This window comes from Mustela lutreola, chromosome 4 (genome assembly GCF_030435805.1).
Source record: "Mustela lutreola isolate mMusLut2 chromosome 4, mMusLut2.pri, whole genome shotgun sequence".
In the NCBI taxonomy this organism is placed as follows: Eukaryota; Metazoa; Chordata; class Mammalia; order Carnivora; family Mustelidae; genus Mustela; species Mustela lutreola.
The window spans coordinates 23523897-24646544 of NC_081293.1; the positions used below are offsets into that span (position 1 = coordinate 23523897).

The 1122648-nt window shown below is 43.1% G+C and overlaps 5 protein-coding genes and 2 long non-coding RNA genes across 11 annotated transcripts; 2 read left to right on the forward strand and 5 right to left on the reverse strand.

The window, feature by feature from the left end:
* Window positions 1-160358: 160358 nt before the first annotated feature.
* On the reverse strand, window positions 160359-750876 carry SORCS3 (sortilin related VPS10 domain containing receptor 3). Its single transcript, XM_059173261.1, has 27 exons — window positions 749527-750876; window positions 577496-577563; window positions 498870-498969; window positions 448140-448298; window positions 383416-383489; window positions 330918-330982; window positions 308274-308392; window positions 278346-278435; window positions 270205-270388; window positions 260942-261084; window positions 259310-259412; window positions 253830-253906; window positions 250661-250752; window positions 239843-239950; window positions 214449-214566; window positions 213307-213440; window positions 202291-202404; window positions 199112-199283; window positions 196610-196796; window positions 190272-190405; window positions 180919-181042; window positions 179439-179551; window positions 171310-171441; window positions 169538-169637; window positions 168413-168518; window positions 162846-163006; window positions 160359-162293 (listed from the first exon to the last, which is right to left on the reverse strand). Exons 1-27 carry the CDS (start codon window positions 750157-750159, stop codon window positions 162229-162231), a joined length of 3675 nt encoding a protein of 1224 aa, XP_059029244.1. The 5' UTR covers window positions 750160-750876; the 3' UTR covers window positions 160359-162228.
* Window positions 292748-308276, forward strand: LOC131830716 (uncharacterized). Its single transcript, XR_009353321.1, has 3 exons — window positions 292748-292840; window positions 302381-303243; window positions 308121-308276. It is a non-coding gene; the product is annotated as an uncharacterized LOC131830716 (long non-coding RNA).
* An 86828-nt stretch (window positions 750877-837704) lies between the features above and the next one.
* Window positions 837705-880647, reverse strand: LOC131830717 (uncharacterized). 2 transcript variants are annotated; one of them, XR_009353323.1, is made up of 5 exons: window positions 880350-880647; window positions 870772-870860; window positions 847085-847164; window positions 838693-838749; window positions 837705-837772 (listed from the first exon to the last, which is right to left on the reverse strand). It is a non-coding gene; the product is annotated as an uncharacterized LOC131830717 (long non-coding RNA). The 2 variants fall into 2 exon arrangements; XR_009353322.1 differs by lacking the exon at window positions 837705-837772 and adding an exon at window positions 837881-838107.
* A 37869-nt stretch (window positions 880648-918516) lies between these two features.
* Window positions 918517-1040985, reverse strand: CFAP58 (cilia and flagella associated protein 58). Of its 3 annotated transcripts, none has more exons than XM_059173265.1 (18): window positions 1039693-1040985; window positions 1011208-1011489; window positions 1008668-1008816; window positions 1005561-1005717; window positions 1004498-1004692; window positions 1001632-1001769; window positions 999666-999825; window positions 994918-995000; window positions 991342-991533; window positions 977219-977380; window positions 976045-976191; window positions 970305-970445; window positions 969314-969537; window positions 966493-966604; window positions 964361-964465; window positions 925615-925734; window positions 923156-923289; window positions 918517-919238 (listed from the first exon to the last, which is right to left on the reverse strand). In XM_059173265.1, the coding sequence occupies exons 2-18, from the start codon at window positions 1011349-1011351 to the stop codon at window positions 919127-919129; spliced, it is 2475 nt and encodes an 824-aa protein (XP_059029248.1). In that variant the 5' UTR covers window positions 1011352-1011489; window positions 1039693-1040985; the 3' UTR covers window positions 918517-919126. The 3 variants fall into 3 exon arrangements, with proteins under 3 accessions (XP_059029248.1, XP_059029247.1, XP_059029245.1); XM_059173264.1 differs by lacking the exon at window positions 1039693-1040985 and adding an exon at window positions 1030825-1031086; XM_059173262.1 differs by lacking the exon at window positions 1039693-1040985 and adding an exon at window positions 1024338-1024521.
* A 3976-nt stretch (window positions 1040986-1044961) lies between these two features.
* On the forward strand, window positions 1044962-1063950 carry ITPRIP (inositol 1,4,5-trisphosphate receptor interacting protein). Its single transcript, XM_059173266.1, is given in 3 exon segments — window positions 1044962-1045738; window positions 1060193-1061828; window positions 1061831-1063950. Coding segments are annotated over 2 exon segments (1758 nt in total). The 5' UTR covers window positions 1044962-1045738; window positions 1060193-1060205; the 3' UTR covers window positions 1061966-1063950.
* An 8576-nt stretch (window positions 1063951-1072526) lies between these two features.
* On the reverse strand, window positions 1072527-1097919 carry LOC131830720 (glutathione S-transferase omega-2). Of its 2 annotated transcripts, XM_059173267.1 has the most exons (8): window positions 1097799-1097919; window positions 1091590-1091700; window positions 1091215-1091323; window positions 1088609-1088831; window positions 1087568-1087669; window positions 1086671-1086706; window positions 1073969-1074075; window positions 1072527-1072818 (listed from the first exon to the last, which is right to left on the reverse strand). In XM_059173267.1, the coding sequence occupies exons 2-8, from the start codon at window positions 1091618-1091620 to the stop codon at window positions 1072659-1072661; spliced, it is 768 nt and encodes a 255-aa protein (XP_059029250.1). In that variant the 5' UTR covers window positions 1091621-1091700; window positions 1097799-1097919; the 3' UTR covers window positions 1072527-1072658. The 2 variants fall into 2 exon arrangements, with proteins under 2 accessions (XP_059029250.1, XP_059029251.1); XM_059173268.1 differs by lacking the exon at window positions 1086671-1086706.
* Window positions 1097920-1099083: 1164 nt separating this feature from the next.
* On the reverse strand, window positions 1099084-1109215 carry GSTO1 (glutathione S-transferase omega 1). Its single transcript, XM_059173269.1, has 6 exons — window positions 1109031-1109215; window positions 1108684-1108792; window positions 1106456-1106678; window positions 1104258-1104356; window positions 1100052-1100158; window positions 1099084-1099313 (listed from the first exon to the last, which is right to left on the reverse strand). Exons 1-6 carry the CDS (start codon window positions 1109059-1109061, stop codon window positions 1099160-1099162), a joined length of 723 nt encoding a protein of 240 aa, XP_059029252.1. The 5' UTR covers window positions 1109062-1109215; the 3' UTR covers window positions 1099084-1099159.
* Between the last annotated feature and the right edge of the window lie 13433 nt (window positions 1109216-1122648).

Consider the following 1122648-nt stretch of genomic DNA (forward strand, 5'->3'; position numbering starts at 1 on the left):
GTAGATGTTACACATGACGTGGGGAAAGCATTCCCCCAAGGAAAATCTGAGTGGTATTAGAAAATGCACGTGGGTGGAAACATGAGCTGGAAAGCGAATGAATGAATGTCTATTTTACCGCCAAAGGTACCACCCATTGGACAAAATAAGCAGAGTCTGGAGGCTAATATACATATGCAGACCATGGAAGATGCAGGCTAGAGCTGGGGATTAAGAGGGCTATAAAGGAGGGGCCCCTGGGTGGCTCAGTGGGTTAAGCTGCTGCCTTCGGCTCAGGTCATGATCTCAGAGTCCTGGGATCGAGTCCCGCTTCGGGCTCTCTGCTCATCGGAGAGCCTGCTTCCCTCTCTGTCTCTCTGCCTGCCTCTCCATCTACTTGTGATTTCTCTCTGTCAAATAAATAAAAAAAAAAAAAAAAAAAAAAAAAAAAGAATCTAATCCCTGAATGACTTCAGCCCTGAAACTTTGTTTCAAAAAAAAAAAAAAAAAAAAAAAGAGGGCTATAAAGGGTACACAAGTTCTCAGACTTAAGATAGACTTAAGATGTGAAATGAGATGGAGAGTGGGAATTTAGGCAAGAAGTAGTTTCAAATAAATCTATGAGGCCAGTGACACAGGGTCAGTGAGCATCTATATTTTACCGACACCTACTTTCTCTATATTTTGCTCCATTTTTGTGTATCATAGCTTTCCCCTAATATTAGGAGAAAGCTCTTGAACTTGACTTACTATTGAACTTACCCAAAGCCATCTGGCTACAACCTCAGATGTGTGATCGTATAAAAAATAAATTGAGTTCTCTGGGTCTAATTTTCCTCCTTTATAAAATTAGCAGTTTTCTAACATTCATTGTAAAGCACTTCATCATCTCTAAGGTCCCTTCCAGTTTTAATATTCTAATAACCCCCCTGCTCTAGAGATGGGTTCACTTAACTTGAACATTGTATTTGGTTCTGCATGTAGTGGGGAGAAATGCAAGAAGACTTGGCCTAGATACCTGTATTCCCCATTTTTTCATATATTAGACCCACTTGTCTGGCTTGGGGGAAATTCAAAGACTCCGTGTGCCTTTGAATTAACTGCAGTCTTCCTATTTGCGTCTGTTGGCAGGAAGAAGATTACTTTTAAACAGGCTCTCACTTCCTTACTTTGTTACAGGACTTTGTCTTCCCAGCATCACTTGGAAGCCTAACCTAACCATAGCTGTTGTTTTAACTGAAACTGCTTCAAGAATGATACCTGATGTTTACTCTTAAAAATGATTGGATTAACAGTTAGCTCATCACCTCCAATTTTGTCATCTAATAGTCCTTTGATAAATGTGATTTGTATTTCTGTCCATGTAATGTTTGCAATAGGTTTCTAAAAGTGGTATCAGGATGTCAAAGACAAGATAGAGATGTTATTTTACTAGATGTTGCCAAATTTCTGACCATACATATGGTATCACTTTGCATCCTCAGCAGCAGAATATTAGAGTACCTGTTTCACCATCACCTCGAAAACAGAGTATGCTAAAAACTTTGCAGTTCTGGCCAGTAAGCAAGAAACTGCACGGCACTGAAGTTTTAATTTTCATTTCCCTTATGTAAATGAGGGTGAACATGGCTTCCTATGATTATGAGTCATCTATAATTTTTTCCCTATGAATCCTATTCAGTTCTATAACCTGTCATGCTATGGTGTCGTTGAGCTTTTCCTTCTTTTTAGAAGGTCTTTAAATACTAACTTTTTTCTGTGACAAAATGTACACATTTTTTTCCCCAGCATGCCATTTTGTCCTTCTGCTTTAATTACAGTGTATTTTTCTTGCAGATATTTTTTTTCCATTGGTGATGAAATCAAATTTACATTTACTTATTCAGAGAATACTTTAAATAAGGTGCTGAGGCAATGTCTCTCTTCAGAGGATATATTAAATCTGAGAAACTAGGAGGTAGAGTGACCAGACATCCAGGTTTACCCAGGACCAAAGGGTTTCTTGGGAATGAGACTTTAAGCACTCAAGTCACGACAGTCCCAGGCAAACCAAGGTGAGTTGGTCACTCCATCCAAAAGTCAAGATAAGTTTTCCCTCTGGGGAGGCCAGGAAAAAGTAATTGGGGCCCAGCGAACCTTAAGAACATTAAGAACAAAGTTTTAACACAGGAAAAAAATAAAGTTTCCTAAGCAGTGCCATAGGGCCAATGGAGAAGGAGCATAGCAGAAGAGGACGGTAGCCTCATGAAATGATTAGATCATGAAAGATTGTTACACCATGGGTGAAACGAGTATAACTTGCATTTGTTCTAGAAGGTTTAGGATGTTATTGACAGGCTTTAATACAAGAGTACCATGACCTATTCATGCCATTTGGAACTCGTTCATCTGTCATTGAATGAGTATTGGCTTTTTGTTCAGTTTTGAGTCTTTGCATTCCAATCTCTCTCTCTCAGAGAATCTTTACGTGCTGTCCTGAATCTTCCTCTTCAGTTCAACATACATGGGATTTTTCCGCCATGGTCTGCACAAAGAGTGGTGGACAATTCTTGCTGGATAAACAAACGGCAGAAGAATTGAAAAGTGGCCCGCGTTCCCCTCATATCAATCCTACGAAGCGCTTTCTCAAGGGAAACAACAGATGAGGAAAGCTTTTAAAGGCCAGAAAAACCCTCTAATGTAATACATCACTTTTAAATTTACAGCGCCTCTCTATTCCTACGTCTCTTTTCTTAAGGCTCAAGGGGAAGTATTTTTAGGTTTTCCTGATAACTAGATAATTCCCATTTAATTGAACCCTCTGAACTTTAAATATAAAAATAGAATGGCTTAATTATCCTTTCCTCATTGCTGTGTTCAAACATATTCTGTCAGACCCCTCTTTTCGATCCCTCAACAATGTATTGGGTAGATTCTGTGGCTTTGCGATCACTTTAGCTTATTAGGAAATGCACTCAGCCCAGACTGACTTACAACTCCAGTCTCACATACAACTCAAATACCTACTCCTGCTTCTCTGCACCAGCCCCACAGCAGGGGACGCAGGATGTGAATGGGATGTGTTGCTTGAATCCTAGACCCTCACATTCCAACACCTTAGAGGGGTAGAGGGTTGCGTGGTCTGGTTCTCTGGTTCTGGAAAACCTTATCTCTGTGTCTCCCCTCCCACCTCTAGGTCAAGCTCTTCTCTGTAGAGGCAGGGGAGAGAAGAAAGTAGGAAAGAGGGAAGAGTGCCCGTGGCAGGAAGGTAACTGTCTGGATCAGACTAATTCCATTGGTTGCTGACGCCATCCACCATATGGTGATTTTCTGCAAACGCAGGAGTGGTTTTCATGAGGTGGGAATTAGGTTTTACTCCGGCTCCTCCCTGCTGAGGACCTTGAGAGGAAGAGCTGCACAACCGTGAGATTTCCGTACACCCATTCCTCTCTCTCAGGAGCCGCATGGGCAACAATGTGGCTTTTGCCCTAGCTCCATTCAAGGGTTTTCACTTTACTTGAAGGCACAAGTGACTGCCCAGATACTGTTTCACAACCTACAAGTATGGAACTTCAGCATTCTCTCTGAAAATCTCTCTCAGTTTTCACCCATATCCGCTTATTAACATGACTTAGGTTTTCCTTGAGAGAACAATTCCTCCTTCATTGTCATGGGGCCATTTGTGGCATTGGTTTGAATTTGTAGTAGGTTTACTCTGTAGTAGGTTTACTCAGAGTAGGTTTTTACTCTGCCTCTGCTCTAAAACTGGGATCTAATTGATCCAAGGCCATCAGCTGTGTCCCTATCCCCTTCTTCCTAAGCACACTACCAAATTGTTCCAGCTTGCTCTTCTGGATCTGAATAATTCTGCCTTCAAATATCTATTTGAGAACTTCTCTCAACTCTAGGCAATAAGGGTCAGCCTCCAGCAAGAACCTAAACTGCATTTCTACTCCTCGGATGTGCCTGTGGACTCCGCACCTCAACAATACCAGGAAGGAAGTGACATGCCAATCTGCCCTTATGGTAGATACTCCAAGCTTTACTTCTCTGTAGAGTTTGGAGTCCCTCTTGCTTGGCTTTGATAAAGAGAAATATCCCCAGCCGCTATGGTGAAGAATAGTGCTGTAGATTCTCTCTCTTCTTCTTAGTTCAGAGACACATATGGATGAAAAAGAGATGAGGAGGAACTAGGACACAAAGGGATGGGGTAAAGTGAGATGCTAATGGAGACGCTACTAGTCCATATGGCCTCTTCTCGTGAATCAGAGCAAAGCATTTCCCCTTCTCGTGAATCAGAGCAAGGCATTTCCCCTCAAGGCACACATGTAGCCTGTGCGCACACAGTTGGGTTAGCAGGGTGCAGGCTGGATTTCAGTCCTCACTACCCTCTTGGCTCTGCACATAAGAACGATGAACAACCTATACAAAACAATTATGGGCTGTGGTCCCAACACTCACAATGATAATTAGGGATAGCAGGGCTGGTTTGGCTCCTGTTTAATAAACACTGAAGAAGGGAGTCTGGCCTCAACTGGTATTTGCTCTGTGTCAGCTCTGTCCTAAAAATGAAAGGCCAAAGAAAATTACTACCCAACTTCCTTCTGAATAAGTATAATTAAATACTGTTGGATGTTGTGCTCAGTGACTTGTATGGCTTCTGGAAAAATTGTTGTAAAATCATATCCAAGGGCAATTTGAAAGAGAAGCTACTGCTTATAATGATTGAGAGGAGCTGGGCACTTAAGAAAACTAAACTATACTTGAAATTTAAGTCACATCATCTTTATGTAACATACTCAAAACAGCAGGAACATATTTCAGTTAAAAGAACCAAACTCCAGAACCAAATATGAAATGCATTAAGAAAATCATGAAAGGAAAGAGTAGCTAGCCTTAAGCCTAATGAGAATTGGGATGTAGCCAAAATTCTCTTAGTATTCTTTGTTTGTTTGTTTGTTTGTTTGTTCATTTAAAAGAGATTTTTTTTTTAATTTTTCTTTTAAAAGAGCACAGATGGCAAGTTACTTATAGTCCTTAATTCAGGACGCTATTGATTGGTCCCTCCACTGTTTACTCTTTATATATTTACTCTTCCCATGTGTCTGCATTATAAACAGCATTCTTCTCCAGCCATAGACACTCCTTTTTAGATTTCAATATATAGTATTATATATATATATATCAGATTTTTATTCTTTGCACCATTTTTAAGATAGTTCATTTTTATTATATGTGTGATTGTGTGTATGTGATTTTTGCTTCTACTAGCAATACAATATTCCGCATTATGATAGTCCTGTTTTTAAATAATGGTCTGCCTCCAGCTTTCAATATTCTGATCCATGTCTCCTTAAGAACCTGCACAAGACTTGGATTGCTGTGTCATAGGGTTCTGCACACTTAATTTGACTAAGTACTATCATCATGCTCTCTAGAATAGCCACACTGTTCTGTGCTCTCACCCCAATGAATTACGGTCTCTCTCCTTTGCCAACAAATATCACCTTTACAACTGGCTTGCTTCAACTCTGTCAAGGGGACATTCAGAACACTGAATCTACTTAATGAATTTACTTACATGCATATTCTCTGTGATCAGAGAGAAGAAACTGGGATGGAGAAGGCTATAGGTGTGTGGATGGATAGAGAGGGGAAATTAGAATTATTAATGAAGCTGTTGCAAGTTGAATTGGCTAAATAGGTGGTAAGTTGACAGCATGAAGAGAACCCCATTGCCTTACTCCCTTTCTCTCTTTTTATATTCAAAGTAAGTTTATGACTTAACATTTAGAGAAGAAAATATCTCAAATAACTATGGGGAAAAAATTTTTATAATAACACAAAGAAAGAAACCCCTCTGGAAAATTTGTCTTATATTTCTTTTCAGGTTTAAAAAAATGTGTGTGTGTGTGTGTGTGTGTGTGTGTGTGTGTGTGTGTGTGTATGCATATATATGCATCTTTATGTGTTTTTAAATTTTTTATTATTATGATAAGAAAACATATAAGATGAGATCTACCCTCTTAACAATATCATACTATACATTTAAAATTGGTTTATTGTAAGCACAGTGTTGTACAGCAGCTCTAGAACTTTCTCACCTCACATGACTAAAATCTTACACCCGGAGAACAGGAACTCCCTGTTTCCCACCATCCCAGTCTATAGCAACTCCCATTCCATTTTGTACCTCTCTGTTACTTTCACAATTATTTTCTGATTATCATGGATATGTAGACACAGACTTCATCTCAGAATCACTTTTGAACTTACAATTTGAAACTATAGTGATGATCATAAATCCCTGCAAATACAAATTTATTATAGCAAATTTAGGAACAAAATAATAAAGAGGACTTATGCCACTCTTATCACAGGTTGATAGCTCCCTTGATCCAAGAGTAGAAACAAAGTGAATTCTTACCCTACAATCTACAAAAGTATCACAAGGTGGCAAAAACAGAAGCAACTGGAAGAGCAAGAGAAAGGAGATGGAAATATTTCAGTGAAGCTTGGAAGAAAGGTCTCTTAGAGATAAAAATCGGGACATTAAGGAGGGATTGATGCTTGGCCCATGGTGTCTCTGATCTTGCAGGAGGATTTGTGTGGATGCAAACTTTGGGGGCAAGCCTGCTTGGCTGGTGCTGTACTCTCTGAGCAGTCACATTAAGGCTGGTTCTGTGTTTGTCTGAAGAACTGGAAACTGGATTCCATTGCAGCTTCTTAAACAAACACCTGCTCTGGGGCAAAGAATCATTGGGAAGAGGATACTGATAGAAACAGGGAGCAGACAGGAAGCAAACTTGGAAGAGAATGTCCCTTCTCTCTCCAGCCTTCCAATCTCCCTCTAGTGTTTTTATGAGCAAAGCCTCAGGGGAAGTCAGCAGGCACATCAGAAATGTTTTGCTGCAGATTCCCATCGTAAGAGCAGAATACAGAGCGGTGGGTTTTTAGCTGAGAAGAAACAGTTCTGTAACGGCCGTAACAAGCATGTAAAAGAGCATGATTGACCGAGACAGTGAAAAAGCAGACAATACAATAGAATCAGAGGGGATCCAGATATTGCGGTTGTCAAACAATTATTTTCAAATAATTGTGATTAATAATATGCTCAAGAAGTAAAATGACAAGATGGAGAGAATTCTGGCCAAAAACTGGCAACTATAAAACCAAATCAAATGAAAGCTAAAAAGCATAATAACTGAAATTAAGAACTCAATGAAAGTTCAACTTATGATTAGCAAATAGAAGAATATAAAAGACCTTCACTTCCACCAAACTCAAGAAATAACAGAAAAAAAAAAAAAATCGGGCGCCTGGGTGGCTCAGAGGGTTAAGCCTCTGCCTTCGGCTCAGGTCATGATCTCAGGGTCCTGGGATCGAGTCCCGCATCGGGCTCTCTGCTCAGCAGGGAGCCTGCTTCCTCCTCTTTCTCTCTCTGCCCGCCTCTCTACCTGCTTGTGATCTCTGTCTGTCAAATAAATAAATAAAATCTTTAAAAAAAAGAAAAAAAATCACATTTCTCTTTAAAGCCATTAGACCTGAGGGCAAATATCTAGAAAATTGAACTCTAGAGTAACAAACCCTTCCTAGTGTTACCTAAACGGTAGGTTCTTTCCTCACTCAGTACCATTCACCAAATAGCCAAAAACAAAACAGTATCTGATGGCAAGCAGGTAATTTATTCAATGGCCAGAGAGTGGAGAAGGGGAGCTCATGCTCTGAAGTCACAGGCTCTCTCTCCATTAGGTCTCATGGTGAGGGTTTTATGGGGTTAGAGTAATAAAGGTGCTGGTAAACAAGCTGATGTCAGGGTTTTCCAGGGAATGGGGAAGAGGTGTCTTTGAATTAGAGAGCTACCTCTATTCTTCTCTTAAAGGGGCACAGTCCGATCTGTCATGGGCTAGTAGGTGTTTTGTTAGTGGTGGTGGTGGTGTTTTTTTTTATTATGACAATTAGATAGTAACGATCTTGAGCTCATCCAGAGAGTGAGCACAGCATCTGAACTGGATCAAATGGGTCAAAAACTGGGTCAGGAGAGTTTATTTGGAACTAGTGGCTTCTGACATCTGGCTTTATTTTCTGGTAGTAAGCAGCACCCCTAAGCAGGGCTGGAAAACTAGCTTATTGTAGCTTATTTGGAGCTTGTTGGTGAGTCCCTGGGGACACGATGTAAGTAAGTGACACTAAGTAACACAAAAGACATTTTCATGCTTAGATTAGAGGCAGCTGTTAATATTGAGGGAGGGTCAGGGAAAGGCAAGTCTATTACCAACTGAACTTTTTTATAAAGAATTTATTTATTTGTTTATTTATTTAGCATAAGTTAGGGGAGGGGCAGACAGTGAGAAGAGAGAGAATCTCGAGAAGCCCCAATGTGGGGCTCCATCCCACCACCCTGAGATCATGAGCTGAGCCAAAATTAAGAGTCGAATGCTTAACTGACTAAGCCACGCTGGCACTCTACCAAGTGAACTTTTTTTTTTTTTTTTAAGATTTTATTTATTTATTTGACACAAAGAGAGAGAGAGATCACAAGTAGGCAAAGAAGCAGGCAGAGAGAGAGGGAGAAGCAGGCTCCCAGCTGAGCAGTGAGCCCTATTCGGGGCTCCATCCCAGGACCCTGAGATCATGACCTGAACCAAAGGCAGGGGCTTTAACCCACTGAGCCACCCAGGCACCCAAAATTGAACTTCTAATGAGCGTGTATGTGTATTAGCCTGTAGAATTTGAGTCAAACACAAAAATGCTTCTGTCAAGCAATTCTTTTACAAGAAAAGTTTTCAGGGGTAAGTAGATGGAGAGGCAAGGCTTAAAAGTAGAAGTAGATCTTTTAATTTTGCAGTCCAGAGTTTCAAATTCTCATAATCTCAAAATCTTGTTGCCATGTGGATTTGCACTCACATAACCTTAGAATCTCATGGTTCTGCAGTCCTCCATTCTACAATATTGTAATATTAAAGTTTCCAGGAATCATAGTCTTACATTCTCACAATCTCCAAACTTTGCAACTCATGGTCTAAAAATCAAGTGTCCTTAAGATCCTAAGGTCCAGACATCCAAAAAAATCGAGCAGTTTTTAAGTCTATCAAACTTGAAATCTCACAGTCTTAAGATCTAGAAAACTTAGTCTTTTGTCTCAAGGCCCTTCTAGAAGTCTGAAACACATTTAAAGCACTTAATCCAGGGATAAAATTGGGGGGAGACAAACCATGAGAGACTGTGGACTCTGAGAAACAAACAGGGTTTTGGAGGGGTAGGGGGGGACTGGTGGTGGATATTATGGAGGGCACATATTGCATGGAACACTGGGTGTGGTGCATAAGCAATGAATTTTGGAACACTGAAAATAAATAAAATAAAATGGAGAAGAATATAATAAATTTTTAAAATTCGCCCAGTCAAAAATGTAGCCAAACCTCATTCAAATTCCATGATTTATAAAACTAAGATTATCAGTCTATGACAGTACAAGAAGTTGAGAGTTGGACTAATAAGTAAAAGAGATATTTTTAGACTCACAATGCTCAACTTCTAAGACCTTGCAAAGGCTACTGAACATTAAATGTAAAAGCTAAAAGCAATAAAAGTCTATTATGGAGCTGATAACATATGGAATTTAAATATATGAAAAGAAGAGCATAAGGTATAGGAGCACTATTGTAGTACTGTAATATTCTTTGCATACTATCTAAAGATGGGCTGAGAAAAGAAATATATATATAAAATCCAGAGGAACCACTAAAAATTAATGCAAACTATATAGTCAAAATGTTAAGACATTATAATAATGAGATAAAGTGGAATTCAAAAGCACACACAGTTAGACAAAAGTAACAAGGAATATATATAGAACATAAATAGGACAAATAGAAAATGAATAACAAAATGGTAAACTTGAATACAATCATATCAATAATTATGTTAAATGCAAAGAAACTAAATATTTTATGTGAAAGGCAGAGATTGTAAGATGAAGAAAACATGAACTGTAAAGGCAAAGATTCTTAGGCTGCATAAAAAAGCAAATATACATAAAATATAATAGAAGTTGAAAGTGAATAAAAGAAAGACATAAACCATCTAAGTACTAAGCATAAGAATTCGGATATAATTCAAGACCAGAGATAAGATGGGACATTTCAGAAAGACAGAAGTGTTAATTGATCAAAAAGGCATAACCAATCAAAGTGTGCATACATATAATAGAGCTTTAAATGTGAAAGGTAAAAGTTGCCAAACCAACAGAAGAAATAAGCAAATCTATATTGTAGAGAGCTGTAATATTTTTTCCTTTGTAATTGATAGAATAATAACTCAGTGAGAATACTGAAGTTTTGAACAACCCCATCAACTAAATGAGCTAATTGGCACTCATAGATTACTGCACCTTGAAAACTAAACACTCTTTTTGCATGGACATGAAATATTCACCTATAAAGACCAATGAAGAGCCATAAGACAAGTCTTAAAATTTTTCAGTTGGTTGAACTACGATACTGAACATTGACTACAGTGAAATTAAATTAAAACCCAAGAACAAAAAGATCTCCTGAATATCCCCAAAACTGGAACAAAACAACATATTCATACATGGTCCATAAATGAAAGAAGAAATGAAAAAATTAGGAAGTGTTTTGGACTGAATGATGACAATACAATATATAAAAATTTGTGAGATGCATTTGTAATAGTTCTTAGAGGAAAATTAGAATTGTGATGATTATATCAGAAAATAGGAAAGAGCTACATTCAGTGATCTAAACTTCCACTTTAAGTTGGGGGAATAAAGAAAAACAATTTAAACCTAAAATGAATATGAAAGGAAATACATTTTAGAGCAGAAATCAGTGACATGAGAGACAAGCACCATGTAAAGTTAAAAAGCCCAGTTGTTTTGTTTGTTTGTTTGTTTTGTAAGAGGAATAAAATTGGTATCCTGTAACTAACCTGGTCAACAAAAAATAGACAACATAAATTAGTAAAAATCAGGAATAGAAGATACATGACCACACATTTTACAGCCATTAAAAAAAAATAAAGTAATATTAAGAACAGCATTATGCCAATAAGTTTGACAACTCAGATGAAATGAGAAAATGTCTTCTTAAAGGCAACTTTATTGACATATGACTGATATATATAAAAAAACTGTTCATCTTAGATATGTATGATTTGATGAGTTTGGACATAGCCAAACACATGTAAGATTATCTCCAATCAAGGTAATAGATATATCCATCATTGAAAGTTCTCTTGTGCTTCCTTGGGTTGTTTGTTTGTTTGTTTCTTTTTGTTGTTTTGTTTTTTATAAGAATACAACATAAAATTTTCTCTTTAAAAGTGTTTTAGTTACACAACACAGTAATTTTAACGATACATGTTGTACAAGAGATCTCTAGAATTACTCATCTTGCATAAATGAAACTTTATATCCAAATTTGTATGGATTTTTAGCATATTTTGCTTAGATTGCTAGGCATTTTTATAAGGTTTTATGCCTCAGATATTGACAGAAATGCTGAAACAGTAAACAAGTTTATTCATTTTTGTCTACAATCTTTCATTTATTCCTACTGCCAAGTACAAGTTTTAGCGCAAGAAAGCCTTCAGTAAAGATTTGATCTGGGTATCAAGTATTGAAATAGAAAGACATTGACCTCTGTAGACTGGTCATAAGGACACAGGAAAGAAACTTGACATTTTTGAGGACCCAAAGAACACCTGGCACTGGGCAAGGTCGCTATGTCTATCATGTGTTTTGGAGTATTATAAGGATGGAAAGGCAACATATTACTGACATCTGAAGTCAAACAGAGGATATAAACAGCACCAGTGCACTTACATTGTAAAAGGCTTTGTAGTTGCATCATGTACTCCTTTTTTCCTTTAATGATAGAAGGGTAACAGCAGGGTAAAAAGGGCACCAACATAACCCTTTGAGATTTCCCTTCATCTGAGTACCAGTCCCCACATAGACAATGATGTAATCTCTCTCTACTTCTACTTCCTCCTCTATAAAAGCATTACATTATAGAATGACAAGAAAAATTGAGATAACATATATAAAATCCTTTTCATAGTGCTTGGCATCTAAAATATGCTCAATCTATCAACATACAATCATCTGTCTAGACAATGTATTATTAATTAAGAATATTTTCTTTGTCATGTAGTTTGCATGATCAGCATTAGTATATCAGGTAAGACAACAGAGGACACTAATAGTGTGATCTTGAGCAAAGCACGTGGCCTTTGTATAACACTGGTTTCCAGACAGGAGAAGAGAATGTCTTAGCTTTGACTTCTTAAAGCCCCATTCAGTGTTAGAGCTATACAGTGCTAAAGCCTACATAATGCATGTTTTTAAACCAAGGTGTATACTTATATACATCACTGGTCCTTATCTAAAATGATACAATGTATATTTCTCTTTTCCATTTTCATGTATTTGATTGTCTCCAATGTACCTTGTTACTGGATCAACAAGGTAAAATTTTAGTAAAAAAAGATGCAGACTAGAAGAGTCATGGTTGATGATCTATCTATCTATCTATCTATCCATCATCAATCTATCAACATACAATCATCTGTCTAGACAATGTATTATTAATTAAGAATATTTTCTTTGTCATGTAGTTTGCAAACTCAATCTCATTAAAATTGTCCACAATGCTTTCCAATGTACATTCCTACAAAATTTCACTTTTAAATCCAATAATTTCTATGGGCTCCCAGTAGCTTTGTGCAATTGGAACTTGTACTTTTGCAGGGAAGATGGCAAAATGAGAGGATCCCAGGCTCACCTTGTCCCAGAGATACACCTAGGTAACACCCTCATCAGTGTAAATAACCCAAAAGATCACCTAAAGACTGGCAGAGCAGACTCTCCACAGCTATATGTAGAAGAGAGGCCACATTAAAAAGGGTAAGAAGGGTGGAGATGTGGCCGCTCACAAACTGATCTGTGAGACTGTCTAAGAGAGGGAGGGATGCCAGGGGCATGAAGAAGAGAGAGGAGAAGACCACACACCAGGCACACCAGTCACTCCAGGCACAGAAGACCATAAGGGGAAGATAAAACCCCATAATGTTGGGCTTTGAAAACCAGAGGGGCTTAATTTTGTGAGTTCTTGCAATCAGTGGGGCTTACCACCTGGAACTTTAAAAATCAGCAAGCTCAGCTCTGGCAGAGCCAGGAGGGTGAGAAAACAGAGTCCCTGTCCTTAAAGGGACAAAAGAATCCCACTGAGATACAGCCTACAAGCAGCCCTTTGAAAAACACCTGGGGTATGCCAGAAGATTTATTTACTAATCTCAGAGTGTGTGCTGGAGGGACAGATATCTTTGGCAGACTTTGCCAAGAACAAAGGAGCTGGCAGGCACCATTTCCCTCCCCTAACCCCTGGCCTAGATATACAGACACCTGCTGGAACTAGCAGGCAGTACAAACACTCTCCACCAAGCTTGCTAACAGCACACACCCACCCCTGCACATTTCTCAAAATCTACCCTCTCCATCCAGGCCTGTGCAGAAGTTTTCCCAGGCAGCTACAGATCTCCTCTTGCAGTTCACTGGTCTGAACCTTGCTGGCAATGCACGTCCTGACCTTGCATTCTCCTGTGAATCTGCCGCCTCTAACATGCCATCAGTTGGAGTTCATCAAAAGTGGTGCCTCAAGCTTGGCAGTGTGTAAGTAACACTGACAGAGGCCAGAACTTCTTCAAAGTGACTGCTGTTCCAGGGAGAGGGCAAGATGATCACACACATGCACACATGCGTATATACACACACACATACACACACACACACACACACACACACACACACACACACACACCCCTAACTGCAACCGCAGCAGTGGACCTGGGGCAGACACCTGGTCTGAAAATTTTGTGGGGGGACAACACAAAGACAGTACCCTCCAGTTTGGAGCTACTACATTTGGTAAACACTGGTTTGACTCACCTCAAACAAAAGGTGGCCCCAGACTGGTTCACTAACAGCCCAGGGACCAAACCCCACCCATGAAATTGGTCTTACAAGAAATGTTAAAAGGGACTCTTGGAGTGGAAAGGAAAGACCATAAGGAGGAGTAAGAAACATAGGAAGCACAGAAGCAAGAAAACTAAATATACCTATAAAAATCAGAGAAGAGATTCATAAAATGAAAGGATGTAAATTTGATACCATATAACACGGAGGACATTGAGAGATGGAGAGGAGAAGTGAGTTGGGGTAAATCAGAAGGGTAGACAAAGCATGAAAGACAAACTAAGGGTTTTGGAGGGGAGGGAGGTGGGGGGTTGGGTGACCTGGTGGTGTGTATTAAGGAGGGCACATATTGCAGGGAGCACTGGGTGTGGTACATGAACAATGAATTATGGATCACTGAAAAAAATTAAATTTAATTTTAAAAAATATGATACTATATACCTAAAATGTGATGGGGAGAGGCATAAAAATTGAATACATTTAGAATGAATTCAAACTTAAGTGGCCATCAACTTAATACAGACTGCTGTATGCATAAGCTGTTATTTATAGACTTAATGATAACCTCAGATCAAAAACCAGTAATAGATATACAAAAAATAGAGAAAGGAACCCAAGTATATCACTAAAGAAGACCAGCAAACTATGAGAGAAGGAAGCAAGAGAAGAACTATAAAAATAACCATAAGACAAGTAACAAAGTTCAATAAATACATATCTGCCAAAAATTACTTTGACTATAAATGGCCTAAAATCTCTAATCAAAAGACATAGGGTAACAAAATAGATTAAAAAGCCAGACACATCTATATGCACATACAAGAGACTCATTTCAGACATAAAGACATATGCAATAGATAGAAAGTAAAGGGATGGAAAAGCATTTATCATGCATATGGAAGATGAAAAGAAAGCGGGGATAGCAATACTTGTTTTGGACAAAATAGATGTTAAAAAAAGAGTATAATAAGAGATATAGAAGGACACCATATAATCATAAAGGGAAAAATCCCAAAAGAAGATATAACAATTGGAAATATCCAATTATACAAAGCAGTTAATAACAAACATAAAGAAAGTAATCACTAGTAATACAATAATAGTAGGGGACTTTTACACCCCACTTACATCTGTCATCCAAACAGAAAATCAACAAGGAAACAGTGGCTTTGAATTATAGATTGAACCAGATGGATCTAACAGATATATTCTGGATATTCCACCCTAAAATAATGGAACACACATTCTTTTCAAGTACATATGGAACATTCTCCAGAATAGATTATATATTAGGTCACAAAATAAGACCCAACAAATTCAAAAAGATTAAAGTTATACCACACATCTTTCTAATCACAACATTATGAAATTAGAAATCAAACACAAGAAAACAATCTAGAAAGAACACAGAAACATGAAGGTTAAATAACATATTACTGAAGAATGAACAAGTCAAACAAGAAACCAAAAAGGAAATACATGGAGACAAATGAAAATGAAAAAACACTGGTGCAAAATCTTTAAGATGCAACAAAATCTGTTCTAAGAGGAGTTTATAGCAATACCAACCTAACTCAAAAAGCAAAAAAAAAAAGGCAGAAAGAAAGAAAGAAAGAAAATATTGAATAAATAACCTAACCTCATACTTAAAGGCACTAGACAAAGAACAAACAAAACTCAAAACAAGTAGAAGGAAGGAAATAATAAAGATAAGAGCAGAAATAAATAAAGTAAAAACCAAAAAAAAAAAGAATAGAATAGAATAATACCAGATTTTTTCTAAAAGATTTTGTTTTTTTTATTCTACAGACAGAGATCACAAGTAGGCAGAGAGGCAGGCAGAGAGGGGGTGGGGAAGCAGGCTCCCTTCCAAGCAGAGAGCCTGATGTGGGGCTCAATCCCAGGACCCTGAGATCATTACCAGAGCCAAAGGCAGAAGCTTAACCCACTGAGTCACCCAGGCACCCCTACCAGATGGTTTTTTTAAAAGGTCGTAAAATTGATAAACTTCTAGCCAGACTTATCAAAGAGAGATAAAGAGAGGACTCAAACAAAATTAGAAATGAAATAGGAGAAATAAAAATGAACACCACAGAAATATACATGATTGTAAGAGACAATAAAAAATTATGTGCCAACAAATTGGACAAGTTAGGAGAAATGAATAAATTCCTAGAAACATATAACCCTCCAAAACTGAATCAGGAAGAAAAAGATTTGAATAGATTACCAGCAATGAAATCAAATTAGTAATCAAAAAAATCCTAACAAACAAAAGTCTAGGACCAGATAGCTTCATAAGTGAAATTTGCCAAACATTTAAAGAAGATTTAATACCTATTCTTCTAAACTATTCCAAAAAATAGAAGAGGAAGAAAAACTTCCAAATTCATTTTATGAGACCCAAGTTAACCTGATACCAAAACTTGATAAAGACACAACAAAATTCAACAATATGTTAAAAAAATTACTTGCCAATGATCAAGGAGGGTATATTCCTGGTATGTAAGTGTGGTTCAATAGTCACAAAAAAATCAGTGTGATATCTCACATCAATAAGAAAAAGGATAAAAACTGTATGATCATTTCAATATATACTAAAAATTGTATGGAACCACAGAAGACCTTGGATAGACAAAGCATCTTGAATAAGAAGAACAAAACTTGGAGCATCATAATCCCAGATTTCAAGATACACTGCAAAGTGGTAGTAATCCAAAACAGTATGGTAATGGCACAAAAACAAAACCACAGATCAGTGAAACAGAGTAGAGAACCTAGAAATGAACCCATTATTAGAAGGTCAATTAATTTTCAACACAGAAAAGAATATTCAAAGGGAAAAAAGAGAAAATATCTTCAACAAATGGCCTTGGGAAAACTAGACAGCTACATGCAAAAGAATGGAACTGGACCACTTTTCTGTACCACACACAAAAATAAATTCAAAATGGATTAAAGACAAAAATGTGGGATCTGAAACCATCAAAATCCTAGAAGAGAGCACAGGCACTAATTTATCTGACATCAGATATAGCAACATTTTAAAAAAATATTTTATTTAGTTATTTGACAGAGAGAGATAGATTGAGAGAGGGAACACAAGCAAGAAGAATGGGAGAGGGAAAAGCAGGATTCCCACTGAGCAGGGAGCCTGATGCAGGGCTTGATCCCAGCACCCTGAGATCATGGCCTGAGCCAAAATATACATGAGTTTAACACCTGAGCCACCTAGGCACCCTATAACAACATTTTTCTAGATGCATCTCCTGAGTCAAGAGAAACTAAAGTAAAACTATTGAGACTACATCAAAATGAAAAGCTTCTGCACTGTGGAGGAAACAAGCAACAAAACTAAAAGGCAATCTATAAAATGGGAGAAGATATTTGTAAATTACATATCCAATAATGGGTTGGTATCCAAAATATATAAAGAATTAACAAAACTCAAAACCCAAAAAGTGAACAATCCAATCAAAAATGGGCAGAACACATGAACACACATTTCTCCAAAGAAGACATGCAGATGGCTAAGAGAAACATGAAATGATGCTCAACATCACTCAACATCAGGGAAACGAAGATCAAAATTACCATGAGATATCACCTCACACCCATCAAAATGGCTAAAATAAAAAACACAAGAAACAACATACGTTAGCAAGGATATAGAGAAAAAGTACCCCTCATGCAATGTTAGTGAAAATGCAACCAGAGCAGCCACTATGGAAAACACTCTGAAGTTTCCTCAGAGAATAGAGTTATCATAAGACCCAGTAATTCCACTACTTGGTATTTAGTCAAAGATTACAAAAACATGCATTCAAAAAGATATACACACCCCTATATTTATTGCAGTGTTATTGACAATAGCCACATTATGGAAGCAGCCCAAGTGTCCATCAATAAAAGAACGGAAAGGGGCACCCTAGTGGCTCAGTGGGTTAAGCGTTAGACACTTGGTTTTGACTTAAGTCATGAGATCAAGACCCACGTCCAACTCCATGCTCAGCGTGGAGTCTGTTGGAGATTCTTTCTCTCCCTCTGTTTCGGCCCCTCCCCCAGCTCACATGCTCTCTAAATACATAGAGATATACATGCATACATACATACATACAATCTTCACAAAATAATAAATGAACAGATTAAGAAGATGTGGGGTGGGTGTGTGTGTGTGTGTGTGTGTGTACTATTCAGCCATTAAAAGAACAAAATAACCTGCCATTTGCAACAAGATGGGTGGATCTAGAGGGTATAATGCTAAGTTAAGTAATTCAGAGAAAGATAAATACCATATGAGTGGAATTTACGAAACAAAACAAATGAAAAATAATAAAAACAAAAGAAAAAACCATACTCTCAAGTATAGAGAACTGCTGCATATCAGAGGATCTGTGGGTGGGGTGATGGATGAAACAGGTGAAGAGGACTAAGAGAACATTTATCCTGATGAGCACTGAGTACTGCACGGAATTGTGGAATCAATATATTGTATGCCTGAAATGAATATAGCACTGTATGTTCATTTTCCTGGAATTAAAATTATATGTCTATATCTATTTATCTACCTATAATTAATTATACTGTAATAAAATTATATGTATGTATATAACATTAATCATATTTTTATTAATATACAATGTATTATTTGTTTCAGGGGTACAGGTCTATGATTCATCAGTCTTAACATAATTCACAGCACTCACCATAGCCCATTAATAATATTTTAATGAGATACCCAGATCCAAAAATATTCACATATACCATATGTCCCCATAGCATTTGTTGGAATTCAACTTCTAAAGATTATTTAGGAATGTTTATCAGAATGCAAGTGCTATTCTCTGATTGACTTATTTCACTCAGTATAATACCCTCTATCATATGATCTCCCTGATATGAGGAATTTAAGAGGCAAAGTTTGGGGGGGGGGGGGGGTTGAGGTAGGGGAGGAAAAAATGAAACAAGGTGGGATCAGGAGGGAGACAAACCATAAGAGACCCTTAATCTCACAAAACAAAACAAACAGGGTCGCTGGGAGGAGAGGGGTATGGAGAGCATGGTTGAGTTACGGACACTGGGGAAGGTATGTGCTCTGGTGAGTGCTGTGAAGTGTGTAAACCTGATGATTCGCAGACCTGTACCCCTGGGGCTAATAATACATTATATGTTAATTAAAAAAAAAGAATACACGTGTTATTAAACAAATGCTATTAAGTCTACTCTAATAAAAATAAGTGATTGTAAAACCTCAGCATTTACTCTGAGTTATAAATTACTTGAGATGTATATTCCAGATAAAAATGAAAGTCCAGGATTTAAAACACCAACAGTAAGAATGATTAGTCCAATGAAGGAGAAGCATGGTGGCACAAACTTCAAAAATACATTTCCTATACTCACATCCTGGATTCAATACTTGCTAATGATACAACGCTGTACATGTGATATAACTTCCTTACTACTCCATTTTCATATGTAAAATGGGAATTATTGAAAGTGGTCAATACAAACCAAAAGCTCATTGTGGTTTCCATGGCAAATTCTGATTAAGTAAAACATTTCTTCTTAATGAAATATCAATCACTATAGACTGAAATAATTTGTGTGGGTTGTTAGTTATACTGGGAAGTGAAGTATGAAAGAAGACACTGGGAACAGAATTTGGGAGAGTCCCAAAGGGCTCATGTTTGCATTAACAAAGTGTTTACCATGATCTCTAGGCAGTTCACCAGTCAATAAGTTTTCTAGCCCTGATTTCCAATTTGTTTTGTTTTAGAGCCTCATCCATAGCCATTTCTCATTTACTATGCTCCCAAAGACAGCTAAACTTGATTTCACACTCTCACTGCATTTTGTTCAAATCCCAACTGCAGGACATGTTCTACTGATTTTCTTACAGATTATTTTCCCAGGCAAAATAAGTGCCTCAAATGTAACTACTTAGGGTTTTTCTATTAGTTCCATTGAAAACATGGATTGTGTTTTTCCCTGTTATATTCCCAGTGTTTAACACAGTGCCTGGAACATAATAGTTATGGATTAACACATTTATAATTTCAGTGTCTAATAAATGTTTGTTCCCAGCAAACCTTTGTGGAATGTGTGAGTGGCAGCGAAAAGGGGATAAAGAGAGATGAATGACTGAATTGAGTCAAACCTTATACATGGAGAGAAGAATTCCTCACCCGAACCCATACCAAAAAATTAAAAATGCCCCAGATGTTACAAAAAGCAGGATTCAAAATGGTATATAATCCATAGGATGGCTTAAATAATATCAGCCAAGCCTCTTGTTTCATTTAGGTTATTATTTTATGATATAGACTTCTACACATTTTAACTCATTTCTGAGCTACATGGAAATAGAGGATTTGCCTTTTCTTTTAGATTGGTACATGTTAAATCAAGTAGTTTCACAATGGTAAATATACAACTTTAGAAATAAGAACTCCCTAAACACAGCTAATAAGCATAATATTGTCCATGTTTGATTTATTTTGAACATTCCATATGTCTCATTAGGGACATTAACATTATAGATGATTGATGTACTTAGATTGAACAAACACTACAGGAAAAAATGAATGCCACAGATGTTTTGATTGTGAAAGCAGAAAAACATGCCATTTATATTTTGAAAATAATTCTGAGATTTTAAGAAAAATGCATGTATCATCCCATTAAGCTATATAAGGCAACAGGACTGGCTGATTAGGAAAATCCAAGTGTAACCATAAGTGAGATTTCTACTAACCTGATCTGATAGATCCTGAAAGTTGAATCCCAGATAAATACCCAAGGCAAGGAAGCCCAGATATTTAGAAGTTTCCAGTATCCAGGCATAGAGTTGAGAAAACTCAGAAATGGGGTGCCTGGATGGCTTAGTCAGTTAAGCATCTGCTTTTGGCTCAGGTCATGGATCTCAGGGTCCTGTGATCAAGCCCAGCCTCAGGCTCCCTGCTCAGTTGGAAGTCTGTTTCTCCCTTTTCCCCTTCCCCTCTTGTGTTCTCTCTCTCTCAAATAAATAAAGACAATCTTAAAATGCTATAAAAAAAGAAAGCTCATTAATATACATTGTAAAATTTGGGTCACAAACCAAGATACTACTTTCTACTTTTGTCCACATTATCTGCTGAGTGAAAGTAGCTTAGGTCGATAGTAGCTCCATCGATCTGACCATTAATCCATTTTTTTAATAAGTATTTGCCGAATATTTACAAAGGTAAGGGTTAAGAACTAGACAATAGACACTCAAGGGTTGGTATCTACCTATCTATACATATCTGTCTTCAGGAACTTAAAGGTATAAGAGAAATAAATCAATTAAATTATTAGTAATAGTAAAATGTGATAAGTGCTATAACTGTACATCATCTGGAAGAGTAGGAACATGTCACTTATTCTAGAGAGAATCAAAAAGGGGTTTCAAGAGAAAATGATATCTGAGCTGAGATCTAAAAGATAAGTAGCTTGTGAGAAATTGTTTCAGATAGAAGGATTGCAGGTAATGGCATCAAGAAGATGGGCATCAGCCTGAAGATAAAGCCTTTCTCTCATTTGGAAGAGAAGAAGAGGCTGTGGTCACCTCAAGACCTTCAACAAATGGAAAAATGGATACAGCAGGTTGGAGAGACTATTTAACCTTCTTATTACTTATGATTATCAAAAAATCAGAGAAGTTCACTGTCAGCATGAACATTGACAGTAGCACTCTGTCAAGGAAGGTAAGTGAAAATCTGTGAAATGATTGAATACCACTTGTCAAATGAGAAGTCAAAAAAACAAACAAATTTTGGGCAGGTAGAGGTTCTTTTATGCAGGAAAGGTTTATCAGACAAAAAAGTCAAGGTACATAAAATTCAAACTCAGGGCTAGGTGGCACTTATTTTTAGATTCTCTATGTATTTGAGCTTCCTGATTCTTTTGTTTCTGAGCCAATGAAAACCATGTATATAGCAGTAGGAGAGCTAGGCATAAATGCATTGGCTACCAACCACTCCTTGGTGCCCTGAGTATGTCTCCAACACATGGGTCAGGAAAAAATGCCTTCTTTTGAAATATCTTCCAGTCCTGATCTCAGATGATAACAACAAAACACTATGCAATTTTTATTCTCAGGGGTTTACAGCTATTCCTGGCCCTCTTAGATAAAATAATCCAAAGACCCAAGATTTCTGCTTGCCTCAGAGCTCTTCCATTATCTCTGAAGACTTTCCTTGTAAGCACAAGAATTATGGTATCATGTCAGGAATTATTTTCCCAAATTGGTTCAGAATAAGGCTATGCAACTGCCCTGGGCTCTATGTTTTGCTAGTATTGATGATGTTCCAGGAAAGCTTTTCTCTAGAATAAACTTTAAGCCACCTTTATACTCCTTGTATTTATTGCCCAATTTGGAGCTTCAATATTTCCAGACTAAAAGATATTCTCACCCAGAGGTATCAACTGAAGAGAAGATAGTGTCATAAAATTCTTTATAAATGTGTAGCTGATTCTGCAATGCATACTTGGTCTTATCATTTTTTTAAAAAATCTTTCATCCTAACCTAGATGTATTGAAAAATAACTATTTTCAAAAAAATAGGTAGAAGAGTAACATTGCTTTACATTTTTGCCAATTTCTTTTGTGCCCTGCTTAATAGAAGACAGCTGGATTCTCATAATATCTGTTTCTGTGTTCAATCTATTGTGATTTATGTTATTTTGGCTGAAGTATATGAAGAAATTACAGCTTCCACAGACAAGTAACTGAGGATGAGAAGATGTTATAGATCCTCCAAAAGATTTCAGAGACCCCAGGATCCTCAGAGCATACTTGAGAGATGCTAATCTAACTGGCAGTGGGCAGCAAGTCTTTACTAAGTTCGGAGATGAATTCAATAAACTCTGACTGGGGAGGGAAATGAGTCAGAGAGAGAGACTTAATTGTAAAATTCGGTTAATGTAAAAGCACTTCCCTCTTTATGGTGCTGTTTATTATCTGGGAGGAAAATGATGCCGGCATCTTGCCCCTTTATCTTACCATTTGGTAGTTTTTTTATTAAAGGTGCTGGTGAACACACATCATTTATTGGACAATACTTTTTAGGGCACAGTTTCCATGGTATCCTTTATAAAACACTTTATTTAGAGTAGGACAAGTCTGCTCTTTGATTATTTAGAGTTAAATTCATTTGGTCATATTTTTAAAATATATGTGAAATATTTTATCTGTTCCAACAGGTTGGTAAATTTGTGTGTGTGAAACTTTAATTTTTTAAAATTTATTCTTGGATTTTTTCATTAAGATATAAATGACAGAACATTTTGGTAAGTTTAGGGTGTACAACATGTTGATTTGCTACATTTATATTTTCCAATATGATTACCACCATAGTGTCAGGCTAACACATCTATAAGGGTCACATACTTACCATTGCTTTTTTGTGGTGAGAAGAATTAACATCTAGTCTTTTAATAACTTTGAAGTTTATAATACAGTATTATTGACTTTGATCACTTTGCTGTGTATCATAGCTGCAAAAGTTATTTATCTATGAGTTATAAATTTATATTCTTAAACATCTCCCATATTCTTCCATTTCCCAGCCTTTGGTAACCACCATTCTACTCTCTGCTTCAAGGAGTTCAGCTTTCCTAATTCCACATAAGTGATATTATGCACTATTTATTCCTCTGCTTGCCTTGTATTACCTAGCATAATGTCCTCAAGTTCCATTCATGTTGTGGCATGAAAATGGCAAAATTTCTTTTTTCCTAATGACTAAATAAATTTCATTACCTTTATTTTTGTACACACACCACATACACACACACACACACACACACACACACACACCATATTTTTATCCATTTGTTTGTTGATAGGCATTCAGGTTGTTACCCTATATCTTGATTATTATGAATAATGTTGCAGTAAGAATGGGAGTGCAGGTATCATTTTGATATCCTGTTTTCACTTCCTTTGGGTACACACCCAGAAGTGGGATGCTGGATCTCACTGTAGCTGAATTTTTAATTTTTTTTTATTTTATTTATTTATTTGACAGAGAGAAATCACAAGTAGTCAGAGAGGCAGGCAGAGAGAGAGAGAGGAGGAAGCAGGCTCCCCGCTGAGCAGAGAGCCCCACGCGGGACTCGATCCCAGGACCCTGAGATCATGACCCGAGCCGAAGGCAGCGGCTTAACCCACTGAGCCACCCAGGCGCCCCTGAATTTTTAATTTGATGCAGATGGTCCATACTGTTTTCCATAGTGGCTGAACCAATCTGTATCCCCACAAGCAGTGCATAAGGCTTCGCTTTCCTCCACATCACCACCAATACTTAGCTCTTGCCTTCTTGAAGGTAGCCAATCTAACAGGTGTGAAGTGATATCTCATTGTGGTTTTTTTGTTCCTTTATCAGCATCTTACTGATGATTGGTGGTATTGAGCACTTTTCCATGTATCTGTTAGTCATTTGTATGCCTTTTTTTGGAAAATGACTATTCAGTTCCTCTGCTCATTCTTTAAATGCTTGTGGCGTTTTTTTGTTATGAATTGTATGAGTTATTTATATATCTGAGATATTAAATCCCTTATTGGATATATGGTTTGCAAATGTTTTCTTCCAATCTATAGGTTGCCTTTTTTATTTTACTGATTGTTTCTTTTGCTGTTCAGAGAGTTTTTAGTTTGATATAGTCTCACTTGTTGATCTTTGCTCTTGTTACTTGAGTTTTTGGTGTCATATCCAAAAAAATCATTGCCAAGATCAATATCACAGAGCTTCTTCTCTGTGTTTTCTTTTAGAAATTTTATGGTATCAGGTCTTATGTCCAAGACTTTAATACATTTTGAGTTAATTTCCGTAAGTGTTGTGAGCTAGGGATCCAATTTGATTTTTCTGCATGGGGAAATCCCAGTTTTCCCAACACCTTTTGTTAAAAGTTTAGTAATTTTTATTGTTATTTTATTTTTTTAAAGATTTATTTATTTATTTATTTGGCAGAGAGAGAGAGAGAGAGAGAGAGAGCACAAGTAGGCAGAGAGGCAAGCAGAGAGCAGGGGAGGAAGCAGGCTCCCCACTGAGCAGAGAGCCTGATGCGAGGCTCGATCCCAGGACCCTGAGATCATGACCTGAGCTGAAGGCAGAGGCCCAACCCACTGAATCAACCAGGCACCCCTAGTAATTTTTAATTACTTGTTGAGACGGATGGAATAAGGATGAGCTGTACTTTTTTTGTCTACCCTCTGTTTCTACACCAAATAAGAAGTTAGCATGGTAGGAAGAAACATAGTATTCAATAAGTATTTGTTGAATTGGAAGATCAAAGTGTTGTTTTTGTATTACTATTTTATTTTCTTAAAGTGTTGGTTTGAGGATGAATCCTTCTACCCAAAAATTCTTTCATGCCTAGTTTAAGTTTAAACCTCTCTCTGGAGTTTCCTTTTTGTCTTTGATTGTGTCTAAATAATGTGCTGTCCACTCCTGCGGCAGGCATGAAGACTTCAGTTTCTGGTTCTTCTCTTTCTACTCTGAAGTGTTATGAGGTTTATTATCTTTATATAGCCAGAAGCTTCAGGTTTGCTGACATAAAATGAATATAATAGCAACTCCCTAAGGACATTAGGAACTAGAAATTTAGTATTTTGAAAATATTCAAATGAGGTTTATAAAGAGAACATGCAGAAAACATTAATAATAAAATTGAAGAAAAAGATGAAACATTTCTAAGTAGCCTATCTTTGAGCAGAATAGTTCAAGTCCACTTCATCTAAAAATATATTTACCCCTTATTTTCAGAGCACTTAGTGGCAGTATTACTTTCTTTATATAAAAGTAAAAATATTAAAGCAATTCCACTACATTTGAGGAGAGCAAAGGACACTCATCAGTGCTAATGACTTGACTACAGGAAAAACAAAACATTTAGGGTACGGTGCTCCAAAATACAGCGGAAGACTCTTATTTTTGGTAAATGCACAAAGAGTGTTAGTCTAAGATAAGACATATTTTCCTGCTTTTTAACTTGATTATTTGTTAAAACTCCATTTATTGTCTAAATTCACTGTTTCACTTAAAATCTTTGAATCTATCTTTTCTGTCTCTTGTTAATTGAATATTTGGACTATTAGAATAATAGTATTCTCATTTTTGGATTTCCCACCCACTATTATGGATGAAAATTATAACCCATTCAGCTTATTCAACCACCAACAGATCCTTCGAATGCATTTATTTGCCTCCAGTAATAATATTCAACTACTTCTATAGTATCACTGATCTGGGAGGCAGAGGAATTGGATTTGGATAGATAAAATCTGGTTAAAAATATATAAAGAAATACCTCTTTAACCACAATGGCATAAAATACAGGTAAATACAAATTTTGTTAGGAATAGTGTTCCAAATTTTCTAGGAATCATGACATAAAACATGGAATTAACCTAGCGAATCAGCCATCAATTATTTGCTGAGTTTCTACTCTAGGTATGCCACTATATTGAAAATCATAGAAATTATAATAAATCATAAGACCCTATCCTTGAGGGGCCATAATATAGTAGAGATAAAAAAAAAAAAAAACACACACAACACAAATATTTTAAAAGAGAACAAAACAATATAAAAACCAAGAGTCACAAAGCTACATTTTTTCTTTAAAGTACAAACTTAAAAAGGTGATGTACTCCTATTCTTATCTCCATGATTAAGAATGAACAAGTGCAAGAGAAAATGCCTATTTCTGAGCTTTTAATTTTTTCTAAGGTTGTATTTCCTTGGACTTTTGTCTTCTCTAACTGTATAAAATTTAGATTCAATTATCACCTACATGCTAATAATTAATAAATATTTATTTTTACCTGTATTTTGAACTTAATACAAGCCTCATCTCCTATCCATTTAAAAGTGTCAGCACGCAGTGGGGGAATTTGGTGAACGAATTATCTGATAAATAAATGCATCAATTACCTTTCCTTCATAATTTGACCAAAAAGGACGAACAAGTGATGATTCAGATAGAAATACGGTATTTTGAGAAGATCAAGAAAGAAACAAAAGACAGGGACAGATCCATGTTCAACATTTGGCAAAAGCAGATTCAGGGAAAAGTTTAGTATTATTCTATAGACAGATATATTAAAGGAAAGGGTTCTAGGGAATTAGTCAGAAGTATATACTGAGTGACTTTCATGTGCCATTGTGCTAGGCATAGGGACAATTTCTAAAGAATGAGTGGTTTTAAAAATGAATTTCTGATGAAAGTTGGGGGAAATCGGAGGGGGAGACAAACCATGAGAAACTATGGACCCTGAAAACAAACTGAGGGTTTGGGAGGTGTAGTGGGGGGTTGGGTGAGCCTAGTGGTGGGTATTGGAGGGCACGTATTGCATGGAACACTGGGTATGGTGCATAAACAATGAATCTTGGAACACTGGAAAAATAAAATAAAGTTTAAATTTTTTAAAAAAGTTGATCATGAGAAAGCTGATTTAGACACTTTCCAACTCTAAGATTATGTGACTTTCAAATCCTTCCTTGAATAAGAGGTCCCAATTAAATCAAGAAAACATTGTAGATCTCCAAAGAACTAGAAATTCCACAATCATCCTTCCTCAATAACTTGTGACATATACCAGAACAATGTCTCAAATAATATATTGATGTAATATATGATCAATATCATTAAATTTCATTGACGATAAAGATTATCTTACTATAAGATTATTCATGGGGCTGCCTGGGTAGCTCAGTGGGTTAAGCCTCTGCCTTCAGCTCAGGTCATGATCTCAGGGTCCTGGGATCGAGTCCCGCATTGGGCTCCCTGCTAAGAAGGGAGCCTGCTTCTTCCTCTCTCTCTCTACTTGTGATCTCTCTCTGTCAAATAAATAAAATATTTTTTAAAAAAAGATTATTCACAATCAGTTCTTATCTGCATGAAGCTTCTCTGGAACAAAATGTTAATACTATCATCTTAAATCTTACGCTTTGAATAAAATAAGTGTTTATTGTGTAAAATTTGGAAAGTATAAAGATTGTAAACCATAAAAGGAAAAATTTATATAACACATATATATTGAATGGTGATGTGTAATTACACTATCTCATTACAAACCTACTTGTGTATTTTATTCAAAAAATAAATAAAATGGTAATGTTGTAATATATGTCATATATATTTGTGTAACAGTAGGTTTTATGTATTGTTTAATAACTTTTTAGAAGTATAAACATTAATATTTTCCTACTCTATTAAGATTATTTACAATAGATATAGATATAACTTACTAACTCAATATAAGATATGACTTATTCACTGGTTAATCTACTACTTTTTTCCTTTTTCTTGTTATGTTAGTCACCATACAATACGTCTTTAGTTTTTGATGTAGTGTACCATGATTCATTCTTTGTGTATAGCACCCAGTGCTCCATGCAATCTGTGCCCTCCTTAATACCCATCACCAGGCTAACCCATTCCCCTCACCCCCTCCCTTCTAAAACCCTCAGGTTGTTTCTAAGAGTCCATAGTCTCTCATGGTCCATCTCCTACTCCAAATTCTCCCCCTTCATTTTTCCCTTATCTTGATGTCCTCCATGCTATTCCCTACTTCCGCAAATAAGTGAAACCTTATGATAGTTGACTTTCTTTGTTTAACTTATTTAATCTAGTATTGAACATTTAGGTTGTCTCATCAAGACATGTCTAATCAAGAATGATGCTTACATAAACATCTAAAAGCATTTGGACATATCTCTGCTAATTTTATGATTAAATTCTAGATGGAGTATTGCAGGGTTAAAGGGTATGAACACTTCTAAAGATTTTGTCATATCTTGGCAAATTGTTCTGGAAAAGAATAATTCTGTAGACCTTCTCAGCCATTTTAGGATTGCTTCCTTCCTCATATCTCAAATAGGACTTTTTTTTCCCAAATTTATGGGGGAAATGTTATTTTAGAATTTGTATTTGTTTAATTGCCTATATGGATGAGTAGATTTAAGTTTAAGTATTGGCTAACCTATGTAGGTTTTGGTCTGTGATTTGTTTATGAATTATCTGTGATGTTCTATGCTCATTTTTAATCAAAGTATTTCTCTTTTTGTTTGTAAGAGATACTGGAGGTTAAAGATATTAACTGTTTGCCGATCATGCAGACAGTGATTTTTCCCTTGTTGGCATTTGCTTTTCAGTTTTATTCATAGCAATTTTAGATATCCTAACTTGTCATCATTTTACAAAGTGTGATGAAGGTAGCAATATTTATTAATATTTATATGTGAGACATTATACCAAACAGTTTACAATATGCTTTATCTCTTTTACTCTTTTTTAAAAAGATTTTATTTATTTATTTGTTAGAAAGAGAGAAGGAGAAAGAAGACAAGCAGGGGGAGCAGCACACCTAGGGAGAAGCAGGCTTCCTGCTGAGCAGAGAGCCTGACCTGGACCTGGATCCCAGGACCCCAGGATCATGACCTGGGCCAAATGCAGACACTTAACCAACTGAACCACTCAGGTGTCCCTATCTCTTTTACTCTTAAAAAATACATGAAATAAATATTAGTATGCAGAAACTAAGGTTTAGAAGATTAAACCATCTAAATGTACAGTGAGTAAGAGGCAGATCTGGTTTTCTGAACAAGATATGTCTGAGGCTAGACCTCATATCCTTGGACTCTAACTTCTACCACCTCCCCTTATATATTACTGCAAAGACTTTCCCCACCCAGAAATCAGATAAACACTGATCTATATTTTCTTTTGGTTCTTTTGTGGCTTTATGTTTATTTTCAACTTCCTAAAATCTGGAATATGTTGTGAGTTAGAGGTCTCCCTATTATTAAGTGCATTTAAAATCTGATAATCAACTGTCTGATAAATATTTATCAGTTCCTCACTGATATGAAGCGATTTACCATTCTTTATTATCAGGGTAGTTGCCCTATTCCTATTAGAATCTGCAGCCTGGATATAGGTCTATGTTCTGGGAAAATAAAGTTTATTCAGAATGTGAACTAACAACCATAGTGACAATGAAATGTATTAATATAATAAAATCCAAATCCAAAAAGAAATCAGTTGGAGACAGTCTGCTCTTTTAAAGGCTGGCACCAATAATGAAGGCTTGACTCTATAGTTTTGGACTCTAGGAGGGTGAGTATAATCCCAGCATTTATTAGGTGCCTGGCATGGCCCTGTTCCTCATAGTTCTAAGTTCTAAAGAACCTGACACCCAGTTTAACACATTGAAAGAGAAATACAGAGTTTGGGGGAGCATATGTTAGAATTCCTCTGATCTAGGAGATAAGGTAAACTGAGAGAGATGAAATTTTTCCATATTAAGTAAATTATCTCAAGGGTCATTCTCACATGCCTACAGAAATCACTCAACTCTAAGGCAAGATCAAGTTCAACTGCTATAACCAGAAGAGACTGAGGCAAGCCAGGCTTGTCAAAGGGAAGGCCAGAGTGTAAAGGAGGGGGCTATGAGCCAGCCTGACCCATGCCCAGATCCCTGCTAACAACTCTTTTGCTGTTCCCTCATTTCCAGATCCTCCTTCAGGGATTGGTATCATAGATTGTGTTTATTCCCTTTTAACAAGCTATTGACTACTCAAAAAAAGAGGCAGATTTCAGAAGGAAAGCATGTTAATCAGAGAGGATGGTGCATGCATTTCATTGAACATTGTTTAGAGAGGTACCTCGTTGGATAACCATCTAAGTTGAAAGTGTTACTTTATTCAATGCCTAAACTACGGCAGGGATAAAACTGAAAGCTTATGGATAATAGACCAAACATGTTTAAGAGACTTAAATCATTGTCCTAATGAAGGAAGCAAGCATCTGTGAGGAGACAGACAGAAGAAAGGGACGGATCCAGAGAAGGGCCATCCTGTTTACCTATGTAGGGCAAGCAGAGAAGACAAAAAAGAAGCCGCCAATGAGATAACGTCTGGTAGCTAAGGGCTCAGTATGGAACTGGCCAAGCTGAGTCGGTAGAGCAGAAGGACGGCTTGGATATTGGTGAACAGTTATCACTGCCTTGGCCAATTCCTCCTCATTCTTATAGCTCGGTTTACTCATCACATTCTGGAAAGCATGCGTTATGAATCATTCATTCCTTCTTTCAGTATTCTCTTATGGAAGACTGACTCCCTACTTTTGGAAATGATGAGAAGACTATAGTATTTTAAGGGGGTAGCTCTGGAGCCCAATGATCCTCAGTTCAAATCTCCACATTATCATGTACTAACTGCAGCTTTGGCCCAAATACAATGGCTGTGTCTCAGTTTCTTCACCTGTGCAGTGAGGTTAGTAGTACTGCAGGGCTAGGCCATCATGAGGTCTAGATGAGTTAACATCATGAATACCCATTAACACTTGACAAAGTGTCTGATATTTAACCATTGCTCAATAAATGTTGGCCACTATTATGACCATTCTTGATGCTCATTTTCTTGTTTGTATTCCCCACTAGACACCAAGTGCATGAAGGTCTGGTTCAGATGTTCACTACTGCAAGGCTTCTGAAACCTTAGCATGCATACAAACTCCCCAAGAATTTGTTAAACGCAGTTTCCTTTTCAGTAGAAGTTGGGTAGGATCTTAGCAGTTTCGTTTTCAGTAGAAGTTGGGTAGGATCTTAGTTTCTGTACTTCTAATATTTCTAACAAACTCTTAAGCAATGAGCTATCCATCTAGTTTGATTTTTTTTAAAGATTTTATTTATTCATTTGACAGACAGAGATCACAAGTATGCAGAGAGGTAGGCAGAGAGAGAAGAGGAAGCAGGCTCCCTGCTGAGCAGAAAGCCTGATGCAGGGCTCCATCCCAGGACCCTGGGATCATGACCCGAGCCAAAAGCAGAGGCTTTAATCCACTGAGCCACCCAGGTGCCCCCCATCTAGTTTGATTAACAACACAGTGAAAAAGAAAACCACTTGGCAGCTAGGAATGCAGGTCCTGGATGATTTGGTTGGCACCACAACCCACTACACTTTTTTGTGTTGGTTCCCTGGAATAACTCTGAATCTATGTGAAGATAACAGGATTGCCCATGTCGCTTCCTCTCTTCATGCCTGAAATGGGTTCCAAGAATAGGTAAAGTTAGTGCCACTCGCAGAATAGAACCTTAAATCGCTTTCCTGGACCATGGGTTTCCCAGACTCCTGTTACAGCATCTACTTGGGCTATCAGACTACCAGAGACCTTAGGGAAGATGGAGTTTACTCTACAAAGTGCAGCCAGCCTGGTCTTTCATTTTTTCTGGTCCAGCAAAAATATGGAGATCTGAACAGTGGCTGAGAAGCTAGTTCTCTATCAGGGAAGTGGGACACCTGCTGACCATATATGTGGTCTTTTATGGGTCAAAGAGCATCACCAGGCCTAGAGTCCACGTTTCTATAGGCTCCCATTTGATGGCTTGGTAGACTTATATTGCTGTCTGCTTTATGGAACTAGGCAATACTGATTCTGCAATGATTATATTCAAATCAGGTCATACTGGACAAATTGCACAGTACCTTATATATAGAGATACTTGCATTAATTAACTGAAACATATCTGATTGGGTGCAATGGCCATGTACCATCAGGGACAGGAGTGAGTATGGCTGCCTTTGGCAAAGTCCTTCTGGAAGGTTTCTTTGATTGCTATAATCCTTAGCATCTTCTTTCTCTGAACTCATACTACAAAAATAATCTAAATAATTAGAATTTAACATTCGATTACTTTTTTTTTCACTGCTTCTTCTTACTGTTGTTTTCATTTTGTTGATATCTAATTTCCATGCCTTGACTGTAATTTCTCTGAATAAATAAGAGAGCCCTTGAGTATATCATCCATCCATCAAAGTGCTCAGCATAGTGCTGGACACCCAAGGCATTCATTGAAGAGTGGCTGAATCTTGGAAACTAGCTACTATCTTCCTTCTGGAAATTAACAACAACTTGTTGATAAAGGCACTGAGACTGGAGTCTCCAAACCTTTTTGTCTTTAAATAAAAAGAAAGGCTTTCTTGAAGGTTCAGTGTAAATATTGAATTAGACCAACCTCAAAGAATCTCTGGAGAAGGAAGCCTGAGGTAGTTGGGCTTTCCTAAGCAGAAAAGCTCCCTTTGAGGTTTCCTACTTTAATTGTGGGAGGAGAACAGTGTCATACAATTAAACATAATAGAGGTCTCACTATAGAGAATTCAGAGAATGGTGCTGGGTTGCAGGTGATTGGTTATACCCAAATAATATTCTGAGCTCTCTACACAACACAAATCTTACATATCTTTATTCCTAGAAAACCGCCAATGATTTCATACCATCCCTGCTACTTTATAAAGCCTTTTGATGGCAGAGATTTTCTTATATGTGTTTTCGTACTTTTCTAGTGGCAAGGGGTCAAAATTTGGTTGGGTTTAGGTATTTTTCCATCAACTCAGATGTCAGTCCATTTCACTTTCTTTCTTCTTGATTCACTATCTTGGCATAGTGCTTGGGCTTCTGATTTAGCCAAGGAGGCAGTTGTAGTCTCCTTTTCAAAAGAAGATCCTGTCTTAAAAACATTTATATAATGCATAGTATATAGTGAGTGACATATTAACTATTACTACTTCTTTTAGAATCAATTGATAAATTCATAAGACTATGAATTTTCCTCTGAATAAGTTTTTGGCTGCTTATTATTTGGCTGTATTTTGAATCACATACTTCTGAAACTTTAGTATTGAGAGATTATATGGACAACTATACTCACTTTTTAAGAGGAAAAAAAAAAACTTAGTCAGAAAGTGACTTGACCAGGGGCGCCTGGGTGGCTCAGTGGGTTAAGCCGCTGCCTTCGGCTCAGGTCATGATCTCAGGGTCCTGGGATCGAGTCCCACATCGGGCTCTCTGCTCAGCAGGGAGCCTGCTTCCTTCTCTCACTCTCTATCTGCCTGCCTCTCTGCCTACTTGTGATCTCTGTCTGTCAAATAAATAAAATCTTTAAAAAAAAAAAAAAAAAAAAAAAAAAAAAAAAAAAAGAAAGTGACTTGACCAATATTACAGGGTAGTTTCCAAAGTATATATAAGATTATGTTGCTGAGAATAAGCCAGAAAAAATAAATAAATCTTTTTTAAATTGTCCTTTGACTGTATTTTGCAGGATCTAATATGTAATATCTGAAATTACAACCAACTTTACTATTGTTATTTCTAAGGAAGTTCTGCATTAACCAAATAAAAAGGAAAAATAAAGCAAATGAAAAAGTAAATAGGGAAAATCTCACTTCTATGATGTCCAAAAGGGTATTAATTTTGAAGATTCTCATAAAAATGCCAAAAATATTTTTTTAAAGTCTAATTACCAGAATAATTATTGAATTTCCACAACTATTTTAGAAGTGCAAATAAGCCTTCCTATGTTGCATAAGCAAGAAAGCCTTGGACAGCTTCAACTCTTTAATTTCATTCTAAATGTCAGTTATAAGAAGCTGCTGTCTGTTTGTGAATTCCTAGCTAAAAATTGGTTTCAGTTTTGAAAAAAACGTCAGCCACTCTATGGCAACGCATTCCTTTTTGTTAAATAATCATTATCTTTATTATTGGCATATTCAGGGTTTTCCCTTTGGAAAGCTAAAAGAAATCACAAAGAGACTAGCTACATAGAGTTGACATGCCCTTAACAAAGTCTCCATTAAATGTCTCATTTGGAAAATGTGAAACAAATCAACAAAGTACAGGTTTTATTTTGTTTCATTAGATTGTGAAGAGACCAACATGAATTAATTAGTGTTAACTACAACATGCTTCACTAATATCCTGCCAAAACAAAGATTTCCTACAGTGCCAAGATAAGAGACATGTTCAGGAAGATAAGAGAGAAATGTAAGCAGGAGGTGCAATTATTATTACAATTATTGCTGCAAAGAGTTCTAATTGAAAGGGGATTTTGCATGGGGGAGGGATGATAATAAGCTCCCTTACGATTCTGGACTAGACATTTAATTTAGGTTTAATGGCATAATTTTATGTTAAATGGATGCAAATTAATTATTAAGGCATATTTATTGTGATTATTCATACAGGCAACAACATTTTAAAATGACAAATAGGGACTTTTGAAGGGTAACCCAACTACTAGGCTCCCATTGGGTTGAACTGATAGTAAATTGAGAGGATTTTTGGACATGTTAAGTGATCATCATTTATGCGGCAAAGGAGAGCCTCTGTCCATAGCAGAGACATGCCATTGGTAAGGCATTGTCATCAGGTTATGGCTCTGGCCATTTAAACTTTAGCACCTCTTGTTATTAGAACACCTATTGTATAAGTGATGAAATTTTTTAATGCTCTGAGGATTGTTCTCACTCTCTGTATTGCAACATAAATCACAATAATACTAGCAAAGTAGTGGTCACATTTTGTCCTCCAGACTTCCTGGAGAGCAAAGTACATATACCAATGGAAGAAAGGCAGGATGCAAACTACTCGCATTGTTAGACAATGTATACTTATGTATATGCACAAACAGAAATTACTCATTGCAGTAATTTCTAATGATTATCCTGTGCCTTGTAACTACATCCAACAAAGTAATATAATTCAGCTTTTACATCTGGCAAGTGTTCTCTGTGATACATCTAGCTGTCACTCAGAGCTGTCAATGACTTAAAATATTTAAGGTTGCAGAGAGAGTTTATTCTCCCCACAACACACACACATCCCACACAAGTATACTAACCACATAATGCCTTTAAATATTTCCTGATTGTTTTAGTATTTGCCTAACACATAACTCTGTGGGAGACATGGAAGATCTCCATGGCTTGGACCCTGGTCTTGAGTTTCTAATGATAAATTCAGAGACATTTAAACCCATTATTATAAAAAAATAATTATATGCTAAGCATTTCCATGATGGTAGTTAATAGTCACCATTGACTTAGGTAGTTTGAAAGTCATTAATGGAGGATTAAATTATAGTTATAGGAATTAGATAGGCAGAGAGATGTAAGGATGGTCCAGAGCAGAAAATGATAGGAAGATTGGAGGGGACTGAAGGTGTTAATGAGACAGTGAATAGAAACAAATCTTCACTTGGGGAAGTGGTGGATAAGAAGGGCCAGATGGGTGGGTTTAGACTTTGGTTTACCTTGCTGGCAGGTAGGAGGGACCAATGTATGAGGAACGATATAAATACTATGACATTTTTATAATAGACTTTGTCTAATGTCTCCTTCAGCGGCATAGCCACTTCCTAGCGGAAGCGAAGCTTTACTAGAGGTAAGCCACTGCCAAAACACATGGACTTCTCAGGCACTGAGAGCTCTTAAAGTAAAATATCTAAGAGTTTTCCCCTCTAAGCTTTGGAGTACATTTCCAAACATGATCTCCCTAAAGAAGGGTGGCAAAGTTATGCAAAATAAAAAGATATTTTTTTAGCTGCAAACCAATATGATTTGTACCTCATTATAGAAGGATCTGGGTTGATGCTGCTTTGATAATGGTAGGGGGCTTCTAACATCACAGCACACCACCACCACTGCCCTTGTTTTACGAAACAATTATCAACATTGGAATTCTATCATTGGGACAACAGCCAACTGCATGAAACCCTTTATGCCCACAAATGTTTATCATCATGAAAGAAGTCTTGAGCACTAAGATCCTAAAAATTCTAAAAGATGAGATAGCCACCCCATGGAAAGAGAACTTCATCTCCACAGCTGTGCACACTTTAGAAAACTTTTAGAATGGGAAAATACTTTGCATTTCTCCTATGGAAGTATAAAAAAATAATTAAACATTTATGGACATTTTAAATTCAGGGAAAACGTAAAATAGGTTTGAAATAAATTTTGACAACATTCTGTTCTTTCTGCCTGCTAAAATCTCATTCATTCTTACTTCGTTAGTTGAAGTAGTACTTGCTGCTCTTTGCTTGCTTTCCCCCTGCAAGGAAACAGGCACCATTAGACCAGATCAGCCACTGAATAGCATCTGACCTCTGTCACTTCAAACTCTGATATACTTCAAGACCATTCCATTGTTCCACACATACCTTCTTTTTTTAAAAACTCAGATCTTTTCTATCTTCTTCCTTGTGTGAGCATGTTAGAAAAAATATGTTATTATCTTTTTAAATAAATGTTTCCCTTCCTTACTCTATGTTGGAAACTGATGATAAGTGGTTAATACTTTATGATCTCAAAAAGTGAAATAGGGGCACCTGGGTAGCTCAGTGAGTTAAGCGTTTATCTTTGACTCAGGTCGTGATACTGGGGTCCTGGGATCCAGCCTCCTATCCAGCTCCCTGCTCAGCAGGGACTCTGTTTCTCTCTTTCCCTCTGCCCCTCTGCCAGCTTGCATACTCTCTCTCTCTTTGAAATAAGTAAATAAAAATCTTTAATAAAAAAGTGAAGTAGGGGTGCCTGGGTGGCTCAGTGGGTTGAGACTCTGCCTTCAGCTCAGGTCATGATCCCAGGGTCCTGGGATCGAGCCCCACATCAGGCTCTCTGCTCAGCGGTGAGCCTGCTTCCCCCTCTGTCTCTCGGCCTGCCTCTCTGCCTACTTGCGATCTCTGTCGTGTAAATAAATAAAATCTTAAAAAAAAAAAAAGTGACGTAATTGGCTATTTGCATCCTGAACTACCTGCTTGTTTTGTTCCCCAGTTTCTCCCTCCTTGCTTGCTTAGTTCTTAGTAGAAAGGATATTTATTTCTGTCATTCTTGTAACTCGCTTTTTCACCAAATGAATCATGGTTAACTATATGCACCCCTTTGTGATGTGTAAGCATATTTCATATTCTCCTAGTCGTTAAGACAGAAATTGACTTCCATACACAGACTAGGTAACTGCCTAGAACCAACTCTTTTATTATTTATTATCACCCTTGTTAAGAGGAGAAGGGGGTTTTCCAATCCTCTGTGTGTGCTGACAGTCAGGAAATGGATATGAATTCCCAGAATTGCCCTGTGAAGGGCAGACAGAGGACATAGTCCCCATGTCTGCTGCTGTCCCCTTTCATTCTGGCTGTGGACTTCCTTTGGCTGTTTGCAGTCACAGAGGGTCAGAAGCTGAAGTTAGCTGAGTGTAATATCTCTTTACAACATTTCACTCACCATGACAAATGGGCCCCGGTCAGGCTCACTGTATTCTGAGCCCATTCCTGGTGGGTTTCATCATTGTTCTTTGACCGAAAGTACAACTCTGAATATATATCTGTCAGGATACAATTCCACAGAGATGCTGAACATTTAACCCTCAGTTAGAAATGGAACTATAAGATAAATTAACAAAATGTATTTTATGACATTAAATCCTGATTTCCTCCTTTCAGAGAAATTGACCTGTATTTTAGGCAGTATAGTTATGCCTAAAATTTCACGCCACTCAGATTGCTCTGGGTCTCTCTTCAGCAGTAAGCCTCTGCCCGTAATCCACTAATTTATACAAATTTTTTTCCTTCTATGTGTTCACCATCCTTCTGCCTGTGTTAGAAGCTATTCTACGGTAACTTGGGACACCTGGGTGGCTCATTCAGTTAAGCATCTACCTTCAGCTCAGGTCATGATCCTGGGGTCCTGGGATCGAGTCTTACACCAGACTCCCAGCTCATTGGGAAGCCTGATTCTCCCTCTGCCCTCTCCCTGCTCCTGCTCTTTCTCTCTCTTTCTCTCATGCTCTTTTTCTCTCTCAAATAAATAAAATCTTTTAAAAAGAAACACAGAAGGTATTCTAGGGTAAGTGTTCTCTTAATTCACTGCCATACACTTTCTGATTTCCTCATCCTTATCTTGTTTCCCTTCAACCATCTTGTGAAAGACTTTCTTTTTTTTTTTTCTTTTTTAACTTCTCCATTCAATAAGCATTAATTGATCACCTCATTTCTTTGGTTTTCAAGGGGCAGTATTTCTGATTATGTACTTGTTCAGATAGCTGAAATTCAGGAGTTTGGAGTACTCTCCCATACACAGCTGCATGCAGCAGGTCGGAAAGAGGCGCAAAATCATCTTTTCTCTATCTCAATTCCATTTCTCTCTGTGAGTGCAGGCTCCACTTGTTTTAGAACATAGTCCTCAGTGTCTTATTAAAGATAGTTTCCTCCATTCACAGAAGGAAAATAAACCTAAGATGTTCAACTCAAGTGTTCTTAGAGCTTTGGACTCTAGAAGAAGAGAACATCTTTCCCAAAATTCAGAGTAGTTTGCGGGAGTTCTCTGATTAACCCGGCCTGGTTTTATGCCCATCACTAGATTTAAAAGGTCCAAGATCAGACATACTAGAATCACATACAGTGATGCGATGCCTGTGTGATTCCTGAAAGGATTCTAGGCAATGCTCTGCCAATGAACCAGTCATTGTGTTAGTTATTGGGCACGCAGAGCTGAAAGACTTATCTATAGGGAGCTCATGGCTAGTGAAGGAAACAGACCAAACCAAACCAAACCAAACCCAACAAAACACAGCTCTAACGTGGTATGGCAATTACAGAATATCCGTATGCTCAGGGAGTTCTTAGAGCACAGATGTCTGCAAATCAGAGGAGGCATTACCTGAAGGATTCCTGGAAGAGCTAAATCTTGTAGAATGCCTAGGCATTGGGCAGGTAAAACTGATGAAGGGACATTGCAAGTAATTATAAGAGCATGGAGGAAATATGGTAGGCAAGACTGCCTGACACAGCCTAGGATCTGTTAGAAGTCCTGGGGACGAAGGGGAAGGTACGGGAGGAAAGAGAGGGAAGCTGTTAAAAGCTATAACATAACTCTATGCACATATTTATAATTGTAAGTCTAGGAACAATAGGAAGAATGAACCCAGAGTTAGGGGAAAGGAGGGCCGGGAGAACTGTGTGAGGGCAGCTGCACTGAGCTCAGAGGAGTCACACAGGGAAGAGGAACAGCAGTAGGGACAGGACCTGACCTGAAGAGCTACACAGAAGTTCAGAGGGACAAAACTGGGGAACGAATGGGACAGACTGGAAGAGCGTTCAAATTGATTTCCAGGTTTCTTATCCAGATGGACCGAGTGATGACAGAACAGAACCAAGATCTGGAAGGCTGGAAAAAGATGAATATTAACCAGTGATTTACCAGACATCTATCCTACAAGCCAGCTGGCCTTCCAATGTTGCAGTAGTTCAAGGAGCATTTGCTTGAGGTTAGTTGTCTCATGTTTTTTTTCTTTGTCTTCTGAAATGATGAAATCCCATGTTTCTGTCCTACAAAAATCTCAATTTCACCAGACCTAATTTAACCCAAAGGCCATGGTAAGGTCCCAAAATGCAACCTGAAAAGGTGTGGTCAGAAAGAGGATTGAATCCTGGGTCTGAGGGAGATCTTAGATTGAGAGAGCCTGGCAAGGGGTTCCTGCCAACAAGAAAGAAGCGATGATATTCAGGAGCTCCGGAGTCTGAAAAAGAAAATGTGAAGCCACCTACATTTAAATTATGGATTTACTCTACCTCTCTACTATACCTTCCTCTTTTCTCTCTTTGAAAACTCTTCTACCCAGCTCAAAGCTTCTCAAAGCTTCAGGCTTATGAAGGAAGAGGGAATATGAGGCATCCCTAATTTAATTTTCTTTAAGAAATAAACATGCTTGAAATAAATATGACAAGGGTCTGTCAAACTTTTCTTTTTCTCATTGTTTTTATCTCTGCCTCTCCCATTCTTCTATCTCCCTCTTATTTTTTCCATATCAAGACATTTGCTTTCTTTATAGAATAAACAAACTCAAATCCTCATTGTCTGACATCTTACTGACATTCTATAGAAAAACCGGACCGTAAGTCACGGAGCTGAGTTACCTCAAGGTGAGTAAGAGGAAAAGGAAAAATTATGGGATGAGAGATCATTGTCACTGATTTCTGTCCATGGTGGCAGAGAATCGTACGGTTCACATGAAATACCGTGTGAGCAAAGGCTACACAGATAAGGCTAATCTTCAGGTGACATTCTCAGAGCTAAAACTAAGAACCATAAGGCAAAGCAATATCCTCAACCCCTACATCTAAGTAAAATCTCCCTCCAGACCTTTGATTCTCTGAGCCTCATTCTAACCTCTATTCTATTCATATTTAGTTCTTCTTGAGGTACCACATGGGAGGCTCCTCAACCTTTCTCCCACTGACTGTATCCACGGGTCCCTTTCTTCTTACCATATTCCCTGGCCAGGCCCCAGATGCCCCAGCTCCAGACAATAACCCCAGATTAGCTTCATCTACAAAAGCATTTCCAATCAAGAATACTTTGAGTCTGTATGGATAAAACTGTAACCTTCTGTGACCACCTGTTTGTTAACTGTTCTGCATTCTTGTCTCGGCTCATTCATTCAGCAGCCATTAGGTCGAGCATTCATATAGGCATGCAAGCCCTGTGTTGATCCCTGGTGATACAGAACACGTTAAATGAGATATGCTCTCCGGTCTCATGGAATTTTATATAAATTGACAGTGTCTATTCAGTAAGTTAAGTTCTAGCTGGAGACATGAAGAGAATGCTATGAGAGCACAGAGCAGGTGCAGAGATTTCAGGCCTGGTGGACAAGGAAGACAAGGGTCCTCAGCTAAATTTGACAGAGACATAAAGCTCTACCTGTTTGGGAGATAGGGTTGGACATCCCAGAACACTGGAAAACACTGCCATGCTGAAGGGGTTAAAAGCAGGTACACGTGGTTGCCATTGAGAATGCAATCAGCGGTGGGAAAACAGGCTGGAGAAAATCTCCAATAGAAGGTCTCAAATGTCGATACCCACCAACATCATTCTGGGAACTTACTAAGGGAACCATTCCTGGTGGGATCCAGAAAATCTGATTCAATGGGCCCAGTAATTTACATTTTTAACAAGCTCTTTTCCCATGGTATTGTTCTGGGAAATGAGGAGTCTTGAATGTTGAGCAAAGACATTTGAAAGGGATCTTGAAAGATTCAGAGAGCCTTGTAGTGTCTTAAGTAGGAGAAGGACAGATCCCACTGATGGAGCACTTGACTAATTAAGGACTAGTTAAAAGACAATTGCAGTGATTCACTTATTAGATTTATACACCATAGAGATTACATCACATGGTTTTGGTTTTTTCCAATCCCCCAAAGCAGTGTTTCTAAACTATATCATATCACAGTGACCTGAGATACTGAAAAATAAAAATTCCCGAGCTTTGTTCCTTACTTACTAGATTAAATCCCCAGGTTGGGACCCAGTGATCTACATTTTAATAAGTTCCTCAAGTGAGTCTCACACACTATGCACAGCCCAGCATTTCCAGGACATTTCAAAGTAACCTTGTCAGTACCTTTCAGAGTAGCCCTTCGGGTGACCATGATGGGTTCTAATCTCAGTGCTTTCTAGCATCTCAAACACAGAAATCATAGTACACTGTATCATCCTTAAAGTAATATTTTGTCAGAGCAGGGGTTTTAGTATTTCCCAGAAGCACTACATTCCCATCTCTACGGCAGTTACATAACAATACAAAACAAAAAGTCCTCATGCAAACTTCTCAGGCTCCTCCTGGAGGAACAGCAGTTTCTCAAAGTCCTATGGAAATAACCACATATTAAGATGTTTCTTTGAAAAGAGTTGCCAATGCTTCTGCGAAGCTTAAGGAGCTTTCCTTAAAAGAAATCAGGTAATTCGTTTTGCATTAAAGTTAAGCACTTGGCTTAGTTTTCTTTCATTTTTCTTCTTGTAAATCTCTGACTAAATTAATTAAGCTGGTGTTTAAAACCAGCAGCCAACCTGACACAGGAGGCTGTGCAGCAAGAGGGGTGTCGGCAGTAAACTTAGAACAGAACTCAGAATCTGCTGCTTAGAATGAGGGGACTGCTTTTCCCTTGTCCCTCTCCATACCCCCAGTCCAAACATGACTGCCTGCCAAGACCTCCCAGGCCAAATCCCTGAGTCCCACCACTGACTTTTTTTCCTGTTATATATAAGGGATGAAAAGTGTATGAACAATAAAAAACAAGCCCAGAAATTTTCCACCCACAAGTTTAACAGCATTAACAATTGTCATTAATCCCATAACCCCAAGCAGACTAAGACAGAGCACTTCGGCCAATGAGAGCAGAGGGGTCTGCCCTTAGCAGAAGCAGAAGGTGGTCCAGAGAGCTTAGTCACATCAGGCATGATGGCTAATTTGATGTGTCAATCTGATTGGGCCAAGGGATGCCCAGAGAGATGGTAAACATGATTTCTGAGTGTGTATATGTGAGGGTGTTTCAGGAAGAGATTAGCATTTGAATCAGTAGACCAAGGAAAGACGATTGGCCCCATCAAAGCAGGATGGGCATCATCTAATGCGTTGAAGGACTGAACAGAATAAAAAGGTAAAGGAAGGCAAATTTGCTCTTTTTTTTTATCTTTTTCAAATTTCTGTTTTCCTTTTCTTTTTTTTTAAATTTTTTATTTTTTATAAACATATATTTTTATCCCCAGGGGTACAGGTCTGTGAATCACCAGGTTTACACACTTCACAGCACTCACCAAAGCACATACCCTCCCCAATGTCCATAACCCCACCCCTTTCTCCCAACCCCCCTCCCCCCAGCAACCCTCAGTTTGTTTTGTGAGATTAAGAGTCACTTATGGTTTGTCTCCCTCCCAATTCCATCTTGTTTCATTGATTCTTCTTCTACCCACTTAAGCCCCCATGTTGCATCACCACTTCCTCATATCAGGGAGATCATATGATAGTAGTTGTCTTTCTCTGCTTGACTTATTTCGCTAAGCATGATATGCTCTAGTTCCATCCATGTTGTCGCAAATGGCAAGATTTCATTTCTTTTGATGGCTGCATAGTATTCCATTGTGAATGGATCAAGAAGATGTGGTATATATACACAAATTTGCTCTTTTTGCCTAAGATGGACCATCTATCTTCTCCTGTCTTTGGACATTGTTACTCCCAGTTCTTGGACCTTCAGGACTGGGACTGGGACTACACCATTTACTCCCCTGGTTCTCAGGCCGTTGGATATGGACTGAATTATACTACCAGCTTTTTCTGATTCTCCAGCTCGTGCAGGGTAAATTGTGGAACTTCTCAATCTCTATAATATATATGAGTGCAAGCTAATTCTTATAATAAATTTCCTCTTGTGGATTTCTATCTATATATCCTTTCTAAAAGATTTTATTTCAGTTCCAGTTAACAAAAGTTGTACTCTTAGTTTCAGGTGTACAATTTAGTGATTCAGCACTTGCATACATCACCAGAGCACCTCACCAGTGCCCTCCTTTATCCCCATCGTCTGCTTAACCCTCCCCTCAACCCTGTAACCATCAGTTTGTCTCTACAGTTAAAAATCTGTTTCTTGCTCTGTCTCTCTCTCTCTTTTTTCTCCTGTGCTCACTTGTTTTGTTTCTTAAATTCCACATATGAATGAAATCACATGCTGTTTGTCTTTCTTTCTCTGATGGCTTATGTCACTTAGCATAATACTCTTCAGCTCCAATTAAGTCATTACCAATGGCAAGATTTCATTCTTTTTTTTTTATCAGTCAAATTTTATTTTTTATGGCTGAGTAAATGACATTATCTGATAAAGGGTTAGTATCCATAATATATTAAGAATATATAAAGCTGGGGTACCTGGGTGGCTCAGTGGGTTAAAGCCTCTGTCTTCAGCTCAGGTCATGATCCCAGGGTCCTGGGATCAAGCCCCACATCAGGCTCTCTGCTCAGCAGGGAGCCTGCTTCCTTCTCTCTCTCTCTCTCTGCTTGCCTCTCTGCCTGCTTGTGATCTCTATCTGTCAAATAAATAAATAAAATCTTTAAATATATATATATAAAGCTCAATAGCCCCAAAACTGATAATCCAATTAAGAAATGGGCAGAAGACATGAATAGACTTTTTTCCGAAGAGGACATACAGATGGTATGAAAAGAAGCTCAACATCACTCATCATCAGGGAAATACAAATCAAAACTACAATGAGATACCACTTCACACCTGTCAGAATGGCTAAAAGCAACAAGGCAAAAAAACAACAGTGTGGGTGAGGATGCGGCGAAAGGGGAACCCTCTTGCTCTGTTGGTAGGACTGCAAACTGGTGCAACCACTTTGGAAGACAGTATGGAAGTTCGTCAAAAAGTTAAAAATAGAATTACCCTATGACCCGGCAATGGTGCTACTAGGTATTTACCCAAACAATACAAAAATACTAATTTAGAGGGATAGATACACCCGATGTCTTTAACAGCATTATCTACAATAATCAAATAACAGAAATAGCCCAAATGTCCATTGACTGATGAGTAGAAAAAGAAGAGGTAGCATATATACCAACAGATTTTTCTCTGTATATAACCTATCGGTGATCAAGGCAATTTCTCTTCCTTCTTCCCTCCTTCCTTCTCATTATCTTAAAACTTTTCTCTCTCTCTCCTGCTCTCCTTTCTTCACTCTTGTCCTTCTCTCCTTTCTTCCTTTTTTCCTTTTTATTTAAATTAGTCAAGCACCTACCATGTGGGTGGCATGATGAATCAGTGGTGACCAAAGAGCAAAAATCCCTGCCCCCTTAGGGATGAACAATTAGAAAATCAATGAACACCAATAACTAAAATTGGGACACATGTTATAAAGCAACAGAACCAAATGCTGTGGAAGAGAATAACAGAGGGGACTTTCCATGGGGTGGAGGTGGTGAGGGGTATTCTCAACTCTTACCATGTGGCACCGGAAGGAGCTCAGAATGCGGAGAAGGTGTGTTCCTGGCAGAAGGGACAGTGGCAGAGGCTCCTGGGACGGTACTCTGAAGATTTGAGAGCAACTTGTTTGTCTTTTGGAGGCCACTGTCTCTATTTTTTTTTTCTCATTTCTTTTCAATAAGAAATCACATTTTTCTAAGTGTTCTAAGTGGAAATGTCAAAGGGCTCTGTAAGGGAGAGGTTGTTTTCAAAGTGAATTGTTTACTCTCCTCCCTTGTAAATTTAAGACATGAGTGGCTTGAGTGCCTGAGGATCACGGCACCAAACAACAACAAAATACCACTGGAAAAGGACTCCGTGTGAGCAAAGCTGTTCCCTTGTCATAATTAACCCTCGTCATAAGCTCTCCATTCAGCACAGTTTCTCCGAGAGTTCACTGCCAGAGAGAGGAAGGCATCTTGTCATCTGTGGTAATTATATGGGTTCACTTATTCGAGTCCCTGAAATTTGTTTGACCTGAAGATTAAGGCAATTTAGGCCGAAATTTGTTTTGGTTCTAGAGTGGGACAGGCAGTGGGGAACGGGGGTGGGGGTCCTAAATGCGAGACTGTGGCTGCTTTGAAATGCCAGCTGGGCCCTGGTGGGGCAGAGACGGGGCTGACCCTTTGCCTGTCTGATTTGTGCCTGTCTCTGCTATGCAGGTGATGTGATTCGACACCAATTAGCAGGTATGGACAAAAGTCGTCCGTTTCCCCGGTTAGCAGTAACCGTAGAGAACCATGCACCTCTTCAAACATGACAAGCGGCACACAAGTCATCGCCTTCGTTAATGCTCATCAGGGCTGACAGGCAGTGAGTTACGGAGAGATGCTGGAAAGGCAGAAAATGTGATTGGCCACACACAGCATCAGGGAGGACAAAACCTCCTGATGTTTGGAGCAGGTGAAATAACCAGGCAAAATTTAAGTTTATCACTGCCCCAGAGCATGGACTCAGAAGGTGTCTGTAAACATCTTGTGCATCTCAAGGACTCGCTGGACCAGGCAGAGGGAAGATGCTTCCCAAAGACTCCCGGCCTCCACTCTGCTGTGTAAAGTATGAGATGTTAACTCATTTCCAGAGACCACAGAAGTTTGTAATCCTCCAGTGTTTCAGAAAATTGCGAGCATGCTCACAAATAATAAACAAAAACTTAAGTGTGGCTTTGGTGGGCACCATTTTATAATATATATCTGTGTTTGTTTCAAATCATGACCTTCGATGCATAAAAAAAATGAACTTGCCACATAACGAATGTTCACCATGCCCCTTGCTGCCAGAACTGACCTAAAACTCTGCTGTCTCGTGCTTTTTGCCAGCATAAGAGCAAGGTGGACCCCATTTCCTCAAGAGCCCCCAAATCCTCAACTCAGAATTCTCTCCAATTCATATCCCTCTTTGAAAATTTCTCTTTATAAATCATTTTATAGTTACACTGGTCCTCTTTTTGTCTATGATCCAAAGAAAGAAAGAAAGATCCACAGGATTTTTTAAGATACAGAAACCAGGTATAAATATATATATGTATATATATATATATATATATATATATATATATACATATATATATTTAATATATGTAAATACATTACATATTATATATTATATTATATATATATATGATTAATTACCTTAACCTTTAGGTCACCCAGATTTCAGGAACTCAAATAACTGAACCCACATAATTACTGCAGATCACAAGATGCCTTCCTCTCTCCAGAAGACAACTCATATGTTGAGATATGTATATGTATACATATATACACATTATCATGCTTTTTTTTAAAAACTACATATTTTATATTATCAGTTAAAGAAGTGAGCTGAGAAATTATAGGCCCAATGGGAAAGAATTTTTCCTTCATATACTTTGGAATTTGGGACTTACAATTAGCATGAATATGCAGGTTGATGGTATAAACTTATATGATTATATAATCAGTAGTATGGAGAACTCAGAAGCAGGAATGGGACCTTCAAGTTTTGCAAGACTCCACCAAAACCCCAGAGAACCAACATCCAGGGGGACAAAGTGACTTACACATCTGATCAAAATGAGTTTGTTGGTTTAAAATGATATAAATAGTCAATACCTGCCTTCCTCCGGCCTCTCAGTATTTATAGAATGTCTATCTCTCCTTCCAAGTAGGCTGAGAAAAGACATGTTTCACTCAAGTCAGACCACAGCTACACTCAAACTCTAAATTCGAACTCAAAAACTCAGTTGATAAAAACAATATTTATGACCAATTGCCTGAAGGAAGTGCCATTCTGTCACCTTCCTCAACCAGCATTTCCTAAGTGTGTCTTTTGGGACATAAATTCCGCAAGATGTCCAGTCCAGTGCAGAAAGAATTCTTTAGTCCACCAAGTTCGGCAAATGCTACATATTATGTCCCCCTCCAGAAGTTCAGAATACACAGCAGGGTGCTCTGAGAATTCAGGAAGTCAAGAAAAAGCCTTCCATTTATTAAACTAGAATTTTCCAAACTTATTTGGTAAAGAACCTGTTTTTGTGCCAAATCCAGGTAACGCACTCAGGGGAAATGCCGCACCAGCTGCTCCCAAACGCCCTCCCCATTTGCACCCAACGGCTTCTTCCCTAGCCCCTGCGGTGCGCTCCGTCCTCCTGCTTCTCTGCCAGTTCTTCATGCTTCCCCTCACTTTCTGTCAATGCACTTTGAAACATGTTATTTCGATCAGTGGGGAAATTATTGTGAAATTTTGATCTTACCATCAAGGATAGAAAGTCACTAAATTGGAGCTACTATTATGAACCTTGGAAGGATCCTATGAAGAGATCACTGTTATTCTCAGTTAGCGACCAGGAAAAGAGCCCAAATGGTCTCGTGCAGCCTTGCCCAAGAAGGCACGGAGGGGTCAGTTCCAGAGCCTGGAGCCTGGACTCAAACCCAAGCAGCCTGACCTCTCCGCTCACAATTATAACCTCTATTTCATCAATTGTCTAAGAATACCCACGAGGGACTCTTCTTAGTGATTTCCCTGCCAGAAATATTTTTGATTCTAACCACTTCTTATTTTTTAAAATATTTTGTTCACTATACGTTATGAAAAGGGTGTGTTTCCCTTTTCCCATTGGCCCCAAACACCTACAACCCCAACGGTGGCTTAGCAGGTGTACAGAGCTTTGAGGCATGTGTGTGGTGGAGCAACCTTATACTGGCGCCACATGACATTTTTACTCTTATTTTCCCTTTGCCTCATTTTACCTCATTTTGTTTCTCATCAGTTTTAATTCATTTTTTTATTGTTCTACTGTGCCTATGCTATACAACTACAGGAGTCGAGACAGAAACCTATCGTACCTCTAGCACTTTCTATATATCTTCTAAGTGCCACAGACCTTTCCTCTCCAGCTGCATCATCATAAAATATCATTATGAAAATGAGCCAGGATTGAGTTTCAGTCATAAACATAACTTTCTTCGCTAGAGAGCTTTAACCCAGCCAGTCATTCCGCACACAGCACGTCACACGGGAGAAAATTTGTCAAGAGCCCAGTTTGTCATCGATAGATAAGTAAAAGGTAGTTAATGTAAATTGCATGTCTAAAATTCATTCCACTTACGGTTCAGGAAGGACCTTGAGTCTGACATCCAAAGATTGCAGTAAGAGTGAGGAACGTGGCGGCCATTCTCCATTTACTCGAGCATCTTTCTCCAGAGAGCACTTTGCTGTTGTCCTATTTACTCCTCCTCGTTACACTTGTTTGGTCGCTCTGGCATGTTACATGAGCCTTGAAACCCGAGCAAACATTAGCAGCAGTTCCCCAGAGCACTTGCTTAAACTATGTTGAGAGAGCTGGTTCCAACCAAGTTCAGACAAGTCCCGACTGCCCTGTGGGGGGGAACGGGCTCCATGGCAAAGATGGTTGACCACGTGAGGCGCTGACTCGACTCACCTGGGCAGTCGTGGTGCTGACGACCACCACAGGGCCCATCTGTTTCACTCACCTGGATAACGGAACCAAAGACCAGACGTAGAGTTCAAACATATAACCAGTTGTTTATTTATTTATTTTTTAGAGTTTATTTATTTATTTGAGAGACAGATTGAGAGAGAGCTAAAGAGAGCACAACAGGGGTGGAGGGCAGAGGGAGAAGCAGACTGCCCTCTGAGCAGGGAGCTGACTTGATCCTGAGACTAAGGAGTCATGACCTGAGCCAAAGGCAGAGGCTTAACCTGACTGAGCTACCCGGATGCCCCTCAGTTGTTTTTAAAAAAAAAAAAAAAAACAGAATAAGGGGTGCCCAGGGGACTCAGCCAGTTAGGTGATCAGCTCCTGATTTTGGTTCAAGCCATGATCTCAGGGTCATGATGTCAGGGTCATTAGATCGAGCCCCCTTGTTGGGCTCTGTACTCAGCTTTGTTTGAGACTCTGCCTTCCTGTCCCTTTGCCTCTCCCCTCCCTGCTCTTTCTCTCTAAAACAAATAAATAAATCTTTAAAAAATAATAAATAACATTTTGTTTCATTGTAGAACACTTAAAAATATAGAGATATATAAAAAGAAGAAAATATATACAACACCAAAATGGTACTCTGGGCAGGGGGAATGTGAGGGAATGGTTTCCAGATTTGGATTCATACACACATACATGTACACACACATGCACAGCATACAGATTTGGCATATATGTATGTGTGTATATACATACCTGTGGGCATGTGTGTGTACACCTGCATATGCATGTGTGTGTGCATACAGATACATGTGCATGTTGGGGGGACATGAGTGTAAGTGCATATGCACCCTTGTGTGTGTGTGTGTGTGTGTGCCGGTAGCATCACAAATCAAGCCCAGTGGTCAAGAACGTAACTTCCACTCAGTTCCCTGGTAGACTGTCTTCCTATTTGCCATTACCTGATTTCGCAGTTCCACGGGGAGATTTTACTTTCCTGCCACCCTGCAGTCAGACTTGACTGTGTCCCATCTTGCCTTGGCCAATGAAGGAGAAGGAAACCGAAATGAGAACGGTAAGAGCCAGTGCACAATTCACTGTGTCCGGTCTTTTCTGTTTTCCATGACAGCTGTCCTGTCAGCCTGCCCTTCGAAGTGAGCACAGAGACAAAGCTGCAGCAGCTACCCGGCTGCCCCTCTGGGGACGTGTGGGGATGTGATGGGGAAATCAACCTTCTTGGGTAAAGCTGATACGGACTGGGGACTCTTGGCTGTCACAGCACAATCCAGCCTATCCCGGTTGCCATACTACCTTCCCAGAAACCAGTGGCAATCCACTTCAAAGGCCCACACCGAAGTGATCTTAAGAAGCTATCTTCTTAAGACGATCAGACTAAAGGCCACAAGCACCTACACCAGAAATGGTGCTCAGTCACCAGGGCCTTAGATGGTTCTCTTAGAAGGCCATGGTTAAGGTAGGATCTTGGTGTTTGCTTCATGTGCGATATATCTTTGGGAAAGGTGAAGATACAGTAGCTTTCTTATTAGTACAGCAATATCCTGTATTGCATACTTTAATAAGCATATTGCAAAAATTCATATAAGAGGTGATACAGCATTCTTGTAAGGGTACTGAAATGATGAGGCCTCAGTCTGACTTCCACATTCCCCTTTGCCTACTCCATCATAAGAGAATATTTGACCTTTCCTATCTGGGAATCGGCTGGGCAGCAGTTAGGACCGACTTGCCAGTTAAGTCTGGTGTTGTGCTATCACAAAGTGTGTGGGATTTCCTCTTTACTGAGATGCACCCAAGTTTATTTCAGATTGGGTTGTCTGACTTATTGGTCTGTGTTTCCCCTTTTCTACATCCTACAACATTGTTGCTGGGAACTGGGCTATGAGAGAATTTATGATGAGGCACTCTGGGTATTCACCTAATAAAACCCTCTTAAATAGAGCTTAAAGTTCAATAGTTTTATAGTGGACTTGATACTGTTGTTATAATAAAATTTGACTGTATTCCACACCAAGTAGTTATAGGAATAAAAGTAACCCAGCATAGGCAGATTGTGTCATCCACCACCTGAGATCATTTTTAAATGGAAGCTGTAATACCAAGGATAATAGTGATCATATAATAATATTTATTATAATGCTTTGTATTTACTGTTAACCCGTTATGTTCTGGTAAAAGAAACCAGATGAAGTTTTAGCAACTCACTCAAAATCACACAGCTAGCGGAGGCTTTGAATACATATCTGTGTGACCCAGAGCTGTCATCCTGTCTTCAACTGACCTTCAGCTATCCAAAGCAAGTTGAGATAACTCACAAATAAAAGAAGTACACTTCTTTTAACCGTTTCTATGGTTTCAGAACACTTGTGGTATCTCCAGGCATAATAGTCTTTAATAAATACTTGATAAGATGGAAGAGAAGGGACAGGATGTTTCATTCACTTAATATATCAGTCAGGAGGTCATTAATTCCCAAACATTTATTGAACACCTACTACATGCTAAAGATGATGCTGGGAACTGCCGATAAAATGGTGGACAGCAGGTAACATTCCTACCCGGAGAGAATGTAGTCTTACAATAGAGACGCTAAATTTAAATAAATAAATGAACAAGCACATAACTAGGTACTGCTTCGGAGTTGGTGAAGGGAGTAAGCACAGTGGGGCCCTGGGGATATCACCTTGGGGTGGATGGATGTGGGCGAAGGCACACTTTAGGGAGGGTAATGGCAAAACCTCTCTGAAGAGATGACACTTGAACAGAGCTGAGAGATCAAGAGCTCGCCACGAAGAGCCAGGCGAAATCAGATCTGCAAAAGCAACCGCCAGGGCCTGAAGCAGGAGAAAACTTTGAATGAGCACGAACTTGGGGAAGCGGAGGCAGCAGATGAGTCAGAAAGGTCAACAGGACCACGTGCTACGGGGCCTGGGGGCTGGTGGTATGAAGCAAGATTTTCATTCCAAGGACCACGGGCAAGCTCCTGACATTTTAAGTGAGCGTGCTATTCTCAAGTTGAGAGGACAGCACCCAGAGGCATTGAAAGAAGCTTCAAGAGTGTTTGACCTGGGTGCGGGGAAACTAGTTCCAACAGATGAATTCAACCAGAATCCTACAGTGCCCAGTGTTTCAAAGTTTCCTGCTCTATCCAAGTTCCCTCCCCTTTCCACACCCTTCCTCACCAAGCAGATCTCTCCATGGTTTGCTGAATGTTCCCATGTGACGTCTGTGCTCCCTACCCCAGCCTTCAAATTTATCCCAAATACCCCAGGATGCCATCTTTGGATTCCTTGCTAGTCTAGTTTGCAATTAATTTGAGCCATAGTGTTTGTATGCATCTGGCCTATATCAGTTTCATACAAACTAAAACAGTGTTAAATATTTAAGAGTTGCACCGAAAAATATTTATAAGGATTCATCCCCCTTAGCATAACTATTTACGTCTCTCTATACACACATAAAATTTCACATCGTTGTAATCAGTGTTTACATAAAGTTGTGTGGCATTTTTTTATTTACATCTTTTGTAGGCATTTTTCATGCTTCTATAATTTTGATATTTATCATTTTTATGAGTGCATACTACTTACAGGTTCATGTATCATAGTTTAATTAATTCTTACTTAAGAAATAAATATATTACCCATATATCTTCCCATATATCTTCCTTGTCCAAATTGGTTCCTAGACCCTTCTCAGGATGTTTCTGGAGCAGTTAGAACCTTTTACAAGCAAACAAAAATTAAGGAAAGTTACCTTTTAAAATGATTATATATTCAGGACATTCAAAGAGGTTTTTCTCCTTGGTTTTTAAAACACTTTTTATAAAGTGTGTCACACTCCATTAGCTTTCTTTTTAGATTTATTTGAGAGGGAGAGAGAGAGAGAGAGTGCGAATGGGAAGGGGAGAGAGAGAGAGAATCTGAAGCAGACTCCATGCCAAGCGCAGAGCCCAATCTGAGCTGAAACCAAGAGTTGGACACTTAACTGACAGAGCCACCCAGCTGTCCAGCCCCACTATTAAGTTTTGTGACTTTACTTCTATAAACCACTACATAACTAAGTACTGCTAAGTACATAGCAGTACTGTCTTTGCTTTTCTCTTTAATCTTAGCTTTTTCTTTGGTTCCATTTCCTTTAGACCAAAACCCCAGATTGGTTTACACATTCCATAGTACCCCCTCATGCTTCTGTAGTTTGAATCTTTTCCTCTAGACCCTGAAGCTGGCTTAGACTTCTTCCTTCTGAAAAGTAGCCATGGCTTTTTGTTTTTTGTTTTGTTTTGTTTTGTTTTGTTTTGGGGAGTTCCTTTGGGGAGTGACTTGTACTTTAATGAAAATTATAAAAAGGGAAGATATACAAAGTTCTACCACTTCCTTAGATTTTTATTTTTTATTTAAATCAGTTAGCCAACATATAGTACACCATTAGTTTTTGATGGGTTCAATGACTCATTAGTTGCACATGAAGTCCCAGTGCTCTTCACATCACATCCCTCCTTAATGCCCGTCACCCAGTCACCCTCCTTCTAGCCACCTCCCTTTCCACAGTTTGTTTCCCGGAGTCGAGGGTCCCTCATGGTGTTTCTCCCTCCCAGATTTCTTCCCCTTGAGCTTTCACTACACTCGGTTGCATTTACTGGTGGAGATTCATCCTTTTCTCTAGGCATAAGTCTCGTGTAGCTGTCATCCTTGTAAATTTACAACCCTCTCCCCCTCATCATAACTCAATAAGCATTGTTCCTACTGTTACAATTTTTTCATAGCCAACATTTTTAATGGCAACATAAATTTCCTTTGATTAGAGATATCGTGGCTTTGTTGACCATTCTCCTTTTTTGCACTTTCTAAATTTGGGTAGGCTTCTTGTTAAAAATCAGTGCTTTGCCATGAAGCAGAACTCATCCTTCAGGAGCCTTCAAGCAATGTTTCGTCAACTGCCGCTGTTTTTGGCATTTGCATTGAATTTATTAGACTGCATTTTCACCTTCTCCCAGTTCTTCCTTCTTTCCATGCCCTTTCTGCTTTCCTACATAGCTTGGAATTCCCTATGACAAGCATTTGATTTGATTTTCCCTTGGTTACAAAGCACCTTCTAATCTGTCAGGAAAGCTCATGCCTTACATGGCTTACTGCAGGAGTAACGCCTCGCAATGCATCAATGATTGTCAAACACATCACACACGCTCTCAAGATGAGCCCAGAGGGTGTTCATTCAGAGAGAGGGAGAGGGGGAGGAAGGCACACCTCCTCCGTGAGAGAGGGAAAGAGCGATGGTGAAGGGATGTGGAAGGGCAGCTTTGGTTACTAGGAGAAGCATTCCACACTGAGAAATGCATCTGAGGGAAATGGACCTCCATGATGGATCGTTCCACATTGATAAGGGAGACCTGGAAATGGCATTGGCTAAACACCACTATCCATTCAGTGCAGTAATGAGACAGCTTTCAGAATTCCCTGGTATAAAGAGGGCCATCAGTACTAGAGAAGTCCAGAGGTATTGCGGCATATTAGAGCAAGATGGATGCTTGCCGAGGGGATGTGGGTTTTTTCATGCTGTTCTTCCTTTTCCTGCACATCCCTGTCAAAACGTGGCAATACGCAGAAGCCTGAAATCCCACCTCACTCTTGTAAATAACTGTATGATAATTTCACTGCAGTAAATGTGAAAAATATCAGTGGATCACTCACACCGGTCAGCTTCGAAGTTAACCTGATATTGTGGTGACAGTTTCCACAAAGCTCTTGAAGTCGAAACATTTTCTTACTCAAACAGATGTCCAAAGACCACGCTGTATTGGATAGGGGATTTGTTCTTGTTGCTCTACTGTGTTAATAAACAACAGGCATTCATATACTATTCATTTATTTGTTCATTTGTGTATACCCTACTACATATTTCACAAAGGATTTGAGGCAGTTACTAAACTACGATTAGGAAGCTTAGCAAGAGTGTATTAATAAGGAAATCTGTGATCAGATTAATCTTACTGGAAGTGGCAAGAATTATTTCTATTGGCTTAAAATGTACCTGTTGCACAGGATAGAGCTAACATCCCCTATAAGAACAGTGCATATGTGGCTAGCTAATTATGCAACACCTGAGCTTTTGCAAGTAAGAAAAGTTTGAAAACTTCCAATTGCCAATGTCGTGTTTGACTCAATCCTTGTTCCCTCATGAAACCCTATTAAATAAAAGAAAATAAATTAAAATGAGCTATAAATATATAAAGAGAACAGTCTAGGAGAGGAGATCTCAAGATGATTTTGGAATATAGAAAACAGATGAAAGGATGAGATTTTTCTAAGAAACCTGAATGCTTGCACAGGGGGAAACCAGTACAATGTAAGCCAATTAGAAGACCAGAACTCTGGGCATCAACACCACTGAAGAAATCAGCAAAGCCTTAGAGGGAAAATAAAGGTGGAGATGCTGGTAGAAAAGTCAGAACCCCGGCCTGTTATCTATTCCAACCCGCCAGGCAGCCATTTTTTCTTCACCCAAATGAGAGGTTTATTCTGTAAAACATGTAAGCCAGTGTTGTTCTGTTCTAGGGGACCCTAGACACAAGACATAATGAGAGAGTGACGATGTGATAAAAACAACACAGTTGAGTTGAAGTTACCCTAACCACTGCCCATAACTTTTTAAAAATTTTCCCCACCCCCAACAATGCTGGCACTGACTTCCCCAACAATCACCACCCACCCTAAACTCTGGGCCTGGACTTGGTACAGACAAAGCTTGTTGTTCCATCTTTCCAAAGAATGATAGGTTAGAGAAAAAGTCAAAGATATAGCCATTGGAATCCACCCCCCCCCCCACCCCGTCCCGGTGTAACTATCAGGACTAAACAAATAACTCAACAATTTCTCTTCATAGAACAGAACTTTTATTTAATTAGTTAGTGTCTGGTCTGCCTTAGAAATTGTAGAAATAAGTTTCTACAGTATCTTAGAAAATAAACAAACAAGGTTACACACAAAAAAATAGGTATTAAAATAGTATAGGATTTTTCAGTAGCACTACTTGAAGCCAAATGAAACAATGTTTTCTTTTGTTTTTTAATTTAAATTCAGTGAGCCAACATATAGTATCTCATTAGTTTTTGATGTAGTGTTCAATGATTAATTAGTTGCCTCTACACCCAGTGCTCATCACATGTCCTCCTTAATGTCCATCACCCAGTTACTCCATCCTGCCACCACCTACCTTAACACTCTAAAAGAAAATTGATTTCTGATGTATGGCCCCATCCCTGGCCACATCATCAATCCAATGTGAGAATAGCAAATTCAATTTTCAGAAATTCAAGGCATCGAGACTCCCCTCGTGTCATTCTCAAAAAACCACTTGAAGTTGTACCTCTCCAAAATGAGGGAATAGACTAAGAAGGACAAAACAGACCACTTCTTCCAGGCAATATACGATCAACCACAAGAAGAGGGGTGGAAAAAGTCTTAAAAAGCTAGATAAGCAGATTAGAAGGCAACCAGTCTAGAGCAGAAGACCGATCTAGAGCAGATCGTTTCAAAAGAAAACATTTCTAAATATTAGCTCAGTTGCTATGGAAGAAGGTACTCTGAAGGAGTCTCCACTTCTTTTGTAGAGTTTGGGGAAAATGGTTATATATTGAAAATTAAGCACATTTTTATATAAAAGCAATTATTAACTCCAATGTAAAAAGTGCTTCCATAAAGAAAAAGGTAATCATAGTGCCCTACAATTGAATGACACATATGAAGTCAGGTAATGTAACGGATAAATGGGCAATTAAGCAAAAGTAGATTACAATAATATTGTGTAAATGGAGGAACAAGAGGAAAGGAGAGGTGTGGGAGAGGGCTTGAGGCAGAGCTAGGGCTAAATCCTCATTTTTCATACTACAAAGTGAAGAGGTGATGGTCAACAGTTCAAATCAACAATTGCTAATAGTATAACACTTAGAAATATGGAAGTCAAACCAAACTGATAGACATATATATGGTCAGTAACTATCAGTTCTATGTATAATTGATACATATATATAATTATATGTAGAATTGATAGTAACTGACTCTGGGGACCAAGGTATTCAGGGATAAATTGGAGTAGCGGGGAGGCAAAGAGAAAGTGTTTTGTGGAAGTTTTATAGTACTGATTGATTCTTAATTTGCATGTCCTACTTTCATAAATTTCTGGAGAAAAATTTTTTTTAAAAGAGAGGAAAACAGTAGATACCTTCTTGTCCTGAAGGTTAAGACATTTACATGGGGGACTGAAAAAAAAAAAAAAAAGAGAGAGACATTTGTGTTGATCACACTATTCTTATACATGACTGTGTGTTTAAATTGCTTTGTAATTAAATCCTTAAGAGTTATAATAGAGGTCGATTCTACAGAACTTGCTGACTGCTTGATGAATGGTTGGTGAGAGAAAGGAATAAATCAGTCCCTTGCCGTGAGGATGGATGTGTGCTGTTTGAAGAATCAAACTCAACAAAAAAGAATTCAAGTGGCAAATCTGTTCTTAGTTTTCCAAAAATTCCTTCCCAGTTTAAGGTGCCATCTTGACCATCTGACCTAAGAAGCATTCCTGAGCCACACATGCAGAAGCTCCCTCTGATGCTTTTAAATACTCCCTCAGATGCACAATTAGACACCCTATGTCTAATTTCAGATCTCTTCCCCAAAGATTCCAGGGGCTAGGACTGGGTCGGGGTGGGGGGGGAAGGGTCCTTATCTTTATCAGTAAGCTATTAAAACAAAACCAAAAACAAACTAACAAAAAACCAAAAAGAACCCACCTGTCCCTGACATCTAGGAACTGGTCTGACACAGCTATGTCTCCGTGTTTCTAGAAGCTGGGCTGTTACGCACAGCAAGGCTGTTATTGTCCCAGACATCAACACTCTAACACTAACACCAGACAAAGCCACTGTGACACCAGCCTAAAGTGAGACACAACAGGGCCCCTTCATTACCTCCCATAAGCACAGACAAGACAAGGTCAAGGTGCAACCCCCCGAATGCCAAAGTCCTCCTCTCAGCCTGTGTGAGTGACAGCTGCTTCTGGATCAACTACCCCTTTATCCTAGCCCTCCCTGCTTCCCTCGAAAATTAACTTGAGAAACAAGATCATGGGATTGTCTCCGTTTCCCAAAAGCATCCCATTTAGAGGAAATCTTTCCTTCCTTCAACTTGGGGGAAAAAAAAAAATCACCCAACCAAAGCCCAGATCCTTTAATAGACAGTTTGTAGCACCGTCTTACTGAGACTTCCTAGTTCCCCTGGTGCATGCTCTCCCTTGTTGCAATGAATAATAAACAAGACTCATTCAACTACTGGTGTGTTCGGGAGGAGTTTTGGCTGCAGGGCATTGATACAATGGAGTTCTTTTGTCCATCAAAGCTTCCTGGACTGAGTAGAGATAATTCTTCCTGTGAACAAGCATCACTTTTCTCTTAAAATAGGCATAGTGTCCCTTGGATGAGTTCTTCAGCTCCCACAACATGCCCAACTCAGTTCAGGTGTAATTATTTCCTCCTTCGTGACTAAAAAGTGGGGTTTGGATTCAGATGATCAGATTTCAAATGCTGGGCCCATTGCTTACAGCACCTCTAGTTACATAATCTCCCTGGGTCTCAGATGCCACATCCTACATCTTGGATAATTCCAGTTCCACCCCACACTGGGCTGCCATGAACACTGAAGAGACAAGTTTGTAGGTGAAGGGCCAAACACAGTGCCTGACCCATTTCTGTTTTCAACAACTGCTCGTTGCTCACATCACCCTTTTTCCACACTGAAATTATTTTGCATGAAGGAATTTAAGATTAAAATTTAGAAGAGAGCATTATTTTAAGGTCTTTTAAGTATGTCTAGCACATTGGGACACCTGGTTGGCTCCATTGTTAAGCATCTGCCTTTGGCTTGGGTCATGATCCCAGGGTTCTGGGATCCAGCCACGCATCAGGCTCCCTGCTCCGTGGGAATTCTGCTTCTCCCTCTCCCACCTCCCCATGCTTGTGTTCCCTCTCTCACAGTGTCTGTCTCTGTCAAATAAATAAATAAAATCTTTTTTTTTTGAAGATTTTATTTATTTATTTGACAGACAGAAATCACAAGCAGGCAGAGAGAGAGGAAGGGAAGCAGGCTCCTCACTGAGCAGAGAGCCTGATGCGGGGCTCGATCCCAGCACCCTGGAATTATGACCTGAGCCGAAGGCAGAGGCTTTAACCCACTGAGCCACCCAGGTGCCCCATAAATAAATAGAATCTTAAAAAAAAAAATTAATAAGTCTAGCACACAGTAGGCTTTCAAACATGTTTTTGAATGAATGGGCTACAACGTATTTTGTATATTTTTTTCCCTGCAGAGCTATCCATTCCATTTTTACAAAGTGAAAGCATACTAGGCATGTTCAAAGTTTCCTTCTGGTATATTTTTAGTTAGTGTGAATAAACACAATCTTGAGAGTGATTTTAAGTTCAGGATTTCTTTCACATGAAGGGCATATCTGGAGTAATGTCAACCACTGAATTTTTTATAGCCAAGACGTATCCCTTAATAGTTTATGTTGAAAAAATAGCACTTTTGCCTGCGCCTGGGAAAAAACTCCCACCCTGATGATATCCTACAATCGTTTTTTAAGGATGAAATTCCCAACGCGATTTTTCACAGGCTTTACCAGTAGGTGGAATATTTTCACACAAGACCACCCACCAAAGGATCACTTGTTTCTAAATATATTTCTTGTTTACCTTTTGAAAAGAATGCATCCATCTATCTCTCTTTTGAGATTTGGGAAGAAAGTTGCAAAAGTCACCAAGATCCACCCCTGGCAACCATGATTTAGAACATATTGCAACAATCCCATTTGATATCACTAACAGTTTTTCTGGCTCAACCTTAATTCTGATGTATTGACAAGCGAAAATCTGGCGATGCAGAAGCATGGTGCCTAGATTCCCTCATGCTTCGAGAGCTCGATGGAGCTTCCTTCCAAACTATTTCAGCGTCAGCCTTTGCCTTCACTCTATCTTGGAACTCTTATTTTTCACAGGCTTTCAACTTTGTTTTGTTATTCTTAGGCAAGACCAAGTCAGAAGTTAAAAGGATTTAAATTGATCTGTATGTCTGCCTGTTTATGTATGTATATATATATATATTTACATTTTTATCTGTCAAAATATCTCTAGTAAAATCTCAATGATGAATTTTTTTAAACCACGATTGATGTAATGTCTTGACTGAAATGCTACTTTTGGTTTATGTATGAAAAAAAACCCAACTAGGTTAATCTACAGCAGTGGTTCTCAAACTTTTCCATGTTTTACCAGAAGCTATTTAATTTTAGAAGTTCTGATGCTGATGCTGCGGTGCATTCCAGTGAAATAACAGAGATTCAAAACTAGTCACCCATATTTTCTGAAACCCCTTGCCATGTTAATTCCAATGTGTAGCCAGGTTTGGGGCCAGTGATCCAAACTGGCTAGATGTGGGGCTGACTGTGGGTTAACAGCACAGGTACTGTTTAAAGCTTGTCAGGAATACAGTGTCCTTGGTCCCTCCTTAGACCTATGGATTGAGAACATGATCTAGAGCAGTACTTCCCAAACTTTACTGTGCTTTCCAATAATCTCAGTATCTTTGTCAAAAGGCAGATTTGGATCGAGTTTTTAAGTCATAGATCCTGAGACTGTGTTTTTAATAATCTAACAAGGATAACAGTGCCTAGAGCTATTGATCTGACAAGGATAATTACAGCTATGGCTCTTAAGTAACTACTATGTACCAAACAATGAGCTAAGAGGCGTTTTGGTGCGTGTGTGTGTGTGTGTGTGTGTATTTACAAGTTCTATGGAGAGCTATGATCATTTGTACTTAAAAAATAAATTGAGGGGCACCTGGGTGGCTCATTCGGTTAAACATCTAACCGACTGAGTCACTCAGATGCCCCTCAATTTATTTTGTTCGGCTAAGGTCATGATCCAAGGGTCCTGGAATCAGATTCCACATTGGGCTCCCTGCTCACCGGGGAGCCTGTTTCTCCCTCTCCGCCCCACTCATGTACTGTCACTATTTGTCTCTCTCTCAAATAAATAAAAATCTTTTTAAAATTTAAAAAAAATTAAAAATTACAAAATAAATTGAGGATCAGAGAGGTAAAAAACTATGCTCCAAGTTTCTCAACTCCTATGTTAAAGACTTGCATCCTTCAGAGGGCTTATGAGTCACCCAATGTGTCCATTATATATGTAAATTATGAAATATTCTGTTTCAGTGTGGTTGAGGTGAGGAGACCCAGTAATCTGTGATCACCCCAAGAGATGGTCTGAGTCTCTCCTTAAGTTTCAAATAATGGCACCAAGGCAAGAAGATAGAAATGTAAAGTGATTCTCACAGAACATGCAAAAGGAATCCAGAAGGATTTCTACTTAGTAACGCTTTATTAGTTTTGATAATATATAGTTAACTGTATATGCTTAAAGTAACAAGGCATACTACTGAAATGAATTTTTCAAGGGATGAGCTTCTTAGATTTTTAATAAATGGTAAGACACCATCATTGTGCTTACCACTCTGGGACATTCATAAGAAGTGTAATACACAGCATGTCCGTGAAAGCCACTTTTATAGGAGACAGATATAAACCCATAAAGTAGTTAAATAATAACACAAGGTGGCATATGGTAGATGCCAAATGAGCAACAGAGGCAGTACTCATAATGATAGTAGCTACCACTTGTTGAGGGACTATTATGTGGCAGATGTTTTATATAAATTGCCTCATTCAATCACTACAATCTATGTAAAGTTATAATTAATATTCCTATTTTACAGATAAGGTAAAGGAAGCTCAAGGAGTTATGTGATTTTTCCCAAGGACTTCCCGATACTAAATGCCAAACTGGGATTGCAAATCCAGGTCTGTGTGACTCCAAATGAAATTCTATTTCTAGAATGCCTTATTGCCTCTCCTACACCATACTACCTCCTCCATTTTCTTGGAGGTCAGTGAAGGAAAATATGCAGCAACAAAGAAAACTTTGTGGGGAGATTTTACAGAAGCTGCTTTCATAAAGACTGCTGGGATTTAAATAAACAGAAAAGGGGCAGGAGGAGAAATTGAGCCAGGAAAAGAATCACAGGGGAGCAGTATCAGGAAGCAAGGGGGTATTCAAGTTTGTTATGAATAGCCCGTTTGGGGAAGAAATATAGGGGTGGAGTGCATAAGCTAAGTTCATTTTGAAGGACCTTAAAAATCAATCTGAAGGGTATTGCTCTAAGAACAAAGTGATCTCAGAAGTTTTCAGGAAAGGGAGAGAAATGACTGTGGAGTTTCCGTAAAATGAATAAAACCCCGGTGTGATGGTTTATAGGGTGTGAAAGAAGGAATTTGTGAAGTACTTAAACCACATTGAAGCTTCGAGGAAATAGTAAGATGAGCACATTTTCAGAGCACAGGGTTTCTTTATGGAATTGGAAATACAAAGCAGTAACGTCTCAATAGTTCCAAGCTGTAGAGATCTAAGGGATTTGGAATCTTCTCTAGGCAGTGGAAAACCATTATGAGAGTCAGTCTAGGAGAGACAGGAAACAGAAAGACCTCTTAGAAAACAATGAAGTTTTAAACTGAGGTGTTGGCTGTGGAAATGGGAAGGAAAGTACAAAGAATGGCAACCAAGGGTCTATAGGAGATCAGGAGGTAAAGGGTGACCAACTGGAACTGTGGTTTTCAGAGAGAAGTCAGAATTACCAAAAGATGATAATGCCTCAAGGACTGTGAGTTGTTTATCTATTTATTTGAGATCTAGACTTTGAATTTATAGTGGGAAGGAAATTCAATATCAAGTAGAACGTATTTCTTTTTCAAAAAATCCAAGTAATAATAATAGTTTATACATTTTCTTGTTTTTTTTTTATTTATATGTTTTACTTATTGTCATGTTCAAGTAGCTCTTATCTATATCACCCCATTGAAATCTCACTTCTCCATAGTGTCAGGGTAGAAATTATCACCCACATTTTATTTGTGAGGAAAGTCAGGCAGAGAAGTTCAGGTATTTGTTTGAGCTTACTTGGCATGTGAGTGGCCAAGTCAGGTCCCATGTGTTATGTCTTCAATCTAAGATCAGTCTCTTACAGCAAAGACAGCAAATCTCGGGCAGGAGGAGGCAGGGATAGATGGAGTGAGCACACACACTTCTGTAGTGATGTGTAATTCCTTCCATCAGTCCATAAGACAGAAACTATTGAATAAAAGTAGGTAATGACTTTGCACTTTAATTGTCATTAGATTTAAATTATAGAGGTAGAGGTACTTCTCATAAGTTTCCAGAAAAAGGGAGAGGTCAGGAGAAGTGAAAGTTGGATAAAGGTGTGGGTTTTTTCCTTTTTCCTTTTGAAGAGCAAGTAATGCATGTCTAAACGTGGAACTGCTTTGTATGAATCACTGACCCTTTAATTATTAAGCTCCAAAGCTATTCATCTGCCTGATCAGAATATGTCCACTCCAAATGAAGGCTCTTAGGGTCAACAACTCTCAGATTCTGGTCAGGACCCATCTATGGCACCCAGGCATGGAGGTCAATATCACTTAACACTTGAATTTTATTTAAAACTTCTCTAACTCCAACTGGGCAGGGAGATGATGAACCTTAAGATTGCATATGCCTCTGCATACATCTAACATTGCTTTTCTGGAAAGAGACAAATAAAAAAAAAATGGAATTCTTGAGACCTGGATACATCATCTATAAATTGCATCTACCTAAGCAAGTCATTTAATCATTCTGTTTTAGTTTCTTACCTGTTAATGGACAATGAAAAGCAATAATTTGTTAATCTATTTACTGATTTATTTCATGGACTGAAGACCTTACTATATACCAAGGATTGCATTCAGTACTGAAGAGCAGTATGGAATAGAACAGATTCTAGCCTACATGAAGCTTAGAGATTATCAGGTGAGATTATTATCAAGCAAATAATTATAAAAATAATCCTATTTAATAACACTAAGTTCTTAATACTTAGTGAGTCTTTCTAGAATGAAGGGATCTCCAAACATAGACATGATGATAAAAAATTAAGCAATTTTGGGTGCCTGGTTGGTGCAGTCAGATAAGCATGTGACTCTTGGTTTTTGCTCAGGTCATGATCTCAGGATTGTGAGATCAAGCCCAGTGTCAGGCTCTGAGCTCAGCACAGAGTCTGTTTAAGATTATCTCTTCCTCTGCCATCTCTCCCTCTCTCAAATAAATAACTAAACCTTTAAAAATAAATTAAAAATTAAGCACTTTTGAGGTCAGGGAAGAAAGCTAAATTTTATTGAGCACTTACTATCTACTAGGTAGAATACTAGGATCTTTATATGTGTATTCTGATTTAATTGTTTCCTCAAACCACACATTATTTGCTATTATGTATGTTTTCCCACAAAAGAATAAAAGCTCAGGGAAGTTAACTAACTGGCCCAGATTCATCATGTTTCAGTGCTTAAGAACCCAAATTTGGGAGTTAGACTATTGAGTTCAAATCCTAGCTCTATCCCTACTCTCTATGAACCTGGAAAGTTATATATTTTCCTATATCTCAGTTTTTTCATCCAAAAATTGAGGATAATAACATTATCTGTATCATATGGCTGTTGTGAGAATTAATGAGTTCATTGTACCTGACAAAAAGGAAATGTTACATAAATATTAACTACTATATTATTTTTAATATGAGGTGGTTTGACAGTTAATTTCATGCATCACATTGACAAGACCATGGTGCCCATTTATTTCATTGAACATCAGGCTAGATATTGCAGTCTAGGTATTTTTTAGATGAACTTAACATCTAGATCAGTAGACTTTCCATAAAACAGATTACCCTCCATAATGTGGGTAGGCCTCATCCAATCAGTTCAAGGCCCTAAGAGGAAAGACTGAGTTTTCCTGACAGCAAAAGGAATTCAGGCTCAAGACTATAATATAGAAACCCTGCTTGAGTTTTAAGCCTGTTTGGCTTACTCCATGGATTCTGGACTTCCAGTCTCCACAATAGGAACTATGTATCCTCTTGGTTCAGTTTCTTTGGAGACGCTGACAAATATAGCCATGCAGGCTGATTATGAATCCCTTTCAGATTGCAAAGGTTGGTGCAAAGTTTCGATGGACTTTCCTGTATTTAAACCTGAAGATATTAAATTTGTGCTGCTCTCTTTTACCAATCTGGTTTTCAAAACAAACAAACAAACAAACAAAAAGATTTTGATGAGTTTTCACTGAAAAAGGCAGTGGTGGTCAGATCCAAAGAGATTGGACTACAGGTCTGTTCTCTTCATAGTCTAGAATGTTCCTTCCCCAAGGGCTTTGTCACTATGAATGGAGGCACATGTGACAAGTCGTATTTCTCTCATAATAGAGAGAAAAGTTTAAAATGAGATTCTAGACTTTCATTAGTTTTTCTGCTGCCCTAATTTCTTTTTCTCCTTTGCTTTCACACCAGCTGCAGACTTTAATTAAACTGTGGCCAGTCTCCTAAACTTGGCGGGCTTTCCAGAGAAAACAAGGGCATCTCCTCCCAGGGCAGATCTTTCCCTGAGCCCTCCAGCTTGCATTTATTTTCCCAACTGTCTGGACTAGTGGCTAGAAACCTTGCACGACCTCACATCTCGTTTCCTCCTCCCTTTGTTCTCTTCTACTTAGCGGATTTCACCAGAAGTTCCTGAGCTGTGTATTACTGTCAGGACTAACTCAAAGTAATATTTCATTGCTGTAATTATGGTAAATTACTACACTGGTTTATCATTTTGATTCTTTATTTTAAAGCACCATTCATAGCCACAGGATAAAACCATCATATCTGTATTTATGGATTAAATTAATGCATCCCTTTATTACAGACAATGATAAAATGAAAGGTGAAAAGGAAGCACAGTCTTATTAGGCTGTAGACAATGACAAATATATTAGAGACCATCTCAAAATGCTCCTGAAACTCTGACTCTGACACTGGGCTCTGCTTTCCATATGCACTTTGTGATTACCAAACTATGTAGTCCAGGGAGCTGAAACTCACAGGAAGCTCAGGACTGCTTATGTGGCAAGGTTACTTAAATATACCAGTATATGTGTTTTTATTTGGAAGACCATTTTCTTCTGCAAAGCTTATTTTGCAAGCTGCATTACTGGACTCTTTCCTTCCACCTTCATTTTTTATTTTATTTTAATTAATTAATTAATTAATTTTCTTACTTTAGAAAGAGAGAGAGAGAGAGCCCAGGCATAGGAGAAAGGCAGAGACAGAGGGAAAGAGAGAATCCCAAGCAGGCTCCATGCCTGCCATGGGGCTCAACACTGGGCTTGATCTCACAACCCTGAGATCATGACCTGAGCTGAAGTAAAAAATCAGATGCTAAACAGAGCTCCCCCAGGCACCCCAACTTCCACCTTTACATAATAGCAGACAGTTTAAAGGAAAATTCTAGGAAATGTTTATGTAAAGATGCTACTACCTGAATAAATGAGAAGTCTCACTGACTGGACAAATGTAGGGAAGAAGAACATATATGTACCTTCTAATCTAGGGAACAGGGGTGAAGATACTGCAAAAGGCTGAAGAAAAGGTTTTCAAACCCAAAGAGGTGAGAGGGGGAGGTCTAAGAGAGCAAGAATTTGAAAGAAACTTGAAACTAGTCTCTTCCTGACACCAAACTAGGATTTGCTTATATTTAAGGGCATTCTTTACCAGACAATAATCTCAAGAGATTGGGCATCAGTTTATCCATCCTGGTTAGGCACTGAATAGAAATAATTTAATAAGTAGTCATTGGGTATAAACCATGTGTCTGACACTCAGCGAGGCATCAGAATGAAGCCGTCAACAAGAGAGAGGTGGGGCCTGCCTACCTGATGCTTACACTTTAATTAGAAAAAACACATTAAATCAAAAGTCATTAAGTAGACATTGCTGCTGTGGACATTGGGGTACAGTCACCAAACTATGGAAAGAACCAAGATGCCTTTCAATGGACAAATGGATAAAGAAGACATGGTCCATATACACAATGGAGTATTATGCCTCCATCAGAAAGGACGAATACCCAACTTCTGTATCAACATGGACAGGACTGGAGATTACGCTGAGTGAAATAAGTCAAGCAGAGAGATTCAAGTATCATATGGTTTCACTTATTTGTGGAGCATAAGGAATAACATGGAGGACATTGTGAGATGGAGAGGAGAAGGGTGTTGGGGGAAATCGGAGGGGGAGACAAACCATGAGAGACTATGGACTCTGAGAAACAAACTGAAGTTTTGGAGCAGAGGGGGGTGGGGGTTTGGGTGAGCCTCGTGGTGGGTATTAAGGAGGGCATGTATTGCATGGAGCACAGGGTGTGGTACATAAACAATGAATTTTGGAACACTGAAAAGAAATAAAATAAAATAAAATGAAAGAAAAAACTCATTAAGTAGCTGATTATTTAGAATTTTTTAGAAGTTCTATTTAAAAAAACAAACAAACAAACAAACAAAAAAAAAACCCAACACAGGTATAGTTACCTGGTAGGGGAGATACCATGATCACAAAGGTGGTTTTTTTCCTGAGTGAGTCTTATTCACTGGACTCTGACGTGCTGACCTGCAATTTCCCCAAATGTGAGAAACTCCGCTTCATCATTTGTGCATGTTCCATTGTCCCACTGAACACCCCCAGCCTCCCTGCCTCAGCTGCCTGCTCCCAGCACCTTGGGCCCTACCAGACCTCCCCCACTCTATCCTGGCCCCATGACCATTGACACTCTCCTCACCCTGGGCAGTGACCAGTGGGGCTGGTCTGGAAAAGCTAGCATCCCACCATCATCCTTTGTCCCATCCACGAGAGGGTCAGATGGAGCTCAGGCATATGGCGGCAGCTGTCCCTCCCCCTGCCGCCCCCCCCCCAGTTCACTGCCTGGGGCTCGCAGTACCCCCGTGTGTTTGGCAGATGACCTGTCAAGGACAATCTTCTCACTTACCTTTTTCCAGGTAGCAGACACAATTAGATTAAGAAATCTGTCTAATGCCTGTTTATGAAATGCTAACCTATAGACAAATGGAATAGATTGTAAATAGATAGATGGAGTTCTAAATCTAAATTATGTCTCATAAGAAAATCCTGGAAGCCAATGTCACACGTCAAGAAACTTGGGAATCTTTTTGATGGGGATGATCACATTACTAATAAACATAATGATCACTTTTTATAAGGCTGACCTAAATCTAAGCTTATCCCATGCATTATCTCTATTTACCCTATAACTAACCTTAAAATCTGTTGTTACCTCCATTTGGCAGATAAAGGATCAAGTCCTAGAGAGTGAAGTCACTTGCCAGAGACAACACAGCTTCGTTTGCAGAAATAAGATTTAGCACAAATCTAAGTAAATTCTAGGCCACGGCTCATGACCAGCCTGGGCACCAGTTCTAATCAGTCCAGCCTGCCCTTTTAACCAGTTGGGAAGAGCAAAGGCAGAGAGCCTAGAAATTTTCCTAAAGGTCTTAGAGGGTAATAAGCGGACAATCAATACTAGAACCCTGTCTGTTTCTTAATGCAAAACTCTTTGCTTTATAAATGATAACATCCCAAAGCCCTTCATAGCCATTAACCTTGGCTTTACCAGAGAGCATTTCTGCTAACAGGAGTTAAGGACGTACTTTGTCTGTGTCCACAGCTTGCAGGGGTACAAGATGGAGTCTCTCTTCACTAGTTCACCTTGGGAGGAAGGAGAGCACCCGTAAACTGGCCATTGAGTGAGTGGTACTTCCCAGAGTCCTCTGGGGTCAGAGCAAGCCCCTGATGAGTGGGACAGCTGGGCTCTCCAGGACTCTCGAGGTACCACCCTGGCCCAGACATTGCTGGATGAGTGTGATGTAGCTTTCCTTTCATGGGCCATGTTGAGAGGACTACACTGACGAGGAACTTCTAACTTCTATCCCCTGCTATTGACTCCAACTTCATGTGACCAAGCAAGAATAAACACAAAACAAGCAAACGAACAAAACAAACACAAAGGCTATAGATCAGGGCTTATGGACCTGTGATAAGTTCCAAAAAGCTCCATGCATACACCAGCTCCACTAGTCATAGTCATTCATTCATGCATACATTGATTTTTTTTTAAATTATGTATTTATTGCCTTTCTACTAAGTACCACACCCTGTTCTGTGCATTGGGGATTAGAGCAGGGAACAGAGCAGAAAATGTAATGCTCTCCTAGATCTGATATTCTAGTTGGGAAGTGACATGAGACTTAAATGTATAATGTGTCTCATGGTGATCAATGTCATGGAGAAAAGGAAGCAGGTGAACACAAAAAGGAATGTGGGGCAGCAAGCCAAGCACTATTTTCATAGGGGATCAGGGAAACAGCTCTCTGTTCTATTTGGGCAGAAACCTGAAAGCGGTAAAGGACTAAGCTACCTACTTACCCAAGGGAAGAAAATTCCAGAAAGCATTCCCCCAAAGGGCAAAAGCCCTGAAGCCAAAGCTTCTTCTCATGTGCAAGGAAGCGTAAGGAGGCCAGTGTGGCTGGAGCAGAGTAAACAGGTGTGGGAGGAGGAACAAGACCAGGCAGGTGATGTCACGGGGTACAGACACCACGTAAATCTTTGTAGGCCAAAGCAAGGACCTTAACTTTGAGATGGGAAACGAGTTGGAGGTTTTGAACACAATGGCTGTGTGATCTGAACAGACTCACCCTGACCACCGTGCCGGGGAGACACTGACCCCGGTGAGGAGGGGGAAAGCAGAAGCAGGGTACCTAGTTTTAAAAGCAATGGTGATGATCCCCAGGAGAAATGACGGTCCCCAGGGGTGGTGATAGAAGAGACACGAAGGAGGTATATTCGGGGTCTCTCTGAAAACAGAGCCAACAGGATTTGCTGTGTGGACTGGCTGTGAGGAGTAGGAGGAAAAAGATGGTGACAGGATTGGGGGCCTGAGCCATCACCAGCGATGGGGAATGGATTGTGAGAGCTCAGTGTCGGACGTGTTAAGCTTGAAGTCCCCATTAGATATCAAAAAGGAGATGTTGAGTAGACAAGTTTATATATAGTCTGTGGTTTGGGAGGGACGTCCTGGCTAGAAATAAAAATTTGTACTTTTTAGCATATTGATGGTATTTAAAGCTATACCACTGAATAAAATCACACAGGGAGAAATGTACTCAGACAAAAAAACCATAATTAAAATGTGAATACCATGCAATATATATTATATCCATTTAGGAGAGTATATGTATAATGTGTATGATACATACATTAGTTTAAGGAATCTTATAATATCCCTGCAGGGTAGGCAGCATTCATCTCAGCTCACAAATGGGAAATGCAGGGAAGTTAAGTGGCTTACCTAAATTAAGTCAAGTAGCAAATGACACAATGAGACTCAGATCCAAGACTCCACACTCCTTTGGGACAACTGCCTTGATGACTGTAGGCTCTGGACACCAGCGGTTTATCCTAAATGCGGGTTTTTTTCTTGCCTGAGATTAGAAGTATTCTTAGGCACCAGTCCCCTAAGTGCAAAGCATCCGAGAGAAGCTGCTGAAGGATAATGATCATTGTTTTAACAGCCTCAGCCCTCTTTACTGGCAGAATCTTATTCAGTCTCCCATCTTGCCAAGTATCCAGCAGGGACCTCAAGAAAGGAGGCCATTGGAACAGAATGATTTTGTGGCGGAAGAAAAGGACCGCACAGTTTTACGCACAACCCAAACCTAAATGTTCCTACAGTTTGTAGCTGATGCCAAAAGGCCAGGCCTCGCCCCAGGGGCTTCTGGGAGCAGTGGGATGCAGGGCGTGGAGGAGAATGCCTTTGACCCCATGGGGGAAAGGCCTCTAGGCAGCAGGGCGGCCTCCAGCCCAGCCTCTCCAGGGGAAGCTCCTTCTGCTTCCTAACCTGGACAGCCTGGTGGGATTCTTGGGTTTGGTTCATTTCAACCGCCTCACTTTCCTGAATGCACCATTTTTTACAGTGTTCACAGCTGTTAATTAATGTAGACCTCTCTGCCTGAACAGCCGCTGGCGAATTCAGTGAAGTTATAGATTTTCTTTCTCAATTGCTCTGGAGTCACCCCGAGGCTATTAATTTGGGCTATTAGCCGTGGGTGATTTCAAAATCCATATTGATAATGCCGAAGCTGTGGTGGCTGCCTGCTCCGGGGGCTATGGGTAAACAAGCCACAGCCTCCTGTTGCCCCTGTCGCAGACTGAGTTTTCCCGGAGCTAAACTGGTCGGGTCAGAGTTATGGGAATTCTGCTCCATGGATGACTCAGAGACAATAGCTGGCTTTTATATTTTAAAAAATAGCAACCCTCATAATGACAGTAATGGTAAGTTAATATGATAAGTTAACAATATATTATGGCTAATCATATTCATTTGCTTTGACTTATCATTGATTGCTTTATTGGTTAGCGATAAACTAATTTTAATAACAGTGACAGTCGTTTTTATGATAATTGACTTACAGAGTAGCTCCTACTTGCAAGGCATTGTACTAAACAATATATATCTATATTTTCATCAAATTCTCATACTTCTGTAAGAGATGAGAGATCTGAAGTTAGAAAGTTTACGCAGTTTGTCCCATTATACAGTCAGTGGCTGGGGCTCCCACACATGTCCAAGTCCCCAGTCAGAATTCTTGGGCTTAAATATTAGTCCAACAGACTGTCTGCGTCCCAAGTACTTGAAGGCACTTGTTAACACATAGATTACCACATTCTTCCCTAGATTCATTAGTCAGGACCTCTGTGGCAGGACCCCGAAATCTACAAGCTCTCCAAATGATACTCACACATGCTCATCTGGTAACCTCTGTTTTTTTTTTTTTTTTCTTTTTCTTTTATTTTATTTCTTTTCAGTTTTCCAGAATTCATTGTTTATGCACCACACCCAGTGCTCCATGCAATACTTGCCCTCCATAATACCCTGGTAACCTCTGTTTAATGGCTTTTGGCCCCCAACATTTGACACGTGGGGGGCTCTTGAACCAGACTGCTTGACTAGGAAACATAAATTCATCACTTAATAACTATTCATGATCGACAAAGTTACTTAGTCTAAATTGTGTGTCAGTTTCTTCATCTTGTAAAGGAAGGAAAATAACAGTTCATCCTTTAACATCTTGCTGAATACCCACATCTTGAGCATTTACTGGATATTAGGCTGACCGTGGGCAGGATGAGACGAACTAACACACGTCACGTTCTGTGACTGTCCCGGGCACACAATGATTATTCATTATCATCAAGACACTAGTCTTCCACCTGGTAAACTAGCGACCACAGCTGCCTAGAGAATCAAAGAAGTCCCCTTGTCTTTTTTCATTCTTGAAGCTAAAACTATGGCCAAAGTGTGGACAGAATAGATACTTCTCACCTCGATAACTGAGCAGAGTTGACAATACAAAGACCTCAGTTGGAACTTTATTCTACCCCTTTCTTTCCTGTGACTATAATAAAGTCACAGAACTCTTTTTAACTCAGCTGTAAAATGGGAGGAGAGCACTTACCATGCTCTACTGTGAAGAGAGAGCAGACATGAAATTGCCCAGCCATGATCTTGATGGTGGCTAAAAGTGGCACATGAACATGACTGTTGACTTCGAGAAGCACTGGACAGGTCTCCCCTTTCTGGTAAATCTGTGCCTCCTGACCAAGCAAGACCTGCTCTACGCCCTTGGGAATCCAGCATGAAGAATTTATTATTTGGGGTTAAGGTATTATTTCAGGTTAGAATGTCAATACTACATATATTCTCCCCAGAAGCGCCTCCCCATTGAAATGAGCAGATGGCCAGACATGGATCTCGGAAGGATCAGACATAGACTCCACTTGGTGTAGCTAGCTAACATTAGAGAGGAGTATCAGTGTAGACAGCAGCACAGCAGAGGGAGCGTAAATACACTCCAACAGGCTTGGCTCAGTAAATAAACATGCTCAAAGTATTTATAGCAAAAAGTTAAGTGTCCCACTTTTCCACTCCTTTGCTTCCTGAAGCTATCATTTTTATGTTTTTTTTTTAATAGATTTAAAGAATCTGTATTTCAGGTGTTTTGTGTTTTTCCTTTTTGTGTGTGTGTTTAGGGTGGCAGGGTTAGTGTGGCGGTTGACAAGTAAGATTAGAAAATCTAGAAGGTAGAAGTCAAAACCGCCCATAAACTCTCCACACACAGATAAAAATACATCAGCCTGTTTCCTTCTGATTATTTTCTCTCTAATTGTATAATCTTTGCAATGTCAAGGTCTTTCTGATGTATAAAGCTGCTTTCTTCTTTTTACACCCATTATTGGTATCATAAGCTTTCTTCATCTTTAGAAATCATTTAAACACATCATTTTATTGACAGCCACAAGGTAGATGTGTCATAATTTCCTCAAACAACCTACTATTGTTTGACATTTTAGTAGCTTTAGATTTACACTCATTGTAAAAGTGGTTGCATTGAACATGATAATGTGTAAATCTTTGTCTTCATCTGCACTTCTAATTACAATATTTACTTCAGAAAGCTTCCTCAAAATAGGGCTCTCGGGTCCATTTCTTTAAGGATACTGATATGCTAACGTACTTTCCAAGAAGGTGGCCCAGTAGCTACTCCCACCATCAGTATATTCAAGTTCCCAATTAATGAAACCTTCCAGGAAACCGTCTTTTTACAAATGGCGAAAAGGTCGAGATCATCATAAAACTGGAAGTGGTCAATATGAAGTTAATCCAGCTTTACTATATATCTATTTGCTGATTATTAATTGTGTACATTAATTGGTCCAATTTGAATCCCACCCACAGAATTTGGGATAGAAATAAATGACGAAGAGTCAAACTGGAACAACCTCAAGTTCACATAGTGAGAAGACATCCAACTAACCTGCTTTCTGCGTGTGTGTGTGTGTGATTCTCTGCTTCTCTCCTCAGTCTCTGTTCTATTCACTTATTCCACAAATATTTATTGAGCCCCTATGAGAATCAGTAATTACTAGACACAGGGCACCAACCAGATTATAAAGTAACACAGGACAAATAAGGCAAATATGTCCTCAAGGAGCTTCCATCTAATCGAACAAATAATTACAAGTATGATAAATCCTAGGTGAGATAAAGACAGAATGTCAAATTTATCCAGCAAATGAAGGATGACTGGACATGGGTTAGCAGCAATGTAGATAAGAGGAAGGAACCGTACATACAAAGAACTTGAAAAAGGAAAGCAGGTGATGAATTAGAGGAACTGGAAGAATCCCGGTGTGGGGACAGCACTGAGGACAGGGGTGAAGCCCAGTGCCGGGTTTAGAGGTAGGGGATGTTATCACAGGTCAGGCTTCACAGGTCGTTTAAAACTCGACATTTTGGGGACGCCTGGGTGGCTCAGTTGGTTAAGCAGCTGCCTTCGGCTCAGGTCATGATCCCAGCGTCCTGGGATCGAGTCCCACATCGGGCTCCTTGCTCCGCGGGGAGCCTGCTTCTCCCTCTGCCTCTGCCTGCCATTCTGTCTGCCTGTGCTCGCTCTCTCCCCTTCTCTCTCTCTGATAAATAAATAAAATCTTAAAAAAAAAAAAAAAAAAAACTCGACATTTTGGGGGCACCTGGGTGGCTCAGTGGGTTAAAGCCTCTGCCTTCGGCTCAGGTCATGATCTCAGGGTCCTGGGAACGAGCCCCGCATTGGGCTCTCTGCTCAGCAGGGAGCCTGCTTCCTCCTCTCTCTCTGCTTGCCTCTCTGCCTACTTGTGATCTCTGTCAAATAAATAAATAAAATCTTTAAAAACAAACAAACAAAAAACCTTGACATTTTGTCTCGGAAACCAAACGAGAGAGAATGCTTGAAGTGTTTTATAAGGGAGAAGTGAAAGGATCAGATTTGAATCTCAAAAGACAACTCCAGCTTCTGTTTAGAGAATAAACTGAAGAAAAGAGTGCAATGCTAGTGGCCATTTAGCAGGTTAATGCAATCCAGGAGAGAGATGATGATGGTTTCCACCCCAGGAGGCGGCCGCCATGATGGACGGAGGTGGGCGAGCTTAGTATCAATAATCATGGTGGCGAGGCTTTTTGCTATTTAATCCCTTACACAGCTGCTGAAAAATCTTTCCTCTTGTCCCTTCTCCCTTGCTCAGTGAGGATAAAAGATTTCTGATCACTGTTTATTCTGTAAGATCTTTTTCCACATAAGATCGACGTTATAAAGTTTCTCTTGCTCTTTCTTTTCCTCGGGTCACATAATCACATTTCCTTTTATCTTAACCTTCAGGGTATACCAGTTCAAATTTTTTAAGCTGTGTTTAAAAAAATACTTTTAGGGGGTGGTGGCAGGAAAGTCCCAAGCTTTAAAAGGTAAATGTGAATTTCTTATTCTCCCATTACACAAGGGTACTCATATGATATTTCCCTTGGTTACTGTAGAAACGCTGCATATGTTTAATAACCTAGTCATGAAATGCTAGAATTTTAGTTTATAAAGCAATATTTCTATTCTACTTGCTACAATTTGATGAAAATATGTTAGGACAGGACAAAGTTGTCTGTAAATGCATTTCTTTCAAGGCATGAATATAAGACTTTCTTTTGTGGGCCAAGGTAGGAAGCTCAGAATGGTCACTTTTCTTGCATGTATCCAGTTGTAGCTATGGATGTAGGAACAATATTGATTCCTCAGACACTTCCACTGGCTTGATCTTCAATTATTTGCTCCATTTCTGCTGAAAACCTCATCTCATAGAAAGAGAAGTAAGGATTAAGGAGCTACTTTGTGTGAATTTATATAGTTCCTCAAAATAAAAGGGCTATATCTATTCAATGCATTATGAATCTGATTGTGTTTGCACTCATGATTTTTGCAAACATTGACTTAGCCCCCGAAGCTTCTTATTTTCTAACTCTGCATTAGGAGAGGATTCTAGTATTAAACCCCCGAGCAAGATATTCTTGTTAGATCAGGAGAAATGGGAGGCAGGTAGACTTCATTCATGATTTATCTTCCCAACGGTCAATTCCTTTCTCTCCTACCAAAGAGTCAACCTCTGAATCCTTTGTCTTATCTCATGCAGACACAGCCCTACCTCTCAACAGCTTCACAAAATGACCGCGTTCCCCTCAGTTGCTGCTTGTTACCCTTCCATAATCTCCCCCCAACAGTCTTCTTTACTTCTCTGCTAATTTTATGCTGGTTTGGGGAGTTAAGAGGGAAGAACGCTACAGGAAAATCCATAAGAGTGATGTATTTTCCACTATTTGCCTCATGACCTTGTACCCTGCTCCCTTATCGAAGCTTCTGTATTATCCTTTATGTTGCCTGTTGTGTTACTTTTGATGGAAGGGCCAGGCTGAGAGTGACATTTCGCCTAAGTGTGTTGGGCCGTCAGGAGTAGCAAGAGGCTGCTTCGAGTAATTCCACGAAGACGCCTCAACCCTGACCTTTAATTGCTTTCACAGTCCTCAGTCCTGTCTCCCGTGATTTAAAACAACAATGAGACGGGCCCACGTTCACAGTGGGTTTGTCAGGCTCTAGGAGTGCCCAAGGCGAGTCTCACGTTCTCATTTCGTGACTCTCGGCAATCTTTTCTGTGCTGAGCGATACCCGACGATAGGCAGAAGTCAGGTGGCGGTGGGGTGGGGATGAGACCTGAACTTCTCCAATATTCCCGCCCGGAGCATTATTCATGCCCATACTGATGAGGGCAGCCAGAGCGCTACAGACCTGCCACCGCTTGGGTGACCTCTGGTGACCCGCACTAAAGCTGGAACTCTACCTGGTCAGCCTTCTGGAGGAAACTCTTGTGTTTACTTATTTGTGATTTATGAAATTGTACCCTTGGCAAACTGCTGGCTTTGGGGAGCAAGCACACAATTGGAACCAGCCAGTAAGTCACGTAAAGACCAGGATCGCGATCAACAGCGTCTGTCAGCAAGAACCGACTTCATGATCCCACTTCTTCCGCAGCAATCAGGGCAGGGCTATTCACTAAGATGGCACCTCCTCTGAGCCCCCAGAGGGGGGCGGTCAGGTTTTCTTAAGACTGACAAATCCTCTTAGAGCAATTCTGGGTTCTTTGTCCTCCTGGGACTGGATTCCTGACAGCCTGGAGAGAAACTCCCTTCCTAAGAAGTCTGGGAAAATCTCAGCAAAACCACTTTAATATAGAGTTCCTGTGCCTAGCCGAGGGTGGTCATGGGGCAGGTGAACACATGAAGTCTTTATTGAATGAGGGTCTTCTTCATAAAGATGGAACTTGTATCTCCTTCTGATCCTTGTCTCAAGGACTTTAAAAGGCCAGTTCCCATGGCCTCTTTAGCTGACAAGGTGGAGCAGGGAAACAGTCCCAATCAGGCTGTTGGCTTTGCGAATGAAGGAAAATAGCAAAGCTCTTGCCAGAGAAGGGGTGGTTGGGGAATCTGTGACATTTTGAAAACGTGTCTTGCTGTGCTTTTTGTCTAAAAGGCACTACACAGAAACTGCCTGATGATGAGTCCTCTTTATGCATAGTTTTCATTATGACTGACATTGGGTTGAAGAATGGTGAAGACCCCCTCTCCTCTCTGCTTCAGCTTCCCTACCCTTAGCTCCCCCACCAGCCACAGACCTATCTGTTCCCTTTCACTCTCCTTGTCAAAGTAGAGAACAAGGTGATCAAATACATGTTCATTTAGAATTGGGTCCACAGGGGTACCTGGGTGGCTCAGTGGGTTACGTCTCTACCTTTGGCTCAGGTCATGATCTCAGGGTCCTGGGATCAAGCCCCACATCAGGATCTCTACTCAGCAGGGAGTCTGCTTCCCCCTCTCTCTCTCTGCCTGCTTTTCTGCCTACTTGTGATCTCTGTCAAATAAATAAATAAAACCTTATAAAAAAAAAAAAGAATCGGGTCCACAGTTAATTGAAATCTACACTTTCTACCCTATTAACTTTTGCTACTTTATGCATTTCATTGATATATGTGTTGGGCATGGTGACTAATGAGTGGTGGCTCTCTGTTTTTGCTATTATAAGTATGGATGCTACAGTCTCTGGGCCTCAGTTTCATCTCGAAAACAGGTTAAAATTTAACCAAGCAGAACTAGTGTGAAGATTAAATGAGATAATACAGCCTGACTCTCTCTGATGTCCCACAGTTACAAGGCAAGGCTCCCATTCCATGTGCCTTCATGGATCCCTCTGCCCCAGTGGTATCTCTTTCCAATTTTGATCAGAGTTGTCTATATACTTGTGAACACAACCATGAGACTGAGCTCTTGAGGGCACATATATCAGTAAGTTCGGGCTCCTATAACAAAAATACCATAGACTGGGTGACTTAAACAATATTTATCTCTCACAGTTCTGGAAGCTGAAAAATCCAAGATCATGGCACCAGTGGCTCTGGTGTCTGGTGAGAGCCCACCTCCTGGTTTGTGATGACCGTCTTGTCATCATATCCTCACGTGGCAGAGAAGAAAAGCACTAATCCCATTATGAGGGCTCTGTCCTCATGAACTAAACTAACTGTGATTGTCTCTCAAAGACCCCGCTTCCGGATACCATCACTTTGGGGATTCGGGCTTCAACATATGAATTCAAGGGGACACAACCATTCAGTCTAGAGCAGCAGGGAAATTAGCTCTTTCTAGGTTAGACCCTTGGGGGTCAAATAGTAATGAACGAGTATTCAGAAATACATATTGCATGGATGAGAGGATGGATAGACAGAGAGATAGACAGATGGAAGGGCCAGTAAGGTTTTGGTCACTTAATATAATCTGAATAAAAATGGTAATGTCCTTGCTCTTACTATCACCCCTAGGATACTCTATTAGTACAGTCTTGACAGTGCTTCTCAGATAAGGCTCAATGTCTAGTCTCTTTTTTTCTCTTTCCTGTAGTCATCAGACTCAATACGTGTCTTATTACTAATAGAAAGCTAATGGCAACTGGCTGTCCAGTTAGGAAAAAAAAAAAAAAAAAGGTGCAATCTCACAACCACACTAGCACTAAATTGCTAATGACCAACACAGTTTAATGTATTTTCCCATTTAGAGATATTTTCATTTTAATCAGTGACAGTGCCTTAACCAAAGGATGGGTATATAACGTGGCTTCTCAGGATTCAGCATTTGCAAGCTGGATCTTTCTATAGTATCCGCCAGTTACAACCACCACACACCCACCTATGCTATAAATGCTATTATACATTTACGTATAATGGTAGTTATGAACCAGAAGATCCACGAATCTGCTTTATTCCCTCCTCGGTTAAAAAGAAGACTGCCCCCAAGTTGGAGTATATGCCCAACGTCTTGAAATACACACTTATGAAAGGTATTTGGACATTTTTTCCATACGAGGTGAGGGAAAGGAGACCTCTTTCTTTTTTTCCTACAACTGAATAGCTAGTTCTCCTCTGACCAGGGCCAGCCCTGGGCAGCACCGTCACTACAAACATGAGTGTAGCCAGACCCAGAATCAGACCACAAGGACTGACGATTTTAAGTGAAATTATGGGACATAGAGTGGGATCATTGTAATCTAGAATTTGCCAGAAAGGGTAGGACATGGGAATCTCTTGCACCTGCATAGAGCTAAAGTGGCTGCCTTTGCCCTCCAGGATTAGCCCCTCCAGAGACAAATCTGTTCACGTGCAGCCAGCCCTACATGAAGCATGGGACACAAAGGCACTGTCCCATGCTGCAAACTCAGCAAAATCCGTGTCACAGGGGGATGTTCCTACTCCCAAAGGTGTTGAGTGAGGGAAAGGGAGGTTTTTCTTTTGTGGCCACTCAAGTGGTTTGCCCACACTTACCCATGTATTAAGGACAGAGCAGCCCCATGTTCATGCCTTTAAAAATTGTATCCACCATTTTTAAAACCCTTTTTGAAAGTTACATTTGGTTACAACAAATCGATGTGGTAATCAAGGCAGAGCCATCACTTCCGCCATTGCCATCAATTTCATTGCACAGCTAATGAAAATGAGGATCATAGTGGTTTAGTCATGCAGAATTTTCTAGAGGACCTAGCACAAGATCTGAGTTATGCCAACTCACACACTGATGGGCTTTTTATGTTTTTATATTTTGTATTGTTTTGTTGGCTGTTTGTTTGGGGGTATGATTTCATACAAAATACCCTCTCTTCCCTTTTTGTAGCAAGTAGGAGAGAGGAGCATGAGTCCTGAATAGCCTCATCAGAAAACATTCTTCCCTGCCAACACATAGCAGGTGATCACGGGCATTCCAGGGGATGGCTCTGGACCTTGGGTTCTCCACCTTCAATATGTAGAGGGGAGGCACCACGCGGTTCCTAAGAAACTTCCCAGCTCCCTTTAAAAGGCTGTCATGATCTTTGCTCTTATTTCTTGCCAGGCAATGGCCTGGTCACAAATTTACTCATCGTCTGTGCACAGTCTCCCAGTTGCCCTGGGGCCCACTTCCGCCTTCCGGTTCTTAGGCTTGAAGGCGATGGTTAGCTACGGCCATCGCAGTTCTGATCTCCCACCATGATTTAGGCTGATTTTTGCATTGGGTGCTCACAGCACCCTGTCAAGAATGCAGCTCGAATGTCATCACCCATACCTGGAGGCCCTTTGGCACAATCATTTAAGATAAGGGGTCTTGAGTGAGACAGATCCCGGGACTGCATCCAAGGATCACTAAAACCTCAGTAGTAGCCTGCCACTAGTAGTCCTAGAGTATACTAGTAGAAGTGTTCAGAAACCAGAACCTGGAGGGTAACCTCACCGCTGGCCAGGCTGGGCTTGGTGCAACAGGACTATGGTGCAGGAGCAGAAGGAGAGAGGAGAGGGAGTGTATTCAACATCATAAATATTACTAGATTTTATTCTAATTTTTTAGTATGGCAAATATACTTTTTGTCTCTGTAATACACAAAAGAAGAGAAATTCTGCCAAATCGTTATGGTTTCTGGGGATGCATGGTACATGCCATTTTGCAAAAGGGAAGGAGTCTCCTTTGTTTCTCCGATGCAGATGTAGGAATTAAAGAATAAGGAATCCAAGCATTGCTTTGGCACCGTGAGACCTGTACAAGTCACTTGAACTCCCATGGCCTCAGTTTCCTCCCTTCTGAAATGAAAGCTTGTCCCTCAGCCTTAGGGAACAGAGCAGGGGCAGGAAGAAGCAGGTCTGAGGGACAAAGCCCTGCAGGGGTAGGCGCCACTGACTTGACCCTCGTCCCTGTCCTGACTTCCCGCCAGCCCTCTGGCTCCTCCTTCACACCCAACCCTCCCCAGGGTAGCTGCCCTGTTCCCCTTTCCTTTAGGCTAGGTCCTCGCTGCTGATAGCTGCCCTCACCGAGGAGACCCTGAGATTGTGAGCCAAGCTCCTTCTTCCCCCAAAGCAGGTGCCAAGGATGCCAGCCACTGAGCCTTGACCTGGCTTTCTCTGTGTGTTTCTCTAGGCCTGGCTGAGAATAGCACACCTCATCTCTGAGAGTTCTGACCTTTTCTCCCGTCTCCTTGCTGGCTGCCTCTGTCCTTTCTAAAAGCTTCCTATTGATGTTTGGCCCTAATAGAGAAACGTAAACAAGAGATAGATAAAGGTTAACAATACCCAATCAATGCTGCAGAGAGAGGCCGCACAGGGAGGGATGTATTGAAAGGCCAAATGTAAAGAGAGTTCTATTGACAATTTAATTGCATTTATTCTTCCCCTTATATGTTGAACTAATAACAGGGCTGCCTGATACCCTTTCATTTTGGCTACGGTGACTTCTTTTCTTTCTAACAGAAGAAAAGCTGACAGGCAAAGAGATGCAGGATCATTTTATTAATTTTTTTTAAACTAACTCTCTCTCAGATATGCTCCCAGATTGCCTCTTTTCCACGGCATTCTAAGGATGGCATTCTAGGTGATTCTCCCAACCCCCGCAATGAGCTCCCCGACCTGTCACGGCGCCCTCTTTTTCTGTTAAACCTGATCAACCTCAGGAAGCTCAGTTCCCCCGCTGGCCTTTCTGGGGAGTATGTCCATGAGCCCCACCTTACAAGCCATGCCCCAGCCTCTGCCATGGCCACCCGGTCATGGCTCCCTCCACGTCCATGCTCCCTGAGTCCAGAACTTTCACCCAAATTCACAAGGTGAGCAAGACAGATGTTCAACAGTCAATAGAAAAGTGAGGCTCAAAAGGATGATTCGCGTTTCCTGGGGTCATAGAAAATGTCACAAGATTTGGAGTTAGAGGGCGCCTGGGTGGCTCAGTGGGTTAAGCTGCTGCCTTCGGCTCAGGTCACGATCTCAGGGTCCTGGGATCGAGTCCCGCATCGGGCTCTCTGCTCGGCAGGGAGCCTGCTTCCTTCTCTCTCTCTCTGCCTGCCTCTCAGTGTACTTGTAGTTTCTCTCTGTCAAATAAATAAATAAAATCTTTTAATAAAAAAAAAAAAAAAAAAAAGATTTGGAGTTAGATGTTCATCCTCAGTCCTACTTCCACATTTTTCTACCGTGTTACGTACTTCATTTCGTTTCTTATACAAACAGCATGCAATGCACTAGTCGGCAGTCAATAACTTAGCTATATCTAACACACACACGGGGAGGGAAGGAAGGAAGGAAGACGAAAGGAAAGGAAAGGAGAGAGGGAGCTAGGCCGGAGGGACAATAAATGAACGACTCATCAGCAGAACCGCTTGGATGAGGCTCAACCTCTCCAATTGATTCCAATATTATTTTCTTCTTTATAATAATTTCCTTTGCCTCATTCCTTATTTCCCACACCTCGGCATGTCTATTACCTAACCTTCCAAGAATGAAAAATAAATATTTTTTTTTTCTTCAGAAGAATCTGGTCAGAACCTGGAATTGAAAAAGGAAACACAGGGGGCAGTTGGAGTATGGCGTAACAGCAAAAATGAAGTCTACGTAATGATGATTCTTCCGTTACGACATCTTCGTATGATTGGGATTCCTAACATTGGATTTATCATTTTCAAATTATGAAAACACGTATGTGGCAAAATGTTAGGATGACGTGGACAGAAAACCTGTGCTTTTTATACCTTGTCCCTTATGAAACTTGACCATCCACGTGGCTTGCATATAGCACGAGTCAGGTCTAGAACCCCCCTCCCCCAGGACATGTACGCAATAAAGGCTTATTTGAGCAGAGATGCTGCAGTCTAGTAACCTCATGGTTCTTTGCAAAAGTGGAGAGGAGGAAATCAAAGTGTCTGCTCCCTGCAGCACAGGAAAGGAGGGCAGAGGGTGCCAACAACTGGGAACTGATCTATTTTCTCTGTTCTTCTCCATTTATATGCTGCAGGAAGAGAAACAGCAAAATCCTGTTGCATCAAAGAAAATTGCATCAATTTTTAATTATGCACTTAATCATCCTCTTGCAGAAGGGCAAGCTGTCTTTCATGACATTTTTACATATTTGAAGGCAGCACTGTGAGAGCACAGGGCAGGATGTTGGGTTTATTAGATGTCACAGACAATTTCAACTGACACTGATGGGTGGATTCAAGGGACAAGAGCCTTTTAAGGGGTGCGAGTACCAGACGCTGAACAGACACACAAAGCCTGGCCTCAGTCTTTTTCTTCTTTTGTTTATTCACTCAGTTAATTTGTGAAGACTGATTCCGTGAGGTATCACATTCCAAATGTCAGTGACAGAGAGATGAAAGACACTACCTACTCTGGAAGAACTCAGTGTGATTATTGATGCAAACATCAATAAATAAGTTAAAAGTAAAAGCATCATTAATGGAGGTGTGGGGAGGGCAGAGCTTGCTCCGTCTGGAACAAGTAACTGTGAAGGTTTCTGGCTTCTCAGAAAAGATCTGGAAGGTTCTGAGCATGTGTCTGAGGGACAGAGTGGAGTTGGGAAAACAGGCAATGTGATATTGTGTGTGTGTGTGTGTGTGTGTGTGTGTGTTCTTTTAATACGCATCTCAGAAGAAAAGGGAATGACCTCCAGTTAGAGGAAACAATTCCTGCAAGAGCCTGTAGACATGTTTTGTTTTGCTTTTAAGATTTTATATATTTATTTGACAAAGACACAGAGAGAGAGGGAACACAAGCAGGGGGAGAGGGAGAGGGAGAAGCAGGCTCCCCACTGAGCAGGGAACCTGATGCAGGGCTCCATCCCAGGACCCTGGAATCATGACCTGAGCCATAGGCAGACACCCAGCACCTGAGCCACCCAGGCGCCCATCCATAGCCGTGTTTTAAGAAGGGAACATTTCCCCTTTCCTGCTGCGTTGACTGAAGGCAGATGTGGTATGAAGATGCTGACTATTGTCCACAGTTCTTTCAACACAGAACCTTTGTTTCTGTAAAGCAATGGAATGCAATCTAGGTAAAATATAGGGAAAATGCTGGGATCCTTGTTGTTGACTCTGGTCTGACTCCTGAAATGTGTCATGTTTTAAAAGTGCCTTAGTCTTTTGATGCTGTTGCTCATAGGCTGACTTTTTTTTTTTTTTCCATTGTGGCAAAATACATAGAACACAGAATTTACCATCTTGACTTTTTTTCAATGCAGGGTTTAGTGGCAGTAAGTACTTCTGTGCTATTGTGCTACCATCACAACCAACCATCCACTAAATGATTTTCTTCTTGCAAAACTTAAATTCTAGCCAATGAACAATGATTCCCCCAAGTCCCTGGCAACCAGCATTCTAACTTCTTGCCTCTATGAACTTGACTATGTGACTACTCTAATGACCTCCCATAAGTGGATCATATACTAGTCCTTTTGTCATTGACTTCTTTCAGTTAGCAGATGTCCTCAAAGGTCATGCATGTTGTAGCACATGGCAGAGTCTCCTTCCTTACAAAGGCAGGATCCTAGTTCATTCTAAGAGGACATCACGTCTTGTTTATCCATTCATCCTTCAGTGGATACGTGCATTGTTTCCACATTTTGGTACTGTAAATAATGCTGCTATAACCATGGGTATACAGATATCTCTTTGAGACCATACTTTCAATTTTTTGGATATATATATACAGAAGTGCAATTGGTGGATCTTAGGGGATTTTGCTTTAACAGTGAAGGTTAGGGTACATTTTGCTTTAACAGTGAAGGTTAGGGTACAAGAGAGAATCAAGCTGATTCTTTCTTGTAGGGATCTTTGAACTCCAAAGGAGAAAGCATGGATTCTCATCCAATTTGTATCATTCACTTGATAGGCAACTAGTTTTGTCATTTGTTAAAAAAGGAAGTTTGATTAAATATTACCTGAGCCCCTCTTAGCTCTAACTTTCCACGGTTCCACACTTGTGTTGGCTGTGTCTCCAGTCAGACTGATGAAGACAATGAGCTTGGTTTATCCACGATGGTCCACTGCACACCCTCGCCCTCCCTTGTCCTCGATAGGGAGGAATGGCAGATGGTGACTACTCATGACCGCGGGGACAGTGAACCGTCTGGTTAGAAAAGCAAATGTAGATGTGCATCGTTTCCATCACACTGCATTTTATTTCAGGTTATGGGCTAGTACTATGCATAGGAGATCCCCTGGCACAGACGCTGTATTAATTTGGAGACAAGTTCTAGAACAAGACCCCCTGGGTTCGAATCCTAGACTTCCAGTTATGAGATGTATGATCGTAGGAGAGTTGCTTCATGTCCCATGCCTCGGTTTCCAGACTGTAAGAATAATATACAAGTCATGGTATTGTTGTGTTAAATAAAACACCCAGAACAGAGCCTTGTCCGTGGTCTTGTTTGTATTTATCTCCCTCCTTGATAAATTCTGCTTCTTTTGGCTTGGCAAACAGTAAGTGTCAGGAATCTGTATCCCAGACTTCTCAGATTCTTTGCCCTCACTTTTATTTTGACCCTTGGTCTCTCATGTGTTTGCCTCCTTCCACATGCCCCTCATTCCTCCCATCCGTGTTATTTTCCATGACGTGATTCTTTTGTCCCCTCACCTCGCCACTCACTTTTCTCATTTATCCTAACACCTTCTGGTCTTTCTCTCATTTTCTTTATCTTTCTCTGCTCTTACATGGAGATAAGCCCTTCTCTGCAGGTTTAGCATTTAAGATACTCGAGCAAAATGAGGTCACAGAGAAGATGCTAGCTCCCATAAAGGTCCAGGATACTCTGTGGGGCTCATCTGGGGTCTTGAGGAAAGGAGAGGGGAAACTTAATTTTAAATAGTTCCACCTGCTTCTCAAATCTCCTATCAGCCAATTTCACCTTATCACTTCATTCTCTCGAGTAGGATATAAAATAAAGGTTTATTCAAGGATCCTTTTTTTTTTTTCAGTGATTGTATTATATAACAAGGTGATTTTTAAACTTAAGAGCAATAGCTATATTTTTAAAATAGCATCTAATACCTATGATTATCCATGATCGTCCACAAAATGTCTTTTTGTGAGTGGTTTCTTCAATCGGTGTGTAAAGGTCCATTGTTACATTGGGAAGCTGTCTCTGAAGTCTCGTTCAGTCCCTTCCAACTTAAAACAGGACCTCTTTTCCTTTCTTTTTTTTTTTTTTAACACTTCTTATATTTTAAATAAACTGGATTATCTTGGAGTTGTACCTTCTGAATTTCTCTAATTATTTCCTCATAGTATCATTCATTTGTCCTTCTAGCCGGTGTTTGCTCTACGGCCTGCAGACAATTAATTCTTCCTAAAGCCTTCTTAGATCCAGGTTAAGCCATTCTGGCCAGAACGCCTACAGGGGGCGCTGTGTAGTGCAGGCTACAGCACAGGGAGATACACAGCGTCTGTCTCACTTTTGGTGACACGAAGATTGATGGGTGGGTTCAGGTGATTGATGGGTGGGTTCAGGTGGTGACAGCCATATCTCTGCCTTGTTCTGTGATTTGCCAGCATTGTCTAGTATTTATTTCAAGTATCATGGGCAGTGTCTGTCTAGCCTTCATGGAGATTCAATAAATACTAAATGACCAGGGTGGATAAACAAACACTTCCTCCTGCCCGGAGCCCACTCTCCCCTTAGATATTAACAATGATGCTGTCATTTACTGAGCGGTTGCCCTTGCCAGGGACTATTCTAGACGCTTTACAAATCTTAACCCATTTATTCTCACAACACTCATCCACATTTTACAGAGGAGAAACCTGAGATACAAAGAAATTAATTAACTTGCCAAGTTCACATGGCGGAGAAGTGAAAGCTGAAACCCAGGCTTCCAAAGCCCACTCTTAAACCCCCACCCAATTCCTGTCCAGGTTACCTCAGACCTCACTTTTCCCAGGAAACCAACCTTGACTGTTCCAGTTTTTTCTATATTCCATGTGATACAATGTAGCACTGAAATCGTGGAATGTTCTAAGGTCTGTATTGTTATGCAGCAGAGAGCATAGCCCACCTGAAACCATGATCTGTGCAGTCAGGAGGGGAAAGCTTATTGTGGGCCATTACTTTCCAGCTGTTTGTCATGGAGTAACTTAACTTCTATGGGTCTAGTTTTCTGCCATAGCAGTATTTTTCTCTTGAAGTTCTTATGAAGTTCTTATTAAGGACTGTGTAACTTTAAGGCACTGTTTCAGGATTTCAATACTTCCATTCATTCATTCAGTCAGTCAGTCTCTCCCTCCTTCCCTCCCCCTCTCTTATACACAGCCTCCCTATAGTTAGACTGTAGAGTTATCAAACTCAGGGGCCACCTTGTCTCTTCCTTTTTTCTCTCCAATAGCTTTCACAATTTTTCATGGCTTACAACATTTGCTAGGACATTGGTAGCTAAGCAGACTGTCTTTACTAACCACCAAAGCTTTATTTCCCATTGGACCTTCAGCACAAAGACAACTCAAGATCCCAACAGGTCCTGCAGCCCTGGAGAGCTGCCATGTCTGGCACTCCAACAGTATTAAATAGAAGGCAAAGAACACCATTTCTATCAAAGTCACATTGATTAAATTCTACTGAGTTACATCATTCAGACCTGGGAAATGTGCTTCTCATTCAGAACCATCATGAGCCGTATGATGATGTTGGTGAGACCCTCTTTGGGTCTGGTTTTTTTTTACTCCTCTCTCCTCTGTGTGTAGAATCCCCTGGATCCTTGGATATTCTTTTGGGTAAAATAGTATTTTATTCTGTTTGTGTGTGTATGTGTTACTATAAAATGAGGTTTATGTTTGATTTATCTCCAGTACAGATGAGCAATTTAATTGAGGTCTCTAGTTGACTATAATTTTACACAAGGCATTAACTCCAATCGGTGGAAGCCTTAAACATGCCATTGGTGTTAGGGTCTTATATGAAGAGAATATGAGACAGACACACATTCCAGAACTCATCAAAGTTACTAAGAACCAGATAATCCCTAATCTACTTATCTATAAAGCAAGTCCATTCTTGATGTACAGATTAAAAAGTTCTGAATAATCACTTTTCCAGTGAATCTTCAAGGATTATCCATATATTGAACTCATTCTAGTCTGAAGTTTATTTGCTACAGCGCAATCTGAATAAAGCTTCTCAAGTTTATTATTTGGGTCTCCAGCTTGCAAAATGACACACCTAATTGTTATGTATTCACAAGACTCAATTTAGTAAGACTTTATTGATCATCTAGGCACTGTAGGTCATTTAAACCAAGAAAGACACAAGCTGCCTCTCTCTAGATGTTGCATGTGCTGAACCATGCAGAGCAATGGGAATGGACAAATCTTGAGTTCAAATCTTGGCACCAAAACTTACTAATTAAAAAATTATTTAACCTCTCACACCTTAACTGTTTTCTCTGTAAAACAGAAATAAAGAGTAGATACCCTGTCTTTTGAGTAACTTAAAAGACACAACATAAGAATCACCATGTTATAATCTGAAACTAATGGAACATTGTGTGTCAAAAGCACTGAGAGAGAGAGAGAGAAAGAATGAGAGAGATGATGTAAGAAAGTGTATGGCATATCATAGTCTCTCAAAAAAGACAAATTTTCTTTTTGTCTATAATATATTGTACATCATAGTAAGTTTTACGTCTAAGTCCAAAGTATCATAAGCCTACGGGAGGAGATTAATTTGGAAAGAACGTTCAGTTTTCAGTCTATCATTATGTCCAATGAGACCCTTATACATAATGCTTTTTAAAATGTTCACGTAACTTTATTTCCTAGAGTCCATTAATCTTTCCATTTCAAATATGCATAGAGTTTGGTTTTTAAAAAAAAATGCATTTTAACACAGAACTTTTTTTGTTAAAGATTTGATTTATTTGTGTGTGAGAGAGAGGGAGAGAGGAGAGCAGGCAAAGGGAAAAGCAGGCTCCCCACTGAGCAGGAAGCCTGATGCAGAATTCAGTCCTTGGAGCCTGGGATCAGGACCTGAGATGAAGGAAAATGCTTAACCCACAGAGCCACCCAGGTGCCCCCCCCCAAAAAATTTCTAATCGAGAGTCTCTACCATGTCAGAGAATCTTATGGGATGAGAAGCCAATGAGATGGGGGTTTTCCTCTTGGCTTTCTATACCATTCTCTGTCCACTCCCTCTCTTAGCCAGACAGCCAGCTGTTGGGACCCATGGGCATTATTCCTAAACTTTACCGTGTATCCCTCCCACTCAAAACCTATGCAAATTTATGGTCTATGTTTCAGAAGAAAACCTCTCACTCACAGAAACACACACACACACACACATAGTTCTCAGTTAGGTTTTTCTGGGATTGGTTCATTTCATTTGGGGAGCAGTAACCACTAACTCAAATTCCTGGGCTCTTCGTTTCTGTTTACTATTTTGAAGAAAACACAGATCAGCCCTCATTTCCCCATTCATTCCTACTTGTGTTCGGGGTGTTTTGTTGTTACTGCTTGATTTTTTTTTTTTTTCTGTTCTGTTTCTCCTATTACTTTTGGATGAAACTTACTCCCACTAAATACTTAAATGCTCACTGATGCCCTGAACCCTTCAGACATAACCAGACACTTTCCATATTCTCTTGTGTTTCAACTAAGCGAATGGATGGCTGCCGGAAGCATACGGGAGTCCATACATCCAAGAAGAGGCTTCTAGAAAGTCCGCATGGATTCTCAGAGCCCAGACCACATTGCCGGAAAAGACCAACCCTCATTCTGTCATGCCCAACAATGTTTATTTGCTCCTTATAAAAAAAAAAAAAAAGAAAAACAAGGTAATGAGTAAGTGAATATTTGGGTTCCCAGCAAATGCAAACCTTCACTGGCCAACCCAGCATGAAGAGAGATCCAGGCATACAGAATGGACAGGCTTTGACCATGTTAAAAAGTTTTGTTGGGCAGACCTGAACTGACACCTCAGGTTGTGTGCACAGAAGAATATATCTGTGCCTGAAGTAGGGTAACTTCGTTTCTCATCTGGCAGGTAACCTGTGCTGCCTCCTATGTTTTCTTATCTTTTTATAACTATAAAACTTGCCTCTGCCCATAAGACCTTGTACCAAATAATTGAAAACACAAGTTTCTATGTGTTTCCATTTTATATATTATTTGATTTGTTATTGGTTTACAAATAGGTATGCATTTCAGGATTTAAAAAAATCCTTCTTGGGGTGCCTGAGTAGCTCTTGATTTGGGGTCGGATCATGATCTTGGGGTCCTGAGATTGTGTGGAGCCTGCCTGGGTTATCTCTCTCACTCTCTCTCCCCCATCCCTTTACTCTCTGTCTCCCCCCCCCACCCCCCGCTTGTGATTCCTCTCTTTCACTCACTCTAAAAAACAAACAAAAAACCAAAAAACTTTCTTTGCCACTTTGTATATTACTTGCATCTACTGGACTCTCAGCCAACAAGACCCTTGAGCATGGGTCAACACCCAGAAGAAGCAACAAAGTACATAATTACACAAAGAGCTATACAACTTCTTAGTGTATGCTGGTCTTCCCTCAGTGTCCAACCCCACCCCATACAAAGACAGCTCAGATAAAGTAGGTTTGCTTGACATCCTTGATCAGTAATGTTCTTCTCTTTAATAATTAGAATAATTATTCGCAAACCTCAGGGTAAGAGTAAGGATTGAGGGAGAGATTTTCTGTAAGCTAAAGATTGCTGTATAAATGTTAGATTGTTGTCGTTTTTCCCTGCATTATTTTCATCTTTTTTTTTTTTAATCAAACTGTGTCTTTTTTTTTTCTTTCAAAGCCTGAGATCCTGAAGACTTATCCAGTCCAGTTATGAACCCCTAAAAACAGAGCCTATAGTCTTTGTGGTCTAAAAAATAAAATGTAGAGACTTCTGGGGAAGATGGCAGAGTAGAACCACCCTTGGCTCACCTCGTCCCAGAGACATAAGTAGATTACACTCACAGCAGTGTAAATAATCCAGAAAATGACCTTAGGATTGGCAGAATAAACTCCACAGCTAAATGTAGGGAAGGGACTTTCGAAATAAAAGGATGTAAAATATGACACCATATGCCTAAAAATGTGGGGAGGAGAAGAGTAAAGAATGGGTTCAAAGGTATATGACCATCAACTGAAGATAGACTGTTATATACAGAAGATGTTTTATGCAAACTGAATGGTAGCTGCAAATCAAAAACCAGTGATCAATATGTAAAAAATAAATAAATAAACAAATGAATAGAAACGAATCCAGGTATATCACTGAAGAAAGCCAACTTATAGTGAGAGAAGAGATCATGGGAAAAAGGAAATAGAAAAGAACTATAAAAATAACCATAAAACAAATAACAAAATGTCAATAAATACCTACCTATCAGTAATTACTTCAAATGTAGGTGGACTAAATGCTCCAATTGAAAAACACAGAGTGACAGAATGGATTAAAAAAAAAAAAAAGACCCATATATATGCTGCTTACAAGAGACTCATTTCCTACATAAAGACATATGCAGATTGAAAGCGAAGGGATGAAGACGCATTTATACGGAAGTGGATGTGAGGAGAAGAGGAAAGGCAGCAATATTTATATCAAATAGAATAGACTTTAAAACAAAGACTGTCACAACAGACAAAAAAGTACATTATATAATCATTCAGGTGACAAAGGAGAAGATATAACAACTGTAAATATTTATGCACCCAACAGGAGCATCCAAATACTTAAAGCAGTTAATAACAAATACAAAGGAACTAATCACTAATAATACAATAATAGCAGGGGACTTTAACACCCCATATAGATCAATAGATCATCCAAACAGAAAATCAACAAGGAAACTGGTTTTGAATGACACGTTGGACTGGATGGATTTAACAGACATATTAAGAACATCCTAAAATAGCAGAATATACATTGTTTTAAGGCACAAGAAACATTTTTCAGAATAGATCACATATCTGACCACAAAACAAGTCTCAACATAGTCAAAAAGGTTGAGGGGCACCTGAGTGGTTCAGTCATTAAGCATCTGCCTTTGGCTCAGTTCCTGGGATAGAGTCTTGCATCAGGATCCTTGCTCAGTGGGAAATCCGATTCTCCCTCTCCCACTCCCCCTGCTTATGTTCCCTCTCACTGTATCTCTCTCTGTGTCAAATAAATAAACAAAATCTTAAAAAAAACCAAAAAGGTCAAAATCATTCCATGTATCTTTCCTAACCACAGTGCTATGAACTAGAAGTCAACCACAAAAGAAAGTCTGGGAAGAGCACAGATACACAGAGGTCAAACAATATGCTACTAAAAAATGAATGGGTCAACCAAGAAATCAGAAATCAGAGAGGAAATTTAAAAAATACCTGGTGACAAATGAAAATGAAAACACAGTGGTCCGAAGTCTGGAATGGAGCAAAGGCTGTTCTAAGAGGGAAGTTTATGGCAATACACGCCTACCTCAAGAAGCAAGAAAAATTTCAAATAAACAATCTAACCATATACATAAAGGATCTAGAAAAAGAAGAATAAACAAAACCAGAAACTAGTAGAAGGAAGGCAGTAATAAAAATTAGAGGAGAAATAAATGAAATAGGAACAAACAAACAAACAAAAAAGAATACAAGTCAATAGACTCTGGAGCTAGTTTACATAAGTTGCATTAGTTACCTCAAAAGTTGCCTTGTGCCATTACATTCTCTTCTGTGGCATTTCATAAATATGTTACCTTCCAGCAAGTTTCTCAAGGCGTACAGCACCATGTGTGAAGAGTCAGCAAGCCAAGAGGGAACATCCCTTTCTCGCATATACTCTGCAATCACCATAATGCAATGCTCATACTTGAGAAATATTTTATTGCTTAATAAAAAATGAGCATGCTGAAAAGACACACTGACATAGTCTACATAAAATAAAACCAGGAAAAATATATATTATGTCTATATATATGAAAAAATACATAATATATATAAATGTATATAATATATAACTATATTACATGTGTTTTTATATACTTTTTAAACTTTTAAGCCAGCATCTGACTTATCTACAATTCAGTATGTAAGGCTGAGATGAGTATCCTTAGGGCCAGATGAAAAGGTCAAGGGAAACTCAGCTGATGATTATCCATCTTTCCCATGGACCATAGCTGAGAGCCCTTGCCTAACATGTTTGATCATGAAAAATCTACAGGCTGGAGAGAATAGAAGATGAATGGAAGCCTCTTTGTGAACATCCAAGATCGCTTCTGCCTGGAAAAATGAGGAATCCTGAACTAAGGCAAAAGGGAAAGAACTTAAAAGAGAGGACCAGGGGGAGAGTGTGCACATTTCAGTTTTGCTACCCACTTCCACTGACTTGTGAATCCGTCTTGGTGGATTTATGAGACCATTATAATACATGCCGTGAAGAGGCATTATTATTTTTTAACCAACATTAAAGTTTAAAAACTGAATAAAAGCTTTGCTCCACGATCGACCAGATTCTCTCTCAGAACAAAGAAATGGAAGAACAAATCACACAGCAAGATTTAGAGTCCATGGGGGACACATCTGACATTGTTTCTTTGGAGGAGGCCATTTGTATCTGTATGCTTCCCTGCACAGAGTTCAGAGAGGAAAGTGCTGCTCTAGGTTTTGTAGTTAACTCGCTTTAGGACATTTAAGTTTCCAAACTGGCAAAATGACCAACTGGTGAGTTAGCGGTCTTTGGATAAAATTCTGTTTATACAGTACTGGCCTAATCAGGGTCTTTAAAAAATGGAATTGTTAACATTGAAAATCTAGCACTGTCTTCGGAGTTTTAGTTTTATCTTAAAAATTCCAAAGATCTGTAATCCTGTGCAACAATTTGCAGAGTTGAGAAGAGGCTATTTCCTCTAGCTCTCGTATGTCCTGTGTTTGTCATAGTCTCGTGCCTCCGTTGTCTCGTGGGAACTGAGATTGGCACGCTACGAGTCATTTAAAATAGAGGAAGGTGTTTGGGCTCTTTTCCCAGGATTCTATTCAAAGAAACGAAACAAAACAAAACCAAAAAAAAAAAAAGGACCAAGTGACCATATGTTTCAAGAAAAGTTGGAGACAGCATATGTTTTTGTGGGAATTTAGAATGCTCTCCCATATGCACAGGTAGACAAAAATGTAATATAATTTAAGTCATCATTATAAAATGAACCCAGCCCGCTTCATGCATTCCTTGTTTAATATCAATAGGGACTAGGTATTTGACTCAAGGATTTGTGAAACATCTTCTAAGTTCTTATATATATATATATATATATATATATATATATATATATATATATCTTCTAAGCTCTATTATTCCATTTATCCTACAGTAAATTCTAAGTGTGCTTTACCATTTTGACAGAGGTAGCAAAATAATTCCCATGTGGGTTTATGGAAATGAAGAGTGGAAGAAGAAATATTGATGCCATATACAGAAAAGGACACAAAACTTCAGATAGAAAGCAAAGACTAGAATTCAGATCTCCTAGGTTGCAGCCCAGGTCTATTTCTGCTATGATTTCTTCCATTTCTGTTCTTTTCCAGATACATTAATCAATGGTGAAGGTGTTATTGAATGATTTGGGTCTCTAAGCTTCCTTCCACTTAAGAAAAAAAATACAAATCCTTGAACTTCACAGGAATCTTCCCTTTCATTTTCTCAATGACTTTGCATTTTGCAATGATGGTGTATAATTTTTCTCTCTTCTATCCCTTTGCTCAGATCCCTTTGGAACAGGCTTCTCTCATCTGAGCTCTCAGAGTGTTTAATTTTTACTGTCACTGAAGCTAGAAGTGAACATTTTCTTAGTTTAACAATAGGATAGACTTGCTTCCCAAGACTCGAAGTAATTGTGTTTGGTGCAAAATTGCCTACTGCATTTTGACCATTAATGATTCATGGTGCTTTCTATTCTACTTGCAAATGCTGAGTTTTCTACTTCCCAGGGAAATCTAGACTTTCTCCCTTTTTTCCAACTTGGAGAAATTACTTGAGCAGAACTCACAAGGGCTAATGATTCATGAATTTCATAAAAGAGCAGAGAAGAGGGCATTTTAGGAGAGCAATATTTCAAGGATCCCAAGGAAGACCTTCCAGAATTTGTACCCACACTCACATACAGAGCAGAACTAAGGCTCAGAATGAGGCTCCCTTAAGAGAAGAAAACACAGAAAGTTTAGTGCTACAGGAACCAACTCTCAACCTCTAATTGTGTGTTTGAAAGTGAAGTAACGCTTTATGAAACTAGGCAGAAGTGTTTTTGCTCTAAGAAACACTTGTTTAAAGAATTCCTGACCCATAGATTCGCTCTAGATGATATAACTGTAATTATTCACAAATTTCTCAAAACCTAACACTAGGAATAACTTTAATGAATGCAAAATAGCCAGATTCATATTTGAATCTGCTAAAAGTCTGCCCGCATTTGGAGGAAGTCTGCAAGGTCAAATGAAGGCCAAATGTTGGGGTTTCTAAATAACAGAAAACATATATTATTTCTTTCGGGAGGGGAAAATTAGCACAAGACTTGTGACTTCATTAACAACTTAAGTGGACAATTTCTGTTTCTTCAAATGAATATATTATCTACGTTAAATAAATGATAGGTTTCAAAAGCTATGCGGAATGAAAAGAGTGACTAGTTATATGCAATATTTTTAGTAAATAAAAACCCATGAGTCCATAATAATAATAAAAGGACAAATATCATTCACTACCCTTGGAGGTAACTATTATGCCAATTCCACACTCTGAAAATTGCCAATTAAGAATGTGGAATTATTCTTTCAATGATCATATAAAGGGAACAAGATAATAATAAAATTGTTAAATAAAAAGTTGATGGGGAATAGAATATTTGTACAGCTTCTAAGTATCACTCCAGAGATATATTTGATTTCTGTGGCTGCACAACAGATTCCCACAAACTTAGTGACTTTGAATGACACACAGTATGCAGCATAGGGTCTCACAAAGCTGCAGTCAAGTGACACCTGGGCCGTGTTCCTCAGGAAGCCACCTGTAGTTCATTGTCAGGTGACCTTCTCAAAGACCTCTCACAACATGGCAGCTTATTTCTTCAATGACAGCAAAGGACTGGGAGAGGGGGGTTAGGAGGTTGCTGTTTAATGGCTATAGTCTCAGTTTTGCAAGAGTAAAAAAATTTTTTAAAGATTTTATTTATTTGACAGAGAGAGGGAACACAAACAGTGTAGGGAGAAACAGACTCTCCGATGAGCAGTCCCCACCCCACAACATGGGACTCAATCCCAAGACCCTGGGATCATGACCTGAGCTGAAGGCAGACGCTTAACAACTGAGCCACCCAGGCACCCATCAAGATGAAAATGTTCTAAAGATCTTTTGTACAACAATGTGAACCCAGTTAACACTACTGAACTGAACACTTCAAAACAGTTAAGACGGTGAACTTACATCATCTATTTTTTAGCCTATTTTTTAAACCCCAAAAGAAGGAAAACATAAAACACCTTTTGATTTTGAGGATTCATATTGTAGAGGAAAATTACTACCTACCTTCATCGGATGTCCTAGCATTGTTCGTTCATACCAGTCTGGGTGGCTGTTGGGTTCTAGAATACTCTCAATGGTGTTGGCTCCATAGGGAGGGTTGTGACCTCTACATTTTGAATAGTCAGAAGCAGCAAGAGGTAGAAAAAAGTTCCTGGGAGAGGGATTTCTCAGCCACCCATAGTCCAAGAATAGGTGACTGTGGTTTAAGCCAGCGCTTCTCGAAATTTCATGCACATAAGAATCACCTGGAGGCTTGTTAAGCAGCAGATTCCTAGGCAGGATGTCTGGAGTGGGATCTGAGGTTCTGCAATTCTATTACTCTCTCCCAGGTGATCTTGAGCTGCTGTTTGGAGTCATGAGAGCGTAAAGAGATTCAAATAATTAGCAATGGTTGAACTAACTATGCTGTATATACCCATTTCATGAATTCATTAAGGCCACCTGGTACTTGATTAATACCGATGTCTAGGCCCCAACCCTGGAGATGACGCCTTATTTGCTCTTCAGTGGCAATCTAGTATCTATGATTTTAACCTCATCATTTTTTATGACCAGCTAATTGGGGGAAATATTAGATGACCATTAAAATGGATCTTAGTATTGACTTCCCACAATTCTGCTTCTCCATATTTCTCCTACGGGCTAGCTGTAGACTAGGTTTTCAATAGATACCTCTTGCCACCATTGGGTCGTGTGTTGTTACTTTCCAGGGATGTTGGAATCTCTATGACATGGAATTGCTCCCCCCTTTATTGCTCATAACCAAGAATAAGCACTCTACATATGAACCTGCTATTGTCCTTTGGTTAGATGAGTTCATTAAGTGATAGGCTTTCATTTTTATGACTCTGTGAGGTTTTCATTATTGCCCTCAGTGTGTGGATTAGAAAACAGAACTCAATAGAGATCAAGTGATTTGCTCAAGGTCATACAGAAGGACAAAGTTGTAGAGGCTGGATTTGACTGTCATCTCCAATCCGAGACCAGTCCCTCAGAGGCCAGAACCCCATCCCCTGTGCTGCCGCCCTCTCTGCTTGGTTGTGAGGTACAGAGCCTGCAGGCTCTTCCCATCTTCCTCCCTTGTCTCCTTGATGTCTCTATTTACCTCGGCTATCTACCTCCTACTAGGACTTCATGCTCTGACTTTTGCGTCTGCTCTCCCCAAGTCCCCTAGCACTGGCCCCCTGATTGTATCCAGTGTCAGGTTCAGACTCGCTCTCTCCAGTATCTTCCTCTGGTCTTCTTGAACATCCACGTTCATTTCGGTCTGGAAGAGAAGTCAGACTGGGCTATAATGAGGCTCCTGATGGTAGGCTCTTCAGAACAGCAGTCAGCTGTATGGCTTGAATTATTCTTCACTCAGAACCAGCTGCTCTGTGCAGAGCCATGTAGGGGGCTTTGTGGCGTGGGGAAACCCACACTCATAGGTGGTGAATAGAGACTTGCTGATTTTTTTCTATTTCTCAGGGATCATTACTATGAGTTGCGTGGAAATCTTTTGCCCAAAAGGTACGCATTGCGTACCAGCCCAGAACTATTCAGGGTACTTGGAGATGCAGGACTGAGCCCAAATGACCACAGGCTGTGTCCTCATGGAGATTCTGATTCTGTGAGGAAGATACTTTTTTTTTTTTCTTTTAAGATTTATATATTGGTCATTTGGGTGGTTCAGTCCATTAAGCATCTGCCTTCAGCTCAGGTCATAACCCCAGGATCCTGGGATCAAGTTCCACATCAGGCTCCTTACTCAGCAGGGAACATGCTTCTTCCTCTCCCTCTGCTGCTTCCTGTGCTTGCGCTCTCTTGTGCCCTCTCTCACTCTCACTCTCTCTCAAATAAATAAATACAATCTTTTAAAAATCTGTTTAAAAATAAAGATCTATGTATTTATTTGAGAGAGAGAGTGTGTGTGTGCACGCATGTGAGTGGTGGAGGGGCCGAAGGAGGGAGAAGGAGAGAAGCAGACTTCTTACTGAGCTGAGAGCATGAGGGACTTGAACCCAGGACCCTGAGATCATGACTTGAACCAAAATCAAGAGTCAGATTGCTTAACTAACTGACTGAGCCACCCCAGGTGCCCCCAAGGAAGCTATCTTTAATTAAATACTCAAAACAGCCCATGTTTGACTACAAATAGGGATCAGGGCTGTGAAGGGAGAGAACACCATTGTTGGAATAAAGTCTCAAATGTGTGGGAGGAATCAGCAAAGATCCGATCAGGTTAATCTCATTTTTTCTTTTCTTTTCCTTAACAGAGTTGTGATGTTTACAGTTATAAAAAGAGTTAACATTTATTGAGTCCTTATTATGTACAGCTGGTTTCTTATAAGTACTTGATATGTTTTATCATACTATACCTGAACAGAAACCATATTAGCCTTATAAAATAGCTACTCTCAATCCACTTGAGTTTCTTCATTTGTGAGTTTGGGACAGAGTGCTTATGGAAGCGTAAGCATCATACGGACAGGGCATCATGGGTACAGAATTGAACACCAGTCCATCTGACTCTAATGCTCACATCTGTAACAATGTTGATTGCTTACTGCCTCGGGAAACTATAGTAGACAGGGTGTACTGAGAGCTGGTTGTCTCGTGTCATAACAGGACCCAGGATGCAGAGAGAATGGCAAAAACAAGGCAAGAACAATTACGTAGATTGCTAATTGGTGGAACACACAGACCCAAAGGAGATTTTCTGATGGATGGCAAAAGGAGGAGGGTTGGTAATAGCATCTGCCTAGGGCTCTGTCCTTGGCCCTGTCTGAAATAGTTTGTCAGTGGACCTAGGAAAATGATGAAAGGGGACAGTTCATCCCATGGGTGGACCAACAATGCCCAGAGAGGAGCGAATAGGTTGGTTGACAAAATCAGGACTTACAAAAATTGCCACCGAGGTCTGCATCTCTTGATGTGAGATGTAATGCAAATGAACGTGAAGCCTTGCCTTTGAGTTCAGGGTTTCAACAGTATAAATATAGAGCTGAGGGGACGACATTTCACATTTTGACAGAGGAATTTTTCTGGGTGGGACCCTCAAGGTGTGGAAAGAGTGTAAGGGGACATGTAGAACCCTTCATGAGATCTGTGCTTCACTCTGAGACGTGTAAGATACAGAAAAAAAAAAATATATATATAAAACAAAGGAAAGAGGAGACAGCACTGCTCTACCTGAGCTGACCATCTGGAAAGAGGAATCACGGTATTCCGCACATTGTGGCACCTTCTTGTGAGGTTCTATAGAGAACAATGGAGTCATTTGGAGGAGAGAAGCAGGATGGTAAATGCTTGGAAATAATTTCATAGGAAGAGGAGTCAAAACTTAAATTAATAAATAAAACTATGTTGTTGACTTTGGGGCGGATGAGACTCAGGATAGCTGACAAGTTGTTCTTAGCCGTCAGGCTTCCTACAGATGTGGCATGACATCATCTTGGGGATTGTGGCGGGGACGGGGAGTGGATGAGATCACTGGGCACGAGAAGTGGAAACTACGCAGGAAGAATTGTTCTTGGTCTCCATTTTTCAGATGAGAAAACAGAGGTCTAGAGAGTTTGAGTAATGTTAGCCTGAGTTAAGGAAGGGCTTGGCAAATAAATCAAAAGCAAGGAAAAGTAGAGTCCATGAAAGATTTTATGGAAAGCTTCAAAAAGCAAGTGAGAAGTCAGTACAAAGAGGTATTCATTGACTTGGGGCACCTGGGTGACTCAGTTGGTTCAACATTAGAATCTTGGTTCCACTCCAGGTCGTGATCTCAGGGTTGTGAGATGGAGCCCCACATCTGCTCTGTGCTGTGTGAGGAGTCTGGTTAAGAATCTCTCTCTCCCTCTGCACCTACCCCCCACTCCTGTGCTCGATCTTTCTGCTTCTCTCAAAAAACCCAGAAAATAAAAAAAGGTACTCATCGACAAAAATAATTGCAGGTAAAAGTGCATTACGGTTATTTTGCTCCATTATCCGTCTCATTTCATCATCCTAGAAACCCTTCCTTCACCTTAAAGACCGGAAGACTGAGGTTAGGGGAAATTCAGTAACGCGTAATTCAGTAAATTCAGTAATTCGTCTGTGTATGGCTGAGACTGAGCCGTATCTGGGTTAGACTCCAGATATGGCTTGTTGCTCTAACAGCACAACAGGAGCATATCAGGAGGTTAGGGCAGAAGGGCAAGAGACCATGTGGCCAAGAAAGGGAGGTATTTGCTCAAGGGGAAAAGCTGGCAGACTCTAGTAAGGACTGGGCTGGAGACACAAGTGTTCTGGGTGAGGAGTGATTACACGGGCAATCACAAGTCACCAGAATGATCAGGAATATGGCAGTTTCTGGAAAGCCATGGTTGTCATCAACTCCAGCTAATATTACCCTTCCTGAGGATGGGGTCTTTAATCACCACCTATCAATATCTTGAGACAAATGCCTCTCAGACAGGCTCGTATCCATGCCCTTTTGGGGCAATATCACTCTGTTTGAGAGGTGTTTTCAACTTCTTTTGCCTAGACAGGTTGTCTACACTCAGGTTGCTTTTTTTTTTTTTTTTTAAGATTTTATTTATTTATTTGACAGAGAGAGAGAGATCACAAGTAGGCAGAGAGGCGGCGGGGAGGGGGGGATCAGGCTCCCCACCAAGCAGAAAGCCCGATGCAGGGCTTGATCCCAGGACCCTGGGATCTTGCCCTGAGCCGAAGGCAGAGGCTTTAACCCACTGAGCCACCCAGGCACCCCTGCACTCAGTTTTTAATGAAAAAAAAAAAAATCATTAAGAGCACATACAAAGTGCTTCCAAAACAGGGCTATCATAACCAATATCGTGATTTGTATTGATGTTGTGTCTCCCTGCCCAAGCTTAACATTGTTTCTCCCTTGTAGACCTCACACATTTAACACAATAGACATTATCTTTCTCCCTAGGTGATAGGGAAAGAAAAACCACCATGCATTCTAATGCTGGGCTTAATTCCAGAGAAACTGAGGCCGACAGGGGAGGAACTGAATCCTCAACAACAAGGACCAAATCGTGGAATGGATTCTGGTCCTCGGGTCTCATATTCTACCCCCAACCCCCCGCTTGCTGCCTCTGCCACTTAGGCTGGAGGAATCCTCTCATTTTTCAAATTCTTCATCCAGAATGTAGTTAAGGCCACTTCTGGAATGGGGCTAGGGGTCTGTTGGTGGAAAACCTGTTCCAAGCCTCCCCCGATGGGTTCTGGCTGCAGAGGTCTCTCTTCTCTTCTAAGCCCCAAGTGCCGCCTGAGTTCCTTTCTTGCTCCTCAGCATCATGCTGTGCCCTGCTTTATTAAGAGGAATTTACTCTTCAATTTCCTGTAGTGATTTCAAATTCCCAAGGTTACCGCAGTGCCTTGCTTTATAGCAACAATTACGCACCACTCCCTAAGGTCGTAAAGGATTTGGAAATACATCCTCAGAGGAGCCTTTGGATGTCAGATGCCACCAGCTTGCAACAACATTAACTCTGTCATTAGAAACTCGGGTGTGACATGCTCGGAGGTGAGAGAAGAGAAAGAGCCCAGAAAGAACAAGGAGAGGGTTCTTTAAATATCCTGGACTGGTTTCCACACTCAGGGAGCGCTGTGACAGGGGGATCCCAGCTCCGGTAAGGAGCCCTGGTTTTCTCTTGCAGAGATCAGTTTCAGTCTGCAGGGGGTTGGGTTTGTCTCCTCCAGCCTCTGATCACAGAGCCACATAACTCTCTGAGCGGAGTGCTTATTTTAAATGTGTAACGTTTTCAAAGAAACGTACTCTTTTAATCTTCAGAGCCAGTTGGCAGGGGGCCTGTATGGACCTTATTTTATGGTCTCCTAACAATGCGTACAGGGCAGCATCTCCAGGAAATCGCACTCTCCAGATGGGAGTTGAGGACAATACTCTAGACTGTCAGAGGCAAGCCCCGTGTTTTATAAAGAGGGAAACTGATACTCAGAGTAATTCAGCTCACATGCCAGCACACCGCAAGTAAACCGGGAGGTATTTTTCTTATACTTGTATTACTCATAAATCCCACTTTCATCACAGAAAGAACAATGCATTGAATCACCCATGGGTTCTTTTTTTCCTTCCTTCCTTCCTTCCTTCCTTTTTTTTTTTTTCCTTTCTTTCTTTCTTCCCTTTTCTTTCTTTCTTTCTTTTTTTTTTTTTTGTCTTTTTTTTTTTTTAATTTTTTATTTTTTATAAACATATATTTTTTATATACATATATTTTTATCCCCAGGTCTGTGAATCACCAGGTTTACACACTTCACAGCACTCACCAAATCACATACCCTCCCCAATGTCCATAATCCCACCCCCTTCTCCCCAACCCCCTCCCCCCGGCAACCCTCAGTTTGTTTTGTGAGATTAAGAGTCACTTATGGTTTGTCTCCCTCGCAATCCCATCTTGTTTCATTTATTCTTCTACCCACTTAAGCCTCCATGTTGCATCACCACTTCCTCATATCAGGGAGATCATATGATAGTTGTCTTTCTCTGCTTGACTTATTTCGCTAAGCATGATACGCTCTAGTTCCATCCATGTTGTCGCAAATGGCAAGATTTCATTTCTTTTGATGGCTGCATAGTATTCCATTGTGTATATATACCACATCTTCTTGATCCATTCATCTGTTGATGGACATCTAGGTTCTTTCCATAGTTTGGCTATTGTGGACATTGCTGCTATAAACATTCGGGTGCATGTGTCCCTTTGGATCACTACATTTGTATCTTTAGGGTAAATACCCAATAGTGCAATTGCTGGGTCATAGGGCAGTTCTATTTTCAACATTTTGAGGAACCTCCATGCTGTTTTCCAGAGTGGCTGCACCAGCTTGCATTCCCACCAACAGTGTAGGAGGGTTCCCCTTTCTCCGCATCCTCGCCAGCATCTGTCATTTCCTGACTTGTTGATTTTAGCCATTCTGACTGGTGTGAGGTGATATCTCATTGTGGTTTTGATTTGTATTTCCCTGATGCCGAGTGATATGGAGCACTTTTTCATGTGTCTGTTCGCCATCTGGATGTCTTCTTTGCAGAAATGTCTGTTCATGTCTTCTGCCCATTTCTTGATTGGATTATTTGTTCTTTGGGTGTTGAGTTTGCTAAGTTCTTTATAGATTCTGGACACTAGTCCTTTATCTGATATGTCGTTTGCAAATATCTTCTCCCATTCTGTCAGTTGTCTTTTGATTTTGTTAACTGTTTCCTTTGCTGTGCAAAAGCTTTTGATCTTGATGAAATCCCAGTAGTTCATTTTTTCCCTTGCTTCCCTTGCCTTTTGCGTTGTTCCTAGGAAGATGTTGCTGCGGCAGAGGTCGAAGAGGTTGCTGCCCGTGTTCTCCTCAAGGATTTTGATGGATTCCTTTCGTACATTGAGGTCCTTCATCCATTTTGAGTCTATTTTTGTGTGTGGTGTAAGGAAATGGTCCAATTTCATTTTTCTGCATGTGGCTGTCCAATTTTCCCAGCACCATTTATTGAAAAGGCTGTCTTTTTTCCATTGGACATTCTTTCCTGCTTTGTCGAAGATTAGTTGACCATAGAGTTGAGGGTCTATTTCTGGGCTCTCTATTCTGTTCCATTGATCTATGTGTCTGTTTTTGTGCCAGTACCATGCTGTCTTGATGATGACAGCTTTGTAATAGAGCTTGAAGTCCGGAATTGTGATGCCACCAACGTTGGCTTTCTTTTTCAATATCCCTTTGGCTATTCGAGGTCTTTTCTGGTTCCATATAAATTTTACCATTATTTGTTCCATTTCTTTGAAAAAGATGGATGGTACTTTGATAGGAATTGCATTAAATGTGTAGATTGCTTTAGGTAGCATAGACATTTTCACAATATTTATTCTTCCAATCCAGGAGCATGGAACATTTTTCCATTTCTTTGTGTCTTCCTCAATTTCTTTCATGAGTACTTTATAGTTTTCTGAGTATAGATTCTGTGTCTCTTTGGTTAGGTTTATTCCTAGGTATCTTATGGTTTTGGATGCAATTGTAAATGGGATTGACTCCTTAATATCTCTTTCTTCTGTCTTGCTGTTGGTGTAGAGAAATGCAACTGATTTCTGTGCATTGATTTTATATCCTGACACTTTACTGAATTCCTGTATAAGTTCTAGCAGTTTTGGAGTGGAGTCTTTTGGGTTTTCCACATATAGTATCATATCATCTGCGAAGAGTGATAATTTGACTTCTTCTTTGCCGATTTGGATGCCTTTAATTTCCTTTTGTTGTCTGATTGCTGAGGCTAGGACCTCTAGTACGATGTTGAATAGCAGTGGTGATAATGGACATCCCTGCCGTGTTCCTGACCTTAGCGGAAAAGCTTTCAGTTTTTCTCCATTGAGAATGATATTTGCGGTGGGTTTTTCATAGATGGCTTTGATGATATTGAGGTATGTGCCCTCTATCCCTACACTTTGAAGAGTTTTGATCAGGAAGGGATGTTGTACTTTGTCAAATGCTTTTTCAGCATCTATTGAGAGTATCATATGGTTCTTGTTCTTACTTTTATTGATGTGTTGTATCACATTGACTGATTTGCGGATGTTGAACCAACCTTGCAGCCCTGGAATAAATCCCACTTGGTCGTGGTGAATAATCTTTTTAATGTACTGTTGAATCCGATTGGCTAGTATTTTGTTGAGTATTTTCGCATCTGTGTTCATCAAGGATATCGGTCTATAGCTCTCTTTTTTGGTGGGATCCTTGTCTGGTTTTGGGATCAAGGTGATGCTGGCCTCATAAAATGAGTTTGGAAGTTTTCCTTCCATTTCTATTTTTTGGAACAGTTTCAGGAGAATAGGAATTAGTTCTTCTTTAAATGTTTGGTAGAATTCCCCCGGGAAGCCGTCTGGCCCTGGGCTTTTGTTTGTTTGGAGATTTTTAATGACTGTTTCAATCTCCTTACTGGTTATGGGTCTGTTCAGGCTTTCTATTTCTTCATGGTTCAGTTGTGGTAGTTTATATGTTTCTAGGAATGCATCCATTTCTTCCAGATTGTCAAATTTATTGCCGTAGAGTTGCTCATAGTATGTTCTTATAATAGTTTGTATTTCCTTGGTGTTAGTTGTGATCTCTCCTCTTTCATTCATGATTTTACTTATTTGGGTCTTTTCTCTTTTCTTTTTGATAAGTCGGGCCAGGGGTTTATCAATTTTATTAATTCTTTCAAAGAACCAGCTCCTAGTTTCGTTGATTTGTTCTATTGTTTTTTTGGTTTCTATTTCATTGATTTCTGCTCTGATCTTTATGATTTCTCTTCTCCTGCTGGGCTTAGGGTTTCTTTCTTGTTCTTTCTCCAGCTCCTTTAGGTGTAGGGTTAGGTTGTGTACCTGAGACCTTTCTTGTTTCTTGAGAAAGGCTTGTACCGCTATATATTTTCCTCTCAGGACTGCCTTTGTTGTGTCCCACAGATTTTGAACCGTTGTATTTTCATTATCATTTGTTTCCATGATTTTTTTCAATTCTTCTTTAATTTCCCGGTTGACCCATTCATTCTTTAGAAGGATACTGTTTAGTCTCCATGTATTTGGGTTCTTTCCAAACTTCCTTTTGTGGTTGAGTTCTAGCTTTAGAGCATTGTGGTCTGAAAATATGCAGGGAATGATCCCAATCTTTTGATACCGGTTGAGTCCTGATTTAGGACCGAGGATGTGATCTATTCTGGAGAATGTTCCATGTGCACTAGAGAAGAATGTGTATTCTGTTGCTTTGGGATGAAATATTCTGAATATATCTGTGATGTCCATCTGGTCCAGTGTGTCATTTAAGGCCTTTATTTCCTTGCTGATCTTTTGCTTGGATGACCTGTCCATTTCAGTGAGGGGAATGTTAAAGTCCCCTACTATTATTGTATTGTTGTTTATGTGTTTCTTTGATTTTGTTATTAATTGGTTTATATAGTTGGCTGCTCCCACGTTGGGGGCATAGATATTTAAAATTGTTAAATCTTCTTGTTGGACAGACCCTTTGAGTATGATATAGTGTCCTTCCTCATCTCTTATTACAGACTTTGGCTTAAAATCTAATTGATCTGATATAAGGATTGCCACTCCTGCTTTCTTCTGATGTCCATTAGCATGGTAAATTCTTTTCCACCCCCTCACTTTAAATCTGGAGGTGTCTTCGGGCTTAAAATGTGTTTCTTGGAGGCAACATATAGATGGGTTTTGTTTTTTTATCCATTCTGATACCCTGTGTCTTTTGACAGGGGCATTTAGCCCATTCACATTCAGGGTAACTATTGAGAGATATGAATTTAGTGCCATTGTATTGCCTGTAAGGTGACTGTTACTGTATATGGTCTCTGTTCCTTTCTGATCTACCACTTGTAGGCTCTCTCTTTGCTTAGAGGACCCCTTTCAATATTTCCTGTAGAGCTGGTTTGGTATTTGCAAATTCTTTCAGTTGTTGTTTGTCCTGGAAGCTTTTAATCTCTCCTTCTATTTTCAATGATAGCCTAGCTGGATATAGTATTCTTGGCTGCATGTTTTTCTCGTTTAGTGCTCTGAAAATATCATGCCAGCTCTTTCTGGCCTGCCAGGTCTCTGTGGATAAGTCAGCTGCCAATCTAATATTTTTACCATTGTATGTTACAGACTTCTTTTCCCGGGCTGCTTTCAGGATTTTCTCTTTGTCATTGAGACTTGTAAATTTTACTATTATGTGACGGGGTGTGGGCCTATTCTTATTGATTTTGAGGGGCATTCTCTGAACCTCCTGAATTTTGATGCTTGTTCCCTTTGCCATATTGGGGAAATTCTCCCCAATAATTCTCTCCAGTATACCTTCTGCTCCCCTCTCACTTTCTTCTTCTTCTGGAATCCCAATTATTCTAATGTTGTTTCGTCTTATGGTGTCACTTATTTCTCGAATTCTCCCCTCGTGGTCCAGTAGCTGTTTGTCCCTCTTTTGATCAGCTTCTTTATTCTCTGTCATTTGGTCTTCTATATCACTAATTCTTTCTTCTGCCTCATTTATCCTAGCAGTGAGAGCCTCCATTTTTGATTGCACCTCATTAATAGCTTTTTTGATTTCAACTTGGTTAGATTTTAGTTCTTTTATTTCTCCAGAAAGGGCTTTTATATCTCTCGAGAGGGTTTCTCTAATATCTTCCATGCCTTTTTCGAGCCCGGCTAGAACCTTGAGAATTGTCATTCTGAACTCTAGATCTGACATATTACCGATGTCTGTATTGATTAGGTCCCTAGCCTTCGGTACTGCCTCTTGTTCTTTTTTTTGTGGTGAATTTTTACGTCTTGTCATTTTGTCCAGATAAGAGTAAATGAAGGGGCAAGTAAAATACTAAAAGGGTGGCAACAACCCCAGGAAAATATGCTTTAGCCAAATTAGAAGAGATCCAAAATCGTGAGTGGGGAGAAAGGGGATAAAAAGAGGTTCAAAAAGGAAGAAAGAAAAAAGAAAAAAAAAAAAAAAAAGAAAAGAAAAGAAAAGAATTTTTTTTTAAAAAAGAAAACACCTAAGAAAAATGTAAATATATATATATATATATTAGATAAACTAGTAAAAAATCGTTAAAAAAGAAAAAGGTAACAGTTAAAAAAAAAAAAAATTTTACCCGAAGGCGAGAAAAAAAAAAAAAATGAAAAAGAAAAAATTAAATTAACTGCAAGACTAAAAAAAATCACAGGAAAAAAGCCATGAGTTCCGTGCTTGGCTTTCTCCTCCTCTGGAATTCTGCTGCTCTCCTTGGTATTGAAACCGCACTCCTTGGTAGGTGAACTTGGTCTCTGCTGGATTTCTTGTTGATCTTCTGGGGGAGGGGCCTGTTGTAGTGATTCTCAAGTGTCTTTGCCCCAGGCGGAATTACACCGCCCTTACCCGGGGCCGGGGTGAGTAATCCGCTCGGGTTTGCTTTCAGGAGCTTTTGTTCCCTGAGCGCTTTCCGTAGAGTTCCAGAGGACGGGAATACAAATGGCGGCCTCCTGGTCTCCGGCCCGGAGGAGCCGAGAGCCCAGGGCCCCACTCCTCAGTGCGCCCTCAGAGAACAGCGCCCAGTTACTCCCGTCTGCCTGACCTCCGGCCGCGCTCCGAGCTCACCGAGCCTGCGACCGGTTCAAGGTAACACGGAGCTGCGAGCTTACTGTCGGCTCTGTCTCTGTAGCCGGCTTTCCCGTTCCAATACCCGCAAGCTCTGCGACACTCAGACACCCCCGATCCTTCTGTGACCCTGCGGGACCTGAGGCCACGCTGACCCCGCGTGGGCTTCGCCCCGGTTTAGCCTCTGGAGCGATGTCCCTCAGCGGAACAGACTTTTAAAAGTCCTGATTTTGTGCGCGGTTGCTCCGCCGCTTGCCGGGAGCCGGCCCCTCCCCCCGGGGTCTATCTTCCCGTCGCTTTGGATTCACTTCTCCGCCGGTCCTACCTTTCAGAAAGTGGTTGTTTTTCTGTTTCCAGAATTGCTGTTCTTCTTCTCTTCGATCTGCCGATGGATTTTCAGGTGTTTGCAATCTTTAGATAAGCTATCTAGCTGATCTCCGGCTAGCTGAAGCAATCTCAGCTTGCTACTTCTCCGCCATCTTGACTCCTCTCTCTTTCTTTTTTTTTAATCTGATGTATTCATTAATTCAGTTGGGCTTTATAACAACCCAAATTTGGGAGACTTACAAATAAAATAAATCGGGAGTGAGCAGCCTCTGGTACTTGAATTAATTTAATTTAAGAGAAAAACAAGATGTATAATCCCCATTTATGACAACAGTTAGGGGAAAGCCGGGGCTTTGTTGAAGGGCTTAGTGGCACTATCACCAGCAAACATGAGATGAGAAAGTCACACCATGAAATTGTAACATTCCACAGGGCAATCTTGCAAGAGGACTATTAGAGAAAGGGAGCCCCCCGATGATATGACTCGAAATCCTTATATATGTCTCTTTTGTTAGTATCAATTCTTCCTCTGTTTGGTTATGAAATAGGGGTTCCCCGAAATATCTGTTAGTAGGTGAATACATTTGTCTTTCACAGGGCTATTTTGTAAACAAGAAATATAATACTTTGTTGCTCCCTCTATCTCTGCTAATAGTAGAGAACAAAGTGGTGCCCCGCCCCAGGGCAATGAGTTGAGGTGTATCTATCAGTGACTTTCATTTAAAAAAAAATAGCTCCTTCTGGAATCTAGACGAGAAAGCTTTTGAAATCTAGATCCTGGTCAGAAACTTCACCAAAAACTTCACTTACTTATTTATTCAGGAAGCAGTTTTCATGTAACTACTACAGGGATGGTATATGTATGTCTCAGTCTTTACATTCAAATGGGAAATGCAGAGACCCAAATTGGAGAGTGGTCGTGAAAACACACATGGGACACGGTCACAGCACAGTAGCCTCCAGGAAACTGAAGAATAAAAGTTTAAAAGAAAATAGGAGAAATGAACATCCGCTGAGCCCCTACTCCGACCAAGGTTTTGAATTGGATGTTCTATTAACATCACACTATTTTCAGTATGAATGTACTTTAAACTCTATATGCCTTTGGATACAGAAGAATTTAATCACATGAAATAACTTGCCCATTCTCTCACCTCTTGAGGGTGGGTCTGGGGTTGAAATCCAGGTTCAAAGCCCAACACTTTTCATTATCTGCACGAATAGCTCATTGGTGCAAGAATTATATATATATATATATATACATGAGCTCTAATACGTTCCCCAGAATGTCCAAATTACTTTTTATACAATCTGTCAAAGTAGGCTTTAGTCTATAAGAGACAAGTTAAACTGAGTTCCAAATCAATTAGACTGTAACTGATTTTATAGGGTAATGTCACATAGTGGTTACCAACCTGGGCTCTGAAATCCATCCTTGTGACTTGGAGCCTGCTTCAACCTGTTGACAGTCGTGTGGGGCAAGCATGCCTTTCCCCACTCTGAGTCTCTGTTACATCAGTCAGATGTCAGAGTCCTGCTTAGAAAAGGCTTTAATGGGAGTTTAGTAAAGCCATTTTTTACAAAGGTGTGCGTGCATTCCTGGAAACCAGCAGGAAAGACATGGTATCCCCAGCAAGTAACAGTACCAGGAGCTGCTGCCTTCTGAAGGCTGCTGAAGCTGATGGGGGCAGAATGCTGGAACCCCAGGGGACGAGGGAGAGCTACGCGGAGAGGACTGCCTGGCAGGAGATGCAGCCTTCATTCAAGAAGTGCATTCACCCAAAGGCATGAGGGAGCTGGACAGGAAGTACCCCAACCTCACTCTCACGCTTTCCTGAAGTTATCTCCTAATCCCTGTTGGTGGAACTGAAACAGAAACCAGAAAAAAAGAATACCATTCACACTGGTTGCCCTCCCAAGTATCCCAGCAGAATGGGGAATAATGGAAAGTGGACACAAAAATAATCACATACCCATCAAATGGGGATAATAGCAGAACTTACTCTGAGAGCTGTTGCCAGGATAACTTGAAGTGCCCCCAAGTTATATAGAAAAACTAACACTTGTCCCCATCTGGATGCTAGAGACCTATGTCGGTAACCTGTCCACCTTAAATGAGGGCACGGACCCAATCTCAAGTCCAAAAAGGTGAACAATAATGGGCTCTATGGTCTGCACGGCTTATTTCTCCCTGGGAGTTCCAGCATGTTCTCTGTAATGGTCTGCATTCTACAGAGTGGACTATGATTTTTTGAAATAATTGGTGCACTAACTGACTTGCATTTTTCTTTCTCATGGTTTTCTCTGTGTAAACAGGAATCTACATGGTAAATCTTAAAGGACCAAAAAGCCAAGGGCAGGGACTCCCTATTTCCAACCCAGCCATGTAAAGAACAGATCTCTTCTGGTTCACAGTGAGCATCCCAGAGCAGAAAGAAGAGCCAGAACATTTTTAAAAGCAGCATGCCTTTTCGAAGAACATGAATGCTGCGCAGGGGACAGCTTTAGCCCAGGGTCCCTCATGATAACTGCAGCCAATTATATGATGACCAAGCATCGCTGTTTGCCTGGGATTATCCTGTTTTATCACAGAAAATCTCTCATCCTGCAACAGCTTCACCCACTCATCCCACCCCCTCCCACCCAGCCCAGGGTAAACCAGGACATTTGGTCACCCTAAATGATTTACAGAGTTCAGACCAGAACAGAGCCCTGTGCCTTGGTTCTTGCCTGGTGCTTAATTGCATCATTTTGGAATTTAAATGGTTGCATTTCTAAGCAATCATCTGCCTTTACCTCTGGGAATTCTGATGAGTGTATGCTAGTAAATCAAAAAGTGGTCACAAGGACAGAAACAAAAATTAAGAGACAGCTCAAAACAAAACAGTGAGTGGATACTGTTACTACTTCTAATTAATAAAGCACTGAATTCCTTCAAGAGACTGCTGGAAGCACCAATCTGTCTGGTGAGCAAAGACTGGTAGAGTGGCCACCAGAAGACTGGGTAGGAAATAGAGAGGATCTCAGACCCACTCCTGACTGGGACCAGTGATGTCAAGGATGGGACATAATTGCTCAAGATGTTCCCCATGGTATCTTGAAAGGAAGTTAGGCTGCCATGGTATACAATATATTAATTCCTGGTGAATTAATGAATAAAGAATAAAAGAAGGAGAAAAGTGCCTCCAATGGTATGACATTTTGAAAGGGTCTTCAGAGTCATTATTCCTACGTGTTTCTGAACTTAAATTTAGGTAGGTTTCCTTGGCCAGCCTGCTGTCATCCAGACCCATCCAGAGCCTTGTCCCACATCTGCATCGGGTAGAGCCACGTACCATGAACATTGTATGTCCAGCACAACCTCAGTGAAGCTCTAGTTATATTTATGATGTGGGGAAAACCAAATATAGTCGATGCTGAGCCAAGCCTTTCCCTTTCCTGAATGACTTCTTAGCCTTTATTTATTTATTTATTCATTCATTCATTCATTTATTTTGAAGTGCACCATCTGAAGGAGAATTTTGTCAGGCCAGATCAATTATTGGGATTTTTGTGGTTAGAAAATCAGGTAAAAATCAGGAGGGTTGGTTTTTTTTAGAAAGTGATTCAGGAAATGAGAGTGACATGGGGACTTTTCAGGGACATGAAAGAAACTATGATTCACTTTCACAATATTCTAGAAATATGAATTAGAAAATTTAATTAATTTATGATTAATTTTGTTGCATGAACTATGCCCTTTTAAAAATATGGCCCCATGGGACGCCTGGGTGGCTCAGTTGGTTAAGCAGCTGCCTTCGGCTCAGGTCATGATCCCAGCGTCCTGGGATCGAGTCCCACTTCAGGCTCCTTGCTCCGCAGGGAGCCTGCTTCTTCCTCTGACTCTGCCTGCCACTTTGTCTGCCTGTGCTCGCTCTCGCTTGCTCTCTCTCTGACAAATAAATAAATAAAATCTTAAAAAAAAATAAATATGGCCCCATTATGGGATAGCAGCACAAGGGACATGATATTTAAGTCTAAAATAATATTCTGTGTAATACTATTTTGTACCGCTAATAGACTATGGCAGGGACCGCCTGAGTGGCTCAGTCATATCTGATTCTGTATTTTGGCTCAGGTCATGATCTCAAGGTTGTGAGAACGAGCCCCATGCCAGGCTCTGCACAAGGCATGGAGCTTGCTTAAGAGTCTCCCTCTCTCTCTGCCCTCCTTTTACTCTCTCTCTCTTAAAAAATAAATAAATAAATAAATAAATAAGAACATGGGAGAAAAATAGGCTATTCTGGTGTATCAATACCAATTCACAGCAGTTACTTTACACCAGTGAACACAACCTGCTCTAACATCTATTCACGTCTATGCAACAGCATTCTACTGTGTTATAGATTCTGTTCACATTCTAACACCTAAAATTTTATATGCAATTACTGCATTTTCAAACAAGTCTACTGTATAAACTAGTCTGGATAATAAACAGTGTCATCAATGTCCAGAGGAAGGTACTAAAGAGTTGGATTAGGAAGGATTCCAGGGGGTTCTTATAACCAAAGTTGGGAAACCCTGCTTAACTTAGTTCCATTTTCTTAGTTACTTTAGAACCCCTAAGTGTGTTCCCCAGACCAACAACATCAACATTACCTGGAAACTTGTTAGAAACTCAGAATCTCAGGCCCTACCTCCAACCTCCTAAATCAGAATCTGCATTTTTAAGTGAACTTAGGTGAGGCTGCTTAATATGTGAGAAGCATCGGTCCAAGGTATTACACCTACTCATGGACCCCTTCTATGAGAGAAAACACCCTGCCTCTCAGGAAAGCTTTTCCCACCTCTCATGACCTCTGGCTGTTTGAAAATACAAGAGCCACTCCCATCTCTGAGAGTCTGCACCACTGACAACCCTTTAGGACCTGAACCAAAGGCTGTAACAAAGACTGAGTGGCAGCTGACATTTCCAGGATACCTAATGGTAGTTGGTTGTTTTCCCCCTTCTTATGTTTCCTGTTGTATTTCATGGGAGAAGCAGGACATGCCTATATCATTTTATTATAAATTAAAAGTATATTTCATATCCCAATATTATAAGTTTACATAGACTTAAAAGCTACAGATAAGCATAACACTTTTACTTTTCATAATTTAAAAAAATGACTAAGAAATATTTCAAAAATCAGGTAAATTGAAGAATATAAGTATAATAAACAGTCATACACCTCCACTCATATATTTTACTCAATTATCTTAAAATAAGTTACCTTCATCTGGATAATTAGCCCTTATACACTTGATCATCTCTTCAAAAGGGACACTCTGCTACACAGTACAATGATTATACCTGAACAAAGTAAAGAGAATTCCCTAATATCCTCATCTAATACTGCTCACATATTTCAGTTTTCTTAATTTCCAAAAAACAAGTTTTTGTAGCTGATATCTTTAACTAAGATCCAGTTCAATTTCACATACTGCATGTGATTGTCTCCTATCTTTGGTCGCATTTAATAGAGAAAAGTGATTCACAAACTTTTAAGTCTAAGGATCCCTATACACTCTTAAAAATTACTGAGGACCGAAAGAGCTTTTTGTTTCAATGTTGGTTATATGCAGCATTGGTTAACATATTACAAATGACAACTAAGGATTTTTAAATATTAATGCATTAATTGCTGTAAAACAATATTAAGAATCCCATTACACATTAATGCAAATAATACTTTTTAATGAAAACCACTATATTTTTTTCTAAAACAAAACAGAATATAGTAAGAAGAGTGATATTGCTTTACAGTTTACAAATCACTTCAAAGTTTGAAGTTTGGTTAAACAGAAGATGGTTAGATTCTCATATCTGCTTCTGTTATTGTTTTGCAATATATTGTTTGGTTGAAATATAAAGAAGAAAATGTGGCCTCATATAGATGATCACTTACAAAATGGAGAAGTCTTTTCTTTCTTTCTCTTTTTTTCTTTTTCTCTCTCTCTCTCTCTCTCTTTCTTTCTTTCTTTCTTTCTTTTTAGAAAGAGAGAGAGCAAGTGAGTGATCAGGGGCAGGGAGGGGCAGAGGGAGAGGGAAAGAGAAAATTTTAACTGACTGAGCCACTTAGGTGCCCCATGGAGAAGTCTTTTAATAAATAGCCCTTTGAATAATTGCAGATGTTCTTCTTTCATACTGTACCCAAACCAGAAAAGTGGTAGTATATTATAGATTAGTTACAATGTAGAATCTGAAACCGTATCAATGAAATTTTATAACTCTATTATAATTGATGAGTCTATCTTGCATTTTATTTATCAAAATATTGGTTCACTGGGTTATGCAGATATTCCAAATATTTAAACATCTCATAAAATACGAAACAAGTCACCTCCATTAATATCACCTCTGATCTCACCAGGGAAGTCTTCAAATTTTGTTAATCTGTCAGGGTCATGGTGGCTTAAGCAAGTTTTCCAAATTTCTATATTCTTAAATTTTCCATTGGTAACAAATAATTATCCATTGCTTTCTGTGAAGTGACATACAACATTTATTTTTGAAAAGATGTCTGCCAAATACTTCAGCTGAATAATCTTAGTTATTTTTTCTTTTTTCTGCCAGTCATCCTTTCAAGGAAAAACAGTGTTCTATGAATCAAGTGCCTAATTCAGATTGCAATTCCAACAACTGTACAAGGGCTTTCCCTGGAAGCAACCACAGACCTTCCCATGGCGACAGACATGCTTCATGTATTCTTAATATTTAGAAGTCATATACTCGAGGTCTGAGATTTAATACATTTATTATTTTTTTCTGCTTTATCATAACATTTTTAGTGACTGCCCCTCCTCCCTTTTGTTCACTATAATCGCGAAGTAGTGAAACACATCATTATTCCAAGTATATAGTCTGGTGCCATGGCTTGGATTTGTGTGATGGTCTTAAGAGTTTTATCCGCTGTTGCTTTTTGCACCACGAATGTAAATATCAACAGGGTGAAAAAAAGCAAATAATGTCTTAGTGAAGTTGTGGAAACAGTTTTGACCTTGTGGACCCCAGAGGTCTGCAGGCCACACCTAGAAAACTGATATACTAATTTGTTCTTTGAAGAAATCTTTTCCCTTTCCCTGCCCCCTTCTTCTTCTTGTTCTTACCCATCCATCTATCTATCCTATCTACTTACCTTTTCATATAGTATAGTTTTGCCTTGCCTTGATGTTCTGGCCTTCTTCCCTTCCCCCACAATTTGGCCATTACAGGGTTTACTAAAAATATTGACCAGAATGAAATCATCTCTGTATCTATAACAACCTGTAAGATCTCAATAATTCACGACACTTACAGCTGCTCTAAGGTAAAGTTTTACCTACAGTGATTCAATAATAGGAAATTTATGTGAGTAACCTAAAATTAAAGACATGTTTAAAAATATAAAATTTATATATTTTTATTCTCTTTGTGTATCAGATCGAGTCCTTCTAACAAAAGTCACTATATGTATTTAGAACTGTATTTAAGAAATAAACTGAGGGTTTTGGAGGGGTGAGGGGTAGGGGTTTGGGTGAGCCTGGTAGTGGGTGTTATGGAGGGCAGTATTGCATGGAGCACTGGGTGTGATGCATAAACAATGAATTTTAGAACACTGAAAAAAATAAAATTAAATTTAAAAATAATAATAATATCATGTGCAGAGTTCCATAATCAAGTACCTTACAAATTACCACTTGCTACTTATTATATACCAATTCTATGAAAAGAAGACCAGATCAATATTATTATCCTTGAGGTGCTTACAACCCTCTATGAGATACACAATAAAGACAGAGAATATTTCTTTAAAAAAAAAAACTGTATTTGAATTTAACAGAAGTAGATGGTGACAAAGGTTATGGAAAAATTAAAGAAAATCATATAAATCAGTAGGGAATTCCAGATTATAACCACAACAAAAAGTCATTGCCATTCCTAAGCTTAAGGGAAGAAGGAGGGATACAGTGTAGTTCTGCCCCAGGGTCTAGAATAAGTTCAAGTCTTAAAAGTTAACGATCCAAAGCAGAAAGTACCTGTATAACCACCAAGAGAAAATGTTCAATAGATTGAACAGATCTGAGAGGAAACAGGTCAAGGATGGGCATGCCTTGGCTTTGTTGTAATATTGTCATAGAAGAAATTAATTAATTAGTTTTGGTTTTGTTTTTGTTTTCCCAAACCATTCCATAGGACTTGAGCAAGTACCATTCTGTGCTGGCGCATACTGTGGGCAGTGAGAGTTAGCAGTGCACAAGACAGAGACGTGACATGAAGCTTGTGACCTAATGAGAAAAGACAAGCAAATAACCCCACAAGTAAAAAGTAATATTAGCTATGCAAAAATTTAAAATAAGATGACATGACAGAGAGTGATTGTGTTGACCTTGTAGATCCCTGTAGATCAGGTGTGGGGCAGGGGAGGGTCAATGAGGAGATGACATATCGACTGCAGTACTGACAAGAGGTACCAGGCCTTGAAGACATGAGGATGTCAATTTTTAGGTCTTAAAAGCAGAAAGAAGCTGGACATAGCAGAGAAACAGAAAGAGGGCCAGTGTGGCTGTGAATCATAGATAGAATAGAAAGTAAGAACAAGAGTTGGGCAGAACCCAGACTGGGTAGGGACTTATCAGTCAATGAACCTTTTCATTGCAAGGTGGTGGAATATCCTTTCATTCTAAATGCAGTGAAATGTCAATAGAAGATTTTCACTATGGCTATCGCATACTATGCCTTTTTTCCGGAGGTTCTCTGGAGGGCAAGAACAGAAAGAGGGAGCTAAGCTAGTCAAGGAACCAAGAGGAAATCCACTGAAATCATTAAGAATGGTCTCACGAGTCCCGATGGAAAAGAAGACAGTGAGCTAGCCACAGAGAAGTTTATGAAGGAATGAGGGAATAAGGTAATTGAAGCAGGATACAGGGAAAGCTCTGATGGCTTGAATTCCACAGAAGCCATGGTTTTGAAGAATAAAGCATGTCTTCATGCTCTGAGGTTCTTGGGTAAAAGCATTGCTTCTCATGCAGCTTTTTCTAGAAGAGACTATTATTGCAATTTACAAGGGGATATCCAAATTTCTATGAGGGCGAGAAAGTTCAGGGAAAGGGGGACTGGTTAGAGTAACTCACAGCCCATAGATCCTAAATAAAAAGAGAACAATAGAAAGTTACTGTCTGGCAGAAATAATAAGTAATTAGTAACTACAGAGAGTAGTGTGAGTATGGGGTTCCTGGAAAAGAATCGTTTATTTGCTGTAAGGACCAAAGAGAACAGGGATATGAGGCATGATTAGATTAACCCCAGAGCTGTCCTAGGAGGACGTAGTAAGTAACCAGGTCAAATTGGACTTTTAGTGTTCCCTGCTGCTCAGGGGGCATGGCAGGCAAAAAAGTGAGCCCAAGTCCCATCATGGTTGCTGTTGGTGGCTGCGGCAGGAAGCACGGGGTGGGCTGCAGGGCTAATGTTCAGCATTGTCTCAACTCTGAAGGTCTCTGGGCTGTGATGGCACATGGGGTCTTGGTCACTGTCACTCCTCACCAAGACACATTCAGGGGGCACAAGGCTCTGAATGAGAATGAGTGTGTCTCAGTCTCCTCAGGCAGTAGACTCCTTTCTTAAGTAAAAGTGGACACAAAGGCCCAACACACAGAGTTGAAGTCAAACTGACCCCACACCCTCAACCCCAAGACTTGAGCAGAGTTCAGGTCCATGGGGTTGAGGAGACATGCTTAGCACATCCCTGAACAGTGCAAGCTCCAAACAAACCACAAGTATGGGATTCGGTGTTAGTGTGAGTCACGCTGTTCTGGCTGACGTCCGTTGCCACGCCATACGTGGTAAAGTCTCACTAATTTTGAATAATGAGACTAATATGACTCACTAACAAAAGTAAATTACAGTCATTTTGTTAACAAAATGCAATTTTATTACTCTCAAGTAGAGAATGTGTTATACACTGAGCTATAAATGGATATTATTAAGCTAAATGGAATAAGTTGATGTAAAATTATAGCACACAACAGGCCTGCATAGAGTGGTGATGGATCCCAAACATGTAAATCCTTTAGCATGAGGGAAACACTTGCTGTGGTTGAGACACTGAAGGCACAACAAAAGGAGTCTTTGATTTATTGGGTCCTCAGTTTTAATTCTCCCTTATATATAATACCCAGAAGAATCAAAGATAAAGAAATTATTTCAATATTTACTTGGAAAAAGTAAAGTATACAAAACTATTGGAAATCTCAAGTGAATCTGGTTGGCAATAGTCAAATGCCACTGTATATTTAGGTCAGGGTCTTTGATGATATTGGAAGATAGATACCAAGTTAAACAAGGTCAAATAATTCATACAGGTGCAGGACTCCCCCAAAACTTAACACGCTAGCCTCGAGCATCTCAAACTTGAATGTGATTAAAAACAACCTAGTACGTGATGTGACGAGCACTGGGTGTTATACGCAACTCATGAATCATTGAACATTATATCAAAAACTAATGATGTACTATATGTTGGTTAATTGAATTTAAATAAAAACAAATAACCTGGGCAGTCAGGTGAAGATCCAGATACTGACTCTTTTGGTCTAAGTTGGGACCTAGGATTATGAATTCTCCACGCGATGCCAGTACCAAAGATTTGAGTACCATACTTGGAGAAGAAAAGTACTATCATGCATCCAGAGTTTATGTGAGAAAATTGTATACCTACAGTGTAGCGTTTTTGATACAGCATACTTTTTTGTCGGAAGATAGATTAGTGAGAAGTTTAAAGATTTTTTTTCATCCCAACTTTTTGTATATATGATTTAACTTTACTAAGTAGAAGTAGAAGCATAAGCAGAAGGAGTGGCAGGCAGAGGGAGAAGCAGGTTCCCCGCTGAGGCGGGAGCCTGATGCGGGGATTGATCCCAGGACTCTGAGATCATGACCTGAGCCAAAGGCAGACACTTAACTGACTGAGCCACCCAGGTGACCTTAGGATGAGTAGCTTCAAGGTTGAATGTCCAGTTGTTTCATCTTTCCTGGCTATGTTCTTATTTGGGGTTTATATGAGCCTTCCTTTCCCAGATAGATTTAACTAAATGGCCGCTTTGTCCTAGAAGAGACGTATTTAGGGGAGATGAAACAGAGGATCAGGACAACAGACTTACATAGCCTCCAATCATTGTCCACGCAGGGGGCCGAATGTCCCCAGTAATCTGTGAAATATGCAGCAGGCACGCTCTCCAGCTCCAGTCACTCGCCACTTAGCCCCGGTGAGCTGGCTGGGCTCCCACTCAGGTAATTGCATCCTGTCTGCTCAAATTTCCTCTGCAATTTCAATCAGATATGTTATCCTCCTTAGCGTGGCTGCCCAGAATGATAGTTCAGGAATCCCTTACAGCTGCTAAACAGCTGTTGTATTCAACCCAAGAGGTGACTACGTTTCAGTAGTGGGTAAAATGATTCCTTGTTATTTCTTTTCGCCATCACAGAGGCATTCTGATGCTTAATTAATTAAGACGTGCACAGCTTCCAAGATGTGAGGGATGATGGTAAAGATGGCAGACATTCATTATTAAGCATTTTTAAAGAGTTTTGCACCTGCCTTCTTCTCAAAGTGGAATTTGGGGATGATATGTTGCTTATATTATAATACTTCCTGCTTAAATTTAATAAGAAAATCATTATCAAAACTGGTATTACCTGAATTTAGAATTATACAAAATATTTCATCATTTTATCACTTTAAATGATCTTCAGTTCTAAAGAAGCAACCCTCTTGGGGCACCTGGGTGGCTCAGTCAGGTAAGTATCTGACTTCGGCTCAGGTCATGATCTCAGGGTCCTGGGATCGAGCCCCATATTGGGCTCCCAGCTCAGTGGGGAGCTTGCTTCTCCTTCTCCCTCTGCCTGCCACTGCCCCACTTGTGCGCTCTCTCTGACAAATAAATACACAAAATCTTTAAAAAAATAAAGAAGCAAACATCTCACTTGGAACCGTGTTAATAAACTTTCCATTGATGGTTCCACCACAGATACGACAAAAGTATCGAACTTCTTTTTTGTCCAAACTTTCCCCAATTTTGACACATGACATTCTATGCATGCACTTGGTTCACAAAAATATGTTGTCTTTAACAATCCCCAAACTTAGTGGCTTAAAAACAAAACCCATCATTTTATTACATCTCATGATTTTGTTGCTCAGGAGTTCGGGAAGAGCTCAAATGGGAAATTCTTCTGCTATTGACAAGGCTCACTTGTTAGTATCCAGCCCATAGGTGAACTGCTCTGGAGATCCCAGATCTCTTTATTTACATGCCCAGTGCCTGGTCAGGGTCAGTTTAAAGGCTGGGCTCCGCTGAGTCACTCCCCATTTAGTTCTGGGTGTCTTCATGGGTCATTCTCCAGCAGGGTAGTCAAGCTATTAATGGGAAGACAAAGAACTTCAAGAGACCAAGACAGAGGCTGACAGTTCTCTCAAAGGGTAGACCCAGAATAGGTACAGTGTCACCTTAATTCTATTTTTTTTTTTTTTTTTGGTCAATTCAAGAGGAGGAGAAATAGGTTTACCTCTTAATAAGAGGAATGTCAAAGAATTATGGGCATCTTTAATCTACCATACTGAGCACGCTGATGGTGTTCTTATCCACGGCAATTTCAACAAAGAAATCTGATTTGCCCACAAGGGACATTTTTACAATTCAGTAACCAGATATAAGGACAGACTGGGTACCAAACTCTTAGCTATAACATTGGCCTAAAATACCTTTGAACACCTAGCAAAAGCAGGCATTTTCTTAGCCTTGGCAACTAATAAAAGGTGATAACCACAATAATTCTGGTTTCTGCTCTCTAAAGGATACATTACTGCCCTCCCACCCAAATTAGCATTTCAAATAAAATTGCAAATAGTTTTAATTATATCAAGTGCATTTATATTTAAAATTCTCAAAAACACTTGCCATGTAGATCGCTCAGATACAATTCCTTTTCTTTTTTTTTTTTTTTTTTTTTTTTTTTTTTTTTTTTTCTTTTTTTTAGATTCCACCTATTTATTTGACAGAGAGAAATCACAAGTAAGCAGAGAGGCAGGCAGAGAGAGGAGGAAGCAGGCTCCCCGCCGAGCAGAGAGCCCGACGCGGGACCCGATCCCAGGACCCCGAGACCACGACCCGAGCCGAAGGCAGCGGCCCAACCCACTGAGCCACCCAGGCGCCCCAATTCCTTTTCTTTTGTTGCTGAGGAACTTGAAATAGAAGTAGTTGTTTTGCTGAAAAGTCTCCAAGTAACAACAACTCAGTCCAGGACTATACCAACTTCCCTCCACGTGAGTTAAGATTTGACTCACAACTGAAAAATCTTTCGTGAGGTTCAAGATTCCTGACTTCACTATAATGGAGATGTTTTTGTAAGAACATAAAGCAGTTCTCAAGCTGGAGCCACATATTCATTGAGAAAGTTCTTAGCAGGAACTGGTGCTAGTTAGTGCCAAATGCTTTCTTTTCCTGGGCAGGGAGTAGGAGAGTCTTCTATAGCTGGATGCTGTATGGTTTGTTCCACTTGGGCCAAATGCAGCCAAAGATGTAAGACCACTCCAGTCCTCTGGATTGTCTCTTCCTGAAGGAAAATGCATCATCTGCCTTATTCTTGCCCGTTTCTCTAATTGTTCAGATCCTTCTCAGTCTTGAAAACCCAACTCTGTTTTCCTAACTACTCTAGGAAGACATCTCCCATGCTTTGAGTCAACCTTTCACTCTTTCCCCAGAACTCAAAGAATTTTACAGTCTGATGCAGTCAATGTCCAAAATCAACAACATGTATTCTTTCACTCATCAAAATGTTCTAAGCACATTCCCTGTGTCTATTTCTAGGTTAGCTACCCTGCTGATATAAAACCAATCATATGTCGATCTTGTTTTTTTTTAATTAAATTTATTTATTTTCAGCATAACAGTATTCATTATTTTTTTACCACATCCAGTGCTCCATGCAATCCATGCCCTCTATAATACCCACCACTTGTTTTAAAGATCCAATAGCGTTTCAGAAGAGAGTCCTGAAGAATCATGATAGATCATGCACTAAGGAATAAGGAAGTCACATTTGTTATCTTATAGATACCATCTCTGAGACCTTTATCGATGATGAAGTGCAGCTCTGTGCTCCAAGGTCACATTACTAGTAAGTGGCAAAGGCAGGACTTAACCCAGAACTGTGTAACTCCAGAAACAAAGCTCTTGCCCACTAAGCTATAATGTCTTTGGATAATTGTATTATATATATGCATTTCCATGTATCTGTCTATGTGTGTAGACATAGTTATTCAGGAAAATGTAAGGTGACATTTATATTTCAAATGTCACATGTAGCATAAAAAATGCATAGGCAAGGTGCTATAAGACTTGGGATGGAAGCAAAATAACTTTATCTGAAATAAGATTTATGGCACTTAACCTGAACCTTATCGGGACAAGAGTGAATAGTTTGGTTTGACGTGAGAAAGGGGTGGGTAAGCATAGTAGGTAAGAACACAGCAGCACAAACCACATGAAAAATGTGCTAAGAAGTTTGAACTTAGTCATATGGTCATTGCTAAGTTTTTTAAAGGTGTTTAATGTGGGTTGACAAGATCAGAAATGAACTCTTAGAGGATTAATCTGCCAGCCTGGGCAGCAGGATGGATTGGAGTAAGACCATGTCAGTGATATAAATTAAGCCTTGCCCTTTTAATTCCTTCCAAAAATAATTATGAGTCTATTACAAAAGTCCAAGTAAAGTAAAATTATAGTAGTCTAACTCTATTATATACCTAATCTTGGCTTGTTTGTTCATGGTTTTAAAGGTACATTTCTTGAAATGTTAACTATTAATAATAAAAATAATAACTGACATTTTTCAGATACTTTCCTCCTTTCATTAGACCTTCACATACATTATCCACTGAATTTTAAATGGGCCACTGACTCCATGAAACTCAGGATCACAGGCTAGCAAAGTGCTGAAGATAAAGTTGCCATTCAAAACGTTTGGTTAATTTACTCATTAATCTGCAAGCAGCCATTCTCCCTGTATTTTCACAGCAATTCTCCAAGGTGTCTCTACTCATAGTTATCAAAGTACAAATAATAATCACACAAATGATAATAGTCTCAAATAAACAAGGTATTATTAATATTCAACATGAATCAAATGATTTAAGAACAACTATATAAGATATATATTATTATGTGCAGTTCATACACAAGAAAATGCAGAGGGAGGCAGATAAGGTTAAATACTAGGTTAAATATTTACCTGGGCCTATCCATCTATTGGAGATGGGTCTGGAATTCAAATTCCAGCAAGCATGATGATTCTAGAGGCTGTTTGCTTATTTACTTACCAAGCTCCCTAATCTAGATTTTCTAGTCTTGATTCTTGAGTTTTGATGAGGCAAGATATCTTTTATTAAGAGCACAAGAAAGAAAAGCTATATGCTTTCTAAAAATATTTTTGGACTCTCTAATCTAAATAGAGATTGGCCATGCACATCTATATTTAGGATATAATTTAAGGACTGTCTACATTGCAAATCACAAGTTTAAACTTAACTGTGTTCTTCCGAGTTTAACATGTCTAATGGCAAAAGGGGAACTTGAAAACCAGTAGGTGGAAAGAATCCAAACTCCCTTATCCAAAATGAGACTCAATTTCTAAATCCCCAACAGGTTTTCCTCCTCCTAGCAGCTGGCTGCCAGGAACAGAGTGAGTTCACCACAGCCCTGCACAAGATTTAATGGGGTAATTAAAAAGTGTGCTGAGAATTTGGCCTGGGACTTGGTTCTGTTTTTGCTCTGCACATTTTGTGTTGGTGGAAGCAGCTTAGGCAATTCATCATTTGTGCTTGGCAATGCTGGTGACATAAGTCAGTTCCTGGAATGCAGTAAGGGACGATGGTATGGTACTGAATGGGTAGCCAAAGTTTGGCAGCAACCTATAGAGACTTTAGGGACCTTTTGTCTGTGGCTAGTGTTCTTCTCAAATAACTATTAGCAGCAAGTGGCAGGGGAAAATGGGACTGCCATTCCCCAATCTGCCCAGACTTTAGGTTTTTGTTTTTGGGGTTTTTAATTTTTTTATTACATCCACATAGAGACTCCCACTTTAATAAGAAAGCTTCATATGATTTTACTGATCTGATGGAAGTGAGAAGTCGTATCTTTAGAGTATGTGAATGAAGAGTTATGAGATAGATCTTTGCAAATGCTGGAAAGCATTTGCATTTCCTTTTCCATGAACTGTCTATTCATGCCATTGAGCAGAGACCCACAAACTGCTGTGTAGAGTTATGAAATGGGGGTCCTCATATGATGACTGGAGAAGTATAAATGTGTTCAGCAATTTGTCAGGATATGGAGAAAAAAATTGTAAGTGCTTGTTCCCAGCAGTGACACTGATATATTCACCTTACAGACAAACTCACGTATGTGCAATATGACATACTTCTAATACCTTCACTGCAGCCTTTTAGATAAAAATAGGATAGGAAACAGGGTTTATTGATTCAACAGATACCTAGCTGAATAAACTATGGGAGGACAATCTACTTGCAGCCATGATGCTGTAATTCGTATAAGCTAGTTTCCCATACTTATAAGACGGGACAAAATATATGCGGTAATATTCTTCACCACGAAACCACAAGACTGTAACCCATGAGACAAAAGAGAGGAAACAGGCAAGGCCGACAGTGGTGCAACCTTCTACTTGGGAAAAATCTCCTGACCATGGTACAGACAGCTGGTATCCATGCAGGCTGTGGCAGTCCTCTGAGTTGAGGGAACAGTGATCAGAATTTGGGGAGCTGAGATGGCTGGAATTTGGAATGTGGGGTATCATATAACAGGGGAGCCCTATTCACAGAAGCTCTAATCCACACAAAAGTAAGATTTATACTGGCAAGGAACAATTGGGAATTAATATTAAAATCAGTACTATTTAGAAAAGCATGCAAAAAAAACCATGAAATACTTACATATTTCAATATGCCAAACACATACAATATTTTTGTTCTGGAAACTACACAACACTGCTGAGACAAATCAGAGAATACTTCAATAACATAGAGATCTCCTGCATTAATGGATTGGAAGGTTAATAGTGGTAAGGTGTCAATTCTTCCATAATTCATGAATAGATTCAATGTAACTCCAATTATGTAAACATGCCAAAATTTATGTGGGTGTAGTGTTCAGTGCTTCATTTGTTAACATATAATGACAAAAACTAATGATGTACTATATAATGGCTACCTGAGCATATTAATAAAAAAAATTATAAACCCTGTTTAAAAAATTAAAATAAAATCAAGTTTATGTGGAAAAATAAAGTTTATGTGGAACAAAAATAACCCAGGTTTTATAATGAAGAATAAAGTTGGAAGTCTCAGATTATCTATTTTCAAGGCTGTTATAAAGATATAGTAATCAAGACAAAGATTAAAAGAACACACAAGAGTCCAGAAACAGAACCCCACGTGTGGATTTTTGACAAAAGCACTAAGAAATTTCAATCAAAAAATGGTAAGTTTTTCTGGGCGCCTGAGTGGCTCAGCAGATTAAAGCCTCTGCCTTCGGCTCAGGTCATAATCTCGGGGTCCTAGGATTGAGTCCCGCATCAGGCTCTCGCTCAGCCAGGAGCCTGCTTCCCTCTCACTCTCTCTGCCTGCCTTGCTGCCTATTTATGATCTCTCTCTCTCTGTGTCAAATAAATAAATAAAAAATCTTTTAAAAAATGGTAAGTTTTTCAACAAATGATGCTGGAATAATTTGATAGCTATATTTTAAAAAAGAAAAACTGAGTCTATAGCTCATACTAATATAAAATTTAACTCAAAATAAATTGTAGGCCTAATATAAAACCTAAATCCATAAGACTTTCCACAATAACACAGGAGAAAAACTTTGTCACCCTGCATTAGACAAATATTTCTTGGATAAGACACAAAACCCATAAACAATAAGAGAAAAAATGTATATATTATACTTAGTCAAAATTAAAATTGAAGCTCTTGGAAAGACACTGTGAAGAAAATTAAAAGATAAACTGTAGACTGGGAGAAAAATACTTAAAAGTACATTTGTATCCAATATACATAAAGAATGATCACACCTCAATAAATAGGCAAACAATCCAATTCAATTCAATGGGGAAAAGGAAGGATTTTCAGAAAATAGTGCTGGATCAACAGTACATCCATGATATAACAAGGGGGCATATGTCATCTCATACCATATGCAAAACTTAACTTGAAATGAGTCATAGACATAAAATCTAAATCAATAAAGCTCTTAGAAGAAAACATAGGAGAAAAATCTTTGCAACCTGAAGTAGGCAAAGATTTCGAAGAACACGAAAGAACAAACAAAACACATTTTGATAGATTGAATTTCATCAAAATTAACATTCTTTGCTCTTTGAAAGACATTATGGTAGACAGAATTATGACACACACACCCCCCACACACACCAAAAAAGATCCCATATCCGAATCCCCAAGATGATTGTGAATATGTTACTTTATAGGAAAAGGGACTTTGTAGTTGCTAAATCAGATTATTTTTTTTCTTTTTAAAGATTTTATTTATTTAGTTGACAGGCAGAGATCACAAGTAGGCAGAGAGGCAGGCAGAGAGAGAGGAGGAAGCAGGCTACCTGCTGAGCAGGGAGCCCGACGTGGGGCTCGATCCCAGGGCCCTGGGATCATGACCTGAGCTGAAGGCAGTGGCTTTAACCCACTGAGCCAACCAGGCGCCCTGCTAAATTAGATTATTATTAGATTATCAGCTAACCTTAAAATAAGTAGATTGTCCTGGATTTCTGGGAAGACCTCCATGTAATCACATGAGCCCTTAAAAGCTGAAGAGAAAGGCAGTAGGGAAAGTTGAAGAGATTTGAAGCAGGAGAATGATTTAATGTTCCTGGTCAGAGGGAGCCACATGTCCAGAAACAGGGACCTCAGTCCTACAACTACAAGGAACTGAATTCTGACAACAATCTTAAAGTCTTGGAAGTACGTTCCTCCCCTGAGCCTCTGGAAAGGAACACAGCCCCACCTTAGTTTTGGCCACATGAGACTCTGTGTAGAGAATCCAGCCACATAGCACCAGACTTAGGCCCTACAGAGCAGTGAAATAATAAATAGGTGTGGCTTTTAGCCACTCTGTATATGGTAATGCTTACACAGCAATAGAAAACTAAGAGACACCATTCAGAAAATGAAAAGGCAAGCCACAGACTGGGAGAAAATATTTGCATCACACATATTAAGCAAAGGGTGTGTTTCAAGAATATATAAAAAAAACTCCTACAATTACGTTTTTAAAAACCCCAATTTTAAATGTAGACAAAAGATTGGAGCAGATGGTTCACAAAGGAAGATATGAAAATGCCCAATAAAACTATAAAAACATATTCAACATCCACGAGTCATTATGATTCAAGTTACACATATATTCAGCTATTTTTGAACATCGATTAGAATGGCTATGATTTTAAAAGATTAGCCATACCAGGAGTTGGAGATCATGGCGCAAGTGGAATACTTATACATTATTGGTGGGAAAGCAAAGAAGTACATCTTGGAAAATGGTTTGGCGGTTTCTTAAAAATGTGAATAGACAGCTACCATGTGATTCTGCTATTCCATTTTTAGATATTTACCTCAGACAATTAAAATAATCTATCTATCCAAAGACTTGTATGCAAATATTCTTGGCAGATTTATTTGTGATAGCCAACACTTGGCGGGGTGGAATGAATACCCATTGAGAGTTGAATGGATTTCAATTTTGAAATTATGGTATATCTATACAGTGAAATACTGCTAAGTAATTAAAATGAATGGACTACTGGGCACCTGTAGTCCCAGGTGCCCAGGTGACTCAGTCAGTTAAGCATTGGACTTTACCTCAGGTCATGATCTCAGGATCCTGGGATTGAGCTCCCAATAGGTTTCCCACTCATCAGGGAGTCTGCTTTTCCCCCAGCCCCTTCCCCCACTCACACTCTCTCTTTCAAATAAATGAATAAATTCCTTAAAATAAAATAAAAAGGTTGTGAGGGAGAGAGGCAAGATGGAGGAATAGCCGACTGATGACATCAGGTCATAGCTAGATAGTTATCAAACCATTCCAAACACCTAAAAACTCAACAGGAGATTGAAGAGAAGAGCAGCAATTCTAGAAGCAGAAAATCGAACACTTTCTGAAAGGTAGGATGTGCGGAGACGTGAACCTGAAGTGATGGGAAGATAGACTGCAGGGGGAGGGGCCAGCTCCCTGCAAGTGGTGGAGCAACAGAGCACAAAATAGGAACTTTTGAAAGTCTGCTCCACTGACAGACATCGCTCCAGAGGCTAAGCAGGAGTGAAGCCCTTGCAGGGACAGTGTGGTCTCAGAATCCACAGGGTCACAGAAGGATTGGGGGTATCTGAGTGTAGCAGAGCTCCCAGGTATTGGGGTGGGGAAGCCAGCTACAGAGACGGAGATGAGGAGAGAGCTCTCAGTTCAGGATTACTTTAAACCATGATCCAAGGCACAGTCAGACCACTGCTCTTCAAGCAGGGACCCCATAAGTGGCAGATCCAGGGAGACTCATTTACCTCCTCCGGGAAGAGAGTGCAGCCAGAACCTGCTGGGTTTGGAGATTCCAAACGGACTGTGTGCCAGAGACAGAAATGCTTGGTCCCAGGCCAGGTGAGCACAGAGTGCAGATGGAGACCAAGGAGATTGGGAGAGTGGGGGACTGACTGCTTGTCTTTGAGGGCATACTGAGGAGTGGGGCCCTGAGCTCTCGGCTCCTCCAGGTGGAAGACTGGAAGGCCATCATTTTCATTCCAGCCCTCTAGAGCTCCACAGAAAGGGTTCAGGGAACAAAAGCTCCTGAGAGCAAACTGGAGAAGATTACTTAGGCTGGCCCCTGTCAAGAGTGGTGCAATTCTGCCTCAGGCAAAGACATTTGAGATTCACTGGAACAGGCACCTCTCCCAGAAGATCAGCAAGAACATCCAGCCAAGACCAAGCTCACCAATCAAGGAGAACAGTGGAATTCCAGAACTAGGGGAAAGTAATGCATAGAATTCATGAATTTTCTCCCAAGTTAACTTTTTTAATTTTATTTTTTTCTTATTCTATTTTTTTAACTGTTCCTCTTCCCTCTTTTAAAGTTTTTTAACTAAATTATCTTAACAATAACTTTCTTTAAAAAAAAATCTTTTTAAACCTTCATTCTTATAGCCATATTTTAGCCCTTCATTGTATTTAAACTTATTTTTTGTACACATGTAATATTTTTTCCTAAAAAATTTGGGATACAATTTCTTCTAATTGATCAAAATATACTCTAAATCTAGCACATGGTTTTGTTCTAATCTACAGCCTGAGAACATTCTCTCCTCTTTTTTTTTCTCTTTTTCCAAAAAACTTATCAATGCCTTTTTTTTAATTGTTTAAAATTTTCATCTTTACAGTCATATTCCATCCCTTCATCATGTTTACACACACACACACAGACATATGTGTATATATATATATATGTATATATAAGAAATATATATGTATATATATATTTAAATTTTGGGAGGTAGTTTCTTCTAAGAGACCAAAATGCACCCAAAATCAAGTGGGTGGCTCTGTTCTATCCACCTGTATAATATATATATGTTTTTCTTTTTTTCTTACACCCCTTTCATCTACCCCCAGCTTTGAGTTTCTTCTGATTTGGTTAGTGTACATTTTTCTGGGGTCTTTGCTACCTTTTTGATATTTTATTCTCTTGTCAATATATTCTTATCTGGGTAAAATGACAAGAGAGAAAAACTCACCACAAAAACAAACAAACAAACAACAACAACAACAACAAAAAACCACAGAGGCAGTATGAATGGCTAGGGAGTTAATCAGTACAGACATTGGTAATATGTCAGAACTAGAGTGCAGATGACAATTCTCAACGTGCTAGCTGAGGTCAAAAAAGGCATGGAAGATATTAGAGAAACCCTTTCAGGAGAAATAAAAAAACCTAAAATCTAACCAAGTTGGAATAAAAAGCTATTAATGAGGTACAATAAAAAATGGAGGTTCTTACTGCTAAGATAAATGAGGCAGAAGAGAGAATTAGTGATATAGAAGACCAAATGATGGAGAATAAAGAAGCTGAGCAACAGAGAGACAAATACTGGACCACAAGGGGAGAATTTGAGAGACAAGTGATACCATAAGACGAAACACAATTAGAATAACTGGGATTCTAGAAGAAGAAGAAAGAGAGAGAGGGGCAGAAGGTATATTGGAGTGAATTATAGTAGAGAATTTCCCTAATATAGCAAATGAAACAAGCATCAAAATCCAGGAGGCACAGAGAGCCCCCTTCAAAATCAATAAAAATAGGTCCACACCCTGTAATCTAATAATAAAACTTACAAGTCTCAGTGACAAAGAGAAAATTCTGAAAGCAGCTCGGGACAAGATGTCTGTAACATACAATTGTAAAAATATTAGATTGGCAGCAGACTTATCCACAGAGACCTGGCAGGACAGAAAAAACTTGCATGATATATTCAGAGCACTAAATGAGAAAAACATGCAGCCAAGACTACTATATCCAGCTACGCTATCACTGAAAATAGAAGGAGACATTAAAAAAAAAAAAAAAAAAAAACTTTCCAGGACAAGCAAAAATGAAAAGAATTTGCAAACACCAAACCAGCCCTGCAGGAAATATTGAAAGGGGTCCTCTAAGCAAAGAGAGAGCCTAAAAGTAGTAGACCAGAAAGAAACAGAGACAATATGCAATAACAGTCACCTTATAGGCAATACAATGGCACAAAATTCATATCTTTCAGTAGTTACCCTGACTGTGGGTAACTACTGAGCCTGGGTGGCTCAGTGGGTTAAGCCGCTGCCTTCGGCTCAGGTCATGATCTCGGGGTCCCGGGATCGAGTCCCGCATCGGGCTCTCTGCTCAGCGGGGAGCCTGCTTCCTCCTCTCTCTCTCTCTCTCTGCCTGCCTCTCGGCCTACTTGTGATCTCTGTCTGTCAAATAAATAAATAAAATATTTTAAAAAAAATCAATATGTTGTCTATAAGAAACTCAGTTTAGACCCAAAGACACCTCCAGATTTAAAAAGGGGTGGAAAATAATTTACCATGCTAATGGACAGCAAAAGAAAGCTGGGGTGGCAATCCTTATATCAGATCAATTAGATTTTAAGCCAAAGACTATTGCAAAAGATGAGGAAGGACACTATATCATACTCAAAGGCTCTGACCAACCAGAATATCTAACAATTTTAAATATCTATGTCCCTAACATGGGTGCAGCCAACAATATAAACCAATTAATAACAAAATCAAAGAAACACTTCGACAATAATACAATAATAGTAAGGGGTTTTAACATCCTGCTCAATGAAATGGACAGATCATCCAAGCAAAAGATCAACAAGGAAATAAAGGTCTTAAATGACACACTGGACCAGATGGACATCACAAAACCAAAAGACAGCTGACAGAATGGGAGAAGATATACACAAATGACATATCAGATAAAGGGCTAGTATCCAAAATCTATAAAGAATTTATCAAACTCAACATCCAAAGAACAAAGAATCCAATCAAGAAATGGGCAGAGGACATGAACACACATTTCTGCAAAGAAGACATCCCGATGGCCAACGGACACATGAAAAAGTGCTCCACATCACTTGGCATCAGAGAAATACAAATCAAAACCACAATGAGATACCACCTCACACCAGTTAGAATGGCTAAAATTAACAAATCAAGAAACGACAGATGCTGGCGAGGATGTGGAGAAAGGGGAACCTTCCCACACTGTTGGTGGGAATGCAAGCTGGTGAAGCCATTCTGGAAAACAACATGGAGGTTCCTCAGAAAGTTGAAAATAGAGCTATCCTACAACCCAGCAATTGCACTACTGGGTATTTACCTTAAAAATACAAATGTAGTGATCCGAAGGGGCTCATGCACCCAAATATTTATAGCAGCAATATCCACAATAGCCATACTATGGAAAGAACCTATATGTCCATCAGCAGATGAATGGATAAAGAAGATGTGGTTTAGGGGTGCCTGGTTGGCTCAGTAGGTTAAAACCTCTGCCTTTGGATCAGGTCATGATCTCAGGGTCCTGAGATCAAGCCCTACATCAGGCTGTCTGCTCAGCAGGGACCCTACTTCCCCTACTCTCTCTGCCTGCCTCTCTGCCTATTTGTGATATCTCTCTGTCAAATAAATGAATAAATAAATAAAATGTAAGAAAAAAAGAAGATGTGGTACACACACACACACACACACACACACACACACACACACAGTGGAATACTATGCAGTCATCAAAAGAAATGAAATCTTCCCATTTGTAATGACATGGGTGGAACTAGAGAGTATTATGCTGAGTGAAATAAGTCAATCAGAGAAAGACAATTATCATAAGATCTCCCTGATATGAAGAATTTGAGAGGCAGAGTGAGGGGTTTGGGGGGTAAGGAAGGAAAAAAATGAAACAAGGTGGGACTGGGGGGGAGACAAGCCATAAGAGACTCTTCATCTCCAAAACAAACTGAGCTTCACTGGGGGGTGGGGGGGTTTGGAATAGGGTGGTTGGGTTATATACCTTGGGGAGGGTACATGACATGATGAAGATGTGGTTTAGGGGTGTGGTTTAGGGCTGTGAAGTGTATAAGCCTGACGATTCACAGACCTATACCCCCAGGGCAAATAATACAATTTATGTTAATAAAAATAATTAAAATAAAATAAGAGGAAATAAAAGGAATGGACTACTGACATATACAGCAAAATGGTTTATTCTCAAAGGCATGTCATTAAGTGAAAAAAGCCAGACAAAACATAGTAAATGACTTAAGATTATATTATATAAAATTCTATAAAAGGCAAATGAATCCATAGTGACATAGAAGCAGATCAGTGATTGTGTGTGCATGGGGATGGAGGGAGTGATGGTTGACAAACTGGCATGAGGAAACTCTTAGGGTTAACAGAAAAATAGATTATCTTAATTGTGAAGATGGTTTCATGGGTGTATACATATGTCAAAACTTATCAAATTGTACACTTTAAATTTGAAATTATTGCACTTCAATTATGTCTCCATAAAGCTGTTTGAACAAAGATATGGCCCACAAAGCACATCTTCCAGCCAGGGAGGCCTGGCTGTGGTCCAACGGTTTGAATTCTCAGATGTCATGATTATCATAAAAGGCAGAAGGACAGTCAGATCATTAGGATTCTGTCCCAGAACGATCCAAGTTAGGGTACTTATGAGAGGCAGGTGGGGAAAGAAGGAATTTTCCTTCTCTGTCTCTATTGGTGATTTGAGGGAAATTAGCCTCCTGAAGAACCATACTGCTGTGGTCAACTCCCTTAACCCACCTTGTCACAAACCACTGAGTGACAATCAGTTTGCCAGCACTGGGCCCTGCAAAGTTAAGGAGATTTCTCAGGTATAGGGCTCTGTTCTTAGGATTCTAGAAGACTTTATATCTGGGCCCCCATTGTTATCAAGCTTTGCATTTGAGTTAGTGGTGGCCAATAGGATTAACTAGAGACAAGTTTCAGGGACTCCTCTGGTTTAAAGATACAGGAAAACCCAGGAGAAATTTTCTAGCCACCCCAGATCATCAAGATGACTTTATAACATCTGGGAATGAAAGAAAATTTTGTTATAATCACATCTTTTGATTTAATTTGAGCCCACTTGGAGGCCTATCTGGTGTTTCTGCCTTGCAGGGCTAGTTTCCAAGCTCAGGGCTGTCAGGAAGCATAGGGGGCAGATTTCTGCCGGGCAGAAATCTAGGAATTGCCAGTGCAGGGGGGAATTTGGCAGAGCAGAGCAGACTGACCTCCATCCCTCCTGCAACATGCTTCGGCACAGGCACAGACAATAGCCAGCTGCAGAGGCTCTGACCTTTTCTCCATTAGCAGAATCAGCGCCCATTTGGGAAATAAGAAAGAATGTCATCTCTTCTCTATCATGGGCAGTAAGATCAGTGAGTGGTTCAGATGACATCATTCCCATTAGCCTCAAGACAGTCTCCTCACAATCCTTATTCTCCAGGAAAAACATTTTCTTGAATCCTGAGTAGGACAAGTCATTTAACCTTCCTTACAATGCAAGTTAGATAACATCATAAGTGTTCTATAGTTGGCAAAATGAAGGTGAAGGAATTCACTCAAGCCACCAGTCTAATAATTGTCCCATCTGTAATTTGAACAGTTTTAGAAATATCTCAAACCCATGCACCTTCCACTCAATCAGGCACCTTGGTAGATGACTCAGATTGTTTTAGGTGATTTTTGTATAGTGATATAGAAACTCAGCAAACATGTTCATGCTATTATCCTTGGCCCATTGGCAGGGCAATAGAATAGTAGGATAGCATGTGGCTTCACAGGTCCTTGCTGGATTCCTAATAGTTTTGGGTTCTCAATCCTTAGGTTCAGAACTCATTTTTTTTCCACCACCAAAAACCAATTTACTAGCTGCACAGGAATCTGATTGATACATGAGTTCTAATTCATTATTTTAAGTAGCCCCAGAAGACAGATGGGAATGTTGGGCATAGCATCTCATCCATCCACCAATATTTATTGTGCACTAGGTGTCAGCTGGGTTCTAGATGCTTGGAATAAGATGGTACATATGAGAAAGGCCCTCACTTTCATGGTGGTTACATCATTTGTCCTGATGATTTAAATTGCTAGTTGAGGGGGAAACAGTCATGCAAGCTGTGAGATGTTCATACTGACTGCGTAGACTTTGAAGTGTCTATGGGTTAATCAAGAGGACATTTCCAGTGGAGGCAGTGTGTGCTGGAGTTGGCTCATGCCAGCTCTGAAGAGCCAACTGCTAAATTTTCAGTTATTTTGTGAGTGGGTTGATGTCACGGTCAGTGTATTTATGCCATGGAAATTGGCAAAGTTCAAATCAGAGCTCTTCTTTCCTTTTTCTAGGAGAACCAGTTGTTAAAGACTCACTGGCCCATCACTAGACAGAGAAGTGGAGGACTGGGTATGCAGACCAGGAGAAAGACTTCAACTTTCTTAGATTCTAGACCCTGTAATGAGGTTTAGGAATTATTACTCTACTACATGGTAGTAAAAGCCTTAGGGTAGATACAGTAGCTTAGGGAAGAGTCATAAGAGCAGGAGATTGAGAAAAAAGCTTAAAACGCAACAGCCATGGTAGGGGTAGAGCAAAGAAAACAAATGGCCCCAAAAGAAATTTGTTAAGTTCGAAGTATCAAGAAAGAGATTCACAAGGGAAAGTGTACTAAGACACTTCTAGAAGGAAGAGTGTCACTTTGCTTTGTTAATCTTTTTAAACTCTTGTCTGAAGTTTAGCAAGTGTCCCACAATTTTGGTAACTGAGGTGAGGTGAACTGGTGATACACTTGGATCTTTTCAAGGAGGAAGGGGGAATGAATTAGGGTGCAGAAATTGAATATAGGTGGAGACCAGAGTGGAGATAACAAGGAGACAGATAACAAGGAGACAGTGCAAGTCTGATGATGGGAGGCCCTCCCTCTGGAAAAAGGAGAGCTGGGTATTCTTTTCCAAGTCTTACCCCTTGATCCTATTTTCTTTTCCTGATGCAGGAAATACCCTTCTATTAAAATCTTCCTTCTTCACATGAGGATGAGGAAGGCAACAGCTTTAGCTCTGCTAAGCAACCGTACTCTCCTGAGATTGATGATGCCCAAATCACCGAACCTGGAAGTTTGACTGCTTATCGTTTAGGCTAGGTTTTCTACAGATGGCTAATCTCATTTCCCGCATGTTGAATTTTTCCTAGCTTTCTGCTCAGAAGGTAATCTAAATTTCATGCTTAGGGAGTACCTTTCTCTTACCCATGAACATATGCTCCAAGAGGGAGTATTTTCTCTGCTCATTTTTAACTCATAAAAGATTCAGGAGGCTTTTGGGAGAGGAGGAAAAAGAAAAAAGTGGAAGATTTCCACTGCCTGTTGAGAAGCCACCACCCCATCTGCATCTCTGAGAAGTTGCCTTATCAGCAGGTGCACTGAGAAGGGGGTCAAGCTTTGTGCCTGGATATCCCACATTCGGATATCAACTGACGAAATTGGGGATGGACAACTACTCAACACATGGTCATTTCAAAATCTGGACAGAAGAACTCTTTGGCTCAAAAAAAGACAAGATGGAGTAATTAGATCCCTCCTCTTTGAAATTTCTCTAAGAGTCTTAACTTGAATCCTTCTAGCTGCAGGAGCATGGACTGGAAGGGAAAGTAAACAGAGGGAGGAATAGGTGTAGGCAGGCCAAGGAAATCAGCAATGAGAGACCATGCTCTGCCTGAAAGACAGAGAGGACGAGACGACCACTGAGCCTCATAAGAACTGGAGCTTAGAGCTGGGAAGTCAGAAACCAAGAACAATGTCTGATCCAGAGATCATTTGCCCAAGATCTCAGCTCATGACCAGAGCCTTAAATAACACAGACATGAGTTTTAGCCAAGATATTATATTTCGTGGTTGCCCCTTGATGGCCTCCACAAATATTTATTAAGAACTTCCTTTACTTATAATTTTTAACTTTTTTGAGGAGCTGCCATACTGCTTTCCACAGTGGCTACATGAGCTTGCATTCCCACCAACAATGCACGGGGTCTCTCTTGCTCTTGTTATTTCTTGTGTTTTTGATTTTAGCCATTCTGACAGGTGTGAGGTAATATCTCATTGTGGTTTTGATTTGCATTTCCCTAAACGATTAGTGACGTTGAGAATCTTTTCATGTATCACTCATATGTGAAATTTAAGAAACAGAAGAAGAAAAAGAAGAAAAGAAGAAAAAGAGACTCCCCCCAAAAAAGACTCTTAAACTCTTAAATACATGAAATAAACATGCTTACCAGAGGAGAGGTGGGTGGGGGATGGGTGAAATAGGTGATGGGGAGTAAGAGTACACTTATCATGATGAGCACTGAGTAATGAATAGAATTTCTGAATCATCATATTATACACCTAAAATTAACATAATACTATATTTTAATTATACTTGAATAATAAAGAGCTTACTCTATACCAAACACACAGAGCATTAAACCTTAACTTCAATGGCCTCAAATAGTTCTCAAAAATGGGAAAAAGAAAAGAAAAGCTTCTGTGCTAAGAGTTTTATGGAAAAAAGTAGAAGAGGAAATTTTGAAACAGCAGCTGAAGTCACAACATAAGGGTAGAACAAGACTGCAATAATTGAAGGACTGTCTGAATTTCTATCAACAAATTGAGGACAGCTCACACTCCAAAAGCCAACCACAGGGTACCTGCAGCTTCTCTGTGTTTATGACCATTGGTTCCTCATTTCAGACAGTATATACCATTTAGTCCATTTGACAGACTGGTTAGTTTCTCTCTGGTACAAAACCCATAGTCTGAACACAACAAAGAGGAATATGTTGATTTGGCTTAGCTGATTCCTATAATATGCAAATGTGTTTCTCTTCATTGAGATCCCCAGCCCAAGACACAAGAATAACACACAGGTCAGAAGCACCCAGATTAGCATGTGATAAAAGGGAGCTAAATGGGAATCAATAATTAATTAGCTTTTAAAATCCTCAAATAGTACCATGAAGTACAAAGTATTATTTGTACTTTGAGAAGAAAAGAAACAAAAGCTTAATGATGTTAAATCCCTTGCCAAAGTCACCAGGCAGAGAAGACCCAATTTTGTTCCTACATTCCATTAGTACACTGACCAGAAGATGTCATCCAGGCTTCTCACCTAAACTAACCCACAACATTGACAATAGCAAGATGATCCCAGTCTAAGTTACATGTTCACAGATCAGCCTCAGAGTATGGGAAGGACCATTGTAAAGAATGAGCTAGAAAAGGTGGGATGTAATCAAGCAAAAGATAACAAATGAACAGCATAGGCAATGTAGTCAATTGTAATAATTACAGATGGTCACTGCACTTATCACAATGGGCAGTCCAATGCACAGAATGTCTGGAAGGAAATCACTATGCTGTAAATCTGAAGATAATATAATATTGTATGTCAACTATTCAAAAGAAGAAGACCATAGATGAGTGGATATTCAGTTGTGTGAATGTATTCAGAGTTACTGAAGCAAAAAAGAAAAAAGAAAAAAGAAAAAGAAATACACAGGCCTTCAAGCCATTGTTGGGAATGGTGAGCTGGTCTTAATTAGCAATAATTTGCACAAGGTAATATGGCAATGTTTTCTCAGGCAAACAGGGTGGCTGGAAACTTAATTAGCAAGAAAATCTCCCAAGTTGTGGCTTGTATCCCTTCCCACCAGGCAAGTGCCATGTGAAAACAGTTTGTGCAGTGACAAAAGCACAGAGTTAAATAATGAAGCAGTTCTCCAGTCCTTGGGAGGGAAGCAGGGCAGCCTTTCCCAAGGATTCACTTAGTGTTGACCAGTGGGAGAAAAGAGGAAAAAAAAAACAAACACGAAGCCATTCACACACCAGATGTTCCTGCTAAACAATCACTTTCAAGAAAGCTCAACTTGTATAGATGATAATCATTCTTGAGTTTGGGGACTCAGCAGCCACAGAAGAGAATTCCTGGTAGAGGGATGGCTACCCTTGACAGCCCACAGCTGGGACAGGTGGCAGTAATTTAGTCTGGGGTCAGGGGGCTCCACTGTGCTGTGTACTCCCACCCCCCACCCCACCTTAACCTGGCTCAGGCCTGGAGGCTGGGACTGTAGCCCTCAGCTCTCCATGGTTGTAAGGGGTCAGAAGACTTGCTTCTTCCTGCTCCTTGAGACAGTATATTGAAGAAAGTGTAGGGGTCCTCTACATCTTATATCTGTGGGGGCACCTCTCAATCACAGGAAGGGGGATGTCTTGTGTTGTGATCTGACCACCAGAGGACAGTGTCTTAAGTTGGGTTTCCAGGAAGGAGAACTTGAGACAGAGATCTAGGGCAGGTAATTTGTTAAGAGGGTGATCTAAGGCAGAAGGATGGAAAGAGAGGAAGAATCAAGCAAGGATGTAGTGTCAGGTTGAGTATAGTTTAGACTTGACCCCACAGGCCTCAGGAGATAAGTGATACCATAGACATGACCCATCCAAGTGGAGGGTTGGTGCTTCCAGGAGAGTCGAGGATCCCCCTGGGGCAGGAGCAGTTGTGAGACGTTTAGCAGCCAACACTCATAGATACTGGTACGTAGACTCCATGGCAGGCAAAGAAGTGCAAATACAGGTGGAGGGAGAAACCAGGAAATTGCCTTCCCACTCATCTCATTGTGGTGGCAGCTCTGAGTCGGTGCATTACATTCATTACAGGGTGATATATCTCATTTGATAGATACAAGGCCCGGATAAGATAGGCAGGACAAACACAATTTCTCTTTGGTACTGTCTCCTATTTCCTAGAGAAGGAAATGTGCCCAGATAGACTGAATTACTAGCCTAAAGGAGGCAGATAATAGGAGATGAGTTGGAAACAGAATCCAAGACATCTGCCTTCAGGTTCTGTGCCCTTTTCTGTCATGTCTGTTTCCTACCGCTCATGGCTAAAGGTGAGAAAAGTCAAATAATGACACAAGGATAGCAGAGGTGGAGGAAACAAATGCGACAGGGCATGAGGACAGAAGACCAGACCTGAGGTGCCTTGAGCAGGAAGACTTGATGAGGGGTCCCATCTGGGCTGGGCCTCTTCTGTGGTGGTGAGGATTTGGATGAAGAGGGGATGAGAGCTTGGCAGGCTCAGGTGGTCCAGAGACTAGAATTATCCAGTGTGCAGCCAGAGTAGAGTTTCTGAGTCTTTCTGGGGAGGGGCTGGATTTGCATAAGCAACGGTGCACCCTGTGTGTGTTGGAAAGTGGGTTCTCAATCTTGGAATCCCACCTTTGTGCTCATTCATCTCACAGGGTCTCTCCATGTAGCATCCCACACCCTCTCCAGCTTGTAAATTCAGTTGTAGTTTCTGAATGTTCAGTCCCAAATAAGTTGGCCCGAGACTACAGAGAATGGTGTGAAATTGTTTTCCATGATCAGATGAAGCAGAAGAAAGCCCTCAAAACTTAACATGCAGTTTCTATGCAGTCAAGATAGGATATCATAGAATGAACATGGTTTAGATGAGGTCAAAGTATTCAAATGCCCCACTTTTGCTTCAAACACTCCTATCCAAAAGGTTCCCCAGAGTCTCAAGGAAAAAGACAAAGGGAATCAAATTGTCACCTTCTTGTTCCTCAGGCCTGGACCACAAAACCTAATGAAGAAGGTGGTGAGAAATGTGCAGGATCCCTGTGGCCTAGCCTAAACACTGAGATGGCCTCCCTTCCCATGACCCACCCTGCTCCAAGCTCCAGGGGAATCCCAGGACATCCAGCTCAATCTAGTCCATGAAAATATGGAAAGCTGCAAGAATTCATAAAAAGAAAACTCTTTTTTGCTGTAAGAAGGCCACATCACTGACCCCAACAACTAGCCACCAGAATCTAGGAGAGAGGTGGCAAATGGAGTCTTCACTAGAAACTTCAGAAGGAACCAGTGCTACTGACACCTTGATTTTGAACTGTGATGGAATAAACTGTGGTTGTTTTCAGCCTCCTGCTATAGTGACTGTAGCAGATTGCAGCTTGTTAGGTGCTGTGTCTTGGGACCACTCTTAGCAACATATGGATGGATGAACGACCAGACTGCCCCCCACCACCAGACCTCAGCTACCAGGGAGAAACCTATCAACCAGAATTCTAATCTGCACTGAAACATGGGGGTTTCCAGAGTCCCCTGGGGCCAGGAACCCCACACAGAAGCTTCTGCCTTTGGCCCATCAGCCAGCATCCTTGTTCAAGAACACCCCATTAAGCCAGGCTTAAGCTTTTCTCTGGGCTCCTGGGAAATATGTTCAAATAAATGACAAAGCTGTTCTCCTTTTTGGCAAAGGTCTTTTATCAAGTGATGCAGAGTATATTTTCAATCATTCCCATATCACAATGAAGAGACAAACCCTGTTAGCATGTGTTTGCAGAGAAAGAAAACAAAACAAACGTAAAATGCCACCACTTGGTTCACCCAGTGACTAGCTGGGTTTTGAGCCTCCATGAATCTTAGCAGTAGCTACCGAAGTGTAATTCGATCTTTTTAACTTCATGATATATAGTCATGTCAGTGGCTTTAAGATAAGGAAAAGACTTTGGTGAAAAATGAAACTTCTGATGAATAACTTGGGGGATGTTGAATAAAACACAAATATTTCTTTCCTCAGTCAGAGATGTTCCAAATCCTGCTGAGCTTCCATCCCTGTCACTGCCATCCTTGTGTAGGGAAAACAATCAGGGAGAAGGAAAGAGAAGAAATTTGGGCACTTGGTGTAGGGAGTGGGGGGAGGAGGAGAGACCAGGAAAAAGAAGGGGAGGAAAAATTCAGCATGTAATAATTGAAAGATCCTGAAAGATGCAGGAAAATTGGCACATTGTTGATAATAACCATAATAACAAAGTTAATAATAGGATTTCCAAAGGACCTCCTTGGTCTCAGATTTGTTGTAAAGAAAAGGAGCCATTCAGCTGAGTTTAGCAATGCTGGCATTCATCCCCAGCAGCCTAGCAGCCACGTCTGGAGCTGGATACTTGTCTCCTGCACCCTCCCAGCCCCCTTTCCCCACCCCCCTACAAAATTATTGGTATCAAGCCTCTATTCTGAGACTTGACAAAAGAACAGGTGTAAACATTCATGGGAGGGTGGGAATGGTTTAGAGGTTGTATTTTCTAAATGTATTCCATTGTTTCCTACAGAAGGGAGAAGAGACAACACTGGATTTGTCAGCTGGGTTAGAGTAGGGCACATGTGGCCCAGGGGGACAAGAATCGTGTTTTGGCATGTCTGAAACATCCCCTGCTGCTGTTCTGGGAGGGAGTCTCTTTCCTCTGCTACATAGGTGTTCCAGGGAAGCTCAGAGGAAGGGTGGGGATGAAGGAAATGCTCCTTTATGGTGAACCTGTGAGGCTTTAGATGTTTTCTAGTTCAATTTCTTCAAAAGAGCAAAAGGGAAAATGAGGCTTATGGAGGTTAGAGACTCACCCAAGACCACACAGCTAATACATGAAAAAGCTGACATTGAACTTGGATCCATAGCTCTTCATAGGCAAGATCCTTGGAACAACATCATGAGCCTGTCCCCAGTGGTGGAGGCGGTGCCCTAGATGAGTCTGGAATGGGATGGGAGTCCTTAATTCTGAGAACTTAGCAGAAGAGACTCCATTCAAAAGAAGGACATTTGTGCAATACATCAATAAACACTCATAACAAGTATATACTGTACTGGCAGGGAGAGTCAAGATGGTGGAGGAGTAGCAGAGTGAGATGACATCAGGTCACAAGAGTTCAGCTAGATAGTTATCAAACCATTCCAAACACCTGCAAACCCAACAGGAGATTAAAGAGAAGAGCAGCAATTCTAGAAACAGAGAAACAATCACTTTCTGAAAGGAAGGATGTGTGGAGAAGTGAATTCGAGATGATGGGAAGATAGACCACGGAGAGGAGTGGGGGCTGCTCCCTGCAAGTGGTGGAGCAACGGAGCACAAAATTCAAGCTTGTAGAAGTCTTCTCCACTGAGGGACATTTTTCCAGAGGCTAAGCGGTGGTGGAGACCTTGCAGGGACAGTGTGGTCTCAGGGCCTGCAGGGTCACAGAAGGATCAGGGGTGTTTGAGTGTAGCAGAGCTCCGAGGTATCAGAGTGGGGAAGCCAGCTACAGAGACAGAGCCAAGGAAAGAGATCTTAGCCCGGGGTTGCCTTAAACTGTGATCCAAGGCATAGTTGGGCTACTACTTTTCAAGCAGGGACCTCACAAGTGGCAGATCCAGAGAAACTCACCTTCCTCCTCTGGAGGCAGGAATCTGCTGGGGTTAGAGACTCCAAATGGGGCCATGCACCAGAGACAGAAACACTTGATCAAAGTCCAGGTGAGCCCAGAGGGTGGCCAGAGACCAGGGAGACAGGAGGGATTGAGTGCTTTTCTCCGAGGGTGTACTGAGGAGTGGGGCCATGAGCTCTCAGCTCCTCCAGGTGGGAGATTGGGAAGCTGCCATTTTCATTCCCATCCTCTAGAGCCCTACGGAAAGGTTTCAGGGAACAAAAGCTCCTGAGAGTGAACACGACCAGAATATGTAGCTTGGCCCAGGTGAGGGTGGCACAATTCCGCCTCCGGCAAAGATATTTGAGAATCACTACAACAGGCCCCTCCCCCAGAAGATTACCAGGAACATTCAGCCAAGACCAAGCTCTTTTAAAAAACAACAAACAAACAAACAAAACAGCGGAATTCCAGAGGAGGGGAAAGCAAAGCATGGAATTCATGGCTTTCTCCCCATGATTCTTTAGTCCTGCAAAGTTAATTAAATTATAAATTTGTTTCTTATTCTAATTTTTTTAACATTTCCTTTTCCTCTTTTAATGTTTTTAAACTAGTTTATCTTAACAATACCTTTCTTTAAAAAAATATTTTTTAAACCTTCATTATTATAGTCATATTTCATTCTTCATCCTAGCTAACTTTTTCTTTTGTATACACATAGGATTTTTTTCTTCTAAAAAATTTTGGGATACAATTTCTTCTAATAGATCAAAATATACTCCAAATCTAGCACAGGGCATTTTTCTATTCTCCATCCTGAGCAAATTCTCTCCACTTTCTTGTTCTTTCTTTTTCCAACCAAATTATCAATTCCTTTAAAAATTTTTTTTTCAATTTTCATCTTGTCATATTCCATACCTTCATCAGGTTTACCCTTACTTTTTTTTTTGTGTGTGTGTATACATATATATATATATATATGTATGTATGTATATATATCTGTATATATATACATACATACATATATATATATATATGTTTTTCTTTCTTTAAAATTTTGGGAGGTAGTTTCTCCTAAGAGACCAAAATATAACCAGAATCAAGAGGGTGGCTCTGTTTTATTCATCTAATACACACACACACAATTTATATACATATACTATTTATTTTTTATTTATATAAATATTTATTTATATTAATATTTATATATTACTACACAAATATATTTATAATACATTCTAAATATATGTTAATATATAAATATTATATGTAATATATAAATATTAAATTTATTAACATTTATATTTATATATGATTTCTTTATATTGATATTTATATTTATTTATATATATTATATATATACTTTTTTAAAATTTCATTTTACCCCCTTTCTTCTCACCTGACTTGAGGTCTCTTCTGACCTGGTTAGCATATATTTTTCTGGGGTCTTTTCTACTCTTTTAGTATTTGATTCTCTCATTCCTATATTCTTGCCTGGATAAAATGACAAGGCAGAAAAATTCACCACCAAAAAAAAGAACAAGAGACAGTACCGAAGGCTAGAGACCTAATCAATTCAGACAATGGAAGTATGTGAGATCTAGAGTTCAGATTGATGATTTTCAGGGTGCTAGCTGGGCTCAAAAAAGGCATGGAAGATATTAGAGAAACCTGTCTGGAGAAATAAAAGCCCTTTCTGGAGAAATAAAAGAACTAAAATCTAACCAAGCTGGGAAAAAAAACCCTATTAATTAGGTGCAATAAAAAATGGAGGCTCATACTGCAAGGGTAAATGAGGCAGGAAGAGAGAATTAGTGATATAGAAGAAAACAAGGGACAGAGAATAAAGAAGTTGAGCAGAAGAGAGATAAACAACTACTGGACCATGAGGAGAGAATCTGAGAGAAAAGTGATACCATAAGATGAAACACCATTAGAATAATTGGGATTCTAGAAGAAGAAGAAAGAGAGAGGTTCAGAAGGTATATTGGAGAAAATTATAGTAGAGAGTTTCCCCAATATGGCAAATGAAACAAGCATCAAAATCCAGGAGGCACAGAGAACCCACCTCAAAATCAATAAAAATAGGTCTACACCCTGTCATCTAATAATAAAACTACAAGTCTCAGTGACAAAAAGAAAATCCTGAAAGCAGCTCGGGAAAAGATGACTGTAACATACAATGGTAAAAATATTAGATTGGCAGCAGACTTTTTCACAGAGACCTGGCAGGACAGAAAGAACTGGCATGATATATTCAGAGCACTAAATGAGAAAAACATGCAGCCAAGAATACTATATCCAGCTATGCTATCACTGAAAATAGAAGGAGACATAAAAAAAACTTCCAGGACAAGCAAAAATGAAAAGAATTTGCAAACACCAAACCATCCCTACAGGAAATATTGAAAGGGGTCCTCTAAGCAAAGAGAGAGCCTAAAAGTAGTAGACCAGAAAGGAACAGAAACAATATGCAATAATAGTCACCTTATAGGCAATACAATGGCACAAAATTTATATCTTTCAGTAGTTACCCTGAATGTAAATAGGATAAATGCCCCCATCAAAAATGACAGGGTATCAGATTGCATAAAAAATAAAAACCATCAATATGTTGTCTATAAGAAACTCAGTTTAGACCCAAAGACACCTCCAGATTTAAAAAGGGGTGGAAAACAATTTACCATGCTAATGGACAGCAAAAGAAAGCTGGGGTGGCAATCCTTATATCAGATCAATTAGATTTTAAGCCAAAGACTATAGTAAGAGATGAGGAAGACACTATATCATACTCAAGGCTCTGACCAGCCAGTATATCTAACAATTTTAAATATCTATGTCCCTAACATGGGAGCAGCAAACGACATAAATCAGTTAATAACAAAATCAAAGAAACACTTTGACAATAATACAATAATAGTAGGGGACTTTAACACCCCTCTCAATGAAATGGACAGATCATCCAAGAAAAAGATCAACAAGGAAATAAAGGCCTTAACTGACACACTGGACCAGATGAACATCACAGATATATTCAGAACATTCCAACCCAAAGCAACAGAATACACATTCTTCTCTAGTGCACATGGAACGTTCTCCAGAATAGATCACATCCTGGGTCACAAATCAGGTCTCAACCAGTACCAAAAGACTGCCTATTTTCAGACCACAATGCTCTGAAGCTACACCTCAACCACAAGAGGAAGGCTGGAAAGGACTCAAATACAAGGAGGCTAAAGAGCATCCTACTAAAGATTGAGTGGGTCAACCAGGAAATTAAAGAGGAATTTTAAAAAATCATGGAAACAAATGATAATGAAAACACAACTGTTCAAAATCTGTGGGACACAGCAAAGGTGGTCCTGAGAGGAAAGTATATAGTGATACAAGCCTTTCTCAAGAAACAAGAAAAGTCTCAAGTACACATCCTAACCTTACACCTAAAGGAGCTGGACACAGAACAGCAAAGAAAGCCTAAACTCAGCAGGAGAAGAGAAGTCAAAAAGATCAGAGCAGAAATCAATGATTAAGAAACCAAAAGGACAGTAGAACAAATGAATGAAACCAGGAGATGGTTCTTTGAAAGAATTAATAAGATTGATAAGCCCCTGGCCAGACTTATCAAAAAGAAAAGAGAAAGCACCCAAATTAATAAAATCATGAATGAAAGAGGAGAGATCACAACCAATACTAAAGAAATACAATAATAAGAACATATTATGAGCAAATATACACCAGCAAATTTGACAATCTGGAAGAAATGGATGCATTTATAGAGATGTACAAACTACCAAAAGTGAGCCAGGAAGAAATAGAAAACCTGAACAGAACCATAACCAGCAAAGAGATTGGAGCAATCATCAAAAATCTCCCAATGAGGGCACCTGGGTGGCTCAGTGGGTTAAAGCCTCTGCTTTCAGCTCAGTCATAATCCCAACGTCCTGGGATTGCGCTCCACATCGGGCTCTCTGCTCAGCAAGGAGTCTGCTTCCTCCTCTCTCTCTGCCTGCCTCTCTGCCTACTTGTGCTATCTCTCGCCAAATAAATAAATAAAATATTAAAAAAAAAAATCTCCCAATGAACAAGAGTCCAGGGCCAGACAGCTTCCCAGGGGAATTCTACCAAACATTTAAAGAAAAATTAATACCTATTCTCCTGAAACTGTTCAAAAAATAGAAATGGAATGAAAACTTAAAAACTCATTTTATGTCAGCATTACCTTGATCTCAAAACCAGAGAAAGACCCCATCAAAAAAAGGAAATTACAAACCAATATCCTTGATGAAAACAGATGCAAAAATTCTGACCAAAATACCAGCCAATAGGATCCAACAGTACATTAAAAGGATTATTCACCATGACTAAGTGGGATTTATTCCTAGGCCACAAGGTTGGTTCAACATCCATAAACCAATGTGATACAATACATTAATAAAAGAAAGAACAAGAACCATATGATACTCTCAATAGATGCTGAAAAAGCATTTGACAAAGTACAACATCCTTTTTTGATCAAAAGTCTTCAAAGTGTAGGGATGGAGGGTACATACCTCAATATCATCAAAGAAATCTATGAAAATCCCACAGTGAGTATCATTCTCAATAGGGGAAAAAATGAGAGCTTTTCCCCTAAGCTAGAGATGCCTACTATCACCAATGCTATTCAACATAGTACTAGAAGTCCTAACCTCAGCAATAAGACAACAAAAAGAAATTAAAGCCATCCAAATCAGCAAAGAAGTAGTCAAACATCACTCTTTGCAGATGATATGATATTTATGAGGAAAACCCAAAAGACTTCACTCCAAAACTGCTAGAACTTGTACAGGAATCCAGTAAAGTGTCAGGATATAAAATCAATGCACAGGAATCAGTTGCATTTTTATACACCAACAATAAGACACAAGAAAGAGAAATTAAGGAGTCCATCCCATTTACAATTGCACCCAAAACCACAAGATACCTATGAATAAACCTAACCAAAGAGGCAAAGAATCTGTACTCAGAAAACTATAAAGTACTCATGAAAGAAATTGAGGAAGACACAAAAAAATGGAAAAATGTTCCATGTTCATGGATTGGAAGGACAAATATTGTGAAAATGTTTATGCTACCTAAAGCAATCCACACATTTAATACCATTCCTATCAAAATACCATCATTTTTTTTCAAAGAAATGGAACAATAATTGTAAAATTTATATGGAACCAGAAAAAAAAAAACCAAATAGTCAAAGGAATGTTGAAAAAAAAAAAAAAGCCAAAGATGCCAGTGTCACAATCCCAGACTTCAAGCTCTATTACAAAGCTGTCATCACCAAAACATTATGGTACTGGCATAAAACAGACACATAGATCAATGGAACAGAAGAGAAAGCCCAGAAATAGACCCTCAACTCTATGGTCAACTAATCTTCGACACAGCAGGAAAGACTGTCCAATGGAAAAAGACAGTCTAGTCTCTTCAACAAATGGTGGTGGGAAAATTGGACAGCCACATGAAGAAAAATGCAACTGGACCATTTCCTTACACCACACACAAAAATAGACTCCAAATGGATGAAAGACCTCAATGTGAGACAGGACTCCATCAAGATCCTTCAAGAACACAGGCAGCAACCTCTTCGACCACAGCCATAGCAACTTCTTCCTAGAAACATCACCAAAGGCAAGGGAAGCAAGGGCAAAAATGAACTATTGGGACTTTATCAAAATCAAAAACTTCTGCACAGCAAAGGAAACAGTCAACAAAACCAAAAGACAACTGACAGAATGGGGGAAGATATTCACAAACGACATACCAGATAAAGGGCCGGTATCCAAAATCTATAAAGAACTTATCAAACTCAACACCCAAAGAACAAATAATCCAATCAAGAAATGGGCAGAGGACATGAACAGACATTTCAGCAAAGAAGACATCCAAAGAAGGGGCACCTGGGTGGCTCAGCAGGTTAAAGCCTCTGCCTTCAGCTCAGGTCATGATCCCTGTGTGTGTGTGTGTGTGTGTGTGTGTATACATATATGTGTGTATATATGTATATATATATATATATACGCACACACACACACACGTATATATATACATATATGTGTGTATATATGTATATATATATATATATACGCACACACACACACAATGGCAGAGAAAGGCAATTATCATATGCTCTCCCTGATATGAGGAATTTGAGAGGCAAAGTGGGGGGTTTGGGGGGTAGGGAAGGAAAAATGAAACAAGATGGGACTGTGGGGGAGACAAACCATGAAAGACTCTTCATCTCACAAAACAAACTGAGGGTTGCCAGAGGGAGAGGGGATGGAGAGGGTGGTTGAGTTATGGACATTGTGGAGGATATGTGTTATGATGAGTGCTATGAAGTGTGTAAGCCTGATGATTCACAGATCTGTACACCTGGAGCAAATAATACATTATATGTTAACAACAACAACAAAAAAAGCATATACTATAAATGGAAAATCGTTTGGAGAACAGACTCTTTTCCAAAGCTGGCAGGGCCCATCTGAACGTGCTCACCTTCCATTCCATGTCTTCCCCAGGTGATCTCACCCAGGCCCACGGCTTCTAGAATTCCAGTTCAGAGCCCTCTAGCTAACCCCCTGTATCAGAGCATCAGGTGTGTGCTAAAGCTCCGGTAAGAAATTGGGTCCTAGGTTCCTTTCTCTTTAAAATGTCTTTTAGCAGCAGGCGATGCCTTCCCTAAGCTAAGTTCTTCATCCCACAGTTCATGCACAATCTCTTGCCACGTTTGATAACCACTCAGAACCTTAATTGGTGTTGTTTTGTTCCAACATTTGTTAACAACAGCAAATTACTTATGGATGGGACATCGCCAGTAAAATTGCTAGGCAGAGAAGTTTCTCTACTTTTGTGAAAGAAATAAAAGAGTAGCAGAGACCAACATAAGAGCCATTTCCTTTGCCAAGAATCTTGAGTAATGATTTCCTGTATCTTTAATACTCATTGTGAAGGACCTAAGTAATTACAATTTCTTTTTCCATTTATAAAGACCACTATACCATTCTCAAGCAGATATTATGCCTCCACAAGTCTCTTTTGAAGTTATTGTCCATCTTTGACCTATGAATATTCTTATTTTAGCTATGCTTAATAACTGGCATTGCAGAACAATCTTATTACACTTTTTAAAAGTTTATTTAAAAGAACTTGAATAAAATGCCCAGAATCCTGCTACATCTGGAAAACCATTGTGGACTTTTTTTTTTTTTTTAATGTATTTATTTGACAGAGAGAGAACACAGGCAGGGAGAGCAGCAGGCAGAGGAAGAGGGAGAAGGAGACTCTTCACTGAGCAGAGAGCCCAAAGTGGGGCTCAATCCCAGGACTCCACATTATGGACATTTGATATGACTTTTAATTTTCCTATTTTTGAAAAAATTATGAAATGAACATATGCTCATCATAAGAATTTGGAATAAAATGGAAAATACAAACTTTTGTGCAGATTAGAAGGTCCACATTTCTATAAATCCAAATCTGACTTTTAAAAAAAATTTGAAGATTTTTTTAGAGAGCACGAGCAAGTTGGGGGAGGGCAGAGGGGGAAGAAGAGAGGATCTCCAGCAGACTCGTCGCTGAGCACCCAGTCCAATGCAGGGCTAGATCCCAGGACCCCTGAGATCATGACCTGAGCAGAAATCAAAAGTCGAACACTTAACCAACTGAGGCACCAGGGAGCCCCGTAAATCTCTAACTTTAAAATTGGTTTTATAGCTGCCTTCCAAGTCCATTTCTCACCATCCCTGTGTTCCTATTCATCCTCAGTTCTGCCATTTCCTCCCTGTTTGGAGTTCTATCACTGTGCCAGGAGAGAAGGGAAAGGAATATTCTAGGTGGAAAAGAAAGTGTAAACCCCAACATGTGGAACTGCCATTTTCTTTGAGAATTCATCCTTCACCTCACCACCAGCTTTCCCCTGGGGCGGGGGGTGATGGTCCCACCTACCTGTTACTTTTCTCTAAATGATCCAAGTACTTTGTCTCTCCCTCCCCCAAAGCGTAAGGAAGTTGAATAAATACTTACAAGACTGCTCCTTAAATTCTAAGTTCCGTAAGAGCAGGATGTGGGCCCCAGATTCATACCTGAAATTCCAGCGGCTACAGCGCCACGTTCTTCATTCCTTGGTTTGTGTTCAATAAATGAGGAAAGAAGAGTGACTTTTAGAATGACTGGAATGTTCATCCTCTGACCACCATCAGGTTCTGCCTTTGTTACCATCCTCTTACTCTCCCCGGTCGTGGGGGAGGAAGGACTTGTCGCCTGGTGTGGGGAGTCCCCACGGGAGAGTAAATCCGACTGTCTCGAAATCTCACTTCAAAAGCCAGAGCAGTATCTACAGGTTTATTTCCCCGGCTAGTTTCCCTCCCCTTTCGTTTTCTAAGGCTGTCCTAATAAGCACCACAGGTGAGGTGGCTCACGCAACAAAAACGTATTTTACCACAACTGTGGAGGCTAAAAGTCAGAGCTCAGCAGTCAGCTGTATGGGTTTCTTCTGAGCCCTCTCTCCTTGCCTTGCAGATGGCTGCCTTCCCCTGGTGTCTTCACCTGGTGAGCTCTCTGTAAACTGTGTCCTAATTTCTTCTCACGACGATATTAATCAATCGGACTTGTATCCATCCTAACAGCCTCATTTTAATTTCGTCACTTCTTTAAAGCCCTATTTCCTAACACGGTTGCATTCTGAGGGGCTGGAAGATAGGGTTTCAATATATAAATTTCAGGGTGACACATTTCAGTCTGTGGATCATACAGTGAGCATGTGAACTAAACTTCACCAACTGGGAAATTTATCAGCAACTTTAAATTTTCAGTAACATGAGGATAGAAGAGATCACTGGAGTTCATTCATTTTGGAGGAAACCCCTGGTAAGATAATCTGCCAGGAGCCCCTGGTAGGATACTATCCGTGTTTCCTGATTTCCATTCCGTCCTACCTCCTGCCTCTTTCCAAGTTATGTTCTTCAAACTTGAGTTGATTCCATTGGCTTTTAATAACTTTCCCATAAATTCTTTTTGCTTGAATTAGTCAGGAGCGGTGACTATTTTCTGCAACCAAGAAACTTAATTGATATAATGTAATAAATATCTTTTTAAAAATTTTTAAATATTTATCTTAGAGAGAAACTGTGTGTGCATGAGTGGGGGAAGGGGCAGAGAGACAGGAAGAGAGAATCCCAAGCAGACTCTCCACTTGAGCAAGGAGACCAACACCAGACTTGATCCCAGGACCCTGAGATCATGATCTGAGCCCCAAACCAACAGTTCGCCGCCTGACTGAACTACCCAGGCACCCCTTAGATAATTTTTTAAAAACCATCTAAGGCTTTGCTCACTGACCTCTGACCATGTCGGGGTTCACCACCCCAATGAGAGGCCCTCAAAAGGCTGAAAAGCTGATAGTAGATCTTCATAAATAGTTTTTGGGCTCAGAGGTTGGGTTTCTATCCCTGGGTCAGGAATTAAAAGGGAGGGGTGAGTGGAACGTTGAAACATCTTTGACTCTGAATTTTAAGTTAGGGTGAACGTACATTGTGGTTTGCTGACAGTCCTGCATCATGCTCGTTTTCCCAGAGTAATTAAGAATAGTACTCCATTCATCCCCAACTGTGTCCCAGTTTGTATAAAAAATGATATGATCACCTCATACTAAGTGTGTTTTTATTGTCTTCAGTATCCAGAGCTGAGTCTGTTGGAAAGCAAGCAAGTTCTCAATAAAACTTTTTAATTTCTTTTTTAAAAAGTTTTTATTTAAATTCTAGTTTTCTCAACATATGCTGTAATATTGGTTTGAGGAGTAGAATTCATTATTCACATATGAGAGCTCCATTACTCATATTTAACACCCAGAGCTCATCACAAGTGCCCTCCTTAATACCCATTTAGCCTATACCACTGCCCACCTCCACTCCAGCAACCATGAGACTATTAACTATAGAGCTCAATAAATACTTTTTCAGTGAGTGAACGAACAAAATGGATCTTGCCCCATTATCATCTATAGATGCACATTTAATTATTTATTTTTCTTCTACTAGATGTCACTTGCTGTGTCTGTAACATTAAGCCAAGAAGTTTTGGAAGGACTGCCTCTTGCTACAGGGGGCTCTTAGAGACACGTTTGGAAGCCTGCCATGTTCCTGTTAGCACCCATGGTAGTGGTGGCTGCCTCTTTAAATGGGACACATTGCAAGGCAAGGTGTGAAGCCCACCTGTTGTTAGAAAGTCTGCCAAGATCTGAGCTCCACTGGGCTCAGAATTCGATCTCCCCCTACAATCCCTCCCTACTGCTTGGATGAGGCTCCAACCTGATCAGTAGGCAACCAACATGCCACTAATTAGGAGGCACAAGGCATAGCAGAGGATGATTAGCTCATGATGAGCACACACTGCCTAGAGTTGTCTTGTTACCATTATAAATAGATTAGAAATCTGGGGAGCATCTGTATTTTCCCCTCACAGAGGAGAATCTGAAATTGACAGGTTGAAATGAGAATGTGTCAAGTAAAGCTTTGTAATTGACAAAGATTAACTTTATTTCTCTAGACTCACCTCTCTCATCTTCCTCCCTCGGTGCCCCTCCCACAAAATATCCTAGCTGCCAATGGAAGCAGCCCAGCAATTCTCTAATTGAACCATGAGATTTTGGAAGGTCAGTGCATGAAAACCATTCCGGCGCTCCAAGGACCAGGTGTGTGTTTATGGAGACAATTAAGTGCTTCCCAGATGATTCTATCCAGAAACCAAGGAAAATAGATCAGTGACAAGAAAAACAATTCTGTTCTTTGTTGCTTTTTGTATGGCCACCTTTCTCTTTCCATCCACCATGTTTGGACATACTCTTAATTGCAACCATTTCCTGGAGTACTGACAGCAATAACCCTCTGCAAGGGAGAATAAGCAACAAAAGATTCTGCATCATATGAAGAGGCTACTGTGAGAGGCTCTAGGGAGAAGTAGAACTTTAGTGGGGAGAAATCCTTAGAGCCTAGCAGACTCCAGCCCATGGGACACTTAGGGCACAGATATTTCAGCACAAGAAGTCTCTATTCTTATGGAGCAGACCACATACTTTCTCAGGAGCAAATCACTGAAGGCCCCACTTTATCTGGTTCATTTCTAAGAGCTGCAAACAGTGTTGTTCCCCAGATACTGAGCCATAATGACAGATGGCATGTGTGCCTGTCATGATCTATTTTCCTCTGTCTTTGGTTGACGTTTTGAAAAGAATCTGCGTTTTGCGCTCCCTCTCTGAAAGAGCTCTCCTTGGGCCGTGATTGGAGTTGAAGGCAAGAAACATGTCCTCGGTTCCTTCAGATATATAAAATATATATTTTTACAAATAATTTTTTCATTTGTTTTCCAATGTGTGACAATAAAGGAATTCAAGTCAGTGACCCTCAGAGAAGCTTTGAGGGACCTGAGAACCTGGAACAGCACACATCCTCACACAAGCTTTGTACAAAAGGGAGAATAAACAAGAAGTTAGGTTATAAATTCTGGACCCAAAACCACCATGAACGAACAAGGCCAAATTATTTTGGTCCTGGCAGCATGGCTATCTCCAGGATATCACCACATCTGGGAAGACAGAGCATATTTCAGAACCCGAGAGCCTCTAGTCCTTAATTTTATGACGTGCTCTTGGCAGCCCTTTTTAGAAGTATACATTTCTTGGCCCTTCTATAGGGTCTGTTACCACAGTCAGGTTCTTCGGCCCACCATGAGAGCAACTGGGCCAGACCCAAAAGTCAAAGGTACTGGAAAAGCTTTACAGGAGCTATGGCAACCCCCCCCCCCCTTTATAATTAAAAACAAAAAGAAGAAATACCCCCAACCCTCTTAGACTAACTTCCCAGAGAATAGCAGAGGCCCTGCCTAAATAAAGTCCCCACCCAAGTTCCCACTCTGGTGCAATAGCTATTAAGGGAAAAGAAAAAAAAAAGCCTTATCCTGATTGGCTGGAAGGGCCTCGTCCTGATTGGTCGATATTGACAGGCAACGCAGGCAGCTCATTGGTGGTTTTTGGAATCAGGGTCCTCTGTGTTTAAGCCTGGCTTGTGTTTGGGCCTGCGTCCTGATTCTGTTGCTTGCAGGAGAAACTTTTTGACAATAACAGCCAATAGAAAATGCCCCAGGTGCATCATGTTTTTCACTTGGGGCTTGCTCCCATGGTCCCTGTCTCACAAGGAAAATTAGATCATTTATCTATCTATCATCTATATTTTAAAGCAATAAAAAGAGCTGTGACCTTAGGGATTAAGGTGTAAATAGCTGATTTTAACGAAAATTCTCTTCCTTCTAAGGGGTACTTGAGGAGGACCAGGTAATTCTGATTCTTTCCCTGAAAGTGCAGGCCTAGGTGAGAGTAGGCAAGAGACTGGTCAGATAATTTTTACAACCTGAGGCCAGGGAGGACAGAGAAAGGAGATTCAGCATTAAAGAACTTGGGCCTCTCAGCTTCAATCCATTATTTTTCAAGCCCTAGTTATTTTGTGTTTCTTAGCCAAATTATCTCATTTGATCTGGGTTGCAACCCTGTGAGGTAGATAGAGGTCATTATTATCAATTTATAGATAGGGAAATTGGACCCTGATTATGTCATTATACCCATCTCGGCCTCAGACAATGAAAAAGTAATGGGAGTTTTATTGAGACTTCTAGTCTTTGAATAGACTGAACTCTGGCTGAGGCTCTCCTCCCGATTTTGTATACAACGTCTCTTTGATTCCGCTCTGAATGAACGTATATCTTCTCATGATATACGGCCCGAGAACACAGAAGCAAAGAGCATTTTAAAGGGCACTCTGCTCCTATAAAGCTAATGGTAATTAAACCAAGTTTAAGGGACATCGAGATGTAGTAGTATTTGGGAGGTAATCGTTGGGCTACATCTGGTCCCTTTCGGCAGTGCCGCTGGAGCAGACAGGAGGATTTGGCAGGATCTGGTGTGTGTGTCAGGACGCGGCATTCCGACCGCTTAAGTCTGCTCTCTGGCCTTCTTCCCTCTGAGGCCAACTGCTTTAAAAGGCAAGCAGCACAGCCTGGGAATCTGGGGTCTGGCAGCTGTCTGTTGAGCAGCCTTCCTTCAGCCCAGGGAGGGAAGCAAGGGCGTCAGGCCATGGGCTGCTAAGCAAGTGGGTCAGCAGGGCAATGACATGTGGAGGGCTGTGAGCCACTGGGTGATGAACACGTTTGGGAACTTAGACTCTAAACCGTTCCAGACCCTCGAAATACAGGAGCCACGCTGGCATAACCATCAGGGGACATGACTGCTGATGTTCCGTGATGCGTGGCTCGATTTTGCCTTTATCCAGAGGGTATGTGGTGGAAAGAGCGCTGCCCTAATAGCAAGAAGACATGGGTTCTGTCTTCAGCTCCACACTCATTTGCTGTCTAACTTAGGGAAGTCACTTTGCTCTCTGCCTCCCAGCTGACCCGTCTACAGAAGAAGAAAAGAGGTCTCCTAAGTATGCTTACGATAGTCATCTGTCAATTCTGGAATCGGCAACGTGCTCCTTGCCCCTCTGAAAATCAAAAGTAGCCAGTGAGGCAGGCCATAAAGTGGTTGCCTTTTTCAAATAAGAAATCGTGGTCCAGAGTGATTTGCTGAAAGTCAGAGATCTCCTAACTCCTGGCTTACCACTCTTTCCAAGGCATAATCCATCACCACCTTGACTCGCAGTGTGTCTTTGTTCCAGATAACTCAATTGGGTGGCTCTCTCAGAGCTGCATCTTTTGCCCAGGAGGAAATGAGCCAATTTGGAAGTGTTTCTCACTTCTACAGATGAAGGTGCCTTGTATCATGGTAACATGGGCCAGGGGAAGTACCTTTTCCCCAGGAACTCTCCCTGAGCGATTTCAGTGGCGGATAGAGCGGTTCCTTTCTAACTTTGACAGGAGAATCCTCAGAAGCTCCGCTTCAGGTGCTGATAGCTGGGCCCCACCCTGAGGACTGCTGTGGGCTTGCTTATCAGGTTTAGAATCTCCAGAGAGAAGAAGACATTCCGATGAGAAACCCGGCGGAGGATAACCACAAAGCCAATCACGCTCTCTGCCTTCTGCCTTTGCCTGTCTGCTACGAGAAATCTGGCAGACTGGTGCTGGTGGGGGAGGCATGGGCTCTATTCCCACCAGGGCTGAGCCCAAACAAACCAGCTGACTAATGCTGCTTTACCACGTATTTCACTCCTGTCCTTTCTAATCCAGTGGAGTGATTTTTATCAACCCCAACGTAAACAAACATGGGAAGAACTCAGATCCTATCGGAAAGCAACAACTACTGCATTTAGAAAAATCACTTTTGATGTGCGATCAGAATATTAGACATGTTACATTACCAGGGAAGCTCATTACACACCCCTGCAGGATGTGTAGGCACTTGATGTTACAAACCACTAGTCAGACCAAAAAAAACCCTATTTCTTTTAGGGGTACCATAAATGACAGCCTCAATATTTGAAGAAGTTGATTATATATTATAATTTTTTAAAAGGTGAGTATAACCCAAGAATAGTTACAACCAAGAATAATACTAATTTTTAGATACATTCACAAATCAAAAGAAAACCTCTGTTTCATCCCATATCTTAGTTATTTGAGTTCAGAAAATATGATTCTGGAATGGTCACCTTAGCATTCAAAACACAGGAGCAAATTATTGACCAAAGCTTTCTGGTTTCTTGGGTTTCTGGGATCCATGGTAATTTATTACACAGTTTGAACACTACAAAGATTAAAACATCTAACTTACAGCCCTTATTCACGTTCCCTTATTATCTAAGGTGGAGAAGAGCCCATCACTTATCCTTCCAAACTCCTTCCTCGGCAGCGGGCAAGATAAGCGCTATTGCTGGTTTGATGAGTCAAACAGTATTAAGAAGGTTAATAATAATAATAGTGAAAAAAACAAGAATACATGTCTTCTTGGTTCCCTCTCCTCTTTTCATTTCCCCTGCTAAAGGCTACAAGGCCTGCGTTGCAGTTCTATCTACCATTCAATGGGATCCAACACCAAGTCTAAGGCCTTGTGTTAACCAGGCCTTCTGATCAGAAGTCCTGGCCACAAGTGTTGGTGGGAAACTTGAAAATGGACCATCTAATGAAAGCCACAGGACCAGAGGAAATGAATGGGTAGATTGAACTATTGTTACTACTGTTCTCAACACATCACGCCCTTCGCTAGAGCGGAATCCTCTATCACACTATTGCCATACAACTTAGTGGTGCCTTACACCAGAGGAGGCAGAGCCTACTTCCCTGACCCATGGATGCTGGACATGGCCATGTGCTTTCCTCTGGTCGACAGAATGGAGATGATGGTAAACAGAATGCCATTTTGAGCCAAGGCCTTACAGACTAAGAGTATCCTGCTGGCCTCACTTGGAATTCTGTAATCCACCATGAAAACCATGCTCTGGGTGGCTTCTAGTACTGGAAGATGACAGCTTATGAAGCAAGCCTGGACCCCAGCTGAACCTAGCATCCGGAGTAGTTCAGGAGAGCCTGGTCAGTTTCAGTGGCATTTGGTCAAACCACAACCAACCTGGAGATCCATGAGTAAAACATAAACATCTGGGTTATAAGCTATTTGTTCGGTTTGGGTTTGGGCCCTGTAGCATTATTCCAATAATAGCTGATGGATAGCAATAGGTGAAGAAAACAGCCCAAAGAGAAACATCTCAGCCAGGTATATAGCTTTGATGTACAAAAATACATTTATTTTCAACAATTTCAAAACCACTGTCTTTTTTTTTTTACAGTAGAAATATTCAAATGGAACAATAAAATCAAGAACAGTATATGTACATATACTGTATATATAGACATGACTCATGCATTTGTATTTCAGTATTTAGTACAAGTATTGCAATTGTCTGCCCCATTTAACCCTTGAAACAGAAAAAGCAGGATCTTTAGAAGCACTCCTTATCCCGATCTATGCTGTAGCCAGTCAGACTTCTCTAGGTTGCACTCTCTCAGGGTCTCCCAGAGAAGGCGAATGATACCTCACAAAGTTAACAGGTACAAAATCCGGCCTTTCCTCCCATATATATATATACAGTATATCGTTTTATAAAACAAGTGTACTCAGGCTGAGCCTGAAAAGAAAACAATGCTTACGGCATGGCTTCGAGTGACCCTACGGAACAGAAGTGGTGTGTGCGAATGGGCGGAGGGGCCGGGGTGCTGGGAACAGGAGGGCTGGCTTTGAAAGCCGCTCGCTCCAGAGGCAAGAACTATCTTAAGGGAACTGAAGGCAGACATTTGACTTTAAGGGAGTTGTGTACATCTGACAAGCAAATAGCACAGCTTTGCTAAAATCATCTTTGACTAATATCGTAAAAGGCTAGCCCCCTATTTGGCCTGCAAGGGCTTACACAGATCTGTGATGCCACAAATGCCACACCCCTCCCAACTGCTCTCACTCCTCCTGGGCTGAGATGCACTCACTAGGCCTCACCTGGTGCCGGGGGACTTTTCTGAGCTCAAAATAGCGCCAGAATTCTCCAGAAGGATTATACCTTTCCATGGATTCCAACCAGAAAGAATAACTGCCCCTTATCTGATCCGCAGCCAAGCTTCTTTAGAGAAAACCCATCTTCTCGGGTTGATAAATCTCCACGCTTTCCTTCTGGAGGGGAAGCCTTGTTTCCTCACCTGCAGTCTGAAGTCCCTGGTGGGTTTCATCTCGCACCTTCATCCGGATCACCGATGGCACAGAGAGCCCCCCATGTTCTAGGATGTCACTCTAGTCCTTCCTTGATGACTTGTCCCAAAGAAGCCCTCCCCCCGCTTTATATACAGAAGCAGAAACCAGCTATGGCATGGACACGGAGATGCAAGAGTTAAGTGTGACAGACAACTGGAGAGCATCCAGAACCCAACACATCTAGCAGGCCTGGGGGTTGGTCAGCTCTGAGGGTGAGTGCATAAGCCAACACACGCATCTTTCTTTTTTCTGTTTTCTTTTTTACTAAACATTAAATTATTTCTTAGGAAATAAAAAGCTATTTACATTTTAATTATGTACAGTAAGCCATCTGTAGCCTCGCTATTGGCATGCACGAGGCGGGGCCTCTTTCATAAAGGTGTGCACGCTTTCTGCAGCTACTTTCACTCCCCACCAACCCACCTCCTGCACATCTGACTGGGAAATGTTCTGTGTTTTAGGGTGTGTGTGCTGGGGGTAGGGTGTGGGTGATGTGGAGGGGGACATGGGAGGTTAATGAGAAGCCAACCCAACTTAAAAAAGTAAACAAGAAAATAAAATTTAAAAAGAAGAACAGAGACCACAAGGAAAAAGAGAGTCCTCACACGGTCAGTGGCAGAATAAATTAGAAAGGCCACGGGAAGATGCATCCTTTGCCCTTAGCACAAATGCAGCCATTTGTTCTTTTTGTCTCACTTTAATCAGCTAAGAATGCCTTCTGCCTCCCAAAGCTAAGCATCTGCCTGCTATTTATGAAGGGGCCCTTGGTAAACAAAAGGTAAAAAAGACATTTTCATTTTTCCATAATAATAGTCATAGTAATCATCAAAAAGAAAGTCAGAAAGATGGTTGACCATGTGGCTGGTTGGTATTAAACACTAGTGCAGTTGGGGATCTCCTTTGTGCTTTCGCTGTTTGCAATGGTGGCAATGCCTCCTGCGGGGGAGAGAGGACAGACAGATGGAAAGAGGATGTCAATTTCACAAGGGCAGGACTCTGTTTTATTTATTGCTATAGACCAAGGCCACGTTGAATGGGTGCTTAATAGGTTTTCATTACATGGGACACCTGGCTAGTCTATCCTACCAGCTCGCTGGCTTCTGTCACCTGTATTTGAAAGTTTGTTACCTCCCACACCAGCGCACGAGGTGGGAGCAATGGTGTGTCATCTTACACGCCACTGACGACAACAGTAAGAACAAGCTAATGCATATTGCCAGCAATGGAGAGTTGGCCTCAAACCTCCCCGACTCTGACTCTAGCACTTCTGATGTTGGTCTATTTTTGAGGAAAAAAAAAAAAAATCTGACACTTCCATGTGGCCAGAGTGGGCAGCCAAATTTTAAAACACAATCGTGTCTCCGTAGCCAGTTGTTTCCCAGCCCTCCCTCCAGTCTGGCACGAGTTGAAGGACAGGCCACATGGGCTGACTGCCCTCGCATTTGGAGGACAGAGGACACAGGAGCTTGGTGGTACCAGCACACATACCTATGACCCGGGAGTCCAGCTCTTTGTCCAGCAGTTCCTCGGGCTCGGTGAAGTCACTGAGTGTGATTTTGGGAGCGTTTTCACTTTGGCTGACTGACCCAATCATCTCCTGCTCCTTGTCGTGTTGGACTTGAGCATAGATGTTAATCCAGGGGATTTTCCTTTAAGAAATCAGATTATGATCACAGGGTACGCCAAACTTGGGCCACTAGGAGATTCTGGGTCATAAGGGGGAGGAAGAAGCTATTTGCAGGACAGGCCAACATCTAGGAAAGGGGCTGGTTACCCAGACACTGTAGCTGTGAGGCCAAGCAACACAAGGCCAGACACCAGATGCCCAGGGCAGATGTAAACCATAGAACTCTATAAGGAATGCATCTTCTTCTGGTGTAAACCAAAATAGATTCGGGGTAAACCTAGAGGTTTGCCTGGGGTAAACCGAATTGGGGTCAACAGAAGGGCAATGCCATTGAGCAGATAGGCATTAAAACCCTTAAAATACTTATCCTTTATTAGGTTTTTCAAGGAACTGGACTTTGAGATGCACACGGTTATATCGCAGTGAAAAGACATCTTTTTCTAAGTTTGCATCAATTTAATCAGTTCACATTGGTTTCCTTTATGAAGAGCCAAGAAAGAAAAGGCTTCTAGCCATTGCTATTATCGTCAGAATACCACCTGTGGGCCAAAGATCTTAAATACCTAGGTAGTCAGTTTCCTCATCTGCTCGATGGGAGTTAACAATAACTTCCTTGTATGATTGTGGAGAGGATTAAGGTGAGGATTAAGAGAAGCTAAATAATCTCCTTCAAAGACACAAAGGCTTAGGTTTGGAAATAAGACAGAAAGACTTAAGGTTGGAGGACTTGGAGGACCAGCCAGTTGGGACTGGAATTTTCTTGGAGGATTCATATTCTGACCCCTCTTCATATCCCCTGACCCACTGGGTTTCAGGCCTGTAGTCTCCTGTGAATTCCTCTCACCCAGTGCTTCTCAGACTTTAAGTGCTTATTTCTTACCCAAGTTCTTGCTAATATGCATTTGTGACTCAATAGGTCTGGACAGGATGGAGTGAAATAGGGCATTTCTGCCCAGCTCCCAGGTGATGCTGAGGCTGCTGGTCTGAGCCCCAAACTTTGAGTTGCAGGAATCTAGCACATCAAACCTGTCCCCACCTTGGAGACTTGGAACCAGCTGTGCCCTCTTTTACACTCCTCCTCCTACTCTTCATGATGGTGTCCTTTTGTCCTTCAGAACTTACCTCTGAGAGCCTCTCCTAGCCACCCCACCTCTCCTATGAAAAATATAGAATTATGGAACAGTGTTTATGGAATAAATGAATAGGATGCTGGGGTTAAGGATGACGTCAGAGGCAAGCCTGCTGACTTTGCTTCCCACATGTGCCAGGTCTATATTCTCTGTCTTCTCTGCTGCACATGCAACGAAGCACCATGCTTGGCACATGGTTCATAGTCAGCAAGTGTTTGCTGAGTGAATGAATAGATGACCTCAAAACACGTGCTCTTTCTACTTTCAGATACTAGATTCTCAAACAAAAAGACCACAATTTTACCTTGGAATATTATCTCTAGAAGAGACCTCTCTTACCCCGTTAAATGAGAGCAAAATCAGTTTAAAATCCAGACATTTCTTGAAGCTGATCACTAGGAAGAGTATTATTAAAACTTAAGGTATCTGACACCTTCCTCAATCCTGTGCATTTCTAAAGAAGAATCACTCTGTTTCCCTATGACTGACCAGTGGTGTTTTCAAGCTTCTACATTCCTTTCCCTAATCCAACCCCGATGGGGCATCCAATGAGGTTTGCTTGTAGTTAATTCATTATGAAAGATCCCAAAAGAGGCAGGAAACATGGGTGGTTCCTACCACTCCTTCACATTTAGTTTCTGTTTCTTTAATGGTTGCTTTTCATACATTGAGAGAAGTGTCCTCACGACTCCTACTGGTCTAAACCAGCTTAACATAATCTACAAGGACCTTAAATGAATAGTTCGCATGTGAGGCAGCAGACCCCAGGCTCTCTAAATATGTATAATTAAAAATTCACGCTGGTCCTTATTTCCCTCTCATCTAAATAGAAATGCAACCTACAGACTTAGATTTCTTTTAATCATAAAAGTACGTATTACTCATGAATGGTAGGATAAGCTGTAATAGTTACCAGATGTCAGAGGCGGTTAAACTCTTCCTGATCCCACAAGTTTGTGTATTTCAGAACTGTAGCCAGAGTTCACTGCCTCCCCCTTGCTGCTTTCCCAGCGATCCCTGGGAGGATTTGAATAAATCCGCCCTTACAAAGATTGTTCACTTTATTTCAATCTCTAAACAACAGGCAGAAAATTCTTTAACATTTTTCATAGAGGGGTGGAGGGGATACCACTTTACATCCTCATGTGCACATTTTAAAAACTTGTCAAGTTATTTTACATCTCCTAACATGTGCACTTGAAGGACTATGGGAGAATATCAGACTAAGCCCCACTTTTGCAGGTAAGAAATGTGGGAAATAAAGAGATTTAGGGGCATTTCTTGGCCTATACATTTATATATGTTTTAATAAGAGAAGGAAGATGGATCAACTGAGTTTCCCAAAAAAACTTTAGCTTTTGTTTGTTCCAGCTCTAAGTGTTAGGAGTCTGTGGGAGGAAATTTAGGTCTCTCTAAATTTTTCTAAAGCAAGTAGGCTTCAGACTGCAATGAAAGACTTGCTAAAAAAAAAAAAAAAAAAAAAAAAAAAAAAAAAAAAGAAGAAGAAGAAGAAGAGGAAAGAAAGAAAGAAAGAAAAGGCTGGAAAAACATGTAAAAGCTCAAAAATTTTCTTGGACAGCCAGGAAGAAAAAAAAGGAAAAAGATCTACAGTATAGATAGAAAGTTTTGTTGGGCAGAATTTTCAGATAATAAAAGCCATGTCATAATGATTTCTAATTATCTTGTCTAAAACTTCAGAAAATAACTACTCAAGAATAAGATCAAATACGAGAAACAGGGTGGTATTTACATAAAGGAATCTTGGGGCTCATGGTAGCTCTCTTCTTTTTCCCCTGTTAACCTGACTACTTGGGGCACTGAGATTGTTTTCAGTGCCTGGCACATACTGAGCCTTCAGTAAGTGTTTGTTGGATGACTATGTGGTTTAATGAGTAGATGCTGATGATTACACAGAGAAAGTGTTGGGTCTGAAAACTCACCGTGGCCAGTGATCCGGAAAGAGAACATCCGTTCTCTAGATGTTCTGCCTGTTTGCTAGCCAGGGGCAGATGTTTAAGGTTAAATTAAATGAAGTTAAATAAAATTTAAAATTCAGTTCCTCAGTCATACTAGTGGTTACTGCATTGGACAGTATAGATTACAGAGCATTTTCATCACTGCAGAAAGTTCTACTGGACAGTCATTAAAGAAACAAAGGAGCCTCTGGGAAGCACAGATAAGAACCTGACCTTTACTCATCGGCAAGCCTGGCACCCTCCATAGAGCCATCACAAGAGTTCCAGGTGATGGGGAGGGCAAAGAAGACCGAAGAAATAAAAGAAGATGCAACAGGACCTCAACCAAAGCACAAAATATGCTTAGGAAAGAAAAGGTAACAGATGATTGTAAGTGTACTTAGTTGACTCTCCTGTTTACCCACTTTGAGTCGTGTTTGTTCCCTGTGGCCATAGCTACAAGATTCACTGTCAGGGATGCAGGAAGAGTAGGCTGATATTGGGAAATGACAGAGGTAGAATAATTCAGAGATGTCATTACCTGGCAGAGATTCAAGAAATCTAGTGTACACGTTTAAAGATGCCTACATTAATAGGTTGACTGTCTAGAGAGTTTAGCAGCATTTGCAAGAGAACAGAAAACTTCCCAAGTCTCAGGGATGCCTTGTTAAGAGATGTCTGACACAAATACCCTTCTGTAGGACTTTTACTGGCCCTTGTCCTCAGCAACCATGAGGATCTAGAAGCCAGAAGGTGACACATTTGGTTTAGTTGCTCTTCAAGCTCCAGCAACCACTGGGCTTCCCCACAATCAAATCCTTGGTTGAATTAAAGTGTGCTTTGTATGGAACTGAAGTACATCCACAAATGGGCGTTGCCTTGACTAAATCATTTCTATATGGAATCTTTGTTCTCTGATGGTGATAACGAGGGTTTGTTCCCATCTCCAAAGGCCAAATGGGTAGGTGGGTTCACTGGTCTTGATCCATGAGGATATGAACTCACATACTGGTCTATTAACTGAGTAGGAAGGTAACTCTCTCTGCGTCCTGATACGGAGGGTGTTGAAGGCTTCCTGCTAGTTACATAGTGCAGAGATGTGTACTGAGGAAAACCATTGTTCTGAAGCCTGAGCTGTCCACCAGAGGGCAGCTAATGAGTCCTGGGGGAGGAGCACAGCCTTTACCATGGATCCCTTTCACAATCTAAAAGCATTACCTTCAATGTCTAGAAAGACTCCCAGGACCAAGTTTTGCTTCCACAATGGTTAATGATATTTTCACTTTAACCAGTCTTTGTATGAAGCACATTTCCATGCCACTCATAAGATCTTTTGAGAACCTACTACGTGCCGTGTTGTGATCCAGAAGGCACCTTGGGAACTCATGTTCTCTGTTATCGATAATAGCTTAGCATTGTTGATTACTTAGTATGTACCAGGGACAGATGGGACCATATTTAAACTGCACAGCAAGCCTATTAGGTATTGTTTTCTCTATTTTACATATAAAGAGATGAAGGCGTAGGGAGACAGATTCAACTGCCCAAAGCTAAAAATGCTAAGTTAAAATTGGGGGTCTGTCTCATTGCAAAGGTCATACTCTGAACCAGGACACCTCTAGAAGGAAGTATGACCTTATTCTGTACTTAATGGTCCAGAATTATTGCTTTCAACTCCATGTTTTAGTAAGTATCCTATTATTTCACCCCTTCTGTGGCCTTCAAACATAATTTCTGAGTACATGCGAAGTTTGGTTTTCCTGATCAATTGCCCTTTAGAAATAGGAAAAGAGGGAAAGGGATAAAGGTGGAATATTTTTAGCATGCGAATTTACCCAAGAGAGACCAGGGAGCTGCCACAGAGTATAAGAAAATACGTGTGTGTGTGTGTGTGTGTGTGTGTGTGTGCGTGCACGCATGCGCACATGTGTGTCCATGTTTGCACTAGATTTCAGCTGTATTTCCTCTGTTTAACCACCCTGAATGGGTGGTAAGCTGTAGAAAAGATCTCCTGACTACCTAAGATCTTATTTTAGAAATTTAGGGAAGGTCTGAAAATTCTTTGCATTTCTCTTAAAGAGAATAAATTGATTTCATAGGCTATCCTTTATTTTCTTGACTCAATATACCTATAAATTGGATAGAGTTCAGATTCTTAAACCCATTTATTCTTCAATCCTCAAAGAATAGGCATTCCTGCCTTCCCCTTCCCCCAATGCCAACAGAGCTTCAAAGAGAATTAATTTCACATATGTGGGATGAGTTTAGGAATGGTGGCTAAAGGAAGAATCAGCTCCAAAAAATCTAGCCCTGATATCAAAATTGAGCAATATTAGCACATACCTTTTAAACTTGTAGATCAGGAATACAGCCAGGCCGACAAACACCACTGATAAGAGCATAAGCATGGCTGAGCTGCTGTGGCCAGCACTGGAGTCCACCAATGGAGCTAGGAGGAAAAAGCAGACAGCTCACTTAGAAGCTATTAAATGGAGGAAGCTCTCATCAGAGAAAGGAGGCCAGCTGATGCCCCATCCTTAAATCTAGTCTCCAACTGTCCTGTGCTGTGTGCTACCTGGGCACAGGAAGCTTGGTTTCAATAATGGAGATAGTGCCCTCAATCACAGCTTCTCAGGGCAAGTAAACTCCTCTGCTCTGCCAGGATAAACCTACTGTTTTTGGTGTAAACTGAGTAATGTGGATCTAGCTAGGGGGAGTAGAAGAGGGGCTCCAGTACTCTTTCTCTTAGATGGCCTGAGTGCCTGCCAACATAATTATGGCTTATCTATTGGGAATTTTGGACTCAATAGTCATGCAGTGTTTCATTCTCTTCCTTTAGACAGTTCTGCTAAAACACTGCTGGGTGGGCACATTTAGAACCTCCACAATCTGAAAAGTCTTAGATTACTAATATATATTTAGCAAATAGTCACTCCTGGAGACCCAGTAGGGGACACCCAATGGGACATACCTTTTCAAATTCCTTTTACAAATCAATCACTAGAGCTGATCTCTGTATCAATTTAGATTCATCTGTTGTAAATCAAAAGGAGTTTTAAAGTTATCTCATGTGGCCTCCCAACCAAGATTCACGGAATTGGAGAACTGGAGAAATTAAGAAACCCTGAGGACTACCCACCATAATCCCAACTTGCAGATAAAAACAAACAAACAACAAACAAAAAACAATTAAGTTGAAGCCCAAGGAAACTGTAGATTTTCCCCCCAAGGTCATCCAGGGATTCAAGAGCAAAGCCACTTCTAATGAGAAGTCTTCTTGCTACCACAACAGGAAGCCCCAAGAAAGATGTGATTAATCTTTCGTAACCATCACTACACACAAGAGCCCTGCCCACAAAGCTATTTTCAGGCATTTGTGGAGAAGCATCTGATCGTGATCTCCTCCCTTTTCTCCCCAGGCTAACAGATCACATCCCCATTTCCCCCTGGAACCCGCCAGGCACTCACCTAATGTCAGCTGCGTGACATACACTATGACTTGAACCCCTGGCTTCAGCTCAAACTGCACCAAGTTTTGGTTTAGAGCATTAAACAACATCTCTACAATCTGGAAAAAAAGAGAGAGAGAGGGAGAGATGCACAGGAGACATGCCATGAGACAGTCTTCCCTCATGGAGCTAGAAACCAGGGCCAAGAGGCAAACAGTGACCAAGTTCAATCAGGAGACAGGATACTGGGACATCTTCATCCATCTGGTTCTCGCAGCTCTCGGAGCCCTGCGAGGCCAAGGAAGCAGTTGGTATTATTTGCTATATGTTATTGCTTATGGAGAGTGGAGAGAGAGGTGAATTATAGTTGAAAACAGGCCTCCATGTCTCATTCAGTCCCTGGATCAGTGCTTTCTCATCCACGCCTTTATAACTCACCGTAGCGCAACCTATTGTGGTTTCCAATGAAAGGACATCAACCCATCATTGGTTCTTTAATCGAATGAAGTACACACACAGGATAGGGCGGCCCCTGCCAGGATTAAAGTGGGGAAGTAGGTCCTCAGCCCACTCCTCTGCTTTTGCTCTTTTGGAGACAATGGGAGGCAGACATCAAGGCAGAAGCTGCCTTCTTTTTATGGGATAATTTTTCCTCTTTACTTTTCTCCAGCAAGTCTCGGAACACATAACACCGATTTAATCACTCTGTAATTCCCACATGAAAGCCGAGGCTGACTTGGGCTGTGGTCCCTAATTCTTATCTGGCTGGACGTGCCTTAACATCACAGCTGCTATTCATCACCGTAATTACCTATTTATCTAAACAAATGGATATTGTAGCTTCCAAATATAGTTCACACATGCCACTTGCTATTTCAGAATAAAGAGGTCTTATAAAAGTGATGCATGCATTGAGAAGCTGATTTTATTTCTGGCTGACTTGGATATGCAGCCCTGCACTACGACTATCTGCTTCATTTTCCAGAGGAGCAAACTGTGTTGGCATCTCTGCTGCCCGAGGATGGCTGTGGACGGCCATAGGGATGAGGTGACAGCCAGGTGAGTACCGAAGGGACACAGAAGATGTCTGTGCGACTGCCTCATGTGGGAACAGATCTGTGCTTTGTGCGGACTCAATTTTTCTACCTCTCTGACTTAGTGTCACAGGCAGGCAGGGAAAGGTGAGGCAGAGCACAGCCCAGGAGAGCCCAGTAGGAGCTGGGAGTGAGAGAAGCTCCTTTACTTCAGAGATGGCGTGCCCATCACAGGAGCTACATGCTCATTTGACGAGGATGGTGAACCACAGTCCCTTTGGACATGCTGGATCCTTAGTCAAAACACGATGACACAGTCCCTCTCTCTCCACAGAAGCATGTTTAAAAGCAGCTCATTTTCTCTCCTAAAGCAGGAACTTAGATTGACCAGGATCTTTAAGGACAAGAAGCCTATTTTCCCAGATATAGACAGGGACACTCAAATCCCTCCCTCTCTCTCCAGTGTCCACCCCCCTCCATCCCCGGGGGGAAGGGGCAGGTCACTGGGCAGGAGACCTGAGGAAGTTGCAGGAATGCCAACTGCTGGAATGCCTTCCCTTCTTGTGTGCCAAATGCTCTAGTCAGTGTGCACCTGGGCACCTTCTGTTCCTCACAGCCCCAGGTTCCAGAAAGACGGACAGGCCACTGGGCCAATGGGAGGAAGCTCCCTTCCCTTTGTGGCTGGAGATGAGGTTGTGTGCCCTTTGACTGGGAGGTGCAAGCACGCAGTACCCCAGCCACGCGCTCTCTCACTTACTTGTTCCAGGTCCTCTTCATTGCCTTTCCTCCTCTCCGTCAAGTTCTTGGGGGGAAGGATGAAGAGCTCTGCTGAAGTGGGGAGCCCAGGGAACACAGCCACCAGGATCTGGTCTTCTGGGACACTGGTTACCTGCAGAGACCACAGAGTGAGGCTGTGGACCAGCCAGCCTCCCGGAGTCCATCACAAGGAGTGGAATACACCCACGTACAAGGCTCAGGTGTGTGCCGCTTTACCCGACATGGGAGACACAGGGCCCAGGATATATCCAGGATTCCTTTCTGTTTCCCATTAGAGGTGCCATGGTTAGTCTCACTACCTCCTCTGGCTCTTACACACATTTTTACCAAAACTAAAATACTACAGCGGTTTTTAAAATATTGTTTGCTCGGAACACTGGCTAAAGCTCCTCCCATATTTTTCTTCTTTTTTCTGCACAGAGAGAGCTAGAGCTTTTGGTAAAAACATGAACATACCGGCTGCGAGCAAGGAATAGGAGGTTACAAGCAAACATGGGAAAATGCAAATTTTAAAAAGAACAAGACAAGCAGCACAATTTTCACTTACTAAAGCAGGATTTTTGTATTAAGTTAAAATCGCTGATATTGGTGAGGCTTCAGTTAAGAGCTCTCTCATTTGTGGCTGGCAGCACAAACAATCAATGCACATTGCCAGTTTGCTTTTCAAAAGACTTACTTTAAGGCCATAAAAATATTCAGACCTATTCAGTAACTGTAACTCGGAGTGTTTGCCCTAAGGAAATGATCCAAAATATAGAAAAACCCACAAACAGGAAGAAAAACATTATTTATAATAACAAATAAATGGGGAAAACTCAAATATGCAAAAACTTAAGTAAATAATGGTATGATCACCCACCAGATAGAATGCTATTTTACCATTATGATGATAATTAGTACAGTCAGCCAACATGGAAAAACACTTATGATCACTACATTCTGATCTATTTCCTTACATTTCTTTGGTTACAGCCCTATAAAAATAGAAATGTGTAAGAGTAAAAAAGCAAAATAAAATACTGAAAGTTGTGTTAAGATGCTGAGATTATGAGTGAGTTTTTTCCTATGCCTGAGCGTTTAGTAAAAGGATTGTATTGCTTTTTGATAAAAACTTAAAGGAAGCTTCTGTCTGGAGGTAAACTCCTAAAGCAAACAAAACGCTGAGTCACACACCACCTGCTGTAGAGTATGGTTATTCTTCCCTAAGTGTCTCCTGAACAACTCAAATTTGTGCCAACTCAAATAGGGTAGTTTCTGATTTGGAAAAAAAAAAAACAAAAACAAAAAACAAAAAACAAACTTTGCCTCCTCCAAGCAGTCTCCCCTGACTATTGCCACTTGCAGTGACCTCCTCCAAGTTAGCCTCTCATGCCAAGCACTTCCAGATACCATGTCTACCACATTTCAAGGACTTCGATCATTTTGACTGTGACATGAATGTATCTGGCTGATATAATCTCTTCTCTGAAAGGTTCCTATGAATGTTCACTCAAACATTCCTGGGGGTCTTTGTGGATAGATCACTGTCCTGAAGATGCTTGCACAGAGTAGAGACCAAATAAAGAGTTGCTGGATTGAATAGAAATGGAGGGGCTGTTTCGCATTGGCTCAGCTCTATTTCCTATTTGGGACTAGGCTCATAGATTGGAGTTCATTCTCAGGGATGTGATAACAGTGAGAGTACCAACTTGCAGGAAACTAATAAGTAACATTCAGACCTGAAAAGCCCACCAAACACAGAGGATCACTTAGAACTGGCTTTGCCAAATGCCTTGGTTTCCTGCTAGAAGGCATGATCCCAAATAGCTGGAAGTTTTTGTGTTCAAGCCTATGGGGCAAAAAGGTCTCATCCCTCATCCTAACCAACCAGGGGAAGTAAGTCTCTGGAGACCATTCCAAAGGGCAAAGGGTAAGCCTGTGAGTGCCACTGCTACACTGACCGTTCGTCCCAGGGAACAGCGGTCTCAGTGGCCGGGGGGGGGGGGGGGTGCGGTGGGTGTCAATCAGTTAGTAACCTTGGGGAGACTCTGCGGCTATGTGTCTAGAGTCACTTAATCCCATCCGAAGGGATATTTGAGGGACAGGTCCTCGTGAGATTTAAGGCCCAGCCATCAACTGACATGGCTGATTATTATTTATTAGTATAATTATTACAATTACTAAGTTATTTATTAAAAAGCTAGTATGTTTTTAATAAGCACAATCATGCAAAATATACACAATTCTGGATGTTTCACAGTCACAGGGATGCACGAGCAGTCACATTTCCATCCCTTTCTATGAATAATCTTTTTGTAAAAAGATTTAAGATGAAGATCATCCAGTAGACAATGTCCCACTGGAATGCTCTCTTGAATCATTCTCTTTTCCTTCTTCTTTTTCTTTTTTGTTGGCTCCCTCTTGAAGTCCTTCCCTGGCTCATCCCCCTCTGCCTTAGGGAGCATCAGCATTTACATGTGCCCTGCCCCCCACCTCCTGGGGGGGTCTAATCACCTCCATACTTGCAGCTCCCACATCTCTACCTTCAGTCAGGGTACAGCCACTTGACCTTCAGATCCACATTTTCAATTCCCCTGGTTATTTTCACCCAACTATTCCTCATGTGTTCCAAACTCACTTTAAAAAAAATCACATAATTGGGGCACCTGGGTGCCTTAGTCAGTTAAACGTCCAACTCTGGATTTCAGCTCAGGTCATGATCTCAGGGTCATGAGATGGAGCCCCATGTCAGGCTCTGTACTCAGTGGGAACTCTGCTTGTCCCTCTCCCTCTGCACCTCCCCCCACCATGTGCTTGCTCTCTCTCTCTCTCTCTCTCTCAAATCAATCAATCAATCAATCAATCACACCATTACTGTTCCTCAAGCATGTTTCTCTGACATAGTCCAACTAAGGACAAGATCATCTCCTCCCTGCTCTGGAATCAGAAAGATTCTCTTCCTCTTATTCCCACTACATACTATTAGTCACCAATTCTACTGTTCAATTTCTCAAGTAACCTTTGAATCCTTCCTCATCAAGATTTTGTTACCTCTGGTCTAGAGAACTGCAATAGTGTTTTAACTGGTCATCTTTTGTGAAATTTCTCCCCCACCTATTCACTTCTCTCTCCTACAGCCCATCCTCTGTACTGTTACCAGAATGGGTGTCTGAATATAAATCTATTGTCAGCATTTTTTGCTTGAAGAAGAAAGAGTTTTTCGAACTTCCTGTGCCCATTGGGTATCTGTTGGACCCCTGCAGGCTTCTCCAATACTTCTTGAGCTGCCCTAACCATGCTAGCTCAAATCTAGCTACAATGGCCTTACAATTTTTAGACTGGGTACACTAAACTCTGCCATTTCCCCAATATGCTGTACTCTTTCAATAGCCCATGGCTTTGTGCATACTCTTCCTTCTACCTGAATGACACCATAACCTTTCTGTTAACCATATGTATCCTTTACAACTGAGCTCCAAGGGAGGAGGGCAAGATGGTGGAGAGTAGGGGACCCTATTTCAATGAGTTCCCTGAATTGAGCTGGATATCTATTAGACCACTCTGAACACCCACCAATCAGCCTGAGATATAAGAAGATATATATGGATCTCTACAAACAGAATATCTCCGATGGTTGGTTTTGAGGTGTGAAGCAGAGAGCCGTAATTCTGTGGGCAGATATTGGAAGACAAACAGAAGGGGAAGGGAGCTGTCAATAAGTGCTGGCACTGGGAAGATGAAGTAACATAGGAGTGTAAAAGTTTCCCATGCTGCAGACCAGGCACAGACTTGAAGACCAGCAGTGGCAGGAAAGGACTTTAGGACAGCCCCCCAGGCTGAATCCTGGAGCTGTGGGGGCATGTGTGTGGACTGGGGACATCTGGTGGTTTTGCAAGCACAAAGGGCAGAGACGTACTTGGAGCTAGAAGCAAGGGCTGGGAGAGCTGCTGTGGGGCACACAACCCCGGACGCTGTGTTTTTTTTACCAGTACAGACAAAAACAAAGTCAGTGTGACCTGGAGGGTCTTTCTGGAGAACAAACTGTGATTTCTCTGTTCTGAGACAGAAGTTTGGGTACTATCACTTGTGCTCTGACTCTTGGAAGTGATGCAGAAAGCTGCCAGCCAGGGAGAACAAAATCCCCCAAAACTCGTTTTCACTGAGCCCATCTCCCTGACAGGAGGTAGGGCAACTCTGCCCAAAAAGGGTTGCCTGAGTAACAGCATAGCAGGACCATCCCCCAGAAGACAGGCTGGAAGAACAAGAGGCTGCCAACCTGAATGTCCCCATAAAACAAGCATCTTGCTTGGGTTGTAGTCAATAGTTTGGACTCTGTACATTCCCTCAATGCCCCCTCAACAGAATGACTAAGAGGAGGAACACCCAACACAGGAAAAATTCAGAGACCATGACCTCTGCCACAGAACTAATGTATATGCATTGAAGCGAGATATCGGAAATAAACTTCAGGGTAACAGTTATGCAGCCAATAGCTAGGCTGGAGAAAACCATTAATGGCAATATAGATTCTCCAAGGGCAGAAGTGAGAGCTGATCTGGCAGAACTTAAAAATGCTATCAGTGAGATCCGATCTAATCTAGATACTCTAACAGCTAGGGTAAATGAGGCAGAAGAACAAATTAGTGCTCTAGAAGACAAACTGATAGAAAAGAACGATCACAAGAAGGCCAGGACCTGACTGATGCCCTCAGGAATACTACCAAAAACTCAAAGAATAAATAATACCTATTCTCTTGAAGCTGTTTCAAAAAAGAGAAACAGGAGGAATACTTCCAGACTCTTTCTATGAGGCCAGCATTACCTTGATTCCAAACAGGAAAAGACCCTTTCAAAAAGGGGAATTTCAGACCTATATCCCTGATGAATATGGATGCCAAAATTCTCAGGAAGACCGTACGTAGCTAGTAGGATCCAATAGTATATTAAAGGATTATCCAGCATGACCAGGTGGGATTTATACTGGGAATGCAAGGCTGGTTCAACATTTGCAAATCAATCAATGTGATAGAACACATTAGTAAAGAAGAGAGAAGAACCACATTGTTCTTTCAATTGATGCAGAAAAAACATTTAAGAAAATACAGCATCCTTTCCTGATTAAAACTCTTTAAAGTGTAGGGATAAAGGGAACATTCCTCAATTTCATGAAAAACATCCATGAAAATCCCACAGCAAATATCATTCTCAATGGGGAAAAGCTGAGAGCCTTCCTCTTAAGATCAGGGACACAAGTATGCCCAATCTTGCCACTTTTGTTCAACAGAGTGGTAGAAATCCTAGCAGCAGCAATCAGACAAGAAAAAGAAATAAAATATATTCAAACTGGCAAAGAAGAAGACAAACTCTCCCTCTTTTCTCAGATGACACAATACTTTATGTGAAAAACCCAAAATACTCCACCTCCAAATGACTAGAACTCATATAGCAACTCAGTAATGTGGCAGAATATAAAATTAACGCACAGCAATCAGTTGTTTTCTTATACACTAACAATGAAACTGTAGGAAAAGAAATTAGAGAATTGATTCAATTAATAATAGCACCAAAAACCATAAGATACCTTGGCATAAACCTAACCAAAGAGGTAAAGGATATATACCTTAGAAACTACAGAAAACTCAAGAAAGAAATTGAAGAAGACACAAAAAGATGGAAAAAATTCCATGTTCATGGATCAGAAAAATAAACATTGTTAAAATGTCTCTGCTGCCTACAGCAATCGATACATTCAATACCATCCTGATCAAAATACCAGTGGCATTTTTCAAAGTGCTGGAACAAACAATCCTAAAATTTGTATGGAATCAGAAAAGACCTCAAATGACCAAGGAAATGTTGGGAAAAAAAAAAAAAAAAAGCTGGAGGCATCATGTTGCCTGATTTCAAGCTATATTTCAAAGCTGTGATCACCAAGACAGCATGGTAGTGGCACAAAAACAGACACATAGACCAATGGTACAGAAAAGAGAGTCCAGATATGGATCCTCAACTCTATGGTCAAATAATCTTCTACAAATCAGGAAAAAATATCCAATGGAAAAACGATAGTCTCTTCAGTAAATGGTTCTGGGAAAATTGGACAGCTATATACAGAAGAATAAAACTTGACCATTCTCTTACACCAAACACAAAGATAAACTAAATGGAGGAGAGACCTCAATGTGAGACAGGAATCCATCAAAATCCCAGAAGAGAACATAGGCAGTAACCCCTTTGACATCGGCCACAGCAACGTCTTGCAAGACATGTCTCCAAAGGCAAGGGAAACAAAAGTGAATATAAACTTCATCAAGATAGAAAGTTTCTGCACAGCAAAGGAAACAGTCAACAAAACAAAGAGGCAACCCACAGAATGACAGAAGATATTTTCAAATGACACTACAGACAAAGGGCTAAAATCCAAGATTTATAAAGAACTTCTCAAACCCAACACCCAAAAAACAAATAATCAAGTTAAAAAAATGGGCAAAAGATGTGAACAGACACTTCTCCAAAGAAGACATACAAATGGCTAACAGAAACATGAAAAAAATGTTCATCCTTGTTAACCATCAGGGAAATTCAAATCAAAACCACATTGAGATACTCCCTTAGACTAGTTAGAATGGCAAAAATTGACAAGGCAAGAAACAAGTGTTGGAAAGGCTGGGGAGAAAAGGGAACCCTCTTACACTGTTTTTAGAAATGCAAGTTGGTACAGCCACTTTGGAAAACAGTGTGGAGGTTCCTCAAAAAATTAAAAATAGAGCTACCCTATGACCCAGAAATTGCTACTGGGTATTTACCCCAAAGATACATATGTAGTAAAAAGAAAACTGCACCCCAATGCTCATAGCAGAAATGTCCACAATAGCCAAACTGTGGAAGTAGACAAGATGTCCTTCAACAGATGAATGGATAAAGAAAAAATATATTCCATATACACAATGGAATATTACACAGTCATCAGAAAAGATGACTACCCACCATTTGCATAAACATGGATGGGACTGGAGATTATGCTAAGTGAAATAAGTCAAGCAGAGAACATTGATTATCATACGGTTTCACTTTTTGGGGAACATAAGGAATAGCATGGAGAACATTAGGAGAAGGAAGGGAAAAATGAGGAGGGGGAAATCAGAGGGGGAGACAAACCATGAGAGGCTGTGGAATCCCAGAAACAAACTGGGAGTTTCAGAGGGGAAGGTGGGGAGGATGGGTGAGCCTGGTGATGGGTATTAAGGAGGGCACATATTGCATGGAGCACTGGGTGTTATTCACAAACAATGAATCATGGAACACTGCATCAAAGACTAATGATGTACTGTATGGTGACTAACATAATGTAATAAATAAATAAATAAAACTGAGCTCAAGTATTCCCTGCAAAGACCATCCTAACAGCTCACAAGTATTTAACGAATCACAAATAATGTGTTAAGCCTGCTTTTCCCTGGATAGAGTGAATTATACTCTTCTCCAGGCTCTTTTGAAATGCTGGCCATGCCTCCTTCATAGAACGAGTCACATGTTAGACTTAGCTCTACATTTGAAAACCCATGTTGCATTTGTCATTATGTTCTAGCACTTTGTTCTAAGCAATGCATTAACAAAACCCTTCCAAAGCTCTCTAAGGCCAATCTGACCTTGAGTTAACTCTAGAACTCTACTACCCTGATGGCATGTTCTGTTTTCTGGACTGCAGCCTTTGGATTGTCATGTATAGCCACTGGCTATACACTCACAGCAAGCCAATAGTCTTGTGAGTCTGAATATCTGGTTAAGAAACCCCCTTGGCGGGCAAAGAACAAGCCTAGTGAATGAGATCTGTATAGACTCAATGAGTGCTCCCTCCATTAGTTCATTAAAGAGGTCCACCTCTTGTCCTAGGAAAATTCAGTATAAAGATAGGGCCAATTCCCCTCCTCCTGTCTATCTCTGTCTCTCCCCCACCCCTCCTTCCCTCCATCTTCCCTTGCCCTCCTCATTCCTCTCTCTCTTAACAGAGAGAGAAGCCTTACGTAACTGTAGAATGGTGGTTTTAACCCATGAAAATTTAGTCTGGACCAGATCATTTGGTTCTTTCCTTTACACACTAACCTGTAAGCAAAGATAAAGCCAACTTACTTTAACCAGAGCTCTCTTGATGACATTGCCAATATCTTGCCTCCACTCAGGAATGTCAGGGTTGTGGTAATCCAAGTTTGGAGAGAATGACAATAGTTGGGACTGGAAATATTCTGCAGGGACAGAAGGTGTGTGAGTAGGGCTGAGAGAGGGATGGCAGACTAGCAGATGCTGTCATCACTGTGCTTTAGGGAAATCGTCCACTCTTCCATGTGGCCTCAGCTACAATTCCTTTTTATTGGCTTCTGAAAGAAGGTGGGGCTTGGTGACTGGAAGGGGATTTATGCTCCTACCATGTAGGATTCCTAGCATCTTAAGCCCTTCTTCTGGTAAAAGAAAATTATTTGAAATGAAAGGTAATTATGAACCCCAGAAGAAGAAAGTATTTACTATTGTTGGCGGTATTGTACAGAGCCGATGATAAAGCATTAACAAGCTGGGCTTGGTTGGAATCAGGCCTTGCCAAGTATCTTCCCCTTAGTTCCTCTGACCTTCCTCCTAGAAACCATCTCAGGGAACTAGATCAAAATCCTGTGTGTAGAGTGTGGGTAATGTTCAGTTTCTTGACTCAGTTGGTGGGTCCACAGGTCTGTTTAATTTGTGGGAAGTCATGAAACTAAACACGTGTTATGTGTGTACTCTTCTGCATTAAATTTACACTTTAGTAAAAATGCTTGCTTAAAAAAAGTCCTCCACGTGCCTGATGAGAGAGTATCAAATTGGCATAGATGTAGGAAAAGGTGCTTACCTGAACGGAGACTGAAGAAGTATGTTCTGAGTCAGAGGACTTTTTAGAAAGCCCCAGGTATAGTAGCAAGCTTTAGGGGCCTGGGGGAGGTTGTGTGAGATGGTGTTGAAAGCAAAACTTGATTTAAAATAGATTTAATAATTGGGAATGGTTTTCCAGGATTGAGAACAGGAAGTTAGCCTTATTATCCACTCTTTTTTCTAGTTCTACCTTCTCATCCTAGCCTTATTCTTGAGCCTTTGCAGCCAAGGATTTAGAATTTTTCAACAATTGGTTATATGGACTTCATCTCAGTAACTTAGCTATGAGTTCTGCAAGGATAGGGAACCATGACTCCTCTTTTGAAATCACTGGTCCCCATGGTCACAAAGGGTTGGGGCTGCACACATGTTGTAGATACCTCAGCAGGACATCAGATCTAGCTGCCTCTATGACAGTCTTTCTAGTTTAGCATCCTTCAACTTACGATATGTGCTTGTCTAATGAGAGCCCCATCAGGATCATCTTAGGGAATAATAGATGCTTGTCTATGCCCATCTGTGCCAGTTTCTCTTGCAGCCTCAGTGTCTATTCAGGAACAAGGTAGAAGATACGTTTATAAATCTCTTGTTGACCTACATAATTTCCCCCTGGTGTGGGGAATTTTCAAAGCAGTCAGGGGTTGCCCTAAGGGTAGGCAGATGGCATTGATTGGACAGGAGGGGGCAACACAGAACAATTTTCAGGGCTTACCATGCACAGCAATGTCTTTTGTGTCCTGGATAAGGGCATTTCCAGCAGCTACCTGGACAGTGATGGTGTTGGTGCCTTCGGCCAGGAATGTGAAGGAAATGCTGCTGTCCAAGGTGATGAGAGGCTAAAAGAAGGAAAGATACCCATTTAGTCCTCTGTGGGATATCAAATTTTCTTCCTTTCTTACAAATCTCAGACTGTCACAAATCTGCATGGTATTTGTGTGTCCCCAAGGAATCCTAACTTGAAACAAGAAAAGAGATAATGACTTTTTGTAGCTTCCAAAAACTGTGATTATACCCAGTATCCAGGAAGAATAGTAATATCCTTAAAATACACTGTAAAGTGTAATCCTGAAAGATGAAGATAAGTTTGGACATTCTGGATTTTGCATGTCACCCTCTTCCTTCTCCTGGGGCAAAGTAGAAGCAACATTTTTAACCTATTTCAGCTGGCTCTGGGAATAGATCATTTATTTCTCTTCTCCTCCAATATTCTGTGTCACTTGCATTTCCTCCTGTATTCCACTGGGGTGTAAGACCTTTCAGAGAGGTGGTCACATTTTATTTACTTTTGTATCACCTATCATTGGCATATTACTTTTGTGTAGTAGAATACACATGTTAGTTAGATGTATAGTCCAATCACTGACATTTTATTATATCTGTGTTTTCCACTGCAAAGCATTTGTAACATTTTCAACAGGTTAGAAAATAATAAACACACATATCTGTGACCATTTGAATTCCTTTTTTCTTTTTTCTGCTTTATTTCCCTGATCACAACATATACAGGTTTTCCAAGGATAGACAGAAACAGAAGCTATTACTTTCCTGAGAATTTGGAACTTGATGAAAGCAGGTGCTTCTGGGAGAGAAGAATGCAGATCCTGAGGTTGAAGAGTCATTATTCAGTGGTCATCTTAAGGCCTGCGTCCTTCCAAGTTCCTGCTGTTTTGCAAGGTACGACCCAGTAGTAGCAAGCTGCTCTGAGGCAGCTCTCAAAGAGATGTCACAAGCACAGGTGAGCAGACTCCCTATCCTCTTTGTATGTCAGGATAGCCATGGGACAGAGACCAAGAAGGCAGCCAGTTGGGGAGGCAGAGAGCAGTTCTTGAAGCAGGTGCATGTGGGCCAGACCTTACACAGCACACTCAGCTCTCCTGACTGAACATGGTCTAGATATGTGTGTCAGAGCCCTGCAGAGACTCACAGATGTGGCTCTCTAACAGCGTCCCTGCTGCAAAACGAGAATTGCTTTCTAGCTCAGAATTTCCAACTGGGCCTCTGAAACATAATTTGATTTTTTCTTCTTTAAAATTCTGGAGTCAGACAGGCTACCGTTGCACCACAAGTATTACGCCAAAAGAAATAAGTCAGTCAGAGAAAGACAAATACGTGTGATTTCATTCATATGTGGAATTTAAGAAACAAAGCAAATGAACAAAGAGGAGAAGAGAGGGGGGGGGCAAACAAAGACAGACTCTTAACTACAGGAGAAGCACCTGATGGTTACCTGAAGGGAGTGGGGGGTGGCGGCAGGGCTGGGTGAAACAGGTGATGGGGATGAAGGAGGGCACTTGCTGTGATGAACAATGGATGATGGATGGAAGTGTTGAACCACTGTATTGTACACCTGACACCAATATTACATTGTATGTTACCTAACTGGAATTTAAAAATAAAATAAAATTCTGTAATTCCCCTTTTTTTTTGACCAGGCTGACAGCTGGAGTTGGGCAAGAGGAGAGACATTGCTGTAAGCATGTGACATACCTTCTTCTTTGTTTGCTATATGAAAGAAAGATGTGAGTACAGAAAGGAAGGTATTTGTGTTGAGCACTGGGTGTTACAGGTATGGGATGAAGCAGTAAGTTGTACTCCTAAAATCATTATTATACTACATGTAAACTAACAGGACCTTTAAATAAAGTTTTGAAAAAAAAAAAAAAAGAAAGAAAGAAAGAAAGAGAAACACTCTTTCACTTAACTAAGGGCAGATCCCAGAGTTCAAGTATTCTTAAGTCTGAGTGACAATACACACAAGGGTGTGACCTTCTAAATTAAATAATGAATGAGTTGCAAATAGGTTCTATGATGTATATCAACTTCCATGAGCTGATAGTCACTGCTTAGTGTCCTGGGTTGAGAAGGAAGCTAAAATCAAGTTGGGTTCAGCATACCAATGTTGGCCATGGCAATGAAATAATGTGTAACACAGAGTTGCCATTTCTAGTGTAGTAAAAACAAAGACTTGAAATTCTGGCTTTATTTAGTTGCTATTGTAATAAATTACCTTTGGCAAAGTTAGTTCCCATTTTGAGCCTCAGTTCTTTATCCGTTAAATGAAAGGTCTGGGTTGGAAAATCTTTGAGCACTTTATTGCAATCAGAATATACAGGATTGATGAATGTCTTATGTCTTTCTAGTCTCCAATAGTCAACCCATTCAATCTTAGCTGTTAGGAGACCTTCGTTTGCTTCACTACCTAGTCATATTCTTTGGAATAAAAATGAGATGCCACTATATACCCAACAGAATAGCTAAATTTTCTTTAAAAATGATAATATAAAGGGGCGCCTGGGTGGCTCAGTGGGTTAAGCCGCTGCCTTCGGCTCAGGTCATGATCTCAGGGTCCTGGGATCGAGACCCGCATCGGGCTCTCTGCTCAGCAGGGAGCCTGCTTCCTCCTCTCTCTCTCTCTCTGCCTACTTGTGATCTCTCTCTGTCAAATAAATAAATAAAATCTTAAAAAAATGATAATATAAAATATGACTAAGGATGCAGAGCAACTAGAGCTCTCATATGTTCTTTGGTGGGATATAAACTTAGGGAGAAGTTTAGTTTTACAAGAAATTGCAATAATTTTTCCCCAAAAAGTACCATCTTATATTTTATGACTTAGCAATTGCAGTCTTGAGAATTTAGTCAAGAGAAAAGAAAATATATGTCCACAAACAAACACAAATGTTCATGGAAGCTTATTCATAACAGCCCCAAACTGGAAATAGCCCAGGAATTCATTAACAGGAAAAAGAATAGTATATCCATACAATGAACATAAAAGTTAAAAAATGATATATACAACAGTATGTATATGGATAAATCCCAAAACTATAAGAACTGAAAGAAGGCTTACATGAAAGAATTCATACGGTATGATTTTATATATGAAGTTCTAGAACAGGCAAATCTAATCTAAGATAGAAAAAAAAGGAGTGGTTGATTTTGAGGCTTGGGGGTGAGTATTGACTGAGAAAGGCAGTGAGAGAACTTTCTGGAGTGGTAGTAGTATTTATTTTGGTATAGATATTTTGACAAGAGTTTGTGTTACACGTGAATGCCTTTGTCAAAACTCAAAAAGTGCACACTTCAGATGTATGCATTTAATCACTCATACCACCATGGGGAAAAAAGTGATAGGAAATACTGAACCCTAGTTAATGATTTGCAAGCTGAAGCATTTAGCGCCAAATATACTGGTGTCTAAAATTTTGAAGTGAGTGAAAAAATTAAGATTAACTGATGGATAGACCGAAGGACAGATAACCAGACATGTGATAAAACAAAAATAATAAAGGTTAATGGCAGACTACAGGTCGTATATAGATGTTCACTGTAAAATTATTTCAACTTTAGTGTATGTTTGAAGTTTTCCATAATAAAATGTTGGGACAGAAACATGAAAGAAATAATCAATGTGATTTCATTTTTCCTGATTCCATGAATGACTCTGACCATGACTATATTCCATTTTGGTCTCCTGCCATCCCTGCTGTCATCGCCACACCTCTCACCACCAGGCGTTTTTCTCCCTTAACAGTTATCTTTTCATGAAACCTTCACAAATTCCATGACATCTTCTTCAGCTCTCACTGGCCCATATGCCTCCCGTTCTTTACACACTTTTGGAGCCTTAGACTTGGGTAGTTGGTACTCTTCTAGGCAAAGGCAACACTTTTTAAAAAAAAAAATTTTATTTATTTACTTGAAAGAAAGAGAGAGAGTGGGGTAGGGAGGGGCAGAGCAAGAGATAAAGAGAGAATCATAAGCAGACACCCCCACTAAGCATAGAGCCCAGTGCGGGGCTTGATCTCACAACTCTGAGGTCCTGACCTGAGCTGAAATCAAGAGTCAGACACTTAACCAATGAGCCACCCAGGCACCCTTAAAGGAATCTCTTTTGAGAGAAGTGGAATTCTTCTTGTCCCTGAAGATTTGTACTTCTCTCCCTTGGGCTGCTTCCCTAGGAGATCCAGGAGCCAAACACAAGGGTACAGGGCGGTAAGACAAAGGGGGTGCCATCTATGGTGGGAGGGAGTGTGTCATCCAATCAGACAGTTAGGGCTCTGAGTTATGCCAAATAGTGCTGAATGGGAACACACGGTTCTCAGGTGGCAGGTCACAGGATTCCATGCTAGGGAAGAGATAGGAGCTAATTTTGTTTTCCAAATTGCCTTTGTTTTTCATCAATTGATATGCTACCATGGCTGATTTCACCTTCCTTGCAAAGCTGGAACACTCAACAGGATTCCTGGATTCTTCGTTGGCCACCAATATCTAGGGTGTAATGCTAAATTAAATCAAGTGTTGTAAGGTTCATTTACTAAATCTATTAGGCAAGCAGACACATTTATTAAGCCAGACCTCTGTTAATCCAAGCAAATTGGCCTTTCAGAGCTCGACAAATCCAACCGGCAGCTGATTGACTTCTCTGTCTCTGTGCTTTGTCCAAGCTGCGGGGCCAGCCCACGGTAAGACCCCTTGGAATAATATACCTCATTCCCTGCCTAGGTTGTGGGTTACATCCCTGCCCACAAAATTCCCTTACTGCAACAGGTCACATATTATGCACTGAACACAAAGAGATATCAACAAAGCTCAGGGTGACTATTTAGTTATAAGATTTCCACTTGACTAATTGAACAAGGAGCTTCAGGGAAATCTTTGGATGCAGCCTACACCATTTTCCCAGACGCTGTAAGTCAAGTTAATATTGAACATTATAAAACCTCCACAATTTAAATGTATACCTTGATAAAAGCTACCATTCCCAAATTGGACAGACTATGCAATCACTAGGCTTGCCTTACTTAAAGCCTTCAGCAGATTATACAGTTACATGTAAAAAAGCATTTACCAGATGAAGTCGAAAAGGCAGGATACATAGTGGCAGATATACTATGATTAGAACTATGTAAAACAACCTGAAATATATACAAAGACCAAAATGGAGTAAAGCAAAAGAGGATCTATAGGTGTGTTATGGCTATGGGATTAACTGGAAAATTCATAGGGAAAAAAATCCCCTCAAACCTTCACACACACACACACACACACACACACTCAGACATATCAAAAGCTCTCTCAAAAGTCTAAAGAATCACTGTCAATGAATCTGGTTCTATCTTCTGTCACCCCATCATAAATATGAACTTCAAACAAAAAGCATCATTTATGCCATTCAAAGCCATCTGTTATGTGTCCCCCCCTACCTTCCAGTTCTTTCTTCTTTCTCTAAATCTATGCCCAAATGAATCCTCAGTTTTGTCTGTATCTGTCTATACAGAACACAACCATGTCTTACCTTTCCATACAAATCTCTTTTCCCTCCTCTGTCTCAATTCAAATGTTTTTCAACACCAGGTTAAGACCAACTTCATCCATGACTCACTCCATGATCAGCAAGGTGTGCATCCATCACCACTGAGGCAGCTTGACTGGGCCAGTAACATTACATTCCTACCATCATACAACTTCAGATTCTCAAACAGATTATTTCTTAAAGGAAACAAATGGAATTTACCCTGATTTGTATTTCTCACAACGTCTAGCCCAAAACATGGGCTCTTGAAAAAGATCCACAGAGCTACTGATGCAAATTCACATCTCTCCTGATCAGTTTGTTGGCATGTGAGACTATTATTGAATTTTAGGAATGTTCACTTTCTTCTGTTTACTTATACATCACACTTGCTCATCATCCTTGCATTTGTGTCCATCATGCCTTCTCATTTGGACTATAACCTCCTTGAAGGTAGGGACAATGTTATATGAGCTCCTCTAGTCTGGAGAGCACCAAGTAAAGGGCTCGATATAACAGTTTGGGTAAATTAATTCTTTTTGAGAACTTGATTTAATTCAACCATCTGGGTGAACCTGCCCAATTCTCTTAGTCACAAGACACACACACACTCATAAAACATTACTTTCCAAGGTTATTAGCCTAAGTGTTTTCTCTGAAAAATGGGATAATTTCTCCATCAGTAATGTTCTAATGATTAAATTAAATAATGTGTACAAAGAGCTTTCTACAAAGCAGAAGTAGGAATAAATGCTCCAAATTAGCTCCTTTTACAGATCAGTTTGCTAGTCAAAGGGAACTAAAATAGCTCCAAAATCAGAGAGCTCACCAGAATACTCAAAGATACTCATTAATTTGCCAGCCAAATATGGTGCTCATTGGACCAGTTATTGGGCAATGAAATCACCTCAGTGTGTATCTGGTATGGTGCTGGCAAAGAGCACTGAAAATATACCTCCTTCACTGAACCAAATGACCACTCTCAGAGGTGGGAAAGAAATCTATGGAACCCAAGTCAGACACACCATTGAGATGTAGATGCCATTGACGCAAATGATGAGCTCAACAGTGACTAATATTTTCAAGTGCTTAGATTCTAAGCACATCTAACTTACTAATATTTACTATTCCTAATTATCATTTGCTTACTGTTAGTTACTAATAGTTACTGCTATTATTATTCTAGCATTATAATGACCAAAACCAAGGTTCAGAGAAATTACATGACTTGATTAAAGCCATATGCAAAAAGGAATCTGAGTCTGGACTGCGACCCAGACTCATCCTATTTCAAAACTACTCTATGCTGGGTATTTGAGCAACACTTCATGCTCAAGCTTAGAGATGGAAATTCCTAACTGAAGGAACACTCAGGTCATCACCACATCAAACCAAAACAAACCAAACCAAAAACAAACTATAATGTCAATCAGTAATTTAAAATTTTCTGTTTTAATATGGCATAATATAGATAAGCTAGAGAGATATTTGAAATAAGAACTCAGTGATGTTCATGGATTCAACATTAGTATCCTTGCTCTACAGAAACAAACAAACAAACAAACAACAACAACACTGAGATTTAGATCAGATGATTTGTTCAAATGAACACAGATAATCATTAGAGAAGCAGAAACTTGACTCTGCAGTCCCTTTATCCACTTCTGTGTTTATTTATCAAAGATACTAATCTAGTAAGGGTCTTCAAATTCAGATCTTAGAATACTCAAAGAGAGAAAAAATAAAAGGGGAAAAATGGCACGGTAAAGAAATGCTGTGTCTCTAGCTCCTCGGGGTTTCTGAGTAAATCACTGTGTTAACAAAGGCCAAGAACTACCCTCTTTGTGCACAGCAGCCTCAGTAAAGATCACCAGGTAAATGACACTATCAGAAAAGAATTCCCTGGCTGGACAGCCAAAGTTCTCAGCAGAGAAATGAACTTAAAATTCTCTAGTTCTAATTTCTCTTCCCAAATCATTTTCTCTTTCTCGTTCACCATGTATGCCTGCCAGTGACTGAACTAGGATTTTAGGGTCTGTAACCTCCAGAAGACAAACAGATTGATGCAGCTAAAGCATCCTGGGACTGGGGGTGGAGCATGGTAGCAGGGAGTTAGGAGACCTGGCTCTACAATTAACCAGATGTTTGAACTTGGGATGCTTATCTCACACACGGAGCTTTACTTCTCTAACGTACCAAAAGGGGATCTTAATAACCAACCTTTGTATCTCTTGTCCTGGTGAACAGTAATTCCGGAAATGTAAAAGCTTTGTAACCTATACTAAGAAAGTGACTTGAAAGTGTATAGCATGAACAATGCAAATAGAAAAAGGGTCCCTTGTGTCCATAAGTGTAGTTCTTTTTTCAACCCATCCTAACTCCTAGGTTTTATATCGAAATGAAAAGCATCGATTTAGTGAGTACCTAGTGTGTGTCAGGGAGTTATATAGTATCTCAATTAGCTTTCACAACAGTCAAGATGATAAGGCATTATTCATTCCAGTTTGTGTTGAGCAAATTAAATTTTAGGTCAAATGACTTCCTCAAGCTCACATAAACCAGCAGTGTCTCTGTGACTGCAAGGTCCATGTTTACACCACCATATCATTGCTTCCCTAAGAAAGAGCAGGGGTGAACCTTCTCCCACTCCTACCATGCAGGGCCTGAAGTTCTTTTCAGTCTTCAGTCATCTCGAAACAAACAAAACCATCATTGTTCATCCCTTTTTCAAAGGAATTACTATACCAGAACTGACTATTTATTTCATTTTTCTCGAGATGTCCAGCATTTCCAAGTCTGATATGATATCTTTCTTAAATTATTTTTCAAAAATGAAAGATCATGGGGTTTCTGAATTGTTCAGTTGGTTAATCATCTGACACCTGATTTCAGCTCAGGTCATGATCTCAGCATCGTGAGATCAGGCCCTATGTCAGGCTTCCCATTCAGCACCAAGTCTGCTTGTCCCCCTCCCTCTGCTCCTCCTCCCACATGCGCTCTCAAATGAATAAATAAATAAAATAGTTTTTAAAGATTAAAAAGTCTAAGATGAGAAATGGCAATCACATCAAGAATGGCCAAGGAAAATGTAAAGACAAAACCAGGAATAGAGAAAAACATTAAGCCATTACATTTAGGGACCCTCAGCCTAACTGCTTCCAAATCCTTTTATATCAGCTTGTGCATTGTTAACACAAATGTCACCATCACCAGTAGGGAGGACGTGTCAAGTTCAGAGTCTGGCCCTCTGAGTTCCCTTCTTCAAGACTTGTCAGCATCCCCTGCCATTCCTTAAATGAACCTTGGCCTTGTAGATCACCTAGTAGGTCTTGGAGAAGGGTTCTTTGTATGAATTACCCCCTTTGATATTCATAGCCTTGTATTTAGAGAAAGAATTCACATTTCCAGATGGAGTCGCTGGGTCCAGAGATGCTAAGTGACTCCCTTAACATTATATATCTTGTGGGAGAAAGCCCAGGATTAAAAATATATATATATAAGGTAAATGAAGTTTTAAAAATATTGATTACGGAAGCAAGTTTGTGGAGCTTCTCAAGGTACTCTTTCTTCTTTCGGATCATTTGAACTTTCCCTATTATAATAATGAACCTAGTACAGAGACGAATGTGGTATCCAATTCTGTGGATTCATAGCTTCACTAAGTGCGCCCTATTATTCCCATCCCTGGTGCCCCCAACATCAACATGGCAGCTGGGGCCCAGGAGAAATCAGTACAGATCTACTCAGACATAGACCAGAAAGGGCCAAACCTTCGTGCTATTGCCGAACCACCAGAAATAGGTAAGGGTCCCCAGTTGACTGGGCCACACAACTGCACTGATGTTGACCTCCTTATTTCTTATGGCGACAAATGGCACTCGGAGATGAACGTGTTCCACGGGACCTGGGGGAACAATGGGAAACAGTGTCAATGCTTCTGTTCCTCGAATAAACAAAGTTTATCACACCCCCAGATTCTTAATCTTAACCCTTATTACCATCAACTATAATAAAACAAGGATCACAAACTCACAAATGTTGAAGTACGTGTGTGTGTGTGTGTGTGTGTGCTTGAAACAAATCACCTTGTATAATAGGGAACTCAAACCAGGCTTCAGACTTTTTGAGTGACATCTGAAATTCATTTACATCTGATGTGCCCAGCCATGAATGCTTATGAACCTCCAATCCAAGGACAAAGCTAGTTGACTAGACACTTAGCCAATAAATAGGAAGAAAAACAGCAGTCTCTTTCATTTCTGACAATTAGCCTGTATTGTGCTGTGGGGTCAGGGCATCATGTGGAGGGCTCTTCCATTATCCTCGATTGTTAATTGGTTCCATCCTCTTCAATAATCCGCCATTGTGCCTGTCATCTGCAATACTCAGTGGGTGTCATTCAGAAGCTGGCAAGGCTGTTTTACAAAAAGGAAAATGTGTATCTCCCTAAATCAAAGGAGAAACAAAGGCCATGTTCCCAAAGAATAAAAAAGCTGTTTGCAAAAAGGTGACCAAATTTCTCTTCTTTTCCCTTAGAAAACCGATACAAGTAGGGAGAGAACATGCATGAACATACCCTACCCATAATAAATGAGGTCTGTCATTTAACTCACTTCCAAAATAAAATGAGAAGAGGAAAGAAAATGCTGATGTGAAACATTAACATGTCAGTGTCACACTCTGGGAGGGAGATGAGATGTTATTTTTCAACTTCTCCTTTCTCCCCTCCTTTCTTTTCTCTCTCTTTTCCTTCCTTCCTTCTCCCTTCTTAACTTTTCTTATATCCCTCCTACTTAACCAAATCAAATGAAAGTATTCGAATTAGCTGTTCCCACGCTGCTAGTACATAGTTTCCATTATGATAGCGCTGATGTGCGAACATGGCTAAAGGTCAAGACTGAAGTCCACACGTCTCCTTCGCCTGGGGGCCCCTAGTTCTTCTCACAGGTGGGACATTTTCCTGACCACTCAGTCTTCACTATTTACATCATGGGTCACTCTGGGGACAGCTCAGTTTAAAGGGAAGACGACAGATGGCTTCTTCTCATTTCTGGTCTGGTTTAAATTTAGCTGTATGATCTTTTCCTCTATCTTCCAGAGCCGTGATACTACACAGCCCATTACTGCATCCCCTGCCTTCCTTATAAGAATAAAAACATATGACTAGGACGTACGGATGTTAAAAGTACTATAGCATTAGATTTGGGTTGTCACTGTTTCTACCATCACCATTGCCACTATCACTGTCTCCGTGTATCATTGGGTGGAAGTCCCTCAAAGACAGTGGGAGTTCGTCTGACTCTCGCTGTGTTGTAGGTAAATATATGCTGGGGGAGAAGATGTTGGGACAAAGACTGATGTTTAAGTGAAGGGAGCAGCCTGGTCGGCTTGGCCCTGTCCACACTGCATTTTTCAGAACAAGCAGCAAGTGTTTGAGAATCTGTGTATTTACCACCTGGGAATAATCTGTGCCTACATCATCTCTCTGACCACAGACAGATGACCCTGAAGGTTTCTCCCAGCAAATAATTTCTTTTAGCAAATCATTTTAACCTTGTTGCTTCAGAAACACATTTGGCTGAAGGGTTAGTTATTTTCAATAAGAAATTCTGCTCAATTATTTTTCTATGATTTGATTGTTCGTGAAACAATAAAAAATGAAACACAAGGTATGAGTAAACACTGGCTCCTTTTGTGACTTTATTTACTCATTTGTAGGACCTTATGTGATTTATCTTTCTTTGTTGTTCGTGTTTTGCTGATCCGTGAGGAAGAGAACAAGACAGCAGGAAGGAGCCCCTGACCAGCCATGTCCTGGCAGGAAGGCGAGAACTTTGTGTCTTACAAGAACACCTCAGAGACTTTCTTGGTGCCCAGATGCAGAGCTCATTCCTCCCCTGCTGGGAAAAGGGTGCTTTACGCTTAAAGTGAAAATTCCTGTTATTTCTCTTCTCAAAATGCATGAAGCTCCTTCACCTGCCAGCTCTTCAGAACCCCGGGCCTTTCCTCAGTTAAGTGATGATGCTGCTAATGTCTTGTAGCCCTGGAAATTTTTCTCAGCTTTCTGTCACTCAGCGGCCTTGGTCCAGCCACACATTGTCAGGGACCTATGCCCAAAAAGATAAAATGAGATCTCCTTCTGCCTAGACTCATGCCAAACAAAAGGATAGGGCTTCCATGAATTGGCACTCCATACAAACAGGTATTCCAGCTTTAAGACAAGCGTGTTTGGCTAAATAGAATCTCAAGGAACAACAACATGTAACAGCTTTTTAGGGCAAAGAACCTGAGACAGAAGCTCCAGGCTTCAACCTAGGGACGAACACACCATAGAACAGGGAGAAGAAAGCTGAGGGGATTCAAGAGAGACCATAGAAAATGTCTAAAACCCTGTCAAATAGTGCTCTTTTTGATAAAAATCTAATAATCTGTGTGAGATTGGTTATTATGGGTGGCTAACAACTACTTTTGTTAGCTAATGGCCCAAGGTGAGGCCAAGAGCAGTTTCCACTATAATAACTGTCTGGTAAATGCAGCCATGATTGATGTGGAGGGAATTATGAGCATGATAAAAGTTTCAAGGAACATTTCCTCCTTCAAGCACATAACCCACAGTATAAATCGGTTCCTAGCTGTTGTATTTTTTGCCACTAAGATACACTGGGCTTTACACCTGTCAGGCAGGTCCACTATTGGTGGAATTAGGAATATGGGTGGGGAAGGTGGTTGGGAGAGAGGAAAGTAAATTTTCTCTCTTTGTCTTCATTTTTAAATGCAGCAGTAGCATCAGACAGAAAGTTAGTGGGTAGTATTTAGTAATTACTATAACAGGCCACATTCATCATGAGCCAAGCTGGGTGTAAGTGGCATTTTGTACACTGTGCAGGAAAATGTTAACATAGACCTGAAATTGTCATCCTTAGAAAATCTTGTATGCAAAACTGGTCCTTGCTAGCACCTGGAAACTTGGCTTTGAGAGTATTTCCAGTCAACATTTAACTGATAAGAGTGGTTCACTATGCCTAGACTATTTATATCAACAATATGGTTTATTCTAAATACATACTTTCCTTGAGATGTCTGGAATTCTGGCAGACACTTGGCAGAGAATGCCTACTTGACTAGTCCTCAATACAAACCATGGGTACCCTATGACCCAGCAATTGCACTACTGGTTATTTACCCCAAAGATACAGATGTAGTAAACAGAAGGGGCACCTGCACCCTAATGTTCTTAGCTGCAATGTCCACAATAGCCAAACTGTGGAAGGAACTAAGATGCCCTTCAACAGATGAATAAATAAAGAAGATGTGGTTTATATATATAATGGAATATTACTCAGCCATCAGAAAGGATGGATATCTACCATTTACATCAACATGGATAGGACTGGAGGGTAGTATGCTAAGTGAAATAAGTCAACCAGAAAAACATAATTATCATATGGTTTCACTCACGTGTGGAATATAAGGAATAGTGCGGAGGACCATAGGGGAAGGGAGGGGAAAATTAATGGGAAAAAAATCAGAGAGAGAGAGAGACAAATGATACGAGACTCTTGACTCGGGGAAATAAACTGAGGATTAAGAAAAGGGATGTGGGGGGCGCCTGGGTGGCTCAGTGGATTAAGCCGCTGCCTTCGGCTCAGGCCATGATCTCGGTGTCCTGGGATCGAGCCCCGCATCGGGCCCTCTGCTCGGCGGGGAGCCTGCTTCCCCCTCTGTCTCTGCCTGCCTCTCTGCCTACTTGTGATCTCTCTCTCTGTCGGATAAAATAAATAAAATCTTTAAAAAAAAAAAAAAAAAAAAAAAGAAAAGGGATGTGGGGGGTGCCTGGGTGGCTCAGTGGGTTAAGCCTCTGCCTTAGGCTCAGGTCATGATCCCAGGGTCCTGGGATCGAGTCCCGCATCAGGCTCTCTGCTCAGCAGGGAGCCTGCTTCCTCCTCTCTCTCTGCCTGCTTCTGTGCCTACTTGTGATCTCTGTCAAGTAAATAAATAAAATCTTAAAAAAAAAAAAAAAAGAAAAGAAAAGGGATGTGGGTAGGGGGAATGGGATAACGGATGATAGGCTTTAAAGAAGGCACGTGACATGATGAGCACTGGGTGTTGTACTCAAATGATGAATCATTGAACGTTGTATCAGAAATTAATGACATACTATAACTTGGCCAGTTGTATTTAAATTTAAAAATTAATTAATATAAAAACAAAACATGGGTACTGAGTCTCTAAGGAATTTCTCTGGTAAATAGCCCTCCTCACATATTCCTGGAACTCCTTGCTAGAGGAATTACACATGTCTTGTGTGACACCATGGGGAGGAGGGCACAACTGGTTTCCTCCAGACTTTGCCCCATGGCCCTTTTCCCTTTGTTGATCTTGCTATTTCCCCTGTAATAAATCAGAGTCTGAGTATTATTATATGTAGAGTCCTATGAGTCTTTTTAGTGAAGCAAAAACATGAGGGTGTGATCTTGGAGACCCCTGAGCCATACATATAATCCAATCTGATTCTCATAGCTTCCTTATAACCTAAGTACTAAGATGAGGAATCAGAAGTTTGTAAAGAGTACAAAATTTGACCAATATTATATGTTTAACAAAGGCATATGATCAGATTTCAAACAGAGGTCCTGTTGTTCTAAACTCTGGCTTATGAATACTTGGGACACCACCTGCCTGGGTTTTTGACCTGGTGTTTCCTACACAAAATGAGTAGAGTTGGTAGAGCGTGGCCCCTCGTTCTAGTAGCACCTGGCCTCCCCTACCAGAATGCAAGCTCTTCCAGGCCCAGGCCATTCATGTCTGTATTGTTGCTTCCCCAGGTCCTTGCAGAGTGCATATATATATCAACAGACACTTGTTGAATAAACTAGTAAATAATTGGGTGCTTTATTTATAGTCCCTATTTGCTGTAATAAGAGCCCCATGAGGCAAAGTACCAGTTAGAATTAAGCCATTTTAAAGTTGGAGTTCATAAGACCCACAGAAGAAAAAAATTTATCTCATGGCCATGTAGCCTGGCATCTCTAGGGACAGAACTGATCTATAATCTGGGTGTCCTCTTATGCATATCCCCTCCCACCATCCTTGTGATACAACTAGGATCAAAATGCTAGGAGACTAGGTGGTTTACAGTTTTCCAGAAACCTTTTAAATGTGGGTTGTTTATATAGTGGAGTTTGTTGTCACTGAGCTAGAAGTACTCCTTGTATTCACTTAGACCCTTTTAAATATACATTTCACCATAAGTAGCATATCACTCCCAAAACATCATGGGGTATATAAATTATAACTATGGAATCCTTTAGGCTCATGAATATCACTGATAAAGGCATAGGAAATCAATACAAGACTCATAAGCATATGTCTTGACCCAACATTCTAAAATCATACTATTTAAGTTCTAGTGTACATGACTGAAGTCCCAGGATAGCAGACACACAAAATGTATCCCCAACAAAGTAGTTTAGAACTTCAGCTGTTGTTTGGTTTGTGCCAAGCAATGGTCAATAGCAGTGAAATATATTCTAGAACAAAAACAAAAAAAATGGAGAGTCTTTAGAATTGTTCATAATAGGAATGAACTTGCAGTAACCTTGTATGTAAGAATTAAGCTCTTTTTTGTGTTCAGTACTACATTTAAAAAATCTAAACATGTCTCTTTAATCCTTCTTTGGGTCTTCCAACAGAGATTAAAAACTTCCTTTGATTTGGGCTGCCTTCACTCATAGCAGATTGAAAGTGAACTTGTGACTGTGAACCAGATGAGTTTCTTCTTCTTAGATCCTTATGAGTCTCTAAAGCAAAGGGAAGGGACTTTGACCTGAATGTGTATCTGCCTGCGTACACTTCCATCAGTACACAGTGAAACTGAAAAGAAAAGCCCAGTTGGCAATGTTATCCCAACTTGCAAAATAATCTACTTCAGTATCAGAAAACTGAAACATGGATGAGCACACATCTATTTCAGTCTTTCAAGTTGGGTCATTACTTGGTGTAGTAGTCACGCCAAATCTAGTCTCAACTCTGCGTCCTAGAAGTCTGTGGACAGCGGGAGTTGTCCCCTGGAAGGAGCATAAGAAAGAAGATGGGTCAGATTACTTACAAACCACATGTAAGAAGAGGACAGCAGTGTCCGAGCCCAGGTTGTTCTCTGCATAGGCCGTCACCTGAAAGATTCCTGCACTCTTGTAGACATGCTTGATGCCATCCTCGATGGGGCTGAAGTTAGCATAGGACACAGCAATTCCATCCCCAAAGTCAAGCTGGATGTTTGTCCTTTGGAGATCACCCTGAATGGGAGGAACAGCAGTTGGCCAGAGCTCATTGACATGGTCAGGTCTGACTCCTTTTGGATGCTTGGTCCTGTGTCTTCAGCATCACTCTTCTGGGGACCCAGAGCCACTCCCAGGAGGCTGAAGTACCCTCAACACAATTAGCAATCAGACCCTTATCTGATATCTAGCAGGCACTATGGGCAGTACTATGGACCTGTTATCCCTGCATACCCAAGCTTGGGGCAGCCTGAGCTGGTTGAATGGGCACTAGGGGATAGCATAAAGCCTCTAGGGAGCTCTGGAGTGGGAAGGCCGAGGCATTCCCTGGCTCCCTCACACACTTGGTTGAATTACTTCTCTCCTGTGTCAAAATCATAACAACAGCAATAATAGTAACAGCTGACACTTAAGAAATTTCTTTCCAGTTCCAAGTAATTAAGCTCACAACTTTATAGTGCAAAAAGCATTACTTCCCCATTTTACAATTGGAGACAAAAAGAAATTAAGTAAGTAGACCCAAGTTACACAGCTAATAGTGGAAGAGATAAGTTTTGAACCCAGGCAGTCTGGTTTCAACATTGATGCTCTCAATTATATTGCTATAATTATAATTGTTTCATGTTTTGAGATTTATTATTATATTCTAAGCATTATGCTAATCACTTAACACATACGCTATACAACACTTTCAAAATAAGTCTGTGAGATAGGATGGTTATTCCCAGTCTAGACATGAATCCTGCTTACCAGTCAAAATTACATCTGTACTCTGTTGACCTTGGATTTCCCTAAACCTGCCTACACCCCTCTTCCCTGAAGCCTTTTCCACCATCACAGCTCACCGATCTCTGCTTTTGGAAGACCAAGAGCCCCCCGGCTGCATGGGGCATGGGTTCAGGTGAGTACATCTTACCATCCCAAGCTAATACTTGGCTTCTTAAGAGGTGATGTTGAACTCCACCCTTCTTTGTTCCTCCTCCCACTATAGTAGGTCACTGACTTTGGATAAATGCAATTCAACCTGACCACAAAACAAGGATCCCTAGGTAAAAAAGAAGAATCAGCTCCCTCTATTTACAAAGAGGGTTGATGGACTAAAAAGGGATACACATCATTTTGGAATTACGAGCCAATCCTCCTGTCCAGTGAATGTGCACGGATCACAGTTTCATGTTCTGCCTCATCCCCCATGGCAATCCAGATGTGAGTGAAATATTGATACGTGCTCCCTTGCCCCCTGCACAATGTTGACTACCCTTGAGTTTATGAATATAAACTGAAGTGGAAATGAACTGGAGGCAATTCAAATGGATAAGATCGTGGCTTTTCACATCCATTCAAGAGAAGGTTTTTATAATGCTGGTCCTGGAAACTCCCTAGTGGAAATGTGATAATGACCTCCCCTGAATCTTAAAGTCCTTTAATTCAAGCCCCCAATGTGGGTTACTACTGAAGAATCTGTCAACCCAGGATAAGGAACCTTCACCATCCTGTTCAGTATGGGCCAGACTTTAAAGGTTTCTAAAGTATTCACATTTGGGAAAAAAAAAAACTGGCTTGCTTTGGTCTCTTTCCAAGATCTGAAGAGCACAGAGCAATTTGCATACAAATTTAGAGGGCTTTGTAAATCAGGCAAGCTTTCTTGCCCCACCACCTCAACAAGGAGTGCCTGAAAAACTCCTTGGTTTGGGAAAGAGATGAAATAGCTCATGTAGGGAGCAAGAAGCATAAGACAGAGCTATTTCCATCCTGAAATGAATGAATGCAGGCTGATTTTACTGCCCCGATTGCAAAAGACACAAAAAAGTGAAATAATGGAGCAACTAGCTGATAGAAAAGCAACTAATGTGACATTCTCTATACAAATAAGTTTAAAGGATGGCAATGATCTTCCCCCACACTCACACTCATACTTTCAAGACCCTTTGAAAGCCCTATGGGCTTTTTTAATCAGGGGGATTTAAGGGTTAGAATAAAACAAAAGAGGCTCTGGGAGTAACAGAAAAAAAAAGAAAAAATAATTCCATTCTTCTGGCAGATTTAGACTATATGGTCCTCTGGTGATAAACATTCCTTCAACAAAGCAGACCCTTAGGGAGGACCTCAAAGAATATATCCAGACCCACATCCTCCAGACACAAATGGGCCACCTGGAGCCTAGGTCCATGATGCGGGATGAAGGGACGAGGTCCCTGAATATCTAAGCCTTCTTTCACTCCGTGTGTCTTCTCACCATTGACTCTGGAATCGGGCCTTATGGGGACACGTGATCTTTTTCTTCCCTCTCTGGAAAGTGAGTTAGGACCTTAGAGACCCAGGACAACACCAACCTCCTCCATGAGGATGATGAAGGTCGCGTTATGCCCTTGCTCTGCCACCAGGCGTCCGTCAGTTGTCACCACATGGAGGCCACGAGGGGCTTTTCCGGGACACATCTGGGCCTTGGCCGTGTACTTCTCCCGCAGCCCGTCCGTGCAGTTGTTGGACACAATCCGCCGGTACCTGAGGAGTATTGACAGTTGTCCGTGGTGGGGGGTACGTGTGTGTGCGTGTGTGCGTGTGTACATGTGCACAGGTTAGAAAAAGAGTGCAAGAAAACCAGACTGAGAGATGTTTCACACAGTGGCTCCTAAAAACTGAGTCTCAACTAACAAAGCTGAGGAACTGTTATCCCTCCATCTGAGGAAGAGCAGCTCTTTAAACATTATTATTGATCCTACCTGGTGAGCCACGGATCAGATCAGTGTCTAAACCAGCCAAGAAAAATCAATGCCTGACTCACAGGTGCGTTGGAAGGAGGTGAAGCCACTGGACTAGCGGAGCAAGAAAAGCAGGTGTTCCTTTCTGTGAGGGAGGGCCTTGTTGGTATTTCCCTAAGGCCGTCTCCAGCTCTCTCTGTAGCTCAACAGCAGCGAGAAGGTCAGACCCCTCACTCTGATTCATTGGGAAGCCTCTTCCTGCCTTCCCTCTACCCCCAGGACATCAACCCATCCTTTCGTACATACTAGTCCTGGCTCCGGAGCTACTGGGCTATTTTATAGCCTCTTTTCTCTTCTTGCTAATATTTCACTTCCCACAAATGCCAGATCCGAAGCACGTTGCTCAGAGAAGTTATTAGCAGGGGAAACCTCCCTACAAAGCACTGTAGCTTTTTAGAACAAGGGCCTCTTTGTGCATAGTGAGGACACATCACGTCACTTGACTACTGATCTGAGCATGGGAAGTTGAGCCAATGGCTTGTCCACCATCCTGACCTGTAGGACGGACATTATTTCCACTATCTATAAGGTGTCATGTAATCAATCTTCTGGTAAACCCGCATAATATAAATGCACCACCACCATCATCATATCCCATCTTCTTTTACCCTATATGTCAGGAGTAATTAACCCAACCATCCACGTTGCCTTCTTCTGATAGCCCTTCAGTTGAAGGCAGACAAAACAAAATCTTTTATGAATGACATTTATCTTCCACTATACCTAATATTCTTCCTGATCCTTTCTCTACTTCCCACCCCCCAAAAACTGCTGAACTACCAGCCCTACATCTCTATCCCAAGATCTCAGGAGGATGTTAAGCAAATGTTGTGTGTAGTAACTGCCTCAGATAGAATTACAACATATCCCCTTGTAGATACATATTATTTTTAATTGCCTGCTGAACTCATAATGGGTCTAGAGCTGTGCTGTCCAATACACTAACCACTTTCTACTTGTGGCTACTGAGCACTTAAAATGTGGTTAGTCTTGCATGTTGAAATGATACTATCGTGGACATATCAGGTTAAAGAAAATATACTATTAAAATCAACTTTGCCTTTAAATTTTTTTTTAATGTAGCTACTAGAAAATTTTAAATTACATCTGTGGCTCATATTATAGTTCTTTTGGTCAGTACTACTCTACACCATCAAACTTCTGTGATCAACATATACTTTTTTGCTGACTTCTAGTCATTTACCAGATATTTAATTTTTACTTCTGGCAGGTATTTTGGTGGGTATCATATTCTAAAGCAAACTGGATATCCTCTACTCTTCTTCTTCAACCTCAATTGGCCAGCTGGTTGACAACTATAAGCCTATAGTCAACTATAGTTGACAACTATATAAGTAATATAAGCCAACATTTAAGCAAACTAGAGATGTGTGTAGATATTTGCAGTGAGTCTTTTGAAAAAATACAAACTGTCCTTCCTTTTAATCTCCCTGATTTATTTGGTTGACTATTTGGGATTTTACCTTATTTGGAGTTATACCTAAGTCACTTCAAACTGGGTATACCTAAACGTGTCACATGATCATAAGAGATGTTGAAATGTAATTTGGTGGCCTAGCTGACCACCTGTGCCCATCATATTCCTCTTCCTCAAAGTTCATAACACTATGTTTTCTGATACTGTATCTCTAAGTTCATGCTGCTGGATCTGTAATGTGAATGGCTTCAATGCCTGAACCCGACATTTACAATAAAATTACATTAAAAGTGCTTAAGCCCCAGCTCAAGGCCCAGCAACAGTCCCCTAGAACCAAATATTGAGCTAAAAATTCTTGGTGGTAGCTTACAGCACTCAGTACATCTCTTCCATCGCTTTTTTTTTTTTTTTTTAACCCTCTGAAGACATCACTTGAGTAGACAGTACCTACCAACCAATATTTTATAACCAGAGAAGGTAAAAGTACTGAGATGGTGAGTAACCTATGTGAAATGGCAGAATACCCATTGAAGGAGTTGAGGCTGGAGTCCAGAACACCTTTATCCTCTGCTACTCAAAAGAGTCGTCCCAGGACACCAATGATAACATTTCTGGAGCTTCTCAGAAATGAGGAATCTCAGTCCCAGCCCAGATCTACCAAATCAGAAGCTGCATTTTAACAAGACTACTGGGTGATTCATAGCACATTAAAATCTGAAAAATGCTGTCTCAGATCACCGATCCATTTTCCAACTCTCTTCCAGCAAAGGAGAGCAGAAGACAAGAAGTCTTTAAGGCAATATTTTTTCAAACACCTGAATAATTGTAAGTGAGCAGGAAGAGAAACACACACGTCATTGGGCCATTAAAGAAAGTGTGGGGCTTGATCTTCTTATCCCAGGGAGCCCTAGAATGGGACTTTTGAATTTTTAGTTTCAGTTTCTAGCACCAGCCAGGAAGAGCCTTAGTTCATCTATCCCTGGAGAGCCCTGTAATATGTGGCTACCACTTGTATTAATTTATTTCCCTCAGGGCCCCCAAAATAAGGTGGCATCTCTTTCCAGAAGAGAAGGCCTGACCAAAACCATAGCTATGGTCTGTCAGAGGCAAATGGAAAAATGCACTGAATATAGTAGTCAGAAATCTCTTCAGATATTTCCAAAAAAGGTAAAGAACTCCTCAGCCTTTCTCAGAGGCCCCTTGTAAACAAACTCTCTATGCTCCAACTTGCTTCAACAGAAATGCTACCTTTAATGGCAATCTAGGGAAACAGAAGAATAGTGAATAGAGTTTCTTTAGGTGTTTTACTTACCCAGTGCTGTTTAGGTAGCTTTGACCAAGACTGCAGTCCTTTGATGGGGATGCTGGGTTGTACCAGAAAGCTGGGACACACTGGCTCTCTCCATGTCTCTCATAGCCATAGTCACTGTCCAGAAAATGAATATTGCTCACTGGTATAGATGCATAAACGCTAAAACACCCTCCCCCCCATACACAAACACAAATACATCCTACAGCCATCCAAAAAGCTGCAATGCATTTTTCAAATATTCCTGGCAAAGAGCAAATATTCAGACTTTGTGGATGGAGTTTTAGGTTTAGAAATAATCCTCAATCATTGGAAATTCAGTGTGCAGAAGTGTATTATCAAATGAAGATTCCAGGTTTAAAAAAGGTATTGATGTATATCCTATAGCAGGTACAGTGGCTGAAGTTGGGTATCAGGGATGCTAGAAGCTTAAAAGAATCTTCTGGATCACAGTAAAATTACTGACAGAAGTAAGTGATAATGACAACCAAGATGATTTTAAAGGTCAAGATTCATTTCTGGGTAAGATTCCACAGGTGTTATTCCAAAATTAATTTCACAGATTTTATTTTAACTTTTCCTACAAATTCTTCCTCAAACAAATATATACATTTGCATTCCTGTAAAACAAACAGCCATTCAAACTGTCTCAAATACATGTAACACAGCTCCCGTTTCCCTATAAGAACACCACAAAATCGCGGTTCTTTTCCGTGTTTTCATAAAAGCCTCGCTATAATAAAAAAGAAAGTCAGGTATGATTTCCCCTTCTTCCCTCCCATTTCAAAATGAAGAAGTAAGACCAGTGTAGAGAGGAGGGCCCCCATCTGAAATGCGAATGGTGTTTCCTTACTTCTTGGGAGTTTCATAAGGCTCCCAGATGCATAAATGTCAGGGTAGAAAAAGGTAATAAAGTAAGTATTATTGCTCTTGAAACCAACCAGAGGTCAGTGAGGGTAGCTTCACTTGGCAGGAGAATTCATGCTTCTAAGTTAAGCATCCAAGGGTTTCCTGAAACCCACAGGCCAGGCAGAACAGCCTGGACATTTGAATATTGATCCACTGAGTGTTAATGAAACATAAAACAGCAAGGAAAATCACTCTCTCCAGACCTACCCCTCCTTTCTTTTTCTGCTCCAATGTTCTTTGAGCCAAGATTTAATTAAAGCCCAATGAAAATGGAGGCAAATTTTGGTCTATGTGTGTGACTAGGGTAGGAAAGGAAAGGAGATAGGAATACAAGTTCAAGTCCATGTTTATTTATTACTCAATATGTGCACTGTCCTGGGAAAGAAGTGCAACTGTCCTTGCCCTCAAGGACTTCAAGTCTTTGGGGAGAGGGATACAACATGCCTCATATCCAACCAAAGGACATACAGCAGGAAGCAGAACATGGTGATACAGTATGAAGTGGTACCAACAAGAAGCACCAACTCACTGATGAGATTATTATATAAAATGTCCTCCCAGCGTCACCACATTCTACCTCCTCACCATCTTCCTCCACACCAGACACCCACCTGAACAATCGAGGCCAACTTTTCAACCCTCTTTGCCTCTGCATTTTTAGTCTCTGGCCTTGAAGCACTCTACCTTGTCTGTGTCTGGAAGTTTGCTAAGTATCATTCTTCAATATCTAGGTCAGATGAGGCCTTCCCTGATTTCCCAGACAAAATATTTGTGACCATAGCATGTTGGAAACATTGAAGCTACAGAGACCTCTGTTCATTTTGTTTGCCCATGTGAGAGTTCAGAACAGTACTTAGGATGTTGGGGTGCTAAATATTTACTGAGTGAATGAATACTCCAATTATGCTTAAAAGTAATCACACTAATTATGCCTCTGCATTGGGTCTATCTCTGCAGGCAGATATGAGCCCATAGTTGACCTTCTAGTGTGGACCAGAGAAAGCATCCCAAGTGTGCTACAGAGGCCTGGGCTAGAAAGGTAGCAGGCAAGACCATTAATCTCAAGAACGTATCTCAAGATATGGCATGTTTATATGAAACTGGAAGAAAAGAAGAAAGGGAGAGGTCTGTCAAGCAAATCTTTTGCCGTGCGTCCTGATCAATGATTAGAGATCTCCCAACTGGCAAGTTCACTGGGGACTTTGTAGTAGCTTGTAACTGCTCATGAGAATGGACTTAAAAGTTCAGGAATTTTGCAAGATCATTGATGGTTGTTAAACACAGCCAGTATCAAAACTTAAGTTACTTCACTCTGACCCTCTCCCTTCTCATGCTGTTTCTCTCTCTCTCTCTCTCTCTCTCTCTCTCTCAAATAAGTAAATACATAAAATATTTTTGAGAAAAGGTGGTGGGGGGCGCACCTGGGTGACTCAGTTGTTTAAGTGTGTGCCAAAGGCTCAGGTCATGATCCTGGAGTCCTAGAACCAAGTCCCATATGGGGCTCCCACTCAGCAGGGAGCCTGCTTCTCCCTCTGACCCTCTCCCCTCTCATGCTGATTCTCACTCTCTCTCTCTCAAATAATAACTAAAATCTTAAAAAAAAAAAATTAAAAGTTATTTCAAATTTTAAATAAATTATATTTGTAAGGTAGTGAACACACAGATGCCTCATGATTTTGCTACATTTATTATTATAAAAATATTGTTATATATAAAACATTATGTATTATTATTTTACCTATGCTCCTGAGGTTATTTACATTTATGTGCCTGTATGGTAGAAATACTATATAATGTTGTGCTACTGGACATCTCTTCTCAATTCTGTATTCACTAATGTTACATTGGTGTCTCAAAATCAGCCACATTTGGGGATACTTATAACAATCAGCAAATGCTACTAATGAGGGCTTACTTATTTATTTGTTCTAAGAGAGCCGGTGGTTAAATATTTACCAGCACAGCACTGAATATCTGATTTCTAAACATTGCTTATCTGTAGCAACGTTTGGGCTGTGGTGTTATCTGCACTGCTTCCAGAAAATTCCCCAGTTGCTCTATGAGCTAAAGCCATTGAATGTTCTGCTAACCCTAAGAAATATTAGTAACCTTTGAAGGAAGGGTGCCCTCCTAAACAGCTTTGGGAAGAAGAGAAATGTCTTAATGCTCCTTCCTAAATGTAACCATCTTAAGCAGTTCTGTTCAGCTCTGCTACCTGTTAGGGATGCAGTAATTTAAAAAGGTGCATCAGGCATGCTGTTTAGCCCCAAAGAGAAAAAGCAACTCATTAATATTTAATAACATTAACAGAAACATCACTGGCTGCCCCTGAGCTGTGGATTTCTTCATTAACTTCTGCTAAATGTATATTAAAATCTCATACTGCCCAACCTACCCCCCAGCTCTAGAGTTTGCATGATTTCAACAAATAAGCAGTTCCAGCTGCTGCTCCAACTTCCTGGGGAAAAGGTGTTTTTCTGTTGAATTGTGACATTTGGAAAGAATGTGCCAGAAAGTCTGATTTGCCTCAGGGAAGTATGCTGCCACAGCTTCTGCAAACACATAAGCAGTTTCCTTCCAGAAATAAGTCACCTCTGCATCTTTCTTGACTATAAAAGGGTTTAGAACTTCTAAAAAATTAGGAGGGAACGTGTCCATTTCCAGGAGATGTATGTCCTTCAAATCCCGTTCAGGGAAAAACCTTAGACGGTCTAAAGAAGGAACAGAAAACTTCAGAAATCACAAAACTTCTGCATATCAGAACTGGGAGCCACGCAGGTATTCCTTGGTCCTGATCCTCTTAGTTGGTAGGTTGGAAGGGAGAAGCAAAAGACAGGTGATATGTTCAAGATTGTACACCGCTGACAATGGCACATGGAGGTGATAATGGAGACTCCCAACCCTCGAAAAACATTTGTACACACTCATGGAGCACCCACTTAATAAAGGAGGACGTGGTCCCTGGGAAAGACATTCTGAGACTCTTTGAGGCCGCCCAGAAGTCATGGTTTCTTCTGGCCCACCTCCTGGGGCTGTCCTACTCTCAGACCATGCGCAGCCCTATTACTGCTTCACTGACCCCCAGTTCCTCCATTCTCCCATTTGGCAGTTGAGATTCCAGGAATAGTCATCCTCGGCTGTTTCTGTCTCATTTTGGGAGACAGGATCGCCTGCTGGTTTGGGATTGGACAGATAGAAATTTTTGGCAGGTGCAGAGTGAACACTCAACAAACTGGAGCAACCCCCAAAAAAACATCAGCACAAACAATGGAATAATAATGAACACCATCAGCATTTCACTAGGGCATAAGCCTAATACAGGCATAGAGAAAGATGATTACATCCATACTATTTCAGAAACTGTTTGAATAACCCAACAAACACCCCTCAGATATTTCTCCTTATCAAACCCCATGCTGGCCATCTTTCCCCATCCATCTACTCATCAACAACTCAACCCTCAACTCATTCCTCTACTCAACAGTCTCATACATCTGCATTTTCTGAGGTGCTGCCCTTATTCCTTATACTTGACAGCAAGTCTACACATAACCTGCTACAGGAAGGCTTCCACCATTACTCCAGTCTTCAACACTCTTTGCTTGCATCATCTTTGGCACTAACAGGTAGGACCAGTGCTGTCTGAAAGAACCACCTCTTCTACATCTATGCTATCCAGTATGGTAGCCACTAGCCACATGTGAGCACTAAATACCAAATGTGGTTAGTGCAACTGAAGAATGGAATGTTTAATTTTATTTCATTTTAATGCAAATAACTACATGTGACTGGTGACTACTACATTAGACAGGATTGGCCTGGATTATAGAATTTAGTACCTAGTTATATCATTATTAGCTGTTATGTTTTCTTTGAGTTCAAAATTCTGGTTCATCTTTGCCTTTTCTACAATACTCGTCTACAGAAAAAACATATAATTGGGCTCTATATGCAGAATACTTGCTGTTGGATGGATTTCAGACACATCTGCACTTATGGACAATAGCATTCCCTTATCTCTTCCCCCTCTCTTCTGCATTACCACAGGATAAACTCACTATGTGGATCTGGAACCATACTGCCCATGGAAGGAAACACCAAGACTTAGGACTCTTGGGGTCAGAATATTACGATTTTGAAGGAGTTACTTAACCTCTCTGTGTCTCCAAGTCTTTATCTATAAAAGGCCTACCATAACAGATTCTCCTTCCCGAGGCTGGTTGAGAAGATTAAGTAAGATAATCCATCTAAAGGACTTGGTGCATAGTAGGTATTGAGCAAGAGTTACTGCTGAGTGAGTGGTTGGATGAATAAGAAAAAGGAATGACTAGGCATAATTTCTGGTTCAACCTGGTTCTTGCTGAAGAAAGGTATTTGCCTCTCTCAGAAGGCAGCTCCTTTCTAGGAGCTTCATATGACTTCAGAGCAGGACCCTTAAACTCCTTTTTCTGACTACCCGCTAGTCCTTGACAAACTTAATTCTCAGGGCAGATTTATCCCTGGCTCTTCACCAGAGCCACAATGGAAGTGGCACTCTAGAATAAGCATGAAGCTGCTGACCAGAAACATCACTATTCATGCAAAAGTCATGCTTATTTCTGACATGCACTCTGGGTAGAAGAGTGCATGTTATCCTACAAATAAAGGCTTTTGAGAATCTATACAACTTCCATCTTCAAAAAAAGAAAGATATCCTCCCTTTCTGGATCCCAGGCTATACTCTTGAACTTTTCCACCAAAATGAAGACATTTACTCCATCCTTCTCATCCTCTCCTCCTACCTCCATCCATCTGATTAAAGTAGGTTACTCCCTCTCCCTGCTGTCCCTGACACCTAAAAGTTGCCTGAACCAATCAAAGGAACATGACCTGATTTGGCTTAGGCAAACAAGTAGGTAGATTGTGCGTCATAATTACTTACACTAACTGAGCCAGGCTTTTTCAGATTCTTTAGCTAATAATACTTTCTAGTAGGAAGGACCACTGAAAAGGACACAAGGCTATGAGATTGTTGCTAGGCACCGATTTCCAGCAAGGACACTGGAGACAAACAAACGATATTTGATGGAAAAACTGTATTATTAAATCAATACCTATACTTATTGACGTTCACTTAAAAACAAAACAATCTCAAATATTCAGTTCTATTGTCTATAAAAACCACTATAGAAAGACAACAGAAACTTCAGAAATGAAACTGTCTCTTCCATACTCAAAAGTAGTGCAAAAATATTCTTTAAGTCACATGATTATTTTTTGCTCTTACTCGCAGATTCTGACCACTAACCCAGCCTCAAGTCTTGTATGTTTGTTTATCCTACCTTCAACTCAAGTGGTTCTTTTTTGTTATTATTATTCAAGTAAAACTAACACAGTGTTCTATTAGTTTCAGGTACACAATATAATGATTCAATTGTATATACTTCTCAGAGCTCAACAAGATAAGTGTACTCTTAATCCCCATCATCTATTTCACTCATCCCCCCACCAACCTCCCCTCTGGCAATCACCAGTTTTTTTCTATTTTTAGGAGTCCTTTTGCCTTTTTTTTTTTTTTTCTTGTTTGTTCATTGTTTTGTTTCTTAGATTACACATATGAGTGAAATCACATGGTATCTGTCTTCTTCTGACTGACTTATTTCACTTAGCATTATACTTTCTAGGTCCATCCATGTTGTAACTGGCAAGATTTTATTCTTTTTTATGGCTGAGTAATAGTCTGTTATAAATATAGATATCCTTTATCTATCTATATAGACAGAGATATATAGGTCTAGATATATCCCATATCCCATATATATCCTCTATCTTCTCTATCCATTCAGCTATTGATGGCCATATCTCAGCTGCTTCTATAATTTGGCTATTGTAAATAATGCTGTAATAAACATAGGGGTGTGTGTATATATATATATATATATATATTTTTTTTTTCAATTAGTGTTTCTATCTGTTTTCTTCAGTTATATATCCAGTAGTGAAATTATTGCATCATATAGTAATTCTATTTTTTTTAAGACTTTATTTATCTGACAGACGAAGATCACAGGCAGGCAGAGTGGCAGGCAGAGAGAGAGGGGGAAGCAGGCTCCCCGCTGAGCAGAGAGCCCTATGCGGGCCTCGATCCCAGGACTCTGGGGCCATGACCTGAGCCAAAGGCAGAGGCTTTAACCCACTGAGCCACCCAGGTGCCCCGGTAATTCTATTTTAAAAATTTCTTTAGGAACCTCCATATTCTCTTCTACATTCATGAGATACAATTGACAGTAGAAAGACTACCTACCACATAATACTTCAAATACCACCTCCCCTCAAAATTCTATAAAGTCTTCTTGAACACCATATGCCTATTAGAATTTCAGTACCAATGGTCAAAACTACTTTATCTGAGATTGTGTTAAAGTTAACAGGACATTCCAGATTAACTTGTATCAACAGCAGTTAACCTAAGTCATTTGAGGATGAATTTTAACTTTAGAATAACTAAACTTTGGGAACTGTTTCCTCTGAAACATAGGTGACTCTAATAACAAAGACTTGTTTGATTTCTTAAGAAATAGTATGATATATGGGAGAGAACATAGGATTAGCTAGACTTGCATTCAAACTCCAGATTTCTCTGTTAGGTGATCTTAGCCAAGTAACTTTCATTCCAGATGCTCTTTTTCTTCTCATTAAAATGCCATAGTAGCAATGTTGATATTCCAGAGTGTTGGGTCCAGTTGGTACCTCTACCAATACAAGTATGAGAATCAAAGAGTACCTTGCAAAGCCTCTTTATTTTTTCCTACTTCACTCACAGATGCATTCTTTTTTTAAACAAAAGATTTTATTTATTTGACACAGAGAGAGATAGAGAGCGCACAAGCAGGGGGAACAGCAGATGGAGAAGGAGAAGCAGACTCCCTGATGAGCAAGGAACCCAAGGTGGGGCTTGATCCCAGGACCCTGGGACCATGACCTGAGCCAAAGGCGGATGCTTAACCAAGTGAGCCACCAGGCACTCCTCACAGATGCATTCTGATAGCAGTTCCCAAGGAAGAACTCAAAAATATTTTAAGCAATGCCGCCAATAATGAGTGAATAGATGACACCCAAAGGTACTACTTTGTAGACAGGACTCATTTGGATCTATAAGCTCTGGTTTACTTGGTAAAAATACCATGGGGACCACTTAACTCTGGGATACAAGATTAACAACAGCAGCAACAACAGCTACCATATGGATGTTTACACCACTAGGAGGGACCCCTTACCTACATTAATGATGTAGATTAATTCACTGACTCCTCCCTAGCAACCAGTGAGATCCCTAGCAACCAGTAGGATACAAGATCTGTATTTGTACTTTACAGCCAAGAAGGCGAAATCATAGAGATTAAGAAAATTTCCCAAGGTCAAAAACTGTGAATATCAGAGCTGGGATTTTTTTTTTTTTTTCCAGACTAGTAAATGCTAATGGAACTCCTGAAAAAAAAAAAAAATATGTTACAATTCTTCTTTCTCCATTCTGGGGTTTCCCAACAGCAGGTGAGAATCTATTACAGCTCAGAGAGACACAGGAGAAAACGTAGCTAGGCATGTGAAGACAGTGTGCCTCCAGGAGGCACAGGGACAGAAAGGACACAAGGAAGACTGAAACTCATATTCTGAATATTCAAGCTGACATCCATATGTCATGCAGCATAATTAGCAGGAACCTACTGTGTATATTGCTATGACAATTTTGCTGGATTGTGGTTAATAATTGAAAATTAGTCTTCCCAAGTGTGAAAACATCCTCTGTCTCCAAAGGGTCAGAAGTGTCACAGATAGGACGCTGACATTCAAATTCAATTCCATTTAGCGTATCCCATTGGAATGATTCTCAGTGAGGTCAAGCTTTCGAAGGCATGAGTTCAGGGATTAAGTGTGGCTAGGGAGCAGCCACAGTCTTCTAGCTGGCTCGCAGTGACCAGTTATGACCCTGGTAGAAAGTGGGGAACCACGGATGGCTTCCAGCACAAAGCAAGCTTCAGAAACAGGCTGGATGAGGTTGCTGGGTAGGAGTAGCTGTTCTGCACCCATCTGGATTTACTTCTGCCGTTCAGCACCAGAAAAGCCCAAATGCAACTCTGTCACTGCCCTTCTCTGTTTATATACTGATGCCTAAGCCCTTAGCTTTGTCTTTTAACCTGGAACTGTTTATGGAAATATCCAGATTGAATTTAAACTTCTGACTATGATGTAGAGGAGGAATTCACCCAGCTGGGATCAGAGTGGGATCACCAAGGGGATCACCCATGCCCAGACTTGGGACATTTGTTGACTCTCCTAAAAGGAGCAACATTTAGGAACATGGTGCAACTATTTCATCTACTATGGGTGAGTCGAGAGTCCCCGCCCTCATGGCACATGCATTCTGTCAGGGGAAGGCAGGTGATAATAAAGCAATCAGGAAGCATGATCATTCCACATGATGATTACCACGGAGACCATGAAATCGGGGGAGGTGTCAGAGTGACAGGGTGTAGGTGAGACCAGGTGGTCTCAGACAGCATTTCTGAAAATGGTGAGTGCTGGGAAGTGTGGAAGCCTGATGATTCACAGACCTTTACCCCTGGGCCAAATAATACATTATATGTTAATAAAAATAATTTATAAATTTTTAAAAAAAGCATTTCTGAAGCTGATATTTTTGTTGAGATGTGAGCTATCCAGCGGCACCAGTCTTGCTGAGATCTGGAAGAATTCCTTACAGTTGCTGTCGTCTCTGCTAGCAATGAGCCTGGATTAATTAAGATACAGAAAGAAGATGGTAATGTGGCTGCAAAATGGTGAATGAGGGGAGAATGGTAAGAAATTAAGGCACAATGATAGCAGGCCACATCAGCTAGAGTGGAGCAAGGCAAGGAAGGAAGATGGCATGATATTTTAAGCAAGAGTGGAAGCCACTGGAATGTTTTAAGTGTAGGAGTGATAATATCTGATTTGGGTTTCTACAGTCTAATTTTGGTTGCTGTGAGGAGGAGAGGTTTTAGGGCAATGAGGGTGGAAACAGAGACCACAGACTGCTGCAGTGTCCAGGTTGCGGTAGATATGGCCAGAGGAGCTTTGGGTTAAAATATGTTCTGGAGGGATGCCTTGGGGGCGGGGGGGCTCAGTCAGTTAAATGTCTGACTCTTGGTTTTGGCTCAGGTCATGACCTCAGGACTGTGGGATCAAGCCCCACCTTGGGCTCCACGCTCAGCAGGGTGCCTACTGGAGATTCTCTCTCCTTTTCCATGTCCCTTCTACCCCTTGCCCCTGCCCACACTCTCTCTCACAAGTAAATAAATAAATACGAATGAATGAATGAATGAATGTGTTCTAGACATAAAGACTCACAAGGACTTGCAGATGGCCTAAACCTGAGGGTAAGGGAAAAATCAAGCTCTCCTGGGATCTTGATTTTATCAACTGCGTGTTTTATAGAGTTTGGGAAACCGGTCCAAACAAGAGCTGAAAAACTGCTCCCAATAGTAAAGGTTCAGGAAGATCTCGCCCTGGGCCACACCGAGTCTGAAATCTCTACTAGCAAATTCCAGGGGACATGGTGACTGAGTACGAACATGAACACACATGTCTCCATCCTAGAGGTCAGTGAGGTCAGAGCTGGAGGTAAATTTGGAAATTTGTGAATCTTTGGTTAGTACGTGCGATTTAGTTGGTCTTTATGGTTGTCATTAGAGGGGAAAATGATGAAAAGAGAGAGTGTTCCTGTGGAAAAATCACTGTTTGAGCTAATGTGTCTGGAGGTAGCTGTCTGCGGCAGCCCTCAGAACTCTGTCAGTGCCCCACCCAACCTCTCTGGTACTTTCCCAGAGCTGCTAACTGAAAATGAGAAGGATCCCTTGGACATGCTGCTCTTATAGAACAGTGAGCATCCCTGTGAAAATGTCTCCTTCTGTCTTCCTTCCAGGGATGTGGACTTCTTGTCTGACCCAGGAACTGGAGCCATCAGACCCACAGGCCGGCAAACACACCTCTCACCTTTGGGTCATGACTTTCTCCCAAACCTCCATCCTCATCTCCATCCCGCAACAAGTTAATGTCTGGCTGAAACTGACAATGAGACGCCAAGAGACTCACCATTCAAAGTCCCAGTCGGCACAGACACAGGGTTCTGAGACCACCGTCCCTGAGGAATCTCGGCCCAGGGCACACTGAGCTCCTGGCTTGCGTTTCTTGAATATTTTCCTTTCTCCCATGACACAGGGCTCCCCCTTGGAAAGAAAGTCCATAGTGAGAGAGGCAGGAAAACACAAAGGAGATGACATAAACCAGCTTCTCTATAAGAAACATTAGCCTTTTAATTCTCTTTTAGTTACACCGTGTAGCAATCTCTTTCCCAGTAACCATTTAGGAGTCTCAAGGGCAAAGGGGCCAGTCTTTTACTACCACACAAGAGGAAGACCATGGAGCTGTCCCATCACTACCCTTCACCCGACCTAGCCAATGATGCTACTTCCTCTTGTTTCTTTTCCACCTTCAGAGAGAATGCAAAGGTTCTAAGCCATCCTCACAGATCTCCAAATTACCTAAATGACCTCAGCATAAATTCTAGTGGAAAAGAACCTACTTCCAGCATAGTTTTTACACCATCTTCAGAGTAAAATTAAAGCTGGTCCCAAAAGTTCCCTCTCTCTGATAAACAACCATGCCCAAGTCCTTATTTCTAAGCAAGTGCAAAAAGAGGAGAAGTTGGTACAAATTACATGAACCTAATTGTTCTGAGAATGTAGGATTCTGCTTATGTTGCATAGCTACAAATATCTGCTACTCCTAGAGCTACTCACTTCCATCCCTCACCCTTTCTCTGTGGTCTTGTTTCCAGTGCTTCAGGGACTCTTACAGGGGCTGGCCTAACAGATGTTCTCACCGTCTCCACTGAAAGATGAGATGGTGAAACTACTAGAAGGTCTCCCGGCTGTCCGGGCTTATTTCTCCACAGATAGAGCTAAAGCCCCAGCTTATCATTGTCACCTCACTCCTAGGTGATTTGGTGACTACAATGGGTCGATGGGGATCCAAGGGTGAAAAGGGGTCCTGAAATACCATCTGTCTATGCTGGACCTGGATATGTGGACTCCAACCCTTCCCCCCAAATCTACTATTATCTTTGGATGGCTCGCTACTTTCCACCTCCGAATAGGAAGGCCCAGAAATGACCAAACAGGGCTTGTAGTAGCTCTTCCCCCTAGAAGCCAGTGTGCCCCTGCCCTCTGGTGTACCTGATTGAGCAGGTGCCAGGTCTGATAGTCCTCCTTAGTGCACCGCCGGCTGAAGATAGATTTGTAGTCCACTTTCACCAACTGCCATTCAGAACGGAGGCTGAAGTGGCCAAAAACTCTAAGTGTTTAGGGGAGGCATGGGAGAGACAAGCAGAGAGAGCCTCCTAGTCAGTCACTAATGCACAAAGACTAGAGGGAGAGAGAATTGTATTGCAGTCTGGATTCAACAGGTTCTTCCAAAACGAGGTCTTTGAGGGTCACTGAGGACAAAGCGCACCATTTTATAACTCTAGCCAAATGACATGGTATTCACAGAGAGTTTAAAACTGGCCATTTGTTCAATTGCAAAAGTAATATATGTGCTTTATAAGAAGCACAGAAAAATATGAAGGAAAACATAGAAAGATATGAAGGAAAAAATTCACCCAATAGCTCAAAATTTTCTACCCAGATAGAACCATTGTGCATAATTTGACATGTAGCCTTTTTTTTTTCTCCTTAATGCAAGCACAGGTGTTTTATCTACTATGTCTACTAACAGGGACTCAAGTTTTCATTTGCAAAGTAAATTGTACATATGTACGTTGGAGGGGGGTGAGTTAGCTAATCTCAAGCATGGATACCAGTTCCAAAATTCTGACTAGATCTAAGTGTGTTTTAGTTAAAATCCCCAATGCTTAATTCACATGAATATCACTCCTTCCCCCTTCCCTGGAAAATCATAGTAGCCTCGTGAAAGGATCTCATATTTATGTATGGTAAAGAAGCATACCATCTGTGTGACTTAGACGATCAATACTGCCCTTTTCAAAGCCCAGAAGTTGATAGCCCTGTACATATGAATGATCAATTGTTTCTAGAAAAATAGAAAAAAGACTGATCATCTGTATTCCACTCGGGTGGCACGTCTTATAATTACGGCACAAGACATCTATCATAGTGCTATGAAGGGGAGACCAATCACTCTGGGAATCTGAACCAACAGGAGCCTTTCAGGGCATTGGACGGCTTCCATGTGAGCAAATCTTAATCACACTCTCAGTCCTGGATTCTCTTCTCCCCACAGCCAGATGTTCCTACAGTGACACCTAAGAGACTAACTCTCCTCAAGGGACAGCCCCTGTTGCTATCTGAAGGATGAGCTCAGTCACTTTGGGAGGGGTAAGAGTGGACTAAAATTGTGAAATGGACAAATAAATAGGATCGTTTAGCTTACATTACACCTTGGGAAATGCCTTTAATGTTTTATCAGTTTAGAAGTTAAATACAATTTTTCAGAGTTTTGTCTAAAAGATTAAACAGGCTTTGAGGTGAATAAGTCATGGGGATAAAAGGCACAGCAGAGGAAATACAGTCGAGGATACCATAATCATGTAGCATAGTGACAGATGGTAGCGTACCATATGGGGACGCTGAATCACTATGTCATACACCTGAAACTAGCGCAAACTGTGTGCCAACTATTCTAAAAGAACAAAACCAAAAACACATGGTCTTTATAAGAATCTTAGCTCAGCACTGAGTAGCAGAGGCCATGGGGCTAGAGTATCATGGGTTTTGTGGCCAATATCATGTGAAGCAGAGTGAATGTAAGCACCCCCTCCCTGGGTTCTCTCTGTTCTTCATTCGTGCTGTATCCAGTGGTCTCCAAATCCAATACATCCATGCCAGGTCACCACTGAAGTACTTTCACCTGTGAGTCTCAATTCATTTCATGAAGATGACAGGAGTCAATGCCTTTTAAGTCTCTAACAAAGCAGTTATACCTTAAAAATTTCTACTTGTTTGAAGAGAGAGTTATTTTATTGAAAGATCATCAGAAGAAACAAACAAACAAACAAACAAAAAAAAAAAAAACGGGAAGGAGACTTGGATGAATGTCTTCTTCTGTCTTTATCCAGCCCATCCTCCCACATCCAAATGCCTCCTCCTCTAGTAAGTCTTCCCTGGTTGGTATACTCTGAGTAGAAGAATATTAGTGATGCCAAGCCAAACACTTTCACCTACTCCAAATAGTTTACAGTTAAATTTCATGGATCACAAAATACATCATGTCCAATTAATCCTGTTCCTTTCTATGAAAGGATTACTAGGCAGACAGAAGAAGGAAATATGAGGCACATGATTTACCTAGATATCAGCAAGGCATCTGACATGGTTTGCCGTAATAGTCTTAAAGAAAAGATGAAAAAAAATATGAGCCAGGTGCCAGTAAAATTATGTGGCTGAACGGTACCTAATTAAAGCATTACAATCAACCAGGAGGGAAGGCGTGAGTAGTCAGCTACAAGATTCTGCTGTCTGCTCTTTCCTGTTCGTCATTTTTATTAATGACTTGAAGACATGAAAATAATGGTCATCATTGGAAATCATATTTTCTGATGACACAAAGCTAGAAGAAACAGTCAATATGCTTCATGGCAGAATCAGGACACAGAAAGATCTTGACAGACTGAAGAGAGAGGCTGAATTGAATAACATGTGGAGTCACAGAGAGAGATGTCAGGTCCTCCCTCTGGCAACTACATAAGTATTGAATAAAGGAAACAATAATGTTTGATGCAACTCAGGTTAAATAATAATAATAATAAAAAATAATAACAACAACAATAATAATAATGATAATGTGGCAGCTTAAGGTTTTTCATACATAATGTGATTAATATAAGTAAATAATTCAGAGAAACCATAAATATTTAAGATGATCTTAGAATGCATTAATTACTACATTTTGTATATTACCAAGAATGAAACAGGCAATATCCAGGTTGATTTTATATTAACTAGATCGCAAAAAAAAAAAATGGTAGTTAGTTTTGGATGTTACCATTCAATCTTCTGAAATCTTAAATAAAAATAAGCATTTATTGGCCCATATGTACTTATTATGGAGAAATTACATCTATTTTATCAGATTTTCAAAGGAGTTCATAGTTCCTTAAGCTTAAGGACCACTGAAAAGAGAGTACTGGATTGCAGAGTGGCTCTTCCAAGGGACATGAGCATGTTCTATTCCCTGTAAACTGTGATTGTGACCTCATCTGGACCTTTGCAGACATAAGTTAAAGATCTTGAGATGAAATCATCCTAGATTATCAAGGTGGGCCCTAAGGATAAGCATCCTTGTAAGTGATACAAAGAAGGTGACACACAGAGAGAAGGAGGCCATGCGAAGAAGAAGCGAAGACTGGAGTTCTGTGACCACAAGCCGAGGAACACCTGGAACCCCCAAAAGATGGATGAAGCAGAGGACCTCTTCCCTTCCCTCTAGAGGCAGTGCTGCCTTACTGCCACTTCGATCTTGGACTCTGGCCTTCAGAACTGGTAGAAAATTAATTTCTAGTTGTTCAGCTACCTAATTTGTGGTGATTTGTTACAGCAGCCACAGGAAGTTCGTACAGATGGTGATATGATCCAAGACCACTTTTTATCTACCTAGCTATGGAGTGGTGTGAAAACACTGGTCAGTTAACCAGGAGATGACACAGGAAGGGGCAGGGGAAGGAAGACCAACAAGGGGGCACCCTGGGGAGATCGCTTAAATATAAAAAACTAACAAAATGGAAAGTTGCAAACATTTACAAAAAGTGAGAGAGCTTTCAAATGGACAAAATTTCCCACAGAGGAAAGGAATGCTCAAGACTGAATAAACACAGAACCTCAAACTCAGGCTTATCTATTTCCCAGGGCTGCTACTGAGCAGAATGCAAGTGTCCTTCAGGGGCCCAGCCTCACTGACCCAGACCCTCTATGGATGTCCATGATGTTGGTCTTCCCAACTCTGTTTCTGCGCTCAGAGAGCTCATTTCAGAACTGAACACAAAAATGGGGGCCCAGTTAGGACATGTGTAATCTAGTCTCTTCTCTCCTGCAGTCTTGTCAGGCACATCCTTTCATCTAGATCTCTTTGGCGTCTATCCCGGATGTCCTTACATGGTGTTTCCCAGGCCTTTCCCCAAATTGTAAATTGATACGCTAATATTTTTACTTGGGTGAGTGCTCATCTGCTCCTCCATGTGATCACTTTCACATGCCATTTAAATATCTAGTGTTAGGATTATGAGCTTTGCTCATTTTTGCATTGGACCCCAAGTATGGTCAGGAAGACCTGCTAAAACCCCTTGGCAACTTTCAGACATTAATGTACTCCCCATCTCTCCATCCATGATCAATTCTGGGAAGAAAAATGTTCATCATGGGTCCTCTCCTGCAGGAGACAGGCAAATGATACACAGTCTCTCTTTTGCATTTATCTGGCTTCCCTAATTCTGCCCAACACACATTCATTCACAGCTCTTCTGATTAGAACCCATGGAAACCAAGGAAAGACAGAAATGCAGCAAACTTAGCAGGAGATAAAAATAAGGATAAAAATAAAAAAATTAAAAAAAAAATAAGGATTAATTTAAATTCAAGCATTTCTTGTCCCTTTTCATAACTACTCTTAGAACAGATGTTAACATTCACAATAGGATTTGTCAAAGTGAGAACCCAGCAGAGAAACCAAGGTGACCATCACTATGTCCTCATTTTGGGTTGATAAGCACCTACAAGGTGGATTAGGGATAGAGAAAGCCCAGACTACTTCTGATTAATAATAAAAGAATTTCCCAAATAATAGTTTCTTGCCCATTGGAAATGTTTCTCTAAAGTTACAAAGCTCATTGCCAATAAAGTAGCCACAGCATACTCCTCTCATTCATGGTATGCTTTGGGGGAGTACTGTGGTTTATACATCAGTTTAATACAAAACCCAAGAGAGGCAGGGTGGAGGAACAAAAGACATGGAATATCTCTAAAAGGATAATATAATTCCCAAATCAGATGCTACTTCTTTCAGAAAGTTTTCTGTGACTGTTCCAGCAACAACAGCTCTTTCCTCAGAAGCTCAAATAGTCCTAATATGTCTCTACCAGAGGTTCTCCACTGTCTGCATGGGAATCACCTAGAGGGCTTGTTAAATACAGATCATCTCATACACAGACTTGTATGTTTCGAGTGCCTGATTATTTGCCTTTCTAAAAACTCCCTGGGTGATGCCCATGCTGGTCCCAGGACCAACCTTAAGAAACACACCTCTAGAACACTTACCTAGAATTTAATTCTATCTTTGGTCTAGTTTATTTCAACCAATTAGAAAGCTCCTTAAGGCTGGCAATGCTCCTTTACTTCTTTGTATGCCATATGGCCTTTCAATGGTAGATGCTTGACAAAGAATGGTAATTGTTTATTGAGGAACAAGGAATTTGAGAGTGTGGTTTCATTCTCAAGTCTTTGGCAAAAAAAGGTAATTTCCAGTATGCCCCAATCCACTATCTTCCATAGTTCCACTTCCTTGCAATTACTGAGATAAACTATTTTCAGCCTCTTCTATGGAAATGCATTCCTAGACCCCCATCTTAACTTGAAGTGTATTTTCACTAACATAACAAAATCCTATCATTTGAGATAATGTATGGGAAATCTTGAAAATTCCAATGGACAACAAATGTTCATTACCATCACCAGCATATTGCTGGAACTCCCCCACACTCATAACCAAGGCCCTGCTCATCAAGAGCTTTTGATAGGTTTGGGCTCAATATCCTTTTTTCAAGGTATGTGTTAACCTCAAATGCAGGGCTTTGTGGTGTGTGTGTGTGTGTGTGTGTGAATGTGTGTGTGTGTGCGCGCGTGCGTGGGCGCATGTGTGATATTTGATACAGAGCCTAGGAGAAAGTAGATACCTCCTACATAAATACAAATGACTGTCTGGAAACAGGTAGCCATCCCTTTAGTTCCCTTGAAGAGGTTGTTCCCAACCCCAGAATAAAATTAATGAATTCTCTAAGCCATTTTCTCACTATATGGATTTTAAGGAAAAATCAATTAAAATTTATTACTTCTGTTTTTTTTTTTCTTTTTACCTTGCCACCTGGATTTTTCATGAGAGATCTTGGCTCCACTTCAGATTCACTTTCTTGGGCTGTATAAACCCAAGAGACCACCTCTTTCTTTTTTAAACGCCTCTGGTGACAGCTGTCTATACTACAAATGTGACTCTGGGTCAGACAGTGTCCTCCTATGCTCTTATGCGATTACTTGACTTCTAGCATATAGATGGTCATGGTGGCAAGATTATGAGGCAAAGAAATAGAAGACATCTTTCCTTAGTTCTGGTCTGCCACTAAATTAGCTTGGTGACCTTGAGCAAATCACTTCATCTCTCAAGCCTTCAGCTTCCTTACGGAAGATGACTTTAATCAGTGACACATACACTCCAAGGGATGGGATGAACGATCTAGGTGGAATATTGTCCTATCAAGATAATTTCCAAGAGTTTTTTTTTCTTCTCTTTTCTTTCACTCCCTATATCTAACTCCAGGTGTCTAAGTCATCTATCTCCTGGTGACCCCATACACAAAGGATTTATCTACTAGAGTCATTCATCTTTGTCCCCGCTGGCACTTCTTCCATATAACAGATGCTCATTAAATAGTTCTGGGTTGATTAATGGATAAAATTAATCTATCAAAGTCATTCACTTCTTCCAAAATTGGGGTAATAGCTTTAACTGCCCCTATTTCTGGGCCAAAGAACATGGTTGAGCTGCATGTCCTTTGAGGCTTAGAAAGACAAAAACATATTTCTCTCCTTCTTAAGAGAGAAACAGCAGTGATTTTTCTGTCTTTGTTATCCTGGACTGTGAGTGGATTTCCACAAACAACTATGATTTTCTGGAGCCCTAACTAATATACTCTGTCTAATCCACAATCCAGACTTGAGTGAGATTTTTGGGGAGGTGAGTGATTAATCTGAGGGAGGGAAGTGGTTTACAAAAATTAAAAAAAAAAACCTTCATTAGAATTCCATACACACGAAGGGTTAGCTACTCATTAATTAAATGATTTCAAAGGGGATCTTGGTATATAATTGCTATAATTTAGGTAGAAACAACGCCACACTAAATGTAATTAGAAGAGCAGGCCCTGTAAAGATGTTTTTGTCTTTATAGGAAAGCAATTCTGGGTCACCTGATTCTCTCCTGTGTAGTTCTTTCTCCCCACCTCCAATTATACCAACCTTCATACATAGTTGTGAAAGCCAACACAAGTTTCTAAGAGAGAGTGGTTGATCACAGTCCTTCAGAGAGGAAAAGAACAAGGATGTATTACTAGAAAACCACTAGATAGGTGCAAAAGAAAGAACAAATGGTGCTTAGAGAATCAGATTTGTACTTTACCAAGGACTAATTTTTGAGAGAATATTTGATGGAACTCAACTAGGACAATACTGTGTTGCTCTCCACCTGCCCTAGAACCACCCTGCCCTTTCCTTTATTTTCCTCAGAGACTCCTGCACTTGAATTTCAAACTCTTCTAATCACCAACTTCCCCCACTTCTATCTGCCTGAAGAAAATCTTAAGAAAGAGAACAAGGCTAGTTCCTTCCTGACTTTCCTCTCCCTGTGGCTGACTCAACTGAGTTCTCAGTCATCAGGCTAGAAACCTAATTCAACACCTTGTTTTTGCCATGCTCTTCACTCCTCCACTCTCTGCCTGTCCCAAGCTCATTCTAAATGCTACCTCCTCTTAGAAGCATTCCTTAGATATTGCAAGGCTAAGTGATCTGTCCTTCTACATTTTGACTTCCTGTGTGAGCAGATGGTGACCTTCTCCTACAAAGGCAGAGGATTTTCCTCAGTTTCTCTACCCCTCTGCTTCAGTGACACCATGTTCTCTTTGTCTTCCTCTTACTTCTCTAAATGTACTTCTAACCACCTCATCCTTTTCCCATCTCTGAATGTTGTAACTTAAGCCTTCTTTTTCATAGTTCCTACACTTAACCATGGCCATCCTTTCATTTTGGCAAGTTCAACCTCTATGCAGAAAACTCCCAAGGTACTTACTCTTGTCCTCGAACTCTCATAAGACATAGTCATGAATATCATGCTAAGACCATTGGATTTGATTCAAAAGCCACGCTGCAATAGCCTCCAGACACCTCTGCAGTATTGCCTCCTGCTACTCTCCAAAGCTACTTGTGCTCAAAGAGAATTCCATTTGTTTCACCAAAAGTAGCAGGATTTCCTAGTGCCTGCTTTTCCTCCACTTGGGACGCTGTTCCCACACCTTATCTTGTCCAAATCCTACTCATTCTACAAGTCTCAAGTCAAATAATGAGCATGGTGATGGGAAATAATGGGTTAGGGTGGAAGACGGTGAGGAAGAGCTTTTCAAATTTAAATATTTCATAGCAGCCATTCTGACTTCCTCTTTAAAAAATAAAAGTAATCCTAAATAACCCAGAATTTTGTTTCCAAACATATGAGGTTTTTTTTCACTTTATTTTCCTTATCGTTTTGTTTAAAAATTTTTTTTAATTAATTTATTTTCAGAAAAACAGTATTCATTATTTTTTCACCACACCCAGTGCTCCATGCAATCTGTACCCTCTCTAATACCCACCACCTGGTACCCCAACCTCCCACCCCCTGCCACTTCAAACCCCTCAGATTGTTTTACAGAGTCCATAGTCTCTCATGATTCACCTCCCCTTCCAATTTACCTCAACTCCCTTCTCCTCTCTAACACCCCTTGTCCTCCATGCTATTTGTTATGCTCCACAAATAAGTGAAACCATATGATAATAGACTCTCTCTGCTTGACTTATTTCACTCAGCATAATCTCTTCCAGTCCCATCCATGTTGTACAAAAGTTGGGTATTCATCCTTTCTGATGGAAGCATAATACTCCATAGTGTATATGGACCACATCTTCCTTATCCATTCGTCTGTTGAAGGGCATCTTGGTTCTTCAACGGATGAATGGATAAGGAAGATGTGGTCCATATACACTATGGAGTATTATAACATTTAGAGAGAACATAATCTCAATTATATCAGTTCTTTGGAATTAGTCCAGAATTTCCATGTGGCCCAGTGTGTGGTCAGTTAAAAAAAATTAAGTGTTGGTTTAAAAAATACATATTCTCTATTTGTTGAGTGGAGGGTCATATACAGGTCTTTTAAATAAAGCTTGCTAGTAGTATTATTTATCAAAATCATACCAACTTTTGACTGCTTGGTCTATTGGTTTCCATGTGAAATTTTTAAAATATTTCCCTGTGAGATTACAAATCTTCCATTTCTCTTTGAGTTTTTTTATGGTTTTTTTTTTTTTTTTTTTGCATTATGTAATCACAACAGCATACAGGTTTTGAGACTGTTTTATCTTCTCGATGGATTATTCTTTTTACTTTTAACTCAAACGCTAACTTTAAAAAAAAGATTATATTTATTTATTTGTCAGAGAGGGAGAGAGAGAGTGTGTATGTGTGTGTGTGTGTGTGTGTGTGTGTGTGTGTAAAGCAAGGGAAACAGGAGACTCCCTGCTGATCAAGAAGCACCATGCAGGACTTGATCTCCAAACTCTGAGATCATGATCTGAGCTGAAGACAGATGCTTAACCAATTGAGCCACCCAGGTGCCTCTCAAATGCTAGCTTTTCTCTTATGTTCTCCCTGATCTTCCCTCTTTCTGCAATCCTTTCCTTAGGAAGAAAAACAAATCATCTCTTTCCTCTGAATTCTGATAGCATTTTTTTTTCTGTATTTTGCATATTAGCCTTAGTACTTCCAATAGGGATCAAAATACATATACTATATACTTAAGTGTCTTATCCTCCTTGCTAGATTTTAAACTCTTGGAAGTTTGCAACTTACATACACCGTACCTTCCACATTGTAAGTACTTGCCATATATTTATTGTCTGAGAGCCAGTAGGATGAAGTAATCAAACACAAAGATATTGGCATGATAGAGAGCAAGATGTGAGTGCCAATCCCAAACCTAAAGAAAGTTCCTTACATGGATTAATTAGACTTCAGTTTCCTGAATGAGGATAATAACAGTACCTAATGGAGATCTGAGGTTTAAATATGTGGCATATATAGTGTTTTATATAAGTGAAGATGTAAATAATTTTAACCAACTGTTAATAGTTTTATATATTAGTACCTAATTATGATAATTTACTTTATGTCCTTTGCTGGATGCCTGAGAAATTTGTGGGCAGATAGTATGCCAAATGCATTTATATCCCCATGATCTCTACAAGACTATGAACAGTAGGTACCCTAGGAAAGACAATCAAATAACAACAATAATAATTAGAAATACTAATAATAGTGGTAATTTATTGAACACTTCTAATTTATTAACTACTTTGTATAGACTACCTTCCTTCATTTATTATTCCCATTTTATAGAAAGGGAAACTAAAGCTCAAAGAAGTTAATTAACTCCCCCAAGAAGAATTATACAGCAAGTAGGTGTCAAGGCCAGTCCAACTTAGGCAGTTGCTACTAATATAATAACACAGTTTCAGCACTATACTTTTAGCAAGGCTCATACACCGTTTTAAGTGTTTCATGATTCATTAGAAATCATTTGACTGCACAGTTTGGCACTGAGATATGGGCATGGGGGTCCTCTTAGTACCAGCTCATTATAGTCTGCCTGCACAAAAGGCAGAAACCCTATGAAATATATAAAACTGAAAGCACAGTTGGAGGAAGGAAGAAAAGAGAAATCTGCAGAGAAGATGTATCCAGAGAGCTTCAATTATGACCCAATTTGTCTCAAGATCTAAGCATCTACGATGTGGGCAATTATGTATTTGAACCTGAACTATGACCACTGTTATTGGTTCCAACTCTAGTTGGGAGTCTACAGGGCATGGAAAAAGACAAACAGAATTATAAAGTCTTAGTCATCCAAGGGTCCTTAGGGATGAACATCTGACCCAACCCCTTCACAAGTTGGCTGGGGAAAACAAAGTAGTAGCCTGCTCAAGAACACAAGGAACTAGGACCCAAGTCTCCAAAAACCCAACTCTTCCTCCCACACTGATTTCTTTTCATGGGAAATCTTTGCAGGATGCAGGCTGAGTCATGGTGTGCCATGTATAACAGTAGTGCTGTGAGTCATTACTTGGTGCAACTCAGAGTAGACTAGAGATTGTATCTGGGGCTATGGCAAAAAAAGAAGTCTTCAGCCAAGGCTCACCTTCTACATTTTGCTGGCTTTTCCTTCAGGCTTCTGTGTCTAAAGGATGCTCTGGATTTTCCAAAGTCTAGCCTGCTAATCTAGAACTACAGATGTACACCCCAGCTTCTTTTAAGAGAGAGGATTTTCTTTGATTTGTTAAGGTTTAGCATTTTCCTCTGTATATTTTATTGAGTCAAATGAATCATCAGAATAACAGGAGACAATGATGTCCCTGGTTTCCAGGGAAGTAAGCCTGCTTCTCTCCAAAGACCATTTAGCATGTCTCAGTCAGATTGAGGAAGGTCAGAGACTCTAGGGTGATGGAGTCTAAGTTGAGCTTCACAGGGGGCTGGTAAGCTGGAGAGCAGGCATAAGCCTTCAATTTATAAATGAGGGAGAACCCCTGTGGGTTTCAGGGAAGAAGAATTCTCCCACCAATCCAGGTACTACCTCCACACTGACATGTAGATAAATGTGCCCCAAATCAAATCTTCTGCCATGACCTCGTCTGGCTACCTGCAATTTCCCCTATTGACACACTGGATTTATTTCTCATTCCTCTAAGTAAACAGTTAAACCTGCTGTGGATTCCGGTGAGTCACAAACCATGTTCTCTGCCACCTCCGTCCAGAACTCAGAATTAGCCATTGCTAGGAAACCGCAAATCCCAACTCAATCCTTTTACTCAGCCTTGACTCCTTTCACTGGCTGGATGTCATTAATTTGAGAGCAAATTATTAGAAACCTGGAAAACAGTTCTGAAATGCCTGCAGATTTATGATGAAGTCATTTCACAAAAGGTCACAGGCAACCCTGCTATAATTAAATCTTTCATTAATTTTTAAAATACACAATAACTTACAAATGCATCATAAATTAACCAGATGACCTTGAAGAAATTATTTAGAGCACCGCTTCATCAGAAGCCACTATCTAGCAATTTCCTGAATTTTCATTTTATGAGTGGGATTTGTCTATTTTCCATTCTGGTCTTTGATTGGATGCCAGTCGCCTGTTTATTTGAAATGATTTTGTATTAATTTGCTCAGAGCATTAGTTAGCACTGGGAAGTGACAGTGGGTAGTTAAGACTCTCCCTTCTTGTAGGTCATAACCTCAAAGATAGAGTAAGTGTGACTCACACAATCACCTAAATATACTTAAATGCAGCTCCTCCCTTTATTTATCTGGGAGATATTTATTTTTTCTCACGTGTACAATTTGATAAATGATTTCCCTTTTCTCATTATATAAAAATCGAAAACTATAAAAATGTATAGATGAGAAAATAAAAGCTCCATTGGAGGTAACCACTCTTTTTAATATTCTGTGAGGTTCTCTTCTATTCATTCACAGTGTTGTCTTTTCTCAGACTAGGATGTAAGCAATAATCAGAAACCAGGGTTGGAATTGTTGGAAGTTAGAGTTTCCCTGAGGTTTATAGCAATCTCTCTCTCTCTCTCTTTACCCCTCCCCACTCCCCCCCTCCCGCCACCTTGTGGTTCACCACCATCACACCATTAAAAGCTCAAAACTGGATTATAGAACATATTCCACAAACCCTAGCCTGAAATAAACCTCATACAAAACTTATCTTTCTTCTCTAGAGTGTGGAAGAGGCTTTAGAACATAAACGTCCCATCAGCAGAGCCCTTGACTGTCTTGTGTATGCCTTAGCCCGGCTCCTGGAACTCTCAGAACAGTGTCTGCTTTGTAGTGGGCATGCAAGGCACCCTGCTGAATAAAGAAGTAATAAATATTCTTGCAACAGGGGCTTGATACATGTGGATCCCTGAGTCCTTTTTCTAAATACCTAGTTCTCCCTGGAAGGCCAAGTCTCCCCAGGCCTCCTCTTGCCTCCTGCTCCATGAGCCTTCCTCTCTGCTTGCACGGAGGCAGCTGCTGAGGACCGATTTCATATCAAAGCTGAAAGCCGTGATCTGGGAAGGCCAGCCATCAGCAGCCCACAGTTGTCAATCTCCAGAAATTCAGGCTGCATCCTTGGCTACTGGTGTGTGTACATGTCACCTGATTGTTCTCCCATTAGGGTGTAGATGGGCTTAGCACTAAAGGAGGTCAACAGCTGCAGTGGGAGTGCACTGAGTGAAAGTGAGACATGAACCAGACCTTAATAGAAATAGGCAGGGGACCAGCAGCAAGGGATCCTGTGAGCAGAGCTGGTCCCTGCAGCAAAATGCTCTGATCTGTGAGATGGCAGACAGAGGCAGGGCATAGAAGGTTTGAAAATAGGACCTGGAAGAGGCAGAGAGTGGAGGGGAGAATAAGAAAGAAACTAAAAGGCAACAACAAGGCATAGGAAAGAAAGCTGAGTTTTTACAATGAATTTAAAGAATCATTCTATGTCCAAACAACCTCAATTCTTTTCTCAAATCTTAATAAGTTCCTTCAATGGGTTTGAAAGTTAAAAGTCCATAACTGTGGGCTATGGAACCTGTGGTCTGCGAAACTAGACGAAGAATCAGGAGTTGGGCTAAGAAGGGGAATCTAAGAGATGGACACAGAGGGAGAAAGTGGACGTTCCAAACAGGAGGAAATATATGGAAATGAAAAGAGATCGAAGAAAGGAGAAGGAAAACGACCTGGTTTTCCCATGGCATTACACTTCCCAATCTCTTACTTCATGTCAAGTTCCAAAGCAAGAGATGAAAGGAACACTACAGACACAAAATTCAGCCCTTGCCCTTAAATGTTTGGAGTGTGGTCCAATGGCATTATTAACTCACCATGTATCTGCTGAGCACCAGTGGTGCACAAGTCTCGATGTTCAGGCCTCTGAGAGATGACCAATAAGACAGTTGCAAACCCTATGATTCTCACAGACTCCCACTGCAGAGGTGACCAATATAAAAAACACTAAGATAACAGTGCAAAAACAAAAACAATGGCAATTCGCCATCACCTAGCCATCCCACTTGTAGGTATAAGGTTCTGAGAATTCTATGTAGGCACTTGGAGGCATGTGCAGAGACAGAACAGTACTGCTGAAACCAGTCCAAAACTGGAAACAACCTAAATGTCCACTGATAAGAGAATGGAGAAATAAACTGTGTGTATTCCTATCATGAAAGAATGCCATATAGTATTAAAAGTGTCTGGACCAGATGGATATGCCCCAAGAGAGATAATATTGAGTGACAGACCCCTGTAGGAGAATGACAGCACTTAAATAAATTATACACTTTAAAAACACATAAAGCAACACTACATATATTTCTGTGGATAATTAAATACGTACTGAATGTACCAACAAATGTGCTAGAAGGATATGCATCAAATTCACAGCAGTCACTGATCTCTGTAGGGAGTAAAGGGAAAGGATCTCAAATGGAACAGTAATGAGAAGACCGGTTCTCCTGGGAATTCCCTGAATATTCATTAAAAAAAATCTGAAGCCCAAGTCAGAGTGTGTTAATATTTATTAATTCCAGGTGGTTGGTACACTGATGCTTATGAAATTGCTCTTTATACTTTATTATGGCATGTATGAAACTCTCAAAGAGAACGGCAAGAAACAATATAGGTGTGAAACTGTGGCTGCATCTATTGTGGAAACCACAAATTGAAAATCTCACAGGAGCCAGAAGGGCAGCTTAAATGGACCATGAATGAGCTGAAGCATGGGAGTAGACACCTGTACATCAGATGAGAGGTAGGGTATGCCCAACCCAAAGCGGGCAACCTTTCTGCCGCTCTAGAAAATTGTCAGACTACAGGCATTTGGATTCAATGCTGCCAAATATTTCCAAATTTGCAAATTTGGGCTGCATTAAAAAAAAAAAAAAAGTGAAGACCAAATTAAGCATACCTGTGAGCCAAACCCTGAAGCTTAAGAAAGAAATCCAGTGAAAAGCAATAAGAGCTGAAGGAATTGAGGAGGGCTTCCTGAAAGAGGTGCCCTGCCTGTGTGGTTAGGGTTAGAAATGAGGCAACTTCTAAGGCATTCCCAATGATCTGCCTGTTCAATCTTTTCAGAAAGGGGTATGACTGGAGATATCGGTTGTGAGCGGGGGCAGTTTGTAAAAACTGGGTCAAAAATTCAAATTATATTTGTAACAAGTCACAATACATTAAGTTCCATGTACCTTCTCATTTGGGGTCCACAGATTACAACCTGTGGAACAAATCTGGCCTGCTCTCCATTCTGGAAGGCCTACAAGCTAACAATGGTTTTTACAGTTTAAATGGTTGGGGAAAGAAAAGCAAATGAAGAATGGTATTTTTGACATGTAAAAACTGCATGCAATTCACATTTCAGTGTCTACTGATAAAAGTTTTTTTTTTTTCCCCCAGCATAACAGTATTCCTTGTTTTTGCACCACACCCAGTGCTCCATGCAATCCGTGCCCTCTCTATTTGGAACACACTGTTGACCAAATCAATGGCTATGAGTGAATGGCTATGGCTTTTTTTTTTTTTTTTTTTTTTTTTTTACCCTAGATCAGGAGTCAAGTAGGTGCATCAAAGACCCCATGACCAGCAAAAGCAAAAATCATTAGGGAAAATCTCTGTCAACCCCTGTCTAGGAGGCCAAAGTTCTTCCCTGAAAATGAACCATTTCTTGCTCATTAGAAGACAGAGACTATAAACAGCTCTAATGTCCCCCTGAGGAGATTATTTCACTTAATTCCCAAATCCATGTCAGGAGAGCCAAGCTCAGAGGGAGAGCAAGCGAAGCTTCTAAGGTCACATGGGTGGTAAGTGGTACCCTGAGCCCTCTCCCCAGAGCGTGGCGCTCCAACACTCAAGCTCTTGGCCGCCACTCCAGCCCACACAGCAGTTTGTTGCCCAGAATAAGGCTTTTCCTTCCAGGCTGTAGCCAGCCTCCCGTCCATCCCAGGGACACCCCGAAATCCCCACGCTGGCACACATGCTGCTTTTGTGTTCCTTGGCACACACAGGAGGGTGCTTGTGGGATGATGGAAGTCAGCTGACAATGTGAAGGATGTGAACCCAGCAGCCAGCCTGAGAGGCAATGACTTCAGAGTTCCACTGGATTTACCAATTACTCGAATGACTTACTTTGGGCAAAGTAAAATCGGACTCTTCCAGCAAACAACAGAGAATTGAAAAACAGATCAATGGAAGCAGCGCTAGTTCATTTCCAACGACTTTATCGGATGCAGTTACCAGAGGCTAAACAATGCATTTATGCTCAGAGTTGGGTCTTGGTGTGGCGCCAAGGCTAGATTTGAGAGCACGTTCCCTGCTAAGCATGTGGTCACAGTCTCTTAGGTGGAAATAAGGTCTTCATTTTTTTTTTTTTTTTAACCTCAGCATCCTCAGGATGTGCATAATTTTCTAGGCAAAATGTTCTCTCTCTTTCTCCCTTGACTATGGCTATTAGTTCTGCTGGTAGAACAATGGATCAGAGATTTATGCCAATTAGAACTGCATTTATCCAAGGAGTCAACAAGGCATTTGGCCTAGACAATTTGCCATAAGCATCTCTAACCTTCTTACCACTCACTCTCCCATCTGCAGGCCAGGCATGGTCTACTGTTCCATGTTTGCTCATAATTCTCCCTCTCTCCTGCCTCACTGCAGAGCCACAAAGCCTCTTCTAGCTATTTTATCTTCAATCCCTTCTTTGATATCCAATGACAACTACAATTTGTCTCATACCTTCCAATCTCATTGTTCTCCATGTCTAGCACATGTTCATCATATCTTTTCAAACAGGTTGTGTTTGAATGAGTCTGCTGTGACTTGGTGTCAAGCACAGTGGCCATCCCTCCATACTTCATGAATAACGTCCTGCCACTCTAGCCCCACACACCATGCCCCTTTACTGAACAAACACTGGTGAACTCTAGTATCTTTCCTCCAACTTCAGCTCTGAGCCTGATGTTTGAAATTCACATTCTTTGCTCTCAATCTGCCTCTTCCTGAATGTGTGAGCTGAGCACTGAATTTCTCAGATCCTCAATTTCTCAGAGCACATCTGCCCAGTGATAACAATCTGTTGTATCTGGTGGGGTTGTTGGGAGAAATCTATGCAATTAAATTTGGGAAAGTGCTCAGATACCTGGCACAAAAGTGGGTGTTGGGCAGACACAGGTTGGTAAGAAGATACTTCTTACTCTTGGCAAGAAGTGTCCACTTTCTTCCAGGGAGGCAGGACTTCCCTCTTGGTTTCATTGGTTTTATTTTTGTTTGTTTTTTTGTTTTTTCCACTCTGAGAGGCTGCCAGGTGGTCCCTGGCTCCTGTAAAAGATCAGCTAAATCACAGCCAATGAGTTCAAATATTTCATACCAAGAAAGGATTTCTTTTTCTTTTTTCTTTTTTTTTAAGATTTTATTTATTTATTTGTCAGAGAGAGAGCGAGTGAGAGCGAGCACAGGCAGACAGAGTGGAAGGCAGAGTCAGAGGGAGAAGCAGGCTCCCTGTGGAGCAAGGATCCCGATGTGGGACTCGATCCCAGGACGCTGGGATCATGACCTGAGCTGAAGGCAGCTGCTTAACCAACTGAGCCACCCAGGCGTCCCCCAAGAAAGGATTTCAAATGTAGTTTTGAGGATGCAGGAAAGCAGTGTTTCCCATCTGATTCCACATCTAAGCCACAGCAAAAAGAGTTTTCTTTAAAGGACTATTTTGGGGGCAAATAATACACCGAAGATGCTGGAATGCCCCAGCAGCACAGGATCTCAGCAACTAGAGAGCCACTGCCTGAGATGGCCATAGGCCCTCTGGCTTATCAATCATCCAGCCCTATTCTCAGCCTGAAGTAATATGAATGGTCACATTTCACAATGAATTAGGCTAGACTAGATGGTTCCTGTCAAGGTTACCAAGGAAATGTTGAAATAATAACATTTGAAAAGACAGTGGAGAAAAGAGCAATGAAAGTAAGCAAATCTCATGCCTGCAAGCCAGGGACCGTCTCTCTCACACAAATTCCCCTGTCGAGCTAGTGTTGGAAGGTACTGTGCTGCCCAAGCACTGGTCTCCAGGTGAAGTGGAAGCCGGTGGACTCTTGTGAAAGGTGGAGGAAATCAGGGATCACTCCCAGGAGGGTCCCCAGTCTCCAGCTGTCCTGTTGCACCCATGCATCATTCCACCCCCTGCATCACTATCCTCCATAGACTGCATACACAAGACTCTGACTCTGACCCAACCCCTACATCCTCATAACTTGCAACTACTGGATTCTGATCATAGTACTTCAGAGTCCAGGGAGATCTCTACAATCACAACAGTGGTAAGATTACTGGGGACCGGGCACCTGGGTGGCTCAGTTGGTTAAGTGTTTGCCTTCAGCTCAGGTCATGATCCCAGAGTCCTAGTATTAAGTCCCAAGTTGGGCTCCTGGCTCACCAGGGAGTTTGCCTCTCCTTTTGCCCCTCCTCCCACTCATTCTCTCTCTCTCTCTAATTTTCTCTCTCAAATAAATACAATTTAAAAAAAAAGATTATTGGGGACCATAACATGTGCTTGTTAATTCATTCATTTACTCATTCAATACATGTATGCCATTAAATCCTTAGTGCAAGCACAAAGCTGATAAACATATGGCACCCACAGGACAAAATACACAAAGATCCTCCCTCATAAAGTTTAAAAATCATGTATGTGTTTACTCACATACACATGTATGTCTGTCTCTGTCTTGAGGGCAGTTGAAGGTGAAGGAGGAAGTTACAAAAATGCCATTTTCATTAATATTTATTGTTGAAAGCATTGTGAAGGTAAACTACTGAGGGGTAAGACAGGATATAGGAAGGGGGTCCCCAGTGTGATCTAATGGGATAAAGAAGGTACACTAGAAAAGCTGACCCTTAAGCTGTGACCTGAAAGATACCTAGAAGTTTGGTTGTTCAAGTGTGGAGTGCAAGCAACTTCCAGGCAGATACACACACACACAAATCTTGGGGCAGGAAGGCGCAAATGGATCAGAGAAAGGCAATCAGAGTGTGGGGCCAGAAGTGAGGTCCCAGTCATGTGGTCAGTGTAGATATCTCTAGGCCATTCAGTGAGTTTGGATTTTATCATAAAGGCAATGGAGAGCCTTCCATGGGTTTTTGAGAAGAGGAGGGCATTACCACATTTTTAATTTCAAGAACATCACTTTGGATAAGACCAAATCCCTAAACATAACTTAAGAACCCTCCCAGTATCAATCCCTTGACACATAGCCATGTGCTCTTCCATGGCTCATTGTTTTGTTTCTGTTCTTTGTCTTCAAATCAGTAATTCTTTCAACAAATAATTACTGATTGCCTACAGTGTGGTAATTCCTTTCAGGAGTAGTACTGAAGTCAAAGTCCTCAACAAAATGATGAAAAATTTCTGCTTTCTTTGAGCTTACATTCTATTACCCATTATTGGCTTTTCAGGTAAACTGCTATTGAAATTTCAAGATCAACTCAACTGACACTCTTTTGTGTATGTGAAGTCTTCACTTCCTTTTACTCATATCCCAGTTATACAACTAGGGTTCTTTGATGGTTGGTGTATCTCCCTCCCCCAACACATTGGCCCAAGTGATCCCTGTAGGTAAAAAGAATGGTATTTACCTCTTTAATTCTCTCTAACAGAGTCTGAAAGATATTAGAATCTTCTTACACAATTTTCAATAATGAACTGTGTATTATTCAGAGCTCTCCAGAGAAACAGAACCAATAAGATATGTATATAGAATTGACCCCTGAATAATGCAGGGATTAGGGGCATCAAGATTCTGCATGGCTAAAAATCTGTGTATTACTTTTGACTCCCCCAAAACTTAACTATTAGTATGTCTACTGTTGACTGGAAGTCTTACCGATAACATGAGGTCAATGAACACATATTACGTATGTTATATGTATTATAGACCGTATTCTTATGATAAAGTCAGCTAGATAAAAAAGATCATAAGAAAGTGAAAATATATTTATAGTACTGTACCATATCTATTGAAAAAAAAAATCCATGTGTAACTAGACCCATGCAGGTCAAACCTGTATTGTTAAAAGGTCAAGTGTGTGTGTGTGTGTGTGTGTGTGTGTGTGTGTGTGTGTGTACATAAATATATATAGATAGAGAGAAAAAAGAATTTACTATAAGCAACTGGCTTACACAGTTATGAAGGCTGACAAGTCCCAAGATCTGTGGGGTGAGTCTGCAACCTAGAAACCCAGGAGAGCTGATAAGAGTAGTTCTAGGCTTGAAACCCAGGAAGAATGGATTTTTTTTTTAGTTGGAATTAAATGCCAGAAAAAGCCATCTCCTAGTTCAAAGGCAGCCAGGCAGTCAGAATTCTTTCTTGCTCAGGGAAAGGTCAGGCTTTTTGTTCTATTCATACTTGTAACTGATGGGATAAGACCCATCCATATTAGGGAGGGCAATCTGCTTTAGGAGGTCTACTGATTTAAATGTTAGTCTTATCCAAAAATACGCTCACAGAAACATGAAGAATAATGTTTGACCAAATATCTAGGTACCCTGTAGCCCTATCAAGAGGACATATAAAATGAACTATTCTAAACTGATAAATATTTAAATCCTCCAAATGAAGGTAACGAGATAAGCCAATCAAACCTTAGTGAGAATGAGCAAGCCTTTCTTCCTCCCTGACCATAGCTGAGCTAGAGAGTCAGGGTTAGCCATGAGGAGAAAAATACAGAGTCAAATAGCCTACATCATGAGCGAGTTTTTGATTAAATGGCCAAGAGTAAGCATACTTGTCCCCAAATGGGCCCCTTGCCCTCATAGTGCTTAGGGGATATAGCAAATTTTTTGAACTCCTACTTCAATCCATGTCATTGTCATTCCACGAGGTAAAAGCTCTGCCTGGCCCTATTGGGTCACCTCCTTTTAAAGTCATTTTCAAATCTAAGGCAGAGACAGAAATCGCCTCATGACAGTCTTTCCAGGGCTCATACTTGTGGTTGTCTGAAGAGCCCTGACAACATCTGGATCATTTTCATACTGGAGATACTTGGATTTAATAAAAAGTTGAAAACAGGCAGCCTGAATTGCTTATACTTGGTTGGACAACTGCATCCAAACTCATCTTAATTTCATGAGAAGACAAGTACCTGTCTGTCCCAAATTCTATGTAAGACAGTTATGCTCTACCCTCGCACCTTTTCTACTTGCTAGCATTTAAAGTATCTTGATGAAGAAGGTAGAGGGGGCAGAAGCTTTTCCTGCTCTTGTGGAGTCGTAGTGGGGAGGAAAGGAAAATAGGAGTGTTATCTCGTCTTTTCAGTAAATGGTTTGGCCCTGAGGTCAATCGTATCCATGTGACCAGCTAAACTCCATCTGAAGCTGAGAAAAAAATTATTACAATTTAAGATTAGATGAACACAGAATTTAAACTGTACCCTTAGACTTGCTAGGGAATGCCCAGTCATGTAGAGGTTGGTGTACATGGGATATTATTCAAAGTAATGCCCAAGAGAAGCATGCAATGAGTTTAAAGAGGTTCCATCCAAGAAGATGCAGGATAAGTCTTATTACAGGAGGAGGAGAAAGCTTTAAAAAAAAAAAAAAAGGAGGGACCAGTATGTGTCTTTCACACAAAATCAAGGAATACCTTACTTTAGAACCATATATATCTCTTCACTACCCAAGTACTGGGCATTCTAGGACCATGTCAGGTTTGACTGTGATGAGCAGCCACATCTGGTTTAATAAATTCAGGCCAACTATACAACCTTCTTGAATGTGTGTACCTTTTGCCTTATGGAATTTAGAATTCAATACTTTAACTCTTTGATGGCAGTATCAGGAAGTCCTAGAAAAGAGGAAGGTTTTCTTTTCATAGCTAGTGACCAAACAAAGGACAGGAAATAATTTGCCAAAGTTAGCTCCTGTCAGAGATCCTCCTGAACAAAGATGGTGGTATTCCCAGTAGTTCATATGCATCCCAGAATTTTTAAGAAAACATCTTAATCTCCTGGCAGAGTATTCTAGGTAAAATAACAGAGTCATTTGTATTTACATTTATTAAATGCACAAGCACACAAACTTTACGAAGACAGGAATTTCTGATTTGTCCTTCTAGAACAGTCTCTACCATATAGGTAACAATTTTTTAAGGTTTATTATTATTATTCTTTTACAGTATAACCTTACAAAGATCTTGCCAGGACCTTAAATCCTTGGGCTTTCTCTTTCACTGTATCTCTGTTACCTATCTCTGTATATACATACATGTATGTGTGTGTGTGTGCATCAGTATACACATACACTTGCATATATATACTTATGATACAGGTATATCTATATATTTACCAAATCGCTTCTATTTTAGAAATAATATTTATACTACAATACTTGCTTTAAACATCCAGAACTTAGGCTACACATTATTGCTGGGTATCTGCCCAATGATGAAACTTTAGGCTCTAAGCGTCAGTAATAATATGCTGTATCTTAAATACTGTGTATGCTTATATGGCTACACTTGCATACAGTATTGTTAACTCTTAATAAAGTGATTTCTCAGCCTAACAATAAAAGTCTGTTTGTTCAGAAACTTTAACTAGAAATGAGTTGGTGAGACAATTCTATAGAGGGTGTATTTTAAGAAAATGGGAAGAAAGTACTGGACAAAACTCAAAAAACAGCCTTACATCCTGAGCAGCAAATTCTATGGGACATCCTTGCTCACATTTTACAACAGAACTGCCCAGAGAAGTCTTCCCCTAACACAGGTGCACATCTACAGATATCAGTTACTAATGCAATATACCCCTTGGGAGGATCAGAGCAGCTTTTCCTAGGGCTTGATATCCTATCTTTCCATTTTCAACTACAGAGCTCTGGGACCCAACCCAGTACCTAAAACATAGCAGATGCTCAAAAATGAGTGTTAAGTCTGTAAAAGACACGTTCACCACCCTTGGAGTTAAAGGAAAATATTTCCCTGGCAATTTAGAAAATTCAGAGAGAATTAAAGAAGAGAATTTAAAATCACTCTTTCTTGCACCTGTCCTAAATGTTTTAAAGGCATTCTGTGTAACCATTCAGGTTTTCTATTATAAACCTTTTTTGTAATAATGAGGGCACTGGGAATCCTGGACTTTTTCTCTAGACAAGTCCTATAGATATGAGATCCTTGCAGGCTTCTGCTAAGCTTGCTAAAAAGGAGATTTTTAGGATTTCAACATTTTAAAAAGAAGCAGAAGGATTGATTCAATCTTAGAAATGAAGATCCATCATGGCTAGCTACCAGACAGGTAAGTCATAGCTACTGGATTGCACAGAATCTGAGCTCGGGTGCCCGAAACGGGGGGTGAGATTTTTGTCCCTTTGTTCTTCCCAATTTGTGCACCAGTTTTCAACACAGCTGAGTATTTTCTGTTACTTGGAAAGCCCAGAGGACTGGTTAGTCAACACTCTGGGTGTCAGAATGGACCTAAAGAGGTGGGACATGGCAAAGAAGTCAATTTGGGGTCCAGACTATGACACTTGGACAAAAATGCACAGCTGCAGTTGTCACAGACTTTTTTAAACTGATACTCTCAGGAAAAGAAAGTACAAAACTAGCCATTTGCCCTGTATTGGCCTCCTCCTCAAAGCCCATAAGTCTCATTCAGGAAAAGACTCATTCAAACTATAAAGACATTCATGAACGCAAAGCTTCCCAAAGAATAGCAGGATTCCCTAGGGGAAGAAGACTACACTCTTCCCTCAAACCAGCAGAGAAGTGTTCTGTGGGCCCCTCTGTGTCAACCCCACAACATGGCAGGTTTCCTTAATCTTGCCAAGTGACTCCCTTCAGTCCGCTCAATGAAGATGAAGGTGTACAATGTTCTAGTCACTTCAAAGTGCAGGAGGCGATGGTGGTACTGGCTGGTGGAGGGCTACTGTGACCATCTCCCCATATTCCCCTCATTATCCATGTGCACACAAACACACATAGGTGATTAGCTCTTTAGGAATTAGAGTTAGACAGACTTCTTTTCCTTCTTTTTATATCTGTTTTTTATATCTTTTTTTTTTCAAGATTATTTTTAACTTTTTAATTGAACAACTTTATAACATTTATAACATTTCTTTTTTTTATTATTTCTTTTCAGCGTAGCAGTATTCATTGTTTTTGCACCACACCCAGTGCTCCATGCAATACGTGTCTTCCCTAATACCCACCACCTTGTTCCCCCAACCTCCCACCCCCCGCCCTTTCAAGACCCTCAAGTTGTTTCTCAGAGTCCATAGTCTCTCATGGTTCACCTCCCCTTCCAATTTCCCTCAACTCTCTTTTCCTCTCCATCTCCCCACTACTGGGTATTTACCCCAAAGATACAGATGTAGTGAAAAGAAAGGCCATCTGTACCCCAGTGTTTATAGCAGCAATGGCACAGTCGCCAAACTATGGAAAGAACCAAGATGCCCTTCAACAGACGAATGGATAAAGAAGATGTGGTCCACATACACTATGGAGTATTATGCCTCCATCAGAAAGGATGAATACCCAACTTTTGTAGCAACATGGATGGGACTGGAAGAGATACGCTGAGTGAAATAAGTCAAGCAGATAGAGTCAATTATCATATGGTTTCACTTATTTGTGGAGCATAACAAATAACATGGAGGACATAGGGAGATGGAGTTAGACTTTTAAAAACTAGTACCAAATCATTAAATTTTTCTTTAATATTCAGAAAGCACTCTGAGGATTTTTATAACTTAAAGATCATCTATTCTCAGTGTAAAGGAACAGAGAAAAATACAGAATGACAACTCTGTGTGTGTGTGTGTGTGTGTGTGTGTATGTGTGTCACAGACTCCAAGAGTTTCCCTTAAAATATTCCCTTATTCCAGTATGTTGGCTGTTTTATTTGCTATACCTGTCCCCGTCCCTTGACCCCTACTGGACCATTCTGGAAAGAAACAGGTCATGTCTAAAGACTGAAGCTTTCTGTTTGCTTGGATTTAGGATACATGGAAATTTGCTAGAATATCCTAAAGGGGCACCTGGGTGGCTCAGTGGGTTAAAGCCTCTGCCTTTGGCTCAGGTCAGAATCCCAGGGTCCTGGGATCGAGCCCCGCATTGGGCTCTCTGCTTAGGAGGGAGCCTGCTTCTTCCTCTCTCTCTCTCTCTCTCTGCCTGCCTCTCTGCCTACTTGTGATCTCTGTCTGTCAAATAAATAAATAAAATCTTAAAAAAAAAAAAGAAAAGAACATCCTAAATACTGTTAGAAGCAACTGGTCACTTAAGAGCCTAGCTTTTTAGATGTTGTCAGTAGCTTTCTGAGTTGGTGGGTATAAGAACATATATTTCCACTTTACAGATGAGGAAACGAGGGACCAGATTGGAATGTTTTGGGGTTCCCCAGGAAAACCTGTGGCCTCAGCGGAGAAAGAACCCATGTCTCAGGCTCCTATCAGCACAGCAGAATAAGTACTCACGTCATGATTTGGGTCTCCACTCCCGCCTCCACCAGAGCCCCGTCAACAAAGAGAGGAACCGAAGTGAAGCCATACTTGTCCCAGGAGTGGCCCTCGTCAAAACTCACCCTGGGTTAGAAACAAATACAAGGAAGATACAGCTGAAAATCAAACCACACTCCTTTGCAACCATTTTTCAGGTTATTAAAGTCTCTTCTGCTTCTCACTTTCTGGCAGTCTAAATTATCAATAGGTACTCACCTTTAACATCTCCCCACATTATTATGAGAGTTGATCAAAACTACATTTCCTGGCCCAGTCTGAGACAGCACCAGAGATGCAGAAATATTTCAACATATTAGAATCAAAAACAACAAAAACCAATCCAAACATGAGGGCTGAGTGGATAGTGTCACGTTTCAAGTACTCAGAATAGAACCCGAGGTTCAATTTACAGCACAATCAATTCAGTCCTTGGAGTTTCTGACACAGATAAATTGAGTAGTGCAGGGTGTACCCTAAGGGAGGGGAGGTGTGTGTCTTTCAGATCAAACTAAAAAAAAAAAAAAAAAAAAAAAAAAAAAAAAAAAAAATTTCCTATTTATTCAGAATGAAGGCTAGGATCATTTTCCCTCCCCAGTGCCACTTTCACCCCAGTGCTGAGTGTCTAAGATGAACCAGGCAATGCTGTGCTAACTTTAGTCCAACAGCAAGAAAAGGTCCAGTCCTTTGTGGTTGTAACACCTGAAACTCTTTAAAGGGAAGTGTTACCAGTGGAGGAGACTGGGGCAATTTTGAGTGCGGGCTTTTTTCCCTTTGTTGACATTATCAAGTACCTGACCCTCCTTCTTCCCCAAGGCAGCTTTACTTGCTTCAGTCGCTGCAATCCTTCTTGGCTAAATTAAATCTTCATTCTTCCCTGACTCCATAACTCAGGATTCTCTGAGTTCAGCTGTAGGAACTCTGTAGGCTTCTCCCCTTAATAATGCTGACTGATGACTTCTTAATGGACTTTAAATCCACCCATTCGAAAGTATAATCTTGGGAGTTCACTGGTCATATATGTCTGCTTTTTTCGAATGACTCCTTAAAACCACCCATACATCTTTATTATAATGTTTCTTACCTGATATTTAATAAATAAATGTCTGATTTTTCCAGTAAACTTTGAGTTGAGGTCAAAGGTCATACTATTTATTTTTGCATTCCTAGTACCTAGTAGAAAAATGGGAACCTCCTTGGCACTATATAAATGTTAAATGAATAAATAAACAAAAGAAAGAATGATTTACCACACTCTTCCAATCCATCCATTTTTTTTGAAGCATGCTTTCGCTTTCTATCTTATACTTTCTCAATATGTTTTTTTTTTTTTAATTTGTGGCATACCTAAGTCTATATTCACCAAAAAAAGAAAGCAGACAGTCGGACATTAAGGTTTTATGAGTTCACAAATTATCAGTGTCTATCTTAACTCTTTAAAAGTAATTTCATTAACTTACTTTTGACATGAAAAAATTGTATGCATTTACAGTGTACAACTTAATAATTTGATATATGTATATATTGTGAAAAGATCGCCACAGTCAAACTGGTTTGATCAAACAGGGGTGTCAGAGTAGGGGCAGGAGGGAGAAATGAAGACACGTTGGTCAAAGGGTTCAAAGTTTCTGTTATGCAAGAGGAACGAATTCCAGGTATCTAATGTACAACATGATGACAGTTAACAATACTGTCTTAACTTCTTAAAGAATTTGGTCATTTCAGACTTTTTTTTTTTTATAGGCTGAAGCTTACATGACCATCAAGCTGACGCAGAGAATGTTGGGCAGATCTGAATGGCTTTTCTTAAAAATGAGTTTCTTATAGTAAAAGGGAAAACAAAAGCATGACTGGGAATGGACTTTACCTTTCTTGCCATGGACGTGCTTGGTTCCTAAAATAATTATAGTTGTTTTTTTTTTTAGTATGCTGTGGCCACTGAATAGTTAACTATGAGAGAAGCCTAGGAGACAAGAAATCATTTGTTTAGTTTTCTGTGTGGGTCACTTAGGATAAACTAGTTACTGTATTGATAGGAAGAAGCCAAAGTGAGTTGAAGGCCTCTGTCCTTTCTTCTCAGAGTAAATAGCAGTGGGTACTAGGAGCATCCCAGGGCAGGAGAAGCCTTCATGCCACTGCCATTGAGAATGAGGCAGAAGATAGTCATTGTTACTTTGTACAATGAAAAGACAAAATACCACAGAGTAGACAAGGAGCGACCATCACAACCTTCTAGCTCTGAGATGGAGGTGCCAAGAAAAAGCCAAGGCCAAGTTAGAAAGAAAAAGTGGAAGATAAGGTCTGTTGAATGAACTGAATTCATATGGAAGGAGAAGCAGCATGGGTTAGATAGATAGAAGAATAAGATGAGAAGAAAAACTAATAAATGCCAAAACCCAGGTGAGAAAGCTAGCATACACAGTAACTGAAGCCCAATGTCTGTTATAACCCATGCTTAGAGGCATAAGCAAGGGGACAGCCCTACAGAGCCAGGGCGAGAATGGATCCCATGGTTTTCTCTTACGGTCAACCAACCACTTGAAAGCTCAGGACTGTGTCATGCAGGTGATTTTATGAGATCAGTAATTTCTAACTCTTGAATATTTGAGTTGAGGTAATTATTAAAAACAAAACAAAACTCTCTAAACAAACTCCACAAAATATGACATGAGAAAATTTAATCTCTTAGATATCAGAAATTTGGGTCTGCACGACCTGCCATTTGTGAGAGCTAGTCTTCTCTGATTGCTAGAAGTTTTCTTTAATGCTCTGAAGTAACTATAGTGAATGGTATCCCCAAGGGATGCACCTTCTTTCCCCCATCTCAGTGTAGTAGCTCCTTGAGGGCAGAGACAAAGGAATTGGGAATTCTTTATTAAGTCCATAGGTGAAGGTGAAATTGGTTTGCCACTACTCAGAGAGACAGATGTAAAGTTCCAATGGATCTCTGAATAGTGGCAAGACAAGACTATAAAATCAAAATAAAATAAGTTTCCTTTGTCAAATATTTGTTGATGCCTATGTGCCTGGTCTGGCAGTGGCCTCTGTCCAAAGGATCTAGTGGTGAACAGGAAAGGGCAGGCTCTAGCTCAAGTGGAACTTACATTCTAACTTGAGGAGACAAATAACATTCAGACAAATGGATTAAAAAATATGAGTTGTGGGAAGGCTGGGTGGCTCAGTTGGTTAAGCATCGGCCTTCAGCTCAGGTCATGATCCTAGGGCCTGGGATTGAGTCCCACATTGGGCTCCTTGCTCAGCTGGGAGTCTAATTCTCTCTCTGCTTGCCGCTCACCCTGCTTTGTGCTCTCTCTCTCTGAAAAATAAACAAAATCTTAAAAAAGAAGAAAATGAAAAGAAGGGCCATCTGTACCCCAATGTTTATAGCAGCAATGGCCACGGTCGCCAAACTATGGAAAGAACCAAGATGCCCTTCAACGGATGAATGGATAAGGAAAATGTGGTCCATATACACGATGGAGTATTATGCCTCCCTCAGAAAGGATGAATACCCAACTTTTGTAGCAACATGGATGGAACTCGAAGAGATTATGCTGAGTGAAATAAGTCAAGCAGATAGAGTCAATTATCATATGGTTTCACTTATTTATGGAGCATAACAAAAAGCATGGAGGACATGGGGAGTTAGAGAGGAGAAGGGAGTTGGGGGAAATTGGAAGGGGAGGTGAATCATGAGAGACTATGGACTCTGAAAAACTATCTGAGGGTTTAGAAGGGGCGGGGGGGTGGGAGGTTGGGGTACCAGGTGGTGGGTATTAGAGAGGGCACGGATTGCATGGAGCACTGGGTGTGGTGAAAAAATAATGAATACTGTTATGCTGAAAATAAATAAATTAATTAAAAAAAAACAAAAAAAGAAGAAAATACGTATTTAAAAAATATGAGAAATAGAAAATACGAGCTATAAATACACATCATGAGACAATTAAAACAGAGTGATGTGATAGTGATAGAGAGTGACTACTTTGTATTGAAAATTCAAGAGAGTCATCTTTTAAGAGGTGACATTTAAACTGAGATCAGGGGGTACCTGGGCAGCTCAGTCAGTTAAGCATCTGCCTTTGGCTCAGGTCATGATCCCAGGATCTTTCAACTGAAGGCTCCCTGCTCAGCAGGGAGTCTGCTTCTCCTTTCCCTCTGCTGCTCCCCTACTTCTGCTCTCTCACTCACATGCTTTCTCTCAAATAAATAAAATATTCTAATAAATAATGAAATACACTGAGATCTGAAGGATAATAAGGAACAATCTATGCAAAGACCCAGGTGAGAGCCATTCCAGAGGGAAGATGGAAAGGATGAAAGGAGGCTGCTGTGTGGGAAGGGCAGAGAGACGGTCAGTGGCTGTAGATCAGTGGGAAAGTAGATTAGTGGAAAGAAATGGAGTCCGAAAATTAGGCTGGGAAGAATATGAGGGACCTTATTTCCAGCTGAAATGAAAGAGGTATGTTTTGATTTAAACTTTAAAACACAATTTTCATTTCTTTATGGGGAATAGATTCTCAAGATTCAAAGTGAATACAAGGAGATGAACTGGGGGAGAGTAACAATTGTAAAAGACCATGTGAGAATGGGGTCTGGGTAAAGGTTATAGTAGTCTAAAAAGAAAGAGATGGAAAGGATATTTTTATAAGTGAAGTCAATAGGATTTGGTAATAAAATGTACACTGGTTTTGTTTGAGCAAAAGTAAGAAATCATGGACAACCCAGATTTTCATGATGAAGCAGTTGAGATGGAGAAATGGGAAGAACAGGAGAAGCAAAGCTTTTTTCTTGTTTTTATTGGTCCACTTCAAGGTTTAGATGTTTTTTGGACTCACATGTTGTGACACACTGTCAAGAAGAACTTTAGATGGAGGGATCCAAATTTATGGGAAGTAATCAAAGTTGGGAATAAAGATTTCGAAGTTGCTCATAAGGTAGGACCAACTTAAAGCAGAACGTTTAACAAGAAAGAAAAAAAAAGCCCCACATCCAGAGAAGAGAAATGAGTAACTAATGGTAAGTTCAAGCTGAAAACAACTGGGGTCACTGTCAATCATTAAGTTATTTTTCTAAAAATGACACTATTGTGAGAGGTAATCAAGCCACTGTAAATCTAGTATGTGTTCACAGATAGATAACATGCATAATAGAAGAAATTATCCTTCTACTAAATCCTAAATACTATGTTTAGTTACAATCATTGTAGAGAAACTGACAAACAATGTGATTAAAGGTAAAAAACAGGTTGTTCTAGAAATGGGTTATATGAATTGAAGAGAGCTTAGGGAAAGGAAGAACAGAGCTGAATTAATTACCATTGCCTTTTAATTCTCTTTAGTAAGAAAAATGTAGTTAAACATATAAAAAAAAACCTATTTTTTAACAACTGAAAAGGGGAAATGTCTGTGAAAGAAATCAGTCATTGGATGCATAAAGATATTAATGAAAAATACAGATAAAATAAAGGAGAAAATATTTCCATTCTCACAACTGTTCTAAAAAGAACAAATATTTGTGCACAAGAATTTAAGCTTCCAAGTTTTTGTCCTGTTCACTTTTACAACTCAGTCCTTAAGCTGATGCTGGATAGATAATTTATGCTCAGTGTGTTAGGAATGAATGCATAAATGCATAAAACCGATCTTGAGTTGCATATATGATCATTTTCCAAAACTCAGAAGATTAGACAAAGAGATCTCTTGAGGTCCCTTCCAGCTCTAAAAATCATGTGAAATGCTGGATCAGACTTACTCAGCATAGCTCTGGGTAGCAGAACAGATACTAATGGACATTAATTATAAGTAGATTCACTATTGCTCAGCATAAAAACAATCTTTCTAACAGCTACAGCCATTATATGAGATGGGAACTCTGTCTTGGGTATATGCGAGTTGTTCAGCCCTGCGTCATTGTGGTGAAGGAGGGTGATCCTCTGGGTGTCACAGAAGTATCTGCTATGCTAGGTGTGAAGCCAAACTACACACTCTCTAAGACCCTTTCTTATTCCAGCATCTATGACTTTATGACATTGACATCAAATCCACTAAAAGGAACAGAATCTTCCAAGAATAACCAAGTCCTCCCAGAAGTCTCTAGCACAGAAATAGAGTTATAGTGGTCACGGGGAATCAGTATTCCTCCCTTTGGTTAGTTGCATCACTTGGTCTTATTTGATCAGAGACCTGGAACTTCTTTTTAGAGACCTGGAAGTTCTTCAGAACAGCACATGCACTTTCCCTTTTCAGAGGCATGTATTGGTTATGACTACTGTTTACATGAGAATGTGCCTTTGGACAAGACACCAATGCTCACCATCAGTTATAGAAAACCAAAGGAACACAAAGGGCCAGGTGATATTTCATTTCCTGTTTCCAAGAACATCTTATTGAAAGGAGACACTAACAGCTTGTCAAGGCTAAGTAAGTGGTAGGACCCCCGTCTACCTGCCAATTAGTAGCTCTGTCTATTGTGAGTCTTCATTAGAGCACTGCATTCCATAGGGTTCTATTATTCATTTCACCCTAATGCATTCATGGTCTAAAGATAACACTGGATGGAGGCTTACCTGAAACAGCACTTAGGTTCTAATCTCTATGCATCGAAATGTACACGGTCACAAATAGATGGGCTCATTTGTATGCTGTTTTGTCTTCACGTGTATCTAGCTACCTATCATTTCAATTTATGGGAAACAGCATGCCTTATTAGTCTAGCTAACATTTCCTCAGCTTTTCAATTATGACTCCTCTTTTCTCTGAAAGGCAATGTAGCTATTATTTAAATTTGAGAACCACTATACCCTTGTGTAAGAGTGGGTAGGCTGGTGTGGGTTTTTTTTCTATGCAAATATATATATACATCTGTGTTAAATATAATGTCAGTTTGAGGCCTACCCAGAAAATAACAATGAACTGATAACTTTTCTCTCACTTAAAATGAGCTACTTGTTTACGTTGAAGGTTGTGACTTAATTAGAAGTCACTGGTGATGAAGAAACTGCTTGAGGGGCGCCTGGGTGGCTCAGTGGGTTAAGCCGCTGCCTTCGGCTCAGGTCGTGATCTCAGGGTCCTGGGATTGAGTCCCGCATCGGGCTCTCTGCTCAGCAGGGAGCCTGCTTCCTTCTCTCTCTCTCTCTCTCTCTCTCTCTGTGCCTGCCTCTCAGTGTACTTGTAATTTCTCTCTGTCAAATAAATAAATAAAATCTTAAAAAAAAAAAAAAAAAGAAAGAAACAAACTGCTTGAGTTTCACAAGCTTGCAATTTATATGCATGAGACAAAAATCAGTCCTGAATCTCATAAGGAACACTGGTGATAATGGTATGGTCAAATCCTTCCAAAACACACACTTAGCCTTTGAAAGAGAAGTGCAAAGGAGAATTTTTGAATGGGTTATTTGTGTTCCAACACACAGCTTCGAGAGCTGGCTTTAACCATTGCAGAGATTATTTCAGAGAATGGCATTCACAGGTAGGCAAGTAAGCAGAAATCATGGGTAGTGGTTAAGTTCAAGGGAACATTTGTAGCATTTATGACAAATGGCAGTGTTGACATCCATTAAATGGAGAAAATTCTATCTCAAAAGCTTAGTGTGAAAAATCACGTTTAATACTTTGTAAGTTGGAGTAGGCAAACACAGGGAGGGAGGTGTTAACATTATCATAAGAGGAAGTTGAATGGGAATGTAGCTATTTTTTCTGAGCTTTACCAACAACTTCTACCAACAAAAAAGATTTCATGGAGCAAGGTTTTGTATTACTGACTTAGAGAGGCACAATTTTATCCTACTTAGATATCCCTGAGAGAAATTTAAACAATTCTCACAGCTTGAATGGTTACCCTCCAGAAATTCCCAGACAAATGTTCCTTTTGGAAGTGATCAGGTCTTGGGTGAGAAACTACTACAGAACAGACTGAATGGTCAGGTGTAAGGATGGAAGATGAACCAAAACCAAAACTCTCTAGTCCCTCTGTTCCATGGAAGATATACTTGCTTTTCCTATCCCCAGAAGGAAATAACACCACCAAATTCCTCTTTTCTTTAGAACAAGGAAACATTTGTGCAAAAGACTCTAGAAATCAATCACTAAGTAAGTACTAGTTTCCTACCATAATGAGGGAGAAAGAGCAGGAGGGTGATGGTCAAGTGTGAGATGGGGTTGCCACACCCTTCTCTTGAGACTTAGGTGGAAGAATTCTGCTCAGCTATATCTGTCCTCAGGGCATTTACCAATTTTCTTATTGAGACATCAATGGAAGTTCTTAGAATGTCATGATAAGGGCCAAAAAATGTTGCCTTTCTTGGTTAAAAAACAAACAACTGAACTTGTTTTAAGAGTCAAATTATCCTGTCTCAGAGTACAAGTGCTATTCAGTCCTCAGTAGAGAAGCTCTTCCCTCCACAAGGAGGCAGGTCTTTGCAGAAGAAGGAATTACCTACAGGCTCAACCTGGCATTTAAGTTCTTCTGAGTCCTATGCACCCTAATTTACTCCCACCTTTGATTCCAATCAACTATATTTTCTGAACACTTCCTACTTTTCCTGAATCCCAGGTTTTGGTCACAGTTTCTCTTCCCTTGGCTTGCCTTTCATCAGCCCTCTGACTCCTGGCAGCCTTTTTCAAGAACTAACTCTCATGTCAGCAGCTACCTGAAGACCCCCTTACACACTAGGCAGGACTCCATCCTCTGCTAAGATCCCAGCAATACATATGGCCAGCATACTTTAGCAGGCATTGCTGGATTTCTGGTGATATGTGGACTACTTAAGCTCCTTATCTTAACTATGACCTCCCAGAGAGCTGGGGCCATGTGATAAGCCTCATTAAAGTATCTGGAAAATTCATTTAAAGCAGAAGAACATCTGTAACAGAGATCCAACTTAGTGCCACCAGGTACTAGCTGTGTATCCTTGAGCAAAGAATTTATTATGTCTGCATTTCAATTCCATTATAAATATGTGATTAAAAAGAGTACCCACACACATAAGGTTGTTGGATTGTTAAAGAACTAACTGAGATAATTCATGTAAAGAGTTTAGAATGGTGCCTGGAATAGAATTCCTCAAAAACTCCTGATTATCATTAGTATTAAGTAATTACACACTTCTGATTCTACCCAAAAAATATATAATCAGTAGTGAAAGGATGGTAAAGAATAACAGTGAGAACTTGTATATGCTTATTCTTGAATTGATAAAGCACTTTTCCTTCCAGTGGCTCCATGTACTTTTTAAAAAACTTTAACCTCATTATCTGTCTGAAGACAGAGTGATAGATAAAAACCACTGGGATTTATGTTAGCTTGAGCTCTAAGAAACTGATGTATTTAACCATTTTTGACCAACAAAAATGGCAAGATGATATGGTTTAACTTAATAACTGAGAGAAACCCTCTTGAGTCCTTGCCAAGGTGACTGAAGCTTGAATTTGGCACCTAGAAGTCCTATGGCTTTTCCTGATTACAGCCTGATGTTTCCCAGTAAACCTCTGACTTTAAAAGTGTTAGTCTCCCAAAATCAAGGATCTGGGAGTTAAGCCAGAGTCCATCCTCCAGCTCATGGCTCATCCCAACAACAGCACTCAAGCTGGCATACCCTTACTGTCAAATATTCACTCTCAAATATTTACTTTGCTGCATTGGAAGCCTGAAATTCTTCCCCTTCAGCATATAAACACATATTGTACTCATTCATTCCCTGCAAAAAGCCAAAAAAAAAAAAAAAACCCAACAACAGAATCATCATCATCATCATCATCACCATCATCAACATCATCATCATCATCACATATTCTCACAGATCTTTCTCACCATGACCATCAAAATATATTTTCACAGATCTTTGTCCTCACTGGAGGGTCTTACATATACACACTCAACCTCATTCCATAATCAATTTTATTGAAAATTATCTACAGTGTTCCCACTTCAATCCATTGCTTATCATTCATTCATTCATCATTCATAAACCTATTATAATCTACCTTTCAATCCCACTTCTCTTTTGAATCTACTCTGACACAGATCACTAATGACCTCCCTTACTCCTCTATATTGCTTAATCCTATATTGTTTTTCATTCCATAACTAATTTGGTCTGATTATAGAATTGGGTGCTATTGATCATCCCTTTCTTCAGCAACCCTGAAAATATTTCTCCTGTGTTTTTATTGTTTTGTCTACTTCTTCTTGGTCTGTTCCATAATTTATTTTCTGTCCTCTGTGCTGACACTCAACTATGCCCCACTGGCTTCTCCTTTTTGTACCCACTCTTCTGAGGCATTGAACCCACTGCCATGGCTTTACCTACCATCTAATGGCTAATGACTCCAAATCTGGAGTGTCAGCCCAGACCTCTGTACTGACATTCAGATGAATATACCTGAGAAATTATCATCTCTGCTTGAACATTCACAGACATTGCAAACACAACTTAGCTAGAACTGAATTTTGTGTCTGCTATATGAACCTAACATTCTTCTTGCAGCAATTTTCATTTCCTGTATTTTGGATTCCTAATTTCAGCTGTTTGAACTCACAGGCCTTTCCTGGTCTTTTCTGCTTATATGAGTCCCCATTCCTACTACCCTGCTCTAATCATTATACTTCCCATCTAAGTTATCTGCAGGCCTATCACTGCTACCTAAGAGTTGGATGATGGAAGGTATATTAAATGGAAGGATGGATGAATAAATGAAAGAGGAAATAGGTAAATGGGTACAAAGTCATGCAGAAAAACTTATTCCAACACTTTCCACTAAAAAATTGCTCATTAATAGGGTAGGGAGCTGTCCTTACCACAAATGTCTGACTGGTAGAGGTGTGTGTTTCATGGCCACGAGGGCGCCACCCCAGTCTAGGAACCAGACATTGTACTCTTCATCAAAGATCTGGAACAACAACAACAACAACAACAATCATAGCAACACCTTACATTTGCATAGTGCTTGACAGTTTACAAAATCTTTCACATTGTTTCATCTAGGTTCTGAGCTTTTCAACAATCCTATCAGGTAGTTTGGCAAGTACTATCATCCCCACTTAAAAGATGAAGACATAGGCTTTGGAGAAAACAAATAATTCTCCCAAGTCCACTCAAATGGCATTTCCAGGACTCCCTCCAGTAGTTCTATGAACCAGTATGCTACAAAGAGTTGAGATAACAAGATGTGCAGCTAGATAACACAAAAGAAAATATGACTTCAAAAATGTTTCCCTATCTTTGCATCCAAGTAAGTTACTACTCAGCTCTTTCTTCTTTTGCATCTAAGCAGATTTTTGCTAATTTATAATTGGTCTGTGTCTTACAGTGTTGTTCATAAACTGTCTAGGAATGTAAAGATAATTTCTGTAGACACTAATGTATACATTATGACCAATTTCTTACACTGAGCCACCACCTCCTAGGTTTCCATGCAAAGTGGATGAAGGCCTAAGTTTGACCCTTGAGGATCTTTACTCTTAAGGTACATTGTAACACAGTGCTTCAAGAGACCTAGAGTTACTCACTCTTGATTCATCTCTTTGTCCTTTACTTATTCATCCATCCACTCATTCATTCACACATTCAGAGATCCATCCATCCATCTACCCAGAGGCATTTCCTAAGCACCTACTATGATGCTGGGCTCTGAGCAATGAGAACTCCAAATGTAATCCCACATGTATCAATGCTTCTGTTATATACAACTATCATATCTCCAACCTGAAACAGGAAAAAATATTTCTGCAGCAGAAAACCAACCCTTCTTTAGATTTCTAGAGGAAACTGGAATTGGACAATTCTTCTGGCTCTTAACCACTACGGGTGTTTCCTACAGCCTGGATGGAGAGGTTGGGATGGTGGGTTAAGTGAACCATAGTAGAAAAGGTAAGGAGGTCTATTTAAAAGAGAGAGATTAGGAGGAATGGGGTCCCCTGTACATATGCCCCCAGGAACACCACAGAGAAAAAGTAAATGGATTTTCAGGCCTAACCTCTCAACTGGTTTCCTTTCTCACATTTGCCTTTTAAGGAAATAAAAATGTCCAAATTAATGGTAGTCTTAATGCAAAAAGGACCTCAGGGTGATTCATTTGTATATCATATAGAAACAGGGACTCTGAACCTATAATGCCAGCATTTTCTCTCCAAAGCTCAAATGTGGGCTCTGTGATAAGACACATAATGGAGATGCTGGACTGAAGTCTGTGGATGAGGAGTCTCAGTCTCAGCATGGGGAAGACAGGGATACCATTCACTTTTCACTTTCCTCTTGATCACTCTGGCCACTGCTAACAATTGCCCTGTGCAAAACTGGGGTGGAAACTGGAATCCCTAGCTAACAGGAAAAAGAAAAAGAAAACCAAAGTAGTGGCAACACAGGAAGGAATGTTGCAGTGGCCACTCGGCCAGGTGAGCTATTTCTTGAGTTGGAGAGACAATGGTTTGTTGTTGGGAGTTTCTGTACCAGAAGAGTTGATGTTCCAGTTTCCATCCTCATTTGACACTTAAGAGATTATCTTATATTCTAAGAAGATATGTTCTGAATGATGTGTCTGCTCCTCATCTACCTAATTATGGCCCGTGGGTAGGAACCTTAACTATTTTTTGTTGTATGCCTTATAGTACTTAAAATAGCTGGTTGCATCTGGTGGGCTTGGTAGATTTTTCTTCTGATAGTGGTAGTGGTGACAGTGGTAGCAATGGGGGTGATGCTGGTGATGCTGGTGATGGTGATGACAGCTTCACTAAGAGATCCAAAAGTGGAACTTGTCCAATTAGATAGTAGATGGTGGTCGCACCTGCATCAAGATGTTCAGTGCTCCTCCTTCATCTTCCTCAGCTGAAAACCTTCTCACCTTTCAGACTTAGTGAAAAGTCAACTCTTCTTGTGAAGTCTTTCCCAGTTTCCTCAAGTAGAATCAATTCTTCCCTTTTCCCTGCAGGCTAAAAATGCCACTAAAATATCAGGGGCACCTGGGTGGCTTAGTCAGTTAAGCATCCAGCTCTTGATTCGGTCTCAGGTCATGATCTCAGGGTCATGAGATCAAGCCCCACATAAGACTCTCTTAAAATTCTTAAGATTCTCTCCTTCTGTTGCTGCCTATGCCCCCTGCTCATGGGCACTCTCTCTCTTTAAAAAAAAAAAAAATCATTCTAAACTATAGTTAGTTATTTATGAAGCTGTTTTCTCTACTTAATTTTGTACTCCTTGAAGAAAGGGACTCCAAAGTATTCAATTGCCTCCTCAGGTTTGTACTTGACACCTACCTGACATTGTATAAATCTGTGTTGTTTAATACAGTGGCCACGTGAGACTATTTAAATTTAAATTGATTAAAATAAAATAAAAAATTCAGTTCCTCTGTCACACTAGCCACACTTCAAATGTTCAATACCACATGGGATGGCATAGACACAGAACAATTTCCATCCTTGAAGGAAGTTCTATTGGACAGTGTGCTATAAATGTTTATAAAACTGAATTAATTTTTCATGTAGACATGTATCTGTTAATCTGTTTCATACTTCCTTTAGGTTGGGCCTACATAATACTTAACCCACCAGAGACTTCCACAGCTTTGTGTTTTTAATATTCCAACTCACTCATCTTGTAAATAAAGAAACAGATCCAGCAAGGTAAAGGGACCCATCTACCCAGATCCATAGCACATTAAGAATAGGAACCATTTCATCAGTTGTATCCCCAGAAACCAGCAGAGTACTTAGCATCCAATGGCTGTCCCATACTTACACTGAATGAAAGAATGGAAAAAAATGAAAAAATTCCAGTTCTTTCTGTTCCTTGCCCAATGCTTTCATTTTACCCCACTGCCCATCTGTCAGCAAAAATGGATCAAACTGAACAGCTTCTTCCATGTTTTTTTGCAACCACAGTCATACTGAGCCTGAGAATTTACAGGAAAAGAGATGTTGGCAGAACTTGCCCTAAATGCCTCATCCCTGCCCCAGTTCTCCCAGTTACCTGTCTCCATGTGTTGCCCCCATCAGAAGAGATGAACACACCAATATCAGTATATGAGAGCTCCGGGCCAATGTTGCCTGAAACATAAGCAGATTGTTTGTAATCGCTGATTTGGGACTTGGGGGGAAGGCGGCAGAGAGTTAAGGTTTTCCAAGTTATGTTTAAGGTTGATGTGGGGCTGCGTGGCTGGCGCAGTCAGAAAAGATGTGACTTTTGATCTTGGGGTCATGGGTTTGAGCTCCCCGTTGGGTGTAGAAACTACTAAAAACAATGATTAATTAATTGTTAAGAATTTCTTTAAAATAAATGAAAATAAAGTTGATGTGTGTAGTGCTTTTTTGGTGCCATATCAAAAACACAGCAAGAAGAAAAAAACAATATGGAAACCAAAGTAAATAATAGGACAGGAATGCATTTTTAAATGGTTAAGACTCAAAGACTCGATATCAATGAGCTTGGATCTCTTTAACAATTCATGCTCTTACCAACAGTCTCTTAAAATTGATTGTGATATGTGTTCCCTGAAGGTGGCAAAAAGTGGAACAGTAAACATGCACGGAGAAGGTGGACCTAAGGTCACCTTCCTCCTCATGTATAACTGTAACCTAAGGAAAACTGGTGTGTGTGTCTGTGTGTGGGTCCATGCATATACATGTGAGTTGTATTGAACTTAAACATGTCCACTTGTCCCTTGAGTACCAGGCAGTTGTATGACCCAATATTATAGACTATGTAAGCAAGTTTACAGGTTGCCCAGAATAAAATGAAAATATTCAGGGGCACCTGGGTGGCTCAGTGGGTTAAAGCCTCTGCCTTCGGCTCAGGTCATGATCCCAGGGTCCTGGGATCGAGCCCCACATCTGGCTCTCTGCTTAGCAGGGAGCCTGCTTCCTCCTTCTCTCTCTCTGCCTGCCTCTCAGCCTACTTGTAATCTCTGTCTGTCAAATAAATAAATAAAATCTTTAAAAAAAAAAAAAAAATGAAAATATTCAGCAGATCACGGCCATCAAGGATGACAGGAGAAGGTGGCACCTGGTTTGTGCCAATCTAAATGCCTCCATCATATCACCCCTTCATTCTATCTTTCCCATTCTTTTTCTTTCCCTTGCACAAAATTACCTTGGGATTACGTTAATTAAAAAAAGATAGTGATCTAGATTTTCTAGTCTACCTACATTGCCCAATGATACCCCATGGGCACTCCCTCACCTCAGAGCCCAGAACAATGCCCCAAATGTAGTAGTCATTTGCTCAATAAATAATTGTGGAATGGATGAATGAATCAACAAATGATTACATCATGTTCTGATGTTGATGAGCATTTGGGGAGGTATCAAGAACAAGGAAAGTACCCTAAAGATGTAAGAATTTATCATTTTGGCTGATATTTTTTTTCTTTAAAAATAGCAGGAAGGGAATGCTAGCTCCCACACATCTGTAGCCTAAATAAGAGCACAATAAAAATGCAATAATGAAAATGTTAATTGAGCTCCTGACATTTAATGCTTCAAAATGAGAAATTAAAGCCAGGCTACAGCTTGTCAAGCTCCCATCAGCACCAGGGTGCACACAGCTAGCCAACTTGTTTTGACACTCAGGCTTCCAAAAATAACCCCGGGGCTCACAGCTCAGGCAGTAGGTACGAGAGGAGCCGGGAGAGGCACAGTGAGCAGCTCTGTGGAGATCTGTCTGGAATCTGGAATTCAACTCTCCAGAACAGTTTCTGGAAGGCACAGATGAAGAAAGAAAAGAGGGATGGGGCAGAGAATGTCAACTCCCATCGTTTGGTGATGGCTGCCTGTTAAGAAGGATTCTGAAGCCAGATTTGGTTTCCAAAGAACAGAGCATGGTGATCAATCAGTAATGTCTACCAACACGGTAGAGAGTGAGAGACGGAGGCAGGGGCAGAGTCACTCTTGAGCTGGAATCTGCTGTCCTCATCATGGCTTCTTAGAGCCTGTCTCATTACCCTGTAGCCTCTGCAGAAGCTGGTTCGGTCAACTCCCTAAGCCCCCTTCAAAGTTCCACCAGACTGATTTTGGAGGTTTTGTGGTAATGAGAATCTAAGGCTCACAGCGAAGTCTGTTTTGGGACATATCTTCTGTCAGTTGAAAGGAGCCCTGAAAGAAATGCTGCTCACCACAGAAACCAGAATGTTCATTCCCAGAGGGAGGAACAGAAAAGATATATGCAGGACAATTGGCTCTTAGAACGTGGGCAGTCCTTAAGTGGCCCCATGGGGAATCTTGGATAGGAATAATTTGGTTTCTGGTGTCAGAGAAGGAAAATTTGAAACCAGGAGGCTCCCCGAAGCAGTCTCTGGTCAGGTTGGAAGAAGAGGTAGCTGTTCCCCACTTACGTGGTGCAATGAGAGAGAAGAAGGAGACACACAGGGAGGAACACAGAGCTTCTCTCACCAGTGGCTTAGCTGGTAAATCCTGGAGGTTCCACTATCCTTTTTGGCAACTTTAAACAACTTGTAAAATCTCCCATTTCCTCTCAGGGCTATCCTTCTCTGCTCCTTAGTTAAACACATGGAGGTGGGGGTGCAAAAATAAAAGCATAAAGAGAGGGAGAGAATTCTGGAGTCCTCTAGAGTAAGAGATGTTTCTCTCACCAGCCCAGACACCCATTCAGGGGATTAAGGGCTTGGGGAAAGAGGAAGCAGACAGTGCACAATGCCCTGGAGGGAGGAATTTGCCTCCAAGGAGCTTCAGTTTCTGGGAAGCCTGGTAGGGATCCAGGGGTAGCATGGGGCAGGCACATGAAGGGACTCAGGACCAGGGCTGGCGGGACAGAAGAGAACTGGAGTCCGAGTGAGGACTGGTGTGGGCCCAACACCACTTCCTCTTCATCCCCCAGTTCCTCATCTGTAGACTGAGAAGAGTCATTACCTTCTCGGCGTTGTACAGCTATTGTGTAGTTGAGGCACAGTGAAAGCTCCGCACACTGTAAGGCACTGTGAAAATGCCTAGCTTCAAAGCACAATGGTAAGAATATTTAGAACCCTCGTGCACCTGTTGGCTAAAAGCAACTGTCCGACTCTCCGGACAAGAATTCCATTTGCCTTCTGAGACGGCCTCAACAGGAGTTAGAGATGAATCCTGGCCTCCATGCAGCTCCCCTGAGACCACACCTCAGAGCGAAGGGGAAGAGGTGGTCGGTGAGCAGCTGGAGGCGCGAGCAGAAGGGAGGGAGCCCAGGGTCACGGACGCCCAGAAGCAGGTGAAATGACTGGATGTGTGAGAGGGCCCTGGAGAGACAGGCTCCATGCCGGCCACTGAAGACATCCTTGCTTGACTTCATAATTATTTTCCTGCGAGCAAACCACCTCTCAGGGAGAGCTGGTGAGCAGGGTAAGGAGAAGCCAGGCATGAGGAGGCATGTGCCAGCAATCTAGGGCTGGCTTTTCATCAGGATCGCTTCAGCTGTGTTACACCCCTCCCAACGCCCCCCACGACATTTGTATGGCAAGGAGCCACACGAAGTTATGAGAGTTACAAAGCACAGAGTAAAAGGCATTGGTAAATTCTGATATACAGTTGACCCTTGAACAACATGAATTTGAACTCTGTGGGTCCACTTGTGATTTTCTTTTTCAGTAAATACAGTATAGTGCTGTAAATGGATTTTCTCTTTCTCATGATTTTCTTAATAACACTTTCTTTCCTCTAGTCTACCTTATTGTAAGAATATAGTATACAATACATATAACATATAAAATATGTGTTAATTGACTCTTTATATTATTGGTAAGGCTTCTGGTCAACAGCAGGTTATTAGTAAAGTTTCAGGGACTCAAATATTATATGTGGATTTTTGACTACAGGAGGGTTGGCACCCTGAACCCCCACATTGTTCAAGGGTCGGGTGTCCATGAACAAAAACTTTCAAAAACAAATGTTTATTTAACGTATCCATGTTTGTTCATTTATAAAGACTTAACATTTGACTAATTTAAGGGTGCATGATAGTCTCAGGTAAATCTACAGTTAATCCCACCTCACTATGCTCTGAGCACTCTTCCAGATCTTGTGGACTCTCCTACCTCTGATTTTTACGAGACGACGAGGGTTAAATTTCTCTAATATTACTGATGATAAGAGCTAATGTGTACTGAGCATTCAACATGTCCCAGGCACTGTCCGAGTACCCTAAATGCAGTTCTTCATTTAACCCTTCAATTCTGTTATGTCAGTACTGTCAACCACACTTTGCCACTGAAAACACTGAAGTTCAGAGTGGTTAAGTCACACAGGACAATGCCTGGCTATACAGTTGGCATACTAAATAATAAATAATATTAACTTTCATTATTGATTACTCTTTTTCTTTCTTTCTTTTCTTTTTTTTTTTTTTTGGATTACTGTTTTCTATGTTGCTTCTACTCCAAGCCAGGGTGTCCAACCCACAAGTTGGGAGGTCCGACCCAATTAAGAAGTGTGGGGATCACTCCCCAAGCCAGAATAGCAACTGAACCTGCCCTCATCTCTCACTAACCAGGGTTGAAGCCTATCCTGAAGCCAGTGGTGTTCAATATGGGGATTCAATTCCTACGGGGTTGACAGAAGGACCTAGAATGCTCACTGCAAATCTCATCCACATGGTGAGTCCCCAGTGGCATTTCAAAGTTCCTGCCACTGGCGGCACAGGGAAGGAAGTCGTGTCTAAGAGAGCGGTGACTCTAGGAGCCAGAATTTCAGGTTAACGAGACAAGACAGAATGTACCACCTCAGGGAGTCAATGTGAATTTATCTGCTTTCATTAGAGAAAAGCCTAACACCAGAGCTCTGACTTCAGAGATGAGAAGCCCGCCTTGCTTTATGCCACCAACGTATTCCTGAAAGGTGCCTAGAAATCAGACGCAGGCTAATCAGCACATTCCCCGGGCACCTTCATTTTCATTTCAGAGTTGCTTCATCTTCATTTCTGATTGATGTTCAGTGGACAGTGGTTCCAACAATGCAACCTTAGGTTTCTTCTGCCCTTTCCCCCAGGCTCTCAGCCAAGTGGTTAATCATGTGTAAACAAACCTTTACATGCACCAGAGACCTCCTGATTAAAAACAGCTCTGGGGTGAAAGCCTTTGCAAAGAATCCTCTGTGTAAAGAGAAAACGACCCCAACTTATATTTGGTGAGCTGGCAAGTTCATATACCAAAGGTGTCTTAAAGTGAGAATTCCCCATGACAAACAAGCTTTCTGATGAGTCAGTTTAGTTTGAGAAAACCTCTCGCTTCTTGCTAAATAAGCACAGGGGACAGCTCTGTGACGGTGTGCAAAGTGGGTAACCTAGAAGTTACAAGTGTCTTGAGCTCTTTTCCTGGGTCACAAGACTGGCCCTGGGGTGCCATGACCCTGCTTATTTCCTGGGGAGAGTGCTCATCACTGTCACCAAAATGCTCAAATGAGTCCAAAGAAGTGATAAATGTATTCCAGAAGGCATCAGGGAGGAAGAAGCACAGGGAATGTCTTTCTTACCTGTAGCCACCACGAGTCCCGGGGCTGTCTCCTTGCTAGAGATTCTTCCTGAGGAGTATGGATTTTCAGAGATCTGCAAGTGCAGGTGTAAGGAGCAGAAGGGCTGAAACGGAGAAGAAAACAGCTTCATTCCAGCAAACTTCTGACCCACAATCCTGCCCCAGCAGAGATGAGGCTTCCAGAAAGAGCCGCCCACTAAAATTTGGGCAGGAGACATTTCTGCCTGAGGCAGCGGGTATGCTCATGTCAGAAGCTGCCTCCATCCCAACTGTAGGCCTCCCCTCCCTTCCTCATCTCCGCCCCATCCATCAAGGTCCAGTCCATAGTCAGCCTCATGAAGCCTCCCTGACCATTCCTTCCCACAGAATGATCCTGACCTTCCCTTGTTTCTGATCTTGACCATGACATCCAGCTCTTTAGAGCTATAGGCGGCCACTGGGAGGGATGCGGAGGGGAAGCTAAGTGAACAGTCTCCAGGCCCCCATACTATTCTTCAACCAGATTGCTTCTCTTTCTCCTTTATTATCTGATTCCTGTTTATAATGTTACTTGAATTTTACCTAGAATGTTTGAAGACATTGTCTAAAGCTAATAGAAATATATTTTCTTATTTATCCTTATTTGGGTGTTCTTAAAAAGGATGAGGGATTATAGAGATGTATCCTATATAATAAATAAATACAAGAGAATGATGATATTGGGGAAAGGAGAAAATAAGGCTAAGAAAATAAGATGAAGCCATGGGTAAGGTCTAGGAAAAAAGGAAATCCACACTGTGACCAGCTCCTGGAGGTGGGTGTGCATTTGTCTCTGATCTTCCTGAACACCAGCAGAAAAGATTAAAATCTACAGGGGGGGAAAAAAGAGGAAAGGAAAGGAAAGGCCCTATCTGTCCCCATATTCCTGGTTTTTAACATAATGTCTACAGTATGGTAAGTTGGTAATAAAGCTTTTTAGCGATGGCAAAAGGCAACTTTTTTGCTCACGAGAAATGTAACCATTTCTGGGGCCTTGGAAGAGTTTCTCACATAGGTCCGCTCTAAGACAACACTGAGGGTCACGAATTTCACTGTTAATGATCTGTCTTCCCTCCCCACCTTAGAGCTGCCACACCTGAGGGCAGAGGAAATTATTTATTATGTCCTCCAGAGTGCCTACCCCAATATTCCACATACTGGACACCCTGAGAATGCTGACAGATTAACCACTGTCCCACGTGGACACCCCAGCCTGATCTCTCCTGGGCTTGCAAGGCAACTTCTGCTTACCTTGACATCTGTCACACACTCATCAAATTATTTGATATCAGTATCAGTTAGCAGGTGTGTTTTCTACTCCTGAGCTCTGTCTAGAACCCTGGAACTCAGGCACTATTTCTTAAACATGTCTTTATCGTACTAAGAATTAGAGAACATGGTGTATTCTAAGTATAAGCCTGTGAGTTTCGACTGAACTTTCCATCCAAGTGGTTTGGCAGTCTTAGGCCGTAGATCATTGCTCTGGGACTTGTGGGAAATCCCTGCCCAGTACGAGCTAAGTTCCTAAGACCGCTTGATGGAAAAAAGCCCCTGATGGGACATCCCCAGGTGACCAGCTTGCCCTGTGGACTTCATGTGAGACTGGGCGACTGACCAGCAGGCAGTGTACTGGACTTCCATGCAGGTCCACATCTGGGGCTTGAAGTAGGCGCCAGTCTCTGCCCTTGTTGTAAGTGATGTATGTCTTCACCTGGTCTTCCACCTTCTTGTTTGCCAAGAATATCCCTTTGATACCTGCTACCTAGGAAAAAAGGCAAGAGATGGAGAACCATGTTGGGCCAAATGCTGGTAAGTGCTGGGACAGGGTGTTGGGGGTACAAAAGAAGAGAAGAGGAACATGGTGAGACATACCATATACCATATGGTCTTTGAGAGAAGTTTAAGTTCATCTCTGCACCCTCTGCCACCTGCCCCGACCCAGATGTCCCACTGCCCTTTTACCCATCTGCTTTTTCCCACTTAATGTGTTTCCACATTCTGTTCATAGGATCTTATTCTTAATTATTAACATTCCCTCTGAAGTGGCATTGGTTTATAACAACTGAAGGAGTTACCCCTTTCTGGGGAGCATTGTGTTTCTGCTCAGGAGGAGCTTGTAGGTAGATTTTGGAAGCATAAAGTTCTGATCCTTAAATCCGGAAGTTTCACTTCTTGATTAGTAGTGAAGCAGATGTTTTCAGGCAGATAAACCAGCTTGGTGACCTGGCATCCATCTTTGGCTGTGCCACTGGCTCTCTGGGGGATCCTGCATAACTTCCATGTCATCTTTGTGTCTAGCCAATGGTCACTTTGAAACAGACAGAATCAACCTGCCCTTCCTCTTTTTCCTCAGCTGCCTAACCATGGCTACATGAGATGAAGCAGAGCCCTCTTCCCAGAGTTCCTATCTAATGAATTTGCATACCCTTGATGTTTAGAAGGGAGAAGATCATCACCATGAAACAAGAAGCTAGGGAATTAAAAGAAATTTATGATTCAGAAAAGTTCTAGAGTAAGTACAGATTCAAATCAAACTTTGATTCCTTCCATGTCTACCTTTTGGGCAGTAAGAACAGATACCGTGAATGACGGCACTACGTCAAAGAAATTCCCTAACTTCCTGTACAATTCCAGCATGCTCCAAAGCCAAAAGGCAAGTCAAATCACTTAAATGTATATAAACTCAGAATTTTAAGTGCATTTATTTCCCATTCTTTGAGGATCATAATTAACGGATAGAATACCAGTGGAAAAGAATTTCACGGAAGTGAGCTCTTTTACTGTTTTTTAATGACCTAATTTAGTTGGTGAAATGAGAAGTTTGTTTTTGTTTTCACTTTTTTTTTTAAGTAACCTGACTGCCCTTGAAAAAGAATGCCAACCCAGATAAAAACAAACAAACAAGCAAAACATAGACAAAGAATGTCAAGTGGAGAACAGAAGTTATCTGGGAAGGACACCACCAGGGGAATTTGACAAAGGGCCAACTAAGGAATTGATTAGATTCCTAACTTGAACAGAGGGTGGGCAAGGACAGAAGCCAAGGAGGGGGGGGCACTGGTGTCAGAGTTCTGTCCTTTCCCAGAAAACCCCTCCCTACCCTGGCAGCTTAAAATCAGTGTCATTTCAGGAAGACTGGGATCTTCTACGGTAATCTGGGGTCTCTGAGGCTCTCTCATCACCTCAGTCTTTAAAACTAACCACAGAAGCATTTCTCTTAAACCTGACTACCGATTATTCCTCACGGAGAATGGAATCTGTATTTCTTTCAAACTGTCTGTCTGATGGAGGCCTTTTGGTATTTTCTTTAGACACAGCTGGTACATTTTCTGCTGGACCACCAGATAATGTTTCTAGAGAACTCTCTCCACTGACTCAACTGGTCCCCTCCAAAACATACCCAGGGCCTTGGTGTCTCTCTCCCAGGAGAAAATATACACAAGTCCAACTCAGACTTCTGAGCCTGCGTCTGTGGGGCTCCTGTCACCCCCATCCACTACCTCCTCCCTGGATGCCTCCTGGCATGAATTACTAGGCATTCAGCTGCCTCTTGTGTTCTTCCAGATGCGTGTCTTTGGCAAACGGAATGGTCACTACCATATTTTCTCCCTGAGCACCACACCACTCAGATGGGCATTTTTTGCATTTCCCACATATTCTGAGAGCAGAATCTGGAAAATGGGGTCTAAAAAGACACAGGAAGGAGAGATTTCCAAGGAAGCCTTCTGCAACTCTGAAGGCCTTTCTCCTGAAGTTGCATATGAGCCACGGCCATCTCCCTCCAGTCCAAGAGAACCAGAACACTTTGATTTGTATTCGGATTGCTCAAAACCCATATTGCTTCTTGGATCCATATCATGTTTACATAGGCTGTAAGTTTAGAGGGCACTTTGCTTCTGTGTGCCCTAGGCCAACAGCTTTCACAGTTCTTGACTGCAACCCCAGTACAAAATGCACCTTATGTATGCCTCAACCTAGTACCCATACCCAGGTAGCCATGCATGTGTGCACATGGAAGCACATGTATGTCTCTAAAGCAAAAGCATCATGAAACACTACTGAGCCTCACTGCATACGATATAAAGCAGTTAGAGAATGAGAACCCATTTTAACTCTTCCACCCAAGGAGGTACCAGGCATCTGATAAACTCTGATTGTGTTTCCTCCTACTGTTGTTTGAAATCAGAAGCATGGCTTGCAGCTGCGGGCCCCACAGCTCAAAGAGAAGGGCACCAGCTTGGGATGGCACCCACAAGTACAGGTCTGCATGGCCCACTTTCCTTCTGGAATCAATTTGAGGTATGAAGGGAAGCTGAAAGCAGCCTCTTGGCAGAGCACTGAGTCCAGGTGGCATGGGCATCTGCTGCTCACTTTCCTGGGCCCTTAGGACAAAGAAACCAGAGCTCTGCTGAGAAAAGCAATTACCATGGTCTCCCTTGGGCTGTCCCTAGAGTGGAACCGGTGGTGAGGGACCAATGAAGGTGAGTCTCGGAAAGATGTCCCTGTGGAGTCTGTATGCAGCTGTCCATCTGGCCAAGGATGGGTCACTCGAGTTCATGATAAAGCAAGGGTGTGGAGCAAAAACAGAGATAGAGAAAGCAAGGGAACATCGCTAAGATGGGCAAAGAAACCAGAACACTAAGGATGATTCAGAGAATCTCATTTTACCCATCCTAGTGAGATCCACGTAGTCATTAGGAAATTCAAATTAAATCCACACTAAGGCACTAAGGCATGACTAGGCTCCTCTCACAGTGGCGACACACACACACACTCACACACACCCCTGATAACACCAAGTGATGGTGAAGATGTGAAGCAAACAGAACTCTCATACATCTTTGGTGGGAATACAAAATGAGAATATCACTTTAGTAACAACTTGGTGGCTTTTTATAAACAAAGCCTGTCACATTCAACAAAGCAATCATACTCCTAGGTATTTACCCATGAGAAAGAAAAATTTGTGTTCATGTGAACGTTTATATTCATTTTATTTATTGTCACACAGAACTGGAAACAACTTCAATGTCCTTCAGTGGTGAATGAGGAAACAAACTAGGGCACATCCACATAATAGAATACCACTCAGCAATTAAAAACCAAAAATGGAATGTCTACGGATACTCAACAACATGGTTGATTCTCAGATGCCTGATTCTAAGTAAATGAAGTCAAACTCAAAAGACTATATATTGTATAATTCCAATCACATGAAAATCCAGAAAAGACAAAATAGGAGAGAGAAAGAAATCAGACTAGTCTGGCAGTGATTTGGGTGTGGGAGAGTGGTTGACTACAAAAAGGTCATCAGAGGAAATATTTTGAGGTGATAGTTCTCTATGTTTATTATAGTGGTAGTTACACAACTGCATACCCCTACCAAAACTCACAGGACTGCATAACAGAAAGGGTAAATTTTACTATACATAAATTTGACCTCAATTAAAAAAATTAATGTTAAAAAATGCATAGTGGGAAGAGCCTGGGCTTTTTATTCATATATACATGGACTGGTTCAAACATAGCTCTACCATTTTACTATCTCCGTGATCTAAGCCAAGTTACTAAATTCTCTGTACTCGCTGTGCTCTCATAGGCACCAGGGAGAATGATACCTGCCACAAAAAGATAAGGCAATTGGGGAGCCTGGGTGGCTCAGTGGGTTAAAGCCTCTGCCTTCGGCTCTGGTCGTGATCCCAGGGTCCTGGGATCGAGCCCTGCATCGGGCTCTCTGCTCAGCGGGAGCCTGCTTCCTCCTCTCTCTCTCTCTGCCTGCCTTTCAGCCTGCTTGTGATCTCTGTCTGTCAAGTAGATAAATAAAATCTTTAAAAAAAAAAAGATATGGCAATAGATCAATGATTGACTATATATAAAATTTAGACTATATATAGAGACCTATGATTGACTATATATATACATATATATATATATATCAATGATATCAATGATTGAAAAAATATATATATATGTATATATACATATATATATAAAATTTAGAGTTATCCAAACCAATACTATGGCCTACCCATCATATGGCTACCGAGCACTTGAAATGTGGCCGGTGGGAGTAAGGAACTGAAGTTTAACTGCATTTTATTTGAATCAATTTGAACTTCAATTTAAAAACTGATACCCAATTCTATTATTGGCAAACTTTTAATATGTTTGGAATAACTTGGGTATGTGAATCTACTTTTTCTACTGTAAATTTTATGAAATGTAAATACTGATCAAGTATCTCTGGTGAAAATTTAGCATATGAATTGAGATGAGGAGGAAGTATAAAATACACTCAGAATTTGGAGATTTAGTACAGAAAAATGTAAAAGATCTCATTAGTAATCTTTCAAATGGAGCACATACTAAAATGATAATATTTTAGATACTTAGGTTAAATAAAATATATTATTACAATTAACTTCACCTTTTTCTTCTACTTTTAAAAAATGTGGGTGGTGGAACATTTAGAAGTGCATCTGTGGTTGGCTTCATATATTTAGTCAACATCGCTGGTTTTGGGCATTACCTGATTCACTGTTGTTATTATTATAATGAGGTATGAGTTGGGTGCTTCATATCCTTGAAAATATTGAAGAAAATGCACCTGACCAGCAGCTCAGAGCATGTTTCCATAATATAATTGAGGGTGTTGGAAAGAATATTTGTTTCTTGATTTATCAGTGGAAAGCAACTAAGAAGAAATGTACGTTGGAGTTAGTGATATGAAGAAACCACGATAAAGCTCTGTGTGAAAAGAGTTTCACAGAATAATGGTGAAAACACATAATAGATTATATTCATTGTCCTCATCAGACTTGTTTTGATGGAACAGTCTCTGACACCTTAAAAAAGAGATTATTATTTGGCCTTCAAGAATTATTTTCTCACCTGATTATGTAATTACAGCCATGTCACTATTGTACTTGAAAAAAGGGATTCAAACCATAAGTGACTCTTAATCTCACAAAACAAACTGAGGGTTGCTGGGGGGAGGGGGGTTGGGAGAAGGGGGGTGGGGTTATGGACATTGGGGAGGGTATGTGCTTTGGTGAGTGCTGTGAAGTGTGTAAACCTGGCGATTCACAGACCTGTACCCCGCGGATAAAAATATATGTTTATAAAAAATAAAAAATTAATAAAAAAACACAATGAGGAAAAAAAAAGGGGGATTAAAGGAAGAATGAGAAGGGACTCTATATAGCAGGAGACTATTCCAATAGACCAGGAAACAGACAATGTCTTTGCTTTACTCAGTTTAATGAGAGTTCAGTGGTGGTGGATTCCCATCCAATGGTTTCCAAGGTCTTTTGGTGCCAAGACTGTAAGATGAACTCTCAAGTAAGTTCTAATTTTCTTTGCCCCTTTCCCATGGTCAAGTAGAAGCTTGAGGAGGCCACATGCAAGATGGAGTGATACACTAGGAAGTAGATTTAAGTGGTTGTGCTCATCCAAGCCAATTCACATCTGTGTGACCTAAAAGCATCTCTGACATTTCAGCAAGGTTAAACAGGTATAATATTCTATCACATCATACTATAAAGTTATACATTAACTTGGCGTAGGGTACTGCATGATACAGCCAATATCATTTTCTAGGTATGTAGATATAAGAGAAAAAGAGAGAGAAATATGAGCCCATCAGAAAATGCCCAATTCTTCAATCCAGCTCTTTACTAGGATCTCTGCAATATTTATCCCCACTGTGTCCGAAAGTCACTGAATATTCCATAAAAATGGGCATCTACTCATCAGACTCTAGTTCTCGTATCACGTTGGGATTCCACCAGACATGCCTTTCTCCCAAGTTCCAGTAATTCATCCTTTAAGCCAATTCATCTTCAAGTCCCTCCCACCCCCCGCAAATTCCTCAAGTTAGAATTAACTTCCTCTTTACTGATTCTACAACACAGAAAGTCACAGCTTTAATACAAGTTAGTCAGTGATCACTGTCTTACCCTAAAAGGGTCATGTTTCCTTCCAGTAGATTGTGAGTCTCACGCACCAGCTTCATCTCATCAAACAAAACACACTCTATGGAAGTGTATTAATTTAGTTGAATTGAATGTGAAAGCTTACTAGTTTTCCCAGCTGCATTACTCAAGGGCATTCAGAGTCCAGAAAAATTATAGTCTCTTCGCTAACTGGCCATATGGTACACAATCTCAATTTCTATGAGAATCTCTAGTGAAGGAGGTTAAAACCAATGACCCCTAGAGACCAATTAAATTCAGCTTTATCTCCAAATCACAGAATGCATCTCCAGGTGCAAAATAGCATCACCCTCTAAAAGCCTTCAATATGGTCATGGTCTAGAGAGTGTCCAGATACAATTTATTCTCTTGGTGTTAAATGCTTTCTAGAATCTGAACTCCAACCACCTATCTGGCACTCATTCTTGTACCTAATGAGCATCTATTCTATGCAATTATATTGGCTGGGTCAAGGTCTTACAAAACACACCATCCATCTAGTTCTTGACTCGCACAGGTCTTAAAATATGGAATACCTTCCACTTCTTCCTCTGTAGGGCAAAAAGACTGATGATCAGATTGGTAACATTGCAAAAAAGAACTGGGCATATACAACTCATCCCCATGTCCACTATTTTGGGAATCTGCTCGCAAAGAACACATACTCTGTACCCCACCGTAGTGGTGTTCTAGGAAGAAGCTTCCACAGGAGAGCTTTTGATTTGCTATTTAAGCATATGACTAAAAGGGTACATCCAGGTCTGGCAGGCAGGATTAGGAAGCCCACCTGCTTCTACATAACTTTTCAAAGCATTAAAACTGACATTGGATCTCCATTTGTCTCACTCTTTTTCTTTCTCTCAACTGACTCCAATCTGGGCAGGTCAAAAAAGGAACTTTGTTCATCGACTTCTTCAAAGCCCAACAAACTAGATTGCAAGCTTCCTCAGGGCAAGAATCAGTCTCTCTCCTGCCTTCTTCATGGGCTTTAACACAAAGCAGGGGCACAATGAAACTTGATAAAATTAAATGAAGAACAAACACAGAAGAACTGGTTTTAGAGAAGTTGTCTGTCTTGCTTTTGTAGAGATGAAATGGCACCATGCATTTTTCCACCAAAAGACTAAGAATGCAAGACTGGCTAGATCAAGACCAAAATATACATCTATTCAGGCACATTCTTCATTTTTATCGATGCTCCAGTTCAGATCAGAGTGTCTATTCACAGTAAACCAGCATACTCTTTATTACAAAAGGGACAGCACAGTGCCAAATGCACCTGCCTTATCAACAAGGTCAGAGACACAGGGATCTCTAAATTGAAAGGTCATCTGCTGCAAATGTCTATCCTGTTCTCCTGAAGTCTGACCACAGAAGTATGAATAATCCTCTCATCTCTATAGCCTCACTTATAAGAACAGGAACCTGGTTGCAATGACCTCAGTCCCAGGAACATTTCATCCAAACCTTCCACCAGAGGTGACTTACTGCCCAATAACAAAGTATATTTCTGCCTCCAGGTATGATTAGAGTCAAGGAAATTTAAGCTTCCCAAAGCTCTTTACGTACCTTAGTCATCTTTACCAGTTTTTGTAATTGTAAGAAAAAATCTGGGCCATTTCCCAAATGGGAATCTTGTTAAGGGAATCAGCACTTGGCAACAACCTCCTAGGAAATTACGGTATTTCTACTGGATTTGTTTTATACCCAGTGCCATTCACTTCTCTCTCTCTTTTTTAGTAGACTTCTATTCACCCCCAGACCTTTGTGTGGTCCTCTTACCTAAAAAAGTAACTTGATGTTTTCACTACTCTTCAGTAACTTTGACATCAGTGCAGGGATACTAGAACACTGCCAGGCACTGCTCAGAAGACACCACTATAAAGCAGGAACCCCTACACTGATCCCTCTGTTCTGAAAGCTGCTCCCACTCCTCAAAGATGAAAACTAGTAAGGGAGCAGCTCACCACACCATCTGAGGGTACCACTCATGACAGACAACTCCTCCCTCCATGAATGAATGATCTCCACCAGCACAGCAGGTGTAGGGTTGACCATCAATCACTGATAACTGCTGGATAAAGAAATACACCCCTTTACTCAAATTAATCCATCATCCCAACAAGGCGAGGACTGTGGCCAGGCCATCAAAGGTCATACACAGCCACTAGAGACACAAAAAGTGACCCAGCTTTAGGGTCACTGAAACAATTCATTTTTCTCTAGTGCCTCTGTGCTGTCACTTGGTTTCCTAGAGAAATTATTCTTTAACTGGTGATCACATTTAAAAACAAAACCTCAATATTAACTGAAAACTCAGTACAGTGATCATATTAAACAACAACTCAATGGAGGTCAAGGTCAGTTCTTCACCCTGCACCGATGTTGGCATGTGGTGGCATTTCGGGGAAACCCTCATCCCCAACACTGATATTCATTCTTCTTTTCCTGTAAAACTTGTTCACGAGAGGTAAATTTCCAAACAATTGAAGATCTACTAATAGATACGTACCTCCATTCAGAGTCCGTAGAAGTGAGAACGGGACTCAAGCAAGCCCATGTAGGTCAAATACTTGGGTGTCTGGCTCGTCATCGTGCTCATCCACAGAAGAATGCCCACTTCAGCCACCATCTATTCAAGTTTGCTGAGTCACCCACCATACTAGATGCTTTACGTATGTTCTCTCTCATTCTCACAACCGTCTCATTGGCAAATATTTAATCCCCTTTTACGAGTGAGGAGATGGAGGCATAGGGAAACTAAGTTCCTTGCCCAAAGTCATACAATTGCTAAAGGGTATAGCTGCCTTCTGCCCGAGGACTGGCTGACTGCAATGCTCATGTTTATCCCATTAAAACTCCTGCAAAAGAGAGGCAGACCCTGGTGCAGGACCACCTTGGCTACCTACCTCATACAATTCAATAATAATGTTTCCCATTAGACCTCGGCTACTCTTAATGTTCTCCATGGCCAGAGTGAAGTAGATGCCACGTGTGTCTGAGATGTAGAGGTTGTACGTGTCATTCTGGTTCCATTCTTGAACGGCTGCAAACACTTGGTTCTCATCAGTACTGATGATGTGCATGTCCTGGAAGAAGATGGAACACCTATAAGGCAGCAGATCTCCATATCCCTCTGCCCATGGGGGCCCAGGGTAATTACCATGACTTATGAATGGGGGAGAAAAAGCCTGAGTTATAGGCAATGTTAAACAATTCTGTGTCAGACCAAGGCTATAAATTAAGAGCTTTGTGATTTTTGTTCCTTGCTAAGTGACAGTAAGATGGGTGTAAGGGGCTTTGGTGGGTATCATTTTCTATGGCTTCAAGGGATTCATCCACTTTCATTTTTTATTTTTATATCTGAAAGTTAGTGTTAGCACTAAGGGAGACATACGGCCTTGCAGCAGGAAACTCACACATGCAAAGAAGACAGGGCTTATCCCTTCTTTAGATCTTCATTTATGTTTTCAAACTTTTTAGTGTAGTGGCTGCAAAACTTCTCTTTGGGATCTTCAGAGTCATCCTTTGCAAGAAGGGTGGCAGGGAGGCAGAGCCAGTGGGTAGGGCTTTTGGCTTCCACCTTGGTTTCAACCAGAGGGGCACCACTTGAATCTGTTTTATCCTAGAGTTCTGCATGATATTTGGGGAGTAATGAGGGAGGTTCCACTAATAAAATAATATTTGAAAATCACTGACAATACCAAAAAGGAAACTCAACCTTGAATTTAGTGTTCTGCGTCTTAGCTAGAAGTTAGCTCTATGGTGTAGAATGTGTCTATGTCCCTGAGCTTCAACTTTTTCACCAAAGTATTGAAGAGGTTGGGCTACCGCTAAAAATAGCTACCATCTGAGCACTATTCTAAGTCATCTAAATGTATTATTTCAGTTAAAAATCCAAATAATTCTACAATAGAGGTAGTATTAGTCCCATTTTACTGAGGAATAAAATATGGTACACAGGGGTTTGCCAACTTGCTTCCCATTATAAAGCCAGTAAGTGGCAGAACCAAGTGTTGAACGCGTCATACGGCTCTAACCTACTTGTGAGCTTCTAACCACCTGGATATATATGAGGGAGAAAGCCTCTGGATTGGAAGTTGCAATCCTATGACCCATGAGATGAATGGGAATCACAAATGTTTGGTCTGATCATAGCCTCTACCGAATACCTGAGCAATGTAGTCTTTTAGATGAAGTCAGCACTCAGGAAGCCTCAGCCTTAAGTGCCCAAATGTTCTTATGACCTGCCTCTTACATATTCATGTTAACACCCTGGTCCCTGAAGTCACTTTAGTTTGTATACCTGGACTAGGACATTTCTACAATCAAATCTAATCAGTTCACAACTCAGAAGAGTTTATAAAAGCCAGTTTTCGTACATGGCTAGGCACTATACAAAGATGATCACAAACTCAAGTCCTTTGCTAAGGAATTCATGCTGTCTGGAGGAACTGTTGGCACAGACAAACAAATGCTGGACATAATGTAAGAGTTAAAAAACGCGTAACTACACAGGTAGATACGCCAAAGAGTAATGGCATCCCGAGAAGGCAGAAGACCCTGGTCACCGTGGTGGCAAGCACTTGTAGTAGGGGCTCAGGCAACTGAAGTTGACAGTAAATCACCAGGCCTGGTCTAGCTTTTACTTTGTTTGCCCAATCTTTCCCAGAAAGGATTTCAGCAACAAAAGAGGGTAGCACTGTCTTCTTTTATTGCTGAAATCCTTTCTGGATTTCACAACCGTGGAGCACTTCTCCAAGACGTTTTTTGGAAGGAGCAAGCTCATTCGATTTGGACAACAAGGAGGTGGGAAAAGTGAGAAGCGCTCTGGCTCTTTTTATTGGAGGATCTGCCAGATCTCATCGTCTGGCCTTGAACTCCCTAGGTCGCTTTGACTGAGACCTCTCTAGTTCATTTGTGCTTATACACCTTATAGAATTACAGGATCCCACTGAGCTGCTTGAAAATGGAAATAAGGCTTCCGCTTAAAAACCCTGTGATGAAATTGTGTTGTGTTGGTGTGGAATGAAAGCCCGAGAACCCAGTAGGAGGGGAAATAGCAGCTGCAGGAAATACAGATTAAATTCACTTACCCTGTTAAAAATGCAATAGAAATGCCGGGCTTTTCCCAGATGTTTTGGTTATAAAAATGAATGAGCTAAGTTATTTTAGACTAAACTAATGTAAAAGAAGTGGGGGAAAAAAAAACCGAAAACACTGGGGCACGGTCAGGATGGAAGGCAGCCAGGCTTGTTGTGCCTGTGGGGTGTATCACCTGACTTACAGGTACAGCAGGCTCGGGGGACAGGGTGCTCTCTAGCAACCAGGACCCTGGGAAGTTGGCTTGAAAAGTTCTTAATTTCCCTAAGTCACTTGGCTAATATATGACATTACTAATATTTAAACCCAAGACTATCTGAACTCTGTTATCAGTGGGAATATAACTCAATATGCATCAAAATGACCTGGAGATCTTAAAAGCAGGCAGACTCCTAGGTCCCACTGCCTGAGGTTCTGAGTCAATGTGTCTGGTTGGGAAGGCTTAAGTCCCACCATCTGGACCAGCCTTCCAGACAAGTCAGGTGCATGCAGTCTGGGTCATCACTCCTTGAAAAAGCTCTGAGCTATGTGTCCTCTCTCCAAATAGATCTTCTAGTTGAATACGAATCAACCAATAATAACCAGAATATTATGCCTTCAAGAACAAATGATTCATTTTCAGTATACTGGTCTAATAGAGAGCTGAATGATAATAAACCATATTTCTTGAATCCTGCAACCTCAATCTAACCCCAAAGCATATGTCACCTCCTTCCGAAGAAAACGAAGATGTGCTTGCTACTCTTGAGAACAAGCAGAGCGAGATCTGACGGGTGATGAAGAGAGAGACTGAAGAGGGGGGAAAAGCAGTAAGGAAATTCTGGTTGGCACTTCAATAAACTGGAATTTGGACAGCATCAGACATAACCACACTCATGTTTTTATTTGGAGAACAATTATAAATAACACTCCCCCATACCCTCCCATTAAGTTGGAAGAATCATAGTTGCCTTTTGCAAACCTACCGTGAGACTTCATAGGTAAACAATGGTGAAAACACTTCCCCGTGATCGAAACATTTCATGTAATCTGGGCTGAATGTAACTTCATTCACTATAACACATGCTATTCAGCATCTGCCATCCACCAGACATTATAATAGAAATACAGAGAGAACCAAGATGTATAACATGACCTCAAGCAGATGCCCAATGGTGGTGGGAATGTCATGCCCTCCTTGCCTTCTGTGAATCTGACTAAGGTCCCTGGTACGGGTACTGATGGGAGTACAAATGCTTATAGATGGGGGCGGTCAAGGGGGCATCCATCAAAATGCGTGAAACCTGATTGGCTTGAAAGCAGTTTTTCCCTGAGGGAGGTGAGGACAGAGTGGCCCCACCATAAGGGGCCCTGCATTGGCCCACCTAAGTTTTACCCAGAAGGAAATACAAAACTAGCACAAGATTTTGAGGAGGAAAAGGGGATAATTAGAACTGCCCAGTGCAAAGATTTGGCTACACTAGGCCAGCTTAACTGTGAGATCCCAGGGTCCAAGGTGGATTTCAGTGGGGCAGGGGGAAGGCTTACAAGGTGGCTGCAACATCTCAGTAGTGATACATGAGGGCCTGGACTAAGGAAGCAGGTTTTCTATGAGACCCCTAAGAAATGGACTGGTGAGATATCAGGGAAGCAGAACCCACAGGGCGACAAAGGAAAAAGGCATATCTTTAATATGTCAGGTATGTGACCTACAAAATTCTCTCATTAGCATGCTCATACAATCATAATTAAATACTCATAATTAATATGCGTAATTATTTATTCTACATCAGTCTCTCTCATTAGCTCATAAGCTCCCAAAGAGCAGACACTGTGTCTTTCTTATGTATCACTGCATTTCTAGCACTTACTAAATATCTATAGCACATGGTGGATATCTAGTAAAAGTTTTTGTATGAATGAGTAGAGTAAGTAAACACAAGAAAGGGATGAAATTTTGGAGATATGATATAAGGTAGAGATACTGAGCTTAGGTCTAGAGTTTTAAAATGGTTTTTTTCAGGGGAAGTACTTCGAAAAAGCAGTCCAGGGTTCAATAGGTATGAGATGGGACTGTGAACATAGATGTCGCCGATATGACGAGAAGGGATGAGGTCACCCAAGAACCATGCCGAATACCAGGAGAACGTAGGATCATCAACATTTAAGGGTGGCAGGAGAAGGGGAATCAGAAAAGTGAATTAGAATAAAATATGCCACGGGGCGCCTTGGTGGCTCAGTGGGTTGGGCTGCTGCCTTCGGCTCGGGTTGTGATCTCAGGGTCCTGAGATCGAGCCCCACATCAGGCTCTCTGCTCAGCAGGGAGCCTGCTTCCACCCCCCCCCCGCCTGCCTCTCTACCTACTTGTGATCACTCTCTGTCAAATAAATAAATAAAATCTTAAAAAAAAAAAAAAGATGAAACGTGCAGTTAGAAATGAAATGTTTTTTTAAACATTAAAAAAAAAAAAAAAGAATAAAATATGCCACGAGGAGGAGCATCAAGTGTGAATTTTTTTTTTTTTTCTAGCAGTGTCAAGTGCTCCAGAAAGGTAGAAAGAAAGAAGGAAGGAAGGAAAGAAAGAAAGAAAAGCTGTAGAAATGTTTATTGGATTTGGCTTGGAGGTGTTCCCTGGTAGCAATGGCTAGAGGATTTTGGTGGAATAGGAGAGAGGGGTGTGGGAGACCAGAATACAGCTGACAGTGAGTTGAAGTGTAGATAGGAAGCACCAAAAGAAATTAGAATTACAGATAACATTTTAAGAAGTGTGGCTGTGACACAGCAAAGAAGGATAAATCAGTATTTGGGGAAATGTAAAAAATAAAGGGAAATTGTCCTAAGGAAATTAAAGAAAAGGTTAATATCACTGTCATTATCATTATAATAAATTTTCTCAAGCATATTTCCCTCTCTTTCCTTTTATTATTCAAAATGGGATAAAACATCTTCTACTGTCAACTAAAAGCAAACCCAGATTTAGGTAGGGAGAGCCTTTATGTGCAAGACTATCGCAACAGGGAGAACACTCTGGCTATCCTATCTGCAAGTCCCTCAGGGTGATGGCAGGGGAGAATTATTTTTATGGAGAGAAAGTAAAACAAGGCTAGAGAGAACTGGATATGGGGAGCCGGGTGAGCAAGTGGTGGGAGAGGGGCCATTGAACAGGATACCATCCTCCTTAGTCAGCCGATTTTTAGAAGGCTTGTTAATAGGGGTTGTCCTGAGTTCTAGTGCCTGCTTAAGCGCCCAAGAGTGGCTCCAAGTTCGGAGGTTGGGGTGGGGAGGAGGCGAAAAGCCAGCCAAAGTTGAATTAGCCAGCATTTTGTCCAGTTTGTCTCCCAGTGGGGACAAAGAGTTCAGTTAACCATTTATAGATAAGGAATGAGAATTTGGTCTTATCCAAGGTAAACAGGCAGGCTTCTGTATCTTAGCGAGGGGCATGAGGAAGAGTGGGTTTTTATAGTGAGCTACTTCTAGGAACACAAAAGAGCTGGTTATTTCTTAAATCTCGCTGTTCTCCAGAAGCACTGGGCTCAGTAAAGTTCAATGGTATCATGATGCCCATTTCACAGGTAAAAAGACCTGGGCTCCTGGATAAGCAAGTGGCAGAGCTGGAAAGAAAGCTCAGGGTTTCTTGTTCAAAAGCTCCACTGCCTTTCAGCCAGGCTATACCACGGCTCTCGGTCATTTGTGCCCTCACCCCCTGCTGGTGCGTGGCTTCCATGCCCCTTCCCTGCCTCCCCCCATGCCCAGGGACTGGTTACGGAGGACTCAGCACAAGGTTGCCACTCCTAATAATGCCACTCATTATTAATGGTGTTCATTTCATTCTCTGCAAAACGCTCCAAGCCACAGAGCACCCCAGGGGAGCGTGTTCTGAACAGACAGGCTGGGAGGAGGTGTGTGAGGGCAGTGATGACAGGGGGGTTCTCCTTGTTTTTGTAAGCAAGACGCCCAACAGCAGAGGCAGCTCCTGGAACAGCAACTACTTGCTTAAAAGCCATTTCCATTTTTAAACACTCCCACCCCCTCTGTCCTCACCTCCTCGGCCTAGGCTGGGGAAAATCAGAGCCAATGCTGGCTAATAAAGGGGATCGATAACCATCCAGCTATTTTCACAGCAGCCCTCGTATTAATGAAGCTGCTCTGGATGGAGTTCTATAAAAGGGGCCGCGCGGATGGTACTCCGCCACGATAAATTGCCATGGGGTTGCTGACCGTTAATGGAGTGTTCCAGGGTTGTGATCAATCCCAGGCTTCATTTGTCCCCACCTGCAGCCACACTGCCCAGGGGAGCAAACTGTTTGTTTATCTTGGAAGGTTAAAAATACATGAAATATGCACACAGTGCAGAGACAGAAAAGGCCTTATGCTGGGGATATGGTTTGGAAAGTTCTCGAAGTACTTCTCCTGAGCCAATAGGTGGAAATCATCAAGTGAACTGCAAGAGGTCTTTCTCCTTCAGAAAAAGCCTGATTACTAACTTCTCCATCCTCCTTTTTTCTTAGCAGAGAAATGCTTTCCTGCCTGGGTTTAGAACATCTGATGGGGACATCCCGCAACCACGATGTTATAGAATGGTCCCTTACCAGCCAGTCACAGACAGGGGAGAGAAAATGAGGAGTTGATCCCATGGCCCCTGGGGCGACTTAATGCAGTCCCTGCTCATCCCATCAGCCTCTCTACCCCTCTCTCTGCAACCCAGCCTCTTGAGATGGTGTTTAGTTTGTTGAATGGATATTCTCTCTCTTAAAATAGGGCCTATGTGTGCCTTTTCTATTGGTTTCCCAACCCATGTTTGCAGGGTTAACTCCTTAATCCTCTTACATCATCTTAAATCTCACTTTCTTAGGAAATTTGACCTCCGTATCTGTATAGGTAAGCTCCACCCATTATGTCACAATGGTCCTTGAACTTCTATACCTATAACACTCCCTACACCTACAATTGCTTGTTCAGTGTCTCTCTTCTCTACCAGAATATAAGCTCCACAAAGGCAGGGACCATTTGTGGCTTCTTTTGTACTCTCTCCATAGAGCTTAATTTAGTGCCTGGCACAGAGTAAAAGCTGAAATAGGAGAAAGAACAGTTCAATAGTTGAATAAAAGAAGGAGCAAACAAATGAATGGATTTATGTGTGCATGTATGAATGAATGAATGAATGAATGAAACAACCAGGGGTGACGATTACCCACCCTCTTGTCCCATAATCCCTCCCACCTCTGTGGTCATTCAGCCTTTCATGCTGTTTCCCAGCACCAGCTTACAGACCGGATGCTTTACAACATTACATTTGTTATGTGTCCAACCAGAACCTAGCCTTTTTTTGGAGCCTTTTTAGGTAATGCAATTGTATCCTGTCCATGTTTAGACTGAGTTTCTAGGATCCTTCTCCTCCAGGAAGTCATTGTTCACAAGGGATGGAGTCCACAGGATAGGTTTTAAGATTTTCCAACAAAGGAGTTAAAATGCCATCATTTGATATTAACATTATAGTAAATTATTCCTTTTTAATTACTCATAATGGCAGAAGGGAGCAGAAACATAGGCAGTGCATTTACATTTTGCATTAAAATGTAGAGAGAAGCATGAACTCCACAAGACTCACCTGGGCACCTTTGTGCATACACACCTATAGTGTCTGGGCTCCTGTCGGGGCCCTTCTGAACCTGTCCCTCTATTTGGCAGTAAGGCCCTTGCATGAGGGAGGGACTCCCAGAAGGGATTGTGTGATAGCTCTCCTTTCACTGGGAAATGACTCCAGACTATACAGGATGTATGAGACAGGGAATCAAAGCTCTTGCCTACATGCCCCGCTGAGAAGAGAATAGAGAACCCAGGCTGGGCCATCAGCAGAGGCCAGAGCCCCACAGTGGCAAGTGAGGCTCAATGCCAGCTGTTCCCCAGGCAGAGGTCAAACCTCCCTGCAGTCCAACATGGCAGTCTCTCCCTGCTTGGACATACCTTGGGCAGGGAGTACTTGGGCAGCTTTATCTGGGCAAAGGCCTCTCTCCGATAGGACACGTAGTAGCTGGCTCTTCCACCAGTTGTCACCTGGATCATAAGGGAAACACAGAGAAGTCAGATGGGGCCAGGGATCATGGCCAAGTTGGAAGGTATTAGCTTCTCCATCAACAGCCACAATAGGTTTGTGATAACCTTTCAGAGAGTGTCCCTTCCTGGCACTGAGCCTCCAGTCCCACAGCACTGAGGTGTTCCCAAGTCACAACACTCAGATAACAAATAAGAAATGACAACAGTCTTTCCCAATGGTTGACACCTTCAGTGAGAGCAGGGACTCTGAATTTGGTCACTGTGCTCTGCCTACATACACACCTAATACATAGTTTCAACTGCAAACAGAAACTACTCATGTGAGATGTACCCATGATCAATTTATTTTGCCTTAAAATAATTTTCTATTCCATTGCAATCATGATATGATTGTGAATTTTTTTTTTCTGAATCCGAGTAACTACTATTGCTCAAAAGCTCTTGTTACTTGAATTTAATTTCATTTCTGTTCTGAGCACATTTTTTCCCCTTCATATTTACAAATCCATGCACTGAGAGGGTAGTTTTTGTTCCTTTCCATGTGCAGGTGATCTAAAGGAATCAAGGGTCAGAGGAAGAACTCTGGATTGGAAGGTGAGAAATCCTGAGTGTGAGTCCCAGCTCTGCTGTCTGATGGCTAGGGGAGTCAAGTTCTGTAATCCTGGGAAGGATAGATTCTTATAGGAACCTGGAAACCACTCCAAGAAATGGTCCTCTGGTCTGGGCTTGTTGAAAAGCCCTGCGAACATGGCACAGCTCTGCAGATGGTGCTTCAGCCCAATCATCCTAACTTGGGGGGGGACATTAATATTCACCAGGGAAGTCACCATAGCCTGTTCAGAGAAAATAGCAGGACAACAGCAACCTGGCTGCCATACTGAGGAGGCAACTGCTGGAGGCCCCCTCTTTGTTCTCGTCACACGCTTGCTGGAGACAGGCCAGTCCTCCCACACCAGTCCAAACCTGGTGGCCATCCACAGTGGCTGCGGGGAGCAGGCGAGGTGCCACATCTATGGAAAGCCACCCATTGCTCCTCCCTCCAAGAGATGGCATCTCCTATGGCTCCCTGTATTTCTGCACAGATTGGAAGCACAGAGACTGCCAGGCAGAGAAAATGTTAAGAGTCCGAGTGAAGGCAGAACCTTGGAAAAAACTTGGTGCAAAGACTTAAGCTATGAATCAAGAGGAGAGATCAGTTTGGTCCCTAGGACCCTGGGATCACGACCTGAGCCGAAGGCAGATACTTAACCAACTAAGCCACTGAGGTGCCCCTGGTTTTTGTTTTTTGATAAAACATCTATTCTGAATCTGTATCATTCTGCACTGGCTTAGAGGTGGGGCATTCACATTAAGATCAATGAGTTGCTAAGAAGTTTTTTTCTTTTTAAAATAAATTTCAACTGCATAGAATCAGATTAAAATATAACCTTTGGTACTAAATACACAGTTATCACTAGTCCTTGCTTAATCTTATTTGTTTGTTTAATTTCCTTCCTTCTTTCCTTCCTCCTTCTCTCCCTCCCTCCCCCTCTCTCTCTTTCTTATTTTAAGTCCAGTTTAGTTAACATATAGTGTTATGTTAGTTTCAGGAATACAATATAGGGATTCAACAATTCTATATATTCCACAGTGCTCATCAAGATAAGTATCCTAATTCCCATCACTTATTTCACCATTCCCCCCACTCAGCTCCCCTCTGGGAACCATCTGTTTGTTCTTTATAGTTAAGAGTCTGTTTTATGGTTTGTCTTTTCTTCTTTGCTCATTTGTTTGTTTCTTAAATTCCACATATGGCTGAAATCATATGGTATTTGTTTTTCTCTGACTGACTTATTTCACTGAACATAATACTCTCTAGATCCATCCACGTTGTTGCAAATCTCATTATTTTTTATGGCTGAGTAATGTTCCATTATAGAGATCTATACCACATCTTCTTTAGCTACTCATCTACTGATGGACACTTGGGCTGCTTCCATAATTCGGCTATTGTCAGTAATGCTTCAATAAACATAGTCATGCGTATCATCTTTTTGAATTAGTGTTTTAATTATAAATTATAAAACTAACACATGCACGCCTGTCAACCGAAGAACTAGAACAGTAGTTTTAAACTTAAGCTGCATCAGAATCACTTGGAAAGCTGCTTAAAACTCACACATCTGGGCCCCACCTTCAGAGTCTTTGAGTTGATCACTTTGGGGTGAGGTCCAGGAATTGTCTTTTCTAATGAGCTTCCAGGTGATGCTGATACTGCTGGTTCAGGGACCCCAATCCGAGCAGCTCAGAACTAGAACTTTAAAGACAACTGACATACACTTCTGTGCCTCCGTGCCCTACACCCATCATGACCCTGGCCTCCCTCTGAGATATAGCTATTTTCCTGATTTTGTGTTGAAAATGATGATAAAGTGTTTTTTTTTTTTAATTGGGGCAAAATTCCTATTATATAAAATTAACCATCTTAAAATGTAAAATTCAGTGGCATTTAGCACATTTGCAGTGTTACGTAATCTCTACCCAATTCTAAACAATTTTCATCACCCGTAAAGGAGATTTCATACCCAGTGATAAAGTTTTTAAATCCCAAAGTAAATGCTCCAGTCACTTATCATAGGCTTAAAAAATAGCTCTCTACAGGACACCCTGAATGTCACCAAGCTTGCCTTGGGGAAATAAAGCAGCATCAGAGAAGGCTAGTCCTGTTAGTGAATGCTGGCCAAGAGTACAGCAAATAAAAGAAACTTCTCCTGAGAAGACCTAGTAGGTTCCATAGGGAACAAGGTAAGAGCACCACTGAGCATCTGACCAGCCCCACAAACAAAACTGTGTCCCTTGGGGTTTCCAAATCACCAAGAGCCAAAGCAGAACAGAGTGGTCTCCTCAACAGGGTGATGGGCACCACCAATTTGGGAACTCTGCCCAGCTATGCCTGACCTGAATTGTCTTTTCTAATGAGTGAGAGATCCCAGACCTTCTCTCTCACAAGCTTACACACACAACTGAGAGACTTTGTGCTTGAGCAATCAAGATGGAGATTATACTTCAGGTACACGATGGGACGATCCAAACTACTAAGGGGCTGATGAAGCCCCAGGAGGCTAGAGGTTCTTCCAGTATCTAAGAATCAGAGTGTCTCCCAGTGATATCAACCTGGCTCCCATAGTTCTGCTTGGTCCTGGTTGTATCCTTCTCTGTATCTTCTACCATCTAATTGATGGTTTAATCTCACTTTAAGGCCAATGGGTTCCTGGATGGGTTTTTGGATGCTACCAATTCATTACAATTTCTCTCTCAACTCTTGGCCTCTGTTCTCTCTATTCCTACAGCCCTCTCAACATTCACTCTGTGGGACACATATTCCTTCAATCTTTCCTCCATGTCTTCTTATAAGGTTTCAACCTCCCTGATTCTTAGGAAGTGCTGGCCTCGTGGCCAAGTGATTGGTGAATACATAATAATAAAAGTAATGACACAATGGTCATTGATTGAGTTTCATCTACCATGCTCCAGAACTGCATGTAGCCATTATATAAATTATCCAGTTTCATCCTCATGACAACCCTTCAGAGACTACAAGATACTGAGTGACTTGCCCAAGATAAGATAAATTTGAACCCAGCAAAGTTTGGCTCTAGACCTATTCTCCCCCTCCTATGACTAAGAAGGGTCTCCATTCACCTCATTCATCTCACTATAACAGCAATACATTTTCTTGACTCCCAGATGTTTTTAAAAAACATATAAAAGTCTCTGTAATTAGCATGTGTATATAACCTTTCTTCATATTCCAGAAAATCTGTTATGACATTGATGGTGTATCTTAAAAATGAAATCTTCATAGAAGAGAGAGCACGAGGTAATAACTAGATTTATAATAGCTACTATGCAATGAAAGCTGATTACACAGAAAATGGGACAATGAGCAGTTTATACGCCATACTTCATTTGATTCTAATTATACATAATATAATACATAATACCTCTACTGGTCAGGAAATTGAGGCTGAGAGTGGTCAACTAACTTGCTTGATATCACACAGCTTTTCATCTGTGACTCTCCCCCATGTCCAAGCCCTTAATGAGGAATAAGTGCAACCCCAAAATGTCAGGTACGGAGCAGGGGCTCAACACTCATTGACTAACTTGTCAATAATGAATTGTGGGGATTAATCCACTCAACCAGAGATGCTTGGAGTTTGATTTCCTCCATTGTTTAGGGACTAATCCATGGATGGAGAGAAGAACTCTCCATTCCCACCCAGTACCTAGATGGTCACAGGAACTTATTTCTAGCACTCCCTACTTGGAAACCAAATCCTTACAGTGTTGGGAGGATACCAAGCTGATGCTTTTGTTGCCTCTCCACTGTTATTTGTGTGACTCTCTGGCAACACACAAAGAAAGAATAAAGTTTAGTGACTATTAATCTATTTTGATGAACTTTTCTCTTCCTCACAAGCAAATCCACTGGCATTGTAAATCCCAGAGATTATTACCACTTTCCCTCCAAGTGACACCTTTTATTTTACATATGATGAATGTCATCCAATTATTTGCTCTGGGTCCATCCGTCATGCTAAATACTGAATTAGCTGGGTCTTTTCCTCTCTAATGACTGGCTCGTTAATCTGATTTTCTGGATTTCCATTTTACAGGTTTAATTGGGCTCCTGGCCAGTGAAAATGATTCCTTTGGACAAATGCACTGACCATTAAACACATCTGTCTCTTCTGACTTGTTCTCATTCTTACTGTAACCAAGTCTAACCTGACATATCTTTTATTTATTTATTTACTTATTTTAATTTCTCCTTGATTCTGGAAGATGGCTTGCCCTGGAGGAGAAAGAGAAATCTGCCAAAAAAAGAAAGAAACAAAGAAAGAAAGAAAGAAAGAAAGAAAGAAAGAAAGAAAGAAAGAAAGATGGAACCAAAGTGCCTGGAGTCATGTTGAGTCTGTTTCTGCCATAGAGAGAAGAAAACTTGTAATATCTCTAGAGCTTGTAAGTGGGCATAGGTAATCTGGAAAGAGAAGCAAAACTTAACATTTCAGGTATCTATTATGTTAAGTGATTTACATTCATGATATTATTTAATATCCACACTAGTAATGACCACTATTACTATTATTATTTTTAGTAACATTAGCAGTACCCTACAAAGCATAAATATTAATAATATAACATACTCTGAGTATTTAGTATATACCAAACCCTGTTCCTCTGCACACACTAGCCTTCTATTTTATGTTCAGGTGAGAAACTGAGACCTAAAGAAGTTACACAACATACTCAAAGACACACTGCAAGTAAATGGTGAAGGTGGAATTTGAGCCCAAGTCTGTCTGACTGCAAAGCTTATGCTGGTCCCTCAGGCTACGTCGGGTTTCCAGACCTCTGTGGAGGAGAATGGATCCCGTGTCACTCAACTTCCCATTTCACCAGGGAAGATGCCTATGAGCAAAGCCAATCTTTTTATGTGAGGAATCATATCCATTCCTCAGCCCTCAGAAATCAATGCTCTATTGTTGCACGGGAGTGAACAGTGCTCCTACTAGCATTTGTGAATAAGAGGGACCAGAGTGGAAAGAATTCTGGCTGGCACAAGAAAAGCAGGAAATGACATTTAGAAGGTTTTCTAGCTAGAGGACCTTGCTGGGCCCAATATGATGTGAATAATCTGCCTACACAAGGGAAGTGGCCACCTGTACAGGCCTCCATTAGCGACTCCCACACAGCCCCTGCAGCAGCCCCTCCTCCTTCAAGAAACAAAAGGGAACCGCACAGTTGTTAGGATGCACAATTAACTTTTCCAATTTCTTTGCTCATTAATTCTATTCAGATTATTTAAAATAAATCTTGACATTGTTAGGCCTTTTTCTTCCTCTCCACCTACATAATTCCTTCAAAGATCACAGTTCTCTCTCAAGAACAAAGGAGCAGGATTTCACTGCTGGACCACAAAGTCGATAAATAACCATCGGTCTCATCAGGAAGTTGCTCTAAGTGTTGGGATGATCCTGGGGGCTTCTCCACAGCAGGCTACATTGCCCCTGCCAGCTTACGCTCTTTTTCCAGAAATGTTTTGCTAAGGCACCACACTAGAGGTCTGGAACCACATGACATCTTACCAGCAAGCCATCTCCTCTGCTAGATTCCTTGATGTTGAATTTAGTGTTTGTCAAACTGATGTTTGTTCATTTTATGTCCTGGAGGCTGTGTGATATTAACATAATATGCAGTTTTATCTGCCTGTTTCTAGAAAGAGTGGGTCTATCTATTACCTACCACTTGTACACTGTGCTGAGGCTGAAACCTCTTTGGAACAGATTTGCACATAAAATCTTTTACTGGGGCCCTAACACAATAAAATATTTTACTGGGGCCCTAACATAACCACCCCCAAAATAACCTCACCAAGAATAGATTTGGAATAAGATGGTCGACACTGAAGCCAATATTGTTCTCTCAATCTGTAGTGTGTGTGGGGGCGGGGGTGTGCTGGAGAGAAGGTGAATACTAAGGTTGGCCAAAACATACTGACAAAGAACTGTCACCTGGGCCGACCCTTGCCAAGACTTCTTGGAACCTACACTGCCTACTCGGATTGGTAGGAAGGGAGAGTAAAGGTGGCGAGTCAGAAAAGCACAGGGGGAAAGACTCATGTCAGGTCTACCCACAGCCCTAGGAGAGGAATCAGTCGCCTGATTCTGAGTCTGTTTTTTCAAATACATTTCCAATTACATTTTTTCAAAGAAGGCTCTCCCTCTGATTTTTTAGCATTATAGTACATTGGTTGGGATCCCAGACCTGTGTTTCAGTCCTGCTTTTGCCACTTGCTGGTTTGGTGATCTTGGACAGGTAATTACTTTAACCTTCCCAGTTCTTCCTCTGGGAAGTGGAGACATCAATTCAACCCAACAACATGCTATCATGAGGAGTAAACACAGTACTGATGTAAAGAGCCTTAGATCTGAAACTGCCACATGCTACATGTTCACTGCATAGAACATGCACCTGCCAAGCTAGAAGGCAGTTGCTTGCACCCCTTGACCAGGGGCTGACTGGGGGCTGACCACGGTGGCAGTTTATATATGCCAACTGGAGGCTTTAGGAAGTGCTGGTGTCGCCACATGGGCTACCTGGTCAGAAGAGACCAGGGAGAGAGGACTGAAATTTTTTCTGGGACCTCTGGGCAGGATGATCTCATGGAGACAACACCTATGAACCCAATGAAGCCAATGTGTTTCGTGCTAGAGATTGAACCATTAATGGCTGCAAAACTTATCTTTGTGTTCTGGCTTTTATGATTTAGAGGGAGGGGAAGAAGTTCTTGGAATGTACATTTGACCCTTCAGAATGGAAGTCCTTGCCTTCCCTCTCCTAACATTCTTTTTTTTTTGGGGGGGGAGGGTTCAGGGAGACAGAAAAGGCAAAGGTGAGTAGAGAAATAAAAAAGAACAGATAAGGACTTGAATTGTCATCTCGGAGCACAAAAGGTGGGAGCCCCTTGAATATCTATCTATCTACCTACCTATGTATAATTATATTTAATTTAATTAATATAATAGCTAAAAAGCCAAAACCTAAACAGTCTACTTTGAGTGTTCCAGATCAGGATAACAGAGCTGCCTTTAAAAAAAAAAAAAAAAGCAAGCAAGCAAGCAAGCGAGCACTACCCATGGAAACCCTACAGTGGCATGTTAAAAATTCAGCAAAACATCCCCTCGCGCTCCCCTTCTCAGAAATGCCCCTGGTCTAGGTAGACTGCAAGTTTCATGTGGCTTCAGGAAAGATGGGGCCAAGGAGGCCGGAGCAGATATTGCAAGGAGTCTAGCATCTATAGACTTCTTCCTCCTAAGTAAGTTTTCTCTTTGACTTGAGATCACTCATAGCCTTTTTCCTCTCTACAGGCTGACGTTATGAGGTTAGCTCAGTGACTGAAATCTTCCCAAGCCAGATACCAGTCTCTGTCTTTTCTCTAGTTTTCCAGAATTTCAGAAAATAAATACAAAATAGTGGGAAAGAAGAAGAAGGAAGAAGGGTGTGCGGTCCTGGTGTGCGCGACCTCCGTGCTTCTAGTTTCAGCTCCACTGGTTATCAGAGAGGCAACTGGCATGGTAACTAATCTCTTGGAGTTTCAGGGCTATTGTTCCATAAAAAGGGAACAAATAATTACCCTTCTCTTACAGAGCAGTAAATGAGATAATAAAATGCTTTCATGGAACTGTAAAGTGTTCTACAATGTAATGACCAGAAGGTTAAAACCCTAAGATGTTAGAAGTTTTTCACTGGAAAATTGCTGTAGATGGAAAGTTTGTGTTCCCCACAAATTCCTATGTTGAAACCTAATCCCCAGTGTGATGGCATTTGGAGGTGGAGCCTTTGGGAGGTGATTAGGTCAGGAGGGTGGGGTCCTCAGGGAAGGGATAAGTGCCTTTATTAAAGAAGCTCCATGGAGTTCCCCTGCCCCTTCTGCCCCATGTCTATGAACCTGGAAATGGGTTCCCTTTAGCCACCAAATCTGCCGGTACCTTGATCTTGGACCTCCAGCATCCAGAACTGTGGGAAAGATTCTGTTATCTGTATGTAAGATCCTGTTGTGTGCTGTATCTAGCAGTATGAAGAGACTAAGACAAAAATCAAGCCAATGATCCAGACGGGTCCACTCTGTTGATTGTTTGGCGGGGGTGCAGGGCAGGAAGAATTTAAATTCTCCAGTGGGGCTATAGCTATCCACAGACTGGTGGGCCATAAGGATGTCACAAAGGAAGCAGGAAATGGATAGGCTGAGATAAAGAGGAGACGTGTATTCAGCCACCCAAGATGAATGGCGGCCCTATACCGCCACTTAGAGAATGATTAATTTTACCGATATGTTCGAGATATTTTCCATTTCCTAAAAAGGCAAGGCAAACAAAGTCATTAATTTTCTAGAGAAACAGGGATGCTTCTTTGGGACCTGGGATTTCCAGGCGGCCTGGGAAATATGTGTGGGCTGCTAAATACGACAGCAAAACTTCACCAACATGGGACTTGCATGCCTCATGAGTGAATTTTGGGACAGCAGTGGACAGATTTATACCATTTGTCAAGCTGTTTCTCAGGAAACACCACCACTTCCCCAAGAGAGCCGTGAATATTTGTGAAATGCCAACTGCTACTTGGAGCCTCCCCGTTGTACTTCTCGTGTCAGGCCTTTCCTGTCCTCCATCGGCGGAAGCACCACTGGCGAGTCAGGCTCTGCACCCACACTCTGTCTGTGCTCTCTGCTCTCATGCACAATGACCACATGGAGGAGATCCTTTGCAGTCCCACTTTGTTGGTGAGTTCACTGACTGCATTGGATCATGCAGCTCCAAAGTGGTCGAGCCTGGATTTGAACTTGGCTCTCAAAATCCTGACGACACCCACTAACACTACAACCCCGAACAAACCTGAAGTGTCTCCTACAGAGCCTTTCTAAAGAATGGTTAATTTAGGACCAATTACCTTGAGGGACTTACCATGACCCAGATCACGAGAAGCCCCCAGCATCACTGAAATCGCAGGGACTTGCATCACAAACTACCTCCCTAAGGAAGCCTCTCCACCCCAATTTCCCAGTGGGAATTCATCTTTTCTTCCTCTGATTTTTAGAACTCTTTGTTTGTCACCTTCTCACTGCACTTACCAGCTGCTATTCTAAATTATGGGAAACTGGTACCTTTCAGTTCTCTTGTACTATTTTCTATGGTAGATAATGTGCTATATTCCCATTTTGCCCTCTCTTAGTAACTGGCACCCATGTCATAACAACTAGTATTTCTAGAGGACTCTATTCCCTGCCATTAGTTTTTACTATTGGACTGAATCTCATTTGGTCAGGGCACAACCCTGTGAGGGAGGTCTAATTACATGCCCATTTTAGAATGAAGGGGCCTGACTTTAGGTCACCTTGCTACTAAAAGGTGAGGCTCAAAGCCAACCACAGAACGTCTGCCTTGAATCCCCAGGCTCTTTTCAGGTTGCCAGGCTGCTTCAGTCTGTGTCTGCTGAGTCAAGATCAGAAAAAGACAAAGTGGTGATAATTGCATGGGTTTCGCAAGTGGGTCGTGATTTTACATCAAATACTCCTTTGAGTGTTTGGCGACATAACATGACGATAAGAGAGTGTGCTTTCCTGTGGGGAACGGAAGCAGATTCCAAGATAATCTTCTCCACCTACTGCTGAATCCACATGTTAATTAAGGATCTGGCCAAATCCCCATCATTCCTTGAACACTGCTCATGTTTAGACATCTCATGATGGGTCCTGGCCCCAATTCTACTATATGTTGCACATACCATTCAGTGAGCAAAAACTTATCCAGCACTCTTGTGCCCAGGCTATTTCAGTTACCATGGGAGTCATAGGACCGTAACCTCATGGAGTTTACCATTTCTTTGTAAAAGCAAGCCTAACATATAAGATATACAAATGACAACATAACACCGGTGATAGTGCTCTGGTACCCTGAGCCAGTTAAAGGCTGGGTGCTGGACAAGTGACCCCTCAGAGCCACAGTACTTGACTAGTTATTTTCACTTGATCTTAGCCAAAAGGCCGAGAAGCGATTGACTCTATTTATTTTCATGCTCCTTCTAAGATCACCAAAATCAGGGTACACACGACACACCTGCACACACCTGTAATATAGAGCATATACATATATATGTGCATATATGTGTAATATACATGTGCATGTATGTGTAATATACATGTATATATGTGTAATACATATTATATATATGGATGTAGTGTTATTGACAGCCCCACTACCTTTGGAGAAGAAAGGGTTCTCACCACTAAAGGACTTTCTGTTTGCTGAGCAGGATGATGGATTTGAAGATGGAACAGTGGATTAGCCAGGATACCACTACAGTGCTCTATATAAGCAAGGGTGGGATGGAGAGAAAAGGTGGGGATATGATGGGGATAGATCTTGAAGGAAGAGAAAGATCGCGGCGCATCTGGAGAAACTGCAGGAAGTGAGATGCAAGACAGTGGGTCACTGGTTATTGGTTCCCAAAGTGCTGCTTCAAGAAAGTATGCCAAGAACCAGGGGGTGTGTGTAGGTTTTATTATGGGTTTTTTCTGTGTAGTATCTGACATAAACACTATGCTTCACTCTTGCTTGACATTTCCAATAAAAAGTTTACACCACTCTGCTCAATAACCTTATTACGATTTTATTTTTTTTTTCTCGTTGCAGAGGTTCATATCAAGAACGTAGATATGCTTCAAGAAAATGCCCAAGAGTTACAGCTGGATTACCAGAAATTTATCTTTCTGGACCTTTTTGATTACTTATTTAGTTCTTTGTTGTGAAAATTCACAAAGAGCCTTGCATCAGAAGCCTAGACATGGATTTTGTACCTTCCTCACCCCTCCCTACTGGCTACCATGGGTCTTTGGGAAAAGCACTTAACTGCTTCCAGATCTCAATTTCATCCTCCCATGAGTGGGCACACTCACAACATACTGGTCCAACATGCACCAGACACAAAGTGGGGACTTAAGAATCTCATGCCCTGTGCTCCGTATCCCTTCACATCCCAGGTCCTGATTTCCTTAGCACGAGCATCTTCTTCAATTCACATCCCAAGATTCTCTGCTGTCAGTTTCTTCTGTTGTCATTCAATAACTCCACAAACATGTTTTGTGCTGCTACTTCATGTGAAGGGTTTCTGCTCCTACTTACTGCCCCTTACACATGCCTTGACCTAATTGGCTCAAAGTATAAGAGTATTTAGGTTGGGATTCTCATTTAAAAAGCAGAACGAGTGCACTGGTATCAGACAGCCTCAGTCAAAATCTCTGCTCCACTCTTCACTGGCTGGGTGACCTTAGGAAAAGAACTTCACCTTCCTGTGCCTCTTCTGTGAGGCAGAGGTAAGCGTAGGACTTCCCTCCTAGGATGTCATGACAACAAAATGCCTTAGTACCATGCCTCGCTCACACCAGCCACTCAGCAGGTGTTACTAGTACTATTACATGACATTGACTCTGCAAGAACTACAGATTATTCAATAAGAAAATTAGCCAAGAGGTAAAAATCACAGAGGAAGGCAGAAAACACATCTTAAATAAGAAAATGATGAGGCTTATAGTGTTTTATCTACGGAAGGGTTCTGTTCAATCAACTTCACAAGGACTCCTATCAGACATTTCAGAGGAAGGAAGGAAGCCACCACTTCCATGTTTTCCCTCCTACGCACACATGGAATACCTAAGAACCAATTACACAGCAGAGCGAAATAATAAACACAATCATATTAAGAGCACTTTGATCATTTCTCCCTACTGCAATCTGGAAGCAATCGCCACCTGGGGCAAGCAGCAAAACCTCAGGCGTTCATTCCGGAGCCTCGGACAGAAGGCCTTGGGGTTGGAAGACTCTCCACGCCAACTGCGTTCGCTGCCATTACCACTGTGCATTGCAATGAGGTGTGCACCCCTCCCGAGGACATTTCTCAGGGGACAAGGTGGAAGCAATCTTGTCCAGAGGTTACAAGGCCAGGGAGAGAAAGGAAGTGGCTAAATTCATGGTCCTGTCACATACACACTGGATTAGAGAAAACAAGGACAGAGAGAATGGAGATGAAAGAATCAGACAATTTTAAAAAATCTTAAAGCAGGGAGAGGGGAAAAGCCAAGCAGTTTTCTCTCCCTCTCTCTCTCTCTTTTTTCTATTTTGCAACAGATGATTCACTTGCAGACCGAAACCTAACAGCAGTTGGTATAGTAAAGATGAAATAGTTGGAGGAAGAACAAGAGTGCTAAAAACGAAAGGCAGGAGGGAGTCAGGCTGGCAAAGGGGGAGTGAATCCCCAGTGCTTTCCTGCCCTTCCTGGCTTCCTCCTACTGGCTTCTGCCCACTGGGGATAGCAGCATCCTGCTGTCTCCCAGCCCTGCCGCTCTCCTGGGCTGGAGCACAGGCAACCCCCTGCCTGTAGGCACTCCTCCCAGGAAGGCAGGAGTAATCAGGCCCATCCTTCAAACATCTTCATTCTATTACTTCCATAATCGGCTTCTAATGTTCTGTTCGATAGATGTGGGGCCGACCAGACCAAGTGCTTGAACAGCTGCTCGGGCCATGGAGCTTTTCTCTGTGCCATTGATCACAAAGACAAAAATCAATCCCGGCTAAGGAGAAAGAAGTTAAAAATAAATTGCTGGGATTGATTTCTGTTCAGACCTTCCGACTCCCAGTTTAGAAAGGGGGAGGGAAGAGTGTACGCGGATCCACCTGTCATGAAATCATTTCATATGTCCCCATCTCAAAAGCAGAATCTGGAGGTATTTTACATGAACATATGCAGGTGTGTGTGCACACAAACACACAGGTCTGCATGCACAGAGTTTTCTAATTTATGCTCTTATTTTATTGTTGCCTTTTAATACCTATCAGAGATGGGAATCATGTGAATCATAAACTCCCATGAGAAAAGGGCTGGAGTTTATCACCTTCACTATCAAATCTCCGACGTGGGGTCCCATGCTTTGTGGATAGCAGTAACTCCGGAAATACTTGTCAAGGGACTGACAGAATAAATGAATTGATGAAGTCCCTTCTTCGCTCTGATTGGCTCTTGCAATTATGTTTATTTCTTCATTGCTGGATCACAACATGTAATTATTTATCTTCTTCATGGTTCTGCATACATATGATCTCTCTCTCTCTCTCTCACTAGACTAAAAGGCCCCCTAGGGTAGGAACCTTTACTTTTGTGCTTTTTAATTTTTGACCTATTGTACTATCCACCTTGTGCCCTCAGTAGATGTATGTGAAAGGAAAGGAGGAAAGAATGGTTCAGCAACTTTTTTTTTTTTTTAAGATTTTATTTATTTGTCAGAGAGAGGGACAGAGAGTGAGCACAGGCAGACAGAATGGCAGGCAGAGGCAGAGGGAGAAGCAGGCTCCCTGCCGAGCAAGGAGCCCGATGTGGGACTCGATCCCAGGATGTTGGGATCATGACCTGAGCCGAAGGCAGTGCTTAACCAACTGAGCCACCCAGGCATCCCGGTTCAGAAGCTCTCTTAAGGGATTAGCTACAACCTAAATATCTTTCGATTTGCTTCTGACATTGGAGAAATAAGTTGGGAAATACTTTTGAATAACAGTCCCCTGTCCATCCATGTTAAACTAAACGGAGCATCTTGGAGAGTGAGCAGACTTGTGGAATGGTAGCATTAGGAGGGAACTCTGGAGTCATGTACCTCACTGCCTTCCACGCTGGATTCCATGAAGTTCTGGAATCCTACAGTGATACCTTGGAGGTGTCCACAATGGATGATGAAGAGGCTGAGTGGGTGGGAGAATTCGTCCAGTCCCTCACTCTCCTTAAACTGGATCCATTCCACCTGTATCTGGTTTATAAAGGTGAGGGCCCAGGGTCACTGAGGGAGTGAAGGGTGAGACCAGACTTAAACCCAGGAATGCTGTACTGCCCACCCCTCTCCTCCATCGACCTGCCCAGCCCATCCTGTGGCGCACTGTCTCCTACCACAGAATGGTCTCTTCCTTTGAGCACTGGATGGTCCTAAATTTAGACTCCTCAAGTCAATTCTCCAGTTGGAGGCCTAGCTCGAGCCTTACCTTCTCCAGAAAAGTATCTTTGATCATATCAAGCCTCATGAGTCTCCCTTAACCTGAGAAAAAGCCCAGCACTTTCTCAAGAGCTTCTGAACATTGCTTAGGGTAAGAGTACGGCCATAGAGTCCCAACCCCTCACCTAGTCTGAAACAAAATGAAGACACCATTATATGACCTTCATTTAGAATAACAGGGACACATTAAGTGCTCAACAAATGTTTGTTTAATGGATGAATGAACGAACTATTAATCCTTCTGTCTCAGAACCTATCACTGCCCAGAGCACTCAGTAGGTGCTCAATCAAATTAAGCAGATCGATCAGCCACTGGCTCTGCCACTATTAAACTCTAAAAAGACCTTAGTTCTTAACCGATGATCATGATGGGTTTCAGAATCAGATTCTTAAAAGTTGCTTGCGAAATCCAAAGCATTTGTTTACCCCATTAGCTAGCTACAGAGGTAAAGGCAGAGCGATTAAAATTTTTAAAAGCTGAAACTCTGAAATAAATAGATCTGTATCCTAGTTAGAATGGTAATGGGGAGAGGAGTGGACTTAATAGTCTTCTTCTCAGTCCACAGCCCAAATGCCTTTATTATCAGCACTGTCGTTTTTACAATACAATTATCTTTAATAGGGGAAGGCCCCAGGAAAGGCATTTCCTGGGAGCTATGCTTCGGAAGAGAGGGTGTGGGGAACTTACTGGGACTTGGAAGGGAAAGACAATGGGGAGACCCAGCTGGGTCATGATTCAGTAGCTCCTCTGCTCCCAGGAATGGGACTCCAGAGAAGCTGTGCCAAGAAGCACATGACGGAAACTGGGTAACTCATGGCGAGAGGTACAAGGAAAGTGGGGAAAGCTGAAGAAAGTGGAGGCCCGGATGGTAATGAAGATTAACCATGCTGCCACTCACACCGCCACCACCCCCCACCCTAGCGATGAGTCTTTGAATAATCCTCTAAGTGCTTCTGAGGGACAGCTCTCAGAGGTACAGGCATGATTGCATTGCACTGAATCCCATTAAGCCTTTCTTGGGTTAATGGTGCAGAAAGTTTCTGATCTGAAACAAAATTGAAACAGATCCTGACAAACAGTCCACAGAACAAGGAGGGAGGAAGGCTTCCCTGCCCCTGGTGTCTACCACCATAGAGGCAGCAGCTACCTCTCTTCCACTTTTACAGCATCTGGAAAAGTTTCTGGGAAAAACCGGCGATGCAGGGTTAATGTGAAGATTCTTCACATTGGGAAAACAAAATGAGAAATAGATCACTGTCCTCCTTATGAACCCAGGCAGCTCTGATATCATATCCCAACCCTGCCGTCACTGAGCTCCAGGACAAAGGGGGATTCTCTGAACCTCTTTGAAATTCTCCATGGAACACTAAAGAGAATAATGTCCATCACACCGAGATCCTGTGAAGATTAAAGTAGAATTAAAGAAAATAAAATGCAAGCTTAGCAGTCAACCATTTAGCAGGAAATATGAGACACCACAAATCAATCGTGACAACCATTCTTTCAGTTTGCTGATGGGTGGGTTAAAAACTGGTGGTGGGGTTACCTGGAAAGAGCATTCTGACGCATCACTGCTTTGAAAACAGGAAATTGCATATTTTCCAATATGGAAGAGATTGAGAGCGGCTGATCTGCCTCCTTTGGGCTGAATTACAGAAACACTCGTGGTCCTCTGGACAACATATCTAATTTCCAGACCAGAATGCACAGGCCGCATCTAATCATGAGGCTCCTGGATAATTAAACACAACGAGTGCCACCCTTCCTATAAAATATACTGCGCCCAGAATCCATGCCACTACTCTTCCTTCTCAAGCCCATGGAGACACCACTAATTAACAGCAGCAGTCTTTCCTACTGAACCACAACAACACAGCCTTCTATGCAGCTATTACTAATTACCCAAAGGTGATACACAAAACGAAAACAACTTGACACCCCGAAGCCAGACATATCCCATTCATGTACTACTAGAAAAGCAAATAGTTGTGCTATAATAACAGGGCAAATGACAGAACAATTCTCAGAGATTAAGGGAAAAGATTCCCTACAATGCTGGCCTCACAAGTAACAAGTATTGTAACTTTCATGGAGCTTCTGCAGATCTCTTGGGGAAAAACAAGTCTTCATCATTCATTAGGGACATGAACTGCAAAGCCCTGAATGGAGTGAAGAGATCACCAAGCCTCAAGGATTGCTGGGCATTCAGGAAAGGAACAGCTCCTCTGCGAGCTGCTCTGTCTCAGCAGGAGGCACAGAGGACTCATCAGCATCTGAATGGGAACTGGTGCCTAGAGAATCAATGAGATGGGATTGGTCAGAGAGAGCCTGGGAAGTGAGCAGAGAAAGGGAACCTATGAAAAGCTCTGAGAACAGCCCATATTGAAAGGGTGGGCAGAGGAAGAGCCCAGAGAGTAGGAGAGGAAGAAGAAGATGCCCGAGAGGTAGGAGGAGGAGCTGAAGCACACACTGTGAAAGGAGCAAAGCCCAGTGTGCTCAGGGATGCGCTGCAGCTAGAGACCCTGGGGCTGTAGAAGGGTCTGCTGAGTGAGTGATGGAGAGGTGTAGTCTGGACGGAAGTCAAAGACATCTTGATGAACTGGCGTTAAGTACTTTCAATGGAGTAGACAAGGCAGAAGTCAGTCTCAGGTGGGTTAAAGAGAAGAAAATGAGAAAGTAGGATAAATAATACAGACAGTTTGGAGTGCCTGGGTGGATCAGTGGGTTAAACCTCTGCCTTCGCCTCAGGTGAGGATCTCAGGGTCCTCTGCCCAGTGGTGAGCCTGCTTCCCCCTCTATCTCTGCCTGCTGCTCTGCCTACCTGTGATGTCTCTCTCTGTGTGAAATAAATAAATAAATAAAATCTTTAAAAAAAAGAAAACAGATAGCTCTTAAGAAATCTGCTTGTGTGGGACGCCTGGGTGGCTCAGTTGGTTGAGCAGCTGCCTTCGGCTCAGGTCATGATCCCAGGGTCCTGGGATCGAGTCCCACATCGGGCTCCTTGCTCCGCAGGGAGCCTGCTTCTCCCTCTGACTCTGCCTTCCACTCTGTCTGCCTGTGCTCGCTCTCGCTCACTCTCTCTGACAAATAAATACAATCTTTAAAAAAAAAAAAAAAAATTAATAAAAAAAAAAAAAAGAAATCTGCTTGTGAACAAAAGATGGGACATTTATAGAGAGGAACATGGGGTTCAAAGAAATTTTTGTTTTCTTTTTTTGATTTAAGGCGAGTAAATATTTTAAAATATTTCAATACTGATGGGAAGTCTAAAATAGGAATGAACATGCTGAAGACATACAGGAAGAAGGCTAATAGGTAAAGCCAGTCCCTGAGAAGTTAGAAAGGATGGGATTGAGGGTTTGGATTGAGAAATTTGATATGGGCATGCAGTTGATTCTAATTTTCTTGGATAGTTCAATTTGTTCACATTACTGTAAACATAAGGCGCTCAATAAATTTGAGAGTCTCTTAGTTTCCTTGAGTTGGGTTCTCTCTGCCTGGAAATGTAGAGACTGCGATGAGGGGTTTTATGCAGGTAGTTTTGTTTTGTTTTGCTCAGTTTTCGGTGGGGGGCTGTTTTGTTTGTTTGCATTTGAGAAATGATCAATTTCTCAACAAAAGAAGGAATAAAAGAGGTAGAACTAGAAAGTAGGAAATGAGGGAGGAAAAGCCATCCCAAGGAGAGTTACTGAACTGGTAATTACTATGAGTAATAGTTCAGGCCCACAGGGGACCCTATGAAGACCCATGGAGAACGAGGCTCCGCATCACCCTCACGACATAGGAAGAGGCACAATTAGCCCAGAGGAGCCTAACACCTTGTACTTCAAGGTTTGTTTATCTCCACCACGATGGCAAAAGGGTCTCTTGCAAGCATCTCATTTGGGAGAAATCAGCCCAAATCAGAAATCAGAACAAAAAGCAAGAGTTTCACAGTGCTGCCTCTGCTTCTGGGCTGGCAGCTGAGCAAACACGAGCCAGAAGGACGTGGGGTGCGACCTCTTCAACGCCAGGATCAACTAAACATCATGACTTACACTAATTTGTGGTTGTTCATGGAACTATTTCAAATACTAGTAGCAACTTTTACATCAAGGCCCTAAAATCATTGCCTGTATAGGAGACACATCCCAGGAACATGCTATTTAAAGAACTTCCATTAGTGCTGGCTGTTGAAAACACCTCACTTAAGATTCTGAAAGCGCTTCAAGAATATTCACCTGAAGATGTCTTTATTGAATTTCTTCTGAAGACAGTCTCTGCAACTCTTTCATTTTCCTTTAAACTCCTGTGTTGTAAATGTGTCCCTAATGATGAAATTGCTATTTATTTAACATTCAAATCTCTCCCATTAAGGCCAAATTAACATCATTTAAAATATTGCCAAATAGTTTTTCTTTGAATAATTACACTCTATTAATTTCTGCCTCAGGGCTTTTTTTTCTGTCAGAAAGATAACTATTAGGGATACAGTAGACATGCCATAGAGACTTTGCTAACTCCCACACTCTTGCCTAAACCAGGAACTTAAACTATCAACACCTGGGAGAGCTAGGGACCAACATCCTCAAGAAGGCACTCAAGAGTCTTGAAAGAGAATTAAACCCCAGCATATCTACAGTTACATATCTATCATGAGAAGTTGGTTTCTCCGATAACTAGTACTATGGAAGGCACGTGGGAAGGTTTTATCACACACATATGTCGATACATGGGATGAACCCGTGAGTGATTACAAAATGAATTTGGGGAAAAGATTTCAAAATCCTTTCCATGACCGGCTTATAAAAACTCTTCAAAGAGAATGTGCATACACAGAAGTAGGGAGGCTGACTTTTGCATGTGGATTAATCTCTTGATTCTTGCATTTGATAGGGCTCTGTAGTTTTCAGAGCATTTCAAAGCCATTATCATCTCCTTTGATCCTCATAAAAACCTTTCAATTTAGGCAGGGCAAGGGGCATCCTTCCATTCTACAGAGATGAGGAAATTAGCATTCTCAAAGTCCAAGTGAACTGTCCCGCGTTCCCTGGCTGGTAGGTGGCAGAACCCTATCATCCCAAGTGCATAAGTTCAGGGTCCTCTGCCCCACATCAGACCACCAGCTACTTGAGTCATAAACTGCCTGAGAGCAGGGACAACACCTTCCAGCCTGCCATGCTCCATTGTATCTGGCATACTTCTAGGACCTCAAGAAATACCTGTTAACTAGCTACTAGTACTTATTAATTGCTAATACATCTAGAATACTTTTCAACTCCGAACAATAACAGCTTGTATCCGAATTACTGACTGAGCGGCTCCACTGTTAATACTAGAATCATCCCAGGACCCCGCTTCTGCATATCATTGCTCTGCCCACAGGATTCCTTGCTACAGAGGGGACACCTCTTTGGACTACATCTACACAACATTACCAGGAGCTGAAAGTGTGGATCTATACACTGATACTGGTCTAGTTGTGGATGTTAAGGATTGGGCAGAATGAGGATGGCATTCCCTTTGAATTTTCTGCTTTCTTCATGCCTCTGGAGTGTTTTGTTTGTATTTTAATTATAGATCTGTTTTTTCTCTTGTGTTTTAGATATCTGTAATAGACCTGTATCATTTAGTACAATTGTACTCACAGTGAAACTCTGTTCAATGAGTAATGAATCTTTATTTCACTGAGGGCCACTTCCTGTGCCCTGAGGAAGGAATGAGTCCAGGCTCCGTGTAGTTCAGCGAGGACACACAATTCTCTTAAGATGACTTATTAGGGCTCTATTCATATTTCTTCATCACACTCCCTAATAGCCAGGGTATGAATCCTATCCCTGAAGGGATTGCATTGTTACCACTCTTGAACCACCTACTCTCCAGGATAATCACTAAAAAAGCTACTCCATAAGGAGAAAAGGCAGGATTTCCAACCTTCTTGGCTCAGAACACAGAAACCAACTTATCTCTTTCCCCCTGCCCCTACAGAGGAAAGCCGATTTCTCTTTTATCCATGTGGAACGGAGACATTTCAGGCAGACACTTTCCCATTAAAACAAGGGCTCTTCTGGGAAGGATTAGCTCCTTTTGATTTCACTATGAAACCCCAGGCCCTGGGGCCCCCTGCATAGAAAAGGCATTGACAGATTAACAAATTTCACAGTGTTCTGTATATCTTCAGCTCAGCTGAAAGCAGGAGATCAAACATTTGGTCCCCTCAAGCAAAACCATCAAGATGACTATATTTACCTCTTTGTCAACAGAACAATAAAAGGTGAGGCAGAACCTTTGGGGTCTCTCCTAAACTGTAGGAGCCATGTGAGTAGTAGATGGACCCTTCAAGCACACACAGGATACAGAATCAAAACTAATCATGTTTAGGAAAAAAGAAATAACTGGGCATGGGAGCTTTCCTTTAGAAGGACAAATTTTTTTGAGGGTGAATTTTTCATGCAAAATCAATGTCATGGGAAGTTTACTATGCAGAGGTTACTGGGTTTTTGGTTATTGAAACTTTAATCTCGAATGCATATGCATTTGTATATGGCTCACTCGTGGATAAATAAGTATGCCTTAGACACATACATAATATTTATTAATTTCCAGAGAAAGAAAACGGGACTGCATGTCATCTGATTCCCTGGTGGTTCAGTTGTCTGCATGCAAAAACATCTGACCTTTGACCCATGGAACCAACTGTGCTACAGAAAGTCAGCGGTTTTCAAACACATTTTAGCAGCAGATTGTTTTTGTCAAATGAGAAAGGTATTAAGAACCCAGCAAACAAAAACTGAGTAACTCTACTTAAGGAGATGTTAAGAATCTTTTTCAGTAGCTCCTGAAACAAGTTCCCTAACACTCAATGTAAATATAACCTGCCAAAAATCACATTTGGAAAAAAAAAAAAAAAAAAAAAAAAAAAGCCTGTAAGAACGAGGGGATCAACCGGCAACCTTTCCTGTAAGATTTTTTTTTTTTTTTTTCCCAGTTGTAGGTCTCTGATGGCACTAAAAATAAGGGATATCAATACTTTACAAAACTAAAAAATTCAAATGGATAAAACCCTTAAAATTATGAAAAACTAAAGCCACCAGAGCCCTTTATGCCCACTCAGCTATTATTCAGCTGCTCAGATTGTAGGCAAAGAAGAAAATAATGTGGCTTTATAAGGTTCCCCTTTAAAAGCCAAATTCTGGAGTGACAGCAAGCATCCTTCAGAAAATACATAGTCCTCAGAGCCCAGCTCTGCCTTAGCAGTGCTCCCTGGAGATGTCTCCCATAAGGGCTGGGCTGGACCTGAGCCTTGACACACTCTAGCTTCTTCTCTTGGGATCATTCTTCAGTAGACATTGGCAGGAGAGGTAGATACTACCTACTATGATGCCCAGATGCCTTCCTTGTGCAGATATCAATCTGTGGGTTTAAACCCTGGAGGAGAAGCTACTATTGGTCTGAGGATTTTCTGCCCTCACAAAAGCCTTCTGAGGCAGCTTTATTTCAATGAACAGAATGAGGAATCCCTGCCTTTTTCTTGCTTTTGAGATGGACATTAATCATTGCAGTACAAATCTGACCTCCTCCATAAAGCCATTTTTTTTTTTTTAGATTTTATTTATTTATTTGACAGACAGAGATCACAAGTAGGTGGAGAGGCAGGCAGAGAGAGAGGAGGAAGCAGGCTCCCCACTGAGCAGAGAGCCCAATGCAGGGCTTGATCCCAGGATCCCAAGACCATGACCCAAGCCAAAGACAGAGGCTTTAACCCACTAAGCACCCAGGCATCCCCCCTTAAAGCCTTTCTTGAGCTCCATTTCAATTTTCAAAACTCAGATCCTCCAAAAAAGATTAAAAATTCACACTGGTTACAGAAATTGCTCTGAGATGGCTTCCAATAATTAAAAAAAAAAAGCAATAAATGACAACAAAAAATAAATAGGAAAAGAAAGTAGCCACGTGATCACAAATGGCCAGTAGGAGAAAGGAAGGTGCTACAATGGGCAAAAAATTAGTTCTGAGCTTCTCGGCCCTATAAAGGGGGAAACACAAAATTACCCAGATTTCATGGAAGGAAATAAAAAAGGCTCATCTCACCTAGACAATCTTCTACTTGATTTTCCTGCCACTTAATTCCCTCCCACAACTACACCTGTCCTTGGATAAAGGTCCCCAAGTATTATGTTCTCTCACTTTCTTAACTTTATGCCTGCTTCTCTCCCACCTGGAATCATCTTTCTCCTTCACCTCCCTAACTGGGATTCCTAATCTCCCTTGATAGGAAGCTCGTATTAACCTGCCTCCCGAAGCTCTTCCTGCCTACTCCAAGAGCAACATGTGCTTTGCACTAATACAGCTCTCATCAAGCTACATTATAATTGTTTAGCTGTCTGTGTTCCCCACTGGGCTGATTGTATTTTAATATATTTAAATGAATGAATATAAAAAGGGTACTGAATAACATAATGGATAATTGTTGGACAGCAGTTTTATAAAAATGCAGAGATATTCCACATATGGTCATTTCTTATGCAGTGAACAATTGCCAATTACCCTAAGTTGTCTTATATTGTTAGTTGGAGAAACAAGATTCCCTTGCTTTAAAAAGATAACTTGCCTTCCCTGAGAATAAGAATGGTGTCTTATCTTCTCAGTTCAGTTCCGTTCAACAAACATGTACTGAGAACCAGTCATTACACTATGCAAGAGAAACACTGATGTACGGTAAGGCATCGTCTTTTCCTCTTAAAGTTTACAGACCTGGCTGGCAAGACACAATACACACGGGTTAAGTAGTCAGCAAAGAAGTTTTGTGCAGCCCCAGCTGAGGATGTCAGGGAAGATTTTCTATAGCTAGCAATGCCTAAGTTGAATCTAAGGATAAGTTTGTCTAATAAATGGACATTCCAAGCAGGTTTGTCATGCAAGAAAGGCATGTTAAGCAACAAATGACATCATGTATGTATGGACACTGAACAGGTTTTTTTGTTTATGAAAGGGTAAAATATAATAAGGAAGGTATAGAGGGAGCCATAGTGGCTAAAGAATTCCCATGAGGCTGATGGGAGTATGCAGGATACTAATATTAAGGAAATTAGATTTTAACCTACAGGTGGTGAGCAGCCACTGGAGGCAGGAACATTGACCTTTGTTTTAAATAAATTACTTTGGAAGTAGTGCTGTGAGTGGACTGGGGGTGGGGGTTGCAGGTCAAGGAACAAGAAAATCAGTTAGAAAGATATTGCAACATTTCAGAAAATACATAATAAAGCTTTATAAACGGTTTTAAATAGCCAAGTAATAATGGTGCTTCCTTTTTTCCTCTCATAAACCACCCAGGAGCAACAAGAAAAACAAGAACTAAAAGTACAAATTCTATTCTCAATGAAAATATGGCCCTGAAACACAATATATACATGGAAAGGAAGCCAAATTCAGTGAAGAACAAACAGGGAACAGACAGGCACCGAGGCAAAAATGCCCACAACTACAAATCATGGATCAAGTCAGAGAAATAGCATTCTCTGAAGAGACATTTTCCCGGGAACAAAACTAACAATCTATTATTTGAAACCAAAGGTCTGTGTGCCCCAGGAATTGGCAGTGGGTCTATTCCAGGAACTGGGTGGTGATAAGAAGCTGGAGAGGTGTGGCCGGATAAAGAACAGCCAGGCACTTTTACCTTATGTGAAGGACCCTATCACAGACAAACTATTGGGAGTTATATGGAACTTCACTGAGAAAAAAGGAAGATTTTTGTTATGCTGAAATAGAGCTCTGGTCCATCACCAAGAGGAAACTCCTCAGTCTGTCCAGGAAGAGCTCATGTTATGAAAAAAATAAATAATGGTGAAAAACATAAAAAGAAAACAGCACAGGAATTATAAAATAATATGGCAAAATAAGAGAGGGTAAGGGACAGAAAAAATTAATAGCAGAAACAGAATAAAAACTGCTTCCATGAAGCAAATGAAAGTTGTGACCATACTGCTGATTAAGAATAATCTGTATGATGAGGAGATCACCTCTGTATGAGAAGAATTCAAAGTAGAAATACAAGAGCTAAGGGTAGCTATGTTGAGACAACATAAAGTCACAAAATATAAGCTATCAAAGTTCAGGAAAGAAATTCAACAATAACAGCAAAAAAAATGCAAAAAGAAGCCTGGACACTGCTAACTACTCGTTCATGGACAATGTGGGTAAGATTTTTTTTTTTTTAATATCATTTTGCTTAGGGAATTAAAACTGATTAGAAGGGAAAAAATGATGACTCTCCTTTGCTTATCCTGTCTATTGTACACATCCTAAGTGTTTTAGAGGATGAGAACCAAAATAATGAAACTGAAATACAATATATATTTCAAAATATGTATCAGAAACTTTTGAGAAATTAAAAGGTAAGGGCAAATTGAACCAACTGAATGAGACTTACATTTCAGGAAAAGGAATTGACACAGTATGACCAACCACAAAACATATACTAACAAAGCAAATAGTATTCAAATATATATTTTTAAAAGGACTTTTAGGTATCAAAGGGCAAAAAAAAAAAAAAAAACTTAGGACACCTAAAAGGGAAAATATCAGACTGGCCTGACATCATAAGATTCAATAAATTAATGGAGCAAAGTTCTCATGGAAATCAAATGACACACATATTTTATAGCCTAAAGGGAGAGATAAACATTTTCAACATTCAAAAACTTACCTTTCCTGAAAACTTTACTAAAGGAAAAACTGCAGACAACCAAGGAACAAATAGGAAAACTACAATAAAGGGCCTAGATTTAACTATAAAACTAAAATCAAAATAAAAGCAGGAATCATGGTTTACAGAAGTATATAAATGCTCTGAATGATTTAATTAACAAAACTGGAGTTGGATACAGGTCATAAACACAGGTTATTTTTTTCTATCTTTGTTCAGCCATGCTTCATAAAATATTTAAGTCTAACAGCATTATATTTTAAGTTTGAAAAGCAAACAAAGAGATAATATGACCGTCTAAAACCAGGGGAGGAATTTAAGAGAGAGAGGAGGAAAGAGAAATGCATGGAAATCTATTAGTTGTGTCACTGCTCATAGAGGAAATCAACAGATATTATCCAAAAGTTAGAAGATCTGCTGTTATATTCATAAAGTAGCTAGAACATGTATTCAAAATTATCAAAGAAAACACAGTGTCAGAAAAGCAAGGAAAACATCATATAATGAATCTTTTTTTAAAGAAGCAATTTTAACTAAAGACTAAGCATACACTGTCAGAACTAAGACATATACTGATCAATGTGAAGGCAGGGACTCATTAGCTGCTGCTGGCCGAACGACACACATCTGTACCTGTCATATGTACAGTTGTCCATGTGTAACCCACGGACATGCTTTCACTTTATTTTAAACTTAGTCAACTGAGAGTTGCAAATAATCACATTTCATCTGTGTTTACTTAGTGATTGATGAAATTCCATGTTTTTCTCAAGAGTATTGGCCTTTTGCATTATTTGGGAGAATTGTTACTCCATGCTTCCCATCTCTCTCATGGTTTACAAAAAAAAAAAAATCCTAAAACAGCCTTCCAGGTCCTGTGGGATCTAGTACCCTAGGTCTTCCTGTGGCTGTCTATAAACTCTGTGACAAGGTCTCCTTTACTCCTTCTTTCTCATCCCTAATATTAGAGTGCCCTGTGCCCTGCGGTCTTTGCATTGTTTTCTTTTCTGTCTGTACTTGCTCATTTGGTGACTTCAATTTTGTAATTCAAAAATAACATGGATATGCTGACATCCTCCCAACTTATATCCCTCAGCCTTGGTCTCCTCATCACCTCTGCTCCTAAAGCCAGACTCCAATCTCTCCTGTTCACTCCATGTCCTTATGTGGGGATCAAGAAAGTACAGGGCCCAACACACCCAGCTCTATGTCCTGCTCTCACTGCTGACTTCCGCTGCCCACTCCTGGTTTGCCACTCACCAAATGAGTCCTTTGCAGGTCATCCTAAATAAAACAACAATACCTACTGATACCTAACATTTACATTCCTCATGAGTTTTCAGCCAGCCCATTATCATTACCTAATATATTCTGTAAATAGATAAATAGATAATAGAACAAGATAGATAGAAAGATAGAGAGAAACATTTCTATAGCATTGTTTTGGGACTTTACAGATGTAATTAACAAATAGAATCTGCCCAGCAACCCATGAAGTGAGAACTGTAATTACTCTCTTTTTATAGATGAGGCACAGCTCAAGGTCATGCAGCTGAAGTGGAGCCTGCAGAGGTTAGAATAAATCTTGGCCATCGGATTTCAAACTACAGGATCTCAACCACCACTCTTTATAGGCTTTCATATCTACATATATAAAAAATATGTATATTTTATATATAATTATAAATACATATAACATATATTTACATATATTATATATATATATTTCCCCGTCTCCCACTAGAATACAAACACCACTTGGGCAGGAACTTTATTATGTTCACTGCCTTAACCTCAGCTCCTAGAGCAAGGGCTTGAAATGTAGCCGGCAATCAATAAAACTTTATTGACTAATGGGAACTCATATCTTTCAAACAAAATAAAAATTGATGCTTATGAACGAAGAAACTACTACTGGCTTCCAGACTAATAATAATAAAAGATATTTCAGAATAGTTAGGAAAAAAAAAACCTGGATGTCTGCCTGCAGAGTTACAGAAAACTTCATGCAATAAAAGGAAAAATGAATTTTTTTAAAAATCTGAACATTTAAAAATTCTACATCATGTTTCCCAGAAACGATTCTGCCATGTTCATCATTATATACAGTATTAGCATTAAGGAAAGGGCAATCAGACTGGTAAATTCATAAATCATCTCTGTGCTTCTACCTTGAAAAAAAAATTATAGATAAAGAAATACAAAGCCTTAAACTGGGACCATGGCAATGCAAATGGAATGAAAGGAAACAGCTGAGAAATAAGTCAGGGTGGTAAGAACAGGAGCCTTGATTCACTGAATTTGGCGACATAGACAAACTTCTAGTTTTCTGCCTTGAGTGACCTGGTAGAGGGCAGTGCCACCAGTGTGTCAGGTTCAAGGGGGACACGCTGATTTTATTTTAGCCATACAACATCCAAGTTGAGATACCAGGATGACTATGAGACATAAAGATCTAAAGTACAGGGTAGAGGTCACAATTCCCTGACTCAAGAGTCATGGGAATATAGAGATGGTACTTAAGATCACAGGATCTCCCAGACAGTGAGTACCAGGTGCAGAGAGAAGCAAGCCAAGGGCCAAAGCTAGGAAAAACCAAGGGGTGCCTAACATTGTTTATTCTGCATTGTATATGTTCAATATATACTCATGATTAAGGAAACAATGGTGCCCATGACCTGCCAAGATTTAGGGAAAAAACAGTCTGAGATTCTGGCTTTTACTTGAACTAAGAAATAGGGGTTTTCCTTTTTTTTTTAATTTTTTAAAATTTCTTTTCAGTGTTCCAGAATTCATGGTTTATGTACCACACCCAGTGCTCTATGCAATATGTGCCCTCCATAATACCCACCACCAGGCTCACCCAACCCCCCACCCCTCTCCCCTCTAAAAACCTTCAGTTTGTTTCACAGTGTCCACAGTCTCTCATGGTTTGTCTCTCCCTCCAATTTCCCCCAACTCACTTCTCTCCACCTCCCCCATGTCCTCCATGTTATTATTTATGCTCCACAAGTAAGTGAAACCCTATGATAATTAACTCTCTCTGATTGACTTATTTCACTCAGCATAATCTCATCCAGTCCCGTCCATGTCGCTACAAAAGTTGGGTATTCATCCTTTCTGATGGAGGCATAATACTCCATAGTATACATGGACCACACCTTCTTTATCCATTCGTCTGTTGAAGGGCATCTTGTTGCTGCTGGTTTTCTTGAACCAAAAAGACCTCTCTTTCCCTCCCTTTTTCAGGGTGGTTTTTGAGTGGCTGTTTACTTTTCCTACATTTTACAAGCCCTCAAAAGTCTATACAACTGATTTTTCAAAAGAAGTAACCTCTCTGTCTACAATCTATCCATACAACAAGCAGTCACTGAGCACCCTGGATTTACAAAGGCTTCGTGTTAGAACCAAGGATGAGGAGTAAAATGTGGGTATAAAATATTGTCCCTATCCTCAGATGGTATAAAATACAATTGAGAAAGAGGACAAATCCACAAAGATTTAAGTAACAATTCCTAATAGTCCATGTGCTGGAGGACTGGCAGACAAGAAGAGCTGCAAGGGTTCAGAGGAAGAGAGGTAGCCCAGCTCGGGAGGAGTGGGGCAGAGCTGGACTAAGAGACCAGGAGTGGGGCAGAGAGTATCATTCATGTGCTTAGGTCTGAGCAAACTCTTGGAGAGTCCAAAGATCAAGGTTTCTGTAGGAAACAGTTTGCAAAGGAATGGACAGCAGAAGGGTAGGAAGGCAGAGTGGGGGGAATTCAAAACTTCAGTCGGAGGTCAGGTTAGGGTTAGGGTTTCTCACACACACACACACACACATACACACACACACACACATACACACTCACAGTCACTCAATGGAGAATCACCTTTCATTTTTTCCTCTTTTTTGCTCTTCTCTGCATCTCCTTCCAGGGAAACTCAAGACCTAACACAAAGCTGCCCTTGCTTGTCTATAAATGCGAGTCACACCTAGCTTTCTTTTTGAGTCAGAGTTTTTGGGAGTGCAGGATTTTAGATTTGGCACATATTAGGGAGTAGTTAGTGCTGGAAAGGGAGGGAAAATTCAGTGAATTCTAGATTGTTCTAGAAAGAAAATCCTAGAGATGCTACATTTCTTGAGGATTCTCATTCCCAAGTTCAACAGGTCACTTTGGACAGAAATGGGTTGGAGCTTTGATAAACTAATTAAACTCAGATCCCATGGGAGATGTGGCTCTAAGTAACCTCCAAACCATAGACCGAGTCCTAGTGATTTCCAGACGCTTTTTGGTATAATAAAACAGCAACCCAACTGAGGATTCAGTGGGCCACTGAAGACCCCTCCACATATTACTGACACATAACCCCTTCTCCTTTCACCAGAAGTCTTGGATCCCCCCAGAGAACAGGTCACCAGAGCAGCAAATGAGGGACCGCACCCCAGCCCATCTTCACAACCGTGGAAAAGCCACCCTCATTTTCCTGACATCACCTGAGCATCCCCTCTCTACCATTGACTGCATTTTCTGGACTCACCTGAATGAAGATATATTCATCCTGAACAACCAGGGAACTGATGTCAATGGAACGGGCAAAAGGCCCACTGCGAGTGGTCTCGGCACATTCCTGGATCCTGCAGGTGAGGTAGTGAGCATCTGAAACAGGAGAGCAACACTTAGATACAAGGGCACATGGTGACAAAGTTCTCATCAGCACCCAAGGCTCTACCTCACAGGAAAGCAACGATGCAGTTTAAAACAACAACAAGATTTCATTCATATTCACACGAGTTATAATAATTTTTAAAATGACAATGTCTAGATGAGGCAGTGGAGTGGGGAAAGAGTTAATCTTACATCCCACTCGCAAAAGGGTAAACTGGTATAGTTTTTTGGAAGAACAAATTGGAAATATCTATCAGAATTTTAAATGCGCATATCTTATACCACCAATTCTAAAGCAAGCAATGTCTTTTAGAGAAATACTAATATATTTTCCCAAAGAGTCAAGGGCAAAGATGCTCATTGTGGCATTGTTCACAGCAGTGAAAAATCAGAAACAAGCTAAATGTCCCTGAACATTTCAAGAAAGCAAGGTGCACATATTACAGAGGGCTAGCTGCAATTAAAAGAAGTAGATAGAAACATATTCACATGCTGATTTCTCTAAGATCCCTGGTCCTTTTTAAGTAACCTTTGACAAATTATTTGCCAATATGATAGCATGATAGAACTCAAGTCCCCAAGAAGCTTTGTCTTTATAAATGTATAGGTTTGTGCCATAGTGCATAGAAAAAAGGTTTGGGGTTTTTTTTTTTTTTTTGAAAGATTTTATCTATCTATCTATCTATCTATCTACCTATTTGAAAGAAAGAGAGATCGGGGGGAAAGCAGAGGGAAAGAATCTCAAGCAGACTCTACGCTGAGCACAGAGCCCAACTCAGGACTCAATCCTATAACCCCAAGATCATGTCCTAAGCTTAAATCAAGAGTCAGGTGCCTAACCCACTGAGCTACCACCCAGGCGCTTCTGTGCATAGTAGAAAGTTTTAAAGGAACCCATTAAAAATTAGCTATGATTACTTGTGGAGGAAAAGAAAGGACTTGAGGAGGTAGTATCGAAGTGGGACCTTTGCTTTTTATATTATATACACCTTTACGGTTTTTACAGCAAGAATGTATTCACCTATTACCTGCATAAAATCTATAAAACTTGTATGATTACTTGTCAAATCTTCTGAAAATCTCAGCAGGTGAACAGCCCCTCAAGCAACCTAGGAACATGATAGCAGAAGCTGTAGCTGAATCTTTGACTATAAAATGGGTTTTGATTCTGATAACAGGGCCATCCCAGAAAGGCACTCCACTCAGTTATTTGCTCCTTAAGGAAGAAGTACAGGTAAGTCTCTGTGAAGACACCTGCGTGTACATTGGCTTTTAAAATAGTTTTAATTGAACAGTATTTAAAAATAGTAAATGGCCAAAATTAAAACTTAAGAATCATGTTAGTATTAACAGCAGAGAGGTCTTCGTTATCACCTAAAACTACGTTCATTACTATATGTATCTCAAGCGACTGTAACCTGGGATGTGTGCCCAGGTGTGCCCAGGTGTCACAAGCTACAGTGGAGGGGGCTCAGGGGCACCAGAGATAAAGGCAAAAGGCTTAACTAAGCAAAAATTTGTGACAATTGAGTTTAAACCATGAGTACACTTTAAATTATCTCTGTTGATCTTTAACTAATTAATTTACTGGTGGCTTCACTGCATCCTTCCTGTGTGCACACAATGTCCTGGGGTTGCGCAGTATCAGGAATACAGCGGTGAGCGAGACAAGGGTCACTGCTGACTCGGAGGGGGCTCATCACATCACCTGTCGCCAGCTGTTACACACATTCGTTTATACAGATGGTGCTGCTTTAACAAGGAAACATATTTGGGTAAGAAATGAATTTATTATGGGCTACATTGTGACTTCCTGAGCGTCCAGAGCTGAACACAGTCTATTTTTGTTGGTATTTTTACTCGGATCACGTCAAACATCCACCTCCTTCTCTCCATCCGCGTTCGTATCCCCTGACCACGAGCGCAAGCCTCTTCATTTTACTTCTCTCCACATGCCATATACCGCAGATGGTTCCTAGCCCTGACAATTCTGCCCTGAAGTGCTTCCAGAGTCTCTCCCCTTTTCTCCACAAGCCCTGCTGCTTGCCTGGGATGAGACCTTCTCATCCGCGTGGCCCTGTTGCGTCTGTCTCACGACTAGCTTGCATGTGCGTGACGGACTGGAAACCGGACAGGCTCGAGGCAAGGAGCCAGAGTCATCTCTAAAACCCAAACCTGAGCTCATCTCTCCTGGCTTCCAAACAGTTCTGAAGGCCCTGGGACAAAGCCCAGACATCTTGCTATAGAACAGAAAGCTTTTTACAAGAAGCCTAATAAAATCAAATGCCCAAGGAGCCAGACAAATCATGTGTAGGAATAAAATGAGCTGGATGAATATGACAGATGGCAGCTGGCGCACGGCCTCGGTGTCAGGGGTCACTGAGGAGCGCTGGTGACTGCAGCAAAATGGCCAACACAGACTCTTGAAAGAGAAGCGGCTGCTCAGGGTCCATTTATTGTTGACATGCAGGAATAAGACATTCTGTGTTTTATAAATCCACTGTCCTTATTTTTTTAAGGTGAGATTTCCTGATCTAAAAAAAAAAAAAAAGAAGAAGAAAAAGGACAGCTAGGGGCATCTGGGTGACTCAGTTGGTTAAGTGTCCCACTCTCGCTTTTGGCTGAGGTCATGATCTCAGGGTTGTGGGATTAAACCCCACACTGTGCTCAGTGCAGAGCTGGCTTGTCCCTTTCCCTCTGCTCCTCCCCGGATCATGTGCACTTGCTCTCTCTCACTTTCTCTCTCTCTCAAACAAAGAACATCTTAAAAAAATGAACAGCTATTTTAAATCAAAACAGGGTGCAGTTCAAACACCAAAAAGCCAAACAAAACAAGCTGCCACAGGAGCCACTCATTCCCCATCTCTATCTGTAATTTTGTTCCTCCTTACCTCTCTGGAGAAGAGATAGACCCTCTCCCCACCTTTCCTGACCTGTTAGCAAGACCAGCTTGTTCGCCATTCTGTACGTACAGCCTACACATGCTTTCCTCTTTGTCTCCGTTCGCAGAAAGAGCCAGGAGTGGCCAGGCTTTCCGCTTCTGGCTGAGAGGAGAAAGGAAGGCAAGGAGCCCAGGCTGGGCAGGGCAGCCCATTGCCTGCCACCAGGAATACTCTTGGACCCAAAAAGCCAGAGTAATTTTCTCCTCGAATAAGGCACTAAAACCCAGCAAAAAGCTATAGTAAACACATATGAGGAAACCACAAGTGTTGACATGACAACCTGCTTCTTTCTTGCCAGCCAACGTCTCAGAAAGCTCCTTACAGCACGAATCAAAGGTACACATAGGAAGACACCTGCTTGTCCCCGCCTCCCCACAACAGGCTCATTTTCCCCTGTCTATTTCCTATTCACTCTCACTTTTGGACACTTTGAAAAAAAAGAACCAAGTGTATTCAAGGCCACCCCAAACAAAATCAAAACCTACCTAAACCTTGGCCCACAGCAAGTGAGCTATTGTGCCAAACCCATCTTACTTCTTGGCTCTACCCCTGCTTGCTACTGCCCAGGATGAAACGAAAGGTCCAATTTAACAGGAAAGCAACTCTAAAATGAATTTTTCAAATCCACTTAAAATTCAGGGGCCTTGCAGTCTTTAGCTGGACTCAGAAGTCTCAATGCTTTTATTTTTCAAAACACAGAGACATGATAGTAAGCATGATGGCACCCACTGCCTGGTGAGAACATAGAATGTGGGGGATGAGGAGAGTAAATTAGCAGGTAGACCTGACCACTAGATGAAAGTGATTGAGGGTGACATGGGACTATGGGTGTCAAAGGTGAGAAGGGGACACCAAGAACCTCACATTTGTGAAAGTTCTCAAATTTGGGCTTTGGACATTATCATGATATGAGGCCAGATATAGTCATGGACATTCAAAGATGAAACTGAAAGATACTTGTCATTTCGCTTGAATCCCAAACTAGGCTTCTAACACTTGTGGCCTTTTCATTTGCTTTTAATAAAAACACCAGATGCATGATAAAATGACAGAAGGCCAGATCTCTTGAGCATAGCATGATGTTTCAGAGCAAGACTTCTGAAGCTAGAATGGGCTGAGTTCAAGTCCTAAACCTGCTTCTTGTTGGTCACCTTTGACTAAGTAGCACAGTTCCTCACAAGTCAACATCTGTCTCCAAGAACTGTCATGATTAAATAAGATCATGTAAGAAAAATGCTTAGCACATTGTTGGATACATTTTAAGAGATTAATGAATGTTATCCCTCTGTTATTATGAAAAGAGAAGGAAATTTAACACTCGGCATCTCTCATACCTTCAAATAATAACAGGCAATGTTCTGTTTGACTATGGAGAATCAAAAGGTCATATTACAGGTTGTATTAGGAAAGTCATATTCTGAAATTATATCACTGTTTAATTTCTTAAAGTACTTTGGGTGTACAGATAAGAAAAAGACAAAAACAAAAACATGTCTGAGCTCAAATAACCAAGGAGTTAAAGGAGGAAGTAGCCTTTGTGTTCAGTTAAGGTAGAGAAGTATAGTACATGAGAAGGGAATGCCTGGAAAGGGAGTAAAAACTACACATGGTCTTTTAGGTAGGCAAAGCTCATGGAAAGCACTATATAATCACATGTTAATGGATTAACTTTGACTAATCCATATTCTGAACTTTTATTTTCTATCCTTTCCTTTGAAATGTTTTCAAATGGAAAACTAGAAAGACCAGATTGAATGAAGAACTCATTTGGATACCTCTGTAAGAAAATTAGAGAGTGATTTCCCCAGTGGTTGAGAGTCAATCATTACCCCGATGATTAATGTATTTCTAAATGTCAGATGTCTTCCTAGTGTGTCTCAAAGAGCTGGTGTATTCACTGCTCCGCTTAAAAGAGTTAAAAGTCAAAAGCTTTGTTCCCTGCAAGCAAATAGAGGGATCTACTCAGTAACTTTAGAAATATCTGGCCCTGCTGGAACTAGCTCTATCACTGGAAGACAATTTAGGGATGGTGCTGTAAGGGCCTATTCAGCCAGAGTGGCCCCACTCCGGTTGAACTACCATTTTGTTGTAAAACTTAAATTGACCTTACCACCCCCCCAAGGGGAACTTACTTAAAAACAAGTCCCAGAAACCAGTCCCAGGTAACAAAATCCAAATACAAGGGTGGATCAGGCCAGGTGGAGGTATTCAATCAGTGGGGGCGCATACTGTCTCCTAGCTACCAAGGAGTATGGGCCCCGCCCTTTGGGTACCTTTTGGGTGCCAATTCTGAACAAGGTGATAGGCTGGTTCAAATGTCTACTAGGGTAATTCAATTGGTCACCTAGCATGACTGTGCAGCTTTCTCTGTGTGTTACAATTTAATTGGCCAACTGTGTGGGGCCAGGCCCAACCACATGGCCTTTGCTCTATAAAAGTTAGTCTGGAAAGCAGGGAGGGGTCTCCTCTCTGTAAGGGGCGGCCCCGACTAGTCTGTTGGACAGTTGGTTTGATTCTTGATGCTTGGCGTGAAATAAAGCTTTGCTTGAATTTCACTTTGTATCAATCTCGCTCCTTTAATCACGGACCCATTATTGGGGTACCCATTTTGGGGGGACCCAACAGTGTGAACGTCTCCCTAGTGTATCCAGTCTTCATGCCTTCCCACGTAGCAGATGCTGAGCCAAAGCTCTCATATAGTGAAAAGAGGTGGTCTTTGATTCATTCTTTTTTGTAGTGGGTCAAGGTGTACATGAAACTTTAGGTGTCAGGCAGTCCCTGAAGTTCCAGGAAGCAGAGAACATTCTCAGAAGAATCCCACACCAGGGAAAGAAACAGAATATTCCCAAGTGAACATTGTCTTGGGGTCTGCATTGGACAGAGGAAGATCTGAGAACATGTACAGAAAATATGCACAGAGAGAATGAAGGAGATAATCTGGCATCTTTCACCTTCTTTTCTTCCTAAGGAACTATATTTTTGCCAGGAGTTCTATAAGGCCAAGGGAGGCAGTCTCAAACTTCACCCAACCAGCAAGGCAAACTTTACATCCATTTACATCCAGCATTTCTCTCTGTCAAACTTTTCCAAAAGGGTCACACCTCCTTAGAAGCATAATATAGTCTTAGTCATCTTTGTCTCCTAAGCTAGTTAAATGCTAGTTAATTGAATTGATTTACATTAAAAACCTAAACTTTTTTGTTATGTTGAATGATACTGTGACTTGTGGTAATGGTTTACCTTTGAGATTACTAAATATTCAAATTCTCCTAGCCATCTTGCCTCTTACCACTTCAGAGAGAACTTTCCATGAATCATTCAACTTCCATCCCTTTAGGTAATATGCATTTTGTCAAAATTTGAAGAAGTGCATTAAAATTATGAATGAAAAGCAAATCAGCTCCTTAGATCTCTTAGAGAAATACTCAGGTGCTATTTATTTTGAATAATAACATTAACTCTCTGATGAAAATAAGAACAAACAAACAGATTCCAGGAAACTTTGAAAAGTCATTTAGCTACCATAAGCCTCTGTCACTGATAACAGTGACAATGACATAGATGATGCCAATGTGGCAATAATGAGAATGATGCAGATGACAATGATGACGACGATAATGATGATACTGATGATAATGGTGACAATTATGATGACAGATGACTGTGATGATGACAATGATGATAAAGACAACAATGATGACGATGGAGAAAACAAGAACTAATATTTTTGAATGCTCACTATGTCTTCCAGTATTGCAGGATCTACACGTATTAACTGATTGAATTGTGGCAACAATGCCATAAGGAGTTAAAATTTTTACCATCCCCATTTAATAGATGAGTAAACTAAGGCACAACAATTAAGTGATTTGCCTGAGTTCCACAGTTTCTAGGAAATGACAGAGCTGGGATTGATACACAGGCATACTGACACCAGAACTAGTGATCCCAACCATTACGTATTTGAACAAAAAAAAAAAAAAAAAAAAATCAGTCTGGGATGCCTGGGTGGCTCAGTCAGTTAAGCATCTGCCTTCAGCTCAGGTCATGATCCCAGGGTCCTGGAATTGAGTCCCACCTCAGGCACCTTGCTCAGTAGAGAGCCTGCTTCTCCCTCTGCCTGCTGTTCCCCCGGGGTTGTGCTTGTGCGTTCTCTCCCTCATTAAAAAATTCATTTTATTATTTTTAGAACACTAAAATTCCTTACCATCAAGGATGGTATGTGAGGATTTCATTATAAAATGATTATTTTTTAATTATTATCTTATGTGGGGCACCTGGGTGGCCTAGTCGTTAAGTGTCTGCCTTTGGTTCAGGTCATGATCCCAGAGTCCTGGGATCAAAACATGCATCAGCCTCCTTGTTCAATGGGAAGCCTGTTTCTCCCTCTCCCACTCTCCCTTCTTATATTTTCTCTCTCTCTCTCTGTCAAGTAAATAAGCAAAATCTTTAAAAATTTTTTTAAACAAATAAATAAATAATTAATGTTAGTCACCATACAGTACAGTGTTAGATTTGATGTAGTGTTCTATGATTCATTGGTTGTGTATAAAAGCCAGTGCTCTATGCAATTCGTGCCCTCCTTAATACCCATCACTGGGCTAATCCATTCCTCCACGCCCCTCCCCTCTAAAACCCTCAGTTTGTTTTCTGGAATCCACAGTCTCTCATGGTTCAACTCCCCCTCTGATTGCCACCTCCTCATTTTTCACTTCCTTCTCCTCATCTCCTCCATGCTATTCCTTGTGTTCCATAAATAAGGGAAACCATATGATAACTGACATTCTCTGCTGACTTATTTCACTTAGCATAATCTCCTCCAATCCCATCCATGTTGATGCAAATGTTGGGTATTCATTCTTTCTGATGGCTGCATAATATTCCATTGTATATATGGACAATATCTTCTTTATCCATTTGTCTGTTGAAAGGCATTCAGCTCCTTCCACAGTTTGGCTACAATAGACATTGCTACTATGAACACTGGGGTGCATGGGGCCCTTCTTTTCACTACATCTTTATTGTTGGGGTAAATACCCAGTAGTGCAATTTCTGGGTCATAGGGTAGCTCTATTTTTATCTTTCTAAGGTACCTCCATACTGTTTTCCAAAGTGGCTGTACCAAAAACAGTGTAAGAGGGTTCCCCTTTCTCCACACTTCTCCAACATTTATTGTTTCTTGCCTTGTCAATTTTTCCCATTCTAATTGGTGTAAAGGGGTATCTCAATGTGGTTTTCATTTGAATTTCCCTGATGGCTAATGATGTTGATCATTTTTTCATTGTCTGTTAGCCATTTGTATGTCTTCTTTGGAGAAGTGTCTATTCATGTCTTCTGCCCCATTTTTGACTTGGTTATCTGATTTTTGGGGAGTTGAGTTTGAGAAGTTCTTTCTAGATCCTGGATATCAGCACTTTATCTGTAGCGTAATTTGCAAATATCTTCTCCCTTCCACGAGTTGCCTCCTTTTTTTGTTGACTGTTTCCTTTGCTGTGCAGAAGGGTTTTTATCTTGATGAGGTCCCAAAAGTTCATTTTCACTTTTGTTCCCCATGCCTTTGGAGACATGTCTTAAAAGACGTTGCTGTGGCTCATGTCAAAGAGGTTACTGCCTATGTTCTCCTCTGGGATTTTGATGGATTCCTGTCTCACATTGAGTTCCCTCATGCATTTAGAGTTTATCTTTGTTTCATTCTTCTGTATAAAGTCGTCCAATTTTCCTAGCACCATTTATTGAAGAGACTGTCTTTTTTCCACTGGATATTTTTTCCCGATTTGTAGAAGATTAGTTGACCATAACGTTGAGGAGTGTTCATATTTGGGCTCTCTATTCTGTTCCATTGATCTATGTCTTTTGTTGTGCCAGTACCATGCTGTCTTGGTGATCACGGCTTTGTAATATAGCTTGAAATCAGGCAACGTGATGCCCCAGCTTTGTTTTTCTTTTTCAGCATTTCCTTGGTGATTCAGAGTCTTTTCTTGCTCCTTACAAATTTTAGGATTGTTTGGTCTAGCACTTTGAAAATGTGTATTCTTCTAATCCATGAGCATGGAATGTTTTTCCATCTTTTTGCATCCTCTTCAATTTCTTTCGTAAGTGTTCTGTATTTTCTAGAGTATAGATCCTTTCTTTACCTCTTTGGTTAGGTTTATGCCAAGGAATCTTACGGGTTTTGGTGCTATTGTAAATGGAATCAATTCCCTAATTCCTCTTTCTACAGTTACATTGTTAGTGTGTAGGAAAGGTACTGATTTCTGTACATTGATTTTGTATCCTGCCACATTACTGAGTTACTGTATGAGTTCCAGTAATTTGAGGAGTGGAGACTTTTGGGTTTTCCACATAAAGTGTCATGTCATCTCCAAAGAGAGAGAGAGTTTGACTTCTTAGTTGCCAATTTGAATACATTTTATTTCTTTTTCTTGACTGATTGCTGTTGCTAAGACTTCCATCACTATGTTGAACAATAGTGGGAGACTGGGCATCCTTTTCATCTGATCTTGTCATCCTGATCTTAATGGGGAAGCTTTTCCCATTGAGAATGATATTCGCTGTGGATTTTTCATAGATGGATTTTATGAAGCTGAAGAATGTTCCCTTGATCCCTATATTTGGAAGAGTTATAATGAGGAAAGGATGCTGTATTTTGTCAAATGCTTTTTCTGCATCAATTGAGAGGGTCATGTGGTTCTTCTCTCTTCTCTTATTGATTTATCCTATCACATTGCTTGATTTGCAAATGTTGAACCACACTTGCATCCCAGGGATAAATCCCACCTAGTCGTGATGGATAATCCTTTTAATGTACTGTTGGATCTTATTGGCTAGGATCTTGTTGAGAATTTTGGCATCCATGTTCATCAGGGATTTTGGTCTGAAATGCTCCTTTTAGATGGGGTCTTTGCCTGGTTTTGGGATCAAGGTAATACTGGCTCATAGAATGAGTTTGGAAGTTTCCCATCTGTTTCTATTTTTTGAAACAGCTTCAGGGAAACAGGTATTATTTCTTCTTTGCCTGTTTAGTAGAATTGCCCAGGGAATCCATCAGGCCCTGGACTCTTGGGCTTTTTGGAGGTTTTTGATCACTGTCTCAATCTCATTACTGGTTATTGCTCTATTCAGTTTGTCAATTTCTTCCTGTTTCAGTCTTGGTAGTTTATAGGTTTATAATAATGCATCCAGTGCTCGCTTCGGCAGCACATATATAATAATGCATCCAGTTCTTCTAGATTGCTTAATTTACTGGCATATAGTTGTTGATAATAATCTCTAATAAGTATTTCTATTTCTTTGGTGTTAGTTGTGATCTCTCTCCTTCCATTCATAATTTTATCAGTTTGGATCCTTTCTCTTTTCTTTTGGATAAGTCTGGCCAGTGGTTTATTGATCTTATTAATTCTTTCAAAGAACCAGCCTCTAGTTTTGTTGATGTGTTCTACTATATTTTTGGTTTCTAATTCATTGATCTCTGCTCTAATCTAAATTATTTCCCTTTTTGTGCATGAGTGAGGCTTAAATTTGTTGTTGATTCTCCAGTTCTTTAAGGTATAAAGATGGTTTGTGTACTTGGGATTTTTCTAGGCTTTTAAGTGAGCTTCAGATGTCTATGTATTTCCCCCCATAGGACCTCCTTGGCCATATCCCATAGATTTTGGACAAGTGTGTTTTCATTCTCAGTGGCTTCCACGATTTTTAAGTTCTTCTTTGACTTACTGGTTGACACAAACATTCTTGAGCAGGATGGTCTTTAGCTTCCAAGTGTTTGAATTTCTCCCATACTTTTTCTTGTGATTGAACTCCAGTTTCAAAGCACTGGGGTCTGAGAATATGCAGGGAATAATCTCAATCTTTTGGTATTGGTTGAGACCAGATTTGTGACCCAGTATGTGGTCTATTCTGGAGAAAGTTTCATGTGTACATGAGAAGAATGAATATTCTGTTGTTTTAGGGTGGAATGTTCTGTATATATCTCTGAAGTCCATCAGGTCCAGTGTCTCAAAGCTCTTTTCTTTGTTAATTTTCTGCTGAGATGATCTGCCTATTGCCAAGAGTGGAGTGTTGATGTCACCTAGCATATTAGCATATTATTATTAATATATCTCTTTATTTTGGTAACAGTTGGCTGCTCCCATATTGGGGGCATAGATGTTTACATCTATGTAACATCTATGTTTACATCTATGTTAGATCCTCTTATTGTATAGACCCTTTAAGAATGATATTGTGTCCTTCTGTATCTCTAACTACAGTCTTTAGCTTAAAATCTAATTTGTCTGATATGAGAATTGCTCCCCCAGCTTTCTTTTGAGGTCTGTTGGCATGAAAAATGGTCCTCTATACCTTCACTTTCAGTCTGGATGTATCTTTAGGTTCAAAATGAGTCTCTTATAAACAGCATATGGATAGGTCACGTCTTCTTATCTGTTCCATTTCATGGGAGCATTTAGGTTATTCATATTGAGAGTGATTATTGATAAATACAATTTTATTGTCGTCATGTTGCCTGTGAAGTCTTTGTTTCTATAGATTGTCTCTGTTGATTTCTTTTCTGTATCACCCTGAGTCTTTCTCCTTTTGTAGAACCCCCCTTAATATTTCTTGCAGGGCCAGCTTCATGGTCACATATTCTTTCAGTTTCTACCAGTCTTGGAAGCTCCTTGTCACCCCATCATTCTGAATGAGAGCCCTGCTGAATAAAGTAGGGCTTGGCTACATGTTCCTCTCATTTAGTACCCTGGACAGGTCTAACAATTTTCTGATGTTCTTCCCTCTCTATGTAAGAAATCTCTTCTCCCTCACCGCTTTCAAGAACGTTTCCTTGGATCAAAGATTAGCAAAGTGTACTCTTATATGTCTTGGCATTGGTCTGTTCTCATTGATCTTGGGAGAGGTCCTCTCTACCTCTTGGACATGGAAGTTCTCAGCTACAATTTGCTAAAATGTACCTTCTAGACCTCTCTCTCCACCCCCTCAGAGATCCTAATAATTTTGATATTGGAATGTTTCCTTGAGTCACTAATCTCTCTCAGTTGGATTCCTTGGGTTTTAGTTTGTTTTTCCCATGCCACCTCTCTTTCCTTCTTTTCTATCATCTTATTCTCTGGCTCACTGATTTGTTCTTCTGCCTCGTTTATCCTGACAATCAGAGTATCCAGCTTAGACTGCATTTCATTCATAGCATTTTTAAATTTGGCCTGATTAGATCTCATTTCTGCCCTTAGAGATGGCCATACTGCCATTAATATTTTTCTCAAGCCTAGATATTACCTTGATAATTGTTATTCTGAAGTCTATTTCTGACATCTTGGTTATACCCATATTCATTAGTTCTGTGGCAGAGGTCACATTTTCTGGTTCTTCCTTTTGTTGGGGGTTCCTCCTCTTAGTCATTCTGTTGAGGGGTGGTTGAGGCAATGTAGAGTACATATAATTGACCACAACCCAAGCAAGATGCACCTGCTTTATAGAGACCGTCAACCTCTTGTTCTTCTAGCCTGTCTTCTGGGTAAGTGCCTGTTGCACTGTTACTTAGGCAACCTTGTTTGGGCCAAGTTGCCCTGCCCCCCGTGGTGGTAGGGGGGCGGGGGGGAGATGGGCTCAGTGAAAACCAGTTTTGGTGGGCTTTTGTCCTCCAGTGGCTTTCCCTGGTGGCTTTCCATGTCTCTTCCAACAGTCAGAGCAGAAGTGACTATATCCAACCCTCTGTCCCAGATAGAGAGATCACTGTCTGCTCTTCACTGAGCTCTCCAGGCCACACCATCTCTACTTCTGTCTGTGCTGCTAAAAACCACATCTTACTGGGTTCTGCACCCCACCACAGCAGCAAGATCCTTCCAGGTCCAGGCACGACTCTGCCTTTTGTGCTTCTAAAACCACTAGCTGCCACTGGTTCACACACGTGCCCTTGTGCCTTCAGGTTTCAGTCTGGGGGACTGCCCTAAATTCCTTTCCCTACCACTACTGGTCTGTGAGTCTATGCCCATCCCCTGGCATGGGAGGTTTTTGTGCTCCTACACAAGATCTAGGAGGCTCCTTCCCCCATCCTTTTATCTTCTGATATCTACCTCTTTATAAGTCAATATTCTATGTGTCTAGAACCCGAAGTTTAGGCTGCAGATTAATAGTTTTGCCTTGTGCACCACACCCATTTGATTACTTACGACTCCCTGGGCTTTATCTCGGCTCAGTGAGAAAATGCAGTGATGGATTAATAACAGGTGATGATGACACCAGGACAAGAAATAGTGGCATATGTACTCCAAATTTTGATTCTAGAAATTTCTAGGTTGCCTAGATGTCAAAAACTTTCTGTTTATATCCAGGTTCACTTATTATAGTGTCCCTATGATACATCCAAATGGTCTATGTTTGAGAATTTCTAATGAAGAAAAACTCATTACTTTACATTGCAGCCCTTGCCGTTCTGGGGTACTTTTTTTTTAAAAGATTTTATTTACTTACTAATTAATTAATTGATTGATTGATTTATAGAGCACAAGCAGGGGCAAAAAAAGACAGATGATCTCCAGCAGACTCCATACTGAGGGTAGAGCCTGACCTCACCACCCTGAGATCATGGCCTGAGCTGAAATCACGAGTTGGATACTTAAGACTGAGCCACCCAGGAGACCCTTGGGGTACTCTTAATTGTTGCTCTTTTGTTCACTGAACTGAGATATGCCTCATTGTAAATTTTACTCTTCTAGTAATACCTTTGTTAGCTCATTGATGAAAAAACTAATACCTAATAAAAACACTTCTTATATTTGTTAGGATTTTTTTTCAAATATATAAAGCACTGGAAAACAAAGTATCACAGAAAGAAAGAAAGTTAAGAAAGTTCTCCAAGGTCAAACAGCTTCCAAATAACCGAGTTAATTCTCTAGCTCAACTCTTATGGCACCAAGCCAATGCTTTTTTAGTGACACCTAATTGTTTTTTGGTTGGAGGATGCAGGGCGTACGTGTGTGTGTGTGTGTGTGTGTGCACATGCACATGCTTGTGTCTGAGTGTATATTGAGGGTGGTAAGGAGAATTCATGAGGGAAATTCTCGAGAAAAATGATTTCCAGAAGACAATGGAATTAAAAGTCATTTGAATCCTGAATTACATGGCAGCATGGGGTTTCACACTGTTGTTAACCAAACTGGCTGGCTTTGCCTTGTTTAAGCCCTGCCAGGGCAAGAGAGAATTCAATGGCTTCAGCATAATCTGGAAGTCTGACTCCCATAAAGAAGGGACAGGACTGGGCTGGAGTGGAAATTCCTACATCAAAACAAGAACAGGGACCATTTTAACACTGGGTGTTCTCTGGTGTGTGGGAGCCAGGCTGACAGAGGATGCTCAATGTCACACATGGTACACAAGAGCCACCCTCTGTCCTGTGGCACCAGCAGACCCTCCAGCCTAGAACAAGGCTGTACAACACACATACAATGTGAGTCACAAATAATTGTTCCTACAAAGTCAATAGAAGAGTGAAATTAATTGTAACATAGTTTATTTAACCCCAAATAGCCAAAATATGATTTCATCATATAATCAATATAAAAATTATTAATGGGTTATTTTCCAACCTTGAATTCATAGTATGTCTTTGAAACCTGGTGTGTGTTTTGCATACACAACACATCTCAATCCAGACAGCATGTTTCAAGTGCTCAGCAACTCCCTGTGATGATGTGGCTGCTACACTGGACAGAACAGGTCCCTGTCCCCTTCTCTACCATCCTCCTGGGAAAATCCAACTGCTATCCAGAGAGGGAGTTTCACCAGAGCCTCTTCTGTGTGGCCCAAGGTCACTCCTCAACAGGGAGGTAGCCTTCCTTTTGCTTCCTGTAGCACTTTCTTCAGGAGACTTAAGTCAAACAATCAGTGGCTTTAAGCACATTAAAGCATAATAACAATCTGTGTATCTATCTGTCTCTCCCCTCCACTGTGCACTTCTCAGTCCTGATCATGTCCTATTCATCAGTATATCCCCCACAGCTTAGCATAGGACAGTGCTGATCGGAGGGGCCCACAGACCAGCAGTGGCACCTGGGAGCTTGTCAGAATATGGAATGTGTGTTTTAACAAGCTCTCCAGATGGCCATATAATAAATGTTACATTTAGGGAAGCTCAGACCTAGTGTAGTGGTTTGCAGTCCTGCTTGCATTTTGGAGTCACCAGAACAATACTGTAAAAGGCCAATACCCAGGACCTTCTGTGTATGTGTGTGTGTGCATGTGTGGTGCATACACATGTAAGTTCTCCAATGATTATAAATAATGCTAGGCTTTGACAACACTGTCTTCTACACATGGGAAAGTCCTCCATTTCACTGGACTGAATGTGAGAGAGTGAATATACAGGAAACACACATTTCTATGACATGTGTGAATGCCCACATGCCTCTCTCACTCTGGGAATTACGGAGAGTAAAGATTTACTTGTTTCATAGCCATATCTTGTTTCTCTTCTCTGAACATTCTTACAGGTTTCAAACCATTTCTACTACTACTTATGAATCTCTCCCTCTCACCCCAACCAGTAACATGGTTTTAGACACATGCAAGTTATCTTGACTTGGAAAGCACTTCTAATGAGTTAAGATTTATTGTGATTTTGTCTTGAGAGACAAAAGGGAAAGAAAGAAGGCAAAGAAAGACATGTTTGCCCTACTTGCGTGTTCTCACTCAGCCCTGTGAGCCCATGCATTTTCCACAACAGGGTAATTCCAGACTCCAACATCAAGGCTCCTGTTTTATGCTTAAGAGGATGGAACTGTGCTGTGCTGTAATCCTAGCACCAGCTGAGGTCAGGGATCCTCAGAACAGTGTTTCTGAATGGACCACCTGGATCAGAATCATGTCCGGATGTGCTTAACAAAACACAGACTCCCACAGCAGACCCTCTAAACCCAAATCTTTGGGATGGATCCCAGGAATCCAGGAACCAGGCTGCCAGAGGATTATGAATGTTAGAAGCTGAGAGAAACAGCTACACGAACTGTGTTGCAGGAAGAAACAGAGAATGAAATTTTATAGCTCAAGGCACCTTTGAGGGTAATTTGCTCAATAGTAATTGGCAAATTCAGAACACGGGGTAAATGGCCTGAAAGGGGCTGATTAAGGAACGGGCTATCCAACATGGGGGGGGGGGAGAATAACAAAGGAATGTCAGAGAACGGAAAGTAACAATTATCTAACATCTACTAATTCTTTTGATTTAAGTTTTTTCAGAGAATAATTTTCCTTTTAAACACATGAATCACAAAACAAAAGGGCTATAAAAATCTAAGTTTCAACTGACTTCAAATATATCATATATAAAGAAGTAACCTCTCCTGTGAGTTTCTAACATGTCCTGTGTGTAAATATTACAAGGCTCTCAGCTATCCAGGAACTGCGGGGTCATCCGTCTTTAGAATACAGACTTTGGGGGCAGAGACCAGGTCTTATTCCCTCTTATTCCCTGGGCAACCAGTAGATAGATGCCCAGTAAATATCCTATAAAGGAATTAGAAAGAAAAATGAATAAATTATTAATCCTGTTTCATGTTACAATGAGGAATCAGGAACTTCAACAATTTTTAGTTGCTTCCTGGAAATACAGCCTCTCGGTGGAAAACCTGAAATTGAGATCTACATTTCTATTCTCCCAGTTTGCTTGCCTGTAAATATCTGAAAGACCATTTCTCCCTGCTTCTCAAAAGGATAAACAAAAATTGCACACATGGTCCCCATGGAGACAGAGCTGGAGGGATGTAGTGCCTCTGGTGCCTTCTTCACCCCTCTGCCCCCAACCCCCACCACTGGTCGAGGACCTTTCAACCCTCTCCCAGGGCGTGGAGAGTGTGCTCATTCCAGCCCACCTGCCTCTCTGGCAAGTAGAAAGCACTAGCTATCTTAGCAACCATAGTGTCACCAGAGAAGAGAAGACCTGGACACAGAGCTAGGGAATGACTAAGAAGTCTCTCTGACCAATGCACCAACCCCAAGAAGCAGGGTGCAGGATACCATCTGGGCTCATCGAAGATGCCATTCTCTCATTGTTCCTTTCCCCTGTCGGGGTCAAGGAGATCAGGCACAAGCCAGCCCTTCTGTCTCTCCCAGCACCACTCCTGAGTTAGAAGCCAAGTTAGGCAGCATGGGGGACTAGGGAAACATAGCAAAGCCGCCTTGTGCTCCCAACAGAGGCAGGGAAGTGTTGGGAGAAACTTCTCAGAGCTGTGTTCAGAATAAGCTGAAATGGGTGCTTGCTTTTCATCTGTCAGCTGCTATGGCTTAAACATTAAACACACGAACAGAAGAGGCAGAGAGAAAGAAACATGAAGCAACCACATGGGACTGTCTAGTATAATCCATATCTAAGGTCACAGCTAAGAAATTATAATTGTAACATGAAAGCTATTTCATTATAAAGGTAAAAATGGCATTCCGTGCTTGGCTCAGTACATTACCTACCCATTCCTTCATGGGACAACCCCAGCGTATCTGTACTGGCCTTTTCTCTCTCCATCTCTGACAGCCACTGACCATAATTCACAACCTTGCACAAACCACTCTTTATGGGTGAACTCTTAGCTAATGTGAGTCTCTCCTCTCTATCTAGAATGTTCTGATAAATTCCGACTAATAATCCCTGAAGTGCCAGATCACTCTGTCATTCTGAGAAGGTGCCCCCAACTTTCTTAGACTATTAGCCATACTCCCATTTGTAACTGAACATATGTCCAACTCTATGAATGTTCCTGTCAGCTTGTGCTAGAATTACTCAAATGCTTATGTTTCCCCAGCCAGTCTACAAGCTCCATGAGGTGAAGATAATATCACATTCACCTCTATTCCCCCTCAGGGACCAGAATATGCAGATTTTAAATAAACACTGGTTGAATAAAAGAAGAAATAAATGGATCAAGAGACTAATTGACTAAGTGAAAAAGGTAGGAAGTTCTTTTTTATATATAAATTTTTTTTCTTAAAGATTTTAATTATTTGACACAGACAGCACAAGCGGGAGGAGGGGGAGGCAGACAGACAGAGAGGGAGAAGCAGGCTCCCTGCTGATTTGGGAGACCAATGTAGGGCTCAATCCCAGGACCCTGGGATCATGACCTGAGCTAAAGGCAGCCACTTAACCGACTGAGCCACCCAGGTGCCCCAAAAGGTAGGAAGTTCTACAGAACAAGAAGTCAAGAACTCTGTGTTCTAGTTTTTCCTCATTATAGGTTATTTTAGTATTATTTAAAAATATTTATTTAAATAACCCTGATATCTAATATGGGGCTTGAACTCATGACCCAGGGAACAAGAATTGCATGCTTTTTCAACCGAGCCAGTCATGCGTCCTCCCTTTTTTCTTAAATATTTATTTTAGTATTATTTTTTAACACAAACTTCCTTCAATTTATACACAGTAATTTTTTTGGTGTACAGTTCTTAAGTTTTACCAGATATATGGATTTATGTGACCATCACAGTCAGGATGCCAAATATTTACATCACCCTGAAAAATTCCCTCAGGCTGCTCTCTTGGGAAATATTCCTTTCACCAGGGAAGCCAATGATCTATTTCTCCATCACTACACTTTTGCCTTTTCCATATGATCATATCAATGAAATCATACAGTATGTAAGCTTTTGAGACTGGCGTATTTCACTCAGTATAATGCCTCTGAAATTCATCTATTTTCTTTTACAGATGTATCACAGCTTGCTTGTCCAGCCACCCATTCAAGGATATTTAAGGATGTTTAGGTTGTTCCAGTTTTGGGTGATTATTAAGTCTACTACAGACTTGTGTGTACAGGTTTTTGTGTGATTATAACATTTCTCTAGGGTAAATACACAGGAATGAGACTGCTGAATCATAAGGTTTGTGTAACTTTATAAGAAATTGCCAATATGTTTTGCCAGAGTGACTCTTCTATTTTGTATGCCCACCAGGAATATATGAGAGATCTAAGAGCTTTCCATCCTTACCAGCACTTGGTATTACCAGTCTTGTCATTTTAGCAGTTCCAATAGGTATGTAATGATATCTCACTATGGTTTTAATTTCCATTTCCCTAACATCTAATGAAGTTGAACATCATTTCATGTGCTTATTTGTCATTCTTGGATCCTCTTTGGTAAGTAGTCTCTTCAAACTTTTGCCTATTTTTAAAAAATTGGTTGTTTCTTATTGCTGTTTTGAAAGTCCCTTATACATTCCAAGACAAGCCCCTTGTTAAATATGTAATCTGCAAATATTTTCTCCTAGTGTCTTCACTGTGTCTTCAGCAGAGCAAATGTTTTTTTAATTTGGATGAAGTCCATTTATCAATTCTTTATTTTGTCAACTTTGCTCTTGATGCCAACGCATGGCTGTGGAGATTTTCTCTTACGTTTTTTCTTATATGTTTCATAATTTTATATTTTATATTTAGAAATATCTATTTTTTAGTTAAATTTGTGTAAGTTGTGAATCACAGGTTGAAGTTCACTTTTCCCCCATATGACTGTCCAACTTTTTTCGAAACCATTTGTTAAATTACATCCTTTCTCCACTGAATTTGTTGTTTCCTGCCACTTTGCTCAACCTACTTATTAGTTTTAGGAGTTTTTTATTTTTGTAGATTTCTTGGGATATTCTACATAGGCAATTATGTCAATGAGGGTAAGAAGAGTTTTAGTTTTTCCTTTGCAATCTATATGAAGTGCATTTGCATTTCATTTTTCTTTATTGCACAGGCTAGGGCTTTTGGCATGATGTTGAATATGTGTGTAAGACTAAATAAACATCCTTCCTTCTTCCTTTTCTTATATGGAAAGCATGCAGTATATCATCATTAAATATAATTGTAGATCTTTGGTAGACATCTTTTGTTGGAGGTTCCCTTCTACTTCTAGTGTATTAAGAGTTTTGTGTTTTAGGTTTTATTCTGTCACTGCTAGTTGCATGAATTTGGGCAAATCTTAGTTCAGACTACCATATCTGAAAAAAAGGAGGAATTAAAATACATGCCATGCCTTTTTGTGATGATTAAAAGATGAAGACGTGTGTGTATGTGTGAGTTTATAAGTAAGAAAGCTCTCACCACATATCACCAATGAAAGGCATCATGCATTTCATTAGGATATGTAAAATACAGTGTCTCCAGGTTAATGCAGTCTTCTTATATGCATCTCTAAATAAACGTGTGTTAGAGCCAACTCACAAAGTTGAGAGAAGATTAACTATTGAAAAACTGATTTTAAAAAATCCTAGAAAATGGAACATAACTAATATATACTATAATTTAACTTAGGTGTGGCACATGACTTTTATCCCTGTTTTAGTTCTGTCTGCTTTCTTTGATTCTTGACAATAGGCCAGAAACTATTCTATGTGTTTTACATTTTTAATCTCATAAAATTTTGCAGCAGTCCTGCACCACAGGGCTTATCCAAATTTGGATCAGAATTCTTGAACTTTCAGAAAATAGGTTTAAGCTTAATGTAAGAAATTAACTTAATAAAACAAAACATGGGAGCTGTCCAGCAGCAGAAAAGGATGTGTCTAATTAAGGCTGAAGCCAGGGAACCTGAGGACAGACTGTCAGAAGTTTTCAGGGAAAGGATTCCTATACTAGGTAGGAGGTCAGACAATCCTATCAAGTATTACCAACTCTAAAATGCTATAGCCAGCACAGATCACATATAAGGCATAAACAAGTTTGACATGGGAAGCAATGCCAAGGCAGAAATCATACCAAAAACTGGCCAGTGGATCATCTGAGAGCGACTATCTGCTCTCCTGCTGCTGTCCTGGCTTGTTCCTTCATACCCTTACATCTCACGCTTCCCCCAGTTTCTCTCTCAGCAGTAAGAGTCAGAGCATATAATTTTGGGCTCAAGTTTTACCATCCTTATGATCAGTGAATTTGAATATGTGGTATTATTTTCCTAAGTCTTTTTTTTTTCAAGATTTATGTATTTATTTGAGAGAGAGAGAGAGAGAGAGAGAGAACATGCACACAAGTGGGAGGGGTAGAGGGAGAGGGAGAGAGAGAATCTCAAGCAGACTGCACGCTGAGTGCAGAGCCTGATGTGGGATTTGATCTCATGTCCCTGTGATCAAGGCCTGAGGCAAAATTAAGAGTCAGACACCTAACTGACTAAACCATCCAGGTGCTCCTATTTTCCTAAGCCTTAAATAGGTCTTCTGTTAAAAAAAAAAAAATCTATTTTTAAGAGTGTGGACCACCCCTCATTCTTGCCTGCTTCAGAGACTTGCATTTATTCAAGAACCAAATAAGACCAATTAAAACACGTGCGCGCACGTGCACACACATGCACACACACACAGTGAGTACAGAAAAAGACAAAAATCAAGTACTCAGCAGAATGTCAGACATACAGTAACAAATATGACTATCTTCTAAGTCTTTTAGAAATAAAAACAGAGCAAATGAAATATTCCCCAGAATGCATGTTTCTGGCAGGTACCTGTGTTTGGTATCAAAACCAGTAGATTTTTCATGGACAAAGCACATGTAGTTTTACTTAAAGTATTCTGAAAAATCCCCATCACCCACGGCCAAGTCAAAACGGAACTCTCTAACATCTTTACATTTTATAGTTTCTATAATATCCTCTACTTGGTCAGCCTATAACTCTCTGAGGTGGGAAGGGCAAGGCTGAGTATTCTCAAACAATGGAGGGATTTAGCACAGAGATCAGAGGGAGTTGCCCAGACCCCATGTCTAGTGGGTGACAGAATCCAAGACTCCAACTCCCAAGCAGAGGCCTGTTCTGCTGCATTCCTCCATCACTACTATTTCTATAGATTATTTGGCTCTATTGTTGACCTATGTTAATTATATTTTTAGCTATTTCATATAGATCATATATTTTCACATCTATCATGTATGTTTAAATTGACTTTAAGCTGATTTTTCCTGGGTAGGGAAGAGCCTTATAATAATATGAGCAACTCTGGGAAGAATAAATTGCTTAAAGCAGTGCAAAATGATATACTATCAGTAAAATTCAGTCAGAAGTACACAGGTACACAATGTACAAAGGGGTCATGTGTTTAAGATCCTGGGATTCTACTGCTTGTCTGTAGAGACAATATAGGTTTGCTCACTACCGTATTTCCGGGGCCTAGAACAATGCCTGGTACACAGTAGTCTGTCCATACATATTTGTGGAATGAATGAATAAACAGTTTGAAAAAAAATTTCCCAGTGACTTTTTCTGGTAAGCTTGACTATATGAAAGGTTCATTTTTAAAGCCAGCAGCCCCTGCAATTTGTTGTGTGAATGCAAAGTACCATGATGAGCTATGGACACTCCTATCCGAATTACACTGAAGAGGCCAGGAAATTATTAACAGGAGCCTCAAAATTCATCACATTAACTCACATCCCCAGAAAATTCGTTCCTGAGAGTTTATTTCAATGAAACGTCTCCCTCAGGACCAGAGGCCTCTCTCCCTACTCTGGGAAATAGGATGGACCTGGCAGTAATGGAGCTCAGGGCTTTTCATCTTCTCAAGCCATTAAAATGCAAATTGGGGGAGGAGAGGGACCTGCACACAGCTCTCCCCTGGCCTCAGCACTCACATCCATCGGTGGTCCGCACCTCCATGTGCACCAGGTCCGCTTCCTTATCCAATCCAGCCACCGACCTGGGGAAGGAAGGAGACACAGAAGCTCAGTAACCACATGGATGGCAGATGGCAAAAGCGAGAAAGCATTCAGGGCTGACTATTACTCAGAAAGCCACTTTCTCCAGGGGGGACCCACAGAGTATGGTCACTGGTGAGCCGGGCAGATACAGCTGTCACCTGTAATGCTCACAGCTCAGGAGCCCTGGGATGGTGTCAGGGAGTTGGTGACTCTCTAAAAAAAATAACCATGAAAGAGGACAGAGTCCATAGTAATATAGGACCAAACCTCTGGCCTTGACTCTTCTTCACCACCTGGCACCTAAGAAGTTCTCTCTTCCCACCATCTTCCTTTTCCCCCCAACTCCCACCGCCCACATCCTCCCTCCCCCAGGTCTTGCTGCACCTGACTCCTTTCAGTGTACTGCCCCGCTCAGTCCTCCCTCTGGGTGTGTGCTATTGCCCACCCTGTCCTGTCCTCTGGGGAGGGTGGTTTAGACTCCACTCCCAGCTGTTTGCCTCAGGGCACTGTTGCCCTCCTGAGTTCAATGCTGTCTGTCCTTCCTTCCTCCTGCCCCAGAAACAATGAATGTATGGTAACAAAACATTTAAAATCTGATCTGACAAGAACAAAAATCTCCTAGGGATGAGGGTGGGAAAGCTTAAGGTCTACGGCTAATAGCCAAAAGAATGCAGGCTGAGAATCCTTACAAACTAATTCTTGTGGCCCTCTGACCTTGCACACATAAAGCCCAGTCAGCCATCCCCCATGTGAGATATCCAGGCCAGAGGATGACCCAAACAGTCAGCTAAAAGAGGCAACATAGACCTTAAAACATTCATGCACTAGAGAGATCACATAATCCACTCTCTTAGCAAGCTTTTATAATCTATTTACTCTTATTTTAAATATTCTAAGTCGGGCTTTCTGATTTTCCTATCTTCAGGAGGTAAGAAGTGGCAAGTCAGAAGAAAAGTAGAATTTAAACAGTGAGAACCAACTGTGGATACCCATACAGCAAGAACATAGAAAAACCTATGAAAAACAGACCTAAGAACTCAAAACCCAATCTTCCACCCCATAAATCTCTACACTTCTCATTGGCACTGAGACCATTACTATATTAGAGCAGAGTTCAGTATCTGACACCTGTGCTGAGGGGAGAAAGGCACAGAAAACAGGAAGCAGGGGGAAAATAGGATTCCCCCATCAAATTGGGTAGAAAAGGCTTAGGCATACTCTCGCTATGAATAATACCCCCGATGCCCTGTCCAGCATAGTGGCACACAACCAGGAGGGAACGTCCAACTCCCAGCTTCTCACCCATGAGCAAAGGGTTTTGGTCTCCACATCAGCATCACAACTTTTAAGGCTCGCACCAGAGGGAAGGGCTCTCAAAACACCTAGCTCTGAAAGCCAATGGGGCTTATGTCCACTGAGAATAGCAAATAAAGAAGCAATTTATCATGGGTGCACAAGCATTCACTGCAACGATGCCCTAGAACTCAGTGCGCCTTCTCCTCATCTTTCCTTGGAAGTACTTTATCTGCATTCTTTAAAAGCTGTTACCTAATGGCTAGGCTTCTAATTTAGCAAGTTTCAAGGGGCTGACTGTGATCCTACCGAGAGACCTAAGAAGCCCACTGACACCTTTCTCGTCTTCTCTCTGTAGCCCACTCCAAGTTGCCAGTAGCTCTCTAGATGGAGTTGTGCACATGACCACACCCCGGATTTTAGGGCTGCCCCCCAGGGAATGGGTCCCCAGATTGTTGGGATCTGATAGCCAACAGGGCTTCACTCATGAGTCCCAGAGGACTGCAGCAAACAAAGAAGTTCTTAACCATCTACTTCCCCAAGGTTCAGTGCAGAGGCAACAAGCTAACAACACCCATCTCTCAGTCTTTCCCTGAAAGGAGTTCATCTGCATACATTAAAGTCACCACCTGAGGGCCCAGCATCTAAATTAGCAGGTACCTGGGGGCTATGGGTAACCCTCCTTACAGACTGGGGAAACTAGCAGACCCTTCTCCCACCAGCCTGCTCCAATAATAAAATCAAGTCAGCAGTATCTCCCTGAAAGGAAGTTATACACATATCTGGCACCCCAGCTCTTACTGCTAACCCTTGAGGGATAGGCCCCTGGAGCACCTGGTGCTAGCAGTCAATGTGCCTTGCATTAATGAGACACGAGCAAGACTGCAGCAAGCAAAGAAACAGTTCTTAATGGGCACAAGAGCACCCCCAGTACCTGGTGGCTACCTGCCTGGGCCCAGCTCTGAGGGAGATGGCCAAAAAGTTTCTCCCTGAAAGCTTAACTCTACTTTCCTAGCTTGTATCTGAGGATGCAGCTTCTCAGCTTGTCTCTAGATGCTGACTGCAATCCTGACGGACAGGTCTAGGGACATCCATAACTACTAAATGTTACTAAGAACAAAGAAGAACACCTGGACAATCACAGAGATGAGAGACAGCTAAGAATTCAGTCAGGCTGGTCTGTGAGGTTCTTCTCCTACAGGAGATCACTCTGTCAAGACTGGAAGAGATGTTTGTTTGTTTGTTTTAATTTTTAAAGATTTTTCATTTATTTATTTGACACAGAGAGAGAGATCACAAGTAGGCAGACAGGAAAGCAGGCTCCCTGCTGAGGCGGGGCTCGATACCAGGACCCTGAGATCATGACCTGAGCCAAAGGCAGAGGCCCACTGAGCCACCCAGGCACCCCTGGAAGAGGTGGTTACTTAACAAATGCTCAGAAACCAACACAAACAGTCAAGGAAAGTGAAAAACAAACAAAACAACACAGAAAAAAATAGGTTCCAAACAAAAGAACAAGATAGATATCTGAGCTTAAAGAAATGGAGGTAATAATCTACGTGATAGAGAGTTCAAAATAATGGTCATAAAGATGCTTTACTGAGGTCAAAAGAGCAATGCATGAGAACAATGAGAATTTCAACAGAGATAGAAATATTAAAAAGTACTGAAGACAAATCATGGATCTGAAGAGTACAATAATTTAACTGAAAAATTCAATAGAGGGGTTCAATAACAGCGTTGATCACGTGGGAGAAAGAATCAGTGAACTCTAGGATGGAAGTGGAATTCCTCCAGAAGAGTGAAAAATAAAAAAGAATTAAAAAAAAAAAAGGAAAAATATTTTAAGGGATTTATGGGAAAACATCAAGTGGACTAATAATATTCCCATTGTAAGGGTCTCAGAAGAAGAGAGAAAGGGACATTGAAGAAATAATGGCTGAAAACTTCCCTAAGCTGGGGAAGGTAATGAACATCCAGACCCAGCAAGTCCAGAGAGCTCCAAAAAAGAGGAGTCCAAAGAGAACTACATAAGACACACTATATTAAATTATCAAAAGTTAAACACGAGTAGAACATCTTATAAACAGCAAGAGAAAAAACACTTCTTATATACAATAAAATCCCCATAAGATTATGAGCAGATTTTTCAACAGCAACTTAACATGCCAGAAGGGTATGGGATAACATATGCAAGTACTAAACAAAGAAACAAAACCTCTGCTAGTCAACTGAGAATACTCTACCCAGCAAAACCGAGCTTCAGAATTGATGGAGAGATAGAGTTTTCTAGACAAACAAAAGCAAAAGGAGGTCATCGCAGAGATCAGTCTTTAAAGAAATGTTACAGGAAGTTCTTCAAGCTGAAACAAAAGGATGCTAATCAGTAACAGGAAAACATTTTTTTAAAAAAGTATAAAGCTCACTAGTAAATGCAAATATATAGTCAATTCAGAATAATGTTGTAATGGTGATAGATAAATCACTGATAAGCCTAGTACAAATGGTAAAAGAAAAAATATTAAATTAACTATAATTAATTTTTTAATGGATATACATGGAAAAAGACCCAAACTGTGACATCAAAACATAAAATGTGGAGCTGGGGGATTCACACAAACCAAGAAATGCACTGAGAGATAGAAGGCTGGCAGCTAGATGCATCAGAAGGTATTTCAATCTGAATCCATTTGTGCAGTGGTTAATTTTGTGTGTCAACTGGACTGGGCCATGAGATGCCCAGATATCTGGCAAAACATTATTATGGATGCGTCTTCTAGGATGTTTCTGGAAAAATTTACATCTGAATTAGTAGACTGAGTAAAACAGATTGCCCTTCCAATATGGGTGGGCTTCCTGCAATCTATTAGAGACCTAAATGGCACAAAAGGAGTAAGGAGATTCACTAACTACCTAATACCTTCTGGCTGGGAAACTGGTGTTCTCTTGCTCTCATATAGGAATTTTTATAACTGGCACTCCTAATTCTTAGGCCTTGGGCTCATACTGGAACTATACCACGATCTGTGAATCTTCAATGGCAAACGTGGGCCTTTTCAGCCTCCATTATCAGATAAGCCAATTCCTTCTAATAAGTCTCTCTCCCTCTCCCAGATTTCTCCCCCACCCTCCTATTGGTCTGATTGCATATACTATTATCTCTTCCATAGCCTACTGGTCTGTTTCTCTGGAAAGCCCTGACTAATAAAATTTGTTTCTTAGTCCCATTCCAACAATACAGGCATTTTCCCATGTAAGCCCATAGCATAGCTATATGTGTTTCTATATTTACTTAAGTGATAAATTACAAAGAATTTGATTCTTATTAATATACAACCTATCAGACAGTGAGTTTCCTAAAGATAGAGACCCTAATTATCTTTGTCTAATACTTACTACCACACATAGCTCAAGATTAGGGGTACCTTCAGATTAAATGATAAGGATAAGAAATTCGTACTTCAAAGCTGCTCTGTATCTGAATCCACAGGAGAAGGGATTAAGTGGCTCAGCTGGATAGAGGTAGAGGAGAGGACCTTGGGTACTATCAGTAAGAATCCTCTTGCCCTTTTCCAGCAACAGAGGAAGGCCATTGCCTACTTTCAGCCATACTGCTGGCATTAGCCTGGGGTTTTTCAATACTGACACTGTTGATATTTTGGCTTGGATAATTCTTTGTTGTGGGGGCCATCCTAGACATTGCAAGATATTTAGCAAAATCACTGGCCTTTACTACATGCAGTAACATCCTCGCAGGCCTGACAACCAGAACTGTCTCTAAAATTGCCTACTCTCTTTTGGGGTCAAAACTGCCCCCAGCTGAGAACAAGTGCCTTACCTGTACACACTTAATTGTTGCCTGGGTTCTATGTCTCCCCTGCTAACAAGGCAGCAAAAATAAGGACACACAGATTTCCCTTCCTCCCTTAGTCCTAACATTGCTGAGATGCTTATGAACTACTATTATTTAGGGCCACATCATCTTATCAGGAAATTCTCTGACAATCATCCAGTCCCTAATCTTAAGCCCCCCTAAAGACTCTGCATTTAAAAACTTAAAGTAAGAAAAGTGTACACAAATACAGCAAGCAAAGAAATATTAGATGTATATATTTTGTGATTTTTTCCCGAGGGTAAACAGAAGTTGTGATGGATAAATCTGGGAAAATTTGGGGAAAAGTGCATATGGTAATAAGGATAAATGCTAATGGGCAATGAGACCATTCATATGTCAGGCATCCTGTTTGGTGTTTTAAATATATTACTGTAAAAAATCCTCAAAATGACTCTTTAAGGAAGGTAACATTCATCGAACTCTCACCCTTGGTAAATGGGGTTAATAAGAGAGATTAAGTAACGTGTGCCTAAAGTCATGTGATAATAACAATTGATAGACTTAGTACTGTGGGTCAAACCTTGTTTTAAATGTTGATCTTGAATCCTCATATCAATCTGAAGAGTCCTGAACCAATCTATATCCATATTTTCTATATTAAGAGAGTGCAATTAGGCATCTAGAGATTAAGCAACTTGGCAAGAGGCATGGAATTTAGTAATAAGCAGCAAAACCTAGACTCAAGCAGTTAGGTGGCTTTGAGCCAGGAGATTAACTTCCCACATAAGCTGCCTCTCCTGGCTGGTGAGAGGTTTGGAAACAACCATGTCCCCCAGAATCAAAAAGACCAGAAACATCTTGCCCCATTGCCTCCTCTCTTCCCATATGAAGTTCTTTATGGCAGCACTGTAGGAAATACACATGCACTCTGTGTAAATTATCAATACAGTGTCTCAGAAATTTCTGATTTCAGATGACATGATCCAGAAGTCCTTCATATAGGTGATAATAATTAAGAAGGAAATGTTGGGAACAGAACAAGGAGGTTGGGTCAATAATAGAGAAATAATAAATGGAGATCTTTGCAGAAGCCTCAGGAGGATAAATACAGTTGAGGAAAAGAAAATGTGGCATTTGGGCTTGAGTCTCCTTTGGGTCTATGAGGATGGAATGAGCCAAGACATATATAAGGTACTATGAAACTGCCATGAGTAAGGGGCGGAGGGTGAGAGACATACTTGCTCAGGTAGGCCCACAAGGTTAAACATAGCCCCCAACACCTCTTCCATTGCAACCATACAAGCTCCTTCACATTTCCAGGACCCACGTGAGGCCAGGGTGGACTAGAAGTCCAGGAACTGTACCCAGTACAGAACTAACCATGGGACACATCAAACTTAATGCCTGTGTTTAATGTCTGTAACAATGTAAAAATGAATTTTCAAGCACCCTATTAAAGTTACATGAAGGGAAACTACCAGAAAGTTTTTAAAATGAATAGATAATAAAGAGAAATTATCAGGCAGGAGCAAGATGGTGGAGGAATAGGAGACCTAAATACTCGGATCCAAGGAGTTCACTTAGACCGTTATCAAACCATTCCAAACTCCTACAAACTCAACAGAAGAGCAAAGAGAAGAGCAGCAATTATAGGAACAGAAAAACGACCACTTTTGTGGAAGGTAGAAAGTGTGCAGAAGTGAATATGAGGTGATATATAGGAAGAGAGTTCACGGGGGCGGTGGGGGTGGGGGGGGCAGCTCCTGGCAAAGGGGAGAACAGCAGAGCACAAAATCAGAACTTTCAGAAGTCTGTTCCAGGGGCGCCTGGGTGGCTCAGTGGTTAAAGCCGCTGCCTTCGGCTCAGGTCATGATCTCAGGGTCCTGGGATCGAGTCCTACATCGGGCTCTCTGCTCAGCAGGGAGCCTGCTTCCTCCTCTCTCTCTCTCTGCCTGCCTCTCTACCTACTTGTGATTTCTCTCTGTCAAATAAATAAATAAAGTCTTTAAAAAAAAAAAAAAAAAAAAAAAGAAGTCTGTTCCATGGAGGGATGTCACTCCAGAGGCGTAGCAGGCCCTTGCAGGGACAGTGTGGTCTCAGGACACGTGGGGACACAAAAAGCAGGGGTGTCTGAAGGTGGCAGAGTCCTAGGTATGGGAGCAGGAAAGCCAGCTGCAGAGACAGAGTCAAGGAGTGAACTTTCAGCTTGGAGTTACCTTAAAACATACTCCAAGGCACAGTCATGCCATTGCTCTTTGAACAGGGATGCTACAAGTGGCAGATGCAGGGAGATTCACCTTCCTCCCCGAGGAGCAGGTCAGGAGCATGCTGCAAGAATCTGCTGGGTTTAGAGACTCCAAACGGGGCCATGCGTCAGAGATAGAAACACTTGGTCACAGGCTAGGTGAGCTCAGGTGCCGCTGGAGCCCTGGGAGATGGGAGTGGTTGACTGCTTTTCTCTGAGGGTGCACTGGGAGTGGGCCCCGAGCTCTTGGCCCTCCGGCCAGAGACTGGGAGGCCGCCATCTTTATTCCCATTCTCCAGAGCTCTATGGTGTTCTATATCACTAATTCTTTCTTCTGTCTCGTTTATTCAAACAGTAAGAGCCTGTTTGGATAGGCTCAGGGAACCTGAGCATTCAGGGAACAAACGCTCCCGAAATCAAAACCAAGCAGATTACATAGCCTGGCCCCTGGCAAGGACGGTGCAATTCCACCTCTGGCAAAGACACCTCTGCAACGGGCTCCCCCCAGAAGATAAGCAAGAACATCCAGCCAAGACCAAGTTCACCAATCAATGAGAACTGCGGAATGCCAGAACTAGGGGAATGCAACATATAGAATTCATGGCTCTTTTCCCATGATTCCTTAGTCTTCAAAGTTAAATTTTTAAAATTTTCTTACTTTCTTACTCTATTTTTCTGCTCTATTTTTAAAAATGTTTCCTCTTTCCTATTTTAACCTTTTTAACTGTTTTATATTATCAATAATTTTTAAAAATATCTTTTCAAATTTTCACCATTATAGTCATATTCTATACATTCATTGTATTTAACCTTATTTTTTGTATGTATATAGGTTTTTCCTTCTTTAAAATTTTGAGATACAGTTTCATCTAACATCAAAATATATAGCACATGGCTTTACTCTAGTCTCCAGCCTGATCATATTATTTCCTCTTTTTTTTTTCTTTTTCAACCAACTTCTTACCTTATCAACTTATCAACCTTATCAACTCCTTTTTTAGATCTTTTATAGTTTTTATCTTTACAGTCATATTCCATCCATCATCGTGTTTATATTTATTTTTGCATATATATAAGCTTTTCTTTCTATAACATTTTGGGAAAGAGTTTCTTCTTACAGACCAAAATGTATCCAAAATCAAGTATGTGGCTCTGTTCTAGTCATCAGTCTAATACACACACACACACAAACACACACACACATTTTCCCATTCTTCTCCCCCCAGTTTTAGGTCTCTTCCAAATTGTTTAGTGTATATTTTTCTGGGGTCATTGCTACCCTTTTAGTATTCTGTTCTCTCATTCACCTGTTCTTATCTGGATAAAATGACAAAGCAGGAAAAATCACCTCCAAAAAAAAGAACAAGAGGCAGTACCAATGGCAAGAGACCTAATCAACACGGACATTGGTAATATGTCAGAACTAGAGTTCAGAATGATGATTATCAAGGTGCAAGCTGGGCTCGAAAAAAGCATGGATGATACTAGAGAATCCCTTTCTGGATAAATAAAATCCCTTTCTGGAGAAATAAAAGAACTAAATTCTAACCAAGTTGAAATCAAAAAAGCTATTAATTAAGTGCAATAAAAAATGGAGGCTCTTACTGTTTGGATAAACGAGACAGAAGAAAGAATTAGTGATATAGAACACCAAATGATGGAGAATAAAGAACCGGAAAAAGAGAGATAAACAACCACTGGAAAATGAGGGGAGAATTCAAGAGATACCATAAGATGATAGAATATTAGAATAATTGGGATCCCAGAAGAAGAGAGAGGGGGCAGAAGGTATATTGGGGCAAATTATAGCAGAGAATTTCCCTAACATGGTAAAAGGAACAAGCATCAAAATCCATGAGGTAGAGAGAACCTCCCTCAAAAATCAGTAAAATTAGGTCCACTCCCCATCATCTAATAGTAAAACTTAAAAGTCTCAGTGACAAAGAGAAAATCCTGAAAGTAGCTCAGGACAAGAGGTCTGTAACATACAATGGTAAAAATATTAGAGTGCCAGACCTATCCATAGAGACCTGGCAGGCCAGAAAGGACTGGCATGATATATTCAGAGTACTAAGTGAGAAAAATATGCAGTCAAGAATATTATATTCAGCTAAGCTATCATTGAAAATAGAAGGAGAAATAAAAAGCTTCCAGGACAAACAAAAATTAAAAGAATTTGCCAACACCAAACTAGCCCTATGGGAAATATTGAAAGGGCTCCTTTCAGCAAAGAGAGAGGAACAGAGATAATATACAGTAACAGTCACCTTACAGGCAGTACAGTGGCACTAAATTCATATCTTTCAGTAGTTACCCTGAATATAAATGGGATAAATGCCCCCATCAAAAGACACAGGGCATCAGAATGGATTAAAAAACAAGATCCAAAGACACATCCAGATTTAAAGTGAGGGGTTCTAAAACATTTTACCATGCTAGTGGACATCAAAAGAAATCTGGGGTGGCAATCCTTAAATCAGATAAATTAGATTTTATGCCAAAGACTATAATAAGAGATGATGAAGGATACTATATCATACTCAAAGGCTATGTTCAACAAGAAGATCTCACAATTTTAAATATCTATGCCCCTAACATGGGAGCCGCCAACTATATAAACCACTTAACAACAAAATCAAAGAAACATATCGACAATAATACAATGATAGTAGAGCATTTTAACACCCTGTTCAATGAAATGGACAGATCATCCAAGCAAAAGATCAACAAGGAAATAAAGGCTTTAAATGACACACTGGACCAGATGGACATCACAGATATATTGAGAACATTCCATCCCAAAGCAACAGAATACACTCTTCCCTAGTGTACATGGAACATTCTCCAGAATAGATCATATCCTGGGTTATAGCTCAGGTCACAACTGGTACCAAAAGATTGGGATCATTCCCTGAATATTTTCAGACCACAATGCTTTGAATGTAGAACTCAACCACAAGAGGAAAGTTGGAAAGAGCTCAAGTTCATGGAGGCTAAAGAGCATTCTACTAAAGAATGAATGGGTCAACCAGAATTAAAGAAGGATTGAAAAATTCATGGAAACAAATGATAATGAAAACACAACTGTTCAAAATCTGTAGGATACAGCAAAGGTGGTCCTGAGAGGAAAGTATATAGCAATACAAGCCTTTCTTAAGAAACAAGAAAGGTCTCAAGTACACATCCTAACCCTACACCTAAAGGAGCTGGAGAAATAACAACAAAGAAAACCTAAACCCAGCAGGAGAAGAAAAATCATAAAGATCAGAGCAGAAATCAATGATTTAGAAACGAAAAGGACAGTAGAACAAATCAATGAAACTAAGTGCTGGTTCTTTGAAAGAATTAATAAGATTGATAAAACCCTGGCCAGACTTATCAAAAAGAAAAGAGAAAGGACCCAAATTAATAAAATCATGAATGAAAGAGGAGAGATCACAACCAACACCAAAGAAATACAAACAATAATAAGAACATATTATGAGCAACTGTATGCCAGCAAATCTGACAATCTGGAAGAAATGGATGCATTCCTAGAGACACACAAACTACCAAAACTGAACCAGGAAGAAATAGAATACCTGAACAGACCCATAACCAGTAAAGAGATTGCAGGGGTCATCAAAAATCTCCCAAAAAACAAGAGCCCAGGGCCAGACGGCTTCTCAGGGGAATTCTACCAAACATTTAAAGAAGAATTAATACCTATTCTCCTGAAACTGTTCCAAAAAATAGAAATGGAAGGAAAACTTCCAAATTCATTTTATGAGGCCAGCATTACCTTGATGCCAAAACCAGACAAAGACCCCATCAAAAAGAACAATTACAAACCAATATCCTTGATGAACATGGATAAGAAAATTCTCACCAGAATACTAGCCAAGAAGATCCATCAGTACATTAAAAGGATTGTTCACCACAACCAAGTGGGATTTATTGCTGAGTTGCAAGGTTGGTTCAATATCTTATTGTTTCTGTTGATACAATACATTAATGAAAGAATAAAAATCTTTTGATACTCTTATTAGATGCTGATAAAGCATTTGACAAAGTGAGGCATCCTTTCCTGATCAAACTTCTTCACAGTGTGGGGATAGAGGGTACATACCTCAATATCATCAAAGCCATCTATGAAAAACCCACAGAGAGTATCATCCTCAATGGGGAAAAACTGAGAAAAAAACTCTCAGTTTTTCCCCTAACACAGCAGGGTTGTCCACTATAACCACTGCAATTCAGCATAGTACTAGAAGTCCCAGCCTCAGCTATCAGACAACAAAAAGAAATTAAAGGCATCTGAATCAGCAAAGAAGAAGTCAAACTCTCACTCTTTGCAGATGACATGATACTTTATGTGGAAACCCCAAAGACTCCACTCCAAAACTGCAAGAACTCAGGAATTCAGTAAAGTGTCAGGATATAAAATTAATGCATGGAAATCAGTCGCATTTCTATACACCAACATCAAGACAGAAGAAAGAGAAATTAAAGAGTCAATCACATTTACAATTGCTCTCAAAACCATAAGATACCTACGAATAAACCTAACCAAAGAGGCAAAGAATGTATACTCAGAAAACTATAAAGTACTCATGAAAGAAATTAAGGAAGACACAAAGAAATGGAAGAATATTCCATACTCATGGATTGGAAGAAAAAATATTGTGAAAATGTCTATGCTACCTAAAGCAATCTACACGTTTAACTGCAATCCCTATCAAAATATCATCTTTTTTTTTTTCAAAGACATGGAACAAATAATATTTATATGGAACCAGAAAAGACCCAAAGTAGCCAGAGGAATGTTGAAAAAGAAAACCAAAGATGCCAGCATCATAATCCTAGACTTCAATATCTATTAGAAAGCTTTAATCACCAAGACAGTACGGTACTGGCACAAAAACAGATCAGTGGAACAGAATAGAGAGCCCAGAAATGGACCTTCAACTGTGTGATCAATTAATCTTTGACAAAGCAGGAAAGAATGTCCAGTGGAAAAAGGACAGTCTCAGCAACAAATGGTATTAGGAAAACTGGACATCCACATGCAGAAGAGTGAAAATGGACCATTTCCTTACAGCACTCACAAAAACAGACTCAAAATGGATGAAAGACCTCAATGTAAGACAGGAATCCATCAAAATCCATGAGAAGAATGAGGGCAGCAACCTCTTCCACCTCAGCCACAGCAACTTCTTCCTAGCAACACTGCCAAAGGCAAGGGAAGAAAGGCCAAAAAAGAACTATTGGGACTTCATCAAAATCATAGCTTTCGCACAACAAAGGAAACAGTCAATAAAACCAAAACACAACTGACAGAATGGGAGAAGATATTTGCAAAGGACTTATTAGATAAAGAGCTAATATCCAAAATCTACAAAGAGCTTATCAAACTCAACACCCAAAGAACAAATAATACAATCAAGAAATGGCCAGAAGACATGAAGAGACATTTCTGCAAAGAAGACATCCGAAAGACCAATAGACATGTGAAAAAGTACTCAACATCACTTGGCATCAGGGAAATACAAATCAAAACCATAGTGAGATACCTCCTCACATCAGTCAGAATGGCTAAAATTAACAAGTTAGGAAACAACAAATGTTGGTGAGGATGCACAGAAAGGGGAACCCTCCTACACTAGTGGTGGAATGCAAGCTGGTACAGCCACTCTGGAAAACAGTATGGAGGTTCCTCAAAAAGTTGAAAATAGAACTACCCTATGACGCAGCAATCACACTACTGGGTATTTACCTGAAAGATACAAATGTAGTGATCTGAAGGGCTACATGCACCTGAATGTTTATAGTAGTAATATCCACAACAGTCAAACTATGGAAAGAACCTAGATGTCCACCAACAGATGAATGGATAAAGAAGAAGTGGTATATATATACTATGGAATACTATATAGCCATCAAAACCCCCCAAATCTTGCCATTTGCAATGACACGGATGGAACTAGAGGGATTATGCTAAGTGAAATAAGTCAATCAGAGAAAGACAATTATCATAGGATCTCTATGAAATGAGGAATTTAAGAGGCAGTGTCAGAGGGTTGTGGGGGGAATTGAGGGGAAAAAAATGAAACAAGATGGGACCGGGGAGGGAGACAAACCATAGGAGACTCTTAATCTCAGGAAACAAACTGAGGGTTGCTTGGGGGTTGGGGGGGCACAGAGGGATAGAATACCTGGGTTATGGACACTGGGGAGGGTATACACTTTGGTGAGTGCTGAGAATTGTGTAAGACTGATGATTCACAGACCTGTACCCCTGAGGCAAATAATACATTATATGTTAAAAAGGTAAAAAATTAAAAAAAAAATCAAAATATATGGAAATAAAGCTAAGATATACTCTGAAAATATCAAGTTATGGTATAAATAATGTTCTTTCACCTTGTGAAAGATACAGTAATATATTTTTACTAATATGTGTTGAGGGGGATAGAGATAATATGAAGCAATATATTAACAGTGATTATTATCCCCAGGAAGTGCAAAAATGGGGTATTTTAATTTTTTTCTCTACCATAAATTTTTGAAATATTTTGTTTTTAAGAGAACATGTGTTACTTCTGTAATTAATAAAAATTATTTTTGAAAGTCAAAAAATAAAAATAGACAATAAAGAGAAATTATCTATGTGTGGATTACTACCAATGTCAACTGAAAACAAGTCATCAGTAGTGCCTCTATCTAGTGATGTGTATTCCTGATTTTAATGAAGTGACTACAAAACAGAATTTAAAAGAACAAACCAGTATCAAGAAGAGGTAAGAATCTATGAAAGCCCTTATAAATATGTAAAAATTCCTCAACAGCTAATTCTCTTATCGCAAAGTTTTCCCGAAACTTAACACCCATGATTGAGGAAAAATTCATCTTTTCCAGTGGATCTTCCCATTCTTCCTCAAGAGAAGTAAGATCAGGCCCCTTTCTGCAATCTTCCTCTTGCACATATGTGCCAATAATGACTTTTAGTTTCTACATCTGTGAAATGGGAAGATCATAACACTGACTTCACAAAGATTAAATGAACTAAGTAGTAAACATTTAGAACAGTGCCTGACACAGAAAGCATTCTTCACAGTTTAGCTATCATTATTTTTCATTAGAAGGGCAGGATAAACGAATCTGCTTTCCTGCGTGCCCTCAGACCTCAGCTCCACGTTTGTGGAGCACTGAACAACACAGCATTGTTCCAGGCACTAGATCTGGAAAAGCCCTGCTGGGAGATTCAGTGTAAGCACCTTCCTCCCATCCCCCCTCTCTTTGGATGTATTATACACCACAAACCTGGGGACCAAGCCTTGTTTGGGGTCCCTTTAACAGCCAGCTCTCCTATCCAGGGAAGAAACCATGACACTGAACTATGGTCACCTCATTCTGCCTGTGAGACCCAATGCTTGATCTCATGGGCTTCTGCTGGATCTTCTGTTGGTATTTTCCAACACAGTGCTTGGCACACGGTAGACCATCACTACATATTTGATGAATGAATGATGACAACACTCCCCTTCAGTCAGACAAACCTTGTAAGGCCCTCTGTAAGCCTGGAGATCACGTTTGAGTCTTAAAGGCCAACCTCTCTTCAGGCCAAAAGAGATTTCACTCTCCTGCCTGTGCCCCAGATAATGGTTATCATGTAGATCTCTCAACAGGTATTAAAGAAGAGAAAAAAATCTATGAGGCATGAATGATGTGTGAGGATCATTCGATGATGATGCCATCCTCCTGAGGATATTTAACTTTCTTAAAATTAACAAGCCTAGCATCAGCACACAAGGATCATGTGAAAGGAAGGGTTATGGTTATTCTTCCAAACTGACAGTCTTTTAAGTTCTGAGCCAAGACCAAGGACACAGAGAACAAAGGCAGTAAGGAGCCAAGCCAGAGCCACACCTCCAGGGAAGGAACCCACTTCAGGGCCTAGGACCCATATACTCACAGGTATTACTGATGGAAACACTTGAAAAAGGTCAAGTAGCTTTCAGATGTATTTTTGGCAACTACACCATCTACTCAAGGGCAGTCTCCAAGTCCTAACATATAAGCTGGTCAAACAAGGACTCCTCAGGAACTGTTAGCTGCTCCCCCAGATGCAACAGTGTCTGCGAGGGCTGAATGCAGCCACCTTGGAGACACTCCGATCTCGTCCAACCCCTTCACAGAAAACTGAGCCTCCCCAACTGTCCAAAGATACAGCAAGTCTGCATCCTGTGGCCTTACATGCCAATTTGGAACTTCATTCAGTCCAACTTCTCCTAATACTCAGCTGCCCGGGGGAAGCGACAAGGCTAGACTTCTGTGCATGTTTTTTTCTTTGTGGATGTGAATCCTAGAGCAAAGTCTTCACCAGAAAGAAAATTAGACACAGGGGACTCAGGAGGATGGTACCAAGGGTAAAACAGTGGTAAGGCCAAAGTACAAATGTTTTTGCGAACTGGTCAGCTATACCTTTAAATTTACAAAAACAATCTTATCTCAAAAGATTTCTCTAATTCACATCACATTCTCCCCCTTTATGTCTCTGCTCAGACCACCCCCCCGCTGGAATGTTCCCTCCATTCCACTCTGCATATTCCCTGTTCATGGCCCAGTTCAACACCTACTTTCCATGAAAGCTCCTGACCCTGACAGAATAGTATAATCTCTTGGAAAACTTTCTAAAAATACCAAATTTCAGTGCATGGGCCCTACCCCAGGAATTCTGTTTGAACTGGTTTGGAGCCATGGGCTTCACAGAGTTTAGTTATACAAGGAGCTCCTTGTTAAAACATGGTTTGGGGTTCCACCCTCAGAACTTCTAATTCGAGAGGTCTGGAGTGGGGCCCAAGAATCTGGATTCTCGGGAAATACTGAGATGATGTCATTATATGGTCTGGGGTCACAGTCTGAGAACCACTAGCCTAGAGTATAGTTCAGGAATCAATAGCTTTTAGATGTTCCCAGGAGATAAAAAATGTGCAGTCGGAGCTGAGAATCTCTCATTAGAGCTCAAAACAGCCTCCATGAGCTCAACCTGAAACAGCCCCTTCCTTTGATGTGTCAGAGGACGAATTTGGAATTAGACTCGGAGGTGAAGTCTTGGCTCTACCAGGTACTAACTGTGGAATCATAGGCCATTTATTTAACCTTTCTGTGCCTCAACTGTCTCACCTGCACAACGGGGAGATAATAATAGCACCCTTCTCATTATTTTTATGAGGACCAAATGAATTAAATGCACGAAAAAAATTCTGAAGAGAGAGAGATATGTGTTAACATTTAACACCATGTATAATGCTTACCATTATAGTGCTCCCATTATCTTAAGTACAATTAATATTTATTGAGTACCTAATGGACCAAGAATTATACTACCAATTTAATGTTATCTCACTTAATCCTTAAGCAAACTTTTGAGACTGGATGGAAATATATAATATTCCACACACACACACACATACACACCCAGATGAGGAGGAAATGGAGATTTTCAGACGTCAAATCACCTAGCCACTGGTACAGGGTAAGAAAGAGATGGAGCTTGGATTCAGACATGGTCTGTCTTACTCCATCTTCAATTATTTGTAGGCCTGAATTTTTTCTCTTTCTTGATTGTTCCATCCTCAAAGACAGGCTCTAGAGCTGATTAAATCATGTTTTCCGCTAGTGCCTAGTACTGTGCCTTGCTCGTTACTTTCTTTTTTTTTTTAAATCATTTCACAGAGAGAAAAAGAACACAAGTAGGGGGAGTAGCAGGCAGAGGAAGAGGCAGGCAGAAGGAGAGGGGGAAACAGGCGTCCCATGAGCAGGGAGCCCAACATGGGGCTCGATCCCAGGACCCTAAGATCATGACTAGAGCCGAAGGCAGACACTTAACCAACTGAGCCACTCAGGCGCTCCTTTTCTTTACTTTCTAAGTGTCATCTGAGTAGATAAATAAATATACAAATCAGAACAAGAACCCGGGGAGTATATATAAGATAAATGTTGAAAATAGCTCCAGAATATGGCGAAGCAGATTTCATTCATTTAATTAATCTCTAGGCAATTAAGTGAACAAAGTCTTCATTTTATATTATTATGCTGCTATTTTTTACCATTCATCCTCAAAGCAATATCGGATCTGTCAAACACAGTCATCTGTGATTTGCTTGACAAATGTGATCATCCTGTGAAAATGCTAAGGCAGCAAAAAGAGGGCTCTCATCCAGCTCAGCTCAACGACCCCCCCTTGTGAGCACGTTGGGAGCTTTCCTCTCAAATCACCAATAATCCCACCTCCCCCAATATTCATAGATTTCTAGGTGCACACCCCCATGCTTATGCCTGGACTCTATGGCTCCATCCCTGGTCTACAGCTCATTAGACTAAGGAGAGCCACCCAACCCAAGCTGGGTCAAACATATTTGTTTCCCGAAGTTTGGGATTGGTGTGAGAGACTCCACATAAGACTTGGAGCAATCTGTCTTGGACACTTTTAGTTACTTGTTCTGCCAGGAAGAAGAGAGGAACAGAAATAAGAGACAGAAGAAGAGCACTCTGTGAGATCTGGAATAGAGTCCCTTTTAAGATCTGAATGCATGTATTTTCTTGGATCCCAATAACTCCTTTATTGTTATTCTCTCTCTCTCTTTCTCTCTCTGTCCATCTGTCTCTCTCTCTCTCTCTCATTAAGCTAGCTTAAGTTAGTTACTGTTTCTTGCAACCCGAGAGTCATTACCAATACGCCACCAGAACCAGCTTTCTGGTTCTCCCAGCAGAAAGGGCCCCTGACTACTAGACCAGTGTCTTTCAATCTATGGGCTATGACCCATTAGTGGGTCATAAAATGCATTTGGTGGATCACAAACCCAAATTTTTTTACCAAATAGAATGAAATGGGATAGGAAATATTGGAGAGCACCTAATGTGGTAGACTGAGTATTTTTAATGTAAATTTAAGATACATAAAAAGACATAGGGTTATAATGGATCATAAGAATAACATTGCCTACTAGAGAAACAGTTTTAAAAAGGGAAGAAAAAATCCAATATGGTCCAATTCTATATATTTTTTTAAGTTCTATAAATATTTGGAACCAAATCTAGCAGTCACATGAAACACTTTCAGGACAAGGCAAACACACACCAAAAGGTCATTCCAACCTCCGAAAGGAGGTTGAACTTAACTGGAGAGTCTCCTGCAAGCATAGCCAACACCATGTTATATGCTGGCGGGAGTAATTTGAAGCTGAGCTTTGGTCATTGGGGCATGATTCTGCTAATGTAGTGGCAATTCATGAGGCTTTATCTAAATATAAATGAAACAATAATCCCCTGGCAAGTACTTACTGAATACCTACTACATGCGAGCATTCAAGGAATTGCCAGACAGTTCACCACTTGGACCATGTGTTTGCTGCATATGCGTGGCTATAGCCTGGCACAGCTCAAGGGAATAGCCATATAGTTCCAAACAAGATGCTGTTACATGACACAGCCCAAAAAGATAAATATTTCTCATAGAAGACCTATTAATCCTATAAAACAGTCCAAGTGCATTGCAACATTTGCAGAGTGGTCAGAGAGAATGGGTCAAGTCCTTTATCCTAGACAATTGATTTTGGAACTGCCAGCTAACTGTATACTATTCCTTTAATAGGTATTAATAGGGTGATATATAAAGGAACCCTTGGAAAGGCATTCGATCATGAAGGGTTTCATAGATAAAGGGAGACAAGGGATACTGTTGAAGAATGTGTGAGATTGGAAAGTCAGGAAGAAGATGCCAGGCACAGTGGGGAAAAGGGACATGCTGTAGGAGTGGAATGTTGGGCAGAGGTCATCAGCAATCACTCTGGAGACAGAAGAAGAAAGAACTGGAAGGCCATGAAAAGCCACCATTTCAGGAATTATGGATTGGTTCCTATTGGTTCCTTCAAACTAGGTGTCTGGAACATTTTGATAGCATCATTGAACAAATTCCTGTGTCTGAAGGTATACACATTCTACTTCTTTAGGAATGAATTCATACAAATACACCTTTGTAAACTGATTTAGAAAAGTCCAAGCTTTTTAAAATTTTTCTTTCCCTTTTTTTTCAGTGTTCGGATTGTGCTTAAAATATTATAACTTGGAGCGAGTATGATTCCCAAATAGTGGTGATTGTGGAGACCCTCTCACTCCATCCTTCGCCAAGGGCCCGAGTCAACACCCATGGCTACTCAGGTGGGATGCAAGCCAAAGAGCAAAAAATGTAAACTCAGAATTAAAGTAGTGCATACCAAACTACACCAAAACAGCCAAAGTCTGACTTGTGAGAAGAGTGAAAGGGGACATTTTGGTTGGCAGGAATTTGGATTAAGAAGGAACACTTCGGGGGGGCCTGCGTGGCTCAGTGGGTTAAAGATTCTGCCTTCGGCTCAGGTCATGATCCCAGGGTCCTGGGATCGAGCCCTGTGTCGGGCTCTCTGCTCGGCAGGGAGCCTACTTCCCTTCCTCTATCTCTGCCTGCCTCTCTGCCTACTTGTGATCTCTGTCTGTCAAATAAATAAATTTTTTTTAAAAACGAAGAAGGAACACTTCCCAATCATCACCAGGGTCACACGATATGGTCTTCTCTGGGTAGAGCACCGAACTAAGTTTTTCATTCTCCTAATCACACACAAACACTGAGCATCAACTATAAGTCCAGTACCAAAAAGATGATGGAGGAAAGATGCTGAGATGAGTAAGATAAAGTTCCAGCTCTCTGGAAGCCCAGGCTGATGTGTAGAAAGAGACAGGCAGAGAGAAATTACATGAAATGTTAGCAGAATGGTGAGGGAGTCCACAAATGGGTAGGTTTTTTTGTTTTTTGTTTTTTTTTAAGTAAGAAGGAGAGACAGGTACAAATGGATGAGGTACAAATAGATCCTACTGGTCCACCAGTATGACCTCGCAGTTCCCAAAACAAGTCTTTTCAAGAGCTTCCTGTGCATCCAGCATGGAGACCGAAGATAAAATGAGGGTCAGGGGGCCAGAGGCAGGGCAGGGACTGGTCAAGTGGTACATGACATACTTCAGAGAAATAGACTTACAAAGGTTTAGAGATCAGTTAAACAAAACAATTAGAAATGAACAAAGCCCTCAATGCCCCGCATCTCCCAAGCTAGAGTTTGGAATGACACATTTAGTGCTTACTGGGGTTCCACCGGCCAAATGGAATACTATTTTAAACTCATAATGTGTTCTGGGGACAAGAACTTGTCTCTTCAATATTCCAGGGGTTAAGACAAGAGCTTTGGAGCCATAGGCTCTAGATCCTAGTTCTGGTTCTACACCTATTACCTGGGTGGCCTTAGGCAAGTGAGTTAACTTCCCTAAGCCTTCCATTCTCCAAAACCACCAAAACTTCCTCATCTGGTTTTGATGAGGGTGAACTGACCAATGCACATGTTTCATAAATGTGCATACTAGGTTCCAGGCATCCTACAAAGCATCCAGGGAGGGACACACACATGTGCACATACGTGCATGACAAAGATGCACACGTAGACTCATTTCAACACCTACTGACTATGTAGAAAAGGTCTAACAGAAATCTGCATTGGAAGGTATCAGAGAGACCCCTGAACTGAATCAAGGACAAAGGCCTAGATTCTGGTCCTAGTCTCTTCACTGACCCAATTCAACACCTGACTCCCCGGGCAGTCTCCTGCTCTGCAGATTGGAAGGGCTGCCGGGGCTGTGGGGCTCTCGGATCCTTTCGGTCTCTGGGCTCTCAGGTTGGGTCAACTCTGTACTTGACGAAGACTCAGGGATATGAGCTCCTTCTTTGCACAGACAGCTCTTCCACTCCTGTCAGATTCCTTCTTGTTCCACCCCACCCTGACCCTTCTCTGAGGGGGAACTTTCCTTTTCTTTTTCTTTTTTGAGAGAGGAGAGAGGGGAAGAAAGGAAGTGGATGGGAGAGGGGCAGAGGGAGAGGGAGAGAAAATCTTAAGCAGGTTTGATGCTCAGCATGGGGCCTGATGAGAGGCTTGATCTTGCGACCCTGAGACCATGATCTGTGGGGCCACCAAGAGTTGGATGCTTGACTGACTGGGCCACTGGGGCGCCCCCAAGGGAGAACTTCTGTAATCAGGTGAGTGCCCTGCAAGGCAGAGAAGTCTGCTAGGGACATCCCCAAGTTGCTGCCCACCTCTGGCAGGGCCCATAGCCAGCTGGGGAGGGCTTCTGTGGGCATCCTCGTGCTGCCAGAGATAGCCTGCACCTGCAACTCCATGGGGCCGTAAAGGCTGAGCAGGGCCTGGCAGCTTCCGGAGCGTGTGGGCTTTAGTGACGGAGGCTCCCCACACTGGATGGTTCGCAGAGCACTTTCACAACATCGCTACATTTTAATGCTTTAATCTTGAGAGGTGGATGTCATGGTTCCCAGTTCACAGAGGAGCATACTCAGAAGGCTGATGTCGCTGGAAATCACCAGCCAGAACTGGGGCTCCCCGCCGGCCCTGCAGACTCTGTGCTCAGTGCTCCCCAGCGCCCCTCATCTGAGCCCCGAGACCAGAGGGAGTTAGACGGGGGTTAGGAGCTGCTGACTGGCAGTGCGGGAAGAACTCGGAGAGTTAATTAAAGAAGGCAAGGGGCTTTAAGGAGAGGACTTGGGAGAATGTGCTGTGGAAGTTCTGGAGAAGAAAGAGAAGGGAACCAGGTGTATTTATAGACTAATAATGTGCAGGAGAGGGGAAATATGCGCCACCCCTGGCAATTCTCATCAAGTTAATGGATGTTGCCAATTACTGTGGTAACATTTCTAATTGTATCTTAGCTCTGAAGAGAATAAAAACAGAATTTCCTAGTCTTTGCCTCAGGACTGTTTGGGGCATACATTCAGGGATACTAGACCAGTGTAGAGATGCCTGCCCAGAGTTGGCCCGGGGAGGCCTCCCCACAGCTGTCCCAGCCGAAGTGGGGTTGAAAGTAGTGAGGAAAAGGGCATCTGTGTTAGGGGTTCAGGAGTACAGATGGGTGGGGAGGGTAACAGGCAAGCGTGTGACGGGACAGGCTGCAATCTCGTGCAGACCCTATGAAGAGGACAGTAAGCCCCCAGCACCCCCAGTGATGATGTGATGATAGCTAGTATGTGTGCACTATGCTGTCTTGTGGCTGCCTGTCCCTGTTATATTTGCTTCGTGTGTGTGATCTTCTTTAATACTTATAATAATCTGTGTGACTATGTGAATAATGTCTGCCTCCCTTCCCTTCTGGTTTGTAAGCTTCTTTTATAGGAAGGGGGCCTTGCCTGCCCACAACAGTCATTTTACTTTCTAACACAAAGCTGGCATTCAGTCATGTTAGTTGAACAAATGAGCAGACTCCTACAAGGGAGGCGACACCTGGGTGGCTCAGTCCTTTAAGTGTCTGCCTTCATCTCAGGTCATGATTCCAGAGTCCTGGGATGGAGATTAGCATCGTTGGGCTCCTGGCTCAGCGTGGAGCCACTTCTCCCTCTCCCTCTGCCCCTTCTCCTAATTTGTGCCCCTTCTCTCTCTTTCTCTTTCCAAAAGAAAAAAAATCTTTGAAGAAAAAACAGAAAACAAAACAAAACAATACAAAAAAAAAAAAAACCTCCTACAAGGGGGGTACAGTATTTATCTGCATTTTACTAACAGGGAGCAGAGTCACGCAGCTAATAAATGGTAGCCCTGGGATTCTAACCCAGGTCAGGTGGAGCCAGCTCTGGACCACACCCTGTGACACATCATGGAGGCCACCTTGCTTGACCAGACCAAGGGAGGTAGGCCAGAACATAACCAACACGTACTAATCGGCTACTCTGCCCCAGGGAACTTATTTCTTTACATCATTTAATCCTGAGAAGGAACTATGCAGCACGCATGGCCCACAGATTGTAAAGGCAGAACAGAGGCCCCAGGTACTTGAGTGACTTGTCTAAGATGACTCAGGTAGCAAAGGAGAAGAGGGAAGATTCAAATGACTCCATAACTTAACCTTCACAGAGTTCCCCTTTACTTCATGGCTTTCCAGAGAGTGACACCACACAGACAAAATTACATCCTAAAAACACCAGGCACTGAGAGGAAGAAAATAAAATTGTATGGCTTCCCATTCCTTCAAACAAATCCTCTAGAACAAATTGGGGACAAATTTTGCTGTAGATCATTCTCTGATAACCCCTCCATCCCTGACTCAACCCCGCTTTCCATTCTCTGATGTCTACAGCCAGTAGCCTCCTGCTTCTCACCCTCATGCGCCCCTCTCCTGCCCCAGGACCTAAGACAGTCCCCCACTTAGGCCTGACCTTTGTGGGTAATAGTCTCAGCTCTAAGATCAGCCACCAGTAGACTGCGGATATGCCCAGGCCCTCAGGCAACAGCAGCCAAAGGAAAGCAAGTAAATGAATGTAAAGACCTCCTTCAGGAACAAGCAAGTCTTCCTGGGAGGTAGCACAACAAACAACAAGAATCAGTTCTATTTACGAGGCCAGTGGCAGACATCGAACACCTTCTGCCCAGCATCACTCTATGCAGGGGACCCAGGACTGAAATGCCCCCTCTGTCCGCACCGAGAAGGGATCACAGCCTAGGTGCACACACATAGGCTAACAGCCCAAAATCTCCACACCTGGGGCCTGCACAAGAGTTCACGCCACAGGTTTTGAGAACAAAGTCTGAGGCTCAGCTGTCCTCAATTCAAAGTCAGCACTGGTCCCTTCCTGCCTCTGTCTCACTCCAACCTTGTTCAGTACCTTTTACTATGAGGTAGTGACAGAGGGTACTAGGGTAAAGCATGCGCTTCATGCTCAGAGACCTGGGTTCAAACCCAGACCCACTGCGCACCAGGCTAAGTGACCTTGACATGCACTTGACTCCTCTGAGCCCTCAGAATCTCATCTCTGAAGGGGGGATAAAAACAATCCTTACCTCAGAGTGTCGTCATGAGAATTAAACTCGATAATAGAATGAAATGTCTAGTACAGGCTTAGGAATAGTCCCCACCTTCCAGCCATGAGTGTTTCTGGCCTTCCTCACGGAGGACCAGCCTTTGACCCTCACTACTGTCATGAACCCCCATCTCCACATTGTACCTGCACTGTCACCGCTGTGGCCACTTCTCCTGGGTAGGAGGAGGAGTAGGGGAAATCAGTAGACATTATCTACGGGTAGAGCTATTTAATCTGTCCCCCAAAAGAATTCTCCCTGGGGCCCCAGCACATTTCAGAGGCAAAATGGAAATCGGAGTCCAAGATGACAACATGGTCCTCTGAGATGCCACTCACACCTGCAACCCGTACCCGGAGAAGGGCTGCCCAAGGGAAGAGCAAGAAGTCAGACCCTCCGGGACAATTAAAATTCAACTGAACCAGACACTCTGGAATCCTCTTGGGAGTCATTCAGCCAAGCCTGGGGCAGGGGCAAGATCACTTAATGGGTGCTTTTTCATCTTTAATTTCTCTGATTCAGAAGGTTTATAAGATCAATTGCTAAGCAGGCTAATGTGAGGAGATGAGGCAGCAAGTTTCTCTGGGCCCAGCATCAGCTAAATCCTTAGTTTCTAACTAAAGCCCCCAGGGACCCACTTATATAAAGCCTGAGAACTTGCCTTGCCTCACTCAATCACCCTCCCATTCCAAATCTTCCTCTATATAAAGAATTTGAACTGCAACCCAGCAAGAATAGCAGATCAGCCCCAGGCCAGCCTGCACTTCCCAGGAACCTCGGGAAGATCCTACTTCACATGCTTCAGCTTCTGCCTAGGATGGGCTTGTGAGTCCAAAGCCTGCTTCTCTCAGTCTTCACACCTACGATCCCAGGGGCCTTGCCCCTCCGAAGGCTGTCTGATGTAATGCATTATCATGATCTGGTCACTGAGCTCTCAAGATGCACGGATTTACATCCCACTTCTAGTCTTTCTAGGCTGTGGTTTCCTTGTCTGTATATGTGAGTCCCAACAGAGCTTTGTGGGCCCACAACTAAATAATGTCAGTTAGGTGCTTAGCATGGCACCTGCACTTAATAAATGCCAGTGACCATCACTGTCCATTATGTTGGGGCCACCTGGGGCCAGTCTCCTGGGCTCATTGGAGAGTAAGTAAAAAGTGGACCAGCACGAGGACGCTCCCATGTTTCACAGGAAAAACTGGACTGTAATCAGACTTCCTTTTTGCTAGCTCTCTAGTAGCTACTGCTTCCCTAGAGAGAAGTGACAGCCTTTTGATTCCTTTTATTATTTTCCCAGATCTCCTTTATTCCCGCAGTAAGTTAAACCCTCCCTCCTCCAATCCCTCCCCACAGGAAGCCATAGACGGGAACAATGCTGGCTGATGACAGTGTTGCCAAATGATGCCTGGAAACAGCATGGAAGAAGCAATAGCAGCCTCCCATTCAGAAGGCCTACATTCTTCGAAAGGAAACAGCCCAGAAGGGGAATAGCTCATACCACTTGTTCCGGAGGATCCATCCTCCAGGACTCTTCAATTTCCCTAACAGGACACTTGCTTCTCTTCCCCCATCATTGTCTGCATATCTTCCTTAATGATGGCAGAATTAAACTGAACTTTTTTTCTGCACAACTGGCTCTGGGGGATTCTAGAAAGGCTGGGAAGGAAGTTTCAATTTGTTCACTTGCTGAAAATGAATTCTGCCTCATATAACTCCTGACAAATTGCCATTTTTAAAGGGTTTGTTAATTTCCAATGAGCAAATGGCACATCAGATATCTTGTTTATTCAACAGATGCTCCTGAGCTAAACAAATGGTTCTTGTTTAACAAACATGGAAACATCTTGTCAGCTTTGCCGAGATCATCCTGCTTAACTATCAAGGGAGGGTCTCATGGCTTGTGGAGAAAATCTGAGCTGCCTCCCTCCCATGGAGAGTTCACAAAAGGGCTGAGGACGGTGGTTCCCCTGAAAGAAATGATGTGAGTCTCCTTGATCCCAGGCTGGCAAGTGGCTCTTTGACAGACAACTTGGGATGTCTCCCTTTCTCTTTCTCTAACGATGTGGGTATTTCCGATTTGGTCTATTTAATCCAGCAATCTCCTTGGTGATGAATCTGAAAACAGCCTTGAAGGAGATGCTCATTTGACCCACGGAGATGGTAGGGCATTGTGCATGGTAGATTTCCGCTTTGGAGCAAGCCTCGCTGGGATCCCAGCTCTGCCACTTACTGACTGTGTGAACCCAGACTGCTATGGTAACCTCCGACAATGTCAGTTTCCTCGTCTGTGAAAATAACGTCTAATCATGACACGGAAACCAAAGATACTGACAACACTAATAAATGCTCACACTATTCATGCTAATCACACCTCTGAGAAGATTTTAAATGAAACGGAACCCAGAAATGAGTGTGAGGGGCAGAGAGAAGGTTGGGAAGAGCGGGACTCCTATGTCCTCCACAGTCTGGAAGGAGTAAAAGAAGAATGTTTGACAGTGCGATGGCTCAGTGACTCCAGTCAGAAATGAAATCTAAACAGACAGTGGAGCCTTTCCAAGCCTCAAAACTCCAGCCTGACATCATAATTACGCTCATCCAGTGAGCTAAGGATCTGGCTAGACTAGGAGGCAGGCTGGGATGGGGAGGGCTAGGAAAGAAGGGAAAGGAAGAGGCCAGTTGCTGGGGGCACACAAGGACACATGGAGAGAGTTGATGGCTGACCTCTGTCAAGTCCGAATGTGCAAGGAGAAACCATCTGCCGATGGGTGCAGCACAGTACAACGTATTAATTATACGAGGGATGGCATTTCAAAGCCTCCCTGCTGGAAAGTATCACAGAGAATTACCTTGGGACAACATCTAACTTGCTGAAAATTAATTTACTCCACAGCTTAGATGCTGTGGAGAGATGCAAAGTGAGGTTGACCCCAGCTGAGCGTGGCATTACCGTGTACTGTCTGAATGAGCGGCAGATATTAACCAGCCGAATGCACGGAAGGGCCACACGCATGGTTCATTTCCCGAGAGACTCTCCACAGCAGTTCTCTGAGGTAGACAGTGCTATTATTGGTATTAGGCTGATGAAGAAACTGAGGCTTAGAAAGTTGACCCCAAATACTAGAGCCTCTAATGCAGGAGACAAGATGACTATTGGAGGAAAGATCCACTCAACACCTCAGTGTGAGAGGGTGTTCAGGTCATTTCAAAAGTAAGGTAAGTCCAGAGAAAAACTTGAGAAGATAGTAACTAGTTTGCCTGGAACCCCAGGCCCTGCCTCCATTGCCCTGGCAAAGGGAGGCATGCCTGAAGATCCACAGGGAAACAGCATCAGAACATGTGCGCAGAGCAGTGATGGGCGCAGAGAGCAGGTGGGAGGTGAGGAGCAGTAATCACTGTGAATTTGGAAATAGTTCCCCAAAGTGTCTGGTGTGAGAAGGCACTCTACAGCCTGCTAAAGGGTTTCGAATTTAATGTGTAGGGTAGTTCTCAATCTTGATTCCCTGAAAAATCTGTGTTGGATGCCAGTCATGTAAGACACAATCAGATGACAGGGGCCTGGGTGGCTCCGTCAGTTAAGCATCTGCCTTTGACTCAGGTCATGATCCCAGAATTCTGGGATGGAGTCCCCCATCGGGCTCTCTGCTTCTCCCTCTGCCCCTACCTCAGCTCGTGCATGTGCTCTCTCTCTCTCTCTCACACACACACACAAAATCTTAAAAAACAAAAGACACAATCAGGTGAGCATACCATGACTTGAAAATCTCAGATCATCTTTAGTGAAACCCTGAGCAGCAATGATGGACTTTCACTATATCTCTTGATGTCCTGCACAGAAAGGCAGCTTACTATAGTCCGTAAGAGAGACAGAAGAGGACCGGGACACATTAGCTGTTTTTCAATTTCTGTTCATTTAGGAATGCAAGTATGTAAGAATGACATAATTTTATTGATAACCTTGAATTGTCTCAAATTTCCAACCCCTCCTCCCCTCAAAAAAAATCAGAAGAGGGCGCACCCATCAACATCAGTTATTTATTACTGGCCACAAGATTTTTGTGACACACTTCACAAGTCATCAGGACTCACCAGTGTGTCATTACACTTTTATTTAAAATTCTTTCATGGTTCTCTCTTGACTTCAACATCAGGTTTTAACCAGAAGATAACATCATTTTGTCTGCATTTTATACAACTTACAACACGATACAAAGGACCGATTCAAGTGGTAGCAAAGCTGACGGCAGAGAAGAAACTGGTCCAAGCAAAAGATGAGGAGCACCTGGTGTAAGAAAACACCAGCAGGGACAAAAAAAAGCAAAAGGTCTTGCAGATGGCAGAAGACGGCATGGGGATCAAGGGCGTGGGATGGCTGCGAGGGTGCGTGAAGCGGGGTGCACCGTGATTCGAGATTTCTAAGTCAGACAAGTAGATGGAGGATGATATTGTCACCAGATAATCTGTGAGATCAGGAGGAATAATTTAACCATTTGAGGGAGGGATGAGATGTTTGTGCCTTTGGGGAATGCAAAATGTTCTGTGATAGATACTTTGGGCTTTGAGGTATAAAAGAAATACCACAGTAGAGCTGCCCGGCTGTGGTTGAGCAACACTGCAGTGGAGATGGCTAGAGGGGCGTGGGAAGAGAGAGTCTGAAATTCTAGAGAGAGTAGAGTGGGGGAAGGGTTTGGTGGTCTTTACATGAACTAACAGCAGTGATGACTAGCAGTGGGTACGCTTCTCTGGGAACTTTTCAAAACTAACCATGACGTGAGCATCCTGGAAACACTGACATTTACAGGGTCCCCAAATCAGGAAGAGCTAGTGAAGGATGCAGCAAGAAGACAGAAAGGAAAACATGAAAATCACAGTGGTCAGGGAAGGACAACTCTGGAAGGAAGCAGACAACAGTGAGAACCTCTGCTGAAGTCAGGCAGAAGGAAGAATGAAGAGGAAGTACGGGATTTGGCAGCAGGAGGTCCCTGATGATCACAGTCCAGGGGAGCAGTGGTCCAGAGACCAGAGGGAGGGGTTTTAAAGGTGGTATGAAGGGAAAGAAGTATATTCATTATAATGATTTCATCAAATTTGGCAATGGGAAAAAGGAGACAAACAAGGAATTCTCTTGGATAGAAGACCAGACCGTTTCCTTTCCTTTTTTCCTTTCATTTTCAGGATGGAAGAGAACTAACGATGTGTTTAGGTGGAAAGGAATAAAGAGTTTGAATTTATTGGACAGAAAAGGTAACTGATGAAGCAAAGTCCCTAAAATGGGGGAAAGAGACAGGACAAAAGTATAAGTGGGAATTTCAGTTGACTTGGAAGGGACAGCTAGTCTTTCAACATAGCAGAGAAATAGCGCCAAACAGAGAACTCTGGGGAGAGAGGGACAAAGGAAAGTGGGGTGTCCTTCAATGCCATAGCCTCTTGTTTTGGCAAGACAGAGGCTCAGTGATCCCTGAAAGGAAGGGACAGGGAAAAGAGGGGCAAAGGTGAGTGCTGAGGGTCCAGTAAAGATTAGGACAAACCCACCAAAGGACAGGAGATGAGCCAATGAGAGAAAAACACTGTGGCAAGAGCAAGGGCCATTTGGCTCATCACGTAAGAGAATGGAAGGAAGCAGGTCATGACTGGTATTGGGCAATATATCACGATCCTCCTTCTTTCAGCACAGAGAGACGTGCGGTAGGTGCCCATAAAATAAGTGGCAGAGAATGAGGACAGATTCAATTAGATCTTTGGATGTGATGATCCAAATTCAATGTGGCAAATCCCCAATCCCACACAGGCTTTGCTCCTGGCAAGGAAGGAGGAGCAGCCTATTGTGGCCAGTGAGGTGGCAGCCCCAATCTGTCCCTAATTTGTCTCCAGCTCTTCCAACCTGTAAACCCAGACATCCTTCTCCTCCCATCTCCACCTGCTGAAATCCACTGTTTCCTAGCAAGATCAAGTTCAGAACAGATCCTCCTGCCTTGAACAGTGCAGAAGGGGAGCCAAAGAATTGTTCATAAGGAAAGATTTCAGCCAGGATGGGATGGGGGACAGGGGGAAGGGCTGCTTCTTAGTACTAAGGCACGTCTTTTGTGCAATATGATCACAAAATGTCAGCTGTGGATTTTCCACTGGATGAGCCCATGAATGAATATTAATTTTTAAAAAAACCCTTTTGAGTACTAGCTTTTTATAAAGTACAATATTTACCCAGGGGACCATGCATAACAGCAGTTAAAGAGAGACGCTCTAATTCATTGTATTCTAGGGTCTTGGGAAATAGAAATCCTTTAAGTACCTTTACTCTGCTTCCTGGGAGCTACTTTTCAAAGTTTAAATTGCTTACATCGCACACTACTCACTTCCTAAATTCCATTTATAAATCAAAGTAGCTTTTGAGCAATTTGATGGGAGTAAAATGGATTAAGAATAACAATCAACAAGTACATATATATGTGGTCATTTGAGTTTACCAGATTTTTCAATCTTTTGTCTTTGACCTCGTTAATGTAGATGCTGAGCTAGGTCTGGTGTGTTCATCTTTGGCCTGGAGATCAGATGTTTTGCCAGAAAAGGACATGTGGCTATCTTCTTAGAATAACCAACATTTGATTCTGATGAGACCATGACTTCTGGGGTCTGTCCGTATACCAGAGTTGACCTGCCTAATGTCTCAGAGACCCAGGCTGAAAAAGAATGTTTTCCAGAATAACATCTTGTCATTCATAATCACTCAACTCCAGGCTCTAGATCTCACCTTGGGTATTCTGTAATGCTGACCTAGAAGTTTCCAACCCACCCAATTAAATACAAAGGCTCTGCGTGCTGGAAGAGTTCTCAGAGGGCATCTTGTACGGTTGGTTTTCAAACTACTTGAGAAGAATATATTTTCCCTAAACTACTGCAAACTGATATTTTTGTAAATGCAATAAAAATATCACAGAATGTCAAATTGCTCTACAAGTTTCTAAAAAACTCTCGCTGGATGTACTTATCTGTACTTATCTCATCACAGGTCAGTGACAGTTTGTGGATCAGCACTGGTCCCTGGACCACACTTATGGTAGCGATGATGCTCGCACCAACTCCTCATTCTTCAGGCAAAGAAGCTGATGTGAATGAGGAGGCAATTAACCACAAACACACAGTTTCTTAGCTGGAGAATTAGCTTAGTACCAGGACTACTGATGTCGGCCAGAGCTACTGAACCTCGTCATAGTCACTCACGTATAGATTCAGACCGATGGACCCAGCCCAAAGATCCCCTACCTACACTGTACATGTTTTGAATTTTTTTTAAGATTTTATTTATTTATTTATTTGACAGAGAGAGAGAGAGAGATCACAAGTAGGCAGAGAGGCAGGCAGAGAGAGAGGAAGGGAAGCAGGCTCCCTGCTGAGCAGAGAGCCCGATGCGGGACTCGATCCCAGGACCCTGAGATCATGACCCGAGCCGAAGGCAGCAGCTTAACCCACTGAGCCTCCCAGGCATCCACATGTTTTGATTTTTGTTGAGTTTATTTGTGTCTCTTACTATGTTAGGTTACACACACACACACACACACACACACACACACTGTGAAGGCAGGCCTTTCAGACTCCCAGATTATGCTGAGTCTATCATTTTGACAATCATATGGCAACCTTTAACTGTCTTTTATTGCTTTTGGCACAGTCTGCAAACCCATCTTTAATTCTCTGATTATTTGGTTATCGTCTGTTTTCCCTACAGGACCGTACTCAGGGAGCAGGGCTGACCTAGCATTACATCCCGGTGCCTAGTACAGTGCCTGGCTCCTAGTGACATACAAACCATGTTTGTTGAAAGAACCAGTGAGGGAAGAAGCCCTTGGAGCAGCACTCCAGAACCATGTGCAGGCACCAGGGAAGCAACAGCCTTCCCAGTGCTGCCGTGGTGAGGAACACCAGCAAAGTCACAGAGCAGAGCCTGGCTCTTCAAGCTACTGGCTGACTTGCTACATTTTCTCCAGGGTAGCTCCTCAAATCTAGTCACTTCTATGGCCCTTCATTAATACAGCAGGCAGGACGTCACTTCCCTCCTCCCTCCTTGCCCTGCCTCTGGTCCTGTCTCCCCCTACTTCCTTCCTTTCGTCCTTCCTGCCTCTCTGTAACTATTCCTGCAGCTAACACTGTGGGAGGCAATGTACACAGAGACAACCTAGCACGACTGCTGCCTAGAAAAGGTTTCTCATCTAGTAGCCGAGAGAGGCAAGTGCCGTGGGCAGGTCATGAGAGAAGTCAGCAAAAATAAACACCGAGACAACATGAGCTCCAGGAGTTTCAACTCCTCTGCCAGGATCGTAAGCCCTTCACAGTCAGACCGTGTCCGGTCTGGTCAAGGCTTAGCTGACGTGCTTCAGAAAGCCCGAACTTCTCAGCACCTCCAGACATCACAGTGGCTTCTGTCTCTGAACCTCGGGCTCCTGCTGCTGCTCTGCCTGAACCGTTCCCCTCATCTTCTTTGGGCTCTGCTAGGTCTCACCTTGCCAGACTTAGCTCAAGTGCCATCACCTGGGAGACTCTGCTTCGGTCTCCTGGGGCACAAACGACCTGCAGCACACAGGTGAACGCTAGGGCGTCTGACACTCGTGGTCAGGCCTCCAGCTGGATTATAAGCTCTTTGAAGGAAGGGACTGTGGCTGGTATGTATTCGGTGACCCCACAGGGCTCCGAGTGTGCAACTGTGAACGCTTCCGTGGAAACATGCTGGCAGGCCGAAAGTGTATCGTTTGAGGCCATTTTCCTGGTCTATCCCATCTAGAACACGTAAAAGCAAATCCAAGGCAACAAATACAGACAGTGTCACTGAAAGGCATCAGGTCTTCCCTCGGCAATGGTTATGTGGAGCTAACACACAGGAGAGATTTCCAAGATTTGGTTTGCCATTTGTAAAATGGGTATAGTAAATACACACATACATACATACATATAATGCGGACAATAGGACAGCTGGAAATAATAGGAAAACTACATAATTACTAGGAACAGCAGCACAGTACATACAATGTCTAAAGTACATACAATGTCTACACAGCGATTGTGGGTAACTTACTTTTCCTCCCAGTCTCAGTTTCCTTATCCGTGAAATGAGCGTGCTAGGCCTGCTTTCTCTAGACTCCCAACCTTCTAATCATCCAGGTGTCTCTTAGGAATCAGCCTGTCTCTCCTGGGTCCCAAGGTCAATGGCTGCTCCTGAAATGGCTGCTGATTTCCTCTGAGCAGCCGGAAGGAAAAGGTTCCTATTCATTACCCAGCTCCATAAATCATCTGGAGTCCATAGGATGTTTAATACAGAGTCACTTAATTTAATAGTCATTTTGACATAAGGAATTGTTTTCTTAAAGCTAGAATTGGCTGTAAAACCCCAAGAGATATTTTATGGCTGCCATATAATAAAATCATTCGGCAATTAGTGATTAACGACATACAACAGTAAGTTTCTCTGTGGTCACCTCCCCCCTGCTGTTTCTCTCTGGTCTCACCCACTTCCCATTGCGGCGATTGTACCTGGAGTGATGAGTGTCTTTTTATATTTGGGGTAGATTTCTGAGCCCAAAAGACCATCCCCTCTATCAAAGAGTGTCCAGCAGGGCCTGGCACTGTGGTGGGGCTGCACGGAACCACTGAAATTAACACAATCCACAGCGTGGACCAAAGTCAGAAAGCATGGAGTTTCCTGGACAAACTGCCAAGGGTGGGTGTTCGGTACCGGGATTGACTCCCTGGGTTTTGTTGTTCATGTGACTGCATCACCCTTACAGGGAGAAGCATGCCAACACTGGGAGCTTAAGAGTTTTCTGCACCCTCTTGCCTGTCACTCTTCTGCCCTTCCCTGCGCTTTTAGCCCTGACTCTCCCATCCTCAAAGTACTTGACACCCCCTCGCTGAGCAGGGTCCCTGTTACAGCACGCTTTTCTGGCCCACCCTCCCACAAACACCAGAAACCAAACTTGATGGTACCAGCTCTGAACTAGGAAAGCCCAGCCCTGCGATTTTCTGGTTGACGTGAACACTTATTACAACCCTAGGGAGTAGATTATTGGTGTTAGTTCCCCTGGTGTTAATCCCATTGTTTTATGAACAAAAAAACTGAGGCCCTGGGCCCAGGATCACACACCTAATAACCAGGACAACTACAGGTCCAACCTAAGTAGTCTGTGGCCAACCCAACATTGGGCTACTATGTTATTCTGCCTGCATGCTCGCTAACGGGTGCCATGAACTTAGCTCAATATTAGACGGTAAATTGTTATAGTTGGTGTTTACATACATGTTTATTATTCTCTTACCTTATTTTTTATTATTGGACCGTTATTTATTGCTGTTATTATCAAAATAAATTTCCCTCATAGGAACAAGGAGGAGGATGAGGAGTACACCTCGCTCTCCCTGCTGAAGTGGACACAGTGGCGTATGGTCCACAGCCTCCTCTGTCCTAGGCATTCCCTCCCCAGTGCTGGAAACCTATGTGTGGTTGATGATTCCCAGCTCAGCTGCTGTCTGGGAATGGGGTCACACCCCTTCCTGAGTGGCAGCCCTCATTACGGCTGGCCAATGTGAAGGTAGGAAGGCCAAATCCTTTGGCCCAAGACTGGCTGTGTCTGAAGGGCCATCCCAGGTACTTAGCCTCCTGGGATCAGTTGTGGCAACTGCATAGTGGCCCCACCCCCTCCCTGCCTGCCATGTTCCCTTTATCCTCAAAGGGAACATTGTACCTCAGAGCTCCCAAGAAACCTCCTACATGCCACAAACCTCGGTTGTAAAGTCTACTTACCAAGGGAATACTATCTACAACATCCACCCATGCCAAAACAAAAAACAAAAAATTAGAAAAAAAGAAAATGAAAAACCACAGAAACAAACAAAATGACTCACTCAAAGAACATTGTTTCGGTGCCTTTTTATGTTGGGGGAAATCATACCCAAATCTAGAGCATGGCTTTCCACAGTGTGTAGATGTCATGCATTAAAAGATTCATTTCTAATGTCTATAAATCTGTGGTTATCATAACTTGTCCATTTACTTCTAAGTATGATTTGAGTTTTTAGACATTAAGAAACCATGAAACAGTATTCTAAGACCGAAGAAGGATTTGGATTTATTTTCTATTCTTCAGGAGGTTCTTTTCCTCATTTATTTATTTATTTTTCCCTTCATTTCCTCTTTTAATTTCAAAGCACATTTTCTGGAATTTCCTAGAGTTCTACCTCTTCTTTCTAGTGCTCCCTACTCCAAGTAATAGCCTTTTAAGATGCCACCTGGTCTCCAGTGACTTGCCCTTTATCCCACTGCAAGAATGACCTTCCTGAAGGCCAATCCTGAGCATGCCCTGGCCCTGAACAGAGCCCTTCAAGGTGTACAGTATTAACGGCAAAGTCTTCCACATGCCATTTAGGGCCTCTCAGTGATGGCTTTAATTTTCTCTTCCAGCCTTATCAGCACCTCTTAAGCACAGAATGTGAACTTCCTGACACTCTCAACCATTAACAATTTTCTAAACACATCTCATGCTCCCCCATTTTGAAGCTCTCCCCTTGCTCCTTCCTCTGCCTGAAATTCCAACCATCACATTACACCAGAAAGTCCAGGAGCACACACACAAACTCTGCTTATTGGAACGAAGCCTATCTTTCCAGGTTCTTCCCCAATGACACCTCCTCGCTGAAGACTTCACTGCTGCCACCCTCTGTCAAAGCTGTACCTCTCTCGGCCACTTCACCATTGTCCTTTGTATCAAATATCTGTCCCTTTGTCTCAACTTTCCTTTTTCCTACTGTATTGGTTAGTGTTTGCCGCATAATGAGCCATCCCCAAATTCAGTGGCTCACGACAGTTGTTCTCCATTGTGTTATACATCTAGGAGCCATCTGAGGATTGGTTTCTCTTGACTGGGCTTCATGGGAGGCTCTGCTCCATGCTACGAATCCAGCATAGCTTGGCTCCTCTCAGAGGTGTGGGCTTAGGCAACGCATCCTCTGTTCATTATGGAGCCCAGGGCTGGGGAGCCACAGCAGCCATGCCCAGACCCGGGTAAGACAGGCACAGCCAACAGGGCAGGTACTTTAAAAGCTTCCACTTATGTCACATTTATGAAGCTTAGAGAAAGCAAGTCACATGGATGAACCCACAATCAAGGGGTGAGGAAGTACTTGCCATGTACCACAAAATTACATGGCAGCAGGTTTGGCTGTGTAATTCTATTACTTCAGAGAGCTCCGAACGGGAACAACCCACATCAATGGCCCTTTATGTCCCTTTAGATGGATAGAGAGTTCACAGAGAAGGTATGCAAAACCATCCCTTGAACAGAATTGCTCAGTAAGTACATCTAAATGGACATAGAGAGAAATCAATAACCTCATTCGTGCCATAGTGTTTATAAAAACGAGAGGCATTATTTTTATAATGACTAACATCAGGACAGCATTTTGCAGTTACAAAACATTTTAGTAATGTCTTACAGCTTTCAAAGCGTGCCTAAATATATTATCTCATTTAGCATGGAGCGCGTGCATTTCCAAAGATGCTCAAAGGTGGCTGTCTCCACTGGCTGGAACTACTCACTACCTGGGGCTGGCAAGTGCCGCAGAGAAAGGGGGAGATTTTTGGCAAGGGGGACCCAGTCTGTAAAACTCAAAGCACAACACTTGGTAGTCCATTAACTGGCCTCCCCAGTTTTCAAAACCATTTCTTAAAGACCCTCTCTGGTTTCGAAAACCTCAGGTGCAAAGGAGTTGCCAGGAGACAGAACTAATGTGGAGATTCCTAAATTTCCCAGGAATCTCCTAGTCCAGGTCTAGAGATTCATATCAAGATTCATATCATATCAATTCACATCAATTTCCTAGTCCAGGTCTAGAGATTCAGATCAAGAGTTTTCAAGTGAGACCCAAGCATTTGCATTTTTAATAAGCACTTCAGGTCATTCCACTGCAGGTTCTCCCTTGATCATCAACTGAGGAAATTCTTCCTGACAGTCAAAGGAGTGGACAGGATTTTCTCTTCTGTCACCACCTGATGCCGGAAACCAATACCCAGGGTGTAAGAGGATCATGGACTCCTCCAGGGAAAGCACTGGGCCAAGCCTCCAAGGCCTTCTGGTCAGCCCTTTGAATTCTACAGATGAAGACAAGAGGACCTGAGAAATCTCTGAGCACGCCCAAGGTCTGGTTCCATTCCAGGGGCAGAAGTCCTAACTCCTACTCAAACCCTCTTCCCACAGTATTCACAAGTCACAGATTTTTCTCTGCCGAATTTACTGAGTTTCTCTCTGCTCTGGAAAAATCCCAACAAATCTCACAGGAAGGGAGGAAGGAAGGAAGGAAAGAAGGAAGTAAGGAGGGAGGCATGGCTCTCCCAATTATGTAATCCATGTTCCAATCTCCTCTTCCATGAAAGTAGAAAATAGTCATAAAACCAAACTCCATTCATTCTATTTCACCATTGCTTCTTTTAATGACACTTGTTAAAGAAGGGGCAATAATGCTAAGAAATGTATGAAGCCGGATCTTGGACCTCTTGTCCTCAGAGTCATGTGGGCAAGTGCACGGCCATCCCATTTTTACCCCACAATGCTTTTGGCCTGGCTCTCTGACAATCCTTGCATACTTTGGTGCCCTTTATAGAGCAGCCTGGATGCAGGGTCTGACCTTTTCAACACTTGAGTCTCCTTGCATCCATCCCAAATGCTGAGTGGGCAGAGCAGGGATTCCCCTGGGGGGCACACTCTCGGCCTCCACTGTGCACAGTTCTGCCCAAATTACTTGACAGCTTCCCTTCAACACTGCTGGGGGAAAAGGTTGAAGAGCATCTGAATAGGACAGAGCTGGCCAGTGGGGAGATGAAAAGGGGCGGGGCCTGCCCCTAATTCATCATCCAGACTGTCTTCCCAAAGAGCAAACGTGAGTGAGATGCCTGAAGCAGGATGACGTATCCTGAGTGGGGAAATTGGAAGGGATACAGCATAGATTCTTGAATCAAAATTTTGTCCCTCATTGTAAGCAAAGGGGATCAAGGTGGTAGAATAAGCCAGTTGCTAGATTCAGAAACACGCAAACCTGTACACAGGCAGAAAACTGCTGTCTTTGAAAGGCATTATGCTGACAGTTGAAAAAAAAATAGTATAACTGCTTAGAAGAATTGCCTGTTTTAGGCCTCCCTTTAAGAACAAAACAAGTTAGGGTGTGACTGAATGAATGATCCTCAGGGCGATTTACCCCCAGAGATGAAAGGGTCTATCTCTTCCAATCTAGTCCCCACAGGCTTCCCTCCTCTAACCACCCAGCTCTGTGAACTGGCACTTCACTCGTCAAAACCATGTTTAGGGCACCTGAATGGCTCAGTTGGTTAAGCATCTGCCTTCAGCTCGGGTCATGATCCCGGAGTCCTGGGATTGAGATCCATGTCAGGCTCCTGGCTCAGTGGAGAGCCTGCTTCTCCCTCTCCCTCTGCCTGCAGTTCCCCCCTGCTCGGGTGCTCCCTCTCTCTCTCTCTGCGTGTCAAATAAAATCTTTAAAAAAAAAAAAAAAAAGTTCAAAACAAAACCATGTTTCTGTAAGTGTGGGCAATTATCTCTTCACTAAAACATGGTACACCCATTGACAGGTAAGAGGGTCACCAGGGAGTGTCCTCACTAATACAATGGTTTAAGTCCTTTGCCACCATTGAAACAGTGGCTACACTATGAAGCCTGATTTGTCAGGATATTATAAGCACTGAGGAAAGATATCTAGAAGACTTCTGTCCATGTGCAGCTGGTGTAAAATGAAAAGACCAGTCTACATCAATGATTTTGTAAATATTTTTTTTCTTTAATAAATGATCTTCCATTTTCAAAGGAAATTGTATGCAGAAGCCTAGTATATAAAACTAATTAAGAAGCTGAGTAGTTCTTCTGGCTGAAGCAAAAAAGGGAGGGCCAAAGACCTGATCACTAAGCACCTTACAGGTTTTCCTGTGAATCATGTAGCCCCTGGGGCAAATGATGGGAGCCCCTATAGAGCTTTCAAGAGCACTGTCAGAGAAATCAGAAAAACTCTGTAACATTACAGGGTCCTTTCCACTATAATTTTTCTATAATTCTTTAGTCTAAACAAGAGTACATTAATTCACTGGAATATTTTGTCACCATCAAAATGATCTTTTTTTTTTTTTTTTTTAAGATTTTATTTATTTATTTGACAGAGAGAAATCACAAGTAGATGGAGAGGCAGGCAGAGAGAGAGAGGGAAGCAAGCTCCCGGCTGAGCAGAGAGCCCAATGCGGGACTCGATCCCAGGACCCTGAGATCATGACCTGAGCTGAAGGCAGCAGCTTAACCCACTGAGCCACCCAGGCGCCCCGCCATCAAAATGATCTTTATGAAATTATGTATACATACAAAAAACTGTTTTGATTAGGTAGAAGAAAAAAAGAGAAAGACCTAAAATGGGGGTCATATTAGACTATAATTTTGTAAGAAATTGCTTTCATCTATACAAAAATTATAAGGTGACATGAATAAAAAGTGTCATGTTAAAATGATTAAATCTTTAATAAAAATTTTAATGTCATTGTATCAACTAAAATGTGCATAAAAATGTGGTTTTTTAAAAAAACAAATACAAGATATACATATTTTTAAAAGTCTACAATTCCTTAATTTCTCATTGCAGAATGGAACTCGGGATCAGGATACTTGAGAAGATTTGCATCAGTCCTGAGAAAAACCAATAGCTTATCTACTGACAGTGAGTTGTACAGAAATGCACTTAAGCATCTCAAAAAAAGTACCATATGTTAATAAATCTTCATAAAACATGTATACATGTCATTCACCTACACAAAAGACGAATGCCCTCCATTAGCCAGAGTGACAAATCTAAATCACTTTCCCGGTATGTGAGGCCCTACACAATCCGAATCAAGTCTACTTCTAGTTTAATATCTCACTGCCTCTCGCTGCAAATCCTGTTGTTCTGGCTCAGTGGTTATCCCTGGCAGGGGCCAGCCTGGGAAGGTGTCTCTGCTTCTCAGAGAACAGAAGAGCTGGAGACATTTCTGGTTGTCACAACTTGGGGAGGGGTGATGGGAGCACTGATGGAGCAGAGATCAGGGGTCCAGGTAAACCCTGAAAGGCACAGGACAATCATCCAGACCAAAACACCCACAAATCTGAGGTTGAGAAACCCTATTCTAGAAGATCCACTAACTGCTCTCCAAACATGGCCTCCAACCATGACTTCTGCTTTGTTGCAATTATTCCTCCTTACCAGAGAGGAATAATTGCCTCCCTTTCTTCTTCACAGTTCAACCCACTCTTTGGGATTCTTCAATCCCGACACCTCAAAGAAGCCTATGCTGAGCATACCAGGCTAAGCCTCTGAGGGATAACACTCGCTCTAATAATCTTCTAGTGTTTTCCATTTCTGGCCATGGTCCCTGGGCAATCCACATGGAATTGTCTCAACATCAGCATCACATCCATTAAAGCGCACATCATCTGATACAGCACAATCTTTAATTTATGGTGTTACAAATTTTGTTTGATTTTGTTAACATCAAGCCAGAAATAATTTTCTCTAAAAATAGTTTTAACACTTATAATAATAGACATATGATGAGAGCCAGAAAAACAGATCAGAATTGCAAACATTAACTATTAGACACTTCAACTAGAGTTGAATGTGGGAAAAAAAGATATTCAGACACACCCAACCTTGTTTAGTTTCAAAGAGATGCTAAGTGCTATTTGCTGCCAAACTAATGAGGAAGGTCATTGCTTTCAACTATCTGATTATCTTATAAGTTGTTTTAATTATTAATTTTATAGCTAATATTTTTAAGTACTTATTATGTGCCAGGCTGAGAAGACTGGCTTTCAGCCAGAAGGCGATAATAGGGTCTACCAGTTGGTGCCCTTTCTGACTAATGGGGCATTTGTCAGAGATCAAGTACCATTGTCACACGGCTATTAAGGGCAGAGCTCTCCTCCTATGTAGATCCCCAACCCCCCAGAAGAATCAATCTCTAGACCCACTGTACTCTCTTAATCACTTAAAGTTTAAAAGACCCATTTTCTTTACAATGTAAAGTATCTAACGGCACCAACTCTATAGCATGCAGGCAGATTACAGCCAAACATCACGGTTACCCAGTTCAATCATGCCAATCTGCAGAGAGACGCTGTGTGCCAAACAGCTTCACCGACTATAGCACCAGAAGTGAAAAGTCCTAGAAAAACTATCAACTAGAAATGCGTATGACCCATATGAAGAAAATCATATAGTTCTCCCAAAGAACAAAGACAAGTGAAATAAAAGAAGAGACAAATCATGAGGTCAAAAATGAAAACCGGATATCGAAAAAGATCCAGTTCTCTCCAAATGAATTCATAGCTTTGCTGCAATTCTAATCAATAGTCTAATTAGCTGCTTTGGTGGGGTAGGGGGAGTGGGAGATTTTAGAACATAACAAAGTGATTCCAATTCATTGGGACAGATAAATGAGTAAGATAAGCCAAGAATATTTTGAAAACGAAGTCAGGGTTCTATTTTTGTTTTATTTTGTTAAGTCTTGCAGAAGAGAGGACTTGCCCAGCTAGGCACTATGCTGTGTTATAAACAGTAATTAAATACAGTAAGGTCCAGTTCAGGGCACAGAGGACCAACCAATCCAGTAAAATAAAAGCTGACTAATGCCACCAACATCAAAGTACCTAACATGGACGAGAGCTTTCCTTGAGGGAAATCATAAGAGGAAAGAGTTCATGGGCACAGAACTAAGTGGGAACATGTTCGTTGGATTTGATTTTACTCCAAAAAACTAGAAAGCCTATAAATTCTCAAACTATCCAACAGTATGAATAAAATGATTAATTTATTAAACTGATTATAATACGGTCACACAAGATGATATGGACAACTATTAATATGAGATTTCTGAAGTATAGTGTCAAAGCACAGTATTTTTATGCTATATATTATGTAATTTATATACTATATACTAGTATATAGAATAATACTTTATGCATAGATTATATCTAATATATATCTAATATATAAAAATATATTGTGCATATTATTTAATAAAGCTATATTAACAAATCAGAAAACCTCATATAACGTTCACATGGTCACAGGTTGAGGACACTACCTGAACATGAAGAAATAGAAGATATTACAATGGGAAAAGTAAAAAGATTTGATCAGTTTTTTAAACTGAAAAGTATGTTAAAAACCACAAGGCAGTTAAAACCCAAAGAACAAACTGGGTACAATATTGAAACAAAATGAGAGACCATATAAAGAACTCATAATAAAGAAGAAGAAAAAACAGATGGCCACATAAAAGAAATGCAATGGCTAATAAATACTTGAAAACATGTCTAAACTCACCGGTCTGATAAGAAATGCAAATTAAAACAAGGAAAATCCATTTTTGCATATTGAATTAGATTACTTTTTTAAATTAAATTTTTATGAGGTGTAGTGAAGTGTTATTTTACTAGTTGGAGTGGAAACTAGCATAAACTTTCTGGGGAATAATTTGGCATGACAATATTATATATATATTGTTTTGGTACTCTATCCTTAAAAATTCTAATAATTGGACTTTGGACAAATAATTACTTAAAGTTTTCAAAACAACATTCCAATGCCTTTTTTAATAGTAAAAGTTTAGAAGCAAGATCAATGTTAAATGATGAATGAATGATTATTTATTATATATCACCAGTTAGAATACAACGCAAATACTACGAGTTTTAAGTTATGTTTGGAAAGTGTAGAGGATAGTACAGGAAAATGCTGAAGTACTTTTTAAAGGACACAAAATCTTATAAACAACATGATCTCACTTAAGATGAAAACTTAAGTATTTATGTTCAAAATTATATTATAATGGGGGAAAAGTCTATGAAGAAGTACTTGATTTTTTTAAGTGGTATTCTCTGGACAGTGAAATTACAGATAATTATTTTCTTTTTTATTTTCCGACCTTTCCTTAAATACCTCAATAAGCTTTCATTGTATCTACAATCAGAAACAAAAAAGTAAAACGTGTTTCTTCTTAAAACTATTCGTGTAGGTTTGGCATTGCCTCTCCATCTTGCCTCACATGTCTAGCCCTTTTTGCTCCAGAACTCCTTCTGGTAAGGGGTTCTCTTGAAAGTTCTCATTTCTTTCCAAGCTCTTCCCAGCTTGATACCTTGCTATGGACTGATCTGTACCATGGCCCTCCCACCCCCCAAATTCAGATACTAAAGCTCTAACCCCTAAGGATTAGTGTCCTTAGAAGAAGAGACCAGTGCTTGCTCTCCCTCTCCATCCGCAGCAAGAAGGTGACCATCTGCAAGCCAGGAAGAGAGCTCTCTTCAGAAACTGAGCATCTGGAACCCTGCTCTCAGACTTCCTGCCTCCAGGAACATGAGAAAATAAATTTCTGTTATTTATACTGCCCAGTCTATGGTATTTCTTTATGACAGCCCCAGCAAACTAATACATTCCTCTAGCCCAAGCTGGAACAGAAAATTCCCCCATTTCTTCAGTGAGAAAAAGGGTGACTCCTCCTGTTCACAACCTTGCATCCAACCTGCATTTCAATAGGCTCCAAGCCTTCCATTTGGTGTTTTCTCCTTGGGCTGTTTGGCTTACCATTATTCTCTTCCTTTTCTCCCTAAGCCTCTTCCTGAGCCACCAATTCTCATACCCCCTATTCTGAGGCTGCAGACTGGTTCATTACTTTCCATATATACACTTTCCCCACTTCTTCATGTAAGGAATAGGTCCTGCACGAGCAATCTGGGCTTTGGGAAGACTACAGTGGTCAAGGTGCTCTACTCTTCGCAGGGGCTCTCCTGTCCCGGCCTTCACAGGACAATAATCGACTCAAATCTCACCCACTGTGAGGACAATCAAACTTGCTCTCCTCTGCAAGTTTATCTGTCAGTGAGATTCCACGGTCTCTGAGCTGAATGGATATTCTCATGTCCTCCGCGTAACCATCTGGGTGGAATAAGCATTTGGAAATAACTTATCTCTCATTTCAGAGACACCAGCCAAGGCTAAGGAAAGAAAGAGGAATGGTACTTCTGCCATGTCCTGGACTTTTCTTACACTGGATTAGGTGAATAATGTGGCTATTTTTTAATTCTGCTTAACACATACAAGTATTTTCAGATATCCCAAGGCCTGATCAAATAATGAGGTCTTCTCCTCATAACAGAGAAGTCATTAAGGATATAGCTCTGTATGTCCCCTTATCTCCTGTCGCTCATAGAACACATATGTGCTAAGAATAATTATCACAAGAGTCTAACACATCCCGATTTCATTCAAACTGGTGAGCATTCTGTCTTCCTCAGTGCCTCGGCTGACTACCATGGGTAGCTTCTGAGCATTGCACTTGCTCTCTGCATTAACATAGCTCTTCCAAGGCCAAGATGCAACCAGACACACAGCATGGGCAGCCCCCACCAGCAAAGTAGAAACTGATTTCTGCTTGCAAGCTGAGTTTTCACATCTACCCTCCTGACCTTGCATGTATTATTTTGAATGTAATGCATTTTTAAATTGCCGCACCATTTTAAAAATGTAAGGGAGAGCTGAATTAAATATTATTTGTGGCGTACCCTGGTTTGCAAAGGGCCTCTAAATCTGATCTCTTATATCAGGTCGATGCCTAAATCCCATTACTTGAGATTGCAAATGACTGTGTTTGCAAAATTGTAGATGCACATTTAGAGGCAGCTTCAAAAATTCAGCCCATCATGTTAACTTTGTTTGAAAAGACCTTGATTTTCCAGGAAGCAATCTCAGGTCATTCTGCCTGTTCCTTAACTCTGGCTCTGTCGTGGATAATGTATTAATAGCCTAAAGAGGACTCGCCAAGTGGTTCTTCAGGAATCATAGTTTAGGGTCTGAATGAGTTCCTGAATGAATAAAAGGAGCCTATATTTGAAGGAAAACAGGATACAGCTCCAGGCCAGGGGAGATCTACCAAGTTTAAAATAGAGGTAAAGGTGCAAGAGAGTTCATACCAATCATGTTATCTCAAGGTAATTACTCCCCATTTTTACCTCCTGCTTCTCTGCCCAATGTCTTCTACACCCACAGCTGCTACTACATTGAGATGGGTAGGTCTAGGACTCAGACACATGGAAGTTTTTGCCTTAAGTGAAATTAACACTTGTCCAAGACAGCACATGCACACTTGTTGTGTAACAGATTACCATAAAACACAGTGGCTAAACGCAGCAAATATTTATTATCTTCCTGTTTCTGTGGGTCAGGAATCAGGACGTCACTCAAGTGGGTACCTCTGCCTCAAGGTCCCTCACTCGTTTTCAATCAATGTGCTGGCCAGAGCTGTAGTCTCAGCTGAAGGATGAGTGGAGAAGGAACTGCTTCTAAGCACACTCATGCAATTGTTGGCACGAGTCAGTTGTTCCTTGTTGGAACTAAGTGGTTGGACTGAGGCTCTCTGTTCCTCCCTGACTTCTGGCTGGAGACTACACCCAGATACTTGCCACATGAGCCTCTCCGCAGTGAAGCTTACAACATGGCAGCTTGCTTTGGCCAAGCAAGCAAGAGAGCACACCTAAGATGAAAACACTGTCTTTTTGTATCCAAATCTCTCAAGGGATACCTCATCACCTCTGCCACATTCTGTTCACTAGAATCAAGTCACAAAATTCAGCCAAGCTCAAATGGAGGAGACTACACAATAGCATGGTCCCCAGATGACAGAGACCATTGGGGGCCATTTTGGAGGCTGCTTGCCACAAAAAGGAAATATTAACTATAAATACTTATTTTTGCATATGTTATAGGTGGGAATGTATGTTAGCACGCAATTTTGATCTTTTTTTTTTTTTTTTTTGAGAGAGAGAGAGAGAGAGCATGAGCAGGGGGTGGAGCAGAGGGAGTGGCTGAGAGAGAATCTTGAGCAGGTACCACAACTAGCACAGAATCCAATGCAAGGCTCGATCTCATGACCCTGAGATCATGACTTGAGATGAAATCAAGAGTCAGATGCTTAACTGACTGAGTTACCAAGGTGCCCCAATGTGTAATATTTTTAATGACAGGTTTTAAAAATATTCAAAATTTAGGTATTTTGATATAATTATTTCCCTTCTGGTGGTGATCAAACCAAAAATATTAACAATAACCAGTTCCCCTTCTTCCACATTCTAAGGTATGTGTGTCTTAAAAATATGACATTGATTTGCTAGAGGAGTGGGGTGAGAGTGATGGGTGGAGCAGTGAAGGACAGAGGGTAGGTCACCATACATAAGAAAAGCCCATGATACTTGGGGAGGAAGGTGTAGGTGGAGAGAGGAGGGGGGCTCTGGCAGAGTACTGCTCTGACAACAAGCCTCTGTGACTGAGATGAGAAACCCAGATGATCAGAACTTTAGGAGACAAATAGCGGTAAAGGAGTTTTAGAAAGATTCACTGTGTGCTCTATGATATAATGCTTCTTTGCATCTAAGAAAATGTTTAGTAAAAAAGCAGCATTGCTCTGAAATGCCTTCCGTATTGAATTTGGGTCATAATCACGTAAATGTGACACTCTGCTGAGATTGGGAAAAACATGAAGTTCTTACTTGGGCTACCTAGACACTGGTGCAAGAAAACAACTCTAGATATTAAATAGATATGCACAAAATAATAATGAAACTGTTACTTATGGTAATCAAAAATGTGAAAATTTCTAATGCCCAATAAAAAGAAAACACAGTAATAAAATATGTATCTTTATATAATAAAGTATTACATCAACAATTAAAAATGATGGTTATAAAGATTTTATAATAACATAAAAATTGCTATAATAGAACATTAAGAGGAGAAGCAGTAGATTGTAGAAATTCACATGTAATGTGCTAGGCTACAAATGAATGAGCATATGCAGACAAAAAGAAACTGGGGAAAACAAGAAGAATAGAAGCTTGAAAAGGCAAGATTGTAATGAGAAGACTTTTAATCTGTTATCTTTTTCCATGCCATCCCTTTCTCCTTTAAAAGGCATTTTCTCAGGAACTCCTGTGTATTTTTCCTACCCTCTCCCATTGCCTTTCTGAAAACCAAAAGAGAAAAGCTGCTGGCACAAACCACCGCTAGAAATCTAGTGAGTACACTGACCTTAATCAAAGTACAGGAGAGACATAGAGCCCACCCTGACTGTCCCTATATGCCAGCCACTGATCAGCCTGCACCTAGGAATCATAGTAGCTCAAATGAGCAGTCCTCAAGGGGCCCTCTTCCTGCTCCTCTAAAGTGGGCTGATCTAAAACCAGTACTATGTATGGAGAAAGGGGAACTCTCTTACACTGCTGGTAGAAATGCAAGCTGGTGCAGCCACTCTGGAAAACAGCATGGAGGTTCCTCAAGAAGTTCAAAATAGAGCTACCCTATGATGCAGCAATTATACTCCCGGGTATTCTCTCCAAAGATACAGATGTACTGAAAAGTAGGGGTACCTGCACCCCAATGTTCATAGCAACAATGTCCACAAGAGCCAAACTGTGGAATGAGCTGAGATGTCCTTCAACAGATGAATGGATAAAGAAGATGTGGTTCATATATACAGTGGAATATTACACAGCCATTTATTGTAAATATTACCACTTAAAATTGCCATGGATGCAACTGAAGCATATTAAGCTGAGTGAAATAAGTCAATCAGAGAAAGACAATTACCATATGGTTTCACTCAAATGTGGAATATAAGAAATAGTGCAGAGGATCATAGGGAAAGGAAAGGAAAACAGAATGGGAAGAAATCAGAGAGGGAGAAAAACCATGAGAGACGTTTGACTCTGGGAAGCAAACTGAGGGTTGCAGAAGGGAAGGTGGGTGGGGGGACTGGGTAAGTGGGTGATGGGTATTAAGGAGGGCACAGGATGTGATAAGCACTGGGTGTTACACAACTAATGAATCAATGAACATGACATCAAAAACTAATATGGGGGTGCCTGGGTGGCTCAGTGGGTTAAAGCCTCTGCCTTCGGCTCAGGTCATGATTCAGAGTCCTGGGATCGAGCCCTGCATCGGGCTCTCTGCTCAGCAGGGGGCCTGCTTCCCTTCCCCTCTCTCTCTGCCTGCCTCTCTGCCTACTTGTGATCTCTGTCTGTCAAATAAATAAATTAAAAAAAAAAAAAACTAATAAGTTGGCTAGTCGAATTTAAATAAAAATCATAATAAAATAAAGTAAAATAAACCAGTACTACATCTATTGACTTCTTACAGGGTTTCTTACTCTCAAGACCAGTCATTTGTTGCAACCCAAACATCCCAGAAAAGGATTAAGAGTTTAAAGTCCCTGATACCTTAGGGTGTATTACTTTATCAACACACTCCCCTGCAGTGATGGGAAGAAATAAGAACAAAAAAGACCCTGATCTTTCAGGAGACAGCATAATGAGGGGGAAGTTAATAAGGAAGAGATATTGTAGATATTACTTCTCTCTTTCACAATGCTATACAAGCAAATGCCATCAGACCAGATGCATGTAGAGGCCAGCCAAGTTACACCCGAAGAAGCTGAACACCTAGGGAGGAAGAGGGGCCCTGAAGGCAAAGCTGTGAACCACAAGTATTCACATTGGATGTGCAAAGAAAACAATCTTCCCACTGCAGAATGCTCCTGCCTCTTAAATACCTCCCAGTGGAGGAGTGGAAATACTATTCATTTGCAGCTCAGTAGGATATTAAAAAAAAAAAAAAAGAAAGAAAGAAAAGAAAACACATACTTTCTCCTCATGATAGCTTTGCCCAAGCATACAATAAAGGGATTATGTTAAGAAACACATTCCACTTTTGTGCTCTGCTTGCAAATTATTATTGCTAAAGCAGCTGGGGTGATAAATGGTAACATGGGACAGGCCTGGTGATCTGCTTGTTAACCAGGTATCAATGAGTGAAAGAGTCACATATAAAGAAGGAGTTTTCAAGTCAGTTAGTACTATTGGGGCATGCACTGGATAGCTGAATCAGTCCATAATATAAGATTCCTAGGTGACCCCTCTTGGTGGGGTTAGAGCATCTGGAATTCACATAGAAAGTTTTACCTCCAGATGAAGCTTTTGTTATTGCTGCTAATGAAGATTATGCCCCATGTCCTGCCTAACTCAAAGGCACTGTGGGGCTCTAAGGAGGAAATGGTAAATAATAGCAGCCCCTTTCTATTCCCAACACACGTCCACAGCCATTACAGCAAATATAAGCCTGTGTGGTCAGTTCTTTCCCCTGCACCCTTGGCAAAAACCACTTCTGGATCACAGCGTTTTTCTCACAAATCCCCTCCAGGGGCTATTTTCCATCAACTGAAGGCAGCATGAGGGAGAAAGTTTACATTCACGAAAGATCTATCCCTAGACAATTGCAAATCTCCAAATTATAGATAACAATATATGGGTGATATTACTTGTGAATTGCACATTCACTCTCTTTGTCTGCATACAAGATTAAAATATTATCAACTATCCTCACCTCAATGTCTTGTTTTGAGCATGACTGCATTCCCTCCCGTGTGTCCACGCTGTCCCCAACACCACTTCACTGCATCCTCTCTCCAAGAGAAATAGTTTCAGGGCTTTTTGTTGTTGACTTGTTTTGGCTATACCAGTTCACAAGAATTATGACTCAATAAAGAGTAGGAGGCAGTAGAGGTTAGGCTAAGTAGTGGGTCTTTCTTTCCTAATAAATCAGATCCAATCAATTGTAATCAGATGTCTACAGTTATACAAATCTGATTTCGCAGGGGATACAATTTTGTGTCCCAGAACAATGACAAATCACTTAGGTTTCATGGCCTTTAGAAATGCTAATAAGCATAATTCTTAAAGACTTATAATGTACAACTGATAAATCTGATATGAAATTGAAGAGATGAAATTGCCAAGTGCCCAACTGATCATATCTGGTCCTTTATAGAATCTTACGAAATTGACAAGAAGAATCTTGTTCCCATTTTACAGATGAGGGAACCACAACTTCAAGAGTCCTCGTGTCAGCCAGAGCAAGGCTCTACACCAGACAGGTGTACACTTTGTCTTTTGTCAAGGAGGTTCCGAGTAAATGTTTCTACTCCTAACCCATACAGGCCATGTCTCTTCAACATAAATGGATTAGAGCTTTAGACAGACATGGATTTTGTCATTAGGGGAAAAAAAAATGTCAGTGTAAAGTGAGCTCTTCCACTGCAATTATACATCAGAAACGAAGAAGTGATAATTATGAAGATGGAATTGCCAACTACCACTTGGCTAGCCAGCAAGGACACTAACTTTTATATTTCCCCATGGGGGCATATATGAAAGAATCACAGAGTGCAGGAGAGATGAAACACAATTATCAGGACCTGGGGATTTATTCTTTCTGCTACACAAAGGAAAGGGGAGGGCAGACCACAGTTGGAAACTTCTCTTCTTGCTCTTTGCAAAACATGGGAAAATGCTGCCCCTCATCCACTTAATTTAATTTCCCTCAGAAACGATGACAAGGCTTATCCAGTCTGTTGTACTTTCCTTTTCCATCAACTTGACTTCCTAGTCAGCCAACAGCCTCGCCACCTCAAGACTTTGTTCCAGAAATAGCAGAGGGCTTTTTTTTTTTTTTTTTTTCCTTTTTGAGGGACCTGTGAGTGATAGCACACCAAGAAACTGGTCTCTCTTGGCTGAGCAGAAGGCTCTAGTCACAGAGCTGGAGTATCAGAGAAACAAATTTCCTTTTTCTGCCTTAGTCTATTAAAAATCTTAATAGTTCTAAATACAGATCCAGTAATAAGTGTAATTAACAGTACAGACCAAATAATAGTTGGTCTGAAAAGGGCAAAATAAGTGGGGAGAGGCCAGATTTTGAGTCAACAGCACTACCCCCCACTGACCATGTGCAATCAGTAGGTTGGTACACAGTGCATTTTTATAGGATGCTTCTGCAATTATTTTTCTGGATTCTGGTCATAGTTTTGTGCATACATATGGGGACTGAGTGGAGACACTGCTTTCAAAGATGTTGGTGTGAAAAATATGTATATATATATATATATACACAAAGTACTCATCACCATCCCCCACTACACACACACACACACACACACACCCCACCCCTACCTTAGAGAAGACAAAAATGGCCATCTCATGACTTTTTAAAGGCACTGAACAAAGGTGCTTAAAAAGAGGTAGGAAATAGGGACTACTTCCAAAGATTAACTTTGGTTTTGTTTTAATTCAGCATATAATGAAGCACATTAAACACTTGGGTGCATGCTTCCTAATCTCTATTCCTTTGGCCATACCTCTGCTGATGAAAGCAGGATGCAAGTAAGAAGCTTTTCACATTGCAGCAGGAAAGAATAAAATATGAAATTACACCAAACCATGTTCAGCTTGCTACAACCCAGGTAAAAATAGCACTCACGTACAAAGGAACACCAATTAATAAAAAACTTTCTGATAGGGGGAGGGCTAAGTTTCCATTTGGAACACGTATCCTCACTCTTAAAAAAGGCTTTTCAGAATGTGCTCCACAGAAGCTGTTCTGAAGCATTTATATGTGTGACATGGGAAAAGGATTCTTTAGTGAAAGAAGTTTGGGAGGCCTCTTCAGTCTCTGGGTTTCTCCAGAGCCTTAACTATCCTAAAGTGAATCCTGCATCTCGAGTAAGGCAGAGTTAAATAATCATTACTTAAAATTGCTTGACCATAGAAATGCTTCAGAGAGGTGAAGTATTTTATGGAACTAGTGCACTTAAGAGTACATTTTAGGAAATACTGCTTTAGAATAGCTACACAAAATATATACTTTGCCCCAACAAAGGGAGATTAGCACCCAGCAAACAGCACCAGCCAAGAGACCTTCTCCTGGAGCACCCCAGCCCAGTGCTTCTCAAATTTGAACGTACACACTGAATCACTAGGGACCGTGTTACATGCAGACTCCTGCTTAGGAAGTCTTGCCTGAGACTCTGCATTTCTAACAAGTTCCCAGGTGATGTTGATGCTTCTGGTCCTATGAATCACACCAAGTAGCAAAGCACTAGAACACACGTGTCTTCAAGTGCTGAAGATGTCCAGTATTATCCCAAGTGCTATGCTTTCCAATAATTCTTTTATCCAAGAGGGTAGCAGGTCTGCAGATGGGGCTTACCAATAAAACCTGTTGGGTGTGATACGTTCATGCATGAGTTGCCACCGTCTTCCAAAGTCCATGGAGCTGTAGAGCTGCAAAACAATGAAATGAGGAAGCATAAGCATCAAGGACACGTGTCAATATAAATACACATGGCATCGCCCTAGATAAGGACATTCTCGCACACCAGAGTGCCTAACACAACCAAGTTGGCATCCATTTTATCTTGATAAAACTCTATGAATATGATAGTGCTGTGCTTATCTTGGTGACTTCTGGAACCAAGGAGGTGCTCCACGTATATCCAATCAACTGATGTTTTTTGAGCTGAGTGTAAATCCTTCCTGATGCCATCCATCATTCTCTCCTTCAGGGGTAAAGCCTTCATAAAATTCTTATTTTTCTTCAAACTCCATGATATCTTTAGCTCCTTTCAAAACAATTCAGCAAGATTTATTTAAAATTTATTTACCGAATAGCTCCTACATGTAAGGCACTCTGGTAGATACGAAGATAAAGAAGAGGTAGATTCTGTGTTCTCAGGGAAATAAAACACAGGTAAAAATACTCATCAGCTGGTATCTGAGCCAATCTTATGCACAAAATATTGTGTTATTTGAGTTTTATCTCTGACTGCTTAAATCTCTCTCTCTTATATATATAATCTTAAATCTATCTCTCCTATATATAATCTAAGTGAAATGGACTCTTCACTGACCAGGAGGATACCACGCTTGTTTATACTCTCAAGTCTTCACAGAGATAAGGCCATATCTATGCCTAAGTAAACATTACACAAGCATGGGTGGTTCCCTCCACACACCCTTTTCCAATCACCTCAAGCCACTTATCTTTCTCCCTTCTCAATTCACTGCACTCATCATGGCACTTACCATGAAGTAATATGTGGCCATGTCTTTCAGATTTGTCTGTATTATTTAGCCGCGTTTATATTCCTTTAGTACATAAAAAAAAAAAAGTGTTCACTAAAATATCTGTTGAATACATCAATAATTAAAATGGGCACATAAGAATGGATAGTAACTCTAGAAGAGCCTCAAGACTTCAGAAAAATAAAGAGACCCCCAGCATAGCTAATAAAGTCAGATTCCACATTCACTTACTTTACAGATGTAGAGTCTGTAGAGTCCCTTTTTAACACATAAGGGAGAGGCCAACATTCCTATAAAAGGCTAGCCAAGAGTAAGGAGCTTATTTTTAAGTGTATGCCTGGAAGCATAATAGCTCTGACTTACGGAAACAATGATAATGATAATAATAATAATAATAAGTGGACTACACTGCTCTTTCACATACATTTGAGACTTACAAGGACAATGAAAGGAAGGCAAAGCAGTTATGACTACTCGGACTCCTGCTCTCAAGTATTTTCTCATCTATCAGGTAGAGTCGACCACTCCCTCCAGGTATCATCACTATTTTTACTGTCTGCTTCTAAGAAGCTGTTTACACCAAGACAATACTGGTTGTTGGTATACCCCTCCTACCATTAGGCTGTAAGTAATAAAAGGGTCAGGAATCATGCCCAACTCACCATTGTGTATCTGTGGCTACAGAATACATATACAGGTAAGCACACAATTCTATTTCACAGTTAATGAAACTTGGTCTTGGGGAAGTTAAGTTTTGGTCAAAAGAACAAATAAGTTTTCTGATGCCTGGCTCCCTTCTTCTTCCATGGAATCATGGTGCTGAGTTTATAAGGAGAATCCTTATTACTTTTATGTTCTCCACACTTCCACAGCTGGGGAAACTGGGAAAAGCAGAAGTAGTTGGGCCTCAAGTTTATACAAATTGGGTCAGGTGAAGGAGCTCCCCATTATCATATCCTCAATACTGCTCCGCTATAGGGATGTGCTATCTGGCATACCACACCCAGGTAACAGCTGCCATCCATAATGTTCTGAGTCCACCATCTTGCAACTCATATAGAAATGTGTTTTTTAAGATCTTATTTATTTTTCTGACAGAGAGAGACAGAGATCGTAAGTAAGCAGAGAGGCAGGCAGGGGTTGGGGGGAAAAGCAGGCTCCCTGTTGAGCTGGGAACCTGATGCGGGGCTTGATCCCAGGATCCTGAAATCATGACCTGAGCCAAAGGTGGAGGCTTAACCCACTGAGCCACCCAGGTGCCCCTAGAAATAATTTTTTAATGAACTTCTGGTAATCTCAAGTAAGCTGTGGGGAACTTAAAGAAGCTTTAGCTCATTTCAATTTAATTCAAATATATGTTAGACTTTGGCACCATGAACTACATAAAAACATCTCTTTTGGGGCTCCTGGTTGGTTCAATGGGTTAAGCCTCTGCCTTCAGCTCAGGTCATGATCTTAAGGTCCTGGGATCGAGCCCCACATTGGGCTCTCTGCTCAGCAGGGAGCCTGCTTACCCCTTTCTCTGTCTACCTCAGTGCCTACTTGTGATCTCTCTCTCTGTGTCAAATGAATAAATAAAATCTTTAAAAAAAATCTTTTGTACAGTAAAATAGCAAAGAAATATGTACATGTGTGTGTGTTGAATATATATACCCGTTAATATTGCCCATCTCTCAACTTAAACACAGATGACTGTCAGATATACATACACGACACCAAAGGAGGAAAATGGGCCAAAGGCTAGAGCTCTAGAAGTTGAGAAAGAGACAAGATCAACAGGAATAGACGTGGAACAATGAGCCTTCCTGGAGCAACACAGCTTGAGCTAGGCCTTTGAAGATAGGTGGTATGGACAGGAGAGAAGGTAGGTAGAGATCTTATAGAGTGAAGAAAACAATAAGAACAAAAGTGTCGATATGGTTAAGATCTTGCACTTGACCTATGGGGAGGCTTTTAAAAGGAAGGAGAGATGTGATGACAGTCACTGGCTAAAAGGAAGTGGGGGGGTGCCTGTCCATTTTCCTGTCTCTCCTTCCATACACCCAACTATTTGTGGCTGATTTTATATTTATCTGTATGTATATTTATATTGGGGAGGGTTTGGGGAGGAAGAACAGAATTGGTAAGGACCAGATCATTGCACTGGAAAGAATATATCCTTATAATTTTTTTTGCAAGAACTGAGAATTCCATGCAGAGTTTTAAGAAATGGGTCACTCTCTTTCCCATGGCAGGTGTCTGAGAGACAGATGCTCAGACTGAAGACACGTTTGCCAATTAAATAGAGAAGAGACTTTGGTTGGAGCCTTCCATAATGCAAAGATACCAGACTCTCTGTCAGCCCAGATACCAATATAAAAGCAGAGCCCCAAATCCCTTCAAATAAAACCCAGCATGATTGCATCTTTCTCTGCTGCAAACTCTAGACAAAAGCTGGGGAAGAACCAGGAGGGTCACAATGACACTGCTGGAGTCCCAGTACTCCAGAGAAATCATCCGTCCTTCCACACTGGAGCATCCAGTAGTGGCAGAATGCCTCCACCACAGTTCTGGCTGGGACTCACCCTTGGGAGAAGCACTGCTCCTCTCCTCTCATGTTCTTCCTAACAGAGAAAGAACAAGAGATCAGCTGATGATCTCCTCATCCAAGTCTGTTCCACCTACTGCCTCCCTTGTCTCTGGTTTTGCTTTTTCAGCTCTTCTGTTTGACTGATGGGAGAAAAATTAAATTGAATTCTCTGCCTAGAGGCTGATTCAGATGAACAGAAAGAGCAGACTCCTATTCATTAAGAGCCTTTGGTTAGCTACCTTGTCTCTCCATCCACAGGAAGTTGCTGAGTCTGAAATGAATTTTATTCTACTGCAAGCTGCATCTTTGCAGCCTCCCCATTCACATACGTGTTCATCCATTTCTCCGTCTCTTCATTCACTGACTAAAAGTGTATCAAGAAACCACTATGCTTTAAGCACTGAAATGAGTGCTGGAATTACAAAGGTTAAAAATGCCTGAACAGTGGATGACAGAAATTCAGAAAATTACACTGCCATGCATGTATGTCATAATATTACTACTACTTATCTCTGCAAGGGTAGAATTGGAGGCCATCAGTATTTTTTCTTTTGGTTATCTGGATCTTTGAAATTATCAGCAACATGCATTACTTTAGTAATTAGAAAAGCTCTGACACTCAAAGAGAAATAAAGAATTTAGACAACCACTCAATAGTGTTACAAGATCAGTTAATGATATGCAAATGTTTATGATATTTATTTTAAAATACATTGTAAAACACTGACACTAATTTTATTTAAAGTATTGTAAAAACACATCAGAAGAAAATATGCAAAACACTAGCAGGGGTTATTTCTAAATTGTGGGACTATGGGTAACACATACTTTTCAAAGCTGTCCATCATTTTCAGATTTCTTTACAATGGATATAATATTTTAATAGTAATATAAGCCAGTGTTTTCTTCTACTTGCATTCTTATAATAATAATTTCTAATCATAAAGTATACATTATATTTACCTTTAAAACTACCTTTTAAAAGGCCAAAAAATTAAAATTGCAATTTTTTCATGAGGGACCTGGAATCAGACAAGGCAATATGGGATTTTCCACAAAGTGGTATTACACAGAGATCATCAAGGATAGTGGTGAATCCTTCCTCGGAAAAACAACATATTAGCTTACATGTTCTTTAAATAGTCCTGCATGGCTTCAACCCAACCTGCTTCATGCAACACTAAAATAAAGTAGATTTTCCAAACAATAAACATCTTTAGAAACATTTCTTGTTTCTAAACGAGATCTGGCAACTGGGTGGCTCAGTTCGTTTTAATCCTCCAACTCTTGACTTTAGCTCAGGTCATGATCCCAGGGTCATGGGATGGAGCCCTGCGTCAGGTTCTGTGCTCAGCACAGAGTCTGATTGTCCCTCTCCCAGTGCTCTCTCTCTCTCAAATAAATAAATAAAATCTTAAAAAAAACTTCTTGTTTATACAAAGTTACATATATGAGACTTCTCCTCTACATCCTGCCTCAGGATGCCCCCTTCCTGCAAGGATGACATAGCTGGATTTCTACCAGAGAACAATCCAGATCCTCTACCTTCCCTTCTTCCCCTGTGTGTCGTAGTCTCTTATTTCTTACAACCACGTATTCAGTAGCAACACACACACACACACACACACACACACACACACAGAAAGCCCTAAGTGAATCACTGGAACAGATGGAAAATATGAACGAACATGGCTCTTTTCCTTATTGATCCAGTTATTAGTTCCCTAATTACATCAGCCTGCCAGGGAAAAGCATCTGATAGCTGAAGAACGAGAGGCAATTTAATCAATGTAATATTCCACAAGAGGAACAACAAGTTGTATATGGAAAGCTTAAGTCCAAAGAATGATATGATTGTATCAGGAGGTTATTGCTTCAACTGTGTCCCCCCAAAAAGATATGTTGAAGTCCTCACTTATAGCATCTCATAATGTGACCTTATTTGGATAGAAGGTCTTTGCAGATGTAACCACGTTAAAATGGGTTCAAGGTGAGCCCTAATCCAATATGGCTGATGCCCTCATAAGGATAGATATGGACACACAGACGGGAACAGAGGGAAGAGAACGTGAGAGACAGAGAGAAGGCCATGTGAAGACAGAAGATTGAAGTGAGGTATCCACAAGCCAAGGCATGTCAAAGACTAAGGACAATCACCAGAAACAACAAAGATGCAAAAAAGGGCTCCCCTTTAAATTTCAGAGGGAACACAGACCCACCAACACCTTGATTTGGGAACTTTAGCCTCCAGAATTGTAAAACAATGAATTTCTATTGTGCTAAGTCACCTAATTTGAGGTACTCTCGTACAGCAGCCCGTGTGAAACTATATAATTGAACAACATGGGTTTGGACTGTGTGCATTCACTAACACACAGATTCTTTTTTTCCATAAATGTAGTCCAGTGCTGTCAACATATTTTCTCTTCCTTATGGTTTTCTTAATAACATTTTCTTTTCTCTAGATGGCTTTATGGAAAGAATACAGTACCTAATACATGTCACATACAAAATATGTGTTCACTGACTGTTTATATCATCAGTAAGTTTCCAGTCTACAATTAGCTTTTGTAGTTAAATTTGGAAGGAGTCAAAAGTTGTACATGGATTTTCAACTGCACAGGGGATCAGTGTCCTTAACCCCTGTGCTGCTCAAGAGTCAACTGTACAAACACCTTATACCTACCACCAAGAGTAATAAAGACAGATCTTGCTACATTTCTCTATTTTTTGTTTTGTTTTGGTCTGGTCTGGTCTCTATTCCTAGGCATTTAGTTGTAAGACCAAAAGTCCAGTGTATGACCAGATTGTTGAATCTGTGATTAAAAGCCAAAATCTCATTTGCCTTTATTTTCCTCTTCTATACATTTTCACCACACCCACAAGGATAGTATTTTCTAAGAATAAATATGAACTAATAATGACCATATGGCGGTAGCCAGACATACTCAGAAGAGGCAACAAACTATGCGTTTTATGGGAGCTTTTGGTGATACGGCCAGATTCCCTAGAGCCAGCATATTGTCCATAAAGAGGGAAGAATGGTTTGGAACACATTTATATAAAAGCTCTCCCCTGCAGCAAATTCAAACTTAATGTACAGCTGTCCTGATTTTTTTTTTCTCAAAGCCTATGGAATTTTGGTAGCATTCTGCTGAATCGTGGTCCTGATGGTCTATGTCTTTCAAATAAAATGAGGCTGGTTCCTGGTAAAAATAAGGTTTCTTCACTTATTTCCTTGGTAGCCTCAGAGGGGGTAGTAGGGCTCGGCTGGGCTACATAAGACCACAGGGAGAATCCCCTGGGTTGTGGTGGTATTTATGGTAGGCAGTAGAAAAATAAGGATCACACTGTAACAAGGAGTCCTTCCCAACATAAGCCTCTGGTTCCTTCCTCAGATAGTCTCCAAAAAACCCCTCCCTTGATAACTGGTAGTGACAACCCCATCCAATGTCCCCCTAAGCCCTGGGTACATAGATAAGAACTTCCATCCTCAGCAGCCTTTTTCCTTTGCCCTTGATAGATACAAGGCATCTCTACCATAAATATATTGATTTTTAAATTTTTTTTAATATTTATTTTTAAAATAGGAATTCACAGTTTGGCTGAGGGAAAAATGAAACAAGATGAAACCAGAGAGGGAGACAAACCTAAGAGACTCCTAATCTCAGAAAACTGAGGGTTGCTGGAGGGAAGGGGATAGAGGGATGGAGTGGCTGGTGACGGACATTGTGGGGTGGTATATGCTATGGTGAATGCTATGAATTGTGTAAGACTGATGAGTCACAGACCTGTGCCCCTGAAACAAAAAAGAAAGAAAGAAAGAACTAGTTAAAAGAAAAAAAGGAAACAAACAAACAAACAAACAAACCAGGAATTCACCTAGTCATGCCATACTTTTGTAGAAGGCAACATTTTTCTTCTCTTCTTGAAGATTCCTAACCATAGAGGTTTTCCTTCTCTCAAATGGTTTACACCAGTCATTCCTTTGTTCAACACATATTGATCAAATGTCTATTAACAACCAAGCACTGTTTCACGGTTAGGATACATCAGTGAACCAGACAAAACTCTCTGGCCGCAGGGATCTTACTTTCCAGGGGAGGTCAGGAACTTGAAAGTCCTCGAGTCTGCAGTGTGAATGTGTGAGGGGCGTGTAGGAAAAATGGCACCATGGTTTGTGTGTTTTAGACACGTGATCATTTTGCTAGCACTTCACACATGAAGCAACTTTATTTAGTCAAGAAGATGATTCTCCTCATTTTTATTAAAATACCACTTTAGGGTTATCTTTTGTTTTCTTGCTTTTGATAGAGACACAAGCTCAAAAAATGTTACTTTTCTCTCAACTCTATGGAAAACTGGTGCAAGTGTGATAAATTATCTGGCAGATGACATTTCCCCACAACACTGGGGAGAAACAGGGACTCCGGAAAGCTCATGCTCCATCTAAAAATGGGCTTAGCTGTTCCTTAGCTGGACAAAGAGAGCTAATTTAATGTGGTCAGGCTCTGTAATTTTTCAAGGGAACTGAAAGTTCAGATTTGTATGAGAAATCTCTGTATTTTTCAGTTTGGGCAAAAAAATTTAAAAATTTAAAATGTATTACAGGGCTAATAAGATGTCTTGATCCAGCTGGCCAGGGGTTGCCTGAGGGCCACCACTTGTGACCTGATTCTTACCATAGTAGACATACGGATGTCTATAGGATTGAATGTGACTATTTGACCTTGATGGAGGGTTAACAGATTTAGCAAATAAAATACAGAATGCCCAGATAATTTGATTTTAGATGAGAAATAATTTTTTGTGTAACTATGTCCCATGTAACAGTAGGAATTTGCTTGTGTGTATGTTTTTTTAATTGTTATTTCCCTGAAATTTGAATTTAGCTGTGCTTTATCCATGTGTCCTGTGTTATATCTGGCAGCCCTCCCTTGAAGTCTTCCCCATTCCATTTCTAAGCATCTGGATCATGAGATATATACCCCCTTATGCTATGAGTCTCTGTTCTTTGACATTGTATGTCCCCAAGTGAACAAAAGAAGTGTAAATAATCCCTGTAGTCTATTAACACATCTCTTTACTCAACTTATTTAGTATTCCTTAAGCACCTAGCATGTGCTAGGCTCAGTGCCAGGTGTGATGATCGAAAGATGAGTAACACCAAGTTCCCTGATCTCCAGAAACTCAGAACTTCGGTGGGAAGACAGACATGTCAACAGATAAATGGCACACAACTCAACAAGACCCATACCCACAAAGGTAGACAACGGTTAGGGGAATGCACGGAAGGAGTGGTCAGTACTGCTGGGTCGGGCGCTATGCCATGGGCTGAGTCATAATGAATGAGTAGGAGCTGGTCTGAAGGATAAGTTCCCCCCAAACACTGCAGCTAACAAAGGTGAAAAATTTTTGTCATTAGGAAAGATGTTGGAAATAAAACAGAAACATTATCTCATCCTCCTCCAAAAGTATCATTTGCTTGGCCCCGGATCAGTGCACATTGGTCTAAGTGCCACATCAAGAAGGAGAAAGAATAGAGAAGGAAAAGGAGCAAAACAAGGTCATCTAAAGGATTTAAGAGGAAGAGGAAGAAACGACTGCATCAGAGTGTGGGGTGTGGGTAAAATGAAGACTTCAAGATGAGCGGAAACAGTGAGGTCTGTAAGAGCAGGAAGTGGAGACAGATACACACCCATTCCTTGAATTTGGAAATTCCCTCCCTCAAGATCTAAAAGGGGCAAGATTAAAAAAAGTGGGGGGGGGGCAAGATTAAAACACTGGAGATGAGGAACTACTTCTAAAAGCGAGTTCATAAAATTCACTACTGTAGGAAGTTGGTGAGAAAGGCACAGGAAATCCTATAAACCGCATCACCTACAAATTAAGACTTGATGCTTCCCAAAGTTGTTCATCAAAACATCTCCCACAGCCAAAGAGAACAGAGCATCCCACCAGCAATCTGAGGGTTTGGCCTTAAGCAATCTGATAGAAGGGTTAAGATCATGAAACCTCTTAACTCTTACTTTGAATTTCCATGGACATTTTGTAGTCTACGATGCCATATATCTGTGCTTAGAATGCAAGATAAATTTTTTCACAAATCTTCAGGTGAAATGGACCCTCTAGAAAGACACTCTATACTCATCATACTTCTTCCTTTTCACCACTGTCCCCCAGGGGTGCACTGCTGAGCCAAATTTAGAAACGAGGGCGAAGGGAGACCAAGACCGTCGGGTGCACATGTATGACTCCTCAGACTTATTCTCCAATGTCAGAGGTCACATGTACATATGAATAACCAAACCCTTCTATATTTCCCAAGTCAGTATCCTACTCTCTGATGGAAGTGCTAGCGACTTAAAGGTCCATTTGAGAACACAAAGCACAGATCATGTTCACCCCTATTCTCCTAGTGCCCCCTCACCCCTCAGGACAGAGTGCTTTCCTCCCACTGGGCAGGTAGAAACTAGTTCATAATGGGATTGATGTCTACATTCTGTCAAAGCAGTGATACCATGTTCATATTCCCCCTGCCTGTTTATTCAGGATTCTCTTCTCCCCCTTATTTTTTAAGTTCCAGCCACATTGGTTTTCATTTGGCTTTTTTTTTTTTTTACTTTTAGTTTTTTATTTTTTATAAACATATATTTTTATCCCCAGGGGTACAGGTCTATGAATCACCAGGTTTACACACTTCACAGCACTCACCAAAGCACATACCCTCCCCAGTGTCCATAATCCCACCCCCTTCTCCCAAACCCCCTCCCCCCAGCAACCCTCAGTTTGTTTTGTGAGATTAAGAGTCACTTATGGTTTGTCTCCCTCCCAATCCCATCTTGTTTCATTGATTCTTCTCATACCCACTTAAGCCCCCATGTTGCATCACTACTTCCTCATATCAGGGAGATCATAAGATAGTTGTCTTTCGCTGCTTGACTTATTTCGCTAAGCATGATATGCTCTAGTTCCAAATGTTGTCGCATTTGGCTTTTTAAACATGTTGTGGGCTGTCCACACTCAGGGCTTTTGAATATGTTGTCCCCTCTGGGACCTAAAATACTCTCCTCCTACTCTGCATTTCTCTCTCTTTCCATTCATGTACTGAACTGCTATTCACATGTCAGGTATCAGCAGAAATAACACTTCCTAGAGGAAGCCCTCTTTGGTTACCTCTTGCCCATGTACTCCTGCCCCCATGGGCTTCTAGTCTCTTATTTCATAACATTCATCAAAATATGAAATTACAAGGGCACCTGGGCCACCCAGTCAGCTGAGCATCTGACTCCTGGTTTTGGCTCAGATCATGACCTCAGGGTCATGAGAATGAACCCTGTGTCAGGCTCCAGGCTCAGGGAGTCTAATTGCCCCTTTCCATGCCCCTCTGTCCTTCCTCAACTCAAATAAATAATAAATATTTTTTAAAATGCTAAAAAGTATATGGAATTACATATTCATGTAATTATATGATGGATGTCTGTCTCTCCTTGTAGGTAGTGGGTATTGCTACCATAATACTTCTAACTATTTAACACCATGTCAAGTACAGGAAGTTACATGCTCATATAAATAAATATTCGCTGAATGAATCCATAAATATTCCTTTCCAAGTCTTTTTTTTTTAAGATTTTATTTATTTATTTGATAGATCACAGGCAGAGAGACAGGCAGAGAGAGAGAGAGGCGGAAGCAGGCTCCCTGCTAAGCAGAGAGCCCGATGTGGGGCTCGATCCCAGGACCCCGGGATCATGACCTGAGCTGAAAGCAGAGGCTTTAACCCACTGAGCCACCCAGACACCCCTCCTTTCCAAGTCTTATAAAAGTTCTGTTCTTTCCACCCAAAGGCCCCACACATCCCTTGCCAAATTTGTCTAAAGTCTACCCTTCTTTCCATATTAATTCAAATTGTCTCCCTTCCATGTTGCCATCTGTGGCCACACTTGGCCAAAAGAGGCAAGATTACAACAAAAAACTGAAAAACTACTTTGAAGAGCAAATTCATACAACTCATTGCTATAAGATTCTGGGGAGAAAGAAAGAATATTCTATAAACCGCTATCTCTTTTCCCATATTTAAAATCCAGTGTCCAACCAGATTCTAATAACAGGTTTCTCTTTAAAGTTCTAGAATTGTTTTTTATTTAGTTCCATCAAACAGGGATCTAGTCACACATTCACTTACACGTCAAAACTTCGGGTAGTCTCTTCAAATTGATCATTGATTAAGAGGTTGCTGGATGACAGGAATCCCTTCTGAAATCTATATCTGACCCCTTTTCAAAGAAACTGTCCCTGGGCTGCTTGACAGCACAGAATCAGAGAATGGAAAACTTTTGTAGCTGAGACTGAATCATCTGGACAATTGTTTTTACATACGGGGAAGCGACGTTGCAGAGCACCTAGGTGTCCTGCCCGTGGTCCCACACCTCCTCAGCTGTGGAACTGGGATTCAAACCTAGGGTCCTGACTCCTGTCTCAATGTTCTTTTTTACTGCATGTGCTATCTTTTTTTTTTAATTAACTGCAAGACTTTAAAAGAAAAACAAGTTAGCACTGCCTCACAGAAACATTGGCTCACTTGGGCACGCCGCGCGTGAATGACTCCTTAGCTTGACTCTATCCAGCACTTTTATTTACAAGTCGTTCTCACAATTCACTTTATCCTCTTCCATACCAACGAGCATTTTCTGAGCCAACAGTCATATAAAACAATCTTCTAAGCAATTTACATAGTATTTACCTAAATCCATTCTTTTGTCTCCACAAGCCTACCCTCCTGACCATTTTCCTTTGCAATCAGATTCTATTCATTTTTATACATTCTGATTCAGAAACATCTCATGTTAAGCAGTGCCCTTTGAACATAAATGTTGGTATTCCTCTGTGAGCTGGCTTTGTTATTCTGACTCACATCCCTCCACCCTTACCTGGGTTTTCTCTCTCCTTAACGATTTTGGTTTCATACCATAGCTTATTATTAAATGCACTTGGTCACCTATTTTCCTGGCCTGTTCACTGCATCCAATTTGTCCTTAACTCCTTTCCAAGTTCAGGTTTGTTTTTCCTTCCTAAAAGCCTGAGTCTAAAAAAGGCATAAAGAACACTTTTAAATCTCTTAGTTTAGGTCATTTAGTTAATTTAACTTACCTTCTCAGGTCACCTGGGTTGCCTAGTGGGTTAATTTAACTTACCTTCTCTAAGAATGAAAACAATAATACTTGCCTTCAGTTTGGAAGAAATGAAGATTTCACTCTCCCTAACATATGAAACACCATTTCAAGCATATCTCTAGGTAGACATTTCAACATGTGCATGATTTTAGTATTAATATACAGCCATAAAATTTTAAAGTTCATTCAAACTCAAGATATTAAAGGAAAAACAGTGTGTACTTCAATTCTTTCAGAAGAATGGGGGGGATGACTAACATTTATAGAGGATTTGCCCCGACCAGCATTTTTGTATATGCTTTCTACTTTAAATAACACAAAAAAACCAATTTGATGGTTATTTCTGTCTCTTCATCTGGGAGGAGAACCTGAAGGCCTTTTTCCCACCCCAAAGCCCCACATTTCCCTTGCCAAATTTGTCTAGAGTTAACCCTTCTTTCCATATTAATTCAAATTGTCCCCCTTCCATGTTGCTAAATCTCAAAGCAAATTCTAGAACATCTGATTCCCAAACCACTATTCTTTCTTTTTTTTTTTTTTCCCATGATTTTATTTATTTATTTACAAAGATGGGGTGGGGGAGGGAAAAGGAGGAGAGGGAGCGAGCTCTCAAGCAGACTTCCCGCTGAGGGCAGAACCTGGCATGGGTTTCGATCTTACAACTCTGAGATCATGACCTGAGCCAAAACCAAGAGTCAGAAGCTTAGCCAGTTGAGCCACTCAGGGTCCCTAACCACTATTCATTCTAAATTACTTGGCCGTCATTGAGGAAAGAGTGTTTGCAAGGAAACATCCTGAAGTGTGATGCAGCTCAATCTATGTCCCAGGAGAAGTTGTAGAAACTTGGGATTGTTGGCACAGAAAATTGACCAATGAGCAAAGAGGTTTTGTAACTGTTTTCAAATGTGGGAAAACACTCTTCCATGAAAGGACAATGGAACTTTCTTCTATGCGGCTTCAGAGGGCAGAAGTAGGACCTAAAGGCCAAATCTAAATGGAAGTAAATATTGGCTTGACGTAAGAAATCATATTCTAATGGAAAGAACTCTCTGAGGGTGGAAAAGCTGCCTCACAGGGCAGCAAGTTCTCTAGGGCCTTATGGTATGTGTTTGAGTAGAAGATGGATGAGCACTTTGACTAAGGTGATACTATCAGGAAATTAAAGTGCCAGATGGCGTTTAAAGCAATGACTTTGTGGGTCCCTTAAGATATAGGATTTCATCTGAGAACGGTAATCCTAGGAATAGAAACCAAGAGAATATTACTACTCATGCTCCCTAAACATTTATAAAAGCTGGCAGATAAACTTTCTTTTGAAGGCGCTTAAATGTGATGAGAAATGCCCAGGACTCTGTGTGGCAGGCTTTGGTGGATTCATTCAGCATCCCTGTATCTACCACCTTTATAAAGCAATTTTCAGCCCTTCCCCCCAAGCACTAGAATTTATTTCCTCACCCTCTGAACTAAGGCTGTCCTTGGTCCTTATCTTGGCAACAGAATGCTGTGGAAGTGACAGTGTTCAAGTTTTGAATGTGGTCTCTAAGAAGCCATGAATATTTCCAGTCTTTCGGAGTGCTATCACCACCCAAGTGACACTGGCCTGATGGGGGTTGAAAGACCACACAGAAGATAATCTAGGTATTCCAGTGGGGGCCATCTCAAATCACTGCACAGCCATCTGACCTCTAAACATAAGAGAGAGAGAGTGAGCTGACATCAGTACATTTCCTACTCAACCAGAGATGACCACAGGCACTTGAATGAATCTGAGACAGTAAAACCATCCACTAAACCAAAGAGTTGTGATCAATAATTAATGTTTACTGTTTTTTTAAGCCTGGATGTTCGGAATAGTTGGTTCAGCATTAGCTAGCTGATACAAAGAACTAAGATTCGAGTCTTAGCTGTATTGATGACGTCACTGGGCTGTTTGGAGAATGACTTTAAATTCCCCAAGCTTAGTCTTATGTAAGTATGAGGAAGGGTGTTCTCCAAAGGGTAGCTCTCAAATTTCAAAGTTATCCAGATGTCTTGCTTAAAAATGCATTATGCAAGCACCCCTCCAAAAACTCTAGAATCAGGAGGTCAAAAGTGGAGCCCAGAAATCTGCATTTTACCAAGTAACAGATGACTCTAATGTATGTGCTAAGGAGCCACACATTGTGAAACTCTGCTCCAGATAATTCTCAGGAAAACTTAAACATTTGTAACTATACTCATTTCTGTCTTCAGCTAAGCTCTACCCCATCACAGGAAGACAATGTCCAGCTGAAAATTCAGAGCTCCTTAGAAACAGAAATATAAGCTTGCTCTGGTGACCTGTAAGAGAAGAGTGACTTGACCTTAAGTCAGATACCTCTCGACTCTTGGGAACCTATTCTTAGCTCCATTATAGAAACCGTGGCCTTGACAAAGGAAAAGGCAGAGTATTTCCACTCAAATACCATTCTGTCCAACTGCCAATGTTGCAATACAATTAAATAGCAAAAAGCATATCTTCAGCTAAAATGCACAGTAACAGCTGGACTGTGTTCCCTGAAAGTACAATCCATTTATTACACAGATAATTAGACTTCCCTCTAGATACAAAAGTGATATGGTCTATGCACTAAGCAAAAAAGATTTACCACAGCATAGCCAACCCTTGCCCAAAGCTCTCAAAGAGTGCTGATCCCTGGAGAGGAGGGGGATAGCATAGGGGCAGAAAGATAGGGACTGCTCTGAGGATCTTCTGTTCGTGGCTTCAGTGATCTAAATCAGTGGTTCACCTCTCTGCAACAGTCACCTAGGATTTTTAAGCAATACTGATGCTTATGCCCCACCTCACCCAAATAAAACAGAATCTCTGGGAATATACCACATGGGCATATGTCTGTTTAAAGCTCCGCAGGTGATTCCAATGTGCAGACAAGGCTAAGTACTATTGACCTAAAGTAGAGGTTGGCAAACTGGAACACTCATTTATTGAGAATGGAGTTGTTGCAACAGAGATCATATGGCCAGCAAAACCTAAAATATTTACTATTCAGTCTTTTACAGAACATTTGCCAACCTTGATCTTAGGTACTGATCTTTAATACTGGTTAAGAGGTCCTGACAGGAGTTTTATCTTGAGTATGTCCTGGCTTGGTTTCACATCCCTTTGACCTATTTTTCCAATATCAGGAGCTCAAAGTCTATAATAATTGTAACAGGCACTTACTATGTATCAGGCTCTAGGTTAAGTGGTTTGCATCATCTTACCATATCCCTCCAACTACAAAGTAGAAAAATTCTGGTTATCTTCATTTAAAAAACAGAAAACAGAGATTTGGACAAAACTAAGTCACTTCCTGAAAACAGCAAGTGTGAAGGTTATCTTCAGACCAAGTTGTCTGATTCTCTGGCCCATGTGCTCAGTAACCATACAAGCCAAGGTTCACAACATGGAGACAGAGCTTCTGAGCCACACTGTACTGAGAACTTGGGCAGGCCACTTCAAGGGGTGGGGCTGGGGGTTCTAATATGCCTACCTTAGAGGGCTATGGTAAGATCAGAGATAACATGATGCCTAATAAAATGAGAATGTCTGGCACAATGAAACTATTCTTTTGTTGGATGTTTTTCTCCAGACATTACTGACTATATTTCGCTCCTTTTTTTGGCATCCATTTAATGAACTCAGTAATTTAGTGAGCACCTTCCACAAGCCACGTGTGGTTCTTGGTGCTAAACATATAGTGAAGAACAAGATGCTAAAAAACACAGTTACCAGCCCCTGACTTCATGGGGTTTATATGGAAGTGGGGGAAAGATATTTATATATACATAAATAATCAAATATATATATATGTTCTATAGATACTAATAATATATATTGTATTATTAATTTATTAAATAAATATATTTCTCATCCATGTTGGTTATGCTGTAAATTTAATTTAAATAAAATATTAAAGTAATAAAAATACTTAACTCATAGAGTTGTTTGGGGGTTAAATTAGAGAATTTAAGTGCTTAGTAAAATATCTGGTACATAGTAAATTCTCAATAAAAACTAACTTTCATAACTATAAAAAAAAATCATCACAAACACTGTTGTAGCAAATACTAAGCCATCGCTCCTGGGGGAATCTCTGGTCACATTTTCATCAATGTGTCTCCAATTAAAGACACATTATTAAATGCATATTGTTGATCCACTAACATTGAACTCATGGCCATGCCATTACAACAAGAAGGTACATCATAGCCACCTTCTGCTTAGAAACACCAGCCAGACACTCAGCTCCATACTTGCAGGCCATTTTAAAGGGTGGAACCACCACAGGAGAGCACAAAAATGACCAGAACCCTGGCACAAAAAAGACTACAGAAAGGACAACAACTTGCAGTTTAAGAACTACAAGGGGGGGTAGAGTGTCTCCTCTACCTCAGCTGAGAACATGTACATGGGGCGACTCATCTTTTCTGCTCCTCTGCTCATGTCCACAGATGACCATGAAAATAATCTGAGTGTTCATTTGGGGATTCCTATACATTTTTTTAAAATATTTTATTTATTTATTTATTTGACAGACAGAGATCACAAGTAGGCAGAGAGACAGGTAGAGAGAGAGAGGAAGTAGGCTCCCTGCTGAGCAGAGAGCCTGCTGTGGGGCTCAATCCCAGGACCCTGGGATCATGACCTGAGCCAAGGGCAGAGGCTTTAACCCACTGAGCCACCCAGGCGCCCAGATTCCTATTCATTTTAGTGCGTAAGTAAATCCCAAATATAGAATCTGCATGTTACGAGGGTTTGCTGAGTAATGTCACGCAGAGATAAAGCTAAGGAGAAAACCAGAGCATGACAAGCCGTGCCATTTTTGTTAAGGTGGGTAGAGAAGACTTCTCTTAAGGGCGAACATCTGGGCAGAAAGCTGAATGAAATGCTGGAGCAGGTGAGGTGACCATCAGACAAGGAGTGACCTAAGACAGCAGAAGAGCGAGGAGGAAGACTGGGAAGTGGCAGCCCTGGAGGTGTATCTGCGAAGTGGCCGGGCCTCTGGAGCTGCAGCATGTTCATGAGGGAGAAGTGGTGGGGGGAATAAAGTGAGAGAGAAAATCAGGGACAGCATCATGTTCCAAGGCATGACTGCCTACGATAGGACCCAGGTGTCCTGTGCAGGATGGAAGTAACCAGAGGTGTCTGAGGGGAAGGTGGCCATGATCTAAGTTTTCAAGCTCACTGGCTACTAAGTGGAGAGAAGAAGTGTGGAGGCAACGGGAAAGCCTGGAGACCAATGGGATGGCGGCGGTGCTCCAGGGAATGAGAGGCGGCTCGGAAGGGCGCTGGGGCTGGGGAGCTGGAGGTGATGCCAGGCAGGTCTGGTCACGGCTTGACTCTGAAGTCTGAGAGTCAAAGAGTCGCAGATAACTGAGACTGGAGGCTCGGTCTGCTGAGTTGTGGAGGAAGATGAGGCAATGGATAACAGACAGGATATATTCTGAAGGGCAATTTGCTGCGATATTGGAGGTGGGTTTGCGAGAAAGAACTCCAAGAACGGGAGTGCATGGGAAGTGGTGTCATTTACTGCAACTCAAATGTGAGAAGGAAATGAGTCTGTTGAGTGTGTCAGGAGTTGCCTGCATGAACGCAGCCCTCAGATTGTATGTGTGTGTGAGACAGAGAGAGAGAATTAGAAGGAAGTAACAGGAACTCACCAAATATTGATAAACTACCTATCGTGTATGTTCTGCTAAGTGTTCAGGATTAGACTGAAACAAAACACAGGAGCCCGGGAGGAGCCAGGAGCTTAATGGGGGAAACACACAAGTCTGCAGGTGATTATTAAAACAACAACAACAAACTCAATATAGATTTTGAAGCCAGAGAATGTCAGGCAATGCCCAATGCTACACAGAAAGAACACTGGACAGAGATTCTCAAATCCTGATGTGCAGAAACTCCAATTTCTCCAAAGGAAAACCAGAGGCCAGCTGATTCTGCTGGTCACAGAAACACACTGTTGGAAGTTTTCAGCCCAAGAGGCTGAGCTGACAACTACCTGGGGAAAGTCTATGAGAAACCCAAGCGGGCAGGCCACAAGCCATGACATCAGTAAGTGTCACAGAAATGTCTCCTCCACTCAGACGACAGCCAACAGCCTTGAGGACCAGCATCTACACAGTCTTTCTTTCAACCTTCTGGATGTATCTCCAGATGTGGTTGTTGCTTTTAATGTACAACGAAGAGTAATTCTCGGGGAGCACTGCCAACAAAATGAAAAGCCTTTAAGCAAGGGAACTGCCTCCACAAACAAATGAAACACAAATTCCTCCAAGGTTTGAGCCAGGGAGAGACAGCTCTCTTGAGGAAAATCCCTGTTGAAGGCAGGATACTTTTTCCTCTGCGTTTGCTTCTTCCTTTGGTCCCAGGAAAAGAGACAAAACTGAACAATAAGACAACAATTCTTTCCCTAGTCCCCTCAGGACAGCTGTTAAAGACCAGCATTTTCAAAAAGAACTTACTCTAGAAATACAAAAGGGTAATAAAGAAAATGTGAGAAGGGTGAAAGCACCGCCGTCACCAAACAGAGGTTCCTGACCCTACAAGAGCTGGCACTTACCAGGCCCACAGGCCCCGTTTCGTTGCACATCCTGTCTGAAAGCAACGGGTCCGGAAAACACCTGCTGAATTCTTAAGGAGGCAGGTCGTGCCCACACAGACAGGCTGACGCACTCCTTGGCTGCCTCTTCTCTAGATAAATGCCTGGAGTGGAAACTCCAGACAAGTGGCAGTTTCCAGAGAAAATGTATGCGTATTGGGGTTACTGAAGTCCTCCCTCCCCAGGAAAACAATGCCAAACTCATACTTCTTCAGGCATATGACCACAAAGACATGGGTTGGGCCAAGAGCTGATCTTCTTTCCTTTTCCCCTGCCCCTCCTGCATCCCCGTTTCAGGAAAATTTTGCAGTCCAGGGCTGGGAAGGCTCACATGATCAATGCTAGCTAGCATCCCCTTTGAAGCCAGTAACCCTGAAAGATGGGCTTGGTATCTTCATCTGGTCATAAAGTGGTCCTACAACCCTCCCATGCTGGCATTTCACACTCCAAGAACAGTGAAGGACAGCAGTCCAAGACACTCCCAGCTCCTTGCCCGCCTGGGGAGGTGCACTGGAACTGCTCCGCATGTGAGCGGGCCCTTCCATTTTCAACTGAATTCAAGGAGTTGATCATTTCTTGCTGTTTGTCTCCCCCCAGCCTATCCCCATGAACAGCTCATAATATGCCAAGAAATGTAGAATTTATCTTCCACTTCTTTCTCCCTGCATTGCTCAGCAACTCCAGAGGTACCTCAGACTGATTTTCCAACACCCCCCACCCCTGTCTCCAGGCAAGGGACAAAAGTTCCTATTGGATTCATCACTTGGATGTGCTCACTCTCTGTGGCATGATTTATAGAAAGGCAGCCTCAATTACAATTTCTCTTACTCCTTGCATTGACCAAATGCTGAAAATACAGAATTGCCAAGATGGCACGGTACACAGACTCCGACTCAAACAGCTTTCTGCCGACAGCCCCAGGCACACACACACACACAAGAAGCCGCTGTGCCAAAAACAATGACTTAATCCATCAGTGCCAAAGAAGGCAAGACCGGGAGCTGTTTTCCTAACCCTGAAAAGTGGCCTCCCCACTGCAACTTTCCTCTCCAACAGACACTAGGAACTCTCTGCTCCCTTTCTTCTAGGGCTGGGAGCTGAGAGGTAGCCACTGCTGCGGGCCAAGCAATTTCAGGAGCCGCCAGCAGATAGGAATTGGGGGATTAAACATTAAGTCTGCCTATGTGCTTCCATTTCCAGCCCTTGTTTATTCATAGTAAAAACATGAAACCAGTAACTAAAATGAAAACAAATAGTTTTCATTTAACATTAACAAATAAAATGAAAAAAATCATTTATCTATTGTCCTTGGCTTCACTTTTATTCTGTTGATTTGAAACTGGTGGAAACTCCAAAATAGTGTTTCACCAAGCACGGGAGTTTGGGGAATAACTCACCCCCGCGCTCTGATCAGGAGTGAGCCTAGGGTAACCTCACACATGTTGTTGGTTGGTAGAAGGGGAAGCAGGTTAAAAACCAGGTCATTCTTGGACTATCTTCCCCAGACATTCCAATCTTGGTTTTTTTAATCCTAAAAGTCTCCTTTTAGGAGACTGAAGTCTCCACTAAAAATCTCTTTATTATAGACTTAGCAATCTTCACGGCACCTTAGAAATTATTGTTTTAGGAGCTCCTTCCTTGGTAAGAGTGCTCAGAGGAATAAACTGGCATTTCTGGCTTGCTCACAGTACTTTCCACCTACTTCACCAGCGTACTGTTGGCCATGGCCTTTCACCAACCGCCCAAAATGTCCAAGACGGTTTTCTGGGTAAAATATCTAAGAAGTCATCTCTTGACAACTGGGATGTATTTTATTGTCTTAATTATTTAAATGAAAAAAATGTTTAATTAATATAATTTATTTGGGGGAGATCAGTTTATGGTTTACAGAAAATGAGTGGAAAGTACAGACCGAGAGTTGCCATACATCCTGTTACATCTGCCTAGTATTAAGGTCTTGCATGAGCCAATATTGATATGTTATTATTAACTAAAGTCTATGGTTTACATTAAGATTCGCTCTTTGTGTTCATTCTATGGGTTTAGACAAAGGATAAATGTATGGCATTTCTATGATGTATAATGACATGCATCCACCCTTATGGTATGATCGTCAATAGTTTCACTACCCTAAAAACATCCTCTGTGCTCCACCTGCCAATCCCTCCTTTTCCTCCAGCTCCTGGCAATCGCCATAGTTTTGCCTTTTTCAGAATGCCATATATTTGGAAACAAATGTAATGTAGCTTCTACAAATTGACCCCTTTCACTTAGCAACATTCATTTTAACTTTCTTCCAGGTCTTTTTGTGGAAGAACTGGTTTTTGTTTTTTGATTGTTTGTTTGCTAGAACTAGTAACTTTTAAACCCAGGCCTGAAACTAGTCACTTGCAAAACATCTCCCAAGTTTCTCCTTTCTCAACGGTAATCTTTGAAGCAGATTGGGGACATCATGAAAAAGTGAACAAAAGCTTGGTTCTTCCTAATACTTGTAAGGGCAAAACCACAAAGATTCATTTTATACTCTCTGGTGGATATTTATAAATATGTCAAGTAAGCCAACCCAAATTATCCCATCTCAGGGAACATTACTATAATTACTAGTTGTTAGAATTATTCATTATTAAAATGAGAATGTGCCAGAGTTCAGGTAGAAAAAATAAAGAGTATTTGAACTCTATAAAAACAGCACAGAAGAGGTATTCATTCAACTAATTGGTTAATTCCATTTTAGTGTAGGTACATGCTGATGGATCAAGTACCAGCCAGTAGATGCTATCTGATAATTTAGTAATGACAAGGCTTTGTGCAATGCACTTTGGGCAAGAGGATATCTTGGATATGCACCCTGTGCATTAGCAGCATACGATCTGGGTAAGTATGATGCTTGCAGTAACCACTACAGTGTTAGACATGGGAGTGCTGAAGCTGGGGGAAGTACACATCACAGGTATCATGAGAGCTCAGACAAGGAAACCCTTTCTGACTGGGTGATATGGGAGCTCACAGCCCTTAAGGAGGGGCAAAAAGTCATACATTAACAATGGCATGATGACAGAACAGCATAAGGAAGATGAGGGTGATGGTGAAGATCAGGTATCTGGTTTGTTTTTGTATGTGTGTGATTGCATTTTGGAGGGGTTCTGGTGCAGGTTCTCAGCTTTGTGATTTAAATCTAGCTTTTGTTACTTGCCTTTTTGTTTTTTAAATAAAGATTTTATTTATTTATTTGACAGAGAGAGACAGTGAGAGAGGGAACCTAAGTAGAGGAGGTGGGAGAAAGAGAAGCAGACTCCCCACTGAGCAGGGACACCTCCCGATGTGGGAATCAATCCCAGGACCCCGGAACCATGACCTCAGCCGAAAGCAGATGCCCAACTGACTGAGCCACCCAGGCGTCCCCTGCCTTTTTTTTTTTTTTAAAGGAGAGCTGCTTTTGCTTTCTTCTTCTCCTCCTCCTCCTTATTCTTCTTCTTTTACTAAAATAGCATTTTTAGTGAATTTGAGTATCTTTAGTGAGGGCATGTCCAACACCAATGTATTAGTCTAAAATCATTCTTACATATAATCTGCCCCTCACTAATGTGCATCTGAGATAAACCAGGGATACAGGATTTGAACAGAGAAGCAGAGGTTGGATGCATCTATGATACAAACTGCAGAAAGGCTGAATTCCATGTTTACAAGCTTGTACTTCACCCTGACAGCAAGGGAGAGCCGCTGAAGATTTGACAACTTTGGAAGAAACTATCTTATACAGTCAATATTTACAAGGCCCTTGCCTTCAAAGATTCTCTTTCCCTAAAGATATTCAATAACAGGTAAGAATGGGCAGCCCCATGGACGCCAATGACAAGCCACAAAGGTCCCTGATGCAGTAACAAGAGCATTCTCATGTCTTGGAAACCAGACATGAGAATTCTCAGAAGACAGACTTGGACTCTGGTTTAGTCAATTGAGTTAAGTGCAGTCATAAAGTATTAGAGCTCCAAGGCCTCAAAATTCAAATGTTAGTAGTTACTGCTTGTGCAAAATTCAAGGAAGAGAAGGAAAGAGAAAGGAATGCATTTTTCTATGGTAACCAGTATCCTGTCACAGAACAAAAAAAATCAGCTGCTACTTCAGTGAGGAAGAGTGGGCCCCTGTAACAAGTTGATCTTTAATTCAGAAGTAAGTACATTCCCTCATTTATTCAGTTCTTCACCCATTCAACAAATGCCTATCATTGCTCTTCTATGTGCTGGGTATTGTTCTGGATGCTCGAAGAAGAACAAAGATGATGAGATGGATTCATTCTAACCATTCATGTTTCTTAGATGCTAAAAAGGAGTGCACATCATTGAGCAAGACAAAATCAGTGTTGAACACAGGGTACGGCACATACTATACACTTGATAGATAGCTCCACTTAGCATTTGATGAAAGGAAGAAAGAAATGTCAAGCCTCAAAGGAAGCGTGATCACTTTTTGTTGGATGACTTCAGAAAGCTTCGTGGAAAAGCAGCATGATCACAGAAGTAGGTTAGCAGGTGGGTTGGAGAGATGAAAGAAGTGGGAGAAAGAGGCAGAATGATAAATATTTATAGACATGAACATGCCTCAAACATGTCTAGAACATGAAGCATGTAAAAAGGAGAAGCAGAAATGGTAGAAGCAGAAAGTCTCTTCTAGAATGGAAGACCTAAATGCTAACTCTAAGTATGAGCAATGGAGAACAACTGGTTACTCTTCCATGTGGGGATGGCATACGACATCATGTAGAATCCGCAGACTGAATGACAGTCAACAGTTATCTCAATCTCTCTTCAGTTGTATCATGTGTAAAATAAGGAAAGGGATGACATCTGGAGGATGATCAAACATGTCATTCTTAGGAATGTTAGCTTGGCATGGGCTGCCTAGAGAAGGAAGAGACTTGGAACAAGATCTAAAGCATGTTTAGGAAGCCAAAACAAGTGTTGTACAATAAACACAAAAACTGAGGTGGTAACAGTGGGAATGGAAAGAAGGTGAAGTCAGTGACAGTCCACCAAGGTACAAGATTTCAACACAGGTGAGAAAGGAGAGAAGGTAAAGTTTATGTGGCAGGAAGAATGGATGGGTCTTTGATAGGACAAGGGAAGATGGTAGAAAAAAATCAGACTGGAGTTTGACAGATGAGGTGGAAGAGTTTTAATATTTCTTCCATACCCCCATGAACATAAGTTTGAGAGAGAGAGAGAGAGAGAGAGAGAAACTGACTTTAGAGTAAGTTACTATAATTAATCAAGGGAAAATCTGGATGAGCAGCTATGGCTTCTTCTAGACTCTCCTGAGGGAAACAATTTAATTTGATCATGTTGAGTCTGTCTCAAATCATTACTGTACATTCTGTTTTAAAAGTTAGGAAAGAAACAAAAGAAAATATAGCCTCACAGGTAATAACCTCAAAATGCAGCAAAAACAAACAAAAAAAAGGTCAAACCCATGTTTCTTCACAAGACAACATAAGAACCTCTGTGTTGAACACCTGTTTCCTACTCCCTACATTTTGATGTTTCCCAGTAACGTTGAACTTCCTTGCAACCACTCCTCCTAGAACTAGTTCATGGAATTTGTGTAGAACCTCCACCACTTTTACCCTGATATCAGGGTCAGCATACCATCCAGGTCTAGACCAACAGCAGTGGCCTTGGCAATTAGCTGAAAATGTGGGCAGGTAGAGCAATCAAAGGCAATCAGAACCAATCCCATGACTTTCTGCTAAAGGATCCCTCTTTCCACCAAGGTCACTAAAACACTAGGACAGAAGCCTGAAGTTACCAGCACCCACCATGCCACTCTGCGGGGGAAGTTTCCCAAGAACAAAGACAGTGTCTTAACAAAAATAGAGCTGAAATATACCAAAAAAGAAATAGCTGCTGGCATGGTCTGAGCTCTCAGACCCAACCACGTGTGAAGATAGGTCTTCCCTTAAATGCCACAGCTATTTTCACCCAAAAACTCCCCTTCACTTAATGCCACTTTGAGACATGATTTTTGTCCTTTCATCCAAAATACTGCTACCATACACAGCCCATAACTAGATGTCACACTGCATCCTGGAGAAGCTAAGTCTAGAGAGAAGCACATGTCCTATAGCTACAGAAGCCTGCAAAAACACTCCGAGCCAGAGGCCAGTTCCTGGAGGCTGGTTCCGTGTGCTTGGACTAAGAAAGTCTTTCCTTGGCACTGCAGGGAATATAAAAAATGATCTCAGTGCAGCTCTTGCTAGTCAGGGACCTCATGATTTCACGTAGGAAGCAGCTGTTTGCCAAACTCAACAATGGGTGAACCAAGTTGAAGGGGATGAAGAGTGGAGCCTAACAGGGAAGGATCCATGCTTGTGAAACAAATGAAATTAAGAAGGACTGTTTTCTTTCTTTAAGTGTGCACTTACTGAGTAACGTCCTATGTGCCAGAACTCACATTCACTATCTCTGTAGCTGTGTTCTCAAAAGCGACTGTAATAATAATAAAAGCCATAAAGCCCATGATGGCTTCTCTTCCCCCCCTTTTTTAAAAACTGGACTGTATAATCTAAAAGTCCACACCTTTACCACTATACTATACAACCTAGCAGCCTCTCACTGTCTGGCTGATCCAAATGGACTTTCTGGGTAACGATCTTTTTACTCAGCCCTGAAGCTGCAGAGAAAAGTCTTCATTTGCTTGACATCAGCTGGAAGTAGAAAACTACCTTCCTATGCTTTGGTTGCCTCTTGGGGTACAGGACTGCTCACTGAAGAGAAAGCCTCTCTACCCTGCTCCCCAGGACCACCTCTGTGTCAGACTCCCCCAACCTGCCCCGGGCTACACGTCTCCTAACCGTACAACCATCTCACACAGAGACCTGCAGAAGAAGCAGATGGCTCCCTCCAAAAAAAACCCCCCTTGTTCCAACAACAAATAACCTCGATAATTACCCAGAAGTGGCAGAAAAAAAAATATTGTCAGCATGGGAGAACAAGCACAACTTAATCTTTAAATGAGACGTAATGGAGTCTCTTGCACTGCATCAAAGTCGTTGTTAAAAATGCTGTCCTCCAAATGAAAACACGGCTTTCCTGATTCCAAGAGTCAAGTCAGCTTCAACACATCTTTCCCCCGAGGCAATGTTCAAGATGAATAATATTGTATATGTTGTTTTAGGAAGCTTTTTTTATTCCCCTGCAACTCAGAATAACATTGATTTTGCAAGCTTTGCCAGCCATCCACTTCCCATGCACATGCTGAATGCAGGGACATGGCAACCTTGCTCCAGGACCGCAAGCAAGGGGAGTGGCCGGCAAGTTAACACTGACTTCTGTCAGGGTCGGCCTTCCAGTCAACGTAACAGAGCGCTTGGCAACCTTCAATTTACAGGAGGCAGAACTCGAAAAGCACAATCCTCACTGGACAAAAGAGTTACCGCTACCATAAGCATGGCTATTTTTTTTTCTTCTTCAGTGACTGGATCGTAGACAGGGTGCTGAGTTTGTTAGGTCTCTCTCACCTTCTCCAACACAGGTTTCAGCTTTTTAAAAAACTCCTGTAATAAGTTTTATTCTTATAATATATATGTGATATTTGTAATATGTAACAGAAAGTGAAGAAGTGGAGCAACACACACTTGTACTCCCAGCACCAAAAGTTAAGAAGTACAGCCTCACCGGTTCCACTGACGCTCTCTGTGGGTTCATTCCCCTGAGCACTCAAGGTAAGCCCTCCCCAGAACTGGCCCTTTATGGACCCCTTGCTTTTAAAAATAATTCTGCTCCATAGGTCTGTAACTCTATCCACACTATTGCTAGGCCTTGGTTGTTTCTGAAATTTATAAAAATGATATATTGGTATAAAGCCCTACTTGGATGGTATTCTTTTTTTTCCCACCTAGAATTATTTTTCCAAGATCCATCCATGTTCAATGCAATTTTCACAGCTGAATAATAGTCCACTGCATCACTGTAACACAATTTATTCATCCATTCAGCTATTTACTTCCAGCTTTTTTGACGTCATAGGAATTATGTAAGAATACTTATGCATATGTCTCCTGGCAAATGTCTCCCTGGGGTTTATACCCAGGAGTAGATCTTTCAGTTGTAGGATTTGCACTTAGTTGGAGTGAAAAGTACTGCCAATCATTTTCCAAAGAGATTGTTCAAATTTAAACTGCTGTCCAGGATGTACTAAGATTCCCATTAAACCTCAAGCGCCCTCATACTTGAAATTACACGGTATCGTAATTTTGTCAGCCTGGTGGGTAGTAAATAGTATCTTACTGTCATTCTAATGCACATTGCATTGATTATTAATAAGGCTAAGTATTTTTCTCATATTGGGTTGCTATTATTTCATGTTTTCTCTTAAATTGTATGCCTTTTCATTTATTTTGGCAATTAATTGGCTAATTTGGCTGTATTTTCTTTATAAGTTTGTAATATTTCTTATACAAAACAGATCCTTTTTCTGATGTGTACTGCAAATATCTTCTCCAAGTCTCTGGCTTATATTTGCACAAATCATTCATGGTATCTTTTTTGTAAAAATTTTATTTATTTATTTTGTGAGAGAGAGAGTAGTGGAGGGGCAGAGAGAGAGGAAGGGAGAGAGCATCTTGAGCAGACTGTGCACTGAGCAAGGAACATAACATGGGGCCTGATCGCACAACCTCGGAGATCATGAACTGAGCCAAAATCAACAGTCAGATGCTCAACCAACTAAGCCAACGAGGCACCCCATGGTATCTTTTAATGAACAACTATTCTTCATTATTATGAACTTTAATTAATATAACTTGAATGTATTCAATTTTTGGTTAGCATTTTTTATGTCTTAAGTAATCCTTTACTGGGACACGTGAGTGGCTCAGTTGGTTAAGCCACTGCCTTCGGCTCAGTCGGTCGTGGGATCAAGTTCCTCATCGGGATCCTTGTCCAGCAGGGAGCCTGCTTCTCTCTCTGCCTCTGCCTGCCACTCTGCCTGCTTGTGCTCTATGACAAAAAAATAAATAAAATCTTAAAAAAAAAAAAGAAATACTTTACCTATCATAGGGTATAAAAGATAGCTTCCAAAATTTTCTCCTTAAAAGTTAGTCTTATTTGGAGTGCCAGGGTAGCTCAGTCTGTTAACTGCCTGCCATCAGCTCAGGTCATGATCCCGGGGTCCTGGACTGGAGGCCCATGAAGGATTCCCTGCTCAGTGGGGAGTCTTCTTCTCCCTCTCCCTCTGCCCCTCATCCCCTCCCCTGTTCTCTCTCAAATAAATAAAATCTTTTAACAAAAAGGTAATATTTTTCTTTATATTTAAGTCTTAAAATACATTGGAATTTTACTTTTATGTACTTTAAATGTATTTTGTCCCCAAGCATAAATAATTGTCTCAACATAATAATTAAAGAGTCCACCCTATATCCACTATTTCTCTATGCAAACTTTATTATCAAGTTTCCATACCTGTTTTGTCTGGATCTGTTCTGAGCTCTCTATTCTGTACCAGTTGCCAATCTGCCTATGCCTCTGGGTGTGTGTGTGTGTGTGTGTGCATGCAAATTTAACTATAACTTTTTTTAAAGATTATATTTATTTGGGAGAAAGATAGAGACAGCACAAGCAGAAGGAGCTACAGGCAGAGGTAGAAGCAGTCTCCCTGCTGAGCAGGAGCCCAATGCAGGACTCAATCCCAGGATCCTAGAATCATGATCTGAGCCCAAAGGCAAACGCTTAACCAGCTGAGCCACCAGACATCCCTGACTACAAATTTTGATATCTGGTACGTTCTCTATCCCAGCCCAGCATCACACACTGTCTCTCATTCGGTCCATCTTATTCCTGGATCTTTGTTTTTATGCATTAGAAAATCAGGTTGTTTAAGTTCCTACAAACACCTGCTGCTATTTGATTGAATTGTATTGAAATAGAACTGACATTTTTATGCTTTTGAGGCTTCCAGTAAATATGCATGGTACATTTCTCTACTTAGTTTGGTTCCTTTCATGTCTTTTTTAAAAAGTTTTTAAGTTTTCTTTGTAAAGGTCTTGTACAACTTTATTCCTTCTGTAGAGTAGAAAAAGCTACATTTTAAATTGTTTTCTAACTCATTATTGCTAGGGAATAAAAATCCATTTGATTTTGCCAGGCTTTATTAAATTTAATAATTTGTAGTTTCTTTTGAGTCTTTATGTAGAGAATCATAGTATCTATCTACAGAGAATGATTTTCTTTTTCATATTATGATGATTAAGACTCCAACCAGAGTGCTGACTTGAAGCTACAGTATGTATCCTTGTCTCACTCCTGATTTTAAAAGAAATGCTTCTAATATTTTATAATTAAAAATATTGCTTTTATTAATAATCTTATTCAGGTTGAAGAAGCACTCCTCTTTTGCTTGTTAAGGTTTTTTAAAATTTGTTTTCTTTTCCTAGTTTCATTTTATAAATCACTAATTGGTGTTGAATTCTACTCAAGAATTTTTTATGAGTCAATTAAGATGTCACTGTAGTTTTTCTCTGTAAGCCTTTAATACAGTGAATTACATTTTTAGATTTTTGTAACATTAAGTGATCTGCATGCTAGAAATAAACCAAACTCAATCTCAATATAGTCCCTTGTGCATACATGGCTGGGTTCAGTTTATCTCTCTGAATCTTCACATCATAAAATAGGTGCCTTATAATCTCTTTATAGAGTGTCATTTACTAGTGGTGTGACCATGGATAACAGTACAACCTGACCTCAAGCCTGTATGACTCCAAACTCCAAGATTTTAACCACTTGCTATAGCTCTCTGGGTACTCTGAAGTTGACAAGTCATGATAAAATCTCAACATACATTTTTGTAGGGTCTAGTAGGCATCTAGTCCAAGTTTTTACTCTTAGGAGAATAAAATCCCCACCAATTAATGTAATTACACTTGATTGGCAGACCTTGAAAGTCAGTCTTGTAGGGGTGTGTGTGTGTGTGTGTGTGTGTGTGTGTGTGTGTAAAGGGAAGAGGCTAGAACTGCTGACACTAAAATGCTTGAAGACCAGAAGGCATGGGTGTCAATGATGACTGAAATGTCTTTTAGGACTATTACAGGGAATGGCTAGAAGTTTCCAAGTTCCTATCTTAATGGGAATGGGTCTCCTTACCTCCTTTCCATCTGGACTTGTGAATGTATCAAATCTGTTTACCCAGACCCAGCTCTAGAGTTCACACTTCCTTCATTCCAGCCTTCACTACTGTCAATCATTCGATACTTAACTTCAGGTTGCAAGGACATTCACCAGAAAATACTGGCAAGCTTTCCCAAACCATCCAATGTCCAAAAGTCCATTTGATTGTTTCCCAAGGATAGTTTTCACATTGAACATGTATGTTTTCTCAGCCTGCTCCAGTTTCACCATATCCCTTTTTAAGAAGATTTTATTTACTTTCTTTTATTTATTTGTTTGTTTATGTGAGAGAGTATGAGTGGGGGGAGAAGCAGAGGGAGAAGAATAAGCAGACTCCACGCTGAATGCGGAGCCTGATACGGGGGCTTGATCTCACAACCCTGAGATCATGACCTGAGCCAAAATCAACAGTCGGTCACTTAACCAACTGTGCCACCCAGGTGCTCCTCTCCACATCCTTTTTCTAACTTTAGCCACCAGAACCAAACACCATAGAGAACTTAAATGAAGTAGGAAGAATACCTAACTCCAGGGAAACTCAAGAATGGATGTCATGAAGATTCATCCCTTATGTGCTGTTAAAAAGCCTGTCCACCTTCAAGAGATCATGTTCTGAATATTCATTTTATACTGCGGACCCACAGTGCTGGCTCTGGGTCTCTAGTTCTCTCAGACAGCCATCTAGATGCGTCCTTCTCTGGCCACACTGAGCTGCCATTCTCTCATCCTGGCTCTCCCTACTCCCTTCCTTGTGCTATTTTCCTTATGGCCCTCATGGCCAATGAACAATATATTTTATTGTTAGACCACCTACAGCAATAGTTGGCCAACTACATAAAACCAATTATAATGATAAATGTTAAAATTTTATTTTTATTTTGACAGATATGGCAAGCTTCATAATAGGAGAGATTCTAGCTGTCTGTGTTTTTCTTTGGTTTGTTTCTTGGTTATCCGGGTGCCTCCAGCAGTGTTTGGGACATAGTTAGTGTGCAATCAATATTGATGGGAGAAGGAAGGATAATTGGAAGGGAGGGAGGGAAGGAGGGGACGCTGGCCTCCATCCCTCGCCGTACAAACCAGACTAGAAAATGATGATCACCACTGTTGGTCACTGAAGCAGCTCCCTTTCCCCTAAAATGTGGTGACAAATGACCTCAGCACAGATATGCATAGAGAATTTTCCAGATACAGAACTAGCGATTACAGCCATGTAACAAAGGTTAAGAACTGTGTTAACTTTAAAATACCATAATCAATAGAAAGGAATGAACTACCGAGAGGCACAACCACAAGGAGGAATGTCAGAGTCCTTGTGCTTTAGTAAAAGAAGCCAGGCATACACAAAAAGCACACACTGTATGAATCCATTTGTATAAAGCACAAACTAATCAATAATGATAAAAAGCAGAATAGTGTGGGCCTGGGGCCAGAGATGAGGGAAGGATGGTCTGCAAAGGGGCATAAGAAATCTCTGGTGGAGACGATGGATATGTTCTATATCTTGATGATAGTTTCACAAGAGCTTACAACTGTCAAAACTCAATGAACTATATAATTTAAATAAATGTGGTTTATTACACCTAAATTATTTTTTAACAAAGTTGATAAGGAAAAATGCCATAATGGGCACACAGAGAGGCAGATGGCTTTCCCACTCAGTCTCCTATCCAAGCAGCACAGGCATTTAGACTTTGTATATAGTCATCAGGCCAGACATCTACAACACACGATGTCAACTCTGTCAATTTCTCTACCTCATCCTCCCTCTTATGCCAGCTGTGGCTCCTCCCCCTGAAACAAAAAATTCTCTAACAGTATCCCATGCATGCCCCAGCTCCACTCACTCGTCCATCCCGTTAACTGTGTGGCCACAATTGACACTGTTTGCACCATGTGTCACCACAGAAGGTTGACCTAACACAATTTGGGCAAAGGCCGCTGAAACCCCCAACATCTCTATGGAGAATCTCACTTTGACCCTAGCCTGCCCTTCCTATTCTCTTAGAAGTGTTTAAATGTCAGAAAAGTACCACAGAAAGAAAAAAAAATAGGAAGTGTACTTCCAACAGAAAGATTTTTCATTTAAATGCACTTTATTGTGTGATGTATTCCTTTAATTAAAGTGTGAGTCTGGGTGCATTGGTTGCTATTACAGTGCAATCCCTCATGTTTATTGAATGCAAGAGTAGCTGGGGCAATGCGGTGGAAACTCACATATTAGCTGGTGTGGAACTTAAAGCGATAGCTCCCTGATCTTTTGAGCTTTAAAGAAGTAGATAATCTTCAAGGTGATTTTGGTTCGTGGCTGAGTATGATAAGAGGCCCTCTATCAGTTTGAATAGGTCTGGTCTGAAAGGCTAATTTCTTTTTCCAAATCCCTTGCTTGGTTCTGTCTTGTTGTCTATCTCAGATTGCATCCTTCACTTCCAGAAAGAAACACTGAACACCAGGCAGAGAACAGCAGGAGCTAGATACTTTCTACCATCTTCAAACAGTGGTACAGGGAAGTGGAATCAGCAATCTTGGCCATTCATATTGTACTTTATGGTTTATGAAACACCTTTATGTTTCTTCTTGGACTCTTCTTAAGGAGCTTATGAAGTCAGTATCATAACCTCCCCTAGCAACTTAGGTACTGAGGCTCAGAGAATAAATGAGGGCCCTCATTGCACAGAAACCCGCAGAGATGCATTAGATCCATGCCTCTGACTCTGAGGCTGGTGCTCTTTCCACCAGCACAGAGCTGACATACAGGACTGTTCTGCTTCTGCCACGAGTTATGACTGACTTAGGGAACACTCTCTGAGTTTCAGTCTCCATAAGTGTAAACAGAGCTGATTTTTTTAAATATTCCTTCAATTCCTAAATTCCAAGAGTCTTTTATATATGCTTCCATAAAATGAGAAATGGGAAACCAGAGGAAAGGGGGTTTCATATACCGATCACCCGGAAGGTTGGTTAATTTTCTTCCTAGCCAGGGCTAGCCTTTCTGTTAGCATCATTTCTGGGTTTTCTCTCAAACATCCTGAGGAACAAAAAAAAATGTCACCAAAAAAGTATCAGACTTAAAAAAAAAAATCAATCATTAATCAATAACTCCAAGAGATCACTGTTTTCATTTCTCCATGATCTCTGTCAGGCCTTTCCAACTTTCATCTATTCATGTCCAATGTCATCTAACTTCTGTTTCACAGGGAATAAGATACATCCTTTCCTTCTTCTTTCTGGTTAAAATTGTACATCCTGCTAAACTTTTCCTTTCCACCTGGATTATAGGCCTCTTGAGGACAGATAACCTAAATGTCACCTCTTTGGATGTTCCTTGGCATTCACTGTTTCCTGCTAGAAGTATAGAAGGACTTGACACACATTTATAGTACGTTTCTCTCCTCCTTGAATTTGTCTTTCCACAATTAAAACTCTACTTCTTTTTTCAGATTCTCCTCATAGAATTCCTTTCTCATTTAGGCTCTCACCTCACTCTCCATATAGTGGCAACTTACTTACCTCTCCATGCCATGTGTTTAATTCTTTAGTATCCAAATAGAAAAAATAACCAAGCTTATCAGGTTATTGTGAGATACCTGCCCTTGTACCTTCCATGTACAAGGCACCTGGAAGCATTTAACACAGTATTTGGAATAGAGAAGGTGCTCAGTGAATACGTGCCAGATGAGAGAATATGAACAATACGTCTCTGTTGGTAGACCCTCTTAGAATTAAAGGGGTAAAGAGAAAAAGAAAAAAAAAATATGCAGTCAAAACTTGCTTCAATGCTACCTTCTCCAAAGCACCCAACACTGTTCTGTCAGTAATATTCAGTAGGATAGGCAGCGTCCTCTAAAAAATGTCCTGGTAATGAAGTATCTCACCACCACCACTTCTGAGAACACAGATGCAACAAAAACCATAGATCATGCATCAGATCATAGCTTAAAGCCACATCAGAGAGCTAGATGCATCCAGAATGGTGTGACAGCCTTCACATTCTGTCATGTTTGAATATATTTCCTTGATCAGAGATGTTGACAGAAACAGATCCTTTCATGGAGAATTTCTAGGAGACATCAGTGAAATGTGGACCTTCATCCAAGAACTGGTTATTGGGTATCAGTATGTGGTGGGCACTAGGGGATTCACCCCTGTTGCTCACAGAGCAAAAAGTAATGGTTATAGTGTGACGTGGTAGATGCTCAGATGGACATGTATCTGCAACAACTGGAAGTGACCTCGGACAGTCTGGTAGGGATCAGAAAGGATTCCCAGATATACCAGCTGAGAGAAAGTTTGCTAAACAGAAACCATACTATGCAACCAGAATCATGCTTTGCCACTGACTTCTCTATTTTTCTTCTCCATCCCTCTCGGTTTCTTTTTTCTATTTTCTAGGCCAGCCTAAAGTCTCTCCTTCTCTGTGACACTGCCAATCATCTTAGCACAGAGGGGCTTCTTCCCTGGAAGGAGATCACCATACTTCTAGATTCCTGGCTGCTATCCTGAGTTCAAGTTTACATCCCTCTACCTTCTGAGCCCTTGAGGCAAGATTGTCATCTGGGGTTGCTCATCTTTTTATGTCCTGCACAAAGCACCTGTCCAGTAGCACTTGTATACATTGACAACCAGTGAAAAACTATCCCAACAGTGTACCTGTAACGAACTGAGCTTATGCCATGATTGTTTTTGGTTCAGAAAGCATGTTAGTAAGTATACCACTGACAGGCAGGCGGGTGGTTTTGAATCCAGCTTCTGCTGCTTCAGTCACTTGCCCTTCTTCAGGAATTACACCCAACACTCACCCTGGAAAAGTTACGCATGCCTTCTAGCCATCCATTCACTCACCAGTTTGTTTGTGTCTTTCTTGAGGGGGCTGGAGTGGCAGGTGTAGGAATAACAGTGGTACTTTTCTCATAGTGTTATAAAAATTAAATGATATTCTGAATGTAAGATTTTGATACAGGGCCTAGAACACAGCTATTAGTATTTACTGGCATCACCTGGTATCATTCATTACTTCTATGTGTGTGTGTGTTTGTGTTTCCCCTCAATTAGACTACAAAGATCCTTGAGAACAGAAATTATATCATATATTTTTGGTGTCTCGCACAGCACCCAACAAAGAGCTGCACAAAAAGTTGATCACTAGTAATTATTAGTTGACCGCTTGGTTTAAAAGCCCAGCCCCTAGTGAGGACTTCGGGATGAATGGGAACCCTCAGTTCCAGACTGGAGTAACTTCCTTTTCTTTCTTGGGGAACAAGCTGTCAAGGATGGCTCGTCACAATCATGAGGATCGTGTATGGGACTTTCTCAGGGCCACTGACACAGTTGGTCAGCAGATGAATCTAAGGCACTTGTCTTATGCCAGGCCTTGTTCAAAGTACTGATGTCCCATTCCGACTGACAAGTCCACGCCCCTGTCTTTCTGGAACTTTAATTTTAGTGGGAGAGACAGACATGTTACCCAAGAATCAACATGTCGAATGGTGACAACTCGTTATGAATCAAAACAAAGTAGGATAAATGGTGCCAGGAATGGGTCAGAAAGAACTCGAACTTTACACAGGGTGTTGGGAAAGGCATTGCTAAGAAGATGGTGTTTGAGTAGAAACTTGAGGGCAGTGAGAACCCAAGGTAAGTGAGTAACTTGCATCCCCATCAGCATGCTAGTGAAGGGGCCTGGACAGGGCTATGTTTGGTGACTGCAGCCAGAGTGGGTGGGACACAGTGAGTACACAGGAGGGCAATGGGAGATAGGGTCTAAGAAGCATGGAGGCAGGCACATAGGGGAGATGACAGATGATCTCATGAGCCACAGAAAACAGTGAAGGTTTTACTATGAGTGTGCTGGGATCTACCGGTGGCTTTGCAAACAGGAATGACATAATCCTCACATTTTAGCAGATCATTTGGGCTGCTTTAGGGAGAATCGAGAGTAGGTGGATAGGGGAGGAAGAGGCTGTAAGCCCAGGCCATGGGAGGGAAGGGCGATGGTGGCAGGACCCACCAGAGCACTGGGAGACGGAATGATGAGTAGTGGGATTCTAGATGTGTTTTAAAAATAGAGCCAAAATGATTTGCTTAGGGACTGACAGTAGAGTGTGAAATAAAGGGATGAGCCAACATTCCGAAGTATTTTTCTTAAAAAACCAGAAGAACGAATCTGTGAGAGAAGTAAATTTGCAAAGGAGAGTGAACAGAAACCAGGAATTGGATTTTAGAACGGACTATCTGGCATATTTCGGAGGCATCCATATTGCGCAGTTAAACAGGCATTTGGAGATGGGCAAGGGGGGTACAGAGGAGAGAGGTGGATACTAATTACAGTGAACGAATGGCATTTAAAACCACAAGCCTGATGAGATCATAATAATAATAACAGGAATAAACGAGTGAGGACAGACATAGAGATGGCCTAAGAACACTGCCCATGGGTTCATCAATATGCAGAGAGCTCAGGAAGACGAGGAAGAGCCATGAGAGGCTTCTGAGAAGGAAGACCCAGGGAGGGAGAGACACCAAGGAGAACAGCCATTCCCTCTTTCACATAATTCCCCTCCCCTCGTCTCCTCCTCCCCTTCCCCCCCCTTACTCTTCCCCCTCCTCTTCCTTCTCCTGAACACATTTCACTGGCTTTGCTGGACGGCTTCTGTTCATCTTCTAAATCTCAGCCTTTGCACTAATTTTTCAGAGAGGACTTCCCCAATCCCTAATACAAACACTAGCCCCCCTTGTCGTATCACATTGGTCTTTGCCTCCTTAACACTTCGGATACAAATCTCTGCACACACTACTGCATGACACACGGCAACTCACAGCGCTGCATGTTTGCTCGCACGTACACGCTACGCATACCTGTCTTTAGCAACTTAGGTGCTACCAGCATGCGAGGGTCCCATGGATTCCATTCACCCAGGGTGCACCCGGCCCCCGGCTGCGTGTCCTGCGTTCATTACCTAATTGTAACAGAAGAACCACACTGTGACATTTGTATGATCTGTTCCACTTTACACATACGAAAACTGTAGCTGAGAAAGTACAGTAAGTAGTGGAAAGAAAAGCCAGCTCTAAGTTAAAGCAGACACCCTTCTATCCTGGCTGTTAATAGCTCAGTAAATACTGGATGCAGGGCTGCTCAGAGGGCAGCTGATTACAAACGGTGGAAGGAGGAGACTTGGTAAGCTAGAGCCTCACATTCCCAGACACCCCTCTTCCTCCCACCCCCCCCCCAGTGGATTCTATTACCTCACACTCACACTCCACCACTGTCTCCATCTGTCTGTGCCAATTATCTTCCACTTGTCCTCACTCCACAGCCACTGTCGGCCCCTCTCTGGCCTGTCCTTCACCCCTGCAGGGCTCACCTGCATGGGCTGCATCAGCCCACCTGGCTTCCCTGGCTCCCCAGGGTGGGTTCAGGCAAATGGAAGCAGGTGAGAAGAAAGAGAAGTCACCACCTCCTTTCCCTCCTCCACACTGCCTGCCTGCCTGCAGGGGCCCCACATTTCTGCATGAGCAACTTAGGCTATGATGTCAGCTGCTAGATGCCCCCGCCTCCATGCAGCCACCTGGGCTCACTCCAGGAATTCAGAGTGGTTTCCTGTCCTGGGTCCTTTGGGTATCAGGTCCTCGAAGCTTGCTACCGCTGCCTCCTGGTGCTGCTGGTCTGGGCGCCAGGCCACGCTGTGCTGGTTCACATAGCCCTGCCCGTCTCTCTGAAAAAGAGTCCCTTCACTCAGTTCTCACCAAAATTCTCAGGCACACCAATCTTTCTGGGTACAAGGTCAAAGTGCATCCCTTGTCCGCATCTATCTGCTCCGGCCCAACCCCTCCCAGCATCCTGCACACAGTCCAGGCCATCAGGCAGCCTGCAGCCTCGTGCCTGCTCTGACTTTATAGCTATCCACAGTCCCATAAAAATCAATGGAACAAAAACCCAGAGAATCTTTATCACACCTGAGAAATTTCCCATAACTGCCCTGAAATTGTCCTGGATCGCCTGTGGTAAAACTTCAGGAAAGTGTGGTGGCGGGGGTGGGGCGGCAGGGGTGGGGGTGTCTGACATCCACGTGTACACTGGTGGTAATTCCCCTCTTTTTCCCTGACAGGATGAAAAATGAAGTGCCCACGAGGAGCTCAGCCAGTCTGAAGACAGAGATAATGCCATCTGCACTTCCAATTCTGAGGGCTGCACTGTTTGCACAAACATTTTCAAAACCCTAGCTCCCAGGTGTGTAGGCAGGAGCCCCCGGCATGAATCAGAGGCCAGTCAGAATGGCTAGGTAGGGGGCGGTGCACCCAGGCCAAGCTCCAGGCTTCCACGCGCTCACGCGACTATGCCGGGTAAGCACCATTAATGACAAAGTGGTTTGTACAGTGTATGTAAACACACTAAACACCTTGCTCTGCACATTTATCTGACATTAAGTGATTAACCGGTTGCATAAGCTAATATTTATACATGACTTGCAACGTGCCACACAAATTAGGTCCCATTTATCATAGAATCGAAGGATTTGGAAAAGGAAGCAGAGTCCAGGGGCGTTCCAGTTCAACCCCCACGTGCTGGAGATGAGGAAACTAAAGCATAGAAAGGGGACACGTCCAAGGCAGGACAGAGCAAGGGCTCCGGACCCACCTCCGACGACAGTCCTTTTTCTGCCATATTTTGTTATTTTCTATGAATAGGGAGAACAAGGTATCCACCCCTCCTGGATTCTTGAAGAAAATAAGAATTTCTCTAACTACCTCGAAGGCCAGAATGGTAACCGCTAACGTTTCCTGGGCCCTCACTTCATGCCAGGAAGATACTAAGATCTTAATGGAATAAATGATTTAATTCTCCCAACATCACTGTGAGATTGATGCCATTATTAAGGAACTGCAATAAAGATTGAGAGCATTGATTCTGGATCCTTACTGTCTGGGTTCCTATCCAGCTCCACCATTAATGAGCTGCAAGAGTTTTCTGCTCCTGTCTCTGCATCTATGAAATGACGATCACAATAACATTTATCTCATGGGGGCAGCTGTAAAGATGACATTAATTAGGGCGCCTGGGTAGCTCAGTGGGTTAAGCTGTTGCCTTTGGCTCAGGTCATGATCCCAGGGTTCTGGGATCGAGTCCCGCATCGGGCTCTCTGCTCAGCAGGGAGCCTGCTTCCTCCTCTCTCTCTCTCTCTCTGCCTGTCTCTCTGCCTACTTGTGATCTCTCTCTGTCAAATGAATAATAAAAAATCTTTAAAAAAAATAAAATAAGGATGACATTAATTAATACACATAATGCAGTTATAATGATGCCTAGAACATAGTGAGTGCTCTATTAAGACATTCCCTAGTTTGTTGTTGTACTCTGTTCTCTGTTTTGCAGATAAGGGAAGAAAGGCAGGCAGATTTTTTTTAAACCTACTCAAGAACTCACACAAATACACAACTGCAAAGGGACAGAACCAGGTTCCAACCCAGGCCTTCTGATTCCAGAACCAAGGCTTGCTCTCACTGATGCCATCCAACAGAACATTCTGTAATGATGGACATGGACTAAAGCCATTTTAACCAATATGGTAGACATCAGTCACATGTGGCTACTAAGCACTTGAAATGTGGCTAGTACAACTAAGAAATGGAATTGTTTTGGGTGCTGAGGTACCTCAGTGGGTTGAGCATCTGACTCTTGATTTCAGCTCAGGTCATGATCTCAGGGTGGTGAGATCGAGCCCCACTTCAGGCTCTAAGCTCACCAGAGAGTCTTCTTGAGATTCCCTCCCTGTGCCCTTCCCCCTACTCATGCACACAGTCTCTCTAAAATAAATAAATGGAAGTCTTATTTATTTGTAATGAATTTTATCTTATTTGTGGCTAGCAGTTACTACATTGGACAGCTCGCCTCTTCACTACCTTATCCATTTTGCTGTCATTTTACCCTAGCTCAGTGCCTAGCATATGGTAGGTACTCTTGTGTCACTCTGCAGGCTATAAGCACTCATTCCCATTTTTCTGATTTTATTGCCTCCACAAGTCTGTCCTCAATAAAGGGTTATTCACCTCAGAGGAATTCATAAATGCCTGTAGGATGATTGAATAAATAGATGAATGAAACTCTCACCTCAGCTCAGTTGAGAAATGGCTCCATGTGGTGCAGCTGGATCTCCCAATCTCCCTTCCTCCATCATGAGGCAGACACCCAGCCTACAGATTCTGGCTTCTGTCTACTCTTAAGTAGAGACCACTGAGCCAAACTCAGAGGCCATAAACGTCCCAAATCCCCTGTGACCTAAGTTCCACCTGGGCACACATCCAGAAGAGGGTTTGGAACTCCCCGATCTCTCACTTTGATTCTGGCAGTCACAGTCCCCCATGTGCCCCTTGAAATTTCAAGAACCACTTGAAACAGATCCTGCTCTAGTACCTGAAACCTCTGTTTGAATCCTAACTCTATCACTTCTGGCTCTTGTAAGCTTGTGCCACCTCAATGTTCTAAAACCTTAGCTGCCTCGTCTTTAAAATGAGACTAACATGGCGCTTTAAAAGCTCTCTCTTTCCTTTAGTGATTGCTTTAAATTCCTGGACAGGAGGAAAATTATCCAAGATCAACTATCAGAGGTCTTTTATTTAGGCTTCTCTGTCTCATTATAGTATTAACCTTATTCTGTTGACATTTCCAGAGTCTCCCTGCCTGGTGCCAAGACTCCTTCGCTGCCACACCTTCCAGCTGACAGATCATCCTTTCTGCTCAAGAAGGTTCATATATGTCGTCCATGTTGGATTCAGCTGCCTCCACCTTTTCCAACTCCCCTATAGGTTCCGCAATTAACCAAGACTGACCCATAGATAGGGACATCTCTACACCCCTGTTCAGCAGGAGGAAGTTACAGAGGATGAGACCTTCCACCTTCAACGACCTTAAAGAAGGGTCAAAATTGTTCAGGAGGAGAAATGATGAGGGAGCAGAAGTCTAGCTGAGGACAAAGCACCAGTGACACCCTGCAAACCAACCCCTCAACTTCGCTCCTGAGGGCAAAGCTCCCAACCATCCTAAATGTTAATGCTTTACTGGAGGGAAAAACCACCTTAACTTGACACTGGCAAAGGCTTCCCATATCTTGTAGGTCCTCTTTAGCATTGGAAAGTTCTTTTGAAAACCTCCCTTTTTCCCTACCCTCAACTCCCAAGTGTATGATCAACCGATTCCTCACAACCCCAGTGCAGCAGCTCTTTCTGCCCATGGGTCCTGTCCCTGTGCTTTAATAAAACCACCATTTTGCACCCCAGAAATTAATTAAACAAATAAAAAAATAAATAAAATTAGACTAACAGTGCCCTTTACCAAAGGGTTGAGACCTTGAGTATGAAGAGCTTTGTGCACTGCCCAATGTGTTGTCTGTGTTCCTAAAGAATGTTCTGCCTCCCCCTACAAGGCTACAATGACCTTATCTGCCTCTAATTAGCCAGTCCTAACTGACTCTTCCTTTGAGTGATTTTCTCCTGAAGGGGTTCTGTAGGCAATTCCCAAAGAAAACATGTATTCAAAGGGTGAGCATAAGGCTGGACCTGATCCCACACTTTTGCATAAATTTTTCAAATGGGAAGAGAAATTTCAAGGAGAATTTTGGATAATCACCATCACCATCAAAAAGCACTTCAGTGCTTTTTGGAGTGCTGGTGGTGTTGAAGGAAGAGGACAGAACTACAGTTCTGCCCTCCAGGTCCGCTTCAAAGAGTCACTTAAACACAATCCGTTCTCTTTAGAAAATTGCTAACCCCAATGATTTTCTTAGTCCTTATCCCTCTAATAGCATTCGATTCTTTTCCAAATCTTGAACCATTCTCTTTCCCTAAATTCCATGGCATTGCTCTTTCCTAGTTTTCTTCCTGCTTTTACCGACATTCTGCCTTTGTCTTCTTCACTAGCTGCTGTATACCTCTGTTCTGCCACTTAATGGCTGTGTAACCTCGGAAAACTCTTCCAACCATCCTGAACCTTGGTACCATTCATGAAATCAAGGTAATGATACCCACCTCATAGGGTTAGCTTGAAGATTATACAGGAGAGAGAGGGGCCACAACCAAATGGGACCTCATCTCTTAACAAACATTTTGACATAGTAAATAAAGAAAAATTCTAAGTCTTAAATAACTTCTGAGTTTGGAAGTAAATCCCTGCATGTCAGAATCAAACTGGGAACTCAAAACCAAAGTGGTAAATCTCGATCGTGATCCGTGGTGTTTCGTGAAACAAATACAGGCTTTGGGAACCAAGGGGAGGGTTCTAATATCTACACAAGGAGAAAATTCTGGTCTTTAGGCCCTACAAGGTAAATGGCTGGAAACAGTGTATATATGAAGTATGAAGTATTATCAGATATCTGACATGGAGCCTTGAAATATGTCAGCCACTATCTAGGGAAGTAGAAACAAACTGCCTTCTGACCAGAGCCTTGAATTAGGGCTGGGGAGATGGGAAGAGTTCACTTGAGAGTAAACAAAACCCATGGTTAGCTACAGCGCTGAATCTGAAGTCTGAACGTATCTGACCTGCATGATGCAGAAATCTACCATAGACAAATATATGTAAACTTGTCTATGTCCACTGATACTCCTAGAGCTTAAGCTGAAACAAAAGGAAACCACCTATGGAGGATATTTTATATTCCAGGGCAGCTTGTAACAAAGCACACTAGGCAAGATGAACTTACCCTTAAAAGACAGACACAACCACACATACACATAAACTACTATGAGGTTGAAATTAATGGAATTAATGAATGGACCAGAGAGAGGCTGGAGGAGTAAAACTAGCCTATGTAAAATACTTAGCACCTTAGCACAGAGCTTAGTATATATTAGGTATTCACTAGCTAATTTTCCCCATTGTCTTTTCTTCTATACCCTAAATACTGGTTCCAAGATTCTGTCCTTGTCTCCTCTTGGTTTTAGACATTTATTTTTGGCTTTGTTGCATTTCATTGATTGATTGATACATTCATTCATTCATTTATTGATTCAGCTGGGGAGTGCAAGACCAGAATTGAATTTCAGGAAGACTCTACTTTATGCTATCACCATATTGATTCACTACTGCAAAAAAATATATATATATTTAAAAAAATCAGAAGCAATAGTAGAGGACCAAGGACCAAACAAAAGGGAGGGAGGTCCAAGGGAAAGGAAATTCTTCTGCCTACCACATGAGGGTGGCCATGTGGTTAAAAAATCAAAAAAGGATAAGAGAAGTAGCATAGTGGGAAAGAGCTCAGAACCATTTAGGAATGCCCAACTCTGCCAGTGGACTTTAATGGGCTGGATCCATGACCTGAAGCCAAAGTTTAGGTGCAAAAGGCATTCTTCCAAAAATTCTGTGTGTGCTTCAAAGGCCAACATTGGACCACTGGGACATGAACCCTCCAGACTTATTACCAACAGGGCCATAGTCTGGCATGTTCAGAATTTACTATGTAGAACAAGAGACAATAGTTCTTTAGAGGACAGGAGTAAAGCAAGTCCTGAGCTCTGTCACCGGCTTGGAGGACTTACTTAAGGAGATGGAGGGACTTTGAAGTTTCAAAGAACAGAGTATCTGAACAAGGTAGAACATAAAAAGAAACTACTTCCAGTGGAAACTAAAAGAGAGAATATTTTCATTTTTTTAAAGATTTATTTATTTAAGAGAGAGAGAGAACATGGTAGGGAGGGATAGAGGGAGAAAGAGAGAGAAACCCAAACAGAGTCTGTGCTGAGCATGGAGTCAGATATGGGACTTGGTCCCACGACCCCAAGATCACAACCTGAGCTGAAACTAAGAGTTGAATGCTCAACCAACTGCGCCACCCAGGCACCCCAAGAATATTTTAATATTTGCATGTAAGGCCTTAGCTAGTAATCAGAACTCTCCAAAACCAGAACTGGCTGCTTTGAGGGACTGAGCTCCCTGAAGCTGGAGGTATGTAAACAGAAGCTGTGTGGCTGCTGGCCAGAGTTAAAATATGGAGAACTGGGGAGCTGGACTCAAGGCCTATCCAGCTCAAAATTCTATAAGAATTAGTTATGAAAATAAAAAGCAAAGAACTTAAAACCACTACTACTACTACTACTACAACAAAACATTTACCAGTGAGATTATGTACAGTGAACTCCTACACCTAGACGAATTAATAAAAACAAAAGAGTTTAATTAAAGAAATGGTAAGTATGGTTTTTATTCTCTCCCCATTTCATTTTGTAGCAGAGTGTGAGTTCATGCACACACATAAGCCATCCAACAGAACACCACCAAGAGACGCTGGCACAATTGAAATGCTAAAAATGGTCATAGTTTGCACGTTGTCATAAACTTCCTCCTCTGTGTATGTTTCCATGATAAAGAGAAAGAGCTGGATAATCTGAGGACTGCTGTCTTCAACTCTGTAATTAGAGAACATGGACCCTGATGAATTGCAAATGGAGTCAGAAGCCCAGCTTGTGACTTAATGAGCAAAGACAGCCCAGTCACAGACATCCACACTCCGTATTAATCAATGGCTGATGACTTCTGCTGGGAAAGTGTCCTCAATGATATATAGTCCTATTAGTCAACTATTACCCAGTCGGCCTCCTTTGCCTGAGACCTCTGGCCTTTCTAGTTTTGATTCTGGACAACAAGGCATTAAGGAGACTGAAGTTCCAAAGAATCTCGGCAGATAACTTCACCCAAGAAAACATACCCCCTAAAGTCTTAGAGAAGTTAAAATTCAAAGTAGCAAAAGAAGAGATTTAAAAAGAAGCAAATAACTGCCCCAAGGAGAAGAAGATCAAAGTTAGCTCAGCCAGCTCAGACACCAAATCATATGAAAAGTGATGTCATCTACTCAGCTCTGGGACCTGGCAGCAGGCAGAATATCACACAGAGGAAGGACTTAACATACCCATACCCATAACACCTTCTCCCATAGGACTCTCGAACACACCCGTGAGCTTCCCACCATTATTCTCATTCTACAGAAAAGGAAGCAGGCTCAGAGAGGCTAAGCCATTCACTCAAGGCAATGAATCTGGAAAAAGAGAAGCATAGGATGAAATTCAGAATTTCTGAGTCCAATTCTCTGCCCAGAGCCAAGGATTACTTCCTTCAAGGAGGCCCATTTTCAGCTGCATATGGTGCAAGGTGTCCCCTAAGGTGTCCCCAAGGTGTCCCCTAAGGACTGATTCTTCTTAACTGAACCTCTTTCTTCATAACTGGCCTTTCACCCTACATGCATTGGGCATACTTGTACCTAAGTACACTTAGCAGTTTCCTTTCCTTGGTGAAATCCCCTTCATCCTCTAAAACTCAGATTCCTCCCTCCCCCTAATAGTAGTCTTCAAACACCCTCCCCCACTGGTGACTTCAGAAAGTTCCTATGGTTCCAAAGGCACCGGACACAATTAACAGTTCATGACTTTTTTTTTTTTTTTTTTTAAAGATTTTATTTATTTATTTGACAGAGAGAAATCACAAGTAGATGGAGAGGCAGGCAGAGAGAGAGAGGGAAGCAGACTCCCTGCTGAGCAGAGAGCCCGATGTGGGCCTCGATCCCAGGACCCTGAGATCATGACCTGAGCCGAAGGCAGCGGCTTAACCCACTGAGCCACCCAGGCGCCCAACAGTTCATGACTTTTTACCTCACACCAGACCAAGCTACTTCAGGGAAGGTCTGAGTCTGATTCATCATTATAGCCACATAAGCATTGCATACAATTATTTAAACCCTTCGAGTCCTCTGTAAAGGTCTGCAGAATGGAGAAGTAGGCTCTGGCATGAGGAAGCCAGGGTTCTGTTACAGAGCCAAGATGTACACATGAAACAAATGCTGAAGAATGGGAAATTATTAAATGCTAAACTGTGTACTGGATTTTCATCGCTATAGAACTAATCTCTAAGGGACAATCCCCAGAAAACAAATAACACACATCTGCATCTCCCTGTCCTCAATCTCTGATGTGCTTTCTCCTCCTTTCAAGGACTGGAAGAATCCACAAAGGGCTGTTTCTGGTGACTACACTAGAGGGGTGTTAGAGGCAGGTTATCACCTGGTCTAAAATTGATTTCTTCATTGGGATAAGACCATCGATGGAAAGATAAGTCTCACACCAGAGAAACAAAGAAAAAAACCTTTGCATCTGAAATTCTGAAACAAATTGGAGGTTCACATGACACTGATTAAAGACAAAAACTGAAGTTCTCTTTAGTTTTTTAATGGTTAGTTCATGGTCAAGAAATGACTTATTCAAATACCCTGTGTTATTTTAAATAGACAGTTCTCACCACCCCCACACATGGACTGTGTTAGAAAGAAAAGGAATAATTTCCCATCTATAATACAATAAAGCACAAACTCTCTAGGTCAATACCAAGTCCATCCCCCACCCAGGCTGACCGCAGACTCACTTTCTGACCACACTTCCTATTATTTCCATCACGCACTCTGCACCCCAGCAAAATTAAAGTATTCACTCATCTTAGCTGTACTTCTTTTTCCCCACCTTCATAAATTTACTTAGGCTGCTGTTTGCAGTGTGGAGGGTATCTTTTCCGTGTACTAATCTGACACCTTTTCCAAGAACCATCCTCCCCAAAGCCACTTTTTTCATCTTCCACTGCACTGTCTCAGTCTCTCTCCACTGAACTAAAATACACAATGGGATGTGAGGGCGGAGGTTTGTACTTACTTGACATTTTAAAGTCACATTTTAGTAGTAAGGATTTTTTTTTCTACTATTAATTCTTGATTCTCAAAGTCTCTCTAATGGCTTCAAAATACTTTTTCACACATTAGGTAATTTTCATACTTCTCTCAAACTAGTCAAAATTGTTCCATTTTATGAGTGAAGAGTTATGGTAAGTGTAGTCAGTCACTAAGGACAAGAATATGGCCGATTTTGGTAAGTGCTCCATATGCACTTAAGGAGAATGTTTGTTCTGCTTTTTTGGGGTGAAATGTTCTATCTAAATCAATTAGGTCAAGTTACTTGATTGTGTTGTTCAATTTTTCCACATCCTTAGTGATTTTTCTTTCAACTTATTGTATAAAGTACCAATAAAGATTAAAGTATTGAATTTTAAATACTTTTTTTTTCAAATCACATTTATTATAATGTTTAGGGACAGGTCGAGCAAAAGAGGTATGAGATCTAAAACTAAACTATAAATACATAGAACTACATATAAATCTATAAATATATAGAACTAAACTATACTAAAAACTATAAAATATCACTGAATTAAATTAAAGGAAACCTAAATACATGGAGAACTATAATGTGGCCATGAATTAGAAGACTCAACGTTTGTAAAAAGTCCATTGTCCTCTGAATGATCTATTGACTTGAAGTAATCTCAATAAAAATTCCAGAAGGTTTTTCTGAGGGTAGAAATTGACAAGCTGATTCTTAAATTCAAAATGCAAAATACCTAAAATGATGAGAAGAACTTCCATAAAGAAAAACTGGGAAGACTTACATTCCTGGACATCAAGACTTTAATAAAACTATGATAATCAAGATAATGTACTATTAATGTCAAGACAGAACATTAGATGAATGGAATAGAACAGAGTCCAGGAAAATACCTACATGTATATGGACAATTGATTTCTGACAAAAGTGCAAATGCAATTCAGTGGATAATAATAATAATAAACTTTATCTCATACCTCACACCATATACAAATTTAACTCAGAATAGATCATAGTTCTGAATATAAGACATAAAACCATAAAACTTCAAGAAATGAGAAGAAAAAAAACCCTGTGACCTTGACTTAGCAAAGATTTCTTAGATATGACACTGAAAGCATGACCCAAAAATAAATAACTAAAAAATTACACTTCAACATTACAAACTTCTCTTCATTGAAAGACACTGTTAAGAGAATTAAAAGACAAGCTATGATAGTAGAGAAGATATCTGCAACACATATATAACAAAGGACTTTTTATCCAGAATATAGAAGAACTTTCAACACTCAATAATAACACAAAAACAATTTTTCATTGGACAAAATATTTGCTCAGAGACTTCACCAAAGAAAATACAGAGATTGTATTCAAGCACATGAAAAGATGCTCTCAATAGCTGACTTACTAAAAGAGTGAAAGTTGTGAGATACAACTGCCCGCTTATTAGAATCTAGGCTAAAATTGAGAAGAAGCCAGGCCATAATGAGTGTCAATAGGATGTGGAGCACCTGAACACTGACTGCATTTCTTCCTCGTTGAGTGTAAAATGGTACCACCACTTTGGAATAGAGTTTGCCATTTTCATAAAAATTGGAAGCTATATCTACCATAAGACTCAGTCATTTCACACTTGGCATTTGCCCAACAGAAATTAGAGCACATTTCGCCATAGAAATACTTGGCAAGGAATGGTCACAGCAGCTTTATTTGTAATAGCCAAAACCTTGATTCGCAGCGAATGTCCATTCGTAGGCTAGTAAGTAAACCAACGTTAATATATCCATAAAATGGAATGTTATCCAGCAAATAAATAAATACACATATACACAGCAACATGAATGAGTCTCAAAATAACGATAAGAGAAAAAAGTCATGCAAAAAATTGAGTATATACTGTATGATTCCTTTTACAGAAATGCTACAATGCAAACTATTCTATCATCACTGTGAGCAAATCCCCAACTGGGATTATGGTGGCAGTGGGGTAATGAAGAAGGGCAGGAGGAAGGAATTATGAAGGGGCACGAGGAAACTCTGGAGTGGGGTTGGGTGATGGGTATGCTCATTTTCTTGATTGTAGTTATGGCTGTGTGGGTATATCCATGTCAAAACTCGTCCAGTGCGTACACTTTAACTAGTTGGTTACTGAATGTCATTGTACCTAGATAAAGTTTTTACAGAAATCTGAAAGCATCTAGGGGAGCCTGGATGGCTCAGGGGGTTGAAAATCCAACTCTCGATTTTGGCTCAGGTCATGATCTCAGGGTTGTGAGATTGAGCCTTGTGTTGGGCTCCAGGCTGGGCATGGAGTCTGCTTAAGATTCTCCCTCTCCCTCTCCCTCTGCCCCTCCCCATCACCCTCTCTCTTAAAAAAAAAAAAAAAGTAAAGAAAAGAAAAGAAAAAGAAATCTGAAGGCAGCTCGTACAATGGTCTTAGCTTTATGTTAAATATTGCTTATGAGCACTTAAAAATGTTTACTTCAAAAGAATTATCTTAACTCTCTGAGTACAGCAATAATGTCAAACATTTCTGAGGCTAGGTCAGATCTTCCCCCAGTATATGCTCTTGTAACAATCAATACTTCCATTTTGTAGCACTTGTCAGAACTGCCACCAATTACTTATTTGATCGATGTTTCTCCTTCCATGACTGCAGAGCTAGTATTAGTACCCTCCACTACTGAATCCCTAGGTTCTGGCACCAAGTAAGTTCTCAGTAAATATGTGGTGAATGTAGTATCTTTGACCTGGTGTCTGTGTGATAAAGAGCAGGTTGTGGATACCTTCAATGGCATACACTTAAAAGCAAAGAAATGGGTTTTGCTCTCTATGCATTTCATTTTCTCATTTATCTTATATTTTCACTTGAAAAAAATCGTTTTTCAGTATTTTGAAACAGGGATCGGTTGGGGTTTGTTACGCTCTGGTCTCTGTTAGTAAGTTACCAGGAAGGAAAAAAAGACAAACATTGTGGCATAATTTCAGTGACTTTTAATGACTAATGGTGTGATACCACCCGTGGAGATTACACAAAGAATATCAGCTTTTTACCTGATGATTAAACTGGCATTGTCAGCATCAAAAAAGGGAAAGAGACTATAAACTTTAGGGTATACAGATTATATCACAAGTAATGAGCTACTGGTGAAACTCAAAAGCTCCCTTCGGGGTTTGGAGCCTCTGGGCTAGAAGGTTTTTCAGAGACCATCCAGGACTGATAGACAGGAGAAAGTGCGTTCCTCAGCCACCTTCCCACATCTTAATTATGAAAACATTCAAGTCCAATATTAGTACAACAGTATTTGAAGAAAGGTAAGTTAATACATCTTTTTCCCTTGCTCATTCCCCAGCTGCCTATTACAAAGCTTCTACCAAGCACTTTAAATTAAAAAGTCTCCATTTTAAAGAACCTTGTTTCAATAACTTAGACAGCTACGGTGCTGGCTGCTGCCTCTGGCACTCTTAGCAGCAGAGGGAGGCACTGGGGCAAAATGTCAGAAAGCAGCTAACGGGAAAAGCGACCACAAAGGAAGGTCAATATCGCTTCCATGGTAAACCTTGGCAGCCATGCCTACCGGGGCCTCCCCTCTACCACCCTGTGCTTTGAGAAACAGGCATCTCCTTTGTCAAGAATGAAACATGCTGTGGCACAGCCCTCGGCTTTAGACTTTTTTTTCAGGCAATCAGACTATCTGATCGATGGTGTCCTTTTGGCTCTTGTCATGGTCAGAGTCATCAGGCACTCTTCCTCCCTGTGACTTTATGCAGTCACAAAGTCTGCTTCTATTTTCAAATCACTGTATCATTTGTCCCCTTTCTTTTCAACCCCACAATGGTTACCTTCATCCAAGTCTTATTTATTTCTTGTCTGGGGACAATTTAAGATCACTGCGTGTTGTAAACACCAAAAAAAAACATTAGTCCCTCCATCTCTTAGGTACTTATGTAAAACCATAAAATAAAAAGCTTTCCAAATGCTGAAATGAAGAGTTTCTTTCCAGATTTTTCTCAAAAATTTGGTAAGTTTAGTTATGTTTCCACAGACAATGTTGGCCAGGGAAAGCTTTCTCTGGAAGTCATATTTGCACTGAGTTTTAGGACTAGCTAGATGAAGAAAGGGAAGCACATGTGCCAAGGTATTCTGGTGTGAAACAGGAGGGCCCTGTGGCATGAGTTAAGGAAAGAGGGGTAGGAAGTTAAACAGGATCCAAACTTTGATGGTCTATGTGCTAAGCTAAATTTATCCTCCAAACTGCAAGGGAGTTAATCAATTTTAAGAACAAACTGATGGTTGCCAGAAGGGAGGAAGGGTAGGGAGTTGGGTAAAATGGGTGAAGGGGAGAGGGGTATACAGGTCTCCAGTTAGAAAATGAGTAAATCACAGAAATAAAGGCACAGCATAAGGAATATAGTCAATGATACTATGATAGCCATGTAATGGAACAGATGGTAGCTACACTTGTAATGAACATGGCATAATGTATAAACTTGTCAAATCACTAAGTTGTATACCTGAAACTACTGTAATGTCACGTGTCAACTATACTCAAAAAAGAAGACGAAAAAGGAGGAGGAGGAGAAGGCGGTGGAGGAGAGGAAGGAAAAGGAGGAGGAGGAGGAGGAGGAGGTGGAGGAGGAAGAGGAAGATCTGTAACACATTAAGGTCAACCAAACCTCTTTCTGTAACTTCTGGCACATCTGAAATCTACTGACATTTTCAAGTGCAAAGAAAGAATAAAAATAAAATACCAAAATAAAACCAAACTAAACAAATCTAGATTACACAAGCACATAGCTATGATTCTAAAGGATAAGTTTCCATCTCAGATTTCTTTCAGACTCCTCAAAGTTTCCTCAAAGTTCTTCTCAGTGGTTTCCTTGGCCTGGGCACCATCTTTTCTGTTGTGCCCTTTATGATTTCCTAACTTTATCCAGAGTTAAGCCCAAAGATCAGTTTGGAACCTTCCTGACCAGTCTCAGGACTTCTCATGTGGCCGTGATTTTTACCTTAGGGGTAAAGCCAACCCTCACTTCATTACTGCCCTCCCCACCATTGAAAATCCTTCCTGGTGACTGGTTCCATTCCACATGTCTCAGGAACATTTCAGGCTACAAAGCAGGAAGGGACTCCTACTCTCCCTCACACAGGACAGTAGAGACCCAAAGCTCAATAAGACATCCATCACTCACCAACCTTGACATGTATATGTTATAGGTGGACCATGTTCCCTCTAAATCCATATGTCGAAGTCCTCACCCCAGTACCTTAGGATGTGATTGTATTTGGAGACAGGCCATTTAAAGAGTTCGTTAACTTAGAAAGAGGTTGTTAGGGTGGGCTCTATACACTATGACTGGTCTCCTTATAAGAAGAGGAGACCAGGACATAGATACACACAGAGGGAAGCCCATGGGAAGAAGCAGGAAGAAGATAGCCATCCATAAGCCAAGAAGAGAGACCTCAGAAGAAACCAATCCTACCGACACCTTGATCTCAGACTTCTAGCTTCCAGAACCATGAGACCTTATATTTCTATTGTTTAATCCACCTAGCCTATGATACCCATGAAGGCAAAGCAAAATAATAAGTGTAGCAAAATAAGATAATATGTGACAAGAGAAAGAATTTTGTTTGTTTGTTTTCCCACCACAATTCCTCTCAGGAGGATCTCTTCTTACTTCAGGACTTCATGGGCCAATGTAGATAGGAATCAAAGTATAGCCTGAATGGCCTGAGTCTGGGTCTGTGGACACCTGGGCATCCAAGAAGCAGGTGCAGACAAGCTGAGGATTTTGTCTGCTGCAGGACAGAAGACTTAACTGAAGCTGTGGGAAGGGTCAGTGAGGGTATCAGCTTCCTATAACTACTATACCAAACTACCACAAAACTAGTGACTGAAGACAACACAAATTTATTATTTTTTTATAATTTACAGAATAAATTTAATTTATAAATATAAATAGAATTTATAGGATATAAATTATAATTATTCTCTGGAAGTCAGAAATCTGAAATCAGTCTCAGGTTAAAATCAAGGTATCCATGTGGCTGCAATTCCTTTTGGAGGCTCCAGGGGAGAATCCACTTCCTTGTCTTTTCCAGCTTCTAGACCATCTGCATTCCCTGCCCTCACAGCATGATTTTTTTTTTTTTTAAGATTTCATTTATTTATTTGTCAGAGAGAGAAAGAGAGAGAGAATGCACATAAGCAGGTGATGCTGTAGGCAGAGGGAGAAGCAGGTTCCCCACTGAGCAAGGAGCCCAATGAGGGAATCGATCCCAGGATCCTGGGATCATGACCTGAGCAGAAGGCAGCTGCTTAACTGGCCGAGCCACCCAGGCATCCCATCACGGCACCATCTTTAAAAAGAGCATCAGTCCAATTTCGTTTCCACAGTCACATTTCTCTGACTCTTCCTTTTCTGACCTCCTCTTATAAGAAACCTTGTGATTACACTGGGCTCACCTGGGTGATCCAGGATTCTCTCTCCATCTTGAGGTCTTTAACTTAATCACATCTGCCCAGTCCTCCTGCCCTGTCGGGAAACATTCTGGGGATTGAGAAGTGGAGCTCACTGGGGGAGGGGGCATCATTCAGCTTCTGGCATGACAGAAGAGAGATTAGGGATGCAGAAATGTTGAAGGAAGTTTCCTAAGTGGAAACCCATGGGCTACAATCCTTGACTCCAGAATTCTTCAGCTACCATCACCTTATCACAAAACTTGGCATAGTTGGTTCTATTTCCCTCTGGGGGCAGTCAATGACCCAAGTATTAAGTCATTAATTTGGGAGACAATAAGGAAGTAGAGAAATTACCCAAGCAATGGAAGACCATCAATACATGGTATATTATAAAGCCAGCTAACTCTGGGCAACCAAGGCTTACGTGCAGTGGGAAATTCTGGGGGGGAAAAAAAAAAAAAGGTATAGAACACTTGGCTCAGAGTTGTCCCGCAGGAGAAGTGAGGGAACAAGAGGATCTACATACCAAATTCTGTTGGTCACTGTCTGAGGCCCACTCCCACAGGTTGGTTCCCTGGCCCTTCTGCCGCATAACGTGCAGAGGAGTGGGGTAGCCTCTAGAGGGTCTGGAGACAGGCTTCCAGCAAGGAATGCAAACCCTAGCAGTCAGATGTCAGTGGAAATACCAAATGCATGTGGGCAGGACATCAACAGTGTCTGTTAAAATTAGATTAGACCAATGACATGGCTGAGTTTTGCATCCCTATTGATGTGGGGTTGAAATAGTCCATAAACATGAAGTAACAGCTGCCATCAGGAATACACAGAGAAAAAATATCAACATAGCAGTGGCATCTGTGCTTGTCTTATACCTGAAGCATCCAGGACCACCATTATGGCAACTCATTCCGTAAACTTCTACGCAAAAAGCAGCCTCATACTCCTTGTTATCTGGCTCCAGCTCAGGACTTCTGTGGAGTCCCCATTTCCAGCATTTCCCTGGTCTGGAGCCAGTTTCCCCCACCGGTCCCCCTCCCACCACATTTGGCTTAGACAGAACGTCAATCTGCACTGCCACACATCTCTATTGCTCTTTTGAGTAGATGAAAATATATTGGGTAGAGTTTCTCTCCACCTACTACTTCCTCCCTTGATTAAAAAAGAAAATTAAAAAAGAAATGACAAAAAGAAAAATCTCCAACTGTTATTTGCGCCTTCCATTTCACTCTTAATCCTCAGCCCTCCTTCTCCAACCCCGGCCAGAAATCAGGCACTTCTGGGAGTTTCCACAGCCACATGCATGACAACAATACGCATGTGGGTACTTTTAAGTAAGAAGTCAATGTTCTAGAATTTAATTTTCTCCTCTCACATTAAACCTGCCATTCTTCACATAATCAGAGTGATGAATGCAGAGTCAGACTTCGTCTTCCTGACATTAATACCCATCAGGACTTCAAATGCAAATAATTGTGACATTCGACTTTATAAAAATTACCAAGTGCACCAACTCCGCTTAATTAAACCATTTAAAAGTTGCTTTTGTTACATTTAATGAATGATATATTATACTGCAATGAAACATGCAGCAATACAAATACTTCACAATGCTTCCAATTAAGACTCACTTCACTTATGCCAATTGACAACACAAGTGTTCCACACTTCATTCAGTTTGTGCATTTTAAATGAACTGGTTAGTGAGAAGGGTGCTTCTGTGCTAATGAGTTTTGTAATCAAGGCATCTATTTTAATTTCAAATTGGCTAGATTGGGGGAAATTGCTAGACTAAATGACTGGTACTAATTAGGATTATAAAAATATTCATCATGCCATGGAATTAACATGGGGGTCTGATTTTCTTACATTTGCATATTGCTTGAATTTTGGGGAAAAAAATCTTGACAAATTGTCTTCTCTTTAGTAAATTGAACAAACACTATATCTGTTTTAGCCCTTCTTTTCATTTAAAGCATAATACATATTCATGATTTGTAAATGAAGTTAAATGATTTCAACTTCTATCTTCATTACCATATTAAAGATGTTGTCTCCATAAACTTCCTTAAAAAACTTCAAATCATAGTATTACCTATTTAAATGGCAAACTCTTTGGTTTAATCTACATATTAACCCACATGTTGGAATAAAAAGAGAGTAAAAATGGACAAAACCTGAAAAAGAAACACAACTGCCTTGTTGTTTATTTTTTCTGCTGAAGGCAGAATTAATTAGTCCTATGGCCTAACATCAGTAAGCAGTTTGATGGCTTCCGGCCTCAAGGTCTCATCCTGCAAAGTGCCATCAGCTGAGGGATGTGACAGAAGAACCACTGGATTCCTCCGAAGGTCGAATCTTGGCATAGCTGATTTTGTTGTCTCATTATTACAGCACTGTCTGGGGCTGGGATTCAGTGTGAAGTGGTCCATATGTGTTTCTGTCCAGATGTGGTGGTGAATCTGTCTACCCACTAGGGAGGATGAGGTGTGGTGGTGAGTCGTAGTGGGGGATCTCAGCAAAGCCTAGGATAGAGAGCAGGCCAGGCCCCTCACTGGTTATGTGACCTTGGGCAAGTTAACATTGCTCTCAAGAGTCACACGCTCACCTGTAACTTGGAAATAATACTCCACCCTGCAGACTCCTACAAGGATTCAATATAATAATGTACATAAAAGCACTTGTCACTGCCCCCTGCAGAGGAGTTATTTAAAGACACAGGCCTCCCTTTCTGAGAAGCACCTATGTATCCGGCACTGAATAACGTAACACGGGCGTGTCAGAGTTACTCAGCACAGACCTAATTCACCGTGTATGACTCTACCCCTTGCCTCCAGAGTATCTGTTTCCATTACAGCTGTCAAATCAAATAACCAAATACTAATTCAATTTTGGGGTATAGTCACAAAATTCATCTGAAAAACTACCAGAATGAGTCACTTCCTTAACATCTATCTATCTATAGTGGATGCTTCTAAATAATAAAACCTGTATCTATCGCGGAGTTGTAAATAACACAGATGGAGGTTCTATCCAACAAGAGTGCACTTTTTGTGAGGAGAGAAAACATAATTCCTAGAGCTTCATAGTTTAAAAGGGTCCAGAGTGAAAAGTGAAGCTGAAGAAAAGAGAAATCTTAGACTCAGTGTATTCCAAGTTCAGGGAAACTTCCCTCTCTGCTCCACACCTCCCTTTGCCTCTTAAAAAGGTATTTAAATAACGATTTGAGACAGTTTTACCTAAAGTGATCTTATTCACACCTAAAATGTTTTTTAAGAGCACTATCCTATAACTAGGGACTGAATGTAAGCTATTTAAAGTATTTTTCAGAATTTTTTCCATTATAAAATTAATCTAATGAAATAACAGAAAATTTAGAAAACAAATGATGTGGGAAAAAAATAAACATAATTCCACCATCTGAAGAGAATGCAGGAAATACTTGGGAATAATCCAAATTTCATTCCTTTTAAAGTTTTTTTCCTTCCCTCCTTCTTTGCTTCCTTTCTTTCTTCTTCCCTTTCTCTTACTTTATTTTTTGCACATTTGTATTTAAATAGTACTACTTAGGAGTGCCTGGGTGGCTCAATGGGTTAAGCCTCTGCCTTCGGCTCAGGTCATGATCTTGGGGTCCTGGGATCAAGCCCCACATCGGGCTGTCTGCACCACAGGGAGTCTGCTTCCCCCCGGCCGCCTGCCTCTCTGCCTATTTGTGATCTCTGTCTGTCAAATAAATAAATAAATAATCTTAAAAAAAAATAGTACTACTTAACATCTCTCAAGAATGAATATATATGTATATATATATATACTATCCATGTAATATGAGATATATATGTATCAAATAGGAGCTACTGTGTATTCACATTGCTACATGGTCATCATAACCATCACTTTGATGTCTGCACAGCATTCTGGTCTGTATGAACCGTGATTTAAAGTCTCTTATTGTTAGGCATTCAGTAAGAATCATAGCTTTTTTTCCCCACTATGAATGACTGTAATAAACATCATCTTACCTAAAACTCTGTGGTATTTGGTATGATTTTTGTGGTACAGCCTCAGAACTGGAGTTAATGAATCACTGGATCAAAGTTATGAAATGTAGATCTCCTTTTTTAAAAAGATTTATTTATTTATTTGAGAGAGAGAGAGAACACGAGCATGTGCCAGGTGGGGGGATGGTCAGAGGGAGAAGGAGAGAGCATCTCCAGCAGACTCCCAGTTGAATGAGAAGCCTGATGAAGGGCTCGATGCTACAACACTGAGATTGTGACCTGAACCAAAATCAAGAGTTGGACACTTAACATGCTCAGCCACCCAGGTCCCTGTGTATATTTTGCCCCAGTCAGCATCATTTGTAATGTCATGCAGCTGATTTCTGGCTAAACTGGTAAAGGAAAAGACAAAGATGAATTCCTTAGAAGAAAGATTAGGAGACGGCAGGTGAGGGAAATTGACAGAGAAGGAGAATTTCAAAAATATTAACTTTAGAGAATTAGATTGAACCAAAGACAACACTCCAATGATGTTGAATAAGCCCAATTCATCCAGAGCATTCATAAGGAAACTTTCAAAAATGCCCCTTTGATATTAATTTCACAGGTTTCATTTCCAAAAACGTGTTCCTTTCTGTGCCATAAGGAAAATATCATTTTGGCAAAGTTGAGGCAAAACCCATATTTTGGCATAATTTTGATGGTCATGCAAGTGACTCTACCTTCCTGGAAGAATCTCCACAAGATGTATCAGGAGATATCCACAGGGGTACCCCAGGGGCTCAGTCAGTTACACATCTGACTCTTAATTTCAGCTGAGGTTATGCTTTGTATTCAGAGGGGAGTATGTTTGAGGATTCTCTCTCCCTCTCCCTCTGCTCCTCCCCCTGCTCATTCTCTCTCTCTCACTCAAGTAAATAAATAAATCTTTGAAAAAATGACCCTGACTGATAGCGGCCCCCTGAGAGTAGAGGATAATGACTGCACAGTGAACAAGAGGATTCTGGGAAGCCAGTCACATGCTCCTTTAATCAGGTTGCTAGTTTCATAGGATAGGAGAATTCAGTTTATGAAAATTCATCAAGCCCATGAAATGTGTACTTTCCTATATATATGTTATACCTTGCCTTCAAAGGTCTGGAGACTGACCCTGACTTAAATGGTCAGGAGCTATCACACCAAGGTGAGTGGCCAAAATGGAGGCAGACTATGGAGGCAGTATAGACGGTATAGTTGGGTCAGGCAGACATGTTCTTAAGTCTAGAGAGGCTTGTCCAGTAAGGGACAAGCAGAAGTCCTGAGTCCAACAAAAAAACTGGAAACATAGGCTCAGAACTGTGGACAAGAGGCAGCAGTGTGGACACAAAGGATCAGGACATGTGTAAAGACACAGTCACTCCATACAGGAAATGGGTGTACAAAGGCAGAGAGGGCTGTGAAGCTGCTCCACATCCTTCCCACCTATAAGCTGCAGTCACCTCCTTCCCCAAAATACCATCTTGGTGGAACTTCTACCATGAGAGCTTAATTGCTTTGGGAAAGGTGTTGAGAAAAGGTCATGAATACCCTAGCTAATACACATATATGCTGCATCATCTTTAATTATTCTAGCAAATATTCTTTTCTCTGACAGAAATGTGTCAGCTTACCAAAATGGACACCTAGAAGGTCGAGGTAGAGCGTTGAAACTCTGAGACATGATACAGAGAAGCAGATTTGGGAAGACAAAGGCCACCAGATCCATAACTGTGTTGAAGGTTGTTCCTTTGAGCTAATGTTCTCATGAGCCAAATTGCCACGGGGAGAGATTTTTACTGCACAACCCTCACTGTATGCAAGTTACTATTGTACATTCCACTCGTTTTGAAATTCAGAACCCAGCTCACACAGGTTAACAGTCATATCTGAATAACCCAGAGGTCGCCCCACCTCCTTAATAAGAAATAGGGCTATTCTTGGCCTACTGGGTCTGTTCTTACCTCCATGAAAGTGGCCTCATGGAAACTGGTGTTTCTATGGTGATGGAGACAGCCCACCCCCACTGTACCCACGAGATCTCTTCAAGAGCATGGTCAGCTTGCCACAGGTGAGTGGGGCTCTGGATTTTCTTTTCCTTCAATGATACACAAATGGCTTTATAGGCATGGAAGGGACCTAATGAAACTGCAATGTTTTTCTTTAAACAGAAGGTGCCCTTCAGTAGTACTCTCATTCTATGGAGGATACGCTTCAAAACCACGGTCATCCCTAGTTAATCCCCAGCAGCATTATCCCCACCAGGTGGGGAGATATAAAGCGTGTCTCTGCCAATGGTTCCTGAGGAAACGTTGTCATCACCTGCTAATCCTGGAGCTCTGAATACAATTACATTTCTAATCTGAGGGTTTACCAGAGAATACAAATGAAAGGAACAGCATCATTGGTATCCAGCATTCCCGAAGTACGGGTTTAAACTTCCTTTGGAATTTTCAGGCCCTACACACCCCAGATACTCTAATTCACCAGTGCCCTGTTCATATAGGACCCCAAATGGGGTCCAGCCAGCAAAGCCTGCATGGAACCACCATCACCTCCTCAGCTGTGGACTCTGTTTGGCCAGTGACCCTGCCCAAAACTGCATCAGCTCCTCAACCTGCTTGTCAGTCTGTCAGCTACTATTGAACTTGCTGGTAGCAGGTGATCAAAAACAAAGCAAAACGAACTGACAGAAAAACACACAGTGTAGCCCACTCCGCCCAACTTCTACAAGAGCAACCCTTCTTTACATGTGCTAGTGTTTCAGGAAGTGGCTTTTACATCGAAAATATTGTTAATCCTAGACCAGTCTAGCCCAGAAGTCTCTGAAAAACAACAGTCTGAAATCCCATGGAGTTCCTCATCTCTGATCTCCAAAGCCAGTTGTATCTGTTAAAGTTTCATTTTGCCAAGAAGATAAATGATAATAGAGAGTTTTGTTAACTCCACCTCTCTTGCAGAAAAATAGCTGTTTTCAACACTGTCTCCTGTGGAAGGCCCCTCGCTGTGCCAGGATGGATGTATCCATGAACACATGAGCATGTACCCACTTTTAAAAAAAGAAAAAAGAAAAGGAGGAGAAAAACAAAAAACTACACCAAGTCTCTTGTCAAAATGAAGAATGTTTAAAAATCCAGCTTCCTACAGCAATGAGAACAACACCTATCCATTTAGAGGACTGTAACATCCTCAAAACCAATCTCAAAGTCTTTTTTAAAAAAATCTCAGTTGGAATAATATTATTGAGCCCTCCAGCTAATCCAAAACATCACAGTGTCGTTTCAGTCATCATTGAGGCCATAGCCTGATGGAAACAAAAGAGAATCCTGCCTCTTAAATAACTGTAAATACACAGCCCTCCAAAGACGGTCTAGGGCTTTGATTCAGAGAGGAGAGGAGAGGAGTAGCTTTTCTTTTATTATTCCAGTTTGATCAACCATAACCTATTACTTTTGCCGGTTGTTCTGCAAAGATTCTCATAAAGCATTTTCAAAGATTCATATAGCCAAGAAAGAATTTCTCGTCTTTAGTAAGTATTGAGCTCCTTTATACCAAAATGCAAAGTGCCAAGAGAATCTGTAGGATGGAAGAGGAGCCGGCAGAGGAATTAGCAGGAACTGGGAAACTCCTGTGATAGCCAGAATGAAGGATTTGGTCAAAATCCCAAGTCAAGTTGAACAGGAAACAGAACTTTGCTAGGGATGCCTGGGTGGCTCAGTTGGTTAAGCATCTGCTTTCACCTAAGGTCATGATCCCAGGGTCCTGGGACCTAGGCCCACATAGGGCTCCCTGCTCAGCGTGGAGCCTATTTCTGCCTTTCCGTCTGCCTACCACTCACCCTGCTTGTGCTCTCTTGCTCTCTCTCTCTCTCTCTGTGTCAAATAAATAAATAAGACCTTTTAAAAAAAGAATAACTTTGTTATATTATGACACATCAAAGGTGGAGAGCCATGGCCCTCCAAAGGGTCATGTGCAAGGTGCATTTGTCTCTACTTCACCCCGCCCCCCTTTGCAGCTCTGGAGGCTGGAGGCTTGGGTGATCTTCCCGAACCTGACCTTGACCAGTACAAGGTAGCCATGTTTCCTAGTGGACTCACAGCCTGCCATCCAGCTTCTCAACTAACACAATGTTATATGCATGTCTCAATTTCTAGCTATAATTTTTTTCTATGCAGAAGGTATTTTCTTAATTCTCCAGCAGTGCCTTTCCCCAGTGAGATCTCCTGGCAAGTCTCCTGCAGCTTTGAGGTAGCAATCTGGAAGGTAAAGCAAGTGGATATTGTCCCTTTAAAATATCATTCAATTAGGTCTTTTGTAATACATACAACATAACGAGATAGCCTTACCGATTCTAAAGAAATTGCTAGTGCATTTCATCAAAGGCACAATAATGGAAACATCGATTCACTCCTCACCACAAACATCTCCCTTTGATGCTGCAGTTACCTTCCTACTAACACTTTTCATTTTCTCTAGAAGAAACCAGCTGCCTCAATGCATGCACATCAGAGAAGGTTCCAGTCTCAAATGAGACATTGGTGTATCAATTTTGACTCTTCATCCGCTGCTGCATAACATCCCTCTCCTTGACTCTAAACCAATAAATTATTCCAAAATAAAGAAAAACTCCTCTAAACCCTGGACGATAGAGGCTAGGTGTTTTATGCCAACTCTGCAAATGTTGCCAGGGGCATCGTCTGCCTCCTCACACCATTTATTTAAAAGAATGGCAGGGCACCAGCTAGAAACTTTATGGGCCTGAAGAACATTCAGCCACTTTATGCAAAAGATATCAACAAGAAAGAGTACCTAAGGAATAATACATCCAGAAATGTGCAGTGTGATTAGGAAAATCCATCAACACCCACTGCCACATTTCCAAATATTTTTACTATGTAAAAAAGCAGCCACCAAGCCAGAAAGTATTTTGAAGGCGTTATACCCACAAGACTACTTCATGAGCAATGCCCCAGATGTTCTCAGTGCTATGGAGATGGGGGAAAGGGATAGTCCTTCTAGATACACTCCTGCACTTGGTTTCTCAACCTCTTGGCATGAGATGTTTAATCTAGCTTGTCTCTGTAATAATAAAAACATATTTTAGGACTTCTGAGTGTCATTTCCATAAATTACCATCCAGCCTTTAACAAGAGCCCCCCATTTTTTTTAATACAGCTTCAAAATTCATAGCAGTACGAAAACATCCAAAATCACAGACTACCTGACATTTGACTAAGTCTTTCAAACACTATCCACTTGATGCCATGAAAGAAATGTATTTGCAATGGCTGTGCTTTGCAAATGTCATGTGGCTGTCCTCAGGGGATTGCGTTAAGCACCCAGCACCCACCATGAAGCTCCATTAATGAGAGATATAAAGGTTATGGTGAAATTATTGTTTAAAGGTGCTGACATCTCTCTCTCTCTCTGTCTCTCTATCTCTGTCTCTCTCTCTCACACACACACACACTTGCAATCACATATTCAAATATATACCGAAGAGCCACTGTCTCAGGATTTAAGAGAGAAAAAGCAAAGCTATTTCAATTAATGTTAATCTGTGGATATCCCTACACAAGGCAGTGCTTAGAATTATCTATTTTCTTCCCCTGATTGATTTCTGAACATGATTACATAATAGTTTGTACTAAGGTTCTCTACTAAGGAAATACAAAGAAGGATAATCTAAAGTCCCTTTTCTTAAGTACAAGTTGACCAGGTTCGTGACCACAGCACTTCTGCACTCCTCCACTAATGCGTTCACCTCACACATCCAGTACCAGGCACTGTGCTAGTACCGGTGCTACATCAGAGCAAAACCAGACCTGGTCCTGCCCTCCTGGAGCTTGTAGTCTGGGGAGAAGCACAGATAATTCAAAGATCACGTAAGTCAACATCAAATCCCATGCATGACACACCTCTGATGGCACTACACCATCCAGCACTGAACTTTGTCCGGGACTGTAGGGAAGACATCCTGAGGAAGTGATATTAGATTTGAGATCTGACAGCAATGAAGGTGCCTTCAGGGAAGAAGATTCCAGGCCCAGGAAATGGAGCCAGGGAGGCAACTGTGGAGAACTAAAAGAAGGCCATTCAAAGGCAAGTGGTAAAAGTGAGTCAAATCAGAGGAGGGACCAGATAATGAGGTCTTCTACAGAGGACTGTGGTCTTTTTTCTGTGAGCAAGGAAAAAATGTGGAGATCCGAAGATCTACATTTGGGAAATAGATCATCCGGATTATAGTACCAACACACTAGAAGAGACTCCGGTTATTACTCAAATGACAGATATGACCTATGTTTGAGTGGTGGTGGAAACAGAAGTCCACAGAATTAAGAGATGGAGACAGAATGATAGGTTACAGATGCTAGGTTAAGAACAAGGAAGTGTTAGGGATTCCTCCTTGGTCTTGGACTTTTGCAACCAAATGGATACAACCAAATGGATACCAGGGAACACTGGAAGAGAACCAGCTCTGTTGAAGGGAGGGCAGAAGTCCGTTTTAGGAAAACCTTGAATTAAGAGCCTTTGAATACATACAAGAGGCAAAGTCAAGTACACAGCTGGATAAATGGATCTTGAGCTCAAAAAGGAGGACTTACTGGATTGTTATATCTTAAAGGTACTGGTAGAAAACAACAAAATGGACATGTTTGAGACTCCTTCCTTTGCTAACCTACGAACAATGGTCTATTCAAATTTTACTCAATGCGGTATGTGGGAATACTCTCTAGACTTGGAATCTGACAACATTCATTCCAGCTCTGGCTCTTCCAACTACTGGCTGGGCAGGCTTGAACAGACACCTTAGCCCTTCGATACCTGCATTGACTAAAATCACTATAAAATCGCTATGAATACACATTTCCTACTTGCTTCACAGGGTTGTTCAGGTCAAATGACTAAAATTATAGAGGAAACCATCTTAAGCCTATGAAATGATAAACAGCACCGCCAATAAGTGACATATACCTGCCTGCATATTTTGATACTACACAGCAGGAAGGAAAGTTCATTGCCGTGGACCAAAGGAGCCTGGCGGGAATGATGAAACGTCACTGAATACCCTCCAAAATTAGGACTACGAAAACAAGAGCTTCTCACCAGGTGGTACCTGGGTGACAAGATGTGAATAAAAACCATGTATGCTCACCTTCTGATCCAGACTGTAGGCCAGCACCCAGTCCTCCTGCTTGGGATGGAATAGGAGACTCTGGATGTAGAAAGTGAGCCGGTATTTCTGGTAGGTGGCCCCCTCATCTGAGCTGATTAATATGCTGCTCTCCATTTCAGGATCACTAAGAAGCATGATCTAAAGAAAGGAGAGGGGAGAAAATACAGATGGAGTTAGCATGAGAGAATAAATACAAGAAATTGAAGCATAAATATAAAGTCATCTGTACTTGTATATCACAGCACAGAAAGGGGTATGTGGGTCTCTATTTGAAATATTGGCATTTTTTCCCCTGATTTAGTCCTTCGTTGCTGAATGGAGCTGGAATATTATGCATGTTAGGTCTGCATACAAATGAGGCTTCATGTTGTGATGTCCATCTTACAGGTACTTTCCTTGTTGATGTCCATCTTTTAAGTACTGGGAGCATATTCTTAGGGTCCTCTGTTCCCTGACCTTGAGACCAACACACAGCCCCTTCCCTTGCCCCCTCCCTCAGTTCTCCAAGGCACTCTTCATCACACTATTGTTCTTACTGCCCTTTAGTCTTGAAAAGGATCCCCATCTTATCCCACTGTTTGTTTTGTTCTTTCTGAATTAATTGTTTGAGAGATTTAATTGACTTAAGTGGTTTCAATGATCCCTTTGTTCTACATACTTTCCAAAGCCCAAATCCTCAAAGGCCCCTGGGGCAAAGACTGCTGCTCCAAAAAGTGCATCATTCCCAAGCCAAATGGACAGAATGGTGTAGCACAAAGGCTTTGGCATCCAGGGAAGGAGATTCAAACTCAACGCTTCTCTGTTCATCATGAGTCACCTTGGAAACCTACTTAACTCTAGAGGCCTCAGTTTCCACAGCAACAATTGAGTATCTTGATATCTGAAAATGGCTTTGAGTACTTGACATAACAGAGTCTTACAAGTGATCGCTATAATTATCATTGACCTTTCAGTATTTACCTAAAAGCTCCCTCCCATCAGTGCAGATTGGCTTCTACTTATAGTACCTCAATGATATTGGTCTCACTAAACACGCAACTGATTTTCCAGTATTTCATCCAACAGAACTTAGACACTTAGACCTTTCCCACAGTTGAAATCCTGACAGTCTTTAATACCAATGGCAATTCCATCCTTCTTGCAGCATTTTCTTCCAGGGGCTTCCATAGCACCATCCTCATCTTGTCTTCCTTTAGATTTGTTTTGATCCTTCTTGGATCTCCTTATATAATATTGCTAACCCATCAGTTTAGACCCTCTTTTCTTTTATCCAAAGCACTGTTCCTCAGTGACTTCTTCCAAGCTTTTCTTTCTTTCAGTATTTTTTAATTACCATCTTTCTGGGGATGACTCAAAAACTCAATCTGGATCTCAGGTCTCCTCTACGTCTCAGACCCAGCTTCCTGGCAGATTCTTCTATTTGGAAGTCCACAAACACCTCAAATTCACCATGCCCCACAATGGACCTGATCCCACTCCTATCCCTCTCCCACCACATCCTGCCTGGTTCAGCTCATGTTTCTACAAATGATTCAACATAAAACCAAAAACCCGAGAGTCATCCTTGACTCTACTTTCCCACTCACCTCTGAAAATGACTTAGTCTTTGAACCCCATGTATTTTACCTATTAATTAGCTCTAAAATCAGATCCATTCTCTTCCTGCCATTGTAACTTCCATACTCCAAAACGTGATAATCTCTACACTGGGTTACTGTAAAACATCCCTAGTCAGTCTCAATGCTGTCCCTTCCTGCCCCTCAATCCACTTGATCACACTGTGGCCAAAACAGCTATCCTATAAAACAAATCTTATTCCAACATCCCCTACATAAAAGCACTAGATGGCTTTTCCTATATTCTAAAAACCCTAAAGCAGCCTAACAGACTCTACCCCCTACTTTTGTCCTGGCTTCATCAGCATCACTGCCCTTTTGACCTTTATTATCCAGTGAGACCCAGCTCCTTCGAGTACCTCATGTTTGCTGACCGACTGAATGAGCAAATGAGTTTATTTCCTCTTAATTAGAGTTTTTCCTGACTTTGGCTATACTGCCACCAGTCGTTAGGGTTACTTCTACACATGGTGGAACCATAAGCCCCAAAGTACAAAATAAAGCCAAAAACCATTCCCATACCTTATAAAATAAAATTATTAAATAGCAGGATTTTTAAAATGTTACCCGTAGTATATATAACTATTATAAAGTAAGCTTTAAAACAGATTCAATCCCTTTCACTGCAAGGATTCGTAGTCCTTTTCCTCTTTTACTCCTTTATAGCTTCCAAAACAAGCTTTTTCTCAAATATTTGCTTTGGCTTCATTGAAATAAGTTATTACTAGTTATCAGCAAATTTTTAAGAAATGGATGCAGCATTATTTTTTTCATTCACATGTGAATAATTGGGGGCAAATGTTCTAGGATGGGTTTTTCATAGAATAGCTTCAACCCCCCCCCCCCTTGAGACTGTGAAGGGGTAGGGACAGCAGATAAAAGCACCCCTACTACCCTCGAGAACACCTCAGGGGATGCATCTGTGCTCCTCCCCAAGTCGGAGAGGACACACACACTGAGGAGGAATGAAGCTTTCATCACCACCCTGACTTGCTTCCCACCATGTGCTGATGGGATACATAACAGGCAATGAAATCGTTTTTCCCCTGGAGTAGAGAAATTAAACTGCTTATTTTATGCAGGTATAAAGAAGCCTCATGCCTATGATTTTAATTAGAAGATAAGACCAACATCATAAACGGACTTCATTTTATATACTATGAGTGATTATATACTGAATAAGGGATACCATCAAGTATCTAGTGCAATGTAGTCTCTTGCCAGCGGTTTCCTTCCAGGTGCACGCACACACACACACACACACCGCACAGGCACATTTATCCACACACAAATGCCGCGTGTATGTGTGCCACACAAAATACACGCTACCACATACACAGATGCCACATATAGTAGCACACACGCAGACATTAATGAATTCATACATAAGGCATATTGACACTGCGTGGTGGGTTTAGAGAGCTTCTGTTGGCAAGAGCACATTTTTATTGCAACCTTTCTCTGACATTCTCATCAGAAATCCTTTTATATACTTTGATGTCACTGGCGGTGTCTGTATTCAATGCCAGTTTCTGAGAAGAATGAAATGAAGTTGAAACAGAAACCCGTATGTTCTGGATTTCGATCCATCCTGGGCAGGTCACTGGCTAGTTAATCAAACCCTCAACACAGATCAGGTGAACTATCGTCAGTTGTCTTTTATAGACAAGGAAACTGAGGACCAAGGGAGGAAAGCAACTCGCTGACTACCTCCTCTGAATGGCCCAAATGCCACCACCTGCCCCTAACCCTAACACCTCCTGGACCTTGAAACCACAGCATTTTACTGTCTTTACCAAGGGGCAAGTAGGAGTCAGAGAAGATGGCTTCATCCTTTTTTTAAGCATCTCTGAGAAATACACACACACACACACACACACACACACACACACACACACAAAAGGCAGATTCAAGAAAGCCCCTCTCTTCCTCTCATTCATAGCCACCCCTGGCCTAGAGACTAAGAAGAATTAAATAAATAGGAATCCAAAGAGGAAATAAAATGTTAGTGCAAAAAAAAAGGGGAGGGGATAATATTAAGACAAATATAATATGAGAGCAAATACCTCATCAGAAGTTGTTCTTAAGGTAAAATACAGGTATTGTATATTAATACAGGACATATATAAATAAAACCATCCCACATCCATCCCAATTTTTACTATTAAGCAGAGATTTCAAATGCAAATGCTTAAGAGGGCAAAGCAGGTAAAAGAAGTGAATGAAGAGAAAAAGGCAAGACAAGGAGTAGCGAGGAATTTGCCAACACGAAAGGCACACACTTTCCTTGAAACATGTAGAATTAGATTTTTTTTTAATTGTACCCAAATTAAATGTGTTTGTGGACCAAATTTATGAACTAGGCAGGTGATGCTTATGAAGTTATGATAGTTTGTTTCTACTGAAACAAAGAAATGTACAACCTTTGCCCCTTAATTTTTAGTTCCATGTATATAGTATAAAACCTACAGCGATGCCTTTAGATGTCCGTGAGTTCTGCATTTGTGCGATTTGGACCATGTGAATGGGGAAGCGTTTCCATTGGAGATTTTGTTTTGTTTTGCATTTGCTTTCTTTTCATTTTGATTCTTTATCCAGCTTTTCCTGACATTAAGATCTGCAGTGGGAGTATATGTGTGTACTGGGAGGGGGAAAGGGTATTTCACATTCTGTTTAGGAGAGTTACTAACACTATAGGCTCTGGGGGCAGGGGACTTGAGGTCCAATCCTCCGTCTACTACTTTGTGTGTGAAGGTGAGGATATCACTCAGTTTTTCCAAGTCTCTTACCTCATCTATTAAAATAGAAGAAGATAATAACTGTATCTAACTCACAATGCTGTTGAGAGGATTAAATGAGATAATGATTCGAAGAGCTTAGCAGAGATGCATAACTGCTAAATAAACATTAACCTTTATCTTTAAATCACCCCGGGTAAGAGCACAGCTGAAGTCAGAAGCGATGCCAAGCAGGCTGGAGACAAATTGAAGCAATTTGGGGATTATATGCCTCCCTCTTGGCTCCCATCATTCCTAAGCTTTGTGGATAAAAATGAAAGGGATCAGTGGTGGAGGAAAGGGGAGTTGGTGTTCAGTGAACAGAGTTGCAGACACGCAAGATGATCAAGTTCTAGAGAGCTGCTGTACAACAATCATGCTCGAGTTAATGATACTGTATTGTACCATTTGAAGAGTTGGATGAGAGAGCAGATCTCCCAGAAGCTGTTTTTTGTTTTGTTTTGTTTTTTAAACACAATTAGAAAAACCATGAAAGGATAAAAGAGGAAAAAAAGCTACATTTCACATGCATTTTACATTGCTGGGAATATTTTAAGAAAAATGCACTCTATTTGCATATATCAAACACTGCCACCATGAACACCTATCAGTAGGTTATTGTGAATTTGCTGAATGTATTTGTAATTTGAATGACCACTCTCCTCTCTTCAAAGAAGATTCCAACCCTTGAAGGAATTAAATGCATCACTGAGCTAGGGGTGAGAACCTCATACGACCAGTCTCTACCGATTTGGCTATTTACTGTATGCGAATTGTCTGTATCTCAGATTAGAAATGGACAAGTTTTAGAGTTTACCAACATTTGGATTTTTTTTTTAAATCATGTAATTTTTTTTGCAGGAAATTCCTTGGAAAGTTGAACAACAGCGGCCCTAATTTTAATGGGGTTTTGCAAATTTCAAAGGTCATACAAGGAATTCAGGAATCAGACAGGGGCTGTGCTTAGTCAGCTTATGCTTTTAAAAGCCTGTTAAGTTTATTTGTATCTAAACCAGTCAAAATTAATTTTGAAGAGTTCAAAATCATTCTCACGAACCTTTCTACAATGTACCCTTTCTTGTTGCTTGGCATGTCTTCCAAAACCATTGAGGAATATGTTATTTTAGTCAATTGTATCCTCTCTGCTCTGTCATCTATAAAATGGGTGAAAGCTAAAGGTTTCTCAGTCTCTCACTCTGCCAGGGAGCTCAGAAATGCAAAGGAATAAACTGTAGTTCAATGCTTTGAAAATGGTCGCAGAATGCAAAACTCTGAATAGAAAGGGAGAAATACTATAATTTACTGTATAATTGAGTCTTAATGGGAGATGCTTAGCACAGTTAGGGCTCAATAAGAAATAACAATAATATCAATACAAGCTCACAAAAGAATATAAGAAGATGTTCTTTAAGCTGACCCCCAAACCAACTGACATAATTGATAGGTTGTTGAGTATTGACTTACACATAAATAGAGCCTGTTATAGATAAGCCTTTTAATCATGATATAACAATATACCAGCATTCACCACCACCCTCATCCATCTGTACATCTATCTATCCATCCACCCACCCATCTATCTAACATCTCTTGTATCAGTGGTTCTCAACTGGGACACGAGTGGAGGCCTTGCTGCCCCCAGGGGCACATTTAGCAACGTATAGAGACATTTTTAAACGCCACAACTGGAACAGGCAAGGGTGTTACTGATTCATGATGAAGCCCAGAGATGTTGTTAAACACATTACAATATATAGAACAGCACCTCACAATGAATAATTACCCAATTTTTATTGGGTAATGAATAATTACCCAATAATTACAAAATGTCTATAGTACTGTTGTTGAGAAACCTTATCATAATATATACATTATACACACACACATACACACATAAATATACATATACATATAAATCCTTTTGAGAAAAATATGTAAACTACATACAAATTTTACAGATATGCATCAATGCATATTTATGCTTCTACACGTCTCTTTCATCTACTACCATTTATACATGCCGCTCACTTTGCCAAGATTAGACACCCTGTCTTTCTACCCTAACCCACTGTATTCAGCATGTTTCTCCTTGTCCTTCAGAATTTAACATAAGCATCACCAAAAAAAGCAACAATCACTGTGGCCTGTTGGGCGGAAAAAGCACAGAAACAACAGCTCAATAACATGAAACAAACTGGATTTAAAAAAAAAAAATGGACAAAGAATTTGAATAGATATTTTCCCCAAAAAACATATAAAAACTCGCCAAAAAGTACATGAAAACATGTTCATCATCGGTAATCATTAGGGAAATGCAAGTAAAAACCACTAGGATGGATGGCCATGATCTAAAAAGATAAAAACTAAAACCTGAAAACAGCAAATGTTGGTGAAGATGTGGAGAAATTGAAACCTTATGCATTTTTGGTGGGAATGTAATATGGTACAGCTACCAGAAAATAGTATGCTGGTTCCTCAAAACATTAAAAATGGAATTTCAAGCAAACCAGCATTTTCACTTCTGGATATATATACCCCAAAGAACTGAAAGCAGGGTCTCAAAGAGATGTTTGTACAGCCATGTTCATAAAAGCATTATTCACAATAGCCAAGGATTCACTGATGGAGAAATTGATAAACAAAATGTGGCAAATACACACAATGAGCTATTATTCGATCTTACAAAGGAAGGTGATTCTGACACACACTACAACATGTATGAAATACCAGGACATTATGTTAAGTGAAACAAGCCAGTCACAAATAGACAAATACTCTATGAGCCCACTTACATGTGATACCTACAGTAGTCAAGTTCATAGAGACTGAGTCTGGAATGATGGGTGACTAGGGGAATGAGGAATGAGAAGTTGCTTAATGGGTAGAGACTCTTAGTTTTATAAAATGAGAGGAGTCTGGAGATTCACACAACAATGGGAAGGCACTTAACTGAATGTATCCTTAAAAATGGTTAAAGATGGTCAATTTTACGTTATGAGTCTTTTACCACAATTTTTTTAAAAACACAAAAGTAGGGGTGCTGGGTGGCACAGTCGGTTAAGTATCTGACTCTTGGTTTCTTTTTGGCTGAGGTCATGATCTCGTGGTCATGGGATCAAGCGCCACATTGGGCTTCATTGCACAGGGCAGAATCTGCTTCGGATTCTTTCTCCCTCTCCCTCTGCCCTCCCCGCTTGCACTGGTTCTCTCTCTCTAATAAATAAATAAAACCTTCTGAAAAATCCACAAAAATAAAAATATACAATAAGGCATGACATGACACAAAGCAATGTGTGAGGAAGATTTAAAACTAATCAAACACACACAGAAACACTATTTACTCAACTATTATTTACTGAGTCTTCATGCCAGGCTCTATTATAAGGACTGGAATAAGAGCAATAATCAAACCAAAGGAGAATCCCCGCCCTCAGAGAGCATACATGCTAGTGAGGGAAAAAGAGACGATAAGCTAACAAGTAAGTATAATATGTCACTTATCAGATGGCGCAAGTCCTTCCGAGCAAAATGAAGCAGGAATGGAGACAGGAAGTGCTACAGAAGAAGGCCCACAGTTTTACCAGTCAGGAAAGGCTCACTGAGAAGGAGACCTTAGGAAAAGGGTGCAGGAGTCCAGTGAGCTAGGGTAAGAAGGGATGGGGGCAGAGTGTTGGAGATGGGGACTGTGGGTGATAGAAGCACCCTGGCTTTGTCCCACGTGATGTGGAAAGCACTGGCAGGCTTTGAGCAAGGCACTGACAGGCCATGGCTTGTATCTCGATCCTTTCAGTCCAGCTACACTCTGACTGCATGTAGCATCACTGGAGGGAGAGCACAGCAAGGACAGGGTCAGAGTCCAGGTGGAGGCTGTTGTAATGATCCAGAGGGAGAGGAGAGTGCTGAGGTACTGCGATGTGCTCTGTCTCTGTCTCCAGTTATTCTTTTGTAAAGATAGGTTGATTGATTGACTCATTCATTCATTCATTCATTCATTTGAGAGAGAGAGAGGAGCAAGAGAGAAAGCATTAGGTGGGAAGGAAGGGGCAGAGGGAGAGGGAAAGCAGGCTCCCCGTTGAGCAGGGAGCCCGATGTGGGGCTCTATCCCAGGACTCTGGGATCATGACCTGAGACAAAGGCAGACACTTAACTGACTGAGCCACCTAGGCGCCCCTCTGGTTATGCGTTAAAGGAGAAGTCAAATGGGTGTGCTTATAGATGGGAGGTATAAGAGAAAGTAAGGAGACCCATTACCAAGTTTTCTACCTATATGTTCATCTCAATGTTGCTTATCATAATCAAAAGTTGGAAATAACTCAAGTTGTCTGATAGGGTTTGGGCCTGAACAGCTGGGAAGACAAAATTAGCATTTATGAGACAGGAAAGCAAGTAGAAGGGCAGGCTGGGGGCTTGCGGAAAGAAGAAACATGGCTATGGAAAGGCTAGATTTAAGACACTTACCAGACATCCAAAAGGGGCTGTTAAGGAGACAACGGGTAGACAAGGCTCATTTTCAGAGTAAGCTGGCCTCCAGATACAAATTTACAAGGCACCTCTGTTTGAATAGCATTGAAAGATGGGCATCTGCAGATCAACAAGACAGCAAATGGAAAGCTGAGATCTCATGCCCTACTGAAGCATCAAAGAGATAAGGAGGCACGAGAAGGAAGGAAAACCCCAAAGAGTATGGTGTCCTCAAAACCTTGAACCCAAGGAAAGAGAGGCTCTCAGGGAAGAGAGTATTCAACTGTGGCAATGAGGCTGACCATTAAGTGGGATGAGCGCCAAGAACTGACCACTGACTCCAGCAACCTGGAGGACACTGCTGACCAGGGCAAAGGCAGAGGAGTGAAGTACGCAGACAATCAGTGTGGATGCGAGTAGAAGCTGGCATGACTGCTCTGGAAAGCAAAGTGGCAAAATGGAACCAGACTCTTATAAATATTCATTCCTTTGATCCTGTCATTTCTCTTCTAGGAATCTGTCCAAGGAAACCATCAGGGACCCAATAAAAGGCTAATGCACCTATACGATCATCTCAGGGTTATTTATAATAATCAAAAACTGGAAACAACACAAATATCTGATGGAATGATTAAACAAAGTAAGCCAAACCCATTCAATGGAATATTATGCAGCCATTCAGTATGAATTCAAATAGTTTTATGACACTTGAAAAATAATCAGATGCTTAAGCAGTGTGTATAAAAGCAGGCTGAAAACACATAAGGCATAATCTCAATTTTGTTAAATGTTGTTTATATCTCATGCCTATATTTATGCATAAACAACTTGAAGGAATATTCACTACATGTCGGTAGTTACCATTGTGGGGCAAGATCATAAGTAATTTTCATATTTTCTTTACACCTTCCTATTCTTCCCCAATATTCTGCAATGAGCTGATATTATCTTCATAATAATATTCTTCCCTCTCTCTCTCCATACACACACAGTCTTTCTCATTACAGCCCTTTAAAGAGTCTCAGCAGGATTATGCTACCCACTGCCTGCTCTTGAAAAAACTGGGGAGCTGGTTAACTATATGTGTACATTGTAAGCACTGCTCTGAGCACAGGAAAAGTGTGGGGGGAAGGCAGGGTAGCGAGGGGACATCAAGGGAAATGGCAGTGAGGGTAGCTCCCAACTCAGGACTGGTATTCCCGACCTGCTCTCTGGAGCAGGAATCCCTGGGCCCACCTTCTCTCCACACTATAAACCATCCATCCCACCTTGCACTGCAGCATGGATCCCCCCCAGTTCAGCTCACCACATGAGGTTTCCTCTCTAGAAGAAACTCCAGTACACCTTCTATGTCATGAAAACCAAGCCTGGCACCAACGACCCTTCTCAACTGGGTTCCCATATTGTTCTCAGGCTTGACCACAACAACACAAGCACATGATCTATCAAACACTCCCCAGAACGTTTTGTTCAAATCACTGTGCCTTACCCTAACATTCCTATCCTTGCTAATGCCACGCGTGAGCCTGGCAAACCCAGCCTCCTCCCTGCCTCTTCTTTCCTTTAAGGCCCATTTTCATTCCTTCCCTTCCATGAAGCCTCCTGAATACACCCACAGAACAATCTCTGCGTTCCGTGAACTCTGATGGCAAATCTATCATCACACTGAACTATGGCCTTATGTTTAAAATATCCGAAAATGTTGGGGTACCTAGGTAGCACAGTTTCTTAAGTGCCCAACACTTGGTTTTGGCTTAGGTCGTGATCTTAGGGCCAGGAGCTCGAGCCCCGGGCTGCTCTCCAGGCTCAGCGTGGAGTCTGCTTGAGAATCTTTCTCCCTCTGCCCCTCCTGATCATGCTCACTCTCCCTCTTTCTCTCTCTAAAATAAATAAATCTTTAAAAAAAAAAAAACCTGAAAATTTCTAAGTATTTTCATATATTTAAAAACATGAGCTACATTTTGTTTCCCTTGTCTTCATCTCACTTGACCACCTAGATGTTCCATTCCTCAAAGGCAGAAAGCATCAATCATTTCATATTCTGATTTTCTTTGCTGGACTCAGAAAAGCCCACGTTCAATAAACATCTGATGCAGGGCCGGGAGAAGGTCACCCAAGGGTCTCCAAGTTTGCCTGACCAACTATTCAATGCATTGCTTGTGGCTTACCAGTGCCCTAGCCAGAGAAGCTCACTCCACCTGAATAAAAGTCATCTCCAAAACCTTTATTGGGAGCACTGCGGGCGGCCCAGCCACTACCGGCCCCACCTACAGTATCACCCCCCAGGATAGCAGCCCCTCTTCTCTCCAGTGGAGTGGAGATACAGACAAATACAGACAAACTTGTCTACGGAAATACAGACAAATTAAACGCATCAGTAGCTGTACAATTTTTCGGCGTGTTTATTTCCGATTTTTTTTTAAAAAGCAAGCCCACCTCAGGGAAAGAAGGACAAAGAAGTTTCACAGTTAAAAAATAATAATAATAAAACCAAAGTCTACAGAATTCGGGTTAGGAGTAATTTTTGTTACTTCTGGTGAATTACTTTTAAGGTTTTGTTTTGGTTTTAATGAAGGGGTTTTGATTTGCCTCGTTTTGTCTCTGGCCACATTAGGAACACTAAAGACGCAAACCCACCCCTAGACTCCCGCCCTCAGATGGAGTGTGCAGAGACATGGCTTAGATGGGGAGCAGATATGGGATATGGTACAACGTTGTCATGGGCACAGATAATAACCAGGTGCTTTGGGGGAGTTTTTGATAGATATCAAATCAGTTGCACCAAGATCATCCAAGGTGTTTACTGTTTCAAGCATCCAAGTTGCTACTGTGCATGTCTGGGAAAAGGGTGGAACCCCAGGGTGAAGAGTCACTCACTGCTTCAAATCCTAAAATCACAAATGCAACGTCTATATGAAGAGATACAGAAAATAATGCCCACCAGCACGCATACTGTCTGCCACAAAACAAACCCTAATTCATAAGCATCTCGTTAAATCTGCGTGGGAAGGACATCCTGAAAAGATTCCAGGGTACAAAGGATGGTAAATGGAAAGTAATTGCACAGTACCCATTATGACTAATTTAAGAATTGCAGATTGTCACTGATATTGTATTTATTTAGTGTGCTATCTTTACTGTTTAATTTGGCGAATATTAAAAAAAAGCGGGGGGGAACAGGGTTTTTGTAAATTCACCTGCTAATTGTATTTTTCCTTTTGGATCTTTTTTTTTTATTAACATATAATATATTAGTTGTTTCAGGGTTGCAGGTCTGCAAATCATCAGTCTTACACACTTCACAGCACTCACCATAGCACATACCCTCCCCAATGTCCACCCCCAGCCACCCCATCCCTCCCACTCCCCACCCCCTTGCCTCCAGCAACCCCAGTCCATTTCCTGAGATTAAGAATCTCTTATGGTTTGTCTCCCTCCATGGCCCCATCTTGTCTCATTTTGCCCCTCCCTTTCCCCACAATGGATCTTATTCTTCGTATGAGAAGCCCCTGACCTACGCAATTTTCAGGGATCTAACCCTAGATATTTGGGAAAGATTATTTTACTTAGGAGAGCGAAGACAACTATTAGATGGGATATAGATAATATCCCATGTCCTGGTCGGGTTGGAAGAAACTGTTCAGTCAAGAGCATCACTGGTCCTAGTAGCAAGCTCACTGCATTCAGGGAGCCCCACCTTGCTCTGTAGCACTGCTGATCATGTGAACACAGCTTAGAACTCAAGCCCCCACCCCCCACTCACTGCCACACTTCAGAAGGGCAGGAGGGGATTCACATACAGCTAAATGCTAGATGTGATCAACAATGAACAAGGCAACTTTTAAAGGTAACAGCCCTTTGAGCTAATGACCCACATAAGAGCCAGTCCGTGATAGCTGATGGCACCTTACAGTCCTTCGACAGCATGGGAATGGGCCCAAGGAAAGGGAAAGGGGGCACCAACCCCACTCTCCCACAGAGGACACATTCAGCTACCACAAAGAGAAAACAAAATAGAGCCAGACCATGAAAGGAGTTGGGAGACCCTTGAAGCACTTGGTCTGTCCTTCCTACCCCCAGCTCTGCATCCCTTCACCTTCGGGACAGGCTAAACAAGATCACAGGCTCTGGGCTGTATTGTCCATTTTATTGTTTGCCAAATCCTTCCACAGATATCCTCTCCTTGATCCTCTCTCTCTCCTCCCTGGGAAAATCAAGCCAGGTACTATTACCTACTGAATTCATTTCCTAGTGCTGGGGACAGATGACCACAAACTCAGTGACTTAAAGCAATACAATTTTGTATCTTACAATTAAGATGTCAAAAGCCCCAAATGGGTCTTGCTAGGCTGAAACCAAGGGGTCAGCAAGGGTCAGCCCTTTTCTGAAAGCTATGGGGGAGAATCTGTTTTCACGCCTGTTCCAGCCTCTAGAAGATGGCTGCCCACATTCCTTGGCTCCTGGCCCCCTCCCATCTTCAAAGCCACCAATGGCCAGGCCAGTCTTTGTCCTATGGCTTCCCTCTGATTGCTTTATCCTTCTCTCCCAACTGGAAAGAATCCTGTGAGTACAATCGTCCATCTGGAGAATCCAGAGTTCTCTCCTTATTTTGACACGTTGGCTTGACTCAGCATCAGCCATTTATAGGTTTTTAAGATTTAATTTAAGATCTAATTCATCAGCTGTAATTCCATCTAGACTTTAATTTCCCCTTTGCCATGTGACCTAACACATTCTCAGATTCTGGGGGTGAGGACATCTTTGGGAGGCCAGGATCCTGCCCCTCACACCCCATTCTGTAGGCAAGGAACCACTCCAGCTGGTGCTGCGTGACTTACTGGAGGTCACATTTAGTTACCAAGTGGGAAAACTGGGCTCAAACTCAGAACTTTACCTCCCAAGTTGAATTCTTCTTGCTGCATTGCCCTTCCTTCGCAGGAGGCACAGTACAAGTGAACAAGAGGACACAGCAATGCAATGACAAAGAGTGCAGGCGAACAAAGGCAGAAAACAATCAAACTGAAGCTTTTACTGGAAAGGTTTTCCTCCACCATCCTCTCCCCCTTTTGTTTTCATCCTTTCAGCTGCAAATCTGGCCCCCTCCTCCCCAAACAAAAGAGGCCAGGGCAGTACTGCATGCCTTTGTTTCCTGCAGGGGTTTTAAGAGTTCCTGTTGGTTGTTTGGCAATGCTTCCTCCTTCGGGATGTGAAGGGGGTGGGGTGGGGGGGGACAGCGAGGTAGCAATTTCACCAGGCAGGTCCTCTCCATAATGACCCCTCATCCTGTGCCAGGTGGCCCCCAGACAGGCAGGAGAGAGAAAGCCACAATCACAGCAATAAACGGAGTGAGGGCCTCACAGCGAACAACGTAATGAGGAGCCACAGCTGCCTCAGTCGGGGAGGGTGGGCAGAGGCAGGAGAGAGGGAGAGATGGTGGGGAAGACATGGAGGTGCCCGACACTGGCCTTCTTCTTCCCTCTGTGAGTGCTGTGTGTGTGTGTGTGTGTGTGTGTGTGTGTGTGTGTGTTTTCTTTCCTCAGCGCTCAGAGGAAGAAAACAAACACCCCACATCCCCTCACCAACTTTCTGGTGTGGTTCAGGATAGAGCAGCACATTTGTCAAAAGGTCCAACTGCCACTTCTGATTCCAAAGCTCGGCAAAGGATCCACCCCTATGGTGATTTAGATTAATTGCTTCTCATTAAGAGCCAATAAACAAACTGCATTCAGGAGCCCAGCTCCTCCTCAGCCCACTGTTGCAGGGTATAATTGCCGAGAGGGAAAGCAGAGGCACACCAGAGAGTTGTCAAACGTAATTTATAGGTTTTTAAGATCTAATCATTTTCCATAATATTAGATTAGATGACAGTCCATATTAAAGAGGAAATTACATTTCACCTTGCTTTCTTCACTTTTCCCTCCTTTCTAGCTAGGGTTTTCAAAGAGCTCTCATCCCACAGCAAAGAGCCAGAAAACGTCCTTGACAATGTACTTGAAAAGGATCAGGCCACGGATTTTCCTGCACCCAGCAGTCTGTCCAGAGAAGCAGGAGAAGAGATAAATGGGAACACACTCTTAGCTGAGCCAACTCTATCCAGGAACCCACGGAGTCCCTCCCTCCTTCCTTCAGCCAAAGCTGTGTCATCTTAGCCCCTGACCACATTCACCACAGCTCCTTAGTATTTATTTTAGTGTTTATGAGATAAAAAGAGTCCTGGAACCAACACCTTACAGAATCTCATCCCTTTTAGGTTTGGAATCGAATAGACGTTATTGTTATTGTTTTTTATTTAGTCAGTCAGCCATGATGCCAATCGGTTCATCACTCACAGGAGACTCCATGTGCCAGATTCTAGGACAGGCATGGAGAGTGAGCAAGAGTCATAGCCCATCTCCATTTATTAGCTCATTTATTGGGCAAAACTTCAGTTTTTCTCTGGGGGTAAAAAAAGGAATTTTGCCCACCCTCAACACAGTGATGGGTTTAGAGAAGATGAGAGAGCACTAATGTTCGGAAACCTCCTGACATATACTGGCATTTGGCAAATGTCAGGGCCTTTCTTTCCCACCTGCTCCCCAAGACATTTGAGAACAGATGTTCTCATCTGAGAGGGGGGTCAAAAACAGATAATCCGTTTGTGGAAGAAGAGGGGTCACTCAGGTTGCGCAGCTGAGATGCACGTAAAGCAAACACCAAAAACGCAAAGACTGATAGCCACTGTGGTAGAAGGAGGTGTCCAGCCTTTAGTGCACAAGGAAGGAACAGCGGGACAACCATCGTGCTGTGCCATGTTTGGTCTCTTCAGTGGCAGACTACAGAGAACTACTTTTTGAGCCTGGAGGCCACAGTGCTTCACACACCAGTTCCAACAGAACTTTCCAACCCAACGTCCCCAGAGTGCCCAACATTTTAAAAGGATCACCCAATTCACTGCTCCTCAGGCATTTTGCTAGCCCACCCTGAAGCCACTGTTGAGGCCATCCTACTTCCTAGAATGTTCTTTGCACTCTGTACACCTCAACCCGATCTCTCACTTACGGCCATACTGAAAGTCCTCTTAGAAAGCTCTGCAGATTCCTCCTCCTTCACTCTGTAGTGCTTTGTAGAGCTTCCAACTAGCTGCTTAAATTACAGTTAAACTGTAAGCTTTTTCAAGGCAGAAAGATTTCTCCACATCTACTTAGTCCCCCACACAGTCCAATTTAGTATCTTACAGAAGGAGCTCTGAAGACCTATTGCTCTACCCCGTGAGGCCTGCCGTACCTCCAGAACTCTCAAATGAGGGAAAGGAGTCTCCCAGAGCCTCCCATTAGATTTCTCTTCACAAGGGGCGCTAGTCACCTCTGCTCTCACCACACTCACTGGCCCAAACAAGTTGTGTGGACAAGCCTGTTCCCATTGAGGGGAGGGGTACCATCCCCCCAGGGCAGAACCCCAGTGGCAGCGTGGAGGCGAGGAGTATTTTATACAAACAATATACTCGAATTCCACCCCTACATGTGCATGAATTGGAAGCAGATACTCCATTACATGTACATTCATGTTCATAATAGCACTATTCAAAAAATGTGGCCCCAGCATGTGGAAACAGTCCAAACAGTCATCAACAGATGAACGGATCAAGAAATTATGGGACGTACACATGGCACATTATTCAGCCATAAAAAGAACAATGTAGGGATACAGGCTACAATATGGATAAACGTGGAAAATATGCCAAGAGAATGAAGCCAGTCACAAAGGTCATATAGTCTATGACTCCATCTTTAAGAAATGCCCAAAACAGGTAAATCCATAGAGACAGAAAGCAGACTTGTGTTTGCCAGGGGCAGGGAGAGGTGATGGCTTAATGAGTCTGGGCTTTCTCTTTAGGGTGATGAAAATGTTCTCGAACTAGGCAGAGATGATATTTGTACAACGCTGTTAATGGACTAACTGCCACTGAATTGTTCCCTTAAAATGACTAATTTTAAATTATGTGAATTATACCTCAATAAAAAAAAATAAAATACGAAAGTTGTGGCTAGAGTTGGTCAGCTTCTGCCTCTCCCTTGCTTGGCAAGAAAAGCTAGGATGACAATATCAAGCTAAAGATGCTAGGAAGCACCAGACTAATCCCTGCCTCCCTTGCACAGTGACACTGCTGTAAATCCCTGTGCTGAATGGAAAATGATAATAGTACAGTTGGTCTAAACAGGTGCCAAGACCACCACCATCGGGACAGCCAGAACAGCTGCACGGACCTCACAGTCAGCTACTGGCTAGTGAGTCTTGTTACAGATCTGCTTGCCTCCCACGATGCCCACGTTCCAGCTGGGCTACAATCCACAAGTCCCGCTTATGGAAGCCACCATTCCAGGTGGATTACCCTTCCAGGCAACAAATCCTATTCTAATTGCCTCAAGCCTCCTCTTCTTATTTCTTAAACATTAGCATTACCAACAGGTTTAATCCACAAGCAGAGGCCCCTCATGCCTAAATGCCATGCTTGAATGCTCTCATTTTAAAGGATGGTATACAGGTGCTTGCTTTATATACAGCTTTATGAAGCATGTGTGATAAAAGTACCTCACCCATACGGCTTTTTAATACCATGGCAGTCCATTCAATCCAATCTCATAAAATCCAAGCAATATTTAAGTGTTAAAGGTGACTTTCACTATGATATTTATTATTGGATAATGAAAAATGGGACACATAGCCTTCAAAACTCCAGGCAATGAAGTGAACCACATCTCCTCTAAGCTTTTAATAATAAGACCAACATATTTTTTGGAAGTGACACAAATCCCCAAAGTCACTTTTAAGATTCCCTCTTGGCAACATGAGTTTTTTCTTAAGAGTTTTTTGTTTGTTTGCCTTTGTTTCTTAGTGACCAAACCCTTATCAGCTGGGGGAAAATCAGTTAGGTAAATATCTGGACCTGTCCTCTCTATCAGACTGGAATTTTTTAAGGGCAACTTTGCTTTTCCCATATGACCAAGAGTTAGTTCCCCAAGATTCTTGGTCTCACCTTGTGAGAGATACTCCTAGAGAACCCAATACAGAAAGCTACTAAAACACAGTAGAAATTCCCTCTATGTCACTATTCCTAACTCTACATCTTTTTGGGTCCAATGTCCTATCACTACCATCCAGCTACTCTGCTTGGTGTCACTCACTGTTGTGTATATTTGTGTCCTTAGCAAACTGTGACATCTCTGAGAACACAGACTCTATCTGATTTATCACTCTTATCCCTGGTATTCAGCACAATATCTGCTACACTGTAGATGTTAACAGATATGTTCTGAGTGAAATAATAGTTAACTAACTCTGAGAAAACTCTTACAGAGCAAGCTCATCCATCCCAACGATTTCAACAGGGCACTGGAGAAATTCAGCCATCTTCTTAAAATCCCATAGTTATCACTGAGATCATTGTTAGCCAGCAGTGGCACCATGAAAAAGATCATCAGAATCGCCTAAAAAGCTTGCTAACCACTGGGTCTTCCTACCTCAGACATCTTGGCTTGGAATTTCTACCTTAGGGAGAAGGAAATGCGGCCTCTAACAAGCACTGAGATTATTCTAACAAATACACGAGTGTGGGCATCACGCCTGTGAGGTGTTTGCAGCAAGAAAACAATTCTCCAATTCCTTGCAGAATGGAAATAAACTGCTAGTGCCTGATAGTCCTTCATCAAGGATGTGGCCATGGAGAGTCTGAAGGACTCATACAAGTAAAATGGACTGTGAAATGTACATGCAGCCTTCACCATGATGGGTCAGTTTCCTCGGACTCAAAAGGAAATCAAGGACTGTAGGAGAGAATGATGGGTTCCGCATGCCACAGGGACAGAACTAATTACAACAAGGGAATCAGGGCACCATTTGCTAATACCCTTCTTTGAATCACCTTTAACCCCCACTACTATCAGAGGTGGGGGCCCCCAAATATTCCTTTTGTAACATGTATAACTATACACTAAGCCCCCAGAAGGTGTGTGTCTTTCCCCCTAAAGATCTTACATTTTAGGCTTTCTAAACATCACCTATTTACTCATACCATGGTTGGAAAGTAATTAGCATCAACCGAGGAGCAATGAGCTGCTGCTCTCAGATTCTACATTTAGATTCCAGAATAGAAATGAGCAGGAATTAGCCATTCTCTTTCCTCATTAATAGGCAAGCATTGCCATTCCTGCTAGTTGACAACATGTTAACATCACTCTAGCTACTCCCTGGCTGTTGTGCCTAGCTTAAGGTGATATTAAAGGGTGTCAGTATATGCATACATTTAGGCTAAGAGGCAAGCACATGCAGAAGGAAACTTGAACCTGATCAGAAAAGAACACGCACGGCTCTCAGCTGAGTCCCATGACAGAAAATGGAAAGTCCCTCAGCATTTGGTCCTGTACCACGAGTGAATGCAAACCCCAAGGATCCTAGACATCTAGACTAGGAAGGGCCAATTTCAGGCTAAGAGGAGAAACGATACAGTTTAGAGTGGTGTGTTTCAAACTGCAGTATGCTCACCAATCATCGAAAATCTTACTCATCTACAGATTCTGACTCTATAGGTGCAGTAAGAGGTGTGAGATTCTGCATTTGCAACAAGCTCCTAAGTTAAGCCCATGTGGTCTTCTGTAGACCACACTTGGAGAAGCAAGGCCTCAGAGTGATGGGGACTGTGAGACACAGCCGGCCTCCTGCTGTGGTTCCCAAACTTTCATGTGCATCAAAACCACCATCAGGAGGGCTTATTTAACCACCAATTTCTGCACCCCACCCTACAGTGTCTGATTCAAGACATCTGGGGTAGGGTCTCAGAATTTACATTATTTAATGAGTTCTCAAGATGTATGAGCTGCTGTTTCAGGAACCACATTGAGAAATACTGGTGTAGCAGAACGACACCAGACATGGCACCAGGAAGAACTGGATTCAGATCTCATGATGGGGCTCACCTGTGCAGCTCTCTGAACCTGGTGTAAATGGAGATAAGATCTACGGGTTGGTTGACTGGTTGGTTGGTTGGTTGGTTGGCTTAAGTGCAGGTTAAATAAGATAATGTATATAAAGGGGACAACTGGATGGCTCGGTTGTTAGGCATCTGACTCTTGTTTTAGGCTCAGGTTGTAATCTCAGGGTTGTGGGATTGAGCCCCACGTGGGGCACCATACTCAACAGGGAGTCTGCTTCTCTCCCTCTCCCTCTGCCCCTCCCTCCAATCAAGGGCTCATTCACTCTCGCACTCTCTCGCTCTCAAAGAAATAAATAAATCTTTAAAAAGAGATAATGTATATACAGTATTTAGCACAACCTGTTAGGACCTTAAAAATGGACAATAACGAGCTTCCTTGCTATTGTCAAGATTAGCCAAAATGCAGATTGGATGAATTACAAGAATACCTGTCCAGGATTCCATAATCATGAATCTGTATGTTGTGTCTGCTTTGATTTGCCCATCTCTGACCTCCACCTTTGATCCATGGACTGGCAGGTGAACCTGACTGCGCAGTACTTATCTGAGTCTTAGATGTGCAAGGCAGTGTGAATGGTGCATCTGAAACTGGGAACTAACCAAGATGGCTTCTGTCCTCAAGAAACATAATCTTAAACAGAAGGGGAGAGTCAGTACTAAGTAGCATGCACTAAGGGGCTGTTATGTGCTAGACACTTCATAGGGAACGTATAAACAGCACTAGTGAAGGCGAAGAAAGAAACTACTGTAAATAGCAAAGATAACCAGAAAATGTAAATATATTGCAGAGCCCACTAGAAATATCTGATAGGCTCTGTAATAGGAATTATCATTCCTCTAAAAAAGTAGTCTTTTGGGGCGCCTGGGTGACTCAGTGGGTTGAAGCCTCTGCCTTAGGCTCAGGTCATGATCCCGGGGGGCTGGGATCGAGCCCCACATCGGGCTCTCTGCTCGGCAGGGAGCCTGCTTCCCCTCTCTCTCTCTTTGCCTATTTGTGATCTCTGTCTGCCAAATAAATAAATAAAATCTTTAAAAATCTTTTTAAAAAATCTTTAAAAAAAATATTCACCAAAAACAAAAAATTCAACTTGAGATGGTTCTGTTATAACACCACTTGCCTGAAATTATATACATTTAGGACTCAGCTTTTTAGTTACAAGGCCATTGAGAGAATAGGTTTCACCTTTATTGTGCATAAGATTACCTGGAGAGCTTGACAGAACATTCAAAATCCATGCTCCTTGCTCTGGAGATGCTGATTCTGGAGCTCTGTGCTGCAGGTACCTACCTCCCCACCACGCCCCTTCTCTTCTAAGACAGCATTTCCCCTGTCTGAGCCAGAGGAAATGATTGCTTTTCCCCAAGCCACTTGGACTAGCCCTCCTATTCAAATGGAAATTTCCAGCAGGTTTTCTCCAAAACCAATTTATGAAGCATGTTTGTAACTAAACCAGATCTATAAAAATAGCCTTAAAATCATAATTACAATCATAATAGCTAATATTCCTCACTCTTGCTATGAGCCAAGCTGGATGCTAAGAACTGTTTACAGGCAGCACTTCATTTAACCCTTGCAAAGACCTCATGCATTAAGACTCTTTATTTTATCCAGTGGTTCAGAGAAAGGTCCAGCAAGGTAGAGAAACCAAGCTCTAGTAGGTAATATCACAGGAACTAAAATCCAATATTTCTAGCCCCCCAAACTCACTATTGTGCACAATCCTAAAATAAGCGTGCGTGCTCTCTCTCTCTCTCTTTCTTGGATCAAAACAAGCAATTGGCAGTATCTCATGGGTTGTGGGTAGTGATCACACATGGCTTCATTCCAGAGAGTGACGTTTTGAAAAGGACCTTGAATGGGGTAGAAGGTTCACAGAAAGAAGGAGAAGGGTGTGGCAAAGAGGACAACAGAGGTATAAAGGTGGGCACGGTCAGAGGAGTCCTACTCTGCAGGCTGCTACCCTTTATTTCTGCTCAGCCTTCCCCTGATCCTGGCTTCTAGCTCTGCATCTTAGACAGATGCCTCCCATGACTCACCTGACACCGGTACTGGCGGGCGTGTGCAGCTTAAACAAAAACTGAAGAAATTGAACTCATGTAAATCGAATCTTATTCCTCCACTGACTCATTACCGTTTCACTTCAAATTGATATTCAATGTGCAATTTAAAGTTTCTCTCCTCTCAGTTCTCCGCCAAGTAGCTAATGATCTGCAAATGAACAGTGAAATACACCAAGGAACTGACCAATAAATTCACTCTTCTCTCCACCCTGCCCTCCTCCATAGGTGCGCAGAAACTCAAAGCCTATGTATTTTACAATTCAGATGTTTATGGAGTGAGTTTTCTTAAAGGGAATACAAATTTTAAAATGCACTTTGCTCTATTCAACGAGCCACAACAAAAAAAGATCCAAAACCTGGACCAAGTCAGATCACTGCCCTAAGATCTCTTTATAGGCCACCTATGTGAAGGAAAATATAATCGATGTATACAATGCTGCAAAGAAGTTCCAAGAGACAGCATCAAATTTCCTAAGAAGTAAAAGATGGAAGCCACATTTAACTTCTTTTCTTAATACTCCACATGCTGAATCTCTAAGAGAAAGCCTTCTCTGTTAAAGCATTTCACTCTCTTACTGAGAGAAATAATTCAGCATGTCTATCATTCTCTTGAACTGCCAATTCAAACCAAGAGCCTAACTTGCCAGCTTTCTGCTACATTCAAAACTGTTTTGCTTCTCCTATGGCATATAAGCAAAAAAGCTCCTTCCACACACCCACCACGGTCTCCCCACTGATGCCCAAACACAAACATAGTATCTGTGGAGAACACAGCAATTTGAAGACAAAGTGAACATAGCAATTTTAAATAAAGCCAACTCTCAATTTTCTGCCTCTGGAGTGAGGGGAAGATTATGTGTGCTAAAGGGATCTACTGATTTCTGTAAACACGGGAGAAAAAATAAACTGGGCTTCTACCGTCAAAGCTTGGATATTCATACCACAGAGACAACCTGGAGGGCTGTGGGATACCAAATACTGGCTAATCTAAGCAATTTTTTTTTCCTTTATATCCTCAATGGTGGTCTTTTCTGCAAAATATTAGCTTGAATTAGCTTGGGCTACGATTAGCATGATTTCACCTTCCTTGACAAATATTTAATGGGTGGCCAGAAGGAATGTGGGTGGTTGCCCATGGGGCTGGGAAAACATTGGCCAATAACTAGGTACTTCTCCCAGAGACACCACCGTGATCCATCAACCCTGGGATGACGGAGGGCATGCTGGGTTTGCAGCTGTCTGTCCAGTTTGATAACCCCTAAGAAGAGGAATATCCCATCTTCACTCATGCATGTCCTGTGTGTTCTTCCTCTAGAGGAGCTCCCTTTCATTTAAGACTCTTTCTCTGAGCGCTTAAGGCATGTCAGGGTCAAAGAAAAGGTAGCTGCTGACAGACTTCAAACCAGAAAGTCAACAACATGAGGGCAGGGCTTTATCTAGGTATTAGCTACTATGTCCCCAGGGCCTGGCCCTGAAGATGCCGTGTAATGAACTGCTCCACATGCCAACTCAGTTCCCAGCTGGGCCACCTCCCCCATGAGAAGTTCCTCATTTCATTCCATTCCACCTCCCTTCCCACTGCCCATTTCTCTGTAATCACCCTCATACTCGCCGGGTCTTTCAGGTTTTCATGCCCAACTGGATGCCTATGTGGTAGGTAAGGCTGGTTTCCCAGTCGCTTAATGTTGGTTTCTCCATCACTGTGGCAAGCACCCACATCAGAATGTTTTGGTAATAACTCACTAATTTGGTAAAGCCCTCATTTCTGTGCTTTTTAGGCCATTCTCTGCAACCTCTATGAGGCACAGCAGAACCCTGTGGCTGCGGGGGCAACAGCTACCCACCCTTTGGGAGAAGGCAAAACCCAGGGGTCCTCAAGATAGGTCAAGACAGATCAATAACCCAGATCAGTCGGAGAGGTGGACAGTGTAGCTGGGGAGAGCGAGAAGGTTGTATATGTGTTGTCTGTTCCTCAGTGCCAAGCCCATTCTTAGCCCTGTTGGGAGTCCTCTATAAAGAGTCCCTTAAACATCCTCATTCATTTTTACAATGACAAAAATAGCTCTGGTGTCTTGGAAAAGGTAATTTTGTTTTTTGAATGTGTATGTCCAAGGTCGGTAAAAGCCATACAAGCCAGTGTTGGGTCAGGAAGAGGGTCCTGGTAAGCGCTGCCTTTCTCTGAGTCCATGGGGATGGCCTATCACAGCCACAGAGGTCTGCCTCACTGTCCACAAATGGATGGCCCCTGTGTGTTGGCAGAGCCTTTGTGCTTTTGAACACACTGAGCATCCCTTAAGAGGAAAGAGAATGAGCCTCTTCTCTCTAAATCCCAGCATTTTCTGAGCTTCCCTCTGTCCTGAATGGAGTATGGGATCCCTAAGGGTATCAGTCATTCTTTCTAGTATCCACAGAGAAGAGAAAGTTGTTCCCCACTCTGCATAAACTACAGCAGGCATGGATCTCACTGCTGATCTCTGCCGTAGAACGTTCTTTGGTCAAAGAGCCCCTCTTTCCAATAGAGTCCTTCCTTGGTCAATCACATTTTCCCTCCTGACAGAAAAAAGAGGAAAAGTGATGTGGCAATGAGGATGGGGGTAGCAGATTAGAACTGGTAGCAGTGCTAATTGTTATAGGACACACGACTGCTTTTTGTGGGATGGGAGCTACCATGCTTGGGATCGCAAACAACCCCAACTCGCCACCCCCAGAGTTGAGTTTAACTTTAGCACAGACTCATCCCCTGAGGTCCCCACTGCTGGAACATGTGCCTTCCTTTAAGCCCGCCCCAAGGAATAGGCTGGGAGCTCAGAGGAGGTGAGCATTCCTGTTTTTTTCTTCTTCTGTTATTGTTGTTGCTTTGGTTTGGTGTTTTTTTGTTTTGTTCTGTTTTATTTTTTGTTTTTGCGGGGAAGGACTTAAAAACTGGTTCTCACGCAGAAAGAGAAGAGGATGGAGAATGTCTCAGCTAAGTTGGTCCCACGAGAGAGAGTGGGGCACAGGTGAGAAGCACAAGGCTGCACAGTCCCTGAACATGGGAATGAACACTCTCTACCAGTGGGAATGGAGCTTCTGGTTCCTTTTGAAACCATGAAGTCAGAAAGTCAACAAGGCTACCATCCTGTAGTCAACATCATGTCAAAGCAAAAAAATGGGTCCCTACCATTTGTAGAGTTGTGAGTGGCCTGTCCCCACATGCAAACCTTTAATGGTCTGATGACGACAAAGCATTTGTCATACCATTTCGGTTTCTGCTGATAAATTGTATACAACTACCTCCACAATAACCACACACAGCCCTGGGGAGAGAAAGGCAGTGTGAGCCACACAGGGAGCAGTGTAGCTGGAGCTCAGGAGAGACTGAAAATGGGGCCCCAAAAGAAGAGACAGGCAACTGAGCACCACAAGAAGGAAGATCTGTATTTGCGATTCTATTCTCCGTCCCCTAAAGGTATCATCAATAGCTCCACAGCCCCTCCTTAACCAGTACTCACAGTTATTGCCACCACCACCGAATCTGTCATTTGTGAGATATTCTATGTGCCTGTCACTGTGCAAATCACTTTCATGGATTACCTTGATACTCAGTAACACTCTAGAGGGTAAGCATTAATATTATTCCCATTCTACAGGTAAGAGAAGTGTAGAGGACAAAGGCAGGCTCCCCAAGATGGGCTCCTTTGGCAGGCAGATTATGCTAAACTTAAAATAATTAAGGCCCAAAAGACAGGAGGACACCCTGACCCACCCCAAGAAATGCCTGAAAGAATTTGGACAGAGGACCTGCTCTAGAAAGAGACCTATCACCACAACTAACTACATTGTAATAACTAGCTAGGTGTGGTAGGCAGGAATCTAGGAAGGCCTGCTTGATCCAAGTCCCCCTATGTTCCTTTGTTTCTGAGTGGCACAGCAAACATTCGTTTACCAAACATTTACTCTTTTTCATCTTTCTGTACATTGTATTCCTCCTCTTTGAAGTCCAAGACCGTTATCTCCTCTCCTTAGTTCAAAATGACATATATTCTTCATTAAGCCTGTCTTTGGAATCTCATGGCTATGTGGATTCCACCTGAATACAAAAATAAATTTTATTTTCTTCTGTTAATCTGTCTCATATCTATTTCATTCCTAGTCCAGTTAGAAGAATCTCAGAAGGCAGAGGGGAATTATTTCTTCCTCCACAATACTAAAGTTTTCAGAACTCAACCGGCTCCCTCTAAATAACACTGTTAAAAAGTAGCAGATCCTAGAACTCAGGTCTTCCTGAAGCCAACATGGGGGCTCTTAAAAACCACAGAAATGGATGCCTGGTGGCTCAGTTGGTTGAGTGTTTGACTTTTGATTTCAGCTCAGGTCATGATATCAGGATCCTGAGAATGAGCTCCATGTTGGGCTCCATGCTCAGCGTGGAGTCTGCTTGACATTCTCTCTCTCTCTCTGCCCTTCCCCCTACTCATGCATGCTCTAAATAAATAAATAAATCCTTAAAAAAAACAAAAACAAAAAAACCCACACCAATGGCCATGATATGGTAACCACTTAAGTCAAAATCCATTCCCATAGTACCCTGAAGGGTCAGCTATGCCACCCCACAACCCCAACATGACTGAAGACATGCTGGTCTAAAGACAGAGCACACCATAGAGCAAACATCCTTTTTTTTTTTTTTTTTTTTTTTTTTGGTGTGTGTACATGTGTGTGATTATTTTTGTGAAACAAGTATGTGCTGCTTAAATAGGGCAGTCATGGCCCCCTTTTAAAGCAAGTCATTTTCTTATCTTTGCAAAATAATGTAAACAGTCATTTTCTTATCTTTGCAAAATAATGTAAACAAATATGTATTTTAAAGTCAAAATACATAAAGTTCACATATCATAAAGCACAGCCTCATGAATTTTTACAGGTGACTGTGCCTGTGCATTCCCTTTCAACATAAAGATAAAGGACATTAGCAAGACCTCAGAAACCCAACTTGTGTCCCTTTTCTCCCAAAAGTAACCACTATTCTTTCTTCTACCAACATTGACTAGTACTGACTATTCTAAAATGCGATATCAACACAGCCATACAGCATATTACTTTTTTGTCTTGCCGGTATAGCTCCACGTTCTATGAGATTAAGCCATCTTGTCACTTGCTTATAGCAGTGATTCATTCTTTCTCTTTAATGCATGGCATTCCACTCTATGAAGATTCTACAATTTATTTATCCACTTTACTACTGATAGACACTTAGATTACTTCCAGATCATGGCTTTTATTGCTATGAACATTCTTCTGTGTGCCATGTGGTGTACATATGCATTCATTTTTCTATGATACAACTCAGAGTAGAATTGGTGGGCCATGTATATGTTCAGCTTTAGTTGATATTGCCAGTTTTTCAAAATGGTTATAATAGTTTACATCCCTTTCAGTAGTGTATGGAAATTCTAGTTGCTCACATCCCAGCCAACATTCAATATTATCTTTTTCATTTTAGCTAGTATGTTGGTTATATAAAGGCATCACAGAGTGGTTTTATTTCGCATTTCCCAATGACTGATCAGCATGTTTTCATGTGTTATGGAACACTTAGATGTCTTCTTTGGTGAAAAGTCAGTTCAGATATTTTGCCCATTTTAAGTTGTCAGTCTTTTTTTAATGACTAGGAGTTCTTTATACAGTCTAGATATGAGTTTTTGGTCATATAAATGTATTACAAATATCTTCTCTTCTCAAGTAACTTGCCTTTTTTACTCTCTTACAAGGCTTTTATGGAACAGAAGTTATTCATGTCATTAAAGTTCAATTTAGCAATATTCCCTTTAAGGTCAACACTTTTTGTGGCCTGTGTAAGAAATCTTTGCCAATCCAGAAGCCATGAAGACCATCTCTGATGTTGTTCTGGGGATGCTTTATGGTTTTCACTCTCACATGTCTTTCTCTAATAAATTAGGAATGGGTCTGTGTAAAGAGTGAAGCAAGAGTTAAGAATCTTTTTAAAAAATACATAGGGATATTCAGCAGATCAAATTACATTTTTTAAAAGATCACCTTCTTATCACCACGTTTCATATTACTTTTGTTATAAATCAAGCAAGCACACGCATATGTGTGTGTGTACATGTATATATATCTAGGTACTCTGGGCTTTATTCTACCACTGTATTTTTCTATCTTTGTGCTAATACCATGCTGTCTTAATTACTGCAGCTAGAAATAAGTCCGCATATCTGACAGTATCATTTTTTTTCTTTCAAGATTGTCTTATATATTCTTGGCCTTTCAGATTTTTCTATCAATTTTGAGATCAGCTTGTCACATTCTACAGAAAATATCTGTGGAAATTTTTATTGGGATTGTTTTGACTTACCCTGGGAGAGAATTAACATGTTTATAATATTGTTTCTATCCATAGGCATTGCTTTCTCTCTAATTTATTTAGGACTTCTTTAATTTCTCTTAGCAATGTTTTGTAGTCTTTTGTACTAAGGTGTTCCTCATTGTTTATTGCCTATTTAATATGTTATTATATTACATATATATTTATCACATATTTGATGATATTATAAACAGAAAATTTTCATATCTTTTTAATTTTATATTTGGTCATCACAACCAGAGAGACACAATATTTTATATATTTACATTGTATCTAGTGACCTTTTTATAATTAATTACTAATTCTAGTGGTTTGCAGACTCTCTTGAATTTTCCACATAATTATGTTATCACTTCTTTCTCTTCAATCCTTATATATTTTATTTCTTCCATGCACTTTGCACACTGCCTAGAGCTTTCATTATAATGCTGAGTAAGAGAGAAGACAGTAGACATCCTCATCCAGTTCCCAATCTTAGAAAAAAACATTCAAAATTTTGGCATCTGCTGTAGGTTTTTCTCAAAAATATATTTTATCTAGTAAGGAAGTTCTCTTCTTTTCTGATTGGCTAAAAATTACTACTACAATGGATGTTGAGTGTTACCAAATATTTGTTCTCCGTCAGTTGAGATAATCATATGATTTTCTCCTTTATTATGTAATTGTGTTAAATTACATGTTTTTTAATATTAAAATAACCTTGCAATAACCTTCCTGAAATAAACCCAATTTAGTTGTAATGTATTATCTTTTTTATATTTTACTGGCTTGAATTGTTAATGTTTTCTTAAGGATTTCTACATCTATGTTCCTGACAGTAATTAATAGGTAAGTTTTATTTCTTTTAATGTCATCCTCAGGCTTTGGTATTAAGGTTATGCTGTCCTCACAATGAGTTGGAAAGTCTCCACCCACCCCATTTTTTTATTCTCTAAAGAATTCTCTGAGACATGTGTTATTTTTTTCCCTAGCATTTGGAGGAATTCACTGGTAAAGAACACTGGGCCTAGTGACTTCTTGGTAGGAAGATTTTTAAATACAAATTCAATTTCTCTAATAGATACTGGACTCTTCAAATTTTCAGTATTCCAAAATATTTCAACAGTTGCTCTAGAAGCTCCGGTGTCAGCCTCCCAGCAGTCCTTGGGAAATGCTGCACCATACCTCACTGGGTAGGTTCCACCCATGAATCTTCCGCCACAGTCCTCATATCTCAAACAGATCCCCTCAGCCTTCGTCCTTTACCTGCATTGCCTCTCTGATGAATGCAAGATGTTTTACCATTAAGAAAAAAAAAAAAACCCTGTCCCTATAGCAGGGTAATTTATTGAGAATTTAATACAGCAGAATAAACTATTAAGACATAAAATTGTGTCTTCTTTCAGACCAATCAGCATGAAACAAAAGCGAAGTCCCAATTCCCCACATAAACTCTGCTAGACAGACAGCTAGGTCTTTGTCTGCAAGGACCAGACTCTGTTCTCTCCCAGTGGGAATGTTACAACTTTTTTTGCTACTTGGTTTCAGAGCCAGAGAAAGAGGAGAAAGATGCTTGTACCTGGAAGCCAACCCTAAAACCATCTTTAGTTTCTTCTCCAGAGTCTAGACCAGTCCAGTCCAGTGAAGTTAGTCAAGACTGTTGAGTTTGGGTGCTTTGGCTGAAAAGAGCAGAGTCCACGTCCTTAGACTCTTGGTCAACAGCAGTAAGAAAGGTGGAGGTCCTCTGAGTCTGATAAGCAATATCTGGAGTGGCAGAAATTCCTATGAGGGTGGCTCTGAGTGCCCACATAAACTGTGAACAAAGATGGTGACCTTAAGAACCCTGGAGAAGGGGTGGATATCCCAACTCAACACAGAGGCACAGAGGGAGTAGAGATGGCTTCAAAGTCAGCTACTTCAGCATGGACCAGACATACACTTGTCCAGGGCCAAGTGTAGTGAGGAGCACAACCATATGAGGTCAAAGATGTTTTCATTCTTCCCTGGACTATCAAAAATCCAGCATTTTGCACAACCCAAGAGAGATAGCCAGAAAGAGTAACTGCTAGGTATTGCATCAGTAAGTCCAGTGTTTAAGGACTCGATCTCCCAGTATCTTTTTTTCGTTTTTAACAGGAAAAAAAGGACATTTTCTTTCTTTTTTTTTTTTTTTCACAAGTGGATTACCTTCTACCCTCTGAGTGTTGTGGAACAACAGAAATCCATGCCCACATCTCTTTGGACATTATAGAATAGGGTCAAGACGAAACCCCACAGGTAAATTCATTTTTTGAGTAGGAAGGGCAGGCACTTCACAGAGCCTCAAAGACAGTTTGGCCTACCTTGATGTCCCTCTGCCCCCATGATATTTCCACCCAAGGACAGAAAATAGCCCCATAAAAATCCAGTATACAGAAGCATCAAGTCTAAGGGATTCTCTCAGGATTTTAGGTAGAATGGCAGGAACACAGTATGGAGTTCAGATGGTTCACTGCTTGGACTGGGCACTCTCTGGGCCATTGTCAGTTACTAATTGCTTCTTGATTTTAGCTTAGTTGAGATGAATGTCAACCCAGTGCCAAGCACTGTGTTGGGTACCAGGAAACCTGAACAGATAATGTATGGTTCTAGCCCTAGGGCATCCAGTGTTTAGCAGGGAAGACAGAAACATAAATGGCTGAGCTGCAGGGAGATACATGCTAGACAAAAGATACACAGAATGCTGTAAAAGCACCAAGGAGGGAGCCATCAATTCCACCATAAATGTCCCCCTTACTCAGCTCTCTCCCTCCAGCAGAAAGTGCTAGGCTTTGGATTCTGGCAGAAGATGCTGGAGGAAGACTATAAGCTATTACAGCTGGAAGTCATTAGTCCTGTTGCAATGACAGGAGAGGCCAACAGAATGCTGAACACAGAAGGTGAGTCCAGGATGGAACAGCCAAACTCAGGTGCCATCTGGACCAGGAAAGCCAATCTGGGAAGCTAGGATAAAAATGTGAAGCAAAAGCCCCCTTCATTTATTAGCCCTCCATGGGCCTTGCCTAGGGACAGACTGAGAACCATCGATAGGTGGCTAAGATCCAGCTACCCTGGAACAGCCTTGAACACCTGCACCACAGTTTCCCTCAAAAAGGCAACAAGGACATTGTGTTCTGAAACCCTGCAAGATGGTGCACCAGGCAGGACAATGGGTACAAGAATGGGAAAAACTTGTCTGTCCCAAGACAGCGAGCCATATGTTTACAGAAAGAAATGTCAAGAGATCATATGCAAGGTGGGAGGAAGTACTGAGCAAGTTCGTCAGTAAAAGCCTCTTATGGGAGATGACCTCTGCATGGGGCCCCGAAGATGGTTAGAATCTAGGTAGCAGAGAGAGAATGGGAAGGATCATTCCAAGAAGACACCATGAACATAAGCACCCGAGCTGCCTGGGGACCTGAATGAGAACATGGCGAGCCTGAATCCTATGAACATAAGAGAGTCCAAAAGACACGAGACAGGAGAAAACACCTGGTGCAGGTTACAGGGGAGCTTTATACTATGGAGTCTGGCCTGAATCCTTAAGACAATGGGCAATCGCTGGCCGATTTGGAGCAGGGTAGGGACTGCACACAAGCAAATGACCTCACATAACGCTTCTCCCTAAAAACCATTCCTCCCTGACCGATAAAGGCCATTCAATTGGAAGATGTCAAAGCGCGGACTAGTCTCAGGTTATAAATTTACCTGCCAACTAACAGAGCCAGATCAGCTTGAGACGGTTTGGGTCTCTGCACTCTATTTATTTCCCAGTCAAAAACTGAAGTCATGAACAACAGTAGGGAAAAAGGCAGGCTGAGGCTGAATGGCTCCTAAAGCACAGAGAGCCCTGGAAGTACAGAAAACACATTAAACTGCAGCAAAATGAAAGGGAAAGCTTGGAGTCCGAACTCTGCCAATCAGTCATCCTTCACCGGGTCAAGCATCTACCACTTGGCTGGCTTCCATCCCCACTGGCATCTGAATGCAAACCACTACTCGCTGCTGTGCCTTGTAATTAAAGGTAAGAGTACACAAAAGTACTGCCAAAGGAGAGCAGCCAACATGTGGGGAAGTATCATTTGGAAAGGCCCAATGGCGTGGCAAGGTGCATACATCAGTGGGATTCTGCCACCACTTTGCTGTATGACCTTCAGTAAGGCCCCTTGAGGTGAGCAAGAATTGGTTCACCAGTTCCTGTTTAAGCAGCCATGGGAAATGGGCATCTGCCTAGAGCTTGGGGAAGGGTTGTCCTTCCAAGACACAACCCTGACTTGGCTAGTATGGACTGGAGGAAAACCTATCAGATATTCAATGTCACTTTGCCTCGTGGTTGAGTCCAAGCGATAGGACCTTTCAGCCAACCTGAGAGAGAACTTAAAATGGTTTGCAAAACACAGCGGGTGTTTGCTATCTTCTTAGAAAGCAACTTCTTGAATTTTACAGTGGACTCTTCTAATGGATTTAATATTCTGTTTCCTGGCATTCAAATTAATACCCACTTTTTCTCAAATATGCTTAATTTCTAAAGTGAAATTCAGCTGCAGTGGCAATCCATAAAACACTGTCCACTGGGAAACCCGAACTCATCTTTTCAGGCCTAGTCAAATGTGACCTCTACTCTCTCTTCTTCTAACTATTTACAGTACAATCAATTGCCTGTTCCTTGGTGTTACCAACACATTTGATACATCTCTCTATTATAATATGTTTCTTGGACAGAGACAAGTCCCATTCATCTTGGTGACCCCAGTGCCTGGCATCGTGCTGAGCACAGAGTAAGTTTTCAATAAATGTTTGCTGAATGGATGGCTAGCTGGGCCAATATGCACTCAATCCTAGGTTCAACAACAAGAATCGCAAACAGACTGTATTATTGAATTTATCTTTGTTTGCCAAGACTTGTGTGTGCTCTTAAGCATAAGCCTATCTCCCAGGATCTGGACTCATCAATATAACTGCCTAAAAGCCTTTTTACCTGAATGTCCTAGAGTATCAAACTCAATGTACCCCAATCAAACTATATGTGGTTCAAAGCCTCTTGCTCTGTGGTCCATGCATGGCTTATGAGTATCCCAGCCCCCAAGCGTTTACCTGGCCACTCAACTGAAATCCCAAGACCTTCTTCTCTGGCACCCCCACATTCAAGCAAGCACTAGGTAAGGCTGACCTTACCTCTGTAGCACTTCTCATGGCCAACTCCCACGGCATCCTTCAACCACCATAAAAGTCCCTGCCCATGTCAGCCTTTGCCTAGAACTTTTTTTTTTGCTTTTTTTTTTTTTTGCTCTGTTCTATCACATTTTTAAAACCTATAGATAACAAAGATTTCCATATCAACCAAAACAATCTTTAATCTCCATATAGTATTCCACTATACTAATGTTTTTAATGTACTAATGTATCCTCTCATGGTTGGGCATTCAGGTGGCTTCTAATCCTTTTTTGCTTTTATAAGGAAAAATCATCCTAGACTCTCTGTTGTCAGCCTCCCCATCCTCTTAAATCACTATGCCCCCAGTGATCTAAGACACTGATCAGATCATATGATTCCCTATTTCATCAAGGGAAACAAACAAACAAACAAAAACTTCCCTAGCCCAACACAGGAGACCCTTAATCATGCGGCCCCTGACCACCACTCTTTCCCCTCTGCTGCCCCTTCCCATGTGCTTTCACCCTACCTACTGACTTCCTGTGCATTCCTGATCACATTTCCCTCCAGCACACATCTTTGCCACTGCTCATGCTACTCCCCCTGCCCAGAAAGCCCTCACACCACCACCATCAATCCTCAGTAAAGCCCTACTCATGTGGTCACTCAGCTTAAATACTAGCTTCACTCAGAGCCCTCCGGACCCTGTTAGGCAGAATCAGTGCCTCCCTCCTCTGTGCCCCACAGCCCTTCTCACCATCCTGGGCCTGCCTCCATGAAAGCAAAGGCCCAGGGCATAATACACACTCCAACATAGTCAATGGATTAAATTTCCTTCACTCCAACTAAACCAGCAGTTCTTGATGCTAGAAGCACACTGGAATTATCTAGAAAACTTTATATATAAAATCCAGAGCTTCACCCTACCCTAGATCTTTTAACAGTCCTGAGCTGATGCCTGGGTGTGTATGGCTTTACAGCCAGCTCCTCAGAAAGTCTGCAGGGCAGCCAGAGAACGTTCAGAATCAATGGCAGTGACTCCAGACCCTTTGAAAGCGGCCATAAGTATTTTCTAGAACTCAGGACAGTGAGCGGGTCAGAGTCTAGGGTCTGGAGTCATTTAAACCTGAGTTCAAAACTTAGGTCATCAACTTCTCAGTGGGGCAGATTTCTCAACCCCTCCCAGTCTCCGTTCCCACAGTTGCCCCATGGGGGTAATGATAGCGCCTAACTCACAAGAGTCAAAGGGCAGTTTTAAGGATGAACCACACCATGCCTATGAGGATATTCCCACCCCAGCACCCAGTGAGTCCACTATGGGCGGCGACCTGCTATCCCCTCAGAGTCCTCCTCAGGCCCAAAGCAAGCCAGAATACACCACAGGCAGGTGGAGGAGGCCCACGGAACAGACCACAGCTGGGCTGCTCAGGGTCCCCATCAGCTCCCTGGAACTCCAACTGGAAACTTAAAGTTGTCACTTGCTGCAGACAAGGAAGCAGTGCAAAGTGTCCTCTCCCAGTGTTGGCTGTTTTCAGAGATAATGTGAAGTCAATTTTGACTTCTGCCTCCTCTGTTACAAAGGCAACCACAGTCAGATCTTCTCAACTGGTTATAATTCTGGAAGGAGGAGAGGAGGGCTGAGCAGGGAGAATGGAATAGGGTGTGAGCTGGAAGATCCTCTATCCCTTGGGCAGGCAGGGGCAGAGGAACACACCAGCAAGCCTCTTTTGGTTGTGAGTCTCAGGATACTAGAGGTAGAGATGAAAGGAGTGCGCTTACCCACACATCTAGAAGAACTACAGAATTTTTTTTTTAAACTCCTCTCACTCAAAACACTCCATGAAAACACACTTTAAAAACTACTCATAGCATACCTGTGCCCAGGCCATGTGTTAAGCAGCACCCAAAAATATATGACGTAGGTTTCCTGCTCTCCATCCAAGGATAAGCCTTGGGAAAACTTACCCACCATCTTTGCAGTGGTTGATGAAGCCCTGATGTTAAGGTCCAGAAATTATTTCCAAGCCTGACTTTCCATCAAGAATGCCTGGGAGACTTTATCCCCAGGCATATCCCCAACATGCCCCAGATCTATGGAATCAGAATCTCCAGGAGGAAGTGAGGTGGATAAGGGGAAAAAGGAAGTGAGATACTGGGGTGTCAGGGAAAACCTCCCAGAGGAAAAAAGGTACAGGCTGAACCTATAAGAGTAGTAAGATTTTGGTAGGTGCAGTAGACCGGTATCCTTGAGAGCCAGGACATAAAGATGGGAAGGATGGCAAGCAGGAAGGGTGCTAACGCCTATATGATTTACCTGGATTATCTCGCTTGATTCTCAAAAGGCCCCTGTGAGGCAGTGAGGCAGGCATTGTTGCTTGCCACACAACAGACATTCCTTATTCCCACCTAACAAATTCTGTTGAGCTCCCCCTCTACGTGGGGGCATGTGCTTGAAGTGACCAGCTGCACACTGGCTCCCCTGGCCTGTCCAGTCCTGGGAACAGGCACGTGCCAGGGATGCGGTGCTGGGAGCTGGGAGTATCTGGCAGCGGTTCCCTCACTTGGAAAACCTGTTGTCTCCTATTATTCTTCTGGACATTTTCATGTCTGGATGTGATGCTAGAACTGCAACTATCTTTTCCCAAGATGAGGAAAGTGGCCTGAGGACAAAGACCAACACTCTAGATGGCAAAGTAGAAACAGTTCAAGAAGCTGGCCCTTGACGAGGTCACGGCACCAGTGAATTAAGGATCTGGAAAGTACCACAGCTTTACAAGTTGTCACAGGAAGTAATAAGTCTCCCATCCTATGGCAGGGCAAGGTGGGGCTTTCTGTGACCATGAGAACCCTAGCATCCTAACTGACAGGGGCAAATGTGAGGATTTCCGTTTTAAGGATCATATGGCCTGAGGTCTGGAGCAATGAGCACTTGTCCGAGGTCACAGAACTGACAGGGCTGAGAGGGACCCAGAGAAGAGTGGACGAGTCAGCTCAGCACCACGTGCTGGAACACACCTGCATACAAATTTTCTCCCCAGACACCAGGGAGCTATTGAAAGTTCCTAAGTAAGACTGGCCAGATCAAAGGGGGATACCTGACACCAAAAGAAAAGTTCTACCATTTTTTGAGAGGATGACTGTGCTAATGGTCTGGTTCCTTCCCACCTCCTCCTCCCTTACCTCCAGGGTGGAAGGTCAGGCCCCAAGTACCTGCCCTAAGACTTCAGGGGAAGCTCGGCATGCAGAAGTTCATAAGCAAGCATCTGTGAGACCAAAGAGAAATGATTCTTACAGTTGCTCAAGAGAAGAGGGTGACAGGGAGCACTTGAAACCAATTACACTTGGCTTCGGGTCCAGCTGAGGCAAGACAGCTCCCCCAGACAGCCACGTCACACAGCCATTAATGCTGAGGGAATCTTCTCCGAGAAATAACTTTTTACAACCTTGTGTCTGCGAGGCTGCTGCGCTCTGAGCTGCTGGACGCTGATGCTCCATGTGTCGGGATCGAGGTGGGGCAGCTGAGACCAGGAAACCAGCGGTTTATTATTCTAAGCCACCCCTGCAGAGCTAACCTGTGGGCAAGAGGCCGCCCTGACATCCTCTCGCTCCTCTGTGAAGGTCCAGCGCAGTCAGGAAGCCTTCCACGCATACATATGCCGTCGCTGCCTCCCCCAGGATGATTGAAGATTGGAGGTTCAGGCCAAAGACCACTTTGGATAATTGCATCCTATCTCTGCTACTCTTCTGTGTGACTGTCCTTCTTTTCTGGCCCAGGCTGACTGCTTTCATCTGTCAAGTGCCTCCCCTGTTACCATCCCCCCGACAAGCAAAAGGTACCCTAAAAAATGAGCTGCTACCAACCTCACAGTCTCAGTCCAGGTCCCTGCGTCCAAGGTCATCTTGTACTCAGCGGCCTCTCTTCCTGCTCTCATCCCTTCCGCCTGGTCCTCCCATCTGGGGCCTTTTCTCACCTTTTGGACTCTAACAGACCTTCTCCAACTTTAACCTTTTCTCTCCTTATTCAGTCTTGATTCAGATTCTTCTTTTATTTTGCTGCCTTTGGCTGCGCTGGGTTCACCTTAGCCTTGGGGGCCTTACCCATGACCCATGGCTCCCCACTGAGCTAAAAGACTGACCTGGCCTCTTCCAATCCCGGTGCCCTGGAAACTCCAGGTTTATTGGACAAGGACAGAGAACATCTCAAAGGATACTGAACAGCATCCTCAGTAACTACATGTCTTTCCAGGTCTGCCTGCATGATGCAGGGTCTTTCCGCAGAACTGCATAGGAAGAGCAGTGGGCTTGAAGCCAGAAATCTGATTTCAAAAACCACAGTTCTGCCATTAAGTGCCTGTATAACCTTGAATAAGTGCCTCCCCTAACTAGGATGTGGTTTCTTTACCAGTTTAATGAGACGCTTGAACCAGACAACCTTTGAGTTACTGACCACCTTCATCCCCAAATAGAGCACCCAATATCTGAGAAAGAGAGGCCAAGAGTACCCAGCTCGACTGAGTGCCCATTCATAAAGGGGCAGACACAACAGGAAACTACCCCACAGGAGCCAGTTGTCTCGAAAGTAGGGCAGTGATAAGAGTAATAATCAATAGTAATTACTAACTAAGGACCAGGGTTCAATCACAGGCAAAGCATTTGCAAACATTTCTCATTTAATACTTCTATCAGCCTCTGAGGAAAATACAAATATTACTCTGGTTACAACTAGGAAACAAAAGCTTGGAGTATTTAAAAATGTGCACAAGCCACCAGCTGCTAAGAGGCAGAGTCAGGATTTGAACAAAATGGCTCCTTTCCTACGTGGAAGGAGCCCCTCAGGAACCTCGTCAGTCCCTACCCTCTGGGGGCTTGCAAATGGGAATGCTAGAGCTTGGTCCTGCTGCTTGCTCTTGTGAGGGACCGAATGCTGAGGCATTTGCCACAGGCTATTTCCTGCCCCCAGCCACCCCAGCCTATCATTTGTCTCATGTTTAAGAAAACTCAGCAAACCTACACTCCTCTAACTTCTCATTTCAGTAGAGAACATTCTTTAGAACTTCTTAGCATGGGACCATGGCACTGTTGAACTAGAAGGAAACACATCCCTCTGCATATCTATACTCCTTTGTAGATAGCAAAGAAAGGTTCTAGAAGTGCCCTTCTAAGCCTAGAAGGCCAAAAGAACACTGTCTTAGGACCTTATGTTTTAAAGTTGAAGAACAATGTGGGTTTGAAATCTGGTTTGACCACTGTCCAACCCAGGAGAACTTAAGTGTTTTTGCCTCAATGTGTTCATCTTCTCTCTCTCTCTCTCCCCCCAGTCTCTCTCTTGCTCGCTCGTGAAGCAGTCATTCTGCTTACCTTTCCCCATGCCCTCCTGCAAAAACACAGAGAACTGTGTTACCATACATATTTGTGTGTGTGAGAAAAACGTTCACATGAAACCATGGCATGGCACACAATGTCTTTCTAACACTCACGTCAGACTAAGACCCTGTTCCTGACGTCGAGCAGCAGGCTGAGCCTCTAGGGGGTGTCCGCGGGCACCTGGGTCCGCTGCCCTAACTGTAGTCTCTGAGGGGCAAGCCACCGCCTCCTCTCCAGTTCAGTCCCAAAGGAGAGTGCCACGGAAACACAATGTCTGCCCGCGTGGACTGAGGCCTGAAGGGCCTGTGTACTTCCTGGACCTGGTGCCGCACAGCAAGGATATCCACCATCATGAGGAGGGACGGACCATCTGAGCGCCACTAAGAGGAAGCAATGCGTCTGATGTGCATGTGCATGGACAGCTGTGGTGTTTCGTGGGGGTACAATGCTGGCAGGGCTAGGGAGGGGCTCTGAGGCCAGGCAACCCTTAATCCGAATCCCAGCTCCACCAGCTCCATCTGCCTAATTGGGCTTGGGTGATAATGGGTGGAACCAGGGGTGGCAACCATCACTTTTAATTTAAACTTCATTAAAGGAGGTAGAAGTAATCAATGCCTCAGTGAGAAGACATGCCAGGCAGGTGGCTGGAGAGAGAAAAACAGGAGGGATGCCGAGGAGGCGATTCTTTCGTTTTAGAAGTTGAAAGGATGTTGCCTCATGTTAGAGGAATACAGATGCCTTTTCACAGGATAGCGAGGTCAGCTAGATGGACACCGGGTCCATGAGGAGTGGGAAGCATCATGGAGCATGGGACAAAGCCAAAGACGTTCATTTAACTGGGGGAAAGAAGAGCATAGTGTGAGCCCCTACTCTGTGCATGGCATGCAGATTTCATTTAATTCTAAAAACTGTTTTTTTAATTCTCTTTGGAGCCCTGTCTATAGGTGAGAAAAGAAAAGTGCAGAAAAGTGAAATGACATGTGCACAGTCACCCAGCCAGTCAGGCTCAGGCTGTGCTGTGAAGCTCCTCTCCCCTCCAACCTCCCCGCCCCCCCCCCCCGCCCCCAGCAATCACTCGCCTTGCTGGGCACCAGGGAAGAATCAGGAATAGGTAGCAAGTTTCTACACAGAACACATCTTTCTCCCTGTCTGGAAGCCAGGAGACCCTCAAGCATATTTCTCAGAGCTGTTTCCTCTCTGGCTCATTTCTTTCCTCTCTGTGGTCACCCTAAGACAGCCCGAGCCATTTCTCAGAGTTAGACTCAGGCTGTGGGATGGCAGTCCTGACTGTCCGTATCTGCTCGCGGGGGGCCCTCCACATGGAACTGCCAGCACCAAGTTCAGCCTCCATTTGTCACGGAGGTCAGCGACTTACTCCGCACTGCCGGCGCAGACCCCCAGTGGGCCAGGACAGCAACTTCCTCGCTGCAGACCTGCCCCGGGGCCATTTGGCAGACCCGAGGATCCCAGGAGGCTCGCCCCTCATTACCCGGACACGCTCACCAACCGAGTGTGCACGGAGCACGGACGTCTGTCGTGCTGACCTTAGGCCAGCAATGGGGGGCTGGGTGGGGGGCGAGCCATACATGCCAGGAGCAATCTCTCTGCTTGGCTGAGCTCACCGAGGAAGGAAAAAAGAGAGTCATTTCTCTCACTGGTGGTGGCGGTTTTTGTTATAGCTATCTTTACCTCGGGGGCAGCGGGATCCATTCGCCCTGTAACTGTGCGTCGGAACAATAAGAAGAACACGTCACCCTGCCATCCCAAGCTCTTTGTTAAAACTGCTCTTGCCTGGGATGCTCAGAAAATACTCCCAGAGGTCTGGGGAGGGCAGGGCAAGGATGGAGAGCTGCGTGCGACACTTAACACAGGCACCTCATCTGCCCGTCGGTTCCCGCCAGCCCTCAGGCACACATACAGCTCTCACGCCATTGGCCCATGCTCAAACACCTGCTGGGACTCCCCAGGACCCCTTCCTGAGTCCTGCCTCCATCCCTGAGATTTTGGGGGGGGGGGGGGGTCTATAATATTTAATCCCAGGCCATCTCTCTCTTGACTTGCAACTGCTAAACCCGGTCTGTTAAAACCCCCACGGCTGGCCTCCCCTAATGTATTGTCCAAGTTGCGAGCTTTCTACCAAATTTGGCCCGGGTTTTGCCTCTACTCTTCGCTGGTTCTGATTATGCCACAGGGGGATAGCTTCCTCAAAGCTTGGTGCTTTATTAAGTCTTTCAGACTGGGAGATAGGGTTACCTTGTGTCTTTTTTTAACAGCCTTCAACATGTAAAATTCCCACTGTCTCCACAGGTCATCCCAGCCTGGTGTGGAAGACCTTGTCAGCCCATTGTGTTATTTTCTCATACCCAACAAGACTCCTTCATGTGCCAGTCTGATGCCCTCTCCTTTGGGTTGAGTCCTTAGACTTTCCACGCCTATCAGTGGCTCTGCCTTCGCCTGTCCCCTTGCCTGGCATCTCCCCCTGCACGGAACCCCTCCTCAGAGGCTTCACGGAGTAACTACAGTGGTCCCAGGATCCCTGGGATAAGCCAGGCAGCAAAACAGAACCAGCATCTCATATGAACTCCCAGAAACACAGGCTTTCCTTTGGTCTTGAGTGCATGCCAAACCAAACTTCACCCAGAATAGGAAAAGGGCTTTTTTTTTTCTTATTTCTTAACTCCAAAGTTTCCATAATGCTCTTTGTTGATATCTTCTGAACACAGAGGGGCACAAATACACACATAAAACCCAAATCCAATAAAAATCAAATTTTAAAAAATAGGTTAGACAAACAAGCCACTAAAAAGTGCAGCAAATGGCTAATTTTTATTATTCCTCTTAAATGCCTGAATAATCTTACTGCAAATCATATCTTTATTATAAAAAATATAAGATATACTTAATGCCAACCCCAAAGGGCACTTTGGAGAGAAGCCAGGCTACAGGTTTATATTCTTCCCATTTTCAAATAAAATGCAAAAGAAAAAAACTAGTAATCATTTTAATGAGCCTTTAAATAAATTATTGGCTAGAGCACACTGCAGTAATTTATATGGGGAACCACATACATATATTTGCTGAGAAAGGGACTTTGTGACTAAAGAGTGAATTTCCAAGAATTACTTTAGATTCTCTTTCCTTTAAGTGATTAGTTTGAGTTGAACCACACTTCACATCCACTCCATCACTGGGCCCACTTGCAAAGGCAGGTGGACACCTGTAAACCAGGGTTTGTCCCTAATACTTACACCCTCTTCTGATGTCCTAGTTCTCCTTTATGGGCATTCCCCAACCCCCAACAAGTTTGATGCTTTCATTTTCTGGAGGGCGGGGCATTACTCTCTGGATCACTTTCCAGACACACTAAAAGGAAAAAGGTTTGGACATGGGATCCATAAATGAAGAAGGTTTCTCTTCTTTTTCCTTTTTTCACTCCTTCCTTTCACACATTTTCCCATAAACACTGCTCTAGCCTCCTGGTAACTGTTAATTTATGAGGCAAGAAAAACAAGGTGGTTGTGAATTAACAAGAAGGGACCATTTCTCTCCATCAGCAGAATAATCCATCTCCCTCAGGCTGTCAGCAAGCTTGGTTTTAAGAGACAGGGAGGAAGATTGCAGGGGAAAATGTGGCAGTATGCTTCCTGGACAGGGCAGGATGTGGGGCCCTTGGAAACCCAGGGTTCTGGGGGCTGCAGCCTCTCCCCCAGGAAGTGGAGAAACAGGCAGCCCAGCAGGAGAGGCTTGGCAGCCCCCGCGGTCAGCAGGGAGGCACAACCAAGGAGCTATGCACAGGGAGGCTGATTCCAGTCTGTGATCATAATGCCAGCTCCATCTGAGCGGATACAGTCCTCTCTCCCCTTTCTGTAGTTTATTTCCTCCAAGTCAATATTACATTTCTCATTTTACCCTCATTTTGCTCCCAATGGAGGGCATATGTCAATGATCTTTTATGCCCATTTTACAGATGGTGTAACAGAGGCTTAGAGAATTTGAATTATTTTCCTGATCCCCACAGCTAAGAGAAAGACCTAGACCAGAAAACCTAGTTCCTTTCCCAGCATCTCTTCCCCAGGGGTGCCAACCTGGGTACACTCATTTAGCCAGGAGCACGTTACTCAACCTTTCTGTCTTCCAATGTGCAAAAGGCAACTGGATTTCATTCAGTCCCTTGGTTTCTCAGCCAGGTTCATCTGAAATGGGATTCCAGCAGGAACTACCAGAGAGCTGAGAAGCTGTGGAAGTTTGTATGACCCCCCAGCTATGACACATGTTCAGGGAGACAGGGTAGGGAGTTCAAGTTCCCATCCGTCCCCTACTTGCGTTCACATGTAGCCGGGTTTCGCCATCGGCCCTGAGCACCCTGGCGGCCGACAGCCTACAGACCTGGAGACGGCACCAGATTTGGAGTCAGTAGACCCAGTTCCATCCCTCGCTCTGCCATAAGTGACTCCCCGACCTGGAATCGGTCTCTCCTGCCAAGTGGACACCTGCACAGAGAGTCTCAGAGGGCCCTTTAAGCCCCTCTATGCATCAAGCCTAAAATTAAATATGGGCACGAGTGAGTTAGGTGAGCACATTAGACCAAGGGACTATCAACAACTGAACCCAAGCATATCACTAACCTCTTCGTGCCAGACTTTCACCATCTGCAAATGGAGTAACAATAGTACCAACATCCCAGGGTGGCTGGTGAAGTATTAAATGAGTCAATTCACAGAAAACATTTAGAATAATTTAGGGGCACATTGTTACTGTTCAAAAAAATGCTAGCTGCTTGTCATCGTTATTGTATTAGCAACACCACTGCCATTAATATCCCGGACACTTGTCACCTTTGGAAACAGAAGTGATTATTTGCACGAGGAGGGACTTGTCTTACTTGCTCTTGGACACATGGTTTATTATGCAGATTTTGTGAAGGGAGAAATCAGGGCCCACAGCGAGGTGCTGCCTGGCTAAGGACACAACAAGCAGGAAGACATGAAAGAAGAACTGGGATGCAGCCGAGCTGATCCGCGGCCCACTCTCCCCATGGTGTTCTCACACCTGGGCTGGCAGCACACTTCTGACAGCACCTTGAGTTCCCTCTCCTGCAAGAGGAGAAATGTGCATGCCTTGACAGGGACAGGGACACTCATGGGAAGCTGCGTCACCTCATGCTGATGGAAGCACACTGCTAGGCCACAGAGAAGGATGCTGTAACTTCAGAAAAGAAGCTTCTAGCCTGATGGAAGAGAAAAATTGGCCAACAGGTGTCCTTAAAACCAAGAGTTATGGAGATCACACCTTCCAAGGACTACCCGACTGGCTGGGCATGAACCCAAAGTCCATACGTCACCACATATTATGATGTAACCCTCTGAAAGGCACTGTCCGAATGGTGGCCATCCAGACAAACTGAGCTGGAAAGAACCTCAAAGAGTACAGGAGCCAAGCTTGCCATTATACAGAGGGAAACAGAGGCTCTGAGTGGGGTCTGGCTTATTCAAGAACGGACAGTTGCACAGGGGCAGAACCAGGACCAGAAAGCAGAGGTCTGCCTTCTATCCCTATTCTAAAGGTCTTTCCCTTAATGACCTCAAAGGTCCCTTTGCATTGTAGGACCTACTATATGATTCCTTGGAGTCAAAGCAAAAAAACCTTCGTGAGCCACACTCAGCTGATAGGTCACACAGGCCACAGAGGTGTCACTGTGTGGTCGGCTCTCAGTAAGAGCACCCACTGAGCACTATCCTTATACTCGGGACCCAAAGGCCACGTTGCAAATACCAACTTTTCGGCTGGAGAACAACGGAAGGCCACCTGGACGCAAGGCACTGAAAAGGATCTGGGAATAGCCTGTCAGGCCCCACACTCTAAATTCCACTCCCTAGCCCCACTAAAACATTTCAGAACACAAAACTTTCATACGGAAATAGGCAGAGAAAATGAGGAAATGATGACAGTGACATCACAGCACCCCCAAGCCCACAGTCTTCTGGAGCGCATCAGGAGAAACCCCCTTTCCGGAGTGGCGATCACTGTCTGCGCTGCGCCGGGCCCTATCACTCACCAGCAGTTCCTGCCCCAGCCGACTGCACATCTCTCAAAGCAGGAAACACCGCCCCACCCCCAAAAAGACTTTGCTCAGAGCCAGACATTTAACGGCTTAAGGGCCTGAAATTATCTTTCCTCCTTCTCCTCCTTCTTATGATTGTAACTGCTTTGTTTTAGTGTAAGAAGCTTTACGATCTGTGAGCTGAAAGTGGACTTTCCCTCATCCTCCAACAATTGCAGGTGACACGGTCAGGGAACACAGAAGGCAGGTAGTTTAAAATCCTGTGTTTTGTTTTGTTACAAGGTATTCCCGTGGGTCACAGAGCTCAGGGTTATGCTGCTGAGTTAAGAGAACGTTATGGGAACAACCCTCATCCAACACATTGACAATGTCTCTTCAACAGCTGGACAGAAGTGGCGTCCTTACCAGAGAAATCTGACTGGCGGTTCCCACTGTATTTCTGCAGGGGAGCCCGGAAATAATTTTTCTCTACAACGGTAAGTAAATTAGGAAGGGAAGATCTGGCACTCCCCTCCTCTTCCAAGAAACGGTGAATTCTCTACTACTAATGGGCAGAAAGCCTGAAGCAGCCGACACGATTAGGGTGCTGACTGCAGGCACCTGCTCTGTCGGTGCACGGGCAGCCAACCTATAGACCAGGGCAGAGAGCGTGTCCTTTGTGGGCAGATGGAGGCGAATAGGGATCCTGGGCTGCGCTTGCTAGCTCCTTGACGAAAAGCAAATGGCTCAGCATTCTGAGCCTCAGTCTCCTCACCTGTCAGATGGGAATAAAAGTACCAGGCTCAGGGGATTAGGACTGAAACTTAGAATAGGGTATACTTGGAACTTGTGAGGAGCTCCTTAAGAACTAATTACCCTCTTCTGGTAGCAGACCGTACAGCCTCCCACCCCCGCCCCCATGCATGCAGGCACACCCACCTCTACTCTACAGTAATTGAGCCAAATTCCCTAGCAGTCAGAATTTCCTATGCTCTCTGCCACTTCCAAAGCACTCTGTCCAAATCTGCAGGTGGCAGCCACTTTTGAGCCAAAGCAATTAGGCCATAGCATGCCTGCATTTCCCTCCCCACCTAGAGATTTGTTCCCAAAAAGCCTCCTGTAGGAGCCAAACCCCTCTCTTGCTAGGGCACAAAGCCCTCAGCATGTTTGTATTGTACAAAGCACAGTTCCATTAAATGCAAGCCTGACCTTGGCACGTGCCATTCTGACTGGACCAGAGGGCAGGCCCTGGGTGACAGTAACGAGCTCTAGGAACCCAGAGATGTTTGTCTCCTGTGAGCAGAAGCTGTGAGAGGGAACTCAGACCCACCCCCCCAATGCAGCAGAGCCTCTCCTCGGGGACACAAACCTCATATACACCTGCTTCTAAAACGAACACACTACTCTTCATGATCAAAGTTCCAGGCTCAAACGTCACCCCGGTAATGAACCATTCAGCCAAGGGCTGGAGAAAGGCAAACAGGAAGGGATGTAGAATTCACATCAAATACAGTCAGGGCAGGTCAAGGTCATTAAAATAATACTGATACCACCACATCAAAGGAGAGTCTAGAACAACTTCAGTGGGAGCTCCCAGCATTTCATATCAACACTCTCATTTAGGAAAGACCACTAAGTATGGCTAGGGCAAATCTCAACTGCCGTAAGGGAGTCCAGCATCGCGGGATGTATCCTGACAAATCTGTCATTCATTTCCCTCATCAACGGGAAACGTGTTGCAGACTCATCATTTACAAGTAATACAGCCACGGGGTAATCTTACCTGCCTTTAAAGTGGCAAGGAGGACTGGAGGTTATATAGATTAAGCTCCTAAAAGATAGCTTAGCATAGTAGGTGCTCAATTAATTAACATATACCCATGTTAACACTTCTATTTTCAACCTAATGGCTTACTGGTTATCTGCATTTGAAGATTTTATGTTGTCAAAAATACATTAGAAACCCAGCTACTATATAAATATAAGCACAATTTACTGTTTCGCCAGAGGCCAGAGATCTCTGATGTTCTCATAGCCTCCAACGACAGTAGTAGCCATCTGTTAAAATAAATAACTCATTAAGGAAAAAGCAAGTGTTTCCACAAGATTAACTGAAAATCTGCTGGATTTTTCACTGGCTGTCAATGAACATGGGCAGCTACAGATAATTTGGGTGCTGGAGGAGCCGAAGATCTGGCATAATGCAAGCAGAGACGAGAATCTGGAGACCACAGGTTTAAACATTAAGAGATAGTTAAGAAGGCAACATAGAAGTTGAATTACAAGGTCATGATGACCCAGAGCACTAAGCAATAGAGCAACAAACGAGGATTTTCATTTATATCTAACTGCCATTTCGCATAAGGAGCTGGAGAAGGGTCATTGTAGTAAACCAGTCAGTCCAGTTAAAAGAAAAGTCATCATGTAGAGTATCTGTGAACTGTCATCACCCAGAGGCTCAGAAGACAATCAAACACATTTACCATAAAATGAAACAGAATCTAATTTCATCATTCCTTGGATGATTCAGAAAGCATTTCAGGATCACACAGTCTCCTTATGAATTAATTTCTACTGCTATTAAAGAAAATAAACAAAACCATGGCAACAGGGGCACCTGGGTGGCTCAGTAGGTTCTGAGCCTCTGCCTTCGGCTCAGGTCATGATCTCAGGGTCCTAGGATCAAGCCCTGCATCAGGATCTCTGCTCAGCAGGGAGCCTGCTTTCCCCTCTCTCTCTTTCCTGTTGCTCTGCCTACTTGTGATCTCTCTATATACATTCAATAAATAAAATCTTTAAAAGAAAAAAAAATGGCAATAGGGGCCCCTGGGTGGCTCAGTCGTTAAGCGTCCAACTTCAGCTCAGGTCATGATCCCGGGGTCCTGGGATCAAGCCCCACATCAGGCTCCCTGCTTGGCAGGAAGCCTCCTTCTCCCGCTCCCACTCCCCCTGCTTATGTTCCTTCCCTCGCTATGTCTGTCAAATGAATAAAGAAAATCTAAAATCAACAACAACAACATGGCAATAGCCCGTACTTTGTCTTTCCCCAATCGGAGTGGGAAAACGTCTAGGCTTTTATGTCTAACTTGTTGGGTAGCAGCAACTCCCAAGTAAGAGTTAACTGCCTTGATTGTGTTTCTCAGAAAAGACAGACAAAATAGGCTCCACTTTAGTTAAGTGGGAATTAATTCCCAAGAGAAACTGCTCCAGAGAGCCCATGGTGTGGATATCACCACTAGGCGGGAGAAATGGAGACAGAATTTCTGCACCAGGGGCCTCTAAATTCCAGCTTTCCATTCTTTCTGACCCTCAGCATCTGTGTTAACCAACCCTTTGTTTCTGCACCTTTTTTTTTTTTTTAAGACTCCATTTATTTATTTTAGAAAGAGACAGGGCAGGGGGGTAGTGCAGAGAGAGGAACAAGCAGACTCTGTATGGAGTATGGAGCCTGCCATGGGGCTCGATCTCATGACCCCTGAGGTCAGGATCTGAAACCAAGAGTCAGATGCTAAACTGACTGAGCGACCCAGACAACCCTCCTGCACTTCTAATCACATCTAGGTTATACCACAGAAAGATAAAGAAGTCAGGGGTAGAGAAAAATAGCAAAAGACCAAAGGAGACTTCATTATTTAAAAAAAAAAAAAAAAAAAAAAAAGTGACATCATTATGAGTAAAAGCTCAACAGGAAACAGACATGACAGATGACCACCAAAACAGATGCCAAGAGTTGTGACCCTTTACATCCCACTTCAGAGAAAGACAGCTGACCTACTGTCTCAGAAAATAACATCAACTTTGTTGTGGTCCAAAGTCAAAAACCATGCTGAAGGGCTTCTGCCATAGGTCAAAAACCTGCTTTTCCCACAGGGCATACACCCCAAGACATGGTTCCATCTGACCCCAAGTCACTTGTGTAGAATGGAAAAAGCTTTATACTGAGAGTCATGAGACCAACTGGCAACATCACCACCAACCAGCTGAGTGACACCGGTGACATCTGTCCTCTGCAGACCTCAGCTTCCTTCGTAATGAAGGGGGCAGGGCAGAGGAAGAACTGAGACAGACCATTGTTGATTACATTCAGTCCAGGTTTATCAAGGGTCCATCATGGACATGGCACCTAGCTTTCCTCAGGGTCAAGAAGCAACTTCCTCAAGCTTCCAAGACAGGGCTAGACTGTACACTGTGAACTACTAGGCTGTGATTGTATAGGAGGCAAATGTGCCGATTGTGGTCTGCAGCAAAGAAATCTAGACTGAGATTCCAGAGTCCTGACCTCTCACCCAGCTCTGTGGGCTATTTTGGCTTCTGTTTTCTCCTCTGTAAAACAAGGTTACTGGTACAGATAACGGATTCTTAACTGAGACTCCATGGACATCCTGGGTCCGTGAGTGGGATTCCAGCTGTTCACAAACTGCTAAACTTCCAGTTTGTGGGCAGGGGTATGTTTCCAGAGAAGACATCTAAAGCTTTACTCACTTTTGCAGAATCATTGAATAAGAACTGCTCTTACAGATACAAATCTATGATTCCTTCCTGCTCTGACATCCAACAAGTCACATGACAATACTGAAAACTATGGAGATGACAGCACTTCAGGGCAAAGCAAACAGAAACTACTCCACTGAGTAACAAGTGTCCCAACAGCCAACATGATGATCACCTGGGTTTTGGCTCTTGACTGGTGGGCAGAGTCTCAGGTCTGGAGCCTCCTAGCTAGATCACTGGGCATCCAATCATCAACGCTGAACCACAAGTCATCCATTCTGCTTCCTCCCTTTGCTGGGGATTAGGGGTGACAGACGTGGGAGGGAGAAGACAGTGGGGCATGGCACTCCTGCTATGGGCCTGATTCAAAGCTGTTCTGCTCTGAGCGGCATAAATCATCATCATCCCAGCTTGGCCTCTACCGGGTTGGACTCAGAGGTCAGGGACATCTAAACAGTGGGTTGAAGCCCACCCCTGCACTTGTTCTCACAAAAAATGGGGGGGGCTAGACACCTACAGGGAAATGCAAATCAGATTGCAAGAGGAAAGCTAAGGAGTGCCACTGTTAGACTTTGAGAAACACTAAAATGGCCTTTTAGATTCCTGGTGTGTTTCTAGGGGCTAGGCCTACCTAAGTTTCTAAACAGCAGTGCCTTTCTGGCTGCAGAAAGATCACCCATCCCAGAACCAAGATATTACACAGTATTTATTTTCTAAAACCATCCGTCGTTCCGGGGACTCAAAGGTCCCTCCTCCCAGGGGGCCTCCATGACCACAAGGTGGTTTTCTATGACTTCCTCCACCTCCTGGCTATTAAGTCAACTGGAAAGTCAGACAGCAGAGGAGCCAGCAGCCGGTTTGCTCTCCGTGCCCAACGGTAGCTCTAGATCAAGCTGGTGAATCCAAGAACTCCCTATCCTTCCCATGGCAGAAACAAACCTCTGTTTACAAGGGGTTCTCTGAAAACAGACCAGCACGAGGGAGGCTGGAAGAACTCAACTGCAGAGACAAGCAGAGCCACTCTCAAATCACAGAGCTATTACTTACCATTGTCTGCCTTTAGGCCAGAAAACTACATAATCTCTCAGACCTTCGGTTTCTTCATCCATAAAATGGGGACAATAGTGACTTCTAGCGCACAGATTCACTGTGAGGATAAATGAGATAAGGCATCTCTGGCACAGAGAACACCTTACTAGCTACATCATTTTACTGTTGTTGTTGAAATTATTATTATTAGTGCTACTGCCAGTGTCAAGGCAGTTAGAGCTACAAGGATCATCTGTGATGTTCCTGGCCCAGAAAGCAGGAACTCTCTAACAGATTCCACGCCTACTGGTTTTCTTCTTCATGCCTGGTCCCTGGCAGCCCTGCTACCCCATGGGGATTGCTCAGCACGGCTGACCCCTAGTCTTACCTTCCTTTTGTTGGTGGGATTGACGTAGAGGTAACTGAGGACAGTCTTCAATCCTACTTTGTCATTCAGCTTCTCATAGGTGGTGCCATAATCCGTTGATCTGCAGGTAAGAGAGAAAGTAAGGAAGAGACTGTTTTACCAAATGGTGGATTATGTTCAGAGGGGAGCCAAGTTCTCCTTCAACTTGTACCTTTTTTCCCAAATCACAGGAGTGATTCAGAGATAAAAGGCCCCATTAATTTCAGAAGAGCAATTAGACTAGTGCATCTGCTTACTACCTAACCTCACTCCCCTTTGCTCCCTGCCTTTCTCAGAGACCTACTTTTCTGCCCTGTGTGAAGCTGTCTGTGAAAGCTGCTGCCAGGGCCTGCCTGCCCCCAGGTTCAGCCCAGGGTCCTCCACGTGCTGCTGCAGACGGACGCAAGTTCCAGCCGGGAGCTGTGGGAGAGGCTAGACTGTCTCCTGAGGTCACCGGAGTCCAGCCAACCTCATACCACCTCCACAGAGCCCGAGGCTGGGGAATGCTCCGGGTGGAAGAAAGCCCCATTTGCAGGAGGCTGGAGGGTGCAGCGGCAGCACTGGGCCACAGCAAGGAGGCGGTGGGAGGCTTTACATAGGAGCTGTGGTGTGTCAGGGTCAAAGCAGGTGTTGTGGAAGTGCTGCCAACAGTTTATCATTCCAACCATCCTGCTGGCTACCGGCTTGTCCTTTGGGCCCAGTTTCCAGGGTTCTGACTTTGAACCAAAACCACAAGTCAGGACTCGGAGAGCAAAGGCAGGCCAAACCATAGGCTCCTTCCACTCCGGCCCACCTTTCCACGGTGGAGGAAGGAGAGCAGGTGGCTACAGGGAGGCCCCGCCTCGCCGCCACGCTTTGTGCCTCACTCCCCAACCCGACTCCACACGTCCCGTCCTCCCCTTTCAAACCACCAGTATCATCAGCTCGGCGCCCTGTCTTTCTTCCATAGCCTTCTTTGGTTAGGTCACGAAACGTCTCCCACCCAGGCTTTCGAAAGTCTGAGGTCAGTTTAGTTTCCCTGTGGTCACCTGACCTCATGGGAGCCTGTGTGCTGCCTCAGATCCCAGTGTCTGGCTCTGGCTGGGTGCTTCCCCAATAACCACCTGCCCATTCCTCCCCCTTCCCGGGTTCTTCCCCCACCTGCCTGCTCAGGCCCACAGATCAGTTTCACAAGCCCAGCAGTCAAGGCTCATAACGTGTGATGGCCTTTAAAAATTAGCCCTACCCCCTCTGATTGAGCAAACTCCATGTCCCCACACCAGCTGAGATGCCCACCCTTACCCCTGTGAAGGCTTCACTAGCCCTCTTCCCAGTCACCCTCACCCCTTCTCTGCCCTGAAACAAGCTTCCCAGCCCATGGTGTGCCCAAAGCACACTGCATATGCCTCCTTTTGGCTCTTTGATACCATTGTGATTAGTTTCTGTAAGTTCTGGTCTCCGTAGGACAATATCAGCTCCTGAAGGACAAGGGAGCACAGAGAGTGCTATGGTGAGAGGAAGGAATAGGAAATTTGGTTACAGAAAAATCTTTTTTTTTTTAAAGATTTTATTTATTTATTAGAGAGAGAAAGAGAGGGGGTGGGGGGGAGAAAGCACAAGAAAGATAGAGGGAGAGGGAGAAGCAGACCTTACCCTGAGCAGGGAGCCTGATGTGGGGCTCAATCCCAGCAGCCTGGGATCATGACCTGAGCCTAAGGCAGATGCTTAACCAACTGAGCTACCCAGGTGCCCCACAGAATCTCTATTTCATTGCTAGATCCGCAGCTCTCTGGTTGCATGACCACATGCAAGTTACTTAACCTCCTAGAACCTCAGGTTTCTGAACTGAAAAAATCAGGGAGATTTGATCTCACAAGGCATTCGTTAAGGATGCAAAAATATGACACGTGAGAAACCTCCTGACAGGATGGAGATATAATGAAATGCTAAAAAATATATATGAAAATTAAAAGGACATGCACTTCTCTTTTCCCCAAAATGTAAAGAACCAGGTTGTACACATCATACACACTTGGCATGTTTACTGAATAAACAAACATCAGTATTTCAAATCCCTCCCTAGGCTACTGGCTCCACATGGTCAGTGTCTATGGTAACTTTTATAACCATTCCCCCCCAAAGCTGACTTATCTTCAGTATCCTGTCTACCTTTAAGCACAGGGAATCACTCCCAATATTTCTTGTTGCCTTTATCTCTCAAACCCAGCTCAGTCTTCAAGTCCTAATGATTCTATCTCCTAAATAACTTGGACCCCTGGTCTTTCCATCTTCATGCCAATGCTATGGCTCATGCATCATGATTTTTTGCAATAGTTCCCCAACTGTACGCTCTTCTTCCAGCCTTCTCCCCCTCCCTCCTTCCCCCATGCTGTCATCAGGCTGTATTTCAACCTCCGGGTCTCTCCACCTCATCCTTGTAGTAATTACCGCTGCCTACACACAATGAGGTTGTAGCTTCCAAGCTTAGTCTTGTCAAATATGGCTTCAGTCTTCCTCACTAGACTCCTCTCCAGCCACCTGTTCCCTGCCCCTTTCTCTCCAGCCTCACCCAAATTTCCTGAATGTCCTATGTTTTCACTCCCTCCATTTCTACTAATATCATTCCCATTACCTGAACTAACCCTGTGCTACTTTCTCTGCTTGGGACATCTCTCTCCAACCTCTGACACCACCAATATCACCCTCCTTCCAGCTTCCCCACAGGGATTAATCATGATTTCCTGTCCATTCCCATACCACCTTGTATGTGTTCCTATATTAGCGTTCATCCAATTGCTTCAGTCATACTATTTTTATTCTGGGATCTCCTCCTTGACTATAGCTCCCTAAGGGCAAGAAACATTCCTTCTAACAGCTCCAATGCCTTGTATCACGTTTCATGCAAAGCAAGTGCTGAACGTACTGGTTTGTGTATTATTCCACTTTGCTTTGTCCTCATTTGTAAGAATGAATGAATGGTCATCCTTGGTCTTGGTTGGTCAAGTTCTTGACCAGCTGCTAAATTCTACTGGCCATTCGACACACAGCCACACCTAGAAAACACACTTCATCTAGCTGGTTGCTAGAACACAAGGAAAGGTCTAGCAGCTTCTGGCCCCAGGGAAGGATCTACTGTTCACTCACACTAGCATCAAGGTTAAGTGACCAATCACTCCAATCTCCTATCCTCTCCAGGGCAGGGAAGGAGAGAGCCTAATCTCTAGAGGCAGTCAGCTGCATACTTTTATTAACCCAAATAAAACGTTTTACAGGATGAATCCCTTCTTGATTCTGCACTCTTAAAGGCATAAAGATAGCATGGTGTGGAGAAAGAACATTGAATTTGGAGTCTAGGAATCCTGACTCTGAAACATACGCAAAGTGCTACCCTGGATAAGCCAATTCCTCACACCTGTTAAAGAAAAAAGTTATCCCAACACCTGTTAAAATGATAAGGCAGACTTCATATGGGACAAAGGCAGTATGTAGAGAGACCACCACTATCGGGTTTTTAACTGAAAACAAGGAAAAGCAGGGAATTTATAGCCAAAGAGAATGGTGGGGTGAGTAGATGGACCAGTACTAGAGGGTAGAGTAATTCCTTTATAAATAGACCTGACCGGATCCTTACTGAAGGCAGGCCAGTGTGATGAGATACCACCCAGGGCAGGTAGGGGATGAGGAGATCAGTCAGATATCTAGGGCAGGGGATTCTGGCTAGACTGACTTAGGATTCTTGGGACAACCCTTGGGACTCACCCAAGGGCAGAGCCTACTTGACAAAGAGCTCAGAGGGTCCTAACTAGAGTTTGGCCAAGAAGAGAGTCTGTCAAGCCCTTCTCCATCATGAACACAAGAGGTTTAATTCCTAAAATCATGGGGCCCATCTGGACCTCAAATATCCTTATGCCACCAACAGGGAGCTAAGCTGTTCTCCAAGCAGCACATTTCCTCACTCTGTACAGAGCAAACATCTTACTTTTATAAAGAGCTAAATTCTCAGGGCTCCCTGCATGACTGATGTCACAACAAACTTCCTCCCAGAATCTAAATAAGCCTCTTCAAAGGTAGTCAGCTTAGCACCACACATGGTCTCTTTCCGCAGGCTGCCCTGAAGATTCACAGCCACTCCGCTCTTCCCTACAAGTGGCTGCTTCTCCCAGTGCAGGGAATTTCCTACAAAGGATTCTCCACATGTTAGCTTCCTCTGCTCATTCAAGCTGACCAAAAAGGGCTCACTCACTGAAGACACCTCAAGAAGCCACAACACCTGTGGCACGAAAGGTGCCCTGGACTCTGTCCTTCCCAGCATGGATGCTACACACACTGACCACAGAGCTCTGGGGGCCCCTTTGCCTTGGGGGAGGGGCAGCCTGCCAAGAGGCCTCCGCCCCATTGCCAGAGACAGCTGCACCTGCTGAACTTACTGTCACAAGAAAGCCAACCATCATCCACCTTGTCACTCCAGACCCTCCAGTGGGGTCACTTGGAGGAAACAGGCTTTCTCCTATCGCAAAGCGAGCCTCTCAAATCTTGACACTAGGGTCCCAATACTGAAATGTCCAGAAAGCTGGAAACATAAAATGTATGCAGTGAGCCCCTGCTATGAGCCTGGTGCCATATCAGTTACCATTTTGAATTGCTCCGAACACACAGCTGACCTGGAAGGCAACAGGTGAGAGGCGCAAGGCCACAGGCTTGCGGATTCTATGCCTTGGCTCAGGTTATCCAAGTCCAACCGACTCTTCCACTATGTTTTCCTGCTTTCTTCCTGTCTTTTTAATGAATTATCTCCAGCACACAGGAAAATACAATGGGAGGTCAATCATATGCCCACTACTAGATTTAACAGATATTTGTGTTCATAAACAGGATATTTTGGAGCTTTTCACATTTACATAAGCCTTATACAGGATGTATGTCCTGCAGCTTGATTATTTTGCCCAACATTCAAGTTTTGGGACTTATCCATGCTGACACACCTAGCCATAATCCATCCTTTTAAAAAATATATCTATTTGTTTGAGAGAGAGAGAAAGCATGAAAGCAGGGGAAGGGGCAGAGGCAGAAGGAAATAGAGAATCCCAAGCCCCCAAAACAGGGCTCGATCTCACAACCCTGAGATCTTGACCTGAGCTGAAATCAGAAGTCAGATACTTAACCAACTGAACTACCCAGGTGCAACAAATTCATCTATTTTTAACTGATATAGAGGATTATAGCTTATGAATAAACCACTGTCTATCCTTTCAACCACTAATACAAATATTTTGGGTTTTTTCTCCTTTAAAATTTGTGAGAGTAAGTAATGTTTCAATGAACATTCTTGTCCATGGCTTCTCACATATTCATGAAGAAAAGTTTCAGGGGAGACATCCTGATGTGCAATTACTGTGACATACTCTATGCATAACTTCTATTTTGCTGGTTATTGGCAAAATTTTCTCCAAGAAGGCTGAAGATCATCACCTACTCTCCAGCTCCAACAACTAAGTCCTTCTTTATTCCCAGGGCCTAAGTCCAGAGCTTCTGACAAGTCTCGTCCCATCTATCTCTGACTCCAGAGTTCTAATTCAAGAGCATTTGAACTGAATTAGCATCCGGGGCCCTGAATCCTGGCTCCACTAACGCTAATCCTGGTTTTCCCATTTATATCACAGCGGGTCCCCCACTCCATGGCTCTCTCAGCCACCCAGGGATCTGCCTGTTATCTAGCAGGGCCTCCTGCTGCCAACCACTCATGCCACCCCCAGGTACCCAGTGCTGCCCGGCAGGCTGGATGCCCTCTGTCTTTAACTTCTCAGACATAGTCGGGTCTGTGTCCGGACCTGACTCCCGGTCGGAGTCCCTCGACTATGCAGGGTCTCTTGTACTATCCTGATAGCCCTCCAGAAGAGCTCCGTGTGAGCCAGCATCATCTCCCAGAACCCCAGTTGTTCACCTGGGCCACTCTCTCCAGGACAATTTCCAGAGCTGAGTTGAGAATACGGTATACTTTCATCCACCCAGCAAGCTCCCACTCCTCTAGTGAGCTTCTGGGGGAGAGGCTGGTGGCAACAAGCATATGGGCTGCTATTTTAAAAGTAAAAGAACAGAAAAGAAAAACTTTCAGCCAACGCAGCCAAGTCAGCTTCCCGGGAGAGCCGAGCTGCCACTCAACACCTCCGGTTCCAATGCCACATTCCTGCCAGAGGTAAGAGGACTCTGGAAGGCACTCTGCCAGTTCTTACCGGCCCGCCAGATGTTCAGGATCCAGTGGGCACACCGCTTTCCTCACTCAGGCAGCCGCCTTCCCCAGTTTACCACCCAGCTCCTCTGCTCCTTTCTCCTGCCACCTGCAACCCTTGCCCCAGATTCTGTAAAGCAAAGTTGTGGGGAGACCACAAGTCTTTCACTCCTGGATTCTCTTCTCCATCTCTTTTCTCCTCCATGGGCTCCTTTCTCTGTGAGGTCATCCAAATTCAGTGATCACACGCTTGAGTGTTCCTTTTCCTGTTAGCAAGTTCATTTTGTTTTATTCATTTCTTAACACTTATCTATTATCCATTGTGGCCACTGCCGTGTGCCAATCACTGGGCTTTGCTTCCCCTCTCGGATAATTACAAGTCACTCCAGCTCAGGTTAGCAAAGTTTTTCTGTAAAAGGGCCAGAGAGTGAATATTTTAGGGTTCCATGATCTCTGTCAGAACCACTCAACTCTGCCCTTCAGCGCCAAAACAGCCAAACACAGCGAGTCCACGCGTGGGTGTGGCTGCGTGCCCATACAACTGAATTTACAAGGGCACGCAGTGCGTTATTCCCAGGTGGTGTGTAATTCCACAGCCTCTGCTGCAGCTGATCAAAGCATCAGCCCATACCATCCCCACCACCAGCCTGACTTCTACCACGTTTCTGTCTCTGAGACATCTTCCCAAGATTCCAGCCAGGACCACTGTTACCCTAACTCACCCTTCCCAGCCCAGCTGCTCCATCGGGTCCGAACGCCTGCCTGAGCCCCGCGTTCAGGCCTTCATGGTCTGCCCCACCTATCTTCCATTTCCACTCTCCCAGTGAGTGGACAGTTGGCAACTATCCAGACTTCGCCCCTTTTCTGACACTCAGCTCTCCTGATGCTGATTACATGCTGGGGATTTTTCCTATAATTTCAGCCCACACCCTCCTCTTCATTTATATCAATGGCACCTCAAAGTTCCCTATTTATTCTCCAAATGGGCAAATTTTCTTTTCAGCAATTGCTAAAAGCTCCTTAAAAGAAAAATAACAAATGGAATGAATCTTGAGTCTCTGAATGTGCAGAGAGAGAAAACAAGGGAGACAGTATAGAGGCAAAGACACTAGGCACAGAGCTGGAAGAACTCGCTGTGTTCTGCTCCCCTAAAGCTCCGCTCAGACAATACAGCGGTTGCTGTGTCAATGAAGAGAAGGGAGATACCTAGTCTAGGATCTGATAAAAAGCCCTTTTTCCATAAATGCTTATGACTGTCATTTTTATCAATGCCCCAGATTGTATTTTCCTCAAGGGCACTCACCTTGCTTTCTTTTCTCTGATTTACACTCCTTACACTAAGGAGGGTTAAGGCGTATGAATGGCCAGTAAAGCATTAAAGAATCTTTGGCCACAGTTTCAATTTGCTACCATGAAAGGACAAGCTGGCCCAGCAGTCTGGGAAATCAGAAGACAGAACCAAGCTTCAGACTGCCATGCCTCGGAGAAGCACCCACCAGACATTCCCCTTGGGTATGTTCCAGTGAACTACCCTGAGGAGAGTCAACAATCAAAAGCCACAGGCAATTAATTAGGGGCTCTGGTGTGTGGTGAACCACAGAGCATTCTAGGGTCAAGGTCGGGAGTTTCCCTGGCACAGCTCCAGACCAATGGCTGCCCAGAGAGTCTTTATAATTTAAATGGGAAAGCTAGGGAGGCACCCCTCTGGCCTATTCCACTTCTCATCTTAAGGCCCGTGCTCCAAGCCATATTAATTTGTATCTTTGCAATGGCAGGAGCCCAGCCTGACCACAAGTAACTAGTCATATAACTAATTTCAGGCCTCAAGCCAAGAGCAAGTGATTTAAATAGCTTCATTCTCCAAGTGGGTATTGGTCCCATCCTCTGTTTTAAAAAAAAATCACAGGCAGGCTGATGCCAAGGCAGAAGCTCACAAAGCTCTCAGTGACCTCTTCGTGTTATCTGACTCCTCAGCTGCATTATCCAGTCTCAGAGAGAGGCACAATGACACAGAATAATTAATTCATCTTTATGTCCTTCTGCCCCGGCTATTTCAGTGAGAGCCACCACTAGGCTTCAAATACAGAAAATTGAGGGTTAGTTGACCCTGAAGACCAGATCATGCAGAATTCATGGTTTATACCATATAAAATGGAGACCCAACAGCAGCGCCATCCCCACACAGATCTAGGAAGGAAGGTTGAAAAGTGTGGGGTTGGCCAAACGCTCAGATCCTTGGTCTTTCTCACTGTGTGAGCACTTTGGTTCTCACTAAAGAACTTCAGTTCAGACACTAAGGTTGTCGGGGTGTTATTCTGAGGATTCAAAAGGACAATCTCAATCCTATCAGCCAAGAGGCCTGTTTATGTCATACAGGTAAGGAAAGGAAAGAAGTCCTCCAGAAAAAAAGAAAAAGCAGGAGCAGACCCCCCACAAAGGTGACAGTTCATTATTCACTGCACCTTTGTTCATGGGACTATAATGAAATGACAATCATTAGGAGAAAGACTCATGAAGATATAGCGTGTTTCACAACACACACACACACACACACACACAATATAATGACATTAAGGAATATAGCAGAACTGAAAGTGATTGACCTAGAAAAGTCCCCAATATATATGACTACATGCAAAGGGCTACTGAAGAATAATATATTAAATACACAAATGGTACACCCAGACAAAACAAAACAAAACAATATATTTCCATTAAATATATAAGTGTGTACACAGTGCATTTTAAAAATGCTAGAGTAAAATACAAATAACTGGTAATAGAAGTTAACTCTGGTAACAGAAGTAATAAAAGACTAGGATGGGGTCCTTGGGTACTGGGACAGGAGTCTTTTTGTAACGTTGCAATGTTTTGAAATAAAAAGGTATCCATGTATCACTCATATAAGTAAAAACAACAGCAATAAAGTGATTTGTTACTGAGCAGTTACAATGTAGTTAGTAAATTGTGACTCATCTGTAGAGGAACCCTATTACAGATAATCATTTGCATTCAAAAAGACAGCCCAACATAATCATAAGAGGATTCATTTCAGAGTCAAGCAGATTTGGTTTCAAATCCAGCCTGTGGAACCTCAGGCTAATTACATAAGTCTTGTGTTTCCTATCCACTCAATGAGAATATAAATATTGCCTTCCCAGGATTACTGTGAAGCTTAAATAGTCCTAATATCACACAGCTCACTTTGCTGTCAGTCGTTAGGAGACCCCTCGGTAGAGCAATGATCAATGGAGGAAAATCTGTCCCGTACAGCTTTGAGCAAACAGCAGCCAAGTTAGTCACCAGCCAATGGGCAAGTGCCATCCCATTCCCACCAAATCTGCAGTAAGCTACCAAAAGGCACATGGGAAGATGGAGGGGTTGCTATACAACATCAGAGATAGCCTCCAGGAGGTGGCCAACACTTGCAAATTAAAGTCTAGGGAAAACAGAATCAACTTCTTTTTTTTTTTTTTACTAAGTTTTCCTGGGGAAAAAAATAATGAGGCATGAACTAGAAGGTGCTGGACAGTTTTAGCAAGGCATCTCTGTCTGGAGAGTAGATATTTACCATTTCCCTTTAAAAATACATGCAGCAATTGCAGGGTCATAGGGAAGCTTTATTTTTAATTTCTTGAGGGAGCATAACAAATAGCATGGAGGAAAAGGGGAGTTAGAGAGGAGAAGGGAGTTGGGGGAAATTGGAAGGGGAGGTGAACCATTAGAGACTATGGACTCTGAAAAACAATTCAGATTGTTTGAAGCGGCGGGGGGTGGGAGGTTGGGGGAACCAGGTGGTAGGTATTAGAGAGGGCAGGAATTGCATGGAGGACTGGGTGTGGTGCAAAAATAATGAATACTGTTATGCTAAAAATAAATTTTAAAAATTAAAAAAAAAAATACATGCAGCAGGTCGGGTCCTTGTGACATGCGAGCAATTATGTTGCATAAAGATTATGCGATTAAAAGTACTGAAAATTTATGGTAGAATATAAAATATGGAAAAGAATAATGCATAACATAGATATCAATTATAGCTACACTCTAGAGAAAACCTCAGTGAACATCTGATGTGCTTTTTTCTGTAGCTTACGTGCACATGTACATTTATAAAAATCGGGGGTCATTCTTTGCACATAGTTTGGTGCCCTCCTTTTTCATTTACCATAATAATTTAAGCTATTTCCCCATGTTGTTAACTATTCTTCAAAAATCATTTTAAAGGCCTCACAACATTCCAATATATAAATGTATCAAAATTTATGTTGACTCTCTTCTTGGCCAGTTGGTCAGTTTCTGGCCAACTATTTTACATTATAGAACTTTAGTGTGTATCCTTGTACATAAATCCTTGTGTGCATCTTTATTTGTTTCCTTAGAATAGATTCATGTAAGTGCAATTATTAGTTCAAAGGGTACAAATTATCATTAAGGTTCTTGTTATAAACTTCCCTTTAGAAACATTTTGGCCAATCTGCACTTCCCCTAATAATATATGGGAGGACAGTTTCACCGCATAGCTGCCAACACTGGGCATTACCATTTTAAATTTTCCAAACATACATGTTCTAAGATACTAGAGAACCTACATCTTGACACCAAAGGACTGTGAAAATATGAGACCTTGTCTGCATCTTTATGCCAGAATACCATGTCCTTAACAACTGCTCTCCAATGATTATGACATTCCTTCAGACTTTTAAACACTGTTGAGGACTAGACCCAAGGAGATTTAATTCACACATTATATCAATATGTACTGTATTAGAAATGACATCTGATAAAACTTTACACTTATTAACTCACTCTAAAATAAAAACGATTCAACAGAAATACCACATTTTTATAGAAAACAACTACAGTTTCCAAAACAAAAACGATTTAGGGGAGAAGAGTGGCATTTTACACTTTTTTTTTTTTTTTCAAAACTCCTCAATATTTGGCTTACTGGAAGGCAACTGGATTCTCCTATTTTTGTCTGATTTAATCTGTTATGGTATCACACAGCTTCTAGGAAATCCCACAGCACACCACTGAGAAAATGAGAATAAATTAAAGGAAAATCATATTTTATTATTAGAAAAGAGTTTGATGTCATTAATCCCCTGGAAGGGTCACAGACATCCCCCAGGGACTCCATGGTCACCCTTGGAGAGCCACGGCCCTATGCCAAAGGACGGCAGTGTCCCAAAAGGGACCACAACACAGAAAAAGATGGTTTGGGGTGTTTTGTTTTTTAAACTAAAGCCATGGACTTCTTGAAAATCTCCTCTTCACACATTCTTCTTCCCTAGACCCTTTCAAGTTTAGCTCCAGCCTCCTGCATAAAGCTTTCCCTTCCGCTATGCCCTGTGATCTTTCCCTTCTCTGAGGGTCTGCTGCTTTGGGGTCACGATAGCACCTCCTGGTTTCTACCCTCTAGATTTCACTGTATGTGTCCCCATCCAAACTAGAAGCTTCTTGAGGTCACAGACCAAGCCTCTGGCACACACTTGGGCTCAGTGGTTGATTTCTCAGAAGAGTACCACCTTAAGTCACTGTGGCATTTAGGTTCCAAATGTCTGTGCATGTGGCCTTATGCAAAACATTTTCCCTTGAAAGATTTCATTCAGTTCTCAAGAAGTTCCTTTGTCTTTTATCTTTGTCATAAAGTGAGGAAATAGAGACTCAGAGGTGAAGGGACTCAGTAAACAACAGTGTCGGAATGGCAACCAAGGTCAACCCATCCCAAATCCCCTGGGCTCTACACGAGTGCTAGGCTAGCTACTTAAGCTGTGGTAAGGGAGCATAGGTTTCACAAAGTCTCACGAGGTAGGGGGTTCACTGACTTAGCCTTTCAGGGGATCTCCAAAGGCATTGCTTACTAGGAGGCATTACAGGTATTAAAGAGGAAAGGAAAAATCTAGAGTCAAAATTTGGTCAGAGGCCTTGTTCTCCCACTCACTCCACTTATGACAATGTGCACATTGCCTTGTCTCTCTGGGCCTCGGTTTCCCCATCTCTAATGCTGGCATAACAACTGCCACCAGGCAGAGTCGTTGGTGACCCTCTGTGTAAAATGAGAAATCTGCATAATGCAGAGTGCAAGAACCAGCTGAGTTCCCTGGAATCTTCCCACTCCTTCCTAAGGCCATCTTCCCACCATTCCTTATTTCCCTTCTGAAAAACAAAGAATGACTTCATGAAATGAAAGCAGGTACTTTCTACAGCCTGAGCAATTGATTGAACAGAAAAACGTTTTATCCTGAACACCTGGATCTGGGGTCTCGGGAACAGGGAAGCTGCAGAAGCCCAGGCCAAAAGTGCGGCTGGAAAGAGAGGACAGTGGTTTTTACCAAAAGACCTTCACTGCCAATTCCTGCAGCAGCCTGCAGGGGTTTGGGCTCTGGAAGCCAGCCGCCACAGCCTATCCCCTTCAAGATTCATTCGTCAGGCCCATGTTCGCTCCGATGGCTGGAAGTCAGTATCTTTGCTGAGATGAGTTTCTCCCATGGGGGAAAGGTAGTACTCAACTGGACAAGTCAAGATGCAGAGAGGAGCCAGCGCCCTGATTAGGAACGGAGTGTTTCCCAGCACATTAACAAACACTAGGACTGGCAGCAACATGATGTACTCAGTGTCTCCAGTGGCTCAAACTAAAGCATTCAGCCAGCACCATAAGTTCTGGTCTATTGGGTTTCCAGAATCTTGTTACAGACACTTCTTGTTTCCAACCCAGAATAACGCTTCACAGTTTGATCACTCTTCTCTTTTATAAAATGAGAAGGTTGGAATCAATGATCTCAAAAGCTCCTGCCATCTCCAACCTTCTGTGCATCTGACCAAGCTCCAAACGGCTTTCGGTTGCTTCCAAAATGCAGATCTATGCTCTAAGGATGCAAATGTGTCACTGAAGTCCTGCAAAATCTGCCTGAGTGAAAACATGTGCCTGAAGTAAGCATTCAGCTTCCCAAAGGTCTAGCAGCCTATGGATCCCCTATTCTAGGCACCTACAGGATAGCAGTCTGAAAGAAGCATATGGTCTTGGGGCGGCAAGATCATCTCTCCTTAAATAACTAGAAATCATGGCATGAGTGAGTCCTGAAAGCCAAGGGATAAAGCCCAACACCTGAACCATTAGAAAATAACAGGCAAAATGATGCAGGTGAAATTCTGAAAAACTCCTCTCCTAGAGAGTTAGAGGAGGAGAAGCTTGGGGAGGGAGATGGTGATTAGGAAAAGGGCTCAAGAAGGAAATTAGATAAAACACTGTGAGCACAAGGGCCCTCCTAAGTCCCTAGTGCCCACTCCCTGGTACTCAATCACTATTTTATTTTTTTAAGATTTTATTTATTTATTTGAGAGAGATCAAGAGAAAGAGAAAGAGAGAAAGACCAAGCAAGACAACATGAGCAAGTGGGAGAACCTGAAGCTGAATCCATGCCGAGCGCAGAGCCCGAGATAGGGCTTGATCTCATAACTGGGTGATCATGACCTTAGCCAAAACCAAGAGTCAGATGCTCAACCAACTGAGCCACTCAGGTGCCCCTCTGTTTTAATACATAATAAGAGACAAATGGGTAGGAAGGAGTTAGAACAAAAGCAGTGGGATAGCAGTGTGGTTAAACCACAGGTTTTGGAGTCAGAGACATGATGGTTTCAAGGCCTGGCTCCACACTCCTGACTGACTCTTTGGTCTTGAGCAGGTCACTTTACTTCTGTGCACTTCAGTTTTCCCATCTATAAAAAAGAGGCAAAACTATCCAAGGCAACTACCCACAGGGTGTTTGAGAGCTCAGTGAGGAAATGCACATAAGGCACTTACCACAGTGTGGATACTACAGGTTCTTAATTAAAAAGTGCCATTATTAATACAATGATGATGACTACAATGGTGAAGACGGAGACATTTATTAGCGCTAGAGGATCTTAGTGGAAAGGAAGAAAGACTTCATGGGAAAGGGGACCCTTGAGGAAAGGGTTAAGTATGGAAAGGCAAGGCAAGATAAAGAGCATGCCCAAGGGCTCCCAGCCTTAACCAGGTAAATACTGTCAGAAGATAATTGGGAAATAAACCTGGCCTGAAAGTAATGTTCTTACATAGGTACAAAAGGGTCTTAGTTTAGATTAGTAGAAGAAGACCTTATGAAGGGTCTTAGATATCTGCTGAAGAACTTGAACCTTATCTACAAGCAATGGGGGCCCCAAAGGCTTTTGAATAGGGCAGGGACATGATAGAAGCCTGTTTGGGAAGCCTAATCTTTTGGTGATGTGTATGATGGATCAGTGAAGCGTGTCCTCCTGGAGGAAGAAATTAGTTATTAGCAATCCATCTCACTAGCTGATAGCAGTAGATTGTAAGAAATCAAACAGGGGCACAGAGAAGAAGCATAATCTGTTTCCCAGACAGGGGACAGAGATGAAGGAGAAGGGGCTGGTGGTGGTGACTTAAAGATTCCAAGCCACGTGAGAGCCTAAGAGAATCATGTTGCCTTTGGCAGAAATAAGAGAGGAGCTAACACCTCTGGTGCAGATTATGAATGGACTTTGAGAAAGAAGAAAAACATTTCTAGGCTGAGTTCCTTAAAGTCAGAGCCTGCGTCTAGGATTTGGAAGCTCAGAAAGTACTGAAGGAGTGCTTTTAGACAAAACCTATCAGAAGATAAGAAGGCAAGATAGTCAAGGAGTGGTAAAGCAGCAAAGATGTGGTTCCACGTAAAGCCTGATCCAGGTAATGCCATCCCTTTGCACATGGTGACCACTTCTCCCACAGCAGCTGATGGATGGATAAAGGAAATGTCGACCTAAGGCTTGGCACATAAGACTCAACAAATGTTTTCTATTATTGTTATAAATTCTAGCATGAAGAAGATGGCAAGATGTCCAACAGTTCATGGATGAAAGAGAACAACTCTGAGAACTCCAGTTCTCTGCCCCTATGCAACCTCTACCCTGGAATATACCTTGCTTCCCTTCCATTTCTTGATATGCTCTGTGTAATCAGCAGAAAGCTAAGCAGTTGGTCATTTTCTGGGTTTTCAACACCGGCCATGCAATGCATCACAAGTACAAAAGCAAAGTATTAGGTGAGGCTTTCTAAAAAGGTGGAAGAGATAGGCTGTTTCTATTTTAAACATTTGAATATGGATGGAAAAACCTGGCATAGATGCTCTATCTCTTTGGGCCCTTCCCATTCACTGCTAGTTTATATATTCTAGTCAAAGAAGCTCTTTCTTGGCTGAAGCCTATCTGCAAGGCTACTCTACCACTTCCAGGATTCACTATGGCTGCATTTTCCTTTCATATGGCAGGAATCTCCCTGAAAGTGTTGTGTAATTTTATGTTAGTTTTAATGTTACAAGCAAGCTGAACCCTGTTTAAGAGCTGCATACTAAATCCTACAATAGAGAATCACACCCGAAGGCATATTTCCTCTGAAGTATCAGATCTAATATAAAACATGCTTTCAGTGTATAGAAAGCTGCTGTTTCATTTTTTGACCCCCAAATCAATCAACAGATGTTTATTATTGAGTGCTGATGGTGTGAAGGGCACTATGCTAGATGCTGTAAAAACACAGCATATCCTGGGAATAGTAAATAGACATAATGGCTAGAGAACAAAGGTAATGTAGGAGAAGAAGCGGATAAGCCTTTCAGAGTCTGTGTGCATCGAGGTAGCTAACATCATTGACATTTAGTCACATTTCAGTGTCTTAACACTACGTTGGTGAATTCTTCACTCACATCATAGTGCAATATGGACTGGCAGGGAAGTAAAGGGCCAGAGGGGGCTATGAGTTAGGGCAATGATTAAGAGACCCACGCTCCTTTCAGATCAAGGTTCTGCTGTCTTACAGATCTTAGGAGTGCTCAGCTAAACTAGTGTAAGAGGAAATGAGTGAGCATGGAGAATGCTGTAATAAGTGTTTTTATCAGGTATGGAAGGGGCACCTATCAACTTCCAGCCTGCTTCTCTGGGCCAGAATTCAGTCTCATGCCTACATGTAAATGAAAGAATGTAGTCCAGTTGTCTGTCCTGGAAGAAGATAAGATAGGTGTAGGGAATATCTACCCATTCAGTCTCTGCCACCAGAAGATGATGGTGAAGTTTCAGAATTTTGAATTTAGTATTTTGTCTTTTCACATAAATGATTGACCAGTTAATGACTTCTTTTTCCTAAGGAGAGTCTGAGCTCACTTTATTAAAACACCCAGAAATACAACCTACTCACTAAAAGAACAGGAATATAACGTGTTGATACCTCTTCATTTGACAAATATTCATGCAGTGCCTATGACGTGCCAGATACTATTATTCTAGGTTCTCAAAACACCCCGTTATAGGAGAAGCAAACCAGGCAAGTGTCAGGCACTTTATATTAAGACAGGAATTTGTACTTTTAGTCCAATATTCCAAATGAAGAAACTAGGTCCTTTCAACATCCCTTCATGATAAAAAAATAAAAATAGTAATGAAAAAAACCTGTCAACAAATTAAGTATAGAAGGAATGAACCTCAACATAATAAAGGTCATGTATGACAAGTCCCAAGCTAATGACATTAAAGATTATTATTCAATGGTAAAAAGCTGAAACATTTTCTTCTAAGATCAGAAATAAGACAAAAACAGCCATTCTCACAACTCTTACTCAGAATTGTACTGGAAGTCCTAGCCAAAGCAATAAGGCAAGAAGGAGAAATAAAAGGCATCCAAATCAGAAAAGAAAAAGTAAAACGGTTTTTGTAGATGACATGACCTTATATAGAGAAAACTCTAAAGATTCTACCAAAACATAGTTAGAAATACTAAATGAACTCAGTAAATTTGCAGGGTACAAAATCAATATACAAAAATCAGATGTGCTTCTATAAACCAACAAAAAACAACCAGAAAGAAAAAGTAAGAGAGCAACCCATTGCAATTGCATCAAGAAGAATAAAATACTTTGGACTAAAGTTAACTAAGGAGGTGAAATATCTGTGCACTGAAAACTACAGTATCTTGATGATAGACACTGAAGACACTAAATACACAGAAGGATATTCTGTGTTCATGGACTGGAAGAATTAACATTGTTAAAATGTCCATACTACCCACAGTAATCTACACATGCAATGCAAACCCTATCAAAATTCTAACAGCACTTTGAACAGAAATTCAAAAAATAAATAAAACTAAAGTTTGTGTCAATAAGTAAAACAAAAGACCTTAGACAGCCAAAGAAATCTGAAGAAAAACAAAGATGGAGGCATCACGGTTCCTGATTTCAAACTATATTACAAAACTATAGCAATCAAAACAGTGTGGTATTGGCATAAAATCGGATACACTGATCCATGGAACAGAAGTAAACCTGTGCATACATGGTCAATTAGTTTTCTTTTTCTTTTTTTTTTTTTAAGATTTTATTTATTTATTTGACAGAGAGATAGAGAAAGCCAGAGAGCACAAGCAAGGCGGGGTAGGGGATCGGGGAGAGAGGAGAATGTTGGCCTAGGGAGAGGGAGGAGCAGGCTCCCTCATGGCAGGCTGGATCCCAGGACCCTGGAATCATGACCTGAACCAAAGACAGATGCTTAACTGACTGAACCACCCAGGCATCCAGGTCAATTAATTTTCAACAAAGGAAGCAGGAATATACAATGACAGAAAGAAGAGTCTTAACTAAATGGTGCTGAGGATATTGGATATCCACATGTAAGAGAATAGAACTGATTTATTTTCTTACAACACACACAAATCAAGTGCCAATGTACCAAAGATTTGAATGTAAGACCTGAAGCCATAAAATTCCTAAAAGAAAATATAGGGGAAAAGCTCCTTGACATCATCTTGGCAATGATGCTTTTTTATTTGATACCAAAAGTGAAGTCTACAAAAGCAAAAGAAACAAGTAGGACTACATCAAGCTGAAAAATGTCTGCACAGCAAAGGAAACCAACAACAAAATGAAAAGGAAATTTATGCAAGGGGAAAAATATATGCAAATGATGCGTTAATATCCAAATATATATAGGGAGCTCGTACAACTCAGTAGCAAATAAGTCAATAAATAAATAAATAACCCAATAAAATATTTTATTTTTTTTATTTATCCAGGTCCAGCAGAGGACCTGAATAAACATTTTTCCAAAGAAGACATATGAATGGCCAACATGTACATGAAAAGATACTGAACATTATTAATCATCAAATGCAAATCAGAACCACAGTGAGATATCAGCTCACACCTGTGAGGCTGTCTATTATCAAAATGATAATAGACAAAATGACAACAGATAACAAATACTGGTGGGGATGTGGTGAAATGGAAACCCTTTTGCGCCACTGGTGGGCAAGAAACTGGTGCAGCCTCCATGGAAAACAGTATGGAGGTTTCTTAAAAAATTAAAAATAAAACTATCATAGGATCTAGTAATTCCACTTTAGTAACTCCATTTCAGCCTGAAAGAACTGAAATCAGGATTCCCACGGGGTATTTATTGTAGCATTACTCGCATCACCAAGATACAGAAACAATCCAAATGCCCAATGAACAGAAAAAGAAAATGTGGTCTCTATACACAACAGAATACTATTCAATTTTTTAAAAAGAAGGAAATACTGCCATTTGTGACAACAGGATGAAACTGAAGGACACTATGCTAAGTGATATAAGCGGTCAGAAAAAGACAAACACTACACCATATCACTTAAATACAGAAACAAACAAACAAAAATTTAATGTCAAACTCACAGAAACAGAGAACAGAAGAGTAGTTACCAGGGGCAGTAGGGTAGGGAAAATAGGGAGAAGCTAGTAATAAAATACAAACGTTCCGTCTGAAGATGAATAAAATTTGAAGATCTAATGTATATTATGGTGACCACAGTTGGTAATACTGTGCTATGTAATTGAAATCTACTAAAAGAGTACAACTTAAGAATTCCCACCACAAAATAAAAAATTCAAAAAATGATAAAATTGCGGATTTATCACAGGTTAAAACATCTACTTAAAATCTATATACATTTTAGAAGTGGGTAATGATGATTATTGCACATTGTGAATGCACTTAATGCCAATGATTTATAGCCTCAAATGGTTAAATTGATAAATTTTGTGTTATGCATATTTTGTCAAAATAAAAGAATGTTCATTAGAAAGAAGAAAGAAGAGAAAAAGAAAAGATAAAAGAAAAGGAAGAAACTAGGCTCAGAGAGGCCAAGTAACATGCTCAAATTCACAGATCTGGTAAGTAGCAAAGTGGGTGCTTGAAACCAGGTCTGCTTTATTTTGGAACTTTACTTTGAAACTATGGTTCTTCTCCAGATGCCATACTAGCTCTCAATAAAATACTTCTCTGAGCCAAAGAGACAGGTAGATTCCTTCAACACAGGCCACTGCAACCCAATTCTAAATCAGCTTCTCAACCATGTGAAAGAGATGTGCATCCAAGGAGATTCAGCTCCCTATTTTCCAGCTCCACTAGAAGAACCAGCCAGACTGAACATGAGAAGTCAGTATGGGCTGCCGTTTTCTGGGTGTGTGTTAATGGCTGGCTGGCATGCATGAGGCAACCAACTCCAGTGCCTAGAGACTAGAGCAGAATTTTCTCAAAGCACTGCATTCCCAGGACCTCCCAACAATAGCCTCACCTGCAAGAAGACTATGTTCTTCACTCACAAGAGAAAGATGAAATAGTTTTCTCCCTAACTTTCATCACTGAGCCCTGTCATCTCATAGTTTACCAGACCATAAAATAACAAGTGAGAGAAGACATTAAGCCAGTTGTAGGGGAACAATACCAAAGAAATTAAAATCTTGACATTTAATCCAGCTTTCCAGAGTACAAAATGTTCTTTCCCTTCAAGAAAAGTAAATGAATAACTTCCACTATCTATGAATTGCCTTTTGAAGAATCTTACAGATTTTAGTAGAACTGATCTTAATGGCAGGATATGTTATGATGTATGAAGTATCTCCATCTCAAAAACGTCCCCTAACAGACTATCCACTCCTTCTATTTCTATGTTCAGACATTCATTTGTTTGAGTTAAGCAAAAACACATTCACTGAGATCGTTGTTGAAAAAGCCAAAATCCTGGGCAAGGTATTGGGATAGTCAATGCCTTTATATGAATTATGTTATTTGAAGTTGTTTGGGTCGGATATCAAACAATTCAAATAAAACAAGGACCAAGTTTATAGTGAAATATGATGGACTCATAGACCTCTCTGCCTCTCAGGCAAACTCTGTCTGAAGAATTAACCGTAGTTTCCTAACGCCCAACAAAGGTGCTTTCCACCATTCGGATCCTAATTCCTAGCACCTGAGGCCAGGGGATGGTAGACTTTTTCTGCTCAGGGTGAGAGAGCAAATACTGTAGGCTTTAGGGGGCAGCTGTTCTGTCATGCTAGCACCACAGCTGTCTTGGACAGCCCATAAACAATGGGCATGGTTAAGTCCCAATAACACCTGATGTAGAGACACTGAAATTCAAATTCCTCTTATTTTTAACATATTGCAATGTAGTATTAGGTTTTTGTTTGTTTGTTTTTCAACCATTTAAAAATGTGAAAGCTATTCTTAGCATACAGGCTCTACAAAACAGGGGGCAGTGTGGATCTGGCTGAGGGGTCACAGTTTGCTGACCTCTGCCCCCTACCTGTCCCCTCCCAATTAGAAGCTCCCACTACCCTTGGCTGACCTAGCAGCACTGACACTCAGATCTCCTCCTAGACCAAGATCTGCACTCAGCCATGTCTTCCTTGAGCTGTCCCTTACCTGAACCACCCCAGTCCCAGGAAGCTATCCTGGCATTGGTCTGGTCATTGGCATGTCCATGTGATTCACCGTAGCTTTAGTAATAGGAAAGCAAACAAAAGGGCTGCCAAATGTTGTGGCTCTTCATGCCTTCAAAAGATGTGCAGCTTTGGAGTGGCCAAGCTGCAGCTTACCCAATGGAAGGACGTGCAAGATGCCCAAGTTGGGCTTCTTCCAGAAGAGAATGGGAAACTTCTACCACTTCCTTTATTTTTGCCACAAGACCAGTGAGGAAGTACGTGTCCCGTAACGAAAGAAACTTACATTTTCAGCAGGAGAAAAAGATGCACCAAACCCATCTGGTCAGTGCAGTCCGGTCAGGCCCATGTGCCTACATTCATGTTGCCTAAAGCAACAGTTTACTTCCAGGTTGGAAAATGGCAGCAATAAAAAATAAATGGAATCCAGCCAAAAAGATGACTCTCGGTAAAAAGAGACTGTGCGTAAGAAATGAGATGGAGGGAATATGTATGTACTGAGAGAGAAAGAAAGACATTATCTTCTTCTCCAACACATTTTTCTGAAGTTACGAATCTATGGTTTCTATTTATTCCCATTGGAGGGAAAAACAAAAACCCTGAGATTCATGAGCAGTGTTGTTTATTTATAATCCAAGAACTCTCCTCATACCATATGGTTGGGAAATTTACAGAGAGACAAAGTGAGAGGAAATTGCCTGCTTAATTCAATGGCCTTGGCAAAGCTAGCAGGCAGAGAGAGCATCCCAAAGTCTACCCCCAACACATGTGTGAGCGTGTACAGACGTGGAGGCACACATGCAGAGAGTGCAGGGAGCCCTTCATTTGCCAGCAAAGCCACAACTCAGTGCGGCGGGAATGAGAACAGCTGATGAGACCAGCTGAGGAAGGGGACTCATTTCTCCATTCTTGAAAAGACTGAGACACAGACACAGAGAATCAGACAGGAAAGGAGGAGAAGGGCCCGGAGACCCTGGAGCAAAACCAGTTCTCTGGACAAGGAAAGCAGACACACAGCACCCAAGAGTTCTTAGGAAGGCAAAATGCACCCAGGCCCCTACAACTCTTTTGTTCAATTCATCTCCTTCTTGATGTTAGTGGAAAGAAGTAGGAATTGCTGATTCCGTTTCTGCTGCCCGGCATTTTTTGCAAAAGAAGGCAATCATTCACCGCCTTTAAGAAAAAGATACAAGTTTGCACCTGATGGCTTTCCTTTATGTTCTCCCTTCCACCTTCAGACTTGATGACAAATGGTAAGAAAGAAAGACACTGAGGTTGAAGACTATTAATACCAATGAAATAGCATCCAGATCTGGGAAAGCACTGAAAAGGGAGAAAAACAAAAATACAAATGACATGATAGGTGAAGACAGAGGAAAAGCCCAGCTCCTTGAGAAAGTCCTTGCTGACAGCGTCTGGCCATGGTGCTCCCCCCACCTAAGTGTCCACAGCCCGCAGGACCTGTCCTCACCACCCCGGGGTTCCATGCTTGCTGCCTGCATTGTTAGTTGCCTCTTCATACACATATGGCTGGCTGCTCCTCTGGTTCACATCGCACTTCTGTCTGGATGACTCCCAAAACGTACTCTGCACTGGTCCCTCCTGCGGGCTCCAGTCCCACATCCCAAATGCCGTGTGAAGGACCACTACCATTGCAATCTCAAGAAGCTAGAACTGAGCGGGGTACTTCCCCCACCACAGCACACCTGCACCCATTCCCCCCCCACCTCCTTGTCTTCATCCACTCCGCACTTCTACAACAGGACCAAACCTGCTGACTTGCCCAGGTTGGAAGCATTATAATCATTGAGAATATTCTCTCCCTCACTTTTAATCCTGGCTAGGTCCTGTCAACTGTGCATCAGAAATACCTCTTGCATTGGTCCACATCCTATGGTTCCACATCATAGGCTGCCTGGGCTGCTGGACGGCTCCCCAAGCTTGCTGTCTACCTCCAGACATCCTCCTCCTTGGTCCAGGGATGAAAATGGTGTCTAATCTGCCCTCCTAAAGCTTAGCTGTGAGCACAAAGTCATTTTCCAGCTCAAGAATCAGAATGGTTCCATATTCACTGTACAGTGGAATCCTGGTCTTCTCTACCCTGTCTGCACTCGCCTCCGCCATGACTCACCCCCACCCCAGGAGGGCCTGCACACAGTCCAACCTCGGTAACTGCTTGAGGCTGAAGTGGTTGGTGGCTGAGAAGAGCTCTATGTTGTTTGTTTGTTTTTTTCTTTTCCTCTGTGGCTATTTGGGAGGAACGCTGCCATTGAGAGAATCTGTAGGCTTATAAAACTGAACTGATTTGACAGTTACAAGTGTGTAAAACAATGATAAGAACACAGAGGGTGGAGAGAAGAAAGGAGATTACAGTGGAGTTCATGACAAATAACAGGGAGGAAGCCCAGTCAGGGAGCAGCCAGAAAAATTAGGAGGATGACCCCGAAAGGGCTGTGAATAAAACAGAAGGGCCCGGGTGAGCCAGGGAAAAGTAATTTATGGACCAGGAGTAGAGATGTAGCTAAACAATGAAATGAATTTGTTGGTTAGGAGTGCTGCAGAAAGGTAGCAGGGTACAGTTGCTGAAGACAGGCATAAATTTGCCACAGGAGAAAACCCGGGGCCCTTATCAGAATGGGTGAAGGAGAGTCTCAGAAGAGCAGCAGGACGACCAGACTACTAAGTGTGACAGGGCTTGCCTGAGAAAGAAATAATTGGAAAAGCAAGGAGCCGCTGTTCATGCAGCCATGGAGACTTCTGGCTGCCTCTCAGGATGCAGAGCGGGGAGGGTAAGGAGGCTTGGGCCCCTGGGAGGAAATGAGCCCTGATTCACTGAAACAGACCCCATAGTAGTGCTCGTGAAAGGTCCCATACCAGGGCTCTGGGGGACCAAATGTCAGACAAGGTACAAAAGGGGGCAGGAGGGGCAAAGGGCATTGAAAAGAAGCAGTACCTACCACTGACAGCATTTTAAAGTCAGGAAATCACACTTCAAGTGACATCAGACTCGGGTGAGCTGTGTCTTCCCTCGTTCTGAGTGCCAGAGCCGACAATGCAGACAGCGTGAGGACTGGGTGGAAGAGGCCACTGCCATCAGATGCTTTCTACTCCGAATGCAGTTGTGTTCTGTACTTGGTGATGCCCGGGGGACTGACTCGCTGCCCTTAGAGATTCAGCTCCCCACGGATGTACCAAGTATCCCATCAGCTTTCCATGGAGATCCTCTGTCATAAACACAAAGTGGGAGGCATACACCTTCCCACTGTTCTTGGCCCGAATCAGCCACTCCATGAGCAATAAAGCAAACAAAATTGCACCTCACATGAGGCTCACAGTCGGCGGGGAGGGGGAGATACATAGTGAACAAGAGTACTAACAAGTAAATACAAAATTAATTAAGGAGCACGCCGAAGGAAATAAAAAGGAACTAAGGCCAAGGCTAGTGGGGACAAGTGGCTTCTAAGAGAAGATGCCATTGAGGTTGGATCTAAAGAGGAGAGGCACGTAGGGCACCTGAGCCCTGTAGTGGGGAAGGCAGGAGTCAGGGCCCTGAAGCTGGAAAGAGGTTGCCCAGTTTAAGAAAGGCAGTGAACAAGGGAGTGAAAGACACGTGGTAAGAGCAAGCTATGTGGGGGCACCTGGGTGGCTCAGTGGGTTAAAGCCTCTGCCTTTGGCTCAGGTCATGGGATCCTGGGATCAAGCTCTGCATCAGGCTCTCTGCTCAGCAGGGAGCCTGCTTCCTTCCTCTCTCTCTGCCTCTCTGCCTCCTGTGATCTCTGTCAAATAAATAAATAAAATCTTAAAAAAAAAAAAAAAAAAGCAAGCTATGTGGCCCAGCTTTGCATTTCACACGAAGGACACAAAACAGAAGGGAGAAACTAACACAGAGTGACTGCGCCTGTGTCTCAAGTGGGGAGAGAGATCTTTCAACCATGGCCTCTGCTTTTGCCTGTAGAAGCTTACAGAGAGGACTAACACACACAGGATGGAATGGTCAGCCATGAGGTAGCCTGGCTGGCTCCGTTGGTAAAGCATGTGACTTTGGATCTTGGGGTTATAAGTTCAAGCCCCACGATGGGTGTAGAGAGTACTTGAAAGTATTTTTTAAAAAGAGAGAGAGAATGGTCAGTCATTTTGATGATATTTCTATTAATCTTGATTTGGTAAGAGTCTGCAGGTAAGATGTATCATTTTGCACTGTCCCTCAGCCAAAGTAACACTTAATCCCAATGAGCCTGATTCATCTCCCTCAGCATGGTGCTCAGCTAGTCCATTATTACTTTTTCTCCACTTAAAATCCAGGTTTCCTCACACTAGAGACAGATAGAACCCTGAATGGATGGACATCTTAACCATCAAACTAGGATCTTTTTAAAGGGACATCTCAACAACACGTACATATCTTTACAACGTCAAACAATATAAAGTTGTAAAACTTAAAATGAGAATCTTCATAGAATACTCATGCCGACACAGAGTCTACATCTTCTTCCCAGGGGGTCACAACTCTGTCTCCAGAAAAATGCATTTAACAAAGAAGGAGCAAGGAAGAGGCAGGGAAATTCCAGAAGCTTCGCTCTGTTTGTGATTTAAATACTGTCACTGAGAATCTAGAAGCCAAGCCTTTGCCTTTGAAGTCTGCAGGTGCAGGGCATGAAATGACTAAAAGGGCACAAACAGAAGAAAGAAGTCTGGGGGCCAATGCCAGTTCTGCCTCAAAACTGGATGAGTGAACCTCAGGTAAATACTCACCTCTTTTGACCCTGGTTCTATCACATATAAAATAAGGTACAGGCACTTCTGATTCTGGACATGACAGAGTAATCAGTTCATGCATATGAAGAAACCACCCAAGGTTGGAGAAAGAATCACCTCAAAGGATAAGGAACACTCCCAGAAGGTCACAGAGGGTCAACACTGGTTCATGTTCCCACCAGCCAGAGTAATGCTCTTCATGGAGTATCAGAGAAAATACCTCAGAAAAGTTCTGCCTCAGTAGCGGGAAGAAAACAGCCCTAAACAAACTGCCATCTGATGCCACCTTATAAAGCTTAAAATCAACACCTGAAAGAATTCAACCATTTCCGAGTGACTGGAGTGTGTCCCACAAGAGAGTTCAACAATATTTACAGGAATTCAAAAATTCATCTAATACCCAGTAAGGTAAGAATTGTAACAGGTGGCATCCAATAAAAAATTATTTGGCATGACAAAAGCAGAAAAATGCAAACCATAATGAGAAAAAAAAAATCAATCTAAATGACTAGTTCTCAGCTAGGGGTGATTTCTCACCCCCTCCAACCTCCAACCTAGTCAACGTTTGGAGAAATTTCTATGCTACTAGCATCTAGTGGGTGGAGAACAAGGATTCTGCTAAATATCCTACAGCACACAGAAAGTCCCCCCTTAAAAAAATGAAACAAGATGGGATTGGGAGGGAGACAAACCATAAGAGACTCTTAATCTCACAAAAAAAACTGAGGATTGCTGGGGGTTATGGATAGGGTGGCTGGGTGATGGACACTGAGAAGGGTATGTGCTATGGTGAGTGTTATGAATTGTGTAAGACTGATGATTCACAGACCTGTACCCCTGGGGCAAATAATATATTGTAATATATAATATTTATAATTTTGTATAATATATTATAGATTATATATAATAATATAATATTTATACTATATAATAATACATATGTTAATAAAAATAATTTTTTTAAAAAGGAAAAAAAAAAACCCTTAACTAAAAATTGGCCAAACCAAGATGCCAATACTGCAACTGCTGAGAAATCAAAGCCATCTCAGAAATGACACAAACGACAGAATTAGTAAAAAGGACATTAAAACAGTTATTATAATGTGATTCCGTATGTCAAAGAAGCCAGGAAAAAGGTGTACATGTTAATTACATATTTGAAAGGTTTTAAAAATCAGACACAAATCAAACTTTCAGAGATGAAAATTACAATGTCTGAGCTAAATGAGATTTACGGTAAATTCGACACTGGAGAAGGCAAGTGAAATTGAAACCAGAATAATAGCAACTGTACAAATGAAATTTTTTTTTTTTTAAAGATTTATTTATTTATTTGACAGAGATTACAAGTAGGCAGAGAGGCAGGCAGAGAGAGAGAGAGGAGGAAGCAGGCTCCCTGCTGAGCAGAGAGCCCGACGCGGGACTCGATCCCAGGACCCTGAGATCATGACCCGAGCCGAAGGCAGCGGCTTAACCCACTGAGCCACCCAGGCGCCCTGAAATTTTTTTTTAAATGGAAAAACATAAATAGAACATCAGTGTGCTGCAGGACAACATCAAATGTAATTAGAGTCCCCAAAGGGAACAGGGGGATAGGGGAAAGGGAAAAGCAAATATATTTGAAGAAATAATGGCTGAAAATTTTCAAAATTTAATGAAAACTATAAACCAACATCCAAAAAGTACAGAAATTCCCAAGCACAAGAATCATGAATAAAACAACATCAAAGAACATCATAATCAAAGTGCTTAATACCAGTAACAAAGACATAAAAATAGACTAAAAGATATATCACAAAGAATGGTGTAAAGATACATATGACAGCAGACGAGAAAGTGAAACAGTATTTTTAAAGTGCTGAATGAAAAAGAAACAAACAAAAAACAAAACAAAACAAAATGGGGCCAGACAGAAATCTGGATCTACACAAAGGAATGAAGAACAGACAAATGGCAGCTACGTGGATAAAGCTAAATCTTTCTTCTGATTTAAATCTCTTTTAAAAACCTTTCTGTTAAGCAGTACCTCAGTGCCTCAGCTGGTTAAGCATCTACCATTGGCTCAGGTCATGACCTCGGGGTCCTGGGATCGAGTCCTGCAGTGGGCTCTCTGCTCAGAGGAGAGTCTGCTTGCCACTCTTCCACTCCCACTGCCCCTCTCCCCATTCGTGCTCTCTCTGTCTCTATCTCAAGTAAATAAAGAAAATCTTTTTAAAAAATCACTTTGTTAAAGCAAAAATAATAGCGACATGTTGTGAGGTTTATAACATATGTAGAGGTAAATGCATGGCTACCATGGTCCAAGGGCTAGAATGGGAGAAATGGAAGTATACTATCAAAAGGTTCTCATGCCATATGTGAGATGGTAAAATGCCACTTGAGTCTAGACTGCGAACATTTCAAGGCATGAGCTATAAACCCAAAAGCAATCACTAAAATAAGACAATCGAAGAGTTATGTCCAATAAGCAAAAAAAAAAAAAAAAAAAAAAAAAAAAGAAGGTACAATGAAATAAACAAAAAATACTCAATCCAAAGGAGGAAGAAAATGGGACAAGGGGAAAATGGGACAAATAGAAAATAAAGAATAAGGTGATAGACTTAAATCCAAACATATCAATAATCACATGAAAACTAAATGGTGATGAGCACTGGATGTTATATAAAACTGATAAATTATTGAACACTACCTCTGAAATTAATGGTTTACTATATGTTGACTAATTGAATATACATTTTTAAAAAAAGGAAATGGTCTAAACATTCCAAAAGGCAGAGACTGTCAGATTGGATAAAAAAGCAAGATCCAGCTACGATGTCTACAAGAAATAATGCTTTAAATATAAAGACACAAATAGATTCAAAGCAAAATAATGGGAAAACATGTTCCAATCAAGAGAGATCTGCAGTGGCTACACTGACATCAGGAAATGTGAGTTTCAGAGCAAAGTATATTACCATGGATTAAGAAGACCATTTCATAATGACAGAGTACTCAATCTTTCCAGCAGACAGATCACTCCTAATGTTTACGTCTTCTAGTAGAATTGTAAAATATATGAAGTATAATGAGGCAAAGGCAGAGCTGGTATTCAACCACAATAATGTTAAAATAATGGAATTTGGTAAATTGCTGATGCCCTAGGCCCCCAAACATCTCCCAGCCACCCCAGCCTTTCCCCTCGGATCTTCCCCATCTCAGAAACTAAAAGAGTAACATCTGTACACCACAGCGTTTCCTTACCCTATTCCAACCCTATAGCCTCTATCTACACAGACTGATTGCTATCAGCTCTTCAGTATTTTAAATATAACCTCTGGGCTTGGATAAAGGTCATCTCCAAATACCTTGCTATTTACAAGGTTTTATCATTGCATTTATTCCAGCTGACTCGACACAGAAAACGTTGAGTGGTGGAAGGGTATTTAAAAGAAAAAAAACAAGAATGGACAACGTCCTCACTGGGTTCAGTAGTAGGTATAGAGCACGTGTTTGGAAAACACAGAAAACAAGGGCTTCTTCCTTTTGCATTTCTCACTGACTACCACAAGGTCTGATACTCTGCAGGAAAACTCAAGTAAGTGCAATCCTTGGGCTCAACCAGCCCACAAGGCTCTTGGACCAACCTCTCAGCCACTTTGCTCAGTGGTGGCTAGGGATTTATGGATTTGATTTCAATGTTTAATTTTCAGTTTTATTCTCAGAAGCAGGGGGATAAAAGTCAGAGTAAAATCGTTTAAAAGAGGTTAACTGTTACAATTGTATGAGACTCTAAAAAGTGAAAGGAAGGGGAATGGTTTTACAATGCTCACTAAAAGAAATCTATGATGTCTCAATGCTGCAGGCAAGAGGAAAAGAGGTCCTGGGGGAAAGCACAGCTTCCCAGCCACCTTCAAAAAAGCAGACCATAAACTCAAACTCTTAGAAGCACTCTCATTGGTCTCCTGCTGTGTCCGCGGGCTTGCCACACTCCCCATGCTGCTGGGAAGGTAAAGGAGATAAGAGAGGAGTTCCGCCTGGCATTAAATGTGCAGGCATGAGTGCTTGGACAGCCCAGACCTTGGATCTGGCCACCGCTAATCCTGACAGCTGCAGAACTTAAAACATCCACAGGCACATGAGGAAAACAAGAAAGTAACAAAGACACAGAGGAGGTAAGCATGATAATCAAAAGTGGTACCATTTGAAAATAATCCAAAAAAATTCTGGATAGGAGTCACACATCATCATATCACTACCCAGAGGTCTTGGGGCAGAGGGAAAATCCTCAGGTAAGCAGCCCACTATGTGACCCTGAGTGGCGATTCTACCCCCGCCTATAACTGGACTCCTGTCTAGGAGTGGCATTCTACGTAACAAGCCCACAGGAGCATTCTAACTCATCATCAGAAATTTGAAAGCCCTCTAAAATCTCCATCTTCCCACCCTACGTGTCTGTGACTGTATGTCTGGCAATTCCTCTGCACTTCCTCTCCACACCAGCAGAACCAAATGAGCCCAATTCTCCCACATGGCTCCCTTGCTTCTGCCATACGTCTTTCTAGAATGTTCTCCATGACTCGTCTCTGCCCAGCTCTTCCCGGCCTACCCTTTCAGCTCTCACTCAAGCTGCACCCACCTGGGGAGACTTTCCCAACCAGCCCACCCAGAATGTTTTCTATTCTGAAGTCCTTTGGCATTATTATAAACAATGGAGTGTCTATGCCATTTGGTCAAACAGGGCTTTAAATTCTCCTATAATTACTGCTTATGTGAGTCCTTTATCTACCCAACTAAAATCCTAAATTCCTATAAAACACTCTACAATAAATATTTTCCCTACTATGCTTAGTGAGGTATTCATTAAATTAATTGCTAAACGAAGAAATCTGAGTCGTTAGGGTTACCCGGATCCTCCCACCCAAATTCCTTTTGAAAATCTCTGTCAACCAGCACGGCCACTGAGCTCACAGACAGGGAAGTGAATAACCTGCCTGTGTTCCAGTCAGATTACTCAAAAAAGTGGATGAAGAAGGTGGTAGGTTACTGTGAGGAAGGGGGAAAAAAAAAAAAAGAAAGAAAGAAACTCTTTAAGTGAGACTGAAAGCTGTCACCATAGATAAAAGTAAACATTTTATTCAGGAAATCTAGGGAAAAAATTTTCTCCACTATGTTACAAATTGTACATATTAATTTAAACAAATAACACAATGGCAAATAGGTTCTAAATCATGTGCCATTTCCAGTCAACATGTAGTGACTATCTTGGGCTCTTACCTAAAGGATTACAATTTCAAATCTACGTTTAGGGAAAAAAATACATGTATACACACACATACATGTACATGTAGTATTTTTGTGTAATGTATACATTATTGCATATATAATGTATACTAGACACATATAAATGTATATAATTTATACTTACATGGCCTCGGGGCATAGTCTATGTATGTGTCTATTCTAAACAAATGGAAATATATAGAAAATTAAGACCATAAAGTAAATGGAATGAATTTACCAATTATTATTTTAACAAAGGTATTCAAATTCAATTTCCAGGAATACTGAAAAGAGAGAAGCAGCACTTGAATAAGAATTTTAGAGTTGCTGATGAGAAAGGGATACCAAATAGATTCTACTATCTCCCTACAGGAATGTCCCCAAATAAAAGTTCCCACCCCAACTCCGCTGTATAAAATAATGGACTAAGTTACCTTTACCGGAAAAAAATTATTAAAGATGTATTTAAAGGGGCACCTGGGTGGCTCAGTGGGCTAAAGCCTCTGCTTTCGGCTCAGGTCATGATCCCAGGCTCCTGGGATGGAGCCCCACATCAGGCTCTCTGCTCAGCAGGGAGCCTGCTTTCCTTCCTCCTCTGTCTCTGCCTGCCTCTCTGCCTACTTGTAATCTCTGTCAAATAAATAAATAAAATATTTTTAAAAAAAGATGTATTTAAAGAGTATAAAACAGGGAGCCAAGAGACATAAACCCTAGTCCTCACATAACTGCAATCCAGCTGGGGTATCTGTGAGACCATCACCCTCAGTTTTTCAACCTGTTAAATGGGAGGAACACCTATGTTGTCTTCACTGGCTTTGAGGTTCTTGCTTTACTTTAAACATTACAAAATAACCTGTTAAAAGAGAATAGTTAAAACTATGTCCCCTCTCTCTCTCTCTCTCTCTCTTTTTAAGATTTATTTATTTTAGAGCGAGAGAGAGAGGGAGAGCATGTGGAATGGAGGAGGGCAGGAGGAGAGGGAACCCACACTGCAACACGGGGCTGGATCTCATGACCCTGAGATCATGACTTGAGCAGAAATCAAGAGTCAGAAGCTTAACCACCTGAGCCACCCAGGCGCCCCTGCTCCCTCTTTTCTAACCATTCTGTTGACATTGCTTCCATTACTGTTTGGCTTCAGATCCCATGAGCTAAGAGAAACTCTTAGAATGATTAAGAATAAAAGTTGAAATCCTAAAATGTTCAGAGAACACTAAGGTGTATCCAAAACTTTCCCAGAATGATGGGCTATCCATCCTTCGTATGTTCTGGCTGGCTTGATGTAGCCATCAGCTTTACCTCATACCCCTCATGTAAATAGGGTAGCACAGGAATGGGGAGAAGAAAAAGAAGCAAAAAAGATCATTTCTCAGTTATGAATTTTATATTTGAAGGAGAACCCTTTTCTCCTGAGCCTTAACACCCTGCAAGCATTTTCAAAAATGGTGGCCATTAACATTTTTCTAATCCTAACAGAATTAAAGTACATAAAAATATACTTTAAAAGTCCCGCTGAGTACTTAAGACTCTATTGCCACAAGGACCACCTACACAGCAGTCTGTGGAAGAGAAAGAAACGTTTTGAACATCTTTAAAATGCTTCTGGTGCACTTGAAACTCAAGTGTGTGTGCCCTCAGAAAGCTACAAAGTCTCCTTGGCAGCATAAGCTGAAATCTGCTGTCCTTGAGATCTTTGTTAACATGACCCTGATAGAAGTGACCCTAACATGTGATTCCAGAATGGACAGTGAAGAGACACAACTGACAGGGGAGACTGCAGCCCACTTGACAGTAATGATAAGCATCAGTAAGGGGACACGGAGATGATCTTTCCCTTGTGGGTGAGCCGCACATCAGTCCCCTAGGCGTCAGATGGGCTTTGGAGCAGAGATCACCCTGGTCACTGCACTCCAGCCCCTAGCATGGGGCCTGGCACTCAGTGGATTCTCGGGAACTCTGTCAAAAATACTGACTTAGAAATATATTACTAGTCCACCCACAATTTCCCAACCTCCTACCAACTTCCATGAAGCAGAAGAAATGGTGTAAGAAAACAATCTATAAGCAAGAAACACAAGAGATATTCGGCAAAGAAGAAGCCAGTCTAGGTCTTCTGTGATTGGTAGCAAGAATGCCTGGATTAACATGGAAGAAAGAAAAGCTAGAAGGTACATGGGACCAAGTTCTGGAGAGTTTTGTTGATGGGCACCATGGTTTTGTTTTTTGTTTTTTCACCCAAATTACTACTTATGGAAATGCAGTACTTGATTTTGGAAGTGTCTACTTTCCTTACACCAGAAGGTGTTCTGAAATGTGATGGATTTTGTAACTATATCACTTATTGCAAGGGTCACCTTCTGTCTATATCCAATGGAAACCCATCCCTCTTTTCTAAGACCAACGCATCACAACATCTCATACAGTATCACCTGATTATTTTTCCCAGCTTTCATATCTAGTCCTCGTACAGCCAGCTCAAAACTTCTGACAGCTCCCTAAAGTCTGCTGACTGCTTCCTTAACCTGGTGTCCAAAATGGTGTCCTACCTTCTCTCTGGACTTTACAGTATTATATCTCAAGGTCTCTCACAGAACATATTGATTTTTTTTTAAGAATTTATTTATTTATTTGACAGAGAGAGAGATCACAAGTAGACAGAGAGGCAGGCAGAGAGAGAAAGGGAAGCAGGCTTCCTGCCAAGCAGAGAGCCCAACGCAGGGCTTGATCCCAGGACTCCAAGACCATGACTCAAGCCAAAGGTAGAGGCTCAACCCACTGAGCCACCCAGGCACCCAAACATATTGATTTTTACATCATAGATCCTAAATGCTGGGTTGCTTTGTATCACTTGTTAGGTCTTATTTTTTTTTTTTTTAAGATTTTATTTATTTATTTGACAGACAGAGATCACAAGTAGGCAGGCAGAGAGAGAGGGGAAGCAGGCTCCCTGCTGAGCAGACAGCGCAGTGCAGGGTTCTATCCTAGGACCTGGGATCATGACCCAAGCCGAAGGCAGAGGCTTTAACCCACTGAGCCACCCAGGCGCCCCTTGTTAGGTCCTATTTATCTGTTTTATCTCCTCTAGCAAAACCCAGTAGGTAGTAATCCCTCCATGTTTGAGGAATGAATGAATGAATGAATGGAGTGATCAAAGCACACATGCACTAAATCATCTCTTCACTAAAGATCTACATCTGTAGGGTTGCAAACTGGAAGCTTATGAACTAAGTCCTCCTAACAAGGATGTAAAAATTTGAACCTGAATGACTTCAGAGGGGATACAAATGCTTCTGTTGACCATAGGCCCACCCCTGCCCCACTGCCCAGTATTTATCCTGCTTTACCCATTTGTTCTTCTCTGTACATTTGACACTGTAATCCTTGACTTCAACCAAAACACATTTTAATCATAACAATAACTAACATTTATTGAATATTTACTTGATCCAGAACATGTTCTAGGTATTTTTCTTTTTTTTTTTTTTTTTAAAAGATTTTACCTATTTATTTATTTGACAGACAAAGATCACAAGTAGTCAGAGGAGGCAGGAAGAGAGAGGAGGAAACAGGCTCCCTGCTGAGCAGAGAGTCCGACGTGGGGCTCGATCCCAGGACCCTGGAATCATGACCTAAGCTGAAATCAGAGGCTTCAACCCACTGAGCCACCCAGGCGCCCCTTGTTAGGTCCTATTTATCTGTTTTATCTCCTCTAGCAAAACCCAGTAGGTAGTAATCCCTCCATGTTTGAGGAATGAATGAATGAATGAATGGAGTGATCAAAGCACACATGCACTAAATCATCTCTTCACTAAAGATCTACATCTGTAGGGTTGCAAACTGGAAGCTTATGAACTAAGTCCTCCTAACAAGGATGTAAAAATTTGAACCTGAATGACTTCAGAGGGGATACAAATGCTTCTGTTGACCATAGGCCCACCCCTGCCCCACTGCCCAGTATTTATCCTGCTTTACCCATTTGTTCTTCTCTGTACATTTGACACTGTAATCCTTGACTTCAACCAAAACACATTTTAATCATAACAATAACATTTATTGAATATTTACTTGATCCAGAACATGTTCTAGGTATTTTTCATGTAGTACTGCATTTTACACAATCCAGGAGTCAACACCATGGGCCTGGTGCTATGCATTTCATAGTTAAGTAGTGTCAGCCATTATCCCCAACCAGACAGTAGAATCTACAAAAGAATAAAGAGGCTTCTTCCCCGTGGTTCACACACAGAAGGAACTGAAGGTGTAGCTGCTGGCCACCTGAAGAAAAGGGGCCATACCTCCCATAGGAAGTCCAGGAACTCTTGGGAAAGGCAGAGTATCAGTCTCAGCGACTACACTAAAAAACCCACTTCCCAGCCTTCTTGGAATAAAAGAACTTGACTTGTCCCAATATGGCCCCGTAATACATAAGAGGCTCCAAGTAAAAAGACCCCACCTGTTTTCAGAGCCCTGAAAAGCTCAGTAGAATCACCCACCAGTAAGAAATAAGACATTCCCCACAAAGACTAGCCCCAGTTGGCTGTTCTGTACAATATCCCTGAAAGACCTGACCTAAAAAGCCATTTGTCTTAGCTCAGACTCTCCACCAAGCTTTGCATGATGCTAATAAATGAGGTAAAGTCTAAAGTTCTGCCTTTAAAAATACATATTTCAGAATTTTCTTTATCTTCCCTTCATTGCCAGTGAATCACTCACAGTCTCCTCATAGCCTCTGCACAAAGCACTTAATCTTCTCATCTAATGACACCATCTACGGAAAGAAGCCGCAGTGTCTCCATTCACCAATAGCCAGATCAATCATGTGTCTCTAAGAAAATGAAGTCATACCAAGCTGGTTTTTAACATTACTGAGGGGTGTCGTTAAGACCTCAGAGACTCTTTCTGCCAACAGGCACTGATAGCTTGTGATTAATTAGGTAGCTCTTTCCCGTAGATGCCCTCCCCGCCTCTGCTGTCAAACCCACTCACCCCAATGTGGAGACTCCTGGGCTCCCCAGACCTTGTGGCTGTCAGATTGAATGAGGTCCCGGAAAGTTCCCCCACACCCACTGTTCTCCTCTGGAATAGAAAAATGAAGCCTCTATGCTATCTACTGAGAATGAACCAAGCAGATGGTACAGCCTCCTGTGACCTTAAGAACTGTGCCCTTCCTCCAAGTAATTCCATGATGTTGGTCTCCTGAGGACCAGGACACCTTCTTCTATAGTTCAGCCTTCTCTGGAATCAGCAGCATTGTCTTTGAAGTGGAAGAGAGGAGTCAAGAGGAGAAACAAGGGGTAACAATGAAATAGCAGATTAGCATTATTTTTTCTAGCCCAAATATTCACTAGCTCTTGTGATACTGGCAAAGATTCTCTCATCCCAAGCTGTGGCTGGGAGAGGGCCATGGCTGGGGGAATAGGCAGCAATAATATGGAAGGGGGCAGCACCAAACTGGAAGGTTGCCCAAGGAAAAGTACAAATCACAGCGTATGTTATGAGCAAGGGAGTGGCCATCTGGATGCTTCTTCCCTAAATAGAATGTGCTTTCTTCCTTTGGGCCTTGGTTTCTTTATTTGTAAAATGATTCTGTAGAATTCTATAGTTCTAGAAGATCATGTTCCTTCCTCATCACAAAGAAGGAGACGATGTTCACCAGGAATTCCTTTCAAAACTTTCAAAAGTATTCTGAGGATACTTGCTTCATAAGCTGATGCTCTAATTGCCACTTTTTTTTTTCTTTCTCACTCCAAATAATAGGTTCTGTTTTAAAAGTGTCTAAAGCCAGGAGGTTTCTTTTGACTCAGGATATAGTCCTACCTGCAATCATGCATTGAAGCCCCCCCCAAAAAAAAAGTGACTTGGGAACCACCTTTATAATAAATCTGGGTGTTTCAAGGTTGGGTTGAGAATAAAGGAGAGGTAGAAATAGAATCAGGTGGATCTCTGTCCACAATTTGTTGCAAAGGAAATTTCAGATTTTTCTCCTCTACTCCAAAAAACCTGGTGTACTGATAGGTGAGTGTGATCCGTGAAAACCCTTCAAAGGAGTATCTACGATTTCAAAGGAGAATCTTCCTTCTAAATGTACTGTGCATCCCCTGAACAACTCAGCACCTCTGGCTTCAGATTCCATTTGGGGATTGACTTTTTCCCATCCAGGGCTGCCGGCTGCTGAAGATACAAACAGCTTTTATCCCATTTGGTCCCATGAGAAACGTGTGCATTGCTTAGCATAAGTACTGTTGCTCCCATTTTACCAGTGAGGAAAACTGAGCTCAGACAGCAAGGTGCTTTTGGCTCACACTACAGTAGCTCCTTTAGAATGGAGGCAGAGTGAGCATCCAAACCTGGTAACACCCCACATCCCAGGGTCTTTCTGCTTCGTCACTCTGCTTGGTTCTTGATAAAATTACGATACAGTTCTTCAATTGTCACCAAATCAAAGACTGTGCCTTTAGAGCCGCCAATATGTGTACTTATCTATATTTAAATAGAAGCAATTGAACAATGAACACTGCCCGCCCTTCTATTCTTCATATGAAGTTCTTTAGATTGTTACTCTTTTTTCTCTATTAAGAGAATTCACTTCAATCAAAAAAAAAGACTCAAACTCAGTCTGCATGTTGTAGGTTCCCTCCCAAGTTTGGTCTTTGCAATTGAGTATTTCCATTTAAATGCTCCATCAATTCAATCAAAATGTTAATATTCTGATTACAAAGTATTTCTCTATGCATTTCTAACACATTTCTTTCCCACTCCTTTCCCCCAGCAAGCCACAGAGCTGGATTTCACAAAGAGGTGGGCCATTTTGGTTTAAAGAGGACAATTGTGTGCCATTATGCTGCAGTAACTGATCAGTAGAAATATTCTGGGAGAGTAAACCACAATCTATAGGCACTCACCCATACTCGTATCTCTTTTGTACTCCACACAAAGCTATTGCAGAGCTGCTAACCCTCTGTGTGTTTGTGATGATCAGGGAGACCAGTAAACTAGCAGCTGTCCTTTGAAACCTGCATTAAATGCGGGTTTAGTGACGTTGCCGAAGAGTGTAACTCATTTTTTACACTTTGCTGCATAAGTGACACTAAAGTTGGAGCAGATAAGTAATCATGGTTTCAACTTCAAGGCATTATCTTTTGGACTACAGAGCATGTATATTTTAACAAGTCAGATTCAGAAAACCATCTTGGGAATTTTGAAATATTAATCTCTTTCTCCCCTGAATGTAGAGTGCCAAACATGTGGTTTTGAAATCCAGTTGTGGCTCACATCATGACATTTCTGCTGCAGAGTGAATTGTCTGTGATGGTGATCTTTTCAGTAATATCCCCATCAATACGGCCCCCTCCCTGCTTATCTGCATTTATAACATTACAAAGCAAGGCAGGGAGGCCCACCTGGGGGGAGGCAGAATTTCTAATCCGGGGTTGGAGAATGTACTTGAATGTTCTACAAGATTGCCTCCTTCCCATGGGTGGGGGCTGAAGGGTGGCCAATAGAGGCAGGAGTGAAGGAGGTGACAAACCCATGTGACAAGATGTTTGAGGCATCAAGGAAGCCCCTGTCCGCAAGACAATGAATGATCTTAATACAAAGTCTTTACTTCTGTAAATTTCTGTAACTAGGCATTGAAGGCATGTGTCACTGAAAGGCAGACCACAGTCATAAATTCAGTCACACTTGAGCGTCAATTCCAGCCAGCAGATGTGGACAGAGGAAAGGCAAGGCAGAGAGCCAGGAGCAGCCACAGAGGAGGGAGTGAGGGAGACGCCACGGAAGAAAGAAGTGCTCAGGGAAGGAAGATAAACTTTGATGTCTGATACGTCTTCTCTGTATGACTATAGGGAGAAGAGCATGGCAGCATGTGTTGGTAAGCCTCGGAGATCTTTTACAACCCCCATCACATTTTATTTCAGTCACTGGCTCATTTAGGCCACATGTGTCATTAAGCATCTAATAATCAGGTTGGGCTGTGAGGAATGTAAGAAGACAAGGTAGGCTTGCTGTTCCCCAGGAACTTACAGTCTGGCTGAGGCAGGGACTTGTAATGATTGAAAAGTACAGATGGAAGTATGAGGAAGTGAATGCAGAGTAGCTTGAGCCCTGCAGAATGGGCTGTGGAATCTTCACCTGCCCCGAGGTATCCATCAGTTTGACTACCACCATCTCCACCATCCTGAGAAAGAAGTGGCAGGTGAAATTCAATAGACTTCCACAACCTTCTAGATGTTTCTACTCCTTGACCTTTCCCAGGGCCTCAATACAGTGTTGTACAGTTTAGAGACATCCTGCTGAGAGAAAAACTGGTCTGAAACCCAATCTGTACTCTGCTAGGCAGGCTGGGAGTGCCGGCTCAGAGCCACAGTCCTTTAGCAGAAGGGGCAAATTCTCAAAATCACATGTAGGCTCCATCTTCTCATCAAGGGGCCATGTCCAACTAGAGGAGGTGCCTCTGTGCAAGTTAGACAAACGCATGTGTTAGAGAGTAGGCTGGTGGTGGCCTGGCTCACCACTGTTTTTATGTACATGGCAAAGTAGAATAATGGTCCCCAAAGATGCCCACATCCTAATCGCTAGTATCTGGGAATACATCACCCACAAAAGAGACTTTGTAGATGTAGTTCACCACAGATCTTGAGATAGGCAGACTCTCCTGGATTACCAGGTGGGCCCAACCTAATCAGATGAGTCCTGGAAAGTATAGAACTTCCCCAGCGGTGGTAGATTCACAGATACAACATGGGAAAGACTTGGCTGTCACTGCTGCCTTTAAAATTGAAGGAATGGAATCATGAGCCATGGGATACAAGCAGCCTTAGCAGCTGGAAAGGGCAAGGCAACAGATTCCCCCAGAGCCTCCAGAAAAGAATACAGCCTGCTGCCACCTTGATTTGAGACCCGTGAGACCTGTGTCTAACCTCTCCCACAGAATTGTGAAATAATAAACTTGTGTTAAGTCACTAAACTGGGGGTAATTTGTTACAGCAGTAATAGGAAATTAACATGATGGATATGATGATTCTCCATCATAGCCTGTCCATCCGAAAACTCACCAAAACAGAATCATCACATGCGGCAGAATCCTCAGGAAAAACGTGTTCAGAACAGTCTCTTGTAACATGAAGCCATCCTTGAAAACCACCAGTTCTGCTGATGGAAACGGATGGAATAGGCTGGCCCTTCCCAGAGGTTCCTGGAGATTTGTCATAACTGCAGGCTGAGCCCTTAAAAGAGATCATCAGAGCGCTGCAGGCTGCAGGCAGGGGGGCATTCCCCACCTCTGTTCCTGGCCCTTCCAGCAGATGATGCAATTCTCTCTAATCCCTTTATAAATCCCTCCATATTTGGAGGACAGAGAGTGTATTCCCCAGAGACTAAAGCATGACTGAGGGGTATAATTCTATGTACTTACATTCCAACCTACATCATTTTACTAAACTTCTTCACATAAGTATTTCATCGTGTTATTTTAAAACCTTTGTAAAAAATCACTTGAATGGTAACATAGTATTTCAGCCTATAAGACAAATTACTTAACCATCCTCTGAACTGAAGAGTTCATTTTTTTTCTCTTGTGAACATCTTTTCCTAGTAGAGACATGCACACCCATGTGTACACACACACGTACATCTATAGTTAAAGACAAGAAACACTGGAGATGAGAGTTCATAGTCTGCAGGTTTTGAGTAAATCTTCTCGAACATCAAGTACTTGCCATGACAAACCACGTCCTTTGCCAAAATGCCCATCTAATGGAGTTCTCTGCCCTATCACTCTCCTTTCCCTATCATGGCACCTGCTTATTTCCTTCACAGGATTGACTATCAGCTTTAATTATACTGTTTATTAACTAATCTGGTTGTTAGCTGCTTCTCCCACTAGCATGTCAGCTTGTCAAGGGCAGATGCCATGCATGTCTTATCCATGTAGACCTCCAATGGCACAGCACAATGGTTCTCAGAGTATGGATACAATAGTTTTGGAGAGTAAGTGGACACACATAGTTCTCCATGAAGCTCTCCATGGTTATACCCTTGTCCCTGAGCTAACGCTCAACAAAGACAGAAGAATTTCATAAACAAATGCAGTTGAAAAAACTCTGTATTTCCTAAAATCTGGAGTTAACAGAGGCACCGGGAAGACAGTCGAGATACCATTGGGCCACCTGAAATCCTTTCTGGAAAACAGAAAGGCATGTAAAAATAAATAAATATTATTCAAAAGAGAAATGTCATTATCCCAAAGACCTCTTAAGAAAACAAATTGTGGTCGAAGAGGTTGCTGCCTGTGTTCTCCTCAAGGATTTTGATGGATTCCTTTCTCACATTGAGGTCCTTCATCCATTTTGAGTCTATTTTCGTGTGTGGTGTAAGGAAATGGTCCAATTTCATTTTTCTGCATGTGGCTGTCCAATTTTCCCAACACCATTTATTGAAGAGGCTGTCTTTTTTCCATTGGACATTCTTTCCTGCTTTGTCGAAGATTAGTTGACCATAGAGTTGAGGGTCTACTTCTGGGCTTTCTATTCTGTTCCATTGATCTATGTGTCTGTTTTTGTATCATCTCCCTGATATGAGGAAGTGGTGATGCAACATGGGGGGTTAAGGGAGTAGGAGAAGAATAAATGAAACAAATGGGATTGGGAGGGAGACAAACCATAAGTGACTCTTAATCTCACAAAACAAACTGAGGGTTGCTGGGGGGAGGGGGGTTGGGAGAAGGGGGGTGGGGTTATGGACATTGGGGAGGGTATGTGCTATGGTGAGTGCTGTGAAGTGTGTAAACTGGCGATTCACAGACCTGTACCCCAGGGGATAAAAATATATTATATGTTTATAAAAAAATTAAAATTTTAAAATTAAAAAAAAAAGAAAACAAATTGTGTAACACAATAATTAAAGATTTTCAAAGTCAAAATATTAAAAATACAATCTGCATATGTTTTGGAACTATGGAAAATTACAGATAACAACACAGCAAGAACACCTTCTGTGGTATCTGATTCCTTCCCCGGGACCCTCCCTTTCATGCCCCTATAAAACTAGCCTTCCTCTCCTCTCTTAGCCTATTTTCTCTCTCTCCTGTGGCATCCTTTCCAAGGCCTTGCCTTGGAAACTATTAATGGACACCTTTCTTGTTTAGATTCCAAGCCCTTGAGAGTGTGGCCAATCTCTACCCTGTTTATCCCCAGTGCCTGATCCAGGTCCCTACTCACAGGCTTGAAGGGATAAACAAAAGATACACTAAATTAATCCTGGTAGGAAATTATATTTGTTGAACATCTTTTATGGGTCAAACACCTGTGCACTAACCACTGACTTACTTAATCCTCATTAGACATGATCCAGCTGTATCCATCTTATAGATGAAGAAACAGGTTCTGAGGTGTAAATAAAATCACTCAAGGTCACACAGATCACTATGGGTTGAAATTGCTGGGGCTGGGCTTTGGAAGGTGGTAAGTAGAAAAGGCGAAGAAAGGAATGAGAAGGGAGACATCTCAGGGGAAACAACAATGTGAGGGACCCCAGGGCATGCTGGATAGAGGTGGACAGACCAGCTGAAGCAGGGCTGGAGGTTACCAAGAATGGTAGGTATGGTGACGGAAACAGGGAGCCGGCCCAGGTGCAGAGCCATGTGGTGTGTGAGCATGGAGCCACTGCGTGGTACTTGGTTGAGATACCCCTTCCGCTCTATGGTCAACAAGCGTGGGAGCCATGAAAAACTCTGACCAAACCCCCTTACCTCCAACTCAGGCTCTCTTTTAGACCACACTGAGGTATGATCGTTCCCTACAAGGACCAAAAGTTCTTCTGGGGTCTCTGGTATCATGCCCATGGAAACAGACCTGTAACTGATCTACAGTTTCTATGCTTCTACAGATTAATTTGGAAGTTGCCTAAGTATAATGTATTTTGGAATCTAACTTGTTAACAGCTAATATAGAGGACAGAAACCCAAAGATAAAGGGTAACGGTATTAAAAATAAGCACCACCCTCCGACACCCCCCAAAAAAATCAAAACAAGTAATTAACATCTGATGACACAGTTATCCAAGACAAACTAGCTACAAAAAGAGATGATTACAATCCTCAGAACACAATCCCTTTCAGGAATGTTTATTGCCCTTAGTGACTTACAGCTGAAGTCACAGTCCCCCTCTATCAGCAGGGTTGGCTGTTTTTCTCAAGAAAGATCAGGTCTAACAACCAAGCCAAGGTGAGAAATACAATTTGCTATTTATTGGCATCTAACGTTGACATCCAGTGTAATACTAACTAGCGAGAAAAGACATGGTTCAAAACTCCCAAATAAACTTTTTAGGAACCTGTGAGCTCCCATTTGCTGTATTATGTGAAAAAGAGTCACTTTTTTGCCACAGTAGTCTATTTAGCCATTCTAAGGCCTTCCTGTCAGTGTTACAGTGTCTAGAGATTCAAAAACACTAATAATTATGTCCAATGTAGAGCTCTGCATTGACCGTCAGACTAGCACTTATTCACTCAGACAGGAGTGCAGGTTTTACAACTTAGAAACATTTCTAATATGCACCATTGAGCCCGTGAGACCATCTATTTTCTCATGGACATGGGCAGGCCAGCGGCAATAACTAACTAGGAATTTCATTAGAGCAACCGAGTCTCAGCCACAATTTATAGACTCAAATTTCTCCAACACTTCAGAGCCGAACCTGAAATTTCAGAGGTTCATCTTCCAGTTACAGGCTTAAAACTTTGGCAGGCCAATGATTCCTAGTAACAATCAGTATTTTTTTTTAAGAGTTCACTAAATTCCAGGAAAAATGCTAACCATTTTACGAACATTAATATTGTAATTATCAGAGTGACATTATAAGGTGGACTCTATTGTTGTGCCCCATTTTGCAGATGACAAAATTAAAGTTAAGAGAAGGAACTCTCCCAAGGTCACACAACTATTTTGTGAGAGTGAGAACTTGAAGTAAGAATTGATGGTTCATGTAAATCACTTTTGTGAAACAAAAGTGCAAATAATGGTGTTGTGTCAAGATGGCATTCTTGATCCAATGCCTATCCCAAAATAGAAGTCAGAGTGTAATTTTCTTATTGATTGGTCAAACACTCTTGACTTGAAAAGATCTACCACTTGGCAAACATTCACTGAGCATCTATCTATTCCAAGCAAAGCACTGTCTATAGAAAGCTTGATCTCTGCCTTTGAAGAAAAGAGTCTTTTAAGGAAGAGAAGACATATGACTTCAGAACTTGAAGGTAAAGAGTAGTTGAGAAAATGGAAGACATTAAAGACTCAAAAACAAATTCAGCAGACATAAGAGTGTGAGAAAATTGAAGAAATAAGTGAATGTGTGATCAGATAGGGCAATTTCAAGGTTCAAGTTATCATAGGTCAGGCAGTGGACATGAGGGGAAGATCAAGATTTGATGAGGCTAACAGGTGGTTGAAGAAGAGAGCGGAACACAATGAGGCCAGAGCACTGAAGGTGTCTTCTACCGTGGTTGGAGAAGACACTGCAAAGGATGTTAAAGGACATAATGATGAAGACAAGTGTAAGCTAGGGACAAGACAAGGAACATGGTGAGGTATTCCTGAGGTCAGGTGCTATAATCTAAAGGAACAAGAGCAGGCAGGAAGATAGCTGTCCTCCATGGTGACATCTTCACAAAGCTGGAGAACACTGTAAAGCCATTCTTAATTTTACCCATCCTGATTACATGTAAGATTTCCTTCCATTTACTAAGAAAACTTGTCTTGGCATTTTTCAGAAGGTCCCCAGAGTTTAAATTCCTGAAACTTCAGTGAACTTCTTAGTCTACAAAATCAGGAAGTATAACTGGCAAATGCTGGAAAGGGAAGAGCACACACAATTCAGGGGACAATAAAGCCTTTTAAAATGTTCCTCCTAACAGCTAGAATAGCTCTCAGAGGCAGATATTCCTAATGCCAACCCAAACAGCAACGTGTGCTAGCGACAAGATAGTGAAGGAGAAAGGAGGTAAGAGAGAAACCCAGCTGAATGTATGTGCCTCTTAGTGGCAGATCTGAATGGCAGATACCTAAAACCAAACCAAGCACTATCTGAAAATGCCTGGTATTTTACCATTTATCAAAATTTGTCAGCATGACCAAATCCTCTCACGCAAACAAAGAACGGGGTATGAAGGAAGCAAACAAGATAAGCAGGCTACATTCTCACCCCTATTAATGGGATTTCTCTGCTTGGCCATGTTCAGGATAAACTCCCTTCACTGTGTTAGCCTCACCATGGCAGTGAATTTTTAATGCAAATCAACTGTCTAACAGTATTTGTATTACAATAATAACCTGGAAGAACTTGTTTAGCATCAGAAGACTTAGTGGAGCAGATGAATAGTTCCAACATGATATCCATGGGATGGAAATTCAATTAAAAACTGTAAGGAGAGCTAGAGAGAGGTACTTATGGTTCCACATATACCATAGGGCCCTTCCTGAAGCTATTAGCTGCACTGATTGAGAAATTCTGTTTTCCTTTATGGCAAAGGTGTTAGCTTGTATAAAGTTAAATTAATAAAACCACCAAGCTGCCTTTGTGGTGGGAGAGCAGAATGAGGCCAAGGGCTAGGGGCATATTTTATAATTATGGATTAAGTGCATTAGGCCGCGCAAATTAAAGATATGCCACAATTATAATAAAAATGAGAGATCGTGCATCTGCAAACAGTGATTGTAGGACTTCTGCATCCAAACGAGAACAGTGAGGCTCTACCACCGAAGGCAATTGTTTCTGCTACAAAAGAGGAGGAGGAATTACCTTGCATGCACACTTTCCTTCTGGATAGGTGGGGCAGTGCTTCTGAAGATGGTCGATGGTCGATGGTCGGGGAAAGCCAAATGGGGCTGCGGACTGACAGCTCTAGGCTCAGAACTAGGCCCCGCTGCTCAAATCCTGCTCGCTGCAGCAGGGGGCGCTCTGGAGTGAGTACAGGCCGCCCACCCCATTTAGGAATGGACAGATTCCAGGGAAGAAGGAATCTGGCCATCAATGAAGGAAAACCAAAGAACCAGGGGTCTCATCCCACTGAGGGAAAGTGGGTCCGGGACAAGGAAATCCAGCATTCCACACTCCTGACTGCATTTCCGTCTCAGAAGCCATCGCTGTTTCTATTTCCTGCCAGTTTTGAAAACAAGAAGCCAAAGCTCTTCTTGTGAGAATGACTGACACACTGGCGTCCCCTGGCCGATGCTGCGGAGAGGGTAAGGATTCTTTGGATCTTTCTTTGCTCTTTTCTTAACACATTTGTTGTGTGGGAGCATATTCAAGTGTGTGTGTGTGTGTGTGTGTGTGTGTGTCTGTCCGTCTGTATGTGTGCGCGCGCGCGCACGTGATTATAAATCACATTTTGCAAGCGGAGTATCAGCCCTTCTAGCCATAAGCTTTCACGCATGGCAAATGATAATGCGTTCAGTACATAACACCATTTTCCTTCTGCCAAGACTCCAGCATATTGTGCTTTTCAGAAAACAAACTTTTCAACCCATATTGTTTGTGATGGTGTGTGGCGTGGGCGTGCCTGCGCACATTTGGGCAAGCACACGAGACACACACATGAGGACCGGGAGCTCAAGAAAGGAAGCTCATCAGAAACCCAGACACCCTGAAGGGAGGCTTGGTGGAAGTAGCCTTCTGCTTCACTCTCCCTTGCTTTTCCTATGCTGCAGGAATTCCTCAGGGATGGCTGGCGGAAAAACCGCAGCAGAATCCCTTGGGATGGCTGCAAAAAGAGAGAGAGAGAGAGACAGAGGATCCCATACTCCTATCCCTCAGAACTGAACCACAGTTCCAGGAGGGCAGGTCCCCCAAAGCTGGTGTTTTAGCATGATTACGTTCTTCTATGGCAGGTAATGGGACTCCCCCTCAGTCTGAGAATGGAACCTCTGTTTGCTTCCCTAGGGCCAAGGCCCGGAATGCAGATAGATTCTCGAAAATACTTAATCAGCATTATCATTAGTCACCACCCCCTGATCTTCCTGACAATGAAATGAAAGTCCAGGAAGGAAATCCAACTTGCCAAAGGTCACGCAGGAGTCACCAGTAGAATTCAGTCCAGTAACAATAGCTCCATTTATAATTTAGCATCTAATTTAAAAGCATTTTCTGACTATTATCACATGCATTGCTCCCGGCATCTTACGAGTTTCATGCAGCAATTATTATATTTCTATGACGGACATGGGTACAGAGAATTGGAGTAGGATCTGGTCAACTAGGGTGTCAGGTTCATGTCTTTATTCAGCGGAGTAGAGGAGTGTCCGCCTAAATCTGTGAGTCAGTGGGTCAGCAGAGCAGCCTGAGAACGTGAGACAGAGCAGAAGTGACCTCCTTGCCTACAGCACAAGTGTTCAAATCAGTCAAGACTATAATCAGAACTGGAAGGCAAAGGGGCCAAATGAAGACCTCTCAGCAGGGTCTGAGAGTAGTAAGCAAGCATATCCTACAGAGTAGAGTCTGCCCATCGTCCTGGGGCCTCCTGCCCTCCCTTTGCAGGTTTCCAGGAAGGGCAGAAACCAGATCACCATTAAGTTGGGTCTCAGAGACAGGAGCCCAGTAGCCTCACCTTACAGACATTGCAAGAAAGGATTCCAGCAAGGCAGCTCAAATAAAAATGGATCAAGGATTCAAAACCAATTACCAAAGCATAACCTCACTCAGATGGGCATGCTAAGAATAATTACTCTCTGTAAGAAAAATGTCTGTGGTAGACATGTTGCAGAAGGCTGCATAATTAAATAGCTGCCAATTCTCATTTCTCTTTATGGAAATTTGCATTTGAAGGTCCACCTGGATAGCCAAAGGTCCAGAGCTAGTGCTCACAATGAGGCAGAGGGCAGGGCCTCCACTTTTCTAAAGCAGAACTCTAAACACGACACTGGACCACTGATGAATACAGACTCTGAAAAGTTGGTTGGCACCAGTTAGTTAAGATAAGGCTGTGTGTCTTCCCTCCTCCCCTCCTGGAAAAGCTCCCTCCTTTCTCTTTGCATAATTAAACACTAGCTGTCCTTCAAGGCCTAATCCACAATGGAGTTCTCTGTGAAGCCCTCCCTGTGTCTCTATTTCTTCATCTGCAAAATGGGGATCATTATAGTATCCATCTCCTCAGATAGCTGTGAGAATTTAAAAGTTAATCTATGTGTCATTTCTGAACATCGCACAGCATGGAGTGATCATTCACCATATATGACAACCACAGGCTTTTTTCTTCTCAGACTTATTATATCTTCACATCCAAACCCACAGAGTCTCACATGAGCATGTAGAGCTGTTCCACCTGCTGTGTTGTTTCTACTCATTCCTGAGCTTTGTGTTGGTTTCTAAGCTCCTTGAGAGCCCACAGCCTTAAAGCCTTTGGCCTCGCACTCTACCACATGTTCAGGAGGAGACTGATGGACAAGAGAGGCAGACAGATGCCTCCAAGGTGGGCTCACTGCAACATTCCTTCCAAGGCAGATATCCAAGGGAAGGGAGAGGAGCAATGGCTGGAGAAGAGTATATGACAGGCCTGTCCCAACCAACCAAGCTGGGCACAGGCCCAGTGGAGTCATTCTCAACATGGCAAAATGCCACCTTTACCAGAGTCAGGCTCTCCCTCTCTGGAGTGAACTTGTTTCTCATTCCCTTCACACCTTGGCCAACCCGGAGTCTGCCCTCCTGCCCAGCTCCCTATGCCCTCCATTGTCCTCAGGCCCAAAGCAACCTGAACCTTCCCCCTTTCCCCAGGTTCCTGTCTAAAGTCCCTCTCAAAACCATCTCACGCTGATGCGCCAGGCACTTATGGCAGTTCTGGATGGGACTTTTCTTTGAAGAGTCACGACAGCAGGGTGCCTGGGTGGCTCAGTTGGTTAAGCAACTGTCTTCAGCTCAGGTCATGATCCTGGAGTCCCAGGATCCTGGAGTCCCACATTAGGCTCCCAGCTCCACGGGAGTATGCTTCTCCCTCTGACCTTTTCCCCTCTCATGCTCTCTCAATCTCTCTCTCACAAATAAATAAATAAAATCTTAAAAAAAAAAAAAAAAAAAAAAAAGAGTCACAACAGCATTTAACAAGAACAAAAACATTGATTAGGTATAATAATAATATGTCACTTTCATCAAGGGGCTGGCCTAGAGCCTGGCACACAGTGGGGCTCAGAAATACCTGCAGGATAGAAGCACATGAGTGTGAATGAATGAACACGTGATTCCTGCTCACTGCCACTTACTAAAGGGGACCCAGTGTTTCTCTTTCCCATGGATTCAGATTGGTCAAGGACAGTTCCAGAATACAGGACCAATGATAGAAACAATAAATATCAATTTAACTGTGTCTTTTTTGTTTAGTTTCATCTGCAAGATAAAAATAGGGTAAAATGTACCATCCCTTAAGAGCTGTTGGCATTCAGAATATGCATCAACTGTGTGATAAAATAATAATAATAACAACAGCATTTCTAGAGCTCTTACTATATACTGGCACTATCTCAAGAACTCTCTAAGTAACAACACCTTTTCTCCGCATAAAAACTCTAGTACATGCTACCACGGTCATGCCCATTCTGCAGATGAGGACAATGACATGCAGCTAATAAGACACAGGCAGTGAGCACCACACCATGTGTGCTTCCTGACCGGCCAACTGAGTGCTGGGTTCCAATACTCATGCCAACACATTTAAACACGGCCCAGGGCGTGTTCTGCTTTGGGTTTGAGAAGAAAGACATGGCTGGCAGTAGGGCCCAGAGAGTTCGGTCGGAGAGATGCCATCAGGAAAGCAGGGGGAGGGGAAAGCCTGCTGCACAGGTGGGCAGTCCCATGCACAGCTTTGCAACAGTGCAAGCTTCTGTGAGGGACGCGCTCCTTCAGACCATACTAGAAAGAGCGATGCATCAGACACAGCTCAGGAGACAGAACTTTGCTTGCAGCTTTGGAACGTTGCATGTGGCATTTCTCAATGATGGGTTAATATCATGGACATGCTTTTAATTAATGATCTCTAGTAATACATGTTATTGATAAAGAGACATTTCCCCAAGAAGGAAGCCAAGACACCATCCCTGAGTCAGAGAACAAACCCCACTGCACAGCGAAGTCAGAGCAGAGGAGGAAGTGGAAGGAGTCACCTGGGCTGAACCACAAGGCTCCTCGGCAATTAAAAACAACCACACATGAAAACACGAATGGGGGAGGGGCGTTCCTAAGAACCACGCACAGCCAGATTCCTGCGTGCTAATGAATACAGAGGAGCTTGGGGTTGTAAAACAAGATGAATACCACCCCTCATTAGTGCTGCATTTGATGGCTGTGTAAAAGGAAGAAAATGATCCACTTAAAAGGGGTCTTTAACATTGATGGGTCAATTTTGGCAATTAGAATTTACGTGGATATCTTTGCACCACATTGAAATGAGCCACAGCAAAGGCAAGCTTCACTTTCTTGTTTAGCTGATGACCACATGGCTCTTTGAAGGCCTGGCTCCTCCTCATCTGCTAGGTCCCAGCTCAGTTATTACCTCCTGGGCAGAGCTGGGACTAGCAGGAGACAGACAAGCAGGGTGTCTAGGCCCCAAATTTTAAGGAGGCCCTTGTGGGATCATCAGAGGGAGCATCTCCTTACACATGGTACCCAGGCACCCCACAGGCCTCCCTGGCCTCCCCCTGTCTCTGCTCCCAGGGGCCATCTCCCCCGACCATGCTAATAAGGGCACCTTCCAGAATTCCTCTCCATGCTCACCGAGTACCTATCACACAACCCTGCGGCCCTCTCCATATTGGTTATCAACTGCTTACCTGGTTATTCATCAACTGTCTATCATATTCTGTCAGTTGCATGAGCGCAGGAAGGTGATCTATCTCCCCCCACCCCTGCCTGAAGTCTCCACCACCTCCCACAGTGTCAGCACACGGCCAGCGCCCAGGAGACGGTGTGCTGAATGGGAATAAAACCAGCATGGGAATACCTCCACAGAGAACGATGTCCAGTGACCCCGGACAGCCCAACAGAATCCTCCCAAGCCCTCATTCTTCCTACTTACATTAAAGTATACAGAGCGAACCGGTGTCACGGGTACATGTTCAAGAGTGAGATACTCCAAAAGAAATCTGGGGCCAAAGAGCCCCTGATGTGCTAAAGAGCAGTTCAGAAAATATGAACTTCACAAGCGTTAGGAACACCTTCCCCAAATCACTGAGAGAGAAGTGGGAAATAAATAATGAATGAATCCCTCTTACAACAGGCACTTCGGGGTTATTTCAGTTAACGTTCACAGGAACCCTCAGAAGTCAACTCTGTCGCCAGTTTGCGGATGAAGACATCAATGTGGAGACCGAAGAGGTTCTATAGCCTGTCCATGATTTCACAGCAGATAACTGAGGCAGCCAGCACTCAAACTCTGGTTTCTGCAGCACCGAAACTGCTCTCTCATGTGACCTAACAAAGCACCTGACGGACTTCACTTCAGGGACTTGCGCTATAAACCTAACAGTGACTGATGGGCACGACTCATTGTTCCCAACTTTGGCTATTCCCAAGAATTGCTAGACCAACACACCCAACAAATCTATCCTTGAAGAGTAGTCAACATAATTAGAAAATTTGCTTTTCAGAAACACATTCTTTTTACATATTTTACAGGACCACCCTGCCCCTTTCACACCGAAAGGCCTTAACTTCTCTTACAGAAACGCATTTCCCTGAACTGAATCTGTCTTCTTGTTCAGACCTTAACACCTCAAGTCCCTGACTGTGAACACAGAAAGCCATGCCTCAGCACAGGTCCTCGAAGGAACCACCCCACAGCCTCCCTTTGCCCTCTGAGACCTTTGTCGGAACTCACTGTTTCCTGCTGAAGCAAGGTTCTACCTGTATTTCCTCACTCCTTCCCCTTTCAAGGGATAATACATAGAAGGAAGGTGTCAGCCACGTCTAGGAGAGCGTGGGAAGTAAACAGAGGACTCTTGTCTGATCCCTTACACATCTCCCTCCTGAGGAGACCCGTGGCCGAGGACTGGCACCCTAGCGTCAGCCTCCCCACAGGAAGCCCTGCCCTGCACATAAGGCCAAAGGGGCACGAGCCTTCACCCCCCAGGGACTGTTGTGAGCAGAGCCTGACTCACTGTCGGGTCCATTGTGTGCAACTTGTAGGTTCCCTGTAGGGAACAGAAAAAAGCCCTGCTCTTTCAAGGTCCCTCTCAGAGAAAGGCTTTTCAGACTCAGCAATTGCTTCTGGGTAAAAGCCCAGCATTTGATTGTTTCCGTGTCTTAAGTTTCCCATGATTTTTATTGTTCCTCTGAAAGGCAAAAGGTTGAGTCACAAGTCCTGAGATCTTTCAGGGTTGTCTACCTTCCCATTTGAAGTGTACAGGTTTTACTTTTGGTTCAACTTCTTGCCTTAACTAACTTAACTAAGTGATAAGGAACAAGTCTTCTCCCTTCTGTGAGTCTCACTGTCCTCATCTCTGTAGTATGTATGGAAGACGTGATGGAATCTGTCTCTTTTAGTATGAAATATCAGCAATCTGAGTGAGAGAACATATAAAGGAAGGAGTGTCCAAGAGGTTCACTCAAGAAGTGCCACCCAGGGAACTGGAAGTCACACGTCTACCTGTCGCCTCTGGCTCCTGTCTGCGGATTCCTGTCTGCCCGCCTCCCGGCCCTCCTCCCGGCCCTCCTCCCCCTCCTTCTTTCCTGCCATCACATGGCTCTTACCATGAGCCCAGCAGTGCCTGGTGGTGAGAAAAGGTCACAAGAGACCATGAGAATCGGATGTCTGAGACAAACACAACCCTGAGCTCAGGGAATCTGTTGAGCGGGGAAGGTGGAAGAATCGAGAAATAAACATCCCCACATAAGACATAAAATGAAATGACTGCAAGAGGTACACTACGTTGTGCTGTGAGAGACAGAGACGGGCCAGTGCGGAAACCTCGGTTAGACAGCACGGCTGGGCAACACCTCCCTGGGCAAGAGATGTTCAGACTGAAGACAGTTTTTAAATAAAAGAATAAAATTAAAAAGAGTGAAGCTTGTGAAAAATAAGATTGGGGGGCAGGCTTTTGGAAAAGGGGAGGTATGGAGAGGAGAGCATTCCAGACAGATGTGGAGACCCCAGGCAGGAAAAAGTATGGTCTGTTCCAAAGAGACTGAAAGAAACCAGCTTGCCTTTGGGGACCTGGGGCAGCATGCATCAGCACCCCAGGATCCGCTCCTACAGGAACTTTGCTTCTCTATGAACTTGGTGTGTTTGCCTCATCACTGACACTTTCATAGTGGACCACAGGGAGCATCATGGTGGGTCTAATGATATCACTGATGCAAAGATGTCGGGTACGCTCTGGTCCGGCGCTCCCGGCAGATGCCACCCATCACAATGCACCAAAGGGCCATGACAGGAGGATGGTATCACTCAGGGAGACCCTAGTAGAAAAAACTCCTGAAGCCTGATACTGGGTACCACTCTAGTGGCGCAGTGGTGACAGGTATAAGCAGAACCATGAAAGGACAGTGTGTATGAAGAGGTCGGTGAGGTGTCCTGAGGCGTCCAAGGCTAGACGGGTCCCTCTGGGACTGCACTCACCCAGTGATCCCAGGGGAGGCCCAACTCTGGGCTCTGGCTGCAATGACACTAAACTTTCCCTCAGTCCGATGGGCTCCTACGGGAGGAAAATGTCTCAAAGTTTTGTTTAGTTTTTTTGTTGTTGTTTTTTTCCTCTTTAATCTTCAGGCTTTTATAAACATGTAACGACTCCTGACATACCTGGGCAAGAGAGCAAAGCTAGAAAGCCATGCAGTAGCCCCACACACATGCCATCCTACACCGCTCGTTTGATACCTAGCACCTCCCGAAACATCTTGCCAGCAGGATGTTTCAATTAGAGAGGATATCAGGAACTACCTAATCCTGGCACAGAGTAGCCATTCAGCATGTGCTAACAGTGATAACTGCCCCCAGGCACATATTGCCCCCACTTACCCCCACCCTCTTGGCAATGTTCCTTTTGTCAACCCTGATAAGCAATCTGACAAATGCCCCACAACAGCCAGTGAATTTCGATAACCGTGGCATTCCATGTGTGCCATTCTCAGTTATCAGCTGGCTGCCTTCCAACTCTGCTGTCACTCCAAAATATCCATTTGTCCCAACCTACACCATGTAACTGTGACAGAGGACAAGCTACAGAGCAGAAAACACTGCCTCTGTGAGGCTGGTGGCAGGAGCAAAGGGGACACCAAGAACCAAGGGTCCAGAGGAGGCTGCCTGGCACTCAGTGTGCCCGCAGGACCCAAGGCTGCTAGACCCAGGCAGGCCTTCCACACACTCCCAGTATGAAGACCCAGGAGACTCAGCCGGATCGTGCTCTTCCTCTCCCCAAAAGACGTTTATGGAGCACATGGGACATCCAGCGCACGCAGCCAGATGCCCGGAGTGATCTCCGGACAGACGTGGTGAGGCCAACTAGCTGATGAGTAGGTGGGAGAACAGACTCTAAAGGACTCAAAAGAAAGAAGACAGAGGGTGCTCAAGAAAGTGTCCAGGAGAAATCAGAAAAACTGAATAGGAGGGGAGAAGAGAGAATTCCAGAATGGGAAGTGGCATAAGGAAAGGCAGGGCTGTTGGGAAGGGAGACCCAGCCTCGCTGGGAACTTAGCATTTGCTCCACGGGGAACTTTCTCGTTTCCATCTGCAAGGTAAGTACCAAGGTCCAGAGTGACTGGGTGGAGGCTGCCCAAGAAACAACTCAGAGCTTCCAGCTGAGAAGTTCCTTGGTTGTAAAGAAGTCATGAGGCTGCTTATCTGAGGTACAAAGCCAAAATCCACCTGTGTGAACCTCAGCAAACTACTCATTTTATTAAAAACTCAGTTTCCCCATCTGCAAAAAGGAAAAGTACAATAGTACCTGCCTCATAAGGTTTGGGAGAGGATTTGATGAGATAATTGAGAACAAAACAAGCAGATGTTTCCTCAAATGAATGTCACAGCTTATTCAACAATTTTCAGCACACATTTCCCACCTAGGGATAGATTTGCTGCTGTGTAAGGATACACGAAGAAGGTGAGAGCTCTTCAATCTTAGCGAAATAAGTCAAGCAGAGAAAGACAACTATCATATGATCTCCCTGATATGAGGAAGTGGTGATGCAACATGGAGGCTTAAGTGGGTAGAAGAATAAATGAAACAAGATGGGATTGGGAGGGAGACAAACCATAAGTGACTCTTAATCTCACAAAACAAACTGAGGGTTGCCGGGGGGAGGGGGTTGGGGAGAAGGGGGTGGGATTATGGACATTGGGGAGGGTATGTGATTTGGTGAGTGCTGTGAAGTGTGTAAACCTGGTGATTCACAGACCTGGGGATAAAAATATATGTATATAAAAAATATATGTTTATAAAAAATAAAAAATTTAAAAAAAAAAAAAACAAAAAAAACAAAAAATCTTAACAAATAGAAGTAAGAAGGAATGTGATTTTAAATAAAGATTAGCAGACTTGATTATTTACAAAATGTGAAACTCCTGCTTTATGAAAAATAAAACTATGATAACGGGGGAAAAATAGAATGGGGGAATATTGGCATCAGATTCCATGTTTTCAGTTTATTTATTATATTAAAAAATGTACAGAATGATAAGGAAAACAAGTCACCAGTAGATAACCATACAAAATGTGTGGGAAGAAAATACACTGAGGAGCTACAAGTAGATAACAAATAAGGAAAAAAGAAGTTCCATTCTTGCGAATACAGAATCTGTAATAAAAATTTAATTAAGGTTCAATAATAATAAATCTTTAAAACATTCATTATAAGATGAAACACCCCTGCTTAAAGCCTTTTAATTGTCTCCCATTGTGCCCCAAGTAAAACCCAAACTATTTAAAATGGTTAACAAGACACCACAGGACATGCCCCTTTCCTCCCTTTGGAGACCACTCAGGCTGCACCCATTGCTTTACTCTGCTCATTTAGGCTCCTTGAAAAGGTAAACTCCTCCCTCTTCTACCCAAGGATCTTTGCACAGACCTGCATAGAATCTTCTCCCTCTCTCTTCCCAAACCCTCATCTGCTGATTAATTCTGCCTCATACTCCACCCCCAGTGCAAACACCCCCCCCCCATTTTAGAAACAAGGTTTTGCCAATGTCATTAGTTAGGATGAATCCATACTGGAATAGAATGGGACCCTAATCCTCTTGGACTGGAACAGCCTTCTGGAAAGGGGGAATTTGGACACAGATGTGCACGCAGGGAGAACACCCCGGGAACATAAATGCAGAGGTGGTGTGATGCTTCTGCAAGCCAAGGATGCCAAGGATTGCCAGCAAACCACCAGAAGCTAGGAGAGAGGCATGGGACACATCCTTTCTTGTAGCAAAAAGGACCAAACCTGCTGACACCTTGATCTTGGGCTTCCAGCTTCCAGAGTTGTGAGTCGAAGCGTTTTTGTGGTTTAAGCCACTCAGTTACTAATTACTTTGTTACAGCAACTGCAGGAAACTAACACACCCAGGAAAGCCCTCCCTGATCCTTCCACTGGGTAAGTTCCTGCTGCCTCACTGTCTTATGGAAACTGCACTATCCTTCAATCCCCGTAGATATTACATGATGTCTACCTCCACTTTGGATGGAAGGAATGAAGGGCTCAGGCAGCGTGTCTGTTTGCTTCCCCACTATACCTGTGGCTTCGAGCGGGTGGGACCGCTCCGTAAGCCTGTGTTGATCCTATCTGGGGAACACAGAAGAAGCACTGGCAGATATGAGCCCTCACTGGAGCCTTGAGGGATTAGGACAAAAGGCAGAGCAGTCCCAACAGGAATGGAAGCCAATAAAGAACACATGCTTACTGGGAGCCAGCACTGTTCCGAACACTTTACCATTACCAACTCGGGGTCCTCTCAGCTGCCCAGTGAGGTGGTAACTGTCCTCACTCCTTTAGAGATTAAAAAGTGGGGCCAAGAGAAATGCCTGATGTTCACAGCTGGGAAGCAGCCGAGCTGGGATTCGAACCCAGCATCTGTGCTTTAAACCTGTCTGCACAGTGACTCTCAGGAGTGTACGGGTAGGCAGGTATAGGTAACAGGTAAGCTCTGTTCAACAAGTCCTTTAGGGGTTATTAAGAGAAGCCGTTGAAGGGCACCTGAGTGGCTCATTTGGTTAAGTATCTGCCTTTGGCTCCAGTCATGATCTCAGGGTCCTGGGATCGAGGCCCATGTCAGGCTCCCAGCTGAGCAGGGGAGCTTCTCCCTCTCCTTCTCCCCCACCACCACCCACCACTTGTGCTTTCTCAAACAGATCAATAAAATCTTATAAGAGAGAGAGAGAAAAGAGGTTAAACACTATGCCAAACTCTCGTAGAAGGAGGAGAATAGACCCTCCCAAGCTGCTCCCCTGACAATCCCATACAGATAGGGCCTTGGGTCTAATCCACGAGGTACCCTTCCTTCGCGTGAGTCTTGCCCCCAGGGGGCTGTAAATCTTGACTACAGGGAATACCCCAAACAACTTCCAGCCTCTGTCAGGTCTAAGTGAAGGACTGTCCACAGAGGGTTAAGCGCACAGGCTCTAGATCTGAGGGCCTGGATCCGAATCCCTGCTCTACGACCTACCAACAGCACCACCTGGGGCAGAGTTCTCTCCACTCCCGGACTCTCGGGTTCCTCAGCTGTCAAATGGGCATGGCAGCAGTATTTACCGCACTGGACTGTAAGGCTACATTAAACACATGGGAAGCACTCCAGCCAGTGCCTGCCACATAATCAGTGCTCAGCAAGGGTGAGCGGCTGCTCGTGCTGATGTGGTTATTCCGCTGTCATTTGATCCATTCAGAACGGCCTGGACATGTCCAGCCTGCAGGAGACATCCATGTTCTTCTTGGACTCTAGGGATACATCACTTTCAAGGATCTCATTACCCAAGTCTTGTTCCAATAATTCCACAATAATTTTAGGCCTACTCATTACCCCCAAACGGTGTGAACATGTACGTACACAGCACACACACATACTCCACACGTATACACACACGGCAGTGCATTAACTGCTCTCTTTCAGTCTCAGAGTTGCTGTGGTTGTTTTTTTCCCCAGTACTGAGACTTTCAGAAAGGCAACTTTCTCATCAGCAACTTGACAATGTATACTAAAGTCTCAAAATTTCTCCCGCAGAAGTCTGTCCTAAGGAAATAATATAAAATGCAGGCGAAAACAAAGATTTATGTATCTAGTTATTCGTTACAACATTTTTAAAATAATGGAAAACTGTACAATGATCTGAATCTCCAAAAATAGATGAATGAATATAGTTAAGTAAATTACAGAACAGCAATATAATACACTATTATGCAAACATTAAAATTATATTTGCAAAACATTTTGAGTAACATAGAAAAATGCTTACTCAAATGTTATATGAAAATAAGAAACAAAATCACTGATACAAGAGGATCTCAATTATGGGAAAACAGATAGGTAAAACAGGGACAGGTAAATGTACCCTGAAGCAACAATATTTCTGAACAGGATTATAGATGGTGACGATTACTTTAGAGTACACTTCATTATTCAAGTTTTGGAAAATTATTTTTATTAGTGAAATTACTGCCTAAAAATTTAAATATGCAAAAATGAGGGGGGGGGAGTAGTAGCTTAGGAAACTCACTCTTTCTTCCCTGTTGGCCAGAGGCAATTTTTTATAACATCTCAATTCACAAATCTTAGAGAAATCGGGCAGATAAGTTTAAAGAGAATGACACTAAGTTATCAAAGTAAATCAGAATTAGGTGCAATTCCAAATTCTTCACATTCTGCCTTGTTACTCCCCCCTTCTCCTAGCCCCACAGTGAGTACATGTTGAGGAATTAAATGGAATAATCTTACGAAGTCAGGCCACCTTCTTTATCCTCTGCCAGATGCTCTCAGAATACTGAAGTCTGACCTTAGTCTGAGTTCAGGAAGGCCGTGAAACAAGCCGTGTCCCTGATGGCCCCCTCACCAGTCCCAACACAGAAGCCAGTCACCACATCGTAACCTCAGTGGTACAGAATCCACGTTCCTACATCTGAAAGCCAGTCAGAGATGCACGGGTGAGGGGTGTGGGGAGGAAGTTTCTGGTTTCCTTCAAAGCAAGGGGCTTGGAGTTTACACACCTGCCTTCCTCATTCCTGATCCATTAAACAGATTGATCAGATAACCGGAGGGTCTACCAGGGTAAGACAAATAAACACAATCGAACACATAGGTGGATTCATAAATTTAAAAAAAAAAAAAAAAGAGGAAAAAAAAACAATACAAATGTTCTAACCATATCAAAACTGATCCTCCCCAGCTACAACTTCCCCTACACTAAATCACCCTTTCTAAAGCACAGCTCTTATCTACAGTTGCTGTTCATTCGCCTGTACTCTTTCCTCTTTACAGGAAAGGTTCCAGACTGCTCAATCAGGCACCCAAATCTCCCCCAGTGTGGCATTCACTTCCTGTCCAGCCTCCTCCTCAGTTTCTTTCCCTGCCTGGCATCTACACTTAACTCCCGATCTCCTGAACAATCTCCAAACCTGTCCTGGTCATTTTCTCTGCACTAGATTTTAATCTATTTCTTTATCCAGCATGCCCATCCCCTCACATCACCTATCAAAGTCCTTCTCTCCTCCAAAACTCACCTTATATGCTGCTCTTTCCATTAAGCTTCCTCTGATCTCCCAAAGCTAGAAATAGTATCTTCCTTTCTCAGGCCTCTATTTTAAACTTCTATTCTATTTACTACTTACAATAAATAATAATATGGAAGGCTTGTATTTTCTATCTCTACCTTGCTCTGTCTCTCTCAATTGAAGATTCCTAAAAGGGAAAATCTCTTCTACATCTTTGCAGGGTCCATCATGGAGCTTAGCACAGAAATTACATATAGTAAGTCTCATTAAATTAACTGATCCAATGCCTGGTCACAGAAGGAACAAATTTCCTGGACTCAGAGCCCTTACTGGGGAGCTTCACTCTGTCCCATGATGTATTTATCCCATGATGTAGAAAGGGCACAGAGCAGAGCACTGAGTCCACAAAAAGCATTCAAAAGCAAATACTAAATGTATTGGTCAAGGTCACAGGGTACAAGATCAACAGACAAACCACAAATTCACTTCTATTTATATTCACTAATACACATGCAGAAACTGAAATTAAAAACACAATACCTTTTACAATCACTCCAAAGAAAATGAAATACTTACATACTTAAACAAAGCATATGCAGGTAAAAATTTTTAAATGCTGAGGCTAACAATCACAGAATTAAATTAACAAAGAGGTGTACCATGTTCATGTACTAAAAGACTCAACATACAAAAGATGTCATAATCTTGTTTCATTTATTCTTCATATAAAAAATATATGTTTATAAAAAATAAAAAATAAAAAAATAAAAAAATAAAAAAAATAAAAAAAAAAAAAAAAGATGTCATAAATATGAAAATAGAAATCTCACTGGCAAAGTAAACATACAGAATAATTCAAAACTATAATGGTGGTATATGAATCACTTTTAACCCTAGTATAAGAGTTAAAAGATAAAAGTTGTCAGCTTAAAATAGGCTGTAAAAAATTTTATAAAAGTTTGATAAAAAGTTTTATGCAAACATCAAAGTAAGGACAATGAAAAAAACCTTTAATAAACACAAAAATAAAATAATCAAAGGATAATTTGATTCTACGAAGTACAAATAATCATCAAATAAGAAAGGAAGACAGAAAGAGAACAGGAAGAACTATAAAACAGAAAAAAATAACAAAATGGCAATAATAAGACCCTACTTATCAATGATTACTTTAATGTTTTAAACTCACTGTCAAAAGCTAAAGAGTAGCTGAATATATTAAAAAAAAAAAAAAAAAAAAAAAAAAGATCTAACTTTATGCTGTCCAGGAGAGACCAACCTTATATTTAAGAACACACCCAGGTGGGACTCCTGTGTGGCTCAGTCAGTTGGACAGCTGACTTCAGCTAAGGTCATGATCCTGCGATCCTAGGGTCCTGGAATTGAGTCCCGCATCGGGCATCTTGCTCAGCAGGGAGACTGCATCTCCCTATGCCTGCTTCTCCCTCTGCTTCTGCTTTCTCTCTCTCTTTCTCTGACAAATAAATAAACAAACTTTAAAAGATATTTTTTTTTTAAAGGACACAACCAGGCTGAATGCAGAGGATGAAAAATTATATTGCATGCAAATGGTAGCCAAAATAGAATATCAGGGTGGCTATGTATACACCAGCCCAAACTGTCACAAGAAAAAAAAGAATGTCATTACATAATTTTAACTGGGCTAATTCAGTAGGAAGATACAGACATTATATAGACCCAACATTGGAGCACTTAAATATATAAAGCAAATATTGACAGATCTTAAGGAATAGGCAGCAATACAATAATAGTAAGAATCTTCAATCTCCCACTTTCAATAGTTGATAGATCATCCAGACATAAAATCCGTAAGGAAACAGACCTGAACAATACTACAGAACAAATAAACCTAATGGACATATAAAAAACATTTACCCAAAAGCACCATACAGAACATTCTCCAGAACAAATCACAAGCTAGGTCACAAAACAAGTCTTAACAAGCTTAAGAAGATTAAATCATTCCAATTATCTTTTCTGACCACAATGGAATAAAATTAGCAATCAATAACAAAAGAAAAACTAAAAATTCACAAATGTATCAATGCTTTTTTTTTTTTTAATTGGGAAATATCTTGAGATGGGGCACCTGGATGACTCAGTCAGTTAAGCATCCAGTTCTTGATGTGGGCTCAGGCCATGATCTCAGGTGTTGAGACTGAGCCCTGCATCAGGCTCCACACTGGCTGTGGAGCCTGCTTAGGATTCTCTCTCCCCCTCCCCTTCTGACCCCCACCTCTGCTCCTACATGAGCTCTCTCTCTCTGAAAAGAAAAAAAAGAAAGAAAGAGACAGAGAGAGAGAGAGAGAGAAACAGTATCTTGAGAAAAGCAAAAACAGAACACAGCAAAACTTATGGAATGAAGCAAATGCAGCACTAAAGGAGAAGTTTATAGCAGTAAGTGCCTACATAAAAAAAAAATATCAAACTAGCTAACATTATACCTCAAATAACTAGAAAAAAAAAAAAAGAATAAACTAAGCCTACAGTTGGCAGAAGCAAAAAAATAATAAAGTTTAGAGGAGAAATCATTGAAATACAGAAAAATAATTGAATAATTGGTAACACTAAGAGCTGATTTTTTAGAAAACATGAAAAATATCTTCAGTTAGATTACAAAATTAAGAAAGCTCAAGTAAATAATATCTAAAATGGGAGAGGAAACATGACAACTGATGCCACAGAAATAAAACAGATTGTAAGAGACAACTATGAAAATGACATGACAATAAATTGGAAAAAACAGAAAGAATAGATAAATTCCTAAAACATATGACTTATCAAGACTGAACCCCCTAAAAATAGAAAACTTGATCAGACCAATCGCAAATAGATTGAATCAATAATCAAAAAACTCCCAACAAAGAAAAAAACCAGACCCAAATGGCTTCACAGGTGAACTCTACCAAACATTTAAAGACGAATCAATACCAATCAATACCAAACAGAGAAAAAAACCAGACCCAGATGGCTTCACAGGTGAACTCTACCAAACATTTAAAGACGAATCAATACCAAAACAGAGAAGAGGAAGAAACACTTCCGAACTCATTTTATGAGGCCAGTATCACTTTGATACCAAACCCAGGCACATATGGCAAAACAGGAAAAAAAAAACCATAGGCTAATATCTCTGATGGACATAAACACAAAAATCTTCAACAACATACGAACAAAAACCTAATTCACAACACATTAAAAGGATCAAGTAACATAACCAAGTGGGACTTATCCCTGGGATGCAAGGATGGTTCATCATATGCAAATCAATCAGTGTGACAGACTACAGCAACAGAATAATAGATAAAAATTGCATGATCATCTCAATAAATGCAGAAAAAGCATTTGTTACAAGTCAGAATCCTTTCACACACACACACAAAAAATTCTCAACAAATTAGGCATAGAAGGATCCTAGCTCAATACAATAAAGGCCATACATAGCTAATCTTGCACTCAATGGTGAAAAAGCACTCTCACCACTACTATTCAGCATGGCACAGGAAGTCCTATCCGGAACAATTGGCGGGGGGGGGGGGGGGGGGGAGGCATTCAAATCCCAAAGGAAAAATCAAAATTATCTGCTTGCAGATGACATGCTGTTATTATGTTATATATAAGAAAACCCTAAAGTCTCAAAAAAAAAAAAAAAAACTACTGGAACTAATAAACAAATTCAGTAAAGTTGAAGGATACAAAGTCAATATAAAAAATCAGTTGCATTTCTCTCTTTATTGAGATCTAATGAACATATAAATTTTCTTGGTGTGCAGTTAGAATGGCCAAAATTAACAAGACAGGAAACAACATGTGTTGGAGAGGATGTGGAGAAAGGGGAACCCTCCTACACTGTTGGTGGGAATGCAAGTTGGTGCAGCCTCTTTGGAGAACAGTGTGGAGATTCCTCAAGAAATTAAAAATAGAGCTTCCCTATGACCCTGCAACTGCACTACTGGCTATTTACCCCAAAGATACAGATGTAGTGAAAAGAAGGGCCATCCGTACCCCAATGTTTATAGCAGCAATGGCCACGGTTGCCAAACTGTAGAAAGAACCAAGATGCCCTTCAATGGACGAATGGATAAGGAAAATGTGGTCCATATACAGTATGGAGTATTATGCCTCCATCAGAAAGGATGAACACCCAACTTTTGTAGCAACATGGATGGGACTGGAAGAGATTATGCTGAGTGAAATAAGTCAACCAGAGAGAGTCAATTATCATATGGTTTCACTTATTTGTGGAGCAGAACAAATAGCATGGAGGACAAGGGGAGATGGAGAGGAGAAGGGAGTTGAGGGAAATTGGAAGGGGAGGTGAACCATGAGAGACTATGGACTCTGAAAAACAATCTGAGGGTTTTGAAGGGTCGGTGGGTGAGAGGTTGGGGGAACCAGGTGGTGGGTATTATAGAGGGCACGGATTGCATGGAGCACTGGGTGTGGTGCAAAAACAATGAATACTGTTATGCTGAAGAAAATAAATAAGTTAAAAAAAAATTTTCTTGGTGTGCAACAGAATGATTTGATATTGTATATACTGTGAAATGACCACAACAGTAAGTCTAGTGAATATCAATCATCACTGCACATAGTTACTGACTATTTTTCTTTTGATGACAACTTTTAAGATCTACAGTCTTAGCAACTTTCAAACATGCAATATAGCATTAACTATAGTCACCATACTATACATTATATCCTCAGTTCTTATTAATTTTATAACTGCAAGATTGTACCTTTTGAACACCTTCACCCATTTTGTCCACTCTCTCCCACACCCCCTACGTCTGGCAAGCACTAATCTGTTCTCTGTCTCTGTGAGTTTGGCTTCTTTGTTTGAGGTTTCCTACAGTATTTCTCTTTCTCTGTCTTATTTCACTTCGCAGAATGCCCTCAAAGTTCATCCACACACTAGTAATGAACTATCCACAAAGGAAATTAACAGAACAATCTCACAGTAATATCAAAAAGAACAAAATATTTAGGAATAAACTTAAGCAAAGAGGTAAAAGACATATACACTGAAAATTATAAAACATTGATGAAAGAAACGAAAGCAAATACCAATAAATGGAAAAGCAGCCATGCTGAGATTGGAAAAATTGACACTGTCAAAATGTCATACTACTCAAAATACTACTACATTGATCTATAGATTCAATGTAATCCCTATCAAAGTCCCAATGGAATTTTATACAGAAATTGAAAGAAAATCCTAAAATTCATGTGAAACCACAAAGACCCCAAGCAGCCAAATCAACTGTAAGCAAAAAGGAAAAAGGTAGGGGCATCACACTTCTTAATTTCAAAATACATTATAAAGCTACAGTATTCAAAACAATATGGTATTGGCATATGGTACAGACATGTAGAGACCATACACAGTCAATTTATTTTCAACAAAGATGCCAAAAATACAGGATTAAGAAAGGATAGAGTTTTTAATAAACAGTTTAGAGGAAACTTGATATCTACATGCAGAAGAATGAAACTAGACCCTTATCTTATACCATACACAAAAATCAACTCAAAATGGATTGAAGACTTAACCTAAGACTTAATACCATAAAACTGCTGGAAGGAAAAAAAAAAAAAAAAGGGCAACAAGTGTCTTGATGTTGGCTTTGGCAATGATTTATTGTGTATGGTACCAAAAGCACAGGCAACAAGAGCAAAAATAGGCAAGTGGGATTACATCAAACTCAAAAGCTTCTGCACAGCAATGGTAACCATCAACAAAATGAAAAGGCAACCTATGGAATGGGAGAAAATACTTGTAAGTCATGTAACATCATAATAAGGGGTTAATATTCAAAATATATTAAGAAGCCCTACAACCCAATAGCAAAGAAAGAAAAAAAGAAGAAGAAAAGAAAAGAAAGAAGAAACAAAGAAGAAAACATGCAGAATGGTCAACAAATATATGAAAAGTTACTTAAAATCACTAATTACCAGGAAAATGCAAGTCACAGTGATAATGAGGTATTACTTCATATCTATTAGGATGAAGATTAAGAAAAAAAAAAAAGAGAGACAGTAAATACTGGTGAGTATGTGGTGGAAAGTACTGTTGGTGGGAATGTAAACTGGTACAACCACTATGGAAACCAGCATGGTCCTTTTACTACTATATAATCCAACAATGCCACTTCTGGGGACACATCTACAGGAATGTAAATCAGAATCTGAAAGAGATATCTTTACTCCCATGTTCACTGAATCTCTATTCACAACAGCCAAGACATGGGAGCAACATAAATGTTCATTGACAGAAGAATGAATAAAGAAAATGGTATATATGTACAATGGAATATTATCAAGTCTTTAAAAACAGGAAATCCTTCCATCTGAAACAACATAAATGACACTGCAGGGCATTATGCTAACTGAAATAAACCAGACACAGAAGGACAAATACATGATGCCACTTAAACAAGGAATCTAAAAGAGTCAAACATTTAGTAACAGAATGGAATGGTGGTTGTCAGGGCCTGGGGGGAAGAGAAAATGGTTAGGTATAAATCAAACGGTACAAAGTTCTAAGTTATACAAGATAATTGTGTCCCAGAGATCTGTTGAACAACATAAAGCTATAGTTAACAATATTGCACTGCAGATTTAAAAATGTGCTAAGACGTAGATCTTATGTTGAGTTCTTATCACAAAAAATAATAATAATGAATAAAGAGGGCAACAGGAAGCTTAGAGGTGAGGGATAAGTTTATGACATAGACTGTGGGGACAGTTTCATTTATTTCCAAACTCACCAAGTTGTATATATTAAATAAGTACAGCTTCCTGTATTTCAATAATATCTGTAAAGCATTTTTTAAATGGGCCAAAGACATAAACAGACATTTCACCAAAGACAATATACAGATTGCACAAGTAAGCACATAAAACGATGTTCAACATCATTACCTACCAAGGATGCAACTTCAAACCACAATGAGATATTACTGCCTCCCTCCTAATGTGGCTAAAATTGAAAATAGTGAAAACATCCCTGCTGGAAACACTATCAAAAACTGGAGCACTCATACATTGCTGGTAGGAATATAAGAGGGTACTGCCACTCTGAAAAAGTTTGTCAGTTTCTTCTAAAACTAAACACACAACCACAATGTGACACAGAAATCACACTCTTATGCATTTATCCCAGAGGGATGAAAACATGATTACACAAAAACCTCTACTCAGATGTTCACAACAGCACTATTTGCAATAACCTAAAATGGAGAACAACCCAAATGTCCTTCAAGAGATAAAAGGCTAAACCACATACATACACACATAAACACACACACACACACACACACACACACACACACACACACGGAATATTACTCAGCAATAAATAGAAACAAATAGCAATCTGAGTGAGTATCCAGGGAAGTATACTAAGTGAAAACAGTAACCCTGGAAAGTTACATATTGTATGACTTAATTTCTTCAGTATTTTTGAAATGAAACATTTTATAAATGGAGGACAGATTAGTGGTTGCCAAGGTTTAGTAACAAAGGGTCTGGGGAAAGTGAAGTGGCTGTGATTATAAAAGGGGAATAGGAGAGATTCTTGTGATAGAAGTGTTCAGTATCTTCACTGCAGTGGTGGATAGACAAACCTACACACACACACTCACACACAAATGAGGACAATAAATCCAAAGGAAACTTAGAAGGTTGGTGGATTGTAACAGTATCAATAACTATTGTGATATTATATTATAATTTGATAAAATATCCCCATTAGTGAGACCAGGTATGGAGTACACAAGTTCTCCCTGTATTATTATTTCTTTAAGATGCATGTGAATCTTCAATTGGTCTCAGTAAAAATTTTAATTTAAAATGTGTGTGACAAAAAATAAATGTATGTGACTGCATTGGTGCACTCATTCCAAATAATATTCTATAATCAACAACCATCCTTCATAAAAGGAACATGTGAGAATTTGCAGATGATTAAGAGCATTTTATGTGCCTCCCTGAGTGCAATTGTGGGGAGGGGTAGTTCCAAATATTAAGAATTTTAGACAACATACCTAATCAATCACATGCCATCATTTATAAAGTCTTTGGGGACTACAATACATTGTCTAAAGTTCCAGAGAACAGACACAGAAATGTGGTATCAAAAACTGAGACAGTACTAACTATACCCTAGTATCTGGGGAGACAGTATGGCCAAATGAGACTAGCATTGACTTTAGTTTTACAGCCATGAGGTCAAACTTCATCTCCATTACCTGTTGATTGTAAAAACCTCACACTCATCTCTACCAAAATGGGATACAATCCTTGCAAGGCTGCTACAAGAGATATCTTTATACATAACCTCCTAGCACATTCCCTGACACGTTATAAATGAGTCTTTTAAATCAGTAGTAAAAGTGAAGGCATGCTCTTTAAAATTTAGTGTATTTTATTAAGTCTTCTTTACATTAGAATTCATCAGAAAATATGTGATACTCTTGAAGGCTAGCTTTTTTCTGGTGGTCCCAGTCTCCTTATGCATAGAAGTGAACAAGAAAGATAGCCTAGGCCAGGAAATTCTCACCCCCAAACATAGTTAAAGTTTCGACTGCTTGACTCAAGTGGTCCTTTCAATCCTCTCTCAGGACTTATATCACAGGGAAGGTTGTTGTCGTGTGATGGTGGCTCACTGGAGCACAAAGCTGTGACATACAGCTGCCGTGGTCCCTGGAGACATAGAGAATCGAGCCATGACATACCATGGTCCCTCAAGATGCCTAAGATTTTGTCCTTCTTGAGTCTTTTTGTTATCTCTTCCACCAAATGCTGAGTGATCCCAGTATCCTCCCAACAAATCCTACTACTTGACTACATTACTGATTACTTCTGTGGCTTGCAACCAAAAATTGTGAATAGAAATCCTTCCAAAGTCACTTGGAAACCATTTCCCATTTGTAGTACCTTCCACCCCCAGGAAACCTGGATTCCCAACCACCAACTCACCCTAGTAGGGTTCACCTCAAGCACAATTCCATGGACAGCAGCACCTTGTAACCAACCTCTTGTGGCACCACTCTCTAAAATCAATGTTAATTGCCAATTAAACAAGCTTGATGCTGACAGAATGTGAGCTAATTAGTAAGTGCCAGAGCTCATTCTAATTATTAACCTTTATGGCTGTCATTTATAAAGACAAGAGTGCAACTATGGATTTTCACATGAATGACTGCGCTTCTCATTCTGAACCAGCCATAAAGACTACAGGTAACAGCGAAAAGTGCTATGCTGAGAACAAATTCCCCCAAAGAAGTTGTCGTGCACCTTTCAGAAGCGAAGACGGCCATGACATCTCTTAAGTTGGTAGTTACATCAGAATCAAGTGGGCAGCACCTTCAAACTATAAGCAACTAGAACTTGACCCCAGAAACTGGCTCAAGAGGTTTGGAATAAAGCCCAGGAAACTGGCTTTTCTTATATTTCCCAGGTGATTCTCATGATCCACCAGAATTGAAAATCACTTAGACAAATATCCAAGAAACCCATTCCTAGTCCCCAGGGCAGTCACTTGGCTATAGATCTCTTATGAAATATGAATGGTGGCTGAGCTAGAAAGGCCAGGAAAGAGTGATTATTAATGTAACAGCAGGAGCAAGGGGCTTCTGAGAATGGAGAGACCTAGATTTGGGTCCTAGATCTGAAATCACTGAGCACCAACCCATTCAGGACCTTAGTTCATCCATTCATAAAATGAAATGTTCAATAAGCAGGCCTCGCATTCCTCCCAGAAAGAGGAGACGTGCCAGGCATGCATGTGAGCAGTGACTACAACTATAATAACAGTTTAAGAGATAAGTACCACTGAAAAGGGGAGCTTTTAAAAGATAAACACTATGTATTGCATTTTAAGACTTGACTTTAGCTTTAACTTGGGCACAAAGCATTTAGAAGCAACAGCAAGATGTGAAATGCTTCCTTTGTAAGTTCAGCAATTCCTGAAAAGAAACCTCACAACATGTGAAAGAAAAGCAGAGGCCTTTTTACCAGTTTACTGCTTCCCAAATAATATCTAGGGCAGTGGTCTTTGGGGAAGTTGCCAAAAGCCTCCTAAAGACATTTACAGTGTATGTCCAACAAAGTAACTGACTACCAAATGATGAGAAAGTAACTATGAAGCTTTATGAAGCTTGACTAGCTTATCTTTATAGGTGTTTATATATATATAAGCAGGAATGGGGTATGTAAAAATCCACTCTCCTGTAAATTTGGATATAGGCTCTGTGTGAATTGAAAATTTTCTCTTTTTTTCCCCCTTTTTGGCCTCAAACCAAACTCCAAGGACCCACCTATCATAGTTTTACACACATGGACATATGGCAGGGAAATAAACTAAGGCTTACCTTAGAGAGTAGGGAAATGCATCCATTTATAAACGTTATTTTAGAAGGGACTGTCTGATCCTGTTTACTTATTAACTTCATTAGAAGGCTAATGAATCTACTGCTGAGAAAATGAGAGGGAGCCCAGGCTGGGGCAAGGGATGGGCAGAATTTCACACCCCTTCTCCAAATGGTGAGGTTATTTATGATTGCGATAAAGTGGCACCACATTTGGATGAAAGCGAAAACGATATAAAATAACAATCAACAGACACGATCCATAGAAAAGTGTTACATTCTCTCAGCCACTGGACAAAAATCAAGATTTACACATGTCTGGGTCCTGCCTCGTGGAAGAGAAAAAGACTATGCCATAAAAAGAACCCCTCTTTCCCATAATAAATAGGAAAACAATAAATTTGTAATCCAGACCCCCTTCTCCTGTGTTCTCATTTCTCTATTCTCTAACACAGGAAGATGTTTGAGGGCTCAATATTTAGGGCAAACCCCTTTCTCATCCTGTTTTTTGAAACAAAGATTTTCATAGATTTAACGATGCTCCCACTGCTTAATGAATTTAAATGAAGTAGTCTGGGGAGGTGTTCTAGCTAACAGCCGCCAAATGGCCGCTGTCCATGGGGAAGCAGCACAGTGGCGGAGCCCTGTCTGTGTTGTTGACGCTGTCCAGTTTGGGAAGGGAGCTGGTTGTGCTCAGGGCCGAAGCGGTTATGCACATCATAAATCCCAGTGTAGTGTGATTCTTTTCTGATTTCCCAGGCTGGAAGAATCAGTGGACCTGGGAGTTAAAAGAGGCATGAGAGATCACTTTATCTCACACCTCTATTTATGAGGAAACAAAAGGATGGCAAGAGTAATCCAATTTAGTGGTAACGGAGATCTGCCCAGAGCCTCAGCTTGCTCTCAACTCACTGGCCCCTGGTCCTATCTGATGACAAGAAGCCACTAAGGAGTGTTGGAAATTCTACATCTTGAGTAATCCCCAGCCTTACTTAACCAGAATCTCACATAGGGCCCAGGAATCTAGACTTTTAACACATTCCACAAGTAATTCTGAGGATGTGCCAAGTCTGAGGCATACACTCGATCTCACCTTCATTGATTACCTGGGAGGTAACCAAACTTTTCAATGGATTTAGATTCCCTTATAGCTGCATTACAGAAGAAAGTGACCAATAATGGATGAGTTAGCTCAACACTATGTTAGGGGAACTTAAATCAGATGGTGTTTTGTGTCCTGTACCCCAAAACCATCATTATCAGCACCTCGTGTAGAAAAACCAAGAAAGGTGTTAACCTTCCCCTTTTCCCAAGCACAGATGAGTATCTAAAGAAGATTCCAAAGTATTCTCTCAGAAGAAGTGTATCATTGTCCAGGTGCACCTGGGTGGCTCACGGGGTTAACTGTCTGTCTTTGGCTCAGGTCATAATCTCAGGGTCCCAGTGTTAAGCCCTGCGTTGGGCTCCCTGCTCATCAAGAAGCCTGCTTCTTCCTCTGCCCCTCTCTTCTCTCTTAAATAAATAATTTTTTTTTTAAAGAAGTGTATCATGTCCAGGCATTATACCCTTAGGATTCTAGATGTCCTCTGTATGCCACCTTCCTAAAGATGCCAGCACCACACTCATGTAGAACCTGGTAGAAGCTGCTGGGCTAGGAAGATGTGGACCTATGAACAAACAGTAACGGTTCTATTAAGTAATAACTAGATTGCAGGCACTTTGCTTTCCATATACCATCTTACTAACTTCCCACAAAGCTCCCTTATTTTCATCCTATTATAGAGGTGAGTAAATGAGGCTTAGAAAATTAAAACATTGCTCAAGGTGGTGCAGCTAATAAGCATTAGAACTAGGATTCACATCGAGGCAACTGGAATCCAGGACCCACTCCTGTAACCACTACCCATATTCTATCCCACCTATTAGCAGGTGTTTCCAAGAAACATGAGAACCACTAGTATATGAAATAGTCTTTCCTCTTGGGAGTTTTACACACTAGCAGGGAAATAAGACATTTTATCCTAAACATCAAAACAAACAAACAAACAAAATAGATGTCCATTGATTACTTCTCTAATTCCTTCCTAGAATTATTTAAAGCCTTTATAGAATGAGACAGGTGATAATAATAAAAAAATATAGAAGATAGAAGTATTGCTGTAGCAAGGCCACTCATTGCCAAGTGCACTGTATTTTGTATATACATGTTATTCTTGCATATGCCCAACGTTGTTTCCTAGTACATTAATCTTACCTCTCAACCAAATGAAACATTCCTTGAGGATAACAAGCATGACATAATTATCCTGCATCCCCCAGCAATGAGCACACACTGCTTATATAACTGATGCTCAATTAATATCTGTCCAATTGAATGCTCTGTGACCCATTCAGGAGCTTTCACTAGATTTATTACTACCAAAAGCAAATAGGAGGAGGCCCCCGTTCTAGAGAGAGGATTTCACAGCCTGTATCATCAGCCCAGCCTTCAGGACTTCGCATATAAAGAACCGAGCAAATAGGACGGAAAGTTTTTAATTAACAGCCTAACCAAAAAAAAATGTCATTCCAATCTGCAGTTTTGTTTCCATTAATTCACTCAGATTCAGCAGGAATTCCACTAAGGAATTGGGGTGAGCAGCTGGAGAGGGAGGGAAACACATAAATAAATCATGAGTGTCATTAGAATTTGTAAACTAATAACTTCTGGGAAGTCTTAGCAATTATTATCAGGGTTTTCTTGGCAAACAAAAAATTAATAAATCCAAAGGTCTCCATTTTCTATTAAAAAAAAAAAAAAAAAAACCAGCATCCCCCAGAAAGGTCACTGATGGAACAATTAGGGGAGGAAAGAGTAAATGGTCCAGTCAACAGCTTGCAGACCAGATGAAAAGTCATGGGATTCCCCAGTGGCAGGAGGATGAGACAACTCAATACAGGAAAAGTGACGGGCTGAGGCAGACTGATGCTGAGACACGATCTGGAGACACAGTGCTTCAGTTCCCCATCTCTAAGCCCTTCTTTAATGCAGACCAAGGGCTCCGCATTGTAGATCTAGAAACAAGAAAGGCACACGGGCCCTGCTCTTGAGAGGCTCCCAGGCTGGAGCATCAGTGATGCTAGATGTGAGCAGAGGAGGGATCCCCCGTTCAGGGGGGTGGGGCAGGGAAGCACCCGGGAGGATGTGCATAGGAAGTGGTAAGCTTTGGAATCACCTTAACCAGGAACCCCTTCGTCGGCTCTGTGGGCCCCAGGAGAAATGGCTGAGAAGCCCAGTTGTTCCTTTTCCTCTTTCTTTACTTTTTTTTTTTTTTTTAATTTAAAGATTTTATTTATTTGAGGGGGAGGAGTTAAGGAAGAGGGAGGAGCAGACTCTGCACTGAGCACGGAGACCAACATGGGGCTCGATCTCATGACCATGAGATCATGACCTGAGCCAAAATTAACAGTCGGTTGCTCAATACACTGAGCTACCCAGGCGCCCCAGGCTGGTTGCTTTTCTAAGAGCACAGTGTGTCTCCCACTGTTGTCAGAGAGAAGCAGCTCAACTACCAAGTGACATGGTGGTGACCAACTTTCCCTGCATGTTTTCCATGGGTAGTCACTGTACACCAGGCGTTTTCTAGGCAACTTCTGCATTTTATTTCATGCAAAACATCATTCCCACACAGTGAGGTGCGAGCCAGGATCCTCATCGTACACTAAGGGCACAGAGGCACAGAGAGGTGAAGATATGTGTTCGGGGTCACACAGTGGCTAAGAGGAGGATTGTGGACTTGAACCGAGGCCATCAGTCCCAGCCACATTTGTAATCACTCTGATGAGGAGGAGACCAACCCACTGATGCTGGGACCCCTGCCTTTAACTCATCTCTCCATCTTGGGTCAGGCTTCTAGAAAATCTAACAGTGCTAGGTGGTGCCACCATCCCTCCTTACTGATGGGCAGCCTCCAGACTGGACATATTATGGGCTGAAAATGCCTTGATTGTAAAGCCCTGGGTTTAAAAAAAAAAAAAAAAAAAAGTCAGTCCTCAACCTCACTAGTCTAGAAGCTTGAACCCTAGAAGGAAAATGTCCATTGACTAAGGGAAATCAACAGATAGTCGTGCTAATAACCAACTTTCACAGCCATCCTTTTGGCAGAGAAAACAGTTTGACCCCCTTCAGTAACAGCACTGAGGAGTTTCAGAAAGAATGTCACAAGGGCACAAGGTACTGCCCCCCAACTGAATGCATTTAAACAGTCTTTTGTCTATTTAGAAGTGGATGGCCTCTGAATTATTAATCCAGTGAGGCGAATAATTCTATCTCACTGTAACCTGGCAGGGAATGCCATCCTGTCATGACAGCTGCTGCTCCAGGCTCCTCCGCTGTACAGAAAATTGAAGGATCCCCAAATTCAATTTCAACTTGGTTAAGCATGTTGGGCCAAATCATGAAACTGAAAGGGTGTGTGTTTAATTTAGTTTCTTATCTCTGCACACTGTATTAGTAAGGGAGATCACATTGCTCTAGGCTTTAACTACAAAATACACCATCATTATTAGGACAGAAAAAGAGGATGGGAGACACAGATCTTTAGGGGATGAGTAGGGAAGACAATGAAAGGTTTGAAAAACTCCGTGAGGTCCCAGCACACTGGAGGCCCCAGCACAATTCCCCCAAAGTTTAGAAGTAGCCTCTTTTCTCGCTGCAGCCCTACCCAAGGATTGTTAAGCATGGTTTTATCAGATCTACAGACCCCTGGAAACACAGCACAATAATGCATTTGTATTTAACATCTATCCGGAGGGAAAGCCTACCTTATCCACCAGGTTTCCAAATCCCAAATCACACCGCATGAATCATATGTAAATTACACTCTGCATTACCCACTTTGGTTTGGCCCCTTCCTGTGAACATGAGACCCCAACCCTCCCTCCCTGGTCCAAGACTAGTGGCTCTGTCACCTGCTTGGCTCCCTTCTCCCCTGCAGCCCAACCTTACCTGGCCATTTCCCTCTGTTAGAGACATTTTTCCTCTTCTCATTTGCCAAATCATATCCCACTGGTCAAACCAACACCTGGCTCAGAGTATCTTCTCTACAAAAGAACATCCTTAGGTTGCTACAAATTGATATTTCAATTGTCTCCAATCAACATAAGGAACAAGAACCCAAATCACTCTTCATCCCTCCCTAGTCCCCTGGGGATCTCTGCTAACTTACCCATAAAACAGAATACATCTCCTTGGTGCCCTACAATTTCCACCACACAAACCCTGACATCAGTGGATCCTCATAAACAAAGACAATAATGGAACGAACACCATACAAACACAGAGGGTTAATCATTAGTCATTAGTCACAGTAATCATGAGTCATTACAATTAAGTGAATTTTCTACATGTGAGTCACTGTCTTAAGGGTTTGTACATTTATTATTTCACTTAATCCTTGCAATCCATCCATTAATTCATTCACTGAACAAACACTGAAGATCTCCTGTGTGCCAGATACTGTTCTAGGTGCTAAGAGTACAGTCCTGAATTAAAATGCACAAAAATTCTCCCTCTAAACCTTAGATGTTAGTGGGTGCAGGCAGAAAATAAATCAATCCATAAGTAAAATATTTAGCATGCCAGATGGTAGTAAGTACTAAGGAGGAAAATGCAACCTGAATGATGGAATGTGAAGTCCTAGGAAAGGCCTTCCTGACTAGGTGAACAGAGAGGGGAAGAAGAGAGGGGCTGGGCAGCCCTGCCGAAAGAAGTGGGAAGAGCCAAGGGAAAGAGCCATGGGAGGGAGAAGGGGGCCTGAGTCAGCTACAGCAAAGACAAAATGGTTGGGGCAAATGTAGCTTCTGTACCATCTCCAACTTATTTATATTCAGAGTAAGAGAAATGGGTTAAATGGTGACCACCAGCAAAAAATACATTCGACATCCTCATCCCCAGAGCCTGAAATGGACCTTGTGTGAAAGAAGGCTCTGTGCAGGTATAATTAAGGATCTCAAGATGAGATCATCCCAGATGATCCTGGAGATCTAAATGTCACGGCAAGTGTCCCCAAAAGGAACAGGAGAGGAGCAGTCATGGGTGCAGAGGAGAGGGCCGTGGGGGCTTACAGAGGCAGAGAGGGAGTCCCGCAAGCCACAGGAACTGTCGGCAGCCCCTGGCGTTGAAAGAGGCAAGGGTGTTCTCTGGAGCCTCCCAATGGAGTGTGGCCCTAAAAACCCCTTGATTTCAGACTTCTGGTTTCCAGACCTGGGAGAGAACACATTTCTGCTGCTTTGTGCCCCCAGTCCAGGGTTCTTTGCAACAGAAGCCCCAGAAAACCAATACAGAGAGGTTAAGCAAGGTTCCTATAGTTATAGAGCTCTTGGAGTGGGCGAGGTATGACCTGAATCCTGGCAAGGAGACAATCAGGGTGCCCTGGGGGCCACTCAGCAATCTGTAGTCTCTGCTGTACACCAGGGAATATACTGGCTTGTCTGACCAAGGGCCACACTTCCTTACATAAGGGCCTCAATGCCTAAAGGCCTTGGATCCCTGGCTTCACCTGGCCCACCCCTAGAACTAGCCAAACACAGGCTGCCAGGTAGAGCTCTTGCCCACTGTATGAACAGGATTTTCTGGATTCTTTTTTTATTACTTGCCCCCAGAAGCAAGCATGGGAGTTGGGCTTAAGGTATCAGCATAGCATCACTGTCACTGGACCTGAGGGGAACGTTTCTGAGGCTCTCACTCGCTGAGAGTCCCGTGTGACTGGAAATAGGCGTGCTCTCACCTATTAGACAAACCCCCGCTACTTATATCTCTGCCAATTTTCATTGAGCAGCCAAATTAGGTTTTGGACGTCCTGTGCAAATGGAGGCAGGCCTGAGTCGATGTGAGCAATTAACCCCTAAATATTTAATAGATGCTCTGACTGCTCCCCTCCCTGAGAAACAGACTCTGGCTAGTCCTCTGCAAACAAACAGGTCAGACAGAGAAGCAGCGAAGCACAGAGATACTCACGCCCCAGCCCACTCTGGTTCCAAGACCACAGGAAACCCTCAGGACAGGACTCTGGGATGATGATGCCGCCAGGTGAATGGCCTTTGGGGACAGCGTCCTCCCCAGGGCTTACCAACGATGAAGCAAACAGGACGGACATACACAGCCTTTCCAGAGTGTGAAGAGCCGACTCATGGCGACTGATGCCATTGGCTGTTTCCCTGTGTGACTGCTGGCAGTGAGGACATGTGCATATGCGTGTGTGCGGGTGCATGTGCACAGTACAGAAGGGCGAGTGTGCCCATACTTCCCACCCAGAGCAATGCCTCATGTCATGGCTTCATTCAAGCTCTCTCTGATCGAACCCCCCACGTCCTCCTCCCTGTCCCCTGTGACCAGCATGCCACCAGAGCCGACTTAACCAGTAGGTGCAATGGGCATGCAGCTTAATATTAGTTTCAGGGGCAGACTTTGGTGGTTCATCAGTTGCATACAACACCCACTGCTCCTTACATCACGTACCCTCATTACTACTGCCTGTCACCCAGCCATGCATCCCCCACTCACCTCCCCTCCAGCAACCCTCAGTTGTTTCTGAGAGTTAAGAATCTCTTATGGTTTGCCTCCCTCTCTGTCTTTATCTTATTTTATTTGTCCTCCCATTCCCCTACGTTCATCTGTTTTGCTTCTTAAATTCCGTATGAGTGAAATCATATGGTATTTGTCTTTCTCTGACTGACATATTTCACTTAGCATAATATCCTCTAGTTCTATCCACATCATTGTAAATGGCAAGATTCTGATGAACTTTTAGGTTGAAAAAAGTTTTCATATACTATATTAGTACATTTATCTTTATACCAATGCTGTTGTAAAATATACATTTTTCCCTATATTAAAACATATGTATTACCAATATACATTTTTTAAAATTTTTTATTTTCTATAAACATATAACCAATATACATTTTAATATATATGAAATTAAATGTATAGTAAACATTCATTAAATACATAAACTTGGTGAATATTTACTAAATATTTATTAAATATGTACATTAAATTTACTAACATATATATATATATATTCCCCCCCAAATATATATATATTCCCCCCCAATATAATATATATATTCCCCACCGTGTGGACCTGATCCCCACACGTGTCTATTCCCACAAGCACAGGTAAGCACCACAGCATCTCACAGATGCAAAGGACTAGAAACGGTCCTTGGGCCAAGACTCACACCCAAGGCAAGAATCCTCCCTCCAGCAGGTTCTCCTTGTTCTGGGCAGGCTCGTCTGATCTCTCCAATCAGACGTGCATTCATCAAGCAGAACAAGGCACGGCAGGAATGCAAAAGCAATGGCGATGCCCAGAAGAAGGTGTGACAGGCCCCAAAAGAGAAAAGCAGAGCGCTAGGGGAGTTCGCCGGTGGGGCCATCCATTCCACCCTGGGCATTAAAGAGGCCTTCCAGGAGGAGGGCTGTTTTCTGTCTCTTCCAAAACATGCTTCCCAACCGTGTGGCTGGCATTCTTCAAGTGAGTGGGGCCAGAGTAGCTTGTTAAGAACCTGTAATCCACTTACCTCCACAGCGAGCTCTCAGTCACGCTCCCCAGATTGAAGTCATACAGCTTCGTCAGGATGAGTATCACCTGCGATGGGCATGGAGAGGAGAGCAGAGGAGAGGAACAAAAGGGGAGAAAAAAGGAAGCTTCCTTTAGTTTGTGTAACAATATACAGTGCATCTCAAACCACCCAGAGGAGGGCTTAGTGCTTATCCTTTGAGTGGAGAGGTATTATAGGATCAAGCAAGGAAAAACAATTATTAATTTAACGCATCCCTGTAACTGGTAGCATTTATTTTAATCCTGATGATGCTTTGCATTTGAAATAAAACATGCCAACAGGAATTAACTGGGTATCGACAGTTGTCTCTCTGCATCTGTCTTCCTTCAAGACAAGGACTGGCCGGCTGGCTCTGATCACTCCTAGGGCCCTTCAGGGATCTGAGGCTGGGCTCGCTTTTGATCTGAAGATGACTCTGACTTACAGACTTGGACCTAAAAGGGTAAGAAGGAACTGGGCCTAACTCTACCCATCTACAGAGAGGTTCAAAGAGATTCTGTGTTTCTATCACTAAGGCCTCAACAGCCACAGAAACGTGAACGGCAGGCAGGCCCAGTCCCCAACATCCTCTGATGTCATCTGCCATCTACCATTAGCCATCTGTCCTCGTCGTGGAATAAACAGGTCACTGGACTGCTCCAGGACCACTTTCCTGACTCAGTTGAAATGAAGAAACCCAGAAGGAAGCTGTACATGAAAGAGAGTGGGACTATCTGTAATAGTCTTAGCAGTTTCCTGAAATGGTCTCGGTCTGGTCCTATGCCTTTAAATTTCTCCAGCGGGGGACCCGGATACCAGACGTTTCCCTGCCTGCCCCTATGTGCCTGGGCAGTGGCTCAGGCATGACTCAGAATCTACAAGGATTTCAAGCGCGTGCACCTGAATCGATTTTAATCAAAACGCAGGTGCCTAATATACAGCGCCTGCCTGCACACGTGATAATCCAGTTACACATAATTGTGTTTATCTAAATTTAATGCACAACTCATTTCACTTTTCTCAGCTCCTTCCCATTCCACAATTTAACTTCCTCCAGTTCATTTGCACAGCAGCCATTAAACTCTTTCCAAGATAATGAATTTCTGCTACCAAGATGGAACTTTCCCATTCTAGGTATCTATTTAAGATTAAAGAAAAATAATCAGCCATTATATTGAACATTTTTATGGCATTTCACTGACAACAGAACACTCACTTTGAGATTTAGTCTCATCCAACACCCCAGGGGGTCGGTCAGCACCATTTCCATTCCCTTTATGTAAGCTAAGAAGAAATTAGAGGCAAGGATGTGACCCATTATAGGTCAGAGAGAGTCCCTAACAAAGTTGGTTTGGGATGTTCAACTTCTCTGCAGGGCCATGACTGGATGACTCTCCTCCAAGTGCCCTCTTTGATGGAGAGTGATGGGGGAGGTAAGAAACAGCCAAGAAAGACATCAATGACATGGCTATTTGTAGGACAGGAAAATCTACCAACTACCTGTCCTTTTAACACAGCACTACGGCAAGGACTGTGTACCCAGTTCAGAGACTTGCTCCCCACAGGCACTCAGTGATCCTTGCCTCTCCCACTCATAGGGAGCTTCTTCATTTACAAAATTCATGGGCATATGAAAGCAAAAGACTTAAGCCCGCCTTCCCCAACCACATGCCTAGGAATGCACTGATAATTCCTGTTTTCTGGATTAACACACACACCTACACACACAGCAGACTTCATCTCCCCTTCATTTTACCTTCTTTCGTCTACAAAGGCATTCTCAAAGTCATGAGGTAAAAATGTGGGTTGGCTATGTGCTGGCGAACCCAAATTATGGACAAACAAACTCCAAACTACTCTTCTAGAAATAGGTCAGAACACCCATCCCAAGCTCTGCAGGAGAAAATCAGGCCATTTCATTTTCTCCCAATATCAAGCCTTCATGGACATCAAACAATCTCCAAAAAGTACAAAGTCCACATAGAGAGAAGAAAGAGGTGTAGGGGGTAAGAGTTCCATTTAACCAATAGAGCTTCTAACAAACAACTGGGTCTGGAAAGCCCTGGAAAGAACTCAGGGCTGTTCTTATTGTATCAGTCTCCTTACTTAAAGTTCAGACCCTCTTCTTCCCTGCCTCCACCTTCCCTGTCCCTCATGTTTCTCGTATATCTAATCTCATGCTGGTGTCTGCTTCTTGGGGGATCCAGACAGACTCATCCTTCCACACCTCTATGGTTGTTACTTCTGCCTTCGTGGTAGACAGTCGCAATTCTGCGTCTTGATTCGTGCCCTTTCTTGGTCAGAAATCATTGCTGGTTCCCTCTGCCTAAGGATGAACTCCAGACTCCTGACCTGTTATGTAAGGCACTACACATACACATATTCACATGCACAGATGTAACACATATACACAAACACATACTCCTCCAACCACTTTCCTACAGTTCTCGAGATGCTGTCTTCTGCTTTAATAATCCAAGTTTCTCAAGGGGTTGCACATAAACCATACCTGTTCTCACAACTCCGCCTGCTTTCTTCCATGCTGCATTGTATCATCTATGCCTCAGCCTTTTATTAACCTGCATGTACCTACCTATTGTTCAAGAAACAACCTGAAGCCCACCTTCTCCAGGCAGTCTCCCAAGACCAGCCCAGCCATCAGAATTCTTGCTCTTTTGAAGTCCTATTGCAATTAAAACAGAATGACCTAACTAGGTACTTACTCAAACACTATCCTGATCCTTTCTGGATCACACAGGATCTGCCTTCTCAACTAGATTGAGGCAGGGTTTGGGTGTTGTTCTTGTGTCTCCATAACAGGTAAGCTCAACATGTCAATGGTTCCTAAAAATAATGATTTTTGAGTCAATGAAGAATAATGGAGTTTTAGTGGTAAATCATAGTCTTCAGACAGGGATAGCATTCATTTAGTCGATTTCCCTCATTGTACAGATGAGGGAAATGATGCTCAGAGAGATGACGGGACACAAGTTAGTCTTAATAAAGTGTGACCTTGACCAAGTAGCCAGAGCACTGTTCTTCCATTCTATAAGTAGAGCTGGAGGTTAACTGTCGCTGGAAAGCCTTATAAATTCAGACTCACTAGTCCCACTCCAGCAGGTTTGACTTGGTGAGTCCTGGCTAGGGTCCAGATCTCTTCCTGTGGTAACCGGAGAATCACACACAGGAAAGGTTCCATCCCACCATGATTCCTCTTCCAACTCTGTTCTGCGGTGACCCTACCCTTCCACCATGTTGAGATCCTCATTTAGAGAAGGATCCCTTCCTTTAAATGGAATTGAACCTTGCAAAGAAAGCACACAGTAAGAGATACAGGAGGAAGATGTCTCAGCAAAAACACCCCTGAATTCCCTAGAGGAAAGGTCCCAAACACTGAGAATTAGGGGCTGGAAGCTTTCTTTCCCCAGGAGCCAGCATAGAAGGACAATAATAGAGCTATGAGGAGATGATCGTGTAACTTTTAGCCTTAAGATACTCAGTGCCAAGCAAACAAAACTAAGAATGAAACAACACCTGCCCATCCCTGGCTTCTCTCATCACTGAGGGCCTTCCAAAGGCCTCCAGAGGGGAGGGAATTCGCAGGGAAGAAAACTGAAAGCAGATGCAGTAAACCCACTAAGCCCCAGACTGCTGGGCAAGTACACAGATCAGAAGGGGCAGACATGAGTGTGCGTGCCACAGGTAACACCAGTGGATGGCATGTAGTACAGAAGGGTAGCAGGGCTAATCCAGGACCAGAGAAAAGCCTGACTTGACTTCTCTCCAGCAGATGCCCCCAGAGGAGGCATCAGCAGGAACAACAGGAATTTTTCCAACAAAGGAACAACAGGAACTTTTCCAACAAAGGAAAAGCAGTGAGCAAACCTTCACTGAACCCCTACGTGTAATGAACACTATACTAGGTGCTTCTCAATCCTCACAACAAACTTTTGCAAGTGTAACATAATATCACAGTTTTACAGATGAGAAACCTGAGTCCCAGGAGCTAAGCAAGTTGCCTCCCAAGGCACACACTAATAGGAGACAGAGCCAGCATTCCCGCCCATGGGACACAGCACACTTGCTCTGCTCTAATGCAATGCTCCTCCATTCTGCAAATGTTGATGTGAGCTGGTCGTGTGTGAGGCAATGAGCAGTCTTGCACAGAGGAGAAAAGCACATCCCTGACCACAAGGAGCTGAGCATTTACTAATGAATTTCACAAATATTTACTGGGCTCCACTTCAGTGAATTAGAAAGGGACCTGCTAAACTTTGAGACTCAAGGAGAGAGCCAGAGCTCAAGGCCCCAGGGTGAAGGTAACTTGTTTTCTTTGTTCTTGGAGAAGGTAATAGGAAACAGAGATATGGAATGAGAAAAGAACTAGACAAACTGCTGGGAAACCCAGGCTTGTCAAATAAGCTCATTTTTGACCTAACTGGCTATAGTCCTGGGAGCTTTTAGACAGCAGGAGAAATGAAAATAAATAGGAATAATTCATGAGTAAATAGCATCTTTTTTTTTTATAAGCCATATACCTACAGACACACACATTTAGAGAGTATGGAGAGAAGTCCCTAGATATGTGTGTGTGTGTGTGTGTGTGTGTGTGTGAGTGTGTGTATAAATATAGCTACAAAGGCCTATGTACATAGAATGAGTACTCACACACCACACCCAACCTTAAACTGGCATCTGATCTCTTCTCTGGAATGACACTCCAGTTATTCCTCTCACAGCTTCCATTGCATAGGATCAATGTGACTTTTCTGTATGTCTGAACTTGTCTGTTAGACTGTGGCCTTGCTGAGGTTAGAAATCAGGTCTCCTTCAACTCCGCATCCCCAATGCACAGCACATCACCTGACACTTGGCAGGCGCCACACACAGCCCACCGAATGAATTATGGATGCAGGACAATAAAAGAAGAGATGAGATGATAAATGTATTTGAGAGGTACAGATAATGTGCTATAAGAGTTGAAAAGAAGCAATTAAGTCCATAGAATGTGACCAGAAAAGTCTCCACAAAGGAAAGATTACATGAGCCAGAACTCCAAGTATGGTAGGGATTTGGATCTACTAAAATGGAGCTGGTTCCCTTTCTTTTAAGTTTTTAATTGAACAGAGATAGATGGGGAAAAAGGAGAGGAGTGCCTTTGGAAAGGAGTAACTGGGGTTACCAGGAGCAGCGTGGAGGTAGAGCAGCATGGGCCATTGGGGCAGGAACAGTCATGGGTTGAATGCAATGTCATGTATACATGAGCCACTTGGAGACATGCGCAACGCCAGGTTGGGAAAGAAGGCACAGAGGACAATGGGATCATGCAGGAAAGAGAGAGGAAACTCAACCTGAGGTCAACTATGGGTAGATGGAAAGTTTTATAAGAGTGAAGAGGCCGATATCAAGGGAGGGGGAATATATTATACCAAGAGACTTACTATGTGTGTGTATATATAATATATATATATAATAAATAATATATATAAGGGGGCTAGTTAAAATAGGAGGTTTACTATACATAATATATTAAGGGACTATATTATAATAAGGGACTTACATGATAAGGTGACAATAAAGGACATGGCTAGCCTTTTACAAAATCAGCTGGTGCCATCTTCGGTGACCATCCACCTACACTTTTCTTGTCCCCAGGCATCTACTGTCTTCTGCTGCCCCCAGATGCTCAGGCCAGCCCTCAGCTAACAACCTGCTCTTTAGACACATAAAGAGCAGTAACTAATGTCTTTATTTCCCATTTCCCTTTTCTCTTCCATTCATCTATTCCCAACTTACGCCAAGCACAACATAAGATTCTTGGTGATAAAGTGACCAAAAGAGAAATACCTCTGTCCTCATGAAAGGCAGTCATCCTCAACCTGCTGCTTCCAGGATCATTTATTTGAACTCAGGAGTCCAAGTCTCTGGCAGAGCAGGAGAAAGTGGTATGTGGGGGCAAGGGAGCTTTCTACCCTCTTCCCACCAACTTCCTATGAGAGAGGAGGGACCCACACTCAGAACTGCAGACAAAGAAAGAAGTCTCAGCCCCTATTCCACCTCAGAACCCTTCCACCAAATGTCCCTGTGTCTAGATTCACTTGCCCTCTGGGTCCAGCCATCAGTCCTCTGGATGGGATTTGCATGGCAGCCTGGAAATAACAGAACATGAGCAACCTGAGGGCTTCCCCCAAACCCAGCCATATGCTACTGCGTGAGCCTGAGCAACTTACTTATGTTTTCGGAATCTGTTCCAATTTCCTTAAATGGGGATAAAGACACCTGTCCCTGCCAACCTCACAGGGTTGTTGATTCAAATCAAGTAAGGAAAGCTGATTTGCTCTATAAGCTGTACTATGGCTATATGAGTTATTAATATGACAATTATTCTTTAGGAGCGAAGAGTTCCAAGTGATTTTTATTTGGTGGGGGCAAAAGGGAAGTTCAGATTCTAGAGTTGCTAAGCTCCTCCAAAAAATGACTCATCTACTCTAGACCCCAACTGCAATACAGGTGGCCACAGATCAGAGCCCGCGCATTGCACCTGCCCGTGCCCCTCCCCCCAACCACCACCACTCAGCTTCAGAAGGCAGGCAGGCAGCCCGGGGGGGATTCCTGTCCTCTGAAAGGATAATGCATAATCTGCAAATTCATAAATCACTAGGACGCTCTCGCCCGTGAGCACATTCAATGAAGGGAGGACCTTTAATGCCTGTAAAATTTTACTCTGAAGGAAAATTACTTTAGTTCATTAAGCTTTCCTGAAATCTTGATGCCTTTAAATCCATGGAGTTCCTTACACATCCCCCACAACCTACCCCTTCATTCCTGCCCCTACCTAATAGCCCAGTAGTTCTCTGTTGACAGGAAGAACAGTGGCTTTGTTTACCAGAAGTAGTTGACTATGGGAACCTAACAAGGATGCTAAAATATACCACTCTGGGACCACCTACAACAGTGTACTTTTCAGTTCCAGCAGAGTCTGAGTCCCAGGGTCCTTCTCACACCTCCAGGAGCATTCTGCCCCACAGCCAGAAAACAGAAATTGAGGCCTTGCAGTCCAAAGTCTGACTGATCTCCAATACCAGGATGTCTGCCACCAACTGGTAGCCTGAACTGTGCTAGACGTACCAAATTCAGAATGGTATAAAGAGGGGCGCCTGGGTGGCTCAGTCGCTAAGCGTCTGCCTTCAGCTCAGGTCATGATCCCAGGGTCCTGGGATAGAGCCCTGTATTGGGCTCCCTGCTCTGCAGGAAGCCAGCTTCTCCCTCTCCCACTCCCCTTGCTTGTGTTCCCTCTCTGGCTGCCTCTCTCTCTGTCTAATAAATAAAAATCTTAAAAAAAAAAAATGTTGATTTCTTCCCCAATCCACCTGCTATTAAAAAAAAAAAAAAATGACATAAAGAGTGTCCCTACCTGCTATGAGTTTAAAATCTAGTTAAGAGAACAAGGAAATACTACAAAATATAGCAACTTTGTCATATATAATGTGTGGAATTCAACAAAGCTGTTCTTCCCTTTCCTGCTTTTTATAAGGGCCTTTTTACAAACTCTGTCACTCAAGACAGAACCTCAGCAGGATCCTCATCCCACACACAGCAAGACAAACACTGAATCTTCTGAAATATGTTTCAGTGCACTGTAGCACCCAACTTCCGGTCCTGGTAATTATTGTCCTCATTCACTAACCAAATACATATAGAATGCTTCCTATTTGCCAGGTAGTGTGGATTCAGCACTGAAGAAAATAAGCCAGATTCTTTGCCCTCATATATTTGACATTCTGGCAGGGGAGATAAATAAATAAGTCCGTAAATGACATAGTCACATGATGGGGGACTAATTAAAGAAAAGGAGAAGATGAAAGAGCCCAGGAACATCCTTTATGAAAAACTGGCTCTCCTGCAAAAGCTTGCATGAAACGAGAGGTTAGGTCATGTGGTAGCTGGGTAATCAACATTCTAGGTAGGGGAGCAGCAAATGCAAAGACCCTGAGGCAGGAGTATCCTCGGTATATTCAAGAAAGAGCAAGGAAACCAACGAGGCTGGAGCAGAGAGGAGCTGGAAAGGAGGTCAGAGAGGTATTGGGAGACTTCGATCTTGCTGGAACATGTGAACCATTATAAGGATTCCAGTTCTTACTGACTGAGATGTGGGGCTGCTGAAGGATTTTCATAGAGGACTTTACTTTTAACGGGATTGAAAAAGGCAGGAAGGGGACAAAAGTGAATTAGGATCCGGTTGTAATCATCAGGTGAACCACAGTGTATGTTAGAACAGAGCTACAGCAAGGGACATGAGGGACATGATGTTTATATAAACTGAAGGTAATGTCGGGCAGAAGAGCTGACAAATTGGCTCTGTGGTATGAATGAAAGAATTAGGGTGACCCTCAGAGCTCAGGACTAAGCAGTTGGAAGCACAGAGTTGATGTTTTATGAGATGAAGACTATAGAAGAAAGAGATTTGGAGGAAAGGTTAGAAGTTTAACTTTGAACGTGAAGTTTGAGGTGCTAAGATAATTCAAATGGGGAAGTCCAATAGTCACCTGCATAAATGAGTCTGGAGTTGAGGGAAGAGAATCTAGGACAGAAATATCCATTGGGGAATTGTCTATAATTAGATGATATTTAAAGACACAAGACTAGATTAGATCACCAGGAGACAGAGTGTGAATGGAGTAAAGACATGAGGACTGAAAGCTGAGGTGTTCCAGCATCCAGAGGTCAGGGAAGTGAGAAAGGGGAAACCAGCATGTGTTCAGACCTTTCAAAATTGGCACACTGGGCATGTGTGTTCTGCCTGAATGCTCACCAAATTGTATTTACTACAGGGCAGACTCTCAGTAATCAAATAAATTAGATGGCCTTCAGTTGAGGCCATCTAAACATCTTAAACTCCTTTCACATATCCCCAGTGTTTGCTCTCTGGACTCTTCTGTGGCCACCACTATGGCAAAGATGGAGGCTTGCCTGGGCTTGACATGGACTTCCTCTCACCAAGATGACACGGATATTCCCACTGCTACACTCCCCACCTGCCAACATCAGAAACCAAGGCTGAGCATCATTATAGCACCTGGTGGTTGATTACACTGCACCCCTCCCACCACACACACGGAGCAATTTCTTCTCTGCAATTGCTTTCCGTACCTGCAGTGCTTACACCAGAATCAAAATCTTTCCATTTCAGAATACCTTTTTCACTGCCATGGTATCCCACACAACATTACTTCCAACAAAGGAACTCATTTCACAGCAAATGAAGAGCAGTAATGAGCATGTCCCCGGAATTCACTGGTCTTCCTACAAACTTCATCACCCAGAAGCAGCTGGCTGGGTGCAATGGTTGAATGGACTTTCAAAGATTGAGTGACCACCCTAGCTGGGAGCCAATGCTATGAAGTTGTGGTGCTGTCTTCCATGATGTGCACTTGACCAATACAAGGTCACAATACAACAGTCTGAGAATCAAGGGGCAAACGTGGTAATGGGCCTCTCACTATGGTCCCCAGTAAGCCATCACACTGTATCTCCTTCATGCCCTCATGACTGTTGGTGTGTTGAGAGAGAACTCTTGTTTCCTAAGGAGGGAATCATCAAAAAGGAGACAAAGCACCTGATCCACTGAATAGGAAGGAGAAATTAATATCCATCTATTTTGAGCTTCTCATGCTACCACTGAAAAGAAGGGAAAAAGGGCTTATTTAAGACTAGGGGATAGAGGGGTGCCTGGGTGGCTCAGTGGTTAAAGCCTCTGCCTTCGGCTCAGGTCATAATCCCAGGGTCCTGGGATTGAGACCTGCATCGGGCTCTCTGCTCAGCAGGGAGCCTGCTTCCTCCTCTCTCTCTGCCTGCTTCTCTGCCTACTTTAATCTCTGTCTGTCAAATAAATAAATAAAATCTTAAAAAAAAAAAAAAAAGAATAGGGGATAGAGAGGCACTTCGGTTGCTCAGTCAGTTAAGCATCTGCCTTTGTCTCAGGCCCTAGTCTCACAGACGTCAGGATCTGAGAGAACCCCATTCAGGCTCCCAGCTCAGTGGGAAGCCTGCTTCTCCCTCTGCATCTCCCCACACTCATGTTTTCTCTCTCTCTCTCTCTCTCTCTCTCAAACAAATAAATAAAATATTAAAAAAAAAAAAAAGAATAGGGGATAGAAATGGATGCCCACCATAGCAAAGGTGGGGGGCGGATTATGCCGTGTACCCCCTGATCTCTTTCCTGCCTATGTATTGTGGGTAACCAGGACCCTGAGAATTGCATTTCTAAGACTCTCCTAATTTGTTCCACATACTTCCAATGATGCTGCTCACCAGATTATATTGTAATTTTCTATTTGCATCTGCGGATCCACCATTAGGCTACGTGCTCCTTCAGGACAGGGACCCTGCTTGTCTCGTTATTATGCTGTAAGAGTAGTATTATGATTCCTTGACATGGCACCTATAACCAACAGAGATACAGCACATTCACTGCATTGAAACTGTTGCCACAGGTGTTCAAATGAGGAGAAGATGAGTCTGGACTGGGGTAATCAAGGTCCTCAGAGAGAAAGAGAGGTATCAGTGCAGTTCTTAAGAAATGGGAGGAAAATGGAAATTTCCAGCCCTCTTCACTCTGGAGTATTTTGTAAACTCTTTCAAAGGTGTCTTTTCCTTAGATAACCTAGTCTGCAAGTCTCTCCAGGAGGGAGAATTCAAGGTGGTTTAGGAGAGAACTTCACCAATATCCACAAGAGGGTAAGAGAAAGGAGACACAAGGGCAAGAAGGAAGATAGTGAAAACAATCTTCTAAATATGACTGTATTAAATTTTCAAGAGCTGTTATTCTGTAGGGACTTCTAGAAAGACAAATGTATATACCTATACCTGATGGGATGTAGGTTAATAAAGATATTAGATCTAATCACAAAAGAAGGACTTGCTCAAGTACAGTAGTTAGATAAGAACAGAACAAATACAGAAAACCCAAAGATGGAACATGAATATGTACTGAGCACCTACTAAGTGCCTAGCACTGTGCTTGGTGCTCTATGTGCATTACACAGATAGTGAAAATAACCACAATAAAATGTAGATACCATTATCCACATTATCTAAATGAGGAAACTGTCCAGGTCAGCACTCAACACAGGTTTGTCTATTCCTGCATGATCCAAGTACAGGATAAGAGATTTAAAAAATAACAAGCATTAGTCATCCCCATTTAAAACAGGGTTATTGTTAAGAAAGTACTTTGCAGAATTTGGTTGCTGAATAAGGTAAGCAAAAGGTCAAGGAAATGGAAATACAGCGTTGTTGAAACAAGGAGCTTGTGGAAAATGGCTGTTGAATAGTAGGGGGTTGTTCTGGTTTTGTATAACGAGCTATTAAAAATTAATTAAAAATCCATTCATTCTCATTCCCTAAGGGACTGTGAAAATGAGAGAGACAGCCATCTCCTGGAAACGATTTAGGTAGCATGCAGTCCAGTAAGAGGGCTGGGGCCAAACGACCCCAGAATTCCCTGCCAAAGTCTGTATTCCATGATGACAGCTCACCAGAACCAGAGTTCATTAGCCCAAGGACATGAAGTAGCTGTGAAGTAGGAGTCCAAGTTCAGACCTCTCTCTGTGTGTCCATTACTCCCTTCATCCAACCACCACCAGTAACCCCTGAGGAGGAGGCCGAGGACAGGAACAGATATGAACAGATGAAAGATGAAATGCTGGTTCCAAAGTGAAGCTTTCAGAGATAATCATCAGCATAAAGGAAAATGTAAGAAATCCGTTTCCTTGGGAAAAGAGCACAAGCTCTAAACCAGTCTTCATTGGAATCCATGCTCTGCCACTTACTCTCCGCGACCTTAGACAAGAGACTGAGTCTATGGAGCCTCAGTGTCCTCATCTGGAAAATGAAGCCAATAATAATTCTTTCATTGGGCTGTTCTGAGAATTAGATGAAAGAAAAAGAAAGCCCCCAGCATGCATTAGGTCCCTTCCATCCTGGTTTGTCTCTAAGCAAACCAGGTCATTTGCCACCAGAGTAGAAAAATGCCATGTCCCAAGAGGGAGCATGTCACTACTTTAGTGATGACAACTTGAAGCTTACAAAATAAAGAGCAACCTCGCCAGGCCTCTCACTGATGTGGAGATGAAAGCCCAGAGCATTCCCTGAGTGCTGGTGCTTGCTTTATGTGGACACACATTGACAGCCTCAGCAATGGAAAGATCACAGGTCCATCAAGTCCATTTTGCCTGGTGTGTGATCCTACCTACTTGTCTCTTTTCATTTCAGGGTCCGTCTCTGCGAGTCCCGCCTGCAGGCGCACACACTCCCCCTCCCTCCTGCCACTCTAGTCAGGGGCATCATCTCCTCTTGGTCTCAGGAGTTGAACGAGCTCTCAGCCAAACCATTTTAGCTGCTGACCCCAGTGGATTTTCTGGGAATCAGCAATTCCCCAGATTGGAAGTAGCTACCAGACTGAGATGTTTCAAATGAGACCAAGAGCAGGGATTCAATGAGATTGTAAGATGCCTCTGGGCAAATACAACAACTGTCTTATTTGTTACTATAACTTCAGCACCTGGGAGAGTGCCTGGACGCCGCCGCCCCCCGCCCCTCCACCGCCCCCATCCCATGTACACAATGGTGGAGTAAATGATCCATCACCCAACCCATGATCTGGCATTTATCACAACTTGTTTCCTATCCAACCTACAAAATACTTTCATGGGCTCTTCACTGCACTAACTATTGTGAGATGGAAAGACAAGAGACACAAAGTTCCTGACCTAAGCCATTTTCAGTGCAAAAAGAGAGATTAATATTTATACAACTACCTCTGGTGAAAATTGGAAATGGCCTAACATACACCAGGCTAGACACATTCTACCTAACGTTTCAGGTGAGTCTTGTAGTAACCCTGCAACAAATTGACATACAATAGTAATAAGTGATTTCCAAACTGGGATGAACTAGAGGATTACCCTCCATGAAAATTTTTGTAAGAGGTGACACTTGAGCTGGTTTATTTTAGTAGGCAAAGAACACGGGTTTTGTTTGTTTGTTTGTTTTGTTTTGTTTTGTTTTTGGCTACGGAACCCTCACAAGAAAACAAAAGGAGGCAGGAATTGCCAGTCACGTTTCAGGACCAGAAGGTGGTCTGCTTCAGGTACACAGAGATGAAGACCCAGACTAGAGTCTGATAATGGTTTTAAAAGCAAGGAATGTAAATTTCCTATTGTTTCTGTAACTAATAACCACAAATGTAGTGGTTTAAGATAATACAGTGTATTATCTTATAATTTTGGAGATGAGAAGACCAAAATGGGTTTCAGTGGCAAAAATCAAGGTGCCATTTAGGGCTGTGTTTCTACATCCCAGGAGAACCATTTTCTTGCCTTTCCCAGCTTCCAGGGGCTGTACACATTCCTTTCTTGTGGCTCCTTTCCATCTTCAAATGGAAAGGAAGAGGCTGTACCCATTCGTTTCTTATGGCTCCTTTCCAGAAATGGCTAGTCACTCTTTCTCATGTTGTATCAGTCTCTTACTCTTTCTGCCTTCCTCTTCCCTATTTAAGGATCTTTCTGATTACATTGTGTCTACCCAGATAACTCCAAGACAATCTCTTTATATTTGGATCAGCTAATTTCAGCTTTATTTCCTTTTACTATCTTAATTCCCCTGCATCATGTAACCTAACATAGTCACTGGCTTCAGGCATTAGCAGATGGACATCTTTGGGAGGTCACTATGCTGCCTACTGCACCAGGGTAAAGAGATGTCTAAGTGCTTGAGCAGGTGAATTATTTGCTGGCACCATATTCTGGAAATAAAATTGTCCAGAATATGAAGGGTGGATCAGCGAAGAGGGAAAACAGAGAGGCTACTGAAAAGGATGCTACAGTAGCCCAAATCTAGGAGATAAAAGATCTGAACTGAGGTAATGCCAATGGGAAAGAAAAGAAGGAGGGAAAAAAAACTATGAAAATCATTGCTAAGGACTGCAAATGGGGCACAATAGAAAAGAATGAAGTCAAAGATGCCTCAGACGGCTCCCAGAAGTTAGTGTGCTTCATTGTAATTTGAAGGTTTGTACTTGAATCCAGCTCTAACACTTACTAGAGGATCATCTTGCATGCTACCATAACCTGACACCCACTTCTTACCCCAGGTTGGTTGGATGAGTTTCCAATCTAACTGTCTGAATGTATGCATCTTCCCTCCCTTTCTTTGGATACATGCTTATGACCAAAATTCTCCCTCTGCCCACTCTTGCTCTTGTCCATCTACCTAAGAGATGGATGGGAATGTTTGTTATTGCCTGACCAACTGCCTGAATTTCTAAGAATTTCCCTCCCAAGATCAATATTTCTTGGCCTCACCCACATATCTCATCTTCTCTTGAGCACATTCACAAACCAAATGCCTGGTTTCTCAGGAAAACAGGGATTTCCATGCTCTTCCTGAGTTGGTTTTGTTCTAGATCTTGATCCAGAATGGCTGAGAATTGGGTCATGGCAGCCACATCTCAAGACATAACAGATGAAGAGCTGCCCAGTCCATGTGGTAGGAAATAGGAAGGGGAAGAAGATTTTAATCTGTTTAAGCTCTTAGACAAGCACTTAGTCAGTGTCCAGAGGTCTATACCATATATCCTAGTAAAATGACCAACCATTCAAGCAAGAGAGCGCTCATAAATCCCAGACATTAGAGGTAGAGAATATTTAGTGTGTAATCAGGACCACACACCATACCTAGAGAAGAACTGCTCCCCTCCGGTCTTTCACAGTCACCAGCTTTGCCCTAGCAGCCAAACCAATGTCCCCACTAGAAAGTTATCTGGATTGCCTAAAACAACACAAGTCTAGACTGTCTCCATATAACTCCTTGGAAAGGAGCAGAACCTCCAGCGGCTGGTGGTGGATGATTTAAGAGCCCTCTCTCATGTAGCCTCGGACATAATAACAAAGAACACATAATTTATTTGTATTGATTCACCAGCACACATTTGGTCATATCTCCTTGTCCTTCCTTTTGCTAAGAATCCATGGCCACAGTCTTGAGAAATTTATCTTTTGTAAAATATCTCTGTAAAAAAAATAGGTTCCTCACATATCTTAGCTACGGCAGAAGAGTCCAGCCAGGGAGACTTGCCAAGGGGAAGGGGAAAGGTAGCTGGCAGTCCTCCGTGTATCCTGACTCTGGTCTAAATAATCTCTCTCCACGATACAAAGCAGAAAGTGTGCATGGAACTGAAGCCTCGGTTTTCAGATAGGAACTGTCAGATATAGAAACAGAAATTGGGGGCAGATCAGATTCCTGCTCTAGAGGAATAAAGAGCACAGAGAAGCTCGTCAGATTCTGAGACAAAGAGAAGAAACAGGAAGTGAGAAGCAGAAACAAGTATGGACCTCATGACAGACTGAGGTGACATAAGAATGCCCAGGTGTTCAGTATTGTTCCACTTAACCTTGAATGAATAACTTTCTTGTATTGAGCATGTACTATGTACTTGGCTCTGCTCCAGAAGCTGGAAGAGGTTAGACACAGCTTCTTCTCTCCAGAGATTCCCAATCTAATGGGGGAGGAGGGGTGGAGACAGACAAATAAACAAGAATTTAATGTGATTTCTGCACTATCAAGGGTACTTAACTGCACTAATTCAAGGACTCTTGTAAACCTTATAATCCCATGGTGTAGAGGCTCCTCCTACTCCAGAATAGAACAGAAAACAGTGGAGAGAAAGAACTGGTTTTGCACTTTGACAAGGCTGATGAACTTGGATGGGCACAGAAAACTTCAAACCAAATGCTGAATGTGCTGAGTAATCATGTAGAAAGGAGCCATTGGCTTTGAAACTGCTATATCCCTAGGTGTCCCACAGAGATTTGGTAGTAATAAGATCTCCACCTTTAGCCTATTTGGTAGCGGTTGGCATAAGGGAGAATGGTCTAGAAGACACCAAAAGAAACACAAACTCTGCCTTCTGTCATGTATTCTCCACTCCCTGTCTCTCTCTGCCTGCCAGAATCCCCCCACCCACTCTTCAAGTATCAGCTCAAGCCTATCACACTTGGCAGAATCATCCATTACCCCAGGGGACACACATCTCTCCATCTGTGGCCAAGTTATTTCTCACTCTCTCCCATCTCACAAACTTCTCTTACAACTTGATCTTGACACTCCTTCCATTGAGTAGTGGAGTTTGTGTCCCTCCCTTTGAAAGTGGACAGATTTTTATTACTGCCCTGATGAATAGCATATAGGGGAAGTGATACTAAGTGACTTCCAAGGCTACACTGTGTGCCCTTAGGATGGTCGCTCTCAGGTCCAAATTTCACACATGAGGAAGTACAACTCAGCCCACAAAAGGACAGACCACATGCAGGAGCCACAGTGTCATAGCCCACAGACAAACCGAGGACCTGGTGGCGAGAGTAAGCATCAGTCAATGGACATTTGGGAAGACATCCTCCGAGGACTACAGCCCCAGCTAACAAGTCAGTCTCGTCTTTGATTCATTTGGCTAAGGCTCCAAACATTGCATACTTCATGCCCTATCAAACTCCTTGACCCACAGAGAATCCAAAAACAATGAAATATTCTTCTTTTGCATCACTAACTTTCAGAGTGACTTGTTATGCAGAAAATGTACCTAGAACACCCTCCAAAAAAACATATGCAGCATTTAAGGCAGACACTCACTAGGCACATGGAATTATTTTTCAAATGATTTGATTCATGAAGCCCTAACCTCCACAGGCAGAACGTACACTCCTTGGAGAATGCATTAGAACCTCATAGGCATCTTCCCAAAGGCGTACTAAATACCACATGCCCTGCAGAGCATTCCTCAAGCAACCCCTCTGGCCTATGCCCTCCTTGAGGAATGCCACATCTCAAAGAGTGTATGGTCATTTCCTCAAAGCCAAACAGCCAGGAGCCCTGCTGTATTCCTCCCCGCACAACATGCAACCCTACCCCCTACTCTTCCACTGCTGATATTCATCTTCCACCTTTCTATGCAGGCCCACTCCTTCACCCCAAGATCAAACCCTTATCCTCTCATGAGTCCTACTGCAACTATCTCCTTCTGGTCTACCTGCCTCTAGCCCACAAGCCTCTGTTCTGCAAAGTGCCAGGCTGCTTTCCCAACATCCAAATATGATACACCATTCTCAGACTCCTCCCTGAGTCCCCACTGCCTCCAGGGTAGAATCCACAGTGATTGGCAATGAACAAGGGCCTTACCCACCTGGCCCTGACCTAGGTCTCTCTGTCTCTATCCTTATTTCTTATCACCAGCCCTTCCCCTTGGATTCTATTTTCTGGGTTACTCATCTGAACCAAAGAACCAAGAACATGATTTGAATGACTTTTTTCAATTCTCCTCACAATGGTGCATAACCAGATTGCATTCAGGCTTAATTTATTCTTTCTCATATTCTCGGTCTCTCTGTCTCTGTCTCTGTCTAGTCTCCTGGCTGAATGATCTTGTAGAAGCCTCCCTAGAGTCTAGAGCTGTGCTCTCCAATATCATACGCATTAGCTACACATGCCTATTTAAATTTAAATAATTAACATTAAATAAATAAATAAAATTAAGTAAATAAAAATTAATAACTCAGTTCCTCAGCCACACTAGTCACATTCCAAGCACTCGGCAGTCACATGTGGCTGGTGACTAATATACTGGACACAGCAGGGCACAGAACAATTCTATTGTTGCACAAAGTTCTGCTGAATAGTGCTGATCCCGAGATTCTCAACTAAGAGTTGTTCTTGAAACATAGTTCTCTATTTTCTCGCTGAAAATGCAGACTTTAAATCCCCTATTACCTGTGTGGTGGAGATCTGGCTTCTCCATGTTGCCCAGAATCCATGCCCTTTCCTGGGAAAGGTAATACCCCTTTGGGGAACCAGTTTCTCCTTATGATGAGCCATATTGCTCAGGATGCATGGACCATGGCACTGACCCTATCTTCAGCTCGAAGAGTTGGCACTATTTCTCCTAAGCCAATCATCCACACCAGTCCTATGGTACAGTGGTGGGTTCAGGGAAAAACGTGTTACCAAACTAGAACCACTAACAACCAAGATGAGTCTTGCTGAAGCTTCTGGGAAATAGAAGCATCCCTTTCCTTCCTCAGGAAACATCAGAAGAGACCACTGTCTTCTAAATAATATGGACTGAAGGTGTGAGTACTAGAATACTACCCCATTTTGCAATCTTGAAAGGAGAGCCTGAAGCTGCTGAGGGAACACAATATGGAGCCTGAGGATGCAGCCAACACTGCATAAACAGAGTGGAAGTACTACAGGAATCTAAGTCCTTGATGAAACCATTTGAGCTGCTATATCACACCTGACCTGAAGCTACTATATCTAGTCTTTTATGTCAAATCAGTCAGTAAATTCTTCCTGTCTCCATTCATCCATGTTCTTAACCGTTACACCTGAACTACTCCAGTCACCCTGTAGGCCTCAGGTCAAAGTGAGATCTTCCACAAGGGCCTACCCTGACCTCCAGACAGACCATCACTCCTTTTATATGACCCTTGATGCATCCTAGTATTACAGCAACTTCTTACTGAATTGGGATGATAATATATAACATTGTGAAATGCTTGAAAGCAAGTTTTGAGCCTCCTGATCTTTCTTACAAAGAAGTAAATAAAAAATACAACCCTACCTGATACATACTAGATGCTTCTAAGTATCTATTAAGAAGTAAATATTTATAGGGTAAATGGTAGCCAATTGATAAATTTCAGTTAATAACAGTAATGGTAGTAGGACCATCTACCTCCACTAACCTCATTTCACCCGCAGAGCAATCCTGTGAAATGTCACAACCATTATTCCCTTTTCTTTTAGCTATCAACCAGAGTCTTGGGAAGATTATATAACTAAGCAAAGTCCCATGACACATAATGACAGCACTTGATATATTCTAACTAAAAAATGTGGCTGTTTCCTTCAATGTTCCATATCCCCCCTCCCTCCTGATTAAGGGTGTCAATGAATTCAGCAATTTAAGCAACAGGGCAGCTTGGTATCTACTAAATTCTCTGCTGGCTAAGACTCTCAAAGCTAAGTTCAAAGGCAACTGAACAAAATCTTCAAGATGGAACCACACACTCAACCTCAAGCCAACTCTTTCTTCCAAGCTCAGTAGTTAAGGAAGACACGAGAAAGTGCAGGTTGCCATGATGGCCACATGCATGACATCAGCTCCCTGGGAGCAAGGACCTTGACACTCCTTGTACCGTCTCCTCCCGCCTTTCTACTCTCCTAACACCCAGGCTCCACCTCCACATTTTGAGTCACACTCCACTTTCAGTTTCTGCCTCCAGGCCACCTACCTGGCAGGGCTCCCATGGCAGGCTCTAGTTTTTCTTCTAAAATTAGAACTTTGACTCAAAAGAGTAGGTTCCATGCGGGTCACAGGGGATCTGGGGAAAGGGAAGGAACACACACACCCCTGTCTCCCTGCATCCAAGACAGTGAAGGGTCCAGGTGGACAATACAGCTTTGGTTCTACTCCATAGACTTAAGCCCAGAGTTACAGGAAAGGGATCATTCAACCAACCAGCATGTACCCAATACCTAAAATGTGCCAAGGGGTTCTCAGGTATTATGGACATATGATAGGTGAGTGAGGAGAAAGCTGAGGGCATGAGGATATAGTGGGGGGAAGGTCAGAGAGAGAAAGTGAGATGGAGATACAGTTGTATTGTGTGTGTGTGTGTGTTTGTATACATATATACAACATACACGTGTAACATACATACCTAAGAGTGGTTCGTGGATCACAGGAATCAAACTCTCTTAAGAAATGTATGAAAAAATGCAAATTCCACCTCTTCCCCTTCGTGCACTGAGATCTATGTCTAGAGGTGGTCTTCCCTCCAAAACTGCAGGGGGCTAACAGTTGTTCAAGGCCTCTGTTCCCAAGCAGACCAGAATCATCTACAGGAACCTCCAGGAGACCAGATGGTACAATCACCTCTTGGAAAGCTAGGTTTACTTCCACAGTGCCCATGACTCAAGCTAATCAAGAACTCCACGAGCAGCCCCTCCAGGAGTATTGTCTACAGGAAGGTGGCATGGTGCACAGGGCACACAGGAGTAGGGCTAAGAGAGGGGAGCCACAGAACATCTGCTGATGACGCCCAAATGTTTATTCCCAGCTGACCCAGAAGAAGAATGGACCCCCCCCCCACTTTAAGGGCCTTTTGCAGTGAGATCTGTGGGTCAGCAGGAGCCCAGGTTCCTTTTTACTAGTGCACATCACTCAAATTCTCCAGTAGTCTCTGATGACCCTAGCCCTGAGCTGCACGAGGTACAGCACAGAAGCACAATGCATCCCAAATGGGACACCGAGCTGCCCAGTATGGCCCAATACAGACAGTGGAGCCCACAAGCCACCACTGACAGGACACTCCCGTGCTGCTCATCTTCACCAGACAGCAAGGCCCGCATAGGAGAGCCTCAACTGGAAGCTAAGGATGGCAGGGCTCCAGGCAAATGGGAGTTCTCAACAAACCTTTGTTGGTTGTATGCATGCAACAGCAAAGCAACCCTTTAAAAAAAGAAAAGAGCAATGCACCCCTGAGCTCCTGGGGTCTATTCTGGTGTATATACTATTTAACAGAGAAATGCCCTCAGGACTAAGTGTCTAGTAGTTAAAGCCCAAATCCTGAAAGCAAACAGCTCTGGATTCACATTCCAAAATGACTTGCTATGTTCTCCTGCAAGAACCCCTGTCTCTACATGTGTCCACAGGCACCCCGACCTCACAGGCCCACAGTAAAAAACAAAGAATAAAATCACCAATCAATAACCCACTGGCTGGCACATAGAAAGAAACTGAGCAACATTAGCTGGTATTAGAATTAGCTCTGGAAGGTTCCACTTCTCTTAAAAGGTAGAAGAGAGAAGGATGAGATGTAAGGGCCAGGAGGTGGAAAGTAGATAGACCACTCTAAGCAGTACTAATCGGATGATCCAAACCACCCCCCAAACCAGGTTCTGTTTTCCCCAGCATCCAGCTGTGCAAGCTCAGGCTCAGAGAGGCCAAGAAGCCTCCATCAGTCACACAATGCAGAACTGGGATTCAAGTCCAGCTGAACCACAAAGCTTTGCTCTTTACTCAACACAAGGCAATTTATAAAAGCCTCTGATGGGTCTGGAAGATGAATGAGCTTCTGCTTCAGTCCCCTCCTGGCCCCATGGGCATAGCTAAGAATCCACTAAGCTCACAAGCTTCCTGCACATGGGACCTGGGACAGGTGTCATTAGTGTGATGTGGAAAATAGCTGGGAGGGAAAGGACAAATACAAGAGAAACAATTAACAAAGTGACACAGCTCAGTTCTATTCTTCCTTATACTGGAAAGGATAACCATCTGGGTCTAAGACCCAAAGCTGTGCTTATAGGCACCAGAGCAAGGATATGTGAAAGCGAAAGACAGGCAGTTTCTCCATAAAGGAACATAGAGTGAACCAAGGCAGGACAACTACCCAGCAGTCCAATTCCAACAGAATATAGAAAAGCAAATTAACTCCTTTCTGAAATGCCAGGATACGATTTGAATTAGTAAAAATTAATTCTGAAGTTATGAAGTCTAAAGAAACAAGAATCCTCTCTACCCTGTGCTGGTCCAGGCCTAGCTGGGAACATTCTAGCAGAATGACAAAGCTATTTATGCCCATTACTCTGCTAATTCCACTTCCGGTAATATACTTTTACATTCCAAAGAAATCATTCAAAAGTAGAAAAGAAAAAAGCTATTTGTATGGAAATGTTCCTAACACTGCCATCCCTCACAGGGGGGAGAAAAAACAATTAAACAACCTACATACCCAACAGCACTGACATATTCAAGCAATTAATATTATATTCTATGATGGATTCCACATTGTTCCCACAAATTGAACACTGAAACTACATGCCTCTATTAATACAGGGGGAAAATGTAGAAACATACTTAAGTCACAAATTAGAGCAAAGAATATGCTGATGCTTATTATAGCTACCTATAAATATGTATATCCACTGAAAAACCTGTTTGGTATTAATGAGATCATATTCTATGAAGTTATATACATAATGAAAAACTGTTTTTGCTTTAGGTATTGACTTAGCCTAAGGCCTACCTTTTAAAAAGTGTGTGTGTCTGTTTAATATGTAATTGTGGCAATACAAATATATGCCCCTTAAATACGGTCATAAATGACAAGACAGAGTAATATTTTTAAATGAATGATCATGATGAATCTACTTTGTATATCAATTTCAAATCTTTATTTATTTACATTTAAATGTTATCTGAGAATGTTATGTGACAGGATCCCCCGTGGCTGACTTCCGCATTGTTCTTCACTGCTGTGGCCATTATTAATCTCTGTGTGGATTACGTGACCTGTCAGCGATCATCATGCACATATATCCTTCTCCTGATACCATCTGTCTGTCCTGCCTCTTCCTTGAGACTGCCAGCTTTTTGAAAATAGGGACTGTGTCTTCCCATTTCTTTCAAATGTATCCATGGAGAGTATCTTTGAACTTCTCATTCAGACCAGAGCCCAATTTGGATTTAATGATGAAGATAAAGAGAAAAGGAAGAATAGTTACCAACTATATTTACAAGACGTAATAATGCTGAAAGACTTAAAATAGGAGCTAGGTACAAATAATTAACTTGTGTTTTATTTTGCCAAAGGTCTTGGTGCAAATAAAATAGTCTGCATATTCACTGATACGTTGGATCTAGTAGGTGAGTCTGTGACACCAAGCTAAGTTAAAGCCGGTCCTGCGCCTCCCTCGGAGCGTTTCACATTGTGGTGAGTTAGAGGAACATACGAGCGCAATACAGAAAGTGCTTCTGATGGGCGTCACATGAAGTGCTGTCAGTAAAGAGAAGGCTCTCTCTCGGCAGGCTTCCCGGGAGGAGGACTCACAACTGAGTTGGGCCCTCTGAGGATGAATAAGGGGAAGCCATAAGGAGACAGCGGTTGGTGGTGGGAGAGGAAAGGAGCCGCATTCCAGGCAAAGGGAACCGCACATACAAAGGCAGAAGCCTGAGGGTCAGGAAGAGCAAGATGATCTCACGCATAGGGCTGGAGTGGGGGCAGCTGAGGCTGGGACACCGTAACAGCCTAGCTCTGAAGGAGGCTCTAGCTCAATTACTCTGGTGGTGTGTGTCCTTGGAATGGGAAAGGAGGGCAGGAATATGGGAGGGGAGAACGGAAGAGGCCAGCAACACCCATCCCTGCGGGTCGGAAGAGACAGCCAAAAGCATCTGAACGCCGTCTCCAACATGAAAGGAAAGCTGGTTTTGCTTCGTCAATATGCCTTGAAACTCAGAACACCACCACCCCCACTACACTGAGTGACCGGCATCAGGAAGCTCTTCAGGCAAGAGACCGTCTAGCGGCATGTCACGTGATCGAGAGAGAACACAGACAGATTTCTACTTGGTAACTTGCAAAGTTACTCTGGAATATGGTGGGGGAAAAAAAAATGTTTTCCTAAACTACTCGTGGAAACCTCCCCCCTGAAAAAAATTTAACTCACCCAGATATACTTGATCAATGAAAGAATTTTTTTTTTCCTGCTTGAAGAAACAGGTTTTAGAGGGTCTAAAATATTGATCATGATAGAAGGAAAATAGTTTTTTTTTCCTCAACAAACCAATGGAAACATCCTTGTCCTAGTTCCAAATTTTGTTTCATGGCAGAGATGGATTATTTCCCTTTAACATAATTGTTTGCCAGTCCCAAGGGTCTTCAGTGGAATAATCACATTTGGGCCATCAGTGCCACCCACCCACAAAGAGAGAGACCAAGGGGTAAAGGAAGGACTAATCCATTGTGCCCAACCTTCAAAAGAAAGCCTCCCTGTTCTGGAGATATGTAATGCTCACGCCCATTCACTCTAGAAATGAGCTAGTGGGGCCACAGAAATGGAATATTTCAGATTCAATCATTTGACAAATCACGCTCATGACATCAAAGACACTCCTTTATATTGCTACATTTATGTTGGAGCCACTGAACTACATATGTATGTTTATACACACACACACACATATATACACACACATATATATTAGTGCATAAATATGCTATCCCCATTCTCAGGGAGTATTAAATCTATAATAAAGATGATACTTGTAGACTAACCAAAGAAATGAATGTATAATTACAAATTACAGTGAAGTTTTCTCAATTAAAAAAAAAAAAAAAAAAAAAAAAGTAAAGGGGCTATCTGTCACATCCAGAGATCAGAACTGCCCTTTCTAAATCATGAACAGACCATGAGAGATAGCTGGCGGCATAAAGAACTGCAGGGGGAAAACAAAAGTCACAGCCCTCACAAGAAACAGTAGTGGTGAAAGCCCTCAGGCTGAAAAGACCTTGGCACGTTTATGAGACCAAAGGAAAGTCTGCAAGGCTGGAGGGTGGCAGATCAAAGTGAGATGAAACTGGCAAGGGGGGAAAGCAGGCAGGGGCCTTGTCCAACATGAAAACAAAAACTCTCCGATGGATGATTTTGGAGCTCAAGACCAAGTTGCCGGTGTCCCGGAGTTAAAGGTAGAGGCAAACCATAGCACTAAAGAAAGAGGTGGGTCCTTCTTTCTGTTGCTTAAAAAAAAAAAAAAAAAAAGCTTGGAATTCAGATTCCCACCACCCACCTAAAATACCCTCATCAACAGAGAAATGGAAGTGGAATTGGCCCCTATTTCCTCCTAACAGCCAACAACTCTGACTATACTTTGGGAAGCTCTCCATGTTCCCGTTTCCCACCTGAGATTCCTGGGGGGCAGCACAGCGTTGCCCCACTATGTCCTCCCAGGGCACCCACTGGCTCCAGCTTCACCGAGACCACCTGACAGGACGGATCTGGTTCTTACCTAAATGGCTTCTGCTGGGGCCTGGGACTCACAGGCCTAGCCTCTCCCCTTCTTATGCACTCCGGGCACCGCATTCATGACTCCCAGAGTATTTCAACATCATGTGTTGTTATCAGTTAAGAAAACAAAACTTTTTATTTTTGGAATCATGAACCAGGAGTGGAGAAGGAAAATAGAAAGGAAATCTATATGTGAGTGGAAGAGGTTTTGTTTCGTTGCTATTTTAACTGAGATAATACAACAAAATCTAGGTCCGAGTTCACTGTTTTGAGTAAATTAGTAAAAGAATTTCTACAGCAAACAAAATCCTGGGAGAGGTGGAACTGAGCTTGGGCTAGGAGGCACCACCTTCCCCAGCACAGCAGAAATCTGCAGGACAGTTCTCTGAGAGAGACAGAAGTCTCCACTCCCCCTCATCTAACCCTTGTGGCCACTACCAGCAGATTCACCTGTCCTGATGCACACCTCCCAGGCAGGCAACTTCCTTGTTCTCAAAGTATCAATCGCTTCCCTACCTACCAACTAAGGCCTGCAGCCCTCCATCTAGATAGAATGCCCGCACTACCTGCCCGCACTACTCCCGTAAATGAACCTCTGCTCTCCCATCGACTCCCGGCCACAGAGCCCCGTCCAGCTCTAACTCTTTCTGCCCCGCGGCACAAGGCTCATCTTCAACCCCAGTCCCTCTCTAGGGACCCAGTGACTAGGACAGAAAGGATGGATCTAGGTGGAATGTGTTGCTCTACCACTTTAAGCTCAGTGGCTTTGGGCAAGTCCCTTAACCTCTGCAATAAGCCTCAGTTTCTTCCTCTGTACACCAAGTCGGAGGTCCCTGCCTTTCAAACAACTGTGAGCAAGAAATGAGGTGAAGCACTATTCTTCCTTTGTGTCTCATATCAGACTGCTCTCTTCTCAGAAGCCAGCCTCCGCTGCCCCAGGCAGACTCCTCCCTTGTGTGTATGCACCTGCTACAATGACCATCCCCTGGCGGTGGTGACTGTTTGCAGGTCTGACCTCAGGAAGCTGGGGCCTCTGAGAGCAAGCACTCTGACTTTCCATCTCTGTGTTCCCAGGAAAGGAGCAAATAAAGGAATGTGCCAAACACCTGGCCCAGCCCCTAGCACGCAAAATGTGCCAGTATTCTTTTCCCTCCTTATATGGTACTTTAATATGTTGTCTGGTATTGGAATTGTTGTGTGCCTATCTTATGTCTTTCACTGCATTTTTTTGTCTTTCACTGCATTTTAAGTTCCTTGAAGTGATGAACATACCTTAATCATTTTTTTTTTAATTCACATATAGTAAAACATACTTATTTTGGTGCACAGTCCTTTGAGTTTTAACAAATGCATCAAGTTGTATAATGACCCACCTTTGCTATTTTTGGTTCTCTCTACCTACTTTATCTCTCTATAAATATTTACCAAATAAGTGAACAAAACCTTAAGGAAGGAAATGATAAACAAATACTTTCTGGGAAAGCTTCTACAAAGTCCACCCAGAGAGTTCTTGAATCACAGCGAATCCAGACATTGTAACTGTTCCAGCACCTTTCTACAAAGCAATTCCTCAACATTGATGCGAAATCTTTAAAAAATGTTTGTAGCCTCTGGCCCACTACGTCCATTTCTAGGACAAAGTCCGGACAAAACAATCAGATGCCCAGGATAGTTTAGGGACCAGGAAGGACACAACAGCAATTGTTTACAACAACAAACTACCAGGCACAGCATAAACACCAACAGTTAAGGAAAGGTCCATTCTGGTACTTCCAGGTGACAAGGTAAAATTATAGGCTCACATTCTTATTTTAAAGTATGGAAGGTATAATTGTGCCCTGTCAGGTGTAAAATGCAACTTCTAAAACACAATATATAATACCAACAAAGGTTTTTAAATGCATATGCATATATGTACATTCTCTATAAAGATAATGTTCAACAAAATTTTTTTTATCTATGGTATTAACCTCATTTTACAAAATGAATGTTCAGATAAGTTCACATAATCATCAGTGCATGATCGTGGATTTTTATTTTCATTACATGTTTTATATTTTCTAATTTCTTATAATAGATACTCCAATACTCCTATTTCTTTTATAATCAGAAATGTTACAAAAATAGACTTGAAAGGCCTTTATTTCTGCCTTAAAAGTCTCATAACCTTTATTTCATCTCTAGATGATTCAGTGGTAGCTAAATTTTCACATTCAAGATGTGGCATATGGCTCTGCTTACATGAAAGTGTGCTTTCTGTCTGAAGCCTGTTCAGAAATAACCCAGCCCACTGGTGGGTGACACATTTCCTGCACCCCCACAGGAAGCAGACCCCGTGCCAGGGGACCGAGGCTGCCACGGTGGTAACACCAGAGGAACTCTGGATACAGGACACCAGGCAGGGTCTGGGATACATGGAGTGGCTTCGCCTTCACCGTGAACAGGTACCTGACTGCCCTAAGCCTCAAGGGCTAAGACCATGCTTCCTTCCCTTCTGCATCCCCAGCAGCTCGCAGCGTGGCCAACCCACACAACAGACAGCCACAAAACGCCTGTTAGAGGAGGGTGGCTGAGGTGTGAGTAAGAGCTGGAAGGTGGAAGAGGGAAGTGGGCTCTGAAAGTACAGAAGGGTCTTGCTTTCCTGAAGGACACACGAGGGTGGCTGCCCATAGTGATGGCCCCACCTGTCACACACCCCAGCACCCACGTACATTTCCAGCTGTGACTTGCAGCTTCTGTCATTGAGAGCCAGAAGCTATATGACCCCATTGTTTGAATCTGGACTGGTTTGGACTTGTTTTCCCCCAAAGACTATGGCAGAAGCAATGGTGCCTTTGTTCTGGGCCTGGGCCCCCAGAGACACTGCATTTCAACTTGCCCTTTAAGATCCTTGCCTGCCTTGTCACCAGGAGCACAGTCCTGGGTTAGCCTGCTGCAGGGGCGCGGGGAGGGGGCCAGCCGACATGGGCGGGAAGCAGATGCATGAGGAAGCCTGGCCAAGACCAGAACAACTGACCAGCTGGGCCCAGCCCAAACTGCTGACTCACACAGCCCTAAGCCAATTACATGTTTTTTTAAGCCACTGAGTCATGGGAGATGTGTGACACATAGACCTTTATTTCAGCTTTTGAATCTCTATATATCTTTAAGGTATCTAAAACCCAGCACACTTAAAATGGAATTCTTGTGCTCCCTCCCGGAACCTCTAGTATTCTGGGAATGACATGATTATCCTTCCCATTGCGTGTGACAAAAATCTAGAAATCATCTTCAAATCCCCTCCTCGTCTTCTCCCACGTGTTTCTATATCCAAAGCATCAAGTTCTGTTGATTTTTTTCACCTAAATATTCTCCAATCCATTTACTTCTCAGCCTTTATCACTAACACTTCCCTAAGTTACCATCAGCCCATTTCTGCTGTGTGATCTCTGACAAATTACTTGACTTCTCTGAGCCTCTGTCTCCTTGACTGTAAAGTAGAGATAATACTAGCACCTGCTTCTTGATGACATAATGCATCTGAAGTGCTCAGCAGAAGATCTGGTATAAAGTAAGCACTGAGTAAATGTTAGTTTGTTTCCCTTCATAATACAGCACACCAGGCCTATTCATGAGGAAACCCAGTTTTCTCACTTGCCAACAGTTCCTACCAGCTCACTCAGCCTAACAGCAATGGAAACTACCTTGTCCCATTCTCTCTTCTGCCTTCAGGCCTTTACATATGCTTTGTCCTCTACTTGGAATGTCCTTCCCACCCACCATTACAGGTGAACTCCTATCCATCCTTCAAAACCTGAGTCATATTTTTACCTTTGTACTTTCACCTCCCCCTGGGTCCTCCATACAGACCTAAGAACTCCTCTACTCAGTCCCTCTTTCATGCTATCTTCATGCTCCGTATGTGCTTCCACTGATTTGTGCATTAACATAACTTTCTTCTTTCTATCCATCTTGTTTACTGTTAGCTAGTTGAAGGTAGAAGCCATGCCCTTATATCCCAGGCATGTAAAATAGTGCCAAGTACACAGTAGGTGCTAAATAAATGCTTGGCAAATTGCAAAATAAATGAAGATCCACTCTTATGTCCTCCAGCACCTCGTAGAAGCAGAACATACCCTGAATCAATGAAACCAACTTTGTCTAGAAGCTTTGGGAGTCTTAGTTCTTTCAGTGCCAAAGTAACTGGCACCCATGTGAAAAATATTTGCTGTCACTCCCCCACCCAGATTCCAAATTCTAGTTCAAAGCCAAGTGCCTGTCTCCCCGCCAGGGCAGCCCACAGCTTTACTGCAAATGTTTCCCTCGGCTCTCCTCTGTGCATAACCTTAGCTATATTATTTACTACCGTGAACACCATAATATGTATTTAAATATGCTGTAAAAGTCAGAAAACTGAGCCATACCCCTTCCTGGGAATCCATTTCACACCATGGCAGAGTCAGGCCTCCCAGTACTCATTCAAACCCAGATTTGAAGGTAAATTATGAAGGTTTTTTTTTTCTGGTGTGAGGACGACCTCATCATGCATCATATTCTATGGAATAATAGCGATAAATCCATCTGTTACAAGCTGGGAGAACAGCAAGTGTTGGAAGCCACAGAATGATTCTAACTTCTGGGCTGTCACCCTCACATTCACCAAGTTCAGCTATAAAAATCAAACTCAAGTTTAAAAAAAAATAAGGATCAGAGAGATGGAGAAGGCACTCAGCAGAGAGACGTTGTTCCCCACCCTCACCAGTGGGAGATGCTCTGAATGGGCGATTATTAAACTTTTAGAAGGCAGCTCATGTGGCCTCCTTCTGGTCTTCTCTTTACTTGCCTCCTTGCCCTGAGCCTTCATTTCAGTTCACCTTAATTCAGAGGCTCAAAGAGTTCTAAAAGAAAATGATGAAATGATGGATCCTCTCTGCACAGAAACATACACTTAATGTATAATTTTCCACTCAGTATCAGGCTGTACAGGGATCCCTTAAAACCTCACCATGGATCAAGAAACCCCAAAAGCTAATTTGTTCTACACTGTCCCTCAAAAAGGACTGAAAAAATGAGCAGTGGTAGGTTGAAGCCTCCAAAAACAAAACCAACACCCCCCAACACACAACACATACACACACAGTACAGGGAACTTAGTGAAGAGATTTTAGGATGCAATAGCTTCCTAAGATCAATAGTTCAGATTGTATGTCAACAATATTTCAATTAAAAATGTAAAAGTTTCTTAAAAAGAGTAAGAGTCCAGAAATGTCTGTAATGCTCCCTGGGGTGCATGCCCTGGAATGTTTTCCTGGAAGCATTCAGAATGCTGAAAGAAAAGGGTCCAGTTACAAGCTCTATGGAAACTGGCTCTGCCCCTAGAGCCCTGGGATCCACGGAGTTTTCCAGAGTTTGTTATCAACTAAAGTGGAGCAGTCTCAACAGTTGAGGGCAAATCCTACTCTGGTGAACATCTCTTAGTTCTCTGCCATATGCTTTCATTACGAACACCACAGAACACCAAAGACAATTCTGGGAAGAAAAAAAAAAAGCCATCCATCATCATGTTACCTCTCCTAGCCTTAGGATTCCTTTCTGGTCAGATGAAATGTAGACCTTTGTACAGACTTGTGATGAAGTCTGTATGTGATCAACCTATACCATTTTGAGCTACCTTTTTGTATTCACCTAATCTATCATAAATGTATTCTCATTTTTCCACAAAGACTTCTAAATGATCATTATTTCTATAAGGGAATATATCTTATTATGTTTCCTTTTTGTTTTAAATGGGATTTTATTGCCATGGATGTAGCCTCTTTTCATTTTAGGGCAAGTTCTAGGAATAAATTCCAAGGAGTGGTATTACTGAATCAAAAGCCATGATCAATGCTGTAGCTTTGGGTACAACTTGTCCTACTGATTTCTAAAGCAACTGTTGTGATTTACAATGCCACCAGAGTAATTATTCCAGTTTCACCCCAACTGAAGAAGTAATTATTCCAGTTTCACCCCAACCTCATTAGTCACAATCAAGTGTTGTGTTGCTATTACTTGAGGGCATTATCCATACTTCTACTGTGTCATCTCTAACTAAGCTCCTAAACTCTCTACACGTAGACTCAACCTCTGGGCACACAGAAAATCAACTCAGAGGAGACAACCTAAAATGGAGGAATGACTTGGACTTAGTCATAAATATTCTGTTTAGAACCCTAGCCTTACTCTTCTTCTATTCAAGAGTACAAAACTGATGCACAGGGACCATAGTTTGTAGACCCCAATGACTCAGACAGAACAGGTGTTCATTGGATTTGGGTGGGCACTACTGGAAAACTAAATTAGTCCCATGCAGCACTTAAGAATCAGCCAAGGATGACAACTCATGGTTTGTCTTCACCTATTTATCTACCTATTTAAGCCCTCCTTGTTGGAATGAGTTAATGAAACTTCTGAGTGTCTAGAGTTGATCTTTTCATAAGGCACACAGGAAGCTAACACCTACCACCCAGTCCACCTCTAGTATTTCTGGTAGAAATCAAATAAGTCTGCCCAATTCATATGATGTGACATCTATTCTGGCTTCCTGATTGGTATTAATTTGCCAAATCTTATTCTACCTCTACCAGGAGCTTTGTTAACTTCTAAATATCAACTATCAACTTTTAAAATAAATGCATTAGGGGCACCTGGGTTGCTCAGTAGGTTCAGCGTAGATCTCTTGGCTTCAGCTCAGGTCATGACCTCAGGGTCCTCGGACTGAGCCCCATGTCAGGCTCTGCACTCAGCAGGGAGTCTGCTTAAGGATATTCTCCCTCTCTCTCTCTCTCTGTGTGTGTGTCCCTCCCCCGCTAAAATAAATAAATAAATATTTAGAAAAATTAAATAAGTGCATTAGGATCCCACTTCCAAGATGCAGCTAAGCTCATGGAAAGGGACAACACTAAGTCTCAGTTGGTGGATTTTGATGCTAATTATGTGATGGTGATAGAGCCACTTCGTCTATTTTAGCTTCTGTATCTATATAATGGACATAACTATGCATATTCTGCCTATTTCCAGGGCTATAAGAGCATACAAAATACTGTAAATGAGGGCACCTTCATAAAAGTACCAGGTCTGATAAAGAAGGAAGGAAATTATTCACTCTGTGCCCCTCCCATGAAACAAGAACCATGAAAGAAACTTTCAACAACCTATTTCATCCTCTCTACAGTCTGTATAAACAAGAATTTATGCTCATGAAGGGATAGCCTAGAAGAATGGAGTCCAAATCCTGATTCTGTCATTTAAGAGCTGTGTTGCCTTGGGCCAAGCCCCTTACCTTTGATTATCAACTGTCTCCTCAACTTTAAAATAGGAATGAGGAAAATCCCTTCTCCCAAGTGCTTGTTAGAATCAAATGAGGCGCCCCATGTGGAAAAGCTATGCAAACCATAGAGCACTAAACAATTTCTAGGTATTATTAGTAAGATAATAGACTGCTTGATCCCAACAAGGTAATTACATCGCTGGAGGCAAATGGGAGATGTACACCCACCAACTGGGGGACTGACCCCCAAAATTAATTCCTTAGGTTTGATCTGGGTCCCAGTGTTGTGTGGTAAGCAAGGACAGATGGTTCTTTCCCTGGGGTTTGAAACCAGCTTTAGGAGATAGCTGAAGATCTCTGTGACAGCAATAAATTTAGTCAAGAAGGGAGACCTTGAGCCCTGAAGGAGGACCCTCCAAGGAAAAGCTAAAGGAGAAAACGATCAGGAACAAAATACTGCCTTTCATGAGAATTCAGAAGCAATAATGGGGTCACTCACCTGCAGTAAGAGCCTGAGTGAGTAAATGAGCCTGGGGAACTCACGCAGGAACATTAAATGCATTCCTTATAAACAGCAACACAGAGATACCCAGAAAGAGAGAAAGGTGATAGGTAGAAGGAAAAAAAATGCCAGTGATGGGTAGTATAGAGGATTACAGAAAGTGCTTACAGCAGTGGTTTATAAAAATATTTTAGCCCATTCTTTCTTTAAAGGAAATCGATGTGGAAATCCAATGCTTAATACAAAGTAAAATCAAGGTAAGTTAGGTGAGGAAAGGTTTGGAGCCTGAATGCTCAGCCCCACAGCCCTTCCATCCCCCAAAGGCAGACTCACCAAGGAATGTGAGGAAACCTTTGGAATCTGACAGTAGAATCAGAGAGCCACTGACTTAAGGGATGGGATCTGTGACAAAGATGACCAACTCCCGTTTCTCTCTCTCTCCCTTTAAAGCTGAAACTTCTCCTACCACCTTTTTGTCTCCTCCCAGTTAGATATGTCATTCTCCAGCCTCCCTTGAAGCTAGAAGTGACCGTGAAACTTGGGTTTTTGCCAGTGGAATGTGAGTAGAAGCAGTGTGTGCCATTTCTGAGTCACTTCCTTAAAATGAAATTGCTCCCTTTCTCACTCACTATGGGCATGGACATGACAATGGCTAGTTTCAACCATGGGGGAAGGACAAACTTAGAGGTAGAGCAACAAGATAAAAGAAGCCTGGGCCTCTGAATGAACTTGCGGAGCACAGCCCCTTCCCCTCCCTGGATAATCCACCCACAGCTGGACATGGGAGAGAAACAAATCTCCACCTTGTTCAACGCTCAGCACTCTTGAGTGTCATGGCTACAGATCCCCCATGACCTAAGTAATCAAGTGTGTACAAGGGAAAGAGAAAAAGGGAAGGAACAAAACCCTCAATTTCATGCCTACTACCCCACCTCCAAGATCTTCTCCAACTTGCCCCCAACACCAGAATGACAACCTCTTCGAATGACCAGAAGTTGTTCATAGCTTTGAATGGTAACAGATTCTATTTAGGCTTCATTTTTTAGGGAAAGCCATTATGCAGATGCTCTGTAGGTCCTAAATGGGTCCTGGGGCTAGACTATGGCAACACAGAGTTCTTTCCCTCTCTTTGCCTTTCCTACATCTGGACTTCAGATGTGGAGCTGGGAGGTCACAGTCCTATACATTTTCTACTTTTTAGCACTGCTGCCACCAGACCTCTCCCAGAACGAGCCCACTGCTTCCTGGGGAAAACCTCAGCCTAGTATCTCTTTCTTTAAATCCCAAAGAGATCTATCAGCTCAGGCTGAAAGTGGTATCTCAATCCCAAGAACTATTACAAGATGCTGAAAACTAACCGTTGTATAAACCCCTAAGTCCTAACTTCATTGCAAGTGCTACTCAGTTTCTATTCTCTTCTATTCTCTCATCTTAGATGATTCAGTTGTTAAATATAGCCAGAATCGGGAGATTTTTCGTCCTCTGTTCCCATCACCTGACAGACTCACCCTCTCTTGGCTTCAGAGATCCAGAATCTTCGTGAAACCACTGTTAAATACTAGATCATTACTGAAAATGATGATGTTGAGGTGTATAAAAGAAACTTAATGCCTTGGAATATAAAAGCTCTTCTAATCACTACATCTAATTACCAAGAAGAATGACTCACCAAAATATTTAAAATGTCTTAAAATATAATAAAGTGAAAAGAGAGAATGTGAGCAATTGCTTAGTGAGCTGGCAAAGGGAAGTAGATCTCAGAGAATACAAATCCCATTTTAGCATCAAAGAAGCCAGGATCTTTCAAAATCATTGTACGTTCTATTCTTATCCGTCTTTAAACTTAAGACCTTCAGAAGTGAAACTTTCAAATTTTTAAACAGGATCTGAAGCTTGCCCTTGCCATATACTACAATGACACTGTAAGCTTTTACATATCTGTAAATTCATGTACAATTCTGGTGTTAGAACTAAACGTATGCCTCGGTGTGTTAGTTCCTCCTTTCAGGCTCTGCTTCAAAACATACATGCCCAAATGAAAGTCCTCAGATGTAAAAATTATCTTCGCAGCAGATTCGTATCTTACCCTCCAAGATTCCATTTGCACTGTACCACAATACATAATACTGTCTTTATGGCAGCATGAGTGACAGGAACAAAAGAGATATTAGCACAGACTGAGCCAATCACAGAACTGGGCCCTTTACTGGTGTATTTTTCAACTCTCAAAAGTACACCCAGGGGGCGCCTGAGTGGCTCAGTGGGTTAAAGTCTCTGCCTTGGGCTCAGGTCATGATCTCAAGGTCCTGGAATGGAGCCCCACAACGGGCTCTCTGCTTGGCAGGGGCCTGCTTCCTTCTCTCTCTCTCTGCCTACTTGTGATCTCTATCAAATAAATAAAATCTTTAAAAAAAAAAAAAAAAAAGTACACCCAGAAGGGCACCTGAACGGCACAGTTGGTTAAGTATCCGACTCTTGGTTTTGGCTCAGGTCATGATCTCAAGGTCATGAGATCAAGCCTTCTGTCAGGCTCTGCACTCAGTGAGGAGTCTGCTTGGGATTCTCTCTCCCTCCCCCTCTGCCCTTCCTGCTTATGGTCTCTCTTTCACTCTTTCTCTCAAATAAATACATAAATTTTTTTATATTTATTTATACATATATACCAAAGGTAGGCATTTTTATTTCCATTTTACAAATGAAGAAATTATGGTTTGAAAAGTTTAAAGAATTTTTCCAAGGTCAGAATCAAAGACCTGTCTAGCTACAGAGCCTGTCCATTCCCCCACACTATCTCCTTCCAGTTTAGGAGATAAAATGGAAAATGAACAATAAAAGCAATGGTGCCTTAACCTAGTAGCCCTAAGATCCAAATGAGACAGGTCTTTTTAATTTCCCCGTGTTTACAGATGAAGAAGCATGGGTATGGACAGATGAAGTGACTTCCCCAGATGACACCAACAATAAGTGGCTCAAATGCAATTTGAACCCAAGGCCATCTGGCTATGCCCCTTGCCACTACATTAAAGCTGCCTCCTTCTACTAAAATCAGTGAAAATGCACAAATTAAAAATGAGCATGGTCATGCTCAAGTTAGGAGAAAGAGGAGTCAGTCCTGGCTAGCTGAATCAGGGAATGGTTCATAGCAGAGGTGTTTTCTGAAACTAATAGTTTAAGATAAAGGTTAGCCTCACTATTAGAGTAACCAGGTGTGAGGAAGGAAATATATATACGCGCAGGTTCTTTCAGCGACTGACTGGGTCTAACCCAAAAGCCCATGGTTTATGTTCACTCTTGGTGTCATACAGTCAAAGGGTTCTGAAAGGTGCACAATAATATGTATGCGCCATGACAACATTATACAGCATCTTACCACTGCTCTAAACATCCCTTGTGCCCTGCTCCTTCCCCGCTCACTTCTGGCAAACACTCATCGCTTTACTGTCTCCATGGTTTTGTCTTTTCCAGAATATCACAGAATTGATAGTGTGAAATCATATGTAATAGTGTGAAATCATACAGTATGTAGCCTTTCAGATTGGGTTCTTTTACTTAATAATATGCCTTTTAGGTTCCTCCATGGATTTTCACAGCCTGGTAGCTCATTTCTTTTTAACACCAAGTACTATTCCATTGTATGGATGTACCACCGTTTATTTTTCCATTTACCTACTGAAGGATATTTTGGGTGCTTCCAAGTTGTGGCAATTATGAACAAAGCTGCTATAAACACCCATATGCAGGTTTTTGTGTGGACATATGTTTTCAACTCATTTGGTTAAATACCAAATTCTGCTAAATTGGATGGTAAAAGTATGTTTAGTTTTCTAAGAATCCGCCCAACTGCCTTTCAAAATGGAAGGACCATTTTGCATTCCCACCAGCAGTAAGCAAGAGTTCCTGTTGCTCCACACCTTCACCAGTAGCTGGTATTGTCAGTGTTTTGGATTTTCATCATTCTGATAGGTGTGTTGTAGCACCAAAGATGCATTTTTTTAAAAAGAGCTTTCCCATGATTCTTCTGCAGATGGCTCAGGGTTGAGAAATAGGAACCTTAAAGAAAAAGAAGTCTTTACTGCCAGCTTGCAGTTTCTCATGTGAGGGTTACCAGGCTTGATACTCAGCTGGTGCTCACCGGCACAGCCCTGCCAGTTAAAATATTGACATAGTCCTAGGCCCATTAGTAAAGTGCTATTGCTGCAAGCCCTCCCGATGCCTCGCCACCACCCATGTAGCCCCAAACCCACTTGCTTAGATCTTCCAGCATTTCCCACATCCTGTACCCAAGGAGCTAAGGCTTGACCCTAAGAAGACCTCTAGAACTATGCTCCAGTGACAGCAAGTGTCCTTCCTAACTGATCAGGCCTAATCTCTTCAAGGTTATTAAATATTTCAACTATAACCCCTGGGATTACCCTATGAATTTATACACCATTTTCCAAACTTTCCTGATAACTGTAAACACCTGCTGGACTTGTTAGACAATCGGGCCCCACACTCAGAATCACTGATTCAGTTAGGTCTGGGTTGGGTCCCAGAAACCCATAAATGTTGTTTTTTCCTTCTTCTTTTATTCAAACATCCAAGGTGTTGGGTTTTCATTTTTGTTTTTGTCTTTCGGTCTCCCAGGGCAATTCTTATCTTTGGGAGAGTTTTCCAATTAAAACAAAAACAAAAAAAGCAATGGGAAGAAATATTTCCACCACCCAGGCTAGAAAAATTCTTCTAAGAAAAAGGCAGGTAAGTCCTAAAAGCGTGGGTTTTGATTGTAGAAACATTAGTGAGAGATGTGAAATTCAAATCCTAGTCCTACTTTGCCTGCTATGTGACTTTGGGCAATTGACTTAACCTGTATGAAGCCTTACTTCTCCATAGCTACAGTTTGCTGTAAAGATTAGGTGAAATAAATGTATGTGGCCCATAAGAGTAAGACCAACAATTACACTCAACATCGTTAGTACTTGGCTCACTTGTGGGCTGTCTCCCAATTTAAAAAAAAAAAATCGTACTTGACTCAAACTCAGGGTTTTGGTACATTTTCCGTAGCAGCAAAATTGGCAAACAGTATGTTTAGCAAACAGTATGGCTCCATCAAGCCAATGTCAAATGTGGCTCCTTTGATCTTATTTACTCAGTGGACATCCAACCCACATCCATGTTTGCTTTAAAATGTGAATTCAGAAGGGAAAAAAAAAAAAAAAACTTTGACTCCATTTTGAATTAGAGAACATTTAATTCAAGCAGTGTCATTGGCCACTAAAATTTCATTGTACAGCCTTCTTACCTATGCTATTTATTTTTCTTTCTATTTTTACAGCAGCAAATATTCTTGGCCCAGATTCTTGCTTTGTTCTAAACTGAGGAATTAAAAGGGGGGTGGGGGGAATGCCTCTTTCAAAGAATTTCACCCCTCCTAAAGACAAAATGATTCTTGGGAATCCCAGCCCAGCACAGCCCATGTTATTAGGGATGAGTGCCACCTTGTCATAAGTGCTAGGCTGCAAAGAGTAGAGAAATGGGCAGATAATGAAATTACTGAACACTCAAAGTGTCAGAGACTGACAGGCTGGGGCCATCTATCACCAATTATATGAGGCATTAACATGCTGCTTTCCTATCCAGGGACAAAGACAGCAACAAGAATAGTAAATAGTCTGAAGTGGGTCTGTGCAAGAAACCATAATTTAATGACCTGACAACCAGCCAATATCCTCAAAGTGTGGCCTGCCTCTGCCCTAGAACTTGTTTTACACCCAGCACCTGCTCCTTGAATGATACAAAATGTCAGTGTTTCCTAAACTTCAATCTTTCTTGCTCTACCTTCTTTGCAAGCTACATTAGTGTAACAGTTGTACTAAATGCAATGTATTTCTTTAAACTGGTTCTTCTTACTAAAATTAATTGATTTCAAAAGAAAACCTGGTATTGCTACCAAAATGGAAAATCTATATCACCTGCCATAAATGCAGAGGAATCGTGAAAATAATTGCTAAGCAAGGAAAACAAGGCCATTAAAATCTAGTCAATACTGTCCCCTGCTGTGGGCTCTGAGACTGAAGCCACCTTTTTTGGTTAAAATAGGGGATTATCAAGTGTTAGAAAGGTGTTAAGACACACAAGCTCCAAACTGAGATTCTCTCCTTGATGTCCTAAAGGGATCAAAAGCAAACTGAAAAGAATTAAGTATCTCACCAAATGAGCCAACCGCTACTCACAGCCACATCCATGCACTAGATGAACTCCCACAAGTCTCACACTACAGAAAATGCTACTAAGAGCTCTAGCTACAGAAAGTATGGCACTGACAGGCTTTTCACAAACACAGAACAAACTATGGGAATTTCAGAGCCTGCTAAATCCAAATGTGAGAAAACAACAATATTCCACCTAGCTGAAAGGTAGACAACTCATGGAACACCCCACGCCCAAGAACATTACTAGGAAATATCTTAGTTTTTGCTCCTTTCCTCTTTTGGGTCCAACCAAAAAGGTTCAGCCAAAGCCACATCACCACTCAGGATGTTTCTCTGTGCAAAGTAGGGCAAGGAGGCATGACCAATGGCCTGGCCATTAGGCACACAACTTACATCATGGAGAAAGCTAATGCTGGTAACTGGAGCGTTGAATCAGGAAGCCAGGGTCAAAGAAGTGTTACGGTGGCAAGTAAGACATGGAATTGGTCTAAGCTGCAGGAATTGGTGAAAAGCTGCATTTAGGTTCTGTAGTGAATCCTTGGAAACCACAAGAGCTGTCCCTGGTGCTGCTTGCACCAAAGGCTAAGCAGCACCAGGGACAGCTCCTGTGGTTCCCAAGGATTGATTATAGATAACTATAGTTTTTCAGTTCCCAGTAGAACTGGTCTTTTTCTGGCTACCACCAAGTGTGTGTGTGTGGTGTGTGTGTGTGTGTGTGTGTGTGTGTGTGATATATATATATATATATCAGTAAGTATAAATGTGGTCACTGCCTTAATTCCAATGTTATTTTTTTTCCTCTATATACAATCAATTTGAAGCCATATCACAATGATGTAGTACTAATGCAATGGTTGTAAGGCATAATTCACACTGTTCTTATCCTAATCAGGATCCCAAATTGAATAAAAAAATCACAGCACTTTCCAAGTCTGCATAATAAAGCTGGATAAAAGAAAAAGTTGCAAAAAAATACATATACATACATAAACATATATATACATTTTACTGGGTACCTCATATGGGTATCAGCAGGGCAGCTACTGGCCCTTAGCATTTTGAAAATTGGGGGATAGGAGGCAATCAATACTGGATTTAGTGGGCAGAAACAGGAATGCTGATCACTCTGAATTGGGTTGTACCATGGAAAATCATCTCACACAGCTTGAAACAGCCATCAGACATTCTTATAAGAAAGAACCTATTTGTCATTAACCAAACCTAGAAACTAAATTCATTTTACATACAAGCAGGTTTGCACAGTATTAACAGACTGAATTTTCTAAGCACATATAACCATGTAGGTTATAAGAAGACTGCCATTTGATTTATAAAGGATTTTACAAAAAAGATATTTGCCATTTTTTAATCATGTTGTCAATGGCAACACCACACAAGTGTTTGTATTGCCAATACCACACACTTGTATCAGCCTGCTTTTGTACCTGCCTCTCAGTGATTCTAGGTATAGGAGCAAACAGCTGATGACTTCATTATATCTTCAGTGTAGTCATACCCAAGCATTTACTGAAATACATGCTATTTTGTTATAAATTACTCTCCATTTATTTCTCCTTTATATTAGAGTCAGGGCATTATGTTGATTTTAATTATGTGTGTAGGCAGGTTACATTATCTCTGAATTTCATTTCAGTACTATAAAGTGAGTGTTTCAAAATATTTGTTATAAAAAGGGGAAAACGGGTTGATATGCCTGAGAATACTGTTCTCAGTGATCAGCCCCATTGTGGTCTGTCTTCATCGTCTCTGTAACTCCCACCAAGTCCATGGAGGACCCTCCTTAGGGAAGAGAGAAACAGGCTCATCATCCTTTCCAAGTCCTATGTGGGTGTTAGGCTAAGCCATCCAGAAGGACAGGGTACTTAGGCAAGGAGTCCAATTTCAGTATGGTCCCTCCTAAGTCCCACAGCAACCTTCTTGTCCTGGCAGAAAAATCTATAAGAAGGTATGTTGGTAGGTGTTGTCTACTGAAGTAACTTTCCAAATCTCCTCCTCTTCAACTATATGCTAGATAATATAAATATCTCTCTCTCCCTCTTTCTCATACACACACACACACACACACACACACACACACACACACACACACACTACCTGGGTATCCTTCCTGGATCTTTTGTTTAAATCCTGATAGAGGCTCTTTTGGTCCATATCCCCTACATTCCTGTCGCTATTTCACTTGGAGCTCCCACGTCTCTCCACCCCAGACTGTAGCATCTGTTCTGAGCCCAAGAGCCTCATTTATCACTGTTTGTCTTTCCTATCAAAAGCAGCCATTTGGCTCTTCACCACTTTTGCCTCATGATAGAAAATGTTCTACCATCAACCCTTGAAGGGAAACAGGTACACAGGGGCATAGCCCATATTCCAGAGAGCTGGTGAGCAACACACGTATGACATCTTCTAAACCCCTTAAATTTGGTTATTGCCAGAGTCCACTGTCAGCTCCCCTCTCTCTCCACATTCCATTCCTGAGAAATTTAATCACTATGACAGTTTCATTACCACCTAAGTGCCAATGGATCCAAACCTTCCCTCTCCCATTCAGACCTCCTTCCTGCTCTTTAGTCCTATAAATCTAACTGCCTCCCAGAAAAATCCAACCTTTTGAACCACTGGTACTTCAACCACAATATGTCAAAATCATACACATTCTCCTCTCCCCCACTCCACTAAATCAAATCCCTTTTCCTGTCTGTATTCCTATCTCAATTAATGGTTATCACTGTTTTCCCAGCACCCATAACAGAAACCTGACTGCCATATTGTTAACCTAACCATTCCCCAAACTCACGGCTAAGTCCTAAGAACTCTATCTTTGCAATGGTAATGTGTTACTGCATCTTTGGTTCCCACGATGTCAGTCCAGATGTTTCTCACTTTTCCCCTGGAATATGGTGATACCATGGACTTCCACTGATGGCTCTTCCTCCTCAGAGCCTCCCACCCATCCCCCAATTCCTAACACTATGATCCTATTATAGCATCTAGTCAAATCTCACACTTCACTCCCTACCAAGCTTTCAACAGTCACCCATGGTGCAGAATCCAAGTTCCTCAACACGGCCCTCCATGACTGTTTCCTTTCAATTGAGAAGGACTAGAAGCACTTGAATCAGGCAGATCTGAGGTTGAATTATAGGTTCAGAGTTCCGGCTGTGTGACCTTGGACAAGAACAAGAGTGTAGACTCATTATTTTAATTATCCTAATTGTAGCGTCTGTGTTTATTGTATATAAAGTTCAACTTCTTATTCAGCCACTTTATGTAAAAAAAAAAAAAATGCATCTGTAGGAGACAGGGTTATGTTATCTGATATTCAAAATGAGTCACTTCTAAAGTGATAAAAAAGCTCTTCTTTTATCAAAAATGGAGATAATAATGATGTTTATCCCAGGTTTGTTGTGAGGATTAAAAAGAAAATATATATGCCTGCTACATATATACATATGTATACATATACATTTATATATAATTACATATACATTTTGCATATATATACATACACTTTTATATGTAATTATATATTGCATACACACTATTTACATAATTATATATATTATAGACATACACATACATTTATTTAGAATTATATATACACAGTATATACACATATATACATACATATGCATTTCTACATATGTACATACTACATATATACACATACATGTAGATATTCATATGTAAATGTGTACGCATTTATACACATATACATTTTATGTGTGTATATAGGTATATGTGCATATATTCCAGCACTAATTCCAAGGCTCCTCTCCTCCTTTGCCTAACCATGATACTGATGTGGGAAAACTCCTTATTAAGAGAGAAACCTGGAAAATCAATGACCCAAAATCACTCAGTCTCAGAGGAGGGACACAACTGTTGTGAAAGACCCAAGGAACCCACAGTCTACTTGAGGGTAGAAGAACAACAACAACAACAACAGCAACAACAACAAAAACCCACAGGATAACACACTACACAACCTACAAAAATGTAAAAATTTTGAAAGGTAGGCCATGTAAGTCAAGTCATTAGAATTCTTTTGAAGGAAATAATAACTGTGAAGAAGAACTGTAAGAAGTTCACCTTCTACAGCAGGAAATATTGCCAAGTCCATCACCTGGACAAACGTTCACTGCATTTCCTCTCACCATGAGGAACAGCACAAATGCTATGAGCAACCCACAGGGAATAAAACACTCACTGCCTTCAAGGCCAAATGGTCTTATAAGGCTGGTAGCATGTTTACCTAGTGAAGAAAAGCAGAAAGGGATACAGTGGAAAAGAGAAAGCAATCACATGCCACAGGGGGAGGAGACTCCAAGGCAACAAGACCACACCTGACAACAGGGCAGCAGCCAGCCGGGTCAGTGTGAATGCACCATCACACATTCTCTACCTTACTTCTTCCCTCTACGCCCTGTTGCCTACATACCGCTAAAGGATAGGCTTATGATGTTTTAGGGTAACTCTGACTTTCTTGGGCCCTGTGTTCTGAACTATCCCCAAAACACTAGCTTATCTTTGCAGGAAACGTAGACACTGATCCAGATTTCTCTCTAGGCTTATCCCTCTAATCTATTCCCCTCCCTTCTTTCTGATTTGATTCCAAAGCAGAAATACGACAACCCAGCAGAAGATTATAATCTCTGGCTTTGTTATAGAAAGAGGTGTAGAAAATATGAATATCTGCTCTGATCACAGCCACCTAAAGGTTACCAATTTGGAGAGCTCCAATTCTCCCAAAGTTGCAGAAAACTCTAGAAAATCTGTTATGCATCAATAGAAGAGCTTTTCTGCTTACAAGTGATGAGAGAAAAACTAAGGGAGACATCCTGGCATGGCACCCTGTGTGTCTGCGGCAGCTCCCACAGCTCCCGACCACATCGCGGCGGCATGAATGCCCTTCCAAATCTTCCTATGTCACCAAAACACAGTGGCCAGAATGCAAAATCTTAGACTCCAGGAGTCATGTGTTCCAAGTTGAGGACCAAATGGGTGGCTTAGAGTCCATCCTTGAGGAGCCTGGATTTCAAAAGAATGAAGTGCTTTATTCCACCCAAATCCAACCCGAAAAGAATGTTCACAAAATGGCCACTCCACATACCATTGATCACCACTGGGCTACCATTGGGCTAGGCATCTCTCCTGGGTGGTTTAAGAACCTTAAACTCCACTGAGCCTCTTTTAACTCTTCTGTTAATGGAGGCAGTATCTTAACAGCATAAAGGCAGGGGGCTAGATCAGCTGGCTTCTGAAGTTATCTCCCAGTTCCAACTCGTCTACATAACAACCAGTAAAAGGGAAAGCTGTTTTCCAAGTTTGACAAGGGACGATTTAATGCCAAGTTTGGGTAGATATATATGTTTGTTTGTAGCACTTGCAGGGTTCTAAGTCCATATTGCCTCCAGTACTCTACAAACACTTGCAAAATGACCAGTTAAAAAGGAAGGTGTCTGTGTCATTGAGCCCATGGTCTGCCTGCAGCCTTCCAATCCACCACAGCCTCCCCCTTACTTTAGGAAGTCCTGTCTTAGCCTTTCTCAGACACACCCACTGACCTTGCTTTGAATAGCTCATGCATATTCTTTCTTTAGATCTCAGTGTTTTATTCCCATCTGAGGTGGGGCTACGGCCACAGACTCTCCCACTCTTACTTTTCATCTATCACACAACTGGCCAGGAGAGTGATGTTGTTTGGAGGTAAGAATGGAGTTGCTGGAGTCTCCATCTTTATGTAAACCAGAAGTGTCATCTTATGAAGACCAGGTAGCCAGGGACTTCGATTTCCTCATCCTTAAAACAGGGACAAGAGGGTTGAATTTGGTTCACTCAGTAGAGATTCCACATGCATTATGCAAAGAACATACTGATTCTGCTAAAAGTAAATGTCACTAGTGCTAAGACCACATTTTGCTCATCTGAGTATCCCCACTAGCACTGGGAATAGTATACAGTAAGCAATCAGTAAAAGAATTGCTAAACTGTCAACCACCAAGTTATAATCTCTGCCTTCTGAGTATTTATACATTTGTAAGGAAAAAATGGACACAAATAACCCAATAACCATCACAGAATAGAAAAGCAGCACTGAGGGAGAGATGAGCAATGAAACAGAGTTAAATCCTAAGAGGGAAAATTGTTTTCATTTGAAACATCAAGGAAAGCTTCAGGGAGGAAGTAGCACATGAGGCTCTAGATGGATAAACTATTACACTCAGAGACAGGGAAGGTCTGTCCCAGCAGTGAGAACAAGGGGACCTTTCAATGGCAATCAGTCTACCTGGGGATTCCAACTCAAGACTAGAGATTTTTCTCTCCTGCTGTCTTAAAAAGAACCTCTGTCCTTTTTTCTTTTCCTTTTCTCTGGCCTTCTTTCCAATATAGCTTATTTTTTGTTCCCCCTTCACCTACTTCCCCAGCCACTGCAAACTCCTACCGGGAAGTGGTTTGTTAATGTTCTTCCTTTCTTTTTGTCAGCCCTAAGTTAATGGGCTTCTGGCTAAATACTTGAATTTATGCACCCTACATTGTCTTTTCAGCACCATTTTCAGTAATTTATAGGAACTGCTGTCTGCTGCATTGTGTTATTTAATACTGTGGATGGCTTTCGAATATAGTCTGCACGGTGGTGCTTCTGTGGAGGACAGAAGCAGTGTTATATGGAACCTGGATGGGCTCTTGCTCTCCTGTTCTGGGGAAGCAACTCCTGTACGGGTGAGTTACTGAGAAGAGTTATGGCAGCGCTGGCACAGAATCCATGAGTCATGCCAACCCATTAGAAAGAGACAGGATGAGAGAGAAAATCCTGAATTATCCAACAAAGTTAGGAACTGGGATTGCCAAGACCCCTACTAGCCAGAGAAAGCCAGATAGACTTAACATCACTCCACAAGTCACACAACCATATACTCTTTTTATGGGGTAGGGAGCGGGAGGGCAGCAGAAGGCTCAGAGTGGGACCGACCATGTGTTCACCTCCACATACAGCTACACTTTCAAAGGGCAACCATTTTCTTCTTAATGCTTATCAAGTTCTTGTTCTGAATTCACACTGTGCTAAAAATGATTCTGGTGATTTATTTAATTTTCTCAACAACTCTGTTCTGGTTTCTACACTTCCTGGCAGACAGATATGCTCCGGGAAGAGAGCCTCCCAGTTGCAACACTATATCCCAATAACACCCTGCATGACCCCGGTTTTCAAAGAAAAGCCCAAGGCAAGATGGGTTAGCCTCTGCCCCGAGTAAAATGAACAAGTCCTCACCCCCAGGAATCTGATAACCAAGAGAAAAGAAAAGATGCCTTTTTTAATAACTTGGGGCAGAATGCCTGGAGATGTAAAGAGTCGGGTTACCTCCAGGTAGCTGGCTAGGTTTCCCCTACAGACTCCCAATGTCAACGCTCATGGGGATACTTTCTGACAACCAAATGTGCAGGCCTGGGCATTTCTGAAGGAGGAAGATGGGACATGAGAGAAAGTTTCAGGAAAGGGATTATAGAATGCCCCCCACCGCCGATCCTCGAACAAGGTATGACCAAAGATTATTTCCAAGCTGTATTTAATTTTTTTCCCTCTGGTTGCCAAGGGCCTCACCACTTTCAGTGCCTAGTACTTGGCCATTTCAAACACTTATGATACCTCTCTGACCCCTTAGATTCACAGAAAATTCTAAGAGCCCTGAGAAACAGACTGTCCACACCAACCTTGCTGAAGAGTAACAAGATGCTGGCAGAAAAGGCAGGGAGACCTGTTGGTGGAAACAATGATGTCATTAGGAAGGAAGTTCAAGTTTCTAATAGATGGCACATAACAAATTGGTGTGGTATAAATGCAATTTATGGGGACCATAATGTACTCAATTCATCCCCGTAAATGAAGGTAAAATTGTACCTCACCTGACAGGCTCTAGTTCTTATTTATCATTAGCAGTGATAAATCCCACACAATAATGGGAGTTCCTGGAGACAACTTTACATTTCTGGGTAGCTTCGGTTAGTCACATTCAAACCACAATTTGCTCATCCTTCCAAAAGCAAACCTTGCTAGGCATTACTAGATTTAAAATTCATTTTTTAGCCTTAAGTGATTTTTGAGAAAGTAATACAAGCACATGGGGGGAAAAAAAAAATCCAGTAGCACAAAAGGTCTTCTACAAAAAAACTTTCCCGCCTCCCCTGTTCCTCAGTAAAGGCCTTCCCTAGTAGCAAATAATATTACAGGTCTAGAAGTGTAGAAATGTATAAGTCTAGAATAATATCACAGTGTCTAGAAGGGTAATCTCCCAGAGATCACCCTTCTAGACACTAAGCACATATTCAGAGATCATTCATACTTTTAAATAACTGGAAACACACTACACTACACTGCCCTTCATTCTTCTCGTTTCACATTGTAACATGGAGATCAGTCCTCATCCATGTAAATAAATCTTCCCCACTTTTTTTTTTTAAGATTTTATTTATTTGACAGGCAGAGATTACAAGTAGGCAGAGAGGCAGGCAAAGAGAGGGAAGAGGAAGCAGTCTCCCTGTTGAGCAGAGAGCCCGATGCAGGGCTTGATCCCAGGGTCCTGGGATCATGACCCGAGCCGAAGGCAGAGGCTTTATTTAACCCATGAAGCCACCCAGGCACCCCCCACACACACTTCTTTTAACAGCTGCATAGTATTCTAGTTTGTGGCTAGACCATAATTAACCAGTTCCCAGCTGCCAGGTATTACCGTTATTGTTCCACACTTCTGCTCCCACAATGGGGCAGTAAGTGGTCCTTGGGCTCCATTTCCATTTTCTTTCAGTGCAGCCACTGCCTGATCCAAGTCCCCACCTTCTTCACCTAGATTCAGGAGCCTACCCTGAGAGACAGAACAAACATCTCTGCAGAGCCGTGGTTCTCAGCAAAATGAAATAAAATAAAATCTTCCCTCCATAGGCCCATCTGGAGGGTGCTGCTCTGAGCAGAGTCTGGAAGAATAAGAAATCTCTCTTGACACAGGAGCTGGGAGGAGGCTGCCCAAGCCGCAGCGATGGGCTTCTCGGTTTGAGATGTCGACAGGCTATATCGAAAGCAGAGAACGGAGCCATATAAATCTGTAATTGCAGCCCCATTCTCACGACGGAATGCTGCCTGCTTGTAGTTGGTTCTCATTACCTGCTTACAACTGTAATTTCTGTGTGGTCTTTTTCCTTCCCTACACTGCAGTTTTCTGGGGATTCAGAGCTGAAGAGTGGTGTTAGGCATTTCTAAACGGAGAATGGAAAGGTACCAATTATGGAAAAGTGATTTCTCCTTTCGAATTCAACTGCTCTGAACTTCATTGTCCCCCCTTCAGGTGAGACTATCACAACCTGATACAAGCAGAAATTGTTTCAGGGAACAAGAAATCCCAGCTGCCCATCCTGCCCGGGAGCATCAGCTGCTTAGGCTGGATCATAGCTGAAATCAAGCACACCCCAGTCCAAAGCAGACAGACCAGCTCGTCCTCTTCCCAGGCTGCCCAAAGTACATGTCCTAGCCAGAGGTGAGGAGTCTAGTTGTTTTACTGGATTCATTACAATTCATGATGGAGCCCAAACCACACAGACCAAACAGACGCAACCCGTGGCATTAACAGGATTCACTGCAAAGGTGTCCATCATTCTGCAGAATTCTTTCTCTACAGAGACTTCCACATCAGTGACCCCCACCACTAAGGATACTGAGATCAGAAAAGCCAGCCTTATCCTGTACCATGCTCACTGCTATGCTCGGGAGAGGCTGTGAGGGCTGTGGATCATAGCTTGTGAGACAAGTCCTAAAACCCCAAAGTGAAGACCCTATGCCCTCTCCTCTTGCCTATAACCACTACGGAAAGTTACAAAAGTGGCCCCAGTTCTGCAGAGACTGCTGAAAAGGGGCAGTGGGCAGTGGTCTTTTGGAGTGCTGGAAAGTTCTGGTTGACTTCTTAGTGCCTTTCAGGCCGAGATTGAGTCCAGGACCAAGTGTGAGGCACCCAGGCAGACCCTACCTGATGCTGTACAGCTCATCAATCCTGGCAGGTGGATCTCAGACCCGGAGAGCCAGTGCCCACTGAACGGAAGCGCTGGTCTCATGTGGCTTGCTCTCACCCAGCTCACACTCTCCTTCTGAGCCTGAAGCCACTCCCCCCAGCTTCTGTCTTCAAGTTGCCATTTTCTTTATTTTCTGTGTTTTAATTCCTATATCCTTTACTTTTGAGAGAAAGGTTTTTTTCATCTTTGACTCCCCAGCAGTTAATACTGTACTTGATATATAAGAACTAAAAAATATGTGCCGCATGAATGAGTGAACAAAAAGACAAGGAGTCACTAACTCACTGCGGTGATTTTGATTCCCCAAGAACACTCTGGGGTCCAGCACTGCAGTGGCTGCTTTCCTTGTCCTCCCGAAAGACAACGCTCAACACAGAGCCACAGTCTCCAAGAAGTGTCTCATAAATTACTCATGTCAGATTCTGAGTTCACCAACACAGCAGTCCATCCACCACAACAAATCACATGCAAAACTGTGCATGCATCTGTAGGCACTTTTCTGCAAGAAGATCCTTTACTTCCCTCAGATTCTGAAAGGGATCCATGCCCCCCCCCCAAAAGCTCTACATTCACAGACTTAAAGAATCAGAAAGCCTGAGACCTGAAAAGGTCTCCTCTGCCCTCCCTGACACCGAGCAGGACAGAGCGGGGCGGGGGCACTGCAGGTGTGAGTTCTGCTGACTAACAAGCATCATTGCTCTGCTTTATGGGAACAGATAAATCACCAGGATTTAAAGAATCCCAGTCCTCAGAACGCTCTTGCGCTTGACAGCAAGCACATTTTTTCCACCAAGTCAACATCTCCAGAAGGAGCAGCCAAGCCCTGTTGAAGAAAAAGAAAAGAGGCTTGAAGCAAGATTAAAGAAATAAATAAAGTACAATCTGCAAGCTGGGAAATCAGGCTCATCCTATCATGGTACTAACCTGCTTGGTTCTGGGAAGGGAGGAGAAGAACAAGGTGATGCCCCTTGTCAGCCCTGATCCCAGATGCTCTGCTTTGAGAAGGGGCCTTTCATCCCAACTCACACAGGGGAATTCAGGGGAGCAGGGTGCTGCCTCTGAGCCTGAAGGAGCCCTCAGCTCTGCGTTTCTGTTCAGAAAAATAGCCCCTGCATGCATCTCCTTCAGCATCATCCAGAAAATATTTCTCATCATAAAAGGCCTGGCTTGAGTACCTGGTTTAGCAAGGCCTTGCCCCACATTGAAACTGGCCCCCGCCCCCGTCCTGCCTATCTCCAGAACAGAATCTCTCTACCTCAGCATTATTTTTTTAAGATTTTTTTATTAATTTATTTGACAGACAGAGATCACAAGTAGGCAGAGAGGCAGGCAGAGAGAGAGGAGGAAGCAGGCTCCCCGCTGAGCAGAGAGCCCAGGACCCTGAGATTATGACCTGAGCCGAAGGCAGAGGCTTTAACCCACTGAGCCACCCAGGCGCTCCTCTACACCTCAGTATTACTGACATCCCGAGCCAAATAATTCTTTTTTTTTTTTTTTAAGATTTTATTTATTTGAGAAAGAGAGACCACAAGGTCAAGCATGAGCAGAGCGAAGGGGCAGAGGGAGAGGAAGAAGCAGGCTTCCTACTGAGCAGGGAGCCCCTTGTGGGGCTCAATCCGAGGACCCTGGGATCATGACCTGAGCTGAAGGCAGATGCTTAACTGACTGAGCGGCCCCGGCATGGGGCCAGGTAATTCTGTGCTGTGGATGGCTATCCTGGGCATTTAGGCAACATAGCAGCATCCTTTATCAATAAAGCAGCCTTCATTCACCAGATGCTGGGAGCACTTCCTGTCCAACCCCAAGCTGTGACAACCAAAAATGTCTCCAGCCTTTGTCAAAGGTGCCCTAAAGAACAAAACCGCTTGAGAACAGATGCTCTAAGACCTGCCAACTCTGTCTCAGGGACCACCAGTAGGAAGGAATGTTAGGTGTTACTTAGAGGAAAACTGGATACTTGTCAATGGTTTGGGGAAACACAGTATTAAACAAAGATAAACAGGACCCTTTCTTGGTGGATTTCTCAAAGTCTGAAACAGATCAGGGTGTACCAAGAATCTGAGTGGAAAACATAATACCCAGCATTTCCCCAAAGGCACTTGGCTGCACAGTCCTTTTATCTCAGAGCATTTAGGATTAGTATTCCAAGGGATTTACTTTTGGAAACACTCCTGTGAGGCAAAACTGGAAATGTACCTCTGAGGCAGACATGCCTGGAGGAAGGCATGAAGAAGCCAGGAGCAGCCTAAGGACACTGAACTTTCCTCAACACAATTTATCTCACAACTCCAGACTTCATCATTAGAGATTAATTTTTTGAGAACCAATTTAGACCTTCAGTCTTCAAAAGTTCCCAAATATTCTGGAAGATACTAACGCGATAAATCACCATTAGCTGACACTTTGCAACCCAGGTAAGGTTGCAAGACTTTCCCCACAGTGACAGATGACTATGTCCGAAGGTCTATGGGGAATGGGAAACCCCAGAGGCACTTGGGCTGGAAAGAGAGTAACAGAGGAAAGAAATAAGGGAAGAGGACACCAAAACGAACCTCTCCTACTTCACCCTTCTGGCCAGGGCTGCCGCTGAGGTAATATTCACATTCACAGCCCACAAGCACAGCCTTCAGAAAGGTCGGACACAGTGGGAAGGGTGTCTTGTAAGAGGGGTTAGATTTGTGCTGTGTAAAATAGATTTAAAATACTATTATTCTACTAAACAGGTTTCCTTGTGATTTCCACACATTTCAGAGATCATACACATTAAAACTGAGAAGGACCTTGGATTATCTAACCCTATTATTATATTTTTTTCTTTTTAAGTAGGCTCCACACGTGGCATGCAGCCCATGGTGGGGCCTGAACTCACAACCCTAAGATCAAGACCAGAAGCAAGACCAAGAGTCAGACATTTAACCAACTGAGCCACCCAGACTCCCCCTGATCCTATTCTTTTTTAAACAACAGCTATTTACTCAAAGTCCGATACATAAAACACAAAATTGTAAATATTCTCATTTAGTATGGGCTGGAGTCCCACCCAACCCTTAACCCCTACCTTATCCTCCCTTGAAGAACCTTTTAGAAAGCCCAAGGTCCCCAGCGAACACTGGAAACACTGGATATTTCACAGGCCAAGGAAAGGGAGGCCCCTTCAAATTATGTGACTTGCCTGGGACCCCAAGACTTCTCAGTAAGAGTCAGGAGAAGACCTGACTCTTTAACTGACTCTTAACACGCTCTTCATCTCACCACATGCTGACTAATGTAAGAAAGAGAGAACCAACCCCACAAGAGAACAAGCTGCCTTAGAATGCAGTGATCTCCTTTCTGCAGGTACGCCAGGAGGGACTGGAGGCCACGTGTAAGGTCTGGTGGCCTCACTGGTGTGCAGAGCTAGACATTTGTGTGGTCTCTTCTCAAAGGCTTCCGAGCACTGTCCCCTCCTACCTCACAGGAGTCACAGGATACCCGAGGAAGCCCACTCTTAAGAAGCGACGCAGCCCCACACCAAGAGGAGCCCTTGCCCATTCTCCCTGGCCCCCAAGCCATGGCCTTCTGATGGAAGCAGGCCAGCTGACATGAACAGTGTGTGCGGTGTGAGTGAGCGATGGTGTACCACCAGGTAACACACCCCTAAGCCAAGTCAACAACTCCAGGCTCAGTGCGTGTAAGGCAGAAATAGGACAATGACTGTCAGTCACAGGAAATATCATCAGGGAGGTTTAAACTAATAAAGCTGCCTCAGAACTCGTAATACAAATGATCCATGAACAAGATGGCAGCCGCTGCTCCAGATTATCGAGGTGTGGAAGGGTAGTTCAGCCCGAATGTGCTTCGGAGTGTTTTTATGGGCACTCATGCAGGCCGAGACACACAAGCACCCTGTCCACCTGAAGAAACACCACCAGCAGTGTGTCTCCTTCACCTGAGGTTAGGAGACCCCACTCTGCAAAGCTGGCAGTGGAAGGAGGCAGACCCAGGGAAGAGAAGCAGGAAGATCTGCCCCGAGACCAAAGACCAGGCCCACTATATGTGCCCAGACCAGGCCTGAGGGTCGGCAAAAGGAAATGGGGGCCCCAGATGAACTCTACCAATCATCTGCTGTTGCCTTCTGGAAGATAGGAAAGGAATCCTGATACTGGGTGATCAGCGAGCGAAAGTGACATAGCCAAATGTCCTTAGTTGTTATGGCTTTTGAGGACTATTTTTTGGTTCACTCTGTGTGTTTGTCTTCTTTTTTCCATGGTGTGTGTGTGTGTGTGTGTGCATGTTTTCTCCTAACACAAGCTAGTGGGTGACTCAAAGCCCCTCCTCTGAAAGGACCACAATACAGCCAACCCCACGTCATGCACTCCCTCTCTGGGAGCCTCAGAGAGGGCTTCTGGTAAGGGCCTCTGAAATGTCAAGTTCTGGGTCACACGTACCACATACAAACAGGTGACATTCTGTGGGGTGGGCAGCTGTGGTGAAGGGGTCAAGTCCCCTCTCCCAGCCTCACAAGGGTTTCAAACTGCAGCTCTTCCACTTAGTAGCTGTGTGATATAAGCAAGCTACTTAACATCTCTGGGTTTCAGCTGACTTACAGTTGACTACTGGGAGATCCCATGATATCTAAACATGCATATGAGCTCTGGAAACTTCTACAGATGTTAGATGTCAGGACTACAGCTGAACCTGCCTATAGAGTTTCCCACTACCTGTAATCTCCAGGGACACTCATTTTCTGTGCAGAACACATCTATGTTTGTACAACAGTGTTCTCCATTTATTACTACTAGTACTAGTGTGTATAGCTAATAAAGCTGCATACCATCTCTCACAGCAATGCCACTGCTGCCTGATACTAGAGGGTATTTTGTTGAGCAGTGCTGGCAACAGTACTAATCACAATATTCTCTAGCTTGTGCCCACCTGTTGCTATTCTCTCCCTAAGAAGACAATGATCTCCTGAACAGAGATCCTATCTGACGCTTCCGTGTACCCTATAAGATGAAGATCATCTGACAGGCTCTCAGCAAATGTGTGACTGACAAAAGTCACAGGGAACTCCTGGAGGACACTACCTGGCTGGCCGTGGGCCTGGTCCCTGGAAGGGAACTAGTCCGAGAGCCTCCCTTCAGCATATACTGGCTGGCAGTCCTCATCTCCCATCCCACCTGGAGAGCCAGGTCCAAGCCTATTACCCCACAAAAGGAAAACGGGCTTTTGGATAGAAGCCCCTCCAGATCCAAAGAGGAAAAAGAAGCAGACCTGGCCATCTCATTGAACTATCTGATCCATCTGGAAACCAGAGAAGCTCACCAGGGCCCCTGACCCTATGTGGCATGGGCGCGCATGTCATTCATGTTTGGGCAAAACCGAGCACGGACAGGTTCAGGGTTAAGGGTGAGAGAGCTGAGGGTCGTGCCCAAAGTTATTAATAGCTTCCCTCTCCACCTCTTTCTTGTTGCCTTGTCAACTCAGGGTGACCTTCACAAGTCACAGCCCGAGAGGGCACTGATTATTATAATAATGATCGTACTGGTGTGTGTGCTCACAGATGCTGCTGGACCTGTGACATGCTGCTTCTCTTGCGTCTATAATTCAGTGACTCCAGCCGAAAGTACTCCTGTTATCAAATTATGCTCGGCTTTTTCTCCCCTCTGCCTCTGTACTCAGGGCAACCCTTTCCCATCTGCCACGACACAGCCAGTTTTTGTGCCTCCCTCACCCCATCCCACCACCCGCCTCCCTTCTCCTTCCCACACGCAAACTAGCAACGTGCTTAAGGTTAACATGCCCGCCAAGCCTCCCGCTGATGAAGGACAGGTTAATGATGTGCACATCTCCTAATAAGCATGTTAGTCAGCACTTACACCGCCTTCGTCAACTGGCACAGGGTAGTGCAGGGTGAAGCCTTTTTGAGTGGGAAAGACAAGGCGTGCAAAGGGCCTCCCCTTCTATCCTCTGTAATCAGAGACACCCGGGAGGCAAACGCTGCTCAGGAACATGACAACCAGCAGCAGGGGTCACTGTGCCCCCACAGGAAAGGAGAAGGCAGCCGACCAGAAGGAAGGATCAACATCTCAGGGCTTGACTGATCCCGAGACAAGGGAGAAGCCATTTCCAAGATCCCCAAATGCCTTTCTGAGACAGCAACTGGACACCGCAGGAGCCGGCAGCCACCCCACGCCCTCGGGGGTGCTCTCCTGGATTGACAGTATCACTTAGGAGGGCCCTTAACATTCTCCTTCTCTCAGATGTTTTTATGTGCTCCTTGATGCACATTCTCCCAGCTTTTTCAGCTGTGTGTGTCTCCTCGGACTGCTTAGACAACAGACGCCGGACCCCCCCCCCACTTCTATCACTGAGAATTTCTGAGTATGAGAACATATTAAGTATAATAGTGCCAGAAGGCTGCTCTACGAAATGACCACAACTTGGTAGCTTAAAAACACCAATTTCTTTTCTTTTCTTTTCTTTCCTTCTTTCTTTCTTTTTTTGGAGAGGGGAAGGGCAGAGGGAGAAATAGAACCTCAAACAGGCCCCACACCAAGCATGGAGCCCAAGGTGGGACCCGATCTCACAACCCTGAGATCATGACCTGAGCCAAAACCAAGAGTCAGATGCTTAACTAACTGAGTCATCTAGGCACCAACCTCCCAATTTATTTTCTTACAGTTCTTAAAGTCAGAGGTCCAAAATGGGTCATAATGAATGACCCATAAAGGTGCCAGCCAGGCTTCTAGAGGGACCAGGGGAGAATCTGAGTCCTTGCCTGTTTAAACTTCCGGAGGTCGGCAACATTCTTTAGCCAGTGATCCCTTCCTCAAATCACTCCAACCTTTAGCTTCCACTGTCCTGTCTCCTACTTCTCCCCTGTTATAAGGATCCCTGTGATGGTGTCCAGCCCACCCAGATAATCCCATATAATCTCCCCATCTCAAGACCCTTCACTAAATCAGCTCTGCAAAGTCCCTTCTGCCACGTAGGATAACATAAACATGTTCCAAAGATGAGGATATGACCCTGGGGGGCCGAGGGCCGGCCTACCACAGTGAGAGTACCTTAAATGGGTCACAGCTATAAAACAGGGTCACCATGAAGCCAAGTGGAAAAGATACTGTAAAAACACTCAACAGGGAGCCTGGCGTATCGGTTGGGGATGACTGGTCAGTATCCCAGTCACCAAACACAGGGAACTCATGGGACAGGTCTGAACACCCATTGCTGACCAGGAGCTCAGATGCAGATTATCTCCCTGTATGCTCACTGCCTGCTGCGAGATGTATGTGACTGGCTCTCTTTCAAGGATGAGAAAATAGTCTCGAGAGTATGTGGCTTTGTCTCGAGAGTATGTGGCTTTGTCTAAGCTCACAACAAGTTGACAAAGGGCCAAGCTAAGGTTAAGTTCCAGATTGATCTGAATTGGCAAATAACAAATGTTCAAGTGGCACTGTTACCCAGCCCATTATATTACCAAATCAGGCTCCCTACCCCCACTGGTGATCCTGATTTCATATAGAGGGAGCGGGGCCTGGAGAGACAGCTCACCCTTGAACAGCATGGGAATGCCAATGCCTTGTGCAGCCAAAACTCTGCATTTAAGTTTTTATTCCCCCCAAAACTACTAATAGACTACTGTTAATCAGGAACCTTATGGATAATTTAGTCAATTAACACATACTTTGTATGCTGTATCTACTATACACTGTACTCTTACAACACAGTAAGCTAGAGGAAAGAAATGTTCTTAAAGGAACTCATAAGGGAAAGGAAATGTGTCTATATCACTATACTATACTTCCTGGGGGGAGGGGGGGTAACGCATGTAAGTGGACCCACGCAGTATAAACCTACACTGTTCAACCATCAACTGTGTGTGTGTTTTTCACAAGCTAACCATGTTCATTTGGATGCTTGGGCAAGTTTATAAAACAGAAGCCTGATCCACCCCCAAAATAATAACAGTATACTCTCTGCAGTCATAGTCAACTCTCATCCCTTTCAAACACACACACCCACACCCACAGACACCCACAGACACACACACACAATCAGACAATTTCTAACAGCAGCACTATCGACATTTGGGACCAGATAACGCTCCGTGATGTTATCCAGTGCATCACAGGATAGGTGACGGCCTCCCTGGGCCTCCACCCACTAGATACCAGGAGCGCCCTCCCCAGCCCCAGGGCTCCCAGGAGGAGGGCAGGGCCGCAGACACCTGCAAGCCCAGGGCTCCACTGAGGCCTGGCCGTGTGCAGTGAGCCAAAGTCTCTGCTCCCTGGTACCCCCATTTCTCTCCCTCACTCTGTGAGCATCTCCATGTCTCCCTCCCTCTAGGCTTTTCTTTGTGTCTCCAGTGCCATATAACATGAAGGAACTAATCAAGGCTTTGTGAGGCTTTTTTTTCTTTTTTTCCCCCACTGCAGAGTAAGCCCAGGTACTTTTATTTTGATTAAAGCTGATACCTTCAGTGAAGACAGTACAGGAAAGTTCTCTGAGTCCTGAGATATAAGATGATTACTATTTTGCCTGACCCAGGTTCTCGGAGAAGGATGAGCTGATACAGCGATCTTAGGTAAAGAACCAAATACAGGCTGGTTCTCAGAGGCAGGCATGGTGCCTGTTTGGATTCTGGACTGCCCTTTATGAAAAGATAAAAAGACAACCTTCCGTGCAAACTATATTTGATGTAATTATTTGGCAAGGATGTCCTACACAGAGCAGCCACTTAATTCCATTTCAAATTAATCTTATTTCACTAGCAGAGTGTGACCTGAAAAAGAAAATGTTTTAAAAAGCCAACAACAAAAATACCCAAATATTAAGCATAAATGTCTTGTCCCATTTTTCAATAGGCAAATGCTATTGACTTTCAGATGAGGGTTTCATGCCAACTCTAACTACCCTTGCGACGTCTTGGCAACATTAAGGCTGGCCTAGCAGAAAGAACTCAAAACAGACCTAAGAATTTCCCAGCCCAGGGGATTGCCAGAGAAGTCCACGGAGTGTTAAAAGGGCACTCCATGGCGTACAGGAGACCTGAGAAAACCATGCAGAGCTCACTCCCTCCAGAAAACCTCCCCCCGCCACTATGGACTCCTACCAACCCTCTCTTTACATGCCTTGGTGCAACCGCAGGCCCCTCACAGCCAGGTAGATCCTGACCTTATACCCCCTACCTGGCCCCCAGCTCTGTCCCCAAATCCTCAGCACCTATGAGACTTTGCTGAGCTACTTGTTTATGTATCTGTCTCCCAGTCAGACTGGGAATCTTCCAGAGCCAAGTACTAGGTTCGCTAACTCCAGGACCTTTAACACTTGACACCAGCAAGTGTTCAATATCTGCTTATTTAATGAAAGAAAAGGCGAGAAGGGCAGGAGGGGAAGTGCTACATTATCATGCACTTGCCGGGGTCAGAAGCAACGACTCAGCTCTGCTTTCAGCTTCTTGCTATTCAGGGGAGCACACCTTGTCTCCAAGCTAAGTGAGAATTCTTGGCTTCAGGGCTGCGTCTTTTCATCTCTGGAAGCCCATCCTGCTCCCACGGTACTAGTCCAGCACTGGAAACAGAAACTCCAGAGCCCTTCTGTCCAGAAGACAGCGGCACCAAGAGGGAGGCAGTCTAAATGCCACGCCCAAGGCCAAGGCAGCCCTGCAGGCAGTCATTGTGTCTTTACAGAACTGGTCCCAGGGGCACTGGGACTGCATCTCCTCATTGATCACTGGCTTGCTAGGTCATGATTCTACAAGCTGAACATTTCTGTGCACCCCCCACCCCCGATCAGTACATGCCCACATCAAGTACCGAGGGAGGCCTCATCACGGACTCAGTGTCTGTCTGCCTGAAGCTCAGTGGCAATCTTGCAGAATCCACCGACTTACATGCATCTTTGTATTCCTAAGACCTAATCAAGGCCTCAAGCTTTGTGCTAGCCACTTTCAACACATTCTCATTTATTCCTCAGTGATGGAGGAGCTCTCGCTATCCCCATTTTACAGATGGAGAAACTGAGACTCAGAGAGTTTTAGTGTATGCTCAAGGACACAGCTAAACAAATAGCAAATCACAGATCAAGACCCAGGCTTTCAGCTCTAAATCCTACATTGCGTCCAAGGCACCATACTTCATCTCCAGAGCGGACACTCAATAAATGCTCATTGAGTTGAACCAAACACCCAGAACACTCTGAAACTGACGGAAACACACAGACCAAGCTCCTCATAGCTTACTGCTGCTTGTTAAAATTATTCTTGGCTAACAAGAAATAATTAGAGTCTCTGGAGTACAGTCCACTAGAAATATGTCCTTGGGAATTAGGACATAAAACAAGCCTAAATAGGAATGTCTCTGCTGGCTGGTGAAGTTCGTAAAATCAAACAATTGCCATGCTCAGAGGGATGCTGGAGATCATGTAGTTCCTGTCCATGCTGCACAGAGAAGCCAACTCAGGCGCAGATGGACAATGACTTGTTCAAGGTCACCCATCAAGCTGCAGCCATGACAGAACCAGAATCCATGATTGTCCCTCCTTGCTCCCTCTGCATCCCAGGATCCCGAGTCTGAATGCCTGGCTGCTATTTCTCACTGCCCACAGCCTTTAACCCAGGCTCGCAGAGGGACTGCTGGCCAAATCCCCCTTCCTTGTCAGGTAATTGGGACTCAAGGCCACAGACAGAAGCTGCCACATCATCTCAGCATTTAATCACCCGCAAAAGCTATTTCCCGCCTCGTTTGCTCCACTGCCAGAAATATTATCCTTAAATAATCAATACACGGCAGACACCCCGCGAGGGACAACACCGTCTTCCTTTTTCCTGGGGAAATGGTAAAATCAGCACAGGCTACAGAAAGAGACGGGGAGGCTGCTCAGCCTCTGAGACATGGGGGTTAACAACACAGCCTCGCAAAATCAAGTCATAAACTCCAGGGAGCCTTGAGGACCAGGAGAGCCTTCTTCCTGCTGGCACGGGAAGAGTTGGGACCATCCGTTCAGTCCAAAGTAAAGGTGGCTCTCCCACCGAGAGCTGTGAGCACAGGGGCAGCAAGAGTGTTAGCAGAGGAGCTGGTGGGAGGGAGGGGTGGTCTGTGAGGGCCAATTATTCATGGAGTTTCTGCTTTACTGGGAGGCACAGATCCCACCTTCTCCCAAAAGGGATGGGAACTGGCTTGCGAAATTAAACACTACATAGAATATTATCTTTTATAAGATCAAACTTAAAACTATAATCAAAAAACCATTCAAAAGGAGCAGAGAACAGGCATTTCCAGTTCTTGCAGACACTCAGATCATTGAGAGATGGAGGAAATCAGCATGGTCTGGTTTGTGTGCCGTGAGCTGAGGCCTGCAGTTTGAGCAGCTCTTCTCACTCATTTCTCAAATCTGTCTCAATATGCCCATGTGGAAAATGAGGAACCTGAGCTCAGAGGGTGAAAGACCTTGACCGGCAACACGCAGCTAGTGTCTGGCTCCCAGATCTGAGTTCCTGCTCTGCAGACCCCGCACTGTGTCAGCTGGAATGATGCACTGGTAAATGTTTAAACACCGGCTCGCCGAAAGAAAAAATAAAAGAGCCCTGATTTATGGCATTCACTAATTTCCATAGTGTAAATATTGTCATCACGGCCAATTTCAAGCAACTCATGTGCATTACTCAGTTCAAAAAATTCCTGAAAATGTATCAGTCAATCCTCAAAGTCACTAGCATCAGCACACCGCTGCTGGGAGGGACAGGAGGTCTCTCCGCGCACTGCCTGCCTGCCCGGAGCTCACAGCCCGGTGATGCCCTGTGAGAGAACGGCATGCTGGGATGAAGGGCCAGGCCTCAGTCGTCCTAAAGGATATGACCCCCCGCCAGCCACCTCTCCAGGCTCCTGACCTCCTCCGGAAGCCTCAGGGATCATACCTATGCTGTTCCACTGCCTAGACATCTATTCCTTCATTTCTCATCCTAAACATTGCTTCTCTAGGGAAGTCTTCTCTGAGGTTAGGTTTCTCCGTAAAACACTCTCATAACATCAAGACTCCAACTACAATAACTCAGTATTATGTGATGTGTCCATCCTCTGTCCAGGGATTCCCGGGACCTTTTACAGGTGCGAGGGTCAAGCAGCTATCCCATGAGGCAGGCCTCCCATTTCTCCTGTGAGGTATACCTATACTTAACTGCATCCACAAGGAATCTGAGGGACAGGAAATCTTGGAAGAGGAAGGCGGGTCATCTGACAAACCTCCCACTTGAATATACACAGGATCCCAAGATAGTGCTAAATGCCAATTCCAGTTCAGTAGATCAGGGGTGGTACCTGTGATTCTGAATTTCTGTTAAGCTCCCAGGTGATGCTGATGCTGCTGAGCTTTGGACCACATGGTGAGTAGCAAAACTCTCCCAGATCTGCACTGTCCAGTATGATGTCCATCCAAGCACTGTGTCTACTGACCACTTGGCTCATGGCCAGGCCCAAGTTAGATGGGCTGCAGGTACAAAGTCTGCACCAGATTTCAAAGGCTTAGTAGAGAAAAAGGATACCAAATACCACATTAATAATTTTATGTATTGAAATAACATTTGGGGGGCAACTGGGTGGCTCAGTCAGTTAAATATCTGCCTTCAGCTCAGGTCATGATCCCCAGTGTCCTGGGATCAAGTCCCACATTGGGTTCCCTGCTCAGCAAGGAGTCTGCTTTTCCCTCTCCCTCTGCCCCCTTCCGTCATGTGGGTTCTCTCTCTCACTCTAACAAATAAAATCTTCTAAAAAATTTTTTAAAAAGAGATAACAATATTTTGAATATAGTAGGTTAAATAAAATAAATCATGAAAAATAATTTAATGGGTTTGGGGGTTTTTTGTTTTTTGTTTTTTGTTTTACTTTTTAAAATATTGAAAATTTCCTATGGAGCTCATGTTACATTTTTACGGAACAGTGCTGTCACAGATCTTCCCATGAAACACAGTAAACCCCACAAAGCAGCATCCCCACAGAGTCCCATGGAACTGTACCGCAGCCTCATCATAGGAGTCCCTGCTCTTCTTATATACAATAAGGACCCACACTCAACTCTAAAAACGCTGAGTTCATCAAAATCAAATAGATTCCTTCTCTAGCAGATTTCTCAGAACCTTTCTCTAGCTCCTGCCCCTTGTGAACTTCCCACAAAGGCTACAGTGTAGTTGGGGTTTCTCAAACTGCTTTGACCTCTCTACGGCAGCAAACTATTCCAGACTCACTTTTCAGGCAAATTCCCATGTCCCATCCCAAGCTCACCACATTGGAGTTTCTGGGGGTGGGGTCCAGGAATCTAATTTAATGATCAGATGATTATGATGAAGTTTCCTTGGAGCCACTTAAAAGGATCTTTCACTGCTGCTTAAATACCCCTCATAACAAGGAGCTCATCACCTCTCAAGCAGCCTGTTTCACTACTCGGCAAATAACTCTATTGTAACAGCTATTACCCACTGGTGATATTGTATCACTAGCATCATTACCCTAAATGGTCCCCCAAAAAAAAGTCATCTGACCAAACTTACAAGATCATATAAACTTATAAGATCATAACTTATAAGATCAAGTCAGGACTGAGAGCTTGCTAAGCCAAATTCTTCCTTTTACAGCTAAGGAGCTAAGACACGCAGAACGGGAAATTATGCTCAAGGTCACACATGCAGACAGAAGTAGACATGAGACCCCAAGTAAGTGCTCACCCCCAAGAACCCTGCCTCAGACCTTGGCAGCAAAATGCCCCTGTGACTCTGACCAGACTTCCTAGACGCCCCCCCCCCCAGGGGCCAGGTGCCAGGTCCTGGTGGGCAATCCATTAGTTCCAACAAGACTTCCTGAAGACCCCTCCCACCCTCTTTAAATACCAGAATGAGACCCCGGTTATGCCTGCCATCCTCTTCCATGTGACACTGAATCTTACACCTGGGCCCCCAGCTCCCAGCAGGCATCTCACCCACCCGGGCACATTCCCAGAGCTAGGACAGCAGCTGATTTCGCCCCAAGGGGTGGTGGGAATGTCCACTGCAGCATACCAAATACCTGACCAGATACTTATGTCCTAAAACTCTCCCAAAAACAGAAACAGCCAGAAGTGCCCCGCTGGACACGGTTCCTGAAGCAGCCTCCACACCCAAACTCTGTGAATTGGCCTCACCCTGGCTTTCCCTCCGGCTGTAAGCTAACAGAAGCCCAACACACAGCCGTCTAGAAGCTCCCTGGGGGTGCCTCATCTCTCCCTCTCTGCGTTCTCCCTGGGGAGCTGTGAGGAGCCCACCATCTGGATTCCCTCACACATAGATCTGTTCCTTATGTGCAGGAGAACTGGTGGTTCTCTGACCCTCCCTTCTGACTCTTGTGAACACAGCGGGAGACCGGAGGTTTGAGAGACAGAGGGCCAGGCCAGGAGACACGGCAGTGGGGAAAGAACAGAGTGAGGCTGATGCAGGAGGGTGCTCAAGGGTGGAGCTGCTCTCCACAGCCATTCGGATTCCATCCCCAGAGGGAGGAGGACTCCGTGAGCTGCCCTTGCCCCAGAACCTCCTTCCATGCCCAGGCCTTTACACGCTTGTCCACACGCTCTGTGCTCTCACAGTGTGCCTCCGACGTCAGGTCACTCCAGTGTCGCTCGGGAGGAGGAGAGCCTCCAATTAGGCAGAGAAGCAGATGCTTCTTGCATAGAAAATTGGGCTGGAGGGAGCAAGGGGTGACTCGAGAAGCTCCTGCGCAGCAAATTCCCCACCAGGAGAAGCTCAACAAGCACTGAATGACTAATAAGCACCACAGAGAACAAAACTTCACCATTGCCTTCAAGCACCTCAGCGGCTTATTATAGGTGCTCTGTGTGGTGGCCATGGATACCACACTGTCGAGGAAAACAAAAAATCAGATTAGCAGAAGGATTTCTTTTTTCCTTTCCTGTGTATCAAGACTTCCCTCTCCTCCATCCACTTCTCCTGGCCCCATCTCGAGCACGACCTCTCATCAAATATTCCTTGCATTATAGAACGCAATTGACGGACAGAAAAAGTAGGGCTCTGGTTTTTTCTCTTTTTTTAATCTAACAAATTCTCAGATTTCTTCAAAGGATGCCTGTTCACCACCTCCTCACTACTGAATGCCAATTGACATGCCTACTTATCTCCTCCGGAAGGAGGGAGAGTGCCTACACCAAATGATTCTCAAACTTTGGTGCACATAAAAATCACCTGAAAGCTCATGAAACAGCAGATTCCTGGTGCCTTCCCTACACCTCTGATTCTGCACATCTGCTCTAGAGCTCAGGAAGCCATTCTGGTACCAAGTCAGGCACACTGTGAAAAGCTCTGCTCTAACAGTTTTAAGTGATCAGGTCACAAGAACTTACTTAGAGGTTCCTTTTCAGAAGATATGTGACTCGACTGTTCATTCTGCTTTATCCAGTTAAAGCCCTGGGTTCTCCTTCCCTGCATCTGTCCTGCCCTGGACCGCCTTGAGCTTTGATGCCACTTTACCTGCAGTAAAGGAATTTAGCGAGTGGCACCTACTGGCCATCGTCAATAGTACAGCCAAGCTCTAAAAGACCTGTAAATCAGGAAGATTCAAAGGAAAGTGGGAAGGGCCACAGTTCTAAAGAAAGGGGGACACTAAGATTTCAGAGAAGAACCTAAGGGCTTGCCACAGTCAAGTCCTCTAGAGTCAGCCTTACAAAAAGGTATTATTTCTACAGGCCTGGGAGCTAGTTGCCCCTACATCTTAAAATGAAATTTTTTTTAGCATATAGGCTAGAGATCCCAGGGCTCCTTAGAGCTTTTCATTTAATCATTGCTTCAGGAAGCAGACCTCACCAACTTTCTTGGGAGGGTCATTTTCTCAGCTGCTCCAGCATAGAGTACGTATACCAACACTGACCACTAACTCAACAAGTAGTCGCTGATCATCTTCTCTATGGAAATCATGGGCTGTATCAGAACAAGTCACAAAACCAGCTCTTGAAAGGCATACACTCGAGGTGGGAAAATAAGACCCTGAGAATCAGAACCACATTTTATGGGGGTGAGGCGGATTGGACATGAAGCTATCCACCCAAAAAAAAAAAAAAAAAAAAAAACCTGGAGGAATGTGAACTCAAAGAATGGCCACTTTCCCATCCTTCCTCTAAAACCCCTTAAAACCATAAATCTGACATCTGTTACCTAAGTAATAATGAGTCTTCCCACCATAATGGAGTATAAGTAATATTTATGTTAAATTAAACCCACAGGCAGTTATGGTGGAGAAAATGATGGAAGAATATGTCACAGAAAGCCACTATGGACATCTGGGGAGGGGAGAGGAAGGAAGTATCATTCAAGTTATAATGCAGAGTTAATGCCCTTTGTGTATTCTGGCCCCACATCTCCTTGAGCTCAGGGGATAACGTTTGCTCCTCCTTCCACTTACAACTTCCCCAAATCCTGTCTTTGTCATAGTTCTGACACCAGCAGCAAGAAAAAGCCAAGGTGAAGGCCCAGCTTGCCGCTAGGTTGGAAACCAGACTCCCCCAACCGCCAGCAGTCTGAAGGACCCTGCCTTTAACAAGTCATCCATCCAACTTTATCTAACCATTGCATGCCCAGCACTGTGTCTGTGCCTAAGATGCAAGACAAAACTCCTACCTCTCCCACAGAGCCTACACAGGACACAGACAAGCCAGCCCTGTGAATGCAATGTAGTAGGAGAAAGGTATGCAAGGTTGCCCACAAGGTCCGCCAGCACTTCCCACAGTGCTCCTCACTCAATGCAGGGAAGTCAGGATGGGGCTCCAGCACCGGGACAAGGAAGCAAATATCCACCAGATCTCGTGAAGTCTTCCACTCCACCAGTATTCTGTGACCCACCTTCTCCACTGCTCTCATGGACATCAGCCTAACCCTCCTGGTTCTCTCTAGAATGACTTTATAGCTTTAGTGTGTCTTCCCCAGACTTTGTCTCACTCTCCTCTCTCCCATGTGGACTTTCTCCTGAGTCATTTCTCCTGAAAGCAGCAGAATAATGCCACCATCAAAAAGAAGAGCTGCTTCCAGATACTCCAGAAGATAAGGACTACTCCAGGAAACAAAGCAAATCGCCACCATCCCTGGCTCCAAAATGCAAGCTGGTGGCTGTGGATACCAGGATGTCCCCCACCCTGGGCCTAAATGAGGTTGCACATACAGGGCTGAAAGCCCAAACTCTGCCACCAGACTCCCTGGTGACAACCTGAGCTCTGACATTGACTAGCTTGGTGACCTTAGACAAAAGAAATACTTCTCAGGGGCTTGGTCTCCTCATGTGTGAAACAAGGACCTGACTCACTATGTTACTATGAAAATTAAATGGCAATATTTATAATGCACTTCAAATTATACCTGAAACAGAGTAAGAGCCTTGGAAATTTTTGTTTAATAAAATAATTTCTTCTTTCTTCCCATCAAACAGCATATATGAAGGTCATCTAGAGTGTGCGGCAAGTCAGGTCAGAGTTCCCACCCTATGTCAATATTACTGACACATTGCCCACCACATGCAGAGGGCCAGGTAGAGGAGGGAACCAACACCGACTGCCTGCCTACTGCAGACCAGCCACAGTTGTGAGTATTTTCACACGTATTATACATCACTTAATCTCTCAGCAATTCTGGGATGTCAAAATCTTTATCTCTAATTTATTGATAAGGAAACAGAGCTGCAAAAATTCTTCTGACCTGGTTAGGAACTAGAGACCATCTCCATGACTATAAAGTTTTGGAACGGTCCATAAACCTCTTAAATTCTTCATTTGTCTGTTTCTACAGAAAGATCAGGAATTGACTCCAAAAGGAAACAGGGTTTATGAGGAAGAGTGGAGCTGGGGAGACATCACTTCTCTCTGTTCAGATCTCTAGAGAGAGAAATCAGGAAATGGGCAGGGGGAGGTGTGCATGCGTGCGTGCATGCGTGCATGTGTGTGTCTGAGGTAGAGAGGAAAAAAATAAGGTTTCATGGGACAAGAAGAAAGGTAAAACTAGGGGGCTGACATGGACCTAGGAAGAGGTACTACAGCTTAATTAGAGGAGTTTCTGGCAGGGTCTGACTCCTGGTAGAGATTCAAACCTAAGTCAATCTTGTTCTAACGACCAGCACATCACTTCTCCTGTGTTCTGTCAAAGGCAGACATCAATAATCGATCATAGCCCTCATGCCTTCAGGTCTGGAAGTAGTCCCAGACTTCACACTCCAGGAAGCCCTGCCAATCATCCAGGGTTGACTACTAGATAAAATCTATTTGCCATCCTTTCTCTTCACCATGCTGTCAAAAAGAGATTAAGAAGCACCCAGTCTTCAAAGGATGGGGAATCTACTTAAGGAATGATTGGGACACAAGAAACAAGTAATACTATATATTCTTAGAATTTCCTAGGTAATTCTTAGTTAAGAAGTCTGAAAAAAAAAATCAATAGTCTAGGCAATGCAGTACAATTAACTATGCTTTCAGACACTAATAACTCATTGCTATCTCAGCTGAAACTTCTAGAACACTTTATGATTTACAAATTACCATCACTTGACTCTCACAACCACCTCACTAGGCAGATTGGCGCCTTATAAAGTGTAAAGCATAAATCCCTTATTAGTTTTAGTGGTTTGTCAATTTCTTAAGTAGGGAATCACCTTTGCAATTCTCATCCCCTTCGTTTCTTTTTCCTATTGCTGCATCAACCAGAAGCCCAGAGCCTTGCTGCTCAGTGTATGTATGGTCCATGATGCAACAGCCCCGGCCTCATGGGAAGCTGGAGAGAAATGCAGAACCTTAGGCCCCACCTCAGACTGCGAGGAATCTGCATCTTAGTAGGATCCCCAGGTGACTTCATGTACATTAAAGTTGAGAAATAAAAATAGTAAAAGCTATCCTGATTCTTATTCTGATTATAATGAGAATGTGTCTCTTCTTTCAACATCATTTATGATGCTTATTTTAAGTTTTTGACAGATATCCTATGTCCATTAAGGTAGAAAATTCTATGGGATTCTAAAAACTATGAAAAAATTAAAGGTCTAGGGAAGTTAAAGTATCTGCCATCAGCCAGCTTGTAAGTAACAGAGCAAGCACAAAAGTCCATGCTTCTGCTGCCCTTGTGCTGGCCTGCCATCACAGGTGAAGAAGAACTGATAACAAATTGTTCATGCCTAGCATGAGGCTCCCAGCCAACATACTGGATGGATGGATGGATACTGGAAGGATGGATGAATGAATGAGTTTCACTGTACTTTGCACGAAGTTCCCCCCATCAACACGTATTTGGTGCACGAACAGATGAATATCATTGTACTTAGTTTTATGTAAGAAGTTGGTTTCTGCAGAGCTGAATGAACATTAAATTTTAGATCCTTGAATATTTGTGAACCACATGACTCAGTGTGCAAAAAGAAATCTCTATTTTAAGGTACTCTGCACTAAATCCTTTCACAAAGAGAGGAGGGAAAAAAAGCTTGCTTCATAAAAATGTACTCTCCTTGATAGATTTTAATCAACAAGTGTTGATTGGGCACAGCTGTGTGCCTATAACTGTTCTTAGTTCTAATAAGGATTCAAAAGACATAAGACAGTAGCTTTCATGTTTAGCATACACCAGAATCACCTGTTGGGTTTATGTAACCACAGATTGCAGATCTAACCCTCCTTCTCCAAGTCTTTCATCCAGTAGGTCTAGAGTATAGACCAAAAATTAGCATTTCTAACAAGTCCCAGGATGATGGGTCATACTTCCCAAAGGATCCTACTTTGGGAACAACTGACTTAAATATCCTCCCTGCCTCTAGAACAGTGGTTCTTACCTCAGCTGTATATCTGAATAACCTGGGAAGCTTTTAAAAATACTGATGCCTGGTTTCTTTCAATGACCAGGGAAATCAAAATCTCTGGGAGTGGAGCCTGGGCACTGAAATTTTTTATAGGTTCCCCAGGTATATCTAATGTGAGGTCAGATTTATATACCCCTGAGCCTTAGAGTTTAGCTGGGAAGGTAAGAGAGATATGCAAGAGGGGGTCCCAGGGCACCGGATGCCAAAAGCAGCTGATACCAGCTGGAGAAAGCCAAGCATGTGCACCTCTTCCAAGCTCTGAATTGAGTCACATCACATCACCGGCTTGAACTGGACTCTCTGGGGGTATTTACACTTCAGAAATTGGCAAGTGCTACAAATCAGGGCTTTCCCCCCTCTCCTTACAGAACCAATTTTTTTTTTAAGATTTTATTTATTTGTTTATTTGTCAGAGAGAGAGAAAGAGAACACACAAGAAGGCAGAGTGGCAGGCAGAAGCAGAGAGAGAAGCAGGCTCCCCACCAAGCAAGAAGCACGGTGCGGGAGTCAATGCCAGGACCCTAAGATCATGACCTGAGCCAAAGGCAGCAACTCAACTGACTATGCCTCCCAGGCATCCCTAGAGAACCAATTCTTAAACACCTACCAGCATACCACTAATGAGAAGGTACATGTGACAGGCACCAGATGAAGAGTCAGACAACAAATACCAGAAAGATGAGAAGAAAAGGAAATGCCATTGGGCTAGTGTGGTCATGGAGAACTTCATGGAGGTGGTGAGGCCAGGGGTGGACCATTAAGGATGGATAGGATCTGTGTGGAAAGAAGGCCATCTGCCTGGGGAGGAAAACAGGAGTTATATGTTTGGAGGTGGGACAGGGCAAGGCACCTCTGGGAAGAGTGAGGATTCTTTTTTTTTTTTTTTTAATTTTTTATAAACATATATTTTTATCCCCAGGGGTACAGGTCTGTGAATCACCAGGTTTACACACTTCACAGCACTCACCAAAGCACATACCCTCCCCAATGTCCATAATCCCACCCCCTTCTCCCAAACCCCCTCCCCCCAGAAACCCTCAGTTTGTTTTGTGAGATTAAGAGTCACTTATGGTTTGTCTCCCTCCCAATCCCATCTTGTTTCATTGATTCTTCTCCTACCCACTTAAGCCCCCATGTTGCATCACCACTTCCTCATATCAGGAAGAAGGAGTGAGGATTCTTGTTGCAGAAAAGTATTTCTCTGAAAAACTGACTTCCAAAGTTTAGAATTTCACAAAATGGGTTTCCATAGAAAAGTGCATACACGCAGTAGAGGATCATAGATTGGCCATACTTTCTGCAAGGATCGTTAAGACAAAAGCAGGCCAGAGAGTAATTATCCAGCCCTACCAGTGCTTCCTGAGGACCCCTTGACTTTGTACTAGTCAACAGCTTGCAGACAGCACCCTCCATATTCTCCCGTTAATATACCAGTCTATTTGATTCCATGCACCTCCTCCCAGAAGACTTTAGGGGACAAATTTGCATCTTCCAAATCCTGCACTCATTCCCAGGGGGAGATGGAACTGTCAATATCCATTCAGGATCCTGGAACCTCTGTAAGAAGCAGGTGCATCTCAGTTTATTGAAAAACCCAAGATGTCAGAATGAGAAAAAGAGAATTGGCACTGGAGAGGAAGAGCTCCGTCTCTCCCTCCCCCTACAGGTCAAAGACAGGCTTGCAAGGCCACTTCTGCCAGCTTCCTGGACCCAGAACTCTTGCCCTGGAAGCTTTCCACTCCTGTGTCTGGGGAAGGAAGAGGCGAGAAAAAGAAAAATACCCATGAATATTTCATGCAGTGCCTCTGCTGACTCTTTAGTTCCCTGAACACCCATTAAAGTGCCACTATAATAATGTCATTGTTTGCTCGTCATTTTCTACCTGGCTCTTCGGGAGGAGAAAACCAGAAATAATAATTCCTTGCTCTGATTGGGAGGTCACAGAAAATCATCTACCACTTGTACGAAGGTTTTTGAAGATCAAAAGGCTAAACAATCACATTTTCATTTATTTGGCATCCTTCAAGCAGGTAGAATTCCACAGACATACATTTTCCAGATAAATGAAGCTTACCCTTAAGCGGCAGATTTGTTTTTGAATTTGAACCATTTCAAATGGAAATTATTCTAGAATGGTACTCACTTCCCTATTTTCTTAGACCAAATACATGGAGCAAAATGTAACCTTTTTTGTAGTGCTTCAGAACCCTCATTGTGAACAGCCTGCATTTTTGCCACGTTGGAATACAGGGTGTCTCGGCTTATTGTGATGCGTAGGGCTGCTTGCCCTGAATTAATAGCCTCACACGGATTAGCATTCTGGATTCACGGCTCTGTGTTTTTTTTTCTTCACACCTGTCCAACTTTCCTGCAGCCAGGCTGCCTGCCGTCACGTCATGCCCTCATCATGCTGTTTGCCTCTAGTGTCCACTCGCCCCCCTACTTGCTTCCCAATTATAATTTGTTGCTCTAAGTGTGCTAGGGCTTGGGAAACTTCAACCACCAACATCATTATAACACTATGTAGAAAGAGAATTAATAGGCTCTGAACAAGGGCCAAAGGCAGTGTTGGCTAAGGAAACCATGTGACCTTGAGCACATTAAAACATCTTGCCTTCACATTGCTAAACCGTATTTATTTATATATTTGTTGTCTCCTGACACATCTTGGATAGCAGAGTTTGCATGACAGGCAATCCTTAATAAATGCCTAGTGACTATTGGTGGTTAGTGATTTTTAATGAGCATGTGTACATACAGGTATTTATGGCTATTCATAAACACACACACACACACACACACACCACCACTGACCATGTGCTTCAACCCCAGTCCCCCACTCTGCTCCTGCTGAGCTGCCATTCTCCAACTACTCCGGCAAGAGTGCGCTAGGACCCCTGCCCCCTTTGGAGCTGTGCACTTTGCCCTCCCCCCACCCCAGGACTTTTCCTGCAGATCTTTGCCTGGCTGGCTCCTTCTGCTCTTTCAGGTCTCAGCTCAACTATACCCCTCTGAGAAGCCTCCCTAACTTCCCTGTGTCCAAGGCTCCCCACCCCCTTCTATTGCATTACTTCGGCTTATCTTCTTCATACAACCCTCCATGATCTGCTAATATTCGGATCCACTCACATATTTAATGCCTGCTTGCCCCACTGCAGATAAGTTCCCTGAGTACAGGGCCTCCTACTTGGCCGCCACCAGCCCTGACTCCCCAGGACAGCACCAGGTCCTCTGCGGAGCACCTGCTGAACTGGCAAGTCCCAGGCATGAGACTTCAACATGTGAATTTTAGGGGGACACAGCTCAATCCATAACAGAGCCTAAGACTTAAAATCGGGGTTAGAATACAAGGCAAGTTACGAGGAAGGAGGGCAGAGAACATGCACCCAAGCCTGGGAGGAGAAAAAGATCTCAAGAAGATGAGCTCTGAGCTGAAGCTCACAGAGTGCCTCTAGCATGTAAGCAAGGAGAGTGCAGTGGCATCCCAGAGAAGAGGTCACATGCGAAAGACCAAAAATATCTATGAAAATAACCCCTATACAAAATCTCAGCCCAATGATTTCATAGCCAAGAATCCCTCACTGCAGGGATCGCAGTAAGGCGACAGAAGCCACTCCATTGTCCCTGCCCTCTGCAGGTGATGATTGTCCCCTCCATAAATTGGAGACCTCACTGTCACTCTGCATGGAGCCCATTTCAGTTTCTAGGGCTACTGTAACCAAGTACTGCAAATTGGGTGGCTTCAACAACAGAAAATGTCTGTATCAGAGTTCTGGGGGTTGGAATCCAAGACCCAGGTGTGGACAAGTTGGCTCCTTCTGAGAGTTCAGAGAGTCAGCTCCGTGCCTCTCCCATAGTGTCTGGTGTTGGCTGGCAATCTCTGGTGTCCTTTTATCTTCACAGGGTGTCCTCTCTTGTCTGTGTACAAACTTCCCTTTAATAGAGACCCCAGTCACCTAGTTTTAGGGGCCCACCCAACTCCAATATGAACTCAACTAATCATATCTGCAATGACCATATTTCCAAATCGGGCCATTTTCTGAGGTCCCAGGCATGAGACTTCAACATGTGAATTTTAGGGGGACACAGCTGAATCCATAACAGAGCCTAACTAAGATTTAAAATCAGTTTTCCCTGGGGCGCCTGGCTGGCTCAGTTGGAGGAGCATACAACTCTTGGTCTTGGGGCCATGAGTTTGAGCCCCACATAGTGTGTAAAGATTACTTAAAAATAATAAACCTTAATAAAAAATAAAAATAAGCTAAAATCAGTTTCCCCTAGCAGGGGCTGCCTCAGCGAGGCGAAGTCACATCAGGGTCACCCTAGGAACCCCTGGTCTTATCAGGGCACCAAGAGGGAAATACAAAAAGAACAGGACCCTCAGGTGTAAGAAGCAGCCTGGAAAAGAACCACAAGAGAGAGCGCTCTACTTGTACTCATGGAGGGCCAGGTAACCAAGAGTGCCAGCCAGATCACATGATCAGCTCATAAGTCCCATAAAGTCCTACTGTCATTTTAAAGTGATGAGGCACAGGGTATTTGGAAAAAAATATCCTGGAGGCTGAGCCTTGAAGAGAGCCTGGACAGATGGGGAAATGGGAGATTAGCTTCTTCTCTGCAAAATGAGATGCTGGACAATGTTGTCTCTGGACCCTTCCTGTCATCATGATCTACACCATCAGGTCCTAGCTGTGGCAGAGTTCACACCTGGTAGTCATCATCAAATAGCTGAAGAAAGGAAGGAATAAATGAATGAGCCCATAACCAGAAGGATAAGATGCAGTAACCCTCATTTTAGTTAACATCCCTAAAAGGAAGAAAACAAAAACAAAAACAAACAAACAAAAAAGACCAGGAATGAATCTGGGTCAAAGATCATTGTCCTCTGGAAGAAGTTAAAATGGAATAATATTGTAGCCACCGCAACAGAGTAGTGCTAACACAGAGGGCCTAATTAGACTTCTGAATACATATGCACACTGGCCCTGTCAAAATTTTCTTTGCCTCAACATGGATCTCAGACCTTTTCTCCCCCGCCAGAACCTAGCAGTTGCTTGGGTTCAGTCTAAATCCATTCTTTGATGTGAGGGTTCCCCAGCAATCTGCCCTGAGAAGCATTTATTTCAGGGACTAAGAATTCTCCCATTTCCACGTCCCAGCCTGATGTGAGTTCTTCCTGCAAAGTGCTGAAAAGCTACAGCCAAGAATACAATCAAGAGAAGGACAAACTATAATCCTGACTTCCCCTTTATACTTCAGACAACAGGACCAGCATCAAGGCAGTGGGGGGTTGAGGGGAGGAGAAAGTCGAAAGTGCAAGAATCAGGCACACACCTGTAGGAGTCATCTCCCAGAGAAAATGAAAACGCCTCCCTTTAACGCCAGAGTTTAAGAAGAGACACCGCTTCAGAAAGGAGAACTCAAAAGAAAGAAAGGGAAAGAGAAAGAAATGGAGAGAGAAAGTTCATGTGCCCCAGACTGACCACAGGGTAATAACATCCAGCCGAGAAAATGCAAGAGGAAAACCTATTCCCCCGACAATAAAACCCCAGCCCACCAGACAACAGGAGCACGGGGCGGGGGCTGGAGCTGAAGCGTGAAGGAGAGCACAAAATTCAGGGTGCCACCTCTAAGAGCAAAACACGGCGTGAGGAGCCCCCCTCGCCACCACCCCCCCCTTCCGACTCTGCTGCTGCACCTGCCTGGTGTCTGAAGGACAAGCATTCCAAGCTGACCTCTGAGAACTTTGCAAATGAGATGGAAATGAGCTTGCAGTGAGACTTGGGATGCACTGAGGACAGGCACTAATGGCAATTATTTAGTTTTAATAACTGGGTAATTGCTGACCAGACCAGCAGAGGCCAAGAGTCCAATGCCTTTGCTTTGCCAAGGAAACCAAGGGTTAGGTGTTAACTGCATAAAATTAAGTGGGCTGCTGCCCTGGTCACTTGTAATTGGGCTGTGCTGCCACATGATGTGGGGACAGACCATTTGGGTCAGGGGGCTTCTGGCACACCCACCTGGACAAAGCAGGCACAAACTTTTGTGAGCTGTAACTGAGCCAAAAAAAAAAAAAAAAAAAGACCCACCTTAACTTGGACAATAGCAACTATTCCATGCTGGAATGCATTAGAGGTCTGAAGACAATGGTTGATCTTGAACATGAATACAAAACTTCCAGTTTCAGGAAAAGCCAAGTGACTATCTCAAGGGGGTCCTAAAAGCAGGTGGAACTGTTAAGAGGTCACATCTTTAGGGCGCCTGGGTGGCTCAGTGGGTTAAGCTGCTGCCTTCGGCTCGGGTCATGATCTCAGGGTCCTGGGATCGAGTCCCGCATCGGGCTCCCTGCTGAGCAGAGAGCCTGCTTCCTCCTCTCTCTCTCTGCCTGCCTCTCTGCCTACTTGTGATCTCTCTCTGTCGAATAAATAAATAAAATCTTTAAAAAAAAAAAAAAAAAAAAAAAAGAGGTCACATCTTTAACATTCAGTCCCAGAAATCACTAATGTGAAAGTTGGGAAGATTTCCTAGGCACCAGCACCAAGCAGGAACACCAAGGATCCTAGTTGATGTTCTGCCAGCCGCTGATGAAGGAAGTACTTAACCTCCTAAGGGATTTCCACTCTGATTCCACGGAAACCTCCACTCTCTGGCCTCCAACCTTTTGCTCTGTCTTCCTCCCCTCTCCCACTCAAACCCCACTTGGCACCTTCCAAGCTCCACCTGACTCCAGCCTTACCCTGCCAAGAAAGGCCATTCATGAAGAAGGTGCTGAGTGAGCACTAGCTGCCCCCACAGTTTTCTACCCCTCCTACACTCCCCAAGCCCCCAGTCAACTGTAAACTCAAAGGCTACTTAGAGATCACCCAGTCCAAGGTTAGAGATAACAAGAAACCAAGGCCCAGGCTAAGTTACTTGGCTTATCCAGACATTCTTTTGCTAATTTCTGTTTCACGTACTGGACTTTCATCTGTCTATAGACTATAGACTATATATTTCCAAAAGGCAGAGCTCCTGTATTATTCTATGTTAATCTTCTATATAACCCCATAGTAGTTAACATAGGACCAGACAGAAGTAGATCCTTCATAAATATCTGTCCGTCACTGGACACTTTGTTCTGTGATTTATTAATGACCTAACTCCAATAATAGTATTGTGGAGCTCAGAATAACTTTGACTTCCTCTAACCACACTGATGAGGAGCCACATAATAACCTAGTAATTTTATAGAAGAGCACACTACTCTGGCTGGCATCCTGCACGTAGCAGGCAACAAGGAAGGGAGAAGTGTCAGGTCTTATACCCTTATCCAGATATATCAAAACTCAGTTCCCACACACTAACTGGGTGCACATTATTTGCCAGTTTTGTATAAAGGATGGCACTTGAGAACCAAAAAAAAAAAAAGACAGTCCTTGCTCTTGAGGAGTTTCAATCTAATGGGACAGGTAAGATCACAGAACATGATGACTCCATGTGACAAGCGTAATGACAGAGAAAAGGCAAAGGAGTATCATTCTTGATCATAAAAGGAAAATCCATGCTTCTCTCTCTTGACTCACCTACATGTTCCCCATGAACACACCATGACTGGCACGAATATTTGCCAAAGCCCCCAACACACCTCCACATACATTCTCCCTGCCCAAAATGTCCTTGTTTCCAACGTAAATCTCACTCATCTTTGCAACTCAAGTTTCAAGTTCAATTCTAAGTTATTTAGGATTATTACTTTCATCCAGGCTCTTCCTCAACTACTTTACCACTCGCTTTCTGCAACATTTACTGCCTCTTATGGCATTTCTTGTCCAATTCTTGTGACCTTACTTAACTTTCATGCACTCTGGTTACTGATCTAAATTTTTAAATTCCTTAGTGGTGGGTCCCAAGTTCTCTTATGCAGAGACTTCACACATGGACAAGTCTCTGGTGCACAGCACGTGGTCAATATATCTCCTTGCAGAATGAAGGCAGGAATGAGTGAATGAATGAATTTGCCCCATCAACAGTCAGCTTGCAGTTGTTGTTCAACAATTCCAGATAAATCTGTCCTCTGGGTGTCTCTTCTCCCCATTATACACTAACACACACAGACATATGATACTATTTTCAGTCAAACAGAATGAGTTCACCTGGAATGCATTAGCCACAGATCTCTGCTAAGATTAGCTAGGTTACTTCAATAGCACCTTTTCTAATTTAATTTTTTCTCTGGCATCTCCCCCTCCAACCCGCCCTGACTCCATCTGGACTTTTTTAGTGCTTGGGGAAAAGGAGAAAATGAGTAAAGCGGGCTGGCAGGAATGGGGTATAATTCTGCGGTTCAAACTGCCATCCACTAATGAGGGGAATAACTCTTTATTGATGGTAATAAACGAGATGCTGATACATGGGCATGGAGGTCACGGCCCAGCCTGGTGAGGCCTCAGCAGGGACTGACTTCTGTAATCGGTTTTCATTCCTCTATGAATATCCCAAGCTACAGGCGGGCTGGATGGGAATCATTTCCCAGGTAAATTCCATGTCATAGCACAGCATGCAAGACCACAAGCCCAAACACTGTGCTCAACCACCAAGCCCAGGGAAGCTAATATTTCAGTGTCTCTTGACTTCTCCCATTGCAGCACTGAAAAACCAGAAATGCTGGTGGATAGAGCATTTTTTCCCCCACTGTTTTGGACTTTGTCTCTACCATCTGCTGTTAGGTATTAAGTACATAGCAAAAATCCTGCCCTCTACAAGGTTATTGTCAAAGGCAAGTATTAAGGCAGAAGAGCCATGATCCAAGTCCGGTCACACTCCAAATCACCTGCAGAGCTGGCCAACAACAGCTGGAGAGATTATGACTTAGTAGGTCTTGAAACAGGCCTGACAGTCTGATTTTTAACATGGGTCCCAGATGATTCAAATGTAGCCAGCCCATAGGACTTACTGATAAACAACATGGAGGCTTTGCATCATATAAACTGAATTTAAAGTAAATAAGTCAATAAATATTTAAAAAATAAAGGCAGTTTCTATACATAAAAATAAAAATAAAAAACCACATGTGCTGTTCAGTGAGAAAGGCCTCACTGAACAGTGAGGAAATCCCAGCACCATCATTTATGGTAAACCGAAGCAAGTTACCTCACCTCTGGGTAAGAATAGCTTCTTCAAAGAGCTGTTGTAGGAATTTAAGCACATAACACAAAATCAGTAGTGCAAGGCCTGGCACACGGTGGAATTTTAGTAAAGAAAAACTGTCCTGAACTGTCCTGAACAAATACAGCCTGAACTCCTACCTCCTAGACTGCCTGGCCCAGTCTACATTTCACTAATCATATTAGGTCTATCAAATGAAGGCTCTATTTCAGGATGTAAATATGATTTAGTCATTCCACATATATAAATAATTAGGAAAAAGTATACTCGGGGCTTCTGAAAATACAGTTACCATAACAGGTGGCACAAAATTCCCTAGTTCTAAGTCAGTCTTGAACTTTTAGGCTACTGATCTCTGAAGAGTATCATGATAATGCTGCCTTCTTATGCACAGTAACACTGTGCCACAACATAAAGCCCAAGAACAATGTCACACTAGGAAATAAGATCATGGACCAGGAAGTCCTTTGAAAACTCTACCCTAGAATAATGAAAGTCTTTTAAAACCACATTTACAGGGAATAGAGGGAAAAGCTATCAACAAATTCACACATTTAGAACCTTCTTATGCTTCTATTACTAAAGTCAGTAATTCCTACAGTATTAGGAAATGGGCTTTGGGTTGAAGTTAAGTGTTACTATCAGCAAATACATGCATTCTTTCCGTTCTTGTTCTTACACCCATTTTATAGTCTGAGCAGCCCTTCAGAAGCCAGCATTAATGAAAACCGAGGCAGGGGCGCCTGGGTGGCTCAGTGGTTAAGCCGCTGCCTTCGGCTCAGGTCATGATCTCAGGGTCCTGAGATCGAGTCCCGCGTCGGGCTCTCTGCTCAGCGGGGATCCTGCTTCCTCCTCTCTCTCTGCCTGCCTCTCTGCCTACTTGTGATTTCTCTCTGTCAAATAAATAAATAAAATCTTTAAAAAGAAAAAAAAAAAAAGAAAACCGAGGCAGGATGTCAGTGCCCAAGTCCCCCTGACATGATTTGGCCCATCATTCTACGTGGATGTAGATCACTTTTCCTTTTATACTTCCTGGCAAGAAAATTTGCTAGTAAATATCATTTAACCTTTCTCATACAGTGAAGGTGGCCCTGGTTCCATCCATCAAATGGATTCCTCACTCTTAATTTAAAATATTAGAAGGTGCCCTAAACCTTTTTCTATGGGGGACACCTAAGCAAATCTTATTTGGATAGATTCCCCATGGTTGTCTAAAGTCAATGCCAGATTCTAAAAAGATACCTAGCCAGGTACAGCATTTAATTAAAAAAAGGTCAGTCAATAGAGTAGATATACTCCTACTTGAGTAGTTAATTGTTAGAAAGAGTTTAATAAATTATTTTTGAAGCCAAAGTCCCTGTTTCCATGAAGGTTTTTTTATTTTTTCTTCAAACTGTCACTGAATTCCACCAGCAAACTCTTTCCAAGGTTGCTAAAGAGACAAAAACAAGCAGCTGTCTATAGGTATTCAAGATACTTGGAAAATATTTAAACTTTCTATTTTAAGCCCACAGTAGCCATCTGAAACCCAACAGTAACTTCATTATTATATACTACCTCAGACCACTCTTTGATCTTTGATATTTTTTCATACTTTTTTTATTTATTTGAGAAAGAGAAAGAGAGCACAAGTAGGGGGAGAGGCAGAGGGAGAAAAAAGCGGACTCCCTACTGAGCAGGGAGCCCGACACGGAACTCAATCCCAGGAGCCTGAGATCATGAACCAAGACAAAGTTGGACATTTAACTGACTGAGCCACCCAGGCTTCTCTGATCTTTGATTTTTAACAGGAAATATTCAGAAGAGCATAATTAATTCCACATCACAGGCTCAGGTGCTGGTGGGAGGAGGTGGTATCCAGTGATGGAGCAGACAGAACAATGACCGCGGAACACGCTTCACGTCCTTGAGCGCTGTTCTCAAGAAAATGGAAGGAGCTAAATAAATCTGTGACCCAGCCATAAAGCCGGCAAACCCACAGCAAAACTAAAATGATTTAAGTGTGCCCTTGAAGTCCTTCCATTTTTACCCCCAACGGTGATTCCCTACCACCCTCCATCTATCAACTACAGCACCACACTCAACTCTGCAATCCATACCCTGCCCCAGGCTCCACAATGGTCTTTTCTTTTCTTAATACCAAAAATTCCTTAGGAGCCTCTGTTTAATCTGGAGCTTTTAAAGAAAATGAACCAAAAACCTAATTCCTGCTAGAATTAAACCATTAACCATGGTTTAACATATGGTCTTTCCATTAGCATTCCTTTAGCTTTTAAGAGAGAAGACGAGGTCTAATTCAATTGAATAAAACCTAAATGGTGAAATTCCAGTCACTATATAAAGTCATTGCAGGAAAATATGAGAAAACTTATCTGAGCAAGCAGGAGCCACCTCCACTTGCCTCCTCAAATCATGTTAAGTAAGTGGGCAACCGGGACACCTGGGTGGCTCAGTGGGTTAAGCCACTGCCTTAGGCTCAGGTCATGATCCCATGGTCCTGAGATCCAGTCCTGCATCAGGCTCCTTGATCACCAGGGACCAGGCGTCTTCGCCTCTGCCTGCCACTCTGCCTGCTGTGCGCACGCTCGCTCGCTCACTTGCTCTGACAAATAAATAAATAAAATCTTAAAAAAAAAATAAATAAGTGGGCAACCACACAGCCATTAATGCGTTTTTCCGAAAATGTGACTCTTATAGCTTGTTTTCATCCCAGAATGTCATGAATGAAAGGGATCCTGATTCTAGCCTCTCATTTCACAGATGAGGAAGCTAAAGACCTCGGCCATTTAATGACTTGGCCCAGATCACACAGCAAGCTGGAGCCACATCGGATTCACTCACTGTGTTTTACAAGGGCTTTGGAACCATGGATATATCCTAGACTCTTCCGCATCTACTTAACCTTTACATCCAAACAGCTGCCAAGCTTCATTTCACCTCAACAATAGCAAGTGCCTCCTGACTAGTCTCCCTGACTGCAGGCTAGCTTACCTCTTGCAGAACAGTGAGAACCCAGGTCACTCAAAAGCTTAGTCCCCCCATTGCACGATACACCAGCAATCTACAGGAATGCCTGTTGAGATTCACCCTACTTGGTGTTCCAGCCAAAGATTAACTTCCCATAATAGAAACTTCAGTACCTCCTCTTAAGAAAACTCATCTCATGACCAGGCATTCCTGCTAGGAATTCACTCCTTATTTTGCAATTTGAGACTATATTAAGCAGCCCTAATATTTCTTGTACATGATGCCGCTTTCTGTATCTACAGGCTGCTATCATGTCTCTTCTCTGCCTTCTCTTTCTCTTTTCATATAAGGAAGTCCCCGTTTCTTCAAACATCCCCTACAGGACATGGCTTGAAGTCTCCTCATCATGAGATTCTCTCTCTCCTACATGTCTTCCAATGTGTCCATATCCTACCAAGTACTTACCCAAAGAGAAAAATTAGTCCCCACTAAAATACTACAAACACAATATTCCAAACTAAAAAGTGCAGAGTACAAACAAGTCATCCCTGCTCTCATTCTACACCATGCATGTATCAACGTAGGTTATGGTTTTGTGATCTTTTTTGGCTTATCATATCAGAGTTGACTCACAGGGATCCTTGAGCTTACTGTTTCCCCAGCCATTTAATAATATTTCACTCATGATACTAATTCTCTGAAACAGGAGGGAGCTCATCCGATTTGGTGCAGTTTAATTTTGGGATTTGTAGAACTTTACATTTATCCCTGCTACATTTTGTTCTGTTAGACTTGGCCCAGATCTCTGGTCTATAAATATCATTTTATATCCTGTTTCTGTCTTAGTATTCACTGTCCCTCCTGTCTTTGTATTATTCGCACACTGGATGAATTGGGAAATAACTTCTCCAAACTGAGGGAAACAATGCCAGCATCTCTTAGGTAGACAGGATGACAGAGCCAAAGACAGCCCCTTACAGCAGGCTACTAGGAGACTATCTCCAGATTAACTTTCCAACATAGGCCAGGATCCATGGAGAATGATGTGTGAACAGTTACTCATCCATCCAGTTCCCCTTACATACAAATACATATCCATACTGATCACAAAGATTTCATAAGGACGGTGTTCAGATATGTTATGGAGATTGTTTTGCTCATGTTATTTTTTTTTCCTCACCTAAAAGATCAGTGACCCTTACCAAAAAAGGCATGATTTAGGCTAGAATGAATTGGTCACATCAAAGCCTCATGACACTCCAGTGATCATCACCATCTCCTCATTAAGCCCACTGACTGCTTCAGGGTTGTGACACCCATCATCTGACAGCTGTCTATCTCATTCTTGAGATTCTTCAATCTTTAACAGTGATCTCCCATGCAACGTCTTTCAGAGCCTTGGCTAAATCTCCACGATAGAGGACTTGGATTTATTTAGATCAATACAATATTCTGTAAGTTTTTTTTTTTTTTTTTGAAACAGAGAGTGTGAGGAGGACGGGAGCAGAGGGAATGCAGAGGGAGGAGAGAGAGAATCCCAAGCCAGCCTCCATGCCCAGTGCAAAAGCCAACACAGGGCTCTATCTCATGACCCGGAGATCATGACCTGAGCCAAAATCAAGAGCCAGAAGCTCAACTGACTGATGCACCCAGATGCCCCTTCTGTAAGTCTCTTCACACACCTTGTGGCTTTTCTCATGTATCTATATTCATCTATACATGTTCATTCCACAGAGTTCATTCAGTCCAGAGATCATTTTCCTTGACACAGAAGACAAAAGTGAAGTGGGAAGTAAAGTGCTCTGCTTCCTCTCTGTAATGTATCATTCTAAAGGACCTTCCTTTAGGTCGCCTGGGTGGCTCAGTCGGTTAAGCATCTACCTTTGACTCAGGTCATGATCTCATGGTTCTCAGGTGAAGCCCCACATCAGGCTCCCTGCTCAGAGGGGAGTCTACTTCTCCCTCTCTTTCTGCCCCTCTCCCCAGTACGGGCTCTTGCACATGTGTGTGCTCTCTCTCTAATAAATAATATCTTTAAAAAACTAAATAAATAAACAAATAAATAAATAAAGGACCATCCCCAATACCTGTGTTCCAAATATTTACAAAAATCTCATACTTGTCCTTGGGTCTCTCTTTTTTTTTTTTTTTAAACATAAAAGAGTCTAAAGTTATTCTTTCCAAAGTGTTCTTTTAGTTCAATGCCACCTACTAGTTTATATCACACACATTACCTTTGAACATATTCTCAAACAGACTGCTTAAAACTTAGGTCTGACGCAGATTAAGACAAAATAGAATTGTATCTGATGCTGACTAAGGCAAAATAAATTTAATATTTTTTTCATGTGTTGGATTTTCAAAGAATAATATTCAACTCCATTATTTTGCAAGGGACCTATAATTAGAAAGGCTCAAGAAACACCAATAAGATTATAGTTTAAAAAAAAAAGGGGGGGGAATCTTCCCATGTGGAAATATAAGGGGAAAAAATGGAAAACATCAAAATGTGAAAAGTAAGCAAAATAATTGACTAAATCCTATAAAAAGCAAAAGCTAGGAGAGTATACTGGTGAAGAATGCTGGCTTGTGTTTTGCAAAGCTGAAACTTTGCATTTGAAATTATTCAAATGCTTTCTTTTAGCTCACACTAGGTATAGTTGAGATGGCTAACTATTCTGAGACCTCACGCTCCTCATCTCGGAGACATGCATAACCCTAGTGCCTGCCACTTCGGGGGCTGAGAGAATTCTATGAGAAAAGAGAAATAACGAATTTGTACAGTTACTGATATACAACAAGCACTCATTAAACTCTATGCTAATTTTTGTGTTCTCATTTGAAATCTACCCTTAATGCTAAACACTTGGGCCAAAAATGTCCCCATTTGTAAGGTGCACAAAATATGGGGTAGATATAAATAGCTTAAGAAAAAAGGAACCAGGAAAACAATTGGTCAAAATCATGTCCAAATTGACAAAACCATCTCAGCCTGGCTCTGGCCTCGCGCTGTAACCTCCTGAAGAACAAGGTTCCCAAAGCAGGTTTCTTTGTTACCTCCAGGCGCATACATGTGTGCACGCCTGCTCACACAAACACCAGGCCCTGCAGAGTGAGATACACAGTAGGTGCTCAGTAACCATGCCTGATGGGGCAGTGATCTCCCAGACTGGGAAAATAAGAAGTAAATTAACAATGCTTCAGGCTACACAGAAATTAACTGCAAATACACGGTCTACCCTCTCCTGGGAACTGCCTGGCCCACATGAAGTAGTGGCCTCCACACACTCCTGTTTTTGCTTCATAACCCTTGGCCCCGATGGCCACAGCAGATATTTTAATGGTGGACAGCTGGCCAGAGCTTGAAAAACTGGATTCTTTCTTCTAGAGATCTGTTTAGATCTGTTTAGAATCTAGATGTCCATCAACAGATGAATGGATAAAAAAGATGTGATACATATATACATACACATACATACATACACACACATACACACACACACACACACACACACACACACACACAAAATGGAATACTATGCAGCCATCAAAAAACGAAATCTTGCCATTTGCAACAACATGGATGGAACTAGAGGGCATTATATAAAGCGAAATAAGTCATTCAGAGAAAGACAATTATCATATGATCTCACTGATAAGAGGAATTTGAGAAACAAGACAGAGGATCATAGGGGAAGGGAGGGACAAATGAAACAAGATGAAACCAGAGAGGGAGACAAACCATAAGAGGCTCTCAATCTCAGAAAACAAACTGAGGGTTGCTGGAGGGGAAGGGGTGGGGAGGATAGGGTGGCTGGGTGATGGGCACTGGGGAGGGTATGTGCTATGGTGAGAAAATAAATTTTAAAATTTTTTAAATACAAAAATAATTTAAAAAAATAAAAATAACAAAAACAATCTAGTTACACTATTGGTAGAGGTCCATAAGAAAGATCTACAGACTCTTGCCCCTGAAGCTGTGGAATTTCCTGGGCCCCACCGTTTTCTGAGGCCTGGTTGTTCCCTGAAACACCTACAGTACTACAGTATCTTTCCAACAACTTTCCTTTTCTTTTTTTTTTTTTTTAAAAAGATTTTATTTATTTATTTGACAGAGATCACAAGTAGACAGGCAGGCAGAGAGAGGAAGGGAAGCAGGCTCCCTGCTGAGCAGAGAGTCCGATGCGGGACTCCATCCCACGACCCCGGGATCATGACCTGAGCTGAAGGCAGAGGCTTTAACCCACTGAGCCACCCAGGTGCCCCCAACTTTCCTTTTCTTAAGTGAATTCCAGCGGGTTTCTGTTGCCTTTAATGCCAAAGGGGGAGAGGGAGGGATGGGGAGCAGGAAGGTAGGCAGCATTAAGTGTCCAACTCTTGGTTTCTGGTTTCAGCTCAGGTCTTGAACTCAGGGTCTTGAGATCGAGCCCCACACTGGGCTCTGCGCTCTGTAGGAGTATGCTCAACACTTTCTCTCCCTTAGCCCTTCCCTGCTGTGCTTTCATGCTCTTTCTCTAACTCTCTCAAATAAATAAATCCTAAAAAACAATAAGAACAAAAACCTAAACAAATATACTGAGAAAAATGAGAAAAGAGACCACTGGTTTCAACATCCCGGCCCTCCCCATGGCCACACTTGCTCTGACTGATACAAACAACCAAAACAATATCTCATCATTTACTATGTGTAAAATCAGCCACAATGGGATATGGTAAAGTTACTTAGAAAAAAACCCATGGAATCGGGTCATCAAAAGTATCATCAAATTCCACGAGATTACAGACTTTGGAACCAGACCACAGGATATCAAAGAAAAGCCAGCATTTGCCAAAAGAGAGATTTGTCTGAGAAGAGGAATCACGATGTCATTGCAAAGTGAAGAGCCAATGTTGGCTTGCTATGCTCTAGCTACTGTTCTACGGGCTTTTTCACACATTAGCTCATTTCATCTTCACAATAACCATGTGATATGGAGCTATGATCAGTCCCATTTAAAGAGGAGGAAACTCAGGGACTAAGAAATGAGCTATTTTCCCAAGGTCTCATGGCCCCAAGGCAACAGATTCAGGCTTCAAACCCACAGCTCTTATCAATGTACAGTAAGTTGTGTTCCTCCAGCTGCTGGCATATTCAGTGTAGAAGTGGAAAGGAAAAGAGAGGAAACTGTCTGGGGGAATTGTTTTGCAATTACTAGTGCACTTATTCATTCTTACTGAAGCCTCCGGTCAGGTACTGTGCTAGGCACTGAGAACAATCCCAGCAGTACCCTTCTTGTAGACCATGAGTCCCCAGGCTTACAGGATGCATAGAGAGTAGGATGGTTGTTTATTTTGTCATCTTCAAGGCTCAACCCACACACCACACCACATATGGGAAGTATTTCTTGCCTCCCTACACTCTACAGCTTAGGTTAGCACTCCTCATTGATGCTCCAGGAACCCCATGTACCTATCACAGACTTGTTACAGCACTTTGGAAGTATCTTTGTGTCAATTTACTCTCCTATAATATAAGCTATTTGTGTATGTGACCATGCTGCTCATCTGTCTCCCTAGGGCTAGGAAGAATTCCCAGCATATGTAGGTGCTCAACAAATGTTTGTTTGAAACAGATTCCTCCATATGACCTATTTCTTCTTCAAAAGCCCATCTTTTGAAAATAAGAGTCACAGTAGGACAAACACTTTGAGCAGCTGGTCCATTGACAGAGTTGGGTTTGTCCTGAACCATCCATTCTCTTTCCCTCTGAACCAACCATTCTCTTTCCTCCTGTCTTCTTTATAACCAGTTCTACCCAACCGGAAGGTGGTCCACCAGACGAGGGGTACAGACAGAGGAAACCTGCCACTTGGGAGGAAGTATGCCACTCTCAGCGAAGCAAGCATGGATTTGAACTCATGCAGACCTGACGGCGAATCCCTGCTTTTCCACCCAGCAGTCACGTAACCTGGAGCAAGTCAACTTCTCAGAGCCTGAGTCTTCTGATTTTAATATCTGCCTCAGAGTCTTTCTGAGGATAAGATGGGAAATCACACAAAAGTGCAGGAACATCATAGATGTCAACAGATATGAACAGCCCACCCCACCAACAGAGCATACATCTTTTAGAAGTAGACACTGATCCTTTTTAATGTTTTATAGGCTACTTTTCTATCTCCTCCAAATGCGTCTTTCTGTGTTGGTAGGTTTTTTAATATAGGTAAGACAACAGGGAGCAGCTGTGAGATACAAATGATTCAAAAAGAAAACCACAGCATTAATTGAGGATGATAGCCTCATTAACTCAGTTTGCTGTAAAATCTTGCATGGGGAGCCCCCCTGATAACCTCCTATCTTGCAAAAACCCAAGGCTTGCAGCCATGTTCACTGTGAAAATGAAACATCACTTCTCAAACTTCAACTAATTTTATGTTTAACTTTTTTAAACAAACCGTAACAAATACTAAGTGTAGCTAATCATTCCCTGATTCCTTTGGTATTCATTGTAATAGCATTAATTACGATAAACACATTTGGAATTAATGTGCATGTCATATGCATATATCAATTCCATTCTAATTTGCCATTGATTAACACCCGTGAAGTGAACAATGAGTCTCCAGTTTTAATACGCCACTCACGTCTTGGGCAGCACAGCCTTAAAATGGGTCCCAGGCATGCGACACCAAACCCGCAGCCTGCAGAGAGGCAAAAGGCAAGAGAGAAATTGCAGGGAGAAAATTCTACTTGTCCTTCACTTCGTGGTGCTCGTGATGCATTCTGGGGCTGCAGGGGGAGTCCAGACTCTGCAAATCCAGCATTAGGAAACATTCATGAGGAAGAAAAATCAGGTCTGGAAGCCAAAGCATGGGCTCTGGAATGAGACAGATCTGGTCCCAAAGGCTGGCTCGGCTCCTCACTAGCCATATTGTTTTAGTTCCAGTTCTTGAAACTTCAGTTCCTCCGTCTGGAACAGCAGAGATAATAATGTGTTCCTCACAGGACTTGTGAGAGGATTACAGAAGAAAAAGCAAATGCTGCACTATTCTTGGCACATATTTTATGTTTTAATAAAAAAAAATCACTCTACCATAATTAGTAATCATCATTACTATGATAGAAAAATTACTATTACAAGCTAGGACTCTCATCCAACAGGAAGCACTGCATGAATATCACCCAAGCAGGCCCAGTGTGTCAAGGGGTCCCAGCGGGGAGGAGAGGAGGGAAGGCAAAGATAGTTTTGATGGTCTATTCATTTTCAATGTTTTGTTTTGTTTTGTTGAAGAAACGGCTTCAGAAGATGGCATCTGAAGGGCAGAGTGATGACGAGGCCAGGGAGAGCTCCGCGGTGAAAGCCAGACACTGTGCACAGGCCCAGCAAGCTTGTAAGGGTCAGTTTCTCCACTTGCAATACGAAGATGAGAGGGTCCATGTCATGGCACTGTGAGGGACAACTGAGGTGATGAACTGGGTGAAGTTGAAAGCATTACTACGGGAGCTTACAGCAGTTATTATTAGCATAATTAGCAGCAGCAGCGTCATTATTAATGATCGAAGGTTTGGGGAAGCTCACTGAGAAATCCTTTTCTGGAAGCTCTAGCCTTTCCACATATGCCTAAATCACGGGTACTTTTCATTTTCCCATTCGGGAACCTCTTTCAAGCTTTCACGTCCACATCTGTACAGACCAGGCAGATGGCCTGTGTTTTCCAGCCCTGGGCCTTTAGCTCACAGAATCACACTCATGCACACGGAGGGGCTTAGGAGGGCACGCGGATAGCTCAGAAGAAACTCATCTGCTCTGCAGGAGGAAAAACTTGGGTCACAGGCTGTCCTGAGAGCCCACTCTCCCAACACATAGAGTAAATTTCTATAATCAGGCACCGTTCAGGGGCACCCAGCTCGTAACACCCCTCAACCCCATGAGGATCCATCCAGTCAAGCACCTCTAGCACAGGGTGAGTGCCGCCACAGCCTCCCTCCCACCTTGCCTTCTACTACACCATTCCAGCATTAAACTCAAGCTTAATAGAGCCTCCCAGGAGCTTCCGTCAAGCCCAACACTGGACTATGAGACCCCTGAGTGGGGAAACCATTTGAACAAAGATTTTTACATCCTCAACATGTTACATTAACATATGGTGGATGCTTAGTTATTTAAAAAAAAAAAAAAAAAAAAAGTAAAAAGTAAAAATCAAGTCTGGATACATAACAAGATGAATATGGCCACTAGGACCCCGGAGGGCAAGTACACTACTATGATGGCTGGACCGTGAATATTGGTACTGCCTTCTAGTAATTAAACAAAGGAAAGGCTTTTACTTATTTTTTGAAACCAAGACTGTCAAGAGGAGAAGCTAATATTATTGTGTGGATGGAAAGGTAAACTTTGTCCTGACTTAATGAGGCCAAGCAGTTGGCAAGATCCTGGAAGAAAGTTAAGCCTCAAATCAAAAAACTGCACCCTTTTTATGTGATTTTTCCATACAAACCATTTGCCCACACAGAAACAATGAACTAAAAAACAGTAGGTATCCTTCCTTTATAAACGCTCTGTGTGATGCACATTAATCATCTGCTCTTCCAGGGAGCAATGCACCTGTGTGACCCTGGCACAGGCATCCACACCTGACAAGGAAACGGGGGTCCATACAGCTATGAAAGCTACCTGGGAGACAGACCCTAAGCAGGTGACAAGAGAAGTAGCTGCAGGAAACTAGGTCAAGGCTATGAGAACATAAACAAGGGGCCCCTTCATCTGGGAGATCAGCTAAGACTTCCAAGGAAAGGTGGCATCGAGGCAGAAGGAAGAGGTAAGGCGAAGCAGAGAGTTGGTATTCAACGTATCTTGATCACTGTCTGATCTAGGAAATTACCTCATCTTATGAACCCTTCATTATACCAAGGGACACCAACTTATGAATCAAGTATTTGATTCAATGATACATGAGTAAGGAAAGAAGGCCTGGCAGATTTCAGGACTATAGGGTACAGGCAGACGTTTTTTAAGGAATTTGCTATATTTAGTGTTAATTATTTAGTTTCATGTCATGAAAATACTACTCAGTGTGTCTTTGTTAGGATATACTGCAAAATTTTAAATATGGAATATTTTATATTTTTAAATCATGCTTAAAAAATTCTCTACATAAATTAAAGGAAATACTGGGGCGCCTGGGTGGCTCAGTGGGTTAAAGCCTCTGCCTTCGGCTCAGGTCATGATCTCAGGGTCCTGGAATCGAGCCCCACGTCAGGCTCTCTGCTCAGCAGGGAGCCTGCTTCCCCCCCTCCTCTCTCTCTGCCTGCTTCTCTGCCTACTTGTAATCTCTGTCAAATAAATAAATAAAATCTTTAAAAAAAAAACTTAAAGGGAATACTTTCCATCTTGTCCAAAACAATACTAACTACCATTTTGTGGTCCAAGGTCTTCCTCTTGACCACATACACACTGCATCTCCAACATACTTCCTACACAAAGGAGGTACCAAGTGGAACGCTGCTGGATAGTTGAACAAACACAAAACCTGCAAATTACCATCCAGGAATCCTGGAGTCCTACAGAGGTGCCTGAACGCCATGTTTTATTCTGACTGGCTTTTAGCGGACATACAATCCAACGAGAGAAATAGGTGTGGCAGGCTGGAGGAGGAAGGGGTGATCTCACCTGTCGCAATAAACGGGCAGCAGTGATTCCGGATCTCTCTAGATACTCTGGGAGCCCTCGGCATTGAAGCCTGAGGAGAGGACCTCATTGAGGAGCACCTAGGACTGAGTCCGGAAAGCACTGACGTCCCCTGTTATGGGGACAACTCTGAGAGCCCTTCTCTATGAAGCACTGACACTGTGTAGGCCTCAGGTGAATTGCCTTTTTCAGTAATGGACACTGATAAAAGACTTCACATGGGCCCCAGAGGGATTTCAGTCCTCCTAGAAGAAGAAGAATTCAGGCAAACCTGGCCAGGGGGCAATGCGGTCATCCTCATCAGAGTGGAGCCAATAACAAGCCCAGGCCTGAGAACTGACCCTGGAATGGCGAACTTCCATGGGACTGTGGCGGCCAAACTCAAAAGAGACTGCCTCCATTTGCCTGAACTACTCTAAAGACCTCTGCCGGTTGTTCTGCAAACACAGCCTCTGCCTCACCTGTCTCAGGCATTTGGGGAGAGAGCCAAGACGGTCTTCTCCGTTGTGACGCGTGTTCTGACATCTCTCAGACACAGAGGATCCAGGTCAACATGGCCGCGCGGCAGCCGGTAATGGTGATTATGCCTGTACTGAGCATGCGCGGCTGGATGCTCACCTTCTCCAGCAACAAAAGCCGGTCTCCAGGGCGCTTGCGTGGCTCAGTGGGGTTAAGTCTCTGCCTTAGGCTCAGGTTATGTTCTCAGGATCGTCGGATCGAGTCGCCCATCGGAGGTCTCCGCTCCGCAGGGAGCCAGCTTCCCTGTCTCTCTCTGCCTGCCTCTCTGCCTACTTGTAAACTCTCTCTGCCAAATAAATAAATCTTGCAGGGCATCTGTGCGTTGTCAGGAAACTCCCTCTGTATCTTCAGACCTGGGTGCTGGGTGGTGAGTCTACCGGGAAGACTTGAAGTTGCTGTCAGTTCCAAACTGTACACTGTTGTTCATGTGAATCAAAATTCACACAAAGTGAGCATTTTCCTGGACTATGACCTAAAAGCCATTTCATTTTTCAATGTCTCTGATAGTTTCTTTCCATTTACGTGCACTCACAAATGTGTCTGCCTGAGTCTTTACATCCACTCTTCTGCTTTGGGGTCCCAAGAGAGAGAGAGGAAGAGAGAGGTAAAACCCATGAAAATCTGTCACTGGGAAACAAATATTGCAATTCGGCCAGAGGCCCCTCAAGAAGAAATGTTACCTCTGTCCAGAAAGAAAGAGAAAGCAGGAGAAAACTCCCAGTTCAAATATTTCCTAATTCTTCTGATATTACCAGGTGTTTGTAAGAGGCTACATCTGTGAATTGATGCTTCAAAATGCATCGAGGACCTGTTTCAGGCAAGTGTCTGGGTTGGATCAGTGTAAAATGTCATGATAAGTGGGTGAGTTGTGAACAAAGAAAAAGTCATCACATTAAAAGTCTGAACACCACGCAAGAAAGATGACAAATAATTGAATCAAGTTTTCAATTGAAAAAGCCAAAGGAGGACTCATACCCAGAAACATTTTGAAAAGAAAAGAAGAGATTCACTTGCAAAGGGTGCAAGGGAAACAGACCTCAGAAGGGCTCATTCTCCACAGAACATATAATAATTTGAATAATATGCACAATTATCAAATGAATATAATGCCACAGTGTTTGGTATGGGTCTCAGCCTGTCACTTCAGAATGCTGTGGACTGACCCTTCTCGTTCTTATGACTGCCAGATGCCCTTCAGCAACAACCATCAGGAAACTTGGAAAAAATAAAAATTTTTTACTTACAAGACCTGGAATTACACAACACATCAGGGGCCCTGGAGTGAGGTCGCAAACAGAGAGAGAGAAAGCACACAGGCCAGGCATGCTGCTTTCACTGGGTTTTCGAGGTGGGGACCTAGGGTGTTGAGGGCTCCCCCTTTTTGGTGAATTTAAAACATTAAGAGCAGGAAGAAAAAAGCAAGTGGTCCACATGGTCAGTTACAGAAATCAACCACTCTCTCTAAAACAAAGAAGCCTCAGTGGGTAGAGGTGACCGGTGACTGCCAATGTGTTTATTCAGACATCTGTCTTTGAAGCAGATGCCTCTTCTAAGTGAATGCCCAGTGATCAAAACTTCAGTGAGGCACTCATATTACAAAAACAAAAAACAAAAAACTGTCAGGGCTCACACTACACATAGTTCTTTGAGGATGCCGACAACAATATCCAAAACCATGACTGTTAATTTCATCTACGTCAATTTAAAATGCATATATATATTTTTTTAACAAGAGGGAGGGTGGAGGGGCAGAGGGAGGCAGGGAGAGAGAGACTCTTAAGCAGGCTCCAAGCCCAGTGTAGAGGCCAACACAAGGTGTGTTCTCACAACCCTGAAATCAGGACCTGAGCCAAAATTAAAAGTGAGGTTCTTAACCTACTGAGCCACCCAGGTGCCCCCAAAATAGATTTCTAAATTGACAGAATAACATAGTGTCACTGTGCGCTCTGAAACACAGCCCTCCCATGCAACAAAACACACATGTACATGTGCGTGACATACCAGTGATGAAGTTCTAGAACCTAGGTGAGGTTTGGTGGGCTGAGGTCCGGAGCCGATGACCAAGAAAGAATTCTTGAGACATCTTTGGTGCAAAATGGTGGTTTATTAAAGCACGGGGACAGGACCCGTGGGCAGGAAGAGCTGCTGCCCCGGGTTGTGAGGGGTGGTTGGTTATATACGCAGGAGTTGGGTAGGTGAGGACAAAGGGCTATTGGGGCAAAGAATACTATCAGGATATTGAAGGCTTAGTTACTATTAAGTAAAGACAATTGAGAGTCTCCTGGTGGAATGTTACATTCCTGCCATCAAACATCCTTGTTAATGAGATTTAGGTTTAGAAGAAATTTAACTTTATTTACTCTTCCTTCTACCTCCGCCTCCTTCGGTTTTTATGGAGGGGAGGGTGACATTAGGCTTGAGAAACTGAGTTCTGTGTCTTTGGAATTTGGGCTATTGATAAGGTAACTTCTTTGTTTGTAAATCTCAAGGACATTTGCAAACCAAGGGAGACTCCTGTCTTGTAGGATTGTGATCTCAGCAAGTTAACTATTTATCATTTTATGGCAGTCAGGGGTGCCTGAGGAATGCTACACCTATGGAGGGGAGCGGATGAAGGGGGGGGGGTGCAAGGCGCCAGCTCTTGCTTTGTCCTCAGCCAGCCTCCTGCTCCCTCATCACCAGGACTGGGTGCATGCATATTCCCCAGAGGGTAACTTCCATTCGAGTATTTATTTCTCTTAGAAAGATAACGGAATTGTGACAAGAAACCATCCCTTGCCCATGAACAAAACCTCACTTTGTGTTAAACGAGCTCACACCTCTTCCATGGCCTCATTCCTTTTCAACCATCCTTGTTTGAAGTCAGACTCCAACCACTAGGCTTCTGCACTACATCGAATCAATTCACATCAGGCCAAGGACAAATGATGGGCCATGTTCAGTGATGACACCTGGAAGCCTGAGGCCCAGGAACTCAAGTGTTCAAAAATTAGAATGACAATTTTAGTCCCAATGCAAGAGGACAATTAAGAAGGCTAGATGGTCTGTTTCCCAAGTGGGTTCCTGGGCAGCCCAACTATGACAGCTATTTAACACCAGCCCAAAGGGGACTATAAAATGAAAGGGACAGGGAGTTCCACCAAGCTTCATTCTGGTTTCAAAAGGAAGAAAAAGAAAAAGAAGAAGAGATGAAAAGAGATGCAGATGGCTGTCTTCACCTTGAGCAACTACCCTATTGTGTTTGGAGGGTTGCATTTTTTTTTTCCTGGGGGAGGTGGTGGTCAGATGCCAGGTGAGGAAAGGTCACATTTTGAAAGAAAAGAAAACTGGTTATTAGAGAGCAATGAGAACTAGTTCCAAGAAAGCTGAGGCCTGGCTGGAGCCCGTGGCATGTGTAATAACCGTATCCCAAACAGAAATCCTTATCAGAATGCTCATCCCCAAAGCCGGCTTCCAGGGCTGCCTTTTCATCTCTGAAGCCTCCAACGGGCCAGCGGCTCAGCAGCAGCTTTCATTAATTTCTGCTATCACCGCTGATCTTGAAGCTTTAGCCAGGAAGGGAGCCAAGGGCTTTGTCTTTTTCATACGTAATTTACAATTACAAGGGCCAGTTTCCTTGAACCCTACCATGGGGCAGAGGGGATAGGGAGCAAGCTTCTTTCTCTCCCAAAGAAACAAAGGGATTGGTAGAAAACCAGACGGTGAGAGCTCATGAATACCCCAGCGCAGGCTCCAGCCAGAAACAAACATGAAAAATAATGAAAGTCCTGGAAGTGAACAGCTGAGGATGCATCTCTGGCTGCATTTGGGGACAGCTCTCAAAAGCCACCTGGAGTTTCCTGAATCCTAAGTAATAACTTTCAAACTATTTCCTAAGCCAATTTTTGGAGAACCCTGAATGGCTGGCATCAGTGGCCGGAACAATGCAGTGGCACGGCTCCCGAGGAGGAGCAGCCTGGCCCCCTGCCCGCAGACATTCACCAGGCAGGAGAACACTTGAAAGACTAGCGGCAGGGGGACAGCCCCCTCCGGGAGCCCTTCTCTTTTTCCATGTTCTTCAATGACTCTCAAATGTGTATTCCACCCCTTCCAGGGAAAGAATTTCTAAACTGAATACCTAAAAGTATACATTCTTTAATTAACTGTAAAACATATATATATATATATATATATATATATATATATATATATATATATATATATATATGTTTAATTTTAAGGAAAAGAGACCTCCCTTGACAGGCCTATTAATACTAAGTTAGTAACCAGCCCTGCATACATACACATCATTTAGACTCCCATCGCATACACAAGGTCAGTGTTGTTTCTATCTCTGGTGACCAGAGAGGCTAAATCATTCAGTCAAGGTCACAAAGGTATAATGTGCCCGAGGTGGGAATCAGACCCAGGTCTGGCCAGCTCTGTCAAAAGCCTGCAGACAAGTCTCTCCTGTCAAATGGTCCTAGCATTACCAGTGCAGGCTATGGAGGTGGATATCAGAGGTGTGCCTCTCTGCCCACAGGTGCCCCCCACCATGACTCATTCTCAGAGTGACAGTGGCTAAGGCCATCACGCCCGTACGCTGCAACCCATCTTTCCTGAGTTCCTGTGCACAGACACCATGTCACCTGTGATCTGACTGCTTAGTTAATGCTTGCTAGGAAGGTCTTTCAATCTATTTGGAAGACAGGGCCAAAGTGAGCTCTCAGCCAGATTACAAAAGCAGCACTTTGTGTCTGGTGCCTGGGCTCTCTTCCTACCTCTTCTGCCTCGTGCCCTCGTCTGTCTCCTCTTCATCCCCAGGAGCTCCAAACTACCTCTCGCTACTCTCATTTCTCCTACAGCTAAAAGAAAAGACCACTAATTCATACTAAAGTGTACAGGACTACAGATGTTCATCCTTATAGTAAAGAAGTGTGTTTTTCATGATAAAAATTACCATTGCACACTAAAATAGAAAATGGGACTTATTTCTAGGGGAGATCCTTGCATCCCTGAAAACCAAAAGCAGACAATTTTTTCACATTTTAGATTAAAGCAACCTGACATATACATACTCACAACACAAAAACATGCATGTAGGCACACAGACAACTTAAAAATGGTTTATCATCTCTACCATCTCAGTCCAATTATTATATGCTGAGTGCCTCCTATTGTGGTGAGAGTATGAGCTCAGACTGGAAAGTTAAACAGGACCCTTAAGAAGCTTATAATTTAGGGGGACACCTGGATAGCTCAGCGGGTTAAGCCTCTGCCTTTGGCTCAGGTCATGGCCTCAGGGTCCTGGGATCGAGCCCCACATTGGGCTATCTTCTCAGCAGGAAACCTGCTTCCCCCTCTCTCTCTGCCTGCCTCTCTGCCTACTTGTGATCTCTCTCTGTCAAATAAATAAATAAAATCTTTTAAAAAAAAAAAAGGCTTATAATTTAGAGACAGACATGCATCTGAAGACGCTGCTGAGGAATAGGACAGCTCAGCTGTTTGGTTTCAGAGGGATGCTGAACAAAGAGCAGCCCCATGTCAATGGCATTAGGTTTGCAAACCTGCTCAACATGGGGGTTCCCATCGTTCTCACCCACCACAAAACAGGGATTGAGGAAATGTTGAAAAAGGGAAACCTTTGGACACAGCAGCAAAGTGCCACGCCTGGTGCTTCCCAAGAGAAACTGAAAGGGAAACACTGCAAAGCTGCTTTTTTTAAACTCATAAGTTAGTGGGATTATTTGAAGGCAAGTCTCCAGATCTTTTTATATCTTAAACTAAACTCAATGCCTGACACACACACACACAAAAAATGTGCCCAAAGGGTTGGTGAATAAGTGAACGAAGGAACAAACAAGTTCGTAACCTAACAGAAATTAGGGTGGGCATCAGGTCCCCCACTTTTTGGTCTAGGCGGTGGCTTTGTATAAGTCCTTCGGCCCCTCTGCATCCCTGCCGAGGCGAGAGCAGTGCGGGCCCTTCCTTCCCCACCTCTCAGGGCTCCTGGGAGCATCAGAGAAGCTCATGACCTCCAGAGCGTTTTCAGAAGCATAGAGCACACATCAAGTTCAAGGGCTGTTACCATTCTTCGGTAAACACCCGTGACAATCCCTGGCAGTCCCTGTAGGGAGATTGAATCCATCCCTGATTAATCAGCCTGTTTACTGCAGGCTGATTGTAGCCTGACTTGCCCCCACTCTGGCTCTGGAGCTCTGTCCTCCACTGCTTGCTGCTCAGACCCTTACCTTTCCAATACCAGGGCCAGGAAAGGGGCCTGGAGAAGGGCCTCCTTGGCCCCAGCAGCCCCTGCCTGCATGGGGTCTGCTCACCCATCCCTCTATATCCACCTCCATTCTGGGTCCTCCTGGCTACACCCAGAACACCTACACCAAGTTCTCCCAGCCAAACAGCCCCTCTAGAAGATAAAGCACTGCTAGGACCCTGCGCCCCGCTTGCTGTTCTTGCTTATTAGCATGGCTATCTCTTTCCAAGCAAGGGGTGAGATATCTCTGCTCCAGGATATGCAGGCTAGCTCAAGACAAAGGCATCTGCAAAGGGACAGCAGCATGTAAGCAGATGCAGAGGCTGCTCCAAGCTAAGAGCCTGAGATCAGAGATCATCCTTCTGATAATCTGATACCGACACCCCCACCCGCCCCCTTGGGGGACTGAATGGCAAAGGCACTTGGCATTTTTAACTTCCTGCAGCAGAGCCTGGCTCAAAGTATTCCTCTCTCACCAGGATCTATTATAATCTCTAAAAGCAGTGTCGCACTGGAGTGACTCGCCTCTCAAGTGTCCAAGCACCACAGTTTAGGAACATTGTGTCCGGAGACAACAGAAAACACTGACGTAACAGTGGCCCTGACCTCATGGTTCTCTAGTTCTCTCTTTGTTCCCATAATGTCTGCTATTAAGCCTCCGTGTGCTAGCACAATTCTGTGAGAGTAAAACAATATCGTGTTTTATTATAAATGCGTCAGACTCCTTTGCTGAGTCCTTTCTTGCTTTCTTTGTATGGTGGGTCCTTATCCAATAAGCACTCAAGATGGGTTGATTGGGGGCCAATTAAATACCAAATCAACAGTAGTAATACAAGGTGGGGTCCTGCCCTCCCAATACATTGACTGGAGCCAGTGAGGATTTCTGGAGCACTTGCTATGACTAATAAGAATATTATGTCCAGGGGCACCTGGGCGGCTCAGTCAGTTAAGCATCTACCTTTGGCTCAGGGCATGATCCCAGGGTCCTAGAATCAAGTCCTGCATCAGGCTCCCTGCTCAGTGGGGAGTCTGCTCATCCTCTGCCTGCCACTCCCCTTGCTCATGCTCTCTTTCTCTCTCTTCCTTTCTCTCTCTCTCAAATAAATAAATAAAATCTTTAAATATATATATATATATGTCCATAATCTCATATCAGCTTCCCAACAACCGTATGAGATATCTCCCTGTGTTAGAGAGGCTAAAATTTGAATGCAGGCCTCTGACTTCTGTGGCCATAGCTTGAAGATAGTGTCAATTAATCACTCATGTGAAACTACCAGAGAATTCCAAAAGGCCAAATGGTACCCACCTGTGTTCCTCCCTTCCTTTGCTCTCATTCTATCAATGGTCTACTGAGCCCTCTTCAGAGGGCCAGGCACATTCTAGGTTACAGGGATCAATGTCCCTTCCCTTCCATTACTCAGTCCAGTCAATCTTCATGGGCTTAACAACCTGGGCCAAACAAGGGAGGAGGCACACTGTAGAGGAAAACTTGGAAAAATACATGGGGCATAAGGCACTCATCACAGTGGGAGAAAGAATGGGAGGCAAGTCCTAGAGCCTGGCATTTGGAGTCAAGGGCACAGGGAAACTGAGACTCGCAAGATCAGATTGGAAGAAGAATCAGGAATCAGGCAGCTCTTTCTGGAAGAATCCTGAGCAGTGACTCCTGGGAGGGAGAGGATTTACAGTTAGTCCCCAAGCGCGACTCTTTGTCACAGAGGGAACATGACTCAGTAAATGAAGATGCAGACGAAGAAGACACATCAATTTGCATCTCTGCCTCTGGCTGGGACCCAAGAACACCCTTTGAAAAGGTCACTGAGATATTCCCACGGATCATTTGTTATGTTCCATCCCAGAGAAGTAGCTGTCTGTCGCAGACATGAATGTATGGAGGGTGATGATGTTTCTCAAAGGCCCCTCCAGACCTCCTTACCTGGCAGTTGGCTCAGCAGAAGCCAGGGTAGGGGGTGAGACCAGAGAAGCAAACAGCTTCTGGCTGTCTTGGGAATTCATTCACCCATGGTCAAAGCCCACCGAGTCCCTGCCCTCCCAACCATACTAAACACACTCCTTGGCTCTGGGTCATCCACAGGGTAGAACGACAAGCCTGGATGCCCTACTTTTTTCAATTGGTGATCACCCAGAAAAATGCCTGAAGGACCCAACTGAGGAAACCATGGTGGAAAAGTGGGAGGCAGGTGGGGGAGGTCTGCGGTGGCGGGGGGGGGTGGGGGGGTGGCTGCTCTTTCTTGGTGCCCAGTGTAGATGGATCCTCCATTTACCCCGAAATGCTTTCCCTTAATGCCCTGCCAATTTTCAGTGTTCCAGAACGCAAGAGATAGGACAAAGTAGTTTAGCCAGGGAGGCAGATGGACTAACTAGGTTGATAACCTAGTTATCGGGTTAGCTTTGGTCTAAACACATCTTGCCTGATCCTCACTTTCCTGGTCTGTAAAATGCCAACAAAAAAGTATGCGTACCTCACGGGCTGACCAGAAGGGCAAATGAAATAATTCAAGCAAAGCACTCATGAGCGAACAATGTCTGGCAGATAATACACATCCCTCTCACATGCCTCCAAGTTGACTCTTCTCCAGACTACATATCTTCACTTGAAGACAGGACTTTCAACTCTTCTTAGAATCGAGTTCCCTCTATTAGCGGGGACAACAAAAATAAATCCAAGATTTGCTGAGCACCGAGTCTGAACAAAGTCCTCTTCTAAGGGATGTTCACAAGGTATATAATCCTTATGCAACTTACTAAGGCAAGTATTTATTGCTCCACTTGACAGACAAGGAAACTGAGGCTCAGAGAGATTTATCACCTGCCTTGAGGTACACATAGTCTGTCATTGGCAGATTTGGAGGCCGCCATGTTTTTCCTCTCTAGCACACCATCTGCCTTCTGCTGTGTCCCTCTCAAAGGGCTGTGCCCAAAACAAATCACCTCATTCCAGGTGTGGCAGAACCAGTGCCAAGGTAGAAGAAGGACTTTCTCCAGCCTTGCCACAGCTCTGTACTTGCACTCACATCAGCTGACATGTATCGAACTTGACACTTCGTATCTCCTGAAATATGAGTCTGCCAAGCCTCTCCATCCTGTGCTTGAGCAGTTATTTTACTTTTTTAATGCAAGGATAAAACCTAACATATGACCCTATTAACCATCATTTTGATAAATTAAGTTCGTTTTTTCAAGCCTGAACTAATCATTTTGGATCTGAATCTTTTTATCCAACATATCCATTATCTCTCCCATCTTCATGTCACCTATATATTTCTTTCTCTGTCATTGACTAAAGGAAATGTTAACAATGCAAGATCAAGAATAGAACCTTGTAGCTCTAGATACCTGTCTCTGGCTTACGAATGCTTCATTAAAAAGTACTCTAAATATATTCCATGAATAACTGATCTACCCCAAAGCCCTCTGCCTTGAGCCCAAGGTTAATGGAGAGGCTTATCTAATACCTTGCTCAAATTAGGATACACTATGCCCACTGCAAAGGGAAGGAAGTTAGCTGAACAAGACTTGCTTCTTGTCTAGCACACAATGATTACTAGCGATGACTCTTTGCTTTTTCAAGGTTACACAAACCATCTTTTGAATGGTTCTATTTTAGAATCTTGCCCAGGATTTTAAACCAGCTCATGAATCTATAAACTAGCTCATACAGACCACTTGGAAAATAAGAATAACTGCCTGTCTCCCATCTTCTAGAACATTCTCACTCCACAGTGTTTTCCTCAAATATCGCCAGCAATAGGATATCACACCAAAGTCTGACATCTAACCTGGGATGTAACTGTCAAGATCAAGAGGCTTGAGCACATTTAAGGCAGATGGAGTTCTTTACTAATTGGATCACCAGACCTGGTCATCCACACTTATTAGTGCTGATCTACCACAGGCTTGTGACCTGCAGGACTAGCCTCCAGGTGAGCCTGGACTTCCACCGTTACTTGCTAAGCTCAGACAAGCTGGGGCTAGGAAAGATCAGCCAGATAGTATTTTCCAGGGCTTATACTGAGATGCTATTTGAGCCTGCAGCCCCCAGGAAAGCCCCATCACAGAAATTAGTCCTCAATTTCCAGTAGGACAGGCATAAAAGGGCTTCGTGCCCAAGGCAGGACTCACTGCAGCATGGAGGTCCTCTGGTTTACTGTACTATATCCCCAAAGCCAAGGGTCTCTGACCTGATCTGACCTAATCTAACCATGTGCACTGCCCTAACCCAACTCCCAAAGCCTTCCCTAGCTTCCACCACCACCCTCCTATTACTGTCTTGGACACACCAGAGTCCCAGAATTCAGACCTACCAAGAACACGGTTCATTCTCAGCCTCACCTGGATTCTCTCAGCCTCAGCCCTGCAACAGAACTCCATCTCCTCACACCTCTACCCCTCAGGTCTTGAAGGGCAAGAGTGCAACCAAAGTTGAGATCTAAAGGTTTAACCACCAGAGCTCATTTCCTCAAGCAAGGGTAACCCGGAAACAAGCTTCACCCTTCCTAAGTTTTAAAATCACTCAGAAGGCTCTGACCTAGAAATTCAACCTCTAAGAATTTACCCTTAAGGAAATAATCAGGAATTACAGAGGCACAAGAGTAAAATTTATGAAACAATCCTAATATGTACCATAAGATCCGAGTATTTTAAAAAAGATATATAAACAGATGATGATTCGATAAATGGATGAAAAGGAGGGAGAGAAGATAGTAAAGAAAAATATTAACAGTAGTTATTTCTGGATAGTGGGTTTTCAAACAACAGATGTGTGCTTTTCTATTGTTTTCCATGTTTTCTACAAAAACACAATGAGTATTTATTATTTTGTAACTGATAAAACTAAAAATCAATGTAGTTAGGATACAAACGTTCACTTCAAGGATAGAATTCATTCCCTCACTCATGCCTCAAACAAGATCTAAACACCTACCCCGTGAAAGGCTCTGTGCCAGGTCCTCCAAAGTGTGTCAAGAATGAGACACGATGTTGCCCTCAAATTACTTACACTTAGAAGGGGAAGCAACAAGGGAGCACAAACATGTATGACAAAGAAAAAAACAACAACAACAGAAACAGTCAGTTTCATATGAATGTTCAGATCATGAGTGCCCAAGCTCAGAGGCCCAGCAAGGAACTGATCAACACCCTGGAAGTGGGTAGAATTTGAATAGGTGGAGACGGTGTGGGAAGGGGGTAACCCATTGGCCCTGGTTCACCCATGACTTTTCCAGCTTGAGCACTGAAAGTTCCACATCCCAGGAATCCCCAGGCCCAGGTCAACAGAGACTACTGGTCACCCTCTCTGAGAGGGGAACTCTGGCTGAGCAAAGGTGAAGGTGGTAGAATGAGGCAAGGCTTGTCCCCCGAAAGGAAGGCAGCCCACCTGGAGAAAGCATAACTAGGACCCAAACCCCAAATGGCTCCGAAGTCTAGACACAGGGAACGGATTTAATCCAGCAGCGATGGAGTGCTATTGAGGATTTTAGAGGAAGAGTAACTTTGGAAGGATAACCTGGCCACGGTTTCCCTGGAAAGCTAGATGAAGAGATGAAGAATAAAAGTGAGACGCCAGAAAGGTACCAAGAGACTCCCTCCGGGGAGGCAGCATGGAGGGATGGCACCATCGTCATTTACCTGCAAATGTGCAGAACAGATGAGGGGGGAGAGGCTCCTCAGGGCTCGGGCTCTGGCTCTGGGTTCCACCCAACTCAGCTGCCATCTGCCTAAAGCAAGAGCTCAAATGAATAAACCCAGTGTTCACTCAAGCAAGAACACACTGTCCAACACATTAAAACACCTTCCGCAAGCGTCTTCGCAGCAATGACGAAACGCCAGGCTCCAGCCCTTTTGAGAGGATGCGACAAGATGTGTGCAACCTCTCCTGGGGGCAAGATGCTCTCTTAAGCAGAGGATGGGTACCCAACGCAGGGGGTCTCTGGAATTCAGAGCCAATGAACATTAAGGTAAATTTGCCTCTGGTGGCTTAAACTGGCTGACTTATTTACTTGAGAAACCTCCCTGAGCAGGACACTCACCTGGCTGAAGAGCTTCCTGACGTGGTCTTACATCCAAGCGGAAGGAGAGGGAGGCACGGGTTCCTCAATCCTAAAACCCAGTTCCATACATTTCCTTCACCCCAACACATACACAAAGAAACTGCTCTAATATCAACATGAGTGAATAATTCCCACGGCTTCTTGCTGCCAACAAGGTTATCTTCATGCAAAACGAAGAGAGGACCAAGCTAATTTCAATCACCTTAAAATAATAATAATAATAATAATAATGAAAAAACATCCTGTCTCATGGGCATTTGATATTTGTACCTTTTCAAGTGTCCTCTAACCCGCTGTGCCTTTATCCTCACCGTGGTCTCCCAGGCAGTATAAATGACCCCACTGTCCCCATCTAATGGGGAAGGAAACAGAGAAATGGAGAGGTGGCATGATTTAGCCTCAGATCAGACAATGACACACAATCGTGTCTCTCTCTCTGCTGCAACCACCATCCATTCTCCACAAACTCCCCATTCCCTCAGGGCCTGAGTCATGAAATACAGAAGTGAAGGGAGATATTCCAGCTTCACATTCAATGACGCTAATGAAACCTAAAGACCTGAAGTTAACCCAACCCACTTGTGAGCGCACATCCAGCAGACGCTCTTGTATCAAAGGGAAGCAAGACAGGAAACGTTTATAATGATGAAGAAATAAAAGAACAGAGATTTTGGAGAAAGAAGAAGGGTTTTATAGATCTGCAGGGCCTTATACAGTAGCCATCAGCCAGGTGTAACAACTGAGCACTAGAAATGAGGCTCAGCAGAATGGAGATGGGCTGCAGGTATATAATACATACCTGACTGCAAAGACTTCCCATGAAAAAATAATAAAACAGTATTAATATTTTAGATAGATTACCTGTTGCAATTATACTTTTTGGAGATATCAGGTAAAATAAAATGTATCACTAAAAGCAATTTCATCTCTTCTTTACGTTTTTTTGTTTTGGTCTGGTCTGGTTTGGTTTTTACCTGGGCTACTAGAAAATTTTAAATTACATGGGGCACCTGGCTGGCTCAGACAATAGTGCATGCAACTCCTGAACTCAGAGTTATGAGTTCAAGCCCCATGTTGGGTGTGGAGCCTACTTTTAGGAAAAAAAAAAAAAAAAGGAAAAGAAAATCTTAAGTTACATGTATGGTTCACATTATATTTCTATCAGCCAGCACTGTTCTCGAAAGTTTTCTTCATTAACTTTATGGAATAAAACCAAAATGTCCTGCTTTTCTGACATTCTTAATAGCAGGTAAACAGATGTTCCAGAACGCCATCTTCCTGACATCTGTCCCACTTTCCTGGACTTCTCCCAGTGCCGCTGGCCTAGTTTGTCCATCAGGTTAACTCACTTCTCAGGAACAATCAGAGTTTTCTGTGTTACAGTCTTTGATGGAACTGCCACACTCAACATACCTGATTCCTCAGAGCAGGAGCTGGCAGCTGGAGAGTCCCTCCCTTCCTGGCCTCCATATTTCTTCCCCAGAGCAGAAGTCACTGGGAGAGGGTTAGGGCACGATCAGATCTGGGAGACTCTAATTGTACTTCAGAGTGACCTCCTGAACTTTTCTTCCGTGGTAACAAAATTCACCATCCCAAGACAGTGTACCTTTCCCCTCATCACCCTGCCCAGCTCTGGTCTAATGTTTTCCCACTGACATTGCTTCTGGTTGACAATGTGACCATTTCACAAGCATAATATGCAGGTGGTGCCCTCAAGGGCCTCCTAATTGTCACTGTGCCTGGGTTTTTATATGTGATCATCAAAGAGAAGATACTCATAAGCAAAGGCAGCAACCCAATGGGAGGAAGAGAAAGTCAGACACCTGGTCCCTCTCACTCAGTGGAAAGGACCAGATCACAGACAGCAGGCAACAAAGCAGTACCGGTGACAGGCTGAAAGGGAAGAATGATGCTCTGGGTAAGAGAAAGGGACCGGAGAACAGAGGGAAACAGACCTCTATTTCTCCCCGTTTTACTGTGTGCTGCCATCTTTAAGGTCAGAATATATTTCTTCTTTGGTGGGGAACAGGATGAGGAGGATGGCTCCTCTTCCAAGGCCAGAGAAGCCCTTCGAATCCTTCTCCCCACTTTAGTCAGGCAGAACTGCAGTCAACTGGCATCTATCTCACGGAGGACAGCCCTCCACGTAAAGATGACAGTGGTCCATTATGGGGGGTGAGGGGATGAGAGTGAAGAGGAACCAGAGGATCTGGCTCCACTGACCTGAGACTCAACTTCAGAGGACTCGGGTAAGATAAAAGAACCATATTTCTCCTCCAAAAACATTTCAAAGGCCAGATATCAAGGGTCTGGAGGAACAAAGATAGTTTCTTGTCCCAAAAGAACTGGCTAATGTTTGCTCTCCTTAGTTCTGATCATTTCTCTTATTTAGGTTCAAATCTCATTCTCTCTCTCTCATTATTTCTTTACCTTCCTCTTTCCACTCTCTCCAACCCACTCTCTTCTCTCCACACCCTCCCCCGACTCTCTTCCTGAAAAGCAACTTTAGGAAGTGTGGGCTTTGGCATCAGAAAGCCCAGGATTTGACACTTGGCTCTACTTCTTTCTAGTGGCATGGCTCGGCCTCCTTTCTCTGAGGATACAGGTTTTTACTCTGTACCCCAACAGTCAACAAAATTTAACACCCCCTGAAATATTTATGCCTTCATGCATTCAACAGGTATTTTACTGAGAATCTCCAATGTTTGTTGAATGTGGAAGATAGAGCATTACCCAAATCTGACCAAAACCTTGACCTTGTGCATTTTAAATTCTAATTGGAGGAAGATTATCAGGAAACCAATGAACAAACAAATTCTTATTCTGGCAGTTAAAAATTCTGTAAAGAAAAAAAATGAAGCAGGGAGGAGGAACCGAAATGCAGTGGGTACAAATTTAAAGAGCTTGAAACAGAGGAAGCAGGTCAAGCAGGCTTGGGGAAGAGCACCCAGGCTGAGCACACAGCACGGCAAAATCGTGAGGCCAGAGCAGCAAGGGGCCTTGTACCTGCATGGCTGTGAGCAAGGTGAGAGGCAGGAGAGAGGGTAAGCAACTTTGGAGTTGCTTGAAATGAGACAGGAAGCCAGAGCTGGCAGTGCCCAGAGTTGGGGGAGCGGGGTGCTGTTCTATGTGTAACAGGATCACCTGGTGTGAACACAAGGGAGAAGGGCAGAAACAAAAAAAGTGAATCTGGGATCTGAGGCAACTGCCTTGATGCTAGCGAGAGATCATGATGGCGCAGAACAGGGTTTTAGCTGTGGCGGTGGGGAGAAGCAGATTTTATCTACTTTGTAGCTCTGCACCAATGTGTGACAGACATTTAAAAATACACCCCAAAATAGAAATAATAAACGGAACATGTTCAAAAATAAAAATGGAAGATCTACTATGGTGTTCCAACCACTCAGTGGAATACCTTGTCCACTCCCCGGATAAACCCCACTTTAGAGAGCCCTGGTGTAGATGACGCAGAAGAATATGTGTAGCGTGTACCAAGTACAGGTGTAAGAACATAGGACACACTCAATTACACTGGTCCCTCCTGCGCCGACCCCTAGTTGACTTAGTCTATGAATTCCTGCCCTACCATCCTCTTGCCTCGGCCCCCCCGATGCTGCTGCCTATGACTTGGCTGTTTGTCTGACGAAGATCACCCTCGTGTAACTCTCACCAATCCTAAAAGCTTCCCACCTGGAAAGGCACTGCTTTCTGGGCTGGGAGGAAAAGATGGAGAACCCTGGAGTTTTTTGGCCTAAGTCTAAAACTGGCATCATACTCTGTCCAACAGCAGAATGCCCATCCTTCCCAAGGAAACATGGGATTTTCACCAAAGAGGGACCACATTCTGAGCAAACAAACACAACTCACCAAGTTTAAAAGAATAGAAATCATACAAAGTATGTTCTTAGACCACAGTGGAATCAGATGAGACATCAATTACCTAAAGATAGGTGTGAAATACCCCAATATTTGGAAATTAAACAACATATTTCTATTCTAAATAACACTGGATAAAAATGAAGTTTCAAGAGAAATTTTTAAATATTTTGAACTACATTAAAATACAGCTGATCAAAATTCATCAGATGCAGCAAATACAGTGCTCAGAGGTAAGTTTATAATATTTATAGAATATTAAATACATGTGTTAAAAACAAGAAAGATCTAAAATCAATGGCTTAAGCTTCCACCTTAGGAAAGTAGAGGAAGAAGAGCAATTCTAGCCAGAAGCAAAGAAATAAGAAAAATAAGAACAGTAGTCAAAGAACTTGAAACCAGGAAAATAATAGAGAAAAATTAATTAAAACCTAATGCTGCCTCTTTGAAAAGATCTATAACATTGACAAACTTCTAGTGAGGATAGCCGAGAAAAAAAGAAAAGACACAAAATACCAATATTGGAAAGGAAAGAATAATCATCACTAGTGGTCCCACTGATATTAAAAAGATAATAAAAAATTGGGATGCTGGGTGGCTCAGTTTGTTAAGCATCTGACTCTTGATTTCAGCTCAGGTCACGACCTCAGGGTCATGGGATTGAGCCCTGAGAGGGGCTCTGCAGTCAGTGTAGAGTCTGTTTATCTCTCTTCCCCTGCTCCTCCCCCTGCTGCTTGCTCCTCTCTGTTTCTCTCTTTAAAATGAATAAATGAAATCTTTATAAAAAGAGGATAAATAAGTATCCATAAATTTGTTACTTTAGATGAAATGAACCAGCTCCTCAAAAGGCACAAACAAGGGATGCCTGGGTGGCTCAGTGGATTAAGCCTCTGCCTTTGGCTCGGGTCATGATCTCAGGGTCTTGGGATTGAGTCCCACATCCGGGAGCCTATTTCCTCCTCTCTGTCTCTCTGCCTGCCTCTCTGCCTGCTTGTGATCACTGTCTGTCAAATAAATAAATAAAATCTTAAAAAAAAAAAAAGGCACAAATTACCAAAACTCACACAAATATAAAGAAGTAACCTAAAGAGCCCAGTATCTATTAAAGAAAAAGAATCAATAACCATCCCCCACCAGAAAAAAGAAAGGAAAATAAATCACTAGGTCCATATGGTTTTACCTGAGAATCCTACCAAGTATTTAAGATAGAAAGTATACCAATTCTTGGCAACCTCTGCCAGAAAACAGAAGAGTGTACTTCCTAACCCATTTGATGGGGCCAAAATTACCCTAATGTCGAAAGCAGGAAGAAAAATAAAATTACAAGAAAACTACAGACAAATATCTCTCATGAACATACATGTAAAAATCCTCAACCAATATTAGCAAATCAAGCCCAGCAATGTATAAAAAGAACTCTACAACACAACCAAATGAGATGATCTCAGGTATACAAGGTTGGTTCAACATTTGAAAACTAATCAACTTAAAGTCATCACATTCATAGACTTAAGAAGAGGGGCGACTGGGTGGCCCAGCGGGTTGTTTCTGACTCCCGGTCTCAGCTCAGGTCTTAATCTCAGGGTCGTGAATTCAAGCCCCGCCCAGCAAGAAGCCGACTTAAAGGAGAAAAAATTAAGAGTGGACATAAGAAGACGAATTGCATGATAATATCAATTAGTGCAGAAAACCCAACAGCCATACATGATAAAAATTCTCAGTATACTGGAAATAAAAGGATACTTCCTCAGTTTCATAAAGCATATCTACCCAAAAAAACAACTGCTAATAGGATCCCATAAGCTAAGGAGAAAACAGAAAAGAATCCTGTGGAAAAGGACAGTGAAAGGGGACGTTTTTTCCCGAGGTTTCGAGCAGGTCGAGGAGGAGGCCTGGGGCTCCTTCCTAGCTCCCATCCCTTCGCTTGCAATAGGGATGATGACCTCACTGTGGGGGTGGGGTGCTGAGATGAGGCAGGGTGACACAGCAGTGCCCCCCGACGCCGACCCACAGCACGTCCTCCACTCTGTGTGCTCTCCACAGCTCTTAGCACCAGCCACGGTGTTGTGTAATCTAGCTTCTTGCCTCTCACCTACGAGAATGGGTGGCAGGAGGTGTCACTGTCTTATTAACCACCGTATCAGCCCCACACAGTGGGTGTGTGCTTATTTCTGTTGAGTGAATGGACCCGTTCAGGCCTCTGTGATCTTTTAGGTTATACAGGGGCCAAGAACACTGAGAAAGGAGGTCACAGGGTGGGGATGGAAAGGACAACAGCCATCCTGCCACCGTGGGCATCTGTTCAGAGAGAGGGGCACCACACCCCGGAGGCCTCCCGTCTCCTCCTCCCGCGGACCCACCCACCCTGCAGGGAGAGGACTGCCGGGCTCCACAGTCGCTAGCTGGCTCACCTGTAGCAAGGACATCCCATCAGTCCTCAGCCTCCGCAGCCCTCCCCGAACCTGGAGTGGTTCCCTGAGCCAAGAGAACCATATGGGCGGATGGCCTAGAAAACAGCATCGTGTGAACGTTTTCATTCAACAGCAAAATCGTTTGATTTCATTCAGGCTTGTCCCTGTAAGGGCAACTGAAGCCAGCTTGACAGGGAACGGTTAAGTAGACTAATTAGGAAATGATCTGGAGAGGCGGCGGGGCGAGGGGCAGTGGTGGGGAAGAGTCAAGCAAGGAGGATCGGGTTCTGACACAGTTAAGTCGCTGTGTGGCTTCTGGCAGGACAAGACCCTCTCTGAACATCTGCTTCTTCCTCATTAAGTGGGAAGCACTATTGAAATCTATTTGTTACTCTCAGTTTATTATTGTTACTACTGGAAGAATCACAAGGGAAGGAAAGTGGAGGGCTTTCCAGGTGCTGGAGATGCATTTCAGGGAGAATGAAGACCTCACAACAGATGAAAAACGTGGCTGTTTGAACTGGACCACATCACAAGAAGCGTGGGAAGGCAGGAAAGCCAGGGGTAGCTAGCCAGTTCCTGTCTCCCTTTGCATCTCCGCTGGTTACAGAACTCATAGGGTACCACCTTAGCTTGAACATCCCCATCTCTGAACTATCCTCAAGGTTTCCCAGAACCACACCTAGGTGAAAAAGAGGTTCCCTGAACTCAGTAGCCTGCGATGCTTCCAAAAATCCTTCCAGTACTGCTCTACCATCATACTCAGAGGCTGGTTCTCACCTGGATCCTAACTCCTGAAGAAATGTTGGGCTGAGCGGAGAGAACAGCTTGGTGCTGGCAAACTGACAGAGGCTGGCACCAGCTTTGGTCCTCTCTGGATCCCAGAAAGTGAGTGTGGCCTTAGCTGGGCTGCCATGGGAGGGGAAGCTTAGCAAAGCCATTAACAACACAGCCTTTGGGTCAGAAAGACGAAGTTAGAGTATAGCCTCTGCACGACTACCCCACTATGTACCCATGAATAAGATGCTTGACATCTCTGAGCCTTGGTTTTCTTATATGAGGATGGTAGGAGCACTTAGCTTACAGCTCTGACCACAGGGTCTGGCCCACAGTAAGCTAGAGATGTCCACTTGGACCACCCAGGTTCCCAGGTTTGAAACCCAGATGAGATACTTAGCTAATGTGCACCCTGAGCAAATGACCAACTTCTCTATGCTTCTGTTTTCTCAATCATAACATGTGGACAATCAAAGAACTTATTTCTTGGACTTATTGTGAGGATTACATTAATTAATCCCTGTAAAGTGTTTTTTAAAAGTGTCTACTATATTGTAAGTGCCCAATAATCAGAGCAAATATGTAAGAGCAAATAATAATAATAGGAAATTACTCCTGAAAGACTTGAAAACCAAAGCAGCTCCAGCCCATCCCATAGCCTCTTGCACATAATAGAAAATGGACAAACACATCCAGTGAACAATCCTGGTGACATCCGCCTCACCTCCCACCACTGCTATGTTCAATCTGCTCATAGGCTGTGTTTCTTAGCCAAAAAAGGCAGAAAGTGTGAACCCACATTACTATCACTTCGACCTGATGCTTCGCCTACTGCCTTTTGGTGGGGATGCTGCTTACTTCTCCAACAGATTTCTTAATGAGTGCGAGACACAGATGTTAGAAGCATTCTCTGAAGGAGCAGGTCTGGAGGAAACCACAAGGGTCACAAGAAAGGGCTGCTATGGAAGATTCAGTTCAGGTCAATTCTTTGCTCTAAATAGAGCGGTGGTGGTGGCAGGGTGGGTAATCTAGTCTAATGATGAGGACACAACTCGTGGATTTGCTGTTCCCTCTGGCAACAATAATGTCCTTCCTCCCTTCATTCCAGCTTTTCTCAATTATTGCCTCCTGGGGGGTGTCTTCTGGAACAGCTCTTTCAACATTATGTATCTGTTTTCCTGGTTTACTTTCTCTTCATAGGATTTTATTTGACGTTTATTCATCAGTTTATCATCTGCTTCCAAAAACCAGCAGAGACTTGCCTGTTCTGTTCACTACTGAGCCTCGGACAGTGCCTCTTACATATATTAGTAGGCACTCAAGAAATACCTGATCAATGAATGAGCAAGATAAAGGTCATCCCCAGCAGAGGCGACTGCCAGCCATCTGGCTAGATCACAGCGTTGACACCCTTCTGCCAAATGACTTTTCGCTGTCCCAGGAGGACGGGCTGGGCTGGGCTGTAGGGCAAAGGGAAACTGCAAATCTGGGTCCCAATTGTGTTATTTCTGGTGGATGGTAAGACTTTGACTGCCTTTTATCTTAGAAAACACACTCAGAGACATTCCATCATTCAATTAGAATGTTAAAGAGTTGCAACGAAATTAATTTGCTTATCACCAGGGAAATTAAAAAGTCTGCAAATAAATTCTACCCCTCCAGCCCAGTTTCAGGTGGTTGATGCATCTGATGTGTTGGCAGCAACGAGAACCAAAGAGGAGAGTATTGGGAAAACTAGTTTCTAGCTGGAAGGGAAAATTCAGCAAAGGTATGAAAACACACACACACACACACACAATCACCAAGCACTGCTGCCTAAAGTCTATACTTTTAATGTCTTCTCCAAAATGGACAAATGATTTAAGGAGCTACAATGAAAGCTGTACAGTTACCATCTCACTCTCAAGCAGAGGAGAATTCAGACTTCAGTTGTAGCCACCAATGACTTGAGTCCCACCATCTAGCACAGTGCTTGAGAATATGGGCTTTGCAATTAGACAAGCCAGGGTTTGGACTCCATCCCTGCCCCTTACTAGCTGTGTGACCTTGAGATATTTGCCAAGCTCCCTTAACTTTGAATTCTTTGTCTATAAAGTAAGGATAATAAAAATTTATCTCATGGAATGTTGAAATAATGTATATATACAGTATGTATTATATATAAGGCAGAATGGGTGCTCCCTATGGGAAATATACATCCGTTATTATCTGAATGGCATCTAATATTAGCAATGTTAAGAAAACAATGACAATAGGAAGCATAAAAGATAATGTACCTAAGTTTACAAAGGGGGATGGTACATACCAAAACACAGAGTGGGACTAGCAACAAATCCCACCAAGATTGCTACCTCTCCTGGAGCTTTCCTCGCAACCCTTCTGTTCCAGCATTCCTTTTCTAAGCAGGGACAGAGTGAGATGGCCTGGAATGATCCCCAAGAGATGAATACATTTCATGTGATTCATTCATAGACCCAAACACCCAGTCCAAATCTCCCCCACTACGCTGGGACATTCAAATCCCACTGCAACCCCTTCCTTCCAAACACGCAGAAGGTACCCGCAACACAAAAGCAGAGCAGTGACTTGGGAAAGCGTGGAGGTGCGGAGGGCTGCTAGCCTGCAGAACAAGAAAGAGAACGAGACTGGAAGTCTACAGGGAATTGCTCTCAAACCACGAGCGAGAGCGAGGGGACAGGCAAGACAAGGGGGAGAAAGAGGACGACGAAGGGGTGAGCTCCACCACGCCGTAAGGAGCCTCCATCATAGTGATACGATGGGAGGGAAAAGCCCTCTTGACACTCTCCCCTTCTTAAGATGACTCAGTCTCCCTGGAGTCACTAGCAATTTAAAAAAAAAAAAAAAAAAGGCAGCTTAACCACCTCAAAAGGGTTATTGTGATTGCCTGAAGAGCAAGAGTAAAGAATGAGCTGGAAAAGGTATCGTATTCAGCCTGGGAGCAATAGAATCCCAAGGGAAGAAAGAGGAAAAGATGATGGTGGAAAGGGAACTCAAATCAATGGCAGAGTCCAAACAAGGATGGGGTTAAAAAAAAAAAAAAAATGACCAGCCCAAACCCAGCAAGTTTGAGGAGATTTCCAGAAAAACAGCCCTAACCCAACCTCCTTTCTCCCTAACCTGGAATGCAAGCAGGAATTTTTGCTGTCTATATACACCAAACAAGTTACCATAAGCAATTACGCATCAGTCAAGCAAAGAGAAAGGGACCTACTCTCCTTTTTTTTATTTTTTTAACTAAAGTCTCTAGCATCTCCTCTTTCAACATACAACGATTCACGTGGACAACAAGGAACCTCCCTTACTTTGCTAGCTTGGGTCTCTTAGGAGGAAGGATGGCCAGGGCACGGGCTGGTAAGTTTCTATTCTTAATTGAAAGCCTGTGGTGGCACGCAGTGCCATCGGGAAGCTGCACCAGGTGACACTGGTACAGTCCATATTCATTCACAGCTGCGGGTGGGTTTATCCAGGGCACCAATTATCTAATTGCTGCTAATGTTCCGTATATTTACTCAGCTGCAAATTTGCAAGATGGGGCCTGACTCACAAGAAGGGGATAATAATGGGAGATATATTTCCATTTGAAAATTCATGAATAAGCAGCAAGAGCCCTGTTTATTAAAATTCAGATGCAGATAAACAATGAGTATAGTTCCAGGAATAATTGCAGGTTTTTCACAGTTACAGAAAACCAGCTCCTTTGTCAACACTCCATTGTTCTATTTATACCTTGGGAGATATTGCACTGAGTTTCTATAAATACAATGGAAACTCATTCATCTCAACCTCTCTCACGTGTAAAGTCCCAACCTTCTCAGTAATAAAAGAATTGCATCCCGAGTGTATCTGACATTAGGTCTCAAGACTGTCATAGGCGAATCTTTCCCAATATAAGAGATAAAGAAGAACTGGGGAGAGGGAGGGGAAGCAACAGGCATTCTATTCTGGTTTCTGAAACAGACATGAAGCAGATACATCCTTGCCAGCTCTCAGTCCCTGAGTGTTAATATCAGGGATTAAAAGCAGAGGAAACAAAATGCCTAAGGTATTTTGACCCCTGCATGGGATAGGAGCTCATCAGTAATACCCATTTATACATTTTCTTTGAACGTGATTCTGCCCTTCTCTATGGATATTAGGCCCCTCTCCTATTATAGAGCAAATCTATATCGTGCGATCTTGAAATCTACATCTTTGATTCCCCACCTCCAAAATACCTAGCACTACACTTTGTACCCCACAGTGTTAATCAGAGAGAGTCTAGTTCAGTGGAGGTCTCCTGATCCCAAGCAGCCCAAAAGAGTCCCCTGAGAGCAGGACATAATGGTGCTGTCTCCAGATACGACTAATATTTAGAAGAATATCATATTTTTAAAAAGATTTTATTTATTTATTTGACAGACAGAGATCACAAGTAGGCAGAGAGGCAGGCAGGGAGAGAGGAAAGCAGAGAGCCCAATGCGGGGCTCAATTCCAGGACCCTGAAGTCATGACCTGAGGTGAAGGCAGAGGCTTTAACCTACTGAGCCACCCAGGCACCCCAAGAATATCACATTTTTAAGTGGTTTACTATGGAGAGGACATTGTGTGAACTACTTTCCATTTAAAAACTCTAATCATCCCACCAGCTCTGTGAAGATAGATCTCCTTTCGATAGACTAAAACACAAGCAGTAAGATAAGTGACCAACCACGTAAGTGGCAGAGCTAGAACTTGAACCCAGAACTATCTGAAACTAGCATATATGTTTTTAGCCACCACATCACCACCTTTTTCTGCTTCTTGGAGCTAACTTCAGACCACTGTATTTTGTGGATAAGCCCTGGAGTGTCCTATCTCTATGCCATGGCTCAGACAGATGTTGCTTCTTTCTGTTAATTTAACCACTACTCTCTCTTGCTCGCTGCCTCTCGCTCTCTCTCTTTCTCAAAGCTTAGTCTTTGTCTCTCCATGATCCCTGGTTTGCAAGAGGTGACCCCTATCTCCATAGCAATCTTCTATGTACCCATACTTAGCTGTTTCATGTTTAAGGGAAAAATACTTTTATATAGACATATGACTGTATGTATGTATAATATATATATATATATATATATATATATACATAGACAGACAGACAGATAGATAGATAGATAGATAAATGGGGTGGGGTATATGTTTCACCCATATGTCCATGTTTCCTTCCAGGGAAGGGAAAATTATCCACGGAGAAGCGGGACTATATCAGAAATAAGGCCCTGATGTACATGCAACCTCCCTCATCAGCTGATGCCCCATATGCTGCACTGAAACCAGATTCATTAAAGGGTTTACAACACACAGAATTTTAATACAAAGGCTTCCTGTGGTGGTCTATCTCTCTAGAAACTCTGGTCCCTAAACAGGTCACAGGTTTCAGAGCCAAAGTAGAAGGTGCCTAAATAAGAAGTCATAACAGAGAGAGTCTCCAGGGAGCAAAGGACACATGTCATTCATCAGCAAGACAGCCGCTGTGTTGGAAGGTGGGGCAGGAGTTTGGGGAGCCCACCGACAGGCACATCCAGAAATTTGTGCCCTGTTCATTGGAGATAGATTTCTGTTCACATCTTTATCTCAAAGGCGGTGGGGAAAGTTCTAGCCTTTTGATATGGGTTCAGCACTCCTACTGTTAGAGAGGGCCAGCTATGAGTTCAAATCCCAGTGGCCCTAGAAAAGTCCTATCCCCACAAGTTCTCTCCTTCCTGGATCGTTCATGCATTCATTTAACAAATTATTGAACTCCTACTTGAACAGGCACCATACTAACTCAATCAAGAACATGCTCCCTCAACCAAACTTTGTTTACCCGCCCTGCTGGACTGACTGCTGTTCTCACTGCTTTTGATGCCCACCTCCCTCAAGGCCGGCCACTGGAGTCACATGTCACATCCACCTTGTGTACCCAGGCGTTACTTCTCCCCTGAGAGCTAACTGCATTTGTTCCCAAAACCATGTATAGCTGTCATACCTATATTAACTAGATTATTAAACAATGTGTAAATCAAGAGAGAATGAATACCAAAAAAAATTCATTTTCTATAGAAGTTGATCTGGATGTTTTGCCAAGACTTGGTAAAGGTGAGTCATTTAAAAATGTGGTTGAATCAGCTGTGAACAGTAAAAATATAAAATACTGGGTGTGGGGAAGGCTCCAGAACCTTTGAATTTCTTTTCCAATGTCTGCTTATCCTGTTAAAAAAAATAAAATTAGGAACTGGAAATTAGAGTCGATGTGTTACAAGTGCAATTTAAACAAAAACAAAGACCTAGAACACTAACCAGCAGACTAACATGCAAAGACATACACTTGTCTATGTTTTTTTAAAAAGGGGTAAAAAAAAAATACATTTCTCAGTTTTGCACCCAAATACCATGTTCAGGCTATATGTGTATTTGTTGATGATTCCCCAAATTTCACACACATTTTTTAATTACCAGAAACTGGTCTCCATTGCAGTACAAGCAACGTCAACCCCATGAGTCACGGGGCAATCATGGAGGATGTGGGATGGGAAAATGGAGGCAGAGGGGGTAAGGGGTGGAACATCTGAACCAGGCTTGTGGTAGAAGAGGCGAGAAAGGGGAAGAGAAATAACCTTCAGGGAGAAGAAATAGTGTAGAGTCTTGAAGAAGAAGAACTAGCCTGGTAAAGTCAGGGGGTAAAGGGTATCCCACACACACAGCACCATCGACAAAGCCACATGGGGCATCTGTGAATCTTCACATGATCTGGCATGACTGGAAGACCAAACACACAGTGGCATTCATTCCCGTTTGTACACTCTTGGTTTTGCCAGGACTGTGCTGGGATCTGCACTCATGAGGCTTGCGTCCCCGCTGCTCTAAGGGAAAAGGTGATCCATCCCAACTGACACAGCTGTGTGAAGATGGGGAGCCAGCTCTCCCCAGGTGGCAGATCCTCAGAGGGCTGGAACCGGGGTCTTCCTGTGCTTAGGTACCCACCCCACCCTCAATTTCCAAACCCATGCCAGGCCCAAAGTTCTTTCTCAGAAAATAGCACGGAAGTGAACTGAATGAAACAGACTATCAGTTCTGATTGACAAGAAATCCACACGGCCCAAGATGACCCAGAGTTGAAAATAACCACGTCATTTTCTCTCCTGTTGGGCGCTATTTCCTTTGAAACTGAAACACTTACCCAACTACCCAAATGCCACTGAAATGGATGACAGATTAGATTACCTGATAAACACCTCTACACCCTCCAAGAAATTTCCTAGTAATCACAGCAACTGCTATCTTTTCCAGCTGGTTGCTGACAACGTTTCAAAATGAATCCTCCTACACTCTTATTTTTACCCTCGACTAGCTGACTTTAATGGTAATCTCCTCAGGTTGAGAGCCCAGATGGAGTTGAAAATCTCGTTGATTTCTTTCAGAAGGGAACTTTGGTAGGAAGCAGCTCCATCAGGCTACTCTAACACATTTCACTTTCATTTTCTCCCTGCCCTCACCTCCAACCCTTATCATTTTATCTCAACTACCCTCCCACTGGCCTTCTTTAGAGTTTAGCTTCTAAACAAGAAGCCCAAAAATCTCCTTTGGTCTTTGGGATGATTTTTGTTTAAAAGGATCAGGAAAGTTTAAACTCTTATGTAATCAATCAATTTGATTGATCGTCTCCTCTAACATAATGAATTTGATCACATGAAGGTAACCTTGGTAATGCTCTGTTCACCTGTATATCCCCAATGCCTAGCAAAAGTGAAGGCAGAAAGTAGGTGCTCAGTAAAGAGAAATGGAATAATCAAGTATCATCCTTACAACAGCCCCATGGAGTGAGCAAGGTAGATATTCTTAGAGTTGACGACAGACTCATGAAGGTTGGGGAATTTGCTGAGGGTCACACAGCCTAGAAGTCATCAACGTTTGTCTAGAGCCATTTTACTGGACCACAGCACCTGAACTCCAGCATTAGAACTGGAAGACTTTTCCTGGCTTCTACAGAGCTAAAATCAAGCCCCTGGATCCAGTCCAAGGTCTGCCACTCTTAAGATGGAAATGCAGAGATCGGACAAGGGGCTTTAGGAAAACACCACTTAAAACTGAATCTGTTGGGCGCCTGGGTGGCTCAGTGGGTTAAGCTGCTGCCTTCGGCTCAGGTCATGATCTCAGGGTCCTGGGATTGAGTCCCACATCGGGCTCTCTGCTCAGCGGGGAGCCTGTTTCCTCCTCTCTCTCTGCCTACTTGTGATCTCTCTCTGTCAAATAAATAAATAAAATCTTAAAAAAAAAAAAAAAACTGAATCCTGTAACACACCTGCACAGGAAACAGGAAGGGAGTGGGACGGAGGCTACAGAAACAGTGTGAAAACACCACGTGCCTCAGGTGTGCTCAGGCAGAGAAGTTCCACATAAGCTCCATCAGGCTGTGCATGCCAGCAATCTGCAAACTACTGTCCGTGGGCTGACTCTGGCCCTCCATCTGTTCTTGTAAATAAAGTTTTATTAGAGCATAGACTCACCCACCCATGTACATACTGGGCGTGGCAGCTTTCCACTACAACAGCAGTGTCGAGCAGTTCACCCTGTGGCCCACAAACCCGAGATTACTGACTGCCTGCCCCTTTACAGAAACAGTCTGTCAACTCCTGGGGTACTAGACTCACTTAGGAACAACACTCCCAGCATCAGCAGCAGCCGCTGCAGAAATGAAACAAAGTGCTACACATGTTCTACCATGTTCGGTGAGCTGGAAAGGATCATTTTCCACCCAATACCTAAAATAAATTTAAAGAAAAATCACAAAACAATTACTTCTGCACTTGATACCTGCTTAGAAGCCTCTTGTCAATATATCTACTCCTACCTAAACTTTTGAACTAGACATCCCCTCCTTTCATTACCACCCCCTGAGGATTAGCACTCATTGGGAAAGCTACAGAAAACAAACTTTTTACTTTATTTGAAAAGAAAAATCAGAGAACAGCGCATTGAATGCAATGCTACAAATAAATGGAAACTCAGCATGCCTTGTAAAATGGTCTAGATCTCATTAAATGATTTCTTGGCTATTATCCTTTGGGCTCACCAATGGGTCTGAATAGGCTCTCCAGTGAAACTGAATGTGCAAGGTGCTACTCTTTTGAAAGGAAATGGCATATTGAAATCAGAAAAGACGACGACCAATTGTCAGGAAAACGGATTTCAAATGAGGAGTGCCATTTTCCATCTTTAGGCTTTGCCACTGATATTCCCTTGCAAATCTCTTAGCTCACCCCGTGTCTTACTTTCCTAACCTGCCAAATGGAGAAAATCTTACCCGTCTCCTACCCCTTGTCTCCCTCCTCCCAACCAGTGATGTGGAAAGGATGCACAAAACAGTTTGCTGGGAGCTTTTTAAGAGGCCCTCACAGGGAAAGGCTAATCGTTACGTGTATATTCTCTAAGCTCAGATTGTTCTCCAGGGAGGTGAAGCTCGGTAAATAGGAACATGACAGAGTAGAACAAGAGTGTCAAAAGCAAATGAGCTATTAACTCATCTCTTACAAGAGCCTTATTCCAAGGATGGCAATGCACAATGGAAAACTCTCTATGGATTACACTGTGATAGCTTCTAAGAGAAGAACTTCAACATCTCTGTCCTTTCAGCAAGTATTGCTTTCTATCGATATGAATAGCTTTTTCTGGAATTTGGGGCAGAAATTCAAAGAGTTAAGTCACTTTCTCCAGCCAAAGAGCTTGGGTTGCTGTTGGCTGTGAGATTCACTAGGTCCCTGCCTCTGATGGCCACTTCCTTTGCTGCAGTTCAGACCTAAGGCAATGTCCCCAGGTATGAGGCTGATGGTGCGGAGCAGAGAGCACCTAAGGCCATAGGACCATAGGGTCCCAACCCATGACAGCAGCCATCAGCTGGTATCACCATGATTTGAGACTCTCTCTCTCCTCTCTCCCTCTTTCTTTCTCAATCTCCCTCTCTTTCTTTAATCTCTCTCTCTCTCTAGTATGGTCCATATACTTACCTTCGGGAAACTACTTCTCCCACTCCATTTTATTCTGATGAGGCTACCAATCAGAGAGCACTGTCTCCTCAAGTTGACCAGTGATTGGTCCAGTGGTACAGTGGACCCATGAATCAAGCAGGAACAACTTTTTCAGAAACACAAATAAAGAAAGGGAGAGGAGGTGGAGAAGGGGAACAAGAAGAGACTAACTCTCTTTTCGTCCACCCAAGCTCTGAATTACCACCCTACCCAACACATCAAGAGTGCCTGTTGGAAACTGAAGGCTGACAATGAGGAAAGCAGAGTTAGAAGTAGAGATAGAAAAAGACAGACTCACCCAACTGAGCCTCTGAGTGCCACCACAACCGAAGCAACACCCACCCCAGACTTCTTGGTGGAGTTTCAGTTAATTTTTAGGTTTGGTTAGACTTGTTGAATTGAGTTTCCATCACTGGCCACCCAAAGCTTCATGACCAGTACAGTGAATGCACATCTCATTTACTTTCATGAAGTGCTCAAGGCACAGAAGTTGCATGGACCACCCCACCCCTAAAATCACAACTCAGCACCTGCCCCCACACTCATACATCCAAGGCATAGCCTTGGGCGGTCTCTGACTTCATTCTGTTCCATAGCATGTTATGTTTGCAATATGTCAACAGTCTCTTGAATGGTTATTTATTACATTTTTATTTAGCACCGGGTGAGAAAATAATTTCTAAGAATCTTGGAATATATTATTTCTGGAGGAAAGCTCACACTGCACCCAGATGCAATTATACTAATGAGTAACTGTAAACCATCCATCTTTTAAAATCGTGCATATTTTTAAAAATCTATTAGCTCCTGTTATGTTCTGACAATCATGAATTTCCTGATTATCTTTTTATCTATTTTTTTCCAGATTATAACTTGTAATACTTGGTACCCAAAGTCTTAAATCTCTTAGGCTGATATTAAAGACTCCCACATTAGAGGGATTTTCTCCTTCTCCTAATACCCCGCAAGGACCCTATCCTCCAGAAAAATGGGCCCACTCTTTCCAAAACAGACCATCACATTATTGTCCCTGCATTTCGGCAGATGGCTCTTCTGGCCCGGAATGGTCTTCCACCCATATCCCACTCACCCATCCAGTCACCCTGATCCCAGCCATTCTTCCACAGCCAATTCCCACCTCCTCTTTGAAACAAGATCAGACATCCTAGCCTCAAGTTCACGCTCTTTCCTCAGAGTCTAGACCTATTTTCCACCTGGCACACACTTGGTAGAACAGTGATCTAGATGTAGGACTTGTTTTATAAGCTTGAGGAGGGGCCCCGAGGACAAATCTTCCCCAGACAAGCATGACCCCCCTTCAAGAGCTCTGCCCCCACATCCAAGGATGACCATGATAAGGTGAGGACATAGGGGTGATGACCAAGTCATCAGGGACACCAACGTTACAGCCCAAAGTATTCAGTTTGCAAAGACACTTTTGTAGTTCGAAGTATTTACTCTTTTACACATATACCCTTGGCCCTTTCCTGGGCAAATAAGTCCTGGGAATCAGTGAGTGATTCAGCCACCTCTGTCGGCTGCCCTGGAGGCTAACAAACATGATCCAAGTCACATGATGCATCATCTCTTTTTAGAGAGCCTGACATTTCCTCTGACCCTCAAACTCTGGGCATTCATAGGGTTCTAGAATGCCCTTCCTTTTCCCATTCCTTTCATCTAAGTGCTACTTAGCCTCTAAGACTCTTCTGTTATGAGATTATAGGCACCCATGCTTCTTCCCTGACTCCTCCTTCCCACAGGGACCCTACTTCCTCCAAAATCCTAGGGAAGGGAGGAATTCCATGACTCAGGATGGACAACTGATACACACTTCCCTGGGTTATTTAATTGTCTTCTCTTCTCCTCACCTGGACTGCAAGCTCCTGGGGCTAGGGTCAGTTCTTTGCACAGCTTATTTTCCTTCCCTGTGAAAGCCAGAATTACACAGGGTGGGCATACAATAGCCATTTGTTTTGTGACAGATCTAAATAAGTCTCCTTATGATTACATCACTCGTATCTCTTCCTAAATGGCTTTACATGTAATTTGTGAGAGCTGATACACATGTGCACATATGCACCTGACTAAAGATCAGCAATACACTGAACCGGGGGAGGGGCAGTGAAATGTCTGTTGAATATCGAATGTAAATGAAACCCTAAAATACCGAATGTAAATGAAGCCCTAAAAAAAACCCTAAAAATGAATCTGAACACACTGAATCCATTCTCAAAGTGCTCAAAGTGAAGTGTGTCAGCGCACACAGTCTGTGTACACAACTTAGATATGTCCAGTGGACTACTGTTTGCAGAAGGAGTCCAGCGACTTCAAAACAGGAAGCCTGGCCTAAGGTTCTGGCCCTGTCACTGATCCCGTGGGACCTTGCATAAGCAGGTAAACTCAGACCCTCAGGATTCACACCTGTAAAATGGGGCTGCTGTTGTCCACCTTGCTCCATAAGAGTGTCGTGAAGAGGAAATGAGAGAATGCTCTGACAAAACGATGGTGCTGGATACTGGATCTTCATGGTACCTGACTTCCTGGAGAGATGCTCCAATCAGGAACCCTCGCGAAAACCTCCTTTGCTGAACTGGAAGGAATACAGGGTACAAAAACACCTTAAAAAGTCACCCTTTGTGAAAGCACAACGGGGCAGGCAGCATCAGACGCACTGGGCTTGCGTGGGCTCCTGAGTGATAGAATTAAACCACAGACAGGCCCATGAATAAGCTCAATGGCATCATTAAACCTAGACCCTTCACTTAGATGCATTAATGGGGCTATAGATCAACTATTATGTCACAGAGTGTGTTTGGGATGCATTTGAAAATTAACTATTCATAGGGGATCATTTTCAAAGTGTATTTACATGTTGGAGGCTCAGCACCGTACAGGAAAGGTTCTCTGTGACATAAAAACGAATGGCTGGCAGGACCGGGCCTGGACAATCAGGCCAAAACAAACTCTCAACAAGGAAGCCTTTGGGGCACCACACTCTTTCTTGTCCTAATCTATATCTGATAGTCAACGTCTCCCCAAAAAGTCAGTGCCTGGCTGTGTCCTAAAGAGAGCTCAGCCTTTTAATCACTCTTCAAGCTGCACTGAGCCTTGGAATCAATTCAACAATTATTGATTCAGCTACTCTTGTGCATCCAACCCTATGAAAGCTGAGGGTCTTTTATTCCAATGGTGGAATGGATGTATGATCAAAGATGTTCACTGCAGCTTGGTTCACCATGGTGAAAATAGGGAAACAACATCAATACCTACCAATGGTCATCTTAAATAAAGGTTAGGGCAGCCATCCGTGGAGCACTGTGGAGGGGGTTTCTATATACAGATCTGGAAAGACGCCCAATTAGAAGAAGTGAAAAAGTAAATGACACAGGAGAATCTATGATGGGACTTCCTTAGAAAATACACACACACACACGTTCATACATACACGCACACATATATGTACACACATAATATAATTATAAATCTATATGAATATGCTCATACACATACAGAGAAAATCCAAGGGAGACAGGTGCCAAATTTATGATATTGGTTACTTCTATGGAATAGAATTTGTGTTGAGAGGCAGGGATGGAAAAAGGCCTTTCACTGTTTATGTTACACATTTCAGTAATGCATGAATTTCTTTCCACTCTTTTCCAGTCCTTTTCTACTTCCGTTATAATCATGTATAATCTGTAAAAGCTTATTTCAAAACAATAAACTAGACGCTCTTCCCTCAATGGAGCCTCCAGTATCCCAATAACCACTCCCACTGATGACCATCAGCTAAGTTCCCTAATGATCGAGCAAATAAGGAACCACAAATATACTCTTAAGGATACACACACACACACTGGGAAGACTGAAGGAGCAGGTGTGATAACATTCCCTCTTTCCCTACCGGGTTTATAGTACTTCTTTTCCTCATTAATTCCCCACTAAAAGACTGAGTTTGATTAACCTGTTCCTAAAAGCAAAAATATCTTTGGGAAGATCCTTCAGAGAGCATACAACTTCTAGTAAAATTAAAAAAAAAAAATCACCATAATAAAATTTCATTACACAGAGCTGATCCAAATGTCCCAAACCGCTTCTTATAATGAAGTTTAACATGAATCAATAGGAAGGCTTCCTTCATAGCTCCAAAGAATTCCTACCTTCACTGAAATTTATTAAGCCCTGATCACAACTGCATATTCAATATTTTTGCAAAATACGGAAAAGTGGCTTGAAATCGCACAGCTGTAAATTTTATGAAATGTTAAAGCTAATAACATGAAAGGCACATTTACAGAGGATCTCCCGCTTTTCAAGCACCACACTAGGCACTTAGATCAACGATCTCATTTAACTATCACAAAACAGAAGGGTCTTAGGTTGGGTCTTTTGAACTCTGAAACAGAGATTTGCATACCAGAGGATTTTCAGGGGAGAGACCCAAGACAAAAGCCCAGGTAGAAGTGAAGTCTGAGGACTGGGCAGAAGGACACGAAGTCTCTGTCTTTGAGAAGAGAGAGAGATGATGTAGCCTCAACAGGGGTCTCAGTCCGTCCACAGGAGTCCGGAGTCATCCAGCCTCAGGTCAAGATGGCAGGCCCTTATACCTCTGAGGAGGATACAGGCTGCCCGCAGGACCTGGTGTGACCTTGGGCGAGGCAGCTAGCTTGGGCGGAGGGTCATTCCTGGGGAGGATTCAGCTGCCCACACTCATGGCAGGAGTGGGGAAACAGAGGGAAACAGAGGTTCATCCAGAAGGGGGAGTCTTGGTGACGCGGTACAATATCCACTGCCTTCACTTAGAATAACCATATTTACAGCAACCAAGAGTAATTAACTAGCCCAAGGTCAACACAAAGGCTGAATTTGTACCATCTACTTCCAAAACTCCTTCCCTAACACCCTGCTGCCTCCCCAAACCAAGGAACCCCTTGGGACATCTGCCTCAGAAAAGGGTAATTTCAGGTTCTGTATCAGACCCTTATCATTTGGACTTTTATGCAGATGAGCATATCCATCTACCCACCAAGAGGACTGTGGGGGTGGGGAGGGGAGAAATTTTGAATCTGTCAAGCCGAGCATACCTGTCACAAGCACAGAAGAGGGGCTTCGCTAAAAACCACATGGATAATCAAGGCCCTGTTGCTCTGTAATCACTTCAAATCCCCATGACCTCCCACAGAATCTGTGTTCATCCCACTGGCACCGTGTGTCTTACCGAAAGGTTTTGTTCCAAACTCATGCTTTAAAAAACCCATTCATTCTATTCCATTTCTGCTCTCCGTGTTCCATAACAAATGATCAAGACTAGAAGCTATATGGGGTAAACTGGCTGAGACAAGAATGCATGTTTTGGCACATGAGAGGAGATATTAAGAGGAGAGTCGGTTGAGTATACAACTCTTGGTTTTGGCTCAGATCATGATCTCACAGATCATGAGATCAAGCCCCACGTCGGGTTCCACACTCAGCAGGGAGTCTGCTTGGGGATTCTTTCCTTCTGCCCCTCCCCCCCAACTTGTGTGCACGCACATGCGCGCGCTCTCTCTCTCTCTCTCTCTCAAATAAATAAATAAATAAATCTTTTTAAAAAGTATCTCCTTGTGTACTACTTCCAACCGAGGGATGGGCATCAAACCTCAGCTCCATCCATCACCAGCTCTAATCATGAGGCAAGTCCTTCTGGCCACCTGAGTTTCCTCTGCTGTCAAGTGGAACCTGATGACGCACAGACCTCAGAGGGTCCGTGTGAAGATTAAATGAGATGATGAACGTGAAGTGCTGAGTCCTGTGCATGTACAGAAAGCACTTGGCAAGTGTTTGCTCTCGGTTATCACTGTCAGGGCTGTGAACATAATCATGGCTGTGAACATAACCCACTGCAGCAGGAAAAGTCAGAATGAATGGAATGTGGTGGATGGCCTGGGTTTTTCTGAACCTCTGTGAAGTAGGTTGACTTATAAATGGCTTTCCTATTTAGAGATACCCCCTAAAACAGCAAGTCCTCCCCCGAAATTCTCCATCCTCTCCTGCATTTCACAGCTCCCACGGTGTGGCCCATGAAACAACAGGCGCTCACCCTCACTGCCTCAGTGGGGAGCTCACACGCCTAGTGAGGGCTGCATCCCTTCCCTGTCTACACTGGAGCTCAACTCGCCAGCCTTTGCTGCCTGGCTTCACCAGCTGAAAGGCTGAATCGATGTTTTCTCCTCTACCGGAGATGGTAAGGTTCCCAGATCTGCCAGTCCTACAGACGCTATCTTACTGTTGTTAAACCTATTTGCAAATTCCCTAAGAGGCTTTGCTGCATAAGGACGGCCTTGAGCTAGACCAGCTTTTCTAGGTGTGTGGTCCCCAGCAGACCTCCAACAGAATCACCAAACTACCTTAAAAATGCAGATTCCCAGGATGCCTGAACCAGAATCTTTGAAGCAGGACCCTGAAAGCTGCGTATTCAAACAGATTTCCATATGATTCTGATTCAACTGAAGTTTGAGGCCCCCTGGGATACAGACATGGTTTCCCCCTCAGCCTAGATCACCAGCCTTGGTGATTGTGATCTTTTTTTGAACTTCCCCAATCTCTACATCTCTAACCCTTGCCCCCCTATGTTCCAAACATTCACCCAGTAGTCAGCAAATCCTTATTTTACACTTGAAAACGGGTAATCTATTAATGTCCCTGGATTTGGTAATCCATGAATAGATATTCCATTTTCTTAGGTAGAGTGCAGGCTTGACTGGACAAGAACAAGAGCTCATTCAACAAATACAAGGCATCCAAATAGGGGGCCCACCCCTGTGCAGGAGGCATGGGGATAGAGAAGTCTAAGTCACGGCCTAACCTTACAGGAACTCACGGTGTATACACAGAAAACTCGACCAATCACACCCAACAGCCTCAAAGATACTTTGCATCTTGACCACTGAGGCACCTGTATGTAATCCAGACTTACAGCTGGAAGGTCACAGACCACATGTCCTTTCTCTGCTGCTACAGACACAGACCTTCCTGCTGTACCCCATGCTTCCCTCTGTTTTTTCTCCACAAGGCTTCCTATTTCCTCCAATTTCCCTACCCTTCTGCCACTGATGAGGAAGGAGAATGAAGGCTCACGTCCTTCCTCGGATCCATGCTGAGTTGGTCCCATCTCAAAAAGACTGCCAGGATGCTAAACGACCCCAGCAGGAGAGGCTGCACTCAATCACCTGACTCCAAATCCGATCCTAATCAACTCACAAACACCTGCCCGTGTCCACACTGTCCAGGAAGAAACCAGATGCCATAGTCCATGCAATTACCCAAACTGACACACATGGAAACATCACAAGCCACACGGTTAGGGACAGAACAGCCAATGACTGTTACGCGGCATCTACCCCAGACCCTGAGTTAGCAAAAGGAACAGAGAAAAAGAACATTACAAGAGAGAGAAGGAAAACCAGAAATGAGTGTTGTCTCCAAGGCCAGGGTTAAATGCTCCAGACCAGACATGAAACAGAAAAAGGAAATGGCCAGAGTGGGGAGGGGGATGAATCAGGACACCCTTCCCAAAGTATGCCATGTAAATCCAGTCCTGATTTCTTTCTTTTTTGTTGGTATTTATCCAGCACAGCCTTCTTTATTTCTGTTTTTTTAATAATTTTTTTTTCTTTTAGTCTTCTAAACCCACACACAAAACAACTTCTTCCAACCTTCCCATCCTAGGGGTTCTCGCCATCCTCCCACCAGCTCCCGTGATAGGAGGCTGCAGCCTGATTGCTAATGCAGTGGGCCAGCCGAGAGCAAGAGGTCCAGGGGTCCCTCTGTCCCGATGTGCATGGAATTCCTCTCTTTGGTTGCCATGACACCACGGTGCTAGGGCTCTCCAGCCCCGTTACCATGGAATCCTCCCTTCCCCGTCCCCTACTGCATGTCAGGAGGGCAATAGCACTGGCAGCAAGCTGTCCACGGGCTGCTGGCCAAGCCCATCTCCTGGACAGTGGCCTAGAAGAACGCCGTGGTCAGAGCCAGCTGCAACCACGCACCTGAACCAAAGCAGTCCGCCAAAGAATTCTCCGGCAGGCCCCGCAGAAGTTTCGCTACTTGGAAACGGGCTCTTAAAATCTGTACGTGAAAAAACAAAGTGCTCTGAACACACGTAAGTGCTCTCTTCCATCAAGAAACCATTGGATCCTTACTAACAGTGGGGAGCCCTCGGCACAGTCTGTCTGGTCCCAAGAGGCACGGCGAGGGGTCAGCAGGGCCTGTTTGGTTCACGGATCACAGGGAAACACCTGCTGCTCGCCCACTAGCCTTGAACCCAAGACTATGCCTTCATCTGCACAGTGTGCTTCCACTGCTGAACAGAAGGGAGAGGAGGAATGCGGAAGTAGAAAAATGTATGTCTGCATGATGAAAATAAAGGTAAAGTTCCCTGCTGCACAGAGGTGCACACCCCTGACTTAACCTCCAGTGTCACATGAGGGTCTCCCTGGAGGAGGGTGGGGTGCCCCCGACGAGGGACATAAAACCTGGGTTCTAGTCCTGCCTCAGCTCTGTGACTCGGCAAAGCACTTCTTCTCCATGAGCTTTAGATGCCTCCAGCACAAAGCGTAAGGCTCTGAGCAGAGAAACCTCAGGTTCCTTCCCAGGTGGCCGGGCTTCACGCTTAGCTGGGGCTGCAGGGGCTGGACTTCCGGATCCCCAAATCCACTCCCTGTCCCCTTGTCTGGAGGACTTCCAGACTCCAGAGAATGGCTTCACCACCGAGAATGGGCCTTTGTGAATGCCGCCACCCAGGGCCAGATATAATTATAGGGAATCTCCCACCTGCCGGCAAGCGACAAAGGACACTCGAGCCCCTCGGTGTGCTAAGACCCAGGCTGACCCCAACTGTAGCTGTTCTTCATCAAACATCCTACATATTTTTAGGGAAAAAAAAAAAAAAGAAGAAGAAGAAGAAGAACCTTCTGTTGGCTACACAGTAACCAAAGAATTTCAAAGTCACATATATTAAAATTAAAATGTGCAAAGGGAAAGAAACGATAATGGCACACACCAGAGGTAGCTGCTCCAAATCTAACTGCGGTAGTCACAGACCAGACAGAATTGGACAGCTATAGAGAAATCGGCCCCCAGGTCCCTCCTCCATGAACCACATCTAGGGAATCCTGACCTGAAATTCCTTTTCTCCCGGCCTTCAGGACTTCTGCTCTACATGCCTCTCACTCTCCAGTCCACTAGCAAATGGGGCTGAGTTTAAATGTGGGGACGCACTGGTGAGCCAGCTAATGGGACCTTGCCCTCCTAGGTGCTATCGTCTGGTGGTGAAGACCGACAAAATAGTTGTCTAGAGGTTATGAGGAGTTCATGCAGGCCTCTCTGACAAGGTAGTATTTAAGCCAAGACCTGAGGGTTGATATGTGACTGCTGCATGAACAGTGACAGGATGAGGGTGTTAACATGAAGATCCAGCAACACGTGCAAAGGCTCTGAGGCAGGAATAATTATAAGACATTATTCAAGAAGCTTTCAATGTGGATGAAGAGACAAATATGCAATCACAATTTCTCAAGGTAACAAGGGTGTCATAGGTGCCACGGACAAAGCAGACAACAGAAACAGCCCTGAAGGTACAGTCTACCAGAGGCTGGTCAGGAGGGCTTCTCAGAGGAAGAGGTACCTCAGCTGAATTTTGAAGGATGAGATCTCGCTGAAACAGGAAAAAAATACAGTGACAAAGGCCTCAAAGTATGAGGGGCACAGAGCTTTCTTAGAACTAAAAGCACTTCCATGTACTTGGAAGCTGGGGTGAGAGAAGGGGAGAAATGGGAGAGAGCCCTCTAAATAGATCCAACAGAACATTAACCCAATAAAAGGACCCTCCTAGTTAACACAAAAAATGATGGCCTCTCTGCCTGTCACACCCTCGCCTCCCAGGCATGCCTGCCCACCTGCAGCGGTGGGGACAGGGCTCCTCCCCACCAGGTCACAAGGCACCCGCCCTTGCATGGGAGTCAGGGAGTCAGCACGCGCAGGGGCAGAAGCCTGTGGGTGTAGAACAGCAGGTAACCAAGAATGCGTCAGAATCCCACCCACATCCGCTCTCTCAAAAAGGCTCCTATGGGGGGGGGGGGGTTGAGGGGGGAGAGGGGGGAGGGGGATAGAAAAGAGGACAGAGAAGGAGAAAAAGAGCAGGAACCGGAGAAGAGAGGAATGAGGTGCGCTACACACCCACAAGGGTGGGAAAACCCTGAGTTCCGTGGGCTGCTGCTTCCCAGAAGAAAACAGGAGCGGTCCCCGCCGCCGCGCTGCAGCCCCTGGGCTCCGGCAGGGAAGCAGCTCCGCACGCGCTGCTACTCCCTCTGCCCACTGCCTGCTGGCAGGCGCCCGAGTCTACGCGCTCTGATTCAAAACGCCCTCTGCCTCCACCAAGCACGCAGTGCTGCGTCACAGCTGCGTGCCCCCCCACACACACACAGACTCACACACATACAAACACACACACACACACACACTCACAGCGCCAGCGCCTCTGCCTGGCAGCCCCTCACCCCCAGGACCCCTCCTGCCCCAGCCTCCAGAGGCTGCTGAAAGGATGGGCAGCGCTGCCCCCCCCCACTTCCTCCCTGATCACTTCTGTGGCTAATCTAAGTGGCACCAAGAGGCAGGAGGGGATCCAGACCCAGCTTCTGGGAGGCTTGACTGATTAGGGCTCCCAGATTAAATACAGGGCATTCAGCAGAATCCGAATTTCCGATAAGTCACAAATCAATGTATTTGTACTTTTCCTTTGCTAAACCTAGCAATGCTCTGACGGATGGTTCAGCTATGTGAGTTCCTCTTACTTTTTGCTCCAAATTCCTATCCCAAAGCTACGGAAGAGGAGGAGGAGGAGGAGGAGGGGGACTTGTGTTTTGAGATGGTATGTGCCAGGTGAAGGTACATACCTTATATCCTTGACACAACCCTATGAGATCAGTATCATTACTATCCCCGTTGCACAGATGAACCACCTCAGCCTTGAATTTGTCTGAGGGCACACAGCTAGGAAGTGGGAACTAAGACTGGAAACAGGAGAGTCAAGCTCCAAAGTCTATGACCTCCAGTCCTAAACTGCCACCACCCCCACCCCCACCCCGTGGTCCCCGGCAGACTCACAGTGGATCCAGAGAGACCAGTGAGCCAAAGCACTGATCGGCTGAAATTGCTACCTTTCAGTTTGAAACCACTGTTCCAGGAGAATCCTGAAGGGCTTCTCCTCTCCGGCCTCACTCTTGCTTGGGTCCCTCCCATCCACGCTCCAGTTTCTCTCTCTCTCTCTCTCTCTCTCTCTCTCTCTCTCTGAGCCCCTGCTCCCAGTGCACAGGCACATTCCAGGGAGAACTTCCCACCAGTCACTTACACCTTGATGTGAATTTCTGTTTGCTGTGACTTCTCCCAGACATATGAACTTGGGCTGTCTCAAATTAGAGAATAAAGATGTGCACCATTAAAAAAAGGCTCATTGATGGGTGACGGCCAGTATCAGGAAAGGGCTTCTCTGCTTACTCAGCCACTCCTTGCCTGGAGGCAGCAGGAACAGGCAAGAGACCCAGAGAGTTCCCAAGCGTCTCAATCAGCACTTCATTCCCCAGGCCACACAGGCTAGGTGGTTTTTTTAAAAGTGTGAGTCTTGTGCTCTGATTGATGGAGTTTACTATCCAGCTGGGAAAGAGAGGCCACCCTGGTGGAGGGAGGCTTTTAAGCAGGACTGGGACAGACAGATGGATGGATGGATGGACGGACGGACAGACGGATGGGCAGACGGAAGGTTGGGTGGGTGGGTGGATGGATGAACGCAGAGCATGAGAGGGATGGGTTTGTGGTTCCGAGAAAGACCCGGGTCTTCTCCATCAGGTATGGTGAAAGGTTTTAAACATAAGGGATGGCAACAGCCTAACTAGGAGAGGGGCGGGAGGGAGAAAGCGAGGCAGGAAAACAGGGCAGAAGGAAAAACTGCGTGTCCTTGCGAATTCATCTGGTTCCTTCCCAAGGTTCCTGAACCTTCCAGGCTTATTACACAAGGGTAGAGCCAGCCTCATGGGGACCCCAGCTTTACATCTCTGCAATTTACTAAGTGTGGGTGTTCTAGAGCTCACGATGATCAGCTTTTTGTCACTTTGTTTGCCCAGGAGGCTGGCTGTAGGGGTGAGTAAAGCAGACGTCTCTACAGCCTGAGTCTGCAGCAGCTGGTGTCTCCCATACTCCGGACCCCAACCCCAAGCTGGTCACCACTGCACCTGCCACCTGGTCACCACTGCACCTGCCACCACCCCCACCACCCCCCAGAACTGAGACCCGGAGAGCACTCCTGTAGAGCCCCTGTGGCCTCAGAGAAAGCCGGACCCCTGTCAGAGCTTTACTTCAAGACACGGTACCCTCCTCTCTGACTTCCTCTCACCACAGGAAAGCTGACAAGCGGGGTCTGCGAAAGAAATCAGAGCCAGAGGCCCCTGCAGGGATGCCCTGTGCCGCAGCCCACCTATGCCTGCCTACTTTCACTCCATCTGCATTCGCTTCACTGCCCCCCCTGGGCTCCTCCCTGGCACAACCTCCCTCCACCCAGGGGGCTGCGAGGCCTCACTGCCACCAGGCAAAGGAGGAACAAACAAAGATCAGGAGGGGGAGGGGGAGGTCAGCCAACGCCAAACAGGAAGGAAAGTCAGCAAAGAAACCCACAAGAGGAGAAGCAAATACCTATCCCACGTCCACACTAGTGGGTCTCACTGGGCTAGGTGCCAGCCTCCGAGGCCACATGTGGGGGAGGGATGGGAGAATGTCCATGACCGCTGGGGGTGGGGAGGGGTAGCGCCCCAAGGGTCAGGAAGCAGGGATGCTAAGTCCTTCAATGCGCAGGATGGTTGGCACCAGAAAGAATGTTTTCTCTGCCCAAAAAATCAAAGTGCCCCCTACTGAGAAACCACTGCATGGACTCGTGCCTTATTTCCAGGCATGTATAAGGTTTGGGGAGGGCTCAGAGGCACGGAAGTTAGGCCTGAGCTGGAGTCAGCAGGATAATGAATTCCAATAAACTGGGGGAAGCCGTACTGGGCTTCCGGGCCTCAGGGCTGAGTATCAAAGAGAGGGAAGATGTCTTGTGGGTCTGGATGTGTGGGTTACAGTGTGCACGTGACCTTTACAGCCGCTGCCTCCCGCTGCTGGCAGAATAGGAAAGGCAGAGTACAGGCCCATGGCCTTGTGATCTCACTCCAGGAGGACAACGGTGGCTGGTCCTAGCAGCCTCCACCCACTAAGAGGAGCCCCGTGGGGCCACAAAGCAACAGACTTGGTTTAAGAGGCGACGCCAGGGATGAGCACTGAGCTCATGCTTGGACACAAGGGGTGGTGCCCTTTCTCTCTGCCTCGCAGACACCGTCTGGGCCTCCTCCGTGTTTTGGCAATGCCCAGTACATTCTTCCCTAGAGGCCCCCCTCACTGCATGGCCATTCCATACCCCGTCCATCTCTCAAGCTCATAATCCACGCCATTTCCTGAGCACATTTCTAAAGAAATGCTTGGCACTGTGCGTGTCCCCACAAAACTCCCATAAGATAGGTATCCCCAGCATTCCCATTTTACCGATGAGCTGCCAAGGGAGTCAGAAACCATCCAGAGGTCCCACAGGTGGTCAGTGGGGAGCGTGGCTGGCCAGTACAGAAGTCTAGGGAGGGAGTACCATGGCACACTGCCACACAGTGGCCAGTGCACAAGGGCCAGTGTATGGCCTCTGCTAGGGCCACCCAAGCTGACCAAGGCAGGCCCATTCCAGCTCTCACTGGCCACTGGTAATACTAAGCCAGCGTTCTGGTGCTGACCCACCCCAGAATTGCCAGGCCTCTAACTGGCGGCCCATCCCTCTCTGAGTTGCTGTTTGGTCGGTAAAAGAGGTGATAAACACCAGCTGGCACCAAAAGTTACCCACAGCATCAGTACAATGAGCCATCACAACAGCAAAAGGGTAAAAAGACCTTTCTCTTCCATTTTGAGTCAGCTCTCCCTCCCAGCTTCACGGTGATCCCAACAAAATCATCCTGGAAGTCTCCCTGACTTGTAGGCCTTGGTTCCTGGTTGGCCCCTTCTCTTCCACCTCTCCATAAACAAGCAAGCAGGAAGGTCAGCAAGGGTCAGGCAGTTGGGGCACCCTTCAAAGCATCTGCTATTTCTGAATCAAGGGCCCTAAGACTCTCGGGCATTCTGGCCCAGAGAAGTACATGTCTAAGACCAAGGGGCAAACACAGGTCCATGCTCAAGCTTCCCATTTGATCACTGTGCCCAGACAAAAAAGGCTTTCTCTTTCCAAGTCTTCCTCAGCTTTCTGGACCCATCAAGACCCAGCTCCAAGGTCACCTTGATTTGAAAAACCCGTTGCAAGGAATGCGGTAGACAGGGCAAGCGTAACTATCCCTACCACTGGGACATTCGTGGTCTTCCTCTGAGCTCTGCAAGGACCTGAGCCAAAGCACGTTTCACATCACAGGTAAGCAGAGTCCCTAGAACACTACCTAAAAGTCAGAGACCCCCCCAGACTGGCGGTGATGCCAGGGAGGATCTGAATGGGTAAGATCCTGCAGGAAGACTGAGCAAGAGTCTGGAGAAGAAAAGAGAAGACCAGAGCTGCCCACATCCACCCTTGAAAGCAGCTCCTGACTTTGTTCCAGGGCCCAGAACAAGGTCCCTCCATCCCAACCTCCCTCCAGGTACTGCACTTAGGGCATCCGAGTTTCCTAACCAGGCAACACTTTAGAGTCTGTCCAAACCCTCCCCACCCCACCCCCCACTGCCACTTCCCAGGCAGTGTGAAAGGCAGAATGTGCTCACCGTATCAGTGCCTGCAGGAGCCGGTTCCCAAGGCCTGAATCAAGACCCTTAACCCAAGAGAAGGCATCCCTCTGCCTGGACCTGGAATGGGAGAGCTGAAAGTACTCTTAAAAACAATAGCTGAGGGACACCTGGGTGGCTCAGTGGGTTAAGTCTCTGCCTTCATGATCCTGGGATCAAGCCCCGCATCAGGCTCTCCGCTCAGCAGGGAGCCTGCTTCCCCCCTTTCTCTCGGCCTGCCTCTCTGCCTACTTGTGATCTCTCTCTCTGTCAAATAAATAAATAAAATATTTAAAAAAATAAATATAAAAGCAATAGCTGACTTGCTAAGCACGGACAAGAAGGAGGCATTCTTCAGATTTGCACGGACTGCTTGGAAACCCCACAAGGCAGTTACACCATTTACAGGAAAGGAAACCAAAGTCAGGGAGGCTAAGGAACTGGCCCACATTCACAGAGCTTGTGAGCAGAGGAATCCTGGCCACGTGGCCTGAGGCCTGGCTTCGTACTCACTCATTCAGCAAACATCTATTAGGCACCCAATAAAATCAGGAATAGAATCAGCACAAAGATTTTGTTTTCCAAGTAAACAAACTGCTTTCTGGGGAGGCCATTGCTTTTCACATCTCAGGAGATAAAGAAGAGCCAGAAAGCTTGCAATCACAAAACTGTTTCTACCACCTTGCTTAGCTGAGTTTCCCCATCGCTGTCATTACCAGCGCCCCCTGCCGGCTATACCTCATGGGAGCTGGAAACAAAAGAAAATTCTCAGTCTTCGTGGAGCTTGCATTCCCATGGGAAGGACAGACAATAAAGAAGATACGATATTAAAATGTGTAATATGCAAGAGGGTTACTGAGGAAAACTAAAGCATGGAAAGAAGGTAAGTGTGAGGAGAGATACACAATTTTAAATTAGGAGGCAAGGGCAGGACTCGCTGAGAAAGTAGTTTTCAGCAAAAACAAGGAGGTGAGAGAATGAACCATGCAGCTAGCTAGAGACAGAACATTCCAAACAGAAAGAGAGAAGAGTCAGTGCAAATATCCTGAGGCAGGAGCACCGAGGGTGTCTTGGGGAACAGAGAACCGCCAGACTGAGTGAACCAGGGGAACAAGGTAAAGTAAGGGTGCTGACAAGGGCCAATCATGCAGCTTGGGAGGCTTTGACTGTGGATCAGTCCCACTGGGATGGATGAAGAAATTAGGCTCAGAGAAGGCTGGTGATTTGTTAAAAACCACACGGAGCTGGTGTTTAAACCAAGGCTCTGAAACAAAATCAACCCTAACAGGCCATCCCATCAGACAGAGACCCCAGGGCCTTTTCCTCATGCCCACTACCTCTTTGACCTGGCACCCCCACCCGACTTAAAACAGCCATAGGATGAATTGACGCAAAAAGGCAAGCTGGGTGGTATTCAGTGGGAGGGCTGACAATGCAGTCAGGGGCGGGGGAGGACGGCAGGGAGGGGCCTCCGGGAGCCAAGAAGGGACGCCAAGGTACTGGCAACTCTCTGGCAATGGTGCGCTTTCCCCGGGCTCCTTTATCTCTCCGGCTGTAAAAAGAAACCGCCTCTCTAGAAAGTGGGTTTGTTTACTTGGAGAAAATCCCCAGGCTGGTTCATGAGCATCTCCCCATGCGTGTGCTACAAATAAATAACTCACATTTCCCATTTTAAAGCAGGAAAACACGACCCACGGAGTGCAGCATGTGTTCCTCCCACGCGTGAACACGTCTTCCTCCCCAGCGAGAGAAGGGTCCGCAGGAAGGTGTGCTACTTTCCCTTCGCCCTGTCCCCCCTGCTCTCTGATCCCCAGGGTGCCCACTCGCTGTATCTCTGAGGGGACATTCTCGAAGATGTTTGTGAGGGCCCTGCCTCTGCCTTCCTGGCGCAGGCCCCCAGGTGGGTTCTGCGGAGCAGCTCAGAACTCTCAACGGCTCACCTGTGGTTTTCCTGCCTCCTCAAGGAGCCAGACCTTCTAAGGGGCCTCTAGAGAACCTCAAAGTCCTACAGCAGGACAAAAGCCCCAGGAATTCACGGACCAAGGCCTCAGAGCAACGAGCAACAGTAGCGGGCGTGTGGTGAGGGTAGCATTCCGCGTGCCAAGCACCATTCTGGACCCCTCCAATGCATCCAGCAGTGCAGTCCTTACAACAGCCCTGTAAAGTGGGTTCTGTGATAATTCCCACGTTACAGACAAGAATACTGAGGCCCTGGGAGGTTAAATGACCCACCCCAAGTCCTATTTACCCACTGGAAGTGCCAGAGCTGCTATGGGAACCCATACAGTCCCCCTTCCAAGTCCACACCCTGCCCAGCCTCTCTAGAGAAAGGGAGGAGGCCCACCCTCTTCTGGGACATGGCCAGAGATGAGACTCAGGGGGCTGAGGAGAGAAGCCTTAAACGAAGGACCAACAAATGAGTTCCGAGAGGGATGGACCACCTCTAAGCTACTTCATCGAACACCCCAGGCAGGTACCCGCGGCTCCTCTGGGAATGCTCTAGTTCATGCCTTTGCCTTACAGTTACCAAGCAGCTCCAGCATGGCTGGTCTATGGGCCTCTCTCTTCCAGGACTAGGCCAGGAGCTCCTTGAGGTCCCTGTTCTAGTCTGTTTGCATCCCACTGAGAACCACTGTCAGGGTTCATCACAGTAAATATGTGCTGAGTGAATTAATGAAACAATGTGTGAATGAATGAATGGACCTGGCCACGTCCACATATTTTAGGTGTCTCCTTTAGAAACTTTAAGACAGAAGATCACAACATCCAGGTCAAAGCTTCCTATCTGCCGCCCACACAGTCCCACAGCAGGATTGAAATAGATACATACATATGCTCTCCCTTTTTCCCCTTTTATTGCATTTAATTCCATGTTTCAGTTTAATTAAAAAAACACAATAGCTTTAAGTGTTGGATCCTGATGCACTGTGCTATTCATGAATATTTATCACTCTGGGCTATATAAAATTGAATAATTATTAGCAATTAAAAGAAGGTCAACAGAAGGCTTTCTGGAACTCTCCATCAAGGGGAAGGGGGAGAAATGGGACACTGCAATCGAGAGCCTTGGGCAAGGACTCTGCAGGAAAAAGAAAGTCTTGGCTGACAAGGCAAAAGTCCGTGCTTAGAGGGCCACCCAAGCCGCTGAAGAAAGTTCTTGAAGGGTTAGACGTAGGTTTGTTCTACATGCATATCATTTAGTTAGGTGAGGAAAAGGTAGGATTAGCATAAAAAAAAGGATCAAGTTAACAGCACAGGGTTCCAGGAGATGATGAGGAAAGGAAAATGTAAGCCTTGGCTAACTTACTCTGCCAGAGTGCTCCCTTCTCTACTGCTCACCTGTGTTCCCAGACAAGCAAGTCGTGGGAAGGAAGGTCCTGGCAGTGCTCCCGACGCAGAGGAAGCGGTCAGTAAATCGTGGGTCCCCTCACTCCTCCTTCAAGATGGATGAGGTTCTCACCGACCCTGATTGGCTCAAATGAGCCAGCCCGACAGCATTAAAAGAAGCCAGTTCTCATCCCAGCTCATTTCTCCTTTGGAAGGAAATTCGAACGTAGATTCCAAAGTACTCCGTACACTCCAAGACAGCCACCTGAAAAGCTCCCCTGAGACTGCGCTAACCACTTCTCCTCGGGGCAAAGTTCCTCCTTCCAGAGCAACAAAAGCAGCTTCTTGGCAATTTCTCATCTCCCGCCTAACTTTCATCCGTAAGGCTAAAAAGAACAACTCTTCTCCTTTTGCCCAGAAGCCCTTCAAATATTAAGAGCTCCAGACCCCCAAGGCTTCTCTCCTCCAGGCTAAATGAGCCTAACTTTGTAACAATTTGTTTTACAGTAGGGTTCCAGCATCCTTCCCTGTCCTGGGCATCCTTCCCTGTCTCTCAGGCATGATGCTCTGATTTGTCTGGAGTCCCCAGCCCCGAGGATAACATGGCAGACACCCCCCAGGTGGAGAGAGCAGCAAGGCAGGACCTCACTGTGGACACAAGGCCATTATCTCAGAGCATGTAGACCTTGGGGGCTAGCACAGCTCACTGTTGAGTCATTATATGCATTACGAGCATCATTTTTCCAACAACATATTTTGAGCACGTGCTCCAGCCCAGAGACTGCTGCAGTGGGCATGGCCCCTACCTTCAGAAGACTACCTCTGGGGACACACTCCAGAGCTCACATGACTCCCCCCCCCCCACCCAGGTTAAACCCCGCAGAGGCAGGTAAACACTGTCAACCTCAGTGCATACCTCCCAGCACTGAATACCCTCTTTCATCCTAAATGGCGATCGTGCCCCCAGCCCTTGACTCTCCCTGTCCAGATGGCTGTTAAGCAATACCATTCGTGTTCACTAATATTTTTTTAAATAATTTTTTTTAAGATTTTATTTATTTGAGAGAGAGACAGTGAGAGAGAGCATGAGTGAGGAGAAGGGCAGAGAGAGAGGCAGACTCCCCGTGGAGCTGGGAGCCGGATGCGGTCCTTGATCCCAAGACTCTGGGATCATGACCTGAGCTGAAGGCAGTTGTCCAACCAACTGAGCCACCCAGGCGTCCCTGTGTTCACTAATATTGATGGAGGGTTTACTACGGGCCAGATATAGCTTCACACGTATGAACTCATTTAACAGCAGCCTCTGCCAGTCTGGACACTGCCTCTGGAAGTCCCTGGTACAGACTGGGTCTAGTCCACCCAACCAGTCAACCCCACGTGAAAGACTCCCCTCACTTCACTAGGGGTCACTACTCCTAGAGCCTCATGCCCTTGTCACACCCCACCAACCTGAACTCAACACCCTGGGGGCAGAACGCAGGAAGGTGTAAAAATGTTAAGACCTGTCCTCGCTCATTCTTAAAGCACACTCCAAGGGTCTATCGATGTCCAGGTAAGAACTTTAATTTTGACATCATCACATTTTTGTTCTAAGACTGTGTGCGTTTGTCTACAACTGATGTCCATTATATCACTGGGATGTTCCTAGGAAGTAAGAGTGCCTCCTACTTTAAACAAATGTCTGGTCATGCACCATCTCTCCTACCTTAAAATGTTGCACTTAAGAGAACAAGTGAGAAAAACCTCCGAGTTGGAAGCAATTTCAATGGTCCTCTTTGCTAAGTATACACACAAGCATGCACATGCGCGCACACACACACACACATGTCTACATACACACGCTGAATGCTCTGTGTCTAGGAACCAGAAATGGACAGCACTGACTCATCCACACTTTCCCCAGGAGGTCATGCTCAGAGGAAACCGGTTGTAGCCCGGGGATGGGATAAAGGTTACGCCTGCACAGAACAACAGGATAATGTCAGATAATGACCTCATTCCCATCATGCTTTGCCCCCTGAACCTCCTCTCCAATGACCAGTCTGCGGGACCATCAGGTATTTCTGTTTCAGGAACGGAAATGATGACTTAGGAGCATTCAGGCAGGTACCTTATCAGCCCAACCCTCAGCCTCTTCCTCTAAAAAATTTTCTGCAATCTAATGAATGTTCCAAGATTCCCAGGCAGGCTACGATAGACTGGTTAATGTTAGGGGAGCATCTCAAACATATTAAAACATTGCAAAAACGCATTTGCATTCATCTTTCAAAGAGTAAAAAACACTTCTTTATTCTGTTTCTTCTTTGGTGCTTTTTTTGGTGGCTGTTTTGTATTGTTCTCACCTTAAATGGAAACATCCTAATTCGGTCAGGACTAGAAAACCAAACAATTGCCTCGGGATAGACTTTGCAAAAGGGGAGGCAAACCCAACAGGAGAACGGGGCCAGCTATGGAAAGCTGGAGCCGCACAGAAGCAGCCTGGCTTGCAAACACAGCTAGGTCAGGTCCAAGACAGAGGCCTTAGCCACTGCAGAGAAGCTTAGCTTGTCACCACAAAAGTCTGGGCCTGTCTGGGGTGTGGAATGGTGGGTGCAGTCTCCACTCCAGGCTGAAGCTTGCTCATCCCTCTTACTCCCAGCGAAGGCTGGATGGCCATACTTGCAGAGCACGGACACCAAGACACCAGGGACGCACCAACCATGGCATTAATCTCATGCCCCAGCCATTGTGATCTGAGCGACAGGTCAACTGGCATTATGTAAAAACTGATTTAAAATAAGAGGTAGCCAGGAGCAGAAGAGCCTCCTATGATCTGGATGGAAGAGGAAGGAGGACACATAACACCTTTCCTCACTGTAGAGAGCATGAGATTGAGTTGGAGTCCATGATTAAGATCAGAACTGAGGTAGTGACACAAAGTGCTAAAGAGACAGGAAGAAAGAAACAAAGATGGAGAGATGCAAGGAACACCAATGTCCTAAACCCACAGGAGGACTTTACAGTAGCTGCTGTCTTGCTTACAGGTCTTCCTTTAGTTTACTCTCACTCTGGGTCCAGCAGACAGAGTAAGCCCTGGTTCCCAGAAGACCTGAGTTCTCATCCAACCTCCAGCCCTTCTTGGCCAAGTGACCTATCAATCACAACCCAGCTCAGCTCTCACAGTGCCTGAAACATAGGAGGCATCTAGAAAATTCTCCTTTTACTCTTCTTGTCAGCATATGTCATGTCCTTCTCTCTCTGGCCTGTCTGATTCTTACTTATGGTGTCATCATTATTACTCCCTCCTAAAGATTAGTTTTTACTTTTCTCGTATAGGCAGAGATAATCATCAAATGTTAGACTTAAAAAAGAGACTTTTATCCCTAACGTAATAAAGATATAACCACCCACAGCAAACACAATGTCTCACTGGGAAATATTCGATGTTTTCCACTAAACTCAGGAACAAGAGAAAGATGTCTACCATCACTGCTTCTACTCCCCACTGTAGGGATGTTAGTAATAAGTGAGTAATAAGACAAGAAAATGAAGTAAAAGGTACAAAGAAAAAACCATTTCATTATTTACAGATGACATGATGGTATGCAAAGAAAACTTTTTTTTTTACGATTTTATTTATTTATTTGAGAGAAAATGTATATGTGAGAGAGATTACGAGCGAGACAGGGAAGCATAGAGGGAGAAGCAGATTCCCTGCTGAGCCAGAAGCCTGATCTGGGACTTGATCCCAGGACTCTGGGTCATGACCTAAGCCAAAGGCAGACACTCAAAGGGCTGAGCCACCCAGGCATCCAGTATGCAAGGAAAACTTAAAAGAGCCTAATATAACACAAAATTAAATTTTTAAAATTTCACTTAAAATAGCATCAAAAAACACGATATTCCTAAGAATAAAACTATTGAAAGATTTCCAAGACCTTTCCACTAAAATCTGTGGGACACTGCTAAAAGAAATTAAGAAAACCAAATAGTGTCAATTTTCCTCAAATTCACCAATTGATACAATGTAACCCTAGCCAAAAAATCCTACCAGGCTTTTTTTTTTTTATATAGAAATTGGCAAGTTGATTCTAAAATGAATATGGATTTTACATATATAATGTAAAGCGTCAAGAGCCAAGATAGAAATGAAGAAAACACAACAAGATGATGAACTTAAATTACCAAATAATAAAATAGATTATAACACTATAGAATCAAGACAGATAACATTGGTGTTACAACTGCAAAAAGAAAAACGGGTGTGGGGGGCAATGGAACCAAATAGAGTACTCAAAAACTGATGCACACTAGTAAAGACCTCTAATTTGCAACAAGATAGACTTTCAGTGAATGACATTGGGTCATTGGGAGTTACATATGAAAAAAGGAAATAAATTTGACCTTCTTATTCACATTAGACACTCAGCAGATAAAAAAAAAAATTATAGCTGGATCACTGGCCTAATATAAAAATTAAAACACAGCATGTCTGGAAGAAAACAAAGGAAAATATGTTCCTGACACAGGAACAAGCAAAGAATTTATAACCTTAAAAGAAAAAATTAACAAATTTAACTTCATGAAAATTAAGAGCATCCCTTTATTAAAAATGCCAGTAATAGAATAATAAAGCAAGCCACAGACCAGAAGAAGGTATCTGTAATAAATGTATCAGCCAAAGAACTTATATTCAGAATATAAGGAACTCCTACAAACCCATTTTTTAAAAATAGACAATTTAGTATAAAATGAGCAAAATATTTGAACAGATGTCTCAATAAAGAGGATATCCAAATGACCATTAAGCATATGAAAAATGGTCAACATCCATAGTCATCAAATTAAAAACCACATGGGATATTCCACTACACATCCCACCAAAATGGCTAAAATAAAAATTTCAAATAAAACATTATAAATACCAGACCTTGGCAAGGAAGTGGCAAAGCTGGAAATACCCTACATTATTAGAGGGAGAATAATCAGTGTAACATTTTGAAAAGTTGGTAGTATTTACTGAAGTCTATTCTATGATCCAGTTATTCTACCCTTATATACATCAAGAGAAAGTAGAGCACACACACACACACACACACACGCATGTAAGTAAGTGTTCGTACTGCCGAAAAACGAAAATGAACCAGATGTCTATCAACTAGGAATGGATAAAAAACTGGGGTGTATCCCTATAATGTAATACTTTAAAGAAATAGAAGAGAACAAATTGCAGTTATCTACATCAACTAGGATAGACCTCGTAGACATAAAGTTCAATGAAAAAGTATAACAAGGGGCGCCTGGGTGGCTCAGTGGGTTAAAGCCTCTGCCTTCAGCTCAGGTCATGATCCCAGGGTCCTGGGATCAAGCCCCGCATCGGGCTCTCTGCTTGCTGAGGAGACTGCTTCCTCCTCTCTCTCTCTCTCTGCCTGCCTCTCTGCCTACTTGTGATCTCTGTCTGTCAAATAAATAAATAAAACCTTTTTTTAAAAATAAAGTATAACAAAACAGAACATACTATACATATTAGTTATCTGTTATAAATGAATTGAACCAACGCTTAGTGGCTGAAAACAAGAGACATTTACTGTCTCAACTGTTTCTGTGGGTCAGGAATCCCGGTGCATCTTAGCTGAGTCCTGCAGCTCAGGGTTGCTCTCAAGGCTATGACCAAGGTGCCAGCCAGACTCTGGTGATCTCAAGGTTTAGCCCGGGAAAGATGTGCTTCCAGGATCAGCCACAGGGCTATTGGGCCAAGGGCCTCCATTCACCAGCTGTTACGCAGAAAGCAACTCATAGCAGGGCAGGTGGGTTCATCAGAGCAAGAGCCAGAGAAGGACCAGAAAGAATGCAAGCAGCGTTCCTGTTAGTCTTTTGTAACCTCATCTTGGAAGTGATATCCCAGCACATTTGTGTGAATTTCAAGAGCAGGCAAAATTTGATAGAAATCAAAATATTGATTACTTCTAGGGAGAAAGGCTATCGATGTGAAGAGGTAATGAAGGAGCTTTCTGGGGTGCTGTAAATGGAAAGTTCTATAGCTTGATCCCATTTACCTGGTGGGGTAGTATCAGTGTAATCATATGTAAAAAAAATTTAGATGTATGGTTAAAATTTGTACACTCAGTGCATGTATATTACACATCAATAAATACATGGGGGGGATCTAGTAGCCCTTACCTTCTCCACTTTTATATCTGAGGATATGGAAAGATGACCTCAATTCCTGAAGGTCAGAGTAACCTCTCTCACCCGGTCAGTGTGTTAATGTTAATCCACATACACATCCGGCTGAATTTCTCCTCTGGCAGCACCATGTGAAGACAACCCTTTGCTCTTGCAGGCAGAGGACTAGACCTGTTTAATTTTTTCTGATAGCCCCAAGGTCAAGGTCACACTTGGGAAACCATCTCTAGTATATGACACAGTTCTTGGAAATCAGTTCCATCCCAGGAGTTGCATTTTTGGGGTCCCTTTCACCTATAGAGACTGTTAATGATGGGGGGGGAGCCAATTATTCTGATCCTTCTAATGCAAAATTTGAAAAATCTAGATGCGATCTAGGTTATAGTCAAAGTTTTGCACTGAGTTCAAAAGTGTTAACAAATTATTGGAGAAAATGTAAACAGTATTTTTTTTTCAAAGATTTTATTTATTTATTTATTTGACAGAGAGAGAGATCACAAGCAGACAGAGAGGCAGGCAGAAGGGGAGCGGGGAGCAAGCTCCCAGCTGAGCAAAGAGCCTGATGCAGGGCTCGATCCCAAGACCCTGAAATCATGACCTGAGCCGAAGGCAGAGGCCCAACCCACTGAGCCACCCAGGTGCCCCAAGAGTATATTTAACCCACTTCATTACAGTTAACTTTGACCAGACAGGCATGCTGTAAGCCTTTACAGGTGTAGCTCATGGAATCTGAACATCAACTCAGGTAAGTACTAAGATTCATGCCCATTTTGTAAATGAAGACATTTACACCTAGAGATTCTAAGTCAATGGCCCAAGAACACTTAGCAAGTAAGAGGTCCAACCAGGATCCCAAACCACGTCTATCTCACCCCAAGTCTGGGGTTTTAACTAATTTATTATATGACTCTTCATGCATCACTTAAAAAAATAAACCACTTACTCATTCTGTGACATGCCAGTCATAAATGGTTCTGATAGAATCAACAAAGGGACCCCTTATCAGTCAGACCCAGATAGTCTAGGTCCTAGAAAGAACAAACAGATTAGAAACACATTTCATATGGTTTACTAATTAAAAACTGTACAAATGCATGTGCACACGTGCACGCACACCTTTCACAGGGAAGTATAACCGCAGAACTCCAATCAGGAAGATGCCCAGCTTAGATGGGTGGCCTGAACTTTGGAAACCAGAGACTGGTCTACCCTAAGTCCTAGGAAAGCAATGATGAGGACTTGAACTCAAGCAGCAATACTCCTAAAAGCTCAGCAAGGTGGCACAAATGGAGAGCAGCAAACTTCTTAGACCATCTATTGCCCAAGTGGGGCACAAGGCTAGGAGTGCTCAGAGGTGGCCCGTGGCAAAGCACCTACAGCTTATAGAAACCTGGAGAGGATTAAGTTACCTGTCACCATCTTACAGCCTAGGACCAATTTTACTAACAGAAAATCTTGCTGGACCACATGAATACAATATGAAATCACAATCAGCCTGAACCCTGCAAACAACAACAAACAAGGTATTAAACTAAACAGGACAGGGGTGCCTAGCTGGCTCAGTTGGTTGGGCTCTTGGTTTTGGCTCACATCATGATCTCAAGGTCCTGGGATTGAGCCTCGTGGTAGACTCCACGCTCAGTGGGGAATCTCCTTGACGATTCTTTTTCTCCCTCTCCCTCTGCTCTTGCTTGCTGGCGCTCTCTCTCTCTCTCAAATAAATAAATCTTGAACTAAATGTGGCTGGCCATTTCACTGGGGGGAGGGAGTTCTCTTTTAATGCTCATTTGTTACTTATCCATTCATTTAGTAGCCAAAATGTGATAAGTCTCTAAGAATATATTTTAACCATGTAAAACCTAGCCATATTTTTTTTCCTATAGAAAGAGCCACTGCTCATTCATTTTTGCAACAGATCTTCTAGCTTGATCCTTGGGCAAACCAAGGATCTTTTATATCAGATGAGAATCGCTTCTCTAGACCATAAACTCAAGTTTATGGTCTAGAGAAAGAGAAGGTAGGGGAAATTGGTAGCGGAACACAGCATATCAAGGGAGGAGGGCTGGCAGGCATCTTTCAGGAAAATGGAGAAGCAGGGCAGAGGCAGAAGCAAGCAGCCAGGGAAGAGGGTAATAGCCACAGGACCCAGCAGACAAGCTCAGGCAAGGGAGAACCTCTGTGAGGACAGTGCCTTTTGTGTCTAAGCGCACACCTGCTAGATAGAGAGCCATGTTCCAAATTTAGTAATAGATAAGAGTTAATTTCTGCTCAGTCTCTAATACCTCCTCACTGAAGCACCGTGTCTATTCTCTCCACATCTACCACACAGTTTTAACTATATCTTATTTATTTAATAACTGCCTATGTGCACACATGCAAAAAAAAACTTCAAGCCATGTGAGAGCACAGACTAGGGCTTTTATCTCCAACTCTCGGCTTTGCTTTTTCCAGATGTGCGACCTTAGACAGGTTACGTAACCTCTCTGGTCCAAGAGTTCATGAATATTTTAGAAGGATCAAATCAGAAATACATATAAAACCTGGGATGCTCTCGTTAAAATTATTTAACTTTCCCTAACACTGAGCAAGAATTAAGAGTCCAGGGCGCCTGGGTGGCTCAGTGGGTTAAGCCGCTGCCTTCGGCTCAGGTCATGATCTCAGGGTCCTGGGATCGAGTCCCACATCGGGCTCTCTGCTCAGCGGGGAGCCTGCTTCCTCCTCTCTCTCTCTGCCTGCCTCTCTGCCTACTTGTGATCTTTCTCTGTCAAATAAATAATAAATAAAATCTTTAAAAAAAAAAAAAAAAAAAAAGAATTAAGAGTCCAGGGGCCGCATTCCCTAACAGTGCCTCCTCCTTCTGTTAGATGAGGTTTACTCTGGCAAGCCATGGTCAGACTCTCCATTCAAGAATCCACACAGGAAAGTCCTACATTCCTGCCATCACATGGTATTTTATTGGAATTTCATCCCACTGGGCAGTCTCATTCCTCTTCTCTCCTCTCCCCCTCCTCCTGCCTGAGGCTATGATGCCACAATCCAGTCTCTGTGACTCGGAGGTTGTTTCCATGGCGATGAGCAGTGATGTCATAAAGGAGTGATTGTTATGGGGTTGAATGAAATCTGGCACCAGATGCACCCTGCCCCCTTATATAAGTAGGGGGCGGGGGACAAACCCTGTGGACGCGTCCCAGAAAATGGGCAACCGAATCACCCAAGGGATGGCGAGGGGTGACCAGAGGGAGAGAAAGTTCCAATCCCTTCCACACACTAGCAGCCCCATCTGGAAAAGAACGGATTTCACCGACCTCACCAAGACAAGAGTCGTTTTTCACCAAAGAAAATCAAAGGAACGAACAAGAGGCAGTGACCACCGGAGACTCCACCTTCTAGTCTAGGAAGATCCATCCATGCAGACAGTGGCTTCATCCAGCAAAGCCTCAGTGAATCAAATATTTATTGAGTAAAAAGCCGCAGACTCTTTCTTACCTAAGCCTTAGATTACCATGTGCGTCTCATTGCTCCAAAGACAAACCAATGCGATTTCCAGCCCAGCATGCCTTTTATGAGAACAAGTCTTCCCAGAAAAACAGCAGTCACCCCCAGCTTAATTCCTAGAGGAATTCAACCACCTAGTTAAGAAAATCCCCAGGGACGTCTTATACAAAAGAGCATCCCATAATGCTGTCTGTCATCTCTAGGTTCTCTAAAAGCAAGCCCAGTCTTTGGGGGGGTGGGGGAGTGGGGAGGGAAGAAAACCTGACACCAGGGGAATTTAGTTGGATGGCTGAAGGAATGAGAACTTGACCCTGATGAGCAATGCTTGGAAGCACAAAAGCACTTGCTAACTGGAGGAACCTGATCAAGTTGACTGTTGTCCGCAGCCCATTCCTTCGCTGACTAGCTCTTGAAATGGAAGATTGAGCAACTGCCACAATTGTGAGTGCCAAAGAACAGGTCCTTCTCAATAAAAAGTTTCCCTTGGTCCCACCTGCAGGAGGCTTTGGGAGCCAGTGCTTGAGACAACGCATAGCTCTTTCTTTCTCTAGGCTGCTGCTTTTCCTGCACACTCTGCTCCTGGCGAGCTGGGTCCACGTAGATAGCTAAATACATGTGCAGTACGCGTGTACTTTTATGGCCTTCGTCATTATTTATGAACTCACCTCCAGGGGAAGTCATTTCCACCAGAAAACCTGACCTATGCTTTTCCATCCCCATCCATGCATAGAGAAGAGAAGGTAACTGCTTTCTCACTATTCTGGCGAAAGGGAGGTGATGTTTTCCAGATGCCATTATGGGCAGCACCAAGCCATCTACTGTGAATCCCAGAAAAGCCAAATGGCCCAGAGGCTCCATTCCTAAGGCACTTTCCAGTCCCCACACACGTCATAGTCTCTCACACCTCCTGACTGTGGCCCACGCTGCTGCTTGGTGGGGAACAGTCCCCCCCACCCCAATTCTCCCCCAACAACCCCTTCAACCATAAGATCTGGGTCTAGGTCAAATGGCCCAGATCCTCTCTAAACGCTTCCTTCTAAGAAGGAGCCCCTCGTCCCTCTCTCATCCCTCTCCTCCACTATGGTGGGACCGTCTTGAGGGCGAGGACCAGACCTACTCATACTGACTATGGGGCTGGATCATATGCCCTGGGATCTGCAGTAGACCTAGGCCAAGGTGAACGGTGGGACCAATGCCAAGATCCTTGTGTCCTGCAAATCTTCTGCTCTTCCAAAATAAAAACTGACTTTAAAAAGTTTCAGTGACTCTAGTGACTAATGTTATGGACAAGGTCCCTTAATAAGATGAGAGAGAAGCAGTGTGGTCAAATAAGAAGGCCTGGGACTTGAGAGACCCAAACGCTGGCTCTGAGCAGACAGTTTATCCTCCCAAAGCTCCAATGTGCTCCTCTGTAGAAACAGGGAAGGGCGGATGTTGGGGCCCAAAGTCCAGCTCTGATGTTCTAGCTCACTGAAATGGGACGTGGCATTTTCACACCCTGAAGCAGGAGTACGGTCAGCTTCAAGCGTGATTCCTCAAGGTGTGTCACTGCCCTCCTAGGTTGAAATTGTCCCTTTCTGCCTCCGTTAACCACCCCCCCTCTCCTGTTCACTGCTCACTGTGCATTCCCGGCTGGGGAGGGATGACAACACCCCATGAAGGTCAGCCTGTAGAACCAATGGGACACCTGCCTCGTCCAGCTAGCCCTGTTCATGCATGGTCCCCCAAAGGCAGTCTGCCCCTCCTCTTGCAACCACCTCTGAGCCTCCCTTTGGCCAGGGTCTCCTCCCCCAGCCCCAGCTCCCAGGCACCAGCCCGGTTTCTCCTGGGCCCTCCCCCAGCCAAGCTAATCCCATTATTTTGCAAATGCAACTCTGTGTACCTGTATATTCTGTCATTCTCCTTGTCCCTGACAAATGCCTGATATCAAAATTACCTTCAGAAATGTGTTAAGTCGGGCAGCACACACATCCAGAGGCCTGGGGAAGGTAAGAAGGCTGGAGATTGGTAGAGATGGTCTTCACTACTGTGCATCAGAAAAATAAAAGGAGAAAAGAGGGGTGGGGGGGTGCCAGGGTGAAGAAGGAACCACTGGTTCATTCAGCAGCAGCAGGCATGTGTTCAAAGTCTATCCTGGTTGCTCAGCAACCAAGAAAAAGCATTTCAGAGAGCAAGGGGCTAATTGGATAAATGAATTAATTAGACACTTCCGGAGTCAGGCCGTAAATGACAACAGGCGTGGGTGGCCAGTTTTTTGATAGCTGAAGTGTCTTCCTCTCCCTACCTGAGCTTTCCGTCCAGCAAATCTGGGGAACCAGGGGAGAGTAGGAGCGAGGTGACAGTGTGTCAGAGATGCTGTCCCTGGGGGGGCAGGAGATGGGGTCTCTTTCAACACTAACCTTTGATGGGGTTTGCCCTGCAGGGTAGGGAGGGCCGAAAAAAAGGAGTAAATCCCAACTCTGGCAGCCTGAAGGTATCTTAACAACCTCTTTCCCACATCATCCCGTGGGGTTTCCCTTTGCTGTATTTAAAGCAGGCAGGTTCCCATGAAAGCCCATAGACGTTAGTTGTGGGGAGCTTGCGTGGGAAATAAGATGTTTTGTTGATGATTGTTTTTTTCCCCTTGCTCTGCTTTGCTTCCTCCTGTTGGCTTCCTTTAATTACAGCAGAACCCCACTGGTTGTTCTAATGATGGAGAGGGCCCTGAGACGGTGCAGAGCTCTTGGTGGAGAGCAGGGAGCAGGCCCGAGGCACTGCTGGAGGGAAGGGAGGAGGCAGAGGCGGGGGAGGGGAACCAGCAGCTCCCAGAGCCCCGTCTCTGGTCTCGGAGAAGGAGAGACAGCCACGCGGGCTTCTCATTTTGCTGTGCCTGAAACATTTCCCCGGGAGCCTCCAGGCAAGCTGCCACGCCTCTCTGGGCCTTTGTTTTCCCTCCCACCGAGGAGGAGGATGGGTTTTGTGGCCGAATGAGAAGGACTGATGCCACCGCTAATTGCATCTCGCCCTTGCTCAAAATCACTAAGGGCTGCCTATTGCCAACAAAAATAAAGCCAAAAAAGCCAGGAGGACGTGCCATGCCTCCATAATCTAACCTCACCCTATCCCTCTCTCTCCTGGGTCCCACACACACCATGTTACTTTTTACCTCTGAGTCTGTATTCCTCCTGCTCCTGACCTAGAAACACCAGAACTTAAGAAGAAATGCTCAGCTTACAGAACAGGATGGTCTAACTGGGGAAAGGTTTAGGAGTTGGAAATGCATCTTGGCCCTGGTGGGATCCGTCGCTGAACCTAAGGGTCCTGAGGCCTGGCCTTCCTTGCTGGGAGCAGGCAGAGAAGGGGACTAAAGCAAGGCTCTCTGGGCCCAGCTGTAAGCAGTCCAGGCCCATGCAGGACTTGTGGCTAAGGTCACTCAGAAGCTGTGTGACCTGAGCTAGGAATGTAACCCCTCTGTGCCTTTATTTTCTCATCCTTATGAGGTGGCTCATAATAGTAGAACCTCCGAAAGGTGAGGATTAAATGCAATTCTGAGTGCAAGGTTCACAAGTCAGCATTCGGCACACAGTGGGAATACACTAGATGTTGCCAGTGATTTTTATAAAGTTATATCATTCTAGAATGAAATAGAAGTGCCTCCCTACCCCTCCACCCAGCCATTTGCTGTGGTTCTCTCAGTCCATCCTGTACCCAAACTCAACCACCCCTTCCTTTCTATGTCGATACTATAGCAGACTCAGTGGGCTGTCCTTGTCAAAAGGCACATTCTTCTACTTCATTACCTACCCTGTAGCTTCTTGGCTGCGTGACCCTGGCGATCTGTGCAACCTCTCTCCATCATGGTTTCCTCATCTGTAAGGGACCAGGACAACAGTGGCCCCAACTCATCGTTCACTGGCACAGGGAAAGGAGACGGCACTTACGAAGCACCCAAGACAGACACCTGGCACACAGTAGGTCCTTGGTAATTGTTACATCGCCTCCCCAAAGGCTTCGCTTTGGGTGCCGGTATTGGTTTAACATTTTCCTCTGCCTCTATTTACATGTCCTTATCCTAGGTTTAAAGTTCCCAGAAGACCAGATCAAAGCTGAATTGTTCTCTGTTCACAGTGCAGGAGCGCAATTCGGAATTTGCTCACAGTGGTTTCTGAACTGTTGCAGGATGATATACATTATTTGTAAACACATCAAGGTGCCCAAACCACATTGCTCATCATCATTCACTACTTCTAATGACAAAGATAATAAAGAATACAGGCGGTAACAGCTCAACTACGGAGTGTGTTTGTTTCCAATCTCAGCTGTAAAGAAACAGGACTCCCATAAAAAAGGCTTCGCTGAGACAAAGTCCCAAGAACAAGACTGCACTGGACACAGGGGTCAGCCTGTCAGTGATTTCGCATAATGTACCTGTGCCAAGAATAAGCTGGGGGTGGAAGAAGGCACAGACCTCTGGAAGTCAGAACTGTGATGATTTTCATAAATAAAGAACATGGCAAATGAGGGGGGTGGAGAAGGCGATAGTACCCATCTCTCAGCCCCGAATATTACAAGCCTTCTTCTCGTCCCCAGCAACATGGGCCCCTGTGGTGGAGGAAAAGAGAAGAAGGCAGAATCAAGGAATGAACTAGAAGCCCCCATAACTGCTCAGATATTGACAACGAGAATTCAGACCAATTCTCGTTGGTCTGGAAGTCAAGCGTCCATATGTATAGAGCTTCTGTCTGGGCAGTGAGAGAGCTCGGCGAGTGAATAATGGCGAAGGGAGCTCAGCAATGCTGCTTCAAAATGGTTTAAATGGCAATTGTTATATTCCAATATATTTTTAAATATATAAGATTTGAGGAGGGGGAGGGGAAATAGTAGATCTCTCCCCAGTTCCCTGCCTCCTTAACCAAAGAAAACACAGTATTAGAAGCATGTGACCAAGGGGCGCCTGGGTGGCTCAGTCGGTTGAGCATCTTCCTTTGGCTCAGATCATCATCTCAGGGTCCTGGGACCCAGCCCTGCTTCAGGCTCCCTGATCAGCGGGGAGTCTGCTCCTCTCTATCCCTCTTCCTCTGCTGCCCCTGCCCCCACTAGCTCATGCTTTCTCTGTCCACTCCCTCTCTGAAATAAATAAATAAAATCTTAAAAAAAAAAAAAAGGGCAGCAGGTGACCAGCAGAGAGATGAAAGGTCTGAGCCATCCCCCTCAGCTCCTAGTAGTGTTCTGAGGCTCAGGGGTGTCAGAAAGGAAACAAGTAGACTCCCTCCCCTGAGGGAGTCCCAGCCCTGAAGGTGAAAAAGTTAGACAAATAGTACAGGCTAAGATTTCAGGAGTCCCTATCCCTAGAACGCCTTCTGGGTATACCAAAGGAAAAGAAGTCAGTATCTCAAAGAGAGACTGCACTCCTGTGTTCGTCGCAGCATTATGTACGATATCTACGATATAAAGCCAACCTAAGTGTCCGTCAGAGGATGACTAGATAAAGGAAATGTGGTATGTATGTATGTATGTATGTATATGTGTGTATATATATAATGAAATATTGTTCAGTCTTAAAGGAAATCCTGGCATTGGTGAGAATGTGGGTGAACCTGGAGGCCACGATGTTAAGTAAAATAAGGCAGGCGCAGAAAGAAATCCTGTGTGATCTCACTTACATGCAGAAGCTCAAAAAGTCAAGCTCCTAGAAGCAGAGAGTAAAAAGGGGGCTGCCAGGGGCTAGAAGGTAGGAGAAACTGAGAGAGCTTGGTCAGAGAGTACAAAGTTTCAATTATACAGGATGAATAAGTTCTGGGTATCTAATGCACAGCATTGTGGCTATAGTTAATAATACCATATTACATACTTGAAATCTGCTAAGAGAATAGATCTGAAACATTCTCACCACCAACAAAAAAAAAAAAAAAAACTGTAACTCTACAAGGTGATGATACATTAGCTTGATTTTGCTGATCATTTCACAATGTATACAGATGTCAAAATACCACGCACGTTGTATACCTTAAATACATGCAATTTTTATTCTTCGATTATACCTCAGTAAAGCTGGGAAAAGGTCTAATAGAACACAAAGGCCTCAGGAAAGGGAACTGAAGCAGCGCAGGACTGATGTTAGAATATTTTCCCAGTGCGGAGAGAAGGAAGACAGTGGATGGCACTGGGCAGAGGGGAGGAAAAGAACAGGGAAGGGGACCTGAACACACTTCCCTGGTCCCTTTCTTTTCCTATTTCACTTGAGGCAAATGCTGGACCAGCCCCAGGGCCTGAGAGCATACATGGTCTCTGGGGTGTTTCAGATGTCCTTCTGTCTCTGGAAATTCCATCCTCTGCCCAAGGGCTTACCTCTGGGGTCCCTGCTTGACTTGCCATAAATTCACAAGAAACAACAGGTCCTACCCAGCTCACGAGGGATTCAGGATGGACTTGTTAGAAGCAAGATAAACTCTCAGTTTAAAAAAAAAAAAAAAAATTGAAACCTATTTTCAGGAAACCACGATAGTAACTTAAACCAAGGACAGGAGCCCCATATGACACAGAACCACATCCAAAATGTAGATACAAGTCCTTTTGTCCCTTCTTCTGAGTCACCTGCGGATCTTTGAAGATGGTCATCCTCACCTCTCACCATCCCCACTCCTTTTGGGGGACATCTAAATGGGGCTGGATCTGCGCTGTCTGAGACAAAAGAAAGAAGGGCCAGTTGGTAAGTCTTAGCTCCTCCCCCTGGCCATGACAGGCTTTTCTCCTGGGACACCCTGGGGAAGGGCAATTGGCAGGGTTGAAAAGTGCAACTTCCCTCTCCCCTTCACACACACACTCACGGTGGCCAAAATGGTTCTCAGGAGGAGACCAACTATGAGGTAGACCACGTTAATCTTCAGGACCTCTTACCATCTAAAAACCACCTTCCAGTACCCTCCACCACAGGGCAGGAACTGTGCCAAGCCTTTCGAGTTCACTAATCCCTCATAATACCAGTATAAAATAGGGATTATAATCCCAGGTTTATAAAGGAGAGAAGCTGGTTGCAGAAAAGTAACCTGCCCAGGTGCCTGGGTGGCTCAGTGGGTTAAACCTCTGCCTTCTTCTCAGGTCATGATCTCAGGGTCCTGGGATCAAGCCCCGCATCGGGCTGTCTGCTTGGCAGGGAGCCTGCTTTTTCCTCTCTCTCTCTCTCTCTCTCTCTCTCTCTCTCTCTACCTGCCTCTCTGCCTACTTGTGATTTCTCTCTGTCAAATAAATTTTAAAAATCTTTAAAAAAAAAAAAGTAACCTGCCCAACATGACAGAGCCAATGAGAGGTGGCGTGAGGTCTACTTCACCCAAACACTACTATGCTATCTAGAGCACCCCTTCCCCTGGGTCTCCCCAAAGTCACCGAATGTGTTTGTTCTGCTCAAGGCTCCCTTCTGGGAGAAAGAGCCCTAAACTGTACTGAGAACTTCATGGAGAATAGAAAAGCCTCAGGGTGCTGTAGGAAGAGCACTGGATGAGGAGTCAGAGAGATGGACATGAGTGTGAGTGCTTCTACCATCTTGGTGAATCTGATCACTCCGCACCTTCACTTGGTCATGCTTTCCATATCTGGAAAAGGAAGTGGTCAGATCATTATTTGTTCCTTCCAGCTTTCAAATATTGTCTCTCAAATCCTGGTATTTTAAGAGGATCTTGCAGAGGATAATGTTTAACCCAAAGGAATGACTCTGCATTGTGCAGTTTCTAGCAAAAACAAAAACAAAAATCAAGCAGAGACTATTTCCTGCTGTCCCTCTGAAATCAGGCCACAAGTACAGGCAACTTCTCCTATGATCTAATAACAAAGGCATTCCCTTAAATATGTCTGGAAATGGAGAGTATATAAACACCCTTTCAAATATGATTGCATTTTGATTCCTGCACCTATGAAACAGATAAGGAAACTTGAGTCTGGATTATTGACTGACTTGGGCCATTATAAAAAGCTGGGAGATGGTGATGTGAAGGCTGGTCTTCCAACATCAATACAATCACAACCAAAGGGATACTCCTATAAGTGCCTCATGCTTGGATCTGGAGTCCTACCGCAGCAGAAGTCCATCCACACACCTAAGCGATCACCATCAGCATCGTTACCGTTATCATCCACAATGATCTTGCTGGAGAATATAACAGACAGTAAGTAATAGTGGCTGAAACAATTAATAAAGGAGGCTAGTGCTGTTTCCACACTTGCATCCAAACCCCTGCCAACTCCGCCCACAAGAAAGATCAGCCCTGCTTGGAGACGTGCACACATCCACATGTGCATACACATGGCCTCCTGGCTCTCTCCTCTCCTTGTCTCAACTCCTGAAAAGGTGCACTGGCAAGTCCTTCCTTTCCAGACATGGCCCTTTCAGCATCCCTCAGTCTGGTACTGCTGACAGGTTTGGCTAGGGCCAGAGACCAACAGGAAACCACAGGCTTTCTCCACTGCCTGCCTACTTTCAGTTATGGGGTGTGACAATGGTGTTTCACACCATGTAATCAACCCTGCCCTTCCAACTCTGTTTCTTAAAAAATTCATAAGCATACCAAGAAAGAGAAGAAAACACAAAACAGAACCAGAGGGGGAAAAGGCAATCGTGAAATGAATTTGACTGCAGAAGCTTATGTTCCTGTAGGCATAGTAGATATTAATAATTCAACAAAATATTACAGTAATTACTATACTTTGCAAAATCACAACAGTGCACTTTAGCACAACTCCTACCAATCTCCCTGCAACTGCAATTAATAAATAAAACACAATTCCCTATATTAAATTTGTTGTTTAAAAGCTAAATATTTTATCAGAACTAATATAGTTTAAATAATCAGTCAAGACCGAGAAAAATCCCCAGCCCCTAGTTTCTCCCCACTTGAAGTGAAATCCCATCTTCACAGCTAGAACAGAAACTGACTTCAGCCAACAAGAAGATACTAAGTGTTGTGGCTGGAAGGTCCCTGTTGAGGGATCTGAGAACCCCTGGGCTCCGACGCTCTGCTGGAATCGGAGCAGGCTGCTGGAAAGAGAGAGAAGGGAGAAAGGGGGAAGATTAATTCTTTTGGACCATGACCTCTGACCTACCTCATGCAGCTGTGGGAAAAGCCATGAATTATAAAGAGAGGTGAGGGGCAGGAAACCACTGCAGACACACCTAAGTATAGCCCTGAGCATGTATGAGGCTAATGACCTTGAAATATAGGTGATACTTGATACTCTAGTATACCTTGATACTCTAGTTATGTTTGCACAAATTTGCTCCATCCGATCTATCAAGTTCTGATGATTTCACCTGCTGTATCAGTTACCTTTTGCGGCACAAATGCTACAAAACAAACCACTCAAATCTCAACAGCTTATTCTCCCAAGAATCACTTATGCTCGTAACTGTATAGGCAGCTGGAGGTTGGCAGACACAGCTAGGCCTGGCTGGGCAGTTCTGTGGCTCTTGGCTAGGCTGGGCTCATGTAGGCAAGGCTTGGCTGGGTGTGACTGTATAGGACTTGTCACGTTCTTCTCCCAGGACCCGCAGACTAACCTGGGCACGTTTCCTCATGGCTACTGCAGAGGCACGAGGGAGCAGGTAGACACATGAGGCCTCTTGCTAGCTAAGCTGGGAATTGGCCCTTCTTCCATTGACCAAAGCAAGTCACAAGGCCAAACCCAAAGTTAGGAGGCCGAGAAGGAAGGCCCCACCCCCAGAGAAAGGGCGTTCCCAGGGCCCAGTACAAAAGGAATTATAAGGAGGAGTGAAGAATTCTATAGAGAAACCAACAATACAATCAACTCCACCTGCTAAATACTTCTTCGGTTGGCTTCCCCTCACCCACCTCCATGGCAACCATGCTAGCCATCACCCTCTCTAACTATAGCGACAGTCTGGTCTCCTTTTCCCTGTCTAATCCCTAGGGTGATCAGAGTAGTTTTATTTAAAGCAAATTTAATGATATGACTCTTCTACTTTAAACCCTCCCAATGGGCTTACCTCCTTGTTCTTGGGCTATAGAATAAATTCCTTCTCCTGGACCCATCCCCATACCTGCCTGTCTAGCTGCTTTTCTCTCCAGCCCACAAATCCTGTACCCCAGCCACAATATCCTTCTGTCTCTTTTATATACCTTCTTCCCTCGTGTCCCAGAAGCTGTGTGCCCAGAACATTCTCCCCTCTCCTCTTCACCTACTTAACCCAGTGCATTTTTGAGATCCCAGCTCATCTGCTTCTGCCTCTCTGTCCTCTCCAAGTTAAATGTGCCTAGTGTAATCCTTGATAATATCATGAACCTCTCCCTCCAAGCACTGATCACCCGTTATATACTCAGAGCCCAGCAGCACCTGGCACACAGCTCCACAAATACTTGTTGAATTCTGATGACCATTTTAAAAATCTATCTTATATTTTTAAAATGAAAAGTGGCCAACACTACTCTTTGGGGGCTGAGTTTTATATTAAAGGTATTCAGACAATAAGTGTCTATGGCACATTGCTCTGTAGTATTCCATCCCCCAAACCTTGTTGCTGATTCTGGATAAATCTGATTGTAATGCATCAGGTCTCCTTAAAGGTTGTGCATCACTAACCTGAACAAAGCCACAGGTGGCCCATGCTAGACACCTCCTTTCCCTACCCTCATCCATCCTGAGTGGGAGAGGGACACATATAATCCAAAATTAGCAAATGATACAAAACCAGCAAGTAATCTAAGTCCTTCAACGATCCAACAGAAATTTTTTTGACCCTAGATTTCTATGTCTAGATAAACCATCAAACCAGTGTGAGAGCCAAATACATTGTTGACATGTCAAGAATGAGGAAATAAACAAACAAACAAAGGCTCAAGCACTTGGTGGCCATACAATTTATCATCCAAGCCAGGATCTTCTGAGAATTAAAAGAAATCATTATATCTGTATCAGGACACAGGAATAAGCCAGGACATTACTGTACCCTGTCTACAAAAAGAAAGTGAAAAGGAAAATCAGACCCCAAGAAAAGAGGAATGGAGCCCAAGAAACAGAAGCAACTAACGCAGAAGTAGAACAAATAGAAAAGAGTAAATGGCAACAGGAAGGCAGACTGAGAAAGAAATCAGTACAAATTAGAACATCCAGTAATACAACTAAGATGCTGGAATATCTTAGCACAATGGTAAAGAAGCAGATGTCTCTTCTGTCTAGGAGGAAGATAAAACAATTAGAAATGCAAGACAAAAACAAAGAGCTATATGACAAAGTTATGGCCCAAACTACTCATGTGGCAGAATCCTGAGCAACTGTCAGAACATAAAATCATCTTCCTGATCTCAGAGCTCGGGACGCGTCTCATCACGTCACACAGATCTGGTTGTGAGGACTGTCAACCAGGCTATTTGACTGTTTTGTCAATAATCAAACAAGCATAATATTCTCAATATTCTCCATATTTTATTGGTTTTCATTCACTGTGGTCTAGATTATATCTGATGCATTTCCTAAGCATCTCACACTGTTCTCTTTTCTCTAACATTCTCCCAGTAGGGGTTTCCCACACTCAAGACTACATGCTTTTTGGGGGGTCCAGTCTGCATCACCAGATATTAGAGCAGATGCTCCCCAGATACTTCAGATTATCGGAAAGGAATAAGACTGAGCAATCAATCCAGGTCAAGTCCTGGAACAAATGTTTTTTTAAACATCCAAATGACACTCCCATCTGAGAATTTTATTATATCAGATGTGACTTGAAATAAATTGTACGTCATGCCTGGAATAAGAAGCCTGAGGTTTTTCACACCATGGTATGTGTACTAACGGAAGTGGATCACTTCTGCTGGGAAAAGGCAAAACAAGGTGGTTGGTGCACGTGGTCTCAAATCTGTTGTGGGAAGATGTCTGGCTGCTTAGTAAAGGAGAGGTAAGGTGAACTAACACCTTGAATGCATATCACCCCTGTTCATATTGCTTTGAGAAGTGTTCTTTTTCAAGTGCTTCCAGGTGCCTTATGTCATTATTTAATGGTGACATAAAGAGAGCAAGTAGGATTGTCCCCATTTCGCACGTAAAGAAATGATTGACCTAATATCACATCTACCTTGTGCTGAGATGGGCCTGCCTCAATTTATGCAATTTATCCATTTTATAGATAAAGAATCAGAATCCCAGAAAATTCAATGCCTTAATTAGCATCACACTATGCAAAGAAAGAAATGAATGAATGAATGCATGCTCACCTGCCTGGGTAAGACCAAATTTGCGCACCCTTGAAAGAAACATTTTCCGGTATTTTTATCATCATTCTAGACTCTTTCCTTACTAATGCACCCATTTAAAAAAAAAAAAAACAGGGTGCCTGGGTGGCTCAGTGGGTTAAAGCCTCTGTCTTCAGCTCAGGCATGATCTCAGGGTCCTGGGATCAAGTCCCACTTCCCCCCACCCTGCCTACCTCTCTGATTACATGTGATCTTCGTCTGTCAAATAAATAAATAAAATCTTAAAAACACATACACAATTTTTATTCATAGACATATACTGAAGAGTCTTTATTCCCTTACACTTAAGAAATGGTGACCTGGCTGAAGACAATTAGTGTACATCAGAAACCCAAATCTAGGGGTCTCAGCTCCAAGGCAACAGTCTTCCCAACATATTATGATGCCCCTCATTGATGAGATCTTAGAAAGGAACATAATAAAGGCAAGCTCAGCTGCTCCCTGCCCAAATCCTGACCATATCTTAGAAAAAGAAGAATTGCGCCCATTCCCAGGCAGGACATCATCTGCCAAGATGATGGTAGAGGAAGCCTCTGTGTATTATGAAGACCCCACACAGGTTCTGCGGTAACATGAGGCTCCTCATCCTTGAGAAATGACAGGGAACACTTATTTGGAGATGTCATCCCCTCCTCAGAGTCCCAGCACCATGTTCCTGCCATTCAGTATAATTCAAGTGTGGGCTCCTTTTCTCTGGTAGGGAGGAAGGAGGACCTCACAGAAATAGGGTGAATGATTTCATCTCCCTCCCCACATCCAATACATACCATGGGAGAGCCCTGGGCAGGCTTTTAGAAGAGTCTGAGGGAAATTCTTGGCTTGGTGTGATGGTTAAATTTATGTGTCTATTTGACTAAGCAGTGGGGTACCCAGATATTTGGCCAAACATGACTCGGTGCACCTGTGAGGGTGTTTCTAGAAGAGATTAATATTTGAATCAGTAGACTGAGTAAAGCCCATTGCCCTCCCAATGGGAGTGCCCTCGTCCAAGCCATGAGGGATTGATTAGAATAAAAAGGCTAAGTGATAAATAATTCTTTCTCTCTGCTTGACTATCTTCAAACTGGGACACTGGTCTTCTGCCCTCAAACTCAGACTCAGACTGGAACTACAACATCAACTCTCCTGGGTCTCCCACTTCCCACCTATAGTTAGGACTACTTGGCTCCCGTTATAGTGTCTGATAATTCCTTATAGCAACTTCTTTTACCTACATATACATCATATCCTATTGCTTCATATCCTATACACACACACACACACACACACACACATATCCTATTGCTTGTCTTTCTCTAGAAAGCCCACACTAACACACTTGGAAATAACCATGGTATCTTCATTTCCATTCCTCTAGAAACACACCCTGAAATGAAGACTTGAATTCAAGGAGGTTTTCTGGGAGGTGACCCCAAGAAATACTGTTGGGGGGTAGGGACATGAGAGAGGGATGGGAAGGTAGCTCATAATGCAAATAAGTTACCACAGTAGGCAAGTGGGGCTGAATCCCAGTGGAAAACAAGTCTCAGATTTACTCCACCTCGAAGTGTAAGGGAGTTGGGTGTTTATCCACCAACTTCCCCTGGTCTTTTTTTTTTTTTTTTTTAATTTTATTTATTTATTTGTCATAGAGAGAGAAGCGAGAGCAAACACAGGCAGACAGAGTGGCAGGCAGAGGCAGAGGGAGAAGCAGGCTCCCCGCCAAGCATGGAGCCCGATGTGGGACTCGATCCCAGGACGCTGGGATCATGACCTGAGCCGAAGGCAGCCGCTTAACCAACTGAGCCACCCAGGCGTCCCTCCCCTGGTCTTTGATAAGTGGCTGCTCTGTATCCCTTGATGGGAATAAATTCCCTGACACTGATCAAAGTGAGCTCCAGCAGGCAAACAGCCACTGGTACTGGTGGTTAGAAGTTAGGCCAGCATGCAGATAAACACCGCGTGCCAAAGGGATACAGGCAGGGAACCAACAGATTTGCTGCAAATGGACAGACACTCAACTTACCCCACTTCCTGCCTAGGCAAATCATGAGAACATTCTTAACCAACATAATAGCCTACAATACTAGACCCTTTATATGCACTGTCTCTAAGCTTACCAACAATCCAATAGTTCACCATTATCCCAACTTAACAGCCAGTGAAACTGAGGCTCGGAGATCTGTTCAAAGTCACTGTTGCTTGGGGGACCTTCTCATAACCCAAAAGACATTTCAGGGTCATGATTAATCTTCCAGTCAAAAATTTGCTTTCGAGTATAAGTATCACTGACAGGAACAGTGATATGCGCCACTCTTTTGCCTCTCAAAATAGTTTCCTCTACCTACCACCACCCTGGAAAACACATTTCTCTGCATCTCCAGTTTTCTGGTTCTGAGACTCTTACTGTAACAAGTCCCTCCACTACATGTAATCACATTCAGATATGGTGCCTTCAGCTACTTTTCGAGCCCTGAAAAATGTTCAACTCAGTAATTGTTCTCCGTCTCCCACTGAGAACAGATCTGAGAAAGAAAAAGTTCATTTCTGAGGCAGCAGTGTAATCCTTAACCTGACTCTAACCATCTGGAAGAGAAAGTGCCGACCTCACCAGAGACGCCAAGAAGACCTGGGCACTACCGAATCAGGCACGTGGGATCTGAGCCCTGGGGAGAGAGAACGGAGACGGCCAGGGGTGCAGGTCCTAGGCCTGGGGAGCAGCAAGAAGAGGCCTCCCCACCCCTTCAAGACACTCATTCTTTACCCAGGCAGCTTTAAGTGTTTAAGAAAGTATTTATTCCGTTCAACTCAGTAGGCTTCTACTGACTGAAGCAGCCTGTGCACATCACGCAGGCACAGGAAGCAAAGGGACCCAGAGGGAGAAAATGCACAGAGACAGGGGAACCAAGCCTGAGCACCACTTCCTGCTGAATATAATTCTAGAGTCTTCACTGGGTCAGGGATGGGTCGAATGACTGCAGAATGGGCGTATTTGAACAAAACACCCATTTCCTTGTTTTCTGCGGGGAGCGGCTGAATGATCAACCGCCCAGGACTGAAATGCCCTGTGGTTGATCAACACGCATCTATGGGTCAGCAAACACCCCCTCCCACAATGCACCTGCAGGACGCCGTTTCTCCTCTTCTCTCCTTTGGGACAATTCCTTGTGCTGCATTGTTTTTTATTATTTCATCCTATTTATTTTCACTTCTTTCCCAGGGCAACACTCCCTCTAGTGTCTGTGGAGGGATCTCGGGTTCCAGTCTTGGTACCTAGGGTGCAGGCGGGAAGAGAATTCGAGCCTGATCTTGATGAGTAGAAATCACAACAAGATAACTAGTGGCTTGGTCAGTGTGATATTTCTGGGAAGGAGGCTGCAGATATTCTGCAGATAGTTCTGATCATGGCTAGTCCCACTTTACACCAGGCATGAAGCAGAGAGAGCCAGGAGATCAAGAGGAGGAGCAAAGCTGAAACACTGAGGTCTATCCTATGGTTTCCATGTAGATGAGTCTTTGGCCCTGCGGGCTCTATTTGCCACCCAGCCCGCCAGCAGCCCACGGTTCTCCTACTTTCCTGAAGCTACACATCTCACTTGCTTCCTTCAAGAAGTCTTCCAAGGTTGGCTGTGAGGCCTAATTAGGGATGCCCAAGCCAAGAGAGGCTACTCTTCACCTGTCTGGGCACCTTCCTTAACCCTTCAATGAAATCCCGCCCTAAATGGCCAAGAAATAAGCTATTCATTAGTGTGATTTTTAAAAAATTTTTTAAATTTTTTTCATTGCTTTTCAGTGTACCAGAATTATTAGCGTGATCTTTAACCTTGTTCTAACTATGTGACTCTACTACAAATTCTGAAAATGAATTTCAAAGGCCCCAGTCATTCGCTTCTCTATCTCTTCCACTGTCTGTGTCAGCGCAACTCAGAGAGATATCACAGAGGCTCATTTGCCTGAGGACCCCAACGGGAGGTGCCTGAAGTGAGCATCTCCTGGAGGGTCTGGCCAAGGCTTTGCCACCGGCTCCCTGGAAAACCTAGAGCAGGAACCTCCTTCCTCCACTTCAATGTTTCCATCTGAAAAGGAAGGGAAAGCGGTTTCCCATATAAAAATAACAACCAAAGCAAACTGCCGAAATGGAGGGCTTACCACGGGCCTGACACCTCTTTTAAGCACTTTGCCATGTTCATGATCTCACTGCATCCTTCCAACAGCCCAATACAAGGGAGCCTATTAGGACCCATCCCTTTTTATAGATGAACAAACAGTGAAGAAAGAATAACAACTTGCCAGCTCTTCCACAGCTAGGAAGAGACAGAGGCAAAATTTGAACCCAGGCACCTGTTTCCAGAACCCATGCTGTTCTTTACTATGCGACTGCTCCCCCAAAGTTCTGAAGAAGATTGCATTTGTGAGAATACACTCCCCCAGTATGAATTCACACCCAGACCAAGTAACCCACAATGTGCAGCCTAAAAGGATCCTGGATTGCCCTATCTAGCTCTATTTCCAGTTTCCTTCCTTAACTGGGTTCTTATCCAGTTGGTGCCAAGCAACAGACCCCCCACGGAGCAGCGGGCAGTTCTGCTGGCCAACAGTCCTGTATGGTCAGCCCCACTGTGCTCCAAGTTCCTCTCATCTCAACCCCGTGGGGATGGTTTCCTCTGCTCCCCAGCAAGGAGTTAACAGCAGAAAGCTATTTGCGCAATCCTGAAGTTCTTAGACTCCATTACTTTTTCCAAATTTACTACAGCACATTTATTAGCGTACTCTAAAGAAAAGCATTTCCATAAATAATTAAACCCCAACTACACTGATCAAAATAAATGAGCAAAATGTGCCTGGTGATGCAACCAGGCTTGATTCACTCACTAACTCGAATAACGAGGTGACTCATAAGAGGCCCCCATTAACGACAGTTAGGAAGATACAACTTGTCCGACATTGAGGAGTTTGGTATTTATGGTGTACAGTGGACGGTGGGCGGGATGGATGTAGGACATGGTCAGGGAATCAGAGGGACACACCTAATCCTGGGCCTGTTTGGGTAGCCTCATATATATTTGTCCTTAGCCTCAGTCTATCCTACCTATAAAATGGGCAGCATCCTACCTCCCCTGAGCAAAAATGCATAAGTCCTCTTAGAAGAAAAATGGCTTGTAAGCCCCAGGAGAAAGGAGAAACCTGGGAGTGAGTAAGGGATGGCTATACAGAGAAAAGGAAGAGTAGAGTCCAGACGACAGGATGCCATGTTTCTGTCTGAGCCTCTCACCCCTCATCTCTATGCAGAAGGAGTTGATGAAGACAATTACCCATGTGCACCTCTATCCTTGACATTCTGTGAGTCTCAGTGCCGTAGTACCTCCCCCAGGGACCCTCTGTCCTCTGAGCTCATAGCCTGAAATGACGGCTTGACAACTAACTACACACCCCCCGTGGTTTCTATCTTGGTGTCATGTGTTATTCAACTTTACTGAGCGCAATCTCCCATCCAAAGCATATTGGAAGGACCTTGAGGCAAATGCTGTCTGATCCTGGTTTGTCCGTCCCTCCACCGCACCCCTACCAGCCCCACATTGCCCAGAACACGGCCACACGCATAGGAAACACTCAGCGAATGGCTGAATATCTTCCGTAAGTCCATCTGATCTCCGACGTCCAAGAGGAAGCAGCCAGGATTACTGTCTAGTCCATATTTCTATCTTCTCACTTAGTGGCATAGAGATGCCTCCAGATCTTGGGCTACAATTTATATACGAAATAATCAACCAGGTATATAAACTCAATGCTGTTGAGAGACAGTGCCAGCCTGTCCTTTCCATGCAGCTAAGGCATTGCCTGGTTCCCTGAAGTCAGTTCAGCGAGTGTATACTGAGCCATGGGACAAGGCCTGTGCCACATGCCAGGAGGAGAAGAGCAGAACTCACACTGCGGGGTGGGGGAGGGGTGGTTGTAGTTATTTCATCCTCACCCCTCATCCCTCACCTCGAAAACACTTAACAAAATAATACGAAATTAAAATAAATAAGTACTCAACTGAATCATAATTCTGTGTGTGGTACAGTCTTTAAATTCTCCAATCAAGAAAAAGGGAAACAAATGCTCTTAAGGAAAGCTCTGTAGAGATACCGCATTTGAATCTAGAGCAGAGCTATGAAACACAGGGGCATCTCAATAGAGGAAGAAGGGCAATCCAAGTGGAGAAGACCTCATGGGCAAAGGCTCGTAGTCAGCGGAGCTTGGGACAATGAAGGCGCTCCCTTGGCTAGAGTGAAGGAACCCAACATGAAAGAGTCAGACAGAGAGGCAGAGAAGTAGACTCAGGACATACACAGTGAAGGGCCCTGAACACCAGGCTAAAGGACTTTGGATCTGAATCCAAGAAGGTGAAGGCACTGGAGCCGGAAAGTAGACATACTCCCTGAAAACGCCTGGTTACAGAAACTCTCAAGTGATGGAGAACCCAGGAATGAAATCACTGACATCCCAAGGGACAAGAACTTCTAATTCCTTGGTCACTTCTGCCCAAGAAGACTTGAGGCTGTCACTCTTCACCCACTTGGTGGAATAAGGCTGAGTCCTTCCTGCATGGGAGGCAGAGCCCTCTCATCTTCACTCACTGCGGGCAAAACCAGAGCACCATGCAGACCCTTCTCTCTGTCATCCCCCACACCAGCAGGTGAGCATGGCTTGTCAGCTTCCACCCATCCCCTCCCCCCATGCCGGTTCCTCCCACCCAAGGTGGCAGGCTGATGCTCACCTCCCATATTTCCAACTCCAACTCCATAAGACCCCTTTCCTCCCGAGCTTGCTGAAAAATGACCCTTCAACGTTTTCCTGCGATAAGGAAAGTCTCGAGCCTGCCCAGAGGCCAAAGAAAGCAGGAAATCAACAGGTGAGTTAAGCCACCAGCCCTCAGATGTACCTAGCCTTGGATGAACCCCTGGCACAGACCCTCACTCAGCAGGTCTGGCTCTGTGCATCTCTCTGCTCCTTAAGGGGTGATTCAGGCCCCACCCATCATCCAGTTCCAAAACTCCCCAGTGACAATAAGAGATTTACAGAGCCCGAGGAAAAAGCAGTTCTCCCCTGTGCCCCCTGAACCTTCTAGCCACTGGAGCCACAACCTGCTCCCCCCCCTTCTCTTAAATCCAACACAACTGAGGAAGCCACTTCCCAGCACTCCTTCTTTGCCAACTACGAAGCAAGTTCCAACCACTGCAACTCTGCAATCATTAAATCAGACCTCCCAATTAAGGAGTTTGCAAATTCTGCTCACCTTGGAAATCACCACAGGATCTGAGAAGCAAATCACACCCTGTAACCCAGCCATCAGAAGAAAGGCAGAGCAGACAAATAGAGACAAATAGCCTGAGTCCAGACCCCTACTCGCCCCCCCCCACCCCCAACCCCAGGCCAACAGTGACTGTTCTGTCCCAGCTCCATCCCAAAGGAGAGGCTCCCCTTGTAATATTAATTAAAAACAGATTCTTTTTGGCAAACCCCGGAAGAACAGTTTCAGTGGCAGACTTCTCTATTAAGCCTCTGCGAAGGCAAAATGCATTAAGATATTGTGACACGAGAACTGTGAACAGAGAGGATGAAGGCAAGACAATGCAGCCAAAAGCCATTTGAAAAATCTGTTTGAGAGCCACAATTAGCTGCTCCAGTGAGTGAAATACAATTAATCTGATCAAAGCTGTCACTATTTTGCACATTAGGAGTAAATATTTTAGAACACAGTCCAGCTGAATTAGTTAAAGGTATGAAATCCCGCCTGGGAACATCTGTGTGCTCTACCTCCTGGGGTGCTAGGAGTGGGGGATCCAGAGGGGACCGGGGAATCATCAGCATTCCCTGCTTCTCTTCACCAAGGTGCATTGTTGGGCACATTAATTGAAAAGTATCTGGCAAGTCATTCCTACCAGACACACACTGCAGGGGTAGAAGCCTGCAAATCGCGCTCCACTGCCAGTGAGCTGCTGGCAAGAAAGGGGGGTGAACGAGGGAGACATCAGCATTCTCAGCTCAGCACCAGGAAGGGGGATCCCCCGCCAGGGTTACTCCAAGCAGGAGGGGGCACGGAGAAGTGGACTGTCGCCTTCACAACTTTCCAGTCTCCAGAGCCATGCTTTGCCAATTCACAGAGCAAACAGAAGGCATTCTCCTTCATTGGAAGGAGAAGGGCAGAATGAGGTTTCTTTTTTCTGTTTCCTTGCAAGCCCTGGGGATGGAACTCCCTCTGGGTGTTTGTGAAACACTCTCTTGCCCCTTAATCACCAGGAGCCCAGCTGGAGACTGCCAGAGAGAGGGTGGCAAATGTCCCTCTAGAGTAGAGGCTCCAAGCCCAAGTCCCCTCACATCTCCCCAGAACCCCTGGCAGGGCAGTAAGGGTCAGAGAGGGATCCAGTCTCCAGCAACTTCTTGACAGCTCATGGCTCAAGCCTTCTGTGCACTTCCTTTTTTGCCCCCAAGCTATCTGACCACAGTCCTTGAACCAAAGTGAATCCATGACTACAGCCTTGGACAAGGATTTCCCTCTGCCCCCTGACATCCCTGGGCACACCTGGACAAATGGAGCAGACCATGTCCAGCTCCGCATGCCTGGCGCCAAAATGTCAGAGTGGACTTTGATTTCAGTTATATGGACTGACTGAAAACCCTCCCCCAGTGGGAATTCAAGTCAAGGATGAGGTCCACCAAAGGCACTTGGAAGGAGGCCAGGAAACCCCAGTATGTTCACAATTAAACTGGTAGCCTTCCCAGAAAAGGACATGTTTAGTACTTTGAAAGTCAGAAGAGAAGAGGGAATTCTCTTTTCATGCCAAAAGAGCCTAGTGCCAGGACATCTCCCTCCACTTTGAAACCAATGATGAAGGAAGCTTCCAGAAAGTTCATCATCCCCCTCGCTGCTCACCCTGGCTTTTATTTACAGCATCTTCTTTCGTTGTCTTCAGGAAAGGGGGATGGGGAATAAAACCAACCTAGTAATGTTGCAGACACTGGTTTCCCCGTTCTTCCCACAGGGTATTTCCTTAAAAATCTCTCAAAGACAGAACCACATGAACATGTTTCCCCCTCTTCCCTCAGAGCAACACAGACCTGATCCTCAATGAAGACTTTCCTGCTGATACTGTCTGTACAGTATGGTCCCAGGAGGTAGTGCCTCTCCCCCAGAAAGGAAGGACAGGACAACAAGATGGGGTCCCTGTACCCAACGTGTGTTGCCTTGTCCTTTGCTTGAACAGTTAAGACTGGCCAAGAACACAACCAGTAAGCATCCTGAGAGCTGTTCCTGGATTGCCCAAATCTCACTGCTGCCCCTAAGGGCTCCAAGGCCAACAGGTCCATCCCCACCCCCAGGAGCTTCTGCCCCTCTTTCAACTACAAGCTATTTCCCCTGGTTGGGTGGCTGGGACTAGACTTGTCCCCTCACTTCCTCTGCTGCACATCTGCCTGGAAGATGACCAGAGAAGGTCATGCACATGTTACTGTTTGCAAAAAGGATCCTCTCTAAAGTGCCATCGACAAGTCAACATACGAAAAAATGATCCATAAAATTAAAGCACAGACAGAAGAAAACTCTTTAGGCGGAGTGAATTTATATTGTCCAAATGTGACAGTAATAAAGTCATAGATACGTGAGGACAGCACCTCCTCCTCCTAGACATACATTCACTTCCACACATTCTCCTCATCCTTCTTGCCCAGTGTGAACGTGAACACACACACACACACAATTCCTCATTATCAAACTAAAACTTAGTTGAGATTCACACCACCTGCTGTCAGAGAATTCCCTCTCCCTCTCTCCTCTGGGGACTTGCAAGTCTTCAATCACCCATCCCTGCCAGGGCACGCCATACCCACTCCCTCCCCCTGCCCAGAGTTGTGCGCTCCGAAGCCATGGAGGTCTTCGCTGGAGGCAGATGACGCCAGCCACCGCACAGCTGGGGAGCCAGACCGCACACATCCTTCCACCCCGGCCTCTGTACCCTGCCTGGGCTGCCCGCTCCGTCCTGTGTGTCATTAAGAACCAGGAAATCTGCATGAGCAGCGCCGACGTCTACGCTCTGCGGACTCGTGGCTTTCCTGTTATCCACTCCTTACCCCTGTGACACCCCCAGGCCCTTTTAAAATAAGGCTAGAATTTTCCAGGGAAATCTTTAATGCCAGTCATAAGAGAAACACAAAGGGGAGGGGCGGTGCTTTCCGATCAAATGAGTTCCCCAAAGCTGCCTATAGACATCCATCACCCTCCAGACTCTGCCCAGCGCCGGGTTCTGATTTGATCCGGAGAGCCAGAGAAGCGGAAAGGATTTTTGCAAGACAGGCTGAAAGTGGGGGCCGTGGACTGGAGGGGAGTGGGGGCAGATCGCGGGAGGCCGCCCCCCACCACCACCTCCGCCAGAGATCGCGTTACCAGCCGTTTCTTGGCGTGGCTGCACAGCGTTGGGGTCCGGCGGGAGGCTGGCTTTGCCGGCTGCAGTAGCTGCCCGGGCCGCCGGTGCTCCGAGCCCCACGCCCGGCCGCCAATGCGCCGGGGCCGCCGGAGTGGACTCAAGGGCGCCACCTGTCGGTACAGCTGCTCTCAGGGGAACCCGGCCGCAGAGAGAGAGCGGGTGGAGAGGTGCGCAGAAAGCACGGGAACCCAACTCCTCTCCGGGAGCCGTTTGTGCTGCGGGACGCAGCAGCCGCAGCAGCCGAGGCGAGTTGTTTTTTGTTTTTGTTTTTGCTCAGAGACTTAGGTGTGCTTGTGCATGCGTAAGGGTGAGGGGTGAAGAATGGGCGGTGAATTTCACTTCACGCTTTAAACTTTTTTTTTTTTTTTTTTTTTTTTTAACTGCCTCTTTCCAAGCTTTCCAAGCAGCTGCCTGGGTTTCGAAGGGGGCTCAGCTGACCTGAAGGCCCGCGCTCGGGCGGACTAGGCGCAGCCTCCCCCGGGGCTGGGAGAAAGCGCGCCTGGAGCAGAAAGCAGCGACCGTAAGGCCGGCAGGAGTCTGGGTGTCCGAGCGGCCTCCAGCTCCTGGGTTCCCTTTCGCTTGAGTGGAGGGCAGAAGGGGGGAAGCTTGGCGGTCGCAGGAATCCGTCAGTTCGCCAATTCAGGCCGCGTCCTCACCCACGAATCCAAGCTCCCGACCGGAAAACTGACTCCCCGAGCCGAGTACCAGGGAAAGGGACCACAGATCCCTCCCCTGCTCATCTTTAAAACACGTCCCCTCTCCCTTCCGGGCGGCCCCAAATCTAGGGTCTCCAGCAAACAAACGTACACTCCATCTTACAACAAACTCCACTAACCTGTTGGGGGCGTGGGGGAAGCCGGATGAATCTGTTCTCTCTACAAGTCAGGGCGCCCCCGCCTCTGCCTCGACCCTCGAGCAACTATCTGTCCCCGGTTCCCGCCCTCCATTCTGCCCTGCTGTCAGGAGACACACAGATCCGCCGCGGGGCGGGTACTCACGCTGCTGTTGTGTCCCGACCAGTGTACCATGGCTTGATTGTGGGCCGAGTCCCCGGTCAGCGCGAACGAGGTGCTGGGCAGCCGGAGCTCTTCGGCCGCCGCCCCCCCGGCCCGCGGCGCCTTCACCTCCTCCCGGAGACCCTTGGCCACAGGGCGGCTTCCTTTGGAACCATCGGCCAAGACAGTGGCTCGGGCGTCCCCACGTTCCAGGCCACTGGGGGGTTGCTCCCGGCGACTTCTCCTCGCGCCGCCAGGCTTGCCCGGAGCCGGGGCGCCTGGTCCCCACCGCGCGCCTGCCGGCGATGGTCCCCCGGCTTCTCCCTGCTTCTTTCCAACGCTGCCGCTGCCGCCGCCTGGCTGGGGCAGAGGCTCTGGTCCGGGCCGGCGCCCCAGTGCGGCGCCTCTCCGCGCCGTCACCAGCTCCTCGGGCCACTGGCTTACCACTGCCCGCGGGAAGAGAGGAAGAAGCGCCGGCGGCCGCGAAGCCGGGGCCGCGGGGCGCCCAGGACCGCCCGTCGCGCCCCAAGTGATCTCGGCGCCGGCCAGGACCCACGTCGACAGGAGCAGGAGCCCCGTCCGGGCGAGAGGCGCCCCGGGCCAGCCTGCGGGGCGCTCTGTGCGCGCTGCCTCCATCCCGCTGCGGCTGCCGCGGCTCGGGCTGCCGAGAGTGTGGCGCCCGCCGAGGTGCGGGTCCGGAGCGGGGGGTGTGCGCGCGCCGGCGAGCCAGCGAGCGAGTGTGTGTCGGGGGGAGTGGGGAGGGGGCGGCCGGGAAGGAGGTGGCTCGGGCTGGCGCGCCTCGCGGGTCCTCTCCACTCTTCCCTCCACGCTCTCGATCGCTCGCTCTCTCTTCCGAAAAAGGGTGATTCCAACACCCGGGAAAAATTAATAAATGCCCCCTCGGTGCTTTATCCCCCTTAAAACAAGACCCCCCAAATCTTCCTCACCGAGCTCCTCCAGAAATTTTGTTAAAAGGAGTGTTCAAAGGTAATGAGAAAAATCCTCTTTTAAAACATGAAAATCAAGCCGGATCCAGGAGGAGGGGCTGGCGACGGACCCCAATCCAGAGTCTCTCCGAAATCCAGCCTCCAACCTGCTCCCGCCGAAGAGTTGGGAGCCGCTTCTGGCCGCGTTTGGGGGTTTACTCTTCGGGCCTGTTGTGGGGAACGCGAGATGGCGTGCAGGGCGGGGGGGGGGGGGTCTCGAGGGAGGAGGAGGAGTAAAGTGTTTTCAGCGCCAACTGTTCGGGTTCCGAAGGCGAGGGGGAGACCAGAGCCTTCGCGTGAGGAGGCAGCGCGCGGAAGCCGAGCGCGGGATGGACCCGGGACTCCGCTGGCTGCTCCCGGGCCCGCCCCCCCCCGCCGTCCCCCCGCCCCTCAGCCCCTCACGGTTTGCGCCTCCGCCCGGTGCGGGGGCGCGGGGACTGCGTGCGTGCGCGTGCGTGCGCGCAGGCGGGAGAGGGTGAAGCCAGGGGTGCGCCAGGGGCTGGCGGGCGGGCGAGCGGGAGGGCGCCGCAGGGTGGGGGCACCTGGCAGAGCCCGGGGCTGGTTCGGTGTGCGGGGGCGCGCGGCTCCGTGCGTGCGCGTTTGCACGCGTATGTGTGCGTGTTAGTGTGAGCCACGGGGCGTGGGGCAGGGAGGGGTCCGCTCGGGCCGTGGGCGCGCGCCGATTACGCACGGGCTGTGTTTGCATTTCCTGAGCCTGCGAGTCCTCCGAAAGGCAACATTGAGAAGGCAGACCGCCCTGGAGAGCCCCCTCCTCCAGGCGCTCCGCGTACCCATGCTCCCCCACCACCGGCGGATGGAACCTGGTTATTCCTTAAGCCTCCTGCAGGGCGAGGAGAGAGCAAAGGGAGGCGCCGGCAGCAGGGTCAGGGGTTTGCCAGCTCTCCCCGGATCCACGGCTCTCCTTCCTGGGACCCTTGGTAGGAGGTTAGGAAAAGCAGTGGCGATCGGTTGTTCCCACTGCGGGGGCGGAATCCAGCTCCCATCTTCTAGCTTGGGACTGAGGTCGTGCCCTCACTCTTCCTAGATTCATTTCTGAGCGGGCTCAGTTGTTCCTTCAAAGCGTTGACTGCCAGTGAGAGGACCCCCGGCGCAGCGCGGGTTTATCAGCGCTCCCCACCCACGCCGTACCAGAAGCGCAGCCTGGGCGCAATCTGGGCGAGGACCCTTGGAGCCCTGTAGGAAAAGGGAGACTTCGGAGAGATGAAAGTTAAACTCGAGGACGAGGAGATGTGGTTTGCAGGCCCCCGGCGCGTAGTGCCGCCCGCCGCCTCCGAGAAGTTCCCGTGATTTCTTGGCGGTTGGAAAGGCGAGAAGCGCGGAGCTGGAGAAGGGGTTCTTAAGAAACGAGGATAGGGAAAAGGGGCTTGGAGGGCGTGAGTTCCGAAACCCCTTCCTCTCCTCCTCGGGATTAGAGAAAGAGTTCTTTTGCGGGTGACGGTTAAAGCATAGCCAGAGGGAGGGAAACGCGGAAAGAGTGGAGAGGAGAAAGGCTCGGCGAAGCTAAGAAGAGAACGGAGGCGAAGAGAAAAAAGGGAAAGGGAGAAGAAAGGAAACATTAGATGGAGGAGGGAAGGCGAGATATTGGGCCAAGAGAAAGGCGAGAGAAAAGAGACGAAAATGCGCTAGGGGAGGGCCAGGAGGGATGGAGGAGGCCGAGGCGGCCTGGAAATCCGAGCCGGTTCCCCGGGAGCCCCGAACCTGGCGAACAGGCTTTTCCAACCGGAGCTCAATTCGGAAATTGGGAACCGAGGAGGCTGGGCCAGAGAACCAAGCCGGAGACAGCCCAGAGTGAGGCGAGTCTTGGAGTCCGGGTTTCCAAAGACCTCTGGCGGCGGAACGCCCCCAAGAAAAGTTGTGGCACCAAAGGCTGAAGTGGGCGCGGGCATCGGGCGCTGGACCGGAGCCGGCCATCCGCGGGTTCCCAGCGCCCCTGCCGGGGAAGGCCGGGCGCTGCAGCCCGAACCCAAGCTCGGGATTCGGGAGGGACGCGAGGCCTCTCTCCTGCGTGGGCTCTGGGCAGAGGTGCCAGATGTCAGAGTAGAAGAGGTCTGGGCTTTCAGGCAGGCCCTCGGGAGTGGACGTTCACAGAGCCCGGGAGCGGAAGGCCTCCCAAGTCGCAGGACTACAAGGGAGGTGTGCTGTCCAAGCCCATGGGGGACAGTTGACAGCAAGAGCAATGCTGGAGGCTGCCTGTGCCCTCTCCCATCTGACCTGGACCTGGACCGAGCCTGCGGAAAGGTTGAACCCTCCAGGTGGAATCTGGAAGATATGGCTATTAAGAATTTGGAGAAAAACGGAAGACTAACATGTGCTACTTTCACACACCTGTCCCCAATTCATCCTCCTGGCCTTGCTCTGTCAATTATCACTCCTCCTTCTGTCTTCACTCTCTCCCTCCTTCACCCTTTGCCTAACAATTCTTGCCCTCAGCCCTGTGCCGGCTCTCCATAGGCACCGTTCCAGTCCCCACCAGCCTTCTCTGGTGTGCAAACCTCTTCAAAGTGTTCTCCCCTCCCCCAGGAGTCTCCCTTTCCTCCGCTGCCACTCCCTGCTAGCATTTGCCTTCAGGTGACTCATCAAAGCCTTACTCCCAACAAACACCACCTGGTGGCTTCCTTGAGACAGCCTGGCCAAGAACCTCCGCTTCCTGAATTTGTAAACGTGTTCCATCTGGAAAGATCTCCCTTGGTCTGTGTGGTACCAGGGTCTCCTGGGTCCTCCCTGACAAGCCTCAGTCAAGATCAGCCAACCTCTCTGCTCCTGCCCATGTCTTAAATTCTAAGAACGAACCTCCGTCATGACCCCAATTTCCTGTGCTTCATTCTCATTCCCTCAGTGAGTGAGCTAAAAGATCTCACCCGGTTCTCTGCTTCATCTGTCACCTCTTGCTTGTTGACTCCTGAATCAACTCTGTTCTCTCTGGAACTTCTCATCTGAATTCTCCATTGCTTCCTACTCATGCAGGTCCACACTGAAACCCATAAGCAAAAACCATCCTCCTCATCTTCTCTGTCACCCAGACGAGACACTTAACATGCAACCCTGTCTCTTCCTTCTTTCTGATCCCTACATCCAGAAAAATCATTGCAAAGTCCTATTTTAGAAGCGTTTTCATCTGTTGTCTCCTGCTTATTCCCAGAGTCACTGCCTTAGATCTGATCCTCATCCTCCTCTGTCTCAGGATTTTACTCTAACTTTCTGGCTTCTCCTGGTCTTCAGTTCTTTCTTTCCTCAAGCCAGCCTCTACACCAGCACGGTCCAATAAAAGCAGAAAGTCAGCCGCGTAGGTAATTTTAAATTTTCTAATAGCATCATTAAAAATTAAAAAGAAACTAATGAAATTAATTTTGATAATATACTTTCTTGATTTGAATATATCCAAAATAGTTTCATTTCAACTCATAATCAACATAAAAATTATTGAAGTATTGTTACATATATTTGTACTAGGTCTTCAAAATCCAGTGTATATTTTACACTGACATTTCAACTACTAGCTATCTTTCACAAGCTCAATAACCACATGTGACTAGTGGCTACTGTTTTAGACAGCACAGTTCCATCTATTTATTTATTTATTTTAAGATAGCATTTATTTATTTGTCAGAGAGAGAAAGAGCTCAAGCAAGGGAGGCAGCAGGCAAAGGGAGAAGTAGGCTCCCTGCTGAACAAGAAGCCTGATCTAGAACTGGATCCTAAGACCCTGGGATCATGACCTGAGCTGAAGGTAGACTTTTAGCCAACTGAGCCACCCAGGTGTCCCTATAGATGCCTTCTAAAACTTAAGGAAGGTTATGTCATGGCTTGCCCTCCTCACAATTCTTCATAAAGTCTGAGCTTCTCAGAATGGTATGAAGGCTCCATGCCCTGCCTTACCTCCTTGAACTTTCTTTTTTTTTTTTTTTTTTTTTTTTTTTTTTTTTTTTTTTTAAAGATTTTATTTATTTATTTGACAGAGAGAGATAACAAGTAGGTAGAGAGGCAGGCAGAGAGAGAGGAGGAAGCAGGCTCCCCGCTGAGCAGAGAGCCCGATGTGGGACTCGATCCCAGGACCCTGAGATCATGACCTGAGCCGAAGGCAGCGGCTTAACCCACTGAGCCACCCAGGCGCCCCCTCCTTGAACTTTCTTAACCATATTCCTTAAGTCTGTAATCTGCCCTCTGTGGCCCTCTGCCACAGTTTCCATTATGGCCTGCTTTAAATGGCAGCTCTTCGCTAAAGTCTGTCCCCACTATCCCATGGTACCTGATACTGAATCTATTATTGTCACCACCACCATCCTCATCACCATCTCCAAACTTTACTGCTATAAGATGGGAGCTGTCCAGTATCTATTTGGAATTTAAAAGAGAACCTAGGCATCAAAAAACAAAAAACAAAACAAAACAAAAAACAGAATCTTGCCATTTGCAACAACGTGGGTGGAACTAGAGGTTATTATGCTAAGTGAAATAAGTCCATCGGACATAGACAATTATCATATGATCCCTCTGATAAGAGGAATTTGAGAGGCGGGGGGGGTGTCTGGGGGTCAGGGAGGGGAAAAAATGAAACAAGATGGGACCAGGGAGGAAGACAAACCATAAGAGATTCTTAATATCAGGAAACAAACTGAGGGATGATGGGGGGTGGGGGGCGTGGCGGGTAGAGTACTGATACGGTGGCTGGGTGATGGACATTGGGGAGGGCATGTGCTATAGTGAGTGCTGTGAATTGTGTAAGACTAATGATTCACAGAACTGTACGCCTGAAACAAATAATATATGTTAATAAAAATTAAAAAGAAAGGAAAAAGGGAAGAAAAAAAAAGGCTAGGGTTAAAATGTCATTTCCCGTGCTGGCATAATGCCTACTTCAGCTGGGAAAGGCATGTCTGGAGCCAGGATTAGCCCTCACACCCTTGTCCAATGAGGAGAGCAAAGAAGGCCCTCCTGAGAATGCATCTTCCCTCCAGACTCCTGTCCCTGTTACAAACAACTGCAGAAAGCAAACACTATCTTCTAAGTTACCCATGAGATTACACCATTGCCACCCTAATGTGACTTCCTTCAGGTTTGGTTTCTTTTTTTTTTTTTAAACCATCACAGTAAAATAACACTTTGGAATACTGTTCTTCTCCTTGACATCACAGATACATTCTCATTCATATTCATTCTCTCCCTGTCTCTCTCTCTCCCTGATGTCCTGTACCCCCAAACCTTTAATATTTTAACAGAGTTTATCGTCAGCACCCAGGGCCAGCACATACAGAGAAGTATTACAATTATGCCCATTTCTCATATTTTAGAACATGTTCAGCAGTCCTTATGTAAGGATCTAGAATTTTTAAAAAAGGTTTTATTTATGGGGCGCCTGGGTGGTTCAGTGGGTTAAGATGCTGCCTTCAGCTCAGGTCATGATCTCAGGGTCCTGGGATCAAGTCTCGAGTCGGGATCTCTGCTCAGCAGGGAGCCTGCTTCCTCCTCTCTCTCTCTCTGCCTGCCTCTTGGCCTACTTGTAATCTCTCTCTGTCAAATAAATAAATAAAAATCTTTAAAAAAAAAGATTTTTGTTTATTTTTTTGACAGAGAGATCACAAGCAGGCAGAGAGAGAGAGAGAGGGAAGCAGGCTCCCTACTGAGCAGAGAGCCTGATGGGGGGCTCAATCCCAGGACCCTGAGACCATGACCTGAGCCAAAGGCAGAGGCTTAACCCACTGAGCCACCCAGGTGCCCCTCGGTGAGGATCTAAACACAAATTCCTCATACAACTTAGAGCCAGGAAAGTGGATTTCTCCTGTGAAACTGACATCCTTTTTTTAAAGGCTTTCTTAAAGTGGCTTTGTCTTCTCACTTTGTCTTCCTCTTGTCTCCACAATCAAGCTGAGTACCAGGTTCACTTGCTCTAACTGTCTTCAGAACAAGATCTTTATCCTCTGTTCCCCTTTTACTAAATACTGTTTGCTTTTATTGTTTGATACTCTCCGGTCTTACTATAGCTATGCAGTGTTGATAAGCCACTTCACATCCTTTTTGGAACTAACTAGGAAATTAATTAATTGATTAACATCAAAACAGCAGTTCACATTGTAACTCTCTGAATTTCTACAGAGGTAAATGATTATAAAACAAACCCTGAAATGCAGATGAAAGCAGTCAGAAGACCACTGGAATCAGAACTCCCTACCACTGTCTATCCCTGAAGGCAGGAAATGTCTGTTTCGCTCCTCTCTATAAACTCCGCACCTGCCCAGTCCTAGGCGCAGTCCTGACCCTCAATAAATGTGCAATCACAGGTGAAACAGATGAGTATAAATAATAACACTTCTGCATGCAGCTTCTAGTCATCTGTTCGTTTTAGCACGTGTACACTTTCTAAAGAGGAAAAGCTCTATGATTTGATTGAAGCTCTTTCTTTCCACAGGGACAATATGCCCAGCAGTTATAGGTATAAGGTATAACTTTTATTTTTAAGATTTTATTTTATTTTGTTTGTTTGTTTGTTTATTTATGGCAGAGAGAAGACCACACAAGCAGGGAGAGGAGCAGAGGGAGAGGGACAAGCAGAGTCCTCACTGAGCATGAAGCTCGACAAGGGCCTCAATGAGGGGTTGGAGCCCAAGACACTGAGCCAAAGTCAGATACTTAACCAACTGGGCCACCCAGTCACCCAGGTATAGGACGTAACATTAAGAAGCTTGGTCATTGTTTAAAAAAATTTTTTTAATTAAAATTTTTTAAAAAGGGACGCCTGGGTGGCTCAGTGGATTAAAGCCTCTGCCTTTGGCTCAGGTCATGATTCTGGGGTCCTGGGATGGAGCCCCACATCAGGTTCTCTGCTCAGCAGGGAGCCTGCTTCCTCCTCTCTCTCTCTCTGCCTTCCTCTCTGCCTGCTTGTGATCTGTATTTGTCAAATAAATAAATAAAATCTTTTTTAAAAAATCAAATTTAGAAAAAAAAATAAGCCTGGCCATAAAGGCATCAAAGACTTTATAATGAGGAAAAGCAGAAGAGAAAGAGGAAGGAAGGAAAGAGCAGCATCCGTGGCTTCTATGCCATTGCTTTATTTAATTCTGCCAAAGTAGGTTTTCTTGGTTCCAGTTTATAGACTTAGAAACAAAAATGCATGCAGGTGAAGCTGTGATGATAAAGGCCACCACTCGATGTTAATGATAAGTGTTAACATACCCCGAACACTAACTCCAGACCAGATGTGTAGTAATGAGTGATTAAGAGTCCAAACTTTGGGGCGCCTAGGTGGCTCAGTCGTTAAGCGTCTGCCTTCAGCTCAGGTCATGATCCCAGGGGCCTGTGATCAAGTCCCATATTGGGCTCCCTGATCAGCGGGAAGCCTGCTTCTCCTTCTCCCACTCCCCATGCTTGTGTTCTCTCTCTCATGGTCTTTCTCTGTCAAATAAATAAATAAAATCTTCAAAAAAGAAAACAGAGTCCATACTTTGGAGCTAAATTACCTGTGTTCAAATGCCAACCATCCCAACCCCTGCTGTGTGATCTTGGACAAATTACTTAACCTCTCTGTGCTTCTATTCCTCATCTGTAAATGGGGATGGTAAAATACAGTACAGGGTCATAGTAAATATTAAATAAATTAATGCCAGTTGAACAAAGTGTAGTACAGATAAAGAGTTAGGTAAATTTGGCTGTAAGTGTTCTTACAGTCCTGAGGAGGTCAGTACTTTGTCCCCATTTTACAGATGAGGAAATCTTAATGCTAAGAGGCTGGGTTGCCCAGCTTGTAGGTGACAGAACTAGGGGTTTGAATCCAGATCTGTCTGATGTTAGAGCTAAGTTCTTACACAATGGTTTATACTATCTTCCTGCTCTGGATCATAAAAGATAACCTAGGCAATACTTACAGTCAGGTCTCTTTGGCTCTAAAGCCAGGGTTCTTTCTGCTGTCCCCACACAAGGACACACAATGACAACTAATGGTTCTGATGGGGCACACATTCCCAAAACATACCTAGCAATTGAGAAGAAGGTGGTTGATTTAATTGGTGACATCCTTATCTTTAAATGACATCTTTAGTAAGGAAGAGAAAATTGTGATCGGTGAATTCCAGGCCTATATTCAAGTAGCAAGTTGAGATTGAAGAAGTAAATCTGCGGGGGGGGGGGGGGGGGGAGGGGGTGTGCCTGGGTGGCTCAGTGGGTTAAAGCCTCTGCCTTCAGCTCAGGTCATGATCCCAGGATCCTGGGATCAAGCCCCCGAGGTGGCGGGCTCTCTGCTCAGCAGGGAGCCTGCTTCTTCCTATCTCTCTCTGCCTGCCTTTCCACCTACTTGTGATCTCTGTCTGTCAAATAAATAAATAAAATCTTGAAGAAGAAGAAGGAGGAGGAAGAGGGGGAGGAGGAGGAGAAGAAAAAGAAGTAAAGCCAACAGTGGAAACCTAACGACCTCCAGGAAAGAACATACTCATTAAGCTGCTGAAAGTCATCAACAACTTTGTCAACACTTGCCCCCTACTCATGTCTCCAAAAGAAAAGAAGGGCACCAATCTAATGAGGGGGGTGCAATGAAAAAGAAGGTTGGAAGAAAAAGGTTCTTATTTTACTCTTCTCCCCAATGACTCTCAATGTGATGCTAAATTTCTAGAGAAAAGGTGGTCTCTTCAAGACAGCAAGAAAACATCCAGCTGAGACCCTTGACACTGGTAAGAGTGGGAACCAGGAGGACACACAGAGGAGCCGGGAAGGGGCAGCTTGAGCAGTATAAGGGAAGCCCATGGACAGTGGTATCTCCTGAGTGCAAGTGTGGATACAAGAGAAGCAAAAATGTGGAGTGAAAGAAGAGACAGGGGTTAGCTTCCAGAGGAGCAAGAACAGCCAAGTAAAGAGCAAAGACCATGTTGAGCCTCAGAGGAAGCATCCCACTGGGGAGAAGGGTGGACGCCCTCAAGAATGGCCTGAGGCCACTTAGCTGCAGCCAGAGGAGAAGGAGATGACATATCATGGGTGCCCTGGGGCCCTCCCACCCCCCCGCACTTGGGCCATGACTCTTTCACCCATTCACACTCAGAATGAGGAGCTCACAGGAGAACTAAGAGAGCTGGCAGTTCTTGGAAAATTGTTCAAGCACAGCAGAGAGAGCAAACCAGGGAACTAAATATAGCCTGAAGACAACCATGTGGTTTACACCCAAGTTCAGCATCAGGAAGGCAGAAGGGGGAGTGCTGCTCAGGTCACAAGAACCAGAGCCCAGATGAGTTGTCTCCTGCCAAAAACCACAGAGGGATTTGCCTGTACTCCTGGCAGCACCCTGGGTGCTCCTGTTCCTACAGGTGCAGGCTCTCCTGCTGGGAGGTCTTTGCCTATGTTGCCTTTCCCCTCACCACCTGCCTAATTCACTCTCAAACTTCCTTCAGATCTTAGGTCTAGTTTTACCTCCCTAAAGGAGTCCCCCCGACGTCAGGACCCCCCATTATTAGGGTGACCATGAGCCCCAACTTGGGCTTACTTTCCCAGACTAATTAATAATAGCACCTCTTTTCAATCTCAAGTGTCCCAATTTGAGCATTAAATTTTGTGATCACCCATCTTATTACACGTTCTCCTGGGACTAGACAACTCTTCTTTCAAACATTTGAAAGAATGCTATGTGTTTACATATGCATTATATGTTTATACATATGTTCACATAGAGATTTAATGAATGACTCTCTCTTCCAGAGTACTATAAACTCCATCAGCAAAGGGGTCATACCTATTTTTTAATTAAACTTTTAATTTCGAGGTAATCATAGATTCACATGCAGTTATAAGAAATAACACAAAGAGGGGCACCTGGGTGGCTCAGAAGGTTAAGCCTCTGCCTTTGGCTCAGGTCATGATCTCAGGGTCCTGGGATAGAGCCCCACATTGGGCTACCTGCTCAGCGGGGAGCCTGCTTTTCTCTCTCTCCCTCTACTGCTTCCTCTGCTTGTGCTCTCTCACTCTCTTTGTCAAATAAATAAAATCTTTAAAAGAAAAAAATTTAAAAAAATAACACAAAGATATCCCATGTACCCTTTGCCCAGCTCCCCACAATGGTAACATCTTACAAAATTACAATACAGTATCAACAGTATATTGACACTGAAACAGACATGCTACAGGGCATATCCATCACTCAAGGATCCTCATGTTGCCATGTTATAGCCATACCCACTTTTATCCTGTCTCCAACCTCCCCTTAGCCCCTGGCAACCACTAATCTGTTCTCCATTACTGTAACTGTCATTTCCAGAATGTTCTATGTGGAGTCATATAGCAGCAGGCTTTTCTCACTCAGCCTGATTCTCTGGAGACTCATCCAGGTTGTGACTGGTAACAGTAATTATTCTTTTTTGTTGCTGTGTAATGTTCTACAGAATGCATGTATCACAGTTTGTTTAATCCTTTGAAGGACATGTGAGTTGTTTCCAGTTCGGGACTATAATGAATCAAACTGCCATAAACATTCACGTTCAGGTTTTTCTGTGAATATAAATCTTCATCTTTCTGGGATAAATGCCTAGGAGTGCCATTGCTTGGTTCCATGATAGCCATGTATTTAGTGTCTTATCAAACTGCTACACTTTTCCAGAGTGGCTGGACTCTTTCACATTCCCACCAGCAATGTGTGAGCAATCCAGTTTCTCTGAATCCCTTCCAGCATTTAGTGTTATCACTATTTTTATTTTAGTCAATCTGGTTGATACATAATGAAATCTCCTTGTAACTTTAATTCATACTTCCCTAAGGCTAAGGATGTGGAACATCTTCTTTTTCTATTTTTTTTCTACATTTATGTTTGTCAAAAACTGGCACAAACAAAACCTGTACAAAAAGTACATATCACTTTGAAATAGTAATCTTGAGAGACATGATCAGCTAGGACGTCCTCTTCCTCTTCCTCAGTCTCTTCCGGCAACGGCTTCCCTTTTCTTAAAGTTCACCTTCAGCTTAACATCCAGGAGTAGTGTGTCCAGAAGTAAGCTGTCTGGCAGAATAAAATATCGAATGTTATTTCCTCAATTACCTGGTGTTTCCAGCTGTCCTGGTTCTCTGTTCTTCAAAGTCATTTTCACAGCTTTGAGATACATATTCATGTTGACAGCTATACCTGATTGTGCCATGGATCTGTGTTCTGTTCTTTAATTCAGTGGTTATGGTTTTGTGACTCAGTTTCATCAAAAAGCTCATTAGCTTCATCCTAGCAGAGTCATCAAAACCGTGCAACCGAGATCCCAAAGACAAGGAGTATGAATGCCTGGAAATGGAACATCTTTTTTCTTTTTTTTAAATAAAGATTTTTATTTGTTTATTTGACAGAAGTAGGCAGAGAGGCAGGCAGTGAGAGAGAGGAGGAGGAAGCAGGCTCCCCACTGAGCAGAGACCCCGATGCGGGGCTTGATCCCAGAACCCTGGGATCATGACCTGAGCCGAAGGCAGAGACTTTAACCCACTGAGCCACCCAGGTGCCCCTGGAATATCTTTTTAATGTATTGTTAGCCAACCATATGTCCACATATGTGAAATATGTCTTAGACCCATTTTCTTCTTGGGTTGGTTTGTTTTCTGAGTTTCAAATGTTCTTTACATATTCTAGATACTGGTCTTTATTGAACATGTCATTTAAAAAGATTTTCTCTCAGTTTATAGCATGTCTTTCACCCTCTTAACAGGATCTTTCCCAGAGTGGAATTTTTAAACTGTGATGAAATCGGGGCACATCGGTGGCTCAGTCAGTTAAGCGGCTGCCTTTGGCTCGGTCATGATCCCAGGGTCCTGGGATGGAGCATAGGGCTCCCTACTCAGCAGGGAGTCTGTTTCTCCCTCTTCCTCTGCCTGCTGCTCTGCCTATTGTACTCTCTATCTCTCTGTCAAATAAATAAATAAAATCTTAAAAAATAAAAAAAAATTGTGATGAAATCCAATTTATCAATTTTTTTATGAATCATATTTTTTGTGTCAGTAATACTTTTTGCCTAGCCCTGGGTCTTGAAGATTTCTTCCTACAATTTTTTTCTTTGAGTTTTATAGTTCACATTTTACACGTTAGTCAATGATCCATTTCGATGTCATTTTTGTATAAAGTATGAAACAAGTTGAGGTTCACTTTTACGGCCAAAGCACCATTTGTTGAAAAGCTACCTTTTCTCCAATGAATTGCTTTTGTAGCTTCATCAAAAATAAGTTGGGCATATTGCTAGTTGGTGTCTCAGTTCTCTATTCTGTTCCACTGACCCATCAAATGTGCCAGTCCCATACAGATTTCATGATTGCTTCTATATATTAAGTCTTGAAATCAGGTAGATTAATTTCTTCTACTTTATTCTTCTTTTCAAAATTGTTTCAGCTATTTTAATACTTTTGATAAAAAGCTTTAGTCTTCTGGTATAAGTTTTAGAATAACCTTATCTATAGCTTAAAGAATCTTGCTGGGGGTATGTGGGAGACTCAGTTAAATGTCAGGCTTTTGATTTCCGCTCAGGTCATGATCTCAGGGTCATGAGATGGAGCCACACATTGAGATCTATGCTGGACATGGAGCCTGCACTAGCTTGAACTTCCATTTGAATTCAACTATGCTGAAGAAAAATGGTAAGAGTGTATGTACATCCTTGGGGAAGGAGCATTCAGTATTTCATCATTAAGTACAATGTTCCCTATTTGTTTTTTGTAGCACTCTTCATTCAGAAAGTTTCCCCCATTCCTATGGTTTTATCACAAACAGGTATTAAATTTCAATTGCTTTTTCTGCATCAATTGATATGATCAGTTTATTTTTCTTCTTTAGCCTATTAATATAGATTGATGTTGTTACATTAAACCAGTCTTGCATCCCTGCAATAAACTCTGCTTGGTCATGGTATAAAATTCATTTTATATGTTGCCGGATTTTATTTGCTAATATTTTGTTACAGATTTTTGTGTCTATATTTATGAATCATATTGGACAGTGGTGCTTTTTTTGTACTATCCATCTGGTTTTGGTATCAGGATAATATTAACTTCATAAAATGAATTAGGAAGTGCTCCCTCCTATTATTTGGAAAAGAGAAGGTAGAATTGCTTTTAATTCCTCTTTAAGCTTGATAGAATTCTCCAGTAGAATCATCTGGGCTTGGAAATTTATTTGGGGGAGTTTTTAAAATTAGGAGTTCAATTTCCTTAATAGTTATAGAGCTATTCAAATGATATATTTCATACTGAATAAGTTATGGTAATTGGTGTTTCTCAAAAATTTGCTCTGTTTTGTTTGAGTTGTCAAATTTGTGTGTGTAGAATTATTAGTAGTATTCCTTTATCATCCCTTGATATCTGCAGAATAAGTAGTGACATCCTCCATTCCTGATTACTAAGGTCTTTCTTTTTACTTTGTCAGTCTACTCCAAGCTTCTTGAAGTGGGAGGTTAAATTATTGACTTCAGGCTCGTCTACTTCTCTAATATATGCATTTAGTGCTATAAATTGCCCTCTCAGTATTACTTTAGCTGCATCCCACAAATCTCAATATGTTTTTATTTTCATTACGTTCATTATTTTTTTGAAATTTCTCTTGAGAGTTCTCTGATCCATGGATTATTTGGGAGTATGTTCTTGTATTTTCATGTTTTTTGGAGATTTTCCTAGTATCTTTCTATTGTTGATTTCCAGTGTGATTCCATTTTGTTAGGAGAACACATTCTACATGATTTCAACTTTTTTATTATTAGAATATTAAATAATTTTATTAAAATAATAAAATATGAAAATATTGAGGCTTGTTTTACAGCCCAGGATATGGTCTATCTTAGCTATATTCTGATAGATTTTCTATCTAGTTTCATCAATGGACAATTGGAAAGGGTGCTGAATTCTCTAATTATAATTATGCATTCTTCTATTTCTCCCTGCTGTTCTGTCAGTTTGTGCTTCACGTATTTCACAGCTTTATTGTTTGATACTTACACATTTAAGATTTATCTCTTCTTGTTAGACTGACCCATTTATCATTATAGAAGGTCTCTGTCTGTGAAGTATGCTTCCTTTAGACAGCATGTATGTGGGTCATGTTTGTTAATCACTCTGCCTGTCTTTTATTTTGGATATTTAGAGCATTTACAGTTAATGTGATTAGTGGTATATTAGTGCTTAACTCTACTATTTTATTTTTTGTTTTCTGTTTGTTCTCTGTTTTTATTTTATCTGTTTGTTTTCTCCTGCTTTTCTGTAAGTTACTTGAACATTGTTTAAATTCCAGTTTGATTTCATCTATGGCATTTTTTAATATATCTCTGGACAAATTTTTAGTGCTTACTTTAGGTATTGCATTAAACATACACAATTTATCATAGCCTATCAGTTTTTCCTTTTACCAGTTTGAGTGAAGTATAAATATCTTATTATTCTTTATAATTTTTATTTATAATTGCCTTAAATTTCCTACACATACATTTAGAACCATATGAGACAGTGTTCTAAACTTTGTCTCAACCTTCAAAAATTTTTAGAAAACTCAAGAGGAAAAGGAAAGCCTATTTTATTTACCAATATTTTGACTTACACATTCTTTCTTCCTTCCTGAAGTTTCAGAGTTCCTTCTTTTATCATTCCTTTCTTTCTTTTTTAGGATACTTCCCATGGTCATTCAATTTAGGGTAGGTCAGCAGGTGACAAATCCTGTTGGTTTTTCTTCATCTCAGAATCTCTTCATTTCCCCTTCATTCTTAAAAGATATTTTCCCTGGCTATGGGATTCTGAGTTGGTATTTCTTTATTATCAGCACTGACCTCTATGGTTTCTGATGAGAAATACATTGTCATTTGGATTATTTTCCCCTATAAGACTATGTGTCATTTCTCTCTTGCTGCTTTCAAGATTTTTCTTTGTTTCTAGTTTTCAAAAGTCTGATTGTAATGTGTCTTGCTGTGGATTTGTTTTGTTTTTGTGTTTGTTAGAGGTTCACTCAGATTCTTGAATATGTAGACGTACGTCTTTTGACAAATTTGAGAAGTTTTCAACCATTATCTCTTTTAGCACTTTTCTTTCCCCATCTTTTTTCTCCTCTCCATCTGTGAGTCCCAGGATGTGAATGTTAGATCTTTCCTTACAGTCCCACAGACCCCAAAGACTTTGTTCTTTTTTATTTTTCCAATCTATTTTCTGTTGTTCAGATTGGATGATTTCTACTTTTCTATCTTCTTCAACTTAATTTTTTTTCCCCTGTTTCCTCTGTTCTGCTGTTGAATTGGTCCTTTGAGATTTTTATTGTTAGTTACTATGATTTTCAGTTCTAAAATTTCCATTCGGTTCTTCTTCTTATCTTTTATTTCCTTTCTGAAACTTTCTATGTTTCCATCTTGGTTTTAATTGATTATTGTAGTATTTTTATAATAGCTGCTCTAAAATTGTTATCAGATAATTCTAATTTATCTGTCATCTCTATGCTGGTATCTGTTGTCTTTATACATTGACATTGTGAGATTTCCTGGTTCTTGGTATAACAAGTGTTTTTTTGTTTGTTCATTTTGTTTTGTTTTGTTTTGTTTTGTTTTTTACTGAAACCCAGCTATTTTGACTATATGTTTTGGGACTCTGGATCTTATCTGAACCTCTGCTTCAGCTGGCTTCTAATATAGCCCTGGTAGGGGAAGAAGGGGGGTGGTACATTGGTGCCACCAGGTAGAGGAATAAGCTCACATTCCCTCTTGGCTTCCATTGGTACCTGAGGGGTGGGGCTGAGCAAGGGTGGGAGCTTCCTCCCCACCCCACCCCCCCGCAAACCTCCACTGATACCTCTCTGGCTGGAGGGGTTAGGAATTTGTCTCATGACTGCTTCCCTTGTGGCCTCCACTAATATAAAAACATGGGGGAGGGGGCTGGCTTCATTACCACAGGCAGAAGTAAAAATCCTGACTTCCCACTAGGCATCTTCTGGGACCACTCTAGCAGGGAGCAACAGGGGTGGCTTATTACTGCTGTGTGAGGGTGAAAGTAGTTTCCACTGGGGGGGGGGGGGGCCTCATTATCACGTAGAGCAGATGAAAGTCTTGGCTTCCTCTATGGCCTTTTCTGACACTACTCCTGCAGGGTTTGGAGGCCCTGTTACAGCCTCAGGAGGGTAAGAGTCTAGGATCCCCATTCAGCCTTTGCAGGTATGGTTGGAAGTGAGGCCAGAGTTTTTTCTGTGGTATTTGGCTGGAGTAAAGCTGTTATAGTCTAAAACTTCTCTGTCTTGCCAAACTGCCTCTTTTCTAGTCCTTTGGCTAGGGAGAATGGGATTTGTACTATGTGCATGAGCATTTCCAAGTTGATGGCTTCTTCATCTCCAAGTCTGGGATCCATGAGGCCAAACAAACAAACAAACCCTAAAATCCAAAGAAAAAAATAAAAAATAAAACCAAGAACCAGAAACAAAAACAGAGAACTCACATGTTACTCCTTGGGTCCCAAAGTCTCTAACTGATTTGCGATCTTCTTCCCACCTTTCAAAGTCTTCTTATGTTTGTTTTACATACAATGTCTAGGGGTTTTGTTGTACAAAGCAGCAGGAGGTATGAGGAAAAGTATACCTGCTCCATCTTCTTGGAAGCTGATCACACCTACTTTTTTGTTCATCATTACATCTTCCACACCAAATTCAGTTCCTAGCATCTTGTAGTAGAGCCTATATAAATGGTTGTTTAATGATTGTATGAACACAACTAAATCCACATTCTTCAGAGCTGAAGTAAGCCCCTCCCACATGTAAGCTTCTGGTGGGTCCACACTCTCCTCCTATAGAGGAACCTCTTTAAGAAGTAAGTGACCTTTCGTGTTCTGTAGTAAGCACATCTCTGAAGGGTTATGTGTCTCTAAAACTGAGATAATCATAGAACCCACCTTATAGGTTATGGTAAGGATTAAATAAGGAATCCATATAAATCCCTCTATCAAACTGTAAGCTCTCAATAAATACTATTATTGTGCAAAAGACAGAATTTTTTCCATTAGATTGCATTTTTTTACTGATTTGCCTTATCGTTTTAGAGGTGATGTCATTTCATTTCTGATTCATTTTCAACCTGACAATGGTCCCCAACACTTAGTCTCCCAGTCTCTCTCCCAGCCTTTGTGACAGGCCATCAGTAATCTACAAATGGACTGACGGCCTCTGCAGCCAAGGGTCTTTAGAATTTATTGAATTCTGGTGTTCCTTCTTTGGTCCAGCCCTTACATCAGCCCCTAATTGTCCCATTTCACAGCTTCACATATTGGTGTCTTTAAATTCAGCATGTTTGGCGATGAGCATAATTAGGTCTTCGCATGCCAGCCTTTATGAAGATTTTCCATTGGGTCATCACAGGTGGCCCAGTTATACTAATACCCAGTTTTTCTGTTGATAACAATAACAACAACAGTTGCTGCTTATGGAGCATTGATTATATCCCAGGACCTTTTTTTCAGAGCTTGACCAGCATTTTCTCAATTCATCCTCATGAAACGGGGACAGAAGCTGTCTTCCCATCCCCACTTCTAAAATGAGAAAACGGAGGTTCAGAGAGCTAAGTAACGTGTCTCAGCTCAGAGGGCTGCTAAGGGCTGTAGCTAGCACTCCAGCTCAGGCCTGCCTGAGGCCCAGCCCAAGTGCTCTTGCCTGGGAACCGGACCACCTTCTCTAGCCACCACCACCACAGCACAAATCAATAATGTTTCCCCAGAGGCTCCCTTTCCCAAAGGTAAAGCAGCTTACATCCTGAGCAAACCTGACTCATGGAAATAGAAAATTCAAACAGGCTAACAGGTCTGAGTTCTGCTTAATTGACCCAGTATAATTATTTCCATTGAATTGCTCTACATCTGGGGATGGGTATTTACTAAACAGACTGCCCCAGTGGTTCCAACCTTCAGCACCTGCTTTCAGATGGAAGATGTTAATTGCATGGAAAGTTCTCATCTCAATCACCGAGCTCCTTATTCGCACCAATGTCAGAAATGCACATGCATGCACACACACAGAGTGCCTTGTGCCAAGAGGACTTTGCTAGAACATGGACTTGCCCGTTAGCTCAGATGCTGCTTCTGAATGACAGAGCTCAGCCCATTCTAAGGCTCTCACCAGCACAGTCAGTCCACACAGTTGTAACAGGGTCCTCTGCATTGCAGAGAGAAGAAACCAGTGAGCAGCATGGTCTCTGGGCCCCCAAAACAAAGACATCTCCTCCCCCCCCTACCATCAAACCAGCAATAGGATGCAGGGAAAATGTGCTTGGCCAAAGTTGTCTCTTTTTCCTCTTTGTAAACACAGGGAAAAGATAAATTACAGCTTCTGTTAGTAACATAATTACTTTAATTAAAATTTAGGGGGTTGGAAAAGCCAATTCTGAATGTCAGATTTTCAGTGATGGGTGTTCAGCCAGGGAGAATAGAAATACGGCCTTGTAAATAACTAGCATATTATAACCGGAGCCGTGTGTGTGTTCTATTCACTTAGAGCTGGAACAGCAATTAGATGATAACTAGGATTCCATTCTCTTGCCTCTCCCTCATTGCACACACAGGTACTAAGACTATGGTGGCTTTTCTCTTCCTTCCTCCAAGCAATAGTCAACCTCCAAGGCCCTTCTCAGATTCTTCCTTGAACGCTTTGCTGAAGACTGTCTCACAGAGACCCACCATCCTAATCAGCCCTGTACTTGTTTTCTGCACCATGCCTTTTTCCTCTTAATTGGACTGATTTCAGCTTTATAGTATAGCCTGTCATACACAGTTCTCTAATTGCGTCGTGTTTCCCTAACAAGATTATAAGCTCTCGGGAGGCACTGAACCCATCGTCTGAAAGCACAGACATTTAGAGATGGAGGGATCACAAAGACTACACTGCACATGAAAAAAACAGGTCACAGAGCTATGTGGGGGCTGAGCTAGCTAGGTTCAAGATGTCTAACTCCTAGTTCCATATGGGTTCCAACCCCTCCCTGGCTAAGTGGCATGTCAGTTCCAGCCAGTATCACCCTGGTCAAGTATAATGGGAGACGGTTTGGCAGGGGGGTCCCTTAGATGACCACCACTCCTTTAAGCCGCCTTCTAGGGGGCATGTCTCATTGAATGCGGTAAGAAGGCAGGTTAGACTGCTGGTCCAGAGCACCATGCCTGTGGCCGTCAGACCACACAGCTCCTGTTATTTGGCTAAGGGGGAGGGTCTATGCTCTGAAGAACAAGAGACAGGCCAGGGTGGCCCACCTTCCCTGTAGCTCTCTGATCTGGCAAAGGACGGGGCTTGTCCTGAAGAAGTTTCTCTAGCTCCTTCCCCTTCTCCTTTCCCATTTGAGGGGTCAGGTTCCCCAGAAGCAGGTGGAGTGATTTTCAAAGGTGGTGCTTTCAGGGAAGTGCGGGAAATAAAAGAAAAGGGGAAAGAAGCCAAGGGTGCAATTTCATGAAAGTCCTGTGGAGGACACCTTGGCCTTGATTCCTCAGTGGTGCTCTGGAGGGTAAGTTACTCCTCACGGTTGTCCCAACCAGAGAACAGAGGGTTTGGCCCTCACAATCCAAACTCTAGGCATTGGCCAAGGACCAACTTGGGGGGCATAAGTTCTCTTCTCTTTCCTCATATGACTGGGCAGAGCAAGCTCCAGGTGGGCAAGGGCAGACCGCTGAAAAGAAGCCACAGGTGCTGACTGTAAGAAACTCAGGAATACCAACAGGGGGACCTGGGCAGAGCACCAACATTGTCAGTAGTACTGGGACATTTTTTTTTTAAAGATTTTATTTATTTATTTGATAGACAGAGATCACAAGTAGGCAGAGAGAGAAAGAGAGAGAGAGAAGCAGACTCCCTGCTGAACAGAGAGACCAGTGCAGGGCTCGATCCCAGGACCCTAGGATCATGACTTGAGCTGAAGGCAGAGCCTTTAACCCACTCAGCCACCACTGAGGCACACAAGTACTGGGACATTTTTATTCCATCAACAAAAACTCAAAAACCTAATAATGTAGGCTTTTGTTTTCTGGATCCGTGAAGGGAGGACTTGTCCATAGTTATTTGGACAGAGGTGGTGAGGAGCAGTCAGGGTTTCCGTGAGGGGAAAACCCTCAGGGTATAGGCAAAGGAATATGGTGGTTTAAGGAGGAAGCCATTCTGATCAACACCATGAAGTACCCTCCCGCCACACCTAACGTGCACAGTCAGGTGGGAGTTGCTAGGAAGGCTGGCTGACAGACTGCCAGGAACTTCTTCCTCAGGTGCCGTTTACCTTGGTTCATCAGGAGGTGGTGGAGCATATTGTTTAAGAACGCACACTGGTTTCAACACCCAACCCTATGACTAACCAACCATAGATCCCTAGACAATTGCTTAACCTGTGTAAAAATGAGAATGATAAGTTATCTCATGGATTTGCTGTGAGGAATAAACAAGGGGGCTGTGTGAGAGTGAGAGACAGAGAGAGAGAGAGGGAGAGATGCAGCAAAGCCACTGACTATAGTTAAGGCCTTACATCAAAAGAAAACTTTGCTTTTCCAAAGGAAACCACAACTTAATCTCCCATCCCATGTGCTCTTTGAAACAGTGCCATGTTTCCATCTAGACTTTCCCAACTAGACTTCCCAAGGGGGAGTCTAGTTCCCTTTACCCTGAATCTGGATGGGCCTGTAACTCTTCTGTAACTCTTCTGTAACTCTCCTGTAACTCTTCTGTAAATATCAGATAAGTGGCACGGATGTGATTCTTGAGGCAAGATCAGAAAAGCTGATAGCACTTCCACCAGGTTCACTGAGAATCTTGTTTTGGAGCCCTGAGGATGCCATATTGTGAGGAAGCTCCAACCAGCTCATGTTGGAGAACAGAGAAGTCCTGAGTCTACCTGAAGACAGAGACATGCCAGCTGACCCTGAGCTGTTCTAGTTATCGACCACAATCCAAGCCAGAGGGGCTCAGCTAAGTCTTCCCAAATTCTTGATCCACAGAAACGGTGGGGGGTCGGGGGGGGGCCAAAAATGATTGCTTTTGATTTAAGCCACTAAGTGGTTATTTGTTACACAGCAAAAGATAATGGAAATGGTGCCTCATAAATGCTGAGTATTGACCTTGTCCTTCACCATAGCACTAGGATATCATCCACAGCCTTGTAGGTTCTGAAGTGGCATCTTGTGCTATTCCAGAGAGAGTAAATCACCATCTCAAGGATGGACTGTCATGAATCAAGGTCACAAGGGACTGATGTAGAGCCCAGAATGCCAATTTACTACCATAACAGACCGGCAAGGGGGTTAAGTGCTCTGCCCTCGGGCCAGATTATTTCTTTCATGTAAGTCATTTACTTTGGAAACTAAATAATCAGATTGTCTGGTGACCATAAAGTGAGAATAAGGGAAATTTGTTGTCCAACTCAAATGACCCTATGGTATCAGGTCAAGGGGACACATGGTGTTATCTCCCTGGAAAGAGCCCATCAGCTCAGGAGGCAACAGACCAGGCTTTGGGCCAAGACACCATCTCCTTCAAATGCCCTCAGATGGACACTGACACCATTGGTCCTTCTGTGTGTCTTTTTTCCAGCTTCAGTATAGGCCGGTTCCCCTTCTGAGTGTTACATCATTTCTTTAGTTCAGCAGATAGTAATAGTATCCTATAAAAAAATGATCCGTAACGTTGTATGAAAAATATGTCATATAAATTCAACTCTATCCAACTCTATTCAACAAAGTGAATAAAGGGATCATTAGTATAGGACTTCTCAGAACATTAATAAATATGCTGATTCATGATGCAAACCATCCAGAGGAAGATATAAGATGACAGTGGATTCTCCCATGCACACATGCCTCCCCACCAGCCCCAGATTACAGTCCGATTAATGCTATTTTAAGAACAGCTTCAATCAAGTTACGCTCTGAACCAGGAATCATTCTGACCACTTAAGTTGTCTTTATATGTGACTTTCCTGGCCCATTAGGTTATTTTGTAATTTAATTATCAGAAGATTCCTCTCATTTGCCTTCTGTCCAAATTCTCTTGAGGGGCATTACTCTGCTGCTTTTAAAGTGTTTCAGGTATGGGAATGAGGAAGCAGGGGATAGGGGATATACACACAGTAATTTAGGGAAAGTGCTAGGACAGAGATCCAAAGCATTGTGATGCCTATTGGAATAAATGGAAATGACTTTGGAGAGAGGCAGCATTCAAGATGGGTTTTGAAGATAGAACAGGAGTTTGACGGGAATTAAAAGGTTCAAAGACAAAGGTAAAGAAAAGGACACCTTCGGTTGAAGGAGCAGGCTGAGCTGAAGCCTGGAGAGAAGCAGCAAATGGAGTATTCAGGAAGTTGGGTAGAGCACATCGTGGTGGAGGGATAAAACTGGTCATCCAGGAGGAGTCTAAAAAGCTCTGTTAAAGACACTGGGCTTCATATGAAGGTGTAGGGATCCAGAGATGGACTGTAAAAGACTGAGTATCAACAGGTTAGTCTCCCAGGAGCTGGGAAAAGAACTCTGAGACTGGCGTATGGAATGCACTGGAAAAGTAAAATATGGGAAGTCACTTAGGAAGTTCCCACAATATCCCATAAGAACATCAGCTCATGCTCAGAGATATGTGGTGGCTCCATAATGATCTTTATATTTCTCCGTGCGAAGGAGACAGGCTATTAGAACATCTGCTGTTAAGAAAAAAAAAAAAAAAATACTGAGCTCTGTGCTTGGGGCTTTTTGAAAAATCATCACCAGATCATTTCAGGCATGCAACTTCACACAATGACAAAACAAAGAGAAAGTGCTCCTTGGTGACAGTGCATAAGCAAACCACATAAATCCAGCCGCAGGTAGAAGAATGGGATTCATCCCAGTTCTCGATACAGGGAGACATGAAGATATAGCCAGACGTCCCCAAGGCTAATATATAACAGTTGATGTCTTGTGTCTAAATCAATACTCTGTGCTGAACTCTCTCCCATATCACCAGAGGATATTCAGTTCTGTAATCCTGAGGGCCTTCTTTAAGTGCTGTTCAGAATTTCCAGGGTTCTTGTACATCTTAAATTTTCAGATGAAAATCCCCTTGTCTTCAGTCCTCACAATTACAACTGGATGATCCTGGTCTAAGCTCGTCTGGTCATCTGAGGTGACAGATCCAAGCCTGAGCCCAGAGCTCTTCTGACACCATGACAAAGGGCACGTTCTCTGGTCACCCAGGCATCCCCAAGCTACCTCCCACCTGTCCTAACATGGGGACTTGGCCTCTTCGCCTCACAAGACCCAAAGAAGCTAGTCGTCTCCAAGGCTCAGAGAATCTGAGTTTGGCTTCCCCTCCAGCTGCCTCTGCCTTTCACTCCAGAAGCCCTGATGTAGCCCAGGAGTCAGAGATTCAATAACTTAGGAAGCCCAACAGGTCATGCAAATAAATGGTCCCTCACAGACAGAAGATGACAGAATGGCAAAGAACTCAAGTCTGGGTCAGGAAAACAAGAAGGCAGCGTAGGGACCAGGGCCAATCAGACACACGTGCCTTCTGAAGGGGACACAACCGTGGCTGACACTGCAGATGTGGAGCTACTATTGACTAACATTCAATTTTCTAGAAAATGCCTGAAATCCGGGTTTGGATGTAGAATCTCTCCATTTAAAACATGTTAACAACCATCAAACTCTGTACCGACTAATCCTGTTCAGACTCCACTAGACACATCTCTTCACTGACGTTGGCCCTGGGCTGTGCTTCTGTGAGACACAACGGCTCTGGCATTCCCCTTTCACAAAGCCTGGGCTTTCAAAAGCAGAGGAGAAGTCTGCTGTAGCCTGGCAACACAGAAGTTCCTGAGGCACAGGAGTTCAGAGGTTTGTCTGTGTTCTGTATTCTCGGACAAGCTTTTGAAATCTATGTTGTAGCTTCTAACGACAACGTAAGGCACAAATTGAAATCTCGATATGGCTTCCTACCACAGCTGCCTTTCCAGAGCAGCCATGAATCTGGTAAACTGCCTGTGGGTGGTCAAACCTCCCAAGGCTTCCTGGAGGAGGGAGGGTCATGGCCAGCGCTGACACTCAATTAGAACACAGTGGTTTGATTGTGCCAGCTGTTAAAATACTGAAATAGAGGATTTGCTCTCTTGTCCAAACCCTCACTATCCAAAAGTCTGAAACCACAGACATTCAGACAGTTCAGTTCTTGTGATCTGAACTTACTACCTAAATGCACACTGTTCAAACTCTGTACCCAAACTAAGTACTCAGAGCTGCAGTTTTGAGCTTTATTCTCTTGGGTTTACCCAGCAGGTGGCAATGCCCACAGAGGGTAAGTGGAAAGAAGAGCCAAGGTCTGGGGAAACCATGGAGCAGCTCCTCCATAGGGCCGCCCTAGTGAGAGGCAAATCTAGTAGGATCCTCAACAGAATAACCGAAGGGTCACCTACTACAACCTGCCCTTGAGTTTACAGAGAATGACTCCAGTCCCTCCAAAGAGTCCCCTCTTGGTTGTCTTCTATTGATCTCATGCCATGCTTGGGGCTCAGGGGCCTTTTGTAAGGCACACTGTGGTCCCAACAGTACAGATACAACCCCCGGGCTCTTCACTCTCCAGGCAGAAGGGCTAAGAAGTAGCAAGCAGGAGTCATCTGATTAAGAAACCATTGATAGGGGCACCTGGGTGGCTCAGTGGTTTTAAAGCCTCTGCCTTTGGCTCAAGTCATGATCCTGAGGTTCTGGGATCAAGCCCCGCATCGAGCCCTGCATCAATCCCTGCATCGGGCTCTCTGCTCAGCAGGCAGCCTGCTTCCCTTCCTCTCTCTCTGCCTTCCTCTCTGCTTACTTGTGATTTCTGTCAAATGAATAAACAAACAAACAAACAAAATCTTTTTTAAAAATTTAAAAAAAAAGAAAAGAAAAGAAACCATTGACAATATTCACTTTCTTCCCCTACACTTCCAGTTTGGAGGGAAATCTCCACACTCCCCGCTGTGTGGAGTCACACCAATGAATCACCCCATTTTCTTTTAATTCCCTCCTCTGCTAAACTCCTGCTTCCTCTCTGTCCCCGCCATCCTTTGGTCCCTTATAGTCTAGTAGATCCATGGTTAGAATCAGCAAATATGAGTTTCCTTTTCCTCAAAGCAGAAAGGCTTCAAATCCTCTTACTGCAATAAAGAAAGTGACTAATAAGAAAGCTGTTAATTGGGGCACCTGGGTGGCTCAGTGGGTTAAAGCCTCTGCCTTCGACTCAGGTCATGATCCCAGGATCCTGGGGTCGAGCCCCAAATGGCCCTCTCTGCTCAGCGGGAAGCCTGCTTCTCCCTCTCTCTCTCTGCCTATCTCTCTGCCTACTTGTGATCTATGTCTGTCAAATAAATAAATAAAATCTTAAAAAAAAAGAAAGAAAGAAAGAAAGAAAGCTGTTATTTTGTCACGTGTAAACAGCCCCAGTCTTCACATCTTGCTACAAGCCCTGCGTCACTCATTTACTGCTTTGACATTCCTTTCTTTGCCCTGCAAGCTACACTTCCCTGATTGCCTTGCTAGCTCCCTTCTGGTTTAGCCAGGGAGAGATCATGTTGGGAGACTGAAGGGCAAATGAGAGAAAGAAATTAAGGTATTTTCCCCCCTTCTTTTTGCTTCGATTGGCATCTCCACTCTGGTTCCAGCTCACATCAGGCAGTCTTTTTCATAGATCCAGTTCCTGTGGGGCAGCCCCTAGTGCTCTAAGTCCTGCCAGATGGCCCCAGCACCCCAAATCCCATCACACCGTCTCCTCCCTTTATCCCCCGCACCTTAGAGCTTGTAGAGGTTTCCTGCTTTGTTAATATCTGGGTTGCTTCATGGTCCCGTTAGGTTCTTGAGTTCTCCAAACGCTTTTGCAATCAATTTCTCATATTAAGTTCCTTCTCTTGGACCACCTAGCATAGGCTCTGTTTTTCAGACTGGATATTGACTGTTTCAAATAGGCTATCTCATCATCAGAGCACCAGCCTCTGGACTCCTATTTTTGGTAGCACTTTAGGAAGGTAAAATCAAACCACCGAGAGAGGGACCGCAGTGCATTAGCAAGATGTCATCCTTAAGGTCCCAACTTGGCTAAGACCACCACAACCAAGGAGCCCATCTTTTCCAATGTGTATCGTGGTCCTGCTGTAACATTGTTATTTTAGCTGGAAGTGAGAAATCTCATTTGTTTAAAGGGCAGATGATAGGAAGTGCTGTATTTGTGTCTAGAAAATGCATGAGATGAAAAATAACTCACATATTCTAGAGGAAAAGAAATTAGTCAAATACTAAAACCCAGTTCCAATCCCTTACCAGTCATAAAGTTACAGGTTGGAACCGAAGGTCTTCATCCTGAGGTATCTCTCAGTTTGGAGATTAAAAATAAACTTTTTCAGACTGAGTTTTTTATTATTGTTGCTTCTCTTTGTCAACCGCTGGTAAAAAAAAAAAATGGAACTAATTAATTTCTTCAACAAATATTTAATTAAAAACTTGTCATGATTAGGTGTTTTTCTGCCTATCTGGCGTCCTTCCTGAATTCTCCTGATAATGAAACTCAGACTTTCCTCTGGAGGAAGCACCAGCACCACACTCTCCCAACTGTCCCTCAGGTAGGGCTGATCACACCCCAAGCACCATGGGTAGTCACGTGATGCGGGAAAGTCCAACTGGAGTACCACGTGCTCATGGCCATGGTGATTAATTGACTCAGGAATAGGCACATGACCTAATCCAAGCCTATCAGGTTAAAGTGAGCTGACTCTGAGACTTATGCTTGAGCAACCAAGAAAGAATGTCCTTTTCCTCACAGCTCAGGGCTGTGAAGAGGCAGACCTTAAGCTCCCACGTGGAGGATGACTGCCTCAGAGAGAAATGCACTGAGGAGAGATGATAGAGAGAATCCAGGTCCTGATGGCATAATTGGGATCTTTTTGTCTAGCTGTATCTGAACTTAGCCTGCTGTTGGATTGTCTATATAATTTTATGTTTTTTGGTTTAAAGACGTTTGAGTTTGATTTTTATCCCTTGCAACCAAGAGTTCTGATAAATATACCTACAACGGGTAAAGCATTGCATTAGGCACCGTGGAGGGTCATAAGAGGAGCAAGCTCTCGGGTAGTTTACAAAGGAAAGAAATGGGTCCATCAGTTGAAGTAGACGATGTAATGAGAACAGCAGATAGAAAGCACAACTAGTCTACTTCGCTTTTGCCTCCATTATTTCAGGAAAACTAATCTTCATACAGAGAGGGCAGAACAAATGTTTTCTCGGGGTTCAGAAATCTGAGACAAATGAGGAAAAAGAAGAAAGCTCATCACTGCTTTGATGAGTCCAAATCGCTTTTTCCAACTGAGACACGGTGAAGTGTGTTTCCAGTGCTTAACGATGAGAATGCTGAGCCCCTGAGGGTACCCTTGGAAGGACTACGGGGAACTGCGAAGTAATCTGGATTTTTAAAAATGGATTTTTATTATTTACAGTCTAATGAGTTGTATTTAATCCTTGGAAAATTAAATAGTTGGTTTTTGAACACAGAAAAATGTGTTCATTTTTCAATTAAATATTTTTTGAAGGAACTAATTAGTCCCATTTTTTTCCCACCAGCAATTGCATATGACAGAGAGAAACAACAGTAACAAAAAAAAAAAAAAAAAAAAAAAACTTAATCTGAAAAAGAAATTATTTTTAATCTCCAAACTGAGAGATATCTCAGGATGAGACTTTTAGGTCCAACCCGTACAGTCCTGAATTGTAAGAGATTTGAATTGGATTTTAGTAGTTGATGCATTTCTTTTCCTCCAGAACAATAGCATGGGTTCTATGGAAAAGTTACACCAAACCACTCCAATCTCCTTTCTTTAATAAAATGATAATATGGGCATAAACAGGACCATAGCAGACATAACTAGTCCAAATAGTAAAGTGGTTGGCAGTCTTTTTTTCCCCCTGTTTTTGAAAATTCTTATTTTCAAATGTGGAAACAAACCATATGTTAGTACAGATAAAATGATTAATTACCAAAGCCAGAGAGGGTTTGATTAATGGAGTAATGAAAACGTAGAGAGTAGATTCCAAGGGAATGCTATGAGGCTCTATCCTATTTAAAATGATATATTAGTGATTTTCATATTATTGATTTTAAAATCATATAAACCTGGGAGATATGGGTTGATGAAACCAGGACTTAAAAGATCATAACAGGCTACAATAATTTGCCCTAAAAGCAACAAGATAACTTTTAATAAAAGAGGTAGTAGGGGCACCTGGGTGGCTCAGTGGGTTAAAGCCTCTGCCTTCAGCTCAGGTCATGATCCCAGGGTCCTGGGATTGAGCCCTGCATTGGGCTCTTTGCTCAGCAGGGAGCCTGCTTCCTCCTCTCTCTCTCTCTCTGCCTGCCTCTCTGGTTACTTGTGATCTCTCTCTCTCTGTCAAATAAATAAATAAAATCTAAAAAAAAAAAATAAATAAAATAAAATAAAAAGAGCTAGTCCTAAACTTAAGCTTAAAAAAAAAAAAAAAAAAAAACACCAGAACAACAGAATGGAGAAGACCTGGCTTAACCACATTTCATTAAGAAAAAGATACAGGTGATTTTCAAAGTATAATATGTCATCATCACTATGGACGATAATATAGAAGGAATTCTCTGATGTGGGGAAAATCCTCATTACATTTTCTTCAGTGGATAAAAACCAGTTTACTGAAAATACACACACACAGATATTAGTAGAAAAAGGACTCAAAAGGTAGCAGCAGTTAACTTTCAGTGGTGAAAATAGAGGTGATCTTATTTTCTTCTTTGTGCTGATTCATATTTTATAATTTGCTGCAATTATTCTTTATAATAAAAATGTCATTTTAGTTCAATATGGATCAACAATGTAACATGGCTGATAAAAACAAAAAAGAATGCAGACTTAAGCGGCATACACAGAATTACATTTCCCAGAAGAGAGATATTGATCAGTTCCCTGCACTCTGTAGGGGGACAGCCATATCTGGGATAATGAATCAAGTCCTGGACCTCCTGTCTTAAAGGAGCTCTTTCACAGTTTGGACTCCTATGGGGTTTGGGAAGCGTGTAAGTGATCTGAAGGTTAAAGAAACTCACAAGGACGACCTGTAAAGAAAAAAAGTAATGGAGATATGTTTGCTTTCATTATAAAAATGAAGCATTCCCATATGGAAGGAACAGCAGAGTTGTGGCAGATTAAAGATGGCCATGACTTCTTTGCTACTTGTGCCATTGAGAGATGGGAATCTACGTCCCCTCCCTTTTAATGTAGATGGTTCTGTGACTACTTTGATCAACAGAAAATGGCAGAGTGACACTGTGCCCATTTCTAGGCCCAAACCTTAAGAGTTTGGCAGCTGCTTCTTCCAGTCTTCTGGCAAAGCCAGTAGGCTTGTGAGAAGTGTGCCCACACTATGTCCATCAGGCATGAGGAAACACAAGCTATCCATGTGGAGAGGCCATGTACAGGGAGAGAAGTCTGAATAGACCCCAGCTGGTCCAGTCATCCGTGCCCAGGCACCAGACAGGAGAGTGAGGAAGACTTTGGACAACTTCTGGCTGCTACCATATGAGGTACACCAATCAAGAATCTTCCCAAGGAGCCCATCAATCCCAGAATCATGAGAGGTAATAATAGTCACTTAAAGTTACTGTGTTTGGGGACAGTTTGTTACAAAGCAATAGAAAATCGGAATGTGTGTGATGGCTAACTTGAGCTTAGTATAATATTCAATAGGGAAAGACTAGGGATTTTTGAGCAAGAGAAGTTACCTTGCCTTTCATGGTAGGTGCTCTGTTGCTAACAGAGGGGTGGGTGGCCGCTAAGACAAGCTCAGAGGTGACACCTCTAGGTCTGTAATAAGCTGCTACCTCCCACCTGTCAGGAAGACCTGACCACAAAGATAACCCATGTTGGTTCCATCCTCAAGAATTCCCATGTGGAGGGGTGCCAGGGTGACTTGGTTGGTTAAGCACCCAACTCTTGATTTCAGCTCAGGTTGTGATCTCAGGGTTATGAGATCGAGCCCCATATTGGGCTCCCCAAGCAGCAGGGGTCTGCTTGAGATCTCCCCCTTCCTCTGGCCCTCCCCCACTTATGCTTGCTCTTTCTCTCTCTCTCTCTCTCTCAAATAAATAAATCTTTTTTCACATAAATAAATCTTTTTAAAAAATGACCTTGTGGAAAGGGGACCACAGGCAGAAATAGGGGACACAAACAAATGAGGGTGGTGTTTACTAGTGAACTGGGATTATCGTCCCTTGGGCTGGTACACATGCTGAACCAAATGATGGGTCACTTGTCCCTAATATGCCAATTATTTGCTGTCCTGGTTTCTGGCTTCTTCTCTTGGTACCACCTTTATTTCTATTTTCTCCAACTCTCTGCTCCTTTTCTCTCAGGCCATGCTTTTTCTTCCAATTCCTTCTCGGCACGAACCACCTGGATTTTGGACCTAACAGAACTTGAATCCAGAGTTCAGGGCCTGTTCTGCTCAATGCAGGGGAGTGAATTTCATCCCCAAGAATTCAGAGTTAGTCTGGAAGGAGAGGGAATAACTCATTCTTCTACAGCATCCTGCCCTCAGCATTGTGAAAAAAGAGAAATACCAGCATACTTCCTAGCATTTCCCCAGAAATGGATTAACTATATATACTTACATGTTCTTGATATAAATCCTCCTAGAAAACTCATCACAAGAAAACAGTGCATTTCACCACAGATCTAACCATCTACCTTCCGAGAGGCGGCAGCACCTTTCTTTAGCTCTGGGTCTGCCAGAAGTCATTTGTATAGGATGGGGGGGGCGGGGGAGTAATTACTCATCCCTCCCTGACTTTTCTCATCTGCAAAATGAGGTCTTTGGGTTTGGTGATCAGAAAACACTCCCTTCATGAGTTTTTCCTTCCATGTTTTCCTTTCACGATACCCATACTTGATTCACTCTGAGGATTCATTACAATATGTGAAACATCTCTTTGCTCTTTCATTGACTTGTTTTCCACTAGCCAGTAAGTTCCTGAGGACAGACGCTGACCATGTCCATCACCGTCCCCAGCTCCTCATACAGCACCTGACACAAGGAAGACGTGCCATCAATACTCCCTAAATAAAGGAGTAACTAAGGCTTTATTTAACTTTATGTCACTGTGCCTATCTTTATATATAGGTTTCATTTACTGAATGCATACTTGGGAAATTTTCCACACACATCAGACTCCGAGGAAAAGGAGAAATAATGCAATTGTAAGAAACCAATTACCAAAATTTCAAAGTTTGGGCTTGATACCTATTCAGAAATAACGAGGAGCCAGCCTGCAGTGTGGTGGGTTAAAAATAAATCACTTCCATGAGATTAAAGTTGCTAGCTTTCCAAACATTGTCCTTTAGTCTCTGTTGACAGGACGTCCACAAGCAGACAAGGAAAAGAAGACAACTGTTGTGATGGAGCAAAATTTAACAAAGCTACTATTCTGAGGGCTGGGGTTTGTGATCCGTGGATCCACATTTAAGTCAATTCTGAGCAGATGCAAGGAAATGTGCGGTACGTGGACTTGAAAAGAAAGACGGGCGCATGCGCCCTTCCATGGGAAGACACGGGGACTTCCTGAGATGCCGGGATTTGCAGGGGGGAACAAGATTGGGAGGGAAGGAGCTGCGGTTTCTGTCCCACTTCCAGTCACCAGGAAGGGCAGCTCTGGGTCTGCCTTACAGTTGGTGGGGCTTGGGGAATGGCTCCAGGTAAAGATTTCCATCTGGAGATGCAAATTAGGGCCCCTCTGTGGAGGTGTCTGAAAAGAGTCAATAACCTGGGGAAATACTTAGAAGCAACCGGGAGGAAAAGTGGGCTGTCAGGAGGGAGATGGAAGGTCTCTGGCTAAAAGAACATTTTTTTAAATTAATTTATTTATTTTCAGCATAACAGTATTCATTATTTTTGCACCACACCCAGTGCTCCATGCAATCCGTGCCCTCCCTAATACCCACCACCTGGTACCCCAGCCTCCCACCCCCTGCCCCTTCAAAACCTTCAGATTGTTTTTCAGAGTCCATAGTCTCTCATGGTTCACCTCCCCTTCCAATTTCCCCCAACTCCCTTCTCCTCTCTAACTCCCCATGTCCTCCATGCTATTTGTTAATGCTCCGCAAATAAGCAAAACCATATGATAGTTGACTCTCTCTGCTTGACTTATTTCACTCAGCATAATCTCTTCCAGTCCCGTCCATGTTGCTACAAAAGTTGGGTATTCATCCTTTCTGATGGAGGCATAATACTCCATAGTGTCTATGGACCACATCTTCCTTATCCATTTGTCCATTGAAGGACATTTTTGTTGTTGTCATGGAAAAGGATGCTTTATTCGAGTCGGGTTCTCTGAGCCAGGGTCTCAGGTAACATGGGCCAGGTTGTTGGCCTTGACACTTAGCACCAGAAGAGAAATGCTCCCCTCTTCCATCCCATCTGGTCTTAAGATCCCCTCACACCTGTTACTGTTCAACCTCTTCGCTGAAAACGTGCGTGTTTCTTCTCTGCAGCCTCTGCCTGAGGTTCCCTTGAACACAAGGTGAGTTTCTCCATTTGCCCTCTAGCCCCCAAACCTAGTTGATGATTGTGGGAGTTTTACAGGTGTCTAAACACACCCACCTCCTTGTCTCATTTGATCTTCATGAAAATCCTTTTAAGGAACTCAAGGAATGAGGAAAAGCGTAACTAAAGGGTAGAGTCTCTGGAGCTAGTCTGCCTAGCTGACTGAGTTTGAGTCCTGTTCTCACTTCCTAGCTGTGTGACTTCAGTAAATTACCTAACCTTTCTGTGCCTCTATTTCCTAATCCTAGGCTGACTTTCAGTCAAGGAGGTAAATAGAGCTTGATTAAGAGTTTAGACTCTGGCACCTGAATGCCTAGGTAGAATTTCTGCCACTGGGTGGCCATTTGACCTCGGGCAAGTCACTTAATGTTTTGGGGCCTTAGTTGCCGAATCTGGAAACTGGGGATAATGAGAATCTCTCCAACTCAGAAATTGTGAGGATTAAACAAATAATTCTGATGTAAGAAGAAATGTTAGGGTTCGAAGCCAATAGCCAAGAAAGAATTCTTGAGATATCTTTGGCACAAAAAGTGGTTTTAGTAAAGCAAGGGGACAGGACCCCTGGGCAGATAGAGCTGCCCTGGGGCCATGAGAGGCCCATTAAATACTTTGAAGCTGGGAGGGGGCTAGAGATACTGTAAGCCTCCCAGGTATTTTGGAAACAAGGTTTCAAGGATCCTGAGGGGGCTAGCTATTGTTGGGAAAGGTCATTTGTTATTGTTTGGTCAAAACCTCAGTTATGAGACCCTTCAGATGTTTGTCATGTCGGTGGGTCTTGGGTCTTAGGCTTGGAGGGTGATTGTCTGGGGGGAGGAGGCCAGCGATAAAGGAAGTTTCTAAAGAAATTTTTAAGTATTAAAGTAGAATTACAGGGTCCTGGGGGTTGGGCTAAGATTGCCCTTTTTCCCTCAGCAAAGTATCAACATCAAGGCTGCTGAGTCCCTAGAGGAAGGTCACTCTGCCTGTTTCAAGGACTTGTCAATGGGCTGTAGGTAGTAAGGACATTTAATACTTTTTCTTCTGCCTTTGTTTCCCACATCAAAGGACACAAGAAACACTTAGGAGGGGGGGGGGGGGGGAAAGCCTGATATGTAGTAATCACTATGTGAGCTTTACTATTAGTCTTATCTTTCTTTACAAAATAGATTTTTTTCCTGCTACTGAAAGTAACACATCAGCATTGAATAAACCCTGGGACATTCCTATTTTGCTCTTTATACTTAATTATTTTTTTTAATAAGAGTCTTAGTGAACAATGCTCCAAAATATTCAGCCAATGCCTCCTCCCTGTGGTACCCTGTCCTCCCTCCCAGCTGTCCCAATAACTGAGCGAGGACACAGGGGTGAGAACCCCGGCCCAGCTGTGCACTGTCCACCCACCACTTTCCCCTCCCCCAATGACAACAAGGAACCACCAGCCAAACAACCCAGAAACAGCAGGATTCAAATTAAGGCCAGAAGGGTCTTCCTCCAGGCGGCCTGCCTGGTTTTTTCACTTGAGGGTCCTTGCTCAGTTGTCATTTCAATTTGGCCTCTCTGCCGCCTCGTCTCCCTCTGGCAAGTAGCCCCTACCCTGCAGAATCTAGGAGGATGACAAAGTTCCTAGAGTGTGTACTGACCTGGAAAAAGGCAGGAAAAAAATAAACATCCGTAACTTTTCAGGACAGGTCTTGGCCATGGTCCTCTGTTCCTGTGGCCTTCCTGACTACACGAGAGAGGCCCTCTCGCCTTTTCGATCCTTCCCAAATGCCAGAGGTGGCCAAGTGGTACTTCAACCACACTCATTTGAGCTGGAAGGAGGCGTTTTTCTTAATTAGATCAGGAATGGAGAAGCACTCACGTACTGTGTAGCTCAGCGGAATGGGGCGCAGGTACCAATAACATCGGGAAGCAGGCAGAGACGCCCTTAATGCCCGGTCTACTCAGGCCAGTTCCCTTCTCAGGTCCCCAGGGGTGCAACTGCTTTGTGGCTGAGGCCTCCCCATGAGAAACCCAACTGCCAGCACCAAGTCCCCCGTGGGGATTTAAGTGGCCATACCTTAGTTTCTCCTCCAGAGTTTTTTGTACAAGATTACAGTGTTTTGACTCGGGTGGAAGAAGGAAACATTCCTCTGAAACAGAAGAGACGGGTGTGCTTCCTCATTAAGGAAGGAGGAAACTTTATTTCATTACTGAGTGCACACGTAGCACAGGCTTTACTATTATGTGTTGAGTGAGTGGTGGTAAATGCGGGGAATTCTCAAGATAATGCAAAAGGAAACACTGATTGTGCTTTCTCCACAACAGGCACGATGCTAAGTACTTTAGACATCTTGTTCGAAATAACTCCAGGAGATAAAAGACACCCCAAAATAAGAGAGGAGGATACGGAGGCTTAGGAAGGTTCAAAAATTATCCAAGTTCATAGAGCAGGTAAGTGGCAGAGTCAAGACTCAAACCCAGATCTTTCTGCCACCGAAATCCATTCTTTTAACCACTAACAACAATAATAAAGGTAATGATGATGCAGACACACTGTGTGCCAAGCAACTTAGCCATTTTATGTGTATTCATTATATATATATATATATATATATATGATCACAGAACATTCGTATTATTCTGTCCTCCTAACAAGTGAAGAGATTGAAGCACAGAGAGGCTAATTGATACATTCAAAGTCACACAGCTCTTAAATGGCCTGAGCTGAGACACAAACCAAATATTCTTTTTTTTTTTTTTTAAAAGATTTTATTTATTTATTTGACAGACAGAGATCACAAGTAGGCAGAGAGAGAGAGAGAGAGAGAGAAGGAAGCAGGCTCCCTGCTGAGCAGAGAGCCCGATGCGGGACTCGATCCCAGGACCCTGAGATCATGACCTGAGCCGAAGGCAGCGGCTTAACCCACTGAGCCACCCAGGCGCCCAAAACCAAATATTCTTATTTGGGCCAGAGTTTCCTAGGAACTGTCAGGGACACAGCAGAGGACACATACGTTTGTCCTTTGGAACGCTGAAGTTCATTCAAAGCTGAGATTCTGGAAATAGTACCAGCTAGGCCCTAGCCCTGTGCTGGGTCTTTTTTGCATCCTCTGTTCCATTTGATCTGCAAAACCAGCCCAATATGGGAGATCCCCCTTGGGGATATATCCCAGTAACTCCCCCATTTTGCAGGTAAGCAAAGAATGGCTTTCAGGAGAGAGGCTCCTCAGCTATCAGCTCAGATCCCACCTGACCAGGAATTCTGCCAGGTATATCACCAGGTCAACTAGCCTCACACATAGTCACGGTCAATACTCACATATAGTTTTTTTTCCCCTTAATATTCAGCACGCGCATGTGTGCACACACATGAAAATCCTAGCTGTGTAAGAGCTAAATATAAAACTGATTGCTGGCTTCACTGTTTATTCTAATCCGTGCAGGTTCATAAAGTCCACTTAAGACCAAAATAAGGCTGGCTCACATATGTAACAGAAAATCAGTTCATATTTACAAGGTTCATAAAACCTGCTGCAAATAACTTAGGTAGAAAGATACAGCAAATGCATTTATAACTTTGTCCAAATGTCTCACTAGCAGTGGTCTGGAGGAGGCTCAGAGAGGGCTGAAAACCGAGGAAGCATAACGTTCAAGTAATCTGTGAGAGTGACATACTCTAATTACTAAGTGAACCAGGCAATCTAAGAATATTGCATTCAAGTGTTCAAAAACAGAACACTCCATACATGGGACTTATGACATGGTTTAGAGCACCAGACTCATGGACACACAAGCACACACACACACTCACGCTCTAGAGGGGAACGGGCTGGGGGCTGGGGAGGATGCCTTTCTGCCTGAAATGTTTGGAAAATTGTTGACATTTCTGGGGACAAACACACTCCCTGTGCCCAGCCTGGTGCTACCCAGGCTCATCATTCATTAAACTAACAATGACTGTCCACCAGCATCTCTTACTTGCCTTGCCCTATATTGCACATGGAGGGAAAGATAAGAATAGAAATGCCCCAGGGCGCCTGGGTGGCTCTGTCAGTTAAGGTTAGGCATCTGACTCTTATCTGACTCTTGATTTTGGCTCAGGTCATCTCAGGGTCGTGGGATCAGCTCCACACTGGGTGTGGGTGTGGAGACTCCTTGGGATTCTCTCTCTCTCTCTCTCTCTCTCTCTCTCTCTGCCCCTCCCAGCCCCACGCTCTTAAAAAAAGTAAAAGAAAAAGAAAGAAAAGAAAAATGCTCTCAAGAAACCTACCATGTGACACCCTGGCTTATTGAAAGAAGAAATTTCTTGGGGCTTATTTATTGAGGGAGATCCAAGCCCAAGTGCCCCCAAGGAAATAACCCAAGCTAAAGAGGGAGATTTGTTGGCAGGAAGAGCAGCTTCACGAGTGGGTTCCCGTCTCTTCCTCCTCCCTGGCACCCCCCGTTCACGCTCTCATCTCCATTCTCCAGCCTCTTCTCACTTCGCCTTTCCCTGCCAGCCACTCCGCCTCCGCAGGGCCAGGTGTGTGGAGAGTGGCTGATGTGACAACCAAACCCAGCTGTGAGGCCATCCGGAGACTGCTCGAGAGAAAACACTCAGAGCCCCTCAAAACTATGGTTTCCAAGGGAAAGGGGTTCCACCTTGAAGACTCCGTACCCACGGAGAAGGAGCAGGCCAGCTCGCTTCCCCTGGGCTCTGAAGCTGGTTCCCTGAATCCGATTCTGTCTTGGGAGCAGGACCCCCTGCCATGAGGCCACTTTCCAAAGAGGGGGGTCGTCATTTACAAAGATACTCCATCTCTGTGGATGTCTTTTCTTCGGTAACTACATCGCCTAGAAGACAGAGAAGAGGAAAAGGCCTGTGTCCCTGAACCTGTGGGTGACAACACAGCCATTGCAAACTGCCTCAACAGAACTTAGTGTCTTACAATAGTCCCCACTCTGCCGGCATGAATGGAGAGACTGCGGGAAATCTCCGCTCTGCACAAGGGGACTCGGAATCTGCGAACACAGTCACCGATCTCAAGGACTCTTCTCTTCCCCTCAAAGAGAACAGACATGCCCTTAACCAGCATAATCTACAGCGAAGGTGCAATGTGCCTCTAAGTGCAGGGATGAAACTAGATTTTGCTAAAAGACAACTCTATGTGGGCCTTTAGTCCTCACATTCTGCCTGAGAGACACAAGGGGTAACCCAGGCTCAGAGAGGCTAAGAAACTTCCCTACAGTCACCCCGTTTGTGGTCAGGATTTGGACCCTGATCTTTCCTGCTCCTGGCACCGTGCATTGGCCGAGAAGGTGCAGAGGGCCCAGGGGAAGGACAGGAGGAAGAGGGAGGAGACGAGATGGCCCTGCTGAGATGTCCACCAGCCATGCTGGGAGAATCATTAGGCAAAATTAAATTACGAATGTCCTTTCACAGCCAACAGCGTGTGGGGAAATAGATTTTGGAAGATTTGTTTGAAGCAGACACAATAATGGATTGACAATGATGAAGACAGACCTAAGAAGTACCAAAAGCAAACAACAAAGTAACATTCAGTGAGCATCTGAGTGTAGGAGCAGATGGACCCCTGCACCTCAGCCAGCCCTGCACTGCAATGTTACATGGTAATTAGAGCTCGTAACAATCGCCCTGGGTTATCCAGGAAGAGATAAATGACACTGACACACTGTCTAAAGTGAATAGATGGTGCGTAGGGACCCTATTGCGTTTGCCTTGGTCTTGGACTAGCTGTGTGATCTCAGAAAAGCCGGCTAATGCTTCTAGACCTCAGTCTTCTCCCTGCTGAAATGAGGGTTATGGCAACTCTGAAAGTCAAAAAAGCCAAGTGTAGAAGCAAACTGAGGAATCCTGGAGAAAGATTATTCTGGCACACCCCAGCGTCACCAGCTCTGGGGGAGGGTGGCCATGTAGTCCCACTGGACCATCCGATCTGTGTCTAGATGCTTATTCCAATGATGCCATCCCGCCGCTTCCTCTCTGTTCCCGCTCCCCAGAAGCTTTACCCCGCAGCAATTCCACGTTTGCCCAAGTTGTCGCTGAGAGTAGCATGACTGTAATTTTCTTAAAATCAGGGGCACATTGCTACTTACAAGAATGGAAAAAAATTATGAATGTGGCAATATTCCTTCTATGTAGGGCACAAGTCACACTATTTAGATGCTAAGTGACTTTTGCCATCTCTAGGCAGCAAAAAAGAAAACGTATGGCAGAGAAACCCTGGCCAACTCCAGCTTCTACACGGGAGGACGCGGAGGCTGAACGCGGACCTGGATGGGTGGTGTCTGCTCTGCTAGAAGCCTGCACGGGGCTGAGGGCTTGGGGGATTCTCTGTTGTCTGTCCCGTTTGCCCTAACTTGGGTTCAAGGGTCAGAGCCCGTGAGGACATGAGATTTGACAACCTCCCCCACCCCATCTTCCTTCCAATTCCAGTACAGAAGTTACAGCCTTAGAGGGCCAGTCCTGGACCCTCATTCTTTAACTTCCAGAGCACACGGTTGAAAACCAAACACCCTTGGGGGAAGCAAGATCTTAATCCACAGATGGTAAATAAGTTTCTTCTAAACTACCAACAGTTGATAATTGGTAAGGACTGCCTGCAGCCTTGTACTGAGAAGAAATTTTAAGCTGTTTCCCAGGGTGATGTTCAAAAGATTTAAGAACCCACCAATCAGCACAAACATCAGCTGCCAAACTAGCGCTGGCTCTACAGCCCCCTAACCTGACCCTAACCCTGGGCTTCTGGGCTCTTCCAGGTCCCCCGCTGGCTTGGATGCTCACTCTTTGCTGGCTCAGTGCGGACAGGCACAAGGGGAGTCTGCAGGCAGAACTCGTCACCACTGGCTGCAGAAGATGGTTAAACCACCTGATTCCAGGTAGCCTGTTGGCTCTGTCTGTCCCGCAGGCTCATGAGAAGTGGCAATGATGGGTTAGCCTCGTAGCCTCGTCTGCCTCACATGAAGACAAAGGAAGGTACAGCATCCTGTGAAGCATTTTCTCTCCCTGCCTGCAGACTTGACCTAGCAAATCTGCGTTCTCCTTGGGGTTTTGGTGGGCGGGGGAGGTGGGGTGGTCATCGGTTGTTGGCACTGGCGCGTTTGACTGGATACAAAAAGAAAGCTGACAGGATTACCAGAGACACACTCACACTGGGTGTGGTTACACTGATGTGTTTTACACCGCCAGTGACCTGTTGACGTGAAACCAGGGCACTCATTGGTCATCATGTCATTCTACGGCATTAACCTTGGACAGCTAAAAACGATGGAATTGCTTCTTTTCAGCTTCAATTACAATTATGAATGGGGCCAAGCCTGTTCTTCTGACACAGATGGTGGCTTTCAAAACCTAGGAGTTGCAGAAAGGTGGCCAAGTTCTCCTACCCTTCTGGGGTGCTCACTGATTAGAGACTATTGCTCAAAATCTTGGGCAGAGGGCAGCTCGGGGCTCTCTTGCTGTGGACGCCTGGCCTGGCAGGGAGAGCAGATCGCCATCTACCCTTGGGGAGGCATCGGGTCCAAGGACCTAAGTCTCTCATACCTCAGGGAGCATCACTGGGAGTGCGTGAAAAAGGACTCGGGAGGTTGCCCTCAAAGATTCTGGTTCAGCAGAAATCTGCATTTTAACGACTTTCCAAACTGACTCTGCTGCGGGTTATGGATCGCATTTTGAGAAATTTTAGTCAGTCAGGATGAGAACCCAAGAGGCTTCTGGGGGGATAGAAGCAGATAGTAAAACAGGTGAAGACAATGCAGTGGGGACATGGGGTAATTGACATAAACTCCACCCACTCCCGCTTTCCCAACAGGGGGCTGGCTGCTGCCTTCATCAGAGTAATGGATCAGGTCCGCTAATTGCTGCAGAGTAACAAGTGCCTGGCGTGCATTCCGTGACGCAAGGCAGCAGCCTCCTGGAAGGTGGATGCTCATTTTCGGGTGAAGGAACTGGGGCCAACACCATACAACTTGAAGGTGGTAAACCCAGGACTTGAAACCAGACAGCCTGACTCTGGAGCCTGAGCACTCACCAGCAGCCTGGGCAGCCCGTGTTTGAGAACAATTCTGATACACCTGAGATAATAGCTCATCATATCCTCACGGATGAGCTAGAATGTAAATATAACCATCAGCTCTTCTCCGTTTATTTCTATTTTCACTTATTTTTAAGAGAGAGCATATGAGCAGAGCAGAGTAGGTGCAGAGGGGGAAGAGGGAAAAGGAGAGAGAATCCCAAGCAGACTCCCTGCTGAGCCCAGATCCTGACAAAGCGCTCCATCTCGGGACCCTGAGGCATGACCCGAGCCGAAATCAAGAGTCAGACACTCAACTGACTGAGCCACCCAGGTGTTCCTGCTTTTCTCAGTTTATAATGAATACTTCTGGAGGAAAACACAGAATGGAAAACAGAACGGACAGTGGCTAAAACTGTAATAATAAATTTCATTATAATGAGAATGTAACGAAAGAATCTTATCTCCCTGACACGATTGAGATTTGCAAAATCAAGCCTGAGAACACTGGACCCGAAAAAAGTAAAATCAGTCATCATGGCAAAAACTATAATGGCCAAAAAAAAAAAGAAAAGAAAAAGAAAAACCCTGAGTGACAAACCAAATATTCATTGTACGGTATATATGCAATAGAATTTCTCCTAATAAAAATGGAAATGAAAACTAAAGTGATTAGATATTTTTAGATTCATCCCATGGCAGAAGATTATGAGGAAATTAAATGGACTTACTGGAGTTTACTCTCGAAAATCATTTTTTGGCAAAAATTATTGTTAACATGATTTATTTAGACACAAGGAATCAAAATGTTCTCAGGGGGTCAAAATGGCAAGGAACGAGCTTTCCAGAGGTCACCCCAGGTGGTGTTTATAAATGTTGCCCATCACTTGGGCAGCTACCCTAGGCCTCACTCACAGTTAGGATCTGTGTAGTCATCAGGCCACAAAATCATGTGGCAGTTGCTGGGATGCTGGGCTTGAATGTGCTCCCTGTCCTCCCCCTGTGCGGAGCTCTCACCAGCTCCAGCGGATTCCAGCTGACGATCACTGCTGAACTGACACACTCTTTTTTGTTCTTTTTAAGCAGGCTCCATGCCAGGGTTGGGCTTGAACTCAAGACCTTGAGATCAAGTTACACGCTGTCCTGGCTGAGCCAGTCAGATGCCCCAGATGCACTATTTCTGGTGCGAATGTACAACACTTCCCACATGAAGAGCAGGAAAAAGATGTTTGAGAAACATTGCTTTAACTATGGAGAATGTGCCCTACCTCCTTGTGTCTCCCAACCGCACCCTGTCCGCCCCGGGTATTTAAATATCGACGCACTGTTTGTCCACCACTCCACCAGGCCACACCATCGCCGCTGCCCATCCGGACCACGGCAGTAACCTCACTAGGCATCCTGTTTCCACTCTGCCTCCTTAGGGTCATTCTTCATTCTGAAGCCAGAGAGATTTCTCAAAAGCATAAGTCAAATTATGCTCCTCTGCTTAAAGCCATTCAATGGCCCCCTGTTGCACTTAGAATAAAGCATGAAATCCTTATCCTGGTTTACAAAACCCTTTACGTGCTGACCCCTGCCTACTTTACCAGATATATCATGTGCCACCTCCCTTCAATCTCTTACCTCACCCCTCCTGCCTAGAGTCCTCTGTGCCGATCCTGCCCTGGCGGCTGCTTCTTGACTTTCAGATCTCCGCTTACATGCCACGGCCCCAGAGAGGTCTTTCCTGATCCCTGCCCCAATTCAAGACCCCATGTGGTCACTAAGGTTTCATCCTGTTTTAATTCTCTGCAAAACACTACATCTCACATTTTGGTTGATTTGTGTGTTCCTTTCTTACCTGATCCTTCTGGCGCATTGAGAAGCTCCATAAGGGGAGACACTAATTTTATCTTGTTTACTATTTGTCAGCACCCAGTATCTGTTTATGGACATAAGGAATGGATAGAGGGGTGAATGAATGAGCAAGGGAATGAATGAAGTACCTTAAGGCTGCTGAGAAATACAGACTTCTGGGCACCAGCCCCCAACAAGACCTGGGACAGGCCCCAGCAACAGGTGTTCAACATGGCGGTGGTGATTGTGGTTCTAGGGGCCAAGAGATGGTGCTGCTTGGGTAACCTGCTGTTAGGTCAAACCATATGAAATCACTGGCATTCAGCCGCTTTTGATACACAAACTGGCAATTTCATATGGTTCAACCTAATGCTAGTTTCCTGAGTGAAAGTACAGGGGAAAAGAGGAAGAGAAGAAATGATAGCTTTCTGAAGAAAAAAAAAAAAAGAATCGAAGGAAGGAAGGAAAAGAAGGAAGGAAGCTTGAGAAGGATGATAAAGAGACTCCCAAGTGGAAATTTCCAGAAGACAGGGAGAGCCTCCTTTCTTGGACACAAAGCTGCCCGAGGTGCCGGGAAGGATATGGGGTAAAACTGGCCATAGCAAGTTCCTCATCACAGAGAAGGTTATGCACAATAAGGAAAGCTTTGGATTTTTTTTTACTTTTAAGTAAGCTCCACACCCCACGTGGGGCTCAAACTCATCACCCTGAGATCAAGTCGCAGGCTCTTCCAACCAAACCAGACAGGCACCCCATGGAAAGCTTTTAGAGTTGGCATTTACTGGGGGAATTCCCTTGCCAAGGACAGCTTTAAGGAATTTACCTCCATCACTTCACCCTAGTGACAGTCTTTCTCAGTTCCACTTTACAGATGAGGAAACTGAGGCAGGGAGAGACTAAGGAACTGGCCCAGGGTTGTGGATCAGAGGTGACAGAGACCACGTCCTCACCCACTGATGTTCCTGGGAAAGTCGTATGTCCATTCAGCACGGGGAAGGCTTTGGGAAGCCGTCTCCAGCATGGGGAGGGCAGTTGGATGGAAGACTTCTCAGGAAACCCACAGGGCCTGGGATTTTAGGGTTCTAGGATGCTGGGTGAGCTTTCCGATAGATGAGGGTCTCACCACTGTGTTTTCCGCCCTCTCAGTACATACTCCCCACCCTCCCCCTCCCCGTCGTGGTCAGGCATACACCGTGGCTGGGGGATGTGGGTCCAGGAGTTTGGGGTCATGAACATCTGTTTATTATACCCCTGCCACGCACCAGGCACTTGGCTGGTCTGTCTTCTCCAGAAGACACTGTATCTCATGTAGTCCTCTTAACACCACTGAAGAGGTATATTCCTTCGTTTTACAGACGAGACAAGACTAAGGCCTGGCCTTGCTACGTGGCCCATAACGGAGCCAGGACTGGAAGCAGGGTCTGTTGGATTCCAGAATCTTGTGCTCTTTCTACAGAACCACAGAATGCCTACGGAATATTTCCAGATAGCAGTGGGGCCTGAGAGCTGAGAGGAGCTAAAGAGAAAAGAAGGAGCTGCATTCTTGGTTCTGACAGCAAATGCCCTGTGCATCTGGCACCCGCGTCAGAGAAGCTGCCCAGCCAGCCAAGCCTGTCCCATGTGGCCTGGGACACCCTAGCCAGAGGCATGATGTGCGAGAAGTAACGCGCCATTTCCAACTTTAACTGAGCAACCAAATTGGAAAATCACAAGAGTCTGTTAAGAGTGTGACAACAAACAAAAGCAATCAGGCTGCTCGGGAAACATTTCAAATCTAGACTACCCAGCCCTCCCAAAGTGGTGATCTCCTCAGGGGAGACCAGCAGGAGCACGTGTGCTGAGGAGCTGGGTCCCCAGGTTCCCGCCACGGCAGGGGACGGATGCTGCTTCCTTCATGCACCCGGTAATGCTATCATTTACCTGGCGGCATCCTCTAGCTGGCTTTTGCTCTATATGCTCCCGGGGTTCTCCATTAGCCTCTTCTCCTCCCTCTGCCACCACGATACTGTGGCTCCTGTTCCTCTTAGAACCAGGGGGAAGCAACACAGAGCCTGCCCCCCGCCCCCACGACAAGTGTCCCAGGCGAGAGCAGAGACAGCAGAAAGCACAGCCAGGGGCTGAGTTTACTGCAATGATGGGAGAAAAGCTGCCACAGTTCTAAGGGTGACTCACCATGCCCAGCTCAAGGGGACTTTTCTCCGGCAAGCTCTGCCTGGCAGGCCCAGGGTCACCTGAATGTCTGCCCGGCAAGGGCCCTGGGGCCAGGGACCTCAGCTCTGCCTGTGGACGTGAGGAGGGCTGCCCCGGGGGCGCAGACAGGCCCAGCCTTCGAGCGAACATGAGCTGTGTTTCCGAAACAGATCTTCAGAACATTTACTCACAGATGTTCAGTTGAAATGCTCCTTGATCAAATACAATGACACAAGTTCACACGCAGCTGTTTACCCAAGAGAAATGACGATCTATGTCCCCAGAAGTGCCTACACACAAATGCCCAAGCAGTTTTACTCTGTGTCACCTAACGTCCGTCAGCCGGGGGCTGGGGCGGCAGCTGGGGGTGGTCCAGACAAGGGGCTGCCGCTTGGCCGTGAACAGCAGCCGAGTGTAGACAGCACAGCTGAACCTCAAGGAACACTGTGCGAAGGGGAAGAAACCAGGGACCCGGAAGCCTACTCGTGGTATGATTCCACTTACGGGAACCTCTAGAAAAGACAAAACTCAAGCTATTAAAAGCAGATTGAAGTTGCCAAGGCTCGCAAGTTGGGGGGAGAATGGCCACAAAAGGTCATGAGCAAACCTTCCAGGCAGCTGGAAATGTCCTATGTCTTGACGGTGGAATTAGTTCCCTGAGTGTATATATTTGTGGAAACTCATTGAGCTGCACTTTTAAAATAAGTGAATTCTATTGTCCATAAGCCAGCCCTCAGGAAGACTAATTATTGCTTAAAAAAATCAGATGGGTCGTTTTAAACCACGGGACTTTTTGGAACCCTGGATATGGTGAGGTGCATTTTAAATCTTCAAAATGGAGCTAAAATGTCCAAAGTTTGGCAAATTCATTTGACAAGGGATTTAATAAAAAGTTTTGCAGAACACCAATTAAAATCTTGAGCAAACAGGGAGAGGAGAACGCATTCGAGAATACCAGTCTGGAGAAAGCATTATTCTCTGGTTTCCTTTTAAAACTCATACCCTCCGCAGAAGGCAGCACATTCAGCAGGACATCCTCCCGGCAGGTGGGCTGGCGGCCAGCTCTCTGCGGATGGGAGGGACAGGGCTCAGCAGGAGTGCACTGTGTGTGCAGAGGGTGCTGGGCAGGGAAGTGGGCACCGGGAGCCTGACTGCAATCCACGCAAGCTTTGGCCATTTGTCCCTGCATCCAACTGCCATTGGTCCTGCAAGGCACTCTCTGCCCAGTGCCAGGGAAACAAGCCCCCTAGGGTGCCGTCCCAGGGTCCTACCCTCTCTTCCAGGACTTTCTTCTCTGGCATCTCATAGTCTTTTCCCAGAGGGAAGGCAGGATGGGTCTCTGAGGCTCGGGCTGGCACATTCCCAGGTACCTCCAGCCAGTGTGGTCCCCAGCTCTAACCAGCAGGTGGTCCTTGGCTCACAGAGCATGAGAAGGAGCTTAGCACGGGATGGGGCGTTCTGGCAGGTGACAGCAAAGGGAGAGAGTCTCCCACCTCATTTCAGCCCCAGTCCTGGCCAAATTCTCCCCACCCCTCGCTGGGCCTGCCTGTTGCTCCGAGTCGGGGAAGTGGGTGGGAAACCAGGCAAGAGAGAAGATCCTAGAGCTGGCTGTGGGGAACATGCCTGCTTTGCTAAGTGGAGGAGCCTCGGTCCAGCCAGCTCTGCTGGCCCTGCCTTTCCTTTCTGCCTTTCTCACATTTCTCCCTGACACGGCCCCTGGCTCCTTTCCAGAAGTAGCCATATCCAGGGAAGCAGAGCCCAGGCTCCAGATGGGAGCCTAGTCTCCTTCCAGAAACCGAGCTCTTAATGGCTGCACTCTGCTGTTAAGTTCGTTCCCTGCCCTGTACCTAGGAAAGGAGGCAGCCCCAGGAGTGTAACGGGCTCTTCTCACCCCCTTCCTGTATTCTGTGCACCTTGCCCAGCATCCAGCCACAAAAGATCACCTGGTCTCCACAGCTTGGAAACAGAGGTGCCCAGCAGCTGGAACTCACGAGATAACACACCCCTGCCCTTCTCGGCATACCCAGGACTCCTTGAGGGAGGCTGAGAGGGCACCTTGGACCCCAGGAATCTCTCTGAAATGCGCTGTGGCTGTGGGAACTGGCCAGGCGTTTTGGCTGCCCATTGCTTCCCACTCTGGACTCGAGGGTGTGAGACAGGATCGCCTCCTCCAGGAGCCCAAACCATCCTCCGTGCTCCCTGGGCTCTGGGGTCACAGCTGGGAGACACGCCCACCCTAGACCTCATAGAAGAGCTGGGACCAGAAAAACATCCACGGCTGCGGCCCCTCGCACCGGAGGAAAGAGCAGGACCGGCCGCGGCCCACCGGCTGAGCCGAGCACAGACATGCTTGCCACCACCTCGCCTGCTCCCGAGCAGGGACAGAAGCTCCGGGAGGGTAGCAGGTGTCTCCTGCTGTGTTCACTGCTCTGTCCTGGGAGCCTAGAACCCCTGCGAGGCACTCAACAAACGCGTGAATGACTGGATGAATAAAATGCATGTATTTTAAAGAATCTATTTAAAGTGTTTGAAATTTTTTCAAAGGAAGAAATTAAAAAGGAAAGCCTAGATGCCTTAGGTGATAAATCACATACGGGAATCTCCTGGCAGCAGAGCAGGTGAGGAAGCCAAGGAATTATGTAGTCCAGGCATTTTCAGTTTCTTCCTTCACGCCAGAATCCTTATTCCAAACAGAATCCTCCACCACCCAGCGCGAGAGAAAGCGGGGTTGCTCCGGAAGAGGCAGGAAGGGAAGACCAGAGCTCCCTGGAATCCACCTCTTCAGCTCTCCCCCAGCCACACTCCGGCCCCTCTCCTCTCATGGACCCACCCTGCACGCCCAGGAGAGGGGGGTCAGGAGCACTGAGCCCCAGCATGCAGGGGGATGAAAACCCTGCCCTGTACTGGGCAAGATTTCCTGCTATGTTGCATAAGCTAGTTTGAGGAAGGTGTTGGCCACTGGAGGCTATCATGGCCTTGAAAAATTTAGATGAATTTAGATGTTGTAGGTACTGAGACGTCCCTAAGCCTAGACCAGCCCTGACTGGAACCCTTGGGAACCCTTGGGCTGAGGCTAGAGAAGCAGCCAGCATGCAACCCAGTGACCTTCCAGCTGACCAGCGTAGTGCCAGACTGTGGGACTGGGGCCCTACACACTCCATGAAGTCAAGGTCAACCCCTTTACCTCTCTTCTAGCAGAGAGAGAAAGAGAGAGAGAGATTGGTGGGGGACTCATTTTTGGCAAGATCTAAATGCAATTCTAACTCAGCAGATCCATGAGAAAAGTGACAAGAGCCAATCCTTTGCACAAGGCATGTTCTGATTTCATGCCGACAAATTATTTTTTAAAGGGCATTAATATCACAAGCTGATGACTTTTAGCCCTGAGCAAATGATGCATTTTAATGTTTCTTTACACATAGCTCTCAGCCCAAGTGAAGCTGTCTCCAGCAAAGCATTAGCAAACATTTACATTTCAAAATTCAACAGAGGGTTGTTGTTGGGTGTTTCTTTCCTTCTTCCTTTTCGTATATGCCCAGACAGAGAGATCATATTTCACACGTTACGTGGTGGGGAGCATTCATTTCTAAGCCCTGGCATGACATCAGAAGACGGCGGCACCTGGTTTTCTGGCCTACAATTGGAAGACTGATTCTGAAAGGGAGAGATACCGTGGCTCTGTCAAACATCTTGACTTTGGTGGCAGGCAGGCCGTGTGTGCAGGGGCCCTACTCCTGGGCACGAGGAAGGCACCCTGCGTTTGCTGCCTCCTGCTGAGGGTCAGAGAGCAAACAAACCCAGCTTTGGAGCTTATTTTCCCAGGTGCCGTCAAAGCCAAAGGACAGTGAACCCAGGGCGGGGTGAGAATCGGAATCAATCAGGGGTAGGGATGCATTTTCCATTTTTCATAAACTCAAATCAGTTAAGTGTCACAAAATCAGAGGACTACAGCATGCCGTCAGGATCTGTCATATTTAAAGTCCTCCGACTGGGGCGCCCGGGTCCATTGAGCGTCTGCCTTCGGCTCAGGTCATGATCCCAGGGTCTTGGGATGGCGTCCTAGGTCAGGCTCCTTGCTCAGCAAGAAGCCTGGTTCTCCCTCTGCCTCTCTGTCCTATGCTCTCTCTCTCTCTCTCTCACACTCTCGCTCTCTCTCAAATAAATAAATAAGATCCTTAAAAAAAAAAGTCATCCGACTGTAGCTGCGGAGGTTCTCACTCTAGACCAAAGCCTCCAGATGCCCCACGCTGTACTGGGGGAGAACGCCGCCCACTGGTATACATCCAAATCCCAGCTGGGCCACCTTCTGGGGGTGAGACCAGGTCCAAGTGACTGGACCTCTGTTAGCTTCCTTTCTCCATATATCCATCTGTGAAATGGGAATAAGAGGCTTGCCCATCTCCCTGGGCTCCTGTCGAAAGCACATGTGGTCCCTCCCTCGACGAGGTCCGCACCACCCCAGCTCACCAGCCCTACACGTCCCTCTCCCAGCCACTCCAGCATCTCCATGTCTTACATGGCCTCTCCTCCCATAACCATCCAGGCGAATCAGTCAGAGAAACAGGATAATAAAAGCAAACATTGTCCTAAAACAGGGTCGCGGTGACAGTGGCACAACCCCACACGTTTACTAAAACCCGCCGGACAGTGAGGGACTTTCACGAAAAGGAAATTCATGCTTCGAAACGAACAAATAACCACCACAGGAGAGTTACCAAGGTTCTGGAAGTATGGTTGATGGATTCACACAGGGGCTGGAACCTCCCCAGTGTCTGAGAGTTAGAGTCTGGGCCAAACACACCTGACCCCGCCCCCCTCCTTCAATAAAGACACGCTTCACCCCACTGCTCCGTGTCCCAGGGTGGGGACAGCTGACCTCGAGCCCCGAAGACAGGGGTGTCAGCTCCTCTCCCTGGAGGAAACTGGCACCACCCGTCCCTCCTCTGTGCTCTCCTTTCCTTCCCCAGGTGACGCTGATCTGATCGGAAGGAACTCAATGAAGGGGGGGGGAGGCTCGCCCAGGAGCCCAGACCCAGGAGCAGCGAGGATCCGGTTACTGAGCGAAGGGAAAGTTACCAAGACGACGCAATCCATTTCACCTAACGTTCACTCTCCCTGACAGCACATCTCTCCCACACACTCATTCCCCCAAATATTTATCTATCTTGCTTCCTCTCTGGTACACAATGAGCCCTCGCCGGCTGTAAGGGAGACAGCCTTCTCCTGAAAACACGCCTTTCGCTGTGCGGCGTGCTCTCCGTTATCCGGCAGGGGCCACACACCTGGAGGGGCTGTGGGACGGCTCATTTGAGTCCCCAGAGCACCTTTCAGGTGCTTCCTTCCCTCTCCACCTCTGTTGCACTGGGGTGGGTGAAGTCCAGCCTGTCTCAATGTGACCAGGAAAGGAGGGAGGCGCCAGCCCTCCCGGGTGTCCACAGAGGACACCCCGACTCTTCCATCCCTCTAGAAGCTGCTGGTGGCTCTGCTCTCTATTCGGGACTGCCTCCCCCTCTCCCTCTTTGCCGGGCCTCCACCTCCCATCTCCCAGGGGTTCTGTTCCTTGCTTCCAAACTACTGAGCGTCCTTCAGATAAACAAAGTACAGTTCCTGGCTCCGGTTGTTCCAACAGCCTCTCAGCAATGACGTAAGGCAAAGGAACAACACAAGTGCGAATCCCCACAGCCAGCCCAGGAGAGGGGCTACGATGGGCAGCGGGTAACTGCCCTGGCTGCCATCGGACCCACCCAGGGCCAGTGCCAGCAACGTGCTGACCCAGCCAGCCGGGTGCTCAGAGGGCAGGGGGCTTCCATGCAGGACAGGGCAACGGACACAGAGAATGAGCCCAGGGCAGCCCGGAGACATGCCCTACCTGTTGATTGGAGAGGTCTTAGGGGAGCTTGGTTTAAGGATGCCCTGACCTGCCCATACCCAGAAGTTACCCAGGCTCTGTTCTTTTCACAATTTTTCTCTAAAATGACCAGTCCCATGCCAGGGTTTTCTGAAGCCACTCTGCAAAGCTCAAGGTCCCCCCAAGCTTTGGCTTCCTGCTTTCTGGCCTCAGATGTTCTCCTGTCCTGTGTTCTGGAGCCTGTGCTGGTTCATGCCCTTAGCACCTCCCTGGGCTTCCCCACCAGCAAAAAGTCTCCCTCATCCCTCAGACGCTGTTTGGGTGGCTGTCCAGGGCTTGGCTTCCTTGTTCCCCAACAAGCGCTCACACATTACATTATTCTGCCCCAGAGGGCCAGTTCCTGAAGAAGACAGAGAAGAGTGAGTGCAACACTGCAGACAGAAAGGGCCCAGGAAGCTTTCCCTAGATTCCGTCTATCACTACTTTCCTTCCCCGGATTGCTTCTCTGGAAGTCTACACTTCTCCCTCCAGCCAGCTCTTCCGTCTCAAGAAATGCTCTCACTCATTCTCCTGACTCTCAGCCCGTAATGAGATTTAGCACTGAATGAGGTCCTCTGACCAGCCCTGTCCTGCCTTCATGGACACCCCAACCGCAACCCCTGCGCCTCCACCACCCTGAACCCTCCAACCAGGAAACATGGCGGCCATCTCTGGAATCCCAGGGCCCAGCCATATATCTCCTGCTTTCTCCAAACGGGTCAAGATCTCCACCTGGCCTCTAGGCATTTAGCTCTTGCCCTTGAGTGTGCTCATTATCCTGTTAATCGATGCCTCTCACAGGGGCTCTGACTTAGAACTCCAGCTGCCCACTGGACATGTCCATGTGGGAATGTGGTAGCATTACACACTCCGCATGACCGAAGAGAACACTGATTCCTTCCCTCCTGGTGCTCTCAAAGCCCTTCTCCTCAGTAAATCTCAACACCATCCACCTTTCTTTCTCACACCTTTGGTGGGAGTCTGCCAAAAAAATCCTACCAGTCCAACAGCTGTCCTGACTCCAACTGCTGTCCTGACTCCAATCCTGACTACAAAAGCTGTCCTGGGTCTCTTTGCTTTTCTCTCTCTCTCTCTTTTTAAGATTTTATTTATTTATTTGACAGAGAGAGATCACAAGTAGGCAGAGAGGCAGGCAGAGAGAGAGGAGGAAGCAGGCTCGCCTCCGAGCAGAGAGCCCGATGCGGGACTCCATCCCAGGACCCTGATCATGACCTTAGCCAAAGGCAGAGGCTTTAAACCACTGAGCCACCGAGGCGCCCCTCTCTTTGCTTTTCTCCATCCTCACCACCGCCTCCCCTGTGTCCCTGCTGTGTGCTCTGCTGTCTGCTCCTCACAGAGCAGTCAGAGGTGAAGCACCCCGTGGCCTGGATGTCTCCACAGACTCCCGTGGCACTTGGAATAAAATCCAGACTGCCTTCCACCATCCATGTGGCCCTAATAACCCACAGCCTACCTTTCACACTTCATGTGCTACCCACACCGGGGAAGACCTGCTGAACAAACACCTCCTTCATGGACCTGGTCTTCTTTTAGGAAGGCAAAGCAAAACATCCACAGCACGTCTTTCTGCTCCTGAGAGCCCTAGAACCTCACCCCACCCAGGAGCATTCCCCCACCTCTCCGACCACAGTAAAAACCAAAGGCATGGCCTCAGCTATCTAGGCACGGTTTTCTAGCTGGGGCACAGGCTTTACCTTCAAACATCATCCCTTCTTAGTTCACACTATTCCCTACACCCAGGAAAACGCGGGCCAGGCCCGGCACGAAGAAGTAATGGAAACTCTTTGGTGCCCCCTTGTGGTCATGTCTAGTCGCCGGTGGAGGAGCGCCCCTAGGAATGTGAGCTGCTCTTGCCGTTTGGGAGGTGGAGAGAAGGTTGTGCTGGGGACGTTGCAAAAGGAGCTTGAAGCTGGAAAGGGAAGTACTTCCAGATGCCGAGCCTAGACATAGATGTCCGCCACTCACAGGGAGAAGAATCCAGAAAAAGATGCTTGCCAGTCAATTTCTCTGCCTCTCAGCCTCCTGCTGGATAAAATAGGTGTAATTTCCTGCCCAACATTCTACTTAGTGTATTGCAAAGCTACCATGAGATCATCTGTACTTTTTTGTTGCTGAAAAAGGCAGAGATACATTAAGATGCCTGGGTGGCTCAGTCGGTTAAGCCGCTGCCTTCAGCTCAGGTCCTGATATCAGGGTCCTGATATCAAGTCCCACTTCTGGCTCCTTGCTCAGTGGGGAGCCTGCTTCTCTCTCTCTGCCTCTGCCTGCTTGTGCTCTCTCTTCCTCTGGTAAATAAATAAATAAATAAAATCTTTTTTAAAAAAAAGGCATAGAAACAGATATTACACATGTTTATATATTCTAGTACTCAATCTTGATCAGTTCTAAACCACTCCTTCTGCGTCTGCACACTTGCCTATTAATACAAACCTTCTGCAATCACCACATGAATCAAGCCGAAAGGGAATGAGGATGTACTTAAGATAATGTGTGTCTGACAAAGACGTGCCCATATGCCACTCATCGTCATACAAAGATGTCCTGGAGAAAACGCCAGTGGGAAGACTTCGCAAGTGGGGAAGCAGAAAGGGGGGAGGCGTGGTATCACCTCCAGGAGGCAGAAGGTTGGGTCCCAGCCTTCGCAAGGGAAGGGGAGCCCAGGTGAAAAGTCAAGTATCTATGACTAAGAAAACTAACCTTAATCTCTTGGGTTTCCAACACTTTTAGAGCCCCTATCTTTTTTTTTTTTTTTTTTTTTTAAGATTTATTTATTTATTTATTTAATTTGACAGACAGAGATCACAAGTAGGAAGAGAGGCAGGCAGAGAGAGAAAGGAGGAAACAGGCTCCCTGCTGAGCAGAGAGCCCGATGCGGGACTCGATCCCAGGGCCCTGGGATCATGATCTGAGCTGAAGGCAGAGGCTTTAACCCACTGAGCCCCCCAGGCACCCCTTAGAGCTCCTATCTTAAAGATATTTCTCTTTGCCACCTAGAGCCTATTACAGTGTTTGACACTAAACAGTACCTTGTAAGTAGATAGCGCACAGGCGCAGGCATGAATGAATGAATGCATGAAAGAAATAACTTGATTGAGCAAATATTTGTAACATGGGTCGCCTCTAGCTTTGAAGCTGCTTACTTCCTAGTCCTATCCAAGCCCTGAAGAGCCTTTCCAGAGCCTTCTCCCATCTCCTATTTTGAGTATAGTGAAGAGGGTACATGACTAATTTTGTCATGCATGCCCAGAGTGTCTAATTCCCTCTCTCTACACAGCTAATTTTGCATTGTCTGCCTATCACACTGCCTTAGTCTGATTAAAAAAAAAAAAAAATCTGCCTAATTCCAAACCAGTATTTCTTAACTCTGGCTAAACATTAGAATAAACTAAGAAGCGTACACACACACACACACACACACATAATTCAATACCCAGGTCCCATCCCAGACCAATTAAATTAAAATCTCTAGGGGTCAGGGCCCGGGCATCAGTGTTTTACCAAAGCTTCCAGCTTGTTCTAACATGCATCCAGGATTAAGAGCCACTGCAAATGAGCTGGCCTTTGCCCAGAGAGCAGAGACTCGCCAATTACGCATGAAGCAAAAGCTGGCTATAATGTTACCTTCCACACACCCTGAGAGCCAGGCCAGGAAGAAAGGATCTTGAGCCCAGGGCTAGTAAAGAGTTGTAGCCCTCACTCCTCTTTGGGCACCTCTCTTGTTGATGGCAGAGGGGAAGAAGGACCGCAAGCAAGATCTGCCTCCTCCAGGTTGAGCAGGGACAGCAATCCAGGAGCAGGTTCCCACAGGTGTAGTGGCATCAGCAAAGTCTAAGGTGCCTGCCTACTCAAGGAAGCATAGAAAGCATGCCATAGTCATGATGAAGGTGGCAGGGAGGGAGATCTCACTTTAACCGTGCTGAGCAGAAACTGGGTTTCCTGTGCAAATACCCACACAGTCAAGGGGATTCTGCATAAGGAGCCCACCGTTGATTTTCAATGATGTCTCCAGCAGCTACTCATATATTTCAAACGTAGCACACTAACCTAAATTCAATCTGTTGCATTGTATTTTCTTGCTTTTTAATTTATGGCCTCAGGTTTCAACTAATTGAAGGGACAAGCTGGTGACAGAAAGAAGACCATCTTCTTACAAAAACTGTCATTAGCATAAGGCACTGCTTCCCAAATCTGCAGCGTGATTGAGACTTTAAAATCTTACCTACAGGTTAGGGATCTTTTTAAGCTATGCACCCGAGCCATTTATGATGGTTTGTATATTAAGGAGTAAATCATGGCTTTGTCCATTTCCTCCACTCTCCACCCAGCTGTTTGTTCCTCTAATGTCTCCATGGTCTTAAACATTAGATGGCCACCTTTGAAAGCACGGATTAAATATGAGCACGAGCCATCACTTTGCCATGTTCAAACGGTGATTTGACCATGTCCTGCTGGCTCTCAGTGAGAACAGCAGTCATCAGCTCATCAACAAGCTCCAAACTGAGATCAGAAGTCCCACCCCAGACGTGGAGTACCAATTGCTTGTCACTGATGGACAGAAGCGTCACCAGAAGGGCCCTTTGTGTCTGGAGGGATACATGGGGGAGAGGGCCATGTTTTAGGGCTCTCGGCTAGCAGCCCTGACTGGCAGCCCAGAGATCGGGAGGCACGAGCTCAAAGGACAGAAGGCAGACTGGCATTGATCTTGACAGCATCAGATAGCTCCAAGCAGGTGCCCTGTGCTTGCCAACCTGGGGCGTCCTGCACTGGGCGGGGGCCTTTAAGAGGCACTTTAGTCCATAGTGGATATAGGGAAGGAAAAACTCTTCTTCCACTCTGAAGGTCTTCCAGCTGGATTAAGCATTACATTTACATGCGCAGATGAACAGAAGAAAACCCAAAGTTTTATTAAGTGCATAAGGAGGCCCAGTAACACCTAAACAAGGGACCAAGGCAGGTAGTTTTCATAGTTTCTAGATAAAGAGGCAATAAATATTTGTGGAAAGCTTAACATGGGGAGCTTCAATTCGTAAGAAAATTTAAACAGAATTTGGGCTGCAGAAGTGAATTAGTAAAAAGCAACAAGTGCTGTTTGTACAGCACTCTGGGCCCTGAATTTCCCATCACTGGTGACAAGGAGGTCTTTATTTCCTGCTACAGGGAGGGGACCTTTCACGGGGAGATTTATTTCCTGCCTTCGGGGGGACAAAAAGGGGTTCAAGTGCCCCTCTTGCACAGACTGTAATGTCTATTAAAATAATTAAAAGTAACTTTTATTTAAAATAATCAATAGGCCAAAGTGGCACATTTGGGGGTGAACTGCCCTGCCCTTCCATGGAAAATGAGTTAGAACGACTCACTTTAGTTTTCAGAGGGCCCATCCCCTGGGATCTGCAGGAAATTAGTCTATGTTTTTTAAAAGCCTTGACTTCCTCTTGCCTCTCCACCCGCACTCCCCACCCCGCTCCTCAAAATGTGGTTGCCACAGAAAAAACATCCACTCAATATTTGTAATAAAATTCCCAAACACCACATAAGCAATCCTCCATTTAAGAGCTAACCCATGAGACAGAAGAGAAGGAAATCTAGGATAGATTCTCCTCTTCTATAGAATTTTTGCTCAGAACTTTCATTCATTATAAGCTCATAATCTGAAACATTAGTCTCGATAGGGCTTTTCCCACTCCCTAAAATATGAACAGAAGGTGTCGTTAAGAGGCGTTTCTTATACGAACCCTGTTCTTTGGTGGAAGAGGGACCTCAAAAGCAGAGAATCACAGAGACCCACACACAGAAAGCTTTTGATAAATGTTGTTCGGTGAATAATGGAACAGCGTGTTGCATGGAATGTGCCAAGAATTCCGTCTTGGAGCTCCCCCCCCCCCGCCAGGGCCCCCCATGCATGGCACCCCCCACAGGGAAGCTGATCGGGACACAGCCTACACCACCTTCCTGCTCCTTTGTGTCTGTAGGTTTCCGCTGGAGCCCATTCCAGCCAGCGTGCCCCACCTTACTGAGATGATGCTTCCAGGGAGCTGGAGAGACAGCAAGTCACCAATTTTGGAATAGATCACCAATTCTTCGATGGAGCCCCGCATTATGCAGTTACCTGTGCTTGGATGGGGGGAATATTAGAAGAAATGGATTTGATAACATATGGCCAAAAAGAGAGATGGTAGAAACTAGACAGACATAGACAATCCTCAAATACTCACTGCCCATCCAGCCTGAGGAGATGTTCACCCTCCTGGAAGGCTGAGGAGTCGAGACTGAATTCACTCCTCTGACTTCACCCTTCCTCCAGGATAGGCTCATGGTGAGTTTTTAATGTTACTCTAACAAAATGCCACAGATCAGGGGACTCAACAGAAATTTATTTTCTCAAAGTTCTGGAAGCTGAAAGTTCAAAAGCAAGGTGTTGGCAGAAGCCTGAGGCCTCTGTCCTTGGCTTACAGATGCTGCCTTCTTGCTATGTCCTCACATGGGCTTTTCTCCATATGTGCATGTCCCTGGTGGCCCTTTTTGTAGCTTAATGTCCTCTTCCTACAAAGACCACGGACAGACTGGATTCCAGCCCACCTTGACAGACTCATTTTAACTTAATCACCTCTTTAAGGACCCTATGTCCTGTTAAAAAGCAAAATTCAACCAAGTAAATTTGAAGATTCAATTGACCTTATTAAACAATTCATAAATCTGGCAGCATCCTATCTAGCAAGTAGAGGGGAGCTTGGCTGAGCTAAACAAAAGAAAGGTTTTTAAAGGCAAAGATAGGGTGTTAAAAAGAAAGAAAGGAATTTGTTAGGGAGATATTTATTGTTTAGACAAGGTGACCCTCCCAAGGGGAGTGGAAAGGGTCTATCAATATATTTCCTAGTGTTGACCAAGAAATCCCATGGTGACTGGTTGAAGGTTACATTTGTGGGGGTTGAAATTGCAATTAGGTTAGTCTTGGTTTGCTGACTTGGGGACCTTGACCTACGTGACACCATTTTGGACCTGTGGTTTTCTTTTTAACCCTCCAAATATAGTCACATCTTGCAGTACCAGAGTTAGGGCTTCAACTGATGAATTTTGGAGGGAGTGGATGACATCTCCCTCTCCAGCAGGTAGAGTTGAATTTTTATAAGGTCAATGCACAGGCCATCAGCATGAGAGGTTTCTAGGTTAAAGATCCACACTGAGTGGATGGCAAGCAGAGTAAATATATCAAGCTCAGAGGATCGTGACCTCATGGAGAACCGAGAAGGTCCACTGATAGGCAAGAAGGGGGTGTGACTTCTGAAAGTATCTTTGAAGAGATACCCTGGAAAGGAGTAAATGTTCTCACAGAGAGACTAGGGCAAAGGGCCTCATGAATGGTGGAGTGGCCAGGGTGTGTGTGCAGATGTGCTGAGCTAGAAGGACTGAAGGTGGCAGAGGATTCACACCATGGAGGCAGGAGGGAGATAAGTCTAGAAGTCAAGTCAGATTGGGTCCAACCTCAGAGGCACACGAATGCTAGAACAATGAGTATAAAATTTACCCGGACGTGTAAATCCATTCAGAACTTTAAAGTCTAGGAATGTCACAGTGATGGAAAGGAGGGGCCTGGTGGATGCACAACACCAATCAAAAAGTATCGTAAGGTTGCAAATAGCTGGAGACCTGGGGTGACAAAAGACTTCCCGCAATATTCTGCTCAAAGTCAAGGTTAGAAATAGCTATTATGATCTCAGTCCAAATACCCTCCCCAAAATACTGGAGCCATCACATGACTCATCAGCTTCAAACCACTAATCAAAAGTACAAAAGCTAACCTCATGTCAACAAAAATCAATTTCTGTTTTGCCTTTTGCTTTACAAATGGTCTGGATTTTCCAAGTGCAGTAGAAGAGAGAAGGTAACTTTTCCAATAAGATTATTTCATGCAAGAACCCGTCTCCTTTTCAATAAATAGTTTTAAACCATTCCCCCTGCTTTCTGAATTACACTGCTCTCTGAAGATATATAAATATCGGGTAGCAGTTTTATTTCCTGTGAGTGGGGAGCTTTGGTTTAATAAGGAGGAGAGAGGCAGGGTGATAGACTTTTGGAGATGAAGCAAGATCTATTAGATCATCTCAGCCATCTCACTGGGCCCGCCGGAGATTGCTCCCAGCTGTATTGGCATATTCACTGCTGCTCCGACTAGTCCAGTTTTAAATGATTTAGGGGTCATATATTAAAGGCTCATGACCTGCTCTAAAGAGGTGCTTCTCCCTAAGACACCAGTGGGGACTTGGCTGTAACTGTAGACGGATGCTCCTCCTATCAGAGGTCTGAGGGCACCTCGCTGCCCTTCGGGCAGTACCACAGCAGAGCCATGGAAGTCACACCCATTTGGGCTGTGGTCATCATCCAAGGAAAAGGACAAAAGCCATGTGCATTTATCACAACCCAGGAGCAACAATTGGCTGTGCTGCTGACATAAAGAATTGCATTCTTACTAAAGGAGATATGCTTGTTCTGTACCTTTCTGAACCAGATTTGCATACAAGGAGGGAGGCATACTTCAAGCAGCTGGCCTTGAGATGTTGGGCGGAGTGGGGTAGACATAGTCGTCTTTTCCTCCTCTCCATCAAAAGAATTGCCTCCACTGAGTCCTGGGACTGATCCCCTGCAGGACTGGGAGCTCCAGAGCTAGGAACATCCTGACTTGCACACCCTGACCATTCTTTAGGTTCTTAGGATCAAATGCTCTGAGTACAGTTTAACCATTTGAAAGCCTTGGTTGCTTGGTTCAGGGCTTAGAAATCGAGGAGCAGGGAAAGAGATGTGGAGTGACTCAACCAAAGGTCATCAGCAATCTCAAAACAAGTCTTTAGAATTACAATAATCATCACTAGATTGAGCAAGCACTCTCTACACACCAGACACATATATAATTTCTCCTTTTCTTCTATATACTTGAATACTATTATTATTCTTATTTTACAGAGAGGGAAACTGAGACTTAGGGCAGTTAATTCACTGCACCCCCTTATTTCCATAGCTCTCTTCCCCACCCATCCAATCAGCAACACTTGGGCCCCTCATAGGCTTGCTGGCATTACTCTTCCCTTGGGTCACTGTGGCGCTGGCCTCCCTTGCTGTGCTTATACAGGAAGTCCTGGGATCTGGGCTGTGGGATTTATTTGCTCTAGAAGATATTAAAGGTCCCACCTCTGATGAATTCCATCAAGGTCTTCTTAATAGTAACTCCAAGAGATATTTCTTCCAGCTGCAGGACCTAATATAGCCTCATGTCTGCTGAACCACAAGTTTATTTTTTTCCCGCAGACATTGCAAGATCTACAAGTGATGGCATTTTACTTTTTGCTTCCCCAACTAGGAACTCGGGGACCAATTTCTATCCTGCCTCTCTTAAGTGGGTGAGACAGGATTCCATGTACTTGGGGAAATATTTTACTCCTGGTTTTGTTTTCCTTCTTATTTCATCACTTCTCCTGCCCCCACTTTCCTCAGTGAAGATTATTTTTTTCTCTCATTGACATGATGTGCATCTTTATAAGTTTCTGCAAGCAATTTTTGAAATGAGAGGAGATATAAATATGTTTTAAAACACAAAAAGTGCTGGAGGGTGAATATAGAGATGTGTATGCTTTGTGAAAATTCTAGCTGTATACTATGAATTTGTTTATTAAGAAGCAGAATGGTGGAATAGATAGTTCTAAGAGCCCATCCTTCCACAGAAATATTTTTAAAAATCAAGGAAAGGCCTTCAGAATCAACTTCGTCAGAATTCTGGAAAACAAGCCAAAGTTTATAACAATCAAGTGAATTCTGAAGCAACAAAGAGCAACTTTAAAATAGTAAGAAAGCCGTGTGACTTTTTAGTTACCCTTTGACCCAGCCCCTCTCCAACTTGACAGTGGTCTTGAAGACATTAGCCTGTGAAGGGCCACCTGGGTGGCTCAGTTGGTTAAGTGTCTACCTTCGGCTCCGGTCATGATCCTGGGGGCCCAGGATCAAGTCCCACATCAGGGTCCCTGCTCAGCTGGCACCCCAATTCTCTCTTTGACCTTCCCCCCGTCAAGCTCTCTCTCTCTCTCAAAAAAATAAATTGAAAAATAAAAAAGACATTAGCCTATGTTCCCCATGGGGTTCTCTGGTTCCGAGGGACTTTGAACAGGGTTTGTTCACATGGAACTGTTTTTTTCTGTTGTAACCTATTAGGAGCTCTCCGCAGGGCTGCTGCAAGCTGCAAGTCCCTCATTAGCCTAACACAGAACCCACTCAGGGTGGAAAAGGCAGTGTGCATTCTTTAGAGATACTGTGAAGCATAGGAAAAAAATCTGAAGCCATCTAAGGCAAAAGGTTATAGTTGGGACATACAACAACAAAGCCAAGGAACTAAAGCTGGGGAGGAAGTTTCTTTGAGAAATTAGGGCATTCAGAAGTCCCCTTGGGTACTGGGGATTTAAGAAAGCCATGCATATATACGTTCAGGGTAGGAAATGCTAGCTCAGAAAAGACCTGAAAAGACCTTACACTTTGACCCATGGCTAATTTCTAAGCTCAGTGCAGGTAGGAAATGAAGGTTAAGGCAAATTTTTAAATGGTCTAATTGAGCGCTGAGGGAGTACTCCTGTACAGAGCACATCTCCATAGACTGGGACACATTTTTAATATTTGATTCTTTGAGGTTTTTTTTCCTTTTCCCTCTCTCTCTCCCTCCTACCCTCCCTCTCACTCCTCCTCACACACGCTCTCCTTTTGGCTCCTAGAATTCAGAAGAATCTATGTCAAAACACTAGTTGAACTCAAAAGGAATAGAAACTTCAGAGACCACCCATTAAAAAATATATAAAAATAGTTTAGAAAAATTTCTAAGCAACAAATAGCTAGTCTTAACCGCAAGCAGTAAAAATAATCTCTGAAGATGAATATGATTTACAGAGTTACCACATTATAATATTTAATGTCCACTTTTCACACAAAAATTTAGGAAGTATGCTACACACACACACACACACACACACACACACACCATTAACAGACACTGTCCCTGAGGAAACATAGACTTCAGATTTACTGGAAAAAGACTTTAAATATGCCGTTTTAAATATGTTCAAAGAGCTAAAGAAAACCAGGAGAATAATGCATGAGTAAACAGAGAATATCCATAAAGAGGAGTTATCAAAAAGAACCAAGCAAGTTCTGAAGCTGAAAAATTCTAGCAAATAAAAAGCTTACTAGAGGGTTTCAATAGCAGGAAAAAGGAAAAATTAGTGAACTTGAAGATAAGTCCATGAAATTATTCGGTCTAAGGAAACAGGGGGAAAAAATGAAGAAAAATGAACTTAGCCAGAAGCATAAACATCTTAGAAGGAAAGAGGAGCAAATCTTCATGACCTTGGATTGAGAAATGGATTCTTAATTATGACAACAAGAGCACAACCAACCAAAGAAAAGATAGACTGGACTTCGTCAAAACTAAAAACCTCTGAACCTCAAAGAACATCATCAAGATAGTATAAAGACAGCTACATGGTAGGGGAAAAATATTTGCGAATCATGTAGTGGTCTGGGGGCCAGAACAGACAAAGAACAGTCAGAGCTCAATAACAGAAAGACAAAAAACCCGATTTAAAAATGGGCAAAGGACATGAACAGACATTTCTCAGAAGAAGATGTACAAATGGCCAACAAGCACATCAAACGATGAGCAACGTTTTTAGAAATACAAATAAAAACCACAATGAAATAGTACTTCGTATCCACTTAGGATGATTATTTTTTAAAAAATTACAAGTGTTGGTAAAGATGTGGAGAAATTAGAACCTTTCTACACTGCTGGTGGGTATGTAAAATATTCAGCTGCTGTGGTTCCTCAAACCACTAAATATAGCTACGGTATTTACCAGTAATTCCATCCTAGGTACATACCTGAAATAATTGAAAACAGGTTCTGAAACAAATATATGGACACACAGGTTCATAGCAGCACAATATCCAAAAGGTGGAACCCCAAATGTTCTTCCACAATGAATGGATAAATGAATGGATATATATATAAAAGAAAATTAGGAATTCCAAATAAAGGAATGGAGTACTGATGCATGCTACAAACAGGATGAACCTTGAAAATAAGCTAAATGAAAGAAGCCAGACACAGAAATCAGACTGTATCAATTTCATTTATATGAAATAGAAGAGGTGGTAAATCCACAGAAACAGAAGGCAGATTGGTGGCTGCTAGGGGCTAGAGAGGAAAAGAAAGTGGAAGGTAACTGCCTTCTTTGGGGAATGATGAAAATGTTTCTGAGGTCGTGGTTGCACAATATTGTGAATGTCCTTAGTGCTACTGAATTACTCATTTTAAAATGGTTAATTTTATATGACGTGAATTTCACCTCGGTTAAAGAAGGAATAAATCAGATAAACCAATAAGAAGCAGTTTATTAAAAAATAAAGCTACCGAAAGTAGAAATCAAGTCCATTCATCTTTATGTGCCCTCATCCCCCTGATCTTTAGCACAGGCGGGCATAGAAAGACAATGAACATTCGGCTTGGATGAAGGAATAATTTGAAGAAAAGCTATAAACTTTGGAGACTCAGAAGTCTCATAAGCTCTTTCTCACCTTTCATTCACCCTTTTTATTTGTCCATTAAAATGTTTCCTTCGATTTTCTTTTTTCAATGATAAAAGCAGTACTCACTTGTTACTACAAGCCAAACAGACAAGTATCCTGAGTATTCCTACCACCTACCCACCTCACGCACCCCCCCCCCCAACACTGCCACCCTGCATTCTTCTAAAACACCAGGTTTCTGATATTAACAGATTGACAGTCTGGGACATGTCTTTCCACCGTTTTCTTCATGCTCTTTCAAATGTCCCCCAAATGATGTGTGTAATCCGTCTCTCAGTTATTATCCTGGTGTTACTATTCCAAGGATGAATGCCTCCTGGTGCTTTTAATCTTTCATATTCTCTCCCAAGATGCAGGGAGCCAAAAGGGAATGATCAGGAGGCGTTTTCCCAGGTCAAAGGAATGACACTTCCACTGCTACATGGATTGTCTAATTACACAAAGTAAGAGTTTGATTTGAGACTTGAAGTGAGAAAGCTTAAGTGGGTGAGACATTGGCAACACCCTTTCTCCCACCCCTAATGGAAGCTATCTGTTATTTTATAACCATTCCAATTTGTCAGCCTCCCCAGCATAGATTTTATCCAAAGGCATTTTGACTTTTATCAATTCAAAGATGGATTTTCATCACCTTCTAATGTTTACTTATTTATTTTGCTTATTGTCTGGCTCCCCCACTAGCATGTTACCTCCACAGGGCAGAGATTTTCAGCTGTGTTGTTCAAGGTCATATGACCAGCACCTAGCATACCTGCCTGGTGCACAGTAGATGATTGGAAGTATTCATTGAAAGAAATACTACATCTCTTATAAAGCTTACGTCCCTCAAGCAAAAGTTGGAGGGTATATATATATCTGGAACATTGCCTCTTCTCTTCTTCCTGGTTCCCCCCCAACATTACAGCTAACAAGGAGGGTGGGAAAGTTGATTGACCAACAAAGCTCAAGCTTCCAGCTTCTCACCTAACTGGGTCCCCGCAAAGTTTAGGGATGATAAGGCGCTCCGTGCACATCATCCCTGGAGAATCAAAAAGCCCTTCTGCATGATCATATTGGATTCTGAGGCTGGAGAAGAGGTAACACCATTTCACAGAAAGATATCTAGGAGGCATCTGACTGTCAGGAGAGAGCTGAGACCAGAATCCATGGCTCCAACCATTTGTCAAGGATTATCCCCATCACCCAAGAGAAGACCCACTGCTCCCTCACAAGGTTGCATGTTAGAACTCCAACTGAGTGTCCTATTTTTCTAACCCCAGGGAGCAGTGTCCCCAAACCTATTTCGAGATCAACAGAGTATGAAAGCAGAGGCTCAAGTTTACTTCAAAAAAGTATCAGTTGACCAGCTATTTTGTTAAACGCCCCTCAACTTGGATTTGTCTGATGTTTTCTCTTGATTGGACTGAGGTTATGTGTTTGGGGCAAAAATAACCACAGAAGTGGTATTTTTCCACGGAAGTGAAGCTGTGCCCTCAGTGCTATACTCTTTGAGAGGGTCAAGGTCATAAAAGGCAAGGAAAGATTAAGGAATTGTTAGAGGCTGCGGAAGATGAAAGAGAAATCGCAACTAAACTCAGTGTGGGATGCTGCAGAGGGTCCTGCGGTAGACAAGGGACAGCAGCAGTAGAACATCCAAAGCCTGTAGTTCAGTTAATAGATTGGCCCAATGTTAATTTCCTCATCTTGATCATTGCTCTATGGTTACAGAAGTTGTTAACATCAGGGGACGCTCAGAAAAGAGCTGGACTATTTTGCAACTTTTTCTGTAAGGGTAAAATTAATTCAAAATAAAAGCTTTTTAGGAAGCTTTTGCTCCTTGTGGGAGCTTTCTCAGGCATTTCTTATAAGGACACTAATCCCATTCATGAGGCCAGGCACTCATGACCTAATCACTTCACAAAGACCCCCCCCCCTCCTAATATCATCCCCTTGGAATTAGGATTTCAATATATGAATTCTGAAGCACTCAGACCATACCGCCAACCTCTTCTGTCCCTACTTCTTCTTGTAATAGATTAAATCCTGGACTCATCCTTATAGGTGGAAATGAAACATAGGAAGGATTTGGGTCCAACTTGACATGAACTTGACTTTTGAGGTTCTAGACCATTGCAGGGGAGTGGGATGAGGAACACATTCATTTTGGGAACAGACCCAAAGATCCAGAGAAAGATTTTAGACTCCGCCTCACTTTTGTGCAAATAATGATATAACCACGGATTTCAGAGGTCACTGGGTACACCCGTTAGTCCCCACTCCTCAACACATCCAGACTGTTTGGGTCACAGACCTGGAAAGGTGATGTGTGAGCTGCTCAGAGCTGCCTCCCCTGAATGCTGAGAGGAGCCACTTTCCATTCAGTCGCTGCAATGTCTCTCAGCGTGAGCAAGATACAGCCAGCTACCTTGCTGCCCGACATACCAGGGAAGGGGGGTTGTCCCAGTCTGCTTAGCCCATATTTTTAATTGCTTAATAATAGTGAGTGGGCTTCCCTCCTCCCCTCCAGCAAAGCAGCGTGGGGGGCTTTGACATTCAGGGCCCGGTGTGTGGGCAGGAAACACAGATGAGGCTGGGAAATGTCAACCTCCTACAGCTTCTCTCCCAATTAATCACAGCGTCATATGACAGGGCACACCTCCAGTGAGGAGCACGGGACTGGCAGTCCCCAGAGCTCGGCCCCAGCTCCGGCTCCACGGCTACATCATCTGCCTGATGGGGAGGAAGCAGCTTACCCTCTGGGATAGTGATTATAAGCACCAACTTGGGACCCATACCTCCTGAGTCCACCTCTGACTCCTCCCCTTCCCGAGAGTGGGATCCCAAGGAAATGACTTAACTGACCCACAGACAATCCCCTCACCTGCAAAACAAGCCTGAGGATACCTGCGCAGCTGGGTGGCTGGAAGGACTCAGCCCAGCACAGCGGGAAGTCTACAGCAATAAACATTAGTCACCTGATCGACTGGCTTTATCCAAAGTTCCACAGGAAATACTTCCAGAGAGGAGTAACACATGGAATTTGCCCCCCAGATACTCAGTCATATGAGGAAGACAAATGCACGCAGTGTGGGAAGACACATGGGGGGTGTGGGGCTATAGGTGCTGGAACCCGGCAGGGGCTCTGTCTGCATCCTCCTATCTAACCCTCACACCGCCAGGTCAGCTTGTCCCATTGTCACCAGGTGGGAGACAGAGAAGTTAAACCACTGGCCTCGGACCACACAGCTTCGACACGTCAAAGACAGACGCAAACTCAGGTCTTACGTCCCACACCCTTACACGCCACGTCACCGGGGGGGGGGGGAGCGGATGGGATTTGGGGAATGCCTCACAAAGGAAGTGGCATTCAGACAGACGAAGCCTCCACATTTTTATGATGGAAAGGCAGGATTTCTGGAGCATCTTCCTGCGATGCTTCTTAGCTACATGGGTGAGTTTTTTTTTAAACTCTCTAAGCCCTGGTTTCTTTGTTTCCAAGTAATTATAGTGCCCACCATGGAGACGACAGGAGGAGTGAGTGCGTCTGTGGATGTGAAAGTCTTAACAGCACCTGGCACGTGGCAGGCATGTAAGAGATCTTCACTTGCCATCATCATGTCATCCTCCTCGTCATCACCACGGTCACCGCGTGGGTTCAGTTACACCTCGGCTGACAGGGCCACCTGTTGGTAAAAAGGGAACCTCTGTTTCCTCAAGGGCTCTCAAGAGCACCCATGTGACCATGGGCCACTTGTTCCTGAAGTGAAGTATTTGTTCTGTGCCCAGGATCCCCGGGAGAACAACAAAGCCACCGAGAGGAATGAGTAACACATAGAGTCCTGAAGAGCATCCGTTAGTCATTCGAGAGGGGTCCATGCCAAGGAAAGATAAATGAGAAGCTGAAGCAGAGGCAGAGATGGTCCCTTACAAGTGGGTAGCGCCAGATGCTGTCCCCTTCCCAGTTCCACCACGGGCTGCCCTTTCTAGGGTCTGCCCGGATGCCGAGCCCCCTCCTCACCCCAGCTTTCAGGCGGGGATAGTACCTGAGCGGGGCCCTCATTAGCATGTGCCACTGGAGCTCCGAGGGGTGAGTGATGGCTCCCCCAGAACGGAGGCATGTTTGACGCAGGTTTGTCAGCCCTGCCATCCTTCACGGGGACCCGGGACCCAGATTCATGTCCTCTGTCAGAGGCTCATCCAACACCCTGAGCTGGCCTCCACTGGAGTCCAATTTGTATACTCTCTCCCGGAGAATGGCAGGCCATTTTTCAGGGCCTCGAGATGGGGAGACACACAGCAGTGCTCCATTTGTCCTGGGACTAGCTTAGAGCCCGGGGGGAGGTAAACTACAGAGAGGGAAAAGAGGGGAAGACTCAGAAGGGATGTTACCAACCGTGGATTTTTGTCTGTTTTCTGCCATTACTGCCTCCCTCCCCTGGCCCCAACTCAGGTGTTCCGGGCAATATCAATTTGAATACTGGTGTATTATTCCATCTCAGTTTGAGATGCGAGTCGGTCACGTCGGAATGTTGCCCACCAAGAGAAAATAATGTCATGACATGCAAGAGCCGACTAGACTCATGGGAAATAAAATCCCCAGATTGAGAGGAAACAGTGTGACTAGTTTAGTTTGAAGCTTTGTTTCGCCTCTCCATTTTGGGTCTCCCTGGGGTTGCCTGCTCTCTAATTCAACTTATCAATTCTCTATTGCGTGCTCAGGGCTGGGAGTCCTGTGATCGAACCGGCAGCCAGAACTAGGTCTGGGGGACTCACTCTGCCCTGTGGCTTTTCCCCAGTCTCTAGCCCACTCCGTGGTGCCCCTTCAGTGCTAAATTTCAGTTGCTCTTGTCCCACAAAAAATGATACAGAAGCCAACAGGATCCAAGTCTTCTTTTCTTTGTCTAATCCATTCCAGCGGAGTGTTTTTCTCATTTTTCATTGAAGTCAGACGACAGGAAGGATGCCACAGAAATTGATACAACCCATCAGACAACATCACCATGGGTGTGGGTGGTACCAGCAGAGGGGATTCTGGCCTGAAGATCACCAGTAAGCACTGGTTCTGCCCTCAGGTCCCCGTGTGACCGTGGAGCCCCTACAGCTCGGAGCTTGGTGTGTGTAGGGCTGGCTCTTCTGTCCTATCTATCAGGATACCAGAGACAGCAGGAGCTCAAAGATGCCTTTTTTTTTTTTTTTAAGATTTCATTTATTTATTTATTTGACAGAGAGAGAGAGAGAGAGACAGCAAGAGAAGGAACATAAGCAGGTGGAGTGGGAAAGCAAGCCTCCTGTTGAGCAGGGAGCCCGACTCGGGGCTCGATCCCAGGACCCTAGGATCATGACCTGAGCCGAAAGCAGACGCTTAAGGATTGAGCCACCCAGATGCCCCTCCAAGATGCTTTAAAACAGAGATTCTGACCTGGGATCTTGTGGGTTATGCTCTCAAAACCCTGAAGCTGAGGAAACAAAGTGGTGGTCCCCAGATACGGGTTTGGGGGCCACACAGGGTTTTAAAGGAAAGTGAATTCATTGAACATTTTAAAACAAGGAGATCTTATATTTTAAAATCTGGATTTTCAGCGGCTCTTAAAAAAACAGAAAATCTGATTACACCAGAGCAGAAGCTCAACCTGAAAATAGTCTTCTGTAAGATTGGCTTGAAGAATGGTTTGGGCCCTTGAGACTGAGTCCGGCTTCTACAGGTCACCACACTTCTTTTTTTTTTTTTTTTTTTTTTTTTTTTTAAAGATTTTATTTATTTGACATACAGAGACCACAAGGAGGCAGAGCAGCCATCAGAGAGAGAGAGAGAAGGGGAAGCAGGCTTCCTAGTGAGCAGGGAGCCCGATGCGGGGCTTGATCCCAGGACCCTGAGACCATGACCTGAGCCGAAGGCAGAGGCTTTAGCCCACTGAGCCACCCAGGCGCCCCACTTCTTACCACCATCAGCTTTCCTCTTTTAACCTACCTCTCTGGACCCTGTAGTTGTCTGAGTGGGTAAAAGTCTGACCAGATCACCTAGTGGCCTGCAGCAGCTGTGCCCACCACTTGCTACGAATTTACACTGATAGGCAGAAGCTGGCCTCCACAATTCAGAGGAAAGAGAACTCCAGGGTGTGGGGTTGGACAGGGAGAGGGGTCAAGGAAATGAGTTAGAAATGTGTGTGATCCTACTTTTAGTCCACATGCAAACCATTTTTTCTAGTACAGGGGAGCTGAGGGAGTCAAGCAGGGAGTGATAAGTTGAGCTCACACTGTTGGAACAAGGGCCCTGAATGCCAAGTACTATTATTCTCAGCTGTTCATACCACAAACTCCAGATACGACGTGGGGTTTAGGGACAAAAGCTGCCAAGCTCACCCCTACACACATTTCCACCCCCTACCTTCACAACGAGTGGAGGTAGTGTCTAGATCTCAGGAGATACAGGGCTACATACAAAGTTCTAGAAACCACCTTCCACCTTCACAAACTCATCACCTGTAGCTTTTTCTAAAGCAGCCAGAGGCATCCCACAAAGACCCAGAAGCAGCAGCAGGGGACAAACTTCTGTGTTGAATTCTCCCAAAGTAGCTCAGGGGAAATAACAGAAGAAAGAAAGAAGGGAATAAACCTCCTTTCAGCTTCATTAGAGCTCTTGCTTAACCAAGCTAAAAATAAAGCTAATTGCTTTTGCTATTCTAATGTGAAAAATCAGTTTTTAAAGGATCAAAATTCTCTCCCTGGCTGGAGAAATCATTGAATCAGTAATAGACTGACTGCCAATGAATTATGAATGTTGCAATCAAGCCTTCTTGGATGGCCAAAGTCTTGGTTACAAATGGGCAGTATAATTAGAACGATGCCAAAGCTGCCCAAAGCAGACCCCCTTTTGTCTTTTTTTTTTTTTTTTTTTTTTTTTTTTTTAAGATGGAAGAGGTACTGCTCTTCTTCAGGTATCTGGCTTATTCCAAACAATGCCTTGTTCTCACCATTAGAGGAGACATGGAAGAGCATGGAACATCATCCCTTTCCCCCTCTAAAAAACCAGCCAATCTCTCCCAACGGTAATGGGGAAAGTACTTCAGTTTTCTTCCTCTCTTGCCTGGAATTCTAGAAACTAAAGGTATTCTAGGACAGCAAGCAGCGCCTTTTCAAAATCCAAGGGGGCTGGGTTATAGGCAGGGCTCAGTCCCCTACACCTTAGTGGGAGTCCCCTACACCTTAGTCCCTTACCCTTAGTGGGAATTAGGGCTTAGTCCCCTACACCATAGTCAATCTGATCCAGTCCTTGCACTTGAACAAAGAGCTGAAGAGCTCTGCAGCTCTGGGGGTGGAGGAGATGGGTATGTGTATCAGAGAGGAAATTGAGAGAAGGGTAGACCGGAAGTGACAGCAATGGGAAAAAAACTACCTCCCAGCGCCAAGCCCCAGCCCAGAAGAAGAGGTCCCCTCGTCACACTTAGACAACAAGAAAAGCCAATCTAGTTTAATAGGGCCAATAACAACAACATCCCACCAAGAGAGAATCGTCTCAAAAGGGATTCCCTCACCTTGTTTTCTAAAGGATGGATCCATTCTAAAAAAAAAAAAAATGCTAGGAGTTGCTGCTTTTCTCTCAAATCCTTTACCTTTGACTTGGCCTCCGAGACGGGATCTGTTCTAACCAGAAAGCCCTTGAAACAGAGCTACTTCTAAGAGCTTATCTTAGCGCAGACTGGAAATGGCCAGTTGGGGGAAGGAGGTGAGAGCTCTCCTTCTCTCGAGCCCATCATTGAAGGTTAAGCCCAGATCTCAATCTCTTGCCACTTGCTGAGCACCACCGTATGGGCTTAATCAGTGGTTCTCAGCCCTGACTGCATATTAGATTCACCTGGGAGACTTTTTTTCCATGTTGTTGCCCAGGTCATGTCCCAGACCCATTAAATGTAGTATCTAGGAGTCGGCCTAGGCATCACTATTGGTTAAGGCTTTCTACTGATTCTAATGTGCAGTCATGGTTGAGAACCACTAGCTTAATCAAGCCCTTCCAGCACCTGTTCTCTGTCTTCCCATTCCTCCTCTCAGTTCCCAGACCCGTGCTGAGGGGCTTTTGTAGGATGAGAGATTCCAGTGGCAACAATGCATTCATCTCTTCGAGTGGGCAACGGCTCCTGAGGCATCTGTGTATGGTCCCCATGACAGCTTCCCCACACACCCCAAATCATTCTGTTAGAAAATACCTTAAGGCACATCTTATCCAGAGTTGCAAATAGGATTCATCCTCAAGCCAACTTTGTTGGACCAGAAGTCATTCTCTGGGGCACTGTATAGAGAAAGTTTAACAGGATGTGTTGGGAAAATATACCATATTCTGGGATCAATGCCAGCCAAGAAAGCAGAAGAGAGAAATGGTGGTATTGAAACTGAGCACTTGTCAGGCCTCAAAAAATTTCTTCATCAGGCTTATAAGAAAAAGAGAGCCAGAGAAAGGAAGTGACATGGCCATTAGCCAGGTCAGTATATCAACAAGGTAGCTGGGAGCATTTGGTCTGTGTCTAATACTGTACAACCTTGCTACTCAATGTGAGGTGCTTATAGCATTGGGATCAGTAACAGCTGGGAACTTGTTAAGAAATGTAGGATCTCAGGCTCCACACAAGACTTATTAGATCCAAATATACAGTTTAACAAGTTCCCCCAGGTGATTCTACTTGACAATGACTTTTGGAAAAGTCCTATTGGAGAGAAGATGGGACAGAAGATGGAAATCACAGCAGGGTCTACCATGGTCCAGATCAGAAATACAAGGAAAACTCAAGAAAAGAACAATGTCAAGTAGTGTAAAAGGATAGAAATGCTGTCTGGTCCCAGAAAGGAGGGAGATCCATGTAAATACAAGAGCCCAAAAGCTTTGGAGAGAAGGAAGCCTTTGGGTTGGGTGCTAAAGGATGTATGGAGAGGAAATATTTAGAAAGGGTCCCTGCCACTGTCTAGCAGCATTCATCCTCTCACCTCTGGGAGCCCTCTGCCACCTCTGCTGCCTTAAGCTCTGGATGTAGACTCTTTGTTTCTGGTGGGTATCTTCTCTCCCCAATGGGCTTAGGATCTCCTTGAGGCCAGGGATGGTCTCCTCTCCCTGCCCTGTCTCCTGTACATATCCAACAGGGACCAGGCCAGAATGACCACTCCAAACAGTTTTGAATGAATAAATCAGTGACCAAATGAACAAGGAAGGACTAAAGCCAGACCTGGAAAACACAGAGTCCAGCTCCCTTCCGCCCCTCTTCATCACCCCCACCCCAAGCTGACCCAGTGAAATTCAGGCTTGGGCTCACAAATAATAGGACACGACTTTAAAAAAGAAAACTTAACCTATTATCTCAAAATTCACCCAAGTCTTAATGGCTGCTAACCAGTTGGGGTCCCTTTAATCTGAAGAGAACCCCAGGCTCTGTGGCCCCAACATTCACTGATGAATCCCAGGAAGAGTAGCAGAGAATAAGGCTTGAAAATTTTATAGGATGGGGTAACAGTCACTCTAGAGGGTTGGTTCTCCCCTAGTCAAGATGTTCCCTCTTAGCAGTATTCAAAGGCTCTGACCAGTCAGTCTGCAGACCCTCCCCACCTCCGGCTCATCTCACAAGACTAATGTGAGTGGAAGTACTTTGCAGAGAGAAAAGAGATGTGCTGTGCAAAGAATCATCATTGCTATATGATGAGAAAAACCTCAAATAGAATCTTAAGGGTCATAGATATTTTCTGTACATTTATTCTTTCACAGCCTTACATTGTGAACTTTGCCAAAAAGAGAGAGAGAGAGAGTATGGACACTGGGGTGATACTCTGTGATTTCAGATCCTGGCTCTGGCACATTTTACTTGTGTGACCTTGAGCAAATAATTTACCTTCTCTATGCCTTGGGATCCTTGTCAATAAAAGGAAGCTCATAATAATAACCCCTATTTCACAGAGTGCTCCAGGGACAAATGAGCTAATGCATATGTGAGTTCCTAGAACATACTCCATATTCAACAAATGTTAGAAATTAGTATCTGCTTTTGGCTCCTGCCCACCTTACCTTCCAGAGCCCACCCAGCGATACACATCTCATTCTGTGCCCACTCTATGAATGCTACCCTGGGTCACCCAGATCCTTCCATGCACATCCCTCAGACCTGGCACAAGGCAGCATCTCATGCTTCAAAGAAAATAGTGCCCTCTGACATTTTACTCTTTACCTCTCCCATCCTTTTTGGAGTATATTCTCAGGAAACTGGAAGGAGGGTATTTGATAATCTAATTTATATGGAGGTGTTACAGACTTATAGATGTCTATATTCTTTTTCTTTTCTTAAGATTTTGTTTATTTATTCATTTGACAGAGAGGGAGAGACAAAGTGAGAGAGGGAACAGAAGCAGGGGGAGTGGGAGAGGGAGAAGCAGCCTTCCTGCTGAGCAGGGAGCCTGATGCAGAGCTCAATCCTAGGACCCTGGGATCATGGCCTGAGTCAAACAGCAGATGCTTAATGACTGAGCGAATGTGGTGCCCTGTGTCTATATTCTTTTAAAGGCACAGAACTTTGCTCTTTAAAAAGGAACCTAAAGATAGCAATGTCTCTACAAAAAGGGACTATTAGCACTGGAATTCCCAGCACAGTCCCAGATCAGGCAGTTCGGTGTTTTTAAAATAAATGAAGGGAGAAACCTGAATGCCCAACTTGGGGACAACCCTGCTCTTGCAGTATCAGAGGACCAGGAGGTTCCAGAAGGAATTTCAAGGCAGATATATGATTCGGTTAACTCCCCATTCCTGAACTTAGAGTTTCCCTTTGGGTAACAGCATAAAGGAGCATCTCTGTCTCAATCATCCCACCAACAAGTAGTCCTCCTACAATTAGAGCTACCACCTCTACCACTAAGGGTAAAGTCCCCATAGGCATAGTGAGTTCCATGAGCTGACCCTCCTTGAGAAATCTTCAGGCATAAACCAGCCAAAATCTCCACCATTTTCTCACCTCTATCCAAGGAAAACATGTTCCCTCCATGTGCAGGGAAACATGATACTAACAGCAGGAAGGCTTAACAGCATTAGCCCTGCCTTCTCTAGGGCAGACCACATGTGTAGAGGAAAGCCTTGGGGGGAAGAAAGTGATAGAGGGATGGCTGGGGCAATGGGAGGCTTCCTCTAAACAGCATCTCGGACCCCACTCAAGGGTGGTTCAGGGGTCTAGTAAGAAGAGGTAAAATTTTATTTCCTATCTCTCCCTACTCATTTGGCTACCTAGAGTTCTGACATTTTCTCCCTGCCCTCATTATGTCCTATAACTAGACACACATGCGCCATACACAACCCAGACAACCACAGAAGACACCACAAATACACCAGACACAGCAGAAGCAGCTCTGGCCCCTGAGTGGTATGGACGCCATCTTTGTGGTAAAAACGCATGAGCAGGAAAGGACCTGCTGACCCAACTCTCTTTTTTTACAAAGTGAAAAGAGTCTGAGTCTTAGTAAGAAGACTTCTCTTTGCCCTAGATCACAGTGAGCTTGCAGCTGAGTTAGGACCAGACCCCAAATCTCTCCTGCCGAGAGCTCTTCTACTGGGGGACCTCACACAGGTCATTTCTGGTGGCGACTGACAACAGGTACTGGAAGGATCAGTGAGCCTGCACATTAATGGGTCTTCTCCCCCCATCTTGACTTTACCCTGAGCCTCTGGAGCCATGAAACGTTGGTTATGCATGCATTCCCCATCTGTCTGGATACCATTACTAATGTACTTCCTGCTATAATGCAGGCTTTGTCCCCTCCTCTGACAACGGGCAGTTTATCATGGCTACAACTTTTCCCCAGAAACAAAAGCTTATTTGCCATTGGGAGATGATCCTGGTTGAAGAGCCTCTATTCCAGTGTCAATACCATCTGAAACCTCCAGCCACAACAGGGCTAGCAGTTCTTAGGGAAGAGCCTCAGTATAATAACACCTAACTTCAGAAAAGAAGAGATGACATATAGGGGAGGAGACAGATCTCTAGGCCATCAGCCTATCTGCAAATAGCACCCAGAAGCCTCTCTCTCTCCCCATGCTTACAGATCACTCCCTCCCCACAGTCTACAGAAATGCAAGGCTGTTCGGGGGAAAGAATCAGTGATGTTGAAAGAAAAACAATAGATTCTTATCTCAAAATATTGTCTCATTCATATCCTCTAGTAGTACCAGCTACATTCTTGGTGAATGTGTCACTTCTGTGTGCTGCTCACTTTCCTTTCTACAGAACAGGAGAGGCTTGCACTCAGGAGGGAGATGAGGATGGAGAGGGTAAGAGCCAAGAGAGTGAGCCAGAAGGAACAGCTGCAGTCCAATTTGTAAATGCTACCGAAGAAACAAAAGGAGGCATCTTCCCCAGACTAGAGGAACATGAGGTGCATGGGCAGGCTGGACTCTCACCAGGGAGCTGGCTGTGGAAGAGACTAGATGACGTGAAGTCTGAGGGTCATGAGGAAGGGTGTAGCTTAAAATCAGAAAGACCTCAGTCTGCGATCCAATTCCTCCCCTCACTTGCTGTGTATCGTAGACAAGAGTCCTAAATTGTACAGTACTCAGTCTCCCCACTTAAAATAAGATCATAATATTTGCCTCATGGGAATATTATTAAGTTTCAATGAGCCACCGAGTGTCAAGTACCTGGAACACAACAGACATTCAGTAAATGGAAGCCAATTGTTTAATGACTTTTCAGTTTTCCTTTAAGGGTTTTTAATCTCCGAAACTGAGAGTCAGTGTGTTTTGCTGCAGTGACTTTCAAATCTTTTTAGGGAGCAAAATATTTTCCTCAAAATAAATCACATAGATAAAAACCAGTCCCATCGTCCCCTTCTCTCCTGAAGGGTCTCCCAAGTGCCTCCAAACCCTTAGGGATCTGTTGGTGCAGGATGAATCAAAAGATGTGAGTTCTAACGTCTGTCATGCTCCTACTTCCCAGGAAGACCCAGGCCCAACTACTCTACACCCTGAGTCTCCGCTGACTCACGGTTAGCTTGAAGAGCTTGGGGTGTGTGACCACAAATGATGCACTGACTTCTATAACTCAAGGAAAACTCTGGTTACTGGCTCTGATTATTTGTTTTCCTGTCTCTTTTCTATGTCTACCCCAACTGATCATGCTGCATGACTATTAGTTGGCATAATCCTAGAGGTCCACAAGGTTGCTAGACCCCCACCACCAAGCTGCAGTTGCTCCTAATACAGGAAGACATATCATCATATGCTATCTTGGTCCACATCAGGGTACTTGTATGCAGCAGAATGGAACATGCTACAAATCAGTCATTTCCAAGCATCCTGGGAATGAAGCCATGGCTTTGGTTGGAGGGTGAAAGTAGCAGAAAGTGACCTATCAACCTTAGTGCAAAGACCCTGAAGTATCTTCCAAAATGGGAAGTCAGGAGCTGGAGTTTCATGGGATCTTAAAGACCACATCATTTCTCTTTAAAAGTAAATATCCTTAACCTCAGGACTACCTTTTATGAAAGAAGATGAACACTTACCAACTGCCTAAAGGCTATAATTTGTGTCCAGAGAATGTATTAATAGGGAGCAAGTTGTCTAACACTGAGCAAATGGCAGGAACTTGAGCAGGAAGCACAAGAAGGCAAATTCTTGAGCAGAGGGCAGACAGGGAAGGAGGTCACAGAAGGGCCTGGCCCAGGACTTAAGGAGCTCAAGGAGTCAAGTGTAGGTCTGGGCAAGATGAATACTGAAATAAAAGCAAAAGATCTTGTCATTCCAGCAAAGCCCGTCAAGATCTGCAGGCAAGGCAGAATAAGGCTTAATGAGAGGTTGAAAATCAAGCTGTAATTGTAAAAATATAGCTAAGGCACGGTGTAGAAAGAGTCTGAACTCTTCCAGGGCCTACCATTAGCATACACAAAACTCTTGTTTTCTCTATCTCCCAGAAACGATAGCAGAATCGAGTGAAAACACATTTTAGAGTCCTTTGAAGACAATTAAATGTCTAACAAACATAAGATGCTACTCATTAAGGTATTAGACTCAATCAGGGCTTGAGATCACCATCAAGGACAGCTGGCAGCTGAGCTAACTGCTTTCTGGGTCTTTCTTCAGCTGGTGGGGTCTTCCAGGATTGGCCTTACCCCTGAAATGAATCTTGAGATTTAAAGAATTTGTCAGAAAAGGTCCAAATTGCCTAAAATACACATGAGACATACATGCGGTGTGGTACCCAGGCCACATACGTGTATTGCATGTAAGATGTGTTTTCCCAGGAAATGACTGGTTCTGCTGGGAAGCTTGCCTAATGGATTGCATGGAGGTAATTCCTCAGTATCCCTTTGGAGTTGAGGCAGGAACCTTGAAACATACCAGCAGATGATCTAGAGTAGAGGTTGGCAACATTCTTCCATAAGTAAATATTTTAGACTGCAGGCTCAGTGTTGTCGTTATAACATAAAATCATCCATAGTCAATCTGTAAATAAGTGAGCATGGCTGTATTCCAATAACATTTATTTACAAAAACAGACAGTAGAATGGATTTGTCCCATGGGCTGTTGTTTACTGACCCCTGATCTGACCCCAGGTCAGTTGCAAATCATTTTAGGTAGGACCAGACAAAGTTTCACTATTATACACCCAATACACGACCCCATTTGGTTGTATATAAGAACCAAACCTTTCATTTGGTTTGGTTCAACCTTTCATTATCCTGAACCTCCACTCTGGCCTTTATGCCAGATATCCATTTGGGACAGCTCAGGTAGTCCAAGCCGATGAGTCGGAGAATACAGAAAAGACCAAGAGAAGGCAAAAAAAAAAAAAAAATTTTTTTTATTTTAATGATTCCAAAACATATATGGAAAAGAGAACCATGGACATGTAGTGTCTTAGAGTTGGCTTTGCAAGAGACCTAGGGCTTCACCCAGTAGAAGTATTTCCAATAATCATGAACAAGAGTAGACCACTGAGAACCAAATGAGGCAGCAAACCATGACTGCCTTGGAAGCAGCGTGAGTCCAGTACAAGAAGGCCTGGCCCCAGTGGGCATTCACTTCATGCTCGGACCAGCACTGGGAGACCCACCTATGTTACTGTTATTACTCCCCACCTCTCCCTCCAGCAGAATATTACTCTCAAACATGAAAGATCCAAAGAGCAGAGAAATGGAGTCTTTGCCTGAGGACATGAAGCCAATGAGTAGGGAAATCGAGATGAAAATAGAGAAGAGCTGAGTGCCAGAGCTTGGGCTCCCCACCCCAGCTCCCCGACTGCCATCGTATTCTAAGACCTGAGTCACTTCGCAGGGCTGGGGCTTTGTTCCTGCAAGAGTCGAATCCAGAGAGCGGCCCCTCTCCTCCGGACAATCTCCATTTCGACTGGGACCACTCTAGCTAGTCTCCAACTCTCTCTAGAATCTTCTGCTTGCAGCTACCCAAATTGAGAACCGCTAGGAACCATTTCCCACCCTGAAGACACTCTCTCTTCCTTCCACGCAAGCGGCCCCATGACCTTCACACAGGGCCCTGGAGGAGGCTCGGCTCGGTCAGGTGCAAACTCTGGGGTGAGTGAGCCTGGACCGGACGAGGCTGTCTGAGGGGCTCCCAGAGTGATTCCCCAGCCCGTTCCTTGCTCACAGGGGGACTGGATGGCAGCTGCAAATTGCCTATGAAATCCATTCTTTAGTACTGCCAAGTGTGGGGGGTGGGGGTGGGGAGGCAGTGTTTTGAAGTAAAGCTATAATATGTCTGCAATAAAAGTTTACCGACTTTTATATAGGTTCCCAATAATGAGGGGAGATATTTCAGCAGCTCGGAGCGTGCCGTGAGAGGAAAAGCAATTCCTGGTGCCACCTCTTTAAGGCGAGAGTCTGCCTCCTCCGCATGGTTCATAACTGGGAGTTTTTCCCATTTAAAGGGGATTGCATCAAGTTCCGTTTCTCTTTCATTCCTCATCAGAGCTTGTAATGAGTCCTCAGGCTTCTGAATGAAGAGTCATAAAGTGCAACTTTGCGCTGGAGATGGGTGGTGAATTTTTATGCCCACAAACCTTGGAAGAGTCAAGAGTTACAGCAACAGAGAGGTAAGGAGGTGAGGAATTCTGGAGTGTTCTAGGAGTTCAGAGATGGGGGACGGGGCATGGAGAGAAAGTGGGTGTCCCCAGGGCAGAGACCTTGAGAAATACACTGGGTCTGGGTCAAAGTGCTCTACCCGTCGATAAGGACTCTAAGAGGCAGGGTTTCCGTGAGCTGGTCAGAAACCTAAAGGAAGTGTAGACAAGAGAGTGCTCAGGAAGAGGGTGCAAATGGCCAGTCCGAGAGAATGACTGGTGGCTTAGAAGCAGAGGGAATTGCCCTCCAGGATGCTGTGAGGGGGCAGCAGAGGGGTGAAGGCCAAGGCAAGGGGACGGCCAGAGGGAGGCCAGGCCAAAGACAGGTGTACCCACTATGTGGCCAGGAGGGAGCATGGTTGCCGCTCTCCACACCACCCAGATGGCGAAGGCTCTTTCTGCTACACGGGGACCTGATGGCAGCTGCGCTAAGATGCCCATGGGATGAGCCACAGCCCAGTGGGGCCAGTGGTATTCTCTGGTTAATGGGCCTCATGTCAAACCTCATTAACAGGAACATGCCCGATTTCAGATCTGTGACCATTTGGACAGAGACGAGACTCGAGTTGACATATGAGCTTTCAATGAAAACAGAGTTTTTACACGAATCAAGAATGTGAAAAGGGCGATGGGCAAGAGGGATAATTAATCTACTTGGAAAAAAAACCACTGATTTCAGGAACTTGGACCGATATTAGCTCTTCTCTCTTTGCATCCAAACAACGTCACTAACAAATGTTTGCTGCTCAGCTCAGCACAGACCCAGCAGACCCTCCGCCTCCTAATGCGTTGTTGGTGGCTAATCCCTGCTGTTACACTTGCTTAAAATAGCAATGGCGACTCTCCCTCCTTCCGAGGTCCAGCCCAATCACCCTCCTTTCTCCCTGCATGGGGCCTTCCAGGACCTCTCAGCCCACGCAACTTCCCCTAAAGCAGCCTCAGCTTGGGCCACTGTGTGCCATGCACAGGCTCCTTTGAACTGAGAGTTCCATCCCACACCTACCCTTAGAGCCTGGACTAGACTAGGAGTACACAAAGACTAAAAACGAGTGGTATTTATGGCGATTTGACCCATTAGGTCACCAAGAACTCTATGTTGGCTAATTGAAAGAGAAGTGCAATTTTCTAGCAAAATCTTTATATATGGGTATTATGAAATATTAGGAAGCAATTTAAAAAGATGAGTTGGGGCTATATATATCGATTTATCTGGAAAGATACCCATTTTAGTTTTAATGGGAAAAAATTGATTGTGGGATTATGTAACTGTGTGACCCCATGTTTGAAGAAAAATACTGGCCGGGGTATTTTGTTAACATTTAAATGTGTGTGAGTGCAGAGAAGAGGATAGACACCAAACCATTCACGTTTGTTTTCTGGGTCAGGGGGCGATGGAGGAAGGAGTCAGCCTTTCCCTTTGCAGGGCTCTGTGCTGCTTAGTGTGTTGAAATGAGCATTCATTACTTTCTGCTCTGCAGGGGAGTCTGTAAGCGGTACAAACAGTACGAAGCCCAGCTACGTCAGACTTTGCACTAACCCACAGAACATTGCCTCTTTCCTGTGAGGCTGATGGCCAAGGCCGGGGTACGGAGGCGCCGGGCAGATCACGCACTCCCCCTACCATCTCATGCAACATCCACACACGGTCTCCCCAGGCTGCTTTATGAGAGATCTTCTTCTGAACTGCATGGCCCCCTGCACTGCTACCTTTGAGCTTCCATCCCAACCCTCGCTTCTCCCTGGGGGCACCATGAGCAGATCTGGTTCTTGAATCCCAAGAGCCCTGTATGAAATGGGAGATGGCACTCGAGAGCTGTTTTTCTTCCCAGGAGTGCTCTCCCTCCCCTCCAGTTTGCTCAGGGCCCCCCAGAGGCGGCCATCCATGCATTGGATGGGTTGGGCTCAGCCAACAGGAGACCCGAGAGCAAGAGGACAGAGCAGCCCAGCCGGGCTTGACAACAGCTGTATTACTCTACTGAAAACGCCAGCTCCTTTTGCAGCTGTTACTTGCCCTCGGTGTGGTTTGGGCCTCGTGTTGGGTGGGGGACAGGTGTGCAAATTGTTTCTCACTGTTCTTAATCCCAAGGGGCTTTCTATCCCTTGCTGGTTCCTTTAACCTGAGCCATGGCCAGCCGCCCCTTCACTATCCTCTCCTCCATCCCCCTCTTGTAGATGTGCCATCTGCTTCCTGCCTGGACTCTGAGAAGCTCCCCAGCTCTCTGCCACCAGCAAAGGGCTGTGGGGACTCCAACACAGAGCAAGGGCTTTCTGCAAACCTGGTCGCTGCTGTGAGAAACTTCTCCGCACCAGAGACACACACCCACCTTGGAAACTCTTCTCTCCAGCAGACTGTCCTGAACCTGGGGGGGTGGAGGGATGGCGGGGTGGTGGTTCCGAACCATGATGCCTCTCATTTATCTCATCCACCAGCCATGGAGAAATGGTAAATAAGCCCAGTTTACTTCCTGGCAGTCCATCTGAACAAAAGAACAGGCAAGCTTTAGAGATGGAAATCTCCATGCCCCCTCACAGGCTAGAAACAGGGGTGCTGTGAAGCCAGCCGCTGCAGCCAAATCGCTCCCAGAGCAAAGTTCTGCTCCCGTGCCTCTCACCCAGCAGGTGTCAATCAGGCAGGGAACAGGGAGAGAACAGATGCAAACAAGCCAACTAAAAATACACCCGTTGCAGACTTCGTTAAATGTGCAGGAACATTCTCAGTCCCTGGGGCAATGATGGGACCTCAGGATCTCAGGAGGCAGAAGAGGAACAGCAGCTCGAGTAAAACCAGTGTAAGAACAATAGCAGTAATGACGAAAATATACACCCAATACAAAAAGTAACCCAAAACCGTTCACGTTCAAATCCTATGGGATACTAACACCTAGTTACTAATCAAGATGAGCCAGAGTGAGCTATGGCCTCTGAATCAGCTTCCTTCCACCGTCCAGAGCCCATCTCGCATCTCATGTGTGCTACTAATCCCATGCTCTCCAGGAGACGTGAGAGGGGGCCCATGCCCCCTCTTCTTCTAGAAGAAGCAGGAGGCTCCAACCAAGTGAGTCCTGAAGGCCAGACTCAGACAGTGATACACAACCAAACAACCCCTCCACCAGCACCCAATGCTCTCCTGGGAGCAAGAAAACAAAGGATGTCCTAGACCAGGCTCAGAACAACCAGGAGAATAAAGGACTGCTTTTCACAACCATGAAGGCCAACGTGTTACCTTTATTTTAATGAGAACAACTAGTTGCCTGCCTCCATATTAAACTGGCTGAGACAGGACTGACTGGCTTATCAAACTGAAAATTCTGGGGGTATTTCAGGCATAGCTGGATCTAGGTACTCGATGGACGTCACCAGGAAGCTCCAGCTCTCTGCCTTTCAGATCTGCTTTCCTTGTGGAACTTGATTGTCATGGTTCATGGGCAGCCCCCAGAAGCTTCAGGCTGGTACCTGTTACTAAAAAACTCCAGAGGAAAGTATGAGCTGTTTTCCCAAGAGTGCCCTCACCAGTGTTAGATTTGAGTTTCAGTGGTGTGACATGTGTCGCCTGCCCATCTGTATGTCACCAGTCTCTGTGACAAGGACAGTAGAATGTTCCGATTGGCCAGGTCTGTCATGTGCTCACCCCTGAGTCTTGGAAGTAGAAGAGTCTGGCATACAGTAGGCACTCCAAAAAAGGAACGTGGAATGTATGAATGAGTGAGTGGCCCAGAGATGTGAAAGTTCACAGTGCATTGGTAATCAGTGACTTGCCTACTGTGGGTCAAAGAATGCGATGGGAAAGCCAAGAACGGACAGACAACATGTGAGGTGGTGGCCACAGGAAAGGTACTCGCCAACTGGTCTACACGCTATGGACACATGGAGAAGGCTGGATGCCTTCTGGAGCTTACAAACTAGTAGAAGTCTTGTTACAACCATCCACATGTTATGACACGAGGGAGATGTTCCTGCAGGAACAGAGGATGCCTTCCCACCTAGGGAGGAGCAGGGCGTCAGAAGTCTCTAACAAGAAGACTATGTGTTCCATGTGGCATTGGTGAGTGGGAAGAGTTTGGACGGTGAAAACAAGCACAAGCCTTTTAGGCAGGAAGACTACACTGCGGGTGAGGGTGGGGTGGGTGTGTCCTGTGAGGACAGGCCTGTGAAGCAGGACCCTAAATGGGCTCAGGAGGCCCCTGGGGAGGTGGGGGAAGGTTCAGGCTTGTGGGTCAAGGATTTAGAGCTTTGTTCTGTTGGCCCTGGGGCACTGCTGTTACTTTTTATTATTATTATTATTAATTTATTTTCAGCGTAACAGAATTCATTATTTTTGCACCACACCCAGTGCTCCATGCAATCCGTGCCCTCCATAATACCCACCACCTGGCTCCCCCAACCTCCCACCCCCCGCCCCTTCAAAACCCTCAGATTGTTTTTCAGAGTCCATAGTCTCTCATGGTTCATCTCCCCTTCCAATTTCCCTCAACTCCCTTCTCCTGTTACTTCTTGAGCCAGGTCCTCTCACTCACTACCCTGAAAACAGCATCTGCCTTTCGTTGGGGCGTAGCAACTCGAATTCACAGTTTTAGGAAATCGGCTGGATCTCTCCTCCCTGGCTGCTGCTGCGGGAGCCATTCGTGATTCGTGATTCCTCTCTCGGAGGGGCAGACTCTTCAGGCTGCAAATCGCCCTCCCTCTGACTTTCACCACTTCCAGCGACAACGGCATAGCTCATCTTAAAGAGCCAGGTTTCGCGGCATGCGCGATAAACTCAGCTTTAAACTGACTATTGAAATCTACAAGCTGTTAATCCGGTGGCTGCCAGCGAAGCCCCATTCTCTTCACTGTTTAATCTTCACTTACAATGACAGAATTCATATGTTCTCTCTGCTGCTCTCGGCAGCCCCCACCGAGCCTCCTTCCCCAGACCTCTCCCGCAGGTGCTCGCACAGCGGATACGTTCACAATCTCCTCTTTCCCTCTGCCCCCACCTAGAGCTCTCTCTAATTGGTCCATGCTGGAAACTCTTGGTCAAAGCAAGGAAATCATTTGGCAGGGGTAAATTCTGTGTGTGTGGAGGGAAAGGATGGTTACTCAAGGATCCTTACAGGGATTTGCCCACTCTGCCAGCGATTGGTCCAGGAGGTTCCAGGGATGGCTCAATGTGATGAGTGACCTTTGCTGGCTGGCTGGGTGGGGCCCCTGAGCAATGGAGAACCTTGTCCGGGACTTCCTGGGGGCAGCCTAGGAGCATCACTGAAGCCAGTGTTGCCCCCTCCCCCAGTGAGCAGCTTTACCTGGGACTCACAGAGCCCTCATACACTGAGTGAGAGCCCCCTCCCCACCCCTCACACCACAGCAACCATAGGCACAGGGCAGACTGGGTCCTTTTTGTCCTCACAGTCTTTCTATCTGTCCCCTACTCATGGCCCATGATGAGGCTTCAGTGGTACCCAAGATCCTACCCATGCTGGACCTTCTTCTTCAGGCTTCCTGTCCCTCCTTCTCATAGAGACTTACTTCCAGCCACACTGAACTGCCCTCTGTTTCCCCAGATGCCCCCTGCCCTTCCTCATCCCTAGGTCTTTGCACTCCCTGACTCCTCCCCCAACCATCCCTCACCGGGAAGCACCAGCTCCCCAGCTTCTCCCTAACTTGCAAACTCCAACATCACTCTCCCACAAAGCCTCCCCAGGTTCCCAAGCTCATGTGGGAGCCCTTCCTCTGAACTCCTGCGGCACTGTTGGTGCATTTGTGGACACCCCTCCTCCCGTTTTCTGCTTTGTATTCCAATAGCATGGCATGGAGTTTAGAATAATATGCTGTGTGGCCCTGAGAAAACGACTCAACCTCTCTGTGCCTGAATTTTCTAATCTATAGGAATAGTATTCCTACCTCAGAGGGGTGCTGAAAAAAATGAATGGGCCAGTATCTTAAAGTATATATGACGATATCTGGCATAGAGTGACTGCTTAAAAACCAGCAGGTGTGTTATCAATGTTGGGGGAGGTGTTACTATAAATATTCTATTTCTCTTACTGTGCTGTGAGTGAGTTCTTTCAGGACAGGACAATGTCTTGTTCCTATTGGGATCCCTCTAATTGCCCAGTATATTTTCTGGCACACAATATGCCCTTAGTAGTTGATAAATGAATGAACGAGCAAAAAAGGAGAAAAATTGCATAGGATGGGCTTTTCTGCTTGGATTAATTAATATTAATACAATTAAATAATATTAATATTCTTTTCCTACAGACTCTTCTTTACACACAGTCACACACTCCTCCCGCGACATCCCCTCTCATATATATGCACGGTGTGGGCGCATCTGAGGCCTTCCTCATAGAAGGAGAGCAGAGATAAGCCTCTGGGGAGGCCGGCAAAGGCTGCTTTTCTGGATCCACACTGCACAGAGCACTGCAACCCTTCTCATCATTCAGTTATTTCGCTCATATACTGTCAGCAGTACTCTGATCCAGACCCTGGGCTAGGTGCCATGACGAGATAGGCATTGTCCCAGCCTCCTGGTGCCTCTAGCAGAGGAGATGGACCTTAATGATTAACTCAAAGACCTATAAAATTATAACTATGACAGAGACCATAAGAGGCCTCTCTGGGAAGGGCAAGCAAGCAGCGGGACACAGCTCAGGGGCCCTTATTCAGAGCATTTCCTATGGGATTGTACCCCAGGGGTTGCCTCTCATGTAAAAGACCACTCACACAATGCCTCCCACTGGAACTGAGCAATGCAGGAGCCTGAGAAAGGCTTTGGGAAGGAGGTAACCTGGGCCAAGAGTGACAGAATGAGAGTCAACCAGAAGAAGGGGCAGAAGAAAATATTCCAGCCTGTGCCATAGCGCTGAGACAGGAGGAAGCAAGGGGTCTTACAGGACCTGAAGGAAGACCACCGTGGCTGAATCAGAGAACACCAGGGGCAGAGGGAGCACGATGAGACAGGAGGGGACACAGCTACCAGACAACGTGGGGGTTTGCTAGTCAGACAGAGGGTCTGTGCCTTATCGTGCAAGTAGAGGAAAGGTTGGCAGGGCCCTTCAAAAATGCCTCAAAGCCCAATTTCCTGTGTATGGAACCTTCTCCATGGACATACCCATTCATAAAACTGGCCCAGCTGGGAGACATCAGCCGTTGCCCTGACTTTCCATTTCCCTCCTGTCCCCTGACCTATACAGCCCCTTCTCTACACCAGAACCAAGCCTCAAAAGACCCCATCACAGGGAATGGAATGAGAGGATCCGCAGAGGAAAGGATCGGCAGGGTAGGGCTCTCTCTGAGAGTGGGGCGAGGGTGGGCCCCTGCTTACTTTTTTTTTTTTTTTTTTGGTCAAATCGGATCCAATTGTTCTACTCTGGGCTGGGTTCTCTTCACTCAGAGGGTCCCCAGGATTAATGCTCAACCAGGTTCAAAACCAGTCCGTGGGCAGCATCTGCTTCCATCAGTCACGCAATCGACAGCCTGTGGAGTATTACAGACGGAGGACACGCAGATCCCTGGGCCTGACCCTGGGTGGGAGATAGGGGGCATGATATAGAAGAGGTAGGTATTCCTTTCTCTGAGAGCTACTAACTCATTAGATGGAAGTAATCCTAACAGATCTCCCAGACAGTGATTGAATGACCACCAAGGGCATATGCCCGCTGTATTAGGCAGGTCCCAGAAACCAGCACAGGACACCTCTGTTCACATCTCATCTGTCAGATATGAACGTGTCCGCCTTGAACTGTGTCAGCTGGGCTGGAGCAGGGGGGGTGGAGGTGGGCGGTCCAAGAAGTCTTCATAAAACACCCAGACTCAGCAACTACGTGTGTGTGTGGGTGTGTGGGCATGCACGTGCCTGAGCGTGTGCGTGGGCCCTGGGGGGGGGGGGGTGCGTATGTGTGAACATCTTCAGACTGGTCTTTGCCCAAAACATCCAGCTGCAGGCTTGTCCCTGCCTCCATTTGAAGTGGCCTTCTCCCCTCTCCTCAACACCCCGTACCTCCCAACCCTCACCTCCTCTACTGCTCACCCACAACACAAGAAGAACGAGTGGCCTCCCTCCAGGCCCAGAGATATCTGGTTTATTATGATTAAAGGCATAAGCTCTTACCTTACGGGAGCATTCGTCTTTACATTTTGAAAGGGGGCAACGCTTCTCCCGTAGGACGAGATCTCTAAAGGTGGGACATAGAGCGAGAGGCAGAGGAATTCCAACAGTTTTTGTTTTTGTTTTTTAAGATTTTATTCATTTATTTGACAGACAGAGATCACAAGTAGGCAGAGAGGCAGGCAGAGAGAGAGGAAGGAAAGCAGGCTTCCTGCCGAGCAGAGAGCCCGATGTGGGGCTCGATCCCAGGACCCTGAGATCATGACCTGAGCCGAAGGCAGAGGCTTTAACCCACTGAGCCACCCAGATGCCCCTTTCCAACAGTTTTTAAAAGTCTCCTTTAGGTCACGCACAGTCCCGGGCAAATCATGTCCATCATCTTTTTCATCCTTCATAACAATTCTGCAAAACACACATTCTCAGTCTGATTTCTCAGAAAGAGAAACGGAGGCATGGAGACAGGAACAGGGCTTGCCCCAGGTGACCCAGCGGTGGAGGGGAGGCATTTTTTAATACTCTGTCCCTTGATGGGGACAAAACATGGGAGTGGGGATGGTGACAGATGCCAGACAGCCTCCTTAGAGCCCTTCTGGGTACAGACACAGAGAACTACTCCTCTGCCCAGGCTTGCCCCACGTCCATCAGGCCCAAGGTCCTTCTAGAGCCCCACAGCCATTCTTCCTCCCCCATCCCCCTCAGTCCTCTCGCCCTGCTCCCCCCCACAACCACTTACATTTTGGGAAGTAATTGACAAGGTGGGATTATTTGCCCTTGCATTCACACATCCCAAACTGAGGTGCTGGTTTGGGGCTATCCCTAAGCAGTTTTTAAGAAAGCAATCTAAACGGAATCAAGTGTACTTCCCGGCCTCAAAATTTAGCTACCGAATCATTTCTCTAGGTAATAATGATAATGAAAAATGGCCTCCAATTATTCAAAGCCTGTTTTCATGAATAATTCAGGAGCAAAGAAGCTGGGGCTCCTTACCTGCTTGCCACAGCACCCCTCCTCCACTCCAATCCTTTCCTCGCTCCTGGAGCACTTCTTGATTTAAAAAAAAAAAAAAAAGATTGTAACTCTCTACACACTGAAGTATACAGGCTCTCATCACCTGGAAATGCCAGTTAAGACAACCACCAATAGACCCCACACCAGGTACCTGACACTGGGTTAAGCATGCTGTGTGCATTCCCTCGTGCAATACCCTCAGGAGCTGGTATTATCCATGTCATACAGGTAAGGAAGCAGAGGTTCAGAAAGTGAAAGAAATTATTCCAAGGTCATAGGATGAAAAAGTGATCGAGGAAGGACCCAACCCTGGGAAATGCCAGAGCCTGGGCTCCACGCCACCACTGTCCATTTTCACCCAGGAGATGGGGCCATTTCCCCAGTTGCATTCCTGGTTACTGCTCTTCTTGCCCCCACTCCCAAGTCCAAGGCAGGAGAGCTTTCTCAGCTCATCCCAGAGCTTTAGGATTTGCACAGAATTATTATCCCTCCTGGAATGTTGCCAGACTCCCCAGTTTACACAGTGGTTTCTTGCGAGACCTGTTTGGTAGACAGAAACGTGGGGACGCTCTCTGGCATCTAGAGACAGGCTTTGCCTTATGCCAGATCCAGCTCCTTGGAGGAAATTTTTACTAAGTTTTATGTGTAGGTGAAAGCAATCTCAGTACCCACAATCCTCTCCCTTATCTTATCAATATAGCAACCTATATCCCAACACAACTAAGAGGACAGGTGGGAGGAGCAAGTTTGAAACAGCACTTTCAGGTGCCTGATCTAAGATGTCTGTGCTTGGTTCTGTTCTGGTTCTTTACCACCTCCCTTGAGACCAGGCACAAGGTGCCCTCCTCTACACTTAGCACAGGGAAGGGGCCAAGTCAGCCAAAGAAGACCAAAGCCGAGATACTTGAACATGGGAGAAGTAAAAAGACCCAGTTGACTCTGTCTACCCCCATCCCAAAGGGTCTTTCACAGCCCTTGGCAAAGCCAGCCAGCAGACCACCTGTATCTGTCCCCCTTTCTTCCTTAGACACAGAAGCCTGACATTTATGCCCATACACTGTCCTCTATACCCAGGAGTAAAGACCCCTTACACAGCTGGGTTCTGACCACAGGAAATGTAGCAGAAGAGTGTTGGGAAACTTCCAGTAAGCCTTCTTCTCCTTCTCTTCTTCCCATTTGCTGCCTGGTACTAAGATACGCTGGCAGGAGAGGACCAGAGCCCCTGCCACCTCATTCTTCTCTTGCCTGTCTATCCCCTGCTCATCTCCCGTTTGCCAGATGCACCTGGAAAAGAGAACACTTGAGCTGCATGGTCCTTAGTAGTTGATCCCTGGGACTCAGATAGGCAACCTCCCACCAAGGCAGGCTTGACTCCAGAAGACTCCTCACCCACTCCCCCCTTAGGCAGGATCCAAATAGCTCATAACATTTCTGCTGGAACCCCTACCCTTTGCCATTGAAACCCACCTCAGCACTTGCAATCAAAGACAATTGAGTCTGCAGCCAATTCATTTACAATTATTTGTACTTGCTGATTCTTTTTGTGGTTGTGTTTCCTTTTTTTATTGTGGTGAAATATGCATAACATAAAATCTACCAAATGGATCATTTTTAAGTGTACAGTTCAGAGGCATAAGGTATATTTACATTGTTGTGTAACTATCTTGAGTACTATCCCTTTCCAAGTATTTTAAACTAAAATTCTGCCCCCATTAAACATTAGCACTCCCTCCAGTCTGCCCCTCCCCCACTTGTCCTCCTCCAGACTCTGGCAACCACCACCCCACTTCCTGTGTCTATTATTTGGACAACTCCTCCAGTCTGTCCCTCCCCCACTTGTCCTCCCACCAGTCTGCCCCTCCCCCACTTGTCCTCCCTCTAGTCTGCCCCTCCCCCACTTCTCCTCCTCCAGACTCTGGCAACCACCACCCCACTTCCTGTGTCTATTATTTGGACAACTCCAGGTACCTCGTAGAAGCAGAATCATCAACATTTATCCTTTTGTGACTGGCTTATTTCACCTAGCATAAATTCTTCAAGATGGATGTAGCTTGTTACACGTACCAGAATTCCCATTTTTTTTTTTTAAGACGGACTAGATTTCACTATACGTATAAACCACACTTCGGCTTTGCATTCCTCCACAGACAGACACCTAGGTTGCTTCCACCTTTTGGGTATTGTGAATGATGGTGCTAGGAACAAGGGTACAGAATGCATTTCAGGGCTCTGCTTTCCATTTTTTTAGACATGTGCCCAGAAGTGGGATTGCTGGGCCATATGATAATTCTGTATAATTTTTTGAGGAATTGCCCGACTTTTCCATAGTGGCTACACGCTTTGACTTTCTCGCCATTGCTGACTCATTGGTCGGCGTTGTTTTCATGACATTTCATGTTCCCGTGATGGTTTCTCATCCAGAAAATCAGTACCTCCACGGCAAGGACAACACCTTCTCTGGCCTATGGATTTGACAGCAATGACCATTCATGGAGGACCCACTGTAGAGAGACACTACCAACCACCAAAGACATTCTGAAATGTCTTTGGTGGACCATAGACATTTGGGACAAATGTCCCAAAGAGGACCAAGAGTCTTTCCCAGAACTCGAGGAATCAAGGTTTTCAACCTAGAAAGAAAAACAGCCAGGAAAAGAAATGAACAGACACGGGCTATCGCACACAGAAGCAACATACTAATTCCCATGGCAGGGGGAAGCGGTGAAGGAAGGCTTCCTAGTAAAGAGAGCATCTGAATCAAGGAGTAAAAGGAATGAAGTATGTCTCCAGGCAGCATGAAGAAAGGGAACCCCAGCTGAGAGACACGGGGAGAGCAAAGGCCCAGCAGTATGAAAGCTGCTGGTGTGTCTGGGACCCACGGGAGCTCCAGGGTCCAGCACCAAGAATGCAGGGGCAGTGGAATGAGAGGCAAAGTCAGTGAGGTGAGCTGGGGCCAGGAGCGAAGACCTTGTCAGCCACGTGCTGAAAAGTTTGGGCTTAAATAGGAGGCAGTGAAGAGCTGCTGAAAGCTTTTGAACAGGAGATGTTAGAACCAGAGCTTTGTTTTATGATCAGGAAAGTGACCGCAGCGTGGAAGGCTGGGTCAGAAGGGAGGAGATTAGAAGCAGGAAGCCGGGTCCCCAGGCCACTGCAAGCTGGACACACCCCATGTTAGGACTTTGACAGTGATGCTGTGGAGCCCATGGGTTTGTGTGGGGGATGCAGGTAAGAGAGCGCTGTGCAGGGAACCCCGTGGAACGCAGGCGCTCTCTCTCTGAGCTAAGGAAACCAGCTGGGAGCTGCCTCCCAAGCCTCTCAGTTTGCATGTGGCACAGGCTCCAAGTCAAGAATTATTTGGCCTTCTGTGGGGCCCACTGAGGCAGAGGTGAAAGACTTCAAAGGCTGGAAATAGACCAGCTGGGCTGGGGGCAGATGGAGGGCTTGGCAGGGACGCAGAATGCCGTGGTAGGAAGAGCTAAGGGGAGGCCAAGTCAGGATGTCTACTGGCTCCAGAACCTAGGAACTCTACTAGTCTCTGCCTTCCGCCTCCTTGAGTGCCAGCAAGATGAGCTGTGATCCGGTGGGCTAGTCACATCATGGAAACCATGAAGGTCTGAAAATTGTACCCTGATCTTTTGAGAGAGGCCCCCCATACTTCCCAGCATCCATTTGGACAGGGCAGGAAGAAGAGAAATGAAAAAGAGCCCAGATCAGACCACCAAAAGTATGTTTTCCGCTCATCAGAGTGTCAGCTCTATGATAATCAGAATGGAAAAGCTTCTAGTTCTCTTACAATATTACCTTTTATCCCCTGCACATGGAACAGAACTCCGCCCTTGGGTCTAACACGTGGGGCTCAGGATGCCCTGGCTACGCGAGGCAGGGAGGCAGATCCAGACCCGCATCTCAGGGCTGTGGGAGCATGGCTGTGGATTGAGGTCGAATGGGGGATGGGGCTGAGCTGTGGGACTATGGTGCACACTCCTGTGGGTCGTTCACACGCAAGGGCTTCTGGGAGCCGGGAAGTCTGTTTCTAATTTGCACAATGGCTTCATATGGAGTAGCTAGGACCCTGCTAAGACAGACTTTTAAGCTGCTTCAGAAATTGTCTCCCATCTCTGATGTTCCAAAGTCAAATCCTTCTATTATTAGTTCTCATAGCCCGAGTAGCTCCCATGTGTAGCACCTGTCACATTTACAAATTTACATCTATTTGTATGAATATTTATCAATGTCTATCTTCCCACTGGATCACGTTCTCCAAGAGAGCAGGGAGCAAGGGGTTATTTTGGTGCCCAGCAGTGCTTGCCACATAGTAAATGATCAGCCAAGGTTTATTAAGTGAAAACCACTGTCCCAGCTGTGGGTCACCACAAAGTTCTTCAGGATGACTTTTGGGCCCCCATCGCTTTCTCCAGAACCGTGATCCAGTTCCTTGGAGACCTGCTGTGAGTTAGAAGGGGCTGGGAAGTTGGGCCATAGCCACGCTCCGGCACCTGCAGGTTTTGAAGACAGTGCATCGTGTGAAAACCCCCAAGCCACAGGCAAGGGTATAAACCAGATTAGGCTCCCTCACCTCTCATGGCCCATCTCTAATGTCGCTGGTAATGCAATGAGCCAGCCAGGGAACCCCATGACAGAATGATGGAGCAGCCCAATTTTCTAAAAGGCATCGAAGTCAGACTCTGTCTGAAACCCATGCCCTCGTGCACACACGTGGACATCACTTCAGCTGCAGAGTCACTCACCGACATCTGCAACAGTAAACAACACCTTTTGTAACGATGGGGGAAATGGGCCGCTTTTCGAAGAAGCCTGGTTTCTTTTTTTTTTTTTTTTTTCCACCCATAAAAGCTGTCATCGTTCAGGTTTTAAGAGCAATAGGCTTGGCTTAGAAAGGAAGATGTTTGCAGGAAATCTTACCCCTCCTCCTCCACCCAGCAAGTCTTCCCCTGGGGGCGTAACCAACCAGGTCTTCATGTTGCTACTTGATGTTCCTTTTTTTTTTCCCCCTAAAAAGTCCATGCCATCCCTTAAAAAGAACGAATGCCTCAAAGCCGTCCATGTTTCTCAGCCCATATTTTAGGTTAGCAATTGTACTAAAAAGCTGTTGCTGCATAACGAACATCCTCTGGATCCCGGTGGCAGAAACGACGCAGATCTTTCACTCACAGGTTTGCAGGTGGGCTGGGCAGCTTGGTTCCATGCTTTTCCCATCCTCATCGTGGCGCCCAGTCGGGTCAGGTGACGGTCGAGGCACAAGAGGTCAGACCAAGTGCAGGAGCACATCCCAAGCCTCTGCACATCTGGTCCGCTCACATCCCACTACATCCTACTTGCAAAGCCTAACATGGAAGGGCAGGGACAGGTGATCCAGCTTGGTGGAAGGAACGGCGAAGTGACACAGTACAGGGCATGGACCTGGAGAGGGGGAAGCCCACCCCTTGTCCTAAGGAACTGACTGCTTTCCTGCTGTTCACCAGGTCCCCCATTTGCTGAGTTTCTGCTACATGCAAAGCATGATGGGATACCAAGCTGAATTGGATCCAGTCTCCACCCTCCAGGAATTGACAATAAAGGAAACAAGTGAGTCCATAAAAAGGTGACATTTGAATATGAAGCAAAGAGCTGGGGAACAGGGGAGGAAGTAACACATCCTGGAATACTTTGCAGGGGAGGGAACACTTTAGGTACAAGAATGCTTTTGTTGGGTAAAAAAGGAAAGAACCCTTAGTTCTCAAGCCAAGGGGAAGAAATTCAAGATGAGCCATGATGTCTAACATTGTATTCTTTTGGATTGTAAATTGCTTTCATAATAGTGGATCCCAAAGACATGGAGGGTTCTAGATTGCCAGCAGGAGAGTGCTATAGAGGATTCGTGGGTCATCTAATCAGGATCCCATGCCACGAAGCCCTGAGGACACCAGGATGAACAAGAGCCAGCCTTCCCTTCAGCACAGAGGCAGACAGGTGCATGGCTTGTGATTGAGAGGAATCAGCAGGACAAGTTTGTGGTACCCAACCACACAAAGCAGGGAGAGGATGAATGTGGCAGCTTTAAGAACAAGAGAAATGCCAACGGACTTCAGCTCAAGGTCCACATTCTGAGACTTCCTGGAAGAGGAATTCTCTCTCTGAGCACAGGTGTCTGGAGTAGAATTTCTCTTGAGGTCCCTAGGATCCAAAGCATTATGGCAAACCCTGTTTATCTTCCCGGAACTTAGCAATTAAAAGCAGGAGACCTGGGTGGCTCAGTTGGTTAAGAATCTGCCTTAGGAAGGTCCTCAGTCTCATAATCTGAAGAATCTGCCTTAGGCCCAAGTACTGATCCCAGCGACCTGTGATGGAAGTCTGTGTCTAGCTTCCTACTCTGGGGGGAACCTACTTCTCCCTCTTCCTCTCCCCCTTGCCAGTGTTTGCTCTCTCTTGTGCATGTGCATGCTCTCTCTCTCTCTCAAATAAATAAAATCTCTTAAAAAAGCCTGAAAGTAAAATTGCCTCTTCAGACCCACTTATTCTCCGTCACATTGAGGAAACCAAGGCAGCCCAGTAGACGCTTCTCTCACGGATGATCCAACCTAACAAATGCTCAAGGGCACCTGGAGGTTAATATAGCCAGGAATTCTCCCTGTTTGGGTCCCGAGATGGCCAGGGATGAGTCCGTAAACCCCCTGAATGACATAGGAGACATACGTTTTCAGTGAGCAGGAATTCTTAGCTTTTAGAGCAAGATTTCATAGCTTTCACTCTATTTACAACCTCCGAACAATTAGGACTGCCCCCCAAGGAGTTAAAAACTTGATCCCTCCTTCCCTCATTTCTTCAACAAATACTTATTGATGCTGACCCCCCCCAGGCTGCAGGTAGGACCATCTATACATCATCTACATCTTCCAAGAAGTCTGTTAGACAAGTTGGCAGCACTTTATACCCGTTCCTTATGTCCAACGTCCTTCCTCACTGTTCCCAAATCCTTCTCCCCCCCCCACCACCTCCTCTCTCCCTCCTTCCCTTGATCCCTTCAAAGAATATTTACGGAGCCCAAGTTTTGTGCCTGGCCCTGGCTGTGTCTTGTTAATTACTGAAACTGTGGTTTGGACTGAGCTAATTTTGAGGCAATTCATCTCTATGACAAGAAAAAAAAAATTGAAAACCTCTCGTCATCTCCTCTCTGCCCCTCTCCCGGCCACCCTGCCCTGCCCCAGTCAGGGGAAAGCTTTGTTTTCTCCTTGAAGAAGCCATAATGGAGACTCCCCCTATGTTTATGGTTTATGGAGAGAGAACATTAGAGAATTGCCATGGTTACAGGCCCCATTCTGCCTGCATCTGAGGACCAGAGGGAGCGGGAGGAAAGCACCGAGCAGCAGCCCCGGTGCTGCTCAGCCCAGAATCATCATTAAAAAAAATGTTTACATCAGAGGAGAAATTGCTTCTCAAACAGCAAAGGGAAAACACCAGGCTTGATAAGGTTGTTACACCGACTCTTGGTTGGGCTGTTCCTTCCTCATCCCCCCGCCCCCCCGGCCCCCCTACCCCGTATTATTTAAGGTTGTATTAAATCAGGCGGAGGGAGCAGATGACAAAATGCAACTGGGTGTCGGCGGCTCTGGCAGGACGCCCAGGCTTGGTGCCGGGACCCTCATCTCAGCCCCTCCATCGTCAGCCGCAGCAAGCTTGGCCGCTAGGGTTGGCCCGTCCCTGCAGACCCTGCCTGAGGACAGCCCTGCACTCCCTCTCGCTTGGGGGCTGGTGGACCCCAGGAGACCATTCTGATTCTGAAACAGAACCAGGCCAAGCTAGAACTGGGCAACCAGGGTCCTGATGCAGCTCTGTGTCCTAGGGAAGGTGTCTTTGCCTCTCTGAACTGTGATTTCCCTTCCTTAAAAACCAGGGCATCAGTAAGCATCCTGAGAGCAAAGCAGTGGGATATGTTGTAAAGGGTCAGGCTGCCTGGGTCCAAATTCTGACTCTCCATTTGGCTGGTGGTAAGAATCCAGCAAGATGCTCAATTAACCTCTCTGTGCTTCAGTCCCCCCCCCCCCCACTGGGGAGACAGGAACGACACGAGTGCTAACCCTATGGAACTGTGGGGACAGGCACTAAGAGAGGGTGCTTGTGCGATGCCTGGCGAATGGGCACCATCATCCCTGTGGCCACAACTGTGAGTCTCCCTCCTTTCGGAGAGCCCAGAAACTGATACATTTCTTCAACAAGATGGCAGACGAAGCTGTTGGCTTGCTAATAGAATGATTCCACACTCGTATTTCTTCGCCTTCTTCCCCCAACCCCCACCTGGCCCCTCCGTCTGAATGACCCCACAGTCGGGGGTCTCATCCTGAAACCACCTGCATGGGCCTGAGGGAGGGCTCACCTGTTGTCCATTCCAGAGCTTGAGGCTTGGATTTCTGCCCTCCCAGCTCCTGCAGGCACAGACATCTTTGGGCGGGGGACCTTGGAGAGGCAAAGTGGGAGTTAACGGGGGAACCCAGTGCCGGGAGCCATAGCGAAGGGGGAAACCAGGTTGCATTTGTTAACAACAATGGGTGCGTTCCTTACTGCCGGCGCTCCCAGGGCAGGCACCCGGTTTAAGCAATCACCATGCTTGCCCTGTGCTGTCACAGTCCCTGACCAATCCGTGGAGGCACACACTGTGACACATGGCACTCTGCCCGACCTCGTACAGCTCCCCTATGGCCGAGCCCAGCTTTGACACTGGGATAGTTGGGGCCTGACCCTCAGCCTCTCCACACAGTTTCCAAATGGCCTACAGGGAAAGAGCTGGGGGCCTCCGACCCCAAAACTTTCACTCTTTTTTATCACTCCTCCATTCCCTGTGGTCATGCTGACGCGGGCTTCAGGGCTCCCACGGGGGCTGCAGGTCCATCCTGCCCCTTGGACAGGGAAGCCCAAGCCCAGTGCCCACCTACCCCCAGCCCCCGCTCAGAAGGAAAAGCAATTTTCCATATTCATGTATCTGAGTCCCAAACCTGCTGACCTGTAAAAAACTCTTCCCAGTGATTTATTTGTCTCTTCTCGCTAAGACAACCAACATTATTTTATGTCACGCGTGTAGCAGAGACATTCTCTCCCTTCCGGGGTCAGATGGGGCTGGCCATGGAGGCCAGGGAAGGCTCAGAGTGGTTTCCGAGGGCCCCTGGCCCCAGGGAAGCATCACTTGGTAGGGACACTTACACCCCAGTGGGTAGGGACTGGGCCAGAAGGGGCCAGAAGAAGAGCAAATCTGGACTCAGGCCACCACCTCTGGGAGACTCAGTTTACCTAGAAACCTGGGCACCCGGGTCACAGCAGACATCCCAGAGGACCTCTCACAGGTTCCACAGGGGGCTCGGCTGTGGGCAGGATGACTATCTTGCACTTAAAGGACCCTGCTTTCTCTCAGAGAGCCACCGAAATAACGATAGCCCCGATATTCCCACCCCACCCCACTTCCTCTTTGCTGCAAAAGGGTGGGTATTAGGAAATGGATATCAAAGATCGGTCGGGTGGGATCACAAACAACTCGGAAATGGCATCTTAGTCCACAGCGGAACGAACACTTACTAAGCACCTGGTGCGTGGTCGTGGGCCTCCGAGGGGGGCGGAGAGGGAGGGAATCGCCAGGGGGCGTGGCCCGGGAGCCGGAGTGGCGGACCCAACAGGAGCCCTGCGGGCTGAGTCCCTGGGCCCCAAACCAGCCCTTGTGGCATGAGGCCTGTTGTTCTCCTCTCACTGTGCCTCCACTGCCTCATCTGTAAAATGCGGATATTCACAGCCACAGCAGAACATTATTTCCCTCCCTCTCGCGACTCTTTCACCGCTCACCCCTGCGTGGAGAGCTCAGCTGTCTACCCTCTACCTTCTAGGTTCTGCGACTACAACTTACTGTGCACAAACCTCTGTTGTGCCATCAAATCGCTTCATATTCTTTTCAGAATATGAATTTCCTTAATTACAGGGACACAGTCCGGAGGGCGAAGCTGCCTTTATGCTTACTGTTGATCCCCTCTGGGATCTGGTAGGGGAACGCACAGGCTGCAGAATCAAGCAAGAGGTGTTTAATCGCCTGATCATGGAGGTGGGAGGGGCCTGTGGTCAGAACAGTCAGTCCACTGGCTTGGCCAAGGGAGGACTGACTCAGTGTGTACTGAGAACGTGGTCTGCCATTGCCTGCACATACAGGGGATGACGGATGGATGGACGGACACACAGACAGATGGATGGAATGATGGGTGGCTGGCGGGGGGGATGGATAATGGATGGCTGGAGGATGGGTGAATGTTTGGAATGATGCCTCGCTGGCTGGCTGGCCGGCTGGATGGATGCATGGACACATGGATGTATGGACAGGATGACCTTACTCTGGGGGGATTTCTTTGGCCTCCTGGTCCCTTCAAGTTTACCCTGAATCTTTACCTCCTTTCTTCCTCCACGGGCTTAGGGTGCAAAGCTGCACCCTAAGTCTCAAGGGGAAGGTTGGTTAGTTTTCTCACTTGCTTGCGTTGTGTGATTAAATAATATAAAACCAAATCAGTGTCATGTCTCAGACATTTCTGCCAGGGCTCTCAGCCTCCTAATTCATACCATTGCTTGGCAGGAACTGGGCAGCCTGTCCCCCTGAGCTCCCTCTGAGCCCTCAACAGGTCACACCAGGCTTGGTGCAGCCTATACTGAGCCCAGCCAGCAACCTCCTCTTCCAACCACCCTCCAACCACCCTGGAGACACAAACATTTCTGCCAAGTTCAGTATGAGGCAGCCCAATGCCATCGCAGGCCCAAGGACATGGTTGCTAAAATCATGTAGGAAAACAGGCTCTGTCCTTGGGGAAATGCTGGTATGGTCCTTTTAGTGCTTCCTTCCACCACCGCCTTAACTCTGCCCAACCCACAGCCCATCCCCCCCATAAGGCTTCCCTGATTCTTCAGCCCCCCACCCCACCCCATCCGTTTCCTCCTCTGGCCTTTGCAACCTTCTGACTACCCTGTGGAGAAGGCAAAACTGTCTCTTTCCTCCATTCATGTTTTGACTTCAGCCCATCAGAGAGGGCATCTTTCCCTAGTTTCTCCCCCAAAGGACAATGTCTGAAACACCTGAATGGTACCCCTAAATACTGCCAAAGTTACCCAAAACAACTGAAGTCTGAAAAATTGTCACAACCAAGGGCTGCTAAGGAAACCCAATGACTAAATGGGATGGGGTATCCTCAGTGGGATCCTGGATGAGAACAAGGACATTAGGCAAAAAAATAAGGAACTCTGAACAAAGTCTGGGTATCAACACTGGTTCATTGCTCAGGACAAACACACCTCAGTAATACAAGACACACCGATAGGAAAACTGTGTGGGGTCTGCGGGAACTCTCTCATACTGTCTTTGCAGGTTTTTTTGTAAATCTGAAAATCAGATTATTTTTTTGAAAGTTATGGAAGGATTTGGGCCCCCAGCACCACCTACCCTGAACTGCTAACATGTACATCCCTCAGGGCAGAACAGTTTCACATACTCTCACTACCATTTGGTGCCCCAGGAAGTTCAAGTTCCTTTAAGTCAAAAAACAAGTCTTCCCTTACTCTTACTTCATGGATCGATTCTCAACACAGAGCCAAGCATGTAAGAGGCACTTAATAAATGCCTGGCAATTGGGGCGCTGGGGTGGCTCAGTGTGTTAAAGCCTCTGCCTTATGATCTCAGGGTCCTGGGATCAAGCCCCGCATCGGGCTCTCCGCTCAGCAGGGAGCCTGCTTCCTCCTCTCTCTCTCTCTGCCTGCCTCTCTGCCTACTTGTGATCTCTGTCTGTCAAATGAATAAATATAATCTTTTTAAAAAAGTTCCTTAAATGTTATCTAATAGTTAATATCCTTATTAACTATTATTATTATAAATATTAATATTACCAAGCCTTACTTGGCCCTCCAGATGCCTGGTAATTGTTTAAAACCCCTTAGGACCTCAGAAAGTTATGGAGGGGGGAAGAGATGGTACGTGGCGTAAGTTTGCATTTTAATATGTATTTCCCACAAGGAAACCAGCTGATGGTGATACATTAAATGAGGCAAATTATTGCAACTTCACAATATAAAATAATAAGTCCTTCTTAATGCATAATCATCCAACTTTATACTTACAATGGGCACTCGTCATGGGCCAGGCGTTGTGCACAATCTCATCTAGTCCTCAGAACAACGTTAAGTAGCAGGTGGTTGGGGTCGTTAGAATCCCCATTGTACAGATGAGGAAAGTAGCTCAGTGAGATGATGGGACCCACTCAAGGTCAGAGGGCTAGTGAGCAATGGAGCCGGGTTTTACCCCAGGCAGAGCAGTCTGGCTCTGATCCACTTTAAGCCAGTATATTCTACTTATATGCCAACTACTTACCAACCCGTGTGACTTATTTCACCCTGTTTCTCAGCAAGGTCTATGGGTTCCAGGTCCATCTGATTGTAAATTCCCAATAAATAGGTCAAAATGAACAAGGTATCTGAAAGCATCAGTCCAGACTAGCAGAGAGAGGTTACCCAGAGTTTCCATGATAGCAGACTGTCCTCCACAGCAGCCGGCCTATCTTCCTTCAGCTGCTACATGCTTGGTTCTGGTCCTACCTCTGCCATCAGGGGACTGGGACCCTTCAGGTCGGCCTCAGTTTCCCTCCTGTGCAGTGATAGGGCTAGACCAGCAGAACTCAAACAGTCCCAGCCTCTTCAGACATGATGGGGCCTCTGAGGGGCAGGCCTGCCTGTGTCTGAACCCTGCTGTGGACCAGAAAGACCAGTGTCTGGGGACACAGCCTTGCCTTTGACTTTTCACTCCAAATACTCTCAGCTAAATTCCTCATAGCCCCCATCCTGTCATCTCTTCTCTAGGAGTGGGATCTCAGCAATGACCCGGCCCCTAGCACAGGCTTTCCTGAACTTCTGTCCCTTCCATATGTCGGAAGGGAAACAGGCCAGTCACAGCAATCCTACCCAGATGCCCTCCTTTGTTTTGTTCTAAATTGCAAGCACATTCTACTACACAGATTTTTTTAAGATCGAATCACAGAATCTCCAGAATGGCAGTCACTTCAGAAATCATCTGGTTCAGAACTTTCTAGAACAGTCAGACTCATGGCAACAGATGAGTATGGTCGTGGCCAGGGGCTGGGGACAGGGAGCGTGGGTTTTGCAAGACGAAAAGAGTTCTGGAGATTGGCTGCACAACAAAGCAAATGTACTTAATGACCCTGTACTTGGTTAAAATGTATGTTGTGTTTTTTTAAATTGTGGCAAAATTTTTTAAATTTAAGTAAAATTAAAAAACAGTAATTCATGACAAAAAACATAACTCCATTCAAACCATCACCACCATGAATAGTCAACTCCACTCCTCAGCTTCCTTTCTAAGAGGTCTATACCCCATCAATACCACTGACCCTCACTCCAGTTGTGCTCTGAGCCAGGCACTGGGATGGAGGTGGGTGGTGCTAGGGAAGGGAAGACTGGGGCAGGGGGCAGGGGAAACATAGACATGGGTGGTTCTTGCCCTCTGTAACTGTGCTGGGGACACAGAGGCTCGTGTTATTTAAAACACACACACGGAGACTACAGATTGTCCTCGGCCCTCCCCTGCTCTGTTCTCTAAGACTGGAGACCTTGGAGGAGCTGCTCCCAGGTTCCTCTATCAGCTGGCTTCTGGCTGGGTTGACCCAATGGGAAGCATTAGTAGGAAACCGGAGGGTGGGCAGAAGGGAGAAGTCCAGAAGCTCTCTCCGCTTCCTTCTGTCTCCCAGGAAGTGTCTAGGGCACCAGACGCTTCTCCTAACTGGCTCCCTCTCCCATCAGAAACACCTGCCCCATGGCTCCAATTTCCACCTGATGGCAGGCCTGTCCCCACCCCTGGGCTCTGGTAAGACCACCTCTTCCCTCTGACCCTCCAGCCTAGAGCAGGACAGCTACTTCCTGCTGTTGCTCAGCTCTGAGTTGCCTCACTATCCCTTATGGCCTGAAGCTTCTCCATCATGTTGTGTTAAATGTCCAGCCCTGTGAAAATTCACAGTCATGTCTACTTTCCTGGTTGGACTCCTCCTCATGATACCGGCTCCCTGGTCGAGCCTGGAAGGCAAAGGCTAAGACTGCTTTGGTCTATTACTTGCCCTGCAATTCATCCACAGGCCTGTGCTCCAGAGGAAGAACCCTGAGTGGTTAAGGAAGGTGCTCAAACATCCTATGATCCCAGGGATTTGAATAGCCGGTTCCAGCGCTCCCCACCTATGGCTCAGCAGACCTACCACTCGCCTCCAGATGTGTTTGGGTCCCCAGTGGCCAGATGTGCTCAGAGACCACTGAGCAGAGAATAAGGAGTACCTTTGGTAGAAGGCGGGGGAGGGTCTGAAGCAGTTCAGGGAGGCCTTGAGAGATGCCAGTGACACCCCTCCTTCTCACCCCAGCCCCAGTGGAAACAGAAATCCTTATCAGGTGTCCCGGGGTTCTCTTCTAACCAAGAGTGATCTTGTTCACACACCTGCACTGTCCACAGTGGTGACCAGCAGCCGCACATGGGTTCTTTCTACTTTTAATTTAAGTTAGCTAAAAATTAAATAAAGTTTAAAATTCAGCCCTTTCGTTGCACAAGCCATGTTTCAAGCACTCACCTGTGGCTTGAGGCTGCAGTATTAGTGCAGACACAGAACATAGTGTTTGGGCAGCGCTGTCGGTAGAGAAAAGGGCCTTTGTCGACCGAGAAAGGAAAGAAACGGCATAATACAAATTAACCAGTTGCATTTTAAAACCAAACAGGCTCCCAGCTACGCGTGGGACCAAAAGATGATTGCATTTTTGTGCCGATATGGCTTTTAGTCGTACCCGTTGAGGGTTCAGGCAGAGTGGAAGAGGCAGAGCCAATTTCCTAACGCCTCTTCTGAAGGCGCAAGAATTCTGAGCTGATAGAATAAACACCAGGATGCGAACCTACTGGAGTGAGGAGCTTTTTGGAAATGAAAGAGGCATATTTACTTAAACGGAAAAAAGGAAAAATAACATGTTTACTCTTTACTTGGATCTTTTAAGAAAAGAAACAAAAGCGCTCCAGCTAAAACCTACCTAACCGCAGCACAAGTGTCGCAGACTGGGCGACGCGGGCGGTGGGCGAACGAGACAGGATACTTAAACTGTCTGCTCTGACAGGAAAATTAAAGACAATTGAGCGCGGCGTTAAGCCTGGAGAAGCAGAGCCGGTTTCATTGCATCGTGGCTTCTCTTGCTGCAGCTCCTTGCCAGCAAGAAACAGCTCTATTTCCAGTTCATTCAGAACCTATGGTGGTCCCCCCTAACCCACAGAGGATACCGCCTGAGCCTCCCGGTGACTGTCTGAGACTGCAGATGGTCCAGAGGGCTCTATATCCCACGAGCGTGCCTTGTGGATTGCATTTCACGTTATTGAACTTCGCAGATGTTCCTTTTTTTTTTTTTTTTTTTTTTTTTTACAAATTGAAGGTTTGTGGCAACCATGCATTGAGCAAGTCCTCTGGCACCATTTTTCTAAAAGCATTTGCTCACTTCGTGTCTCTGTGCCACATTTTGAAATATTTCCAAGCTTTCCCTATTATTATATTGGTCAGGACGGTCTGCGAGCCGTGTTCATTGATGTTACTACTGTAATTGTTGTGGGACACCGTGAACTGCGCACATATGAGATGGAGAACTCCACCGATAAAGTAAGTGTTTGGACTCCAGCCATTCCTCTGTTTCTCCCCCTCAGGCATCCCTAGTCCCTGAGATACAACAGTATTGAAATCAGGGTGATTAATAACCCTGCAACGGCCTCTAGGTGTTCAAGTAAAAGGAAGAGTCGCAGGTCTTTTACTTTAAATCCAGAGCTAACCATGATTGGGCTCAGTAAGGAAGGCCTGGCGAAAGCTGAGACAGTGTGGACGTGAGGCCTCTTGGAGCAAACAGTTGGTCGAGCTGTGAATAAAAAGGTCTTGAAGGAAATTACAAGTGCTCCTCCAGCGAACACGCGAATGATAAGAAAGCAAAACAGTCTGATGGCAGATACGGAGACAGTTTGGTCTGGATAGATGATCAAGCCACCCACAACATTCCCTTAAACCAAAGCCTCAGCCAGAGCAAGACCCTGACTCTTCAGTTCTGGGGAGGCTGAGGTAGGTGAGGAAGCTGGAGAAGGACAGCTTGAAGCTAGCAGAGGCAGGTTCCTGAGGCTTCAAGAGAGAAGCCATCGCCACAACACGCACGTGCAAGAGGAAGTGGCAGGGGCTGCTTTAGAAGCTATAACGAGGCATCCAGAAGATCCAGCTAAGAACATTCTCAAAGGTGGCTGCACTCAACAGCGGATTTTCCATGCAGACGAAACAGCCTTCTATTAGAGAAGATGCCCTCTAGGACTTGCATAGCTAGAGAGAAGAAGTCAGTGCCGGGTTTCCAAGCTCCAAAGAACAGGCTGACTCTCTTGTTAGGGACCTAATGCAGCTGGAGACTTTGAGCTGAAGCCAATGCTCTTTGACCATTCTGAAAATCCTAGGGCCTTTAGGAGTTATGCTACGTCTATTCTGCCCGTGCACTATAAAAAGAACAACAAAGCCTGGATGACAGCACATCTGTTTACCACATGGTTTACTGAATATTTTAAGTTTACTGTTGAGGACTACTGCTCAGCAAAGATTTATTTTCAAGTGTTACTGCTCATTGACAATGCACCTGGTCACCCAAGAGCTCTGATGAAGATATAGTACAAAATTCATGTTGATTTCATGCCTGCCGACGCAGCATCCATTCTGTAGCCATTCTGTAGATCAAGGGATCATCTGGACTTTCAAGTTTTATTATTTTAGAAATATATTTTGTGAGACTATAGCTGCCATCTATAGTGATTCCCCTGATGGATCTGGGCAAAGTCCACTGAAAACCTTCTGGAAAGGATTTACCATTCTAGATACCATGATTTCTAGGAAGAGGTCAAAATGTCAACATTGATAGGAGTTTGGAAGAAGTTGATGAATCCTAATAACTAGAACCAAGGAAAAGCAATCGCTAACATTAATTTAAATTTACCAGTTCCTAGGCTCAGTCCATCCATATCCTTTCATTTGATCTTTGTACCAAATCTGGGGGTGGAGGCACTGCTGGCCTTTCTATTTCACACATGAAAAACACCAGGTACAAAAACATGTTATCTGTCTAAAGTCTCAAAGTTAGTAAAGAGGAGATCTCAAATTCCAAATAGAACAACCTGCTTCCAGAGGTTATACCCATCATCACTACACCATACAATGAGAGGAGAAAGAGCCCAGATTCAGCAAATACCCACAACATCTGTGTTAATTACATATACCACACGAAGATGTTTCCAATTCCATCAAAGCCTGATTGCACCTCTATGCATGGGAACTGGACGAGATTTAGACATTTTGGTTGCCGTTCTAGCCCTCCAAGATTGTATGTACCTCTTTCAGGCACACAGAGATACTGGACCTTCATGGATAATGACCAGACACTTTTTTTTTTTCTTTCAAAAAAGCAGAGGAAAAAAAAAATAATGACACATTTTTAGCAAGCAAGGAGATGCCAGAAGGTAATTGCTTTCCAAATTACTGTAAGTTATAAATGGATCAATGATTTCCTCTGGAGTTGGAATCAACAGTAATTAGCAATATGCAAATCCCACCCTGAGCCCTTTACTGCCCACAATGAAGGGGGAGGCACCCTAAGCAGTCATTTGCATTCATCTGGAGGAGGCCCAGATGGGTGCACCCCAAATGGGGTTTGCAGGCTGTGAACTGAAGGAAAGTGGAGGGGAGCAAAGTAAATCTCTGTCCTGCTGAAGTTGGGGCCGGGGGTCTAGGGGTGCTCCTCAGAGCTCTTCTAGCAATAGTCTCGGCCCTGTCCCCAGGTCAGCAAAGAAGAATCTGGATCAAATGTACAGTGAATTGGGGGAAAGGTGTGGAAACTGTCAGGATTAACTTCTGTGTGGCATCGGTACGTCTGTCCGCTGAAGGAAGAAGTTGGCTGGGGTGGGAGGAATGAGCCCTGGAAGAAAAGTCCGGGAGCCTAAGCACCAGTCCTGGCTCTACTCTACTTGCCTTGTGTCTGGAGCCAGTCGCCTCTCCTTGCAGGTGCTTGTGAGAAGAGAGGATTGGACCAGGTGAGGCTCCTTCTGTTCATTTATTCATTCACTACAAGCACTTCCTCTACCTATTGTGTGCCAAGCACTAAGAACAGAAACCCAACTAAAACTTGTTCCCACCATCAGCAGCTCTCAGTTTGCCAGGAGCAAAGAATGTGTAACAAGATCATCTTTTTTTTTTTTTAAGATTTTACTTATTTATTTGACAGAGAAAGAGAGAGAGGAGAGAGAGAGTGTGTGTACAAGCAGGGGAGAGGGATGGGGGAGAGGGAGAAGCAGGCTCTCTGCTAAGCAGAGAGGCCCACAAAAGGTTTGATCCTAGGACCCTGAGATCAAGGCCTGAGCTGAAGGCAGATGCCCAACCCACTGAGCCACCCAGACACCCCAGCCAGATCATCTTAATGATGGATTCTAAGTATCGCAAGACACATATGAATAGGTTCACTCCAAGTGAATCTGGACAACTTCTTGGAAGAGGTGACATTTCTGTTGGGCCTCAAAGAATGACTCTGTATTTCATTTCCAAGCAATTCAGTTGTAGCTCCATCTGGGGCCACAGAGGGTTTAAAGCAACACTCCTTGAGCTTTTCTGAACACACAAATCATCGGGGAGCACATATAAAATGTCCATTCTTGGAGCCCATCTCTCACAGGGTCCCATCGGTCCATCTGGGACTGGGACTGAGAATCCGCATTTTAGCAAGCTCACCAGTGACTCGGGGACAGTAGGCCTGCGGGCCACATTCTGAGAAAGGACTGGTGCAATCCTTCCTGATTCTATCTGTATTGTTCAAAACAAAACAAAATCCTAAGGGCTGCTTCCAGATACTTGACAAGACACTTGACATTTGATAACTCCTGAAACCTCCACATGGGCATCCCCTCCCAAGAAGCAAACTACCCACTCCCGACACCCGTGGTGCCACCAAAAACCATGAAGAGCCTCTTCAGAGCTGAGTACCCATATTCCATTCATTCTGTGCAAAGGGCCAGGGACTCGGCATCTGTCCTCCAGAAGCACCCCTGAAGCAGTCTGGGAAAAGGTTCCCAAGCTGTTCAGCTGGTCCCTCCCTGCCGAGTGGTGACCAAGCTCCCTGAGCTGGAGGTACCTCATCTCCTCCATCCCTGCCCTGGTGCTCCCAGGGTGCCTGGTGCTCCCGTCTGGGAAACAGAAGGCATGGAGGGCATTACCGTAGAGAAAGCCGGACTGTCCTGAACCGAGAGCTCACCGCCTGATCGTCACCTGGCTGGCTCGCTCCACACGGCCAGGCGGACCTCAGCTAGATGTCATCGCTTCTGGCAGGTCTCCCCCGACCAGCCCACCTGATACCTCGCCAGTCTAGCCTCGTCTGGCCTATCTGGGATGGCCCTTCAATGATGCTCCCCGATCCACCATGCCTCCAGGTCCAAACGTCTTACTCGGTCTTCTCCCCTAGATTCCAGGCTGCTCCTAAGACCCGTTTAAACCACAGAACGTGGCAGAGGTGATGCTGTGCCTTAGGAAGGCCTGGCAGCTCCCTCTTCTGTGCTGGTGGAAGCCTGGGACCCTGATTTAGGAAGTCCAACTCCCCTCCTGGAGAGAGTAAGTGCAGGTGCCGCACGGAGAGTGAAAGGCCCCAAGACGACATGGAAAGAGAGACTCTGCCAACCCACCAGCCATGTAGCCACACAGGTGACCCTCAGCAGGATGTGCAAAGGAGCCCAACCTGTTGAGCCCAGCCCTGGTTGTAGGACTGTAAGCAAATGGAACAGGGTGTGTGTGTGTGTGTGTGTGTGTGTGTGTGTGTGTGTTTTAAGACGTTATTTATTTATTTGAAAGAGAGATAGAAAGCATGAGCAGGGGCAGGAGTGATGGCAGAAGGAGAAGCAGGCTCCCCACCGAGCAGGGAGCCCTACAGTGGGCTCAATCCCAGGACCCTGGGATCATGACCTTAGCCAAAGGCAGACACTTAACTGGCTGAGCCACCCAGGCGCCCCAGGTGTGGTATTTTAAATCACTGAGTTTTAGGATAGTGTGTTACACACCAACTGATACCTGATACCTTATCCCTCTGTTTCACCTTCTTCTTGCCATTATTACAAAGAAACAGAAAGTCTCTGACCGCCTCCTCTAGAAGGTAGGCTCCCCGGGGTGGGAGGGGCTGGTTGCTCTATGCTGCATCCCCACCCGCTGAGCCTTGCCTGGCACAGAGCCAGAGCTCCCCAGTATTGGCTGAATGAATTCACCACCCCTCCGCTGAACCTCAGGCTGGACCGGGGAAAATGTAAGCTAAGAATCCAATGCCCTTGAGCTGATGCTGCCAGAGGGAGAGTCAGGAAGACGTGTTGATTGTCCATTAACAAACTTCGCACGCATCCAAGCAAACTTTTAAAGGCTAAAGAAAAACCATTAGTGAGGAGTTTCATGCTTGTTCAGAAGCACCAGAAACAGCTGGCTTTCAAGCAGCAGCGAGACTGCAGCTCCCCAGGGGTCGCGGGACGCAACAGCCGAGACCAAATGGCCCTCGCGCCTGATCTCTGCACAGTCCTGGAGCCAACAGCTGGCCTTGTGTGCTCCCTTCCAGCGTGCTGCGCTCCGCTCCAAGCTTGCCCACCCTGAGGAAGGACATTTCTCCAGCAGACCCTCAGCAGCCACCTCCTGCAGAGCACAGCCAGCTGCTGATGCCAGAGGAAGCCAGGGGTCCCCTCCAGGGTGAGCAAGCTGGCTACATAGGGGACAAAGGGAAACAGTGCAGGAAGATGCCTCCTGGCTGCTTTTTGCACAAACGGCCCCCTGACACCAAGCCCCTTATTCCCATTTGCATGCTCTTCTGGTCTCTTTGTCCTTCCCTCCCTGTCTATGTTGGCGAGAGCCGGAGGAAACTTTCTAGGCAGCAAGCGGCTGCTGGAAAGCATGGGAGTGTATAAGAGTGCCATCTGCCAGGATCTTCGGAGTCCCTAAATCAGTTGACAATGGGACTGGGGGAGAGGTTGGACCTGGTCCACCCCCATATCTTGAATTTTTCTAAGTTCCCTTGTCTTCTCTTTATGGAGATTCTCTCAGCACTTTTTTGAAAGTTAAATTAGGCGATGTATTTCAAGTAGCGGTTCTCACACGTTGCTGCACATCAAAATCGTTTAGAAGACTTGCTAAATCACAGATTTCTGGAGCTCATCCCAGAGTTTCAGTAGGTCAGGAATGAGGCCCCCAAATTCCACTGCTAACAAGTTCCCAGATGATACTGATGGTCGTGGCCCAGGGACCACACCTAGAAAGCCATTCACGTAACATAGGAGAAACTTAAATATAAACATCCATACATAGACACACACACACACACACACACACACAATACATGAACTCAGATTTTTCTGGAATTGTCCCAGTTTTAAGTCAATAGAAATATATAAATCATTTTAAACTGTCCCTTCTACAGGTCTCCAAGGGCTGTCAAGAAAGCAGCCTTGCAGCAGAGTGATTATAAAGGAAAGCAGAGAGGAAAGGATAAATATTTCAAAGGCTCAGAAATTGGTGTTCCTCACAGGACCAGAAAGAAGCCTGGGAGTGTCTGGAGAAGAGTAAGAGGAAGCACGCATTTTCTGAATGCATTAGCTAGGGAGAAGTTTGAGGCGGAGGTGGGCTTTGGGGACTGGGGATAGGGAGTGGTCAGTGTACAGGGCTCGAAAGAACCTCTTCCTCCAGCTCTACAATCCGGTGATCGATTGTGTCTCACAAGCACAGCAGGTTCAGGCCCTCAGACCTCCCTCCACACCTGCAGAATCAGGGTCTGCGAGGGGGCGCTCTGCAACTGGAGACACACCATTCCAGTTCAGAATGCTGCGCAATTAAGGAGTTCCTCCCTGGGGTGACGCCAGTGTCCTTAAGGATGCAAGGGGCAGGCAAAGGGCAAGTGGGCACTTTGTGGTTCATGCAATCAGAAGATTGGGTCACTTGGGAAGATGAAAAAGTTCTGGAGATGGATGGGGATGATGAATGCAGAACAATGGGAAGGGACTCCACGCCACAGATCTCCACCCTTGAAAATGGTGAAAGTGGTACATTTTCTGTTACGTATACTTGACAATGATTTAAAAAAAATAAAGACCCATCAAGAAGATAAACGTGCAATCAATGAGATAAGTTGGATCTGATTAGTTACAAGTTATCCTCTTGATGTTGTCAAAAGGTATTGGACGGAGTGCAGAAAGACCGAAGAGAATGTTTCACGATATCTCTGCCCACTTGTATGGGTGGTCTGATTCTAATAACATATACTGAATAAGGCCAAAGATCTTCAGGATAAATAGGAAGCAATATTCCTGGTGCATAGCCAACACCCTTTGTTTCTTTTCCGGGCTCTCAGACAGTATTCTGATCAACAATGGGGGCTTTCTCAGGCAACACCCTTCACCTCCCCCTGTCCTCAGGAGGCCCTGGTTCCCGCAGGTGCCTGCGGCTGGGAAGGCTTCTGTTGTAAATTTCTACACCAACACTCCACACTCCACTACATGCTCCACTCCCCTGGGAGCAGAGTCCTATTTGGCCGCCACAGATCTGTTCCCCAGAACGTCAATGCCAAACCAATTGAAAAAGCAGAAGTTCTAAACCTGCAAAGCAGAAAAAGCAAATGACCCCCTAGGGGATCCCAAATTCCAGGATCCCCCAGCCTGGCAAGTAAATTGTCAATGCCATCCACCTCCTTCCCCCAACACACACCTGTTTATAATGAAAGTGTTAAGTCAAACATAGGAAATGCTCTCATTTTGCCCAGGAACGGAAGAAGCATTGCCTGCTTACGCATTCCAAGATCATCGAGGGGCTCTGTCTGGTCCCGCTATAATGGAACCTCCTCAGCTGAATAATGGTGGAGTTCTCCAAATACCACGCCTTTCACCCTCTCCCTCCTCAATGCCTACTGGACCAACCAAATCAAGGAGCCAGCACTCAATTACATATGGCCTTGAGTCTTTTCCTGGCATAAATCACTTGACAGTGATGCAAAAGGTGTGGGTTTGGTAGCCAGAGAGCTTCAGGCTGGAGATGCGCCCTGCACCTGCCGGCTGTTCAACTTTGATTCTGAATCTTGAAATCAGCATCTGTGCTCAGAATTTAAGACACATAAGCCATTAAGGTACAGAACTGAGAAGGGGAGCCGAGAGAGTGCTCAGCCCTATTCAGGCACCCCAGCAGCTACCCTCTGAACACACCGCAAATCTTCCAGACACTGAAGAGCACCTGCTCTCCCCTACTCCCCAGACCTGGTTTTCAAGCTTGAGGCACAGCTTCGGATGCTCAGAGAGGCTGGAGGGAGCCTCAAGTGTCTATCCTTCTAGAGCTCTCCCAGTCATTTCCCTGGAGCAAACACCATAACACAGAGTTCAACAAATGTTCAACAAGGACTTAATCAATCGGTGGAGATGCAGAGTTCTGTGATCCTTATGATGGACAGGGAGGGGTAATTCCTTGCAGGCATCATTATTATCAGGTTCCATTGTAATCGCGAGAAAATTCCATAGAATATTAGATGCCTTCACATGAGCATTAACTGAGCTGCCGAACACTCAGTCGTAAGGCCAAGGGTCCCAGCAAAGTTGTTGTTAATTATTCGACAGCAGAGTCTCTTCCCATACTGAGACGCCTTATTAGAGAAATAACCATCTTCGCCAAGACATACTTTGTTTGCTGCAGTTGTGAAAAAATAAGGAGGCCGTGGATGAATTTGGGGAGGAGAGCTGAGAGGCCCAGTGGTTATAAATAGATGGCTGATGGTTACTCAAGTTGATGGCAGAGTCACATACATAGAGAATGGTGGTGGGGGGGAACCTCATTAACTACAAAAATCATTAGCAGAGAAAGAAAGAAGGGAAGGGGAGGGCTGAAAGGAGAGGTGTTGAGCTGCTAAGGGAAGGTCATTTTGGAGGAGACGGAAATCAAAAGCTGGAGCAGGTTCCACGGGTCACATTGCAAGGGAGGAGCAGAGAGCTGGTCATCTCTCACATCCCTCCGCGGTTTTCCACAAAAATAAGGCAAGAGGCTGGAATGTTCATTCAAATGCCTAGGGTCTCTGTCTTCCATACCAATGTTCAGGGTTGTATGGCAGCACTCCCTGCAGGCACAGGGGTCTGCAGAGGTGACCCTGACCCTCTCCACGCCATCCAGGGGCATGAGAGGTCTTCCATGATCCAAACAGTAGTCAAGCCAAGACTCAGAATGGAGCCAGGGAACCAGAGGAGCCCACATCCTAGCTGATGCCTGCTCCCCAAATCCGAGCTCCTTCTTGGACTCTCCAAGTTCTCCTGGGCCCTGCCATTGAGTACGGATCGCACTGACTCCTGCCACATCCCAGGACCTAAGGAGGAATTCATTCCCTTTGACTTGATTCATTCAGCTAACCCATGCTGTGCTCCTACTCTGTGTCAGCAAACAAGGAGGTACAGACACAGAGGATAATGTCAGATGAGTGAATGAGTGCTAAATCTTAATAATAACTTTAATAAAAACTGGTATTTGCTAAACCCACATCAGATGCTAGGCTCTGTGCTAAGGGCTATCTATTACCTTTTCTCCTTAGCCCACAAAGAAAGCATTATTATTCCAGTTTTACAGATCAGGAAACTGAAGTTCAGAGAATTGAAACAGCCAGGCCATATAGCACATAGGAATGGGTAGAGTTGAAACTGAAGGCCACAGCTGCCTGCTCCAGCATTTGAAGGAGTCAAAACCTAACTGAACAATGAGGTAAGCGTACAGAATAATAGACGAAAGAACCAGACCATGCGGACACCAGCACGAGTGGGACCAAGGAGGGAGAGATCATGGGTGGGAGAGGCCAGGGGTGCTCTGCAGTGGGGCGAGGTCAGGGTCCAAGGACACGGCTCTTTCCCACTCAGAAGAACCCATACATGTTTGGCCAGCGGTTTCCTAAGCTTTGATTCTGGCTGCCTTTCCATGTGGAACGTGTACCATCCCTGAGATCTGATCGCAGTCTGATTCACTATTCACACAACAGTCATTTGCTCAACTCCTATCGATGTCCTATGGAGATCCTTGGAAAAGATTATGGGCCCCCAGGTAAAACCCAACCCCATGGTGAATTTATATTACAACATTCTGCTTTATTTAAAAGCTACAAAAGGACTACTTAATATATTTGAAGATTTGTGTGCATGCTCATGTGTGTCCTTGTATAAAAATATGCCTAAACACAAAGCCCTAAGCCCAGGGTGTATAGAAGTTCCACATTCTCCCTCAAAGCAGATAAGCAGGTGACTTACAAGAAGCAGTGGCTTTGGCTACCTTGTTTAAGAATAGTGGCCATATTCGAATAGCCAGAGGAATATTGAAAAAGAAAGCCAAAGTTGGTGGCATCACAACTCCAGACTTCAAGTTCTATTACAAAGCTGCTATCATCAAGACAGTATGGTACTAGCACAAAAACAGACACATAGATCAATGGAACAGAATAGAGAGCCCAGAAATAGACCCTCAACTCTATGGTCAACTAATCTTCAACAAAGCAGAAAAGAATTTCCAATGGAAAAAAGACAGTCTCTTCAACAAATGGTGTTGGGAAAATCAGACAGCCACATGCAGAAAAATGAAACTGGACCATTTCCTTATACCACACACACAAATAGACTCCAAATGAATGAAAGACCTCAATGTGAGAAAGGAATCCATCAAAATCCTTGAGGACAGCACAGGCAGCAAAATCTTCGACTTCAGTCACAGCAACTTCTTCCTAGGAACATCACCAAAGGCAGGGAAGCAAGGGCAAAAATGAACTACTGGGACTTCATCAAGGTCAAAAGCTTTTGCACAGCAAGGAAACAGTTAACAAAACCAAAAGACAACTGACAGAATGGGAGAAGATATTCGCAAATGACGTATCAGATAAAGGGCCAGTATCCAAAATCTAGAAAGAACTTATCACACTCAACACCCAAAGAACAAATAATCCAATCAAGAAATGGGCAGAAGACATGAACAGACATTTCTGCAAAGAAGACATCCAGATGGCCAACAGACACATGAAAAAGTGCTCCACATCACTCAGCATCAGGAAAATACAAATCAAAACGACAGTGAGATACCACCTCACACCAGTCAGAACAGCTAAAATTAATAAGTCAGGAAATGACAGATGCTGACGAGGATGCAGAGAAAGGGGAACCCTCCTACAGTATTGTTGGGAATGCAAGCTGGTGCAGCAACTCTGGAAAACAGCATGGAGTTTCCTCAAAAAGTTGAAAATAGAGCTACCCTACGACCCAGCAATTGCTCTACTGGGTATTTACCCTAAAGATACAAATGTAGTGATCTGCAGGGGCACGTGCACCTGAATGTTTATAGCAGCAATGTCCAAATAGCCAAACTAGGGAAAGAGCCTAGATGTCCGTCAATAGATGAATGGATAAAGAAGATGTGGTATATATATACAATGGAATACCATGCAGCCATCAAAAGAAATGTAATCTTGCCATTTGCGACAACATGGATGGAACTAGAGGGTATTATGCTTAGTGAAATAAATCAATCAGAGAAAGACAACTGTCACATGATCTCCCTGATACAAGGAAGGGGAGATGCAACGTGGGGGGTTTGGGGGTAAAAAAAGAATAAATGAAACAAGATGGGATTGGGATGGAGACAAACCACAAGAGACTCTTAATCTCACAAAATAAACTGAGGGTTGCCTGGGGTGGGGGGTAGGGAGAGGGTGGTAGGCTTATGGACATTGGGGAGGGTATGTGCAATGGTGAGTGCTATGAAGTGTGTAAATCTGGTGATTCACAGACCTGTACCCTGGGGCAAATAATATATGTTAATAAACAAATTTAAAAATTAAAAAAAAAGAATAGTGGCCATAATTTAGCAGTATATGCTGTACCCTTCGGAAAGGGAAAAAAAAATCTGTCACATGGTCATTGCCAGGGATCTCAAATCCTTTATAGGATTTTCCCAAAGATCCTTCATAACACCTACCCACATCCTTCCTTGAGTAGGAGAGAAGGAATAACAGTACATGTAGTATCAAAGGTAATGGGCATTGCCATAGCCCATAAGATCTAGAATGCCTATAGGGGAGTAGTAAGCACCCATACCTCATCACCCACACGTGGAAAAGGGGCTGGAAATGGGTTTCAGAAGACACGATTTCTTCTCTGGACCAGTCCTGTCTCAGATCAGACCTCACATAGAACTGTCAGTCTCTGTAGGTAGAATGCATCTGAACTTCAGGCGAGAACTGAGCAGAAGGTACAGGAAGAGATTCAAGGGAAGGGTTTGCTTCCTATGCCCAAGTACCGCTGAAGACTTTGAAACCCAAGTAACCCCAGGAGATACAAAATCCCACACCCCAAACCAAGCTCTATCCCATCTGGGTTCATTATTAACCTGCGCAGACTTCTTTCATGAGCATCACAGGACATCAAGATGGTAGAAAGATCTTCGGGCTTATGTATTTCACAGCACTCACCGTAGCACATACCCCCGCCAGTGTCTATAACGCAGCCTGATGAGTCACAGACCTGTACCCCTGGGGCAAATAATAGATTATATGTTAATAAAAAAGGGGGAAAAAAGATGGTAGAAAGTTCTGTCATATGGCAGAGGAGGTGGGAGAGGAAAGGAAATAGAATATGTACTCATTGCCAGGAATGTTGGAGCCAAGTGGGTCTGCTGGAGATGCCTGCTTTCAGAGAACATCAGTGTATTCACAGCAGCTCTCGCGGGTTGTTCTGGGAAACCTCGCTCTCCCTGAGATGCACTGCTGTGCCTTTGTTATCAGAACAGGCCTTCCTGGAGGCAAGTCCACATCCTCTGATGCCCCATTCAGAGGCTTCTTGAACATGAGGAACCATGGCAAGTCCCTTCCACCTTCACTAGCATCTTCTCATGGAGTCCACGAGGCAACTCTGCTCACGGGGGAGATTTTTAGACCGCCACATCAAGGAACTGGGTAGCTGTAATTAAATGTGTGTGGGGGTGTATGTGTGTGTACAGCCAGAAGCTACACACACACACACACACACACACACACACACACAAATACAGCAAATGGCAACATATAAATACCCATTTGCTTAGATGCATAGATAAAAAGATACAAGCAGATGAATGGGGAGCATGGTCCCACGCGGAGCCGAAGCAGTATCACCGCTGGGACTCACATGTGTTTTGGACTATCTGACAACTTGGTCGTTAGGAGAACTGAGGAGTTTCCAGCAAGGAATCTCCTGAGGGAAGAGGGAGATGAGGAGAAGCTTGACCTAATGTCAAGTCTTCAAGGTGAGAGAGAAGGCATGCTTCTGCTGAGAGTGCAGAATGTCACCATCCCTGTCCTTGCCCAGCCCCTAGTGGTCTCACTTGGGCCCTCTTAGCTAATATCAGCTAGCATTAGAGAGCATTATGGGAAACAGGTAGTTTTGGGTGCATTCGCCTGTTTAGCCTCTAAACAATCCTGAATCAGGTACCACTGTTTTAGTCTTACTACACAAACCATGGTGTTAAAGCTCAAAGAAATCAAGAAATTGCTCCAGCATGGACAACTCCCCAGTGGGAGAACGAGGCTTCAAAGCCTAATCAGTTTGAACCCATTACCCAGATTCTAACCTCACACCATCCCGATCCCCTGGGGAGAGAGGGCCTTCAATAAAAAATGAAAGAGCAGGACGCCTGGGTGGCTCAGTTGGTTAAGCAGCTGCCTTCGGCTCAGGTCATGATCCCAGCGTCCTGGGATCAAGTCCCACATGGGGCTCCTTGCTCAGCAGGGAGCCTGCTTCTCCCTCTGCCTCTGCTGCCACTCTGTCTGCCTGTGCTCGCTCTCCCTCCCCCTCCGATAAATAAATAAAATCTTTAAAAAAAAAAAAAAAGAAAGAGCCCTACCTCTGGCTGTTTTTTAAGGCAGGAGCTTCGGGCAGGGCTGCTCTGGGAAGCACAAAGTAGAGACAGCTATTCCCTCCAACTGTGCCACGGGCTGCCATGTGCTAGTCCCTTGAAGGTTCTGGGCATTACCAATGCTTCCGTGGAAGGGCAGGTATTCCCAGAGGGAGACTGGGATGCTCTGTGGCGGAAAGTGGTGGAGGTGGGGAGAAGGCAGAGTGTCCTGTGGTCATGTCCAGCAGAGGTGGACAGGCACAGATGGCCCAGGGACAGCAGAGTCCAATAGAAACCTGCAGCAGCTGACCCGACTTGCTTATGAGCTTCATAAGAAACTTCCTGGGAACACTTGAGGGGCTCTAGCAAGGACTGGGGACCTGCATTAGCAAGAGGGGTTGTGAGCCAAGAAAGCATAGATCACTGGTGATACGACCCACTTTTCACATCTAGTCAACCCAAGGGAGAGGAAGAGAGAACTATCAGATCTTTTTTTGACTGATCCTGATTTCTTTCAAAACAAAAGGCTAAGTTAGATGGTAAAAAAAAAAAAAAAAAAAATTGAATAAAATGTGCTTCAAAATTAGGGTAATCATTTCAGTTACCCAATGCCACTCTCCCCCTAAATCATCCTCAATATTGATGAGAATCTTTGGCTTAAGTCTCTCCAAGTGTTCTGACCCTATCTGACCATGCAGGGAAGTATCTATGGGCTCTAAGAGAAGAACCTACAGCCCCGATCCCTCAAGCCAGGGGGGGTTATACCCCCACATCCACCTCCACACGAGCTCATGCGTACCCATACCATGTAGACAAGACAGGGTTAAAGGCTCTGCATTTTCTCAGCAGATGCCATGTAGAAAAGTGCTGGCCTGGCACTGCCCTGTGGGTTCAGCAATCAGGCAGGGTAGGCTAATTAGTCAGTCTGAGATCCATGGGGGAAATGCTGACGAACTCAATAAGCAGCAAGTGCCTGGCCCCCAGGGGTGGGGGGTGAAACCATATCAGAACAGAGGGGCAGCCGTTCTGAGGGCGGGGGAAGGACAAACAGGTGCTCTCCAAGGAGCCCTTTACCTACTGACCTCTTCAGCCTTTATTCCAGAGATAATTTTCAAGCAACATTAAAGAGGTCATACCCAGAAGCAGACCCATAAATATGGAGAACACGCTGGTGCTTGCCAGCGGGGAGGATGGGCAGAAAGGACTGAAGGCGAGTGGGAGTTGCAGGCTTCCAGTTACAGAATGAATGAGTCGGGGCGATGAAAGATACAGCATGGGGAATTCGCCCAATCACTACCTGGTACACCCAAAACTAATGCAACATTGTGGGTCAACTATACGTCCATTTAAAAAAGAAGCATAATTTAGAAACTTGAATTGTATGATTTAAAAACAAACTGAAAAATGAAGATGTCTTACCAAGCACGAGGCACTGTGGTCATGCTTTCCTCAGACCCCTGTGCCTTTGAAACAGGGGAGGAGTGGTGACAGACGGATGATGCCAAAAGTCCCAGAGCTTAGCACAAGGGACAAAATACACTATTAACCCTGGAATGTTGGTTCTCTATCCCATGGTGCAGGAGCAGAGAGTATGGGCATATTATGGAATACAATGCAAACTCTGCAAGAAGGTTTTTAATTCCATTTTTGGGGGAATTAAATAAGCTCCATGCCCAGTGTGGAGCTCAAGGGAGGGCTTGAACTTATGATCCTGAGATCAAGACCTGAGCGGAGATCAAGAATCAGATGCTTAACCGGCGAACCCATCTAGGTGCCCCAAGAACTTTTTTTTTTTTTTTTTGTAAGATTTTATTCATTCACTGACACAGAGAGAGAGATCACAAGCAGGCAGAGAGGCAGGCAGAGAGGGAGGGAGAAGCAGGCTCCCCGACGAGCCCAAACCCTGACGTGGGGCCCTACCCCAGGACCCCCAGATCATGACCCGAGCCGAAGGCAGAGGCTCAACCCTCTGAGCCACCCAGGTGCCCCCCAAGAATGTTTAAAACAGAGCAGAAAACTATAGGATTAGAGCTACACTCCCAGACCCCAGGGCACAAGCTCAGTCTCATCTAGAGTTGGGGTTCATCAGGGGACAAACAGAAGATATCTTTATTCTTTGTCTTTATCTAACAATTCTAAGGGTTACATTTCAGGATCTTCTCAAAATAATAGCAAATTAAAAAAAAAAAAATAATAATAATAATAATGGCTTAATGACTTGCCCAACCTCACCTAGCTCATGACTGAGCTAGAAGCATAGGCTAAGTGTGCCTGATTCTACCACCTGACTCCGTGAACCTAAAACCCTGTTCAGACCACAAGTAAATCCTGGAGGCTCCTCGACTATTTCCCAGATTCTATGAGAGCACAGAGCACACCCTGGCAGGCAGGGAGAGAAGGGTATCTAGAAAAAGAACTGGCCAGACCCGGACGGAGCAGGTCCCTGACAGAGCCTCGGGAAACCCTGAAATAAGCAACGATTGCCCCTTCCCTTGTAGGTAGAGGGTGGCCAACACTGGGTGATTATGAGAACAAAATGTTTCTTCCTCACTTCATGCAATACACCTTTCTTTTGATGTGTTGTGACTGAGGACATCACAGAACCCACCAGTTGTGAAAACCTGATTTCAATTTGATATATTCACACACTTTCTGACCTTGGTGGAAACATTATCACGGTTTCTAAGTATTTCTGAAGGTTGAAATTCATAAAGCCTGGGTGAGTTTTTATTTCACTGGCATATCTTTATTTCACTTACTCCTTTGCATGTCTTCCAAATAGAATGACATGCCACAGGCAGCAAAAGGCAGGTCTGCAGGCTGCCCCGTGAGGGGAACCTTGCTGGGGTGCTGGGGCCGGCAATCCTGGAGGACCAGAGCCTCCCCACCTGCACAGTCCCACTCACAGGTTATAGTCGGGAGGAGGAGCAGGACACAGGTAGCTGTGGAATTTAGGCACTCAACAGGTAGTTATCGGGCCACCTGCTCTCAGCACTGGAGACACAACATCGAAGCAGAGACAACAGCGGTTTCAATGAGTAGCAGAAACTGAGGCAAATTCACACTCTCCAATGGGTATTGATATTACCTGAGTAATCGCACCAGGAACCCAGGAACCGTATTCTTCCCCCGCTACTGATGAAGTTCACCTTCCCGGGTCTTAGTGAGTGTCCCAGCCTGTAAATGAAGATGGTAGTAACCGCCTTTAGGTGTGAGGTCTAGGATAATTAACAAGTTTAAAATCCATAAAATTAAATAAAATACGTAAAATAGAAAACACAGTGTAGCATGGGCTAATGATGCAGGCTGGGGTCAGAGACCTGAGCTCAGGATGACTCCGAAGTCAGTTATCTGGTGAATTGCAGAGAAAGGTGCTAGGACAACATCTGGCATATAGGACCACGCCATCAGTCTGAACTTTGATTAGGGAGGATCTAGAAGCGACTGCTCACTGCGTAGTACTTCCTAAGCATCCAGTATATGAACCTCAGTCACCTTTCCTCTCACCTCCTCTTTCCTCAGCTACATGACCGAAGCGTGCTGGGGACATGATGAATGTTGATGAACCTGTGTGTCCAATCTCTGACTTCGCTACAGACCAAAGAAGCAAAGGATTTTGAACCTTTCGGTTTGTGGATCCGTTGTCCCCGAGAGGAGCCGAGCGGTCCTTGCCTCTGAATGAACCATGCTGGCCTCAGCCACCCAGGCACACGAAGGGTTTTGTTCAAATTTTGTAGGGCTTTATCACCCTTCATAATCCACACGGTGGCAGTGCGTTCCCCCCACTGGACGGGGCAATAGACAGAGCTCTCCTTACGTGATAAAAATAAATACACAGAGCCCAGGGAAGTGGGGGGGGGGGGGGAAATACAGCAGAAACATGTCAACTGAGTGAAAAGGAAATCAGTTCCACATGCTATCTTCAAGGCGAAATGGAACCCACTCCACCAAAGGTAGATGTTGAGTAAGAAGCCCAGGCCTGGAAAGCACACACAGGAGGAGAAAATCTCTCATCACAGCTCCCCTTGACAGCCCTCCCACTGGTCTGCAGCTGGGGGGGAGGGAGTCTGCAGCTGGGAGGAGAGAGCTGTTCTTACAAAGAAGCAACAAAGAAGCCAGTTGACAATCAGAGGAGAACAGATGTCTCCACTTCCTCCCTGGCACCTTCACGCTGCTTTCAGCTTAATTAGCCAACTGCACTCCCCTCACACCTGGATGGGAATCTGGATGGGAATCTGGATGGGAATCTGGAAGGCTGAGTAAATCCCCACTGGGCCAGTGAAGGGCAGTCCACACCTCCAGGCTCCGGAAAGCCAGCCACCTGTCCAAGGATGAAGACTTGGGGATGTAGGACCTTGGACTGATTGCAGGGGCCAGTCTGAAGGGAAGCAGACTCCCAGGAAAAGCTCTTACTTCCCTGCCAGGCTGCAGCTCCCAACCCCTGCCGTCCGTCCTTCGGAGGGGAAGAGCACCTGGAGCCTTTCTCAGCACCTTACCTGTATGAATTCATTCACCCCTGGCAAGAATGTTAAAAAAGTGAGAATGTCATTTTGCACAAAGAGATTAAATAATATGACTCAGGTCATACAGCTATTCAGTAGCAGAACCGGGATTAAGACCCGGGCATTCCAGGGGCACTGGGTGGCTCAGTTGGTTAAGCTCCGGTCGCAATCCCAGGATCCTGGGATAGAGCCCTGGCTTGGGGTCTCCCTGCTCAGCAGGGACTCTGCTTCTCCCTCTCCCTCTGACACTCTCTCATGCTCCCTATAGCTCATAAATAAATAAATAAATAAATAAATAAATAAAACCAATCTTAAAAAAACAAAACAAAAACACCTCCAACTCTAGAATCCTCACCATGACACTAGAAACTGATGGGTGAGCTCACCAGCGAGCAGAGACGGGTGAATGGATTTGAGGTCTGAAGACAAACAGACGGATGTCATTCAGCCCATCAGGCCAGAGAGCCCGTTTGGGGCCAAGCTGCCCTAGAAAGATCAGCTGAGGAAGGAGATGTGGCTTCTGCTCTGGTGAGGCTTCCTGGCTAATGATAATGACTGATGTTTCTTGCACACTTACTGGCACCCCAACCTCATGCTGCAATTTCCATCCGACAAATGAGGGAAACTGAGATGCAGAGGGAAACATGCACAAGGCCACGCAGATAATGGAGGTAGAGCGGAGCTTGGAGTGTAGCCCTGTGTGTCTCCAAAGGAGGCAAGCTCATCCTTCCCTGTGCGGGTCTCAAAGGCGACACTCATCAGGTGCAGGGATGGGTCAGGGGTGGGAGGTCCTCTTCCCTGAGCCCTGTTCTGTGCTATAGAAACCTTGGGGCTAGAAGAGCTAGACCTGGCCCTCGTCCCCATCAGACCTACCTCTGGCTCTCTTGGATCCTCGTGGGAGTGAAGCAGAACTTGGGCTCAGCCCCTAAATCCTGTCACTGCCGCCCTTCTCCACCAGGGAGCTGGGTTTCCCAGCAGCGTGTCTTCCGAAGGTACCTGACTTCTCCAAGCTCCTAGGAGAGTGGGCAGATGCCTGGAGGGATCTGATCTTCTGAGTCTTCTGTGGAAACCGGTCCAGCCTGCTCCGTTCCCACCCCCCCCCCCCACCTGTCCTCTTGCTTCCCACAAGAGACAGTGAAATCGGCCCAACCACCTCTCAGAGATGCTCTCTGTGATTTCAGATTTTTGTAAAATGGCTCTTTTGAACATTTTGAGAAGGTGCTTCCAAAGCTCTGAGTTTGGAGACACATTGAGGGTTCTCAAACTCACAATCCTCATGACCTAGCCCGGACATTAGCCCAGACAACCTTCCTTAGTTTGAAAAGTGCTCTGAGATTAATGTAGCTACTCCTGCTTTCTTTTGAGTCGTGTTAGCCTGGTCTATTTTCCTCTATCCATTTTTAATCGATAGTCCAGTGTTGTTTTTTCATTTGCTGTGACTATGTCTTTTTATTGCTTTTTTTTTTTTTTCCAAAGATTTTATTTATTGATTTGACAGACAGAGATCACAAGTAGACAGAGAGGCAGGCAGAGAGAGCCGGGAAGCAGGCTCCCCGCTGATCAGAGGCTTAATCCCTGAGATCATGACCTGAGCCGAAGACAGAGGCTTTAACCCACTGAGCCACCCAAGTGCCCCCTTCCATTGCTTCTTTTAAACTACTGATGTTCAAGGTGATATAAGTGGGTTAATATCTATCACATTTGTTACTGTTTTCCTATTTGTTGTCCTCATTCTTAGTTCCTCTTTTTGTTTTCTACTCTTTTTCTTGGTCTCTTGTGATTTTAACTGAGCATTTACTATGATTCTATTCTCTCTTCTTTCTTAGCATATTGGTTATCGTCTACAAGTGTTTTTGAAAAGCTGCCTCGGTCATTCCTTTCCAGCTTTCTTTCTGCCAATCCAGACTATCTTTGTGTTCTTCAGAAGTCCGTTCCACACAAGCCACTTCCTGCTCTCTGTGGGTCACAGTGGGTCATCAGTTACTCCCTTAACAACTTCATTATTCAGTCCCACGCCATTGCCGAGCTCTGCCTTCGGGAGTTGATCATCACAGTTGCCGTTTACTGAACATCTGTTATGTGCCAGTCACGGTCCTGGATGTTCTTGACTGCTTCAGTACAGGGGCATTACTATTCCGGTTTTGGTAACTGACTGCCAAAATGTCCTTCATTCTGCAATGTTTTCATCATTTTCTTTCCAAGAGAAATTAGGACAGTGCAGAGTCTGAGTTGACACCTAAACCCTGATGTCACCTGCTCTTGACAGGTTAGAGCCCTGACTTCCTGATTTCCTCCCATATTCTTTGGGGGGGGGGGTGCATGGAGGAAGGATCACTTGGCTTTCATACAGGCATGTGCATATCATAGTTTTTTTAATTAAATGTATTTTAATTTTAAAAAATTCACAGCAGAGGCATTTGAGGCTGGGTATTGGAAAGGATGACTTCACCCCTTCTGGGCATTCTGACGTCATCTTTGCTATAATAATAATATTGCAGTAAAAATGATAGGGGGCACAAAACATTTGGGGGCACGCTGTCCACAGCTGATTCCATCCATGATGGCCATCTTGCCCAGGTGATGGCCTTTGGCTTGTCACTTCTGGGAATTTGAAATGGAAACTTTGAGATCGAGCCATAGAAGGGAGCAGGTCAGCAGTGGAGCTGAGCTGAATCACACTCCTGGTGAAGCACTAATGTGAGGTCAGGGCATTCTGCTGCCACCGTATGCCTGGGAAGAGCCTTTCCTGTGACTTCAGATTCTACTTGGAATCCAGCAGGCCCTTGGCCCTTCCTTAAGCTAACTCCAGGGACTTCTCTAAGATAAACTGATTTTGCTCCCCACAAAAATGAAATGCACGTCATTCACAGGACTATGACAGAGAGTGTCTTCAGAGCTTCCGATCATGCACAGACTATAACCAAACTCCCAAGGCAGGTAGGTGCTGAGTTCCCGGCACACACCCAATGATGTGGCCGAGGCTGAGGAAGGGAGAGAGAGCAGGGGGTGCCGCAGGCTGGTCCTATTCCATCATGGAGGGAAGAGCCAGGAGTGAGAGCAGAAAGCCTGGCTTAGCCCCAAAGGGAATGGAAAGAAAGGTTCAGTGCTTGCCCCTCGCCCGCTGCCAGCTTGCTGGCTGCCACAAAGATGGGCTGGGTTGTTTCCCGGGCTGAGCACTTCTCCGGGAGCTGGGAAATAAACCACAATCAAGCCCTCACTGACACCTTTGCCAAGCCAATAAACTGCAGTTCGTGGGAAAGGTAAGCTCATCCAAAGGCAGTTTTCACTAATGAAAAACTGTGCAAGATATGAAAGTCACGGTTTTTTTTCATAGGGGTCTTAGGATGACTTACAAAATTTTATGTGTCTGCATCTAGAGTGGGGGTGCTTATGTGCACACGTGTGTGGGCTTTGTGGGGGACAGGGAGAACTCTTTGGAAGGGAAAGCATAATGCTAGAAAAAGCCATTTACAGTGTGTCCTTGAGCAAGTTACTTAAACTCTTTGAACTTCAAATTCTTCACCCGTTAAAAAAAAAGAAAGAGATAAATCACCCCATGTGGTCATCGTGAGGGTTAAATGAATGACCTAACATGTAATGCCTAGCTCATAGTAAGCACTCACTGCGGCTATTTTTTTTTTTTTTTAATTCAACTGGACTTGGGGATTCTGTCAGTTTCTACCACAAGATCCACCCCCCCAACTCCTCACTGTCTGCATAGGCTAGAAGGTCCTACCCGCATTAACCTTAGCCCTCTATTCTTAAAACAGAAACCCCACAGCATTCTTCTGCTATAATTCCTGTCCCCATCTACGCAAGTTGTTCAAGGAAAGCAGCCAGAAAGGAAGTGCTAAGCAACCGGTCAGCGTTCATTGACGGTCATCGTTTGCCTCTGCCCCCCGGTCCCCTGTCAAGTCCCCCGGGTCCATCGCTGTGCCTAGAGCACGGGCTGCACTTGGTCCACTTACGAATAGCCTGAACTCAGGTCACACGACTCTGGGTCTCCTATTTTAATACAACCAACCAGATTGTCTGTTTTTAAAAGCCCAGAATTCTGGTACCTCTTGAGAAGTCAGACAAGAGGCCGTGCTGGGCTCTCCTTCATCTTTTAGATGAGGCAAGGACTTTCCACTCTGCCACAGTCCTCACTGCTCCCTGCTGCTTCCCATCGCTGGCCTGGCCCCAAGGCATCTGCCATGTAGGGGTCAGAGCCGCATACTTAACCCTCCGTCAGTCTTCTGTTCTGTAAGAAGACCAACAGCATGGGCTTCCTGAAGTCCTTAGCACAATGCCACAGGAGGAAGGACCGTGTTTTGCCCTCCAGACTTTTCCATAGGAAAAGGGCACTGGGTGGGGAGTCTGGCACCTGGGCTGTGTGTGAATTCATCCTCCCCTCTCACCTCTCTGGACTTCATTCTCTCCTGTGACTTGGGACACCTGGATACGTAGGACTCGGAGATTTACGTTGGCACTGCCTTGTCATAATGCAGAGTCACCTATGGTCTGGTTCAGTCGGGATGGAGCCCCAGGCTATCCCTGAGTACCTGGCTCATAGCTCAGAGCTCATCCTATCAGAAAGAGGCCGAGTGATGGCAGGAGGGCAAACTTGTGCAGCCACTCTGGAAAGCAGAAGGAGGTTCCTTGAAAAGTCAAAAATGAAACTATCCTTCCATCCAGCAATTGCACTACTAGGTATTTACCCAAAGAATACGAAAATACTTATTCAAAGGGATACGTGCACCCTGATGTGTATAGCACCGTTATCTACCATAGCCAAACTACGGAACCAGCCCAAGTGTCCATCAACTGAGGAATGGCTAAAGAAGAGATGGTGTGTGTGTACATTGGAATAGTACTCAGCCATAAAAAGAGTGAAATCTTGCCATTCACAGTGACATTTTTGCTAAGTAAAATAAATCAGAGAAAGACAAATACCATTCAATTTCACTCTTAAATATGTAGAATTTAAGAAACAACACAAATGCAAATGAGTAAAAGGGGGTGGGGGAAGAGAGAGGGAGGGAGTCAGATGGAGAAACAGACTCGTCAGCACAGAGAACAAATTGATGGTGACCAAAGGGGAGGTGTGGGGCGGGGGGGGGATGGGGGAAATCACGGATGGGGATCAAAGAGTGAGCACCCGCTGTTGTACGCTGTGTGAACAAACTTGTAGTTCACCTGAAACTAACACTACGCTGTGTGTTACTAAGTGGAATTTAAATAAAAACTTTAAAAAAAAAGAAAAAGAAACAGGCTGAGCTGAGAACTCCCAGCCACGGAGCCTCAGCAGGAAGGAGAAGAGCTAGAAATTTCTGTCTCCTGCTGGGGCGTTTCATTTACCACCAAAGACGCCTGGTGGGTGGGTGTCAGAGGAAGGGGAGGCTCTGGCTGGGGCCAGGCGCACAGTAAAAACTTGAAGTGGAGGAAAAAAAAAAACATTAAAGGCAAGAGGATAGGGAAATAAAAGGAGGAAGAGAGGGACAGAGGCTCCTGGCTGAAGGGGCACATAATTCTGGACTAAAATAAGATTTAAATCCCAGGGGGATAAAAACAGTAAAAAGGGTCATCAATTTGTGTCGTGACTTATCCCAGTGCCACCCCAGCTGGTACCTGGTGCCACAGTTTCCCCCCAGGCTCCACCCTCCCTGCCCTGCAGAGAATGTGCTGTCTGCTTCCTCTCCCCACCCGCCCCTCGGAGCCCTGGCTGCTTCCAAATGAGCCCTCAGTTCTGTGAGCTGTTTTCTTAGATTGCATCTAACATAAAGTGTTCCACTAGAATAATTTTGTTTTCATTTCACCGAGCCAGAGAAAAGACCTGAGATGCTTTGAAAAAGGAACCAAGCCCCAGCAGTTTTAATAAGCTAGCGGGTGGGGTACTGAGAGTACTTGAACAGGGATTTAAAACAAAGTAGAAGCGCTAGAGATCCAAAGGGAGAGAGAGAGAGAGGGAATGACAGAGAGATGGAGAGGCAGAGAGATAGCAGCACACGGAAGTAGATCTTGGAGCCGTCTTTTCACACCTGGACCTCACCTGAAATCCAAGGCAGGCTCTAGGAAAATGAGTGCCCACAACCAGAACGTCCCCTGTCCACAATCCCCATCTAACGGCTCTGGCCTGACATGCTGTCCCTATAGCTGGCGCCTTAGGCCAGTCTCATGAGACACAGCCTCAGTCCTGTAGTCATTCAACACACATTGGCAGGGTTTAAAAACTGGGGAAGCCCCTCAAGGTCGGAACTATGTCTCTTTCATCCACTGATGCCTGCCCAGTGCCTGACATGGTCCTGGGTTGCTAATAAACATTTGTTGACCGAATGATTACTTTGTGCCAGGCACTGACTGATCTAGGCCCGAGGGGACCTCATGGAGAGTAAAAGAAGCATAGCCTCTGTCCCATGGAGCTTACAATCTGGATGGAGAGATAAAGATCTCAAGAGACCATTACACTATGGCATGCTAAGTAGCAGCTGGGGGAAGTTCAGAGGGCTAAGAATGCACACAGAAGAAGCAACTAACCCAGACTCAGCGAGACAGGGAAGGCTTTCTGGAGGCAGGGACCTTCAATCTTGAATCCTTAGACACAAAGGAGGAAAAAGAGCCATCCAGGAGAAGGGTGGGTGATGGGGAGGGGACCATAGGCAGAGAGGGAAGAGTGTTGTGAAGGCTTGGGTTCAAGACAGGATGGGACCTCAAAGGAACAGAAAGAGACCTGGGGAACCAGATGCTGGAGACAAGGAGGTGAATGTTTGGAGAGAGCCTGGTAAGGGGGAGCAGACCATTGGACATGGGACCTCAGAAGCCACACTAAGGTGAGTAGACTTCAACCTAAAGCCATGGAGAACATTCAACAGACATTTATTTAGCACCTTGTATGTGTCAAGACCGATCTTCAGGGGCGCCTGGGTGGCTCAGTCGGTTAAACGGCTGCCTTCAGCTCAAGTCATGATCCCAGGGTCCTGGGATCCAGCCCTGTGTTGGGCTCCTGGCTCAGCAGCGAGTCTGCTTCTCCCTCTCCCTTTGCCTGCCACTCCCCCTGCTTGTTCTGTGAAATAAATAGATAAAATCTTAAAAAAAAAAAAAAAACTGGACTTGGCATTGGGGATATGGAAGGAAGCCAATCAGGGGTGATCCTTGCCCTCATGGACTTCAGTGTAACGCAGGGAAGAGACAAGAATCCAAAAGTAACTGAATAAACCAATGTGTAATCATGACGGGAGATAAACAATCCAAAATAGCCCAGCAGCCCACCCTGTGGTGATGGATACCCATAAGCACAGCCACATATGACTTGTGTGCACTGAAAATGTCACTAATGTAACTGAAACACCAAATGTGTCATCTTATTTAATTTTTATTATCTGAAATTCAAATTCAAATAACCAGAGGTGGCTAGTGGCTACTGTGTTGGATGGTATAGAGAAGCATGAACTCAGATCTGAGAACACGAAACAGAGGGGCTGGTCTCAGGTAGGGGAGCAGGTGGGCATTCCCATTCCTGGGGGTGTGACATGAGGTGGCACAGTCCCGTCTCGAGACCCCTAGTACGTGGTGGAAAGAACACTACAGCGAGAATACATGAGATCTGGGTTCTAGCCCTGGCACAGGGCCACACACACTGGGCAGTGTGTTATTCAAGCCCTGCATTTGCTCTGAGCCTCAGTTTGCTTATCTGTAAAACAGGAGCAATGGTTCTATGTAATTCACAGAACTGTTATGAGGGTCAAAGGAAAGTCTGTATTTAGAAAACTTCGAAGACTATAAATACTATATGAACGTAAGGTATAATTTTAGTATCTCTTTGGCTCATTCCGGGAGAAATGCACACCCATTGCAGAAAAATTGGAAAATGTAGAAAGATTCAAAGCCAAAACAAATCTGTAAATAACGTACTGTGTTAGCTGTCTCTTCCGTCATTTTTCCTTACATGGGGTGCATGTCTGTAATTTTTAAAATGGGTTCCTAGCGCATACCTGCATACTGCCTCATATTCTACTTTTTCCCCCTAACAATATATCACAAAATATTCCCCTGCATCATTAGATGGTTTTCCACAACATGGTTTTCAATGGCTGCAAAGTGTTCCATAAGAAGTTGTCATTTTACCTTCAGAGCCCATTACTTCCTTCATTAGCAGGTTGGGAGTGAGTCAAGAGAAGTCCCCTACCTGCTTCATCTCCGCTGCGGGGCTGGCATTGGGCCCAAGGATGCTGCCAGCATGTTCGAATGCACAGAGCCCGGTTCCTAGATTCTGTTGCCTCCATGCCCCCAAACAAACTGAATTGTGTGGGAGGAAGTTTCCCAGGGCACTGGGGTGATCCCACCCCTATCTGTGAAATCGCTTCTCCTGGCCCTGGAGCTGAGCCAAGCCCAGATGGCCGAGTTGCCAGGCCCACCAGTGATCACACGTCGGCACTTGGCCCCCAGCGCCGTGTGGGTGGAATTCTCCAGGGGGTGACCCTTGAGCTCCCCGTAGCCACCCACACCTCTAGCAGGCTGCTTGGGGGAAAGTGTGTTTTCTTTGTTACCAGTAAACCACACTGGACTTTAATATTTTCAAAGTTCAGGAGGGCCCTGGAACCCCGGAGCGGCCCTCCTGCCGAATTGGTTTTTCAGACTGTGCCACTTTAAACATGATTCAAGAAAAATTACCGGAGCCTCCACTCCATCTGTCTCTGGAAATGGTCTTTGTGCTTAGATCATTTGCCAGCGACACTCCATCTCCACAATTACCTTGGCTATTTTATCTTTATCTGTCCGGAACACTGAAGGGAAAGCAACAGATAACACTATTATTTAAGCGACTTGTTCAGCTTAAATACTTTTGCACCTCAGAGTGTGAAATACCCCACTGCTGCCCTGGCCTTCCCCTGGGGACAGTGACGAGCCCCCACACTGTCTGTGGGTTTTAAACATGATAAAGAGAGGCTGCTGATGGAAGCGTTGCATCATAACTGGGCTGCATTCTTAGGAGTGCAGGGGACTTGCATGGGACCGAGCCCCTCCTCACAGCTAGAACCACTTCTCCATGTTCCCTAACCTCCTGGTGGCCTCATGGCAGAGACTATACTCCAGAAACCCTCTAGAACCAGCATGTCTTCGAGGCAACTGGATGTTTCTGCAGTAGATAAAGCTGTGGCATGCCTGAGAGGTCAGGATGAAAAAGCAAGGATCAGACAGCTAGGATGTGACCCTACTTGGTCCCTACATCTTTATCTTTTTCCATGTTTATTCCCTAAACACCCTATAGACACCAAGAGGAAGAAAGCTGCTCCTGCATGCCTCCTGCCTGCAGGGAGGTAAAAAAATCAAAAGATAATGAACAGAGCCAGGCAGTCCATGCCAGGTTAATAAGAACAGCTAGCACTTAACGGAGCTCTTACTACGTGCCAGGCATTCCATGTAGCACTTCATCACATCTTCTTATTTACTCCTCGCAACTATCCTATGAGGTGTGTGTGATGAGCCTCATTTTTCAGATGAAGACACTGAGCTATGGGTGAGATTAAAAACTTGCCCGGCATCATATAAGCTGTGGTGGCAGCCAGAGCTTGCTGCTTTGTGAGGAAAGGGAGCACTGCTTCCAAAGGGAGCACTTTCAAGAAAGGAAAGAGAAGACACAGCCCCATTGCTAATAAAGCCAATCCATCTGCCACTTCCGGTGTTAGGACCAGAGACTGATAGAACCAGTGAGTGGTGAACACAGCTCTCCATCTAGCCTGTTCTCCTCTAGAGACCCATCCCTACATTGCCTACACAGGGTGTGGTCCTTTCAGGATTTCTTTCTTTCTTTCTACTCTTTTCTCCCTTAAAAATGAGACTCCATTCTTTCCACTTAAGGATTGGGTCAAAACCAGCATGAATACCAGCCCCACTCCCAGGGGAGTGTCCTTGCACTCGAGCCTGGTCATGGAGTGGGGGAATTGGAGACAGATAGGATCTGAGAAGTTATATGAGTTCAGGGTAAGAAGGGGAGCAAGAAAGAGCCCAGGACAGTACGGGACAAGGCATTTTGGATCTCGGACCAAGAGGGAAAGAGTCAGAGCAGATGGGAAATATGGTGTGAGGTCTCACTTAGGGTGTGAGCCGCAGTGCTAGGCTCTGAGACAAGGCTGAGTTTGAGAGTTATCTGGGATCTGACTCTGAAGAGTGGTGGGAGAGAAGTGAGGGCTGAGACGAGAGAGAAAGGAAGCAAATACAGGGGGTTAATAAGAAGTTCACCATTTGTGGGGAGAGTCAAGATGGCGGAGGAGTAGCAGACTGAGATGACCTCAGGTAGCAGGTGTTCAGCTAGATAGTTATCAAACCATTCTGAACACCTACAAACCCAACAGGAGATCGAAGAGAAGAGGAGCAGCAATTCTAGAAACAGAAAATCAACCACTTTCTGAAAGGCAGGACATGCAGAGAAGTGAATCCAAAGTGACTGAAAAATAGACCACGGAGGGGAGGGATGGTCTCCCAGTAAGTGGTGGAACAACGGAGCACAAAATTCAAACTTTTAAAAGTCTGCCCCACTGAGGGACATTGCTCCAGAAGCTAAGTGGGGATGGAGCCCTCACAGGGACAGTGTGGTCTCAGATGCAGTGGAGTCACAAAAGGATTGGGGTGTCTGAGTGTAGCAGAGCACCCAGGTATTAGAGTGGGGAAGCTGGCTACAGAGACAGAGCCAAGAAGTGAGCTCTCAGCTCAGGGTTACCTTAAACTGTGATCCGTGGCACAGTCAGACCACTGCTCTTTGAGCAGGGACCCCACAGTGGCAGATCCAGGGAGACTCACCTTTCTCCTCTGGAGGCAGAAATCTGCTGGGTTTGGAGACTCCAAACAGGCCTGTGTGCCAGAGACAGAAACGCAAGGTCACAGGCCGGGTGAGCTTGGAGCATGGCCGGAGACCAGGGAGATGGGAGTGATTGAGCACTTTTCTCTGAGAGCGCACTGAGGAGTGGGGCCCTGAGCCCTCGGCTCCTCTGGGCCAGAGACTGGAGGCCACCATTTTCATTCCTGTCCTCCAGAGTTCTACAGAAAGCCTTCAGGGAACAAAATCTCCCAAAAGCGAACCTCACCAGATTACTTAGCCCGACCCCTGGCAAGGGCGGTGCAATTATGCCTCAGTCAGAAACATTTGAGAATCACTACAACAGGCGCCTCCCCCAGAAGTTCAGCAAGACCATCCAGCCAAGACCAAGCTCACTGATCAAGGAGAACAGCAGAATTCCAGAGGAGGAGAAAGCAAAGCATGGAATTCATAGCTTTCTCCACAAGATTCGTTAATCTTGCAAAGTTCATTAAATTTTTAAAATTTTTATGGACATTGGGGAGGGTATGTGCTATGGTGAATGCTGTTAAGTGTGTAAACCTGGCGATTCACAGACCTGTATCCCTGGAGCTAATAATACATATATGTTTATAAACAAATTAAAAATTATTTTTAAAAATTTTTTTTAATTTTATTTTTTCTTAATCTAATATTTTTAAACTTTTCCTCTTTCCCCTTTTAGTGTTTCTAAACTAGTTTATCTTAATAATCCCTTTCTTTAAAAAATCTTTTTAAACCTTTATTATTAGTCATATTTTACCCTTCATTATATCTAACTTTATTTTTTATATACATACAGGGTTTTTTCTTCTAAAAACTTTTTGGGATACAATTTCTTCTAATAGATCAAAATCTACCTAAATCTAGCACAGGACTTTGTTCTAGTCTCCAGCCTCAGCAAATTCTCTCCACTTTCTCTTTCTTTCTTTTTCCAAACAACTTATCTTATCAATTCCTTTTTTAGAATTTTTAAAAATTTTCATCTTTACAGTCATATCCCATTGCTTCATCGTGTTTACCCTTATGTTTGCATATGTATAAGTTTTTCATTCTTTAAAATTTTGGGAGGTAGTTTCTTCTAAGAGACCAAAATACACCCAAAATCAAGTAGGTGGCTCTGTTCTGTTCACCAGTCTAATATATATGTGTTCTTTTAATTTTTAAAAAACTTTTTTTACCTCCTTTCTTCTGCCCCTAATTTGGGTTCTCTTCTGATTTGGTTAGCATACATTTTTCTGGGGTCTTTGCCACCCCTATAGTATTTTATTCTCTCATTCATATATTCTTATCTGGATCAAATGACAAGGCTGAAAAACTAACCACAAAAAAAAGAACAAGAGGCAGTACCAGAGGTTAGGGACCTAATCAATATGGACATTGGAAATATGTCAGATCTAGAGTTCAGAATGACAATTCTCAAAGTCTAGCTGGGCTCAAAAAAGGCATGGAAGGTATTAGAGAAACCCTGTCTGGAGAAATAAAAGCCTTTTCTGGAGAAATAAAAGAACTAAAGTCTAACCAAGCTGAAATAAAAAGAGCTATTAATGGGGGCAATCAAAAAAAAAATGGAGGCTTGTACTGCTAGGATAAATGAGGCAGAAGAAGGAATTAGTGATACAGAAGACCAAATGATGGAGAAGAAAGAAGCTGAGCAAGAGAGAGACAAACAACTACTGGACCATGAGGGGAGAATTTGAGAGATAAGTGATACCATAAGACAAAACAATATTAGAATAACTGGGATTCCACAAGAAGAAGAAACAGAGAGGGGGACAGAAGGTATATTGGAGTTAATTATTATAGAGAATTTCCCTAATATGGCAAAGGGAACAAGCATCAAAATCCAGGAGGCACAGAGAACCCCCCTCAAAATCAATAAAAATAGGTCCACACCCATCTAACAGTAAAACTTACAAGTCTTAGTGAAAAAGAGAAAAATCTTGAAAGCAGCTTGGGACAAGAAGTCTGTAACATACAATGCCAGAAATATTAGATTGGTAGCAGACTTATCCACAGAAACCAGGCAGGCCAGAGAGAACTGGTATGACATATTCAGAGCACTAAATGAGAAAAACATGCAGCTAATATTACTATATCCAGCTAGGCTATCATTGAAAATAGAAGGAGAGATAAAAAGCTTTCAGGACAAACAAAAACTAAAAGAATGTGCAAACACCAAACCAGCCCTACAGGGAACACTGAAAGGGGTCCTCTAAGCTAAGAGAGAGCCTAAAAGTAATAGACCAGAAGGAACAGAGACAATATACAGGAACAGTCACCTTACAGGCAATACAATGACATTAAATTCATATCTTTCAATAGTTACCCTGACTGTAAATGGGCTAAATGCCTCAAAAGACTTAGAGTATCAGAATGGATAAAAAAAAAAAAAAAAAAAAAAAAAAAAAAAAAAAAAAAAAAAAAAAAAAAACCCGATATGCTGTCTACAAGAAACTCATTTTAGACCCAAAGAAACCTCCAGATTTAAAGTGAGGAAGTGGAAAACAATTTACCATGCTAATGGACATCAAAAGAAAGCTGGGATGGCAATACTTATCTCACATAAATTAGATTTTAAGTCAAAGACTATAATAAGAGATGAAGAAGGACACTATATCATACTTAAAGAGTCTGTCCAACAAGAAGATCTAACAATTTTAAATATCTATGCCCCTAACATGGGAGCAGCCAAATGTATAAACCAATTAATAACAAAATCAAAGAAACACATCAACAATAATACAATAGTCCTAGGGGACTTTAACTCCCACTCAGAAGAGTTGGAAAGAACTCAAATACATGGAGGCTACAGAGCATCCTACTGAAGAATGAATGGGTCAACCAGGAAATTAAAGAAGAATTGAGAAAATTCATGGAAACAAATTAAAATGGAAACATAACTGTTCAAAATCTGTGGGACACAATAAAGGCAGTCCTGAGAGGAAAGTATATAGCAATACAAGCCTTTCTGAAGAAACAAAGAAGTTCTCAAGTACACAAAGTAATCGTACTCCTAAAGAAGCTGGAAAAAGAACACCAAAGAAAGCCTAAACCCAACAGGAGAAGAGAAATAATAAAGAGCAGAGCAGAAACCAATGAAATAGAAACCAAAGAACAGTAGAACGAATCAACAAAACTGGGAGCTGGTTCTTTGAAAGAACTAATAAGACTGATAAACCCCTGACCAAACTTATCAGAAAGAAAAGATAAAGGATCTTGGGCGCCTGGGTGGTTCAGTGGGTTAAGCCGCTGCCTTCGGCTCAGGTCATGATCTCAGGGTCCTGGGATTGAGTCCCGCATCGGGCTCTCTGCTCAGCAGGGAGCCTGCTTCCCTCTTTCTCTCTCTGCCTGCCTCTCAGTGTACTTCTGATTTCTCTCTGTCAAATAAATAAATAAAATCTTAAAAAAAAAAAAAGAAAAGAAAAGATAAAGGACCCAAATAAATAAAATCACAAATGAAAGAAAAGATATCACAACCAACACCAAAGAATATATGATGAGCAACTATATGCTAGTAAATTTGACAATCTCGAAGATACATATATATTCCTAGAGATGCATAAACTACCAAAACAGAACCAGGAATAAATAGAAAACCTGAACAGACCCATAACCAGTAAGGAGATTGAAGCAGTCATCAAAAATCTCCCAACAAACAAGAGTCCAGAACCAAAGAGCTTCCCAGAGGAGTTCTACCAAACATTTAAAGAAGAATTAATACCTATTCTCCTGAAACTGTTCCAAAAAATAGAAATGGAAGGAAACCTTCCAGACTCATTTTATGAGGCCAGCATTACCTTGATCCCAAAACAAGACAAAGACCCCATCAAAAAAGAGAATTACAGACCAATATCCTTGATGAACACAGATGCAAAAATTCTCACCAAAATACTGGCCAATGGGATCCAACATTACCTTAAAAGGATTATTCACAACATCCAGGTGGGATTTATTCCTGGGCTCCAAGCTTGGTTCAACATCCACAAATCAATCAATGTGATACAATACATTAATAAAAGAAAGAACAAGAACCATGCGATACTCTCAATAGACGCTGAAAAAGCATTTGACAAAGTACAACATCCTTTCTTGATCAAAACTCTTCATAGTGTAGGGATAGAGGGCACATACCTCAACATCATCAAAGCCATCTTTGAAAAACCCACAGCAAATATCATTCTCAATGGGGAAAAGCTGAGAGCTTTTCTGCTACGATCAGGAACAAGGCAGGGATGCCCATGATCCCCGCTGCTATTCAACATAGTACTAGAAATCCTGGCCCCAGCAATCAGACAACAAAAAGAAATAAAAAGCATCCAAATCAGCAAAGAAGAAGTCAAACTATCACTCTTTGCAGGTGATATAATACATTATGTAGAAAACTCAAAATACTCCACTCCAAAAATGCTAGAATTCATACAGGAATTCAGTAAAGTGCCAGGATATAAAATCAAGGCACAGAAATCAGTTGCATTTCTATATAGCAACAGCAAGACAGAAGAAAGAGAAATTAAGGAGTCAATCCCATTTACAATTGCACCCAAAACCATAAGATACCTAGGAATAAACCTAACCAAAGAGGCAAAGAATCTATACTCAGAAAACTATAAAGTACTCATGAAAGAAATTGAGGAAGACACAAAGAAATGGAAAAATGTTCCATGTTCATGGATTGGAAGAACAAATGTGACAATGTCTATGCTACCTAAAGCAATCTACACATTTAATAAAGCAATGTCTATCAAAATACCACCAATCTTTTTCAAAGAAATGGAACAAATAATCCTAAAATTTATATGGAACCATAAAAGACCCTGAATAGCCAGAGGAATGTTGAAAAAGAAAGCCAAAGTTGGTAGCATCACAATCCCAGACTTCAAGCTCTATTACATAGCTGTCATCAATACAGTATGGTACTGGCACAAAAACACACATAGAGATCAATGGAACAGAATAGAGAGTCCCGAAATAGACACTCAACTCTATGGTCAACTATCTTTGACAAAGCAGGAAAGAATGTCCAATGGAAAAAAGACATTCTTTTCAACAAATGGTGTTGGGAAAATCAGCCAGCCACATGCAGAAAAATGAAAATGACCATTTTCTTACACCACACACAAAAATAGACTCCAAATGAATGAAAGACCTCAACATGAGAAAGGAATCCATCAAAATTCTTGCAGAGAACACAAGCAGCACCTCTTCGACTTCAGCCACAGCAACTTCTTCCTAGAAACATCACCAAAGGCAAGGGAAGCAAGGGCAAAAATGAACTATTGGGACTTCATCAGGGTTAAAAGTTTTGCACAGCAAAGGAAATAGTCAACAAAACCAAAAGACAACTGACAGAATTTGAGAAGATATTTGCAAACGACATATCGGATAAAGGGCTAGTATCCAAAATCTAGAAATAATTTATGAAACTCAACACCCGAAGAACAAATAATCCAATCAAGAAATAGGCAGAGGACGTGAACAGACATTTCTGCAAAGAAGACATCCAGGTGGCTAATAGACACATGAAAACGTGCTCAACATCCCTCGGCATCAGGGAAATACAAATCAAAACGACAGTGAGATACCACCTCACACCAATCAGAACGGCTAAAATTAACAAGTCAGGTAACGACAGGGGCTTGCGACGATGCGGAGAAAGGGGAACCCTCCTACACTGTTGGTGGGAATGCAGGCTGGTGCAACCACTCTGGAAAACAGAATGGAGGGTCCTCAAAAATTTGAAAATAGAGCTACCCTACAACCTAGTAATCACACTACTGGGTATTTACCCTATAGATACAAATGTAGTGATCTGAAGGGGCACATGTACCCGAATGTTTATGGCAGCAATGTCCACAATAGCCAAACTATGGAAAGAACCTAGATGTCCATCAATAGATGAATGGATAAAGAAGATGTGGCATATATGTACAATGGAATACTATGCAACCATCAAAAGAAATGAAATCTTGCCGTTTGCGACAACATGGATGGAACTAGAGGATATCATGCTGGGCGAAATAAGTCAATCAGAGAAAGACAATTATCATATGATCTCCCTGATAAGAGGAATTTGAGAGTCAAAGTGGGAGGCTTGGGGGAAGGGAAGGAAAAAATGAAACAAGATGGAATTGAGAGGGAGACAAACCACAAGAGACTCTTAATCTCACAAAACAAACTGAGGGTTGCTGCAGGGAGGAGGGTAGGGAGAGGGTGGTTGGGTTATGGACATCGGGGAGGGTATGTGCTATGGTGACTGCTGTGAAGTGTATAAGCCTGACGATTCACAGACCTGTACTCCTGGGGTTAATAATACATTATATGTTAATTTTTTTAAAAAAGTTTACCATTTGGGGCAACTGAAGCTCAGTTGCCCCAGGGAACTCCAGGAGAAGATGTGGAACATACCTCAAAATTTCTCCATCTAAGAGGCTAGGGAGCTGGGGTATCCATCCACCAACACCTTCACATCAATAGTTAAGGGGGAACTACCATGGGACATGACTCCCAGCCCTTCAGCCCGCCCCACCTCCTCAAGCTAGGCAAGCTCCCCCTATAACCAGAGGAAACCTGCAGGCAGACAGGGCAGAGGCTTGCAGAAAAAAAGCTCTGGTTGGGTATGCAGGGAGCATATGACAAGGTCAAAGCCAGAACACATAGGAACTGGGAGGGAAAGAGAATAAGAACACAGCACAAGTCCTCAAGGTACAGGGGACAGAAGGACTGTGAGCTCTTAAGTGCAGCCTGGCTAATGACCACACAACACAGGGACAGGCAAGGCTGGGGTTTTAAGGGTGAGGGCTGGGCTGATGGGAATATCGTCTGACCCCTTGCCTGTCCTAGAGATAATCTGGGCAACCAATGTGCAGATCAGACCCTGAGCAATGAAAGGACACCTTGTAAGTCCTTGGTCCTCTTGCCATTGATTAGCTTTCTCTGTACCCTTGCTCTGCTCTTCAGAGCCACCGTCCCCCATATACTTGATCCCTGGGCCAGGGCAAAGTGAGTTCGCTGAGATGAGACCTCCTCTCTATCAGCCCAGTATGACTCTGTAACAGTGGCCCCAGGACTGTCACTCTGCAAATAACTGTGGCCAGGGCAAGAGGAGCAGAAGCCAGTGTGAGGCTCTGAGACAGACATAATTGCAAATCTGGAAAAACGCAAACCTTCGAGCAGAAGCTCTATTTCAATTTTTTTACTTTGGTCTTCCTTAACCTCAGACTGTGGGAGAATAAACCGTTTTTGATTTGTAGATTGGATTTTTTAAAGAGCCAGCTTGTCCTCTTTTAAATTTATTTTTTCCTGTTGCTTGGGGCAGTCGCCAGAGGCCCCAAATGGGAATTTGGTACCTTAGTCAGATGGCTCAAATGTCAGAAGTTACTATAAGGGATATCATGCTACCTATCCATCTTTCCTGCTAATCCAAAAGTCAAATAAGTCCATGGAGGGCTTTTTTTTTTTTTTTTTCCCTAGAATTTCAGGCTCCCTGAGGACTAATTTCTCTGAAAGCTGCATTAAACTAATAGCACTATAAAAGGCCCATTGTGAGATGTAATTGGTTTGCAGGACTTTCCTATAAAAATAATAAAAAGACTGACAAAGGCAGTTTCCAAAGGTCAATTATCTTTGCATTGCTTGAGTTGAGTGGAGGTCAGTCCCAGAATTCCATTTTATAGGCTTATTAATCAAAACCGGGCCTGCCCTCTCCATCTGACCCCATCAGCTGTCAGAGGAGTCACAGGTCCCACCTTATGCTGATTGCCAAAAGGATGTTTGGGGGCTCCTCATTTCCCCAGAAGAGATTGGCCCATCACCACCATGAATGCAGAGCTAGAAGCTGAAGTCTTCAAAAGAGGAAAAACTACATGCTGAACACAAAAAAAGAAGAGATAATTCAGCAAGTTGGGAAGCTATGTGCCAAGTGGTATGCTTAGAGATAAGACCCCTGTCCCCAAAGAGCTGGAGAAATATGATAGTCATGACCCTTGGTTATATTTAACCAAAACCAACTAAAACTAGCTTAAGTAAAAGTGAAAAATTAGTTAGCATACACAACAAAATGTTAAGGATGGTTGGATCCAAGGGCTCAAAGAATGTCAACTCACTGATGACAGAAAGTTCTCATTATTCTCTCATCTATCTACCAATCAATCATCTGTCCACCTATTATCTATCTATCTACCTACCTACCTATCTACCTACCTATGATCTTTGTCTGTCTCTGCACTGCTGGTCCCTCCTCCTGGGTAAGCTCTCTGCCACGTGGCGGCAAGAAGGCATCAGGCAGCCCTTGTTGCCCATTTTCCCCAGTAAGCCACTTCCCTATAAAGGAACTTTTTCTCCTAATGTTCACATATCAATTCCAGGAAAACAAAACAAAACTTTGGTTAGCCCTGTTTGAATCACACGACCACCCCTCCTGAACCAATCATTTTATCCATGAGGTTACAATAATAGGATTTCTCAGATTGGGTCACATGTTTTTCCCCACCCCAACCCATGGCTAGGAGGTCTAGAGTGAGAGCATACCAACATATTTGACAATTAACCAGATCACATCAAGTAGAGAGAAAGGAGATTCCCACAAGGTCAAGATGCTGGCAGACAAAATCCTGCCCACCAAAAGATAGCTATCCAACCTCGAAATGCACTCAACCAGTTAGTTTAAGGTGTCTTCATTCCAAATTCCATTACTCTATTCATCCCTCCTTTCTCCTGCCCATTCATCCATTTATCTGGCAAGAGCTGGTTTTATAGGAACAAGATCTTTTCCTTCTTGCCCCTGCTCAAAATAAAATCTTAAAAAAAAAAACAAAAAACAAATGCTATTTCCCAGGTCTAAGTCTCCAAAAGGATGAATTATCCTCCAGCCCTGGAATGTGCAAAATGCAATGAGGATGCCCAAAAGAGTATGGAAGACTACAAAACAGAATGTTAACATTGGTTATCTCAAGGTGGTATGTGTGGCTGCTTTTTTTCCTTTGCTGTATTTTGTGTTACCCAGTCTTTCTGTAATGAAAATGTATTGCTTAATTTGAAAAAGGAAAAAGTAATGCTAAAAACCTCTCAGTCTCTTTCCTCTGATTCTCTATGTACCAAGCAACCCTTTGAGACAGACCAGTTTCCCAAGTCAACTTAGCTACAAAAGACAGAACAGTGTGACCCTCCAGTGCACCCAGCAGCTACATCTTTCCACAATACTACTACTTAGCCATGCTAATTTAGCAAGTCTTTCCTGAACCTCAGACTGCTCACAAGATGCTGGCCCAACACCCAGCCTCTTCTTGGCAAAACCCGAAGGCAGCACCCAAGACCCTGGAGGATAAAAGTGTTTGCCTACTCACAATAGCCCTGCAGTGGCCAGCCACTGAGGCTGCTGGCCACGAAGCCATTACTCATTAGCTGCTAAGTAAAAGACAGTGTACTTTCTATCATCTACACTGGGGCAGGGGTTATCTTTTGATGCAATCAGCGATTGTCCACACTGAGCATGAAAGGAATGCTCCCTTCCTGCGAACAGCAGCAGAAAGGTTCCCGCTGGGGTTGGGGGCCCCATAAAGAGTCATTTCTGGGTTGGGAATAAAAGTGGAAATTATCAGCTCTTTGAAATAGCTTAAACTTAGATCTTAATATTTTGAATAGGATCAAAACATCTTGGGATAGTACAGTACTTTTCATGGAGTGCTTTGTCACCCAGGTATAGAAATATACATATATGCCAGTCAAAAGTATTTTAAACTTTTATACCCAGACCCATCTTGGAAAAAGTAGGATTGCTGATCAAATAAGAAATACAATTTTTGAAAGCATGTTAGTGCTTCTGAGATGTGAAACCATTAAATGATTGAACAGCAAGCTTCACATATAATATTCACATGGACTCTGAATCCAATATAATTCCCAAGAAAAACAACTATCAGTCAGATATAAGCTAACATTTACTATTCATCTCCTATGATTTATACATATATATTAAGAAGTCCCTTACAATCACCCTCCAATGTCTGGAAGGTGGGAAATCAATGAATATCACTAGTAACTGGAAGAACCAGAGTTTAATCCAAGCATCTTTCAACTCGGTTCTGTGCTCTTCTTCTTTCCATGACACCTTTGTGCCCTTCCCAGCAAGCCCCCCAGCCATCCCTGCACACAGCGTGCACATCTGTGGGTGTCGCGTGTGTGATATGCTCATGCAATGCTCAGGTGCCACATTTTCTGCCTTGACTCCATGTTAATATGCAGGCAAGGATGCCAACCGAGAATAACTCAAATGAGAAAGGAAAAGAGATGGTAGAGTTAACTTTGAATGAGTAAAATCAATCTAACTTAAAGAGCCCTTCTTCCGCTGCATAGAAAGTAGCAACTGAGCAGTGGGCTCTGGACGAGATTGGCCATTTCTGTCTTAAATACAACCTCTTCAGAGAAAATTTCCTGAAGTGTCAGGTGGGCATAACTCTAAAATGCAACGCTACACGTCAGCAGGGAAATAACCCTACTGGTCATAAATCCCATAAAGAAATAATAAAAATGTCTCTGACTAGATAACAGCACGGTGTGCCAATGTTCCAGAAAGACAAATATAAACATAAGTTGCTGCCTACTTTACAAAAAGAAGAGCTAGTGACAAATTCAGTTTAGCTACTTTGCCGAGTCCTTGCTATTAGTGCCTGCAAACTTACAGGGCCCCAGGGGCTGTTCCCGGATGCTGCTTTCTGGGAGGGGTGCTGGCCAGATGCGGTTTATTTCTTCTAAAGACTGGGGAAAGTACAAATCTTTCTTTAGAGGTTTATAGAAAACAAGACTGGCTTATTCAGAGGATGGCTTCTTTGTTGTCATTCTTTATAATAACAAGAGGATTTGGATACACACTTGGGTTCATGAAGAATAAATCCTGCTTAAATCTATAGAAGTTAAGAAGACGTGTGGTTGGCTCTGTGGAGCAGGAAGCAGCATCTGTGTCAAATTGTACTGAGCAATGTTCTTTGTTGTTGTGAGGTATTGATAAATCCCTGGGTCTTCAACAAGGGGAGTCAGGAACAGGAAACTCATTTCAAATCATATCTCAGGTAGGCGTCTGAGTCAAAATAAGATGAAAGTCATTAATTTTTTTTTCTATTAAGCCACCAAACACAAGTGGAATAGTTCTCTCCTTTCCTTATTTCGACCTGAATTCTGTTCTGAACAGAGGGCCAGGATTCCTGTTCTAAATCTTCGGAGAGCGACACAGAATTGTTCTGTTCCTTTCTCCTCAGCCAAACAACAGTGTGTGAACAAAACTGTCACTTAACATGGTAATTAATACAGGGAGGTATAATTAGCTGCCACAAGCATTTCTTTCTCATCTCAAACACCACTGACGCCAAGGAGATTAATGTCTAAATCACCGTTCGGGTAATAAGCCCACCTGACGGATAGGTGTGCTCCGCTTGTCTTGATCCGGTAACACCACACCCCAAATTAATTTCTGAGTGATTTCTTTATAGATGAAAAGAGTCACAGAGGCAAAATACTTCCCCAGGAAAATCTTCCCATCTGTAAACATAAACAGCCTTATTACAAGCCATGTGACCATGGGTGATTGCAACTCAGGGCCACGCTAGAATGATCTCTATTGGTAACAAACCAGAGAGTGCGTCCCCTGTTATCCAGCCACCTAACCAAAACCCGCTCTGCCCTCTGCATAAGACCATACAACAAAAAAAGACCGAAACACTTACCTTTAGCAGGCTGTGCTTAGATGGGACTGTGCAAATTATTTATATTATATCTGGCTCTCCTTTTCTTTCAAGAAAGCCAAAGCTGCTCAATCAGAAAATAAAATCCAGCATGCAGCTTGCCTACTGATAAACATGCTACACCTTTACCTGCATCATTCCATCACATCCTCAACCCTCTTTTTCCATCTACAACAAAACACAATCTGCTGCCAGTCCCTTTACCTTGTGCCACTGCCCAGTTTTCTCCCTACATCTCTGTCCTGCTCACCATCCCCTGTAGCTTATATATGGGAGTCATTCATTGTACCTTTTGCTTCCCGTATTTTTAAAAGTAAGTTCTATATCCTGAGATAGAGTCACATGCTCTACTGATAGAGCCAGCCAGGTGCCCCATTTTATTATTTTTTTTTAATAACTGGGAGCTTTAATGTGGTCTTCCCTGTATAATCAGTTATAAAGTATAATACATCTTTATGAGTAGAACTGCTATTCCATCCATTCTATTAATTCTTTAGGAAAACAAGGTTGCATTCTATTGGAGTTAGGCTTCTTCCAGGGTGCCTGCTCCAAACTCTCTCCCATGCACAAATCATGTCTCTGAGAGCCCTGAGTCATGATCTTCTCCCCTCTGCTTAAACACTCGAGGGGAAAAGGAAGTCAGCATATTTGGGACCACCTGCTACATTGACAGACTGAAGACACCTACAGACAATTCTGCCTTACATTCACTAGAGACTATCTCCTATAGCTTGGGTAATTGACTCTGGTTCCATTCTCAGGAGCTCCACAGAAGATGTCAGCTCCCCTTCTATCTTGGTAACCCCTCAGTCAACTAGAGACTGTGATTTGGAATCTCTTAGCAGGAGTGTTGGGCTCAGACAGCTGCAAAAGCCAAAAATCACAGTAGGTGGTTACATGGGACCCTGAGGAACCAGAGAGAGAATCATCCAAGCGGACTGTCAGTGACGTGGCACAACACGACCCTTGTCGTAAGTAAATGAAGATCCAAAGCTGCCAAGTCCTTCAGATTTCTGAGAGAAGTGTGAAATCTGTATTTGTATGTGAAATTTCCCAGTTTTCTCGATTCTTAAAAGTTGACAACCGAAAGAAAAAATAATTTTCAATACCATGCAGGCCGAATGAAACACATATGCAAGCCAGATCCAAACCACACAAGACAAGTTGCAACCACTTCTCTAAAATATTCTTTTCTCTGAATTAGGTATATTGGAGGTTTAGATGACAATGGCAAATGTTGTTTGTTATCCCTTTTTATTTTTGTTGTACACACTGGCCTGCAGAAATGATTAAGTGTCTTGCTAAGCACATTTATTTGCAATTACCTGGAGGTTTTTTGTTTTTTGTTTTTTAACAATTTCAACCAAACTCATCCTTCACGCAAGCTGGGCTGCATAAATATGAGTTGGATAGCTTTAAGTTATTTAGATAATTAGCCAACATCATTCATCATCCATTCATGTATGGCCTTAGGACATTCATTTAACCTCCCTGTGCCTCAATTTCCTCATCTGAAAACTGGGATAAATATATTTTTCTTGGTGGAGCTTAATTATTACGATTCCTTCACAGGTTGATGTTGCATTAGAATTAGTGACTCTCTTCCAAAGGAAGGGAAGGGAAAAATAGCAGTTTTAAAGTGGAGAAGCCTCACAAACACTACCTTCACCAAATATTAAAGGTGCCCATTGTCTATGATGCCATGTGGCTATCATCTACCACCTGGTATGATATGAGGGGATGAGAAGGGCACTGCACCTCTATGGTACTCTTTTTCAAAAACCATAATTCCCATATAATCATGAGAAAAATATTAGACAATTTCATATTGGAGGACATCTCTGGAATTGTGTTTAAGGAGGAGGAAGTAGCCAATTGGGTCAAATGTTGCTGAAGGACTATTTAAGATTAGGACAGGAAAGTTTTGCTGCCTTGAGTGTTTCCAGAGGTGTGGCTGGAGACTGAAACTAGATTGGATTTAATTGTTGAAGGTCTGAAGAGTGAGTGGAAACAAGGATAGATAATGGGTTCAAGGGTGTTCCGGAAAAGAGAGGAGAAATTGGGATACAAGCTAAAGGGAGATGTAAAATCAAGTAGAATTTTTTTATTTGTCTTTAATGAGCCATGCATGTAAATATCTACATGTTATTGAGAATGATATTGTAGAGTAGGACAGACCAATGATGAAGGGGAAGGGTAATAAGCCTTCCTGAAACAATGAGTCCTTGAGGAAGTAAGGAAATGGGATCCAGAGCACAAAAAGAGAGGTGAGCTTTGGTTGAAGTGGAGATACTTCTTACCTCCTAACAGGAGAAAATTGGAGACAGGTAAAACTCCAAGTATATGTCCAGATTTGTTGGTGGAAAGATTATGGTGTCTATAGTCCCAGTTAAGTATGAGGCAACCCATGAGTTTAAAGTAAGAAGGTAAGGAGTGAAGAAGGTAGTAAAAAGAAGGCAATGGGTGCACACATTCACTAGAGGCCTTGCCACTAGAGGCCTTGCAGCAGAGAGAGACAGAGAGAGGGTCAAGGGAGCTGATAGTGTTGGTGAGGAAACAATCGTAACCGTAGGCCATAAAATCTAAACCACATAAGGAGGGAAAGGAAGAAAAGAGATGAAAAATGACAAAGCAGTGGAGTTTAAGTTTGAAAGAGCTCAATGATGTTGGGAAACTGTTGCATTGGTTTTCCTATATTATCAGGAAGAATAGGAAGCTGCTGTCAGAGAACAGAATATTTAAAATCAAGATTTCAAGACTGGTGGAATAATTGGATAGTGACCTGAGATGGAAGGGAGGAAAAGTTGTTGGAAGTAAGGAACTCAAGGGACTGAGGTTCCAGGGCATTGTGTCAGTCATGCACATAGTTACCGAAGTCACCAGAAGCAATGAGAGGAGATGTAGGACACCTGGGTGGCTCAGTGGGCTAAGCCTTTGCCTTCAGCTCAGGTCATGATCTCAGGGTCCTGGGATCGAGCCATGCATTGGGCTCTCTGCTCAGCGGGGAGCCTGCTTCCTCCCCTCCCTGCCTGCCTCTCTGCCTGTTTGTGATCTCTCTCTCTGTTAAATAAATAAATAATATATATATATTTTTTAATCACACAATGAGACTCAAGCTAAGGCCTTTGGGGCACAAGGAAAGTACCCAGAAAGTGGGCAGGTAGTGAATGAAATTTGGAGGGCGGGTGGGTGATATAGTAGGATGGCCCAACTTCAAACACACTGATATTTTGAAGGAGAAAAAAAAAATAGGAATTAAAGTAAAAAGGCAGAGCAAGGATACTCCATATCCTTAAAGAAGAGCACAAACTTCTGTGAGATTTAAGAAAAGTTTCCATTGAAGAGGGCTGCAGGGGAAGCAAGGGTGTGTCAGGACAAGGGAATGAAAGAACTTCCATTTAGAATAAAAGGTTGAAGATGGAGGAAGTTTGCAGGTCATAGGTCAGAGTTTAGAGGGTGTGATGAAGGAGAGAATGGATAAGGGATTGTGTCAGTTTGAGCAATATGAGAATAGAATGGCCAGGTATTTGTGCATTCATCAGAGATTGATGAAAACCCCAATGTCATGATGGGGGACACACTAGAATTAGTCATACTTATCAGTTCAAGTCTTGCCTCTGAAATCAAGTGCCATGTTTCAGGAGGTTGCTTCCTATCTCATGAGAGAGGCCATGTGGGTCTAAAAATGGGCTTCTCTCAAGGAGGAGATGTTGTATGTAAAGCAGGCATTCTCAAGTCTGGCTATACATCTGAACCACCTCAGAGCTTTAAAAAATTCCAATGTCCACAATATACTGGGCCAGTGAAATCAGAGTTTCTGGGGAAGGACCCAGATATCAGTATTTTTCTGAGTTTCCAATTGATTCCCATGTGCAACCAGGTTTGAGAATATGGAGTCCTCTCCCAAAGAGTCAGGGGTCTGGCCTCAGCATTAGGGTTCTAAAAAGCCTTTGTGATGGCAGCTATTACAACTATTGTTACACTTAATAAGTTCCCATGCATCATCATAATGGGAAGGAGGAAAAGAAATTGTCTTTGTTTAAATAGAAAAGAACAGTGTTATTATGGAACTACAGGAAAGAGTTCCTGGCATTCTGTCTCAGATTAAGTGTAAGAAAGACTAATCACTTATGTGAAAGAGACAGAATTGGCACAATATACTTTAATAGCCATTCAATCTTCTAATACCTATTTAAAGAGCATAATAGAAGACTTCACAATCCAGGGAGGATTCTTGACCACTTCCATTCTGACGGCATTAAGCAGTTTTCACGATTATTATCCATTCCCCTGACCACATAGAACAATATTTTAAAACTTTCTAGGCTATTATTAGGGCAAAGAGATGATTCTTAAATAATAATAATTAAAGCTGACATTTATTGAGTACTTACTATATGCTAGGCACTGTGCAAATATCACATGTGGTCCCCTATAATCCTCATAATAATTCTGAGATGGGTTATTATTCCCATTTTGCAAATGAGAGTCCAAAGTCTGGGGACTTATTTAACCTGCCTGGGATCAAAAAGCTATACTTGGAAGAATACGGATTCAAGTTAAAAAGTTAGTCTGGTCCCAAAATCTGTGTGCTTTTAAACACCATGCCATCTTGTCTACTTAAAAGATTCTGTAAGACATAAAAGGGAACAGGGTTGTGGCAAAAATGGAGGAATCAGCCTTCGATAAAAAGTGGAGACTTTTGCTTGACAGAATAAAATAGAGAACAGGCATCTGGGGAAAAGGATATAAAGGAATTTGGAAGTGAAGAGAAAATTTAAAAATTCTAAAGTTTACAAGGTCACTAATATTTATATTTCCTAAGGTACTTAGGAATAATAAGTTATATACAATAGAAACTCAAAACATATTGTTGACTGAATATTCTTTCAACTGTCATTGTATCATTAAATGAGCAATCTTAATTAATGGAAATAGTTGATTTGCCAAAGGGCTCACATTCTGAAAGCTTTTGTTCATCTTAAAAATTCTCATATTTATTGCAATCATATTGTTTATGCAAATAGCTTAGAAAATATAAGTATAGGAAGGAAGGAAGGAAAGAGGGAAGGAGGAAGGAAGGGCTCACTCTTCCTACCAGTAAAAAGCCAGCTAATAAGTGGAGAAGGAATGACAGACTATCACCATTTGACGAAATATAATTGTTGTTGATTAAGGAAAGAATGATCAATGGCACTAAAACTAGTAGGTACAGTTTAGGAGGAATAGAATATTAACATAGTCTCAGATTATTTACCTACTAGATATTTATTAGTCACAAGACTTGAAGAGTAAATTTATAGTGGAGAAATAAGGTGATGCCATCTTAAGCAAACTGTCAAAGTTAACATGGTCAATAATGAGACCAGTCATCTGCCTCCTGATATGATGCATTGAAAAAAACTCAACATCACTTCTGTGATATTCTGCCCCAAAGTATATGACCTAAATGTAGCCATAAGAAAATATTAAACGTGGGTCACCTGGGTAGCATAGTTGGTTGGGCATCTAACTTTTGATTTCAACTCATGTCCCCATACTTGGCTCAGAGGGTGGGAGGGAGTGGGGCCCAAGGTGATGCTGGCCAAGGGGGGATTTGAGTGGCAAGAGCCTCTGAGTGCAGAACCCCACAGCCTTGCCCATCCACCCTCCCTCGTGCTGTCACCTGCTGTATACCAGCCTGGGTAGAAGGATTGAGCCAAAACACATCCCACCTTCTCAGTGTGATAAGATAGAGCCCCGTCTTAGCTTCCTGCTCAGTGTGGAGTCTGCTTAAGTTTCTCTCTCCCTCTCCCTCTGTTCCACTTCCCACTCAAATAAATAAGTAAATCTTTAAAAAAAAATTTAAAAAAATCAAATTGAGTTAAAAAAAAAAAAAAAAAACCAGGGGCACCTGGGTGGCTCAGTGGGTTAAAGCCTCTGCCTTTGGCTCAGGTCATGATCCCAGGGTCCTGGGATCGAGCCCCGCATCAGGTTCTCTGCTCCACAGAGAGCCTGCTTCCTCCTCTCTCTTCCTGCCTGCCTCTCTGCCTACTTGTGATCTGTCTGTCAAATAAATAAATAAAATCTTAAAAACAAAAACAAAAACAAACTTCAGTGCCATGAACTACAAAGAAAGACTAAATAAAGATCCCTTCTAGATTAAAGGAGTTTAAAGAGATACAATATTGAATTTTCATTTGCTATAAAGAACAGAAATGGGACAACTTGTAAAAATCTCAATAAATTCTATAGATTAGAAAAATAGTGTTATATCAATGTTAATTTTTTGAGATTTTATTAGAGTTATGTAACAGTTATTTATTTTTAGGAAATACATTCTGACATATTTAGAAATAAACAGACATCATCTCTACAATTTACTTAAATGGTTCAGAAAAAACATAGATAAATGAATAAAGCAAATAAAATAAAATGATAAAAAAATTGGATAATCTGGATGAATAATATCAATGAATTCTTTGAATTATTCTTGCAACTTTTCTGTAATTCTAAAAGTAAGGCAGAATTGGGGCACCTGGGTGACTCAGACGGTTACATATCTGCCTTTGGCTCAGGTCATGATCTCCAGGTCCTGGGATTGAGCGCCAGGTCAGACTCCTGGATCAGCAGGGGATCTGCTTCTCCCTTTCCCTCTGCCTCTCCCCCTGCTTAAGGACTCTCTCTCTCAAATAAATAAATAAAATCTTTTTAAAAAATAAAAATAAAAATAAGAATAAAAAATTGTTTGGGGGCACCTGGGTGACTCAGTTGATTAAGCACCTGACTTCGGCTCAGGTCATGACCCCAGGGTCCTGGGATTGAGTCCTGCATCAGGCTCCCTGCTCAGTGAAGAGCCTGCCTCTCCCTCTGCCCCTCCCCCTGTCTCTCTTTCTTTCTCTCTGTCCCTCTCTCACTCACAAGAAGAAATTTTAAAAATCCCTTAAAAAATTGTTTGGATAACCCTCTAAGGTAATCCACAAGCAATTTATCTACCATAACAAACTTGCCCACTTTTTAAAAACAACAAACTCTAGACACTGTATAATGTAATACTCAGATTATCTAGCATCTAATAGAAAATTACCAGACATGCAAAGATGCAGGAAAATGCAACCCAAACCAGGAGAAAATTTACTCAATAGAAATTGTCACAAATTACAGAGATGATATATTAGTAGATAAGAATTTCAAAACAGCCATGATAAATACGCTCATGGATGTAAAGGAAGAATGAATATAAAGAGGAAAGAGAGAGAGAGAAGACCTAAAAATAACCAAATGAAACTTCTAAAGCTGAAAAATATAATATCTAAAATAAGAAATTTATTAAATGTGGTTTAACCACAGAGTACATACTTCCCAAGGAAATATTAGCAAAACTTTAAGACATTGCAAAAGAAACTATTCAAAATGAATAACAAAACAAAAAAGGAGGGAAAAAAGAGAATTTAATGCCTACTCAATACTATCCAACTGTATAACATAAAAATAATAGTAACTCCAGAGTGTGCACCAAAAAAAAAAAAAAATCTGAGAAAGAATGGCCAAATTTTCTCCAAATTTTATGAAAACTATAATCTGTAGATCCAAGAATTCAATAACCCCCAAGCAGGATAAACATAAAGAAAACCACACCAAAGCACATCATAGTCATATCCTAAAAACCAATTATAAAGACAAATTTTATAAAGCAAAAGACATTACATTCACGGGAACAAATATAAGAATATTTGCAGTCTAACACAAACAAGAAAACAATATAACAACAAGCAATGGGAGAAGTTGGCAAAAGGATACAACTTTTAATTATAACATGAATATGGTCTAAGAATCTAATGTACAACATGACTGTAATTAATAACACTGCATTGTATAATTGAAATTTACTGAGAGTAGAAATTAAATGTTGTCATCCCTTCCAAAAAGGTAAATATATGAAGTGATGGATGTTATGATTAACTCAATGGGGTCAATCCTTTCACAACGTATACATGTCAAATAATCATATTGTATACTTTAAATATCTTACAACTTTGTCAATTATGCCTCAATAAAGCTGAAAAGAAAACTCAACACAAAGTAAACAGGAAAAGAGAAACAATAAACAGATGGGACAAATACAAAACAAATAGTAAGATGGTAGACCTAAAAAATATTGATAATTGCATTAAATGTAATAGGTCTAATTCCTCCAATTAAAAGTTCAAGATAGGAGAGAGGAGCAAGATGGTGGAGGACCTGAAATATCATCAGGACCCAGAAGTTCAGCTAGACAGCTATCAAACCATTCTAAACACCTACAAACTCAACAGGAGATCGAAGAGAAGAAGAGCAGCAATTCTAGGAACAGAAAATCGACCACTTTCCAGTAGGTAGGATGTGTGGAGAAGTGAATCCAAAGCAACAGGAAGATAGACCATATGGGGAGGGGCTGGCTCCCAGCAAGTGAGAGAGCAGTGGAGCACAAAATTGGAACTTTTAGAAGTCTGCTCCACTGAGGTACATCACTCCAGAGGCTAAGTGGGGGTGGAGCCCTTGTGGAGACAGTGTGGCCTCAGGACCTGCAGGGACACAAAAACATAGGAGTGTCTGAGGGTCATAGAGGTCCCAGGTATCAGAGCGGGGAAGCTGGCTGCAGAGGTGGAGATAAGAAGTGCACTCTCAGCTCACAGTTACCTTAAACCATGATCCAAGGCACAGTCAGGCCACTGCTCTTTGAGCAAGGACCCTACAAGTGACTGATCTGGGGAGACTTACCTTCCTTCTCCTCTGAGAGGAGCAGCATGGCAGGAATCTGCTAGGTTTAGAGACTGCAAACAGAGCTGAGCCCCAGAGATAGAAGCGCTAGATCACAGGCCTTGTGAGCTCAGAGCGCGGCCAGAGACCAGGAAGACAAGAGAGACTGACTGCTTTTCTCTGAGGGCACACTGAGGACTGTGGCCCAAAGCTCTCAGCTCATACAGGGCCAGAGACTGGGAGGCCGCCATCTTCATTCCTGTACTCCAAAGCTGTATGAAAAGCATTAAGGGAACAAAAGCTCTGGAAAGGGAACCCAAGCAGATTACTTAGCTTGGCCCCTGGCGAGGGCAGTGCAATTCCACCGAGGGCAAAGACGTTTGAGAATCACTGCAAGAGGCCCCTCCCTGGGAGGGAGATTAACAAGAACATCCAGCCAAGACAAGTACATCGATTAATGAGAACTGTGGAAGTCCAGAGCTAGGGAAAAGCAACACAGAATTCATGGCTTTTTCCCCATGATCCTCTAGTCTTTCAAAGTTAAATTTTTAATTTTTTTTTCTTTTTCTATTTTTTTAACTTCTCCTCTTTCCTATTTTAATGTTTTTAACTACTTTATCTTATCAATACCTTTTTAAAAATATTTTTAAATTTTTATAATTATAGTCATATTTTATCCCTTCATTGTATTTAACCTTCTTAAATCTTAAACATATAGGTTTTTTTTTTCCTTTAAAATTTTGGGGATACAATTTCTTCTAATAGAGCAAAATATACCCTAAATATAGCCACTTGGCTTTGTTCTAGTGTCCCAGCTGATCACATGTTTTCCTTTTTTTTTTTACTCCATTTCTCAACCAACTTCTTATTATTCTTATTCCTTTTTTAGGATCTTTTTAAATTTTCATCTTTACAGTTATATTCCATCCCTTCATCATGTTTACCCTTATGTGTGTGTGTGTGTGTGTGTGTGTGTGTGTGTGTTTCTTTAAAATTTTGGGAGGTAGTTTCTACTAACAGACAAAAATATACCCACAATCAAGTGTGTGGCTCTGTTCTACTCACCAATCTAATATATATATATTTTTTTCTTTTTCTTTTTTTTTATCCCCCTTTCTTCTCCCCCTGGTTTCAGATCTCTTCTGATATGGTTAGTGTATATTTTTCTGAGTCGCTGCTACCATATTAGTATTTTGATCTCTCATTGCTCTATTCTTATCTGAATAAAATGACAAGGCAGAAAAACTCACCACAAAAAAAAGAAGAGGCAGCACCAACAGCTAGGGACCTAATCAATATGGACATTAGTAATATGTCAGAACTAAAGCTCAGAATGACGATTATCAAGGTGCTGGCTGAGCTCGAAAAAAGTATAGAAGATATTAGAGAATCCCTTTCTGGAGAAACAAAAAAACTAAAATCTAACCAAGTTGAAATTTTTAAAAAGCTATTAATGAGGTACAATAAAAAATGGAGGCTCTTACTTCTAGGATAAATGAGGCAGAAGAGAGAAATAGTGATATAGAAGACCAAATGATGGAGAATAAAGAAGCTGAGTAAAAGAGAGACAAACGACAACTGGACCATGAGGGGAAAATTCAAGAGATAATTGATACCATAAGATGAAACAATGTTAGAATAATTGGGACCCCAGAAGAAGAAGAAAGAGAGGGAGGGGCAGAAGGCATCCTGGAGCAAATTATAGTAGAGAATTTCCCCTATTTGGCGAAGAGAACAAGCATCAAAATCCAGGAGGCACAGAGAACTCCCCTCAAAATCAATAATAATAGGTCCATACCCTGTCATCTAATAATAAAACTTACAAACCTTAGTGACAAAGAGAAAATCCTGAAAGCAGCTTGGGACAAGAGGTCTGTAACAAACAATGGTAGAAATATTAAACTGACAGCAGACCTATCCACAGAGACCTGGCAGGCCAGAAAGAACTGGCATGATATAATCAGAGCACTAAACGAGAAAACTATGCAGCCAAGAATACTATATCCAGCTAGGCTGTCATTGAAAATAGGAGAGATCAAAAGCTACAGGAAAAAAAAAAAAAAAAAAAAAACTAAAAGAATTTGCAAACACCAAACCAGCCATACGGGGAATATTAAAAAGGGTCCTCTACACTAAGAGAGAAACTGAAAGTAACATAGACCAGAAAGGAACAGAGACAATATACAGTAACAGTCACCTTACAGGCAATACAATGGCACTAAATTCATATCTTTCAATAGTTACCCTGACTGTAAATGGGCTAAATGCCTTAATCAAAAGACTTAGAGTATCAGAATGGATTAAAAAAAAAAAAAAGACCTATTAATATGCTGTCTACAAGAAACTCATTTTAGACCCAAAGAAACCTCCAGATTTAAAGTGAGGGGGTGGAAAACAATTTAACATGCTAATGGACATCAAAAGAAAGCTGGGGTGGTAATCCTTATCTCACATAAATTAGATTTTAAGCAAAGACTATAATAAGAGATGAAGAAGGACACTATATCACACTTAAAGGGTCTGTCCAACAAGAAGATCTAACAATTTTAAATATCCATACCCCCAACATGGGAGCAGCCAACTATATAAAACAATTAATAATAAAATCAAAGAAACACATCAACAATAATACAATAATAGTAGGGGATGTTAACATCCCCCTCACTGAAATGGACAGATCATCCAAGCAAAAGATCAACAAGGAAATAAAAGCTTTCAGTGACACACTGGACCAAATGGACATCACAGATATATTTTGGACATTCCATCCCAAGGCAGCGGAATACATATTCTTCTCTAGTGAATATGGAACATTCTCCAGAATGGATCACATCCTGGGTCACAAATCAGGTCTCAACTGGTACCAAAAGATTGGGATCATTCCCTGCATATTTTCAGACCACAATGCTCTGAAGCTAGAACTCAATCACAAGGGAAAAGTTGGGAAGAACTCGAATACATGGAGGCTAAAGAGCATCATACTAAAAAATGAATGGGTCAACCAGGAAATTAAAGAAAAATTGAAAAAAATCATGGAAACAAATGAAAATGAAAATATAACTGTTCAAAATCTTTGGGCCACATCAAAGGCAGTCCTGAGAAGAAATTATATAGTGATACAAGCATTTCTCAAGAAATGAGAAAGGTCCCAAGTACACAATGTAACCGTGCTCCTAAAGGAGCTGGAGAATGAACACCAAAGAAAGCCTAAACCCAGCAGGAGAAGAGAAATAATAAAGATCAGAGCAGAAATCAATGAAATAGAAATCAAAAGAACAGTAGAAAGAATCAACAAAACTAGAGGCTGGCTCTTTGAAAGGATTAATAAGATTGATAAACCCCTTGACAGTCTTATGCAAAAGAAAAGAAAAGGACCCAAATTAATAAAATCAGAAATGAAAGTAGAGAGATCACAACCAACACCAAAGAAATACAATTATAAGAACATATTAGGAGCAACTATACACCAGCAAACTTAACAATCTGGAAGAAATGGGTGCATTCCTAGAGATGTATAAACACCAAAACTGAACCAGGAAGAAATAGAAAACCCGAACAGACCCATAACTAGTAAGGAAATTGAAGCAGTCATCAAAAATCTCCCAACAAACAAAAGCCTAGGGCCAAACAGCTTCCCAGGGGAATTCTACCAAACACTTAGAGAAGAATTAATGGGGCACCTGGGTGGCTCAGTGGGTTGAAGCCTTTGCCTTTGGTTCAGGTCATGATCCCAGGATCCTGAGATCGAGCCCCACATCGAGCTCTCTGCTCAGAAGGGAGCCTTCTTCCCCCTCCTTCTCTGCCTGCCTCTCTGCCTACTTGCATTTCTATTTGTGATCGCTGTCTGTCAAATAAATAAAATCTTTTAACAAAAAAGAAGAAGAAGAAATAATACCTGTTCTCCTGAAACTGTTCCAAAAAATAGAAATGGAAGGAAAAATTCCAAGCTCATTTTATGAGGCCAGCATTACCTTGATCCCAAAACCAAACAAAAACCCCATCAAAAAGGAGAATTACAGACCAATACCCTTGATGAACAGATGCAAAAATTCTCACCAATATACTAGCCAATAGGATCCAACAGTACTTTAAAGGGATTATTCACCACAACCAAGTGGGATTTATTCCTGGGCTGCAAAGGTTAGTTCAACATCCACAAATCAATCAATGTGATACAATACATTAATAAAAGAAAGAACAAGAACCATGTGATACTCTCAACAGATGCTGAAAAAGCATTTGACAAATACAGCATCTTTTTTATTTTTTTTTTAAGATTTTATTTATTTACTTGACAGAGAGAGATCACAAGTAGGCAGAGAGGCAAGCAGAGAGAGAGAGAGAGGAGGAAGCAGTCTCCCCGCGGAGCAGGGGACTCGATCCGAGGACCCTGAGATCATGACCCGAGCTGAAGGCAGAGGCTTAACCCACTGAGCCACCCAGGCACCCACGGCATCCTTTCTTGATCAAAACTCTTCACAGTGTAAGAACAGAGGGTACATACCTCAATATCATCAAAGCCATCTCTAAAAAACTCACAGCGAATATCATTCTCAATGGGGAAAAACTGAGAACTTTTCCCTTAAGGTCAGGAACACCGCAGGAATGTCCACGATTTCCGCTGCTATTCAACATAGTACTAGAAATCCTGGCCTCAGTAATTAGACAACAAAAATAAATAAAAAGCATCTGAATCAGCAAAGTAGTAGTCAAACTCTCATTCTTTGCAGATGATATAATACCTTATGTGGAAAACCCAAAAGACTCCACTCCAAAACTGCTAGAATTCATACAGGAATTCAGTAAAGTGTCAGGATATAAAATCAATGCACAGAAATCAGTTGCATTTCTATACAGCAACAGCAAGACAGAAGAAAGAGAAATTAAGGAGTCAATCCTATTTACAATTGTATCCAAAACCATAAGATACTTAGAAATAAACCTAACCAAAGAGGCAAAGAATCTGTACTCAGAAAACTATAAAGTACTTATGAAAGAAATTGAGGAAGATACAAAGAAATGGAAGAATGTTTCATGCTCATGGAATGGAAGAACAAATACAGTGAATCTATGCTATCTAAAGCAATCTACACATTTAATGCAATCCCTATCAAAATACCATCAATCTTTTTCAAAGAAATGGAACAAATAATCCTAAAATTTATTTGGAATCAGAAAAGACCCCAAATAGCCAGAGGAATATTGGAAAAAGAAAACCAAATTTAGTTGTATCACAGTTCCAAACTTCAAGCTCCATTACAAAGCTGTCATCATCAATACAGTATGGTACTGGCACAAAAACAGACATAGAGATCAATGGAACAGAATAGAGAGCCCAGAAATAGACCCTCAACACTATGGCCAACTATCTTTGACAAAGCAGGAAAGAATGCCCAACGGAAAAAAGACAGTCTCTTCAACAAATGGTATTGGGAAAATCAGACAGCCACATGCAGAAAAATGAAACTGGACCATTTCCTTACACCACACACAAAAATAGGCTCCAAATGGATGAAAGACCTCAATGTGAGACAGGAATCTGTCAAAACCCTTGAGGAGAACACAGGCAGCAACCTCTTCGACCTCAGCCACAGCAACTTCTTCCTAGAAACATCACCAAAGGCAAGGGAAGCAAGGGCAAAATGAACTATTGGGACTTCACCAGGGTCAAGAACTTTTGCACAGCAAAGGAAATAGTCAACAAAACCAAAAGACAACTGACAGAATGTATATATATATACACAATGGAATACTATGCAGCCATCAGGAGAAAGGAAATCTTGCCATTTGCATAGACACAGTTGGAACTAGAGGGTATTACGCTAAGCGAAGTTAGTCAATCAGAGAAAAACAATTATCATATGATCTCTCTGATATGAGGAATTTGAGAGGCAGGGCAGGGAGTCATGGTGGGTAGAGAGGGAAAAAATGAAACAAGATGGGATCAGTAGGGAAACAAACCACAAGAGACTCTCAATCTCACAAAACAAGCTGAGGGTTGCTGGGAGGTAGGGGGTTAGGGATAGGTTGGCTGGGTTATGGACATTGGGGAGGGTATGTGCTATGGTGAGTGCTGTGAAATATGTAAGCCTGATGATTCACAGACCTGTACCCCTGGGGCAAATAATACATTATATGTTAATAAAAAAGGTCAAGATGGCCACACTGAACTGGAAAAAAAGCAATATTCCACTATATTCTATCTACAATGAGCATATTTTAATATAAGGATACCAATACCTTAAAAGTAAAAGGATATGGGAGTGCCTGGGTGGCACAATCAGTTGAGTGTCCAACTCTTAGTTTCCCCTCAGGTCATGATCTCAGAGTCATGAGTTCAAGCCCCACATCAGGCTCTGCTCTCAGTGTGGAGTCTGCTTGAGATTCTCCCTCTCACTCTGCTGCTCCTGCTTGTGCTCTCTCTAAAGTAAATAAATAAATCTTTTTTAAAAAGGACATGAAAAAATGTAATATGAAAACAGTATGTGAAATATATATGAAATATTTATGAAATATATGATATAAAAATATATGAAAACAATAAAGCTTCTGGAGTCACTGTATTAATATTAGAAAAGGTAGACTTCTAGACAAGCAATATTATCAGAAAGAGAGATATTTCATAATAAAAAGATCAATTTATCAAGAAGACATAATCTTAAATATTTACGTACTATTTAAAGCTTTAAAATCCATGCAGCAAAAACTAACAGTGAGAGGACAGAGAAAACCACAATCACATTTGGAGATTTGACAGTCCACTCTCAGTAATCAATAAAACAAGAACGAAAATCAGTAAAAATTTAGATTAGCAACAACTTTACCTAACTGACATTTATACAATACTCCACCCAACAGAAGCAAAATACATATCCTTTTCAAGGACACATAGAACCAGGAACAAGATAATCCATATTCTGGCCCATAAATTTGAAATGATTCAAATGTTTCAGGATGGTGAGGGAATGGTGAAGCGGGTCATAAGGATTAAGGGGGGGCACTTGTCATGACGAATACTGGGCAATGTATGGAATTGTTGAGTCACTGTATTGTACACCTGAAATTAATACAACACTATATGTTAACTACACAGGAAATAAATAAAATAAAATAAAATAGTAAAATGAAATAAAGTATACAGAACATGTTCTTTGATGACCACAGAATTAAATTAAAAATCAGTAACAAAAGCTACCTGGAGAAGTACCTAAATGTTTGCAAATTTAAAAACGTGATTCTAAACACCCCATGAGTAAAAGAAATAGTCATTAAAAAAGGTAGAAACTAATTAAACTGAGTAATAATGAAAACATAACATATTAAAATGAGTGGGATGCATTAAAAGTGGAGTTCAGAGGAAAATGTGAAGCTTTAAAGGCTATTTTTTTAAAAAAAAGGAAAGGGCTAAAATCAATTACTTTAAGAAGCTATAAGAACAAGAGAAAATTAAACCCAATTAAACCCAAAATGACTGGAATACTAGTATTAGAGCAGAAGTCAATGAAATAAAAAACTGACATTAGAGAATAATTGAAGAAATAAAGAGCTGGTTCTTTAGAAATATCAATAAAATTTTGTTGATAAACTTTAGCTAGACTCTCACAAAGAAAAAAGGAGAGGAATGCCTGGGTGGCTCAGTTAAATGTCTGTCTTCAGCTCAGGTCATGATCCCGGGTCCTGGGATTCAGTCCTACATCGGGTTCCTTGCTCGGTGGAGAGCCTGCGTCTCTCTCTGCCTCTGCCTCCCCATCCCCGAGATACAGTATAATATAATATAATGTAATGTAATGTAATGTAATATGAAAAAGGAGGGAAGATTCAAATTACCAATATCCAGAATGAAATAGGAAACATTTGTTCAGATCCTATCAGTGTTTGGAGTAGTATAAGAATATTTTTGAACAATATTATGTCAATAAATTAAACAACTTATATGAAATACATGAATTCCTTCAAAGACACAAATTATAAAAAGTGACAGAACGTAAAAGAGAAAAACTGAATAACCTTATATCTATTTAAAAACCTTTACCCAAGAGGGATGCCTGGGTGGCTCAGTGGGTTAAGCCTCTGCCTCCAGCTCAGGTCATGTTCCCACGGTCCTGGGATCAAACCCCACATCGGGCCCTCTGCTCTGAGGGAGCCTGCTTTCTCCTCTCTCTCTGCCAGCCTCTCTGCCTGCTTGTGATCTCGGTCTATCAAATAAATAAAATCATTTAAAAAATCTATATACCTTTAAAAAAAAAACCTTCACACAAGAAAAATTATAATTTCAGATGACTTTAGCTGGCAAATTATATTTAGTATTTAAGGAAGAAATAATATCCATTCTACACAAACTGTTTCAGGAGAAAGAGAAGCATTTCCCAATTCAGCTTATGAGGCCAGCAAAATCTTAACACCAAAACCATAAAAAGCTATCACGAGAAAACTATAGACCAATGAACCTCATAAGTATAGTTGTAAAAATCCTTAACAAAATATTAATAAGTCTAATTCAACAAAATATGAATACATTAGTATGACAAAGTAGGTTTTACCCCAAAAAAGGCAAAAATGGCTTAACACTTGAAAATCAAAGTGGTTCACCATGTTAACAAAATATAGAAGAAAGTATGATTATCTCAATACATACAAAAAATTGATGAAATTCAATATACATGCATGATTAAAATATCTTAGCAAGCAAGAAATAAAAGGGAACTTCCTCAGCCCAAAAAAGGCATCTATGAAAATCCTACAGCTAACATACTTCATGATGAAGGGTTGCCCCCTAACATCAAGAACAAAGCAGAGATGTTGCTCTCACCACTTCAATTTAACATCATATTAAATTCCTGGCCAGTACAAGTATAGTATTATGAAAAAAAAAAAAAAAAGAATACTGATTGGAAAAAAGAGAAACTATCTGTATTTGTAGAAAACATGATTATGTTCATAGAAAATTTTACATAATCCCCCAAAAGCTATGAAACTAATTGATTTAGCAACGTCCTAGAATACAAAATAATGTATCCAAAAAAAACCCAGTTGCATTTCTACATAACACAAATGGTAACTAAAAATTTAAATACTGTTTATAGTAACATCAGAAAATGCAAAATACTTAGACATAAATTTAATAAAATATGTGCAATATCCATACACTGAAAAATACAAGAAGTTGCTGAGAGAAATTTAAAACTATCTAAACAAATGAGAACATATACTATAGTCGTGGATTGAAAGCCTCAATATTGGAGTGCCTGCGTGGCTCAGTCGGTTAAGCATCTGCCTTTGACTCAGGTCATTATCTCAGGGTTCTGGGATGGAGCCCCATATCAGGCACTATGCTCAGCAGGGAGCCTGCCTCTCCTCCCTCTGCCTGTTGCTCCCCCTGCTTGTGTGCTCTCTCAGTCAAATAAATTAATAAAATCTTAAAAAAAAAAAAAGCCTCAATATTGTTAAAATGAAAATTCTCCCCAAATCCATCTATAGATTCAGCACAGTTCCACCCGAATTCCCAGCAGACTTTGTTGGAGAAATCGACAATCTGATTCTAAGTTATATACAGATATGCAAGAGATCTAGAATAATAAAAATAATTCTAAAGAAGAAAAAAGTTGAAGATCTTACACAATCTAATTTTATGAGTTAACATAAAGCTATTATTATCAAGAGAGACAAACGCGGAACTACAGAACAGAGAGTTCGTAAACAGAACTAGACAAATAGTCAATAGATTTTCTACAAGTGTTCCAAGATAATTCAATAGGAAAAGGATAGTCTTTTCGGCAAATGGTGTTGAACAACTGGATATCCATATGGAACAAAATGAACCTCTATTCTAACCTTACACCAAACATAAAATTAACTCCAAATAGATCGTAAATACAAACATAGAAGCTGAAATTTCTAAAGAAAAACACAGATTAAAAAATCATTACTGTCTTGGAAGAGGCACAAATTAATTAGAAAAGTATAAACCACATAAGAAAATAAAAATAAATTAGACCTTATTAAAATTTTAAATGTCTGCTCTTCAAAATACACTGTTAAGAAGATGGAATGGTAAGCCACAAGCTGAATGAAAATATTTGCAATCCATCTATCTGACAAAGGTTTTGTATCCAGAATATACAAAAAATTTCTACAACTTAATAAAAAAAAATAGGCAAAAGCTTTAAAGGCACTTCACATGCGAATGACCAAAAGTACATGAAAAAATGCTGGACATTATTATCAGGAAATATAAATTTAAATATGAGATATCACTATATATCCAAAAGAATGACTTAAAAAATGCTGGCAATACTGAATACTGACAAGGATTGGGGTAATCGCCGTTGACACACATCGTTGGTAGGAATGTAGAAAGGTCTGATCGGTTAGGAAAACAGTCCAACAGTTTCTTATCATGTTAAATGTACACTTACCTTTTTTTTTATTTATTATTTATTTTCAGCATAACAGTATTCATTATTTTTGCACCACACCCAGTGCTCCATGCAATCTGTGCCCTCTATAATACCCACCACCTGGTACCCCAACTTCCCACCCCCTGCCCCTTAAAACCCCTCAGATTGTTTTTCAGAGTCCATAGTCTCTCATGGATTACCTCCCCTTCCAATTTCCCCCAACTCCCTTCTCCTCTCTAACTCCCCATGTCCTCCATGCTATTTGTTCTGCTCCACAAATAAGTGAAACCATATGATAATTGACTCTCTCTGCTTGACTTATTTCACTCAGCATAATCTCTTCCAGTCCCATCCATGTTGCTACAAACGTTGGGTATTCATCCTTTCTGATGGAGGCCTAATACTCCATAGTTACCTTTTTTTTTAAAGATTTTATTTATTATTTGACAGACAGAGATCACAAGTAGGCAGAGAGGCAGGCAGAGAGAGAGAGAGGAGGAAGCAGGCTCCCTGCCGAGCAGAGAGCCTGATGCAAGGCTCGATCCCAGGATCCTGGGATCATGACCCAAGCTGAAGGCAGAGGCCTAACCCATTGAGCGACCCACGTGCCCTACACTTACCTTTTGATCCAGCAGTTTCATTCCTCAACATTTACCCAAGAGAAATGAATTATTCGTTCACATAAAGACTGGTACATAAATGTTCATAGCAACTTGATTCATGATAACTAAGCCCTGGAAACAATCTGAATTTCCATCAACAGGTCAATTAATAGATAAATTGTATAATGCCAGTGTAATGGAATATTACTCAGCAATAAAAATGAATAAATTACTATTATACACAACGACATAGGTAAATCTCAAATTATACTACATGAGAAAAGGTCAGGCACTGAAGAGTATATAGGGTGTGATTTCACTTATATGAAATTCTAAGACATAACTAACATATAATGATGAAAAACAGATCCATCGTTGCTTAGGCTGGATGGGGGCTATGACCATAGACTGCCAAGGGACATAAGGGCATTCTTCTTCTTTTTTTTTAATTATTTATTTGATTGACAGAGATTACAAGTAGGCAGAGAGGCAGGCAGGGAGAGAGAAGAGGAAGCAGGCTCCCCGCTGAGCGGAGAGCCCAATGTGGGGCTCGATCCCAGGACCCTGGGATCATGACCCGAGCCGAAGGCAGAGGCTTTAACCCGCTGAGCCACTCAGGTACCCCACATAAGGGCATTCTTGAAAGGTGGTGATTGTGGCAGTAGTTATTTGGGTATTTGCGTTTGTCACAAACTATTAAACTTTTACACTTTAAATATGTGCTTTTGTTATAAATTATATCTCAATTTTGTCTTTGATTTTTAGAAATAAAATAGATTTATATATACTCATTTTAGAAGTCCAGGAAGACACACTCAAGATTATAAAACGGTAGTATTTCAAAGGTAATATTCAAAACATTTAACAATTGGGAATTATAAGCACCAGTCGGTCAGAAGAAATGGTGGGCATGGACGACTGGAACAGCCAACCCATGGGAATGAGAGGAGTGTTGGTCCCAGGAAACACCAGTTACCAACAGATGGTGAGATTGTTGATACCCTTTTCTTCTTTTTTGCTCATTCGTATCTTCTAACATTCTATCCATATGTTCAATCAGGTACTTTAAAATAAAGGGGAAAAAACCCTGTCTTTAATTATAAAAAAGAAAAATGGTACCCTATTGGTATCACATTTCATACTGTTATAAAATTCTAACAGGTCTCAAAATCCTAATGGAACTTTTAAATAATAGATATGAGAAATGGTGTACTAAAACAGCATTGAATTAGGAGTTAAAAATGGATAATGCCATAAAAATATTTCCCATCCACTACAAAGAAAATAGTGAGATATATTTTTAAACTAGTTCACCATTTTAATATTTTAAAATGCTCTCCCTTTGCTCCTCTTCCAGCTAGATCTCCATATAATTGATTGTGTTTCCTAAGAGGCCTAGCATCTTTCCTCAAATAGCCCAGACTCTGAAATGCCACATTGCTCAAAATTCATTCTAGAACATTTTCCAATTGGTATCCCGGCCTAGGTCAAACTTCAGAATTTGACTGAGCCGGCCAGGAGATCAAACGATAATTATCAACCCTGGACAAAATTTTATAGCAAAATTACAGCCCATGACCAGAGATTTGCTACTGCCTCCTCTTAGCATAACTACCTCCATCTCTAGGGCTTATCACAGCAACAAACCTTTGCTCTGGGCAATTTCTTCAGAGGTAAGCACAATAAAATCCTGTCCATGAGAGCAGTCACTGAGAAGCTCTGATCAGCAAATAATGACCAGGGAGTCCCTTTTATCATGTTTCTCTCCAGCCACAGAGAAACTATGCCAGCTCCCCATCAGCCCAGTAGAGAGTCAGTGGCTGGTTTAGCAACATGACTTCTTTATGAAACTCTGAAAACCCCAGGGTAAAATGATGCTACTGTATGATCTCCTAATGTTGCTTTACAATGCAGCTCAAATTTGTGATTTTAAAAGCACCTCAGCCCACTGTGAGTTCACAGTTATCTTTAATGATTTGCAAATCCCAGTGTTTTTAACCACTCATTTTTGTACTGTGGCTATAGAAGGAACACCTGTACCTAAATAGTTATTGCTTCTAACACCCTGGGCTGTCAGGGTGTGCAGGAAATGAAAAGCAGCGACAGTATCTTCCACCTTTTCAAGCCTTAATTTACTCCTCCTATGTTTGAACATAAGCATACTGAGCCATCCTGAGCTGCCCTGTCATCTCCCGGAGGCAACGCCATCTTGGTTCATGGGACCTCTGTCATCCACAGAAACTCACTGTCCTTCTCAAGACAGTGGCAGCTAGAGGCCAACAGGATCTTTCCCTCTGGAAGCTCTGATTTCTGAAGGTGGAGAATCTGCCTGCAAATCACGGTTACAAAAGAAATACACAGAATTTTTCATGAGGTAGCCAATGAGGCATTTCTGCAAGATATTCAACTATAAATCACACTACCAAGTCCAATTCCATCTCAACACTGTAGTGTCATAAACATCATTTATTCTCTAATTTCAAAACATCAGTTATTTCTATGTAATAATAATAATGGCAGATATTTTTTAAACAGTCACCATATGCCTGATATTGTTCTAATCTTACCTCTGTATTCATTCATTTAATCCTCAAAACAATTCATTGTTATGGTATGCCAGAATTCAAACTCAGCATCTGCCTCCTAAGTCTTTGCCATACTGGGATAGATCAAGAATCATAGACCCCCTTTCCCAGAGAAGTGAACCTCTTATGAAGCTACCCAAGGGCTTGGAAGGACAGTGGCTATGGATAGACTGCAAAATGTCCCTGAATGGACAGGAAAATCTCCAGTGTTGTACATGTGACATAACTTTACTTTGCTTGACCTTACCTGCAAATGTCCTTTGTCTAAAAAAAATACGGCGCTGAGGTAAGAGATCACAGTGATTTTCCAATAATGGATATGGTCCCAGTGTGATTCTTCAGGTTTAAGGTTCTCTTGGCAAATTCTCTAAGGTCCATACCTATCCTCCACCCTCCCATATGGTACACAAAGAGTTGATGACCACCCCTTACCACAGGGTCACCAGCTCCAGTGCAGGGTGAGTCCCGTCTGTCCTTCTCCTGGGACCCTGCAGGAAAAGCAACAGAGGATGGCACAGCCTAACCCTCTTGCCCCAGCCCTTAGCATTTCCACCGCTGACAGTCAGCAAATGCCATTTCTGACTCATGGATGCTCACAGGCTGCCAGACCCTGCTTTGCCTGCAGGGAGAAGGGCCCCCTGCAGGGCAGTCTTTGACCATCCACCGCCTGCATGTATCTCATAAATACTCTAGCTCCCTTACCCCCCCAACAGGGACAACTCTGACCTGTGATTACATGGTCTCCAGGGCCCACTGCAAAATGCAGCCAGTCTCCCACCATGGAACTTGACTTGAAATTGCACCCGAGCTTGATTTCCTTCCCCTCTCTGACCTACTTCCCCACTATTAGAGGGTTTCCTGGGATCATTTCATAATAAATCGCTTCACGGTCCTCATTGCTTTGGATCTGCTGCAGGGGGTGAACTGAGAAGGACAGCAGAACATGCAGGTAGGTGATCGCTCTAACATCCCACCCCTCTGTATAATCTGAACAAGCATCTTGGGGTCATTAAGTCTTTTGCTCCTTGCAGTGGGAACCTTGGTCGCATTGCACAAATGGAATGATCCACTTATACTGTCCTTATCCTTGAGTGGTTTACTCTGTTTTGGTTAAAACATCGCAGAGGTCAAGCTCTTGTGAGAGAGATGACCGGAGTATCCTCACATAACATTCCTGAAGGAACTCTCTTAGTGGGACAACTCTGAACTGAAGTGCACATAACTGTGGCTTCACCAGAAAGACAATACAGTGGATTCAATGACCCTAAATGTTGACCTGATGCCTGAAAGCCAAACAGACCCTTGTCCTAACATAACTCCGTTTTCCAAGTGGGAGGTCTAAGAAACACAAGGCCATCAGAGGAAGCCAGCCGAAACCCTTCATTTTAAAGTCTTGGTTCCTCTGAATCTGATCCATATGTTAAACATTTCTCAAAGTAGTTTTTAAACTTTAATTACACACTCTACCAAAGCAAAGACCAAAATCTCTACAAAGGTTCTTTTTTATTTTTTAGGATGAAGTATTTTTTAGTATGTCTCTTTGGAATAGATTTTCATACCCCAGGCCTGAAAAGAAATTCCACATAGAATTCATTCTCAAAACACGTTTTAAATATTTGAGAGTTTGTCCTTTTTTTTTCTCACCTCATGCCATGACTTGTTAATGAGGAATAATTAATAGATTCTTATTAATAAGAAACGCACTGCATTTTGAAAATATTTTTAAATGTAAAGCATATACACCAATGTTTATAATAGAGAAATTCAGATCCAAAATTTCATCGCTACCGAGTGCTTGGCAATGTGGTGCCTTTCAAATCAATCAGTGTGGTAGTCACAAAACATTGGCTTTTTGCAATGCATTAGCTTAATTGAATGATATAATTACAGTCTGTTAATAGCCATGAGGACCAAGTAGAATGTCATCACTCTAAAATGGACATGATGATGATAGTTTTGCATTTCTTTTTATCCTGGAATTTGAGCACTGATTTCTCTAAATATTTGGGATCCAAGACATTTGAAAGAGATTCCTCAAAATGTTCCAAAGCGAATGTCATGAGCTGTTCAATGCACCCAGCCAAGAGCTTCGGGCTAGGACTTCACTTGGGATGGTCTGTTGAGGGGAAATCCACCCCCAGTAAAACGAGGGCCAGTTGGCTTGGCCATTGAGAAGGTGTTATCCATGGGTACTCTGTCCTTATTTCTGCAAGACAGGAAGGAAAAGTTAACTTCCTTAGCACCTTTTTCTTCCTCTAAGTTTGGTGTTAAGTTCCTAGGTGAGTTAGCCACTGAAAACTGCTTTGATTAAAGCTTTCAGTTTTAGGGGCGCCTGGGTAGCTCAGTGGGTTAAGTCACTGCCTTAGGCTCAGGTCATGATCTCAGGGTCCTGGGATCGAGTCCCGCATCAGGCTCTCTGCTCAGCAGGGAGCCTGCTTCCCTCTCTCTCTCTCTCTGCCTGCCTCTCTGCCTACTTGTGATCTGTCTGTCAAATAAATAAATAAAATCTTTAAAAAAAAAAAAAAGCTTTCAGTTTTAGACAAAGTGATTGTTTAAATCTAATTAGGAGTTCACTGATAACACAAAGAATTAGGGAAAGACACAGTTAAAGGTGCCCTCCTAATGTTGATCTAAATGTGGACATAAGACCTCATTATAACTCAATCACTATGGACTTGAGACTCCTGACTTGTAACATCATCCTGTTTTATAAAACATTTGTTTAGCCCCAAAATCAGTCAGAAGAATCTTTCTCTTGGCTTTGTTTATTTATTAGTTATAATGACTAATTCATCATTTATCAACTTCTATATCCCAAAGTTTCAGTGGAAACTTATAAATATTTACCACAGACTTATCTTCATCAAACCTGGATATTTATGAAATACAAATTTTCCCGTAACTTTAGACAAGCAGCAGGTGTTATTAGAAATAGTTTAAGATACAAGAAAATCTAAAAAAGATGGATAAAATAGTACCTTCAGCAATAAAGGAAAATCTAAAATATATCTCCTTAAAATACACACACGTACATATACACACACATTCACACACATACACATTCAGGTCTCCTGCAGAGGTAGCTTAAATTACACAAATTCCTTATTGTGTATTTAAGGGTCTTACAGAAAACATCTTTGGAATCCCTTTTTAAAAATAAAAATCAAGCTAACCGCTAAGACCAAACTCAAATTAGACTTGACAACTAGAACTGATTAACCTTAGGGGGTGAGAATTCCACCTTTGGGGAAAGAATCTGACTAGTTCTGCAAACTCAAGACCAGCCTGGGGGTCTGGGACAGGGCAGTGAGAGGCAGGTGGGTGAGGGTGCAGATCCGGGTGGAAATATGATGAAAAACATGTTTGAGAAAAGTGAAAGAAGGCATAAAGGCAAAAATGGTATGAGTTGCTATTTTATAAAGGGCAAGTATAGGGAAATCACCCACAGAGACTACTCTAAATTATTCCATTTGGAAAGAACCTGTAGAGGATTGGCTAATCAATCCAGCAGTCTCTTAGAAGGATTGATTTCATTATTATATATAAAAAAAAATCATCCTCCATAAGTAGGACAATCCTTGACTGGATCCGGTAAAGAGGATTCTTTCTAGTACTTGGCAACCCACACACCTGATGCCTGGTGGATGAAGGCAGCCCACTCCCCCATCCCTTCTCTTGCCTGCAGTAACATAACTTTGCCTCTCTGCAGGAACTTCAGCTTACCAACACTGGCTTGGTCAAAGGTGACTGATGGGAATGATACCTCCCTTACATCACCTTTGTAATATATTCGTAAACCGTCACCATGGCCCCCTTCAGTCTCCTCCCTTCCAGTCCACACCCCCTCCGCACCCTTGTTCTCGCCTCAGCATACTTCCCTTCAGCACCTTAATCCCTTTGCTCTTCTTCTGTGAACCCCTCTCTCTGTCTACCTCCAGTGTATAGATCCCCACCAACATGGAACCACCCATGACACCCACACCAGGTCAGAGTGGCTGCAGTTATGAGCATGTTAGGGCAAGAAGAGGACCAGTAAAAGCAAGGATTCTAGAGCTGTGCTGTCCAATAGAACTTTCCACCATGGTGGCAAAGCTCTCTATCTAGAGACCAGTGCTGTGCCCTCTACTTCCATGTGGCTATTTAAGCAGTTGAAATGTGACTAGTGTACCTAAGAGACTGAATTTTTAATTTGACTTGGCTATAATCCATTTTAATTTAAGCATCTACAAGGGGCCTACTGGTCCTTTTAGTGGATGTACCACTGGGAGGGGCTGAGCCAACAGAGAGGCATTTCTGTTGGCTCCACAGGCTTCTGTGTCCAGGAAACTGTATGGAGGGTGTTTGGGAGGGGGATCAGTAAGGTCAACCGGCCAAACTCCAGGACCAAGACCAAAACAGGACAACAGACCAAACTAAACAGGACCAAGGTGGGAAAGTTCGTCAGCTCTAGAAAATTAAGTAACTGCTTAGCTAAGCTGGTTGTTCATAACTGTGTAAACCAGACTGCTGCTCTCCAAAATGGTTACATGTACTCTATAAGATGACTAAGTTGACCCACTGGGAAGTGCAAAGAAGATATTTAAGATTCTATTCATATTTTGTTTTTCAAAATTAAAAAAAAAATCTCAGTTTACTAAGAGTTACCAACAAAGTGACAATAGTATTTTGCATGCAATGTAGACAAGTTAAAATATGTTGGAGGTAGAAAACTATTCTAAAATAAAAATTTCATTTTAATACCTAAAACAAATATGTATTTAATATGCATGCATATATATGGGCAGCTACAAGTTCAAAAGTGTTTTACTGATAAGAGACTGTAATCAAAATGTTTGAAAGCCATTGAACTGGATGTGTGCCTCGCACTGGAACAAGCCATCGGCACGAACATACTGTCTTAAGAGAAAACCACTGTGTTTCCACCTATCGTGCACTGATTCACACCATTAATACCAGTGGTTCTCCAGCTTCTGTGAGGAGTGACTCAACTGCAAATTCTTCAGAGCCCGCAGAATCTAAACATCTGGGAATGGGGCCTGGAGACCTACATGTTCACCCAATCCCACCAATGGTTCTGAACCAGATGGTTGCCAGTCCCATACATCAAGACAGACCCATTGAAATCAGCTCTAATTTTTGGCAGGATTTGACTCTACCAAGAAGCTGCCCTCTGAATGTGGAATGGGGGACTATTCTGATTTACAAGAAGGGCAAATTTTTCCTGGCAAATCTATTTGCATCCCATTACTTCATTGTTGTTGTTTGCTCCTCACAAATCACAGGCAGATACCCCTCTTTCACCAGGTCCCTGCAATGCCCAAGTGGACGAAACATCCAACTTGACTTAAACCCCCAATGTGAGCCACTACAGAATCAACTGGATGACTTGGGCAATGCCCCACAGCCAAGCCGAGGTTCGAACCCACTGATTCACTGGGGCCCGTTCTCTCACCCTAGCATTAGGCAAATGATGATACCCGAGTGGAGAGACATTTGTCTTTCCATGTGTAGGCATCCTGAAACCCAAAATGTTAACCTGGAGAGTAAGAGCTCACGTCACGCCCCCGGCAGATGCTGAAGCTAGTGCTAGATGTAAAGATGGTTCAGAGACAGATTATCTAAAACATAGGTAAAAATGATCCGCGAGTTACTCATCACAGCTGTGTTCTTGGAAAGAACAGCTTTCCCACCCTCCACTCCTTTGCAAAATTACCTATGTTTGTAAATGTGGATGTGCTTTCAAGCCTGAAATCTTGCAACTGAATCTCAGTTGCAAACAATGTTATGGCATGATTATCTCCAAGCCATGAGAACAGCGTGGGGGAGGTAGGGCGGGGGTGGGGGGAGATGGGGAGAATCCTACTATGTTTTTTCTGCTCCATATGAGGTCCACCAATGAGCAGATATTAATGGATCCCTGCTCGGGTCCTAAGGAGAGGCCTTTGTATCAGATGGGACATGCAACTTGCTCTGACACAAACCAGTGGGGATGTGTAGAATGTCATTTGTTCACCCTGTGCCTCAGTTTACCCCCATGGACTCCATGACTCCGTGACTGTCTGCCAATTATCTTACCAGCAGATAATAGGCACAACAAGATTAGAACATTTGACTAATTCTTACTTCTGAATGTATTCTTTACGTTTCTGGGCTAGGTATTTCTTCTTCAAGTTCATCAGTTCATTGGTAAGTTTCTCGATCTCGTATTTATATTCTTGGCTCTGTGATTCATACATATTCAGCTCTGAAGACAAAACCTAACATGACAAATAAAACAGCATTAGCAGAAGAGACACAGTGAAACGATACCCTTTCCTGAAAATTTTTTCTCTCTCATTTGCTGCCATTTACCTCCATGGGGTGAGTAATACAAAACCCCGCCCAAGTTTAACAGCTAATCCGCTCGCTTTTGCCAGTTCTCAAGGTCTCGTCTAGGTAAAAATCTGACTGAGGTCTGCAGACTCCTAATCCAGGGGCAAATGTAGTGAAGCCTCTGCTTGGAAGAGCTCTTGGGCCACATTCAAGCAGGCTCACCCATGAATGGAGTAATGGGTTTCAGGTATATTGTGAGCAGAGACAGAAATATGCTCAGGCATACAGTATCAAACTGCACTTAAAGCCTTTTTAAAGAGCCTTTAGGGAAGTCATCACTAGGGAGAGTGATTCATTTGAGGATTGTGGTTAAAAATTATTCTGGAATCATCCCACCATCACCACCACCAAGTAGGCCTTCAGTGTATGTGTTTTCCTAGGTTGCTGTTCTGCTAATGTCTATCACCCCTTCGCTGTTCTCTTTGGGACTCTTCACAGGCTCACTCTTTCTCCCAGCACCGCAATGTTTCCCTCTGCGAAGCGGGGAGCTGACATGCGCATGGGAGAGTCTTAAGCCTGTGTGAGAGGAGCCCTGATCAGCTGCCTCTTCCACTCTGGTGTCCCATAGATGCTCTTGGTCTCGAGAGAGAAGAGTGGGCATTCTCTCATCTGAACAGGCCGCGTAAAGCATGCCCAAGCGAGGAGTGCATCCCACAGAAACCAAAGGGAAGGAAAGAAGGTTACCATTCTAAGGGGCATGCAACAGAAAGATTCATTTTCCCTCTCGCTCACTGTTTGAAAAATTTGCACAAAAGGGACATCTCTGTCTTCTAGGTATTCATCTGCTTCTGAACGTGTTCCCTTCATTGCTTTGAAAATGATTCTGACTATGCTATCATGAGCTAAAGAATAGGACCTTCATGTTGAGAGAAAACCTGCCTTAATAGCTAAACAATTAGGAACAAAGGGTCTGTTTCCAAACAACGAATATCACATTTCCTAAAAGAGCCCAGATAATGAGGACAAACTGGCAGACGAGACGGGCTGAGACCACCACCTCTGAACCTCTTCCACCAGGGGTCACATTTCATCAGAGCAAAATTCTGGATCTCCTGAGTTAAAGGGTTAAAATCCCAAAAGCGCCAGCGAGCCATGCAATGCAATCCAAAGCAGAATGTGGCTGACAGCAGTGTGAAGACAGACATGTATTTTTCTAATCTATACCCACTCCTGAGAAAATGAGCTTTTGTTTTGTTGGGAATATATAATTGTTTAAAAGGATGAAAATAATCAAAAAGATTATGCCTCATGCAAAATTCGAACTACATCTCAGGATACTCTGGTGAAATCAACATTGAGGGATAAGTTGAAAATTAATGTTCTAATTACACGTCTGTTTCATCTGCCTTTTTTAAGTAGAAGGATGTGATTTTACAATGTCTTATTTGTGAAAGGATCAGAACCGTAGGAGGAGCACGGCATCTATATTACCCCAGGCAGAAAGGCAATGATTATCAACTTCGTTGTGCTGGTAAGTGCCGGAATTCAGCTGGCATGTGCTACCTTCCGTGTTTGTGTGTGTGTAAGACTTCCCCAACATGCCCAGAATACCTAAGGACTCACTTAGGAGGTAGAGCTCCGGATACAATGGTAACACACCGTTTCCAAGAAAACTTTTAAAAGGCACACGTAATAATATAACATTCCATCTCCCCCAGTTGAGTTTCTGAAGTCACTTAGAAGGGAATTTATGCTAACAGAATTCTAAAGTGATTTTACTTTCCTTTCACAGTGACTGACTCAAGAGATGGGCATGAAGGCAGGCCCTGGGCACCGGGGAATAACCTGTGCTTCGCAGGGGGAACGGAATAGCACAAACCTGCTTGGCACAGTGGTTTGCTTCAGGAGATGATGGTTTTAAAACATTTCCTCTCTTCTTCCCCCCCCCCCCCCAATTCCAAGTGCCCTCACTCATTTTGAGATCATCGCCAGATACCTGTCCCCCAAATTTCCGTTCAGGTGCCATCATCCTCTCTCCAACTCTTCCCTTGCTCTCCTCCCTCTTTCAGAAAACAGAGAATTGTGGGGTCTATTAGTCTCGCTGCAGGAGGGCAACTCTGGGATGTGTCCTACTCCTCCTGGGACTGGAATTCTAAAAAAGCCAACCTCTACAGTGTGTGACGTTTGGGAGACCGGCTCCTTGTACCGAGACAGCAGACATGTCTGGGTCCCTCACGTGTGGCCAGGAAAAGGCAGAGGCTCCCACTTACTTTCAGCTGTTTTGTCTTTTCCCGCAGTGTGTGGCGATAGATCTGTAGCTGCTCGGCAGCCTCGGGACCAGGCTGTCGAGCCAGGATGTGCTTCAGCTCCACATACAGTTTCTCCTTTTCCTGGTAGAAAGTAAAACCACAAAGGAGATAAACAGCCCCGTCAAGTCAGGAAAAGTGCCTTTACCAGGATGGTCAGGAGAACTTGGGACCATCATAAGACACTTCAGAGTGCCACACTGATCACATGCATCATAGATCTGATCAGGAGCGCATCCAAACAACCCCAGGCAAGGGCTTAGGTTGGGCCAGCAAGGGAAAGTCTCTCTCTACCTAAACTTAGGATCACATGACTGAGAGACAAGGGCAGTGATGGAAGATTTGGACATGTGTTGTGGCCAGTAAAAGTAGGACATAGGGGAGTTTTCGCAAAAATGTCCTTTGAACTGTTGCTTGAAGAGTGAGTAGGAGTTTTCCCCAGAGCAAGAAAGGAAAGGTTTTGAGGCCAAGATTCAGAGTCAGGACAGGGGAGAAGTGATTCTAGTTCAGTAGGAGCACTGGACCAAAGGAGGGAGAAGTGGAGAGAAGAGGCTGGGCTCATAGGTAGGTTCTAGGCTGTGTAGTTTGGGAGGAAAGGATGAGCTGTGCCTGGGTTTGTCTTAAGAGGAATAGGTCCAGCAGGAAGACAGAGAACAGAGTGAGGTTCTCAGGGCACCAGGATAAGCAGAAGATGAAAACAGATGGACCTAAGCCAACTAGGATGGAAAAGAGGTAGATGTGAAGACATTCCTGAGATAGAATCAGTGGGATTTGGTGAAAGATCAGTCCAGGAAGGAAGGAACAGGACCTAAAAGACTCCAAGCCTTCTAATATGGACACCTTGGGGGCTGAAGGGTAATAGTAATGGAGCAGGGAGGCTAGGAAAGAAGGGGTGTGGGGAGGGGGGAAAGAACTGTTTCCACATTCTCTTCTGATTATCAGTGGGGTCTGGATATGTTGAGCTTGAGGTGTTGTGGGATATTGAGGAGTTGAAAATGAGGTCCCAGAGTTCAAACTAAAGAGCAAGGCCTCCCCCACTTTGCTCCTGGGTGGCTCACTGGGTTAAATCCTCTGCCTTCAGCTCAGGTCATGATCCCAGGGTCCTGGGATCAAGCCCCACATCGTGCTCTCTGCTCAGCAGGAAGCCTGCTTCCTCCTCTCTCTCTGCCTGCTTCTCTGCCTGCTTGTGATCTCTGTCTGTCAAATAAATAAATAAAATCTTTTTAAAAAAATATAAAGAGCAAGTTGGAACTGGTGGTGGGTCATGGCTAAAGCCATGAAAATGGCTCCTTCAACAAGGGATGGCCTTTAGGGTGGGCCAGAACAATGAGATCTTTGGGAGAGCCAACATATTGGGGGAGGGAAAGAAGAAAGACTGAGAGAAAAACAAACAAGGGAGAGTAACTGAATGCCCCCCAGCTAGGAAATGGCAGTGTTTACAAAGGGAAGCATGATTTGAGTGGTCAGTGATATCCACTAGGCTAAGAGAAGAAACAGAAGGGGTACTGAAAATGGCCTTGGGGGAGGCCTTTTAGGATGATACCACTGCAATAACATTGGGGGAGTGGAAGTCACAGAGGCTAGAGAACAAATCAGAAGTAGGAAGTAAAGAAAGCAAGTCATTTAAGAAATATGACATGGGGGGCGCCTGGGTGGCTCAGCAGGTTAAAGCCTCTGCCTTCGGCCCAGGTCATGATCCCAGGACCCTGGGATGGAGCCCCGCATCGGGCTCTCTGCTCAGTGCAGAGCCTGCTTCTCTCTCTCTCTCTCTCTCTCTCTGCCTGCCTCTCTGCCTAATTGTGTTCTCTGTCAAATAAATAAATAAAATCCTTAAAAAAAAAAAAAAAAGAAATATGACATGGGTAGAACTGAGATCTGGAAGTAGTTTGAGAGAACAGGTAAAAAGCCAAGAAAACTAGGATGTGCACATTCATAGAACTAAAAGAAAGGGCTTGCTAGGAACCCATAGCAAATCATAATTTCATAATTGAATTTAACCAACAAACAATATAGAATTCCCATTTGTACCCTAAAGTTTAATTGCTTGTAATGTGTGTTCAGATTCTTGAACTAGGGAAACTACATACAAGGGAAGATTTATTTCTTAGGCACCTCAGTTCTGGATTCCCATTTCTCTAAACTACAACAATTTGAACAAACATTGATAAAGACTAGTGTGCCTATTCATTTGTCTCTGTATGTATTTATTTCCTTAAGGTAATTATGTTAAAGAGAAAAAAATAAGGAAAAGCCCTCTTAATAAATTACATGGCAAAGCAAATGGAAACAAATTTTTACGTAGAGCTAAGTATTCTTAGCATTGTCATCAAATAGTGTTTTTGACAGAGAACATGAGAATCATTAAGAAAAAAAAAATCAGTAGAAGAAAATTCATTAACTACTCATTGTCACCATTTGTTTTAGATTTTTCTTCCCTCTGGCCAAATTACAGAAATTTTATCACAAATAACATGACTCTACTTTCAAAAGAATGTATGTAACTTAAGAACTAGTTGGATGGATTAAGATTCTGGAGAAACGTGTATCCAAAAACAATACTCACCATTTAAGAAATAATTCCAGAAACGACAAGGAAATCCAAAAGCCCGTGCAAAAGAAGAAAACTTGAACAAATAGAATTACAAAGCGGTGGTTTTCCTTTGTTGTACAACACCTCCCGTCACACCTTACAACATAATCTTCCCAGTAAATGGATGTAGCAAGCAATGGGAAAGATGTCAGGAGGTGAGTTTATTTTCTATAGCCACTTAATGCCTGCTCTGTTGGAGAAAAAACACTTCTGACAAGGCTTCAAGATTCAATTTGGAGAGGGTAATAAATATGTGGAGAAGCCCACAAAACCGTTTTGTCCATTTCTTTCAGCTCCCCTTCCTCTCTACCAGAATATGGGTAGATGTGAAAAGTAAAGAACCCCATGAAGACGAGGAGGAAACAATCTGGTTTGGGATATAATAACGTCTTAAACTGAAAAGATCATCTTACTCCAAGAACCTTCGAATGTTTCCCAGGCGGAACACTTTTCAACTGCTCTTGGCAGGGAGGAAAGAGACACAGAGGAGAGAGGCTGGAAGAAGCAAATATTGCTACCTTGGCTCATAAGCGAGAATCCCAAGGTCAACTGCAATGAATGGTGTGTCCCAAAGTCCAAAATGTGACAAGTCAAAAACCCAGTCATGATATACGCAAGAATCACTTTTCCCATGCAACGCCTCCTCTGGGGTTTGAAGACATGTTATAACCTTGAAAGAATCTGGAGGAAATTGTGCTATGTAATTCCTAAAGGCTACATGAGACTATCAGTAGAATGGAGCCAGAGGTAAAATCAGGTTGGCAGCCTGTCTCCACTTCCTGTTCTTTTTCCCAAGGCTATAAAAGGAACCAAAATGGATTTATTCTAAAGAATAACTGAGTGACTGAATAGTGAGGACCCATAAGTGTGGAGAAAAGTGAAGAAGTTGAGTGAACTACTATTGAAACGGTTGCAATATTCAAAGTCAAAAAGTTCTAAGAGTTAGACCACTCAGGCCAAGCGATGCATGTGTATTCCTGGTGGGTTGAGAGAACACCAAGTGAAACTTCAGGGTCTGAGACAGTAGGAATGGGAAGAGCCGAGGGAAAAGGAGTTGGGGGGTAGTGGCTGAAATGCATTACCAGGCTTCAGTGTGCATGAATTTTGGTCTGTGTTTACAATAGAAAACCTAACTGATAAAACCAAAGTGAAGGCCGGTCAACATTAACATTCTAGCTGTGTGTATCCTACAGATTTGTATTTTGGGAGAGCGTTCTGGTAATTTAGATAAATATGGAGTGTTTGATGGATTGAAGGTCTTAAGTACGATTGTTTTCCAATTTATTTCTCTCCTAACCCTCTACAAGGGCCAACCAAGCTCTTCAAACATTGTGCAATGGTGTGTATAATAACCCCATTTAGAGACAAAGCGTGCAATTCTATTATAAAGAGAATCTATCTTATGCAACAGAGAGACTCATTAGGCTGTCCGGTGTACATTGTCTCCATAAGCCAGCAGTGGCAGAACCAGCTGCCTTGTAAAACATATCCTGTCCTTCTTCGTTAAGCTGCATTCATTTCTTTTTAAACCAAGTCAATTAATTTGTCACTGGGTTAGAAGCACCATATGTCAATGAAACGTTGTAAGAAAATCATGAATAGTTTATTACTTCCCCACCAACAAAAGATTGCATCTTCAGGTTAACATTTCTTTATTTATTCAGAGTTTGTTCTTAATGCACATCAATATTACTTCGTACCATGCCTCACTCTCTAAATTATTTTGTGAACAGCTATACTGGAAAAAAAAATAGACGCTTAGCATCAGGAGACTAGCTCCCACTTTGGCTGAGCATGACTTGCAAGCATAAAACTTATTATGTCCATCCTCGCAATGATGCTCCCTGGCTAGACATCCCATCCTCCCAGTCGGATAGACTATCAGACATGGTTATGGATTCTTTTGCTGCAAGAGTCTCCAAGTTATTCTGGATAAGAACACAGCTCATTATTAACACCGGCTGAGTAGAGTGGTACAAAATTAATTACAGTATTAGCTTCAAATAATGCCGTCATTACACGGTGACAATCTGTAACCCCAGATTGGAAACTCCAGACACGAAGTCACTTAGACCTCCAGGTGTTTGTATTTTATCTGACAATAAATTAAAAGTCTACATTCTGAACAGTCTATGCAAATAGGAGTCAGCGCTATTCTGGGTACAATATGGAGGAAGAAACCAAGCTGCTCTCAGAACTCCTTTCCCCACCGAGCTACAATTTTATATTCACTGTCTGTTTATATTCCCTGTCTTAAGCTCTGCATCTTCAACTGAAAACAGAAGGTAGTTCACATTCAACGTGCACCTTAACCCCTCTTCTTCCTCAGCTCGCCTACTTGAGGCAATAACTGACTAAGAGGAACTAATATATTCTGTTTTAATCTGAATCTGTGCTTGGCAAATGCCAGTGCATTGATTCTGTTCACCCTGGATTCATCAATTTGCTTGGGTGAGTGTTGCAAATAATAACTTCACCCTGGGAACCAGCTAATTCATGTGAATCAGTCAGCTTGGCTCCTGATCCAGAGTCACATGCTTATCTATACCCACCAGGGTGAAAGCCACGCACTGAGATGCTTGGATACGATGTACTCCAAAGAAAGAGACACCACCTTATCTTCACTCTAGCTCATCCGATGGGTTCAAGATGAAGTTGGTTTAAAAAAAAAAAAAAGAAAGAAAAGAAAATGCCCCAATCATTACCTCTGGGAGAACCAACTTCCCAGAATACACAGAAAATCCTTTTTTTTTTTCCAAAATATCAAGATGCCATTTATATTATTTCAGTATTTATTCCTTATGAATCCATTCTTTCCAGTTGCATTATGAGCCTTTAAAGTCAGAATTATGCTGGATCTTTCTGTGTGTCCCTCATACCTGCTACTGTGTTCTATTCATTCTAAATGCTCGATAATTTTGTTGCTTGCGATTATATTGTCAGCAAACTATGCCCATCATATCTCAGTAACGCACATCAGCAGAGGTGAGATATGCATATGTTGAGAACTTTCGCTTTAATTAGATCACTGTAACAACTCCCGGTTAGCAGAGCTTATATAATTCACCCTAATGAGCTAGTTGCTCCTATAAATCATATATCTTTGAGTGAAATTTTGCACCATGCATATTTTGTCAAACTCATGCAAATACTTGATATACAACCTTGATCTCTTAGTAAAATGTTTATAGCAGTTTCTGATAGGGCAAGTGGTTTCAAATGCCTTTTTTAATTCATAAGACTAGCAAATGTCTTCACATTAATTGGCTCTGAAGCTCTGCTTACACGTGCGTGTGCATACGGACACATGAAAATGCAAGCTTAACTCCTAAATTAAATAATGTGTGCACTTTTTAAACAGCTTCCTTAAACACAAGAATTCTAATAGCACACATAACTCTTTTCTATAATTAAAAAAATGCATTACATTTTTTCCTGTTTGCTTGATTTTCGTTTCCTTTCCACTTTCCCACCCCCACTCATAATCCTTAACAAAAGACTAAAGCCAAATTTAAAATTTTTAAACAAAACTGCTTCCCTCTTTATATGAAGGCAACTACAGAGCAATCCCCAATTTATCTAGAAATGACTCTTTTTGTTAGTAGGAAAATAAATTAGAAACACTGTAAACATATTACATTTCTATCTAGCTTTAGGAAAGGGAAAGTAATGGCTGATACCTTGGGGCTTTCTTGTTTATTAGCTTTATAACGAAAATGTCAGCTAACCTGAACTCTGGACCTATCTTGTTTATGATGTCATGAAGTGGTAAAGCCCCCTAGAGAGGCTGAGACACGCAGGACTGGGGGATGAAACAGAATTACACAGCTGAGTTCCTCGTGAGCAGGAAACTGCTTGGTTACACAGTGGTTCTTGGCTCTAGATGTAGATGATTAAGTGTTTTATGAGGCATAGGAGAAATGTGCACACACTAACCTTCACCATTTTTGTAATAATAGGAAAAATGTTTCTGGTACTTTCTGATATAAACAACGCAAACTTTCTTGGGAGATCTCTTTGCAACGGGTTTTGTCCTCCAATGCAAATAGATGTTTGTGAAGTCCTGGACAGGGTACATAATTGCCTAGATTGGCCTGAACTTCATTACCAAGACTGCTGGCTGGTTTTACCCTTGCACCTTACCTCCCAACCTAACATATGTGAAGAATTTGCACGTTAAGTCATGGTGGTGTTGGCTGTTCTTAAAACCTATAATGAAACAGGTCTAGAAAAATTCAAGTCCACTAAGTTCTTCTTTAGTGCCAGTATGACACATACGATTGTGCTAGTTTAATATGAAGATAAATAAGGTCCAAACTTCAAGGAGCTCACTTTCCAGCAGAAGGAAGACAAATAACTAAGTCATAAAATAAGACAGACTATTGCCAGGTCCCCAAAGAGGCGCTAGGGGTATTGTGCAGTGTGTGGGTAGATCTAGAAGGAGAGATGATATTCATCTGGTGGACTGCAGAGAGGGAAGTATTTCAGATGGATCTCAGTAGGAATAGTAGTCATAGCTGTAATATTTGTATTCATGAATCAGAGAAGGGCCTCACTACCAAAGGACAAATTGAATAGACAAAGCCACTTGAAGTCAATCCACTGAAAATGGGATCAATTTTCATAATAAACAGTACAGAAAAAAGTTTGAGATTTTTTTTCCTTGAAAAACAGATCTAAAGTTCATTTTAAGAATTTAATTTTTTGAGTATTTTACCTTATCACTTTAAAATTTGCATTTTAATTGTAATAATGTATGATTACTGGATCAATTAAAATCATTGGGTTTGGGGGGCATCTAGCTCTCTCCTTTGGAAGAGCACCCAATTCTTTGATCTCAGAGCCATGAATGTAAGCCCCACACTGGGTGTAGAGATTACTTAATAAACTTTGAAAAGTTATTGGGTTTTTTAAAGATGCATTTATTTATTTGAGGCGTGGGGGGAAGGGGCAGAGGTAGAGAGACAGAATTCCAAGCTGACTTTGCCCTGAGCATAGAGTCAAGCACAGGGCTTGATCTCACAACCCTGATACCACAATCTGAGCCAAAACCAAGAAGCAGATGCTTAACCAACTGTTCCACCGAGGCACCCTACGGGCTTTTTCACATGTCTGACAATATTATGGTGCAATTTGACTTCTTGCATATATCTGACTTCTGCAGTACAGCAGTTTTTAAATTTTTTATTATGTAACAACCATACAAAAGAATCTATAGTAAAAATAACTATAAAGTGTAATAATAAAATGAAGGCTCATGGTAACTCCATCACCCATATTATGAAATAGATCATCATCAATACCTAGCATCTGTGCAGACCCTTCTCCATCCTATCCCTGTGCCTACACAACTGCCACCATCAGCCGAGGGAAGCACCATCTGAATCCTGCGGTTGTCATTCCCTAGTTTTTTCCATATAGCTTGAACATATATCTATTATTTAATTTTACTTTGCTTTGAGCTTTATAAAAATAAGCATACCTAGTGTCTTTGACTTGCTTGTTTTACTCAACATAACTCATAATAAAAGATTGATTAATGTTGTTGTGTGCCTCTATGCATGTATTTCATCTGATACTCTGTTGGGTGAAAATTCCCCAATTTACCCATTCTCCTGTCCATGGAGTTATTTCCAGGGTTTTGTTTTTATCAACAACATTGCCATGAACATTCTCATGCGTGTTCCCTAGTCCTCAGTTTTAAGTCTTCCCACCATGTAGACCTAGGAGTGGGATTGCTGCATCTTAAAGAATATAAAAGTTCAACTTTGGAAGAGAATGTTAAATGATTTTCCAAAGTGCTCTCCAAAAATCCCCTCTGATCCGCACCTTTGCTATTTTTTTTAGTGTCACCAGGCAACCCTAAGCAAAGGATGTAACTAAAGCCATACCTAGAGTCTTATACACTGAAATTATAAAATATTGTATATTAAGCCACCAAATGGGTGGTAATTTATAACAGTGCAATAAATACCTAATACAGACATTATAACTGTCATTCCTCTAGAAATAGTAAGACAGTATCTCAATGTGGACATATGTTTTATTTCCCTTCTTACAAAGTAGGGTTAAGCATTTTTATTTTCAAGTTTATTTATCTTTTGTGTTTCCTCTTCTGAGAAATGCCTGTTTCACGCACATTGTTTTCCTATTTTCTACCGTTGATTTTTTCTTACTGATTTATAATTCTTTATATATTCTGGATTAAGACATATAAAATTTGTGCCTTACTTTCTTTGTGACTCCTTCTGAGGAGCAGACATTCTTAATGATAATGTAGTAAGATTTATCCATAATTTCTTTTATGGTTGATGCTTTTTGTATCTTAGTTAAGTACTCAGGCCAATTATTTTTAAAAGACTTCCGTTAGCAGAAATATTCAAAGCCTTCGTTAATGTCTCCCAAATCCCCTCCTAATACTTTGATAATTTAAAACATTCTGTTTTGAGGTAGCTACACTTAGAATTGTTTGACTTTTCTCTTTTCCTACCAGATGCTGATTTGCCATTGCCTTTGAAATGATTCTAGAATTTTTCTAAAATCACTTGCGTTGACTTCAAGTGATCTGGCAACTTTTACAAAGCTTATAATTACTTTGCATTGTATTTGCATTTCTTGTTGGCTGATATTAACACTGGACAATCCTACTGAAAAAGAGAGACCAGTGATATCAAGATGGGCAGGAGTTAGTCACATGATGCTGACTGGGATGTCTGAGGATAGATAACAGTCATATAAATGGCAAGTTCTTTAGGGGATATATTTATATTATGAAAATATTCACTTTTCTGCACGATCTCAGAATTTGGGTGAACTGGGCAGAAAATACTGGAGAAGAATAATAGAAGTCATCCCAGCAGCTCTCACATATAAAGCAGGTACTATGGATGTGCCCGGCATGGTGCCCAACTCAAATGTGGCATTTCTTTTTTTTTTTCTTTCAAGATTTTATTTATGTATTTGAGAGCGAGAGTGAGAGAAAGCATGCACTAATGGGAGGGAAGGGCAGAGGAAGAGGAGGGAGGCTGAGCAGGGAGCCTAACATGGGGCTCAGTCTCAGGATGCTGGGAGCATGACCCGAGCCAAAGGCAGACACTTAACCAATTCAGTCACCCAGGCACCCCCTGAAATGTGAAATTTCAATAACGCATCACAACAAACCCAAGAATTGATTATTATTATCCCTACTTTCCAGATGAGAAAGTTGAGGCTTGGAAGCATCAGTGACTTACCTAAATAAAGCAACTAGAAAGTGGCAGAACCAAGATTTGAACCTATATAAAATAGAACATTTCAAAGATGAGATGAACATGTATTATACCTATATGTGTGTATATATCTATAGATATATATCTATAGATATATCTATAGATATGTAAAATACGTGTGTATATATGTATACGTGTGTGTATATACCTCCATCCTCATTCTTAAGCATTACTCACACTGCTTCCTATAGCAGGTGGAAAGTAAAAGAAGGGGAAAATATAAACAAAAGTATAAAGGTCAGGAGGTGAGAGTATAAAAGCATCCAGTAAGCCTGCAGTAGGAAAGTAGCAAGCGACTATCTTACTAGACTAGAAAAGAAAAATGTATGTGTCCTGAATGATAGACAGATGAGTTTGTTTTCAACCTAATAGGCAGGAGGAAACCATGGTGGGTTTCTTGGTGAGGAATATGTTAATAACATTGATATATTATCATATATCATATCCATGTACTACTATAATAATTTATAAGACACATAAAATAGAAGATTTTAAAGACTGAGATTAAAATGCACATATATGTAGAAGTTCTGATATTTTCTTCCAACACTCAGTGGATGGTCTTAGGTGCTCTACACTGGAGAACACTGGTCTAACATATTAGAAGTGAGGATCTACATCAGAAGAGTGGGCAGGGGACAAAACACATAAGATTAGAAATAGACGCAAAAGCATGGGGAGATGCAGTTTACTTGACTCAGCAACTGACCTGGCAGGAGGTGGATGGGGAAGTCAGAAGTAACACTGGCATTTCGAGCCTCTGGCTGTCTGGACAAGGGGCCACACCATGAACAAGCATAGCCAAGCCAGGGAAGGTGCTGGCTTCAGGAAGCAGATGGAGAGCTCCTTACATGGAGGACATCCCTTTGACAAACATGTATTAAGGAAACTGAGGCTCAGCAAGGCTATGGAATTTGTCCAAGACCGCATACCTACAAACTGCAGAGCCAGGATTCTAACCCACAATGGTATGACTCCAAGCCTGGACCGGCACCCTCTTGGCTTCTTCCAACCCATTACCAAGCACCCTGCCTCCACCATTCTCAGTCACCAGCCAAACCAGAGGGACAGCCAAGGTAGAGAGGAATCAGGAGAGAATACAGCAGCTGTGTAACTATACATCGACAATGACAGCTGCATAAAGAAAGGGCCTTACACAATCAAGTTATTAAAATGTGCAGTGGGACCAATGAAAGGCAGCTGAGGGAAATCTTGCTAACTTGGAAAATTCTTTAGGGTAGTACATACTTTCAAATAAGCCAAATTAAATTTTAAAACAAGAAATACTCTGATGGAATTACATACTCAAGTTGAAATAACTCCAAGTAATTTGGATTTTGTGATTAAAACCTAAAAAGCTTCCAAGTAGTCATAAGATTGTGACATCACAGAACGGGCTCAGAGTAGAGAGGGCTCTGTCCTGCTCCGCTCCTGTTTCCTGTGTGCGCATCCCACTAAGTCACTCTCCTTCCCTAATCCACCAGATCCTTTTAAGCCTCCTTGTCTTTGCGCCGGCCACCCATTCCTCCGTAATGCCCTTCCCCAAAAGCCAGCCCCAATCCTTGTCTAACACCTCTCAGCTTTTACAATGCTGCTCAAAGTAACTGCCATTAGGGGAGGGGGGCTTTTCCAATTTCCTCGAATTAACTATATCTTTAGTGTTACCACAGCCTTCTTAGGGATTTTAACCTTGGGTGGATTTAGTCACAGAGTAGTCCTCTCTTTCATGCAGAGGATATGTTCCAAGACCCCCAGGAGATGCCTGAAATTTCAGATAATACCAAACCCTATACGTCCTATGTTTTTTTCCCATCCATGCCTAGCTGTGATAAAGTTGAGTTTATAAATTAGGTACAGAGATTAAAAACAACAACAACAAAAAAACAATGACAATAGTATATAGTAATAAAAGTTACGTGGATGTAATCTCTCTCAAAACATCTTATTGTGCTGATGTGAGAGAGACAAAGAGAGGTGAATGATGCAGGCATTGTGACGTAGCCTTAGGTTCATATGGACCTTCTTCCTACATGTCAGGAAGAGGCTCATTAGCTTCTAGACCCGGCCAACCACAGGTAACTGAAACCACACAAAGTGAAATGGCACATAAGGGGAAACTACTATACTCTTCAGTTGATGGTGCATTATCGTCACTTGTTCCTCTTTAACTTTACATACAACATAAATACCACCACAATAAGCATGTCAGTGTGGCAGAGTTACGCACAACTGAGTTATTTTTCCGAATTAACTCCTAATGTAGAATTTCTGAGTCACATTATTTATATATTTAATCTATTTAATATATACTACCAAACTCTCGCCTAGAAATGTGACATCAATGCAGGGGCGCCTGGAGGGCTCAGTTGGTCGAACACCTGACTCTTGAGTTCAGCTCAGGTCCATGATTTCAGGGTTGTAAGATCACGCCCCACATCAGGCTCCACACTCTGCTTGGAATCTACTTGTCCCTCTCCCTCTGCCCTTCTCTCCCACACTCTCTCCCACTCTCTCTCTCAAATAAATAAACAAACAAATAAATAAATAAAATCTTTTTTAAAAAGGAAATTAACATCAATGCAAACTCTACCCACAGTATATATAATGTGTATACAGTGCCTACTGTCCCTACATTCTCACCAGCACTAGGCATCATCGATCTGTTTTTCATCTTTGCCAACTCCATAGGCCAAAAAAAAGGGATATTCTTTTTTTTTTTTTTTTTAGATTTTATTTATTATTTATTTGACAGAGAGAGATTACAAGTAAGCAGAGAGGCAGGCAGACAGAGAGAGGAGGAAGCAGGCTCCCTGCTGAGCAGAGAGCCCGATGCGGGACTCGATCCCAGGACCCTGAGATCATGACCTGAGCCGAAGGCAGCGGCTTACCCCACTGAGCCACCCAGGCGCCCGGGATATTCTTTTAATTTTCATTCTTTTGATTACTAGTAATGTCAATCATGTCTTATATGTTTATTAGCTATTTGTATTTTTTTCTTTGTGAATTGTTTACTTATGACCCCTACCAGTTTTTTCATGGAGGTGATCATCTTTTTCAAATCAGTTTGCAAAAATTCTCTACATATTAAGGATACTAACCCTTTCTCTGTTATATTTGTGGCAAATACTCTTTTTGCCTTTCCATTTTCAAAGTATTTTCTTCTGTGCTGAGGATGTTCTCGACTCTTTATGTAGACAACGAAACTATCTCTCCTTTCCTTTGTGATTTCTGCCTTTGATATTATACTTAGAAAGTCTTTGCCCTTCCCCTAGATGCATACCCTAGAGACATATTTATATGTATGTACAAGAGACTTCTATAGGAATGCCCTCTGAAATACTTTTACAGTAGTGAAAGTTTGGGGAAAAATACCTAAATATCCATCACTTAAAATATAGGTAAATATAGTAGAAATATACAGTAGAGGGTTCCCTGGTGACTCAGTTGGTTTGAGCCTCTGCCTTCAGCTCAGGCCATGATCCCAGGTGCTAGGATAGAGCTCCATATTGAGCTCTCTGCTCAGTGGGGAGTCTGCTTCTCCTTCTCCCTCTGGCCCGCTCAAGCTCTCTCTCTCTCTCTCACTCATTCACTCCCTCTCAAGCAAATAAAATCCCTAAAAAAAAGAGAGAGAGAATGAAATATACAATAGAACTACCCATAGTATCCATGTATATGATCACGGATATTTCTCAAAATATGATGTTGAGTGTGGAAAAAGAACAAAATTAATATGGATAAATGTAAAGTACACCAAGTAATTCTCCACATTGTTTGTAGATGCATCAATTTGCAGTAAAAGTATAAAAATAGACTGAAGGAATACACATCAAATTCCTGAGAGTTGTTGCCCCTAGAAAAGGTAGAAAGGAAATAGGACTTCAAGGGGTCCACCTAAACTGAAAGACCTACTCTATTTTTTTAGTCTAAAACAAATGTACCAAAACATTAATATTCACCATTCTGGATGGGTGGCAGGTGTATCTGTTGTATTACACTTCACTTTCCTGCATTATAACTTTTCCCCAAATGAAAAAGGGGAGATTTCCTCCACCCTCCAAGAATCTATAGAAATTTATTCTTATTTTATTCTATAACTTTTGCAATATGTCATAAAATTTTGGGTATGGTATGGGTATGAAGTAGAACTCCAACCTAATGAATGAATGAGTGGATGAAAATGAGTGAGTGAATGAGCAAATAAATGAAAAGAAGAATGAATACATGATTCTTAATGACTAAGTAATTCTCTGTCACTTCTATGAGTGCCATCATTCAGATTACATAAACAGACTCAGCAAATCAGAGAGAATTTAGTAGTCAAGCTGATACTCAAGTAATCACGGCCAAAAAGTAGATTTGCCCCAGTAAGTATGGTAGCCACTTGCCATATGTGGCTACCAAGTACTTGAAATGTGGATAGGCTGAATTGATATGCGTTCTAAGTGTAAAATACATGCCAGATATGACCGACTTAGTACAAAAGAAGAATCGAACAAATCAAAACCACAATGAGATATCACCTCACACCAGTCAGAATGGCTAAAATCAACAAGTCAGGAAATGACAGATGCTGGCGAGGATGCGGAGAAAGGGGAACCCTCCTACACTGTTGGTGGGAATGCAAGCTGGTGCAGCCACTCTGGAAAACAGCATGGAGGTTCCTCAAAATGTTGAAAATAGAACTGCCCTATGACCCAGCAATTGCACTATTGGGTATTTACCCTAAAGATACAAATGTAGTGATCCAAAGGGACACATGCACCCGAATGTTTATAGCAGCAATGTCCACAATAGCCAAACTATGGAAAGAACCTAGATGTCCATCAACAGATGAATGGATCAAGAAGATGTGGTATATATACACAATGGAATACTATGCAGCCATCAAAAGAAATGAAATCTTGCCATTTGCAACAACATGGATGGAACTAGAGCGTATCATGCTTAGCGAAATAAGTCAAGCAGAGAAAGACAACTATCATATGATCTCCCTGATATGAGGAAGTGGTGATGCAACATGGAGGCTTAAGTGGGTAGAAGAATAAATGAAACAAGATGGGATTGGGAGGGAGACAAACCATAAGTGACTCTTAATCTCACAAAACAAACTGAGGGTTGCCGGGGGGAGGGGGTTGGGGAGAAGGGGGTGGGATTATGGACATTGGGGAGGGTATGTGATTTGGTGAGTGCTGTGAAGTGTGTAAACCTGGTGATTCACAGACCTGGGGATAAAAATATATGTATATAAAAAATATATGTTTATAAAAAATAAAAAATAAAAGTTAAAAGCAAAAAAAAAAAAAAAAAAAAAAAAGAAGAATCGAAATAGCACATTAATAACTTAAAATTCATTTCATGTGAAAATAATAATTATTTTGGATAAATTACATTCAACAATGTATATTATCAAAGTTAATTTCACCTGACTCCTTTTACCTTGTTACTGTGACAGCTAGAGAATTTACAATTACAGATATGGCTTTTTATTTATTTTTTACTGGATAACACTAAAATAGAGCAACAATGTTGCTTTAGATCTAAAATTGTAGAAGAAAAAAACATACCCAGTTTTCACATATGCCTAATCTGAATGCAAACCAGCCACCTCTTTATATAAATAATGGTATGAAACTAGATGAAAAAGTATGAGGTCATTATGCTGCACAGCCGACAACTTGGAAAATTAGACCTTACACAAATTGTTCCATAAAGCACTTAATAAAATTTTAGGGAAGTGGAAAAATTTCTATTAAGTTCTATAATACAAAATAGGCTCATTTCCAAAAAGTAAACCATAAGGCGAGAAGGTGATGTGAAGTATACCTACCAGAAAGAAATGACATTCTGTTGTCCGCCTCCTAATGTTTTTACTGCCTCATGGACCACCACGGAATCAGCTCGTATACTCAGTGGTCCTGGGGTTACTTTCTTTTTAACACAGTCTCCTCGTGCCTAGACAGTGATGATTCTAGTGTAGCCGTACTGACGCTAAGATCCAGGCATGGACCAGTCTTGGAGAAGTATCTTGGTCAAAGAAAGCTACCAAAAAGTAATTTCAGACTAGTTTTAGTACTTCGTTGGCATCAAAGACTGTAAAGGGGGTATATTATCCACATGGATACTTAAACCCCTCCTCTCCCATAACCTCCAACTGCTCTCACATCTTCAACTCCAAAATTCCTAGGGAAACTTCCTTCCTGAGCTGCCTACCTAGTCCTTCCTTCATTGTTGTCACAACTGTGTATCTCAAAAGCCAGGAGAACTGTTCTGATAAGGGCAGACTCCTCCCCCGAGTGGAAGCGGGATTGCCTATAGGAGACCACAAAGCCAGAAGCACCTCTAGCAGACAGAATTGGCAAAAGCTGCAATAAAAACAGCAACAATAACAAAAACCACTTTTACATTTGGTGTCCTTTCCCAACCAGCCAAAGCCAGGAGTTCAAAGTCTATGTGTAGGTGAAGGTTCAACATGGGGAGAGCAACTGATTAAAAGATCAGATTTTATAAAACAAAAGTGGGGGTGGGGTGAGCAGAGGTACAAAAATGTACCTTGAGTAGAGTTTTACTGAGGAGTAATTCAAGTGGGATCAGGCCCTACAGCATGGAAGGATTTCACGAGTCAGAGAACACCAGTAATCGTCTACATTAAAGAGGAATTAAGTCGCCTTCAAATAGCTGCCATTCTGAGACATACTGATTTTCGGACATGACATTTAGAAAGGGGCTGTAATAACAAGGAAATTTTTTTTTATGAGTTTGGGAGATAGAGTCAGATTTAGTACAAAGGGCCCTGGGGTTTTTTGTTTATTTGGTGTGGCTGTGATTTTTTGTTTGGCTTTTTTTTTGTTGTTTTTTTAAGATTTTACCTATTTTGTTTGGCTTTTATCTGATTGAAATAGGCTACCTGAAATTCCATAACCAATTTACTTTGAATGCTGCTAATTCCAGAGCTGGCTTTAAAATGCCCTAAGCCAGTGTTCCCCTCTCTGAATGCAGGCTACTAGCTCGCCATTTCTCTTCCTCTTTCACCCTGCCCTGGGACCTGCAATCACTCAACCCTCCCAAACGGCTCGGCCCATTAGCTTCCTCCTGGCTTTATGGTTCTGCTTCTCTCTCCTCTACCCCAGAGTCAAATACTCCTGAGCGCCTTCCACAACACTTTCAGCCCTCCTTCCTGACCTTCTGCTACACCCGCGAGGCACCTTCCTAGTGCTACCTCTCTCCTGCCGACCACTCCTCAGCTCCCGGGCCACCCAGCAGTGCTACATTGCTGGAGGGCAACGCAGGAGGTACTGAGCGGAACCATTACAAGTTCAAGTTAGGCACACTGACTTGGTCCTTCTTTCCTCACAGAAGTTCTCATTTTATTTTCTGTGAACACCCAGATATCATCTGCTCAGCAGCTTCTTCAGACCTGTCTCCTCTGGACCCTGGGTTCACAGTGGTCACCCTCACTCTCACCAGATGACTTGATCTGAACAGACAGAAGGGATCTTAAGAGACCCCAATCATCCTCACAAGACACCAGTGCTACATAAGTTCTCTCTCCCTTCCTGTCCATATCCAGTGAAGAACTGGAGGCCTACATCTTCCTTCCTGGTCTGTGCACAGGAATAACATAGGCAGGCATCCACCCACGCGCAGAAACCCACCCGTTCTACAACCCCCCACACGTGCAAACACACATGCCCACCTTGAATCTCCTCTCCTCTGTGCTTCCCCTGTACTCATGCCCGCCATTGCCTGACATCGACATGAACTTCACCCTGCCTTTAAAATGTTTACCAAGGGAGCACCTGGGTGGCTCCGTTGGTTAAAGCCTCTGCCTTCAGCTCAGGTCATAATCCCGGGGTCCTGGGATCAAGCCCCACATCAGGCTCTCTGCTCAGCGGGGAGCCTGCTTCCCCTTCTCTCTCTCTGCCTGTCTCTGCCTACTTGTGATCTCTGTCTGTCAAATAAATAAATAAAATAGGGCACCTGGGTGGCTCAGTGGGTTAAAGCCTTTGCCTTCAGCTCAGGTCATGATCCCCGGGTCCTAGGATGGAGCCCTGAGTCGGGCTCTCTGCTCAGCAGGGAGCCTGCTTCCTCTCTCTCTCTGCCTGCCTCTCTGCCTACTTGTGATTGCTGTCTGTCAAATAAATAAATAAAATGTTTACCAAGGCTTGGAAAAGCACGTATCACTCCATTACACTAGAGGAGTGGGGCTGCAACAAAAAAGAACAGAAGTCTTGCCTTCTTTATTCTATGTTTCTCGATACCTTGAATCTTTTAGAACAAAAAAAATGTATTTAAATTATACGTGTTTAGTGTTTTTCCTCTGGTCTTTCAGAGCTACACACCTTACACGAGTAGCCTAAGTCTACTGACCCCACTCTCATGCCATCTCTTCCCTTTGAAGGCCCCAGCAGTCAGGTTTCATGCCCAAAAACCTCCTAGAACTGGACCTTCAAAGGGCACCAGTGACCACATCCTTCCCTGAGTTCTAACTTTCTTGGCAGATGCCAACAGTGATAACCTACTCCCTCCTTGAAATTCTCTCCTTTCTTGGCCTCTGTGAGACTGCCCTCAGTTCTGTTGCAAAATTGGACACATTTCACTGAAAGACCCTGCAAACAGCCAAACAAGCCTCTTTTTCTTCTAAAGTTGAGGGAAGTGACAGGCACTGCGGAATGGGGAGCCTCTAAATGTGTGTATGTGTGTTTGCTTACCAAATGTCATATTCTAAAGAACACACTACACACTCTCACACAGCCACCCTCCATACTGCCCTCACTTTGGGGAAAAGCCAAAGATGAGAAGGTGACCCTAAATGTTACCCATAACCTTCAGAGCTTCTAAGGGGACTTCTTGCCAGCCATCTTCTACATACACCCCCACCATATGGGCCACAGGGCTGGGTCCTCCCTTCCTGAGCTGATTGGTTCAGCCTCTCTCCACTCCACCTCTGTCTCTTAACTCTCTCTTGTGAGGAGAGGGCAAAAACCATTTCCTACCTGAAGAGGATTTTTTTTTTTCTTTAAGATTTATTTACTTATTTGAGAGAAAGAGAGTGGGGGATGGGGCAGAGGGAGAGAGAGAACCTCCAGCAGACTCCCTGCTGAGCACAGAGCCAGAATCAACTCAGGGCTCAATCCTATGGCCCCGAGATCATGACCTGAGCTGAATCCAAGAGTCCGATGTTCAAGCCCACCCAGGCACACCCTGAACAGGATTTCTAAAAACAAAGAGGGGTTCAGTGCAGGGACAAAGCAAGAATAGACATTCTCTGAGGAATTTTATTTTTAGGAACAGAAAAGAATATCTCTGTGTGGAGACAATGAGACAAACACTTGAGTGCATGTTGGAAATCAGTGAGTGTAAGCTTTAAACAAGCTGGAGTAGATGGGAACTCTGTGCAAAATGTAACTTGCCAGACAAAGGCTAGATGCCTCCATCATCATCCATCTCAGAGCTGTTGAAGACCAAATGAGACAATATATGTAAAATTGCTTTGTCAACTGGAAAAAGCATTTTTAAATTGTAATTATTATGTGATGTTTTGCCTCAGGCTAGATTAAGAGTCAGACCATGGCAATATTGAAGAAAATTAAAATACCTGCTAATTTCTTTTAAATCCACATTCCTGGAGCTGTTTAAAAACTGCAAATTCTAATTAATTTCCATTTTCTCACCTCCTTTCAATTGAAGTGATCACAATAAACTTCAAACTCTATTAACAACAGAGTCAAAGTTTCTGTCGACTGTTAACTAGACCATGGACTTTGGAGTTGAGGCCTGAAAGTCGTCTTTTATGTCCTTTCCATTCTATTTTCTCCTGTGACTTTCAGTTTTTTTTCCATTTCAGTCTCCCTGAGTATTATAACTTTGTTTCCACTGAAGTAGCTTCTGGGCCTTTCACTCTATCTCAGCCTCTATGATTTCCAACCCATCCTTCCTTCAGGTACCCAATAACCCAACATCATTTTCATTATTCCAATTAATTTCTTAAAATAACTAAATTATAAACAAAGTGATGAGTCAGGAAATAAAATCAAATGGAATACTGATTAGAAAGGAAGAGGAAAACCATCACTTACTAGAGGAGACAGGATTATATAACTAGAAACCCCAGGAAATTAACTGAGAAGCCACGAGATAGGATGGACTGGTTACAAATAAGTGGGTAAAAATCAATAGCTTTCCAACATGGCAGCAGTAATCAACTGGAACACATAATGGTGGGAAGATTTCTCTTGCCTGTAATTGCCAATCCCTACCAGAAGTATAATCAGGATGAGTGAAACAGGATTAAAGGATTACTGATGTCTTCTGTTTCTCTGTGAGAGGGACTATCTGCGGCCTCTGTGTGACACGGGTGTTCTTCCCTGTTTTGTTTTATTTACATCTTCTGTTTAAGTGTCAAAGAGTCTCCCGGTCCAAGTTTCAGCCTGGGCAACCGTGGGGTGGTGGGGGTGCAGCAGGAGCAAGAGGGGTGGTGTGGTGTAGCCATTGGGCCCCAAGTCAGCGGGTCACCAGCAGCCCCCTTGGAGTTCTCACTGACCAGGATGAAAACTGAAAACCACTTCTGACTCCTCTCCCTTGACCTTCACAGACATTCAGTGGTCAAGTTCTTTAAGTAGGTCTTTTTAAAGATCTCACTGATTTATTCCTTTCTCTTCACTGTCAATGCCTGTCTCTTACCAATATACTCAGTAATTTGGGTCCAAATTACAACAGCCTCTTGGCTGCTCCTTCAGCCCAGTCCCTTGTCCCTTTCAGTCTTTCCTTCCAGTCAAGTATACTATGTCACTCCTCTGACTAGTTATTGTCCAGCAGAACACAGGCCTGAAAGACTAACCGAGCTGGGCTAGAATATAGATTGATTTCTCACCAGAGACTCCACGGGTCTGAGACCCACTTCTGCCACTGGTTAACTCTGTGACTTAGACCATATTACTTAATCATGCCGAGCCTCCATTTCCTCATTTTCAAAACTGGCCTAAAACACAAATAGTAAAAATTATTGTGAGAATTAAAAATAATACATAAACTAGAGGATCCACCACAGGATTGGACACAGCCATAATACAATAGACATTTAAAATCTACCACCCTCTGCCACGGGAGCTGCGGTCATTACCACAATTAGTCCATGCTTGCCTCTGGGAGCAGGCTGAACGTCTGTCCTTGGTCTCTAAGACCACATATTTGGTCCCCACCTAACATAGTCAAAGGTACTCTGACACCAAATAGCTAGCTGTACGTCCCTGCTACTCCACCCCACCTCCACACCCCAAACAGAGTCAACCCATCTCAGAACTATGACTCTTCATTTTCCCTCCACCCAAAATGCCCCTTTCACTTATTTCCAAATGTGCCTCCTTCAAGAAAACTTTCCCACACCAGGGCCATCACTGTCATGTGCAGTTAGCTCTTACTACCCTGTGTGACTAGCCGAGAGAGTTTGAATGAGTTCTCTCATTCCGTCCTCACTACAACCCTACAAACCTGGTGCAATTACTCTGACCATTCTACCGCTGGGCCTTGAGAGAGTAAGTTGCTTGCTCAGGGTCACAAAGCTGGACGTCAGCAAAACCAGGACTCAAAACTAGGTCTGAGCTCTCCATTGCCACCCCATTCCTCTTCAAGACATATTTTTAGGAAATGGTCGGATAAGTAATTTTAACAGGTCAAAGTCTGGCCCAATCATATCTTCTTTGTCCATGAGGAAGCCAGTTCTTACTCATCTCCCCTACTGTTACCCCTTTGGGCCTTACAGTTGTTTAAACAACAAACACCACATCATATTTTCTCCCAGACAGTGTCTCTTCTGCATAATTGGACACTGACTATTGTCAGTATCCAGTATAACATAATGATGCATAATTGGGCATTGTTCACTAAGGGGAACCGCAAAGTGAGAGTCTGGATTTTTTAGACACTGCTCATAGAAACCAGTCTCATTTTTTCCTCAGATATACCTCAGAAATCTTCTGAACCAGAATATAAATTTCTTGCAGGTAAGGACCATGTCTCATATTCCTTTGTGTCTCACAGACATCGACAGACATTAGAAACACCCCCAAATACCTTTTGGTTCATAGTTGGTCTTCCAAAAAGGCTCTCTTAATTGTGGGGATGGTAGATCCCTGGATTATGCAGGACAAAGAGCATTCAAGAGGGAACGATTTTCTATTCCCATCTCAGAACAGAGAGCATGCTCGGTGCCTAACCACACTGGGAAAAATAGTTCCCATTGTCAGAAGCCAAAAGCAAACTTAGTTTGATGGCATCAATATAATGCTTAATATGCTACATATTTGGCATCTGTTCCAGAGAAGACTATGTGTCAGAAACTCAGAAAAGGTCTCCTGGGCATATACGCAGCTCTCGGTCTGTCTCCTACACATTAAATACACTCAGGCTAGGGAATATACATTTTTAAATGCATGAAACATGAGCCAGACTTGACACCCATCTATCAGAGCTGCTTAAGGATAATAAAATCAGTGCTGCCATTATAAGGAGAGGAAACTTGATGACCCACTGGAGATTTCTTCCAATCTAAACGATTCTATAAATTCCCCTAAAATCATAAAAAAGCAGATTAAGGATTCATGTAGGTGTTTGGACTATAAATACAAATTAATTTCTGCTCCAGCTGCAATTTTTCTCATCCTTGTAAGAAACACCTCTATCTCTGAGGTATTTCTGGGTGAAACACCAACGGAGTAGCTAAAATAGACAGGACTCCCCCCAGGTGGGCGCCTGTTTTCTTCTAATTTCACAAATAAATCTGCATCTTGAAATCAACTGAATTGAATCTTGCTACTGTCCAAAAACATTTATCACTGAAAATCCGTTTTGTTTGGGGAGTAAAATATAATTATATACAGATTCAATAAGAATCTAAATGTTCCACTGAGAAATTCTTTATTGAAAATGTTTTGTTTGGACTCTAAGTAATCTATTTATTTCTATTTTCAGTTACTAGTCATATTATTGCATTTGGTTTTTTACTAAAAAAAAAAAAATTCCTGCTTAAACACTCCTCTAATGAAAAGACTTGAATACTTTCTGATATCAGAAACTCCTTATTCTCCTTCTCAATTGGTTTTATGAAACTGCCAACTGACCCTTATAAAAGAGAGAAAATTAATTCTTTTTTAAAAATCCCATCACCTATTAGAGCTCAATAATAGAAATCAAAAGAAAATGGTAAATAACATTCTTTAGAGATTAATTTATCAACTAATACATTTTTAGCTCACATATTTGCTCTGATTCAATATGAAGTCAGACACCAAAATAGAAATGAACAAATTGATTGTGGATCATTTTTCCAAATGCATGGTGATAAATGCATATCCCTAAGGAAATATGCTCAGTTATGACATCACAGCTGTTCCTCCTATAAAAAGAACTATGTCCTGCAGCAAACTATAATTTCCCAAATAATGGGAATAAAAGATTAAAGAAAAGAAAAGCATGTCAGCAATAAAATCCAAGGATAGCAACCAGATGCCAGGCACATTAAAATACCATATCTGACAAAGGATTGAAAAAAAGAAATCTTGAACCACTTGAATGCTTAAATGCAACATATTTCCACTCAAACTCACCAAAGATAAGAAACTGGGGGATATTCCTGCAATAATGGCTGCATGTATCCATGATCTTAGACAGCTGTCTCCCACATTTACCTTGGCCATGTGACTTGCTTTGGCCGATGGTACATGAGCAAGTTGACAGAAATGGAGGCTCAAAGCCCATGTTGGGGCTTGTCCTTTCTTGCTGCCCTTAGATAACCTGATACTGTCATTATGAGAATAAACCTGAGCTAGCAGTGTGGAGACATGGTCCTGTTGCTGCCATCATCCCAGCCAGCTGCCAGCACCAACCTCTTACCATGTGAATGACATCATTTAGATCAACCAGCTCCCAAATCCTGTTGCCTGAATGGGTCCAACATGGCAACATGAGTGGGCCCAGGCAAGCCCAACAGAAGAACTGGCTAAGTGAGCCCAGTCCAAACGGTCAACTGATAGAATCATGGTCTAATAAGTGAGTAGTGTGTTAAGTTGCTAAGTTTTAGATGTTTGTTGTACAGCAAGAGCTAACTGATCCCGAGGTTACCACAGAACCCATTCCGTGAACACACCGATTTATAGCCTGCTTACCATAGAGGAGAAATGAAAGGCTGCCCTAAGAATAGATGGCTCTAGCAATTATTCCTGAAAGTGAGGTCACATGTGAAATGCTGAGTTGTTATACTAAGCCACTTAGATAAGCCACTGCTGGGGAGATCCTTCCAAAATCTTCATCCAAAATGTGACGCCATGACATTGGCAGCTAACATTTATTTAGCGTAAGCCTTGGCCTATGGGCTTGGTCAAGACCATCTCATTTAATCTATACAAAACCTCATGTGGAAGGGATTATTATCATCTGTATTTTACAAATCAGACGCTGAAGCTTAAGAAAGTTAAGCAACTTGCTCAAGGCTGCATGGTATTAGGAAGGAGCTTGAACTCACAAACCTGATTTGCTCAAGAGTCCGAGCTCCTAATCAGTAGGCTTTTCTACATGATATCTCCCTAACCGCATCCCCCATGAAAGGCCTCTCCAGTCCACTGGGCTGAGAAATTGCCTGCACCAAGAGACTTGTTCTCTTCTTCTTGAATCCCAGAGGACCAGACAGAAGAGACTCAATGATACTGACCCACCTAGGCAAAAATATAGAGGAATTGGAATGGGCGGTGGACACGGTGGGTCTTGCTCTGGCCCGCAGACCTTGACAGAGACTGGGAGAGCAAGGGAGCTTCAGCACATGGGCAGGGCCTCTGTAACACACCGTGGCCTGGCCTGCCAGCAATATATGGCGCAGGCCTCCTGTGATTATGTGCCTATCAGATTAGCAATGCCTCCCTTCCTGGTCTTGAGGGGTATGCAGGTGGGGTGCGGGGGAGAAGAGAGTCATGGAAGGGCTGGAAAAACAGGTGGATGGTTGGGCAGAAGTTCCTTATTTCCTGCAGGTGGAGAAAGTGTTCCCTTGAGGAGAGGAGAGAGGTTTGATGTCTGCTGCACATTAAGTATCTGTCTGTCCTTCGTTAATGAAACCTCTGGAATCAGGCCCGCTATTTCTTGGATTCCTGACAATTTAAACTGCCTCAATCCTCTTAATACTGAGAAGAAAACAAGAGCAAGGAGAAGGGAATCCATCCACACAGCCCCTCTTGAAAACCACTTGTTTCAAAGCAAGTAACGTGAACAAAACCCTTCCTAAAGCCAATCAAAGCTCTAGTGCACGCGTGAGCTGAGTATCTCCTTGGGTTGGCTAAAATCACAAGTGTTTAAGGGACTCGTGGCTAAAGGTATAAACTGGTTTTTAACCTCTGTCTGCCTAATGGAGCCTACCAGAGCTAATCTTTTTTTAAGAGACTCTTAATGCTTGCAGGACTCTAATGCCCCGGGAAGTTATTCCTGGCACATTGATAGAGAACTAGTGAGAGGGAATAGAAAGCAGATGATAACTGAGCGCATTAAGTAGACCTAGGCAAGCGTGAAGGGACCCAGGTTAGAACCATATTCACCATATTCACGTTACATGAAGCAGAACACAATTTTAAGAAAAGCCCCAAACATGGGCATAAGAAAAGCCTCATCCCACCAAAGTGACCAGCGGGTCCTGCACAATTGCCCTATTTTGAGGCTGGCAGACATTTTCTGAGGCCTTTAACTCCTTCATCTGTTAAATGGGGCTGTTGCAGAGAGGAAGAGATAAAGTCGGAGCGCCTTCGTTTTAGATGTCTCAGATGTGTATAACTCCACCGCGCCCCCTCAGCTTAGCTCTTTTTTTTTTTTTTTTAAGATTTTATTTATTTAACTGACAGAGAGAGACACAGAGAGAAAGGGAACACAAGCAGGGGAAGTGGGAGAGGGAGAAGCAGGCTTCCCACCGAGCTGAGAGCCCAATATGGGGCTCCATCCCAGGACCCTGGGATCAGGACCTGATCTAAAGGTAGATGCTTAATGACTAAGCCACCCAGGCACCCCCCAGCTTAGCTCTTGAAAACACCAGCATAGTCTTATTAATTTCTTCTGCTGCTAAGTTTTAACATGAAAAAGAAAAAGACTACTAGAAAATTCTAATGCAGTGCTTGTTCTGGTCTAGGGACTACCCTAAATATTTTACATATATTAATATAATCCCTCCAGCAACCCCATGAGATAGCTACGATTATCCCTCCCTGATGAATGAGGAAACCGAGTTACCACTGACAGGTTAAGTAACCCAGCCAGGGGTTCAGAGCTCACGGTGGAGTCAGGATTCAAACCGTAGTCCTCCAGCAATAGGATCCACGCTCTCAACAAATAGGAAATTTTAGGAGCACTCACCAAGCACTTCATAAAGGGAAGGAATGCACAAAAATAGAATGCCATTTCAAAAATTACGTAACACTTTCCATCTCCAAAAGAGAGAAAGAAGAACGCGGCGGGTGAACAATGAAGTCCCCAAAATTAAAAAGTAAAATTGGCCTTATGCTACCCCGTCATTGCGCTCGTTACATTACAAACCAATGAAACACTGATGTTTGGGAACATACACATTCTCTGGTCCCCCAGATCAGCATTTGGGAACTACGGAGACACAAAGCACAGAAAGCACTTCAACAACGTGCCCAACAGACATTCGTGGTCGCTGTAGTGCTAGACGGTCATACACGAGCCACATAGGAAGCCAGCTCTTCGAGTGTTCACACTGATGCCCTTACACACACCTGATGTAGGCAGGCATACAGCGCCCCACAAGCAGCCAACAGGGATGTATGCACATCTTGGTTTATGGCTGGCATTGGCACTCTGTTTTCTGCACAGCCCGTCTCCCGCTGCTCCTCCCAACCTCCCTGACACATGAGGAGCAGGTGCAGGACAGCAGACATCCCCCAGGAAGTCTCAGGACGAGGGGATGGCAGGGCAGCAGCCCGCAAGGAGCAGGCTGGGGAAGAAACCTCCTCAACCAACACTTTCACTATTCTCTGGCGAGGTCAGCAAGACTTGGTGGAAGGGGTCTCCCTTTTTCCTCTTACTCTCTTTCCATTCAATTTTGAAATAGACCAAAACCCTGCAGGTGGGCATTCAGCCAGATTTCGCAGTGCCTTTCTGTCCCTCGGCCTGGCTGGGGAGGGAGCATCTCTGACACCATCAGCTCGGGTTTGCAGAAGATAAGCACTTCGTTATCTGTCCACAGAGCAGGCGAGAATTATGTCTGGTGCAGGCTATCCCAGCAGTAACTGCGCCGCGATAGTAAAATTCTGCCTTCCAGATCTTAAAGCAGTTCTTTCCTAATTGAACAATTCCTTTTGGAATTGGGGGAGGGGGATGTAGTCATAGAAATAAAATGCTCGGGGGCTTTTCCTGGGAGGCCCCGCAGAACCGTAGTGATTGGTTCTGGTGACGAAGGTTTAGAAGTGCAGTTGATGAGTCTTTTCTGTAAAAGCCCAGGGAGTAACTTTCATGGGCTCTGTGGGCCACACTCGGAAGCTCTGCTGCTCGAGCACAAAAGGAACGGGACAAGATACAGAAATGGATGAATGTGGCATGCGCCCATAATGGGTTTGTGGACACAGAAATGTGAGATGCTTTTCATTTCATTTTTACATGTCAAGGAATGGGATCATTCTTTCCATTTTTTTCCCAACCCCTTAGATGTATAAATAACATTCTTGGTGTGGGCCTTGTTGGGTCATCGCTTACCAAACCCTGGTTTATAATGACAGCTCTGGTCATTCTTAGCCATAAACTCTTAAGCAAGTTCTCTTGTGGAGCTTCAGTTCCCCCCTCTGTAAAACAGAAACAGTAAGAACACCAGCTCATCTGGGCTTCCTGCGGTCACGGTGAAAGCAAAATGCTTCAGTACAGAGCAGCTGGGCACGTACTCAGCGTGCTATAAACGTAAACTGCAACTGCCATTCCCCTCCACTCTTCAAAGCTCTCTGCAGCTTCTGCCAAATCCAACCAGGCTACCATCAAACAGGATCAAGGTTTTTCACGTCTCTATCAACAAAGACACATTCTAGACTTTTTGTACTAACAACACTAGCCATCGAGAGTTTATGGGACCCTAAAACATGCCTCAAGCCTTTCAGGTTTCAGAGAGAATCTGAAGTGTTGAAAGCGTAGGCAAAAAGCAAGACCACGCACCTAAAAACCAGGAGTCATAAGGCTCCTTCCCGAACCATAGCTCTTACAAAGAACCAGTATCCTGCATTCCTGGGGATCTTGTTTAAATCCAGATTCAGGGAGTTGGGAGAAATTGGAAGGGGGGGGGGGGTGAATCATGAGAGACTATGGACTCTGAAAAACAATCTGAGGGGTTTGAAGTGGCGGGGGTGGTGGGAAGTTGGGGTACCAGGCAGTGAGTATTATAGAAGGCACGGATTGCATGGAGCACTGGGTGTGGTGAAAAAATAATGAATACTGTTATGCTGAAAATAAATAAATAAATTTTTTAAAAATCCAGATTCTGATTCATTAAGCTTGGCGAGGTCCTGAGAGTCTGCATTTCTAAAAATCTCTTAGATGCTGCAATACCATTGGTCTTAGGGCCAGGCTTGGAGTAGTCAGGCTCTACATGTAGTGAGAAATGTGAATTTTGCCCATTAATGACGAAAGTGGTCTATGTGGGATGAATCAATGGCCATGGTTTTCCATGATGAAGAGCCTTTGGAGCCACACTGCTGAAGTCAGACTCATAAGTCCACCAGGTGCCAGGTGTGTGGCCTTGGGGGCAAGTCTCTCAACCTTCCTTCCTGTGCCTCACATTTCCTGCTGGTAAAGGGGTAAGGTCACAGCTCTCATCTCATAGGGGTATGAGGATGATTAAATGAAATAATCCATATATAAAACATTTAAAAGAATGCCTAACACACTGTAAATGTCCTATAAATGTAAGATAATCAGAAGATCAGGAAAAATAAAGATCTTTACCAAAGAATGATCTTAAAATGTACTGTAGGTGGCTTGTTCCCCTGTACAGCTAGGGTCTTGTGTTGATCCATTCAAACCTTCCTACCGTTCAGTCCATTTTACAGTTAAGTAAACCAGACTTGCATCTAGTCAGTCATAAAATTAACTTAGGGAGAAAGTTCACCTTGAAAGGGCAGGACCCAGATGCCAACAAAGAAGCAGCAATTTCCAGTTCGGCTCCTTATTTATTTAACTGAGGGACAGGCCCGTGCCCCAGACTGCTAGGCAGAGGAAACAGTGGAGAATGCAGATGACAATTCCCGAAGCCACACAAACCTGAATGTTACCAAAGTACCTTGCTCACTTGGGTCATTTCAGTGTGTCATTTTGGTAGGGGGTGTGCTCCCATGCATCACAGCCCCCTGAAGTAATTAACTCTTCCAGTCTACCTATCAAGGGCAAGGCTTCCGTGTTCTCATCTGTACAATGAGTGTTCTGGGTAAGATAACCCAATGTTCATGGTGTGAAGGATGAGTTTATTTCCTTTCCCCCAAACTGTACCTCCTCCTCGGGTGAATCACGCATTATGTCGCCCTCCCATCTGGCCAGCTGTTGTTCACTGTGCGCTCAACCACACCAAAGGTCTGTGTTAGGGAAAAGCACAGAGCCCAGCACACAGGAATCATGCAGTAAAAGATGACTGTGATTAGAGCAAAACCAGGGCGCCATCTTTTAAATGAACCACAGTAGGACCGTGTCGTCTGGTTCCTGGATGTCAACTGAAATGCCAGGAGGTTTGTGGAATGGGGGAAGGCCAAGCAGGAACTTGGCTGGGGAAATGGCCACTGCCTTTCCTGAAGTTGGACTGGCAATTTACCACTCAGTGAGAAGCTAAGTGAGTAAGGGACTGGGAGGAAGAGGGTCTACTGGTTGCTGGTCTTCAGGACCTGTCAGGAAACCTCATCCCCTACAGCAGCCCCGAGTCTCATCCTCTCAGACCATCTCAAAATTTCAGCCATGGATGAAGGGCCTGGCACATCAGCACGGCCTTCATTTCCTGGAGTACACTGGCGGCTTCTGCCTCAAGTGCAGATGGAGTCAGCTTTCCTGCCTCGGGCCAGGGCTTCCTCAGACGTGGGCACAGATACAACTAAAGAATTTCAATCTGCTTTCAGAAGGAGCCCAGTGCCCCTGGGGATGACTTTCAACCACTGGGGAATGGGAGTCAATGAACAGTATCTCAGTCTCCCCTCCTTTGACAAGACAACTCTGCAGTAGTTACAGTGAGCATCCTCAGAGAACTTCCAGTAGCACTGGAACTCAGATGTCCACAAGGTGACCAGCTGTCCCCTCCCTCGACTGGCTTTTCCTCCTTCCCAGTCTCACTCTCCTGCTCCCTCATTCCAGCCTTCTGAGACCATCGCCCAAACCACTAGAATCCTCACCATGTTTCATTTTCTGATTTGGGGAATCCACACTGGGGCTACTGACCACACTGAAGTTTTTTTCAGGGCCCTGTAATATCCTGGACAGAATCACAGCCCTTGTTATACTGCACTGTGGCTGCAGAGCCCCAAGGTCTTCCAAGACCAAGATCAAATGGAAACCTGGAGCCCCTGGTGCCCTTGCACATAGACGGCGCTCAGAAACTATTAGTTGAGTGGACACCGGCAATACACCTGCTGCCTGTGCATCAGATGTTCAAGAGGCAACCCCTGGTCTTTCTAACAATTCAGGGAATTCCTCTTCTATTTTAGAAAAGCTTGTAACATGCAATTAAGACAGAGACATCAGCAGCAGGGGAAAGGACATCTTAAGAAAGTTCATCTCGGGCGCCTGGGTGGCTCAGTGGGTTAAGCCGCTGCCTTCGGCTCAGGTCATGATCTCAGGGTCCTGGGATCGAGGCCCGCATCGGGCTCTCTGCTCAGCAGGGAGCCTGCTTCCTCCTCTCTCTCTGCCTGCCTCTCTGCCTGCTTGTGATCTCTCTCTGTCAAATAAATAAAATCTTTAAAAAAAAAAAAAAAAAGAAAGTTCATCTCTGGGAGCCTGGGTGGTTCAGTCAGTTAAGCATCTGCCTTTAGCTCAGGTCATGATCCCAGGGTCCTGGGATGGAGTCCTGCATCAGGCTCCCTGCTCAGCGGGGAGTCTGCTTCTCCCTCTCCCTCTGCCCCTATTTGTCCCCACCAACTTGTGTGTTCACTCTCTCTCTCTGAAATAAACAAATAAAAATATTTTTAAAAAGAAAAAGAAGGTCCATTTCTATTATATCCAGACATGGCTGGCCCCATGAAAGACACCCCAGGTTTCTCCATCTTTTTTGCTTGCCTCCTCGGAAAGAACCCAGCTCCATTCACCTCTGTCTATCACCATAAACCACCTGCAGACTCTCCTCTTCCCTCCTCATCTCCTCTTTCTCTTTTGATTTTTATAAGCTCTGTACTTCCATCAAGGAATCATGACAAAGGACTAGATCAAAGAAATTGAAACAAATAAAGCTAATTGTGCTCCTGCTGTTCCTTTAAATCTCTTTCTCCCGCAGGCCTTGAAGCTAGGGGTTACAAACGAGCCTCCTGTGGATCAAGGGTGGTAGATGTGTTTCTGGGAAGTCCATACAATGTTCTAAAGTCACCAATACTCAAAATTTAGTATAGGAAACATAAAAATCCACATTTCAAGTTATTCTTGAAAAATTAAAGATCTGATGACATGAGAGGACTGTGAACTAGGGTAGGGTTAGCTGCTTCCTAGAGATGGGACCCACAGACCCCCATGGCCTGCAGTCTCCAGCACTCCCTTTTGCCTCTGACTTGGAGGTTCCTGTCCATTTCATATTGCCATTTCTGATCGTGACACACCGTTTACTGTGGTCTTTCTTGTTACTTGTCTAGTCTTAAGTGTGAGTATATTTGAGCTTGCTACTCCATATTTAAACACTTGGAAAAAAACAAGTCCCAACTGCTCTGTCTGTTTCTTGTGTGTTTAAGTGCCTCTGGCAAAAGGTTAAGGCTTCCTACTCTAGTGCCATCATGCCTTATACCATTATTTGGAATACCATCTTGATGATGATGATGATGATGTTGTAATGATACTTGGGGAATGAATGGATGGCAGTCTTTCATAGCACATATGCCTGCCTAATCCTACAGATGCTGTTCTGATTTTTAAAGAAGTCATTAACACAGAGCGATTCAGAAGAGATGAGGAATAAATGCATTAAAAACAAAGAAGAGTATACCAAGAGGCTCGTCTCAGGTATGATTGCATTATCTCTGCCCCCCCTGAAGGGTAGACTGGTAGGCAAAAAAAAGAAATCCTTCCTATCCACACCTTGGATTCCAATTCTCGCAAGAACTCAGACTTCTTCATCTTACCACTAAAGTTGTAAAGTCAAGCTCAAGAACCATTTCACCTTAACCCCGAGCAAGGGCAGAACTTTGACTACACCCCATGAATCAGCATGCCTTGGCACACAAAGAGGACACTGACAGTTTGCATTAAGTTTATAGATCCATAAACCCACAGTAAATACCAGACTCCTACAAAGTTAGAAGTTAGTAACAAAAATGCAAAGACAACAGGAAGAATAATTCCCATAACCTCTCAGAGCTCAAAGACAGAACTTAAATAGCTATGAGACCTACCACTTACTGAATGACCACCATTCTTCCAACATCTAATCAGACACCAAACAAATATCTGTCTGTGGGCAAGAAACTAGGAATGAAATGATCATCAAGACAGACACAGGCACCGCTTTTGTGAAGCTTATGGTCTAGCAGGAGTCATTAAACACATAATTACAATTGTTTTGTTAATTATAAGTGCAAGGAGGGCATGAAAGAGAAGTCAAGATATGGGAACATGTACCAGGAGACCAAACCTAGGAACAGGGACACTTCGCCCCAAAGAAATAGCATTTAAGCTAAGGCTTAAAGGCTGAGTAGGGTTTGCCCAGGCAAAGAGCCTGTCCATCATTATGGAGCACTTCCTATGTGTCCTGCTACCATATCAGGCATTAGGGTTAGAAAGATGAATTATCAAGTGTCTTTCCAAAAAGAACTCATAGTCTACTGGGAGTAAATTGGCTTCTATCTTATCTGCTGCTGGGAAATGACAGGGTCTCTCCATCACCATGTAACAAATTAAATAGTCATTTCAAAAATGTTCTGATGCTCAGAAAAATTCAACCAAAAATCTTCCTAATTCCAAAAGGTTCTAAGGACAGAGGATTTCTCAAATACTTTAAAAAAAATACAGATGACACTGAGAAACTGTGAAACCCCTGGTGCACCTGGGGCTTCCCCGAGATAACAAGGCATGTTGTGTGGGGATATGTAAGCCCCAGAAGGAAATACACAGCTGGGACAGGGCAACCCAACCATCCCAAAGAAAGGTTCAACGAAGGACTGAATAAAGAGGAATGAGGCTGGATGTTAAACCTTGGAGAACTATAAAACATTGTATTGTTTTGTGGTTAATGACATTAATGGTATTAATAATGTTAATGAGAACTTTGTTAAGGATAACCAAGCACACTACAAATCTCTATGTAGACTTAACACATTCAGTTCTGTGGGTAAGTACTATCACTGTCCTCCTTTTATGGATGAAAAAACTAGGGATTAGATAAGTTGAGAAATATCTGGGGGTTGAGTGGGACAAGTGGCTGGACTCACTGAACAAGTTTCTTGGGCTTTAATAGCCATAAAAGGATAAACAATGAGGTGCTAGGCCTGTGTGAAGTGGATAACTGGTACTGAGACTCCTCCACATAAACTTAGGACTCAACAGGGCTACACCCTCAGTGAAAAGAGATGATAGATAAAAGTCCAATCACTGGGACAGGAAGACCCAAAGGAAATCTAACAACATCTCCTGGGCTTTGAGTGAGGAAAAACACTTGGACTGCCTGGAGAATTTTTATTGACAACTCTTCCATCACAAGAGTTTGGGGTTCCAGGGTACATGAACCAAGTTGTCTAAGAAACCCCAAGGTCAGAATTCAATACAAAAAATCATCCTAAGCAAATGGTATCTCCTTGGGCACCTGGTTAAACAAATGAACCTGAACCATTCCAGAGTCCTAGAAATAAAGCCTTTCTGGAAATTAGTCCACAATCCAAAATTACAACACAAAAGAAAAAAGATCCAGCCTGAATCAAAGTCAGCAGTCACAGTACATGATAGGAAAGATTGCCAAGGCCTTCAGCCAATAGAATGAAGACTATAAAATAAATGTTTAAAATAATTGAAGAGGGGCGCCTGGGTGGCTCAGTGGGTTGAAGCCTCTGCCTTCAGCTCAGGTCATGATCAAGGAATCACGACAAAGGACTAGAGTCCTGGGATCGAGCCCTGTGTTGGGCTCTCTGCTCAGCAGGGAACCTGCTTCCTCTTCTCTCTCTCTGCCTCTCTGCCTACTTGTGATCTCTGTCAAATAAATAAATAAAACCTTAAAAAAAATAAAAATAAAAATAAAATAATTAAAGATATAAGGGAAGGAAAAAAAATAAAAAAGGATACTAGCAACAAGACCAGTCATATGGGGGGAAAAAAACCCTATATAAAATAAAAATAAAATCATTGAAAAGGAAATCTTGTTCAATTGGCTATTAGCAGATAAGCACACCTTGAAAGACTTAGTGAGTAAGAAGACAAAGCTACAGAAATGTAACATAAGAAATAAAAAGAAGAAAATATCAAAGAGGCCAGTAGATAAAGAAGAATGAATGAGAAAATTCAACCTATATCTGGTTAAGAGTTCCAGAAGGAGTGAATAAAGAAGGTAAAAGAGAGAATTTTTTTTTAAAGATTTATTTACTTATTTGAGAGAGAGCAAGCATGTGTGCACATAGTCGAGGGGGGGAGGGTGGGCAGAAGGAGAGGGACAGAGAAACTCAAGAAGACTCCAGGCTACATGGGTCTTGATCTTACAACTGTGAGATCATGATCTGAGCCAAAATCAAGAGTCAGACCCTTAACTGACTGCACCACTCAGGCGCCCTGACAAAGGAGACACTATTCAAAGACAAATTCAGATTCAGATTCAGGAAATGGCAAATCCTAAGCACAGTCAGCAAAACTACATTCAGACCAAATGCATGGTGCTAAAACTCCAGGACACCAAAGACAAAGGGAAGCTCTACCAACCAAACAGAAGCAAGGCAGGATGCCTGAAGGGGAGCAAGAATCACGAGACTGACAGCAGACTTCTCCACGGCGCCACTAGGTGCTCACATGGGGTTCTGCCCACTTAAGAGTACAAATAGAATTTCAACTTAATCACTTACAAGTGTGGCAAAAATAAAAATATTTTTAGGTAAACAAACAAGCGTATTAGCCTCTGAAAAATGTATCGCTGAAATAATTATGAAAGGATACACTTTTAAAAGGAGATGGAACCTAGATGTAAGGAATTGGGGATATGAAGAAATAGAAAACAAAAGAACCAAGCCCACCTAGCTGGCTAAGTCGGTGGGGCACGTCACTTTTGATCTCAGGGATGTGAGCTCAAACACCATGTTGGACATAGGGCTTACTTTATAAAAAAAAATTGAAAAACAAAGAAAACAAAAGAGCTGGTAAACATCTTGGTGAATCTGAATAAATATTCATTGACTCTATAAAAATCATGATTGCTGACAGGATCACGGTGGTATTTGGAGTTAAAAACATCAGATCCTTATGTTGTTAAGAATAAGCATATGGATCAGCTGTGGATTGGCTTAGACATGATGTCTACAATGTGTGTTCAACTTTTGAGGAAATCTATAAGACAGAGTGAGAATTACATTGAATGGTGGTAGCTTTTCAGAAAATAACTGGATAAACCAGGAAAAGGAGAATAGGGAGTAATGAGGAGAGAGTAACCAGTGGAGGACAAAAAGGGGAATAAAGAAAACTCAATCCAACAAAAAAGCAGGAACAGGCTTTTTTTGAGCATTAAAATAATCAGGGTTAATCATAGAAAATAAGTAAAATTATCAATAAATACAAATAGACTAGATATACCAATCAAAAGACAAATATATCAGATTGGATTTTTTTTTAATTACAAGATACTCACCTAAAATATAAAGACATCAAAAGTTTAAAAGTATAGAGAACTTATGCACAAAAATCCCAGATAGAGTTGTATTAATAACAGGTTATTTTGTAAGTAAAAACATTAAGGATTGAAGAAGGTTCTCACGTAATATTAAGGGCATAATTAACCAGGAAGAAATAACAATTGCAACTTTTTACTTACCTTATGAACCTAATCTAAAATATACTTAAAGCAAAAAAAGTGACAGAACTACAAGAAATAGATAAATCTCCAAACTTTTTTTCAGTGATTATACAGACAAAAAATATTAGGAAAGATATAGATCTGGACAACACAATTAACGAGGTTTATCTAATGAACATCACAGAGACTCCTGAAGTTTGAACATTTAGAGAGTACGTAACAATTTCAAGCACACAGGCACCAGTTACAAAAACTGACTACTTTCATTGGTCCCAAAGCAAGTTTCAACAAATTCCAAAGAATCAGCAGAATACAGACCACAGTGCAAAAATATGAGAGATAGTAACTAAAAGATAACTTAAATGCATATATATTGGGGAATTTAAAATTGTACTTTTAATTACCATAAGAGGAATAGCAGATATTTTTAAGACTTACTCTCAAAGGAGAAATATTTCTGAAAACAGAAAATATTTAGAACTCAAAGAAAATGAAAATGCCATATTTCAAACCCTGTGGGGAAGAACTCAAGAAATCATTTAAAGGACATTTTATAGCTGTAGATGTTTCTCATAGAAAAGTAGATTTAACATTAATGAGCAAAGCTTCAGTCTTAAGACGGTAGAAAACAAGTACAATAAATCCAAGCCTATAGAAGGAAAGAAGTAATAAAATTAAAGCAGTCAATGAAATATAAACTTATAACAAAATCTCCTTCTTTTTATTTTATTTTTTTTTTTTTTTTTTTTTTAAAGATTTTTTATTTATTTGACAGAGAGATCACAAGCAGGCAGAGAGGCAGACAGAGAGAGAGGAGGAAGCAGGCTCCCTGCTGAGTAGAGAGCCCGATGCGGGGCTCGATCCCAGGACCCTGAGATCATGACCTGAGCCGAAGGCAGTGGCTTAACCCACTGAGCCACCCAGGCGCCCCAAAATCTCCTTCTTTTTAAAAGAAAACAATGTGATAATAACCATAAAGGTATTGCACTGATAGAAAGTGTGAACTCTGGAGGTGATGGGTCTGGTTTGAGTCCCCGCTCTGCCACTTCCCAGTTGCGTGGCCTTTGGACGTGAATTGTGGCAGCATCGGTGGAGTTACAGCCTAAAGCCCGGACTACCCACCAGACCCCTGTGCCCATGCATGGATTGGTTACCCTTACAACAGGACTTCCAAGCTCTATACTCTAATGGGAGTGGCTTCCTCCTATAAAGAAATAGGGTATTACTGTCCCCATTGAACAGATGGAGAAACTGAGGTTTGGAAAATTTATGTACATCTCCCTAAAGTCATGTAATATAAGACCCTGGAGCTGGCTCAAGATGGGATCTTTCCGGCTGCAGAGTCTGCCCTCCCAACCACCAGGCTTATCTGTAAGAGAAGAGGCTGATCCCAAAGGGTCATTCAGCCTAGCCCTGCTCTAGAAAGTTACTTCCTATATATACCCAACCTCAGAGACAACGTCTTTGAAGGTAAAACATAAAAGAAAAGGGGTAAATGCATAGAAGTCCCTTGCTTGGGTATAGAAGTTCCTGCTCTTCCTAATGGTAACCCAGCAGTTAAGATCATGGGCTTTGGAGTTAGAAATAATAAGAACGGTTGCTAATATTTATTAAACACTATGTACCAAGCATAATACTAAGCTCTTTCCATCTTTACAACCTCCCTTTCTGCAGGTTCTATTATTGTCCCATAACACAGATTAAGAACCTGAGGTGCCGAGAAGTTAACCTCACGCAGATATAAATTGGCAGAGGCAGGATTCGAACCCTGTCCACCGAACACCAGAGCTTACATCCTTTTTTTTAGATTTTATTTATTTATTTGACAGAGAGAGAAGTCACAAGTAGACAGAGAGGCAGACAGAGGGGCGGGGGAAGCAGGCTCCCTGCTGAGCAGAGAGCCCAATGCGGGGCTCCATCCCAGGACCCTGAGATCATGACTTGAGCCAAAGGCAGAGGCTTAATCCACTGAGCCACCCAGGTGTCCCCAGAGCTTACATTCTTATCCATGCTTCACTCCGGGAGCCCAACCTCCTCATCCACTGATTGGGGGTGACAATAGCCACCCCACCCCCCAAACTCTGAAGAGGAACTGAGACAGGTAGGGAAAGCCACAAGCACAGAGTCTGGCATGATGGCAGTAATGGTGGTGACAGCTGACACTTGCAAAGACACGGACCTAAAATGATTTTACCATTCCTGATTGTTCCAGAATAACTGAATGCATAAAGTCCACAAAAAGAAGCCTTTCCTTCCAGTTCATCTCACAAATCTTCAAGAGGACAGATCATCTGTGCTTTCTATGTGAAAGCTTATTTTCAAAATCAAGATCATAGCATTTCCCACCATATAAAGACATAAAGAAAAGCATTTAAAAGAATCTGACAAATAAAACTGCAGAGAAGTGGGGGGGGGGGGGGAGTGAAGGCTCACATCACCCAATGCAGTAAGTCTAGCCTTCAACTTCATTTTCCAGAATTCTTGAAATATCAGTGATGGCAGCATAAAAGACCAATTAATCATGTTGTTTGTTCTCTGTGTGTGAGTTACTGTTGCCATCTACAGTTAAAGATGGGGCCATGCAGCGCTGCCAAAGAGCTCATTCTAAAAGCACCTAGAGATGGTGATGCTCAGAAAACCCGCTTGCTCAGTGAGTCCAGAAAATAAAGACGCTACCTGCAGGAGAAGCTCTTTCTCAACCACCTCTTCCGTCTTGCTGATGAGACGTCTCTGCAGGGTGTGGATCTTCTGTATCAGCTCAAAGGTACTGGGGTCACTGGCCTGTTCAAAGGGAACAAAATAAAGCAGCTGAGATATCCCCAGTTCAAAGCACTGAAGTCTCTATGTAAAATAATTCTTTTCTTATTAAAATGTATCATCTCTGCAGAGACCCCACACAGAGAGAATTAAAACCAAAATAAAAATAAAAATAAAAGAGCATAACAGATTGTGATGGCCATCAAAAAAAAGCTGAAGTTTGGCTAATGTATTATCTGTTGGCTCTAGTTGGTCAATAAATGGAAAATGAACACATGTATTCTGCCGGGGGGAACAAGGATAATACTAACAATCATGATAGCTACTATGCATTATACCTGATTCTTTGCCACCGTCCCAACACCCTGCTAAGTGCTTTTCATACAATATCAAGTTTTAGGCCCACGACAGTCCTAAGAGACATCACTGGTCTTCCCCTCTTACAGAGAGGGCAACTGAGGCTCTGAGGAATAAGTCGTCCACCCACACTGGTAAGAGTCAGAGCTGGATTCGGCTCAGATATGCCCGGCTCTCAAGTCTACCGTTCTTCATTACTATGCTCTGAGGCTTTTACTCCTATGCCCTCTGTTTCCGAATGAATGAGACAGGCTTCCCTAATTTATTCAAACTCAGGATTCTCCTTTGGTAATTGCCAACAAGAAGATTCATTATAGCCTATGATGGGGAAGGTTTCTAGGATGTAGACTTCTGCTAATAATTGGCAGCAAAACACGACCATGGCATTTAGCTCTCAAATGGGGTTATCAATCCGTTAAGCTCTGAGGCAACTTCAATAACTATCTGTGTACAATTCAAACAAACGCTACAGTTATAAATTGATAATCTGTCCTCTCGACTTTGAGCCAAAGTTCTGCTTTCAACTGTACTGACATTTTGAATTAATCTAGCAGCTAAATATTTTCATCTGCTTCCACAATATTTTCTAATTTTTTAAATAGAAATTGACACGGAATTGGAAACTTTAAAGATCTGCTTGAAAACACATGGACAGTAAATGAATTTTAAGTCTTCAGCTCTACTTTCCCAGACACATCCATATTATTGTTGGTTTAGTAAATGACACCACTCTTGGCATTTAAAGAGGAATAAATTAGGGTCAAAACCACGGGGAGAAAACATTCCACTGACTTTGACTTTGCTTAAGAAATACTAAGCAGTGCCAACTGACATCCACATACTGAGACTAGATCTGGCATACATTCATCTGGCAAGAATGGAAGTTGTTAAAATGCAGGCCTCATGTTTACATAGCAATTTGTAATGCATTATCCTTAATGCTTTCTTCATTAAAAGGAAAAGGTAGAAATGAAAAAAAAAAAAACTGACTTGGCTGATGGCTCCTTCTTATGTCCTATACTTTCACCCTCCCCAAACCCTAACTGGTGGTGTCGTCAAAGTCCCTCCTGGCACCCACAGGGCTGGCCACAACTCTGAGAGAGGGCCATCTTTTCCTTGAATAAGCAGAGTTTATCGTTAACTGTTATCTGTAGGGCTGGTGGTAACGTCTATCAGGAAGTCCTAAAATAAAATATGAGAGTTGTTATCCATCAGCTACCAGTGAGACATTTGCTGTGTCCCCAGATCCTCAGAGAAAGGGTTTGGCTCACACAATGCTAGTCTTTAAAAAAAAAAAAAAAAAAAAAGCCTTGTTTCCTGTAGCAAAAAATGCAAAGACGAGCTGAAAGAAGGTACAGCTGCTGGTAGCCAGGGTGGCTAAAGGCAATCAACAATCCGAGACAGGTAGCTTTAGGAGTACTGGTTGACCAAAAACTACCTACCAGGAAAAATCTCAATTGGTGAGGCCAGCTCACAACTCACCTGGGTCTTCTTTAAATGGAAGGGATTTTGTCTAAGACTTTTTAAACAAAACCCAAGTAAACCATCTGGTTCTGGAACAACCCAATTTACATTTGATCCAGACTTACATTTTAGGTGACAATTTTCATAGCATTAAATAAAACCGAGCTTCTTCCTGTGCTTTAGGTAGGAGATTGTGTGGGGTAGGAGAGGAAGGCTCTGTCAGGTGTTACCTCAAGCTTTCTCCATCTGTGCACGTTCATGGGGTTCTCTAGCTCCTCCTCCAGGGCTCGACATCGTGTCCTCTCCTTCAAGAATTCTCTTTGCATGTGGAAAAGCTCCTGCCTGAATAAGACAAGCTTGTCTTATTAAGAAATTCTCCACCATTTGGAGAATTTATGTGGCTATAGACCCACTACACCATACATAAAAAGTTGGCATTAGGGAGACTTCTGTGAACACAGGCCAGCCTCCAGCCAGACACAGATGTTACCAATCCCTGCAGGGCACAAAACCTCAGTGTTATCTTTAATGGAAGTACCAGAGCTTCAGAAACATGATTCTGAATACCCAAGGAGTTTACAAGTATATAAGAAGAACAGGGCGGAAGTGAATTATGAGAATTTCAATATGCTCTTCAATGCTTCTAAATATCTCTACATAAAGAACCTATCTTGTATGTTCTACCACCAAATATGGCACCTCACTGCAGGACACTGAGGCTCCGGTGATGACCTGATACCAATCAGGGTAGTGAATTTCACCCTGACTGTGCACTGGAGTCACCTGGGGAGCTGCACAACCCACCTTCGCCTGGACCCAACCCCTGCAGGGATTCTGAAACCTTCATTGGTCAAGCATGTTACTTGGGTTTCATAGGTTGTAAAGTCCTCCTGATAATTCTAATGCACAGCAAGGATGCAGAAGGATAGAGTTAGCTGTGATATTTTATTTGATGGTCCACAACTAACTACACAGATGGCTGCAGAAGTCCTGAAGAACTAGCTCTGGCTCAGACCTACTGCTCCAATCTGCGGGAATCTCTAGTTAATAGGCCTGCACATCAGCCATTCATAGGACCCTGGGAGCTGGCAGTCACCCTATGGAACAAGGCGCTTTGTTGCGGGGCGGAGAAGAGGCAAACACTCACGTTGACGTGGGCAATAAGGATATTATTATCTGTCCTCGCCTGTTGTGGGTGTGCAGATTACTAATACCAAGCCATCTCTTTTACTTAATTGCTTCATTTAAACCAATAATACAACTTCCCCTCATTAGCAAGACAAACCATTAGAATTAAATGCATGATGTTCACTCAACAGGGAGCTCAGCACAAGCTGCTTAGAATTAAAAGCATATTTTTAACACTTCGATTTTCTAGAATGTCGTCAGGAGAGAAGGGTGGGAGGGAGTGTTAGCTACTGTTATGGACAGGTTATTTTGTTCTAGGCTCTGCGCTAGGCACATTGTGTTGGTTTTGATGTTTAGCTACAAGTCGAAAGCTCAGAGAAGTTAAGAGATTTGCCCAAGGTCACACAGCTTGTGGGTGGCAAGGCTGAGATTGGAATTCATGCTGGCTTGCCTCCAATATCCTCAGTGAGTTGTCTTCCCATTGAAGCTGTTATCCACAAGCCAGTGATACTGACTAGGAATGGGTAGAATATGGTCCTTTGTGTATATAATAGAAATAACTCATGGCTGGCAAGTTTAGTGATGATCTTCGAAATCACTCAATAGCTCCTTAGAATGAACGTGTTTGTCTTAGAAATGTCAGTGATGGTATTTCTGGATAGTAAACTCCATGCGTGATTTTTTAAACCCTCCTTTATGTTTTTTTCTGCATTCGCCACATTTTCTACAGTGAGTGTGTTCTACGTTCATCATCTGAAATACAAGCAACTCTAGAAAAAAATTAAAAGTATTGATCCCTCCTCGATGGTGGCAACTTCCCTTGCTATTCCTGATTATAATCGCTGCATCTAAATATCAACACTATCTTCTAATTCAATTCACTTAAGAAGCAGATGCGGCCCGTGTCCTTATCCCAAGGTGGTCAAGGATACTGTTCATCTACAAGTCCACAGGGAATAAGGACAGCTCCAGAGACAACACCAAGCCTCTTACTTGGTTTCCTGCAATTGCCTATATAAAACACGGTGAGGTTTTCCCAAAGGGGAAGTAGATCTTGGATAATACAAGACTTAAGGCCAGAAGAAGGCCCACTAAGTTAAAGTAAAAGCTGCAGAAGATAAATCAAGAGTGAGATATAAAATTTGGCTGCCTTCTAAAGAAACAGAGTTTTCAAATAGTGATAAAATTAAATTTTTCCCCTTCTTTTCATTCTGTATATAATTCCAAGAAAAAGATGTGCAAATGTTACCAGGATTAAATTTAAATACTGCTGCTCGATCGCTTGCATGCTGCCTACTTAAAGAAATTCTGAAAAGCTCATTGGGGGAAATGGTTTTCTGAATTATATCTAGCTTGTGTCTGTGATCTGCCCTGAAATTTCTTTTTTTTATTATTTTCTTTTTAATTTTTAAAAAATATTTTATTTATTTATTTGACAGAGAGAGATCACAAGAAGGCAGAGAGGCAGGCAGAGAGAGGGGGAAGCAGACCCCTGCTGAGCCGAGAGCCCAATGTGGGGCTCGATCCCAGGACCCTGAGACCATGATCTGAGCCAAAGGCAGCGGCTTAACCCACTGAGCCACCCATGTGCCCCAACTTTCTTTTTTAAAAGCCAGAATACATTTCTAAAAAAATATTTTTGCACTCACTTATATTCCCTTGAGGACAAACTAGTTCACTTTTTTGGTGACATAGAAAGGGCACAATGTAGATTCTCAATTATGGAAAATTTGTTCTCATTATTTGCTCATAATTTCATCATATGAGAAAACTGATTTATACAACCTGATATAGACCTTCCACAACCAATAAGCAATGAACATATAAGGTCATTTCAGGAGGTCCCCCGAGACCATGGTGCCCTTACCTCTGAGTTCTTCAACATTAGCCTGTTACTATTATTATTATTATTATTATTATTACCTGAGTTCATCGACATTAGCCACACTCCTGGCAAGAATCCCCTTTTCTCTGCGGAGTTTCTTAATCTCAAGTTTGAGAATTCTCATGTCCTCCACCCTCTGGTTGTACTGGCTCTCGCCTTTATTCAGCACAGACTGTTGGATCTTGATCTTCTCGTAGAGCAAAGCCAACTCATCATTACGCCGGACAAGCTGAGACCCGAGGATATCTCTCTCGCTGATGACCTAGAAAGACAGGGAAAAGCATGGCCATTAGGGAAACAAAAGTCTCATTTTCATCAAGCAGCCTCTTTCATCCTGTCAAAGATCCCTCAAATGTCCATGTATGTGTACTAGGCATCCAGTGGGCAGGCAGGGCACTGGAAAGATCCTGCTAGACATTCAGCACAGCTCCTCCCATGGGTTTGCAGTCCCATCGGAAAGAGAAAGAGTACAACAAATCATCCATCATCATCATCATCCCACATTTCTTGGCCTCTGGGTGTTTGTGTTTTTTCCCAACCCATTATTTTATAAATGTTAGATTTTGAATGACTTTATGGTGGACTAACTCTTGCCCATTTCCAGCAGTCCTTACTGTCTTACACTAGCCACTTTCTCTTTTTTTCAACCTGCCAAATCTCTGAAAGCATTTAAGTTCCTAACCCCCTAATTATGCATTTGAGTTTCTAACTCCAGAATTATATAATTATTCATTGCAATTACATGTGAGCAATTATATTGTACTGGAATATAAGGTCCCTGAGAACAGGGACCTTATTTTCCCATTGATCAGGGTATCCCCAATGCCTAAAGGATAGTAAGTTGCTCATAAATATGCCTTGAATAATGAATGACTATTTCATAAGTTATCAACAGAAGATGGGTCTCTACTGCTGTTCTTCCAACAGATGGAATGCAAAGCCTAGAAAAGAATGAGGATTCATGAAAAGTGAAGCAAACAGTTGTGTCTGCAGAGGAGACCTGCAGGTCTGGTGAGGAGGGGTTCCTACCTGGTCTAATTCCTTCTTCTGTCTCAGCCTCTCCCCATCAGCCTCAGCGATGATTCGCAGGAGTTTTCTCTCTTCCGCTTCCTGCTTTTCAATGAAGTGTTTGGTCTCCAGAGCTTGTTGTCTTAGCTTCTGCAGCTCAGCCTGACAAAGAATGAAAGATACAGAGAGATTTCGCTCTGTGGCAATACAGACCAGGACGTCGGGCCCAGATTTAGATGCACAGTTGTTCTTCTTACACTGACCCCCTGATGTTTCGTTTAGCGTGGTTTGATCACTCCCCCAAGCAAAACCAGCTTCACTCACACACACATGCACACACACACAGGCCTTGCAATAGTGTTGTAAAGAAACAACAGTGTACATCACAGTGATCATGTTTATTCCATGTGTTGTGCCCTTGAGGGATTTCCATCCTTTTTCTAGATACGGATAGCAGAGGCTTCATTGGCATTCAGCAGCTCTTCTCTTCCCAGCTAAACAAGGTGAGAATTCACAAAGAATAGTGCAGAGGAGGATGTAGGGGTGAGGACAGGGGAGGACCTTTGTATGCACTACCTCCTGTAAAGTCCCAACACAAACAGCACATCAACCATAAAGATAAAGCCTGTTGCAAGAAAAGAATAAATTAACAAAGAGAATGACCAAGTGTCTATCTTGATGGAACAGAAGAGATGTCATGATATAAAAAGATATATAGATTCTATTCCTCAGACGCCTCCAATCTGGATGAGAAGATAAGATATACAAGTATATGTGAATATTAACAATTCTAGGCAGTACTGATGTTACAGGAGGTCAGAGGACTATGGTTGTCAGGGAGGCTTCCTGGAAGAGCTCAGATCTTGAAGCTCTTGAGGTTACATGGAAATTGTAAGAGTGATGGGGACGAGGTGCCATGGACTGGTCAGTTTCAGAAGGAAAATACCTCTCATCAAAGGGCACATTCGCTTCAACCCCACGAGTATGTTTGTGACCTACAGTATCTCTGGCATGATACCAGGCATTTTGCATAGCTACTCTCATCCCATTTTACAAATACAATGTGTAGGAGACAAAGAAAACCAAATTCGCTTGCCCAAGGTCACACAGCTAGTAAAGAGCAGAGTTTAGATTGCAACCCAGATCTTTTGATTCCAAAGCCTGTGGAATCTTTTGATTCCTAGCAGGGGTGGCTAGCACCACCCAATTGTTTCAGGCAAAATACAAAAAGTAAGGCTTGAAAGACTCATCATCCATTAGAAATGGCAAATATAACCAACTATGTTAGAATGTGGAAATGGTATTTACTGTGGAAAAAAAGACATGGGAGTACCCAGAGATGAGTTTCTAATTCCTGCCTGCCTAGGGGTTAGAGGGAAGAAACAGTGAGACCCTTGGCAACTGACAGATATTTCCTAAGAGAAGAGGCTTGTGTTGGGGGAAGGCATTAACCAGACAAGCATGCAAACTGTAAAGTATGTTCACCATACAGCCGAGCATCCAGTGTGGCTGATTATTGGAGTGTGGGGTAGGGAATAGCAGGAGGTAAAACTGAACCAGACAGGGAAGGGCTTTATATGCCACACACTGTACAGAGTATGCAAGAAGGAGCCACAGAAGTATTCTCATTAAAGGGAAGAAGAGTATGTCTTTGAGAGGTTCCATGCCCACATGGGAAGGACAGGTTTTTATCACAGACCAGGTCAACAGAAAATGAGAAGAGAGCTCTGATTTCACCCATGCCTGGAAACACAAGGGAGATGACAAGATGATTTTAAGACTCAGTGACCTGCAAGTTGGCAAATGACAGTAAAAAAAAGTGATACATTTTTTTCTTCAAGGAAGTATTGTGACACCCCCACCACCACCCACCCACCCAGAAAGTTGACCGGGATGATAGAAAACCTCTTACTTACAAAGTGCCCAACACAACTTGAGTTGGGTTGGACTCATGGAGACCAAGAGTCATGAATTTCATACCTCAATCTTGTCCAAATAGTAGAAGATACTGCACGCCTAGTAATAGACATGTAATGTCACAGACTAAATGCCTCTGGCTACTGTAAAATCAAAGGATTCTTTTATGACATTTGGTTCGTTCACTCGTGAAATATGTTTTGGTTTGGGGATAAGCGAAAGGAAAGGCGTTCTGAGAAAAGATCTGGTTTAGTATTTACCACTTTGGGGGACTGCCTACTGGGAAAGAGAGCAAAGAACCAGCCTTTCTCTTTCTATCAACAGTTAAGGTGACAGTGAAGACAGCCATAAAATACCTGCGCGGCTCATGTTTTCTTTAATAAAACTTTTATTTTCCCAGATGTGCAACATTCACTTCCCTGTTCCTAAGTGCCAAGAGCTGATCAGAATCCATCAGCAGAACAAAATGAAACCCCCGTTATATTAAAATGCAATCAACGGTGTGTAAAGGTATCTGTCTGAGATGTAAAACCATTCACGCATTTGGCATTGCTGTGTGTTTGTGTTTTTTTTTAACCACAATATATCAAAATTCTGAGTGGTCTCCTTATGTCATAAATGTATGGGCTGTAAACAAGATGTGGCATTAGACTATGGCAGCAAATGTTAACATCAACAAAATACCTTGAGTCTAATGCATTTAGCAGCTATAAATCTGAGCTGTCTCACCCAGGAGAGATGGTAACTGCTGTGTGCCCAAAAGCCCATCAAACAATGTTCTAGAGGGGACCTGAGGTATCCTAATCTCTCAAAGCATTGCTGGTGGTATGAAGTAGTAATACACTCACAGGACACACTCTTTAGTCTCTGCCTCCACAATTATCTTTGTGATGGGGTTTACAGAATATCTATCATCCAATATGGCTGTAGGTACACATTGCAACTCAAGAACCATACACCCCGGTGTTTCACCCATTCGTACATGATCCCGACATTCTCTGGGTGTCACAGAAACCATCTGTTTACATCTAAAACAAATAGGACCACCCAAAGTTTTCCAGCCATGGGAATAATTGGGCTTCCCCTCTCTCTCTGTGGCAGCTCCCAGCCAGGTCATCCTAGTAAAAGGATAAGGTGCCCTAAAGCCAGGTGCTAATGTGATGCCGGGTTCTGGACAAAGAGAATCCACTACTGAATTATTCACCAGGAATCAAAGCGCTGTCACAGTGATGTGGGATGATTTGGAAGTGATGAGGCAGAATCAGGGGCTTGTTAGGACACTCCAAATGAGACAGCTCCGTCAGCGCTGATGAGACAAGACTGGGACAGAATGGGCAGATGAACGCACATGCGGCAATATCTACAAGGACTATTGACATTCTGTCATAACCATAATGTGCTGACGATGTCTAGAATACTGAGGAGTCAGTAGAGCCTGGTAGCAACTGAGAGAGGAACAGAAACATGGAAGGAGCAAGAGGTTTCTTCTGAGGGGAATGAATGAGGATGAAGATGATCTACTAAGGACAACAGTTTGTCATCTTGCGGAAGTAGTCAATTGGGTGGTCCTGTCTAAAGGTGTCCCTCAGTCTGCCACACAGGAGGGGACTTGCCCTTCCAGAGGCATTCCGTGCCTACAGAGCTTTGTAGAACACAACAATAATAAGCTAAATGTCTCTTGGAGCAAGGTTACTAGAAAATCTGCCCCTCCCTCCTGGGTTTTGGTTTGCGAACTTCAGATGCATGATATCCAGAGATCTGTGCGAATTGTGATTCAAATATGAGGCTAAAAAAGTCAAGAGGCTGAAACTCAACATTTGCACTGTCATATTTTTCTAAAGAATGTCAGACAAGCTTCGTGATAGACCAAAATTATCCAGTCGAAGCACCATTACAAGTCACCCTTGGATAACCTCAAATAATAAATCAAGCAGGCATCCTTTCTCTGTTCCTCATTCTTACCTCCATGGGAAATGCTGAGGGAAAAAGTCCTCCTGGTTTCACAGTAAGTCCAAAGCAATCATCTTTCTATAATCGATAGCCCCAAGCTCTCCAGACCTAGGATTCCCCACTTAGAGCAAGCTCTCTAGGGCAGAAGCCCTTTAAACTCATCTTCCATGTTCACCCGCTGTCAGTTCTACTGGTCCAGGACCAAAAAACAGAGCCCTATTGCCCTTTCTTTTCTTTTATTCTGATGCTTCTTTAGAGCTATATATGCATGATGATGGAAGGCATAATTGAAACAAATATTAACCAAAGTCAAACTCTAGGGAGTTAGGAATAACTGATCTTTTGCCTAGGACATTGCTTTTTCTAAAGCAGAATTTTGAAGAAGGCGGGTAGTTCTACCTTGGACCCCATTATGGGGTAACAATCTTTTGGAAAAGAACATTAGTCGGGAAAGCAAGAGATGAAGATCGATGTCATCCTATAAAAAGAAAGAGATGACCAAATAGAGTTGTACTGAAGCCTTGCTAACATGGGTCCATGCAGCCCATGGTGAAGCAATGTTTATAATAAGATAAGATTCTTCAGATTCATTCAATGGTAAATAAACTCATCCCACTACAGGCTTTGCTATCATCTACAAAATGATTCTTTCAAACAAGGAAAACAGGGGCAAAGATGCAGGATATTTTCTAACTTAAAATTATATATTTATATTTCTTTATATGGAAATGAATTTTATTTATTTGCTTTTTATCATAAGCTAGAGTGGGGAGACGAAAGTCTCAGGTAATATCAATTATCATATCCTTTCTGTACAGACACTTTTGTTATATTTTAATCTTTCTCAAACCAAATGTGCCTTGATTTCATGTAGTAGTTTTATTTCCATGAAGACCTATCATTAAGTTGACAAAACCTATTATGAAATTGAGAGTGCATATTTCAATCTATGGCATCTTGGAATCAAGGAAATTTGGCTTTAAAGCTGTCCAACACCAGCTACACACTTTCAAGACAGGAACTATCTTTGAAAACTAAAATGCAGAAACCAAGACACCCAGTCTCTGATTTGCTATAGAGACTTCCTCCAAGTGGCTCATAAACACCCATGAGTATTCTGCATATACATTTCCCAAGTGAAAGTGATACTTGCATAGCCTTAGTTCCTTTTTAACTCCTTGGTCAAATGGATTAAAAGGGAAATCTATTGGCTTGGATAGGAAAAGAAAAATACTTCAGGTTTAGTGAATGTGTATAATAAAACATATTTCATTTGAGGATTTGAAATGGTATAATTATTTGGTATGTATTCTTGGAAAAGGTCTTTATATTAGTAGATAAATGATGTGCCAAGTTGGTAAATTTAAAAGGGTACCTCTTGGGAATATACAGGAAGACAGAGGTGATTCCCTGGAGGAGGGGCTAAGGCGAGTGCAGGCAGAAAAGTCAGGTGCACATAAAGCAATCACCTATTAGGGGCAGCGGGACAAAAGGTCTTGCCAGCAGCACCTTATGGAAGACCCAGGGAGGAGTTTGGGTGGGTTGGGCATGGGTGCTGGATGCAAGTTGTAAATGCAAAAGGACTGTGGCAAGCCAGCAAGCACCAGGCCTTCTTGGGCACTGCCAACGTGCTCCGTTCTCTTCTGCTGATGGGATGACAGCAGTTGGTGAACTAGCTGCTTCTGCGTCTCCACCAGCCTCTTCCCCACTTCTACCTGGGAGCACTGCCCAGAAGAGACCTGCCCTGGAAGGGGTGTGGCTCCTCCTATGGTTCCTCTGTTGTTCTCCCCGCCCCTTGTTCCTTCAGTGAGTGCTGAGCCTGCCTCACGGGGAGGGGGAGGGGGAGCAGACAGACAGACTCCTGCCACCACCATTTTTATCGCCAATTCTATACCTTCAGAGTTTCCTTCTCCTTTTCTATCCGCTGCTGTTCCAGGTGCAGCTTCACAAGGGCTGACTCTTTGGCTGAGATTTCTTCTTTCAGCTGATCTACCTGATGGGTCATAATCTTCAATTTTCTCTTCATTTCTGTTATTTCATCCTAATAAAATGAAAGGAGAAATGTTTGAAAGTGAATTAAATAGACAACACCATTTGTATAAAAGTTCCATCAATATTCAAGAGCTTTTAAGGGAAGCTTTCTCCAAACAGCGGTCTCCTGAACAATGACCACTGGGCTATTCCTTTGTCTCTTGTGCCCATCAACCTCCAAGTCCTTCCTAGCCTTAACTCTCAAAATACTCTCCCATCCAAGTACTAACCAGGCCCGACCCTGCTTAGCTTCCGAGATCAGACGAGATCGGGCTCGTTCAGGGTGGTATGGCCGTAGACAACTCTCAAAATACTCTCATGAAATATTTACAAACTATGCAAAATGACTATGTCACACACACAACACACATACAAAACACACAATACATATATACAGCACATACAACATGCGTGACATACATGTGACACACATAGGACGTACAACACATGCAACACATACAATACCACACACATACAATACAATACATGCATATAACACATACAATACACAGAGCACATGTGCACAACACATGACACAACATATGCAGCACACATGACCCGCAACACACGTGGCACAGACAACAAACACAGCATGTACACACAATACATACAACAAACATGCACATACAACACACACGCTTTATTCCTTGTTTTACAAGGGAGGAATTGGCCCCACAACAAACATTATAACTAAAAGGTCACAAAGCAAAGATCTGCAATTAAATGACAAGAGCGTGCTGCTCCCCTCTGAGTCATGGTCGCGATTAGCAGTTCTAAAAATTAGAAACAGGAGAACAGCAATTCTACAATTCTACATAATAATTAAAGCAGGACCATGATCTTCACATCCCATCAAGCTGTGTCATTTCCACTTCAAACAAGCTGATAGTTCAGCACAAACTGATCTTCTCTCTCAGGTGAATTCCATGAGATTTCTGGTTTGCCCTGTTCTAAATTCTGCCATTAGGAAAACAGAAACTGCTTGAAACCCAGAAGCGGGGAGGAGTCAAAACGTAAAGACTAAATACATTCTTTACCTGAGCCTCAACCAGATTTTTGCTATACAGATTTCTGTCTGACCTCACGGCTTCATACAGGTTCTGTTGTTGTTTTAACTTAGTCTCTGATTCAGCAATTTTTTTCCTGTAGTCAAAAATCTGCATTTCACGGATTTTTATGTCTTCCATGTTCATGAGGACCTGGAGAAGAAAGAAGTATATTAAATGGTTAAAGAGCCGATCTGTTTTTATCCGTTCGGGACAAACAGAGATTTTGATCTAAGGGTAGCTGGTAGAAATGCTCACAATCAGAAAATCTTACTATGGTTATAATCACTGCGGTACAACACAGAAATTCAGCCCAGCTGATTAGGGGCAAACATACATTTAATCTATGCTAGAGTTCTGCCCAAGCATGAAGACTTAATGCAGTTATTTTGTGATGACGAGAAGAAAAAAATAAAGAAATTCTTTCAGTTCTGAAAACCTCTCCCAAACACCTACCCAGCAAAAAAGAGAAAAGAAAAAGAAAAGGCACCAGTTTAAACAGATCTTCACATGGAGCACTAAGAAAGATAAGAAATAACTTAGCTTATTTGTGGAGCATAACAAATAGCATGGAGGACATGGGGAGTTAGAGAGAAGGGAGTTGGGGGAAATTGGAAGGGGAGGTGAACCATGAGAGACTACGGACTCTGAAAAACAATCTGAGGGTTTTGAAGGGGCGGGGGATGGGAGGTTGGGGTACCAGGTGGTGGGTATTATAGAGGGCACGGGTTGCATGGAGCACTGGGCGTGGTGCAAAAATAATGAATACTGTTATGCTGAAAATAAATAAAAAATAAGTTAAAAAAAAAAAAGAAATAACTTAGCTGTTTGGCCACCTTCATAGCTTTGGAAATTTAACGGTGAGAAAGAAAAGGGGCCTCTGGACATCGATAGCAATCAAAACGCTGTCTCGCCAATATCAAACTCGCTCCATCCGGGAAACTCAAAGGACTTCATAAAAATGCATTCTATTGTGCACCAAACACTTCAAGGTAAGATGAGATGTGAGAATAACTGCCTGTTTTTTGCAAGTATGAAAAACCAAGGCACAGAATTCCACTGAGAGCCAATACTTCTCAACAAGCAATCCATACAGCTGAAATTACATAATCATGACTCTCAGCTGCAGTGTCCACAGAAATTGATTTTTTAAGGACAAACTTCTTCGAAAATTCCTTAAGAAGAAAAACTTTTGCATTGATTGAATCAATGGAGTTATGGTCTGGACAAAAGCTGGAATGCACAAGGAGAAAATTCTTCAGAGTTTTACTGCATCGTGGTGACATTCTCTTAATGGTTTACAGCTTAAGGAGGCGGGTAAACAGAACAGAAGGCCAGGCAGGTTCTTGCACTAACGCGGCCAGGGAAGGTTCCTCTCGAGAAGAGGCATTGTACCTAGAACTGAACGGTCAGAAAGTACTTAGACCTTTGCCATGCTCCTACTATTCTCAACTGTGGGCTACCTGTGAGCAGCACGTTCCCAAATCATTGCCCTACGCAATCCTTTCTTCCACCTGTGGAATTAGTACGCTCCAAGAAAACCCTGTTCTAAAGTTTTGCCATCAGAGGTAATAATAGCTAGTGTTTAATATGTTCATCCTTTATATATTTTTTTAAGATTTTATTTATCCATTTGAGAGAGTGAGAGTGAGAGAGAGCATGAGAGGAGAGAAGGTCAGAGGGTGAAGCAGACTCCCCGTGGAGCTGGGAGCCTGATGCAGGACTCCATCCTGAAACTCTGGGATCATGACCTGAGCCGAAGGCAGTTGCTCAACCAACTGAGCCACCCAGGCACCCAATTATCCTTTATATCTTTAAGTAAACAGCTTCCAAAATTTTCCAAGACACATTTAAGGAGGGATGGAACTAAATCATAGTAAATGCCCTTTGGGCATATATTATTTTGTAGCATTTTTTTCCTTATTACGCCTATTGATTTGATATACTTATTAATAAATGACTCACTTTACAAGTATTTTAATTTTATTTCTTTATACATAGCCCCATGTGCCATCATTTTAAATGAACACATCAGCGTGAAATATTTTCTTTCTTTTACTTATTTATTGGGACCTTCCTTCTCTCTTCTACCCATATCAACCCCTCATCGACCCATATAGCAACCAGGTTAACAATTTAGTGTGTGTTCATCCACATCTTCCTTTGAATTCTACATATTCAGTTCAAGTCTTCTGGCATAACAGCTAATAGTTCTTACATTCTATGTACCAGGCGTCCTATATATATGAACTCATTTAATCTTCACAAAACGCCTACAAGATGTGCGCTATGAATAACCTAATTTTACAAAGAAGGAATCTCAGTCAAAGAAAGTAATACCATCCACACCCCCTCAACCAGTAAATAGACAGACACAGGGATTTGTCTGTCTCCTTTTGTCTTGCTTTTTAGGTTTTGTTTTTATTTTTCAGCCAAATGTGATCTTCTTATATATGCTTGTATGCGCCTTGCTTTTTAATCACTCAGTAATACTTTGGGGGATCATATGGAGTATCTCGAATTTACTCTCTTTCAGGGTGGTTTAGCACTCCACCGTGTGGCTGAGTCATCACAGACTCGGCTCTTCACCTCTATGGGCATTATTAGCTTGGTTTCCATTTTTTGCCATTCTCAACCCTGCTCCACGAAACATTTTGGTACATGTGTCCTGGTTTGCATTCACTTCTGTTGGGATGGATTCCCAGGAACGGACTATCTGGCTCAAAAGACATATGTATTTTCAACCTTAATAGATATTGCTAGATTGCTTTCCAAAATGGCTGTAACACTTTACATTCCCATAGCGCCCGCAATAGTTTTCTTTCTTTCTTTCTTTTTTTAATTTTTTTATTTTTTATAAACATATATTTTTATCCCCAGGGGTATAGGTCTGTGAATCGCCAGGTTTACGCAATAGTTTTCTTAATAGGAAACTATCCTTGCGGTTTCAGGATAAACCCTCTTTCGCCATACCGGGTGATTCTTTTAATTTATTGTTGAATTTGGTTTGCTAGAATTTCATTTAGGATTCTGCACACATATTCACAAGTGATCAAAGTCAATAACTTTCTTTTCCGTTCTATTTCAACATCAAGGTTTCTGCTAGCTTCATAAAGCGAACAGAGTACCTTTCCATTCACCCATTCATTCACTCACCCCTTTATTCACTCGCTCAATGAACATGTACTGAGGACTTCTCGCTGGCAGGCACTGTATAAGCACTAGTGATGTAAAGAACAGTAAGACACATTTCCCGCCCTCAAGTACACCTCTAGGGAGTGATGGTGGCACGCAACGGGTAATCAAGGAATAAACAGAACCAGGAAACTTAGGCATGTATTGGGTGTTGGAGAAGCAAACACTGGAAGGCTAACGTATAGTATCTTCTGAGGACGGTCCTACATGTACAATGTAAGCCGTTGATATTTGGGATTTGTACCATTTATGGAAACTACTTCTTCCTTTTTATGCTTCAGCCATCCCAACCAAGGACTCACATTGGACCCCAAGCTCTCTCCCAGGCCTGGAGTCTTTACTCACTATCCCTGCAGAAGGCATGGGTTATATATATCAGTGCTGGAATGTCAATCAGTATTACCCAAAAAAAATGCAAAGTGCAGGAGCAGCACTTTTTCTGAAGTTACATAGCCTGAGACTTATCTGATTCTCAAAAGTTCGAAGAAACTCCGTTCTAAAGTTATTTGGCCCTGTGAGTGTTGGATTTAATTCTCCCTCAACTTCTTTAGTGGCTTCCATAGTTACTGATCTTCCTACGTTTACTACTTCTCTACAAGTCAAACCTTGATGTATGTACATATTTTTGAGAGAATTACCTATTCAGCCAATTTTTAAAATTTATGCCACTAGATTTGTACAAAGTATTTTTACATGCTTTTACTGTTCTATCATTATTAACTGAGATCATCTACTTTGTGTGGAAAGAGAACAGCCCAAAGAAAGAATAAATACAGACTGTGGAAATGGTTTGGATGGTTGATTGAGGGCCTAGAAGGAACAAAATTAGAAAATCTGAAACAAGGAGGTCTGGAGAAAAGGCATCTGCATTTATCTGAAGTGAAAAGAAACCCCTTCCTTTTCCCATCATTTCTTCTCTCCATATCTGTAGAATCCTTAAAAATGAGTAGCAGGCAGTCTTTCAAGGTACCACCACCACAAACTAAAATTTATAAGTCAGAAATAAGTGTGGGAACCTGGGTGGCTCAGTAGTTAGGCATCTGCCTGCAGCTCGGGTCATGGGTCATGGGGGAGAGGGTCCTGGTAGAGAGCCCATGCAGGGATCCCTGCTCAGTAAGACTGTTTCTCCCTCTGCCTGCTGCTCCCCCTGTTTGTGTTCTCTCTTTCTGTCAAATAAATGAATAAAATCTTTAAAAAAAAAAATAGGGGCACCTAGGTGGCTCACCCATTAAGCAGCTGCCTTCGGCTTAGGTCATGATCCCAGGGTCCTGGGATCGAGCCTCACATTGGGCTCCCCGCTCAGTGAGAAGCCTGCTTCTCCCTCTCCCACTCCCCCTGCTTGTGTTATGTCTCTCTCAAATAAATAAATAAAATCTTTTTTTTTTTTTTAAAGATTTTATTTATTTGACAGAGAGAGATCACAAGTAGGCAGAGAGGCAGGCAGAGAGAGAGAGGAGGAAGCAGGCTCCCTGCTGAGCAGAGAGCCCGATGCGGGACTCGATCCCAGGACCCTGAGATCACGACCTGAGCCGAAGGCAGCAGCTTAACCCACTGAGCCACCCACGTGCCCTAAATAAAATCTTTTTTAAAAAAATAAAATAAATGTAAAACCTAAATAAGATATCTATTACTGGATCTGGTATTTGTTTAATTAAAAAAAAAAAAAAGAAAAAAAGAAAGGCACTATCTCTGACTAAAATTTAGCCTTTCTATGGACATGATCACACTTCTTTGGGCTCAGCGAAATGAATGGATTGAAAAGACTTTGAACAGCATCATCAGCATTCAGAATATCAAGCAGTACATCAGAGAAAAGAAAAAAATTGCTTGTTCAATCACTCTGAGAGATGTTGTAACAAGAATCATCCTTTGCATAGACAGAATAATGCTTGGGAGAAAGGATGCAGCCAAGGGCATTTCTTTGGGGGGCATCCAACTAGTAGGGTCTATCTTTGTGCACACAACAGTGCAGGAAATCACAGTGCATTTGCTTCTGGATTCTTGAAGCTAGGAATAATAAGAACTCATCACGATACCAAAAAGATCAAAGGTATTTTAGTTACATGACAATGAAAAAAAATACTGAAACTAAGGGAAAAGACAATCTACGAAGCAATTTATTTGTAAGTGTCGGAACTCTATTTGTTTCAGTGGAAATCATTCAAACCAATGTCAAATCCTGAAAATTCATAAAATGTATGGGGTGTTGAGTAGGAGCAAAACCTTTAGTCAACAGTCCCCTGTTTAAAATGGCATATCAGAGAATGTGGGATGCCAGCTGTGGGGCTGGAGCTTAATTAACTGATTATACTTTAGATACCTCCAACGAACTCATGAGAGAAGTCCTATCCAAACACGAAAAGCTCTGTTAGAGCTGGAGACTCGGAGACCCCAGCCTTCGGAAACCCCCTTCAAACTAACCGAGAAAATGCTTACAGAGCAGTCTGAGGTACAGTCCCAGTTTATAACCTACTACCTTTTCTTTTTCTGTTAAAACAACCTGCCAATAGAAGTAAGAGTGAGATAAAAAATCAATAATGCATGCTGGAAATCTGCAGCATAGTCAAAACATCACATAAACTAAGGCAGGATAAGAAAGTAGGTCACTGAATTTGGAGCCCTTTAACTTACATTTGATGAAATATCAGTATAATAAACTCCTCCAATAAGTTTTTCTGACTCAATGTCAATGATTTGAATGCTGACAATGCCTCTACCTTCATAATGAAACTGAAAAACTCACTCTCAGGAAAACAAAACAAAACAAAAAAACCTATGTGGCCAGGCATGTGAGATTTTAAAGTCTTCTCTATTTTCTATTTTTCTTGCTTTTTTATCTTATTCCCTACCTTAAATTTAGAAAGGCATATCTATGTTTCTGGGCGGTTTTTAAGATTGCATTTTTTCAGGGGGGAATGATGAGGGAGCACGAGGCTGGCTGAAGACAAAGCAAAAGCTGGTGCCTTGCACCCCCCTCTCCATCTGCTCCCCCTCAGTCATAAGTGTAGCATCCCTCAAGCAGCCCTGACTGAGCAAATAGTTAACTTGCAGAGCTCCCAATCATGCTAGGAGTCTCCCTTGGCTTACAAATGTCCTAAATCTTACTAACAAAGATGGTTGATAACAGGATTGTGATACTCCACCAAAAAGTCTCCCAACTATCTTAATGTTAATGGTTGGTCTAAAGACAACATTGATCAAGCCGCAAGGGCAAGGCCTCCGGTAGGCCTCGGACATCCTGGCACCTTGTAGGCCCTCTTTAGCATATGAAAACTCCGTTGAAACCTCCCTTCCCCTCACCTTCCCCCAACCACAGGGTACATAACCTGCCACCCCTCACAACCCCGGGCCAGCAGCTCTTCCTTCCCAGGGGTCCTGTCCCTGTGCTTTAATAAACCACCATTTTGCACCCTCCCCCCCAAAAAATGTATTTTTTTAAGTAAGTTCTCCATCCAACATGGAGTTCAAATTCATGACCCCAAGATCAAAAGACTGAGCCAGCCAGGCACCTCTGTATTTCTCTTCTTTAGTTATGCTTTTTTTTTTTTTTTTTTTAAGATTTTATTTATTTATTTGACAGACAGAGATCACAAGTAGGCAGAGAGGCAGGCAGAGAGAGAGGAGGAAGCAGGCTTCCCACCGAGCAGAAAGCCAGATGTGGGGTTTGATCCCAGGACCCTGAGATCATGACCTGACCAAAGGCAGAAGCTTTAACCCACTAAGCCACCCAGGCACCACTGTATTTCTGTTCTTAATAACTTATTGCATTAGGGGTGCCTTGGTGGCTCAGTCAGTTAAGTGTCTGCCTTTGGCTTAGTTCATGATCCCAGGGTCCTAGGATCATGCCCTGTGTCCAGTTCCCACAGGCAGCCTGCTTCTCCCTCTCACTCTGCCTGCAGCTCTTCTTGCTTGTGCACTTGCTCTATCTCTGTCAAATAAATAAATAAAATTTTTAAAAAATAATAAATAACATATTACATTATCTTATAAAATGAGGGATATAATCATGTCTACCTCAAAGGGAAGTATGAGGATTTAAGTGAGAAGATACATATATTTGCACCATCATGTAAGTGCTTAGCAGATCATACTTTTATCAGTTATTAAATAATAGATTATCATGATAAGGTAGTATTCTGTCATGTTATATAATACTAGTACTTAACAAATCAATTCAAGTTTTCTATGGATCAAATTCTGTCCGGCAGGAAAAGAGTAATCCCTAGACATATGTAATTTCATAATAACACAAAAAGCTTATAATTTGTCTAGGAAAGATTCCCTGTATAAAACTTCAAATTAAGACCAAAGAAACAGGAGCTCCATTTCATTATGAAGTACCAGTTCAATCAGTACTTCTCTGATCAACTTTCTTTCCTCACTTCTTTGTAAGCCCTCGAAAGCACATTATTATTCATTTCTTGGGAGCTTTGTCTAGGAGAGTTTTGCTTGCCACTGTTATAAGCAAATAAGCAGAGCTAAGGAACATGGAGGTAAGGATTCATTATGAAGGAATGCTTTTTGGTGTATAAAATGTCTGGAAAGGCAATGGCCAGAAGTTTAATATTTAGAATGAGAAAGGAGGGGCTCTAAAATGAGCCAAGTGCATAATATGCAACATGTGCCTCAGATTTAATGATTAACCAGGAATAGTTTTACCCAGAATTTACAGAAGTTGAGTAAATACGGTGGACCGCAACTTATGCCATTCCTGGTGCCTCAGAGTGAAAGTTTGAGTGCAGCAGAGGAGAAAGCATGGGATAAAAAGCGCTGAATCTCTCTACTAGATTATGTTATGGTTCTGCAAATATTCACTCCCTCTCCTGTCACTACCACCTCCATGAGAAGAGCCTTCCCCTTGCTGTTGGACATGTGACTTGCCACAGCCAATGGGATGTCAGAGGAGAGAGCCATGAAATGTGCTTGTGTGCTTGGGTTTCTCCTTTGTTTCCTTTCTTCCTCCAGGACAACACCATGCATGCTGGAGGACCAGAAACACGTAGGGCAGAACCAGACTGAACTGAGCCTCCAGCCAAGTGCAAGCAAGCCTAACCTAGGTCACCTGAGTTCCACCCAACTGCAGAGGTGTGAGAAGTTAAGTGTCGGGGCACCTGGGTGGCTCAGTTAAGTGTCTGCCTTTGGCTCAGGTCATGATATTGGGGTCCTAGGATAGAGCCCATGTCAGACTCCCCACTCAGCAGGGAGTCTCTTTCTCCCTTTTTCTCTCCCTATCCCTCTCCCCACCATTTGTGCTCTCTTGCACTTTCTCCCTCTCACATGAATAAATAAAATCCGAAGGAAGGAAGGAGAGGGAGGAAAGAAGGAAGGAAGGAAGAAAATGCTTATTTCTGCATGCCAATGAGATTTGGTGGTTGTGTATTGTGCCGCATTAGTATGGCAAGTGTTGACTGAGACAGGCACATAAGAAAAGGTTTAGAATTCTGAGCCAACCGATTCTGGCACAGAAAAGGATCTTCTTCCTCATTTGCAAATGCAAAGTTAAATTAATAAAACGTAACGTAGGGCTTTCGGTCTCTGAGAGTTCACCTTTCTTTCTCTAAACAGAAAGAACCAGAAGGCAAATGTGGACACTGTTTTTGCAGCCCAGAAGGCAGAAGAGACCATGCCACGAGTCCCCCACAGCTAAAATCACTGAGGATAACGCAGATTGTCCGTTATGACAACATGTTTCAAATGAATTTAAAATGGGGTAAGACCCATAATGATAAATACATTAGTGAAGAAGAATTTAATGTAAAAACCTAAAAGTAAGTCTTTGAGTGGTTAATTCAGATCTCTAATTATACTTTCCATACATTCTTTCAAAAAATATTTGATACCTATTTAAGAAAGAAGTAATAAGAAGAGCTCAAAATTGAATACCAATCCTTCTCCTGTGCACAGAGATAAAACTAGTGCAAACCATGGAAGGAGTCTTGCATTCTGTCTTTATCAGATTCATATTGTGAACATGTTCCCCATTTTAAAAAATATTTTTCAAACACGTGGTCTTTATGGTACATAATATTGTATCAGATAAGTGTAGCACAATTTATTTTAAAGAATATCCTTTTATAAAACGCTTTGCATTTCTTCTATTTCCATAGATTGAGTTCTTACAAAAGAAATTGCTGGATTAAAACTTGGAACAACATATACTTACTCCAGAAGTTGATGAAAACATCAGTATCCTGACATTATCCCCAGCCCCTGATATCAAATAGAGTTCAGGAAAGGGAATGTTCTGTTTATGGGAATGAGGTGTGTGTGTGTAGCAGAAAAGAAAGAAAGAAATATGGGGAAGGACATATTTCTTATATGTATTAAGGACATGCAGAGGCACCTGGGTGGCTCAGTGGGTTAAGCCTCTGCCTTCAGCTCAGGACATGATCTCAGGGTCCTGGGATCAAGCCCTACATCAGGCTCTCCGCTTGGCAGGGAGCCTGCTTCCCCCTCTCTCTGCCTGCCTCTCTGTCTGCCTACTTGTGATCTCTCTCAAATAAATAAATAAAATCTTAAAAAAAAAAATGACATGCAGGTCCTTAATAAGTGGTCCAGGGGTAGCTGGGTGGCTGAGTCGGTTAAGCATTGGACTATCGATTTCGGCTCAGGTCATGATCTCAGAGTTGTGAGATCAAGCCCCAAGTCGGGCTCTGCAGAGTGTGCTTGAGATTTAATTTTTCCCTCTCCTTCTGCCCCTCCCCTTGAGCTCACTCCCTCTTGAAATACCAACTGAGTATTACTCCCACCTTAAAAGACCACCAGAGACGTGAGTCAAAGCCAAGCAGCAAGGGTCGTTTATTGCAGGTTCAAACCTGGACCTCTGCGCCGCTGGTTGCCGATAATGCCGAGAGGTCCAGAGCTGGGTTGGTGCAGGGTTTTTATACACAGATACAAACAAGTTTCGGGTGGGGCTGAGCTGATTGGTTGACAGTTTGAACAGGCATACTTGGCGCCAGCGGATTGGTTCAGGGGGCCCACCGCGAAAAAAGCAAGCGTTCCTACAGAAGCGAAACTAGCTGGTTAACAGGATAAAAAAGAACCAGGGGGGTTCTTTTGGTCTTTCACTCTCTCTCTTTTTTTCTCTAAAATGGGTGGCCGAGTCAGTTAAGTGTCTGCCTTTGGCTCAGATCATGATCCCAGGGTCCTGGGATAGAGTCCCACATGGGCTCCCTGCTTAGTGGGGAGCCTGGTTCTCCCTCTTCCTCTGCCTGTTGCTCCCCTACCTGTGCTTGCTCTCTCCTTCTTTCTGTGTGTCAAATAAACAAAATATTTAAGAAGAAGAAGAAGAAGAAGTCGTCTAGAGATAACCCAGGTTGCTGTAGCAACTGATACATGCTGTCAGGGGTTAAGTAAGAAACAGAAAAATTACAATTGATAAAGAATTTGTTAAGAACTTATGCTTAAATGATTTAGTGACACATTATACAATCTTGTGAAGTTAAACATCAGAATTATGAAAAACAGTTACCAGCAAAACTTGGTACGTCTACATTTTTACAAGGAAACTGAAAAATCAATAATCCTATATTAAAATCAGTGACAGCCTCCTTTATACCACTCATCATCCATCCATTTGTTTAACAAACACTTCTAGTGTGCCTACTATTTACCGGCACACTAGAAATGAAGAAATGAATGAGATAAAACTTTATTCCCAAGAGCTTACTGTAAAGTTGGAAAAACAAATGTGTAAAGAAAATAATTACTCTAAGGATGGTAAGTACCATTGCAAAGATACAAACAAAGCCATAAAGAAGAGAGTCGGAGCAGGTTTGAGCTCAGAGATGAGCTTTTGAGCGGGGTATTGAGGATAAAGAGGAATTTTCCAGGCAGAAAAAGAAAAGAAGGACCTTCTAGGGAGAACAAAGGGCTTGGACTCTGTCCCATAAATCACAGTCGACCATTGCATCGTCTTGTGTGGATTATAGGTATGTACCCAAATACTGACTCACTCTATCAGGTGGGGCCAGGGCAGCTAGCATCCCTAGGTTAGTCCCCTGCAACCCTGAGTGTCACGGCCGGCGCGACAAATCGACCAGGAACGTGAGGGTAAGAGGATGGTGAAAAGAACTTAAAGAGACAAAGAGATGGGGGCAGGAGGAGCACCGAGGAGGATGTCCAACAGTGCTAAGTTTATTTAAAGCACTAAGGCCATATATCTAGTGATAGTAGAAGAAGCAATACACCTGTGTCTAGTTGAACAACCACAAGTTCCCATAATAAGTTTCACATTTAACTATAAGCAGACCTCGTGATGCCAAACGGCTGATGCTAGTACAATTGTTCTGTATTGATACAGAAAAACTGAAAGTAATTTATGAGCAGTATTAGGGCAGCAAGGACCAGCCATGAACTTATGACCCCAACCGAATTGTTCTCATTTGTTTAGCAAGCGTGTGGGAAGTCACGTAGGTGAGCGCACAACACATAGCACAGACCCTTTCTCAGTGCTACTCAACTTTTCCCGTCCTAAACCTTTTGTTAGGTTATTCAGACTTTAAAGGAGGCACAAGTCAGGGCCTGGTTGGGTCCTCGTCTCAAGCAAGGCCTCCCACACCTGAACAGTTTCCCCCCTTATTTCCCATAAGCTATAGACATATTTTCTATATGTGCTAAGGATGCAAAAAAAAAGTTAGAAAGCACAGACCCAGATTGCTGAGAAGTGAGAACTGGGGTTTGTAAGGCCAGGAGTGATACCAGTATCACACTGGGATTTTTTTTTTTTTTTAAGATTTTATTTATTTATTTGACAGAGAGAAATCACAAGTAGACGGAGAGGCAGGCAGAGAGAGAGAGAGGGAAGCAGGCTCCCTGCTGAGCAGAGAGCCCGATGCGGGACTCGATCCCAGGACCCTGAGGTCATGACCTGAGCCGAAGGCAGCGGCTTAACCCACTGAGCCACCCAGGCGCCCCCACACTGGGATTTTTAACAGTGAACTTCGATAGTGTGATGGCAGCCAGAGGTGGAGGGACACTGATGACCAGGAAGGTGAAGCAGGAAGATCACACTTTCAGATACATTTCCTGTCTTGGCATACAGCACCTCCCCCTTACTAGGATTATATTCCTACCCAGGGATGCTGGGCTTGGCCATGTTACTTGCTTTGGCTGAGGGGAAATGTGTGGACAAGCCCTGTGCCTTCCTCTTCCCAGCAGAAGCTCTGAAAGCATCACAAGGTCCACTACTACCCTGTTTTCGCTCTCAAAGAGGCCAGCACATCCCAACAGAATCAGTGTGGAATGAAGAGGACCCAAAGCAGGGCACCAGCAGCCCCCCAAGGCCACTGATTGAATCTTTGTTGCTATAAACCACTAAGATTTGAGGGTTATTTCTTACAGCCAAAGCTGACGAATGTGCAGCCTGATGGGCTAGCCCAGGCTGGAGCATATGATTGGAGAATACGAGTTCCTGGACCGACCACCGGCTTTCTGGGAGTCAGGAAATCAATCAACCGTGCTTGTAAGATGATTAAGTGAGAAAAGAAACACACTGTATTCCAATGGCCCCCAATCAGGGCTGTGAGAATCACCGGGTGTGGGGAGAGTGGAGGGAGGGGGGATCTTTTACACGGAAGACGCGTTCAGCCTGGGCTAGACTGAGCATAGCCCAGTCCAAACTTACATGCTACAAACATCTGCTCAGCGTTTATTTAGTCTAAGCGGAAAGAAGATGATTTCCCAACAGTGAAGCTTGTTTCCCTCTTTCTTAATGTTTATAATTCAAATGTTGGCTGTCCTCCTTGTCATCTTCACTGAGATTCCACTCCAAAACAAAACAAAACAGAGTGAAACACGCAAGAGCGTGGGGAAACACTGTAGATTTCACTGAGGAGATGAAAGAGAGGGCTTACACCGCAGAGCAGATAACATTTTGCCAAGGGGCTGGGCCGGGGTGGGGGTGGGGGGAGTCTCGTTAATCTCCCCCCCCCCCCCGAACCCTCTTCTTAGCCTCATACTTAAAATGTTGACATCATGAAACCCCCTGTTCTACGCCATCTGGGAATACACTGAAGGCGGTCGAGTCTAACCACTCATGCTGAATGCTGGCCATGTGCTAAGACAATGGGTTAAAGCAGATCTGAAATCCCTGAAGTCGTTTTCAAGACACTGCCATGAGCACTCTCCCTTCTCCGCAGTTTACAGGAAGTAGAGATCTGGGACTTAGCTGCTCAACGTGTGAATTTCTACCACTGGTGAGGTTTCCAGGTTCCCAACAGTTGGGAAATAAAAATGCCCTTAGAGGAGCACCTGGGTGGCTCAGTGGGTTAAAGCCTCTGCCTTCAGCTCAGGTCATGATTCCATGGGGTCCTGGGATCGAGCTCCACATCAGGCTCTCTGCTTAGCAGGGAGCTTGCTTCCTCCTCTCTCTCTGCCTACCTCTCTGCCTACTTGTGATCTCTGTCTGTCAAATAAATAAAATCTTTTTAAAAATAATAATAATAATAATTTTTTTAAAAATGCCCTTAGAATGTGTGACTATTTACCTGATGCCAGGAGTCACTCACATCTTAATTTGAAGTCATTTAATTAGAAGCCTTTCTCCTGAGGACTGGAATCCTCAGTCTGAGGGGACAAGGGTTTCAGGAATAGACGTGGGGGGTGAGAACAAAGGGTACAGAGATGGGGATGCTGACAGCACCCCACCACCCCGAACCCAAGCGTCCAACACAGGGAAATTGCACAGCAGGGCAACAGGGGAGGGGCCTCGAAGGGGAAATGAAGACCCTCAAAGCATTGACCTTGTCTGTTTCATAGTCTGACCCAGATCAGCCCCAGGACAGCTTTTCTTCCATCAACATTGTTCCTCTTAAATTCTCATGCAAACCACCAGCTCAGATCTGAAGCAATCCTCTTTGCTACAGTGTGTGACCTTCAGAGAGAAGGTCTCCACTCACATCATCAAGGAGTGCTCTTACCTTTTGGGTAAGCTCACTGGCTTCATTGATGTACCGATCTCGCTCCTTTTCCAGCTGAAAGATGATCTTTCTCTGCTTCTGAGCCTCATCTTTGTAGTTCTGGATTTCTTCCTCCAGGTTCCTCTTGGCTTGCTCATGGAGCTTTACCAGGTCTATCTGCTTCTGGGTCGCACTGACCGCCTTAAGCATATTCTAAAAATAAGGACAACAGAGCAGTCACGCTACTTAAAATGTGTGGGGATTTCTGGATAAATCTACCCCGTTTCATCCCTAAAATAATTAGACACATAGTTTTTTGGATAAATAAAGATAATCATATTCTCTACAGCTTATTTAGAGCTTAATCTGTTAATTTTGCACAAGGCAAACACATGCATAGGTACATTACGTGACCACAACATCCCAAGGAAGTAAGCACTATCTTGCTCCCATTTTAAGGGTGGGAAACTGATACTCTGAAGTTAAGGTGCTTGCTTACAAGTTCAATCAACAGGGCAGTGGCAGAGCCAGGATTTGAGTCCAGGTCCAGCTGACCCCAAAGATAACCTCCATCCCAGGTCTAGTCTTGTTCCTGGGAGCCTAGAACAACGGAACCTACTCACCTAACAGGGCGTTGACTACAAAGTAAAATAAAACCAACTCGTTAAAAATGTAACTATCTAGAATTAACATATGATCCAAAATCTCACTCCAGGGTACCTAACCCAGAAGCACTGGAAACAGGTGATCAAACAAGAATCAGTATACGAATGCTCACAACAGCACCAGTCACAAGAGCCAAAACGGGCAAACAACCCAAAAGTCGATCAGCTGATGAACAGGTCGTCAAAATGTGGTACATCCACACAGGCGAACATTCATCAGCCACAAAAAAGAACGAAGTCCTGATACAGGGTACAGCATGGCTGAAGCCTAGAATCATTATTCTGAGTGGAAGAGGCCACACATAAAGGTTCATGCATAACGGGATTCCAGTTCTATAAATATCCAAAAGAGTCAGATCCACAGAGGAAGAAGGCAGATTCGTGGTCCTTGGCTGGGGCGGGGGGGCCGGGGGCGGGTAGTGGGGCATGTGGGGGGAATAACTGCTTTGCAGGTACACGGGTTCCTTCTGGAACGAAGGAAGTGTTCTGCAGCTAAGTTTGGTGACAGTTACATGACACCGTCAATGTACTCATGGTCACTCAGGATAAATTCCGTCTTGTGTTTATTTTACCATAATAACACACCAACGAGCCCAGTTTCTTAAAGAATACAGATGCCTGTGCCCCATCTCTAGAGATTCCAATTCAGTGGATTTGGGAGGGGACCCAGGTGCCAACATTTTTTTTTTTTTTTTTTTAGTGCTGCATGAGTGATTTCTGCTGCTGCAATGGAAATTCCAAGTTTGGCTGCCCCGGAAGCCAGCCTGTGCCCCGAAAACAAGGAGTCAACAGAGGAGTGCTGCTGTGGCAGGCAAGCTCATCCAGGAGGGTTCGGTTCTCTAGCCGCAGGTGAATGGACCTGCAACTTTTGAAATAGGGCCTTTAATTTTCTGCAACTCAATAGAGGACGTAAACTTGGGAGCTGGTGGTGATAGTCATCTTTTTTTTTTGCCAAACAGACCAGGAAACTGGGAGGCATTCTTCCCCAAAAGAGAAGAACGAAAGCAAAAACTCAGCAGGAAATCCAGTGGTGGTGAGAGAGGGCTTTCTGTGTATCCCAAGAATGTCAGGTCAGTTTCCTATCAGTTCCCGAGGACCAGATGTATCCTCGGGTACCACAAGGCTCCTTGTTGTCCCTTCCCAAATCTCTAAGCAACACAGACCCCCAGCCAGGTCTGAAAACCACTGGAATATAAACACACTATACCTCAGATGGGTGATGAAGCAGAAAATAGAAAAGGTCAACTTGATTTTCAAGTATTGAATTCAACATCCACTCTATAAAAGACAAAGCCATTTTAACATGACACTGAAAGAATGAGAATGTGTTAACATTGCTGCCTGTCAAAACCATGTCACTATTCATTTAATGAAGGGGGTATGGGGTATTTCCAGTCAGTGGGGCAAGACTGTATTATTAGTGATGGTGGGTTGCGTACCTGCAGAGGGTCAGACGCTGGCTGGGCAAAGCACTAAGAAAGGAGGCATACTAGCCAGAAAAGAAAAAACTATATCCTGTCTTGGAAGAGGAACTGATGTTAGTCAAATCAAACAAATAAAAGTGAAATTAATGTTGTGCTATTATGGCAGAAAATCTATTGGTTGGCCACCAGTATTCATAAAATATAAACAGGTTAAAGGCATGTCTTAAAAATACATTTAAAATTCTAAATCCGGGGCGCCTGGGTGGCTCAGTGGATTAAGCTGCTGCCTTCGGCTCAGGTCATGATCTCAGGGTCCTGGGATCGAGCCCCGCATCGGGCTCTCTGCTCAGCAGGGGGCCTGCTTCCTCCTCTCTTTCTCTCTCTGCCTGCCTCTCTGTCTACTTGTGATCTCTCTCTGTCAAATAAATAAATAAAATCTTTAAAAAAATAAAATAAAATAAAATAAAATTCTAAATCCAACAACATTGTTTGCATGTGCAAATTTATTAAATAAAGGAATAGTTTTCAGGATTATGCAAAAAAAAATGGTTTTCTAAGGAGCGCTCAGCATGTAAAGATAGGTAATCTCCTATTATTTCCCAGGATCCTTAAATAGTCTTCTTCAAGCTTCCAGAGTGGTCTATTTTGTCAATATTTGTTCGATTCTGCAAAACCTAAAGAAATAATGAAAGTTGGAGTAAAAATATATAGGCTATTTCTACTTGATGAGATGACTGTCTTGGCTAAAAGCCATAGACTGTTCTGGAAGGAGCCTTCTCACTCTCCATCTGGCCCTTTGATTTTTTTCCTCCCTGGAGAAAATCCCTGAGCAGGAAAGTTTACCCTAAATTCTTGGAACTCGAAGGGTGACAATCAATGGAAGGAATCCTCTGGGCTGGTTTGGAGAAGAGAGGGTTCAGGATCCTCCCATAAATAGAGGCTTTCCAGGCCTCAAGCTCCTGAAACCCCTCCCTCAGCTTTGGACCAGACTGAGCTCAGGAACAAGGAGATGTAAGGGCTGAAAACAAAAATAAAAACCTACAACAGTCCCCAAGAGATGGAGGGAAGTTTTATGGCATCAACCGGGCTTTCTTACACCAAATTCCTCAAAGGTAATATTGTATCAGCGCTCACTTGTATCTTCTGGATTAGCAAAATTGCAGATTATAGATATTAAATTCAGAAATTTTGATCAACTGCTTAGGATGCCAAATAATACACCAGCAATAAAATCAAAATCCACAAAACGCTCTTAAATCCCCTGCTCGTTTATATGATAATTCCCCCCACATCCCTTTGTGCTCACAGGTAATAACGCAGTTTCAGTTCTCAGCCCATGAATGGTGGACTGTGCCTGGCAGCTTGGAAGAAAACGGAGCACGATTATTTATTTCTAATCTACTTTTGTTCGCTTCAGAGTTTTCTTTCCCCTGCACAACCGGTTAGAGGCAGATATCATAGCATTAAAGAAGGACATTTATTTACCGGTACTATGGGAACATACGTACCTTATTTAGTATGTCCCTTTCTCTCAGAAGCTCATCCATCGCTTTCTTATCAAGTTCTGCTTGTTTCTTTGAAGCCTCCACCTCTAAATGACCAAGGAGAAGAAGAAGAAATATGGAGCCGACCCAAGAAAGAATCTGTCAAGGCCAAAGCCAATGCAATAGAGAAACTGCTTTACAGGTTTATCTGCAGCTATAAAATTCCTGTTTATTGAGTGTTCCATGATCTTCATTATAGCTCAGTACAGGAGGTCTCCCGTCCCACTGAACACAGGGAAACTGAGTCTCAGCGGGGTTGAGACACATGCTACCCATCTGCAACCAAGAAGGGCTGAGGCTGAGAGCATGGTTTCTCTGACTCCAAAAGTCCTTGCTCTTTTTAAATCTTTTTAATTATACAAGTAATTATGAATACAGAAACAAATGAGGCATCCAAATAAGCAAAAGGGAAAAAAATTCAAGTCAACCAGAATCTACTTAAGATTTTGATATGTCTTTCCAGACTTTTTCCTATGCAAATGTGTGTGTGCATAAAAATACAGATATATACACATTCATATATATATACCAAAAGTGAATTATATAACACATACTGTTTCGTAGCTTGCTTTTATAATTAACTAACATAAAATAAATGCCTCTCTATATTATAAATGTGCATCTACAACAGAATTTTAATGGCCCTATGATATTTCACTATACGAAAATGCATAATTTATTTAGCCAATCCCCCACCTTAACATTTAAATTGCTTCCATTTTACTTATTTATTTGCAATTATAAGCCATAATTCTGTGAAAGTTCTTGTTCATTTGTTACTCTAGAAGAGGAAGTCCTGGATCGAAGGCGATTTAAAAAAAAAAAAAAAAAAAAGGCATTTCTCTCCTACTGCCAAATTTCTTTCCAGAAAACTAATAGCAGTTTAAATCCATACCCAAATCACCACTGGGTATTATCATGCTCTTCGATCTCTTTAACAATCCAATAGATTATTAAAACCCTATCTCTGTATTTAATTTACATTTCTTTGATTAGTAGTAATATTATTACTTTTTCATGTTTAGTGACCATATATTTGTATTTCTGTTTTTAAAATTGCCCACACTTTCCCTATGTCCATTTTTCTTACAAATTGTTTATCCCCTTTGTGGATTTGCAAGAACTCTTTATTTATTTTTTATTTTTTATTTTTTTTTTAAAGATTTTTTATTTATTTATTTGACAGAGAGAGATCACAAGCAGGCAGAGAGGCAGGCAGAGAGAGAGGAGGAAGCAGGCTCCCTGCTGAGCAGAGAGCCCGATGCGGGGCTCGATCCCAGGACCCTGAGATCATGACCTGAGCCGAAGGCAGCGGCCCAACCCACTGAGCCACCCAGGCGCCCCAGCAAGAACTCTTTATATATAACAAAAATACTAACTCTTTGGCAATGTTTTCATCAATTTGTCTTTATATAGAGAAACTTTGATATATTAAAAAAAAAAAACCCTCAGCTTTTATTTCATTAAATTTTCTCGATCTTGGCTTTCTGGTTTCCACATTGTAGGTATTAACTTTTTTTTCCCCCAAAAGTAACTTATTGTCATACTACCATCTTAAGAATCCCTACTGCACGCTGGTGTGAAACACCTTTATCTTGATGCTAACCTTGGGTCTTTTTGTGGCTGTTCCAATTTCTTCCACTGACCTGTTTATCAGGCATTTTCACCACAGTCTTTGATTACTGAAGCCTTTTTTTTTTTTTTTAAGATTTTATTTATTTATTTGACAGAGATCACAAGTAGGCAGAGAGGCAGGCAGAGAGAGAGGAGGAAGCAGGCTCCCCGCTGAGCAGAGAGCCCGATGCAATGCGGGGCTCCATCCCAGGACCCTGGGATCATGACCTGAGCTGAAGACAGAAGCTTTAACCCACTGAGCCACCCAGGTGCCCCTGATTACTGAAGCTTTATAATATTAAATGCTTAGTGAGGCAAATGCTCCCTTATCACTCCTCTTTTCCAGAATTTTATAGCTACTGTCACCTGTTTATTCTTCTGGAGGATCTCTGGAATTAGTTTTCAAGTCCCAACAATATAACTTACTGAAATTTTTATTGGAAATATTAAATGTATAGATTAATTTAGGTAGATTTATATATTTATCATATTGTGCTTTCTCATCCAGGAAGTCTGTGTATCTCTCCATTTTTCAAGTCTTCCTTTATACCCCTCAATAGAATTCTGTAGCATGTTTTATATACATGTCTTGCAGGTATCCCGGTAACTTTATTTATAGATATTTTATTACTTTAGTTGCTATTGTGAAAAGGGGTTTTTCCATCATATATTCTAACCGGTTCTTTGTACAAAAGGAAGCACAAAAGATATGTATATATTTATTTTATAACCTGCCACCCCAGTGAACTCTCATTAATTCCGGCAATTTATCAGTTAGTTTCTTGGGTTTTGTGACAGAAAATCGTAACACATGGAGGACTTGAGCTCCTAACTATTTTGTCCAAGGAAAGTTTACCCTAAATTCTTGGAACTAGTTAAATTCTTAAGAATGACAGTCAATGGAAGGAATCCTCTGGACTGGTCTGGAGAAGAAAGGGGTGGGGGTCAGTGTTTTCCCATAAATGGAGGCTTTCCAGGCATTAAGCTCCCACAACCCCTCCCTCAGCATTGGACCAGACTGAGTTCAGGAACTTGGAGATGTAAGGGCTGAAATGCCACTCTTTGATCAGGCACATTAAAAGAAAGAGTTCCCTAAGAAGAAATAATAATGTTAACAAGATCTATAAAATAGGGGCACCTGGGTGGCTCAGTGGGTTAAGCCTCTGCCTTCAGCTGGTCGTGATCCCAGGGTCCTGGGATCGGCCCCCCGCATTGGGCTCTCTGCTCAACAGGGAGCCTGCTTCCCTTCCTCTCTCTCTGCCTGCCTCTCTGCCTACTTGTGATCTCTCTCTGTCAAATAAATAAATAAAATCTTTAAAAAAAAAATCTATAAAATAACCATAGGAGAGAGCATGATGATTTCTCTGAACATGATTTAAGGATGAAGGATTGGGTCCAACACAGAATGAATAATTTTTTTCCAAAACGTAGAACTATTGCAAGCAAAAATATAGAAATGTAAATGTGGGAATGTTTTGTAAGTCACTAAGCCAGTCACAAAATATGGTCTAGTAATTCCGTTTCTCTTCCTGTCACTGAAGACATTAGATCGTAAACTTCATGCAAGACCACCAGCATTCTGAGGGCAGAGACCTTCACGTACCTAATGCCAACCTTACTGCCTGCACATAGTAGGCACCCAATCTATTGAGGGAATGAATGGACGAATTGTCAGGATAAGCCACAACTGTACCTCCATAAAAGATTATTTCCTCATGTCTGAGAAGGAAAAATATCTGTACTTTTCAAAGTCTTACATAACAAATACAGTTGACTGTTGAACAACACTGGAGTTAGGGATGCCCATCCCCCATGAAGCTGAAATCCACATAAAACTCTGACTCCCCCAAAACTTAACTACCAATAGCCTACTGCTGACCAGAAGCCTTACTGATAACAGAAACAGTCAATTAACACATCTTCTGTATGTTATACGTATTTCATACTATATTCTTACAATAAAGTAAGCTAGAGAAAAGAAAATGCATTAAGAATACAAAGAAAATACGTTTATATTGTACTGTATTTATTTTTAAAAATCCACATATAAGTGGACCCACACACTTCAAACATATGTTGTTTAGGATCAAGTGGATTTCTGAAAACCTTACTTAGAGATCTAGGTTTTACCTAACTTTTAGTGAAGCAGTGTATATGTTTATGTTTGATCTGTGTTGCCTCAGCCAGTGACTTAAAACTCACGGTAGCCCACATAAGTTCAATGACGTGTTCCTGCCTCACATACTCTGGTGTAGTTAAATTCAAACCCAGATCCCCTGTCTTCAAGTCTGGAGCAGTTTCTCCCACACCAAATTCGACTAGTAAATCCTATTTTCAATTCTATTCTTTTTCAGAATGAGATGACATTTTATCTTACTACTTATATTAATAGTAATATACCTGGAGAATAACTGATGCCAGTTAGTAAGCACTTTCAATGTGTTAAGTACTATCTCCAAATGCTTTATGGATATTAGTCCATCTCATTCCCCAAGAGTAAATACGACAAAGGCGGGATCCGAACCCAGTTAGACATGACCCTATAGTTTCTATCCTTTATGATTTTTCTGACTATAATGGCCTTCCATGGCACTTAAATTATTCCTGCACAGGGAAATGTGATAGCAGGTTAAACAAGTGTTCACCACATGGTAAAGTACTAACAGAGGAAAGAAGTTAGGAGCCTTCTAGATTCTTGGTACAATATTGTTCCAAATATTGCTAGTGGGAGACATTTGTTTTAATCTATCCCCTATCTTCCATGAGAAAAGGAGCTAAAGCAGGAGGTCATGGAGAACCAAGAACTATGAGTACAGATGTTATTTATTCCAGTGACAAGTACAGAGCAATACTCTTGGCTGGATTTACATTGTACCAATATAGCCTGTTAAGGAATTTTTTAATGTAAAAAAGTTAAAGATATTCAAAACGATGTCCCCAGCATATTGGCTGCTCACCAGCTGGAAAGCTGTTTTACTGATTATATTTGGCATGGTTTGTGTCTGTATGCATAGAGCCCTTGGTCACCAAATGCCATCAGCCATCAATGAAATGTTTACAAAGGAATAAAACAAAGCGCAAAATCGTTCTTGGTTTACCTCTCTCTAATCCCAAGATCTGATTTTTTAGAGTTTCCCTGTGCTGTTCCACTTCTAACTTTTGATCTTCAATCTGGTGCAGTTTCTTATGGATTTGTTCTCTGATTTTGTTGAGCTTCCCAATGTCAACCCGCATCTGATGGACTTCCTCCTCTTTGGCCTGTAATTAATGAGACAGCATTAACCGGGAACACTCAGTAAATAAAGGACCAGTGATTTCACGATGGTAAATTCAGAACCAATAAAACGAAATTGTTCCCGTGTCAGTGCAAGGTTGCTCTACGGGTTAAAAACACACACACACACTGTTTGGTCTTGAGAGAAATTGAAAAACTATTCTCTAAATAAAATAGTTGGCAATGTAAGCAAAAAAATAATGAAAAGACTGATCAGACCTGATGGCTCAAGGCACCACTGAGTTGTTGAATCCAACAGGATAAGAATGCTGAGTTATATGTATCATAAATGTGTGAATTTTGTGTACAAATGCTGTATTTGATGGACAATTTTTATGGACTCGCAGACTGATCTCTCTCAGAAGATTACTAACATATTATAACGTATTTAAATATCCTTGTGAACCCACGTGGCCAGTATAGGACAATAACATACACTAGTGGAAGGGCCCTCCCTTCTCAACAGATGTGGGTCTGTGGGTGTACCTAAAGATAAACGGACAGGGCAACACAAACAGGCAAGTCTACATAATGGTGAAAAGTATCAAAATAATTCTTCTAGCAAAAGAAAGCACTAGATTTTCATCAATGGATTTTGAGTTTTGTGACTTCTTTAAATTTAAGTTCATTTTTTAAAAATTTGCCATTTTTAGAAATTACCAGAAAAGCAACGGGTGATTCTTCCTCAAATAAACATTAGCAATTATCCCCAGCTCTTGACAAGGAAGAAATTGCACTGAGCTGGGCATGTTATTCTCAGATTCTTGCTGGAAATAGAATTCTGTAAGTTCAGAATCTGATAACAACAATACTCCATCTTTCAAGGTGCCCCCATTCTTGTTATCAAAGAAGAGAATTAATGGCATAAGTATTTTTACTTTAATTTCACCTTAGGGGCTAATATATTATTTTTCCTTAAGTAGCCATTTCATTTCTGCTTCCATTTACAGCTTTCTCATAAAGAATGGTTTCAAAGCAAACCATTCTGGACTGCTTTAAATGCTCCTCTGTCTCAGATTTACATGGTCTAAATTAGCTGAACTAAGGCCCTTTCCAATTAGAACATTAGAATGTTCTAACTCAGTAGTTATTAATCCAGACCCCGTGGTTAGAAGTCGGAAAAGTCCTGGAAACCTGAGACAGCATTCAAAACAAGATGCAAGATGTATGCATAAGTGTGTGTGTGCGTGTGTGTGTGCATGTGCATGCTGTCAGCAGACTGTCAAAAGGGCCTGTGATGCAAAAATTGTTATGATTCATTGATCAAATCCATGTATCATTCTTGATTGGTCACTTCATTGAGTCCTGGGAGAAGAATGGAGACTGTCTTGAAATTTGCAGGACAAAAGTAAGAATCAGGGTTCCACACTCCTGGAAGGAGACACACATAAGTGCCAAATCCATTCCCGACGGCTCCCATTCCACCTTCTCCGGACAAATCGTAAAATATAACCTGACCTCTTTGCTACTCACCCACGTAAATGGTTTCTAGCTGAGGGCAACTACTTACTGCCAAGGCTAAGTTACAGAGATGAGCATCTGAGCTCATTTTTGAAAACACTTGGCATAATCATATGATCAACATTCAGGTTTATGGTCTTAGAAAAATGGAAGTCATCAAAGTATCTCCTTCCAGGCAGAAAGCCACCACTGAAAGCTTGTGCCTGCCTCTGACATATTGAGGCTAGTACAGGTTACCTAACCAAGGGCTCCAGCCACAAAGGCAAACCTATAGTGATAGCGAATGAAGGAACACGTGCTGGGGAACAGATAAGTCACTTGGTATTTACTTTGAGCTCCAAAGACTTCTGTTGGTTTTCCTGGGATAGCTGCTCGCAAACCAAACTGTGTTGTTCATTCTCTTGCTGAAGTTTAGAATTTCTCATCTGAAACTGCTCCAGTTCCTTTGCGGCTCTTTCATTCAATATCTGAAAGGCGCAGAACGAGCCGGTTAATGCTTTTTAATCTGATTACAATATCTGCATATGCACACAGGAGACCCCCACCAACCTCCTGGGACAGTCACAGCAAGCACACTTTCTTTGTCTTTGTAGAAATTGTTCTTTATCCCCGGTGAAAGCACTAATGCACTCAAATATGACAAACGTTAGATGGCTGAGGAAAACGAAGCCTTCTAATGAATAACACAGAGAGCATAATTTTTTTCCGGAGAGCCTTGGGAAGTCTTGTTCACAGGTGGCGGATAAATATTTTAATGCCTGTTTGCCGTTTGGCAAGCTTCACATACGCAACAATTGCTATAATCATTGCAAATGAGCTAGAGATTCAAACGGGTTTTATCAGCTGTGGGGCTGGGATGCTACATCTTCAGAAGCAAATCCTGCATTAACATGCCTACCACATTTTCATGAGCAGAAATTCACAGGCCCCAACACAGAGACAATTCCCCTTAAATCCAACTGAAGTCAAAACCATGCAAGAGCAGAGCCGTGATTTCTGTCTGCCTGACTTCAGGGTCAGTCAGGTTTCCTCTTCCCTACCTTGACTATCCTGAGCAGACACAGTTTTATTTTTTTAAAAAAAGGAATATATTGAGGGTGGGGGGAATCATTTCTATTGGCAGACTAGTGAGAGGACAGAGGGATAGCAAATATGCTGAAGGGAAAAGAGAGAAGATGGTTTAGACAATTATTCCAAAATATAACCTGATGTAAGCAGAAGTTAAACATGGGAAGAATCCAACCAATTTCCCATCAATAGGGACTAAATAAAATATAGCCAGCCTTGCCAAAAAGAAATTGTCTTTTACATGAGCCCTGGATATTGCTAAACGAAGCACTGTAGTTTGATCATGATATTAAAAACCTCTCATATTCCATGCTCCACGATGTCTCACGTTTTTCTGGTGGATACTTGCACGTTATAAAGTACCTATCTGATGTCTGGCTTTAACGAAATTAATGAGGCCATTGGAAAAGAAGTGTGTTCTAATATCTATTTTTTTAAGTGGCAAAATGCTGTATGGCTTGTCAATTCTTTGGAACCTTCCTAAGAGAAAATATTTTCAAGGAATGACTTTTTTCAACTACATGAATTGCTTCTTTAAGAAATGAGAGAAAAAGGGGGCCTGCTTCGTTCAGTCGGTTGGGTATCTCTTAATTTTGGTTCAGGACACAATCTCAAGAGTTGTGGGATCAAGCCCTGCCTCAGGCTTGGCAGCCCAGGGCTCTGGGCTCAGCAGGGAGCCTGCTTCTCTCTCTCTCCCTCCCCCCTTCCCCAGCTTGCACACACACGTTCTCTCTCTCTCCCTGTCCCACTCCATCTCTAAAATAAGTACGTAAATCTTTTTTTAAAAAAATGAAAAAAGACAGACCAGAATTAAAATTATTTGAGTTACCTTAAACTGCTATCACAGGAGAAATGTTAAAAATAGTACCATATTTAAAATGCATAAAGATTGAATATGACTCTCTAAACTTGAGATTTAAAAATAAGCCTATTAAAAATTAATCATATGGGGTGCCTGAGTGGCTCAGTGGATTAAGCCTCTGCCTTCAGCTTGGGTCATGATCTCAGGGTCCTGTGATCAAGTCCCACATCGGGCCGCCTGGGTGGCTCAGTGAGTTGAGCCTCTGCCTTCAGCTTGGGTCATGATCTCAGGGTCCTGTGATCAAGTCCCGCATCAGGCTCTCTGCTTGGCAGGGAGCCTGCTTCCTCCTCTCTCTCTCTCTTTCTCTGCCTACCTCTCTGCCTACTTGTGATCTCTATCTGTCAAATAAATGAATAACGTCTTAAACAAATCAATCAATCAATCAATCATGTAATGGTCACACAATGAATACTGTGAGTGTGACTGGCCTATTGAGCTCCATCCAACAGAACTTTCTGCATGACAATGAATGTTCTCTAGCTGTGCTGTCTTATGGGCTACCTACCAGTCCTTGAGGCTAGTGAGCACCTGAAAGGGCACTAGAGCAACTGAGGACTTAAGGTTTTCATTGTATTTAATTTTAACTAACTTAAATTTAAATCACTGCATGTAGCTAGTGGCTACCGAAGGACAGTGTCCCCCTATCACTAGGTGGCAACACAAATGAATCCCATAAACAAAATACTGAGCCAAAGACATTAAACACAAAAGAGTACACCCTTTATGACTGGATTTTTGTAAATTACAAAAGCAGACAAAACTAAATAGCTAAGAATCCAGAACAGAGGTGAACTCTGGGAAAGAGAATGGCTGGGAGGGGCCCCAAGGGGACATCCGGGGTACTGTTTCTTCGATTGGGTGCAAGTGATCAAGATGTGTTGAAATGGAGAAAATTCATCCAGCTGTATTTTGTACTTGTTTTATTTGGATTTATGTATTTATTTTAGAGACAGAGTGGGACAGGGAGAGAGGGAGAACATGTATGTGCATGTAATTGTGACTTACATGCTTTCCTATGTGTTTATTATACACATCAATAGAAAGTTCAAACGAAATTAACACGTTGGAGCTGAAAAATAAAAAAGAAAAGAAAAGGCGGTCATGTCTACTTAACCGAATTGTTCAAAGAGCAAGGCAAAGCTAAGCATTGTGTTACCCACATCTCTCGTGAAGAGAGTTTGCTGCTTTCCAAAGAAAATTCAAAGAGCTCCAAAGGCACCCTCCTTGTTTTTGCAGGACCGCAGTGCAGCCCACACCCAGCACACCTTCTGCTCCTTCAGCTGCTGCTCCAGCTTCTGAAGCTCCTCCTTGCTCTTCTGCACGTACTGCTGGAGGGCCTTAATTTCTGTCTGCCTGGTGTCCATGTCCATCTGGACCTGCCTGAGCTCCTTCTCTAGTTTTTCCTTCTTCCGAGACTCCCGTGAAGCTTCGTTCTGACGTTGCTGGATTTCTTGCTGGAACTAAGGGTGCAGAAAGGGTAGGGAGGAAAGAGATGAAGCCCACGCCAGGACATGTCTCAACCACCCAGGACTTCTCCCTTTCTCAAATCTTATATTTTCAGGACAGTCACCTTGTAGTAGCCTTTCCCCTGTAAGATGGTCATCTTTGAACCCCAATGTTTAAACTTTGTAAGAATATTCTGTATTGTTTTTCAGAGCCTTAACACCAAACATCCACCCAGATTGTGGGAATGAATCCACAAAGAATGGTGTAAAATCCAATTAAATACGGAAGCCCAGAATTCTAGAGATGATAAGCATGGAAAGAATTCATCCAATTCTCTATCAATAGGATCTAAATAAAATGTCACCGGCTACCCCAAATATAAAATTCTGTCCCACATGAGTCCTGGGTATTACTAAACAAAGCATTATAGTTTTATCATGATGGTCAAAATCTCTGAAAAATCTTTCTGTCATCTCATGCTCAAAGGAGTTTCGTGTTTTTGTCCTGGAGATTGCACATGTGAATCATCTATTTGACTTCTGGACTTATATAAAAGGGTTCAGAAAGGGTCCTTACAAAGGAGAAGAGCTCAGGAAACTACTTCCACCATTCCCAGATGGTGGAAGGGCATCCTGGCCTTTACCAGGGACACCTTCTTAGACCAAAATTGTAAGCAGTGCCCTGTCTTAGTGACTTCTCAGACACAGAATGTTGAGAAGAAATGTGCACGTCAAACTGCTCTTGCAAAAACAAACCAGAGAAACAAGCAGAACTGTGGATGCTTTGTTTAGACACCAGATGGTAAATCTAAAAGAGGAGCAAGATGGGAAAGACTTCTGGAAGGTAACGATCTTTCCTCTTGCCCTCCATGGCAGAGCAGACCTGACTGATGGTCTGCTCCGCCTCTTCTCTGCTTCGCTCTGTTTCCTGTTGCAGTTCAGTGGTCTGAGCTAAGGACTCTCGTAATTTCACCACTTCTGACAAGAGCTGGTCTCGCTCCTTGGTCACTTCTTCTTTGAACTTCAGTAAATCTCGGATACTAGAAAAAGAAGAACACAGGAATCAGACTAAAAGGCCATCCTGCTCAGGAGTCCTCCTTATCACCTTCTGAGCTTGTATTCAGAGGCAAGACTCCAGGTCAAGGACTAACACTATTCAGGTGTGAAAGAGAAAGATCTCTATGCCCTGACCATTGACATGGTAGCTGCTTGTGAGCTGTTAACTGAAAAAGAAATTCCAATAATAATATATATAATATGATCCCTCTTCTGATCTTTAAATAATTATAGTGTCTGTGTATATGTGTGTGTATGTGTTTTATAGGCATATTTATAAAAGTCCAGAAAAATCGATTGACACCGGTAACTGGTAATCTCTGAAAAGCAAGACTACTTGCTATTATCAATTCTTATAATTGACCCTAAGGAGGTATTAATTGAAGACATTATTTGGTTAATATATCAGTGAAGGGCTATGATCACAGCCATAACGTCTAAAATGAAGCATAAACATAAACAAATAATACACATTGCCAGTTTTCTATCCATCAACCACAGAGATTAATTTCTTCCAAAGGGATGCAACCCAGATAAAATGTTCCAAAGAACAAACTTTGGAAAATCATTCATGATGCTGGTTTTTAGAGAGTATATGATCATATTTGTTGATTTGAACTCTAAACAAGTTACTTCCACATCTCAAAAACCATTACATATGATCTGGCATGATTTTCCACAGAATTAGTGTTTTGAAAGTAGAAAGACTATGTCTGATCTGACTTGTGCAGCAGAATTAAGGTCTAGAGCAAGGCAGCTATGTGAGAGCCAAGAAAGCAGAGAACTTGAACTTGAGGCACTTCCCATTGTTAGCCATCAAATGACTATTGGAAGCACAGCAATCTGACAATGTTTATTTACCAATAACTTTGATAGAACATAACTATTTAATAGGAAGGCTTCAGGATTGGGACGCCTGGGTGGCTCAGTGGGTTAAAGCCTCTGCCTTCAGCTCCAGTCATGATCCCAGGGTCCTGGGATCAAGCCCCACATTGGGCTCTCTGCTCAGCGGGGTGCCTGCTTCCTCCTCTCCCTGTCTCTGCCTGCCTCTCTGCCTACTTGTGATCCTATCTGTCAAATAAATAAATAAAATCTTAAAAGAAAAAAAAGAAGAAGAAGACTTCAATACTGCATTCAGCTTCTTCTCCAGAAACAAAACCTTGAATTCCAAGGTTACTATGAAGACAGTTACACCTAAGTGCACTGTTGAAGATGAAATTCTGGCCTGGATAGTTTCTTCAGTTCTCCTCCTCGCCATGCTCCAATTCTCATTAATACCCCCTCTAACTGGGGTGCCTCTGTAGCTCCATCAGTTAGGCATCTGACTTCTGCTCAGATCATGATCTTGGAGTGGTGGGATCAAGCCCTGCATCAGGTTCCACACCTCTGGGGAATCTACTTCTTCCTCTGCCTCTCCTTCTGCCCCTCTGCCCATTTGTGCTCTCTCTTTCTCTCTCTGTCTCTCTCAAATAAATAATAAATAATCTTTAAAACAAAACAAAACTGCTCCCCCTAATTGATCAGTTCCCTCACACTGCTCTTCAGTAGTTGCTCTGATAATGCTTGACTTCTTTAATGAGACAATAGAGCCCATTATTATGGACACTGCATCTTCTGTTAGTTTTTCCTGTCCCCTCCCCCCAATGCCTCAACTTAGAACCATCTCTCAGCATTGGATAAATGCACCTAGAAAGCATGAGAAACCTAGGCAGCAGTTAGATATGGTTAAAAATGGCTAAGGAGGTGGGTGTGCTCATCCCTGACTCATTAATTAATGAAAGGTTTGGCATGCCCTGCACAGTGCTAGCCTCCTAAAGGGAAGGTAAAGGCATCTTCCTTCAAGGAGTTCATAGCCTAATGGGTAGCGAAGCATATCAACAAATAATTTCAATAAAATGTGACCAGTGCCATACTTGAGATAGATGTTGTTTGGGTTCTATGGCACCAGAGAACACAGTGACTCTTGTGCTTAGTTATTGGTTCTGGGAGTGGGAAGAAGGTTGAGACAGAGATACTGAGAGTGATGAAATTAAGATGGTGTTTGAGGTAGGTCTTGAAGGGTGCATGGTTGTTTCTGGTGTGGCAAAAGGAAGCAAAACCATTTGTGGCATAGAAAACACCATGTTCAAGGTGTGGAGCCATAAGCAAGCATGGTGTTTCTGGACAGGACTGTGGCAAGGCTGACGGGCAGATCTATGCAGGGCCCTGAAAGACATGTTCAAGACTGGACTGCATCCTTTGGGAACGGGAAGATATTGAAGGTGTTTGGAACATGTGCTGGAAGTAGAAGCACACAGGTACATGTTTCAGCAACCTAAATCTGATATGTGGAAAATGGTGCAGAGGGGAGATGTCTCCTTACAGGCAGGGAGACCATAGAGTCATCCATCACCAAATCCAGCAAAGAATGGGGCCCAAAGCAAGGCATTAGCATTGCTGCTAGGGAGCAGGGAAAGACAAAAGTGATGCTTAGAAGACAGAATCAACAAGGTGAAGCTTTAAGGAATAAAGGCGTGGCCTAGAACCTGAGAAGTAGGAAAGATGGCGATGGGACAAATCATGGGAGTTGGGGGCTTGAGGAAGAAGCTGGAAATCAGAGCAGAAAAGCAACCATTCCATACAAGTTCAAAAGAAAGAATGAAACCTAAAATACTTACTCATTTTGAAATTGTAGTACTTAAGTCTGCATAGCCAGAAGTTTAAAGGAACCACAAATTAGGATTCTTGGGTATGGAGAAAGGGAGCAATAAAAACAAACAAACAAACAAACAAAAAAAGCCCTAGATGGAAAACAATCTTCAGGAAACCACCACAGCAGGAAACTCTTATATCACAAAGAACATTCAAGATGACTCTGCAAGCCCCCTGCCAGCTGCTGAAGAAGGGGGCCTCCACAAGAGCAAGTTCAACATCCATCAAGAAGCCATCACCTACTTGCTATCCTGGTCCATGGACAGTCCAGACCCCTGCTCCACTAGTTTGGTGAGGTTCACTATTTCCTCTTTCAGGGCAAGGATCGTGTCCTTTGCCTTCTGCTCTTTGTCATAGGCCGAGTCCACCATCTTCCAGGCCTTTTCAATTTCCTATATGGGTCACAGGACATCAGTGAGAAAAACCAAACTAGGATCCAGATGCAAGATACACTGAGCAAAGAGAATAATAAAACAACTCCAACAGAGTAGTCATTTATGGGAAAAGAGGATTTCACATTACACATTATGCATTTCATTGATATTGACTTACTGAATTGCTCAACATTAACTAGTCAATACCGAACAGCAGGTTTAGGAGGGGTCCTGGCTCATATCCTACAAGGACTTCTATGACTAGGAGGATATTTCTAATAAATATGTTACGATAGGTTTACGAAATTAAAAATGAAATTTTAGGGGTGCCTGGGTGGCTCAGTGGGTTAAGCGTCTGCCTTCGGCTCAGGTCATGATCTCAGGGTCCTGGGATCGAGCCCCGCATCGGGCTCTCTGCTCAGCAGGGAGCCTGCTTCCCCCGCCCCCAGCCCCTGTCTCTCTATTTGTGATCTCTCTCTATGTCAAATAAATAAATAAAATCTTTTTTAAAAAAAATGAAATTTTATGTGCTATCCAAGCCCAGATATTTTTGGAGCAAAAAAAAATTAGGAGTGGCCCTGGATCCAAGTCCTAAATTTGGAGCCCCTGTTAGATTCCAAATTTTAAAAACTTGTTTTGATCTCAGGTCCCCAGTAAGCAGTCCTGAATGGCAATGTCAGCCTTAGAATAATTCAGAGGAAGGTGGTCTTCACTGTCACGAAATTGTACACAACAGCCCTGGTGATTCCCATTCCAAATCCACACCCAGGCCTTCTCTTCAAATGCTTACAGGGGAAAAACAATGACCCTGTGTGGAGTGGAAACAACACATGCAGTTTGGGGCATCTTACTGTTATGAAATGCAATGTGGAATATTAACATAAGTACTTAGAAGGGAACTGCAGCCATTCAAATAAGCAAACAAAGTATAGTAATGTTGCAACAGCCTTGAGTTTTACCCTGCCCGTCAATTTTCTTGCAAAATTTTGTCCAGTGGAATGTGAGTCCTTTATACACGTAAGAACCTATAAGCTCTAGGTGACAATATTCCAGTTTCATGTTGACCAGGCATAAAATGAGTGGAAGAGAGGATTTCTATAAATTCATGCTATCACATTAGAGAGAGGAGTCTTACGGGGTATTTTTAATAGCAACCATATGTACTATTTTCAGCAAAACAAATGAAGGATATTTAAATGAAACTATGATTATATGAAGTTTTTTCCCCATCAACCATCAATTATACTTTTATCTGTTCATGACTTCCATTTCCAGTTTTTTAATTTACAATTAAAAAATGGGGCTTTTATCTCATCATAAGATGAATTAAAGTCTATTCTTACTGGTTTTTCAGCAAAAAAGAAGAAAATAAGGGGTGCCTGGGTAGCTCAGAAGGTTAAAGTCTGCCTTCGGTTCAGGTCATGATCTCAGAGTCAAAGTCTGCCTTTGGCTCAGGTCATGATGTCAGGGTTGTGGGATCAAGTTTGTTTCTCCCTCTGCCGCTTCTCCCCCTGCTTATGCTCGCTCTCTCTCTCTCTGTTGAATAAATGAATACAATCTTTAAAAAAGAAGAAGAAAATGACAATAGAGAGAAAATGGCACTTTAAAAAGGTCGTTTCTAAGAAAACAGATGTCATAATTTGCACTGGTCTTAGAAATTCATTTAAATCGGGTGATGTTTCATTGTATGATATCGAGGGACTTAACTAAAAAGTTCATGAGTTATTTCTCATCACCAGGGTTTGGGTGTATAATTTAATTATAAATTAAAATCTCTTAACCTTTTATCATCCTGAGATCAACAAGAAACATTGACATTTTACTCTCAAAATAATGTAACACACTTGAGAGTGAAAAAATAAAGGGTAAAATGGAGGCATAGTTCCTCAACATCCCCCAGATTGACTCCCTGGTCTCCCATTATGAGGACCGGGGAGGATCAAGGAAAAAGCAAGATCATAAAAATTACTATCTAAGAATCCTCAAGGTAATTTCTCCTAAAGCAGTGAGAAAAGCAAAAACATTAAAACATCCCTTTAAAAAAAATCCTTAACAAGCTATCATCATGAGATATCTAATTACTCTACTTATATCAAACAAGACATACAGAGCTCCCTAATATTACATTTACTTCCCGCTAATTCTCTTTGCTAACCCAGTATTTCTTAGAAACCAAGCCAGGAAGGTTCTATATTATTTTTGCATCGAGCAATTCACCCAGGCTAATTATTTCCTTTGAAAATGAACTTTATTCCCTAGGCTTAATGAATACATAAATCATGTAAATTTTTACTAAATAACTCATTTACTACCAGCCTAGAGCTGCCAATACAAGGAAAGAAAGACGTTTTAAATATAGGATGCGTTTGTGGCAGCTCAGCCTCAGCTCGTTTCTACAAGATCACTAACCTTTTTCAGGGACGCAATGGTGGTCTGATCATCCTGGGAGAGCTTCAGGGCAGTGGCGACCTTCGCGGAATTAACTACAATCTCTGCGTTTAGCTCTCTGCATTTGGCCATCAGACGCTTTTCATTGTCATAAGACTTTTTCATGACAGCATGAAGCTTCTCATATTCAATTCGAAATTTATCCAGACTTTTGTCCCCTGAAAGTTCACTGAGAACATCCTGAAAATCCCTTTCGATTTCTTCATAGGCAGTTTCTTCCAGCGCTAGTTTTTCACTCTTTTCCTGTGCACAAGATCAGGGAGAGGAATAAGTATTGCAACGTGAAACACCATTCCTATTCGGGGAGTGCTATTATTAGCTATGAATACAAGACCTCACCAAAGGAAAATAAAAGCCCCTGACAAGACATCTTGTTCATCCCCTGATGCATGTATATATGTACACATGTTAGGATAATAATGTTTATAATATTATAATATTTCCTACCACATGGTGTTGAAGAGCGAATTAAATAGGATCATTCACATTAAACACTTGACCACATGCCTGGCAAACAGGAGGCACGCAATAAATTTTGAAAGCTACTATGATTACGCCAAGCCCTGATTTGTTTTCACTTCGTCTTGCTTCTTATTGCCCCCAGGACTGCAGCAGAAAGCCATGGCACCTCCTGGTCAGTTATAAGGAGATTTTGGTGTCGATCCCATGAAATCACACATACTGACAATGAACCCCATCCGAAATATGGAGTAGTCTCCAAAAAGATATTCCATCGTTCTTATCTTTTAAAATAAATAGGGAGGTGCCCTCCACAGGTGTATTGAGATGCCCCCCGTGCCACGCTCACAGGCCTTCTCCAGATTTGCTTCCCACGCTCAGCTAGACAACATTTTTTTTTTTTTTTTAAAGCCCAGACATACAGATGTAATTCAAACATATGTGGCTATGACTTTAAGGAGAACCTGGGAACCAGTTATGTCAGAATTTTCATTTCTCTAGTGTTAAGGGTTAAATTTGTCCCCCAGAAAGTTATGGTGAAGTTTTACCCCCCAGTGCCTATAAATGTGACCTTGTTTGGAAGTAGAGTCATTATATATGTAAACCACTAACTTGCAGTCATACTGTAGTAGGGTGGGCCCTATAAGCCTCCTTATAAAAAGAGGGAAAATTATAACTGCATAGTGAGGGATGTCTAAATTTATTGTGGTAGGGGCACCTGGGTGGCTCAGTGGGTTAAAGCCTCTGCCTTCAGCTCAGGTCATGATCCCAGGGTCCTGGGATCGAGCCCCACGTCGGGCTTTCTGCTCAGCGGGAAGCCTGCTTCCCCCGCCTCTCTCTGCCTGCATCTCTGCCTACTTGTGATCTTTCTCTGTCAAATAAATAAATAACATCTTTAAATAAATAAATTTATTGTGGTAATTGTTTTAAAATATATATACATACACATATACATATATATAGAGAGATCTGTGTATATATATATATATCAAATCATTATATTGTATACCTAAAACTAATATAATGTCACATGTCAATTATATCTCAATTTTAAAAAGAAAAGTAGGGAGTAGGATTTGGACAGAGACACAAACACAGGAAAACACCACGCAAAGACAGACACGGGGATTAGACTGAGGCACCTACAAGCCAAGGAAAGCTAAGGACGGCTAGCTACCATCAGAAGCCAGGGAAGAGGCAAGGAAGGATTTTGCTTAGGGTCTCAGAGAAAGCGTGGTCCTGCCAACACCCTGACTGCAGCCTTCTAGCCTCCAGAACTGCGAAAAGAAAATTCTCAACTATGTTAAGCCAGTTTACAGCACTCTGTACAGGCCTAGCAGACTAAGACACCTTCTTCTTGTTAGGCACAGCACAATAATAACAAAGAATGGGGATAGTTAATATACTTATTTATTCAGCGAATGCTTACTGAACATTTGTTGTGTGTAAGTTGGCATGAGGGAGCCTGTAGGAGGCAGTAAGGTAAGGAATAAACAGCCCTCCCACAGGGAATTGTAGCATTAATAGTTGATGGGTTATGTTTTCAGATAATGCAAGTAGGGAGTTTGATACCTGCCATAAAATGGGTTCAAGATTCTACAAGGGACCTATAGGAAGATGGAATTACTCCCAGCAGCCAGAACGAAAGCAAATTTCCTTAAGAAGGTGTTATTTGAGCAGCCCCAGAAGGAAGAGCGAAATTTTCACAAGTGAATATGGAGAGAAAAGGTATGCCTGGCCCACTGTGAAGCCTGAACAAGTGCTCAGGGCCCAGCAAATATCCAGGATTTGAGACTGGTTAAGAAGCTCAAGTTGGCTAACGTGTAAGCACTATGACAAGGAGACAGAACGAGAAGACTAGACCGGGAGTTAAGGACCGACTGGAGTCCTTGAGTGGAATTCTAAAGGCAGTGGAGTAGATTAATCTGTAGACCACGCAGACCCACTCAAGACTTTGGAACTGATAAAGTTTGAAAGGACTTATTTATGTATGCAACATTATGCTTTGGTATTCTACCCTAAAAAGAGCTTCAACATCAACACTCTATTGCTAATCAAAGAAATCAACTGAGATGATTTCTCTAATCCCCAAAATAAAGTAAAATTTAAATTCATCCTGCAGATTTAGGGTAAGCAATCTTGTTTACGTTCTGCCTTGACAAGCCTATATTGCCCAATATAGAGAAAGCCTACACTGCTTTCCAATAGCACCCAGGAGAAGAATGAGGTACAAACAATTCAGCTTCAAGAGAACGGGAGCAGGGGTCGGCAGTTGAGGAAACTGCCACCCAGAACAACTCCTCAGTCCTGTATTTATTAGATACAAGATAATAATCAACAAATGAGTCGAAGGAGATTATAGATAAACAAGATATGCCTGATCAAGCAGTATAGGATTGGTAAATGCATTTTAAGGAATCATCTAATTAACTACAGGTGATCTCTGGAGAAGGGGAGATAACAGAAAAAAGAAGCAGGCTGCCTCCAATTGAGGGGGCCGGGCATTCCCAGATGCTCGGCTGCAAGGACTGTGTATATCATCCTCTCCCCCAGACGCCTGTTGTTGGTACGTGTTCAAGCATGTTTGGTCAATACATTGTTCTGACGGACAGTTACAAGTCTACATATTATTGGTTTTCTTTTTTTTTTTTTTTTTAAGATTTTATTTACTTATTTGATGGAGAAAGATTACAAGTAGGCAGAGAGGCAGGCACAGAGAGAAGAGGAAGCAGGCTCCCTGCTGAGCAGAGAGCCTGATGTGGGGCTGGATCCCAGGACCCTGGGATCATGACCTGAGCCGAAAGCAGAGGCCTTAACCCACTGAACCGCCCAGGCGCCCCATATTTTTGGTTTTCAAAAACACTTGTACTGTTGATTTCCAAAGATGACACCCAAGCAAAAGAATCCACATCTTAAAATAGATATGGAGTAACAAGCAAACCTATTACAATTTGTATAGTAACATTAGTACTAATGTTAAACTCAACAGTGGCTTTCTTCCTAACTAAAAACAGCTATTGCCAATATCACAATATAGCAATTCCACAAAGAAGAGAAAAATTGTATTAAGAAAATGTGGTGCTGCTGCTGCCCTGTGTTTTCCCCTTGTTGATGCTAAACATGAGCACACACCAAAATGTATCACGGCCATGTTCTCAACTCCATCCCTGTAAATGGTATTAATGTCAACACTTGATCGCTAGCTAATGATTTGTTTTCAGACTAGGTTTTCCCTGTACACCTGGCACTTAGCACAGGAATGAAAAAATATCAAAGAAAGTAAAGTTTTTAAAAAGTATTTTTATGAGATTTGTTCATATTGTCATTTCAAAAATATACCATTACCAAAAGCACAGTAAAAATAGTCTCTGAGCTGTGACCAATAACCAGGTGGTGTCTGACTGTCAGAGAATTTAATGGTATCTATTTTGGAAGCACATTTTAACACGAATCAGTCAGAAATGAACTATGGTGTTCCTTCAAGTTGGCTAACATGTAGGAACCATGACAGGGAGATGGAAAGAGAAGACTAGACATGGAATTAAGGATGGACTGGAGTCCTTGACTGGAATTCTAAAGGCAATGGAGTGGATTAATCTGTAGACCACACAGACCCACTCAAGACTTTGGAACTGATAAAGTTTGAAAGGCCTTATTTATGTATGCAACATTATGCTTTGGTATTCTACCTTAAAAAGAGCTTCAACATCAACACTTTACCGCTAATCAAAGAAATTTGCTTTCCTCCTTAAGGAAATTTGCTTTCTTTCTGGCTGCTGGGAGTAATTCCATCTTCTTATAGGTCCCTTGTAGAATTTTGAACCCATTTTATGGCAGGTATCAAACTCCTTACTTGCATTATCTGAAAACATAACCCATCAACTATTAATGCTACAATTCCCTGTGGGAGGGAAGTTCATTCCTTACGTTGCTGCCTCCTACAGGCTTTACCTATCTTGTGAGCATTTACTATCTACCAGGCACTGTTTTAGGCACCGGGAATACCAATCAGTGGGACAACAACAAGGTAAAAAGACAGGAGGAGCACCTGGTTGGCTCAGTGGGTTAAAGCCTGTCATGATCTGCCTTCGGCTCAGGTCATGATCTCGGGGTCCTGGGATCGAGCCCCACATTGGGCTCTCTGCTCAGCAGGGAGCCTGCTTCCCTTCCTTTCTCTCTGACTGCTTCTCTGCCTACTTGTGATCTGTCTGTCAAATAAATAAATAAAATCTTTAAAAAAAAAAAAAAAAAGGAAAAAAGAGAGGAGAGCTACAGTGATAAATGAGGCCAGAGTGTTAATAGAGGCTTGTGGAAGCAGAAATGAGGAAAACCTAACTGACATTAAGTGAGAAGAAAAATAGAAGAAGAGAAGAAATGAGAGATCATGAAGGGGAAGGGAGACCGGGAAATAATTTCTGCATGATGTTGTTATCTACGGCTTAGGTGTGGAGAATGAAAAAGAATGAAATAAACCAAGATAATTGGCAAGGGAGAAAAGGAGGGAATGCTCAAAAGCAAATAAAGAGAAAATACTAGAAGAGTCAAGATGGCAGACGAGTAGCAGACTGAGATGACAGCAGGAGTTCAGCTAGATAGTTATCAAACCATTCCAAACACCTACAAACCCAACAGGAAATTGAAGAGAAGAAGAGCAGCAATTCTAGAAACAGAAAATCGACCACTTTCTGAAAGGCAGAACATGTGAAGAAGTGAATTCAAAACAATGGGAAGATAGACTGCGGAGGAAGGGGCCGGCTCCCAGCAAGCGGCGGAGCAACGAAGCACAAAATCCAGACTTTTAGAAGTCTGCTCCACTGAGGGACATCACTCCAGAGGCTCAGCAGGGGTGGAGCCCTCCCAGGAACACTGTGGTCTCAGTTCCTGTGGGGTAACAGAAGGATAGGGGATGTCTGAGTGTAGCAGAGCTCCCAGGTATCAGAGTGGAGAAGCCAAATACAGAGACAGAACCGAGGAGTGAGCTCTCAGCTTGGGGTCACCTTAAACCATGATCCACGGCACAGTCAGACCACTGCTCTTTGACCCCACAAGTGGCAGATCTGGGGAGACCCACCTTCCTCCACCAGAATAGCAGAGCAGCAGGAATCTGCTGTGTTTGGAGACTATAAACAGGGCCATGTGCCAGAGACAGAAATGCTCAGTCACAGGCCAGGTGAGCTTGTAGTGCAGCTGGAGACCAGGGAGACAGGAGTGATTGAGCACTTTTCTCCGAGGTTGCACTGAGGAGTGGGGCCCTGAGCTCCCCCTCTGGGCCCCACTGGGCCAGAGACTGGAAGGCCACCATTTTCATTCCTGTCCTCCAGAGCTCTACAGAAAGCCCTCAGGGAACAAAAGTTCCTGAGAGGGAACCTGAGCAAATTACTTAGCCCAGCCCCTGGCCAGGACGGTGCAATTCCACCTCGGTCAAAGACGTTTGAGAATCACTGCAACAAGCTCCTCTCCCAGAAGATCAGCAAGAACATCCAGTCAAGACCAAGTTCACTGATCAAGGAGAACAGTGGAGTTCCAGAGGAGGGGAAAGCAAAGCATGGATCATGGCATTCATGGCTTTCTCCCCATGATTCTTTAGTCTTGCAAAGTTAATTAAACTTTTTGAATTTTATTTTTTTCTTATTCTATTTTTTTAACTTTTCCTCTTTCCTCTTTTAATGTTTTTAACTGTTTATCTTAACAATACCTTTCTTTAAAAAAAACTTTTTAAACCATCATTATTATAGTCATATTTTATCCTTCATTGTATCTAATTTTATTTTTTGAATACGTATAGGGTTTTTCTTCTAAAAAATTCTGGGATACAATTTCTTCTAATGGATCAAAATATACCCTATATCTAGCACAGGGCTTTGTTCTAGTCTCCAGCCTCAGCAAATTCTCTCCACTTTCTTTTTCTTTCTTTTTCCAACCAACTTATCTTACCAATTCCTTTTTTATAATTTTTTTAAAATTTTCATCTTTACAGTCATATTCCATCCCTTCATTGTGTTTACCCTTATTTTTATGTGTGTGTGTGTGTGTGTGTGTGTGTGTATTTCTTTAAAATTTTGGGAGGTAGTTTCTTCTAAGAGACCAAAATACATCCAAAATCAAGTGGGTGGCTCTGTTCTACTCACCAGTCTAATATATATATATATATTTTAACTTTTTTTAACTTCTTTTTACCCCTTTTCTTCTGCCCTTGATTTGGGGTCTCTTCTGATTTTGTTAGTGTACATGTTTCAGGGTCTTTGCCACCCTTTTGGTATTTTATTCCTTCATTCATATATTCTCATCTGGATAAAAGGACAAGGTGGAAAAATTCACCACCAAAAAAAGAACAAGAGGCAGTACTAAAGGCTAGGGACCTAATCAATACAGACACTGGTAATATGTCATATCTAGAGTTCAGAATGACAATTCTCAAGGTGCTAGCTGGGCTCAGAAAAGGTATGGAAGATATTAGAGAAACCCTCTCTGGAGAAATAAAAGCCCTTTCTGGAGTAATAAAAGAACTAAAATCTAACCAAGCTGAAATCAAAAAAGCTGTTAATGAGATGCAATCAATAATGGAGGCTCATACTGCTAGGTTAAATGAGGCAGAAGAGATAATTAGTGATATAGAAGACCAAATGACGGAGAAGAAAGAAGCTGAGCAAAAGAGAGACAAACTACTACTGGACCACAAGGGGAGAATTCAAGAGATAAGTGATACGATAAAATGAAACAACATTAGAATAATTGGGATTCCAAAGAACAAGAAAGAGAGAGGGAGGCAGAAGGTATATTGGAGCAAATTATAGTATAGAATTTCCCTAACATGGCAAAGGGAACAAGCATCAAAATCCAGGAGGCACAGGGATCTCTCCTCAAAATGATAAAAATAGGCTCACACCCAGGCATATAACAGTAAAACTTACAACTTTTAGTGACAAAGAGAAAATCCTGAAAGCAGCTCGGGACAAGAAGTCTGTAACATACAAAGGTAGAAATATTAGATTGGCAGCAGCCTTATCCACAGAGACCTGGCAGACCAGAAAGAATTGGCATGTTATATTCAGAACACTAAATGAGAAAAACATGCAGCCAAGAATACTGTATCAGCTAGGCTATCACTGAAAATAGAAGGAGAGATAAAAAGCTTCCAAGACAAACAAAAACTAAAAGAATTTGTAAACACCAAACAAGCCCTGCAGGAAATATTGAAAGGGGTCCTCTAAGCAAAAAGAGAATGTAAAAGCAGTAGACCAGAAAAAAACAGAAACAATATACAGGAACAGTCACTTTACAGGCAATACAATGGCACTAAATTCATATCTTTCAATAGTTACCCTGAATGTAAATGGGCTAAATGCCCCAATCAAAAGACACAGGGTATCGGAATGGATTAAAAAAAATGAGACCCATCAATATGCTGCCTACAAGAAACTCATTTGAGACCCAAAGAAACCTCCAGATTTAAAGTGAGGGGCTGGAAAATAATTTACCATGCTAAAGGACATCAAAAGAAAGCTGGGGTGGCAATCTTTGTATCAGATACGTTAGATTTCAAGCCAAAGACTATAATAAGAGATGAGAAAGGGCATTATATATATGCAAAGGGTCTGCCCAACAAGAAGATCTAACAATTTTAAATATCTATGCCCCTAACATAGGAGCAGCCAACTATATAAACCAATTAATAACAAAATCAAAGAAACACATTGGCAATAATACAGTAATACTAGGGTGTTTTAACACCCTCCCACACTGATATGGACAGATCATCCAAGCAAAAGATCAACAAGGAAATAAAGGCCTTAAATGACACACTGAACCAGATGGACATCACAGATATATTCAGAACTTTCCATCCCAAAGCAACAGAAAACACATTCTTCTCTAGTGCACATGGAACATTGTCCAGAATAGATCACATTCTGGGTCACAAATCAGGTCTCAACCGGTACCAAAAGATTGGGATCATTGCCTGCATATTTTCAGACCACAATGCTCTGAAGCTAGAACTCAATCACAAGAGGAAAGTTGGAAAGAACCCAAATACATGGAGGCTAAAGAGCATCCTACTAAATGAATGGTATAACCAGGAAATTAAAGAAGAATTGAAAAAATTCATGGAAACAAATGATAATGAAAACATGACTGTTCAAAATCTGTGGGACTCAGCAAAGGCAGTCCTGAGAGGAGAGTTTGTAGTGATACAAGCCTTTCTCAAGAAACAAGAAAGGTCTCAAATACACAATCTAACCCTACACCTAAAGGAGTTGGAGGAAGAACAGCAAAGAAGGCCTAAATCCAGCAGTATAAGAGAAATAATAAAGATCAGAGCAGAAATCAATGAAATATAAACTGAAGAACAGGAGAACAAATCAATGATACTAAGAGCTGATTCTTTGAAAGAATTAGTAAGACTGATAAACCCCTGGCTAGACTTATCAAAAGGAAAAGAGAAAGGACCCAAATAATAAAATCATGAATGAAAGAGAAGAGATCACAACCAACACCAAAGAAATACAAACAATTATAAGAATATATTATGAGCAACTATATGCCAGCAAATTTGACCATCTGGAAGATATAGATATATTCCTAGAGACGTATAAACTACCAAAACTGAACCAGGAAGAAATAGAAAACCTGAACAGACCCATAACCAGTAAGGAGATTGGCCCAGGGCCAGAAGGCTTCCCAGGGGAATTCTACTAAACATTTAAAGAAGAATTAATACCTATTCTCCTGAAACTGTCCCAAAAAATAGAAATGGAAGGAAAACTTCCAAACTCATTTTATGAGGCCAGCATCACCTTGATCCCAAACCAGACAAAGACCCCATCAAAAAGGAGAATTAGAGACCAATATCCTTGTTGAACATAGATGCAAAAATTCTCACCAAAATACTAGCCAATAGGATCCAACAGTACATTAAATGGATTATTCACCACGACCCAGTGGGATTTATTCCTGGACTGCAAGGTTGATTCAACATCCGCAAATCAATCAATGTGATACAATAAATTAATAAAAGAAAGTACAAGAACCATATAATACTCTCAATAGATGCTGAAAAAGCATTTGACATAGTAGAGCAAGCTTTCTTGATCAAAACTCTTCAAAGTGTAGGCATAGAGGGTACACACCTCAATAACATCAAAGCCATCTATGAAAAACCCACAGAGAATATCATTCTCAATGGAGAAAAACTGAGAGCTTTTCCACTAAGGTCAGGAACACAACAGGGATGTCCCTTATCACCCACTGCTATTCAACATAGTACTAGAAGTCCTAGCCTCAGCAATCAGACAACAAAAAGAAATTAAAGGCATCCAAATCGGCAAATAAGTTAAACTTATGATATGATACTTTATGTGGAAAACCCAAAAGACCCGACTCCAAATCTTCTAGAACTTATACAGGAATTCAGTAAAGTGTCAGGATATAAAATCAATGCACAGAAATCAGTTGCATTTCTATACACCAACAAGAAGATAGAAGAAAAAGAAATTAAGGAGTCGATCCCATTTACAATTGCACCCAAAACCATAAGATACCTAGGAATAAACCTAGCCAAAGAGGCAAAGAATCTGTACTCAGAAAACTATAAAGTACTCATGAAAGAAACTGAGGAAGACACAAAGAAATGGAAAAGTGCTCCATGCTCATGGATTGGAAGAACAAATGTGAAAATGTCTATGCTACCTAAAGCAATCTACATGTTTAATGCAATTTCTATCAAAATACCACCAATCTTTTTCAAAGAAATGTAACAAATAATCCTAAAATTTATTTGGAACCAGAAAAGACTTCGAATAGCCAGAGGAATGTTGAAAAAGAAAGCCAAAGTTGGTGGCATCATAATTTTAGACTTCAAGCTCTATTACAAAGCTGTCATAATCAATACAGTATGGTCCTGGCACAAAAACAGACATAGAGATTAATGGAACAGAATAGAGAGCCCAAAAATAGACTCTCAACAATATGGTCAACTAATCTTTGACAAAGCAGTCAAGAATGTCCATTGGAAAAAAGACAGTCTCTTCAACAAATGGTGTTGAGAAAATTATATAGCCACATGCAGAAGAATGAAACGGGATCATTTCCTTACACCACACACAAAAATAGACTCCAAATGGATGAAAGACCTCAATGTGAGACAGGAATCCATCAAAATCCTTGAGGAGAACACAGGCAGCAACCTCTTTGACCTCAGCTGCAGCAATTTCTTCCTAGAAACATCGCCAAAGGCAAGGGGAGGAAGGGCAAAAATGAACTATTGGGATTTCTTCAAGATCAAAAGCTTTTGCACAGCAAAGGAAACAGTCAACAAAACCAAAAGACAACTGACAGAATGGGAGAAAATACTCACAAATGACATATCAGATAAAGGGTTAGTATCCAAAATCTATAAAGAACTTAACAAACTCAACACCCAAAGAACAACTAATCCAATCAAGAAATGGGCAGAGGACATGGACAGACATTTCTGCAAAGAAGACATCCAGATGGCCAACAGACACATGAAAAAGTGCTCCACATCACTCGGCATCAGGGAAATACAAATGAGATACCACCTCAGACCAGTCAGAATGGCTAAAATTAACAAGTCAGGCAATGACAGATGCCGGCGGGGACGTGGAGAAAGGTGAACCCTCCTACAGTGTTGTTGGGAATGCAAGCTGGTGCAGCCACTCTGGAAAACTGTATGGAGGTTCCTCAAAAAGTTGAAAATAGAGCTACCCTACGACCCAGCAATCGCACTATTGGGTATTTACCCTAAAGATACAAATGTAGTGATCAGAAGGGGCACATGCACCCAAATGTTTATAGCAGCAATGTCCACAATAGCCAAACTATGGAAACAACCTTGATGTCCATCCACAGATGAATGGATAAAGAAGATGTGGTATATATATATACATACACACACACACACACACACACACACACACACACACTCTGGAATACTATGCAGCCATCAAAAGAAATGAAATCTTGCCATTTGCAACGACATGGATGGTACTAAAGGGAATTATGCTGAGTGAAATTAAGTCAATCAGAGAAAGACAATTATCATATGAGCTCCCGGATACGAAGAATATGAGAGGCAAAGTGGGGGGTTTGGGAAGTAGGGGAGGAAAAAAATGAAACAAGATGGGATTGGGAGGGAGACAAAGCATAAGAGACTCTTAATCTCACAAAACAAACTGAGGGTTGCTGGGAGGAGGAGGGTATAAAGAGGGTGGTTGCATTATGGACACTGAGGAGGGTATGTGCTATGGTGAGTGCTGTAAAGTGTGTAAGCCTGACAATTCACAGACCTGTACTCCTGGGCAAACAAAACATTATATGTTAATTTTTTTAAAGGGACAAATAAAGGAGAGCTAGAAGGAACAGGAGGAGGAGATGAGGAGGAAAGGGACATGAATGAGTGAGGGTAACAGGGTGAGTGTGGTGGCCAGCACTGTGTGGAGGTGAGAGGGACAGGAGAGTGAGGAACCCAGGAGTGAAGAGGAGGAGGGTGGGAAGGGGATTGTGTATTAAGGGAAGGAGGGAGATTTGCCCAAAGGAAGATGGTGCTTATAAGGGGGAAACAGATGTGGGAGAGGAGATGGAATGATGAGGGACGTGAATGGTGTAGAAGAGATAGAAGGAAGTAGAATAGAATGGGGGCATAATGGCCATGAGAGAAGCGGGAACCAGGCTTTTGGTGGGTGCACAACCTGTGAGGGTGCACAGGGCCCCTCCCTCAATAAGCTCTACCCTTGGTTTAATACTCTGCTGTCTCATTTTGAAATTCTTAATAATTTGTTAACAAGGGGCTCTGTATTTTCATTTTTCATTGAGCCGCACCAATTATGTAGCTGATCCTGGTTGGGACTGACCCTGTGACAGGTGAGATGAGGGAGGACTCATCTATAACTATAACGGGGTGATGGAGGAATAGGGTGGGACCATGGTGAATGGGGACTGTGACCAGCATGTGGTGACAGGGACTGACGGTTGTCCAAATTGCAAATGAGGGTGTTAATGGACAAATAGTCAATAAAGGACTGCAGAAATGACCCCTCATCCATGAGGCTGAAGATGGGATGTACTACAAAGTGGGGGGATGTATGACACTACAAGATTTAACATAGTGGTCAATGACAGGGCATTGGCAATGAGTGAAGAGCTTAATGTGTCACAGCAGGTGATCAGATGATAAGGCATCATGGTGTGACAGGTGGACAAAGATCAGGGAATAAGGGTGACAGTGAGTATCTGTGAAGCCTTCCTCCAGGTGCCCCCAGTCAGTGCGTCTCTCTCCATTGTGTGGTGCCTGTCGCCTAATGGTTCAAAATCTAGGGGTGGGCGCCTGTCATGCGCGAGTCTGGGAACTCGTGAATTTCATACTATGTATGACACAGCGCCAATTTTAAGAGTGGGGGTGGGGTGTGCCTACCAGACCGAAGGAGAGACAGGAGGTAAAGGGGCCAGAACCATCCAGACAGAGGGGTGGGGTAAGGCTGCCGAAGGGGAATAGGATGTTGATGGCCGGGAATGCTGGGATCAGTGGATGTGACATGGGACAAGTGGATAGTAGGAAAGGACGATGGAGAGGAGTCGAGCGAGACACGACAGAGAGAGGGGCACTGACTCCTGACCTCGGCCATCCTGACGCTCTCTGGGGGTGGCCTCAGAGGCTGCTGTGGTAATCGCAGAAACTGGGCCCGAGTCTGAGGAAGGGGCTGTGCACTTCCCCCAGCGTCTAAAAGGGCCCGGCGTTATTTGTATCCAGTCCGGGAGGTGGGGCAGAAACCCGGCGCTCGGCGCGTCTTCCCGTCGCCTGGCAACCGCCACGCCCTCTAGGGAAACCTAGGACTGAAAGGGGCGGAGCCTGTGGGGCGGGCACCTGGGCTGGGTCTCTTAGAGGCATATGCAAATTATCCCGAATGGGGCGGAACCAAGGATGGGAAGGGGCGGGGCACCCGAGAGGCTTGGGGGAATCTCAAGGTCCGTTTATGAGGCGCTAGGTAGAGAGGGCAGTGGGGCAGATCCCCTGGGACGCTAGGGCCCACGTAGGACCAACGCTTAGATGGAAATGTGGATCAGAGGTTTCTGGAAGGACCGGCAGCCACTCTCTGCTCTCTGTGACAAAGATTCGGTCGCAGGAACAAGAAATAATCTCAGATTGAGTTTTAATTCAACTCTAATGAAGCAGCTTCTGTGTGCAACACACAGAGGGGAAAGTAAGGCAGAGAAGACACAGACTCTGCTTTCAAAGAGTTTAGTCACCAGTAGTGAGAAGAACAGGGTGCAGCCTCGTAGCACTCTAGGAAAACGGATGTGGAGCCACACCGTCACCGTGAAAAGCTACCTTTCATCTGGGGCTCTTTTCTCAAAACCAGATCTTCTCCCTCTCCGCCAAGTGGAGTAAACAGCTTTGCCTTGAAACGTGGAAGACCCCTCTCTAGTATTATCATTTCCCTTTATCCCCAGCCTTACTGCCACCTCTCCTCAGTCCCATAGCTATTCAGGCTACTATGCATGGATATGTATTTTTGAAAAGTGTATACACTTTTATTAGTTTATTTTTTAAATGTTTGACGATGATATTGGACTTACGGATCACCTTATTTTCTACTTTTTTTCACTCCATGTTCTTTTTTTTTTTTTTTTAAAGATTTTATTTATTTATTTGACAGAGAGATTACAAGTAGGCAGAGAGGCAGGCAGAGAGAGAGGAGGAAGCAGGCTTCCCGCTGAGCAGAGAGCCTGACGTGGGACTCGATCCCAGGACCCTGAGATCATGACCTGAGCCGAAAGCAGCGGCTTAACCCACTGAGCCACCCAGGCGCCCCTACTCCATGTTCTTTTTTCAGATCTGTCCTTTTGCTGTTATTATTGCAATCCTAGCTTATCACTTCTGATTGCTGCCTAGGATTCCATATTGGACATCCACACTGTGACTTCCATTCCCCAAATGGATACCAACGTCCCCTCCACCTCTCTGATACCACAAACAGAGGAACGATAATCATCCTTGTCCCTGATCTTTTATGGACCTACATGCAATTCCTAGGAAATATATGTCCAGGGATGAGACTGGTAAAGTTAAAGGGGATGCACAAGGCCACCGCGATGGGTTACGCAATCTGTCCCGTACAAAGACATCCAGCCAGGGGGCCTGTGGGGGCTGGAACACAGTTCCTATCTTTGCTATGTCATGTGCCCTGCTGAAGGAAGACATGCCGTTTTCTTCCCACAAAAGCTCTGTTCCCAGGCAAGTCATGAACCTAGAAGACTATAACCATGCAGTGGGTATGCCTTTTCAAAATTCATCTGCTTAGTGGTGGACACTATTTTCCAATGGAACAAATGGTGCCTTGTAGCCTGAAAGAAGTCCTGGGTACTTACCTTCACCAAATATTGCTGGATCACACCCCAGAATTACTGCCTTATACTATGCTCCACTGCATAGTGTAAGGGTTTCTGTCCCCCCACTCCCATCCTTGCCAGTGCTTGGTAGTTTATTCATAAACACTCACATGGTGTTTACTAAGTGCCAGATACTATTCTAAGTGCCTTACAAATCCTGATTCATCTAATTAGCCAATTTGATAAATTCTGTCAATTATCATGGAAGTAATGTCAACATATTTTTGTTTTACTTTGCATCTCTCTAACTACTAGTAAAATTGAACATTTCTTCACACATCCATAAGCTACATGCGGTCACCTTCTGTGAATTGTCTATTTATAGCCTTTGTCTATTTTTCAATTGCTCTTTTTCTTTTTGATTTGATTTGCAAGAGGACTTTGCAAAGTCTGGACATTAATCTACTTTCAAAGACTAGAAACTTGGCTGAAGATAATAATCCTTCATTTTGTAGCCCTTCATCTTTTTTTTTTTCCTCTTCATATGCCCTTTCAGATAATTTAACAAGTCCTTCTCAACAGCCCCAAGGCCATAAAAGTTTTCTCTATTGTTCTCTTCCATTAGTTTCATAGTTTTATTTTTTAGCATTTAGTTCTTTAGTCCATTTGGAGTTCACTTTTGCATATGGTGTGAGCTAAGGATCCAATTTTTTCCTCAATGGAGTGAGCCCATTTTCAGCATCTTGGTTCCCACATATAGATGGGTCTGTTCTGACCTCTCTGGTTTGCTCCTGCGCCAGTACCGCAAGGTTTTATTATGGTGGTTTTGTAGCCAGTCATCAAGATTGGAGGGCAAGGGGCGCCTGGGTGGCTCAGTGGATTGAGCTGCTGCCTTCGGCTCAGGTCATGATCTCAGTGTCCTGGGATCGAGCCCCGAATTGGGCTCTCTGCTCAGCAGGGAGCCTGCTTCCCCCTCTGTCTCTGCCTGCCTCTCTGCCTACTTGTGTTCTCTCTCTCTGTCAAATAAAATAAATAAAATCTTTAAAAAAAATAAAAAAAAAAAAGATTGGAGGGCAAGTCCCCCAACCCTACTTCTGTCAAGACTGCACTGGCTTCTCATGAACCTCCATCACCCCATATAATTTTCAGGATGCTTTTCAAGTTCCTCATGAGAAATCTTAATTGGAACATTACTGAACATGGGAGAAATTCACATTCGTACAATTATATCTCATTGATAAATGGAGATTGTATAGCTGTTGACAAATGTGACGTAATATGGCTGAGGTATACTGTGCATGGAGGTGATGGGTGAGGTGGAAGATGAAGCTGGAGAAGCGGCCTGAACCAAACTGCAAGCACAGCTAAGAGAAATGAGGCAAGCATAGGGCTGCAACACAACTCGGGCTGCGTGGTGTGTTTACAGGAGACCTGTTCACACTGTGGGACTATCAGGTTGTGGGACCACCATGATCCAGAGAGACCCCATAACATCCCGGAAGGTGCATAAGGACAGAGAAAGATGGGGTGCCTGGGTGGCTCAGTGGGCTCAGGGAGCCTGCTTCCTCCTCTCCCTCTGCCTGCTTCTCTGCCTACTTGTGATCTCTCTGTCAAATAAATAAATAAAATACTTAATCAAAACAAAACAAAAAACAGAGAAAGACTTAGAGGGCCCAGGCCACCCATCATATCTTGTCCTGGAATCCGTTGTGGTGCTATGTCTTCCCATTTCCCAACAATCCCCTGAAGGATTATTTTACAAGCAGATGCCCTGCCAAGGTGACAGAAATTCAATCCAGAAAGTTTTTTTAAAGCGCTGGCTATACTGTAGGTACAAGAATGCCCAGGGGAGCCACAGAACTAACTAAGGCAGAGACACAGCCCTTTGCATTCACGATCTGGCTTTGGGGGAAAGAGAGAAAGGAAAGTCTGCAATTAATTCTAACACTATACGATGGTCTAGATCATCTAGAACATGCCATGCCAATAGTGAGCACAATGGGTGCTCTGGCAATCTAGACACTGATGCCTGAGAGCTTCCCTTGCAGCATAGGGACAAAGAGAGAGAGAGAGAGAGAGCAAAAGAAAGGAAATCAAGGAACCGTAGGAAGTGGAAAGGAACATGCCACGTTCAAATCACAGGAAAGAGATGCAGGTGGACATCAACTTGGATGGCTGAATGGATGAAAGGATCGGTGGTTGGACAAATTAATTGCTGCTGATGAAAGAGAGTGCTTCGTTTCCCTTCTGTTGTTGTAATAAAAAGGAGCACTAGGTGGCAACATATTACCAAAAGTCCTCACCTTTGAAAGTCTCAAGGAGACACTCAGTCCGCCAAGATTGGGTCAGCCCCTAATTTTAGGCAAGAAGTCTTCTGTCAATTTCATTTCTCATTACAACCCCTTAATTTATTTAGTGACCGTCTACTATATGCCCAACCTATGTTGCATACTGTGTGGAGAATATAAAAGGAGCTGAAGAAAGACTCTCCTCCTATGGGAGCATAGGGAAATCAAAACATATATGGAACCCCTCCCCCATACAAAAAATTTTTAAAACAGTCCAAGGTTGGATGTCCTAAGCATTGAAATGAGGATGTCGGAATATAATATCCAGTGTAATCTGGACCCTTTAACTTTCTAGTGTCTTCCTTCTCCCACAGCTGCCTTCTTACCCCAGTGGCTTCTTTAAATTCTTCGTACATGTCATGTTCTTTCCCAATGCTTGGAGTTCACAGAAGCGGATCTTTCTGTCCCGTATACTTGACGCGTCCTCTTCACCTGGCTGACTTCCACCCACCCTTCCTTCAGACCTCACTTTCTCAGGGAGATCTTTTCTGACCAGCTTTCAACACCAGATTACCTTTACAAGTACCATGTATTCTGTTTCTTGGACGCCCCCTGAAATGGTAATGAATCAAATATTCACAGAAATAGTTGCTTAATGTCTCTTCTCTACCAGACTATCAAATAACAAGAAGACAAAGATCATGTATATCTTGTTCAGCTCTGTCTCCATTGGTGTTGTAGACTGCACCATGTCCCCCTAAAATTCATACGTTGAAACCCTAACCCTCACTTGCCAGAATGTGACTATATTTGGAGATACAGCCTTTAAAGAGGTGACTGGGTAAAAATAAGGCCATTAGGGTAGGGTAAGCCTAACACAATCTAAATTGTATCCTTATAAAAAGAGGAAATTTGGACCACAAAAAGATACCGGGGATTCATGTACACAGAGGAAAGACACAGTAAGACCACCATCTGCAGGTCACTCAAAGAAACTAGACCCACTGACACCTTGATCTTGGTCTCCTAGCCACCGGAACCATGAGAAAAGATATTTCTTGTTGTTTAAGCCACCCAGTTGGTGGTTCTTTGTTATAGCAGCCCAGCAAACTAATATAAGTGGCCATCATTCCTCTCAGTTTAAAACTATTAAGTGAATGTCTATTGAATTAGTTCTAAAATAAGAAAGAAAAGTGAGGGATGGCATAAGAGGGACAGCTATATGGTAGACTTAGCCCCTGAACTTGACCTTAAATGATACAGATGGATTAGAGACATGTAACAAAATTGAAGGAATCCCAAGTACGGGAAGGATCATTGGGCAGGAACAAGGCAAGAATACAAAAATCCTGCTATAGGGAAGCTGGGGTCCCTCTCAGAGGCCAGTGGACACTAATGTTGATAAGAAGGCATGGGTGAACGCAGAGAAGTGCCTGCAAACTCGAAGATGAGGGATGGCCAAAGACACACCCATTCGCTCTGCCACATAACTTGAATATATGATCATGAACTGTAATACCTCTGCAAAGCTCTTTCTTTAAACCTGGATATAAGTGCCTCCCACGGTATCCTCCTAGGATTTCTAAGCTATGTGTTGTGACTCCTTAACTCCAGAGTTATATACTAGCGTTCACCTCCATAGCAGCCAGCGAGGACATAAAGTTAAACTCTAGAAAAGCAGAAAGAAACACTGAGGTGTGGTCCTACGTGGCACTAACCAGCCCTAAAGGAAAGCAACTGGGCCCTAAAGGAAACCTACTCCTCTAAGGGATCAGAGAGGTCCTGGAGGCAATTTAGGGGGGAGTCCGAACAGCCCACAATCCCCTTCTCTGAGACTAGTAACTCCCACCAGGAAGTATATTCTTCCCAGAAGTCAAAGTATTATAGATGGCCCTATCTGACTCCCTGGGGCCATAGCTGAAAGGGTCGGGGTAAAGACCTGACCCACAAGAGGTCAATTCCATTCATTTTCCTGGGGATCTGTAATTGGGGTCAAGAGTTGCAAGCCACTCATTGCTGGAGCCTGGAACTGAGCCTGTGAACCCTGGGAGAGGCAGAGAAAGGTAGGCTGAGTAGAGGGAAGAATAAAGCAAATGAAAGTGGAGGGGAATCCACAGGCCCAAGAGAAGAAGGTCACAATCCCAGGAAGGCCCAGCAATACCTACTTGAGTTCTGCCAGATACAACCAACCTCCTAACAAACCCACCTCATTTCTTTAAGCTACATGGAGTTAGTTTCCCTTCCCTATACTCCCCCAAACCCCAAAGCCCTGATCAACACAAACCCTGTTTATGCAGACATTCTTCTGATGTTGCTTGAATTTAGAATCCATGAAATCTAAACACTGTAATTGGGGCCCCAAACAGCAGGGTGGAAACTGCTCCAGTCATCCGATCTAACATTTCTCCTCCTGGCTGTTGAGAAGATTAAAAGCCCACGTGTAACCAAAAAGTGTTAGCACTTATCAGCCTACCCCCCTGCTCACCTCGGATGGCAGAACGGAGTCCCAGCTGGCCGGTGCTCTCCAAAACTGTGCAGGCTATGTTTTATTCCTTTAATCTGCTCTTTTTCCTGCCTGCCATAGACCGAACTTCACAGAACATTTGTTGAGCATTTGACATCGGTTCCCAAAGCGTCTCCATATAAACTCCCCTCTTGACACCAGCTACAAAGCTCGAAGCTCATGCAGATTCATCAGGAAGATGGAAAGATCGGCCATGAGGTAGAAGCAGTGGGCAACACCCCCTTACCCCCCTCAACCCCTAACCCCCCCACCCCCATCCCCCCAAACCCCCCTGCAGGCGATCGTTTTTTACCAGAAGGGGATGGCAGTATCACTGTCACCCAACCTGCCTTGCATTTTCTTGGCTTAACAGCAACTGCGCTTCTCCTAGTCGGATTCCTTTTGGGTCTGACTGGCTCATGCAGCTGGTGCTCCTACCAGAGAGGCCAGGCCTAGACTGCAGCCTGACGCCTGCTGAGAGCCAGTGAGGACTTCCGCAAACCTACTGGCTGACCACATTAGTTAAAAAGACTGAGGAGCTCCATGCAACCTGTTCCCACTACAAATGAATAATTAAATTGAATAAATAAATGAGTGAGAACAAATAATTTTTTATTAAAAATCCAAGCACAAATCCCTTTGATGGTGGGCCAGTGCTCTTCCACTGGCTATTCCCCGAAAGCACCATATTTTCGAACACCTCTAGCCTTTCCATATGCTGGTTCCTCGTCAGGAATATCCTACGACTACTTCCATGTCCAGTTAGCCTTCTCAAAGCTCAGCTTAGTGTCATCTCCTCCAGGAAGTCTTCCCTAATTAGGAACTCCTCCTTTGTGTTGCTAGAAAACCTCTGTGTCACTGTCAATACACAATACTGTATCCATGTGTTTATTTCTGTCTTCCCCACCAGGCTAAAAGGACCAGTATTTTTTCTTTAAATATATTTATGGTGCTTGGGGCACCTGGGTGGCTCAGTGGGTTAAAGCCTCTGCCTTCAGCTCAGGTCATGATCCCAGAGTCCTGGGATCGAGTCCCACATCAGGCTCTCTACTCAGCGGGGAGCCTGCTTCCCCCCCATCTCTCTCTCTGCCTGCCTTTCTGCCTACTTATGATCTCTGTCTGTCAAATAAATAAATAAATAAAATCATATATATATTGCTGACCCAGAAGAGAAAGTTTGATGAAGGAAGGAAAAACACAACTCACTTACACACTCAGGCACACAGCAGCTAGTCTTGGAGTGACTCAAGGAAGTTAAAAGCCCTTGGAACACAAACATTTGGGATCCTAAGGTAGTTAACTAAAATCATCTCCAGGTACCCAGCAGGTCCCCCAGCAGAAGTATGAAGGATTACAGTAAAACCATTTATCTCCTGTCTTCCCCTATCCATGATACAAGTGCCAAAGCTTGAACCAAATGTTTTTTCTTACCCACATGCCCAGATGCACAGTAGGTTCTCAATGAAAATTGACAACTCCCTTCTCATAGCTGCAGACAAGCACCTAGGAAACAAAACTATTTGTTATATTAAAGGAATAAACTCTCCTTTCTACCCTGTGGGCAGGTTTCTTTCTTTCCCATCTCTGCTGCCAGATTTCAGCAGCGGAACATGACCGCTGAGCTACTACTGAGAACAGGTGTTCTCAGAGACAACAATGAGAAGGAGGCAAAAGCCTTGAGCCCCTCTTCCCACCCCCCAAGGAGCTTGAAACCCAGCTGAAGCTGAGCAGAACCATTCAAACCTCCAGGACAGCAGAGACCAGTCTAAATCGACATTGTATTTTTAGACTCTAGCACCAGAGTCTACCAACTTTTTCTGTAAAGAACCAGATTAAGAAATACTGTGGGCTTCACAGGCCACATGGTCTCTGTACTCAGCTCTGCTATTGGAGCGTGAAAGCAACCGCAGACAGTACAGAAATGAATGGGCATGGTTTTGATCCAGTAAAACTTTATTTACAGAAACAGGTGGCACTCCGGAGTTGGCCTGCCAGCCACCATTTGCCAACTCCTGATTTAGCACAATGCCTGGCATGCGGTAGGTGCTCAAATATTTATTGAATGAATGAATGAATGCATAAATGAATGACTGAGGAATGAGAAAAGGCAGATTTTTTCCTAGGATTACAGCTTGGTGGTTTAAAGTCCCAGCATAGGGCTCCTGGGTGCCCCAGTTGGTTGAGCATCTGCCTTCAGCTCACGTCATGATCCCAGAGTCTTGAGATGAAACCCTGTCTCCTTGCTCAGTGAGGAATCTGCTTCTCCCTCTCCCTCTACTCTTCCCCTGCTCCTGCTCGCTCTCTCTCTCTCTCAAATAAATAAGTAAAATCTTCAAAAAAATAAAAAAGAAGCCCCAGTGTACCATCTTTAGACATTAACTACAGGGAGAGTAATGAATTCCTACTGACCAGAAATAAGTTTGATAGAAATTATCTGACCAACTTCCCCACTCCAAGTGCTGTGTGTTTGGAAATTTGACATGTATCAACCACTAACAGCTTTCGTAACAGAGATGTGAGCTAGAAGAGTGGTTTAAAGAAGGATTTTTGGGGGGTGCCTAGCTGGCTTAGTCAGTGAAGCTTGAGACTCATAATCTCGGGGTTGTGAGTATGAGTCCCATTCTGGGTGTAGAGATCACTTATGAATGATTTTTTTTTTTTTAAGTAGGCTCCATGTCCAGTGTGGAGCCCAGTGCAGGGCTTGAACTCATGACCCTGAGGTCAAGACCTGAGCTGAGATCAAAAGTCGGTGCTTAATTGACTGAGCCACCCAGGCACCCCAAGAATAAAAATCTTTTAAAAAAATTAAAACAAGCATTTTTTTCTCTTTCTCTGAATCATAACTCATCAGTCAGTTGTAGCCTGCATTTTTATTTTCAAAAAAGGGTAAGAGATGTGTAGAGAAAGAAGGGGGACTATATCAGAGTGTCTCACATGTAATAAGCATGAGGATTGTTTTTAAGGAATTTGTCTTTCAATTATAACACACTTTGATGTGTGAGTATATTGCGTTCTGAGGTGAAGTATATTTTCAAAAAAATTTGGAAAACATTTTAACCATTGTAATCTCATTCTTGGGGAAATTCAGTGTAGTTGTACGCTTGAAGGGGATTTACTTTGAACAGAAAGATATAGCATAGTGGTTAAGGTCAAGATTCTGGAGCCAAAGTCCCTGGTTCAAATCCTGACATGCAGTCTCAAGCATGTTACTTGGCCTTTGTGGGCCTCGTTTTCTTCATCTGTTAAATGGGAATAATGCTACTGATACCTTCTGTGTAGGGTTACTACAAGAATGAAACAAGTCGTTATATGTAACGTGCTTGAAGGATTGCATAACCGCCTGGTAAAAATTTTATCTACTATCCTGTCACTAACAACGTGACCTAGTCTCTCTGGGCTTCACTTTTTTTGGTAAAAAATCTCTAATCTGCTGGTTCCAAAATTCCTAGAAAAAGGAGGAATTCCCAGCACAGACCTTGGACAAAGAAATAGCCAAATGTAAATCATCTGTGCTGTTCAACGGACTCATCTGTGGTCTCAGCAAAGCAGCCTGCTCCAATGAAATGCTCTGGAAACCAACTTGTTATCACCTCATGAAACTGCACATGAAGATGTATTCATGATGGCAAGAGATCGACCAAATCAAGGAAAATGCTCTTTTTTTCCCATCCATCACTCTGTTCATGACTAGCACTGGCTTCCTGTTTCTCCCATTGTCATGTATTTTATTCCACAAACTGGGATAATCACCGCTGGGGGTGAACAGGAAATCTGTCCCCCTGTTGGTCTGGATTTTTTTTTTTTAATATTCTTGATTGTAAAGTCCAGTGTGAGACTGCCCTGCAGCTGGTCTGGTGTTGGTCTATTGTCACCTTTCACTGTGGAATTTGAGGTGACATCTGGCACCTTAGGCTATGGAAAGAATTCCATTTACCTTCACACACACACACACACACACACACACACACACACACGAGAAACAAGCCAACAGAAAAATGGGTAACGTTCTGACAATCTACAAATGAAGAAATAAAAATGGCCAATAATTATGTTCCGTTCAGCCTCACTTGTCACTAAAGAAGTACACATCAACACACTGAGATATGTTGTACCTATGAAAGAAGCACACTAGGGCGCCTGGGTGGCTCAGTGGGTTAAGCCGCTGCCTTCAGCTCAGCTCAGGTCATGATCTCAGGGTCCTGGGATCGAGTCCCGCATCGGGCTCTCTGCTCAGCAGGGAGCCTGCTTCCCTCTCTTTCTCTCTCTCTCTGCTCCAGCCTCTCTACCTACCTGTGATCTCTCTCTCTGTCAAATAAATTAAAAAAAAAAAAAAAAAAAAAAAAAAAAAGAAAGAAGCACACTAGAAGAACCTGGGTGGCTCAGTCGGTTAAGTGTCTTGACTGGATTTTGACTCAGGTCATGGCCTCAGGGTCGTGAGATGGAGCATTGCATTGGGCACCAAGTTCAGCATAGAATCTGTTTGAGATTCTTTCCCTTTCCCCCTACTCCCCCTGCTCACATGCTCTATCTCTCTCTAAAATAAGTAAATAAAACCTTTTTTAAAAAAGGATTGTTTCAAAAAAAGAAGAAAAATTTTTAAAAAGCACCCTAGGTGAAGTTAGGAAATAGCCAGTGCTGGAAAGGATGTGGGGAAACAATCGTTCTCACACTTTAGCAATGAGAGCCTAAATGGGTGAGAACAGCTTTGGAGGATGCTTTTGCAATATGTACATCACCTTCGCTTAGACCCAAAACTATCAAAACATTCAACCAACACAGACTTCTCATTTGAGAAAAATAAACCCCCTATTTGTTTCAGTCTCTTGTAGTCTCAAACCCATATGAAATGACAGTCAGGTATTCTGTCACTTGCCACCAATCACATTCCAAATTGACAAGTTAAAAACAACAAACAAACAAACAGGTGAAAAAAGGCATCCTTATCATCCTTATCCTGCACTAACTTGAACATGACATTTCCAATATTTCCCCATTAAGCATGATACTCATTTGGGGATTGAACTTCACTCCTTTTATTTTTATCATGCTATAGGAGTCTTTAATTATATTTTGATATACCACTGGAATTCAGTATTAATATCTGAATCAGGATTTCTGAAAGAGTATTTGTAAGTGAGATTAATGTCACTTCTCTTTATTGCCCCCCCTTTTAAGATTGTATTTATTTATTTGAGAGAGAGAGAGAGAGAGCAGGGAAAGGGGCAGACGGACAGGGAGAATCCCAAGCAGATGCCACACTGGGCATGGACCCTGAGATTGTGACCTGAGCTGAAACCAAGAGTTGGACATGTAACAGACTGAGCACTCCCTTCCCCTTTTTAATATTATTGGATTTTTATTTTTAAGATTTATTTATTTATTTATTTATTTGACAGACAGAGATTACAAGTAGACAGAGAGGCAGTCAGAGAGAGGAGGAAGCAGGCTCCCTGCTGAGCAGAGAGCCCGATGCGGGACTTGATCCCAGGACCCTGAGATCATGACCTGAGCTGAAGGCAGCAGCTTAAGCCACTGAGCCACCCAGGTGCCCCTTATTATTGGATTTTTGACTGATACATTATTACTGCCTAATAAGAAAAGAATTCCAACCACTGAGGGTTTTTTTTAGTGTAAATGACTTTTTATTTCTATATATTGTATTTGTACTCTTTGAATTTGCCTATTTTTTCATAGTACTATTTCTATTGTTTTATCTTTTTTAATAATTTTCTCTTTGTAATTATAGTGAACATAACTATTTCATAGTCTTTTTCAAACTGTTCTATTGTATAGAGTTCTTAAGAGGCGAATTCTCTTGTTTGTTATACCTACCAATCTCCCATCCCTCATGCGGTTCATTCCCTAGTTTATAATTTCTTACTATAAACTCATCTCCAGTAGGGGTTGTTTATGCTGCGAGAGATCAGATGAAACAACTGGGTTTTGCAATCACGTCTGACAGGACCAAAAAGAGTCATCTCTTTGGAACCAGCTTTGATATTTTGTGTTGACTTCAGGATTCCCTCACCATACGGGTTATGTAAACTGGGGCCTCACACCTACACATGCTGTAGCCAGGCTGGTGGTTTCCATTTCTATAGCAGACAACTTCAGCTCATCCAGAGCCCCGGACAAACCACAAACTTCCTCGCTGGAGTCCTGGACAAGTGGGAGAATTCTTTTCCCCATGCTCTACTCCCTAAGGTCCTCTGCGGGGTTCCAGCTGTGGGCAGGGGTCCCTGGTCCAGGCCTCTGCCTTTCTAGAACCCAAGACCTGAGTGAATCCTCACCTCCAGTCAGCTATTCGAGGTTTGTTTTTTGTTTTTGTTTTTTTTTTTCATTCATGCTTCTTTAAAATAAGTCTACTCTCCCAAGGTGCTTCTGAGTTCTCTCTTCTTGCCTCACCCCTAGAGTTCCCACTTTCTTCCTTTCAATCATTGCTATCGGGTTTTTTATTTCCCCCAGCTCTTCTGTGTTTGAAGCAGAGGGTCCCTAATTTCTTGGTCCCTCTTGCTCCTGGAAGCTGAATCTTTGATCTTTCCAGTCTTTTAAAAACCCTTTCTAGAGTAAGCACAAGGCACTGTGGAAACTGCATGGCAAGGAGGGAGAGTGTAACCTAGATTGTTCAAGGAAGAGTTCCTGGCCGAGAAATTGCCTACTTTGAAGACTGAATGCACCTTAGCCAGGCCAAAAAAAAAAACAAAAACAAAAATAAAAGTGTGTGTGCGTGGGGTGACAGTTTTACAGAAAGAGGTGGGTGACAGTTGCAGGCAGAAGATAGAGCACATGTGAATATCTATGGTATGGGGATAGGAATGAATCCCATATCACATTCTGAGAAGCACAAGTTCCAGGAACTACAAGGACTTTGGTGGGGAACGTGTAGTGAGATGGGAGATTGGCGAGACAAGTCAAGGCCAATTCGTAAATGGCCTATGTAGCCAATTAGGATAGAGGACTCTCCTGAGAGCAGAAGAGAGCCCACTCAGGTGACCGTCAGGATACACAGAGTGAAATCATCAAGCTTAAAAGAAAGACAAATCTAATAAATGTTCCTCATATAAATAAGTATACAAGGTCGGTTAGAAATTAATGAAACAACTTTGCACACAGGATGATAATCCCAGAAGGCACTTAAGTACTGCCCTTCACATTCCAGCCTACGTAAACCTGAACTCTTACCCCAAGGATTACAGGGCAGTGTGGTGGGGGTACTTAGGTCAGTGTTCCTACCCTCCAAGAATTTCTTCTGCCAACTTTGGGGAGTATGAGTACCCCACCCATCCAACTTGCAGACATTTTGGCAAATAAACAGCTCTTCCACACACGTTTCCCTAGATCACTCAGTCAAGAAGGAATAATTTCCTCTGCTCCCTTAAAATCCTCCCACTAGCAAGACCAAGAATCAAACAGACATGAGACAGATTTTTTAACAGGAGATAAAATCAAATTTAGGTTCCTGTGGAAGGGGAACCCACACAGATGAGGAAATTGCAAAGACCGTGAGGTAACAGGAGCTAAAGTGACCTGAGGAGAGGAGAACTAACCTGAGGATATAAAGGGGAGAAAGACCATTAGCAGGTCGGTGAAAGGAAAAGTTTGGAAAACAAAACTTGCCTTATTATGCAGAGAAGTTTCTTAGGTAAAGAGGAATCCCTGTTAATAGCTCTCCTCCTAGTGCAGGCAGGCTGTTGATGGGGTTGAGGTAAGGAGCTTTTCCTGAATCTGCCTGGGGTTTGATTGCTTCTAGCTCAAAATAAGTAAGGTTCCTGCCAAACTGGCCCATCTTGGGGCAGACTGTCCTTGGCCCCTACAAGCCCATTCCCCACCCCTCCCTAACAGCCGCCCAGACTCTGCCACAACTGTCCCCGACGTAAGGAAAGCGCTAGGAGCAACAGCAGACGCTGGAAAACAAGAGTAACCTGGGCCAAGGGCCAGGGGGTCTATTTTTAGCACTTGGTCTCACTGCCTGTTTATCTTTGAGACTCAGCTTAATGTCTTCCAGGCGAGTGTTGGAAGTTATTTGGCGGGCTCCAAGAGGAAAGCCAATAGGTGATCTAGGACCCAACAGCAGTAGCAGGGGTGATAACCATTTGGACGGTGTGTTCCCCTCATCTCACCCCAAGGTCCTCCCAGGGGTGTCTGACTCCCCCAAAGCCACTTCACGCAGGATTGATTCAAGCCGTCGCCGGCCACTTCTACCGGCTGTGACACTGGAGGAGGCCACAAGGGGGGGAAGACGACGTTATGGACTTTATGGACTTCATAAGCCACGAAGGCCCCCCAGGGGAGTGCGGCCGCTGTCCTTCCTGGCCTCCCCCCAGTGCCCTCGCGCCTAACTTCACCCACAGCGTCTAACTCCCCGGACGTAAACACGCGCCGGACGCCACAGCGCCCTCTACAGACGGCAGCGGGCGGTCGCCAGGCTCCTTTGTGCCGGCTTACTCGGGGAGGAAGGCGACGGAGCGTTGGCTTCTCGTTCCATCTGGTGAGTTACTTCATTCCGTTCAGGCCGCAAAAAAGAAAAGGGCCGGCGTCGGGTCTCGATTTATATTTCCCTCCCGAGGACAAAAGAGGTGGCCCCTGGGATTCCGCCGCTTGTAAAACGCGCCGCGGAAAAACGCGCGGCGGTCCGGCAGTGCTTTAACCCCTTCCATCCCGCCGGCCCAGACCGATTTTTTAAGGGCGTCCTCCCCGACTCCCTGTCCACACGCACCGATTGGCTCCAGTAGCCGGAGCCCGGCTCTCCCCGTCACCCTCCAGTTATGCTGACCCTTCTGGAGTTTCTGGAGGGGAGGGTCAATGGGCCGACCTCTGTGGCGACCCTGGCTCCGGGCCCCCGCAACCCACCTGGTCCTCCTTAAGAAGCTTCCGCAGCCAGGAGTAGAGGCGGGTGTTTTGTTCTTATAAGGAGGAAAAAGTTTCTGTGACTTCCAGGAAATGAGTAACTCCGCAGCCCTCGGGGCCGCGCTGATGGAGGCCAGAAGGCGGGAGCCGGCCGGGGTATCGCCGCCCCCGTCCCCCTAAAGTGCCTGGCTGGACGCTTGGCCGAAGCCGCCCGCGAGCCGCGGCCTCCGGGCCCTGGGGATCCGCGCGCGCAGCCGGGCTGGCGCGGTCCCTGCCGCGACCCCGAACGGGACGAAGGCTAGCGTGAGTGCAGGGGCGTCCATCTCGCGTGGTGGGGGGAAGAGGACCGCGGGTAGGCGGTGCTGCGGTCGCGGCGGGGGCGCGGGGGGCGCGGGCTGCTGCTCGGCCGGGGGCGGGGGCGCCTGGGAGACCCAACCGCGTGGTCTTCTGCGGCGCGCGCTCGTCCTGCGCCCCCGCGTCTCGGCTCCAGCCCCGGCCGCGGACCCCGGGGCCCCTCGCCGCAGCCCCGCGCGACAGGCCGGTCCTCCCGCGGGCGCCCGAAGCCAGGCCGCAGCGTGGTCCCTTGTGGCCCGGCGATCCGTTACTTGGGACCGTCACCCGGCTCTTCACCCGGCCTCCTTCCCCGCCTTGGAAGGAGGCAGGAGGAGCGCAGCTTATTTTTTTCTCGGTTTAAGGTAGTGAAGCTTTGGGGTTACGGGGGCCGGATGAAGCCTCCACAGCTTCCTCTTTCGGGACTCTTAGTGGAGGAGACCCCACGCTGTGCGGAACTTTCTCTGGCGGCTACACAAAGTCTCTGCCGCCCGACCCTTAACCCCCTCCCTCCCCACCCTTCCACGGAGTCTCTAGCTTTCTGGCTTCCAGGTGAAGAGTCTCAGAAGCTCCAGGGCCAAGCTCCCTTTCCGCAGTGATCCTCTATAAAAAACCAAAGTGCCGCCAAGAGAAGGGAGAGGATTTTACTGAGCCACTCAGGGACCACACGTTGCCTTTTGCATCTTCTGCCTGATGCGAGAAGGAACCGCCTTCAAAACTAAAAGAGCTCCAGATACTGGCAGATCCTAGACTCCGGGCTTTGGGATCTAAATCAGTTTGAGAGATCTATCCTATTACTTGTTACTCTTGAATTTGACCCAGGGCCCTTCCCTTTTACAAACCAGTTCTGCCTCAGAGAGGCTGCCAGGTAAAGCTGGTCTGAGCCCGGTGTAGTCACAGGTCCAGGTTAGCTGTGAAAATGGCAACAGGTCGAATTGCTGCTTTTCATCTCTTTATTAATAACATAATGGGCTGTGCTCTGGAGTCCTCCTTCCAGCCTACGTGTTTAAGTGGCTTTCATTGTTTGCTAATTCCCTGTGCCTGCTGCTGCTCCAGGCCATTCTGCCCTCATATTTTCCACTTGTGGGTAACCGTAAAGTGGTTACACTGACTCTCTGCTCTCTCTGGATGGATGGAAAGGCTTGTGTTCCAATGCCATACCCTCGCTCCGTAATTTTCGAAGATGCAGCAATTTTAAGCTCTGGCTTTCAGGGAGTCAGGATCTGAACTTTTAACCCGATGCCATCAACCCAGAAGTTGTCACCTTACCAGGAATGCCTCGCAGCTCCTGCAGTGCTCAAAGGGAAACAAAGAAGAGGGTATGGGGGCAAGCTTTTTATCTGAGGGCAAGAACAGGGAAGAACTTCCAGTAGAGGCTTCTGGCAAAATTGCCCACCTGAGAAAGTACTGCCTGGGAGAAAACTGGTTTGGGGGGGGGGGGGCGCCAGGGTGGCTCAGTCAGTTAAGCATCTGCCTTCAGCTCAGCTCATGACCTCAGGGTCCTGGGATCTAGCCCCACATTGGGCTCTCTGCTCAGTGGGGAACCTGCTTCTTCCTCTCCCTCTGTCCCCCCTTCTGCTTGTGCTCTCTCACATGTGTCCTTCTCTCTCTCAAATAAGTAAATAAAAACCTTTAAAAAGAACAGAGAAAGAGAGAAAACTGGTTTGGTATTTTTCCCTTCTTGAAGCCCCTGGGGTCAGTAAAGAGAAAGAAGGTGGGGGATTCTGTCTGCTGGAGGAGGTACACATCTCAGTGGGAGGCAGTGACCAGCAGGGCCCCCAGAATGGTAGTGCTGGGCCACTGGAGTGCACCAGCTCAGTGGTCCTTGCCAGCTCTTGGAAGGGACAGCACTGCCAAGCCAAACTGGTCCAGAGGAGTGGGGATGGCAAGGTAGTGGGTTCTGCAAAGTACATCTTGAGAGAGAGAAGGGAGGGAGTGAACTGGCAATATTTGTCTCAGAGAAGAGAAGGCGAGCGGGTTGAGACTGTGGCCTTCAGGAATCTCCAGCACTGTCACTTGAGAAGAGGAGAAGACCTGCTCTGTCTGACCTAAGAGACTCGCTGATTAGGAGAAACAGGGAAACAGATCTTACTCAGAAGTAAGGAGTAACTTGCCAACAACTAGGACTCCTCAGTTGGTAATGCACTGTCCATCTCTGTCAGCAGAGACCGCAGGCCATCATCAGTTATGAAGGAGCAAGTCCCTTCAGGGGGTGAAACTGTGGCTCCATCTTTGGGGCTGAGAAGTCCCCTCAGTAATGAGGAAGTAGTAGAGCAGCCTGTGGGGTTTTAACAAAGAAGTGTCCTAGAGTGCTGGGGAGCTGAGGAGCCGGTCCTTATTGATGGCTGAAAGTTTATCCCAGATAGATTGGTCTCAGTCTTACTGGGGATCTGAGAATGCCAAGGGATGTTCATTATAACTGCCAAGGCTGTTGCTGGCATATTCTGCTCCTTACATGAATTAGAATAAGATGTACCTCTCTGCAAGATGATGGCACCTTGGTGACATTTAGGATACCACTTGGGGCCTCATCTTGATGGACATGGCCAAGGCACATAACTGGACAAGTGCATCTGAGCTGGATTCATCCTTACCATACTCTGGCCAGGTGTTCTTGAGCAGTACACCATCTGTGCAACCATACACAGCAGCCCTGATAACCATTATTGAAGGCTTAACATTTATTTGCCAGGCTTTCCCCCTACCCCAAACACTTTACCTTCATTAAGTCATTTAATCTTCATAGTAGTCCTATGAGGAAGGCATTGTTATCCCCGTATAGATAGCTAAGGCACAGAGCAGGGAAGTGTTCAGGAGCCTGGAAGCTGAGTCCTAATCACTGAGGATTCACAGAACAAGAAGCAAGTTAATCATAAAAAGCTTGTTTGGGGGGCGCCTGGGTGGCTCAGTTGGTTGAGTGTCTGACTCTTGGTTTTGGCTCAGATCGTGATGTTGGGAGTCATGGGATCTGCCCAGTGGCAGGCTCCACACTCAGCAGGGAGTCTGCTTGGGAGCTTGGGATCCTCTCTCTCCCTCTGCCCCTCCCTCTGCTCACATGCTGTCTCTCCTGCACTCACTCTCTCACTCATAAATGGATAAATCTTTTTTAAGAAAGAAAAGAATGCTGCTTTGGTAGAGGGCCCTTGTGGGAGGAAGGGAAAAGCAATTGCTTTTTTCTTTGTCAAAGGCAGAAATACCCACTCTCTGCTCAGATGGAGGAAAGACAGAAAACTCATCTGGCGGCAGAAAGGCGAAAAAGAGCACGCTCAGCCTTGATGGCTCCTAGGAGGCCTGGCCCAAGTAGCAACTGATTTTCCTTTTTAATTGCTGGGCAGTGTGAGGTGGCAAATCCAGTTTGGGGCCTGACATGAGGTTCATGAGTAGGTGCCACCTGGGTGTGGTGCAGAGGGAAAAGGCCACAGCTAGGCAGGGCCCCTGACCTAGGCAAGAAATGCCCCCAAGTGTGGAACAAGGTGGCAAGTGTTCAAACTTGCTGTCCCAGCACTGCCCACCCCCCAGTTCCCATCTGTTCCCTCTTCCCTTCCCTGTCCAGGCCCTGTTCACCCACAGATGCCCTTCCTAAGCTTGTTCAGGAAAGCTTTCCCCAGATTCCATTTCACACCTTCATATATATATGATAGCTTATTTTCCACACCATACATTTTAGCACTTAATTAGCTGGAATGAAGCTTGTTACTACATACTATCTATAGATAGTATTTTAAGATTTATTTTTAATGTACTTATTTATTAGAGAGGGAGAAGCACAAGCAGGGGAGGGGAGCATCAGGCAGAGGGAGAAACAGCCTTCCTGATGAGCAAGGGGCCCGATGTGGAACTCCATCTCAAGGCCCCAGGATCCCAGAAGCATGAGCTGAGCTGAAGGTAGATGCCCAACCAACTGAGCCACCCAGGCGTCCCTATAAACAGTATTTTAAATAAACTAACTTCTCAGCTAATGAGGATTCCTCAAAATCTCTTGGGAAGAACCAGCTGGTACCCAGCAGATTTCCCATAAAGGGTGGTATTTATGTAGATCTTGTCACCTGTCCCAAGTCTAGCTCTTAGCTGTGCCTACTCTGAAACCTCATCTCCACAATTTTCCAAGTGGTTTGGACCTGGACCATTGAGTCACCTCAAGAAACTCCCAGAAGTGAGTGTGCAAATTAGAATGCTAGTTTTTAAATTTGGAACACTTGTGACCATCACCATCATGCAGACTGGATGGTATCTGGTCCCCGCATCCTGCGGGAACCACGTGGGAATCCAAAGATCCAGGCAGCTCATGCTTGGCTAAGAAGGACAGGGAGAGGGTTGTCTAATAGCACGGGGCTCTCTTGACTTTTATGGCCCTCTCATCAGTGGAGAAATACCTGCCAGGTAGACCAGTACTCCAGTCAGCCTGGCTGTGTGGGTCTCCAACGCCAGTGTCTCAGGGACCCTGTTGACCTGATAGGATGTCTCCATTTCCTCTTGCATAATTTAGCGATTTTTATTCTGCTTACTTAATTTGTTTAGTGCTTTATAAGCATTAGCTCCCAGCTACACAGAGTTTCATTTGCATAACTTAACCACTCACAGTTTCAGGGTTGGAGGCGCAGCTGTAGGGGTAAACGCTACATGCAAGTTAAAAGGATTTGGTGGGGTGGCCTAGATGGGTCAACAGTGAGCCAAGCACAGAACAAAGAAAAATGGTCCCTAATCACCACAGATGCTTGGGGAAGTGGAAGACCCCACACTGACCCCTTACAGTGGTGTCTGTGCCAGCATGGGCGGGAAGTAGTAGTAATAAGGCATCGCTTGCCTTGGCTGCCTCGGCTCAGCTTGGTCGCCCACATGGCCTCTCTGGATTTAAATGTGATCTCTGTCCAGGCCCCTTGTGGCTCATCTTCAGTCAGCGACTGTCCCCGGGTGCCACCGCGCCAATGAGGTGTGATCCGTGTGGTCTCTGGAGCAGGGTGGGCTTGGGTTGAGTCCTTTCCCCCCTGCTCAACTGATGGGTATTCTTGGTACTTGGGCAAGTGATTTGACTCCTTCGAGCCCAAGATTTCTCACTGGTAAAGAGGGGATGATCACTCACAGGACACCTGTAGAAGGCACTGAGCTCCGTGCCAGGCACAGACCTCTATGCGCTCTTCAAGACGGTCAAGTTCATTTGAGGATCCACATTCTTTGCCAAATTGGGTCCCCAGCCTTCCCCTTAGGGCCACTGACGAATGGCCAAAGAACAAGGCTGTAGGGACCCAGACTGTCCCAGAGTCCTCAAAGGAAAGAGCTCATCATCTCTTTGCTGCCCTCACTGTGGTTTGGTCACAGCTGAGGACAAAGCTGCTGTCCCCACCTTTCCACCAATTGGGGGAGGGAAAGTCAGGTTTGAGGCTTGGTCTGAACAGGCAAAGCTTCCAGAGAGAAAAGAAGAGTTAGGTTTTCTAGGAGCGGAAGAGGGTTGTTTGGGGCTGCCTAAGAGGTCTGTAGGCCCTCTGCAGCAGTTTGGGACCTGTGATATTTTCTCATCGAAAGCGTATTCCCCTTCTATCCGAGTGGGGTGGAGTGTCCCAACCCGTGACATCAGCAGAATGGAAGCACCTGGAAGGTGACATCACTGTTGCCCACGGCAACACCTCACCTCCACCTTAAGGTAGACCAGGAGGAATAAGACCCATCCCAACTGTAAGACCCATGTTGAAAGGAGGGAGCACGGAAGGCGTGACATCCACAGGTGTGTTTCTCAGGGGCTGGGCAAGGGGAAGAGGGAGGGGCTGCAGGGCAGAGGTCTCGGCTGGAAACTGGTTGGTGGTAGGTCTCTGGGCCTCCGCTAGGCCTTACCCCAAGGGAATAGAGCTCATCACTGAGGGCTGCAATCTTGTTGAGTTCTCTCAGCTGTGACTGGCAAAGAGCATGACCCCTTATAGTAGCTTCTGGCAGCTTCCGTGGTCCTGGGTTTCCCTTCTACAGCCTGAATCTGGTAGGGAACAGTGGGAGGTAGGGATCCGTGATAGGGCACTCGGAAAAGTGGCTTTCCCTGCTCCTCCATCCTCACCGCCAAAGGGAAGTGGGAAACAAGCTTGCCCACATCCTCGCTACAGGGACTGACTTCAGAGAGAGCCTTCATTCATTGTATGAGTATTGGTTGTGCACCGACAATGTGCAAAGCAGTGACCACGCTCAGGATTCACTGGCTTCGTGGAGCTTTATAATCAACAATACGCAGAGAGGAGAGGAGAGGAGTGTTGGGTATGTGCTGCCCCAAGAGTTGGTGCCAGCTGGGAACAGAAGCAACGTCTCACAGCTCACCCCTCGCCTCACATGCCTCATAGAATTTCAAGTTGGCCTAAACTAAAGCCATGGGACCCCTTCCTCCCTAGCAGTTCATAAAGGGGTTTGGAGGTGGTTGAGATACACTCAGGGTTTGGGGAGTGCTGTGAGAGAGGACGGGCGTGAGTGTCACCTGTGTTCTGTCCAAGAACAGAATCCCACAGGCTGAGTGCCAGAGGTGAGACGACAACAGGCAGATGGCCTACTCAGGCCCCCTCCTGCTGTGACTATGGTATTAGCAGTTGGGCTCAGTTTCTCCGCCTCTTAAATGGGCATAGGAGCAGCCAGTACCAGAGAATATGCAGGGCACTTTAAGATCCTCAGATGGAAGTCCTGGAAGAAATACAAAGCCCAGAGTTTTCAAATGACTCATTCGCAGGTGGATGACATAGTGGTGCGCTTGCTGTCTGGGAGGAGGGCTCAGCTTTGCAGCCATTCTGGGCTGCTCCTACTTTCTCCCCCAGGGCATTTCCCTGAAGTGGGTACACAAGAGTCTCCTCCTAACCTGCGCCAGACCATACAGAGGGCGTTGTCATAATTCTAGTTGCTTGTTGGTACAAAAGCATGTGCTCGTAACAAAATGTTCTCCTGGGAGCCTGTTTCAATAGCCTTCTTGGTAGTAGTCAGGGGACCCGCCTGAAGTTCATGAAAAGGTCCTTTGTCTGCTAGACTTTGTTCCAGAGTCAGTAAAAGGGCAGGACTGCTGAAGAGCCAGGACCATGGGGAGCTGGGGCTGGAGGGGAAAAGAACAGAGGATGCCTAGGCCCGACCCCTGCTTGCCGTCCCAAAACTGCCACTGATGCCTCCCAGCAAAAGGTACTGTCCAGAGTCAGAAGGGCCCTGCCTCCTTTTCCCAGCACACTGTCCTTTCAGTTGAAAAGCCATCTCCGACATCTCAGGTCACACACCCAGAATCTCTGGGTGGGAGGGGCCTTGAAAGCTCGTTGAGTCTGATTCCCTGCCTCATGCCCAGATTTCACTTAAACCATCACCTGCCTTGCTCCAAAGGGTACAGGAAAGCCCATCCGTAATATTTCACGGATAATCAGGCACTGAGCAGCACAGCATGATGGGAAAATCAGAGGCTTGAAAGTCCTGAGTTCGAATCCCAACACTGATAATGACTCTATGCCTTAGTTTCTTTATCTGTAAAATGCAGATAGTTCCTCTTTCTGAGGTTTATTGTGCAGGTGAGACCTGTAAAGTATTTCACACAATGCCTAAATCTCTGTAAATGTCCCGCATTGGCTGCTGTTTTTTAAACTCTCCCATGGGGCATCCGGGCCACAGGGCTGGTCTGTTCTTTTCCAGAAAGGGAGACCTACTTGCCACTCCACCAAGGGTTGCTTCTCTGCTTCTTTTCCTGAGTTTGCTTCAGATTCTGTATCCTGCACTTATCTTATATTTCTGTAAGACTCTCAAGCAAGGAAGTGGCCGTCAAGGGGAGAAGCATCTGGGGGTCAGATAAACTTGGGCCAGGGTTCATTCCTGGGCTGTTTTCTTGGTAAACACGGGTAGTGAGTCAGCCTGTAGTTAGCAGAAGGCCATCTTGACCTGAAGGGGCCAAGGTCTGTCTCCAGGCTGCATCTGGAAGGGTTCTTGCTCCCATTCCCCAAGGCCCTTACCATTGTTAGCACTTTGCTTTTCTGATGGCAGAGCGGCTCCCAGAAAGAAAAGCCTTAGAAGTGACTTCATCAGAGATCTCTCACTACACCCCCATTTCAAAAGCAGCACGTTTTTCTTTTCCCCAGTCTTGACTTCATTCACTCAGCGAGCATCAAGGAACCCCTGCACCTTGAATGCCAGGCATCAGGGACCCACTGTGGATTCTCCAGCCAGGTCCTCCAAAGACCTGGAGGATCATCAGTGTTAATACTGCCAGACCGGGAGTGCAGAGCAAACTAGAAGCTTCCCAGGTGCTGAGCTTCCTACTCTCCCTCTGTGGCAGCTCCTGGGGCCTTTTGAAGAAACAGGGAGGTGGGGGAGACAACCAGGCCAAGTCCCCAGGCTTCTGGAGTGCTGCAGGGATGTCGGTCACCCCCATCTCCCCAGAGGAGTCCCTAAGATGCAGGATTTAACAAAGGGGAGACCTGGCTTCATCACCCATAGTGAGACAGATAACCGTGTCCTTTACGGAGCACGACTGTGTCTGGGACCACTGTGCCCAGAAGGAGGTAGTGTGGTCACCCCAAGCAAGAGACTTGGGATTCCGACCCAGGCCCTCTGACTGTGGAGTCTGGTCTCTTCACTGTACACTAAGCCTCTGCAAAGTGTTAAGCTCTTCTGAGCTGAAGATCTTGGCCTATTTCTTTCTGGGTGGGCTTAAGGCAGAGCATGTCCCTGTGAACCTGGCGGTGTCAGGGCCTGCTTGCTGCCTGCCGCAGCCCGACCAGCTCGCCCCTGTCATTGGTTCAGGGGGCCCTGCTGCGCGCCAGGCACAGCCTCAGGCAGAAGCCAGGGCAGAGCGCGGGCATCATCCCATCCCTGCGGCTGGCTGTGGTCATCGTCGTCATTTTGTCCAAGTCACAGGGAAAAGGCCTCTGCAGTCCTGGACGATTCCAGGGGTAACTTTGCCAGCCGCTCTCGAACGTAGAGTCGAGGCCAATTCGCCCTGACTGATGTGCCCTGGAGCGGGCGGGCAGGCCGACTCCGGTCCCGCTGCTCCCCCCAGGTTCCTGCAGCAGAGAGGCCCCTACAAGCTCTGAGCGGTTCACAGCTGGCTTGGCCTCCTTCTTCCCTTTGTTTCTCTTGCTGCTCTCCTTTATTAAGATGAAAGGGGTTTTAGATCTTTGCAGGCGTAGAGTGTGTGTGTGTGTGTGTGTGTGTGTGTAAAACACAGGAGGCTGAGAGCTCTTCCTTTCCTCTTCCCCACCCCGTCTCCCCCACCCCCATCTCTCTGTCCCCCTGCCCTGCTGGGGCACAGGCATTGTGTCCTGTACCATCCAAATCCCAGGGGACCAGGGTGGGCAAACAGTCTGGGATTTCAAGCTGGGATTGTGGGGGCCAGAATCCCTCAAGCTGGGCGTGAGTAAGACGGGGCAGGATGGGGAGGGGGGAGAACTGTGGGAAAGTCCTGGGGGGCCCTTGCCTCCCCGGAGCCGGGCTGTCTTTGTGAGCTGGTCCGTCTTTGTTCTCCTCCAAGGATCACAAGGAAGGTGGCGCCCAGCAGCCTGTTTCATTTGCATTCCATCCATCCCCAGCTCAGCTGTGAGAGGGGAAGCAGGCCGGCCAAGGGAGGGCTTTGTCTCCACTTTGTTTTCCTTTGTACTGTTTCCTGCACAGCCCCCTGGAAGAGTGGGAAGACCCTCCCCACTCCCCACGCCCCACTCCCCACTCCCCACTGAGCCTGCGTACTTGCTGTTATCTGGAGCCTGCTTTCTGTCCCCGCAGCCTGCGAGCCTAAATGTGGCTCCTCTGGAGCACTCACTGCCCTGCTGGGACGCAGGGGGTGTAGAGAACGCAGGGTGGAGGCAGAGAAGGGGCCCAACGGGTCTGGGAGCCTCCGCATCCCTGCCTGAGGTGGGTGTTCGTGTTCCCTCCTCGCCAGCACTCGTGTGGGCAAGATGGGGCCCAGAGGCGCAGGGCAAGTCTGAGAAACACTAGCTGAAGCCAAGCCAACATCTGATGGTGTGTGAGGGCTGCTTCACTGTGGGAATTCGTTACCTCTGGGTTTCCACTGTGAACACGCCCCTGTGATTTCAGGTCCGGAAATGTGAGGTGGGAATCCGGGGGTCAAGGGGGTTGATGGGGTGCGCCCTGGCTATGAGAAATGCATCCTTCCTGAGAATGGAGGACGTGTGCGGTGCTTCTTTTGAGAGCGGGTGTCTCCGAGTGCAGGATGTGAGCGCCCTGGTGGGTCCCCAGGATGGCACGCATCCCTGGTGCCCTGAGCAGGCAGGCCTGCCTTGGGTCTCTGCCAGGCGTTTTGGGGAAAGTCAGGAGAAGCCCTTCCAACTCCAGAAGTCAGGGGTTACAACCAGAGCTCAGGGGCTCGCTCTGATAGGATGGCAGGGTCTGGAGCTGCGGGCCTAGCATGGCCTCTCGCTTCTCTGCTCTTTTTCTGTGAGACTCTCGGAGTGAATGCTCCGCCTCTTGGCTCCGTGGACCCCTGCCTGTGAAACTGCTGCTGCTCTGGTGAGCTGAGCTACCCAACGGGGAGGGCAAGCACGGTGGGGTCCCTGCTCTGGGACACCTCCAGAGATGCCCTCTGCACAGGGCACCAGGCTTACCCACACTCAGAAGGGCTTAATACATAGGCCGTCTGCTTGTTCATGAAGCCCTTTCAAGAAAGAAGGATTCGTCTCAGGAATTGGGGAGTGAAGAGGGATCAGGAAGGCTCTTAGGCAGTTTCTGAGATAGGCTTGCCGTGAGGACCATCAGGTAGGGTTTGGGTCGTGCGGTGTGGACACAGTACAGGGAATTGGGTGCAGTATAGGAAACATTCAGGGGACAGTCAGTCGGAAGTGGCCAGGGCAGGTGGGAAGGAACTGAGGTGGGGCCAGGCCTTGAACCTCAGTCTTAAAGCTCTGACCCGTGTCACATGGAAACTGGAACCCAATGAGATGAAGAGAGACCTCCAGGGACGAGGAGGCCACCGGCGTGGCTGGGAGTGAGGGAGGGCTCAGAGGAAGTGATTCCAGAGGCCTCTGCCAGCCAGGCTAGGGAGCCCCCCGCTTCGGTGCAGAGCAAACCTCAGAGGTGGCGGGGGCGTGGGGGTGGGGAAGGAGGCTGTGCTCCGAGACTGCGTTGGTCTCTGAAGGCTGCTTTAACAAAATACCACAAACTAACTGGGTGGTGAAACAGAAAACAAACCTCTCAAAGGGTTCTGGAGGCCTGAAATCTGTGGTCAAGTTACCCGCAGGGCCATGCGGCCTCCGAATGCTCCGAGGGTGGATACTTCTTGCCCCGTCCCAGTGGCTCCAGGCCTTCTGGGCCCTAGCACAGCTTCGCCTCCGCCTCTGCCTCTGGTCTCGATGACCTTCTCCTCTCTGTTTGCTCCTTTTCTGTTCTCTTTATAAGGACCCTTGTCACTGGACTTAAGATTCCACCTGGGGAATGCAGGCGGGGCTCAGCTCAAGGTCCTTAATTTAATTACTTAAAAGACCCTTCCTTCCAAGAAAGGTCACATTCACAGGGTCTGGGTGTTAGCCTGTGGACCTAGCTTTTTGAGGGTCACCATTCAACCCATCACAGCAGCTGTTGGATTCCAGGTGTGCTGGGGAGAACAGGCGAGAGAAATCTGGATGTGGACCCAGACAAAAGGCGGCCAGGAGAGCCCCTTCCTGTCTCAGGGGCCTATAAGCTCCCTAGCTTGAGATACCAGGCCTCCATCTGTCTGTCCCAGAACACTGTGATTTCCCAGGACGTGCCTTGGGGACATCAGGCTGCACGGCTGGACGGGAGGACACCATGTCCTTCCTGGGAGATGGATGGCTTCCGTGCCTTCTCCATCTGTGTATGAGCTGCTGATGGAAGAGCGGGAACAGGAAGGATGTGGGCTCTCCCACCCCCATCAGCGGAGTCCAGGCCCCTGACCTTCCTGCACTTGGGCTGACCAGCTCCATGACCCCAGACTAGAGGGTGGGTTGGCATCCTGGTGACTTTGGAAACCCCTCCCTTTCTGAAAGTGGGCCTTGAGGAAGCTTAGTGCTTTAGCCGGTGTGACTGGGCACCCTCTAAGTCTGGCTAGTGGGGCCATGGAGCCATGACCACAGAGATCACCTTGGCAAGAAGGCCGTTCCTCTCACAGCATAAACTTGGCCATGGGCTCTCCTCCACTGGGCATGGTGGGCAGGGTGGGGTAAGAGGTTGTCTCTGCTCTCTCCACCACCCCGATCAGGGTCCAGTCTTCACCACTGCTTCTTCTGAGCCCAGTGTGGGATCTCCCCTGGGCTAGGGAGGAGCATTCGGGGTCCAGTTGTCCAGTCGTGGGGACCAAAGACCTTAGACAGTAACAGCGGTGCTCTGTAATGCATACGCATTAGGCTACAGTCTCTGTTTTCTTCTAATCCCTGGAGAGGCTGGGAGAAAGCCTTTGTGTAAATCCCTAGCCCAGGCCTGGCCCACAGCCAGCCCTCATAAATGCCGGTCATGATTACCTTGGGGGTGGCTGCTGGGATGACTGGGAGATGCTGGAATTCTGTCAGGACTGGGTTTGAGGAGAAGGGTCGAGCCGGGGGCGGGGCTATTTCAGGGAGTTCTTGTCACAGAGGAAATAGTAGGAGGTGGTATTGCTGAGAGGGAAGAGTGAGGAGAGTACCAGGGTCAAGGGCAGCCTTGAGGATGCTTACTAGGGGGTGGGGAGTGCCAATGGACAGGAGAAGGGAGGCACAGAGAGGGGGCCGGGGACCAAGGCCTACAGGCCTTAAGTGGCCTACTGACATATTTTATTTGGCTTCCAAGGTTTTCAAAGAATTTTTGAAATAGCACCGACCTTGTAAAATTGAGGGATGTTGATAAAATTCAGATTTCTGGCTTCTCTTGGAAAAAGAAAAAAAAAAAGAAATCACAACGCATGCGACGTGGTGGCTCGTCCCTTCAGATAACGCGTGTGGGACCAGCTGATCCCGGGCCCATCACTTGGGTCTCTCGCATGCGCGGCCTTGCCCGTTTACTACGCCCCATCCCCTCCCCCACACTTGGTCTCACAGCTCTGCCTTCAGGAGGCATGGCTGAAAGGAGGGAAGGGAAGGAGCCCAGTGTCCTGTAAGTGGCAGGTTGGAGGAAGGCGAGCCTGGCTGGAGGCCAAGATGGAGATTCTGCAGGGGTGGGGGTGGGGTGGACGGCGATGGGGGTGGCGGTAAGGACACGGAGGAGAAGACACACGGGGGGGCCCAGAACCTCGGCCTTCAACCCATTTCTCAATTACGCTTTGTTGGTCCTCTTCCTTCCTCTTTCCTCACTTCCTTTTTTTTTTTTTTTTTTTTTTGCCTGCCCTCCCTCTCCTACCCAGACCTGAAGCCGCAGGACCCAGACCCTCCCCAGTGCTGCTCAGCCCTTCTTCTGTCCCCACCCCCAACGGGGCTGCAGGCAGAGAGGAACCTCAGCAAGAGATCCCCTTGCTAGGGCCTGGGCCAGTCTCCGAGGCCATTCTGCTCTCCTGCGGGGGACCCCTGTCCTAGAAGGGTGGGGGCCATCTATGCTGAGTCTGTTTGCACCCCTACCCACCCCCATCCCTGAGTAAGGTGAAGAGGAAGGAGTCTGTAGGGACATGTCACTCCCACAGCGACCATCTCCTCCCTAACACGTGAGAAGTCAGCTCTGACTGGTGTACTGGGAGCCTGACAAATTGGGCAGCCTGGTGCCTGGGAGGAGACAGGAGGACATTCAGCTTTTGGAACTTGCTGGAACTCTTAACTAGGAAGTTAGGGACTGGTAGGCAGAGAAACACAAGGAAAGAGCAGGAAGGTGGCCTGACCTATAAGGGTTCTGAGAAGGGCAAGGGAGGCCTGCGCCAAGGGGCAGCCTCCCGGAAGACGGCCCCCTGAGCCAGCCCTGAATGAAGGTGCCACTGGGCTGGGCAGGGAAGCTGACACTGGTGTGCAGCGTGGGCTCCGCTAGGAAGAGGCATGGGAGCAGGGATCAGACAGGCCAGACCGCAGGAGGAGAGCCTCACTAGGGCTGCAGACAGACTGCTGGCTCATGGGGCTCAAACTCCACCCCCAAGGCTCAAGGTCAAACTCTGTTCAACCTGTCCTTTCTTATAGTCCTGTTTCCTCGGGGCACAGCCAACCCCAATGAGCTGGGTGGTCGCCCCTCCTGACTCTGATGCCTGGTAGGTGGCAGGGCTCACTCAGGCCCTGGAAGGGCGGAGGGAGTGCAGAGGGAGGGGGACAGGCCCACTGCAGACAGGAAACCTTTGAAGCCACACAGTGGACCTGGCCGACCTTCAGTCTCTTCACAAGATAGGATGTTGCAGCTGCCTAACTCGTGCTCTGAGAATCAACGACAGAATACTCGCCGAGGGCTTAGCTTTGGACATTGATCTGTTCACGGGCACACGAGCACCTGCCTCCCCTTCTCTGCTGTCTGTCTGTCCAGAAATTCCTGGGAGGGCCTGTCTGCCTGGACCACTTCGACCCCACCCTCCTGTTCAGTCTCATCTCCTCATTAAGTCTCTCTAGTTTCATCTGTAAAATGGGGCTTAGATGAGTACAACACTAAATTCTGACTTCCTTCAATGTGTGGCTTTATTGCCCCCAGACAGAACCCACCTCGCCAAGGACTGGGGACTCCAGCATAAGACCAGGCGCACAGTAGGGGTGCAGCCCGAACTTACTGACTGCTCATCTCCTTTGGCCCCTTCTTCTTCAGAGGGTGCAGAGCCTAAGCAGTGGGAAGGGACCCAAGGAACCCCCCAGGGCCTGGGCTGCAGGTGGCTTCCCCTGCCATCAACCCAACTCCTTTATTCCAAAATTATAAGGAAACAACCTCAGCTGTTCCTTTCAGCTCCGAAGATGATGCTAAGGCCGGGGCGGAGCCAGGGCGGGGCCAGGGTGCCTGGGTGGTTGTAATTAGCAGAGCTAATTGCATATGACAGCTGCAGGCTTGGGCTGCTGGGACACCTCGAGAACCAGGAACCGCACCCTCCTCCTCCCTGGAGGCCTGCCAGGCTTGGGCAGGACTGGTTCTCAGACTTGAGCAGGCACTGGAACCACCCAAAGGGCTCAGGACAACATAGGTGCTGGACCCCAGCCCTGGAATTTCGGATCAGCAGGACTGGGATTGCACCTGAGCATTTGCTTCTCTCATGAGGTCCCACGTGGTGCTGCTGACTGGGGACCACATCTGGAGAACCACTGTCCCAGGGGACTGCTGGCTGCTGAGAAATGGGTCCTGGGCGCCCCTGCTGCTGAGGCCACAGCCAGCCAGCCCTGGGTGGGAGTAGGTGGGTGATGGGTCGGGAGTGTGGATGAACACAGGCTCTCCCCTCTTCGGGTTTGCTATAGGAATTCTGTCTCGAAGGAGGGGGCTACGTGGATTGGAGCCAAAGGCTCACACAGCCACATCTCCCCAGCCAGTGAACACAGGGAAGGTCCACAGACAAAGAGGGGCCCCCAAAGAACAGAAATGAGACTCTCTCTGCATTCTTGTCCCCTGCTGCTCGTGCGCCATTAACATTCCCAGCCCGTTCAATCCTGTGACATCCTTGGTGGCTCTCTGCCTCCACGTATGGATAGTGCTGTTCTTCCTGCCTGGGATCATGTTGGGCTGCTGTGCTGCGTGAGCCCTGTGGCATCCAGCATGTTCCTTGCACGCAGTAGGTGCTCTGGAAACACAGCACCGTGGAAAGAACTTGGGGTTTCCAGCTGGAAACAGAACAGACTGTATCTCAACGCACCTGTGCCTTTTCTAGTCGTGTGGCTAGAAAATGGCTTTTTGTTTCTTGGACTTGGTTTACCCACCTGTGAAGCAGGGATAACACCCACTTCGGTTATAGGGGGTCACTGTGTACCCAGGACGTCCTAGTGAAGGCTTGGTCAATGGAGGCATATCTCTATTAGACAACTCCGCGTGGCATTCATTGGACCAAGCTCTGATTGGGGTGCTGGGAGGCTGTGGGGGATGCAGGAGGGACAGAGCCCAGGGAACAGAGAGGCCATCTGGGGCTTCTTCCCCAGTCTGAGGCTTCTGGCCAGGCGCAGAATAAAGGTCAGAGAAAACCACTGGCTGGCCTGACCACCTGCAGCCCTCTGGCCCAGCCCCTGCTGCCTCGTGACTCTGGCTCTTTGCCAGGCTAAGTTTAGCTGTGACCTGCATGGGCCACCACGCTCTGTGGACAGGGGCGGGGGTGGAGAGGAACTCAGCAGTTTTCCTGCCGGCTTCCTGGCAAGCAGACAGACAAAGCCCTCCGAGTGACCCAAGTTCATTTTTAAGCTGAACCCAACTGGGTGTTTCGGGCCACACGTATGGGGCAGCTTCAGTAGGGGTAAGAGCCTTGGGCCAAGGCAGAGGTGGACAATTTTGAAATTGGGGAACGGGGTCCTTGGGAAAGGGGTGTGTGTTTGTGTGTGTGTGTGTACATGCATATGTATCCATGGTTTGAGGAGAGGCTCCCAGGTACCAGTCTGTCCCCATGATCTCCAATAAAAGTCACACCACTCTGGTTCCTTCACATTCTTCTGGCCCCGTGGCCCCCAGGGCAGTGTTCCCTGTGGCTTGGTTTGGGGAGGGGAAGTAGAGGTTCCAACTTGGTCCGATCTAGTGATCAATGAGCGGCCTCATCCCATTCCCCATCCACAGGCAGAGCCTGCTTGTCCAGATTTTAAAGGAGCAAAAAGACACCTGGGAGTTCATCTGATCCCTGGGAGGGAGTTGTTGGTTCGAGTAAGAAGTGAGTCAGAGCTCCACCTCCAGGAGGATCCAAGGCTCCAAAGGCCTCTCCCCTGTGCTGGGGGGCAGGGTGGGCAGAGTGGTGTGCCAAGGGACAGCTACACTAGAGGAGCATTTTGTGCCTTCAAAGCACTTTTGAGCGTGCTTTCCTCCACACCCCCGGGACTTGGCAGGGCTGGTGTGCTTAGCAGGTGAGAAGATAGAGGCCTGGGGAGGCCTGGGGGGAAGGAGCCAATATGGAAGGGCATCTGCTCCCAGCACCTGAGATGGATTCTCGCCCGTAACTCTTGCCTTCCTAGGAAGGAGGGTCTGCTGATAGCTCTGTCTCTGAGGGAAAGCCCTGGAGCCCTGGAGAAGCAAGACCCCTTGGCAAGGAGCAGAGTCAGGTTTCAAACCCAGGCCTGTCTGCTTCTAGAGCCCAGGCTCCTCCTGCTTTGTCAGCCCAGCCCATGTCCCTTGTGCTCTGTGCTCTGGTGTGTGTATTCATAACCCTACTCCTGTCCGTGTTACTGCTTGCATCCTGCCAGAGCCCCTTGTGGGGGCATCTGCGTGCTTCCTCAAGAACCCCTACCAGCAGGGTCACTGCGTTTCCCTGTCCCATCACAGACACCCTTTCATGAGAAAACTCACACAGGGGCAGGCATTTTGCCAAGGGCTTTATATGCATGATCTTGTTGAAGCTTTACAACCTCAGGGATGATTATGCCCATTTCACAGATGAAGAGACTGAGGGCCTAAGAAGTTGAGTGATCTGTCCAAGGTCACATGGCTAGTAAGTGCCCGTGCTGACTTCTAGCCCTGTCTTGTCTACTCCAGAATCCATCCTTGTAACCCCTAGCATACAGAGTCAATGGCCCCACTTGGTTTGGGGATTTGAATGTCACCTCTCCCAGTGTAAGGAGGCCATTAGAGCCCTTGAACAAGGAACGAGGGTGCCCACAGGTAGCCCTGTGGAAGCTGGTGGGGAAAGAGGAGGAAGACTTCTGGTCTTAAGGCTTGACGATGGCTCCACTCCTCACTGGCTGGCCTCCTACCCTGAGCTGGCGTGGAGGCTGGTCAGGGGCTGCCCAGGCCTGGGACTGTGACTTGTCGGGGTCTACTGGGCCCAAAGGGGGCTGCCTATAGTACAGGGGCCCTCAAGGGCCTCAGAACCTCCAAATTCTCTCCCGACTGACTTCTGTCTGGTGCTGTGCTTAGCCCTACGTGCCTTGATCTTAAAACCCTGATCCACATTGAGAAGCCAGCCTCGCGGCTTTGGCTCGGACCACCCTGGCAAAACTTTCCATTGAGGTTTCCCTTGTGTGGAAACCAGGGCTGACCTGTTTCTGCAATTATCTAGCAAGCCGCTCCTCGTCATAGGGAAGAAAAGCTGGCTAGCTTCCCCCTGGACTTTTTCCTCACCCCACACCCCTTCCGGCCTGACTTCCTACACTTTCTCCTGCCCTCTGTCTCCTCCTCAAGTTCACCTCCGAGGCCTGAATGTGTGTGCATGCTGAATTCTGCTGCCGGTGGACCCGCTTTTGGTTCCTGCTTGTGAGTCCAGCCGTGTACGGGATGGAATCACATCTAAGCAGCAGGTTCTACCTACGGGTGGCAACTCAGGTCACGTACATCCTGGCCCTGCTGGCTAGAACCTGCAGACGTGTTTCACCTGATGCCATGTCCCTGTTCCTTGGCACCATTAGGGTAAGAACCAGGAAAAATGGTTTTAAGGGTGTAAATTCAAGGTTAGGGAATGGGGCTCAAGCAGAGTGGAGAAGCTCCTATCAGCATGCTTTGGCTTACAGGGGGTCGGGGGCCCTCTGTGTTCTCTGTGGTCCCACAATGTCATTTGGCCATCTGCTGTCCTCACTGAAGTCCTAGGCAGAAAGGGGGCTGGGCAAGTATGGGAAAGGCCCCTGTTTTTCCCCAAGGTTCCTGCTTGGGAGAGGAGAGGGTATAATGTAAGGCCTACCCTGTAAGACTGTGGCTGTCAGATGTTAATGTGGATGGTATCAAAATGCAGCTTCTGGTTCCATTGGTTTGGGATGGGGCCAAGGTTCTGTGTATCTGACTCCCATGATTGTAAGGGGTTAGCCCTTCCCTTGAGATCATTTGAGAGTTAAAAAATCCATTTGTCCTGGAGGAATGGAGTGTCTCCCTTCACAATTAAGAAGTCAGATTTAATGTTTAGACAACTCAGGAAAGGAAACTCAGTGACTCGGTCACTCTGGTTTTCTCCAAGATTGCCCTGGGGAGAGACCCAGAAGAAGGCCGGGAGGTCAGTGTCTGAAATTGGACTGAGATCTTACAAATCCAAAGGAGAGGTTTACAGTAGGAGAAGACAAGGGCCCCAAACTGCTTCAGAAACATATGCTGTTCAGTGAACCCATGTTTTGTACCATTGACTGTGCCACAACACATTCTGCGTGGGTCACCACGTCCTTCAGTACTGTGACCCTTGGGGGTACGATGGCTTTCCTCTCCTCCAGTGAGGAAACTGGGTCTCCGAGAGGTGTGCTCACGTGCCCAGGGGCGCACAGCTGATCAGTGACAAGGCTGGCCTTGGGACTCCACCTTCTTGTTCTTAACCACAAGGACTTCACTGGGGAGAGGTGGGTTGAAGTATAGGAAAACAACTCAAACTGACTTAAAGCGAAAACATTATTGATTTACATGACTTTAAAACTCCAGAAGCAGGGGCACCTGGGCGGCTCAGTGGGTTAAGCCTCTGCCTTCGGCTCAGGTCATGAGCTGAGTCCTGGGATGGAGCCCCACATCGGGCACTCTGCTCAGCCGGGGGCCTGCTCCCCCCTCCCCACCTTCCCCTCCGCCTGCCTCTCTGCCTACTTGTGATCTCTGTCTGTCAAATAAATAAATAAAATCTTTAAAACTCGAAGCAATGGCTTTAGGCATAGCTGGGTCCAGGGAAATTGCTTTTGTCTGTTGGCATCTTTCTCAAGCAAACCCCCCTTTGAGGTATAGAGAGTCGTCCCCTCCACATCCAAGCCATGATCCTGTTCCCTGGCAAACCAAGTCTTTTTCCCCATCAGTCCTAGGAAATCCCACTTCTGTGTCCCTCCCATTGGCCGGAGGGAGGTCCTGTGCTTCTGGCTGAATCCACACTGTGGAGGCAGAGGTGTGGAGTGGCTTGGGCCTGGGCTATATGTTCACCCCTGGATCTGGGGGTGGGGTTATCCCCACCCAAGCCATAGGACATGGGCCAGAGAAGGGTTGGCTCCTGGGGAAAGTGCATCGCTGCTTCCAGAAGGGGGAAGGACTGGGCAGACAGAAACAGGACAGCCTCTGCGAGTCACTCAGCCAGGATTGCTAGTGTGCAAGGACTTTGCAGTTCTTTCTTCCAAGGCTATGCTGCAGCACAGGGGGTGGGGACTGTGGGCCAGGCAGGAGAACCGTGTGACCTTCATCCACTGGGTGGGACAGATGGACCCATGGGACAGAGGTTGGTGTGAGGGTCCGGGGAGGAAGCGTTGTGCACGGAAGCTGGGTGTGACCATTGATCCTGATCCATGTCTCTGTATAGCAGGAAAGTTCCAGCCATGGCCTTGGGGCTCTTCCGGGTGTGTCTGGTGGTGGTGACAGCCATCATCAACCATCCGCTGCTGTTCCCGCGGGAGAACGCCACGGTTCCCGAGAGCGAGGAGGAGATCATCCTCAAGATGCAGGCGCACCAGGAGAAGCTGCAGCTGGAGCAGCTCCGCCTGGAGGAGGAGGCAGCCCGGCTGGCGGCGGAGGAGGAGGCCCTGGAGCGGCTGGCGGAGGAGGGCCAGCAGCAGAACGAGACCCGCACGGCCTGGGACCTGTGGAGCACCCTCTGCATGATCCTCTTCCTGGTGATCGAGGTGTGGCGGCAGGACCACCAGGACGGGCCTTCTCCGGAGTGCCCAGTCGGAGATGAGGACGAACTGCCCGGCCTGGAGGGCGCCCAGCTGAGGGGCCTCACCCTGCCCAGCAAGGCCGCACTCGAGCGCTTCTCCGAGCGCTGCATTCGGGGCGCCACAGCCGACGCGGCCCGCACGCGGGAGTTCGTGGAAGGCTTCGTGGATGACTTGCTGGAGGCCCTGCGCAGCCTCTGCAACCGGGACACGGACATGGAGGTGGAGGACTTCATCGGCGTGGACAGCATGTACGAGAACTGGCAGGTGGACAAGCCGCTGCTCTGCCATCTCTTTGTGCCCTTCGTGCCGCCTGAGCCCTACCACTTCCGCCCAGAGCTCTGCTGCGCCCGCCGCCCCGTGCCCTTGGGCCGCCAGGGCTACGGCCGGATCGAGGTGGTGCGGGCCACGGAGGATGCGCGGGGCTGCGTCTGCGGCAAGACCACGCTGGGGGAGGACATGCTGTGTCTCCTCCACGGCAGGAACGGCCCGGCGCGGCCCGGCAGCGAGCTGGAGACCCTGCTGTGCGCTGGAGGCTCCCCGTACCTGGACACACTGCGGGTCATGACGTGGTTCCAGACGGCGCTCACCAGAGCCTGGCACCGCATTGCCCACAAGTATGAGTTTGACCTGGCCTTCAGTCAGCTGGACTTCCCAGGCTCCCTCAAGATCAGGTTCCGCTCGGGGAAGTTCATGCCCTTCAACCTGATTCCTGTGATCCAGTGCGACGACTCGGACCTGTACTTCGTCTCCCACCTTCCCAGGGAGCCGTCCGGGGAGACCCCTGCATCCAGCACCGACTGGCTCCTGTCCTTTGCCGTCTACGAGCGACACTTCCTCCGGATGACCTCAAAGGCGCTGCCCGAGGGGGCCTGCCACCTCAGTTGCTTGCAGATTGCCTCCTTCCTGCTGTCCAAGCAGAGCCGCCTGACCGGCCCCAGCGGCCTGAGCAGCTACCACCTGAAGACCGCCTTGCTGCACCTCCTGCTGTCCCGGCGGCCGGCCGACTGGAAGGCCAGCCAGTTGGATGCTCGCCTGCACGAGCTGCTCCGCTTCCTGGAGAAGAGCCTGCTGGAGAAGAAACTCTATCACTTCTTCATCGGCAACCGCAAGGCACCCGAGGGCATGGGACTCCCTGAGGCCATTCGCAGGGCTGAGCCTCTCAACCTCTTCCTGCCCTTCGTCCTGCAGCGGAGTCTCTACCGGAAGACGGTGGACTCCTTCTACGAGATGCTCAAGAACGCGCCGGTGCTTATTAGCGAGTACTCCCTCCATATCCCCGCGGACCATGCCAGCCTACCCCACAAAGCTGTTGTCTTGTAGGGCGGACAGGACCCGGGGGGCCAGGACGCAGGGCGCCCCATGGGCCCACACCTCTGGGAGCACCTGCAGGCCCCGTCCCCGGAGAACGGCGGGCTTCGTAGCGCGCCACGGCTCAGCCCACCGGGGAAGCCAGGCCCCACGGCATGGAGGAGACAGGATTCCAAGCTGGCCGAGCTGGTTTGCTTTCATGCCACTGGGGCCTGCTGGTGAGATGGTTGTCTGGGTTGGGTTGATCCTTTGCGTCTTACTTTTGGATCACCACAAACGGCCAAGAGGATGACGAAATCCTCTCTGGACGCCAAGCTGAAGACAATGTAAACATCAATTCGGGTGTCATTTTTGACGTCCCGGGTCCAGGCTTGACTTAAATATCAACAGGGGATCTGCAGGAATGCCGGCGGGGGTGCATGTTAAGACCCTGCAGCCTGTCCCCAGTAATGGCTTGACCCCAGGCATCGCAGCCAAGGCACCAACAGGGACAGTTGTGGGAATTTGCCACCTTCTATCCACAGCCTGCACTACTAGGGTCCAAATGCGGCTACCGTTTTTTAAACTATTTGGAGAAAAGACCTAGAAGAGATTCAGGGCCCCAAGGGGCCAATGTCTGTTGCCCAAAAGTGGATACTTGGTGGCAGAGAGAAGTTTCCGTCGGCCGCTTTTCCAGCTACATGTCTCACTCAGGGTAAACTCCCTTCCCCTACCCCTTCCCACAGTGTGCTGTGCCCTGAGCACCGTAGTGGGGACAAGCTCCACAGCTGGTCTCTGGCCATGCCTGTGCTGAGGGAGGGCAGGTACTGAAGGCGGAAGATGCAGGAGACACAGGGTGACGGGGGCGCAGGGTAGAACGTGTCCCCAGGGTGCTGGGGTCTGCCTCTGGTGCCCAGTTCGGAGAAGACGGCAGAGCTGAGGAGTGAGGGAGGGATGCCATAACCTGGAGTGCTCCTCAGCGGCGGCGTCACAGTCCTAGAGCCAAGCATGCCTGGAGGCAAGAGGAGACCTAGCTCCATCTGTTGCTCCCAAGACCTGTTCACTCCAGGGGGCACCCTCGTGGCACAGAACCTCCCGTTTCTGGATGGGTCTTGCTGGCCACACAGATGAGCAAGACCCGAAGAGGCTCAGCTGTCTGGGGACACACAGGGACAACAGTGCCGCCCCAGCCCCCAACCCCAAAGAGATCACCTCGGCATTGCTGGGGGCTGCGGTCACGGGACAGGCGCCAGAGCCTGCAGTGGGACCTGGCCCATTTCCGGGCGTGGGTAGGGGGGTTGGGAAGCCACTTCTCAACTTGTGGCTTTGCTGTCCCTTCGGGAATTCCTCCCATGGTACTGCCTCACTGACCCAGCAAGCCAAGGGAGAGGCAAGAATGAGTGCACCTGGGTTTCCCTCCAGGGTTTAAGCTGGCCAGGCCTTTGAGCAGAATACCCTGTTCCATGGGGTATCGGGCTCACCACGAGCTGCAGAGGATCCTGTCCCTCATCCAGGGGTGCTCTCACCTGGCCCCAAGGATTTTGGAAGATGGACCATGTGCCCGACAGGGTTCACTTGCAGCAGGAGGTTCAGCTATGATGGGGCACTGAGGCCGTAGGAACCCTTTGGTGTGAGCTGGAGTCAGACTGCGCAGACTTGGGTTTTTGTCTCCCCAGCGCTGGGAAGGATCATACCCGTATGGCCCCCAGCAATAGCCCCAAGCCCCCTGTTCAGTTGTGATTTGTTTCCAGGATCGGGGTGAATGTCCGTATTTATTACTGCCCATGCCTTGCCTGCCCTCACCCCCTTATCCTTATGTTGTTGTGCTTGGAGGAGACCCCACAGGCGGACACCAGACTCCAGAAGCTGAGACCAAGTGTGAACCTCCCTCGGCCTCCCCTTGGCTTCCAGGAGAAAGTTCACTGAAAATTGACCTCCTGGCCTCTTGTTTATCCAGAGATGACAACTCAGCAGGACAGCTGCTTGCAGATCGCCTCCTTCCTGCTGGATCTTCTATGCACCAAAGCTGCTTCTGAAGCACAAAGCAGCAGAACTCTCGGTGTTTCGTGCTGCCTTATTTATATTGAAGGAAGAATTAAATTCTTGCAAGGAGTAGAAACTGGTCACGGTGTTTGTTTTCACTTCAGGAAGTCTGTGAGGTTCCCTGGGCAGAGTTAGGGAGCAGGGAGGGTTTCCTGTTTACCCCCAGAAGCTTTCACTCCCTTTTGATTCTTATGCTTTCAGGAAACTTTAAAAAACAACAAAATAGAACCTTTCTAGCCCATCTTTGAAGTAGCCTATGGAGTTCCAGAAGGGGAACGTGGGGGAGGTCAGCACAAACCTTCTCTCACAGAGCTTGATGTGCAAACAAATGTGGGAGCTACTAGGAACATGAAGTTTTTGGGTTTTGAGGAAAGAAAATGTCTTTTTTTTTTTCTTTTAAAGATTTCAGAAGATCCCTTATGTTTTGCAGGTAGAAGTCAATGTTTTTTGTTTTAAGATATTTTATTTATTTTACAGAGAGAGACACAGCGAGAGAGGAAACAGAAGCAGGGGGAGTGGGAGAGGGAGAAGCAGGCTTCCCACCGAGCAGGAAACCTGATGTGGGGATCGATCCCAGGATTCTGGGATCATGACCTGAGCCGAAGGCAGACACTTAACTGCACCACCCAGGCGCCCCAGAAAATGTCTTTTCAATAGAGACTTTAGTCCATCAGGGCATTTTATAGGCCTTTCCAGTGAGGATACCCAGGCCCCTTTCTCTGAGGGCTCTCTCCTTTCCCAAGCATGCTTGACCCCACCAGGCATCTGCCTGATGCTTGGGGAAAATGTTCCATTTTGCCACATGTCTGGACAGTTGGCCCAAGGCCAAGATGTCTGTTAGGTTGGGAAGGGCCACAAGAAAGATGGGAGCACACCACTGGCTGGTCTGAAGGAGAAGCCCGATTAGTGTCTGCTTCACCTGTGGTGGCCCCACACTACACATATGGGTGTCACCCGGATTTGGGTATCTGGGCCACACTGCAGACTTCCGAGGAGTCTTTAGGAGTCCAGCCCAAGATCTGCATTTTGCCAAGGTCCCCATGTGATTCTGAAAGTCCAAGAACTACTGCTCCCTGGGGGTTTAGGGATTAGACACGGCCTAACAGCTTCTGAAATGTGGGTAGGATTGAGCCAGAAAAGTGTCCCAGCCAGAACCATGGAGTGAGGGGAGGGGGGTGCCTGATAGACGGGGCAACATTGTAGTAGTGCCTACTTGGTGCCCATCACCCTTCTACATGCATTTACGTACATTCACTTGTTCAACTCCCATGTCCACATGATGATGTGGGTGCTGTCAACATCCTTCCCATTTCCCAGAGGAGGACGCTGACCCCAAAAGGGTAAGTCGCAAACCCAGGATCTGAAGCCACACAGGGCTGGCATATATGCTGATAGACACAGACACTGAGAAGTTGTAGCCAGTGAGTTTGAAAACGTTGGGGCTGATCACAGAAAAGCCTTCAAGGCTGAGCCGTAGTAAATGTGAACTTCATACAATAAGCAGTGGTGAGCCATTGCTGATTTGCCCCCACAACCGTGAAGTCCCTAACTATGTGGTCAGCACGGTGGGCGGGGTCAGTGGCGACTGTGGCAGGGTCAGTGAATGTCCTGGAAGTTCTAACTTCAGTCACTGCATAGGCTGTGATTCAGAAAATTCCCATGCTCAAAGCGGTCTCCGCCTCATGGGACAGAGATGGCCGGCACACCGGGAGCAGAGAGAGCCAGTAACCACTTGACTTGTCCCCACCCCACTCACCCTCCTCTGCCTCGTCCCCAGATCCCCACCCTGGGAAGGGCATCTTTTAGAGTTAACTTTTCTCCTTGCCATCCAAAAATAGCTTGTTTTTCTAACTAGTTGCTTTTTAAAAAAATTTTTATAAAAACAATACAGTCATGATAAAAAAAAGTTCAACCACTGACAGAAAAATTAAGTAACAGATAAAAGTACCCACCCCTTGTTTGCCATTGCCCAGTCATAACCAATGCGAAGTTTTTTGCATATTCTTCCAAATTTTTTCTATGTATGTACCTACCACATGTGCATGCATCCTTTTCCTTTTTACACGAATTGCATCATACCGTCTAACGTCTCTTGGATATCATTTTTGAACATTTGGTTCTACCCTATATTTCAAAAGAGTTGCTTCCTTACTATCTCCCTGTATGTATGGATGTACCCTAATTTACCAAGCCTCCGCTACTGAGGGACACTTAAGTATCTCCACTTCTTTTGCTGTTCTAAACAACACCGCAGTGAACATCTCCGTGAACATCTCAGTGCGTAAAGTCTGCTTCCAAGTGATCCTTCTGTTAATTGCTGTGATATTAACCACAGTTAATTGCTGTGAAAGGTACTCACTAACTTGGTACATACAGATTCACCACCAAGTATCTTACCATGAAAGTTAACAATAGCCTGGATTTTATTCCACCATCATGACTCCTGAGTGAGAAAAAGGCATTTTTAATCAAGTATTGAGCAAAGAGCTTATGTTCTGCCCTGGATCAGACGCTATGTGGGGAACAGAAGTACAAGATGAGGGCTCTGTCCCATGGACGTGGGTCTATTAGGAAGACAAAACTGATGGCCAAAAAGTAAGCCCGAGAACAGTAAAGAGGCTGAAACAGTAAAGAGGCCCCAAGATTTCAGTTTGAAAGTGAAACACTGTGGCTCTCGGGCCTGCACGGCAAGAGGAGATTCGAGAACTCCCAGATCAGCTTTGGGTTTGGGCTGTAACCGTTTCAGCTCCCTTACATGCAGGAAAACGTGAAGGGCCTCCCCAAAGAAAATTTACTCAACATGATTGTCTTCCTGTCCCCAAATGCATGTGTTCTGTTCATTTGGGCCCGGGCCTGGTTTATTTCCTCCCGCACAATGCGGGACCCCTGCTTTCCTGGCGTTAGCAGCATTTTCTATTCCTTTGATGTTCCTCTGCAGCCCCACAAAGAAACCAGGAAATAAAGCCATCAGCAACAGACTCTTCTAGCAAGATGGAACCACACAAACCTCAGAGATGTTCAAAGCCATCTTTTCTTGCTGGGAAAAGGTAGGTCTTAAAAGTTCCAGGTACGATTTGCAGGACAGGGGTGGGCTAGGAGGTTGGGAAGAATTTGGTCCCATCTGTTTGTTTAAAACCCACTTACCAGTGATCTTTCAAGTCTCTCTTAAGGTAACTTTATTTAAAATGGAAACAAAGCAAAAACCCACTTCCCACCACTTCTCATAAGCTACCCTTGGGCCTGTCTTCCCACCTGGCCAGAGATGAAGCACAGAGCCCCCAAGGCCTCACCGTTCATTTACTTCTGGAGGGTAGACTGGACTATGTTGGACCAAATGTCTCTTAGTAAGACAGTGGTTAGACCTCCAGTGGTTGACAGTTGTCTTGGGTCTCCTCCAAAAAGCAATGCTAGTGCTGAATCAGCCCCAAGATATCCCAGCCAAAGAAAATGAGTCAGCCCATACATACCTCCTACCCCAGGAATCTGGGCCAACCAAGAGACCGCAGAGACCTCGAATAGAGTCAGATCCAGGGCCCAGGAGGTGGGTGGCATTCTGCCCTCTCGCTATCCCTCGCTTTGTCCAGACCAATTCCTAGAAGCCCTCTCCACACATCTGTGTCCTCCTTGCAACGTTTTATAATCTGACCAGGCAGGGAAACTACTGAAACTCCACCCATCCAGAACCAGACTTCAAGCAGCAAGATCGCTCAGCCTGACTGTTTCAAGATCCAGAGAGAGACAAGGAAGTAGGGACCCCTGCCCTTAACTGCACGCACCCATCCAAAATGGAGACCTGCATGTGAGGTACCACCCACTAGACACCCAGCATCTCCCATGACAAAGCCATGCAAAGACCAAGGAGTCTGAGATTCCAGACCGTACAAGTGACACAGGGGCTGAGAACTTGGGCTCTGTGTTCAAATCCCAGCTGTGCCATGACCTAGCTCAGCAAGTCTTGTAATGTCTATGAGCCCTGGTTTTGTCTCAGTCTTTTCTATAAAATGGGGATGATACTATCCACCTCACAGAGCCACTGAGAAGACTGAATAAAAAGGTCACATGGGAAGCACTTAGCTTAGGACTTGTACAATAAACTCAATGACAACAAACAGAGCAAGCAAACAAAAACCATAAACAGAAATTTTCTGTTGACTCTACCTTGGGTTCCTTCCTCCACGGAACACCAGAAGCCTGAGCAGAGCCCCACCCAGCCCTTCCTCTGCCTTCCGGGTTAGGCAGCTCTTGCTCCACTACAACTGGGATGCCCGTCATCCCCTACCCTACCCCTGCTGCCATCAGGTTGTCCCAGATAAAGTCCCCAAAGAGGGCCTTTCTAGAGCAAATTAATGGCCACTTACCATTTTATTTTAGGATGGAATTTTAAAAAATGATTCCTGCCAGGCGCCTGGATGGCTCAGTGGGTTAAGCCTCTGACTTCAGCTCAGGTCATGATCTAGGGGTCCTGTGATCTAGCCCCACATTGGGCTCTCCACTTGGCAGGGAGCCTGCTTCCTCCTCTCTCTCTCTGCCTGCCTCTCTGCCTACTTGTGATTTCTATCAAATAAATAAATAAAATCTTTTTAAAAAATGAATCCTGCCCTTACTATCTATACATTTCTAATTATTTACCCTGGTACCTTCCTCCTATGGCAGAAATGCACAGAAACACACACACACACACACACACACACCCTTTTGAGAGACTTCCTAAATCCCTGAGCATAACCCAATATTCTCCGGCTTTGGAAGCATAAACCCAGATTTATCAAAGGCTGCTCCTGCTAACAGATCGCCATGCTAGATTTGGAAACCCCAGTCGGAAACCCCAGTTCGTAAACTCCCCGGACAGAAACGGCTCCGGCTCCCCTGGGCAAGCTGCAGGTCGGAGCCTGCCTCGGCTGCTTTGTCACGGGCCCGACAGGCTTGCAAACCCACTTGCCAGCCTGCCCCGAAGCCAGGAAGCAGACCCTTGATCTTCAGCCACACCTTGTCTGCTATGGACAAGGTCCGTGCCCGGACCCCACTGTCTGCAAAGGGATTCTTGAAGTGCTCGATCCTTGGGAGGAAGTGACAAGACAGAGTATTCCACGGTGCTTGCCTGGAGCACCTGTCCTTCCCCCGAGCAGCACGCCCCCTGGGGCGCCTGTGTGTTCCACGCAGCACAGCCCTCAAATTGACTAATCACCGTGCAGGATTTTGGTCATTTCAGACGCTTCTACTTAAACACACTCCAGGAGGGCGGAGAAGCAGGATTTGGAGCACTTCACAACAGCGGAAAGGATCTGTATGCTCCCATCATCGACAATGTAGCAAGATTTGGGGATTCAGTGATCAGCTAGGTTTGGGGTGCTAGGAAGGGGAGGAAGAGAGACAAAAGTCCCAGTTTACAAGGGCTCGCAGGTCATTTGAGATTACACCCACACGCACGGAACCAGAAAACACTCCAAACCATAAATCAAGCCATGTGCAGCGTAGGACATCTTGTCCCACAAAGTGATGGGAAAATGAATGCAGAGGTCAGGTTTGATCTTTTGCAGGAGTCTCACCATAATAACAGGGTTGCCGGCCACTCACTGAGCATTTACTTGGCAGGTGCTGAGCCCTTTCACCAAGGGTCTCATCATTCTTCAACAGCCCTATGAAATAGAAACTCACGGGCCCATTTTACAGATAAGAAATTGATGCTCAGAGAGGTTATGCAACAGAATTTAATGAGCTAGGACTGGAACTCCGTATGTCTGACCGAACAGCCCTATTCTTATGCACACTGGTGCAGTATCTCTTGGCACAAAAAAGAATTTTGTATTTGAACTTGCGAGAGAAAAGGCTGGTTGAAAACAAAGAAAACCAGAGTCTGCTCTGAGAAAGACTGCAGAGTAGAGGCAACAGCATGAGTAGGGGCTCAAGAGCTCTGAGGAGCCAGAAGTGAGCAAAATGTTTGAAAACAACAATGTCCAGCCTTCCAGGGACTTGCAGAGGAAGATGAATAGGAAATGAGTCTCCTGGGTGGGCAGAGTGTTCGGTATGTGGGGGCAAGGGAGAAAGGGACTGGAGGCTGATCTACAAGAACCAGCCCCCTCCTTGAGCTGGATGTTTAGTTATTTGTGAAGATTTTAGCTAAAAAATGGAACCAGGCCCACATAAACCACGGGAGGTATAAGTTTGGTTCTGAAGGCCAAGCAGCACAGAACCACCGTTATCTAGAAGGGCATTGACTTTGACAAAGGAAACGTGGACCGGGCAAGACATGAAAGTGAGGAATCAGGGAGAGAGACACCCCCCCTACCACCACTTCCACCTGCCACCAAAGCTCCAGAGAGCGACCTGGAGGCACACCCAAGAGCAACACAGTCCAGCTAGGACCCCGTAATTCAGACTTCATGCACATGAACAGTCAACAACTGCGTTGTCTTGAGATTGGAGAAATTTAGAGCGAAAAGGAACTTCAAGGAACACTGAGTCACCACCCCTCCCCCAATCCACTGCCAGCTGTCCCAGCCACCCCACCCCACCCCCAACCGCATCAGGATGTCATTGGATTTGGTGCAGATGGGCTCCAGCTCAGAACCTTGAAGGAAGCGAGCTTCCCAGGACCTCCTCTGGTCACGGTCCACATACACCCTCACGTATGACAACGAGGCTCTTCCAAATGCTGTGGTTCCAACTATTTTTCTCTTTCTCCGCTCTGCAGGACAGAGAACAGCTTTCACCTTATATCTGTAGGCTTAACATGCTTTTGTAAGATATACACCGATTGTTAAAAGTGGTTATCTCTGCGACACGAGATGTCGCAGAGGGTGGAAGAATCCCTGTTTTTTCATTGTTGCATTTCTTTTAAAACCCTGATATATTATTTCTGCCGTCTCCTGTGATAAAAGACACGGGATTTGAAACGCTCCTCACGGAGCATGATTTAATTGCCTCTTGTCTCCAGGCTAAACCCTTGTAGTTTTATCCAGAGGTTGACAACCGAGTCGGCGGCGGCGCAGGTTGATGATGTAAAGGAGAAGGGAGACGTGGAAGGCAGCGCAGGTGACCGAGGCAAGCTGCAGAGAGCCCACCTGGACGAAAGGCTTCCACACCCCAAACCGGGCTGTGTGCCACCAGCTCCCATCTCTCCCCACGGGCACATTTCTCATCCCGTGGAGCCTGGTTCTTCAAGCTTCAAAATTAGTACGTAGAGCCCCAAAACGAACATCTTTGGTTTTGGTCGTCCAGAGACATGCCATTATCTGTGGTGTCAACAACAATCTCGGTCTCACGCCGAATGCTGGCCAGCACACAGGATTTACACCCAGACACCCATGGGTCCCCAAGTCCTAGGAGAGGAGACAGGGGCCCAGCAACAATCCCAGGAAAGTGGGACTCACATACTTTACTCTGCACTGGCTCCAGTGCCATGGCAACGGGGCGCCCCCTCCTGAGATGCTCACGTCATGCGAAGCCTCTTCTGGCGCACCAGGCCACCTCACCGCAGGTTTGCGTCTGTCCAACTGGCTCCAAGTCACACTGGTAACTATTTACATGAGTCAAGACCCACCCAGAGGCAGCAGATGGCCAGGCCAGGCTGAGATGTGGGGAGAAACTGGGCTGGTTGGGCTGAGTCAGAGGCAGAGGCCAGAGACAGCACCTCAGTGGGCACTGACAAGCAGAACATTACGTCCTCTACTGCCTGGTGCCCTGAACGGCCGAGAGGCTGAGAAACAAAGAGGCGTGAACACAGCTGAAATGATCACAGGCTGGTCCCTAGACCCTGAGATAAAATAGCATCGGACAGGCCTGTTCCACTCCTGTGGGGTAAGGGAGAGAAGCTTCCAGGCTTGGGTACCTGCCAGCACCCCCGGCCACCCTCCTGGGATCTTTGTCACCGTCTGTGGTGAGCAACACTGGGCAGAGCCAGTGGAGACACCACTTGGGGCCAAGACAAGTGGCTCCCAAGTACCTCAACCAAGAGGAGTAGAATGACCAGGAGGCTCCTGCATTTTTGTCGTCTTCACCCGCCATGGGTCCGGGTACACAGCAGGCAACCAGAGGCGTTTGTTAGGACAAATTGAAAGTGTGTGTGACGCAAATCCAACAAAGTGACCTTTGCCTGGGACTGGGTTTGGGGCGTGTCTGTTTTTTCAAGGCAGGATGTTGGCTGTAGAACATTTTGTGAGCCATCCTGAGCCCGGACAGCACCAGCGAAATCCTGACGTCGTTAGTCTGGGCGGACAACGGGTGTTTCATTTCCTGCTTTGGAATTCTTTGAGTCATAAGACCCTCGGTGTCTCAGAGGCCCATGCCAAAGTGGGAACGTGAATGACACATGTGCCCATGTGGATGGCAGCTCTTGTGTGCCAAATAGAGAGGATTGGGAACCTGGAGTGTTTTCTTCTTCCTCCTCTTCTCTAGCTTTCCACTCACCAGGGAGGTTGTGGACCGTGCTGATCTGTGATGAACATCACCAATGGACAGGCGTTGAACCTTCTCATCAGCATCAACCCCAATAATCTGGAGGTTACACTGGGCCAAAGGCCAAGGAACCAGAAGGCACACAGGCTCCCAGTCTTCCAAAGGTGCTTGGGCATCAGCACTGGGCACTAGAGATTTCTAGAGGATCTTTAGAAGGGATAGGCCAGAAGAGTCACACCAACGGATTATCAGAAAGAATACATTTTCTGTCTCCACGTTTATTGGGAACCTCAAAGAAAACGAACAGATTGACTGACCCACCAAAACAATTCCTGATGCAGAGTCACGACATGCTTGGGAATTCTGGATGGTGAAGGGATGGACTGAGGCTCAGCAAGCTAGTCCATAGTCAAAGGCATCAGGGTTGTTCTGAAAATAAAGATTCAAGAAGCCCAAGAAAATGTTCTTATCTATGAGAAGAGCGCACACCGTGGGGTCCTGCTTCATGGCTGCTGTCCAGAGCCGTAGTGCTGGCGTGTGGTTCAAACAGCTGCAGGACAGGAAAGAACTGTTAGCTCGCCTGCAAGGGAGGCCATTGGGAAACGTGGCATGCGTGACTTTTTAGATTTACAAGACACAGAAGGCTGGTTTATAAAGTTATCTTAGTTACCTTATCATCAACTGATCATGATCATGTCCTGGAGGAAAATCTTATCTGTGTGTGTTTTGAATCATGGAAGTTGTTGTTGCTTTTAACAACACTGCTAAAATACCTGTGGGCTGATTGTTCTGGGGAAATTAAGTGTGTGGGCTTCTCTGTTTACCCCCAAAAAAACAACCCCCTGTCATTCTTAGATTTTACTGCAGGGAGTTTGAAGAAAGTAAAGACAAGTAGTTTCCAAAAACACTTTTTAAAAGTCAGCAAAACCATCATCAAACCTTGAAGTACTGGAGCTGACTGAGCCCTTTCCAAGACGGACCAGGAAGTGGAGGTCTAGGATATACCCGTGACTCGCTCAAGACAGTACAACTGGTTAGTGGAAAATCCAAGAGGGGAGGGTTCCCGGGTCATGGCTCAGTACTCTGTCCCCAGAGGAGACAAGTTTTGGTCATGTTTATGTTGACACATAGTTTAAAAGATCTAAATACTTTCTATCTGGGAACACCTGGGTGGCTCAGTCGGTTATGTGTCTGCCTTCAGCTCGGGTCATAATCCTGGGATCTGGGGACTGAGTCCCAGGTCTGGCTCCTTGTTCAGAAGGGAGCCTGCTTCTCCCTCTGCTTGTGTGCTCTCTCTCACCGATGAATAAATAAATAAAATCTTAGAAATAAACAAATAAATATGTTCTATCTGACCTTTCATCAGAGATAGTCAAAGTGGAAGGTGGGTGGGTGGGTTCGAGCCCACGCTCAATCTGTGAGGGTACAGATGTTGTTCTGCCTCCGCCAGACCCAGTTCCCCAATGCCAGAATTGTCCAGCACCCACCCTGTGACTGTCTGGGAGCCCAGCAGGTGCCCACCCAAGTTCAATGTCTCAGAGCATCATGGGAACAAAGCATGTGTTCTGCCTGGGGCCCCTACACGGTCTCCCCGAGTCCACCAGGGAATTTCTTCTACTTTAAACATCCCTACATTTCCATGGTGAATGGCTGACCATTCTGTTTGCTACCCAATGCAACCCCACAGTCAAAGGTCTTACTCGGCGATTCCATATACATCCAGCCGCTCAAACCAGGGCCAAAAGAGGTAATCAATCATGGATATACAGTCTCCACCAAAGAAGATGGTATTCTGATAGCCAAGAATCTAAAAGTTTGAACAGAACAAAAGCAAATTAATTTACTTACCTGCTGACATATTTATAGATGCTAAATACAATTATCAAATTGCTTCCCGAAGAGGGAGAACCAAGGCTCTGCTTCTCCTTCCAATCTGTTACACAATGCGTCCTGCCCTTTTCCTGAGGTTTCTTCCACTTCCTTCAGGACCAAACTCCCAGCCACGCTCAGCCCTTCCCCCCTTTCAACACTGGAACAACGAGGTGGCTCATCTGACTGGGGAATCTGGAGGAAAAGCCAGACAGGGAGCGAAGCCCCAACCTCTTGGCTTGAAACAGTTTCCTCAGAGTCCTAAGCTTTCCAAGGAGGAACTCAGTCCCTGGAGACAGGGGCCCTGCCCCACACCCCCCATGGCTGAGAGGGAGGGGACCTCATTAGAAACCCTGCTTGCTGTAGTTGTGATCCCCATTCTCCAAGACCCACTTTATCCCTAATTAAGGGGATACCATGGTTTCCATATGTCTTCCTCTTTGTAGACATTTCTTGATTCAAAACAAACGCAAGAAAGAGCAAATGCTATTTAGTGGATTTCCTCAAATTTCAACACTGTATATCCTATTTTCTTGTTTTATTTGAGCTCTTCGAACTTCACACTTTTGGGCCACTTAACACTGTCAACTCTTTGCATTAAAACAGAATTTCTCATTTCCAAATGGGACAAATTTACACAGATAGACCGTAAAGCAAACAGATAAACTCTTCATAACCAAAATACAGTTAAAAAAAAAAAAAAAAAAAGTAGTGGAAAATTTTAAAAGCAAAAATGCTTAGTAGAGGTTATTGTCAAGCCAGGTCTTTCCAAAGAGAAAAGTATGGTGCCAACCCCCCAATTCAGTCAAGCAAACAACACTCTTGGACCCACAGAACTCATCAACTACATACTTCCCTATAGTTACAGAGCCAGATTTCTATATCCTTTGTCTGGATTTCTCTATTCCTATCTCTATCACCAGGCATGACTGCTCCTTCTCCAGCTTATGAACTCTGATGTAGTCTACAGCTGTAGTTAAGAACGTTAGTTCAGGGGTGCCAGGGTGGCTCAGTGGGTTAAAGCCTCTGCCTTCAGCTCAGACCATGATCTCAGGGTCCTGGGATCAAACCCTGCATCAAGCTCTCTGATCAGTGGGGAGCCTGCTTCCCCCTCTCTCTCTGCCTGCCTCCCTGCCTACTTGTGATCTCTGTCAAACAAATAAATAAAATCTTAAAAAAAAAAAAAAAAAAAAAGAACATCAGCTCAGGGGCAGGCAGACCTGATCTTAGGCTAGGCTTAGGCCTCCTATTCAATACGGAGTCCGAGGCAATTTACCTACACACCACCTCCTCCAAGCTTCAGTTTTCTCATCTGTAAAATGGTGGTAAGTTAGTGCCCACCTCAGATGTTATGGTGGGGAGTGACATAATCATGCATGAATAAACAAAAGCTCTTATGATGAGAAAACACAGAGACATCCAAACCTCACATCTACAGATAGCAGATGCATCTCTGACAGAAAAAAATCAACGGGATCCCCCACCTGCCACCCTTCTCAGAAGAGAAACCAAATCTTGTGCCCTCAAGTCCAAGTTTTCATTATCCCCTGACATGGCATGGAGGAGTTCCCGTGATGAGTGTCCTAGAAGTCTGAAAAATGTTAGGGAGCATCACTTTGTTCAAGAAAACTAACAGGATGGACTAAACCAGTGGAATCTGGCCAATGAAAACTCAAAACAGGCTATTTTAAGGCATAAGGAAAATAGATCTGACTTACAGCAGGAAGGAACAAATCGTTCAGTATTTATGGATTCCAGACAGCATCAAATCTTCTTTATATTCACAAATGGATAATAATTATGCAAACTTTTACCACTGGCTTCGAAACATATACCTCCAGCTTATTATTGGCCTTCATAGTACAAATCAGAACGAAATCTAAATCGACTGACCCTGGAACAAGTATAGCTTTTCTGTTTACAGATGAGCGGTGCTCTTGGGAAAGTCCTTGTCAAAACACATCACACAGAGATATTTACTGGAATCCATGCTAGGTCCTTTGGTAAAGCGATATTTTGAAAATGAATAACTGCTTAGTAATTGGTATGTATTAGTATATATGTTTAAAGCTTTTTACTTACTCAAAGTAGGAGTATGTCTTTAATATACATGTTACAGATACAATTAGTTCTTATATAAACACTCAAAGGAATTCAAGCCCTATCAAAGTACACAGTACAGGGGCGCCTGGGTGGCTCAGAGGGTTGAGGCCTCTGCCTTTGGCTCAGGTCATGATCTCAGGGTCCTGAGATCGAGCCCCGCATCGGGCTCTCTGCTTAGCAGGGAGTCTGCTTCCCTTCCTCTCTCTCTGCCTGCCTCTCTGCCTACTTGTGATCTCTGTCTGTCAAATAAATAAATAAAGTCTTTAAAAAAAAAAAAGTACACGGTACAATAAAAAGTCAGGATGAGGGGTGCCGAGGTGGCTCAGTCGTTAAGCGTTTGCCTTCGGCTCAGGTCAGGATCCCAGGGTCCTGGGATCAAGCCCTGCGTCGGGCTCCCTACTCAGTGGGAGGCCTGCTTCTCCCTCTCCCACTCCTCCTGCTTGTGTTCCTTCTCTCACTGTGTCTTCTGTCAAATAAACAAAAAATCTTAAAAAAAAAAAAAAAAGGTCAAGCTGAGCACGTGGATGGAACAGATGAGGCATCACTGATCCTCTTCTAGCCTTTCCCACCCCCAAAATACATATTCACATTCCCTCGGACTTTCATCTTTTTTCAAAGACTTAATTATTTATGTGAGAGACAGAGCAGGAGCAGAGAGGGAGAGGCAAAAGGAGAGGGACAAGCAGACTCCCCCCCACTGAGCAGGGAGCCCGATGCGGCGCTCGATTCCAGGACCCCAGGATCACGACCGGCACCAAAGGCAGATGCTTAACCCACTGAGCCACCCAAAAGCCCCTCTTGAAGTCTTTAAGACCCTCAGTGGGATCGCTCCCTTCCATGCAAACCTGGTATCTTCCAGACATAGGCAGTGGCCTTTCCATTGAGAATCACATAACATCAGTATGGAAGGGGTCACTGGACCTCTTCTAGTGGGACTCTCCTCCCATTTTACCGTGTATTTGCACCACGCTCAGTACCAAGGAATTAAGAGATGCGGTGTTTAAAAAAAAAAAAAAATGTATACCATAACATATAAAACATGGAAAATAATAAAACACTAAGACCAGAGAAAACAAAGGTTAGAACGGAAGGTCAAAACAAGGAAGGAAAACGACATCGAGATGTCAAACCTGGGGTCCTGCAGAGTTCCTTAAATAAAGCTTTGAGTTGGACTTGAGTTTCCTGAGCCAAGGGGGAGAGGAAACGGCGCTGGTGAGCTGAGACTGATTCTTGCCTCTCCTGTGGAAGCACAAAAGGACTCTCACTTTTCGGGAGAGGAAACAGTCCCAGGAAGTTAAAGGAGCTCTCGGTAGCCCAGAATGAAGACAAAATCAGCATTCTCCCCATTCCCAGACCACAGCCAGCTCTGTGCTGCTGAACTTCAAACAGGTAAGTACAGGACACTAATCACAGCAGCTTTGCCAAGTCTCTTGTGAATTCTTTGTTCTTTCCATTTAAGTATCAGCAAAAAGCTTAGAATCAGCAAACTCTGAAAGCCTCTGGCTTCCCTGTGCGAACTCCCTCCCCAGTCCCTTGTTTCCTCTCTCTCTGGCTTTGCCACCTGCCCCACTGGGAGACAAGACACAATCACGACCAAAAAAAAAAAAAAAAAAAGAAGAAGAAGAAGAAGAAGAATTAGAAGAAGAAGGAGGAGGAAGAAAAGAAAAGAGAAAATGAGAAAATTACCAAATTCTCTCCTGGGAGATGCCTGGCCAGCTCAGTCTGTAGAGCATGCAACTCTCCATCTCGGGGGTTGTGAGTTCAAGCACCACGTTGTGCTCTACAAAAACTCAATTTTTTTACAAAATTCTCTCCTTCCTCTTCTATTCCATTGATAAAAACGTCTTCAGGCAACTTTAATGAAATAGTTCCCCTGTGTTCTCAGTTTAAACTCAGTCACTTGCTTACAGCCCATTAGCTCCAACGACAGATTTTAGGATACACAGTAAAATAAGACAGTAAGATTTCACCCTCTCCCTCCCCTCCCCTCCCCTAAGCGTGAAAAAGCACGGATGGAAGAACCCCTAGTCTTCTTGGAGGGCCTCTCGGGCTCCCCCAGGAGGACCTAAAAAGAGGTTCGCGTGAGAGAGCAGATGGAAGGAAGAAGCGCGTCGGGCTCCCCCTTGTGGCCATCGATGGTGAGGCGCCCTGGCTGGCTCCCCCAGGAAGTTCACCAAGGAAGAAGGTAAGAGAAATTGTAAGATTTTGGAGAGAGAAGCAGCAACATCATAAAGAGAAGCAAAACCCGGACTTTCTCCCATGAAAGCTTCCTTCTACAGTCTTGGGTAGTGAAGCTCGGGATCAGCTTCACTAACTGTGCTTAACCTTGGAGGCTGCTGTCCGAGGCACACCCCTTGTCACTGCCTCCCAAGGAGGACAGATAGCCTGGTGGCTTGCAGAGGCGCTGCTGTCCTTGCTGGGAGAGAACAAAAAAGTGGGTTTTTTTCTTGATGGAAACGGTTCCTAAGAAGCAGAATCCACCCCGCAACCCGCACCAGACACAAAACCATCTGCCAACACATGAGCAAGGCAGGCCCTTCTCCAGAAGCAGCAGAAAAGTGCCCAACTCCAGGGCAGAAACCCCGAGTCCATGAAAGATAAGAGAAGGCTCTCCACATTTCAGATTTCAGGTCCCTGTTATACTGAATGAGGCTGAGGTTGAGCTAATGAGAATGAAGTGATTACCTGTAAAATGAACCAATGGTACAGAAACAAACTTGGAGGACATATAAAACCATTTTTCCTCTGGAAAGAAGCCTCCGACATAGGGTCTGGGACAGAACACGCCTCTCCCGCTGCTCTTCAGGTATGACCTGGAGTCCCTGATGAAGATTCAGAATGCAATTTGTCCACATTTGGGGATTCAAGGACCTTTCTGAAAGTTCTATGCTGGAATCCTTTTAATGGACTTACTCTTTTTGTCAACGTGTGTGTACAATAGTAGCAGGGGAAGCCAGGAGGCCAACGCTTGATGGGTCAAATACCTATAAAGTGATGGATGGTGAAGGAAAATATAAAGGAATGTCTTTAATTTCCCCTAAAGGGGAAGATGACTTCTTATCCGTAAAAGCTGTGGAAGAAATCACAACAGGAAAGAACTACATAGCACAATATTGTTAAACGTTGTATTTCTATTATGTACAAAAAAGATAAGCCAGACTAAAAAACAAAAGAAAACAAACAAAAAACAAGTGTTTTTGAAAAATAGCCAAATATCCTTTATATGTAAGGAGCTCATTAAGGGGAATTTTTACAAATCAACAAGGAAAATCAGGAAGATCTTAATAGACAGAGATGGGTAACAGCCCATTTTCACAAACAAAACATAATGCGGAGGAGCCTGGGTGGCTCAGTGGGTTAAGCCTCTGTCTTCAGTTGAGGTCATGATCTCAGGGTCCTGGGATCGAGCCCCACATGCGGCTCTCTGCTCAGCAGGGAGCCTGCTTCCCCCTCTGTCTCTGCCTGCCTCTCTGCCTACTTGTGATCTCTCTCTGTCAAATAAATAAATAAAATCTTTTAAAACACACACACACACACACACACACAAAGAGATGGCATACTTTGGGGGGAAAGTGTCTATTTCACTAACAATAAAAAAAAAAAATACAAATGAAGTCCACAATAAAAAAACTACTGCCTCTCTCCAAAGCAGGCAAATATCTTCTTTAATGAAATCTCCCCACAGTAAAAAGGGGAAGTGTAAAGAGAATTTTCATATACTGCTGCTGGGGGACAAACAGCACAAGTCTCTGGAGAAGCAATTTAGCAACACAGCTCAAGCCTCTAAAAGTTCTTACCCTTTCATCTGGTAATTCCACTCCTAGAAGTCTGACTCAGACATTCTCAAATAGAGGAACAGACTGCTGTTTCTTGCAGCACCATTCACAATGGTAAACGACTAGAAACAACCTAAATATTCCTTGTGTGGGTGCAGGATAAATAACTCCAGTTTATACACATGGAGAATCACATAGAATGAAAGTGATTATATTCTATTTTTAAAGATTGCACCCATAATACAGAAATACATTCTCATTATTTAAAAAAGCTCAAATGACAGAAAGTAGTTTTTTTTTTTTTAAAGATTTTATTTATTTATTGGACAGAGAGAGAGACCACAAGTAGGCAGAGAGGCAGGCAGAGAGAGGGGAGAAGCAGGCTCCCCGCCAAGCAGAGAGCTCGATGTGGGGCTCGATTGCAGGACCGTTGGGATCATGACCTGAGCCAAAGGCAGAGGCTTAACTGACTGAGCCACCCAGACTACTAGAAAGTAGTTTAAATGGCAAAGACCTGCTCTTCCCCATCCTGCTTTTGCCCACTCTTCTTTCCTCTCCCAGTAGCAGTCTCTATTAGGAGTGTGATGTGTATCTCTTTAGGCATTTCTCTGGACATTTATTTACATGTATATATACACATATGTACATCTGTTTTCTTCTACAAAAGTGGGATCGTGCCATCTGTATTACTGTGTAATTCACTCAAATATTTCTAGGCAATCTTTTCATGTCAGTACACATAGTTCTACCTCTTTCATTTTTAACTGCTGTATAAAATTCCACAAGAGTGATATGGGAAACAGAGGCAGGAGAAAAGTTATTCAATTTCCTTACCCACTGACAAGCCCTTGAAACAGGCAGAGTGACATTCCTCTACAGACTCAACTGTTTCCACCTTAACACTTTGCTAAGGGCACAAGGCAATCCTAGCCTGACCGCCCCACATACACCAGGATCCTGTGGGTCTACTTTAAAATATAAAAATTCCTTTGGAAACTTCCTTTATCTCTAAACCCTCCAAGATAACATGTTGGCAACCATCCCTAAGCATATGGCCCACCGATATATACCGAAGGGTCTCAAAACTAGGGTTTTATTAGACTGTAATAAATGACCTTTTCCCAACAAGAGCTAACCCGCGAAGGTCCTGGAAACCTTGCTTCCAAAACTCTTTAGAGACTGACGCTCTCCCTGACCTCTTCCCAACTTGCAAGTATGTAATGGGTCACTCCTCACAGCCCTAGGGCAGCAGCTCTTTCTTCCCGCAGGTCCTGTCCCTGTGATTTAATAAACCACCATTTTGCACCAAAGATGTCTCAACAATTCTTTCTTGGTCATCGGCTCCGGGCCTCATCCCATTGAACCTCAATTATATTCTAAAACTTTGTCCAGAGGAATGTAATTTATCTAAGCATTCCCTGTCTAATGTACATTAAGGTTTATAATTTTCCATCCTCATAAATAATGCTTCTTTAATAAATGCTCTTAATACATATGAACAAGCATTTACAGGGTTTATAAAAATATGGGAAGACCTTTACATCATAATGGTAGCCCAATTCTATATACACTACAATTTTAACGACATAAAAATATACAGAGCAGAAAAGGACAGGAAATAAAAAGTCCAAAATGATACCCACAGCTACTTCTGGGTAATGGGATTATGATTTTTTTTTTTTTTTGGTCTGAGTTTCTGTATTTTTCTGTACTTTCCATATTCTCTCTAATGAACAAGTATTTCTTCACAATTGGAAAGAGTATAATTAATCTCTAAATAATAGGAATAATTATTGGTCTCTTATTTACATGGTGGTAGACGGTATAGCGGAAAGCTCTTAACAGAAAAACAGCAAATATTAGTTTACCTAGAAAGAAGCTATCAGAATTGGACAATGGATGAAGTTACTCAAGTTGCAACAGCACTAAAACCACTCCATTAGCCACTGTGTATAAAGGGTCATCGGTTCCTCGGTGTGGAAGGATGGTGGTTACCACTAAAAACAGCATATTAGGGGCGCCTGGGTGGCTCAGTGGGGTAAGCCTCTGCCTTCAGCTCAGGTCATCATCTCAGGGTCCTGGGATTGAGCCCCACATCGGGCTCTCTGCTCAGCAAGGAGACAGCTTCCCTTCCAATCTCGCTGCTTGCCTCTCTGCCTACTTGTGATCTCTGTCTGTCAAATAAATAAACTCTCGAGAAAAAAAAAAGGCATATTAGTAGACATGCTAAATCAGCTAGCAAACCCAAGAGAATTGGCCACATATGTCCAACACAAGAACGTGTACATAAATGCTCCCGGCAGCATTACCTGCAGCAGTCAAAAAGTGGAAGCAACCCCAGTATCCATCAACTGAGGAATAAACACAATATGACATATCCATACAGCGCAGTATCATTCAGCCATAAAAAGCAATAAAAGATGGACCTTGAAACCATGATGTTAAATAAAAGAAGCTCATGCAAGGCTAACATTGTATGTTCCCATTTATATGAAATGTCCAGAACAGGTAAATTCATAAAGACAAAAAGTAAATTAGGGGTTGCCTGCAGCTGGGAAGGTTCTGAAGAAATGGGAAGCCAGTGTTAATGACTAAGGGATTTCTTTTTAAGACGAAGAAATGTTCTAGAATTAACTAGTGGTGATGGTTGCACAGCTATGTAAATATTAAACCAAACCACTGAACTGTATGCTTGGAAAGGGTGAATTTGTGGTCTGTGAATTATGTCAATAAAGCTCTTATAAAAAATAGGTAGCAACAATGAATTTAGTTTGTAGACATGGTAAGTTAGTTGATAACAAGATAAACATAGCTTATAAATAGTCTGCTGTACACAAAAGGCTATAGAAAATTATTTTCAGTGAACAATTAGCCAGATATAAACTTTCCTTCCCTCCTGTCCTAGTGACATCCAAAGAGAAACAAGCAACGCGTAAGTAATTTCATTATTGGAGTTAATAAGAATTAAGAAAGAAAAATAGCAAAACTTAACCCAGATAATATGATCTAACTGGGCACAAATGTATTCTTTCTGGAGAGGAGAAAGGACAGATTAAAAATTAAGGTTATAGGAGAAATTTAGAATCAAGAAAATATTTCACTAGAGATGCTCCTGGATGTTGTAGAGACAACTTCTACAAACTGACCTCAGGCAAAGAGCCACATACACAAGGCACAGAATCAAATTTGGAGACATGGGAAATTTGGCATGGAGATACATCAAGGCAGTTTGGGGAATGCCAAGAATTAACAACATCATGTGTCCTGTGGCCCCCAGGAGCCAAAGGCCTCAGGCAGGTTGTCACTCCCTCAGCGTTTTTCCAGAATTCTCCATATCACCGCCCTTCTCTTCTCCTTGGATGGACTTCCGCTGATGACTAGCAGGAGATCAAGGAATAGCCAGCCAGAAGACAGAATCCATTATGCACAGAAACCTTGAACTAGAGCAAAATTCTGAAGCATCAGAGAAATCGGGCTGAATCCTTTCACTGCCCTTGTACTTGAGCCAAGTGCTTCCACAACGCAAACCCTCAGAATGAGGACACTGGCAAGGAGGAGGAGGAGGAAGAACAGCAGCAGCATGGCTGGAAGGTCTGGCACATTCCAACCCACAAGGATAAAACGGAAGTGGGCTCAAAGTGCTCTTCTGATATGGTGAAATCAATCACAAACATTAAAAAAAAAAAGAATAAAGCTAAAAAAGATGAGTACTGCTGACACTGATTCAGTAAAGACGAGAAACTTGGCTTGAAAACAGAAAGCGTGCTCACAGAATGGCCTCCCCGCCATTTTAAAAAACTCCCGAAAATGTTCAGAACGGGAAAGCGAGCAGAGAGGAGGCCGGTTTGATCATGAAAACAGCAGTCATGCATCTCAAACAACTGTGAACCTATTTCAGAAAAATTCCATTATAGAAGAAGCACAATTGACCTTTCATTTTGATGAAACTATTTTTTAAGAAAAAATTCTAAAGTTAGGGGCATTTACGGCAAAACAAGAAACTGTCAGAGTTTAAGGCTGTAAAGGTAAACTGAGCCTTTTGCTTGGCAAAAGATCCTTTCGCATGGCAGAAGATCACATAGTGGTATCTCAACTTGCTTATCCCTCAGAAAGACCATGTATATGTAACACACTTTCAGCTCAAACAAAATCCTGATTACACACAACCATGCAAAAGAGCTGCACATGTCAGAAACATTCTCTACCAAAATTATTCTGACAAGTTTCTATTTCACTAGAATCTCCTCGAGTTGATATACTGTATTTAGAGGATTGGATCAAATAATTCCAGCTAACTGGGCAGGGTTCAGATTCTTATACTGCCTACATGGTATTTATAATTCTTGGTAATGATGGGACAAAACCACATTCAAATCTGCTAGAACAACGCTGAATACTCAGAGGTCCTTAAGTACCATCCGTGAAAGCTACCTACACTTAGGCTAGTTAACTGGTTATTTCTAGAACTCAGCTACTGAAGATAAAGTGGAACTGTGTTCTTCAGGAATGTGCCAGAGCTGACCAACCACCGATGACATCTCTTCTCAACCCTGAGCTTGGAGACACAACATTGGTAGGTCAAAATCAGCCTCTGGTGGGAGTATTTACATCCCTGAAACAGAAAACACTATAAATCAGAGCTTCTTTTTCTTCTGAGAGTCATTTTTTTTTAAAGATTTTATTTATTCACCTGGCAGACAGAGATCACAAGTGGGCAAAGAGGCAGGCAGAGAGGTGGGGGTGGGGAGGGGAGCAGGCTCCCCGCCAAGCAGAGAGCCCAAAGCGGGGCTCGATCCCAGGACTCTGGGATCACGACCCAAGCGGAAGACAGAGGCTTCAACCCACGGAGCCACCCAGGTGCCCCATGAGAGTAATTTCTCACAGACGATTATTTATCATCCATAAATACTGCAACTGTACAAATCTAAGATAGGCAGCTGGAAGTGTAAATAAATTTAATCTGCTTCCACTTGACAAAGGTCAAATTGAAGAGTATTAATAATCGGTTTTTCCTTAAGAGGGAAATAGCATTCTGATGGATGCCAACAGAGTTACAACCCACCCATAAAGGAAAGTATCAGTTTCTAGAACAAAGATAAAGGAAGTCATAGAACCACCTTCCAGATTATTCTAGAGGTAAGGGGTAAGGAGCCATATTACTGCCAGATTGCTCTTTGACTAACCTATCCATAGTCACTTTCCCCTCTTTCTTATAGGACCCTGATTTTATCCAGGGTGCCCCCCTCGAAAAAACTACATTTCCCAGCCTCTCCTGAACATAGTTCTGCTACAACTAAGTTCTGGCCAATGAGATTTAAGTAGTCATTGAGTAGGAATTCTGGGAAAGCCTTTTTTAAAAATTTACTTGAGAGAGTGAGAGAGAGTGCGCGCGTGTGCACGAGCACGAGTGGGGGAGGGGCAGAGGGCGAAGCAGACTCCCCACTGAGCAGGGAGCCCAACGTGGGGCTCCATCCTCACACCCCAAATCATGACCCCAGTCAAAGGCAGATGTTCAACTAACTGAGCCACTCAGGCACCCCAAAAGCCTGTGAATAAAGGGGCATGGCCCTTTGCCATTTTTCCCCTCTGTTCTCCTTTCTGTAACCTAGAGCATGGATGTAATGTCTGCAGTTCAAGCAGCCATTTTGTCATCTTGAGGATGAAAGACTTGTACTCAGGATGACAGAACAGATGGAGAGAAAGATCTTCAGCCCCTAGTAACTATAAGAAAGCCATCAAAACAGCCCTGAATTGCACTACCTCTGGCTTTTTTGTGTAAGAGAATAAATCCTTATAAAATAAGTTCACAGTAGGTAGGTCCCTTTTATTAGCAGTCAAACAAAATCCCTAAGGAATCTAAAATCTTAGCCTCATTGGCAGGGGGTATAGACAGAAGCCATACAGAGCTACCACCTAAGGAATGTGGTGATTCAGGGAAAGGAAGAAACTCATCACATGCCCTTCCCCCTTCCTTGCCAGATTTTTTCTTTTTTCTTTTTTTTCCTAGAAATGACACAATTTTATATATTTGAAAAAAAAAAAAAACCCTCAAAGAATATACAATAAATATCAGAGCAGGATACAGAATCAATATGTAAAAATCCAGTTGCAGTCCATACCCTATCAATGAAAAATCTGAAAAAAACTAAGAAATCAATTCCATGTACAATAATACAAAAAAATATATCTAGGAATAGATTTAATAAAAAATGCAGGATTTTTACACTGAAAATACAGTTTTAAAATTAACTAGAGAGGGGGCGCCTGGGTGGCTCAGTGGGTTAAAGCCTCTGCCTTCAGCTCAGGTCATGATCCCAGGATCCTGGGATCGAGCCCCCGCATTGGGCTCTCTACTCAGCAGGGAGCCGGCTTCCCCCCTTCTCTCTGCCTGTCTCTCCACCTACTTGGGATCTCTGTTTGTCAAATAAATAAATAAATAAATCTTTAAAAACATTTTAACTAGAGAGGATAAAAATAAATGGAACCAAAACAGTATGGTAGTGGCACAAAGTCAGACATGTAGGTTAGTGGAATGGAACAGAGAGCCCAGACATAAATATATTTATACAAGGAATTAGTGCCAGGAATATAAATTAGTATAGCCACAATGGAAAACATTACGGAGATTTGTCAAAAAATTAAGACTAGAACTACCATATGAACCTGCAACTCCACTTCTGGATATATTATCTGAAAGAAATGAAATCATTATCTCAAAGAGACATCTGCACACTCATGTTTATTGCATCATTATTCACAATAGCCAGATATTGGAACAACCTAAATGTTCTGTGTTGGATGAATGGATGAAGAAAATTTGGTATGCATGGTTTTTTTTCACTATTGTTTCCATTTAAATTCAATTATTTAACATTTCATGTATTATTAGTTTCAGAGGTAGAGTTTAGTGACTCATCAGTCTTATTAAACCCAGTGCTCACTACATCACGTGCCCTCCTTAATGCCCATCACCCAGTACCCTATCTCCTCTCCCTTTCCCCTCCAGAAACCCTTGGTTTGTTTCCTATGATTAAGGGTATCTTATGATTTGTCTCCCTCTCTGATTTCATCTTGTTTTATTTTCCCCTCCTTTCCTCTATGCCCCTCTGTTTTTTTTTTCTTAAATTCCACATATAAGTGAAATCAAATGATAACTATCTTGCTCTGATTGGGTTATTTCACTTAGCATAATATCCTCTAGGTCCATCCACATTGTTGCAAATGGCAAGATTTCATTTTTCTGATGGCTGAGTAGTATTCCATTGTATGTATGTACCACGTCTTCTTTATCCATTCATCTGTCGATGGACATCTGGGCTCTTTCCCTACTGTGGCTATTGTATTCTTGCCACATTTTCAAGAATAATTATATAGCAGGTGAGTGGAGGGCAAGCACCCACAGGTTAAAATTAGATGACTAGTAGCTGAACTTATCAAAGACTGGCAGAAAGACTAAGTCTGTGAAAGCAAGGGTTGTCAGGGGGCCCAGGCTGGGGACCCTGCATTGCTTCTTGCACTGTATCTGATCAGGAGAGGGGCCCCTTTTCGTACCTCTTCAAGGTTGCAGAATTCCTGACGCAGGGCTAGCTTCAGATCAGCACATTCTCTCCCGCATCTCAATGCTACCAGACACTCCTTGGTCAAGTGTGGGACCTAATCAGAGAACACAGGTTCTTAGTAGGGCAGTCTGAGGAAACTCTGGGCACTCCTGCTCTTCCTAAAAATGCAGCCAGAGCTTTATCACTCCAACTTAACAAGCCAATGCCCACATCTAGGCTCCCCACCTCCTCGGAGGGTCATCCCTGTGGTTCCAGAAATCCACGGTCACCGCACCACGGTAATAAAACAGGGTGCTTTAAAAGGGGTTCTCCAGTGCTCCTTACTTGTTCAGCTACTCCGTGCTGTACAATCTTAGGCGGGGCACTTAACCTCTCTAAGCCTCAGTGTTGTCATCTGAAAAATGGATACAGTAACAGTACCTACCCTAAAGGGTACTTGTGAGCATTAAATGAGTTAACCTTTATAAAGCAGGTAGAATAGTGCTTCATACAGCATAAATGCTCAAGCTATGTCAGCCACTGATGTCCCTGAGTTCCTTTTATCTCTTTTCAAAGAGAACTATCATAAAATTTCCCCATCATTAATTTTCTCTCTTCTTCATATTTCCTGCACAGTTGGGACTGCTGCTCCGAATAAAGGGCAGTCCCCTTTCATGCATTCCCTTCTTCACACCCCAACAACTTTTCTACCTGAAACTTTAGAAATATTTTCTTTAACACACTACCAGTTTTCAGCTCTTCCAACATTCCTACCTGGAGTCACATGGTCCTAACCATGCCATAACCATACCTCTTGAGACTGCTGGTCGAAATAGAAAAGAGCCTATCAGTTACACCTTCCATCTTTAATATCAGAGGGGATAGCCTTACTATTATTCCATACTAGTTACCCTCCTAAGAGACAGGTAATGTTGCAACAAAATGATCGGACCAATGACTTAGTTTCAAAAATAAACTCAAGTTTGGGAAACACATACAAAGTAAAATGGACTGTATGTAAGTAACTTTAAAAAAAAAAAAAAACTGGGTATACCTTATAGAATAACTCCAATAACATCTTCTGGCGAGCCCGCTCATAAGGGTCATATGGGTACAGCTTTCTCCCCGGGTAAGCGTCATCCAGGTACTCACAAGCGATGACAGATTCGTAGATCAACTGACATTTGCTGTTCTCTAGGACAGGAATCTGGCCAAAAGGGTGCTTTGTATAGTACCACTCAGGCTTGTTTCTCAGGTTAATGTTGACAACTTCATGTCTTAAAAAGCAAAGGGAAAACAAGACAGAACTAGAAAGAGAGGCTTAGGGGCACCTGAGTGGCTCAGTGGGTTAAAGTCTCTGCCTTCAGCTCAGGTCATGATCTCAGGGTCCTGGGATCGACCCCCACATCGGGGCTCTCTGCTCAGCAGGGAGCCTGCTTCTTCCTCTTTCTCTGCCTGCCTCTTTGCCTACTTGTGATCTCTGTCTGTCAAATAAATAAAATCTTAAAAAAAAAAAAAAAGAAAGAAAGAAAGAAAGAAAGAAAGAAAGAGAGGCTTAGGCAGGCAGACACTCATCCTGAAAGCAGAAGCAATCAATTTATAAAATTTAAGTTTGCCATAAGTTTTCCAAAGTTTAGGTTTTTCCAGAGAAAAATACACAGCAAGGTCACTGTCTTAATGCCTGTAGTTAAGATGTGCTAAATGTTTTCTCTGCCTTGTCTCATGTGCTCCTTGTGATTCCTGGCTCCAGGAGTTTCAACCACCTGCCCATTATCACTGTGAGGAAACATCAGAACCCCGCTGAGAGCCAGGGAGTCGGACTCAGAGGGCACGCACTTAACCACAGCATTCCAGAGTTTCCAACATCTTAACACTTGCAAATGCACATCTGATATTAACAGGTCACAACAGAATATGGTAAATGTCTGAGTTAGGACTTGAATTCTGGCATCAGACCTCCTGGGGTCTGGACAGTCTAGCTTGTGATGCTGGCCAAATTCCTTAGCCTCTCTCTGCTCAATGTCCTTAATTGGAAAATGGGGGTAATAATGGTACCCATCTCTTGGCACTGCTGTGAGGACTGATTAAGTGAGTATGTCTGAAATGCTCAGGACAGTGCCTAGGTACATGAGCATCAATAACCTTCTTCTTATTCTCATTATTATCATTAGAGGCTCAAGCCTATAAAGTTACCAGAAGTGCTCACCTATGTTTAAAAGATTAAAGGAAACAAATGAGTATATTCTTTGCTCCATCAAGGAGATGGTCTTAAATCATAAAGCAGTGGTTTTCAACAGGGAGTGATCTTGCCCCATTCTGCAGGGACACAAGTCAATGTCTGGAGACATTTTTCGGCTGTCACAGCTAATGCAGAGGCGCCAGGGTGCTCCTAAAAGTCCAACAGTGCACAGGGCAGCGCCCCATCCCAACCCAAACACATGTACACACAAAACTAAACTACCTGCCCCAAAATGTCAACAGTGCCAAGGCCGAGAAACCCTGCCCTGAAGAAATATTTACATTGGTTCCTAAGCTACCATTTTGTCACTAAGGGTAAAACATCGGGCTACTGTTCTCTAAATTTTATTTGAAATACATAACTGTTATTTTAAATAGGTAACCTTGGGGACAAGGAGACTTGAACAGTAAGGAAGAATCTGGAAATACATTCCATATACACTCAACAAAGTAGAATTACATAATTTTGTTTAATACGTCTCTATATTAGTATTTCTCTGACATGAATCTGAAACTCTGAAGTCATCCCTTAACAGGATGGGCTCTTCAAGAGTCAAAAGCCTCACTTTGGCTTTGAGGCCAGCTGCCTCCCCTCAACCCAGTCCATGCTCCAGCAAAGTGGCTCTGCCTCCCACATCCAGACCTCCCCGGCAGGTGCTGGTTTTACAGAATTCCTTCTGGAAGAAAATGGATCTATTTTTCAAGTACGCCAGAACCTTAAAGAGGCCTCCTGACCGAAGTTTGTTCTATGTCATTGTTTGGAACTATTTGTCCGTTCATTCAAAAAAAATATTTTTGAACACCTACCTTGCACCAGGCTCTCTGCTAACTCATGAATAAAAGAGACAAAAGCCCTACCCTCAAAAACTGACAATTTAGCCTTTGGGGGACGGCGGCGGGGGGGGGGGGGGCGGGGAGAGGGAGGGAGCGGTGGAAGTGGGGCTGGGTAGGGTGGAGGAAAGAAGGACAAACAAAACTGTTGGAGGCGGGAAGAGCTAGGAGGAAAGCGAGCGCACAGAAGGCGCCGGGGCGGGGCCGGGGTGGGGCCGGGGTGGGGCCGAGGATGGAAGCAGGGGGTGGGGCCGAGGATGGAAGCAGGGGGTGGGGCCGAGGATGGAAGCAGGGGGTTGGCTGGCTGGAGCGGTCCGGGAAAGCCTGGGGAGCCCGGGCAGTGCCCAGCCTTCGGCTTCGAGACGCGAGGGAGCCTTCTCACCAGGAGTAGCGTTAGGTCTGCACTGAGCTGTCCTGAAAGTTTCAGGCACAGACTCGGCTCCACTCGGAAGAAAGCTGGGGCGTTGCGGACCGCCTGCTACAGAACCCGCCCAGGACTAACCATTTAGGAGCCCCTCTGAAGTCTGAGCAGGGCGCCCCAGATTCTGAACACCCCGCGCGCTTGCGCGGCTCTGACCTCCGGCTTCTCACCTGATGCCTTTGGCCCGGAGGACGAGGCGCGTCCTGTGCGCGTAGGGGCAGAACCTCATGCTGTAGACGCGGATCAGGCCGTCTGGGACCGGCCCGGGGGGGAGGCTTCCTGTGGGGGGAGACGAGGAGGCAGGGGTCCGTAAGCCCACGGGGAGAGGGGCTCACTCGCTTCCCCCGGGACCCCAGGAGAAGTGCGCCCGCCCCGCCTCCCGCGTCCGAGAAGACACATTTGTATGTGTCTTTTGCGCAAGGATCCCTTCAAATCCCTCCCCGCCGCGCTGGCCTGGGGGCCAAGGCCGAGCAACCCTCTCTCCAGAGCCAACTTTCCCAGCTACGCGGCGACCCCAGTCCGGGACCGTGGTCGAGGGGTCTCACCTTTCCCAAAGGACCTAGTCGCATCCTCCATGATCTCCCAGCGTGAGCGAGACGTAGAACGCTCGCCGAGGCCGCAGGCTCCGAGAATAGCCGCGCTCCAGCGCGCCCCTCCTGCCCCAAATTCAATTTTTGAGTGACTGAGCTCAGGGGTGGAGGTGGCGGTGAGGGTGAGGGGGGCTGTCGGCGACGAAGGGGCAGAGGGGAAAGTGATCCGGGATAGGAGCTAGGATAATTTAACCAAGAGACACACTTCCCCCCATCTAGAGGCCCCAGAGTTGAGAGTGGGCAAGAAACCCCTGAAAAGTACTCCTTCCTTGCCTTGAACACGTGGGCAGCTCATTCAGTGGGGGGTCTCTTCCACATCAAAAAAATCCTCGAAGAATGGGCATTTGAACTCCAGCATGTCTTTCAAGGGCGTTTAATAAAACTTGACCAGGGTAAGTTTCCCTGGTTAAGTTGGGAAAGTTTCTTTCCCATCCTAAGCCCTCCCTCCTGCCTCTCTAAGACAACTGGATGCAACCTCTCTATAATGAGTAAGCCTTGTTTGTTTGCTTTATATAAAACCAAATTTCCTCAGGATATAGCAGATAAGTAAGAAAACCTTGTTAGCGTTGAGACCTTGTGTAACCTTGGCAGTGAGTGCCTCCTTAAATTTGGTGCCCTAGACCCCACACTTGCTTCACCTTTAGTTTGGGCCCTATTTGTGAGACTTTGCCCCAGCTATGGAAAACAGGTGATGAATGTAAACATTCTTGACCTAGAGGCAGAAACAAATTTGTGAACTCTTTCCACCTGCAGCATACATCGCAGAGAAAACTCTTTCTGATTGCTAGGGAAAACATGGCCAACAGCCCAGCCATGTGCCACTTGGAGAGCTCTTCCATCCACCTTGGATAAAAGAGGTAGCTGGCCTTTGCTCAGACCCTGATAGGCTGAGATCTTGAAATTCATCGGGTGATAAAATAATTCCTTTAATTTTACACGACTTAATGGAAATGGGAATTGCTTGTTGATGGACTATATAAGATTGACAGATAAAGAAGGAAAGAAAATTATGATTATGTCCCACTCACACTAATTGATTTCCACTGACTACCTTCTTAGATTCCCATGACTACTCATGGGCAGGTAGTATTATTCCTATTTTACAAAATAGAAAACAGCCTCAGAAAAATGAAATTTCTCCAACGTGATCAGCTAGAGGAGTCAAAGAACTTTAAAAGCCTAAAACCTGACTTACTGTCTTGACCTCTAAAGATGGTTAACAGTATGAACAGGAAAGAATGTAAGTCCTGGAAAAGTGGTAGCCCATAATAGCTGCTCAAATGTTAGCTGAATCCGAATAGCTTTGTTAAAACGACAGAACCTAATTATGTAATTATGAATGGGTCACTATTGGCCTTCGGAATTCCAATCTATTTAGAAATTCTTGGTTAATAGGTTAACATTTTTTTTCCACCGAATAAGAATCTTTTAAAATCTTCAGGATAGTGACTCAGTTACATTTTTTGCTAAGTCAGAGTGACTTCATGTGATTTTGAGGAGCTGTCACCTTGTAAGAATAGGAGAATGGCAAAAATGTTTGAATAAGTGTTCTTTGAAAATAAATGCATGTATGTCAGCAAGACATCTGGTATTGGAAAAGATAAACTGACTTGCTACGCTAACAATTTTGTGCATTGGGAGACAGATAAAGTAACAGGATGATTACTGTTCTGGAGCTAATTTTGATCAAGAGGAACAAACTGGGTGGTAAAATTAAAGCAGTAAACATAACCCTGTCATGGGGGATTTTCTGGTAGACAAACAGAAGACTCCCAGGCAGACAAATGTATCCCCACATAAAGAACAGATTTCAGGGACGCCTGGGTGGCTCAGTGGGTTGGACCTTTGGCTCAGGTCATGATCTCAGGGTCCTGGGATCAAGCTCCGCATCGGGCTTTCTGCTTACCAGGGAGCCTGCTTCCCCTCTCTCTCTGCCTGCCTCTCTGCCTACTTGTGATGTCTCTGTCAAATAAATAAATAAGTAAAAATCTTTAAAAAAAAAAAAAAAAAAAAGAAAGAAAGCAGATTTCAAAGAGTTGAGAAAATATATCCAGATTCTAAAGGGGAGGGCCATAAGAGGAATGTGAAATTGTTAAAATAAAAATAAATGATTACTTACATGTATTTGATGCTTTATGTGTATTCAACTCATTTAATCCTTAAAATAGTCTTATTAGAATTCTATAATTTCATTTTTTTAAAAAGACTTTATTTATTTATTTGACAGAAATCACAAGTAGGCAGAGAGGCAGGCAGAGAGAGAGGGGGGAAGTAGGCTCCCTGCTGAGCAGAGAGCCTGATGCAGGGCTTGATCCTAAGACCCTGAGATCATGACCTGAGCGGAAGGCAGAGGTTTTAACCCACTGAGCCACCCAGGCGCCCCTATAATTTCATTTTTAACAGATGACTAAGCTGACGTTGGCAAGGTCAAGTCACTTGTCAAAAACCTTATAACGAGTTTAAGAAAAAGAGGAAGGACTGTGAAGCCTGGAAGTTCAACTCCTAGGGCAGGACTGCAACCAGAACTTACCTATTACCAGAGATAGCCTAACTTTTCTGTAAAAGTCGAGATAGTAAATACGTGAGGCTTTTCCCGGCCATCTTGTCTCAACTGCTTATCTCTACATTTTAGAGTGAAAAAGCCATAGATAATATATTAATGAACAGGGATGGCTGTGTTCCAATAAAACATTATTTGTGGATGCTGAATTTAAATTTTATATATATTTTTAAAAGGCCTTTTTTTTTTTAGAGTAGATTCAGGTTCACCACAAAACCGAGAATATATGGAGTTATCCCATATACTTACTCACTACCCCTACACAAACACAGCCTCCTGCACCATCAACATCCCCCATCAGAGAGGTACATTTTCACAACTGACAACCTTGGACGGATAAAATAATGCCCAAAGTCCATAATTTTCTTGAGGGCTCACTCGTGGTAAATTTCGTGTAATTTTCATGTGGCACAAATTATGATTCTTCTCTTGATTTTTAAAAACCATTTAAAAAGGTAAAACCCGGGGCGCCTGGGTGGCTCAGTGGGTTAATCCTCTGCCTTCAGCTCAGGTCATGATCTCAGGGTCCTGGGATCAAGCCCCATATTGGGCTCTCTGCTCGGCAGGGGGCCTGCTTCCTCCTCTCTGCCTGTGTCTCTGCCTACTTGTGATCTCTGTCTGTCAAATAAATAAATAAAATCTTAAAAAAAATAAATAAAAATTAAAAAATAAACATGTAAAACCCATTCTTCACTCTTGGGCTGTACAAAAAACAGCAGTGGACTGGCATTGGCCTGCTGGCCTTAGTTAGCCCATCCGAGTCTACAGTGACAATGACTGAATTAGCTATGGACAAACTGGGAATTCCATTTGTAAAGTGGATCACCTTTTTACTATGCCAGAAGAGAACATATGTCCAACTTTCTTCCCCTAAGGGAAACCAACTCTAAGATTTGGAAGATATGTATTAAAAGTATATCTGTGTATGGGAAGTCACATTCTAAAATATCTGGTGTAGTTAGAAAAGAATAAATAGAACAATGGGAATATTTCTTCCTCTGAAGGAAAGCAATACAGTGTCAAGATTCTTACTTGGCACTATATCTAAACTCTGGCTTTGGCACTTAGGCAAGCTCTCTAAAACCTCTTGGACTTTCATCTTCCTCATCTGTAAAAAGAAAACATGAGTAGTACCTAACGGATAGGTTTTGAATATTGAATGAAATTGTGCACATCCTCAGTATAGTAAAAGCTCAGTGTACTTGAAAACTAATGACTAATATTAGTGAATAAGAACATGTTTAATAGCATAATGCACTCCAATTTTGTATCTATAAAGATCAAATACACTGCAATTCTGCTTTGCCAAGCACATTGGAATTGAAATTCAATTCAGGATACTTATTTTGCTAGTTACCAATTTAATGCCAGTTGAATGGGTTGAATGCTGCAGGCTACATTTCAGTAATGTGGTTTTTAATCTTACCACTGAATGCTAGGGTTTCCCTGGAAAGATTTTAATTACAACCTTTAAACTTATCCCTACTTGCTTTTTAGGAACTAATATGTACCTTTTTGAAATCCTATAAGCAAACTTTCTTTCTAATGTTATTATATCATGTTTATACCTCTATTATACTGATTCACTCAAGCAAAAAACAAAACACCACACACAACAAATAGTAATAGCACCACATGAAACCTACTCTAAATCTATTTCTAGCTACCTGAGATATAATCGGATCTGTTTTGAAAATATGGGAAATTTCAGTCATGAGTGACAATGGCTCGAGTCTTCCAGGAAAAGAATGCTACTGCAGAAATAATTTTTTTAATTACACAAGTCTCTGCTTTGAGAAAAGGAGAGAAAGTGGAATTTATATTTTGCACTTTTTAAAAAAAATTTTTTTGCCACACCAATCTCTGGCAGTAGCAGAAACTGGAGGACATTCCTCTTAATATTTCAGAAGCTAATTTACATGAAAAATTATGTTACTGGGTGTTCAAAAATTGTTCACCAAGTTCAAAGAGTGAGGTAAGTAAGGGAAAAGGCTCTGTTTTCAAATAGGCCCAAACTCAGGATTGTTTCCAGGAAGTTAGGATCATAGGGAATCTTGTGTTCTAATGCCTTTGGGACTTTTTTGCTCCATTTTTATTGAGATATAATTGACAGACAACTCTGGATGAGTTTTAAGTTACACAGCATAATGACTTGATTTACCGAAAATGTTGAATGATTACCACAATAAGTTTTGTTAATATCCATCTCCTCATAAAAAAAATTCTCCCCATGAGATCTTTTAAAATCTACTTCTTCGCAACTTTCAAAATATACCACACAGGAGCATTTAATAAGTCATCTCGTTGTACCTTACATCACCAGGACTTATTAACTGAAAGTGTGTACCCTCTGACCACCTTTTTTCCACCCCTCACGCCCCCCCCCAACCTCTGCAATATATCAAATAAGATTACTAAAGTTATCAGAAGTGGAACTTCATCTTCCCATGAGGGAAAACTGAGTCAAAGGAGACTCTGTTTTTAAGTACTGGATTCTGCTTTCCTATTCTGATTTCTCTTTACAGCTTGGGGGATCAAAGAAAAAAATTTAAAACATTTTAATATGGTAACATTTGAATGAGCAAAAGCAGATTTTCAAGATCCTGAAATCAGGCCAAGTCAAATGTTTGTAAAGTCCAAACAATACATACTATGTTTGGAAAAGGAACACCAACACTTCCTGTTAAATCTCAGCCATAATAGTGGTGTGTCATAAAGGTGGGTACTATCCTCTCCTGACTCCACCTCTAAATGCTAGTGAAGACAGAAAGACCCTGGTGGAAGCAAGTGTAAACTCATCTCTAAATGACTGTAAGAATTCAGGCTGGATGTGAATGATCTTTTCAGTATTTATTAGCTTGGTGACCTTGGGAAATACACCATTTTCTATGCCCTGATGTTCCTTCCACAATTTAGAGCTAATAGTACCAATACATTCTGCGGTTTGAGGAGGATTACTTCAGATGCTGGTTGAGAGGCATTTTCTATCTAGTAAGCATGTAACCTTAGCCATTATTTTTATTAGTATTTGAATGTACCAGGAAAGTCCCATACGTACTCACAAAGTGAGGACTTTCCCGTGGACAGAATTCCCCTGGCTGCCAGTGACCCGCAATGTAGCTAACCTAGCGGTGCCCAATGCAAGGCTGAGAATTCCTGATTTGAGGTCATCTTTACCTGTCTCCAGCCAAAGCAGAAAAATTAGAACAATTTAGTGAGTTCCCCCTCGCCCTTAAAGCTAAAGGCATTCTCATTAAAGACCTGGTCTTTAAATGATAAGACTGTGCGCTTTTCTTGGTGTTGAACTCTTTGATGAAACTTTGATGAAGATAAGTCATTGTATTTTTCTTTTAAAAAAGTGTTGGCAAACCCGAAATTCCTGAACAAATTTCGCAAATCCAGAATTGACCTCAAAGCCCTTCTCCCTTCCGAAGCCTCGCAGACCGGACAGACCCACCCCGGGGAGGTGATAGAGAGTCGCCCCGAGGGGCCTCCGCGCGCCCAGCGGACGGAACCGGACGCCGAGCGAGGCCGCAGCGGAGGGCGGTGGCAGCCGAGGGAGGCGGGGCCCAGGCGGATCCCGCCCCTTAGAACGCGCTCCTACCCGTAAACCGGCCCCGGCGTTTGCAGCTCCGGCCAATTCTGAAAGCCTTTGGGTGCCCTACGGCCAAGCTGTAGGAAGCTGAGCCAATGGGCGGCCGCGTTACACGCTGCTGGACACCAAAGTCGCGAGTCCTCCCGGTGTCTGTGGCTGGCCAAAGTGGAAGCCAGGTAGTGGCTGGTCGTTGGCACCTCTGCGCCCGGGTCTACATCCGACTGAAATCCGCCCGCAGCCGACCCGGGCCTGGAGGGTGGGGCAGGCGGACGGCGGCAAAGATGGGGCCGCCGGGAGCCTGGGCGTTGGTGGCGGCCGAGGGTAGCCTGCGGGAAGCCTTTTGTGAAGTCAACCGGTTCTCACTGCCTCTCAGGGTGCGGTCCCTAGACCGCCTGCATCACTGTGGGGTGGGGGCGGGGGGCGGGGGGTGGGGGAGCTCCTTTCAAAGACGGACTTCGCGGCTCACCCTAGCCCCACTGTGTCGGAAATCCAGCGGCGAGCCTCAAGGTGATTGTTATGCGCTCTTACGTTTAAGAATAAGTACCGGCTCCCTGATTTTGACAGTAAGATCCGGGTGCTGGCTGTGTTCTCCAGATCTTACCGCCTCTTAAGGACTCACAACCTCGGGATCTGGGTTGAAAATCATCTGTAGAATGAAATGATGCTCTCCAACCTACCTTCTCCTCATGGAGGTGAGGTGATGATCAAAATTTTAAATAGAAGCCCGGTGGGCCATGGACGCGTCTGGAAGATGGGATGAGTATTTCTGAATTACTCATCCAGACTTGCGCTGAATTGATGGATGGGGTCTTCACAGTATTTAATTACATCGATGGGGTCCGCCTGCTAGGTACCCAGCACTGGAGTTGGTAGGAAGTCTGAAGGGGATTGAGATTGGAGATTGGGAGACCAAATAGGAGGACACCTAGTCACCTGACTTTGAGGTGATACGAGTCTGGTCCTCAGTAGTGACAATGGGAATATAAAAGGCAGTGATGCTGATGGCAAGGAAAGAATGAGGAATTGAAAACTGGAGCGGGCAGCTCTTGAAACAAGGTATCTAAGTGGAGTGTCCTATAGGCAATAAGAAATCTAGGTTGAAGTCCAGTTCTCACCAGAGATGATGATTTAGGAGGTTTTTAGCATAGACTACGATAAAACCCTTAGAATCACAGAAGTATCCTGAGACAGGAAATGTGCTTCCACTTCCGCAGGAGGACCTTAAGGAAACCCCACAGTTTAGCCATGATGTCAAATCAGAGAAGGTGATCCAGTGAGACATGAGAGCCCTTGATAAAATTAAAGCTTATTTTATTCATATTAGGGAAGGAAAATATCAGACCTTTCTTCCCTGCCAACTCTTGCCCCCATCAGAGCCCATAGTCACAGGCCTCGGGGCTGTTCTGCAAGTAGAGGTTGAGGAAACCTAGAACAGCCTTGGGCTCCATGAGGAGGGCTGATACCGCAGGATCTTTCCTCATGGCTGCCATCCAGAGCTTAAGTTTTGGAGTGTGGTCTACACAACTGTGGGAAGGGAAAAGGTAGAAGGCATTACCAAGGCTCCTATTATCATTAGCACTCTGCAGTTTCTTTTTGTTTTCCTCTAATCTTTTAAATACTTCTTTAAAATGCACATAATCAGGATATTAGGTTTGGAAGGTATTGTAAAGGTCTTTGTTTTATGGACAAGGAATCTTAGAAAGTGAAGTGACTTGCTCAGTTAGCATGAGAATTTGTCCAGGCAGACTAGTAACTTTTTAAAGGGAGAACATGAAAGACAACCATGAATGTTACATATTTATTCTACAGCCAGACTGTGACTAAAAATAACCCTAAAGAACTCCAAGCTCTAAGAATTGATAGTAAGCCAATTTGGCTGCCAAATGCAGAACACGAGTTTGGAAGAGTGTGGGAATCCTGCTGGTAAATGGGAAGTAACACTGGTCAGACAATCCTGCATGATGTGTTATAAAAAATATACCTCCTTATGGATCTTTAACCAGAATGAAAGGAGTAAGTTACTTTTGAAAGATTTTACTACATGTTCTGGAACTCTCTGTCCACCCCTCCCCCACACACTCCAGGAGTGGAGAAGGGTGGTGAGTACCTGCCCTGGATAGTCCAAGACTCTCCTCCTGTCTGCCTATTCCCATTCATACTAGTTATATAAAATATCCTAATTTTTGTTCAGAAAAAAGGTCAATATATCCTCTTCCAATTAGCATTATTCTTACTTATGCACAAAATATTCAAATATCTTACTCATTTAACTCCAGAATTTCCATTTGTTCAAACCAGGGCCAGATGAGGTAATCAATCATAGAAAGAGAATTGCCACCAAAGAAGGTTGTCTTCGTATTGGTAAGAACCTGAACGTTAAACAGCAGAAGAGTACTTGTTAATTGGTGCATTTAGTAAGACTCATCATCAGAAATGATGAAAGCAAGTTAAGTAGAGCAAGTGAGAGCAGCAGCTTTTACTCTGACGTATTCAAGCTGGCATTTTGTTTGAACTTTAGGATCTCCTGGTTTGGGATGAAGCCAACAACCAACAAAATAAACTGGAAAGTAGAGAAAAATAAAGCAAGCAACAGAATATGAGATCTTTGTGATATATATATCCAACAAAGGACTGGTATTCAGACTATAGAGAGAACTCCCAGGAATCAATAAGAAAAAAGGCAAACAACTCAATAGAAAATGGGGCAGACTTGATCTTCAGAAAAAAAAGGATATTCTAATGGCCAAAAACCGTATGAAAAGGTATTCAACTACATTAATACAGCTTAGAGCCAAAATGTCAACGACTTGATCTTCAGGAAAAAAAAGGATATTCTAATGGCCAAAAACCATGTGAAAAGGTATTCAACTACATTAATGCAGCTTAGAGCCAAAATGTCAACGACTACACATCCATCGTAATAACTAAAATGAACAAGACAAAAGTTAACAAGGGTGTGGAACCACTACTGGTCAGAGTCTAGGCTGGTGCAACTGTGTTTTAACAGTATGTACTAGAGCCAAGTGCAAGTTATTCTCTAACCCAGTAATTCTACTCTTTGGAAATGTGAACACATGTTCAACAAAAGATAGGTGGAAGAATGTCAATTGCAGCACAATTTGTAATAGCCCCAAAGTGGAAACATTTACTGTCCATCAGGAGTAAAATGGATGAACTGTGCTATAGTCATATGTTGAAAGGATAGGAAAGAACTGCATATAACAGAGGTGAATCTCACAAAGCTGATACTGGATGAAAGAAGCCAGACCTAAAAGAGTGCATATTATAGAATGCCATATGTATAAAGTATAAAAACAGCCCAAACTAATGTTTCTTGATATGGGTGCTAGTTCCATGACTATGTTCACTTGGTAAAAATTCATCAAGCTGTACTCATGCTTTGGGTACTTCTCTGTATGTAACACTTCAATAAAAAACTGACTCAAAAGGGCGCCTGGGTGGCTCAGTGGGTTAAGCCGCTGCCTTCGGCTCAGGTCATGATCTCAGGTCCTGGGATCGAGTCCCACATCCGGCTCTCTGCTCGGTAGGGAGCCTGCTTCCTCCTCTCTCTCTGCCTGCCTCTCTGCCTACTTGTGATCTCTGTCTGTCAAATAAATAAATAAAATCTTAAAAAAAAAAAAAACTGACTCAAAATACACTGGAAATAACTGGGTTAACCATTAGACCAATGTCAAATAAAATTATTTGAAAACGAAACACAAAGAGTATGTTTCTGAAATTCAAGAATGTGCATTGGTGTTAATGGTTTTGCCAAAGTAGAGGAACTAATTAACACCTAACCAACTTAACTTTTTATAAAACTTTCATAGTTTTCCTCAGGGCCCATATAACATTCTGCATTGTAGACTAATGGCTTATATCTACTGGTGTATTTGTCTTTGGTCCACAACCAAGCTAATCATCCAAAGAGTATAGACCATCTTATTTTCTACCTCTCACACTATTCAGGAGAGTGCCTTGCAATTATTAGGCACTCAGAACTGTACAACTAATCAATGTTAACTGGGTCTGTCCTTCAACTGTAATGTCTGGTTATTATATTATGTATAAATAAAATTAAGTAGGATAGTTTCAGTCAGGACGAAATAATCCACTCAACAGGCTAAAACATGGAAATGGCACTACTCACTGTAAGGCACGAGTTCTTAATCTGGAGTCTATGAAGGCAGATGGGGAAAAAGTATATACTCCCCTCCTCCCCTACCAACCCCAAATTTAGCAGATATTTCCATTATGAAATAAACCACAGTAGAATTAATCTTATATATTTTAACTTAAGAATTTAAAAATGCTGAGAAGGGGTCCATAGGCTCTAGTAGGTTGCCAAACACAAAAGAAGTGTTAATCTTCAAAGAAATAGTATCCCACATGTATTCTCTGACCATAATGTAATTAAATTAGAAAACAGCAAAAAGTTTAGGAAACTTACAAGTACACTGATAAATAACAGCTAGGCAATGAGAAAATCACAATGGAAACAGCATAAAAAGCCAATTTAGAACAGAACAATGAACATCCTGCCTATTAAAACTTAATTGAGGGGTGCCTGGGTGGCCCAGTCTAAGTGTCTGCCTTCGGCTGGGGTCATCCTGGGATCGAGCCCAGGGTCCTGGGATCCCACTCCCCTTGCTTGTGTCCCCTCTCTCACTGTGTCTCTGTCAAATAAGTAAATAAAATCTTAAAAAAAAAAAATCTGTCTTTAAAAAAAAAAAGAAACAACCTTAATTGGGCAAAACTAAGATATTATTTAGAAGTAATATATTGGTCATTAATGCATTATACAATCAAGAAAAACTGTAAGTAAGTGCATTAGCTACTGAACTCCTCAGGTAGTCAGTAAAAGAGCAGAAACAGCCAAACCCTATCAAATGATTTCAGAGATTAGAAATGCAAGGAATATGGACATTGGGGACAGTAAGTGATATGGTAAGTGCTGTGAAGTGTGTAGGCGGAAGATTCACAGACCTGTACCCCTGGGGCAAATAATACAATACATGTTAATAATGAATAAAAAAATTAAAAAAAATACAACTCATTTTATCAAATTAGACTATCCTTAATATAAAAAACAAAAACACTATGAAAACAAAATAATCCAACCTTATTAATAATATGCAAATTATTTAAATATTAACTAGTTCTAGAGTTTTTATCTCAGTAATGCTAGCATGGTTCAACACTAGAAAAATCAACACCATATTCATCAGATTAAAGAGAAAAAAATTCCATGAACATCTCAATAGATGTGATACGGATAAAACATTCAACAAAATCACATTCATGATTTTTGTTAAAATCAGCAGACTACTGGGGCGCCTGGGTGGCTCAGTGGGTTAAGCCTCTACCTTCGACTCAGGTCGTGGTCAGGGTCCTGGGATCAGCCCCACATCGGGCTCTCCGCTCAGCAGGGAGCCTGCTTCCCTCTCTCTCTCTGCCTGCCTCTCTGCCTACTTGTGATCTCTACCTCTGGGTTTCAAATAAATAAATAATCTTTAAAAAAAAAAATAAGCAAACCAGTTAACTTTCTTAATGAAAAAAAATTCCAAAAAAATTCACAACAAGCTTAATACTGATAAAATATTAGGATGCATTCCCATACAAGGCAGGAACTATGTCTTCCTTCAGTAAAAACCCAACGCTGAGAGTGCATATTAATGTCTCAAAACCAAGAGAAAGACTTGATGATCTATAGGCCCAAAGGGTAGCTGTGCCCCAAAGGAGGTAAAAACTCATCCAGTCTTCTCTAAGTGTCTTTAGGAGTCATGGCAAACGCTGGTGGGAAATGTTTAATATGTACTATTAAGTAGAAAAAAGAACACAGCACGGTATGTATGCTCTGATTACAGTTATGTTAACTTTTCCCTTCCTCCCTTCCTCCCGTTTTGTTTTAATATACGGGTAAGACTAGACACAGGCATACAAAAATGAAAACAGGGGACAAACTGTGGAAATGTTAGTGCATTTTTTTTTCCTTGTTATTTTACTGTTAGCGTGACAGAGTATTTTAAAAGCAAGCCATGACAGGACGCCTGGGTGGCTCAGTTGGTTAAGCAGCTGCCTTCGGCTCAGGTCATGATCCCAGCGTCCTGGGATCGAGTCCCACATCGGGCTCCTTGCTCAGCAGGGAGCCTGCTTCTCCCTCTGCCTCTGCTTGCCATTCTGTCTGCCTGTGCTCTCTCTCCCCCCCCCCCCACCGATAAATAAATAAAATCTTAAAAAAAAAAAAAAAAAGCAAGCCATGACAAAATATTTTTAGGTGTTTGGGTTTCTATCCTAAACACGACAGCTTACAGCAATCTGTCCTAACCTCAAATTCCTTATTTGGTGTGATTACTAATGGCCACAAACTGCTTTGGGGAAGAGGAGTATAAAGAACAGTGTAGAAAGAAGAGGAGGACGGGATACAGTGTATCATTTACTCTGACAGAACCTTGGAGAAGAGATTACCTCCTCTAGCTTGCTGATTTCTTTCCGCAATTCTTCTTTTTGGCCAGAGCAGTCTTCCTCATTCTGTTTTCTCAAAAGGCTTGTTACCAAAGATGGGACCTACACAGAGAAAAATTTCATAGTTACCAGTGAGGCAAACTACACCGGCCCCCTCACAGAAAAGCATGATGGAGCCCTCAGAGTCCCAGATCATGGTGCTCAAGAAACCTGAAAGGTGCACCAATTCTTGTGTTCACAGAAGTCGGGTACTGATCTTAGAAACAGTTTGGGGGCATAAGGTGCTGTTTTGGTCAGAATTTGATAAGTTGCGATTAACAGAACCCACTTTGGTGAGTTTGAGCCAAATGTGTCTTAAAAAGACACTGAGCGACTCACAGAATTATTGAGGCTGACAAAATAGACAAAATTTATTTTTTGTATGGCTTTGATTAAGTCTCCAATTTTATGTGTATACACACACACACATCTATATATACACACACACATCTCCAAAGCTTCAGTACCTTTACTGTTAGTCTACGTGTCTCAGTGTCAGCTTCTCAGAAGATGACTGGGCTGGGGATGCAGGCGGGGGCATTTCTGGTTTGCTGAGCTATAGCCATGAGGGTGGGGTCATACAGTACCTAAAGCTACCTCTTCCCTGAATGTGAGCTGGGAAGTAATGGTGGGCATCTCCAGCTTTTAGCTTATTTTCTTTTGAAACACAACAATGAATCTCTCTCTCATTCTTTTTTATTTAAAGTACTCTCTACACCCAATGTGGGGCTTGAACTCACAACCCCAAGGTCCAGAGTCATATGCTCTACCGTTTGGGCTAGCCAGATGTCCCCATAATGAATCTTTGTTCCTATTTTTTTTTTTTTAAAGATTTTATCTATTTATTTGACAGAGAGAAATCACAAGTAGATGAAGAGGCAGACAGAGAGAGAGAGAGAGGGAAGCAGGCTCCCCGCTGAGCAGAGAGCCCGATGCGGGACTCGATCCCAGGACCCTGAGATCATGACCTGAGCCGAAGGCAGCGGCCCAACCCACTGAGCCACCCAGGCGCCCCCCTATTTTTTTTTTTTTAATCCTCCAAAATCTTTCTTGTAATTGTCACATTCCCTCTCCATGACTTCAACCATGGCATCTGTGCTATTCTTCCCTCTTGTCTGCTAAGCTAGATAACTCCCTCTTTCTTCCCCCACTGGTTTCCCTTTGTAATGTCTCCTTACACAATGTGCTCTCTCTGTAAGTTTCACCTTCTAGGTATTTCTTTAACCATTTAAAGAAGACAAGATATGCTGACACATATCTTGACAAATAACAGGCTACAGAGATAACCAGACACGCCATTCTGATTGTTCACTATTGGGCATTTCTTTGTTAGTATCAATTGCTTGAATTATCTACAACCCTGACACTGATTAAGATACAAAGAGTTCTTCTACAGGAATGCCACTGACATTGTCAGCTAATAGCTAGGGCCAGCACAAAGTACATGCCTGCTGCTAGACACCTTGGCCAGAGAGCCAACACAGCATTTACCGTGAGTCAGACTTTGCTCTAGGTGTTTTACATAAACTGTTTTTTATCTACAAGAAGAGAGAAATTATTATACTCCTCTGTCTCCTCAGTGAAGCGGAGGCACAGAGGTAAATGAATAAAGGTAAATGAATAACTTCCTCAGAGTCACACCAGTAGGTTGTGGCAGGGCTGGTCACAGACCTGGACAGTGAGCCAGCAGTGATGGGAACACCGCCTCACCCAAAGGAGCTCAGAGTCTGGGTATAACACACAGGTAAGAAAGTGGGCACTCACTGACCAGGAGAAGTTAGCACCTGAGGGACCACAGAGCTGGGCACTGACCCCACCTGGACAAGCTTCTGGAAGGCAGCAGAAGCTAAGAAGATAAATGAAAAAGGACTTGGAGATAACCAGGCAAAGTGAGAAAGGGGAAGAGCCTTCCAGCAAGCATTCAGGAAGAGGCAGTGAGTATGGGAAAACAAAACATTCAGTGTGGCAGGAACAGTGCCTGAAGAGTGAAGAGGGCTGACTTTGGAGAGCCAAGAAGCAGACACCAGATGGCGAAGGGCTTGCAGATAAGAACACAGCTGTGTTTTCCTTTCCCACCTCACTGAATCATAAATGACAGCACTGATTTAGCTTAAAAAACAAAGTTTTTTTCAAACAGGAGCTGAAATTTCTTATACACACACCTTAGAAAATAACTCAAACACCATCTTCTGGCGAGCTTTCTCATAGGGGTCATCTGGCAATAGCTTCTTTCCTGGATATACATCATCCAGGTACTCACAGGTGATGGCAGATTCGTAGATCAGTTGACCCTGACTGTTTTCCAGAACTGGCACCAGGCCAAAGGGATTCTTCTTGAAGAACCACTCAGGCTTACTTTTCAGGTTGATGTTGATGATTTCATGCCTAAAAGAGACACAGAAGACAATGAAGACCATGGAACTTTTTTTTATTATTATTTATTTTTTTATTTCTGAGCAAATCTTCACTGGCCCTACCATCTACCCAGCTGACCAGACCCCAAATTTAGGATTTGATTCAGTCTTGGTTCCTTTTCCCTTGCTCCCTCTTTCTCAAGTCCAATGGATCACAAGATCTGTCAGCTAGATCTCCAGATCAGAGCCTTTTCTCAGCCTTACGCCTGCCTCCTTGTCCAAAACACCAGCTTTAAGCGCGACCTCTACAATGGTCTCCCCTGCTTCCACTCTGCCCTCCCTACCTGTGTGTTGCACAACAGAAGTGAACTGGATCAGGCCATCCTCCTGCCTGCAACCCTGTGATTGCTCCTCATTGCAACGAGGATAGTACTTCAAGCCCTCTGTAGCATGTGATTTGGATCTTTCTTACCTGTCACACCTGTTCCCAGGATTTACCCTCTGGTCATTACAAGCTGGCCACACTGGCGTTTTTATACTCCTTAAATTTGCCAAACAGGTTCTCACCTTAAAGTATATACATTTTTTGTTCCTCTGATCTCTGCCGGTCTTCTCAGGTCAAATGCCACCTCCTCCAAGAGGCCCTTTCTGACTATGCTCTCTGAAGTTGCTTAGAGCCTCTACTAGATGATCACCTTGTTTTACTTTCTTCATTGACCTGATGATATGTATCTGAAATTACCCCGTTCATTTATTTACATGTTCATTATGTCACCTCTCTAGATTGTAAGCTCCATGAAAGCAGGGATTCTGTGTGCCTTGTTCATATTAATAAACATAAAAGAGCGAAATTTTAAAAACATATAAATGCTATGAAGACAATAAAAATGGTTTCAGGGTACTCAGTAAATATTTGTTGAATGAATGAATAAGTGGAAATGCCTCAAGATTGTGAATAAGATACTCTATTTGGGGCTTATTCTAATTGTAAATTATCTGAGGTAACCAACTGTATTCACTACCTAGTATATGAGAATTAACGGTACTAAATCGTACTAATGGTACTAAATGGAATTAATGGAATTAATGGTACTAAATGTTGAGCATTTTGCTATGTGTTCAGGATCAATTTCATCCAAGTAAGATGCAAATCTTAGTGAAATGATGGATAATCTGAAGATATTTTTTTTTCCCCTTTAGAATGCATCGCACATTCTTTTAGGGAAAATTACTGTCTGCCAAATTCTCCCCCTAGAAAACTAAAGTTAGTTTATAAACCCTAAGCACATGGATGGGAAATTTCTTAGAAATGGGAGCTATGTTTTAAACTTCCGTGTCTGCTCAACAGATTCCAAAGATCATTCGAAGGGAGCCAATGCCGATGGATATTTGGTGTCAGGAACCAAGTGACTATTGCATATTCCCATGGATAACCAATACACCAAAAAAAAAATAGTTTTTAATTTCAAAGAGGCTTCGCAGAAGACTGAGTTTTTAGGCATGCACACTTTGACTCAACAACCCAACCTACAGAAATATGCACAGTACAGTTGACTCAGGACTCTGCCAGGAGGGGTAAGGCCTGGACTCAGTTCTAAATAAACTGCCAACAATTAGGGAAGGGGCTGTATAATCAGAGTAACAGCAAACAGGATCACATAAAACAGGCGTGAATGTAGAAGGTGGGGGTAAAGCCAAAGGGCAGCGGACCAGGAATCCGAGATCAACCAGAGTTAGAAGAGCCCCTGATGGTCATTACCTGTGCTCTCCGCTCACCACCAACCTTACGAGAGCCTCAGCTTTCCAAATCCATAAAAATGGTTAGACTGATAGAAATGGGGTTTCCTTAACTGGTGTAATCTGTGACATTCCTCCCACCCCTCACCCCGGGAAGTGGGTTCAAAATTTGCTTTGTTTTCCCCCTCCCCCTCCCCCGAACATCTGAGAATGGTTTATTTTGCAGGCAAGGAAGCCCCTGGGGCCCTACCCGGGAGAGTCCCACCCGGCCGCCCCCGCAGCAGCTGCCGGGTCCTTACCTGATTCCCTTAGCCTTCAGAACCAGGAGTGTCCTCTGGGCGTACGGGCAGAACCTCATGCTGTAGACGCGAATCAGACCCTCAGGGACCGGTCCCGGGGGCGCGCTTCCTGCGGGGGAGACGCTGAGGCGCTCACCGCCGGGAAAGTGGCGGGGACCCCCATCCTGCCGCCATCCCAGGACCAGGCCGCCGAGAGGTCGCGCGCGCTACGGGCCCGGCCCGATCCCCGTGGGTGGCGGACAACCCCCCCCCCCCCCAACCCAGGTGGCTCCGGAGCAGCCACATCAGGACACACGACTGTGAGCCGCCGAGCTTCCACCCCGCCTCTCGCGCCCGGCCGGCCTCACCCTTCGCCAGGCTCCTGTCCGACCCCGACATCGCGGCGCAGCACGGACTGATCTCACTGTCCCGGTTTGCAGGCGATCCAGGAAGTGGGTCGCCCCTCCCTCCGTCGTTTCTCCCCGCCCTCCTCCTCTCCGAAGTGCCCGCGGCGGTCCGCGGTCATCTCGGCGGGGACTGTGTACCCCTGCCCCGCGTCGGCCCGGGCGCTTAAAGAAAAAAACCGGCGCGCGGCGACTCCGGTGGGCGGCCTTGCCCGCGGCGCCCAGGCTCCCTTTGCCGCTGTCTGCAAGGAGGGACGCGCCGCCCCTGGGGCCGAGGGCCTGCAGGGAAATCGCGGCTGAGACGCCCACCCCACGCGCCCACCTCTGGCCGGCAGCCCCGGTTTTGCCTCGCTGGCGCTGGAGCACCGCGGCTGGTGCTCGTGCCAGAGTGTACTGGGAGAGAGAGGCGCTCACGTCCAGAGGCGCAGGGGAAGCTCCAGAGGCTCAGGAGGAGCTCGGCACCCAGGCCATTCCCCCTCCCAGAAGGATGGTGGTCTTCAGGCTGGCCTCCAGGCGGGTCCAACCCTCACCCACACCCAGACCCTGGATCCTCCCACGCCCCGCAGCCGCTGCTCTCTCGTGGCACCCGCCTGGTGGCAGTTCTCCTGCCGCCCCCAAAGCGCCCCTGACTTCAGGGCTTGGAACCCCGGGCCCAGAGCTCGCTCACACATCAGAACTTACTCTGCAAAGATACCTGCCCATGGCCCGGTGCCAGGTCGCCCAGCCATCTGCACGGCTTTTTCCTTTCCTTGGCAGTATTAGCTTAGTATGACTAGGGGGTGGGGGTTGGGGGGCATTGTTCCTTCTGTCACCAATAGGACACATCCTTTTAATTTTAACCCAAAGAAAACTGCACAAATGTGGCTATTACTAACAGAATGATAGTGCCACTTTCAAAAATCTGTTAGGTTTGGATTTTGAAGCCGAATGGGGACACGGGCTCAAGAGTCCCGCAAGCTCAGTGCATTTAGACTGTATGTAGATCTATGGAAAGTGTTTGACTAGAGCCACTGCTGAAACAGTCCCTTAACCGAAGGGGGTAGAGAAAAGGCTCCAGGGCACAAGGTACAGACACAGGAAAAGAATAGTCAGTGTTTTGCTCCTCTGCCTAGATTTGGAAAGCCAGTCAGTAACTCCTGTGCCATTGATTTGCTCAGGCCATTGGTGCCTGTTTTTATTTTGATTAGTTCTGTTATGGGAAAGGCAGAGAATGAGGTGATAAGCGCACCCATCTTTCAGCCTTCCTGCCTGGGTTTGATCCTGACTTTACCACTGTATTAATTTGTAAGGGTTAGTTTAACAAAGTATCACAAATCCGCAACAGAGATCTATGATCACAGTCTGGAGGCCAGAAGTCTGAGATCAAGACTGTGAGGGAGAATTTGTCTCATGCCTCTCCCCTTGCCTCTAGTGGTTACACTGGCAATCTCTGGCATCCTAGGCTTGTAGAAGCATCACCCCATCTCCGCCTTCACCTTCACATGTCCTCCTCCCTCTGTGCACATCTGTGCCCAAATTTCCCCTCTTTATAAGGACACTAGTCATAGTGGATCAGGGGCCCACCCTACTCTAATATGACCTCATCTTAATTTAACTAATTGCAGCTGTAATGAACCTATTTCCAAGTAAACTCACATTCTGAGGTACTGGACGGTTGGAGTTTCAACATATGGATTTATGAATTAATAATTCAACATATGAACTTATTATGAAACCGTATGAATTATAATAACCCCTTATTAACTGTGTGAATGTGGACAATTTCTTTTTGTGTTTTAGTTCTCTCATCTGTAAAATGCAGTGGTAAAGACTTCCTGTCTCCCTGATAGAGTTTGAAGAAGTATTAAATTAGGGTGCCTGGGTGGCTCAGTGGGTTGAGCCTCTGCCTTCAGCTTGGGTCGTGATCTAGGGGTTCTGGGATCAAGCCCTGCATGGGGCTCTGTCCTTGGCCGGGAGCCTTCCCCCCTCTGTCTGCCTGCCTTTCTGCCTACTTGTGATCTCTCTGTCAAATAAATAAGTAAAATATATTTTTTTAAAAATTGTATTAAATTAGTAAATATACAGAAACCACTTAGAACAGTTCTTGGCACAAAATAAATGTTAAATAAATGTTACAGATACTAAATGAAAAAAAGCAAGGCCCATTTCTTGCTAAAACATGGGTCTTGCTTAAGTCTTTTTTAGAAGACTAACTTTTGGAAGTTCTTTCAGCACATTTATGATATCATGCAAATTAACCCTGCAACTGTAAATCTCTGATTGGCCAACCTAAAAATTTGAAGTCGAGGCATTATTTGAACACTTTTACTTGTAATGGCCTGTCCCCTAATTAGTCTGACTAGTGTAACGTCTCATTGTAATAATTTCAAAGACCCAATTTGACAGTAAAGGCTAATTGCTCGAAGAAAGAAATTGAAAAGAAACTATATTATCCCAGGAAACTACTCTCCTGTAGTACTGCTGTGGATTATAGTGGATCATCTCCAGGCCCTTTGTGTTTGTGTACATAATGCGACCATCTAAATACTCACTGCTGTTAGCCATAGGTGAAAGGGCACAGTATGCCACATTTTTACAACTATAATTTTCAATAATTAGCCTGAGGGGGCTAACTTGAGCTGATCCTGTTGGATAAAGGTCAGGAGTTGGCGAGGTCCCAGTGATAAGAAACAGTTTCATTGGGCAGCTGGTGGCTCAGTCGATAAGCAGCTCAGGTCATGATCTCTGGCACCTGGGATCGATGCCCATATCGGCTCCCTGCTCGGCCGGAAGCTTGCTTCTCCCTCTACCCCTGCGTGTTCCCTCTCTCTCTCTGTCAAATAAATACATACAATCTTTAAAAAATGAAAATAAAACAACAACAAAAGAAATAGTTTTATTTTCTTTCTTATTTTAGAGAAAGAGACAGAGATCGATCTCGAGCCCGAGAGGTAGGGGAGAGTAGAGAGAGGGAGGGAGCGGGGAGCCAGATGAGGGACTTGATCCCAGGACCGCAAGATCACATCAGAGCCAAAGGCATAACCGACTGAGCCACCCAGGCACCCAAGAAACACTTTTCTACCTTCTAAGTACCACCTGTCTTTACTGACTATATACACCCACTTGATACAAAATTCTTTTGACTTTTTAGAAAGGTAAATTGGTTTTTTGTTTGTCTTTTGTTTGGTTTCAAGTTTTTATTTAAATTCTAAGTAATTAGCATATAGTGTAATATTGGTTTCAGGAATAGAATTAAGTGATTCATCACTTACATATAACATCCAGTGCTCATCACAACAAGTGCCCTACTTACTACCCCATCACCCATTTAGCCCATCCCCCACACTTTTCCCTCTGTGAACCCTCAGGGTGTTCACTATAGTGAAGAGTCTATTATGGTTTGCTTCTTTCTTTTCTTTTCCCCCTTCCCCTATGTTCATCTGTTTTGTTTCTTAAATTCCACATATAAGTGAAATCAAATGACTATTTTTCTTTTTCTACTTCACTTAGCATAATACACTCTAGCTCTATCCATATCATAGTGAATGGCAATATTTCATTCTTTTTGATGACTGAGTAATATTCTTTATCCATTCATCAGTCGATGGACATTTGGGGTCTTTCCATAATTTGGCTATTGTCCATAATGTTGCTATAAACATCAGGACTGTAATTTGAATAATTTTATACTTTTTAGTATATGATCAATTTAAATTAATAAGGTACTTTTATAGAGTGAGTTAGTGATATTGAAAGTCCCATGAAGTATTTCATTCTTGTTATTATTTCAATTAGTTATATTTAAATTTTCCTTAAAAATTAGGGGCCTTGTCTTCTTACAAAATTAACATTCTATAACAGTCCATAGTAGCCCTCATCAAAGAGATTCCATGGAAAAATACAGGCTGAGTGACTGTGTGAAAGATTTAGTAGGGCCCAGAATGAGGTCAAGTAAGAAGAAAAAGATTATTATAACCCTCACAAAAAGAAGCCATATAAGAATAAATGATCCCAGGGGCGCCTGGGTGGCTCAGTGGGTTGGGCCGCTGCCTTCGGCTCAGGTCATGATCTCAGGGTCCTGGGATCGAGTCCCACATCGGGCTCTCTGCTCAGCAGGGAACCTGCTTCCCTTCCTCTCTCTCTGCCTGCTTCTCTGCCTACTTGTGATCTCTCGCTGTCAAATAAATAAATAAAATCTTTAAAAAAAAAAAAAAGAATAAATGATCCTGGGGCACCTGGGTAGCTCAGTGGGTTAAGCCTCTGCCTTTGCCTCAGGTTATGATCTCAGGGTCCTGAGATTGAGCCCCACATCAGGCTCTCTGCTCAGCAGTGAGCCTGCTTCCTCCTCCTCTCTCTGCCTGCCTCTCTGCCTACTTGTGATCTCTCTCTCTCTGTCAAATAAATAAATAAAATCTTAAAAAAAAAAAAAAGGAATAAATGATCCATAAAGAAAGGAGCTTGAATGGCCACCAAAAAAAAAAAAAAAAGAAAGAAAGAAAAAAAAAAAAAGAAAGGAAGGAAGGAAAAAAAAAAAAAAGGAAGGGGGTAGTAAAAGTACACTGAGAATACAACGAAAAAATAATTTTTGGAGTATTCATACATTCATATAATGGCCAACCATCCAGCAATAAAAACTAATAAATTATAGCTGTAGCTACTAACATAAAAGCATCTCAAAAACACAAGATTAAGTCATATAAGCAAGTCACAAAATGATACATATGGCATGACTATATATATTAGCTTTAAAAACGTGAAAAATGAGGGGTGCCCAGGTGGCTCATTCAGTTAAGTGTCCAGCTCTTGATCTCAGCTCAAGTATTGATCTCAGGGTTGTGAGTTCAAGCCCTGCATTGGGCTCCATGCTGGGTGTGGAACCTATTTAAAAAAAAAAAAAAAAGAGGGGTGCCTGGGTGGCTCAGTGGGTTAAAGCCTCAGCCTTTGGCTTAGGTCACGGTCCCAGGGTCCTGGGATCAGTCCCACATGCGGCTCTCTGCTCAGTGGAGAGCCTGCCTTCCCCTCTCTATCTGCCTGCCTCTCTGCCTACTTGTGATCTCTGTCTGTCAGATAAATAAATAAAATCTTAAAAAAGAACAAGCAGAATGAAACCATGCAGGTTATGGCACATGCATTTATGGTAGAATGGAAAAACAAGGAGCAATAAATAGAATTCAGAAGAGTGAATACCTCTGGGCCAAGGAAGAGAAAGAAAAAGAGAAGGCACATAGCATGGTGAGGTACTTCTAGGGTATTGGTTATCTTCCATATCTTACACTGGAGGGTGGCTTCAATGAAATTGAGGTAGGAAAGGGTGAGACTCTCGAGAAGGAATGAGATGGAGATTGTCTTCATTTGAAACCTTTCCATATAATCTGAGTTATTACTATATGCTCTATCTCAAAAAAAATTTTTTTAATTTAAGACACTGATTTTGAGAAGAACAGGTGAAAAACAAAGACAAAAAAACAACCTAACTACCATTGAAAGGGGTGGTAGGGAAGAAAAATTTGCCACCCCAAAATGTGTTTCTTTGGCATGCAGATTTTAGGCTGATTTTTAAGAAACAGAAGGCTCAGAAAGAGCCTCTGACTTTTCCCCTAACTACCTAAAAGAATTAGAATAAAGCACTTGTTCAAGGAAGGAGTTATCACCATAAATGACAATACAATATAAACTAGGTGTGGTAGACAGGAAGAAACTTAGGAAAGTCTGTTTGTTAAAATTCCCCTCTATGTCATACTGTTCCTATATGGTCCAACAAACATTTGTTGGCCAAGCATTTGCTCTTTTTCATCTTTCTGTAACTAGTCCTCCTCCCATTTGAAGCCCTAGATCCCTTCCCTTCTCCTCAGTTCAGGATGACATAGACATCATTTTGCCTGACTATCTTTGGAATCTCTTATGTTTATGTAGATTCCCCAAACATATGTAATTAAATTTGATTTTATCTTATTAATCTTTCCCACGTCAATATAATTCTTAGGCCAACCAAAAGAATCTTAAAGGGTAGACAAAAATTTTTCCTCCCCAACAGCATGATGTAGGGCTATATATATAGTGATGCAGAAACATGTTCAAGGTATATTGCTAAAAGAAAATGTTGTAAAACAGCATATAGGAGATAATTTCATCTGGTGAATGTACACTGCCTTCCAGTTGTCTACTAAATGTTCTACATGAAAAAATTTTAATTCCCACCATGCAAAGAACTACATAAAAATTAAATTGAATAAGAAATACTGTTAATATTAGAATCCCGTGGATGAGGAAACTCAGAGACAGGAATTAAGTGACTTTCCCATGGCAACATACTTCTGAATGGTGGAGCTGGTTTTTCAATTCTGAACTGACATTAGAGTCTGATCTCTTAACTACTGCCATAGTTAATCAATTCTACGCTGTACATTTCTCCACTTTGGAACACTTCTGAAAATCGGGCTATATCTTTTATTTTATTTAAAAAAAATTTTTTTTAAGATTGTATTTATTTACTTGAGAGAGAATGAGTGAGAGAGAGCATGAGAGAGGAGAAGGTCGGAGGGAGAAGCAGACTCCCCAAGGAGCTGGGAGCCCCATGCAGGACTCGATCCTAGAAGTCCGGGATTATGACCTGAGCCAAAGGCAGTTGCTCAACCAACTGAGCCACCCAGGCACCCCAATCGGGCTATATCTTAAAATCACTATAGGCTGGGTGTGTCCTGACATGGATCTTACTGTTTGTGCTTGGGCTTGCAGGATGGATGTCATTGGCTTGAAAGAGAATCCCAGAGACAACAAGAGAGTGCCTTTGTTCCATTATTAAATGAAATGCTCTTGTTAGCACAGAGGACAATGCAGGGGGTGAGGGGTGGCAAGTGAGGTAGGGGTAAATGAAAATCTATGACTCTGACTTGAGAAATTATTCAAAAAAGCTGGATTGTAAAAGTGAACAAGTCATTTGAAGACCGTAGGTCACATTACTTATATTTTCTTTTTTTTTTTAAGATTTTATTTATTTATTTGACAGAGAGAGATCACAAGTAGATGGAGAGGCAGGCAGAGAGAGAGAGAGAGAAAGGGAAGCAGGCTCCCCGCTGAGCAGAGAGCCCGATGTGGGGCTCCATCCCAGGACCCTGAGACCATGACCCAAGCTGAAGGCAGAGGCCCAACCCACTGAGCCACCCAGGCGCCCCTATATTTTCTTTTTATATTTCCACAACACTCATATAGGATAAAAATATATTTCTAAATAACTTTCAGTTCCTTTATTTATTTATTTTTAAAGATGTAGTTAGAGAGAGAGAGGGTTCACGCATGTGTGCACGCTAAAGTGGGGGAGGGGCAGAGGGAGAGAAGGAGAGAGAGAAGCAGACTCCTTGCTGAGCATGGAGCTGGATGTGGGGCTCCATCCCATAACACTGAGATCATGACCTGAGCCAAAATCAGGAGTTGGATATTTAACTGACTGAGCCAACCCAGAGGTCCCAGTAAGTTTCAATTCTTTTATGATAAAAAGTCTAAGTTTTAGGGCGCCTGGGTGGCTCAGTGGGTTGAGCCTCTGCCTTCGGCTCGGGTCATGATCTCAGGGTCCTGGGATCAGGTCCCGCATTGGGCTCTCTGCTCAGCGGGAAGCCTGCTTCCTTCTCTTTCTCTCTCTGCCTGCCTCTCTGCCTACTTGTGATCTCTGTCTGTCAAATAAATAAATAAAATCTTTAAAAAAAAGAAAGGAAAAGAAAGTTTCAGCTTTTCTAGTTACCGTATACTCAGTAAGAAGTAAGAATAAGAATATGAATTCTTAGGCCAGGGGCTCTTTTCCCTAAATCACATAGCCTCTGAGAGTATAATCTGAACTCAGATGTGTATTTTCACCACCTCATCCTACTTTCTTATCGTGGACTCAAGATTTGTCATAGAATACAATGAAGCATCTGATCCTGGACATGTCCTGCCAGGTTTCTACCAGTGTAAACACATGGCTGCAGAATTTTTATTTTTAGGAAAACACTGTTTCCTTGCTTCTAATTTAAGGGAGCAGGAATATGAAAGACCCCATGGGCAAAGAAAACAAAAGGGAAGTCAGATGAAAGGATATAAAATGGAATGTGTTGATGGATTTTAGTGCTTTTAAGCTTCCTTTTGTAAGAAGGTTCAATGGAGACTTTAATGTGGATGAACCTTGAAGGTTTTTAAGAGGACATCCAAATTCAAATTTTGAATATGTAATGATAGTGCACCATAGTCTTCAAAAACTTGGAACTTTAATGCTCTCCTAAAGCCCTATTTTAAGTGATATATATAACACAATACGAATTGATTCATTTTTATCTATTTATTAATGGCCCTTGGATTTCTTTAAATGAAGTCCATACTAGAAGCCATAGATAACCTGTGCTCTGCAAAATTGCGGGGGAATCAAAGGCCCCAGGTGACCTCAGAAGCCTTGGCCCACCCATCTCAACGTTTTCCGCAACCTGGTAACTTCAGCCAGGATAAATTCCTGACTTTTTGTTACACTGTAATTTTTTAAAATCATATTTCTTATAAATTCTACTGTTTTCCTTTTTCATCAATTCCTATAAAGTTTTTCTCCCACATTATTTTATCTTTCACTACATAGTTTTTCAAACATGTGACATAGTACCATCCACACACACTGCAAGGAGTGCCCCTGTCAGGGACCCCAAGCTTTAGAGGGTCCACGCCTCTGTGGTGCAAGATACAGTGCTCAACATTCCCCCAGAACCATGGCGACCCTGACAATCTACTGGGGTGACGAACCCTCTCCGTCCCCCAGATCTCCCCACCTGGATCCTGGAAACCAGAGTACGTACTGTGTTTGACCACCACGTTTTGTGTAACGTACTTCTGTTAACATCAGAGTGGAAACTATTTGGGGGGTGTAAGGAAGAGCGGAGTGGCAGAAATGCTTGGATAAGAGAAAAGACAAATTAACAAACTTGTCTAGTTCTTCCTTTCTGAGAGTATGAGTGCATCGCTGCTCTCATAACTAAATACCCTTTCCCAGTTGAATCAAGTAACTATTTTCTTACTTCTCTTTGGGCTCCAGTTTGTGGCTCCAGGGATTCTCATGAATTAGTGTGACTTTAGCAATAGTAACACAGCAGACTGAGGACTGTTTTACAATAGAATCAAAATCTTATTATGCCTATGTTCACTTATGTACATAGGTCTCGATGAAACATTTGGAGTCTGACACCATTTTTTTACCTTGACTAGATGGATAGTGAACATTAGAATGAGTTTTTGATATAAAATACTTTAAAAGATTTAATTAAAATAAAAAATGAAATAACAATTTTGGCATTATTTAAGGATTCTGATTTGATCTTTTAATTTTCGTTCTTGGAACTTGCCTTGGAATTCAGGGAAGGTCTGATGTGACAATCTCCCCTCTCCTTTTTTTATACTAACTGTATACCCAGTGTATTATATACTTGGGTGTTGGTTACGAATCCTTTCCATGTTTCAACCAAGAGTATTTATTTTAGTATCAGTATCAAGGAGACAACTTGGGACAAGAAATGTAATCATAAAGTATGTTCTACATACACTATAAAAATATTTGAAATGTAAAAGTAAAGCCCAAAAATGTTAGATTAAATGCACAAAATAATAACATTCACTCATTTTTACTAATTGTCCCAGAATTTCCAAAAAAAATTTCCATATGACTTTAGTCCCATATTCTTTATTCTAAAACTTTTCAGAATTATGAAGGAGTCTCTATTTTTCCTCTTCTTCCAGAAAAAAAATGTTCTACTCAAATTAAATGCCCATTTGATTTAACATTTCAAGTCTGCACATCTCTGGAAAGAAGGGCTCTTTAAGACAATTAAAAATACCTGGGTTCAGGGGCACCTGGGTTGCTCAGTGGTTTAAAGCCTCTGCCTTTGGCTCAGGTCATGATCCCAGGGTCCTGGGATAGCGCCCCTGCATTGTCATCTGCTCAGCAGGGAGCCTGCTCCCCGCTCTCTCTCTGCCTGCCTCTCCCACTACTTGTGATCTCTGTCTGTCAAATAAATAAATAAAATCTTAAAAAAATAATAAACAAACAAACAAAAAAACCCCTGGATTCAAATCCATCTGAGATTGTGATACCCTGTACAAAATTCCCAACCTGTCTGAGATTCAGTTTCCCTCTTTATGCAGTAGAGATAAAATACATGTTTCATAAATGTGTAGCAGACACAGAGTAGCAGCATAACAGCTGTTATTACAGCTGAGCCAAGAAGAAATCTGTGCAGAACTAAACATGCCAACTTGAGTTACATACTTCAATTCTCTGAGTTTTCTCTGTACCATGGTTGTTGGGAGAATCCAGATTTTGTTAAGTTCTCAACAGATAGTAGGAGCTCAATAAATTGTGGTTTATCCTCATCCACTACTACAAAATGGGCCAACTACCAAAGAATAAGAAGGCATTGCCTATTGTAAATGGTTACTCCTTTACCTTAAAAATACTCATTTTTACATTTTTTTTTTTTTTTTTACTCAGAGACACAATGCTCACTTCTTGGTTTTTCATCTTATAAACATTGCTACCTTTCATGAAAAGCAAATAATTAGCTAATAGACAAGAGATCATTTATTCATCTAAATGAAATGCTTTCTAGTATGCCACATCATCTTTTTTCATGTTTAAATTGTCCTAGAAAATCTAGTTAATGGGTGAAGAACTTTGTGAAAATTCATCTTTCAGATATCATGGAGTTTGGCTGGGACCCAAGAGAAGCCAGGGAGTGAAGTAATCTCTCAGTGGGACATAAACATGTTGTTGTTGTTGTTCTGTGGCTGGTTGTGGGCAGGTTTTGTCTTTAGGATTCAATGAACTTGAATTGATCACTGCTTTTGGGGGGTTATTGAGATGAGTTCTTCTACAAAGGTACAAAACCTAATGATGAGTATTAGGCTTATGCTTCACAGGACTGGTCTAGTGGTGGTAGAGTGGGGATTTGCAAGGAGAGAGAGAGTTGAGAGGGGTGGATTTTTAGGGGGGTTGGGTACTTCCCAAAAAATGGTGGAGCATACTGGTTATCACATTAGGATGCTTAGGGCTGCCCTTTTGGGTCACTGATTAGAGAAAGAACTTGTTTTTAGAGAAAGCTTTTGTTTTTACTATCTGTAAATGTTTCAGAGTGAGCCCTGGAACGATTTTCCTAAATCATCCCTATCAGCCCATCCTCTGATATAATCTATATTTCCTCCCTCCAGACTAAGAAAGGCCACTCATCTTCCTGTAACTGGCATGGTGCAGAGTCCAGGCCATCTCCTTCTGAATATCAACAACAGATACCCCAGAAACCCAGCTGGAGACCTTTTCATCTAAACCCCAGTCAGGGTTTCATGAAGTGAGATAGCCATAAGATGGCTTTTTTTCAGTTTGGTTCTATTCAGTTCCTCTTTTGCTCTAGCACGGGGCAAGTTCAGGTTTCCAGGATCGTGGCTGATGCCAGCGTGGTCAGTATCTCTTTTCCAGAATATACATTTCCTACCTACCTTATGTCCTCTACCTACCACTAACCCTGGGAGCAGTGGCAGGACTTGGCCCATCACATTCTTCTCTGCTGTTGGCTTTAAGATGCTCAGGTTGTGGCTAAAGGTATGTTTGGAGGGAGGGCTTGGTTAAAACACAAATAAGCCAAATGGTAAGGGAGTAGCAACAGAAACTGCCCAGAGTTTGAGAAGCACCAGAGGAGAAATCTTGCCTTTCCTTCATGCCACTTCTCTCTGTCGGAAATGTGGGATTTGGTCAGACAGTTCTGTGTAGTTCTTTAACACTAAGCACTGAGTGTGTTGGGCACTTACATTTCAGAAAAAAAGAAACCTTTAGAGCAGAAACACTTGTCCCCATGCCTTCTTTGCCCTGTTGCAGTGAAGGGTACCACTATTTCTTACTGTGATCATCAGAAATCCAAAACCATCCTTGATTCTTCCTTCTCTTTTACCCCTCTTTATCAACTGACCACCATATCCTATAGATTTTCACTTCTTAAAATAGTTTTTAAGACATTACCTGGTCAGTGGTTTTCAACTAACAGTGATTTTGCCCCTAGTGGATGTTTCACAATGTCCATGGACATTTTTGATTGTCCCAGCTGGCAGGGACACCAGCCCTCCAATCCAGATCCAAATGCCAATAGCAGTAAGCTTAAAAACCCTCCTTTGCTTCCCTTGTTAGGACCATGAAATGGGATCCTAACAGATCTTCCTATTTCTATTTTCTCTGCCCTCCTACCCAGTTGGTAATCTTCCTCCAGCCAGAATCTTTTAAACACATAAATTTGACCATGTCATTTTCCTGCTTATTTAGTGTGTTTGCATTGGCTCTTAGGAGAAAAACAGGAACTTGGCCTTTATCTGACCTGTGGCTCCTTCTCTAGCTGGCTCTTCAATATTTTCTTTTCATCTCCCTCCTTTCCAGTCACACTACCCTTCCTGGTCCATCCAATCTGTTGTCCTGGCTTCACACCTTTACGAAAATTCTCCTCTGCACATCCTATTCCCCTGACCCTTACCAGCCCCAGCAATCGCTCTTCATCTTTCTGCTCTCAGTGAAAATGACACATGCACACAGAAATCACCTCTGACTGCCCATCCAATTAGGTGAAGACTGATATAGGAAAGATATTGGGATTCGGAGCTAACGGCCAAGAAAAACTTTTTGAGACATCTTTGGTGCAAAAGGTGGTTTTACTAAGGCACACCGATTGGACCTGTGGGCAAAAAGAGCTTCACTGTGGTCATGAGCAGTGGCCAGTTGTATATTTTCAAGTGGGGAGGGGGTTAGGGATAGCAAAAGTCTCTAAAAAATTTGCAAGCAAGGTTTCCAAGACCTTGAGGGGGCTAGCTATTGTTAGAAAAAGGTCATTTATTATTGTCCAATAAAACCTTAGTCATGAGATCCTTCAAGTGTATATCACTGAGTTATATGTTTGGGAGGTGATCGCCAACACATATCTTGGAGGGTAGAGATATAAGAAGTTTCCAAAGGAATTTTCATATATTAAAGCAGACTTACAGGATCCAGAGGTCAGGCTAAGGTTGCATTTTGCCCTTAGCAAAGTACTAACATTGAGGCAGCTGAGTTTCTAGAAGAATGTCACTCTGCCTGTTTCCAGGACTTGTCAATGGGCTGTAAGTAATAAAGAAATTTAATTTTTCTATTGCCTTTGTTTCCCACGTCAGGGACCTCAACATAAACATTCACTCACAGTACCATACCCCTCTTCTTCCTAGTTCAGTCTATAATTCTGTGTTGGTGTAGTGAAGTGGACGTCAATCCTCCCCTTCCTGGATTCCCAACGGTCTCTAAGTTCCAAGAAGGAAGAGATTTTATCTGTTTGGCTCATTATGTTGTCTCAAGTGACTAGTTCAATGCATGGGAGATATTCAGTAAATATTTGTGAATGGAGAAAAAGTGGCCAGACAGGAAAGAGAGACCAAGAAGAGAAGGGGAGGGCAGGAAAGAGGAGAGGAATGGAAGGGGGAGGAGGACAGAAGGGAGGGAGAGAAGAGAGGGTACATGAGGGAAGGGAAGAAACCAGGACTAGATGCGGGCCTTTCGGTCAGGTTGCTTCCTGAAGCTGTCTGCCTCCTTGAAGTC

Coding starts and splice junctions, on each gene's coding strand:
- SORCS3 (XM_059173261.1), bottom strand. CDS start 750,159: ATGGAGGCAGCGCGCACAGAGCGCCCCGCAGGCTGGCCCGGGGCGCCT. Junction 196,797..199,111: donor TCATCATCCTCATGGAGGAG/GTTGGTGTTGTC, acceptor CCTCCCATTCAG/GGTGATCTCCAAAGGACAAA. Junction 171,442..179,438: donor TCAAGAGAGCTCTGGTTAAA/GTAAGTTGGCTT, acceptor TGGTCTCTGCAG/GTAACCAGTGTCCCAGAAGA.
- CFAP58 (XM_059173262.1), bottom strand. Junction 1,001,770..1,004,497: donor AGCAGCTGAAGGAGCAGAAG/GTGTGCTGGGTG, acceptor TGCGCCTTTCAG/ATATTGAATGAAAGAGCCGC. Junction 964,466..966,492: donor ACAGATGGAGAAAGCTTGAG/GTAACACCTGAC, acceptor CCCTTTGAACAG/GCCAGTGACCCCAGTACCTT.
- LOC131830720 (XM_059173267.1), bottom strand. CDS start 1,091,620: ATGGAGGATGCGACTAGGTCCTTTGGGAAAG. Junction 1,088,832..1,091,214: donor CTCCGGGCCAAAGGCATCAG/GTGAGAAGCCGG, acceptor TTGCTTTTTAAG/ACATGAAGTTGTCAACATTA. Junction 1,086,707..1,087,567: donor AATTCTGCAACCTTGAAGAG/GTACGAAAAGGG, acceptor CATTTCTTTCAG/ATAATATATCCAGAAGTGGA.
- GSTO1 (XM_059173269.1), bottom strand. CDS start 1,109,061: ATGTCGGGGTCGGACAGGAGCCTGGCGAAGG. Junction 1,108,793..1,109,030: donor GGACAGGAGCCTGGCGAAGG/GTGAGGCCGGCC, acceptor TCTCCCCCGCAG/GAAGCGCGCCCCCGGGACCG. Junction 1,106,679..1,108,683: donor CTGAAGGCTAAGGGAATCAG/GTAAGGACCCGG, acceptor TGTCTCTTTTAG/GCATGAAATCATCAACATCA.